The 1,010,159-nt window shown below is 31.4% G+C and overlaps 7 protein-coding genes and 3 long non-coding RNA genes across 24 annotated transcripts; 5 read left to right on the forward strand and 5 right to left on the reverse strand.

The window, feature by feature from the left end:
* The first annotated feature begins 4,771 nt into the window (after window positions 1-4,771).
* Window positions 4,772-7,290, forward strand: LOC148311878 (uncharacterized). The gene is made up of 2 exons (XR_015839323.1): window positions 4,772-5,533; window positions 5,623-7,290. It is a non-coding gene; the product is annotated as an uncharacterized LOC148311878 (long non-coding RNA).
* Window positions 7,291-33,734: 26,444 nt separating this feature from the next.
* MCPH1 (Microcephalin) lies at window positions 33,735-40,686 on the reverse strand. Its single transcript, XM_088278280.1, has 6 exons — window positions 40,410-40,686; window positions 40,067-40,127; window positions 38,821-39,279; window positions 37,421-38,227; window positions 36,534-36,797; window positions 33,735-35,778 (listed from the first exon to the last, which is right to left on the reverse strand). The coding sequence occupies exons 1-6, from the start codon at window positions 40,469-40,471 to the stop codon at window positions 35,494-35,496; spliced, it is 1,938 nt and encodes a 645-aa protein (XP_088134406.1). The 5' UTR covers window positions 40,472-40,686; the 3' UTR covers window positions 33,735-35,493.
* Window positions 40,687-41,022: 336 nt separating this feature from the next.
* On the forward strand, window positions 41,023-163,835 carry LOC148311880 (hexosaminidase D-like). 4 transcript variants are annotated; one of them, XM_088278104.1, is made up of 10 exons: window positions 41,023-41,268; window positions 69,464-69,512; window positions 109,947-110,008; window positions 143,952-144,879; window positions 151,615-151,901; window positions 153,381-153,593; window positions 155,027-155,262; window positions 157,001-157,087; window positions 159,176-159,368; window positions 160,167-163,835. In XM_088278104.1, exons 4-10 carry the CDS (start codon window positions 143,977-143,979, stop codon window positions 160,294-160,296), a joined length of 2,049 nt encoding a protein of 682 aa, XP_088134230.1. In that variant the 5' UTR covers window positions 41,023-41,268; window positions 69,464-69,512; window positions 109,947-110,008; window positions 143,952-143,976; the 3' UTR covers window positions 160,297-163,835. The 4 variants fall into 4 exon arrangements, with proteins under 4 accessions (XP_088134230.1, XP_088134231.1, XP_088134232.1 ...); XM_088278105.1 differs by having other exon boundaries at window positions 69,464-69,508; XM_088278106.1 differs by lacking the exon at window positions 69,464-69,512.
* On the reverse strand, window positions 152,238-155,149 carry LOC148311881 (uncharacterized). Its single transcript, XR_015839310.1, has 3 exons — window positions 154,835-155,149; window positions 153,397-153,576; window positions 152,238-152,619 (listed from the first exon to the last, which is right to left on the reverse strand). It is a non-coding gene; the product is annotated as an uncharacterized LOC148311881 (long non-coding RNA).
* Window positions 163,836-167,221: 3,386 nt separating the features above from the next.
* On the forward strand, window positions 167,222-173,926 carry LOC148311882 (uncharacterized). Its single transcript, XM_088278107.1, has 6 exons — window positions 167,222-167,419; window positions 169,371-169,905; window positions 170,616-170,887; window positions 172,024-172,238; window positions 172,361-172,472; window positions 173,103-173,926. The coding sequence occupies exons 1-6, from the start codon at window positions 167,339-167,341 to the stop codon at window positions 173,217-173,219; spliced, it is 1,332 nt and encodes a 443-aa protein (XP_088134233.1). The 5' UTR covers window positions 167,222-167,338; the 3' UTR covers window positions 173,220-173,926.
* Window positions 173,808-177,678, reverse strand: LOC148311883 (uncharacterized). Its single transcript, XR_015839311.1, has 5 exons — window positions 177,508-177,678; window positions 177,309-177,427; window positions 176,377-177,224; window positions 174,411-174,547; window positions 173,808-174,084 (listed from the first exon to the last, which is right to left on the reverse strand). It is a non-coding gene; the product is annotated as an uncharacterized LOC148311883 (long non-coding RNA).
* An 821-nt stretch (window positions 177,679-178,499) lies between these two features.
* Window positions 178,500-181,318, forward strand: Cks85A (Cyclin-dependent kinase subunit 85A). 3 transcript variants are annotated; one of them, XM_088278119.1, is made up of 2 exons: window positions 178,500-178,685; window positions 179,440-181,318. In XM_088278119.1, exons 1-2 carry the CDS (start codon window positions 178,627-178,629, stop codon window positions 179,654-179,656), a joined length of 276 nt encoding a protein of 91 aa, XP_088134245.1. In that variant the 5' UTR covers window positions 178,500-178,626; the 3' UTR covers window positions 179,657-181,318. The 3 variants fall into 3 exon arrangements, with proteins under 3 accessions (XP_088134245.1, XP_088134247.1, XP_088134246.1); XM_088278121.1 differs by having other exon boundaries at window positions 178,546-178,685; window positions 179,460-179,786; XM_088278120.1 differs by having other exon boundaries at window positions 178,554-178,685; window positions 179,421-179,786.
* A 3,917-nt stretch (window positions 181,319-185,235) lies between these two features.
* On the reverse strand, window positions 185,236-947,716 carry Dys (Dystrophin). Of its 9 annotated transcripts, none has more exons than XM_088278110.1 (59): window positions 947,624-947,716; window positions 934,670-935,092; window positions 891,000-891,061; window positions 890,606-890,698; window positions 888,867-889,127; window positions 887,743-887,941; window positions 886,888-887,042; window positions 885,793-885,969; window positions 884,138-884,370; window positions 882,380-882,564; window positions 881,160-881,338; window positions 879,261-879,497; window positions 878,226-878,610; window positions 876,715-877,467; window positions 875,983-876,125; window positions 875,037-875,424; window positions 874,025-874,139; window positions 872,670-872,814; window positions 871,886-872,038; window positions 870,388-870,549; window positions 867,873-868,001; window positions 864,791-864,970; window positions 863,353-863,970; window positions 860,585-862,096; window positions 859,767-860,438; window positions 859,182-859,685; window positions 858,559-858,705; window positions 857,472-857,647; window positions 856,529-856,685; window positions 855,852-856,172; window positions 847,481-847,591; window positions 846,758-846,934; window positions 845,963-846,563; window positions 713,553-713,674; window positions 707,864-707,962; window positions 678,644-678,749; window positions 616,893-616,961; window positions 612,063-612,274; window positions 608,030-608,184; window positions 606,709-606,886; window positions 372,534-372,706; window positions 352,124-352,268; window positions 343,665-343,788; window positions 321,308-321,471; window positions 199,912-200,171; window positions 199,148-199,306; window positions 196,198-196,334; window positions 195,142-195,430; window positions 194,059-194,267; window positions 192,893-193,109; window positions 192,249-192,360; window positions 191,965-192,135; window positions 191,041-191,189; window positions 190,353-190,517; window positions 190,111-190,240; window positions 189,642-189,770; window positions 188,962-189,085; window positions 187,755-187,853; window positions 185,236-186,474 (listed from the first exon to the last, which is right to left on the reverse strand). In XM_088278110.1, the coding sequence occupies exons 2-59, from the start codon at window positions 934,770-934,772 to the stop codon at window positions 186,374-186,376; spliced, it is 13,431 nt and encodes a 4,476-aa protein (XP_088134236.1). In that variant the 5' UTR covers window positions 934,773-935,092; window positions 947,624-947,716; the 3' UTR covers window positions 185,236-186,373. The 9 variants fall into 9 exon arrangements, with proteins under 9 accessions (XP_088134236.1, XP_088134234.1, XP_088134241.1 ...); XM_088278108.1 differs by having other exon boundaries at window positions 188,962-189,088; XM_088278115.1 differs by lacking the exon at window positions 870,388-870,549 and having other exon boundaries at window positions 188,962-189,088.
* Window positions 947,717-969,184: 21,468 nt separating this feature from the next.
* SIDL (SIDL trafficking protein particle complex subunit 10) lies at window positions 969,185-986,054 on the reverse strand. Its single transcript, XM_088278118.1, has 15 exons — window positions 985,736-986,054; window positions 985,422-985,639; window positions 984,163-984,552; window positions 981,852-982,151; window positions 980,519-980,734; window positions 979,093-979,349; window positions 977,952-978,134; window positions 976,645-977,085; window positions 975,742-976,225; window positions 974,925-975,113; window positions 973,463-973,693; window positions 972,542-972,814; window positions 971,324-971,405; window positions 971,101-971,235; window positions 969,185-969,670 (listed from the first exon to the last, which is right to left on the reverse strand). The coding sequence occupies exons 1-15, from the start codon at window positions 985,797-985,799 to the stop codon at window positions 969,534-969,536; spliced, it is 3,600 nt and encodes a 1,199-aa protein (XP_088134244.1). The 5' UTR covers window positions 985,800-986,054; the 3' UTR covers window positions 969,185-969,533.
* A 1,136-nt stretch (window positions 986,055-987,190) lies between these two features.
* On the forward strand, window positions 987,191-999,818 carry LOC148311887 (FHF complex subunit HOOK interacting protein 2A-like). Of its 2 annotated transcripts, XM_088278122.1 has the most exons (13): window positions 987,191-987,362; window positions 987,775-987,915; window positions 990,364-990,582; window positions 992,347-992,766; window positions 993,500-993,693; window positions 994,384-994,530; window positions 994,980-995,098; window positions 995,220-995,353; window positions 995,819-995,982; window positions 997,452-997,559; window positions 997,647-997,737; window positions 998,232-999,022; window positions 999,366-999,818. In XM_088278122.1, the coding sequence occupies exons 1-13, from the start codon at window positions 987,318-987,320 to the stop codon at window positions 999,478-999,480; spliced, it is 2,688 nt and encodes an 895-aa protein (XP_088134248.1). In that variant the 5' UTR covers window positions 987,191-987,317; the 3' UTR covers window positions 999,481-999,818. The 2 variants fall into 2 exon arrangements, with proteins under 2 accessions (XP_088134248.1, XP_088134249.1); XM_088278123.1 differs by lacking the exons at window positions 987,191-987,362; window positions 987,775-987,915 and adding an exon at window positions 989,461-989,567.
* The last annotated feature ends 10,341 nt before the right edge of the window (window positions 999,819-1,010,159 follow it).

Here is a 1,010,159-nt window from a genome sequence, read left to right on the forward strand (position 1 = left end):
AACTATTCAATTACAGGGACATAATTTTTTATGCTAATTACTCAAGAATTGCACATTAATTACCACTTAAATATTGTTGTATTTTGTTTACTGTATAATTTAAAAAGAAATTAATGTGCTTTTCCTAACAGCAATACCAGCAGGTGGATTTATATGGCGCGTGCTTGGATAAAAGGTGCAAATGACCAGTGGCGTGCACAGAGTTTTAAATCAGAATAGCCAGTAGGGTTGGGTAAAGATAAAGCATAGTAGGCACTGGCCATGTTTCTATATGGAACACGAGTAATCCAGGGTAGGCACTGCTTTTCTGCCTATATAGAATGCACGCCTCTGCAAATGACGTCATATAACTTGAATTATTATTATTATTATTATCACCACTACCCACCTATGCAAGGTGTTTGCTTTATCTTAATGCGATTCATCGATCCCAAAACAAAGATGTATACCTAACCTGCTACGAAACCTGTAGCAAAACAGATAACACGAGCGATACGAATAACCCGTTATTTCACATTTCACAACTTTTAAGGCCCATTTTTCGATTAATCGCTACTGAAATTTCTTTAAACCCGGGTAATATTTGACGTAATTGATTTTTTTTAAAACATCGTTTTTGTATTGAAAAAAAGAGTTTTTTTTCGAAATAAATATATGGTTTTGAAAAGAAATAAGCTATTGAATAATAAGGACTAAAAAAAATCAAAAATAAAAAATTTCAATACATATTCTAAAAAAACAAAAAAAATACAGTTTTGTAATATTGTAAAAAAATGGGCATAAAGCCACGTCCGACTCTCAGCGCAGCCTGACGCTTACTTAATTATATTATTAGTAAGTAGAAGTTGGAGTAAGGCCTTAAGACGTAAAACTTTAAAATAGTCATCGAGTCAATATGTGAAAATAAATATCCACTATTTTAATTTCCGGAGCGACAGCACCTTCCATCAACAGGTGTATATTAATTGTGAAATCTTAGGGTGTATTGTACTTAACAAAGTAAACTTTTAAAGTGTATGATGTTAGTTCAACCACAGAAACTATATCGTTATGAACTGTCCAGATGATGTTCCCACAGGATCCCCTCTCCTACACTACTTTATAAACGTTTTATGTGATTAACTCTCTTAAAATCTGGATGCAACAAAATGTAACATTTTTCTTGTGTTATTTTTCTGTGTTTTTTTCAACTCATTTTGATAATGCCAACTTGAAAAACAAAACAGCTATATTTTTTTATAGAATCATAAATCGTTTTTTGATGGATATTCATTATAATAGATTATGCAATCTATAACATAAATGCCAATGGAATAAAAGGTATAATAAACATAACTGCGTTCATTTACAGTTTATTTTATGGAGCAATAGAAAAACAGTTGCTACAATTTTCTTTTGTTTTCTAGAAATGAAAAACGCCATTTACGATGGTGAATATGAAGATCACTTTTTATTATCATTAAATTGAGCGTGAAAATAACAATTATATTTGAATATTTTAATTCATAATTTTTAAACAATATTTGAGAGTTGGGTAAAGATAAAAATATTCCAATGATGGATTCGGTAATCGATTTGTATGTTATATTTACGAAGTAAAAGTTAATTTAAAATCTAAAAAAGTTTGTTTTAGGAATAAATAGTATCTTAATTCATAAAAAAATATTTATGCCAAACATATGTTTATTGAAATATTATAATTTTTTTATTTTGAATGTGTTTTTCTTTCATTTAATCGTCGAAGCTGGGAAAATATATAGATACTTCAAAATAAGTAGTTTTTTTCACCGACGAATATTCGTTTTTAATTTATATTACATACAATACCTACTAGTATATATTTTCAAATATAAATATTTATATACGGATGATTACACTATTACCTAAGTAGGTGGTAATAACGGATGAGATGTAATAGAACGATACGTAACATAAAAACAGGTATTTAAAACTTATCATCGGAACATAGTATAGATTAATAAAAATAAAAAAATATGCAAAAAATTTTATAAGTACGTGCATTGTGCTCAGCACGCTCGGCTACCGTACTGGAGGTCCCGGGTTCGATTCCCAGGGTGGGTCAAATAAAAATAAGTGATTTTTTCATTCTGATATTTATTCAACACTACCCTGGACTGGTACCTGAAGCGGAGGGCTGATCACCTTTCCTTCATGTGTAAATGATCAAGATAACATTGCGTTTATATGATGCAGTGCCCTATGCACCATAGGTGGGGATGAGGTTTTAAAAATAAAAATAAAACATGTATAGTTACATTTGCATACAAGACATCGAAACTAAAAAAAGGTGAAATATTTTTTCGAATTATTTTTTAATAATCAATAATAACACCAAAAAAAAACACTAATGAACATAAATATATCATTAAAAAACCCTATAAAGTAATATATTTATATGATCTATAACAAAATCTGAATTTTAATTAACATTTTTGTTCCTATTTAATAATAGGTAAACCTGTAATTATTAGAACTATTTTATAAAAATATTTTTTCCTGTAAATAAATGAGCAATATGCGTATAACGCGACTGACTAATTTTACTTTCAAATTACAATTAATTCAGATCTGGAAGCGGCATGTCCTACCAGAAATACCGTCTCATACCAAACCAGTCTTTGAGTCTTTAAGTCGATATCTAAGAAATAATGTCAAACGATAAAAATATGACGACTTAAATTTTTCGTAAATATGTACATAAAAACATAGGTAAACAAAGTTGAAAGGTTTAATACACCTGGCTCCCAATATTGTCACGCCGAGTGTTTGCTCCGCGGTGCAGTTATTGTAACGGAACCTGAGTCGGCTGTGACGTCACTCTCAGTTCTACATAATATTATTTGTACGTGTATTTATTAATTGTAACCAAATCATCTATTACACATACATAGTGACTAATAATATTTTTGAGTCAATACCAACCACGCGGCTTGATATGAGTTTATTTTCGCTGACGCCTTTTTCCGAACGGAAAATATTTCTCATTCCTTTTTCATTAATTGATTCGGCAGTCACTTTGTGGTGAAATCTATCCAATCTTTTAATTAATTTTTTGCTTAGTAAATACCACTATTTCTTAAAATCTACTGTTTTTTTCATTCACTTATTTATTACAGTACAGTGCAGTATTTCTCATTCACTTAAGTATTTATTTCTTTTCTTTTATTTACATTACGATTCTCAACATACATTACTTTAAAAAAACATATATAGAATAAGTCATTCCATATACATACACACACATAGACATACACACATACACATACATAACACGTACGTATACATACACGTCCGCCTCCGTAGTGTAATGGTCAGCACGCTCGGCTAGCGTTCTGGAGGTCCCGGGTTCGATTCCCAGAGGGGGGTCTAATAAATACGAGTGATTTTTTTCACTCAAATGTGTATTCAATATTACCCTGGACTGGTACCTGAAGCGGAGGGCTGATAACCTTTCCTTCGTGTGTTAACGATCAAGATAACACTGCGTTTATATGATGCAGTGCCCTATGCACCATTGGGAGTGCGGATAAGGGTTCGAATGAAAATGAACGAATACATACATGCGTGTATGTATATGGACACGTAGATGAAATAGAAAATAATAGTGATCGTAGCCGAGAATTACACCAGAAGTAGTATTTTCCTCTTAAAGGCACCCTCACCGATGTAAAAAAGGTCGGTATACACGGAAATACGGTTGAGCAGGGATACTGCCCTCCCAATCGGCATTTCCATCGGCAGGTTGGTCCTACCGATCGGGTGACAGAGCAACCTAACCTCCCGAAACCTGAGATAGTTATCGGGAATATAGAGATTGATTCTCTCCATTACAAGTGGGTTTACCGTCACACCGCGGATCAGACGGAAGAAATGCGTGGCTGGGTACGCATCCCTTCATTTAAATAAGATTAGGTACATATTAAATCCAAGCATCCCCAGAATAAAGTCTGAAGGAAACAACCATGGATAGATTCCATTTTCTGAGTTTCTAATTCTTTTTTATTGAGTAATTACGCGTGTTTAGCTACCGTGCTGGAGGTCCCGGGTTCGATTCCCAGGGGGGGTGAAAATAAATAAAATAATATTACCCTGGACTGGTTCCTGAAGCCCAAGAGTGATCACCTTGCCTTCATGTAAGTAATGATCAAGACAACACTGCGTCAATTCGATGCAGTGCCCTATGCACCATTGGGTGCGGATAAGGGTTATAAGTAAAAAAAAATATTGTGTTTTCTCTATCATGGGTCATGCAATCGTGGATGGCATGGCCGAATGCTACGATCTATTTCAAGACTGCCCACCTCTATTATCGAATCATGAATAAGGTCTAGACACACGTGCTCATTATTAGCACAAAAGCATGCTATTATTGAGCATGCCACTTAGTAGCATGTGTGTACGTACTTCGCTAGAAAAAAGCATGCTCATTTCGAGCATGCTCCAAAATTGACAGTCATTCGATTAACGAGCATGCTACCTGCAGCGCGGGCGTGATCTGAACGCGTCTGAACAGGTTTGCTTATGAGCATGCTAGTATCGATGTATTTAAACGAGCATGCTTATTTCAAGCAAATGTACACATCTAGAAAGCGTCCTCGTCTTAAGCATGCTTAATTAATATATGTGCCTTACGAATTTTTGTATGAGTACCATGCATTCGGAATTCCGAATGCGGAAATCGCACGTTTGCAGGTAGGCTTAATTTAAACGTGGATTATTTTTGTCTACTTACCAAGAAAGCGTTTTAACACGTTCATTGCTGACACCGCGTGAGACGCGTTGACGGTTGACGTGACCGCCACGCGCTCAACGCACCAGACGCGTTTGTTTGAATAAATCTTAAACTAAGAAGCGCAGGGTGACTTTTGAGATGTGTTTAGCCTCAGCCTGAGGTGACCTGTCATTATTAGTCATTCCTAGTTCAACCCTCACTCGGATAAGTCACGTAGCGCGTTTTTATTGTTTTAGTGCGAAAAGCAGCGTTTACACGAAAAGCCATATTCACACGGGTCGAAATATATGCAATTTTTTTCGTTTTTATTTTTAAATTTTTGTTTGTTTGGGTGAAATAACTTTAGATTGACAATAGTTTAGTGAGTATTATCAATAGTTAAGTGAAATTCACATTTTTATTTGTTTGTTTTTGTATTTATAAATAGTGTTTTGTATTTTCGCAGAACTAAAATATTGAATTTTTTATATTATTTGACTAACATTGAAACCATTTTTGTGTATTTTTAAGTATTTTACAAAAAATATTAAAAAATGGATCAACCATCTACATCAAAGCGACCAAGAGTGGAAAATGTGAGTGATAGTGATGAAAGTGAGATAGAATACGATTCAATTAGTGAATACGAAATAGATATTGATATGGAAACAGACGATGAAAGTGACAGCGAAGACGACAATATGTTCCAAGAACAACCACCGCCCACTCTACCTTCAACTTCGAGACGTTGGTCAAACACGCCAACGCAAGCCCAAGAGATCCTTTTTACTGGAAGACCAGGTATAAAAATTGAAATTTCAGGGAGAGAACCAATAGATTACTTCAATATGATAGCCAATGATGACTTCTATAATCTTCTTGTCCAACAGACCAATCATTATGCTTTGGAAATTATGGCTCATTCTGAAGGAGATAAAAGCAGAATAACTCGTTGGAATGACCTCACCACAGAAACATTAAAAGTATGGCTGGGGCTTTTACTGCACACGGGAACTATTCGATTGAATCGCCTCACGGATTATTGGAAGAAACATCATCTCTTCAATCTGACAGCATTCTCACAGTATATGTCTCGAGATAAGTTTTTTTTAATTCTTAGATCATTACATTTTAATAATAATGAAGCGGACACCACTAGTTTAGGGAAAATAAATCCACTGATACATTTTTTCAACGACCGGATGAGTGCAATTTATGCACCCAATAAAAACTTGTCAATTGACGAGTCTTTGGTACTATGGCGAGGGAGGCTCGTTATGCGGCAGTACATGAAGGGGAAAAAGGCAAAATATGGCATCAAATTATATGTATTGGGAGAATCCAATGGTTTGGCACTAAAAATAATTGTGTACGGTGGTTCAGCCGACCAGGAGTTGAGTGGAAAGAATCACACCAGTAAAGTTGTCCATAAGCTCATGGAAGGGAGCACCCAAGTCGGTCACTCCATTTTTATGGATAACTATTACAATAGTGTCCCTCTGGTAGAAACCTTATTGAGCCAAAAAACATATGTTACGGGCACTTTGCGAGCTAACAGGAAATTTAATCCAAATGAAGTTTTAAAAAAAAAAATTAAAACTGGGGAGTCTGTGAGTCAGTATACTGATAAAGGTATCTGCACAACCAAGTGGAAAGATCGCCGAGAAGTGTTGGCCATATCTTCCGAATTTGATGGAGAACTAACAAAAACAACAAATCGTCATGGAAAGGCTGTTGTAAAGCCAAAAATGATAATAAAGTACAATAAATTCATGAGCGGTGTTGATTTCCACGACCAAATGTTAGCGTACTACCCAATAAGAAGAAAAACTTTGCGGTGGTACAAGAAATTGGGCATACATTTGTTTCAGACAATGTTATTAAATTCTTTTTACTTATTCAATATGAATAGCGAAAAGAAAATGAGTCTATACGATTTCAGACTTCAAGTTATTGAAAAACTCCTCGGCCCTCCTCCCTCAATGCAAATACCGAAACAGGAAATTATTTCACACCTCCCAAGTTTTTGCCCGAAAGACGATCGCGGCACAACGAAAAGAAGACGGTGTAAATATTGCTGGAGTGAAAAAAAGACAAGAAAAGACTCCATATTTTGCTGTCTTCAATGTCCAGACGGACCAGGATTGTGTCTGGAACCATGTTTTCGTATTTACCACGAAAAACAATTCTGATCACTTTAGTTTTATTTACTTGTTTGAAAATATAAGAAAAAAATCAATTGTTCTTGTTTTTATTTGGAAAAAAAAACAATCTTCCTTGTACATATTTGTTTGACACAACATCTACATAAAAAAAACATAGTTGCGAATAAGTTCTCTGCGGAAATGTCATTCAATTCCACCTGAAGTTCAAATATCACTGGACACTACTTGTAGTAGCGCTTCGGCCGGATGTTGACCGGAAATGATGCGTGCGGGGAGGGGTGAGGATAGAGTAAGAAGCGTACTATACAGCGTGTTTATAATTTGTCGTTATATTATGGGAAAAAAAACAAAGAATGTTTAAAAAAATCCAGACAGTGAAAAACAATATAAAAATCAAATAACGTTGTGTGAACAGTATGGACAGTAAAACTTTTTTACCTCATGTTTATGTCTCAAACATATAAATTCGTCGCAAACCACACACGTTATTTTGTTTTTGTTTTGTCAGATTTGCAGAGGTCGAAATTATAGCGACTTATCTTAGGGGAATTCTTCCCCCATTTCATCTGCAAATAAGCTAAATGCCTTTTGATGGAGCTTATTATGTGATTTTAATCTGCTTCGTTTTCTTGCATTATCTTTTACGAGCTACATGGTAAAATACTGAATGAATTTTCTTCTTTAACGTTTGTCATTTGGTTTCCATTCCGAATTTTTATATAATAAACGTAAAAATACAATTGCACCAATAAATGTCAGTAGATAATATAAATTAATTATAATTCTTATAAGAACGACAAAAATCACTCTGTATTTGCCAAATAACGTTAGCGTATCGGGAACACAATGAACACGCGTGCAAATTGACGATGTACCACCGATGACTAAACTGTGGGGATAGATAGATTATGATGCCGCGTGTTGGAACGGCGATACGCGAAGACAATAATGCGAAAAATGAATGGAAAAATTCAGCAGAAAAAATCCAATGTTTGTTTGTTACTTTTTTAACATACCTTCCTACAAAGAATGAGTAAACAAAAATGAATAAAATAATTTCTACGCCGTCATTCCCTCGGTCAATTAGCCAATTACATGCAAATATTTATTTGCTCTTCTGTATTCGTAGACAAATCTAACCAAACTGTGAATATTGTTACATCAAATATCTCTGAATAAGGAAGGTTGTGCTGCCAATAATCTTTTATCGTTTGCTTCGATTACATTTACATAAAATTACGCACAATCTTCAGAAAACGCCTTTCGGACGCTAATGGTTAATTTTAACACCAAGAAGGACGATAAAATAATATTTTATCTGTATGTTTATTTCCAAGCTGTCATTTTAACCCTTTTACCGCGCGTTTACTGAGAAAAATTAAGCATTGCGTTTAAACCGCTCATAACTTGTAATAAGTAATGAACGATGATCTCATGCAAAACGTTACCACTTGTTTTTCTATTTATTTAATGTGATTATTTAACACATTAAATAAATAGAAATTATTTTTGTTCGCCTCCGTAGTGTAATAGTCAGCACGCTCGGCTACCATTCTGGAGGTCCCGGGTTCGATTCCCAGGGGGGGTAAAATGAATATAAGTGATTTCTTCACTCTACTATTTATTCAATACTACCCTGGACTGGTACCTGAAACGGAGGGCTTATCACCTTTCCTTCATGTGTAAACGATCAAGATAACACTGCGTTTGTATTACGCAATGCCCTATGCACCATCGGGGTGCGGATAAGGGTTTTATTATTATTATTATTATTATTATTTAACATACAAGCATATTTGTTTTACATACGGAAGAAAATGCTTTTTACTGAAAAAAACAAACGTAAAAATATAGGATAAAAACACGTTGAACAGCGTGCTTAAAAATTCTGTGATAACATTTTAACGATTAAAAAAGCAGTATTTTAAAAAAAAGAATACAATGTTTCTTATTTGGAAAATGACAAGACAGAAGAAAAAAAATCATATTTAAAAAACAACATTTTTTATTGATATCTCGATATATTTAATTTTGTATTTTGACTTATAGGGCTCAAACCTGTAATTGGCAATTTAAGTGATGACTTTATACACTTTGTAACATTCACCATTCTACGAAAGTTGTATTGTATATATGCTTCAATTGAAAACACCATCTGCATTTTCCGATTAAAACATCATCTACGACATCTATGGTTAAAATTAGTAAGTTAGTAACAGATATCGCAGACGTAGTTTTACTATAAAATGCAGATATTGTTTTTAATTGAAGAATTTATACATAGTTGATAGAATGTTGAATTTTGTAGAGTGTGTAAAGTGATCACTTAAACTAGCCAGAGTATAGAGTATATCACTTAAACTAGCCAAAGTGATAACTAATACTCAAAAGCGGTCAGGAGTCGAAATAATCGGCGGGTATATATGAGGAGATGCATGAACGTGGAAGAGGCAAGGAATGTTTGCAAGGATAGAGTGGTGTGACGTTATTTTCTCTTTGCCTACCACTGCGGGGAAGCGGCGTGATAGTTATTTAGTTATTTTTTAAACTAGCCAATATCGGGTCCTAAGTCTTGTAAATGCCCCAACTTTAATTTTTTAAATCTTGATTGAGTTCGTTTTATGTCGCTCACTCCTTTCAAGAACGTCATAAATCAAAAATCGTCATTTTTTAGCTGTGCATGTTTTCGGAATGCCCAGAAAATGTACTATATCCCAGCAAAATAGGCATATTTTTAACTTAATATTTATCCACTACAGGGCAGAAAGTGTTGTTTTTGCATTTTTGAAGAAAATGTATTGTTTAATTATTTTTTTTAAATATACTTAATATTTTTCAAATGGAGAAAAAACCTTCAGATTGTACCTAAAAAGATTTGTTGCACAGTAAAAAGTTACATAAGTGGCTTGATATTTATTTTTAATGCATTGTGTTATATTTTTAAACTCTAAAAACGTTCTCCTGAAATATCACGTTTCTTGATTTATGACGTTCTTGAAAGGAGTGAGCGATGTGTTCAGATATCAATAAAAAATCTTGTATACGTAAAAAATATGGATACGTGGAGCGAATCCAGCACATGTAAACAAAAATTTGGACACATACATGAACCCCTTTATTCTATTTAATTTAATTTCGAATCGTAATTATATCATACTGGATCAAGTTTATAAATAAACAAAATACGTAAATTGTTACATTTCGCTAACTCATCCCTTCGTTTTATGTTTAATACTCAATTAAGACTATTGAAATATGGCTGTGGATAAGAATAAACCAGGATATACATACTCGTAATACATAGTTCGACCTCTGCCTTCGATTCGTAGGCATACGAGAGATACCATTCAATACATACTTTATGCTTAGCCTCTGATGAAAGCATCCAGCATCTCAGTTTGCAGAATTGCAACATAGCATCCAGGTTTCTCTTCATCTCCTTATATTATTACTGCTATTGACATTACCAATGCATTGGTTGAAGACATTACGTCTTGAGTAAATATATTACATGCGGGATAAGAGGGAATCGCATAAGACATTATTCATATGATCAAAGGAATACCACGGCAGCTATGTTGTGGTTTTGTTAACAGTAACAGCTATTCTCCATTGAAATAAAGCTAATACATAGACATTTTTCATAATCTCCTCGTTCAGGCAAAATGCCAATTTTGGTTTGAGGATACAGGCGAGAATACAATTTTATTTGGAAAATGTGTTGTTGAAAAGGATATCATTAAACCTGCTCTCTTTTTGAGACTTATTGTGAAATTTAACAAATTATTGCTAAGTGTAACACTCCATTTTGAGATTTATTGTGAAATTTGACAAATTATTGTGAAGTTTAAATTTTTTTTTTGAAGTTTAACAAATTATTGTAAAGCTTAACAAATTATTGTGAAGCTTAACAAATTATCGTGAAGTTTAACAAATTATTGTGAAGTTTAACAAATTATTGTGAAGCTTAACAAATTATTGTAAAGTTTAACAAATTACTGTGAAGTTGGACAAATTATTTTTAAAAAATGGTTTAACCGGTGTTTTACATAAGTTTGTGTTTTAAAAATACATTTATCACAGAAATTTATGAAATAATGTTAGATTTTTCTATTGTATATGCGGAAAAAAACAAGCAGACGCATCCTTTACATATATGCCAATGCTTTTATAGTGACAAGGGTTTGTTTAGTTTAACAGAAATGAAAACACAATTTTGTATGAGTATCTACTTACTTCTATCCCTTAAAATTGTCTATGGTCTACTTACGAAAAATTACAAAATTTAATGTGAGTTTTCTAAAAAGTGACATACATTTTAATAATATGTATTACAATAACATTCTTAATCCGTTCTGGATGTCCCGGGCTCGATTCCCAGGGGGAGGTGGGATAGGAGTCCCTGTGTGACTTTTTCACTCTATTTATTCAATATTACCCTGAGCTTGGTTCCTGAAGCGGAGAGCTGATCACATTTCCTTCATGTGTTAACGATCAAGATATGATGCAGTGCCCTATGCACCATCGGGTGCAGATGAGGGTTTGAAGAAGAAGAATAATAATATTTCCTACTTTTTTAATCTTAGTCAAATAATATGTGGAAAAAACTATGCGATACGAAAGATATCGAATACATCGCACGACGTTTGACATTTGCTGGGATTGTTTGGCATGGCTTATCGTTATCGCTTATTATATTTTTAACATATTCTCAGAATACCCCTATAAATCTATCGACATACCCTCGCTCACAACCCACATATGAAATATAAAATGATTACGTTTGCCATTCATAATAAATGTAGCGCATGATATTCCTGAGATGAAAATATTATCGTTAATGACTGTTTGAATATTCCCAAGTAATGTGCAAGAAAGATCATGTAATGAGCTATTTCCACACCCACAGACATACATATATGCAAGTTACAACTGTATTACTTACAGGTATTTTAATTTACAGTATAATTAATAATTACAGTAAATATGCGTTACTAACTCCGATGACTTAATTATTGTAAATTGAATGTGTCTACAAATGTTGGTTTTAATGTATGCTAACTCTCACAATTCGACGTGATTAATTATACCCATTGTTACGAAATATTAATTTGTATTGCTTTATTTCTAGATCTAGGTAGGTGTACAAGTACTTGAACATCTCTAGCATCGTGTATACAAGTTTGTGAAAATTGAAGCATATGATTAGAAAACACAGATAAATTGAACTAATTTTAATAAGAGTGGTATGTTGTAGTAACAATTATAGGAGGTCATCGTGATTTAATCTATGAATTTTTACGCATTTACAAAAATACAGTAAAACCTCGATACCACGGACTTCTATTTAACGGACTTCGGATATAACGGACAAAAATCCGGTCAAATGTAGAAAAAAACATCAAAACGTCCTGTTAATACTATACATAATTAAATCCAAGTGTCGTCGCATGTAAATAATTTCAAGTAGTCATGATAGTCACAAACTATGTCCCAAAACTTCCAAAGTGCAAAAAAAACTTGATTCCCTCTTCAAAGTCGGATATAAAAAAAAGCCGAAAGCAAGCGTGTCGATATTAAACAGTAACGTCGCTTCATGACAAGTTTAGTGTTCGAAGACAATAAAATAATTTTGTTTGTGTTTTGTATTGTTTATTTATATCTAAACCCAGTTATCATATTTTCAAAAAAGATTTTTGCTTATTTAAAACCTATTTTTATATTACGGACTATCCGTTTTACTAGACACCGTCTCCCCCCAATAAGCCCGTTTTGTCGAGGTTTTACTGACATAGAAATTAGAATGGTCGGCATTATCCGATTTATGAGTAAGTTTGCCGACTGTGCCTGCAAAGGGAAAAAATCTAATGGATGAGAATTTATCGCTTCGAACTTTCCTTGATAACGTCATCGCAAACGGTTCCTTAATAACGTCTAAGTCATAACGTAAGGATGTTTTCCAACAAAAAACGACTGAAATCGTACATTATAAAAAGGAATTGTTTAGAACAATGGTTCCCAATTAGTTTTTCCTACGTAACACTCAAATACTCATAATAAAAAAACTTGCGTACTCCTGATAGCGGGAATGATAAATAAAAAATGAAAGTTAGTTTTTTTAAATATATGTGTTGTCATAAAAATACAGTTCGACGTTGAAAATCAGTTTTACATGATCTTAATCAAGGTATTGCTGTGCATACCTCTTGATGCAATATGGCGTACCCTGGGGTTACGCGTACCACTAATTGGAAATCACTGGTTTAGAAAATCGGTATGTACATAGAATGATATAACATAAAATGTCCACATAAAGCGGATATGTCTCCATTCTCCGCTGTCATAATTTCCGATTGCATAAAACAAAAAACACGCTTGTAAAATTAACTAAAATTAACTAAATATTTAAAAAAATCAAAAATGACAGCCGTTGTGGCGTAGTTGGGTAGATGCTCGACTACGAAACAAACTGGCGTCGTAAGTTCGATTCACGTCAATTGGAAAATAAATTAAAGAAATATTTATTTTCGATTGGTTTGGGTGTTTATGACGTGTTTTTCACATTTACCTTCCCTATCCTTACTATCCTACCTGCAGACAAGCCTCTAAAAGCAGAGACTTTACGGGTTATTCCTTTAATTAATAAAAACTTGAATGTAGAATGATATAACATAAAATGTTCACATAAAACGGATGTCTCCATTCTACGCTGTCATAATTTCCGATTGTATAAAACAAAAAACACGCTTGTAAAATTAACCACAAAGTATGAACTGGAATCGTAAGTAAGAATAATATTTTGTTTTATGAGCACCAGTCAGCGTAGCAGTACCTTCTGGAAGATGGGAGTACTGTGCGGACATCAACGGACCCATTCAATACATCTCCCGGACTCATTAGGGCTCGCGCTCCGGTCGTCCATCGTGATGATGAACGGCGGACCGTTACTTCTTCTTTCTCGCAATCTTCTCCGCAGATTTAGCTCGTCATTGCCCGTCTATTAAACTGCATTTCTTGCCTCTAGTAAATATCTCTACCGCAGCTGACAGCTTAATACTCTTCGTGAGTGTGCGGCAGCCTATAGCGGGAGGCAGGATCTAACTGCGAGATACAAGATGTTCCGACGGGAACAACCGGGAGAGAATGCACGAGATAATAACACAATTTATTGTTATATGCACGTAATAACTGAGAGTAAATTAACGTAAAAAATTCAACGAGCGAGAGACGTTTTTAGAGCTTTCGAGGTTGTAATATAAATCTCTTCTCGGAGCATCGTGCTAGCATTGCGGAAATTTAATGATGATCATCAAGCGGATAATTGTTATAACTTTTTAAATTGTACATACTTTATAAGAATAAATACATAATCAGCTACCTATATAAACTATTCAGAAATAAGTACAAACATAAAATTTCTTCAAATGATGTAAATTAAGTGTAAAGATAGTTTGTATTAAATGTAATATAACGTCGTTCGGCATGCGTCACCGCGAATTCGACATATTCAAAAGCGACTTTTTGTTTTGAAAAGTGACATTCGATTCGTTATCCTTTTTCCCGTGATTGTGTATACTCAGAATATCCGATTTTTTTATGAATCGTCATGTTTAAGGGCAAAATGTAACACTCACTCCTTTCAACAACGTCATATATAAAAAAACTTGATTTTTCAGGAGATCGTTTTTAAAGTTTAAAAATATAATAAAATGTATAAAAAATAAATATCAAGCTTCTTAATGAAATTTTTATGTGTATCACATCTTTTTAGGTAAAACCTAAAAAATATTTTTAAAAAAATACCTTTTCTTCAAAATGCAAAAACAACACTTTCTACCCTGTAGCGGGTAAATATTAAGATAAAAATATGCCGCTTTTGCTGGGATATAGTACATTTTCTGGGCATTCCGAAAACATGCACAATTGAAAATTGACGATTTTTGATATATGACGTTGTTGAAAGGAGTGAGCGATATGCTGTCTGTACTGCAACATCGCGAATATGTCAATAACTTATTTCTATCTCCTGAACATTTTGTTTTTTTGTCACATACGCGGCGTTGCATGCCGAACGACGACAAGCTAACTGAAGAAATAAATAAAAAAAATAAAAAATGTTGCTGCAGATCTATCCACAGGATTGAGATAAAAGAAGGAAGACTCCCAAAAATGTAAATTAACATTCAGTCACTTACCTAAATCCTCATATTTGTTTTCGAATCACTGTCCAAGTGCAAATTGCAAATTCCAACAGATTCACTAGTCACCCGATAAAATTTTGTATTCCGTTTGCACTGCAAATAATTTGCAACAACAATGATGGTGAATTAAAATCGCACGCTTATGTATGTTATAAAAAACGGGGTTCAAATCAAACAAATATAAAATTATTATCACTGCAACGTCATATTTCGAGAAACACACATAAAAATCTTCACCAAACGGATATTTTGTTATATTTATAATGTAAATAATAACATAAATACCATCGACTCGACGATTTGAGACCAAGCACTTCAAAACTGACGACAATAACCAAAGACAATTAAAAAAATATCTGACAATTTTTCTGTTCTATGTTTTCAACTGTTTTTACTAGGTAGGTACATTTTTATTACTTTTTAAATAGATACTGGCCACTTGCGAATTATATTATAATACATTAGGGTATCTACTCATGACCGAATCACTAGGCTTTAAATATTAGGATTATTGTTACCTTTTTCATTTTATTTATTTCTTTTCTCTAACGCAATTATTATTCTGAATTCGAACCATGAAAATATAAAAGACAGGCTCGATGACGCTATCTTTATCACTCATGCGCGAGTGAAACTCTATCAAGCTTTTCTTTTACACTGTTATGATATAAAAGATGGTAGAGGGAGACACAGTTAAGGCTGATTACAGCGAAATTTAAAAATATCGAAGAAAACAAATTAAAATTCCTCGTCTAAAATGCCTTCATCCTTGTTTCACAAATATAAAGTAATGATAGTGAAAGAGATTGAAAGTGTCGCCCTTATCCAGACAAATAATATAAACAAAAGACTGAGAAACATATTTGAAAATGGAATGAGAACGAAAGAAATAGACACTCAAAAAACGATTAAAGCGCGGGATATTTTGACAGCTACGGATGTTACTAGATGAAAAAATATAGCTTTTATGTAATTTAAAAAAAATGTATCTAATTAGGTCCTTGTACAGGTGTAACCTTGCATTATTAATAGTGGAAATTAAAACTCTTCGGTAAAATTGTAGTATGTAGTAATAATGTAGTAATAAAAAAAATGTATCGAGTTAATATACCCATACATGAAACAATGTTTGGAACCATTTTCTAAGGAATTTAAAAAAATGAGATACAAGTAAAATTAAATATTTTTTTCCTTCCCAGTAAATTAAATTAACAATTGAAATGTATATTATCTGCATAGGAGTGAGGTATAAAATAATAATATTACATAATTTAATGTGTTTATACATTATTTTTACTGTCAACAGCAACGTGGCAATCAATGAGTTGAGATCAGCGATTACTTCGTGTAGATTCAGAACAAATCGTGATAGATCAAAATTATTATTCCAACTGCTCGTTGCAGCAGGTAGACGGGATTTGGTCAATAAACCGTTACAGTATAGTTGCATAATAACCTTTGGTAAATATTTATTGTAATACGCTATCAATGACATATAGATGGACGATTATACTGGCTATAGAAATTGATTTATTATACGTTTAAAAAATATATATTTATTCATATACAACCGATCCCAATTTAACAAAAAATATAACATAGGTATCGCTCACTCCTTTCAACAACGTCATATATCAAAAATCGTCAATTTTTTCAGTTGTGCACGTTTTCGGAATGCCTAGAAAATGTACTGTATCCCAGCAGAAGAGGCATATTTTTAACTTAATATTTACCCGCTATAGGGCAGAAAGTGTTGTTTTAGCATTTTGAAGAAAAGGTTATAAAAAATTATATAAACTAAATATTTTTCAAATGGCGAAAAAACTTTCAGGTTTTACCTAAAAAGATCTGTTGCACAGTAAAAAGTTCAATAAGTGGCTTGATATTTATTTTTAATACATTTCATTATATTTTTAAACTTTAAAAACGATCTCCTGAAAAATCAAGTTTTTTGATATATGAAGTTGTTGAAAGGAGTGAGCGATATATCATACATAGAAAATATACCGATGCATAGTACATATTATACAAAACCTTGATTCTATTCATTATTATTTTATCCGAAATCGGATCCGTGATAGTTCATACGGAACTGTTACGAGAGGTGGTATCATACATCATTGTTCCGCAAAGTATGTGCCTCGGCACACTGGTGTACCGTGGTGATTAGTTGGTGTGCCACGGAAAAAAGTCTAGTTTTGTGAATATAACACAATTGCTCCAAATTTTGATTACCTGTGCTCAGTTAAGTAGGCTCACATTTTGCATTAAACATAATATATTAAATATGTTACCATAATATGGTAAATATGCACCTCTGAAATTTCTTAATTTGGTAGGTGTACCTTGAATAGAAAAAGTTTGCGGAACACTATCATACATGATAAAAATAGTAAAGGACATTGGTACCAAAAACCAAGCTAGGACACAAAATGCCGAACCCTCTTCTAGTGGAACTGTAGTTATGTTGACGACAGTCAATAGTCCGGCTTCTCCTGAGGAGTTTTACGTGGTTTTCTCCCAGCAATTTGCAAATGGTGAGAAGTTTCTGATTGGCCCACACTAGATTATCCCTCATGTTCCCAACACAGATTAAAATAAAACAGCTTGTTATAGTTAGAAGAAACAAAAATCCTGTAATTAGGACACAGCTAATTGTACGAATCTGTTGAGAATGAAGACCAGATGAATCTTCAACTAGTAAAAAATAGTTTTTATTCCAGCTTGACAAAGCTTGGTGGCTACGATACTTTTTCAGCCATTTTTAGCTTACAAGTTCAGCATTATATCATTTTTAACGTAAATAATAGTGAAAATTGTGGAAAAGATAATGTGGGAAGATCAGCTCTGAGCTCAAGTGCCACCTGATCAACTCCAATCTGTGCTACACAAGCAATTAAAATATAGTATTCTCTGGTTTGGGACTGGAACCAAGATTTGCCGTTTGTACATATTTCAGGTAAGCAACGGGCTAGCCAGTTGCGTGGGCTATACAATGCTGAAATAGCAAGTTACTGGTATTAGTAAGTACATACCTTCCAGATGGAGAATACCTCTAACGAAGTTACTCTTCGCAACACAATTATTTTCCTACAGGGTGGCGCAAAATCAACTGTCCAATTTTGGCAGGATGGGCTTATCACCCTATCAGAAGATGTTATAATTTTTGCAAATGACGTTGTATGTCAATCATATTTAACGTTTGTGAACTAGACAGCTGCAGTATACAAACAGATGGTGACGCAAAATTAATTATCCAATTTTGTTTTTGAATAACTTTTTTACTAAATTTAAAAATTATAAATTATGTAATGGAAATTACTGTTTATTGTAACTTGAGTTTTATACTGACATTGTCTGATGATGTTGGTTACGACCAAACCCGGTTGCTGGTCAAATAAAATTAATGTGGAAAAAACTACACAATTGATATTTTATTCTGTAATGAAAATCTTTGTTTGGACCTTAACAATTTTTTCTGTTAAGTGGAAGAGATGAATGATATCGTTTCCAAAATTTGTGACGTTTTATTAATGTGTTTGTATACTGCAGATTTCTAATTTACATGTGTCAAATATGATCGACGTGCGACGCCATTTGCAAAAATTACAACATCTTCCAATAGGGTGATCAATTTTGCGCCACCCTGTAAACACTACAGCCACACCTCATTCATATCTGCACTCTGCAGTGAGCAGATAGAGCGTCGACCCGCTACATACGACCCACGATTAGACCAACCTCTATCACAAGTTATTGTATAATCTATTTTCCTAACCAACACAGACACTAAGGTGAATATGTAATAGAGAAATATGCATAAACATATCTGTATTACAGGCAGTATTTGGCTTGTAAATCATTTCACCGGTGGCAACGTGCAATCAAATTGTAATTATTTTTTTCGAAACGATATGAATCATCTTGTAACATTTAAAAAATTAAAATTCAATAGGTTTGTAAGAAAGCTTGAATTTGTACATATTGGCTTGTACATAGTAGTTTTAGTCAACTTTGTAGTTAGATAAATCATAAGTTTGACAGTAACTTTCATTTTATTTACAGTTTCATCATATTTTTAAAAGATCAACATTTCTAAAAACTAAAAAAAAATCAACAATACACAGGAAAGGACATCAGCCCTTTGCTTCAGGTACCAGTCCAGGGTAATATCGAATAAATATTAGAGTGAAAAATCACTTGTGATTTATTTTTGCCCCCTCCCCTGAGAATCGAACCCAGGACCTCCAGTACGGTAGCCTAGCGTGCTGACCTATGGAGGCTATACATATCACTATGGAGGCATACATACCACTATGGAGGCGGACATATTATACATACATATATTATTGAGATCTGGAATCAAATCGTTTACCTAATTTTAGGCCATGATAAATCTTTACTTGATGACGATGAAATATTGAGATAAAGATACATAAGTATTTATAATTACAATTTTACCTGATTTCTAAATTTTTTTTTTTAATTCAGCTTTTAAAGTGGATCATTGTCTTTGTTTAAACTAACATTATAAATAATATCTTTAAATTTTTTTTAAAATTAAATCACCGAATTAAAGGAACATTTTCTACATTTCTTCTATGGATTATTCAATAGATTTCACATTCGCTGAGGGTCATGATTTTATAATTTATTGGCTAATAATCATTTTCCCAACAGCACATTACATTAAAAGTAATTCATAACACGCACCCTGCATCGTAATATCAATTAGCACGACTTTACAGTAAATAAATAATCAAACCGAGATGTAACATACATGTTTACTATTGAACCGTCATACCCTTAAATCATAAAACGCGTAGGAGTCTCAATAACCATAACACATACAAAGTATTGCATAAAATTCCGATGGGACATCACCATAAAAATTGATTGTACTCCATTTCCAGAGAGTTCCTCTGCACCAAATCTCCAATCACCTTCCAGATGTTTACCTGACTCTGCAATTACAAAATATTAAATTACAAATCCATTAAAATTAAGTGTAAGATTTGTTACGACGAGATGAGATTGTTCAGCGGTGGGCAAATGCTAAAGCGATGCTGTATTCAAAGACGTTAGACCAGTGGCTCTGAACCTTTTTGAAGTCAGGGAGCACTTTAGATCATAAGGAAAATTTGCGGTGCACCAAAACAAAAAGATTAAAATTACATAAATTAAAAATACGTAAAAACATAAATACTAAAATGAAACTTTTTGCTACGAAAATTATTTAAAGTGACAAATTTCAGCGACATAAGGTCTAATATTTGTTTTATTTTTTATTTTTTGGTGTTGTGTATTCTACTACGTTGTATTTTATTGTTAAATAACATATAAAAAGTAGTATTGTGACAATTGTTTCGCCTAGTTATGGCATATTCAAACGAATCATTCGTTTGAAAATGCCATAACTAGGCGTAACAATTGTCACAATATTAATTTTTATGTGTTTTTTAACGATAAAATACAACTCAGTAGACCCAAAAAATGTGTTTGATTTAACAATTAATACATAAATTGAAACGGAGTTCTACAAATTAAACGCCAAATCAGTAAATAATCAAATATTCGATATCTCAACACTCATTTCTTCATCCAAATTGCTAAACCTTTCGCATTTCTTTTTTTTAAACATTGGTTAATGTCGAGAAACCTAGCTCACACAATTATGAGGTATAAAACTGTAGTGAAATTTTCAGTGCCCTTGTGGAGGGAGCTGGGTCTTGAACAAAATCTAAAATTCATCCATAGTAATTTCTGAAAATTTTATTACGATCTGTTGAGAGTATTTAATTGTTATTCTTCTTGATATTTGCAATTCAAATCGCACGGTAAATGAGCCAACATTAAATTTTGGTTTTCATAATTTCGCGGAGTACTTGCAACACGTTCGCGGAGCACCGGTTAAGAACCACTGCGATAGACGTTCTTATTCGATGGCACGAGCCAAAAAGGTTCCCTTTAAGTTTACGATCGTCTTCTATGATATAGCATTAGGTCAATACCTTTCTAATGAAAACACCTGAAAACTACCCTTTATTAGCTGTGGAAAGACTAGGAACAACAACGTAACAGATCTGATGCAATTTATCCTCGTTTTATATTATTTTTATCTGATACAACTCTATACTAGGAGTGCAACGTGCAACAAGTAAGGTTTACCAGTAGAATACAGTTAAATTAATGATGTTTTGGTTTTACCATAAAGGTGAATCGATAAGGCATTTTGCTTCTAGCAGGTAAAAGGTCATCAACGCTATTACGTATGCATTTTAGAATAGACAAATTTCAAATGGACTCTTCAACGGTTTATTTATCATTATTTCACATGGCACCATAAAATAATGAATTAATAAAGATGAAACCATAAGATACCTTGAAACTGGTTAAAATTATCTAAAAACGTAGTGGTTTCACATATATAGAAGTAAATAAATATCGATGAAATTCATCGAAAAAGCATGCATATTTAATTGTTTCTTTTTATGCTGGATCGATGAAAATATTAAAAATCAATGAAATAGCTATGCAATCGAAAATATTGAAAATGCTAAACGACTTCAGCTGTCAAAAAGCACGTGAGTTGCTGATACGTTCAACAGATGACGCTGCCATTGCTATAAAAAAGTGTTTTAAAACGTGATTTTACCTGTTACAGGTACTTTTACCAGTCATAGATATTTTGACGTGTGAATAATTTTAGTAGATTTAAGACTTTGAACAATCGAACAGTAAGATTTTTATTTATACTTATAGATAATACGTGCGTATTTAAATGCAACTTTGAGTACATAGTGTTGTTGTCAATCATGGGTAGAATGGTGAATGTTGCGCGTGCGTAAAGTGATCACCTAACCAGTCTATGACAGGTTGTAGAAGTCTGATTATATACAGGTCATAAGCCCTGTCATAAACTTCCATATTCTTCCTCATATATATGTTGAGATGTTAACTGAAAACATTTAGTTCTACGCCATCGTCCGCTTTATTTATTTCACGTGGGTTTTCTTTATAGTAATTCTCTATCTAGTTGCTTGTATGTTTTTAAGTTGCTTTCATTTAACGGCCAACATTCATTTACGTATCTTCCGCGGTAAATAACCGTTTCATAGCGTACGTGTTTGTGTTCCTCGTTCCTCTAATAGAGTGTAAACTTAGTTTAAATAGGCACACATAAAACCTTGCGCTGCGCTCCGTCCACTCATTGCTGTCTGCGTTACTGTAATGCATTGTTATAGCACATTATTATAACGTATAGATGGGAGATAGGAGAGATGATAAACTACTGGTTGATGGGGTACACCATTTCTCCGCGATAGTCGGCACGAATCCCCTCAGGACGTTGAGGGATTTCATAGAAAAGAAAATATCTTTGATATAATTGAACGTGTTTCTTCATCAGACTCGCTACTGCATGGTGGCTGAGATTACCCACATGCGTACTTAGAACCACCTAATAAAAAAACATCTTTTTATATCTCTATAATGATATTATTATTATTATCATCTTATGTAAGGAAGTGAAGCATTAAAGTAGACTGAATTAGCTACCTATTAATTCATCTTCTTCTTTTTGTAGATCCTAGGGATCCGTTTGTGCCTCCGCATATCGCTCTTGGGATGTTGACTCCTAGCTGTTTTTGCATCTTTTCGGAGGTCTGCCTGGGGGTCTTGCCTTGAAGGGCGATACGTGGAAGTCTGTCTTCTGACATTCTGTTTATATGTTCATTCCAGTATCGCCTTCGATACTGGAACGAACTTATTAATTAATAATATAAAAATATCTTTATCATATCTCTATAATGAAATTATTATTATTATTATCGAGTGAAGCATGGAGTTGGCAAAAGAAGGATGAAAGTAGATTCAATGCAGTCAAAATGCGTTCTCTCAGACGAACGTGCGGCAAAACGATGTGTAATAGATGTTCGAATGGTAATGCTAGGCTGAGATAAGCATTGTCGATAAAATTTATAAAGTTGTGTTGATATGATTGAAATATCGTTTTGCCACACATTCGTCTGAGAGATCGCATCTCGGCTGCATTCAGTCTACTTTCATCCTTCTTTTAACAACTCCATGCTTGATTCCCATAGGGCTGAAACCAGAACTCCTTTGTGTACCTAAACCCTGTGTGTCTATGTTAAGCCTAGAAAATACATTGTTGTTTAATTTACATACTCCATTTTATGAGGTCGGTTTTTTTAATAATCACGGGTCTTTGTCAAGATCCCATTGTCAAAAAATACCCATAAAAATTCACACGTCAACATTTAAAAAATAGCAAATTATATTTGATATCTCATCAAAGATGAAGAAGAATATGGAAGTCTGGGCATTTACGGGGCCGACGACCGTCATAGGCTGTTTTAAGTGATCACTTTACACACGTGTAACATTCACCAATTCTACCCATTATTGACAACCACACACACTACTCAAATTCTTGGAAGTTCTATATATATTAACCAACTTTGAAACATTATTCTGAATCACTAGAACTTCACTAGAGACATCTATTGGTGAGATGAAAAGAAGCTTTTTATTGAGCAGAATGATTTGATGAAATGTCAAAAGATAATATGAAAATAATTCTGTATTTGGAGAAGTATTTGGACACACTCAAAATGTTGTAGGTATATCAAATTATATTCATAGATCCATACATAACACGTGATATTCATGAAACTATATTTCTTCTACTTTCTTGATCGACTTCTAAGACAGAACCACGTGCAAAATGTTAAGTACATAGTACAAACTGCAATTTGAATAATTCCCCTTTTTAGGATCACGCACTCGTAAAATAATCGAAGTGACTAATATAATAGGGAATAAGTCAAACAATTCATTCAACTGAGCACTCGTATATCTACACGTGTTTAACAAGTTTTATTCTTTTTATAAATGGGTATATTTTAATCCCTTGCTTTTTCCGGATAAAGGTCGTCTTTTTGCACGCAGGTATCATGTGCTCCAAGTGTGATCATCATGTGCTATGGAGTTCGATCTGTGCTTCTCAACAAAATTCGATAATTTATTATAAATTTAAAAAATATATTGGAAAAAAATAAAGTCACGGCTATTAAGACCCAATATACGATAAATAACATTTAACGTAATTGAAGTTTTCTTTCTTAAAACACAGTTTTAGTATTGAAAATATAAGTTTTTTCGATATAAATACAGTGGAACTTCTCATAACGAGCATAATTCGTTCCAGAATCTTACTTGTTAATCGAAACATTCTTAGTTTTGACTGGCGTAAAAATGGACTTCCCCTTTCTCTGTAACTCGCTATGCGAAATGTTACTCGTTAAGGGAGCAATTCATTTACATTATTTTTATCGTTATGCGAGTTACTCTTTATGAGAGGGGCTCGTTATGAGAGGTTCCACTGTATTTGGTATTTAAAGGAAAGGGTTATTAAAAGGTAAGGAGTTTAAAAAATATAAATATTTTTCAATATTTACTGTAAAAAACTTTCCGTACAACAGTGTATGCTTTGATATTTCCTCAGTACAGTGTTTGCGAACGTAACTTTAATTAAACTCGTGTCTCATCAGGAACTATTTAATGTAGAATCAATGGTGCCTTGTACACCATTTGGGCGCGAGTAGGGGCCAGAAGAAGAAGACAGATGATACAGATGTTTAAAATCTAATCAATCAGGGCACAGCTTGATGTAACATAAGAATAAAACGCAACGGTAATCTGTTACACAAGAAAAATAGAATAGGCACCTGGATTTTATACATAATAGACTCGTGGACAGGAAAGCACAGCTGTCTTTGAAAAAATCCTCTTGTTAAGGGCACCTACAATCTATTCAATTCCGAGTAGGTAGTATGCGGTTCAAGGGTAGCGAGTAGTGGGGGTAGGTATGGAAGAGAAAGTAGGGTTCACATAAACAGTGGATGTTGGTTTTAACGCAGGTTTGCGGACGGCGTATCAGTTTGCATTAAATGATCACCAGGGTATAAATGAATTGTTCAAAATTATGTTTTTTTTTATATGAAGGACTAAATATTTTTTAAATGTTCTTTATATCTTTTATTTTTAGATTCAGTGAAAAACACATAATTAACCCTTAAAATTGGTAATAATCTTTGTTAACTACCTTACACATACCTTTAGAAACAAAAATATAACGATTCGGAGGAAAGTGCAGAGAAAAAATGTTGTTTTTTTTTTTTAAATACGAGAAACTGTCCATGATAATAAATGAATAAAGTAACAGTCGCATTCTTAATTTCGGATCTCTTTGAGCCTACCAAAATATTACTTGACAATAACTTAAACCTTTATTTCTTTAAATGCCTTTTTTAAAATTACCTTGCAGTGCTCTTATATGTTTTTTTACGCTGGGCACCTTAAAACAAAAATGGCAAAAAAGACGCGTGGTATACCCGAATGTGCGTTATAAAAGACGTGTTATAGTCGACTTCTACTGTATTTGAAAACGTGAAACTGAGACACTTTACTTGATAATTAGGTATTTATTTACTGTAATTTTTTGAATACCTAAAACCTGATGAAATGGTCCAAGAACGGTACAACACAGCTTATTATTCTGCTCGGTTTTTAGTACGTACAAGGCAAGAGATTTTCTGAGCTCTAATTGTGGAAGACAAACGGCATGCTGTCCAGAAAATATGCATAATACTGTAGGATGAATCCACCCATAAGCACTGCGTTCTTAGAAAATTTATAGTATAAATAAATTCGTTTTTCATTACTTAATTTTGCGTTTCAGGGTTTAGAAAAAAATAAAAATTGAAACCAATTAATGTGTTATCATTAATTTTTTATCATGTTTCTCTAGTATCTACGTGGTTTTTGTAAAGGAATTTGTATGTATAGATGAAGCAGGTAGTAACAAATAAGGGTACGTACCAAGAAAACCTAGAACGTCAGTACGTTCAGTACACCTTTAATTTATTCTGCCCTATTTTGTCGTAACCAACTGTCCTTATTCAAAATATGATAGCTTAATAATTACACATAATTACATTTTAATGTGTTTTAAATGGATACAGCGTACTATGACACGCATAAAGAAAGAAAAGTAGATCCGTACTTTTAATATAATTTTTTATTTATAGCTCGTCTGCTAAATAATGCAATTTTTAATCGATGTTTTAATTGTTCTGGACGTCAATAAGCATTTCTTCGCTCTTCGTCTTCACTGGCGGTTTATCATTTCCAGACTCCCTGGCCCGTTACTTTAATTGTATTCATTAAAGTTTTATAATTACTAAGCTTAATCAAACCAAAATTGATTTTCATTATAATCGACTTTCTATCTACATATATATTTTATATGTTCTATTATTTTAATGTATTAGAATTTTAATCGATTAGTTATTATTATTATGTAATATTTGAGTTATAGTAGTCTTCTTCTTCGGATGCTGTATCAGATCCCTCTGATGTTGGCGAATAGTCTGATTAAAGCTTCTCTGTCTTTTGCTACTCGGGATAACTCCCTTACTTTTCTGTTTCGGTCCAATCTCTGATAGTTCCAAGATAGGACATCTGATTTCTTCCAAATCCTCGATTTCCTTCCATTTTACCTGTCATTAAAGCATACTTCTCACCTTTCAGCATGCGTTTTATTTTTAAGTGACTTAACAATAAAAAATTACGTTATTTTACATTTTATTTTACACTTGCGAGAGCAAAGTCATAATTTAAAATTCGTTATATATTCAAAAGACGTATTTAAAACCCTAAAACATTGTTAGGCATCTTATCACAATACTAGTAAAGAATAATTTGATCGTCTTGACAATTCGTTAACATACAATATTATATGTAGTTTTACCTGGAAGATTTTTTTAAAACCTCGATTTAACCTTTCAAATAAGCTGCAAGTATAATTATTCGAATCTTCTACATAGTTTGATCCCTAAACATAAAAGATCTTTGCAAGAAAGAATATTTGAGACGATTCCCAAGATTAAGGTAAATGAGATGAAGGAGCCGAAGAACATCATAATAAAAGCGTTCCTGGACTGTTTCCAAAAGTGGAAACACCGTTTGGATAAGCGTGTGCGGCGGGTAGGTGACTACTTTACATGGGGTTCAGACATGTAACTTCTAAGTAAAGTACATTTTGTTTTATGACGTAAGTCTACTATATTAATTGAACAACCCCCGTTTATGAAGTATTTATAAATAAACTAAAGCATTCAACTAGTATATAAATAAAAATAAAAACCGTGTCTAGGAAGCAGAGCTTCCTTACTTCATTTTACAATATGCTAGCAAATAATATATATTTTGGATCTTTACCAGCATTCTCTGTGTGCCTATTGGCAGTTATGTATGGAGAAGCATGAAGCAGTATATTATAAAAAATAATGTAGGTTTTGAAATCTCAATTTAATCTATGAAATACATGCAAAGATATCCTCAGTCTTGGTGCTTTTATCCTACCCAGTAGAGCGATGATAAACACAAATTCAAGAGAGAAGAAAAAAAACGAGCACATTTATATGGATCCAGCTGAATATGCCGTCACAACCGCTCATTCAAATCCAGAAACATACGTACGAGGTATATGTATGGTACATGCTCTTAAGTTTACCTTTACAGACCTTTTTATTTTCTTTTAAAAGCATTTTCTTTTGTACATTTCAATAATATCCGGATGTTCACAAAGGAAACCTGATAGCACCTGGACGACATGAGTTAGGTAGTTCTACCGAAGTGAAAAAATTCTCCCGTCAATGAGAGCAGAGCGGCGCGCACAGCCACGCTTTTGTTCAAGTTTGAAATTTTATAAATTGACGCTTCTTATTAAACTAGTTTCATTTACTTTGCAAATCTGGTGGTTGGAAGGGAACGACTCCTTAATAAAAACGAATAAACTTCGCGAAAAAAGCTTGACTGTGTATTTCACACATCAGAAATAATACGTACTCTTGCTATAAATGAAGTATAAACAGCATATCTGCTTTCAAATGGTAATTTTTGTAATCCGCTTACTCGAATAAAAAAAAGTAAGTATGGGTACACACGACACGTTGAAACAAGAATAACGTTATTCGCCAATCATTGCATAAATTATTGGAACCATAACATTTACTCTGGAGCTTTTGGAAAATAATTAAAAAGATGTATGATAGATGTTGGAATGGTGATAAAAGGAAAGAATGCTAGGCTGAGATAAGGATCATCGATAAAATTAAGAACCGTCTCAAGACGCCTCTTGAGGCGGTTTGGGCATGTGAACAGAACCAATAACAGTAAAAAAAATATGACGCGAATGTAGTTGGAAATAGGAGCAGAGGAAGACGGAGAAAACTTTGACAAGATTAAGTATTTCGACAACTTGAAAGAGGTCAGGTCAGGAGTCAGACAAATCGCCGGGTATGTAATAGCGATGCATGTATGGGGAAGATGCGAATATAGCTTGTAAAGACAAATTGGTGTGGCGTTCTATTTTCTCTGCCTATCTCTGCGGGGAGGCAAAGTGATGATTAGTTAGTTAGTCAGTTAATCAATTGAAAGAAAAATTATTTCAGTTACCTAGTTCAGATATACGACATGTGTAAATTTGTTTGTATCGTGACGTAAGGTTGTTTAAAATTAAAATAAATACAATATCAATTCAATATCGTTTTAAGGTCAGCCTAAAATATTTCAATAAAAAAGAGAATGGCATATTGATAGAAGATTCAACCCTTTTAAATTTACTGAATACTATTCTACAGTAATCTGAGATTTCCTGTGCCATTCAGCTTTATCAAATTCAGTAAAGTACAATTATGAGTACCTACTCCATGGTGTACAATATTTGAACACGTAGTAACACATGGAATAAAAATATATATTTGGGACTCTAAACCTTGTTGTGTTAGCCAAAAATTGAATTTGTCTGCTTTAAATTTTAGTCTGAAAATCGTAAAGACCACTTGTGGGAAATTTATTTATCACAAACTTTACTTTTTCTGTGATCGATATTATACAAATTAGACTTCAAGGACCAATATTCTATAAATGGTAACTTAATCTTCTTGGTAAAATTGAACTATTGATTTTTTTTCAAAACACAGTTTTTGTATTAAAAAAATAAGTTTTTTTCGAAATAAATACATTTGACACATCTGATTATGCCAAGTTTTCGGTCATGCCTCGGTTTTCCTCTGCTCCTTTTTCCAACAACATTCGCCTCATAAATTTGTTTTACCGTTCTTTCCTCGCTTATTCGTTCCACACGTCCAAACCATCTCAACACACCTTAATTTTATAAATGATGCTTATTCCAGCTTTGCTTTCTTTCCTCATTTCACTATTCGAATATCTATCATACGTCTGAGGGATTTCATTTCGACTGCATTCAGTCTACTTTCATCCTTATTTTTCCAACTTCATTCTTCACTTTCATGCATTATGCTCCGTTGTGTATTGCCAGTTTAGCTTAACAAACTTTCGAAACAAAGAAACACGTACATAATTATAATATCTGGTTTCGAATATAATAAATTCTGAAGTATTAATTTTTGCCATTAGTAATAAACCCACATTTGAAGAATCTGGTGTCGCTTTGTTGACAAAAACCAAAACATATAGTAATATTATATACACGAATACATACATGCAAAATATATATTTCGTTAGTAAGAGTACGTATTTATTCGAAAGCACAGCTGCAGTACGTACGTATGCGAGTGTTTTTGTCTAGAATTTTCACTCATGAATTACATGAAATTATAGTAACTTTAAAACATAAAGAGTAAATCCACTCACGAGTAGGCATAGGCTATAAAACTTAAAAAGTTGAAGCCTGAGTAGGGACATGATAAACGGTGTTGCATAAGCCGAAGCTAGATTTCAGAGTCAGTTGAATGTAAGGTAATTTAAAAAAAAAAACAGTACGTAGGTATGCGAGTGTTTTTGCCTAGAATTTTCACTCATGAATTACATGAAATTATAGTAACTTTAAAACATAAAGAGTAAATCCACTCACGAGTAGGCATAGGCTATAAAACTTAAAAAGTTGAAGCCTGAGTAGGGACATGATAAACGGTGTTGCATAAGCCGAAACTAGATTTCAGAGTCAGTTGAACGTAAGGTAATTTAAAAAAAACAGTACGTAGGTATGCGAGTGTTTTTGCCTAGAATTTTCACTCATGAATTACATGAAATTATAGTAACTTTAAACACAAACAGTAAATCCACTAACGAGTAGGCATAGGCTTTAAAACTTAAAAAGTTGAAGCCTGAGTAAGGTCATGATAAGCGGTGTTACATAAGCCGTAGCTAGATTTCAGAGTCACTTGGACTTTAGATAATTAAAAAAAAAACAGTACGTAGGTACCTATGTTATAAAAATATAAACCAATATCATTAGTGGATAGGTATGTATAATACCTACCTCCTATAATATTTTTTTAAAAATATTTAAGGTAATATTTACATATGTTACTGTGTAAATAAGCATACTCATGGTTAAGACGAGCATGCTCTTTAGCTTTATACATTTGCTTGAAATAGCTACCGCTATGCTGAACAACATCACGACGGATATCTGTACCATGTCTTTGAGGCGGGATTCTTCTACAACTTAAGCAAGAGTCTTTTTTTGTAATTTGTGTAACCTTGTAATTTGTGTTATCAATATATACGCCTTAAATGTGAGTTTGTCATGCATATGTTAGTTATTGAATGAATTGAATTGAAATAAGCATGCTCGATTAGGCCAGCCGTGAGCTCTGAGATGGTCACATATTTTTATCTTCTTTCATATAACGAGGAACGATACATGTTTCATCTCAAGTTGAGATACCTATAATATGGACATCTCATCCGTAGAGTGAATAATCCAGTGTCTGATATGATAAATAAAATTTATATTGGTAATAATAACAAATAATATTAATATTGTCATTTAAAAAATACTGGTGGGAATCGAACTTACACCTATTTGATGATAAAAGTCTGTCTATTATAACGTCGTTTTATGGATGGATTTATGATCTCGAAGAGAGCAGAATACTTAAACAATGAATAGTAAAAAAACTGAACAAGGGTAGACGCTCCATATATTTACTCACTGTATATATTTCATAGGTAGACTTTTATACATATTGTAAAAAATTCCAACGAAGTGTCGCCATGGAGACGTTGAAGACAAAACAATGGGGAAAACGCTTTGTTATTAGATACCGACACTTACGTTTTGTGTAAAGATCTTCCATGTGGATAATTCATTAAGTCGTGTTATTTGTGTAGAATATAAGAGCTTACGTAAATTCAATGACATATATTTTTATTTGCATCATCAGTAATTGAGATGCACATGATCTGGATTTGAGTAGGCATGCAAAATTCATTTTGCCACTTTGATGGCAAAAATGACTTGGATTACACGACCCCAGTGCTTTTCTCAACTGTCAATGGAATCTGCCTCAGGTATTTAGACAAAAAAGATGACAAATCGTTTAAAACTTCTAAAAATCCATCAATTATTATCAACCAACATGAATGCTGGACTACCGCACCTCGCTATAAATTTCAATTTTGCGACTTGACGGAGAAGCAAGAAATAAATCATGGAGCAGAAAATGTATTAAGCAATTTAGTGGCATCACGAAATAACGTCCAAACAACCTTTTATAATAAAAGTGATTTTCGTGTCATTGGCACTGGAGATGAAGATGAAATGCAGCGAGATGATTTTGTGAGCAAGGAGAAAAAGGCGGGTAAAATGGTGAGGTTTGCGACTCTATCGAAGAATAATCAAACTATATTTGAATCATAGTGAGGATTCCCACCTTTCTGAATATGTGAAAAGAAATCTGTTTAAATTGGTTCGAAACTAGGATAAGTATTTTAAAAAATATTAGCGCCAAAATAAACGATCAAAGAATAAAACGAAAGTAGAAGGTAGTCGGGCTTTCGTTATAATAAAAATTATAAAAGTTATATTTGTTGTTGTATAATTTTATTAATATTGGGTGTATTGAAAAATGAGTTGTATCATTCCTATCTGTTATCTTCTTACTAAAAACTAAATCATCAACTATCACGTCGCTTCCCCAGAGGTGAGCAGAGAGAACACAACGCCACACCAATCTGTCTTTGAAAACGATCTTCGCCTCATTCACATTCATGCATCTTCTCATACATCACCGCTAATTATTCCGACTCCTGACCTGACAACTTTCAAGCATTTGAAATGCTTGATCATGCCAAGTTTTTCTTGTAAAGCTCTAAAATTGAATCCTGAGCCATCTATAATATGAGAAACCAGTTTGCCTTCTAAAAATGATATATTTCAGGGCTGTCCAAACAACATACGATCCCAAGCAAATCCAAAATACCTAGAGTGGAGGGTCGCAGAAACCAATACTATAACCAAGTTTTTAAAGGAAAATAGGGATATTATTGTTATGTTGTAATTAATTTACCAGAATAAATATTTTACTAATTTATTTGAGATGCCATAAAAATTAAATCATGTTCAACAATATAAATTTTTTAAAAGGAAGATTTTCTTATTTTCGGTAGATGAAAAACATATCTCAGGTGGCACAAATATAAGGTCATGCGTTGGACAGCCCTGATATATTTCATTTACTGGTAGAAAATAGGGGTTGACATTTCTGTATAGCTCTTTGAAAACACGTTTCCCTTCCTCAAGACCCCACACTGCAAGTGTGGGGTCTTGAGACCGTTTTGAGTTTTGACATGTTCACTTTCTAGGAATTTGGTCATGGCTGACCAAGGCCTTCCTCTACCTCCAGATCCCACAATCTACTTCTTCATTTTATAGATCCTCAGGATCTGTCTGTGCCGCCGCCTGTGGCTCTTGAGATGTTGACTGCCAGCTATCTCACCCCCCTGACTGGGGGTCTACGTTGTTCAGGGTTTCCTAGAAGGGCAATACGTGGAAGTCTGTCTTCTGACATTTTGTTCACATGCTCATTCCAGTATCGCCTTTGTTGTCGTCCCTGACATCTTCTGTCTTACACATGTTATGGATATTGGTGTTTCTTAAGCGGTCTCGTAACGTGTTTCCGGTTATCCCATATTATGTTTCTTAATTATTGACTTGCTTCACATGGTTAAAGCAACTATTTATTGATAACCTTTATATCAACCTTGCATTCACTACGCATTTGACCATATGTTATCTATTATTTTTTCATATATTTGTTTGATGGATTGAACTATTTTCATTGGATTTGTCTTTAGACCTAGGTTTCACCTAAAAAGATCTGTTGCGAAGTAAAAAGTTAAATAAGTGCCTTGATATTTATTTTTAATACATTCATTATATTCTTAAACTTTAAAAACGATCTCCTGAAAAATCAAGTTTTTTGATTTATGACATTGTTGAAAGGAGTGAGTGATGTGTTATATATTATTTTTTCATATATTTGTTTGATGCATTAAAATATTTTCATCATTCTTTTGGAAGTCCACGGAATCATACTTCCAAAAAAACAGACTTTCGTAAGATTTGTCTCTAGAAAAACATAAAAAAAAAATCCATTTAATCACTCAATAAATTGATACAAAAAACATGTTATTGTTATACATAATCTTTACTTCGATCGAGATTAAAATACCAAGAAAATTGGTTGCATATGGAGATGGCTGGTATTGGAAATAAATATTTTTGTAAATCACTTTTATTTTGTAAGGTCAAATATAAAAATAAATACAATCATATTTGTAGTATATTATTATGAGCGTTGTAATTAATGTTTTAGTCCTTTACCAAAAAGTCAAACCAGTGACTACATTCTACAAACAATGATACAACACTATGGTAAGTAAAAAATAAAACATTAAAAAATATATATATATATATATATATATTTACAATTTCATCCGAAATTATATCCACCTATAAAATAAATTTCCTAAACTGTATTTCATGTATGAAGGATTGGTAGACTTGAAAAAAATAATGTGATACATATGTAGAAAAATTCCTATATGAATATTAAACAAAAAATCCTCAAAATGCATGAATGTATACAGTAAATGACTCTGATTTTAAGATTTCTATATACATACATATTAGTTTAACCTCTTTTAGAAAATTGACTTACTTAACCCTTACTGATATTTAATAACTAAAATGCATAAAACATCTGTTTTGTGAGGCAAAATAAATATGCTTTATAAGTATAATACATATATGTACATAGTCAAGTTTCTTCTCAAAATCAATTTTCCTCTTTATAGCGTTATAATAACAGAATGCAAAAACCTAAAAAGTATTGTCAGTCGGATTGCCATATGCTGGTTTCTATATTTTATTTGTGCTTTGCTATATTTTTGAAGGTTTTTTGCTCTTATTGTGGTTTATCAATTGCATAGCAGAAAAATTGTGATTAAAAACAAAAACATATTACAATCCTAAGCAGATGTATGCGGGAAATCCAGAGTTGGTAAAAAATAAACCTTTTCATAATTCTGTAGTGCATATAATTAAAATAAAAATAATAATCAATAACCTAATATTGCAAAGTTTTCGAGTCCATTTTTCAGTCAAAAATAAATAAATAATTAACTGTTCAATTCACCACTCATTTTTTATAAAAATGCAACAACATACTTGTTTTTGGTCAAAAATGATAATAAAAACACTATTTATGCAGATTTATACTATTCCAACGGTATTTTTTTGTGCTAGTGACATTTGTCTTAGTTCATGAGTAAGTAAAGTGCCACATATTTTTTTGTATAACTGACACTAATAAAGCATCAAATAGTAAAATTATATTGTAAAATATTTTTACAATTAAAGTATGTGCTTTTAAATACAGTATGTAGACCTATTGTCCAGTATGTAGACCTATTGTCCAACAGGTCTAGTTATCTGACACTCGATAAGTCACATGCTAAGCAAAGAAATAATACAAAATCGTTTAATTAGTTATGAAATCCCATAAAATTAAAAATGGATGAACTAACCTCCACATAAATATTGTTATTTAATTACATCAGTTTTAAAGGGAAAAAACCTATACCAATGACCAATGTAAATTAAACAGATTTCCAAGAGTTGGTTCAATTTTGTTTAAATATTCATTTCAAATATAAATTAAAAAACAAAATGTAATCTAAATTTGGCAAAATTATTATAAATGTATATAATTTAAAAATACATTTAGAATCACAATGAATGAACACAGTTGATCGTATTTAATGTGGTGAAATAGTAATATAAAATAAAGACTAAAAAAATAATAAGTATCAAAAATATATAGATTCTTTCCAGGCAGATGCTATGGAAACGGATACTAATAAATCTAAAAATAAGTTAGTCCAGTTCAAAAAGGAACAGTCAGATTATGAAGTTACCTGTGTAAAAGATTAGTAAAAAAGTTATGATACTTTTGTATCAAGTCAACTAAATGTACTAGTCATCAATATAATACTTGGATAGTGTTTTAAATCTTCCAAATGTGATACTGTCTAATATCCATTTTTCTGTTACACAATGCGAACAAGAGTCAACTTTTTCGCCTACAACAACTCTGGCTTGGGAAAGATTAAGAGTTACTTTTCCTCCACACAAAGTGATCAATTCCTTGAGGTCACTACACGGAGGGGCACAGCGGAGTCCAATGTAAATGAGGCCACATTCGTCGAATATATTCAAAGTGTAATGTTTCCCAAAACACTGCTTCTGAATGCGACTTCTCTGGAAATAAATTCATGACGATTGATCAAAACTGATTGTACAAATATGAAGATGTTGGAAGCAAATATGGGAATGTTCCTAATTATTGTCTAATAATGCCACATGTTATGAACATTACAACTCTTGCTGATATTTTGAGGTGAACTGCATTGCAGCATCTATCCATTCATGCAAAACTAATAGATAAAAGGGACTAGCAATGTGTAATTAAGTAAAGTAAAAGAAGAAGGACAAAATTCATTCTTAATTTCAATTTCACTCGGTAAATACCAATATTTCTTAAGATCTATTTTGACATGTATTTCAATGTATTTCGCAACATTTAAAAAAAACTATTTGCTAAGTAAAAAAATATGTGGAATGCATTGAAACACATGTCACGATAGATTTGAAGAAAAAGTGGTACATATTAGAAATTTAAATTAAAGATGGATAGGTACTACCACAAAGTGAATTTCCACTGACAAATCAATTAATGGACTTGATTCATTTTATAATGTTTTTAATCTACTAAAAATATGGTAAAATAAATTACAAAAGGTAATGGCCATATCAGAATTAGGAACAATGTTTGCTTCTATATGTATCCTACAATTTTGATCTCCTTTCTGATCACGACTGACTTGTCCAGAGTAAAACATGTACTCGCAAGCACACAAAAGGGCCATTATAACTGATATCTACTGAGCAACTACTGAAGCACTTAAATATTCTAGTATTTACAGATTAAAAAATAATTTTAGTGAACATCTCACCCGCACAACTTTAGAAAATTCCACAAGTTCATAATTTTCTTCCGCCAGCCATTTTCCAGCAGTTGCCGAGTCTTCTAACCAACTTCTGCTTAGAAGCCAGCATCCGCGCGCTACAGCCTTCAGGAGGTTTACAGTTCTCCTGACCTCTCCGCAGACAACATGTGTTGTGGATGCGTCTACGCGTGCCTTGAGGTGGAATCCTCCAAACTTGCTGACCATCTGCTTAAGAGATTGGTTTTCAAACGTGTGTAGGGATGTGCTGACCTAAACAACGATTAGAAGACAATAATTACATTACTTATGAGGTAAAATGAATTGCTAGTTTGGGTTAAAAATTAAAGGTCATAAAATACTAGCACTTATGTTTAAGCAAGAACGATCTACAAAATTGTTTATGATTTGAAATATCAGTTGATTTCAGCCAGATAATAGTTATATTCGTAATGTATTTAAGAAAAATCTTGAAACTTCTATAAAAAATTTCTACAAATAATATATGTTTGGTATAGTAAAAAAATATTATCAACAGTATACAGTTGACCGAAATAGTCAAAAACAGTATCAGCAAGAGAATACATAATATAATTATAAAACCGGATACAAAAAAATCTATAAAAATTGATTATGGCCAATTATTGATATTTACACATTAGAGAACATTAGAAATAAAAATGGTTTTTAAAAACAATAAAAAAATCATATGTAAACAGTTTATGGTATATGATATATTTTTTAAATAACATACTATGTTTTGATGCCCCTTTATACAAAAAAATAAATATGTATTGCATTTGGTAGTAAAAATGTTTAGAAAAAAAAACAATGTTTCATTCTCGTTCAAAAGGTTTATGGATAAAAAAGAGTAATTTAATTATGAAATTTCTTACCAAGGATGGACATTTCTTGTGTTCCGAATAAACATATTTGCTAGGAGGTCGGAAAGCGTTATGGGTTTTCTTGAATACATTGGTAAACATTTTAATACCGCTGTACATTGAAATTTTTGGTTCATTCGAACTCTTGTTGTTTGTCACGTTTCGTTTCTTTGTCGGCGTTTTCTTTGCAGTTTTGAGAGAAACTTCTGTCTTATTAGATGTCAGGCAGTTTTTAGATGCATTGCTTTTATTATTCGATTGACGATATGGGTTTGGGATAGCAATACGATTAGGGATGTCATCGTCTTGAGAAAAATTCACAAATGAATGTTGCAAAGGACGAGTGGCAAATAATCGTCTTTTAGATGGCGATACATCTTTATCGGGTTGTAAAGATTCCTCAACGACCGGATTTATATTTTCAACAACATTTTTTGTGCTGTGGAGTTGTAAATTAATATCACAGTCAATATAGTTTGTGCCGGTACTTGAATACTCAGTTTCAGGAATAATTTTTTGTTGAATTAAGGGTAAATCGGTTGATTTATTTGGAGAAATGTTTTCATGGGAAACATCTAAAGATTCATCAGTGCTGATGTGGAGGGCCATAGATTCGTTGCTTGATGATGATACATTTGCTGATCTTTTGTTGGGTGATTTTTCAATCTGTGGTACAGCTGACGAAGCATTAGTCTTGTAAGCTTGGCCGATATTGAGATTTTGAAGATTTCGAATAAGAGATTGCGGTTTATGTTGAATGGGTTTACGGACGATTTCACCAATACTCGCATCATATTGAAAATGCTTTGACTGATACTCCTGCAATACAACATTAAGAATATAAATAAAGATACATACCTTATATTTATTATGCGAAGTTTTGACAAGTTCTTCATTAAAAAAATGCATTTTTGGATTTAACCCACTTGTATGCATTTGAGATAAAGAACAAACAGAAATAAATAAAAAAAGTAAAAAATACATATTGAAATATTACTATTATATAATTTTCTTAAAATAAAAAGATTTTTGGTTTCAATGAAGAAAAGATTCATTGACAAAGCAAGTTATTTTTATTTAAGCTAAAAGTAACAGTTTTTTTTAGAATTGAAAAAATACATATTTAACACATCAAAGCGACTAATAATATTTACTGATAATGTGATAGTGTGAGAATATAAAATTCCCGAGGGACTCGTAATTTACAAAAACTTTTATGAGTATAGGTATGCAAACAATTACTGCTATTCTCCTTTTACTGCCTATTATTCTCCTCCATTTCTTTTTCATATGGCAGTATTATCTATCACCCCAAATACTTTTACTTATGCACATTATTTGTATGCCATCAAATATATTCGACTAATAGATGGAATAATCTAGAATTTTAATATAGTTGAGAGAAAACTTACCATGAATCGCCGAAAAACTCTGGGAGAGTTGGAATAATCATTAATATCATAAACGGGAAACAGCCTTTCACAAACTTTAGCTTGCGAGTTTCTGCAGGCTTCTACCCAGAGAACAGAAACTAAATGAGAATTGAGAAGTTTAGCCCGTTTATAAGTTTCGATCGAACCATTCTTGTACACAACATGTGTTACTTCTTTTGTAAACGTATCTTTGACAGATGCACCGAGAGAAGTCAATATGTTCTTCAACCCAGCGACATGGCGTTCATTACTACCTATTTCAACATAAGCAACGACTCCGTATAAAACTTCTTTCTCTGTTTCCTTTTGACGTGTTTCTTGGACAGCTTCCTGTATACTGACATCCGGAGTCAATGTGCAATTCTTCAATGCCTCCCATTCTTGTCTCAGTCTTTTTCTAGCCTCTTTTACTGACTCATATGTTTTAGTCTTCGGATCCTAGAAAATAGCAAGAAACAAATTAAAATTTGTTTTTATAATCTTTAGATACAGTTACTAAAAAGACAGCAGCATGCGTTCTTATGAGTATAAAAATGCAATATGGATCTTCAATAATGGGCAGAATGGTGAATGTTACACAAGTGCATAAAGTGATCACTTTAGCTAGCCAAATGCCAGGTTGTAAGCCCTAGGATGCCCAGACTTAAATCTTCTTTCGGATATAAATGACAGATATTTCTTCTCAAGTTATGATACAAATTATTTAATCAATAATTATTTTTATGAACATATTGCATTTTGAAAAGATTATTAAATTTGTTTAGATAAATAAAATTTAAATTCCTAACAATCAAATTCATTTCGTACACATAATATACGTCAAATATTTTTTAATCAAAAGAGAAGGTATAATGACTTTTTTTTTTTTTTCAAATAGTGGCTTTTGTCCAAGGAGTTACTTTGTTCAACATAAAGGTTGCACTTTTAATAGGCATAACCATCAGAAGGTCCTGCATATCGGAACATAAAACAATATTCGCAAACTAATTATAGGTAATTTTTAGGAACAAAGGTATGCAAATTATGCGGAGTATTGATTGCAGCCTCACATGCAAAAATATCTTAGAAACTTCTTTGTACTTGCTCCAGCATAAGAAATGGTGTTTGCCCAAAACTATAAGTGTGGTAAAAAAGTAGAAAAATACCTCATAAGTAATGCAAAACCAATTTGGCTTATTTATGCAGTTAATGTGATTTTTATTTTGGGATTTAGTTTCGAACTTACATTTATTTTAGTTGCAGTTGGTTGGGAATTTGGAGAAGCGTTTTCATTATTTGAACTTCGTCTGGAAAAAAGATTATGTATTAAAAATATATTTCGGAAGAAATTTTAATTTATATTATTTGGCAATAATAGTGGATAAGATATTGTATTAGGCGCTGCGGTAAAAATAATACAATAAGTAAGACGATTGTATGATTTTCTGTTAAGAGTTTAGTCAATTGTAGTTTAACATTGTTTGAGTGAAAAAATATGAGTTTGGGATACGTTTGCCATTCTGCATCAACAAAATCAAACCGTTTATACATTTAAACTTAAAAAAACATGCTGGATTTTTAATTCTAACCTGAACTCTTCATTTACTAATTCCCTGGCACGTCTCAAGAGTGAGTCAGTGTCTTCTTCCATTATCACAATTGCTTTCCCTATCACAGATCAGAGTAAACACTTTCGTGGAAAAATATAATTATGCTTGAACGGGTTACATAATGCATATCGATAGCGAGATCAGGAATAATAAAGGTTCATAAATTTAAAATACTTAACTCAACGATATAAAATACATAGTTTTCCGACTTGTCAAGACATGAACAACTCGAACAGCTGTCAAAAAATGTCCGTTTGAAATAAAAAAAAACCATAGGAATGGTCTATGGACTTCGCTATAATTCTAGCAAAATAAATGAGTAAAAATGAATAAACAAATGTACAGGCTGTTCACGAAGTTACAATATATTGGTTTTGCCTTTTTATAATCGTGCATAATTTTGAGGTAACATTTTATCCGCATAGGTTAAAATGTAAGTTCTTACCCATGTAATAAAAATAAAGTTTGCCAGTCTAGAAAAATAAGGGTGATATGTAGCCATCTAGTGCCAATTTTAGTAAACTATTTGACGTTTCCTTATTACGGAACGCTGCCGATCCTTGCCGAGTCAAGCCGAGTGGCATTAGCGCGTTCGGTCGTTGTTGTCGATTGTGATGGAGCGTCGCGGGTGTTTTTAGGTAATAAAATATTAAATCCGACATTCCTCACAGAAAACATCTTTGTATTTATCATAAATCTATAAAATAACCATGTTGGTGTTTTAAATTGACGGTTAGTGTACCGATATAATAATAATTTTAACAGAAAAACGGTAAAAGCTTTGTTGGATAATCGCCCTTATTTTTATTTGAAAACCAGAATTCTACACTTTTCAAAGGTGAGTTTTATAAATGTTCATTGGTATCCAAACAAACGTAGTTTTATTCTGATTCCAAAAAAAATACTCCACTTTTTACTATCAAAATAAAACACCTGTGTCCCGCATAACGCGCGGGGAAAAATAACGTTTTTGTAAATAATAAATAAAAATAAACGACCTTAAATTGTATATCCTGTAAATAATGCAAACATTTATGTATTATACATACATTGTATATTCGTTGTAACAAACTAAGCGAATTTCCTTCTCCCCACCACAAACTACAATCAAAACATAATAATTTTATTTTTTAATACAAAACGTCACATTCTTTCTCGTTTGATGCATTTTTTGTTTGCTTTCTACAAGGGTTTTGGTGGTTTCAGGTAGGTGGCCTCGTTTTTTTTCGAATGTTTTATTTTTACCTACCTACCACCTACAAGTCAAGAAGGCCAGATATATGAAAACTTCGTATTTAAATATTTATGCTTAATTATGGCCAAATGATGTATGAAATATTTTTATTTATATGTCATTTGGTGTTAACTACATTATATTGATCACACGTTACATCCTATTTTGCAACCGACATTTGTGCAACATTTTCTAAAGGCGTCATACAATACTCGTTGGATAAGGATTAGTTTAAATGCGAAATAAATCAATAAACGGTGTGAAAATAAAGCAATATTATTCACCCACTATCGCGTATAATAACTTCGCGTATATTATTTATATACCTCTCAGATCATGGTTTATCACTCATGGTGTTCTTCCCAAGAAAGATCACTTTCCATTCCTCGCCATAACACAGTGTTCTTCAGTAATTCCATCTTTGTCCAAGCGGCCAGACTATGGAATGAATTACCTCTCCGCGTAAAAAATGCACGTTCTCTAATAACTTTAAAGAAACGTCTGAGACATTACTATTTATCATTAGAATCCTAACTGTCCATCAAACTTCTTCCCTTAGATTTTCCCTCTACTTCCTTTCCTAAACTCCCTTTTTCCTTTACCTTCCTTATTATCATATTTTTTAATTAATGTTTTTTTAAATGTCAATTTGTTATTTATGTTTTTTTAAATGTTCAAGTACTATCTACCCTCTCATTGCAAACAGCTATATATAGTATCAAACGTTTTGATCAATATCACTAGTCTGTTTTCGGTTGGTTGGAAGATATTGCTTTTTAGCAAAAAGCCCGCAATGTTCTTAATTATTTTCTGTACATAAAGTTTAAATAAATAAATAACTTAAAGATAGTTATTAAAAATATGAATTTAGTATTACAATTATGATTCCGCGAATTTTAATGAGCTGGAATGATTAATATGCAACAAGGCTAGTCTAGCGGACGAATGTGATGCAAAACGATGTATGATACTCGTAGATGTTTGAATGTTGAAATAAAAAATGAATGAGATGAACAAAAATTAAGAAAGGTGTGTTGAGGATACTTTGGGCACGTGAACGAATGAATGAGGAAAGAACACTAAACCAACTTTATGAGGCGGATGTAGGTGGAAATAGGAGCAGAGGAAGACCGAGGAAAAATTGGCATCATCAAGTATTTAAAATACTCGAAAGTGGCTAGGTCAGGAGTCGGAACAATCGGCAGGTAAGTTTGAGGATATGCATGAACGTGGAAGAGGCGAATAATGTTTCCAAAGACAGATTGGCATGTAATTATATTCTCTCTGCTTACCCCTGCGGGGATACTTGCGTTATGGTTAGTTAGTTTAATAACGCAGTAATTGTTTAAAAAACTTTAAAATATCGTAAAACGGTGCTACATAAATTATCCATAAAATTACACCCGTAGTTTCGACAGTTGCTTTACACATTAAATGTATTATTTTAATATGTATTACAATTAGTGCTTATACAACGTGTAGATTTTCATAAACACATTGACCCCTTATATTAAAAACTTTGTAAAATTGTATGGGTATTATGCTTTAATATTATAATAAGAAGAAAAAGTGATATCGCTTTGAAATTAATTTTTGGACGGCTACAAAGTCAAGTAATATGTAGTATATTTTTGCACAAAAAATATCTATGTATTAACTCAAGCGATACAGCAGCCCTCACGAGTCGAAACAGCTGGGACTAACATATCAAATTAATTGTTTAAAAAAAGTTTTATTAGGTAAAATATTAACATGGAATAAATCTAATATACATATCGCTCACTCCTTTAACAACGTCATATATAAAAAAATCGAAAATTTTCAGTTTGTGCATGTTTTCGGAATGCTTAGAAAATGTACTATATCCTAGCAAAAGCGGCATATTTTTAACTTAACATTTACCCGCTACAGGGCAGAAAGTGTTGTTTTTGCATTTTGAAGAAAAGGTATTGTTTATTTATTTTTTTAAATATACTAAATATTTTTCAATTGGAGAAAAAACATTCAGGTTTTACCTTAAAAGATCTGTTGTACAGTAAAAAGTTCAATAAGTGGCTTGATATTTATTTTTAATACATTTTTATATATTTTTAAACTTTAAAAACGAAATCCTGAAAAACCAAGTTTTTTGATATATGACGTTGTTGAAAGGAGTGAGCGATATATCGTTATGTTATTATAAACATTGGTTATTTTTCCGTCGGGCTTACTATTTGCTATTGATGTACACCAAAAATATCAGCTGGATCATTCCTTACAATATGTCCACCGAGATAATATATATGGTACTTAACTATCCAAAATAGTCCAAGGTCCAATTTGACAAGATCTATTGTGATTCCGTGCCAATGAGCCATATATCAGGGAGATGGCCACTTACTACACTAAGGTAATAAACATAGATAATACGTATTACGATCATTTGTCTTCTAGGTTTATGACATAAATGATTCCCTGAAAATATGAAAAATTGAATCAGTAAATGGTAAAAAGAATCCCCTTTTTCAAATTCATATTTTAAATTGAATGTTATATGGTATGTCTCGGATAAATATGGGGTAACCTAAAACGATGAATTATAGATCTTGGAAGGGTGAATTTCGGATGGCATTATCGATAGTAAAAAGAAAGGTGTGTTTGAATCTTTTGGGCATGTGAAAAAAGGAATATTTGAAAGTGAACAAGCCAGGAGTCGGAGCAATCGGTGTGTATGTATGGCAAGATAGAAGATTCGTGAATGTGGAAAAGGCCACGTTTGCAAAGAAAAAGTATGAAATATCAACGGTTTTACCTCTGCTACTAATATTTATTGTCGGCTTTCTACAAATCTATTACGTGTTTAAATTTCGGTTAGTTAAAGGAAATCCATTAAAAAATTAAAAGCAATCGGATCTTCACCCACTGTACCTGTTTTCATCCATATAAAATTATAATTTTCTCTAGTAAATTAACCCCACGTGCAAAAACCGAAGAACACTTATTCTTTCAATATATCAACGTTTCAATATATTAAACTAACTTTCAATATATCTCAGCTGAAAATGATTCGTTTTGTTTAAAGATCATATGTTAATAATTGTATAAGATATATCTGTTTACTATTCGTCGTTTTAAGGTACTTCAGCTTATGAAAAATATTTCGTAAAAAAAAACGTTTTAACTTTAATTATTTTGTGAACATTTATTTGAGTATTCCTGGCCGATATGTTACACAGAAAAAATATATTTGATCCAACAAATGTCAGATGGACGATATATGGAGAGTTAAGAAAAAATAGAAAAGTGCTGCAATTTTTGACTTGATTACGACGTGCAAGGCTTGAAATTGGGAATATACTTTTTTTAACAATATTTTGAGTGTGTCCATTTACTTGTTCACAAATCTGGATTATCTCTAGTTATAGAAGTTATTTTTCAAAAATTTTAGTGATTCACGTACAATGTTTCGAAATTGGATCATATATAATATAATAGAACTTCCTAGAAGAATTTGAGTAGTGTGGTTGTCAATCACGGGTACAATTGGTGAATGTTACGCGTGTTTAAAGTGATCACTTAAACCGGCCTATGACGGTCGTAAGCTCCGTAAATGCCCAGACTTCCACATTCTTCTTCATCTATGCTGAGATGGAATATACGTTTGGTGACTGGCTAGTCTCTTTCGTTATTGAAAATTAACCTTAAACCAGATTTTAAGCAATCGGGCATTAATTATGCTGCTAGTTACCATACACTTCACCCTATCTTAATGTTATGTCTTGTTTTCAAGATTTCCTTCTACATGAAGATCTCCATATCCGTATAAAAGGCGGTAACTTAGCCATTATCCAACCCTTGTGACAAGGTTAATGTGCTTTGTGTAAGTTATCATGCAATAAAGTACATATATTTCAAGACGATACTTCTAACTAAATATACTGTATTTTTTTACCCCGTCTGACAAATATGGATACTAGAATAAATTTTGTACCATATTTTCGCAATGTTAATAGGTATAAGAACTAAAATATCTCTATTTTGAAGCATTTTTCATACATGAATATAAAAAAAATACGAATTTTATTTTGTGTCTATGATGATATTTTATTTAATAAGAAAACTGATACCGAATTATAAAACACGTATTTATCGCCTGTTGTAATTTCAAACAATATAATATACTTTTTTATATTTATTAATTTGGTATTTAATTTGTATTTTAAATATTAAAATTAAACACCGATTTTTATGGTCTACTAAGTAGTGTATTTTATTGAAAAAAAAAGTAAAAATTCGTGACTATTGTTTCGCCTTGTTAGGGCGTTTGTGCACTACATGGAATTTTACTGTCCGGCACTTCAGTTAGCATGATAAATCGGATGATTGGCTTGGATTGGCTTGTGTTTTTGTCCTTCTTTCTTCGGATCGGTGCGCTCGATCGGTGCGTGATCACGGTGGGCGTAAATTCGATTACGCTAAACTGCCGGACGGTAAAATTCCATGTAGTGCACAAGCGCTCTTAGGGCATTACCTAACAACTGATTGTTTGCAGTTTACAGTAGTTTGATAAGGCCCTAACCAGGCGAAACAATTGACATAAATTTTATTTTTCATTTTTATGTTTTTATAAAATAAAATACACTACTTAGAAGACCCTCAAAATCAGTGTTTGAATTGAATATTTAAAATATAATAATGTTATATTAGTATCGAATAGATCATAAATTTACGTTTGAATGTAGTTTTATTTTTCAATAAACATAAACTTTAATGGTAGAAAAGTACGTCTATAGGACTGCAGGGCATAGGTGAACGCCAAAACCCTCTTCAGCCGCCTTTTTTATTACGCCCTTAGGTTTTTCAAAGAGATGGAAGTGTAGGTAGCAGTGAAAAATGGTTTGTTCTGTCACTTGGAAAGCTTTCCTATTTTGTGAATAAAAATAAATCAGATCCCGCGAAAGGATTACGAAAAACGGACTAAGCAGCGAGCAGAGATCCGTTTGTAACTTTTAGCATTTATTTTGTTATTTTTTTGAAATTCCTTGATTATACAAAGGATTATTGCACGAATTAACTTTCACGTCTGTAATATAACATTAATTATGTATGTATCTTTTAATTTGATGGTTTAGCGCAATCAAAGTGCCAAAGTTAAAGAATAAATTACTAAAAACCTTAAAAATGACGGTGCTTTTTTGTCGGAAAAGGGGCATTTTTTAAAGAAAAGCGTTTTTCATTTTTTCGTCCCAAATAGTTAATTCAGGCAAAACATGTATGTCATACTTACCTTAGTATCACACATACACATACATACATTGTATGATACTATAAAAGTATTTATGTAATAAATAACAGCCATATAGTTATTTTCTATATAGGATTTTATATAATTTTATTAAAGAAACAAAATACACTAATTTTTACACTATTTTCGCTTTACCATACTTCTTACAAATGATGTATTTACAGAATTGGATTTTGTTTATGTACTTTTATTAAAAATCTATAATTTTTAAATTCAAAGTTCTTCATACTGTATCAGTTATTTATGTAACTGTTAAAAGAAGGTACTTTTATCATGAAAAAAAATGTATTGTTACGCAGGAGGGTCTTTTTTCACGATTCTTGTTAAAATAACGCATCTTCACTCTTCGGAACTGTTTCCTTGTTTTTAATTGCATCGCTCATGCAATATTTATTAGATGTGTTACGGTTATGATGCTCATTAGAGAGATGAAGTATTTTTTAAACTGCATTCTATTGTATATGCTTATTTCCATATTTTTATATATATAGGGTTTTTGAATGGCTTGCAAAGATATATGAGTTCTCTTACATAAATATTTATGACCAAGGAGTCTATTATTTTAATCGCGAATGAAGGTTTAGGGGGGGAGAGGGTCAAATAAATATAAGTGATTTTTTCACTCTAATCTTTATTCAATATTACCCTGGAAATGTGTCCTTCCTATGTTAACTATCAAGATAACATTACGTTTATATGATTCAGTGTCCTATGCACCATCGGGGTGCGAATAAGGGTTTGAAGAATGAATAAGTTTTGGCTGTAAATTACACGAAGACAAAGTAGTCTGTTTTATACTCAGTATAAATACCAGGGTAACATAATAATTCATATTCTATTAAAAATCGGGCTTTATTCATTTGAGCACTGGAACCGAAGTCTTTTGACTTATTTTTGCAATGTTGACGCTTCAATTCTACACGCTTCCAAATTTCATACAAATACGAAGATTTTCTGCAAAAATGCTGGCTTCATTCAATTTGCTGTCGCGCAAAAATACGATGACATCATCTTTTTATTGGACATTTGTACTTACATAATATGCGTAGGCAGTGTTTTAAAACATACACTTCCTAATTTATGTTGCATCTATAAACATCGCATTGGATTACTTCATACATGTGTATTTTAACGATTGCCTAGTATATGTAATAAAAATTGATGATAATGATTTTAAGTGTTGCGAAAAAAAGAGAAAACGAATCTTATTTTCCAATAAAATCGCACGTAATATCAACTAGGTAAGAAAATATTGTTTTAATTAAATTAAATACTTGAATAATCTACCGAATTGAGTTTTATTTTTATTTACGACTAGTTTCGAAAACGACAATTGTTTTCACCTTCTGGTACAAATTAAAACTTGTTTTAATTTGTACCAGAAGATGAAAACAATTGTCGTTTTCGAAACTAGTCGTAAATAAAAATAAAACTCAATTCAGTGGATTATTCAAGCGTTTAATTTAATTAAAATAATCATGTCATTCCACAAAGTTAATGCTGAATCAATAAATAAGAAAATATTGCATTTATCTAAATAAGGAGGGTAGATTTACTATTCCTGATTATGTTTTCAAGCGTGAAAATAATGATTTATGAAGTAATGCTTTTATAAAGTACCATTAATAATAGTTTTTGCCTCAATCGACGTTCCCAATTAATTTAAAGCGAATGCACTCTATTCCAATTCAAGCTCTGCGGTTCTTATGGTTCGAAAATAATTAAAGAGACCTTTTAATCTTCTGCAAAAGTTTATTGATATTTATTTATTAGAAGACCTTTGATGCTTACATATTAATTTATTCATGTCCATATAAATAAATAAAAAATAAAAACAAATGTACGTTCTAAATCTTGAATCTCTTTAATTTAGAAAATTAAGTTGCGATTTACCGTATATGGTTAGTTTTTTTAATATTCTTATTTGTTTATGTAAACATATTACATAAATAAGTCTCATATATTCTCGATGAGTAATTTCTATTACTCATTCTGGGACATGGGATTAAGGTTAACAAGACTGAAGATAAGAAAGTAACAAATAAGAAAACACAGTCTAAAATTTAAAATATAAAGCAATAAATGGTTCAAGAAATAGGCGTATAAAAAAAACTAAAGTAAGAAGCATGTTTAAAGGAAAAAAATGAGAAAATATAACTTATCACCGACAAAAATATCTTTCCGTAAAGTATTTTTTCAGTTCATCAATTTTGGATCCCTGAATAGGTTCTATTTTATATATCGTAGTCGTACATGAGAAAGTGACCAACTACCAAAACGCAAAATGTTCAAGAGGGTCATTTAAGTCACTTTTGCTTGGCAAGAAAATAAACATCAATGCAGTTAATCATTTTTAACAAATGAATGTACTATACTTTTAGGTTAAAAATCCTTTGGGATTTTTTCATGGCAATATTAAGCTAGTAAGATAACAAATTCTCGATGATCACGTTTTTGCAAAAAATGCACTCGGTCACTTTCTCCTGTATGACTACGATATATTAGGCAGCTGGTTAGTTAGAGTATATGCAATATATTGTAAGTTAAAGTAAAATACTCCAAACTTTTGTTTATCGGTTCCACGTGTATTTTATTATGTCCCCGTGTATTAAAATGATGGATTTCTCTATTAAAAATTATGTTTCTATGTTTTGTACGTCGGGTTCGGATAGTAAGGGGCTCGATAGGCTTGTTCATTGTGGTATGAAATATCTCATAGCGTAATGGACATGGACATTTTACGCGTTTGCTCGTGAAGTCGGGAGGGCGTGAGCGCGAGGCTATTAGCCGTAAATCCCGCGGAAATTTTTAATCGCTTCCCGCTCCGCTGAAAATCTTAAATCGTGAACACGCCTCGTAATGTGAACGTATTACCATTTGGATCTCAGATATTCCCTATTCCAACATAGGTGGCTGTTGTAACCTTACATGTCACATCGCTCACTCCTTTCAAGAAAAAAACATAAATAAAAAAACTTGATTTTTCAGGAAAACGTTTTTAAAGTTTAAAAATATAGTATTAAAAATAAATATCAAGCTACTTATTGAACTTTTTACTGTACAACGGATCTTTTTATGTAAACCTGAATGTTTTTTCTCCATTTGAAATATATTTAGTAAATTTAAAAAAAGAATTGAACAATACATTTTCTTCAAAATGCAAAAACAACACTTTCTGCCCTGTAGCGGGTAAATATTAAGTTAAAAATATGCCGCTTTTGCTGGGATATATTACATTTTCTGGGCATTCCAAAAATATGCACAACTGATAATTGACGATTTTTGGCATATGACGTTGTTGAAAGGAGTGAGCGATACACCATTTTTATCCTATAAAATATGTCTCACTTCTGGATCCAGCAATCTGGAATGCGGGACTGGTCACCTGGCTGTAATGTATAATTAACCATTAAGTTGATACTGTGTCCTAGGATTACTCGGTCTAAAGAATTCCGAAATCGTTCCGTGACTAAATTTTGTTGTTAACGGACACTCCTCGCAGACAATACTAGGTTAATGATACATCCCAGGTTAGCATAAATGAATAACTTAGATAATAGAGATTCACGCAATTTCTGAAACTGTTGGGTTATAAATAAAGAGGACTTACCCCTGAAGGGGCCTTTGTGTTTTAATTAAACGTTCGTTAGTTGGAACAATTCCACCGAATTACGAGCCATTTCAACTAAATTCGTACGAACTACGCACAATGTGTTTTATTGAATCCCTCAATAGTAATTTGGCAAATCGTGATAAATTTGCACCATTCATCTTTCCCAAGGGTCCGAGTTTCAGACCGCATAAACTTTATATCATTTATTTCCAAGCACGTAGCCTTTCAGTGAAAAACAAATGTACTTACATTATCACATATCGCTCACTCCTTTCAAGAACGTCATAAATCAAAAAACCTGATTTTTCAGGAGAACTTTTTTAAAGTTTAAAATAACACAATGTTTTAAAAATAAATATCAAGCCACTTATTGAACTTTTTTCTGTGCAACAGATCTTTTTAGGTAAAACCCGAAGGTTTTTTCTGCATTTGAAAAATATTTAGTATATTTAAAAAAATTATTAAACAATACCTTTTCTTCAAAATGCAAAAACAACACTTTCTGACCTGTAGCAGGTAAATATTAAGTTAAAAATATGCCGCTTTTGCTGGAATATAGTACATTTTCTGGGCATTCCGAAAACATGCACAACTGAAAATTGACGATTTTTGATTTATGACGTTCTTGAAAGGAGTGAGCGATATGTTATTACATAATTATAATAAAATATAAACATTTTATTATTGATCCGAAATCGTCTTGTGATGTCCTACGCTACACGCAGAAATGCACCCACAGAGTAAAGGACTTGGTTTGTTTTCATGCTCTCTGTGTTGTGTGCTATTAATTTTGCTACCTTTTCACTCATTTAATATTGCAAATTCTAAACAGGTCGCAGTCAGATGTAATGTTAGTAAAAAAAAGGATTTATATCCCAATTTTGAGTTATAATTTATGTAATTTTTATATCATTATATAATAAAATAGCAACTAAGTGATTTTTTTCCACATGAATTTTATTTGACCAGCAACCGGATTTCGTCGTAGCCGACATCATCAGACTGGTGTGTTATATACACAACAAGGCAGGAGTTTTATATTATTCTCTACCGTCTATTGTTTTTATCAACGATTTTTCGAAACATAATAGACTAACATTTAGTTGGACTATTAGTAACTAATCTACGTGTAACCATTCTTTGGATCGGTTTGGTTAAATACATATTATTGCAAAAGTAGATATTTTGACTATTTGATGACGCGGTCTAACAAAATTAATTTTATACAAAAACAATATTAAGACAATGTCGTTGTCTTCAGTTTGTTTCTGTATGCCTCAGTATAGTCTTTTCTTTGTTACTATTTTGTACGTGTTAACAAACTCACATTTAGTACGAATATCTTGAAATTCAATAAAAATATTTTTACTTGATATCTTGCAAAAATTTTATGTATCCGAACTCATCAACGCACAAAAATATCGAGCTAAAATGATATTTATTCTTCTGCAAACAGTAGTACCTATAATAATAATAATATATTTTTATTCCAGCTTGACTAAGTTGTGGGTGCAATACTTAGTCAGCCATATATGTTTTTCAACACTTTTTATAAAATGAAATTAAAATTACCATAATAAATAAAGAAAATACAAATTAAAAAATAAAGAAAAGAAATAGCGAAAGAAAAAAAATAAAGTAATTTTTTTGGAGAGATGTAGTGGATGAAGATCAGCTCGCTGGCAAACGCAGCACTGTGCTCCAGTGCTATATCCTTATTATAATTTTTTTTTTTAAAAGGAAGCATTTGTGTTTTTATTATTTACAAAAATACTTCAATTTCATACTATTTCTATAAGCCTAGGCAGCTCATTATTATAAATAGGTATCAAATTGTGGTAGAGAACCGAGAAACTCTGACTTAAAAGAGTCCGCGATACTAACCACGGGACCACAACCCGACACTTTCTTTTTATTCTTTTTCTTCTGTACGTGTCATGTCAGATCCCCCTTACGTCGACTATTATTGAGAGTAATTTTCCTCGTCTTGGACATCTCTAAACAGCGCCCCGACGGTTCTGATCTCCGTCCGATCTCGTATGTTCCGGAGCCAGGAGATCTGTCTTCCGCCCACATCTCGTTGACCTTCTATTTTGACTTTTATAATTAGGTGCCATTGCTCGTATTTCTCTCCTCTAAGCATATGCCCCAGATAGGACACTTTCCGGACATTGATATCAGTCAGCAACTGTCTTCCTACTCTTGCTCTTTGGAGCTCATTTGCGTTGCTGACCATATCGGTCCATGAATGTGTAGCATTCTACGATGTAGCCAACCTTATTGTGAATATTATAACATACTGCATATTTCAAATGCATAAAAACTCACAGAGAGAGTAAAAATTATAAATAAAATGACATGGTCACGGTTAATGACGACAAAGATAACTAACTACATAGAACTGGAGAAGCGTAATGCATGTAATAAGGTATAAATTAATTTCCCAGTGAGCTATCGTCATCTTCCATCTGTGTATGTGCATATATAAAAATCAGATAAAAACAATAACGCATACAAATGGCACGTGTAATTATGCACGTGTAATTGGGCGTGCTGCATTTCCCACTCGCTAGGCCTCCGATTGCGTTCGACACGATCTGCATTTGATTTTTATGCTTTCAAACAATGCACGTACTTTACCTTGGAACGATGCATACATACCATTGCAACTATATGCAGTAGATCTGCGAATAATATTATTTTACAACGGTTCACTGAAAATTCATACTCACATATGAACAACATTTTGAGTGTGTCCAAATACTTGTTCACAAAATCTGGATTATCTCCAATTACAGAAGTTGTTTTCATATTATTTTTTGACATCTCATCAAAGATGAAGAAGAATATGGAAGTCTGGGCATTTATGTACAATACGTACAATATGTATGTACTTGACGTACAAGCATACGAGTTATCATACGGAGGGCTGTCCAGCCACAGACGATTGATGTTTATATTAGGTACACCATTTCAGAGACTGTATCTTCATACAATATAACATAATATTCGATTAAATCATTAAGTAACAAGGCTGAATTGAAATCAAACGTATTTTTGGAAAACCTTTTTTTCTATTATCGTAGGTACCTTTAATATGAGGATATTTAACACGTCGAGGGGTACCCACTGTCTTTTATAATGTTTTTTTTTACACAATTTTGTTTTACATATTTAAACAATCTATTTTTACAATCATTGGGCCATCTGAAAAAGTTTGTACTTTGTAAAAGTGTGAAAAAGTTTTGGAACTCTTTTTTTATATTTTTTTTATTATTTTAACGAATTTGTGTAATGATAATAAGAACACATATACAAGAAGATATATACATTTGTTTGACGAATTGTACAGAAAATCTTTATTTCAGATTCGTTATACATAAGTAGGCATATGTTTGAAAGATTTAAGTTAAATTAGTAGAAATGACTTAGTTTTAGCTCCATCATTGTATTTAGGATGATCTGTTTGAACACTTTTTATACTCAATTTTTATAGCACATGAACGAAGCGAAACATAAAAGACACAAATATCGTAGGTTAAATGTCAAAGGGCCACAACGCAAAAACTTTTTATTCCAAAAATGGTATCTAAATCGTCAACATTTTCATATTCGAAAAAGACACCCAGGATTCTAAATGAAATGGACATTTATAACGCTAGAATCATGGGTGTCTTTTTCGAATATGAAAATGTTGATGATTTAGATACCATTTTTGGAATAAAGAGTTTAATTGATTTTTTGCGTTGTGTCCCTTTGGCATTTAACCAGCGATACATTAGAGTCATAATATTTTCGTATTTTTTTTTAGTTATACATTTGTTCATTGAATTTAATTAAACCTTCTTGACGTGTAATCGGCATTTTCGCTGTAAGTGTTAAATAAATTTTGCTAGAGCCTGCCTCGTTTATAATTGATTTTTTCTCTTACCGTGAGTTATGTGACGCGTAGACGATGTTTTCTAGTTACAGATAGAATATATTCTCTTTATAGGTCAATACGTTACAACCTAATGTATATTTATAACCCATTATAAGATTTTATTTGAGGTTTGAATCTGCAGCCTTGAACCTGGTTCTATTGGAATATTGTGCAATATACAGCTTGTGGACCTTGAAACAGATCTCGCCTTTGCAACTATCGCCAAAAGAAAGGATCAGCGATTGATTTTTTCTAAATATATGACAAATTATTTTAAATGTAGTCTAAAAACTCAAAAAATTCGAATAGAGATTATAATTATATTTATAGTCAGTGGCTTTTTACAATGACTATTGTCAACCTGTTTTTAGAATTGGGTCCACATAAAAATCCCGACATTAGATTAGGGTAATTACACTTATTTCGACAGCAGGGAAAGGTATTTTTCTATTTTTAAATAGTTTTTTCTACCTCAATCTCAATGCAAAAGAAGTTTTGTACTGAAATTTCTTAGTGGAACTGCATTTTACATAATAAATTAGCAAAAATATTTTTTTTACACATTTATTTTATTTGACCAGTGACAGGATTTGTCGTTACTGGCATCATCAGACTGGACCAGTCAGTGGCAAATAAAATTATTGTGGTAAAAAGTATAAAGTTGTTATTTAAATATAACATCAGTAACGTAGAAATCCTAAAAAATATATTAATATGAAAAGTTATAATCTGCAACATTTAGAAACCATAGAAATTTATAAAATATAAATAATTATAAACTCTTAATTAAAAATATGACAATGGCTAAAGCCTCCCCTCTATGTGTATGTTCCCAAAAATAACGTATAAAATAATATAAAATAATAAATAATGTATAAAATAATAATGTATAAAAATAATAAATAAATATGTAAAGATAAGAAACGGCTCCTTTTCAGCTCTTCATCCTTTAACGTCCCAAAGACACAACTCTAAAATTTAGACATGATTTGAAAAATTTAGACTAAAATTTGAAAATGATGCATCAAAACACGTGTCACAATAGATTTTAAGAAACTATAGTAAGTAACTAAGTAAAACTAAAATTTATTTTATTTATTTCATAGATACATACATTTTTTACTATATGTATTACGGCTCTTTAGGCATGGTCTGTTTTGAGCCGAAATACTTACATGTTAATTAATTTTTTTATTTTATTTTTATTTGTTTTTTTTTTACATACAATAGATACAATAAAAATTTACAGTATAAAGGTTTTACAGTAAAATAATAACACCTGGACTTTAATTAATTCATTTTCTACCTTGTCCCTTCCAACGAGAAGCAACCATCGACGGACACTGTTCTTAAAGACATTGATATCAAAATATTGATATAAAAAAATAAAGTTGTTAATTTATTATATTTAATATTTTTTATCTTATTAACGTTTTCAACTAGAAGTATTTGACTATCTAAAACCAAAAGCTACGCACAACATGCAGCGACCAGGATATTTTATTTAATACTGTTGCAATGTATCTCTGGTGGGTAGGTATAACTATTCGCGGGGGATACTTGAAGGGAATGCTGACTTATTCGTACGTGTTAATAAAACAGGACATCGTTAACTCGGCCTTTTCCTTTATTGGCAGTAGTTCTTCGTTCAGGTTTTAAGGATGGCTTTTTGCGCAGTTCCTTCCATAAACCACTCGGCTAGATCGCCGCCATTAATACGCTCCGATGGACCCAACATTTATCAAACATAAATATTCTATCCAGACCGCAAACGTCTACGTATCAAACAACAATTATTAGAGTCCGCTACACTTTTTACGTCGAACAATATAATGCCAATAAATACGGGCGCTTTCACATTTACGGGGAAAAGCATTTGCTCTGTTTAGGTATAATAAAATTGAAATAATGATGGGTTTAATGCACTTCGCCTTTATTTATCTACCGAGATGGGAAAACTTTCCTTCGCCTGAAGATACGAGCGGTATTCCACTTTTGTTACCTTATATCTAGTTGTATCGATTAACTTATAAATAAAACACTTGTTTTTGTCCACTTGAATATTATATTTTAACGACTAGTTTCGAAAGCTACAGATACTTCAATCTACGGGTTTGAATATGAACTTTGATTGAGTTTTTATTCAAACCAGTAGATGGCAGCATCTGTAGCTTCTGAAACCAGTCGTTAAAATATATTTTATTTATAATTTAATCATGTCTTCTTTTTTGGTGAGATTGATTCATTTCAATCTCACCATACATGTCTCTGGTGAAGCTCTAATGAATTCAAGTACTATGTTTCGGATTTGATCAATATATTTAGAAGTTCCAAGAATTTGAGTTATGTGCTTGTCAATCGTGGTTACAATTGGTGAATATCACACGTGTGTAAATTGATCACTTACACCAGCCTATGACGGTTTTAAGCCCCGTAAATGCCCAGATTTCCATATTCTTCTTCATCTATCTTGAGATGTCAAAAAATAATATACATAATCATGTCTTACCACAAAGTGAACGCCGGAACAATAAATAAAATAATTGTATTGATGTTCAATAATAGATTGTTTTTCAATCTGAATTGTACATACATTCGACTCATAAATTTGTTTTTTAGGTTATAAAATAGAAAATCACGACGTTAGTACTTAAAACATGGATTATGTTATTACTTTACATTAGTAACTTAAAAATTCTAATTTGAGAGTATTATTACTTGTATTTGAGTATTATCCCGTTAGTATTTAGCATAAGGTAATCGGCGTAAGTAGGATAAGAATGCAGAGTACATAGGAGCGGGTAATGTAAAGTTGTACGAGTAGAGTGGTATTGTACCACTACGTATGTCGAATTGTACTCTCCACTCTCTCTTTCTCACTTTATATCGAGTCAACTTTAATTTACTCGGGATTCTCAAATTCTACAACTCTATTTACAAGAATTTCTTAATTAATGTACTGCTTAGTAATTACCACTTTTGTAAATATCACTTAAAAAGTGGTATTTACTAAGTCATACTTCAATTAAAAAATGGATAGATTGTACCACAAAGTAACTGCCGAATCAATGAATGAAATACAAGAATTTCAATTGTGATTTTGAAGTATCAGAAATAAAAACACAAAATTTAGCGATTTAAAATAAATTTAAACTAACTTACTAGCTAACCACCACGACGCTTTCTCGCAGGGGTAGGCAGAGAGAATAGAACGCCACAGCAATCTGTCTTTGCACGCAATATTAGAATATTTCACATTCATACATACACGCCGATTGTCCCGACTCCTGACCTTACCACTTAAAGTATTTTAAATGCTTTATAATGCCGAGTTTTTCTCGGTCTTCCTCTGCTTTTATTACCAATTACATTCGCCTCATAAATACGTTTTAATATCCTTTTTCCACTCATTCGATTTACATGCCGAAACCGTCTTAACACACTTTTCTTAATTTTATCGAGAATCTATCATACAATCAAATTAATAATCAAACAAATATTGTATTCTTTCCTTATCATGATTCGAACATCTATCATACAATATTTTTTAAAAATCTATCCTTAAATACATTTTCAATTTTAATAATTTAAAATTCCTGTTATTTAAAATTCCTGCGATATTTCTACTATACATAATTTATTTTAAAATTCACTGTTACATAGTAGGTTTCCATTTCGTTGGAAACCGGTTTATCTGAAATACATTCGCATACATTATTTGTTCTTGTTTGTGACCCATTAAGCTTGACTTTGTTTTTTTTATCAATGGTGTCTCTTAATTTGTCACTATTTCTCAAATTCATATGTGAATTTTTACTTTGAAAAATATTTTCGTGAAATTCGATTATGAAAGTCAAGGTGACATGATCGTTTGTATTTGAGCAATGCTATGTACGTTGTATTTATTTAGTGACGTCATCATTTCATATTCTGTTGTGATGATGTGAGGCATTTAATTTTCTGCTTAAATGTGACCTCAGGTTATTTTAGAATAGCAGAATCGAAATTTGTTTACGATGAAAGAGGCATTGAATTTTCTGCTAAAATTTGACTTGAAAAAAAAGTTTTTGTAGTTTTATTTATCACCAATCCTAACCTAACCTAACCTAATTATTAATATTTTTATTTTATTTTATTTTTAAAGCCATAAATCATAATTAACAAATTCAAAACATTATTTTTTGCTATTATCGGATTATATACCTTTTATTATTTTATTGTATTACATTTTCATTGTATTATATTTTGTAATGTATAAAATCTAGTAATTAAAAAAAATAACCCTATGTAGTATTAACTATATTGTAAACTCTATATTGTATTTAAATGTAAGTATTTCGGCTCAACACAGGCTATGCCTAAAGAGCCATAATACATACCTATAATAAATATATAAAAAATGTATCTATGCACCTAAAATAAAAAAAAATATATATATATATATAAATAAAAAATTTCTCCCTTTGGTATTTACGTAAAATGGAATAAAATGCCCCCTTAGTTTAATGACTTAATGAATCTTGCTAAAGCAGAGATAAATCGTAAAATATATTACTTTCTTCACACAATTAAGTCCTTCCTTGTCCAGAAACCAATCCCTAGAGTCACAGAATTAGGGAAGGGGTTTGTTCCTTCATTAGGCTTTGAATTACTAAACATGGGCTTGCTTATTTGTTTTTAAATTGTTTTTTGTCTGATTTTTCAAGTTCTGCATTTATCTGTTAAGCTCTCAATGAATTAAGATTCATACAATAATATAAACTTAAAACTACGTATAAGTAACTCTTTAAAAAAAAATTAATTGCCTTTTATTGGCAATGTGTATATCTTATTACATACAAAATGTTTTATTATGAATGCATCAATAAATTTTTGGATTGTAAAAATAAAAAAATTATGGTGTGGTGGGTAAAACCTCTTAAATGTATATAAAAAATAACTTAAAAATACCGCGATCTGTAAATATGGTTTTTCTTCTTCTTCTTTAGCATTCTGTCGTCCACTGCTGGATATACGCCTCTTATCTATCCTTCCATTTTTTTGGACAGTTTCTTATGAATTTGACTTAGACATCTTTAAATCAATACATCTACATTTTTCTCAAATTTCTTTGACGCCCATGCCTATGTTTGACCTTACAGTATTACCATGTTACGCCACTGGATGCAGTGAAAGTGAATAGTGAACTAGTTTCTCTACTACGGATACGTCATGTCTTACTATCAGTATACACACGAACTACGTTTACGTTACAGCCGGACGAACAAAACCGGTTTTTTCGCCGTATAACAATCATCGCACCTAAAACAGAATCTACAGTTTTTTTCTGTGCGGCTGGCTCAAGCTGGACCATGCAATCATTTTGTCGGACAGCGAAACAGTGTGTGAACGACGAAGCCAAACCGTGATATGCAATTAATACAAAAATGATAAGTAGCTTCAGTATGTACGTAAAATCTACAGCTATATATACTATTTTATTTTAATTTAATTTATTTTAAATAGTTGCATAAAATGTTATCATTTAATTAATTTGCTAGACATTTCTACTTGTAACATATCTTAATACTAGTTACTCTGTTCCTCTACAAAAAAGGGACTAAGCTCTTATGATTGGAGAGGGACTTACACCCATTGTTTATTGTTTATCCTTATGAATGATTTAATTGTTTTTTTTGTATTACTTATTTTGTATGTGTGTGTGTATTTTTTTAATTTTATTTTTATCATGTTCCGATTAACATGTAAAAAAGGCATTTATTTTTATTTTTATTAAATATCTTTTATTTTTTAAATCTGTAGGAAGGTTGTTTAAATATATGGTTCCCAAATTTCTGTTGGATTTGTTTGTTATTCCATTTTGCTATTGTAAAATCGTTTTGGAATCTCAAAGAAGAACTTTTCTTTAGATTCAAATATTTATCCCCCTTTAATAGTTGAAGAATTGCTGTTTTTTTTAAATGGTTTTTACATTATGGACTTTTTTTAAAAGCCTCTAGTTGTTTACGAGTGATTTTGGTTAAGGAATTCGAATGTTGAAAATATTGATTTTGTTGGATAAGCTTTTTAAAAAGTTTTTTTGAAATGTTTTTTTTAATGATTGTCCTCTGAATTATTTTTATAGGATACAAAGCGTTGTTGTATGTTCTTCCATCCAAAAATGCCAAACTGTATTAGAGAGTGAACAATGGCACTGTGCATTCTTTTCAAGTTTTCAATACCTAAAATGTTTCTTGGTCTAAAAAAGATATTTATGCATTTCCTAATTATTTTTACCAGTTCACTTAAAAAGCTACATAGTATTGGGGAAAGGGTGAAAGCAACATTTTGAGAACTTACACCAAAGCCATTTGAAGTTTCTGGAAAGTTATACAATTGTCGGTTTTTACCACCCATTCGGAAATTGGGTTTGCTTTCCTGCCCAGCTTTGTATTGATCTTGATTTACTTCTGCAAAATACAAACTTTTTACGCGATTAGATGATGTTGCATATTATGAGTAATCAAGGCGAGGCGAGTGAATGTCTTACATCGTCATTCTTCGATAGTCAATTTATCGTAATTAAGGGGATAATTGCAAACAATTTATTCCACCGGAGACCACCGGTAAAGTCGCACGTCTGTTCACAACCGATTTTTTTAAAGAACTTATTTCGGATTTTTTTTGTTTTTTAGAATATATATATAAGTATATATATATTTTTTTTAAAATAATTTATTTAAATTTCTCGCTTTTGAAAAACTCTTTTCTTTTCAAAACCATTTAATTATTTCGAAGAAAATTTATTTTAATTTTTTATATTTATAACTTATTTTTCAATGGAAAAACGCTGTTGTAAGAAATAAATCTATTACGTAAAATGTTACCTGGATTTAGAGAAAATTAAGTTGCGACTTAACGATACTGGGCCCTAAGAATGATGTATACTTTTTTTTCAAATGTTTTTTGCCGAAAATTTGTAAAAAAAATATAAAAAAATGATTATTCATTCCTTTAATTTTTAAAATGGTAAATATTTTTGAAATTTTTTTTATTTACAAAATAGGCGACAAAAAACATCCCGTTTTCTGTCTATTTCCGAATGATGTTTTTACTAATCATAAATGTGGAATTGTTGAATTGGCTTTCTTATTGTGAATGTAACTATTTTTGTTTATGTAATGTAATGTTTATTATTGTTAATGTAACTACATATTTTTTAAAATGTAAAGCTGTACAATTCTCGAACAAATAAATAAATAAATATATGCGTAAGTGTCGTCAAAATAAAATAAAGTTCTTAAATGTATTTTGCGTCCGTTGACTCTCTTTTCGCATTTCAATAATAAAAACTAATAAATTTCATAAGATTAATAACATCAATTTTCTTTCAGATTTATGAAAATACATCTGCAACCGTTACCATTATGTTGATTTATAAACGGCTATTTCTAAATCTTATTTGGTCTCGGAGAAAATAGAAGGAAAAAATACCTAGTTCGGTAGCGCCGTCCTAGGAATATATTTGCACACCCCTGCTGAATTATGATTTATGACCGTGGTCGTTTTGATTTGAGTTTCAATTCCTAACCTTTCGCCCTCTGAGGCCAGAGGTTAACAACTCTATCAGCAGTGGGCAAACTAGCGCCGTGTACTGTAACAGATGAACCATAAACCGTTGACCTTTGCAGTTTATTAGTCATGCGCGAATGATCAAGGCAGATGAACCTATCAACGTCATTTTTTGTGCAGTATAAAAAACAGGACTATTTGTATTATTTTTTGACATCTCATCAAAGATGAAGAAGAATATGGAAGTCTGGGCATTTACGGGGCTGACGACCGTCACAGGCTGGTTTAAGTGATCACTTTACACACGTGTAACATTTACCAATTCTACCCATTATTGACAACCACACTACTCAAATTCTTGGAAGTTTCATATATATGAACCAATTTAGAAACCTTGTTCTTGAATCACTAGAACTTCACTAGAGACATCTATTGGTGAGATGTAAAGAAGCTTTTTATTAAGCAGAAACTCTTATATTAGTATGTGAGATCCGAATCCTGGATTATAATCACACACATGAGAAACGCCAGAAAATACCATTTTCATTTTTATTATTAAGCTTATAAGCTCAAGGACTATTTGTGCTTCACTTTAACAAAAATAATTTCATACAGAACATCGATCAGCAAATATGCCAATCCATTATTATTTATTTACAATTACTGACATTAATTTATTTTATTGTTAGTGTAGTTGGCAGAATACCGTTTTAAATTTTTTGGTAATGTATCCAAAATAAAACAAAATTACATTAATTGATTCGGCAGTCGCTTTGTGGTAAAATCTATCCATTTTTAAATCATGTTTTACTTAGTAAAAACTACCATTTCTTAAAATCTACTGTGACACGTGGTTCGATGAATTCCGCATCATTTTCAAACACCGTATATGCGGAAATGATGTGGAATGCATCGAAACACGTGTCACTGTAGATTTTAAATAATAGTGGTATTTACTAAGTAAAACATTAATTAAAACTAAATTATTGGATCGAATTCCACTTTCATTTCAAAATATACAATGATATATACTGTGACGGGTTTCGTATTATCAAGACATTATCAAACTGACTTAAATATTTGTAAAATGTCTTTTTTGTTTGTATATTAGGTTAAATAGTGAAAAACAATAAAATGTATTAAAAAAAAGAACTGGCAAGACACACTAGGTGGCTTGGTGGGTCTCTGCAAAAAAAAAATTGTTTTAAATATGTTTAAAATTGTCATTTAAATACAACATTTTGAGTGTGTCCAAATACTTGTTCACAAAATCTGGATTATCTCCAATTACAGGAGTTATTTTCATATTATTTTTTGACATCTCATCAAAGATGAAGAAGAATATGGAAGTCTGGGCATTTACGGGGCTGACGACCGTCATCGGCTGGTTTAAGTGGCCACTTTACACACGTGTAACATTCACCAGTTCTACCCATTATTGACAACCACACTACTCAAATTCTTGGAAGTTCTATATATATGAACCCATTTAGAAACCTTGTTCTTGAATCACTAGAACCTCACTACAGACATCTATTGGTGAGATGTAAAGTGTATACGTGTGTAAAGTGGCCACTTAAACCAGCCGATGATGGTCGTCAGCCCCGTAAATGCCCAGACTTCCATATTCTTCTTCATCTTTGATGAGATGTCAAAAAATAATATGTCATTTAAATAAATGTATACAATTTATGTTAATATAAAAAAGTGGTAATAATAATTGCTTTTATTTAATATTATTATATCAAGGTGTATATTGGTATTCATTATGAATGAATACCTTTACACACTATATTTAAGTCGTCTTAATAATGCCATGAGAAGACGAAACGCGTCACATTATATATCATTGTACATATTAAAATAAAAGTGGAATTCGATTCAACAATTTTGTTTTTATTTTGGATACAATACCAAAAAAAATATTTAAAATTATTATTGTCAATACAAATTTATTTTTTTGTTAGTCATTTGCGGCTTTTGCAATATCGCCTCTTTAAATGTACATTTAAATACGTACCTTTATTTTTTTTCAGTATTTTAAAAACTTGAAAGTGGTCAGGTCATTAGTCAGAATACTCGACGTGTGCGTATGAGAAGATATATGAATGTGGAAGAGGCGAATATTGTGTGCAATGACAAATTAGCGTGGGGTTCCATTCTCTCTGCCTACCCCTGCGGAGAAGCGGCGCGATGGTTAGTTAGTTAGTTTTTAATATTTGTTAAATATTATCAGAATATAATGTTGTCTAAATAATATATGAAATGAATTATAATTTACAAGTAAAAAAATAAAAGATTATTAGATTGTTGGATCAGTTTCCAGTAAAGCACCGAATTTCCAAGAGCGGTTGTTTTTCTATTAAAGAAATATAATTTTACTCTTGTTTCATACGCAATTGCGGAAATAATCAAGCGTGAAAGAGACACAAAATATATGGATGTGTTTTATCTTTACTGGGTAAACCGCAACCACAAGTTTTGATAAAAAACGGTAAAAAGGAAGGTAATCTCTCAATAAATTCAAGGAATTGAAATACGCATTAAACAAAGCTTGGGAGCGGTCTTGAGTGATGGTAAATCAGTGATGCGAATGTTTTTTATATTTTTTTTTGAGAATTATTAGTCATTGAAATTACACAGTTGTTATAAATTAAGTTGTTATTACGTCATCGTATTCATTATGTTTGAACCTACATCTAATAATGATCCTATTTGTGTTTTGACTATGTAATTTCCATTTTTGTCCGCCTCCGTAGTGTAATGGTCAGCACACTCGGCCACCGTTCTGGAGGTCCCGGGTTCGATTCCCAGGGGGGTCAAATAAATACAAGTGATTTTTTCACTCTAATATTTATTCCATGTTACCTACTGGTACCTGAAGCGGAGGGCTGATCACCTTTCCTTCATGTGTTAACGATCAAGATAACACTGCGTTTATATGATGCAGTACCCTATGCATCATTGGGGTGCGGATAAGGGTTTGAAATGAAATGAAATGAATTTCCGTTTAAGTATTTTTTTTTAAAACAAGGTTTACAAAAATGTAACACTCTCCTTATCATTCATCTTTAATTTTGTGTAATACCACAGAGTGGTACAAATAAGTGGTATTACACAAAGTGAAGGATGAATGATAAGAGTTTTATATTACCATACCACAATGTTTTCAATGCTTTCAATATACAAAACATATTTCAAAATTATTTTATATCAATAAATACATTATACTGAAATAAACATTATTCGGCTAAAAATATAATTCATAAAAATAGTAAAATCTGAATATTCACTTCGTTCGACTGAAATAAGATAACTCAGTATTTTTTTCCTATGTATTTTTTTTGGCAAAGTACCCGAAATTGAGTGATATATGCCACAAACAACTGGTATTTTTTTTATTATGCTGTAAATTAGTTTCACAATATTTAAAGTTTTTTTACACAAGCTTTTTAATGACCACTTATACTCAAATGGTTTAGTTATATTTTTTTAAGAGCTTTTTTTATGATTGCATTATTCCCTATGTATTTATGGGAAACAGATGTTGTTTCCTTCTGACGACGTTTTTAATATGAAATTTTTCGAATTCTCATACTGATTTTACCTGACCTGACCGAATTATAAACTAATAAATCGGTTATTTTCGCTACCGGTTACATCAACGGTCGAGCATAACTAACAGTCGGTCGTTTACTTCACTATCGTATATTAAATATGTATGACCCTTACAGGATTGCTGAAGGTCGAACTACTAGTGATAAAGGAAAACCTGCCGATGCCGGCTCTTGTAGGTTTTAAGTTCCATGAACTCCATAATCCTGGTCCCTATCGAGGGATTCCGTGGGCTTGCTTTGGCCTAAGCTTTGTATGATTCATATAATAAACACACACACACACATATATATATATATATATATATATATATATATATATATATGTATATTTATATATATATATATATATATATATATATATATATATATATATATATATATATATATATATATATATATATATACATATATTTGTATAAACTATCTTGTATTTTATACATACCAAATTTTTTTGTATTAGTAAAAACTATTGGTAATAGTTGGTACGATTGATATTTTTTTTTTTAAATTTGTAATTTTATTTAAGGTTTATTTCGTCTTGAAAACACAATCTAAAAATATATTTTCTATACTTTTTCGGGTTTCGTAGTTACCGACATCATCAGACTGGTAGGAATCCAAGACTAGCCTCCCACCAGTCTGATGATGTCTGTAACGATGAAATGCTGTCACTGGTCAAATAAAATATTTGTTGAACAAACTACGAGTACATGTTTTTTCTTCATTTGACTGGCTTTGAGCCCCGAGAGCGATTAGATTCTAGTAAAAGTGTACTCACAAAAAAATGTTGTGGACTCACATATGTTGAAAAAATATCTTTTAAACTTCTGATCTTTTAATAAGTATTTTCTTTTCAAAATCATAAATTGATCCAAAAACGGTGTTTTTAGCAAAAAATTCAATTTCGTTAAATGTTGCCCGGATTCAAAGAAAATAAATTATCAGTAGTATCAGAAACGATTTATTTATTTTATTCTATTAATAAAACAGTGTGATTTATTCTTCAAACAATGAATGTCAGAGTCGTTTTCATTCTGATTATTAATATGACGGTTTTTATTAACCCTTAACGTTACTGCCGTTCATTTTTCTCAGAAACAGCAAGTCTTTATAATGAGGCGCCTGCAAATAGGTTCGCATTTTGTTGTACTCGTTAAGCCAGTGGCAAAAAAGCTTGTACTTTGTCGTTTAACAAGGTTAACGTGGGATTCTTGTTTCGCTATTACATTACCTTGTTTCAACTTTCTTCGCTTCGTTCCACCGCTACAAAATTCTCCAGGTTATATTTGTGGAGGTCCTCACCAAAAAGTTACATTTCCAACATTGCACAAAAACTCCTTTAAATGCAAATCTGTAAATTGGTTTAATACAGGATTGGTTACGTTTTGAAAATACAGTTATCAAAACGTAACCAATCCTGTGTTAAACCAATATAATTTTTTTTTTTTTAAATCTCATCAAAGATGAAGAAGAATATGGAAGTCTGGGCATTTACGGGGCTGACGACCGTCATAGGCTGGTTTAAGTGATCACTTTACACACGTGTAACATTCACCAATTCTACCCATTATTGACAACCACACTACTCAAATTCTTGGAAGTTCTATATATATGAACCATTTTAGAAACCTTGTTCTTGTATCACTAGAACTTCACTAGAGACATCTATTGGTGAGATGTAAAGAAGTTTTTTATTAAACATAAACTCTTAAATTAGTATTTTAGGTCCGAATTCTGGATTATAATCAATCACATTAAAATAGCTGAAATGACTGAAATGGGTCATTATTAAATTCAAATACAATCTCAAAACATTTACCCCATATAACGTTTCCTCCGATAACGTTGTACGTATATCAACGTTATAGGGGGGTTAACCATATTATTTTATTTTAATTTAAAAAAATGTATTTAAAGTAATCATTAAAGTACTAGTAATTATATACGTTGACGTTGATTCTATAAGCATTATTACAGAATATGCACGCAAATCCTTCACAAGGTATAAAGCCGAAGACATTACTCGTATACGGTTTCGCAGAAACTCGATATCATCGTCTGACAGTGCTGCTTAGCTTTTAATCGATATCCAATCACGACAGCTGGCTATCCAATAGAGCAGTGTTCCGCAAACTTTTTCTGTTCAAGGTGCACCTGCCAAATCAATAAATTTTTGAGGTACACCAAAGAAAAAACAAAGTTTATTTAATATTGATTTATTATAGAAATTAATATAAGGCGAAAATATATAAAACATATTATGTTTAATGCGAAATGTGAGCCTGTTTAACTGAGGGTAGGTGATCAAAATTTGGACAAATTGTGTATAAGGATGTTATCTTCAAAAATCTAGACTTTTTCCGCGGCACACCAACTAGTCACTACGGTACACCAGTGTGCCGCGGCACACGCTTTGCGGAACAAGGCAATAGAGTATACATCGCTCACTCCTTTCAACAACGTCATATATAAAAAAATCGTCAATTTTCAGTTGTGCATGTTTTCGGAGTGCCCAGAAAATGTACTATATCCCAGAAAAGCGGCATATTTTTTATATAATATTTACCCGCTACAGGGCAGAAAGTTCTGTTTTTGCATTTTGAAGAAAAGGTATTGTTTAATTATTTTTTTAATATATGCACTAAATGTTTTTCAAATGGATAAAAAACCTTCAGGTTTTACCAAAAAAGATCTGTTGCACAGTAAAAAGTTCAATAAGTGGCTTGATATTTATTTTTAATAAATTGTGCTATATTTTTAAACTTTAAAAACGTTCTCCTGAAAAATCAAGTTTTTTTATTCATGACGTTCTTGGAAGGAGTGAGCGATATGTACGTATACTTGTATTCTTCCTCCACGATAAAGATTAAAACGACTTTGTATTATTTTAATCGATTTCAGCACACTTAAAAATTGATTTTTTTTTAAAAAATATACTAAATATTTTGCAAATGGTGAAAAAACATTCAGGTTTTACCTAAAAAGATCTGTTGCACAGTAAAAAGTTTAATAAGTGGCTTGATATTTATTTGGAATACATTTCATTTTATTCTTCAACTTTAAAAACGATCTTTTTATTTTTACTTCTAATTTTTATTTTTATTTTTCTTACTTCATTACTTTTAATTGTTACTACCTTTTTTTTTTACCACCAAATTACTATTGTTTATATATGTGTTTAACCTGCACCTTTATTGTTTCTGTAAGCTTGTTGTGTTCCCATGTAATTGATGAAAAACATCAAAACTATCTGTATTGCACTGTATTTCGTTTATTGTAATATGTTTTTCATTGTTTGTGAACCGTAAATAAATTTAAAAAAAAAAAAAAAATCTCCTGAAAAATCAAGTTTTTTTTATACATGACGTTGTTGAAAGGAGGAATATTTGCAATTTTGTTTTAATGAAGCATGTTATAAAGTTATCAACGTTCAATAAACTGGCAAAATACACTAAGTAGTTTGAAATGTCATATATTCTTATGTATGTGGTTTTAAAAGTAAATTCAACTTAACGTGTAAAAGCGGGTATTTTATTCAGGCTTAAGAGCTTTAAATAACAGGGATTATTCAAACTGGGATTTTAGGTTTACGTTTTTTGCCAGTATACCTACGATGTAGTGCTTCTTACTGTCATATAATACCTCGATCATATTTTCAATAATAATTTAACTTTGTATTTTTTTATATATTGAAAAAATTATTTGTCAACAATATATATATATATATATATAAATACACATATAAATATGTACATATGTAAGTATATACATTCATTTAAACATTCATAAACATAATTGACTTTTTTTTGCAGAGACCTACCAAGCCACCCTGTTTCTTATCAGTGAAGTGGAACTAAGTTAGTAAGTAATCTACACATTATCAATTAAAATGAGTGATGTTCAAACAACCTTTTCATTACATTTTTGACATCTCAGCACCTCAGATGAAGAAGAATATGGAAGTCTTAGCATTTACAGGCCTTACGACCGTCATAAGCTGGTTTGAGTGATCACTTTACACACGTGTAACATTCACCAATTCTACCCATGATTCACAGCCACACTACTCAATTTTCGGAACCCCTAGGTGTATTGATTAAACTCGTTACACAGTTCATGTGAGTTTACTACATTATTTCAGGCGGTGCTCAAATAGAAAGAGTCTTTGCTTAATAAAGCTTTCCCTGTTCTAACATTAGATGTCGGTAGTGAACTCACATGAATTGCGTCACGAGTTTGATCAATATATCTAGGGGTAATATGTATATCTTTTTTAATTAATTGATTCGGCAGTCACTTTATGGTGAAATGTATCAATTTTTTATTTAAGTTTTACTTAGTAAATACCACTATTTCTTAAAATCTATTGAGACACGTATTTCTATACATTCCACATCATAATAACCTAACCTAACCGCCGACTCCTAACCTGACCGCTTTCAAATATTTGATTTACCTGAACGTGTCAAGATTTTCTCGGTCTTTCTCTGCTCTTTTTCTAACTGCATTCGCCTCGGAGTTAAAACCACTTGTAAAAATCTATTGTGATACGTGTTTCGATGCATTCCGCATCATTTTCAAAAACGGTGTTTGAAAATGATGCGGGATGCAATGAAACACGTGTCACAATATGTTTTATGATAAGTGGTATTTACTAAGTAAAACTTAATTTTAACAAAAAGTTATACATCTTCTTCATTTATGCTGAGATGTCGAAAAATGTATAAAATAACTCCCAAGCGAAGATTATCCAGATTCGCGAACAAGTATTTGAACACACTCGAAATGTTGTCAACCTTTTCATTTATTCCGGTTTAAATTCAAGAATTCACCTTTGTACCCAGTCAGTGGCGTGCCTAGGGTTTACCAGTAAGGCAAGCCCATTATTTTTCACATTCGTGAATACATGATGTACCTATAATTTCTTCACCTCATATCATTCCCAGTATAGTAAGCACCCAGAAAGTATTATAAATATAAACAATGTATTGTAATCATTATAAAAATATGCATTCATGTAACTTTTGTAAGGTATAGCCATCACCTTTCAATAAAGAAAATGTTCACTGTAACAAAATATCTTCCTCAGATATCAATCATCACCATATAATGGCATGCATAGTGTTTAATAATCATATAAGCGCGTGATAATTTCAAAACAGCCATACATAAATTATGTATTTTTAATCATTTGGTCTAGATTTAGTAATTTTTATTTGGAGTTGTTAGGGCTTTTGGGCTTCTAGGGAAGTACCGCCACTGGTACCCAGTAACCCTAAGGGACGCCAACGTTTCAATTCAATATAATTTATATTTTGAGCACGAAATTTGTGGTTTACAGTTAAAATTTAATTTGATGAAATTTTAAAGGAAAATATTTGCTTCCATTTTCAAGTGCGTCGGTTTTAGAGTGTTTTTCAGTGTTTTAAACCCAACGCTTAAATTATTTATTTAGGCGTTTAAAAGCGTTCAAACTTTCTTAGTTAGAATATTACGTTATCCATCCAAAGAGTAATTAGATATAGAAATGTACAATGTAAATAAATTTGGGTTTAGCTGCAAACTGACAGGAGCAGGTGGCGGAGGATTTGCTGTTGTTCTGATTCCAAACGACGCAGATGAAGATAAAATTAATAAGTTGATACAGACATTGAATGGCAGCGGATTTCATGCCAAATTGACTGAAGTAGGACGAACGGGTGTTGCTTTCAATTATATGTAATAGTATTTTTTGACATCTCATCAAAGATGAAGAAGAATGTGGAAGTCTGGGCATTTACGGGGCTGACGACCATCATAGGCTGGTTTAAGTGATCATTTACACACGTGTAACATTCACCAATTCTACCCATTATTGACAACCACACTACTCGAATTCTTGGAAGTTCTATATATATGAACCAATTTAGAAACCTTGTTCTTGAATCACTGGAACTTCACTGGAGACGTCTATTTGTGAGATGTAAAGAAGCAAAATAATAATAATAATGATGTAAAATAATATGAAAATAACTCCTGTAATTGGAGATAATCCAGATTTTGTGAACAAGTATTTGGACACACTCAAAATGTTGTAGAAATGTACTGTTTTTCATGAATTTTCAAACGAAAGTGAGTTGTGCTTTTTAATATACTATGCGTGTAGTAAAAAGAATAAGAGAACAAGTCCTTGCAATATATTGGCCATACCCAAATCAACCAGCTGCCTGACATAAATATAACCCAGTAAGGGATCTAAAGTGAATGAACTGAAAAAATAATTTATGGAAAGATATTTGTGTTAGTGATTAGTTATATTTTTTCATTTGTTTCCTTAAACATGCTTCGTACCTTATATTTTTTATATGCCTATTTTCTGAACATTTTTCGTCTTGTGTTTTCTTATTTGTTACTTTCTTGTCTGTTTTTCAGTCTCGTTAACTTTAATCCCATGTCCCAAAATACCTATTTACTATACCCGTTTATCGTTTTATATTTTATAATTTGCCATGTGTTGTTTAATTTTTTTAATATTTTTGAACTTTCTTATTTGTAAATTATTTCGAGAAATAAAAATACTTTGTATTCTGATCCACTCACATTTTTATTTTACCAACTAGTTTCGGCAACAACCTGTTGCCCTCTTCAGGGTTACATTTATAACTAAATATATATATATATATATAAAAATAAACAGTGAACAAGTTGTTGGGTTTCAAAAGGGTAACAAAAATTAAATATAATTAATAACCAAATAAACATTAGCCAAAGTCCCATTTTTAACATTTTTCCCATAAAATCAAACCCAACCTAAACAGAGTTATCCCCTTCCTTGCTCTCACCCCTCCTTAAAACACCATTACCCCCACCCCTACCCTTTTGAAACCCAACAACTTGTTCACTGTTTATTTTTATATATATATTTAGTTATAAATGTAACCCTGAAGAGGGCAACAGGTTGTTGCCGAAACTAGTTGGTAAAATAAAAATGTGAGTGGATCAGAATACAAAGTATTTTTATTTCTCGAAATAATTTATCAAGATGATCCACAAAGTTAATGCTTTCAATATTCAAAACATTTCTTATTTGTGTTTCAGTTTTGTTATTACCATTTCCCAAAATGAGTAATAGAAATTCACCGGAAATATTATATACGTGACTTATGTATGTAATATGTTAAAAAAAAAAAAAATTTAAAAAAGAGATTGTGTCTAGATTTCAGGGTATTTTTTGACATCTCAACATACATGATGAAGAATATGGAAGTCTGGGCATTTACGGGGCGTACGACCGTCATAGGCTAGTTTAAGTGATCACTTTACATGCGTATAACATTCTTCATCTCTGTTGAGATGTCATAAATTAATATGAAAAATAACTATTATAATTTGAGATAATGTGTCGAGTTCGAACCCAATCTACCACAATTTGATACCTATTTCTAATAATCAGCCGCTCAGGCTCACGGAAATAGTATGAAATTTAAATATTTGTGTAAATAATAAACACACAAATGCTTCTCATAAAAAAACAGATATGTGAACAAGTATTTGGACACACTCAAAATGTTGTTGATTTCAGGGTTGCCTGACTCTTGACAACTTTGCCGAGAAATGTCCAATTCAAGGGCAATCTTAGTTCGTTCATTTTGATAATGATAATAAAATAAAAAACCATGAAGAGGACACGTTCTCCGCCTTTGTTCAACTCTCTTAGCTAATTAAATAGAGTGGCGACAGGAATTTCGGCGACAATTCAGACCCGCCGATAGGGGCGAAAAATGAACTCCGGCAAAAACAAGCCGAACAGGCTTGATTGAAAAATTCGAGTACCACGAGCCGCAAATTCCCGAAGTGGGCCGAGGGCCACTTTCGGAAGGGCTCGGGTTTTTGCTGACTGCCGTCAAGTATGCGTGTAAGTGGCCCCTCGTAATAGGTGATGCAGGGAAGCCCTGCCGCAGAATTCTTCACGCCATCCGAACATTTATGGTTTCCCTCGAGTATTGTCCGATTTAAAAAAAAAACACACTCTTCTTGGCCACCCGGTAAATGATTTTTTTCTTCTTTTATTGATTCGGCAGTCTGTTTGTGGTAAAGGTTTTCCATTTAAAAAAAGTTTTAATTAATAAAAACCACTATTTCTTCAAATCTATTGTGACATATCTCTCACCACTTTCATCAACGTCATATATCAAATATCGTCAATTTTCAGTTGTACATATTTTCTAAATGCCCAGAAAATGTACTATTTCCCAGCAAAAGTGGCATATTTTTAACTAAATATTTACCCGCTACAGGGAAGAAAGTGTTGTTTTTGCATTTTGAAGAAAAGGTAGTGTTTAATTAATATTTTAAAATATACTAAATATTTTTCAAGTGGAGTAAAAACATTCAAGTTTTACCTAAAAAGATCTGTTGTACAGTAACATGTTCAATAAGTGGCGTCATAATTATTTTTAATACATTTTATTATATTTTTAAATATTAAAAACGATCTCTTGAAAAATCAAGTTTTTTGATATATGACGTTGTTGAAAGGAGTGAGCGATATGTTTCGTTGCATTCCGCATCATTTTCAAACACCGTATGACACTTTGTGGTTAAATGCGGTAAATTGTGTCGGCTTGTGGTCCCGTGGTTAGTGTCGCCGACTCTTGAGTCAGAGTTTCTCGGTTCGAACCCACTCTACCACAGTTTGATACCTATTTCTAATAATGAGCCGCTTAGGCTCACAGAAACAGTATGAAATAAGTATTTTTATAAATAATAAAAACACAAATATTTCTCTTTAATTAAAAAAAATCCATCCATTTTTAATGTAAGCTTTACTTACTAATTACCACTATTTACTAAAATCGTTTGTAGAAGAAAATCGCAACTATTGTATATAGTTTTTTCCATATAAATGTAAATTTCACGTCGGATTCGTCGTAACCGACATCATCAGACTGGCGATGTCGGTTAGGACGAAACCCGGTCGCTGGTCAAATAAAATTTGTGAAGAAAAAACTAAAGAGTTGTTATTTTATTCTATAAAATGCAGTTCCACTGAGAAATGACAGTAAAAAAACTTAAATCTAATAAAATGTATTGTGACACGTGTTTCGATGCATTCCGCATTAATTTCAAAAACGGTGTTTGAAAATGGTAAGAAATGCGTACAGAAAAAACGTATCGGAATAGATTTGAAGGAATAATGGTACATATCGCTCACTCCTTTCAAGAACGTCATAAATCAAAAAACTTGATTTTTCAGGAGAACGTTTTTAAAGTTTAAAAATATAACACAATGTATTAAAAATAAATATCAAGTCACTTATTGAACTTTTTACTGTGCAACAGATCTTTTTAGGTAAAACCTGAAGATTTTTTCCCCATTTGAAAAATATTTAGTATATTTAAAAAAATAATTAAACGATACCTTTTCTTAAAAAATCAAAAATAACATTTTCTACCCTGTAGCGGGTGAACATTAAGTTAAAAATATGCGTCTTATGCTGGGATATAGTACATTTTCTGGGCATTCTGAAAACATGCACAACTGAAAATTGACGATTTTTGATTTATGACGTTCTTGAAAGGAGTGCGCGATATATACTAAGTAAAACTTAAATGAAAAAATGTAGTATTTCTTCACTAATCGGATTTACTCGACTAAGCGTGTCTAATGGTGGATATTTAATTAATCATTTAATCATTACTTACGCTTGATCTGTATTAGCTTAAATCTGCTTTTAATAATCCGTTTCCGCAGGTACAATACTTAATTACCCCTATATTTTCCCTTGTTGATTAATGACAATATTCGCTAAAACAAGGTTATTTAGCTGTTTGGTAGTTTCAGAAGATTTCTTGATTAATAGGGACTTATCGTTTTGTTCAGTGAGCGAACATTTATCAAAATTTTCTCTAATATAAAATGAAGTATATTTAACATTCGCCTCATAAATTTGTTTTACCGTTCTTTCCTCACTCATTCGTTCCACATGTCCAAACCATCTCAACACACCTTTCTTAATTTTATCGATAATGCTTATCTCAGCTTTGCATTCCTTCCTTATTTCACTATTCGCACATCTATCATACATCGTTTTGTCGCACATTCTTCTGAGAGATCGCATTTCGACTGCATTCAGTCTACTTTCATCCTTCTTTTGCCAACTCCATGTTTCACTTCCATACATCAGAGTAAAAATTAATTTAGGAAAAGAAGCAGAGGAAGACCGAGAAAAACATGGCACGATCAGGTATGCCAAATACTTGAAAGTGGTCAGGTTAGGAGTCGTAACAATCGGCGGGTATGTATGAGGAGATGCATGAACGTGGAAGAGGCGAAGAATGTTTGCAAGGACAGAGTGGTGTGGCGCTCTATTCTCTCTGCCTACCCCTGCGGGGAAGCGGCGTGATGGTTAGTTAGTTAGTTAGTTTTTAAGTATATTTATTTACCTTTCAATAAGGAAAAATACACGAAAACTTGATTTTTCTCAGTTGAAATGTGGAATATGTTTGAAGTTACCTTTATATGGAAATTTTATGAGTAATAATGTGCAACTTTTTGAGTGTGTCCAAATACTTGTTCACAAAATCTGGATTATCTCCAATTACAGGAGTTATTTTCATATTATTTTTTGATATCTCATCAAAGATGAAGAAGAATATGGAAGTCTGGGCATTTACGGGGCTTACGACCGTCATAGGCTGGTTTAAGTGATCACTTTACACACGTGTAACATTCACCAATTCTACCCATTATTGACAACCACACTACTCAAATTCTTGAACATGAATTTTTTTTATTTTTTTTATTTTATTCATTTAATATATTTACATTTTTATTTATAACATAATAACATTTGAATCATTTATACATATGTAGAACTTTTATATTTCGATTCGCTGTGCCTCTCCATAAAAGAGTCTGTGCTCTTGTGCTTGGAAAGGGACTTACACTCGTGGTTTAATGTTATATAATAAAAGATATAATAGTTTTTTTTAATATATTTTTTTAAAGATTTAAATGTATAGAGCTTTAATTTTTTTCTTGAGGATTTTTATATCATCTATTTTTTTTTATTTCTTTAGGGAGTTTATTGAAATGTTTGATTGCCAAATATTTGAAGTTTTGCTGAAATTGCTTGGTGTTGCATTTTGGAATAGAAAAATCGTTTGAGAATCTCGATGATAAATTCTTTGTTAAATTTAAATAGTTGTCACCCTTAAGTATTTGAAAAACTGCGGTTTTTTTATAAATGGATTCTATATTTGGGACTTGAAATTTTTTAAATAATAATTTTGTTGGAAATATGTTTTTTTTTTCAAGATGACTTTAATTATGGTTTTCTGTACTATTTTCACTGAGTTCAGTATGTTGTTGTATGAGCCTCCCCATGCAATAATGCCATACTGTAGTAGTGAGTGAACGATAGCATAGTAAACTCTTTTTAGGTTGTCGATGGTTAGTATGTTTCGGATTCTAATGAATATATATATGCATTTTCTTATTCGTTTTACTAGTTCATTAATGTGACTATGGTATTTCAAATGTTGGTCTATTATAACACCTAGATATTTTATTTCTTTTTTTGGACATAAAACAGAACATAAGTTTTTGCAATTTGAATCCCTGCAGTCACCATTGTGAATTGTAATTTTTATATTTGTCGGTATTTTGAGTTTATGGATACAAAATGGGATAAAGAATGTTTTATCTGTATTTAGGGATAATAGATTATTGTCAAACCAGAATTTTAGGATTTTCATGTCCTTATTTGTGCGATCATTTACGGTATTCCAGTTGGGTCCGTTTATAACTATTGCGGTGTCGTCAGCATAGGATATTATGTTACCGCTGATGTTTTGGTGAAATATGTCGTTGACGTAGATGATAAATAGTAAAGGGCCTAAGACTGTACCCTGAGGTATACCGAAATTACTAGTAAGGGGTTGGCTATAGGCTTCATTGATTCATGAACAAGGTTTCTAAATTGGTACATATATATAGAACTTCCAAGAATTTGAGTAGTGTGGTTGTCAATAATGGGTAGAATTGGTGAATGTTACACGTGTGTAAAGTGATCACTTAAACCAGCCTATGACGGTCGTAAGCCCCGTAAATGCCCAGACTTCCATATTCTTCTTCATCTTTGATGAGATATCAAAAAATAATATAGTAATAATGTGATTTACAATATTTTGAGTGTTTCCAAATATTGTAAATAAATGAGCTGGTCAAATTATAAGCTACAACAGTAAAATAAAAAGGACATTTGCTAGCGTTTCGCATGTATGTGATTATAAACATGGATTCGGACCTCACACACAAATGAAACAGTTTCTGTCCATTAAAAAGCATCTTTCATCTCACCATAGATGCCTCTAGTGAAATTCTAGTGATGTTTCGAATTTAAGCCATATATAAATATAGATGTTCCAAGATATTGAGTAGTGTGGTTGTCAATTATGGGCAGAATTGGTGAATGTTACAGTGTGTAAGGTGATCACTTAAACCAGTCTATGACTACAACATTTTGAGTGTGTCCAAATACTTGTTCAGCCCCGTGAATGCCCAGACTTCCATATTCTTCTTCATCTTTGATGAGATGTCAAAAAATAACAGTCTATGACTGTTGCAAGCCCCGTAAATGCCCTGACTTCCTTATTCTTCTTCATATACGCTGAGATGTCAAAAAATAAAATACTGCGATTTAATTGAAAAGTTTGTCTTGTAATTTGGAAACGTAAAGAATATTATTCGCTATCACGATTGACATAAATTATAAAATCCACTATAATACTAAGTCATATTCGGAATTAAAATATTAACCGATACAAATAAAGTTATTAATTTTTAAACATAATTATATACTAGTTGTGGCGACACTAGTACTTTTAAAATCCGCCAGATCAAATTTTACAAGACTTTAAAATAAATACTCTATCGGAATGCTAATTGTGGGTTTTATTGTTTAAAATATTTATATTTTTGAAAACCCTACTAAAAATACTCAAAAACAGCGTTGTTTTTCAAAGTCCGCTATATTCATGGAACTTACCTTCTGATCCATATCGGCCAATCAGAGAGCAGGAATAGGTCAAAAATTAAGATGATGTCATTATCGGTTTGTGTCTCGTGTTTTTTTTAAATACTGAAAAAAATCTATAAAAATGTTGAAATTCTATATTTCATAATATTTCATCTAAAGATAGACATATCTTTGAAACATAAATGTTACCCGGAGAATTTTGCATTTTTTTGTCAAATCGACTTACATGGATCTGGCGGATTTTTAAAGTAGGCTACACAGTTATAGAATATGTGTTTCTTGTCAAAAAAACATTGATTTGCTAAAATTATTGAATAAATAATAGACGACAAATTGAAAAGTTCCTAGAAACCGGTATAGTGGTGTTGTGCTAAGTGCATTTGAGAATATGTCAGTTCAATTAACAAGTCGCCAGAACCTGAAGCATTGCAATATCTATCTTGGTTTATAAAGAAAGATTCTATTTTATTTTATTTGGAAATTTAACAGAACGGTACATTAATTCATTCATATTAATGAGTAATACAAAACAGGTATTTTACCATTGCAGTTACAAAATTTCACATTTGTAAGTTAGTGAAAATACCTGTAAGAGGGGCGGGAGGGAGGAAAAGAAAAATAAGTGAAAGATCAAAGTTTAAGTCAAAGACAAATTATATGACAATCGGGACACACCACGATATGAATGTCTACTTACATTGTAAGCGATCTCAGTGCTGACAATGTCGAATAGAACATATTAAAATTCCCATATTCATCGTTGACCAATTTTGTTAAACGTATGGGATTTTTTAAAAAAAAGGAAATATTTGTGTTTTTATTATTTACACAAGTATTTCAATTTCATACTATTTCTGTGAGCCTTAGCGGCTCATTATTAGAAATAGGTATCAAATTGTGGTAGAGTGGGTTCGAACTGAGAAACTCTGACTTAAGAGTCCGTGACAGTAACCACGGGACCACAACCCGACATACACAACTTTGTTTAGTGTTTGTTCTACTCGCGGGAAGCGCTAAGTGTCAGTTCGGCTGTCCAAACTTAAAACACAGTAAGGGACAGATTCTATTTAGTCCAAAAATGCAAAAAAAAACGTACTGCAAAAAAATGTCCCTTACTGTGTTTTAAGTTTGGACAGCCGAGTTGTCCTGGTGAAATCTAAAACATATACGTTCTAACAATTCTGCCGAATCAATGTGCGAATTTAGCAATTTACAAAATTGGTATATTATACATATGTGGAGGTCTTCACCAAATGCAAAAATGCAAATCTGTTCTGTTTACTGTTTTCTATAGAAATCTTCATTAAAGTTGCGATAAAACGTGACCAATCCTGTGTTAAACTAATATAAAATCAACTTTATAAAATATAACAACTTTGTTTTTAACCACTTTTTTATTGGTACATTTTTTCTCCAACCCGTTTCGACAAGAACCTTGTCTTCATCAGGGTTTAACATGTACTCATGTAACAGGTTCTAGTCGAAACCGGTTGGAGAAAAATTGTAACAATGAAAAAGTGGTTAAAAACTAAGTTGTTTTATTTTATAAAGTTTTATGTTATAAACTGTGCCACAAAGTATCTGCGAAAAACATTCAAGAAACAATATGAAATCATTTAAACGCACCAAAACGTAACAATTTTAGAAGCTTGAATTCCTGTTTGCTTAAAATCATTTATAATGGAAATGTAACGTTTTGGTAAGTACCTCCACATATATATTTTTTATTGTATTTTCTAATAAAGTCTAGATATTTTGTAGTTCGCTTATCTTTGTGTGTTTCTTCGGTTGTACGCCTCTGACAGGATTGTAAATTGATGGCCGAAGTGTTTTATTTTATTCTTTCGTTTATCTCGAGTTACTCCTTGTTCGGGGACCCGAAAGTTTCGACAAAGATCGTATCGGAGTAAATAAATGGACGCTCTCCGGATCTTGGGAGATTATCCAAGGGTTTGTTATTCCCAGTATTATTATATCGATAGTAAATTAAAAGGCTTTTAACCGATTTCCGCTTTGGAAACTACAAGATGAAAACATTACTTCGTGTAATCGATACTTGAAGCGCTACCTTTGTGATTTTATTTTTTCTGAATCTGCTAAACATTTCGTAGAATTTAATAAATATATTTCATCGATATTACGTTGCGTGGGAATTATGGACATTGAAACGCACAATAGTAATTCCTAACAAATGTATTAATATTCGTTTACAACTCTTTCCAACTTTTTCGATACTTTGTGGCACATTTTATTAACTTTTTAAAATAAAACTTAAACCTTGTTTTTAATTTTAAAGTGCTGGATTTCTAATTTAACTAACATACATGAAGTTTTTTTTAGTTTTAGTTTTTTGGTACATAGGGCCTGAGCACCGGTAGTTTACAAGGTGATGATTTTCAACAGAAAAGGTTCTTAAGAATAAAGAGGGCGAGGATCTGCTTTTTTGTATGGACTTTTCGCTCCAAGGTCAAAGTTTTAACATATAGGCAATAATAGTGGTGATTTTTTTTAGATGAATAGGAAGACCAAAAAGAAGTTTTGTTTTGCTGTTATACCTTGTAACGCAAGCGTCGCATCGTATAAATATATGTAAAACTTGGCTTTTGGCGGATAGCAATAGTGGGAGGTGCGGCGCAGACTACCTATAGTTTTTTAAAATATTTTTATTTGGCAGTATAAAAAAAACTAGGGGTAAAATAACTGTGAACAAACTGTAGCTCTTAAATTGATAAAAATAAATACACACACATACAGTATGATAAAAATAATTGTGAAAATATCCTATTCACGATGTACGTTATTTTTATCCATATTGCATTTCAATTATGAGTTGGTGATTTAGTATACACTGTGTCGAATTTATGAAACCATAAGGTATGGATGAGAGTCAGGAGTACTTCAAACCCTTATCCGCACCGGATGGTGCGTAGGGCACTGCATCAAATAAACGCAGTGTTATCTTGATCGTTAACACACGAAGGAAAAGTGATCAGCCCTCCGCTTCAGGTACCAGTCCAGGGTAATATTGAATAAATATTTGAGTGAAAAAAATCACTTATATTTATTTGACTCCCCCCTTGGGAATCGAACCCAGGAGTAGAGGAATAATAATCTCTTCTAACTATGATATGTAAATGGCAACTCTTGTTTTTGGAATAAATCCTGAATATAACTAATATAACTTCAAACAATTTCGCAAGCCATTTTCAGCAGCCGCAAAAAATATATCTAGTACAATTTGCAAAATGATCTTTCAGTTTCACGAAGATTATTCAGGTGGTATCTTCTCGAACAAGCGTATAATTATTTCCAAACAATTTAGTACATGTTCAAAATGGAGATGTATTACCAGGCCTTGTTTCGTGACAGTTCTCAGTAAGTTTGACAAACGGAGCTTCGTTTAAATTTTCCTTTTCAACGTCATCCCGCGCCGATATTCCTCGAAGTATTGGATTTAATATAATATTCTTCGATAAAATTCAATACTTTAGTACAGGTAAACGCCGCAAAATTCGCGTTTTTATCGGGCGTTACTCATAAAATAATCATTTCCGCGCTTAAATTTCCGAATCGAATACTTCACGGTTAATTTTATTTCTTAAGACCACGTAAAAGAGAGTAACAATACAAATTTTTAGAATGAGGTGTTCATTCTAGCTATTCTAGTATTTATTTTGGCCAATTTTATTAGTTTTTTTAAGTATAAGTTGGTTGTTACTTGGCAGAAAGAGTATTTTATTTTCCCCCAAATCTCCTGCAAATGATAAAAATAATACAAAGTAGGTTTAATCTTTGTCGTGGAGAAAGAATACAAGTGTACGTACATATCGCTCACTCCTTTCAACAACGTCATATATCAAAAATCGTCAATTTTCATTTTTTTATGTTTTCGGAATGCCCAGAAAATGTACTACATCCCAGAATAGGTGGCATATTTTTAACTTAATATTTACCCGCTACAGGGCAGAAAGTGTTATTTTTGCATTTTGAAGAAAAGGTATTGTTTATTTTTTTAAAAATATACTAAATATTTTTCAATTGGAGAAAAAACATTCAAGTTTTTCCTAAAAAGATCTATTGCACAGTAAAAAGTTCAATAAGTGGTTTGATATTTATTTTTAATACATTTTATTATATTTTTAAACATTAAAAACGATCTCCTGAAAAATCACGTTTTTTGATAAATGACGTTGTTGAAAGAAGTGAGCGATATGTCTGCCCATTTTAAACGATCATTAAATTCGTATTAGTAGTAAACTAGGTTTATTTCTAAAATGTATTAAATTAAGCCTGTCTATAAACTTTTTTCTCGCCCTTGAATATAAATTAATTTGTGTCAGGTTGTGGTCCCGTGGTTAGTGTTACGGATTCTCAGTCAGAGTTTCTGGGTTCAAAACCACAATTTTATGCCTATTTTCAATAATGAGCCGCTTAGCCTCACAGAAATAGTATGAAATTGAAGTATTTTTGTAAATAATAAAAACACAAATATTTTTCTTTAATAAAATACAATTTGCGTATAATTCTAAGTGCGTGACAAAATATAGAGTTTTTTTTTTAATGTTTTTTAATTATGAGTTAAAAAATAATTTGGTGTAACTTCTAATTCTTTATTTATTTATATTCCTTTTTCTTGAGGATGTTACTTTATTTTATTTATTGTTTCGGCATTAACTTTGTGGTAAGACATGTTACAATAATTAAAGAAAACACTTTAACTGTTACTTTAACTGAATAAAACAATAGCAGGATCGTGATTAATTAACGAGATTCGTCACGACTATTTTCCCTAATTGTGTGCGCTCACAAAAAAATTAAATCTTAATACAATATCAATCAGTACTGTTTGCCGAAGAGTTTTGCCTAAAGGAGAACTTTGCCATAATTTGATTTTCACTCAGTTTTTCACAGCACATTTACCCGAGTTGGCTGTTCTTTATTCGCCATTAGCAAAGAAATACGTGATTTTTCTTTCAGGACACATGTGCACGAAATCTTATTACGTGGTCTGTATTTACAGAAAGCGTGTTAACATTTATTTGTCTATGAAAAAAACTTCCAGCCAATAAGCAACTAATTGATGGTGGAGTCACTATTAACGATGTTTGTATTATTTTGATATATTAGTTATTCATGACGAAAATGCGTAATTTTGATATGGCGTGTAATGTAATCGAAGGCTTGACGTGAACCAAGCATATCCCGGTCATAAACCCTGTAAATACGCAGACTTTCAAATACTTTACAACATTTTGAGTGTGTCCAAATACTGGATTATCTCCAATTACAGGAGTTATTTTCAAATTATTTTTTGACATCTCATCAAAGATGAAGAAGAATATGGGAGTCTGGGCATTTACGGGGCTGGCGTTTCCCATGCGTGTGATTATAATCCAGGATTCGGACCTCACATACTAATAAAAGAGTTTCTGCTAAAAAAAAAACTTATTTTCATCTCACCAATAGATGTCTCTAGTGAAGTTCTAGTGATTCAAGAATAATGTTTCAAAATTGGTTCATATATATAGAACCAAGAATTTGAGTAGTGTGGTTGTCAATAATGGGTAGAGTTGGTGAATGTTACACATGTGTAAAGTGATCACTTAAACAAGCATATGACGGTCGTCAGCCCCGTAAATGCCCAGATTTCCATATTCTTATCACCAAACTTCCTAGAGACATCTGTTGGTGTGATGAAAAGAAGCTTTTTATTGAGCAGAAACTCTTTTATTAGTTAGCGAGGTCCGAATCCTGTATTATAATCACACACATGAGAAACGCCAGAAAATACCATTTTCATTTTTATTATTTAATCTTATAATTTGATCAGATAATTAATAATATTAAAAATAACTCCTATAATTGGAGATAATCCAGATTTGTGAACAAGTATTTGTATTATTTATTGATTCGGCATTAACTTTGTGGAATGACATGATTATTTTATTAAAATTAAACACTTGAATAATCCACTTAATCGAGTTTTATTTTATTTACGACTAGTTTCGAAAACGACAATTATTTTCATCTTCTGGTACAAATTAAAACTAACGAATAAAAACATATTTAGGTGTATATATAGGTTAATAAATATAGGTAGAGGGGTTAAGGAACAACATTTTTTGTTAAAGGAAACATTGATAATAATGGTGACGTATTTTGAAAATAATAAAATATTTATTAACCTATTTATTAATCTATATATACACCTAAATGTATTTTCATTCGTTAGTTTTAATTTGTACCAGAAGATGAAAACAATTGTCGTTTTCGAAACTAGTCGTAAATAAAATAAAACTCGATTAAGTGGATTATTCAAGTGTTTAATTTTAATAAAATATCAAGTATTTGGACACACTCGAAATGTGGTATGTTAAAATGATTTGTTTGCTCGTCCCCTTAGCGGTCAAACCCCTCTTTCAATATCGCACGAATAAATTATTGCTGAGTTAGCGCTTACCACATGTTACGAGAGAAGAGCTTTTACTTGTATAAAATAATGGACTTTACCCATTGCAACAGATGCATTTTTCGGTTTTCATCCAGTTTTCGGAAGATAAATCTAAAACCTGCATAGGGTAAGGCTTTTTTAGATGGTACTTTATTTGGGCTATTCTGATTTCATATAACCGTTTTTAAATGGTCAGCACGTTTGGTTACTGCGCTGGAGGTCATGGATTCGATTCCTAGTGGGGTCAATATAAATGTGATTTTTCACTCAGACAGGTGCCGTGGTATAGATGGGTAGACGTTTGACCGCGAGACTGGCGTCGGGGGTGCGTTTTCTGCCAATTGCAAACTAAATTTAAAAAATATATATATTTTCAAATAATAAAACAGCTAAGTATATATTTTTTCCCACTTTTATTTAATTTGACCAGTGACCTGGTTTCGTCTTTACCGACATCATGAGTTTGATTTTACTATGTGTTTATTTTTATTTTCAATTGGTCTGTGTGTTTGTGATATATTTTTCACATTGATTTTCCCTATCACTCCATGTACCATGGTCTGGTATCTGAAGCTAAGGGCTGATCAATTTTCCTTCATGTATATGACGATTGAGATAACACTTCCTCTATACGATGCAGTGGCCGATGGACCATTGAGTGCGGATAAGGGAGACCAATGAAAATATATAGATCAACAAATGAAAATAAAATTCATTTCTATGAATTGTCATTGATTTCTCGATTTGGAATCATTATTGAAAATGTTTTGTATAGCTGAATTTTAATCATATCAAAATAATTAATTATGGAAAGACAGCTCGGAGTCAACATCCCAAGAGCTACAAGCTGAAAAGACAGCTGGGAGTCAATATCCCAAGAGCTACAAGCTGGAAAGACAGCTGGGAGTCAACATCCCAAGAGCTACAAGCTGTAAAGACAGCTGGGAGTCAACATCCCAAGAGCTACAAGCAGAGGCACAAACAGATCCTTAGGATCTAGAAAAAGAAGAAGAAGAAGAAGAAGATAATAATTCAATTTCAGTATCATGAAGCGCCCTTGGCTCATTTATTTGGGCACCTCGTGAGATTAAGGGATGAAATACTGCGTTATTTTGGAGACGGTTCAGAGGAAATATCTCTACATGAGGGAGTTATGGAAGGTTTCCATAGTTGTTCCCTTCAGACTTTATTCTGGGGATGCTTGGATTTGATATTCTGGGAAAAGAAGGGATGCGTACCCAGCCATACATTTCTTCCGTCTGATCGACGGTGTGACAATTAGCCCAGTTGTACTGGAAAGAATTCATCTCTATATTCTCGATAACTATCTCAGGTTTCTTTAACTCAATCGGTAGAACTAACCTACCGATGGAAATGCCAATAGGAAGGAATTGTAATGTATGTACATAAAAGAAAATAAATGAATAAATGAGAAAAAATGAGGTAGTTTTTTACGAAAATGGCGCTAAATAAATTATTCAAATTTATTATTGTTATCCCAATTCTTTAAAAAAAAATATTTTAGGTTAGGGTGGGGTACGGTTGGAGGATCCGTTTTATTAGCCTTTGAAGACGACAACCTTTGTTCCTATGTAATTTTTCGGCATAGTCAGAATAAACCTAGTGCATATCTCGCATAGTAAGATATAAGAGTAAGAAGTAGCGGAATGTGGTTTTTCACATTCCCGAATCTGACGTCACGTGTTTGAGGGTCTTTAGTTCCCGCGCTTAGCTTTGCGATTCCCTGTTTTTGCTCGTCAGCGCCAGCATGTGGAATTTTGTCCCAGACCTAAGCATATATCAGTGGCGTGCACAAAGAATTAATTGGGGTAGGTAGTAATGTAAGCTAGGTACTACTTACTAGGGTTGGCAGTAGAGGTAGGTAGAATGTAAGCAGGTACTACTTAGTAAGGTAGGGTAGGTACTGGTTGGATGTCATGCGGGTAAGTTAGGATAGGCACTGCTTTTCTGCCTATATGGAATGCACGCCCCTGTCATATATGTACATATATACACATTGGCATGTCCAATGAATGACGCCAAATCTGCTGAAAATACCATAGTATTTTTTGGTATTCCACCATCAATTAAGGGTCATTATATAAACTGAAATGAGTTGTTTTTTTTTAACCCTTATCCGCTCCGATGGTGCGTATAAGGGTTAAAATGTCGTGACAACCATTTTATTTTAGTGTGCAAAAAATAAACGAAAAATTCCAATTCCTCTCATGCAGAATAAAATCACTTTAAGAATTCCGTTTTGCGGATATATGTATTCATGGAAAAGCAAAATAGAAAGAAAAAAAAGTTTGCCTGTTGCCTATTGGTACAAAACAATTTTTGTCTCATCCCTCTCGCTAAACGCTCCTCACTCTCACACCCTCTAAACGGAATTCATAAAATTATATCCATACATTTAGTTCGCGCAGAAAATCAAATTGAAAAGAGATTTGTTTCAACAATGGCAAAGAGTGTTTATAAATTATCGAATACATTTTACTTTTTTCTTTTTTTTAAGAATCTATGAATTTCTGGCAAAGTACCCTCATAAGTCCTGGTAACCAAATTAAGTGTATTATATCGAGAAATGACGAGCCGGAGACTTCAATATCTTATTCTCTATCCATTGTTTTACTTTGAAGCGGGTAGACATTTACTGCTATAAATAACAATAATTAAATGGCGTTGTTTAAAACAAATTAAATGTTATTTTATATTATTATATACCACGGAAATACATGAAATTATTGTGATAAATATAGGTAGAATAATTGTTGTCTTTGCGGTGAATTTAAAGTCTGCATTACCGATTTTGGACTATTAAAATCTCACGGGTTATTGTCCAAAGGGAAATATTATATCTGAACTTTTTGCTGTATCGTTTTGGGGTTATGAACTTTCGACCCTTCCTGATTTTATTGTTTTTATTCCCTCGCAGCGAAACTTTCCTGGCATTGTTCTGGGAACAATTTTCCGGGTTATTATCCGTGGAACAATGTCCCATATTTATGTGTAATCGCATTTCACCGGAATTGTGCTCTAAAAGGTTTAAAACGTTTACAAATTCATACCCATTTTTGCGGACGTTTTCGCTTGCAGAATCCATTTCGGTTTTTACCCATACGAATATGATATCGTCAAAAATGATTTAAATCAATACGATTTTACTACCGAACATTTGTTTGATTTATACTTCTTTCAAATTTACGTTTCGTTCTGATATTTATGGTGGAACTGCATTTTATATAATTAATTCACATCTATATAGTTTTTTTTCCCCACATTTATTTTATTTCACCAGTGACCGGGTTTCGTCATCGTTTCGTGATTCGTAATTTAATTTTTGTGTTTTTTTAGTTTCTTTTTATCTAAAGCGCAAAAGTGATAGAAGCATGTACAGTATCTACTCAATGAATTAGGGCCACCCATTATTTTTTTGAATACTCTGAAATCTTTTGGATTATTATATTTATTTTACATAAATACTTTGACTTTTCTATTGACATCTTATATCATGTATATTACCTTCAATAATATGTAAAATATACCTGGATTATTTAAGCCTTTACAAAATTTCAAACCCTTTTTCTGAGAAAGGTCCCTAATTAGCACAGTTAGACAGATAGTTGAAAGTTCAAAAAATAGTCCTATCTCATTTATTAGTGAAGTTTCTTGAGTTCTGGTTGTTGTTTTGTTCAGAGAGGTTATATAGTTATCGTGTCTTGTGAAAAAAACTTAATTTTTAATTTTAGTTCATAAAGTATAATTTTTTTTTGTAAACACAAGTGTTTTTTTTGAAAAGGACAAAATGGGAAAAAGTAAAGACATTTCTGAGGAAAAAAAGTCTAGTGTTATAGTGCTATTGAAATTAGGAATACTATCTAATAGAGAAATTTCAAAAAAAGAAAACGTTTCTCGTCAAACAGTGGACAGAATTTCAAAATCAATAAAAAATCAGTCACCCGCCACCAGCAATCGGCGAAAGAACTGTCGTAGGATTAGAAAAACAACACCGAGGACTGATCGAAAAATCGTTCAAAGTGCCTTAGAAAACCGTAGTGCATCAGCAAAAACATTAAAAATAAAATTGGAAGAAGAGGGTATAAATATATCGGTATCAACACTGAGGCGACGTCTTTACGAAGTAAATCTGAAATGCAGGCGCCCTGTAAAAGTACCAAAATTGACACCACGAATGAAAGCGGATCGATTAAAATGGGCCAGGCTACATCGAAATTACTCGGTAGATGATTGGAAAAAGGTATTTATTTAAATTGAATTTTCAACATATCATTTTAGTAAATAAACTTATATATTTGAATTAAACTTAAATTTTCATTATTTTTAAGGTCATCTTTAGTGATGAGTGCCGGTTAGAAGCCGTGACAGAGAGCCGTCGATTCGTCAGGAGAACATCAATGGAACGTTACAATGAGGCCTGTGTGGTAAAAGATATAAAACACCCCCCTGCAACAATGATATGGTCATGTATTATTAACAATTTACCTGGGCCGTTGTTTTTCGTGGAAGGAACAATGAACCAAAATTCCTATAAGCAGGTCCTCGAACGAATTTTATTGCCCTTCTACCATACACTCGACCCAACAGAAGGTCCATACACCTTCATGCAGGATGGGACACCTTGCCACCGGGCTAAATCAATAATAAAATTTTTGTCTAACAAAAATCTGCCTTTGCTCCCCTGGCCTGGAAATTCTCCGGACCTTAATCCTATAGAAAACGTATGGAGCAGGTTAAAAAATAAGGTTTACTCATTTCCAAATCCAACAGTAGACTGTCTAAAAAAAATATTCAAAAAATTTGGTCAGAAGACGAAGAAATAAAAAACATAATAAAACAGTGCATTTTAAGTATGCCAAAAAGAATTGAGGCAGTTATTTCTGCCAAAGGTGGAAATACTAAATACTAACTATATTTATATGAAAATATATGCATAATTTAAGCGTAATAAAGTGTTCATGTGTAAATAAAATTCAATGTTGTTTTATTCAAGGTTTTCTCTGAGTTATTCCTGTTTAAATTGAGAAATTGCGCGAAATTCTGCGTGGCCCTAATTCATTGAGTAGATACTGTAGTTTGACCCCATCTTAGTATTTTTATTATTCATGGATTAAATCCCTTATCCACGCCTAATGGTGCATAGGGCACCGCATCACATAAACGCAGTGTTATCTTGATCGTTAACACATGAAGGAAAGGTGATCAGCCCTATGCTTCAGGTTAATATAATAATATGAATAAATGTTAGAGTGAAAAAAATACTTATATTTATTTGACCCCCCCCCTGGGAAACTAATCCGGGACCTCCAGTACGGTATCCGAGTGTGCTGACGACCTTTATACTACGGAGGCGGAAAAAAATACTTAAATATATCACATTAAAGAATACAACCACGTGTTATACATAGTAAAGAGTAATTTTAAATGATTGAACCTCTTTCCTACAAAAACAATTATTTCAGACTTTTAATGTTATTTTTGAAGAACTTTGGGAATATAAGTGTTAAAGACTGCGATGCTGTTATTTCGTTACTTTTATGGATAACATGTTATATATTAAAACGTAATTTTGCAAACCGACACACAATACGGAGACGTGATCCTGTTAGTACGTGAGATTTTTAGTATGAATGTGTTTTTATTATAATTTAAGTTTTGCGGAGATTTCGAAACTTTGTTCACGCTTATATTATAATACCTTTATACTCGTATCTCTCACATAACGAGGCTAGCTAAACCTTTATTAGCATACATAAGTAGGAAGGCCCAAAAGTTTTCTGCCTAATGAAGTTAAAAAGGTTTTTTCCATACGACTTTTAATTAAATTATGCAGGTTGATATTGTAACTTGGTAGTAAAAGCATTTCTTTTATGATGACTTATTTTCTTGCAGCCCATGGTATGGTAATATTTAACACGTTTTGTGCGCCGATCACGGATCCCGTGTTCATACAAATATTACAGCCACGCGTTGAACACGGGAGTCGTGTTTAATAAAGATATGGATTCGTAGCCGATTTTGCATGTTTTGAAAACACGAAGGAATACTTATTTATGATGTTTAAATCGAAAGTAGAATTTAATTTTGAACAAAGTTATCGATTTTCAAAAATCGCGATTTTATATTTATCTGTGTGACATTATTTTATATGTAAACGTGTAAATATTATTAAAAAATTATTGGCGCATTGGAGACATCTTTCTTTCCTTAGAGGAATTTAATTGATCATAAGCAAAAGTGGTGTTTTATACAGACTATTCTTCTTCATTTTTTTAATGTGATTAATTGTCACGAATGTGGACAATATTTATGAACCGTGAGCAAAGAAGCTTTAGACCAATTGAAATGATGATCATTTTACTGAAGTAAAGATCAAGACTAATTCAATTGTCGATTTTTCCTTTTTTTACACGGATACCATCTGTTTATTTTAATTAAATTTTTTAACACTTTAATTTGAAAATTTGACAGAAAAGGTCCATGAATTCATTAAATTAACGAGTACTAACGAGTAACACAAAACAAATATTTATACCATTCCAGTTACAAAATGTCATATTTGTAAATTAGTGAAATACCTGGAAGGGGGACGGGAGGGAGGAAAAGGGTTTAATTAATATGACAAGATCGTATTCACAAAAAAAATATCATGCCAATTCTTTTAGCTGGAAACTTTTGGACCTCCCTGCGTCAGTACGAACTTAATAGCTAAGTGCCTGGTTATACGTCGTGCGTTGGAGTATTACATGCAAAACCACGACACTCTCAGATCTAATTACGAGGGACCGAGTAAAGAGTAGTCGGTACTTTGAAGATGTTGTAACATAGAAATCTAGCTGAAGTACATTGTACAAGGTGGCGCAAAATGAATCACCCTATCGCGAGATGTTATAATTTTTGCATATGGCGTCGCACGTCAATCATATTTGACATTTCGCTTACTCCTTTCAAGAACGTCATAAATGAAAAATCGTCAATTTTCAGTTGTGCATGTTTTCGGAATACCCAGAAAATGAACTGTATCCCAGCAAAAGAGGCATATTTTAAATTTAATATTTACCCGCTACAGGGCAGAAAGTGTTGTTTTTGCATTTTAAAGAAAAGGTATTGCTTAATTATTTTTTTAAATATACTAAATATTTTTCAAATGAAGAAAAAACCTTCAGGTTTTACTTTAAAAGATCTGTAGCACAGTAAAAAGTTCAATAAATGGCTTGATATTTATTTTTAATACATTGTGTTATATTTTTAAACTTTAAAAAACGTTCTCCTGAAAAATCAAGTTTTTTGATTTATGACGTTCTTGAAAGGAGTGAGCGATTTGTGAACTAGACTGCTGCAGTATAAAACGGGCACAAATGTGTATCAACGCTGTCGGCAGCCACTTGACGGAAATCATGTTTTCCACTTAACACGTTAAACGCCATGGGGGGCACCGGTGACCTCAATCAAGAGCTATATTAATTTCTTTAAACTATGGAACCCATCGTAAAATCAGAAAATAAATTAACTAAATACATAATAACATATTATTAAAATACGGAAATTACCGAAAGGGTTTTTTTGTGAATTTCAAAATTGACAAATTTTTGTGTTGGCGCTTAACGTGTTAACAGAAAAAATTGTTAAGGTTCAAATAATGTTTTCCATTACTCAATTTTTTTTTTAAATTTAGTAAAAAACGTTATTCACAAACAACATTGGATCATCAATTTTGAGCCACTCGAATTTTTTTGTATACTGCAGCTGTCTAGTTCAAAAATATCAAATATTATCGACGTACGACGCTATTTGCAAAAATTATATTTTTTATTTATTTTATTTATTTATTTAATAGGTTTTTATTTTTATTTTTTTACTTTATGTATTACGGATCTTTAGGCATGGCGGCCTATGTTAAGCCGAAATACTTACATGTTAAAACAATTATTTATTATTATTTTTTTTACTATTATTTTTAGATTATATACATTACATACAATAGATACAATAACAATTTACAGTTTAAGGTTTTACAATAAAATAATTACACCTGGACTTTAATTAATTCACTTTCTACCTTGTCCCTTCCAACGGGTAGCAACCATCGACGGACACTGTTCTTAAAGACATGATCACTGCTGGAATTCTTAATGGTTACGGGCAGCAAATTAAATATCTTTGGCGCAAATAATGAAAAGTTTTTTTGCGAAAAACTTGTTTTAACTGATGGGCCAATATAATTTATATTTTTAATTGTTAATATCAATATCTTCTCATAGGGTGAATAATTTTGCCCCACCCTGTACAAGAGTCCTGCACTTATGCTTATACTTTGTACTATTGTGTGTGCAGAAAGCCTTTGAGAGGCATCTCCCTTCCCCTCGCTACACAATAATAATATGAACATTTAGTACATTCTAAGAGTGCGCTGTACTTTGTCGAGTTTATTGCTTTGCTCGGGAATCATCTGCATGCGATCGGTTCATTCGTTCCTTAGATAAATTTCCGTATTGTGTGCTTTCAATTTCGACGTTTTGCCTATATACAGAAGTTTTATTATTACATCAACGCATATCCGTGAAAATTTATGAGAATATTCAAGAATACTCGTACCAGTATTATGGTATTACATGAATTTTGTTCTAATCAGCTTTGTGGCTTTATCGAGAAAAGGGGTATATATTTTACATAAAACAATGAAATGTTATGAAACAGGAGGCATACAACGTATTTATTGTAACTGCAGACAGTTAGTAGAATTCCATATTGAATTGTTGGGTAATATATATGGGTAACACCTATAATGGATAATACAATTTCATTTACTATTCATTTTCTTTACTTTGTTCTCATTGCAAATCTCTGATATCATTTTCCTTTGATCCTTGAAATTCTCTTAATCAGTGAACAAATCGAACGTTCACATTTCAATATCTGAAAGGAAAAGTAATTAAATTTTCCATCTCCATTGCCGACATCTGCGCTTTATATTCGCTATTCACAAATATTGCCAATTCTCACCCCTTTGATTCGCACTCCAGAAAGTAGATAACCTTTGATTTCGTCCCCGTCGATACGAAGTAGTCCTTTTAATCTTATATTCAAAGCCTTGAAAAACATTGCTTCAATCCGTCCCTGCATAACTGCTATAAAATTAAAAGCAATATTTAGGCAAATGACACAGGTTGAGACTAGATCGTCCAAACCGGTTGAAACCAAAACGTTATTGGTTTTTTGGTGACCAACAAAAATCTAAAATCTCATTTTCTTGTTTTCTTGAATGTTTTCGCAGATACTTTGGCACATTTTATAAACTTTATAAAATTAAAGAACTTTGTTTTAACCTTTTTTTGATTATTAGTACACTTTGAACTACCGGTTTCGACAAGAACCTTGTCATCATCAGGGTTCATTAAATTCTAAAACATTAAAATACTCATAATAAATTACATTCCCTTACCAAAAACTCCGTATTTTTTTTACGTAATTTTAAATTTTGTTTTATGTTATTAATTATTAGTATTTTAATGTTTTTAATGTTTTAGAATTTAATAAACCTTGATGATGACAAGGTTCTTGTCAAAACCGGTAGGTTAAAATGTACTAATAATAAAAAAGTGGTTAAAACAATGTTCTTTAATTTTATAAAGCTAATTTTCTTTGTTCATTTGGGTATTTTTTTCGATTATGTATCCAGTACAATATTTTTTTTCAATATAAATACTGCACGAAATCAATCAATACCATTATTATATTCTACTGCAAAAAAAAAATTGGTTGGAAAAAAAATATATTTATCCAAAAAGGGTACGATTTAAACTGTTTTTAAACATATATTGTGAATCAAACTTTATCCGCCCCCGTAGTTAAGTGGCGTTTGGTTAGGCGTTAGGTTATTAGGCGTTAGGTTTAATAATTTATTGAAAAAATTTTCATATGAATATCACAAGCAGTCGAATACTTTTTTTCTCCATGACTTTATATACAAGTATTATATTTTTTTGAACGTAGTATTTATAACAAAATTTCTTAGGATAATTTGTATAGTTGATTTTTTATCACATTTTTTTAGGATAAGTTGTATAGCTGATTTTTTATCACAGTTTTTTTTTAAATATCTTATTTCGGACGGGAGCACTAGAGTGGGAATTATCTGAGGGTTTATTTAGTAAATATTCATATATTGGGTGAGAGGGTAAAACATACATTCATAACGGGGTCGATATTGTCCTTCACGCGCTTGAGAGGTCTTCCAGGGGGCCTAGATGCCCTAGGAGACAAAAGAGATGTCTCGAAAGTGGTCATTACGTATTTGTTCCTCCCTATGAAGAGAGAGGAAAAATTAATCTTCAACCTGCAACGTGAAATTTTGAGAAGAGGGCGATAGACCAAAAAGATTGGGAACCTGTGGGGTAGAGGCTTACAGTCGACATCTCATTCAGCCTCTACTTCAATGGCTTTCATCTGTGTAGTACATACTGAATTCGTAAGCTTAGCATCTCCGAATATACTCCGGCAAGGCTTATGTCAATTGCCTCTTAATTTCAACTTAATTATTTAATTTTTTCTCTTTTTCGTATTACTGTAATTTTCTTCTGAAATATTACGAACGAGAAAGACTTTATTAACGGAACATCCTTCCTTCCCGAGCTCTGCTCTGTAACTTTAGCGATTGCCAGTTATATGAAACTTTTTCTGTGCGTTGTGATTAGCATAGTTTACGCTGAAAGTTTCATGAAATTGGCTGTTTATCGGCGGATGACATTGCTGAAATTAAGTTTTGCCGTAATAAACTGGAAAGTCGTGAAAAAACTGTTACGTCACCTTGGTGTGCCGAAAACAAATTAAAACTTTTTTGATATTGGATCGATTTTTATGAAGTATGAAAAGCATTTTTCGTACTAGATTTTCATATGTTTTATTTGAATAATAAGGCTATATTTTATAATCTTATTACGAATATAAAATGAATAAAATAAAAACGCTCTTTATTTTCAAATAAATTAATATAAAAAAAACAACTTATGACACTTTTACACCCAAGTCGATGAGACTTATCGATTATCTTTTTGGATTTGCGTTACATGAGCCCTCACAAAATATAATAATAAGAGGCGATGAGAAACGCGATTATCTTAATGGATTTGCGTTACATGAGCTCTCACAAAATAATAAGAGCCGATGAGACATGCGATTTTCTTAATGGATTTGCGTTACATGAGCTCTCACAAAATAATAAGAGCCGATGAGATATGCGATTATCTTAATGGATTTGCGTTACATGAGCTCTTACTAAATCATGTAAGTCGATGAGGCATGCGATTATATCCATGAATTGCATTATATGGGCTTTATAGAATCATACGAGTTGGTGACACTTAAATACCTTTTCTGTTGAGCGAATTTCATGAATGAAAATCATTTAAGAAATTATCGATTTTTAGTTTTTTTTCGAAATATTATACAAAGAGAATATTGAGAAATTTCTTTAAATGTGGTGTATGAATCCGATATTTTTCCTGATCGATAATACCCTATACTATTCATTGATTTAATGACCGATTGTAAGCACAATATCTACACCTAATGTATCTGGAATAATTTTTAAGTATTTGTTTTAATGTTTTCTACATAATTTTTGTATAATATACCTTCTTCAGACACGCTTGTCTGATCGCAGATACTTAAGGAATACCCCTTATTTTATGTTGATTATACCAATATCTGCGACATCATAATACGTATTCTCAATATGGAAAATTATTTTTGCTGACCAGTATGTCGTATGTGGGTAGATTTAATATACGCACATTTTATTCTGAAAATATATTTCTGCTCGCGTTACACTTTCCCTTGCATATATATTTTTTGTTTTTCTAGATGTGTGCGACAGTAGGCTATGCGGCTGGCTAACACACGCGTGTAAATATGACACGTGTCACATTTCAGGAACCATTGGGGGAAATGTAAAAATTCCGATATTAGGGGAGTACATATTTTCTAGCAGGTTTTTTAGGGGTAAGATTTAGGAGTTTGTATGAAAACCGTGTGACAAGCACCGTACGACGATCGAATATTGTGGTGGGCGGATTCCGGCTACGAGAACATGCTATGATAATAACACTTTGGTGTAGCCTACATGTCATTTTTTTAAATATATGATTTTTAAAAATTTTGCAAAATTAATTGGCCATACTATTGATGCAAAATATTTTTTTCAAAATATGTACATATTTAACACTGTTCTATCATTCATCGTTTACTTTGCGTAATACCATTTAGAGACACTACATAATGACTACTGGTTTCATCAGTCTACTATTCACCTGAAGATGAAAACAACTGTAGCTTTCGAAACTAGTCGTTAAAAATAAATTCAATAATACTCAAGTGGTAAAAAACAAAAGATTTTATTTGCAATTTAATTAATTTATAACTTTGTGGTATGGTAATAAAACACTCTCCTTATCATCCATTGTTTACTTTGTGTAATACCACTTTTATAAACACTTATTCGTAACTTCCGGTTTCGGAAAATCATCCCATCGTCAGGTCATTAAAATAAAATAATTAAAATAATTAAAAAAATCATGTTAATTTTATTTTAATGAACTGACAATGGAATGATTTTCCGAAACCGGTAGTCACGAATAAGTGATTATAAAAGTGGTATTACACAAAGTAAACAATGGATGATATGAAGAGAATTTTATTAACTTTATAAAATTAATTAACTTTGTTTTCACCACTTTTTATTTTTTTTATTATTATTACAATTTAACCTACCGGTTTCGACAAGAACCTTGTCATCATCAGGGTTTATTTTAATTCAAAAACATTAAAATACTCTCACCAAAAACTTCCACACACTCCAAAAAAAAGTGGTGAAAACAAAGTTAATTAATTTTATAAAATTTATAAAATGTGCCACAAAATATCTGCGGAAAACATTCAAGAAAAGAGAATTTTATAGTTTTTTTCCATATATACTAATACAGAAAAAAATTGTATAGTTGTTATTCTATCATATAAAATGCAGTTCTACGAAGAAATGTCAGTCTGAATCTTAAATCTAATACAAAATATATATTATTTTTCTTATTCGAATAAATGTTTGGTCCTAAGGGGTTATTTGAATGTCTCGAATAGTTAATGACGCTATAAAATCTTAATTTTTAAAGCGACGTAAATTATAAAATACGCCAATGTTTCCCGTCCAAAGCAGAACGGATCTCTGTTTTGGCATAAGGTACCGCTTCGCTTCTAGAGAAACTCGGATCTATTATTCAAATGCTAAAATAACAGACGCAATCCGTACAGTCTGTTACCAACAACGACAGCTGATGTGATCTTCTTTTATAGATTGTTAAACCCATACTTTGATTCGCCGGAATTACTGGAACGTATGAGTTTTAGAGTTCCCGGTCGGATCATCAGCATCGAGTGACACCCTAGCGCTTCCCACGAGTAGAACTAATTCTTAACAAGGTATTTATCGTTCATCAAAATTGGTCAACGATGAATATGGGAATTTTAATATGTTCTACTCTACATTGTCAGCACTGAGATCGCGTACATAGTGAGTCGATATTCATATCGTGTTGTGTCCCAATTTTCACATAATTTGTCTTGGACATGAGCTTTGATCCTTCCCTTTTCCCCTTTTCCTCCCTCCCGTCCCTCTTCCGGGTATTTATATTAAATTGCATATCGCTCACTCCTTTCAAGAACGTTATAAATAAAATATCGTCAATTTTCAGTTGTGCATGTTTTCGGAATGCCCAGAAAATGTACTATATCCCAGCAAAGCGGCATATTTTAAACTTAATATTTACCCGCTATAGGGCAGAAAATGTTATTTTTCATTTGGGAGAAAAGGTATTGTTTAATTTTTTTTTTAAATATACTAAATATTTTTCAAATGGAGAAAGAACCTTCAGGTTTTACCTAAAAAGATCTGTTGCACAGTAAAAAAGTTGAATAAGTGGCTTGATATTTATTTTTAATACATTGTATTATATTTTTAATCTTTAAAAACGTTCTCCTGAAAAAACAAGTTTTTTGATTTATGACGTTCTTGAAAGGAGTGAGCGATATGTGAAAATTGTAAATGTAATGGTACAAATACCTGTTTTTTTGTTGAATGCATATGCATTAATTTATGTAAGCATTCTGTGAAATTTCCAAATAAAATAAAAATAATAAAACTTCATATTGAACAAATAACGCGGTTACACAGTAAGCCCGCCGAGGCACCGGGCCGTGAGTTGTTAGGTCGATAAATCGACCGAGTCGATATTTTTTTGTCACGAGATGTACATCGGTTGTCTACCAAATCGCGTAGCATGAATAGATTATTACAGTATCCAATGATGTCGCAGACCGCGACGGGAAGTCGGGAATAAACGGGAAAATTGGATTCCGTAACGAGTAGGTAGAAGGCAGAGGCAAGACAGCGCCGAGATCTCGCTTTGTGAGATTCTTTACTTAAGCCAATATAAAAATGTTCAATATATCGCCCAATCCTTTCGACAACGTCATAAATAAAAAAAAACTTGATTTTTCAGGAGAACATTTTTAAAGATTAAATTTATAATACAATGTATTAAAAATAAATATCAAGGCACTTACTGAACTTTTTACTGTGCAACAGATCTTTTTAGGTACAATCTCAAAGTTTTTTCTCCATTTCAAAAATGTTTAGTATATTTAAAAAATAATTAAACAATACCTTTTCTTCAAAATGCAAAAACAACACTTTCTGCCCTGTAGCGGGTAAATATAAAGTTTAAAATATGCCTCTTTTGCTGGGATAAAGTACATTTTCTGGGCATTCCGAAAACATGCACAGCTGAAAATTTACGATTTTTTATTTATGACGTTCTTGAACGGAGTGAGCGATATCTTCGGCAGATAGGCGAGTTGATGTAATCGACAAAAATCGATTTTTAGATTTCGATGTACTCATTTTTGTTTATTTTTTTTGCGTCGATTTGTTTGGATTACATACAAAAAATGTTATTGTAAACACAAAAAAATACTTTTTTTATTTTCTCTTGTAATATAGAAAAAATATTAAGGTTACGATTTTTTATTTAATTTGATCATTTAACCCATTCATTACGATTTTTTTATTTGAATAATTTATGTAATATTTATAGCCCAAAATATATGTTGCTAATTTAATTTGACGGGAAAAACAAATATTTAAATTAAAAAACCCTTATCCGCACCCCAATGGTGCATAGGGCACTGCGTCATATAAACGCAGTGTTATCTTGATCGTTTACACATGAAGGAAAGGTGATCAGCCCTCCGCTTCAGGTACCAGTCCAGGGTAATATTGAATAAATATGACAGTGAAAAAATCACTTATATTTATTTTACCCCCCTTGGGAATCGAACCCGGGACCTCCAGAACGGTAGCCGAGCGTGCTGACCATTACACTACGGAGGATATTTCAATAATTGATCATATTATTTATTGATTATTTCAAAAGATTAATTGGGACATATTGTCTTAATAGTATTGGTGAGTGGGTCGTATGTGTCCCAACAGTATTTTATGATAGTAAAATAGTGGAGCATATAAAATATATGTTGCACTAAAAAGAAAAAAAAGAAAAGATTAACATCATTGTAATTCAACATTTCTTTTTTATTCAGCATATGACCGTATAATACTAAAATCCCAGATCCCAATGCATTTGTAAGCATTTAAATTATTTAAGTAATTATTGAAAATTCTCTGGGACAATATGTCCCTACTGTATTGAAAGGATTAAGATACTTAAAAATTCTACGAGTGCTAGTGTCCCAACAGTATTTTATGATAGTAAAATAGTGGAGCATATAAAATATATTCTGCACTGAAAAGAAAAAAATAAGAGAATAACATCATTGTAATTCAACATTTCTTTTTATTCAGCGTATGACCGTACATTACTAAAATCCCAGATCCCAATGCATTTGTTAGCATTTAAATTATTTTAGTAATTGTTAGAAATTCTCTGGAACAATTTGTCCCTACTGTATTGAAAGGATTAAGATACTTAAAAATTCTATGAGTACTAGTGTTTGAAGTTGAGTTGAAAAAAAGTGAAAAACATTTTTATAATATTTGTATGCATGTACAAAATAAAGGAAGAAATACTTGTTACATATCTCCTTGTTAATTAAACAAACTAATTGGCGCTTTCACCTGTTGACTGGCATCTGTAGACAGATAAACATTATACACATGTTTTGCAATTCGTGGGAAACAATTGTAAATAAACTAATATTATAGTTTAAATAATTACAATGAAATCCCAATGGCAAAAAAAATAGTCACTTAATTTGTAAATTTCTAACTAACTAAACTAACAAACCATCACGCCGCTTCCCTGCAGGGGTAGGCAGAAAATATCGAACGCCACACCACTTTGTCTTTGCAAACATTCTTCGCCTCTTCCACATTCATGCATCTCCTCATACATACCCGACGATTAATACGACTCCTGACCCTGCCGCTTTCAAGTATTTGACATACTTGATTATGCCAAGTTTTCCTCGGTCTTCCTCTGCTTCTTTTTCCAACTACATTCGTCTCATAAATTTGTTTGACCGTTCCTTCCTCACTCATACGTTCCACATGTCCAAACCATCTCAACACTCCTTTCTTAATTTTATCGATAATGCTTATCTCAGCCTTGCATTCTTTCTTTAATTCAACATTCGAATATCTATCAAACATTGTTTTACTACACATTCTTCTGAGGGAAATTTTAAATTTCTAATGGAAAAAATAGGAAAACAAAGGAAATGGAAGCAATAATGGATTGAGTGAAGAGTGTAAAAACAAGTTAAGTGTTGATGGACGTTTGGGTACCACGAAAAAGTGAGTAATGTTTCAGACATTTCTCGAAAGGTACTTAACTGCATTTTCACTAGGAGTAGTAGTAGTTCGTTCCAAAGTCTAGCAGCTTTCGCAGAGAAGGAATTATGGAAGAACAGAGTATTTCGACGTGGAATGCAAAGTGTTCTCTCCTGGGAAGAGAGAAGTGATGGACCATGTTCAAGATAAACGAAATTCACGTCAAGGTATATGTATTTTGGTTTGCTAGGGTTGTGGAAATAAAACACCACAATTTTCTCGAAACATTAGATTTTTGACTTGTCATAGTTTAAATATAAAATGAGTGGTAAATTTATTCAATATGGATCAAAATCCCATAATAATATACAACTTTAAAGATTACCATTCTCCAAAACGTTAATTCATAAATAAAATAAAGAAATAGTTGAAAATTTTAATATTTGTGTAAATAATAAAAACACAAATTTTTCCCTATTATTTAAAAAAAATGAATATTCCTGTCATTTTTGACTTCTCATAGTTTAAAATCTAAAATAATCGTAGATTTTTTGCTTCTTATAATTTCAAATCTAAAATGAATATTGAATTTATTCAATATGGATCAAAATCCGCATAATAATTATACAAATTATATGGTTGGCATTCTCCAAAACGTAAATTTTTTTCCCATCAATATTCCTGTCATTTTTGATTTGTCATAGTTTAAAATCTAAAATAAGTGTCGATTTTTGACTTGTCGTAGTTTAAAATCTAATGTAAGTGTAGTTTTTTACTTGTTAAAGTTTAAAATCTAAAATAAGTGTTGAATTTATTGAATATGGATCAAAATTCTCATAATAATATGCAACGTAAATGGTTTGCATTCTCCATAATGTTCATTTATTTATAATTTTATTTTAATGACTTGACGGTGGAATGATTTTCCGAAACTGGTCGTCACAAATAAGTGTCTATAAAAGTGGTATTACACAATCTAAAAAACGGTTGCAAAGGAGAGTGTTTTAATTTGTTCCCACCATATTCGCGTAATTTTTGAGTTGTCATAGTTTAAAACCTAAAATAAGTGTTAAATTTATTCAATATGGAGCAAAATACGCATCATAATAAACAACTTAAATGGTTAGCATTCTCCATAACGTTAATTTATACCCATCAATGGAGAAGCGAATCGCTCTCCCAAAATACCGTATGATCCGACGTATTTGAATTGACGTTTCGCTGTCAACCGGGTTGACAGTTGACAGTTTGGAATAACAGATTAATGTTTGACGGTTTTCCGTTACGTCGGTTTCAACTTCCGCCATTTTATGAAAATATCGGACACTGAATAAACAAAAACAAATTCAACAAAAACAATCGATCACTACGTCTAACCTCGCAGTATTTTTGTGAGTATTTGAAAACAGTAGATTTGTAAATAAAAAATCCTAGTCACCAATGGATGTATTGATTCTTATTACGAGTTTTGTGGTTTTATGTATCCATTTTATTTTTTTAAGTATACTCATATAATAAATAATAATATTTCTTACAATTTATTGTGATACGTGTTTCTATGAATTCAACATCATAGTACATGATGTGTTGGATGCATCGAAAAACGTGTCACAATAGATTAAAAAAGATAGTGGTATTAACGAAGTAAAATAAAGCATATAATTTTATTTAATTTATTTACAACATTTTGAGTGTGTCCAAATACTCTTTCACAAAATCTGGATTATATCCAATTACAGGAGTTATTTTCATATAATTTTTTGACAAGTTTGAGTTATTTTCATATTATTAAGTTTTGAATTATTTTTCATATTATTTTTAGTGAAGCTCTAGTGATTTAAGAATAAAGTTTCAAAATTGGTTCATAAATATAGAACTTCCGAGAATTTGAGTAGCGCGGTAGTGTTGGTGAATGTTACACGTGTGTAAAGTGATCACTTAAACCAGCCTATGACGGTCGTCAGCACCGTAAATGCCCAGATTTCCATATTCTTCTTCATCTTTGATGAGATGTCAAAAAACAATATAATTTAATTAAATTTATAGTGATTTTAAAACAAAGTAACATTTTAATTATAAAATAATCCATTTTGATGGAAGTAGATTTATGTTACTGCATACTGATGAATTCTGCTGGAGAGGTATCTTTGCATCTTTTAAGGGATTTTCCAATGTCAGGTTTTTTCCTTTATGAATTGGAGGACTTAAATATTTCAATTCTATAAAAATTATACAATTATTGTGTTCTGACAACCGCATCATCTGTCCATCCATTTAAGAAGATAGAATAATTCATATAACAATAAAACACAATAATATATCTCAACCTGTTTCATATTACTTATAAAACAAAATAATAAGATATATGTTTTGGTTCTTTTAAGATAAACATTTCAAGAAGAAAGTAAATGTAAGGATTATTTGTTATCGAGAAATAAGAGAACGTCGAAAAATAAATCCTACGTATTCTTCAGATACAAAGAATTTTTAGTATTATTGTTTTTATCTGGTTGAAAAAATAATAAGGGATTTATGTACAATCCTTGGGACTCTTTACTGACAGGTTATACTGCGTATAACGTAGTTTGAGTCCTACACAGAAAATAAATAAAAAATTCAGGTTGGCTGAACATTTTTAAACACCGTATTATTAAAGTAGCAACGGGGGGCGAATAACGCTTTGTAAATTTTTGTTTTTCGTTATGTTTTTTCAGGCAAATTCTGTTAAAATTCAGTTCCTGATATACACTGAAGGCGGAATTAATTTCCTTTCGAACCGGCAAGACGAAAAGGAAGCTCCGCATTTAGTGAGATAAAAAAATCCCGATTCTCCCATCTCATTTTGTTCGACAAGATTTATAGCAAAAATATATTCCTTTTTTTATTGCAAATTATGTTACCGTCATAAAACCAATGACATTTTGAAATGATAAAATAATTGATATTAGTAATGTTAGTAAATAACCACTCACCGACTACTTCTGTCTACCGGTTTCGAGACGTACCCGTCTCTTCGTCAGGACATACACTACAATTTAACAATCATGCGAACAACACTACACCACACCCACTTAGTACTATTCACATTCACTATCACTACACATGCAAAACATGCAGAGCGAGTTGTTAGTCCCACCATGCTTTTGGGAAACTAAATTAAAACATTACTAATATCAATTAAAATGTTTGACCACAAAGTAAATGCTTTGAATATAATGATAAAATAATTAATTATTGACGATTCATTTGTATAATTATATAAATTAGGAATTTAAAATTGAGTGACAACATTAATTCATTACAGTGCGTATTCTCTGGAATTTTCACCAGTTAAACGTAAAGTCCATTCCAAAAAGAGATAAAGTCACCCTCTGTATGCTATTAATTTTAAAAAATCTTGTTCTGGTATATTTTGTACTTTGTACCGTCGCTCACCCCATGCGGTTAAAAACCGAAGATATATATTTTTTCAATTTGGCGATCGTAGCGATATGTGTTTAACGCGATTGTCGCAGACAATTCATATCGCTCACTCCTTTCAAGAACGTCATATATAAAAAAAACTTGATTTTTCAGGAGATCGTTTTTAAAGTTTAAAAATATAATAAAATGTATTAATAATAAATATCAAGCCACTTATTGAACTTTTTACTGTGAAACAGATCTTTTTAGGTTAAACCTGAAGGTTATTCCTCTATTTGAAAAATCACTTGTTTATTAAAAAAAAAACAGTGCCTTTTCTTCAAAATGCAAAAACAACACATTCTGCCCTGTAGCGGGTAAGTATTAAGTTAAAAATATGCCTCTTTTCCTGGGATATAGTACATTTTATGGGCATTCCGAAAACATGCACAACTGAAAATGGACGATTTTTGATTTATGACGTTCTTGAAAGGAGTGAACGATATGAGTACTCACTTATGTTTATGATGCTTTTCTATTGATCGCTTCAAGATTTCGCCATTTTTCGTGCAACCAAACCATGATTTTAGTGGAGTTTACGTTATCCGTCTAAATGACAATTCATTGCGTGCATATATCATTAAGACACGTTTTAAACCTGATTACTCGTTTATCATTTTTTATTAACCTTTTTTCGACTTCTGGCTAAAATTTATTTGATAAAGAAAAATTATCATTTGAATTCTCTCAATACATTGAACATACGGTCATCATGTGAAACATGAAAAACGAATGCTTGACACGAAAAATCGACCATATGTCATTTACCACTTATTATGAAACACAATAAGCTTCTGCAGAATCGGAACCTGCGTTGATCAGATACTTGGTTAGGTTTTTACTCTAAATTGTAAAATTCTATGATCGAATTTCAAGAATCCTTATTAACATATTTGTATACACTATTTGTTTATGCTAATAGGCATATCATGTCGGTTCAATTACGCAATTTTACCATAAAAAGACCCCGAATTCTTTCCTTGTTTGATTAGCCTCTTAGAAAACCGTAAAAATTGTAAATTGTACACTGCGTTCTTCATAAATTATACACACTGTGTTATAATCTCCAGGCGGTCATTACCACGAGGAATTAGGGAAAAAATCCTATTAAAATTTCGCGCTTCTGTCGGATTATGTTCTCAAAATATTTTGATTAAAAAATATGTTCTAAATTATTTGAAAGAGGCGTAATTTTATTATCATAATATGAATGGAAAACAAATAAAAGTTGTAATAAAAACCAAAGGAATGTGCAAAGCGCATGAGAAACCAAATTTAAGCTGTCTGAAATAAGCTTTTGAAAATAGGTGCCTGTGGCGAATACTGGGTGTTAAGTGGAATGAGGATGTGAGGAGAAGAATCCAACAGCTCCTCATACTGGAAGTCCTGGAGAGGAGAAGGTGGACATGGTTGGGACATGCCTTAGAATGCCACCTGAGAGCATTAACACCTCATGTCTCTTCTTCCAACCCCTAGGATTCCGGCGCCCCGGAAGGCCGCTAACGACCATTCACCGACTATACTCAGCGGCACTTCGAGACGCCGGACTGACCTAGGAGGAAGCCAAAGAGATGGCGCGTGACAGAGTGACTTAGAGACGTCTCGTATTGGCCATAAGCTAGGCCACTGTGGTTCCACGTCTGACGACCCACGGTGGATAAAAACCTTTTAGTCAAATAAACCAAAGCTTCATAGAAAAACGAACGCTAAGATGTATTATTACCCTTCTGACAACGAGTGTGATTCTTCTCTCGGTGATCCAGAGACTGGCAATGTGTCAGGGCCAGCTTGTGGGATTCCAGGAGCAAGCAAAGTGAAGCAGAGGAAACATGTTCGTTCAAGGAAAGGGTTCGAAAGGTTAAGAGGAAGGAACTATAACCTAAGGACGAGGAGAGCTGACCCCCAACAGTTTACAATGACGATAAGTTGGGATGAAGCCAGGAAGAAAAAGAAGTTGGGTTTTTGTGGAAAAAAATTTCGTGGTTATAAGTTTACCTAAAACTCCCAGTCATGCATGTAGATAATATTTATATATTTTTCTTCCTCTTTATTTAGAACTATGTCCTGACGCTCTCCGGTCTGCTCCTGGGAGGTGGAAGATCAGCTATCTCTCCATCGTTTAGGTGGTCTTCCTGGTGGTCTGCTGCCTCTTATGCTGCTATCCGCTGCTATTCTCACCACCCGATCCGAACTTGCTTTTCCCACATGATTTCTCCAGAAACGTCTTCTTTCTCTTCCCCATCGCACAACATCGCTGATTTTTCTTATTTCAGAGTTTCTTACTCTGTCGCGAAGTGTTAGGGCTGCAATGAGTCGTAGAGTCTTCATTTTGAAATATTTATAACGACATATAAAAATGTGCACCGAGAATAATCGCTTAATAATCTCGAGTTTTTTTGTATACTATTTTTTGGAAGTGTCGATTTTTAGTAGATAACGGCATTTTCTGGTTTTTCATTTAAAAAAATCATTTGAATTTCTTCGTTGAAAATTCCAAATGTAATCCTTAAGCCTCGAATTCGAAACACGTGCAAACGAATAAAGTAAAATGAAAACATTTAATACGTTAAATTTATTTTTATGTAACTTTATGTTAAGCCAGATCAAAAAACTCGTTTAGTAAATAAAAAAATATATACGTATACTCAATTGCGAGGGACTTGAATTAAATCAGAAAAACAAATTTCCTTTGAAATAATTCTGGCAAAGGGTTGATGTTATCTGTAGAAAAACATCAAACGAATTTTTATTTTATTTTAAAAACATTTATATTATTCAGTAGTCAATATGTGATCTTATTAGGAGCTTATTTTCAAAAGTAGACAAGTATTCTTTTGTCAAAATAAAGATTGCCAATTTCTTATTATGATTTTCTTCAAATGTTGTTGTTATCTTCTAAAAATATAAGAATCGAAAAACAAACTTGTAAATTATTTGTTTCGAAGTAATTTTCTGCGATATAATTTGGGAATGCACTGTTTAAATACCGTCTACTCACGTGCAAATTCACCGACACAACCGGTCATGGTGCCCTTTTTCTGAAAATAAGCCCCAAGTCCTAACAAATATTATTTTAAAGATGTATTATTGGTTCTTCAACAGAGACTTAGTTTATAAGAAATGGAATATGTTTTGAATGTTCAGATATTTGGATATTAACATGGCTTGCGATCTGCCATCGTCTAGATTATTTGATCACTAGATACACCTGTCTACCGTTTACTATTCTTAACTGAACTGAACTTATTTGAACTTGGACGTATAAAGGCCAAATTCGCATTAGTAAAACTCAGTCTGTTTCCGGCAATGCATAGAGCCGGACGTCTGGTCCCGTCCAATTTTTTTTAGAATACATATTGGATTTTTTGTTTTTGTTTTTTAGAATGTGTATTAAAAAATATTTTTATATATTTTTTTAGCTCACTGCCTTTCAATAACTCTTTTCTTTTCAAAACCGTGTATTTATTTAGAACTAAAATTTATTTTTTTCATAAAAAAATAAAACAATTACGTCAAATGTCACCTGGATTTAAAGAAAATTGAGTTGCTATTTAACAAATATTTCACCTTAAGTGATCACTGTTATTTTGAGATGGATTTAAAACGCATTATTTTGTTTTGAAATGTTGCCAGTCATGTTAACTTTGTGTTGCCATCGATAGCTTATTTTTCGATGATGGGGGATGTTTCTTTAGATACTAACAACTTCAGTCTGGGGGTTTTGAGTAATTTTTGTGCAGGAAGTCGAAAAAATAACGACCCTAATTTCGATGGAATTGTACGTCTTTTAAGAATGATGTTTTCTTTCTTATTCTTGTAAGGTAATCCATCTACGTAGTACAACTTATACCCCGCACAGGTGCGTTGCCATTCTCGTAATCAATCAAGAACTATAATATAAAATCTACTTACCAAGAAATATTATTTTTGTTCTCGGATTTGGGGAAACTCGGGTTTTAAAAATTGTTCAATTTATTTAATGTCAATTTCGTTAAAGACGTAATGGAGGGACCATCTATTTCCTTTTATCGAAGCATCATAAAATATTGTAGCGCCCTCAGGCTTTAAGGAATATATCGCTCACTCCTTTCAAGAACGTCATAAATCAAAAATCGTTCATTTTCAGTTGTGCATGTTTTTGGAATGCCCAGAAAATGTACTATATCCCAGCAAAAGCAGTATATTTTTAACTTAATGTTTACCCGCTACAGGGCAGAAAGTGCTGTTTTTGCATTTTGAAGAAAAGGTGTTGTTTAATTATTTTTTTAAATATACTAAATATTTTTCAAATGGAGAAAAAACCTTAAGGTTTTACCTAAAAAGATCTGTTGCACAGTATAAAGTTCAATGAGTGGCTTGATATTTATTTAATACATTGTATTATATTTTTAAACTTAAAAACATTCTCCTGAAAAATCAAGTTTTTTTATTTATGACGTTCTTGAAAGGAGTGAGCGATATAATATATATGAATAAATCTAATTCTGTGTTTTTTTTTTCAGGTTTCCGAAGTACAATTCTATGCACCACTGGGGGGTGGATCAGGGAAGGAGAATTGCTAAAGGTAAGACTAATCGAAAAATGACAATATTTTTTCGTTTAACCCGCATTTAGTCGCGCATCGATACGTTATTTGTATTAATCGACGATTTTTTTGTTTTGTGGTGCGTTAAGAAAGCGTTCAGTCTTACCACGATGCCTTGAAGTCCGGGTAACCGAAGTTTTTGTTTGTTTTTTTTTTAATGACAATGAAATAAAAAAATGATGAATGAAAAGACTTTTGTAAATGCATAAGGAATTTTAAAAAAATCCCTTTATTTGCAAACGGTGGATCCGAAATTCCTTTTATTTTGAAAACAATGAACTTAAATTTTTGTGGTACATGTACTTAAGTTTTTAGGATTTAAAAATAGCTTAAATATTCTAGGATATTTTATTATGAAATACAAATCTAAAAATTATTACATTAAAAATTAATCAAATAAGATTTTGTTGCCACCTTTATGATAAGTCACAGGACCTTATCGAGGGAGGTAGCAGCATTCGCGATATGATTACTAAAGGTCGTGAAAAGTATGGATCGAAATAGGACACAAAATTCAGAAAACACTTTAGAAGTGAAAAAGGAAGGTGTGGTATTGCGTCGTGAAGCAAGTGATAGTTTGTCTTCTCGTGTTGAGTTTTCTGAGATTTTCTCTTCACTTAGACAGAAACGGAGAAGTTCCCATGAATAGGCCACAGCCAATTATCCTACCCTATCATTACAAAAAGCTGTTTAGGTTAAATGAAAATCCTTTTTACGAAAATAAGCCTTGTACATCAAAAGTAAGGCAAATTACAACTACATCTCCAATTAAAATTCAAATAAAGATATTCAAACCGCATTTCATTTAACGTTATTTGTACCTTAATTGTAGGCAATCTGTTGAACGGAATAATATTGCGTGTATTATTTGATTTTTAATTAAAGTTTTTCTTGGTAAATACCACTATTTCCGATAATAGCGCTATTTACTAAGTTATATTAATTAAAAACTGGATAGATATTACCAGATAGTGACCCCCGAATCAATTAATCAAATTATATTATTTTTTGACATCTCATCAAAGATGAAGAAGAATATGGAAGTCTGGGCATTTATGAGGCTGACGACCGTCATAGCAAGTAACATTCACCAATTCTACCTTTTATTGACAACCACACTACTGAAATTCTTGTAAATTCTACATATATATGAATTTTTGAAACATTGTTCTTGAATCACTAGAACTTCACTAGAGACATCTATATAGATTTGTGAACAAGTATTTGGATACACTCAAAATGTTGTGTATTATTTTACTTCATCACTTGGTTTTCTAAACAAACACAAAACAAAAGGAATATATGTTCTCTTGAATAATTGTTCTGAATCGATTATGGTATGTACAAGTGTGTCCCATCAACCCTATTCTTTAGATAATCGATAATCTGCCATTAATATTAAATATTCATAAAACTGTCGGCGTCGCCCATAATACATAAAACTGACTTATATGCTTTAACTGTGACACTGACAAATAAAATACTCTACTATCAAGATTGTATATGTGAAGAAATAACATATTACGAATATATCAGTGAATTAAAATTTCAGGAGGGTAAAAACCCCGGAAATAATAAGGAATACAAATGACGTTATAACAATTGTACATTAACCCGAATAATTTTCTACCCAGTGAATGAGATCTCGGAAAATCTAAATTATTCTGGGTATTATTCGTTTTTACAATATTTTAAACGAAAACGAAAACAAGTAATTTAAATATTATTATTAGACCATTTTTCAGATTTCTGTTCAGTTTTTTTCAGTTATTTTTTTAAGGTTTTTTTTGTATTTTCATCTGTTGATGAGACTTAACATTTACTACTAAACTGGTAAACTAAACATTTATAGTTCTCGAAACTAGCTGTGTTTAGTTTACGAGTACATTAATACAAATGATCGTATGTGTTTTAAAAACATAAAATAAATCGTTATGTTTTTCCACAAAACTAATACCAAATCAATAAATAAGCAAACAAATTTTCGTTACTTTGTTTTTTCTTTTACCATTTATATTAAATATGGCGATATAAGTAAGCATCGTTTTGGTTTATATTTCTTAGTGAATTGATTTTTTTTAAAGAGCAATATTTGTAATAGAAAAATACTTCAATTTTCTACTATTTCTGTGAGCTTAAGAGGCTCGTTAATAAAAATAGGTATCAAATTGTGGTAGCGTGGGTTCGAACCCAGAAACTCTGACTTCGTCAGTCCGCGACACCAACCACGGGACCACAACCCGACACATAATTTTTGTATTTATTTATAACCCTTATCCGCACCTAATGGTGCATAGGGCACTGCATCAAATTGACGCAGTGTTATCTTGATCATTACTTACATTAAGGCAAGGTGATCACTCTTGCGCTTCAGGAACCAGTCCAAGGTAATATTAAATTAATATTACAGTGTTAAATCACTAATATTTATTTTCACCTCCCCCCCTGGGAATCGAACCCGGGACCTCCAGCGCGGTAGCTCAACACGCTGACCATTACACCACGCAGGCGGACACATAAAAATACATAAAAAATAAATTTTACGCATAAAAAGCTCCTTATCGAAAATTAATTCAAAAGTGCATATCTCTATATTCTTGCACATCTTCATTTCGGAAAAAAAAAAACTTTTTTTCTGCGCGATGCGATGGTGTGAAAACTGAGATACCTAGGGGCATAATAATAATTGGATTACCATGTTTTTTTCGCTGCATCACTAATGTAACAAAAGTGCAACGGAGAGGCGAAGGCTGCCCAGTGTACGGTGCAAATAATGAAGCATCGTTAGGGCCCTGAATGCACGTGCTTCAGAAAATGAAAAATGAAATTAAGACTCGCGTGTTTCATGAACTGGACCTTTGGGACTTGGATCACAATTGAAATAAAAACACGTTTAGTAATTTAAATTGGTACATTCTGGAATATTCATAAACCAACTTGAGCATAGTATATTTTTTGGCTTTTTCTTTTTAACTGCCTAAGTATTATTATGATTTTTAAAGGATGTATTGGAAATATATACAATGCGTAGAATGGTGAATTTTAGACTTTTGTAAAGCGATCACTTGACCAGCCTGTGACAGTTAGTAAGCCCTGTAAATACCCAGACTTTCATATTCTTCTACATCTATGTTGAGAAATCAAAATGTGAACATTATATTATATTACTTTAAAATAACATTATATTCCGAATTTATGTTTTTAAATAACTAAAAATTTGTTTTTAAAAACATTAATTCGGATATGTCAAAACTTTTAGGAAAGTGATGGAGAAATAAATGAACTTTATGTATTGTATGTAAAACTTATATATATATATATATATATATATATATATATATATATATATATATATATATATATATATATATATATATATATATATATACATATATATATATATATACATATATATATATATATGTATATATATATATATATATATGTATCAAAATGTGAACATTATATTATATTACTTTAAAATAACATTATATTCCGAATTTATGTTTTTAAATAACTTAAATTTTGTTTTTAAAAACATTAATTCGGATATGTCAAAACTTTTAGGAAAGTGATGGAGAAATAAATGAACTTTATGTATTGTATGTAAAACTTATATATATATATATATATATATATATATATATATATATATATATATATATATATATATATATATATATATATATATATATATATATATATATATATATATATATATATATATATATATATATATATATATATATATATATATATATATATATATATATATAAGTTTTCAGTTTTCAAAACTTTTAGGAAAGTGATGGAGAAATAAATGAACTTTATGTATTGTATGTAAAACTTATATATATATATATATATATATATATATATATATATATATATATATATATATATATATATATATATATATATATATATATATATATATATATATATATATATATATATATATATATATATATATATATATATATATATATATATATATATATATACACATATATATATATATATATATATATATATATATATATATATATATATATATATATATATATATATATATATATATATATATATATATTTTCTTCTTTAAACCCTTATTCGCACCTTTTGGTGCATAGGGCACTGCATCGTATAGAAGCAGTATTATCTTGATCATTAAATACGCGAAGGAAACGTGATTAACCTTGCACTTCAGGTACCAGTCCAGGGTCATAATAAATAAATATGAGATTACTAATATTTATTCGACCCTTATAAGAATCGAACCCGGGACCTCCAGCATGGTAGCTTAGGGCGCTGACCACTACACTAGGGAGTCGGACAAATAATGTTTATCTATATAACAATATGTATACGAGCATATTTATTGTAACTGCAGACAGTTGGTAGAATTCCGTTTTGAATTGTTGGGTAATATATCTAAAATTAAACACGTTAATTGGATTAAATTCTACTTTTATTTACATACAAAAATATGTATGATAAGATGTGACGCCTTTCGTCTTATTAAGACATTATACTTAATGTGTTTGATAATGTAAATAAATAATGATAAGACGAAACGCGTCACATATTAGCATATATCGCTCAATCCTTTTAACAACGTCATATATTAAAAAAACATGATTTTTCAGGAGATCGTTTTTAAAGTTTAAACATAAAATAAAATGTATTAAAAATACATATCAAGCCACTTTTTGAATTTTTTATTTTTCCACAGTTTTTTTTAATGTAAAACCTGAATGTTTTTTCTCCATTTGAAAAATATTAAGTATATTTAAAAAAAAAAATTAAACAAAACCTTTTCTTCGAAATGAAACAACAACACTTTCTGCCCTGTAGCGGGTAAACATGAAGTTAAAAATATGCCTCCTTTGCTGGGATATAGTGCATTTTCTGGCCATTCCGAAAACATGCACAACTGAAAATTGATGATTTTTTATATATGACGTTGTTGAAAGGAGTGAGCGATATATTTAAATAAAAGTTGAATTCAATTTTAATAACCGTGTTTAATTTTGGATATACTAGTATTATCCAACAATTCAATATGTATACAGTATATACATATACATATTTTTATGACGTAGAATTGCCAAGCATACGATATCCTCCACTGAATACTAGCTACCAATTAGTGAGAAACGTATAGTTTCGATACGGGCTCCCATACTGTAGGTTCGTGGATCATTATGGGCGTAAATTGCTTGCCGTAACTCAATTAGGTGTTATGGTTCATTTAATCCAGATTTTCCGGGCTGTTTATCTACAGCCTAGTGAGGCAAGAAAATAATTACCAATCTGTACGTACCCGCGGGGGTCAGGGGTGGGGCGGCTACCTTGTTACCTAGCTAATTGGCGAGGGCGAGATAATTAAAAAAAGAAAAGAAAAACATCCCCTATTAGCTTGTATGACGGTGTGAGGTATAGGCGAGGCTCGAACAACAACAGCAAGCAAACAAAAAAGCTTTAAATACACACACACACACACACACATATATATATATATATATATATATATATATATATATATATATATATATATATATATATATATATATACACACACACACACACACACATACATATATATATATATATATATATATATATATATATATATATATATATATATATATATATGTATATATCGGAGGGAACATTGTAGCAGGTCAATGTTTTTAAATTGTATATTAATTTTAGATGATTTGTTTGTTATTTTTGTTGGTTAAAATATAAAAATACAATTTAAAACAATAACCCCTTATTATGTTCCCTGCGATAACGCGGTACCTATCTCAACATTATAGGTAGAAAATTTATGATAGTAAAGAAAATATTGTCTTTAATTTCTTCGATAAAATTCTACGAAAAGTTTTTTTAGTTTAAGTAAATTTCTAACAATCGCGTGTTGTGAATCGATAAAAATAATGAATTATTACTTTATCTGCCTTTTATCATCAACCTTATCATAAAATTAAAAATATAAACATAATTTATCCTAACATAATCTAATTATTAATTGTTTTATCGTTTTTAATACATAAATTAGTTTCTTTTGTTAGATATTTACTGATTTTGTTTTCATACATTATTTACGGTTGAGTGACTAACCTGCTATGAACGTCCACTGTTTTATCATAAAGATTTTTAATATGTATTTTCAAAGGAATTTTTCAAGACAAAAGCTCCTTTATTTTTTAGCGACCAGTGAGCAAACATTTCTTTATGAATTATTAATATTTTCTTTACTGTAAACCAGGTCGGCTCTGCTATAATGGAGTTCAAAGTTGGAGGTTGAACGTAGGAATCGCTCACTCCTTTCAAGAACGTCATAAATCAAAAAACTAGATTTTTCAGGAGAGCGTTTTTAAAGTTTAAAAATATAATACTATGTATTAAAAATAAATATCAAGCCACTTATTGAACTTTTTACTGTGTAACACATCTTTTTAGGTAGAACCTGAAGGTTTTTTCTCCATTTGAAAAATATTTAGTGTGTTTAAAAAAGTAATTAAACTATACCTTTTCTTCAAAATGCAAAAACAACACTTTCTGCCCTGTAGCGGGTAAATATTAAGTTAAAAATATGCCACTTTTGCTGAGGTATAGTACATTTTCTGGGCATTCCAAAAACATGCACAACTGAAAATTGACGATTTTTGATTTATGACGTTCTTGAAAGGAGTGAGCGAAATGAAAGCATTTATAACTCCCAACTCTTATACATACCTCGGTTCCGATTTCGTTTGGAAGACAAACGTAGAAATGTGATACAAAATGATTTTTATACGGTTATTTATACGCTTTCCAAGGTTTGGTTGGTGACTGTCTTCCTTAAATCTATTGTGCACGTATTTCGATGCATTCCGCATCATTTGAAAATTATACGGAATGCGTCGAAAAACGTGTTACACTAGATTATAAGAAATAGTGGTATTTGCCAAGTAAAATTAAAATAAATATTGTATTATTACATATTAATGTATCCTTAATAAAGTAAAATTAATAAATATTCGATGTAAACTTCTCTCCAAGCACATACACTTAATCTCTTTGGAGAGTTATTAAATTTAAGTGTATTTTTGGTTGTTATAATATTATAATAATAAAAAATTATTTTTAAATGTATTTTTTGAAGTATACTTAAAATTACTGAATTTTGTAATGAAAGTAAATGCTATCCTTTGAAAATGAAGCTTTCCTTCCGAAAATTGTGAAAAAATGGCAATTTACATATCTAACACGAAATGTGTAGTTAGTAATATATGCAGTGGATATACATGTACCATATGTACGCAACAGGTTTTCAATTTATAATTCTCCAAAATAAACAGTGGAGAATAAACACAGGAAAGAAAGCAAACATTAATCCCAAAACCATGTATTAATTTAAAATACAAACGTGGAAATGTAATTATTTTTCCTTGTTCAAATGCTTCCACGATTAAAATAAATTTATGGGCCTCGCAACAAATATGTTTCTGTTTTAGAAATTATTGTATTTAAAAAATGTCGTATTGCAAAATGGATTGAGACACACAAATTGGTGTTTAAATTACTCCTGAAATACTAATCCTGCTCCTAAAAGTTCACATTTTCAATTGCGGAAAATCTGAGTTGAAAAGTCGAATGGTGAGCATATTGTCCTCTCAGGATCTTTAAAAACTATGCTTCTCAGCATTGTATGTATATCCCTACTAGAATCAACATCACACACACACACACATACACACATTCATTAATTTGCTAGATCTACACTAAATATTTTGTACTAATCTTTATGTTTCTGTGGTTAACTTTAATTGGCTTGTTTAATATATATATATATATATATATATATATATATATATATATATATATATATATATATATATATATATATATATATATATATATATATATATATATATATATATATATATATATATATATATATATATATATATATATATATATATATATATATATATATATATATATATATAATACCTATACATTTTATTAAGTACTTACAAATAGTACCTACATAAAACAGTTCTACCACCAGATGTCGCATGCGTCGCACAGAATAAAACAAAAGACATCCGATAAAAAAAATATAATATTCTGAAACTGTCAGAATCAGATAGATATAAAAATTATTGTAAAGATTAATTAAGAATAAACTTTTATTGTCGTTTTATAACGTGTTAATATTTTTCTTTGTAAATTGGTTGTAAATAATGTGTAAAGTGGGTGTATAATAATAAAATAAACAATGTGTTGCTTTGTAATTAAAGTTTATAATTAAAGCTTATTCTTAATTTATCTTTATAATATTTTTCAATCTATCTATCTGATTCTGACAGTTCAGAATATTATATTTTTTCTATCGGATGTCTTTTGTTTTATTCTGTGCGACGCATGCGACATCTGGTGGTAGAACTGTTTTATTTAGGTACTATTTGTAAGTACTTAATAAAATGTATAGGTAGGTACCTAGGTATTTTATTACATATATATATCTTTTAATTGTTTTGTTTTACATATGTCGCTGTTGTTAACCCAAAGAAAATAAAATAAATAGATTATAAAATAATTATAAATAAAAAAATATAAAAAAATAAAGAAATAAAGAAATCCGGCAGTGAAAATTAAAAAACGTAGTACGGGCCAAAAGTTTCAGGCCCCACGGTGTAAGAAAGGTATTTTCAATACAATTTTGCTTGAATGTTTTTTCAAGAATGAATAAGAAATGTTCTTCTACTGTTTTTAAGTTCAGACCTTTTTTTTAGCTTCCAAGCTAATAATTTTGTACGACTTTACAATAATATGATCTTCCATTATCGATTTGAATTTCCTTTTCTTCGAGAAAATTCAACAATTTCTATTTCTCCCGCAAAATGGGGTTCTGATTTATTCATTGGATTGTCGGCACGCTTTGTGGGATATTTTTCTTTGGTAGTTTTTTGTTCGTTAATTAAAAGCTTCTCGGATATGGTATCGATGTTCCTTCGAACTTATTCATTTCACGCCGGAAAGCCTTTGCATAAAAGTCCTGTCGTTTTAAACGCAAATTATTCCCCCGTCAATTCCACCGTCTGCCTTTTCCTTAAATATTCAAAATTTAAATTATTCAAATGCCCCACAAAAAACGACAAAAAACCTGTGAACCATCTTAGGCACTGCCAAATGAAAATTGTACGTACGAGTATACGGTATAGGGCAGGTGAACCATTCATGGACAATGGACAATCAAAATATTTTTAGTATTGTTTTTGCATACCATTCACTACTCAACATTTTGAGTGTGTCCAAATACTTGTTCACAAAATCTGGATTATCTCCAATTATAGGAGTTATTTTTATATTATTTTTTGACATCTCATCAAAGATGAAGAAGAATATGGAAGTCTGGGCATTTACGGGGCTGAAAAGAACAAGAACAAGGTTTCTAAATTGGTTCATATATATAGAACTTCCAAGAATTTGAGTAGTGTGGTTGTCAATAATGGGTAGAATTGGTGAATGTTACACGTGTGTAAAGTCACTTAAACCAGCCTATGACGGTCGTCAGCCTCGTAAATGCCCAGACTTCCATATTCTTCTTCTTTTTGATGAGATGTCAAAAAATAATATTCACTACTTAGTTACATAGCAATTTTTTTACCCATTATCTTATAAAACTCTTTCTAGGTAAAATAATTTTTTAACTTATATCTGACAAACCTACTCTAGGCAACTAGCAACTGCTGAAACGCGAATGCTTAGATAATCAACCAGGGTGTCCTTTAGAGATAAAATAAAGAGTTCACGCATTCCTAGAAGCCTGGATGTAATAGACTTCGATAGTAAGGAAGAGGAAAGGCAATCGAGATAATATGGGCACATAGGACGCAGAGAACCTGATCATATCGTGAACCAGGCAATTGCCGTGGGTTTTCCTCGAATGATATCGAGAGGAAGATCAAATAATTTATGGATGGCGCAGAAAAAAAATATGATACGAAGGTATGGCCTAGGTGACGTTGTCCAAGACAGAAGGACCTACAGCTTGAGGACGAGGAGAGCTGACCTTAACGGTCTACAAAGACTATAAGTTGGGGTGGAGCCAGAAAGAAGTTATAAAACATATGTACGAGCAAGTGTAGGTAAAATGTTGAAAACATGTGTGAATAAAAAAAAGTTCACAACACATTTCGTTATGGAGATTTATCCATAACGAGAACTAGTTATGGATAAATCTCAAATATGTTTTTAAGATACAAATGATTTATTATGAATGATCACTTGATTAACAATATTCCCTAAGCATGGGAAAATAGAACATAAAGCAATCTGCAATATTTAAACATTTTTGTTGTTTTTGTTTTTGACATCTCATCAAAGATGAAGAATATGGAAGTCTGGGCATTTACGGGGCTGACGACCGTCATAGGCTGGTTTAAGTAATCATTTTACACACGTGTAACATTCACCAATTCTACCCATTATTGACAACCACACTACTCAAATTCTTGGAAGTTCTGTATATATGAACCAATTTAGAAACCTTGTTCTTGAATCACTAGAACTTCACTAGAGACATCTAATGGTGAGATGTAAAGAAGCTTTTTATTAAGCAGAAACTCTTATATTAGTATGTGAGGTCCGAATCCTGGATTATAATCACACACACGAGAAACGCCAGAAAATACCATTTTCATTTTTATTATTTAAGCTTATAATTTGACCAGACAATTTATTTACAACATTTTGAGCGTGTCCAAATACTTGTTCACAAATACTTTTTGTGAACAAGTATTTGGACACGCTCAAAATGTTATTTTTGTTGTTGTTTTTAATGAAAGTTTTACTTGGTAAATACCAATATTTCTTTAAAATCCATTGTAATCTATTTATCAAGTAGGTATGACTTAAATAAAAATTATATCGATTTTAGCACAAAGTGACTGCAGAATCAACTGTCGTTTTTTTGTCATTATTGTAATAACTTATTTTTGAATATTTTATATGTGCCATATTCTGCATAATATTTGTTACTGAATAATTTCGATAAGTTCAAAAGTAGGTACCTACTTTCGATTGCCGGAAACATTGTTTTTATTCCGTGGTATTAAATATTTACAATTGGACCAATGTCTGATTGTAGTACGCCCTACCCGCAGTAGGAATATTAAGAAGCCCAATTTAAATAAGATTATTAGGGAACTGTGTTTCATGTTAGTATCAAGGTTAACCGTTGCTGTGGCCTGCGAATCAAGCTGGAGTCTGGATCTTTGTTTCTTAAATTTAAGCGTGGATCATTAATAATTTAATTAATTTCATTACAAACTTTGTTTAACCCTTTCGACTTCCACACGATTAGAATCAACACGAAGTTTTCTTTATTTTTTCTATGTAAGCACTTACTTAACCTTCTTACGCAAGACATTATTGTTTAAGTATCATGGCTACTTTCCGTTTTTCTGTTTTTTTCTATGCCCCATGTTACCAGAATAGATTAGTTTATCCAGGAAAAATAACATTTAATTCAAAAAATCTGTTCCAGAAAATTCCGTTTCAATTTCATTACGGTAGTATTATTTTTCAATTATTTTTAAAATTTTCCAAGAAATCTGACAATTTAAAATTGATAAAATAATTGAATGATGTATTTCGAAAACCATATTAAATATATATCTCAATTAAAAGTTTTTTAAGATAAATATTTTTTTCTGTGAGAATAACGTGAAGAATGTAGATTAATTCTTTTGTTCCTGAGTAAATTGGAATTTTTCGTATTACATTTACGCATTTAAGGTATAAACGGCAAATCTTTCAACACAATAACAACCTTGATACAGTAACGAAATTGATTTTTAACGTTTACGAAATAATGAATCCAATTAACAATGTACTTTATCAGACAATGTTATTATTTTTAAATATTATTAACAATCTGAATAAATTGTATTGTTATTGTATATACGAGTATGTATATTGTATGGATCTATGTAACAATGCATTATTTTTATATTTTGTATGTACCTATGAATGCTGTATTCAATTTGTTGTTGTCTATTTGCTGCCTCCGTAGTGTAGTGGTCAGTACGTCTGGCTACCGAGCTGGAGGTCCCGGGTTCGATTCCCTAATAAATTATGTAATTTTTTAAATTTTGATATGTATTTTATATTTTCTCTGAACTGGTACCTAAAGCTTAAGTCTGATCTTTAACGACTTTTCTTAAACGATCTTTCTTTAACGATCAATATAACACTGCTTCTATACGATGCAGTACCTTATTTGCCATTAGGTGAGGATGAAAGTTAGAAAGAAGAGGAAAAATGGGGTTCGGATACGGTCATAAAAGTTTTTCAATATATTTTTATGATTGACGGTATTCATTTAAGCGTCATCGCGGAGGGTCAATTTGACATGTCAATATTTTGTTTGACATTCCTCTTCATAACTTTGGTAAATTTCCATTGCAATCCAATGAAAAGTTCAGCGTTCCGGATACCAGCTCCAGGTTATATTTTAAATAAATAACGACTGGAATTTGTTTTCTGGATTATATTTTACAACCCTGACATATGGGCATATTAAAATAATATATAACATTTAAATTTGATTTTGTCGAAAGTAAAATATAATGTTTTGACTGTCAAAAAAACCATGATAAAACAAACAATTTGACAGTCGATCGCCAAAGACGAATATATCGAATGTATGAAAGAACATTTGCCAGAGAAAATAAGTATTGTCTTTTATATTTCGTCATTGAGAAATCGCAAATGTATTTTAAATAAATTGATTAATTGAAATAAAAGAGAAATATTTGTGTTTTTATTATGTACAAAAATACTTCAATTTCAAACTATTTCTGTGAGCTTAAGCGGCGTATTATTAAAAATAGGTATAAAATTGTGGTTGAGTGGGTTTGAACCAACAAACTCTGACTTAGAGTCCGCAACACTAACCACGGGACCACAACCCGACACAATAGTTTCTATTCATTCTAATTTAAGCTTCACTTTGTAAATATTATTCAAAAAAATCTATTGTGACGTGTTTGAAAATGAATGATTTTTTCGAAAATGCAAAGATTTTACCACAAAGTGACTGCCGAATCAATTAATGAAACTTCGATTATCTCTGCAAAGATTAATTTCTTTCATAAATGAGAAACATTAACATCTTATAAATAATATTTTAAGCTGTCAAGATATTGTTTTGCATTAAAAAAATTCAATTTATATTTATTTTATCAGTGAGCGCTCTAATCCATTTATGAAATATAAAAATAATATATGAGTGTCTATATTTTTTCAAACAATCTACAAAGGTCCATTTAAAATAATTTTGTCATATTTAATAATCCCTCTGGCTTAAGTAGCTTGTTCGGGTCTTCATACGGAATGCTAAAATTCCGTTATTGAAAAATTAAAACGGAGAACTTAAACCTGCACACCTGTCGGCAGAGGGTTAAGGGGATTCTTTCCATTGAAACCCAACTAATTGCGGTTTCGCCTGCTAATTAAACCCGTTCGAGTGCTTGAACTGATTTAGGTTTTTGTATTTAGCTGCGTAATAAATTTTGTTAAATGTGTTATTTTATTGACTGGATATTTCAAGAAACGGGGTTTTTTCGGCTTTATTTTTTTTTTTAAGATTAAGGACCAGTATTCGTTAAGTCGCAACTTAATTTTCTCTAAATCCAGGTAACATTTTACGCAGTTGATTGTTTTCTTAAAACGCCGTTTTTGCATTGAAAAATGAGTTTTTCTTCGAAGTAATTATATGGCTTTTAAAAGATAAGTTATAGAAAGGTAATAAGATTATAAAGATTTAAAAAGAAAAATATTTTTCCATGTATGTTTTAAAAAAACAAAAAAATATCCAATATACATTCTTTAAAAAAAATCGGGCGTCACCAGACATGTTACCTCTCCGGTGGTCTCCGGTGGAATGAATTCTGTGTTTGCTTATTAAAGTTTTTTTTAGAATTGTTTATTCATTTTCTACATTAAAAATAATGTCAATTTTTAAATTTACATACGTTATAAAAATAAGGATTAAAAATAAAATTCTTTCAGTTATTCGGATTGAAAAAAAAAAATATTGTTCGTATCGCGTTTACGTGTGAATATATTCGAAATTCCTTTTCTGCGATCTTTCTAGAACGATAAACTATAAATTAATTCTAAAATTCGTCAAATTCTTCTAAAATACTTACATACCTTTCTATTCTTTGATTTCAAAGAAAATATCCCGTGAAAATATTTGTAATGAGATATTCCCCTTAACTTTATAAATTTACAGTTTATTACTTAAATATTTATTTGCTCCTTCATCACATTCCCTTCAAATAAAAATATATCGTCCTTAGGATGAAATCCAGTGTTTGATGTAATAAATAAAAATTGATGTAATAATCCCAAATAATTGTGTAATAATTATTACTTCCATCCTTTTTTTTACACAATCTCATCTTCTTCGGTTAGAAAAAAATGCTAATCAAACATATCTAACATATGCCGTTAATATTTATTTGATATGCGTTGGAAAAATACCTGGTATATTTTTTTAAATAACGAATTCACTGATGTCCACATTTTCAACCAGCGACTTTTGCTGTCATTGTTTTGTTTTACAGGATATAAAACCCACGTGTGCTAGCAAAATGAATTCGAATTTTCCTTCTACATAAGTCCACATTTTTTATCCTTTTCGTTCTGCTGAAAAATAAAACGGCCAAAACAAAAACTCTTTTGAAATATATTGTTCTAAAACATCGAGTTATAATTATGTGTAAAAATTATTTATTTATTTAAATGAAACATAATATTTCTAGACCACTTTCTCTATTATTTTTCATGAAAGATTAAAATCAAATGTTTAATTAATTTTTAGTATTTATTTCATTTCTAATTGTAAATTATAGTAATAGTTTACCATACTCACAGACGTGCGCTCTATATAGGCAGAAAAGCAATGCCTACCCTGGATTACTCGCGTTCCATATAGAAATACGACCAGTGCCTACTATGACTTTTACTTACCCAACCCTACTGCCTATCCTCGAGTGTATTTACTTTTCCTAAAATGGCATAATAATTCATTATCAAATTTTGATTTGTCTTAAAAAAAACGATGCGGGTGCGTAAGGGTTAAACATAGGATCTGATCAAGTAATAATAATAATAATAAAACCCTTATCCGCACCCCAATGGTGCATAGGGCACTGCTTCATATAAACGCAGTGTTATCTCGATCGTTTACACACGAAGGAAAGGTGATCAGCCCTCCGTTTCAGGTACCATCTGATCAAGAATATCTGTTTTTATTGGTGATCCAGTTTGCCAGGATGTCAACCTATATACAGTTCGTCGTCCTTTGATAATCATCATGGCTAGCGGAAGGATCTCTGACCTGAACCTTAATCCTATGAATTGGCATTATACCTGACTATGTATAAATTGCTGAGTAATATTCATTGTCCCGTAGTTTATGCCTCTAGTAACGGATGAATTAATTAAATTTGACGTTAATTTATTACTTTGCTTAATATATTTCAACTCTTCATCTTTTTAGTACGCGAATTCTAAGAAATGTCGCATAAATGTAACATTTTATTAACAAGACTTTGTGATTTATATAAAAAGATTTTTCGTATAGTTTGTGATACGTTTATTGTAGTGCTTTACTGATTTTTTTATAAAATATTTTATCCGAAAAAATTCACGTAAAGAAATAGATATTAACGTAATGTGAATAAAATGATGACTGAATAGAAGACGTCGTTATGATTAGATTCGTTTGTATGGGGATTTATTTAATGTGTATTATTGAATAGAACCAATATTAAAAAAGAAGTATAGGTATGTTATGAAGGTGTGTATTTATTATTTTTTGACATCTCAACATAGATGAAGAAGAATATGGAAGTCTGGGCATTTATGGGACTTACGACCGTAATAGGCTAGTTAAAGTGATCACTTTACACACGTGTAGTATTCACCAATTCTACCCATGATTGACAACCACACTACTCAAATTCTTGGAATTTCTATATATAAATATGGTTCCATTTTGAAACATTTTGCTTGAATCACTAGAATTTTACTAGAGACATCTCTAATAGTTTGATGAAAGAAGCTTTTTATGTTGAGATGTCAAAAAGTAATATGAAAAATAACTCCTATAGTTGGAGAGATAATTCAAATTTGTGAACATGTATTTGGACACACTCAAAAAGTTGTAAGGTATTTTTCAATGTAAATGTATATTAAAGAAATCGAAAATGAAATTGTAAATAGAATGGAGTATATGAAAAACTGGACATTTAAAGGGCTGTCATTGGTATAAATATAATAAGACAAGTTTGTGTAAAAAGTATAAAAAGATGATATTTTGAAAATATTCTATGTCGTCAAATCATGGCGCCGATACGACGCGTGTCGCTTTGATTCACATTTTCCCGAATTTCCATAAATTAATATCGGTGATGATTTTTTTAATAGAGATTCTTCTTCATGGGTTACTTTTACTATCTGTGTGGTGATGGTTTGCTTATTTTATGGTCAGTCTCCACCCGTTTCTATCCTCCACTTGTCTCTTCAACTTGGCGTAACCGCTACATCGTATGTCGGCGATACTTTAGTCCATGTATGTTAGATCAAGCTTGTGCTTCCACATATGCCTTCCGCAATCGCAGCAAGCAGAATGTTTTGTATCGTGGCCTATCCATTTGGCTCGCTGTTTTGTTACTTTATTAAGTAAGCATCTAGGCTCCCCAGCCTTGCTTGGGAGACCTCGTTGTTTCCTACATGTTCCGACTAATGAATCCCCTACATGCGTCAACCACATCTCAGACGCCTCCAACCGCCCCTGTTCTGCATGCCCAATAGTCCAGATAGAGATTACACAGTGGTATAAACTAAGAAAATCAAAACTCAACGCGGAAGGATTCATTACATAGTTCAGACAAACTTTTCTTATCTCGTTCTGAGAATGTGTTACAAACGTAGATTGTTTAAATGTGTTCCCTAGCCTCTGGGTTACATAAACTTAATAAATTATAGCGTTAATAAAATTAGTATATAACCACTCACCGAGATTTTTACGTCTACCGGTTTCGAGACGTACCCGTCTCTTCGTCAGGACAATCACTAACACAGCATGCAAACAATACTACCCTTCACCACCATAGCACCATTTACACACTCAAAACTACACAAAATGTCTAACACATGCGATTTTTGGTCGACCCGAAGACCAACATGCACTATAGTTTTCAATACAGACATGCGTTACGAGCCGAGGTTAAACGTATATTAAAAATGACTAACCACAAAGTAAATGCTTTAAATATTAATAATATTGAGAATAAATTATAGCGTATTCAAATTTCATTTAAGACCATTGGCAAGATATATTATCGACTGATTCGATTTGCAACGGTTCTCTTGCTATACCGTTATATAAGATAGTACGTAATATAACGAACTGTTTTTATTTATATATTTTTTAAAAATAATATAAATTTGTTGTCTTGGAAAATTCTCTTTACCTATTATGTACAAGGATTTATAGCGTGAATAATAAATGAATAAGGTTGATTTACAACATTTTGAGTGTGTCCAAATATTTGTTCACAAATCTGGATTATCACCAATTATAGGAGTTAGTTTTCATATTATTTTTTGAAATCTCATCAAAGATGAAGAAGAATATGGAAGTCTGGGCATTTACGGGGATGACTACCGCCACAGGCTGGTTTAAGTGGTCACTTTACACACGTGTAACATTCACCAATTCTACCCATTATTGACAACCACAATACTTAAATTCTTGGAAGTTCTATATATGTGAACCAATTTAGAAACCTTGTTATTGAATTAGAACTTAACTAGAGACATCTATTGGTGAGATGAAAAGAAGCCTTTTATTTGTCGTCAGCCCCGTAAATGCCCAGACTTCCATGTTCTTCTTCATCTTTGATAAGATGTCAAAAAATAATGAGATTGATCTCTAAAAACAACTCAATACAATAGAGACAATTTCAATATCTTATATCAGTCAAGAATTGTCACTAAGTTCAATTATTTGTCTCATTCGTCTTGTCGTATTTTCTAAATAAGATACCACTAAATATGATAAATCTTTACGTCCTATTGCCTTATCAATTTTGTCAACCGCATACCTTCTTTTGCACATTCTGTTTCCAATTGAAATATTTACTTTTAAAAAATTATACCCACCCTAAATGAGGGATATCTTGTGTATGCTTCACATCACATTCACAAGTAGAGCTTTGTCCAATTTTAAAACGGATGAGAACTAACTAACTAACCATCACGCCGCTTCCCCGCAGGGGTAGGCAGAGAGAATAGAACGCCACACCACTCTGTCCCTGCAAATACTCTTCGCCTCCTCCACGTTCATGCATCTCCTCATACACACCTGCCGATTGTTACGACTCCTAACCTGACCACTTTCAAGTATTTGGCATACCTGATCGTGCCATGTTTTTCTCGGTCTTCCTCTGCTTCTTTTCCCACTAACATTCGCCTCATAAATTTGTTTTACCGTTCTTTCCTCACTCATTCGTTCTACATGTCCAAACCATCTCAACACACCTTTCTTAATTTTATCGATAATGCTTATCTCAGCTTTGCATTCCTTCCTTATTTCACTATTCGCACATCTATCATACATAGTTTTGTCGCACATTCTTCTGAGAGATCGCATTTCGACTGCATTCAGTCTACTTTCATCCTTCTTTTGCCAACTCCATGTTTCACTTCCATACATTAGAGTTGGAACCAGGACTCCGTTGTGCACTGCCAGTTTAGCTTCCACTGATGGGCTTTTATTTGCTATAACTGATTTCAGTGCACCATTCACTTTGTTCCCAGCATTCACTCTCCTTTCTATGTCTTTATCAATCTTTCCATCCCTAGAAAACGGATGAGGTATTCTCGAAATGCTCCAGACCCGTAAAAAATGAGAAACTCTTTGTAACTCGATAGACCAAACTCCTTCGTACAAAAACGTAATCATCAGAAAGAAAAGTTTTGTATATTCAATTCAATAATGCGAGACACAAAGTCCCGAGATTCCTCCTTATTATTACCGCGAAGTGTCTGCAAATTGTTGCCTTCTAAGAGATGTTCACCCTTTTAAAGCCTTTTCTCAGATTGGCCCGAGGCATCCGCCCGAGGTGGGCTTAGCGCGGAGCTTCAATTTATTTATTTATTTAATATTACTGAGAGCTTTTGCGCTTTTTGCTTCAAATGGGCAATATTTTCCAGACTTCCAGAATGTGTTGCTGTTTCAAAAAAATATCGCCGATCTGCCGCATTAACGAGTAACATTTAGCGCTGTTTTTTATTTGTTGTTGATTTAAGAAATGATTGTGGTGAATTTAAATATTGACATCTCAACATAAATGAAGAAGAATTTACAGGAATTAGTACCTTTTATAGGCTGATTTAAGTGATTAATTTATACACTTCGAACATTTACCATTCTACACATGATTTGCAACCATCATCATGGAGATGGCAAAAGAAGGATGAAAATAGACTGAATTTAGTCGAAATGCGATCTCTCAAAAGAACGAGCGGCCAAACGATGTATGATATATGTTCGAATTGTGATATAAGGAAATCCAAAGCAAGGTTTGCAAAGACAGATTGGTGTGGCGTTCCATCCTTTCTTTCACCTCTGAGGGCAAGCGGCGTGATGGTTAGTTAGTTAGTATTTTATAATATACAATTTAGAAGTTAAAATACTAGAATAGTGGATTAATCCAATAAATCAATCTTATTTACGTATTATGAATCGTGAGTATTCACTTCTTCGCATTCAATATTATGACAAGACATAATAATATTTGGTATCTATAAGATTGAGAATCAAAGTTGTTTGCATATATTTCCTTCCAATGTATTTCAATACGTAGTAAATAAATGTAACGTCTTTGATAGATTCTCAAGAAAAATCTTCAATACTATTTGGTATCTTTAATATTGGGAATTTAAGTTATATGTATTTAATTCCTTACTATGTATTTCAATCCATAGTAAATGAACGTCTTTGACAAATTATCGAGAAAAATCTTAATTTATAATCCCTATTTTTATGCGACGGTATACGCGATTTACTTGTAAGTACAGGTTGCATCGGAAAATCTTACCCGCGCTATAAATCTCTCCGTAAGGGTGGGTCCGCCGAGGTAGGGCGTAACTCCCTTAATACACGTAAGGAAACACTCTCCCCGCACGAATATCAAAAGGACCTGCCGCCACCCCCATCCGTATAGCAATTAACAAAACCCTTTATGTGAAAACAAACCTTACGCCAGGCTGAAAGAGAGTACGAGAGTGAAGTCGCAAAAAAATTTCATACCGTTTTCCTGATCAATAAATCACAAAGACATGTTACATTTATTTCAGAAGTGTTACATTTATGAATCAATGAATTTTGATTACTAAAAAGTAAACAATATTTGAGTCCAAATACTTGAGTATTTGGACACACTCAAAATGTTGTAAACAAATTAACTTCTTAAATTATAAGCTATTGTAAAATAACATTGAAAATCACGTTTTCAGGCGTTTCTCAAGTATGTAATTATAATCCAGGATTCAGACCTCACATACCAATAAAAAGAGATTCTGCTTAATAAAACTTTCCTCATCCCACCATATATGGCTATTGTGAACTCGCGCATACTGCGTTACGAGTTTGATCAATATATCTAGAAATTTCATGAATTCGATTAGTGTGGTTGCCAATCATGGGTAGAGTTGGTGAATATTACACGTGTGTAAAGTGATCATTTAAACCAGCCTATTACGGTCGTAAGCCCTGTAAATGCACATACTTCTATATTCTTCTTCTTCTGTGTTGAGATGTCAAAAAATAATGTATAAAGTAAACACATGTATTAGGCCACGAGAGTTTTATTTAATTTCACACGACTGGTTTATAAAAATACAGATGTTTTCATCGACAGGTGATATCAAAAACTTACGAACAAAAAATCATGCAGGTATTGGAAGAGGTGGGTGTAATAATAACTAGAAGGAGTCAAGGGGTGGGACTTAGTTTAATGGGAACATAAACAATAATAGTGAGGAATTTTAGAAAAGCATATTATTAATTAATTTGTTTTCTGTATTTAAAATTTAATGTATTTCTAAATTGTTCATTACTTGCCCTTTGTATGTGAAATGAAATGAAACCCAATTAGTGGTCTTATACAAGTGGTTGATTTATTTTTGAAAAATCAGCATCTCATTCCACAAAGTTAATGCCAAATCAATAAGTAACATCTGCGTATAGCACACCAAACCGATTTTTAAGAGAGAAATTCATCATTATAATACACGAGGACGTAATGAAATACATATGGAGCTGATAAACACAACTAAATTTGGAGAAAGTTCACGAATTTTCAAAGGAAAGTGAGGTGTGTTTTTTTTAATACTTTGCGTGCAGTAAAAAGAATATGCGAACAAGGTCTTTGCTATATATTGCCCATACCCAAAATAACCAGCCGCCTGACATGTAAAAAAACAAGTCAAGGATCTAAAGTAAATGAACTGAAAAAATACTTAATGGAAAGATATTTGTGTTAGTGATTTGTTATATTTAATTTTTTTTCCTAAACATCTTTCTAACCTTATTTTTTTGACATCTCTTCAAAGATGAAGAAGGATATGAAAGTCTGGGCATTTACGGGGTAAATGCCCAGACTTCCATATTCTTCTTCATCTTTGATGAGATGTCAAAAAATAATATGCAAATAACTCCTGTAATTGGAGATAATGTTGTTTCTAACCTTATAAATTTATCTCCGTACCTTTTATTGCCTTATATTTTACATTTCCCTGTGTTTTCTTATTTGTTTTTCAGTTTTGTTAACCTCAATCCCGTGTCCCAAAATGAGTAATAGAAATTACTCATCGGGAATATTATATATGTGACTTTTGTTTATAATATGTTTAAATAAATAAATAGTATTTCCATAATAATAGCGGTCTCAGTTGTTCCTTGTTAAGGGGGTGTTTTAAAGTTTAGGGATCTATGTAAGCAACCCTTCGTAATCTCTGTCGGTATATTTTCGCTCATACATTTTGAGCGACGATTAATTTTGAGATCTGGTCTTAAATATTTAAATTTCAAATTGAGTTACGAGACCTCAGGATATTTTAACTTAATTTACGAAATATCCTTAATCCTTTGACTTGATTGTAAAACATGTTTTCATGTTTGTATTGTCTGTACAACAAAAAATACTGTTTTACAGTGGTAAGTGCGTTTTGTACATACGAAATTGTATTTACTCATTTATTCTAAACCTTAAGACAATTACTGAAGTCATTAGATTTAAGGTTCTTATGAGAATAACACAGTAAATATTACGATATATATATATATATATATATATATATATATATATATATATATATATATATATATATATATATATATATATATATATATATATATATATATATATATAAATATATATATATATATATATATATCGTGTCATTTTCGTGATAAGTAACAAATGAAGCTAGTTCATATTTGCAAATATTTTAAATGATTAGTAGAATGCCGGCAAACGGGTATTTCTATTAATCTACAAAACTTCTAAATATTGTACATTTCAAAACATATTTTTAAAGATAGAAGCAGAGGAAGACCGTATTTATAATATTTTTGAGAATCAAATATTTCAAATACTTGTAAGTGGTCAGGTCAGGAGTCGGAATAATCGTCGCGTATGCACGGGAAGATGTATGAATGTAAAAGAGGCCAAGATTGTGGAAGCGGCGTGAGGGTTAGTTAGTTATTTTTGGATCGTGCGAACGTTAGATATTTTAGAAAAAATACACACTTTGAAAAAATAAAAAGTAACAACAGAATCCTTATTGACAGCTTTACACATTTCGCTCACTCCTTTCAAGAACGTCATAAATCAAAAATAGTCAATTTTCAGTTGTGCATGTTTTCGGAATGCCCAGGAAATTTACTATATCCCAGCAAAAGAGGCATATTTTTAACTTAATATTTACCCGCTACAGGACAGAAAGTGTTGTTTTTGCATTTTGAAGAAAAGGTATTGTTTAATTATTTTTTAAATGTACAGAATATTTTTCAAATGGAGAAAAAACCTTCAGGTTTTACCTTAAAAGATCTGTTGCACAGTAAAAAGTTCAACAAGTGGCTTGACATTTATTTTTAATACATTGTAGTATGTTTTTAAACTTAAAAAACGTCCTCCTGAAAAATCAAGTTTTTTGATTTATGACGTACTTGAAAGGAGTGAGCGATTTGTGCTTAAATATTGTTTATTTCGACCCAGTTTGACAATGGCCTTGTTAGCCCAAACGGCTGTCACTCGAAATACTCAAATTCAGTTTAATCTAAATTGTGTTGTTATTTTGTTAATCTATTGTTGTGAAAACACAATATCGTCGAATATTTCACTTATTTCCCAGTAATCCAATTTCTTTTATGGTTCTTGTATTATAATAATAATTTTCTTGTTGAATAATTATTATTTGTATTGTTGATTCGGTATTTTCATCCCCATTCTGTTGTCGACAAAAGCTATTGGATCCTTAGAATTTCATTATATTTATTTTTAAAGGGATGGGAACCTCCTTGAAATATGTTCTATCGTTTTTCGGATTTGAGAGTCCGCGGGAAAAAGTCAATTTCGTTTTGAATCTGTTGGTGAGTAATTTACAATAAAATTCGATGTAAAACATGATATTTTCATATTTACGAGTGCAAAAAGTATTGAGATATCAAAGCGATGTTTCATATAATGAGGAATCGGGAAAATAAAATTGTTATCGGATATTGTTATCAAATGTGTTATTTCTTGGGAAATTGACTTGTGCCTGTTTATGCTCTTCTAAAGTACAGATTGAGATGTAGGCTAAATTCAATAACATTGAGAACGATTGAAATTGTTGATGATGACAAAACACTTGATTTTTATTACCTGAGTTATATTGATTATAACGACTTCTTTCGGAAGCTACAGATGCTTCCATCTTCAGGTCTGAATATAATAATAATAATAAAACCCTTATCCGCACCCCAATGGTGCATAGGGCACTGCTTCATATAAATGCAGTGTTATCTTGATCGTTTACACATGAAGGAAAGGTGATCAGCCCTCCGCTTCAGGTACCAGTCCAGGGTAATATTGAATAAATATTACAGTGAAAAAATCACTTGTATTTATTTGACCCCCCCTGGGAATCGAACCCGAGACCTCCAGAACGATAGCCGAGCGTGCTGACCATTACACTACGGAGGCAGACGAATTTAAACTAAAGTATAAATAATTATCTGTACTGTAAGTGAGGAGGGGGGAGGTAAGTTAGGGGGAAGGGGATGAGCTAGGGGGTGAAGTTGAGAATAAAGGAAAAACGGAAAGCAAAGCTGAGGAATTTTGAAATAATATTATTTATTAAATTGTTATTAGAATTAAAGTTTTTTAGGATTTCTAAGTTTTCAAAGTTATTCATTATTTGGCCTTTGTGTGGTGCTAGGTGTAGTAATTAAATTGAGTTGTATTTATTTTACTAGTGGTTAAAATAAATATAACTCAAGTTAAAAATAACACGTATTTTCATTTACAATTTCATCATGTCTTACCACAAAGTGAATGCCGAAACAATAAATAAAACAACGATTGACGTGTATGTTATCCATAGTATATCCCAGCTCAGTAAAAGTATCAAGATGTTTTCTTTAATATATTTAAAATCGAAGTAAGTAATATTGATATTTCTTTTATTGTATTTTCCACAAATTCCTTTCAAAAGGGAAATATTTTTTTTCAATCTGTAAATGGAAAACAAACAGATTTGTGTATTGTAAGTATTTGGACGCACTCAATATGTTGTAAATCAAATAACTGGTCAAATTATAAGATATATAAAAAAATGAAAATCATGTTTTTAGGTGGGTCACAAGTATATGAATATGATCTAAGATTCGGACTTTGCATACAAATACGAGTAAAAAGAGTCTCTGTTTAATAAAAGCTTTCCTCATTCCGACAAAGATGGCTGTAGTGAACTCACACGTACTGTATCACGAGATTGATCATATCTAAGAGTACTAAAATTTAGAATAGTGTGGTTGCCAATCATGGGTAGAATCGGTGAATGTTACACGTGTGTAAAGTGATCGCTTAACCAAGCCCATGATAAGTCGTAAGCTCTTTAAATGCCCAGAACTGTATTTTTTTTTTAGTTTTTCAACCTCCCTTCAAGTAGCTCTTATGTTAGATTTTATGTTTGGATTGATTTGGTCGTATTTAGTTTTTCTTTCTCTCTTTCAAACTTTCAAAAATACTTTCTTCGTCATTCTCTCATCATCCATTCGCTCCACGTGTCCAAACCTTCTTAGAGACCACGGTACTGATATAATTAAAATTGATTGTAATATATTTATTTTAAAAACACTTTATAATATAACACTTTATTTCTTATTTTCTCTCTTAATATACAACAAAGTATTCATAACATATATGTGGAATTATTTGATTGGCTTTTATTATTGTCAATCAAAATATTTATATTTTTTATGTATAAGCTGTATAATTCCCAAATAAATAACGAAATTCAATTCTTGGATGTAAGGATAATGGTACTTAATTTTTTTTTAAATTAGTTTTCCCATACAAAAGATGATTCGCGGTCGTATTTTATTACTCAACAAATTAAATTAATGGTATACATTAACGTTTCTATGGTAAATATTTTTTCTTTATATAAAAAATCGGTAAATGCCGACAAGGGTTGAAGAGTTACTGAAAAGAAGTTTTCTATGCCATGTGAAGAAAGGTAAGGAAATAATAATAAGGCCTGCTTTTGACAAGTATCGATTAATTGTCGGGGTGAATTTCCTTGAAGACCCTCGACCACAGTTGTATGTATCGAAGGATGTAAAGGATGTTTTTTTTACAGGTTTGGTTTTTAAACTGTCAACATTGTTTCTACAGACTGTCAATATAGTTGACATTGAAAGGTGTCCCACCGCATTCCCAGATCCGATACAGAAGCATCTAGGCTTCCTGATAGACCTTCTCTTGCAAAATATATTTTTTTGAACTATGTTTTCTTGTAATTTATTGAAAATGTGAAACAAAATTGTATCCCGATTTTACTGTAAGTTTACTTTTAAAAGCTCTTAATATCGCTGTTACTGCCAATAATAAAATACAAGTTTGTAAATCCACCACCAAATTTTCTAGGAGTACCCCGGTGTAGGCAGTGAAAGGGATTAGTATTTAATTAGTTCAGTTAGTCAACTAGACCTAGCCGGTACACAGCCGCCTCAACAACCCCGACCCGCACAGCAGACAGACACGGAACAGTGCAAAGACATTTAGTTTAATTTATCAATATAGTTGACAGTTGATTTGTTGCGAGTAGGTTTTGCCATTTCATTAATAGACGAAATGACCAGTTTGCGCGTCGTGGGTTCGGTGAATGGGCCGAAAACAATATTCGGCTTGATCCTCCTTTTCAACGCAAAATTTTGTTCATGATGAGGCACATTTTTGGTTAAATGGCTATGTCAATAAGCAAAATTGCAGAATTTGGAATTTGGAAACCCAAAAACCTTTGTCGAGACGCCCTTACATCCATTAAAAGCCACTGTTTGGTGTGCTTTATAGACAGGTGGAATCATTGGTCCATATTTTTCTAAAGACGATGCCGGCCAGAATGTTACGGTCAATGGAGAGCGCTACAGAACCATGATTACTGACTTCTTTGCACCTCATTTGAATGGCATTGCTCTGACAGAGCTGTGGTTTCAACAAGATGGCGCAACATGCCACACAGCGTTTGCCACCATCAATTTATTGCGGGCAACATTTGGTGAGCGTATAATTTCACGTAATGGACCTGTGAACTGGCCTCCACGATCGTGTGATCTCACACTATTATATTACTTCCTTTGGGGGTATGTGAAGTCACTATTCGATGCTGATAAACCAGAGACATTCGCAAAGTCAACATTTACTGTTATTGTCGATATACGGCCCCAGTTGCTCGATAAAGTTGCCAAAAATTGGACTTCACGATCGAGCTTCATTCAAGCTAGCCGAGCTAGCTCATATGTCCGAAATCATATTTAAACAATGGCATAACATTATCTATTAAATAATGTCAATATCATAGACATACGCAGGGCTCTTTTCCATGTAACGTGGTGGAACGGCGTTCCGGCTCCTTTTTTCACAGATTTTTTTTTTAAATTTTCAAAATCAATTAGACGAAACAATGTTTGTGCTTACGTAATTACAATCTATGTTTTTAAAATTCGTCAAAATGATAAAATATGGTATTGTTATGAACATTAAAATGATATTTGAACTTATATTTTTTTTGGTTAAAAGCTTGACATGAAGTGAGTTCCAAGACCTTTTTGTTTCAATAAAAGCCTTGGACATTAACATTATTTTAATGTGTTTTTTTTTTTAATTTTGAATATGTACACTTCTAAAAAAACATCATATATAACACATATCAATGTTATACGAAATATACACATGTAATATACGTGTATTATTTCATATATCGCTCACTCCTTTCAACAACGTCACATATAAAAAAACTTTATTTTTCAGGAGATCGTTTTTAAAGTTTAAAAATATAATAAAATGTTTTATAAATAAATATGAAGCCACTTATTGAACAATTTACTGTGCAACAGATCTTTTTAGGAAAAACCTGAATGTTTTTTCTCCATTTGAAAAATATATTTAAAAAATAATTAAACAATACCTATTCTTAAAAATGCAAAAACTACACTTTCTGCCCTGTAGCAGGTAAATATTAAGTTAAAAATATGCCCCTTTTGCTGGGATATAGTACATTTTCTGGGCATTTCGAAAACATGTAGGTACAACTGAATATTGACGATTTTTGATATATGACGTTGTTGGAAGGAGTGAGTGATATGTTTATCCTTAGCTAGGTAGTTCATTATGCGATGGGTGTTGCGAGTGTGAGCATTCGCCTAAGCAAAAGTTAAACAAAAGATGGATTTTTGTTAAGATACACGGCTTTGTCGCTTCGCTATCAATTTTCCTTTATCGAAACAAACGAACTAAACTACAAAGGATGTGTATTATATTACATTTGGATATTTTATACGTACATCAACACGTTAATTTGTTTATGTATGGTATGAAAGAAGGTACTGACAAACATACTACTGACCCTTATCCGCACCCAATGGTGCATAGGGCACTGCATCAGATTTTCGCAATGGCAACTTGGTCGTTTATTGTATTATATGAAGACAAGGTGATCAGTCCTGCGCTTCAGGTACCAGTCAAATTTTCATGAATATTATATATCGTCGTCATACAGGAGAACGTGACCAAGTGCATTGTTTTACAAAAACGTGATCATTGACTATTTGATATCTTACTAGCTTAATATTGCCCTTAAAAATCCCAAAGGATTTCAAACTTGGATGTATAATACATTGACTTGTTAAAAATGACTACCTGCATTGGTGTTTATTTGCTTGCCAAGCAATAGTGACTTAAATGGCCCTCCTGAACATTTTATGTTTTGGTAGTTGGTCACTTTCTCCTGTACGACTACGATATATATATTCAAGTTTTGTACTGGTGGAACCGCAATTTATAGAATAAAATAACAACTATGTAGTTCTTTCCACATTACTTTTATTTGACCAGCAACCGGGTTTCGGTTTAACCGACATCATCAGACTGGTATGAGACTAGACAAAATTCTATTACTATGTTATTTACACAACAAGGTAGGGGTTGAAAACCATGATTTTATTTATTTTTTTCCATGAAAAAGTTAAGTATTGTATTATCATTATACTTTCATGTAAGTGATGGTAAAGGTTTTAAGTATGATTTGATATAATTTTATTTTCGAAATGGATTCTGCATGTAAATTTAAATAATATAATAGTTGAATCTGGAATCGTTGGTTGACGACCTCTTCTACTTTATGTATTAAATGTTATGTCAAACACTGATTTTTTGAGTCTCCGAAGTTGTATTTTATTGTTGAAAAAACACATTAAAATCAATTTTGTGACAATTGTTTCGCCTAGTTATGGCATTTTCAAACGAATTCATTTGAAAATGCCATAACTAGGCGAAACAACTGTCACAAAATTTATTTTTATATGTTTTTTTCATCAATAAAATACAACTAAGTAGTCTCAAAAAATAAGTGTGTGATTTAACATTTAATACATAAATTAAAATGGAGTTCTACAAATCAAACGTTAAATCTATAAATAAAATCCACTTCTACTCTAAAAATTAGCAAATATTTTTCGTTTCTCGATTATTCGAATTTTTCATTATCCGCAACATCGTCATTCCCATCTATAGTACGTATAGCGAAGCCTCTACCCTAGTTGTTTGTCCTCACATACACCAGCTCGTGACATTGCGTGAGCGTTTTGTCAAATGTATTCTCCTTGCATTAACTAGATTCAACTTTTCCGACCGGCTCCAAACTTGCTTAGCGCTTTTCACGTGAACGTAAACTTACGTTCGTTTGTTTAAATTACTATTCAAGGACAGAGCTGCTCTATATTCACGACACTCGTAAAATGTTATTTTATGACTGCTTTTCCGAACGAATATATATTTAAGATTTCTATCGGAATATTTCCGTCGAACCTCATCAGATAATTATCGCAAGAAACAAAACAGGCTTCTTTCTCATCACGCATTTGCAGTTCGATGTTGAAATGAAATTCAAATGATGATGAAAATGTTGATAATTTTAAATCTTAAACGATCCAGATACATATAAACCGTAAATATTATTTATTTATTAAAAAAAATATTACATACATAAGTCACATACCGCTCACTCCTTTCAACAACGTCATATATCAAACTTTATTTTTCAGGAGATCGATTTTAAAGTTTGAAAATTTAATGCAATGTATTAAAAATAAATATCAAGCCACTTATTGAACTTTTTACTGTGCAACAGATCTTTTTAGGTAAAACCTGAATGTTTTTTCTCCATTTATCAAATATTTAGTTTATTTTAAAAAATAATACCTTTTCTTCAAAATGTAAAAACAACACTATCTGCCCTGTAGCGGGTAAATATTAAGTTAAAAATATACCGCTTTTGCTGGGTATACACAGTACATTTTCCGGGCATTCCGAAAACATGCACAACTGAAAATTGATGATTTTTTATTTATGACGTCGTTGAAAGGAGTGAGCGATATCATCTTCTCGCATTTACACTGCATAATCTCAAAACTTACCAATTTTACAGGAGAGCGTTTTAAAGGTTTAACGTGTAATATTTTATATTAATGATATTTTCAACTTTTTAATTTTTTAATTTTTGCGAGTTATATGTATTATCTCTTTTTCAAAGTAAGTTAAAATTACAATATAAATATATCAATTTTGTTATATAGTAGCCGAAACGTCGGTCAGAAAAATAATATTTTTGAGTTTTAATACTTTTCTAGATAAAATGTTGCTCATGTTTTACGATTTAATTTGAACATGAGTATTTTATTTATTAAATACGATTTGATTTAGGGCAAAAAATAAAAAAAATCGCAATAAAACAATGATACACATTTTATAAAATATTTATTTCTTTCAGTACAGTCATGGAATTATTGTACTAAATATGGACTAAAACTTTGCAACAAAGCGAGCGTTTGTTGAACTACGCTCTTTTGTCAATATTTAAGAGAAGGATACTGGTGATACCAAACGTTTCCGCATATTACTCATTTTCGAATATTTTTGGAAATTGTACATATTTAATGCAGAGAGAGGCGATATATAATATTCCCGATGAGTAATTTCCATTACGTATAATGATGGGACATGTGATTGAGGTTAACAAGACTGAAACACAAATAAGAAAGTTAAAAAATAAGATGAAAATTAAACAAAACTAACGCAGGGCAAAATGTGAAATTTAAAACAATAAACGGGTAATGTAAATATGAAAAAAAATTACTTAAGGTAAGAAGTACGCGTAATGGAAACAAATGAGAAAATATAACTGATCACTAACACAAATATCTTTCAATAAAGTATTTTTTCAGTGCATTATAGAATATTCTTGATAATACTTACAGGTTGCTAATAGAAAAGTGGCATTTTCTTATTTTGTTTCATGAAAATGGGGCCTGTTATGAAGGCATCGCTGAACAAACTTAAAACACAATATTTTCAGTGTGTCCAAATCTTTGTCCACAAATTCGGGGTTTGTCTCCACTTAGGAGTTATTTATATCACGATTTTTAAATCAAATCTTTTGAACTTTAAAATTTTATCGACTTTCATAGTACATAGCGTATAATACAATATTCTTTACTGCGTTTAAGCCTGCTTCACAGTCGAATATATTACCTTATAATATAATTTCTACTGCTGCCTACAAAATTTTGCCTATTTTGATGATGTACTTTATTTTGATAAGATGATTGAATTTCCCTTTTCATCAGTTGACAAGCCTCAATTTTTAATAATTTTGTGACGAATACAATTTTATTCCTTTCACTGCGACTTGCGTTTTCCCGCGTTTTTCAATCGACGGACCCTATCTCCCTCCCCTCCCACCGCCCGCCCTTACAATATATCCATCTCGCTTATTCCCGCTCTCGCGTAGCACTACCTTGTTTTTCTTACATCCCGTTTTCAGTGGGTTGACAAACCTCGAGGCGGGCGGTCGTGCGGCGCTGTTTTCCCCGTCGGTTTTTGCCTTTCGGGAAACTAATTGTGATTACAGCTAACCCTCGAATTGTGAAATTGTGTTCAACGAAAGTTTTGACAGCGCCGGTTAATTGTCTCGCTACACGTTCGGTGATTATCAGCGGCTTTTAATTTGGGTTATGTGATAAATTCGCGTAAAAATGTGATTTACGAAGAAAAAATCGAGTTATTCGTAGATAATGCATCATGCTGAGACATATAAAGCAAAGAATAAGGCGACGGAGGTACGGTCAAATTGTATTTTAATTTGTGACATTCAAAATATCACTTTTATAACCATTAAATAACAGTATTGCAAACATGTAAATTTGGCACACTTTTTATTTACATACTATATAATTTAGTCTCCTTCTTTTGGAATCTGTTAAAACCCTTTTTAAATCCCATTCGTATTCTGCAGATAGCCTGAAACCAGGAATGAACAGTTAAAATATTTATTTTATTAATTTTTCTATTGTATTTCTATAGAAACTGATGATTGTATTCAAATGATTACAGAATGTATAGCGGTTTATGACAAATAAATTTTGTCATATTTTTTTTTCTTGTCGCAACGCTACTAACTTTATTTGCCCAAGTTTTTTTTGTGTAGATTGAAATTCTTATAATATACAGTGGAACCTCTCATAACGAGTAATTCGCATAACGAGCAAAAAAGGTAAAAAAAGTTGTTCCCTTAACGACATTTCGCATAACGATTTATAGAGAAACGGTAAGCCGGGATTTCCGCGCCAGTCAAAACAAGAAATGTTTCGCTTAACGAGTAAGATTCTGGAACGATTTATGCTCGTTATGAGAGGTTCCACTGTACTGGGTTCAAGTTATCCTTCAAGCCACATTTTATGTAAAGTGTAAACTCTAGCGCTGTGTATTAATAAATAATGCATTTAATGGCCTAATCGTTTTATCGCTCGTGGAAAACGCTTTGAACACACCAAGAACACGAAACCATTACAGAATGGGTGGCATGATCCGTTTCCATTAATGTGGAGCTCTCGTTACTAATTGCGGGCACTTGGAAATGGATTCAATGTTACGGCCACTATTGATGCGAAAATTTAAATAGTAATTGTACTGTAAAAAATTATTACATCTGTCTCCAGAATGTCGATTTTACTATCTTGGATTTCTATATCTCGAAGAAGACTATAGAATTCAAATAAATGTTAAAATCGAACACTGATTTTTAGAGTCTACTAAATTGTATTTTATTGTTAAAAACACATTAAAAAATATAATTGTGACAATTTGTGACATTTTTAATGAAAGTTTTTCTTATTGAATACCACTATTTCTCAAAATCTACTGCGACACGTGTTTCTTTAATTAAAACTTTAAGTTTCTTTAAAAAAACTTTAATTAAAAATGGATAGATTTTACCACAAAGTGACTGCCGAATCAATTGATGAAATTATTTTTATTTTGTTTAGTTGAGATTTTTATGTTTTATTATCAATTTAGACTGTTATAGATTAAATAATCTAAAATTGTAATCATATTTGTGTGACTTTTGCGTGTATGTTTTGCTCCCTTTTACAATTTTTGTTAATCACAATTAGCATGAACATTAGTTATTTTGCACGTAGGTACTTGAAAACGAATAATAGTTTGGCTTTCTAATAATATTGGCTTTATTTTCTATCCTAACTTTTTATTCCGATGGATTGCAATCCCACAAAACCAAAACAAACATAACATACTTTTACGACTCGCATTGAGTTTTCTTAATCATTCGTATAAATCTGCGGTCCAATTTAGTAACATTATCTATTCTTATAATTAAACATTGATTCTGTAAGATTTTTACCATAATTATTCCGCGTCGGTCGTTTTCAAACACCGTATATATACTTATATAATATATATAGTCTTACTTTTAGAGTTGTGTAGACTTAGCTTCACATACGGTGTTTGAAAATGGTGTCGCAATAGATTTGAACATAAGTAGGTATTTACCAAGTAAAATTTGGAAAGATTAAAAAATGGGTACATATTATTAGATTTAGATAGATATTAATAAATATTATAAACCAGGATATTGTTACAGACTGACTGACTTAAGAGTGACCGCCGAATCAATTAGTGAAACTATATTTTTGTTTTTTTGCTTGTTTCAGGCTGAGTCACAGTAACTCCTGCAGTATGATTTTCGCACCCTGCATTTACGTGGGGCGAATGGGCCTCACAGCGTGGAGGAAGAAGTCTTCCATCCTGATAGCTATCCTCTTACTGGCCCTCATTATATTCGGGGTACATTACAACATCGGGTATGGAGGAAGCACTGCGTCCGACGTGCCACAGAAAGACTCCTTCATTTCTGATCGCGGTAATTCAGATGGCATGAGATCGATTCCAGTCATTGCCCACGTGTCGAGAAGAAAGAATCTAGCCAATTCTGATAGCAACAGTGTTCATTTTGTACAAAACAGAGAACCGAAGCTTTCGGATCACAAGGATAATATTAAAACAGAACCAGAACTGATCGAGAAAGATATACAGAATCTGGAACAGCCGTCCAGAGATGAAATCGCTCGCAGAAGAGAAGCTGCAGGAGACCCGATGGCCGGTGGTAGCAACGATCAGATCAATTTTGAAAATTTCGCCATTCAGCCTCAAAGCTTGATGGGAGTTCCGTTCGTGAATGTGGATACTAAAAACCCCTACATTCCTGGGAAACGAGTGATTCACTTGGATCTAAAGGGTGCTCCTCCTAAAGTCAGTTATTTAAAAAGACTATTTCCTCTGCTCAAGACGTTAGGCGCGACGGGTCTTCTGTTGGAATACGAGGACATGTTTCCCTTTTACGGTGCCTTGGCAGATATTTCGGCTTACAACGCGTACACCAAGGAGCAGGTGCAGGAAATTCTTCAAACTGCTAAGGATAACGATTTGGAAGTGATTCCGTTGATCCAGACGTTCGGTCATCTGGAGTTCGCGCTGAAGAGGGAGAGTTTTACCTCATTGAGGGAAGTTCCCGAGTCTCCTCAAGCCCTGTGTCCCAGCCTCAACCAAAGTCTGGACTTCATAGAGACAATGATCAATCAGGTAGGAGAAAATTCATTTTCAACTTTTGTGCATAGGTGTAATATTTTATTATTTATTTCGTTTTCGACGTTTTCATGAACTTGCACTTCTCACTAGATCTAACATATCGCTCACTCCTTTCAACGACGTCATATATAAAAAATCGTCAATTTTCAGTTGTGCATGTTTTCGGAATGCCTAGAAAATGTACTATATCCCAGCAAAAGCGGCATATTTTTAACTTAATATTTACTCGCTACAGGGCAGATAGTGCTTTTTTTGCATTTTGAAGAAAATGTATTGTTTAATTATTTTTTTAAATAAACTAAATATTTGTCAAATGGAGAAAAAAACATTCAGGTTTTACCTAAAATAATCTGTTGCACAGTAAAAAGTTCAATAAGTGGCTTGATATTTATTTTTAATACATTTCATTATATTATTAAACTTTAAAAACGATCTCCTGAAAAATCGAGTTTTTTGATATATGACGTTGTTGAAAGGAGTGAGCGATATGTTAGTTGACGATATATTAAAATATTGTCTGTGCAGAGTCTACTTACTTTGTGTGTGGCACCAGCTTCTTCTTCACCCATATGGGTTATGTATAGTGGGATTTTGATGTCTTAAAGGGTCTTCTCATAGATAACCAGAAGGTCACCACCAAAACCTTTGAGCCAGCAGTTCTGCACCATATATCTTATGGTCTGCTCAGCTTCACACTCACAATCAGGGTTGTTGTGACAAATTGGGCTTTTGCTCCATTTTTTTTACTATGTCATTAGTATAGGTCGCTTGAAGTTTTGAACGCTAGCCAAAAAGAATTGGCATTTCGTTCTTAATTGATGTTTAATTCGAGTAATACCTAATTTAGTATAGTTTGTGATGTAAAAGCAATGTGTTAAGGCAATTTGATGGCTCATTAGAATATTAATTAAATTTATATAATTTACTTTAACTGTATTTAATATTAAATATTAAAGATTATTTGATACTTAAAACAGTTACTTTATAATACATATGTTTTTAAATCTGTATACCCATTTGCAACACTGTTGCATTGATGTAGCGACTTGTTAATTTAAAAAAAAAATTCTCGTATATTTTGAATTCTAATTTGCCGGATTTTAAGTTTTCTCGATCCATTTAATTGCGTGTAATTTTTAACATACGAGTACATAGCATGATTTATATTTTTAACGAGTACGATATGTATGGTAAAAGCAACAAATGATTTTCCTAAAAATCAGTGTATTGTTAGAAAAATGCTCGAGGTTTTCTGTTGAAACTTTTACCGATTTTTTTTCGTAAAAACGTTGTTATTATTTGTTGAAATACATGTCCAATTTGTTTCCTCCTTTGTTGCTTTTAACAACGTTCTGCGGAAAATAATTCGGTAAAAAAACTAATATTTTTCCTCCATGATGTGTCCTGAATATTCCTTTGTTGCAAAATGAATTATATGTAACTTCTTTCATATCGTTATTGTTGTACGTGCTCCAATTTAATTATTGTTCAAGTAAGTTTAACATTCAAACTATTTTAATAATATTAAACCTAGTTCGTTGTGTTCCTAGCTGCCGCCAGATATTCTAGAAAAGTCTTATAAATTATACAGAATCTTGTGAATTGTTGCTGAACAGTTGACTCGGTAAACTAAGTTAAATAAATGAGTTGGTCGGGTTGAGGAAGTCGGATAGGAAAGGGGCGTATGAAAATCTTTCATCGAATTGACGCAGTGTTAACTCGATCGTTGATCTTATTTATTTACTTATTTTTCAAAACATATTACATACATAAGTCATATATATAACAATCCCGATGAGTATTTTCTATTTCTCATTTTGGGACATGGGATTAAGGTTAACAAGACTGGAACACAAATAATAAAGTTACAAAAAAGATTTTTAAAAAAATAACCAAAACTAATACATGGCAAAATATAAAAACAATAAACAGGTATAATAAATAGGCATAAGAAGCATATTTAAAATAAACGAATGAGAAAATATAAAAAAATGAGAAAATAAAACAAATGAGAAAATATAAAAAATATAAGGTAAAAACAAAATAAGAAAAATGACTAAACACTACATATATATCTTTCCATAAAGTATTTTTTCAGATCATTTATTTTGGATCCCCGAATGGGTTCTATTTTATAAATGTCGGGCAGCTGGTTAATTTGGGTATAGGCAATATATTTGAAGGACCGTACTCCAAATTTAGTACTGTTTATCGGCTCCACGTGTATTTTTTTTATATCTTCGTGTATTACGATTGGTACCTGAAGCGGAGGGCTGATCACCTTTCCTTCGTGTGTAAACGATCAAGATAACACTGTGTTCATATGAAGCAGTGCCCTATGCACCATTGGGGTGCGGATAAGGGTTTTATTATTATTTATTATTACGATCATGAATTTCTGTGTTAAAAATCGGTATGGTATTGCTGTGAGTCGTTTTAAACATTATTTGAAGCATTTTATTTGTAATGTCATAAGTTGGTAGAATGTCAAAAGGTATTATGTTAGTCCTCAAATAAATGTCTTTTACATGAGTGGTAGATGAAATATATTTCTAATAGCTCTATTTTGTATAACTTGTATTTCAGAAATACAAGTTATACACAATTTCTAGATCTGGAAGGTAAGGTATCAGCCCTGCGCTCCTGATAATTGGATATGAGAGCTGAATATGTTTAGAGGGATGGGAGTGAAAAAGTTCAGAAAAATATGAAAATATAAAGAAAAGTAGAAAAGCAGCATTGGCAAGAGCGCTAGGGGATATGCGAGTATATCCGTAGTCGTACTAGATTGTGTAACTTGGACATTGGTAATGAACTGAATGTAACACAATGCATACAATGTATAGGTAGATACTGAAAAAGTCTTCAAATATTTTAAAATCACTTCGCCTTCTATTCTGTTCGTAAATTATTATTAACATGCTCTGTATGTTATTTTACAATTGAAAAATAAACAACCTCTTGTAAATAGCCAGTGTCAACCTCGATAGAGTGGTGGTTAGCATACTTGGCCGCCATTCTTGCAGTACCGGATTCTAATCCTAAAGGGGATCAAATAAATATGAAGTGTTTTTTTTTCACTCTAATATTCATCAAATCGACATTGCATCAATTTCATGCAGTGCCCTATGCACCATTGGGTGCGGATAAGGGTTAGTATTGTATTTTGCGTTGGGACTGATATACAGAGTTGGACTCGATAAATTAATTAAAATAAATGGCGTGATGGTTAAATTTATTTTATGCGTAAATTTTAAATCAAACACAGATTTTTTGAGTCTACTAAGTTGTATTTTATTGACAAAAACACATAAAAAATTCCTAACAAGGCGAAACAATTGTCACAATATAATTTTTTTTATGTGTTTTTGTTAATAAAATACAACTCAGTAGACTCAAAAAATCTGTGTTTGATTTAAAATTAATACATAAATTAAAATGGAGTTCTACAAATTGAACGCCAAATCAATATATAAAGTAAATTTATTATTCTTCCTCTAATCCTTATCCGTACCCAATGGTGCATAGAGGGTACTATATCGTATTGTTTCAGTGTTATCTTGATCGTTACTTACGTGAATGTGATCATGTAAATAATATTCAAATATTATAGATAATAAATAATATTAATTAAGTTTTTTTACCACAGTACGCTAAAAAAGTCTTTTTTACAGTGGAATCTCGGTTACGGGAGTAGTAACGAATTAAAATAAGTTTACGAGCTTTCAATTAGGTTCTACATGTCCAAACCATCTCAACACACCTTTCTTAATTTGAGATGGTTTGGACATGTAGAATGAGTGAATGAATGAGTGAGGAAAGAACGGTAAAACAAATTTATGAGGCGAATGTCAGCGGGAAAAGAAGCAGAGGAAGACCGAGAAAAACATGGCACGATCAGGTATGCCAAATACTTGAAAGTGGTCAGGTTAGGAGTCGTAACAATCGGCGGGTATGTATGAGGAGATGCATGAACGTGGAAGAGGCGGAGAATGTTTGCAAGGAAAAAATGGTTATCTGTAAGAAGACTTAAATTTAATATGTTGATATTTATACATAAATTTTTTCACGATAAATTACCAAAATATTTTAAGGATAAAGTTGTCTTAAACAAAAATTGTCATGAATATGCTACTAGACAAAAGGATAAAATAAGACTACCATTATTGAAAAGAGCTGAGTCGCAAAATTGCTTGATGTATAAGGGTTTAAAAATGTATGATGAGATGCCTGAATGTATGAAGAATGAAAAATGTCTGAAAGAATTTAAAAATAAATGTCTAAGTTACTGTAAGGAAATGTAAATATATAAAGATGATGTAAATGTATATAATAGTTTATATTAGTTTTAATATAAGCTAACTTAAGAAAAAAAAAAAAAAAAAAGGACAGAGTGGTGTGGCGCTTTATTCTCTCTGCCTACCCCTGCGGAGAAGCGGCGTGATGGTTAGTTAGTTAGTTAGTTTCAATTAGGTTCTTGTCTACCTCTCGTCGTTATTAGCGGTTTTCTAACGGATACACGATTTTTTTATCTCCTTTTTACCGCATTGAAATCCACGCATTAAAATATCACGTAAAGGTATGTAATGTTGTACCACACTAATTTTAAAGTACTGGAAAAAAACTGTGCCTAATAACGCAATATTTTCGCAATTTAAATTATTACATTACCGGGAATTATACTCATCATTCATCATTTCCATATCTGCTGTGATTGTTATAATTCCGATTACCATATTTTTATAATAAAAAAACTTATAGCCGAAATGAAACGTTATTAAGAGGGGAGTCGTTCACACGGCTTTACGTTTTAGTATTTGAAAAACATTTTTTTGCAAGTTTCAATTAGAAACTGGATTATTCATCCTACGGATATTATTTCGATATTATATGTGTCTCAACTGAGATTTTTTTCATTTTCTACTTACAATCTTGAAATTATAATGCAGTTCTCTCCAATAAAGAGAATGATCTCCTGTGTTTGGACAGGGACTTAAACTTGCTAGTTTTGTTTGTTGGTAGTACAATTTATTTTTATTAAATTTTTTTTTTTCTTGTTATTTTTTTCTTTCTTAGATTAACATATAAATTAATTAAACTTAATTAAATTTATTTTTTGGCATTTTAATGTCTTCATTTTTTTGTCTGTAGGAAGGTTGTTGAAGTACTTAGTTCCGAAATATTTATTGGAATTGTTTGATATTGCATTTTGGTACTGTAAAGACATGTTTTTATCTCAACGATGAACTTTTGTTCAGATTTAAGTCATTTTCACCCTTAAATAAATGGAGAATTGCAGTATTTTTGAAAATATTGAGGTTTCAGATTTTTAAAAAAATGCCGCACTGAATGTGATTGAAATGGCGGATTCGGTGTTATGCGATGACTACCGAAATGTTTGTGTGTATGGTCCCTTAATCGGCGCTTATTTCGTAATAATTTTGTGCAAATTATAACGTCACATTATAACACTAATGGCTGCAGTGATTTCTCGTTCCGGTGTTTCCATCGTCATATATTAAATTGGAAATATATCCGTTCTATTAGTTATTATATAATATGCTTTTATCGCTTACACTAACACGCGACTCGTGGAAATGTATACAATTTCATACGCTGGTTTGTTAATCTGAATTCGCCATCTATAATATCGCGATGACAAACGTTTTTCCATAGAGAAGGCATAAATCGTGTACTATTAATTTTATTTTATTTTTTATTTAAGTTTTACTTAGTAAATACCACTATTTCTTAAATTCTGTTGTGACACGTATTTCGATGTATTCCGCGTCATTTTCGAACCTCGAAAATGGTGCGGAATGCATCGAAACACGAGTCACAATTGATTTTAAGAAATAGTGGTATTTACAACATTTTGATGCTGAAAGTATTTGAAGAAGTTTAAATAATCAGAATATATCTAGATTTTTATAATAAGAAGTTATTGAGACTGGATAGTTGACCTGGTAATTCGCGTTCGATCGATTTTGGGAAAATTTGGGTTCTTGAGGTTATCGCAAATATTTGCACAGCTCCGGTGTAGGTACTGAATGGCGACAATGGGGCGCTCCAATTTGACAAATTACCCATTTTCGTGTAAGGTAAACATTGTTAAAGCTGCCTTTGCACGTACGCGCTCGACCGCGCAATTAGTGCCGCCCATGCCGTACTCCGGGATAAACTGCACGTGTGCAATGTTCATGCCAATTTTGACACCAGGCGCTATCCTGCGTCAAATGGGCAACACTATTCGAGCGATAAAGCGCGTAAGGCGGTCGATGTAATCATATGATGCTTTCCCTTCGAGTTGGGATGTCGGGGAACTCGCGAGGCTGACGCTGTAATCATACAATGCTTTACCTTCGAAATGGGATATTGGGTATTGAAAGTTGCCCACCGCGTTCCTAGATCTGATACAGAAGCATCTAGGCTTTCTGACAGATCTTCTCTTGCAAAGCATTTTTTTTGTTTTTGTTTTATGAACTAAGTTGCGAAATTTATAGAAAATGTGAAACAAAGGGATGATGGGATTCGAGATGAGATGTCGGGGCATTCGCGAGGCTCATACGATGCTTTTCTCTTGAGATGGGATGTTGAGGTACTCATGAGGCTGACGCAGTACACATATGATGCTTTCTCCTCGAGATGGCATGTCGGGGCACTCACGAGGCCGACGCTGTAAGGTGTATCACGTAAGGTGGCAACTAACGTACGAAGCACACTTTCCAGGTCATGGAGCTGCACGGCGAGCGCGTGAAGTACCTGCACATCGGGTGCGACGAGGTGTTCCAGATGGGCGAGTGCCCGCGCTGCCGGCGCGCGGCGGGCGGGCGCGACGCGCTGTTCCTGCGGCACGTGCGCGCCGTGGCGGCGCTGCTGGCGCGCCGGTACCCCGCCGTGCGCGCGCTGCTCTGGGACGACATGCTGCGCCACGTGGCGCTGCGCGACCTGCTCGACTCGGGCATCGGCACGCGCGTCGAGCCCATGGTCTGGGTCTACGCCGAGGACGTCTACAGGTAATAGAAAAAAATCCAGATCATGACAGATTTTAATATACAAGATTCAGAGCTATTTTTGGTCCGCCTCCGTAGTGTAAGTTCAGAACACTCGCCTAAAGGCTGAGACTGACCGGAGCATTTCGTCGTAACAAAACATCGTAACATCGCTCGCGGCGAGCATGTTACGTTATGACGTTACGGTATTGCTGACTGACCGCGATCAGTGCTCGCTAGTGGCTTTGTGCTCAGTGTTACCATATGTCACACCAAAAAATCTGAATCAATAACCCAAAATCTGTATGAATCTTTACAACATTGCATTCGTACTGTAGTTAAAAGTGTCGGACGACGAAGACGTGATTTTTGGTTCTGTGATTTTAATAAATTACTACTTACTCCAAATGAAGAAAAAAATATATATAGTGCCAATCCCCACAAATTCCCCGCAGTTTGGGGAATTTCCCACAGATTGACAACCCTGTACTAACCTAAAATTGCATCCGACTTCGGATGGAGCATTCGGAACGAGCGGCGAGCAGCTCAGCTCGGTGTACTGACTGCCTGAATGCTCGCATCGTAACACGTTACGTTACGACGAAATGCTCCGGTCAGTCTCCGCCTCAACATTTTCATATCATAATCCAGGGGTTCCCAAAGTGTGCGCCGTAGAAAGTAAAGAGGGGCGCCGTGAGTCGATCCTCTATCATTATTCGAAACCACAAACACTCTCGGGTACCTATAAAGCAACAATTGTTTTTTTGAGAGCTAGCATCTTTCTACACAACTACTATTATTGTAGGCACCTACCTATTTCTTTCGACTATAATATATCGCTCACTCCTTTCAAGAACGTCATAAATCAAAAAACATGATTTTTCAGGAGAGCGTTTTTAAAGTTTGAAAATATAATACGATGCATTAAAAATAAATATAAAGCCACTTATTAAACTTTTTACTGTGCAACAGATCTTAGGGGGTAAAACCTGAAGGTTTATTCTCCATTTGAAAAATATTTAGTTTATTTCAAAAAATAATTAAACAATACCTTTTCTTCAAAATGCAAAAACAACACTTTCACTCCTGTAGAACGTCATAAATAAAAAATAGTCAATTTTCAGTTGTGCCTGTTATGTTTTCGGATTGCCCAGAAAATGTACTATATCCCAGCAAAAGCGGCATATTTTTAACTTAATATTTACCCGCTACATGGCAGGAAGTGTTGTTTTTGCATTTTGAAGAAAAGGTATTGTTTAATAATTTTTTTAAATAAACAATTTTTTTTTTAAATGGAGAAAAAACCTTCAGGTTTTACTTAAAAAGATCTGTTACACGGTAAAAAGTTCTGTTAGTGGATTGATATTTATTTTTAAAACATTATATTATATTTTTAAACTTCAAAAACGTTCTCCTGAAAAATCAAGTTTTTTGATTTATGATGTTCTTGAAAAGAGTGAGCGATATGTCAAATATTTTTTTAAAATATGTTGTTTTATTTAGATTTGTTCCGACTCACGTGTGGGATAAATATGCAACAGTGTTCCCCACGGTCTGGTCTGCGTCAGCCTTCAAGGGTGCTTTCGGGGAGACCGAGTACGTTCCCAATGCCCGGAGACATTTGGAAAATAATCTGCGCTGGTTGGAACTGATGCATCAGGAAGGAGTCAAGTTCCGCAACGGATTCACAGGCATCGCTCTAACAGGGTGGCAGAGGTATTTATTACCATTATTGCTTTGTCAATTTAACCCAGCCAATAGCGTTTATTGTATTACTATTGCAAAGATAGGTTTGTACTAATACAGTGACAGATTGAGTATGTTATGGAGAGTATCACTCATTATTGCTTTGTCAATTGAACCCAGCTAATAGCGTTAATTGTAATTATTACTATTGCAAAGATAGGTTTGTACTAATACAGTGACAGATTGGGTATGTTATGGATAGTATCACTCATTATTGCTTTGTCAATTTAACCCAGCTAATAGCGTTAATTGTATTACTATTGCAAAGATAGGTTTGCACTAATACAGTGACAGATTGGGTATGTTATGGATAGTATCACTCATACTATACTTAATTGAATCTAGCGCACAAAGAAACTCATTGCAGAAAACAGTGCCAGCTGGCTAATCAGATATGCCAAGTTATCCGAAACACGCTGTAATCCGAATGATTTTGTGGCAAAGCTGATGCCAGTTTTAATATTTCCACCTTCTGAAGCCATGAAAGCTTCCAACAAAGCATCAACTGGGCTGAAAAAGTCGTCCAGAATACTATGGAATTTATGGTTTTGAGACAAATACGTGATTTAGTCCTTGAACACCAGTTAGGTTCGTTGGTTCAAAACAATATATCTGATTTTTTTCAAGATAATATGATAAAAATAAAATGCAGTTCCACCAAGAAATGTCAGTACAAAACTTAAATCTAATAAAATGAAAATGTTAAATTTTAAAATTATTCATTCAGTACCTAAATAAAAATGTAAATTAATGAGCATATATTGTAATTTATGTATTAATTTTGAATCAAAAACAGATTTTTTGAGTCTACTAAGTTGTATTTTATTAACAAAAACACATAAAAATTATATTGTGACAATTGTTTCGCCTTGTTAGGGCATTATCAAACGAATGTTTGCCCTAACAAGGCGAAACAATTGTCACAATATAATTTTTATGTGTTTTTGTTAATAAAATACAACTTAGTAGACTCAAAAAATCTGTGTTTGATTTAAAATTAATACGTAAATTAAAATGGAGTTCTACAAATTAAAAGCCAAATCAATAAATATATATATTGTAATACTAAACAATTTCAACAAAACTTTAAATAATAAGCAATTAAATATTTTAATAAACTCCCTAAATAAATTCTTAGGAGAAAAAATGAATACCCATTACATGTTAATCTTAAAACAATATATAAAAGAAAGAAAAAAATACTATCATACCATTAATCAAATAAAACAATGAACCTTGAGTGTAAGTCCCTCTCCAAGCACAAGAGCTCAGTCTCTGTTTAGGAGAGACACAGCAAAACTAAAATTATAAGTTTATCATATGTATAAATGTATAGAAATTGTATTAAAAAGTGTAACTGTATTGAATAAATAAAAAAATAAATAAAAAATTGTTTTCCCCAGATATGACCATTTTGCTGTACTCTGTGAGCTTCTTCCGGCCTCAATCCCGTCTCTGGCCGTGTCCCTGTCGGCGGTGTCGCGGGGGCACTTCGACATCGCGGGGGCGGAGCAGGTGGCGGGGGCGCTGGGCTGCCCGGGGGGCTCCCCGAACGGGGGGTCAGGGGTGCTCCAGCCCGCGCTGGCGCTCAACACTGACCCACACATGTGGGACAGGTTCGGGAGGTGTTTGTTCCCAGGTACTTAAGAATTTATATGTTAAGGTATTTCCATAGATCAGAACACAGTTGATAAGAAGATCTACTGCATTATGAGTCTATGTATGTATTTAGACTAAGCTGTCATACTTGATAGTCAAATGAAAAAGCTCATGAAACTAAACACCAAATTAAACTTGAATACGGAACGTTTCTTATTCTTCAAACCCTCATCCTCACCCGATGGTGCATAGAGTATTATCTTGATTGTTGTTTACTCATGTAGAAAAGGTGATCAGCCCTCCACTTCAGGTACCAGTCCAGGGTAATATTGAATAAATATTACAGTGAAAAAATCACTTTATTTTATTTGACCCTCGCCCCCTGGGAATCGAAACCGGGACTTCGAGTACGGTAGCCGTGCATGCTAACCATTACACTACGGAGGCGGAGTAAAAAGGGGGAAATATTCAGAAACCATCTAAAGTGGTCAAGAGTAATGTGCGAATAAATTTTAAATGTCAATTTTCTTGGTGTGCGTTATATCTGTGTATAAAGCCTATGAGACATGGATCTACATCAAGCCAATAATTCACTAAATGAAAATAGCACAGAAAGTGATGGAACAGCCATGCTAAGGCGGAAAATAGTTGATGCGAAAAAGAGTGGGCAAGTCATATATCCAGACTAGAAGATGGGCAATAGAGAAGATTTTTTGATTATGACCTATCCAATGGGCTAATAATTTTGCTTATATTGCTGGAACAAAGAGTAGCACGTGTGAAATAGAGAATTTATAGATTCAGCAGCGTTTATGTTGTAGTGGTTTTTATTCGATCCGTGGCGGAATGAACAATGAACTAACACCTGGAGACTGATCAAGTTACCTTTATGCACTCGTAATTTCTGATCAAGATAACACTGTGTTGTGACTACAGTCTTCTATTCCTTATTAGTTGCTGATATGGAAAACACTGCAAGAAAATATGTTAAAATCAATGTAATAATAACACATAACTTATTTACTCGGTAAAAGCAACCCTACTATGCCTTTCTGTGATTTCTTGTACTATCGACAATTTATTGTAACATAGATCTTCATTTTCAACACAATACACACCACATTGAAAAAAAGTGTAAATGATACAAATAATCAGAAAAGTAGGTGTGCTGGTTTTACTAGGGAAAATAAATTAAATTTTATTACAAATCTGTGATGAAATGTAACATAAAAAGATGAATATACTTTAAGTTACTAATTGTTTAACTCCATAGGTAATTATATCATCCCATGAAATATTAAAGTTAATAGTTGTCATAATTTAAAATGAGAGGTTTAAAATGTTGAGTTTAGTTGAATAGACGTATTAGACGTATCACTCATGTAGTGCATGATTGCTAACTTTTTACTTTTTCATCTTTTTTATGTTTTAAATTTCATTTAAATTTTATTTTTTCTGATAGTCAAGTATTTTTTGTATTTTATATTAACACTTTTATTCTAGTTCTACTTATAATACCTATTGTATTATTGCCAGTGTCCTTTACTATGATCTAAATTATATTGTTTACCCACACACAGGCCATGCCTTTGTGGAATCTTTTTTCATATTTATATTTTATTCATATTTTTTTTGTATTTGAATTTAAGTCAAATTTAAGTTTAAAGTATTTTTTTTATGATCTAAAAACATAAAATATGCAACACCTTTCTCTTTAATCTATTTGTCCCTTTTATTTTATAATATTTTTCTGAATTAATTGATTTATTGTATTTTAGGAAATTCATTCTTCAAGCTGACGTACAGGCTTCATGTTGCAGAATCAGAAGCAAAGGAATATCTAGAGCAGACTACTAGGCTTAAAGGTAAACATCATAAAATTCTAAGTTCATTACCACTTCGCTAATGGAAAACTCCCGTTTGTTAATATATTCCTTTGATGATAAAAAGAAAATGTGTCTTTATGATGTATTTGCAGCGGTTAACCTTTTCGTATTAAATTCTATGAGAGACTTACAAATTCATTCAAAGGATTTCTGAGTCGGCACATTTTATATGCTTTATTTATGCGGTGAAAAGATACTAAATGACAAAACAAAAAATGTATGTTATTCGCAAAAGACAAGCAATGTATTACAAAGGATTCAACAAACCGTAACTAAAACGTTAAAATATCAACTGTGAATTGTAGTCTTTTTTATCTTCCATTTTTAAAATGAGCTTATTCACCTTTTATGATTTTGAAGAAAGTTTTTATTATTTGAACAACCTATTCACAATTATAAAATACTAGTGTCGAAAGTTCGGTAGTGTAAAGGCAAAGGGGTATATGTGTAAAATTTTTCATTTTCTAAGTTTTTTCCACAAAATGTCTAAAATAGTGTATTCCATAATCTGGCAAAAGAATAAAGCTGTAGTTGCAATACTTATTTAGTTTTCTCAAGATGTGTACGTATAAAAATACATAAAACAAATGAGTTATTTTATTTCACAGGTTTGTTTCTGCTCTCCTGTAAAATTTGGTCTGAGACAGATGCACCCCCTTGCTTTACACTACCGAGTTATATCATTAGTTCGTGTAATTAATTTATTAAAGGATGCGTAATCCAACATTACAAAGGTGAAGAGATTATATTTTGTAAAATGGTTATGTGAAATGGAAATGTACCGAATGTATAATACCGACAAAAAGTCAAAATAAATTTCACATTTTAAGATTCAAGAGTAAAAATGTCGTATTTTACACATTTTCATCAACATGTGTCATCACATATTGTAAGATTATTGCAGGTTCTTTGGTTATTTAAGGATTTCTACATATTATTAGTGTACACCTTACAGAAGATAATATGAGTACAAGTATGAGACCCTAAGTGCCTTGCCCATTGTCGCTGTATTCCTTTTTCCTCGCATGGTACGTAATGTGTTTCCTCCATTTCCTTTCCCATATAAGCAGTAATGTCTTCCACCCTGAGCTCCTTCACTTACATCATCTGCATCTCATCAAATAAATTATATTTTTATATTCATAAATCTGGACGGTAGGACCAGGACTGGTCACTCTACCTTCTTATAATCCTGTTTGAGTTTAAACCACGCGGAATTTATGCAGTGCCCTTTGCACTAATTGGGTTAGGATAGGGGCTGGAAGAAGAATATTCTTCCTCATAGTAAGAGTATATTAACACATTGTTGTCCGGCTGTTTTTCCATCAAGCCTGACCCTAATTTTACTCAGACAGTCTTCCGTCCAACCCTGAGTATACTAACCTTGAAACCACAAACCTAATTTCAGTCTGTGCAATGTTTTTTGGCATCTCTCGCGCCCTACCAAAAGTAAACAAATAGAATGCTTTTATAAGCATTCTACCAACAGTATGTAAAAGACACTTTAAAGCGTTTTCTCACAAACAATGTGTTAAATAATATAATACAATTTACATTTCATTAATTGATTTGACAATAGGGGGGAGGCTTTGTCTATGTCTTTACTGATAAGAAATAAAAATCAAATAAATAAATAAAAATAAGAAACAGCTACTACCCCCTCTTCAACCTTCAACGTCCCAAGGACCCAACTCTAAAATTTAGAAAAGCCTCACATACGGTGTTTGAAAATGATGCGGAATGCATCGAAACACCTGTCACAGGGGAATTTAAGAAATAGTGGTATTTACTAAGTAAAACATTAATGAACAATTTACATTATTAAGTCAAAACTCTTAACGCCAAAAGTAAATTTGAAGAAGAGAATTGTATGACAATTGCAAATATTTCCCAAAATAATCATTCACGTATAGAAAACATGATTGGGGAAGAGATGATGTTATTTGTGGTAAAGACGTAGCTTGGCATACAGAAAAGGGTTCTCATTTTGTATTGGTAATCTTCCAGCAGCACTTTAAAAAAATGTTGATAGATAGTTAAATTTTAGTTTTTATTTTTGTTTCTTAGGATGGTTGACCCCTTACAATGTTCGGCACAACTACTCGGCCCCTCTCCGCATCATGGAGCTGTCCGCTGACCTTCCTCGCCTACTCCGATCCCTCTCGTCTCTCGCCCGATCAGCTTCCGACGCTCTGGCAGACTACTGTGACTCCTATACTGTCGCTGAGTGGGTTGAGCAAAGGATATACCCTGATATTATGTGAGTATATATATTATATAATATATATATATATATATATAATATATATATTAACCAATTTATACTTCCTATTACATACAAGTATAATCAATCAAATGCTATTTTGACATGAACTGGGTTTAATATAAATTATAAATCCAGTAAGCCTTAAGTCCGCCTCAGTCCGCCAGTTGGTCAGCACGCTCAGCTACCGTTCTAGAGGTCCTGGGTTTGATTCCCAAGGGGAGTCAAATAAAAATATAAGTGATTTTTTCACTCTAATATTTATTCAATATTACCCTGGACTGGTACCTGAAGCGGAGGGCTGATCACCTTTCCTTCATGTGTTAAAGATCAAGATAATACTGCGTTTATATGATGCAGTGCCTATGCACCATTGGGGTGCGGATAAGGGTTAGAAGAAGAGGAAGTAGCCTAAACGCCGAAGAATGTCTCTCAGACCAAAAATGATAAGAGAAGTCTGTATTTGTGAATATTTCCATTTCATAGTTCCAAGTATATGTGGTAGCGTATACTTGGACCGGTAAGTCCCCTACACCCCTCAAGGTTTGTAAAACTTGCGAATGAAAATATTTTAATTATGTCAATAAAATTGAATTATTTAAAAAATTACATTTTCCAGTTACGACAGACAAAAGCAAGAAAAAGTATGGTGTCTATGGTTTTAGATTTTTTATTTGCTTATTTGTTCCACTTATTATGGTTTCATGCTCACATCCATAAAATGAATTGCGTAAAATAATTCTACTCTATGTATTTTAAAATTTTTATAATATTTATTTTTCATTTTTATTCTAGAGCTCTGGAAAAGCTGCAGACAGAATCTCAAACCTTACTTAATCGAAAAAATTGGGATAGAAGACCACTCCGCCCATTAGATGACCTCAAGAGATTTGGTCTTATTATTCCTGAAGCCGAAAGACACTAGATTTCCAACACTAATTTAAAAACTGATTTTAATTTTTTTATGAACAGGTTTTGTAAAGAGTATGGATTTGATTTTTGTAAAACAGTTTGACACGTTGACTGCCATGACAATTTTCAGAATTCCGGTCTAAAAGGCCAACCTTATAAATATTCTTTTACTTCTTGATTTTGAATAAATTTGTATTATTATATTTTCTGTTCATTTATTTATAAGTTTTTTGTTCATGTAAGCCAGCATTGATTTTTGTTCTCTTCCCAAAAGCCATGTATCCATATTAGCCAGTGCCATAATAGTAAACTACGAATTTTATCATAGCTGCACGAATATGGCAAGTAAACACAGTACGAGATAACTCACAGTCTACGAGTTATCTCGTAGATTGCGTTCTTTGCTAGGACGCTTGACTACGAGTTATCTCGTAGTTGGCAGTCAACGTGTTAATGTTTTATATATTTTTATTTCTGTTTTTTAAGACTTTATCTCATATTCATCATGTTTTACAAAATGGTATAGTAGGTTTTCCTATTGGTTGGGTTTCAATTAAATTATTCCAGGCTTCTTTTTTCTAGCTTCATATAAATAGGACATCTACCATATTTGTTTGATTAAAACACAATTAAAATATATTTTGTATAATTTTTTTGATAATTTCTGGTCATCAAAAACCATTTTGTTAAATATGTAAAGTCGAAATCAGTGTTAAATTCAAATTTTCTTATATTTTCATGGATCGGGTGGTGTAAAAAGTTTGAAAATTGCTGATTTAAATAATCATATAACGTCTTTATATGGGGATGAAGATATTAACATGGTTTAGTATAAATGTTTTAGTGTTAAATACAACAGTCTCATTGATGCAATTATTTTGATAATATTTTTTATAATGTAAATGATAAAAATCTTTTTAAATATGCATTTAAGTAAAATATGTATATTAATGTACTTTTTTGAGATGCAATTTTGTTTCCTTTATATATAAATATTATAAGCATTTCACTGTATACTTAGAGCACAAGTAGATAAGTAATTTTGAGTCTGAATGTGGTTCTGTGTTAGCATTGTGAACTTCAATTCAAAGACCAGACTTCCAACCTCATTCTGGACTCCTATTTATAGATTCAAATAGTCCTTTATACAGTAAAAATACAAAAATTTACTTTAAAAAGTGTAATAAAGACAGTTTTTGGCAGTGGCCTCATTTACAAATACATTTTATTTGACTCCTTGTCATTGAATGATTTGAGAAAAAAAGACATCTTCATTTTGTCATTTTTTTAATACAAGATGCATCAATTTATTTTAAGAAAATTGTAGTAAAAATCATTCTGATTTCAATATAGTCTTCCCAATTTATTTGAATGCACCTCTTTGAGTTTTTTTCTTTGATAGAAGTAGCATGAATATTCATTATTACATATTTATAAAAAAAAGAATGAGGGCAATTAAAAATATGGGAATCTAGCTCATTCTCTTATTAAATCTGGTATGGTATAATTCATTACTAAAATCACAAAAACCATTTAAAATTCCGTTAGTGATTTTTATTTTAACAACAGTTAGTTTGTCTTGTATAAACTGATCAGCCAAGTCAAATAGCATCACTAAGATGACAATATAAGTAAAATCTTGTTTTCTTTTGATAATTTCCTTCGTCAATGATATAAATGGTTTTTATTGTACATACATAGTATTTTATTAATAAGTGTAAAAGTATGATTTTTGATGTTGCACAATGTACATAGACTTAATAGATTTAAGATTTGTGATTGATTGACGAAAATGTATCATTTTTGTCAAATATTTTGTCAGTAATCCGTGTTTAATTATTTTGTACATACTTATTGTAAATATTTTTTTGTAGGTGCAATAGGTACATAAAGTGTTTAGGATAATGCATAATGATAATATTTTCTCCTTTTTTCATCTACCCCGTAATTCTTGTGATCTCTTCAATTGGTGTCCAGCGTGATCCAGTCAGGAATCAAGCTCAGGATCTGGTATACACTACAGTGCTTTCACAACGTGAAATTTCTAATTATTTTATTTTTATTTGCTGATGTTTTACTATGCATACAAAAAGAAAATAATGTATAAAATTACATGTTGGCAATTGTAAAAAAAAGTGTTTATGTGAGTTTTACGATGAGAATTTTAAGAACATTTTAGAAATTATTAAATGTTAATCATTTTTTTATAATGTGTAACAAGTAAAACTAACTAAAAATCTTTATACGACTTTTCTATCAAAGCATGGCTTAGTTTGAAATTATGTATATATTTGCTATTAGTGTGTATTTCGCAAACTTCGAATCCCTTGTGATTCACTCTCAATTATTTTGATACATTAATTATAAATTTATTCATATATTAACTTTCAAGAACTGAATTTCTTGATTCATTTTTAAATGCTCCGTGTATACAAGGTAAAATTAAAAATGTATCAGTAATCTGATTATAGCATAACGTGTTTCTCATACTTTCTTCGTGGTTCTAGAACTTTATATTTCAACTCTTTGACTGTTGTTAAATGACATCACATATTTCCTTTGGTGTTTTATATTATCAGCCTAAATTTTCTACCATTTGTTGTGCTAATTGGTGACTTGCTTCAACTGGGATTTTAAAGAATGTAAAACGTTGGCAGTCTAAAGAATTATCTTTTTGCTGTTATTCTTATGTATTAAAGTTTTATCACACATTTTTGTACTGTTATCCTATCAATGGTTTTGAGTCGAAAATTTTGTTTTTAGATATTCAGCTTTTGAGGCTTAATATATTGTGATGTGTTTCACCAACGTTTTTGTATCATTATATAATTGTAATACTAATAAATGATAGGTGTGTTTTTACAGATCGTTGAAAGAGTATTTCAAATTTTGAATATTTACTCTTAAGTCAGTATTCTCAATCATGGATAGGGCTAATAGTACTTAAATTGTGACATTACATATTGCTTGTATGATTTTTATGCCGTCCAATATTTGTTTATTTTTTGGTATTTAAACACGTCAATGATTTTGATTACTTTTCGTATAAAAATACATGTTAAGATTTTGTACATAAAACTTTATGACTCTGTGATTTCTTTTAGGATATTATTTATTTGTTCTTTAAGTTAGAATCTTAACTGTTAGAAGTAAAATTTAAGACTGGTATGCCTATTTTTTGTATTTATTTTTAACAATAACAAATAATATAGTACTGAAATAAACATTTGTCTAATTATATGGGTTCACCTTTCCTCTCAATTTGTTAAAAATTATATTCCATTGTGAAATTTATTGAAAACTAACCCTTTTTCAAAAGGAATAAATTTCTTTAGTACTCTACTCAGCTCAAGAGGATGGCGACTGACAGAGACAAGTGGCTGACACAACAAGGCGCTGCCTTTAGAAGATGATGATGAGTACTCTATTTGATTGATTTATGTAAATATTTTATATTTAGTACTTACAAAGCGATGATTGCCAATAATTTCACTGAATTGTATCGAGTTTAAAAAATAAAATATTGATTTTATTCCAAATAAAAACATTCATACTGTGTTTTATTTTATTTTATTATTATTTTTTCATTAATTAATTCTTCTTTTTACCCTCATTGGCACCTAATATTGCATAGTGCATCAAACTGATAGAATGTTAAGTTGATTGTTAAATATGTGAAGGCAAGATAGTCTTAGGGTGAAGACTGACCGGAGCATTTCATCGTAACATAACATGTTACGATGCAAGCATTCAGACAGTCAGTACAGCCAGCCGAGCTGCTCGCCGCTCGTTCCGAATGCTCCATCCGAAGTCGGATGCAATTTTAGGTCAATACCAGGGTTGCCAATCTGTGGGAAATTCCCCAAACTGCAGGGAATCTTTTTTTTTTCTTCTGGAGTAAGCTGTAATTTTTTAAAATCACAGACCAAGAATCACGTCTTCGTCGTCCGACATTTTAACTACGAATGCTAAGTTGCAAAGATTCACATAGATTTTGGGTTATTGATTCTATACAAATTTAATACAGATTTCTAGACTGAGCACAAGGCCACAAACGAGCACTGATTGCAGTCAGTCAGCAATGTCGTAACGTCATAACGTAACATGCTCACCGCGAGCAATGGTACGACGAAATGCTCTGGTCAGCCTTCACCCTTATGGTTCAGGTATGAGTCTAGGCTAATATAATATATTTGTTAAGGTGAAAAAATAATCCTATTTATTTTGACCCTCTAGGAATCAAATCTGGGAGCTCTATAATAATGGTCAAATGCAATAACTACTTCACTGCGGAGGTGGACAATACCAATACCAGATGTCAATCTGAATAGAGGGTTATAAAAACTAACTATTTTTAAATCTTTAAAATATGAGAAATCTTAAGATATTAGAAAAAGTATTTTTATTATTATTTTTTTGAAAAAAATACATTGATGCGATGAATGGTTAAGTTCTAATTCAATATTAACTGAACCAACCTGCTTAAAGTTACAATAACTTTAACCTACCTATTTTCAGTTTTTGGCTAAAAAGAGATATTTAAACTTGATTTGCTTGAATCAATATATTTTTTTAAATGGAGTAATGCTTATTTAAAAAAGTTCTAAAAACCATTTTTGGCACACGTACCTATCCCTCACCTGAAGTAAAAGAAATAAAATATATATATTCTGTTTACTAATTAAGTAGATAAATAGCAGAAATACGTGGAATAAACATAAAAGTGATAATAAATTGAAAAATGTATAATATTTCAATATCAGCATCTGAGTCGCTTTTAAACCTGAAATGTCATAAAAACAATAATTATTAGTCAATTGACTTTTCTTCAATTTCAAAGTGGTGCATTGTGATGAAAGATTTTTATATTGAGCTTGTTTAAAATGGTGTTGGTCGTATGCCATGATATATGAGCTCAATAGACTGATTGTGGATGCTATAATATACATCACTAATTTAAATGGTTTGTATCATAAATTGATGGTATCAATGCTCAATCTCCTACTGACTGGTTCAAAAGTTATTTGATGGTGAAATTTTTATTAAAAATTTATACCTTGAACATAATCTGACGTCATATAAACATTAAATATTGTTTAAAAAAATATGTAAATACATGCTCAAATAATTAATATCAAAACTATGTATATTCTTTTCAATGAGGTATATCAAAGATACAATAAAAAATAATTTTAAAAAAGTAATAAAATAATCTGCTATATGAGTTTCATTTAGAAGCTTATTGTCAGGTAAGGCAGTGATAAATGGAAAGAAAGATATGAAAAATAAATTGCAAATACACAAATTGAAAGTAAATCTTTCTTGATTTTTTTCTGCAATTGGCGGTGTTGGATTTGCAGTCGAGCACCTATCCAAATGGCACCTGTCAAAATAGTTTGTTTTCACAATGTATAATCTAATGTATATCTCAGAAATTTGGAATTTTTTATTTTATGATTTATGGTCAAAAAATATCTATTGCAACAGTATTTTTTGCACTATTGTATTTTTTCTGGAGTTTGAAGATGCACAGCAATGGGTAAAAGTTCATTGACCAATAAATGGAATGGTCAATAAACAAATGTTATGAGTATTATTTTTAAATTGAACAATAGTACAGATAAACATCAACACAAAATTTACAAAATAATTCCATTAAGAAACATGTACAATATTTTTTTCCCTTTTTCATTTTGTTATATTTTGTTGTCTTAACTTAGCACACAAATGAAATACAGTGAAACCTCTATCTATCGTTCCTCGAATAATCGTTTTCCCAGATGTGTCGTTTATTTCTTCTATCCCGAATTAATTTCATACTAAACTAAACCGCATCGATCGTTTCTGTATCACCATTTGCCGCATTTATCGTTTGAATTAAGCTGCATATTTGATAAATTTTGTCTGTTTTTTTTTACATTCTTTTCAATTTTCTTACATTCAACGGCAACATATGGAATAGAAACTATCGAAAGCTTGTGTAACCGATAGCAGAAGAGGTCGATATTGATGAGACGGAGCCGCTGCCTGTACCTGCATTTCCAGAAGCGTGCACACTCTTTGAAAAAAAACTTTCTACAACACACGTTCAATAACCGATGCTGAAAAAATACAATTTGCAAAGCCGAAAATATACTTTTGACTTACGAAAATAAAACAGTTAAAAAACCAAAGTATTTTTTTAAATTCTATTCGGTTTATGTTTTTTTTAAATAAATACATTTGCATCTGAAACATGCATTCTTCTTAGAATTTTAGCCTATGAATGGTTATGCAGATTGGGAGTACGGTATCTTTACTCGGTTGTATCTATTTGCGTATTTACCTCTTAATCCGGCATTCATTGTTTTCTCGCATTCATAGTTTATTTTAATAGGTCCCTTTAAAAACGATAGATAGAGGTTTCACTGTACATAATTACAATCATGGTAAGTAATGTTTTTGTTTTACAAATTGCAAATATCTCGGGTTTTTTGTTAGAAATAAATGTTTTTCTTTCCAGTTGTTACTTAGAAAAGTAATATACATATTTAGTAGTTGAAGAATAAACATGGCAACTTCATTCTGTTTTGTTCCTAAAAAGTTAAACTTTCAATTTTTTATCATGGCAAATATATAAAATGTACGTTTTTCTCTAGGCGCTATATATGAAGCATTATTAGTATTATAACTCTAAAAAAATATATATGTGTCGAATATTTTAACTGCTATGAAGAGTAATTTTTACAACATTAGTAAATAAGTAATGAGAATCGGGTCCAGGATACAAAGATCACTCTATAATATGGATGATTTGAATTGCATTTACAATTTCAGGGGAGACTGATTATAGTAAATTTCCAACACTTAACTACACTGGCCTATTACAGATCCAATAAGCCACTTAAGTTCCTATTGGTTAAGCGTCATTGTTTAAGTACCTCGGGTCCTGTTCACCATCTATCATGATGTCAAGCGGTGCATACCGCTCACAATCTGTGCGTCTAGAATGGTGCCTGCAGTTAAATTGAGCTGTGCTACTTTTTTATAAGTACAAAAGTTGTAAGTGTGTCAAAATGAATAGTAAAGTTACCCTGGAGTTCTTGCAGGAGCTTATGAATGAAGAAGATCCCGATGTCACTTTGGAATCATTTCAGGCAAGTCTTGTTTTAGTATGTTATTAAAACTCAGCTAATAATCAGAGGTTAAGAAAAGAATTTAATTTAAAAATTAAACAGTTTCATAAAAATTCATTAAAAAATAAAAACAAAAATATCTCTAATCACAAATTTTACTTAAAAAGTTATAAATATCAATATTGTACATAATTTTCACATATTTTTATTTGTTTTCCATTTACGACTTGTAGAAAATTCCATAAGTTTTAAATTAATCTAGTTTAAACTTCATCTGCACCCAACGGTGCATAAGGCACTGCACCATATATATAAACAATGTTATCTTGATCGTCAAATAGATGAAGGAAAAGTGGTCAGTTCTGCGCTTCAGATACTAGTCAGGGTAGTATTAAATACGTGGTAAAAAATCACATCTATTTATATGTGGACCCCCCTGGGAATCGAATATGGAACCTCTACCACGGTAACCAAATGCTCTGATCACGACGCTACAGAGCCTGAATTAAAAAAATATTTAATTTTAAAAAATAATTTATTATTAGATTAAAACCAATATTTTTAGCTTTTCCACTTTTTTATTTGACCAGCGACCGGGTTTCGTCGTTACCGACATCATCAGACTGGTGAGAGGCTATACAAATTGTTATGTTATATATAAAAGAAGGCAGGAGTTGATAACCATGATTTGATATAATTTTATGAGAAATTAATTTAATTTGAGTGAATTTAAGTATTGTATGATATTTAAAATATTTTTTATAAAGGTTTTATTTTTTTTTTTTTTGTATTGAAAGCACGATTTTATATAAAGTTATAATAGATTTGCATTTTTTGTAAATGAATTTAAATTATGTAACGAGGTATCAGGAAATGCTGGTTGACGGCTCCTTCCACTAAGCTGTGGTTGTCCGGGGGGAGTCCGAAGTTCTCTGAAATGTAAATTTCCCTTCCCTTCGAAATGTAAATTTTCTTTCAGGGAAATTTACATTTCAGAGAACTTCGGACTCCCCCCGGACAACCACAGCTTAGTGGAAGGAGCCGTCAACCAGCATTTCCTGATACCTCGTTACATAATTTAAATTCATTTACAAAAAATGCAAATCTATTATAACTTTATATAAAATCGTGCTTTCAATACAAAAAAACCTTTATAAAAAATATTTTAAATATCATACAATACTTAAATTCACTCAAATTAAATTAATTTCTCATAAAATTATATCAAATCATGGTTATCAACTCCTGCCTTCTTTTATATATAACATAACAATTTGTATAGCCTCTCACCAGTCTGATGATGTCGGTAACGACGAAACCCGGTCGCTGGTCAAATAAAAAAGTGGAAAAGCTAAAAATATTGGTTTTAATCTAATAATAAATTAAAAATGCAATTCCATCACGAAGTGTCAGTGGATAATATAAATCTTTTAAAAAATTATAAACATTTTTATAAAAGAATTTGATTAAAGCATGCATTATATATTTTTAATAAAAAAAAAAAAATAAAAAAAAACTATATTCTGAAATAGCTGAAAGTCGCAGTATATATTTATACTCATATTATATTTCAAGCAATAAATTCTGCTGGAGGTACTAAAGTCTAGTTCGATCAATGAGATTATCTTCATAAGTAATTTAAATTTTCTTATTACATAAATAGAATATTGATATAAGTTTTAAAAAAAAACTTAAAAAAAAAACAGTTTAAATGTTAACTTGGTATAATAACAATTGAGGACAGGAGCTAAGGTTATTTGTGGATTTTGACAAGTGGATGAGTTTTATTAAATATATTGTGTGGGTTCGGTTTGTACAGTTTTTAAAGAAAATAAGTATATAAAAAATTATTCAAGTATACCAAACCATACAATTATTGAACACTACAACATATAAATACAAAAATGCGAAATGATTTAGATAAAAAATGTTTTTTATAAATTTTTGTAAACCTAGTAATATTTTTTTGCAGATAGCACCCGGTTCAGGCAGGGGAGATAACTACACAGCGATGCTTTACAGAATTTACGTTCAAGGAAAAAAAAATAAACAGATGAGAACATCTCTAAATGTAGAAAATTTAGATGAAACAGTTTCCCACGAAATATACGAGCCTTGGGCAAGATCCATAATTTACAAATGTCTTCCGGACAGCATTGCGAGAAGAGAAGCATACAAAAGTGACGCTCTCTTCTGCAACGAGGTCGCATTCTACACTAAGATAGTTCCCGCTCTTTTGAACTTCCAAGAGGAACATCTGGAAAGCGATGCAGAGCCCTTTAATGCTATACCAATGTGTTATTTAGCTCGTAACGACGTACTCTTATTGGAGGACTTACAGTGTAGAGGGTTTAGTATGGCGGACAGGAAACTTGGCTTAACTACGGAACAATGCAGAGCTGTCCTCATTGAGTTGGCTAAACTTCACGCATTGTCCTTGGCAATGAAACAACAACAGCCGGAAGAGTTTTACGAACTCCTAAACCTTCAAGACGGTATATCAGAAGGTATTATTAAATTATTTTATTGAGTCAAGTAATAATAATAAAAAATTGCAAACTTGTATTCAACAGTGAAATACTTCACAATAATTATAAGTTTTGTTTATGGATATTGAAGGTAAAAGAATTTGACCTTTGTCTGTTAAACTGTCTTCATTTATTGGTGATGTTAAGTACCCAATTAAGTTCATGGTCACTTCACGATCAGCTGCTAACAATTGGCAAAGATTATCAATCTGCTGTTTGAACATTAATGTGTGTTATGAAAAATGGAAATTTTTTAATAATAAAAGTATTTTTTTATTTACTCAAGCAAAATCATTTGAATCTATTACTGAGGTGTTTATCAAAATCAATTAATATTGTTGTAATTATAATTTTACTCTCAAGGGTACACATTAGCAGTGCCAGAGTGGCACAAGTGAGTACAAAGTATGCATTGCTAGTATTGTCCTTTTCCTACCTACAGTTTCTTTCATTGTATAATTATTGATTGAATTAATACTCCCTCAATCTAATACAGACCTGTATGTTCTGACAAAGCCATGGTACATGCGGAGGTTTATAAATTAATGATTAACTAATAACTGTCCGTTAAGAAAACACTTTGGGTATTTCTCAAAATAATATATAAAGTAGTAAAATTACATGTTGTAAGAATTCTGTTGTAAATTTTTTACTGTAAAATATATTTTAATTATATTTATTTCACACAGGATTATTTGACACAGAAAATGAAGAATGGTATAGAGGCTATTACAGAGTAGCTGCAAGAAACGCTTTGGCTATGGTGAAAGAAGCTCTTCCATCAGATCAAGACAGTTCAAAATACCTGAAGAAGTTCAGCGAATTTGTTGGAGATGGCACATTCTTCACAAAAATGGTTTCCTTGGTTTCACCACAAGAGCCACTGGCAGTCTTCTGTCATGGAGATTGTTGGACAAATAACATCCTCTTTAAATATTCAGAAGAGGGAGAAATTGAAGAGGTAGGTTAGGTGTTATTTGTCACATATAATAGAAATATGGACTATATATAAATAAGTGTCCACCGAAGGTAAACAATGAGGTACTTAAAGTAAACCAAACACTATATTGTTATCACTGTATCTATCCAATAGGTATTTAAAAAATAATAATTAATTGTTATCATTTTCGTCACTTTAGGTATTAAAAGATCATGATCAAATTTATTTAATTTTCATGAGGAGAATATAATCATATTGTATATGATTTCAAAAGCATGTTCTAGAGTGACTTCTGTACGAGTTATATTTCGCAGTGATTTCTATCCTCTATTATAGCCTCATGTCACAAACATCCAGGGTGACAAAGAATTTGGGCTACGAAAATTTTTTTGATGAAAAGATTGCTTACTTGTGAACGAAATTTCAGATTCTGTCTTACGTGAAATTCTGTTAAAAACCAATGGATTTCTTCACCCTGATTCTTGTTCAAAGCCTGAATTATTCATTACTTGAGATACTACCGTAAAAATCCTTTCTGAATGTATATATTAGATTTGTTGTAAATAAAGAGACTTTTTATTTATTTTGTACCTGCTAGTGGCATATTATGACATAGGAATTTTATTTCCTAAAATATTGTGTCTGCCTCCATAGTGCATTTGGCTACCATGCTGAAAATCTAGGGTTTATTTCCTAGGGGGGGGGGGTCCAAATAAATATAACACATTTGTCACTGTAATATGTATTTATTTAATGATAACCTGGGTTGGTAACTGAAATACAGGATTGATCACCTTCCCTACATATAATTAGCGATCAAGTTGATCTGATATAGTGCCTTGTACACCAATGTGTATGAATAAAGGTTAGAAGAATACATTATGTAGTTAAAAATCTTCTTTTCATGATTTATTTTTTCTACTTCTGCTTGGTGTAGGCTTTGCGGTCTGTTTTTAAGAGGGATTAGCCTCCTGCGATGTTGATTCTCAGCTGTCAATCCATCCCTTTGGTGGGCTGCCCAGGAGTCGTCTGGCCATGCAGTGCAATGTGGGAGAGTCTGGATGGTTCCATTATCCTCACATGCGCATACCATTGTCTTTATTTATTTTTTGCAGGTATAAAATAATTTGAATAAGTGATAAATTTACACATTTCAGGTATGCCTAGTGGACTTCCAGTTGGTCAGGTATGGATCGCCAGCACTGGATCTTGCCAACTTGATATACTGTTGCACTTCGAGAGATCAGAGGACGGATAATCTGACGTCATTATTAAGTACCTACCACGACACACTGTACTCAAGATTGGTTGAACTTACCCCCGAAGGAAGTCAGATTACCAGCATCATGGATAAAGATAAACTATGGGAAATGTAAGTGGAATGAAAATACATTTTAATGATATAACTATTTCAATCCCTAATAGATTTACATATTAATACATTTTATGCATATTTTGAAGCAAAATACTTACAGTTGTAATACTTTTCTACAGGATAAATGAAGAATTCCACAGGTGTGGAAAGTTTGGGCTTGGATTAGCTTTGGATATGATACCAATCTCAACATGCGACAGCGATCAGGCGCCAGATTTATATCAAGATAAGGTAGACTTGTTTTTTTTTAAAAGTCATAAGTTACATATAAAAAAATGTGAGAAAAAATAGGTCTAGAAAGAAGCAAAAAATCTATTTAAATAAAAATGTGAATGTTTATTTACAATTTTTTTTAAATCTCTTAAAATTATTCTCTGATTGCTTTGAAATTTTGACACAATAATGCATTTGAATGCGCGTGTGTTCAAAGAAACATATATAGATATGCCTATGACAAGCATTTTTACATGTGACAAGTAAAATGTTTTTGGCTGCAATCGTAGCGTGATCATTTTAAAGTAACAGCAATATACACAATACTAATCGCTGCTCATGACAGTGAGGTTCTTGACAGCTGCTAAAATATACGTACCCATAAGCATTGTGAAATTAAACATGTTAGAAATGTGTTTATTCTCCTGTCTTTTTTATCCATTTAACTAGACTGAGTCACAGCAACGCGTTGCTGGGTACAGTTAGTATAAAATATAAATGACACTAGAGGAATGATTGAGATTTCATTGTTATACAATACTTTCATGATTGAGTAGGTTCCGTAATTTGTATTTTATAAAGTGAACATTTTTAAGAAACGAGTGTTTCTTGATTCAATATTATTTGTACACAATTTTATGTTAACAGGACGCAGAAACCTGCAGTATTGTAGCTGAGAACACTCCAGTTTGGACTTCTAATGAGCTTTGTCGTCAGAAAATGGCTGAACTTGTGCAAGAATTAGTTGACAACGGAGCACTTTGAAAATATTCATCAAGTATTTCTAAATAAATTATTTGAAAGTCGTAGTTAAATTAGATTTAGTTTTAGTACAAATCTATTTGAATTTAAGCATAAATTAAAGTTCCGAATATGAAGTTAAAATGGGTTAAAAATTGTAAATACATTTAAAACATTAAAATATGCATCATATTAAAATGTACATATTTTTAATACAGATGTTAAAATATAATTAGAATTAAATAGTTGAACTAAAAGTGCTTTTTGAAAAAATATATTGATGTTGAAAGCAAAAAGGCTATTAACAAATTTAAAATAGTTGAAGGGAATCATATGACAGAAAAATAATTGGATTAATCTAATGTTGAAACTCATTTCATATTTCAGTTCCTTAAATTTTATTTTCAAGTACGTATTGAGTTTATTTCCATTGTTGAATTGAATCGCTGTTATGTATAATTTGTATAAATAGTAAATATTGATTAAAATATAATGTTTCTCATCACAGTTTTGCTTAGTAAGGCATCCATTAAAAAATATATATATTTAAAAAGGTAATTCATAAAAGTATATGTAATTTAAAAAAAAATACACAATAATCATAAATATCAATGTGCATAAAGTAAATATAAATTTATTCGACAGTTAATTTTGAAACATAAAAGAGATTGACAATAACACTTGTATAAATATTGCAAAACCACAACTTGGCAATATACAACAAAAATAAAGTAGAAAGAAGGAAAAATTTACGATTTAAAGGATAATCTTGGATTGGCAGTTTTTGGAGGGTGGAAGATATCATTATGTTGGGTTTTCATATGCCGTGCCAGATCAGTTGTTTTCGTAAAACTTGCTAAACAAATAAAGCATTCAAACGATAAGGGATCTGAAAAGAAGGGAGAGATTTTATGGATGTTCTTATAAAATATTTTCTTCGGTGGTAAGAAAAAGGTGATTTTAATTCACCAAAGGGATTTTGTAAAATTTTCTAAAATTAATAATCATGATATGATACAATAAATAATAAAATGTATTTCAGATATTTAATTCATCCTTCACACAGAAAAACTCAATATCTGGTATGTTTTTTTGTCTAAATCTTTTTTATTGAGTTTGCCTTTATCTTTTAAAAAATGAGCTTATTTACAATATGAAAGACAGACCATAACATAATGTGTTTAGAATAATGATATAATTAGTTGGATTTCATACTATTGTGTATTTTAGTGTGTCTCTTTAATTTGGTAGTGCTGGGAAAATCCTTGTTGCATGTGACACAAACATGTGGCATCGGTCCATTCTTGTGTTTAGTCAAAAGGTGCTCTCTCCTTGAACTTGCATTACTGTAACTAAACATCACAGCGTCAAAGAAAAATTCATAAAATAATTGAAAATCATATTAAATCTACATTTTAACAACATGGATGATGGTCATCATTTAATGTTTCATACATTCCGTGTTATTCTACATCAGATTTTTTTAACAACAAATCTGTTTTCACAACAATTTTCATTATTTAGTTATGCAAAGTTAATGGTGCAAAGAGCACTACATTGCAATAGTTAGAAGAAAGATAAATAATTGGAAGGGATCACATTAAAGTCCTACATTTTAAAGTAACAAATTTGAATGGAAAAATAGTAATTCAATGCTAGATTTCATGCAACGCAAACACAACTGTGTGCTAGCAATCATTTTCTAAATAATATAAATATTGCTTGATCCGAATGTGTCTAATTCCATCCAGGCTAACTTTACAGGAAATAGTTAAACATTATAATTTTACCATCAAACAGAATTGATAAATTCTAAAAATACACTTCAACATATTTCTACACATATGTATGAAAACAATATTTGTTATTATTGGAGTCTGAATTCTTGGTGATGTTTTTACTCTTTCCTGTAATGAGACAAAATAACTGAGACAAAATTAGACACTACAGAATGAACCAATGATTTAAATAAATATAAAAACAAATTATTCATCAAACATATGTGTATCATCATGAGAAAAAATTGAAAGGTAAGGTTTAATTAATCAAATTAACATGCTGTTTGATATAAAATGTTGCATGCATAAAAAACATATAATAATGTAATAGAAACATGCCAATAGAATGATGTAACACCCTGTACCTCTTTGTGCAAAGTTGGCAATTGAACCGCGTTTTATTGCTTTGATGGACATATTTTTTGTGACTCCACAATGATTTGTATCCGTTTAATCTGAGAAAGATGGTTTGTGAATATGATAATCATGGGTCATGGAAGAATGGTATATTTTAATGATGATTATTTGCTATATATAGCTTGCCATTAGCAAAAAAATAGGTGAATCAGTTGGTTTTGTCATTCACATACATAAGAATTACGTTTTATATAGTAAGATGACATTTATTGTTATTGACTACTCAAGCTGCACAGGAAAAAAAGAGATTTTATTACCAAATTAATGAATGAATGCTCGTTAAAACTACAAACTTATTTCAAAAGGCAATGGGGAAATCAGTATGAAAAATACTGATTTTCTTTTTCTTTTTTTCTCTTCTTATGGCTACCAACCAAAACATAACACGTTGACTGCCAACTACGAGATAACTCGTAGATTGCGTTTTTTGCTAGGACGCCGACTACGAGTTACCTCGTACAGTGTTTACTTGCCATATTCATGCAGTTACGATAAAATTCCTAATATATCAGTGCGCTAATATGGATAAATCACTTCTGGGAAGAGAACAAAAAATTGGTGCTGTCTTACAGGAACAGAAAATTTATAAATAAAATAAAAGAAAATATTATTTTATTTTTTTTATTTTATTGAAACCAAGAAGAAAAATAATATTTTTATTATTTTACTTCTTAATAATAAGATTAAATGAAATTGGCTTTTTAGACCGGAATTTTGAAAATTGCCGTGGCAGTCAATGTGTTAATGACAATGTTGCGGGAGGCTAAGGTGAGATATGGGCTGTAGCGCCATCGGATAGAGAGGGAAAGAGAGGGAGAGAGGGAACTCAAGATTATATACCCGGACTCACACAACCTTATGCAAGCTGGCAGAACCCAAAATAAAAACTGAATATTGATTTTTATTTTAAGTTGCAATTTGAATTTAAAATAAAAACAATTTTTTTTTCCACATAAACTTGAATATTTTGAATTAGGACAACTTACGTTTTTGTGCACTTATCACAAGAATAAGATTTAGTCACCGCAGAAGAGTTCTCAAGTAAACATTTATGTTTGGTTAAGTCGGTCAGTACTTTTCCGCATTTATCGCATAGCTTTTTCCCGCGTTTCCTCTTAATAAACGGGCAAACCAGAACATGCTTATTCAACTGTTTGAATATTTTCCCACAGGAAGAACATACTCCGGAAGTTTCTAAATTAGGTAGAGGTTTAGGGGGAGTCACCGCCTTTGGATTTATGACATGGTTTACTTCATTTACAAATAGATTGGTTAGTTGACTAAAATGTTTGGCTTTGTACTTTTTTAATGCATCCATTTTGGTATACATTTCTTTGCAAACTTTTCCATAGTGACTGGCTACATTATCCACAGATTTACTTCTTAAACGAGCAGTTTTGTTTTTCTTCATGGAATTATTGGATGGGAGCTTCAGAGGCTGTTGACTAGCAAACTTACTGCGGTTTTTATGTAACGAGGGAAGACGACCTTTTTTGATGAAGTCAATTTGTTCTATGCTTTTTGTAGATGTTAATGCTTTATTTAAATTTCCCGATTTGTTCAAAGGCACAAGGCTTTTGTTGCTATCTTCGTGCAATTTCTTTTTACTGATATTCTGGACAATTTTAGGTTTTGTTTTCTTTTTTGAAATAGTTGTTGTCTCGGAAACGATTTTCAAACCAGTACTGCCTTTGAGGATTAGAGACTTATCTTCATTATTGATTGTGGTACCAGATTTAATTTTATGATGAGACAAAATACACTGCTTTTTGAAATGACACGCTGACGATAATCGTACAGAGCATTTATCACAAATTACATCGTCATTGTTAACCTGAAAAAAAACGTAAAACCTAATTTTAAAGAAAAATGTCAATAAAAATCTGAGATATGTGAATGAGTAGTCTGCAATGCATACCTCTATATTTGCAAGATAGGTGAACTCAGAAGAAGCCTGAACTCCAATTGGTGACAGACTCCCGTCTGAGTTTAAACATGCAATACATTGTTTATTTTTATTAATGCCAATTTGGGAATCTGTAAAATAAATTTTCGCGATCATTGATTGTAAAGAAAATTAAACAAAATGTAAGCATCTAACTATATTCTGGTTAAACCTAAAATTGAAGGTGACAGCATCATATTTTCGGAGGAATACTCCATTTTTATTCACTGATTAAACGCTATATTTATGGAGAATTTTTACGAAGAATTTTGCAGACGACAAAAAACATAATTTTTAAATATGACGGGAAAACAAACAATTGAAGGCTCGCTTCCTTTTTTGTGCATGTCAAACAATATTATGGCAGTTCGAAATATTTTTTTACTAACCAAATAATTCAAATACGTTAAAATGTAGGTACTTCTAATATGTTTCAAATTATCGATAAATTATAATGAATAATGATTGTAAAATATGAAACTTATTCTAATAATACATCCTTGTAATAGGAAAATGAAAAATGTAGCATGTTTGATATAACCCATAAATACGTGTCCAAAATATTCATGGAAAAACAGTAATTCCCATAAAAAAGTAAGTATTTTACCTTTCACCGCATGATGAAAGGTAAAATTTAGGTATTTGCATAAATAGCTTTTTTTTATTGGGGAATAATACTGTGATTTTTTTAATTAATTCCACACACAATAATCTAGCTTTAAGTTAAATATTTATATTTCTTTTGGATTTTTCATGTAATAAATTGACAACTAAGCTATTCGGCTGTCCAATCTCAAAACACAGTAAGGGACATTTTTTTGAAGTACCATTTTTTTGCATTTTTGGACTAAGTAGATTCTATTTAATCGAAAAATGCAAAAAAACGTACCACAAAAATGTCCCTTATTGTGTTTTAAGTTTGGACAGCCGAATTGGAGTTACCTCCATTAAAATCCATTGTGTTACCGCCTCCGAGAGAATCTCTAATGATTCTTTAATTTTTCTCCATACCACTGCCATCTATTTTGTTTTTTCATACCCACCAACAAACCCGACCCCTCTATATTACAATTCATATTGGCGTGATTCTATTTTTATACTTGTTTATTGCTCCGACCATAGATTTAGGCTATGGTTAAGATAATTTTTCAATAATCTGTGCTCATAACTGTCAAAATTACAATTCGCTCGGCATGTCGTGTGGTCGCGCGGAAGACTAAGTTTTAAGATGTATTCAGTTTAGATTAATAAGGTTATTTTTGTGATATAAATATTGTTTTAAATATTTACAATGCCTGCAGACCAAATTCAATATTCTGAAAAATATGTAGACGATCAATATGAATACAGGTAAGTTTATCTAGATCTTTTTTATTATTGGAGTATTCCTATTACAGTTAAACATTGTTTCTGCATCATTAAAAGGACCGAGACAATACTGGCATTTAACCATGTGACCTTGTCACATATATAAATTACAAGTAAACACTCAGTATTCTTACATCAAGTGATCTTTATGTTTTTAATTACATGGGAGTATTGGAAACTAACATCAATTCTCAAACGAACCATTTTCATGATTTATGAGTTACTTTACTTGGAGATCGATTGCAAAAATATTAATAAACAAAACAACTAGTACTTACACAATATTATAAATGTTTGTATAAATCATGCTAGAAATAATTAGAGATTGTGATGAATTTTTAATCTAGACTGGACCACTGAGATTTATTTTTATTTATTTTTTTATTTTAAATTCTTTTGCATTACATGACATAAATTCAAATACAAAAAAATATGAAAATAATTTAAATATATGTACATACAAAAAAAGATCCCACAAAGGCATGGCCTGTGTGTGGGTATACAATATAAATAAGTCATAGTAAATGGTATAAGGGTATAGGTATTATAAGTAGAACTAGAATAATAGTGTTAATATAAAATACAAAAATACTAGATTATTATTATTAGATTATTATTATTATTATATATTATAGATTATTAAAACTATTATTATTTCAGGTATTAGAGTTTTAATAGGAGTTACACAATATGGCGTCATCATCAAATAAGTATTAGGTTCAATTTTATTTTCCAGACATGTTATTCTTCCCTCAGACTTGGCTCGTAATGTTCCCAAGTCGCACCTGATGACGGAAACGGAGTGGAGGAACGTCGGAGTCCAACAGAGTCCCGATTGGGTCCACTACATGATGCATTCCCCGGAGCCTCACGTCCTGCTGTTCCGGAGACCGAGAGCGGATATTCCTCATCCGGCAATCGCCAACGGCCATGAAGATTCTATTTCCTTGTAATCGGGTCAACAAGTACTAGTGATATATCGTTGTGATACGTATTTTTAAAAACACAATGCAGAAATCAGTTTTTTTAAGAATTATGTTTTGTTTATCAAGTAATATACATCCCTACTTTTAAGTGCACCATTTTATATATGTATAATATATTTACTTTGGTAATTATTTGAAATCATTCCTGTAGATTTTGAGTGAATTAGATTTAAAGACAGTGGAATCCGCTTACGATCACTTTGGGACCTGTTTTAATAACTGATATCATTGAGCAATAGATAAAATAAAATAAAATTTAAGTATAATTTTTTCTTTTATATAATTTGAAGTATACAAATATTAAAAAAAAAAATATTTGATTACAGTGGAACCTCTCATAACAAGCACCTCTCATAACCTTAAAAAAAGGGATAAAGTTGCTCAGAGTTACAGAGAAAGGGCAAGTCCCTTTTCAAGACTTCCACGCTAGTGAAAACAATTTTTTTTCGCTTAACAAGTAAGATTCTGGAACAAATTTTGCTCTTTATGAGAGGTTCTACTGTATTTGATTGTCATCTGCTTTAAAGTAAAATTTCACAAAAATACCTTCATATTTACAGTACATATTTATTAGAGAAATCCACAGGATACAAACTGGTTACTTTGAAATCACATTTTAGTTAATCCTTTAATGTCAAATCACCAATATGATCTATAACACTTAACGCTTTGTACCTTTGTACAAGTTTCCATGTAATGTTTATTAAGAATCCAATTTTTTTAGAATTATTTTCTGACTTGATTACGCTCAATGTTATCTACTCTACATAGTTGACATATCGCGCACTCCTTTCAACAACGTCATATATAAAAAAATTGTCAATTTACAGTTGTGCATGTTTTCGGAATGCCCTGATAAATTACTATATCCCAGCAAAAGCGGCATATTTTTAACTTAATATTTACCCGCTACATGGCAGAAAGTGTTGTTTTTGCATTTTGAAGAAAAAGTATTGTTTAAATATTTATTTAAAAATACTAAATATTTTACAAATGGAGAAAAAACATTCAGGTTTTATCTAAAAAAATCTGTTGCGCAGTAAAAAGTTCAATAAGTGGCTTGATATTTATTTTTAATACATTTTATTATATTTTTAAACTTCGCGAAAAAACGATCTCCTGAAAAATCTAGTTTTTTGATATATGACGTTGTTGAAAGGAGTGAGCGATATACGCTTCCATTCGTAATCAACACCCTGGTGGTATTGAATATTACTTTTCGAGTTATATTGTATTAAGCATACTGTAAATTAATTCAATATCAAATAAGCTATACTGATTTGATTTATAAATGTATTTATTTCCGATATATGAAGAATGTACACTGATCTGTAATAATATTAAGTTTCATTATTTTAATCATTTATTGGCGTTTCATTTGTATTTACTATTTTTTTTGTAAACTTTTATCTTTCCACTGTTTGTTATTTGCTTAGTCCTAAGCCATTTTACATAAGTTTACACGAAATATCTTAGTTTTTTTAATGATATGCACATACTATTTATTGTGTGCTTAAATATGAGAGAATAATATTTTTTTATATCTATCTTCATTCCTCAAATTTATGTAATCATTTATTTTATGACAGATATTGTATAAAGGACTGAATAAATAATGATTAAACCTGTTTTTTTTTTAAATATTTCAATATTATAAAGGGATATGAATATTGGATAGTTTTAAATCAGGGTAAGCAGCAGAGGTAGGTAGCATATTCCAATGTACAAGAAATCTCATTTTTTTTTGTTTATTTATAAAGCTGTTAACAACTGAAATGTAACTTTTGTATAAAAAATATATAATAGTAATAGTAATAATAAAACCCTTATCCGCACCCCAATGGTGCATAGGGCACTGCGTCATATAAACGCAGTGTTATCTTGATCGTTTACACATGAAGGAAAGGTGATCAGCCCTCCGCTTCAAGTACCAGTCCAGGGTAATATTGAATAAATATTACAGTGAAAAAATCACTCATATTTATTCTTACCCCCCCTGGGAATCGAACCCGGGTCCTCCAGAACGGTAGCCGAGCGTGCTGACCATTACACTACGGAGGCGGACTCATAATAAAGTCGTAGTATAAAAAATATATACTACGACTTTATTATGAGCAGGGAAAGGATATTATTATTATTAAAAAAGAAATACTGATATTTTACCTGCCACATTCTGCTTGCAATTGCTCCTGAGATCTTTATAAAAAAAAACCGTTAGGTAGGAATAAAGATGTATAAAAATATCTTGAAATGAATACAAACACCGTATTTAACCACTAAAGGCTATAAATCAAGATATAATAGATATTTTAAACATTATAAAGCTTGTAACGATTTTACAATTTACAATTAGTTTATTAATTAAGAAGTATTATTCTTCTTCTTACCCTCATAGGCACTCAATAGTGCATTGGGCACTGCGTCAAATTAATGCAACTTTAAGTCAATCATACGGAGGCAAGGTGATCAGTCTTACGTTTAACGTACCAGTCTGTTATACTAAATAAATAATAGAGTGAAAAAACACTAATATATATTTTTACTCAAATCGGGAATCGAACCCGGGATCTCCAGCAGGGTAGCCAAATGTGTGTAACCACTACACTTTTTACTTTAAGTGTGTATAAACTACACTTTAAGTTAATATGCTTAAAAGACAATTATTTATAGCATTTTAATATAATGAGTATAATATTCTATGATTGGAAATATATTTATGTTTATTGCAATTGTTATGGACTTTGTATGGAATTGTTTACAAATACATATTTCAAAAGATCCAGCATCATCGTATAGTTTTGTTATTAACATATAACTAATTCTAGTTAATTAAATACCCTAGAACAGGGCTACTTGAACTTTGATGTGTTACTTGAGCCCAGTACAAAAAAAATATTTAGATTGTGGTATCGATCGAAGTATCGTGACAATAAGTGTCACCTGTCAGGGAAACAATGAATCATGTCGATACGATCATTATTGTAGACCAAATTTAGATTTTTTTTTGTACTGGGCTCAAGTAACACATCAAAATTCAAGTAGCCCTGTTCTACGGTACCGTAAATCATTTGACCTACTTTGAAACTTTATTATTAATTAACCCTTAGAGTGCGAACCGTCGATAGATCGACTCTATTAATGCGTATAAAGTGCGGAGCGTCGGAATACCGACTATTGCGCAATTTGATTTAGGTATCGACCTGTACGGACGTGTCTTAGCGCGCGCATGTATAACGCTTTTAATAAGTTAATAACCATTTAAAATTATTTTGCTGTGAATTTAACATTGATATTTGTATTTTTTAAGTAAAAGTTTTTTATTTCTACCTACAAAATGTCAAATTCGTCAAGTAGTGATGATGAAAAGCAATTAGCAATATATGCAAAATGTGTGAAAATAAGCTCAGCACTATAAGGGTTAGTAAAGTTTTAAAATAGGTGAAATGAACCTCGAAGGTACGGCTGAATCGAGCAACTGATCAGTTGAAATTTGTATAAAGTTTCATGCTTCTTTATCTATTGGATCACAATATGGTTTGAGCAATATCGTCTCAGGGTCACATCCTACTGTATGCCCATTTTAGAATTTCAATGTGGGTGATTAATTTTTTAGTGAAGTGACTCATTATTGACCTGCTATAGACCGGTATAAATTTTAGCAAAATCATTATTTCATTTGTGTTGACTCAGATTAATTTGCATTGACTCGTTTGGCATACTACCACTGCGATGGTGATTTCCCAAATAAAATTTTGACAAATTTTGTAGTACATAAATTGATCTTTTGATTTTTTCCCGTAAGCCTTATAAATGTTACTTGCAGAATATATCGTGGGTGTACTGGGAACAAACGTTAACTCGAAAATATGCAATTTTTACTTAATATGCAGTATGTATTATAATATATTATTGTCCGCCTCCGTAGTGTAATGGTCAGCATGCTCGGCTTCCGTTCTGGAGGTCCCGGGTTCGATTCCCAGGGGGGTTTAATAAATATAAGTGATTTTTTCACTCTAATATTTATTCAATATTACACTGGACTGGTACCTGAAGTGGAGGGCTGATCACCTTTCCTTCATGTGTAAACGATCGAGATTACACTGTGTTTATATGAAGCAGTGCCCTATGCACCATTGGGGTGCGGCAAGGGATTTATTATTATTATTATGTATTATAAAATTTTCAATGTTCCATAAACTGTTAAAATACACTAAGTAGTTTGAAATGTTATATTTATGTGGTCTTAAAAGTAAATTCAACTTAAAGTTTCAGCAGTAGTAGTAAACCCTTATCCGCACCCCAATGGTGCATTGGGCACTGCTCCATATACACGCAGTCTTATCTTGATCGTTTACACAAACGAAAGGTGATCAGCCCTTCGCTTCGCTGTTTAATAGCGGGTATTTTATTCAGGCTAAAAGCTTTGAAAAACAGGGATTTTAGAGTTAGCGTTTTTTGCCAGTATACCCACGATATCTTTTGTTTCATCAATTGGCATTTTAACCGTTCGTACTCGAAAAGTGTTTTTTGTATTTGAAAATCGCCAACTCAATTAAATTCTGTAACTTATTAATAATGTAATAATTACCATTTCATTATAATAATATGGTTCTTATTTTTATTTTTTTGTACACTTATGTTTGTAATGTTAGTATATAACCACTCACCGAGATTTTTGTCTACCGGTTTTGAGACGTACCCATCTTTTTGTCAGGACATTCACTACACCAGCATGCAAACAGTAGTTCACATCACGTATTGTTTGCATGCTGATGTAGTGATTGTCCTGACAAATAGACAGGTATGTCTCGAAACCGGTAGATAAAAATCTCGGTTAGTGGTCATATGCATACTAACATTAACTTTAACCAATGGTGCATAAAGGGTTGATTCTGATAATGCAGCATTGTCTTGATTATGGACTAATTGACTAATTGGTGATCGTTCATGGGCTTTAGGTGCCGGTATAAGATAGTAAGAATATTATAGTGTAATAGTATTAGTAACAACCCTGCTGGGAATCAAACCTGGGACCTGTAAGTACAGTTGTTGTTATAAAATAAAAATAAATAAATTGTGATACTATTTGTCAAATGGCAACATGTTTTTTGCAGAGTACATATTTGATAATGTCATACGTACTTTATTTTTGGATATAAATTTATAAATGTTATTTCTTGAATGTTTTACGCAGATACTTTGTGGCACATTTTATAAACTTTATAAAATTAAACAACTTTGTTTTAACCACTTTTTTTGTTATTTGGAGTTGCTACACTATGCACAGTAAAAATAACATTTAGGAGTTTTTAAATCATATTTTTTAAATTATATTTTCATATGGTGTACGGAGTGTGTGGAAGTTTTTGGTAAGGGAATGTAATTAACTTTGAGTATTTTAATGTTTTAGAATTTAATAAACCCTGATGATGACAAGGTTCTTGTCGAAACCGGTTGGTTAAAGTGTACTAATAATAAAAAGTGGTTAAAACAGAGATGTTTAATTTTATAAAGTTTATAAATATTACATTAGAATAAAACAAACGTTAAATGGATTCATTATTTTTATTTCATAATCAATACACTTTATGTACATGTGTGAACACAATATGTTAAGAATCATGCATGTACTTTTTGGTGATAATAATGGATTCTGTATGTACAAACGTAACAACAACGTAATATACCTTTCAAACGGCAAATGACCACAGCTCCATCAAGCATAGATATGTATATTTACTGATCAAACCTACAATTCAACTTTTAAAACCATATTTGTGCCAATGCATTAATATGAGTCGAATCTAACTACACAATATTTCACTAAGTTTAATTTAACAAGGATACACAATGAATATTGCAGCACATTCTGTTGGATATGCCGAATGATATGGAATATTTCCTTTCTGATATGATGAATCTTCACAAACATGTCTCTATATTCAGTTGCTACATCAGATGAAACGGATTATGATCGCTTATTTTCAATCGTTATTTTTTTTATCTTATCAAAGATATGTTACTTTTGATCTCAATTTATTGAGTTACAAATTTAAAGTTTATAAATCTAATTGTTATATTTGGTCATTAAAATTAAAATTTGTATAAAAAAGGGGGTTAGTTAAGATACCGCTGTCCAGAAATGTCACCTTGTTAATAAAGAGAATACACTACTTATATAAACAATATCTTGTAACTGGATGTCTGTAACAACAATGTCATCTTTATTCTACAAAAAAAAACAAACACCTACTTGTAAATTATTCTCTAATGACGAGACTGATTATGTTTGATGCAGACTGAGTCAATTATTTCAGTAAATATTATATAAAAAAGTTTATTATAATTGCCTTATATCTAAAAGTTTAATATATTATAAGAATGTAAAAACAACTTCGTATAATTTCGTTTTAGTTATTTCCATTAACATTTCGTAACGGATTAACTTTACCCAGTAACGGGAGAAAGGTGTATAAAAAGCAGATAAAAAACTAAAAGTAGGTGAAAAATTTAGTTTTGTAACAAGAGTAGAAATGTACAAATATTGAGGTTATAATTATTTGACGTTACTACACCGTGATACTATGAATATAACTTTGATTTCTGCTTTCTTTACTCCGAGGGATACATTATATTATGTTTTGATTGATCTGCAACAAGCACCAATTTGCATTGAAGAAGAATCTATTGAGGAATAGATTTGCCATTGGTATACTGCGGAGGGACGTTGCCTCCTTCTTCTGTCATGACGGTCACAAATTCTTCCACGGCTCTGCCCAAGTCACCTGCAAATTGAAACGGAAAGGTTTCATAAAATACCAGAGTAGGCATCGGGGATACAATTGTCAAAAAAAAGTTAAATAAATCTGAACAACCTGTTTTTACATTGGCTTTGCTAATTATCTCTTTGTCGTATCATAATCATCGGAAAAGGAAAACTATCGGAACACTGCTAGCGTTTTTTATGCTGGGTACTATTGCAATGTCTAAAATGTCTATATTCAGCCCTGTAATGGTCACCACATTTGGTTACCATACTGGAAGATCCAGGGAGGTCAAAATAGGGGAGTAATTTTCCACTCTAACATTTATTTAGTATCAGCCTGTACGGATACTTGAAGTACAGGAGTTGTCTTAAAGATCAATCACAAGGAATATAATTTCATTTAATTTAGTTCACTATGTGCCAATGTGTACGTCTCAGGGTTATAAGGAAGTTTGTTTTGGAAAAGCTTTGTAATGTGAGCATTTTAATTTGAAAATCTGACACTGAAAACAGATTTCAAATCACATTTTTTTTGTTATAGATAGAAAATAACTACTTAAATTACAATGAGCATTTTTAGTATTCACTGAGAAAATTATTTTTACCTTAGGGGATCCTCCCAGTAGCTTGCGAATAAAAAAGTTTATTAGAAAAATAAAATAATGCTTGGTAAATAAATAAAATACAATACTTAATTAAAAATGATCTATGTACATAATTCAAAAACGAAAAACTGATATTTTTTTTTAAATATGCCCAACTAATTATTTTTATTTGCATTTTGAAATGCTGCAAGCGAGAAAGTTTTTTGAAAGTTATACCTACCATAGATCTGCAATTTTAACCTATATTTTATGACCACATATATTCTTCCTGAAATCACATCACCTCAGATGCTGATGCTTTCAATATTGTCTGATATATTGAAATAATAATCCAGAAAATGTAAAAAAAAACAGCTGTGAAATGTCTAAGAATCTTAACCTTTCCGGGAGTACAATGATTGATGTTTGACTTTCTCTGGGGAGTGGGTTCTTTTTACATGAATAATTTTTTTCACAAAATATATGTAAAACACATATAAAAAAATCCATAGATGTAATGAGCAATGGCTATACAAGTTACATCTTAACAACTGACTGACGGACTTCGAGGTACATTGAAATCGTTCCTCTTTGAGGAAAATTCGCACCGATGTTCATTTACACCCAGAAAGGTTGAATGAAATGTTAAATACTGAATTGCCACCGATTTTGTGCATGCATGATTAGTTAGGTTTGGTGTGCGTGTGGTAGTTACCTGCGCAGTGCATCAGTGCCCCGACGGCCTGCGGGGCGTGAGGCGGCGGCGGGGGCCTCTCCAGCGAAGCTTCCCTTCCCGTGTCCGACCAACGACCATCTAAACCCAATGCGGTGGAACCAAGGTTAATAACCCAACCACCAAGTGTTAAATATATTCAGAGGTAAGTAAGTAGGTGATACTGTTACAGTGTAAAATACATAGAATCATTTTAATCCTACAATACACATTTTCTAAAGAAAGAACATTTGTGCACCAAATACGTACTGGAACATATGGGTGTACAGGCAAAAAATGTTAACTCGAAAATATGCAATTTTGATTTGATGTTTTTGATGATAAAGTTTTCAACATTCTATAAACTGGTAAAATACACTAAGTAGTTTGAAATGTCATGCTTATGTGGTATTATAAGTAAATTCAACTTTAACTCTAATAACAGGTGTTTTATTCAGGCTAAAAGCTTTAAATAACAGGGATTTTAGAGTTAACGTTTTTTGACAGTATACCCACGAAATGTACTTAAAATATATTTTATTCATTTAAATACTCATCAGGAAAACTGTACAGTGAATGCTCTAAATATACTCATATTGTATGTTTCATTTCGCTTACTGTACATATATATCTACTAAATAATGTTTTTTCTATACCCTTTTTAAATCACTAAACATTGAAATTTATAGTTCTAAATTGGAGGATGTTACAAAGAGTGTTTTTAGTGTCCATTTTATATTAAATGGTCCATTTTATATTGAATGGTCCATTTTAGTCTGCAGAAGAACATTCTGAGGTTTTAAAACTATTAAAAATATTTACAAGCAGTCTTCAATATTTATAATTAAAAAAAAAAAATAAAGACTTGCAAGAATGATGAAATATGTTTAACTATGGTAACTTGATAAAATAACGTTGTGTAACAGTATAAATTTAAGTTTATCATTTACTGTATTTTTTTATATTGGATTTTTACTCAAGTCTCATGTTTATTTTAACCAATTTAATTGATGAACATGCAATGAAAGGTAAAAGAGATGTCATTGAATGTGCAGTATCCGTTTACTATAATCAAGAAGTAAAGCTTAACCTTAAACCAATTTCATTAGTTGATGTAATTAGTAAGGTGGGTGTTTGCAATGTGATAATTAATCTGAAGTTATACAAGAATAGCAAATAGTGGTGTGAAGCTATTATTTGAAGTACTGACTTGTGATATTGTCGTGGTAGACACCATTGTGCATCTTGGCTGGAGAGTCTGTAGCCAGTTGAGAAGCAGTGACAGCTCTGGTTTGCAATGTTCCTGTACGAGCTGGTGACGCCCCTTGGCCTGGCTGCTGGAATGTTAATTACAAAACTTAATGTCAAATAATACTCGCAAGTTCATCCCATGTCATTTAGCCCCTATCTGCACAGGAGTTGTGCCAAGGTAACATACCAATTATGAAGTAAGAATATTTTATGTGCATCAAAAAATATAAATGTATTATTTGGCAGTGTATTACAAGTAAAATTTTAGAAACTGAATTTATCTATAATACCTTAGAACGGGGCTGCTTGAACTTAGATGTGTTACTTGCGCCCAGTACAAAAAAAAATTTAGATCTGTATTTGGTGTGCAATAATGAACATATCGACATGATTCATTTTTTCCCTGACAGGTGACACTTATTGTCACCATACGTTCATTATTGTGTACAATTGGTCTACCAAATACAGATTTAATTTTATTTTGTACTGGGCTCAAGTAACACATCAAAGTTCTATGGTACATATCATGTTATTGGGCATTTCACAAATGGGATCCAATAACCTGGAGAAAAGGATGGATTATTCATTACAGAGATTTAAACAAAAAGGAATTCAAAATAAAAGTCATAAGGTACAAACCTCATCGAGTAATTGGCGCAATCTTTGCAGCTGAGCTTCAAGTTGTCTATTGTGATCTTCCAAGATCTGCATTCTTGCTTCGAGTCTTCCCTTATGTTGGCGCAGTAGTCTAGCTTCAGCCATCATATCCTGGGTAACACAACAACATCGATTTGTATATTTAAAAATGTCATGTTAAAACGTTATTTAATATACATTAAAACATGAATTGTCATTAAAATGAAAGGTAAGGTAACAATTTTTCTTGTTGTAAAAATGTTGATTTAAATACAGATTTTATAGCAGTCAGCTTTATATTCTTAATTCTCTTTTTATTGTCTTATATATGATACAATTAAAAATAAATGGAAATAGATAATTAGGCATAAATATGTGAGATTCCATTATATTATCGCTACGTGCTATAAAATGTAATAATTGAATGTTGCAAACATGAAAATAAGAATAATGATTCCTCATGACATCTTACCTGATCAGGAGCGTGCCCCCCACGGTTTTCATTCCCGGCATGTTGTTCTTCAGGAGTAGAGCCTGGTGTAGATTTGGCACGAAGTCGTTCATATTCAGCCTGCAGGGTAGCATTCTCCTCTTCCAGCTCCCTAAAGTAGAAAGAAAAGTAAAATTTAGCTCTAGAAAAGTGGCAAGTTAAGAAAAAATCATACTTCCTCTTCTTCATATTATTATAGAGAGATAAATAAGATAGATATTGACCTGATCACAGCTTCGAGCTCCTCTCGCTGCTCTTGGTGAATGATGGTCATGACCTGAACTGGGCTGCGTGGAGGCTCCAAGTCTCCAGCTGAAGAGTTGGGTCCAACTGAAGAAGATCCATTCAAGGATTGGCAGTAAGCAGCAATCAGCTGGTGTTCATCGTCACTGTAAAATTTATTTCAGTCATATTAACTGCCCAACCCACATGAATATGTCATATGGAGCGTTTAGTATTTCGAGGTCAATATCGCTGGCTACCTCATTTACAGAATACATATATCGAGATTATGTTGATCGATGTATTACATTCAACACAAAAAATACAGAAAATACAATTCAAATAAAAAATACCAAAAATATTCAATAGAATAATATTACAAAAAATTATCTGGCGACATCTTATGTTGAGGGTTAACCCTCTTCATCTTATGTTGAGGGTTGGTTAACCAAAGGGTCTATTGTTTAAAATTTTTGTCTGGTACACTGTAAATAAGTATTGTTACATATTGAGAAATCATACGAAAAAAAAACCTGAGGATTTTTACCTACTTCTTGAATGAACTTCTTGAACTTACCCAAAGGTAAGACAGTTAAATCATTGTATAATAAACAAACAAAAAAATATTAAATTTTTGGAGGAGTATGAGCCAAAGTAGGCCATAATCATCAATTTTTCATTATGATTTACCTGTCTGGTGTAGAATTAGTCCTCTGCCTTTCTCCCAACTCTACTTGTGCAAGTCTGGAAGCGTACATCTCTAGTCGAGAGTGCATGTCATCTGTAGATGTGGAGCCCGCTGGAAACTGGCCGCCAACAGGCCCGGACATATGGTGGGCCTGAGAATGTACAAAAATTATTAATTAATTAACTAATAGTAGTCAATAAGTCTGTCAGAAAACACAGTACATAAAAGGTTCAACAGACATTATGGTACTAATGACATTATTTTGTAATCTAGCTAGTTAGGAAAAACTGCTGCTTGTTTTAAAATTTGAATGCATTTATTAACGTGCTATTGTTAGGATGTACGGATAAGGATAAGGAGTGTACCAACAAGTGGTCATTGATTGGGTTTTATGAGACGGCTGATGTATAAAAAGACTGTTTGATTATCTGTAAGTAGATTAAAGTATGTGTTTTGAATATAATATATCAATGTTTTCTTTTACTTTTTTTGCTCTAATTTTTATTTGTCCGCCTCAGTAGTTTAATGGTCAGCACGTTCGGATACCGACCTCCAGAAGGAGGTACCGGGTTCGTTCCCTTCAATATTTATTCAATATTATAAAGTGATTTTTTCACTCTAATATTTATTCAATAATATCCTGGACTGGTACCTTAGCGGAGGGCTGATCACCTTTCCTTCATGTGTTAACGATCAAGAAAACACTGCGTTTATATGATGCAGTGCCCTATGCACCATTGGGTGCTGATAAGGGTTAGAAGAGAATGTTTTCTTTTACTTTTAAGTGCTCTAATTTTTATTACGATGCGTAAGAAAACATATTGGTACAAGTAAAATTTTGACATTTATGATTTAGATGTAGCTATATTTCAAATAAATGAAACACCATTGGTGAACACTTCTAAAGAATGTATTTTGAGCATCACCTGAGCTGCTTGGTGGTGTGGCGAGGGCGCTGGAGACTCCAAGGCGTCTCCCTCCAGGACAGTTTGCACGGGAAGATACCCGACTCGTGGATGCTTCTTGAAGTAGCGCGCAGACTTGAACTTATTACGAAGAGCGCGGGTAAAGTCGCGAACGTCTTCACCAGATGTCGTCTGAAAATAAATGAAAACAAATTTCAATTATGTTTTTAAAACAGTAATGCCTAGGCCACTAATATTACACATTTAGGATGATGGAATATGCAAATTTAAAAAATGGTACTTACAGCTGTGCAATATTCTTGCATAGGATGTGTCAACTTATGGTTCTTAGCTTTGCGGCCACTGAAGAAACATTTCTGACACATGTCGAAGTTGAAACATTTCAAACAGCGATATCTGTAAAAAAATCAAATATATTCATTAAATTATTTCAGGGAAAAAACATAGTTTAAGAAATTAACTAACATATTGAATTATTCATAATTACAATGGACTAAACAAAAATAACTAATAGGAACATATAAACAGAATGTCAGAAGACAGACTTCCACGTATCGCCCTCCAAGGCAACCCTGATGGACGCAGACCCCCAGGCACACCTCCGAAAAGATGGAAAGATAGTTGAAAGTCGACATCCCAAGAGCGACATGCGGAGGCACAAACAGATCCCTAGGATCTACAAAAAGAAGAAGAAGAAGAAGGACAATGGACTAACATTTGAAGTGTAAAACAAATCAAATTAGCAAATAAATCCAATTTAGTATGTATATTATCAAAGTATTTCTTCTTAAAAGAATTATCTATCGCACTAACATAAGACAATTATGTAAAAAATTTATTTCTAAAAGAATTTTTCAATGATAGCATTTCAGTATTTTGGGTTCTTTTTTTTCTAGCTATTATTTACAAACTGATTGGAATGACTTACCTGAAGCCGATGATGGGATATTCCTTGCAGATATTACACTTGGCCTGATGCTTGGCATGTTCAGCCGCTGCGAGTCGATGCAAAACGGGTAGCCACACTAGGGACTGGGGTTCTCTCTGGAGCCAATGGAGAAAATGTACAGCTTCGATAGTCTGCACTTCACCAACACTGCTGCGGTCTAATGATCGGTCACCGTCCTTACTGCCATCTTTGGATTCTAGAAAATAAATAAAATCCATTGAATTTAAAATCGTTTTTGACACGGCGCTTCACAAAAGTGGGGAAAAAGCACAGTAAACATGTGGATAATCTAGCCAATTTGCAGTCAAAACAGGACATCACAAAACAGACTTAGCCTTAGCGTAGTTGGGTGATACAAAACTGGTGTTGCAAGTACAACAATTGCTAAATAAGTTCAAGAAACATAAATTTTCAATAAGTCTAGGTATTTGTAATGTATTTTTTTTATTTCTAACTTTCTTACTTCTCTCTTACTTCTTATCTATAAGCAAATCGGTAAAATAGAGGGTTTACAGATTAATGCATAAAAACATAAAATTAAGGTGTTAGATCTGCAGACATTTCCATAAAACTGAACAATACATTATTTAAAAAAAAAACAATAGTTACGTAGGTACTTCAAAATTGTAACTATGAACAATAATTTTCTGTGTGCATACCATGCATTGTTTTCCCTACTAAGGAATGTTTAAACTGCATTAAGGTCCACCGTCTTGGTTAATAGCTGAAATATTAATGCATACCGAGTCAATATCCTGATAAATTCTGATTAATCATACTTTAAGGCAGTGGTTCTTAACCGTGTTGAAGGTACCGAACCTCACCAGTTTCATATGCCCGTTCACCGAACCCTTTTGGAAAAATGTATTGTTAGATTGATATATTCCTCTTAAATAATATACTAGATCTATTGGATAAATGAATATATCGTGTGTCGTATCATTTTGCATAATATTTGATATATTCCTTTCATACAGTATACTAGATCTATTGGAAAAATCAATGAGTCGGGTGTGAATTTTGACCTCCGCCGAACCCAGGAGACTGACTCACCGAACGCCTGGGGTTCCATCGAACCCAGGTTAAGACCCACTGCTTTAAGGGCAAAAAAAACTTAAGAAGTTTGACAAGATGGGGGTTCTTACCCTTATCTCTGTCCAGAGTAGAGTTTCGGTCTTTGGACACAGATGAAGCTTTCTCGAAGCAACTCCTCACAGATGGTTCGATGTTTGATCCCCCGAAGGCGGCCACCTCTCCCAGCTGCCTCGGTACCTGGATACAGTCGTGGAGGAGCAGTCCTAACTTCCTCTGGTCGGCCATGCATGACGGGTCGGCAATGAGGCGAAATAGGTATCTGTGAACGGAAAAATTCTGAATAAGTAATGATCAAAAACATAATTTTCACAAAATATTGAACTGCAGTTTTCTATGAAAATTTCTTGTCAAGTGGTATTCTTTTTTTAAATAAATTTGGATTAGAAATGAAAAATATGTTTTTATATCCGTTATGAAATTCAGGAGTGTGTAATGTTAATGTAAATTCTGGCCCCTATTAGCATCCAAGTGGTGCATAGGGCAATGCATTGGATCGACGTGGTGTTGACTCGATTGTGATTATATATGGAGGCAGGGTGATCAGCCCTGCACATCAGATTTATGAGAATAAAAGTGGAATATGTTTGTTTAATTTTATATTGATGACAATATAAAATTTAACACTTTTCTCGTCATTCATCGTAAGGTAGAGTTTTTAAGTGGTGTTACACAAAGTGAATGATGAATTGTAAGGAGAGTGTTTATATTGCCATACCGCAGAGTTGATAATGTTTTTAAAATAAAAAATATATAAAATTTAGATCAGTCAATAGAGATGAAAATAATATACATATACCTATTATTTTCATTACAAGTAATAAAATAAAAAATTAACAAAAGATATAAAATCGTTCAGTCTGAATGATGGTTAAGTAAGTGTAATATTATAAGTATATATGTATTTTGATATTAGTAAACATGAAGGAAAGGTAATCAACGCCAAGGATTCCAGCGCCCCCGGAAGACCGCTGACGACCATTCACTGACTTTACTCAGTGGAACTTCGGGATGCCAGACTGACCTGGTAGGATGCCAAGGAGATGGGCATTGACAGAGTGACTTGGAGACGTCTCATATTGGCCATATGATTCACCTAGGGAGCGAACATGGAAAAAGAAGAAGAAGAATATTACCTGTATTTTTCTTCAAGGTGTCCTTTGCAGAGAAGGACCAGTCCAACTTTGAAGCTCAATACTCTAATTTGCCCCGTGCGTTGGCTATCATAGACATTCAGCAGCCAGTTAATAGCGAGATCCAAGCACAGGGGGACGTTCACGAGGCTTGGATTCTCCGCTGCGATAACTTCATACAGAGAAGTGAGCACGGTGATCATGTCAGGAATGTCAATAAGTTTGTCATTCTGGGCTCGGAGGCCGTGGGCGTCGAAGGCTTCCAGAGCAGCCGGGAGTTGCAGCATATGCACTAGAAAGAAAGGAGGGAGGATTCATATTATTATTCAATAATTCAAGTTTTTACGAAATAATATGCTAATATCTTTCACTAGTTTCATCAATTTAAATACTGATAAAGCATTAATTTGAATATGTATTGATAATCAATAATTTGATTTTCCTAAATTCCTCACCATTATTGTCTTTCTTTCCATTAAACCAAGTCCCACCTTTAACCCCCTTCCCACCAGTTATTACCTCACCTACCTCTACCAGTGCCTGAATGATCTTTTGCTTGTAAGTTTTTGTGATGAAAACATCAGTAGTTTTTAAAACTAGTTGTGTGAAATAAAACTTAAAGAGTGGTCATTAGACATTGTATTAACAAGCGTTTAATATTTAATAATCAACATGTCATTTTACAAAGTTAATGCCAAATCAATAAATAATCTATTGTGACACGTGTTTCAATGCATTTCGCATCATTTTCAAACACCGTAATTTTTTTTTTTTTTTGGTATTTATCAGTAAAACTTAATCAATCAATGAAATTTATAATTTATATTCTAAATTAGAGTGGTAGTTATTAAAAAGTAAACAGTATTGTATTGAGTAACTTAACTCAGAAAATTGCATTCTTGATCAAACAGACAATAGATAATTGATGTAATTACAACTCAATGAATTTGGCAATACTGGATAGCACGGCTCGACATCAATGATATTGCATTGCAAATTCAATGGGCAAATTAATTAGTTGCAATCAATGTGTAAAGCTTGGGATATCATGATACTCACTGCACAGAGCCTTTTGTACTGTTCTCAACTTCATGGCTGTACGATAAGCGGAGAATCTAACTTCATTGAGATCTGCCAGGGAGTTCATCAACTCAATCATCTTGGGGTGATCCCAGTGAGTGGTTTCCAATTCATGGCTGAAACAATTGAATGGGTTACTGATTCATGAATTTAATAAAGGGTAGCCCCCATTTCATAAGTTATACATATAAGCAAGCACACACCCATGTACACACCCATGCGCACACCCACACACACATACATATATTCCGGTAATATTTATTTTTGAAAATGTCAAGCACACGCGATAAATAATAAAAAAACAGAAAAACGATAGTTGAAGACGAATGACACAACAAAGGTTTTAGTTTACAGTTTTTTTTTAAATAAATTACATACTGATCCCATCCGTCTCTGACTGCTAATCAACACAAAAAATAAAGGCACTTGAGATCTACCCAAGCTCTTTTGCCTCACAGCCAAAAATTTGTGAATTTTGTTCAAGTAGATAGTATTTTAGTATTAATCAGTCTTGAAAAAGAAGCGGTTAGCTTTGAAATTGGTAAACATTATAATTAAGTTATAATGAAATATTTATAGTGATTTTAAAACAAAGTTATATTTTGATTATAAAATGAAAAATCACAAAGTTTTTGCTTTAAATATAAATTATATTTAGTTTAATTAAAAAAAGGAATAACCCGCATAGGCTCTACTTTTAGGTAGGATAGTAAGGATGGGGAATGTAAATGTTAAAAATTCATCACAAACACACAGACCAATTAAAAATAAATCTTTCTTGAATTTATATTGCGATAGGTGAGAATCGAACCCGCGATGTCAGTTTCGCAGTCGAGCGTCTACCCAACTACGCCACGGCACCTTAGTAGATATATTAAAGGTATATATATGTATATCAATGTAATTTATAATATTTATTCAAAATAATCAATATCTGACTAACATATTTTTATTTTATCAGGTTAGTAATTGAAGTTTAGTTTATTTATTATTTACTGAAGTTAAGTTTATTTTATCAGGTTAGTAATTGTCCGCCTCCGTAGTGTAATGGTCAGCACGCTCTGCTACCGTTCTGTAGGTCCCAGGTTCGATTTCCAAGGGGGTAAAATAAATATAAGAGATTTTTTCACTGTTATATTTATTCAATATTACCCTGGACTGGTACCTGAAGCGGAGGGCTGATCACCTTTCCTTCATGCGTAAACGATCAAGATAACACTGCGTTTATATGACGCAGTGCCCTATGCACCATTGGGGTGCGGAAAAGGTTTTTTTTATTATTATTATTTAGTTGAAGTATATTTTTATACTATCATTTAAGTAATGTACTTTTCAGTAAATTTAATGAATACCTTCAAAGAATTTCGTAATAAGAAAATTGAAAGGATATTATTAAGTACTTTGATAAATTTAATTTCAAAAACTGAGAACTTAATTAAATATTGATCATGAAATTATCTTAAGCAGAAATGATAAGTTTCTTTGATTCCTTTGGATTGATTAATAAAATTTAATAGCTCAAGAATTATCAAGTTGAATATTTTAAATTACTTATTAGTTTGATGTATTTTCTGAATAAATTGGGATATTACCACTAATCTGGAACAAACATTTAATGTTTCGTTTGGCGAAGTATTTTTTTAATAACAAAAACAATTGCAACTACAAACGTGTCTATCCGACTACGTCATGGTGACTAAGAATGGATATAAATCATCTTCGAACCCTCATCGGTTTTGAAGACTAGGCATAATATAAACACAGTGTTATCTTAATTGTTAAGACATGAAGGAAATGTTATCAGCCCTCCGCTTCAGGTACCAGACCAGGGTAATATTAAATAAATATTAGAGTGAAAAAAATCACTTATATTTATTTCATCCCCTCCCCGGGAATCGAACCCGGGACCTGCAGTATGGTAGCCGAGCGTGCTGACCAATATACTACAGAGGTGGATATAAATTATAGTGTTTTAATTGAATTAGGTTTCGTTTATATATATTTTAAGCACATAGTAATTTATTTTAAAAAATACGATTTTGAATGGACTTATCGGTGCAAGTTCAAAATTCAATTTGGTTTTGTATTAAAAGCCTTTGAAGAAATATTTACTTTAATATATTTTTCTTTTAGTATTTATTTTATTTTTTACCAATCAGTTGTAAGTGTGAGGATAGTGCGATGGTAGTGACATGTAGTCTTGTTTGCATGCTGTTGTAGTGATTGTCCTAACGTGAGGTATCGGATTGTGGTCCCGTGGTTAGTGTTGCTGACTCTTAAGTCAGAGTTTCACGGTTCGAACCCGCTCTACCACAATTTGATACCTATTTCTAATAATGAGCTGCTTAGGCTCACAGAAATAGTATGAAATTGAAATATTTGTGTAAATAATAAAAACATAAATATTAACATTTAAAAAAAAGACGGGTACGTCTCGAAACTGGTACGCATAAAACTCAGTGAGTGGTTACATACTAACATTTTTTTGTAATTTAAAAAAGGTTTACAACATTTTGAGTGTGTCCAAATACTATAATTATAATTATAATGTGTGTGTTTATAATCCAGGATTCGGAACTCACTTACTAATATAAGAGTTTCTGCTCAGTAAAAAGCTTCTTTACATCTCACCAATAGATGTCTCTAGTGAAGTTCTAGTGATTCAAGAACAAGATTTCTAAATTGGTTCATATATATATATGGAACTTCCAAGAATTTGAGTAGTGTGGTTGTCAATAATGTCAAGAATTGGTGAACATGTGTAAAGTGATCACTTAAACCAGCCTATGACGGTCGTCAGCCCCGTAAATGCCCAGACTTCCATATTCTTCTTCATCTTTGATGAGATGTCAAAAAATATTATAAAAAAGGTTTTGTGAATTTGGGCATACGTCGGAATATGAGAAAGTATTATGTAGTATGTGCTTACTTGATATAGTAAGGCACTTTGTTAGGGGTGACAGCTCTCTCCCAGGGAGGCTCCACTGACCCGGCCAGGAAGCCCTGCGCCGCAGTAGCACCTCCGTCCTTGCCAAACTCCTCCAACTGCTTGATTCTCTCCTCGGTGGCGATTTGCAATACCTTCGCCCTGAAACAAAATATATATTGCGTAAAAAGAAAGTAAAATTGTATGCTAATCCTTATTTCACCTTTGTATTATTATAATTTAAAGCAAAGCAAACATTTTACAAGTGACATTTCAACAAGAAACAATGCATTACCAAAAGTTTTCTTTACTGATTTGTAGATATCACATGAAAGTAGCTTTATAATATGAATCACCCACGGACGGAGGTGTGGCTTGAACCGCGGTTGATATGCTAATGTAAAATATTCTTAGGCGCCATATCGTGGCAGTTGGTTTCCGATGGGTTAGAAAATTGTCAAAAAATAGGTATTTACAAACCTAGATGTGAGATCGTCCACAAAAAATAGGTTTGGACACAAACCTAGATGTGAGATCGTCCACCAAAAATTGTTATAGGCAAACCTAGATGTGAGGTCGTCCACAAAAAAGGTATAGGCAAACCTAGATGTGAGATCGTCCACAAAAAATAGGTTTGGACACAAACCTAGATGTGAGATCGTCCACCAAAAATAGTTATAAGCAAACCTAGATGTGAGATCGTCCACAAAAAAAGGTAAAGGCAAACCGAGATGTGAGGTCGTCCACAAAAATAGGTATAGACAAACCTAGATGTGAGGTCGTCCACGGCAGCTATCAGGTGCGGCGCGATGTGCGCCCTGGCGCGCTGCAGCGCGGCCAGCTGCTGCGGCACGTCGCGCAGCAGCGCGCTGCCGGCGGGCCCTCTGGGCGCGCCGGCGCGCAGGGCGGCCGCCTGCGCGCGCGCCGCGTTCGCGTCGGCCGGCGGCGACCAGCGCGCGCGCGCCGCCTCGGCGCCCTGCACGCGCGCTATCGCGTCGTCCACGGACTGCTGGAAAGCGCGGATCTTCTGTGAACAAAAAGAGGGATCAATCAGTAAAATTATTTGTAAATATACCATATTACCTGCCTATAAAAGCCATATAAATGGGCGGCAAAGATAAGCGAGGTGCGTACAAGTTACCGCGGACACAGCTGACAAATACGTATTTTCCTGCGTCACACAAACAGTACTTTTTGCGCGGCGACAAAGCGCGTACGTCTAAAGGCAGCATTTTATGAAAAATACTCTTGTTTCCCTCCAATACGAATAACTCTTTCGCCTTTTAATAAAAAAAATTGTGTTTCGTATTTTTTTTAAGCAAATATTAAATTTATTCAAACAATTCTAAGGAATTGAATAATTAGTTAGATTTATGTTTTATACTGACATTTCTAGATGGAACTGCATTTTATATAATAAAAAAACAACTATATTTTTTCCCCATAGATTTTATTTGACTAGCGACCGGGTTTCGTCGTAACCGACACTATCAGACTGGGTCACCGTAACTGACACGTCATAACTGACATCACGTCGTAACCGACATCATCAGACCAATCTGATGAAGTCGGTTACGACGAAACCCGGTTGCTGGTCAAATAAAATTTTTCTGGAAAAAACTAAACAGTTGTTATTTTATTCTATAAATAATAAATTAGAAAAGTCGTTAAGGTAAGAACATATTTTAAAAATTGTGTGTGATTCCGAGTCTAGCTTTACCGAGGAAAATTGCTACGGCTGCCACTGGATATTTTACATTGTAAATTTAGAATCATATTCACACCGTGAGCCTGTATATCTGCACACATTTTTCAGGTGAAATTTTAATGCGGGCAACCATTTTCACTTCCTGGTTTTAAAATATTCAAGACCCGTTTCACAATATATGTATATACTGCAAAAAAAACTGCTAAGTTCGTTGTAGTGTCGGGGAGAGTTTCCGCGAGACTTGTAAGGTGACGTAAATATATCACCACTTAGAACGAGTGAAGGAAAGTTTAAGTATGGTGGAAGAAAAATCGCAGTCATTTTCCTAAAGTACAAATCGACGTACTCCGGAATCCGACTTGCCGAGAAAAGTGAGAGTAATTACTCAAAAAGGTTTTTTTATGTATCAACCCTTTGGAGGCCGGGGGCTGGGTTGGGTCATGTAACGATTTATGCATATTTGAGCACTATAGGTCCGCAGGGAGCTTCGGATATTCCATTGTCAATAAATATTGTAATGGAGATATGTTCCTTTATCTCGCAATATTTTCGTTAATATTTAAAAAGGAAAAAGAACAAAGATGTGAATCTATTCAGTTATTTGTAGTTCTGAAAAATGTATGCGAATACTAATGGTTATGTTATTGGAAACATAATTTATTATACGTTATTTAGAAAAGATTATTTTTTGGCTTATCGGTAAATAGATACTTAGACTCTTCACACTTCAATTCAATATATTGTATAAATTGTACTATTCCTTTTGCAATTCTTGAATATTTAAAGCTTTATAAAGTATCATTCGAAAGTAGAATTTAAATTAAAATCCTTCTCTTCAGAATAATATTATTAACATAATTAGATCCAACAATATTATTTGTATTTAAATAAAAATAACTTTGAATGTGAAAAATCATTATTATACAGTTCATAGGAGAGAACATATTTACACATTAACTTTGGAAAATATATCATTAGTAAGAAAATAATTAATGGTAATTAATTGATTATAATTAATATAAATCGAAACATTATTAAATTGATAATTACAAATAAATAATACTGTCAATAAAGCCGGATATGTAGCGAGTGATATTTTTTCCGATATATTCGAGTTCAGATCGTTTGTGCAATATTTTAGTTTGTACGCTATAAAAAGTATTTCATTTCATTCAAACCCTTATCCACACCCCGATGGTGCGTAGGCCACAGCATCATATAAAACCAGTGTTATCTTGATCGTTAACACATGAAGGAAAGGTGATCAGCCCTCCGCTTCAGGGTAGTATTGAATAAATATTAGAGTGAAAAAATCACTGATATTTATTTGACGCCCCCTGGGAATCGAACCCGGGACCTCCAGTACGGTAGCCAAGCGTGCTGACCATTATACTATGGGCGGACAAAAAGTATAAAAATAGCTAAATTAATACAGGTGTTTTTTTTTACTCTAATACTAAATTTATTTAATATTACCCTGCGTACGACTGATCACCTTCCCTTCATATAATTAACGATCAACTTAACAATACATCAATTTATTCGTGTGCCCTATGCATCAGTGGGTGCGGATACGGATAAGAAGAAGATTCAAGATATACGCCATTCCAGATAAGGCAAACGTAATAATTTCTTCGGAAGTGAATAATTTTTGCATTTATTCTCGCGATTTGCGGCGTAATGACGAGATAAAAATGAGCGAATAAAACCGTAAGTATTATATAAACCGGATTTACTAACAGAAGCGGGCGATAAAATGCGACATATTTTATAAATAATCTCTGCTTAAACGGTCGAAAAATTACAGCAGTTAACGAGTTGAAAGGAATGTCTCTCAAACAAGGGGGGAGGGAGTGAAAGGGTTGGGTGAACAAATTGGTGTCGACATAAATTGCGTTGTTTAAGCGGAATTCAAGATTCTGGTAAATGGAGATACCCCGTAAGATGAACTTTCTATTAGATTAGAATTAGAATACCTATCATAAATGATTGAAACAATTGCATGTTTAACAATGTAAGTTGTATTATTTTTTTGACAACTCAACATAGATGAAGAAGAATATGGTATAAGTCCGGGAATTTACGGGGCTTACGAACGTCATAGGCTTACACACGTGTAACATTCACCAACTCTACCCATGATTGACAACCACAATACTCGAATTCTTGGAAGTTCTATACATCGCTCACTCCTTTCAAGAACGTCATAAATCAAAAATCGTAAATTTTCAGTTGTGCATGTTTTCGCAATGCCTAGAAAATGTACTATATCCCAGCAAAAGAGGCATATATTTAACTAAATATTTACCCGCTACATGGCAAAAAGTGTTGTTTTTGCATTTTGAAGAAAAGGTATTGTTTTATTATTTTTTTAAATACACAATTTTTTTTCAAATGGAGAAAAAACCAAAAGGTTTCCTTTCAGGTAAACCTAAAAAGATCTTTTGCACAGAAAAAAGTTCAATAAGTGGCTTGATATTTATTTTTAATACATTGTGTTATATTTTTCAACATTAAAAACGTTCTCCTGAAAAATCAAGTTTTTTGATTTATGACGTTCTTGAAAGGAGTGAGCGACACATGATCCAATTTTAAAACATTGTACTTGAATCACTAAAAATAATTTGAAAAATAACTTCTATAATTAATGGTAATCCAGATTTGTGAACAAGTATTTGGACACACTCAAAACGTTTTAAATGTAAGTTGTGTTCAAAGTTGATTTTTAATTTGAGTTTCACTTGGTAAATACCACTATTTCTTAAAATCTATTGTGACACGTGTTTCGATGGATTTTGCATCATTTTTAAACACCGATTTCAATAAATATCAAGTAGTATTTACCAAGTGTAATTAAGGTTAAAAATGGGTAGATATTACCACAAAGTTACTGCCAAATCAATTAATGAAATAATTGATTTGATTTTTTAATATTCTTGCCAGTTCACAAATGTGTAGAAGATACAATGGGAGGTTTGTAATGTGTAGAAAATATAAAGACAGTATGCGAGAGATGGATATACGTATTTGGTGACAACTAAACAATTATAAGAGGTAAGTATATTCACATCACAATTGATAAGTTTTATGATTTCGAGTAACAATAAGTAAAGATTCGCTTTATAGCTTTAAATCCGCCGATCTACATTTCAATTTATTAAGAAGTTTGACTAAATAAATACTGTTTTAATTTTCAGTTAATGTCCCTTACATGAACATATTTTTTTGAAAATCTATCATCGAATACTGATCACTATTTTATCAATATTTACAATGATTGTAGATGGTAAGTTGAGATTAAAATGTTGCTAAAGATCAGACACGCGAAAAGAAATCTTGTGTGTACTTCATAATGTTTTGTTAATATTTCGATGGGATATACATTCTGGTATACTCTCTTCTATGTAATAACACGTTTGAACTTTTTCAATGTTTCAAAAGAGAAATATCTGGAAATGACAGATGGGTCGTTCAGTTACAAACCTAAATTAATTGGGCGCGAAAGTAGGGTCACGTGATTCAATTTGTCTCGAGTCGAAAGATATGTGAAAAAATGAAGTAAGCTTTGTAACGGCTGACCCAAAATGCTGGATTAAGAGTGTTATAAAATGGGAGAAGTGATAAACCGATTATAAATGGAGTGTGTTTACTCCTGATTTTAGATTAAACATCAAAAAGCTCTTAAAAGCTTAGCCGGCGAAGTAAACTTTTTGTAGGCAGTACATATTTATGACTAGTAATATGGGTGTTCAGAAATGCGAACATTGTGCGCGCAGGAATGCCGCTAAAATTCTAAAATAAATATCTTTATGAAGATTTATGTATTCCGAAAAGTATCTAGACGTGTAACCCTTCAAATAAAATTAACGCCGGAATAAAAATCAACCCTCTTTTATCTACAACACAGCACTTTAATGCGGACCAATAAGGGAGTGATGAAGTTCGTAAATTCCTAGTAAATGGACAGCGCGGAAAAAGGGTGGAAAGTGGAAACACCCACCAGATCCCCGAGAACAGCAAACAAAAAATAAATAAAATATACGTTTTGTACTGACCTTTCTTAGTAGAACTGCATTTTATATAATAAAATTACAACTATGTATGTAGTTTTAATTACATTTATTTTTATTTCATTGTTTTATTTTTTTTTCATATATTTTATTTGATTTGAGACTGGGTTTCGTCGTTACTGACATAATCAGACTGGTGGGTGGATAGACAATGTTATTATTTATTAAATCATGATTTTCAACCCTGCTTTGTAGTGCAAATAACATTTTATATCATAATTTTGTTATATTGGAGGCTAGACAAAATTCTATATTTTATATATATATATATATATATATATATATATATATATATATATATATATATATATATATATATATATATATATATATATATATATATATATATATATTATATATATATATATATATATATATATATATATATATATATATATATATATATATATATATATATATATATATATATATATTTATATATATATATATTCATCAGGTTATCTGATATACGTTTTCACAGCTATTCATTTGTGTATTTGATATAAAATATAAACATGTGTTGGCATCCATAAATTATTTTTCTCGATAAACGATACAAAGAAAAAGTGGTATGAATATTATATTCAGGGGAAAAATATTCTGACGTGTGATTATATATCTCAGTGGGAGTTACATAAAATATGGGAGCTGTTTGTATGAAAGGAAAATAATTCCTCATATTTCAGGAAAATGGTAAATATGTTTTATGTATGCAATTCACGATCGAGGAAAGTTGTATATTTATGAATTATGGTGCATGAAAGGTAATTTTGAAGTGTGAATTAGCATAGTGTAATGTTTGTGAAAAATGATATTGAAGAAGTTAAAATGTTGCCCAAACATTAAAAAATCAATCGGTTTTAAAGAGTAGCATTCAGATTCAAAAAACCTGTTAATATTTTGGTAATGTACAGAATCAATTTAATATATTGAAAACGTATATGTTCGTTTGTTAAAAATCTTAAATATCCTAAAGTTATTCACAGGTAAAAACATCTGTGATGGATTTTAAGGTAAAAGTATGTTTTTTATGTTGTTGAAAAAAACCATCTTGGTCGCAATGGCAGCGCCATTTGTTGAAAGTAATACTAACTCACGCAATAATGAAAATTGCTCATGGCGGATAGCTTGCTTCTTGACAGATACTATCACTTATAATGTTTTCGATAGCGTTGTTTTTCCTTAAATTTAAAATATTTTCATTATTTTACAAGCCTTGTGAAATAATTAAAAAATAAAAGAATTATATGCTTTATATTTTATTTATTTTCCATTTAACTTCCATATTTTTCCATATCTACATATATTGACATGTCAAAAAAACACATCGCTCACTCATTTCAACAACGTCATATATCAAAAATCGTCAATTTTCACTTATGCTTGTTTTCGGAATGCCCAGAAAATGTGCTATATCCCAGCAAAAGTGACATATTTTTAACTTAATATTTACCCGCTACAGGGCAGAAAGTGTTGTTTTTGCATTTTGAAGAAAAGGTATTGTTTTTTTTTTTAATATACTCGATATTTTTCAAATGGAGACACAACATTCAGGTTTTACCTAAAAAGATCTGTTGCACAGTAAAAAGTTCAATTAGTGGCTTGATATTTATTTTTAATACATTTTATTTCATTTTTAAACTTTAAAAACGATCTCCTGAAAAATCAAGTTTTTTGATTTATGACGTTCTTGAAAGGAGTGAGCGATGTATGTATATCAATTAATTACAAGTAAAGGGTCTATTCCACAGGGTGATTAGTCATTAATTGTTAGGCGAATGGATCGCACCTCTCTGCATAGATCTACGTCAATCTATCAAAACGAGCCGTTTAATGAATCCGGGCAGAGGTAACCGGTACATGAATACATTAAGACATATTTCATTAGAACCTACAATAACATAACGGGCAGACACAATACCAATTTCACAGTACCGTAAATCTCGTATGAAACGAGATGAAGAATGTATCTCTCGTACGGTCCGTCCCTTTGGTAATCGAAAGGGCATTGATAAAACGATATATTATGTATATTTGAATTCAGATTAAGACGTTCCAACATACCCCAAGTACTTATCTGTGGGCTTCGTATGTTGAAATACGAAAATAATAGCGTTGAAAAAGTAGCACAAAAACGTACCATTTAAAAACGATAATTTAATTTAATTTTAAATTAAGCTCGTTTTATTAATCGTTTTGAATATAAAAGATCGTGAGATGAGAAACGGTAGATTTAAGTATTAAAATAATTTAATTAATTTGCTCGGTGGTCATTTTGTAGTAAAATCTATCCATTTTTAATTTAAGTTTTACTTGGTAAATATCACTATTTCTTAAAATCTATCGTCACACGTGTTTCGATGCATTCCGCATCATTTTACGGTGTTGCATCGAAACACGTGTCACTATACATTTGAAGAAATAATAAGAAGAATATTATTCATAATTTTTTTTAAAAGTGTTAATATTGTAAATACAATAGATTAAAAAAAAACGTGTTAAGAGATCACAAAATAATGCAAAATTTGACTTAAAACTAGCTCAGTAGCCAACTTAATATCTTCAAGTGATATGAATTTGTTCGAAATTATGTCTTAAAATCGTTGCAGTTATCAGATTGAGTCTGAGCTGTTGATAATAAATAGGTTAAAAAAACAAAGTAAGAGCTCACAAAATAATGCAAAAAATGACTTAAAACTAGCTCAGTAGCCAACTGAATTTCTTCAAGTGACATGAATTTGTTCGGCATTATGTCTTGAAATCATTACAATTATCAGATTGAGTCAGGGCTTTTGATAATAATTGTTTTAATTTAAGTTTTGCTTAGTAAATACCAGTATTTACAAAGTAAAACTTAAATTAAAAATAAATAGATTTTACCACAAAATTACTGCTGAATCAATCAATGAAACTTTTGACAGTAGATTAAAAAAAAACACAAGTTTAGAGATCACAAAATAATGCAAAATATGACTTAAAACTAGCTCAGTAGCCAACTGAATATCTTCAAGTGACGTGAATTTGTTCAACATTATGTCTTTAAATTTAAAATCATTGCAGTTATCAGATTGAGTCTGAGCTGTTGACAATAAATAGGTTTAAAAAAAAACAAGGTAAGAGAACACAAAATAATGCGAAATATGAACTAGCTACTGAGTTAGTTCATATTTTGCAGTATTTATTACTACTGAGCTAACTGAATTTCTTGAAGTGACATGAATTTGTTCGACATTATGTCTTGAAATCATTGCAGTTATCAGATCGAGTCTTGGCCGTTGACACCATAGCACACAGACCGCAGCACTGCCGGGTTGGTGGCGTTCAGTTACGGCAACTAATCGTGCAGAGTCGTGGCCCGGCTAGGTCTTATCTGTCACCGGGACTCACGACCATGCAACTTGTACAAAGGTGACACTAAACGATAGGAGACATGACGCGATGACGAAAATGTGCAGTGGCAACAACATGGTAATCGGAATTAATTATTTACAAATCATTTATATAAATATCTTTTGAATTTCAAATTAATACATTTATTATTATATTTGGATGTCGCGAGTCTGATCCATCAAGGATTTAACACTGGTCCTTGTTAAAGTCACTTAAATGATCAACGACTTCTTGAAAACGGTTAATTGTTTGTTTTTGTAAAATTAGTAATTCGGATTAATGAATTCAAATTAGCGCGTGGTCTTGTGGTCGTGGTCAATAGTAAAGTACACGTGATGAATTATCTTTTTAAAAATGTGACATACCTATAATTTGAGTGTAGGAGAAAAATGGAGGGCTATGTCCCACAGTAGACAAATAAAGAACTCTCATGAAGCCGGCATTTTTAGTGTAGATATTTATTTTATGTATAAAATGAGCTACATATTCGAGTTGATATTAATTTTCTCTATTTTTTTTTCACATTTTTATTTTTATTTTTACACTTTGTGGTCCGCTCACATATTAGTGCGTGTTTTTATCACCAGTATCTGGTAGGTTCACGTATTTATCTAGCCACACGAGAGAAAAACATTTTTCTTACAAGGCGTTCATCTGAGATGGACCCACCAGGATGACATTCAATGGGCATGAAAAATCATAAAGCAGAGAAAATAGTTAATGCTGGAAGCAAGAAAAATCCTCAGAGACTATGTAGAGTATGTGCAGCCAAAAAAGAAGAGAAGTGATACCCGTTTTATGTGTGGATTTTTTTGGTATACTCCAAAAAGGGATGTTAAAAAAAATAATACTACGATTTAATTGATTACTCTGTTACATAATACGTATGCATTTAAAATTTCATTAAAATATATTCAGCAGTGCTGTGTTTTATTGAATGCTTATAAGCATTTATGCGGTGGCACTTCTGTGCCAATTTAAAAGGTACCTGCAAAAAATGTGAATATCGATTGTAACAAATAGTTGTTTTAAGGGTTTTTCAATAGCAATGATTCAGTAGATGGCAATGATTATAATCAGGGGTGGGCTGCCAATTTTTTTAACAAGGGGCTCGCGGGTGGACGGTGAAGAGGGGTGGGGGAGGGGAGGTGTATAATTTTGTTTTAACTATCCAAAATACAACACAATTCAAAATAAAAATAAAAAACACTTAATATGCAGATCAAATGACAAAATAAAGATATGACTTATTTTTTATGGTAGAAAATTAATGTACTGATTTAATCAGAAAATATTGATTTCTCTTACTATAACAAGGGGCTCGCCGGCCCAAGTCAAATTCAACAAGGGGTTCGCGCAAGCTCCTCCGAGCCCCCTGCAGCCCACCGCTGATTATAATGGCAACACTGCTTATCATTTTTTTAAGTTTCTCATATGATGTGTGTTCTCAGTAGGTTATGCCATTTAATCAAGCAAAAATATACGTTTATAAATTATAAAATTGATTTATCAAAATCAGTGCTCATTAGCGAATACTGTGAGAAATTCATGACATGAAATGGAAATTGTTATTGAAAACCCATTTAGATGTCCCATAGACACGGAATAGATAATGAACATATAATGGACGACTTTGTATTATTTGTTAACGTTCCCGCCTGTTTAATTAGTCCATGTGAAAACATTAATCATGGCTGCCGTGCATTGATTGAACCTCCGACCTTTACGTTAGAATGTTGCCCACCCAATCGCACAGCCAATACGAATTCAAGAAACATTTCATTGTCCGTAACCCAATCACGGCACAAAGGCATTTCGTGCATGTAATTTCCCGCCAAACTGAACTGCTCCCGCAATTTGCAACGCCTCCTATATTTCCAAATGCACCTCTCATAGAGACACTTAGTCGTGGACCGGTAGGGAGGAAATAATTAACATGGAAAAATAATCAAACGTTAGTTTTATTATTGACATCTCAACAAAGATGAAGAAGAATATGGATGTCTGGGCAAATGCCCGTAAATACGGGGATTTATGTTGAGATGTCTAAAAACTTGGAAGCTCTATATATATATATATATATATATATATATATATATATATATATATATATATATATATATATATATATATATATATATATATATATATATATATATATATATATATATATATATATATATATATATATATATATATATATATATATATATATATATATATATATATATATATATATATATATATATATATATATATATATATATATATAAACCAGTTTAGAAACCTTGTTCTTGAATCACCAGAACTTCACTAGAGACGTCTATTGCTGAGATGAAAAGAAGCTTTTTATTGAGCAGAAACTCTTATATTCTTCATCTTTGATGACATATGAAAAATAACTGCTATGATTGAAGATAATCCAGATTTGTGAACAAGTATTTGGACACACTCAAAATATAACATTAGTTTCTTTATGATTTGAATATTGATGATTTTTCTTCTTTAACTTGTTTTTTTTTTTCAATATAAAATAGTTAGTGTTATGCTCCATTATATAAAAAAAACGAATTGTAATGAGTGCGTGAAAATTGTCTTATACATACTTTACATTTTATATCTTTACTGTCAAACTTATTAACATAATATTTATTTTATCCATTGATTGATTCGGCAGTTACTTTGTGGTAATATATATATTCAATTGTAATTAAGATTTTACTTGGTAAATACCACTATTTCTTGAAATTTACTGTGACACGTTTTTCGATGCAACCTTTCTGGAATATTTCAGAAAATTCTGACAATAATCCGTACCTAATGATAAACTGTATCAATAAATTCAACTCTCTAAACCTACTTTAATAAAATTATCATAAAACTGTTTATTATTTTTCTTATTTTAATCGTCATCAATACCAAATGGTGCATAGGGCACTGCATTTAACATATTTAAATCCACTGTTAAAAAAATATTCAGGTGTGTAAGATTTACAATTTGTATTTTTCTTCTTACGCAAGATTCAGTGTGAATTAGGGTTAGAAAAAGAAGACGAAGAAGAAGCAGATCAATATGTGATATTATAAAATATCGAGCTACATGAATTAGTTACAATTTTATAAAAAAAAATCATTTTGAATCCATCAGCCCGGAAAGTTTTAAACCGCACTACGTACATTCATAAATAATTCCGAATGCGTTCACGAACACGGTCTAAATAAATGCATCACAGTTTAACTGCGATAGAAATCCATAGACACGGTTTAAATCCAAATTGCGGAGATGACCAACTCTTGTTTAGCGAGGTCACGTCCTGAATACCAAATACTGATTTGCGACGCCGCCATTGGACCAATAAAGGCGCGAACACGGATTTGGACCAAATTCACAGAATGCAAATAATAATGAAAGTTTTCGCGACACTCTCGGCATAATGCAATATGTGCCCGTAGGTATCTACCTGTCTGTGTACCCGAATGATATTCCAATTTTAAACTTTCGAACGGAAGAAAGTTGAAACGTTCACAAATGTTATAAAAACGTTCAAATGATCTTCTTTTTCAAGCGAATTTAGTGAGCTGTTTGATTTATATATCGAATTTATTACTAATAACACGACAGGCGCCGTAGCGTAGTTGGGTTAGACGCTCGACTGCGAAACTAGCGTCGCGGGTTCGATTCCCGCAAATTGCAAAATTAATTCAAGAAATTTTATTTTAATTGGTCTGGGTGTTTGTGATAACTTTTTCACATTTACCTTCCCTATCCTTACTATCCTAACTGCAGACAAGCGTCTAAAATAGACGCTTTGCAGCTTATTCCTTTATGCTTATAATATGAATAATAACGACTGTAAATTAAATTAAAGGTCGACTAGAAATATAGCAGGCTAAACTGTTTTTTCGGACTAATACCAAAGTCAATTTCAATTTGATAATTCATGACCGAACGACAGCATAGAGAAAGTCATAGTTTATTAAATTTTAAATTTTTTACTTATAATCGTTGAACAAAACGAAAACGGTTGCATTTATATACATTTTTGGCACATGGGGGTAAGAGAAAAATAATGATATAAATTGGATGGGTGAAGAATATAAAAGATGATGATCTACTTTGTCTATTTGTTTATTGTTTGTTTTTGTATTTATAATATACAAGGTAACACTTATAACACACACATACATATAAATGCACACATACACGTGTATAAATTTATACAAATAGCCTTGTTAATATACGAGCAAATAAAATAAAGGGGTTTGCGTACAATAAACATTCGCGTTAAGTAGTATTAATTAAAAATGGGTGATATTCCGTATTTGAACATGGGGGACATTTTCTGGGCCGTAGAGTAAACACACAAACCACCTTTTAATTAAAGCTAAATGCCTTCACTGATAATATCATGTACAAAACATGCCGAATCATAATTATTGTAACTGTACAAAGCTCAATGGAATTAAACATGTTTGGGTCAAGAAAGAAAAGGGTTGAATCAGTAAAATGTAAAAAAGAATAGTCTTTTACATAAGTTTTGTACAAAAATCCCATCACAGTCAATTTTAAAGACATCCCAGGGTATTAATTTGAATTGTATATCGATAGTTTTTGACTTTTCACATTCAAGCGATACGTCTGTGTTGATATTATACTATGTTTGGATCAAGTATAGGCGTTAGCCTTACACAAGTTAGAAAACCTTTGTATTTTTTCTACATTATCATTAAAAGTACACCACTAGTAAAAAAGTTAAACAAGTTTCATACGTACCTACAAAAAACAACACAAAAAACATATCGCTCACTCCTTTCAAGATCGTCATAAATCAAAATTCGTCAATTTTCAGTTGGGCATGTTTTCGGAATGTCCAGAAAATTTACTATATCCCAGCAGAAGCGGCATATTTTTAACTTAATATTTACCCGCCACAGGGCAGAAAGTGTTGTTTTTGCATTTTGAAGAAGCATTTTTTAAAATAAACTAAATATTTTTCAAATGGAGAAAAAAACCTTCAGGTTTTATTTTAAAAGATCTGTTGCACAGTAAAAAGTTCAGTAAGTGGCTTGATATTTGTTTTTAATACATTGTATTATATTTTTAAACTTTAAAAACGTTCTCCTGAAAAATCGAGATTTTTGATTTATGACGTTCTTGAAAGGAGTGAGCGATATATCTTTCTTACTTACTAAAAAAAAATTAATTAAATGTCTCTTAAATATTGTCTCGAGTCAGAATTTCTGAGTTCGAACCCACTCTACCACAATTTGATACCAATTTTTAATAATGAGCCGCTTAGACTCACAGAAATAGTTTTAAATTAAAGTATTTTAGTAAATAACAGTCTGATTTTATCGCTTTTTAATATACCAAACAAATACAAACATATTTCAATTTCTAATATTTATTTGTAGATATTAAATGTTAAATTAGAATACCCTCAAAAATAAATTTATGAAATATTCAAGCAAAAAATGTTATTTTAACTCCTTTATCAGTTATTACATAAATCGTATTTGTTATTTTGGAATGTAGCTTATTACGTTTAAATTATTAACTTTATTTAGGCATAAATGGCTAATTTTGAATTTTTCTTATGTAATTCAATGTTTCTTTCTAACATGTGTATATTTGTATGTATAATAGATCATCAACACAAGCCACCACATTTTTCATCTGCTTATAAACTGCATCTTTAGAAGATATTAATATCCACGAACGTTATTGGAATCTATGTATAATTTCCCGTATTTACTAATAATGGTTCTAGGATACTGAAACAAGACAGATAGTAAAAATATTATGGTTTCTTTATATCCAATGCTCATCACATTTAGAGCAATAAAGCTGACCGACGATATTCCATTATCTCTAGCTTGAGGTCGAATAAAAGGCAAAGACTGCTCTTCGCCATTGCCCGTATCGCCTTTTCTGCGCTGTAAAGAGTCCGGAGACGAGGCAATATAAAAGTTGATCATCGCATTGTTCTAAGAGTGTTTCCGGAACGTACTCGCCTTCATCGGAACAGCTCTATTTTACAGCGCCCTCTATTATTTCTCCTCACATCCGTATCTCAATTGATCTGTCAATTCTGAATGAAACATGATTCCCGCCATTTTAGACGCGTCTATTTTTGTTCTACATAACTAAAGAATAAACAAAATGAAGACAGTCGAAATTATTTCATCAGTCCATTAAACAATGAGATGGATTTCAACATTCAATCATTGTTACTTACGACTTACGTCGAAAACCACAAAATATTCGTGTCGAATAAGATCGAAAAAGGTTTTTGAAGATTATTCATTTGAATATAATAAGGGTGTTAAAAGCCACAAGTTATTCATGTCAAAATAAAATTTACCAAAATAAGTCACTTATAAAACAGGTTTAAAAAAAACGACAGAATACTATTTGTTTTGAGAAAATTGTTGACAGATTTTCGTGAATATCTCATAAACTCCTTTATTGAGGAGTTTTACTGTTGCAATTGAAACCTTCATTTACACATTACAATATTATTATTACAATTTTCACAACAAGAAAATTTCATTTCAAAAAATTTATCATAAATTAAAGTTTTAAAAGCAAATATCAAGGTATTTATTTATTAATTGGTGGATATTAGCTAAATATATAGAGCACCTGCTTTCATGAGGATTTAGGTTTAAATCCTAACAGGTAGATATTTTTTTCAATTAATTTACAATTTATGATTAGACTTATGAAAAGGAATCATGTAAGAAACGTTTGTACAAAAGATTAGTCGAAAGATTGATTTATTCTCGATTTCTAGTAATAGGTGGAAAACGAATCTACAACGGCAGTTTCGTAATCAATACGTTAAATGAGATATTTTAAAACTGCTATCGAAATAATTCTGAATATTACGATAAATAGTATCTACTTACACTGATTTCGTTGATTAAGAAGCTATGGACATTGTCGTTTCGTCAATTTCGAACCTAAGAGATGAAAGTGGGTTAAATTAGCTCTGAATGGGACATGCTTCTTCTTTTTGTCGAAAAATTTATGGGAGCAAACTGTGAACATGTGAAAAGTAAAGTACTCCCATACAAAAAACCAAGCCCATTGATTTATATATAGTATTTATATACACACATATCATATACTGAAATAAGTCAACTTTAATAAATGTTCCATTATGTTACGCAATTGAACAGCAATGAAAACATTTCCCATTAGTACGGTCGATAAATATTTCGTACAAATCGTGCATGGCCGAGTCTTTAAATGATTCATCAAAAGCATTTTGGAGCGCCCAAACCGTGGGAAATATGAAAAGTAATTGCAATTACTCGATGCATTATTTGACGTCACTAAAAATGCACCGATATGCTAATGGACCCAATGTGACGAGTCGAAAATTAAAATGCAGAAAAAAGGTTTTTCATATGTTTTCACAGCACTTGGGAGGGAAATACAAAATGCAAAATAGGTTTGTATTTTAATGAAAACGACAGCATACTGGGTTTATTTTTCTCAAATTCATATGGAATTATTAAAATAATTTTAATAAAAAAACGTTATGAAATACATGAACACACCACAAGAGGAGTCATTAATTACACGATTAAAATACCTACTAGGCAATTTAGCTAGGCAAAATAGCATATTTGCAGATATAAGAAATATTCGGGTTCAAATCCTGGAGCCGAAGTTACAATTTAAATTGATAAAGTACCTAATTCTTTCTCTTTCAGTTGTTTTGATAATGCGAAAATATGAAGTTGGAATTATTATTTCAGAGGACGTTAAAGTGATTTTTTTACCACAAATTTTATAGGACAACGCATTGGATCGACGTTTGGTGATCGGTCGTTTGCTCCAGTAAATTGGTTAAATACGTGGAATATCTGAAAAGATATATATATATATATATATATATATATATATATATATATATATATATATATATATATATATATATATATATATATATATATATATATATATATATATATATATATATATATATATATATATATATATATATATATATATATATATATATATATATATAATATATATATATATATATATATATATATATATATATATATATATATATATATATATATATATATATATATATATATATATATATATATATATATATGTATATGACGCAGGTTAAGGAACTCAAGAGTAAAGCACATTAATGTTATATGAAAAGGAAATGGAGGATGGATTTAATGGACTCGTACAAATGTTTTAACTAAGTTAGACAGACAAGTCCCTAGGAATTCTTGAGGTATTAAATAATATAATTAAAATGTAACTTTGTTTTAAAATCACTATAAATATTTCATTATTACTTAATTATAATGTCTACCTGTATTGAAGCTAACCGGTAGACATTATAAATAAGTTATAATAAAATATTGATAGTGATTTTAAAACAATGTTACATTTCAATTATAAAATGAAAAATCACACTTTTAGTGCTTCAAATATAAATTATATTAAATAATAAATAAAATTTCAAAATCTTAACAATGTCAAAAGATTATGAACGTTATTATAAAGTTCTTTTATTACATATTAATGGTGCATAAGGTACTACATTAAATTGACACAGATTTCTAGAAAATAATATTATTTATATGATTGTTTGATTGGAAATAAAACAAGGATCGCTTCTTTATAAGTCACAATAAATGAAAATTCTATGTAAAAAGGTAAAATGGAATCATATCTTTCCAATGGAATTTATAGTTTGCATTAAACGTATTTTTAAGGTTGTCAATTACTAATTGATGGTAATAAATATTTATAGCTAGATGCGATTAACTTGATAAAGGTTTTTTGAGGCTTGTAAATCTTCTATTACGTACATACGTAGCCCCTCGTTTTTAGGAGAATGTATTATATATATATTTAAAAAAACTCATGTTGAAAGAAGCTTTAAATATTCATAAATAACTGTTGTAGAATAGTAATTAGGTACTACCAATCGACTTTTATAACGATTTTTTTTCCATTATACCGCTAAGTATGTATTTTTTACGAGAGCTAATATCGTTTACATAGGAGAAAATATTTACATATTATGTTAATTACTATTAAGCATTGCAATTTCAAAATAATCAATCATTTATAATGAGAATAAATAATGCGGTAAGTATTTAAAATGAGCGCTTAATTACCATATTCGATATGGTTTAGCTGGCCAAAAACAAAGAAGAATAATATCCATCTCGGATACATTATGAAATGTTCGATCAAGTGGGAGGCAGATGTGCATGAATTATTTACATTTCCGATGTGTTTTGGTATCAATGGTGCAGACGTGACTCCGCTATTATTACCGGAGTTTGCCAGCTTGTAGAATTTTGGAAAAATTCATACATCTTCAAGATATATTATTGGGCACCGGTTTAAAACGATTCAGATATATTCAGGTGCCTTCATGCATAGTAACAATGTTTGAAACAACAGGATTTAAATATAACAGTAATCAATAGTTTTATTTAAGCTTTACTTGACCTCTTACAATGTAATAATAATGAATTATTTAATTATTGGATATGCCAAATGGGTTGAAAGCTTCCTCCTATTTGTTTTATTATCCTTTTCTCCTGGGTCCTTTACAAACATTCCTATAGAGAATTTAACTTAAATGTTGTATATTCTATACAGAAGTCAGGGTATTTAAAAGGCTTATGATCCTCATGAAAATAATCACAATAGTGACAATCTTTATCAAACTTATGAAAACATCTGATTATTTTAATTATAATATTATTATTCATGGCTAGAGAAAAAAAAATATTAATTTACAATTAATAAAAAGCGGTTTGATTAGGATTTGAAACATAAATATCATAATTATAATTTATTTTAAGCATTTCACATTATTGGTACTAGTGAAATCACATTGTTTAAAAAAAAGTATAATTCTCAAAGCTTACTATAATTATTGAAAGATTACTATTGCTAACAGCCTGTTTATTCGTTTAAAATTATTCATGAATAAATAAAAAATCATAAATTAAAAATAATGAACTTTAAACAGGTAGGTACCTAATGGTTGTTTAATATATCACACTGGCAACACTATATTTTATATACGTAAAAAATATATCTTCACTAGCCGAAACTTAAATAACTCTAAAAGCATTCGAAATTCAAACAAAAAATTGTTTTGCACAGGTGCAACTTTATCGAATTTTATTCAAACAAGATGCACTCGAAAAAGTTTTAAGCGGGCTGTGTATTAAGATCCGAGGTATAAACTCATTAAAAACGAAAAACTCAAAGATTTCTTTAAAAAAGCGGCAAAGCTTATTATTGGAGTTGAACTAGGCAACACAAATAGAGCCATCTACACTTTTAGTTATACACTTCGGAGTTTTTAATAACACAAACGGGTGAGGGTTTTGGAGTTATGGTGACCTAAATTTGTGCGATAAAATATCAAACGGCTATAAAATCACTACTGATCCATAGTGTAGTTCGTTCAGTGACGCGAAAAAAGAGGCACATATTGGTTTTGTAATAATTGAGTAGGTATGATTAAAACACCAAGTTTTTAATTAAAGCAAATAACAGTTTTCACAATTCATATCCGGCTCGAAGGACCATGAAGAGATGAGAACTGTATTAAATAGTTTGTAGCTTTTGATGTTTATTGACTTTGTGTTTACATACTTAGGACGGCTACTCGAATGTGCTGAATTCTGTCGATTGGGGACCACTACCGGTTCATAACTTACATACAATCTCTAAAGGTGAATCCTGGTTTATTAAACATATTTCAGTTATCAGTATTAAAGAGTTTATATTAAGACCATGTTATTTTAAATGATACAGGATTTAATTAAAAAAAAATACAAAACAAAAGTAAAAATAATAAAATATGTTTTAATAAAAATGCCAATGTATTTTTTTTTAATTCTCTGCTGAAAGAATTATTTTAAAAGATTATCAAGAAGTATATTTAATCGCTGATTTCCTAATAAGGCCATTAATCATAATAATAAGTGTGAATCAATATTTAATATGTTGATTTGGGCAGACCGGTGTGAACCATAAGACCTTGCTTTTATTTAACACATTTATGATCAACATTTATGGTCAAATAAAAATGCACGAATTTAATGGATTTCCCTTTGAATACTTGAATTTGATTAATACAATTTTTAAATTAAGCAAGGGCTAAAAACGATGGTCTAAGAATCCATAAATTGAATATTTTAACAATATATATATATTTTTTATCTTGATTAAAAAACCTTTTATGACAAATACATTCTGATTGAATTTAAGTGTTCTAGATTATCTTTTGTTTTTTTATATGAGTATTTACTATACCAGTTTATTGTTTAATATTTTATATTTTGAAAATTTTTACGTTTGTTTAATTTATTAAATATTTTTTAAAACTTTCTTATTTGTGTTTCACTCTTGTTAACGCATAATCCCATGTCACAAAATGAGAAGTAGAAATGGAAATGACTCATCGGGAATATTATATATATATATATATATATATGACTTATGTATATAATACGTTTTGAAAATAAAATTTACGAAAGAAGAAAAAAATAAAACAGTAAACTATTCATTTATTTATATTTTGTCTATGCTTTATCGGGTACCTACGCACATAACAGATAACTGACGCACAATAGTTGAATGATCAGCCATAAAAAGAAATCCGTCGATGTTCCATGGGAACGGATGGAATACTTCTATTTACAATATAATGCATTTAACAATCATTCGAATTTGAATAAAGAATGCCCGTTCCGCGCCATTAGTCGACCGAGAATGCGCGCGCATTGCAACATGGCGCCATGACGGCTCTTCCGGTCGACTCTCGCTAACCAGTCAACCCGGCGTAATTCGGTCAATGTAAACATTGAATAAAAATGTTATTCTTGAATAACATTGACGCGGTGGAAATTCGCTTTGACAATGTTATTATTTTTCAACACGCAATGTTATTATTTTTCAATGCGATGACTGCGTATTTTTTACAACACGGTACAAAATAAATAAAGTAATGAAAAAAAAACCGCAGAAACCGATTTTCGGTTGAAAAATATAATGTAAAGACACGTTTGCTTACGAATGACACAGCGAGTTATTGAATAAACAAAAAGTAACAGTATAAAACAACTTTCTTGTCAAAATAATAAAACATATTTTAAGTAAAAATGAATTGCGGATATGTCAGTTATACGATATATACACAACTGTCAAATTAAATCAAAACGTCAAACTGTAATTATTTCAGCTAATTTTCAAATAAAGAATCGCTAGAGCTGGGAAATAATCCGTTATGGTACCTACTTTGATGTTTTTAAGGACAATAAAAATAAATCGACATTCAAATAAAATTCGACTGTTTTTTTGTCATTGTATTATCATAAGTTTTTATATTATTTTTGACATTTCAACATAGATGAAGAAGAAAATGAAAGTCTGGGCATTTACGTGGCTTACGACCGTCATAGACTGGTTTTAGAGGTTTATATATTACATTTATTTTAGAGGGGTTACGACCGTCATACGCTTGGTAAAGTGGACACTACACACGTGTAACTTCACCTATTCTACCCATGATTGACAACCACACTACTCAAATTTTTGAAACTTCTCGAAACACAGTGCTTGGATCACTAGAATATCACTAGAGACATCTATGGTGATGTATGTCAAAAAATAATATAGTAAATAAATCCTAATTGTAGATAATCCAGATTTGTGAAGAATATTTGGAGACACTCAAAATGTTGTAATTAAGTTCTAGTTATTTATAATGATCCGTTTTCTAAGATAATTAATTAAAGGAAAACTGTTATTAAGAGGTTTCATTCTAGATGAATTATATTAGCGAAGAGTCAGGAATGCAGACGCCAGTAATGAATGGCGGAGTGCGAACAGATTTAGAACTATAAACCAAAGCATTGGTTTCCGATGCACTAATCTTGCAAGCGCATGGGAGTCTCCAGCTATACGCTATGCCACAAACAACACAGGCGGGAAGTACACAGTCCCTGCACAGGACCAAGTCTACAAATAATATTATGAAGATACCTACCTACCCATCTTTAGCGTAACATCACTAACATTAACCATATATACATGCACTAACACAAACCATGGACAACGCACACGAGAGAAGAAAGTTTATACGTTTTCACGCCACAACGATAAACGCATGTCTGCTGTTTATTTCAAGGGTTGCCATTTTGCTTAATTTTTTTCTGTCTGCATTAGATGATTTCATTTGAGTTCATAGTAAAATTTACACTCAATTTTCCGATATATTTTTTTATTGTAAATATTTCAGGAGAAGAAATAAATAAAAATATATAAAACAGATCATTAATTTTTACATATTTAACAAGTAATATTTCATAAATCACCAGAATTATATGCAAAATTCGATAAAAAAATATTTAATTTCATTAATTGATTCGGCAGTCACGTTGTGGTAAAATCTTTCTATCTTTAATTTAAGTTTTGCTTAGTAAATACCACTTTTAGGTTAGGTTAGGCTGTACTAGTGGTATTTACTAAGTACTACTTAAGTTTGACTTAAATTAAAAAAAATTTTCTTTAATCCTAGATTACGATGGGACATTCGTAAAATGTACGACGGACTTCCATCTGTGAGGAGCACCGCGGCAACACATTTAAAGAATGTAGTGACAACTAGCATAAATCTTACTTTTTTTACCGATATTTTATGTTCTCATTTTATATTGAGTTCTCATAAAACATGTTGCAAATTATTCAAAAATGTTTTTAGTAAACGTTTTTGGTAAAATGTGAATTTCACTTATCGTCGTAAATTGTACGATAGTCCCGTATTAAAGTACACTGAAAGTAGTCCCGTGGTATAGGGTTAATATAATTATAATTTACTTTAAAAGTATCTTATTTAAAGCAGAATCATAATTATTATAATCGCCATTAAACGTGTTATGTTTAATATAAAAATTACAACAACCATCTTTAAAATTACAAGAATTACATTAAATGTAAAAAATATTACAAAACGAACGACATTCTTTTTAGCCCTCTCACATCAGAATTAATTTCCCTCGAGAAAATAAAATATCTGGTTGTTGGAATATGTGTGTATACCTACTGGAATTATTTTTAGATTTACCGAATATTTTTGAAAATATTTTTTCATCCGATTTTTTGGTGAATCCTAAATTCTCGTTTAAAAACAAGAGTGACTAAATTTTGTTAATGATACCCATATATTTTCAAAATAATCTGCAACTATATACTCAAATAATTATTATTAATATTACACAATTTTATCAATATAACGATTAGAGTTGTTAAAATATTAAAACGAATACGAGGAATAGGTTGATGGTAAAAACAAAACTTAGTGTTGGATGCATAGAGCTTGGAGGAAGTTTGTGGAGTCCATATGCTCCAGGTATGGAGCGTATATGAATTGAGTAAGTGAGTACTAGATGGGAAAATGTAATTACTGTAATCAGAAAACTGTTTCAAATTATTATTTATTGACTTGGCATTAACTTTGTGGAATGACATGATGATTTCAATATAAAAATAAAACACACAATAAAGTTTAATTATGTAAATACGACTAGTTTTGATAACTACAGATGTTTTTTTTAATATACGAAGAAGATACAAGTCTGTGCATCACATGACCTGGTATTTGGCTGGCTTAAGCAGTCACTTTATATACTTCTAAAACGATCACCATTCCCCCCATTATTAAACACCCATATTGCATTAATTCTTGGAACTTGTGTATATATGCAATGGTCTTGGATCTCCTTTACATGCGTGTAGCATTTTCAATATATTTGGAAGAATTACTTTTTAAGAATGATTGTGACGTGTGATCAGTTCAGAAATTTAGGATGCCAACTAAGGCTTTCATATTCTTTCATATAAAAAAAAGATTCATGTTTCATTTAGATTGGGACACATAATACCTAAATAATTAATCAATGATTTTCCACGTCAATAATTTTATGTATTAATTTCAAATCAAACAGATTTTTTGAGTCTACTAAGTTGTATTTTATTAACAAAAACACATAAAAAAAATATATTGTGACAATTGTTTCGCCTTGTTAGGGCATTATGAAACGACCATTCGTTTGATAATGCCCTAACAAGGAAAAACGATTGTCCCAATATAATTTTTTTATGTGTTTATGCTAATAAAGTATAACTTAGTGGATTAAAAAAATCTGTTTGATTTAAAATAAATACATAAATTAAAATGGAGTTCTACAAATTAAACGCCAAATCAATAAATAAATATACCCTTAATACCTCTTCTAAAAAAATGTATTAAAATCGAAATAGGTGAAGAAACGCACTCCTTAGTAGGTATCAAGTCAACCCCTAGAACACCAGGATACCAATAGCAGACTAGACAATAAAGTGACGTAACTGTACAATGTACAAACCAATAAGGTGGGGTTGGTTCAGCCTCCCACAGGAATTGTGAAGACGAAGCAGCACTTCCTGTACTATTGTATGATAGTACCGGGGCCAAATTTGCATAAGTCACTTGTCACTATTGACTATCCACCACTTTGGGGTCGACTATGCCTCAGTCTGCTGGGTATTTATTTCTATTTGACAGGCCTACGTTCGGCACAGGTTACAGATACTACAAATGGGATGTTCAAACAGATATTGTCCTCGCAATTCTCACCGTAAATAACGGTAAAAAATCGATAAAAATGTCTAAGTTTAAAAAAAATCTATGTCTAAAATGTATATCAATAAAAAGTGTCTATGGTCACATACTTGTCACAGTCGACAGATAGTGACATACTTGTGAAATTAATGAAAATTATTAAAAGAAAATATAACCTAGTTTATAATACCGAATCGATAAATCGTTTGACTAGCATTTTTCACGAATTCATTTGGCTGCCACTTTGTGGTAAAATGTATCCATTTTTAATTACTACTATTTCTTAAAATGTATTGCGACACGTGTTTTGATGCATTCCGCATCATCCGCATGACGGTGTTTGAAAATGGTGGGGAATGCATCGAAGCACGTGTCACAATAGATTTCAAGAAATAGTAGTATTTACTAAGTTTTACAAGCAACTTATTTAAGCGATTAATATCTTAGAACATCAACAACATAAAACATATTATTTATAGATTTGGCGTTTGATTTTTAAAACTTGATTTTAATTTATGTTGAAATATTTGAAAATGAAAATTCATTTGAAAATGCCGTAACTAGGCGAAGCAATTATCACAAAAAAATTTTTTTTTGTGTTTTTTTAACAATAAAATAAAAAATCAGTGATCGATTTAAAATTTTTGATATAAAAAGGAAAACATATTTACAACAACAAACCTCAGAAAAAAACACCAATGACATTTAAAATTATTTATGCGTTTGTATTTTAGATAAAAGTTTCATAAAATATTTAGTTTTATTTTATCTTTAAAGTTTTGGAAGTTTTAAGGTTGGGTTATTTTATCTTGATTCTTAAATGGAAAAATTACGTAAATTTTATAACATACATTCTCAGAAAAACAACAGTTCTCTGAGAATTCTTTCTTAACATTTTGTTTAAACTTTGTTTTGTTATAGTAAGGAATATAACTCAAGACCCTGGGATATAGAATCCTACACTCAGAGACAGCGAATTTAAATAATCTCCAAGTTTAGAAATAAATATTATAAAATGTGCAATTTCCAAATGCTCGGATTCATTGTTTTTCTTTTTCCTGTGAGAGGATTTCCCGCAAATTGAGTTTTAAAATATTCGCATAGTAAAATTTTAACTTTATATGGCAGTTTCAGTACAAATAAAAATTTTTCTAGTTTTCTTAGTTGTTTCTCTTATAACACAAGGTACAAGTACAAGTTATGCAAATTACTTCAAGAGGAAATAATAAGTTTATCAGTATAAGAAGGTAAGTACAAGGGTATGGGGATACATAATACGATCACATAAAATATTAAATGTTAGTACCAAGCTTACGAGTATATGAAATGCAACGCAAATACTGAAGATAAGCACACATTTTTTTAAAAGAAAACGACTATATTTATAGTAAAATGCAGACTGACGCATCAAAAAGCTAATAATATATTTAAAAAATGATTGCAAATATTTATTTAACTGATTTACTATCCCATATCTCAACACATACATGAGTAAATATTTATTTGAGATTCGATTAAATAAATATGTAGGTGTTGGGTTATAAATATAGCTACAATAAATAAAGATATCGTAGTTATCTTTAAAACGAAAATACTACCAGCATTTTACATACTCGTACATATGTATATTTGACCAAGAAATATATATATAATTTAAATGAATTACGAAATGGATTATTATGTACACGTTTGCCAAATATGTTAAGTATTTTATTTTTCATTAATTAAAAATGTTGTGCTACTGATTCAGCTACACTATGTTAATATTTATATCACTTGTGCTAAATAGTCCTATATCCATAGAATTACAAACATAAATACTTGCACCCACTTCACTAAATATGTGCTTGGTAAGGATTTTGTGAGAACGAAGATTTGGCCACTGTTTGAGTATCCGAAAGTCTATTATATATCTTAATTTTTGCCTCAAGGATTAAGAAAAATTGATGTTATTTCGTCTTTATTCCTCCCACTTGAAAACAAAAATAAAATCGTACAAATAGGTTCACACTATTTTATGGTATACATGTAATAAAATACCTAGGTACCTACCTATACATTTTATTAAGTACTTACAAATAGTACCTACATAAAACAGTTCTACCACCAGATGTCGCATGCGTCGCACTGAATAAAACAAAAGACATCTGATAGAAAAAATATAATATTGTTAACTGTCAGAATCAGATAGATAGAAAATTATTGTTAAGATTAATTAAGAATAATCTTTTATTGTCGTTTCTTTAATTACAAAGCAACACATCGTTTATTTTATTATTATACACCCACTTTACATATTATTTACACCCAATTTACGAAGGAAAATATTACCACGTTATATACATAATAAAAATTGGTGTATTACTAATAATATAATACAATTTTGCGTTTATTAAGCAAGTATAACGGCTGAAACATCTTGTTTATCTTAAATCTCATTGTGATCTTACTTATTTTAATATTCCATACCTTACATTGTTACAACTTTGATGTAAGTATGATAAACCTTGTACGCTCATAACCTTGAAGAAGATGCCGTTGAAGTAACCTGACTACGAATCCTTGGGTATAAAATTACATAACATAGGCCCTCAAGTCAAACACTAAGTATACATAAACATGCATTTTATTATATGCATATGCATGCATTTCTTGGCAAAGTTGTGTGCGTAAATTATTGCAGCGCCAGCTGGCGTATACAGGATCTTCCGTCCAAGGTTACCATAATAACGTTTTATGCATTGTTTAAATAGCAACCATAGGGGTGGTTCAACTTTTAGACGTTTCCTTTAATACATATATGCTAAAAACCTTCATAAGTATCGGCAAAACAAGTAATCATTGAAAAAAAAACATGTATAATACCACTTAATGAGTTTTATTTCATTACTTACGACTAGTTTCGAAAACTACAAATGTTTTCATCTGTATGTGAATAGTAAAAAAGATTACCATTCAGTTTTACTATTCACATATAGATGATAACATTTGACGTTTTCTAGTCGTATGCAAAGAAATAAAACTCACGAGTTAAATTAATAAGTTTATGAGTTAATGAGTTTACGAGTTAATAAGCTAGTAAAATTATGAGTTAGTAACTCAATTATTGAATTGATTTCATTATACATGACTAGTTTCGAAAACTACAGATATTTTCATCTACAGGTGAATAGTAAAACAGTTAACTGATCAGTTTTACTCTTCACCTGTAGATGAAAACATTTGTAGTGTTCTAGTTGTGTGTAATGAAATAAAGTGGTATTACACAAGTGTTTATTTAAAAAAAATACCATATCATTTCACATATTTAATGCCGAATCAATAAGTAATATTGTATTAACCCAAACCACAAACTTACATCAAACTAATTTAGTGTTTGACATACCCGTAATCACTGCGTTTAATATATCGAAAGCTAATTTTTTTCATAATGAAAAGATAAGACAGTAATAAAATAATAAATATAGAGATAAAATAAGGACACTGGTTCTGTATGACAACCATTCTCAGAGATACGAAATGGAAAAATAAAAAAGAATATCCGTCAATATTTATAGGCACTTTTCGTTAAAGTATACAAGTGCATTGTGTGCGATTAAATTGTTGATATGTTATTGTTGATTTAATCCCGTTATCCGATAAAATGTTCTTTATCCGACGACACAATTATTCGAATGAAACCAATCAATTAAGCATTTTCATAACATATAAGATTACATAAATCACTAAAGAAATAATAAAACGTATAGAATTTTATTGAATGACTAACGTGATTGTATTGAGCAATTCTGACAAAAAATGATGAAAAATTAAGTATATATACATATATATTTATAAATATATTGTATAAATTTGAGGAATGGATATGTCTAGGATTCGCCAGCATAAGATTATGTTCTAAGCTCTCTTCTGACACTGTAGAAGTACGAGCCATAGAAATTTGATACCATATCTGGGTCGACTATATAGTATTTTTTTTCCAAGCGTATTGAATAACAACACGACTCGCTTGTCCTTCAATACTACAACATAATAATGTAGACGTAGACACCGGTACTATGACATTGTGTATGTAATATACCTAGATATTATAATATTTCTTAGCAAGGCGAAGATCGTATTGCAGTATGCGCGTGGAATAATAAAAACGCAGGAAGCTGAGACGTTTAACGTGTCAATGATCTCGGATATTTATTATAAACCGACAAGTACTAATGAATCATAGATTGAGAAATTCATGAATGAAATTATACTTTGGAAGGGCTTAGTACTATTTTAAAAGACCATCAAAGAAAACTGAGAAATTAAATCAAGAACAAATGGTATTCAATTTGTGTTTTGATTATTTACTAAAGACCTAGAAGTCTCTATTGGAGCCTTATTTGTAGGTAGTGTATTAAAAAACGGGAAGATGGATATGTGAAATACATCACAGATACAATAATTAAAAATAAATCTTGAATTATCAAGTCACACGATTGATTCAACTTATGACAGCAAATATTGTTGTTGTATTTTTTCGCAATTCAAAATAATGCTATTTTTTAAATAATTAAAATGTAACTAATATTTACATTATAAAGTTAGACACCTTCCATGAGTTGTTCGAAAAACAATATTAATGACATTGAAAATTATTTTATTTTTACATAAATGGTCTTCTAAAGCAAATGCTGTTTCAATTAAAATAAAACTCGATAAAAAAATTAAGTATTCAAGATAGTTAAAATATATTCTGATTTGAAAAATTCAAACTAAATTAATAAGCACACTTCTTTCTCATACCTAGACATATTACTGTACTCACTCATCAGGAATGACGGTGCCAGTTACATAAGGGAAATATAATTATGAGAATAAGGGTTTGGTTAATTACTGAACAGGGCAAATCGAATAACGAATTGATAGCCAATTTATCGACGAGGGAAAAATAAATTGTTTGCCTAGGGAGGGAGTGATTATCCACGCAACGAGAACAACTGGTAATTGAAAAAATAACCATTTCTTTTGTTGATTGGCCAACAGTGTGCTATATGAGGAATTGATGATCTTTCGGGGCAATAAATAATAATAATTAATAAAGCTTCAGTCTATTGAGATGTGTTGATGGAGGATTCAACGATAAAGTAATATATTACACACAAAAAAAAATATATACTGTAGAAATAAATGTTTAGTCTCAGGTCATATTCAATCACAGTCAACAGATAATTTGTTAGTAATAATAAATAATAATAATAAAAACTTATCATTTCTGCAGAATATAATATTTATCTAGAGCCCAAAAGGAAGTAAAAGCTTTTAATAAATATTTGGGAAAGGTGAAAAAAAAGACCCAACAAACAAGTAAGTACTTATATGAAAATATTAATAAAGTTATTGACATCAATTTGCGGGTTATTTGATTTAACACTTAAAATTTGGGTAAAATACAATAACTCAAAAATCGATTAAAATATCATCGCTATATACTTATTCAATAAACTCTTTTCGTTCCTCTCCTAAATATAATTAGATTAATATACTATGATTAAGACTTTATACGAATAATGATACGAGTATAACATTTACATTTTGTAATAAAAAATCATAAACTTAATAAAAAATATTATTTTTTTTATAAACAATTATTATATGCAGTACTTAGATTAAATATTGATAGAACGGTTCAAATATAAATCAAATAAGGTAAAACTAAAATCAGTTAATTTTAAGTAAATTGTGTAATTTTTTATCGTAAATATTATTGCATGTAGGTCACTATAAAAAATATTATTTGAGAGCGTTTTCGTGATTGATTTTAGAAATAAATGATATCATTTATCGTGAATCGTGATCCGATATAGCAAGGAGTAAAAAAAAGAATCGGAACGCAATCAAAATTATTTCTCACTTATCACTTTTGAAGTCTGAGTAGGGTCAATGTTTGCTCAATTGAATCACAATTAAAAAAAAGAGTCACGGAAACAAAGATAATGCAGAAAAGTTTTATTAATAACATATATTTAAATATTAATATTTGTTGTCCGCCTCCGTAGTGTAATGATCAGCACGCTCGGCTACCGTTCTGGAGGTCCCGGGTTCTATTCCCAAGGGGGGTAAAATAAATATGTGTGATTTTTTCACTGTAATATTTATTCAATATTACCATGGACTGGTACCTGAAGCGGAGGGCTGATCACCTTTCCTTCATGTGTAAACGATCAAGATAACAGTGCGTTAATATGACACAGTGCCCTATGCACCATTGGGGTGCGGATAAGGGTTTTATTATAATTAAATATTAAAAGGTAAAAAATAAGACAAATATAGATAACCTATTTTTTGTTTAAAAAATGGACCATGATTTAAGAGATTCATAATCAGGTAGAAGAGTAAAATAGAAAACCTATTTTAAAAAAGAACCATAATTTAAGAGATCCATAGTAAGATAGAAGAGAAAAAAAAGTATTTAAAAAAGTTTACCATGATATGTTTTATGTAACTATTAAAGTGAAATAATGTATATAACCTTAATTTTTTCTAAAGAACCAATTCCCTTACAATAGACAGGAAAACAAATTCGATTTTAAATTCCGCAAATAAGTTACACGAACTAACTTGACATAAGATATATATTTTTTAATTTAAGCCCAGGTGGGCAGAGCTTACATTAACAAAACTGGGCTTATTTTGTTTGCGAACAAGAACACAATATTGACAGAGAACCAGGGTGAATAAAATTGTGATAAATTAAACAAACGATCCGAGGCAATCTATGTACCCACGCTCCGGTTATATCAATAGGTCGACTTGAAGGGACAGTCCCATGCCAATCTATTCGGTACAGCGCCAGGAAGATCGTAAATAAATTTTAATAATTGAAAATTGTTCTCCAGCTGGGAAATCAGGTGCGTTCCCTCAGGACTCTGGGAAATATGAAAATGGACGACCCTTTTATAACTTCGAGCATTAACTACCTTTTTTTGGTTCATCGCCGTCAAACAAAATAAATTCCGAAGCATAAAACCCAATATGCGAATATTGTGGACGCCATTTCCCAAGGTACGATACGTAGGTAACTTGAACAAATATGAAAAGGAATTGTATTTTATGTACAAATCGAAGCAATAACTGTCTGATCGCAAAATTAATTTATATTTTTAATATATATTTTAATTAATAATAGTATAAGCAATTATTTTAAACGACATAAAATCACGAAAGATTTATGAAAATCATTTCTATACGAAATTCAGTATTTAACAATACAAAAAATTATTAATGAATTTATGGAAAAAATTTATAAATAATAAGTATAATTATAAATATAAATATAATTTATAAATATAAATATAAAGGGCACATCCGTTTAAATTTCTTGGCCTAATATTTCTTGTTAACTCAAGGGAATCATACTCATCATCTTACAAGTTTGTACGAGGAGGGATGTGCATCTCCAAATGGCTCAGCCACTGCTGCATGTATATATGGATATTTATTTATTTATATACATTTATATATATATATATATATATATATATATATATATATATATATATATATATATATATATATATATATATATATGTATATATATATATATATATATATATATATATATATATATATATATATATATATATATATATATATATTCATTCATTCATTCAATCTGTGTTTATATGGCACTGCGTCATATAAACACAGTGTTATCTTGATCATTAACACTTGAAGGAAAGGTGATCAGTCCTCCGCTTCAGGTAGAATCCAGGGTTATATTAAATAAATATTAGAGTGAAACAATCACAAATACTTATTTGACCCCCCCTAGGAATCGAACCCGGGACCTTCAGTATGGTAGCCGAGCGTGCTGACTACGGAAGAACACTGATTATAACTTATAGAAATATTTTGCCTGTAATTATCATAGTAATGTAGTATAAATTAAATAAAAGTTTACGTAAGAGATAAGATGTTTTTCGCTTTAGAAACCAAATATAACGCCCTTAGTTGAAATAAATCGTGTGTGTCCATACATACAAGTACCAACATCCGATGGTTTGGGGTCCATTGATTACACGATTTCTGGCGCGAAATCCCTTCTTCCGGTCTGCAGTGTGTAATTTGGTCGGCTGGGAATTCTGGGAATTGTTGGTGCCAAATATTTGCAATTAGAGACCCTACGGGGGGCGCGGGCGGGACCTCGGCAACTAATTAGAGAGAGCCCTAATTTCTCAAACTTGCGCTGCTCTTCGGTTGCCGAAACTTGTATTTAATATTCGGGTAATTTATTTATAAAATAAATATAATTTTAGAACATTTTGAATGTGTCCAAATACTTGTTCACAAATCTAGATCTCTATTATTATTATTTTTGATTTTGTACCATGGATGTTTCAAGTGAACTCTCGCATACTGTGTTTCGAGAATTTGAGTAGTATAGTTGTCAATCATGGGTAGAATTGGTAAATATTACACGTGTTTAAAGTGATCACTTTAACCAGCCTATAACGGTCGTAAGCCCTGTAAATGCGTAGACTTACATATTCTTCTTCATCTTTTTTTTATATTGTTATTGGAAAAAGGAGCAGAGGAAGACCGAGAAAAACTTGACACGATCAGGTATGCCAAATACTTGAAAGCGGTCAGGTTAGGAGTCGAAACAATCGGCGGGTGTGTATGAGGAGATGCATGAACGTGGAAGACGCGAGGAATGTTTGCAAAGACAGAGTGGTGTGGCGTTCTATTCTCTCTGCCTACCCCTGCGGGGAAGCGGCGTGTTGGTTAGTTTTTAGTTTTTTTAGTTCTATTTTTATACTCAAATCATCACGTTATTTCACAAAGTTGATGCCAAATCATTTATACTGATTAATAATCTCTTAATGTTTCACAAACTGACCATAAATACAGTGTTGAAACTCTATTGTTTACAAATCAATTTAGTAAATTGTAGCTAAAGGTGAGTGTGTCCAAATACTTGTTCACAAATCTGGATTATCTTCAATTATAGCAGTTATTTTTCATATTATTTAATGACATATCATCAAAGATGAAGAATATAAGAGTTTCTGCTCAATGAAAAGCTTCTTTTCATCTCACCAATTATGAGTCTCTACTGAAGTTCTAGTGATTCAATAACAAGGTTTCTAAATTGGTTCATATATATAGAGCTTCCAATAATTTGAGTAGTGTGGTTGTCAATAATGGGTAGAATTGGTGAATGTTACACGTGTATAAAGTGATCACTTAAACCAGCCTATGACGTTTGTCAGCCCCGTAAATGCCCAGACTTCCATATTCTTCTTCATCTTTGATGATATGTCAAAAAATAAAGAATAATTTAATCAGGAATTTGGAGATCAAAAGGGAATAATTAACTGTTTTTGTATGCCAAACACTGACTTGCTCTTCTGTTGCAAATCTCGGATTACTTTGATCTCTGTGTTTTCCAAACCAAGCAAATCTTCACTATATTATACCCTTACATAGCTATGTATTCCTTTTATTTGAGGCGGGTTCTATAGAAACTTTTTACCATCCAAAAATCATAACTTTATTCCTAAAAAAATCAACAAAATTCGTACACCAATATGAATATGTGCATGTATATTTTTATGACATACTATATGTAATTTTAATAAATGGTTTATGAACATTTAAAAATAAATTATTTTAAAACTTCACTTATTTATTTGATTATATACCAGTTATCGGTTTCTGTCAATCTGTATAATTTATGGCCAAATTAATATCATTTTGATGGAATTCATCAAGGAAATGGAGGTAAAAATAAAAATAAAAATAAATTATTAATAATATGTATTCTACATAAGCCACTAATAATAATCATTGAAAATAGTGTTAAAAATAATGAATAAATATGTTCGTATGAAAAACAAGTTTATAATGTAATATATTGTACTTCACACTAATTTCTAAAAAACTTTTATGCTTTTCTAAAGAATCGAATGATTCAGGTAATAAAATCATGGTTTGTTATATATATATAACATATAGCTTCCCACCAGTCTGATCATGTCGGTAACGGCGAAACCTTGTCACAGGTTAAAAAAATATATGTGGAAAAAATGAAATAATTCTCTTATTTTATATATGCTTTTTACTATTTGTATTTTGTTAAAATTCGATGTAACGGTTGTATGGTGCAGTGAAACGAGTTTTTAAGAAGCCTCCTTTTTAATTTTTTAGTCATTTCTTTGGACGAGATTTTTCTCGGAAACTCGGAACTGTAAGTATACAGCAATATAATTGATATTTGATGCACTAATTTTGTGATTTTCCATTTAACAATTAAAATTTAACTTTGTTTTAAAATCACTATTTTTTAAAAAATAATTTAATTATAATGTCTACCGGTTTAGAAGCTCACCGCTTCTTTATCGAGACTAATTAATACTTATTAAAGAAATAAAATATTTATAGTGATTTTAAAACAATGTTATATTTTAATTATAATATGTAAGTAGCAAGTTCCTTCTTTTCTCTTCTAGAAACGAACCGCTGGATTCAAGTCAGTTTTATCGTGAATATGAACGAGGCGGGTTTCTATATGACCCCTCTCTATCCACATAATATTTATAATACAAGACATTGGACGTCCCGGCAATGCGATTTAACTTGGCAAATTGTTTTGGCATTATTGTTCGACCCTTTGAAACGCACGCACGCCATCCTTGAGAGTAGGAACAACTGATAGAGCGGTGAATAATTTATTATTTAAAGCCTGTAATTCACTCAGACCGGACCTGATGCGTGCAATAAATCTGTACCGAGATTTCCTGCTGAACAGGAATTGCAAAATATAAATGTATTTCAATTGTGTATGATATTCATTGTTCCTAATTTCGTAAATGATTATAAATTTTAATTCAACATTTTTCTTTGATTTACCGCAAAATTTAAAATTTCTATGATGTTATTTTTTTAAGGATTAGTTATAAATGCCGGTCATAAATTAAAAGATTTTATAAAAAAGTATGCAATAGCTTTTCTGTTTCCATAAATTTATTATAATGATGAAGGCTCGACTAAATTTGTATCACTTATACTTTGTATTATATAAAATGCGGTTCCACCAAAAAATAATCAGTACAAAAGTAAAATCTATCAACAATTTTTGATGCAAAAAACATAGTTTCTGCCCGTATAAAGACGACCATCAATGCAGTATGGCGATAGCAATTAATGTATACTTAAAATTATTATTGGCGAGTCCAATGTAAGATATAATCAATATTTGCTGACTAAAACATAATCATAAATAATAATTAGAGTTACATATGAAATGCAGTTGCAGGATGGTGTTTACATGACATTCACTTTTCAATTGTAGTACAGTAGAGTCTCGATTATCCGACTTAAACCGCCCGCGGCTAGGTCGGATAAGCGAAAAGATCGGAAGGCATAGAAAATGATAAAAACATCTTTGAAAATGTGTTAATTTTATTTGCACATCGATTATTTTTAAAATATGTACATGTAACATGACTGAATGTAACGAATGAAAACATCAAAATGCATTTACGGCAAATTAATAAAACATGTTTTACAGTAGGTACATACTCACATACAATGCTGTAAACTACGAAACTAAGCTTGGGTAAAAAAGTCCGTGATTGTCTTATCGGTGGGTCGGATAACTCGGAAAGTCGGATAACCGAAAGTCGAATAGCCGAGACTCTACTGTACTGACTCGCGTTTTTACGTTACTTTTTGAGGGTGCAAATTGAACCTCGCGGTACGCTAAAAGGGCACGCGCCACCATCTCCTATTGATATTGGCTCCGGATGAGACTTGTTTGCGGTAGAATTTTCCGCTCGACTTGGCAAGGAGCACATCATATTACGGAATGTTTGGATTGAAAACGATAAGTGATTAAACTTGTTCACACGATCGCTCCGAGGGTTTAACATTTCCATAATAACTTTACGACCATCTTCAGCACACGGAATAATGAACGCTTCCAAATCGATAAATCAAAGGGAAACTTCACATATTCCGGAGCAGATAATAACGTTCATTTCGACAAAGCATTCTTATTCGAGGTCTTGTCTTTGATCTCGGCAACCGAAGGGTGGGAATTTAAAAAGCTTCAAATTTGTTCTCACTTTCACGAACTCAATTTAATGTTTTGATAATTTTACGCTTCTGGGTGTGCGAGATAAATTATCTCCAGTGAACTAAGTTGGAAACGACTCTATTTCCTCGGAAGTTGGAGAACGCTTTATGTATTGTACATACACAAGTTCAAATTGGCGACTTGAAAATACAAGAAGACCGTGTCCACAAATACTCGCACAGAACACTATAGTAAACCTACAACGTAATTACAAACTGAGCACCAAAAATGTCAGAAGCTGGCGAAACCGTGACCGCAGTCGGCAGTTGGCGCCTTTAGTAGGGACATTGTCGCCACACAGGAGATTTAGTAAGACTTGTCAAGCATTTCATAGAAAAAAATGGAAGTTTCGCGTGTTCATATAGTATATTTAAAAACATTTAATGAATACAAGCTGAATATTACCTTTTTGCTTTTGTTATACTTTAATTCTAAAAAAATGTAGTTCGTATTCCCATTTCTACACGAATATAAACTATTTTCAGATAAAACATTAAGTTAAAACCCCAAATCAAGTTTATACAAAAATAAACATTTTTTTCTTAAATTTTCGGATCTCTAATAATAAGAGACTATACATGAGAAATGTACCATGTATAATATTTAACGCAGAAGTTAGTTATACTGTTAGTAGAAGTTGAATTTTGAAATACTGTAAGATGGGATTTCAAGGAAATATGAAAATGTAAATTAGGCCTTTGGTGAAATGCAGATGTTGAGTCTTTTACATGATCTACTTTACTGTACAATAGACGTTATGTTAATACATATTTCAAAATATTTGAATAATTAAATTATTATCATTAACTTTAAATGCATATTTATAAAGATTAATATTAAATTTTTATTAATATGCCGAAATAAAACGCAATGAATGAGGAGCTATCAATGATAGCGCTTTCGTAAATAAATGAATAAACTTCTGAGTATATTATACATATGTAAATATATATATATATATATACATATATATATATATATATATATATATATATATATATATATATATATATATATATATATATATACACGACCCTTAGAGTACTTTTATTTATGAAATTACCTCCGTATTGATTATAAAATGTTATTACTATTAAACTTATACTTAAAGCAATCATTCCCAGTAATATTCTGGACAATTTGATTGCGGTTACCAGCCTTTGAAGGTAGTACTATAAATTACACATTTTTCTTATGAAAGCTGATACATACTATGATATGAAACTATGCCGGGGTCTTGATTTATGTTTCTAGTTGGCGCTACCGGGCTGCGGGGTGATTTCATATTGAAAAGTAGATTATCTACTCGAATCCAACCGTAGCTTATTATCCAACCATCTGTGGAACTGGTCATTGGCGCCGGAAACCGATACTTAGCGGTTTATTATTATTGAAGAAACCATCACGGTCTAGTCGAATAGCGGATCTAAATTGTCTATGACATTTCACGTCTTAATCTGGCACCCAACGACTTATATAAACTAAGATACAAACAGTTTTAAGAAATAAGAAAGAAAATAATTCATTAGATTTAATATTATTTTTTGACATCTCATCAAAGATGAAGAAGAATATGAAAGTCTGGGCATTTACGGGGCTGACGACCGTCATAGGCTGGTTTAAGTGATCACTTTACACACGTGTAACATTCACCAATTCTACCCATTATTGACAACCACACTATTCAAATTCTTGGAAGTTCTATATATACGAACCAATTTTGAAATTTTGAATATTATTCATGAATCACTAGAACTTCACTAGAGACATCTAATGGTGAGATGAAAAGAAGCTTAAAAAATAATATGAAAATAACTCCTGCAATTCGAGATAATCCAGATTTTGTGAACAAGTATTTGGACACACTCAAAATGTTGTCATTAGATTTAACATTAATACTGACATTTCTTGGTGGAACTGCACTGTATATAATATAATAGCAACTATTTAGTTTTTTCCGCGTATATTTTATTTGCCAAGTGATCGGGGGTTTAATTGATTAATTAAAATCATGAGACAGGGGGTATGATGTCGGTAACGACAAAATCGGGTCACTAGTCAAATAAAATATATGTGAAAAACACTATAGAGTTGTTACTTTATTAAACAAAATAATTCAACTCATTCATATTGGAAGTATTCTTTTCCATAGGATTTCACGTCTTAATCTGGCACCCAATAACTTACATAAACTAAGATACAAACAGTAATAACAAGTAAAGAAAGTAAAACATTTCAAGCCATTCATAATGGGGGCATTTTTTCTATGACAATTTACGTCTTAATCTGGCACCAAAAAACTTACATAATAATAATAATAATAATAATAAAACCCTTATCCGCACCCCAATGGTGCATAGGGCACTGATTCATATAAATACAGTGTTATCTTGATCGTTTACAAATGAAGGAAAGGTGATCAGCCCTCCGCTTCGGGTACCAGTCCAGGGTAATATTGAATAAATATTACAGTGAAAAAATCACTTATATTTATTTGACCCCCCCTGGGAACCGAACCCGGGACCTCCAGAACGGTAGATGAGCGTGCTGATCATTACACTACAGAGGCGGACAACTTACACAAACTAAGATATAAACAGTTACAAGAACTAAAGCATTTCAACCCATTCATTTAGTATTTTTTATATATACAAGTACATATACTAGTATATACATGGGTGTATGATTTTACATGCATAAAAAACCTTCAAAAAACGACCTGAGAAAAAACTTACAAAGAGATTTTGAGATTTTTATTATCGCCGACAAATATATTTTTAGAGGACAAGGTTTTTGTACTACACCAAAAAAGTAAAATAAAAAGGAAAGCTTAAAATATTCTTTGATCTTCATGTAATACATTTTTAATGATGTTGAACAAAATGATGTATTTTGTGTTATAATAGATTATATTTAACATGTAAGAATTTAGAAGGCAGAGGGTAAAAGAGGATAGGCAGAAAAGTCCCGACTTCGCAACATGAGGGACATATTTTGAATGGTGTCACAAAGGGATCTTTACCAAGATGAATACTCTTCTTTCATTTAAAGATAAAAAATTCCGTTGCGTTTTCGTCGAATTATAAAACGATTTCGGCTGTAAAATGTATTAATATATATACATATCGCTCACTCCTTTCAACTACATATATACATATATTGTATTAAAAATCGTCATTTTCAGTTGTGCATGTTTTCAGAATGTCCAGAAAATGTACTATATCCCAGCAAAAGCGGCATATTTTAAACTTAATATTTACCGGCTACAGGGCAAAAAGAGTTGTTTTTGCATTTCGAAGAAAAGGTATTGTTTAAACATTTTTTTAAAATATACTAAATATTTTTCAAATGGAGAAAAAACGTTCAGGTTTTACCCAAAAAGATCTGTTGCACAGTAAAAAGTTCAATAAGTGGCTTGATATTTATTTTTAAAACATTGTATTATATTTTTAAACTTTAAAAACGATGTGACGAAAAATCAAATCATATGTGAAAAAAAAAGTTTTTTGATATATGACGTTGTTGAAAGGAGTGAGCGATATGTATACTCGTATATAATGTGAAGGTAGTTTTTTATTATTATTTGACTTTAGCTTTACTCAACCACGCGATGCTGTGGCCCAAGTTGATTAAAGAGAAAAAATAAAGCTTACATTTTTAATATGTTCAATTTCACAATGCTTGTGGGTTTACAATAGTTTATCAGCTTTCAAGAAATATACTGTCCGAAATGAGAAATTTTTCGTATTGCATGTGTAACTGTAACGTACAATAGATGGCGCTGCCATTGCGGTCCAAATAGTTTGAAAATATTTAATATATGTAAGTAAATAAGTGTTTTTTTACCAGTTAAAAATGTAAAAACACGCGCGTGTTCGAATGCAAAGTTGTGTAAAAATTTCAAAGCAATCGATGAATAAGTTTAGAAGGTTTAAGATTTTTAACAAAGTAACATTTACATATTACAATGTCCATACATGTACATAGAATCCAAAGTGGAATTTTGTTGAAATCTCCCAGCTATGGTATTGAATACCCTATTGGACAATAACCAATCTCTCGATTCTTGTGGTCAGTGTTCCAGTAAGCGGTTCCATAAAATAACTTGGGAATTTCGAATTCCTTTCAATAAAATTTAATAACCCAATCTAAGTTTGTTTCCAGAAGTGATCAAATATAATTTGTGCTTTAATGTAAGTGTCAGCCATTTACACAAACACTAATGGAGGAACAGAATGATGATTGACATAAATTAGTTTTACCAGCGTAAAAGCGATTAATTCGGTCTTCCGAGGGGTCTCAATTAGTTAAGTATTATTTTAATCCAATGAATTGGTCAAATAGGAAATAACATAAATTAATGTACATTACTCCTTAAATTACCAACGTGAATCTTTAAATGTGTTAGTACGAAGTGCATTGACGTTGCCTCATTGATTTTTGAAGTGTTTTTATTGTGGATTTTGAATATGATTATTTATTGATTCGGCATTAAGTTTGTGGGACAACATGATGAAATTAATTTAAACATTTGATTGTTTATTGATTCGGCATTAAGTTTGTAAGACAATGTGAAAACAATATTTGTGTTTTTTAATGTTGTTTACGTTTATTAATTTGGCATTAAGTTTGTGGAACGTGATAAAATAAAAATAAACTTGATTGATTGATTTGGCGTTAAGTTTGTTAGAACATGATGAATTTAATTAAAACACGATGTTTTATCAGTTTATTTTCTCCAAAAGTTCAATATTCTAATTACTACCACCGATTTTGATATACCATGCTTTATCAAGTTTTTTTTACAAAAAACATTACAAAAATATTACTAACATTTTTGTGAAAAAATAGAAAAGTAATAATAATTTGGTTTAGTAAAAAAAAACAAGATCAATACTGCGGATGAACTCCTTTAGTGCTTGGTGATGTTTGTAAGTTTACATGAAGTAGGAACTGACAAAGGATCTAGAATCCGTTTATGACAGAATCCAATTGAGGTCCACAGCTCACACCGCTGCGGTGAAGGTCTAACCCTTTGGTTTTTGACCCAGACCTGTGCGACAGGGGATTAAATATGTATAAACAACGAACTGTAAGGTCTTCGAGGTACAAGTTCGAAAGGTACAGAGGAATTAACGACAAACACTATTAAGTAGTGAGTATTTAAAAGTTTGGTAGATTTCCTTATTTGGACCTTTGAAATCAATTTCACAAAATTATATTTATTTTCGTTTTGTTTAGTTTTGTTAAATGCCTTTATTTATGATAAACTAACATCAAGTACTGATTTTGCCCCCATAAAAAGTTTAAAAAACGATTTTTTACTAAAATTAATTCAATCAAAACATGTTTTTAAATTAAATGTCTGACTAATATTAATCTTACCTGATAAATACCACTGTTTCATAAAATCTATTATAACACGTAATTCGATGCATTCAGTATCATTATCAGACACCGTATTGAAGGTTAGTCTTAATTTTAGAGTTGGGACTTTAAAGGATAAAGGAAGAAGAAAATTAAAGATTTAGCTTCACAAAACAGAGTTGGAAAATGATGTGGAATGTATCGAAACATAACGCTCACTCCATTCAAGAACGTCATAAATCAAAAATCGTCAATTTTCAGTTGTGCGTGTTTTCAGAATGTCCAGAAAATGTACTATATCCCAGAAAAAGAGGCATATTTTTAACTTAATATTTACCCGCTACAGGGCAGAAAGTGTTGTTTTTGCATTTTGAAGAAAAGGTATTGTTTAATTGTTATTTTTAATATTTTAAATATTTTTCAAATGGAGAAAAAACCTTCAGGTTTTACCTAAAAAGATCTGTTGCACAGTAAAAAGTTCAATAAGTAGCTTGATATTTATTTTTAATACATCGTATTATATTTTTAAACTTTAAAAACGTTCTCCTGCAAAATCAAGTTTTTTGATTTATGACGTTCTTGAAAGGAGTGAGCGATATGTTACAATAGTTGCATAGAAATAAGTGTGAAAAAATAGAAATATTGATTTTTACAAAGTGATTTTTTTATTTGATAACATGGACAAATATGACCACAAAGTGACTTCCGAATCAATTATTGAAATAATTTTCGTTCACAAAAAAAAACTTTTTAACAAAACGTCTAAATCTTTGCACATACACATGATTCTGGATTTGTCCTTTGAGGGATTGTTATTAAGATATGTATATTATAGATAACACAAGGGTGTATGTGAGGTGAGCAGCGACATATTGTAAACCCTGTAATTGACGTAAGACTTCCCATACCAAAATTTGGTCCATTTCCATGAGACGTAAAATAACTTAACTAACTAACTAACCATCACGCCGCTTCTCCGCAGGGGTAGGCAGAGAGAATAGAGCGCCACACCACTCTGTCCTTGCAAACATTCTTCGCCTCTTCCACGTTCATGCATCTCCTCATACATACCCGCCGATTGTTACGACTCCTAACCTGACCACTTTCAAGTTATAAAAAATAACTTATTTCAGCGATTTTACAATCGAATTACATATTGCTCTCATTTGATACAAACTCATGTAATTTTGTCTACTTCTTACGTGAATTAAAAAAATGATTTAATATTATACATTATACCGATATTTTCATACCCCAATTTCATCTAAATAAGATCAAGTATCAAGTTATCGAAATATTTTATTCATAAAATGGTTTGCCCTAAACTTTGGACAAAAGGTTTTATTAATCGTATAAATGAGTATGTACTAATTGTACTCTTCAAGAATTTCCTAATCGACTTATATTCTTTTACGAATTTGAAGTTTGACTATAATATTATAGATTACAAATTGTAATAAACAAAACAGGGATTAGTTTTAAAAGATAAGCTATTTAATGGTGAATATAGTTTTATAAGAACCACGATAGTATTATTAGGGAGCGATTTCTACTAAATTAATAGCACTTGATGAATATATGAAAATGGATTAAATCAAATGTTTAAATAAATTTATACTCATTTCAGTAAAGTACCAACATGAATTATTTATAGGATTTTCAGATTAGCGAAGCATTAATTAAAATTTGATTCGATGTACTGAGTGTGAAATGTAAAATAAATACACAATTCAAACTAGCAGCCATTTTTAATTTTCGATTTGTGCTTACTTATTATTTTGTTGACCGGTTTAGTTGCGTTTGACCCATCACCGGAAAAATATTGTTGACATCAGTTAGGTAATGATCGTTTTGGTTTAGTGAATCTACGTAAAATAAATAATAAGCACGATAAAAAAAAACTAACTGATATCACGCCCCTTCTTCGCAGGGGTAGGAAGAGAGAATAGAACGCCACACTAATTTGATTTGATTTGATTTTCTATATCACACGTATTTTTTTGAATTTCATTCTACTAAAACGAAGCGATCTTTTCATATGTAACAAAAGTTAACGATAGAATGGAAGGAAAGAGTCAAAGAGTCATTAAGAGACATTCGTTTGAAAATGCCATAACAAGGCGAAACAATTGTCATATGTTTTTTGTGCTTTTTAACAATAAAATACAATTTAGAGACTTGAAAAATCAGTGTTTGATTTTTCATTTATAAATAAAAATGGAGTTCTACAAATTAAATGCCAAATCTATTAATAAATAAAGGAATGACTCTTAAGTAGCATCATTGGCATGATTTTTTTAACAAATGAAATAAAGACATTATTATTAATGACATACACCATGTTTCCACTTTGACAGAGATAAAAAAATAAGAAGTCTAACAAGTAATACGTAGGTATTTGGCTTATTTATATTTACATAATATCGAGAGTTTCCTCTTAGCTATACAAGAGAACAAAAGGATTTTATAAAAAAAAATTGATTGGCTCACACAGCTTATTATCTGAGGCAGCGTTTCGTTTGAGTTTTAGCTTTTTTGCGCACTTCATCAAGAAATAAGAGGGAGTTTTGATAATACCACATTCTCCTGTGATGTTTCTTTTGCATATTTTCACTCGCTCTCGTTTCATTTGCTTAGGCATCAAAAGATGGATGAATTTGTTAGCAAAAAGGTAATATTTCCGCTGGTGAAAATAATCTCCCGAAACGGAATTTTTTGCGTTGCAAAGAAGTCGTTTTCCTATCATTTTTACTGTTTCAATCCCCTTTGTTTACCTTCGCCATTTTGTGTTACGCATGACGGCGCTCGTATGTAGTTTACTGGGTTTTTTCACAAGTGTCATGTGCCATAGATGTAAAGATGATAATGGAATACGGCGCGAAAACACGACATGCAAAAAAAAGAGAAAATTCTGTCACATTTTCCTCGACGCAATTTATTTTTGTTTGCCGCGAATCTAGTACTTGTCGCATTTTACTTTTGTACCATTTCCGCTCGATGGGTGAAAAGCAATAAGCAAAAGTAAACCCAAGGAAAACGGATGACGTTTGATGTTTGATATCCTACAATGGCTACAGTGCGAAAGATTGTATTGTTGTTTCTGCGATATGAAAATCGGAATAAAATTATAATTATTTACGTGAATAAATAAAGGTTTTGCAGATAAAGCATTGATAACCGATGTTATGATTAGTATCCGTTATAAAAAACGCCCTACAAACAGATTTACTGCAGTACAGATGATGTACTTTACATCAATGTTCATATTATAAGGGAAAACCATTTATTATTATTTAAGTTTTACTTGGTTAATACAACTATCTCTTATATCTATTGAGACATGCGTTTCGATGTGTTCCGCATCATTTTCAAAGACTTGGAATACGGTGTTTGAAAATAATGCGGAATGCATAAAAAACGTTAAACAATAAGAAGTAGTGATATTTACAAAGTGCCTGCCGCATCAATAATAAAAACCATAATTTTTGAATATTTTATTTATAAACTGTTCTGAAAATGTAGCAATCGAACATTGAACAACAAAAAAATGAGAAGAGTGGTATAAAAACTTTATGTGGTAGAGTTGCTTAAAACGATTTATATTTTTTCATTAAATGATTAAACCTTGTGGTAATATCTATCCATTTTAAAATAAAAATTAATAGTGAAATTGATAAATAAAAATATTATATTTTTCGATTTAAAATCATCCGAGAAACACAGTATACGAACATTGAAACAAACTTATACATAAAATAATACATTGTGATATAATTACGGTGTGATATTTCATTTATAAAATTGATATATTTTATATAAGGTACAGAATCCATAGATGAATGTATAAAAGATCACAGCGGAAATCCGATATATATATATATTAAATATTACAATCAAACACTAATTTCTAGTCTACTAATTGTATATTTTATTATTAAACACACAACAATATTTTTTTAAAATAATTGTTTCGCCGTGCTATGGCATTTTTAAACAACTGTGAACATTAAAAAAAATCAAACTACTTTGAAAATGCCATAACAAGGTGGAAAAATTGTCACAATTTTTATTTTTATGTGTTTTAATAATAAAATATAATTTAGAAGACTCTTAAAATCAGTGTTTGATTTTATTATTTAATATATAAATTAAAATAGAGTTCTACAAAATAAACACCAAATCTATAAATAAAAATCCAATTTGTTTATCTTTTTCTAGTATGCCCGAGTTCAATAACACGAAGAACGTATAATAATAATAAATCATACACTTTTATCTCGTAGTGACTGAAGTTATCTGCTTTTCATAAGAGGACGCTTCTATGTCACATATCTGTTTAGTGTCTAGCTCAAGTACTCCTCGCAGTGATATTTAGACATGTTTCTCCTTCGTTGTTCATGTAAACAGCGATCTAATATGAATAGCAACATAATATGGTGAAGTAGATATATGTACATATTCAGATAAATGAGTCCGGAACGGTTTTACTGGATCTGATAACCGGTTTTGGTAAGTTATTATAGTCTGATAGGTGACAGTCGAGGTCGATAAAAAGTGACAGTTGATTAAATGTCAAAATAAGCATCCGTGCTTCATAGACACAAAAAATTGCAATTTTAAATTACTAAACTATTAGGAGGAATATAATTATGTATTTATCATTAATTTCAGCATGGGGACGTTTATAATGTATGAGATTACTTGGAACGATGATATGAGATAAAAACGTGTTTTTATAAATTAAAAAAAAACGATATAATTTTAATAACAAAATTGAAATGACAACATTTTTAGTGATATTTGAGAATAAATATAAAAAAAAACTCCTAATTGGAGATAATCCAGATTTGTGAACAAGTATGATATGAGATAAAAACGTGTTTTTATAAATGAAATAAAAAAACGATATAATTTTAACAACAAAATTAAAATGACAAATTTTTTAGTGATATTTGCAAATATATTTAAAAAAAATAACTCCTAATTGGAGATAATCCAGATTTGTGAGCAAGTATTTGGACACACTCAAAATGTTGTAAATACATTAAATGGTCAAAATTAAAGCCTTAAAATAAAAAAAATGAAAAGGATATTTTCTAGCGTTTCTCAAGTATGTGATTATGATCCAGGAGTCGGACCTCACATACAAATGAAAGAGTTTCTTCTCAATAAAAAGCTTCTTTCAAATCACCAATTAAATTTAATTAATTACTAATTAAATTTAACTACAAGCCCACTTTTAAAAATATTCACGTTGTGTTTCTTTTATCTTATCTTTTTATTTAAATTTTAGTTTTATACAAAAAGAAGACCATAACAATTTTACTTTGGCCTACATTTGACCTGATGATGGTATGATTACTCCTAAACCAGCAGTAGTGTGTACAAAGTAGTGTGTTTTTTAAAATGGTATTACACAAAGTGAACGATGAATGATAAGGAGAGTGTTATATTACTATATCACAAAGTTAACAATGCTTTTATTATACAAAATTTGTTTCTTATGCATTTTAAACGTATACTTACGAGACATGCTCTCTCGTTGCGAAGTATCAGGCAAGACAAATAACTTCAAGACTCATAAAGAGAGTGTTATATTACTATATCACAAAGTTAACAATGCTTTTGAAATACAAAAATTTGTTTCTTATGCATTTTCAACGTATACATTAACGTATATATCTCCTTATCATTCATGAACGATGAATGATAAGGAGAGTGTTATATTACTACTTATATCACAAAGTTAACAATGCTTTTATTATACAAAATTTGTTTCTTATGCATTTTAAACGTATACTTATGAGACATGCTCTCTCGTTGCGAAGTATCAGGCAAGACAAATAACTTCAAGACTCATAAAGAGAGTGTTATATTACTATATCACAAAGTTAACAATGCTTTTGAAATACAAAAATTTGTTTCTTATGCATTTCAAACGTATACTTACGAGACATGCTCTCTCGTTGCGAAGTATCAAGCAAGACAAGTAACTTCAAGACTCACCCACGTAGCTGTATTGCCTTATCTGGTCGCCAAACTTACCATAAAAAGTTCAGGGTCAAATGCAAAAAAAAACGCAATGTAAAAAAAGTTCAAGAATGTTCAGAATGGGCTGTTCGAAAGAGTTAAACATCTGTTCGCATTTATTAGGCACTTAAATTGTCAGCCAAGTGGCGTCTACTGGGTTCTGAATTCGCGGGAGATGTCTTGTACTTCTTAATTTTATTCAAAATATTTTTTATTCAATTATTTAAGACTTCTTATATAATAAATCTGTACTTTAGGAGGGATATTTCTATGAAGCAATATCTATAAACAAACCAAAAACTAATGGTTCGAATGGTCGAGTGAACCTTTAAGAAAAGAATAATATAAAGATTCAATTTTTTTGTATTTATTTTTTAAGTATATTTCACTTCGATGGTGAAAGTTGAAAACTGAAAAAAAAACATACTGACGAATTTTATATTGACATATTAAAAAAAAAAATTAACTCATAAAATTATAAATAAAACTCAGGAACATACAGGTTTTAACCCCAAAAACAAATGCCCATACATAAATAATCAGATAAAAAAATATTTAGCCTTTAATTTAGCACATAGATATGTGGTGTATAGTAGAAGGATGAAATGCATGAGAACTTAGGAATTGGCAAAAGCATGAATGAGATCACGACTGGAAGTAAACTTCTACATAATATAACACAAAGCTCGTGATTTATCATAGAAAATATTATTTTATTAAAATATGTTTAGTCAAATTATTTATTATTGTTCCACAAATATCATTTTTCGCTCACTTGAGTGTTTTGTTGTTTATAAATATGTTAGTTATAAATGTCTCGTATCATATATTAAATATTAAATATTTCTGTTGTTACGTACTTTTATTAGCCAAACCATGTATGCAAGCATATATATTTATTTATATAAATTTATAATAATTTCTAAGGACTTTAGTTGACATATTATTACAATTCTGCTAGGGAAGGCTGGGGGAAATGAGATATTTGTGTGTAATCAAAAGCCACCCACGTCTTTTTGTTGGACCCTGTATTAAAAGCAAACATTTTTATTTTATTGCCCGATCCGCATTGTAAAAGTCAAATGATTAAGACAAGGGTCACAGGGAGGATGAACGGGTAAACATTTTGTGTAACCCCGAGGCTATGGCAACAAGTACCGGCTCGAGGAATTACCCATCCCAGCGCTGTGCAGGTACTGAAGGAGGGTACGTAATAATAACGAAAGTCAGAGATCCATTTAGTAGATATTAAAGGAAACAAATCCAGGAATAAGACGTAAAACTGTCCGGGAACAACGCGCCGGATGGAGAAGGAACGACGTAATATTTTAAGGATTATAGTAACGGGGCGTTATTACATTTTCATGATTGAAAAATGACGCGATATAAATTTTAAAAGAAACGTCAGGGAAATATTAATAACAATCAGCGTTACTTTATAAACTGCCTGTTTATTCTGACGTTTGTTATATTGCTTTAGAAGTATTTACTCTTTTTCATCTGGGGTCATTTTGAGTCGAAATAAATGTTGCAAATTTATGTCTTAATTCTTTATACAACTGACTAAGTTTACAAGTCAAATAAAAGTAATAAACATCGTGTTTCGATGATTGATATTACTATTTCATAACCTTACATGATTAAATTCTAGTAGAATTCTAAAACAATAAAATTAATTAAATAAATACTGAATCATAAAGAAACGTACGTATGCACAAGGAATATACATGTAAATATCATACCAATATTACATTATATTATACAATATTTGATTCGATTAGTTGTACGAGATCGTTTCAGACAAATTTTACGTTCAAATAATGAAACTAGAGAAGAAAAATACATATAAATTTTGTTGTAATTTGATTTTGATTCAATTTACTAAATGCCAAGAGAAGCATTTTCGTTCAGAGTGTTCACATATCGCTCACTCCATTCAAGAACGTCATAAATCAAAAATCGTGATTTTTCAGTTATGCATGTTTTCGAAATGCCCAAAAATGCACTATATCCCAGCAAAAGAGGCATATTTTTAACTTAACATTTACCCGCAGAAAGTGTTGTTTTTTTTATTTTGAAGAAAAGGTATTGTTTAATTAAAAAAAAAAATAAACTAGTTATTTTTTTAATGGAGAAAAAACCTTCAGGTTTAACCTAAAAAGATCTGTTGCACAGTAAAAAGTTCAATAAGTGGGTTGATATTTATTTTTAATAAATTGTATTATATTTTTAAACTTTAAAAACGTTCTCCTGAAAAATCACGTTTTTTGATTTATGACGTTCTTGAAAGGAGTGAGCGATATGTACGTTTAAAAAAAATATATAGATGTGGCGTTTCATTTAGAACATTATTAACTACTAAGCGTTATCTAAACATTTCGTAATATTAATTACATTATTTAAAACATAAATTTAGAACATGATTGCTTAACTTATAGTCATTTTCCAAAACATTTATCTTGCTATAAAAAACTTTCAATGGGCAACACAATACTATTATAATTACATGCATTCATAAAACAGTGCACGTATTATTTGTGTTTGATGCATGAAAATTACCTAATTAAAACAAACTTTCCTTTGAGGTGAATCTTTTAAGATAATTAAGTCAAAATAATAAATAAATACTATTTTTTTAGAATCTTACCTCATCTTCTTCTTCTATGGCTCTCATGAGCTCATAATAAAGAAGTTCGGCTTCGGATAGATCGCCTTCCGGCTTATCCGAAGACATCATCATCGAATCGTCATGCGCCACCATCGTCAACATTTCGAAATCACTTTTCATCACAAAATACAAACAAACAAAAAAATTCCAAAAATTTATCACTAATCACAAAAAACACGCTTATATTGCATACAATGCATTCTTAAATAGGACTTTTTGATTAGGTAGTTTCCTTTTTTTTCCTTTGACACTCTGTGTGACTACTAAATCAGGCCTTTTGAATTCAGGATCTGCAGTTCCCAGTCTATTCTTCGGAAGTGTGACGTCACCGAATCAAAATTCTCTTCATGCACAGAGGGAAAAGTACACAAAAGAGCAAACGATGACTCAATGCACGACAGACGGCGAACAATTGTTTATTTTCTTGGGAACATTCCACTGCAGACGCCGGCTATGAAGCTGTCACACCTATTACTTTACAACAAAACGCTTCTCCATTCACGGCCTGCACTTCTTTGTGACTAAATTTTCAATTTGATAACATCGTTTCGACGCGTATTTTTTTTGTGGCGTTAGCAAATTAATAAACACGTAAATTAAAATTTCACCAGGAATTGCGTGCGGTTTAGGACGCGTCAACTAATTCCTCATTCGCACAATTTTTAAAATGTCACGTTCTGTCGAAATAATTATTTAAAATAAATTTTAGAAAATTTTCATGAAAACATTTATTTACAATCACTCTTGGCTGATAACTGAAGCGCGGAACTGTTCGAATGCTTTCATATATACTTAAGGAACAATCAAAAGGATGCAGTGCCCTATGCACCAAAGGGTTCGGAAAAAGGTCAGAAGAAGAAATCAGGTTCAAACTTAAATTAACGAGTTAACAAAATACTTAGAAATCACTTTTTTTTTTTAACACAAAACAAATGTATATATTTTTTATTCAAATTTAACCTTTTTTAAAATTAGACGTCCAGTTTGAAAATCGCGCGAGCGCAGTTCGAAATTAAAATAGACGTTTCGTTTAAAAATCGCGCGAGCGCGGTTCGAAATTCAAATTTTACTTTTCGTGTGAAAATCAAGCAAGCGCTGTTCGAAATTCAAATTAAGCGTTTCGAGTAAAAATCGCGGGGCGCCGTTCGAAATTCAATTTTGACGTTTCGTTTGAAAATCGCGCGAGCGCTGTTCGAAATTCAAATTTGACGTTTGGCGTCGCGCGCACGCGCCCGAGAACTCCGTGCTCCATGCCACCGGCCGCGTGGCTGGAGATGCAAAAACTGACGGCTGCGAGCGAGCGGCGCGCCGGCACACCGCGGAGACAAAAAAGAAGAAGAAAAAGCGGCATGTCTGATAAAAAAACACCAACTTCACACACGCAGCGCGGACTACGGCCGTAAATTGAGCAGGCTGGCGGATGATTGCGGATAGACTCGGAAAATGAATGCATGCATTGCTAGCAATCAGCAGGTAATTTGACAGGAGCAATCGAACGGGGGAAGACCGGATATGACTTAAAAAAAGTCTTTTTAAATACAACATTTTGAGTTTGTTCACAAATCTGGATCATCTCCAATTATGGGTGTTATTTTTCATATTATTTTTTGACGTCTCATCAAATATGAAGAAGAATATCGTAGTCATACAGGAGAAAGTGACTAACAACAAAATGTAAAATGTTCAGGAGGGCCGCTTAAATCACTTTTGCTTGGCAAGAAAATAAACATCAATGCAGTTAGTCATTTTTAACAAGTCAATATATTATACTTCCAAGTTTAAAATCCTTTGGGAATATTTTTTCGGGCCATATTAACCTAGTAAGATATCAAATAGTTAATGATCACATTTTGTAAAAAATTCCCAGACTTCAAAATTCTTCTTTATCTTTGATAAGATGTCGAAAAAATAATAAGAAAAATTACTCGTATAATTGGAGATAATCCAAATTTGTGAACAAGTATTTGGACACACTCAAAATGTTGTAAATAAATTAACTGGTCAAATTATAAAAAAATATAAGTTAAAATAATAAAAATGAATATGACATTTTCTGTTGATTCTCATGCATGTGATTATAATTCAGGATTCTGACCTCACATAAAAATAAAAGAGTTTCTGTTCAATAAGAAAGCTTCTTCATCTCACCAATAGATGTCTCTAGTGAAATTCTAGTGATTCAAGTACAATGTTTCGAAATTGAATTATATATATATATAAAGAACTTCCAAGAATTGGAGTAGTGTGGTTGTCAATCATGGGTAGACTTGGTGAATGTTACAAGGGTGTAAAGTGATCAGTTAAACCAGCCTATAACGGTCGTAAGCCCCGTAAATGCCCAGACTTCTATATTTTTCTTCATCTATGTTGAGATGTCAAAAAAAATAATATGAAGAATTTTTGAGGTAAAGAAATGATTTCTATTAAATTTGCTTCTGTGGTTTAATGGCAAGCACATAACGAAACAAACAGTACACAATGTTCCGGGTTCAATTCATTCATTATCCATACAAAAAACGATAAATTGAAAACGAATTTGACGTGTAGAAAATTAAGAAAATAAGAACTAGTGAGATCTATAGCCAAACTGTTTGTTTTGTTCAAATAAATAAATTATAACTGAACTTTATAAAGCAACTGAAGGGAGCGAACGTTTTTGCGTAGGTTCAGGGACGAGATAAGATAAAAGGGATAAAATTATTTTCTCGCCATGTTTATTAACGCTGGATCCCACACATGCATAAACCTGGATCCCACACACACGCGCATCACAAAGCGGGTTAAGGAGTGTCCGCGCTGTATGAGTATTTGTGCTGAGCAACTAGGGTTGCCAGCGGTTGTTAACGGAACAACTTTAATATCTTAATTGAGTATCAATTATTAGGCGCCATCTTGTAAGAGCGAGCCAAGTTCGGTTGCGAAATTCAAAATTACAATTGAGGAGAATTGAGAATTACAAAAAACACCCATTGTCTAATTGAACATTTAAAAAATGCGTAAACTCATTTTACATTATTCTTCAAACCCTTATCCGCACCCGATGGTGCATAGGGCACTGTATCATATAAACGTAGTGATCCTGAATACATGAAGGAAAGGTAATCAGCCCTCCAATGCAGGTACCAGTCCAGGGCAATATTGAATAAATATAAGAGTGAAAAAATCACTTATATTTATTTGACCTCCCCCCCAAGAAATTGAACCCGGGACCTTCAGTAAGGTAGCCAAGCGTGCTGACCATTACGGAGGCGAACAAATTTATATTATTTAATGTTATTTTTCTAAATACTTTTAAAGTAAGGCTGAACTAGGGATAATTGAAAGGATTACGAAAAGTTCATAAAGGTGGTATGGATATGTAAAGCGAATGGATAACGAGAGAATGATTTAGAAAGTATATTTGGCGTATGTGAACGGGAGAACAGAACGAGGACGGCCGAAAAAGACTTGAAGGTCAATCAGAATCTAAAATCTAGTGGTGTCAAAAGTCTACTTAATCGAATGTCATGTATGACTCGATGTATGGATGTGAAGGAAACTAGGATATATTTATATTCTGTACAAAAAATTAAATAAAATAGCAATTCTTTAAGAGTTCATCATTATATCGTCAGAATATTTAAGTATTGGAATTAAGTACTGAAGGTCACAATTACGACAAAATTATTTACCCAAGATTTTAAATGAGCTAGTCTCATTACGTGTATAATTAATTTATTTCAATGGAAATATGTAAAAAATAAAATAAAAATAATGACAAAAGTTAACAAGGTAATTTTCTCTAGTTAATGTTTTTAAACGCTGAGTAATTGTGGTTGGAAGAAAGTGACATTAATTGTGACAAATTGTATGTTTGTTACTATTTCTTTGGCGCCGAGCAGTTCCCAAGAATTTGAGTAAAATTTCTATTCAATAAGGGGACTATCTTTAAATTCCTTTGCCGAAGATATTATGCATCGGAATCTTTGCTTTTCGAAACAATCCAACGATAAATTACGGTGTTAATTGTTTCAGTCGAGCATGTCAAAGATAATACAGAGTTTTGATATCGAATTTGGGGAATGTGTTCGTAGAATCGCTTAGTTTATGGTTATTTAGAATTTGAGCGTTCATATCGATGGATCAAACTATTAGAAGCGATATTTACATAAATGGTTTTAACAATATACTGGGTACCTATATTCAAATCATTGATTAATATAATTTAATTTAAATACTTAGGTCGCGTACCGAATTTTGTGTATATGTATAGGTACACACACACACACACACACACATATATATATATATATATATATATATATATATATATATATATATATATATATATATATATATATATATATATATATATATATATATATATATATATATATATATATATATATATATATATATATATATATATATATATATATATATATATATATATATATATATATATATATATATATATATATATATATATATATATATATATATATATATATATATATATATATATATATATATATATATATATATATATATATATATATATATATATATATATATATATATATATATATATATATATATATATATATATATATATATAATTTATCACATATCATTTGTTATATTTTCACATTTTTTTATTTTCTCATTTGTTTATTTTAAATATGCTTCTTACCTTATGTTTTTCTCATTTATTTCTTTTAAATATGCCTCTTATGCCTATTTATTATACCTGTTTATTGTTTTTATATTTTGCCATGTATAAGTTTAGGTTATTTAAAAAATATATTTTTTGTAACCTTATTATTCTTGTTCCAGTCTTGTTAACTTTAATCCCATGTCCCAAAACGAGAAATAGAAATTACTCATCGGGAATATTATATATATGAATTATGTATGTACTATGTTTTGAAAAATAAATAAATCAATTAATATTTTAATATAATTTAATAATGTTCATATAAAAAAAATATAGGCGTCCCAGTCTTTACAGGATATTCGACTGATAAAAATTTCATAATTAAAATATAACATTGTTTTAAAATCACTATTAATATTTTATTATAACTAAATTATAATCTCTACCGGTTTCGAAGCTAACCGCTTCTTTTTCAAGACTGATTCAAAACCGGTAGACATTATAATCAAGTTTTAGTAAAATATTTATAGTGATTTTAAAACAAAGTTATACTTTAATTATAAAATGAAAAATAACAAAGTTGTTGCTTCAAATATATAATAAATAATATACATACAAATTTCGTATATGTTTTTCTAAATGTATAGAAGTAGTAGAAGTGGTTGCTTCTAATTATTTGTTAGTTAATTATGAAAATACAATTAATGTTTTAATGATGAAAATATTTTTCACTAGCTGTACCCATACCTGTAAGTCCGCCTCCGAAGTGTAATGGTCAACACGCTGGGCTACCGTACTGGGTTCGATTCCCAGGGGGGGTGAAATAGATGCAAGTGATTTTTTCACTCTAATATTTATTCAATATTACCCTGGACTGGCACATGAAGCGGGGGGCTGATCACCTTTCCTTCGTGTGTTAACGATCAAGATAACACTGCGTTTATATGATGCAGTGCCCTATGCACCATTGGGGTTTGAATTAATCAAAGTACCCATACACGCTTTGCTGTGGCTCAGTCTGGTTAAATGAGAAAGGAAGAAAATAGAAAGCACACATTTATTATTGTTTCATTTCACAATAAAAAAACCCAAAGTAAATATAATCGAAGTAATTTTAAATTACAGCCCACAAATCGAATACACAGCTTTCCAATATTACGGTTGTTTATCAACTGAAATGCAGAGCATAGCGTCTCGGGCGGAACTTGTGGACTTGTGGAACTGAACGGAAGTGGCGAGTCGATATCGTCCCATGGAGCAATGTATCATCCCATACCGGATTGTGCAATGGCGAAAGTATGAACAACGGTCATTGAGGTTCGTAAAGAACGGGTATCGCTAACCTAGAGTGATGATTACCGGTGAATGAATGATAAATTTATTTTGGAATTATCTAAATTTCAAATGACTCTGAAATCTAGCTAGAGTCCAACTTAATAAGTTTTATAACCTATTCCTAATTGTGAGCGGTTTAACTCTTCATGATTAAAGTTGCTATATCTAGCTAGAGTCCAACTTTAAAAGTTTTGTAGCCTATTCCTAATTGTGAGTGGTTTAACTCTTCATGATTAAAGTTGCTATATCTAGCTAGAGTCCAACTTTATAAGTTTTATAGCCTATTCCTAATTGTGAGTGGTTTAACTCTTCATGATTAAAGTTGCTATATCTAGCTAGAGTCCAACTTTAAAAGTTTTATAACCTATTCCTAATTGTGAGTGGTTTAATTCTTCATGATTAAAGTTGCTATATCTAGCTAGAGTCCAACTTTATATATTTTATAACCAATTCCTAATTGTGAGTGGTTTAACTCTTCATGATTAAAGTTGCTATATCTAGCTAGAGTCCAACTTTATAAGTTTTATAGCCTATTCCTAATTGTGAGTGGTTTAACTCTTCATGATTAAAGTTGCTATATCTAGCTAGAGTCCAACTTTATATATTTTATAACCAATTCCTAATTGTGAGTGGTTTAACTCTTCATGATTAAAGTTGCTATATCTAGCTAGAGTCCAACTTTATAAGTTTTATAGCCTATTCCTAATTGTGAGTGGTTTAACTCTTCATGATTTAAGTTGCTATAATTGCATGTAGCAAAAATGCGATCAGGTGAATGCAGTCTAAATGCGATCCCTCAGACGAATGTGCGACAAAACGATGTATGATAGATGTTCGAATGGTAAAATAAGGAAATAATGCAAGGTTTAGATAAGCATTATCGATAAAATTAAGAAAGGTGTATTGAGATGGAACGAATGAGTGAGGAAAGAACGGTCATATTAATGAGCCAAATTTAGTTGGAAAAAGAAGCAGATGAAAACCGAAGAAAACTTGGCACAATCAGGTATGACAAATACTTGAAAGCGGCCGGGTCAGGAATCAAAATAATCGGCGGGTATGTATGAGGAGTTGCATGAATGTGGAAGAGGCGAATAATATTTGCAAACACAGGGTGGTATGGCGTTCTATTCTCTCTGCCTACTCCTGCGAAAAGCGGCGTGATGGTTAGTTAGTTAGTTAGTTTATTCGACAGTTTAATTACAATACATTCCTTAGTGAAAACACGGAGGTAATGAAGACATTAATGAAAATACACGGCTGCCAATGTATTAAACCTAATTAGCCGCGCGTCCAAATGTATAAACAAAATCTAAATGGTAATTCAACGTCCGCAATGAATCCTGTTCGAGTACCAACGCTGCAGTTACCGTTACCGCATCACGGAGGCAAATCCATGGACAATCGGTAATTACCGAGACCGCATAATGTGTATACAAAAACCCCTTCACAAAGGCGACTTTCAACGGGCACATTGCGTTCGTTTCTAAAGTGCGTTCACAAAACCAAAGATGTCACAAAAGGATACAAAAATAAACACACGGTTATTTTCAAACACTCGCATAGCGTGCGACAATGTCACCGGTATTGTAGTAATTATAGAAAGAAGTTCTTATTGTTGTTTTAATCAAATTAGTAAATCAAACACACTGTGACTTGAATTTTGATGACTACTTATGAATCACCGTGATGTACTTACAAATTATCGTAAATAAAACAGTACATACTATAAGAGTTTTTGCTCAATAAAAAGCTTCTTTTCATTTCACCAATAGATGTCTCTAGTGAAGTTCTAGTGATTCAAGAACAATGTTTCTAAATTGGTACATATATATGGAACTTACAAGAATTTGAGAAGTGTGGTTGCTAATAATGGGTAGAATTGGTGAATGTTACACGCGTATTAAGTGATTACTTAAACCAGCCTATGACGGTCGTCAGCCCCGTAAATGCCCAACTTCCATATTCTTCTTCATCTTTGAGATGTCAAAAAATAATATGACAGTCCATACTAGTTATTTCACAAAAAAGAAAGTCAGAACTAACTTCTAACTAACTATGACTAACTTACTAACTATCTAACCACCACGCCGCTTCTCCGCAAGGGTACACAGAGAATATAACGCCCCACGAATCTGTCGCAAACAATCTTTACTTCTCCCATATTTATGCATATTCTCATACACACTGCTGATTATTCCGACAATTGATCTGACCACTTTCAAGTATTTGAAATACTTGATCATGCCAACGATTCTTCGGTCTTCCTCAGCTTCTATATCCAACAACATTCACATAGTAAATTTCTTTAACTGTTTTTTCTTCACTCATTCGATTCACATGTCCAAACCATCCCAACAGACGTATTTTTAAATTTGATCGATAATGCTGATCTCAGCCTTGCATTCTTTCCTTGTATCACCATTCGAACGTGTATCATACATCGCCTTGCCGCACATTCGTCTAAGAGATCGTATTTTTAAACTGCATTCAGTATTCATTTAAACAAATGTAAATGAGATCAATAAATAAAACCATGTTGAAATAAGGGATATGTTAGATTAGTTTTTTGCCTTTTGCAAATCATGACTGCCTTTACACGTGAAAGAAAATTTTATATCTACGAGTAACGAAAAAAAAACTTGAACCTTGTATGTAATAAGCTTCTATAGTATTGACAGTCTTTTTAACCGAAAATATTTTCTGAATTTCATGGGTGAAAATTCTAAGCAAGCGCCAAGGATCACACAATGTAAAGTAAAACAGCCGGATTATAAATACTGCTAATAAAGTGGTCGAGGTGACGCAATGGTCCGAATGAGACAAAAAAAGCAAACGAAAACAGAGGAGCAGATGTCGCCATGGTCCAATTAAACCAGCCGGTTAGAAAAACAAAGATGACAACGACTACCGCTGAGGCGGGAATGACGAATCTTCAGTTGAAAAAAAGGAACAATTTTCAACTTATATATTGTACATTTTCAACTGAATATATTGTACGTTTTTAATTCTGTACAATTTTCAACTAAATATAATAAATATTGTACATTTTTCAAATGAAGATTCGTCATTCCCGCCTAAGTAGTCATTGTTGTCATCTTTGTTTATCTATCTGACACCTTCAATTGGACCGTGGCGACTGTTTTCTATTACTTGTGCATTTTGCCAAAACATTTTATGGATACTACCGACTTTCAGCGTCATTTGAACAAATTTCGCGAGTGTTCTCTTGAAACAATTTTCGAAAAATGTATCGAGAATTTTTATAATACATGTGAATTTTTTGTATCAACCAATATTTTGCACATTGGGCTTTTTCATATGCAAAAAAAGATATATTAATGTGGCGAATATTTTTTACTAGAATGTACACTTATGAATTGCATTATATTATAGTAACTTTAATAAAAAATAATAAAACCCTTACCCGCACCCCAATGGTGCATAGGGCACTGTCATATAAACGCAGTGTTATCTTGATCGTTTACACATGAAGGAAGGGTGATCAGCCCTCTTACTTCAGGTACCAGTCCATGGTAATATTGAATAAATATTACAGTGAAAAAATCACTTATATTTATTTTACCCCCCTTGGGAATCGAACCCGGGACCTCCAGAACGGTAGCCGAGCATGCTGACCATTACACTACGGAGGCGGACTCACTTTAAACATAGAGTAAACCCACTCACAAGTAGAAAAAGGCTATAAAACTTAAAAAGTTGAAGCTTAAGTAAGGCCATGTTAAACGGTGTTGCATAAGTCGTACCTGGGTTACAGAGTCACTTGGACGTTAAGTAATTTAAAACCCGTTTGAATAAAGATATGTTATTAAGATTAACATATTGCATTAATCTGATTCATGGAATTAAAAATCTGGAGCGCAGGAGAAATTGTCATACTACTTTCGTACAATAAACAATAAAAAAACACAGCGTCTCTCTGATGCGGTGACCTATGCACCACTCGAGTGTCGATTGGGCCAAAAAAAGAAGAAAAAGAAGGGGAAGAATCTGAACCATCCTATTTTCCATATACCATAATATCGTGAAATATTTATTTTCTTTATCGAAAATCACTAAGCGTTTGATAAATGTTTCAATGATATGAATAATTACTTTAATCTTTATACAGTATGTACCGTCTGGGAGCTTAAATATGCCTTTCAAATTAAACGTTGCCCTGTCGTGACGTTTAAAAAACTCCCAACAGAATCCAGCATCCTCGCGGAGGTAGAAGGGTAATGACCCTTGCGATGATTTATATCTCAGATATAATATCTATAAATCTTATTTCTTCTTTAGCGCCAAACTTGCAAAAGGATAATCGGGCGGAAATATATAATCCAGGAGAGTCGAAAAAAAAAACATCGGTATTTTTATAACAAGCTCTAAGCTTTTTGAAATATTCTGGTAAATTGAATATGAAGGTCCAATCAGAATCGAGACCAAAAAGTTAGCGAATCTCCGGTTGAACTGATACACTTTTGTCACTTGAGTTTATAACTTTTCCTTTCAATACCTTCTCGTTCTCTTCGCATTGTTCCTCCTCTGTTCTTTCGCTTGGAAGTAAGCCATTGTTATGAGAATTTCCGCTGTTTTTAACTTTACAACTAAATGCGTCATTTCATGATAGGTCCTTTCAACTTGGCGACCTTCAAAATTTACAGTTAATCGAAACGTGAATTAATTATTATTATTATTTATTAAAAAGAAAAATATTTGTGTTTTTATATGTGTCCGCCTCCGTAGTGTAATGGTCAGCACGCTCGGCTACCGTTCTGGAGGTCCCGGGTTCGATTCCCAAGGGGGGTAAAATAAATATAAGTGATTTTTTCACTGTCATATTTATTCAATATTACCCTGGACTGGTACCTGAAGCGGAGGACTGATCACCTTTCCTTCATGTGTAAATGATCAAGATAACACTGCGTTTATATGACGCAGTGCCCTATGCACCATTGGGGTGCGGATAAGGGTTTTATTATTATTATTATTATTATTTTACAAAAATATTTAATTTTCACACTATTTCTGTGAGCTTAAGCGACTCGTTATTAGAAATAGGTATCAAATTGTGATAGAGCGGGTTCGAACCGAGAAACTCTGACACGAGAGTCCACGATACTAACCAAGGGACTACAACCCGGCAATTAAAGCTTACACACACTTAAAGCACACATTAAAGATAGGAGAAACGAAATTCAATATTACGGAATAGTAAACGTGAATAAATGTAAACCTCGCAACCGACAACATCGTTTACCACATGATACTAAAAATATTTCACAGGGAATAACCTTTTTATAACGAATTTATGTGCGTTATTAAGTAGAAAATAATATTATCATCATAAATCAGCTAGGCCAGGTAAATTTCGGACTTTTGAAAACCATTTGCTCAAAGATAAATGAGCAAATAAAGTGAATTTTAATAAGTGATAGCGGTAATAAAAAAATGTAAATAACGTGTGAAATATGTACGATAGAAATAATAGAAAATTATTGCATTTTCTTCGTTTTTTCTTATTAAGTCCAATCTTGTGTTTTTTCTGCTTATATTTAAAAAGTTAAAATAAAAACAATAATGAGTTGATTTTTTTTACAATTTATATGCAAATACATTTGAAGGTGAAAAGTGATCTCACAGCACAAAGGCATAATTTTGATGGCGTAAGTCCTAATTTTTAAAAGAAAGAATTGTAGAATCGTTCATATGTGTAGGTTCTAAATAATTTTGTTTGTAAAAATATTAATTATTGATTACTTTATACAAATGCTAGTATAACCTTAAATACTCATATAAAGTGGTCTGTCTAAATCGCATATAGCTTTTATTAAGAAGTGTTGAAGCCGAAACAAAAGCTATAATATATCTGCAAAGGCGTAAATTTTACGGCGGCAATAAAAGCTCCCCTGCAATTTCAAGGTGCATTATGGTGACTCGTTTCAGTTTAAAAGCCACGACGTGATTGAATATCCAACTTTTATGGAAGAATAGAGATGTCTTTTAATAGCGGAATATTTTAAAGGATTATCATAATGACGCATTTAATGCATGTCTACCCCTTTCAATGCATCGTGAGTTCAGCTTACTGCAATCATTAAATGGATCAAGGTAATATGTATTACAATACGAAAAGGGAAACGATATTTTTTGTAACAACATACGATTGTATTGATTTGATCATGGACCTATTCAATAGTGCATGTATCATTTTAACATAATAATGTTTATGTTGATACATTCACACATCTTTTATAATATGTTAAGGTACAAACAAATTACTTATTTGAAGAATGAAAGAATAAAAGTGGTATTATACAAAGTGAACGATGAATGAAAAGGAAAGTATTTTTTTAAATTTTTAAATTTTTTGAATTTAATATATTTCAATTTTTATTTATTACAAAATACATTTGAATCATTTATACATATGGAAAACTTTTATATTTCGATTCGCTGTGTCTCTCCATAAAAGAGACTGTGCTTTTGTGCTTGGAGAGGGACTTACACTCGTGGTTTAATGTTATGTAATAAAAGATATAATAGTCTTGTGACTTTTCATTTATTATATAAAAAACACCTTTTGTTAAAATAAATGAATAGTAAAAAAATACTGTGATTTGAATTAATTATAATAATTTTGTTTGAGTGCACGTTTTTAAAATATACGTATATTAAATTGAGATATAAATAATATAAAAAAGGTGTATTTTGTCATTAAATGATTTACTAAGATTCATGCTTGATCCAAACAATTTGAAATAATTTTTTTCCATTAAATCTGGAGCTACAGTTAAAATGAGCTAATGTCATACCATGTTTTTAAGCATGAATTGATTGACTCCAAAGAAATAATGAAATGAAACATAAAAATAAAACACTTTTCAAAATACTACAATACTTTATTTTTTAAGTTTATTACTGTTAACACGACTAGTTTCAAATACTACAGATATTCACATTAACAGACGAAAAAACAAACGTTTTGTTATTTCACCTATTGATGAAAGTGCCTGTAGTTCTTAAAACTAGTCGTGTTTACATTAATAAACTCAAAAGTAATCGTTTAAAAAAGTAATCTCACGAGAACATCCGTAGTTCTCGAAACTAGTCGTGTTAACATTCATAAACTCAAAAAATATCTTAAACGAGTGTTTTATTTTCATATTTATACAATATCGATATCAATAAATAATATACTCGTAATAACGGAGTTATAGCATGATTATAAAAAAAATACGTAAATATGACTTTTTTCGTTGTACGTACTGTATATTGTGATTCATTCTAGAATTCTAGAATAAATCAAGAGAAAGCTGTCACATCGAATCTCAAATCGTAAGCTTATTGTTTGTTCTGTAAAATACATGATTTGATTTAATGCGGCCACTATATCGCGATGTGGAATACATGTTGGGTTGATTAGCTTCGATTGTAAGCCTAGACACGTTCTGAGGATAGTCGGTAGGAACTTAGGAGCCGGAGTAGTTAATAGTTGGAGTGGAACATGTCCGTGATATATCGCGGTTTCCAGGGGACCCAGACCTATGCAAATGCCGTATGTCTGCCGAATACCCATCCTAAAAAGATCTCAAAATCTACCAGGAATGTGACCTGATCTGAAAAGCACTGGTAGCGTTCGGTCAAATGTAATTCGATTATCGTTTAATTTGTTTTGTTTCGAATTGTAAATGGTTGATTAATTAACACTGAAAAATTGTAAATAATTATTAGTGAACATTGTTAATGACTAAATAATTAACAGTGAAATTACTGTCTAAAATCTCATAACAGAGCATATAATGATTTTTTTCTTTATCATACACATATTTATTATTTTAAATTTACAATAATGTGTCCTCACTGAATTTTTTTTCATTAATTAATTTTATAAGGATTTTTAGGAGTCATGCATTTATGCATAACATGGCCGAATGATACGATCTTTTTCAAGTCTACCTACATCTATTATCCAACTTTGAATGGCCTTTTCTTATAAAGTTTCTTTATTTAATTACTTTATGGATAATAAAAGCAGGTTATGCAGTTTTATTGCATAATATTCAATATTCCTTTACCAAACGTGGTATATGTTTGATTATGTTTGCTATGTTTCTGTATTTTTGATCTTGAGGTTCATTAAGTGACTTTTAGGTGTGTTGTTTAGCTGGAATGTGCTTCCTTGTGATCTGTGCGGATAATTTTGTTGTAACTTAGATCGCAGAGCTGATCGCCTTTCCTTTATTAGAGTGGTAAAGTTAACACTATATCGATTCGATACAGTGTCATATGAAGCGTTGGGTACAGATAAGCGCCAGAAGAAGAAAAAAGAAGAACAAAAGATCAGAAGTTTTGGCGCAACATATTTTTATGGTGGTAATAATAAATAATAAAAAAATATAATAAAACCCTTATCCGCACCCCAATGGTGCATAGGGCACTGCGTCATATAAACGCAGTGTTATCTTGATCGTTTACATATGAAGGAAAGGTGATCAGCCCTCCGCTTCAGGTACCAGTCCAGGGTAATATTTAATGGATATAACAGTGAAAAAAATTACTTATATTTATTTTACCCCCCTTGGGAATCGAACCCGGGACCTCCAGAATGGTAACCGAGCGCGCTGACCATTACACTACGGAGGCGGACAATAATAAATAAGAATGAATAAAACAGCGGTAAAATTAAGAATTTTAATATTCAATCCAATATGGCATTGGTACAGCTAGTTTAACGATAAAATTTAAGAGCATGTATTAGATCTTATTGATGTGAGTGAGTCCATCAAAAATGTAGACTCTGTCCGAAAATCCTCGATGTTAATCCTGTACATTTGACCAGTAATGGCTCTAGGTAATCAAAAAGCTTTAAGCGAATTACATACTAACTTGTAGTCACAAAATAAAAGAGAGGCGACGATCATTTACGACGTTTAGGCAAGTTTAACGACGGACCGTAACGACAAACCGTAACGGCTCCATTTTATAAAGACAGACTTCCTCTTAGAGCAATTCAAAGGACAATATATTTAAGTACCTACTAGCTCACATTGTTAGTTTTCAAAGACACCATAGTTCATATGTTAGTTGTTTGAAAAGATTGCGTCAAAAGTGAACTCATTGAGAATCATACATATTGTTTCGATCGTTAAAATGCTGCCATAATTGTCGATTGACATAACAAACAAAAAAAATCTGTGTTATATTTTGGTGAAAACATTACAAGACATTCTTATAATATTATATCTCTATTTCTATGTTCCTTAATCTTTATATCTAATGTAAGTTTTGAATCTTTTACTATAAACCTTATGTGGTTTTAGGTCTTAGTTTTGGAAGTTCAAATCTTAGTTTATAAAAGTTTATACTTGGTTTTAGAAGTGTGTATTATCCATGTCTATGGTACGAGACTTTAGAGGTCACATTTTATTAATTAACCTTTTCAAAGCCGCAAATAAATTACGCCGCAGTGCTCAACAGGCCAAGTATTTTTTTGAAAAAAAAAAGTTGTCTAAAGATTTTTTTTTGTTGTTTTTGTTGAATTATAATTTACTTACCAAATATTATATCCCGCATCGATTGTTAGAGTTTTATTCTTGAAGTTAAACCAGTTTCAAATTTTCAGGGTTGTCACACTAAGTCGCACACGCAAGTTTTTATTAAATTTAATATTAACACACAACTATTATTTATCAATGGAATATTTTAAAATAATAAGAAAAACACAAAAAAATTGAGCAAAATAAAAACCCCTGGCGTTCAAAACAATCGATTAAAATAATCAATATTTCAAGTGGTTTGAGTGGTAGCCCTAATGACATCTGTCAACTGTCAGCTGAAAGTGATACCGATAAATCACTTAAATGTATTTAAAAACTTTATAAAATATTTTGTGACAACTTCAACTGATGGCAATGTATGTTCCGTTTTTGACAGATTGTCAATATGAGTTAAAACTGCGGAGTAATACGTCATCAAAAGTACTGACGAGATATCTCGTCTCTGGCCATACGGGCACTCCGCCATTTGCCGAGATATCTCGTCTCTGGCAACCATCGGGTTAATAAATGTTTATAGTGCTGTCTATATATTTACTAATAAAACAGTCTTAATTACATTCATAGAAATAAATGATTAGATTTTTTCAAAAATGGTGAATATATTTGGGGAATTGTGAAAAGGCAAATAAATAAATGACAAAAACCCAAATTTTTTTGCTTTTTGATATTTTTTCATCTAGTAAATAAATAGATTGATGAAGTACAATATTGATTATGAATTCCATGGAAGCAATGACACTTTAGATGCGAGTTCAAAATGGTTCCACATTACCCGTTATTCTCAGTTTACCGGCTATGTTAAGTCCGGATAATCGGGACTCTACTGTATACAGTTTGATTTATGTGTCTGGAATGGAAGGAAGGGATTTATTTAATATCTTAATGGTCGTGATTGGAATAAAGGACGGAACTCTCAAGTTTAACATCCACATTATATATTTGGAGTTGGAGCGTTGGCTGCAGGAAGAGATGATAATCGTGGGACGGGACTGAACGGGTGAACAAGTTCGCGGGAAGGACATTAAAGCAAGTGTTGGTAATTGTCAAACTTTGCTCTTAAGGACCCCTTAATGTGAAAGACGAAAGAGATAAGATTGAGAGGATGAAAATACTAGTAAAAAAAATAAGCTCCATTAGATTTTGAAGAGATACTTACAATAATAGAAAAAATATAATTTAATTTCATTTGACAAAAGTTGAGTGGAAAACAACTGTTGTTACATAGTAAGTCAGCTAAGTGAAAGGTTAATTTTTTTTTAATAAAGTACAAATAAATAAAGAGTGTCATAATACTTTTTAATCGTTGTCTTTTACTTTAGATATATTATTACTATACATTACTTTTAAAGCGTTATCAATTTATCGACGAGTCAAAATAAATATGAAAATGTTTCGAGGAATCAATTTTAAATTTTTACTTAAGGTACTATTTGATATATTGACATTTATTAACATTTTCTGTAAAATACATGTTTCCGGCCAATTTTTATATGGAAATAAAGATATAAATGTACCGAGTAAATTACTTGTTATATTTACCATAGATACTATTAAAATATATTGATATTAATTAACATTATTTGTAATAAACATGTTTCCACCGATTTTCGTGTAAAAATATAGATAAAATAGTATCTAGGAAAGAACTTATTATATTTACTAGGGTACTATTCAGATATGTTAAAATTTTCTGTAATATACGCATTTTCCACCGATTATTATCTGTGAAGTTTGCTTTTAGCCACAAAATAATATGATATAACTGAGAATGATCAGTGGAATTGAGAAAAACAAATTGCTCACTTACGAAATAGATGCAGAAGTCTGTTATAAATCTTGGCTAAAATGAAAATAGGTGATTTTTTCTTACCTGAAACAATATCAAAAAACAAACATTAAAAACAATACAAAATGGTTTAGAATCTAGTTATATACATTATCCGATATTATCAAGAAACTCTTTATAAAATTCATTTTGATTTCGTGAATAATAAATTTAAAATATATCGCTCACACCTTTCAACAACGTCATACATCAAAAAACTTGATTTTTTCAGGAGATCGTTTTTAAAGTTTAAAAATATAATAAAATGTATTAAAAATATGTATCATGGCACTTATTAAACTTTTAACTGTGCAACAGATCTTTTTAGAACCTGAATGTTTTTTCTCCATTACTTACTTTAAAATACTTATAAATTACTTATAAAAATAAATAAACAATACCTTTTTTCAAAATGAAAAAAAAACAACACTTTCTGCCCTTAAGCGGGTAAATATTAAGTTAAAAATATGCCGCTTTTGCTGGGATATAGTACATTTTCTGGGCATTCCGAAAACATGCACAACTGAAAATTAGCGATTTTTGAAACATTACGTTGTTGAAAAGAGTGAGCGATATGTTATATGATTACTTTGCGCCTTCGATGTAGTGTTTTATAAAATAATGCTAATAAATTATTCAAAATTGTTGAGTACCTACGTTAAAATCAATACCGTAGTTTTGATGTATCTACTAACCATCCTGGTGCAAAGTAAAACCATGCAAGTTTTGCGAATTTGCTGGTTGTTTTTGGTTATAATTCTCACTCATAAATTACATGAAATTATGGAAAATTTAAACATAAAGAGTAAACCCACTCACAAGTAGGAATATACTATTAGACTAATAAAGTTGAAACCTAAGTAGGAACATAATAAGCGGTGTTGTATAAGCCGTAGCTAGATTTCAGAGTCAGTTGGACGTTAAGTATTTTAAAAAGAAAGAAAACCCGTTTGTGAGCAACTGATAAACGTGTAACATACATACGGTGAATGTACCAACATATTTGATTATGATTAGATGATTAATACAAAGGACTATTTATTTAATCCGGATGCAGTGAGTTGAGAGATATCACACATTGATAGATGACATACACAGTGGGTGGATCTTACTTGCTTTAATATCTCGTAAAATCAAGAGTTATTTTACACATTAAAGTATGTAATGAATAAACAAGAATATGAAAACAATTAGTATAACCCCAGATTGCGAAAACGTATATATTCTTTTTCTAACCCTTATCCGCACCCAATGATGCATAGGGCACTGAATCATACAAACGCAGTGTTATCTTGATCGTTTACACATGGAAAGATGATCACCTTTCCGCTTCAGGTACCAGTCTAAGGTAATATTGAATAAATATTATTCACCTATATATACGACTGTTTTACAAGGCAAAAATACAGACTTTATCTTAATTTGAAATTTATAAATGAAATCTTAATGAAATTTTCTTTGACTTAAAGGAATAATAGGCTAAAGAGGATATGATTCATGAAAACATGTATTATTAATAATCCTTGGTATAAAAAAAAGTTTAAACGGTACATGACTTTTATCATAAATAGACGGGTATAATCTATGCAAATTGCCTGTATACGAAAACCAAACTTTGATCGTTTAAAAACAAAACGATTACTTTAAAAACAGCATTCATGATTCATCTTCATAGGTTAAAAAAGTGATATAGAAATAAATCTTTGATTAAAATACAAGCGATGCGTTTTGCATGTGTGATGATTAGTCATCAGGAGATGACGTTCGCACTCGACTAAACTAATTTGTTAATTGAAAGAGAGCCGTTGACAATAATATTAAACCGTATGACGTATATATTGCGAAAGTCAACAGTCTGCAGTCTCAGATACGCGTGCATCTAAATATAAACGAAATCCCGTTAAACATGTCTATAAACAAACACACGACGGTCACGCCTCGGCCAGTAGGTACTTTCTTATTATTGACTTGTAGTGCAACATTTTATGTGAACATATTCTGTTTCCGAATAAAAAAGCGGGAAAACTTGATAGGTCTCCAGTTTATCTATGACTTTGCTGTCAGATAATATACCGTGCTAATTTAAAAATACAATGCATTCTAAATTTTGCTCAGTAGGTAGGTACTTTTTTATTATTGATTTGCAGTGCATCATGTGAACGTTGACACCAATTTCTTTATTTTTAAGGAAACGCGTGATAACTATTAAGTGTTGTAATGATTTCTAGATTATTTATAACAGCCACTTAAACGTGCTGATAACAATAGTACGGAGGCGGACAATTGATTATGAACATCTTGTAGTTTGAAGAGATACAATACTATGATGTTTTCTATTTTAAACCAATCAATGTCTCGTGATTTCGGAATAAACTATTCTATTTTCAATCATTTCTATTTTCTTGAATTTTATTTATATTTCTATTTTATCTCTGGTTATGTTATCATTTAACCCATGTTCACACGACGAGCGACTTTCGCGCTACTTCTGTAAACTTTTAATGTCGATTCTGAGTATGTGTTTCAAGACGCACGACTGTCGACAAAAGAACGGGCGTCTCCGTGTGAACGGGTCCACGGGTGGGTTTAGTAATTGTGAATGCCCGACAGTTAGACTGTTATCATATGTACAGAGTTTAATTCAGCATAGTAATTTACAGTCGAAAAGTTTTCTATGGCGCTTGCAGCTGTCATTTGAAAATATTGATGATAGCCAACGAATTTAATTAATTAATTAATCAATCGATGTTTTCCAAATGACTTCTGCATATTTGCATAATTTTCAAGCATACAATGCATAACATAAAATGCTAATTTCGTAGTTACATCAAATAAAGATAAAACGGGACATATCGGTTGATCATAATTTAAACATTTATCTAGCGAGGGCTGTAAAGTATCGTTTCAAAAAGAAAAAATAAGCATATGAAGACATCAATATACATTTCGACGACTCAACATAGATGAAGAATAATATGGAAGTTTGGGTATATACAGGGCTTATGACCAATGTCATAGGCTGGTTGAATGATCACTTTACACACGTGTAACGTTCACCATTCTACCCATGATTGACAACCACACTACTCCCTTAGCTAGCCTGTGACGGGTCATAAGCACTGTATATACCCAGACTTCTATATTTTTCTTTATCTATGTTGAGATGTCAAAATATGAAAATAACTCCGGAGCGGAGAAACACAGATTTGTGAACAGGGATACATTTTAAATAACCCATTTTTTCCACCAATTTATTAGGCAAAAACCGATTTTTCTTTAAAACACTTAAATGGAGATTTTGAACTGAATAAAAAATAGCCAGTAAAATAAAACAATGAATACTGTTTTTTTATTATTTTTTTTACTTAAAAACTCATGGCAAATCCTTAAATATTAAGAATTTGAACATTTTTGTTGATAATGTATTAACTAACGATTTTACGGCCAAACTTCGAAAACCGACAGCAAAAAATGAGTGGTATTACTCTAAAAAGTCATCTTGTCCATTCTGAATGCTATTTTATGCTTATCAACGGAAAGACTGAAAAATACAAGTTAAATTTTAAGTGTACACAATAATGTTTTTAGTCAGTGGTTTTAGGTAAAAGTTTATCTAGCAAGCAAGTTTGCCGTCGCAGAATTTCAGCCACCCCGTTAAGTGAAAACTTCGAAACGGAACAACTACGTGTTGCGGTTAGGTAGGTACTTTTGTGTACGTGAACGTGTTAGGAAAGGGAGAACGGGGATGTAAGTGGACCGCGTGTTTGATTGATTTATGAGTTGGACACTGCGCGAAAGTTTACAGAGACATAATAAAGTATAGTAAAAAAATATATAAAACTTGTCAAAGTTTTCCATGCGACAGTAATCTTGTAGATTGCACAGAGCTTTTATAACTTTTCAATTTTAATATTCCGGTAGCACAGACCAGAAACTTTATTCAAAATCCCTAAAATGTCGTGTATAAATGTCCCGCGTAAAAAATCCCGAGTAATGCCGGTATTCATTTTAAAATATAGCCTACGATATGTGCAATGAAATGTTTAATCAAATAGACATCAAAAATATTTCTTTTTAAACGTTTAAAAGAAATATTTTATTGAAGTCTATTTAATTATTTGATGTAATGTAAGTTTTAATATTATATAGTTATAGGAACATATGTACACGACAGTTTTTTTGAAGATTATTTTAAAGTGAATATCTGTAATTGGGATTGCAATTTTGATTATTCACATTTTGTTATTTTTGTAAATGTTATTTTGGTTTTCTAATGAGTAAATAAACAAATAAGAGAATTGAGAGCACATATCGTCAAATGCTTAAACTATTTTAGGTCAATATACCAACAAATTATACCATACACTCAAGCGAATTCAGAGAAAATAGTAAGATAAGCAGGTATACAACTTTTATAGATTTCCTTATTAATTTGGAAATTTTGAGTTTTGCAATTTTTTTCTCACTTAATATTAGTGTACAGATGATCTCAGCAAGCAAATTTGATTTGATGAAAATTTTTAAATTAGTTAGATCAAAAACCTGACATCAATTTGAAAACTTAAATTTACAAAAAAAAAGATTAGAATCCTTTTTTATTATTTATGATAATTAGTCACAGCATATAATTTTCATTATTATTCGTATTTCAATAATTTTTGTCAGTGTATAATAATATTTTTTGGAATATTCGACATTTAGAGGTATTTATTCAGGCAGAGAAGCTTAAAAATATTTAAAAAATGGTTTATATGTATTTCTCAATTCATCATTGTATAAAATAATTCCAGCACTTACTGAACATGTACACCATTTAAGGATTATTTTTTAAGCTAAAAGCAAAAGCTTTAAATGTTTGAGTAACAATGTGTGTCATCAACAAATGTACAATATTTTTACATTCGCGTTTTTGAAATATATTATTTTGTGAAATTAATGAAAAAAATCATGTCTATGAAAATAACTGTCTTCTTTTACGTGACAGGGCATTGTCATTTAAAGTCATTCAAAAATACGAGCCATTAAAAAAAAAGTATTCATCTATTAGGTACTTCTATAAAGTGTTTAAAAAAACATTAAATATAACAATACTAATATCTGTAGTGTAATGGTCAGCACGCTCGGCTACCGTTTTGGAGGTCCCGGGTTCGATTCCCAGGGGGGTCAAATAAATATAGGTGATTTTTTCACTGTAATATTTATTCAATATTACCCTGGACTGGTACCTGAAGCGGAGGGCTGATCACCTTTCCTTCGTGTGTATACGATCAAGATAACACTGTGTTCATATGAAGCAGTGCCCTATGCACCATTGGGGTGCGGATAAAGGTTTTATTGTATATTTATATATATATACTAATATAGCCTCTGCAGAAAAAATCACAAAAAAAATACTTTGATAATAAGGGTATGAATAATAAAATATCTAAGAGATCACGGTATAAAAGCGCAGGAAATGAGAAATCATTTTCAATCAAACGATTCCCATATGAAATATGATGTCTTGGGAATTTAAAACTTTAGAAATCGTTCCGTAATTGAGACGTATCACGTTGACTACTTGATCTACAAAAGAAATAAGTATCTCACGATGGAAGCCATCGGAACGTGCAATGAAAAAATCAATAGATTCTGCAAGAATAACCAGTTCGTAGAAATTTATTGTAATTCTATTAATAAACTCACATGACAGATCCCACTTTTAAAACCGGTGGATAAAGATATCAAAGCAAACTACAGATACGACATTTTTTTATAAACATAGGAGTTACAATAATCCACAGAGATACGGAAAAAAGCGTTGACAGTACGGCCAAAATGTAAATTTGGCCCATAAATTTCGTATGGGTCATATTTTCGTGCCGAAATCATAGAAGCAATATTGAAACGGGAATGGAGAATGTTGAGCATGCAGAAATATGCAGATTTAGCACTGCAAACTGACAAATGCGAAGCACTGGAATGTATTTCCAACTGCAGTGCTTTGCATTGTGAACTTTTCACCCCCAAAGCGCTTCTAAAATGAACTGCTCGCCCGAACGCCTCTATTTTTGTACGAAAATCCGAGTAAAAAGCGAATTTTATTTGCATAAAAAAAGTTAATAAAAAAAATACGGTCGAAACATTTCGATGAAGGGTGTGTGAATTGTTTGAATGTGGAAAACGGATGGAATCTCTGGAAATACGTATTCGTACATGGAGGGCTCCACTGCGTACGCTCGTAATATTTGTTCTGCATCATCTTTGTTTGCCGGGCGTTGTATGTAAGTATTCTGTTTGCATTGGCTTTCCCGAGTTGAAGTTAATGTCTACAAAAATTTGCTTAGTGTTAATTTTACACGTTGCTTAAGTTTTAACAGCATAAAAAAATGTATACTTCGACAACGATAGTTATTTTTAAAATTTAGAGTCCATGACCTCAAACTAACTCGTAATTGCTAGGATAGGCTAAAAACCATAAGTTCGTTAACTTATTTGATTAAATGGCTATTTTTCAACACCAATATTTTTCATCGCCCACCTGGAAAACTCTTTATTTAATTATAACCCTTATCTGCACCCAATGGTGCATGAGGCACTGCATCGAATTTACGCAGTGTTATCTAGATCATTACTTACATGAAGGCAAGGTGATCACTCGAAGATTTGACGATTTGTTAGATCTCAAATCTTCTTCTAACCCTTATCCGCACCTAATGGTGCATAGGACACTGCATCGTATGGATGCAGTTTTATCTTGATCGTTACTTACATGAAGGCGAGGTGATCACTCCTGCGCTTCAGGAACCAGTCCAGGATAATATTAAATAAATATTACAGTGTAAAATCACTAATATTTATTTTCACCCCCCTGGGAATCAAACCCGGGAACTCCAGCACGGTAGCTAAACACGCTGACCATTACACCACGGAGGCGGACTCTATTTACGATAAAAGTAATTTCATAAAAGTACTTTCGTATTCACCAATATATTTATGTGGTGTGTTTACATAATTTTACATAAAGTCATTTTGAACTACGTTATTAAATAAAAAAAAGGAAAAATATACGAATATATACTTTGAAAGAAAAATCTTTAAAAACTATCTTTTATGACTATGGATTATTTATCTAAGTACCAATATGGACAAAATGATTATTTTAAGATATCCTTAAACGCATTTCATATAAAAATAATTTCTCTAAATATAATATAAATGTTAAAATATTCTAACACATTATTTTTTCAACCACCTGCTATTAGCCATTTGACTCCTCGCCAAATTCTCCTGAAGCCCAGTATTGCCCACCAAAATTTCTTCACTGTCCACAAGTGGACGATATTGCCCAATTTGGAATCCTTTGACGCAAATAATTTACTTGAATTTACCGTAAACATTATAAAAAGTAAAAAATAAAGAATAACCAATAATGCAAGGGTACGGAATTTATATTCCTTACAAAATAAATGTAAAAAAAGGTGTGTTAAGATGGTTTGGACATGTAGAACGAATGAGTGAGGAAAGAACGGTAAAACAAATTTATGAGGCGAATGAAATTGAAAAAAAGAAGAGAGGAAGACCGAGAAAAACTTGTCACGATCAAGTGTGCCAAATACTTGAAAGTGGTAAGGTTAGGAGTCGAATTAATCGGCGGGTATGTATGAGGAGATGCATGAACGTGTAAGAGGCGAAGAATGTTTGTAAACACAGGGTGGTATGGCGTTCTATTCTCTCTGCCTATCCCTGCGGGGAAGCAGCGTGATGGTTAGTTAGTTAGTTAGTTTATAAATGTAAAAAAAATCTTTAAGAAACCTACTTTCGGTTTTGGTTCGATTTCGCCAAGATGGCGAAATTCCAGATTGCACATGCCTGCAAATAACGAATGCCCAAAGTTATCTAAACTTGGTCACTTCGATATACAAGTAGGTTGGTTGCTATTTACAGTCAACAGCTGCCGCCTGTGCGTCATACTTACCCCTTTAGTGGTTTAGCACAGGAGTCGGCAACCTCATAGACCAAAAGAGCGAAACGGTTTGGATATTTTCGGGGGGCCAATTTTTATTTTACAATAAGTTAATTTAATTCATTGAATGTTCAAATGAACCAATTTAATATTTTTTAAGGTAAAAGATTTTTAATCAGAGATAACTTTTGGACATCTATCATATATCAAAAAATATTGTGATAACGTTTTATTTCTATTAAAATAAACAAGTATCTCTGTTACTCAAAAAATATTAATAGGTAACATTTAACATTCGACGATTTATGTGTTTAATTATGCAATTAAAATTTATTAAGTAAAGAACAAAACACAGAACAAAACTAAAGTACCTACCCGTTTAAAAGTTCTAATTTCATTTATGCACAGAATAATTAAAAAATATAAAAAAAATCTAAATTTCCGTAAAAATGTCATTTTGAATTTGACAAAGAAAGAGCCACCCAAAATGCTTAAAGAGCCATATGTGGCTCGCGAGCCACACGTTATTGACCCCTGGTTTAGCGCGATCAACACATATTTGTAAACACAATATTCAACCTGCGGTGAGGAGCGAATTAATACATGATATAAATAATCATATTAATTGATGGCGCACTTAGCCGAATTCGACATTTGGTCCGATTCGACCAGCTGTCACTTTTCAATTCAAATTCACGCGTACGCACATCATATATTAATTTTACATATTAAAATGCTCTGATGCATTTCGAATGGGAGGTCAACTGGCTTAATCGAAATATCAATATGTGTAATAACATGAATTTAATGGGGTCTGAACTAAATTAAGACGGTGACATGAATGAGAAAATCGAGAACATTCTTTTTGCTTTGATTACATTTTTAAATTTATTCGAGCTATATAATGTATAAGGCACTACACTATTATTATTATTTAAGGTTTCAGGGATACTAAAACATCTTAAAAAAGAAGGAAATTATAAATGACAAACATTTTATTTTGTGTTTAATACAATATTATGCTAAAATCACTTAATATTGGGTAATAACATACATTTAAGGGAGCCTGAACTAAATTAAGACGATAACATGAATGAGAAAATCAAGCACGCTTTTTAGAGAACTCTTTTTGTTTTGATTGCTTTTTTCAATTTATTCGAGCATAATTATTAGTTTAATATATTATATAAGGTTCTAGACTTACTAAAACATCTATAAAAAGAAGGAAAATATACATAATAGTCGAAATAATCGGCAGGTATGTATGAGGAAATGCGTGAATGTGGAAAAGGCGAAGAATGTTTGCAAAGACAGGGTGGTATGACGTTCTATTCTCTCTGCTTACCCCTTCGGAGGAGCGGCATGATGGTAAGTTGGTTAGTTCTAAAAATACATAACTACCATTTTATTTTGTATTTAATACAATCATATGTTAAAATCACTTAATATATATATTTTTTAAATAAATAAATAATAAATTCATAATAGAGTGCTAGTGTCAACACTGATATATGAAAGCGAAATACGGAATTGGCAAAAAGGGATAAAAGCAAAGTGAATGCCGCAAAATCCTATGTAACCGATGGCACGTATGACTAGATGTACAGATGTAGAGGAAGCTAGAAGTGTATGTCAGGATAGACGAGTGTGGCGTTCCATCTTCTCTGTCTACCCCTACAAAAAAGGTGTGGTGGAAATTTAGTCGAAATAATAAATGAACAGCTTTCTATTTATTGCCAAAGCTCATTAACGGTTAACAATAATCATATATCTTTCCCTCTATTCAATGTACGATTATTTCCTGGTACATAAACTTACTGTCATAATATTCAAATAAAACGTGAACCATTATCATAGCCATGCAACAATAATACGTTATTTATGGTACTAGAAATGGTAATTTTCTAATTAGCTAAAATCGTTAAGAAATATTATTTATGACTTTCGATTTCTAACCGTTAAACTGTCCTTAGCTGGCAAGTCGTAAACGAATAATTTGCGGACCATATTTGGCTTGACGACCATTTAATAACATTTGTTTTAAAGAGGCTTGTACACTACAAACATTTTTGGACAATATAGTTCGGCAACCATCTAGCGCCATTTTCGGTATCATGACAAATATATATCCCAGCAATGTGCGCCTCAAAAGTTGTGAGCAATTAGTTGTTGCTTTTTTATTACTGTTGAGTTTTTGTGTTTACACGCATTGAATGCATCATGGACAATAATGTATTATTTTTTGACATCTCATCAAAGATGAAGAAGAATATGGAAGTCTGGGCATTTACGGGGCTTACGACCGTCATAGGCTGGTTTAAGTGATCACTTTACACACGTGTAACATTCACCAATTCTACCCATTATTGACAACCACACTACTCAAATTCTTGGAAGTTCTATATATATGAACCAATTTAGAAACCTTGTTCATGAATCACTAGAACTTCACTAGAGACATCTATTGGTAAGATGTAAAGAAGCTTTTTATTAAGCAGAAACTCTTATATTAGTATGTGAGATCCGAATCCTGGATTATAATCACACGTTTCTCATGTGTGTTACACGTGTGTAAAGTGATCACTTAAACCAGCCTATGACGGTCGTAAGCCCCGTAAATGCCCAGACTTCCATATTCTTCTTCATCTTTGATGAGATGTCAAAAAATAATATGAAAATAACTCCTGTAATTGGAGATAATCCAGATTTTGTGAACAAGTATTTGGACACACTCAAAATGTTGTAGACAATAATGTATATTTAAAAAAAAACTGTGATTCGATGAATCCGAGTGACAAATAAATAATACAGGATAATAAGTCATATGTTTTTAAATATTTACAAGGATTTCCTAGTCTGGTTTCGCGCTTTAATTTGTAGAATTGGATCGAAGATGAAAAAGACATCGTTATAAAAACAAAATAACAAAACTAGTAGCCATCAGATTAGCAATCAGTATATAATCCTGAAGTCATACACCTAAGCGACGGAAACCTGCGTATTTGAAAGAGCTAGAATAAAACATATATTGCTGCGGCTTGTCGCGTACTTCGTATAGCGAGCAATTTGGGGGCAATATGATAGCAATACTCAGATAAACACAAATATATCGGCAATAAAGAGCAATAGTGCCGGAAAACCTGGCTAAATTTCCGGGTAAGATGGCCATATTGTCGCGATTCTTCGTATAGCGAGCATTATTTTTGTTGTCGTTGTTGTTTTTTTTTCTCTCCTAATTGTTTTAATAGTAATTATAACATAATCGTGGAATTGTTTTATTGGCTTTATTATTGTTGAAGTAACTATTTTTGTTAATGTAATGTCATGTTTATTATTGTAAATGTAAGTATTTGAAAAAAAATATGTATAGCTGTACAGTTCCTGAACAAATAAAAAATAAAATAAAATATAGTTGTCAATATGACTCCAATATTCGGCTAAACACAGCCATATCGGCAATATAGAGCAATAGTGCCAGGCAAGATAGTTATATTGTCGGGCTACATGACCACACTACCGAAATATTTTTATAAATACTTACGGACAGTACATTTAATTGTAAATGTGTCTAGTATACATATTTAACGTAATCAGAATTAAAGTTATTACATTATTTTTACATCTCAACATAGAGGAAGATGAATATTGAAGTCTGGGCATTTACAGGACTAACACCGTCATAGGCTGCATTACGTGATCAGTTTACACATGAGTAACATTTACCAAGTTTACCCATGATTGATAACCACACTACTCAAATTCTTGAAACTTCTAGATATATTGATCAAACTAGAAACACATTATGCGATAGTTATCTAGAGACATCTGTGGTGGGAGGATAAAAGCTTAAAATTACCAAAGTAAACATAACAGTTTGAACTATTAATTTGAAATATATATATATATCTCTATATACGTGTAATTTTATATCTCAAATAATCCAGAAAACCTTTTCAGATAACGGATAATCGCTCACAATGGATAATTTGGATGGATAATAACTTTAATCTCTTCTTCAACCTCCACGAAGCGAATTAATACTGCAGTACCTAAAGATAATTCGCTTTCGTTGCAGTAAAGATGAAAAATGCAGTCGTATTATTAAATATAAGGTCAAGTAGGTATTACGAGAAATTCCCATCGACAAAATTGAAATGTAACAGTAGATTGCCTCTGTAAAACTCTGCATCAGAAATTTTATAAGACGCGATTATCCTACCTTCCTACTCTGAATGAAATTCCTTACTTTATGCTATCATCTCAATTGAATAAATTATTTCAAGGTATTTTATTTTAAAAGTTGTTTTAAAAAAATGGATAGTGTGATTAAGTTTTCAGGAATGTTTATGAATGTACCATTATAGATTATTTGAAATTAATTTTAAAAACCTATCTCAATTTTTAGACGGATGGGCTAAACGGAAGCTTAAGGTTCATATAGAAAGAATAATAATGTTTTTTGTTTATCCGAATTGTACTTTGATCATGGGAACCTTCGTGTAACATAATATTAAGAATGAATTATTCAAGAAAATTCAAAGATTCATGTTTTATTTTATTTTATGTTAATCGTTAATATTATAAAGGCAAGGTGATCAGGCTCATGGAATAGGTACCAGTCCAGGGTAATGTACAATAAATATAAGAGTGAAAAACCATAAAGTTCCTGGGATATTATCATTTCTCTTGCCTATAATGTTGGAGAGCGTTCAAAAGTTCAGATTAATATAACTGTACGGTCATGCTTTATATCGGTGAACCGGATTATTAAGATTAAGTACCTATTCAGGATAATCGAATGTCTCTTGCCCCCAGTTGCGGTCAAATCGATTACAATATGAAATATGAATTATGAATATTTCTTACTGGGTAACCACTCCTGACTAACCCTTGTAACGCAACATTTATATACAGTTGGCACAAAATTAAACACGCTATCGGAAAAAAAATAAAGTTTTGTTAATAACAGTTCTTTTTTATATTAAAATTTCATCAATTTAAATTCAAAAGCATCATCTGTAAATCTACAGGATGGTACAAAATTAATAACCCTTTTCGAAGATGTTATAATTTTTGTGAATGGCGTCGTACGTCCATAATATTTGATATTTGTGAACTAGACAGCTGTAAGTATACAAACAGATTCAGGGTGGCGCAAAATTAATCATCCAATTTTGTTTTTGAATTACTTTTTTACTTAATATAAAAAAAGTATTTTGAGCAATGGAAATCTTTATTTGGAACAAAACATTTTTTTAAAAGTGAAAACGATGATATCCGTAAAGTGGCTGAAGCTAGTATTCATACATATTTGTGCCCGTTTTATCAATCTGTTTGTATACTACAGTTGTCTAGTTCACAAATGTCAAATATGGTTGACGAACGACGCCATTTGCAAAAATTATAACATCATCCGATAGGGTTATCAATATTGTGTCCCACTGAAGATTTACAGATGATGCTTTTGAATTTTAATCAATGAAATTTTAATAAAAAATGAAGAACTGGTGTTAACAAGACTTTCTTTTTAAACAAAAGCTCTTTCGCCGTTTTTTCTTCAAAACCTGAAACAATGTGTTAAATAGCTACAGCAGTCCTTTAAACCTGGACACCTTTAAAACTGGATAGACTCACGCTAGTGCAATATCGGCTTGTGGACACATTTCCTTACTCAAAGTACAGCAACAAGCGACCTTTCTCAAAATCGAATTTACAAGGAATTTCAGTCATCTTAACCCTTTACGTTCACGATGCGTACTATTTCTATAACGTCAAGTAAAGCACTGCTGTCACATAGGATTTTGAATGTTTTTGATTGCAATGAAGCGGGATTACCGATAGCCCACAACTTTTTTTTTAACCCAGGTAATAGTTAACGTGATTGAATGTTTTTTTAAAACGCTGTTTTTGTATTGAATTGTTTTTTTTTTCGAAATAAATATATGGTTTTGAAAAGAAAAGAGTTGTTGAAAGGTAAGTAGTAAAAAAAATAAATATATTTTTTCAATATACATATGTACTAAAAACAAGCAAATTCCAATCTTGATTCTAAAAAAAATATGCGAGTAGACACGTCTGGCTTTTCGTGCAGCCGATGGTTTACTGAATCGTGTGTTGGCGAGTACCCCCTTAATTTTTCATATATTTTAAAAAATATTTCCATTACTTCACAAGCATTGTGAAATATTTTTTTTTTCCATTTCAACAGACTGAGTCACATCGATACGTATCCGGGTAAAACTAGTTATAATACAAATAAAATAAAATAAATAAAAGACAGAATTCAAACGTATAACAACAAAATTTCCGAGGTATGTTTTTTAACGATTTTTTTTCAAGGTGGTCAATAATAAAAATACATATGAATTGTGCGCTATACATTAAATTTATTTTCCATTTAAACAGACGAATAAGAGCAATGCATGGCCGGGTATAGCTAGTTGGTAATATAAAACAAGACAAAATTCACATGTATAATAATAAAATTTCCAAAATATATTTTTTCAATGATTTTTTTAAGGTGGTGGTCTACCGTATAAATTTGGGCCCTAGTATAGTCGAGTGCCAGTCACTGTATTTACCAAGCATGGGGGTCCGTTCACCCGACCTACATACCGCGCCTACCAGAGGTCGCCCAGCGCCCTCCGCCCCCGGGGCGGATCATAACGAATTCATGAAGGCATTCACACGGGCTATTTCTGCACACTGACTGACATGGATACCGGCCACTGCCAAAGGATGGAAGGGATCCGACTCTAAGGGCGGGCGAGAACGCGCAAACCCGAGAAACGCGGGGAAAACTGCCCCAACTCGTGAATCGAGCGTAAAACGTGAACACGATTTGTGCTAAAACATGAATATGGCCAAATAAACTAGATGCATTCGATTATCGCTTTTTTATTTAATTGAATTTAATTGATTTATATTATTTTGAAAAATAAAAAGACTTTGTTTTTTGATCCACTCACATTTTTATTAACCAACTAGTTTCGGCAACAACCTGTTGCCCTCTTCAGGGTTTAATATATGACTATTAAACCCTGAAGAGGGCAACAGGTTGTTGCCGAAACTAGTTGGTTAATAAAAATTTGAGTGGATCAAAAAACAAAGTCATTTTATTTCTCAAAATAATATAATTTCCCTTCCTTGCTCTTACCCCTCCTTAAAACACCATTACCCCCACCCCTATCCTTATCGTAACCCAATAACTTGTACACTGTTTCTTTTTCATATTTATGTTTAGTCATAAATTAAACCCTGAAGAGGGCAACAGGTTGTTGCCGAAACTAGTTGGTTAATAAAAATGTGAGTGGATAAAAATAACAAAGTCTTTTTATTTCTCAAAATAATATATCAATATGATCCACAAAGTTAATGCTTTCAATATTCAAAACATTAATTGATTTATTTGGGTTAGCAATAGCAACATATATATATATAACAAAACATTGAAAGAATGTACATTAATCAAGCCAACTATAGTTAGCCACAGAAACACAAAGATTAGTACTAAATATATGAGAGAGCAAATGTGCAAATATGCTTAAAACTCTTATCATAACTTATAAGGTATTGGTATATAAAATTGGTATTATTATTTTTCAATATAAACGTCATTTTATTCTCATTATTAACTCAAAATATGGAAATTTAATTTTGAAATTGCTTAAAAGTGGAAGCATGATACGAAGTAGGTATAGTTTTAAACATGGAAAAACGTTGACAGAACATACGGTTAAGATAAAGTTACAGTACATATTTATAAAATTGGAGAACTAATAGATTTTAATTGTTTACAGAGTTAATAGATTATGAAAACGATTTACTGATTTTTTTTTCAAAAATAATAAAAATAATATTTAAAAAATATATATGGGGATGTTTCCATGAAAATTATTGAATAAGTTTATTCTAAAGATTTGACGATTTTTTACGGTATATGTTATGATAACTCCAAAATCATTCGTATCATTCATGAATGTTCACGTTAAATATGATTACTGGATCGCTATTTTAATATCAGAACACGATGATATCTGTCAAATTTTACATATCATTCTGATTTATGTTCTGCGCTTCGTCGTTTTAATTCAGCTTTACGCTAAACACAACGTGATTTATTTGTTTTCTGTGTACGTATACTTAGTAAACAATATTTCTGTAATAACTAGGTAAAATTATGGAAAAGCTAAATAAAATATTTTGTTCAACAAATACTTGTTCACAAATCTGGGTTATCTCCAATTGTAGGAGTTATTAATTTGAATTTGAGTAGTGTGGTTGTCAATAATGGGTAGAATTGGTGAATGTTACACGTGCGTATGATGGTCGTCAGCCCCGTAAATGCCCAGACATCCATATTCTTCTTCATCTTTGATGAGATTTCAACAAATAAAGTTTTTTTGAACGAAAAATATAAATAAATAATAAAAAAGATTTATGGTAATTTTGCACCGCGAAAATCGATGATATCGTGAAGGGACTCAATTAATGGTACTGAGTTAAATAATAGAACAAAACGAATCAATTGATAAAGCAAAGGCATGAAAATGAAATATTTAAATATTTTTATTGGTTGTCTGATAAAACGATTCCAAAGATTCGCCCACAATTCAAGCTTCTACTAAAATATTGCTTGAAAATTCAAGTTGACACGGATGGCTTGTGAAAAAGAAAAGGCGAAATAAACGGAATAAAAAATGATATTGGAATTTTCTGAGTTAAAATATAATAAGCTTAATGTATACTTCCAAAAAAATAATTAATTGGAGATTACTTCATCATAAAAAGATCATGGATTTTTTTAAGTCAACAGAAAAAAATTTAAATAAAATTAGTTACAATTAAAATTCTTCTTCTTCTTCTTCTTCTTGTTGTAGGCCTTGTGGCCTGTTTTTAAGACGGATTAGCCTCATGCGATGTCGATTCCCAGCTATCGACCCATCTCTTTGGTAGGCTGCCCGGGAGTCGTCTACCATGGGGTTGGCCGTACATTGCGATGTGGGGGAGACTGGATGGTTCCATTCTCCTCACATGCGCATACCATTGTCTCCTTCGTTGCCTTCCCCACCTAACGACAACTTCGATCTCGCACATTTCCCTGATCCTGGCGTTTCTTATTCTATCTCGAAGACTCTTGCCTGATATGCTTCTTAGAGTCATCATATCTGACCCTCTAATATTTATCTAATGTAAATTAAATAAATAAATTTTTAATTGATTAATTCACGAATAATGAGTATTTTATCTTTAAAATGTACAAAACACAAGGCTTGTGATTCAATGATGCTTTTTCATTTGCTATTAAACTGGCATTTTTTGTAAACCAAACGTTGGATTATGTCTATTTTCTTAAGCTCAAATGAAGCCGAAAGTAGTGATAATGGTAATAGGGAAAAATTAATGTCATAAATATTGTAATCAGAACATTTTAAATAATTCAGCCAAGGTCAAAGTTAATCCCTAAAATCGAGTCAATATTTTAAGGGTTCAAAAAGGTTTTCATAATTTTGTATTAAAAAGGATTACCGCAGTATATTAAAACGGAATGTTGGGATAGCTACTAAACTACGAATTTAGTGGGTAAATAATTAAAACCCCTCCATTCTGATAAAGACCTATATTACTACATATCCAACAAGTTCTTATAGATATAAAATTAAAAACGGTTTGCTCTTATTGAACTCGAATTCCTAACGTTTTGTGCATGACGTCATTGTCTTTATAATCTCTTAACTATAAGTAAATAAAAATATTTCACTAATTTTTGTAATTTCACTAATTTGTCATTCGTGTTAAAGATGGCTTATCTTTTTTGGATGAGAATATTTATCGTAGCAGTTTACGTCAAATGGTATGTTTTAGATTTTAAAAGTATAACGAAGTCATTGGATACTTTTAAACATAGATTCAAATTTATAGAATTGCAATAATAGCTTTATGGCCATAATTTCGATAAAGGATTCGGCAGTCACTTTGTGGTAATACCCATCTATTTTTAATTTAGGTTTTGCTTGGTAAATACCACAATTGTCATTAATTTCCTATACATTTTGCATTAAAGTGGTATTTACCAAGTAAAACATAATTTAAAAACAAATATTAGGGTTTGATGCCGGTGGCAATTTTGAGAGCCAATTGCACTTAAGTACGTGAACTCTTCTATTTGACAATTTAAATCGCATTTTGATACGATATCAACAAAATATTAAAAAAAATAGAAGGTTGATTAATGTTGAAACTGTGTTTGAAAACTATTATCAGCTGGAAAATTTATAAGGTAAAACGATTTATAATATTTGGTATTTACTTTGTGGAATGAAGTGATGATTTAAATATAAAAATAAAACACTTGTATAAGTCCACTTTTTAAGTTAATTAATATAAACACCAGTTTTGAGAACTACAAATGTTCGCATCAACAGGTGAAAATATAAACTATTTGTATTTTCATTTATTGCTGAGAACGCCTGTAGTTTTTTAAACAAGTCGTGTTTACATTAATAAACACATTTTTTTTTCATACGGTGTGCGGAGTGTGTGGAAGTTTTTGGTAAGGCAATGTAATTAACTATGAGTATTTTAATGTTTTATCATTTTATAAACCCTGATGATGACAAGATTCTTGTCGAAACCGGTTGGTTAAATAATAAAAAAGTGGTTAAAACAAAGTTGTTTAATTTTATAAAGTTCAAAAGATATCCTTTGTACGTTAAAAACAAATATATTGAAGTGATTCATTTTTTATTTATATAATTACTCTCAGGAAAATGGGTATGAAAAAGAAACTTATATATACCTATGCACATGTTGTATTCATAAAATCAATATCTACATTTTACCAACCAAGGTAAAAATGGTAGGTATTAATAATACATCAAAAGCTAGAGAAATAATTAATTGCTGCGTCATTAACCCTTCAATAATGATGGATAATACTCGTACAAACATGTGTATATTGCCTTTCAAGTAAATCTCATTTCCCGGTTTTATGAAGAAATCCATTGCTTACTTTGGAATATTTTTGTATTCTCGGAGAAAAATCAATAAACTGCAGTTTTGTTGTGTTAACGGAATGGCAAACTCGCATTGTTTCAATATTATCTCACTTAAACACGACATTGTTTATTGCTTGCGAAAGCATAATATTGCACTTGAATCAACAAGTCGAGCGATAAAGAAATATCTCATGTTATTATACGTTTACAAAAAGGAAAAACTGTTTTAATTTTTCATTAAAGGATAATATTACATATGTTGTATAGTACAGAATCTTATTTATACTCTATTAGTAGGTAGATTGATTACCAGAAAAATATATAAGGTTTTTTGTGAAAAAATCAACAATTTTTGAAGGAAGACATAGAAGTCTGGGCATTTACAGGATAATATAATCCAGGACTCGGACCTTGTATATAAATATAAAGAGTCTCTGCTTACTAAAAGCTTAGTTCATTATAACATAGATGGCCTTTCATGGGTTGAATTAAAGTGGAGATAATCCAGATGTGTTACGGTGAACAAGTATTTGGACAGACTCAAAATGTTGTAAATAAATTGACTGGTCAAATAATAAGCTAAAATTATAAAATGAAAATGATATTTTCTGGCGTTTCTCATGTATGTGATAATAATCCAGGATTCGGAACTCACATACAAATGAAAGAGTTTCTGTGAAAAAAAAGGAACAAGATTTTTTATAAAAGGAAACATTGATAATAATGGTGACGTATTTTGAAACAGTGTATTATAAATTAACGCCTTATCTGAATTTTTTTTATGTATTTTTCAAATTTTCTAAATTATTCATGACTTTACCTTTATTTGTAACAGAGTGTAATAACTTAAGTGTATGAGAGTCAAATGAGTGGTTAGTTTCCATGATATGATTTGCGAATTCCGAAAAATAATTACTTGTTAGTCCACGGCGATGTTATCTTATTCATTAAAGTGGTAAATTAAAGTGTTTAATTTTTAAAAAAAATCAACATGTAATTCCACAATGTTAATGCCGAATCAATAAATAATGAATAAGTGAAGCTAAGTTTGGGTAAGCACAAGCCCTGCGAGATAGGATTACTTAAGAAATGAATATAATGCACATTGTGATTCAATGGTCGATGCAATACAATAGCGTACACTGAACTAATAAACTTAATGCTGCGCAAGAAGTGGTCTGAGTGCAATTTAACTTGCTTTGAAGTATGCCGCTTGTTACTCAGTGTAATGATATATAAAGCATTATATTCCGACGAAAAGAAGTGCAGGATTTGCAGCAATAATAATATTATACAATAAATCTAATTAATATAAATATATTTAAGAGTAGTTAAAAACAAAATGTATGTGTAAGTTTATTTGTAATATTGACAGTAAAAATGTGCCTTACAGTTTCGGAATGAAAGAAACACAATATAAAGATATAATTGAAGTTGTTATTTGAATTTTTTTGTACATATTATCTATAAAAAAATCTTCATTTTATTAATTTTTTGTTATAAATCAGAATTTTTTTAATGTTTAAATACTTAAGGAATATAATGTTTGATGTGCGTAATAACAACAAAATATTTGGGTAATATTAGGATTTTCAATGATATTGAGATGGCATTGAGAAATACAAGAGGTCTATTATCAGATTGGTGAAACAGAATTGATATATCTTGATTTTCATCCTTAATCTAGTAGTTTAGTTTGTAGTAGTTTAGTAACTAAATTTTATTTATAATTTTCATTATTATTACATTTTTCCACCACATTTCTATTATTTCTTTATATACGTATTTAACTTGTAATTTTCCTCGTTTCTGTAAGTTTATTGTGTTCTCAATGAATTATGTTATATAATACTTAAACGAATTATATTACACTGTATTTCATTTAATGTTATGTGTTTTTCATTGTTTGCGAACAATAAATAAGTAAATAACGTCTAATACTTCACAAAAAATTACACATTTTCAACAGTAAAAATAACATCCCTTTTAACAAAAACTATCAGCACGTTTGGAAAAATAAAGTGCGAAATATTTAGGTCTTTACTTATATGTACTAACGCATATAAACGTATGTAGAAAGTATTTAAAAAAAAAAATATTCATGGTAATATTTAAAAGGTAAAACGCAATGAAGACTTGATTGGGTTGATTTATTGACATACGTACTTTGAAAAAACCTGTTACACAACAAAAATACAATTTTAGCAACGGCTATGGTGTTGAATTATTATCATGTAAATTGAAAAAGGTGTGACATTAAACAAGTCCAATAATAATATTTTATATCTTGCGATTTTAAAACTGGTTGCACCACAAATCTTGTAAAAGTCGTGGGTTGATCAGTTACGTTAATATTCATGGAAAACGTTTAAAGCAAATGGACCAATTTTCACGTCAGAAAGACGATATTTAAAGAGAATGACGATCGTTTTGCAACCACCATTTTTCATATCACCAAACCTCATTATTTCAACAATAACTCGTAATAACTAGATAGCAAAAATTATCAATGAATGTTGGAACCAAATTTAAAGAAAAAGTGGTCTTTTCAATAATTAATTTTACTTTGAACAACCTATTATATATAAATAAAAATTGTGTATAATGTGATCGCTTTAACCAGCCAAATGAAAGGTCGTAATCCTCTTTCATAAAAGAATATAAAGAATGATACATGTTTCATATAGGGTTGAGAAACCTCTTAAATAAAAAAATAATACTACTATGAAACGCCAGTACGGCAAATTAAGGTAAATTAAGGTAATTATAAGGTAAATTAAGTGTAAAAATATACCTAAGATTAGTAAGGGTATGATTTAAAAAAATACAGTATTTAATATGTTTGTATCATATATAATATAAATAAACCGAAATATAGATCCACGAGAAACAAAGAAAGTAAATGAAAAAATCCACCGCATGTGTGATTAACAACTTACTTTTGCACGACAAATTTAGAAAAAGAGGATAAAAATGGCCGTAAACCGTTTAGTATATTTTCATTTGGCGGGAATTCAGGCGATTCTAAGGAAAGTTTTATTTTCTTGGCAACACATTGCACGGTACACATGGAATAATAAAATCCTTACAAAATGAAATCTTTACACAAAGCATTTGTGACAAATAACCCCTGTAAAATATGATTTACTGTAACATTAAAATTAATCATCTGTCATCAAAATGGCGGCAAAAAGTACGAACGGTTTGAATTGCCAACACGAAACGCTGTTCAAATGTTGTTCTTTCGGTATGGTCACGTCGAAAATATGTTAATGAATCAAATAGTCTGGAAATTTCGCCTTTCAGTGGCAACACTTGAACACCGCATAAGTGATACCTGATTGTAAATTTCACAGATGAATAAAAGAGATAAAATAATTTAAAAGGAGATACAAATATTACACAAAAATAAATGAAAATATTCATTTTATTATTAATTAATTCGGTAGTCAGTTTATAGTAATCTGTATACATATTTAATTTAAGTGAAATTGTAGTATTAACGAAGTAAAGCTTAAATAAAAAAATATATATTTGAAGCACTTACTTTGTGATTTTCCATTTCATAATTAAAATGTAACTTGGTTTTAAAATCACTATAAAGTGATTATAGTGATTTTAAAACAAAGTTACATTTTAATTATGTAAAAAAAATCATCATTAAACACTTATGTAATACAATCGAATAACAACTTATTGTGACCACCCTTTGTTTTTACGTAAAACTGGGAGAAAGTATGATTTTACTTCATTATTGAGCTAAATTGTTATTATAATTTGTAGCATAGGATTTTTTTTGTTAAACAAAAGTCATTTTACGTTGAAAATACACATAGCATAATATAAGTTTAATCGAATATTGTAGGTACCTAACGATGAAAACCATGTAAAAATGTTTTCATCTTTACTTTTCTTACATAGTGTTAAGCATTAATCACACGTTCGGTAGATACAAGTATTAAAAAAGAGTGATTATTGATAATTCGCGACATTATTGGTACAATGTCAATATTAATAAATTCATATAATCATTGGCGTTTGCTATAAACTCGAAGAAAGATATAAATTTATCACCCGCGGCAAAGCTTTGGTGTAGAATAAGCGTTGTCTATGGCTTGGATAATGGCACGTATAAAATTTTCAAACAGAACACTGGAAGTGTTCCAAATGGAATATTCAAATCCTTTAAAACAAGACGCTTTATAGCCAGAAGTAAATAAAGAAAATCCTAAAGAAAACTGCCTTTGAATATTCCTCCCTTTCGTTCTATTGTTTATGCAACGAAATCAGCTTTACAGCGCAAATAAATTTAAAATACGGCCAAAGGCGTCCCATAAACACACACGTAATATTTCTAGTCGTTTTGTAAACACACGTCATGCTTACGAACGCATACGAAAATATATCAATAAGTAATAATAGTAATTGCAAGGTAACAGCATATTATTACACCTGCATTAATCTATGGAAAAATCGAACAAATTTGTGCATTTTTTCATATAGGTTAAAAAAATATGTGCAAGGTGAGCTATCGTGATATAGTTACTGATATTTACCAATTTGTTTACCACCCATGTTAGTGATGGGCGATACAAAAAAACGAATTAAAATAAGTTGTTGCGTAATTCGGTTTTAAGGTTCGATTACTCAAAGCTAATCACGCCGATCAGTGCAAAAATATGGTTGGGTATTAAATATTTCTAACTCCTAATATATTTATTTGACAATTTGACATAAAAAAACTCCAATGGGAAAAATATATAAAACGCGAAAAAGTAACGAATAGCATGACAAGAAATTAGACCTTTAAGACGTGTTTTTTTTGTATATGAAGTTGAAGGTAACCGAAATGCTCAAAAATGTGGACACCGCCCTAACATGAGGTTTCTAAAACGCACAAATGTGTGCATGCCTAAAGTGAGCAATTTATTTTTGTCCTCAAAATGGGATATCTACCAATTTTTACGTATAGTAAGTATATATTAAAGAAAACACGTATTTTTTCATAGTTTTTATGTATAAAAAGAAAAATAAATGATAAAAAGAAAAAGAATGTTGATAAAGAAAATAACAGGAATAAATAGTATGCATATGAAAAAAATATGTTGTTCAGGCTATCTAAAAACGGGCCGGTCCCGTTCAAAATAGGACGTATGGTCAAATGTCTTTTTAACTGTCATATCGCTCACTCCTTTCAGAACGTCATAAATAAAAAAAAAACTTGATTTTTCAGGAGAACGTTTTAAAAGTGTGTTATAAATAAATATCTAGCCACTTATTGAACTTTTCACTGTGCAACAGATCTTTTGAGGTAAAACCTGAATGTTTTTTCTCCATTTGAAAAATATTTAGTATATTTATAAAAAAATAATCAAACAATACCTTTTCTTCAAAATGCAAAAACAACACTTTCTGCCCTGTAGCGGGTAAATATTAAGATAAAAATATGCCTCTTTTGCTGGGATATAGTACATTTTCTGGGCATTCCGAAAACATGCACAACTGAAAATTGACGATTTTTGATTTCTGATGTTCTTGAAAGTAGTGAGCGATATATGACTAGTAAAAAAATGAATGGTGATCGGTTTCATGAATAAGCTGTTGTAAATGTTTCTATGTCTCTGGAGAAGTGACTCTCGGCACATTTACATCCGTGATAAATAGTTTATTGATCTCATAATACGAGTGCTCGTCTAGAAATGTGGGCTCGCCTGTGATTATTTCCTTTTGTTAGTCGTGCCGAGCCCTGAATATATGCAAACAAAGGAAGATCAATCCCAGTCGAATCACATCATCATCTCCGTGCAATAGAAACTTCATTCTTCGTACTATAAACCAGTGCAGTCGTAACTACACTAGGCTGAAAATTAAGTTTGAAAAAAAAACATGTTTTAAAAATATTGTCCACATACTTACACAAGAAATATGTAAGTAATTTTTTTAAATATATTTTTTTCTAAAACACATTACACCTACATATAAACATTAATTTATAAATTCATAAACATAATTCACAGACCTTTTTCAGATACCCATCTTATGAGTCTTGTCGTTGGAGTTTTTTTTTTGAAAATATATTTTAAAATAATAAACACAAGAAAATAAACATGAAAGCTTGTTTAAAAAAAAAATAAAAACTTTTTGTAATCAATCAAAAATGTTATTTCAGTTAAATTATTTATTGATTTGGCATTAACTTTGTGGGTTTTAAAAATAAAAGCACTTTTGAGACCACTTTTGAGTTGTGTTTTATTTTAATGAAAATTTATAACATAAAACTAGAATTTTGTTTTTAACCACTATTATTTTTGCCACTTTTCTCCAACCGATTTCGACAAACACCTTGTTATCTTCAGGGATTGATATGTAGTTCATATACAGTTTCACATACAGAGTAAATATTGGTGTTTACCAAGTTAAACTAACATAAAAAATGTACCTAGGAAAAACAGTAAAAAAACACGTTTTCCATCCCTGTCTATTGCAATGTGTTGAGTAACTGCTAATAACAGAGATGGCGCTAGAATTTAAAGCTGATCGTAGCATAAACCATTGTGTTTATAATTTAGAGTACGTTGTGCATATATTACATCAAGACAATGGATACTAGATTTAGGACGCTGATCAATATTTCTGATATAATTATCTTCCGATGCATTCACGCATAACAGAGCGCATTATTCCGAAACATTGTAGCGCGCAGAATATTTGCAACAGAGTCGATTCTTTCCGTTTTAAAAATAATAAAAATAACATCAAAATCAGAATAATGACTAATCGATCATCTTGCTACTTAAAATAATAACTTTTTCCGTACTTAAATATATGATTTTGTCACTCAAATAATTACAGAATTGTGAGTAATTTAATGGATATACCGGTGAATGACACACTATATAAATTGATCACAATGCCCAATTCCATGTAAAAAGTCCTGTAAATACTCCATAATACCATATTAATATTCTTCTTCCTGTCATAGAGCCATTGGTGATGTAGAGGGGGTAGAATATGTTTACTTTATTATCAGTGGGAACATGGAAAATAGGGAACAGGTTTAGTCATTGTCACATTGTTAATTATGGGTTCATTTTCATACATAAAATATAATTTGTAGAGTTTTTATTGCTGAAGTTACTGACTTTAGATGTTCTACGTTCTTGTTGTTTTATGTATGATTGATATCTCGTTAAATATAAATCAAATTACCAGCGAAATTAAACAAATTTCCAGCAATAATCACATTAAGGAAAAGCCTATCAAAACACAGTACAGTAAAAAACACGCACTTCTTAGTTTAACTTGAATAGTACTTCCACTGCAGCCTAAGTCATTTATTCGATTGCTATTTTGGTGGCAAACTTCGGCCGAGAAAAAATTAGATGGAAATGAAAATATTAGCACGTGCGATATTGTTAAAAGGCAAAACATCAGAGTTTATTTCCACATTTGCCAGCGGAAGAAATAATTTCGCAGGCATTTCGTGCGCAGCGCTTGTAATTTTTCATTGTTTTCATTGGAATCATGCGTGGCCATAAATAATAGTATTTGAATGTCAGATTTGCACAAGCAGAATAATCTCTATCACTATTCATCATACATTATATCGGAGTTTAGTATCAACCGTACGCCGAACCGGAGCCGTGTTCGAACCATATTTCGATCATTGTTTTTTGCCAGTTGATCCATTAGGATAAAAAGATTTATGGAGGGAAATGCTTCGAACATGGTGGGGTTTTTGTTTAAAAAAAATATCCTAGTCGGATTCACTCGGCTTTTCAACCGTTTCGAACGAAATACAAGTAGGTATAAGGAAACGGGTTAATCTATGCTTGAAAAAAAAACTATATAAATACGTAATGATTTACGAATTAGATCTATAAAGGAACAAATAAGTTAAAATGACTAACCACAAAGTAAATGCTTTAAATATTAATGATATTCAGAACAAAAATACATTATTTAAGTACAATATTTTGAATGTATCCAAATATTTGTTTACAATTTTTGGGCTTGTCTCCACTTATGAGTTATTTATATCAAGATTTTTATTGATACACTTGAAATATTGTGAATAAATAATTAGTTAAAAAATAATATAATATAATATACTCGTATAACACTAGTTTTTGATTAAATTTATATTTTAAGCACTAACTTTGTGATTTTCTATTTTATAATTAAAATGTAATTTTGTTTTAAAATCACAATAAATATTTTGTTATAACTTAATTATAATGTCTACCGGCTTCGAAGCTAACCGCTTCTTTATCAAGACTGATTAATACAGTATTAATCAGTCTTGATAAAGAAGCGGATAGCTTCGAAACAGGTAGACATTATAATTAAGTAATAATAAAATATTTATAGTGATTTTGAAACAAAGTTACATTTCAATTATAACTACTTTTTGAGTTTATTAATGTAAACACGACATGTTTCGAGAACTACAGATGTTCTTATCAACAGATGAAAATGCAAAAAAGATTGATTTTCATTAATTATAAATTTAGTAATATTTGTTTAATTAATATTTTTATTTAAGTTATACAGAATATATCTAAATATACTTTGGAAACGATGAAGTTCAATATCTTTAAACCGTTAATACATACTTGTAATTTTTCTGACCCTTATCTGCAGACAGCGTTGCGTATGATGCAGCCTTACATTGACTGTTTTTATACCTAATAATTGATTTCCACTTGATATTAATTGAATAAATATGTAGTTATATCATATTACGGTGATAGTACATTGTGCTAACGGCTTCACCAGTACGTATTATATGCCCAATGAGAAATCAATTTATTTTCAAGCATTTGAAATACAAGCCAATAATATTTACTTAACAATACAAATACTCTAAGGTCAAGGGTGAGATGTGGCTATGATAATTTAGAGGAATCACGAAATGTAAATTGAAATACGACTGAAATGGGGATGAGGGATGTACTAAGCTGTTTAGATTGCGAGTAATTTTTATACGTAAAACTATAAATTTTGTATGATAGATGTTTGAATGGCGATATGAAAGGTTGATATATAAGGAAAGAATGCAAGGTTGAAATAAGCATTATTGATAAAATTAAGAAAGGCGTGTTGAGATGGTTTGGACATGTGAATCGAATGAATAAAGAAAGAACAGTTGAACAAATTAATGAGGCAAATATGGTTGGTATGGTAGTCAAGAAAAAAAGAGGAATATTTGGCATGATCAAGTATTTCATATACTCGAAAGGTCGGGAGTCGGAATAATCGGTAGGTTTGTATGATGAGATGAATGTAGAAGCGTCGAAGATTGTTTGCAAAGACAGTTTGGTTTGGTGTTCGATTCTATCTGCCTACCCTGCGGGGAAGTGGCTTAATGGTTAGTAAGTTAGTTTTTACATTTTGTGCGATTGTATTTTTAATTATTAGAGTAATCTGTGCATAGTTATGATAAATCATATAAATATTTTAATGACGTTTTATTAAGGAATATTAATTAGAGTTGAACTAAAATTAAAGTAACAGATGATCAGAAAAAAATACATTTTTGGTATGATAATAATAATCTGACATTCAAATTGTATTTCAAATAGTTGATTGAGTTATAAAAGAGAATTTTATAAAACAACAAATACTGAAAAGTAGGTTATTAATCATAAATTGCTGAACTTGACGTTTCAATTAAAGTGAATACATATTTGAAATTCAAAACAACAGTTTCCGTCATATTAATAGATAAATAATTTATAAAATAAATACAATTTTGATACGGCTGGTTTCTTTACAGCTGTTTTTTTTATGTAAACAAACAATTTTAAAGTGGCGCAAAATTTATCATCCAATTTAATTTTTTAAAAACTTTTTTACTAAAAAAAAAATTTTTGAGCGATGAAAATCATTGTTTCAGTTTTTATATTTTTTTCTGTTCAGTTGAAAGGATTAAATCCGTCAAGTGGCTGCCGCCAGTGTTGATACACATTTGTGTCCGTTTTATCATTTTTTTATACTGCAGCTGTCTAGTTCACAAATATCAAACATGATTGACGTACGACGCCATTTGAAAAAAGTATAACATCTTTAAATAGGGTGATTAATTTTGCGCCACTCTGTATATTTTGTAATTTAAACATAATATTTTCTTTGTAATTTGAATGAACGTCTGGTCATAGGTTCTATCTACCTTGTGAAATGTTCATTAAAAATAAAACATGTATTGTAAAAAGTGATAATAGATAGTAAAATAAATTTTATAGTATTTTTTTTACTTTAATATTTTGACTGGCACCAGGAGAGCAAGACTTACCTTGCCTTTATATAATACTAAAAAATAAGTTAGCATAATTTGATTTATTTACTTATTGGTGCATACGCCTGAAAGGCTTTTACATGCCCAATATAAGGAAATAATTTAATATTATTACATATACATATTAAACATATGCATATTAAAGTCTTCTTCTTCTTGTACGCCTTGTGGCCTGTTTTTTAAGAGGGATTAGCTTCCTGCGATGTCGATTCCCAGCTATCGACCCATCTCTTTGGTGGTCTGCCCGGGAATCGTGTACCATGGGGTTGGCCGTACAGTGCGATGTGGGGGAGTCCGGATGGTTCCATTCTCCTCACATGCGCATACCATTGTCTCCTTCGTTGCCTTTCCCACTTAACGACATCTTCGATCTCGCATATTTCCCTGATTCTGGCGTTTCTTATTCTATCTCGAAAACTCTTGCCTGATATGCTTCTTAGAGTCTTCATTTCTGACACTCCAAGCGCGTTTTTTGTGGCAACGGTTTCCGCTCTACTTTCAATTCCATTCGTCATGATGGGTCGGAATAAATGACACACATGACATAATATAAAATATATACATAGAAGGGTAAAAATAATAAACATAGCATAATAAGATAAAAACAAATAAAGTGTCGATAAAATTTTGCGCAAAGGTATGGTTAGAATATTATATTCACATGTCGTATTAATTTGGAGACATAAGACATTTGTAAGTCAGTAAGTATTGGTATAATTGGCGAAATTTCTACCAATTCGGACAAGCGCTTGGTATTGATTTTTTAATCATTATAGAATTGCGTATTTAGGATGTTGCGAAGTGAATCGGCTTCAATTAATAATACGGTTCAATTAGTCGGTACACAAATAGAACCAAAGCGAATCAAGGCATTAGGGAGTAATCCCAAAGGCAAATTGACTTTTCATTTGAACTATTAAGGAAAATACTTCAGAGATATAATCAATCTCCCGGAAAGCTCTAGACAGCCGTTGATAACATTGAATTTAAATTGGGGGTGAGGAATATTGAAGACATTTAAATATTGGAAAAAACTTAAATGTGGTTAAAAAATGGACAGAAATACTTTAAAAGTTTTAACCGTTTAACTGCTGAAATGTTTTCTTTAAAGTATGCTAATATTGTTGACAACTTGTTTGAAATAATGGTCCATTTCAAATTAAGTGGGTTGATGAGGGATAAAAATAGGTTTTTATATTTTGTCGTTATTTCGACGCCGAAAACGTCGGTATATCGATGTTTTTTCAAAACATACAAGAGTCAATATATTGCTTCTCAGCAGTCAAACGGTTTGGCAAAGATGAAAATTAGTAGCAGGATGTAAAGTTGAATTCGTTAAAAAACAACAGTTAATAAAGTAAAACAACATAAAATAAAGTTTATAATAAAGTATCATAAATAACATTTCTAAAATCATAAATATTTTTGTATTAAAATTACTTATAATATATTAATGATAGAAGTCCGAATGGTGTAGTAAGGCAAGTGAAATATGGAGTTGGTAAAAGAAGGTTGAAAGTAGACTGAATGCACTCGAAATGCGATCTCTCAGAAGAATATGCGACATAACGATGGATGATAGATGTTCGAATAGTGAAATAAGGAAGGAATGAAAAGCATTTTCGATGAAATTAAGGGTGGTGTGTTCAGATGGTTTTAATATGTGGAACGAATGAGTGAGAAAAGAACGGTAAAAAAAATTATGAGGGGAACGCAGTTGATAATATGAGCAGAGGTAGACCGCAGTAAACTTTTAATGTCAAAACAGTTTATCTAGGAAAATAAAGGCATTTAATAAAGTAAAAAGAGATATTTACGAGTATATATCGCCACCTAAATATACTAGTGAAAAATTCAAAATCAATTATTTTTTTTACCAGAGACCAGGTTTCGTTATTGCCGACATTATCAAACTGGTGGGAGGCTAGGAAAAATTCTATATACAGTAAAATTATAAACACTAAAAGATAGGGGTTGAAAATGACCATGATTTTGTATAATTTTTCTAAAATAATTAATTTAAATGAATGCATTTAAGTGGTTAATTATAATAATAATTACATACAAGTTATAGTAAGGGTTGTACTCGTAAGTACAATTTTACATAATTTTGAATAGAAATGGATTTATATATATATATATATATATATATATTATATATATATATATATATATATATATATATATATATATATATATATATATATATATATATATATATATATAACGTGGTAATATTTTCCTTTTGAAAATTAAGTGTAAATAATATGTAAAGTGGGTGTATAATAATAAAATAAACAATGTGTTGCTTTGTAATTAAAGTTTATTCTTAATTTATCTTTATAATAATTTTTATATCTATCTATCTATCTATCTATCTGATTCTGACAGTTAATAATATTATCGGAAGTCTTTTGTTTAATTCTGAGCGACGCATGCGGCATCTGGTGGTAGAACTGTTTTATGTAGGTACTTTTTGTAAGTACTTAATAAAATGTATAGGTAGGTACCTAGTTATTTTATTACATCTCCCCCCTTGGGGATGAAAATTCATAGTAAAATTTTCACTCGTCCTCCGGATCATCTTCTTGTATAAGTTTAGTGATATGATAAAGTTTTTTTTTTTTTTCTTTCTTTCTTTCTTTTTTCCTTCTTTTTTTTCTTTCTTGTTTTTTTTCTTTCTTCCTTTTTTTTCCTTTTTTTTCATTCTTTTTTTTTCTTTTTTTTTGTATTTTTTTTTTCTTCTTGACCCTTTTAAAGTAGACACAGTTTTTCTCAATCCATTTGTTTTTTTCTTTTGAATTCCTTCATTTTTATTCAGATCTCTTAAAGTATCTTCTAATATAACCAAATGTACAACTTTTAATTGTTCATCTGCATTTTTATTCGATTCTAAAACTGGATTCCGGCTTAGACAATCTACTTCTAAATTCTTCTTTCCTGGAGTATATTTTATTTCATCTTTCGTAGAAGTTTTTTCTACTTTATTTTTATTTTCATTTTTCAAGCAATGTTTCTGTGTTATTTGTATGTCTTCATTTTTATTCTGATCTTTTGAAATATCTTCTAATTTAACCAAATTTACAACTTTTAATTGTTCATCTGCATTTTCATTCGATTTTAATACTGGATTCCTGCTTAGACAATCTACTTCTAAATTCTTCTTTCCTGGAGTATATTTTATTTTATCTTTCGTAGAAGCTTTTTCTACTTTATTTTTATTTTCATTTTTCAAGCACTGTTTCTGTGTTATTTGTATGTCTTCATTTTTATTCTGATCTTTTAAAATATCTTCTAATTTAACCAAATTTACAACTTTTAATTGTTCATTTGCATTTTCCTTCGATTCTAATACTGGATTCCTGCTCATACAATCTGCTTCGAAATTCTTCTTTTCTGGAGTATATTTTATTTTATATTTTGTAGAAATTTTTTCCACATTATTTTTATTTTCATTCTTCAAGCACTGTTTCTGTGTGATTTGTAAATCTTCATTTTTATTATTAATCTTATCATCGTCCTTTGTTTTAAACCAGCATGTTGCTTCAGGGTGATATCGAGTTCCCTTATTTAATTTTTCACAAATCTTACATGGACTTTTATCTTTAATTTTATCACTAGTTCTTAGATTTCCACGTCTTCTTTGATTATCTTCTAATCGTTTTCTTTGATCATCTTCTAATTTTTCTCTCTCACTCCGAACATATTGTAGTAATTGTTTTAATACATCTAATGTTTCATAATCCATTTCCATTTAACAAAATTGTCGTTTTATAACGTGGTAATATTTTCCTTTTGAAAATTTTTTGTAAGTACTTAATAAAATGTATAGGTAGGTACCTAGTTATTTTATTACATATATATATATATTTATATATATATATATATATATATATATATATATATATATATATATATATATATATATATGTATATATATATATATATAAATATATATATATATATATATATATATATATATATATATATATATATATATATATATATATATATATATATATATATATATATATATATAGATATATAAATATATATATATATATATATATATATATATATATATATATATATATATATATATATATATATATATATATATATATATATATATATATATATAGTATATATATATATATATATATATATATATATATATATATATATATATATTTATATATATATATATATATATATATAATTATATATATATATATATATATATATATATATATATATATATATATATATATATATATATATATATATATATATATATATATATATATATATATATGTATATATATATATATATATAAATATACACCAAATAGTATGAAGATACTTAAATGTTTGGGTGAGTTAGATGTAGTTTAATTTCCCGTTGCATTAATATTAAGTTACTGGGAAGCCTAAGTAAATTTGAAGTTAAATCAGTGTATTGAATAGGAAAGTGTGTCAGATATGCATACTTCGTTAGTGAGACTGCAGATCAGATCAAATCCTACCCCACTGCAGTAATGAATACCACTTGTTACCTCAAAGGGATGTTGGAGGCGGTATCATTTGTAACACGGGGGTAGGGGGAGACTTTGAAGCAGTGGTTTTATGCATGGAATTTATGTTGTGAGGCAGTCAGCCGACTGTTAATGACTTTGTGTATGCAAATGTCTTTTATATTGCAAGAAAAAAACATTATTAAATCATACAACGAAAACACATTAAAAAACAAGCGTCATTACGATTGATTTGGTACGATTAACGAGAGATGAACATGATTACTTTTAAGAAAAAAAAACTACAGTTTGATGGTAAAAATGAGGGAAAATGCATACTTATTCTTTAGAGATTTTTAAAAATAAAAACAAAAAATTAACCAATCATCACGCCGCTTCCTCGCAGGGGTAGGCAGAGAGAATACGATGAGAGAGAGTATGACTCACTAATCTGTTTTTTACTTAACTACATACAAATATGACGTTGAAATAAAAATTATAACACATACGAATTTTGTACTCTCTTTGTATTATTAATATAACATGTAGCGCTGTTTGATGGCGATTACTTGCTAAAAGAATTATTTTAGTAGAATTATTTTATGTGTATGTATTTTATGTAGGGTAAACAAAAGCGAATCAGAACAAGAAATATGTATGTTGAACCATTTAAAGCATTTTCAGGCACGTTTTTCTTGACGAGTGTTCGCCATTATTCAAGCTGTGAAAAAAACTGTGTAAAGGATTCTTGAAGGTATAAATTACATTTCTGCATTATAAAAGCACATGAAATTTCGCTTAAGAAAAGAAACACGTGGCTCTCGAAGCTAACCTTATAAAAAGCCTTTATTTTTCATCATTAAGTTGAATGAAAATAAATACGAACATCAAGAAAGTCATTCCTCTAGTAAAAGGATTAACGAGGAGAAATAAAACAATGCTAAATTTATGACGAGTAATGGAAATAAGACGGAATGTAACCTGAAATTTATCGTCCACATTAATATATTTAATATCTTTTCATTTCTCCTGGATAAAGTCTTTGCCGGCAAAGTCTGGAGACCGAGGGAAGTGTTTTAAGGGAAATAATCATTAATCAACACTGCCAGGAATTATGACTCGGTTAAATTGTGATTTACGAGCGCCGGCATTTTTTGAGTGCTTGATTCTTATGAAAATAAATACAGCTCTGGGAAGTTTCTAATATTATCGTATTTATAAAAAAAACAGAGTAAACAATTTCCTAGTCGTTATTCGGTCAATTTTTATGCATTGATGTTTTCTCCTAATTTATCTGAAATATCATTAATTTATTTGGCAGTCACTTTGTGGATAAATCTATCCATTTTTTATTAAAGTTTTATTTTTACTAAGTAAAACATTTTTATAATTAAAAATATCTGAAAAATGTTAAAATTTTATACAAATATTTTTTTAATGCATTTAGTAATTCTTATAACCCTTATCCGCATCCAATGGCACACAGGGCACTGCATCGTATTGACGCAGTGTTATCTTGATCGTTACCTCTATGAAGGCAAGGTGATGACTCCTGCGCTTCGGGGACCAGTCCAGTCCATTAATATTTAATAAATATTACAGTGTAAAATCACTAATATATATTTTTACCCCCCCTGGAAATTGGACCCGAGATCTCCAGCACGGTAGTTAGACACACTAACCATAACACCACGGTGACGGAAAAAGTATGTAGGATTCAGTAAAAGGATTATGAAATTTGATGGTTGTAACAAGGTAAATTTATCTTCGTTAATATTGGTTTCTAATTGATCTGAAACTCGAAATTCGTAACAAGTGTTTTTTTTCTCAACATATTCCTTTATATAATTATTAAACGAATAAAAATTATATCACCGTAATTTATAGTTGCATTAACATTTTACCACTTATTTGCATATCTTTTTGGGATATTGATTGTAATTAAAAGTTAAAGAAAACAGATATAAGATGTTTTTCTATGATATTCCTATAACGTTATATCCTCATAAAATCAACACGGCAAGTATATGTACGTATCATCAGTTAAAACCAGATACAGCAGTGAAATTTAACCAGAAATGAGATTTCCATGAAAGGGTAGTTTAAGACTGCAGTGAATTATTTAATATTCATGGAAATGCGGCAGATTGTCGTGCCGCATAATTATTCATTTAAATACAATGCAATCACTCATTAGGTCGTTCTATTATTACAGAGCCACTAGGAAATTCAAGACTCGCGAGTAGAAATGTAATTTAATCCTGGTACATTCTTTTAATTGCATTTTTTTGAAAATAAAGTATTATTTAATTTAATTTAATTTGTTCTGTGTATACATTATTGCAAAACAGACAATTCTTTAAATTATGGGCATTTTTTTTGACATCTTAACATAGATGAAGAACAATATGGAAGTTTAAGTATTTACAGGGCTTATGACCTGTCATAGGCTGATTAAGCGATCACTGATTGAATCAAATCAATACACTGTGGATTTGAACATTGAAGTTATGAATCAGTGATGGTTCAGTCCTGAGCTATGGGCATCAGTGCACGATACTATAAAATAAACATAACAGTGAAAAAATCACTCATATTTACTAGGACTCCTCTAGGAATCAAACTAAGGATCTCCAGCTTGGAGTACATTACACTACAGAGGTATATAAACAAGCATGTGCATATAATTTTTTGAAGCACTATCGAGAAGGTGTTAAATCACAAATAATTAATAAACAAAAGTATTTTTCTTTTTATATTCATAAAAATATCGTTAAAGGGAGAAGTACCCGAACAAAGTGTTTGATTTGAATATCATAGTATATTAGTAGTTGAGTTAAAATATTAATTCGAAATAAGCCCCCATGGCGGTCTTTCGATACAGTTTGAAGCATTCGGATCGGTCGGCTTACGTAATACGAAAAGATACATAACAAAGAATAGAGAGAGCTTTGCTATTTCATGAAAACACAAGTTGCGGAAACTTTCGAGAGCTTTCGAAAGCGCAGGATGTTTTTCATAATCCTTTTGACATTCAGACTTGTGTCGTTGTTTAAATTATTCCATAGACAAGATATCGTTCCAATTGAATTTGAATTTCATGACAAAACAAATATTTGTTTTTTTTTTCTTTCCATGATATTGGTCTAAGAATTGATAGTTATATGCAAGTTATAATTGTGTGGAAATAAGTATAGGAATAAGTGGATAAAGATATTCGTAATCTTACCTCAAAAGTGCACAATAGCGAACAATAGCACAAAAGCAGTATCCAAGTTACCATTCCAGCTGAGGGGTTGATATTACCTTTTACCTATTTTCTATTTATCCATTTCCTTTCCCTCACAGCAGTTATTCAACCTGAGTTCCTTCACTTACGACATCTATATTCTATCATATACTCGTATATACCGTACGCTATATCATATGACAGGCACCGTGGCATAGTTAAGTAGACGCTGGACTGCAATACTGGCGTCGCGGGTTCGATTTACGCCAATTGGAAAATATATTTTTTTAAATTGGTCTGGGTGTTTGTGATGCATTTGTCACACTGACCTTCCCTATTCTTACTATCTTACCTGCAAACAAGCCTCGTAAAAAGCAGAGGTTTTGCGGGTTTCCTTTCCTTTCCTTTGAAAAATCTTTTTCCTATAAATATAAGTTATTTCAGATAATATATAACATTCTTAGTTTCAAGAATTCGAAATAAAGACCTTTAGGGTACCTTGACTTTAAGTCAATACCTCGTCGACCTGGTGCGGTGCTCTTTATACCACTAAGTGCGCATTGATATTAAAAGAAGAAAGAGTTCAATACATTTTTTTGTATGTCTGAACTTTTTTCTTCTTTTAATATCAATGCGCACTAATGGTGCAAAGAGTACCGAATCGAGTTGACGAGGTATTAACTTGGTAAGTCCTGAAGCTCTACGTTACAGATTATTGAATCTGATATTTTATAATTAAATTAAAATAGTACATCATCTTGAGCGTAGTTCATTGTTACAAAGGATAACTTCATAATCTTAATTAAATTTCCCGGACTCAAAATGGAACATGATAAAGATTCTCTCGTGATATGTCTCATCTTACAGTGTAATATGTTTGTGCAAATACTTTGTACACAAGTGGCTGAATTAATGGATACTTTCGTTATCTGCTTCTCGTCATCGTTCATGATAATCTATTTATTTGGTTCGTCAAAATTAGATGTTTGAAAATTAATTTTATGATTTGAAATAAACTAATTTATTCATTCAAACCCTTATCTTCACCCAATGGTGTATAGGGCACTGCATCATATAAACACAGTGTTATATTAATCATTTAACACACAAACTGGTGATCAGCTTGCCGTTTCATGTGTAATATTGAATAAATATTTGAGTAAAAAATCACTTATATTTATTTATTCCACCCTGGGAATCGAACCCGGTACCTTCAGCACGGTAGTCGAGCGTGATGAAATTTTTCTTTAACATTATGGAAGCGGATTAACTAATTACCTAAGAATATATTGAAAGCATTTTTTTTTTCAAAAAGGTAATATTTTACGATTAATTTGAAATAAACTTAATACGTTAGAATATTTTGAGAGGGTATTTTTTAAATGAAAGTATTTGTTTCACGATTAATTTTAAAAGTTTAAATAAACTGATTACTCCAGAATATTTACAGTGTGTATTTTTTTCATGAAGGTAATGCCGTAGAAGTTGCATAAGAAGGATCTTTTCAATCAGCCAATGTTAGGTCGTTAGCTCTGTAATTCCCTGAATTGCAAATTTTTCTTCATCAATGTTTGAGATATTACTAAAAAATTTTGATTAACAAACCTATACATATTTAACGATCAAGTAAATGCGTCGTCCAGTTGAGATGATAGTGTTTTAATGCTTACGTAATAAAAAAAGTAATACTAATAATAAAATGGTAATAAAAAAGTTTATACTATTGTATTATATTACGAACATTTAAAATTCGATGATCGCACAATGTCAATCACAAAAAAACGAACATTTTATATTGTATGTTGTATTGCCACCTTAACATAAAAGTAAAAAAATTCTACAAAGGTTCTTATTTCGAGTTTCTTTCGTTATATCGCGTTTTGCGAAAAATCACCTCAGGCCATAAAATATGGCCACTAGTGTATGATGTATTATTATAGTAAGATACGGGCAGCATAAGGCGATCCGGTACCTGAACGTATCCAATTAATTTGTGAACATGATCGATGGGGTCATATTTCTAAGTAAGAGCGTATATTGAAATTAATATCATTCTAGAACTATGTAGGGCTTGATGAATTATAACGGAAATAGGTCCTAACTACACACACAAATCAAAATAAAACAGTTTCACAATGTTAAGATGAAAGATAAGAATATATATTTATTTATTTATTTAAACATATTAAATAAATAAGTCACATAAAAATATTCCCGATGAGTGATTTCCATTATTCATTTTGGGTATGGGACTGAGGTTAACAAGACTAAAATACAAATAATAAAGTAAGAAAAAATAAAACATGGGAAAAATGTAATATATTAAGCAATAAAAGGTACAGTAAATAGGCAAATAAAAAAAAGCATGTTCAAAGGAAAAATATGAAAATGTAACTAATCCTTCCATAAAGTATTTTTTCAGTTCATTCATATTGGATACCTGACTGATGAGTTTTTAGCAAGTAAGCCATGCTCGTTTAGTTGTTTGGTTAAGTAAGGTTAGTATGGTTCATAATCATTACATTTTCTATATTTTTAAAAAGGAAAATTTCAGAAATTTCTAAAATTTTTACGATACAAAAAAACTATAAAAAAATCTTTTGAAGTCATCACTATCATCATTCATCATCAATAAAGTTTAATTGTGTCTAGAAGTAAATTGATATTTAATTTTCTAGTGCTTTTAAAAAAAGACATTTCCACGACGTTCTAATCATGTCATTCTATTTCAGAAGTTATATTTATATCACGGTAGATATCGACGGTTTGTTCACTGCACAAAAGGCATCCGACAAACTGCAGCAGACAGCCTTGTGTCAAAGTGACAGTCATCCGTACTAGAATAGTGTCGAATGTCGATAAATGCCGAATATCGATAAATAGTGTACGTATCTCAATAAATTTCGGATCATGAAACGTTGAATGGAAACTGAAAGATGTTTTTAGAACTGAAATATAATATTCAGTTCACTGTGTGAGTGAATTTCATATTTTCATAAATTTTTGTAGTATCGACTGATTGCTGTTGAACGCTGTTGAAATGCGCTCCCTTACACGAATGTGTGGAAAATCATTGTATGATGAATAATCATTGTAATCATTGTATGTATGAATTAAAAACGAAGATTTAAGAAAGGAATGAAAGGCTGAACAAGAGATTCAATTCAATTGAAAATAAGGAGAGTTCTTTAAGGATGTATGGACGTGTAGAGCGAATGAATAATGAGAAAATGACTAAGAAAACATACATGGCGAATGTTAGAGGGAGAACAGAACGAAGACGGCTGAAAAAGAATTGGCACGATCAGATCAATCAGAACCTAAAATCTGATGGTGTCAAAAGTCTGCGTGATCGGAGGGCATGTATGACTAGATGTATGGATGTGAAGGAAACAAGGAGTTTATGGCAGGACAGAAGAGTGTGGTTTTCTATTTTCTCTGCCTACCCCTACGAGGAAACGGCTTGATGGTAGTAGTAGTAGTAGTACTGATTGATAAAAAAATACTTGTGAACTTAAAGTTCTGGAACTTATCTTCATCCAACCTTGCATAGGACACTGCATCAGATCGACGCTGTGTTAAATTGATCATTATAGTTAAGTCTGTAAGTTATCTGTTCTCAAGATAATTGGATATAGGAGTGGGATATGCTTATTGGGATAAAAATTATTTCAGTTTATTTATATTTTTTCAGCATTTGATTCTGAAATATAATATAAATATGAAAATGGAATTTGCTCATATATTCCTTTACTTGTCAATATAGTGACTGTCATATCGCGACGTTTTCTTGTGCTTACAATTGTCAAAGACTTTCGACTCACAAACATACGACTTGTTTAAAATTATACATGTTATATATTTTCATAACGTTAAACAAGTCTTTGTTACGATTTGCACACGGCATTGATTTTCTGTTACTATATAAAGAAAAATTCTGCAGAATCATATCGAATGCTTTCTGAAGCCTATGGTGAGCATGCTTGGTTAGATATTTTGCAAAAATCGATAAAAAAAACATATTATAATCTATCCATTTATAATTCAAGTTTGACTTGATAAATGCCTTTTCATCCTTCAGGATATTAAGGACACAACTCTAAAATTAAGACTTAGCTTTAGATACGGTGTTTGAAAATGATGAAGAATGCATTGAAAGACGTTTCACAATAGATTTGAAGGAAAAAATGGTATTTACCAAATAAAACTTATATTTAAAACAATAATAAATATGCAAGAAAACTTGCAGAATAAAAATATTCTTGTCAATTTTGTAAACTTTTTGTAGACTTTTGGTATTTGTTATATTTTTACATAAAGTATGTTACTTCGATCAGATGATACACATGAACACTGTTTACATCATGTAGAACAGTTGGTGCACGAGAGATTACGGTTACATTTCATTACGCCTAGTATCTGTGCTTGTTGTCAGAATATGTCTCAGTGAACTTATCTTGAATCAGGGCGTCCTTCGTATATAGCTACAGGGATCTTAGTTTATGTGACGAGTCTAGGGGTGCGACATTAGGGGAAGAGTTTATTTAGGCCGAGACACAGTAAAACTGATACGGATTCGGGTTAAGGCCCTGAAGTAATAAAATAGAAAGATTCTATTTCATGTAATGGAAAGAAATTTGTCCAGTTTCTAAACCAAAGTCATTTCTGTCACACCGATTACTGAAGTAGGATAAATAGGCAAGTAACTTATGGGAATGAATTTAAGAAAAATTAAATACTATTAAAAAGCACAATCTTTGTTTTCAAGATGTCATTAATGAACTTTAAAAATATGTAGCAGTGTCATTACAAAAATAGAAATCATATTTTTTGTAAGGTCAAAACTGAAAATTCACGATTTTTCAGGAGATGTACGTAAAGCCCAATAACATTATAAGGTAGTGACTTCCAAAAATAGATTATAACCTTGGAAATACGCAAATACATAATAGTATATAATAATACTAACTAAATATTAATTTTAAATATTTACGCTTACTTTCTAATAACAGGGAATAGAATCCTAAAATTATTTATCTCTCGTGAACATTTGATTAACGATTATTTATTTATTATTGGACAATTTACCTCCTACCTACTGAAATTACGTAAACATATTTTGATTGATTCCACATATTAAAATATTTATTTTTAATAGCAAATGAATGCTTGATCCGTAAGAATTTAGCTTTTCGTCGAGTTGAAACAAACGTTTAGTATTTTGAAAATTCAAATAATGTTTTTTAAGGATACAAATTCACAGAAATTTACTTCAAAATCGTGTTTTTCTAATCCATTTTTTTTGTACGAAAAAAGGAATGTTTTAATTTTTTAAAGCAATTTAAAAAACGTACAATGTAATTAACAACCGAATATATTTAACTAAGGTTAGAAAAAAAATATGCAGCGTACGTCAAAAAAGTAATTGTTTTTGATATGTTAACGCTTAAAAGCCCAAATTTGTTCATATAAAAAAATGGAGCTAATAAATAACGTATACATATTTTTTTCATGGAACCGTATTAGAAGTTCAACACGGACAACAAAGTAAAGTTATCCTGTTTATTCTTTGATCAAAATATTGTATACACATAAAAGTTTTAACTTCCTAAAAAAGAAAAAAATGTTCTCATCAAGAAGCTGTAATATTTGAAAAATGGGAAAAACATAATTCAATACTTTTCTGCTCATTTATCAGATGTTTTAAAATTATGTGCGCAAAGTATGACGAGAAAATTTAGGTGCCACTAGAAATAAATAGGCCTTCAATTATTCGGTGGTTAGAGATTAAATTGGTAGAGAGCAAGACCTTAATTTACGGATAACAAGCCAAAAACACATTTTAGGTATACTTTTTCCCTAATGCATCCACACGTATTTACATGTAAAATATGTTAAAGGTAAATTTTTTCTTCACTTCAAACCCTTATTCGCACCCTAATGATGCATAGGGCCCTGCATCATATAAACGCAGTGTTAACTTGATTGTTTGCACATGAAGGAAAGCTTATCAGCGCCCCGTTTCAGGTACCAGTCCAGGGTAATATTGAATAAATATATGAGTGAAACATCACTTGTATTTATTTATTTAATCAGTTATATTTATTTGATCCTCCCCCTGAGAATCAAACTGGGACCTCCAGAAGGGTAGCCAAGCGTGCTGACCATTACACTACGGAGGATGTAAGAATCTATGAGTAAATAATGTATAAACGAGTGGAACATAAAGCTTAATATAGAAAGTTTACCCAAAACAATGTTTTCGTTATTTTTTCTTTTTTGTTAACGCAATTATTCACGGGATTGGGACGATAATGTGCTTTTAATTACAGTTAAGAGAAAAATCGCCGAAAAAGATAAAAACAAATTGAAAGCGTGTTGCTCTTAGGAGCGGGTGTATTTGAAATAAAAATAATTAATCCGGCTTCAAAGACAAACTTTAACGAGTTTTCATACTCCGGAGATGCTTCCCTTAAATTTAATCTAAATTAGTTTAAAGTAATTAACTTCGGTTAAATTAATTTAAAGATGATAATAGAAACATTTTAGAGCGACCATTAATCTTTGTCGCTTCTAAAGTATGTTTATATGATTTGAAACAATTGATAATTCATAATGTTTTATTCCGTAGTGAAGTGGCATCGCGTTTGGCTACTGTGCTAGAGGTCTCAGGGAAATGCTGTGCTAGAGGTATCTTCAATTCCCAGGGAGGTCAAAATAAATACATTTGATTTTGCAACTCTAATATTTATTTTATATTACTCTGGACTGGTATCTGGTAACAAGGTTGATCACCTTTATAAAATAAAACTACAATGTTTTTAAACACTTTTTATTAGTACTCTTCTCCAACCGGTTTCGACAAGATCTTGTCATAATCAGTGTTAAGCATGTAGTAGTTCTTGTCGAAACCGGTTGGAGAAAAGTACCAATAAAAGTGGTTAAAAAAACAAAGTAGTTTTATTTTTAAAAGTTTATAAAATATTCCATAAAGTATTTTCGAAAAACATTCAAGAAACTAATCACCTTTACTTTGTGTATTTCACGATTAAGATAACACTGACGCTACATATGCTGCAGTGCCCTATACATCATTATTTTTCTTCTTTTAATCCGAATTTGCACCCAATAGTATACACGAAAGAAAGCCCAACGCTTAAGGTACCAGTCCAGGGTAATGTTGAATCCATATTTTAGTGAAAAATCACTAATATTTATTAAGACACCCCCCTTAGAATCGAATCCGGGACCTCCACAGCACGGTACTCAAACGCGTTGACCACTATAATTCGAAAGTTAATATACTATAAGGGGTTGATAAGGGGTCAGAAGACAAGAACAAAAAAGTCGATTGAAAAAAAAAACATAATTGACGATATATGCGAGTGAAAAAAATCACACGGATAGTTCCAAACCACTTATATGTTGACAATAGAAAACGCGGTTTACAAAAAAGAAATAAATTTATCGATAAACATAAAAATTGGCGATAAATCTACATTTTCATAAAGATATAACCTTTTCAGGATGTTGCATTAAAGAAAAGTGTGTGAAAAGTGCTCGAGAAGATTGTGCGAAAATTCCCATCACATTTTTATGAGATACAAAATTATTTGTTATGTGCGTTAATACACTTTTGATGTGGGAGTATTTCATCGGTTGGAATTATGAACGCACTGTTGAAAATTTCGCCCTTTTTCAGGAGCCATCGCACATTGCTTTATGACGGGGGATCAATATAAAACACTGTACTTGCCATTACACGTTTTATTGTAAATCAAGGGTGTGCTTTGATATGGAGGATATGTAAAAATAAATAAAGCTTCCACAATTTCAAACTTTGGTTGCTTCGATTTTGCTTAGACGATGAACGTATAAATAATTACCACTTGTTGTTTCTTCCATGGTTTTCTACAGGTTGAGAAATATATATATATATATATATATATATATATATATATATATATATATATATATATATATATATATATATATATATATATATATATATATATATATATATATATATATATATATATATATATATATATACATATATATATATATATATATATATATATATATATATATATATATATATATATATATATTTATATACATATATATATATATATATATATATATATATATATATATATATATATATATATTTATGTACATACATATATATATACATATATATATATATATATATATATATATATATATATATATATATATATATATATATATATATATATATATACACATATATACATCTATATATTTATACATATATAGTTATCTGGTTATATTAAAATACAGAAGCGTTACTCTTCACATTGATATATCTTATGCTTTTTTATTATTTCGTCTGGATTCCATTCATAATTTAATTTTAATTTTCACCATTGCCATTCTTCAAATGCTAATTTGGAGAATTCATGAATTAAAAATAGTGGTATTTACCAAGCGAAATTCAAATACAAAAGAATGGATAAAACCATAAAGTGACTGCCAAATCTGTATTTATTTGTAAGGAATTAATATTTCATATTAAATTTTCATTGTGAACAAGTATTTGGACTCACTCAAAATGTTGTAAATAATTTGTTTATTGTATGAATGATTTTTTTTTTAATTTTTGAGGAGAATGCAGTTGGAAATGGAAGAAAAGGAAGACTGAGGAAAATTTGTCATGATCAAGAATTTCAAATACTTGAAAGTGGTTAGATCAGAAGTTAAGAGAGTCGGAACAATCGGCGGGTATGTATGAGAAGATGCATGAATGTAACAGAAGCAAAGATTGTTTGCAAATACAGATTAGTGTCGCGTTCTCTTCTCTCTGCCTACCCCTACGAGGGAAAGCGGCGTGATGGTAAGTTAGTAAAGAAGACGCATGTATTTTGCATCAGTTTTCATTTCTATTTCTGAGAGAAAGTAAAATTTATAAAAACTTAAAGTATATCGCTCACTCCTTTCAAGAACGTCATAAATAAAAAAAAAACTTAATTTTTCAGGAGAACGTTTCTAAGGTTTTAAAATATAATGAAATGTATTAAAAATAAATATCAAGCCACTTATTCAACTTTTTACTGTGCATCAGATCTTTTTAGGTAAAACCTGAAGGTTTTTTCTACATTTGAAAATTATTAAGTATATTTAAAAATATTATTAAACAATATCTTTCCTTCAAAATGCAAAAACAACACTTTCTGCCCTGTAGCGGGTAAATATTAAGTCAAAAATATGCCGCTTTTGCTGGGATATAGTACATTTTTTGGGCATTACGAAAACATGCGCAACTGATATATATATACGATTTTTGATATATGAAGTTGTTGAAAGTAGTGAGCGATATGTGAAAATAGCATTCATACATAATTCCAGCCATGGAGTCCCTACGTTCTAAGTCTAAGTTCACGTTATAGCTCTAACGTTCTAGCTACGAAGGGTGTTTGCTAATATGACTATAGGAGTTGTAGGAACGTTAAGGCTCCCATACTGCTACAAGTCTCGACATATTTTTGCACTCAGAATATCCTCATGAAGTATCGTGCGACATATTACTCTTAACGAGACAAGAATATTTTAAGAGTCCAACTTTATCGGAGTAGTTTTTGACAGCAACTTCACTCTGATTCATTTCGGTGATTTTTAAAAGTATTAAAAACTTCGTAATGTACATGATACATCTAGAAGCTGATTCATGGCCACGAGAAGGTTCCAGGAATAAACATGATCATTTAAATAAAATATAGTTTACTTAGAGAGAAAGAGGAAAGTTGTAAGTCCATACTTAATAAACAAATACAGGTTTTTGACATCTCAACAAAGATGAACAAGAATACGGAAATCAGGGCATTTACAGGGCTTGCGACTTGTCATAGGCTTGGTTGTCAAACGTTCCTAAGTGGAAATAAATTTGTAATCCAAGTATTAAGACACCTCAAAATTTTTATAAACATATTCAAAGAAGGAATCATGATTTAAAGTACTATTATAAATCTCATCTGAAAACTTCAGTACACATCGCGCGCACAGACTATGACAGCGCGCCGCGCAAGCTTGCCAACTTGCCGACGAACGCACTTGCTAGTCTTGAGAATAAAAGATGAGGATAGTTATTCACACTGACAGTAAATGTCATACTAATAGTTATAAATATATATATATATATATATATATATATATATATATATATATATATATATATATATATATATATATATATATATATATATATATATATATATATATATATATATATATATATATATATATATATATATATATATATATATATATATATTTAAATAAAACACAACAAAACGGCCATTTTGTTTTGTGAACGCGCAATTTCATATAAAAGCCAACTTATTTGATAAGTAAAACGTCTCATTTGAAGTGAAAAACCTGTAAAGACTCTATTATATAAAAGAAAACCAAAGAACTAACTAAAAAATATATGTACGTATAACACGTAATTGAAACGCCTGTATTTTATACAAAACGGATGACAAAATAATTTATTTTAGGATGATATGAATGATATTATAAAACCCTTAAGTCAAACCAAAAGCTTAAAATATGCTTTTTCAATATTGTAATGCTTATAATTGTTCCTGAATAGAGAGAAAGGGAAACATAAATAAAGGGACGGTGCAGAAAGCAATGAGTGAGAATAAATATTACTCACTTTAGGGAAGTATTTAATTTGCTTTAAATATATAGGACGAGGGTTGAAGGGTTGTTTTAAATGGATATTGAATTGTGTAAACGAATCGCATCCAATAATTTAAAGGTTTATTTTGGAAATTTAGCAACACCGAACTTAATTGGGTTAAATGATTGCTCAAAGGATATTTTAAATATAATTATATAAACTTTTCTCTTAAAAATATTTTTTCATCTAGGCCTATATGCATTTTCAACAACTTGGAAAAAAGTCTTCTTATTTGACCCTTGCCTGCGCCTTATACTGCATAAGGCACTGCATCGCAACCACATAGTGTTATCTTGATTGTTCATTAGGGTGTAGGAACTCTCAAATGTACAATTTTGTACGCGATCGGCTGCGTGCGAAGCCACACGTCTTGTTCAAGCACATTTTTTTTTAAATACCATATTTGTATGTATATTGGAATTTGTTTTTTCGTTTTTTCTAGAATATATACTGAAAAAAAATATAATTTTTTTAAACTCATTATCTTTCAAAAAATCTTTCTTAAAAAAAAAATATTTCTTTGGAAGAACTTTTTTTTTCAAAACAAAAACGGTGTTTCAAGCATACAATTCAATTACGTTACATGTTACTTGGGTTTAAATAAAATCAAGTTGCGGGATATCGATTATATCGCCTTATACAATGCCACGGTGATCAATCAAACGCTTCAAGTACCAGTTTAGGGTGATGAATTTTCAAAAACATTGCAGTGAAACATTATAATTTGTTATTTTGACCCCCCTGGGAATCAAACCCAGTAGCTAAAAGCGCTAACCATGACTCTACGCAGACAAACTGTAAATATTATAAAGTTGTAGAGAAGAAAGCTTTTCATGTTATAACTTTTAATCATGTCAAGGATACAACAAATATACGTTGTAAATATTAAAAAGCTTTTTATTAAAAATATTCTAAAAAGGAAAATCTTAGTTCGCTGTTTTACTTCTTTCAAACTATTTTTTACAGTACCATTTTCATTCGCGTACCTTTATTTTGGAATAAAAATATGTAGCCATGATATTAACATAATCCGTAGCATCCTTTTAACAAATTAGACATAAAGAGGAGCAGCACAAAAATATATATAACATTTTTTTTATCGTCGACTTTGCACAAAAATATTTCACCCTCCGACTAAAAGAGTTTCCTTCACACTCTGTGTGGATCCGAATAAAATGAGTCTTATTTATTTATTAATATTTACTTAGGATTGGGAAAATATTAAATGTTTAGCCATCCGCCTGTTCATATTTTTCCAAAATAAATACGAAATATCCTTTTAGATTGAGTTTAATCACATTTGTAAACAAGCCTTCTGAACCCACTCTACCTGAAATTGTCCCGTGGATTAAGAATGATGAAATAAATACAAATATAGCATACTTTTGACTGAAAAAGTCATAAACATGACCTTAAAAATACAGCACAAAACGCGGTTAGGGAGCATTTATCATTTCATTCTAAAACATAAAACGGATTGAAATGAATATCTGAAGAGGCTTGAAGAAACAAATGAAGTTATCTCGCGATATAACAGTCTCCTAAGAGCACATCTTGGCCGACAAAAATCCTCGAAGGACCTTTAGCAAGATTTCATTACGATAGGAGGCTTTTAATATTATAGTTCCTTTGGAAGGGATAGACGGTGGCCATATAAACCGCACGCAGTTTACGAGTGGAAAAATCATGCGATCACAATTTTTCCACTTTACGACCAAAACGTTTCACTTTTTATAATTTGATTTTTTTTCTACATTGAAAGGCACTTCTACGTTTCTATTTGTGATTACCACAGTTTTTTTTCTAATCATAATATTGCTTGATTGAATTTTAAAGTAAAAGGGATTTTTTTACTCTTAATATTTTTAAAATATTATCCTATACTGGTACCTGAAGCGGAGGGCTGATCACTTTTCCTTCATGTGTTAATGATCAAGATAACACTGCGTTTATATGATGCAGTGAAATATGCACCATTGGGGTGCGGATAAGAGTTTGTAGAAACTGAAGAATAAAAAAAATGAATTGAGTTTCAAACGTGTTTTCATCGTTACATTAATTGAATCGGCAGTCTTATTATGGTAATATTTATTCATTTTTAATTGAAAGTTTTGACACAGTAGATTTTCAAAAAAAGTGGCGACTAAGTAAAATTAATTTTCGAAAAGTGATTTTCTTGCTTTACAAAAGTTCTTTATCACATTAAAAATTCTAGTTCTCTTTCGAACTACGAGAAGGACTGCTTTCTTTATTTTTCATTTAACTAGACAGTCACAGCAAATGCACAGCCAGGTACAATTAGTAAAGATAATTAATAATTTAATATTTGTTTTGGATATATTATTTTATAAATGATGAAATAAGTAGCTGTGTAGGCATAATGCTAAGGCATGCAAATATATGTTTCCTGCCAAAAATGTAGGGTTCAAGGCGTGCATTACAAAGATCTCAAAGGCTGCATCATAAAATGCAATTCGTTGCATTCTCACCATCGCATCCATTCTGTTTATCGATGTGATATGTTCGGCATTTTAATGTTATCGGATATTTTCCTGCATTCGAAAGGACGGAACGACATGTCTGGATGGCGAAAGGAAATATAATATTATGCATAAAAATACAAGCAACTGTCTGCAATATGTCACTTGCAGCGAATGCGATTCTACATAACTGTTATGCCATTTTCGACAAGGAAACGTAATGATTCCGATCCCAATATATATATATATATATATATATATATATATATATATATATATATATATATATATATATATATATATATATATATATATATAAATATATATTTATATATTTATATATATAGTGTATATATATATAAGTGATATATTTATATACATAAGTGATATATTTATTTCAAACGAGAACTTTGAAAATGAAAATAATAAATCATTGACATTTTGGGTAATTATTTTACACAAAAAATCCTTGAGGATATAAAACACACACACACACACACACGCACGCACGCACGCACGCACGCACGCACGCACGCACGCACGCACGCACGCACGCACGCACGCACGCACGCACGCACGCACGCACGCACGCACGCACGCACGCACGCACGCACGCACGCACGCACGCACGCACGCACGCACGCACGCACGCACGCACGCACGCACGCACGCACGCACGCACGCACGCACGCACGCACGCACGCACGCACGCACGCACGCACGCACGCACGCACGCACGCACGCACGCACGCACGCACGCACGCACGCACGCACGCACGCACGCACGCACGCACGCACGCACGCACGCACGCACGCACGCACGCACGCACGCACGCACGCACGCACGCACGCACGCACGCACGCACGCACGCACGCACGCACGCACGCACGCACGCACGCACGCACGCACGCACGCACGCACGCACGCACGCACGCACGCACGCACGCACGCACGCACGCACGCACGCACGCACGCACGCACGCACGCACGCACGCACGCACGCACGCACGCACGCACGCACGCACGCACGCACGCACGCACGCACGCACGCACGCACGCACGCACGCACGCACGCACGCACGCACGCACGCACGCACGCACGCACGCACGCACGCACGCACGCACGCACGCACGCACGCACGCACGCACGCACGCACGCACGCACGCACGCACGCACGCACGCACGCACGCACGCACGCACGCACGCACGCACGCACGCACGCACGCACGCACGCACGCACGCACGCACGCACGCACGCACGCACGCACGCACGCACGCACGCACGCACGCACGCACGCACGCACGCACGCACGCACGCACGCACGCACGCACACACACACACACACACACACACACACACACATACACACACACACACACACACACACACACACACAAAACACGCACACACAAATATTTCTCCCATATGAAAATGGTCTAATGAAATTGATGTAAATCCTCGATTACATTTTTTTTTTATTATAAATCGTTCTTTACATGTCGCATTTGATATTTCTACGCGATATTATAAGAGCCCAAGTCGCAACTTAATTTTCTCTAAATCCAGGTAATATTTTAGATTTTTTTAACACCGTTTTTACATTGAAAAAGTAAGTTTTTCTTCGAAATAATTATATGGTTTTGTAAAGAAGAGAGTTATTGAAAGGTAAGGAAATCAAAAAAGTTATAAAAATGTTTTTTTTTCTATTTATAATATCTTTAGAAAAATAAAAAAATCCAATGTGCATTGTTTAAAAAATCAGGCGTGAATAGACATGTGACCTTTCCGGCGTTCTCCGGTGGAACGAATTCTGTGTTTGCGAATATCCCCTTAAGCCAAGCAAACAAGACGTATACAAAGTAAAAGTAAGTATAAATAAATTAAACATATCATGTAACATCATATGAGAATATGTTATTATGTATTGGCACATTTCAGCACGAAACGTGTCACCAACAAAGTGTTTGGAGAGAAGGCGTCGGGTTTCAGAAAACCGATGAATGTAGAAAGAGTAAACATTTGCGGGGATATACATATCGCTCACTCCTTTCAAGAACGTCATAAATCAAAAATCAAGATTTTTCAGGAGAACCTTTTTAAAGTTCAAACATAAAATACAATGTATTAAAAATAAATATCAAGCCACTTATTTAACTTTTTACTGTGCAACAGATCTTTTAAGATAAAACCTGAATATTTTTGCTCCATTTGGAAAATATTTAGCATATTTAAAAAAATAATTAAACAATACCTTTTCTTCAAAATGCAAAAATAACACTTTCTGCCCTGTAGTGGGTAAATATTAAGTTAAAAATATGCCGCTTTTGCTGGGATATAGTACATTTTCTGGGCATTACGAAAACATGCACAACTCAAAATTGACGATTTTTGATTTATGACGTTCTTGAAAGGTGTGAGCGATATATTCGCAGAATAATCTTATATCGATTATCGTGATAATACCCCGTATTACACGAATTTCCGAAGGACAAAATATTATATTTACTGTTGAAGTATGCATAACGTACGTTTAATGTGTAACAAATTACAGTACGAGGATTCAACGCAAGTAATAAACTTAGTACTCGTATAATGTATGTAAATGTAGTAAATAAATACAAGCTACTGCATATTATTTTAGATAAATTAAATTTGTAAATTCGGAGACAATATAAAGATTATGAGATACATGGGACAAAAATTTTCACTGTATTGTTTGATTTTTTTACTCTTCAACTAAAGTATAGAAAATATAAGCGCTCGTAGCTATTCCTGGCGTAAAATATACTTGGATATTTTTTGTTGTTATTTTTTAAAAACTAACTAACTAACCACCACCCAGCTTCTCTCCAGGGAAACGTCACCCCAATCTGTATATGCACACAATCTTCGTCTCTTACATATTCATACATCTTCTCATACATACACGTCGATCACTTTCAAGATTTCATTTAAAATTTAAAATTATTAAAGTTCATAAACATGCCTTTAATATTCTGGTTAATTTGTGTGTGTGTACGTATACCTAGTCTAGGGTGATATAAAATAAATATGAAACTGAAAATCATCCATATTTTTTGACCCCCCTGGGAATCGAACACGGGGCCTCCAGCACGGTTGCCAAACGCGCTGACCACTACACTACGGAGGTGTATGTATAGATACATACATACACAGATACACACATATACGCACACACACAGACAAGGATAAATTCAAAGTATGTAAAAAGCCGAGTTGAAATTCCTAAATATAGCGGTATAAATTATTTATTGTAACTGCAGACAGTTGATGGAATTCCATATTGAATTGTTGGGAAATATATCCAAAATTAAACAAGGTTTATTGGATTGAATTCTACATTTATTTATGAATATGTTAATACGTGACGCGTTTCGTCTTATTAAGACATTATCAAACACTAATGGATATATTACCAAGAGGTATAACTATCGATCCAAAACGTATTTTCCAAGAGATTCTGTTATATAAGAGATGGCAGGGTGGTGAAGAAATGTCCGCCATACCCTACACGAGCCAACTAATAGAAGTTATTGATAAGCAAGTACTCACCGATAGACTCTCGTCCAGTTTCTTCTTCCAGAGGTCGCTGCGGTCGATGAGGGCGTTCCACTTCTCGCTCAGCTTGTTGACCTCGCGCCTGATGGACCTGGTCAGCTCCCTGGCCTGCTCCTCGGCACTGCGGTAGCCCCTGCTGTCGCCATCCAGGTCTCGACCTGACGAAGAAGAAGAAAATCAGTCAAATACGCATCGAAAAAAAAGGTCAGGAGGTATTGACAAGTACGTGTAGTTTTAGGTGTTAAATTGAATAATTGGAAACAAAATGTGCGAAAGAGGGTATGCAGTTGACCAAAATTGATGAGGCATAGAGATATCGCTCACTCCTTTCAAGAACGTCATAAAACAAAAAAACTTGATTTTTCAGGAGAACGTTTTTAAAGATTAAAAATATAATACAATGTATTAAAAATAAATATTAAGGCACTTATTGAACTTTTTTAACAGATCTTTTTAGGCAAAACCTGAAGGTTTTTTCTCCATTTGAAAAATATATAGTTTATTTTAAAAAAAATAATTAAACTATAACTTTTCTTCAAAATGCAAAAACAACACTTTCTGAACAATTGAATAATAGTTGACAAAAATTGATGAGGACATAAAGATATATCAGATTAAGTGGTGACTTATTTAGATAGCATGACATGATATTGAATCCATTGTGTCTATTGTATTGTTGTATCTTTTGTACTGTTTTTACCTCATTCATTTATTATTCACTATTACACATCCACTGTATTTTTTAAGGCTGCACTCTGCCCTCTTAAAAGTAAAATTTTGCGATAAAAGTAGGATAGAAGAGAAATTCACAGAATATAACAATTACATTATATTTTATCGAATCGTTTAGATTTTTTTCAAGTGGTTTGAGAATTAAGTAGTGTAGTTAAGAAAGAAAGTTGAAAAATAACTTTCGTTTCGATGAAATTTTTTTTAAAAATGTCGACTCACTTGAATCAAAATAACTGCATATTTTTTTAAAACTTTATATAATTAGTTAAGTTTGTTTTAGCACTTTTTTTAATAATACAATTTAACCTACCAGTTTCGACAAGAACCTTGTCATCATCAGGGTGTATTTTAATTCAAAAACATTAAAATACTCTCACCAAAAACTTCTACACACCCCGTGAAAATCCTAAATTTACGGAGTGTGTGGAAGTTTTTGGTGAGAGTATGTTAATGTTTTTAATGTCTTTGAATTAAAATAAACCCTGATGATAACAAGGTTCTTGTCGAAACCGATAGGTTAAATTGTATTAATAAAAAAAGTGGCTGAAAACAAAGTTAATTCATTTTAAAAAGTTTATAAAATGTGCCACTAAGTATCTTCGGAAAACATTCAAGAAACCTTCATATTTAATGTGCGTAAGTTAAAGTATAATACCTACCAGTTGGTAGCAAACTAAAAACAAATAATCTGATTAAATCCGCAATCTTGTTAGATTTCCGGGAACCTAGAATTGAATTGCAAAACCACGCGATGTGTACGCATAAAATATGCACACAAGAGCGAGATTCATCGAGGAACCCACAAAAACGCCGCGTAATGCCGCCTTATTGAAAAAGACACGAGAGCAATTTAACTCAATCTAAGTCAATAGAAAAACTAAGGCGAGCGAATCCTCAAAAAGTGTTACACATATTGAGTAATGGACCCGATGAATCTTCAGCACAAAATGGAAGTCACGATCGAGTCCCCTTGCGAGATTGATTGCCAAAAATGTATAACTATCCCTTGGTTAGCACGTAAAACCAGGGTCCAATTCCTACGCAAATGGGATCTGCGACCTTCAGGGCTGGGGAGGCGATACGGCTACACGGCTATAAAGGGCGTAGGACTCTCGGTTGCTGAAGGGTGGGAACACCAAAATGTGTCATCGATCGTGGAGTTATGTGAAGATTTCCTCATTAGTACCTACTCGATTATTCCAGCTTGACACCAGACGATAACAAGATGGCGCGAGGAATAATAATGAAGGTTTCAACCTTCCACGGCGGGTGAGTAAACATTAATAAGACGATAGACGCGGAGAACATTATGGATGCTGCCAGACATTGACGAGGGATTTTGGTTAAGCTCGAACGATTTTACTGAAGGGTTTAATTCTTAATTATTAAGAATGTGGTATTGAACGTGCGAGAGTGTGAGCAAGAAACGCTTGCAAAATATCAATTGGAAAACATACCCAGATACTTAATAAACGCTTTAAATATTATTGTTTATTTTTTATTAAGCCTCCATTCGTACACGAGTGATTTAAGCTCTAACGAAGAGAATACATTGTCATAACAATAAATAAAGGATAAAGAGGAGGTAGAGATAGAAGTAAAAAAAAAAAGTTTATATATGGTATATTAATAAAAACGTATATATTCGTCTTTTCTTCACGGATTGCTTTCAATTTTTGACAAAACGTGTTTCCATTCAAATACACCCACATTACATTGTACGGTCAACCCCAAGCTAGACGACTGCCAGGCAGACCACCAAAGAGATGGATTGTCAATTTTGATATTTAAATCATTCACTTATTTCAACCTACTTAATTGTTGATTTTATTTTTAAAAGTATATAAAAATAACGAAATTCTTGTGACAATTGTTAGTGCGTTCTCAAATGGATTATGAGAACTGGTAAACATTAGTTTGAGAATGTCTTCAGGCGAAACAATTGTCACAAAAATTGTTATATAATATAATAACTAGTATATAGTTTTATTCCAAATAAATTTTATTGGGCCAGCTTTTAAGTGGAAAAACTATGCATAATTGTAATTTTATTAATAAAATAACCACTATATAGTTTTTTCTACATAAATTATATTTGAACAGCTTTTGAGTGGAGGAAACTATAAACATAGTTGTTATTTTATAATATAAAATGCATTTTTACCAAAAAATGTCAATACAAAATTTAAATCTAAAAAATGTAGTTTTTACATTTAAATAAAATCTGAAAGACTGAAATCAGTGTTTGATTCAAATATATAAATTATTGATATGGAGTTCTAAAAATTAAACGCCAAATCAACAGTAGATGCATTGACATCTTTGAAGATAATGCAGGAGATTTATCCCTCTCGAAATCAGGCCACAAGGCCTCCACCAAGAATAAGATAAAGAAAAAGAAGAAGAACTTGGTTAGTTAATGTTTTTGTTAACGGTTTAATGAAATAGCTATTTGATTATTGTAATTACAAGAGTATTGACTCTAGCATTATAAATTCCCCAATTTATCCTTCCGCTGCTTTTAGGGAACAATTACCGATAAACAAACAAGAAACAATAAATCTTTCCTCCTTTCGTTATTACGGGCGTTACGTCAAATAACTTCTGGATGTAATCTCGTTTCCAGAAAAGGACTTATTCTTCAGGGGGGATGCCTCTGCCTTGCTCCTGAATATCTCCTTTGATTTATTTGTTCTTAATATATTAAAATAAAAACTTGTAGGCCTAAATAATGCGACGGGGAATGGTTACGCAATGTAGCCATTTACTGACGAGTTCCTGGGATTCAATGGTTCAGAGATAACGGATTGAATTGAATTTGATTTTTATTTATCAATTTAAATGCTTTACTAATACGATATTGAGGATATAAAAGGAGAGCTTTTATTCAAATTGATTAAAATGTCTGTGCTTAATTTCCGACAAATTAATACAAAGGTATATATTCGCTTCGATCGGCCGCAACAACTTCTATAAGTAAAATGATCTACCTAGCTTATTACACTTAGCACACTTAATTTGGGATGCTCTACTACCAGCAATGAGAGTGAAACATTTGTTTGCAAAATCATTTCCACAATCTTCTCCCCAAAGAAATCACAGTGAAGCGTGACTTTGAAGTAGTTTAATATTTATTACAAGCAATAGAAATATTAAAAAGTATAAAAATATTTTTTGTCGATATCTCATCATATTTGAAGAAGTATATGAAAATCTGGGCATTTAGAGGGCTTGTAACTTGTCAGTTTAAAAAATCACTTTATACACTGAGTAAATGATCACTTATCATTCATTCATCGTTTGACTCATAATAGATACCCACATTATTAAATTTTGCGTATTTATGCTTCAATCAAAAAGATATATTGCATGTTCCTACGTTAGAGGTACCTATGGTTGAAATTAATAAGTTTTCTTTAAAAATTATACGAATAAAAGGTAAAAAAAATATTATAAATACTGAATCACAACTAAGTATTTTTTAACGCAGAAAATACAGTTATAATTCCCTTTTAAAAAACACCTAAGAAGAGTTATTAAAACATAAATAAAAACTAATGGGATAAATAAGACATTCAGTGAAAATATAAAATAGAGATTAGTAACCAAGTATTATTTCGAATGTATTTTAAGTACTTTCTTGAAGAAAATTAACGTCGAAACAAATCGAAAAATCAAACTAAGTATCAAATAAACGTCAGTTGTTTCAGTTAAATTTCAAAAAAAGATTTATTGTGACTAGAAATTGTATCAACCTTAGAACATATAAAGAGGTCTGATTTTATTATATCGTACAATTATAATGTCAATATTTGACAGCGGTTCAAACGGGAATATTCCTTTATTTTTTATTTCCAGTGATTTTTACAGGAACTAAAACAACGAGAATATAAAAAAAACATTGAAAGAGAGAATAAAAAATAAAAGCGATTAGAAAACGGTAGCTTTTAGGTTGTGTTCCTTTAATTAAAATCTACATAAAGCGGAAAATCCTAGGAAATGATAAGAAAACGCTTTGAAAGGAAAATTAAATTCATGATATAAAGAGAACTAAGCGAAAAAAGGCAGGGAAAATCTTTATACTTTTCCGAATTCTATTGGCTTTGGCTTTGTTTATTGCTAGCTGAAGCAAAGGCGGGAATACTTTATAAACAACAGTTTTTTTCTTCCCATTTTCAAACGCTCAATGCATTTTGCTTTAAAACAAGAGGAATGATTCTCTAACGATAAAATGCAACTGGCAGTTAAGGAAGGGTGTTCAAAAGAATAATGCTGAAGTTTAACGTAAATAATTATAAAAGAGTCTTTTATTTCCCATGACAGAGTTATTTCAATAAACTCCCTTAAGAAATTAAAAAAATAGAAGATATAAATATTCTTGAGAAAAAAATTAATACCCATTATTTATAAATTTTGAAAAAAAGTATAAAAAAAGACTATTACACCATTAATTATGTATATAAAACATTAAACCTTGAGTGTAAGTCCCTCTCCAAGCACAAGAACTCTTTTTTAAAGAGCCACAGCTAATCTAAAACTACAAGTTTGCCATAAGTATAAATGTTTAGAAATTGTATTACGTTGTACTTAAAAAAGTAACTATATTTAAATAAATAAATAAATAAAAATTCAAAAGAAATCGTTTGGTGCATATTTGAAATCGAATCTTCATCTATATGTTTTCAATACAACTATAAAATAACAACAAATATTGGATATATGCAGGGCTATCGTAAGATAATATTGACAAGACTCATCTGCAATCTTTTTTATACTATATTTTAAAAAATATTGTCAGTAACATTTAGAATGCGTCCAAATACTTGTTCACAAATCTAGGTTTCTTCGCTTAGGAGTTATTTTAACATTTTTGACATAGATAAAGAAGAATACGGATAAAGAAGAAACGCAACATAGATAAAGAAGAATACGGAAGTCTGGGTATTTACAGGGCTTATAATGCAATAGGTTGGTTAGTATTATTTATTTTTCGTTCCCTAAAGATGAAAAAAGGTTACAGCAAAACAACAAAACGTTTCATTTAAACAATCATCTGTTTCTCTTTACATATTGAAACTTTCCTTGAAAATCGTAGTCTATTTTTCATTTAAAATGCCGTATTTACAAATAAAGCAAAAATAATATTTTTTTCATAGAATGCTCTTCATTTAAAGCAAAAAAGGACACATTAAATATAAATGTACATTTAAATTACACAAAAAGTACTCGTAAACCATTTTACCGACGGGATCAGATACATTTACGAAAACATTTCGGGGTTGAATATTTTTCAGAAAGTATGAAAATACTTTGCAGAGAATCTTGCGTAACCGTTTTCTCTAAGAATATCCTCGAATTTTATTTTTTTCACCAGAAATATTATCCATAAAGTCTTTGAAAAATAGTCGCCGACCTTTTGCGTACCATTAAAACATATTTTTTGGATTCTAATATGCAGGAAGGTTCCAGAGGACGAATGAATAAGCGGGTAGGACCGTTTTAAAGCTTTTTATACTAAAAGTAATATATTTAAAGGATCCTTTAAACCAGTACTGTGATAATTTCGTTTTAAATGGAGTAAAAACAATTGAAAAGGATATTCGTATATAATTGAACGATGAGTATCATTTGATTGCACGGCTAACTAAAACCCGAGGAAGAGTATCATTATTTATTAATGATATATTTATTTATTGAAGTTAAGTTTCACATGTTTCACATATATATGTGTATATATATTGTATATATATATATACATACATATATATATATATATATATATATATATATATATATATATATATATATACATATATATATTTATATATATAAACGTAATATATACATTTATATATATATGTGCAATTTTTTATGCCTATTCAGATACTAAATTTCATCTCTAAACGATGATTCTAGCCCGTGCCGACGAGGCCGCAGAACTTTTCCAACAAAGAGAAATACACATCTTCAAGATATAATGGTAGTTTAAAATATTTTATATTTCTGAGGTGGCCAAATAATATCGCAACTAATTTGAATGATGCCAAAATAAGTGAGTTCCATTCGCTCGTTTGCACTCTAATGTAACTTGTATGAAAATGTTCCGATACAAGTCAGCACGGGTTACTGTATTTCAAATGAACTGTAATTCGATATTATTTATTGATTCGGCATTTAACTGAACTTAACTGAACTGAATGATTTGCTGTGCACGTGTTTCAAAGAAAAACGAAAAAAATAGGGCCTATAATAATCATTTTGAAAAATAAGGGACGGTCTAACACATATCGCTCACTCCTTTCAAGAACGTCATAAATAAAAAAAACTTGATTTTTCAGGAGAACGTTTCTTAAGTTTAAAAATATAATACAATGTATTAAAAAAAATACTAGCCAGTTATTGAACTTTTTACCGTGTAACAGATATTTTTAGGTAAAACCTGAATTTAGTATATTTAAAAAAAAAACTAAACAAATCTTTTTCTTCAAAATGCAAAAACAACACTTTCTGCCCTGTAGCGGGTAAATATTGAGTTTGAAATATGCCGCTTTTGCTGGGATATGGTACATTTTCTGGGCATTCCGAAAACATGCACAACTGAAAATCGACGATTTTTGATTTATGACGTTGTTGAAAGGAGTGAGCGATATATATCCATAAATTTCAACACGTGTAAATGCTATGTATATAAACGAATCTCTTTATCAATAAAAGTAATTTGGTCGGAATTAAGAGTGACTTCCAGACTGACAAGTTGACAAACAAGTTGGTCATGTATTATGTTACTTAGATTAGGTATAAGCTGAGAATAAACTCAATCTGGATCGTAGTTTAAGCCTGGGATTAGATTAATTGTAAATTTAGGCAATGTGAATTTAATTCGGAAGAAGGGTTGTTTATCTGCAATCTTTGACGGGATAGAAAAACCAGTCAACTTTCCAGGAATAAACATTTAGTAAAATGTAAGTATAGTATAAAAATATTTATATCATATGTGTAAACATTGTGAAAGATTTTGTATAACATATTAAAATAAACTCTTGTAATTTTACAACATTTTGAGTTGGGTTTTTTTTTTTTCTGAAGTACGTCTTATAATTACAGGTGAACATCAATACTGTAGTAGTAAATTTGAAAATAATTATATCTTGTATGTTAAAAGCATTGTTCACCTTGTGGAATGGTAATATAACATCCTATAACATTTTGAACATGTCCAAATACTTGTTCACAAAATCTGGATTATCTCCAATTACAGGAGTTATTTTCATATTATTTTTTGACATCTCATCAATGATGAAGATTATTTTCTGGCGTTTCTCATGTGTGTGATTATAATCCAGGATTCGGATCCCACATACTAATAAAAGAGTTTCTGCTCAGTAAAAAGCTTCTTTTCATCTCACCAACAGATGTCTCTAGTGAAGTTTTAGTGATCCAAGAATAATGTATCAAAATTGGTTCATATATACATATACAATAGAACTTCCAAGAATTTGGGTAGTGTGGTTGTCAATAATGGGTAGAATTGGTGAATGTTACACGTGTGTAAAGTGATCACTTAAACCAGCCTACGATGGACGTCAGCCGCGTAAATGCCCAGATTACCATATTCTTCTTCATCTTTGACGAGATGTCAAAAAATAAAACATGTAATTTTATTAATGTAAACACGACTAGTTTCGAGAACTAAAGGTGTTCTCATCCACAAGTGATTTAATCTATTCGTGAATCTAGTTATTATTATCATCTGTTGATGAAAACATCTCGTTCTCATAACTAGTCGTGTTCATATCAAAAGAGGTATTGTAAAATTGTTTTATTTTTGTATTTAAATCATCATGCTGTTATTCAAAGTTAATAATGCCTAATTAATTAATTACATACTTAAGTATATAAATATTTCATATGTAGATGCATAAACAATGAATGAACATACTTGCGCGTATAACTAATATACGTATCCAATGTCAAATTTACAAATGAACGTAATAAAGAATTATTGAAATAAAACGAAATATTTACTATATTTTTGTCTTTTTGTCAATATATTTAGCGATCTGTAGTCTTTAAAAAGCATCAAGCGCACCATCTGTATGTTGAATCTGATACTACCAGCATGTAAAGTTCCCATCTATCGCTGATAGGTGTCACTGTACTAAAATAATTGGATATTTGCAATAGATTCTTGATTATCCGGAGCGGTAGTCAAATGAAAAAAAACATGAATAATCTCCGAAAAAATAAAGCAAAAATAATAAATTGATTGTTTTTTTATATCCGTCTGGATAAATTATATTTTAATTATCAAATAAATAAGTACATTAAAAACATTAAAAAAAAGTCTGAATTCAATACAAGTCGCTAGTTGTGAATAAGTATTTTAAAATACCATATAAAAGTATTTGTAAGCATGTTCATTTGAATTCACTAATAATTATTACATACTTTACTCGCATGGCAATTAAATAAATTTACGTTCAGTGTAATTGGTTTTAAGTTATTATGACGTTGTGTGAAAATATTTTTAACAACAGACGTTTCATTTTATCAAATATTTCTTTATTCAATTTATTTGTTTCAATATTTTATAAAGCTCTATAAAATATCGGTTTTTACGCAAGGCTAACATTATTCACTAAAAAAGTCTTTTGTTATTTTAAAAAGGTTCTTACTTATTAAATATAATTACAATGATCCTTATCGAAATGAATTTATCTTGATAAGCAATTTTAATATATATTATGTGGTGTATAATAATAATTTTTATTACTAATGAATTTTGTCTACGTGGATATTGTAGTCACATACATAACAATTTAGAAATTCCAGCTTGAAGATTTCAAAAAAAAAATGGGAAAACATTTCTTCAATAACACACTACATTCTCGTTAACTCTAGTCATATACAACATTCCATGTCACAATTTATACTATGACTTTTATGAGCAAAAACAAAATATGTACGTTCTCTTTTCGTGCTATAAATAAATTATAATAAAACATCTTCATACTTTGAATAAACTATAATTTTTCATTGAAAATTTCGAAAAGATCGATAACTAAAATCGACAACTATTAGTTAGTTTTCAGTGTAGATACTTAATTAATTTAGAAATATAATGCATTTAAAACGATCCAGCAAACCTAAATGTGAAGAATGGCGCGTCTTGTATGGAATTTTTTTTCTGAATATGGCAATAAGGTGCCGTGATTTAGCGTTGAATTTGTGCATTGTTTATGCTACTATTTTATGACGGAAGTTATACGAGTGACCGTGTTCCGAAGTTTAAAGCTAAAATAATTCGAAGAGAATTCCAGACAGTTCCAGGAAGTTATGCAGTCAAAAGTCTGTTAAACTTGTTCCTGGCGATGGAGAACTTCTGTTTCAGCAACAACGGCAGAAATTGCTGATTTTCACTTGCATTATTATATTATTGTCGAGATGATAATGACAGATGAATGCAGACAGACAATTCTTCAGACAAAAGAGAATATTGTTACTTTAACGGTGTGTAGAGTAGGTCTGCGCATAGTACAAGTAATAAAATGCAGTCGTCACAAAATTTCGACAACATAAACTGAATGTTTATAAATTATTTTTTTGGTAAGTAATGGAAAAACATACAAAAAATATATCAAAAATATTTTGAGTGTGTCTAATTTTTCCACAAATTCTGGGAAAACCACTTAGGTGTTGTTTTATTAAGGTTTAGTTATTATATATCTACATATATGAAGAAGAACGAGTATATTAGGATGAAAATATCTTAGTATGTTTAAAAATATAATATATGAAAATATCGACTTATGTGTTTACAACATTTTGAGTGTGTCCAAATAATTGTTCACAAAATCTGGATTATCTCCAATTACAGGAGTTATTTTCATATTATTTTTTGACAAAATTATCTGGTCAAATTATAAGCTTAAATAATAAAAATGAAAATGGTATTTTCTGGCGTTTCTCATGTGTGTGATTATAATCCAGGATTCGGACCTCACATACTAATATAAGAGTTTCTGCTTAATAAAAAGCTTCTTTATATCTAACCAATAGATGTCTCTAGTGAAGTTCTAGTGATTCAAGAACAAGGTTTCTAAATTGGTTCATGTATAAAGAACTTCCAAGAATTTGAGTAGTGTGGTTGTCAATAATGGGTAGAATTGGTGAATGTTACACGTGTGTAAAGTGATCACTTAAACCAGCCGATGACGTTCGTCAGCCCCGTAAATGCCCAGACTTCCATATTCTTCTTCATCTTTGATGAGATGTCAAAAAATAATATGACTTATGTGTTGTTTAAATATTGAAGTTTAATGAATATATCCGTGTAGATGAGGTATTTTTAGATGAAAATATTTTAGAATATTTGTTTATATTCACTTCGGTGTTGTTTTTATTATGGGTGTATAATTAATATATCTACATAGATAAATAAGTACATTTAGATGAAAATATTTTAGAATATTTGTTTATATTCAGTTCGGTGTTGTTTTTATTATGTGTGTATAATTAATATATCTACATAGATAAATAAGTACATTTAGATGAAAATATTTTAGAATATTTGTTTATATTCAGTTCGGTGTTGTTTTTATTATGTGTGTATAATTAATATATCTACATAGATAAATAAGTACATTTAGATGAATATATTTTAGAATATTTGTTTATATTCATTTCGGTGTTGTTTTTATTATGGGTGTATAATTAATATATCTACATAGATAAATAAGTACATCTAGATGAAAATATTTTAGAATATTTGTTTATATTCACTTCGGTGTTGTTTTTATTATAGGTGTATAATTAATATATCTACATAGATAAATAAGTACATTTAGATGAAAATATTTTAGAATATTTGTTTATATTCACTTCGGTGTTGTTTTTATTATGGGTGTATAATTAATATATCTACATAGATAAATAAGTACATTTAGATGAAAATATTTTAGAATATTTGTTTATATTCACTTCGGTGTTGTTTTTATAATGGGTGTATAATTAATATATCTACATAGATAAATAAGTAGATTTAGATGAAAATATTTTAGAATATATGAATAGGTGTTGTATTTAGTATCAAGGTTAAATTAATATATATTCAAAGATGAAGAAGTGCATTAAGATGAAAATACTTGATGAAAAGAAGTGTGTCTATTTAAAGGGCTTATGACCTATCATTCGCTGGTTTAAGTGACTTGGCCTACTCATTTTTAATTACTAAATTAAGTTTCAATTAGCCTTAAAAAGAAGAAACGTTGTGTGCTGTCACTGAAAACAGTTGCACAGTGTATAAAGCAATCCAGCCAATGACAAGCCTGTAAATATTTAAATATCCTATGATGATTTTCTTATTAATTTATGACGAGATACCAATTACGAGTATGTCAATATTATTTTTAAATGAAAAATAATAATGTAATGTTGAAAAAGTAAATACTGTGCAACGGAAATAATCTTGGTCATTTTTAAAATTAAGTAACGAGTTTGAAGGGTAAAGGTCATACATTAAATTACCATTTTTTCTCAGACCAACCTTTATACAAAATTGATAAAAGGAAATCAAAGACAGATTTGATTCAAAGTAATATTCTAACTCAGTTCAAAATCTCTTCATGAGGCGAAAAAATTGGATCAAGTAATTTGAATCGAAAAAATCTCGACGCATTTTTGCGTCGTTTCATATTTACAATTTGGACCACAAAACATGATAAGTAGTTTACACAATACACGGAATGGTGCTGCATGGTAGAGGGAACAGATAAGGGTAGATGGAGCTTTGTTGATGAGACAAAACCGCAGGGGGCGGAATTTTAAATGCAGAGATAAAACACCCCGAATACGGGTCACGTGGGACCATTGTCACAGGTTAGGAGAATACACACACCGATGCCGCTTACACAGACCAAAAGGGAAAAAGGATGTTTATTGATATTATGAATGATTATGAATCCTGTAGTCGAGAAAGAGAAAGCGAGAGAGAGAGAGGGAGAGAGGGAGAGAGGGAGAGAGAGAGAGATAATCACAAATAAAAATATAGAGGTATCAATCTGAAAGAAATTATGTTGGGTCGAAACATTAATGACCTTTTACAAAAGTTTAAAATGACCTCTAATACAAGAGTATAATGAGCTTATTGATTGACTGATCAGTTGGTGGTAATTTTTTTTGATACAATGCATAAAATGTTTTTTATGACCTCTAAAAAAACAGTATATTACATGAAATATTTTTTGTCAAGGATACTAAAAAGTAAAGCATATTTTTGAAGAGAAAAAATACCCTCTTTCTGAAACGGTTATTTTTGAGAAACAGTAGTCTTTTTGGTTTTGCTTCATTTAAAAAACAAATCATTAATTAAAATTTTATCTATTCATAACATTCAAGGAAAAAAAATATCAAAAACTGTTAACATTAAATTAATTACGTTTGATCGAATCAAGTTCAGAAAAAAAATTGCTAAGTTATAAAAAAAAACTCATTACTTGGTTATGGTTTTAGCCGGTTTTAAAGCCCAAAGCTTGCCATTATGAAAATTATGAATTTTGGAGACAATTAAACAAATTTAGATATTGTCCGACACTGGCTGTCCTCTTTGAAGTGCTGTAACATGGAAATTGTCGTGACTGAACCAGATAATTGAAAAATATGAATAATAGAGGCTAGCATAACGGAAGTTAGTTTTAGTGTATTGTATTTTTACTTAACAGGAAAAATAATGAACTCTTACGCCAGGTGTAATTTTGGTATTAAAATAGCATTAAAACCAAGGCGAAATGATTCTGAATGGGTGAAAGACCTATCTGAATTGGTCTCAAACATTAACAGGATCCGTGTAATGAGTACAAATTGTTTCCTCCTGTTTCCGACCCGTATTTAGTTGTCAGCTACAAAATAACCAAAGTGTCATCCGCTGCAGTTGTAGACACAACTACACACTGCTGACACTTAGTACAAACTGTGAACCAGTTTTATTATACATCGTCCTGTTTCCAGTTTCGATTTCTATGGAAAGTTTTTAAGTACAGTCGAGACATTTTCTGAGTATTTCATTAGGAATATTCATTTTGATATGTCATATATCGCTCACTCCTTTCAAGAACGTCATAAATTAAAAATAGTCAATTATCAGTTGAACATGTTATCAAAATGCCCAGAGAATGTATAATATCCCAGCAAAAGAGGCATATTTCAAACTTAATATTTACCCGCTACAGGGCAGAAACTGTTGTTTTGCATTTTGAAGAAAAGGTATTGTTTAATTATTTTTTTAAATTTACTAAATATTTTTCAAATGGAGAAAAAACCTTCAGGTTTTACCTAAAAAGATGTGTTGCACAATAAAAAGTTCAATGAGTGGCTTGATATTTATTTTTAACTATTTTGTACTATATTTTTAAGCTTTAAAAACGATCTCCTGAAAAATCTAGTTTTTTTGATATATGACGTTGTTGAAAGGAGTGAGTGATATGCCACCGTTATTAACAGTGGTAACCCAACGTTCCAAAAACAATAGTAAATCATTGCGAAGGGACCACTGCATTTTAATTACTAAATATTTAGTGTAAAAATAAACATTTCTATCGTGTAATGCAGGCTTTTCACATGGCATGCTGTGTTTTACCTACTTCATTGAGTACGGAAGTCATGAATGCTTTTTTGTTCAGTGATGAAATGTATGTCTTATTATTTTTATAACGACGTCCATATTACAAGGATTACGGGGCGTTGCTATAGGCATCCAAAGGGTGAAGTGTAAGCTTATAATAGTTACATTAAATGGAGGTGAATAAATTGTCGAAATTACTCGAAGTTGGTTAAAAAAGGTTGCATCCCTGTTTATGAGGGAGAAATTAATAGGGGTAAAGTATTCAGCGCTTAATTTGCAGCAAATTTATATGCACCATTATTTCAGACTCTATATTGCGTTTTGACCCACCACGGTTAGTGGTCGTTCCACAAATTTATAAACATATATGAGTATACAATATTTTATATATTAGTGAATTTGGATTGAGTCCTATTAAGCATCATTGGATGCTGTGTGATGTAATTTTTTATAAAAAATGTTGGAGAAATCATATTTAAAAATAAAAACAATTGTATAATAACCCTAGTTTGTTGTAAATAGCTTATCAAAAATGTGGTGCAATGTTTATTATTTTTTTTAAATGAAGTTAATATGCAACTAAGTCAGTGCACTGTTTGATGTGATTAACTTTTATTGATCGAACACCTAAACATTCGATTACCTTTGTCTAATTGGTTACTTCGATTTGATCAACTACGAAACAAAGTCTAACTAGAACGTATAATTAACAAATCAAATAATTATGATAATTAGTCATAATAATAACAAGGTTTTAATATTTATCCTTAACTAAATCCATTGTTTAAGCATTTTTTATATATTTGACTAAAAAATAATGTAAGTTTTGAGTTCAGTTTTAGCTGTAACTAAAAACAAAATTTGTAGCAAAAAATTACTATCCTGAAATCATAGATATTAAGATCGTGACAAGTTTATGATATGCCTATTTATAAGCATCATCAGTTCAGATATAAACCTGCAAGCACAGCGAACGTTGTAAGGGTCTATATATCTGTAAGGGTTAAAGATATAGTACATTTTCTGAGTATCACGTTAATGCGCAGCCTGTACGGTATAACGTAATAACCCGATAATCAGATAAAACTACTAAGTACTAACATTTATTATGATAAAACATACTAAACATTGATTAATATCACACTTAATGAAACTTTACTTAGGCTGTATAATAAAATAGTTCACTAAAAAGGAAAACGTAATTTCTAAGTAAGAAAATGTAAAAGTTCAGTTTAACAAGAACTTAATTAGAAAATAATTCCCAAACTTTTTTACTTATTGAGTTAACAAATTATTTTTAAGATTTTAGTAGAATGGTGTTTATATTGGACAGAGAAGTAAAATAAAACGGTAGGTTTTAGTACTAATAACAGTAAATATTGAACCCTTTTTTATCCAATTGTAAAGTTTATTTGATTTTATTAAAAGAATTTAATCAAAAAAATTATTTGATTCAAAGTTGCTTGGAAAAGCTTGACCCTAAGAGGTCGGTGGACTAAAAATCAAGTATAAAAATCTTGTGCGATGTCATATGCACGACATGTATTAGGTGAAGGTTAGAGCACTTCAAAGCCAAAAATCTAGTGTTGAAGCATTCAAAACATGTCACTTACATAATTAATAAATTAAGTACCAAAGTAAATAAAATTATTTGTTTATTATAAAGATAAAAAACCTATTAGATATGATAAAATGATTTTTTTACATAATTACCAAAGTAAATAAAATTATTTGCTTATTATAAAGAGAAAAAATCTATTAGATTTAATAAAATGATTTTTTTTTATGTTCAAGTACTGTCTAGCCTCTGATTGCAAACAATTATATAAGGCAGAGCTCTGCAACCTTTTTTCACCTACGAAACACTAAAATTCTTCCTAGAATTCCGCGGCACACCAAAAACACATGGACCATTAAAAAATATATATACCTTGTGATTGTTATGTATATTCTACATTATCAAAAATAGATAATAAGTGTTATGAAAAATAATTTGTCATCGCGTATTATATAAATTTGTGTATTATGTGTTTTATATGAAATTCATAGTGAAAAATGTCAAATGCATTGAATTTGATCGTGGCACACCTGTATCCGGCTCACGGCACACCGGTTGCGGAGCACTGATATAAGGTATCAAACGTTTTGGCTAATATTACTACTGTAGTCTGTTTTTAGTAGGTTGGAAGATATTGCTTATTAACAATAGTAAGCCCGCTAATGTACTTATTTCTTTTCTGTACATGAAGTTTAAATAAATAAATAAATAAAATTAAACAAAATAAACATAAGTTTGAGTTATGTTAAATCTATTGTTACACGTGTTTTAGAAATAGCTACTGCCCCCTCTTCACCCTTCAACGTCCCGAGGGTACAATTTTAAATTTTACAAGCTAAGCTTTACAAACGGTGTTTGATTTTGATGCTCAATGCGTTTTTAGAAAAACAGGTATTTGCCAAGTAAAATTTAAATTAAAAATCTAAAGATCTAGATTAATGGTTCACAAACGGTTTTTGATAATGATGCTGAATGCATCGAAACACAAATCACAATAGATTTTAAGAAATATAGGTTTTAACAAAGTAAAAATAAAATTAAACATGGATAGATATTATCACAAAGTTATATTATTTATTCATTTGGCATTCACAGGAATGATATTTTGATGATTCAAAATTAAACACTTGTATTATTCGACACTAATTGATTTATATTTCAATTCATACGACTTCTTTCGAAAACTACAGGTGTTTTCATCGCCTGTCGATGTAAACATCTGTAGTTTTAGAAACTAGTCTTGTCAACAAGTGATAAATTTTCAAAAATTACCACAAAGTAACTGGCGAATAGATTACGAATAAAAAAAACATATTTTGAAATCTAAATTATGAAAACTTACTTAAAAAATGTCACGATGATTGAAGAAAACACTTGTTTTTTACCACTTGAGTTTTATTATAGACTACACGTTTAAGAAGTTAAACTTCCATCATTCAGGTCTGTATAATAACTTATACAGACCTGAATGATGGAAGTTTAACTTCTGAAACGTGAAGTCTATAATAAAACTCAAGTGGTAAAAAACAAGTGTTTTCTTCAATCATCGTATAACATGTCGTACCACAAAGTTAATGCCAAAACAATAAATAAAATAAAAAATGTCGTTTGGAATGCCGTTAAATTAAAAAAAAAACTTCCCCACTAACGACTATCTTTATAAAGTTAGTAGCTAAAAATTAATTACGTGAATGTGGAATTCACGGTACGATTTCGCCCGAGTTTCGAGATGGCAAAAAATGAAACGAGTATCAATTAAATGCAGTCAGACCGATAGCTCCATCTGCAGTGGAATAGCGAGAGCTGGCTATATCAATAGTCCTAGGAAGTTATCCAGTACACTGTGGAATATATATGTCAGTAGTGTCGCAGCTGCTAAACGGAACCGGCTAATGAATTACTCCCCCAATGCCACAAGACGGAGGATTTAGCTGCAAAGCTCTTAAATTGAACTACGCGGACCCGGTGGCTGCCATAAACCTACTCATAGCTTTTTAATCGTCCGAATCGACGAACTCCGAGAAATACATAGATAATTATTTTTACTCTCTAAATATTACATTAGCATATTCTTCATACATTTTTATTTCAAGTAATGGATGAATCCGGGTAAAAACGTTAGCTCTTGATATTTACTTGCTATATTGCTGTAGCTAGGGAAATAAATATATATACATCATAAAAAATATATATAATATAAACCCTTATCCGCACCCCAATGGTGCATAGGGCACTGCTTCATATGAATGAAGTGTTATTTTTGATCGTTTTTTAAGTTTGGACAGCCGTATAGATTTGGCGTTTAATTTGTAGAACTCCATTTTAATGTTTATATTAAATATTAAAATCAAACACTGATTTTTATAGTCTACTAAATTGTATTTAATTATTAAAACAACGTTCTTCTTATTCGCACCCCAATGGTGCATAGGGCACTGTGTCATATGAACGCAGTGTTATCTTGATCGTTTACACAAGATAACACTGCGTTATAAATTATAACGCAGTGTTATCTTATAAATTAAAATTTATAAAAAATAAACGTGTAAAATACAAATTAACTGATAAAATAACTGGTCAAATAATAAGCTACATGAAAAATGATGTTTTCAGGCAGGTCTTAAGTATGTGAATTGAATCCGGAATTCACACCTTACATACAAATAAAAACATTCTCTGCTTACTAAAAGCTTTCCAATAAAGATGGGTGTTGTGAACTCACGTGTAATGTGTCCAGAAGTTTAACATTTAAGTAGTGTGGTTGTCAATCATGGGTACCATTGGTGAATGTAACACATGTGTGTAACATTCACCAATCAAACATTTTAAAAAATTCACAATATGACGGTTGTATGACCAGATTTCCATATTTTTATCAATTTTGAGATGTCAAAAATGTGATGGTTATTGTGACACATTTCAAACATATGTTTAAATAAATGTAAATCAATGATTTCAATGACGATTTTTATCGCATAGCGTGTCAATTATCCAATTTTCTGGAAATTTGACAAGCTAAGCGCAAAACATATTTATCTTTAATACAAATATTAAAATTAAATGAGTAAAATACAAGTTAATGAAATATAAGCAAATTAAATCCGCCTGTAATGTTGTGATGCCCTGGGACAATAGCTAGTTACCAATTAGGGCAACGGCGAACTGTACTCTCTTGAGACCTGAAGATTACCAACTCTGGATGTCGTCTTTCCAAACATCGGGCCAGCCTAACTGGATTAGGGTCGATTGCCTATACATTGGGCGAGGGAACTTTGTGATATACCACGACATATTCGAGACTTTCTCGACGAAACAACGTAAGCGTCAATATCAGAAAGTACTTTCACACTTTTAATCTAATTTTACTTCCTGTAATATCTATTGTATTCATACCAGTGCCCTTTACTATGACCAAAAATTTTATGTATACTCATACACAGGCCATGCCTTTGTGGGGGAACTTTTTTTTGTATTTATATTATATATATTTTAATATTGAATTTATATTATGTTGTGAAATGCAAAAGAATTGAATATAAAGAGATAAAAAAGTAAATTCACATTTCATCAGAAAGTAAACGAATGGCAAAGCAAAGTGGTTAAATTAAGATCTTAAAATTTAAAATAATATCATTATGAATGAAGAAAATCGTTTACGTTAAAAAAAACGAGATGATCAGTTCTTATTACAGTGTCATCAAGTTTGAAAATATTCATTTAAGTTTCGTACTGAAATTTCCTGGTGGAATTGTATTTTATATGGTAAAACTACAACTATATTTTATGTTTTTTTTTCACATTTACGTTGAAAATACAAATGGAAAAAACTGCATACTATTTGTTTTATAAAAATATTGAGTTTCTATAAAAATAAAGTATCACTTATTTTGAAAAATTTCATAAGTACGAGTACGTACACAACCAAAACATAAATTTCTGATTTGTTTACAAGAGAAAGAAACGCTTAATGTATGTTTTGATATAAAAAGGAAATAAAGCTCCTTCCCAACAAAATTTTTACCCTTACGATGTTCTGTCAGACAGGGCTCGTAATGATTTTTATAACTTCAGGAACACTCAGAAATCAGAGCATATAATTGATCAAAACAAACGTAAGTTAATAATAAACTATCTTAGAGTTTGCTCCACTGACTAGGGCAAATGTGATGGGAGCAGAATTTTACAAAAAAGTGAAAATATTATTAAATTGTAAAAAAAACTTTATTTTAATAATGATTATTTATGATTTTGAAGTCAGTGTCAAAATGAGTGATATTTTTATATAATTAAATTAGAACAATCATAGGTAGGATAAAATAGTTTGTTTAGTAGTCCAATTGGTTATAAAAGAGAGAATGCGTTTGAAGTCTAAAAGAAACACAATTGAATATAAATGAGAGCGATACGAGGTTAGACGTGATTTTTGTGGATATCAAGAAAATGAAGAAATAGATAGCGTTTAAAATATTTGGTGAAGAGTAACGTATATTCATATCCTTGAGCTGCTGTAGATGAAACAGTATTAAAAAAGACATATTGACAAAACGATGGATGTAATATCATAATATTACATAAAACAGTAAATGTAATGGATAGTACAAGGAGATAAAAAGTAAAAATGTGAAAAGAAATGAAAACGATGTTGAGAGATGATAAATTCAAAAACATGATATTTCACATTTCGCATGTCATATTAAAAATATGACATTGTAAATTACAAAGTCCTTCGATCATGAACGTATTGCTTATATTATTATATTGAATATTTAATCAAAGTTTTACTATAAAAAAAAGAGTTTTCTAAAACGAATCCAACATTCTTATCTTACGATTATATGCTGGCCTATGTATGTCAATTATATAGAAATTAATTTTGAGGTAAATTTTTATGAGGTTAACTATTTTTTTCGTATTTAAGATGCTACGTATAAATTTAAAGGGTAGGCTATTTTTTCCGTTTTGTTTATAGTATTTTCAGTTTGCGAATCCCATTTTAAGTTTTTGTCCATTTATGTACATAAATAGTTTTTCTTGTCTACTTTAGTAAATTCAGGGCAGTATTTTGCGAAAATGTACATAAATTATACAAAATTATTATTGTGGTCATAATTTTACTCCATTAATTTGATATGAACATATCGGAGTAGTACAGCGATGTTGCAAGCATTGATTTACGTGAATAAAAATAAAAGTTGTAAAAGAAATTTTGATGCTTTATTCTGTTACATAACATAATAAGTGTTTTTTTTCAATACAAGAGTCATTGATATTATGATTGTAAAGACATGGATTTGAAATTCGTTTTTCATTAGATATTCTAATAACCAACAATGATTCATCGCGCAAACGTGGATTATGCAAATTAAAATATTCATATCAAAGCGATAGACCAATCAAAGTGATGGAAATGTTACAGAGCAGCCCGGAATTGTGTGTGATGAGCAAACAATATCATACGTACTGTAAAGGGAATTCTTGGAAATGGGGAAAAAAACAATATGAAAATGCTGTATTAAATATCGCGTAACAGATGATGGAATATTACGTCTTCCAGGAAAAGATCTAAAAGAACATTATGAATTATTTCCATATTGAAAAAAGAAACAAAGTCTATGCGACGGCAGATATGTTCAAGTAATTGTGTACAATATTAAAGAAATTGCGTCGAGAATCGAGTCAAATTCAGTCCAATGCTCTTACAACTTGACGGACAGTGATAGACTTTTAAAGCATTTATCATCCCGCCTCCGTAGTGTTATGGTCATCACGCTCGGCTGGCATACTGGAGGTCCCGGGTTCGATTCCCAGGGGGAGGGGGTCAAATAAATATAAGTGATTTTATCACTCTAATATTTATTCAATATAACCCTGGACTGGTACTTGAAGCGGAGGGTTGATCACCTTTCCTTCATGTGTTGACGATAAAGATAGCACTGCGATTATACGATGCAGTGCCCTATGCACCATCGGGTGCGAATAAGGGTTTGAACAAAGAAAATGAATTTATTATTGTTATTAATTTAAGTTCTACTTGGTAAATACCACTATTTATTAAAATCTATTGTGACACAATTCAAAGCGTTCCGCATCATTTTCGGAATGTGTCGAATCACACGTGACAATAGATTTTAAGAAAAGTGGTATTTACCAAGTAAAAAAATAAATTAAGCAAGTGACTGACTAATCGATTATTTATATATTTTCCTGTAAAAAGCTTTGCATGATTGAATAAATACCTATATTATATAAAAAAAAAACCTATATAAGGTGATTCCGAATGGAAGCCGTGAGTTGAAAACCGAATCTTTTAGAATCAAATAAAGTAAACAGTATATATGCATAACCAAATATCAAAAAGAAAAATGAACGAAGAATCGACGATGAAAACATGAAAAGGAGTGATTATTTTCAAAAGTCAAGTAAAAAGTTATAAAAATAATTACCTTCGCTGTCGCTGGTATCTGAGAGGGGTGGTTCATTGGCAATATATTGTCTTCCACTTAGAAGGTTACTTTCAACAACTGGTCTCTTATCCTCCAGCTGTCTTCTAAAAGCTCGGTGATCGTCCTGCAAAAAAATATAAAAATGAACTTTATTATATTTAGTTTATTTATTTCTTATATTGAGTGGTAATATTAATTATAAACCCTTGTACACTATGGAGCAGTACAAAGACACCCCATAGATCTGTCCAGTGTACGTTTATTTCTAAATCATCCATGTTTTAACCTTTGCGGGAGTACAAAATGTCCGACTTTCTCTGGGGAGTGGGTTCTTTTCACATGAAAAAATTTTTTTTCATTAAATCGATGTATTATGACGATAGAAATTATGTAAAAATTATTAAAAAAAAAACACCTCTTTGAAATATTTCTGATTTATGACAAAATTACATACAAATATCCACAGCTATACAAGTTACATCATACCAACTGACATACGGACTTCGACGTTCATTAACGTCGATACTTCTTTAAGGACAATTCGCACCGACGTTCATTTACGTCCATACTCCCGGAAAGCTATATTATGAGCAGAATTGTTCAAACGAAATGACCTTCATCTAACAGGTGTTAACATTTAAAAAAAATGTAAATAAAAAATAACTAACTATTACGCCGCTTCCCCGCAGGCAGAGAGAATAGAACGCCACACCAATGAGTTTTGCACACAAGCTTCGCCTCTTCCACATTCATACATATTATCATACATACACGTCGATCATTTTGACTTCTTACCTGGCCATTTTCAATTATTAGAAATACTTGATCATGCCAAGTTTCCCTCGGTCTTCCTCCGCTGCTCTTACCAAACACATTTAATTCATAAATTTGTTCATTCATTTGATTCACCTGTCCAAACCATCTCAAACAACGTTGTGCCAAAAATAAATAATAAATGAAAGTATATTTAAATCATGCCTTTATTAATCCTAATACTTTTATACTTTTATAGAAAGGGTTGAAACGATATATTTATTGTATTAGTATCAGATAGTTTATAACCCAATATTCATAATCATAATAATAATTACTTATACTTATATCGATAAATTTAAATATGTATATTTTAAGTTCTGTGTTATATTCCTCGTGGAAGGATTCAAAACATGCGTGCATAAGAAAAATTAACCGAAAATAAAGCTTCACCATTATTTGAGAAAATTTCTCAAATATTGTAAAGCTTTATTTATATCTCTCGAATAATGGTAAACTTTATTTTCGGCTAAATTTTATATCAAGAAACGTTCAAAATTCTGTTATTAAAATTATAATAAAAAAATATTAGTTTCCTACTATTAAACCAAAAAATACGGAAGACATATATCGGTAGTGTAAAGGTAAATGGATACATCTGTCTCAGAACAAATTTTACAGGAAAGCAAAAACAAAATTGTGAAATTAAATATTTTGTTCGGATGACATAATATGTACATATCTTAATAAAACTAAATAAGTATTGCAACTACAGCTTTATCCTTTTGCTAGATTATGGAATACGCTATTTTAGACACTTTGTGAAACAAACTTAGAAAGTGAAAAATTTGACAGATATACCCGTTTGCCATTACACTACCGATATATGGCTGTTATAGGTTTCCAGATTTCTGGATTGTTATTTCAATATGTATTTCTGAAATTTTTGAGTAATAACAGTAAAATTCCCATTCCATTGTCCGGCATCGCATGCCGACCAACGATATCCCACAATTTAGAAATTTCCACGAGGCAATATGAAAAATAAACACTGTAGAATTTAATCAGAAAACGTCAGAGGTAATACTTTACACCTTTCCTATCCCGTCCTCATTTTGCTACCTCATTATTTACCGAATGGAGAACTGCAGATGCGGTATAATAACACGAGGTGGTGAATAAATTACACGTAATTCATAATTCATCCGGCAGAGGCGCTTCCGGCGGCGAGACAGAGGCGAGAGACATCTCGCGGCGGCTAACGGAAATTAATTACATTCCAGTTATTTAAATATCACATTACAGCGCCATCTGACAGAATTTGTTTGCAAGGTGAAATGGGAAATTAAGCCTTAGGTCAAAAATTGCATTATAAAGATATTTGTTCCATGAATTTCCATGAATTTGAGTATTCCAATGGTTGTAATTCCAAGTAATTCCAGTGGTTGTCAATTATGGGTAGAATGGTGAATGTTACACGTAAAATAATGTGTAAAGTGATTACTTAAACCAAAGGTCCTTGAGGTATTTTTTTACGAAAATGGCGCTATATAAGTTATCCAATTTTATTATTATTATTATTATTAGCCTTTGACGGCCGTAAGCCCCGTGAATGCCCTGACTTCCATATTCTTCTTCATCTATGTTGCGGTGTGAAAAAATAATGAAAATTGAGAATACATTAGAAAGATTAAAAAAAATATATAATATAACATATAATACGACGGAATCAATTCCGAGGGGGTAAAAAGTCAAAATAAGTAAAAAAAGAAGATTAAGGATTTAAAAAGACTTCGGTACTATAAAAATAAGCCACTTCCACCCTTAATTTAACTGCAATAGAAGCAAAAATGTGTTTTACGATTCAGTAGTCCATGTGCTCATACATTAAACCTTTGATACATCTTTGTTTTACTGTTGGTAGGTCATTAAGCGACTGAGCGTTTGGTTTTTTTACGATTAAAAATCAAGTATTTTTGTGGTGAATCAAAGATTAATGGTTTGACGACTTTCAGTGACGTTATTGGTTTTCTCATCTGATTTACGACGAGGTCGTTACTTAGAAGATAGATAGTAATTATTTCGATAAATAAAATTTCGGTATTACACAATAAAAATACTGAAACTTTGATCATATTACAAAAATGGTTTCTTTGAAATAACAAGGCAAGTAAAAATTATTTAAAAAAAAAAAATCCGCTGTGAATTGACGTGCATATCCAGATAGATAAATATAATTATGAGTAGTCTATGAAACATGAAAGCAAGTTAATTTTATGAATAAAATATGACGTTTGATTTCTTTTATGTGGCATGGAAAGGCCTATACGGTTCCATCGGTTGAAATAATTTAAAAAATACTTATGATTGCAGGTTGAATGAAAAAAGAGTGCTTAAGGGCAAAAATTACAAAAATTACTTAATTACTTAAAAATCTATAATCGTTCTTCTAAATGTTATCAGCACTCAATGGTGCGTAGGGTAATATGAAACAGTAAAGAATAAGTTAAGTTTGAAATGAATAGTTAAGGGAAAAAACATAATTTTCAAAAAAGTATCATGTAATAAAAATATGATTTGAAAGACACGACACTATATAAAAAAAACACGTTTGTTCAAATAGCTGGTGCATCAATTGCAATATTGAATTTCAACTAAGGGTGGAATTCTCCTCCCCATCCCTAAAAAAAACCGAAGGAAAGCTTTACTCTAGCGCGACGCGGAACACAATTTTTCATAAAAGGAATTCCATTTAATTTCGAACCGACTAAAAAATGTCGAACTTTCGATAGAGGAGCCGGGCGTCATATTTCATAAAGCTTTCGGCTTCTGTCGGGTGAAATAGACTGGATGTATTTATTGCACGACTTCGCAGTCCGGTATTAGCGAGACGCTAGTGACATCTGTGGAAATAAAATACACTAAAGTGCGGACCGACGCCGTGCGAGCAAAAACTTTAAGCATGAATTGAAATTTTAATCTCCTTGTAATAAATAATACGGAGCTTTTAAGTTGGCTCTTACTAAAATTCAAGTCCAACTTGTTGAAAATGATTTGTCTAAATTACTTATAATTGGTTATGTAAGTGATTATGAGTATTTTAATGTTTTTAATGTTTTAGAGTTTAATAAACCCCGATGATGACAAGATTCTTTTCGAAACCGGTAGGTTAAAGTGTACTTATAATAAAAAAGTGGTTAAAACAAAGTTGTTTAATTTTATAAAGTTTATAAAATGTACCACAAAGTTTCTGCGAAAACATTCAAGAAGATATATATTTCTTGGATACATTTTGCAATTGGCGGGAATGGAACCCGCGACGCCAGTTTCGCAGTCGAGCGTCTACCCAACTACGCCACAGCGCCACAACTGATGCTGCTAATGTCGTGAGCTTCGGAAGCCATTCGGCGATACGTGACTCGTGGCTTGATTGAGAGGTCACGCCGTTAAACGCAACATTTCAGACGAAGAAACATGCGCCGGAAGGTGAATGTTTAAAATTTAATTTTCGCTCCGTTCACGACAGCCTCCAGATTGGCGGGAGCTCGCAGGGCGATAAAACGGGGCGAAAAAGGCGCCGAGTGTGCTTCGGGGAAAAATTAAAACGAAAATCTTTACACTGCCTGAATATTTCGGTCTCCTAAACGAAAATTCCCTACGTGCTATGTGCGGCCGAGAGTACTTTCTGCTGGCGCAAGATTCACATTAGTTCAGAACATGTATCGTATTAAATTTATAATTGATGAAACACACCGAAGTTTCAGTCGACTGCAATCTTTTAAGTGTGTCCGAATCTTTGGTAACAAATCTCGGTGTCTCATCCAGGAGGAAGGTTAAGATGCTGTTGCGTATTATTCTTCAGTGAGAAGATGGACAATAGAGAGAAAGATTTAGTTATTTTCAAGATCATTATTTAAAGAAAAATTAAACACTTGAATATACCACCCAAACGAGTTTTATTTATATATACGACTAGTTTCGAAAATTTACAGATGTTTTCATCTTCTGGTAAAAATTGAAACTAGAAGATGAAAACGTATATAAAAATAAAACTCATTGAAGTGGTATACTCCAGTGTTTAAATTAAAAAAAAAATCAACATGTCATTCCACAAAGTTAATGCCGTATCAATAAATAATATATTTTCAAGTTCGTTACATTTTGCGTGTGTCCAAATACTAGTTCACAAATCTGGGTTTCTCCGCTTAGGAATTATTTTACATTTTTGACATCCCAACATATCTCGACACCTAAATTAAAAATTCGGTAAGATGATGCACATATTCACACATCTTGCATCGATGCACACATCTTGCATACATCTAAATAAAGGGTCTGCTTAGTAAAAGTTGTTAATGAATGATTCACTACTCTCGAAAATTTTATGTACTACTATTTTTAACTAAAATAACCCATGATTTTAAGGACTCCAACGTTGTCTTGTTTATATAGACTTTTGTTATTTATTATGCGGATTGCAAAAAAATAATAGAAGACAGCACCTAAACCATTCTCGTTCTTCAACTTCCCAAGAATACAATCCTCAGACGTAAGTTTTCATACGACGTATGATATTGATGTTAAATGTATCGAAACACGTATCACTTCAGGTTTTCTAATACATAGTTGTACTTATAAAGTTAAATTTATATATAAACTTTATGCGAATCCTAATTTTTTGAAGGGATATTGTATTCCATTTATTAAATTTTGTTTGTGGGAATATTTCATGAAAAATATATAAATAATATTTACTGCCACCATATTTCTCAAAGCCATACGAACATATTGTAAATTGAAATGGGTTCTCGATACGCCGTTAAGTTATGATTTTATCGATGGTTAATAAGCTGTTTTTTCATAAATCATGTAAAAATTAAATAAAATTAGATAAACCCTTATCCGCACCCCAATGGTGCATAGGGCACTCCGTCATATAAACGCAGTGTTATCTTGATCGTTTACACATGAAGGAAAGGTGATCAGCCCTCCGCTTCAGGTACCAGTCCAGGGTAATATTGAATAAATATGACAGTGAAAAAATCACTTATATTTATTTTACCACCCTTGGGAATCGAACCCGGGACCTCCAGAACGGTAGCCGAGCGTGCTGACCATTACACTACGGAGGCGGACATAATAATAATAATAATAAAATATTTGATAAAATAGTGTTATAAAGATGTTAATGTCCCAAAAAGTACCTAAATAAAACCGTTAGTCAATTAATGGAATTCTTTAAGCAGCTTGAATGAGAACGATAAGTATAAGGCAGAAACACTCGATTTAAAAAAAGATATAAATAAAGTATTTATGAAATAAAACTCATATTTTTATGGGATGGAAGAGATTTATGAAATAAATCTGTAACATTACAAATAAAAGTTTTTTTTTACTTTTTAAAAATATAAACTGAGATGGTTCTACATTTGATTGCCTGCAGGCAGATGAAAGAAAAGGCAGGAAGGAAGTTATGAAATACATACACCACGATGAAAACCCTTAAAAACTTTTCAAATCTTTCTAAAAATTTCTTTTAGAAACCGCCTTAAAATTGCGATATCAGTTTTTCTAAATATTTTTATTTTTATTTCAACAAATAATATTTTGCTGCTATAAATACTGATATTTCAATTTGGACAAATAAATATTGATATTGAAAATGAAACAAGGAAAGTTAACAAGGCTAATTAGGTAGCATTGGTTGGTTAAAATAATCACTTAATATGCTGTGAACCATTCACCATTCTATCCGTAACTTAAAACCATGTTACTAAAATTTCAAAAGCATTTTACTGAATGTATTTTTAAATGCCCACCTTTGTAGTATTAGCTACAAGGATTAGGAAGTCAAGCTATTGTGCTGGAGGTTCCGGGTTCTATTCCTACAGGATTGAAAATAAACATGAGTAATTTTTCAATCCAATATTTATTTAATAATATCCTGGAACGGTATTTAAAGAGCAGGGTTGATAACCTTGCCTTCATGTAAGTACGATCAAGATAACACTGCGTTAATACAATGCAGTGCTCTATGCACAATTGGGTGCAGATAATGATACGAAAAGAGTATTATTTTAACTGCAGGAACTATAAACTGAACTGAGATGTTACATCGAGGAAAATATAATTATTTTTAGTAAATTTAGAAAAAAACGATAAGGCTTTCGGGAATAATAGATGCAGTTTTCTTTGCACTATTGGGTGCAGATAAAGATTAACAAAAAGGATTATATATTAACTTTATGGAATATTTAGTGAACTGACTTGTATAACATCGAAAAATAGTGATTATTATTTTTATTTTTGTAAAATACGTAAAGAACGATAGTACTTTCGTAAAAAACCTAATATTAATCTCTTGGGAAATGGATCAAAATGTGAAAAAAGTTTAATTCAGACATAAAAATCATTCAAATGAAATAGCTTCTAGAATTAAAAAGAAAATACTGTTATAATTAGTTTTGTAAAACTCTTCTAATTCCATTTGGGAGTAAGTTTAAAACAGGTGGATAAAATAAGATAACAAGTGTTGCTTCTCGCATTATCTCAAGAAAGTGGCGCTTTTCAGCGAATTTTCAGGCGATTACTTCATAAAACATTATGTTTGTAAGAACGACGCGATCCGCGAGGTAAATATTTGCGGAGCTTATGGCTCTAAGAAATTAATATAATAGTTAATCAAATTCAACTATGAACGAACCTGGCGTAATTTCGGAGGGTATTATGAAAAGAGGCACAAAATAAAAGCTGCCGGGTCTGGGAAGGCTTAAGGGTGAGGGGTGTAGAAATATTCACCCAGTTGGGTTCGACAGGTTGTACATTCGAGAAAGAATAATTACGACAGATGAAATGAGGCTCCATCCAATAAAGGGTAACTCAATCGGTTCGAAATCAATATAACTAAAAGCATGAGCTTTAAGAACGGAATTTATGCACATGAAAAAGAGTGGCGAAAGTGTAAAGTATTTAATGAAATGGAGAAAGAAATGAACACACAGTATTAATTACCAGCAATTAATGAATACATAAATGAAATCATGAAATGCCTTATTACATTTCAATTTATAACATTATACAGCAATAATAAATATCGAAGAATACAAAAAACACAACCATTGTCAAATATTGACATTAAAATGTATGTTTGTAGTAGATATTAAGAATTTTATATCTTGAAAAAAAACAGTAAAATTATCTGTAGTCTTAAAAATGGGTTATTAAATACGTATTTATGTTTTAAAATTGTTGGATACTTAATAAATTTAAAGACACTTTGCACTGCAAAAAACGAATTCCGTATCGTAAAATATTTTTTTTTGGTAATACATTATAAAACAATAAAAAAATTTGATACTTTGAAGTGTTAAAATCGAATTCCATGCTATGATTTTGGATTATTTATTCTATTTTATTTATTAATTTTAAGTTTTTTATTGACTAAAAGTATATCCTGTATCTTGTGAATTGACAATATTATATTGTAAGATACATATTTGATATAATAAACAACATTTGAACTCAATTTATTATAAAAAAAAAGTTATTGGAGCAATGCAATACAACAAGATTCAACCACTAAATTTATTATCGATGATTTTTTGTGTAGATTATAAAATTGATTGACGACAAAAATTACGTGAACCTACAGAACAAATTGTGAATACTTTTTTAATAAAAAAATAGGATATTTGTCTAGTACTTACTTGTTGCTTGAGGAGTGCAGCGGTATCTCCTGCTGGTGGACCAAGGCCGCTGAGTTCAGTGTCTTTCCTGATAACCCACTCGATCAGTTCCCTCAGGGATAACAGGAGCGCAGACCAGTGCTCCGCGTTACTTTCAAGACGGTTTCTGAAAAAAAAGGAACAGTTATTTTACTACTCCAACTTCTGTGCTCCTGGTAGTATTAAGCAGATAGTAAATAAATAAAAACGAAATGAAAAATATATATGTTCCTTCTTTTTTTAATAAATTTCGACAAATTTCACGTCTAAAGACTGCTCCAACACATATAGAATTAATAGTGAATTTTTGTTCGTGAGAACCATAAGTTTATTTTTTTCAAATAAAGTATTTTACCTTTTCCTATCGTTTCAAGAATATAAATTATTAATACGAAGCCTTATATATGAAAAAAAATAATTAAAAAATATATATTAAAATACATTTTCAAAATTAAGCAATAGACAAGCGACACCGCCCATAAAAAAAGAGATTGAATTATTTTGTCGTGTATAATAAATAAACATTTTTGTATGTTAATGTGAGATCAAAACGTGAACGTAAATGAGACATAATATGTATGTATACTACGTACTCATTGATCAAATGATGTCCGATTGAAAATAACAGACTGAACATTTACCAACATAAAATAAACATCCCGCTTCAAAAAAACGCCAATTAATGAAGTTGTTACACAGCAGATACCGATTTTGCAGAATTACGATATTTATAAAATATCAAACTAAATAATGAAGCAGTACGCGAAGAAAACAATGCCGGGCTTTGGAAGGGTTGGGGGGAAAAATTAATTTAATTAAGGCTTGGGAGAGTGACGATATTTAAATTTTGACAAAATATTGAATTCATTGTTGTTCCCTGCTCGATTTGCATATTAAAAGATAGCTAGCGGCGCCATCTGTGGGAGGAATATCAAATTTTCCGGTCACCTCTCACCCCTAATGTTCCGCTAAAACAAAAACTTATCAACTGAACCTTTTTGCGACAGGCGCAATTTATTATTTAAACATCCCCACAGTTTAAAGTTACTTTGCTGACAAAAACGGACGTTTATTGAGTTTGGTTATAGCACTTTTTTATAACAGTGACGGAAGTTAAAATATTTTGAATGCGTTTATCTCGAACTGTGCCCAATTTCGTGTTTTATTACGCCGATATTTTGTCGTCATCTCATTACCGAAATCATCTTTGCTGTTCGGTTTTTCTGATTCATGTTATCATGTTTATTTAACTACCGAAAGAAAAAAAGTAATGTGTAAAATATAATTTTATTTGAAGTACAAACTTTGTGATTTTCCATTTTATAATTTAAATGTAACTTTGTTTTAAAATCACTATAAACGTTCACGTTCTTATACTGATTTAAATAAAAGATAAATTTTAATTATAGTATGTAAAATAAATGAAGGATTTTTTTCTTGAAGATGTTAATGAATATACAGGTTTTGCTTAATGAGGCGTTCACGAAAAAAACAATAATAATGTATCGTAGAAAATAAAAATAAAAAAGAATATTTCACCAACATTTGAAAGTAATTCGAAAGAAGTAGAAACGTGTTGATTAATATTTTTTTTATTGTTAAGTAATTATAAAATTTGGATGTTCATACACAGAATACTCAGACATAATGTAATATGTTTTTAAATAGGATTGTGTTATCAGTAAATGAATTAGGATGTTTTATTTGATATTTTGTTAATACCGAGTTATAAATTATGATAAAGTCAAAATCACTGTAAATAAATGCATTAAAGATTCTTTATTTTTTTGTTCAATGCCCTAAATTTGAAACTTTATTTAAAAAATCCATTCCAACTAGTAAATTCATTAAAAAAAACGTCGTAAACGCAAAAGATTACGAAATTTTGAAAAAAATGCTGTAACTAAGTATATGACTAGTGTGAATTTATTTCTACGAAGGTACAATTTAATTAAAAATAAAACTCGTAAACCTTTTGCGATTGTAGATGTCGTCATATCACAAATACATTGAAAATGTAACGTAATAACCCGCAGCGGTAATGTATGTTACAAATTATTATTATTTACACCTTAGCGGCAACAATGCGATAAAATTTTCAAGCAAATGTTGATAAAGTAGGTTGTAAATTCCGATACAGCAGCCATATTTATAATAATAATGTTGTGCTATAAAACATCGCGAAATTGAAAATCGTTGTTGCAACAGCGCCGCCCACGGCCGACCGGAGAACTAAAGTAATGGCGTCGCTATCAGAAAAGGTGAAAAATGTTTTTGATAGTAATTCCGGCGCCTTATAAATACTGCAGAGAATTTTGTAAAAGCTTTGCGTACAAGGTTGATATAACGAAAATATGAACAGGGATTTAAGAAAAAAAGCTAATTCATACATGTTTTCCTTTATATTTAAAGATCAACAAAAACTCGGGTAGGTACTTTCAAGTGGGATTATCGAACAGGGATAAGGTAGTTAATTATTAAATTACATATTTTTCAGTACAGTAGAGTCTCGGTTATCCGACCTTCAGTTATCAGACCTTTTGAACTATCCAACCTTAAGCTGCGAAGTTAAAGTTTCGTAGTTCAATGCATTGTATGTGAGTATGTACCTACAAACATGTTTTATTACTTTGCCTAAGTGCATTTTGATGTATTAGTTCGTTATATTTAGTTATGTTACATTTACATTTAAAAAAAATTTCGATGTGCATATAAAATTAACACATTTTCAATGTCGTTTTTAACCTTGCCGCAGCGGGTTTAGGTCGGATAATCGAGACTTTACTGTACCACAAATATAAATATTTTGCAGAAAAAAATTGAGTTCAGGACAGAAGCAGCACTTGCCTTTTTAATAAGATGAGACAAACATTATGCCATGGCGATCTAAACCTGAAGATTGTTTGGCCACAATTGATCAAATGCTACATAGGTCAGTGTTGTTATATGGAGTTACTTATGGAGTACAAGCTACTGCAACTGATCATCAGTGCCAGAAGAAGGCGGATCTCCTGGCTCCATAATATACATGAGTGGACAGGAGTACGGAACGTCTAGGACCTGTTTCAGACTGCTTATTTTTGAGGGACTTTTATGATTGTCAATGTCGACTCAACACGAAAAGTAATAAAAGAAAAGAGAGATAAAAACATTGGTTCACTATTTGAAACTAAGTATTCTGTTAGATGGATTATCGTTAAGATATACACAGTTGAATTATGCCCCGCGTTGGCGTATTAGTCCCGATTGAAAATAGGGTTCAACCAAAATTGGATTTTGACATTGATTTTCAGATCTTCAGAGTATCTTATTCTGATAATCTAGTGTCGGAAGTTTTTTTTTACTGGGATACAGGATTTAAGGTCAAAAGTTTTTTTTTTGATCTACTAAAAATCAATTACAATACATGTTATTTCCATATGGGATACTTTTAAAAGCGATATTAGTACTTAAATAACAAAGAAGTGAATATAATACACGGATAATGGATCCTTTGCCTATAAATGACAAACTACCTGTTAAAAGAATTTTCATTTATGAAAATAAAATATCTGCGCACACAATAAATTTCCTCTAATATTGTGACAACTGCTTTCGGAATATCACGAGACGCGTGACACATTTTTACGAGATATTCCTATGAAGATAATTTAGTATGGAAAGGCGGCCATATTTTACTAGTACACAGTAAGTTTTGGTTCACGTTTTGAATGTTATCTCGGGAAAGGTTCGTGTTTTGGACAACGCTATGCCCTTTGAATACTTTTACACAATATATACAATAAATAGCAGTGGCGATTGTCGAAAATAAAATGGAATATTAAGTAAACACACAAATTGTCAGAAATTAATTATTTCCACTTTTTTATGTCAATTAATAATAACTTAAGAAATAGCTCCTAATTGGAGATAATCCAGACTAACCATGATAGAAGAAAATCAACCATCACACAGATTGTAATCCAAGAAGAAGATACTAAGGTACTAGGGGTTGCTTCTATCTTGCACTAGATATTTAAAGTCTTCTACGTACCCAACGGTGATAGGGCACTGCATCGTTAAATACACGAAGGAAAGGTGATCAGCCTTCCGCTTCAGGTACAAGTCCAGGGTCATATTAAATAAATATTAGAACGATAAGTAAATAATATAAATATATTAATGCTTTTAAGGTTTTAAATATTTTTTAAACATACGGTAAAAATATTTGTAAGACATATACCCCGTTATCTTATGAAAACATCGCGTCTGGTACAATCAGTGGCGTGCACAGGAAATTAATTAAGGTAGGCAGTAGAGGTAGGTAGTAAGGTAAGCTGGTGCTACTTACTAGGGTAGGCAGTAGAGATAAGTAGTAAGGTAAGCTGGTACTACTTACAAGAGTTGACAGCAGAGATAGGTAGTAAGGTAAGCTGGTACTGCTTACTAGGGTAGGCCGTAGAGAAGGTAGTAAGGTAAGCTAGGTACTACTTAGTAAGGTAGGGTAGGTACTGCGTTTTTATGTCACGCGGGTAAGTAAGGATAGGCACTGCTTTTCTGCCTATATGGAATGCACGCCCCTGGATACAATGTACATATTTTGTGTACATGGTAAACCCCGCATGGTAAAGACGCTCCCCGTTACTGCGCATTAAAACGACTTTCCCTAAATGAAAACTGTCCATAAAAACTTTAAAACCACTTATTCTGTAAATTGATAAAACGAATATTAAAATCTTTTGGTTTAAAATCCTCCTTGATAAACCCGGGTGGCCATTGCACGCGGTGTACATTTTCAGCGGTTATCTGTTTTTCTGAGTTTTTCGCTATTTTGTTTCCAAACGCGGCCATGTTTGCATACGGCGTCAGATTTGGCGGGAGGCCATTTTGGATATTTGCACTTTTATTGCAAAATTAAACGTTGTTATGTTGAAACGTCCTCTTTTAGCGAAAAATGCGGCACAAGTAATATTTTTAAAACACGGTATAATAAAGAGAAAACCTAAATAAGTACTGTTGTGTATATGAGAGCTGTTATTATTAAAATTTGCATGTTCAACATAGGTAGGTGCATTTTTACTTCAAACTAAATACGTAGATATGTACATACCAACTTGAACAAGGTTTTCGTATGAATCATCTAGGTTCAGGGGTGAAGAACCTGCGGCCTATTGGCTACTCCGAAACGGCCTTTTGACTTGTGTCAATTAAAAAAACAGAATATCTTTATAAAGTAGAACTTCTCTTTTGATTCGTCACCTTTAATATTAGGGAAATATGGTAGATGGTTGAAATTCGAAAAAGGTCAGATTTTAATTAAACATAGAAAAACACGGATTCACAGTAAAATAAACAATATCTGAACCCAAAAATGACTATAATTTGTTCTCTGTATAAAAAAAAAACATTGCAATAAACCGCAATGCTTTTAATCTAGAAAACACAACATACAGTCATGTATATGTACTACATAAAAAAATAAATAGTTTCCCTACGTTTGTCTTCGCAAAATTCGAAAAGTAGTTGATGGATTATAAAATATACATATGTACGACGTTTTTTCAACAGTAAAAATTTGATTTGATTCGAAAACGTGTATTTTTTTCATAAAAGATCTTTTTCAATTGCGTTTCAATTAATTAACATTGTGAATTCAAAACGTTGGTTTAAAACGGAGTGTTAAGGTTTTCATCACTCTAGCCTAATGTTAAATCAGATAACTGAATGTAGTATTAAGGATGAACGCTGTTGAAATGCGCTCCCTCAGACGAATGTGTGGAAAATCATTGTATCACAGAATTAAAAACGACGATATAAGAAAGGAATGTAAGGCTGAACGAGGAATAATTGAAAAGATTAGGAAGAGTTCTTTGCGGTGGTATGGACATGTGGAGCGAATGGATAACGAGAGAATGACTAAGAAAATATATGTGGCGAATGTGAGAAGGAAAACAGAACGTGGACGACCGAAAAAGACTTGGCACGATCAGATCAACCAGAACCTAAAATCTGGCGGTGTCAAAAGTCTGCGTAATTGGAGGGCATGTATGACTAGATGTATGGATGTGAAGGAGGCGAGGAGTGTATGTCGGGACAGAAGAGTGTGGCGTTCCATCCTCTCTGCCTACCCCTGCGGGGAAACAGCGTGATGGTAGTAGTAGTAGTAGTAGTATTAAGGAATGAAAAGATTGCCCACCCCAAATATTTAAAAAAAAATTAAGATATTGGTTTCAACGAATAGTACCGCTAAAATACAGTTTCAATAGGCGTTTTATTTTCATTTCTGAAAAATATCTGATTCTTATTATACACATTTAACTTTTAAGAAAACCGAAAAGGTTTATTTTTTAAACAAAGCATCAAACAGTGGAAGTGTTAGGATCAGACAACGAACCCAATTTAAAATATAATCTGGAACACCAAAAAGCACAGGCCACAAAAAAAACAGTTCTTGAATAGCTGAAGACGGTAAAAACATTTTTTGTCTACGGACCCCAAAACACCAATTAAAACGAGCCTTGTATTCAATGCTCAGCACGTGCATCAAACGACGTAATAAACGCGGCCCATGTTCGCGCCGATAGTGTTCAAAAACGGTACAAATTTTGGCGGGCCCATAAATCTGCAAACTCGCCACGTGTTGTCTATGGTCTAGCGTCTACCCCTTCTGTGGGCGGGTGTCTATGGTTAGTCGTTTTGCGGGGTGGAAAAGTTTCAATATGGCTGTTGAAACTCTAACCATTATTATTTCACGTTGGTTTCGTAACATCATTATTAGAACTGTCAACGAGAGGAGAGTAATAAAACGTATATTTAACAAAAAATTAATTTAAAATATATATAAATTGCTATAATATAAAAGCGATGGTCGTTATTATTATTTTTTTTCTTAAAATAGTTTGATTTTCCAAGAAACGAAAAAGGTATTTCTAATTTTTGCTCAGAAAACATGATTTTTCAGTCATAATTTTCAGATTTTTTATAGTACCATCTTCATAATGTAGAGGTTACCGCGTTTAGCTACCATGCTAGAAGTTCTGGGTTCGATTTTCATGGTATTTTATTTCATTCAATATTGATTTTATATTGCTCTGTACTGGGTACCTGGAGAGTAAATTAATAATCATTTCTTTAATGTTTTCTGCAGATACTTTGTGGCACATTTTATAAACATTATAAAATTAATTAACTTTGTTTTCACCACTTTTTTTCAATTATACAATTTAACTTACCGGTATCGACAAGAACCTTGTCATCATCGGGGTTTGTTTTAATTAAAAAAAAAAACATTAAAATACTCTCACCAAAAACTTCCACACACTCCGTAAAAATCCTAAATGTTATTTTTATTTTTCATTGCATAGCAACCCCAAATAACAACTAATGGAATCACCCAAAAAACAGTATGAAGTTGTGAACGCATACGTAAAGTGGAGAACACACAAAAACCTACGGTGCAGAAATAATAAAAAAAATAGGTTGGTTAAATTGTATAAAAAAAGTGGTGAAAACAAAGTTAATTAATTGTATAAAATTAATGATCAATTTAACATTGCGTCAATCCATGGAGACCTTTGCACCATTGGGGGCGTGTGGGGGTAAGAAGAACAATTTGGACACGTGTTTCTATTTTCTAAAAATTTGTACCGTAAGTTTTGTGATATAACATATGGTAGTAAATCAATCACATAATATTTCGTATAAAACGTGATATAAGGTAAGTGTCTATAATACTGACCTAGTTTTTGTCTTAAGCCGGTCCATATTTTTTAAATATTTATTTAATATTAAAACGGCTTGATAATTTTTTAAATTTATTTTTATTTTTTAATGGGATAGTTTTATCCTTACAAAGTTAAAAAAATAATAGTCAAAAGTCAAGTGCATATATTAAAATCCACGCAATAAACAGTTAAAGGCTTTGTATTCAATACTGACCTATTCGAAATGGATTATTTCATAATACTGACCGCTGTTGCCCCTATTACTGACTATGAGTGAAAAAGACAACTAAATTCATATTTTAATATATTTTACCATATGTAAACTGGAGTAAGATATAAGTATTTGTAATGGAAATAAATTTAAAAGTAAGTACTTATGTGACAATTTATTATTTATTAAAAAAAAAACATATTGGTTAAACAAAATGTATTGTTAATGTATTTTTTTAAGCTCACTATAAATTAATAATTCTGGAATGGAATAATTTCCTCTAGCATTTAGTCACACCGGTTCTGGAATTGTTTTTATGATTCCTTCTGAAGTATACTATATAGTATCCTGTTTTTCTGGCACTTCCAGTTCAGGCATACCACGACCTTGATCAAAGCGGAACCATCCTTTTTGGGATTTATTACAATTCCTAAAAAATTCCCCTTCCTACTTTACAATACAGGACTCATTTTATTTTAGTTTTTACGAGGAAGATTTTTTGAAGACCCTTGGTGATTTTCAGTTTTTTTTCTTCTTTTCTGCCACTTTATCTTCTGGCACACAGAGACTGCTTAATCTTTCCTGTCCAGAGTAAAAAAAAACAATCCGCGGGTTCCGAAGGGGGTACTGGCAATACCCCAAGTAAAATGCTAAAAATACAGGTTTTTCACAAATTCAACTAATGTCAAAATGTTTATCATGCTATTGTTATTCTATTTTTTCCATTTAAATTTGAATTTTCTGCAATAAACAATAATTTTCAAAAAAACATAGTTGTGAAGAAGTTCTCTGCGAAATGACATTCAATTCCGCCCAATGTTTAAACATCACTGGACACTAGGCGCTTCGGCCGGAAACGATGCAAGCGAGAGGGGGTGAGGAGAGAAAGAGAGAGAGAGAAGCATACTACTCGGTACATACTAGCGGGTTTCTAATTTGTCGTATATTATGGTGAAAAAAAAAAACAAAGAATGGTAAAAAAATCAGAAAAAGCGAGAAACAATACAAAAATGACATTACGTTGTATGAACAGTTTGGACTTGGGTTTGGGAATATCTGTCCATCTGTAGCCTGATTTGGAAGTGAACAAATTTTCTTCATTTCTACTGTTGTCTACCATATGTACGGGCTTGACGCTGTTAGAGTCAGATTCATCAAGTTCTTGGATTATATAGTTATCTGAGTCGGCGTCGGAAACATTATCTTTATTTTCTAACCCTAAATGGAATTCATCATCACTTATATACATACATCAGTGTCCGTATAGCTCAGAAGTTGCTCAATCATATCATTTGTCAATTATTTTCCACTCATTGTTAGGGTAAAGTAAATATTAAAATTATGACAATTTAATTAGTGTAAAAAGGTAGATATTTATAAAATAAATATGAAAATGCAATTGCACCAAGAAATTTCAGTAGATAATTTAAATTAATAATAATTCTTATTAGAAACGAAAAAAAACACTCTGTATTTGCCAAATAACGCTTGCGTAACGAGAACACGATTCACACGCGTGCAAATTTGGGAATCTACCGCCGATGGTTAAACTGTGGAGATAGATACAGCGCTAGTAAAGAAATTGATATCCCCTTCGGAACGGGACAGTTAAACGCTGTTAGAACATTTAAGATCGTGGGATTTGGAGGTTTACAAGGAGTAACCTCATTTGGGTGTGCAACATTAGAGCATGATGGTAGTGTGCCTGATATGTATATACATATATATATATATATATATATATATATATATATATATATATATATATATATATATATATATATATATATATATATATATATATATATATATATATATATATATATATATATATATATATATATATATATATATATATATATATATATATATATTTATATTTATATTCTACTAACCCTTATCCGCACCCGATGGTGCACTGCATCTGCACTGATGTTGTATTGACGCAGTGTTATCTCGATGGTTACTTACATGAAGGCAAGGTGATCACTCATGCGAGTATAGTGGAATCAGTTTATGTTTGATAATAAACAAAGTTTTTTTTGTTGATATTATGTTAAAAAAGAAAAAATAAATTGTATTTTAACATAAGAAAAATCACAAAAAGATGGCTCAGAACGAAACTCCTTTTCTGAAATAGTATGTGTTTATAATACTGATCTAGATTCGTTTCTATTACTGACCGCTGAAACTATTTATTATAATTATAAAACCAAGCAAAAATATATAGGTCAGAATTAGGCCCCCATAATCCAAAAACTGTATGCTATCCAAAGCACGCAAGAAATTTACGTATTTAAGAATTTTCACAAATTTATGTAAACTTTAAAAATGCTCTCGTCTTACTCATTACTGACCTATAGGTCAGTAAAGGAAACTAATGAAATTTCGGGTGAATGTAATACTGACAACTTTTATTTTATAAATGTATTGTATCAATCATATGGTTATTTCACAAATACTTTGTTTTTTGTAAATTCAATACACTAAACTAACTAACACATATAAAATATTAGTAAATATCAATCATATAAAAATAATACACCTTTAAAATAAAACTTGAAAGATTAGGCTTGTCTGTTAAGGATTTTCCGTGTGCGCGCGCTACTTGCCAGATGTCCAAACTTTAACTGATATTTCAAATATGAAAAATCAAAATATTGACTGTAAAACATTGTCATCACATAACACAAGCATGGCTGCAGTGTTGGTAATATTAAAAATTAGTAATAATTGAACCAGTGTCTTATTATCTGTTGTTTCTTTGAAATAGGTCAGCAATAGGGGCTAGGTCAGTTTTATAGACACTTACCTTATTTCAAATATTCTTATTGTTGTGTATAAAAATAACATTAATTATTAATATTGCAATTATTGAATAATTGTTTATATCTATATCTTGAAAGAAACACATTTTGAAGGAAAACATCATGTGTTGGAAATGAGCTACATATGAATACTTAAAAGCACGCCATTATTGCTGAAACTCCAACGTCACAATCTATTTCATATCTGGTACGAATTTCATTGGACAGTGGCGCCATCTGCTAAGGTGATAAACCACCAAACGTAGTAAGGAATTGAAAATGTCGCAGACGCAGCTCGTTCAAAATGAAATCTACAAAAGTGGAATTTCTCGAGGTGAAGAGACCTCTTAATGACGTATAAAGTATAAAGCTTTTATGAAATCACTCAACCGAATTCCGCTTCAAGAATCTCTTAATACCCTCAATTCGGAACATCAAAGCAGATTTTCATATCGTTGTCTTTCGAGTTAATGATGCCGACACATCGCTGAAAGCAAAACAGCTAATTCCAAAACGCCGGGAGTAAGTAATCATTCGTTATTCGATAGTCAACCATAATATTTCGACACCATTAACTCGACACAAATTTTGAATAGTTATAATCTAAAACGGGTGCGGTATACCAAAATAATATTATTCATAATGTACATTTCACGATGTAGCATAAAAACAGAGAAAAATAAAACGAGCCAAATTAAATCAGAATATTTAAGGAGTTTATTCCGAATCGGATTCGTACTTAAAATACAGAATAAATATTTACATCTCCATAAAATTTTCTTTATTGTAAAGATAGAGAGAAAAGAATTTGGAGTGGAATCATTACTTCGTGGAACGTAAACCACGATTTTTTTTACTTTAAGATTTTAAAATAATAAAGAATCTGAAGTAATTTATTCCGAATACAATACAGAATACTGATAATTATATATATATATATATATATATATATATATATATATATATATATATATATATATATATATATATATATATATATATATATATATATATATATATATATATATATATATATATATATATATATATATATATATATATATATATATATATATATATATATATATATATATATATATATATATATATATATATATATATATATATATATATATATATATATATATATATATATATATATATATATATATATCGTATCACGCTGATATATATATATATATATATATATCAGCGTGATACGATAAGTAGAAAAAACGAGGTAAAAAAATCTTTATTCTTTCTTTTTCCATATTGAAAAAATATATACTTAAATACAAAGGTGTTATTTTGTTCGACAATTATATAAAACCAATCTTCAGTGATGAAAAAAGCTTATTGAAATATTTAGCTTATTATTTTTTTTACTGTAGTAAATTAATATTCTTACAGTAAAAAAACGTAGAAATAACAGATATATTGACATATTCTTGTTTAATTAAGAAAACAAACATAAAACGAAATGTATTTTCGAAGTTTCGAGGACCATTATTGTACCAGAAATGATATCCGCACCCTTCAAAGTTATGATGCATAAAAAGCGTGCACTAACAAGACTCGTTACATTGACAAATAACTCCATTTTTCATACTAACAACCTTTATTATTCGACGTAGTTATCTCTTCATATTTCCAAATTCCGCAAACCCTTCGAAACCACCCAGTTGGACCATTTGTAATAATTTGTTTTGCATATGAAAAGCTCAAATGGTAGCCGTGATTTCGCTCGGACTACAAAGTGTTAATAAAAGCATTTACGTTTTCATTGCCATCTGAATTGCCAATTATGTTCGACGGTAATATCTCGTGAATGGATGCCTTATTTATGCGAGATTTTTATTGACGTCGTACATTGTTTATTACAGTCATGGAGCTATGGATTAATAAAATCAAAAAGGATTCGAGGATGTAAATTAATTCATCGTTGGATAGACGTATTTCATAATGCTAATTAAAATGCCGTTATTTCCTACTTGTAGAATATTATAATTCAAAATTAAAATAAAATATTTTTAATCACACACGCAATAGGCTTTTGCCGAAGGCTATATGAAAGTATTGTTAATTGAAGACTTACTTTTAAAATACCACTATTTCTACCACTATTCATATGCCTAAACCATCTAAACACACTTTTCTTAATTTTATTTATACAGCTTATCTCATCCTTGCATTATTTTCTTATATCACCATTCGAACATCTATCACGTAACACAATCAACATATTGTTTTTATTTAATACAAAAAACTATTATTATAAGTAATATTGTATTAACGAAAATAACAATTCTAATTCCAAAATGCAACACCAAGCAATTTCAGCAAAACTTCAAATATCTATATATATTTGGCAATCAAACATTTCAATAAACTCCCTAAAGAAATAAAAAAAAAATACATGACATAAAAATACTTAAGAAAAAAATTAAAGCTCTATACATTTAAATCTTGAAAAAATATACAAAAAAAACTATTATATCTTTTATCATATAACATTAAACCACGAGTGTAAGTTCCTCTCCAAGCACAAGAGCACAGTCTCTTTTTTGGAGAGGCACAGCGAATCAAAATATAAAAGTTCTCCATATGTATAAATGATTCAAATGTATTATGTTATAAATAAAAATGTAAATATATTAAATGAATAAAAAAAAGTTAGTATTTTTCTTGCGTTTATTCTACAACGACACGAAGGCGGACGCATTCTTAGCTGTTTGATTTTTGCTTAGATAAAATAATGCCAACATAACGAAAAAATAGTCTTACGCAGAGTAAGGTTTAGTTTAACGTAAATAGAAGATTCCCATAAATTCAAATAATACTTGAAAGAGAAATTAATTTAATGTGCAATCAAAATTATAAATCATGAATTCAATATCACTATCAAATTTCGAAGTTTTGAAATGACATTAAATTTTATATTGAAACACGTATTACGACAGATTTTAATAAAAACTAATATTAAAGTAAACACACATTTAATTAAAAAAAATCTTACGTGGTTGTCAATCATGGCTAGAAAGGTGAATGTTACACTGTGTATAAGGTGATCACTTAAACCAGGCAATGATAGGTGGTAAAGCCTGCAAATGCCTAGACTTCTAAGTATTTTTTACATCTATATATGAGATATCAATAAAAAATCTTGATTCAAATAGTTTTGTGAACTCATAAATCGTATACGGTGTTTAAAAATGATGCGGAATGCATCGAAACACGTATCACAATAGATTTTAAGAAATAGTTGTTTTTACTAATAAAACTTAAATATTATAGAAAAAAAGAAAGATTTTACTACAAAGTGACTGCCAAACCAATCAATATATTTTTTAAAAATTTAATATTTAAAAAAAAATAGATAAACCTGTAAAGCTTTGAATTTTTAAACTGCAAATTGGAGAGTAAAGATATAAAAGGAAAATGTGAAAAACGCATAATTTTTTTTTGTATCTCATGTCTTATTTGCTTGTTGTACGTATACAAACTGTTATATTGTGTGATTATATATATATTTAAAAATATTTTTTAATGTAATATTGAGGAGTTTGAACATTCAGGAGATCTGTTTTGATGCAGTGCCTAGAATGGTCAGGCCTACAAAACAGTACATAATATTACTTCTACAAGTTGCATAAAAAAATCCACAAAAGAAAGTCACGTCCAAATAAGGTATTTCTCTTTTGCGTTGAAGTCTTGTTCGGGAAGGCACAAGGGGAAATCCCGAAAGTTGAATTGAAATGTCAAGTGGTTCAGAGGACAAGGGTCGCCTTAATAGTCCACAAAGAACGTCAATTCTCCTCTTCTGTGTTACAAAACCTGCAAAGGATACGAGAGACAGTGGCTATAACAATAACTAGGGGTTCTTTAGTATTTTGTAAGATTCTTTTACGGATCCTAATACCCGAGAAAATATGATATATTTATCACTTCAATTATGAAAATTACATTAGGTTATTCAAAGTTAAAAAAGGAGAATACATTTTAAAAGGATACGTATTTCTTTAAGTGAAGCATGGAGTCAGCGAAGGAAGTAAGAAAGTAAAGGACAAAATAAAATGTCATGCAGAATGCTGTTCATCGTCGAGTTCTTATAAAATCGGTATGAGAAGTATACACTATACAGTACACACTACCATGCAAAGGGTAGTAATTCCAATTGCTGTAAAGAATTCATTAGTCTATACATTCTACATATGTATGAGATCTGTATTTTGGTATTCACAAATGTAGCGATTATTTAATTCTATATTTTTATAATTTTTTTCACTTCTTACCATTCAATAACTCTTTTCTTTTCAAAACCTTATATTGATATTGAATGACTATTATTTCGAAGAAACAATACGAAAAAGGTGTTATAAGCAAAAAATCCAATAACGTTAAATGTTACCTGGGTTTAAAGAAAATTAAGTTTTGGAGTATTGATAAATCGCGTGATTTATGTGCTGTCGTTACATCGTAACCAATCAAAATTAAAATTGTACAATATTCAGATACAAACACAAGATAAAAAAGCTATAAAAGGAATAAAAGCTTGCTATAATTCCCAATACAATTTTTATATTCGCCGTAAAACACAGTATAATTTACATAATAAACTTACATCTACATCTTCTTTTTTTTGCTATATTTTATTCTTGCTGTTTACTTTGAACTCATTTAACATTTGTGAAATTTTGTAATTGGAATGTTACGATTACCTGTTTTATTTGTTATTCATTATTGTAAATGTATTTATGTTAATGTTCTGTTAAAATTTTAAATAAATAAATAAATAATGTCAAAAAATTTCAGAAAATATAGAATACACCAACCGCAAAAAAAAAACCAATAAGTTTCAGTTAATTTATTCAAGCCGTTAACGTGCGAGGTGTAGTCGTTCCAGGGTCGCAGGAGGGTTCCTGGAAGGAATTGAAATTCAATTGGAGTAACTGGGAACATAAAAGATCACTCAGGACTTACTAGCCACTTTGCACCCCTAATCTTTTACTAGAAACACACGATTTGGTTGCGAATCCAAGGCTTTACGCAAATAGAGACACAAGGTACTGGTTCCGAATACCGCCTTATTTTAGATAAGTTTTATATGCATTGGTTTCGTCTCACAAATATACAAATATCGTAATCCAAAATATTATTATTCAATAAAAATATTGTTTTGAAATTTCGGAACAACGTTGCATTAGGACACTCGCGTGTTTCAATCTATCTATATAAATAAAAATGTATTAGTTCGTTTGTTCAAAATCTCCAATCGCCTACAACTAAACATCTTTTCATTTGAAAGTTTGACACAACGTTGCATTTACAGGTAAAAACACCTGTGACAGGTATTTTTACTCATGACAGTAAAAAACATATTTGGAAAGAAGATTTTGAAAGCAATGGCAGCGCCATCTATTGAATGTAACAGCAACTCACGCAATACTAAATAAAGCTTACGGTGGACAGAGTTTTTCCTGACAGCTGCTGTCTCTTAGCATTTTCAATATTTTCGATCACATTATAGTTCCATAGATTTTTAATAATTTAATTGGTTCACAAGCATTTTATGATATTTTTTAATTTCATTTCCATTGAACTAGACCGAGAAATAGAAACGCGTGGCTAGGTATAGCTAGTATAAATTATAATGAGTGCGATGATAGGAGTCAATACCACGCAGGGGCGGTAATTGGCAGCCTTACCTTGCAAGGATTATTCGAAATTCCACCTTGGATGAATTTTTAACTAACCGCTTTTAGATTTAAGCGTGAAAAACTCTTCTGAAATCGATCCCGGAAATTTTAACACAAATGTTAAATAGATATCGGCTCCCGGGGATTTAATATTTAATTCCGTATCTTTTCCTAATCCCCCAAGAGTGGTTTGAAAGGAAAATTGGGACAAGATTTTTTCAAAGGAATATCGAAAAGTTCACGATGGTATTATTCGATTTTTTAGTACATAAAAGAGACTCAAATGTTATAGAGCTTCCTTTTTATACCAGTTATTATATTGAACTTAAATAAATAAATTATGTAATGTATAACATAATATGTGTCGCCTACTTTCAAAATCCGCCAGATCCAATTTTATAGGATTTTAAAATAAATACTCTATCGGAATGCCAATTGTGGGCTTTGGTGTTTAAAATATTTATATATTTGAAAATTCTGCTAAAAAATACTTAAAAACAGCATTGTATTTCGAATTCCGCTATATTCATGGAACTTGCTTTCTGACCCATATCGGCCAATCAGAGAGCGGGGATAGGTCAAAAATTAAGATGACGTCATTATCAGTTTGTGTTTCGTGTTTTTTTTTAAATACTGAATAATTTTCTAAAAAAATGGGAAAATTCTCTATTTCATAATATTGTATCTAAAGACCGACAAATCATTTAAACATAAATGTTACCCGGAGAATTTTGCATTTTTTTGTAAAATCGGCCTACATGGATCTGGCAGATTTTTAAAGTAGGCGACACATATAGAAAATAAAAATGTCCGAATTTCGGTTCACAAATCTGGTTTTAGCTTCACTTAGGAATTATTAACATATTTTTCATATCTTAACTAAAGAAATTGGTTAAAATATAAGTTTAATAATAATTGAAGATGGTGTTTCAACTTTAATTTAATCCTAGTATATTAAATAATCCGAGAAGAATTTTACATACCTTTCATAAAGGTCTTTGCTAGGTATGAATAAATTTTAAAAAAACTTACTAAACTCTACTATAGACGGTGCCGAAAACTAGCATATGTAAGATGATGTCAATTAAAGAGTAATTATTACTTACCTATAAAAATATAACATTAAATTGAAATATTTGTTATTGTAAAAATATTTGTGTATACGAGTGTAATAAGAACCTAAATATTTATCTTCCCAGTGATGAAAAAAAAGCCGAATTTAAAAATTTAACATTGCAAAAAAAGTAGTGAAATTTAACATTTACGTCACGCATAAGTGTCAATATTTATCACAATTTATTTAAAAAACCTTTGATTTTTAGACCTTTCTTTTCGTAAAAAACACGAAATTATGACTCATTTGATTATGACGAGTAGAATATGATGTGAACGAAACCCGATTAGATGATGAAATATGTCAATTTGTCAATATTTATAGAATGTCGCAACATTTTTACGTACAAAGATAAAACACTTGTAAAAGACCGCCATTGAGTTTGTTGTTTGTATAAACACGACAAGTTTCGAGAACAAATGAAAATACAGTTTATATTTTCACCCGTTAATGACAGCATCTATTGTAGTTCTCGAAACTAGTATTGTTTACATTAAGAAACTCAAAAGTGGTCTTATGCAAGCGCTTTATTTAAATATTAAAATAATTATGTTATACCACAAAGTTAATGCCAAATCGATTAATTACATCGCAACTTTATTCATTTTTTAAATTTAATCATATAAAACAAAATAATAAGAAGAGGAAAATGAGAGTACAATTTAACACGTTGATTGCCACGGCAAATTTCAGAATTCCGGTCTCAAAAGCCAGTTCTTTAAAAATATTCTTTTACTTTTTGATTTTGAATATATTTTTTATATAATTATATTTTCTGTTCATTTATTAATAAATTTTCTATTCATGTAAGCCAGCCTTGATTTTTTATTCTCTTCCCAGAAGCCATCTTTCCATATTTGCACTGATGTATTACGAATTGAATCGTAGCTGCATGAATTTGCCAAGTAATCACAGTACGAGATAACTTGCAGTCTGCGTCCTAGCAAAGAACGCAAGCTACGATTAATTTAGTAGTTGGCAGTCAATGTGTTTATAGTTTCCTAGTACGTTATTTTTATAATTTTTGTCATTGAAAAGAGGGGAAGAAATAACTACCTAACACTTAATACTGAGGGCGGTGGTTGATCTGCAAGTGGAGTATATTCGAGTTGTAAAGACGTTCCGGTTTGTAATTAATTTCTCCTTAATTCGGATGTAGACGCTCGTATTTCATAACCGGATGTGGAAGCTACCGGTAATAAATGGCCGACCCAAAGAGTACTTACTTACGATACTGTAAGGCTTGAAATCACCTAGTAAGTTAAGAGCAGTTATGTTGTCATCCAAATTTTTGTTCAGAACTACTTAGTAAATTTCCTGAAACGTAGGTTGGTGATTTTCTTACATGCGTTACTGTAAAAAAAAACTTTGTGGTTGTTGTATTTTTTCATAATTGGTATCCCACTTTATCCTTTACCCCACTGATTCAACAATTTTTTTCATATTTAGGCTATGTTTCATTAGGCAATGTATGATAATATAAATCCACAGAAACACGTTTTACAATAAATTTTAATAAATAACTGTTTACAACTACTGTGTGCTAAATCACTATGTTATACCAAGAACCGAATATATTTATGAAAAAGCGTAAAAAATAACTTATTTTAAACTTTATAAAATTAAATAAATTTGTTATAACCACTTTTTTACTAATACAATTTAACCTACCAGTTTCGACAAGAACCTTGTCATTATCAGGGTTTATTCTAATTCAAAAACATTAAAAACATAAAAATACTCTCACCAAAGAACTTCCACACATTCTGTAAAAAAATAGGATTTTTACGGAGCGTGTAAAAGTTTTTTGGTGAGAGTATTTTGATGTTTTTAATGTTTTAGAATTTCATAAACCCTGATGATGACAAGGTTCTTGTCGAAACCGGTAGGTTAAATTGTATTAATAAAAAGTGGTTATAACAAAGTTATTTAATATTATAAAGTTTAAAAAATGTGCCACAAAATCTTTCAAGAAAACTTATTTTAAGATTATCTGTATTTAACAAAAACAATAATTTGTTGTGCCGTTTTTCTTCGACATTGATTTCATTTTTTTAAAGGGCAATTGATTTCCGATAAAAAACAAGTTGGTACCACAATTCAGAGTCCTTTACAAAGAGTTGTGATAAATGATGGTAGTTTGGTTCCAGTTGGAGTTCCAACTCCAGTCAGGTGACGGAATAAGTAAAACGAGCTTAAAAGCTCCGATCATTTAGTTTGACGCGGCCGAACAACGTGGGATGAATATTAAATGATTACTTTCCCGGGAAAACGGCCAACTTTAAACAAAATTGTAACTTGGCCGCCTATTTCATACAATATAGGATTTCAGTTATGATAAAATGAAATTTTCTGATATGAAAAATAATACATTCTAGTAAAAATTCTAAAAAAAATTTTTGCTGCAATATTGGCTGGAATAGAGGATATTTTCTAAATTAATTAGATTTAGCATTTTCATCTACCGTACTGAAGGTCCCAGATTCAATTCGAAAGGATGGAGGGGGGTTAAAAGAAATATTAGTGTCTTTTCACTGTTTTATTTATTTTTATACTAAAATGGACTAGTAATATACAACTTAATAGACCCTAAAAATTAGTGTTAGAATTATTTAAAATATAACTTATGAAGTTCTACAAATTTAACGCAAAACCAATAAATACTTATTTTATTTTTACCTACATATTTTTACTCATCTTTTATATTTTATATATACCTTTCATTTATTTTATTCAAATAAGTGTTTATAAATAATATATATTTTTAACATCTGGTGTTTTTTAAAGCCGCTTTTCAGGGACTAATTTAATGAACCGCTAAATCACAAATTCGAATTAAAATAATTTTTAAAGAAGCTCACCTGATGGCCATACTCTTGGCTTTAAGGTGGTGCCAGCGTTGGTTCATCTCCTCCAAGCGACGCTGCAGCATCACGGCGTCTTCCTGGGAGGCCAGCGAGCCCAGGAGCTTGCGGCCGGTTCCGTTGAGAGACGTAAACACATCTCGGTGGGTCTCGATCTCTGATTGCAGGTCCTGAAAAAAGAAAAAAGAAGAAAATGTTTAAAAAAAAATAAACAAAAGGCAAATCAAAGATATGCTTTTTTTTCAGTTTTGACGGTTTTGAAATGGTAATCAAAAAATTAAAAATCTTAAAAATCTGTCACAAGTAAAAATGTCAGTAGGAATTGGTAAAAGATATTACAAAAGTTAAGATTTTTTTTAAATGAGAAGGAATAGTAAAGAAAATTAGTTATCTTGGCGAATATGTGTTTATATATTTTATTACTAAGTCATTGATGAAAAATGTTGGAACATGATTTTTTCGAGTAATTTCTTCCTTTTAATGAATCTGCTTAACTGTGATTGATTTTCACAACATAGAACATTGATCGATTTCTAGATTGCTAAAAATGAGGTCATTTTTATCGTGTATAAGAAATATTGAAACAATAGCTTAGTAATATTTTTCAAAAATATATAGACGAGAAGTGTTTGTACGTGTTTTTTTCGAATGATTTTTATCTTTTAATAGAACCACTTGTTTGCGATTGATTTTGAAACCATGGCAAATAAATCAATTTCTAGTAATTCTATTGTAAATAAAATGCAAATATGTTACAACGTGTATGAATTTTGAAATAATGAAGTTAGAAAACATTAATAAATAAACGGATGTAAAAGCGGTGAAGATATATTTACCGGCATAACGGGTTAAAACAATGCTATATAAAAGTGAAATATATAAAACGGTACTAGCAATCAACGCAGTAAACCCACTGTTTTTATAAAAAGTTTCTGATTATTTCAATGATAAGAATAAAAGTTAAGAGTATACTCTTAACTTAGTATACGCTTGGGCCTTTTTAACACGTTTTCTAACTTTCTATTATTTCGAATGTGTAAATGGAGCCAATTTAATATAGAAACCCTCACCGTGTTATAAAGACAATAAATAAAGGAAAAACGGTCAGTGTTTGGGATCGGATCCCTATTTTTTCAAAATGAGATTTAATCTCAACCGTCGTAATCCAAGGCTGACTTGGTTATCACAAATCTCTCGGAGTTCAGTTCTGTCCTATGAATAGAATCCATTTAGAAAATTCCATTGAAAATTACGTGGACAAGCAGTTGAATTGTTTGCTTTGTTGAACTGCGTATATTTCCTTCACAAGTACAAAAAAGATAAGGAAAAAAATCCAGGAAGAAACCATGGTATTATAAATAAAATAATGATAATTAAATTTACACTGAATTTTGGCATTTGAATATAGTACAAACCAACAAGTTCAAATTAACGTTCTTATAGTTAGGACGAAAAAACGATTACAAATATATTTTATAATTGTATTTATTGTATTATTGTACCATTTTCAAATACTAACCACCGCTTAGTCAAGCTGTGAATGTGGAAAACAAGCTGGAATGAATTTTTAATAATAATCTTTAAAATATTGTAAAATTTATACACAGTTTTCGTAAAAAAATCACCTCAATGGCGTTTTAAAATAAGAGTAATTTTAACATTTAAATCAACATACGTTATTATCATTAAATTCATAATTTTATTATTAGTATAAAAACACGTTTCCAAAACACGTGGTCCAAATCATCATGCTATTTCATAATGTTAATGCCAAATCAATATGTAAGTTTCTTTTTTTAATTCAGTTATAGAAAGTTTAACAAAACTACTTTTTTCAACTAAATATAAATAAAACTAATGTAATTTTTATAATTTTTCATATCGATTTCAGAAAAAAAATTATTATTCAATCTGTTTGTATTTTCATAGTACATAAAATAATTTATTTGAAGAAGTAAATAATATATTTTTATGGGAAAAAATCTTATTTTCCAACGCGGTAATATATGATAAATTATCTGAATAAACCAATTATTTACAGAAGGTAAACTTATTGCTTAATGATTTTTTACAGACAATATAATATTCAAGTTGGCATAGATTTTTAGCTTTACATTGTACCAAAATTTAACGTGTCTTTCCAGCAATTTGTTTTTATGATCAATGATTCACCTTTGCATGGTGTGTGCGATTACAATAAGGTTAGATGACTATGCCAATACACTAAAAATGCCAATATACAATAATGTATTGAAAAATACTGTCAGTTTAGACTTAGACCAATAATAATATCACTTAACTTAAAATGAGTCGAAAATCACAATAAAAGAGTCAACCTTATTTTTGAATAACTATTTAAATTTATCAAATGATATTAATGTAAGCAGGATGATATAAATTTAAACGATACTTAAAGTAACATATACGAGTATATTATAAGTGTTAAAAGCGAGAGGAGGAACACGTTAAAAAAATACATCTATTTTTGTATCCTGGGAGATGAAATTCTGATCCTTCCAGGGCTTACAACCTGGCATTTGGCTGACTTAAGTGATCACTTCATTTATTGAACTTATTGAACATCCTTTATGAATTAATTTTGAAAGTAGTTCATAAACTCATATATGTAGTATTCGTAGGATCTCTAAGGTGAATTAATAATAATATATCTTAAGTAATGCTTACTTTATATGTTAAGTCAAATTCATTTACCACGTATTTTTTAAAATTGAATAACGTGTCTTTATTAGTAAAAAACGGAAATTCATCAATATACCGTGTGCAAACAGCGAAAACTGACCACGTCAATACTTGTACTTTTAAAATATTTCAAAAGACTACAGATTTTGATGACATGTTTCTCAAATTCAGCTACAATATTACCCTAATATTCTAGAATAAGGGTCAACACATTTGTTTTTGTATTTTAATGCATAATTAAGAATTTAAGCAATGCGTATTTTAAATAAAAGACATTGTTTTGATAATAAAATATATATATATTAAATTTCTGCAAACAATATACGAGTTTTCATTCAAAATAAATCACATGGATCATATTAAATGACATGTTTGATACAACTTAATTGCAATTAAATGAATTAAATAATATTAGTTATCATATATTGCTAACATTCCACCTTAGTGAAAAATTCCTGAAAATCGAAAAGTAAATGCCGCCTAAAATGCGCACAAGATATTCAGGATTTGAAGTAGGTGTTAGAAATGTTACATTTTCATGAAAAAACTAATAATATGGAAAAACTCAACAGTTTGATGGATATTCTCCCACGTGATGAATATTCCAAGTCGAAACAAAGCAATTCAAAAGTCAGAATTACCTCGAATATCGAAATGCCAGAAGCGAACTTATTTCAATCAGCAGATGAAATATGCCGTACGCTGTTTATAATATATCCCCAGTAGGAGTTGCTAACCAAGCAATTTCTGTTGGAATAGTTTTGTATGAAAAATCGCTTGAAAGTGGATCGCGTGTGTATGATAATATTTTGTAAGATATACGAAGAAAACTCTAGCATGTTAACATATTTATAAAATTATTTAATAATTAAGAAGATATTATATTTTATTTATTGTTTAGGCATTAACTTTGTGGTAAGACATGTTACAATGATTAAAGAAAACACTTGTTTTTTATCACTTGAGTTTTATAATTGAGTTTTATTATTTAGTTAGTATACAGACCTGAATGATGGAAGTTTAACTTCTGAAACATGTAGTTTATAATAAAACTCAAGTGATAAAAAAGAAGATATTATGTTTGAAGAAATACGATGATATTAAACACACCTGAAAAATACCAAATTACACGAACGAGTAGAAAGAAACTCATCGAAAACTAAAGGGGAAAATCAGTTATCATATTTAGATATTTTGTTTAAAATATAATATTTTTATGTCTCCTCTCTAACATGATGGTAGGCACATTTGGTTGGCATTAGGTCACAGGTCTATAAATAAGTTTTAATAAATTATTTTAGTAAATATTAGGGGGTTGAATTAGTTCTCGCCGTTTATAAAAATCTAATATTTCTCTGTGATTTAAATTGATTCCTTTCGTTTTTTTTGTTTTCCTGTCCCCCGCTGCCTCGAACACCCCCGTGGCACTTTTAACCGCCTCAAAATTAAGGCTATGGGCCTTGTTTATCGGCAGGGAAACTGGGTCCCGTATGCTCTGAAGGAGAGAGATATGGAAAAGCGACTTTGCATGTGTGATTCACTCTTGCAACGGCATCACAGAAAAGGTTTTTTGGATCGCGTCATCACCAGCGATGAGAAGTGGATCTTCTTCGTCATCTGCCAGCCAGGTCGGCCACTCCCTGCTGAAGCCAGCATTGCAAAACGCAACATTCACGGCTCAAAAACGATGCTTTGCATTTGGTGGGATCAGCAGGGAGTAATTTTTTTCGAGCTTCTCAAAGCAGGCCAAACAGTCACAGCAGAGGTTTACAAGCAGCAAATGATCAAACTGAAAACAGCAATTGAAGAAAAACGTCCAGAATACGCAGCCAGGCACGAGTTGATTCTCATTCTGCACGACAACGCGCGCCCGCATGTTGCCAAAGTGGTAAGAGAACAGATAAACTCCTTCGGCTGGAAGGTTCTTTCACACCCGCCCTACTCCCCTGACGTCGCACCATCCGATTATCATCTGTTTCGGTCCATGCAGCATGGATTATCGGGAGAAATTTTCAAAAGTTATCGAGAAGTCGAGTTATGGGTTGAAAATTGGATTGCCTCAAAAGACAAGGTTTTCTTTTATAGGGGAATACGACTTCTTCCTGAAAGATTGGCCAAAGTAGTCGAGAAAGAATGGCACTACTTTGAATAAATTCTTACTTTAAAAAAAATATATATTTCAAATTCAAAATACTACAAAAAACGGCGAGAATTAATTCAACCCCCTATTAAATAAGTTATTATGTATCAAAAGAATGCTTCTAAAAATACCCTGAGTTATTGGCCACACTTTAGCACAGATTTCTCATAAATTTTTAATGTATCAAAAAAGAAATAAGTATGTATTTTTTTCAATGTGTGAATCATAAAAAGTGAACGGGAATAAACATATGAAAAATAATATAATACAGTACATAGACTAATAATAAATATACATAATACCTATTGGATTGTAGCCATTGGCAGGAATTAAACCATTGACGCCAGTTTTGCAGTCGAGGATCTATCCAATTACGCAACGACCCATATCAAATTACCCTATAGTGGAACTTGAAGCGCATAATTGCCATAATATGCCTTCAAGTAATTGACGATCAAGTTACATATCGAGTCGCTAACGTAGTTTATGTACAATATGTGTGAATAAGAATCACTTGAATTTTTTTTACAGAAATAAATTTTGATAGCAACAATGTTACAAAGTATAAATCTGCGTGGTCTGTTTATAATAATAATGGTACGTAATAAATTAAAATAATTTTGTTGAATTCCTTGGACAGAAATATCCACAGCAGACATTCCTCCATACACAAACATAGGAATGTTGCGGTTTTCTCGGAATTCGGGATGTTCTTGTACTCTACATTCTACACAATGTGTTGTACAAAGTACAAGCTATCTACTCTGCGCCGTACACTGTAGTAACAGTAGAATTCCTCCCCAAGCCGAGGGAAGATGTTTGGTTTTGGCGGGATGATGGTTATCTCAGTAGACTTTCGAAATGGTTATCGTTATTCTACTCCGTAATACACGATGCACGGTGGCTCTGAATTTGCGATTACCAACAGTCCCAAAATAAATTGGAAATGAACAATTTACAACCCTTGCAGCGTTTCTGCCTTTAATCTGCACACAATAAATTGAAATACTAAGCGTTTATTTATTAATATTTTTAATTACTTTACCTTTTAAAGGTCTCCATTAATGAGTTTGTTAACGATGAAATTTAATTCAATTTAAGAAGCTGGTATTATTCAGAGGATTCTAGATCTGACTCTCATCCAGACTTAATGGTGCGTGTGGCACTACATTTGAGCAGTAACATTTGAATCTGATATTTATTTATTTTTTAAAAAAAGTGGTAATTTACAACATATTGTATAGTATTTGATGATATGGAATATGTATTTAGAATTATTACTTGAAATATCACGAGTTCATAAACTAAATAAGATACCGAGCAAATAAATATACAAATGAGATTTAAAAAAACAATAACAATTAAACTAGCCAACGACAGGTTGTAAATACAGAAAGCAACCAGATTTTCATATTCCCACCTTAATTACTTATTCCTACATACCTGTATGTATTGAGATGTCAATCTTTAATAATATTTTAATACATTTCCAGAAATATTTTTTTATACAATACAGTCGTTAATTTATGAGTCACCGTGTATAGCCATTCAGATCATAATAGGCAGAACAAGCACATAAAATAAATAGAATTATATTATTTCACATTACCTGGTCTAGAGTAGGTATAATTGTTCTATACTTTAAGGTCATTGTTAGGGAATATTGTTCATCAATTTGCGTGGTTTATGGTAGCTATTCCTGTATTAATTTAACACAATTGAATATAACCCGTACTATTTAGAGTACTCTCAACGGAATGAAGGTTTAATTGAACGATCGTAAGTAGCTATATTTATATATGTATGTATATATATATACACACACATATATATATATATATATATATATATATATATATATATATATATATATATATATATATATATATATATATATATATATATATATATATATATATATATGTATATATATATACATACATATATAAATATAGCTATATTTATATATGTATGTATATATATATACATATATATATATATATATATATATATATATATATATATATATATATATATATATATATATATATATATATATATATATATATATATATATATATATATATATATACATATATATATATATATATATATATATATATATATATATCGTAGTCGTACAGGAGAAGTGACCAACTAACAAAGGGTAAAATTTTCAGGAGGGCCATATAAGTCACTTTTGCTTAGCAATAAAATAAACATCAATGCAGTTAGTCATTTTTACAAAGTCAACATATTATACTTCCAAGTTTAAAATCCTTTGGGATGTTTTTCAGGGCAATATTAAGCTAGTAAGATATCAAATAGTCAATGATCACATTTTTGTAAAAAATGCATTTGGTCACTTTTTCCCGTATGACTACGATATATAAATGCTTACAAATGTCATAATATTGAAGTGTTCTTTGGATACAATTTTTTTTTTATTTTACTTTGAAGCATCTTCATTATGTCAGTCAATTATTATAAATGTTGTTTTTTTCTAACGTCTAAATCTGTCTGCTTTTATATCCTTTATTTATTTTTATTACAATGTATTTTGTTTGTTAAGGTTAAAATCAGTCGCAAACGTGTGGATGCTTAATAATAATAATTAAATAAAAAATATTCATTATTTTCCCTGGTCAATAAAGGGTGTTTTCATATCTGTGACGTAAGTGAGTCTAAAATATTTTTTATTTATCGAGCAAAGGACCCGAAGGTTGTGCGAAAATCAAATGATTTATGACGCCTATCAGGGCCGCCATGAGCTGCTTCCCGATTGTGTTGTGTCATTTTCCCGCCGAGCGGGGCCATTACGGATTGTTTGTTTGCCTTGTTGGCACACCTGCAGCTCACGTAATGGCCGAACAGCCCGGGAGAAAAGATTTCCAATTACATATTAACACGGGCGCTAAAATACCGCAGAGAATTTGAACTTTTTCGTCGAAGTTTTGCCACAGTTTATCACAGCACTGCAGTGTTAATCGATAATTGTTCAAAATATAATAAAGTTTGATATTTTTTCTAAGAATCGTTATGATTAAATATTAAAATTTCACTTGGTTATACACAATTTATCACTGCAATGTAATAGTAGTGTTACTGCATTATAGTGCTACTGGTACAGCAGCAAAGGGGTATGTCTGTCAAATTTTTCATTTTCTAACTCCGCCCCTTGACTAACTCCCTCCCCCTACGTTTCCCCCCTACTTATTTAAAGAACAATTTTATATTTTGTATTTTAATTATTATTCAGACCTGACGATGGAAGTTTAGCTTCAGAAACTAATAAAACTCAAGTGGTATAAAAACCAGTTTTCTTTAATCATTTTTCATTTTCTAAGTTTGTTCCACAAAACTTCTAGAATAGTGTATTCCATAATCTAGGAGAAGGATATAGCTGTAGTTGCAATACTTATTTAGTTTTTTTTAATGATATGTACATATGCCATCCGAAAATTTTTTTAATTTCACAAGTTTGTTTTTGCTCTCCTGTAAAATTTGGTCTGAGACAGATATATCCCTTTGCCTTTACACTACCGATATATTGTTTGACGTGTTTCGATGCATTCCGAATTATTTTTCAAATACGGAAGCTGAATCTTTTAGAGTTGTATCCTTGGGACGCTGAAGGATAAAAGGGGTAAGAGCTGTTTCTAATTATTATTATTGTTTTTTTCATAAATTGATTCGGCAGTCACTTTGTTATAATATCTATCTGTTTTTAATTTAAGCGTAACTTAGTAAATAACTCTTAATATACATAACTCTTAACTTTAGACTAAGTTTTACATACGGTGTTTGAAAATGATGCGGAATGGATCGAAACACAATACAATTTTTCAGAAATAGTGGTATTTTCCAAGTAAAACTAAAATTTCTTTTCATATTTATTTTGATTATCATTTCCAATGATGCGGTATGAATCGAAACACATGTCATAAAATATTTGAAGAAATAGTGGTATTTGCCAATTGAAATTGAATAAATAAATACCCAAATCAATAAAGCCTGATACCTGTCTAGATCGATAAAAAGGTTGATTTTTTATTAGACGTATTAACTTTTTTCCCTTTTCGTGGTTTTGGATATTAATTTAATCATATTGTAAGAACCCAATGAAAAATTAGTTCATATGATATTTATCGGGACCTTCCAAAATTATACCTTGTAATTTCATGTATTATGTATTACATAAAAACAAAAATAGAGTTTTAGTTTCAGATAGCAATGATTAAGTAATTACAAACCACCAAGAAGTCGATGTCAGACTGCCTTATGAAGAATGCAAACGCCTGACTGTACAGTGTAAGGTATATGAACAGTATATGGTACCTTAACAGTATATTGTGAAATTGAGTTGTAACTATATTTTATTAAACTTATTTTTAAAAAATGTAGTCTGACACCTTTTAGTTCAACACACATATTCATATCGAATTTAAGATTTTACTATACTAACTGTTGTGTCCACATTTAATTATCATGATTTATTCCATCACTGGGTGAATAGTAAAACAGTAACCAAAGCTACATAACAAAACAAACGCTAAAATGCACCCCACCTCCGTCGTTTACTGCTTAGGGTGTTTAGCTACCGTGCTGGAGGTCCCGGGTTCGATTCCCAGGGAGAAGGAGGGGTGGGTTGAAATAAATATTAATGATTCTACACTCTAATTTTGTTTTAATATTACCCTGCAAGTAACTATTAATATAAAACTGCGTCAATACGAAGCAGTGCCATATGCACAAATGGGTGCAGATAAGGGTTAGAAGATGCACTACTCTGTCTGGCAGCGAGAGTGATCTTCTCTCGGTGATGTGTTAGGGCCAGCTTGCGAGATTCAAGTTCGAGGAAACAAGTTCGTCCAAGGTTTTACGTGCTACAATTTAGGGATGAAGAGAGCTGACTCCAGCAGTCTACAAAGACGATAAGTTGGGAAGGAGGCAGGAAGAAGAAGACTAAGTGAATAGTAAAATATCGTAAAAAGGTCGTATTTTTTTCGTGGAAAATCTCGTAAATGTTTTTATGGATTTTCTATACTTGTTTTGCTCGAAATAATCGATGACTAATGCCTGCTGTAGTTTTAACATTATTTCGAGAACCTTTCATTGCTCGCACTGTGATTTATCTTCTTCGAAGGGTGTTTTACGCGTTTTCCGCAAGAGTGAGTTTCATATTTTATATTAAATTGCTTTGGCGTAAAACAATTTTGACGGAACATTATTTATTTGGCCTTTTTTTGAGATGTAATTAAAGATAAGAGTTCTAAAAAATCAATTTAAATACATTTAAATTTCAACAAAATGAATAAACCAATAATAAAAATATATCATGGTACCAATAAGACAGAATTAACAATAATATAAAAATCTAACGAACTAACCATCGTGGTGCACCCGCAGGGAAAGGCAGAGAGAATAGAATGCAAAATCAATCTGTCTTTGCAAACAATATTCGCCTTTTTCACATTCACGCACTCACACACCCGCCGCTAATTCCGACTCCCAACCTGACCATTTTCAAATATTTGATATACTTGATTCTGACAAATTTTCTTCGTTCTTCCTCTGCTTCTATGGTCAACTACATTCTCCTCATAAATTTGTTTAATTGTTCTTGCTTCACTCATTCAATTCGCATGCCCAAACGATCCCAATACACCTTTCTTAATTTTATCGATATTATTATTGCCTTATATGCCTTATATTCTCTCCTTTTATCACCATTCGTATATCTATCATAGAACGTTTTGCCACACATTTGTAATAGAGACCACATTTTAACTGCATTCAATGTACTTTCGTCCCTAAGACTAGATACGTACTGCTATTATTATTTTGAATTAAATTTTTATTACCGAATAATCAGATGAGAATCAAAAAGTTTCTCATCTAGACTAAAGTTAAATCTAATTTAAATTAAAGTTTTACTTTATTGATACCTAAATAGTAGTATTTACTGAGTAAAACTTTAATTTAAAATGGATACATTTTACTACAAAGTGACTGCCGAATCAATTGATTAATTATTTTTGGGCTAAAAAATCTATTGGTTGTTACAATATATTGATATGTAAATATTTAAATAAAGATGTTTACAAATACAGAGACAAGTAGTATGTTCTTATATATGAGACAAGTAGTAGTATGACAAGTAGTAAGTAGAATGTTCTATAAAAAAAAGCAAAATTTTCTATTTAAAAAATGTAATACTTATAGGAGAATTGTGGAGGTCCTCGCCAAAACGTTACATTTCTATTATAAATGATTTTAAGTAAGAATTCTAGCTTGTAAAATTGTTACGTTTTGGTGCGATTTCATAATTTATTGGTTAAACACAGGATTGGTCACGTTTTGTCACAACTTTAATTAAAATTTCGAAAAAAAACAGTAAAAAGAACAGATTTGCATTTCAAGGATATTTTGTGCAATATAGGAAATGTAACTTTATGGTGAGGACCTCCACAATATGATGAGCCGTTTTAAAACTTCAATTTAAACTAATAAGCCAAATAAGGGTTGGCATGGCGCAGAGTAGGGGCGGTTGCGGGCACGTCGATTCTGCTATAATTGATGTTGTTTACTCGTCATATCAAGAGCTTACAGGCAGCCCTGGGAAACTACGGGCGCAAGTACATACATACACGTACACAACTTTGTATTAAACACGCTGCTAGGATGGATACAAGGGAAGGTTTGTTGTAAGGCTGTGTTGACAGTAAGTGTGAATTTGTGTACTGGAGAGCTTCCTCTCTAAATAACTTATATTTGAGTTTAAAGGAGATACCACGACTGAGACAGAAAATTGTTTTTCCTAGTGAGATTGAAAGTTTTAACCATTACGATAAAACTTAAATATAATTTATCGAATTGGCATTAGTTGTTGCTGATTTATTTTTATCCTGTCGATAAAAACAACTGTAGTTTTCGAAAATAGTCACGTGAAAGGAATAAAACTTAATAATAGTCCAATACAAGTGTTTAATTTTTATTTAAAAAATCTAAAAATTAAAATATTTGCTTATATACCTTTATTTAAAAAATAACAATGCTTATACACAGTCAAATAATTAAGATTTATTCGAAATGCAAAATCACATACTTAATTTTTCTCCGCCTAACTCATCTGCATCAAAAGGTGCATAGGGTGCTGCATCGTTTAGAAACAGTGTAATTTTGATCATTGATTACACGAAGTCAAAGTGATGTCAAAGTCCTGCGCTTCAGGTACCAGTCAGGGTCATATTTAATCAATATCATTATACCAAGTGATATTTGATCAATATTTTGTATCGTGACCCCCTGGGATTTGAACCAGGTACCTGTAGTATGATAGTCAGATAAACTAACCACTACACTACGAAGGCGAACAAACACACATTATTGTTATTTAATTTCACACAATTCATTATGTTACTGAGTGAACAAGAGAAAAGAAAAAAATAAAAAACATTTTTTTAAAAGCCTTCATTCGTTAACGAGTGATTTTGGCTGTAATAATAAATAAAGGATATATAAGGAGATAGAGACAGGAGGAAAAAAAAATAAACTGACATGTGGACAGTGACATTTATTGTTACCTTAAAAATGTAACTATGAAATGAGGATCATATTATACATATAAATAAAGCATTAGAAAATAACTATATGAGATTATTAGTTAGATTTGCAAAACTCAGCATCATTTTTTTAAATAGGAGGCTCGTGTCATGTAGTTGAAATTAAACAGAAAACTTTGTACTTTGTACGAAACGAGGTTAGTGGCGTCATAAGACCCTAATATGGGAACCTCTTTCACGAAATGTGGGTTTGATATTAGAAGTTGAGAGGGTGTTGGTGCGAGCGAAATGGTTAACTTAGAGAAATAACTGCCCCGGGCTGTTCGGGTAACAGAACGGTAGAGGAGTAACACATACCGTGGGAACAGGCGGCTGTTGAATATGCAAAAAGGCACGAATTTCTAACCTTTTTTGCCTCCCGTTTGCCAGGTACACAAAAAGAATTCCAGCGAAATCGCAAAATAAGCGCGATACTAACAACTAAGAGGCATTTGAATAACTTCACCTCCCTCGACAATTCGTCCGAGGACGTCGAATAGAGGAAAGATAATATACGAGTCTATGATATCTTTTTGCAAAATAAATGAGCAGTCTCGAAAACGTTTTATTTTTCGTACACATTTCTGTTTTATTTGCAACCCTTGCGAAAAGGAGTTCGTACGGCGTTCGGATAGACTACTTTGTAGAAAATAGCAAAATAAAACAAAAACAGTACACAATAAAGTGTTGCGGGAGAAACAAGCAATTTAACGGCGGGGCAGGACGGATTTATGGACACGCAGTTTTGTATGAAGGGACATTGTTCATCATAAAAGAGGGAACAATAGACAACGCCCCGGCAGCCGTCAATGCCAGCATTAAAAGGGACAAATTGGTCAATGTTGTGTAATTATCTGTTTATTGGCAGAGACATTGTGCGATTGTTGCCGTAGACGAGAACGCGGCGAGGGTTATTCACGAGCAGCTACTATCAGTCAAATAATGTTGATGTTTCAGTGAGCATTCGGCTTTTATCTCGGCTCATAGCGGAAAATTAAATTTGGCACGCGCGATATTGTAACGAGAAGGGAAAATACGAACGTTGATATTTTATGGAAATTAAAAATTAAACACGCTAATAAATTTATACGCATATTATTTATACACATTTCATGATCTGAAAATGAAAAAAAAATAGAACAATGCCAACTGTCAGTACTATGAATCGTGCCTTTTAAAAGTACTTTAATTTTTTCAAAATTTGATAATAAAAGAGTAATATAGTATCATATGTAAAGTCCGAGTAACACGAAGAGCAATGGAGATATGGATATATATATATATATATATATATATATATATATATATATATATATATATATATATATATATATATATATATATATATATATATATATATATATATATATATATATATATATATATATATATATATATATATATATATATATATAAGAAGGAGGTTGAAGTAAGTACGTAAGTAATAAAAGATTATGTAACGAAATCGGGTGAATAAAAACATATTTACCTTTTCGAACCATTTCAAGTCGACGAGCAGGGCAAAGTTGAGGTGTAGAAATCTGTTGTCCTCGCAGGATCGGGCGGGCGGGAGGGCGGGGGCTACGCTGGAGGGGGGGCGGGCTCTTCCAGGCCACGTGCGGCGTCCCGGGTTCGTACCTTGATCTTCGTCCAGAAAGACCCTGGTATTCTCAGAACTGAACCTCGCATTGCGGACATCCTTATGCGTTTTCGTGCTATCGGACCTAAAGCCGTTGTCGTCGTCAGTTCTCGTATCAGTCCTAGAAGGGATGTTTCTAGAAAAGTCAGACCTGGTTCTGTCTTGAACGCCTTGGTTGCTTGCAGGGCTGTGAGTGTTGGTGCCTTTGTTTTGACTGCTAGACGGTTGTACGTTCTCGTAGATGCTAACGGACTCAGGACCATATTTAGAGCCTTCCGCAAAGGCGACTCTCGATGGACTCCGCTTGGTTTCATGTCTGATCGAAGATCTAGAGCCGGGTCTAGAACTGTCAGATCTGATTCCAGATTTTAGATGCAGTATCGGAGAGAATCCGACATCGGTTAGCGGGAAATGTGCCGGAGAGCTGCAACTGCTGCCGGCTTGAGGTTCGCCGCGTGTTGGCTCAGATCTAAAGCCCGCCCTGGAGCCATCGTTGTTACCACCAACCCCCGCCCTTGCCACTTTTATCCTTCCCGACAGTTTTCTTCCTTTGCATCCGCTCTAGCGAACATTGACTCGCTTCAAGCAGATAACTGGCGTTTGTCGAGTCCTCAAAGTCGTAAGAATATACAAATAAATATTCGAGGAATATCTTTGGAAGATCATCGATTTTTCAACAGTATAAAAATCTTCTTAAACTACTTAACACAACTTTCTATTTGTACTTTACAAGTATAAATAACTTATACTTAACACTACCGAACACTCTTTTTGATTAAAATTACAAGCGAACAGAGAAATAAATAAGTAGGATAAAAACACTAAGTACATTAATTAATTTCAAATGTCACATTTCAGGTACAAAAATGTTTTTTTTCGACACGAAGGTTTACGCTGAGGACACTTTTTATCCCATATTTATGCGTCCGCAAAATGTTCGGGTCGAAACGTACAAGGATCTTTTCGTTTTTTCTTCACAAACATTTCGATTAATCTGTACGTTTTTGCTTGATGATATTAGGCTATACATTCATTTTCCTGGTAGGAGAAAAAGGGAAATGCCACATGAATAAATGCGTTACAAGATTTTCTTACATTATGAGACCTGAATAAATCACCTGGATTTTTTGCGGTTTCCTTTATGATTATTTTAATAAAGTAGTGAAAATAGACGGGTGATATGAAATAACGCTTCGCATATGAGCCGAAACATTTATAACGTCGGGTAAGATTTTCCGTAAGACGGGAAATGAAAAACTCGCAGTGAAAGATAATTTTCAGATAACGATCATCGCAAATTTGAAAGCTGAAACCTTGTCGACACAAGAATATCGCATTGATATGAAATCGAAATGAATAAAGAAAATGACATATTTAATAAATGCAAATGCTAAATAAAAGGATCCGTAACCAAATATATATCGATGTGTTTGAAGGATAATAATAATAAGATACCGTTGAAGGTTTTGAATATTCGGAGTAATTTAACGAAGTGATGTTTATTTAATATTTTAGCGTTACATCTTTGTAACTGACTGTGGCAGTCCAAAAGCCTTCTTAGAGACGTTGTAAGAGGATTAACGTTTACATTTATAAGGAAAGAAAATATTATTTCTGCCGACAAAGAGACGGATATTAAATAATAAATGATATATAACGTAATATAAGACGATCTCCTAAATCCTAGAGTAATGTTTTAATTCAGGCACACGTTCTCTGGACTGTTATATGAAGGAGAGTATTATTTATTATATAACATCAGTTTTATTAACACTTCATCTTACACGTTAGTGAGTGACAATCTCAAACATTCCTGATCCCTGAGATAAAGCGACATTTTGAGAAAAATAACACATCACAGTATACGTATAAATATATAGAAAATTAGCGTGTAAAATTCTAAGTACTAGGTTGCCTGTATTTCAGCAATATCAAGATGTTTAAAAATGTTAAAATATTATCAGAAAATGCAAAAGATGTATTCAACATTAAATAATAATAAAGCTTCACTTAAGTCAAAAAGATGGCGGTGTAATTGATGTAAAAAAGGTTTTTAAAAAACACATTTTCACCTGTCACAGGCAAGCACACACATGGTATGTACACTTGATATATGTATTTACTTGTATATATAATAAATAAAAAAAGCAATGGCATATTAAATTCAATACGATTATTCTGAAAGAGTAGAATACACGATAGAAACCAAATACTACAATGTTGTATTGCATATAGTTCCGTCTGAGTACAGATTTAAAACCAGCCATAAACTACAAGTACAGCATCAACTGTGAACCGAGTTCAGTGCAGGAATGATAACAGACGAGACTTGTAGTGCGGATTAAGGCGAGGCTTTGTAATATTTGTCGGTTCGGTGGAGTTAGCGAGGATGTTGGGGTTAGGGAGATAAACTGGTTTTGTGATTCAACCTTAAATGTACCACGTGATCGGTATTTCAGCGACGCTGAAACTCCTGAAATCGGGTGCCTGAACATTGAAGATTGGTGAAACATGGCTAACACCATTCGCTGTTAGTACTATTCTATATAGAAAATAATCTTTCATAGCAAAACATATTCCGTTATATAACATATAATTCATAGTTAAAAAATTGTATCCATTTTACATTATAAAAGTTGAATTATCAATATTGTAATACAAACTCTAAATTTATTGCCAATATTGGAATAAAATTTCTACTGTAATGAAATCATGTTAAAGGTTTCAATAAAAAAGGTAAACAAGAAATCTATATTTTTCTTTAAATACCTGATTTTCAAAGAAAAGGTATAACACAGAGGTGTGTTTAGTACGACAATAAAAGAAAATATTTTCATAGGCGTTAGATAATATTTGATGTAAAAATATATACACCATATGTATTAAAATATGCATGTAAGATATAATCTTAACTGATATCTTAAAAACATATATTTAAAATATGTAAGGAAAAAATACACCGCGAAATATTATCTGAATAATAATTAAAATAATCGTATTACATATGATAAAGATATGGTATAAAACAATTAAGAGTAAGACGTGGAAAAAATAAGATCTTTAGGATATAAAGCAATGTTTTCGTGAAATTCAATACTTTTTTTTACAGAAATAAAAATAATTAAATAAAGTAATAAAATATGAAGAAATGTAACGGATTTGGCTTTTCTAAAGATAGCGAAACTTTTAACTAGAACTTCACTAATAATTCACCAATAACGTACATCATTTCAATTGTGAGTGCAATAAAAGAAAATAACTTGGCAAAGTGCACAAATAAAGACTTTCATTATAAGCAATAAACTTTATGGAGGGCTATAATTAATTAAGCTTCGGTAAAATTATCCTTGATATGCAATTAAATGTTTGACAATTAAATTAAATAAGTAGTATAATAAAATAAATTCCGAATCTTTACGAGATATCAAGTTTAGGGGATGGTTTTTAGCTTAATAAGATGAAAATACTAGAAAGCTACACCGTAAATCTAAGAGTTTGTAGGTATGTTTTGTATTTCTTCTATAAGTGATCGAAAATGGAAGACCCTATAGATGTGAAATTTTGTCAGATCAATCAGACGTAGATTTCAAGGATCCCAATTCCTATTTTTATATGAATGTATGTATTTTCAGATCATTCTTCAATATAAATATACCGTATTCAATTACTTAAAATGATTACTCATTAAGGATTTGTCTATCGTAATACTGAATACAAAATCCATATTGGCGCTAATGTCTCAGTGCCTTCTGTATTGGAAGTAATGATAAAGAAGGCACTGTGAATAATTAACTGCGTAATATTTTATTAAGTAAGATGCCAACTATATTCTTTTTTATGAAACGCAGGTCCACTTATGAACAATGTTAACTTAAAAAAAAAACCGAATATTAAAAAAATCAAATAAACCAAAATTGAAAAAAAAACTCATATTCAATTACTGATTTCAAATACAAAACACGAGGCACGCTGAGTATAAAACAATAGTAAATGTATAAATCTTTTGAATATGATCTTGATAGGAAAAAAGTTGTATCATCAATTTTCAATTAACGAAAAAATAAAAATGCAAGTAGTTCCTTACTAAAATATATGAACTGAGGATCTCAATGGCTATATAAAACGTAGCTATACATTCACACTAATGGAAATAGCCGTAGTCAATAAATCACACATAAGTGCAGACGTAAAAACCGCTGTAAAACGTACAATTCCCAGATATGTTTCATACAATAAAAGGACTCAGTTCTTTTGTAAGGATAATGTACACAGGAGCCTTTCAAAAAGGACTCGCTGGTTCAGATTTGCGAGAGAACTTAGAGAAAAACTAACTGAAAAAGGTCCTAGTGAAAGAAAAATCATCAATGATGTATTTTTTCTAGTCGTATTCAAAAGGACAGAATCTTTTCATATTATTTGGCGATTTTTTTGTGAAATTGAAATCAGCGAAAACAAAGTAATATAAAAATAATATAATGCGCAGTTTGATAAGGGATCAAAAAATTTTTGATTTAATTTAACTTCAGACCATTTTTCATCGATTACTTCAAATAAATGCTGATTTCAATTACTAGTTTTGTCTATCGTTGTATTATTGAATTTTAAATTGATTTATATTTATGGCCTTTCCTTGTATGTTTGAAAGGCACCATATAAAAAAAAGTCAACGAGTAAAAAGGTATGGCTTTAATATCGTAAGTAAATAAATTAAAATATGAATAAACCACCATAAGCAGCTCGTATTGTACTTAAGCATAGTGGTATATACAACATATTTCTATTATTATTAAGAATAAAACAAAATTACTTGAGTAGTTCTATTAGGTCCAACTTCAAATAAATGGTAATTTGGTTTCAGAAAACACAAAGCAATATTCCGAGGGTAGTTCGACCGGTAGTTCGGTTTGGGTAATTACGTCCTTATGCGAAGGGTTGGGGTTCAAGGTTTAAATAACTAGGGGTCGAACAATAAAAAATCTACCACCCTGCGAGGTAGCAGGCGCACATTCGTATTAAGTACGTGTTCGTAAGGCTTTCCTCACAATGAACTCCCGTATAATAGACAGCGTGTAAATTAACTACGCTTTTTGTTGGAGTCATTATTACAATACGGATAATAAATATAAAAGAACCTGACATCATTTTTGTTCATTGTAATGATATTTTTATGAATTTATCATCGTCAACATATTTCAGAACGTAAATACGTAGCATAAACGCATAAAGAAAACACTCTATGGAAGTACCTAATTGAAACGAAACGAAATAGGAAAATAACAGCGATCAATACCAACACAAGTGTTTTTTTTTTCAATTAAAATACAGTCACAGATTGACTTTTAATAAAAGGTAAGAAATCCAAAAAAAATCAAATAAGTTTACGAATCTTATCAAGTATTAGTAGTTTGTGACGTAAAATAAAATAAAATAATAAATCAAAAAAATAATAAAAGATAGCAATATTTTGATTGGTAAGTCATAATAAAAAAATAATATATTGATATATTTTACGTTCATAGTTAACCATTTGGCTAACAAATTCGATTCATGGCTCGATTCGAGATTCCGTATTCCAAAATATGTCATTTTTATAAAAGGACGAATAGTATATTAAATTCATATTTACTGGCACCAGTCAACTGTATTTGCTTTAACAATGCTCTTGTTGTATTTTGTTCTTTTGTTTATTGCATTATCTGTTTTCTAATACACAAAAATAATCATTGTTCGAAATTAAAATGAAATAAAAAAAAACTTTTGTTGTCCCATGGTAAGTGTTGCAGATTCAAGTCAGATATGTAGGATCGAACCCATTCTACTTATTTTATAAATACCGGACTATTTAGGCCTACATACAGGATAATTTTTTAATATATGTGTATATATGTAAAAAGTACAATAATTAAAAAATAAATACAAGTATTAAAATTAAAATTAAATTAAAATTATTAGTATTAAAATCTTAACAACTTGTAAAATAAGTTAGTATTCAATAGGAGTGTCGAAATGATGTAAAAGTTTCATGTAGGAGAGTACCCTTCAGAAAAACCATCTGAAAAGCGGAGTAGACTGAACTGGTTTAGTATTTCAAAGGGATTGAGTAACGAAAACAGCGGATCTTTGCAGGAAATAAATAAAGTGCAGAATGCAAATAAGAGTCGAAAGCAGAACTGAATTTAAAAGAAATAATGTGAAGTAACGGTAGCCGAAAACACAGGTAAGCCTTAATTATTCCGGTCGGGGAAGTCGAACAAACAAAAGGTTGGAGCAGGGGGTTATGTACGTTCTGAATATTCAACGATATTCTAAGAGTTATTGTTGAAGCGGGTTTACATGAAATTGCATACGAAGGAAATAGACGCGGAAAATATGCATTTGAGATGAAACGAGGATTGATGATGTACAAGTGTGCGGGGAAATTAAGATGCCTGAAGATAAATGGATGCGTTATAAACAAAAGGGTTGTATTCTCAGAATAAATTCGCACGTTTAGTGGAAGGAAACATGACGCTGAAAAGTGAAACGGTATGAGTTATTTCAATAGGAATTATTGTTTTCGAGTTGAAAGCATACTCTTTTCGTGTAATACTACGACTTGTGATATTTAAGCAATTCGAAATATACCATTCGTTAGTTAGATTGAAACGAATATTTTAAAGATTTTCCGATTTTAGTCACATCCAATTTCATCCAAATAAAATGAGATTTTATTACATTGCAATTGGACTTATGCTATATTTTTATGTTATACTAAAGTTTTTTTTGGCTAAGTTCTAAATATATCGTGTATTTTTCCACTAAATAAATCGTGTATTTGGCTCCACGCATTCTTGATTAATTTGTTAAAAATATTTAAACTAATTATTGTTATATTCTTAAAACATATTTTTTTTCTTAGTACTGTATGAGTTTTTTTTCATAATTAAATTAAATTTTGTAGACATTTCTACTTTACGATCTTAAAATTAATTAGGTACGCTGTTATCTCCAATAAAGAAACTAAGTTTTTGTGCTTGGAGAGGGACTAAACACTTAATATTTATTGTTTACGTTTGTAAGTGATATAATCTTTATATATATTCTTTTTAAGAAATGTTTTATGTTTTTTGATCCCCTCACATATAATATTTTGAATCACTCACAATGTTAGTGGATCAAGAAACAAAGTCTTTTTATTTCTTAAAATAATATATCACAAAGATCCACAAAGTTAATGCTTTCAGTATTCAAAATATGATATAATTTATTACTATTTTTATAAATTTTACTAAGTAAATAACACTATTTAAAATCTATCGTGACACGTGTTTCGATGCATTCCGCATCATTTTCAAACACCGTATGTGAAGCTACTTCTAAAATTTTAGAGTTGGGTCCTTGGGACGTTGAAGGTTGAAGAAGGAGTGGGTAGGAGCTGTTTCTTATTTTTATTTATTCATTTATTTATTATTGTAATTTTATTTTTATTTTGTGTATTAATAAAGTAATAGGAGGTATTTTTCTTCAAAATGTACAATCTCGGAATCACTCGTTTGGTTGGCAGCCGCAGGTGTTACTTTCGGTGAGATTTCACGCACAGAATGAGAGGGTAGGGGTGGTGGGACGTATATCCAATATCAGGGATGTTCGTGTACGAATACACTGAAGGTTTGTAGAACATGTTTTCAGTCTCAATTTCGAACATTCGTCGCAATGCTCAACTTAACGATTAATCCGGTTAAATTTGTTTTCCCGTGCCTACCGAAGTAATATTGAGAATATAAATAATAATAATAATAAATAAATTGTATTTCTAATATTCATAAAGTATTCGATAATAGTTTTTCGATCCAAACGTCATCGGAAAAAATCCGATGACGTATGCATTTACACAAAAAAGGTTTGATAGTCCCAAGAATTAACAATAAATATGGGAGTCGAACACTGCAATATATCGTTCCGAACATTTTTAATTTGTTGCCGATGGATGTTGGGGGTCAAAATAAAATATGGAACAAAGGCAAAATAAAGAAATGGGTATCAAGGGTTAGTTTTATAAATATTGTAAAATGTTTATATTCTTAGTTTTTCTCTCTTTTTTGGGTGTAAGGTTTAAATGGTTAAAAACGGTAAAAAAATATATTAAAAAACTCCACCAACAAGACTATATTGAATACAGTTGAAATACGACCTCTCAGACAAATGGGCAGCAAAATGATGTTCAAGGGGTGAAATAAGGAACGAATACAAGACTCAGATAAGCAATGTCAATAAAATTGAAAAAATCTCAAAAAAAGTTTTTAAATAATTGCGGGCCAATTTTGAAAATATTTGTAAAATACTGGAACTGCATATTATTTTTATGTTTTAAATTAATCACTAAAATATTAAGAGAGCAATTAAGAAATTATTAAAAAGCAATATTTTAAAGCTTTCTAATATAATTGGTTTTATACAAAACGTCTAAAAATAACCAGAAATATGTCAAGATGTCTAACTAAGATACATCGTTCCACTGTTGCGACGTCTAATTACTTATCCCCAACTCTAGATATCGTCGGCTTAGTCCGTAAACTGCCTAACTCCATTTAGGTAAACTAACAGAAAATTATAATTTAACCATGAAGCGGGATTTATTGAAAATACATATCATTGTAAAAAATACACTTAATTCCTACATATATGAGTATACATCATTTCTTTTATTACCACTAGAGTATTATGGTATTTTAATGACCTAGAGAACCTGAACATATTGTAAACCAGTCGATCGCCATGGATCTTCGAAAGACTTCTAAAAGAAGACAAACAGAGAGATGCTGCATAAAAATAACATGATTGGAAGGCATGACCTAGGTGACGTTGTATATGATAGAAGGACTTACAATCTGAGGACGAAAAGAGCTGAACCTAACAGTCTACAAAGACGAAAAGAAGAGGAACAAGGAGAACGACTAGTTTCGGAAGCTTCATATGCTTCCATCTATGGGTTCGAATAAATTTAAATTAAAACTCGTCTTATCATTCATTGTTCACTTTGTGAAATACCATTTTAAGAAGCACTAATTCGTGATAACCGGTTTTGGAATATCATTTATTTTATTGGAATAAGGAATGATACTTTCAAAACCGTTAGTCACGAATTAGTGCTTATTTAAGTGGTATTACATAAAATGAACGATGAATGATAAGGATAGTGTTATATTACCATACCACAAAGTTAACAATGCTTTTAATATACAAAATATAAACTATATTAATTGGAAAATGTTTATATTCAAACACGTAGATGGAAGCATATACATGTATTATAGCTTCCGAAACTAGTTGTTAAAATATAAAACTCAAGTAGTAAAAAAACAGTGTTTTATTAAAATAAATATGTGGTATGGTAATCACGTCTTACCACAAAGTGAATGCCGAAAGAGTTAATGACATTTCAATATTTAAACACTCTCCTGTAAAACAAGTCGAACAGAGTTAGACAGTAAACGGATTAAGCCGAAGATATACCGCTTTTCTATCGCCCGAGTTTGTCGCATCTATTTCTCCAAATGTTAAAGCGTTAAAGCCTTTTAAGGAAACTTGGCGCAACTTTTCCTTGTTCACAGGTTAAGAAAGTCACTCGCGTGAAATTGAGGTAAATTGTAAGTCACTTAAAGCTCTTTTAAAGATCATTTGTCACACCCCCTACCGCCCCCGCGCGAACAAAACGAATAACTTTTTAACCTTGTTATGTACAATTCCGAAATGTGTTTCAAGTAAAAGCTATCTAATTAAACAAATTAAGCTGTCTATTAAAGCTATTTGGATACACATTAAAAATGTTGTAAATAAATTAACTGGTCAAATTATAAGCTAAAATAATAACAACATTTTGAGTGTATCTGGATTATCTCCAATTATAGGAGTTATTCATCATATTGTTATTTTCACATCTCAACATAGATGAAGAAGAATATGGTAATCTGGGCATTTACGGGGCTTACGACCGTCATAGTCCGGTTAAAGTGATCACTTTACACACGTGTAACATTCACCAATTCTACTCACGATTGACAACCACACTATGCAGTAAATTTTTTGGAAGTTCTATATAAATGATCCAATTTTAAATCATTGTACAAGAATCACTAGAATTTTCACTAGTGGCAACTATTGGTGAGACGAAGAACCTTTTTTATTGGGCAAAAAAATTATATGATAAATAACTTCTATAATTGGAGATAATCCAGATGTATGAAAAAGTATTTGGACACACTCAAAATTTAGTGAATGAATTGATTAGTAAAATTGTAAGCTAAAATAATAAAATGAAAAGGATATTTTCTGGCATTTCCCATGTGTGTGATTATAATCCAGAATTGGACCGCACATACAAATGAACGAGTTTCAACTCAATAAAAAGCTTCTTTCATCTCACGAAAAGATGTCTCTAATAAAAATTGTAGTGATTCTTGTACTATGTAAAAGTTGCAAAATTTGAGTGATGTGGTTGTCAATTAAGGATAGAATTGTTTTCATGGATTGATTGTTACACGTGTGTAAAGTGATCGCTTGAAAACCAGCCTATGTCGGTCGTAAGCTCCGTAAATGCCCAGACTTCCATATTATTCTTCATCTATGTTTGAAAAATCAGAAAAATAGTACAAAAAATAACTACTACAATTGGAGATAATCCAGATTTGTGAACAAGTATTTGGACACAATCAAAATGTTGTAATTAAACAAGTTTAAAATATGTATTTCAGATAAGTGAAAGGATCCTCTGTCAACAATGAAAATTCGCTATTACGCCAACGTCGGGCAATCGGGAAAAATATCGCGTGAATTTTTAAAAGGTTTCTTCTATACCTTTGTTCCGAGAATAAGGTTCAAGGATATAACTGTGTCTAATGAACCATTCTCGAGATCTTACAAAGTAAATGGCGATTTATAAGAGTTGTAATGGAATTAATCGCCTGATATTGGCAGAGGCATCCTCCATGCTATCAAAAGAAAATAACTTTTGTAAATAAACAAGAAAAATCCGTACATTGAAAGAAAATATAATCCATTCAATATTTCATCATCTGTTTGACTATCAGTTATTTTCGGTTATTGAAATAATGAATATATCAGTGACGAGCTAAGATTTATCAATTAATACAACAACTTTAAAGTAATTTTTTAACCACCACACCGCTTTGCTACAAGGAAGATGGAACGCTACAAACGGCTGTTTTGACGTATGATAAACTATTATCTTTGAAAACTACATCTCATCAAACAAGATCACCGGTCACATAGAGTTTGGAAATGATCAGATTATAGGTTCGATTTTAGGTTGATAGTGCTTTGATCAAGTATTTTTTGGCCATCCTCATTCCATCCCATTTGTTTTTGCCAAATTGACTGTCTTAGTTACATATTCAAACTATTTAAAAGAACCGTTCTTCATATTTTCAATTATTTACATATGTAATTAGTGGATGTGCAGGTTCTCGGATCAACCAAAAACGCTTGTGATTAATATTGTATGGTTGTAAGTGTGTAAATAGTATCATTAATTGATTCGGCAGTCACTTTGTGGTAAAATCTGTCCATTCCCATAAAAAAAGTGTAAAAAGTACTTTAGTAGTCACGTTTGATATTGTTTGTATGTTGTTGTAGCGATTGTCCTGAGGAAGAGGCGAATACGTCTCAAAACCGGTAGAAAAAAATCTTGGTGAGTGGTTAAACATGAACTAACATTACTAGCATTTTTGTAAAAAAAAAGGTAAAAAAGTAAAATAAACCTAATATTATTTATTGATTCGACATTACCTTTGTGGTACAATATGCTGATTTTTTAAAAAGTAATAAATAATTCTGATAGCACGTTAATTAATGATAGCTGTTTCAAAATACAAAAAAGCCCCGTTCATTAACCCCCCCTTCTTCTATTAATTACCATATCAACATCTTTATATACCTAAATATGTTTTTCTCGTTGGTTTTACTTTTCACCTGTAGATGAAAACATCTGTAAGTTTTCGAAACAATTCGTGTGTAAAGAAATAAAACTCACTAAGTTATATTATACAAGTGATTAATACAAAAATAAACCTTCGTAAATGTGAACACAGATTGAGAATCAGACAAAGAGAGATGAGAAAAATGCGAACGCCAGAATAACGGAATTTCGAAGTAACTTTTAAGTGAAAAAGGTCGGTAGGTTATAGTGAAAAATGAACGAAGTAGGCTGTACAGCGGATGGCCCAATCAATACGAGTTAGTCTACACAGTATGGAGATAGTATCGGAGAGGACGCGGAGCTCTCGGACTCCAGATTAATCTGCAGAGCTCGTTAGAGGCCGACCTCTTGCTTCGGACGTTTATAAATCGAAGCGAGCATGATTCGGCAGATAAACGGGAGGAGAGAACTCTCTCTCACCCTCGGATAAACAGATTCCACGAGCCGTCCTAGGAAAGTGGGGCGCGTTGAGATACAGTTTTACTCAATTACTGGCGGCCTCAAATTTGGTTAGGATTTTACGGAAATTGTTCAACTATATTTATATATTTATATTTATGTATATTAAAAACATTGTCAAATTCGTGGTATGGTTATGCAATATAATACTCTCCTTATCATTCATCGTTCATTTTGTATAATACATTCTAGTTTACAACACTACGTCACGACTACCAGTTTCAAAATTACCATAATTTCATTACCAGGTCAACTGAGGACTATTTTGTAAATTAAAAGTATTGTTTACTTTTTTGAATGGTAATATAACCTTCTCCCTGTCCGCCTCCGTAGTGTAATGATCAGTACGCTCGGCTACAGTTCTGGAGGTCCCGGGTTCGATCCCCAGGGAGGGTCAAGAAAATAAATGTGATTTTTTCACTGTAATATTTATTCAATATTACCCAGGACTGGTACCTGAAGCAGAGGGCTGATCAGCTTTCCTTCATGTGTAAAGATCAAGATAACACTGCGTTTATATGATGCAGTGCCGTATACACCATTGGGGTGTGGATAAGGGTTTGAAGAAGAAGATGAAGAAGCATTTAACACTCGTCTAATTATTCATCGTTCACTTTGTGCAATACTACTTTGAAATTGTACATAACTAAGCCAACTGTAAATTAGACTATTTTGTAAATTAAAAGCACGGTTAATTTTTTGGAAAAGTGGCATAAAATTCTTGACTTTCATAGTTTACTTTGTCGAGAGCCGGTAAAAATTATAAGATCTTTAACTTGTCGAAACTCACTAAACTGATGATGGAGCCTAATATGGACATCTTCCGAAAAACCAAGAATCGGATATATGGAGAAGAACTATCAATTTATTATTACGACAGGTAATTATTTCGGATTACGCGACAAATAAAAAAGGAATCTATTGGTTGAAATATTATTTTTCCGTGTCTGAGAGATTGACAGATTTTATTAAAGAAATCGACGAGAATTCGCGTCGGAGCCGAGACAAAGATGGAAGACTATCCCACGAGACGAGGCATTTCAAATGTGAACTTCCTTCATATTTATTCTGAACCCTGTCACGAGATTGATTAAACGATTGTAGGAAAGAATAATCGGAATTGGGAATGAAATATGAAAAAGAAAATTATTTAATATTATATTAACACATTGAAAAATTGAATTTGGGAAGTTCTTTTCTTTTTTATTTTACTAATAACTAAAGCAAATTTTAAAATAAATAAGTTGATGTGTGCCATTTTTAGTCTGGCCGAAAATTCAGTAAGCTCCCAGCGAGTGTTAGTGTCGTCGATGTAATATTAAGTGGTGTAGATATAAGGTAATTTTTAAGTTATATATAAAGGACAATTATCGGGTGTTTAGTTTTTAAGGTTTATACTGGTGGTTTCTTTTTATTGTTTAATTAATAAATCAATTCAAATGAAAGTGTCATAGGTTTCAATCTAATCCTAGCCTATTTGACCCCTGCCTCCAGCATCCCTTTTTCTCCGCTTTCCATTATAAATCTCATTGCTGCTGAGGGGGGAGTGTCAAAGTAGTAAAAACATTTCTATAACATTTTATATTTTCAATACGATAGAGCTCTGAGATCAGCATTAAAGTAGAAACATCAGTAAAATTACAGTAATTACACGGTCTAATAACCTAATTATAAGCTATCAGCAATTGAAGGACCGTAAAAGAGTAAAAATAAAGTTTCATATCATATCTTTTTAATATAAAGTAGGATTAAATTTTTTTTAGGGTGTAAAAAGTACCATTGAGCGATGATACCCAATATAATGAAGATAAATTCACGGATGTAAGAGTATGAGGTTGATCCAGTACGATACTGTTTCAATTATAGAGTGTTTCAATGTTTCAATTATCTGAGACGAAAAACACAAAAAGAGACATTTGCAAGCATTGTTTACCGTCTATGTATAATATGCAAATTAGTATAAAATAATGATTCTTTTTTCATAAATTTTGTCGTGCAGTATTATAAACAAATGAGCATTCGTTTTCAAAATGCTTTTATTTTATTTTTAAAGACCTCTTTTATTATACAACAACCCACATATGTATGTCCTGAGTGACACAATGTCCTTTTTTTCAACATCCTTACATTTAATCATATTTATATTATTATTTTGATTTATTGTCTTACACAAATACTACTTTGTTTATCCTTAAATTATTGTCTAATTCACACTTCCCAATTAATACACGTAACTCTTGTAACCATCCTCTGATTGAATATAATTAAATTTTCTTTGATACCTGAAATAATCCGTTTAAACTACTAAAAGGACTTTTCACAAGGCTTTAAAATGAACATGTATCAAGTTAATCTCTATACAGAGGCGTTTAAAAGACAACTGGAGCATATTACTTACCCGTTTCAGTGAAATTAAATATAATTACAGGGAGTCGAGTATCATCTGACTCGTAATAATTGAAGCGCCGAGCGCCTGGCGGGGCGGTATCCGCAACCCGTAGAGCATGAATGCAATTTTTCATCTAACCACAGGCGCATATGACCGCCCCGTGTACACGGAAATTTCATCGCGTTTGTTTTACATTTCATTACTAGGAAAATAATTGAAAACGTGAAAGAAGCAACTGTGAATTGTTATTTACATATCATAATCCACAAGCGGTATTTTTATTAGCTTTTTTTTTTAAGTAGGTAGGTTAGCGATACATTATGGTTTGCCAAGGAAATATCATACCATTAATATTTTGAGATATATAAATATAAAAATAAAATAAAAAATAAAATAATAATAGTCACAAGGGTATCTTATATTTTTCTTATGTAGTTTACCTTATGATATGTGCTATATGTTGGACACAAGATGTTACCTGTTTTCTAAACAAAATAAAAAAAAAACTATTATTCGTTTTTTAATTCATATTAGGTGTTTTGCATTATTTCTTTTAATTCTCAAAAGTCTAGTTTTGTGGTGAATCCAAATATATTCATCATTCACATTTGAAAATATTTATTTCATAAAAAAAGATAAAAATCATTTATATACATAACATAACCAATAACTAATTATAGATTTTCTTATTGAACAAAAAAAATAATTGTGTACATCATGTAATAATTTACAAAATTAGCCTCCATACACTTTTGGTTGTAATTTTTCCAACAAAATAAAAATCAATTGCAAAACTAATACAAAAAGTGTTTGAAAATGTGCATTACTATTTTTCATATTATTATTAGACCTATGTTAAATAAGCCTCATAAAGTGGGATGAGTTTGGGTCAAGTTGAAAGGAAAAGTATTCTACATGTGTAATACAAAGTGCTTAACCGCATCTTTTGTAGCAATTTGTGTCAATTGCGCATTGGACCAGCTCTCGCGTCATTAGGTTACATTCAAGAAAACGGTCTGGAAGGGTCGGAACTTGAGAAATATTACAGGGTAGAGTATGCCCTATGCGTTTATGTATAAGAACTTGCCAACAAGTAAAGAACATAGTATAAGTTCGTATAAGTACAGTAATTAAACGTCAGTATTCAAAAACATTAAGTTATGAGTTTTCATAAATTTGGAGATAAAAATGATATCTTTGGCTTAAATGGGATACCGGGTGATCGCAAATAGCGACATTTTTGTGCTTATAATATTCAACTGCATCGTCTGACTCACAAATGATAACTAAGGCTGACTACCCACTGCGATGCCAACGTTTTCGGTACATTTATTTTCAATAGTTTTCTAATCTAAAACTCAATTTGGAATTTCGGCAAATATACGGAGAGTATAAGAATGGCTTCTATACGGAGTTAAGTAGTGGAGCTTCACCGAAATATGGCTACATCGTAGAATGCTACTCTTTCCATGGACCGATATGGTCAGCAACGTAAATGTACACCAAAGAGCAAGAGCAGAGAGACAGAGGCTGACTGATAACAAGATCCGAAATGTGTCCTATCTGGGGCATGTGCTAAGAGGAGAGAAGTACGAGCTATTGCACCTAAAGGGAAAACAGAGAGACGAGGTGTGGGCAGAAGATAAATCTCCCGGCTCGGGAATATGCGAGATTGAACGGGGATCAGGACCGTCAAGGCGCTGATAAGAGCTGCCCAAGAGAATTATATTTTTATTGCTTCAAAAGCATTGTGAAGTTGAACACATCAGAAAAAGATATTTTAATTTTCTTTATTTTCAATTTCACTAACTGACCTAAAACCCTGACATAAAACAAATTTAATATCAATAAATAAGTAAATGTATAGTAGCTAGCAAGAGCTATCTACATATGTTAAAAGCTTGTACGTAGGTATTCTAAGGAATAGAAAAGTGGATATATTCTTAACTTCGATTTAATTTGTAAATATAAATTTGATGGGAAAACAAGATGTACTTATACACTAATCGTGTTTGCATTTCACTATTGTACTTTATAAATAAATTTAAAGTATGTTAATGTCAATGAAGAAATTCGTAGAAAAGTAGCAAATCGATTCCAATATTCCGCTCTTTCGAAACGCAAATTGGTCCACATTGTCACAATAGTCATGACTAATTGAATTGGAAAGGTCCATTAGCAGTCCATAATGGCATGTGCACGGAACTTCGCTTTGGAGAAGTGCACCGTCTGCGTCATTTGAAGTCGACTTTGGCATTCACTTGACGACCACACAATAGCATTTAATTTTCGAAAATAAAAATCAATAAATAAACCATGAAAATAATACTTGGACAAATTTTAATGAAGAGCAAGTTTTTACTCCAAAATAGGTTTGTTAAATAAAAAAATATATATCACAATTCGTACGACATAAAAATCGTCGAAATTCCATTGGCTTTTTTTCGTTCATTTTACGGAAGATTTATTTGAAAATACGTAGGTTCTTTTTGTTTGTTCTTGAACATATAATATTTTGTTTCGAAACTAGAACTAACAAACCAGAGACCGCGGGAGAGATTTATATAATTAATTTTAGTATGTTATTTTAATTTAATGCTCTCCTTATCATTCATCGTTCACTTTGTGCAATATCACTTAATTAAAGTGGTATTAATACTAAGTGAACGATGAATGATAAGAAGAGTGTAAAATTACCATACCACAAAATTAAAAATGCTCTTAACATACAAAATATATTTAAGTTTCCTCGATTTTTTTTAAATGAAAAAAAAATGGTACAAATAGAAATGGCAGAGAGAATAGAAAGTCATACTAATACAAAAAAAAAACTGACTTAAATAATATCATCAAATGATAATAACTTGACTTATTGATAAATTAAACCTCAATCATTAATTTCTTTTAATATGCTGAAATAACACGAAAATTAGGTCGATTATATAATAAATTTGATTCTTGAATGTCCATTAAAAACTTTAGCAGACTTAGTATGGAGCGTATTTCTCTGCTTTGATCGGGCCGATCTGAAGAGAAGATGTTGAGCGTGCTTCTAAAGTAATATAACAGCCTCTTTAGATCGTTAAAACAAACAAAAAAAGCCTTAAGTACACGGAAAAGTTACTTGCGCTAAAAAATGCGAAATATTCTTTCAACTTTTTTCGGTTTACAATATTAAAATTCATCCGTTGTGAACGAAAATATTAATTTTCTGAGCGTTTTAAGTTTTAAGAGGAGCAGAGGAGTAAGTAGTTCAGGGAAAAACTTCCAGTTTTTTGTTGTGCTAAAATTTGAAAGGATACAGGCTATGGAAGAGCTAATTCTCAGTCCATGGGAGCTGAAAGCCATTCGTATTATACTCAAGACGAAGGCTTAACAAGTTATTATAACGGAAGATTCCTCTCTCGCCTTTCTGCTCGCAGCTAAATGAAATGTAAATCTAAAAATTGTAGCCAGAAACGTTGTACGTGTCGGGATGTGAATAAAATGGTCTGATGAATTTTTAATGTTACATGCAATATTTCAAAAGAAATGATTATAAATTGTACGAGTAATATAAAACTATAATTATTTCATTTAAATACGAATGATTAAATGTTAAAATGTGCCCTCGATAAGATTAGAATTAAAAATGAAAATCAAAGCAGTTTGGCAAATGCCAAATAATTTTATTTATCCGCACACGATCTCGCATAAGGCACTGCATCATATAAACGCAGTGTTATCTTGATAGCTAACAAATAAAGGTAAGGTGATCAGCCCTCCGCATCAGGTACCGTCCAGGGTAAAAGTTAATAAATATTAGAGTGAAAAATAACTTATATTTATTTGACACCCCCTGGGAATCGAACCATGGACCTCTAGTACGTTAGGCGAGCGTGCTGACTATTACACTATGGAGGCGGACGAAATAATATCCTCTTTATAATGTATGTCATACAAAACGGATACTCAACGTTATTTATTGTGGTGGTGTAAATATGGTACGTGTTTATCTCTAAGGATTTTTTATTGAGATTTACGTTCGGAATAAAATATTTATTTACATTTACGTAAATAACCGTAAAATGATAAAGTTTTATGGTTCGTACAGAATTTTTTTACTGAAAAAGGCATTATAAAACCATTCGCGATGGCATAAAAAGTATCCTTACAAAATACCTGTACCATGCTTTCGTAAGCGCTAAAAGAGTATCGTACGTAATGCGCGAAGGATATCTCTTTATTTTTTTCCGGATAGAAAAACTTATCATCCAAAGCCCGTTTCCATTTCCGGAAAACGTAGGACTTCAAAGCAGAAGCTAGGATTTCCTGCCATTGGCTAGTAGCTGAAAAATGTTGGAGGCTCTTTCAAACAGGAAATACAGCCTGAATCATCGCACTGCGATACCGATTCGAGATCCGAAAATGGAGATATTTTAAGATGAATGGCTCGAATGGATACAGGTAGTATCAATGTTTAATCTGAGGCTGTTTTCATGAATAAATATTGAATAAAAACATTATGTCGTTATCCTACAAAATTAAGGTAAACTAATATTTAATTAAAATAAAATGTACTTGAGAACACACAAACTTATACATTGTTATCGCAGGGGGCTAATCCCTCTTTAAAACAGGCCACAAGGTTTACACAAAGAAGAAGAAGAGACATCGAGAAAAATATAATTATAAAAATTCAAATTATTAAAAATTAAAAATAAGTATCTAATGTAAATAAATAAATATGATATATTTTCAAAACACCTAAATCAGACCTCTGTTAAGATCAATAATTGCAAGCTTTATAAGTTTCAGAATGTTTATGACAAAACGCATAACTGGTATTTGATATCGCTTAAAAATAAATACTTTGTCAATGTATTGTATTTTTTACGTAATGTATATAACATTCGAGTACGCCTAAAACTGTAAGGATATATTTGAACGAGTTTTTAATAATTAAAAAAATAACAAGCAAAAAATATATTTATATTTTTTTTCTTATTTAAGATCAAAATAATTGAAAAGTTTATTTTTTAAATTTGTATCGATCACTGAAAAATAAAATAAATTAATTTCAGTAAGACCTGGAACTATAAGTTATTATACTTTTTATCCATCCATAAGGAAAAAATTATATTATACGAGGTTTCTAAGAATTACATTTAACGTTGATCTACGATATTCTTCAATAGCGAGCATTCACTAACCGGAACAATGTAAAACGGAAATAAAATACATTAATGCGACAGTTAAACAACGGCGATATTTGTCCCCATCAAAACTGACGCAAATCCCGAGTAAGCTGGATACAGGAATCGGATTTGGGCCGTCAACTGTGAATCCGAAGCGCTTTGGATTTTCATCGTTTGAGGATTGAGGCAGGTACTTCAAATACTATCCGCCATACAAATGTGCTAAGCTTTCGCTAGAAAAATATTATATTCAGTTAAATATATACTGTAGTAGTCTACTTTATTCACCATCTTAGTATTTTTTTTTTACTGAAATGCGTTTTTTATGGCGTATTATTTGAATTTAACAAAAGCTGTATACTTTGATAAATAAACGATGAATACTTACTTTTTTCTTGAAATTATTTTAAAATTAACATAATTTAAAAAAAAATATTTTCTGAACGCCCCTCAACTTTACACGATATTTTCTTACGGGCTTAAAATCTGATAAATCCATCTTTATTATGACGGATTTAACAGATTTTTCTTCATGTTGCTAAAATGGTATCGATGTTGTTGAATTTTAAATTAAATACATTATTTTTAACCTTTTTATTGATATTCATTACATATTCATCACCTCATTAGCTTCAACGATTTCACAATATTGTATAAATCAAGTGAGTTTTACAATACTTATCTTAGCCTTGCATTATTTCCTTATATATCCATCTATCATTCATCGTTTTACCGCACATTAGCCTGAAAGATCCCATTTCAACGGCATTCAGTCTACTTTCATCATTCATTTACCAACTCCATGATTCACATCCATATATTAGGGTTGGAGCCAGGACTCCATTGTGCATTGTCAGTTTGTTTTTTTCAAAAAGTTTTCATTTGCTATAACTGACTTTATTAAATACACCGATTCTTATCGGACGATAAGACGAGTAGATTTCAGTAATAGTGTATCGATATAAAATATTTTTTTGTTGATATATTACATTTTTATTAGGCTCAACGGGATTATGATACTAATATAGAAACCTAATACATTTTATAATGGTCAATTATGAAGCCGCCTAAGAGGAAAAATTCTTATGTACCGTAGTCGATTGTGAAGCTCGGGTAGTGGCTCACTTTATCTTTTCGCTAAAGATCGTGGATAGTGTTCCTGCCAACAGAGACCGGATAAGCATTTGTACATGAGCGACACTAGCGCTAACGTTCGACTTCCGCTCGCATTAACCGGTTTGTCGGTGGAAACGTACATTACATAGTTCCTTTTTCCTTCCCGCCTTTCCGACGTCCACTTTACGCGGATTTGTTCCTTTTGCAAACTAACGTTGTGAGTCTGCCCTTGCTGGAATGATCGAATGAATTGTTCAGAGAAGAGATTTTAAAGTGAATTTATATAGGAAATCGATTGTCGATTTGTTTAAGGTTGAAAAGGTCATGTTAGGTCAGATGTGTTTTCTTTTGTTCTTCTTTTTTACTAATCTAATGACGTACATTTTAGAGTAAAAACTCGTACGATATGAATACAAAGTCAATATTTTTTAGTGAATTAAATGATTCCAAAGCTATTTGTGTGTAAAATTTGTTAAATTGATTTTGTAACATACTAACATACACCGCCTTTTGTCCGCCTCCGTAGTGTAATGGTCAGCACGCTCGGCTACCGTTCTGGAGGTCCCGGGTTCGATTCCCAAGGGGGGTGAAAATAAATATAAGTAATTTTTTCACTGTAATATTTATTCAATATTACCATGGACTGGTACCTGAAGCGGAGGGCTGATCACCTTTCCTTCATGTGTAAAACGATCATGATAACACTGCGTTTATAAGACACAGTGCCCTATGCACCATTGGGGTGCGGATAAGGGTTTTATTATTATTATTATTACTAACATACACACAAGACCAATGGTAAGTGGTGTTTAAAAAAAATGCAATTTTTACTAAAAAGTAATGTATAAAATAATCGAAGAATACCAAGATAAACTTTCGCTGTTAATATTCTTATCATGTTAAAACATGATTTTTTTTACTGTGGATTTTTTTTAGTACGTTCATGCATTAATCGTCATATACATTGCAGATATCTTTTTTTTACTTTCATTAATTGATTCGGCAGTCACTTTGAGGTAATATCTTATATTTTCCTTTTTTTAATTAAAGTTTTACTCGGTAAAACCACTATAGTATTTCTTAAAATCTATTACGACACGTGTTTTGATGTATTCTGCAACATTTTCAAACATCGTACGGTGTTTGGAAATGATGCAAAATACATCAAAACACGTGTCAAAATAGATTTTCAGAAGTAGTGGTATTTACCATTAAAACACCAGTATTTTTTTACGTTTGTGTGAAGGGCTCAATTTTACAGTGAGAGATGTAAATTATACACAAATTTGGATCGAAATTGACATTTTTTAATGTTAGATGATGCCATGAATTAATTAATATTTTTTTCGAGTTAAGTGGTACGCGGTGTCTCAAAACCGTAATGTAAAATAAGTCCTGTTTACTAAAATGCCTAACCTCAATTTTTCTCTTTTTAATCAGCTAAATGGATGTAATTAAAATGAGATGGGATTGCTCCGGGCGATGTTCACACCGGACGCCATTTTGAGTAGGTACCTGTTCCTAAATGTACAGTGTACACTAATGCGCGAAGGTTTCGGGACCCTGTCATTTCACGCTTTACTGTTTGCGTCGTCGTTCTGACGTCGCCCGCGAGCAGTGATCAAATGCAATATTCAAACCAATTATGGCGGCAAAGGCGTTTCCACAGCGTAATGCAATGTGTACAGGGCACAATACACATTGGGTGGCCATCTTGATTGATGAAAAGGCAAGTCCTCATTTGTGGAGTTCCTCAACAAAAAGTTACATTTCTAATATTGCGCAAAAAATCCTTTAAATGCAAATCCGTTCTGTTTACTGTATTCTATCGAAATCTTAATTAAAGTTTCGACAAAACATGACTAATCCTGTGTTAAACCAATACAAAATCATATAAAACAAGCTTTACAAGCTAGAATTCCTGATTACTTAAAATCATTAATAATGGCAATGTTTCGTTTTGGTGAGGACCTCCACATCTGTGAATCTGACGTTTAGATTCTGTTACTTTAAACGTATTTGAAAGACTGTTCAAAAAAGCGAATTCACCATTTTTCTTAAACTGATAATTTATAATTTCAATAATTGATCTTATTTACATTAAGTTTGATATCAAAGGACAGAGTGATATTTTCTTCACTTCGAATTTAATTAATTGCTTTAATAATTTGATTCAGCAGCTACTTTGTAATAATATATCCATTTCAATAAATTTTACTTGATGCCACTATTTAATAAAAAAATTGTGACATGCGTTTCGATACATTTTCGTTAATGATGCGGAATGCATCGAAACACGTGTGGACTTGGATTTTAAGAAAAGTGGTATTAAACAATTGAAATTTTAATAAAAAAAAAAAAATGAGCTTGAGGTACTTTTATAAATTAGAAATGAACACCTTTTACAAACTAGTAGAAGAACAGGTACGTATGACATACCTGTTTTTTGTATTTTTCGTGTCATGTAATACCATTTATTTTTACCCCCATTTTTGTTCCCATATGACAGTGATATTCTTCACTCTGAGCTCATTCACTTACGTCATCGGTATCCAAACTTTATTTTATTTTCATATCCATAAATCTGGATTTGTGGACTAATAGACAATAAGACTATCAATGAAAGAAATGTAAGTAAATGTTTGAATGTATATATGTATTACACAAATATATAAAATGCAGGATTATTGTTCTTTTCAAGGAAGCGGAATGGAAAAAAATGTACCTTAACTAGTGGTAAAAGTACATAAATGTGTATGGCAAATGGTGAAACGGTTCCGTTGCTGATACTGAGCGGTAAAAACGCGGGAAACTCGTAACGGGATTAAAAGTTTAATTGCCTCCCGCCAGGAGGCGCCCATGATAATTCGGTAATTTTAATTTGTACAGCACTGTACTTGAGAACGGTGTGGGCGAAATTAGCGCTTCGGTGAACCGCACCAAGTGCTCAAATTGCTTGCAACGAAGCGGAGCCTACATAAATATAACAAGATGATTTTTCAAATTAAAAATTCTAGCCGCACGTTTTTTTCTCATACACACAAAACCATTTCAAATATAATATTTAATAAGCTGTTATTTTGAATCAGATAAAAACTCAATTTATTTAAAGAATATTTGAAAAAAAATGTAAATAAGATTTGATGAGAGTATTTAGCGATACAAAATAATAATTGAAAAAAAAATTGTTTGCAGTGTATTAGATAATCACTATGTATAGCTAAAAATCATACCGGTTCACCACAGGGGTAGGCAGAAAGAACGCAACATGACTATCGTTACTGTTAAATGATTTTTTTATTTCAATACGAATTAATTCGATCGAATACGAGTAAATTCAAAATGTTGTAACTTTTGATTGTTTTTTCAATAGATCTCTTTTCAAAATTCGAATTGATTCGAACAGATCGAAACAAAAGAATATCTACAAAGGTCCCTTCTGGGGTTGGTAGGGCACAACATTACATAACAGAAGTTGTTTTATTTTTGTTTTCATAAAAGTTCGCTTGGGCCAAACAAATTGATAAATTATAAATGTTTAGTACGAGTTGAGTCACATTGGCGGCGTTGGTGTGCCCCAGGGACCGTCGCCATTTGTCACCGCTTTTGGCGCGCAATTTTCCCGCCATTTTGTTATATCCCTGTCACAATATTTGCCCGCTGTGTGATCATTTTTTCAAAGTAAAAAATATTACGACCAACGTTTGGCGGTCATGGTTATGTTTAAACGTGTTTTCAGCAATATTTTTTGGCCTGGTTTTGACTTTTTCTTGGGATATATTATTTAAAGCAGGGATTCAATAAAAACTAACTGACTAACCATCACGCCGTTTTCCCGCAAGTAGCCAGAGAGTATAGACCGCCACACTAATCTGTCTGCAAATAATCTTCGCCTCTTCCACATTCACGCTTCTCCACATACATACACGCCGATCATTCCGACTTCCGACCTGATCACTTTCAAGTATTTGAAATACTTGATTAAGCCAAGTTTGTCTTCGGTTTACCACTGCTTCTATTACCAACTACATTTGCCTCGTAAATTTGTTTTACTATCCTTTATTTACTCGCTCAATTTACATGCCAAAACCATTTCAACACACATTTCATAATTTTATCGATGATGCTTATATCTCAGCCTTACATTTTTTCTTTATTTCACCATTCGAACATACAACGTTTTACTGCACATTTGTCTGAGAGAACAAACACATTTCAAGTGTATTCAGTCCAAAAAATCAATAAATTGAAGACAATTAGTAAAGTAACAAAAGGATTAGTAGTGACATGAATATTACCACTTTTTACTAACAATAAAAGACGTCACATACATATGTAGTCATAAATGATTCTTATTTAAAATATGATTTATCGATGTAATGAATATTTTATCTACATAAAGTAAGGAACAAATAATTTTATTCATTGCCAAAAACATCGGGTAAAAAATTCTAAGGAAGGGGTCAGAAAAGGAAATTAATTTAATATTACTTTAACTCTTAATAATTATTTGTAATAAAACAGTTGTGAGATTTTTAAAATGACTTGATAATACATAATATGATAAAAATTCTATGTAAAAAATTGATAATAAATAAGCCTTTGACTATTTTTGTATAAAAAACCTTAACGTTTATTTTTTTCACTTTCCTTCTGAACAATCTCTTACATAATAAAATCGTTTAGAAACATTAAAAGCAGAGACAGACATTCCATTTTCGATAAATGTTTAGTTTCAAAGAAAGCATCGTCTTTTTGAGTAAAATAAGGAATTTAAGTTTTATCCATTTTTCGCGAGAAGAACAAAAAATGATCAAATAGCGTTATCTGTAACGGCCGCTGAATTCTTTCATGATTCTGTTAAAATCTCCAGCGAATTCCGACGACAAAGCTTGCCAGATTCCTGAAAACTCTTTAGACATATCTGAATGCCTTCTTGGGCATATAATTATATTCATTGTAATTTCGGGACTTCGGGCAACACAATAGTATGAGACTCATTACCAGCGAGGGGAGAAATACGATGGTTCAAAAAGAAATGTCAAAAATTCGCTGTAATTGCGAGGGCTTTTAAATGGCGGTTTCACGTTTGGCGGGAAATCTCCCGAGAAGCAAAAAGATGCCGACTGAAATAAAAACACTATTTTCTATTAGGGAGGATTTTTTGCGCGACTTGAATGCTGATACGAAGAAAAAAGAAGGGAGGTTGTACTCGTATATCTGGAAACTTTAACCGCCATTATATCGGTTGATAATTTAGCCTAAATTTTAACTTGCACACTCAATTCTACATCCTTTCCATAAAAGTTCGGAAGATTTTATTCTAAAGAATTGAATGTACAAATAAAACAGTGAGAACTCTTAAGTGCGTATAAGAAAAAGACTTTATGTTCATAAGTTAAAATTTTACAAGTACAGTCAATCTGCACGTTTTACACACTTCCTTAAACTATTTCTTTATTGTAAAATACAAAAACCCAACATGATCAGTCCAGAATAACATATTCACAAAAACAGATAATTGGTAAGATTTTAAACCAAACAAAACAGTTTAACAAAGTTACACATATAAAGTTTTTTTGTGAAAAGGAACATTGAGTATTTCGCAAAAGATCTTTAAAAACTACTCCCATCATCCATAAAACCGTTTAACAATAGAAGTAAGTGGATACGAAATAGATCGTGTCATTCGGCCGCATAATTCATAAGAACACGACTCCTAACAAACTTATACCTAAAAAACACTTCATAAACCACAATTGTTTAAAGTGCCCTCGGTACAGAGAATCCCAGTAGAGGCAAAAATGTAAATTAAAAATTGTTTTTTTGCGTAGTGTGAAATAAATAAATACATGATAAATCTGTATTATAAGGACTGTCAAAAATATATTATGTAACTGATTCTGATATTGACATTTGAAAGTTCATAAATTACGAGAATATTACTGTCTAAACGGAATGCAAAAACCACTAATTGAGTAATTACCAGTTTCTAGTGTAATTATTCACAATTTAACGAAAACGATGCAAAAACTATGCGGTTTGTTCAAGCGTGATCTATAATCATGGATTTAATTTGAAAATACAATTTGATTACATTGTGATCTATTGATTTAGAAAGCATTCAAATGCAATCATTCGGGTATTGTTTTCATTGAATCCGTATTACAATTATCCACAAACAAACATTGTTATGTACGTATGTAATATACTTAATTTTGATACTAAGAAATTACATATAAATATAAAGCAATGGATTCAATTATTGGTAAAGAACATTTTATTCTTTAATCGCATTCAAGCAATGTATGCCTTACATTTTACTTTATAAATTGATTTTTAAATATTTGTATCTATACGTACATATGTATATGTAAATATCTATTGGGAAAAAATAAAAGATTAATATTCTATAACATATGTTAAGAAACGATAATTTAAAAATATGTTTTAAACTGTTTTTATTAAAAATTAAACACTTATATTGTAGTACAAATTGAGTATTAATTCACGTGACTAGTTTCGAAAACTACAGATGTATATGTATACATACGTAGTTTTCGAAAATGCCTATGTAGGCAGGAGATCACAAAAATTAACGAGCAAAAAACTTAACTATAATTTTATTATAATTAAAAGACAAGCTAGGCTTGAAACAAATAAAAAATAATATGTAAAATAAGCTAGAAGCAGAGAGATACAAAAACAAGAATAAAGTTGTTTTAAAATTATAATAAATTTGATTTACGTTTTGAAATGTTTTGTTTTACGCCAAAATATTAGTAATCATCATGACGTCAAATTCGCTGATATGTTGGTAGCGGTTGCGACTTGTTTTAACCTCATTGCACAGTCGCAATTTGCGGTGGATGCGTTGATTATCAGATTATAGCGTTATTCGAATCAGCGACCGCTACGGTGAATCCTGATTGATCGACGTGGCGTAGACGTGTTGGTTAGGCAACAGTATCTACGTTGTGGCTACACCGTAGCACTGTAACAGTGCAAGTTGGACTAAGTACCTACTGGTGGACGATGTAAAATAGCACCTAACCAAGTCCCTGCGAACCTGGGCTATTTTAGCGAGGTATCTTGAGACATTGCGCTTAAAACTCTTGATTCTTTAAAAGCGTTAAAAAGAGCTTTATATACCAGGCGTATGCATAATATTTTGCCATTTTTCGTGGGAAAGAAAAAACACATGATTTTCAAGGGAGATTTATTTTTCGCTTATTCAAAATACTGGCCATCGGCTTCTATATACTTCGCCCATCTTTCAGGTAAGTTATGAATACCAAACCAGAAAAATAGTTATTTTTTTTTTTTTTTAAGAATTGTATTGTTGTATTATTTACTTACATAAAATACTAGACGGATATTTGAAAGTACAAAATATTTGTTTGATTAGTAAAAAAAATAGTTGTTTTATTAGATTTTTATTAGATTAGTCTATAATTTATAAGTTTTTAGGGATTTAAAGCTCTATTTGATAAGAATTGCGATGAATTATAATTTGAATTGATCAGTATTTGAAATGAACATCCAATAAAGTTAGTTGTTGAATACGCAAATACAGTATAACACTTTTATTCATAAACATGTAATAAAGTTGATTCTTGAATACGCAAACATTGTATTGTACCATTATTCATATGTAGCTTCTAAATGTTGAATAAATGTTTCTAAGTTATATTTTGATCACAACTTTTCGCCTGGAATGAACAAAGCGGCGCGGTGTCAAAGGTTTCAGAAAGATAAACGTTTGTATTGTGAAGAGAAGCAAGTTTGAATAGAAAGTATTCATTGTGTCTTTCCGCAGATGGTAATCAGTCTTAGTAATTATTCCAGGCATGTATATAAATTAATATAAACTTCGCAAATATTTCGGAAAAGTTTCGCCGACGCAATTTTCCATCTCGAACCATTTGATTCAAGACTGAAGAAAGGAATTTTGATGTGTTTTTGTTGCTTTGATTACAGAAATGATCTTAATAAAAAAGTTGTTTGAGAATAAAAGTGTTTTATTGAAAAAAATAAAAAAATTCATTCAATTAGGTATATATATTGAATTAAATTGACGAATCTAGTCGAGAGCAGAAACCGAGGAAATTTAGAAAGACTTGGCAAGATCATCGTTATCGTCAAACCCTTATCATCACACGATGGTGCATAGGGCACTGCATCATATAAACGCAGTGTTATCTTGATCGTTAACACATGAAAGAAAGCCCTCCGCTTCACGTACTAGTCTAGTGTAATTTTGAATAAATATTACAGTGAATTTATTCGACCCCCCTGGGAATCGAACCTGGGACCTTCAGTACGGTAGCCGAGCGTCCTGACCATTATACTACGGAGGCGGATATTACACACACATACGTATATATATATATATATATATATATATATATATATATATATATATATATATATTTGCATATAAAATATATATATATATATATATATATATATATATATATATATATATATATATATATATATATATATATATATATATATTTATATTCTATATATATTTTATATATGACAAAATGGAATGCGAAAATTACAAATTCTGATGAATTTTAATATGAGTCGTTAAAAACAAAAACAGAACAAAAGTTAAATATTTAATATTCACGCGCGTAATTAAGTTTTGCCGTGATTAAAACAATGAATCCGCCAAAAATGAAAATAGAGTCCATCAAACATATTAATTCGTTTGACGCGTCCGCGGATTGCAGCGACCCCTGTGCCGTCCCCAGAGCGGCGAGGATAATTTGCATACATCATCCACCGTGCTGTTCCCTTGGATTAACGGCTCATGTTGTGATGCGAATCGCCACAATTGCCTGTGGTTAGATGACAACAAAGTGGTCATATGTACGTTAACAACTTGGTCATTATATTAATAATATACTATTAATATTGAAAATTTAATATTCGGTTAGAATTCAAGGGTTCGATTTTATAGAATGGTTCCAGTTCTGTAGAAGGAATAGAAACAAATGGAAATTACGGATTGTAATAAAGTAAATAACGGAGTATGATATATGGTGATATACACAATGAATGCAAAGATGGGATAAGCATTATTGATGAAAGAATGAATATTACACCACAAACACCGTACTTGAAAATGAAATTAAATGCATCCATACACAAGTCATAATAGATTTTAAGAAATATTGTTATTTACCAATCAAAATTTAAATAAAAATGTTAAGTAACTCCCGAATCAATTAATGAATTTTTCTGTAATATTTATAAAATATATGTATGAATTGATTTTCTTGATTTATTCAAAGTATTGTACCTAAAGTATTTCATTATTTGTTTTATACCATTTCAAATCCAAATGTAGCATACACAAAAACATGGATAGCAGTATGGATCTGGTTCATTGCACGGCTAAATCATGTTGGAAACTTGTATGTAAATTCAATGTTGGTATAATGTTATGATGTATGTTTACTACATTGTTATGAGGCGTATCTAACCAGGCCTTGTTCAGTACATTATATGCACAACATGACAATAATATTACATACATACAATCTATGAATATTATCAGTGGATACCTGCATTACATCCCACACGGGATGTGAGTAAATACGGGATCATACCTGACTGATCTCGACTGTCATATTATATAACATACAAAATGCATATCGCTCACTCCTTTCAAGAACGTCATAAATCAAAATTTGTCAATTTTCAGTTGTGCATATTTTCGGAATGCCCAGAAAATGTACTATATCCCAGAAAAAGCAGCATATTTTAAACCTAATATTTACCCGCTACAGGGCAGAAAGTGTTGTTTTTGCATTTTGAAGAAAATGTATTGTTTAATTTTTTTTTTAAATGTAATAAATATTTTTCAAATGGAGAAAAAACCTTCAGGTTTTACCTAAAAAGATCTGTTGCACAGTAAAAAGTTCAATAAGTGGCTTGATATTTATTTTTAATACATTGTATTATATTTTTAAACTTTAAAAACGTTCTCCTGAAAAATTAAGTATTTTGATTTATGACGTTCTTGAAAGGAGTGAGCGATATGATGTATTCAAGAATTGCCTTTTTCATGCACCAATTCATTCACTATTATCGTTGTAAGTGTAATAAATTTATTTATTTATTTATGTTTCATCATACACATAATTACAAATTATAATAATGTGCATTCACTGAGTTTTCCCGTACAGAGGGAAAATTTTACAATACTTAATTAATAAAACTCATGAAAGAAAATTGTTTAAAACATGCTATCAAATATGACAAAGCCGAATGATATGATCTATTACAAATCTATCCACCATTATCCATTTATGGATACCTCTTTTATATTTAGTTTATTTTTAATGACTTTATAGGTACTTTTCTGGGATGTGCTTTCTTGTTTTATGTGTGTATGATAGTCAAGTATTGGGTATGTTGCTCTTATTTTCAACGGATGGCGCTGCTATTGCGACAAAAAAACGGTTTTTAAAGAAAAGCATGATTTCATGTATAAAATATAAAAGGGCGTGTGTATTCGAATGCTTTAAGGAGATTCAAATTTTGATCAAAAAAACATTGACACTTTTATTTTGTGTGCAATTGAGTATGTAAGTCCATAACGAATTTGTATTTGTTATCAAAATTACTTAATATATAACGGTATTGACAAAGTAAACAAAAGTTTAATATATTTAATATCGATTTTATAAAAATATTAAATTTAAGTTTTACTTGGTCAACACCACTATTTCATAAAATCTATTTTGACACGTGTTTCGATGCATTTCGCATCATTTTCAAACATCAATTATAAAAAGATAGATAATACCACAATGTAACAACCGAATCAATCAGTGTAATACAATTGTGTTCAAAATCTTTTACAGATTTTAAGGGTTAATTATTCATAGACAAAGGAATAAAGGGATGTAATAAAATATGTAATAATAACAATTTATGCACGAGGAAGTAACATTCTGGCTTTGCGTTAGCGAGTAAAATGAAAACTTCGCGTAAAACCTCTAATTACTTGACCTTAAATTAATGTCCACCGGCCTCGAAATAACAAAGTGTTTATTCAAACAATATAAAGTAACTTTAAAATCTGGATTTGTGCCATTTAGGTTCTGGTATTAAAATGTTAAGTGCCCTCTGGGAATTTATGTATTATGTTTAATGTAGCGGTGGATGAATCATAAATGAATTTAACTAAAAATATATTAATACGATTTCTGTGTGCGTATATAAAACGGTTTTATTGCAGACGTGCCAGTAAAAGTGGACATACAAGTATTTATTTTTTTATTTATGAAAAGGGTTTGCAATTTTACATGCTAAAATAATACATATATTATTTATTGATTCGGCATTAACTTTGTGGAATGACGTGATTATTTTAATTAAATTAAACACTTAAATAATCCACTGAGTTGAGTTTTATTTTTATTTACGACTAGTTTCGAAAACGACAATTGTTTTCATCTTCTGGTACAAATTAAAACTAACGAATAAAAATATATTTAGGTGTATATATAGGTTAATAAATATAGGTAGGGGGTTAAAGAACAACATTTTTTGTAAAAGGAAACATCGATAATAATGGTGACGTATTTTGAAACAGTATATTATTAATTATTTTTTTATCTGAATTAAATTTTTTATGTATTTCTAAATTTTCTAAATTATTCATGACTTGACCTTTATTTGTAACAGATTGTAATAATTTAAGTGTATGTATACATAAAAAATTAAATTCAGATAAAACAATAATTAATAATATACTGTTTCAAAATACGTCACCATTATTATCAATGTTTCCTTTTACAAAAAATGTTGTTCCTTAACCCCCTTACCTATATTTATTAACCTTTATATACACCTGAATATATTTTTATTCATTAGTTTTAATTTGTACCAGAAGATAAAAATAATTGTCGTTTTCGAAACTAGTCGTAAATAAAAATAAAACTGAATTCAGTGGATTATTCAAGTGTTTAATTTAATTAAACTAAAATAATACCATGTAAAATGAACGCCACACTAATGTCATTACAAACTACTTTAAGTTTTTCGACATTTGTGCATCTTATCATTCACTTGTCAATTATTGTGACTACTTACTTGAACCCTTTCAAGTATTTGAAATACTTGATCATGCCAAGTTTTCTTCAGTCTCTCCTTGCTCTTATTTCCAACTACATTCTCAAAATAAATTTGTATTGTTGTTTTTTATTCACTCCTTTCCATATGCCCGCACCATCTCAACATACCTTTCTTTATTTTATCCATAATGCTTATCTCTATTTTTCTTATATTATCATTTGAACATCTATCATGCATGTATGATGCTATTTATAAAAATAAAAATTAAGACAAAAATAAGTAAGTTTGGTTAAATCGATTCCAATCAACAATTCAAAAATAGAAATATGAGAAAACAGATACTAGTTCCAAAAAGTAGTACCAAATAGTAGTACTAAATACTAATACTAAATAAGTACTAGTTTTAAATACTTGTACCGAATAGTGGTACTAAATACTGGTACTAAATATGTAGACGTACTTCATATTAGTATTAAATACTAGCACGAAATAGTAATACTAGATAATAGTACTTAATACTAGTATATATAAGGATTTTTCACCTGTATTTTTTTCAAACCAATACTTAAAGCTAGAAGAACAATCCCGAATGTATAAAAGGCAATAAGAATAATACTATTCTTAATTATTTTCAGTACTAAAATTTATGAAGTATACGGAAATAGACTAGCAGATTGCAGTAGTCGAGGTGAACTAAATCAAGCAGCCGGAGTTGGAAGTTGTGCAGTTTAAATAAATAAATAATAAAATCGCGCACATTCGACAGCGGCTGTCAATTACGACTGCAACGTCAATGTGCACAGAATGATTGTATTGAAGCCATAAAATGTCCATCTGTAGCATCACGATGAAGTTGACCCTGATAGCATCGAGATGTTAGTCTATTTCCTGCTTAAGGGTTGAGCTTAGATTAAATAATCAAGGGATAAAAAACATATTTGTACATTTGTCATAAGTTATATATGTTTAAAAAAAACGATGCCATGTCTGCTTCTTTCCTTAATAATTCGTTTCACATATCCAAACCATCTCAACACACCTTTCTTAATTTTATCAATAATCTCAGCCTTGCATTCTTTCCTTATTTCTCAATTAGAGCATCTATCATACATCGTTTTGCCTCAAAATTGTCTGAGAGATTGCATTTTGACAGCATTCAGTCAATCACGATGCGCTGTAATTGCGTATTTAGAATCGTGTAATTGCAACAAAATATTATTTTAAATACTAAACATAACGTATAAACTAGTCTTTGTTCTAAAGGTACATGATCGATGTTACTTTTCTTATTAGGTACACATCAATGTTTAAACAACCCTTCACTCGAGTAAAGAGTTGTTTATGTTACATATTTATATTAAAACCTTATAAAAAACAAATATTACTGATAATTATGGTAGATTGCAATAAAACGTAAATTTTAAAATCAACTTTTATCCTTACTTTGCCAACTCCATGTCTTACTTCTATACATCAAGGTTGGTACCAGGACTGTTTTGTGTACTGCCAGTTTGGGTTTCGCTGTTAGGCTTTAATTTGGCATGACTGATTTCAGTGCAATATTTACTCTTTTCCCAGTATTGGCTTTACATTCAATATTTTTATCGAGTAAATTAGTAGCACGTCATACTTATTAGGGCACATTTACATTTTATAACCTAGAAAACGAATCATTGCTAAAAGATATGTATTAAAAAAAACTAAAATTTCTGCTTATACAATTTTTATATTTACGTCAATAATTTCATTTACTTTCCGTCGATATCGAAGTAAACTCTGTCAAGAAAACTACAAAGTAAAGCGCATATTAGATGTTCAATGTGAAGGCATGTCGGGTGGGATTCACCAACTGATCTTTATAAATTACATACGTCGCGCGGTGACATTCCCCATATTTCCAGTCTATCCCATAGTTCCCATAGTGTAGAGAATACGAGAAATAGTAGAGTATTTCTAAAATACACAGTATCACATCACGATGCGCTGTTATTGCGTATTTAGAATCGTGTAACAGCAACAACATATTTTTAAATACTATATGTACCGTATAAACTAGTCTTTGTTTTAAAGGTACGTGATCGAGGTTGCTTTTCTTATTAGGCACATATCAATGTATAAACAACCATTTACTCGAGTAAAGGGTTGTTTATGTTATAGATTTATATTAATACCTTGCAAAAAACATCAATATCAAAATATCAATGATAATTATGGAAGATTGCAATAGTACGTACATTTAAAAATAAAAACTCAACATGTAATAATCTGCGTACAATATTTGTAATTTACTATTTAAAAAAACTTATTTTCAATCGTAATTACGAGTATTTAGAGTAGATAGGGTACGATGTTTATTTTTCGACTTAGATTTTAAAAACTTAAATTAGAAATAAAATAAAATAAAGACTAGTATTCTTTTCGAAAAATCTCGATAAAATAACGTTCACAATTCAGTATTTTTTTATTAACAATAAAAAACGCAAGAATGACAGAAATAATATTAAATTAGTTACATTTCAAAGGCTTTTCCAAATTATACGCGATTAGAACGCTGAATTGTAGTGTACGTTAGAAAATCTTAAAGTGCTTTTCCATTATACAGTTAACAGTGTAACAGTGTACAACGTATGGGTGCGTTCAGGCCTTGTAGGTTTTAGAAATACGCTAGGCGGTGCAGCGATTCCCCCACATTTGCAGAGAAATAGGAATTATTCTCCAGATTTCTCGGCACGAGGGACTTTTTGCGCACTCTCGTTTTATTGCAAACGAGTGTTGCGATTTCTCGAGTTTGAAACGAAATGAACTGTACGCCGATATAAAAAAATACGTATAAAAAGTACCACGCCCTGAGAATTCTTAAAGCATGTTTAACAAGTAGAAAAAAGGCGTCGAAAAAGGCGAAAACGGATTATTCGAAATTTTAGAATATGTTACTATCGACGTTGGAAAGATCGGAGGTGTTTAGGTACATCAATGATCACGTGACACATTTAACGAATCACATATTTTACGTCATTCTCTTGAATCAAGATACTTCTATTAGTGATATCAAATGAAGATGACAAATCAATATTGAGATGACGTTTGAGACGTCGTTTATTTTTTTTTAAACTTACCTACCTTCCGGAGAAGCTATCAATAACGAAATATTTAAAAAAACAGAAACTATTGCAACATTTCAACAAATGATAAGAAACATCTTTATCCCAAAATTAAAAAAAACGTCAAGATAACATCATTATACTTCCTATATATATTTAATTTAATAAAAACATCAAAGAAAAAAAAATACAGTCATGATTGCAATGTCTTAAAGAAGGAAGTTAAAAATGAATATTTATTGTATTTTCAAAATGTTTAAAAAAAACATACAAGCTAACGTAGTATAAATACATATGAAGTATTAAGTCAAAATGTAATATAAAAAACAATTAAATAATTTACAACTAATGAAATAATAACATTTTATAAAGGTGATAAACAATAAATAAATACAAATCCTTTCAATAAATGGTAATATAAAATCCAGTTGTATTTTGAAAACCCTAATAATGTGAGAAAAGTTAATGAAAACAGAAGTTAACCTTATTTGTAGGAAATGTAATTGTGCAATGCAGAGATATTATTCCCAAGCGAATGGTTCTGCAGATGCAATGAAGAAGACTTAATTAAATTACTGCATTTTCTTATTTCGATAAGATGTTATATGAAAATAATAATACACCTAATGTTGATATCTTAAAACTGTAGCACTTTTAGAAGAACAAATGTATTTTTAATCAGCAATAAAATTAGGAGTAACTAATTAAGTAATTGATCATCAATCCGCTTCCTCGCAGAGGTAGACAGAGATAATAGAACGCCACACCACACTGTCTTTGCAAAAAATTTTCGCCTCTTTCATATTCATGCATCTCCTCATACATATGATACGTACTGCCAGTTAACCTTTGCTGTCAGGGTTTTATTAGTTATAACTGATTTCAATGCACACTACACTCTTCGTTCAATATATCGAGTACTTAAGGAGTAATAAGAGCACATTCCCATTTTATGAGGTAAACATAAAAAAAGGTTTTATTGCCTTCACAACGTGGGAAAATATGTAAACGTAACATTTAATTAATTATATAAATAAAAATGACTTTTTGGTCTGCATTGTAGCTTTTAAACCAAAAGGATGAGTTATTTAACATAACAAAGGCAATACAATTAGTCGCTTTAAGATTATAAATGCAAACAAGTCTATTTGAAATTTCACTGATCAAATGATCTTATGTTCTGGGAAGTATGTTAACTCATTGAACGTGTTTAGCAAAAAATTAAAGTTGATTTGTAAAAAATAAAGTATTCTACGAAATTCCATTTGTTTAGTTTTAGTCCATGGCTTTTAGAAGACATAATTAATTTATTTAGCCATATGATTGATTTTATAATGCTTGCACTCGTTAAGCAATGAGTATATTCAACATCATTGAAACAACAATACAATTGAAAACATAGAAAATGCCAAGTGACAGCAGCTGTCGAAAAGCAAGCAAGAGCAAAATCATTAGCAAAATAAAAAAAATAAAAACTCTCCTTATCATTCATCATTCACTTTGTGCAATACCACTTATATTACCCTACCACAAAGTTACCAATGCTTTTATAACATAATTAAAAAAAAAAAAAATTAACTGATTTTATATTAATATCTTAATATAGATGACGAAAAATATTGGATGTAAAAATTTGGGTATATAAAGGGCTTACCACCTGGTTGAAGTGATTTATGCACGTGTATAAAATGATAATTAAAACCAGCCTATGATCGGTCGTAAGCTCTGTAAATACTCCATATTTGTCTTCATCTATGTTGAGATATCAATATAAATAAACACATGTATTTCATAGAAGGAGCAATCATTCCAATCTAGAAGGTAAAACAATTTACGGGATCTGTCTGGCAAAAAAGTAAAAAAAGTTTGGGTCATAAAAAACAAAAAGAAAATCAAAATAAATCGCGTCCACCGCTAGGATATTTCACAATCAGAAGTACAACCCTTTTGGGAAGAAAGTTAAGAGTTTCTTTGATATGTGTCTCGGTAACTGCGTTATCCTTTTTTATTTTTATTTCATCTGAAGCAAAATGAAATCCTGGGCGAAGCGCTTTCACAGTCTCGAGGTTAACACCAAAAAGGGCGCTTATCTTTTTCCGCAAAAATACAAGATTTATTGTTATCTTTTACAATAACGGTATATGTGTGGAAAGGGTAACACGAAAATTTAATGGTTCATCGTTTTCAGAACTACGTTCATACGGAGAAGAAACGAAAAATCAATGTGGATTACTGCCGAAAGCACCTGAAAACTGACCACATTCGCACTCTTACCCGACATCATTGAAATCATTTCATAAAGGTGTCTCACAAATTTCCTAACCTTTCGAAACCATCTATTATGCTACTTTGTATGTGAACATTTTATTAAAATGTGTAGCTTTTTCAACTGGTATTCACCGTGTGAAAAAAATACATTGTTTTTAATTTTTGTAGAGAAGACTAAAATAGTACTACAATTGTAGTTCAAATGTTTAATATATCACAAGATAAAAATATAAATATTTTTGGCTTCAGAAGCCTGGCTTTATACAGGGCTTACGATCTGTCATTGGCTGGTTTAAGTGATCAATATATGAACTGTGTAACAACTACATTTTTAACAATGATTGACAATTACACAACTTTAATTTCGGGAGTAATATTTCAGCCGTGTTAAAAATAGATTGTTTATAAATTTTATAGAAAAGACAACTGCCAATGTATAAATATATATATCACAAGACGAAAAATAGAAAGAATTTTGGTGTAAAAAGTCTAGGTATTTATATGGCTTACAAACATTCATTGGCTGGTTAAAGTGATCGTTTTATAAACTGTGTAATATTCCCTATTCCACCTATGATTGACAACCACACTACTCAAAATGTAGAAGTTATATTTGTGCTTCATTGTATGGTAATTCGTCCGCGAAGTTTTTATTAGCAGAAACCTAAATAAATATGCTTCTTCATCTTTGTTCAGATTTCAATAAAAAGAAATGCTGATAAAAGTAAATAAATGGAGAAAATCCAGAATTTGTGAACAAGGATTTGAACAGACTCAAAAGACTGTGAATGAAAAACAGAAGTAAATGCTAATGTATTATTTAAACCTTTTTATTTGAAAGGAAGTTAGATTTTCAGCTATCGAAAAACCGATAATGGTTTTGATACGAAACTACCCTTTCGGGTGCCGAAAATATCTGGAATCCGTTACCTAAATGATTATAGAAACATATTATAGATATTACGATACCCTGAGGGTTTGGCGTGTATTGAGAGGCATGTGGGCTGCATTACAACACAATAGGGTCAGAATGGACCTCTGGTCGAGATAAGATACACATGTCGGGGTTAAAAATAACGGGATGAATATATTACACGAGAATATATTACACTGTTTTACATTATTACGAAAATATATTAAAATAATTTACATTTGAAGCACTTACTTTGTGATTTTCCATTTTATAATTAGAATGTAACTTTGTTTTAAAATCACTATTAAAATTTTATTATAACTTAATCAAAATATCTACCGGTTTCGATGCTCACCGCTTTTTTTATCAATACTGATTAATACTTAAAGTATGAATTAGTCTTGGTAAAGAAGCGGTTAGCTTCGAAATCGGTAGACATAATAATTAAGTTAAAATAAAATATTTTTAAAACAAAGTTACATTTTAATTATATAATATATATATTTGTATTCACGATTACATAAATACATTAATTTTAAAATAAAAAAAGTTGCTTCAATATTTTATTGGCATATTCACAAGAAGTCATATTACTCAAAGTTCTTCAAGTATATGGTTTAAAAAACCTAACTTGGGGTTGGTTGCTTAGTCAGAAGGGTTAAATTTATGGCTAATATTTGACTGGTCTAATATATACATATAAGTGACATATAAACAAAACAATATTTATGGCCGACTTACACAAGCCCCTAAGGCAAGCTAGATTAAAAAGTATTTTATATTTTCATTATATTTTAAATCACATCAAGTTTAACAATGTCGTAATGATAAATAAATCGATGAATTTAAGTGTTATAAATACATGTATTTATTCATATTTTCTAAAGGACTTTTTAATTTCATTATGTAAGCTAAATATTACTCTGATCTAGGCTTATTTAATAAAGTTCATATGGCAATTGTAAAAGAGAAAAGAGTATAGAAAATCCTTATAAAATTACAAGGCAATGATTAAAGAAAACACTTATTTTATACCACTAGAGTTTTATTAAAGACTACATGTTTCAGAAGTTAAACTTTCATCATTCAGGTCTGTATGATAACTAAAATATAAAATATAAAATTGTTCTATAAATAAGGAGAGGGGAAAGTTAAGGGGAGGGGGTTAGTCAAGGGAGGAGTTTGAAAACAAAGGAAAAATGAAAAGCAAAGGTGAAGAATTTAAGATATTTTAGTTATTATACAGACCTGAATGATGGAAGTATAACTTCTGAAACATGTAGTCTTTAATAAAACTCAAGTGGTATGAAACAAGTGTTTCCTTAATCATTGTAACATGTCTTACCATAAAGTTAATGCCAAAACAATAAATAAAATTACAAGGCAATTGAAAATGAAGACAGCTAACCAACTTATGAATTTTGTAATACTTAGTTCTTTAAATCAAAATGTGGGTATGCAGCAGGGAAGCTTCTAATCACGAAACGCTCGCTAATCATAAAACCGCTTCATTATTTCCATCAATTCACGATTTCCTGAAAGTTCTAGATTTTTTTGATGACATCACACGACGTGGATATCCAATACGATTCAGTCATCGTTAATGCCATAAACGAAAGAGTCGTCAGAAGATTAAGTCCTGAATATTGGATGAAATTATTAATCCCCTTGAGTTTTCAGCATTTGATAAATTAAATTAAGGGTATATTATAGGTAATATTATTTCCCTTTTTTCTCTAGAGAAAAGGGCTATTGTGGATTATGGGAAATTATGAGATATTACCCTTTTAGTTAAAAATCTCAAACTTCCTAAAGTTTTTCACCGATTGCTTTGAAATTTTTACACAGTTGTGAATGCGTGCGTGTTTTATATTCATGTTTTATTCAAACCCTTATCCGCACCCCAATGGTGCATAGGGCACTGCGTCATATAAACGCAGTGTTATCTCGATCGTTAACACATGAAGGAAAGGTGATCAGCCCTCCGCTTCCGGCACCAGTCCAAGGTAATATTGAATAAATATAAGAGTGAAAAAATCACTTATATTTATTTGACCCCCCCTGGGAATCGAATATGGGACCTCCAGTACGGTAGCCGAGCGTGCTGACCATTACACTACGGAGGCGGACATATATATTCATGTAAAAGGCAAAAACATGATTATTACATTATATTATGAAAAAGTCGTTCATGTTCTGTTGAATAGTATCACCACCCCGTAAAAAAGGAATAGTTGAAAACACTGCCGATACTTCGAGTGATTTAAGGTAGATAAAGTTTTATGAGGCATCATTAAAATAGCACGCCTATTTGAGCTCCGCAGATGAAATAATTTCCTAAATCTGGAAATGTGGAACTTTTCCTGCTTTACAGAAAAATTCAACCTACTCGGGCTCATTGAATTGTGAGGTTTAGTGTTTAAGAGCGAAAAAATGTATAAAAATTAACTGAAATTATTGCCGATTGCCAAACTACCAGAAAATTTATGATTTTCTTTAGAATATTATTTTTAATATTAAATACAACAACGTAAAAAAGATTCTGTCGTGTAAAAATGTTTTTGTACAGAATGTATAAATAATATAACTACAAAGACAATTTGTAAAAACAAATCTAATATGATGTTTGTTATAAACGACCCTCTTTTAATATAAAAATAAAACACTTGCGAAATACTACTTTTCAATAGATTTATATTATCCACTGACACTTCGTGATGGAATTGCATTTTAATAAATTATTAGATTAAAAACCAATATTTTTAGCTTTTCCACTTTATTTTTATTTGACCAGCGACCGGCTTTCGTCTTTACCGACATCATCAGACCAGTCTGATGATGTCGGTAACGACGAAACCCGGTCGCTGGTCAAATAAAAATAATGTGGAAAAGCTAAAAATATTGGTTTTTAATCTAATGATATATTACCACTTTTCAGTTTATCAATGTAAACGTAACTAGTTTTGAGAACTACAGATGTTTTTATTCAGACGTGATAATTTATTAATTTATTTCGGAATTAAAGAGCTTTACATATTTCTTTTAGTTAAATTTATACAAATAAAATCCAATTGAATAATTCCACATATACTAATGTTATGAATACTTTGTTGTATATTAAGAGAAAAAAAGAAGAGAGGATGGGTGTGTGTGAGTGTGTATGAAGGTGTATGTAAAGACGTGTGTGAAGGTGTGTGTGTGAAAAAAAAATCAGTTGATGAGAACTTCAATAAAAAATTCAACGGTTCGCGATAAAACATGTAAAAAAGTATATTTACTCTGCTTATTGAATTTTTCCCTGATAAAAGTTAACATTTCGAGTTACGTCTCCTGTGAATAAGACGAGGCTCGGGTCAATATTTAGAAAATTCGAGAATTTCAATATTTGGAGAAAACAATAAAACTTGTTTTGAGCTATAAGTTGATAAAACATCGCGCCACCGTCTGGGGATGTCTCATTGCTGAACGAAGTTAACGATCAAAATCCAATGAATTATTCAGCTGGAGCCATGATTGGATTAGTCTCGTACACCTGCCTTGACTTAGCAGCCGATACCGATCTTGCTATCCCCATTTATCAGGGGAATCGTGTCATATTTTCTATCATCCATTCATAGCATTAAAATATTATGGAATTAAAATTATGAAAATATCTTTCAAATTTTTGTAACCTAGCATTCAAGTACACATTTTTGAACCATATTTTCATACTTCATAGTTACAGATTAAAAATAATAATCACTTAACATAACTGCTCGCAGGTTTGATTGTTTACTGACGCTAGATAATATCAGTGATAAAAAAGGAATAAATGAAGCCGTTACTAAAATCAGTTACAGTTAATGGATTCAATCATTTGAAGCTAGTCAAACGTAAATTTAACAAAAATAAAACACTTGTATTTGATTGAACCACTAATTGAGTTTTATTTCATTTCACGCGACCAGTTTCGAAAACTATAGATGTTTTCATCGACAAGCTATCATATTTTGCCTTTTTAAAATTTTTTTGTTGAATTTACGTTTTTTTCGTCCCAGTAAAGGTGAATAGTGCATGAATGTAAAATGCAAGCTAGCTGTACGAAGCGTTTTCATAATATAATTCTAAGTAGGTCCTAAGTTTTTAAAAATCGCCTAATAACTATGAAAATTATCTCATTAAATGATTCGGTGGTCACTTTGTGGTAAAATTTGTGGTAATTTGTAGTAAATACCACATGGCATACACTAAGTAAAGCTTAAATTATTAATGAAAATTATCATTTACAATAAATGAAAAATAACGTTACCCTACTTTTTCGTCATTTCAGCGGAGTTTATCGTTCTCTCGTCGATTGATTGAAAAAGTCTCGAATGTTATCACCACGAAATTTACATTAATGGAGTAACCGTGTTGTTCCTAGTTTACACAACGGTGGCTATGGTGAAGGGAAATTAACAAAGTTAGGAGCACAAGCCACGATGAGAAGTTGGCTAGGGGGATACTAACGTTATAAGTAATATCAATTTATTCAATGATATTCAGGAAATTTCATTTTCGAAATTGCGGTAAAACTAGTTGTTTCATTTGAACACGGCAAAAATTTATCTAACGTACTCTCGAGAAATGAATATACGTTAAATTAGAGGCGAAATGAATTTCAATTTGATTTCAAAATGTTTTTTTCGCAAAGATTTTTTTTGAAGGAATGTAAATTTTTGGTAATGTAAAAAGTTGGATTTCAAATTCAAAACAATTATAACAAATAATTTACTAAAATATATCGATGTTTATATGTACAAAAATAAATAAATTTACTATGTAAATAATTGACGAAACTTGATGGTGTTAAAGATTGTTAACCCTTTTTTGAATCTCTTTTTTCTTAATAAAAAATAATAATAAATAGAATTAACCAATATTTAAAAGCGTAAATAAATAATAACACAAAATAAATTTAAAGTAATTTGAGTATGATAATGGTTTCTTGGTTGTTACAGAATATAATTCCTACTTTTAATAACAAGTACGAAAAAAGTATTAATTGAAATATTCATGTGCATAATAAGGACATAAATGTATATCTATTCTAGAAAAAAAAAACCAAATAAATCATCCTTTAATTTATTATTATTTTTATTATTATATATTTTTTGACATCTCATCATGGATGAAGAAGAATATGAAAGTCTGGGCATTTACGGGACTGACGACCGTCATAGGCTGGTTTAAGTGATCACTTTACACACGTGTAACATTCACCAATTCTACCCATTATTGACAACCACACTAATCAAATGTTCTCAAAAAACTCTTGGAAGTTCTATATATATGAACCAATTTAGAAACGTTTTTCTTGAATCACTAGAACTTTACTAGAGACATCTACAATCACAGGAGTTATTTAAAAAATAAATATGAAAATAACTCCTTTAATTGGAGATAATCCAGATTTTGTGAACAAGTATTTGGACATACTCAAAATGTTGTAAATCGTTTAATTGTTTATAATAATGATGATGCATTAAAACGTGATTCTCCGAAAAAGCTTTGTTAAGTAATTAGCGCAGAGTTCAAGTCCAAAAAATACAGAACTTTACAATTTATCTTTCAACTAACTAGTTTAAGACAGTTATAGAAGGAAAACAAAGAAATTTAAGACGAATCTAGTTTTAATCAAGGAATACTTCGGATGTACAAATAAAAGTTGCAATGCAATTGTATCTCCAACTTCAACGTGACATTTGAATGAGGCACATAAATGCACAATGCATGTTCGTCTCGAAAGACCTATAAAACTTTGTATAGACAAACACAGACAAAAATAAGGAGTTTATTTATTCGTTTTAAATCTAAGTTTTACTTCGTAAATCACACTTTTTCTTGAAATCTATTCCGACACATGTTTCGAAGCATTACGCATCAATTTCAAACAACGAATCAATTTACAACATTTTGAGTGAAATACCGATATTGTAAATGAATTGACATCAAATCAAAATATTGTAAATGAATTGACTTCTCAAATTATAAGCTGAAAATAATAAAATGAAAATGATATTTTCTAGCGTTTCTCATGTATGTTATTATAATCCAGGATTCGGACTCCACATACAATTGAAAGAGTTTTTGCTTAATAAAATGCTTCATTCATCTCACAATGATGTCTCTAGTGAAGTTATAGTGATTCAAGAACTATTTCGAAATTGGATTTTATATATAGAACTTCCATTTTATATATAGAAAACCAAGAATTCGAGTACTGTGCTTGTCAATCATGGATAGAATTGGTGAATGTTACATGTGTGTAAAGTGATCACTTAAAGCAGCCTATGATGGTCGTAAACCCCGTAAATGCCCAGACTTACATATTCTTCTTCATTTATGTTGAGATGTCAAAAACTGATAACCGAATAATTTGATTAAATTTTAATATGGTGTTTAAAAATGCATGGTAACACGTGTCATAATAGATTTCAGGAAATAGTGGTATTTACCACGTAAAACTTAAATTGAAAATTGATAGATATTTTCACAAAGTGACTGATGAATCAATAAATAAAAGTTTATTTACTGTTTGAATATATAATTTATCTCATATTGATTTATTTACCTTTGCTCATACACTTAATTAAGTTTAGGATAAGCAATATCTTTTATCCGAATCAAATTAGGTACAAGGGTGTTAACAAATAAAATTGGATAAATTTTAATTAAATATCCATCAATGTTTATTAAGAAATAAAGGAGCTAGATTAATTAACAATGTAGAACAATGAGATGCAAGACGGAGGAAAATGAGCAAGACAGTATAATTAATTAAATATTAAATTTCTTAAATGATTCCAACGGACAAACATAACAAAATATATCAAAATATTTTGGGCGATACAAGCTGCACAATTTAAACAAACCATTAGTAAGGGAAAATGATTAATGTAAACAGCAGATGCTTTAAATAAAAAGGAAATTAAAAAGGGAGACATTAATCAAACGAGATGTATAATCATGTTTGACAAATTAATATAATTTTAGAGTACAAGTTTTTTTATGAGAACAGAATGAAAAAAGAAATTGGAAAAAGTGAAAAATACACTAAAATTCTCGATAAAATTTATGATACAGATTTGACTTATTTACTGAGAAATCAGAAAATTTTATGGACATGAAAAGGGTCAGTTCCAGGACGAAATTCTTATGTTTCTATTCATATATTAGATGCTGACAAAGGAATCCTTTGTAGAACATCATATTCTAGTCTTGTTTTTAGATTGATATCTATTTAATTTTAGGCACTTTTAAAAGTAAAAATTTATTTTTTTAAATATAAGTCTAAATTAAAATCAATCGTCTAGTTAAAACCATCATATATCTTCTTGATAATTAGCGTTGCTCTTATTTTCATTTGTTTAAAAAAATTAAACAACACCCAGACCCAGTTTCGTCACATTTGACGAAATTTCCAACGACAATAAATAAAAACTTGAAAAAAAAACTTTATATTTTTCTTTCGCTTTCTTTGTTAAAAAACAGCAGTTTAAGAGTTGTATCGTCACGTATCGTTAAAAACGATATTTTTAACGATACGTGACTAATTTTAGGTGAAATAGATAGTTTGATTTGCTGAAAATGTAAAACAAAATAAAAAATGGGGAAAAGCAAAAAAAAAATGATAGTGCTAAAGCGAAGGCTTAAATGGGTTGCATTATGATTTACGTTAAAAAAAACATATATTTATTAAAAGAATAAACTTAATTGATTGCCTGAATCCCATGTTAGTTTCAGGAATATGACTCGGTAATCCCTCTACAGCAAGGTGTTTTTTCTACAAGCCAATAAATCATAAGTTTAAAATCGCAGGTGAAAGCCATATTTTGAAATTCATAGAAGCGTAAATAAACCGCAGGCGCAGTTATAAATAAAAATGACCACCACTCCACGTGAAATAGCGCGAAAGCCTCGAATTTCGCAATTCGGCTTAGCACGAAATTCTGTACTTAGAACCGGGCTGAAAATTCAGCACTCACTTTCACACAAGCCGCATGAAATATGAATTTTAACTTTTCCCATTTGGTCCGTGTATTCTGGAGTTTACTTCGTGCCTGTTCGGGTAGTTTCGGCCGACACGTAAATTCACGAATGGGGATGTCATTTTATCGGAGCTCTTTATTAAATTGCACCCCCAGAGACATGATAGCGCTGATCAGGAGGGTTGGTGTAGTGCATAAATTGAGACATACTGTAAAGAGAGTAGTGCAGAGCGAGAGATGACGTCGTTGAGTAGGGTAAATATACAGTACAAGCAATTCAAAACTTTCATATTCTGTCTGAAAAATGAATCAATTTTTCAAATGAAGTAAAATGTTGCAAATTTAATTTACTTTATTTTGTTTACAACTAGAAAGCGTTACATTATTTTTTCAACATAATTAGTTCGATAAAGGTAGTTATGTATTTATAAAATGTCTGTTATTTTCTTTTAATTTAGCTCTAAATTAAGTCAGCCTATTAATCTTCTTAACTTTTGCTATATTTTATTCTTGCTGTTTACTTTTAACTCATTTTACATTTGTGAAATTTCGTAATTGGAATGTCACAATTACCTGTTTTATTTGTTATTCACAATTGTAAATGTATTTATGCTAATGTTATGTTAAATTTCTAAATTAATAAAATAAAATAAAACTAAAATGTGTTTAAGAGTTTTGATTGTTAAATAAAACCATTTCATCACGTCAGATTTGTAAAAGTAGAAACTAATAAAAACATTTTAAAATACTCTTAACCTGCATTTCAATTTCCTTTTATAATATTTTGAGTAGATTTATATTATCCACTGACACTTCGTGATGGAATTGCATTTTTAATTTATTATTAGATTAAAACCAATATTTTTAGCTTTTCCACTTTTTTATTTGACCAGCGACCGGGTTTCGTCGTTACCGACATCATCCATCAGACCAGTCTGATGATGTCGGTAACGACGAAACCCGGTCGCTGGTCAAATAAAAAAGTGGAAAAGCTAAAAATATTGGTTTTAATCTAATAATAAATTAATATTTTGAGCTTTCAATACAAAATTTATTTCGATAATTCAGGTGTTATGAAGATTTCAAAAAAATCTTATATATTAAAAAAAAATGAATATTGAATCCACAAAAAGGTTTTTTTTTGAGTTATAACATAAATTTTCATGCGTGCAATTTTTCACGCAAAAAATAATATAAACACCAAAATACTTGGAAATACATATGTTAATAATTATAACGAATAATTGGTTTAATTTGCTTAATAAACAAAATATCGTAAGTAATACATGCATGTATAATATGCAGAAAGGCCAGAAAACCGGAGTAATACAAGAAAGTATCAATATTAATAAATATTGCTGGTTGATTTTATTACTATATACGATAAGCGATCAGAGGCGGCTTAAACCTGTACTTAAAGTCGATTAGCTATGTTTTGTTATTTATCTTACGATCAGCATTTAAATTAATAGGCCTGTAAACGAGTTGAATATTTTAAATTATAGCATAATTTACCTACAACAACGATTCACATTACCAAGATTAAGCGTATCTATATTAAATTTGACGGCTTAACACACTAGATTTGCATGGAAAATTGGAGAATTAGTTAAACGTATTATATTGCTATGGAATCAAATAGAACATAATGCTGCTGTAAAATGATTTAAAAAAAAGGGTTTAAATTATAATTGGTTTTGCAAGTCTTCATGCACTAATATGCTTCGTATCACGTTTATCTATCGAGCAAACTGATGATATCAACTGAAATTACATTGTAATATTATATGGGTATATTGCCCTAGATTGTCATATGAAGCATAAGGATGATCACCTACATAATGCCTTCATGTAATTAATATTTCAGATAATGATGCATAGTTTAATTAAATGTAATATAAATCACTCTATATGAATAAGGGAGGAATTCAAAGAAGCTTTTGAAGTGAGATTTTCATCATTGTCAATTTTAACAAAATTAAAAAAAAATACATTTGAAAAAATAGGTTTAAACAAAACATTATATGGAATATATTCAGGATACAATTTAATGAAATCGCTTTAAGTTTAAATATAATCTGTATAAAGATACACACCAGGAGAAAAGGATATTGATAGGGTGATAGCAGAAAGAAGACGGAAATTGAGGGATAGCAGTGAGGATGATTGATTAGTATAGGTATAACGAAATATAAATAAAAACAGGATATATATATATATATATATATATATATATATATATATATATATATATATATATATATATATATACATATATATATACATATATATATATATATATATATATATATATATATATATATATATATATATATATATATATATATATATAAATATATATATATATATATATATATATATATATATATATATATATATATATATATATATATATATACATATATATGTGAGTGTGTGTGTGTGTGTGTGTATACACAAATGAAAGCGAGAAAAAGCATAAATGATAAGTATCATAAAAGAAAAAGGAATAAAAAAGTATCATAGAAAAATACCTTAAAAAATGAAGAGAGTGTTTAGTGTAGTATACTAGTTTTTGTTTTTTTTTTTCAAGCAGTAGCAGTAAAGTAACTGAAGTGGTATAAAAACATGTGTTTCCTTCAATAATTTTAACATGTCTGACCACAAAGTAAATGCCGAAACAATAAATAAAGTAGCAGTAGGATAAAATTAATATTTACGATGATTATCAACCTTCAACGCTGAGCGACATTTTAATTAATAAATAATATAATATTTTAAAAAAAACAGATTTTTGCGAGGGTAGTTCAAACCGGATCTTGTTTTTACTGGATTTTCTCATTAAAAAAGGTAATAAAGTTTAGCCGGACGGTTCCGGGAAAATGATATTTCAAATTAAAATTGATTGTCGCCAGCGAAAGCGTAAATATCGCAGCGATATCTTTTATCATTCCTTTTAACTACGTATATGGAGCGGGTGACCACATCATATCGTAACTTCCATCATAGGTTGACGTTATATTACACTCCCCACTCACGGATTGAAAATCATTCATCTTGGTCCGTGTTCTGGGGGTTGGTCGGGGGCCGGACTGGGGAGAAAGAGGACAGGCGTCACATAAATATACTCTACAGGGTAAGAAATGATTTATTATTTGCTACCGGACTCTTTGCCATTTCCATCACTGAAACGATACATATTTTTGATACATTTGATGCTTTTTGAGGTGGAAACGTAGAAAAAAACATATATACACGACAATATGTTCATCGTTATACTAATATATGCGTTATTCATACATTCAGCAATTTTTCGTATTCAATTTATTAATCACTTATGACAGCTCATGGCAGGCCTCTAGTTATATAAGAGACATGATTTTAAACGATCTGCTTATTAATACGATATTTTATCTCTATAAAGAAACATTCGATAATATATCGTGAAAACTCTCCCTGAGTGGTTAAACTTAAAATTGAATAAACGTCTATTTCGTGTTTGTAGTTGTAATTTTACATTTTAATATGCACAATTACTTACTTTTTTATCAAGTTTTCACGGACTTCCAGAAGTTGATAGTTATCATACCGTGTATCGGCAATAGTTCTTGAAAAAGGGTTGGTCGTTTTAAAATATCATATAAAATTTAAAGCTCCTCTCCCATCCGTAGATAAGATCATGGGATCGATTCCTAGTAGGTACATGAAGCGCAAGACGTATCATAGTTCAATGAAATTAACGATCAATTTAACACAGCATCGATTAAAAGTATGTGAGTGCTTTATTTACCATAAGGTGCTGATAAGGTCTAATAAAAAAATATCAGAGAGTCACAAAAATCACACGAATCAAATAATTTTGAATCGATTATAAAATGTATAGAAATTCCGTGAATGTATGAGCAAATAATGAGTGGGCTGAAATCGCAAAAATAAAACAAAATTAGCTCCATCTTAACCCCGAAAATATTGCTCAAAGTATTCGGAGGTATTTCCTGAAAATGACCCACCGGAAATTGGTTTTCCCGCGCGAAGCTCAGCGATGGCATTTCCGGGAGACATTTGAAAAATATATATTAAAAACGGTTAACGCATCAACAAACATCGATTTCCGTTTTATAATAAATGTATTTTCAATATCAAATAAAACGAGATTTTATACGGGACGAAAATTAAAAACCGCTTTGATAGAATGAAATTTTATAATGTTTGTATTGTTTGTATTGAAATTATTAATTGAGTAACGGTTATTCACGAATGGTACATTAATTCAACATTGTCTTACGCATAAACTATGTGATAGAAACGTGCTCGTGATTTTTTATTTATTCATATATAAGTATTGTCCGCCTCCGTAGTGTAATGGTCAGCAAGCTCGGCTACCGTTCTGGAGGTCCCGGGTTCGATTCCCAAGGGGGGTAAAATAAATATTAGTGATTTTTTTCACTGTCATATTTATTCAATATTACCCTGGACTGGTACCTGAAGCGGAGGGCTGATCACCTTTCCTTCATGTGTAAACGATCAAGATAACACTGCGTTTATATGACGCAGTGCCCTATGCACTATTGGGGTGCAGATAAGGGTTTTATTATTATTATTATAAGTATTAAACGAAAAGAAATATAATTTGGAGACACAATGATGAGAAAATGTTGTCACAGTTCATTAGTAAATATTAAGAAAGTCTCAATACTGTCATTTAGCTTGAAATGTTTATTTAATTTTAACTATATATAGGTACCTCTCTCTATATAAGGAGCAAAACCAGAATGGGGGACGTCACGGTTTACGTAGCAAGACTAAAGTGGCAATACGCAGGACACGTTGCAAGACAAGACCTCACAAGATGGACCCAATTTTTTTTAAGATGGTGACTAAAATTGGGAGAGTAAAAGAGGCGTCTAAAGACCATAAAAATATAGTCCGACGACATAACTGCTGTGGAGTGAAAACTGGCAAATGGAACAATATGGAAGACACCGTTATCCAGCTATCCAGCAGTAAACGACAAAGGGGTAAAAAAATCTCTCAAGCAAAATATCTAAATTTAAAAAAAATTGCATCCCTTCTTAAAACATTCACCGCACGCCGCGATAATACACATTCGTTCATAATTTAAGTGATTAATTTTAAATACATATGATTAATTTGAAATAAATATATAGAGTTTCTGCTGAATAAAAAGCTTCTTTTCATCTCACCAATAGATGTCTCTAGTGAAGTTCTAGTGATTCAAAAAAAAGTTGGTTCATATATATATATAGAACATCCAAGAATTTGAGTAGTGTGGTTGTCAATAATGGGTAAAATTGGTGAACGTTACACGTGTGTAAAGTGATCACTTAAACCAGGCTATGACGATCGTCAGCCCCGTAAATGCTCAGACTTCCATATTTTTCTTCATCTTTGATGAGATGTCAAAAAATAATATGAAAATAACTCTTGTAATTGGAGATAGACCATATTTTGTAAACAAGTATTTGGACACTATCAATATATTGTAAATGAAATACATATTGCCAAATTTTTATTCGACTAATATCGACATTTTTTTCTTAATGATGAAGCAAATATACATAAAATAGCAACGTGTATTTTTTTCTTAGCGCATTTCGTGAAACATTGTTCATCAATCAATAATGTCCCAGAGAAGCTACAAATTTAAATGAAACAACATTGAATATAAATCACAAGGGAGTAAAAAGCGACAACGATCCCCGAACTTTGATAAATCATACGAAACACAACATACCCAGAGTTTGTATTAGGGACGCTCGACTTTTATCGATTTGAAGATAGACGATGAGATTAGGTTTGATGTTTTCGGGTGATCTTTTTTCAAATAGATAAATCCAGGAAATTAAGCTTTGAAATTATTAGAAACAGATAAAATTTTAAAGAAAATTATATTGAAAATCCAGATATACTACAATATATCAATTCTTTTAGTGAAATTTTAAGGAATAAAGATAATTCAATTTAAAAACAAAATTATGAAAATATATAAACTGTCAACATTATTTTAATAACAACATTTTGAGTGTGTCCAAATACTTGTTCACAAAATCTGGATTATCTCCAATCACAGGATTTATTTTCAAATTATTTTTTGACATCTCATCAAAGATGAAGAAGAATATGGAATACACTTAAACCAGCCTATGACGGTCGTAAATGCCCAGACTTCCATATTCTTCTTCATCTTTGATGAGATGTCAAAAAATAATATATTATTTAAATTCGTTATCTTAGATATTTATTTATTTATTCACATTTTGAATGTGACCAAATACTTGTTCGCATAAAAAATGATAAACATATTTTCAGAGATCATGCTTACTGAGAATTAAACCTAGGACCTCCAGAATGGTAGCAAAATGCTTACTTCATATGCTTATCGAAGGTGTCTTACCTTGAGACGAACCATCTATCATTTTTATATGAAAGTAGATGGAAGTCATCTCAGGGATTACACCCTCGCATTTGGCTGGCTTAATTGATCTCCTTATACACTTATATACTCGTACAAACTAGAGTGATGACTTTATTTATATATAAAAAATAGCGTCAAATATTAAGGTTCTGATAGAATAATGAGAGAATAAAATTTTATATGATTTGTTTAAAATAAGTGAGAACATCTTCTTTATCGATTTGTTTTATGGGTAAAAATAATACAAACTGATAATTCATTCGCATCGAATATCGAATAATATATATTTTTTTAAATGAATGTTTTACTAAGTAAATACTACTATTTCTTAAAATCTACTGTGACACGTGTTTCGATGCATTCCGCATCATTTTCAAACATCGTATGATGCGGAATGCATCGAAACACGTGTCACAGTAGATTTTAAGGAATAGTGGTATTTACTAAGCAAAAAGTTACAATCAATGGAATAATTATTTCGTTGTATTTTAAATAAAGAAATCGATATAGTTTTAGAAACGCACATCTCTATTTAATATCAGGATTGAATAGGGCACAAAAACCGTTCGACAAACGGCCGTTATTTACGATTCAATTTGACAACTTTATTCGGGAGTAAAGCCCACTTTGTTCTTGCAAATGGCGCTTTATAGCAATGGTCGCATATCGACATTTCTCTGGTCAAAAGGAAATGAGGGGTCCCTGACATTTGGGGTCGGAAGGCCAAACGTGTGACAGAGTAGTGTTGGGACCCGTAATGGCCAGATGGGGGTTACAAACTGAATTTTTACTAGGTTGGAAAGCTTGACGGAAAAACATAGGGGCGAATATTTGGGCAATATTGAGGGTAATTTGGATAATTGGCTTGCAGTTTGGATATATTATTACCACCCACATAAGCAATTAATTAAAAGCCAATCTAATACTTTATAAGCACTTTATAATAGCAGTAGTCATGTAATGAAAAATGTGAAAGCTGTTACTTTCATAAAGTTCTCAATATCAGTCGGGTTGAAAAGTTGATACTTATAAGAAGAAGAATAAGTTCCCGGATTTTTATTTATTTATCTTCTTCTTCTTCCTTTTCCATGTTTGCTACCTAGGTAGAGCGTATGGCCTCTAAAGTCACTCTGTCACGCGCCATTTCCACGGCTTAGAAGAGACATGAGGGGTTGATGCTCTCAGGTGGCATAAGGACCTGTCCCGACCATGTTCATCTTTTCCTCTTCAGGAATTTTATTTATAGTTATCATATTATATTTAAACTTTCGTTTTCAAAAAAACCCATAGATATTGATTACATTGCGTGAACATCTTTATAGGATATGTAAATATCGAATTTAAGGAATGTTTAACGTAAAAATATAAATTGTTAAGCAGGAGGTGATAAACGAAAACGATACTACATAAATTGGCTTTATTTCTTTATTATTTACATAACAATGCCTTTGAACTTTTATTTTAATGTATATTTCATAAAACGATTACTCCCTTTTTAAATAATAAAACGATAATATTTATACGTATACTGTGAACATTTAGCCGAAAATTGATACTCAAATAGATGTTAGAAATATGTGAGTGACAACTAAATATCAAACTTTAAATTTCCCGATATATTTTTAATGCGAACATTTTATAATGATCCAAACTTTGAAATCTTAAGGGCGCTTTAAGGACTGTTACAGGACTTTGAAGAGAATGATCAAAAGTTGAAGATCAAATATTAATACGCATCTTTGACTCGAACAATGTTTCATTAAAAGTCGAAATTTTCAACGAAAATCATTTAACGGGTTGAATACTTCAAAGACAATCGTGAGGAAAAGATGTGGGGTCCAGGCAAGTCCCTAAGGTTGACTAAAGGATAAGGATTTCCGTAACCCAAATGTCCTGAACCAAGTTTCCTGTACGCAATTGATTCCTTGAGGAGGAAATGTAGAGCAAGGGTATCGGGATATTGGGTCGGTTGAGTTATTATCTCGAGGACATTTATATCTTGTTTATGCAGATTAAGAGTGTTAACAGATATTGAAATCAATTTAATTGGACAGAAAGCGTTCCGTTATGACTTAGGGAAAGTTCCTGCGGTCGGGCGGTACCAAGTTTCGGATGCCACAAGGATCTAGTTAGAAACTAAACGAGAGATGGGTGATTGAATAAAAAAATCGAATTTGATAGATAAATACTGTTAAAATATGACACGCGAGACGAAGTTATAAATTACTAATACAATATTCATGAAATGCAACTGGAATTCACAAACTTTGATTTTGAATATCTGATTAAATAAAGCGTTTATATGATGCAGTGCCCTATGCACCATCGGGTGCGGATGAGGGTTTGAAGAATAATTAATGATGTCTTTACTGTACTAAGAACGAAGATCGGATTGTAGTTCGGAAACGATTTTCATTTAACATGACGATTATATTCTTCTAGTTCTCATGTTACTTACTTTGGTTCACCAACATTTCTACCCGGTTTTGATACGGTAAAAGCGCCTTTTATTACCTGAAAACAAAAGAAAAAATACATTATTGATTGATTTAGCATTTATTTGTAGAATTAAATGATGATTTAAAATTTGTAATAAAACTTTATGACACCATATTTCAGATAATTTTTGTAAACACGACTGGTTTTGAGAAATACATTTATAATACGTTCTTGTCAACAGTTGAATGTACAAAAAGTTAGCTTTTTCAACTGTAGTTCTCGAAACTAGTCGTTTTACATGAAAAATAGTATTTTATTTTTACACAAAAAAAAAATCACAATGAACAATATTATTAATTTAAATTTATTTTATTTATTGGAAGTGAAGTCAAATGTGCTTCACAATATACAGTAATTTTAATAATTAATGCGATATTATGAAATATATATTTTTCAAATCAATATATAAAATGATAAGATACATATGTACTATCAAATATAAAGAAATAATTTTAAAATATGCAAGGGACACCATGAAAACACTAAATAATTTGAAAGTTTTTGTAATATTCTTATTAGCTGTATGCGTTAAATAAGGAAGTATAGTTCTCATAATAAACTAAACATATCACATTATTTTAAATTGTAGATAATTGTAATAAAATTCGCTACGTTGAAACGTAGTGTGTAAAATTAAATACGTAAATATCTACTTATCTCATGATTATATTGACAGTAAAAAAAAAAACAGTTAAAAAAAAGTTTAACGATATCACTCCTAGTTTGATGGACATACGTGATTGGCATATAAAAGATATAATGTGTCTGATATTGTGAGAAGAGGACAATGGATAGCATGTTTGTAACCTGCAATTCGATACCATGATACACACATATTATATGATCAAACATCAAAGCAATCAAAGCATAGACAAGCGGTTTGTTCAATCTTGATAATTTTATTGACAGAATGATGATTGTTTATTGCAAACGTATTTACATCTTGGATTGTATACGAATACGCACATACATACATATAAATCATATGTAATATTTTGTCTGACACATTTAATTTGGTTCAAAAGGTAAGGTATATGTAAGCTGTATTATGGTTTTTATGATGTATCATCACTAAGAGGTCGAATATGTAAGTGTATAGAGCAAGTAAGCCCTGGGATGCTCAGACTTCCATCTTTTTTCATATAATAAGGAACGATAGACGTTGAATATCAAATTAAGACATCTGTAAAATACATATTTTTATTATATTTATTGATTCGGCATTAACTTTGTGGACAAAGATCAAGTCATGAACAATTAAAAAACAGTAATAAACAATAATATTTTTTCCAAAAAATATCACCATTATTATCTATGTTTCCATTCCAAAAAGTCCCGGACCTTAACCTCCCGCCCTCTATTTATTACCCTACTAACCTCTTTACATATATACCTGAATATTTTAATTTTTTTAATTTTTTTTCGCAGATACTTTGTGGTACATTTTATAAACTCTATAAAATAAAACTACTTTGTTTATTACAACTTTTTATTGGTGCTTTTCTCCAACACGTTTTGACAAGAGCCTTGTCTGTCATCATTAGGGTTAAACATGTAAGTACATACAATATTTTTTTGCTCGTTACTTTTTGTAAACACTTGTCGATTAAAACAACTGTAGTTTTCGAAACTCGTCATGGTTTATGAAATAAAACTCAATAAGTAATATTATACAATTAAAATCAAACACAATTTTTTTAAGTCTACTTAATAGTATTTTACTGTTAAAATACGCAGGAAAATTCTTTTGAAAATGCCATAGCAAGGCGAAAAAATTTTCAAAAATATATTTTTATGTTTTCTTTAACAATAAAATGAAATTTAGTAGACTCAAAAAATCAGTGTCTGATTTTAACATTTAATTTTTAAATTAAAATAGAGTTCCACAAATTAAATGCCGAATGAATAATTTTATTATTCAGGTGTTTAATTTTAACACATTTTTAAATATTTGCAAACTAAAATAGAATTTTACGAAAGTTAGAGTTTAAACTATGTGTAATTTTGCCTATTTGTATAGCACCCACAATATTTCTTCGGAAATGCGCTGCTTTGGGTAAATAATTTAATAAGGCACTGTAAATAGCAGAATTGGCTTTTCAAAAGGACCACAACCGCATATCTCTATAACTCTATACCGTACATACACGGAGCGTGCGCCCATAGCCGCAGCTGTGTTGTCAAAACCTATTTAACAGGAGAATTTATATGTAGAATAAAAATGAAAATAAAAACGCAATTCCGCTTCCGAAACAAAACAAAAAAATGTTATCCTATGTTATGGTTACGCTTCTTTTTTAACCGCAAACATGTAATGTAGGTTAAGTGAAACGAATCACGGATAACTAACTACCCTAAAAATACAAAAGTTTAATGCATTATTTTTTTATTGTTTAAATGTAAAAAAAAACCTAGAGAGTAATATGTATTTTAATTTATTCGGATTTCAGAAGATAGATACATGAAAACATTTTAAAAAAAATATTTTATGTACATCCTTTATATGTTTGTATTTTTTTGTATTAAGTTTATATGTGTGTATAAAGGACTCATTTCCTTTTTTATTTCTAATACAAACATTTTCGGCGTTAATAGCTTACAGGGCACTGTATCATATTGGGGCAGTGTTATCTTGATCGTTAAAGACATAGAGGCAAGGTGGTTAATCCTAGCCCAGGTGTCACTTTGGGAAACATTTAATAAATATTAGATTTAAAATCACCAAGTTCAATATATATATATATATATATATATATATATATATATATATATATATATATATATATATATATATATATATATATATATATATATATATATATATATATAGGGTCCGCCATCTAAAGTTTTTTTTTTCAACTAGTGCTTATTTCGTGAATGGTAACACTTAACTCATGTCTGATTTGACAGATAATTAGTTTTATCCTTCCGCTGAGCGAATATGGTTGTGTATACGCTTGAACAACGCTGGGAAATATTGCGACATTACTTTGAAAATCATGGTAATGTTGCAGAATGTGTGCGAAAATTGCGTACGGTTTTTGGAAGAAGAGAAGCACCGTCAGCTCCGTATGTTCGTTATCTTGTGAAAAAAGTGAAAGAAACTGGCATCCTCGTCGATAAACCAAAGCGTGAAAAGCCAAAAACAGTGCGTACACCCGAGAATATCGATGTTGTGGCAGAAAGTGTGCGTGAAGCGCCATCAACATCAATTCACCGTCGTTCTCAACAATTGAACATTTCGGAGACATCATTGAGACGAATTTTGCATAAAGACCTTGGTATGACGCCATACAAAGTCCAATTGGTTCAGGAGTTGAAGCCAACTGACCATCCAATGCGTTTTCGCTTCGCTGAGTGGGCCTGCGATCGACTTACAGAAGATGCCGATTTTGCCAAAAAAATCATCTTTTCGGATGAAGCTCATTTTGATCTTGGCGGGTATGTAAACAAGCAAAATTGTCGTATTTGGGGCACAGAAAACCCGCACGCATACATTGAAAAGCCGGTACACCCAAAACGAGTCACTGTTTGGTGCGGATTTTGGTCCAGAGGCATAATTGGGCCATTTTTCTTTGAAAATGAGCAAGGAGTGGCCGTTACAGTCAATGGCGATCGTTATCGGGCCATGTTGAACGGATTTTTGTTCACAAAAATTGAAGAGGAGGATATTGGCAACATTTGGTTTCAACAGGACGGCGCTACGTGCCACACAGCCGAAGCTACACTCGATAGCACTTATAGCATTTTCAAAAAAAAAAAGTTATTTGGCGGACCCTTATATATATATATATATATATATATATATATATATATATATATATATATATATATATATATATATATATATATATATATATATATATATATATATATATATATATATATATATATATATATATATATATATGTGTGCATATTAATGAAAATTTATTACTTTTTGCTCATAAAAGCATCAGAAGATATTATCTTTTATTTGAATTTTAAACACTAAATTATTTCCTAAATAGTACTTGAAGCACTAACTTCGCAATTGTTCATTGTAGAAAGCAAGCCGTATTATGGAAATAAGAGTTTTTACAAGAAAAAGCACTTCTTTACTTAAAATATTCTCGAAAACCTCATTTGAGGCAGGGTCTAATATTGTATCCAACAAAGGGAATAAAAGATGAACACGTCTCGTTGAAACTCTGATTCCACCTTTACCGGACGACACGTGTTTCTGGTATAATAAAATGGACAAGGGAAGTGGGTCTAATAGGATTAAACTCACATCTTTGTGGAGGAAATTTCAGATACGTTCAGACATAGAATCTCGCATAGGAAGATTAAGGACCTCAATAAGATTTGGGTAGCTGAATCAATATATTCCAATACTTGAAATTTTCACTTAATTCTTATACATATATCGTATATAAATCAACGACGATGTCTATGATCGTGTTTATGGTTCAAGCAAAAATACAAACAAGAAGTTGAAAAAAAAAGGAAACACATATGAAAGAGTGCTTTTATATTTTATTTTAACAATGCTTAAAAAAATATCAGCCTTACCACATGAAAGTACGCGCATTTTCTCAAATAATAACACTCAAAATACTTATTTTATTTGTCGAAGATTTTAACGTTTGGAAAATAAAATTGTTTTTGTACTAAAAACATCAATTGTTATTTAAAAAAAACATGTTTAATGCTACAATTATCAAAAACTTTTCTCCATTTAACTCTGGATTTGATACTTATTAAGATGTCTTTATCGTTACATGAATGAATGTAAGGTGATCAGTCCTGCTCTTAAAAAAATTAGCAGGATTAAAAAAACTAAGATCAGATTAGATTAAATCGTGCGAGCTGTACGACTACTGTTTACATTGTACAGCTCACGCTGTAAAATAAGAACGAACAAACTCATGCAGTAACGTTTCCATGTTCATGGAAACATTACTGCATTTATCTCTACCTAAATACGGAAATGCAGTTCCAAAAGAAAAATATGGATGCTTTTTTGACTGGCTTTTATTTTAATTTCGTAAGATTAATGACTCGGGACTGAAAGGGTTAACCTATTTATATTGGAGTCCCGACTCTGCAGTTTAATTGCCAAACTTAATATTAGCCAATAAAGTGCTAAAACATTGATAAAGTCAAGTCGAAGTTAGGCAAAGGGGAGTGCTAGAGATTAACCCGGTAAGCCAGTGCAACTCAATCTTAGTAATTAAACCTGCTTAAAGTTGCATTGTCTCAGCGAACGAGGGGCAAGAAATCCTGATAAACAACTTAATTCCGGCTGCGGAAGTGGAACCTGCGACCGGATGTGGAACCTGGGACCGGAAGTGGTAATAAATAATGAATGGGTGGCGGGTCTTAACCAACTCACCGGAAACGGAGCGACGACGGGACTGGGTGGGTATGTTATCTACTCTGGATTAAGCGTGTTATCTTGGATTAGAGCCTAAAATATGTACGAATGCATTATACCCATAAATATAAATGCATATAATTCGGCTAATATATCTTACAGCGCATTTAGAGGAGATGACAGGAATTGATTTGTTTATAAAACGAAACGCCCTAAAGGTAGTATTTCACGAAAATGGCACTATATAAATTATTATTATTATTATCAAAAATTATTATTTTTATTCAAGCAAATGTGGGAGTTACGCTAATTTTAGTGATTTTTAAAAGGTCTTCTCACAATTTTCCTACTCAACAAAATATGTTATAAGACCATCACTTAAGTTTTTTTTTTAATTGAGAAAAACTAAGGTACAAGACAATGATTCACAAGTTATTGTCAAGTGATAGAAGACCTAAATTCCATGGAAAAAACCCCCTTTATTTTTCTAGCAAAAGCGGGATTTACGCTATTTTTAGTGATTTTTTCAAGGTTAACTCATAATTTTCCCACTCAAAACAATATCCCATAAGATCAGCATTTGATCAAGAAAAAATAGAATACAACAAAGTGAAATACCATAACATATTCATAGTTAAATTTTCAAAAACGTGTGTTCAATTAAGGAAGAATCTATTACAAGCACTGTGAAAAAGTTATGTGGAATGCATCGAAACACTTATATACCAAGTAAAATTCAAATAAAAATATGACATATCGCTCACTCCTTTCAACAACGTCATATACAAAAAAATCGTAAATTTTCAGTTGTGCATGTTTTCTGAAAGCCCAGAAAATGTACTATATCCCAGCAAAAGCGGCTTATTTTTAATTTAATATTTACCCGCTACAGGGCAAAAAGTGTTGTTTTCGCATTTTGAAGAAAAGGTATTATTCAATTATTTTTTTAAATATACTAAATATTTTTCAAATGGAGAAAAAACCTTCAGGTTTAACCTAAAAAGATGTTGCACAGTAAAAAGTTTAATTAGTGGCTTGATATTTATTTTTAATACATTTCATTATATTCTTAACCTTCAAAAAAGAAGAAATCCTGAAAAATCAAGTTTTTTGATATATGACGTTGTTTAAAGGAGTGAGCGATATGTTTGATATTACGTCAAAGTGAATTCATTACAGAAATAAATACTATTTAAAGCTGACCATTGGATACTATGTACAATAAATACAGAAGAAGGTGATTTTTTTTATTCATCAAATTGTTTTTGTGAGAAAGGGTTTAAAAAACGCACGCATAAGAGAAATTGCGTTTTATTGCCCAAGTTTGCTGAACAATAAAATACAATTCGTTCGCCTACAATCCCTTGGGTGCAGTATTAATACATATATCCCATACATCGGGTGCGGAACACAAGGACGGTCCATGAGCCGGTAGGAATTTCCTTTGATTTAAAGACCGGAATTCTATTAAACAACCGGCGTAGTGTAATTGAATCCAGCCCCCGTTCGTTCGCTACCGGCGGGAAAATATTTCCTCATAACCGAGCAAATGAAGATGGAGTAAGTCATATTTGCACTTTACTTTATTGCCTGCATATGAGACGGAGAGAAAGAAGTCGCGGAAGAAATGGGAACAAATAAATACGAATAGTCAATCAAAATTCAAATAAAATAAAAATAAAAAGTTACATATCCCTGATAAGATGAGAAATACGACAATACTTTAAGTGTGTCCAAATTTTTACAGCGCTGGGTTTGTTCACATAATTAATTAATTAAACCATATCCGCTCCCTAGGTGGAGCATATAGAGTCCACAAACTGTCTCCAGGCTTTTCAGTCGGCTGCCAGCTCCCTTGCATCCTCCCAAGTCAGATTCGCGTCCCGAAGTTCTGACGAGAACTGCCGACGAATTGTCAGCAGTGGTCGTCCTGTTCACATAGGAAATATTTATATATTGATGCTACGTTTCAATATATTGATACTACGTATTGATATATGAATAGCTACGTATCTGTTGCGTAGGTTTTCTGTGTTTTTTTTGCTTGTTGCTGTTGCCTTATAGTACTTTTTTTTACTTCATTGCTCTTCTCAACTTGTACATCTTATAACTGATTATGTTTTTTTTATTTTAATTATTATTTTTACTTTAGCTCTAAATTAAGTCTGCCTATTAATCTTCTTAACTTTTGCTATATGTATTTCATTCTTGCTTTTTACTTTTAACTCATTTAACATTTGTGACATTTTGTAATTGGAATGTTACAATTAGCTTTTTTTTTTCATTATTGTTAATGTATTTATGTTAATGCTCTGTTAAATTTCTAAATAAATAAAAAAAACCCTATTTTTTGTATTGAAAATATTATGAAAATTCGCGAAAACGGGATGGAAAATTTAATAAAGATATTGAATGGAGAGTTAATGCTGAGAACAGAATGAAGTGAGTAAAGATTCTTTATGAAATGTATGTAAGATTATTCCCGATTTTTTTCACATATTAGGATATGCTTGAAAACATCACTTCTTATTTATATTTTTCTTATATTGAACAGTTATTTTATTAAGAATATTTTGCACAGAATCCAAAACTTTGTTCACATTTCTGGATTTGACTGCACTTCAAAGTTATTTTATATTAACATCTTAATATTTTAAAAAATATTTAAACTACATTACTATTGCTTAAAATTTATTTTGACACGTGTTTCGATGCATTTTTCATGATTTTCGAAAACGAAATTTAAATACAAATGGCTAGATATTTTTTGACAATTGGTTAGGCAGTCTCTTTGTCATAATTAAAAATGAACCAATTGATAAAAAAATATATCTTAACACACTTGAAGAAAAATATGAAAGTCTAGGTATTTATTGGGCTTACGATATTTCATAGGCTGGTTTAAGCTGTCACTTTATGCACGTGTACGTCAAAATAAATCACCTGTAAGTGGACAAACTGAAGATTTAGACACATTGAAAATAATGTGATATTTATGTCTTTACAACAGTGTTTGCTTTCTTTAAATATTGAAAAAAATGAAAAAAATATTGCGAAAAACGGTTTTACTAACTAAAATTGATGTCTATTGTGAAAAATGGTTTCACAAACTAAAGTTGAAATACGTTCAGATAAAGTTGCTTCGTTATTCTGAGGGTTACTGTTCATCCTCGTATTTGACTTTTAGACCTGATTTCTCAATATAGACCAGGTCACAGACAACCGGAAATAGTACAAGAGTACTTGAATTTTAGACTTCAGAGGTGGTTAATCGATAGATAGATAAAAGGAGCAAGAAAATGAAGCAACTACGGTTATTTACCTAATATATTTATAAAGAAGCAACGGATTTTTCTTACATTGAACAGTAATGCAGTCGCCAAAAGCGTTCACTGAATGACATATACAAATTAATTTTATTTTAAATATTGAAAATCAAATCTTTTTGGAAAAAAATATACTCTGATGTAATTGCAATAAAAATGCGATTTGTAGATAAAGATTATGAATTGATTTATTCGTCTGTCACTTTTCAGGAATAAATATGCATTTTTAATTTACGTTTCACTTGCTAAATACCACTGTCTGAAAATCTATTGTGACATGTATTTCGATTCGTTCCGCATCATTTACAGACACCTTATGTGAAACTTAAGTATAAAGTGATCACTAAACCAGCCTATGGCAGGTTATAGGCCCTGTAAATACTCATAGTTTTCTGCATCTATGTTGCGGTATCAAAATGAAACATTCATTTTTATTTGAGGTTGAAATGATCATAAAGAAGCGAGTGCAATAACTGTTGAGTAAATCATACTAACTTAAATAACCATTTCGGATAAGACAAAGTATATGCATTAAAGGATATGCATCTTCAAGTTTATTTGTATTTTACTGACAGTAAACGGCAAATTGTTTTACCGCCACGAATCCGCAGTGGAGGGCATAAATCCATGCACTAAAATTACAGTCATAACAATTCTGCAAATAACCAAAAACATACACCGTAAACCCCTCTCGGTGTATAAAGCTTAGCAGAGCTTTCGCAGGTCGAGAATATACGACCACGCTCTGGTTTCCATCTATTTTTGAGAGGAAATTTCACAGAAGAGGAGGAGCTTTCAATATTTCATATATAAATTTTAAACCGATACGCTTCGACAGAAACTTTTCGGTTTGGAAATAGAGAAAATTCTGTAAATATTAATCGAATATCTAACTTAAAATATTTAAAAAATTTAAAACGATGGATATTCGCTAGATTAACTTAGTATATATTGAACGTACCAAATTTAAACAAAAATAACGATATGCATTTGAAAAACAATTCATAAAATTTTCTTATTTTATACAAAAAAAATATTTTCAAAGAGTATGATACCAAAATAGTTATGTAAATAAAAAAAAATATGTTACATTTTTTATTCACATAAAATTAACTGAATATAAATTAATACACAAATCGAAATACATATTTTAAAAACCAAAAATTGTGATGAAGTTAACATTGTAAATTAATATTCATTTTATATTTATTTTTCAACATAGAAAATTCTATGGCAAATAACTTAAAAGTATGTTGAGTTTTTACAATTTCTATCGCAAATGTAAAATGTATACTATTATTTTGAATAAAACTTACATAATATTTAATAAACGAATGATTTTGACACCAAAATGTCGAAATTTCTTGGTTATGGATAACGAGTACGTCACTAAACGTAAATAATATAAAACAATTATTTGATTTAAAAATGTGACATCAAATAAAAATATTTAAAAAACCGTTTACGTTATTGTAAAAATACTGCACGTTAAGTGTTAGTGGCGATTGATTTTCCCGTATATTCACGTTTCAAAGAAAGTCTACGTGAAACGTGTAAAGGACGATAGAGTTGTTTACATTGCACGTGTCGAACTGGAACATATTTGTTTGTTGACAAGAAAGCGAGTGCACACGAATATTGGACGAAGAAAAGAAGGAATGAAAAGCGAGCTTGTTAGTCATACACGTTTATTCACCGTTACAGTTTGCCATCCAAATATATGTAGGTTTTTTATAACATTTTTGTTTTTATGAAGTTTTATTTTCTAGCCAGATGCCAAATTCTGGTATTTGAAAAACTGATTTATACAAAAAATAAAACGGTAAAATCGTCTTTATATTTATTGTAAAAAAACTCACACTTAAAACTATATTTAAATATTTTGCATCATATCACTTATATTTGTTTTTTTTAAAATTAATGTGACACGATATAATTTTTTATCGTCCAGAAAAAAAGAATCAAAACAATGCATGAGATGTATTTCCAAAAAAAAATGTTTGATTTTACAAAAAAGCATACCTTTGACTTGATTTTCCATTCGAAATCACATTTTTTTCATCTAAGACCCTGGATTATTCACTCTACGGATGATATGTCAATATGTCGATATTTTTTTGCTCGTTAGTTTTACTATTGATCTGTAGATGAAAACGACTGAAGTTTTCGAAACGAGTCGCGTGTAATGAAATTAAACTCATTAAGTGGTATTACACAAAATTTTGAGTGTGTCCAAATGTTCATAAAATTTGGATTATCTCCAATTACAGGAGTTATTTTCAAATTATTTCATAACTCTGGATTTGGACCTCACATGCTAACAAAACAGTTTCTGCTCAATAAAAATCTGCTTCTTTTCATCTCTCCAATACATGTGTCTAGTGAAGTTCTAGTGATTCAAGAACAATGTTTCAAAATTGGTTCATAGATATAGAACTTCCAAGAATTTGAGTGGTGTGGTTGTCAATAATGGGTAGAATTGGTGAATGTTAAAACCTTAAACCAGCCTATGAAGGTCGTCAGCCCCGTAAATGGCAGGACTTCTATATTCTTCTTCATCTTTTATGAGATGTCAAAAAATAGTACACAAAAAATAGTATTAGTGTACAAATCCAATTTTTAATTAAAATTCCATTTGAAATTCATATATTCGAATAAAGCACGTTTATTTCAGTAACACTGCGATAAATACATATCTTGAAGGCATATAATATCATATTAGCGTTGGTATTTTAACATATTGGACATTTCCTAAAGCCGTATTGTTCAGCCGTACGCTTCTGATCCATAAATTGGAGTTAACCGGAGCTAAATCTTGACAAATCGGACCCGGGGCATTACCTAGGGGTGGAAAGGGGGTGCAATGATGAAATGTCAGTTAATAGGCCGTGAACCAGAGAGGACTATTTATCTGTCACGTTGGAAAGGCTAGAATACTTCTCCGTGGGAAATGTACCGGAAACTTGGTTCCTGCTTTTCCTTTTTAACTGGTTGAAGGATGCGAGGAAGAAGGCAAGGATAAGGATGTTCGCATTAAAAACGTACAATCTGTTTTTAATTGAAGTTTAACTTTAGTAAATACCACTATTTCTTAAATTCTATTGTGACACGTGTTTCGATGCATTTCGCATCATTTTCGAACATTGTATTTTATGAAATAGTGGTATTTACTAAGTAAAACTTATATTCAACCATTTTCTAGACTTAAAATGATACGTTAGTAATATATCCTTTTTTTCAGTATTTTACTTAGATAAAATAAACGCATTTGAAAAATTAAAAATACAAATCAAAATATTTTTTTGTTTGTTTTATTAGTAAAGTTATAAAAGTTTCATTTTGTAATATTTTCAGATAATTTATGATAACTATAAAAATAAATAACTTATAATATTTTATGTTAAAAATGTAATAAGTTATAATTATTTTGATGTATGAACAATAAAACTTTTTGAATTAAATTATTTTAAAGCCGCTGAATAACATTTAAGGCTCCTCGGGGGTTAGAATTTGTGCGTAGAAGCAAAATTATACGACTCTATTAACCCCTAGTTACGAGGTTAACCCTTTTGTTACGAGAAAGGATCCGGAAATGGAAAAGTAACTTCCGGTAGTGAATGTACACGACTGTGTGATGAACAGTGTTCGGCTAGTGAGGGATGGAACGGCGGTGGCGCCAAGTCAACCGGAAATCGGTGCGTCAATTGGTTTCACATGACTGGAAAGATTTGGGAGGCTGTGAAAAGTTTTAGGGGTGAATTGTGATAACACTTACATATTGATGAGTCGGAATGCTTTTAAATCCCAATTTAAGAGAGCTTTACAAGATGAGCTTTAAAACTGACATTATTAATAACGTTTTGGTTTTAAAAATCTAAATGCGATGGAATAGATAAGATATCATATACATTTTCAAATAACATGAATAAAATATTTTATTTTTATTTAAAACCAATGATGTTTAAACTATCTCAACACCATTTCTTAACTTTATTGATAATGCTTATCTCATAAGAGCTTTAGATATATAGATAAGCTTTGGATTCATTTCTTATTCCAACATTCGAACATCTATTAAACATCGTTTTATTTATTGTTACATTATTAATATTTCTATTATTTATTGTTAATCAAAAAGATTTTTCGTAGAATGGCTTACTATAAAAATTGATTGGAAGAATAAAATAACAAATATGCAGTTTTTTACACATTAACTATTGGAAAAAATCATGTGGAAAAAACTACAAAGTTGATATTTTATTCTATAAAATGCAGTTCCCCAAGAAATGTCAGTACAAAACTTTAATCTAATAAAAATTCATTACTATTCTTAAAATAATTTTTGTTTTTAAAGACGATTATTATACACAAAAATATATGAAAGTATGGAAAGCAAAGCCATGCAATGTTTGAAATGTGATAACAATAACGATTTGTAACGTACGAAAGAAGTGGGGAGAGATAAATCCAAATAAGATAAATACGAGTACTTCGCTATTAATTGGATGGAATATGAAAAAAACCTCGTCGGGTAAAAAACCCCGCAAACAGTCGGCAAAAAATAATACTTTCCGTAATTTTCCGCTGAATTGTTGACATAATGACGTCAGAGTATATGCTAAGCATTGTGTATTTCGCTTTTAATCCCAGAAAATGGATTAAAACCCACAGGATGTAAATGTGCCACCGTTTCGGGTGGAAACACGGTTGGATCATTTCAAAACACGGGTGAATTATTTCGAAATACGGAATTAAATTGCGATTGAAAGAGACTCGAGGAATATGATCAAAGAAAAAATATATTGAATTTGGCGGATGTGAGAATAACATTTGTATTTTGTGATGATAAATCAGAGGGCCGACTGTCTCCTTTGAATTTGATATGATTCTTGAATAAGAAAAGATTTTGAAGAAAATAATAATAAAAGCTCTCTTAATATTTTCAACCCCAATACTTGTTACAGTAGTTTACAGTGTTCGTAACTACGTAACTTCATTTAAATAAACTCAAAACCTGTGTTTAAAACCTTAAATTAATGCAGTGTTAACATGATCACAGTAGGTCCTGCGCTCTAATAGGTATCACAGTTATAAGTTTTTGGAAAAAGGAGTGGAATATATTCTATGGGAAATGCTAAATGGGAAAGAAAATAGAAGAAATTTGTAGGAAGGAAAATGGGGTAACCAAATTATACAAACGTAAAACCACTATAATAATGAATGGAAAATGATATCAAAATGCCGAGTGTAATCAAAAATGGAAATAAATCGAATAAATTAAAGTAATTCAAAATACGAAAATAATTTTATCAAGAAATGAATATTATTATTATGATAATTTAACAGCAATGAAAAGCCTGAATATGATATTATTGTATATGGCATTACAAAATTATGATTAAATTAATCCTTATTATATGAAGCTTGATGCATAACTTTTTTATCTGTCTAAAAATTGTTATTTAAGTTTATAACATATTAAAAATATTTTCTTTAATCTAGTATATACTTTTAATGAAAAAATAAAAAGATAAATTTAGGTTTTATATAAAATGACAAAAATTCACACTTTTGGTACGCATGCTGTTTGCATTTTCACATATTGATGAGAACATACGTATTTCTCGAAACTATGTAGTTGTGTAGGCATTTTTCAAGTGTTTTATTTTTACATTTAAATGATTTTATTTAGTAGCTAGGCTTTAATTACGGGACTTTGGCTGTGTTAGCTTGACTTAGGTTATTTTGGAGCTAATTCGGCTGTTAAAGATTTACTTTGCCTATTTCAACTTGGAAGTCAGTTGCCGAATTGGCGCTAACGATAAGTTAGAGAGTTGAAATCAGAAACAATGTCTAAAATTTATAAACTAAATCAGGAAATCTAGGAAACTTATAATGCAAGTATACACGTAAGAAGTTAAGTCATGATACTTGTAAAGGTAAACAATCCATAGGAGTTTACAGTTTTGTTTTAACATTTCTTGGTGGGACAGCATTTTATATTATAAAACAGTAACTAAAGAAGTTAAAAAAAATTGAGGTATGGGGCTATCAATTATGGGTAGAATTGGTGAATGTTATACGTGTGTAAAGTTATCACTTCACAAAGCCTATAATAGTCGTAAATCCTGCAAAGGCCCCGATTTCCATATTCAAATGTTGAGATGACATAAAATGTAAAAAATAACTCCCTTGTAGACATAATTCAGATTCGTGAACAAGTATTTGGACACACTCAAAATGTTGTAAAAACACTTTTTTGCACTTTTATTTTATGCAACCAGTGACAGGATTTTGTTGTCACCAACATTATCGGACTAGTTTGATAATGCCGGTATAACATTTAGATGTTTTTTTTTTAAATCGTGCTTTAAAAAAAAATAACTGTACAGCTTCAATTTTAGAGGCTTGTTTGTAAGCAGGATAGTAAGGATAGGGAAGGTAAATATTTAAAAAAAAAACTCAGACAAATTAAAAACAAATAATTCTTGAATTCATTTTGGAACTAGTTGGAATCGAACCCGCGATGCCAGATTCGGAGTCGAGCTTCTACTCTACTACTACGTCACAGAGCCTATGGTTTAGTAAAAATTGATAAAATATATGACATTAAGCATTAAGCCTTAAAAGGTAATTACTACAGTATAATAATAGTAGGAACGAATCCACTGCAATTTCTATTTAGCAATTATGCGAACTGTAATTATTCCAGTTTATTGTTAGAACAGAGCCGGATTAGTCTCAAAGTCAAATTAAATGTGGGCGAGATGAATTGACGTCATTAATTTAGTTGAAATTACTTTGGTCAATTTATTGTTAACGTACTGGAAAATTAATTTCAATACTGGAAGTACCATTATAATACTAATCGGTTGGAACTATTCGCTCGTGTGTAAATATTGTAATCGAGTGTGTAATTTATGTATTGTACTATTTACTTTGAACTTCATAAAACAAAGTGTAAACAAAAATTCTAAAGGCTTTGCAAATAAAATTAATGCCTAGGAAATGTGTACAGTAAAAGTCTTCGATTCTGACGGTAAAAAGAACCCGGATCAATACATCATATCAATGAATTTATATTAAAAACTTATTTAAGCGGAGTGCTTTCCTTCATGTTTTAAAGATCAAAATAACACTGCGTTTATAAAGCAGTGCGCTATGCACAATTGGGGTGCGGATAAGGGTTTGAAGACGAAGTATGTGACCACGCGTTGCCGTAGCTCAGTCTGGTTAAATGAAAAAAGAAAATAAATAGCCTACATTCCTAATATGTTAAATTTCCCAATACTATAACATTCTTTGAAACAACAATGCAATAAAACATATTTAAAATCTAAAATTCAAAACATTGACAGATACTGTTAAAAAACGCGGTGTTCGCCATGAAAAATGCGTTTTTTGTATATTGTTAAAAAAACAAACAAACACAATATAAATTTTTTGATAAATTATATCTCCCACAAATGTAAAAAAAAAGTGTAAGTCCCTCTCCAAGCAAAACAGCTTTGTCTCTTTATTGGAGAGAACAGTGTTATTAATTTTACGATTATAATTTAGATATGTTGAGAAAATGAATTTAATTATTAAAACAAAACTCTTGTTACAATATTGAATGAATGAAATAAAAAAAATTAACGTTTTTAAATAAAATATGTATTTTAGTGGAAACACAATAAACGCGTTTTAAAAATTATTTCACGATCCAAGCACTTTATCCAAGAGACAATATATAGATAAATGTATTCATATGATAAAATCGTGACGAGACAACTCATAAGTGTGGAGGCCCTGACAGAAAAGTAATATTTCTATTTTATTCTATCGAAATCTTGATTAAAGCTGCGCCAAAACATGACCAATCCTGGGTAAAACCAATATGAAATCATTAAATCGCACCAAAACGTAATAATTTCTCAAGCTAGAATTAGTGATTACTTTAAATAATTTATAATGGAAATGTAACGTTCTGGTGAGGACCTCTAAAATAATAAAATAATAAAACCCTTATCCGCATCCCAATGATGCATAGGGCACTGTATAATATAAACGCAGTGTTCGCTTCAGGTACCAGTCCATGGTAGTATTGAATAAATATTACAGTGAATAAATCACTTATATTTATTTTACCCCCCTTAGGAATCGAACCCGGGACCTCCAGAACGATAGCCGAGCGTGCTGACCATTACACTACGGAGGCGGACATACGGAGGAGGACCTCTACAAGTATATAAACTTTTACCAGATTTATTGAACAAAATATATTTCGGAATAAAGAGGTTAACGCGCTCCGTTATCAGTTCTCTAACTGTCGTGATCTGTGAATACAATCGTAGCTCGGCTAACTGCGACTTTACCGTGACTGGAATAATAACTAATCAAAGACAAGGAAGCAGTTTGCACATGTCTCGGCCGGTGACACGAGCTCACGATGGCTCATTCTGTGAGAGACATTGATCGAGCGCGCCGGTTTCTTTACAAATTGGCGTCCATTCTGTGACAACTGTCACCGGAACCGGCGGCGTCTGCCTAAATCGGAATCGGAATTGAAAGGCATGACTCAAATCGGCAAATGGATGTCCCCAATTTTTATAACTTGGAGTCAATGAACCATAACACAAGAAAAAAGAATAATTATAACGTAATGTCATCGCTGTTTCCTCTGTATTCTCAAAATTTTAATGAAACGATGAAGATTTTCTAATATTTATTATGTTCAAGGTACATAAATTAGAAATCCGATCACATGATTTTTTTTAAGTATTGTAAAAAAGGCAACAATATGAAATATTATAAGCGAAGATACTAACGTTAGTACGTAGAGTTTGATAGAAGATTTGAGATACCAAAAGCGATGCACAATTGGTAAAGATCGTATTTTAGTTAAGTACTTAGTTAGTCGAACCTTAGTTGAACCTTATACAACTGTTTGAAATAAGACGGTAGATAATGTTTTAACATAAGTGTAAACGAAAGAAAAACCTAAATCACCATTAATCGCAGTATTGCTGAACAAATAATTACAACATTAAAGATTGATAAAAACTGTAAATTCATGAAAACACGGTTGGTAAATAAACAGGATCAAGTAACGAGTCGAAGATTTTTTTTCTTACTACCAAAGTACTTTTTATCGCGGAGATGAATGGAATCTCATATCGCTCACTCCTTTCAACAAAGTAATAAATAAAAAAAACATGATTTTTTAGGAGATCGTTTTTAAAGTTTAAGAATATTATGAAATGTATTAAAAATAAATATCAAGCCACTTTTTGAACTTTTTATTATGCAACATATCCTTTTAGGTAAAACCTGAATGTTTTTTCTCCATTAGAAAAATATTTAGTAAATTTAAAAAAATAATTAAGCACTACCTTTTCTTCAGAATGCAAAAACAACACTTTTTGCCCTGTAGCGGGTAAATATTATGTAAAAATATGCCGCTTTTGCTGGGATATAGTACATTTTCTGGGCATTCTAAAAACATGCAAAACTGAAAATTGACGATTTTTGAAATATGACGTTGTTGAAAGGAGTGATCGATATATTACTGTATAATGAGAACGACTAATTATATCAATACATTATTTACAACAAAGCATATCGAAGTATACCGTTTAATAATTAAAACAAATTTATGCAACATATTTTTTTTTCTTCAGTACAAGGCAATATTCTTAATTACATTTTCTGGAAATACACGAGTTTCCGAAGGGAAATGGAATTAATCCCGGAAACTCAATAAATTCTCCACAGGTCATAAATAAAACAATAGAATCTCTGCAGGTTTTTGCTGCACTCTGTGGTGCGGTTTATATTTTAGTGCAAAATAAACGGTGCAGCGAAATTTATGAACTGTTCTCCATTTAGTTTTAGTTCAAAACCAACATATTAACATAAAACAACAAAATAATAATTTTAGTATTACTTGGTAAATACCACAATATCCTTCACTACTTAAACAGTGGTATTTATTTACCAAGTAAAAGTTGAATTAAAAATTGATATATTTTTTTATCAAAAAGTGACTGTCGAATGAATTAATAAAAAAACAATCATATCGGCCGAGAAACATTTATAATCTATTAGATAAATTAAGCATGTTTTTTCTATTACCTATTGGAAATTATTTTTGTATATTTTATAGCCAAAAATGTGTCGTTAACTACATAGTATTTAAAATGTAATATCAAACATAATATTATCCATAAAAAATGGCATGTTTTGATTTCACATATAAAAGAGAAGTTATGCAATTCTGTCTAATTGTAGTAACATCATATTTCTAAGTGATTCATTTATATTTTTTGAATTTTATGTATGTATGTATATTGACACGTGTTTCGATGAACTCAGAGTTACTATTTAACACCGTTTGTGAATCTTAGTCAAAATTTTAGAGTTATGCATAATATACACCTAGTATCCATGTTCTTAATGATAAAAACAGCTCCTACCACCATTTCTAACCATAAAAGTCACCAGGGCAAAACTCATTTCATAAAAAAAAACATACAGTTCATGTCTCATTTGAACACCAATAAGTCAAGATTACATAATAAAATATAAAGCGTGCTATAAAAGTTACATTTACTAGTTGCAATTTAATTTACTAGTTACAATTTATGTCTGATGGGTAAACCTCTAAAATTTAGACCAAGCTTCATATACAGCGTTCGATAATGATGCTGAATGCATCTAAACACGTGTCACAATATATTTGAACAAAAAGTGATATTTACCAAGTAAATGAAATAATTTGTTGATTGGTAAGTATTTCATACGTTTTTTTTAATTAAGAAAAAGATAAACATTTGATAATTAAAAACTATAATGTATTGCCATATTTAAAATGAAATAAATGTACTGTAAACTGTTGTGTGTGGTTTAGTTTAAAGGGACCGTGCACTATAGACTACATAGTAGGTGCATTTACTATGAATACTATGAATAATACATCCGAAATAGTGTCTCCGCTGAAACACTCGTAAATATCTTTAAGAAAAAACGGGAAAATAGGGGTCGTTCCGGAGTATAAGCTATATATGGCCAGTAATGGTGCATTCATTTACTCGCTGAGATAATAAATCAATTAAGCACGCCATGAAATAAATATTTAAAATAATACAAAAAAGTACAAACTTATTTGTATAGAGGAAAAATCTAAGATATATTGGATTTCTTGTATATTTTTTTGTTAAATTTGGACCTTACACCATTTAACCATTGGATTTCTTGTCGACCCGAAGTTTTGGTCAACTGCGGCGCATACAAATAGGATCGATCACCTACGAAGTCTACGTTGATTCATATAACTTGAAGTTATCGGGATATTTGATGAATTTTATTTAATAAAGTACCATACAACATGTAACATTTTAAAAACCGCATTTCTTAATTCTGAAATAAGTATTGAAAAATTAAAAACTGAATTAACAGTATTTTATTTACAAACGCTAAATTTTATTGTCCTTGGAATAATTTACATAATGATTTTGTTATTAATATTTCAACACAGATTAAAAATAAGTCTATTGAGGTGGGAATATGCAAGTCTGGGCATTTAGAGGATTTACTATATATCATTGCATGGTAAAAGTGATCACTACCCATCCATGATTGATGATCACATTACCTTACAAGTCAATACTGCATCAATATGTTTATGTGCTTTATGCATTATTGGGTACGGATAAAAGTACCTACTCCTTATCATTCATAGTGCATAAAATGAACGATGAATGATAAGGAGAGTGTTACATTACCATACCAAAATATTATTAATAATAAATAATAAAACCCTTGTCCGCACCCCAGTGGTGCATAGGGCACTGCGTCATATAAACGCAGTGTTATCTTGATCGTTGGAAATGTGACACATGAAGGAAAGGTGATCAGCTCTCCGCTTCAGGTACCAGTCCATGGTAGTATTGAATAAATATTACAGTGAAAAAATCACTCATATTTATTTTACCCCCCCTGGGAATCGAACCCGGGTCCTCCAGAACGGTAGCCGAGCGTGCTGACCATTACACTATGGAGGCGGAGGCGGACCACAGTATTAAAAATGCTTTTAATAAACAAAATATATCAATAATGGTTAGGTTAAAACAAATTTAATAGATCCCCTTCAACGTATGACGGGAAAATATGTGTCTGTACGTTTATAAAATAGAATAAATTTGTAATATCTCCGGAGCGGGACCCATATCAAAGAAAGTAAACCGTGATATCACATTTTATAGGAAATCAATATGTTTACCACGGACTTGGGCATTTGAATAAGCCAACCTCTTGTTATTTAGAGCTCGCAGTCAATATTATTATGATAGTAACATCTGTGAAAGCTATTCTGGACCAGGAAAGGTTCGGAGGACAATCGTAAGGCGGATGTAAAATACGGGAGAACACAGATTAAGGGAATCGGGATTGAGTAACTTACACTAAATATATATTATATGTATGTGTCTCAACTGAGAACGAACATCCAAAGATTTTTTTAATACGAAAGAAGATGGAATTTTGAGCATTCTAGAGCCAACGAATCGGTATTTGGCTGGCTTAATTGATCACTTCCATTTTGCCCATAGCTGCACATTACTATTAAATTTATTTTCTTAAGAATACGTATAATGTATTATTATGCATTGTTGGAAATTAAAAGTGAAATTTTTCATTAGTTGAATTGGCAGTCACTTTGTGTTATTGTCTATCTAATTTAAATAAATATTTTCTTTGAAAAATTCCACGAAATTTTATGACTTTTATGGTTTAATCAAGTAAAATTTAAATTAAAAACAGCTACGGGTATATTGATTCTTAACTGTTGGCAGAACGATTAACTAAGTTAAACTTAAAAAAATATATATATATATATATTTTGTTTTTTAAGTAACTAATATACGAAAGTAATCCAATAACACTTACATAGCAATTAAACGTACATTCGAGTTGTAACGTTACTGAAATTGCTTTAAGTTAAAAAGATACATACCAGGAGAAAATAATGTTGAAAGGGTAATAGCAGAAATATTATAGCAGCGAATGTAAGGCGGAAATTGAAGGATAGCAGTGAGCATGATTGATTCGACTACTACAAAGCACAGGTACAACAAAATGTTCCAGAAAATACAGGATTGATTACACACATTTTTATAAACACACACAAACACATCCAAGTTTGTATTTTTTAACACGATTCTTTTTTTAAGTAGGTAAATTAGACGAATTTCAATTCCTTCATATCATTATTAATCACTTTATTCGATGAATGTCAAATTTTGTAGTTAAAATGATCAAAAAATAAATATTTGGAAGTATTTAAAGAATGGTCAATCGTGAAAATATCTTAACAAAGATACACAGCTAAAAAAGCTGTCAAAAATTATTCATAGTAGTTGAAGAAATCATATTTAAATATAAATAGCAAATAAAATGTGTTAAGAGTAATGTTATATACCGGTGCGGTTAGAAATCATAAGAACCAATAAAAATCCGTTAAGTCACCCTGTTTGCGCGAAATCCCCATCCAAACGGGACACTCTCCTCTTTTAAATAGGAGACCTTCATTGTTCAGTCAAGTCGATGCTCCTCAAGCATCCCTACATGGGAAGACTAGTTTGACACCGTTAAGAACCGGTGTGATTGATGGATTGGTACCTGCTAACGGAAGCCGTGATGTGATGGGTGAATACGGCGAATAAGGCTGAAAGGGAACGAAGATTGAGGCAAAGTACGCAGCGCGTCGATGTGGGTAGGAGCTTTGTGAATTATGCGTGAAAAGCTCCCAAAATGCTATTGAAGCATATTTGACGCATAATCTATGAAAGACGTGAATGATATAAATTCACAAATGATACGAATTTTGAATAACATCTCTCTCAATAAACGATTTGAAGGATCGAAATTAATATACCATTTCGGGGAATGTAAAAAGATTCAAACGTAATAATGTAACTTTTTTGTAAAGTACTTGACGTAATATTCGATATCTTTAATCTTTCACGGCGTTTTAGGCTGTAGACCAATTTACACAGTCAGAAATTTCTTAATTATAAGGTATACATTTGAAATTATAAAAAATTATAAGAATCGGTTTTCCTCAATTTTCTTGATGAAAAATAAACTTTGAAAGCACATCAAATGTAAAATTAAAAAACAAATATGAGTTTTTAAGTAAAAATTACTTAAAAACTCATATTTGTGGCTGTTGGGTCCAAAAATGTACTATTTATGTAAAAAGATTTTTTGCTGATGGAGAGATACATACATATAATATTATATATCCCAAAACGATTTCATTATAATGGAGTGGGTTTTATTGTCAGCGAAAATAATAAAAACTATGACATTTTAGGGAAAACAATGTAAATTAAACCCCTTAAAATGGTGGGCGTAATAATTAAAAATACACGATTCTCACATAAATCATTTGGGAGGTTTTTGACATTTACATTCACTTTGTTTTTTGTCAGTATTTAATACAAACCCTAGCACAAATTTCAGAATACTTACTGTTCCCATATGACTAAAACACAGGCTGATTCGCAAATGTCAAAATTTCGCTAAATGTCATTTGTGTTAGTTAACGTGCTCTCGCCTAGGGCCCTTCAAATAACCCTCAAAATTAAAAATGTATGCTGCAAATAATAAATTTTAAAAGCAGTTCGCGGGCCCGCTTGTATTTGGGAGAATTTGGTGTTGTCCAAATGAGAAAAGTTTCATATAATTTTGAAAAGCGTCCAACAAAACACGTTTGGGTGAATATTTTATCGCCATTGAATCCCGCACAGTCACGCATGCTCTCTGTGTGCTTCAAAATACATATACTACGTTGAATCTCACTTTTTAAGATAGGCAGAAATAAAAATTTAATTTTTAAACACCTCAAAAGTACACCGCAGTCCAATTAAATTCAATTCGAGTTCAATTAAATTAAATTTCATTCGGGAAAAAATTATGATAAATACAAAAACAAAAATTAAAAAGATATAATTAAAACAAATCTTTTAATCATCTCGTAATTTTTTTTAATCACTTGATTTAAAAAAAAATCTATTACTAAATTATATATTTAAAGTGATATCCAAGCAAACAGTTTTTGTTATTAAAATATAATCTTGTGTAGTGCTTATCTAATCCTAAAATTTCTTAAAGAGATCGCAGTGTCATTCATTTAGAAACATAAATATTTTTGGTTTGAAGGTGAGTGATAAACGACCAACCAGGTACAACTGTTGAATAATTAATGTATACAAATATACATTTTCTGGCGTCTCCCGATATGTAAAAAAATCTGGTTTGAATCAAGCATACATTAAAAAAAATAGTTTCTGCTCAATAAAAGTTTTCTAAAAGCAACCATAGATAGCCCTTGTGAACTCAAACACAAAGAGTCATGAGATTTATCAAAAACGTAGGAGTTCAGAGTTGGGAGAAAAAAACAGTAGTGTGGTTGTTAATCATGAGTAGAATGGTTAAAAGTGTGTAAAGTGATCACTTAATCAACCCACAACAGATCATAAGACTTTCTTATTTTTTCATCTAGGTATATTGAGATGTCAAAATGTTTAAAAAAATATAAATGAAATCATCAAAAATATAAGGAGGATAATGTTTTTATTTTAGTTTTCCGTTTCCCAATATTTCCCCCTTTCTTCGGAGAGTAGCTACTACGCCCCTGACACGTCCTTCCGCTTGGTTAAGGTTTTACGGGGAAGTTCCGCTCGGAGTAGAGCTAAATCCGCGCAGTGGCGGCACGCGAGCCAGGCAGCGGGGGATGAGAGGTTTTCTTTAAACATTTTAATGTCTTCTCGCGAACCATGCAGCGCGACTGAGTGCTAAGTAACAAGACCGAAAATTTTAAAAGCAGCGAGCGGAACTTGAAAATAAAAATACACACGTTCACATATTGCTATATACGCTTTAGAGATAAATGTGATTTGAAGAAAAGAAGCGAAAGGGATGAACTACAAAATATTTCAAGAACGTAAGGGTAACGTGAACTAATGTTGGGAAACAAAATTTATGAATATTTTGTAAAGTAAATAGGTATCTACTTAACATATAAACGTATTACTAGTAAACCATACTTGTATTTTGTATATTAAAAGCATTGTAAACGTTGTGGAATGGTAATATATTACTCTCCTTATCATTCATCGTTAACTTCGTGTAATACCACTTTATTCAAAGTGGTATTACACAAAGTGAACGATGAATTTTGTTTTGAAAAACAAATTAAATAGTATACTTTTTTAATGTCACGTTATGAAGTACCTACCCTGTTAATTTCGCTATGAAATTATAAGAGAACTTATTTTAGTTAAATAAGAGTAAGGAAACTAATTTCGGATTTCAGAATTTCTTGTCCTAATCCGCACTCAATAGTGCCTTAGACATCATAAAGATACAGTGTTAAATTGATCGTTGAAGGCAATGTGATTTTTGTGCTTTTTGTATCAGTCCAAAGCGACAAAAAAATAAGAATGAAAGTGAATTATTTAAGACAGTGTCATCCAAAATAAAGTTATTAGGGATGCTATGTCTTACAAATAAATTTCAAATGTATTATTAAGCTTGAATCCAAAAATACCCCGTAATAAGTGCGTTTGGCTGTAGGCCAGAGTTCGATTGCTAGTGGGATAAAAAAAACATTATTAATTTGTCATTAAAATATTTATTTAAAATCACCTTAAAATTACATAACGCGCATACTGATCACCTTGCCGTCACGTTATAAACGATAAATGTAACACTGCGTCGATGCGTTGCAGTGCCCTATACATCGTTCGGTGCGAGTAAGAGTGAGAAGTTGGTAAAATATAAAGTCATCTTAATTATACGTTGGTATAGATGTTATTTTTTGACATCTCATCAAAGATGAAGAAGAATATGGAATATGAAATTCTTCATCTTTGATGAAATGTCAAAAAATAATATGAAAATAACTCCAGTAATTGGAGATAATCCAGATTTTGTGAACAAGTATTTGGACACACTCAAAATGTTGGTATAGATGCATGATATGTCAGACGTATGCATATCAAGACAAATCCCTCCGTACTGAATGTACGTATCTAACTAAAGCTCAAAGGTAATTTAAAGCCTTGTGTAAACAGAAGCGGGTGAATTTTACACGTGGAAATCTACCCCTAAAGGAATAAAATCCTGTATGTTAAACGAAACAGATTACAGAAGATATAAGAAATACTTAGTACATATCTAAGCTCATCTTTTCATTTGCAACCCTGAGGGATGTTTTCATTGCTGCTATATTTATTTTCCTACTCACTATTGCTTTTCCTGCTTTTTTCTCTTACGCTAACTTCTAAATCCAAGGAATATGTACGTGGGAGTTTTGACTTCATATGAATAATAATCATGTTATAATTTAAATGCAGCGATATATGCAGATACAGGTGAAAGAATAATTGGGTAAATATTAACACGAGGTAATTAATAGCAAATAAATATCATACATTCCTTAAGGCGTAATATACGATACATCGCAAAATAATTTTCTTTTAATGCAGGTAACATTTGACGCAATTGATTTTTTTGCTGTATAAAATAGAGTTTCTTATTTAAAAAAATATTTTTTCTTCGAAATAAATAAACAGTTTTGATGAGAGAATTATTGATAGGTAGGTATTTTAAATTTATGTTTTACTTAGTAAATACAACTATTTCTTAAAATCTACTGTGACACGTGTTTCGATGTATTCCGCATCATTTTCAAACACCTAAAATGATGCGGAATGCATCGAAATACGTGTCATAGTAGATTTTTAAAAAATAGTGGTCCATACGAAGCAAAACATTAATTAAAAATGGATAGATCTTACCAAAAAGTGACTGCCGAATCAATTGATGAATGGTAGGTAGTAAAAGATTTTTTTAAATATATTTTTTTAATTTACATTCTAAAAAAAATTAATTTAATTTGTAGTCTAAAAAAAAATGCGCGTGGGAATACGTCTAACCTCTAGCGCAGCTGTTTGCATTTTGAATTCGAACGTTTGAGTTTTTGGAATTAAAAGTGCAATGGATAAAATGTAATGACGGATTTTATTCATGAATTTATTTTTGTCAATTAAAAACTTGATTAATATGACTATGATTATATTTGTATTAAATGGCGTCATAGAAGACATACAGGGTATTACTCGGAACCTAAATTTGGAGTAGCTAGCAGGGTAGTCAAGTGCCTGGAGATTCCTCGGGAACATTACTGTAATTAAGCCCATCTCATGGGATACGAAAAAGCCTACCTTAAAAGCAAATTTTAAGTGGGGACATTTTTTTTCTTTTTTCATTAATTAAAACAGACTCCACCCGCACCGGTTCGGTTTGCTGTGATTAAAAACGACTTACATTGAGTTATTTTAAATAAATATTTTTATAACACGTAGCGATTTTTAATATCCACTATATTCTGCCTCCGCAGTGTAATGGTCAGCACGCTCGGCTACGGTTCTGTAGGTCCCGGGTTCGATTCCCAAGGGGGGTAAAATAAATACAAGTGATTTTTTTTCACTGTAATATTTATTCAATATTACCCTGGACTGGTACCTGAAGCGGAGGGCTGATCACCTTTCCTTCATGTGTAAAAACGATCAAGATAACACTGCGTTTATATGATGCAGTGCCCTATACATTATTGGGTGCGGATAAGGGTTTTATTATTATTATATTAAGCTCATCCCGGAAATAGCACTCGGCCTCCTAATAACTTATACAAGTAAAATTCTTTATATTAACAATCCTAACAAGCTAGCTTCGCGGGTATGCTCCGTTATAATCACTAATGTTAAATTTAATTACCGTCGTACTTACTCATTTGAAATTTTACATTAATATAGTCGAGTGATTTCTGTTTTAAGTTAGGTCTTAAAATCTTTAAAATGAATAAAAACCTATACTATACAAGCGTACGTAAGGCACTAGTGGCCATAAGAATTGTCTAAGTGACTAAAGCCATTACTAGTGCGGGTATGTAATCGAGAGTGTCCTTGCTTTTGCTTATTTCATTATCCTCCTTTTTTCAATTCCTTTCACAAGTAGTTCTCTTAAGCATTATATTCTATATATCTTCTTCTAACGCTTCCTCAAACCAAATAGTGCTTAGAACACTGCAGGATATTGATAAAGCGGTTTCTTGATCGGTAATTACATGAAGGCAAGGTGTTCCTACTCTTCAAGTACCAGATTGGGTTATGTTTGAAAAACATTAGTTTTTTATTATTTATTTACTCACTATTATTTACATCCAATACTGTAGCCAAACGTGATAATAATTACACTACGAAGGCGGAGAAAGAGGGTAAGTTAAGAAGTAGAGTGGAAATATTTATATTTTAAATGAAAAATAATACTCTTGTAAATAGAGATAATAACCAAGAAAGCAAAATATTTGAAAAGTTCACGAGCAATATATTCATTAAGAATGAAAAAGCGAAGATTTAAGTACCAATTTTGTTGTTACCCTTCCGCGGGGGCAGCGAAAATTCTGAAAAGTTTTCTATCATTAACAAGCCCTTAAGTGGCTGAGGAGAAAGTTTACCCATAAGCAAGCCTTTGTTTTAACAGCTTTATGTTAATCTAAAATACATACAGGCGGTGTCTATGCCTCCCCAAGGAAGGCTTGATGGCATATTTACAAAGGACATTTAACATTCATTGCGCGAAGAAAGGTTACGCAGATTTTTGAACTTGTATTAAAACCACGTAAATTTATTTATTTAAATATATCACATACATTAGTCACACATAAAATATTCCCGATGAGTAATTTCCATTACTCGTTTTAGGACATGGAATTAAGATGAACAAGACAGAAAAACAAATAAGAAAGTAAAAAATAAGAAAACACAGAGCAAAATGTAAAGTATAAAGTAATAAAATAAAATAAATATGCGTTTAAAAAAATAAGTTTATGCTTCAAATAAAAACATCTTGTGCGCACTACTTCTTTGGCACCATCCATTATAAAGTTTGAAAAGTAATTTTTTATTTTATTAGCTGAGTCTTTTATGAAATGTATGTAAGATTTTTCCCAAATAATTTTACAGAGGCCTGAAAATATATTTTTTTCTTCATTTTATCAGACTAATATTTTAACCAGTTATTTTTTATTCACCATATTATATTATATATATATATATATTTTATAAAACCCTTATCCGCACCCCAATGGTGCATAGGGCACTGTGTCATATAAACGCAGTGTTATCTTGATCGTTTACACATGAAGGAAAGGTGATCAGCCCTCCGCTTCAGGTACCAGTCCATGGTAATATTGAATAAATATTAGAGTGAAAAAATCACTTATATTTATTTTACCCCCCTTGGGAATCGAACCCGGGACCTCCAGAACGGTAGCCGAACGTGCTGACCATTACACTACGGAGGCGGCCATATTATAAGTGTTTCCAAATCTTTGCTCATAAAATCGGGGTTAAGCTCCACTCAGGATTTAAAAAAACCGAGGTTCTTGTTATAAATAACTTACAGTGGGGGATACGCTAAAAAATGGTAAATAGAGATTTGGGGGCACTTAAAATATTGTGAAAACTAAAGAATTCTATCATATGTCTAATATGTTAGAGCTTACATGAAATAAAGCTATGAGTGATGAGAGACAAGACAAGTTAATATGTAAAATAAGGTTTAAATTCTAAGCATGTTCATAAAAGACGGGTATTAAAAATTTGAGAGACGTGTCAAAATACAAATGATTAAGAACACCAGACGAGGAATGAAGAAAGCGTGTACGAACGATATTTTTACTCTAAACGTGAGGTAAGAAAATTAACTAATGGCCCGTTGAGAAAGGAAGCTAAGTGTTAGGAAAAGCACTCGTACTGTGTTTGCTTTGAGCGTAAGTGTAGGTGCTGTTATAATTCTCAGAAAAGCTTTCGTATTGATGTTACAGAAAATAGGGCGAGAAAATGATCGTGACACATGAAGGACCTTTTCTCAGAATTTGGGAACGAATTTTTGTTTGCTGAATACTTCACACAGTTGAATGTTTAAAAAATTGTCCAGTATCTTTTATTTCTATACAGTTTATTTTAAATTTCACTTGATAAATATCACTTTTTCTAAAAAATCTATTGTGACACTTATTTCGATGAATTTTGCACTCATCGAAATAAGTCACTTTTCAATATATTGTACGAATTTACAAAAACCTTGTACACAAAAATTTTAAGTTATCTTTGGGAGATATAAACAACATAGAAGATGTATTTTTTTTTAAATATTTATATTTCTGTATTTTTAAAATGTTTTATTATATAATACTAATGAAATAGTATATGATTTGCGTGATTTAATAAAAAAGGTTAAATAATGACTTTTAAAATAGTGGTAACTTAATTCAATTGTTGGATTCGATCTCTTACCAAAATTAAATGGCATCAATCAAAACAAAATTTGGTATTGCATATTGTGTATTGCCCATAATATATTTGGCAATTTGACATTAAAACTTAAGCTGGAAAGTAATTTAAACCAAGGAATAGTTACGAATACCATCCTTATCGAGTAACCGAAAAAGTTACAGTTACATTTACAGTTATACTACCAAAATTTCTGCTACAATTAAAAAGAAATACATACGTATCATAATATATTTTAAGAAATAGTAGTATTTACCAAGTGAAACTTAAATTGATAATTATATCTATTGGCATTGACATTTTATTAGACTTAGTTAATGATAAAAAGTGCCAACTGCGCGACGCAGAATGCCACGATGGTTGAAATCGTAACTAGAACTAGTCTATAAATTTTTCTAGCTTGACAAATCCACCACGAAATCGGCTGAAAATACCGCAAAATGGAGCAAAGACGAAACGTTCCGTAATAAATTGCGGTAAAAATCTCCGCCGGAGTCGCAGCGATCTGTTCGGCTAAGGTCGGGAATCCAAGAAGTATATCTTCGAGTTGAGAAACTAAGTTTGGACCAGATTTCTATTGTACTGTCGTTACTTTGCTGGGGATTGATTGCAGATAAAATGCAACGTTTCTCAAGTCACTGGGATCAGCTGGGAGGGATTTCTTGAACAGATTGGCGGAAAAGCAAGATAATAAAAAATACTAACTTCTGAATGGTGCCATTTGATCAAGCACATAGCAAATTAAATCAACATATAATTTATGATAAAAAAAGAAGTCAGGCAATTTAAAAGGCTTGTCATGGGCTGGTTTAAGTGGTCACATTATACACGCGTAACGTTCGTTATTCTACTCCTGACTGACAACTACAATACTCAAATTCCAAAAGTAATTTTTATGGTTCAAATAAAATATTTGAAGAAAAAAATAACTTCTGAATTTCGCACAAAAATTCATCAATTGTAAAAATATGTATGGTTTAGCTAAGTAAACGATATTAAAATGACATTTTGTGATATGGTAATATGACCCTCTCCTTAGCATTCATCGGTCACTTATTACCACTTAACAGGGTAACATATTACCACTTAAAAACATTTTTAATGAAAAGGAGATTGTCGATGAAAAACATAACTCAAACATCAATCAAAAACTTAACTAACGAATACATTTTACTAAAAATATTAATTTGTTTCGACAAAATGATAGAATCGTTGAATGAAATAAATGCACTATAAATATTTTATTCATAGTCGATGATATGTTGTAATGTATTCCAGCATTAACTTGTCAATTTTTCTGAAAGTTTACCTTAATTTTAGGGGATCATCGGGGTGATTAACCTTCTAACAGGAAAAAGCAGGAAAAAAAGCAAAGCTAACACAAGTTTACTGAGAAAAAAAAACTAAAATTATGAGAAGGTACCTAATCGGTTTTTAAATACACGACATAAATAACCCTCACAATCTTTTGTTCAGAACACAATAGATTTTTAAGTAGCAAGAAGGTATCGGTTGATATCGGTCCATTATTGCGGGCTGTGCTTCAGTTCAATCTGTAATCCTTCATCTCTCTTGTCTATGCCTTCTATTCATAAACAATATTCCGCCGATGAATAATGAATACTTGGAGAGGATGAAAGTTAAGATAATAGATGACGTTCAAGAGTACTCATACTACGAAAGTTTACAACATGACATGCTTCCGATACAAATTAAAGGTACATATAATGCATTAATAGATGCATTTAAAGAGGTTTTTAATACGTAAATATATATGAATAAAAACGATAATCTTTAAAAAATAAACCGACTTTGATTTTAACCATTTTTTTGTTGTTTTTTTTTCTCCAATCGGTTTCGACAAGAACTTTTTGATCATCAGGGTTAATGAACATGTTTTGAGACAGTTTAACCCTGATGATGACAAGTTTATTGTCAAAACTGGTTGAAAAAAAAAGGACCAGTAAAAAAGTGGTTAAAAACAAAATTGTTTTATTTTATAAAGTTTGTAAAATATGCCACAAAGTACAAGATAAAAAAAAATAATATTAGTTTGTTGAAAATCTTAAATCTTTCAAAGCTATATACCAATTGCTTTGAAATTTTGACACAACTTCACATTCAATAACAAACGGGTTTATATTTATATTTATAAATATAATTATATATATGTTGATGTTAGTTTGTTCAAAATCTTAGTCAGTATGCGATGACTTTCAAATGTTTAAAAATATGTACATATATGATATCTCAATTATATTACGAAGTAAAGGATACTTAAAGATTACAAAGTAAAATAAGGCGTAAAAATAAATCAATTTAAAGACTTGAAATTTACAGGAGATTGAGAGAAGGAATTCGTTTTGTTTTATGGACTTAAATATTTCTCAGAACGACCTCCTTAATTTGGAACCACAGATATCTAGATATACAAATGAAATGCATTAACGAAGGAAGGACATCTGGTAACGATACTATTTCGTAAGGCAGACAGAACACGCGAGTTTTCCGCCGGAAAATTTCGTCTGGCATTTCCACTTTTGGAATTCTGAATGAACCAATCTGCCTCGCAGGAAACACAGAGTAAAGTATAGAAATGAAGTTTTCTACATAATATTTTCTTGATGTTTACGTAACTGCCTGTTTTAGTTAATTTTTAATTGATACATGTTTTATTTTTTGATGAACGTCTCACTAGGCAGAACCCGTGAAGAGACGTTCATTTACACTATAAAGAAATATTATCTTGAAATTACAAATATGCAACAATAATAATTTGATTTTCTGACTTCAATAAGGTAAGGTGACCAAGTTAACTTTTTTTTTAATCATTATATGATCGATGCAAGATTCACCGTATTTGCCTTTTCTTGTAGTTTTATAAAAAACTAATTTTAATAAGTAATTTTAAAAAAATGTTTTACAAAAATAACACATTTTCAATAAGGATGCAATTAGTAACAAAATAATAGTAACAATGTAATATATCATCTCAAGTAAATTAGCGAACTTGTATTAAGTATGGTATACATAGTCATTTTCGTGATATATGATTAAACGGTCAGTGTGGGCGAAATCGTGTCTGGGTGTCGATGACCACGAAGGTCGCGTGTGGTTTTGTTTTAAACATTGTATTACAAAACATTTATCACCATCAAAGGAAAATAATAATTAAAGAAGATGTTTATTTTGTCGTTAATTGATTCTGTGGTCACTTGGTGGTAATATCCATCCGTTTTTATATTTATTTGGTAAATACTTATAAAAGTTGTATTAATAAAGTGGTATTAATAAAGTGTCCGCCTCCGTGGTGTAATGGTCAGCGTGTTTAGCTACCGTGCTGGAGGTCCCGGGTTCGATTCCCAGGGGGGGTGAAAATAAATATTAGTGATTTTACACTGTAATATTTATTTAATATTACCCTGGACTGGTTCCTGAGCGCAAGAGTGATCACCTTGCCTTCATGTAAGTAATGATCAAGATAACACTGCGTCAATTCGATGCAGTGCCCTATGCACCATAAGGTGCGGTAAGGGTTACAAGTAAATAATAAAGTAAAATTTAAATTAAAAACAAGATACTTATAATTTCAAATGAATTTGTAAAAAAAGATACTCCAGCTGTGCGATAAACAAGATTGAAATAAATTGAATAATGTAACGTTAAAAACAAAGTATAAAAAAATTGAATATTGAAATGATAAAAAAACAATATAAAATTTTTATTGAAGAATACAATGTTAAAAACAATGTTCGAAAAATTAAATATTAATTACATTCTAACACGTTTTTATATTTCATAATTTTACTCTACATATGACTACCTAAATACATTTTAGTAGAAAAAGGGAAATTTTTTAACCAAACTACTAACTCTAGATAAAGATATCTCCATTATTAGCGGCATAAAAAAATGGAAGTAAATTTTGAGTAACAGGAAATATATCATATCTAGTAGGCGGTGACATGGGCAAATTGAGCGGAATAAATTAGTAGCGCCGACCCAAATCACAAGAATAAAGTTGGCAGGAAAGTTACTAACAATTCAGCACAGACATGGCCGCTGTCAAAATGGTGACAGCGACAACAGCCTTCATTATTGCCTCATCTGCCGAAATATTTTAAACAATCTATACCCTGGAGAAGGAACGTAAATTTCACGTGTAAACATACTTTATTGGTTATTATTTCGTACTAAAATTAAACGGGGTACCTGACTATTTGAAGCTTTGTCACGTTTTTATGGATAAGCTTTCTGAGAATCTTGTTGAGAGATTAGATTTTTTAAAGATAAGAAAATCACTTACTATCAAATAATTTACTAAGGGATGAAAAAACGTTTTATATTAAAATGATAATATTTTTTTTCTTCGACCATTTTAACTTGCTGTAAAACGTATGAACTGATTTTATCGACTTATCGTAAGGATTGAAAACTGTACCTTAATTTCAATGATACATTGTTGGCATATTTCTTCCCCATGTGGAATATTCTATACACAGACAAACCTCTTTAACAGAACACCGAAGTACCATTTTGGTATTTAATAAATAAGTTTTTCTTCGAAATTATTTCATTGTTTTGAAAATAAGAGTTTTTAAAAAATAAGTTAAAAAGTGATATATTTTATATATATTTTCGTACTCGTAAACGTTTGAAAATGCCATAACTAGGCGAAACAATACTAACGTCACAAAATAACTTGTATGTGTTTTTTTAACAATAAATAACAACTTAGTAGACTCAAAAAATCAGCGTTTGATTTTAACATTTAATATAAACATTGAAATGGAGTTCTAAAAATAAAACGCAAAATCTATAAATAAATAGGTACTTGTATTCGGAAAAAATCAAATTCCAATGAGTATTCTTTATAAAAAAAATTGTGTCTAGAAACACATTCGGCCCCTATCGCGGCCCTTTGTGTTCTGAATTTGGACGTTTGAGATCTAAACCATAATAAGGAATAAAAGTACAAGATCGACAACAGGAATTTACATAATGGAGACGTCAGAAATCACATACTACACCACCGGTGGGGAAAATAAGGTTACGCTCATCATATACATACAATCGTTCGATATAGGATAAAAATAAAACATTTAACCGATTAAATTATTTTTAATTAATCATATGAATTTACCTTGATTGAAGAATCCAAGAAATTATAATCTTCTTCAGCTTGGATAAAGAGTAATTCCCGTGCTAATTTTTTGGGTAGAATAATGTTTGGGTCGTCGAACAAATGCAACGAATTGTCCGACATTTTTAATGAAACTGGCCGTGTGTTAAGAACAATGTGTAATCATTAATTAGATTATGGTACTCGCGATAACGAAATCGTGATGTTAATTAAAAATCTTAATCTAAAAAAGCTTGTGATTAGAAAGAAAACGTGAGATTAAAACATGTTTAGAAAAATATAAATGGCATCAGGAGATAATATATCAATGAATTCATAATGATAAATGCAACCATTCAAAATATAAGAGTTAAATGTGTATACATATGATATGATATGATTCATACGTCACTCAATGTGCGAGTTCCCGTCAGTATCTATGGTTGATTTGAGTAAGCTTTATTTAGCAATGACCCTTTTGAATGTATGCAAGATATTTACCGAATTATTTCATATACTGGGGGACGCCTAGATAAATTATATTTTTTAGGACACTTTTTGACTTTTTAGGACCAAATTTGACCAGTTATCTGGATTTTTCCACAAAGATGATATACATATTACATTTTGACACGATTCAAATTTGAACAACATGTTTGTTTGTTTGTTACACCCGTAAAAATATTTTGAATCGTAAAATAAGAGTAAAACGAAGAGTTTGTGTAGTTTTAAGTGTGAAAATAGTGCTATGGTAGTGAAGGATAGTATTGTTTGGATGCTGTGGTAGTGATTGTCCTGACGAAGAGACGGATACGTCTCGAAACCGATATAATTAAAATCTCGGTGAGTGGTTATGTACTAATTTAGTAAACATTTTTGTAAAAAAAGTAAAAATTACTAACCACAAAATATTGAGAAAAGTAAAACGAAGTTAATTTTAGTATTGTTTCTTCTCAGTCTTTGGTTTTTTTTTGTAAATAATATCTGATAATTCGTTTTCAAAATATGTTTCTTTCTCGCCCAAAAATTACATTCTCATATATTTATAAAAATCAGAATAACATATTTGTTTGTCGCACAACATATTTTCCATCGTAAAATAAGAGTAAAAGGAAGTCAATTTAATAATATTTTCGTATTTAAAAAATGTGTCTTGCTTCTTCACTCAAAAGTTTTCATCTCATTTAAAATTCACGAGATATAATCAGAAATCAGAAAAGAGATTACAAAACAGAATCTTAAAGAGAAACTTTGATTAAAATACAGTCGTTGTAAAAATCATCGGCATTTGAATAAAAGTCTATTGAATTCGTTCCCAGTGGAACGAGTAACGGATGTGATTCGTTATGGCGGCCGTTAGCCGGCCGTTATAGCGAATTAGCGACAAAGTTCGTAGCATCGTAAAAATGGTAGTTCGAAAAAAAAGCACAAAGAGCCGAATAGATACCTAACTAATGAAAGCCTTAACAACGAAACTTTTTCGCAGCGAAAAATAATATTCCGGGAGTTTGTTGTTTTCAAATTATTTTTCGAGGGAAGTGGGGTCGGTTGTACAATTCGAAGAGTTACGATTTTTTTCGCTGAATTCTTTTTAAAATTACTCACTTCTTTACTTAGAAAAGTTTTTTGAAACTCATTTTAACGATACATTTTTTCCGACGGTACAACTTTAAAATGGGTTAAGTGTATTTTATATAACCATTCATTTCATCTTTTGGTTTAGTAGGTACCAAATTATTATATTCTTAATATATTTTTAGATTAAAACCAATATTCTTAGCTTTTCCACTTTATTTTTATTTGACCAGCGACCGGGTTTCGTCGTTACCGACATCATCAGACTAATCTGATGATGTCGGTAACGACGAAACCCGGTCGCTGGTCAAATAAAATAAAGTGGAAAAGCTAAAAATATTGGTTTTAATCTAATAATATATTAAAAATGCAATTCCATCACGAAGTGTCAGTGGATACTATAAAACTATTATTATATTCTTTTTTGACATCTCATCAAAGATGAAGAAGAATATGGAAGTCTGGGCATTTACGGGGCTATTATTTATTTATTATTCTTCTTTATCTTTGATGAGATGTCAAAAAACAATATGAAAATAACTCATGTGATTGGAGATAATCCAGATTTTGTGAACAAGTACTTGGACACTCTCAAAATGTTCTAATTAGGATGTAATTTCGCATACAGCGAATAAAGTAAAAATAGCCAGTTTTTTTATGAAACAAATCCGTTATTTTATTTGTTTTATTTTTAACGGTTATTTGTTGAATTCCTTTAATTTTATACTCTTTATTTCTGGGTTTTATGAACTGCAACTATCGTACTCCTAGCCGTTAAATGTTGTAAACCAAATTATTAATTGATTTTTTACTATCAAAACTCGAGATTAATTATGAAATGTAAATAAAGAAGTAAAATATTTGATATTATGTAAATAAATAAAAATTTAATATCTACAGGTCTATTTGTTTTAAAATGTTAACATTTGAGTAATCAAAATTTCGAATATTATTACTTTTTTTTTATACGTATTTTTCATTATTTATAAGAAAAATTTGTACCTTCAGAATAAACTTTTTTTTAAAGTTTTACCAGATAAAATATAGCAAATACAATATTTAGTTTAGCTAACTAACCAACTAAAGTATTAAGCTGTTTTCCGCAGGGGTAGTCAAAGAGAATAGAGTGCCATACCACTCTGTCTTTGCAAATAATCTTTGTTTTTTCCACATTCATGCATCTCATACATATCCGGTGGGTGTTCCGACCCCTGACATGACCTATATTAAGCATATATTTGATTAAAGCAATGGGCGATATGAATTAAATTATATTACATAAACTCCACAATAATGCATGTTTGCTTTAAGTTATGACAGTCAATTCAGAAATACAACAGCGAAATAGATTTTCATTTACACTGTCATATAGATCAGTATTAATTATCGGTATTTAGTATCGTTTGCAATTACAATATGAATCATACAATTCGCATATTGCAAGCACCGTAAACAATTCGATAAGTCAATATTTCAATCTGCAAACGGAAATATAGTGTTTCGCTGTAAACCGGAAATGCATTTAAACCGCGGGTGGAATGGCAGACAGGAAGGGAAAACTATTAATTGATTCGAATCCCAAAAACTGGCGCGGTTTATCATCGTTCGTGATTTTTCAGGAACGCTGAAAAGCGGAAACAAATTGACATTCCGCGAGAGCTGGATTTTATAGCGGTTCAGTATAAATGCTTGAAAATTAATTAACAATGTAAAGCATTGTGTGTTGCCATAAACGTAAATATTTATTACATTTTTTGGCATCTCAATATATGAGTTGAGTTGAGTTCCGTTCGGATCGTCGCAGATAACACGCGTACTTTCGTGCTAATCTACATAAATCCACCTTTTTTTTATAAACATCATAAGTTTAAGATACATTTTAAGTGTCTAATATTAGTTTGAGTCAAGGAGTATATAACTTAATTATAGGCAGTGTTTTTGTGTTTGTTTTTATAGTATAATTATAAATTTATTTTTTCGTGTAACTGACAATAATAATTGAACATTTGTATACGGGTGGCTCACGTAGTCGGCCGACTGGCGGCCGATTCGTATAGGCGCAGAGGAGCCAAGTACAAACATCGCTCCGGTGGACACACTTCTGGCAGCCGGCCTCAGCGCGTCAACAAGCTATGCTACAAACAATTTATTTTATTATTCTTTAAAACTGTACAGTTCAATTATATGATATATTTTGTTTCGTTCTATTTCTTTTTTCTTCTCATATTTGTTCGTTTTTAATTTCTTACTAAGTACTTATAAAAAAAAAAATATTTGGAGAATTTATTTATTTAAGTAATAATTACTTGCCATGACTTCGTCGGAGGAATCCTCCGAGGACGATGCTCCGGCTGTCCAAAAACTTTTAGTGACAAACAGTGAGAGTGAGTGCGTACCGATCCCTGGCACTAGCAAAAAAGGGAAAAAGCGCCGCGCCAGTGAAAAAAGAAAACGACTTCTTGGGGAGTCGCTGACCTTTCCGGAAGTGAGCTCGCCACAACAATGTTCGGATCTAGAGGAATTAAGAGCGCCTTGTGCTGAGCTGGAGGAAGTGAGGATTCACCTCACTAACATTGTGAAAGTGTGCACCAGGGAGAAGACTCGGCTGAACAGTGACCAACGGGCTTCCATACAAGAAGCCAGTATAGCAATCCTAGCTGCTGTTGGCCAGTTGGCCACGAAAATCTCTCGGGTTGAGGGCACCGCGATGTCACTTGCGTCGGGAATAAAGGAGGTCCTCACACAATTGACGGATAAAATTGAGTCTGCAGTGATTGCACCTGCCTTGGGATCGGTTTCAGTGGCTTCCACTGAAACCGGTCCTAAGGTGGGTGTTGGGAAAGCGTCTTACGCATCGGCTGCTTCTCAGAAGCCGGGTAACTCGGTGATGGTGGGTGGTCAGGCTCGCGTAGTTGGGCCTACCAAGCCGACTATCATCGTGTACCCCAAGGTACCTGAGGGTGCAACCTCGGAGCAGACGAAGACGCTAGTGATGGAGGCTATCAACCCCAAAGAGGACGGCTTTCGAGCTGTGCGCGTTCGGAAGGTCCGAGGCGCTGGTGTCCTGGTGGAGACGGCCACGACAAAAGGATTGCAGAACTTTAAAAAGGCTTCTGAGAATTTTGTATCTCGTGGTCTACAAATTGTGGAGCCTAAAGGAAGACTTCCTAGGGTAGTGATTTATGACGTTCCTCGCGAATTGTCTGAGGAGAACCTCTTGAAAGAGATTTACTCAGCAAATTTCGGAGAGAGTGGACCGGTGTCTGAGGCTGAATTCAGGAGAACCACCCGAAGGGTTTCTATGTTTGGAAGGAGGGATGGTCCCACTGTAAACTGTATTTATACAGTTGGAGCTGAAGTTAGGAGGCAGCTCGTGTCCTGTGGACACTGCTTCATTGGATGGAACGCCTGTCGCGTCCGGGATTATGTTGGCGCTACCAGGTGCTTTAAGTGCCACTTCTATGGGCACTTGAGCCGCACTTGCACGCGTAAGGTGGAAGTCTGCCGACACTGTGCAGTGGAGGACCATGGTGAGGACACATGTCCAAAAAAAGATGAACCCGCAAAATGTGCTTCTTGCACTGCTTTTAAACGACAGGCGGATCATCCAACAGGGTCTCAGATTTGTCCAGTTTTTAAGGCAGCCATAGATGAAAATATACGAACAACAGACTATGGCCAGTAGACCAAGAACGAAAATTGGACAGATCAATCTTGGTCGGTCAAGGGCTGCCACCCTCGAGGTACATCGTGTTATGCGGGACATGAGCCTAGATATCATGTTCATTCAGGAACAGTATGCCTGGGGCGGTAGGACCCGAGGTATTGACCCACCATGTATCGTACTTGAGAGGGGAGCTCATCCGAGGGCAGGGCTGGTAATAGGAAACCCCCTGATTCGACCTATGCTTTTGGAAGGGCTGTCTTCAGAGGACCGCACGTGTGTGACGATAAATCTCGGGGATCTTGAAATCGTTTTAATTTCGGTGTATTTTAGGTTTGGGGATCTTCCTGGCCCTCATATCCTGGGCCTGTCTAATGCTCTTAATGCTCTCAAGGGACGTCCAGTCATCGTGGGTGGGGACTTTAATGCCCGTTCACCTTTGTGGTTTGATGATGGTGGAGTGGGTAGGGCTTACCAAAGGGAAGCTGTTGAGGAGTTTATTGCATTGCATGGTTTGAACCTTCTCAATAGTCCTGGACAACCTAAAACATTTTCCAGCTATGCGGGTGATGAGAGTAACATTGACCTCACCCTGTGTTCGGGGCGTCTCGTTGGGATTGCGGGAGACTGGACGGTACACCCGGGTGTGATAGCCAGTGATCACAGACTCATTACATTAAGCGTCGGGAAACGCATAGAGCCAGAGGCCCGTTCCACGTGGCATTTTAGGACCGGTGGAGCCGACTGGGAGAAATTTGGTAGGTGCCTTCAGAATGAGTTGCATGATTTTTATGAATGTGCCGCAGAAACACCTGATGAATTAGGCGACTTTTTCAATAGAGCAGTTGTCCGATCGGCTGACCATGCCCTGGGACGCACTAAACCTGGTGCTCTTATTAAATCAACATGGTGGACATCTGATCTCTCTTCTTTGCGTGCAATCTATAGAGGGGCTTACAGGCGGTGCGGGAAGGTGAGGAGAGGGGGTCTTCCTAGCGATAGGGAAGCAGCTCTCTTATCTGCTCTCCGCGTTGCTCGGTCGGCCTATCTTAGGGGCATTGCAAGTGCGAAAAAAGAGGGCTGGAGGAAGTGGGTCACAGGGGTGGGCAATGCTGACCCATGGACTCTCTACAGCGCTGTCGGTAACACTGGTAAGGGTTCAGACCGTTACCTTTCTAGCATTATAACTGTCGATGGGACAGAGTGTCTGGACGTAGAGTCAACCCTTCAAATGCTGTTGCTGAAACTCGTACCTCCAGAGTCTCGGGTTGGAGAAGGAGACCACCACAGACAGGTTCGTAGTCTGTCTCGTCTCCCTCCACGCGATGTGGCTGGTGTGTCGGGGTCTGCTATTGTACCCTTTTCGGTGGCGGAGGTTGAAGTTGTCGTGCAGGGACTTGGACCAACAAAGGCACCGGGTATAGACAGAATCACGAGCCTAATTGTAAAGAATACATGGAAATTTGCACGAGACGAGATGCTCCAGGTGATGAATACATGCCTTCGACGGGGAATATTCCCCAAAGAATGGAAGCGTGGTTTGCTTAGGGTGATACCTAAAGGGAATGACAAGCTGAGGTCGGATCCCGGGGCTTACCGGCCGATCACACTTCTTCCCCTAATGGGAAAGGTTTTTGAAAAACTGATTAGACGAAGGCTTGATGTCTCCTTGTCGCCTCCCTGTGACCGTCAGTTTGGATTTGTTCGAGGGAAATCGACTGAGCACTCCATCCTATATGCACTGAATTGGGTGAAAGATAGCAGAGAAAAGTACGTCATGGGAGTATTTCTGGATATATCTGGTGCCTTTGATAACGCTTGGTGGCCGATGGTTCTCTTAAAACTGAAGAACCGGCTATGTCCGAGATATCTTTTTAAAATCGTTGCTAGTTATTTTGCTGATAGAGAGGTATCCATCAGGTATGGCGATACTTGTGTGGTTCGAGCATCTACTATGGGCTGCCCTCAGGGTTCGGTTCTTGGGCCGACCCTGTGGAACCTTTTGTTTGACGACCTTTTATTACTTCCGCTGCCGAAGGGTTGCACTACGGTGGCTTATGCGGATGATGCGCTTCTTCTTGTCTCGGGAGGTTCAAGATCTATGATAGAGAAGAAGGCTAGTGATGCTTTGAATGAAATCTTAAAATGGGGTGAAAGAAACAAACTCTCTTTCTCGCCTCACAAGACGATTGGCTTGATGCTGCGTGGTAACCTGAATAGGGAGAGAAATCCTGTTGTAAAGATGGACGGGAAGAGCATCAGGTTTCAGGACCATGTCCGGTATCTTGGTGTTCAACTGGACAGATCTCAGTCGTTCCTCACGCACATCAAGACCGCCTCGGTAAAGGCTAAAAATTTGTTTTTCCATTTGCGTCGCCTAAGTTGTGTTGAATGGGGTATTCGTTCTCCAGCCCTGCGGATACTATATCGTGGATCCTATGTGGCTCAGGTTACGTATGCGGCTCAGGTATGGGTACATCGTTTGGATATCGGGGTGGCTAGACTGGCACTGCTTCGTGGACAGAGGGTTCCCTTGCTGGCACTGACAAGGGCATATCGGACTGTGGCGTCTGAGACCCTTCCTGTGCTCGCAGGAGTTCTCCCGATAGACTTGGAGACCAGAGAGGCAGTAGCAAAACGGTCTGTGAGGAAAGGAGAGAGTTTGGAATACTTCGGTATCGTGCTGCGCCCTTCCGAGACAGGATTTAGCGAGTTATGTAACGTTATGCGAGGCTTAACTCTCAATCAATGGCAGAATAGATGGGATATGGCACGAACAGGGAGATGGACGTGGTCTTTTTTACCTTCCATCAGACACAGGATGTGTAGCGAGTTTTTGGTTTTTGATCATCATACTGCACAAATGGTCTCTGGTCACGGGGAGTTTAGAGACAAGCTTTATAAGCTTGGACTTTCCTCTGTTTCGGGCTGTGCTTGCGGCGATGAACATCAATCAGCCGAACACATCCTGTGGCATTGTGTGCTATTGGATGACGCCAGAGATGAGATGCTGAATGGTCTGACAGGGGTCATGCGACCAGCGTGGAATGTGGATCTGATGGCCAACAGTACGAATTTTGCACTCTTCCGTCGGTTTGTCCGGACTTGGGTATCTCGTTGGGAACTCCTCAGATGCGCGGACGCCTAGGTGAGATTGATTTGGTGGGACAGGCTGCTGTTCCTGTGGGATGCTGATACGGCCAGGACTGTGCTTCCTTCCGAGCGGAACGCACACGTTCTTTTGTGTTTTGTCCTCCCCTTACGGGGGTGGTATTTGGATCCTCTGCCTTTATTAACCCAGGAAGTCCTTCTTTATTAATGTTTTTTTTTTCTTCTCTTAATGTATATAACGGTGTTTTTTGTTTTTAAATATTAGTTACTAGTTCTCTACTTTAGTCTTTAAGTCATTGTTTGTGTTCGTCTTAAATTGTATTCTGTTTTTTTTTTTTAATTCTTGGAAACATTGTTATTTTATTATTTTTTTTTTGTTGTGTTCTTATTGTTTTTATTTTATTAAAATTAAAAGAGGTAATGAGGGGATCCCGAGGGGTGGGGACGAAGTGTCGGCCTCTGTCCGTACATCTTCCTCCCCCCTCATTAATTGAATAGAGCAATATTTATTTCTTCAGAAATATTTTGAAGATTTTCCTCTATGTGCAGCTGACAGAGAGTCCCTCAGGACTCTATAACTGCTGCGGGTGGATGGTGGGCTCAGATTCAGATTCAGATTCAGATTCCATCTCAATATATATAAGAAGAATATGGCAGTCTGGGTATTGACAGGGTTTACGACATCTCATAGGCTGGTTATGTGATCATTTTACACACGTGCGATATTCACTATTCCACCCATGATTGACAACTGCACTACTCCAATTTTTGGAACGCTTACATATAACATTAACTTTATGGCGCCGTACATATGAGTTCACAAGAGCCATTAATGTTGGATTGAGAAAACTTTTTATGTGGTGGAAAGAGGGAAAGAGAGATATTGAGATGTCGAAAAAATGTAAAAAATAACTACTAAGAGAAAACAGAGATTTGTGAAGTATTTGGACTCACTCAAAATATTAATTTAAATTTGTTATTTTATTTACGCATTTGTAGCGATGGCTTAAATGGCAGTCATATAAATATACATGAAAACATCGTAAAAAACCTTACAATGGAAATGTTTATTACAATATCAACATACAAATACTCATTTATTTATTGAGATTTTAAAAATATCATAAAGTATGAAAATAAATGATTTTTTATTGGAGAAAATAAATTGAATTTACGTTCAGTACTACTAACATGACTTAATCTGACTGTAAAATCAATACTAAACTAAAACACTACGTTTATTTTGTTTATTAAAAGCATTGATAATTTTGTGATATGGTAATATAACACTCTCCTTATCATTCATCGTTCACTTTGTGTCATATATATACCACTTTAAAAAAGTGTGGTATTTCCAAAGGGAACGATGAATGATAAGGAGAATCGTTAAAATACTACGCGTCAAATAGAATTATAAATTGGAACAGTTTTTCAAAAAAGGTTTAAAATTTTATGACGGGATAACTGAAGGGTCAACACAGCCCCACGCGAGAACTAACCGCAGGGTGTCAGTAAACCACACCTGGTTACCGGAACGCAAGTTGAGCAAGGTTGGTGACAACTGGCACCTTAAGCTGCGAAGGTTATATACAATAATAAAGATGATAAACAGCGCTAACATTTACACCGATATGAGCACATGACCTTATTAATAACCATACGTCGTCAACCTTTTGTTCACGAAATATTTTATAAATGATGCATTATATCCAGGAGCACTAGAGTTAGCGTTGTGATAGTAAAAACGTTGAAGGGGTACTCACAAATATACAATTCAGTAAGCGACCGGTTGCGCGACGGGCTACACGTGTCTCCACGCACCCTTTATTTATTATTTTAAATAAATACACGAATTCAAATTTTATTTTTATTTCAAATATACATTGAAAAAAAAATCATTATTTTTAACTGCTTAACTTTCAATAACCCTTTTCTTTTCTAAACCATTTATTTATTTCGAAAAAAAAATTATATTTCCAAAACAAAAACGGTATTTTCAGCAACAAAAAATCAATTATTATAAATGTTACCTGGGTTAATATAAATTTAAGAAAGTTAAGGCTATTGAATATCCCGCCTTGAATCGTTCAGACATGAATAAATATTTTGTAGTTTCCATATTCATTTACGGGTAAATAAAATATAAGGTAGCATCTTCTGTAGCCACGTTATTTTTTAATCGTCGCCATTCTGGTATTTAGTTAAGCGGCGGTATTGTCAAAGGAAATCACGAATTGACCTTTGTATTACCCGCCACGCCGACAAAAAAATGCCGATTAAAGCATTATCTTTCTCGGACGATTGGGTGTAGTAAAAGAACTCTTCTTAAAGATTAAATCGTGATTCGTGATTGACAATGGAAATTGTTTTGGATTTTTTTGAATGACAATCGTGGATCGCAAAATAGAGAATGTACCTACATAGTTTGTAATACGTGATCTTAATATTTAAAAAAAAACCTTTCCAGGGACATTTTCATTGCACTTCCACAATATCACGTTATTTTTCTACATTTCATTATTTATTTATTTGACATAAATGGTTATAACATTGATCACTTTTTCAAAAGCTAATTTGACAGCAACTAAATGGCAAATTATCAAAAAAAATCACTTTGTACATACCTCTAATGAAAATACTATATTGTGACAAGTGCTTCGAAGCATTATCATCATAAACATCATCAATATCATTATCAAATAAAAAATGGTAGTTGATAATCATGGCAAATGCATCAAAACACGTATCACAGTGAAGAAGAATAATAAGTTGTTTTTTATTAATTCAATGGAATTTTTTATTAAAAGTTATATAAATATTATGAGAAAATAATGTGTTGGAGACATAATTACCATTGCATATGTCCTGTTAATTATTTTAAAAAATGTGAATTACAATACACCTGTCAGAAAACAGACACAATCGAAACATTCAATACATATTTCATTCGAGAAAAATCGGGAAAATGAAGTTAGTACTTTGAATATATACAAAAAGAATAAAAAATAGTTAAGTTGTAAATAAATAGATAAATAGAGTCTTCCATTATTTACATTCATAAACAACATGACACAACGAAATGAAGTTATAAACTCTTCACTTCGATATTATAAAAACATTTTTCATAACATAGTTTTGATGAATGGATATCTTATAAACTAGCAATTCAATTGTTCGACAGCGAATGGTTCTGTACCCCTTTTCAAAGTACAAAACGCTATATGTATTCTATTTCCAGCCTCGATTCTAATGTAAACACATACTTAACAAAAGGTGTAAGTACACAATGGAACGTGCCATATCGCTTCGGGAACCCAGGTAGCAAAATTAGCACAAATTCACGAAATAGCCGTATACATCGCCGTACGTAGGGGCGCATAGCGAGAATTACGATGCATTTGTGTAAAGCAAACATAATTTGTAAAAATATGTACATAATATATTTAAATCTCTTGAGATGAGCTAAATGAGTGTTCAAATAAGCATGGCAACAGTTTGCATATTTACCATCTTAAATTCTTAATACTATTGAAATCTAATATATGAATGGGAAAACAGAACGAAGATGGCCAAAAAAGATAAAAGAGGCACGATCAGATCAATCAGAACCTTAAATCTAGTGGTGTCAAAATTCTACGTAATCGGAGGGTATGTATGAATGACTAGTATGTATGAGGAGGGTATGTATGAGAAGGGTATATATGAATGACAGGGTATGGACGAGGAGGAAGCTAGGAGTGTATGTCAGGATAGAAGAGTGTGGCGTTCCATCCTCTCTGCCTACCCCTTCAGGGAAACGGCGTGATGATTAATACAACACTTAAGATAGTTAAAAATATGATAAAAAATATTATTTGTGATATGACAATGCATTTTATTTTATTACTCTAAAAATATCCTTATTTACAGATATTCAAATATAAATAATTAAATGTCACAACAAATTATAAAAAATGTGAATATTTAAGCCACATCTCATAATTGTGAGATTAATGCAGGATTTTGACTTAGTTTTATTATTTGAGATACAAAAGGATTGCAGATATTGCTTATTTATGTACGTTACAAAGTCGAATTCTCTATTTAATATTTCCTTTTACGTATTTTTTGGTAGTATTACGAAGATTTATTCAAATTTTCTTAATTTCTCTGTGAAAATTTGAATAAATATAGTAATGCAAAATACAAAAAATTAAACCAGGTCACCAGCGGAGAAATGATTACGAGCATTCAAAGAAAAGTAATTTTATATATGAAAATATTACAAACACCCTAAAGGCGATGCTATATTACTCAATTGGAAAATTCACTGAAAACATAATCGTGAATAAATTACTCCGTTAAATAATAATAAATAAATTAAACACTATTAAAGGTAATTCTGATACAATTCTTGAGTAATCGATTGTACGTTTCTTCGATTATCTATGGTAATTTTAATACGAACACTATGGTATGAATTATTAATACTTATTTTGTTAGTCTAGCAATGGCCCAGATAGAGCGAATAAATTATTGTTCAAATGCAAGATGATTTCGAAACTTAAAATTTACCTAAAAACAAGCTGAAAAAACGTAGTTCATATGATTACTGTTGACATTAATCCATTATCACAAAAAATGTATCCATCCAAGTATAGGTAAATATGTATTCATCAAATAGCTGTTGACAGAACGTAGGGTTGATTGTTCAAAACAATATTTTCAAAAGAAAAATTATTTTAATTTTTAAACAAAAATAATAAAAACTCTATAGTTTTTCTACATATGTTTTATTTGATCGGGTTTCGTATTTACGAAATGTTACCAATGACAAGATGATCTGTGTCATGGCGTCGGTAACGACGATACTCAGTCACTAATCAAATAAAATATATATGGAAAAAAAAATGCAGTTTCACCAAGAAATGTCAGTACAAAACTTAAATCTAAATAATAATGAATTCTGAAAAACCTATTAAAATTCATAAATATTATTAATCAATTTCATGCAGTTGCAAACGCTTTGAACCTTTGAAGAAAGGTATTGTCATCATATATAAAACAGAAAAAAACACGTTACATTATTGAGAGTTCAGAGAAATAATTTTACTGTTTGTTTTTATGAAATTGTTATGCCATAATTAATTTACTCGTTACATTGAATTATTTTATTGTTGCCATGTCAAAAATTCAATGCTACATGTATGTAGGTATATACTCAAAGACGTTTGGTAATGCCATAACATAACAAGGCGAATTGTCATAAATTTATGTGTATTTAATAATAAAATACAATTTTGTAGACTCTAAAAATCTGTGTTTGAGTTATATTATTTAAAATAAAAATAAAAATGGAGTTCTACAAATTAAACGTCAAATTTATAAATAAACCAAACTGTTATGGGATAATGTTGCAATACAGTGTTTTTTTTATTCAAGGAAATAATAATTTTATTTATCATATGATAATTAAGTCCGTTCGTTATGTATATTTGAATAACTGACAAGCAAAAGCGAACGCTACTAAACATAAATAATTTATTATTCCCCGGTAGAGGTGTGATTGATGAACCTTTAGTTAAATATGGCAGAGTTATTGTACTCGAAATCGTTTTCGTTTATATAAATTATTATCATGTCAGGAATGATCAAATAGGATTAATTTTCTTGGAGAATTTTTGATTCAATATTTTCAATGAATGAGAGAAGACAAGGAATTGAATTTTATGATTGATTGTACCATTAATATTTTTATTAGAGCAGCTACTGTGCGGAAAAAATGGCGATTTTCGTTTGGTGTGCCTTTTCAGACCTGAATATGTTATTTATCGATATTATTTATACGATAACATTTCTTAACTTCTATCTTAGATCCTTGTGTCATTCGAAGGCAATGCGAGATACTTTATCATAATTAGTCATATTCTCAATATTATTAAGAAGAATTTGCTTTGTGGTAATTTTTTACTTTAACGTGAGGTTGATGAGTTTTTTTTCTTCCTTGCATAAAGCAATAACGAGAAAATATTGCAGATTTATAACTAGATTTATAATTAATTAGATTTATATTTGTACGAGATAAATGATTGCTTTGTTATAAATTATGAAAATGTAACATTTTATTATCCAATTCAATGTTTTTTTAGAATAATCCAATATCATAAGACGAAATATGTACAATTTGAGGAGTTTATTTTTCATCTGTTGTTAGCAACTAAATGTATGTTAACAAGTAAAGAAAAAAAAATGTTTGGCTTTGAATTAGCACCAGGTCTCATGAAAAATGCAAAAATGTGATTTTAATAGTAATAAAAAACTAAATAATAATAAATGGTTTCCATTGATCAGACGCAAAGGATGTAAAATAATAAAATATACATACATCTTTTTTACTATATGAGTTAATGGTAATCAGCCACGAAGTTTTTTATACTTTGATTTGATATTAATTAATGAAATACCGGGGATTATATTTAACGATCAAAATATGCGACAAAAATTAAATTTAAAGAATGGAATTTAATGAATTAGTAATTTAGAGAAACGTCAATTGCGTTATTTAAAAAATCTTAATTAAAAACATATATATATTTTACTATTATGCTTTTTTTACTATATTTTTATATTGTTTGTATTGTATATATTTTTGTATTGTATATTGTTATAAATAGTTTCGGAAGCTAAAGATGGTTCCATCTACGGGTTAAAATATAAACAAGAAATAAAAAAAAAAATGTCAAACCCATAAATGGAAGCATCTGTAGCATCATAAACTAGTCTTATCAACATAATACTCAAGTGGTAGAAAACAAGTGCCAATAATTTTATTTATGAACTTTGCTAATCACTTTTTACTTGTTACTTGTAATTTTTACTGTTAGCTAAGTAAATCAAATAAATGAAAATTATGAATAGTCTGTAGAACTCAAACTTTAAATGAAATCTTATTTTTACTTAATTTATTCATTCGTATTGTATAAATCATAAAAAAAGTTTACGTTGAGCAAAGCAAACAAGATGTTTTTAATTCTCAAGTGGTAAAAAATTATAATTTTATTTATAATTTAATCATGTCTTACCACAGAGTGAATGCCGAAACAATAAAAGAGATAACAAAGTTCATACTTGTTGCAACAAAAAAATAAAAACCAAACATCGACCACTTCGTTCATTAAACATCACACAATCGTTCATTAAAATTGTAAATTAATGTCATGTTTACATTTTTTTAAATTAACAAAATTCGTCGAACGAAGCAGCCAGATTAGGGTAGTAGTTATCTCGTCCTGTGGCAGGTTGGGTGGTAAATTGGTGCAGCGCGAAATGTGAAAATCACGGGGCTAAGTTCGTTATGCTAGGGGTGGGTCTAGGGTGACTTAAGTCAATATTGGCGAGTGGGGTAACTAGGACGGTCTACCTCAGAGCTGCAGTTACTCTAACAAGACTATCAAGTACTTACCTGCGACTGCGAACGCCATAAGATTAGATTGGCGCTAACTAAACTTTATAATTGGACGAAATTAAAACTTAATAATTAACTTGCATCGTAAAAATACTCGCAGTTAACTCATTTTTAATTTGGAATGTCTGAAGTACAAACAATTGATGATTTAAAAAAAAAAGTTGAGTAAATGTAATAATGTTATGCAATAAAATATGTTTTCAATTGAATGAAGTAAAATAGTTTAATTTATTGATTTTTTAGTCACTTTGTGGTACTTAATATCTATCCACTTTTAATTTAAATTTAACTTGGTAAATGCCACTATTTCTTAAAAGATATTGTGACACGTAATTCTATGCATTCCGCATAATTTTCAAACACAGTACAGAATGCATATTTTTTTATAATATCGCTTTTTATTCCCTTATAAAAATACGTGATATCCTTCCCAATTTGAAATCTTATTAGCAATGTACAATAAATACAAGAAATAAAATAAATTAAATCGGAAGGTTTTGTTCTATAAAGCTAATTTGTCCGCCTCCGTAGTGTAATGGTCAGGTTCTGGAAGGTCCCGGGTTCGATTCCCAGGGGGGTTTAATAAATATAAGTGATTTTTTCACTCTAATATTTATTCAATATTACACTGGACTGGTACCTGAAGTGGAGGGCTGATAACCTTTCCTTCATGTGTAATCGATCGAGATGACACTGCGTTTATATGAAGCAGTGCCCTATGCACCATTGGGGTGCGGTTAGGGATTTATTATTAATTTAATTAAGTATATATTATATTTTTCTTATTCACATAAATCTTGTCTATTTCCATTTTAAAATGTAGAGCTGTACAATATTTGTCTGTCTGTTAATTTTTAAATTAACGAAGTGAAAGTATCCCACAAAGATTTAATTTATATTTGTATAAATAGTAATTATATTTATACAAATGTATTCAAAATTAAATTTCATCCCAAAATATCTACAAATAAACTTAATATAAAATTCAATTCATTTAAGGTGGACAAGTTATTAAACTCTACATAAAATGATTTACCAAACAAAAAGCCAAATAAAGCTGATTAAGAATAAAGCCACCTAAAACATACATTTTTAAAACAGGAAAATTTACTACAAAGGTTGTGCCGCTTTAATTATTACGTTAGACAAAGACATCAATATTTCCTTATGTATTTTAATTGATAAAGTGTTTACATACTCGTAGTACCATGAACAAAAAGCGGTTATATTCATTTCGAAGGCCTACCGTAAACTTGAGTTTGATAAACAAGAATGGATATTAAACTTGTCAGCAAACAAGCTGAACTGACAGTTAAAGCAAATATTTAAATTGACAAGTTGATTGTGACATATCTTGACAGTCACGCAAGAATCTGGTAACTGTTATATTATGTCGACCTGGCAAAAAACTAGTTGCATGTATACATCGCTGGCTGAAAAACAAGTTATTGAGAGATATATGAAGAGATTTAATAAATAATATTTTTCAGAATAAAGATAAAATATCTTCTTTTATCCTGTCAGTATCCCCTTTTCCAAAAGCATTGCTTTTGTTTAATATTTGTGTGAAAATCTGCAATAAGATTAATATATGTAAGTACATATAAATTACGTTAAACTTCCTTTTACGGTTCGTATCAAAATTATGTATAAATATTATTTTAAGTACAAAATAATTTAACTGCATATATATATTACGCTTGCTGTCAATCATCATTACTATTTTGACAATTTGTACATTTTTTTATATAAAGAAGATATAAACAAATAAGAATACAAGAAAAAATAACGAACTTGTTTGTCCGCCTCCATAGTGTAATGGTCAACACGCTCGGCTACCGTTCTGGAGGTCCCGGGTTCGATTCCCAGGGGGGGGGGGTCAATTAAATATAAGTGATTTTTTCACTCTAATATTTATTCAATACTACCCTGGACTGGTACCTGAAGCGGAGGGCTGATCACCTTTCTTTCATGTGTAAACGATCAAGATAACACTGCGTTTATATAAAGCAGTGCCCTATGCATCATTGGGGTGCGGATAAGGGTTTTATTATTATTATTAAACACAACAACAAAAAAAGAAATATGTTTTTTGGTATGGGTATATTAAATAAAGAAGAATAATGCGTTTTTTCCAATAATAATACTCCAATAATATACAGATAAACTAATTAATATGTATACTTAATATAAAGACAACTTAACAGCCATTTTAATGTTAATTTTGTTTGACCAGTGACCAGGTTTCATCATTGTATACATCATCAGACCAGTCTTATATAAAAGGTTTAAGTTATGTTTTCTTGTTTCATTTTATAAAATACAGTTTTATTAAAAAAAATTAGTACAAAGCATTAAAATTATTATTATACTTATTTTTATTCAATATTTATAATAAAACGTTTTAAATGAACTAAATGCAGTTACTTTTGAAGCCTTTAAAAAATGGACATTGAATGCAATGTTTCTCAGCTTGTGTAATATCTTAACTTTTTTTTGTTATTCAGCTGATTACGATTGTTTGTCATATTATCATAATACCAGTGAGGCAACATGTCAACCTCTCTCTACACGTATGTTTCGTAATATGTATTATTTGTAAACGGATAACTAAAGCTTAATTGATATTAGTTGTTTTACTACATTCTGAATTTAATTTAATACAAACATTTTTTACGTGATTATGACAGGTTTTAATTAAAATTAGACACAATTGAATTACGCTGTAGATGTTGTGAATGAATTATATACATACATACTCGTATATAATGTATGGTACCGACAAACAATAAAAATTTTAAAATTATACATATAACACACACAACAACAAAACAGTTTTGCATCAATTTTGCTAATAACCTCAGTAACGATAATTTTTGATCATATGTGTAGTGCCAAATTCATAAAATACTATTTCAACATTTCGAGTGTGTCCTAATACTAGGTTTTCTCTACTTAGAAGTAATTTTTTACAATTTTCGACATCTAAACATAAATGAATAAGAATAAGGATTTTACAGGGTATTTACAGGGCTTAAGACCTATCAAAGACTTGCTATGATTAGCCTATGATATAAGATAGTGGTATTACACAAAGTGAACGATGAATGATAAGGAGAGTGTTTTATTATCATACCAAAAAGTTAACAATGCTTTTAATATGCAAAATACATCTCATAAGCTCTATAAATATTCAGACTTTTATATTTTTCTTCATCTACGTTGAGATTGAAAAAAAATAAAGGCTATTTTATTTATAGTATGAAGACACAACTTAATATTGTTGTTTAAGGATTATATTAATTTATTTTTCTGAGAAATAACTAAGTAAGTAAATACTATGCAAATCAAATAGAATAATTAACATCGAAATATAATATAATTTCTGTGGTTTAACTTGTATAATCTGCACGATGAAACAAGAGTGACCTTTGAAGTAAACAAAGGCATATTGAGGATAGATGGGACCCAGGGGGATTATGATGTTGAACGATAAGACAAAGTTGAGCAATAAAGTAAAAACCGCAAGGGTTGGTCCCGTGTACTGAACACAAAGCGACCGCATAGGATGGCAAACAGATACCATAGGACACTGCAAAAAATAATACCTGTATACTAAGATAATGCTTGTAAAATAATTCTACTAGAATATAAAAGCTAATAGACACAAGACTTTGCGCGGACTAAATTTAGTTTTTGGAAAAAAACGGGACTTTTTCACCCTTCAATTAATTTAACAAGTATTTTTATAAGTCAATTGTTTTAACTGAAATTAAAAAAAAAACTCACCAATACGCCGCTTCCCCGCAAGGGTAGGTAGATAGAATAGGACGCCATAACAATTTGTCTTTGTAAACAATATTCGTTTCATACACATTCATGCATCTCTTCATACATACGCGCCGATTATTCCGAAACACTTGGTCATGCCAACTTCCTAGGTCTTTCTTCGTAAGTAATATATTTATAACTTTTTCGTCTGATAAATATATTTTACTGTTATTTTCTAACTTATTTGTTCCACATGTCCAAACCATCTAAACACACTTTTATAACATTAATCGATTATGCTTTTTTTAGCCTTGCAATTGTTTTCGATTTTTTTTTAAAACTTCTTTCCTCTCAACAACTTTTCTTTTTAAAACCATTTTTTCAATAGAAAAACGTAGTTTTTAGCAAAAATTCAATTACGTTAATGCAACCTACCTGGGTTTAAAGAAAAAGTAAAAAGCGGGCTATTGATTAATAATAAAACCCTTATCCGCACACCAACGGTGCATAGGGCACTGCGTCATATAAACGCAGTGTTATCTTGATCGTTTACACATGAAGGAAAGGTGATCAGCCCTCTGCTTCAGGTACCAGTCCAGGGTAATATTGAATAAATATGACAGTGAAAAAATCACTTATATTTATTTTACCCCCCTTGGGAATCGAACCCGGGACCGCCAGAACGGCAGCAGAGCGTGCTGACCATTACACTATGGAGGCGGGGGGGGGGGGGTATTGATTACTGAGCTTTAATAGCGGAAAATAAATAATAAATAATAAACCATATCCGCTCCCTAGGTGGAGCATATGGAGTCCACAAACTGTCTCCAGGCTTTTCTGTTATAATAGCGGAAAAGAGTGGTAAATACATTTTTTATTAATTTTATATATTCTACACAACTGATATTTACGATAATTACGGTAACTAAGTACGCGATTAAAATAACATATTTTTGTAAAGTTAAAATAAGTCTATAAGCTTGTCTTTTTCATACAAGTGCATACCTAGGCACACACATTATCTAATACACGTTCCTTTGCGGGTCGACGTTTGACTCTGTACTATCTATAAGCTTCTTAAGAGATTAGGCTGTGTAATCTTCAACGAAAGGGGATGTTTATATTTACTAACAAGGGTTGACAACCAGTTTGTGGAGCGGTAAACTTTCAAACGGATACTTTTTTGTGTCAAAGTTAACCCTATTTACCAAAGTCACCCCGACGCACGACGCAATAGATCCGGCGGATTAACGTCGCTCGATTCGAATATCTTGATTTAAGATAAGCACAAACGTGAATTATCATTGTTGGGCCACATGATACGTCCACTGATTTGGTAAGTTTTGGGGTCGCTAATTTAATATCTGACTAAAATACACACATACCCAAGAGTAATCACAATAGATTAAACAAACACGTGCGAGAATTAACGATTATACTCGTATATGAAGCTATTAAATTCATACAAAACAACAGTAAAGTTAAAAAAAACTGCAAAAAAATGGATTTTTTACAACATTGTGTGTCCAAATACTTGTTTACAAAATCTGGATTATCTCCAATTACAGGAGTCATTTTCATATTATTTTTGACATCTCATCAAAGATGAAGAAGAATATGGAAGTCTGGGCATTTGCGGGGCTGACGACCGTCATGGGCTGGTTTAAGTGATCACTTTACACATGTGTAACATTCACCAATTCTACTCATTATTGACAACCACACTATTCAAATTTTATACAAATTATAATCCAGGATTCGGACCTCAAATACTAATATAAGAGTTTCTGCTTAGTAAAAAGCTTCTTAACATCTCATATACATATATATATATATATATATATATATATATATATATATATATATATATATATATATATATATATATATATATATATATATATATATATATATATATATATATATATATATATATATATATATATATATATATATATATATATATATATATATATATATATATATATATATATATATATATATATATATATATATATATATATATATATATATATATATATATATATATATATATATATATATATATATATATATATATATATATAATCATCAGCAGCTTCGAGCATTCGCTAAAAGGTTGCATAATCAGCAAGATATTAGCTGCAAATACATCGCCGTATGAATTTCAAATGACATTATGCAAAACTGTGACGTGATAGGAGGCGAGCGTGTTTTTTATAATCACATCGGCTAATTGAAATTCAAAAACTGTCGCATTGGACTGAAATTAATGGAGGAGACGTTTCCCAGGTCCATTCGATTTTATGTACTGAGAGCAGCGGAAGTAAATTTGATCACTGGACACGACGTATATGCATTCATTTTAATAAAAATATAATACAAGATGTTTACTAATATCGCAATTTAGACGAAAATGTTATTGAGATGAGATTATGTAACTTTGGGAATTCACAATCGTGATAAGAATCCGTATGTGGAGTAAAATACAGCATATGTATACAAAACCTTGGACACTGAAAATCATTCAAATTGTTAATTAATTCACCGATTGCCTTGAAATTTTGAAACAAGATTACATTCGAATATGCGTGTGTTTTTTATACATCTGATAGGAAAAAACGTGCATAATTTTGAATAACATGTTTTTTTAAATAGATCTCTTGACCGCAATGGCAGCGCCATCTGTTGAACGTAACAGCAACTGACGCAAAACCAAAAATGTATCATGGCGGACAGCGTGCTTTTTGACAGCTGTTGTTGATATTTTAGGTTGCACTGTAAATTCATAGATTGAAAATATTTTCACTGGTTCATAAGCACTGTGAAATGAAACTTTAATTTTTTTATCCAGACTGAACCACAAACATACATGGCCGGGTGTAAGTAGTATGAAATAAAATAAAATCTTAATTTTACACAAAATAAGAGATCGCAGCACTCAAACAAGACTAGTTTTCATAAGACTAGCCTCGTTTGAGTATCGTTAGTATCTTCGGGATGATCAAATTCCTCGGAAAATGTAAAAGAAATATTTTAGAAGGGTACTATTATTAGTATTGTTGACAAATTAAACCACAATATAATTCCTCTAAATAACTAACGCAAAGGAGTAATTATTTTAAGGTGTAGATATTAAATACGCCGTTAGTTTAGCTTATTATTATTTTGTATTAATCTTTAAGTTCGCCGAGGTGGTATCATTAACGTAACAAGTCACCTCAGGCGACAGATTACACTGTCAAATAAATTATAACAACATTCTAAGGTAAATCTCGTTAAGAACAAATCTATCTTAGTTGAGAGTAAAACGTAATGAAATACACATTTAAAAAACGATTTAACTACAATAAAATCGTGAAAAAAGATTAGTAAGATGTAAACAATAGCTTCGTTTTTTGACTGACGTTTTTCCGCCCTTTCCATATGTCTTCTTATCTTAAAAAAAAACCTTATCAGCACCCAATGGTGCATAGGGCACTGCGTCATATAAACGCAGTGTTATCTTGATCGTTTACACATGAAGGAAAGGTGATCAGCCTTCCGCTTCAGGTACCAGTCCAGGGTAATATTGAATAAATATTACAGTGAAAAAATCACTTATATTTTATTTTACCTCCCTTGGGAACCGAACCCGGGACCTCCAGAACGGTAGCCGAGCGTGCTGACCATTACACTACGGAGGCGGACAACTTATCCGTATAAAAACAGTGAATTAGCAAACGCTCACTTTATTTATTTAATATAGTAACATTTGTTTTTAAAAATACAATTTAATCCAATTTCTATACATTTCTACTTAATACAAACTCATGAATTTAGTTGCGCTGCGCCTCTACAAAAAAAATGAGCTCTTGTGCTTTCTTGGAGTTTTAATTAACTTATTTGCTATGTTAACGTAAAACCATTATTTGGAGTGTGTCAAAAGCTTTTTTCACAAATCTGAGTTTGTCCACAGGGAGTTAATTATATTGAAATGTCAGTGAAAAAAAAGCAATCAATATATTGTGACGTCAATTTGATTCAGAAGCCGATTTACCATTAGTGGATATTTGGGAAAAAACAAGATTTTTTCTGAAGCTCGCAGACGTTATAATCAAGTAGTGAATTTATGCGATGTTTTGTAATTGCAGCATGCGAGAATTCTGATTTAAGACTTTTTAATATGATGAAGAATTGATTTGAAAAGACTACACAGAAAAAATACATAGTTCAAATCGCTTTGAACTATGTTTTCCCACATAAAAAGGAAGATAAAAGACGAACGCGGCAGTAAATCATCTAAATAAATGTTAGTTCCGTTCCGAGCTCGAGATATAAAACACACTTCGGATAATAATCTTTATGTAATTATCGTTTGGCTACGCAAATAACACACTGTGGGAGACTCGATTGTAACTAACTAATTTTCCATCACGCCGCTTCCGCGTAGGGGAACGCAGAGAGAATAGAACGCCACACTATTGTATCTTTGCAAACATTATTCACCTCTTCCACATTTCATGCATCTCCTCATCGTACCCGCCGATTATGTCGACTCCTAACCTGACCGCAATAAAATATTTGATATACCTGATCTTGCAAAGTTTTCCTCGGTCTTCCTCTGCCTATTTTTCCAAATACGTTCGCTTCATAAATTTGTTCTGCCGTTCTTTCCTCACTCATTCGTTCCACATGTAAAAACCATCTCAACACACCTTTCGTAATTTTATCGATAATTTTATTGATATCGTACTCAGCCTTGCATTCTTGCCTTATTACACCATTCGAATATCTATTATACATCGTTTTGCCGCACAATCGTCTGAGGGATCGAATTTATACTGCATTCAGGCTATGCTTCAAGCGCCAAAATGAAGATAAATTATAGCATATGTACATGTATAATTAAAAAAAATATATATATTTTTTTTAAATCATTAGAGTTAGAACCAGGACTCAGCTGTGTACTGCGTTATGAAACAAATGTTTTTGAAATTGTGGAATAAATTTAAGAGTAAGTAAACAAAATACGCAACGCAACTTCATAAATCTTTCCGATTGTTAATGAAGCGGAACGGAGGGGTGCTAGCCAAGAGCGTTGGGCAATTAGATTTTGTTTAATTAAAAAAAAAATCATAGCTTATTAAGGAGTTCAGCGGACGGATTGGTCTGGATGTGAAAAACTCAAGCACAAACAATGTTTTCGTGTTTATGAACGGTGCCCGGCAAAACATCGGATCGGAGAAGGACGCCGGGAAACTTTTGCACTATGCTTAATCACTAAACCCATTAAGGGAATGGATACAGAGTGGAGAGCAGAATACAGAATGGTAGAGACATAGCTGCGGAACTATGGAGATGTAGGGTAGGTCTCTAATTGGCTCGGTGATTTCTACAGATGGCCAGGAGGAGGAAGGCACTAAGAAATACAATATATAGGTATATTATCTAATATACAAATACAACATTCTGAGTGTATCCAAATGCTTGTTCACAAATCTGGATTATCTCCAATGAAAAATTAATTCTACATATAATTTATATTTGAAGCACTAACTTTGTGATTTTCCATTTTATAATTAAAATGTAACTTTGTTTTAAAATCACTATAAATATTCAATTATAACTTAATTATAATGTCTACCGGTTTCGAAGCTAATCGCTTCTTTATCAAGACTGATTAATACTTAAACTCTATCTACTAAACAATATTCAAAATATTTTGACGGTTAGGGAAAGAAGCTTGGGTAGATCTGAAGTGGCTTTATTTTTTTGTTGATTAGCAGTCACAGTCAAAAGGGATCAGGGATGATGAGTGATTGGAAACATATTTAATAACGGACTTTTAGCAAAATTATTTACTTGTGTATTTATTAGTTGTAAATTATTATTATTTGCCTTTTTTAATTTCTAATATTTCTAAGATATCTAATTAAATTAAATTAAAATTTCCTTCATTTTTTATTTATCTCCTCTGGGGAATTATTTTTACTTTTTTTATTTAACATCTCAACGTTGATAACGGAGAATATAGATGGATGTCTGAGTGGCAGGCACTGGAAAATGTAGGGGTGTATTATTATCCGATATACAAAAACAACAATTTGAATGTATCCAAATACTATCTGGACTACGAAGATTTTTTTTAATTTCATGTTTTTATTTACATTATTCTTACATGTTTGACATTATAGATGAAGAAGAATATGTAAGTTTGGGTATTTACAGGGCTGTCATAGGCTGGTTAAGTGACCAATTTACACACGCGCAACATTCACCAATTTTACCCATGGTTGACAACGCAATACCCTAATTTTCGGAACTCCTAGTTATATAGATCAATCTCGAAATATAATATGCGAGAGTTTGATCAAAGCTTTCCTCACGCCACCATTGATGTCTCTAGTGAACTCTCGCATACCGTGTTTCGAGTTTGATCAATATATATCTAGGAGTTCCTCAAATTCGAGTAGGCTGGTTGTCAATTTTGGGTAGAATCGGTGAATGTTGCACGTGTGTAACGTGATCACTCAACCAGCCTGTCATAAGCATTGTAAATAACCAGACTTCCATATTCTTCTTTATCTTTGATGAGATGTCAAAAATGTGATACTTTAACAGAAATACAATGTAATACAAATACTTTAACAGAGAAATAAGAGTACTGGCAAGCTTTCAACAAAGCTAAGATTAGTGAAAAACCCTATCACAATGCTCGGCAACGATCACAAACAAATGCAAACTACTTTTGGTAACATATTTTTTAAAAAATTAATTAAAATAAATACGAACTAAGGACGTTATTTCTCTCGTTTCATCAAGGCTTTAATATCGTTCGCAGATCGTAAACGTTTTAACGTCTTCAATAAAATGTAAGGAATTTATAAATAAATGTCTGCCAAACAACAATAAAATTTCTCGGTAGGCTGTAAAATCATTACTTTTGGTGACACCGGTTTTATAAAAATACGGAAATTCGAAACCATTTTATGAAAAAGTCATTTTCTGTATAAACTAAAGGATAGTATTTATACACCCGTGAGAGTATTATGTTATAAAAGTATTAAGGCGGGATATTCGATAGCCCGCATCTTAATTTTCATTAAACCCGTGTAACATTTAACGTGATTGATTTTTTTTCATCGAGCACCGTTGTTGTATTGAAAAAATAAGTTTTTCTTAGAAATAAATAAATGGTTTTGAAAATAAAAGGGTTATTAAAAGACGATGAGTTAAAAAGTGTCTTTTTTTTCAATATATGTATGTGTTTTCTAAAAAAATGTGCGCAGACAGTCGGTCGCGTAATAAATTTGTACGGTTGAGTTCTCACCCTTGACTTATTAATTTTAAGAATTTTAAAGAGTTGATTTCCAATTTAATCGAGAAGATGTAAGTTCAACATATGACGACATATTACGTGATCGTCGCTTCATTCATTTTAGGTATGAAGATTTACGTTGTCACTTTTGTTTTACTCACTTTGAAGATGACGATATATATTGTCATCGTAAAATTATATTGTACGATTAAAAAACATTAATTATTTAAGGTCGTTTTGTAATGATTGAATAATTTTGTTAGGAAGATTACAATATTGTGACATACATACATAAAATGGCTACATTTTCATTGTTTTATGATAATATCAATTGACTAATGAATTCTCAATAAAATTCCGATTGTGTCATTAATGAATCACGCATTTATTATCGATTCATCATGTTCTCTTAATTAAAACAGTTACTATGACGGCTTCTTTATATAAACCATTCATCCGAAGCAGAGAATGAGGATAGTTGATGGAAAACATACTTTCAATAATTACGATAACTCAAACACTCGATTCTGACGGAAGTAAAAAATAAACAGATATGTTTGTGAGTTATTGAATGCTGGAATTCCGAAACCACATTCAAAAGGTCAAGAGGGGAGTCTTCAGTATTCATTTGCTATTAATATTAAAGAGAAAAAAAAACATTTAAAACATCCAATGAAGATAGTAAGGACGATTATTCTTAAAGCCATAGATATTACTTATTTCACAACAAACAATATTTCTATATTTTAAAAAAAGGAGATACTTTTACGAAATTGTTAATTCTACTTTTCATTAGTTCTAGTATTATTTTTTAAGTTGGGTAGTTACTTAAGAAGATATATGAGATTTAGAATTGAAAAAGCTTTTATTTAGCATAGATGGGTTTATGAACTCATATGTACCATACTCTCATGAAATCAATGATATATCTAGGTTTTTAGAAAATTTTAGTAGAGTAGTTGTCAATCATGGGTAGAATAGTAAATGTTGCAGACTTCTTCATCTTTGTTGAGATGTAAAAAATGTAAAATAACTCCTAAGTGGATAAAACCTAATTGGATAAAAACTAATTTGTGAACAAGTAATTGGACACACTCAAAATGTTGTATCTTAATTGTTATGTAAAAGAGTTTTAATAACATTCCTTAAGCTTCAATTCAACGGATAAATGTGTAGGAAGAGGCATTGAAAAAAATATCACAAATAAACCTTTTTTCGGAAACAAAATGAACGGTTAATTTTTTTTAAATAACGTTTTCATTATAGTAAAAGAAAAAAGAAATACAAAAAATGACCATTATTAAATAACACAAAAAAAGTATACATAAAATCCGTTACTATGAAACTGACCCCTTCGTATGGAGTATGGCTGCCTTCTTAAGAGATGCATACAAATTTGTAGGTTTATTGACACTGGCAGCAGTGGGAAGGAAGATACGGATGAATGGAAATATGTGCCTGGTAATCAGTCAACACCCACGAAAACCGATATTTATTATCCCTTTGGGCGAAATAGCTACACTCCACTCGAGAAAGTTGGTGTGAACGCGCTAGATGGGCATACTAAAAAAATATATACAAGAGACATAACTTATCTACGCCCTTTTATTGGGCAGATATAACGGTTTTTGATACTATGAGGTCTATCAACTTTAAATGAAACATCTATATAAGAGGAAAAGAAAGAATATGGTAGTCTGAGAATCCCAGGGCTTATGACCTGGCATTTAGCTGGCTTTAGTGATTACTTTTTTATAAACGTTCACCATTCTGCCTATTTTGAAATATTCGTACATCAAGATTTTTTTGGAACTTGTACATATATCGGCTGTCCAAACATAAAACACAGTAAGGGACATTTTTTTTCATTTTTGGACTAAGTAGATTCTACTTAGTCTAAGAACGCAAAGAAAGTTTTTTAATAAAAAAGTGCCCTTACTGTGTTTTATGTTTAGACAGCCGATATGTGCAATGGTTTCTTTCATATTTTAGTAGTATTTGAATAGATTTGGAAATTTGGCTGATTGTGGCGACATCAATCAAACTTCTAGTTACATGAAATGTTGGTAAGCCACTATGTCACAAAACCTAAATTAAACATCTAAAACACTTCTTAATAACCTCAGGTCACCGCTGTTGCATGTTGCAACGAATGTGATCCTTTTGTTCCCGGACATCGTTCCATGTGTAATAATGCATTTTGCTTAGATGCGTTTTGCGTGTTCTGAGATATGATTTTGAGGGTATTGGCAATTGCTATCATTCGATCCTCAAGTTGACTGACCCCACACATCTATCAATTTTTAATTCAAGTTTTACGTAGTAAATACCACTATTTAATACCGATAGTGGTATTTTAAAATTGAAATTAAATATGGACTTCGACTATGAGAGAGAATAACTACATTTAAGTGCTTAATTCATACTGCTAATAGTCTCAATTGTATTCGACTTTAAAATAAAGCACTTAAAACAATAGTTAACAGTCGCATAAGGAAAGTAGCACTTGGATGTCAATGATATATGTACATTTAAAAAAATAAAAGGTGGATTAACAAAATAATTTACACATATCATAACACGAGTTTTCCATTACGTCAGATGATAAAACTGTTATATTACGTCCGAGTAATTTATGCCGTTCTACACATAGTATTCAAGTATATTCTAATAATATTATGGGCCCAGTAACCGTTGGGTGAGAAAAATAACAATTATTTAACATCAGTTTCTTATCGCGAAATAATTCATCAAAAGCATATTTATATTAAGTGCGGTTAAGTCGTAAAATGCAATGAGACGAAAGAACAATATATACTAGTATTTTATAAAATACGAGTTGAATTAATAAATCAACAAGTCGTTCACGTAATAATATTTTCTCTTACCAGCGTGAACAATATGCCATTACATGGATATGTAAACATAGATGAGGAAGAAATGGAAGTCTGGGTATTCAGGGCTTACAACCTGTCATAGACTGGTTTAAATGATCAATTTATGAATGCATAATATTCCCCATTCTACCCATGTTACTTATGCTTGTACACATGTTGCTTACGTACAAACACTTTAATTTAAAGGGGCTGTGTAACGTTCAAACTTTGACCAGTATTTTTCGTCTTTTTAGTTGGTTGGAAGATATTGTTGCTTAGCAATAAGTCCGCCAATGTAGATGTATTTTATACTATAAGTCTAATAAATAAATAGATACAAATAAAATCGGGATATTTTATTAAAATCATCAATATAAAACTAGAATCATACATAAGATTTTCTAAATTAATAACACTAAAATATTTAATACTGTTCTTAAAATCCTTATCTGCACTCCATTGGTGCAAAGGGCACTTCATGATATAAACGCAGTGTTATCTTGATCGTTAAAACACGAATGAAAGGTAATCAGCCCTCCGCTACAGGTACCAGCCCAGGGTAATATTGAATAAATATTAGAGTAAAAAAATCACTTATATTTATTTGATCACCCCTTTGGGAATCGAACTCAAGACTTTCAGAATGGTAGCCAAGCGTTCTGATCATTACACTATGGAGACAGATAAACAAATAAATTGTAGGTATGATATAAATAAAATATTAAGCTGAATATCATATATGTATATTTAAACATAATCAATACTCTTGATGGGAGATGTTTTAATAAGACCAGTGTTTTATGCTGTAAGGAAAGCGTAGGTGTTGTAGTAAGTACTAAAGATGAAATCGGATAATTAATCAAAGGAGTTTCCATTAATTACTTTCACACAACAGGGCCTAAGAGCCTACAACACGGAATGAGATTCTAAACAAATTATTTAACGCAAAATACGTTATTAATTACAGTAAATACATAACCTTACTTATAACATCCGTGATACACAATCTTGTAACTTCTATCGCAAAGCAAATCATGTAAGGAAAATTAACGGATTACGTTTAATTTTCTGGTAAACGAGAGATGTTTCAATAATGCTGAAACATTTTTTCTTTCTCATATCATATAAATGTTCTTCACTCTGAAATTTAAATCATTGAATTATAAATTACAAAATTATTTCACTATAAAAAATAACTTTCATTGCAAATTTATATTATTAATGCACAATACTTCAAATATTTCTTATATCAATTTTGAATTATTTTATACATTTTTACAATAGAGAAAATATCTACCATCAGAAGTGTCAAGATAATGAAAAATAAAAAAATAAACATTAAATGGTGCAAGTATGAAAATATATTGTATTTAAATTAACTTTTTGTACGCCAATCGCACACATAATATCTCATTTATTAAATATTCTCAGTTTTGCTTTGAAGGATTACTAAAGAGAATATTCTGAAGTATTCTTTCCAATCGACTCCCCAATCCATGTACATACTATGTACAATACATGGTACATCATAACTGAAGAAAAAATGGAAATAAAACGTATTATTCATTACGATGAGCACGATACAATTTTACCGTTGATGACTTTCAACAATTCGACAAAATTAAACTGTCGAGTGTTGACAAAAAGCCCTTTATTTAGGGGTAATTTACCGTTACGTTGGTGCAGTAAATTTAAAGTGCAGTTAACCCCGAAATAACCTTAGAAAGGGGAAGAGAGGGGTATACAATTTAATCCCAAAGCACCCAATGACGTGACGCCAGAAACAAAACTAGTAAAATTTGTTAAAATTGTTCGGTAACATTCCCTTACATAAGGTTCCAAACATTTCATGCCATTTCAGTTTTTTTTTCTGTCAAACTGTATGATATTTTTGACGATTAAGACACATGAAAAATATGAGATCACATTTAAAATATAACATATATTTTGTCAAATTGTTTACTTCAAAGTTAATAAATTCAACTTCATTACTAAAATCTGGGCAAAATGATAAAAAATACATTCTGTCCAAACTCGACTATAAAATATAAAAAAGCGAAGATTGCTTTTAAAACTGAGATGACGAAATATTTCGTCATTAAAAAAAAATTCCGAACGAATATAATGACGTATTTTGCCGTCATATTTTTTCAGTTAGTAGAAAGTAATCATTATCCTGACATTTTGCATAAATGGTTAACACAAAATTTAAAAATTCAAATTCATTACTAAAATTTGAGCAAAGTAGAAAAAATACATTGTATTTAAACTCGTCGTTAATCTGTGAGTAACCACTTTTGAAATTGAGATGACGATATATATTGTCATTAAATAGTTCCGACCGATTAAAAAATGACGTATTTTTTCGTTAATATTTTTTCTGTAGGAAGGAATCATGATGCTGATATATCGCATAAATTGTAATCACAAATTATATACTGATTTCAATAAACGCTCGGTCTTAAGGGTTTTAAAACAACTCGTTTAAAAACATGTAATATATTCCTATATGCTCATCATCAATCGAAGTATTTAGTTCTCTCAAGCAACTCTGAATAAGATAAAGTCAAAAGATGTATCATAATAATTTCGAAAAAAAGATATTAGTGTCAATAAATACTTTAACCAGGAAAATAAATAATAACAAACCTATCAATAAATTTGAGAAGAGCTGATATTCTCACCTGTTATCCCACACGTCGCTGTGGTCTAGTGGTGTAGTGGTAGCTAGTCACGCACAGGGTACGGGTTCGCTTCCAGTGGGGGTTATTTATGGCTCTTTTATGGTAATGATCCCCGCGTATGATTGAAGGATGGCTGGGTATAGAACGAGTGTTGTTTGGATGCTAACAAACTAGACGAATTCGACATATAATTTATGATGGATATGTAAAAAAAATATATACTCAGAGGCAATTGAATTGAACGACTATTGACGTCACGGAATTTGATTGGGAAATATTTAATTTTTACTTTAACTATGCATACCATTCAAACTTATAGAATATTTTATTGTATTATAAAAATATTCATTGTATCGATAATGAAAATTAAAAATCAGAAGTATCACTCACGAGAAGTATCGCTCATGAGAACTATCACTCACGAGAAGTATCACTCATAGTGGAGTAAACTAATTATTCATTTTATACAAATTTTGCCTGCGTGATATAAGGGTACTTATAATGATTTATTTTAAGACTATGATATTAAAGAAATAAAGGTTAAAAACTGTAATTTTATTATTGGTTTACAAGATTTTTTAATTACAGGTGATTCCAAATAAAAAAAGACGTAAAATAATGCTACAGTGGTTGTAACATAACACCGCACCCTTCACAGGCTAATGAGGCCCGAAGGAAAGGCAGATCTGGATATAACACGATCCTTATTAAAAATTAACAGCAGACCTGTTTTTATAATATACATAATTGGAGCATCGTGACAAAGGACACTAATAAAGAAAGGGTAAAAGGATTAATGTATGACTTCGCTCTTTTTCGTATTAATTTACAAAAAATGTTTATTTCGTTAAAAACTTTAATATTTTACAAAGGATCTAAAATATTAGAGTGTTTTGTACACTTTTTGTTGGTAATGACATTAACATCAGTGATCTTTTACCTATTTTAAATTAAAAATAAAATTTATACGATAAAAATCTACGTCGAGGAATTCATTAAAAAGAAGTAATTGTTGAAAAATAATTTGAACCCTATTTTTTGCACAAAACATTCATTGATTGCTAAAATTACTAACATTTTGAGTGTGTCCAAAAACATGTTTACAAATCTGGATTTCCTTCATCTTGAGTTATTTTTATATTTTGGAGAGACGAATATGGATGTCTGAACATTTACAAGATTTATGTCCTGTAATGCCCTGTCCTTATGTCCTGACTTATATCCTGGCTTATGTTGAATGAAAAATGTATTTAAGGTAGAATGGTGAATCTTAACGTAAAGTGATCACAAAACCAACCTAGTAACTTTACTAACATTGAAAACATTCCTATAGTATAAAAACATATGTTTAATAAGCTAAATAATTATTACTATGGGGGATTGTCTTTATTCTTACAACAATTTTACATTTAAAAAAAATAAGTATATAATGTCGATAATTATACAAAAAAAACAACAAAAATCCCAATGATTCAGAGTGCTTCTTTATATTGTTATTTTTATTTTTTTATTTATTTATTTGAAAACAAACAGAATATTTAACAAAAATTACATAATATAATAAAATTTCAAAAAATAACATTACAATTAGCAATTTTCGCTTAAGTAATCTAAAAATAAAAATAAACTGCCATGTACATAAAAGTATAACTACATACATAATAAACTTCCATTACATGTTTTTATGAAATAACAGAAATTTTCTTTATCAACTAGTCAAATAGACAATATTTCTCTTAAACGTATAAAAAAAAAAATTGGTGTCTATTTCATTAAACATTACATTGCACATATCGCAGGCTCCATTTAAAAATGAATTTTGGTAGAACTTGGTGTGCATTTTAGGGATTTTAAATACAAAGAAGATAGTATAAGATTTCAATAACAATTGTTAACAAAAAATTATTTAAAAAAATATTCACTGGTAACAGTATTCATAATAATAACATCACTAATTATTTTTTTAAATCTACTAACCTAATGATTTGGAGTGCTTCTTATAAAAAGAAGATAGCATGTAATTCCAACAACAGATGGTAACAAAAATGTATTATGATTATATTACTTACATCAGACAATGAGCGATTAAACAATTGTTACAACCGTAACTTGCTCAAAATCTTGAGTTTGAATCACGCCATTGTTCAACTGTGCCGTACATTTTGTCCATCAAATTGACCAATAAAACTTAAACGCCCACAGACGGTTCTCAGGTTATAGCATCGCTACGAGACAAAGGGACCAGCGCTGGAGGAGTAGCTGACGTGTCTCACCTCGAGAGTAATTGAAACATAATCCGAGAAACGTTGAATAGAAAATATTTTGAAAAGAAATGGAGCGTGGGCGAAGCTTCGCTGTGGATTCTTCCACTCATTATTCCCAACAAACTGTCCGGTTCATCAATTAGACTTCAAACCTGAACGCTTGGATGGGGGGGATCATATCGATACTCGTCTTATCCGTTTTCAAGTGAAAAGTTGTTTGGCTCCTAACGTTCGTAGTTGGCGCTTAAGAAAACAAATAGCCCTTTATGCCTGAATATGATACTCATCTATTTTGTATTTTAAAAGCATCGATAACTTTGTGGTATGGTAATACACTCTCCTTACCATCCATTGTTTACTTTGTGTAATACCACTTTTTTATTTTATTATTTTATTATTTTAAAGTGGTATTACATAAAGTAAACAATGGTTGGTAACGAAAGTATGATACACATTGTTTACAGTAGTCACATCTTATATGAACTTGTATAATAATAACATTTGGGTAATTTAAATACAGTTATTTAGGCAAAATATAATAAATTCTCAATAGCGCATTTCATTCTTTATTTACTAAATCTTATAAAATGTTATTCATAAATTTCACTCCATAGAAAAAAGCACAAGAGTTTACTACGTTTTGAGTGTGTCAAAATACTTGTTCACAAATCTGGTTTTATTGTAAATGTTTTGTCGAAAAAATCTGGGATTCTCCATTTTCAGGATAAAAATCTTAGGATTTATTTTAACATTTTTGACATGTGAAAATAGAGAGTAAGAATATGAAAGTCTGGGTATTAACAGGGCTTACAACCTGCCGTAGGCTGATTAAGTTATCACTTTACACACGTGTAATAAAAGGGTGTCTGTTAAATAAAAACTTTCTACATCCAATCATAGATGGCAATTTCGACACGATCACGTAACGTCATTAGATTGATCATAAATGTAGGTATGACTTCCAAAATTTGAGTAGAGTGGTTGCCAATCATGGGTAGAATGGTGGATGTTACACGAGTGTAAAGTGACAAATTAACCAGCCTATGACACGTAGTAAGCCCTGTAAATACATAGACTTCCATGTTTTTCTTTATCTATGTTAAGATGTCAAAAAACATTTACATTAAAAAAAAATGGTCTATACAAGTGCTTTAAAATTCAAACAAATATTTTTTTAAATTCTTCAAACATTGATACTAAAAGTTCTAATATGATATGCCTCAGTAAGGTGCTCAATCTTATAGGTGTCATTAAAGTTAGCCCACACTTTATTATAGCCCGTGTTCCTTATCGGTCTAAGTAACCCCGGGGAAAGGGATTGACGAATAAGAGTATAAAAAAAAGATTGATACGATCAAATTAAGCCGCACAAGAAATGCCAAGCTGATTGGGAAATAATGAGCCAGGTACTCAATAGAGAATCACCAAGAAAGAATAACGTTTATCTCAATTCGAGCCTTTTATAAAATAATATTTTAATAGATTGTGAAAGGAAACGGGTAATTTGGTTTTAATTTCCTGCTAGATAAAAGGCAGGGGAAAAAAGAGAATCATTGTGATCATTTTGAATTCAACTGTAAAACCAGTGGCGGACTCAATAGAGAGTAATTTTCAGAACAACGAAATGACAAGGGGATCCCCAAAAATAGGCAAAAGTAACGGTATATTTATAGCACATGTTGTAGATAATACGTTTGTTTTACATTAAGTGGCTGTTCTATAGGTACTAGTTTTAACTTTAAATTAAAATACATATAATGAGAAAAATATAAACGATTGCTTTACGAGAAATTCATTGATTGCTTCATAAGGAAGGTCAAGTAATGAGATCAAAAAAACATACCTCACTTCACGTCGATTCCGACCATCCCTTCGTAAAAACAATCCAATTTAATAAATAAATTACTTCATATAAAATTTATGTTTGAAGCTCTAACTTCCATTTCATATTTAAATGTAACTTTGTTTTGAAAAGCACTATAAATATTTTATTATAACTTGATTATAATGTCTACCGGTTTCGAAGCTAACCGTTAGCTTTGAAACCGGTAGACATTATACATAATTATGTTATAATAAAATATTTATCTATTTAAAGCAAAGTTACATTTTAATAATAAAATAACTTTTTACGATTTCCCCTTGTCAAATAAAAGGTATTTATTTATTTTCCCTTACAAAATAACGTCAATAATGTAACTTTCTTTACTTGCAGTGTCCATATTAGTTCTCTCTATTAGGTTTGGACCTTAATATCTAATTCCGCTACTGCGAGCAAAAACGATTGTTGAGTATGTAGTATGTGGGTCATGAAATTTTGTACTATAATGACATGAATTCAAATAGCAATTCAACGTTTTGTATTTTTTGTCGATCGTCAAAAAATCACGCTTGAAGCGGTATGAAAATCAGTACCAATATTTGAAGAGTTCATTGCCATTGCGAATGATTGCGGAAATTCTAGCGGTATTTATTGCCTGATGTTTATTATTGCTTTATAAACTAGCTCTGAGACCACAGTTGGAGTGAGCAAAACAAGCAAAAGTAGAATTTTTGCTTTGGTTATTCACTGGCGCGAAAACAACCCGGATCAGAAAATAAAACCGATACTCGCTTCAGACTTTTTTTTTAAAGGCAGACGTTACAACGGTAAATTAAATTGAGCGATGTCAGGTAATAACATGAAATCCAATACGAAGTGTTAACGAATAACAACAACAAAAATCTCATTAATTACTCGTACGTTAATGGTACACATATTGATTATTTATTGAATAATATTATACACAAGAATCACAAGTAAAAAGTATATCTAGTCGTCCCGTCTGACCTCAGGGACTTGCACATATAAGCAGTGTATAAGTTACAAAAGCTAGAATGAGTACAGTATGCATCCCGAGTGCTTAGTTGTTGCTACTATTCTCCTTAATACTCTTTTCCCTTCCAACATAGCGGAAATATTCTTCACCTCAAACTTATTCACATACGTTATCGGCATCCCTTCATATTAATTTCGCTCTTTTATACAAAAAATCTAAAGTGCATGATTGGTCATTATATAAATACCATGGAGTTGTCGATTCGAAGAGATGCCTTATGTGCTAATTATATGCTGGCAGGAGTATATAAAGAAGTCGTTGTAATGTAAGTATGAACACATATTTATACGCATTTTTCATTTTGAATACCGCCAAAATAAATATTTTTGTATTGTGTAATAAAACAAAATATATACAGTTTTTTCCACATTTATTAATAAAAGTGGAAAGAGATATTGTTGTTTTATTATATAAAATACAGTTTCACCAACAAAAACCCAAAGCTGAAATCAATATTTTTATTTATTTACTAAAACAACAACTATCATTATTAACAAGTGTTTGATAATGTCCTAAGAAGACGAAACGCGTCACGTATTAAGATATACATAAATAAATGTAGAATTCAATCCAACACAAACCTTGTTTTATTTTGGATATATTACCCAACAATTCAATATGGAATTCTACCAACTGTCTGCAGTTACAATAAATAACTTAAGAGTTTTTTTCCACTTTTATTAATAAAAATGGAAAAGCAATATAACATACTTGTGGTTTCATTATGTAAAATAAAATTCCACCAAGAAAAGTCCATACAAACCAAAATGAATATAATGTTGTGTACTAAAACAACGACTCATTAATAAAAGTGGAAAAAGCTTTATACTTGATGTTTTATTATAAAAAGTACAGTTCCACCAAGAGATAACAGTAGAATACTTAAATCAGCATTTCTTGTTGTTTATTATAACCTATTTTAAATGAATCCTACCTTTAATTGGCGTTAAATATTTATGCACATAATATAACGATCAGTGGGATTTTGAGTGGTTATATAAAAAATGAGCATGTAATTTGACTACCAATAAATTGATATCATTGAAAAAAAGCGATCGTTTACATAATTACGGGGTTCAAAATTATAGGATCAACTTTTATGATAATATTTTACGAGTTCGACGAGAGTTTGGCATCATGTTATATTTTATTATACGCAATAACAACGTCTTTGACCATCCTATAAATATCATTTGAATAGTTTGGCCGTAACTGATATACCTATAATAATAGATGATAGGCATAATGTATTCAGTTTGACTATGTAAATACCAAATAAATATATTCTAAAACCTTGTAAATGCAGCTCGTGAGAGATATTGAATTGTAAATGACGTATCAATTTACACAACAACAAAAAAACATGTAAAAATACAGAGAAACACTGTTTTGGGTTTATCTATGTAGATTTGAAGGTTAACACCCCATTTTTAGAGATTTAATCAATTTTTATCTTTTGATTCGGCAGTCAATTTATAGTAACATGCTTCCATTATCAAATGTAACACATGCTTCGTAAATTTCACAAACTTTTAAACTACGTTGTGACATTTTCAATTTATATTTCAGTTGGTAAATACCACTGTTTCTTAAAATCTATTTTAACGCGTGTTTCAAGAATAATCGGCACAATGTTGGAACGTAAAAATAAACATCATTTGACTACAACCTTTCTCTAGTCAAATCATGAGCTGATAAGCTGATGAGATTGAAAATGTAAAAACAAGCTTGAAAATAATATATTTAGCACTGTTAACTTTGCAGTACGGTATATAACATTGTATTGCACAAAGTGATCGTTGAATGATAAGTAGAGGTTGAAAATAATCATTTATACAAATAAAATATCACATGAAATAAGCAAAAAAATCCTCGAGGTGTGATTATTTAATACAAAAAATATATAACAAATTAGGGTCAGAAGATAAAGAAGACATTGCAATATTACATATGCAATTTGTTAAATTCACGACCAATACGTAACTGCTAATGCAGTTTAATGCTTTATCATTTGTGCAGCAGCGGTATATCGATCGAATGTACGGAATTTCACAGTGTAAATAGTTTTTTATGGACACATGATATTACATACGACTATATTTATTATCTAAAAAAAACATAATAAATATACCGTGACAGTTATTCGCAATAATTTAAGATCTTACGAGTAGTTTGTTGGTATCAAGTTTTATTATTTCATTTCTTAAAAGTCTTAATCATTTTGTATGATTTTCTTGGTATTATCTATCACCATTTAACTATGATATGCGTTATAGTTCAAATAGAACAGGGCTGTCCAAAACCGGTTTATGAATGATTATTCTGAAGCCGGTAGTCACGAATAAATGTTTATAAAAGTGGTATTATACAAAGTGAACGATGAATAATAAGGATAGTGTTAATAAATATTTCATTTATTGATTCGGCAGTCACTTTGTGGTAAAATCTATCCATTTTTAATTAATGCATTAGGTACTTAGTAATTACCATTTTTTGTGTGGTATTTACTAAGTATTTAAAAGTGGTATTTACTAAGTAATACAATAATTGAAAATGAATAAATATATCATTTATTTAATTAATTCGGATGCCATAAAGATGAAATCATGTTTTATGAAATAAATTTTGTAATAGGATAATTTTCGTATTTGAGATAGATCAAAAACACGTCACGGGCCGTGCTTTGGACAGCCCTAATTTAGTACGTAGGTTCCACGAAGAGAAGTTCACAACATAATACACATAGTTTATTTAAATTTATATGAAAAAATAGAAAGGTTCCAGTCCACCCACACGTTAAGTTCATGGAATAACTGGCTTCAAAATCTGGTATGTAAATTTAGTACCTAAATATTCTTCTTACGTGTCAAGTGTAATGGTACCTTGACAAACCTTCCTACTCGGAGATTCTCAGATAGGGCGGAGATGACTTGACCCAGTATAATCATGTACATTTTATATTGTATTATACTCTATTCATCGAAAAGAAAATATTTTGATATAACAATTAAATATACAATTACAAACGATTTTTCTACTCCAAAATGCAACACTAAGCAACTCCAGCAAAGCTTCAAATATTCGGCAATCAAACATTTCAATAAACTCCCTAAAGATATTTATAAAATAGGTGATATAAAAATATTTAAGAAAAAAATTAAAGCTAATTTCACATAAATCTTGAAAAAATATACAAAGAAAACTATTATGCCATTTATTATATAACATTAAACAACGAGTGTAAGTCCCTCTCCAAGCACAAGAGCTCAGTCTCTTCTCTGGAGAGGCACAGCGAATCGAAATATAAAAGTTTTCCATATGTATAAATGTTTCAAATGTATTATGTTATAAATAAAAATGTAAATATATTAAATAATAATAAAAAAATATATATATAAAAAACTAATGAAATGTCAATATGATAAGAGATGGGTCATATAAAAAACGGTCTTCTTGGACTTCTGAGTGAAATTCCAGAATACTTTATATTTAAAACTCAATACGGATACAACAAAGACAGATTTTTAATCGGTGTATTTGTTTTTGTTTGTGTGGTAATTATATCACTATCTGAGGTGATTTCAATGGAACAAATGAGTGAGAACGGTAAAATAAATCTGTGAGGCGAAAGCAGTTAGAAGAAGCCGGGGAAGACTTGACATGATTAAGTACATCAAATACTTGAAAATGGACAAGTCAGAAGTCAACAGGAATAATTGTGGGAAGGCGGAGTGTATAAAAATAAGCATAAATGTGAAGGAGTCGATTAATGTGCGCAAAGAGAGAGTGGTGTGGCATTTTATCACTCTGCTTACCCAGTCGGTATCGTGATGCGTGATGGCAAATTAGTTTGTGTATTCTTTAACCAGTGCAATAGATTTTTTTTCTTATAACAATGTGATTTTTTTCACAAAATCTTGACTATTTTCAAAGTCGATTGATGTCAGCAAAAGAGCATTCAATGATACGTATGTATATTAAAAATTAACACCAACTTTCCAACAGTTTAATCACGTAATATCGCGAAGAATAAAAGTAAAAATATAATCGGAAAAATTTAAATACATTCAAAACATGTTGAATAAATTAATGTAGTTTTGGTAAAAACAAAGGGGATTTCTATAGAATGAATCGAGTTTAGGTTAGGTCACCTGATTTACGATGAGATTAATAAAATACCGAGTAAATAGTATGAGATTTATTTCTAGGAAAAGAGTAAGATTCAGCGGCATTGGTCACTACTTTTAAAACAACAAAAAACCTGTATTGTGAGTAGAATGAACTCATTAAGGCATACAAAGTACTAAATGCGTATCCCCTGAAATTCTTTGAAGTTTGTATAATCATCTTTTAATTTCTTCAACATTATCACAACACATTTAAAAAAAATATAAATTGATAAAAATATTATTTTATACGAGTCTTAATAATGTAAATACTATAGGAGATTCAGTGTTTAGTATTCTAATCAATGTTTGATTTTTTTTTTCAATTATTTTACTTATTACTTCTTCACACCCTCATTCGCATGGTGCATAGGGCACTGCGTCATACAAACGCAGTATTATCTTGATCGTTAAGACACGAAGGAAAGGTGATCAGCCCTCCGCTTCAGGTACCAGACCAGTCAAAGGTAATATTTAATAAATATTAGAGTGAAAAAATCACTTATATTTATTTGACCCCTTGCCCAACGGAATCGAACACGGGATCTCCAGTGCGGTAGCCAAGCGTGCTGATTATCACACTACGGAGGCCGATACTTATTATGTCAAGTTAATATTAAAAAAAGCAAGCTGTTTACAAAAAATTATAAAGTATTTTATGCATCAAAATAATGTTATAAACAGAGATAAAATGTGTTCAAATGTGTATGCAAAGGGTAAAAAATTTACAAATATTCTCAAAGGGACAAGTAAGCAAAAATATTGAGAAACTCTAATAATTAACGCAATTATAGCGAGAGCTCTATTTCGAATCTATGATTTACACTGTGTGGTACGTACATGCCTTCACCATGCGTGTACAGTATCGACAGAAATTGATTAATCAAGTTTACACTTACGAGCTTAATTATTATAAGTGGAGGATAAATTTTAAGCTTTTAACCATTTAATGTATCCAGTGACTCGACTCATTAAGGGTATTCAATCAATCCTCACTCACTAAACAAGGATCCCGCACTTTAACACGTACTCCGTTAAATCAAATAATAAGGACTGCCCGTCATCCACTTGACTCGAGCAGACATAATCATAAAAAAGTCAAATCATTCAAGTTTTTTTTTAAATAAGCGTGTAAAAAAGGATGGATGAGTTGGATGTCACGATGCAGCGAGGACTCGAGAGTTGAGTAACTTAAAAATGCATCGCCGAGATCGTCATGCATTCTCGACAACTCCTGACGTCAGCAGTACCAATATTAGATTATTTTTCTAGTTATTGAAGAGCTGCTTTATCTTAAGTATGAAAAATAATAACACACTAAAACAATATAAGATAATTTAAAGCGGATTTTTTTATAGCAGACACTGCGAACCCAATCATATCTATTTCACGTAAACACACTATCCGCGGGAAGGGTAATTTTACCGTTTCACTCGACTCGTCGTAAATTGCGTGTAAGTTATTTTTACGCATGACTTTTGCGGCATCTTTTGATTTCATATCGATGTATACAGTATGATTAAATGTTATCACTTATTTTTAGAGATGTTTATCTCTATTATGAACTCGCAGATAGTGTGTTTAAAAGCAATGTTAATTTTGTGGTATGACAACACTCTCCTTATCGTTCATCGTTTACTTTGTGTAATAAGACATTAATAAAAAACTTATCCGTGACATCTGGTTTTGGAATAATCATCATATTTGGTTTTGGAATAATCATCGATTTTGGAATAGTAAAAAAGTAGAATAAATGTTAGACCGTAATTATTTCATTTTAATGACCTGATGATGGAATGATTATTTCGAAACCGATAGCCACGAATTAGTTTTAATTAAAGTGGTATTACACAAAGTGAACAATGAATGATAAGGGAGTGTTCCAATCATATCTTGTTTGGTATATTAAATAAGAATTATATTTACCATATTACATAATCATTGTATTGACTAAGTAAAAATCGAACCCGTTTCATAATTAATACAGCATGCTTAAGCTTACCGCTTCACTTCGAAGGCAAAGAGTTAAATATATTATATAGTTAAAAATATACAATAAATACAGGTAAATATATTATAAAGTCCGTCCGCATTGTATACGCCGACAAACGACACAAAATGGCGTGAGAGATTAATGTCGACATGTGAACAATTGGGGAGGGATCTCAAAGCCTCGACATTGAATTCGTAATCTGGCGAATCCAAAAGGCCGTATCTAACGTCTTAGGAATGATGCTGTATTAGGCTTTATTGAAAAAGATTCGCCGCGCATACTTTACGAGTACAGGGTTACCTTATAAGTTATTTCGAGTGGGAGTTCACGTACTAATTTAATATGAAATAAACGGAAGCGTTTAAAAAACGCGTGTTTGTAATAATATGAAAAACAGCTCTTATCTTAATTCATCTACTCTATAACGTTAATCAGATAAAATCTTTATAGAAAACCATGTAATTTAAACATACGTTATTATTTGCATCACGCAATATTCTCATGCAAATCACGTATACAAAAAAGTCGTGTACTCAATTCTTATTACGGCGATAGTAATCATGATGACATATCGCTCACTCCTTTCAAGAACGTCATAAATCAAAAATCGTCAATTTTTAGTTGTGCATGTTTTCGGAATGCCCAGAAAATGTACTATACCCCAATAAAAGAGGCATATTTTTAACTCAATATTTACCAGCTGCAGGGCAGAAAATATTGTTTTTGCATTTTGAAGAAAAGGTATTATTTAATTTTTTTTTAAATATACTAAATATTTTTTTAAATGGATAAAAAATCTTCAGTTTTTACCTTAAAAGATCTGTTGCAAAGTAAAAAGTTCAAAAAGTGGCTTGATATTTATTTTTAATGTATTGTGTTATATTTTTAAACTTTAAAAACGTTCTCCTGAAAAATCATGTTTTTTGATTTATGACGTTCTTGAAAGGAGTGAGCGATATGTAAGTACTGAGTACATATGATGTAAAATTACCTTATCCTGAACCCGAGATTATGATTATATTAAGCTTTTATCAAGTATCATAATAATGCTGCGACAAAATGAAGTATGTGCATATGATTTATTTTCCATATTTATGAGAGTTTCGGCTTTAGTTGTCTAAAAAACTATTTTACTATTATTAAAAAAAATATATATTTCGCAATAACATATTATCGATTTAACAAGTCATCATCAAACCCTTATCCGCACCCCAATGGTGCATAGGGCACTGCATATAAACGCAGTGTTATCTTGATCGTTGTTAACACATAAAGGAAAGGTGATCAGCCATCCGCTTCAGGTACCAGTCCAGGGTGATATTGAATAAATATAAGAGTGAAAAAATCACTTATATTTATTTGACCCCCCCCTGGGAATCGAACCCGGGACCTCCAGAATGATAGTCGAGCGTGCTGACCATTACACTATGGAGGCGGACAAGCAACTTACTTTATTTATATTTATATAAAGTTCATAGCATTTCAATAACAGCACAGATTGGCAGAAACTATTGCTAATTATAAAATAAAAATTATAAATATATTTGGAGTCGTCGGGATTGGATCGCACGAGAGAGTGATATCAAAACGATTAAGATATATATACATATATTTTTTAAATTCTGAGGATATTTAATAACCAATATAATAATAATAATTATAACATTTTACGAATTTCAGTATTTCTGTTTTATCGTTTACAGAAAACAAACGAAAAAATGTTTCATTATTTTTCAACCATCCTGTAGATCTTTAAAAGTTAAGTATCTATGGTAAATGTGATAATACGTATTTCCTCAATATTCAAATTAAAGGTAGGTGACCTTTGACCAAAACCAAAGATAGGTTATTTTAATACGTTTTAAAATAATTAAGTAGGAAGCTCGACAGCAATTATTTAATAAACTTTTTCCTTCCATAAAAATATGTTCCGATAGTAATACAAGTAAATTCAATTTATTTTTTATTATTACCCACGTTTTCGAAATTGTAGGACACGACGAAGAAAAAACTATTTGATAAACCAATTTGTCCTTATACATAAATAATACAACAATATCAATCATTGTCCGTGAATCTTAATCCCATAATATAAAGTACATGTTTAAAAAAAAATCTTAGAAATTATTTAGCATTTTTTAGCTCCCGCCATTTGACTGGTTATTAATCTATAACAATGTGATTTTATCAATATGTATTTAAAAAAATTTGTTTTCGAAAAAAATCGCAGTCTCCAGATTATTGACTAATTTGCAGCTCTGATCCTTTATAAATAGGTTTATGAGCTTCCAAATGAAAAAGAAAATTCTTAACATATTAGACATTTCTCAACTCAACTGAAATTTAATAAATGAATTTCAAATTTTTTACCAAAATGCCTTCAGTATTTTTAAAAACATAGGCACACAATTGTTGTAAACATGGTTTATCCTTTGATAAAAAAGATAATTTTAAAGATACATACATACATAAAAATCTTGTGAAATGTGTTTAAAAAAATCAGTAAAAATGTTAAACTTACCAGTCATACTTTTTATATCTTGATCCATATTAACATATTTGTATACAGAATTGAGCAAAAACATGTATTTATTACATTAAAATAGTTGCACGTACTATCTAATTTATTAAAATTGGCAAATTGGAAAGGAAACCGCAAAAAGTGAAATGAATTCAAAATAACATCCGATTTAGAAATGTTATTGAAGAAGATTGCGAAAAAAATTTGAAATTTTGGCGTAATCAACGCTCACAAAAATGGGTACCGAAAAATATCAGATAGGAAAGACTAATTTGCTTTTTTAATTCCTTAGACTACATCACGATTCGTGAATTTGTAGGCATGTATTCATATGGTGGCCTTGCATGGTATACTCGTACTCAGTCACGATGTTTACTCAAGCACTGAAACACTATCAAAATCAGCAGCAAACACTAGAATTTAAAATGAATACACTTTGCACGATAGTTTTATCACATCAACTAACGACGACACACAACATCACGAATTTTATCCACATAATTTTTCAATACAGAAACGTATTACGAACTATTGTTCAAATATTATTGTTACAATATAATGTTTTTTATACATTTTCGCACTTAGTTGTTTCACACGACTCACTTAAAATTTTTCACACTATTTTTGTATGAAGCATTTAGTTTAGTGAATGGAAAAATGACAGTTAGGTTATATGATATTAAAAAAAACAGCACATAAGTACCCTTTCAATGTATTTAGGCTAATGTTACTATCATTATTATTATTTTGAGCAAATAGCATTTTATTTCGAATTAATAATAAAATTATTATAATGAGAAATATTTTTTCAGAAAAATAGCTGAAATGATTTATCATCTTAATTCTATGCAACAAGAAACCTAATATTAAAAAAAGTATTTTAAAAATTTCTTTATTTTGTATGTATGCCTACGAATCTTTATTTTATTAAATTAAACTATTACATTTTACCGAAGGAGGTAGGTACTTCGTGTTTGTATTTCTTTGATGACATTTTCTAAAAACCTTTTGAACTTAAAATACACGCAAAAAATTGCACTTTAAATATTACACAAAAAACATAAATATTTAGAGGCAAAGTGGTTGATAATTCTGAAGAATAAATCAAAATTGATTTTAAAATATGTGTCGATAAGTTAAAGATATATCCACCTATCAATTATATTTATATTTTAATTGAAACTTAGTAAAATATAGTTATTTAAATTTAAGAAGATTTAACTGTGGATTTTTGAAAAGTATAATGATTTAATGGTGAAGTTGGGTAATATTCACGATTGATTATTAAAATTAATGAATTGAGGAAATGTTTATATTAATATTATCAGCAATATTATAACAATAATTGTTCTTATACACAACATATGCCTAAAGAGCCGAATTACACATTATAATAATGTATTTGTAATTTTGTAATTGTGCAAGTAGAGTAATAAAATGTAAGTATGGTTTACGATTGTAACGCGATGTGTAATTCCACTTATCAATAGGCTACGTGCAAATTTTCATTCATAACTTCAGTTGAATGAAACTTCCAATACACACACGAATTGAATTAAATTATCGTATACACATTATTCACGGTTAATTTTTCATTTGATTTAATAAATTTTACACTCGTAAAAAAATATTGGCTTGTTTTGTTTTTACACTATAACTATCGATGTATCAGGATCACAGATATGCGGGAAGGTATTTAAGATTCTAAAAGAATAACAAAAACACGTTGCGCCGACTGGTGGCGCGGACCGGTACTAAAGACAACGCCAAAGGTTCGACATGTTTCGTCTGGCTATGTCGGTCTCCTTCCGCGGTATGAGCGCGTCCCTGTCCGACACCAAGACCAGGCGTACACGCATTTGTAATGCAAGAGTACACAAGCACGCGATAGTTATAATAACGATAGTGGGTGGGTACGGAGCACGCAGTGTTCTTCCAAATATCAGGTGTTGGATTCACCCCTCGCTGGGGTTCCCGGTCGCTGCTACCCGGAGCGCACGAGGGGTAGGAGTGCATGCTCAAATGTCAAGCTAAAAATATGGCTTTGAAATCACTGCATCGTGCGGCGGGGCGTGATGGGAAGCGCGGGCGAGGAAGTAGCAAGTAGCGAAGTCGCTATTTAGACCAAAACAACTACGTAAGTTCCTTGGTAACAGGATAAGATATTCAGATTAATTTCTAAGTCGACAAACCCATATTTGTGAACAAAGATTTGTACACACATAATGTTGTGAGTAAATAAATGGTAATAAAAAATGAAAAAAATATCATAATAAAAAAATATATACTTATTAAACTTAAATTTTGATTAGTCATTTCGTTCACAATATTTTGATTGTGTCAAAATGTTCGTTTACAAATAAATGAAATTTTTATAATAAAGTGATCACTTAAACCAGCCTATGATAGGCCAAAAGACCTGTAAATACTTAGACTTCCACAGTCTTCTTTATCTATGTTTATATATCAATATTAATTATTAGATAAACTGTTTTTGAAATATTGTTTTATACGACATTGAAGTGAAATATACACTCGTCAAAAATATATTAAATTTTGATAGTTTTTCAAAATGCCACGACGAGGTGAAACAACTGTCACTCGAAGCACAATGAACATAACTCAATTTTAAGGTTTTTTAAACTTTTTGCTTTTGGCGTTTTTTTTCTAGTAAAACACATCGTTTAAATAAATGACAGCCAAAAGAGGTTCACAAAATTAATTCTATTTTATCGTAGTAAATTAATAAAATAATATAAATAATAAGTATTATCTTTGCATATAAGACTGCAAATGAAAAAAAGTCTAGTTATTTAATTTTATTTTAACAAAAACAGCAATCAAATCAATTAACTAAAGATACGATTGAAAATACGAAGATGACGCAATATTAAATTTATCTTAAAAATCACAAAAAATAACTAATCAGCGGGTTTTCAAACAGAACTAAAAGAAAAAAACTCCTGATTCTTAGATTTGTCCATGTACTTAGAGGAATTTAATATTACTTGTATTGTAATATATGGTTTATCTTAACGTTGTTCTATACCAAGAAATTAATATACAAAGGATCTAATGAAACTTAATAATTTTCAAGTAATTTATGAACATATTCCACGGAGAATCTTACCATAGAATTTGTATAACAATAGTAATTGAGGTTACCTGTGTTCTACCGCTTTGCGGTTACGCACAGCAAAAGTTTAATCTGGCTACGATTAATTTATTTAATCAAATACATTGTGTTATATATCAAAGGTGGGGTGGTCTATCCCAGGGGTTGGCAACGTGTGACTCGTGAGCGGCTCTTTAAGCAATTTGTGTGGCTTTTTATTTGTCCACCTCCGTAATGTGATGGTCAGCACGCTCGGCTACCGTTCTGGAGGTCCCGGGTTCGATTCCCAAGGGGGGTAAAATAAATATAAGTGATTTTTTCACTGATACATATATTCAATATTACCCTGGGCTGGTACCTGAAGCGGAGGGCTGATCACCTTTCCTTCATGTGTAAACGATCAAGATAACACTGCGTTTATATAACGCAGTACCCTATGCACCATTGGGATGCGGATAAGGGTTTTATTATTATTATTTTATTTGTCAAATTCAAAATGACCTTTTTTTTAGAAATTATGAATTTTTTAATTATTAATCTGTGCACACTCATTTGTTAGGTAAGGAAGGATGGTGCCGTCTAAGAATATATCGTAGGTGTACTGGCAAAAAACGTTAACTCGAAAATGTGCAATTTTGACTTAATGATGCATATTATAAAGTTTTTAACGTTCTTTAAACTGGCAAATTACACTAAGTAGTTTGAAATATCATATTTATGTGGTTTTAAAAGTAAATTCAACTTTAAATTAATAAGCAGGAATTTTATTCAGGTATTTTAGAGATAACGTTTTTTGCCAGTATATGATATGAGCCCTCATTAAAAAAAACTTTGAAAAACCTCATTAGTTTCATATTACTTTCATGTTTAATATGCCAATAAAAGGCTTGCTTGATAGCAAACATAGGAATTTATACTAAAGAAAACCATTATCATGCTCGCAAAATTAATATACATACTAAAACTGTTTATTTTAATAAAAAAGGGCGTTATAAAAATCCGTTTTGACTGATTTATACACCTTTGATAGATGTATAAATCTGTGCAAATGACTGATTAAAAATCTGCTAGTGAGTTCCTTTAAAAATTCAATAAATTCAATATTATAATTGAAAATTAAAAATTGGCTTCTTAAAAATTTCCTAACCATTTAGCTTCTCACGTTTGGCTCTTTTGATCCAAGAGGTTGCCGACCCCTGGTCTATCCTAATAGTTTGCAAGATGATTAGGCTTGTTTAGACACTATGTGGCAGGGGAAACCTTTGGAATATATACGTGCTATATACATAATATCCTTCATCTTACATTATGACTAAGCAACTTATATTGAAATCCATGGCAAACCATAAACCAGAGAGACACTCGATAATAAAATGGGGTTACAAACACCACGAGAAAATTACGTTGATAAATTTTACCATGAAAAAATTATATTAATTGCGCATTATGTATGAGGTTTTATGATTTCTTTATTGTAATGTCGGTATATTGTTTTGAGTGTGTTAAATAAACCCTTGTTAAAATGGTATCATTTTTATGTTTTGACATATCAACATGATGAAGAAGAATATAAAAATTGTCTTGGTATTTAAAGAGCTTACGACCTGTCATATTGTGACATTCATCATTCTACCCATGACTGAAAACAACCAGTAATTTTTTTAAACTCTTTTAAATGTATGCAAGCTCGTTACCGAAGTATTTCACATTTTCATTTTTTTTCATTACGTTAAGGGTGTGTCCAAATCCTTGTTCACAAATCTGGACTTCTCTGGAGTTATTTCTTTATTTTGACCTCTCATCGTATATCATTTTTAAGTATTTGGTAGAAGAGTAATGTTACTTTGTTCAACTTAAAATTTTTATTTGTATTGTCAACTTTTTTTTATTGCGGATGTAACTTTAAACCATATATTCAGGATTTTATTTGAAAAATATGCAAATTTATTACTCTTTATGACTTAAATAATAAATATGTTTCTTTTCCTACAATTTATTGAACAACTTATTTACTATTTTAATACCGATCACTAACATAATCGTATTATTTAAGCTTACTATACATACGTATACATTTAAGCTTACTTTATTAATAGACGTCAAAACTTATTTCGCTCACTCCTTTCAAGAACGTCATAAATCAAAAAAAAACTTGATTTTTCAGGAGAACGTTTTTAAAGTATGAAAATATAACACAATGTATTGAAAATAAATACTAAGCCTCTTATTGAACGTTTTACTTTGCAACAGATTTTTTAGGTAAAACCTGAAGGTTTTTTCTCCATTTCAAAAATATTTAGTTTATTTAAAAAATAATTAAACAATACATTTTCTTAAAAATGCAGAAACTACATTTTTTGCCCTGTAGCGGGTAAATATTAAGCTAAAAATATGCCTCTTTTGCTGGGATATAGTACATTTTCTGGGCATTCCGAAAACATGCACAACTGAAAATTGACGAATTTTGATTTATGACGTTCTTGCAAGGAGTGAGCGATTTGTGTAACTATACGTATGTACTCTACTTGTGAATGTGATGAGGCGTTATCACAAGATGCTTCTCATTTAGTGAGCGTACGTGCAATTTTTGATAAAGAAAGATTTTGATTGAAAACAGAATGTGCAAAATAAGGTTTTCAGTTGACAAAAATTGATGAGGCAATAGGATATATATTGTAGGTGTCTTATTTAGAAAATATGACAAGACGAATAAAACAGTTAATGATCTATGTGACAAATCTTGATTTATAAAAGATATTGAATCCCTTGTATCTATTGTATTGTTTAAGGGATTAGCCCTAGTCATATTATTATTATTTATAAAAACTAACTAACTAACCATCACGCCGCTTCCCCGCAGGGGTAGGCAGAGAGAATAGAGCGCCACACCACTCTGTCCTTGCAAACATTCTTCGCCTCTTCCACGTTCATGCATCTCCTCATACATACCCGCCGATTGTTACGACTCCTAACCTGACCACTTTCAAGTATTTGGCATACCTGATCGTGCCATGTTTTTTTCGGTCTTCCTCTGCTTCTTTTCCCACTAACATTCGCCTCATAAATTTGTTTTACCGTTCTTTCCTCACTCATTCGTTCCACATGTCCAAACCATCTCAACACACCTTTCTTAATTTTATCGATAATGCTTATCTCAGCTTTGCATTCCTTCCTTATTTCACTACTCGCACATCTATCATACATCGTTTTGTCGCACATTCTTCTGAAAGATCGCATTTCGACTGCATTCAGTCTACTTTCATCCTTCTATTGCCAACTCCATGTTTCACTCCCATACATTAGAGTTGGAACCAGGACTCCGTTGTGCACTGCCAGTTTAGCTTCCGCTGATAGCTTTTTATTTGCTATAACTGATTTCAGTGCACCATTCACTTTGTTCCCAGCATTCACTCTCCTTTCTATGTCTTTATCAATCTTTCCATCCCTAGAAAACATACTACCCAAATACACGAAATCATCTACCTGTTCCAAAACCTCTCCATTTACCAATATAGTATATACCAATATACAATGAACTATAAACGTGCACTATTATTTAAGACATATGTATAAACTAAATTTCTATAAACCCTTCTTCATAATAGGCAAGGAGAATTTTGTAAGGCAATATTTAAATACAATCAAATAAATAAAATTACATGTCTGTGCATGCTGACAGATAATTATGCAAAGATGACGTAAAATTTTCAAACAGCACTAGTTTGACGTTTCTTCGTGTCATGCAAAACTAGAGAATAATGAGCATTGTGAATGTTGACTTATAATATTATAAGCCTTGGCGTGACAAACAAAAATTCAAAAACACATCCTGTATATTAATTTTCTTAGCTGAGATTACTTGACTTAACTTGTAGTATAATAAATAACGAAAGTAACAGGGTGTATAAATATGTGGATAAAAAACGCGTCGAGTAAATTGTGATAAAGAAAATTTATACCACGCATGCATGTCTAATCATTGATAAATCTTCTGTATAAACATTACAATATAAACGCGAAAATATACATATTTTGCATACGCTTTTTGTTTTCACCAAATCAAAAGTGGTTATTTTTTTCTCTCAATGATCAATGATAGAAATAAAAAATGTAATGATATAACAGCACATTGATTGCTAAGTACTTCGATATAAATTTTGCACCCAAAAATGTATTAAAACGTTGAAAACAAAATGAATAGGACGATCTTAAACGCTATGCAGATAAGTAAAATGCTGTTTTATATCACTTTTAAAAATAATGTTACGAATAAAATATGTATTTACTTTTTTTAATGATTGATTGTGTTTTTATTATTCACAAAAATACTTCAATTTCATGGTATTTATGTGAGCCTAAGCGGCTCATTATTAGAATAAGGTATTAAATTGTGGTAGAGTGGGTTCGAAACAAGAAACTCTGACTCAAGAGTCCGCGACACTAACCACGGGACCACAACCCCACAATCGTTTTATACCCAAAAGAAGTCAAGTTAAATTTATCGACACTTCAATTATCTATATAGTCAAAGCGTTCAGGATCAACCAAAATCATCAAAAATATATAGAGAAATCCTGAATTTCATAACCTATCGTCCATCATATAGCGAAACCAATGAAATTGCGTAATATATGATAGGTACCCCATAATAGAATACGTTTTAAGTACCTACTACTAAATGATTATTTTAATCGATTTATTATTTACTATGATTATTTGCAAATTAATAATAATAATAATAAATCCCTTACCGCACCCCTATGGTGCATAGGGCACTGCTTCATATAAACGCAGTGTTATCTCGATCGATTACACATGAAGGAAAGGTGATCAGCCCTCCACTTCAGGTACCAGTCCAGTGTAATATTGAATAAATATTAGAGTGAAAAAATCACTTATATTTATTAAACCCCCCTGGGAATCGAACCCGGGACCTCCAGAACGGTAGCCGAGAATGCTGACCATTACACTACGGAGGCGGACAAGGATTATTTGCAAATTAGCGTTTTTTTTATTTTTTCAGTGCCATACTGTTAAATTAGTAAGGCTGTTATAGCTGACAGCTTATACAAATAAATAACTAACAGATTAAACAAATAAATCTTTCGAAATTTTACACGAATAATAATAACAAATTAATTAGTGACTGTGCCCACACTTGGGGCAATTTGGATACACAAAAGATATTTGAAGGCCTCGTCTGGTCCAGCGGACGAGGCCAACATCCCTATATGGCCAAGAGTAATGAGATCGAATGCTAAGATTGGTACAATTTCAGATATAGGCGGCAGCTACTAAAGTGTATGGAAGTATGGCCATACTTTTGATTGAATACTGTTGGAATAGCTGATTGGATTTTGGCAAATGAAGACATTAAATAGATTTTCAAATGAATTAAAATTTGTGGTATTATTAAATCGGATATTTAAACTAAAAAAAAAAAAAGGTATTGTTTTTTAAAGGATTTCTAAATTAGATAATTGGTAAAGAATGCTAATTAAAACATACTTAGATACAAAACTCTTGTGAATGAAACGTTTCCTCTAACTCTTATCCGCGGCAGTGTCTTTTTGGTGCATAGGACTAACTAACTAACCATCACGCCGCTTCCCCGCAGTAGGCAGAGAGAATCGAACGCCACACCACTCTGTCTTTGCAAACATTTTTCGCTTCTTCTACATTCATGCATCGCCTCATACATACCCGACGATTATTACGACTCCTGACCCGGCCGCTTTTGAGTATTTGACATACCTGATTTTCTCGTTTTACTCGGTCTTCCTCTGCTTCTTTTTTGGTGCATAGGACACTTTCTGGTATTATAAATATTAGTAAATGTACTTTCAGCCAACGTTTTGGTCACTATTTATGCACACTAGGGGCCTCCATAGAGCGTTATAGCACCAAAAAACTATGAGAAGTAACAAAGAAATGTCGGCTAGGAGTACGATAGTTGCACTTCATAAAACCCAGAAACAAAGAGTATAAAATTAAAGGAATTCAATAAATAACCGCTAAAAATAAAACAAATAAAATAACGGATTTGTTTTTATAAAAAAAATAGTTATTTTTACTTTATTCGTAGATGCTCACATCGGTTTGACGCCGTGCAGCTGATTCGCTGTATGCGAATTCACATCCTAATTAGAATGGAAATTCGCTAAGTGCTTATAAATACAACATTAATACGACTTCTATTGAAAAAGTATACGGAACGTTGACAGTACCCATTCTGCACAAAAGATGTAATGTACCGAGAGGTCTGAGGCTCTGTTCGGAGTACTCATTGTCAGTCCATTTATTCTAATGACTCCAAGCAACGGGGCACTAAAAGACTCGCCCTTCAATTAAAAGGGCTGCAACGGCGCCGAGAAAAAAATTACAACTGCCCCGATAAAGGAATACGCGATATCGTCAAAAACACTCGGCGTCTTTTTACTAAATAGCTGTAATTTGCTGGCTAATTTGTGTTTCAGTTAAGTTCGGCAAGAATGCTCCGGGCTGTTCTCTAAGTGAACTCAGACGAGGGTGGAAATGAAAGGGTGGACCATAGGGCAAGAACAAATGACAGGGCAAGAATTGAGGCGTTTGTTATTATTAACATGGGCGAAGAACCGTGACGTCACCTGGGGTTATTAGCATACCCAGATACATTTGAAGACCTTGGTTATGTTCGAATATTTAACACGCTTATTTCATCGGTTAAAGGTCAACGATTTTACAATAGAATATATGTAAGCAATAAAATACGTTTCTATTGTAAATTGAATAGTAAATCTGTGTGGTGATTTTGATTTTTTTAAGTATTGTTCTACCTACACACATACACACACATACAACTTTGATTTTGATATTTTGTTAAGTAAAAAAGATTTATGAAGGTGTTCATATATGTTAGCAATCGTATTATATTATATTATGCCACTCAGCGATGCAAGCATAGAAGTGATGTTTTTAAATGAAACATTTATAATTCTAAACCACTGTCATGTTATACATATAACATTTTGTATAATATATATTATATAGAATTTCATCTAGCCTCCCATCAGCCTGATAATGTAGATTTCGACAAATCACAGCCACTTAATTTAACTAACGCAGAAATTTAATTTTTGTTTTATTCTTGTATAAAATGCGATTCCACCAAGAAATATTAGTAAAAAACTCAAATTTAATGAGAGTTATACAAAATAAAGACAATATCAATCAGTCGATGATCACGTATAAGTTTGATAAAATAACATTGTCGTACCCAAGTCGTTCAATTATTTAATTAAAAACGTCAAAAAACTTGCAACAAAGAATTTAAGTTGATTTTAAGGTTAATTTGGAGAATGGAGTCTAGTCTATTTATTAGTAAAATTACAGTCTCGTACATTTTGGGGAATTTAATTGAAAGTCTGTACATTTTCACTTATGATAAGTTTAAGTTTAATTCCATTACATGAAAGTACCCAAGCCGTTCTTTTATTAAATTAAAAACGTCAAAAAAAACTTGCAGCTCTCCACCAATAATTTTAGTTGATTTTGAGGTAATTTAGAGAAAGGAGTCTAGTCTATTTGTTAGTAAAATACGGTACCTTTTTGGGGAATTTAATTGATAGTCTGTCCATTTTATACTTCCCTGATGGTTATATTCAGGAAACTCTGAATAGCAGTAACGATAATGTACGGTAATGTGCATTTTTAAATGTTGCCATGCCATTAAAAGTCCATTACAATGGCCAACAGCTCATCGCGGCAATCATTCACTTGGAGTCGGTCGACAGCCACGAAACCTCATTTGTAAGGAAGATGCGAATTAAGCGTGTAAGAAATACCGCAGAAAATATTTTTGTACGTTGGCGTTGATTTGTTGTAACGAATTAGGCAATAGCGACAGTGCTACAAATAGATAACTGGCATTAAAAGGTGGATGGAGATTATTTACAGAGCCGTCTCGAAGAAAACTGAACAATTAAATAAAATAGAGTATATTGATAAGGAAACAAAAAATTTAAAGTTATGTGATGAACTATGGAACATGGAATTGGCTGAAATAAGATTAAAACAAATCATTTGAAATTTAGATGAATCATGGGGAAAATGTATATATGGAAATAAAAAACATTTTGAAACTGCTTTTAAGATTAAATATCAATTCAAAAAGATGACAAGATAATGGTTTTTGAAGAATTTTGGTAATTTTATAGTTTTAAATTTTACTATAATGTTTCACAAACCTCACTTCCATATTGTACCGAATATGATCAATAAACCTAAATAATCATTATGTTCTTCAACGCGAAACCAAACTTTAAATATGGAAAAATAAGTATTTTTTGTGGTATTTAAATATTATTTAAACCTCGCTTTATTACACAAATAAATTGATTGCAACAAATTGAAAACTCGGTTGGGAATCGAACCCGGCATTTCATGTTTGTATAATAGCCAAATAAATTACGCTTTTACAAAAAACTCATTTGAAACGTATTTAAAAATGGGTTAAATGAACCGAAAAAACGTAAAATCGAAAAAGACCTACGGTATTTTTAATGTACAAAATAGCGCCGGAAGTGCTAAAGCGTGTATGTATCTATAGGTATACGGCTATGTTCTCTTAAAATGAAATGTATGTAGGTATGAATGTTTTGTGAAAAACATTCAGGGAAAAACAGATGTACATCACGTAGTATTTTTTCGTGGGACAATGTGGGACAATGGCGTACCAGAATGTTGCTGAATTAGAACACAGGTCTTTTAACTTAGATTTAGGGTTATAATAGTACTCCGTTGCGTTAGTGAATAACTAATATTTTCCATGTAACAACATGCAGACAAATGAATCTATATGCATTCTATTTAAAAAATATATATTAAAAGCATTGTCAACTTTGTGTTATGGTAATATAATACTGTCCTTATCTTAAGGAGAGTGCTATATGCATTACTTGTGTTAGTAACAAGACGCAGCAACTTACAAAATAAGTAAATTTATATAAATATTGAAACAGAAAGATTAATAATAGAGGTTAGGCTAGCATATTTCACAGTATTTCCAAATATCTCTTAATGACACAATACATAAGGTTTTTCGTCAAAAATACTGGGTCATAAAATTACCATTTTCGTTTCGGTTTTAAAATTACCATGTCACTCATCCTTAAAGGTAAGATGAATCTCAACTTCAAATAACGACATTAAAAAATATAATGAATGAAAAAAAAGAAGAATGAAGAGATTTTATTTTTGAAGCACCATTATACTTGATAATTTAGACGACCAAATTAAGATCATGCTTCAGAAAGTTTTATCAACGATTTACTTTACCGATCACATAAATTATCATATGTTACACTGCATGTTTTAATAATTTCTTATCGTTATCGCTTCATAATAAAGTGAAATGAATATAATATAAAATCAACTTAAGGTGAATTATTTAAAGATTTATAGCGTTTAATTTGTAAAACTCCATTTTAATTCATATATAAAATTTCAAAATCAAACACTGATTTTTAGAGTCTACTAAATTGTTTTTATTGTTAAAAACACATTAAAATTCAATTTAGTTTGAAAATACCATAACAAGGCGAGATAATTATAACATTTTTTTTTAAATGTGTTTTTTACAATAAAATACAATTTAGTAAACTGAAAATCAGTTTACTAAAATTTTAAAATTTTATATATAAATTAAAGTTAGGTGAATTTTCTGAATCGTGCCAATTTTGTTCGATATAAACCGAAAAAACTAGCCTAGGAGACAGTACAAGGTGTTGGGATATTGCTGGATAGTGCCATGGTCGAACTAAGCAGATTTTAGTAAAATAAACATGAGAGGGACATTGAAATTGCTGCATTAAATTTTCATACGCTTCCCAAATCTCTATTTCCTACTAGGGGACGATACGAGATAAGGAGATAGTCTGTTCAAAGTATCTTGGAATTAATAAGTTACCTCCCGTGCGGTTACCTGCTGTTCATTATGTTGCCCTGATACTCGGTCTAGTTATATGTCAATTATTAATGCGGGCTACCGCTGTGTAATCAATATATCTGACCTAATTGAAGGGAACCAATTAACATAACGTGATCAAATAAACTAAATTATTATTATCATAGCAAATCGTCAGACCTAAAGAGACTACCCGCATCTTAATAATAATATATAATAACCGCAAGTAATTATGTAACACCACTCTCGTAAAATGTCATTATCATGGTATTTGATAGTGATGTTGAATGCTTCGAAACACGTGTCACGACAAATTTTAAGAAAAAAGTAGTATTTTGCAGATGTAATTCATATGAAAAATACTAATCTCAATAAATATCCTGTAGATAAACCGTATTATGTATATTCAAATTACAATAATATTATCAATTTTTTTTTATGATTTACAGGTACAAAATGATATTATAAATGCAAAAAATCAATAGATGATATACAGTAAAATCCAATTCAATACGTACGAGCACAGTTAAAAATTCTCTAACAGAGTTGATAATCCACAATATTTAGAGTGTGTCTAAATCTTTGGTCACAAATTCGTTAATTGAGATTAACGAATTTGTGAACAAAAACATTTTTTAATTAATTTAAAAAGACATTTTTTAGGATTTACTTCTGTTAGGAAGTACTTCTGTAATAATAAATGGTAAACAATCTTGGTTAATCAATATTTTGTAGATTAAGACCCCAAGTTACCGGTATATGAAAGTCAATTAATGTCATTCTCATATTTGGATTCAAGCGAAGTTCTAGGAACAATGAAGTATTTCCTTGATGGCATTAAAGATGGTTTACACTCGTACAACTTGTATTTGCGGTAAATAGCGTTACTCGGATCTTAACAGGTACTTGTCTATGACTAGAAGTGTTGACATTCTACAACCGCCCGTAAATGGTTATAATTAATACCAGTAGTACTAAGTAGGTACTTACTAGAGTTCAGGAATCTCAAAGTAACTGAAAACCGCAGCGCTGAGGCTGAATGACGTTTATTGCTACGAGGTAAACGCTGGAACGCAAATGCTGACAAATATTCGGTAAGCCGTCGAGTTTTAATTTAATATGAGGGATACTGGGGAAATTATGATACAGATTTTATATGTGAAAACATTCCACAAAATATAATCTTATCACAAAATCGTTTGAACATTTATGCATTATTTAGAGATGAAATAAAAAAGCAAACAATTCATTAAAATCATGTAAACATAAAATTAATTTGTCAGCGCAAAATTAATAGATACATACTAGTGTTGAACCGCGTTTTTTTTATTATATGGAAGTTCCAATTATAAAGATGATGTATATTACGAAAAATGATATGTATGATAAAAATGATATATATAAATATTTATATATATACATATATATATATATATATGCATATATATATATATATATATATATATATATATATATATATATATATATATATATATATATATATATATATATATATATATATATATATATATATATATATATTTATATATATTTATATATATATATATATATATATATATATATATATATATATATATATATATATATATATATATATATATATATAAATATATATAAATATATATATATATATATATATATATATATATATATATATATATATATATATATATATATATATATATATATATATATATATATTTATATATATTTATATATATACATATATATTCATACATCCTCAAATTGGAAATTATTTGACATCTTAATAAAGTGTACCAAAATACATCTCACCAATAGATGTCTCTAGTGAAGTTCTAGTGATTCAAGAACAGGGTTTCTAAATTGGTTCATATATATAGAACTTCCAAGAATTTGAGTAGTATGGTTGTCAATAATGGGTAGAATTGGTGAATGTTACACGTGTGTAAAGTGACCAGCCAATGACGGTCGTCAGCCCCGTAAATGCCCAGACTTCCATATTCTTCATCATCTTTGATGATATGTCAAAAAATAATACCAAAATAAAGATATGTTTTTTTTAAATCATATTGTTGTCATATGTTTAAATCATAGCTGGCCTAAAATTTCACAATACTTGATCGGCTTTATGCATTAATTGTTGAATCAGACACAGATTTTTTAAGTCTACTAAGTTGTATTTTATTGTTAAAAAAACACATTAAAATCAATATTGTGACAATTGTTACGCCTAGTTATAGCATTTTCAAACGAATGTCAAATACTCAAAAAATGTGTGTTTGATTTAACAAATACTACATAAATCAAAATGGAGTTCTACAAATTAAACGCCAAATGAAAAAATAAAAACTTGATCGGTTGTTGAATAGTATCTGACACGGTAGAGTAGAGCTAACAAATGGTATTTTTACGCAGTATTTTGTGTTTACAAGTCACTGTTTATTTTTGTTGTGCATTTCTCAGGTTGATTGTTTCTTGAAATGATTATTCTTGTGCACAAAACGAGATTGTAAACACAGCCACAAACGGAAACAAACTGAATAAGTACCCGATTTGTTGATTTACGGTCGAAGTACAATGCGATCGGATTCTCAAAGGAGAAAAAATACCCGAAATCCGAACGTCTGGGGAGCTTTATTACCCCCGGGCTAATGTTTGATTTATATCCTATTAGGGGAGGGGTAAACTTTGCACCCTTCGAGTAAAAAATGGGGAAGGTTTCAGTTTCTCAATCGGCCTAACAAGGGACGGTAGCAGTAAGATATTTGTCAATAAGTCAGGTTTCGGTGATTGACAACAAACTTTGGCGGTTTATTATCGTAACGGTAGATAATAAAAGTTTTGTACCAGCAGTTTTGTGTTTATGTACCATATATATTTATATATTTATATTTATATTTATAAATATATATATATATATATATATATATATATATATATATATATATATATATATATATATATAAATATGTATATATATAAATATATATATATATATATATATATATATATATATATATATATATATATATATATATATATATATATATATATATATAAACATAATATATAAACACTACGCTTTATTAAAACAAAAGTAAAAAACCAGATTGTCATTATTATTTTTAAGAAGTTTGAAAAAAAAAAAAAATAAACAAAAATTATATTTAGGGGAGAGTGCCCATGGATGGGACGTTTTTGATTTTGCCTCTCTAGTTCTTCTCTGTAAAATAAATCACAAAAAGTAAAAGTGGTTTCTCTTTATTCAATCTTTTAGCTACAAATATGCCCTACATTTTTTTCTAAAAAAATTAACCTAACTGCCTGGAAAATCGATTTCAAATAATGTCCTAAAATGTCCCATTCATAAACACCCTCCCATGAGAGGGACACCAGTATACTATGAATGGGACATTAATTAAAATGCTAGATTGATGGAATAACTATATTTTAAAACAAAAATCATCTGTAGACACTTACGTATAATACGTAGACACATGTAAAAGAAATTTTATTAAACATTTTTGCAACATTTTTGGCAAAAAAGTTCAGATATCTTAATATTCCACAATTTACATGGGCCACGAAATTTACATTTAAGCCATTGCATAAAACTATATTGATATTCTCCTTCACATATGTGACACTTATTATCCTCCTTTCCTTTTGTTTTTGTCAGTGATACACCTTCTATTTCAACTGATTTATCTGAACTGATCTGACATCACTCATTGAAATATTTTGTTGAAAACTGAGTTTTTTTAAAACTCTTTTAGCGTTAGGCTTATTTTTTGGTCTATCTATAGGTTTTCATTTTCCATTCTTCAATAATTGTATTTTCAAAAACTTGTCCTTTTCTGAAGTGTCAGATATTATACTTGATTTCCCCTTACTGATTTATTTCTGTACTGTAGAACATATTCTTCCAGCTGAATTTAAATACGTGGAAAGTATTTCTTCTCGCTTCAGACTAAACTGACTAACCAAAAAAACTAACTTACGATCACGCCGCTTCCCCGCAGGAATAGGCAGAGAGAATAGAACGCCACACCACTCTGTCTTTGCAAACATTCTTTTCGCCTCTTCCACGTTCATGCATCTCCTCATACATACCCGCCGATTGTTATTACTCCTAACCTGACCACTTTCAACTATTTGGCTTACCTGATCGTGCCATGTTTTTCTCGGTCTTCCTCTGCTCCTTTTCCCAATAACATTCGCCTAAATTAACCGTTAAGTAAATTTGTTTAACCGTTCTATCCTCACTCATTCGTTCTACATGTCCAAACCATCTCAACACATTTTTCTTAATTTTATCGATTATGTTTATCTCAGCTTTGCATTCCTTCCTTATTTCACTATTCGAACATCTATCATAGATCGTTTTGTCGCACATTATTCTGAGAGATCGCATTTCGACTGCATTCAGTCTACGTTCATCCTTATTTTGCCAACTCCATGTTTCACTTCCATATATTAGAGTTAGAACCAGGACTCCGTTATGCACTGCCAGTTTAGCTTCCGCTGATGGGCTCTTTTATTTCCTATCAGACTTTACTTGTTTCACATGTCTATAAAGAGAAGATTTTCCTATTGCATATGTCTTTGCAACCGACTTAATATTTTGCTTTTATTTAAAACCTCTTCTACAGCAGCTTCAATTAGAATGTTGGTGATTGATGGTTGGTGAACGATGGCGTGTTTTTGGCATTATAACCTAAAAACAATATAATGTTTACAATTTGTGTAATACAAACGAGTACAAACGATTTTTAATATAAATTAAAAGTATTCGCCATGAATGGGACAATTTTCCCTTGAGTGGGACCGTCCCATTCATGATCACTGCGCGCGTCCCATTCAAGGAAATGCGTGATTTTTAGAAAAATAGATAAATCGATACATTTATACTAAAGTAAATTTGATGAAACATACTTTATAATATCCTGAGAGAACCAACTTAAATAATTGTATATATCAATTGCAGCACTTATCAAAACCTATATGTACAAACAAAATCAAATTGCAGTATATAATTTACTTTTTGACGAAAAAAAATTGTAACACGTCTTACTCGCTTCACTGTCAGTCGAGAACTGAGGTTTAAGGATTAATCTGTCTAATATCGTAGCGTTCATGTTGGGTAATTTTTATTTTTTTTTTGTAACAACAGTTTGGGCTGGAGGACGATTGTCCCATTCATCCTCTGTCCCACTCATGGGCACTCTCCCCTACTTACCAAACCCTGTTGCAAGCCGCTTTTTAATGTTTTTTTTTAATATTCGGTTCTTACCAGTAACGGAAGAAAAAATGTATTAGGAATTAAAAAAAGAAGTGTGCATCAATAAATAGTATCCTATATTCGTGACAAACAATACTTTATTGATTTGGCGTTTAATTTGTAGAAGTCTGTAATTTATTTTTAAAGTATGAAAATAAAACACTTATTTTAGGGTCTACTAAGTCGAGAATTATATTTTTAAAATACATTGATATAAAAAATTGTGACAATTATTTCGCCTTGTTGGGAATTACCAAACTACTGTGCTTCCAATAAATGATTAAAACATTTTTTTACAAGTTATTTGAAGAAAATATTATGTAGTACTTCCTAATATATTAAAACTGACGGTACGCATGTTTTATTAAAAATTTTAGAGTAAAAAGAATCACCTTAATAAGCTTAATTAATTTAAAAAAAGTTTAATAAGAATTTAATAGTTTTGAATCGCAGTAAAATGATTTTCCCCTTTCGCATTCCACCGCAGAAGTTATACGAAATGACACCAAATTACCCCTTTACAAAAAGTAACCCCTAGTTCTAAAGATATTATTTTATTAAAATTTCCAACAAAATTGTGGACGGGTTATTGCACCCAACATGCACTTGGCATTTTATTCAAAATTTCAATTGTCAATGGGATACTTGACGCTGCATGACGTCACAAGATGCACTGTTAATTTATTCGTCACACGAGAGGGTTGGCTGTTCAGCCAGACACGTGGCTGGCACGTGGCATTTGTATAAATCGAGAAGGGTCCTACCTGAAGTGTTGTTGATTTATCGACCTTCAAAAACAAGGGTACATTTCTTTAAAGTTCACTACATTAAGTTGGTACAGCGGAAGAATTTCCTTATTCACCAGTAGGGGAATCGAATTAGAAAGGGGAAATGGTTTTCTTTAGATAATTATATAGTAGTTCATAAAAATCGAAAAAAATGAGTTATGGATGAATTATTTTGACGAAATAAAGGTGCTTAAATCGAAAAGAAAAGCATACAAAAGAGCCCTTAAAGTTGTTCAGTATGATTGATTGAATCATAACATTTTTTTTTTAAATAATTTATATAAAGCTTTTTATAACATACTATTCTACCTCCAAGGATGTTATATGAACATAACATTGTTTGAATTTGGATATAACAATAATTAACGTCGAAATTTTACTTTAAATAAAGTCTGTTAGGGTCGCATAGCCATTGAAAGCACTTTTAACACATTTAAAAAATAGCGTAACGTAGATACTTCCTCTTCGAACCCTCATCCGCACCCTGATGGTGCATAGGGCACCTCATCATATAAACTTAGTGTTATTTTGATCTTTCACACATGAAGGAAAGGTGATGATACGCCCTTCACTTCAAGTACTAACCAGTCCAAGGTAATATTGAATATTTAGGTTTTACTTAGTAAATATAACTATTTCTTAAAAAAATCTATTGTGACACGTGTTTCGATGCGTTCCGCACCATTTTCAAGTACGGATTTTAAGAAATAGTGGTAAAACTTAAATAAAAAATATAGATTTTACCACAAAGTGACTGCCGAATCGATTAATGAAATACATAATATTAAATAAATATAAGAGTAAAAAAATCACTTATATTCATTTGACCCCCGCCCTTGGGAATCAAATCTGGGACCTCCAGTACAGGAACCGAGCGTGGTGAACATTACACCACTGAGTTGGACCTTAATTAATAGGTAGATACTCATTTTTTTAACTAATAATTACGTTGAAACATAATTAAAAAAATCGCTTTAAAAAGATTGTATGTTCTATACAAGTTAAGTTCTTAAAGGTGGAATGGGCATTAGGAGCGAATAGATAACGAGAGAATGACTAAGAAAACATATGTGTCGAATGGAAGCGGGACAACAGAATGACGACGGCCGGAAAAGACTTGATACGATCAGATCAATCAGAACCTAAAATCTGGTGGTGTCAAAAGTCTGCGTAATCGGAGGGTATGTATGACAAGATGTATAGATGTAAAGGAAGCGAGGAGTGTTTGTCAGGACAGAAGAGTGTGGCGTTCCATCTCTCTGCCTACCCCTGCGGAGTAATGGCGTGATGGTAGTAGTAGTAGCAGCTATGTAATTAGCAGAACACGGAGGGTTGTCTGAACCAATCTGAATTCCTGTTATAATGATATAGTAGAGTGGATTTGGGAAGAAACTTGATTAAATTATAAGGTGATACAACTACGTCGTGATCCTGTAAAGATGCGAAAAGACCTCGCCGACTACGGCCACTAGAACACGTGATATTGTATTAAAGAGATGCCAAATGAATATTCATGGTCTTGATACTTGAAAAATATAGTAATGTACCTGCAAGGGTCGGAGTGACAGATGTTGTTGATGATTAACTTTATCAGAAAGGGTGGAAATCCCAAGGATGAGTCATAACGCATGCATCATAATAATAATCTTTATTTAAACAGACATGCAAATAGTACATCCGTGTATAATGACGCCGTTTCCTACAAAAGTGGGAAGAGAGAATAGAAAGCCACACCACTCTGTCTTTGCAAATATACTTTGCCGTTTCGACATTCACGCATTTCCATATATATAACTCCTGATTACACCGACCCCTGACCTGTTTACTTTCATGTGTACTAGGTGATACGTTTTCATATGTTGATAATTAGTTTTCTTCGGTCTTATTTAGCTTCTTCCCTCAAAGTTTATTCAAGTGATCACTTTATACACTTGTGTATCGTTCACCCTTCTGACGTCCTTCGAAAACATCCATATTGCATTGAATTTTGAAAGATATATATATACATATTATAAAGATATGTTTATACATATTATAATTTTAATATATTTTGATTTTTAGCTGACTGTGCTGCCTTCAATTAAGAATTTTCCAACAACGGTACATTCAAAATTGATGATAAATCTTTATTTTGTGTCTGATTCAGAAAAAAAATCAGGTTTCATTAATTTAATTTAATTAATTAATTTAATAAAATTTATTTAATTTAATTAAATTCAGGCACATTTTCCAAACTCATATTTCATACTTTATTTGATTAAAAAAACATACAGTAAACATTTTAATTCATTTCGTATGATAATCTTTAACTTCAAAAGTAAATGAAAAAAAAATTCTACCAAAGTTTCGACCATTTAAAATTTATGACGCCCGATAAGGTGAATTTTTTTTCAAACACACTTCAAGGTACATAATAATACTAATAATATTCCTATTAAGTAAGACATAACGCCTAAAAAACGAATCTCCAAAAAACAAACAAAATCAGTGATCCCATGATCTCTTACAGTATAAATACAAGTATAGTATAGTTTCTAAATCTAATATTTTTAGTAAATTTAACAAGTGGACTACAATAAATGAAAACATTTTATTAGTTTTTTAAATGGTACCATAAAAAGGGGTGGAAAATGAATAAAACGGGCATTTAAGAGACCAAAAATCATTAAAAAATATATGAATATTACTAATCACGGAAAACGTTAAAAATCTTTGGGCGAAGCGATGTTTTTACTATAACGACTAGTGATGCGGAGAAACGGTTATTTCACAATTGAAATATTTAAGTGATTGTTTAATCGATGAGTTGAATTATCAATATTTGGTTAATTTGATTAATTATAGTTTGTTTTCTTTCAAACTTTTGTTTTACTCCTACAAATGCTGCATTTTCTCAATTTTGAAGTTATTTATATCAAGATTTTAATTCATATTTTAATACAGATGGAAACGTCTAATGATGTTGGTAAACTTAAGTCTGGGAGTTACCTGGGTTTACGACCTGTCACTGGCTGGTTTAAACCAGTCAACGACCGGTAGATAGCCCTATAAATGCTAAGAGCTCCATATTCTCACCAAAATAAACTTCATCATCTTTGTTGAGATATCAATAGAAATCTTGATGGTTATTTAAATATTTAGTATTCATTATGTCAACTTTTTATGTTTTTTAGAATATTTAAAATAAAATGGGTATGTTATAAATTAATAACTAAATATTTGCATCCGAAAGTCAACAAATTTGAGTCACAGCAGAGCGGATTTGGTCCCCAATTTATACCTATAGAAGAGATAATTGAGACTATTTTGACTGGGTCTTGTTCACTTTACCTCATGGTTTGGATAAAAAATATCATAAGAGATTTAATTTTCAAACAAGTGTCGGTAAAAAAATATTAAATACATTTATTTACATTATTCATGATTAAAGAAAACACTTCGTTTTTTACCACTTGAGTTTTATTATAGACTACATGTTGCAGAAGTTAAACTTCCATCATTCAGGTCTGTATAATAACTAAAATATAAAATATAAAATTGTTCTATAAATAAGGAGACGGGAAAGTAAGGGGAAGGGGTTAGTCAAGGGACGGAGTTTGAAAACAAATGAAAAATAGAAAGCAACGGTGAAGACTTTTGAAACAATATATTATTTAATAAATTATTATTAGAATTCAGGTTTTCAGGATTTCTAAATTTTCAAGATAATTCATAAAATAAATAAATAAATAGTCTATAATAAAACTCAAGTGGTAAAAAACGAAGTGTTTTCTTTAATCATTGTAACATGTCTTACCACAAAGTTAATGCCGAAACAATAAATAAAATACTTTATTCATCATTATTTCTTGGGGTAAAGTATGCATTCGTCTCATGGCACATACGTACGAGTACATTAGAATGAATTAAAATTTATTCTTGTAAAATATTTCGTTATAATCATTCATTAAGCGTTAATTGTAAGTTTTTATCTATGTTGTAAATAATCTATTTGACTGTTAATGTTTATGCTTGGATTCCCACTTTACTAATGAAAACTACACATTGCTTATTAGTGATTCCGGTGGGAATTACCTAAACCAGACTCGTTAACAAACCTTAATTAACCTTAATTATTAATCTTGCACCTAAACGGAAAAAATCACGAGTAGCTAAATCATTCATTATTCGTCTGGCATTTTAATGACTTATGATAAAAAAGAGTCTGTATCAATTATTACACTCAAATATTTTGTTTATTATATTTTAATATATTTTACATATTTTTAGGTTTTTACTTTTGCCTGTATACAACGTTGCATACGTCACAGCATTAGATGATGTCGTATCTTAATAATCCTAAATTGCATATAAGCGATGAAAATAGTTCAAAATGTCTGCACGTGATATTCGAGATCAGCCCACGACAGCACGATGGTATAATAATTTCAAACGAGCTTATTCTTAGCTCTTCGAGAAACTTTTAGAGGCGAGACTGCAACATTTAATGTTGGTCATATGTTGCTGTATTTCTTTAAGGCCCCACATACATTAAATAACAACTTAACTTTCTTTAAACCCGGGTTACATTTGACGCAATTGATTTTTTTCTTAAAACGTCGTTTTTGTATTGAAAAAAAAATAGTTTTTCCGCGAAATAAATATACGGTTTCGAAATGAAAACAGTAATTGAAATGTAAAGAGTGAAATGTAAAAGCAGTGCTTATTTTACAAATTATTTCAGTGCTTAGTGTATCACTATAGTTTTAAATAATTATTTAAAAACTGACACCGCGTCTTCTGATTATAAAATTATAGATTAAAAATCTTTGCTGGAAAGAGCTTAAGGAACATTATATTAAATTATTTCAGTACCCTATGTAGATATTCTAAAGACTTTCAAGTGTTGGCACCTCTTGAACGGCCACAAAAAAAACTAACTACTTTGAAGACATAAGAGTGTACAATATTTGAAAATACTCATGCCTTTTAAATCCACTATAATATCACCTCAATAATCGATATTTTACTTATTGTTTCGGCATTCACTTTGTGGTAAGACATGATGAAATTGTAAAAGAAAAACACTCCACTTGAGTTTATTTTATTACGATGAGGTATGCTTCCATCTTCAAATCTAAATAAAAACATTTAGTTTTTATTTAGACCTGAAGATGGAAGCAAAGCTTCCGAAACTAGTCGTCGTAATGAAATAAACTCAAGTGGTAAAAAAACAAGTGTTTTAATCGATAGTTTTTTTTTGTATATTTTTGCTTTATTAACCGTACTCGCTAAGAGAATAATTTAATTATACGAGTGTTTTTGTTTTACAATTTCAATGATCGATCATTTCATAAACGATTATTTCACTAAGTTGGCTATGGGCATCACTAGTAACGACTTGGCGAAAGCAATTACGGAGAGAAATAAATTATGCCCTTGAAATCTTCAGTATCCGCCGCTCCTCCCTTCAACGCCCCTCGCCAGGCTGCTGCTCCACTCAGAAACCCTTCATCCTTTCTCCATTTTCCGGCAAACGAACGAGGATGAGTCAGAAATCCATTTCCACGCAGACAACAGGACGCTTTTATCTCGTTTCACGTTTAGCTAAGTGCTAGGCAAAGCGCAGTAACCAGAGTATTGACAAAAAATATTAAATATTCCAAGTGCTGTGGTTAAACGGAATAGATAATTGATACATTATTTATTTAAATTTCAACAAAGATGAGGAACAATATGGAAAGGTTTGAATATTGAAAGCATTGACTTTGTGGATCATAATTATATATTATTTTGAGAAATAAAAAAACGATGACAAAAGTCTTAAATTAAACCCTGAAGCGGGCAACAGGTTGTTTCCGAAACTAGTTGGTTAATAAAAATGTGAGTGGATCAAAAACAAATTCTTTTTATTTCTCAAAATAGTATAACAATGTGGAAGTCTGGCCTTTTACAGGGTTTACGACAGTCATAGGCTTGTATAAGTAGTCACTTTACACACGAGTAACATTCACCAATTCTAACCATGATTGACAACCACACTACTCCAACTCTTGAAACTTCTAGAAATATTGATCAAACTCGAAACATAGTATGCCAGAGCAGAGCTCACTAGAGACATCTTTGGTGGGATGAGGAAAGTTTTGATCAAACCGCTTTCGTATATAAACAAAAGATATTTCATCTCAAGTTTAGGAACATATAATATTGATATATAATCCATAGGGTGAATAATCATTGTCAAAAAATTAAACAATAATTATAAAAAAAATACGGTAAAAAACGAGAAATTGTGGACTAGAGTGTGCAATGCACGGATTTTTTCCCATTACATTCTTCGATATACCAGGGTTTAAAGTTTAATATTGATCGTTTTCAATTAATAATTTAAAAAAAATTCAATACATGTATTATAATATATAACAAATAAAACAATTAATTTTACATAAACAGTCGTTTCTATGACAATATCACAAGCCCAAATTTAGATTTATAATTTGTTTTAAGTTAGTGATGGAACTTTGCGATTCTAAGGCGTCAGAAAACTGAACTCTGGCTACACCCCTCGCTAGATTGCTTCCCGCCCTCAAGTGTAAATAACATTATACCGACGTGATTATGAACGTAATGATGGGGCGACAGCGTGTTTTAATGTTCGGAATTATGACGCCGCGCAATGTGGACTCACAACTTGTGTACGAGTATGTACCTATAGACGGGGGTGTAGCCGTAATCTTCAGAATCCAATTGAAACACGCGTGAAATGAATTAATACGGTTCCATTTCTGAAACCTAAGCGATGGAATGTTAACTAGATATTTTGATATTATGTCGGGATTTTAAAGTTAAATTCAAGCAATCTTTTTAGAATTTGAAATGGAAAAATCAAAAATTGAACTTTTTAAAGGTATAATCATCGACATATTTTTTTTTGACTTGGTGCTTTATCATACTTATCAATATGCCAATGGATTTAAAAACTTGAGAGTGGCAAAAACCCAGACTAAGTTTAAAAAAGGCTAAAATAAAAAGCCATTTTTGGTGGGAGTATTTACATTATGTGATCTCATTCGTGATCGGACAGAAAAGCTTTGACCAAAAGCAAGGGATTGTTATTGTTACTTCTGTTGGTTAATTTGTCGGATGGAGCCAGGGGGGGTGGAATTTGAGGCTAAGTAGGCTTTAATTAAAGGCCCTAGTACATAAGTAAACAGCAGGACGCGAGGGGGCGAGTCCGCAAGGGTTGGAGGGAGATAGTCCGCAGGTAGTAGATGCTCGCTTCATTAAAGGTGTTAACATAATGCAAACGTTAACAAAATATCTCACACTATACGGCCCACCCTTTGGGACCGTGTTTATATAGACAAGTGGGTTTAAGATTATTTATTTCACATGTTAGCAACACTTCACACAAGGAATACATAGTTGAAACTGTAAAAAAAGATACCAATACGATAAGAAGAAAGCAATACATTGCCGCGTGAAAAAAGTTACTAAGATAAATTGACTTTTAATGTACTCTGTTGGACTGGAATGACATTTTTATTTGAACGACTGATTGTTAATTAATATTACCTACTATTCCTAGTCCATTTCTTTAACTTTATACTCGTAGTTATAATATCTTTTACTTTAAGCTCCTTCATTTGCTTTACTTGTATCACTACACATATATTAAATTCCTACATATATCAAAGCACGGAAGACTGATCACTAAGTTCTTACAAAATAGACGAATAAGTTAACACCACATCGCTTAGCTGCGGTTCCCGATGCACCATTTGAGTCAGAACATGGGTGAAATAAGATCTGTTATAAAATATATTTTATACTTTTATTAATTATACTATGAGACGTGTTAAATTGTTTGATTTCGGTATTTATGACATCGTATCGGTTTGGAAAAGGCCTGACAAATTAATATTCACAAAAGTATATTGAATTTAAAAATAAAAATCAAAACAGTTGCTTTATGATACATAGAAGTAATACCAAATATCTACCGTGAAAATAAATGACATTAAAATTTCTTCACCGTAAAATTGAACGCCTCCGAACTAAATGTTACGCAAACTGCTTAACTTCACGCTGAGTGTATAGTAGGTACAAAGGCGTTTATTTTATATTTTACATTGCAATGTGACGTTTTTATTAAATCGGACAATATTTCAATAACAATGGTTATTTGTGATCACAAAAGTATTAAATACAAAACATATCTTGGTTATTTAAATTTGATAAAACAATATTTTTCAGTTCACATTTTCCAAATGTCCGTTTTTAGTCATTCTCTCGTTATCCTTTTGGTCCACATGTCAAAACCACTAATATAGTAAATTATCCAGGTTTAGCCTTTCCTTTCTACTGTATTTATTTAATGTTAATAACATAATGGTAATTTCATACTCTGCATTAAATTTTCTTGAAAATAAATATTCGACATACGTTTGAATATTTGTTTTCGTTTTTCATATTTTAATTAACAGTTCCTAATTTGTTCTCCTTATCTCACTATCCACATATTTTCTGGTTTTAAACAAATAAAATAAGGTTAATTTTATTATTATATATTATATACCAATGCTGAGGTGATACCTATGTTTTTTGTTGGTTTGTTAATGTTTTGAATACATATAAATGAATGCATGCACATTTAAATGCGCACATAAAATTATAAATAAATAAGATTGTTAGTTTTTTTGACATCTCAACATAGATGAAGAAGAATATGGAAGTCTGGGTATTTACAGGGCTTACAACCATCACAGGCTGGTTTAAGTGATCACACGTGTAGCATTCACCAATTCTAATTGATCACCTATGATTGACAATCACACTGTTCAAATTCTTGGAACTTTTAGATATATTGATTAAACACGATACATAGTTCTTGAACTCGATAGACTTCAGGAGAGACACCTATGGTTAGATGAGGCAAGGTTTTTATTCACCAGAAACTCTTTCATTTGCCTATGACGGTCCTAAGCCCTGTAAACGTCCAGACTTCCATATTCTTCTTCATCTTGATAAGTGAAAAAAATTAAGTAAAAAATAATTCCTAATTGGAGATAATCCAGATTTGTGAACAAGAATTTGGACACACTGATAATGTTGTAAAGATTGTTATAAATTAATTATTATATTTTACAGATAAAAAAAAGTGATAAAATAATTTCAGGTTACATTTCTATACCTTCATTACAAAATTGACTTCAGATAAAGCAATCCGCGTATAATGACAAAATTTTTAATGCAATTATTTAAGTAACTAATTTATTTAGGTTGCCAGTGAAAAAGTTTTGGCAGCTTAATTGTGTTCATCCCATTATGTTTAACTCTAAACTCGGAATTAAAATTGATCATGGACAAGTACGACGGCAAAGGGCATTAGTTATTCATTCTTAAAATTACACTGAATAAATGGAAACAAAATACAAATTGCTTCTGCATATTTTAAAGTCTAGAGTAATGAAGCTGAAATTGTTCAAATCGAAATTACAAAAGGATCCGATGAAATGTTACAATTTAAATTTTATTTCAAACCCTTAAAATTCAAGAAAAATATTGGGTATACAAACATAATTGTAACTATTTTATAGCAATTAACCTCGGAACTGTAATTGGAAATTTAAAAAAAATGTTTGTACCTAAATACCATATTTCAACCAGATCATATTCCAGAATTTTTAATATATTTCTTTTACTCATTTTGCAATTACTCCGGATCGATTTGTATAAATATCGAAAAAAAGTACTTAAAAAAAACACATTTTTTGATTACAAACAAAAAAAAATATCAAAAATATAAATAAATATAATAAAAATCGGCATAGAATGGTTAGAATTTTTTTGTTCGGTACTTTTGTACGGAGTTGAATTGTGGACCATCATACCAGCTTTTGGCATCTCAAAATTAATGAAGAAGAATATGGGAGTCTGGGTATTAACAGGGATTATACACTGTCATAGGCTGGCAAAATAACTCCCGGGTAGGGGTTTGTTAAACTCTCCTTATCATTCATTGTTCACATAATCTAATACCATTTTCATTAAAAAAGTAAATACCCAGACTTCCATATTCTTCTTCATCTTTGATGAGATGTCAAAAAATAATATGAAAAATAACTCCCATAATGGGGGATAATCCAGATTTGTGAACAAGTATTTGGACACACGTAAAATGTTGTAGTCTAATACCACTTAAAAACTCTATTTCGCGACTATCGGTTTCGGAATAACCATTCCCTCGTAAGGTCAAATATAGACCAGGTATATAACCACACCACAAAATTACTTACGCGTTTAAAAAACAAAATATTTTTAAAATTTGACGTTGATTTGTGAACAAGGATTTGGACACACTCATAAATGTTGTTAAACTCTCCTTACAATTCATCGTTCGTGTCATGTAATACTACTTAAAATCTCTTTTTCATGACTTACAGTTTCGGAATAACTATTCCCTCATCAGGTAAAATATGGACCACCTATTAAACCATATCATGAAGTTAATAATGCCATTCAAATACAAAATAAACATTTTAAAACTTTTCTTTGTTTTTTTTTTTAAGTACATAAGTGAGTTAATTTAAAAACAAAATACATACATTGTAAATAATATTATCGCCCCCTACATGATAAATTACACAAATTTGCTTCACTTTCAATAAAGCTAACTGAAAGAAATGATTTTGTTTACCCAACTTTTCGAGAAAATAAATTGAGATTTCAGATTTCGTGTACGTTTCCTCGTCCATCAAAACGTGACGTGGCAGCCTCGTTCGCCGAAAAGGCTTTTACCGGAATTGAGAAATATTTTGAATCAATCAGAAGTTGGTGAATACGACCCCAATTAGATAAAAAAAGTTAGAGTAAATAGCAATGACGTGCGCTTATTTATTTTGTCAATAAATCATTCAGAATTTACATAGTTCATATATTTATGATGAAGATGAGTAGAGCGAGGATAAAGAGAATTTTTAAATAAGTTATTGATGCTTAATACTAGTACTTTATACCCTAATATCGTACTTTAAAAATCTTGGATATCTCAACAAAAATGACCATTAAAATTAAAATTTGACCAGTTATATAAACTGGTCAAATTATAACCAAAACAAAATTAAAAATGTTTTCAGGCACGTTCTCAATTATGTGAATAATACCTAATTAATCGGACATCCGATATAAATGGAAAGAATCTCTACTTTAACAAAGCTTTCCTTCTTCCAGCATAGATGGCTGTTATGAACTCACACTTACTGTGATATGAGTTTGATCAGTATATCTAGAAGTTAGAATAAAATTTGAGTATTGTTGTTGATAATTATGAGTAGAATTGGTGAATATTACACGTGTGTAAAATGATCTCTTTACCAAGCCTATTACGGTCGAATGCCTTGTAAATGCCCAGACTTCTATATTCTTCTTCATCTATGTTGAGATGTCAACAAAACGTGAACAAAATCGAATAAGATTGTGGAAATCTGGTAATTACTTATCCTACGACCTATTAAAGGCTGCGTTAAGTGATCACTGTATTCACGTGTTACATTCAGCATTCTACCCATAATTGACAACAGCACTACTCAAATTTCGGCAGTTGTATTATGTATGTTTCTATTGACACCATTCACGTGCTGGTTTCACGGCACAATCTATGGATGGGATAAGTTAGTTTACAATTAACAGAGAAATTATTTTTAAAAAATTACTAACATTACAAATTATAGAAGTACTTTACTACCTTTATGAAATACACTAACCATATATAAATACAACTTCCAGAATTTGAGTAGTGTGAATGTTACACGCGTATAAAGTGACCAGATTATGACAGGTCGTAAGCCCTGTAAATACCCCGACCATAATCTTGAACATCATGTTAAGATATTAATATGATAAATAAACTCCTATGAATAAACTCCTATGCGAATAAAACCCATATTTGTGAACAAAAAATATTGTGCAAAAATATCTTTCGCGAACTATATATATATCGTTCTGATTATGGTCCACTTCTCATGAGAGAACACTTCCCATTCCTCATCTAAACACATCATTCTTCGATAATTCCTTTTCTGTCAAAGCGGCCAGACTTTGAAATAAATAACCTTTCTAATACAAAAATATTGAATGGAATAACGCCATCTCCAATCCATACGAAAAATATCGTTTTAACTACGCAGCGTACACATGAAAATGATCAAAAATAGTAAATTTATCATTCAGATAATTTAATACACTTACAAAATTGTTATTGATTTTGAAGTGTATTTGTTCTCCAACTATGAGAGGTAAGTTGATTCGAAGTAAATTAGTAAAACTCTATTATTTTTTAACATCTCATCAAAGATGAAGAAGAATATGGAAGTCTGGGCATTTAGGGTACTGATGACCATCATAGGCTGGTTTAAGTGATCACTTTACACACGTGTAACATTCACCAATTCTACCCATTATTAACAACCACACTACTCAAATTCTTTGAAGTTCTATGTATATGAACCAGTTTTGAAACATTGTTCTTGAACTTCACTAGAGATATCTATTGGTGAGATGAAAATTCCATATTCTTCTTCATCTTAGATGAGATGTCAAAAAATAATATGAAAATAACTCCTGTAATTGGAGATAATCCAGATTTTGTGAACAAGTATTTGGACACACTCACAATGTTGTAAGTAAAACTCTACTTTCATTGCTAATATTCAGATAATATATCGAAATAATAACACATTTTTAATGTCCGTGTTAATGTTATAACAATTTGTTTTATGTTGGGTCAGAGGGGCTAGTTGTTACAACAATGATGGGGCAAGTTGTTACTAGTTTCTGTAGAAAAGTCGATTGTAAAAATAAATATGTAAAAAGAGATATACATTTAACATTTTCAATGTGGATTACGAAAGTTTTGGTATTTACAGACTTTATGAGGTGTTAATGGCTAATCTTGATATTACTTTATACTTTCTATCGTTCACTATCTTTGAATTCTCTATTAACTCATTCGAAATTCAACATATGGGGAAAGTGAACTTGAAATCAAAACGTGTCTTAGAAGTGAAATATATACTTGTCGTATTTGAAAAAAAATGTTATTTTTATGTTTAATCATGGACACAATGGTGAATGATACACAGTTCATAAAGTAATCACTTAAATCCCCCTGACATGTCGTAATACTTATACACGCTTAGAAAGCCATAATTCCACCCCAAAAAGGTATTTATTCCGGTATATGTTAACAAAAATTTGGAAATACTAAAACATATTTATGTTAAGTCGTTTTAAGTTTGTGTCATTAAGCTGCCAAAGGGATTCCTTATTCTTAGAATTCACAACTATGGTGGCGGAGGACATAGATCATAGTTTTAAAATTGTTTTAGTTTCCTTTGAAAAAGGATACAATATTCTTATGAAACCGGTTGACATTCATTACGTTTATACTTGTAAAATAATTAACGGCTCTACAAGTTATTTTAATAAAACTTATAATACAAAACAATGACAAAGTCAGAGCCATAATCATAAATATTTGGGTTGTCTGAAAGGAAAAACCATTATGTGCTACGTCATTGTGTGGAAAATTAGAGAAATGTATGGAAAAAAAGTTGTATAACATAAAGGTATTAGAAAGGAACCTAAGGCTAACTGAAAAAAAGTTCTTTAAGGTGATGTGCACATATGGAGCGAATTGATAACGAGAAAATGACTCGGAAAGTATTTTTGGCAAAACGAACGGGAAAACAGAACAAGGATAGCAAAAAAAGATTTGATACGACCAGACCAATCGAAACCCAAAATTAGGTGGTGTCAAAAGTATACGGAATTATAGGGGATGTATGAGTAAATGAGTTATGTAAAAGAAACTTAGAGTGTATATCAGGAAAAAAAAACTAAATAAAAGTTTGCAGTTTGTCCTTCCAGTAAACATCTAATTTGTTTATTAGAAGTCAATATTGAATCAAAATGCTGAGCTGAACCATCTTTATTCATTAAAAACCAAAAAAATAAAATAAAATTGCTTACTTACCAAATAAGGAGGGGAACTCAACACATTGATGTATCAAAAAATAATCGTATATTGGATGTTTTTTCCTTACCTGAAACAAAATAAAAAATAACATTAATAAGCAAAAAACAAACAACAGATATTATGCTGCAAAAATGCATCAAACTTTCCTGCAATATTGACTCTTATTGAGTAGCATTTTTATTCAAAAGAAGGGGATAGGAATGATGAAAAAACTCATATAAAGTTGAAACAACTTTGCCTCGGGGTGGTGTGTAGTGTATATACAAGGTATAAGCCAAGCTTGCAATGAAAAAATTCAAAAATTTACCCGTGAAAGAAAACTCCATTCGCGAAGAAAACAATTTCAACCGCAGGAATAGTTTCCTCGTGAGAAAATTTATGCTAAAAAAATATTACAAGGAAAATTGAAAAGAAAAAATTCGCAACGTGATACACAATCTACTCACGAATGATTCTGAGATTGAATCATCTCGAAACAAATTGAATCGGTTGTTCAGAAGACATTGTATATGACGATGATAAAAAATATCTAAAATGTATCTCCATTATTCGAGGAGAGAAAGTTTATTTAGGTTATTTTGCATCTTCCTGATTCTTACTGAGCGTTAAGGGTTGCCGCATTTAAATTATGGATACCGGCAATTAAATACACCGCAAGTTCTAAAATGTTAAACAGGTATAAAAAATATAATCATTTAAAATAAATCAGAAATATATTTTTTTTTAACAAACTCATTAAATTGTATATATATATATATATATATATCTATTAAATTAAATCATGACAATGACTGAAAAACACTTGATATGAACTATGGCTTTGCATTCCCTTGGAAAAAAACTGAACGTTTTTTTAAGCCTTCACTGCGAGTGATTGTGGCTCTTACTAACAAAATATATTGAAAAAAGCAAAAACAATACGTTACTGAAATTGGACTTGACGACCACCGTACTATACTTATGAATCACTTAGTATGCAAACTAAAATAATTGTTTTTTTTTTCCGCAATATCAAAGCTTTATGTACATGATTCGAAGTTTGATCGTTCATTAGCTGAAGATCAAAGCGCGCTAGGTCTGATACGTAATTGCTATTTTGATAAAATGGTCCGATTTCAAACTATGAAACATAATTATAGTCGAAATGTAAATAAATTTGAGAGTGGTTGGGAACCGAGTGGTATGCGGGCGATAAGCGAGATTAATCATGTAATAAAGGGATGTTTTTGGGAAAATACATACATACTGTAAAGCCTGGTTTACATTGTAGATTGGGTAGGTAAACAAAATATTTCATACTTATTGATTGAATTGGCGTTTACTTTAAAGGATTTCACTGTCTATAAGAGTATAAACAAAAATGTGTTCCTTTATTCGAAATTTTAAATCTCCTTAAGTTATTCACCGATCACTTTGAAATTTTAACCCAACGTAACATTCAAACACGCGGGTGTTTTTGTATACAGGGGTACAGGTAAGAATTATGTTTTTTGAAAAAGGTATATTAGCACAGAACCTTTGTTTGTTTTTGGCAGCACCATCATTGTGCATAGCATCTAGCCACGCAATAGTAAGCATAGCTCAAGGCAAACAGAGTGCTTCTTGATAGCTGCTTAAATTATTTATACCCACAAGCATTGTGAAGTTAAATACATAATATTATAAATGTGTGTTTCCTCTTTCCTTTCCGAGACACAGATACTACTTGGCTGGGTACAGATAGTTTCAAATAAATTCGTGAATTCAATGGCAATCCATCCATTATTTGTATAGTTTTTGATGTGGTTTAACAAAAATCGAAACAATATGAAAAATTCTATTGAAAAAAATTGTTACTGCTATTTCGCATTGAAGGAGTGTTATTAAACAGTTTTATAATACTCTTGCAAGGCGAAACAGATGTAAAAGCAGCAGAATCATAAACTGAGGTTTGATTTATATTATAAGTAATAAAACATGAGCAAACATTTATATCAAATAATAATCAGAAGCATACACTTTACTTATTTTGGCAATTTGACTGTCTACATGTCACCCATAATTTGGACAGCAAATTATTTAATAATAATAATAAAACTCTTATCCGCACCCCAATGGTGCATAGGGCACTCTGTCATATAAACGCAGGTGATCAGCCCTCCGCTTCAGGTACCAGTCCATGGTAATATTGAATAAATATTACAGTGAAAAAATCACTTATATTTCTTTTACCCCCCTTAGGAATCGAACCCGGGACCTCCAGAACGGTAGCCGAGCGTGCTGACCATTACACTACGGAGGCGGACAATTTATATATATTTATGTCTATATAATTTTATCTAGTTCTTTTTTAAAACTGATGAAGATAAACAATCTCTGCCTCCTAACTCTTCTGCTAAATCTACCGTTGTGAACCAGCCTTAAGTAAAATATAATGTGTAACATATGATTGTTGGTTTAGGCTGTAGTTTTAACGCGATAACAGGGCATATGACGAGTGTGAGCAAATGTAGCATAAAGCACAGTTGACAGTAATTATTATTATCCAACGATGCCGTAAATTTTCGCCATACAAAATTTGCAGTGCGAAATTTCACCATACGAGTCGTTTTAGCGTGCGTACGGCAATCCTGAGGCACGGATTATAGTCATTTAATTTGCCAAATGATACCACAAAACACAATGACGCGGGCATTAAACGAAAATTGCTTCTAGGTTGTCTCGAACAATTGTACCGTAGAAGGGCTGGGGATGTGCGTTTCGTTTGATAACCGTAGATAGCGTCAGACGTTTTATTGTGTTTATTTTTGTTGTGAAAATCGTATTCGTACATCTATGTAGATATGACGAGATAGATAATTCTTCGTGAATACCACCCAATTGTACATATAAGCAGTATACAAATCACACAATACGAGTATGGGAATACAACCCTTAATGATCGAGACATTTCAGGTGCTTTCGTTTTTTTTAAAGAGAAATGTTTGTAACACCTCCTTATCATTCATTATTTCTGTAGTACCAATTATATTCTACTTTTATAAAGCTCTCTATAATGATGCATAACGCTCTCTACATATAAAGGATTTTTTAGAGGTATACAAATGTATACGAATTCAAATTTCCCACAAAAATTTATGGTAGCACCCGCCGTGTGGCATGTCACGCTATCTTGTTGAAATCACAGTTCTGTCACATCAATGCTATTCAACTGAGGTACAAAGAAATCAGTTTTCATGGTTCTGTAGCGCTCTCCATTGAACGTTACATTTTGGTCAACATCGCTTTTAAAAAAATATGGGCAATGATTCCTGCCCGTAAAGCACAGTAAACAGTGACTTTTAATGGATGTAAGAGCGTCTCGACAAAGGCTTCTGGGTTTTCTCCACTCCAAATACGTCATTTTTGCTTATTGGCATAGCCATTTAACCAAACATGTACCTCATCGCTGAACAAAATTTTGCGTTAAAAAAGAGAATCAAGTTTAATATTGTTTTCGGCCCATTCACCGAACCCACGACGCGCAAAATGGTCATTTAGTCTATTCATGGTGAAATGGCAAAACGTACTGACTACTGATCAACTGTCAACTGTCAAATTGAAAATCTGTAGAAACAACGTTGCCGGTTTAAAAACCGAACCTTAAAATAAAATAAAAACCTTTTTATATAGTGTACATCTTTGTACATATATCCGTCTATGTATTTCTTAAATGGGCCTTCTAAGCCCATGTTCCCGTTTGAAATCAAGAAGTTGATGTTGAATTTTATTCTCAACAACTTCATACTAGAAATAATTATTACCAAATAATAGTTTATTAAGCCTGCGATTTTTTATCTGATTCCTGTCACATCCCATTTCCAATCAAAGGTCAGATTTAAAGCATGAATAAAGCCTAAACAGATATCACAAAATTTAATTGCCTTAATAATTTAAATAGCACGAGCATAATACGGCTGTCCAAACGTAAAATACAGGAAGGAACATTTTTTTCTAGTACTTTTTTGCATTTTTGGATTAAGTAGAATCTATTTAGTCCAAAAATGCAAAAAAAAAGTACTACAAAAAAAATGTCCCTTACTGTGTTTTGAGTTTGGACAGCCAAAAAATTTCGGTTGTGGTCCCGTGGTTAATGTCGCGGACTCTTGAGTCAGAGTTTTTTTTTATTCCAACCCACTCTACTACAATTTGACCTATTTCTATTAATGAGCCGCTTAGGCTTACAGAAAAAGTATGAAATTGAGGTATTTTTATATACAATAAAAACACAAATATTTATCTTTTTTCAATAAAATAAAAAATAAATAAAATAAAGATAACTTCACTATGAGCGCCACAAGGCGCTAAAAGGTCGAATGACTGACAAAAACCTGTACAACCAGAGTAAAAATTTTACAATTCTAAAAATTGCGTACAAAAACAACGATCAAAGATTCTAACACAAAAAAATCTCTCCAAACACGTTTTGCTCCATAAATTCCAAAAGTCTTGGAAACATATGATTTTAAGTGTTAAATGTTCCATATCCACGCACCACCGGCCGTGCCCGGATTACGGTGCTATTCTCAAACTCTGTATGTCCTATTATGACATAACATATTTCTCATTTTTATTTTTATAAAAAAGACAATTTTTGAGACCCTACCAGTGGCTGAATTCAAAAGTTATCAAAAATTACACATGCTTTTCATCTGGCCTGTTCAATTAATACGCAGACTGACGTCAGAAAACAAAGTGTACATTATTTAGAAGTTACATATCTGTATAATTTTAAAGTATTCATCTCTCTGATGCACACACATATTCCAACTGTGTTTCTACTTTTGGAAAAGTCCTGGAACACTTCTTTTGTGATGTCTTTCAGTACCTACGTCGCATTTACCTTTATCTCTGGAATCGTCTCAAAATCTTCTACTTTTCAAAGGTATTTTGAGTTTAGGGAACAAGAAGAAGTCAGAAGGAATGAGGTCAGATGAGTTGGGTGTGTGAGAAGGAACAGTGGTTGAGTGTTTCAGTTGTTTATGGGTTTTTCTATATTTCTATTGGGTTTTAGAAAATTTAAGATTGCATGTCGTTTTGTGGAAAAAAATACGAATAGGTTATTGTAAAGCAATAGACCATAAAATTTTAGGTATTAACTTCCTTATAAAAAAACCATAAAGTCACCGTCAACTTTCTGATTATTTTTAGTAAAGTAACGGAGCCAAATTGTACATCGGTGTTAAGAGATACGTTTCTGAATAGCTCCCTTGGCATGTTTCTACTTCAAAGTATGCATTATTAATATATATATACGAGCAGGGATGGGTCCAGGGGTGGGCCGTGAGAAGATTAACAATAAATATGTTATAATAACAGCGAAAATGTTTGGGAATTTCAATGTATTCCGTCAAACAAAATAAATGGTTACTCTTTAAATAAAATGCAAGCGAATAATACTGGATTTCAAAAGTTGATTCAAATATTAATTATAAACAAATCAAATCATAAACAATACGTTTAATAAAATAAAATTAGATGAATAATAGTTTGTGACATGAGTAAAAACATCGTTTGGCTACCGTGTTCGGGGTCCCGGGTTCAATTCCAAGGGAGGTTTAAATAAATATAAGTTATTTTTTATCTCACATTTATTAATTATCACCCTGGACTTCGAATACTACAAGAAGAGCAGAAGTGACCTTGCCTTGCCTTAATATAATTAAGGATCAAGGTAACACTAAGCTTATATTATGCAGTGCCCTAGGCATCATTGGGTCTGGATAAGGGATGGACGATGAAAACAATTTTAAGGAATGAAAATTACGTAAAACTTTGTAAACATGTTTTTTTGTAATTTGTTATTGTCTATATAATGTAGCAGCGGCTTAAACAATACAACTTGTCACGTTCCTAAATAGGTAAGTAAGCATTAATGTTTCAGGATCTTTACTATGCCTGCTGAAATAATTAAAGTAAATAATTTCATTCAAGATATTATGATTCAGGAAATGTACGAAAAAAAATTGTACAGTGAAGCTTTGTTTCATTCGCTTTAAGTTCTCTTTTAAATATACAACGTTAGAGTTCAGTGTGAAAGTTAACAACAAAAGAGTAAAATGAAATTACAGGTGTAAAGGAGAATTAATTCATGATCTAAATGGATCCCAAAGACTTAATTCATTGTAACGGTATACTAAATGTGCTTTTAATAATAACAAATTAATAAATTACACGAGAAATGCTGAAGTTCATTTCGTTTTAAAGCTACCAGCCACTCTTGTAGCCCTGTATTCGCTGTAAAATTTAAGTTTCTACCTGCGATATACTTATACCTGTTGAGGTACACTCAACTGTTGAGGAAAAACTCCCCCATTGGAGAGGGAAAAAGGTTACCACACCCACCCTTGGAAATTACACCCCCGCGTATTCTGACCGTGTCAAGGCATTTCAATACTTACGGATTCCTAAGCGTAACGCCAACAGTTCAAAACATGAATGATTTAAAAATAAATATAAAGAAGTATAAATATTATTTTTTGACATCTCATCAAAGATGAAGAAGAATATGGAAGCCTGGGCATTCACGGGGCTGACGACCGTCATAGGCTGGTTTAAGTGACCACTTTACACACGTGTAACATTCACCAATTCTACCCATTATTGACAACCACACTACTCAAATTCTTAAAAGTTCTATATATATGAACCAATTTAGAAACCTTGTTCTTGAATCACTAGAACTTCACTAGAGACATCTATTGGTGAGATTGAGTATTTGGACACACTCAAAATGTTGTAAAGAAGTATTAACGTAAGATTAGGCAAACTTTGGTATGTAATCTTCAATGTTTTATCATGTTTTGAAATATTTTGGCGACCGCGTCGTAGAATATGGACTTCTGCATATAGAAGACGCTCAGATTAGTTAACTTATATGTTAAATTAAAAATAATACAACAAGATTTAGTATGTAATCATAGAAAATATTATTCCTTGAGGAACACCGGTGTAAGTGTTAAGACTGACACTTCTAATGCAATTGCAAGAGTTATTGAATGATAATGAGTTCAAAAATATATGAACTTATTATTTTCAATATATATTCTAAAAAAAGTCCAATTACAACATATATTTTTATAAAAAAATTGCACGCGTTAACACGTCCGTCCCCTAGCGCGGCCATTCACTTTCTGAATTTGAACGTTTAAGATATTAGCCTTAAATATTAATACAAAAAAGTAATGCTCGAAGAATTTCTATTTAAAAACAAGGTCTCTACTTTGATTGTATATAATATATTGTAATACTATGAAAACGCAAAAAGTACGTAAAAAGTGAAATTTCCGATTATTTAAAACATTATCTTAAACCAAATGCGGCAATTCATTAAAAAATTCATACATTTTCAGGTGAGGAAGTTTTTTTTTAACTTTTTATTTAATAATTTTTTTTTTTCTTATGTTGACGAGTCGCCGCTGCTTTGGTCTAAATGGGGGATAATAAAACACACGCCACTTACAGAACCATTCATTGATTTGTCTATTGTTACAGTTTAATCAAACACTATAGTACTGATTCCACAGTTCCACAATAAACGAGTACGTTCACTAATTGTACGTTTCCTCACTAATCTGGGTTAAGTATCGTAGAATTATTGTCACTAGTACTCAAATTAATAATCTATTGTATTTATTTACAACATTTTGAGTGTGTCCAAATACTTGTTCACAAAATCTGGATTATCTCCAATTACAGGAGTTATTTTCATATTATTTTTTAACATCTCATCAAAGATGAAGAAGAATATGGAAGTCTGGGCATTGGCAGACAGTATTTGGACACACTCAAAATGTTGTAAATAAATTATCTGGTCAAATTATAAACTTAATAATAAAAATGAAAATGGTATTTTCTGGCGTTTCTCATGTGTGTGATTATAATTCAGGATTCGGACCTCACATACTTATATAAGAGTTTCTGCTTAGTAAAAAGCTTCTTTACATCTCACCAATAGATGTCTCTAGTGAAGTTCTAGTGATTCAAGAACAAGGTTTTTAAATTGGTTCATATATATAGAACTTCCAAGAATTTGAGTAGTGTGTTTGTCAATAATGGGTAGAATTGGTGAATGTTACACGTGTGTAAAGTGATCACTTAAACCTGCCTATGACGGTCGTCAGCCCCGTAAATGCCCAGACTTCCATATTCTTCTTCATCTTTGATGAGATGTTAAAAAATAATATTGTATTTATTATAGAACAAAATAATGCATTAATCTTGAACATTTTTGAGAATACAAAAGTTCTCACTTCAAATTTGACGTTTTATTAACCAAATTAAGCGCCTTACAAATCAAATTGATTGTTTTCTCACAAATTAAATTGGACGCCTTACAAATCAAATTGGACGTTTTATTTACTAAAGTAGACGCCGTACAAAACAAATTAGACGTCTTATTAACCAAATTGGACGCTTTAGAAATGAAATTGGATGCTTTAGAAAACAAATTGAACGTTTTGCTAAACAAAGTGAATTTTATTTCTCAAAATGTATTTTATAATAAAATATTAATTTATAAAAATATATATTCATATTAGTTCTACATATACCGTCAGTTTGAATAACTGCCCGTATCTTTAGTCTTAAGACTAGCAAGTGAGCTCGTCGTCAAGTTGGCAAGCCTGCGCGGCACGCTGTCAGAGTCTGTGCGCGCGATGTGTACTCCAGTTTTCAGATAAGAAGTACTGCATTGAATATATATTTTTTTAAACTTCTTTAAGGTTATAAGTACTATATTATGTATTGATAGTGGATCAAATGAATAACGAGAGAATGACTAAGAAAATACATATATGTGGCGAATGTGAGCGGAAGAACAGAATGAGGACGGTCGAAAAAGACTTAGATGTTAAAAATCTGCCTAATCGGAGTGCATATATGACTAGATATATAGATGTGAAGGAAGGGAGGAGTGAATGTCAGGACAGAAGAGTGTGGCGTTCCATCCTCTCTACTAACCCCTGCGGAGAAGCGGCGTGATGGTTTTAGTAGTAGTAGTAGATAAATTATTTAAAAATTCTCGTAAATACCCAGACTTATTATTCTTCATTAATTGATTCGGCAGTCACTTTGTTGTAAAATCTATCCATTTTTAATTAATGCTTTACTTAGTAAATACCTGGTGTAAATAATGGTATTTACTAAGTTAAACATCAATTATTATTCTTAATTCAATATTCTTCATCTACGATGTGATATCAATACAAATAACTCCACAGTGGAAACCATACCAGAATTTGTATACAAAGATTTGGATACATGAATGGATAAATACATGTATGCTACCTACACGCTACTTTGTAAAATCTCAGGTACAATTAACACATAATGCATTAACTTGTGCAGTGCCTTTAACTGCAAAATATAATGCTTACAATGTATCCATTTCACATTATGGCACCGCGGCTGCACTCCAATTGCAGTCTGCCTTCTCATTCCGCCTCATCAAAAGCAATGCAATTTTCAGGACTCATTCCCGCAACTGGCAGTAAATAGTCCACTGCAATTTAAACACCAGATGCAAGTGTGTTACGACCTAATAAAGTCTTTTGATTGGTTTTGCGAAGGAAAGGCAGTGTCTAAAATATAAGTGATATCGAAAAGATTATGTAAAACTCCATTTTTCAACCGTTCCTGCTGTTATTATAAATATGTTATCTCGTCAAAAGATAAATTTAATATGTCCTTATATTTATGTAGCATTTGTTAACTATAAATTAAAATACATAATTAAATACATAAAATATTAAATACGTAAAAAGTCCTATAATCCTATGATTGAACTTAATGATCTAAAAATTATTACTAAAAAAATGTCTGATTTAGATCGGGAACGACCATTTTAAGTTCATTCATTCGGACCCTTATCCGTACCCCAATGGTGCATAGGGCACTGCATCATATAAACGCAGCGTTATCTTGAAACATACGAAAGAAAGATGATCAGCCCTCTGCTTCAGGTACCAGTCCAGGGTAATATTGAATAAATATTAGAGTGAAAAAATTACTTTTATTTATTAGACCCCCCCCCTCTGGGAATCGAACCCAGGACCTCCAGAAAGTTTTAAGGTCAGCGATGCAAAAAATATATGTATTACAAAAAGAAACCACAACAAAAAATTGGAAAACAAAAATTTTCATTATTCCCCATTGCAACGTTCTCGTATATACTATTATCCCATTTATTGTTTCGGCATTAACTTTGTGGTTAGACATGTTACAATGATTAAAGAAAATACTTGTTTTATACCACTCTCAAGTGGTATAAACTAAATTATTATTAGTTATTATCCCTATTTTTGGATACACAAATACTTAATCCAATACTTAACACCCATACCATCAGGCATAAATACTCAAAAACTTCGCTTGCTCATCGTTTGTTGTTATTTTATTTGTAATTATTCATTGAAAACTGTTTATTTCTACCAATTAAAAATGAATCATGTTGACGGTTTTTCGAAAACCTAACAGTGAAACAATTAAGTATACAAATAACAATTTTTATTTCGAGGGAATATTTCTTATTTTATTTCTTAAAAAAAAAAAAAAGATTTTATGTTTTATATTCTTAAATACGATACCAAAAAGGGTTTCATTAAAAAAAACAAATATTTTTTATGCACATGTATATTGTCTGTCAGCACTATTTGATAACCGGATTTCCGTGTTCTCCGTAAACCCTCTTCGGTTACCGTTTTTCCGGTTCGGTTTTCCGGTAATCCCGTCCCGGTATTTCGGGTTCCGCTCAGGTGAGCGTGATCCGCGATCAACACCAATTAACGGTTCACCGCCGGATTGTCAGTAGCAACTTACTGTCTACCAGCGTTAGTTTATTCAGTAAAATTCAGCAAGCTTTTGCTTGGTTTAGTAATCTCGCACTATCCCTCCAAATCGAACCGCGAATTAAATTTAAAGTGGTTACTAATTCAGTTCAACTAACTTAATAATTTTCTAACCCTTTTGTAATATTACATTCTATTGCAGAATTAATAAACTTCGATGTTATTATATGTACTTAAGTTATTTAGGAAGAAAATTAATAGCGGAAGGCAATTCAGTAGTATTAGCATTTATAAAAATAAGAAAAATACATTGTAAAAATTACTATGGCAATCAATGCAACTGTCTTTAAATTGACAAAAGGGAATATCTTTTTTTATATTTATTACGTTTAATAAATAAAAATAACTAATACAGTAGGATTAGGTTGGTGAAATAAAATTAAAAAATATCTTGAATATCGCTATACGCGTTTGACGGTATTTCTTGATGAAAAAAACAGATAAAACAAATTATGTGTTCTTTTGATAATGTTGTAAATTAGCCATAAATTTAGTATTTCAGTGTTAAGGTTTACTCTTGACTTAAATGATAGTAAATTAACGATCAATAAATCTAATTAATAAATAAAGGGACAGGTTACTAAAATTCGAATAAAAATAAACATTTGTACATTATTTTTTTATATTTATTATGACATTATAACAAAGATAATGAACAATGATGGTGAAAATTATATTATGTCTAAGTGATCACTTAATTCAACCAATGATTGTTTGCTCAGTAAACACAAGAAATTTCATATTATTGTCACATTTAGTTCATCTACGTTGTGATATCAATAAAATAAAATAAAAACACGTTTTAAAATAAGATACTTGCACAGTCGATGCATTAATTTCTACACAAAATATAATATTTTATACTTCTTATGTATTTAAAATATAAAATAATCATGTGAGCTTCTTTACAAGGAAATATATACAGGTTTTTAAACCCTATTGACCCACTCACATATTTTAAACAATAGAAGAAGAGGCCGCAGAAACCTTAGACGTGAAGCTTCTATATAGGGTGTAAATAGCCAACGTAGATGGAAGGAAGGGAGCAACAACCCGGCATCAATCTTGGAGCTTTACACGTATCTGAGGGTTGTACATTCTAGGGAAGAAACGTTTTATATGGGGTGGGAAATTCATTCCAAATAAAAAACGTAAAAAAAGTTATTGAGCTTGAAATTGCGAAGATCTTGTAAAAACTTCAATACAAGATTTTACTTGTCGATTGCGATGAATTCTAAAACAGATTGAAGTGTTTTATGAGCAAGCCTCTGTATACAGATTGTATTATTCATATTTTGCTGATGGATATAAATGTATTTATTTGCAAAAACCTCTATTGAAACTCTTGATTAAAAAGTTTCAATTCATTACACATCATATTTTACAAAATGAATTAAATTCATTAAACACCAAAAGATGCATTTCAGTCATTTTCAATTCGAAATAACTTACTTAAGACTAAATTTGAGTACATAAAAGTACTTGCATTTTACACTAGTGAAAAAATCTGATTAAGTAACAGGCTTGTTATATTTAGCCATTGGTTAAAACATTTTTTACTTAATTTGATTTTACAATGATTGAAGAAAATACTTGTTTTTTACAACTTGAGTTTTATTAAAGACTACATGTTTCAGAAGTTAAACTTCCATCATTCAGGTCTGTACAATAACTATACAGACCTGAATGATGGAAGTTTAACTTCTGAAACATGTAGTCTTTAATAAAACTCAAGTGGTAAAAAATAAGTGTTTTCTTTATTGTAACATGTCTTACCACATCATTGTAACATGTCTTACCACAAAGTTAATGCCGAAACAATAAATAAAATATCTTTTGATTTAAATGTCAATACTAAGTTATTCATTGGAAATATTACTATACGAGTATGTTTTGATAAAAAAAATCATAGAATGTTCTCATTGATAGGTTTTATATGAACTTAAGTAAATTTAAGTATTATTTTCAAATATTACAACATTGAAAATATTGAAAAATGGATAAAAAATATTTTATTTCGATAATTTTGTCAATTTCACATTTGAATGTTTATTTTGCATGAAAAACCGATACATGTAGCCAAATAGTGGTTTATTGTAAATTTTCCCACAAGATTCCAGACAGTAAAAGAAAAAAACGAAATAATATTATAAATTTACTTTGTATTTTGAATAAATTATTTTCCGAGCAAAAAATATCTAAATACATAGTGGAATGTTTGAGAAATTTGTATAATATATTAATAAATGTATATGTGTATCCTTACATTTAAAGAACTGAATATTACATTCTAAAAGAACTCCGACGGACATTTTATGGGTCGTAAATTGTTGGTATTATAATAGAAAAATGATCAAAATTTTACACGGACCCGAGGCTATAGTAAAAAAATGAATTCGACAGATTTTAATGAATCCTAAATGATGGGAAATGAATTACTTAGAGCAAGAACCACGCAGCTGTCATAAATTACGGTTAATTATGACAGTGTTATCGGTTTCAGGGATTAATGGGTAAACCATAAAGCAAGTAATTACAAAATGTTGGTTTTGCGGACATTTTTCGTACAAACATAGATATTTAATTCACTTCAATTTATTTTGAACGGGCACCCCCAGGCGGAAAATTTCGCATGAGTTTTAGCTGTAACTAATTTATTGAAAACAAATATTAAGGAAAACGCGAATAAAATTCTTTAGACACATATAACTCAAACATTCAACATTAAAAGCATGTTATATTTGTACATGTTGGACAAAGTTTGTCGGAAAATCATGTTTACGCAAAATGTGTAATTTTAAAAACCGTCGTTTGATATTCATGTTCCCTCTTTATTAATAAAGTTTCGAAGTTTAGTGGAAAAGTTAGTGGATGTATGTTTTTATTTCACCGCCGTACTTAAATGTGACAAAACGTCCTTTAAGGGGGAAACCTATCAATTTAAGTTAAAAAGTAACTTATAAAAAGGACTCTGGGAAACTTAGTAGCACGATGTAGTTATTCAATGGTCTGAAAATTGTAGGGGGGGATAAGTTAAAGAAAGTTGTTAAAATTACGCACTCAGTGGCGTAAAAAGGATAAATTTAATATTCAACGAGGTGTTTCATTTGTTACCTGTGAAAATCTTTCTTGCGCATCCAAAATGTCTATGAAGAGAGACATTTTGTCGTCCATGATCTTGAAGCCGTTCCTCGGCTGCATGAGCAGGTGTTGAACCGCTTCTCGAATAGAAGACGGAGTGGATGATGCGGTTTTGCTCGGAGTCGTGGCCGGCGTTCCGGACTTACTCCCGTGAGCGTGCGTGCAGCCGAGAAACAAAGGAGCACCGGTCGTCGTGGAGCCACAAGAGAAAGGTTTGAACGGAGTCCCGTGGAATGTAGGAGAAGGTCGCATCTGGGAGTGGACAGACACCGCTAGTCTTCTCGGGTCGTGCGGCGGTAGCCCGTTCACGAGACTGACATTCTGAACCTGGTAATCACTTTGAGAGGACGGCAACGATCTGTATCCAGAATCAGAAGGACTCGCGACCGTATTCGTTACCAGCTGATTGCTCGTCGGCACCGAAGCGATGCTCATAGGTCTTCGAGGTGAATTCGACCAGGTTGCATTTGGTAAAGTGAAATTAGGATACTGCAGAATAGTCGGAGGGGGTCGCCGAGCCACCGGGTGCTGCAAGGGAGGCATCCTAACCGGAGACCACTTGACATCTCCCGCCGCCTCGGACACGGCTATACTGTGGGGTCTTCTCGGTATCGGCTGGTGGATCCCGTTCCAAGGACCATTTCTAGAAGACACTTCTGTGGCGTTGCCATTGGTGTCCATGGGAGTTGTTGCGACACTGTGAGGTCGTCTACTCACAATAGGGGGAAGTTGAGTCGTCCAAGGAGGGTATCCGTTCATATTCTTGTACGGGAGGCCGTTGATAGGGTTAGACGGTGTTGTCGGGGTAGCGGCGATACTATTAGGTCTTCGGACGGGTTGGTTAGTCGAAGTCGCGGGAGGAGCCGGCGGTCTGTAAAGCGGAGTGGTGGGCATCCCGTTTGGCGGTTTGAAATTGTTGATCCCATTAGCGACGCTCGTGACGGCTATGGAGTGGGGTCTTCTGGGGATGGAGTTGGCGGAAGGAATGTCTCCGTTGAGAGGCAGTTTGCCCACCGAAGTCGGCCTTCTGGGGAGAGTTTGGACGGCCTCGGGGGCCGGGGGCGGGGGGTCGTCCCAGGTGGTGATCACGAGCGTGTCTTTGAGAGGGGAGAGCCTGGGCGTAGGGCCCCGCCGCGGGGCCCCCCCGGGGGGCAGGTCCACCATACTGCACCCCTCCCCGCAATCACACCACCAGCCTTCGCTTCACATATATCACAGCTAACCAGGATTTCATTTTACGAAGTTCATTTCATACAAATATTTAATTACGATTCCTGGTTTACTTTATGTAAACGTATAAATCGAACCAACGAGAAACACTTCACAACATTTATATTATTTTTCAACAGATTCAACATTCGCACAGATTTATTAATGATCTTATTATTAGTGTACTGTTGAACGGAAACGGCCAATAATTGGCAGTAAACAAAACTCGGAACTACGGGCACTAAATATGTTATCTTACAGTCAAACTATTGTTTACATGAAGTTAGTTACTTGGGCAAAGTGCATGACTTGATTAAACAATTTGCGTAAAAGCTTCCCACGGGCTAAAGTTTAGCATACTGTATAAAACAGTTAACAGTTAATTATTTATCTAAAGTTTACAATAGAAACCCCACTAAACTATTTTCTAAATGTACTAACATGCACCTCCGAACTGCTAGCGGTTAGGCATACATAGAGTACGCAGTATTCGTATCAAATTCTCTACAATGGCAGAACCCACTACTTGTATTTTCATCAACAATAATATAATCTATTAAATATAATAATTATTAGATGAATTACTACAGATTTATTTTATTTCCTTTAATTTAGATATTATTTATTGCTTAGATACACATTTTAACTTTTTACTTTTTAAATCAATTCACTTTTTCTTAATTTTATGTAACACCACTACTAAACTCACTTTTTGTATAATATTATATTATGATACAATTTTAACAAGAAAATAAAACTTTTTTAAAATATATTTATTTTGATATTTCAGTCAATATTAACGTTTATTAATAACGAAAATCACAGATTTTTTTCTAAAATGAAAAACACCAAAATATGAATGAAACAATCATGTTTTTATCTCGTTACCGGACGTAGAGCCATCTACGCCGTAGGTAGGTACTACGAGGATCGGCGTAGCGATCCCGAGCGTGGACCGGTAGCGACTGACGGTGGTTGGTTCGCGCGGCGCGGGGGATGCTGCGAAACCGGAAGGGGAGGGGGGAAAACCGGAAGCTGAGATGGGTAGGCTGCAGGACATCCGAACTGAGGAGATTGTTTTGTTTAGACTTAATTGTCACGTTGATATAGTTTTTATTGCGACTTATCCGTTTTTGTCGGACGATATTCCCGACGCAGGAAAAAGAAAATAAAGAAATGCGAAAATGGATAAACATATATCTAGAGGAAACGAAATAAGGCAATAAAAAAACACGCACATTTCAACAATACTATTCATGAAAATAATTTTGCAATAATTTTTCTTTAAAAAAAAACAAATATTTAACACAAATAAAAATTTTAAACAATTTTAAATAATTACGTAACAAGTTTATTGTCATAATGACAATAAATAATGTGAAATTATTAACTTTCTTCATACGCCATACATCATTTTAAAAATATTGACTTGTAATAGTTTTTGCAGATATTTTAATTTTGTTGACTATTAATGTCTTCATAATTATGCCACGAATCAAAGAAATAATAGGGTGTCAACATAAGGGATTGATTTTAAAAAAATGATTGATTTAATGTAAAAAATTTCCCGTAAGACTGTGACCTTTATTTTATAACTAACGAAATTATCATAAAAATGGAAGTAAAGTATTATAAAAGTAAATTGAAATTAGATTTTAATCAATTATGAAAACAAAATAGTTATAAACTTAATTTTTATGACGTTTTAATTACAATTGAGAATTAAAGAGATTTTAATTAAAAAATCTGAGCTATTTAGCTTAATATTGAACCAGCTATTATACATTATTTGTACCCACAAACTATGCATTTATGAAAACAGTTTAAAAACATAACAATAATTTGAAAGGTATTATTGTTTATGTAAAAACAAAGATTTTAAAGTTACCTATTAATGATGATAATGAAATCTTATTTTATTAAATGGGTATGTAACAAAATACGGAAATATTTTGTATTATTTTTTCATACGGCTGTATGAAAAAGTAATACGGAGAGCGGATAACATAGAGAGGTAAGCATAAATGGGAAAGGAAATAATGAAAAATACGTTAAACACCAAGATAAATTGAGACAAAAATCCTGGATTTCTCAGGCAATTTAAAGAAATCAAACACTCGATATAAGGTTCGTAACATATGAGTAAATCTACTGGACACCAGTAAAGAAATGGGCGATCCAATTAAAAAAAAACTAATCAAATAACAACTTCTAAAAAGAAGTCATTATAATACCTGCCCATCACCTGAAGATTCCTAAGACAGAAAAACAAAAGGCAATCGCTCCAAAGCAAATACTCATAGCGAAGGATGATGTCCAATTGGAAATGCTACAGAATTATTTTACTTATTATGATAAGAACCCCAACATCTGCCACTCGGCGGAGTATCACGGAGAAGTAGTTCCATGGAGAATAATAAATTTAAGAGGCCACTTAAAACGCCTAAAATAAATCTTCATACGGAGGCATCGATCCCGTTCAATTGAGTTATACGAGATGAACCTATTTTTAGTACTGGAATTGCATATCAGCTTTCTGTAATTGACGTACGTACTGAGCTTCGAATCTCCCAACAGCTAAAGCATCACAAATACACATTAACATTTGTAAAAATAAATAAACAATTTGAGAGGGATAAGATGACATCAAACGATTTTTTTTTTAATTATTCTTACTTAAAGATTCGATTATGGATGCGTCTTATGTCAGATCAGGTAATTGAAAAAAAACTGATCAAACATCATGCCGCTTCTCCGCAGGGGAAGGCGGAGGTAATAGAACGTCACACCAATCTGCCTTGCATACAATATTTACCTCTTCCATATTATATATCTTCTCATACATACACGCCGATTATTCCGACTCTTGACCTGACCACTTTTGAGTATTTGAAATACTTAATCATGCCAAGTTTTCATCGGTCTTCCTCTGCTTCGATTACCAACCACATTTACCTCATAAATTTGATCAAAAATCCTTTCCTCACTCATTCAATTCACATGCCCTAACCATCCCAACAAACCTTTAATTTTGTCGATAATGCTTATAACAGCCTTGCAAATTAATCAATGAATTATTGACATTTCATACACTGACTTTTCTTGGTAGGTTTGGTCAATGTCAAATTTATATCTTTAAAACCCAAAATTATTTTTCAAATTCAATTTATTCTCAAATTTATTTTTCTACAAGTCTCATTTATGTAAATATATTATTTCAAACGTTTATTTATCAATTTATAAATTAGTTAAAAATACAACTTAAATTAGAAACATATTTATTATGATATTGTATCTGCATTTAAATTATTTTTTTCTGATGCGTTTGTACAAAGAAATAAACGTAAAATCCAAATGAGGTTGTCACTTAAGAAGTAACATTAGCCCTTCCCGAAAAATGCTTACCCCATTAGCGATATACCCCATTTATTCTAGATGGCGTAAAAGGGTTTTATTAATTGCGCAGATTTTATCAATTAGCATGGAAATATGAACATTTTGGGACAGTTATACCATAAAAAGGTTTACTTATATAGAATAAAACAACAACAATAAAAAATAACGAGATTTAATTTTTCTTCACAGATATTTGGGTCAATGATTAAAGAAAACACTTGTTTTTTACCACTTGAGTTTTATTATAGACTACATGTTTCAGAAGTTAAACTTCCATCATTCAGGTCTGTATAATAGTTATTAACATGTCTTACCACAAAGTTAATGCCGAAACAATAAATAAGATATTTGGGTCCATCTGGGTTTGTCGTATATATAAGAGTTCCAAAAAATACTAGTTTAAAATACACGACCTTGTTAAGAAAACTAAATACAAAGAATAACTTAATACTCATCTCATGTAAAAAACCTCATCTAGTTAAAACGTAATTTTTAACTACCATCATTATTTACCCCATGTGCTTAAAATCTATACAAACGCAACCTGGTTCGTTATATTAAACCAAATGTCAAAAAAAATTGGAGCAGTCAATAATTTCTACGTGATGTGATTTGGTTTTCGTAATAAGTTGCCTCTTTACTATTTTAGATGAAAAAATATTGTTTTACTCTTTGAAAATATATATCAAATGACATGGGTACGTTTTCTAAATTTATTTTCAATTGTGTTCAAAATTGGTCGTTAATCGAATATATCCAAAAGACATATTCGTACAAATGTCTAGTGCCTGTATACAACATACAAATCAATTTAAGTGTAATAATAAATAATACAAAATATTTGTATAAAAATTCTAAAAACGCAGTGTTTAGAAAGGAGTGAATTTAATTTTCCTTAGAAAAATAAGTTGTTCAGCCATAATTTAATACAAACTTTTCAAACAAATTACCATGTGATAGCAGAAACCACTTCAAACGCAAATTAATACCATGTTTAAGAGAAATTTCTTTCACGAGAAGCCAAGAAATCTTTCACATTTAATGAATAAAATTTAATTAAAAAACAACTCCGTCACAATTTTATACTATGTAGTTAGCAATCAATAAAAAAAGACAAAGATAAGCTTTAAACGGTATATGATAAATGAAACTAAACAAACATGATTAAATAAATAAGAGTCTCTATTCACGAACAAGTACTATTACACATTTCAAAACTAAATTAAATCACAATATATAAAACTGTTTTTTACTTTTACAAAAATTAATTTGGTAAGAAATCTATTTCTTAAAATCTGTTGTGGCATGTGTTTCAATGTATTAAGCATCATTATTAAACACCGTATAATGATTTAATTAATTTTTTCGGCAGTCACTTTGTGGTAAAATGTATCCATTTTTAATTAACGTATTACTTGGTAAAAAAGTGGTATTTACTAAGTAAAACATTAAATAAAAAACGTATAATGATGTTGAATGTATAGAAATACGAGTCATAACAGATTTTTTTTTAAATATAGTATTTACCAACTAAAATTAAAATTAAAAATGGATTTCCTACAAAGTGACTGCCGAATCAATTTATGGTGTTGTTATTTTTACATGGCCATGAAAATATGTAATTTTGTTAAATGCGCATAAATAAATTAAAAATAAAAAGTCGATTTCCTATATGTACGAGTATGTGGAAAGAAGATCACTTTACATCAAACATATTAACTTGATACATACTGGTACATTAATAAAAATACGTTATCGCATAAGAAGACAAACTCAAATCTTCATTTGATAAAAGGTGTATATAAATTTATCTATCTTCTAAGCGTAATCGATTGCGCGTTTAGCTATTGTACTGAAAACCCCTAGTTCGATTCCCAGAGGGAGGGTGGCAAAATAAATATCAGTGATTTTTTCTCCAATATTTTTCTAATATTACTTTGGACTTGTACCTGGAGCGCAAATTTGATAGCCTTGCCTTCATGTAAGTAACGATTAAGATAACACTGCAATTACAACATACAGTGCCCAATGCACGATTGGAAGAACATAAAAATGAGGAGTATGTGTGAAAGTATCTCGGGTATTTTTCTAAACAATATTCATGAAAAATACCGTTTTCAAAATCAAAATTAAACCAGATATTTAACAAATTCTAGGGTAAAGGTTTGGGAACCACTTTTGAAAACAACTTCATATTTTTTAGGAAAATTGTGCAGTTTTGAGTTCAAGACTTCAGAAATAATTTTTAAAAATGGGCTCGAATTGTTTTTTTTATTCGCGGAAATTGTTGAAAAATGGAATATCCAATAAGGGAATAAACTATAAAATTGAAATAAAGTGTTTTGGAAATTTCACTCAATGTTTTCTCATTCGCTGACTCCACTGGGGGACATTTTCAATCAACGAAGCAAAAATAACCAATGAGAAGAAGACTTACAAAAACAAAGTACACTTGTTCCTGGAAGTTTGTTTTTGTAATGAAAGAATAATGTTGTCTTGTCGACGTAACGATTCTCCAAATACTTCGAGTGTAAGTTATAAAAAAGATCGATTTTAAGTTAACGCCAAAAGGTAACTTTAAAAAAAATATAAAAATGAAAAGTGGAAAAATAAATTCAGTCTACAATAATGAAATATGATGCATGATTACTATAGTACAGAAAATTTATATAAATATTATAATAAGAACTATGAATTAGGTATAATTCGATATAGAAAATAGGATAAGTTAAATTAACTAACTAACTAACTAACTAACCATCACGCTGCTTCCCCGCAGGGGTAGGCAGAGTGAATAGAGCGCCACACCACTCTGTCCTTGCAAACATTCTTCGCCTCTTCCACGTTCATGCATCTCCTCATACATACCCGCCGATTGTTACGACTCCTAACTTGACCACTTTCAAATATTTAGCATACCTGATCGTGCCATGTTTTTCTCGGTCTTCCTTTGCTTCTTTTCCCAATAACATTCGCCTCATAAATTTGTTGAGTTAAATTAAGGGTGATATATCAAAACATAATATATATAAATACGTATATGTATGTATTGCATGCTCTGCTACCGTACTAGAGGTCCCGGGTTCGATTCCCAGGGGGGGTCAAAAATAAATAAATCATGATAAAAATAAGTGATTTTTTCACTCTGATATTTATTCAATATTACCCTGGACTGGTACCTGCGGGGCTAATCACCTTTCTTTCGTGTGTTAACGATCAAGATAAAGCTACGTTTATATGTTGCAGTGACCTATGCATCATTGGATGTGCATAAGTGTTTGATGTATGAAAATATTATTTACATATATGTAATGAAAAATGCAGTATTACAAAAAGAAAATTTGATAATAAAGTAATATTTTCCCCATTCTTTATCAAAGGATTACTTTAGAATAAATGATCAATAACATATAAACTAAACTGAAATCGAAAAATAATTATACACTGCTTAATATGGTTCAGAAACGGTTGTGTATGCCTCGGTATGTATCCGCTAGAACGGTTGTCGACAATGCTATCGCTGTACCAAGAGCGTAAGCGAATATGGGCAGTTTACAAAGCGGCACTTGAGTGTAAAACATTTAAACCAACGCAACATGGTTTCAGGTTCACGTCCCAACTTAATCCGGGATGGCCGCGTGTCATTTCGGGAATCAAATCCTATCCCATGCCACGAAACAGGACGCCATGAATGCGCAGTTGAATTAAATCGCTCACCGTTAACAGATGCGTTCGTGTACGTCTTTAATGTGGAACGAACAGTCGACAGTGAAACAAGTGGAGGGAAAATGTAGGTATTAGAAAAAATGCGTATTTGAACGAAATTAAATAATATTGATAATTTAAAAAAAAAGTATTTTCATTATTAACATTTTATTGTCTTTAATTAACCGTCTATTTTTTAATTAAAATTATATGTATTTTATACAAACACACAAACATAGAAATAAAACAGAACCAAACATATAAAAATAACTTTTTTTCTCTTTTGTTTATAATTTGTTTTTTATTTTTAATTTTGATTTCAAATATATTTTATTAAATGAATTTAAATAATATTTTTCTGGACATAATTGGATTTAATGTTATTTTATACGAAACTAAAAATAAATTACTTACACCATAAGAAAACACAGTTTAATTTTTCCACGTACATTGCGTTGTTTTGCTTATGATAGCCGAGGATTTCATTCAGAAATGAGTGTGCACAAGGGCTGTTTTTTAGATATATTTCAAATGCAACTCGTAAAATATAAATAATTTTATGGGAAGGATATGTTTCGATGGTTTTATTAATTCAACGAAACATCTGCCAAGTGCTGGAAAGTATGTGCAGTGCCCAGAGGAGTAAGAATCAGCAGGCATGTACGCCATATAATGTATGTATGTACAGTAAAACCCCCTACAACGTTGAGATAGGTAGAGCGTTATCGGAGGAAACGTTATAAGGGGTAAATGTATTGAATTATATTTTTTAATTTGAGCCCCTTCGATGCCGGAAGATATTAATATGGTCGTAGCAAGCAGGCCGTGATTTTTTCAACAAAAATATGCTTTTAGAAAGATGACTGTAACCTTGATAATATCGGTAAATTGTAATATTTTAGTATTTCTTGATCTTTCTAATAGATGTTTCTATATATTCTAATTAAAAAATATTGCAATTGGATTTTATATTGGCTTGCGACAAGCTTAAACGAGAGCGCGTTTGCGCGCTCATTTCGTATGGCCGGCCTGTTGAGCACAGAATTGGAGAGCGCGTGAAAGTAACTCCTTGTGAGTCATTATAAAATAAAAAACAATATTAAAACATTTACCCTTTACACATTCACTCCAATAAAGAGGTACTAATCTCAACGTTATAGGGGGGTTTACTGTATATAAGAACCGGATACTGTTTCGGGCCGGATAGATTACACGTACTTAGTGAATCTATTAACGGAACACCGTTACACAGGAACGTGCCTGGTCCTCCAACAGCTTCCGAGGGATTCATCCGAAATACACAGAACCAAACTGCATACCAATGCCGTATAAATATATAACTCCCCGATCTAATGGTTGCAGATAAACTCCAACAAATTTTACTCTGAATACTGAGAACGTCCAAATCCCACGTGGCACCGTATTACAAAGATGCAAGGAATTACACGAGGAAAATAGAAAAAAATGTTCGTAAACGTATGGTCTGTTCGTATCAAAGAAAGACCCGATAAATATGCAAAAAAATGTATGTAAACGCAAGGTCTGTTCCTATCAAAGAAATACCTGAGAAATATACAAAATAAATTTCAATATAGTAACTGTATGATCTTTTCATATTTTAATTTTTTTAAATACACTCGTAAATAAACGCAGGTTTTTTCCTATTAAAGAAAAACCCGACAAAAATACAAAATAAATTTATAAACATGTAAACGCGCAATCTATTTCTACATATTATTCAAATACCCGAGAAACATGGTATACCACATGAATTTAAATGTATGTATTTGCATGGTATACTCCTGTCAAAGAATTATTAATTGGAATGGATTTAACAAAAAATACATTGTTCTAAAAATATTGTGACATTTAGTGTTCAACTCTTTTAAAATGCCATTATTTGATTTATCAGTCACTTTGCTTTAATATTTATATACATTTTTCTATTGAACTTTTACTTGGTAAATACCAATTTTAATTAAAAGCTATTCCTGTTTTGTGTAATCATACAGGATCTTTCCCAACCAATATTGCAGTTGTGGAAAATATAAATAAAAAAAAGCAAATAAACAAACATGGAAAAAATGCATCATATAATCATATAATAACAGGGTATATTCTTATAAATGTAAACAAATTTCTGCGCCCCCAGATGTTTTCAAAATTAATTACATTATGCTAAACTTAATTTAAAAAACCTTTCAGCGAAAGCTCAACTGGCAGTAAACAATGTGTACCGAGACATGGAACATGTCCTGTGATTATTGGTTCCATTCCTAATGTAGTAGACTGAATGCAGTCAAAATACGATATCTCAGATGAATGTGCGGCAAAACAATGTATGCGTAGCTATTCGAGTGGTGAAATAAAATAAATAATGCATGGCTGATATACCTAAGCATTATCGATAGAGTTAAGAAAGGTTGGTTGAGATAGTTTAGACACGTGGAACGAATGAGTGAGGAAAGAACGGTAAAATAAATTTATGAGGTGAATGTAGTTTGAAATAGGAGCAGAGGAATATCGACGAAAATTTATTATGATCATGTATGTCAAATACTTAAAAGAGATCAGGCCTGGAGTCAGAATAATCGGTGAGTATGTATGAGAGGCTGCATTAATGTGAAAGATGCGAAGAATGATTGCAAAGATAGAGTGGTGTTGCGTTCTACTCTCTCTGCTTACCCCAGCAGGAAAACGATGTAATCGGTTAAGTTAAAAATATTAGACATTCATTTGCAATACTTACATTGAAAACACAAATTATTGACCAAATACTGAACAGAAACTACTATTATAAAAATTGCCAGAAAATGGTAGACATTTTCATGACAGAAAAGGTACAAAATATTCAACTAACAAGTACTCATCAGTATACGATTACAAGCTTAAGTATCCAGGTATGAAAACAAAGATACATAAAAGATTCAAAATATTTACTAAAAATGATAATAACTAATAAAAAGCACGAGTATAATAATATTTGTTGTTGAAATCTTACATTTGTACGAGAGGCATGTTTCAATAAACCACTGTTCATCAGTAAATGTTTATCTGATCTTTTTACTCAAAATAATTTATTGATAAATCTTGGTCGTATATTTCTTCAAAGACGATTGATCAGTTCGAGATCCGTATTTTCTTTACATCGTTCCGTACTGTTTTATGACAACCCGGGCCATTCAAAAAGGATAAAAGGATTTGAAATGTGTTGTAGGTGAATATTAATGAGCTCTTGAGTGGAAATAGTGCGAAATGGAGGCATCCGTAACAGTAAAAAAAAAGAAAAAAGCTGACTTCTATCGAGAATTGAATACTTAAAGCGTGTAAGAGTGTGTAGGTATAAGCAAAATAAAGTATGTAACGTTTATTTATACACTCGCATTATAACAGTCAGTCCGCCTCCGTGGTGTAGTGGTTAGCGCGTTTAGCTACCGTGCTGGAGGTCCCAGATTCGATTCCCAAGGGGGGGGGGGGTCGAATAAAAATAAGTGATTTTTTCACTATAATATTTATTCAATATTACCCTGGACTGGTATCTGAAGTGGAGGGCTGATCACTTTTTCTTCATGTGTTAACGATCAAGATAACACTGCATTTAAGTGATGCAGTGCCCTATGCACCATCGGGTGCGGATGAGGGTTTGAAGGATTATAACAGAGAGAGACTGAAGACAGAAGCTATGTAGTAAGAAACTTCTTATTGTGGAAAAAATTAAGCGATTGGGTTCATTACCGAATTACTGATTAAAAGAGAATTGAAATTGTAAGAATCTTATCTCTTATTGTTATATCTCTTGAACCTTTTTGCAATATATATATTTTTTTTAAATCTAGTGGTAGTACGATTGCCTGCAAATCAGGGGTCTGATTTTCGTCAATTGCAAAGGAAATTAAAGAAAATAATATCTTTACAGCATTATGAGTGTGTCCAAATACTTGATCACAAATTGAATGCAAATAAAAGGGTTATTGCTAAAGAAAAGTTTTCTCAATCCAAATATGGCTGTTGTTAACTCATATGCACTGAGTCAAGAGATTGAGCATATATATATATGGGAGCTACCAAAAATCAATCCTGGGTACAATGGTGAATGTTGCACATGGGTAAAGTGATCACTGTACAAGCCTATACAAGTCATAAGCCCTGTAAATACCAAGACTTCCATATTATTCTTCATCTTTGTTGAGATTTCAAAATGTAAAGGTATCTTGTTTGTCTGGATATTGCTACAGGTCAATACATCATTTTCGTAAACGATTACTTCTTCGTTATTTCTTTCCAGTTACTATAAACAGCAAATTTTGAAACATTATTCTTGAATCACTAGAACTTCACTATTGGTAAACCAGCCTATGACGGTCGTCAGCCCCGTAAATGCCCAGACTTCCATATTCTTCTTCATCTTTGATGAGATGTCAAAAAAATACTATAAACAACCCTGTATTAAAAAGAGTTTAGAAAAATTTGAGACCAGGAGTATCTGAGGCCTAATCACCAATTTAAAAAAAACCTTTTATTGCTTATTGTAAATAATACTCAGAAGTAATGATTAACAAAGGGAACGATTGTAATTAATAAAATTTCTGGTATTTTACACAGTTGAGAAGTTTTATAATTATGTATGAATATTAAAGCGATTATGGAAGTACCAAGAGAGTACGAATATGGGATCCGCTGTAAGGGAATTTTGACAGGGTTAAGTAAAGGTGGGGTGTAAGTAACAACTTAGCGCGTGTATAAACGAAGATGACTTGACGTGAAGTGAAAATCAGAACACGAGGGTGAGAGATTAAGGAACTCGTTTGAGTAGAGTGTGAGTGTGAGGGTTTCTTGAGTGACACTATAAACGTGATTTTCTTACTGGTATGAGAATGCAGATACGATTTATATACACGCTGGTGGAAGTTGAAAACTTCGTAAGTGCTTGTACAGTACGTAATAAAATAAAATAAATATATAGGTGAAAATGACAGTGAATAACTTCTGACGCCTGAGCAGAAAAATTTTCAGCTAAGTAGAAACTTTATTAAAAAAAATAATAAACGCCAACAAAATTATATTGTATAGCAAGTCAAAATGGGAGTCACATTTTAATGTCGGAGGAAAACTAATGGTAAATGGTCAATTTTATTAGCAGCGAGCTCTAGTAATCTCAAAGATTGATTTCAAACTAATATAATATTATACATTCTCCACATAAAATAACTCGGATGACAAGGCCCGATTTTCAATTTGTATTAAGTAAAGGTATTTTAAAGTTCAACGTTCCAAGGATACAACTCTAAAATTTAAACTAAGCTTGACATACAGTTTTCATATACGTATATAAGTAAAGAGAAAACTTAATGCACGATAAATGTTTTGATGGTAAAATCAGTAAAAAATGCAGGGCTGAGATAAAAATCACAGCCTTGATATTATGGACATTATAAATAAAATAATAAAATATGTGTCGAGATGGTTTAGACTGGACAAACATATGTATATGAGAGAAGAACTATACAAAAATATACGGCGAATGAAGTTGGAAATAGAATCAAAGGGAGACTGTGAAAAACTAGTCATGATTAAGTTTTTAAAATACTACGGTCATATTACAACTATTACAGTTTGAGTGATCAGAATAAGAGTCGGAATCTCATCGGTGGGTAATATGAGGAGTTGCATGAAAACGGATGAGGCGAAAAATATTTGCAAAGACAGAGTAGTGTGGCATTCTATTCTCTCAATTTACTTCTGCGGAGAAACAGCGTGATAGTTAGTAACTTAGTTTTAGAAAATATCGTTTATTTTCATGCAGTAACAATTGTAGCAATTTGAGGATCTTTTGGAAGGATGCTTAAAAACCAAGTAAATTTACATTTTTCCCTTTTATGAAGTATCAGAAAGAACGCCAGCGACGAGCTTTTCCCCAAAGTTAAGTGATTCCTTAGTGCCGAAAGTTCCGCGCAGCACACAGCATCGTATGAAGTTGGTCCTCCGGAGGAAATCATGGCAAACACCATTTGAAAAATGGCAAAGCGGTGCCGAAACTTTGCTAATAAGCCATCAACTCGACAGAATTCCTCACCTAAGATCCTCCAACGTTTCCTCGAGAAACAAAGCGAAAGTTCTTTGTATAAGAATTTGCATGGTGTATTAGAAAGTTACGAAAGAGTTAAGCTATCGTGAATATTTAAGCTTAGCGTTATGAATTATTTATTAAGACGAGGAAAATTATTTTTTAATGTTTAAAACGAAAATATTCCCTCGTTTCCTTAAGCTCTGTCTCGCCTTAATTCCTATGGGAATATTTTTTTCCGGTACATAGGAAAGATTTCAATAAAGCTTACATATTAACGAGGAAAATACGAGGCACGTAGTGATGCCAGTATTTGATTGAAATAACCGAACAATTTTATTATTTTTAAAAAACCTGAAGTCTAATAATAATTTATTAAATAATATATTGTTTCAAAATTCTTCACCATTGCTTTCCATTTTTCCTTTGTTTTCAAACTCCGTCCCTTGACTAACCCTTTCCCCTTACTTTCCCCTCTCCTAATTTATAGAACAATTTTATATTTAAGTTATTATACAGACCTGAATGATGGAAGTTTAACTTCTGAAACATGTAGTGTATAATAAAACTCAAGTGGTAAAAAACGAAGTGTTTTCTTTAATCATTTTATTATTTTTAGTCCAAAATAATAGAATACATTAGGGATTTATTTGGACATCAGGAAGATAACACAATGAACAAATTGTTGCATTGTATAATAATGTACGAGTATAAAATCGTTTAAAACCAATTTCTTAGAAGCTGTTAAAAACTCGAAAAAGTCAATATAGACGATAAAAATATTCGATTATTGTCAAGTATTACTAATAAAAAGAAAAATCTATTAATAATTAAACTAGCGGTCAACGGTCACGCGTTGCTATGGCTAAGTCCAGTTGAATAGAAAATAAATTTAACAGAAAGCAAACAACACTGATATGTTTTATTTCACGATGCTTGTGAAGCAATGAAAATATTAAAATCTATTAAAATGCAATTGAAAAAACTAAGTGACAGCAGCTGTTGAGAAGCACGTTGTTTACTACGAGTAATATTTGTATCGCTGAGTTATTGTTACGTTCAACAGATGGCGCTGCCATTGAGGAATAAAAATCTGTTTATAAAAACTTATTTTTACCTGCAACCTGAATAATTTAAGAATTTTTAAGATTTGAACAAAAGGATACGTATATTTTTATTTATTAAATGCTTAAAAATTATTAAATTTTATTCTAGGGCTAAAATAATTAGAATTAGTCTTGAGTTTTAATTCTCGAAGCAGCATATAAAACAGATGATTCAGAATCTCAATGAATCGTTGTAAAAAATATATATTTTTAAATATTCTAAGCTGAAGTAATAATAGCTGGTTTAATTTGTAGAAATCCATATTAATTTATAGATTAAATGTTAAAATTAAACACTGATTTATAGAGTCAACTAAATTGTATTTTATGTGTTTTTAATAATATAATACAATTAAGTAGACTCTAAAAATCAGTGTTTGATTTATAAACTTATAAATTTATAAACCTTTAATTTATAAATTTTATACTAAATCTATAGAAACATAAAGAGTGGGATGAAGTTTCTGCTATAGACCGAATTCATGAATTCGGAATCTGGATATTACTCAAATCAAAGTTTTCAATAAAAAAGTCCCATTCGACATGCTGTTTGAACCTGAAAAATTATGTATTCCCATCGACCCATTTCTCTCTGAAAAGAAATTTTACATCGTAACCAATAAAATGGGATGACCCTTGAAGCCAATAAAGCAAATCTGAAGGGAATTTATATTTGTTCGTTACCAGGAGCCCAGAAAACAACAGATGTGAAGGCAAACGCGTAATTCGTCGAACAGATGGCGGGTTTATATATGCGCATAATGCATGCGACCTGTATTTATATTAACCTCTTCTCTTATGTTACCCGAGTGATTGCGCATATATAATATAAAGAAACCCGATTGTACTGAAATGAATAACTAATTTATTTCGAAAGTATTTAAAACAAATCCAACTGTATTTAAATTTTTAAAAAGTAGTATTTTCCTAGCATACATCATTTCGCCTCACATTCGTCTGAGAGATCGCATTTCAACCTTATTTAATCAACTTTCATCTATTTTTCTCTTCCATACGTCAAAGTTAGTTCAAGGACTACGTTGTGCACTGGGAGCTAAGCTTTTGCTGAACAAACAGTCAAACAAATTCATGAGACGAATTAGGTACAAATAAGAGCAGAGGAAGACCGAGAAAAACCTCAGGAAAGTGGTCGGGTCAGACGTCAGAATAATCGGCGTGAATATGGAAGAGGCGAAGAGTATTTGCAAATAGAAAGTGCTGTGGTATTCTCATTTTCTCTGTATATCCCTGCCGGGAAGCGTGGCGATGACTTGTTAGTTTTTTTAATGTTTTTTTTTACTTGGAAAACGAATGCTTTTTAGGTAATATAAATTTGAATGTCAAAATTGTGATGTAATTCACGAAATACAAATAAAACAATTAATAATAAAAGCATTCTTGTTTCGTATTTTGACCATTTACTATTTTTTAGAGGATCACATTGGTTGATAATATTTTTTCACTTTATGGACCAAACTTTTCCCGTGCTTTACAAAATAACTCTACACAATATGGCTAGTCTAGCCTAGAACTGATATCAAGAGTCTAGTTTGAAACACAAGACATTAAGCCGTGTTCACATGGTGAACATCGACGACGATAAACACATTAAGGTTGGTTTAGACTGTAGACTGTAGACGACGTAGCGGTAAGAGCTTTTGTATTACCGCAACTCGTAACACAGAAAATAAGATACATACATGAAAGATGGATGCATTTTTTAAACGATTTAGAAGACAAATTGACACTATTTTTAAATGTCATTCGAGAATCGATTTAAAAGAATAGTATATCACAAAAATGTTTGGATAGTTTTAACGGAAACGTTCGCACAAAATTAGAATGGTCTACTAATGATTGCAGATGATTTTAGCACGAAATCTTTGAATCGAAAGCTTTGAAGATATGTAATCGTTAAAGCATTTAAAACTTTAGAAAAATTCCCAAAACTAATATGTAAGTCGAATTAAATTTTTTAATGTCAGTAAATTATTAATGCTTTATAAGTCGAACATAATAATAATAATAAAAAATAATAATACATGAATTGAGAACATTAAGACTCTTAATTTTTTATACCAATTAAAAAATTTGTTGGTATATTTCCGCAAATCGCAAAAATGAATTTTTTCTGGGTCTTTGTGATGTATTTTGGATACCTACTTTCCTCTTTTATATACTACCTGCAAACAAGCCTCTTAAATAAAGGCTTTGCGGGTGATGTCTTTTACCAAAAATCTACACTACGTACTGAAAGCACTATACCAAAATATCAATCCTGAAATACTGAAAATGTTTTTATTATCATTTGACTTATTCCGAAGGTGGTTTTAAAAAGTTAATCACCTTATAAATTGAAACAGTATTACGTCGAGTAAATTAATAAATGGTTGATAAAGAGAAATACGTGTTTTGCAATGTATTAAGAGCCGTATATATCCGTGTTGCGAATATTAGAAAATATTACATGACCCGTAAGAGTTGAGGTTTATAACCAAGCATGAAGTTTGCTAAGCGTAGGAGTAGGTACTGAAATTATGATATTATGCTCAAGTCGAAGTTTTCCAGAACATAATACACCATACTGAAAACGTCTACTCATCCTCGAATCCATACTTCAAAGGGCTATGGACTATTTACATATGATTGATATAAAATATGATGCGTGTATTTTTTTTACATTCATTTAATTTATGTATAAGAGTGTTACACGTGTAAATTTCTTCTTCTTCTTCTTCTTCTTCTTATTGTAGGCCTTACGGCCTGTTTTTAAGAGGGATTAGCCTCCTGCGACGTCGATTCCCAGCTATCGGTCCATCTCTTTGGTGGTCTGCCCGGGAGTCGTCTACCATGGGGTAGACGACTCTATGTAAATTTACGGTACAAAATTATATAAAAGATAAGTATTGGTTTTGTCAACATAATTAATACACACTTATTTTACAATATTTTGAGTGTATCATATACTTGTTTCACAAATGTGGATTATCTCGAATTAGAAGTTATTTTTTTACATTACTATGTTACAGGGATTTGTGAATGCGTACAAGCTCTGTAAATCCCCAGATTTGCATATTCTTTAGTGTTTATGTAGAGATGTCAAAAAACACTTTTTTTTCTTTTTTTTCTGGGTGAAATAAAATTCAAATGGTTTAACAAAAAACATGACGCACATTAACGTCCATAAACTAAAATATTACGTTATAAAGTGGCACTGAATACTACAAATAATAAATACGAAATATATGAAATTCCCTATAACTTCCTTATTCATGAAGTCTAGTATTTTGCAGATTTTTTTCGCATTTATGTTGTGCTGCATAAAAGAAAATCCATTAACATATTACGCATAAAGTGTTTATTTAAAAAAAAATACTCAAAATGACCTAAAATAAATTTAAAATATATTGAGAAAGTATACTTTATGACTTTATATACTTAATATATCTATGATATTGATGTATTTTATGCTTAAAATGCAAATACGAAGAGAGGATCTGAAAAGTTACCTCCGCGTAATTTAATACAACTCAGTATCGAGAAGTAAAACTTCTATAATTATGAAACATCAATTGTTGAAGTAAGAATAGTAAAACGAATTTATGAGGCGAATGTAGTTGGAAATAAAAGCAGAGGAAAACTTGGCATGATGAAGTATTTCCAATATTTTAAAGTGGTCAGAAGTTAAACCAAGCGAAGATTGTTTGCAAATATAGATTGGTGTGGCGTTCTTTTCTCTCTACCTACGTCTGGGAGGAAGATCCGTGACGGTTAGTTAGTTAGTTAGAAAGTTAAAGTATATTGTGCATTAGTTAACTTATAAATTCTAATGCCGTAAGCCCTGTAAATGCCCAGACATCACTTACAGACAATACTCACTTACATCAATTTGAATCTTTGTTTCCGCAATATTTTGACAACTAATATTCCATTTTTCATGTATGTTACATAGTCCAATGGTGCATTGGGCACTGCATCTTATAGAGAACATATAGGACTTAGAACTTATACATATAGGAAAGGTGATAAGCCCTGTGCTTCATAAAAATATTTGAAAATATTATGCCCAGCAGCTTATTCAACTTTTGAAAACTGAATGTAATACTTTCAAAATAAAATTGTTTTCTATTGTGACACTTGTTAATTACTTCTACTTTATAAACATAGAAACAATCGTTGTTATTATTTTGAATTACTCATATTTCTTACTTTTTTCACACAAGTAATTTTAATGATTTTTATATTGAATTTATATTGAAATTATACGTGTGAGTTTCAGAACAAAAAATCAATGAACTTTTTCTTTCCTTGTAAAATAAATAAGTTGAAAGCTCGCGAAACTATTTTAATGTTTCGTTATTGTTGCTGGTAAATCGTTTGTAGTACGGGGTGCTCTGGTGTTTGCATATTATTATCGCTAACGCTCCCTAAGTAGGAATAAACAGTCTTGACTCCCGGTTATTCAGTTACGGAGCACCAGGGTCGCAGGTGCTGATCGCATTTTACCCGAGAGGTTAACGTCGAATCGTTAGCTCTACGGAGGCGTTAAGACAATGGACTACATCTTCTAATCGCGCGAGATGGAATTAACATGTAATGAAGTGTAAACACGAATTAACTACTTGTACAATTGTATTATTTTTTCAATTTTAAAAGCAGCGACAAACATATTATTAAGGGGGAACTCGCAGACTTCAAATTCAGAATGGGAACGACCGCGCTAGACCAACCTGGTCGTGCATAGGCACGCGTTTTAAAAAAAAAAATTTAAGTAAAAAATAAAAAAAAATATATAAATATATATATATATATATATATATATATATATATATATATATACATACATATATATATATTATATATATATATATATATATATATATATATATATATATATATATATATATATATATATATGTATGTATATATATATATATATATATTTATATTATATATTTATATATATATATATATATATATATATATATATATATATATATATATATATATATATATATATATATATATATATATATATATATATATATATATATATATATATATATATATATATATATATATATATATATATATATATATATATATATATATATATATATATATATATATATATATATATATATATATATATATATATATATATATATATATATATATATATATATATATATATATATATATATATATATATATATATATATATATATATATATATATATATATATATATATATATATATATATATATATATATATATATATATATATATATATATATACATATATTGTGATATTTAAATATAATTTTAAACGCATTATCTTTTAATTACTCTTTTCTTTTCAAAATCATGTATTTATTTCGAAGACTTATTTTTTCAGTATACAAAAGGGTATTTCAATCAAAAATTCAATAACGTCAAATCAAAGTTGTGGTTTATCGTATTTGGGCTTAAAAAATTAAGAAAAAAAATTCAAATATGAATTAAATAATTATAATAAAACCCTTAGTATAAGAGTATGAATATGTGCTCTTTAAGTTTTGTACTGACATTTCTTGGTAGAACTACATTTATAATAATACAAAAAAAGCTCCATAGTTTTTTCACATACATTTTATTTGACCACTAATAGAGTTTTGTCCTTATCGACATCACCAAACTGTTAGGAAGCAAGACAAAGTTCATGTAAAATGTCATGTAGATAAGGAATAACAGTGGAAAAAAATCAGAGAACACAGGACTTTCCCATACTTATCCTGAAGAAGGAATAAAGAGAAGAAATCTATTAATAACCGTTTAATTTAAAATAAAAAAAATCATACATTTTTCGTAAATTTCAACTTTAAACAATTCGATAATTCTATAATCATTTGTAAGGTAATATTTCTGAATGTAATAACATAAATCCCCATTCAAAAGCAGTGCATTGTATCCAAGTCAGGGTATTGTTTTAAACTCTTCCTTGCTATTTATTTTAGTTGAAATTGAAACTTTTCACAAAATTCAGTACGTAAGAAGATAATATGAACAAGGAGAGATTGTTTCGGGGACAAGTCTTTTAATATAAGCTTAGATATTCCATATGAAATACTTTCCTTTTAAACGAAATTATACATGACAAAACGCAATATATCTATAACGTAATATATTATACACCTATAGTATAATATATATCACATTTATGATAATTCCCCGGAGTTCAAACTCGGGACCTTCAGTTCGGTACCCAAATGCACTAACCACTATAGTATGCAGACAAATAAATACAATATTGTCAAGAAAAAAATCAAATAATAATTGAATTAGTTTATTGAATGTTTTTGCAGATACTTTGTGACACATTTTATAAACTTTAAAAAATAATACAACTTTGTTTTAAACAACTTATTTTTCGTGCTTTTTTTCTTCAACTGGTTTCAATAAGAACCTTGTAATGATCAGAGTTGATGTACATATTTAAAGTCATCTTTGATATTGACAAGGTTATTATCGAAAAGTTGTAGGAAAAAAGTAACAAAAAAGTGGTTAAGGACAAAGTTGTTGTATTAAAAAGTTTAATAAAATTTGTTTCAAAATCACAATAAATATGGATCTTCAAACATGGAAAAAATGGTAAATGTTGTAATAAAGAACTACAAAATAAATTAGTATCCTAAACTATGAGATAGGTCGTAGTCCCTGTAAAAAACAGACTTTATGGAAAAAAATAACAAATATTTTTATACAGATATAGATATTTAAGAAAATCTTCGTTTGTTTCTAAATCTACATCTGTGATATCAGGAAAGTATGCATAGCTAAGGTAATATTTGATTACATTTTATAAGATCTTAAGGTAAAAGACGCTAAGCTCACGTAAAATATTGAGGGAAAATCTTAAAATTAGTGAAGCCGACTGCAAAATGGGCCTTGCCGGCAAGTGGGAGTAAAGTCCATGAATAAATCAGTTGCAACAGTTGCAGTCGGAGGCTAGGAGTTGAGAAATTTTCACTCTGCGGCAGCGGTACGAGAAAACTACCAAACTCCGCGTTGTTGTTCAGAAATCACGACCCAACTTGAGGACAGGCTTGGGAAGAGTTAAATCTTTGTATTTTCATAAAGTTTCGACTTAGGGCTTAGCGCGCAACTTCATAGCGAATATTGCCGAACCAAGGGGTGGAATTTTAGAGATAAAATTTTAAAGCGAATCGAAAGAAAACATTTTAAATCGTCTTAAACACGTACGGTTTATTTTTGTTTAAAAAAAGTATGAATATCGACAATAAACAATCGATGCTCTTTGGAATATTTCTACTGATATTACAGTGTATCCATTGGGCTTTAAGGAATAACATTTTTATCATTTTTTATGAGGATTTCAGTATGGCTTTAAGTTACAAGATTTTTCTTCATTCTTCAAACCCTCATCCGCACCCGATGGTGTATAGGTTACTGCATCATATAAAATTAGTGTAAACTTGATCGTTAACACATGAAGGAAAGATGATCAGCCCTCCGCTTCAGGTACAAGTCCAGGATTATATTGAATAAAAATTAGAGTGAAAAAATATTTATTTGACCCCCCCTCCCTGAGATTCGAGCCCATGACCTCGAGTACAGTAGCCGAGCGTGCTGACAATTACAATACGCAGGCGGTCTTTTTTAAATTTGCACAAAAATCAAGAGTTTGTGTAGGTACCTAAAGTAATTTATTTATTTCGAATATTTCCACTTTTAAGGGAATAAACCGCAAAGCCTCTACTTTTAGAGGCTTGTCTGCAGGTAGGATAGGAAGGCAAGGGAAGATATATGTGAAAAATACATCACAAACAGCCAAGCCCCAATTGAAAATAAATCTTTCATGGATTTAATTTGCAATCTGCGGGATTCGATCCGGTGACGCTGGTTTCGTAGTCGAGCGTCTACCCAACTACACCACGGTACCTAACTAATATCAGTGCATCGATTCGGCTTTTGGGAATGTAACCATTTTATAGGAAGATGTTTAATGGCTCATCGTTTATAGATATTTAACTGAATATCAAATCAATCACACTGCATCTCTTCAGGAGTGAGAGGTTGAATGAGTTGTAGAACTCTCATTTTATCCCATCGATCGGAATATATGTATTTTAGACAAAATTTTAAACGAAATATAATTTCATTTCGAAAAGGACGTTAGAATTTCGATTATTTTTAATTGGATTTGAATTTGAAATTTATAATATTTCAAGAAACTAATTTTATCTTGCATTTCCTTTTCCTGTTTCTTGAGACATCTATGGAAAAGTTTAAATACTTTCCGCGCGATTTGGTAAGAAAACGCAATAGTAGAGACGCAGACCTGCAGAATAAAAAGGTTTGGGTCTACACTAAGCAAAGAATCTTTCCAGGCAGAGAGTAGCCACCTAGCGGCGATTTAACGAACGAAATTAAGGGTGAAACTCGTTTATTTTATTGCTGAGAAAATAGGAATTTGCCATCTGGCGTCAGATTTAAAAAGTAAATTACAATCAAATTAAAGACAAAATGAAAAAACCAACTATTTGGATAAAATTTGGAAATATAAAAAAAAGCATTTACTTATTATATTCTATTGAACTTCAAATTGTGAAGTTATGATAAAAAAATCGTTTTTTTTAAAAGAATTCGAATAGACGAACACTCTATAGGATTTACAGCCTAAGCCTGGGCTTCAACATGACGATACTCATTATTTGGAGTACAGGATGTCATAAAAACCATCAACGCAAAAATTAAGGACTTGTGTAGAATAACCAAAAAAAAAATTGTGGTTATTCTACACAAATTTAATAATAAATAAATAAATATTAAAGAAAAACCCTTCGAAATTTTAAGAGCTCGTTATTGACTCCGACAATTGTTAAAAAAAGCGAACAAAAGTGACAAATGTTAAAAGTGATATATACTTAAAGTGGCACAGATAAAATACAATTTAAATTTCACATGATAAACATAGGAAACGAAAAACTATCTCGTAAGTACCAAAAGTATTATCCTAGGCAGAGGCGTGCATTCTATATAGACAGAAAAACAGTGCCTACCCTGGATTACTCGCGATCCATATAGAAAAACGACCAGTGCCTACTATGCCTTATCCTTACCCAACCCTACTTCCTACCCTGATTAAAAAAAACTGTGCACGCCACTGATCCTAGGTATCATTATTTTCAACAGTGGATTTGAATTTAAAGAGGATATTTTAAAAGGATCGCACGATAAAGCATCCAACTGAGTCCAAATAGGCGTAAAATATGGTATGATAGAGTAACATAGACACCAAAAAACGTCGTATATATTTTCTATGCGTCTGAATGTGCTGAAAAAGGTCAGCATTTTTGTAAAATAATATATAAAATGTCATGATTGCTTTAAAACTGATGAGAATAATTAGTAAAATGACGAAAAAGATTGTAAAAAAACAATTGTTGATTATTTTTTTTCTATATTAACCCATAAAATAATTTCAAACTATTAGTACAATATGAAAATTGTGACATGAATGAGACATCTGTGTTTTCTAAAGATGCAAATTCGAGAAAAAAAATAGGTAAGTACCTACTTTTATTTTCGTTTTCCAAAAACATATAAAAAAAACAGGTATTTTTATCATGTCGAATGCAGTAAATGTTTGAGGAAGGTAAATATCAGATATGGTGAATTTAAATACAGTTATTTTTACAATAAAATATATATGACTACATGGCCATACATATTTAAAGCATTAGTACCTAACACAAATACTTATGAATAAATTTAAAGAAATTCTTAACAGATTTTTCGTAAGGTAGGAAGAGATAAAAACTGCAAGTATGTATACACTTGCGCCTACATTAACATAAGCCGAAAACTTTTCAGACACCCTAGCTAATATGTAAGTATGAATACGTTAACAAAGAAGCCGAAACAGTCTGAGTAGAATATTTTAACCCCAAGAAAAATGCTGGACTTAATTACTGCTGAAACTTTGTGAGTAAATATTAAATGTATATAGGGATTATATATTTTGCTTCCACCGGCATATCACACCGATAAAACGGTCTAAGCACCTAACTAAGGTCTAACCAAGTTGTAAAATTAACATAAAGACTTTAAAAAGGTCTACCTTCGTGCTTTTAGGATTTCACAATATAATATGGACAGATTTGACCAAACGACTTTTTTATCGGACATGCGAACTTTCATATTTTTTCGTACATTTTTGCGGAGGCTAAGGGTTAATAGGAAGGGTGGGAAAAAAAGAAAATTGAAGGCTGGGAATCGCAGAATCACGTTTTCTTTTCAAGTGAGTTCTTTAAATTGGGGTGGAAAAACGGAAAAGATCATTATAAAGAAGTGGTAAATAGGGTCGAGATATTTGTCGAAAATTCAAATAAGCAGGTCAATTCGAGGTTTTCGAGGGTCAACAAAAATATTGTAGCGTGGAAAAGTAGACCATAATCATCCCATCAACAGCACTCATATTTACTTCTTACTAAACCCTTATCCGAACCTAATAGTACAAAGAGCAATGAGTCGTACTGACACACTGTCATCTTGATCGCTAATTACACAAGGACATAAACAGTCCTGTGCTTGACATACCATACAGAGTAATATTCCATCGATAATACTTATAAGATTTAAAAAAGTACATACATTTTATTTGACCTCTCTGAAAATCGAACTCGAGACCTGTGGCACTGTAAATAAGTGCAAACCAGTACACTGCGCAAGACGAAATGTGCTTGTGTGTAATACATATTGCCATTTTTGGAAATGAAAAGACGAATAAATGTGTTTTAATTTAGTTCATAAATGAAATCTATGAAATAAAAAATAATCAACTCTTTTTTTTTAATTACCAAATTTGAACGCGAAAGGTTCATTAAACTTTGCCTTCCAAAAACTAAATGAATCTAAATGAGACACCACAAAACTTCATTCTAAGGCTTGGATCTTAAATACTTCACCGACTTCGTAAAATTACTATTTTTTAAATATATAACACATCATTTAATGCTTACTGATATCGTTATCTTCCCGTACAGATAAATTGAAAATAAGTGATGAAATTCTTAATTGTAATATTACACCTTACTAACATAAAACTCGTCCATGTCAATAGTGTTTATTATAAACCAGAAGGAAAAAATTATAATTTTCTCAAAATTATAATATACTAATTTTATTAACATTTTTGTAAAAACATAAATAAGTAAAAAAGAAAAAATTATAAGTTTTATAAATATTATATTTTTAAACCAAATTAAGGAAAATAATTAGGCGATGTCTTTTTACAAAATTTTTCACGTACATAAAATCAATACAGATTAAACTGAATAAATAAATCGAATATCCCGATTGATTTTGTTCATTTCATCCCATCGCTAATACTTACATTCACATTAGGAAACAGACAAATTATATCTCATTCATCATGAAATCATGATTAATATGTCATGTAAATGTCACGTACTTTGTAGTATGACTAATGAATATACAAACAGTAATATATGGTCGTGATAATATCAAATTAACCTAACGTATCGACTTGAAGCTTTATTCATTTATTAAGTATGTTTATTCTAACAATATTAAGCCATAAATATAACGTAAACTATCTGATATGAAGCTTCTTAATATCTGAGCTTTTACTATATTGTCTCATAAAATAGTAATATCAGAAATAAATCAATTTTTATGTGCTGCCTAAAAGAAAATATGAAAGATTGATGGACGATTATGTACTCAAGCTCATTAAATTCAAACAAGTAGTGTACTAAATTCATAGTTATTTATAAACTTAATTAATATTAATTTATAAAGTAAAAAAACTTAACAATTCACTAGTTTTACTTTATAAATATTTAGATTTACTATATCACAAATATACAGCACTAAGAAATTACACAAACGCAATGTATTTTAGACGAATCAATCAAACCTTCGAGAGTGAACTATTGTATTTTAGTCCTAATTCTGAGAAACAGAATAAGAGAGTAAAATTAAGGATCTTTGTAAAGCGCCCTTAAGACGACAATTCACAAAAATATCGTTTGATATATCATTCAATTATTATTATTAATACGACGATTATTAACTGCTTTTAATTCGACGTCTTTAGTTTATATTATAAGACACAAAAAAAATATTTCTGGTTTTAAAAAATAATATACGAGTAACTAGATAAAAAGGAGTATAAACATAATTTGCTTCTTAACTAACTAAATAACTCATCACTACGCCGCTTCGCCACAGGGATATGCAGACAGAAAAGAACACCATACCAATCTGTCTTTACAAACAAGATTCTAGTCTTCTACATTCATGCATCTCCACAAACATACCCGCCGATTATTGCGACTCCTGATCTGACCACTTTTAAGTGTGCATTTAAAATACTTCATAATCTGATAATTTCGACTTCAGATAAGTCTTCTTCTGCTCCTATTTCTAGTTACATTCGTCTTATATATTTTGTTCTTTCTTCACACTTAAATTTCTTATCGTTTGCTTTATATACCTAAAAATGTTGTATATACCTAAACCCAAACCAGAAATGATATTATGGCGCACCACAAATTATTATAAAGGATCATTTTTCTATCCTCGTCCGACACAAGCACTTACTTTAAAAGCTCTCGAGATATTTCAGGAATGCACTCAACAATGCCACGGACTCTCCAGTGAGTTTTTCGTTTCAAACGAGATTTATATACTTGAAAAAGTTTTAGAAATTATAAAACACAAAGGAAGATTTATCGTTTTTTAAATAATTATTTAAAAAAAAAAATGTAATTTAAAATTGTGTTTGATAATGATATCGAAACACATGTCAAAATACATTTTAATGGATAGTGGTTATGAATGTAATTAAAATGTAACTTTTTATTAAAATCACATTAAATATTTTGTTATAACTTAATTATAATGTTTACCGGTTAGCTTCGAAATCGGTAGACATTATAATTAAGTTACAAAAAAATATTTATAGTGATTTAAAAACAAAGTTACATTTGAATTACTAAATGGAAAATCACGAAGTTAGTGTTTCAAATACAAATTATATATGGTATTTAATACGCTAAATTGGTCAATCAAATGACATTTCATAAAAAAAAACAAAAGTATGTGTTGATAAATTCTTTTGCCCATTTGTTTATTATTTTTGTACAGTGAAATAAGAAAAAAGAACCCGTTTGGTTATGAAAATAAATCGCCTCATTTATTGAATTGTGTACATAACGTACGGATCTCTTGGCAGAAGCCTGTACAATTCTATATCGTGTGTTATCAAATTCATAGTGGGAAAGATTTTCTCGAGCTCAAAGTGAAAGGTCACAGGTTAAGAATGAGAGAAGATTTGTACTTCTCCCAAAATGAGAAATATGATAAAAATATTTTGAAGGTTTCTTATCTTTAATAATAAATTATATGATCAAATAAATGAACTAAATATGCTTTTTTCGCCGATTCGGCAGTGACTTTGTGGTATTATCAAATCATTTTCACTTGGTAAATACCACTATCTATTAAAATCTGTTGTGACAAGTGTTTCGATGCATTCAGCATAATAATCAACCATCGTATACGGTGTTTAATAGTGATACTGGATGCATTGAACCATGTCTCATAATAGATTTTAAGAAATACCATTTAATTTACCACATAAAATAAAACTAAGAAAAAATGTAGTAAGAATAATACGAATATTTGGATTATTTGATGAGACAGTATGAGAAAGAATTGCAAAGAGGAAGAAGCACTTGTATCTCGAAAACAGGATTTACTGATACCAAAAACAATCATATAAATAAATGATAACATCTACGTAAGATGTTGATGATATTACGCGACCAAAGTAATGATAAGTACAACTTTCGTATAACCTAAAGATATTTATGTAGTTAATTTAATAAGCTCATCTGACGGAGGCTCATTACAACAGTGTTACAAATAGTCATCATTAGGGTAATTGTATTACTATTGTAAAGGGGCTATTTAGTATACAATAACTCTGGCCGTTTATTCAACGTTAGGCGTTAGATAGGCGATAGGCGGGAAGACTCAAACTCCGTTTCAAATAATATAAATTACACCGTGTAATATGATGGATGTAATAATACTGTAACATAATGATCCGGCTATTTTGTTCATAGACCTTATGATAGTTCATACACCAATGGCGCAGAGGGCACTTCATCGTATAGAAGCAGTGTTATCTTGATTGGTTAAATGTAACATGAATAAAAGGTAAGCAGACATGCGAATTATATACCAGTCCATGGTTATATCAAATAAATGGTAGAGTGACAAATCAAGTAATAGAAACAGTTATGGAACATTTTTAAGTTTAAAAATTATCATTCGATGATATTTGGTTTATTGTTTCGGCATTCATTTTGTGGTAAGACATGATGAAATTTTAAAGGAAAACACTTGTTTTTTACCACTTGAGTTTATTTTATTATAACGACAACTTTCGGAAGCTATGCTTCCATCTTTAGGTCTTAAGATATCTTTAAAGTCTTCAATCCATCTTTAATTCTTAGCATAGATTCCGAAACTAGTCATTAAAATAAATAAAGTAGGTAAAAAACAAGTATTTTTTTTACAATTATTTGATGACATTCTTATTCAATAATTCCTTTATTCTACGCCCTTTATGTAGTTTTCTCGAAAGATAATGCAGCATGCTTCCTACCAACAGTGGGGCTCAATATTACAATCATCCCAAAACTAAATTTCTGCTAAAGCTCTTAAAATCGTAACTGCAGATTCACCTAACTAAGTTGGGAGAAAGTTCGAGACAAAGCTCAAAAATTCCGCACAGAGCTTTAAACTTGCGCTAACGAACTATTCTCATTACTCCGGACGAAAGCATTCACGCTAAACGTCGTTATTAAGCTAAACATGCCAACGTCGCGAAGGCTTTTTAGCGTGCTCCTTAATTGCACTATATTATAAAACCTTATATCTCTCTCTCTCACTCAAACCCTTATCCGCACCCCAATGGTGCATAGGGCGCTGCATAATACAAACGCAGTGTTATCTTGATCGTTAACACATGAAGGAAAGGTGATCAGCCCTCCGCTTCGGGTACCAGTCCAGGGTAATATGGAATAAATATTAAAGTGAAAAATCACTTTTATTTATTTGACCCTCCTGGGAATCGAACCCGGGACCTCCAGAACGGTAGCCGAGCGTGCTAACCATTACACTACGGAGGCGGACAAAACCTTATATAATACGGTTTAAACCTATAGCTCTAGGTTTTTCAAAAATAGATTCAATCGTAAAAGCTAGAATAGTATGAGTGTCAACCAATATCAGCTACTAACATTCCGCACTTGTTTGGTTAAAAATATAATAAGTATATATATTTGGAAAACGTTCATTTGTTGCACAGAGAAGCCATGGAATGAACCATACCATCTTTGCACAAATTACATTTTCTTCCTCATAAGATATCTTGTATATCTTTATAAGTAATTTCACACATAAATCTGATTTCGCTCAATTCAACAAATACAAATAATAATTCTCACAATTTATTTCGCAAAAAAACTCTTTGATTGCAAATATTTCGTGTTCGTATTACATAATTTTTGCATTCGCATTTTTGTCCGGCTCCGTAGTGTAATGGTCAGCACGCTCGGCTACCGTTCTGGAGGTCCCGGGTTCGATTTCCAAGGGGGGTAAAATAAATATAAGCGATTTTTTCACTGTCATATTTATTCAATATTACCCTGTACTGGTACCTGAAGCGGAGGGCTGATCACCTTTCCTTCATGTGTAAACGATCAATATAACACTGCGTTTATATGACGCAGTGCCCTATGCACCATTGGGGTGCGGATAAGGGTTTTATTATTATTATTACACTTTGAAACGGTTCGAGCAGTTTAATAAACAAAACAGGTGTCGTGATATGACACGATATTTGGTTTTGTAACATCACTCTCCGTGAGAAAAATGTATTGTACGTTCACATGTCCGCAATATGCGAGACAGGGGTGTCAAAATGTTGTATTAGAATTTTATTAGTACGCATTTTATCTTTAGATAAACACCATTATTTTTAAATTGTTTTATAGTTCTTATTCGAACTGTTTTATTTACAAAAAATCATTCTTCCGGCTTGGCAAAAAGGTGGGTGCAATCATAGTCAGCCATTTTATTAACAAAAAACATATTTCAGTAAAAAGGTACGATAATACAATTAAAATCAAAATAAATGAGGAAAACTAAACGTTTATCTGGGAATCAGACTAAAATCATAATTAAACTAAGTGCAAATATATTTTTGTTGTTGCTGTTGCTGTTGTTGCGTGTTTTTTCCGATAAATCACGAGAATACAATAAATATTTTTAAGGTAAGAATATTTTTTTGGAATCAATTAATGAGACAATGCTTGGTGAACTGTAGAAAAGAATACATAAAATTTTCACTAACAAATCAAAGCATTTATTGATTTTTGAGTTGGCGATACATTAATGAATTTAATCAATTTTAATACAACATTTTGAGTGTGTCCAAATACTTGTTCACTGGATTATCTAAAATCTGGATTATCTCCAATTACAGGAGTTGTCAAAAAAAACAATTTTAATACCATTCAAAGCGAGAAATGTCCAGTTGCTAACATAAAAAGTATAATTGAGTTTTATAAAGTGTTTGATAATGCTGTCGAATGCATCGAAACCTGTGTTGCAATAGATAAAGTGAGTTGTATGTGTTATAAGAAAAAGTGGTATATACCAAGTAAAATTTAGATGGAAAATGGTTGGAATATCATCACACTCCTGAATCTATTATGAAAAATAATATGTTATATTTGAAGTTCATTCTATATAGTTAAATAATAATTGTAGGGTACATCGAAACAAAGAAACGTGTCACATTAAAATTTAATAATGCGTGATATTTACTAAATAATTTTTAAATTTTAAAATGCATAGATATAATCGCAAAGTGTCAAATGTATTAATTTTTATTTATTTATATTTCGATTCATATTTTCAAGGTTTTACCACTTTATTAAACGGGATTCACTATCTCTGACTACAACATACTGTTACGGACGGGAGTGGTGTAGCTCCTGGGCGGGAGGAATAACTCATTCAGCAAAAGCGTTTTTATTTTCACCACTTTCCCTTAAAGCAAGCTTATCGCCAATGACCGCCATGTGATACAAGAATCGATATTTCGATAATGACTACGGCTCCCTGCGAAGTTAATGGCCTGAGGCTTTCACGCAACGAAATATCAGGTTTTGTAAACACAGCCTTCGACGGCGTCAAACTGGCTTTCTGACATATAATTTTGATGAATTCTCAGCGAAAATGGGAACCATTGTTTCGTTAAGGAAAGCTTTTCCGATTACCGACGGAGTTTTACGAGCTTCAGGCAAAAAACTGCAGATATAAAGTATAGCTATAATATTATTACATTAAATAAGTTATGATCAAAAAAGTTATCTTGATGCGACAATTTTTATTATTCGATCGCATACTCATATGGTATAACGAAAGCCAAACAGTATTTTTTTATTGCATATTCATATAAAGCTTAATTTTCTCGAAAAAAAAGGAAAAAGGTTTGATGAGTTGGTGTGGGCATGTGAATCGAATGAACGAAGAGAGGATAGTTAAAAAAAAATATGAGGCTAATTAGGTAGGTAATAGAATCAAAGAAAATCCGAGGGAAACTTGGCATGATCAAGTATTTCAAATACTTGAAAGTTGTCAGGTCAGGAGTCGGAATAATTGACGTGTACATATGAGAAAATGTGTGAATATGGAAGAGGCGAAGATTGTGTGCAAAGATTGATTAGTGTGGCGTTCTTTTCTCTCTGCATACATCTGCGGTGAAGCGGCGTGATGGTTGTCAATTTTTTCGACAAGATAATCAAGGAAATAAATTTAACAATTTCAAATAGGTACAATGAATGAATTTTTAAGAATTCGTTTGTATGTATTATAAAAACCAATTTACCACAAATGAATGAAGTTTAAAATAAATCAAGTTGAAATTCACCGAAAACAGAGTTAATAAAATAAGCGTCAGTGAAATTTATTTGAATTTCTTTCACAGGGGTGAGCGCAAGTAAGAGAAATCGCCTTAAGAAAATACTATAAATGCCATCCCTAGATTATTTCCACAGAACTAAGTGGTCTTTTTGAGGGCCGTTGAAAAGAAAATCGGATCAGTTCTCAAAAACCGAGGATCAATTACAGATCTCCAAGGAAATGATGATTTACCAACTAAGAAGCCTTTTTATACTTGTTAATATCCTTTTTATAATGACGGATGGAGCATAGTACTTCACCTTTTTCGGTAATGGCATAGCGTCCTGTGGGAAAATGGACTTTCCCAAAGAGAAAAAGGCCGATAATATAAAGAAATTACAATATATATGTAAGACGGTGACTGAAATATCAAAGAAAGACAAAATGAATTTGTCAAAAACATCAAAGAGATTGTTCAATCTCATTTGGAAATAAAATAATATTGACTTGTAAAACGTGTACTGAGTATTGCCTGGAGCAAATTCAAATACCTTTTAAGGGACGGAATCCAATTTGTTAACGATTTAATGATTTAAAATTTCAATTTTACTCAATAACTACCACATTTCTTCAAATATGTTGAAACACGTGTTTCGACGCATTGCACATCATAATTAAACTAAGCGTTTCGTAGTAATGCCGAATGCATTAAAACAAGTGTCACGATGGATTTTAAGAGAGAGTGGTATTTACAGAGTAAAATTTAATTTAAAATGCATAGATGTAGCTAGAAAATGATTTCAAATATACTAAAAAGTGCGCTTTTCTATACCCCGTACAAATATTTTACAGTAAAAATATCAAGTCGAAAGTTTAAGCCCAATTTAAGACAAACATATAATATAAGGTTTTTTTATTGAAAGGGTTGCTGCTAGTTAAAAGCTTTCTAAATCCAGTCATTGATGGCTGTTGTTAACTCAATCATGGAACATTATGAGAACGATCATAAATATATGACTTCTTGAAAAAAATTGAATTGTGGCTAGTAGAATGGTGAATGTAAAACGCGTGTAAATTGATCGAATAATCAGCCTACGACAGGTCGTAAGCCGTGTTAATACACAGGCTTCCATTATCTCTTTTATCTATGTTGAGTTGTCAATTATTTTTTTATAAATTGCTGAATTAATTATTCAAGATTTTTTGTCTATAGGTAATCGTGGTGTTAAAAGAACAAACGTAAAAAGTTTAAATGAAGATTATTTTTTACTGCCGTTCGGTAAAACAGTTGGCATTGTTAAAAAAAACGTATGTATCTTAAGTTAGCTTAAATGAATTTTTGTAGGACCCAAAGGTAGTCGTAGGATTAAAAAAGGTACAGCAGAATTTGGTTCCACTCGACTGTGTGCGGACTCGAGTGTACACGCGGGCTTTACTCAATAACGTCAAATGCTTCCTTGAACACTCGGGCTTTGCTCAATGACGTCAAATGGTTCCATGTACACTCGGGCTTTGCTCAATGACGTCAAATGCTTTCCTACCTTGAGATGTTGTGGTTGAGGGGCCCCCGTAGAAGCGGCCGCCCTCTCAGCTTCGTTCTCCACCGTCTCGAGTAGCGACTCCGCCTCGCTCAGCCAAGCTAGGAACTTGTCGATGGACCGGTCGAAGTTGTGCAGAGAATTCATGGCCGATTGAAGAACCTCTCCTCTGTTGATTATCCTGGAGATAAAAGGTGAATTCATTGTTAGTTCAATCAATTAATGTCTTAATCTTGTGGATTAGTCTGCAGCAACAAATGACACCTCTGACATTTCTTAAAAAAAAGTCATTACTGAATCCGGTTTTTAGATACGATCAATAAAAACTTATTACTTAATTTTTTTTTAAAAACGGAACAAACCAAGTTAGTATAATTTAAGATTAACTTGGTAAATACCACTATTTTTTAAAGTCTATTGTGACACGTATTTCGATGGATTCCGCATCATCATCAAATACCGTATTTTAAGCTAAATATAAATTTTAGAGTTGTGTCTTTGGGACGATGAAAGTTGGAGAGGGGGTAGGAGCTGTTCCTTAATATTTTTTTTATCAGTGGTAACAAAAAATGGGCTGTAGTCCAATGAAAATTCATATTATTATTTATGGGTTTATTTTTTTTTATAAATTTATATTATTTCAAAAGGTTACAGTTTACGACTCGTCGTATTAATATTTTTTTAGGATTTCCACCTTATTTCGAGTAATTTTAATTAACATAATTTCGGAAATTTCAAGAAAAAATGCTTTCATTAACCTTTTCAGTATTTAAACAACATCAAACATTTAAGTACCATTATAATTTTGGAAGAGTTAAGAAAATTACATATTCAAATTATTAACATAATTTGAAGATAACTTTATAATAATCATATTAAATTGAGGATCACAAAAAAAAACAGAACGATCAACCACAATAGCAAGCTGAATTATTTCTTAAACGCCTATTAAGATATCCAATTTACCATATGTCCCTAAAAGTAAGCAAACAAATTAGGCAAACGAATGGAAAATTCATCACGGTACAAATCATTCGGTCATTGATTGACTCGACATCTCTACGTGGACTGTATTAAACTAAGGTAAAATAGTGGACTGTATTAAATAAAGACAATCTTCAAAATTCCTTTGAGATTTTTTCTCATCTTTTAAAGGAGGTTGTTAGTTACTCGAATTTTTGGTCACAAAATATCTTAAATGCCTTGTCACTTTAACAAACCTACAATGTCCAATTTTTGCATTTATTTGTTTTTTATACCCAAAATGATAGTTGAAATCGTTTTTTTTTCAATAATATTTTTTTTATAATCGTAATGTACTTACTTGGAATTGAGATTAGAATATCTGATGTTGATTTGTTCAGTCAGACGTTTGATCCTTGAAGTATCGTCTTGCTGGTAAACTGCTATGAGTCTCTGGGTCAACTGACTGAAGAGCTCTATCTGATGCTTGTATTGGTGCAACTCGGCGTGGAAGGACTGCAAAGAAAAGAAACATTTAGATAAGTATCTAAAATCTAATAAAAACAAACAAACAAGTAAACTTGGCTGATTTTAAAATAATTCATGACGTGAAAATATTTTTGAGCTTCCTAAAAAAATTCTTTAATTTTGTAGCGTAGTGGTTTGTAGCGTAGGGCATTTGACTGCTTTGCTGGAGGTACTTGGATCTATTTTCAAGAGAGGTCAAAATAAATATAAGTGATTTTTAACTGTAGCATTTGTTAAATAGAGCAGGATTGATCGCGTTGTTTTTATGTAATCAAGAGAACTGATTACCTGAAATTCACGAATAGTCAAAATAAAAATGCTATCATACCATGCAGTACCGTTTGCACTATTGGGTACGGATAATGGTTTGAAGACGAAGGAAAAATAATAGTTACGATAATAATGCCGGAACGATATTAGATGTATGTTTTTATTTTACCCATTATGGAATGAGGTTTCTCACCTTTTACTAGTATTTCTCTCTTATATGAATTTACTTAAAAACAGAAATCTTGCTATAAAAAATAACGTTCATATTATAAACGAGACAATATGAAATTTTGATGACATTTACATAAATCAATCAGATAAAAATGGAGAGTAGAGTGAAGTTGGTCCTTCAACAGACTAATTACGCATGTGAAGATTATTATTTTGTGTTGGTATGGTATAGTTTTCACAAAGAGATGGGAAAGTCTCAAAATTGAAAAAAACTCTAAAACTGGTTATACTAACAAAATTAACGTTAAGTATCGTAAACTAATTGGAGTGTTGGGTTGTGATCCCGTGGTTAGTGTCGCGGACTCTGGATTTGATACCTTTTTCTAATAATGAGCCGCTTAGGTTCACAGAAATAGTATGAAATTGAAATATTTGTGAAAATAGTAAAATCACAAATATTTCTCTTTAAAAAAAAATATACTGGAATATTTATTTTTAAAAAAAACTTATTTACTACAGTAATTTGAGGCAGCAAAATAAATATTTTTCGATATTTTTTTCCCTTGCAAATTATTTCCATAATAAAAATTACACATAAAACAGAAAACTGTGTGAGAATTTTTACGAGATTTTTTAAAGCGTGAAGCCCTTATCGACGATGCCAATTTATTAAATGATGATCATTCTAAAAGAAAAACGAGCAATAAATAAAAGGATTGGATTTTTACATGCCATTTTTTACACCTCCGAAGCGCGAGCTATTCTCGTAAATCAAGATGATTACAAAGTATTAGTGTTTTCCACCAATAGAATATATCAGCCAAAAAACTAAACGTAGCACGTATATACAACACGGAGTGATGAATGTTTTCATAATGTGAACATGGTCTCGTGTGTTATTTTACAAATAAATTACATGTGTTGGCTTCGCAAACTTTGAATTAACCTCCAATTGGATCGCGTGCACTTTACGCCCTTCCATTACGTTTTGTCGGCCAGCGGTTTAACTGAAACCCATCAGTAGCTGAATGAAAGTATCACAGCGCCTAACCGTTGGTTTGAGGTTAATCAGTCGGATAATACTGTGGTTATAAAGGAAATCGGTAAAATGTACCAGATTACGCGAGATGTACCTTCGTGCCAACCCTTCGATATCCACAGTTAAGGTCCCTACCGACATGATATCGCAAAAAAAACATAGTATTTTTTAGTACAGAAAACAAAATTTCCGACTCTCACTGCTATCATTAATCCATTTTCTGAAAAGGTGAGCAGAGAATATGCAACGTCACACACGTCTGTGCTGACATACACTTCTAACTTCTTCTACGTTTATACTTATCATACATCCCCTCCGGTTACAATTGACTAATTAACACGTTCACTGCATATTGTATATGATAATGTCATACAGATAAATTTTCGAAGTTTTGAAAACCCATAACTTTGTTCAAAATCAAATTTTACTTTTTATTTAAACATCATATACAAGTGCATTTCTAGGCATTTTCAAACCATAAAACAGGCTACGAATCCTTATCTTTATTCAACACGACTCCCGTGTCCAAGGTGTGTCTGCAAAATTTGTATGGAAACGGCAGCCGTGTTCGACGCACTAGTGGTTACTGGTGATAAAGACTTTCTTGGCCATCTTCGTTCTATTTTCGAAGAAGAACCTGCTAATCTCCAACGTTGAAAAGTACTAAACCTATAAGTATGAGTATTTCCCAGTTTTAGATTTAAAACATGTCCATCCCTAAAGATGACAAGGTTTATGTCGAAACCGGTTGGAAAAAGTACCAAAAATAAAAGTGGTTAAAAACAAAGTTCTAGTTTTATTTAATAAAATGTGCCACAAAAGTAAGATTTATATGTTTTTTCAGTACACATATGTAGATGCAGCATTAGCTAAATTTTATTCTTTCTCAGGCGCAATTACTCATTCATTTTAATCTGTCATCCTGTTCGGATATCGTCAGGGAAGTCGGTGCGGGTCTTAAGAGATTTCTTTGTGAATTATACATGGAAGTGGAGAGGAAAAGAAAATATAACCTGATTTCAAACGGGAAAACATCAAAGTAGAAGTTAATAAGGACAGGCCTTATTTCCCCTAACATGATCGCATGAATAACGAAAGCTCAAGAGACGGCTTTGTCACAGTAAAATGTAAGAGAATGATTTAAATTGTATTTGTTACTTAAATATTAAATAGGTACAAAAAAAGAACATTAAGCGGGATACAAGACCACATTTTAAAGTAGAAGAAATACAAAAAAGAATACTAAGCAGGACGTAAGACCACCTTTTAAAGTAAAAGAAATTTAAAAAACACACTAGGCAGGATGTAAGACCACATTTTAAAGTCAAAGAAATAGAAAATAAGTACACTGAGCGGCATGTAAGACCACCTTTTTAAGTCAAAGAAATACAAAAAAGTACATTAAGCGGAGTAACACCACTTTTTAAAGTAAAAGAAATAGAAAAAAGTACATTGAGCGGGATATAAGACTACATTTTAAAGTAAAAGAAATACAAAATGAAACATTAAGTGAGATATAAGGGTACCCATCCCTTGAAACGAAAAAAAAGAATATGGAGCGGGATATAAGATCACCTTTTGAAATAAAATAAATACAAAAAAGAACATAAAGCAGGATATAAAAACACCTTATAAAATAAAAGAATTTTTTATTTTATTTTTTATATTACATTTTTTGGTGTAAAGAAGACAAAATGAGAGCGATTCAAATGACTAAGAACATAAAATGTTTCGAAGGTATCGATTGTATACAAGGTCCGTCGAATCGAAATGATGTCAAAATAGTCATTAACTTATTTACGGATTCGGATCGATTCAATATAAGATAAAGTCAGAAGAGATATGAACAAAACAACTAGGTACTTGATGTATATAATACAACATCAAATATTATATACATATTTACATATACAAGTTTAAAGGTACCCTTTGCTTTTTTTTTTGAGAAAAAATATGTATGCATGTACCTTTTGCTTATTTTGAGGAAAAACATGTATGTAGGTATCTATTGGTTATATTTGATAAAAAAAAGTATGCAGGTTCCCATTTTCTTCTTTTTTTAGAAAAAAACATATTTGTAGGTACCTTTTGCTTATTTTTTACAGAAAACATGTTTGTAGGTACCTTTTGCTCATTTTTGAGAAAAACACGTATGTGAGTACTTTTTGCTTCTTTTTGAGAAAACACATACATATATATTATTTGTAGGTACCATATTGTTATTTTTGATAAAAAAAAACATGTATGAAAACATGAAAAACATGGTACCTTTTTTTCTTTTTGAGAAAAAAACATATTAGCAGGTACTTTTTACTTATTTTTGATAAAAAACATACGTGTAGGTACCTTTTGCTTATTTTTGATTAAAAGGTATGTATGCAGGTACCTTTTGCTCCCTGAGCTGAGTTTCCAGAACGTCCGCAGTGTTGGCGGGCTGCGCCATCCTCTCCAGTCTAGCCTCCATCCGCTGCAGCCAGATGTCGGCCTCTTGCCTCTTGGACTCGTACCTCTGCGAGTCGGACAACATGGCGTCCAGCTGGGTCTTCCTCTGCATAACCTTACTGTTCGTCTCTTCCCAGTGCTCGCGTAGTTTCGTCACTGCAAAAGAAATAAACGAATAAATATCTCTACTAAATACAAAACCACCTTTTGTAATCATTAAGGGTATTGAGAACAATAATATATCATTAAACAAGTCACTTGGAAAACGAACCTAATAGTATTTGAACGCCCATCTAACTAACATCACGCCGCTTCCCCACAGAGGTAGGCAGCGAAAATAGAACGCTCAACCACTCTGTCCTTGCAAACATTCGTCGTGTCTTCCACATTCATAAATCTCATCATATTCTCGTACAATATATCCACCGATTATTCCAACACTGATCTGACCATTTTCAAATATTTGAGACACTTGATCATGCCAAGTTTTTCTCGGCTTTTTCTGCTCCTATTTTCTATATTCGCCTCGAATTTATTTACCGCTGTACCGTATTTTTTCAGTCATTCGTTTCACGTTTCCACACCACCTTTCCTTAATTTCCTTATTTCATACAAAATTTTGTCATTCCTCTGAAGGATTGTATTTTGTCAATCAATACCGTCAAAATCTCGATGTGTAATATTCAAATCATTTAAGATGAAAAAGTATGTTCATCATATTTCAAATTGAACAAGTGGACATAAATCATACTGACATTATACTACATTCGATGAGGTACATTTAACGATCAAGATAATAGTGCTTTTGTACGATGCAGTACTATGCACTCAAGATGAGGAAGTTAAAAAAATAATCGTATGGAAATTTATATAATACATTTAAAAAGCAAAAAAATGTATCTGTATATGTAAATATCTATTGAATAAAATTTCTGTGAAATTTATTACAACGTACGAAGGACACTGCAAATATAACGGAAAAATGGCAGCAACCGAAATTAGAAGATTGGTAATCGTTGATCTTAATTTACAATTGTAATTTCCATAAAATATACTTTTAGATGAAACTCATTGTACCTACTCTTTACACTGATATTATTGATTGATGAAAAGTATTTGCCGCATAAAAATACGCACATTTTTGGTAAATCAATTCCATAATATGTTTTATCGTTAATACAATTCACTACATCAATTTTTTTTTAAAAAAATTATATTTTAAAATTAAAATTAGTCACCCATTTAAAAGCCATTCAACATGCCTTGAAGCTCAGATCATTTAATTTTATTCCACAAAAATGGATACAATTTTTGTGAATATATACATAATGAATTTAAATTGCGATAATTTTACACGCATATTACAATAACGTATTATTATTGAATGATAAAATTTCATAAAATCAAGTATTTTTAATTACTATATAATATTTTTAGTTTTAAAATAATAAGTGAAGGATATAAATAAAGTATTTGTATTTGAATAACATGCCTTTTCACACTGAAAAACTAATTGAAGTAATAAATTTTAACATAGATTTTATTAATGTATTATTATAAGCGTCTGTACCTACTCGTACTATTGAAATTAATATATTTCAAATGAAAAATTATCTAAGATTAACGAATTATTATTGAGTGATAAACGGATATCAGGATCAAGTATTAATAGATTTTATTTTATTTTCCAAAACCTTTGTAAAAAAAATATCTGAAACGTTTTTGAAACTGGAGGTTCCGATTGAAAGTTAACAAAAAAATGTCGTAAAACGTAAGGATAAAAAAATATTTTAATGTAAATGAAAATGTAAATGTTCATTTGTTTCATATCATAAATCTTTTAAAGTTATTAAACAATTTGACACAACATTGTATTCAAATATACACGTGTTTATACAATGTATATCTGTGACAGTTATTGTTATTTGTGACAGAGCTTAACCTTTTAATAACAAAGTTTTTTATCTCAATGGCAGCGCCATCTCTTTAACGTAATAGCAACTCACGCAATATTAGATATTGCCCATATGGAGATATGGACAGCGTGTTTCCTGACAGCTCTTGTAACTAACCATTTTCAATTTGTTCGAATGCATTGATATTTTAAACAGAAATTTGAAATTATCATTGTTTCATCAGCGATGTGAAGTAAAACATAAAAAATATGTGTTTTCTTTTTTATTTATTTTTCGTTTCATCAGACTGACTGCTAGTTAGTCAAACTAGGTTTTTAATAAAAAATAATATTGTTAAGTTTATAATTGCATATGAACGTTAGATGGAAATACGTACCCGTAACGATTTTTTGAGATCATGTGTTTATTCATTTTAAGTAGATATACTCGTACTATAACAAAACGATCTTCAACACTACCCCAGGCTATGTGACAATATCTCGTGGAAAATTCGAATGGCAAACCTATTTTTTATTTCAAAATAAAAAGTGTGGGTTACGTTTTCAACAGGAAATAAATCAACATTTTGAGTGTGTCCAAATACTTGTTCACAAAATTTGGATTATCTCCAACTACAGGAGTTATTTTCATTTTATTTTTTTGACATCTCATCAAAGATAAAGAAGAATATGGAAGTCTGGGCATTTACGGGGCTGACGACCGTCATAGGCTGGTTTAAGTGATCGCTTTACACACGTGTAACATTCACCAATTCTACCCATTATTGATAACCACACTACTTAAATTCTTGGAAGTTCTATATATATGAACCAATTTAGAAACCTTGTTCTTGAATCACTAGAACTTCACTAGAGACATCTATTGGTGAGATGTAAAGAAGCTTTTTATCAAGCAGAAACTCTTATATTAGCATGTGAGGTCCAAATCCTGGATTTCAATCACACACAAGAGAAACGCCAGAAAATACCATTTTCATTTTTATCTCGTCAAATTATAAGCTTAATAATCATAAGATCACTTAAACCAGCCTATGACGGTCGTCAGCCCCGTAAATGCCCAGACTTCCATATTCTTCTTCATCTTTGATGAGGTGTCAAAAAATAATATGGAAATAAATCAAATATATACACAGCAAAATAATGCGAAAATCAACAGCAAAACAAAAATAATATATTACATTAACAAATTATTGAAACCAACGTGCACTCGTTCGATTCGATTAATTAAACGTTATATAATTCGATTAATTAAACTTAAATTAAAATATACACACAAATATTACTCAACCCATGCAGGTAGTGGTTGGAATATTGTAACAGTGATTCAATGCAGATGCCAGGCAATTGATTTCATGCGCCATTATAAATAATCACATTATTTTGGATTCACAACACCTTGCACTAAACTCTGTTCAACATTAATTTTCAATTATCTATGTACAGTCCGTTTGCGCGTATTTTAATGTAAATTCGTTCAGCCATATTACATCACATTTGATGAACAGAAATAATTAATTTCGTGTGATGTCATGCTTTGCATGCGCCATATTAATAAATTCGTAAAATATTATTTGATAATTCGAATTGCAATCAAAATTGAACTGTGTCCCCAAATTCAATTGAAATAATTAAGTAACGAGTAAAATAATAATAAATATTTGTTATCCTTGATTTTCTAAATATTTTTATAAGTTATATTCAACATGGTATCAATTAATTATCAGCCTCGTTAGGCTACTGAGGTGGAGACCCCGGGTTCGATTCCCAGAGGGCAACATAAATATGAGTGATTTTTCACTAAAATGGTTATTGAATGTTACCCTGGTTTGAAATATGAAGCGCAGGGCTGATCACATATCTTTTATGTATCAAACTATCAAGATAATACTGGTAATAAACAATATAGTGCCCTTTGTACCATTGGGTAAAAATAAGGGTGAAATGAAAAATTAATCACTCTTATAAGGTAACAATTACATTCGAAATTATGATATGATCATCCTTGAAAACAAACTATATTAATTAAATATAAGTAATTTATTTGAGGTTTTTCAAAAAACTCGGTTGTTAAAAATCAGGAATAAACAGGGATAACAAAAAATGCGGAGCAAGAAAAAATCGAAAACTATTTTAGGTAAAAATATATACATATTATGTTATGTTGTGGTGATCTTCAAACGAATAAAATAAAATAAATTCCATATTACCGCTACAGTTGATTCAATATTTACATGGTCATATTTTGTACAATAGAAAAAAAAAATGAAAGGTTTATTTGTCTAATAAATTTATAATTCTAAAGATAAAGGTTTAAATAATTTTAACCTATCCAAAAATCTAAAAATTGTGATAAGATTTGGGATAAATGTTAGTAAATCTATAAATCGATAAATGTTCGTTTTTCCATCATTATAATCAGGTAAAATAAGGTATTTTCGATGCATTGTAATTATAAAAATTGTAAAACTCATTTTATACTTAGCCATCGTCAACACATAAAAAAAACATTCAAAATATTTTCATATACATAATGTTGATATAAATTAAAACATTTTCTTTTGATAAATACCTAACCAATGAAATCACACTTCCCAATAAAAAAAACCTTATAAAACACTCAAATAAATTTTATACACCTCATTCCAAGTATTGAGGTATAGGAATGTGTGTTGAAAAGGAGTGATGTTATTTTGTACAATGTTACATGGTATTCAGTTCCACCTTGTTATACAGTGTTATATTACACGTCATCGTGTTAGGTTACACCTCGTGATGGGAAGTTAGAACGTGTACGGGGGGGGGGGATAGCGTAAAAGCCTTCAACAAACACCTGACCCCCTAAACTTAATCATTTTCTACCTTTCAGACAAGACCTCAAATGAAACAATTGCGGCGTGGTCGCATGTTCCGGGAATCCGGTTATTGAAGCTGAAAAATAAATTTGATTAAGCATTTTTAATAAATATTACCTTTATATTACCTTAAACATGAACGCGCAAAGTTCTGAAATTCATGTTACCTTGAAAAATATTTATATTAAGAGATTATTTGAAAAAAAACATATGAGTGCATATCGATGATAGTTATTTCGCTTAAAAATTAATAATATCATATAAAATGGCTATCAATTGTACAAAAAATCCACAAATTATTGATGTTTTCCATAAAGAATGGTGCGTAAACAAAAAATTGATCCTTATTAAACTAAATTTTACGCGTCATTCTACCAAGTAAATCATTTATTTTTAAAAATCCCTATTGTGATATCAAAAAAATTATTCTTAAAGAAATCAAACAAAAACCTTTTTTACCTCCACTCGTTTACGAGTGATTTAAGAAATCAAAAACATGGAATGTGAAAAATTCAATGGTGTTTGTTTTTTATGTTAAATCTGCAATTTGCAGCCTTTCAAAAATTCAAAAGAAATAAGTATTCGATTCAATTACCGTATCATTTTGATAATATCATAAAAGACACACGAGTCAATATTTTTTTTTATAAGACCTGTAAGAAAGTACTTAAGTGTATGAAGAATCAGCAAATTTATACCGGGAATAATATTTCTTGACATTAATTTGATTGATGATTTTAATGGACTATTCGTTCAAACTGACATCAAAGAATATGTAAAACTACATTGTTATATATTTTTTAATATCTAGAAATATTAAGTTTTATTCAACAAATTTAAAGACATACTTAGAGGGTTTTTCTTGGGTGAAAAAAATTGTAGAATTAATATTGATTTCATGTTACAGAAATCAAAATTCTCGTAATTATTTGTCGTAATACTAATTTCATAATGAAGATGGATGAGAACATAGACGATTAGTTCATATATTGTTGTTCTTATTCATCTTCGTTTCAATAACGTAACAATACTAGGCCCACCCTAGGATTAGGCTAGTCTAACACTAGACTAGGACAGGCGCTGTGGCGTAATTGGGTAGACGCTCGACACCAAAACTAGCATCACAGGTTCGATTCCCGCCCGTAACAAAATAAATCCAAGTAAGATTTATTTTCCATTAGCTCGAAAGTTTGTATTGTATTTTTCATATTAACTTCCCTATTCTTATTATCCTACCTGAAGACAAGCCTCTAAATGTAGTGGATTTGCGGGTTATTCCTTAAATTTAAAAAAAAAGTAAAAATATAACAATGTCTGACGAGAAAAATGGAGCGACTGTTGCCCATCATCAGGTTTTCATTAGTGTAGTTAGTCGAGCACGTGAGAAAAGAGCACATACATATGTGACGTAGTTCGTCGTTCTCCACAGTCGTACAATCATACTTAGAAATTTTCGGATTTGATATTCTGTTGTGATGTTATGTTTCTAGGATGAATATGTTATAAAACATTGATAACCACACCACGAAAATGAAGCTTAACATATTTTTTTTAAATACAATAAATTATTCATGAAGAATGTTTCATTTTATGTGTTGAGGAATTCGGTTAACTCGCGTCGCAGAAGAATATAAATATTAAAACTTCGTTTATAACCAAAAGGTAAAGTTGTGTGATGTAAAGAAAAGGTGACCAAACGATGAAAAAATAAAATGAAAACAGGCTAGCCAGAAATATCTCATCGATGATAATAATACTGAAATTTGAAATAATGATAAAAAGGAAGTATTATAAATGAACTGAAGAAATACTTTAAAGAAAGATATTTGTTTTAGAGATTAGTGATATTATCTTTTCTTCCTTTAAATATGCTTCATACTTTTTTTTATATGCCGATTGACTGTAACTATTATTGATTTATAATTTTACATTTAGCCCTGTGTTTTGTTATTTATTACTTTCTTATCTGTTTTTCAGTCTCGTTAACCTTAATCCCACGTCCCAAAATGAGTTATTGACATCACTTATCGGTAATATTATAAATGTCACTTATGTATGTAATATGTTTAAATAAATAAATAAACTAAAAAACACATTTTCAAAAGATAAACAAGCTCTCTGAATTTATTTCTCGGATATCGCAATTAACAAAACAGCTTGAAACTAAGTAACTTTTCAACCCGTTAAACTATTTACCACAGTGTGCTTTTGTACAATGTGAGTAGATGTAACAAAACTGCACAGTTCGTACGACTTTCAGGATTTCAGGCAATCCTGAAACGGCGCGCTGAAATCACGTGTAACGGCGTCGAGTAACGAACGTCCTAATGGCGAGGCGCCTGTAACGAATAACGGTGAGTCACCCTCACGGAAATGGGCTCTAACTGCATGTGCTAGAAAATTAACTGTCTGTAATGAAAGAAAAAAATGAGATCATTCGTCCTATGAGACTAGATAAGGTTGAGCGTTGAATTTTTCACTGGACCCATTATTTTTATCACAAGCGACTTAATGGTTCAGAAATGCCAGATCATAAGAATGTTACTGCATTACTCAAATAAACTCGCGTGAAATATTTTTATTTTATTTTTTATGAATACATAATGCAAAAAAATTTATGGTTTAAAAGAAATATGTCAGATTATAAGGAGATTACTGCATTAATCAAATAAACTCGCGTGAAATATTTTCATTTTATTTTTTATCAATACATAATACAAACAATTATGAGGTCTAAAATTGAAAGTCCTAATAATCTGCATTTTCAGCAATAATACCTACATTCTCATTTATTTACTTTTTTTAAATCGAGAATTTTAATTATTTCAATACTTGATTTGGCAGTCACTTAGTGGTAAAATCTATAAATTATTAATTAAAGTTTTACCTTATAAATATCAAAATTTTAGAAAAACATTTTTTTTAAATAATGAAAAGAAATCTTAGATTTTTTTACCTTTGAAAATCATCTCGAACAAATATCATAAAAGTGTAAAAGGAAAGAGTCATAAGGCTTTCATCGAAGGCACGTTTTGGATAATCTGCAGTCTACATCGTAAACAAAGAATATAGAATTCGTCAACATTGACCCCAAAGTATTCAGCCGACCATCACGTTATTTAAGGGCGACAATTAGATTGAATCCAACCTCACTCAAGGCATGAAAAGGCAAGTAAGGCTCGCGTAAGCCGAACTTGATAAAGAGGATTAAATAAATTCAAAGATTTACAACATTTTGAGTGTGTCCAAATACTTATTCACAAAATCTGGATTATCTCCAATTACAGGAGTTATTTTCTTATTATTTTTGACATCTCATCAAAGATGAAGAAGAATATAGAAGTCTGGGTATTTACGGGGCTGACGACCGTCATAGGCTGGTTTAAGTGATCACTATACACACCTGTAACATTCACCAATTCTACCCATTATTGACACCACACTACTCAAATTCTTGGGAGTTCTATATATGTGAACCAATTTAGAAACCTTGTTCTTGAATCACTAGAACTTCACTAGAGACATCTATTGGTGAGATGTTAAGATGTGAGATGTGAACAAGTATTTGGACACACTCAAAATGTTGTATACAAAATATATAATCTCAACGTTCACATTGACCAATTTGAAAAAATTCCCACAACTCCACTGGAATCAAAACATTTATAAAATAATATTAACGGAGAATAAAATGAAATTATTGGACCATTTAAAAAAAAAAACCTTTCATTTTTTAAATCTAAAATATGGGTTGAATTTTTTTGATTATGACAAAAAATAAAAGTAATGAGACTAAAACAATATTTATACGTTTTAAATTAATTTCATGTTAAAACATGAAATGAAGTTGTAAACAAATATTTTAAAAGGTACAAAAAGAAAGTAAATAACGTGTGGGATTTTAGCCGCTGTTTTCAAAGTTTGCCTTAAAAAAAACGTCCGTAAATATAATTCCAGTGTAAAAAGTAACAAATAATATAATAAAATATGAAAGGTATCCAACATCATTCACGCAATACAGATGTACAATAATGGGCAGAATGGTGAAATTTACACAAGTGTATAAAATGACCACTCAATCCAGCTAAATGCCTGGTCGTAAGCTTTCGGATGCTCAGATATCCAACTTTCTTTCTAATAAAAAAAAGAAACGCTTTGTAATCAGTGGAGACATCTAAAGTATATTTTAATGATCTTGATAGGGTGACATATCAAGAGTGGGATGAAAAATCCAGTGTTTGATGAAAAAAAACTTTTAAATGCTTTGCAGAAAAGATTCATCTACCGTTGTAATTATTTAATTAAAATAAGTAGACCCGACAGAATTATTTCAATATTCATTATTCGTACTCTACGAACTTTTACTTCTCTTCGATGTCCCATTTGTTATACGTTTCCGATTCCCTCAAATTGAAAACTAAAAGTTGGGCGAAGGATTAGTTTCAGCTATGAAAATTTACCGCCGAAGTTTGGCAATAAAAGCGGAAAGTGAATAAACAAATTCACGGGTAGAAGTATCACAATGTTACGAACTTTTAATGCGTCTATCAAAATCGAAATTAAATTTCAGGTTTGTTAAGGACGTCAGCAAAATATAAACAATACGTATTTTCACGTACAATTAGCGCTTGTGAAATTTCAAATGAAATCAATAGTATTGAAACGAATTCTGATTTACAATTACTATAACATACTCAAATCGAATAATTGAGCGGTAAAAATTATTCAAAAAGGGACAAAATAAAAAAAATCGAATTAGAGTGTGGTCGGTTAATTTTATGAACGACAGAACATAAAAGCTCTAACTGCATAAAACAATGAAAAGTAATGACGAATCGTATATTTAATTTGATTAAATACGTTTCGTGAAAATTACTCAAATAATGTTAAATATTCGGCGATCATTACCTTTTAATTAACGTATTTGTTTTAGAATTATGTAAATCGTTGAATTATTTCACAACTCGTAAAAGAAAAATCCTGCAAGTAAGTATGAAATGAAGTTGTGACATGTTCGTTTCCGAAATGTCTGTTCATATTTTGAAACACCGAAAGATATTTATAGATTGGGCGTTTTAATTGTAGAACTCTATTTTGATTCATATTAAATATTATAAACAAACACCGATTTTTTAGTCTATTAAATTGTTATTTAATATTAATAACAAATAAAAAAATTGCGACAATTGTTTCGCTTTGTTATGGAATGTTTATGACAGTAGTTTGAAAATGCCATAACAAATGAAACTTTTATAAAAAATATTTTTATGTGTTTTAAAATAATAAAATACAATTTAGTAGACTCAAATCAGTTTTTATTTTTTATATTTAATTTAAAAACCAAAATATATGATTTATTTCACTTAAACTGTTTCAAGTATTCAAGTTTCTGTTATTTCATTAAATAATTTTGACATTGGGTTATAATTTTAATTTTTTCATCGTATGTTATATAATGTAAATGCCATGTGAAATAAAGAGGCTCGCACACTTAACATCAAGGTTTCGAATTAAGATAAACAAATAAGGTTTCATGGTTACAAACCTTATTATATTATAGGAAGGTAACAAGAATGCAAAAATAAAAAAAATATATGTAAGCAATTGAGACCCTTTGGCTCAGATGTACAAAAATACTTTTTTTATACAATTACGTTACGTGAGTTTACTGTAACACCCTCAAAGCGTGGTGTTCCTTGAGAACATTTTTTTATCAAATATTATTTTCGTTGTGTTATTAAGAATAATAACGTAAAAAGGAAAGAAACGAACGTGTTATACGTACTATACAAATTTTACGTAAATAATACAATGCCTTTAAATGTGAACGTATCCACAATAATGTGAAGATACATGTTGGAAATTTACGCTTAAATTCTCTCACATGCAACATGAATAACAAATACGAGTATACATTTACAAACTCTCTTCAATATTCGTTTAACCGTGAACCGACAGTCAGAAAATACATTTTCTAAGGTAATATCTTCCAGTTAACGGTGACTTGTTTGTGGCTGCAACACCGGTTCGTTCAACTTAGGCCTGTTAACTTGAAACCAGCAGTGAGAGGATACAATTTATATGCTTACAATCTTTCTGTTAAAGTAAACTTTAATCTAAGAAAATAACTTGAAGTTATCTTGTATGGACACTTATAGTATGGGGGCATAACGAAAAGGTAACAAAAGTAAGGTAAGAGAATGTTGAACACGTGAATGATGATAAAATGATTAAATAATGAAAAAAAAAATTAAACCACTCAAATTATTGTTTCGATCAATTTACAGTTTCAGTTATATATAAAATAATTTATAAGAACATTTTTATGAATTTTTCTTCGTGTTTTTCTATTCAATTAAGTATTTAAGCACTATCTTCCCTCTCGTTTCCAACAGCTGTTTATGAGGTTAAAACTCTGACTATTATCACATCACTCGTCTTCTTTGGTTGGATGGTATATATTGTTTTTTGACCAAAAAAAAACGCATTTTCTTCTCGAAAACTTCAAAATATCGCCTCAACCATTACGGTTTTTAGCTGGCCGTTATACGTAACTCATCCAGAAAAGCTTTTATTACGTTACTAACGAGGAAATGTTTAGTAACACTTAATATACATTATTCGTGTTATTCCAGGCAGACTGGAATAATCTTAAAATAATATACGTATGTTTCTTACGAGCAAAAATATTTACGTGAAGTATGGTAATTAATGTAGACTGTATTTATAAACTGGAGGAACAAAGCAATGTGCTGAGAGATGATTAAAACAATGAAATTTCATGAAACGGTTATGATTTTTTTTCATGTAAATAAGAATTTGCCGTCGAAACATGTCTATACTACGTACATATCGCTCACTCCTTTCAAGAACGTCATAAATCAAAAATCGTCAATTTTCAGTTGTGCATGTTTTCGGAATGCCCAAAAAATGTACTATATTCCAGCAAAAGCGGCATATTTTAAATTTAATATTTACCCGCTACAGGCCAGAAAGTGTTGTTTTTGCATTTTGAAGAAAAGTTTAATTATTATTGTTTAATTATTTTTTTAATATTATAAATATTTTTCAACTGGAGAAAAAATCTTCAGGTTGAACCTTAAAAGATCTGTCACACAATAAAAAGTTCAATAAGTGGCTTACTATTTATTTTTAATACATTGTATTATATTTTTAAACTTTAAAAACGTTTTGCTGACAAATCAGGTTTTTTGATTTATGACGTTCTTGAAAGGAGTGAGCGATATGTAACGGTTCATTTTTCAATTTCCCGATAGTAATGATTTTAGTTACTTTTTCTCGGTTTATATTTCTTTCCGGATTAATTTTTAATGTTGAATTATCAAATAAATGTACAAATTTACACGCAACCAAATTTGTGTTATGATTGGATTTTTATTCTTCAGATTTCTTTTTCAGAGGTTAAGCCATTTTGAAGCAAACATCTCCATTCTTAAGACTTATAAAGTAATAATAAGAAATATGGTGAAGAGATTTTAATTCCGATTTTTTGTTTTTTTTTTTTGTAATTTGAATGTTTTTTGTAATTTATAAAATGGAGAAACACATATTCAGTGCATCAAATATTAAAAAAAAATCAAACCCCTATTATTTCTTCCCATTCAATTTATTTGTCTCTGTATTACTTTTTCCGTTTTAATTTTAATAATGCGCCCAATCAAATTACCATTATTTAATAAAAGTGTGATGAGCTAAATAAAATCTGAATAATCACAATATAATTAAAACGCAATTAGACCTATACTCTCTCTCCCTTTCCCTCTTCTGATCCCCGTATAGTCTCGGAGATTATCTTTCTCTGTTTAATCTATGTTTGCTCTAGATAATTGCAACCCTTGTTTTACCTGCGAACCAGAGATTCTCAACATTTTGTAAGGTAAATTACTATTTTAAATCAAATTTGTCGTATCATATAACTCAAAAAAGCACTTTCTAATATGAGTATGTTTTCGCAACTTGCAAATAACATTTTCATCATTAAGTTCAAATACAAAGTCAATAAATAACAAATTATTCATAAAAAAATTAGCATCAATGGATAATGGAGATGGGTAGAAAGGAAAAAGTTTGTGTCATGTTTGTCAATTGATTGTGCTACGCTAATTAGGATTGGATGACAAAAACGTTACTAATAAATATCAATCAACTAATAAATTTCACAATTATGGTAAAATGTGTCCTTTACACAGTAAAATCCAGTGAGGACACATTCTGGTAAAATTTCAATGGTTCTCTTTATTGACAATAAAAACAAATATTCTCCCATGTTAATGAATGATGCAATTGATTTATGAAGAAGAATATTCAAATCTAAAAATGTCCGAAAAAGGGAAAATTTTATGGATAACCTCGCAATATTTTTTTATTTAAAATAAGTGAGAATCATACACTCATTTTTGAATAATTCACAAAAAGACAGCAAATAGAAATTTTCATAGAAATTTTTGATGTTAAGAAATTTAAGATTTTTTGACCAGTTTTAGCTGCCGATCATATTTTTATGTTTTATGGTTTAATTTAACGCCTCCAAGGTTACTTATAACTAAAGTAATTATTAATTTATCTGAGTATCAAGCTAAATAAGGCAGTAACTAGAAAATCCGTGTAAACATACACCCCTTAAAAATATTTGATTAAATTCATGATTCAACGTTGTTCAAAGAAAAGGATCTTCGAACCACCGTTTAGGAATCCATTCCATTATAGACTAATGTGTTTGCCGTCTGCAACCTTTCTAGATACAGATAATAAGGGCGTGGTTTCCATTGGAAATGAGACGTCAAAACCCAATGTTGTTTTAAAGACAGATATATTAAGGTTTACTCACGAACATAGACCTAAAAAGGGTTAATCTAAACTCTACAATTAACCGATTGAGCTTTGTGCGACTGTTTATTTAACTTAGTAAATTGTAAACTTGTATATATTTCGATTTTTTCAAAGATGTTCGTCAATGAGTATTTGAAAATACGGTGGTATATTTAAAAAAAATGCACTTAGAAATCGGTATTGTTATATTAATAAAAATGTATGAGATGTAAACATAATATAATATAATTACATGATGAAGGATTCGTAGAGATAACAAAGTTTGTCGGACATTTCAGAAAAACATGTAGTGTTACAACATCGTTTGTTGAACAATGTCAATTATATTTAAAAAGTAAGTATAAAATAACATATGCAAATGAAATTATTTTGAAATACGTATTACTTTGTTTTATCTATCCAAAATACATAATAATAAAAAAATATTAATTTTCCAAACAATCGTATTGCTATGACAAAGCCTATATTCCCACTACTCTTCACATGAATATGAAATAAATTACACAAAGAGAAAAGCTATGCAAGCTTTAATGGAGCTTTTTAGTCGTATTGTGCTTTCAAAACAAATCTAAAGCACCGTATCAAGAAAAGACAAAATAAACACGATGAAACAATATTCTCACAATTATTATTATTTCCATAAATCGATGCGTGAATTCACATTTCTATCGGCAAAGAGTTTCTATGGTATACGAGTTACAAAGTCGGGTCTTCGGCGTGTTCAATATTTACATTATAATGTAATATTGTGGTAAAGGAAATCTATGGGATGAAGCTAGTATTGTTTGCGGTTACTATTTCGCGAATATGCAAAGGACTTATCCGTTGTTTGGAATAGAAGCTGTAATGTAATATATGTTATATCGTTGAATACAATATAATCTTTTGTTTCTTTATACCCACCTTTGTAATTTTCAAACAGGTTTATTTGTAAAGAAGGCAGTGATGAAAGAATAGATCTTGAAATGAAAAAAGCTAATAACTTTATTTGGTCATGTTTCTCTTTTTTATTACACACATATTTGTTTTCATATTTCTTATTATTTACTGTTAACTTGTTTAATAATGAGAAATTAACAACAAACCAAGTGAACTCGTGTGTTATTTTAAATTATATAACATACCCAGGTAAAGGCTATACCATTAGGACATTAAAATTTATATTTTAAATATATACCTATAAATGCATGCATGTACCAAAAAATGATTTCAATTGAAAAGTAATAAAAAAATTAAATAATTAATATAAATAAATATGAATTTTCAGTAACCCGGGCAATTCGTTATTCGGTACGCGTAATCTTACTTGAACGACAGACTACTAGCTATTCATTTCTAGACCCCCTTTTTTCCTTTAAATCAACCAGAAATGTGTTCCCTTTGAACTATAAATTCAAATAAAATGGCAGACATTTGATTAATTCAACATATATTTTTGTTCGAACATCCTTTTTCCAATCCCTTCAGTTGACCGTCCAGTTTTATCGTCCTTTTTAGCTCCTGTTTCGTCATCGTACATCGACTCCATTCCCATTCCGCTAGGAAAATTCTGACAAACCGAAGGTTCTGTCAACTAAAAATGAAAATTGATGGAGGCATAAGGAAGATAATACCAGAACATCAATCCGACTGGATTCATTCTGCCACTGACAGCTAAATCTGGTTTCGTGTCAATCAGGATTCATTACGTCACATCCTATATAGATAGCGTCTAAATAATCATCAGCATTTCAAAGCAATCCCTTTCAAATAACTCTTGATTATACAAACGTTAAACCCAAATATATATACACACACACACATATATATATATATATATATATATATATATATATATATATATATATATATATATATATATATATATATATATATATATATATATATATATATATATATATATATATATATATATATATATATATATATATATATATATATATATATATATATAAATATATAAATATATAAAGATCATTTGATCATTTTGTAAATATTTTTAGTCAGTGTTTGATAATGTCTTAATAAGACGAAACGCGTCACATATTAACATACATAAATAAATGTAGAATTCAATCCAATAAACCTTGATTAATTTTGGATATATTACCCAACAAATTAATACAGGTTAATACTGAATAATTATTTAAGTGGAAAAACATTGGTATTTATTTACACTCCCCTAGGAATCAAACCGCGGACCTATAGCGTAGTAACCAAACGCGACAACTACTCCACCGTGGAGGCAGATATTTAAATATGTATAAATGGGTGAATATACATTTATATGGATAGTAAAAGTTAAAATTCAAATAAAGATACTATAAGTAACAATTAAAATCCGTGCTTTACTGACAATAATATAATGGAACCCGTTTCTTTCTGCGTAGAGTGATAATAGTTACACGTTAGATGTATGTAAAAGTATTTTTTTTAAATATCAACTTTACGAGTGTAAAATTAAATAAGGATTGATTTAACAACACAATCTCTTCCCCAAGGACATCAATATGTTTGGGTCTATTCAGCACCTGGGTTGGATAGATTACTAGTATTTTGACGTAACCGAGGATGACGTCACAAATGGCACGGTGGACAAAAGAGCGAGGCAATTTCACCGGAATAGCCTACGACCCCTAAACCCGAAATAAAGCCGCGTTTCCCCTAAAAAACTTTCAAATTAAGCCTATGCATAATTCACCATGGGGACTGGTTGACAAATGGCGTTCAGAGAAATTAACAAAAGTGAAAGTTATTAAATTAAACCGTAATGAAGTGTTTATTAATGGTATTAATAAATTATTGCAAAGCTTTTCGGATAACGAACGATTCGTTGTAAAAAAGAAAACACATTTTGTGTAGGTACATTAACAAAGCAGAAAGCTTGTCAAAATATTGTCGCTATTATAAATGCTTTTCTCATCCAAATATTTTCTATTATCCAGAAAAATGATGTGCTAATTTCAGCTTTGATTCTCGTTTTTTATGTTTTAAACGGATTTTTTTATGCACACAAATACTTCAGTTTAATTCACTTTCAGGTAAGCCTAAAAGATCAGTATTCGAATATAGGAATCAAGTTGTGATAGAGTGTTTTCAAACCTAGGCACATTGACTCGAAGTCCACGATACTAACCACGTGACTGTGACCCATCCCAATATAAGCATATTGTGTAAAAGTGTAAAATAAAACAACAAAAAAACCTCATCAGAGTTATTCAATGTGGTACAATTTAAATTTAAGACAGCATGATTTTTAAAAAAAGATCAAATTTTCTGTTTCATTGGTTACGTGGGAATCATTGAAATTTATGAGAAGTTACTTTTCTTTGACATAACAAAAGCGTCAGTGAAATGAAAATATTTTGGAAAAATTATCTAAGATGAGAGTAAACTCCGTTTAAATCAGCCATTCTTAAATTATTATTTCAAGCGGTTGAAAAATAAAACTCCACTTATTTCCACCTCAGAGTAAACTGAAAAGATAAGATTCTCGGGGAGAATCAACAAAGTCAAGTATTTCTGCGATTCTCGCAACTGAAGATAATATAATTGAACAGGGGTTTCAGGTTTTAAAATCGTCTGGCTGAAAATAAGCACGAAGAGTGTTCCTGAAGAAAATTGCATATTCAATTTATGCAAATATATTCTTACATAAAACAATATTACACTTTTAAACTCTAGGATACGGAAAGATATACTAATTATACCTTTAATTAAATCTCAACCTTTGTATGCGATTACTATATATCGTCATTTTAAAACCAAATATGGATTAATTTAAGTATTTGGTATCATTTTTAAATTCAATTCCATTATTTTTAAATTAAAATAATGCAATTAAATATTAATGTTTTGTTTTGAAATGACGATGTAATCGCATACATAGGTAGAAACTAAATTTAAGGTGGAATTAGAAATTTATGAATTTATTTAATTTTGAATGTAGATTTCGCTGTCTGTGATTTTTAAATTAGGTACTATTTTATAAATATCTAACATATCTGGCTAAGTTATAGATTCTTAGATATTCTAGATGTTGTTGTTCTAGATAAATTTATGACGTTGAGTTTTTGCGACCTTTAACGATGGTCACATTTCGTAGAATTTCTCAAGTAAGTAGTGACCACTTCAATTGTAGATATAATCAAGAAAAATCATAATATACAGTTTTTTACCTTGTATAGTGTTCAAATTTACTTGTATTTCCTAAATAATATGATGTTTCAGTGTAACAATAACAACCTAAATGACAAATGAAATAATAAAAACCTAAAAAACATAATGTTTAGTTTTTGACCTTTTCAATGGTCAAGTCTTCTCAGGATTTTATAAATTATATGATAATTTAGTGAAATACTGACCTAAACTAATAGAATAATAAATGAAAAGCATGATGTTGAGTTTTCGACTTCTTTTAATAGTCAAATCTCTTAGCATTTAAATAAAATATAACGATTTAGTGAAATACTGACCTAAAATAATAGAATACATTAATGAAAAGCATGATGTAGAGTTTTCGACCTTTCTTAATCGTCAAATCTTTTGGCATTTATAAATAATATAATGATTTAGTGAAATACTGACCTAAACTAATAGAATACTTAATTACTTAGTTAATGCCGAAACAATAAATAAAATAGAATACTTAATGAAAAGCAGATGTTGAGTTTTTGACCTACTCAACTGTCAAATTTAGCAGAATTTTAAGAAGAATATAATAGTTTAGTGAAAAACTAACCTTTAAGTAACAGAATAATCAAAGGTTACAATTTTCAGGATTTTATAGATATTAAAATGATTAAGTGAAATACTGACCTAAACAGTTATAGATGAAAATAAAATGATATTGAGTTTTCGATCATTTCAATAGTTTAATTAATATCTTAGCATTTTATTTAATATAAACTATTTTTTGAAATATTGACCTCAATCATCCGAATAATTAATGCATTGTTCCTTCGGGTCTTCGTTTTGAGAAATAAACAATAACTTAAGAAGTGATAATATTGATTGGAAACACAAAGATAAAATACCTTCTCGAAATACTGCTGCCGCAGAATGAATCCGTTTGCTAATTGAATTCCTACAAGACAAGTGATAATAAGAAAATAATTCGGCGACCTCTCAGAGGGGCTCGGAAAATTGGATAGGAAAAAGCCTTTTCGGCTAACAGGGAGAGGCAGATAATTGATGGAATTTTTCCAACTGAAGCAAAACTGTGTCGCAGTGACAAATAAGTTGATTAAACAACAAAAAGAAAATTGTTTTGTAGAAACATGTTACTTCAATGTCTAAAAAAATCTTTTGAGTTATACTTTTGATTAAAAAAAGTAAGAATCATTTCAAAAGACGGCAAATTTGTTTTATGTCTACTTTATAGAAATACAACGAATGAAAAAATATGTATTCTTCCTTCCAATATAATTATAATGCGATTCTGTGATTTAAAAATGCCTCTAACAGAATTTCAAAGAAAATAAATAGGTTTCAAATCTTGGTAAAAAAATATGTTAAAATTAAGGTAAGTAAATTTACTTTGTAAAAAAAATTGGTACGTTTAGTTCATAAATAATATTTTACTGACATCTTAGGTATCCCTGTCTGACAATTTATCAGACTGACACAAAATGACTTTTTTACAGGTCACTTTTACAAAGTTTTTTTATGCTTGTATGTCTTGTTACTACAAGTTCAGGAATAGTGAATAATATTACATTCGGTCATAAATGATATGAATAAAAATATTATTATTTGGTAAGAATTTTTAAAACAAACGATTTCACAGAAATGTTGAATTAATTTTACGATACATACAATAATAAACTTCATGAACAAACGACTATTGATGTACCTTATCGGAAATCCAAAGCTTCGCGACCCCAGCTTAAAGTGCTCACTTGAGGGTGCCACGTACACGAAGAAGCATATTTTAAAATATCTCATTTCCATTCATGAGTTGCTGCAAGTACAGAAAGATTCCGTACGGAAGGATTCCATACTATGCGAATAGATTCCACACGTTTATTACGTAGGAAATTTTTATGCGAGTCCTTCAAACGCTCACGTACTCGCACGAGGCGCATAGATAAGCATCGAGCCAAAAGCTGTTTCTGGGTTATGAAATATATGAATATTTTTACGGGCAAAAGGAATATTGGAGACGAATATATTGGGTGTAAATGACGTTTTTCGGGCACAACTGACAGATATGGATAAACATCAGTACTGGAAGTGATGAATGATTTGCAATAAAATCGCAAAGCTCGGACTGAACAATGTAGTTGTTTGATGAGAAAAGAGGTTACCGAGAGTGCGGTAAAAATCAAAATGATACTTATTTAATGGTGATAATACATATTCACATGTCATACATGAGTTACTCCAAAAATAAAACCCACATATAACTTCATTAGTTGCAGTTATTGGATTCTGAGAATTTACTATTGTTAGCGGTTAGGGTGAATGACTTGACCGCTACAAATTTAACTTGAAAATCTACGTTTAATCTACAAATACCTTCATATATAAAATAAAATAAAAAAAGATAATTTACAGTACAAAAATCTATTTATTTAACATAAAAATACGCATGTTCCGAAAATAAAAATATTTTTACCTTTTTTTTACATCTCAACATAAGTGAAGAAGAATATAGAAATCTGGGGAGAGCATTTGACCTGTCACAAACTCGTTAAGCGATCACTCAAAACACGTGCAACATTCACCATTTGACGCATAATTGACAACCACACCACTCAAATTTTCCTATAAATGTCCTATATATACTCGAACGATTAATATCATGACGGAGCACCTACATATGAGTAAACATTTCCTTCGGCATAAAATAATGCAACCCGTATTCAAATTTTACTCCTGAGCGGAAACCCATTTCGCCAGTAACAATATATAATACACTACGTTCTAAAATAATTCAGTTACACATTCACTAATGTGTGTAGCAACATTGATTGCATATGAATGCATTGCAGGTTACTCATAGATGCATATGTGAGTTGAAATAAAGCAACGAGTAACCAAATACTCGCTTTGTGTATTTATTCTGACAGATCTGAGGTCTACGTTTCTTATTATGGATACAGGAATATTTTACGACAAATTTTACGTTCGGTGTTCGAACACACTTTTGCGCAATGGTGTTTTTATGTTTGCATCGCATTTTCGGTGTATTTCGCTCATCCCATAATAGAATCCATTCGGGACATTTGTTGTTATACTATTTTTCGCCAAATTATATGACACGTCTGACACATGAGTGATGCCCTCAAGTTAAAGTCCTAGTCTAACTAGTTTAAGTCCATATTCTTCTTAGTATATTTATGAATTAATAATTTACGTTGTGGATATTCACGTTTGATTTAAAAATATTATAAGTAATAAGGGATGATTCTGCTACAATGTAATGAAAATAGATAAGTGACTTACACTTTTACTATAATTCATATTCCACTTTGTGTAATACCACTTCAAAATATTATTTTTTGACATATCATAAAAGATGAAGAAGAATATGGATCTCTGGGCATTTATGGGGCTGACGACCGTCATAGGCTGGTTTAAGTGATCACTTTACACACGTATAACATTCACCAATTCTACCCATTATTGACAACCACACTACTAAAATTCTTGGAAGTTCTATTTATATGAACTAATTTTGAAACATTGTTCTTGGCTCACTAGAACTTCACTAGAGACATCTATTGGTGAGATAAAAAGAAGCTTTTTACTGAACAGAAGTTATTTTATTAGTATATGAGGTCCGAATCATGGATTATAATCACAGACATGAGAAACGCCGGAAAACATCATTTTAATTTTTATCATTAAAGCTTATAATTTGACCAGATAATTTATTTACGACATTTTGAGTGTATCCAAATACTTGTTCACAAATTGTTACTTGATAATCCAAATTTGTGAACAAGTATTTGGACACACTCAAAATGTTGTTAACCACTTGAAAACACTGCTTTATGGCTACCGGTTTTGGAATAACTATTCCATCATCAACCAAAATGTAGACTAAAGTCTTCATTTGATCGGATGATAAAACGGTGATTCTAAAACCGATAGTTATGAAGTGATGATTTTAAGTGGTACTACACAAAATAAATGACTAGTAAAATGTTATATTACTAAACCACAAAGTTAACAATGCTTTTAATATACAAAATATGATAAGTGACTGTTTAGACATGTATTTCAAGGATTGTCAAAAATTTGAATAAATTCTCAAAATTAATAATATTCATACCTCAACATCTTTGACAAAGTTATTAAGATGGGTATATGGTGGTAACAATTACTTAACTTGTAACGTTCAACCATAGAAATTCACCATGAAGTTAGTTTTGAAACATATAACGAAGTATTTCTGTCACTAAAAAAATAAAGAAGTTTCGAAACATAATTTTAGATTTAATTGAAAGTACTTACTTTTACATAGTTTTCCATTAATCCATTAATCTTAAATGGAAAACTCAGGAAAATATTTAGCGAAATCACAACTTCAGAAATCATTTTTAATCATATTCTATGTATGATATTGATTTAAAAAAATATTAAATTTGATTCTAAATTAACATGCTGACTGATTTAAAATTGTAAATTCGTACTCAAAAGACTTCAAAAGGTTTATCTTGAATAGAACCAAGCACTCCAGTTTGCGGCCAAGCGATGATTATGAAAATAATAAAATAAAGGAGAGAAATATTCCGAAAAATATAAAGATTTAATAAAACTAGGCCAAAAATGAGATGAAGCAAAAAACGAGAATGAAATATACAAAGGCGAATATAAATTTGAAAGAAAAAATTATACAAACGTGAAATAAAGTAACATGAAAAAATCAGTGTAAAATTCTGATAGGCCAGAACGAAAACATACTAATACCCGTCGTATTCACAAATCATGAATTGTATATATTTTAACTGTAACTGAAATATTATACGGAAAGAGATAAAGCTAATTCTCATCCCCTGTAACCTACTTTAATTAAGTTAAAAATTATGTAAATTACAGTCTCCCAGTTGAATAATTGACAATTCCTTTTTTATGATGCAAAAGCACGTTATTTTAACAAATAAAATTTAACACAAAAGGCGAGATTCATTTGTCTTAGAAATTATAAACCAACAGACTTGAAGTAAATTTTCTACAACAAAACAGACGTCAATATTAAAATGATATTTGCAGAGACTGAAATGCATTAAAGAATTGCATAATATGACATTAATATTTCGTCAACTTTTCAGATTTTTTCATGAAAAAAGTTGAAGGAAAAAGAACAAAATAATGAATGAAAAGTAGCTCGGGAAAGTGTTCACAAAGGAGGTAGAAAGCAAAATTTTAATTAAACGTGAAGAATAATTTGTTGGAAATAATCCTTTGAAACGTTTAAATTAAAAATGGCATTGGCAAGAGTTGAGGGAAAACAGCGCAATGAAATATAGGATTAATTTGCCTTATTATTAACTAATAAATTCTTTTTCGTGAACAAGAAAAGATTAAACATTTTACACAAACAACGTTTTCAATATAAAATTGTTATTGTTAAGAAATATTTTTTTTTAGATTGAAACACTTTGCCGTCAACACACCAATTCATTCGAGTACACGACAAAAAATATGATATTTTAGGTAAAATTCCATTGCGATTAACATATTTTGTAAAATAAATAAGATTTTTTTGCAACCCTTACAAATAACGAACAAAAAAACTCTTAAACCTGTCATACGTTTAATAATGATTTTCTTTTTAAGATTCTGGATAATTTGACAAAGGCAGTTTAAAAAAACTTCTTGAAATTAGCTTAGTTTAAAACAACGGAATTGCTTAATTGTATTTAAAAGAGCCAAAGTTTACTTAAAAGAAAATGTGAAAACAAAGAAAACGCTTAAGAAACAAAGTCGCGAATAAAGGAAACTTAACATAGAAATGCCTTCTTCATTTGACTTCCTGAGTACAAGCCTCTTTAAAAAAATAAACACTGTTAACGCGTAGTATACTTTAGACTACATTAAAAAAAACGTAAGAAAAATAAATGTGTCTTTTAATTTTTAATTTAACTTATTTATCAAACATATTTGAAGATTTTCATAAGTTGGGGTATTTCAATCAACATAGAAAAGCCAGTAGGACAATTAAATACTCATTTTTACAAGATATTAAGTAGATTCAAACTTAAGTTTATAAACGCTGTATTTTAGATTTAATTCATTAATACCTTTAAAAAAACAAAGAAATTTATATTTTCTATCTCAGACCAGGTAAAAAATATATATATTGGCAAATACAAATATTATATCTCAGCTCCAGCACCAATAAAACAGGCAATCAATAAAAAAATACGAAAACAAAACTTCTCAACATCTTTTTCTTTTTTGTTGAGATACCAACAAAAAATGGGTAAAATAAATAACTTTTGTAATGTTAAATAAGGACTCTATGTTTTTATTTATTTTAAGACTAACGTAAAATGTGAGGATTATTTTTAAGCTTACAAAGTTAATTCGATTATGTACATCACAAAATATTTTTGTCATTAATGACCCATTTTATGACACGCTTGATGTTTTTTATACAACACGTAGTATAAAAAAAAAATATCAAGAATGTCATAAAATGAATCAAAAATGACAAAAATATTTTGTGATATACGTAATCGAATACAATAGATATTGAATTCAATAATGTTCTAGCCTTCAACCACTTCAATTTATGAACTAGGACTAATGTACGGTAGGTATTTTGCGGAAATGACCGTAGAAGGGGAAAAGTAGAAAACGGTGGTCATTCGAAATGATACAGTCGATGTAATAAGCTTTCAGCGCTAATGATATATCACAAAGTAAAGCAGCGAAAGTTTGGCAGTTTGGCCAACACTAACAACCTGAGTTCGCAACATTTATCAGTCCTGTTGGCGGGGCTTAAGTAAAGACAACACTGAATAGGTACTTCGGAATTTGCTACCCTCTCCGAGATAATATTTAGCCCAGCTAATAAGGTCTGGCAAAACAATTATCCTGTCTGGCCCATGTACAACATTGTACTCATGTGTGGAGCAAGGTATGAGAATGTTATGGTGTTTATTCGATTTTTGATTATACGAAGGGCAAGGTGATTAGCTCTTAGCTCCAAATTTAAGGATCTAAAAATGACCCTTGAGGAGTTTAAATTGATGGATTGAAGGAGGAATAAAAGTAGAATACTATAGCAGAAGCCGGTTATAACGAGTCTTTCGTATCGCGCATTCGGATATACCGCCGGTCTTTTTCTCCTTTTTTTGTTTTAAGGCACCCACCGTAAAAAAAACACATACCCACAAGCACTGCAAGGTAAATTAAAATAGATCTTTAAAGATATAAAGGTTAAAGTTCTCGTCGAGTATGCCTCGTCACATGCAATATGAGGAGACGGTAAATGATCCAACATACCACGAAGAAGTGCAAGGACAAGAAACTGAAATTGGATGGCTAGAGGTACAAAAATATTTTTACCTAATAAAAATCATGCAGTAAGTCTCTCGAAAAAAGATCATTTAGGATAAAAAGTAAATGATTTATATTTCTTTTAATTTAAAAATGGTAAAATAAAATAAAGATTTTAAAATAATGATTTCATAGAAAAATGTAAAAATTCTAAATTTAGACAATACATTTATACAGCCGCGGTGATCATATAACGTGGGTCAGACACGCAAACCCGCGTTATAAGCGACTTCCACTGTGCATGAAAGGAATTAGAAAATAGTAACAATGAGTACAGATATGCAATCCAGAGAAGTTTAAAAACCATATATCTGTAGTCATTTAAGCTTGTACAAGCTGCCGAGAAGGTGTACGAGTCCCCCCTTAACGAACACAATGATTGATAAATAATACAACGTCTGGCTTATACAATATTGTTATCGGAAAATCATTTTCAGATTCATGTTACAAAAGTGTAATTTGATTTATGATTTGTATTGATGTTTCTTGATGAAAATCCATTATATGAGATAACAGAAATTTTAATACAATGTTCAAATGGAAAAACCATGTTTGTATTCACTGGTTTATGAATCGACCATTGAATGCTTTCGGGTGAAAAGGATCATAATGAAGCATATTTATCCGTAAAAATAACTTGTTCAGTTGGTAATCAGTTGATAAAACAATGAAACAACGATATGACAAGATATTTCGTTGAAAAATTGCGTCAATAATCCATTAAAGTTATGGCTGCAAAAAACCTATATAAGTACTACCAAATATTGTATTATATATTGGAAGAGCGTAATATGTAGAGCGTTTATAAAATGAATGTAAATTTATAAATATGAATACAAATTTCTGAGGCGAATGTAGTAGGAAAAAGAAGCAGAGGAAGACTGAGGAAAACTTGGCAAAATCAAGAATGTCAAATACTTGAAAGCGGCCGGGTAAGGAGTCTTAATAATCGTCAGGTATCTATGAGGAGATGCATGAATGTGGAAGAGGCGAAAAATGTTTGCAAAGACAGGGTATGGCGTTCGATTCTCTCTGCCTACCCCTGCTGGAAAGCGGCGTGATGGTTAGTTAGTTAGTTAATTATATAAATGATCCATTTTTTATTTATGTTTTCCTTAGTAAATACCACCAATTGGTAATTAATAAGTAAAAATTAAAACTTAAAATGGATAGATTTTACCAAAATTGACAGCCAAATGAATTAATTATTGAATGTAAATGAATTAAAGAATTAAAAAGTTTTTTTTTCATCAATGTATTTTTTATAACAGCCAAAAGTTTGACATACTCCTCGCAATACGAACTAAGCCCCCAGTATGTAAATAAAATGATTAAAAATGCATGCCGAATTCGGAGTAAAACATTTAGCGTATTTCGTGGATATCCATATTTTATACGGGATGCAACAACCAGCTGGGACGTCGGAAATGACAATGAAAATGTTGCAAATTGAGTTAACAACATGTCCCCAAAACCCAAAACGCAGATTCACTACGCTGAAACGCCCATATTTCACTTTGAATTACAGCGCCGGGATTCTGGTATTAAATACACACAACTCCAGTACGTGCAGCTAATAACTCTGCACTACGAAAATATTCAATTCCCCGAGTCGTATTCATACACACTAATAATGTTCATTTTATATGAAATATTGCTTGCGAAGTTAGAAAAACTTTTTTCGTTTAGTTTGTTTTCGATGCTTTAAGCTTGTTTTTTTTTTAAACTTAAAAAATAAAACTATTTTGATTGTGTCCAAATACTTATCCACAAATCGGGATTATCTTCAATTATTGAAGTTATTTTTCATATTATTTTTTGACATCTCATCAAAGATGAAGAAGAGTATGGAAGTCTGGGCATTTACGGGGCTGACGACCGTCATAGGCTGGTTTAAGTGATCACTTTACACACATGTTACATTTACCAATTCCACCCATTATTGCCAATCATACTACTCAAATTCATGAAATTGGAAAATTTAATTTTAAAAATTGGAAGTTCCACATATATGAACCAATTTTGAAACATTGTTCTTGAATCTCTAGAACTTCACTGGAGACATCTATTGGTGAGATGAAATTATATATATATATATATATATATATATATATATATATATATATATATATATATATATATATATATATATATATATATATATATATATATATATATATATATATATATATATATATATATATATATATATATATATATATATATATATATATATATATATATATATATATATATATATATATATATATATATATATATATATATATATATATATATATATATATATATATATATATATATATATATATATATATGTATATATATATATATATATATATATATATATATATATATATATATATATATATATATATATATATATATATATATATATAGTATATATATATATATATATATATATATATATATATATATATAACGTAGTAATATTTTCCTTTTGAAAATTAAGTGTAAATAATATGTAAAGTGGGTGTATAATAATAAAATAAACAATGTGTTGCTTTGTAATTAAAGTTTATTCTTAATTTATCTTTATAATAATTTTTATATCTATCTATCTATCTATCGGATTCTGACAGTTCATAATATTATCGGAAGTCTTTTGTTTTATTCTGAGCGACGCATGCGGCATCTGGTGGTAGAACTGTTTTATGTAGGTACTTTTTGTAAGTACTTAATAAAATGTATAGGTAGGTACCTAGTTATTTTATTACATCTCCCCCCTTGGGGAAGAAAATTCATAGTAAAATTTTCACTCGTCCTCCGTATCATCTCCTTGTAGTGAAGGGACTGGTATAAGTTTAGTGATGTGATAAAAGTTTTTTTTTTTTTTTTTTTTTCTTTCTTTTTTCCTTCTTTTTTTTCTTGTTTTTTTTTCCTTTCTTTCTTTTTTTTCCGTTCTTTTTTTTCTTTCTTTTTTTGTATTTTTTTTTTCTTTACCCTTTTAAAGTAGACACAGTTTTTTTCAATCCATTTGTTTTTTTCTTTTGAATTCCTTCATTTTTATTCAGATCTCTTAAAGTATCTTCTAATATAACCAAATGTACAACTTTTAATTGTTCATCTGCATTTTCATTCGATTCTAAAACTGGATTCCTGCTTAGACAATCAACTTCTAAATTCTTCTTTCCTGGAGTATATTTTGTTTTATCTTTCGTAGAAGTTTTTTCTACTTTATTTTTATTTTCAATTTTCAAGCACTGTTTCTGTGTTATTTGTATATCTTCATTTTTATTCTGATCTTTTAAAATATCTTCTAATTTAACCAAATTTACAACTTTTAATTGTTCATCTGCATTTTCATTCGATTTTAATACTGGATTCCTGCTTAGACAATCTACTTCTAAATTCTTCTTTCCTGGAGTATATTTTGTTTTATCTTTCGTAGAAGTTTTTTCTACTTTATTTTTATTTTCATTTTTCAAGCACTGTTTCTGTGTTATTTGTATGTCTTCATTTTTATTCTGATCTTTTAAAATATCTTCTAATTTAACCAAATTTACAACTTTTAATTGTTCATTTGCATTTTCCTTCGATTCTAATACTGGATTCCTGCTCATACAATCTGCTTCGAAATTCTTCTTTTCAGGAGTATATTTTATTTTACATTTTGTAGAAATTTTTTCCACATTATTTTTATTTTCATTCTTCAAGCACTGTTTCTGTGTAATTTGTAAATCTTCATTTTTATTATTAATCTTATCATCCTCTTTTGTTTTAAACCAGCACGTTGCTTCAGAGTGATATCGAGTTCCCTTATTTAAATTTTCACAAATCTTACATGGACTTTTATCTTTAATTTTATCACTAGTTTTTCTATTTCCACGTCTTCTTTGTTTATCTTCTAATCGTTTTCTTTGATCATCTTCTAATTTTTCTCTCTCACTCCGAACATATTGTAGTAATTGTTTTAATACATCTAATGTTTCATAATCCATTTCCAATTAACAAAATTGTCGTTTTATAACGTGGTAATATTTTCCTTTTGAAAATTAAGTGTAAATAATATGTAAAGTGGGTGTATAATAATAAAACAAACAATGTGTTGCTTTGTAATTAAAGTTTATTCTTAATTTATCTTTATAATAATTTTTATATCTATCTATCTATCTATCGGATTCTGACAGTTCATAATATTATCGGAAGTCTTTTGTTTTATTCTGAGCGACGCATGCGGCATCTGGTGGTAGAACTGTTTTATGTAGGTACTTTTTGTAAGTACTTAATAAAATGTATAGGTAGGTACCTAGTTATTTTATTACATATATATATATATATATATATATATATATATATATATATATATATATATATATATATATATATATATATATATAAATATATATATATATATATATATATATATATATATATATATATATATATATATATATATACAGTATCTACTCAATGAATTAGGGCCACGCAGAATTTCGCGCAATTTCTCAATTCAAACAGGAATAACTCAGAGAAAACCTTGAATAAAACAACATTGAATTTTATTTACACATGAACACTTTATTACGCTTAAATTATGCATATATTTTCATATAAATATAGTTAGTATTTAGTATTTCCACCTTTGGCAGAAATAACTGCCTCAATTCTTTTTGGCATACTTAAAATGCACTGTTTTATCATGTTTTTTATTTCTTCGTCTTCTGACCAAATTTTTTGAATATTTTTTTTTAGACAGTCTACTGTCGGATTTGGAAATGAGTATACCTTATTTTTTAACATGCTCCATACGTTTTCTATAGGATTAAGGCCCGGAGAATTTCCAGGACAGGGGAGCAAAGGCAGATTTTTGTTAGACAAAAATTTTATTATTGATTTAGCCCGGTGGCAAGGTGCCCCATCCTGCATGAAGGTGTATGGACCTTCTGTTGGGTCGAGTGTATGGTAGAAGGGCAATAAAATTCGTTCGAGGACCTGCTTATAGGAATTTTGGTTCATTGTTCCTTCCACGAAAAACAACGGCGCAGGTAAATTGTTAATAATACATGGCCATATCATTGTTGCAGTGGGGTGTTTGATAACTTTTACCACACAGGCCTCATTGTAACGTTCCATTGGTGTTCTCCTGACGAATCGACGGCTCTCTGTCACGGCTTCTAACCGGCACTCATCACTAAAGATGACCTGAAAAATAATGAAAATTTAAGTTTAATTCAAATATATAAGTTTATTTACTAAAATGATATGTTGAAAATTCAATTTAAATAAATACCTTTTTCCAATCATCTACCGAGTAATTTCGATGTAGCCTGGCCCATTTTAATCGATCCGCTTTCATTCGTGGTGTCAATTTTGGTACTTTTACAGGGCGCCTGCATTTCAGATTTACTTCGTAAAGACGTCGCCTCAGTGTTGATACCGATATATTTATACCCTCTTCTTCCAATTTTATTTTTAATGTTTTTGCTGATGCACTACGGTTTTCTAAGGCACTTTGAACGATTTTTCAATCAGTCCTCGGTGTTGTTTTTCTAATCCTACGACAGTTCTTTCGCCGATTGCTGGTGGCGGGTGACTGATTTTTTATTGATTTTGAAATTCTGTCCACTGTTTGACGAGAAACGTTTTCTTTTTTTGAAATTTCTCTATTAGATAGTATTCCTAATTTCTGTAGCACTATAACACTAGACTTTTTTTCCTCAGAAATGTCTTTACTTTTTCCCATTTTGTCCTTTTCAAAAAAAACACTTGTGTTTACAAAAAAAAATTATACTTTATGAACTAAAATTAAAAATTAAGTTTTTTTCACAAGACACGATAACTATATAACCTCTCTGAACAAAACAACAACCAGAACTCAAGAAACTTCACTAATAAATGAGATAGGACTATTTTTAGAACTTTCAACTATCTGTCTACCTGTACTAATTAGGGACCTTTCTCAGAAAAAGGGTTTGAAAATTTGTAAAGGCTTAAATAATCCAGGTATATTTTACATATTATTGAAGGTAATATACACGATATTAGATGTCAATAGAAAACTTAAAGTATTTATGTAAAATAAATATAATAATCCAAAAGATTTCAGAGTATTCAAAAAAATAATGGGTGGCCCTAATTCATTGAGTAGATACTGTATATATATACATATATATATACATATATATATATATATATATATATATATATATATATATATATATATATATATATATATATATATATATATATATATATATATATATATATATATATATATATATATATATATATATATATATAAATTTATTACATATATTTTAAATATATTACATATATTTTAAATATATTACATATATTTTAAATATATTACATATATTTTAAATATATTGCATATATTTTATATATATTATTTACTATTTTTTGTATAATAAAAGCATTGTTAACTTCGTGGAGTGGTAATATAACACTCTCCTTACCATTCTTCGTTATACCACTTTTATAAACACTTAATCGTGACTACCGGACTTCGAAATAATCATTCCATCTTGAGGTCATAAAAATGAAATCGTTACGGTCTGACATTTTTACAGAAATAAAAAAAAAATAAGTGTGAAAGAAGATAAATGAATCACAATGGGAATATTTTTAAAAAAATACTATAATCCACTTTTTTAATTTTTAAAAAAACTTCCAACTTAAGGACTATTCAATAAAATAATTTATAAACACACTAGGTTCAAAAACTTAAGATCGATTTTGTCACAAACATACTTTAATTTCATACGTATGATATTTTTGTGAGCTTAAACGATTCATAATTAAAAACACGTATCAAATTTCGGTAGAATATAGCAATACTAACAAGTGGATGACAATCAGACATATTGATTATTGTCAACCCTTTAGTTCGTTTGACAACGTCCAATCAAGGCGAAACAGCTGTCATAAAAAATAAATAAATTAAGTAAAATTAAAATATATCTTTAGATTCATATTCATGAAAACAGATCACTCTTTTCCAGATTTAAACATTTCAAAATCGACGGAAAGCTTCATTTACATAAATAAACACAACTACAGTGTATAAACAATTGAATTACGTCAGCAAAACCATTTAATTTCATTGGGATATTTACAATACAATGCTGACATACAAAGTCAAATTATGATCATTATGTATTTTAAAAGAAATAAGATTCAAATAATCAGCCAAAAATACGATAAAGATTCGCAAAGAGCTCAAACTTCTAAAAGTTCTTTTATTAATTCATTCGGGAGTCACTTTGTAGTATCTACCCATTTTTTTTTTTTGGTTAATACCACTATTTTATCTTAAAACAAAAGTTTTATTTGGTTAATACCACCATTTCTTAAAATCTATTGTGACACGTGTTTCGATGCATTCCGCATTATTTTTAAACATATGTCACATTATATTTTAAGAAATAGTGGTATTAACCAAGTAAAACTTGAATCAAAAATCCAAAAAGTTCGTTTTATTATATTATATAATAAACGTATTATTTCCAATTCAATATACAAAATATCATATCAACAATTAATGTACAGTAATATAATAAAGAGCTTTCAACTTAAGTATTATTGAATGAAATATTTAATAAAATACTAGTTTCAAAAACCCATGTTCGATTTTAACCTTTCCGGTCCCCCAAAATTGAAAAAAAAATCTAGGTAGACAGTTACACTCCAAATGGAAAAAATATTTTGTCCTCTGCCTTACATACTGTTGTAATAGATACGAGTGATCATTAGTTTCATCATAAGTATTATTTAAATAAATAATACTAATGATGAAAAAATGTCGAATGACATCCGACATTGGACCAGTAAGGGTTAAGCTCCGCTTTAAGTACGTTTTAACGTCATGACATCTGATGGATATTTTACGTCAGCAGTAATTAACCTGATTGACACCTCACTACACGTAACAAAGGACGTCAATGGGACTTCCCGATATAAAGTGCATTGTATCAAATTACCGACACCTACCGTAACTGAACCATTCAGAATTTTTACTCGCATCGGTATCAAAAGCAGTTTCATTTTATGTATATTTCTACTAAAATTTAGACTAAGTTTCACTTACGGTGTTTGAAAATGATGCGGAATTGATCGAAACACGTGTCACAATATAATTTAAGAAATAGTGGTATTTATCGAGTAAAACTAACGTGGAGTGAATGGATAACGAGAGAATGACTAAGAAAATATATGTGGCGAATGTGAGCGGGAAAACAGAACGAGGAAGACGGAAAAAGACTTGGCACGATCAGATCAATCAGAACCTAAAAATCTGATGTCAAAAGTCTGCGTAATCGGAGGGCATGTATGACTAGACGTATGGATGTGAAGAAGGCGAGGAGTGTGGCGTTCCATCCTTTCTGCCTACCCCTGCGGAGAAACGGCGTGATGGTAGTAGTGGTAGTAGTGGTAGTAGTAGTAACTAAAATTAAAAACGGATTTTGAGGCGTCCAGGAGTGAGCTCCAACATTTGATGCTATTAGGTTAATCGCATTAATAGAGAGGCAAGAGGCTTTATGCTAGCACGCTAATCAACAAGGAAAGCTTTACTGGGTAGTTTTCTGGTTTAATACACATTGAGGATACGATGATCGAGACGATGAACTTATATTTATATTCGTTCAACTTATATTTATAATACTACACCCATAAAAAAATTGCGACAAATTCCTTAACCATGCTGGATAAAACGTTATCGAGGAATTTCAATCATATTTACATACATTTATATATGTATGTTCAAACCGTTGAATTGTGAAGAAAAATCAAATACAAGTATGTATATCCCTGGCATAAACTTTTAAAATGTTTTTTTTTTTTAAAATTAAACACTTGTATAATACTATTTTTTTATTTTATTATTTTTTGACATCTCATCAAAGATGAAGAAGAATATGGAAGTCTGGGCATTTACGGGGCTTACGACCGTCATAGGCTGGTTTGAGTGATCACTTTACACACGTGTAACATTCACCAATTCTACCCATTATTGACAACCACACTACTCAAATTCTTGGAAGTTCTATATATATGAACCAATTTAGAAACCTTGTTCATGAATCACTAAAACTTCACTAGAGACATCTATTGGTGAGATGTAAAGAAGCTTTTTATTAAGCAGAAACTCTTATATTAGTATGTGAGATCCGAATCCCGGATTATAATCACACACATGAGAAACGCCAGAAAATACCATTTTCATTTTTATTATTAAGCTTATAATTTGACCAGATAATTTATTTACAACATTTTGAGTGTGTCCAAATACTTGTTCACAAAATCTGGATTATCTCCAATTACAGGAGTTATTTTCATATTATTTTTTGACATCTCATCAAACCAGCCTATGACGGTCGTAAGCCCCGTAAATGCCCAGACTTCCATATTCTTCTTCATCTTTGATGAGATGTCAAAAAATAATATGAAAATAACTCCTGTAATTGGAGATAATCCAGATTTTGTGAACAAGTATTTGGACACACTCAAAATCTTGTATAATACCACTAAATGAGTTTAATTTCATTACACACGACTAGTATCGAAAACTAACAGACGTTTTCATCTACAGGCGAAAAGTAAAATTAATATTCATTTTGATTCCGATCAACCTTATTTCATCTACAACATCCATCTTTTTCTTTCAACATGCAGTGATTGGACTACTACTGTGTACCTACGCAACTGCCACTAGTTGTCTCAACAAATTCGAAGCATATTTTTTATATGGAAGCCGAGATGTTCATTTATAGGGTATACGATCAGGCATTGGCCGACTTAAATGATCATATTGTACTCTGAATGATGTTCACCATCCTGCCCAGCATTGAACATCCATATTGCCTTTATGTTTGAATATTAAGTTTTGTACATATATACGCAGTACTTATTGTTGTAATCTCATGTTTGTTTCAGTTAGAACCATCTGATGTTCGTCTTTTTTGAGGCATCTAATCTATCACCTTGATGTTATTTGAAAATAATAAAAACCTACAAATCCATTCTGTATAGCGGTAAAAATTGTATCACAACAACCATTACATTTTCTTCCATCCCTGTGTACATTTCACAAAGCAATTTTTCTTACTTCACAATACTCGAATATAATACGCAGGTTACTAAACGAAACGACAAATTTTCCCGACATTGCCGAAGAATAGAGGCTTGCTTTGTCACATCGCTAGTAAATTATCCCGAATTTCGAGTACGAACATCAGACGAAGATTAAGGGGGTGAACAATATCACTGTTTGCTTAACCACTCCTGTTGTGTATAATCATTATTCTTAGCGCGAGTGCTATCACTTAGGAAAAGTAATTTGTCGGCAGGTGTGTGTTTGTGAAAGGCCTTCAGAATTACAGTTTTGTCTTTTCTAAATTGAATACTCGTAGAAGTAAACCAAATAACAGAGATGAAATGTGTAGGTCCTCACCAAAAAGTTACATTTCCAATATTGCACAAAAAATCCTTTAAATTCAAATCTGTTCTGTTTACTGCATTCTATAGAATTCTTTATTAAATTTACGACAATCGTGACCAATCCTATGTTAAACCAATGTGAAATCATTAAATTGTACCAAAACGTAACCATTTTACAAGCTAGAATTCCTGATTACTTAAAATCATTTACAATGGAAATGTGACGTTTTGGTGAGGACCTCCACAAATATACCGTAAAATAAATTGAATTACATACTGCGAAATATAAGATACACGTAAGATTCAATGTATTAAGTACAGGTTTTTCAACATACCCGATGGAGGTGGCTCATATCCAATAGAATGTAGATCTTGCGAAGATCGCCGCCTTTGCCGGAACTCGTGAGATCTTCCTCCATATTCCCCTTGCAGCATTCTTCCTGGATAGCCTTCCTGGCCTCGCGGAGAGTTCAAGTACTCTTGGGATGAGAATCTCGAAGCTCTGGGTGGTGAAAAACCAGTGTGGCCCATGTGTTGCGGATAGTATTCGTGCCTCATGTACATTTCATGATGAGATGAAGGGATTCGGCCCATACCGGGTTGTTGGAATTGTTGCACATATGCCTGCCTGTGGTAAAAATCTTGGCCTTTGACGGGCGATGAAGTGAGTTCGTGCCCGTGGATGGAAGAAGACCGCTGAGGAGGAAACTCCCTCGAATTTCTGTGCGATGCATATTGATCTCCGTGGCTGTTCCTATGAGGAGAATACTCGAGGCCTCGAGGACCCATTTCAAAGTGCGTTGGCCTCGGAGACCCATAGTGCTGTTGGAGCGCGTGAGCTGCCAAGGCAGCGGACGAGTTTTTGTTATAGTGGTCATGAACTCGCGGAGAACCATTGTTGGATGGAGCTTGCCTGGCATTTGAATCGTGGTTATTCTGAGACTTGTGGGTTGGAGTAGAATGTTGCTTGGTCTCATTTGAGTTCTGCAGCTGATTTCGCTGTGGAGAGTTTTCGTTGGAATTTTGAGGTAACTGTTGTTGATGCGTTTGATGCTGTTGTTTTGGTAAAGTTGACGATTGAGTTTGATTTTGGTGTTGATTTAGCTGTTGGTTCTGATTTTGATGCGGTTGCAGATTCGCTTGTTGATTGTTCTGAGGTGGAGGATCTCTACGGGGCGATCCATTCCCCAAAATGGGAGGTCCAGAGAGCTCCTGAGACGCTCTCCTGTTGAATTCCTGGACTTTGCTAGGCACAAAGCCAGCTTGAGGAGCTTGAGCCATTTTTTTATTTACGTCTTAAAGCTACCTTTATTCAAAGATATTTAGTAATAATTTATAGGCGAGAAGCAATAGAGAAGTATAGATTTTAAGCATAAATGTTCACTTATACTCTATGTATGGTATATAAAATGCACATCCGTGTATATCCGAAACTGTATCATATCGTATCTTGAGACAGTAGGTAGAACGTATGTGTGTTCTTGGAGCACTTCAACGTATTGTTAAACTTAATCACTTTAGTTTCACGACAAGCGTGAGGAAAGAAAAACGGTATGTATCTTTGATTCACCACTTTTAAAATTAAAAGATAATTTAAACGATTTTTGAAGAGATTTTTACAATTATCACGTTAGCAGCATCAATAATAAGATGATCAATTAATATTGATCTATCACTTAATGAAAAACCTATCCTAGTTCGATGGAAAGTTTCACAGAAGCGCCTTATGATTTTTACAAGACTTAATTTTAATATAATTATCACTGATTATAATTATCTGATTATTTCAAGTTTACTTCCCAGTCACACTCAGTATATAGTTTACAATAATGTGTATAGTACATTAAAAAGTTATTTATATTCACAAACACTGTTCAGTCTTCGAGGATATGCATTAATTTTAAATCGATACTATTTACTAAAGTTCGTATAATAACATATTCTAGAAAAGAAAAAAAAAACATGTAACAACTTGAAAGTAATATCAACCAATAATCACACGCCTAGGTTGGTACCGATAAAAGCCCAGCGATCGTAGAATTAATATTTATTTACATCAAGCCCAATTCAACAAGTTACTCCTCCGGTTCCTTCAATAACTGTCAAGGGATTTAAGTTATACGTTTAATGCTTCTAAAACGCATATTTTATATTTTCAATCATAAGATGAGTAGTATTTTTCTGCAGACCAAAAAATATACGAAGAAGCGTAAAAAAATTATTTCTGGGATGCATTTACTTTAAATTCGTTGTGGTTGGCGGAGTGATTATATATTAAATGTATATTATTTTCGTCAATCGATAAATCACACAGTAAAAGTAAATATGCACCGCATTACACGTATGTCTTAGACAAATGAAAAGCACAACAATTTCTTATTTAAAATACACAGTTACAGGCGATTATGATATGATTCCAAAGGGCACAATTTTCCACAACTTTTCACCGGGCGAACGTCGCGACTGCTAATGCAATCAGCTATAATTTGAGGGATGATTTGAATGAGGTTTGATTTGATTTCTGTCAGGGATTTGACGTCTAGTTTTCGTTATAACGGCGTGACGCACGTCCGCTAAACGCCGTTACCGGCCGCTACTGAAGGGTGCCGCCCGCCCCCCTCACACACGCCGTTAGTTCAGTTAGAGCGACGGCGCTCGCAAAACGGCGCCGCGGCGCTGGTCTCGGCGCGGCGTCCCTTCCGGGAAGGTAGCTGAATTACTAAAAGGCAAATCTCACCGAAGCTCAAAACGTATGAAATAGGAAATATTTCACTCATTAATTACATCAAACGGGGGAACAGCTACATAATAAGAACGTCTATTAACGCCACGGTTATAAATGGGAGGGCATCATTCAACTTGTAGATTCTATGTTTCATCGTGATGAGGGGTAATTTTGTTAGTACCAGTAATATTTTGTAACCCTTTCAATAAATGTTATTTTATTTAACACTTTTTATCTAACATTTTTATTGTCATTTTCAACACATTTATATGTTTACACATAAAATATTTTAAAATTCATTTCTGTTTAACGAAAAAAAAATACTCATTTTCTCACATGAGACATTTTTTTTAAATGCGACGATATCAGAGCCTGCAACCGAAAACATGCTCAAGGTAGTGCAACGCATGCGCACCACAATACTCCCTGTTTACTCCAGACAGTTGTATCGTGGTAGCCAAGAAACCAAGCCTTAAAATGAATTCTAAATTTCTTCCAATTTAATCGAAAAATATAAACCCTTAATTAGCGAATGACGCAAGGACGTTACGGACAGAATGCACCTTGTCACAAAGTGCAGCGAGCTGTTCGACTCGCCCCTCGAATACGTCTCGTCTACTGCTAGAAAGCTCGGTAAGCTTTTTTGAGGTCACAATGAAAAGGTGGGAAATCACTTGAGTGTTGAACTTGGAAGGGGTTCGGGAATAATAGAGACTTCTGTAAAGTTCCAAGTGCTTCGCTCACCACTTTTATAGCGGATTGTGGCAGAGCGGAGAGGCGTTACAACCCCCTCTTTAGTCAAAATAAGCAAGGGGTGAAATATGCATTTTTAGGGGTAAGACAGTGTGGACTAATAGGAGATAATATAACACACTTATCAGGGTACTGATAAATCGTGATAGATACAGTGCTTATCGGTCAGCTCTTAGACTTTTGTGATTGAAATATACAAAATAAATATTAAATACAACATATTGTGCATAGTGAATGTTACATGTGTATAAAGCGATCACATGAACCAGCCTATGACAAGTCGTAGGCTGTTTAAATACCCAGCCTTTTATATTATTTTATGTATTAATTTAATTTAAATTAATTACTGTTGTCTCCCATAAATTATTGCTGCACATGTTTGTTAAAACTGTCACATAGAATTGTATAGCGAATGTGAAGATCAAATGGACCGTAGTCCGTTTGATCTTCACATTCGTTATATAATGCCCTAACAAGGCGAAACAACTGTCACTATATAAATTTTTGTGTTTTTGTTAATAAAATACAGCTTAGTAGACTCAAAAAATCTGTATTTGATTTAAAATGAAAACATAAATTTAAATGGAGTTCTACAAATTCAACGCCAACAATCAATAAAAAATAATAAACATAATAAAAATATTTATTCTTCTTCATATAAGTTGAGACGTTAATATAAACCCTTATTCTTCAAATGTTGCGAAATATTTACTAAAGGTAGAATTTCGATTTTTTTTCTAGTATTTACTAGATATGGGCGTGTACTTTCTATAAAACATATTTGGTATAATCTTCGAAGGGATATGTCGAATTCTTGCGAAAGACACGAACAAGATATTTCACCCTCTTTCCGAGAACTTCCCTTGGTGGGAATGTTTCTGGTGTTCGACATTGGGAATTTGTATGCCAGACGAGATTCACAAATCCGCAGTCGTAAGAAACGTATATTTTAGTTATCTTCAAATCTCCATAGTATCATTCTCTCTTTAGTTGGAAATATTACTAAACGAAATAGCGTTGGCAACGAACAACTACTAGACGAAGAAAATAAATATATTACTAAAATTTTGCGTCTTCGCACTAAAATATACCACTATAGGCGTATTTTTCTACCAAAAATCTAGAATTTAATATTACAGCGATTTATCTCGAAGGAGATTTTTCTTTTTATTTATGATGTAATAATACAAGCTACAATCCATGAAAAGTTTTATTTTTTTCCATCTTCATTTTGTTATAAAGGTGAAATAAAGTTAGATCTTTCGTATTTACTTGAAATTATCTGTATTCACCCGATCACGAGTTGCTGTGGCCTTGTTTGGTTTATGGTAATGAAAAAGAGAAAAATTAGAAAGTTCGTTTTTTATATGCTAAATTTTACAATTTATGTTACAAAGAAATGAAACTATTCATAAAACATGAAACAACAATGCAATCGAAAACATTGAAAAAAAAAACCGTCAAGAAGCAGGCTTGCCCCATGAGCAAATGTTTAGTATTGCGTGCATTATTACATTTTACATATCGCTCACTCCTTTCAAGAACGTCATAAATCAAAAACCGACATTTTTCAGCTGTGTTTGTTTTCGGAATGCCCAGAAAATGTGTACTATATCCCAGCAAAAGCGGCATATTTTTAACTTAATATTTATCCGCTACTGGGCAGAAAGTGTTGTTTTTGCGTTTTGAAGAAAAGGTGTTGTTTAATTATTTTTTAAAATAAACTAAATATTTTTCAAATGGTGAAACAACCTTCAGGTTTTACCTAAAAAGATCTGTTGCACAGTAAAAAGTTCAATAAGTGGCTTGATATTTATTTTTAATACATTACATTACATTTTTAAACTTTAATAACGTTCTCCTGAAATATCAAGTTTTTTGATTTATGACGTTCATGAAAGGAGTGAGCGATATGGCAATGCCATTGGGGTAAAAAAGTTGTTTTCTTTTATGTTTTATGTACAAAAAAGTCATATCTATTTTATTCATCTATATCATTCATCAATTATGAGTTTACTATAAAAGGAATATGAATGAGAATTGGTTTGCGATGCTTTAAAAGCCAAATTGATTAAGAAAATATATTTCGATTTATTTTCAATTAAAGTTTACCAGATAAATATAACTTTTTCATTAAATGTATTATGACACGTGTTTTGATGCACTCAGTATCATTATTTAACATATTATAACGCTCCATGCATCAAAATACGTGTCGTAATAAAAATAAAGAAAAATGTATATTTTCCAAGTAAAATTTTAATAGAATATTGATAAATATTACAACAAAGAGACTAACGAATCAATTAATAAAAGCATTTTTATTTATCGACATTAATTCAATCATTAAATGAAATGACTTCTTGAATCAAAAGCTCAATATTAAATATTATTTTCAGTAATTTACTTGGTTAATTAAAGATTTCAATTGCAGTACACTCACTACCCGTAATAAACTTGCGTTCGTTACAAAATTAGACCGAACATAAAAATTTAAAGCACCTTCTGTAAACATTTATTTGAATGAAAGTAATTCTTCATTATTTCTTTATAAACAATAAAAAATATAAAATTAGATTACAATCTCAAATAATGCAAGTATCGATTTTTTTAAATGAAACCTTTGGACTTAAGGTTTTGTACTGACATTTCTTGATGGAACTGCTTTTTTTATGATAAAATAATAACTACATAGTTTTTTTCCACATAAAATTTATGTCGAAAAAACAATATGGTTGTTATTTATTATATAAACCAATTGAAGAACAAAATAATCTAAACAAAATTTAAATTATGATGAAATTGAATCATCGATTCATGAGTTAATTTTAACCAATAAAAATAACACTATCAAGTTAATTTTAATTTATAATTTATTGTTTACATATTCATGGTACTTGCATTCATTTATATATTTTAAAAATAAAAACGAAAAATAAATATTGGGGAGAAAAATAATTTGTTTATTTACTTTTATTTATTTTGCCCCCCCCCCCCTCCGCCAGGGAATCAAATCCGAGGCCTCTTGCATCATAACTCTTACTGAGGGGGAGTGATTAAAATAATATAATTATAATTGTTGATATTTCTGAATGTAATATTTTTCACTGCGTAAATTAATTGAATGTAGAATGTACTTGGAAATAGAAGCAGAGGAAAACCGATGAAAATTTGGGACGATCAAGTTATTCAAATACTCAGGTCAGAAATCGGAATAATCGGCGGGGGATGCATGAATGTGGAAGAGGCGAAATTGTTTTCAAAAATAGATAGGTCTGGCGTTCTATTCTCTCTGCCTACCGCCGCGGAGAAGCAGCGTGATAGTAAGTTGGTCAAATTAATAGCACTAAAAACTACGGAAATAATCCGTCATAGTTAATTCACTAACAAGTTGATTGAAGTTTGAGTCGGAGCTAAAAGCAATTTCGATTTACTCCATAGAATTTATGCACTATGCTCGAATGAATCTGAATAGACAACCAAACGGACATTTGCACATTAATTCGTGGGACTCGGGAGAAAAAGGAACATGCGCCGTTTAATAATTTTCGCAAAGGGTAAATTTGATTAATACTTTTTATGAATTTTCTCGACAAAAGAATCACATCATAATGAGCCGCTTAGGCTCACAGAAATAGTATGAAACTGAAATATTTGTGTAAACAATAAAACACAAATAACTCTCTTTAAAAAAATAAAATAAAATAAAAACATAAATTATAAGTTAACTAGTGAAATTGATATTTTTTACTGATATTCTTGGTGAGATTCAATTGTTAACTTATGCTTAAATCATGGAAAGTAAGCCATTTTTACATTATATTTTATTAATGTTTATGTTATACGTATTTTACACACCAATATTTCATATTTAAGACCTGTATTAGAAGTGTATTTTGTAAGTAATTAACGATGTACTGTAGATGACGATAGATCTCCACTACTCTATGTATATAGAGCGGATAAGTACTAAAACAGTAATTATAAAACCAGTTTGTTTTATTCTGATACTTATTACATGGTTTAATATATTTTTTGTTAAGATTAGACAATACGTCAGTAACATTTATTTTCATATTTTTCCAAATAATAACCACTAATTTATAAAATCTATCGTGACCCGTATTCCAATGCATTCAACATCATTATGAACCGTATGATTATAATGTTGAATGCATCGAAACACGTGTCACAATAGATTTTAATAATATTGGATTGTAGTAAAACTAAAATATGTAAAAAAGATATTAACTCAAACTTGCCTGTCGAATCACATGACGATTTTTTTTCCACCTAGATGATGTGATATGATGCGCGATGTATGTTGTGTATCCTTTTAACATTTTAAATATTTTCATAATACTTTTTTTAAGTTTTAAACAGATTTGTTTTAAATTTATGTGCGAAGTAATTTTTTTTTAAAAGCGTTCACTCGTTTGCGAGTGACTTTGGAACTAAAATAAATTTTACTGTAAATTACTTTTGTTTATGAAATATATTTCAGCATGTTTTAACTTATATCAAATTATAAATTTATTGATTTTAGGGCAGTAATAATAAAGAGATGTTATAAAATTATTCATTAAAAATAAATAAATTCTGGATTCTTTTGTAATTTTAATTAAAAAATGGCCCTTGCTCGTTATTTCCCCGAAGCTATCACTTTGAATATTGGAAGCATCGAACCGACATCTGATCAATCATGATCACTGTATTTGTTACTTTCTATCGATAAAGCTTAATTTATTTAATAGTATTTCAATGTTAATATCACAAAAACCTTCGCTACAAAAATATGATATATCCATGATTTGTAAATTGATATAATTACAAATATGTTTCCTGTTTACATTTTTTATGAATTGTATATAATAATGAATAATAATATGTAAAACTCATATAAGTCGTTAAATTAAGGAACAGAAAATTCTTAATAATTTAGTTATTTCAGAACGGAAATTTTGTATCCATGAACTAAATATTTATAATTTAAAAAGCAATCATGGATCCCTTTTTTAATTATTGTTTGACTTGGTAAATACCACTATTTCATAAAATCAATTGTGACACATGTTTTGATGCATTTCGCATTATTTTCAAACAATTCGGAATGCATCGCAACACGTGTCACGTCACAAGAGAATTTAAGACACAGTGGTACTGTAAAAAATCGATATGACGAATCAATTAGGGGGAGGGGGTGTCCGTTAAAGCCAAAAGTCCGTTTTATAAGAAAAGGTTTAGAATAAATCAATAAAACATATTTTGAAAATTTGAAAACTAAATTAAGATAAAAATAAACATTAAAAAACATAAACAAACTTTTATTTTTTGTCTTCACAAACTCCTGATGTGATGCTGCTGTTTGATATATACGCGCTTGCTTTCGGTAATCCTACTTTGAAAAAATTAACCAGTTTTGTTTTGAGACATAATTTGTGATCATGGATGCTATGTACGAGTATCATGGCCGCTAAAATTTGTTTATATGAGGCGACACTTGAATTTATGCATGAGTAATATTAACAGGACCGATTTATTATGATTTATTATGTTTTATTCGTTATATCCGAAGTTCGTTAAATAGGGGTCCATTTTCTCGAGGTTTTATTGTATTTACTGAGTAAAAATAATTTTTATAATGGATAAATATTAGTACAAAGTGACTGCCAAATCAATCAATTATAAATAGTTCCCCATCCCTAGGAGTAAGAGCTTTCTTTACTAATACATAGATATATGGTATTTTCCCGAATGTGCGGATTATGTGTGTTTATACACAAGCATTCAGGAAGCTTTAGCAACTCTGTATAGTTGGGAACTAAGTTGCAAACTTGATAGCGGAATCATGATCAACAGCGACTGAAACCGTTAATTAGGAGGTGTCAGACTAAAATTAATCGAGAATGGAAGTATTGATCGAATGGTGTATTAATTTTCACCCACTCACTCCTTGCAAACTTCACGCGTCAATTATACGATTTCTCATCATTACATCGAACTTTAAGTATAATCGACATTCAAATTTGAACAAAGTTTTTCGTTCATATTTTTCTTTCGCGATGTTAGACTAGTGAAAATTAAAAAAAGTAATGTTACGTTTTGAAATAAACTTTTCGAAACAATATTATTTTTAAATGAGAAATAAAACAAAAATAGTCAAAAAGTTTAGAGAAATGAGTGTTTTTACCATGTATAAAAATATTTTAAATTATTATTAATTTTAGTCATATTATAGTTAAATCTATCCTTTTTTCAAATTTACATTGTAAATGCGAATATTTCTTAAAATCTATCTGTGACACGTCGTTCAAAGCATTAACCGCAAACGGTATTTGCTAATGATATTAAATGCATCACAACAACACGTGTCACAATTAATTTGAGGAATAAACGATATTTTCTAAGAAAAATAAATAAATATATATAACAATATATGACTCATTAAATAATATTTTTCCATTCTTAGTATTTTTCGTAAGATTAGTTTAAAGAATCTGTCGATGACAATAGTCATAAAATTGGCATAAACAGACCGAGGAAATGGCATGATCAAGTTTTTCAAATACTTGAAAGTGGTCAGGTCAGGAGTCGGAATAATCGACGTATATATGTATGACGAGAGACATGAACGTGGAGAAGGCGAAGATTATGTGCAAAGAATGAAATACCCTTGCGGAGAAGTACCATGATTGTAGGTTTGTTCTAGTCACAAAAGTGGAATATAAAGTTTGGTTCTGACAAAGGTAGATGAAGTAAAAGGGTGGAGCGTGAATATTATTTTAGGAGAAAAAATGTAAGTAAATGTGAAGTATTTTGAGATGTAAAATTTTTGATTAAAGTGTATTTATTTTTTTTTCGATAATTCTGTATTTTCGTTTATGCCTTTGGTGCGTAAAATATCATAAGCCATCAAACCAAAAAGCGCTTCTAAGGTCTCAATAATTATAATACGAGCGATTCAAAAAATTTGTATCGATATTTGATCTTTACTTTCATCCCCTTTGTAGATTTTACCGAATATAAGCAAGGGAGTTGATAAAGATTTTACCCGCCGCGGGCAGTAAGGTAATTTATTCACAAATTTGTTGCTTATCAAATATGTATTTGTCTCACAAGAACCAAGGGGAGGAATGCGGTAATAGCAAATATGAAACAGAATATATGTAAAACCGGGCAGACGACAGAAAACCAATAAGGGATGTATTTCCCAGCTGCAAAAATGTTATCACTTATTCCCGATGTTTATTTTGAGTACGCTGATAAATCAGAATATCTCAGAAATTATGTGACAAAAATACGAAATCTATATCCGGATTTGAATTCTCTAACACAGAGATTTAACTATTAATTTTGTTAGTAAGATGGTACCTGTTTTCTTAGTGAAATGTAATACCTATTATGATAAAATGGTACCTTATACTTAGTCTGTAAAGTCGTATCTATTTCGTATGTTAAATGGTAACTTCTTTGTACGTAAAATGGTACCTGTTTTGTTTTGTAAAATGGTATCTTTTAAGTTTGTAAAACGATACCTGTTTTGTTTGTAAAATGGTACCTATTTTGTTTATCAGATGGTTCCTAATTCATTTGTGTGATAGTACCTATTTTGTTTGTAAGATTTGTTTGCCTCCGTAGCGTAGAGATTAGAGGCTACAGCGGTGGTGGTTTCAGGTTAATTATTTATCATATTATGTAGGTACATACTATACTCGTATATTTATATTTATATAATGATTTCATTTTTTACTATCCATTCCGTCAGTACAATCATGCGAGAACCAAAAGCAAAAAAAAGGAAGACAAAATCTCCTCTGGAGATATATTGCTTTCTGTGCAATTCCATTGAAAATTTTACAGCGAGAAACGTTTGACTTCGTCGCTCGTAAAACAAAGTAAATTGTAAAAAAAAGCATGAAGAAAACCAGACACAATTTATTTTACAAAACTCTAGTCGTTTTTACATATCCATTGGAGACCGAGCTGTAGCTTAAAGACATTTAATCTGATGCCGAAGTCTTGAATATCAGATTATATTTTGTATAATCACATCAAAATTCAAATAAATATAAATTTTTATGTTATTACATACATTACAACAAATAATTTGGTATTCAAGATTTTGTATTCAAGATTTTGGTATCAGATTAAATGACTTTATACTACAGCAACTACTACTTTGTAAAATAAATTATGTCTAGCTTTATCATTTTTAACGCAATAATCAAAATAGAAATGTAAAATATACTGCGCATTTAGAAAAGAAAAATAATAGTTACTCTAATTGCGTTAACTATATTGGTATTTGTTTAATTAATAAGTTAAAGCATTTTTCTCTCTTTTGCCTCTTTGCGTACCCAAATGGTAAATAAGGCACCGCATCTGATCGACGTTATATTTACTCGATCGTGATTTAACAGAAAAGAAGGGTGATTATTCATGCGCTCTAGATTAATAGGAAATGTGAAATTGACAACCACACTACTCAAATTTCATGACTTCTACATATATGATCCATTGAAAGTCCGTCAATCTGTCAATCACAGAACGTCATGAGATGTATCATATATGTATGACTTCTGAAATTTGAGTAGTGTAGATGTCAATCATGGGTAGAATGGTGAATGTTACACGTGTGTAAAGTGACTACTTAACCAGCCTATGACAGGTCGCAAGCCCTGTAAATGATCAGACTTATTCAACCATGTTCTCCTTCATCTTTGTTGATATGTTAAAAATGTTGAAAGATTTCATTTGTTAGAATTCTTGCTTTGCGTTGTAAAAAAAATCAGTGGTGGAATAAAGCAAAACAATCCTGAAAAAAGTAAATTAATTATGAAGATGTTGAAAATTAAGGTTATATGTTTATGAAGCCTCGAATAAGAAGCTTTAGTTTAATGACAGGAGTCGTTGGGGTAAAGTTAGGAAGCCAAGCACAGTAATAAAGGGATGGAAATCCTGAAACAGAATGCTTCTTAGGCGTGTCTTCATACAAAAGATTTAGCTTTTTGTTTCTCGGAAAGGGACTTTAAAGTAGCGGAGGAAATAATTATAGTCAGTTGAAATGGGAACGTGAAATATGAAGAAAGGTATATAAGGTTTATTTTCGGAATAAATTGTTACTTTGAAAACATCTGCCAGATTTATTGTGCTACTAAAATTTCCATTTTAATTCGCGCTGGTAATAAAAAATAACCTACTTGTAAAAGGCACTTTCTTTAATGTAACGAGCCAAAAAAACGTTAATTACTATCATGTATTATATGATCATCCACCTTCGTATTGAAGGACGTTATGGTACAAAGCGAAAAGTTCGTTAGATTTCCGATTGAGTCACCATTATTACGAATTATTCTTATACATCTTTCATACTAGGCAAATAATTTCGCGAATAAACTGGTAGTTTATATAGTTTGTCAATGATTTTCAATACTAAAAAAATACTATGAACAAGTTACTAATACATAAGTTTAATAAATTAGGTTTTCGCTTCTCTTGATCAAGCCAAGCTGGTGGGAAAAGTCTACTAAACAATTGTCAGACCAGTACTCCTCTATGGTTTTGAATGCTGGACCATGTATAGCACCTACTCTAGGCAACTAGAAACTGCTGAAACGCGAATGCTTAGATGGTCAGCTGGAGTGTCTTTTAGAGACAAAATAAAGAGTTCACGTATTCGTGGAAGCTTGGGTGTAACTGAGATCAAAAGTAAGGTAGAGGAAAGGCAATTGAGATGGTATAGACATATAGAACAAGGAGAACCTGAACATATTGTTAACCAGGCGATCAAATCTTCCTCGAAAGACATCTAGAAGAAGACCAAAAACTCATGGATGCTACAAAATAATATGACTCAAAGATAACATGATTCAAAGGCCACATGACCAAGGTGACGTTTTATTTTATAGAAAGACCTACAACCTGAGAAGGAGGAGACTGATCCTAAGAGTCTACAAAGACGATAAGTTGGTATGGAGTCAGAAAGAAAACTTCTTTTGATATTATCGCTGCAATATCGACAAAAATATTATACAATGCCTGCTCGCTTTCCGAATTATCTTTTTTACAACAAGATAATGTCGGGTGTACACCATCGAAAGCGGTTAAAAAAAACTCTAATAATTTATAAAAAATAAAAGATTTTGAATAAATTTAACTAGAGTTTCTCCTGTCGTCGTGGCAGTTTAACGAGTGATCACATAAGATATTCACGCGCCTGTTCGACCGAGATGCAAAATTGATATTCCGTGTCAAATCCAGAATAAATCAGCATATTCCTGTGGATACAAAGTTCGACATACTTCCCGGGAGCCTCGTTTCTCAACAGTTCTGTCAAACAAGTTGCAATTCAGTGAAAGGAAATACAATTGCATGGATTTTACATTTGACGCCGATGTGTCGAAAGTATGCTCTAAAATTACACCATGTCGTCATCCGTAAGGTAAAGTTGGGAAAATACATGATTAGTTTAATTATATAACCTAGAAAGGTAATCATATGTTATCTTTTCGAAATATGCATTTTTCGCGTTATTCCTATATTTTTTGTGATGACTTAACACCCCTCAAAACGACAAACCTTGGCCAGTTCCTTGCTACTTTTTAAAAGATATAAAAGATAACTACATTTTTGCAATTTAAGTGAATTATTTATTGAAAATGCAAAACTTTCCATACAAACTTACTTTAATGTGATACATGAGTAAAATTCTATTTTATATATTAATGAACAAGACTTTTTGAAGGAAAAATAATAAACGCAAACATATTTTTCATATTACACAGTTATTTAATTTGTATTAAAATAAAATAAAAGACAAAGAAATTGCGTCAAATATTAATAACATTTTACTGATTGCATAGAGATACACACACATATATATATATATATATATATATATATATATATATATATATATATATATATATATATATATATATATATATATATATATATATATATATATATATATATATATAAATATATAAATATATATTTACATATATATATATATATATATATATATATATATATATATATATATATATATATATATATATATATATATATATATATATATATATATATATATATATATATATATATATATATATATATATATATATATATATATATATATATATATATATATATATATATATATATATATATATATATATATATATATATATATATATATATATATATATATATATAATATATACATATGTATGTCAGGTCACGAATAAGGAAGAATAATTAAATTAAACACATTTTCAAGATAAAACAAATATTTTAAATGTAATGCAACGAAAAATCACAAAGTTACTGTGTCAAATATTCAAAAAAAAATCCTGACTAAAAAAAACTTCCTAATATAAAATAATTCAAACATATAAAAAAAATATCTCGGATCTAAAATAAGTAATAAGAATAAAAGATTACAGAATTATTTCAAAAGTAACTAATGAAATATCACAAAGTTACTGCAAGAAATATTTTTAACATTTCTCTGATTTTATAGAAAACTTCTCCATAGTAATTAATTCGTAGAAAGAGAAAGTTATTTCAGAACAAAATAAGTAATTCTATGGAAAATAATTCATCAGACTTCGGAATAATCGGAGGCAAACAATTAATTTAGTTCGGATGGGAATAAGGAGTTTAATTAAAGGTTGGATCATTTAACTTGGCTGTCAGAAAAATTAAATGGACACTAGAACAAGGGTACGACGTGAAGGCCAGGGAAGGGGCGGCGGGGAGGTAATGATACGAGAAGGAAAAATGTGAAAATCGCGAGAGATTTCCCGAGGGATGGGCAGTTGAGGCAGCCATGAACTACGCGCCTTTAACACCCTTAATACAAGGGTTAGAGTATAATTTATTTTATTATTTATTTAATAATTGCTTTGTTTTTGAACGCCTCCGTGGTGTAATGGTAAGCGTGTTTAGCTACCGTGCTGGAGGTCCGGGGTTCGATTCCCAGGGAGGGGTGAAAATAAATATTAGTGATCTAACACTCTAATATTTATTTTATTATTATATTTTATTACCCTAGACTGGTCCCTGAAGCGCAGGAGTGATCACCTTGACGATTAACACTGTGTAAATAGGATGCAGTGCCCTATGCACCACGCAGATTTAATTTCCTGACAAAAGAAAACGTCAATCATATTTTTTTTAAATTGACATCTCAATAAAGATGAAAAAGAATATGGAAGTCTGGGCATTTACGGGGCTAACGACCATCATTGGCTGGTACAAGTGACCAAAGTGGTCACTTGTACCAGCTTGTCACACACTTGTAAGCGAGTGTTTTTGCCTAGAATTTTCACTCGTGAATAACATGAAATTGAAGTAATTTTAAACATAAAGAGTAAATCCGCTCACGAGTAGGCATAGGCTATAAAACTTAGAAAGTTGAAGCCCAAGAAAGGTCACGATAAGCGGTGTTGCATAAGCCGTAGCTAGATTTCAGAGTCACTTGGACGTTAGGTAATTCAAATCACCTAACGTCCAAGTTAATAACAAGCATATTTGAGGTTGACATGGATAGGAGGAAAGGTGTTAGGGGTTCTTGTATCTTCAGTCACTGCAAGGATATCCGACAGAATAATTTATGGTGTTCTGCTAAGCAAGGAAACAGGAAATAGAGGACGAGATTCAAGATTATAGTGGCACATTTAATGTTTCAAAATGGTCGGATAGGAGGTGAGTTGGATGTAAATGGCAGAGACTGTGAATTATGATACTAATTTGATAAAATCTTCAACAGAAAAAGCTTGTTATCTACACCTCATCACTATTTTTAAAAGTAGATTAATTTAAATCAAACAAACTTAAGTTGCTAAAAATAAACTTATAAACGATATGTGATACCAATCCTAATGCGTTGGATGTTATAATTTTTGCAAATGGTATGTCGTACGTTCGTCGTACTTGACATTTGTGAACCAGACAGTTGCAGTTTATAAACATATTGATAAAACGGGCACAATTGTGTATCAACACTGGCTTCAGCCACATGACGGATATTATTTTTTTCAATTAATATAAAAATTGTATAGGTCCAAATTACTCAAAAAAAAAAGAAATTTTTACTAGTTAAAAAGTTATTAAAAAATAAAAAAACTTGGATGACTAATTTTGCGCCATCTTAATTTATTTGTACACTGCAGCTGTCTAGTTCACAAACGTCAAATTTGATTGACGCACGACGCCATTTGCAAAAATTATTACATCTACCGATAAGGTGATCAATTTTGCGCCACCCTGTATATATGGGGGAAAAAAGCTGAAAGTAGACTGAATGCAATCAAATTGTGATGTCTCAGATTTTCGTTAGCCTAGACGACTCATTGTAAAAAACAGGTATGTAATTGTGTTAAAGCATTATAAATAAATTAACTTACTCTTCCTTATTATTCTTATTTAAACAACGTTATTGTCAAAAACGTTTTTTTTAAAACATCAATACTATAAGTATGTGCATATATACAGGGTATACTGCAGCTATCTAGTAGACAAATGTCAAATTCGATTGACTTACGATGCCATTTGCATAAATTATAGCATCCTTTAAAAAGGTGATTAATTTTACGCTACCCTGTATAAGCAGAGTTATTTTCTAAAAATACAAGTAGCACTACTGTTGAAGTGAAAAATTTGATATTAAGATTCCATTTTATTTTCCTTTGATACCTTTACTTAAATGAGAAGGAAAAATATTATTAAGATTTAAAGATATCATTTGCTCTTCTCTTAAAAAAAATTGTTATTTTTTTCAAAACCTTTTTACTTTGAAATAATTCCATAATCCTTCTAACACGTGCCTCAGTCATTTAGAGTACCAATCTTATTGTTCGCAGGTAAATATTTTCATCAGCGTGGTATTTTTTTACGCAGAAGGCTGATATAATAATTTTAAGCTCCCAAGAGCGAATTTTTTGTGTGTTTTTGAAGGAACTATTAGTAATTTTGTGTAAAAATATAAAATAAAAAAAAATAATAAAACAAAATAAAAAAAGTTTGTAGGTTTATTTAACGTTTTGACTGCATAATATCGGTAATTGTATAAAATATAATACATACTTTGAAAGTTGACTTAAGGTTTCGAGAATATAATATCGGTAATTTAGTATTAAAATATAAAACATAGTTTGAAGGTTTAATTAGGCAAATATAAACGCTTAGAGAATATGTAAAAAATTCAGTAAATAAAGCAACTTTTTTATTAATGACAGTGTAAATCACACATGACATTTCGTTAGAGCTTAGATTACTGTATTAATATTTTACTTACAGTAATGTACTTTAACTCCCCTTCGATTTAGATGAAAAATAAAGAAAAGATAAAGCATAAATTTATACAATGGTTAATTTCACAATGTTTGCGGTTATAAAATATTTGAGCAACTGTCAAGAAGCACGCTCTCCGCCATGAGCAATGTTTAGTATTGTCTGTATTTCTGTTACGAAAATTTCATTCGACGCATTACACGCAAAATGGGAGTTCACACAAGCGATTAAGACTAAAAATTTGTAATATTCGTTTGCAGCTTCAAAATTCAAAAAATCGAAATTAATTTAATTAATAAAGAAGATGCACTGTAAAAAAAAACATATGTATTTTTAAGCTTTTACATTACGTAGCATATTTTCTTTAAATCTAAGTAGACATGTATGTAAATGGAATAAAACATGTATTTAAATAAAGCAAAAATGCACAGTAGGAGTTCACCAAGAAAAAAATCATCTGAAACATTAAGAAAGTGCTTAACGCCACAAACGAAGATAAGGGGTTGGATTTAAGTTGCTCTTGTTCTTGCACAACACCCTTGTGACATAAAGAAGATGAAATTAGATTGTCCATACGTTAAGTTTAATGTTTGACTTTTTTATGATTTTGCATTTGACATGTTTATATTTTTATTTCAGAAAACTTTAAGCACGACAAGCGAATAAAAGTATGAAGAAATATGTTTAAAATATTTTTTTTAATTAAAAAAAACATGAAATTGGATAAATATAATTTTTAAAACCTCTAAGTAATTCGTTTACATTGAAGAAATCGATAAAAAATGACATGATCATGGAAAAAATAAAAGAAACAAAATTTTCCTATTTAAATGTTATTTTTTCTATGAATGGTTTCGATATTAATGAAATCGTGAGTGGTTTTTGTGTTCATTGATTTGGCGTTTGATTTTTAGAACTTCATTTTAATTTTGTTTTAATTTTTAAATCATTCACAGATTGTAGACAAACACAAGTTGTATTCTTTTAAAAAAACACATAAAAATGTATATTGTGATAATTGTTTCGCCTAGTTATGGTATTTTCAAACGAATGCCATAACTAGGTGAAACAATTGTCAACTCAAAAAATCTGTGTAGTTTATGTGTTAAACTAAAAATAAATAAGTCAATTTAAAAAAAATCGATCTTCATTCATATTAAGTAAGATTGAATATTTGAGTATCTGGAGTTCAATCACAATTTAATCAGAACCCAGCATTTGTGTAGATATATACAAATATGATTCTAGATAAGGGACAATTAAAACATCTTTTCTATATGAAAATATAGTTTGTAAATTATTTTACCCGCGAGTGTCTTGAATCAAGCAGAAATATAAATGAAAACACATTTATCACTCTTGGATATTACGAATTATGCCCAATTATTCATAATACTCATTATTTACATTGTGTAATTTTCCATGTGTGAAGGGCGGAGTACAAAGTAGCCAATAAAGATATATATTATAGATATGTATACTATATTATACCATTAAGATACATAAAAGTAAACTTTTTGCATTAAAATGCGAATAAGATGAATATCTTCAATTTAAGTGTATATTCTTAGTAGATAAATATTAACGACTTTTCTGCTCGCAAAAAACTTTCCTTTAAGATTTAAGCTACTGCTTTTATCTGTAAAAAATCGACGACTTTTACTTTTACGTTTTTCGCCGTTTTTCTTCAAACTTATACTTTTTTTTGCATAAAGTAAAGAAATAGAAAAGTTTAAAAACTATGCCTGTTAATGCATTTGTATTGATTACTTTTTTTCTACATAAATTTTACAAAATATATCAAGATACTATAAGAAAAATTCTTACTTCAGGATATTCATATTTTCAAATACAAGAAATACTTCAAACGTAAGTGGAAACAATTATAGATTTATCCTTGTTTTTTTTAAATAAATTATAAATTTTAGCAAACTTTGATGCTATTAGTATGCTATTCATAGTTGCGGGTTTATACTTTACTTACTACTACAATTAACCCTTATCGCACCCAATGTTACATAGGGCACTACATCATTGACTTCATGCAATGTTTATTTTATCGTTCATTATATGAAGGCAATGTTATCAGTCCTTCGCTTCAGGTATAAGTCCAGGGCAATATTAAACAAATATTTATAAGAAAAAACACTTATTTTTACTTTACCTCCTTGAGAATGGAACCTGGGACCATCAGCATGGTAGCCAAATGAACTTACCACTAAACTACAGAGGCGGACGGGTTGAAAATTAGTACCAAATACCTTTAAATACACGTTTTGATATATGTGCATGGACTGGACACGCAATAAATTCATGTTTTGTTTTAATCAAGTTAGTCGAGTGACATGCTTTACAACATCATTTTGTCGAGTTCTCACCAAGTGCTATTACAAGACCATATGTTCGGTTCTACAGATACTATATCATGAAGTTACGACACATCCTTTTAGAATAATTGCTACAAAAAATTATCAAAATTACCATTTGCCGGTTCATATTTTACACCAAAATACGGCATTAATAATAATTCTCGGGAAGGCTGTAGAATGTTACGAAGGTTCGATGTTATTTCAGGGTGAACATCGTCCGCCTTATATTTAAATGAGGCTTTGAAACACATTTCCACCCGGTCGAGAATAGTGTAGACGGACAAATTGTCTAAATTAAAGGGTGATAAATCATAACATAGATAACACTATGTTTTACTTAATTATACGACTTTATTAAGGGTCTTCGTACACACTTAATATAAGACAAGAAAACGATCAAATTTTGTATTTTTTGTTTGTCGTTAAATGCATTTCATATAAAACTTTTTAATAACACACGCATAACTAGGAAAAATCAAGCCTTTCCCGTCAATGTCGAAAACGCTATTTAGATAAAACTGCTTATTATTAGATTACCTGTTAAAAATAAAGAAGCGAAATATTTAGTTATTGAACGTAATCGTAAAAGGCAAAATAAAGGGCCGACGATGTGTGGGCAGAAGACAGATCCCCTGGCTCCGGAATATACGAGATTGGACGGGGATCAGAAGCATCTAGGTGCCCAAGACAAAGAATCTCAAATAGTAGTCGCCGTCAGGTGGATATAACATTATACACAGAAGACGACCAAAGATTTAGAAATAAATTGTAGAGTTTGGAGCGATCGAAAGACTAAAAAGATCGCTCTGTAGGATGATCTGGATCATGCATTTATTCTGATAAGATAAGAAAAGCGTTATCTTTGTTTTATCGAAAAATGGTGAGTATTTTAAAAATCTGTAATAAAATCGTAACGCAAAAATAGATACTTTATATAAAATGCATTTTAATATAAATGTACTTGATTTTAAAATGATAAATATATTCAAAACACTCAATAAATCTCTTATTCAAAATTTCTGGGAGGATCTCTTTAAACTTAAACCCTTTTTCATACAATTTGATACTGATTTTTTAAATTACAATTAAGAATTAAACCATTGTCATAAATTGTGACCATTGTTGTAAGTTGACAGGTTTCGAATATTAAAATGGGGTGAATACTTTTTTAAGTTTTCGTAAGTAGTCGATCAAATATCGATAATTAAAATTAAAATTACATGTTTCACAGTACCGAATTGGTATAAAACAAATTGGTCTGTTATTGCTTCCATTATTAGGAAATGCAATAAATATTTATCCAGTTGGAATGAATGACTGCAACAGCGGAATCCACTGAAAGTACTTGAAGGTATTTATAAACAACTTAAGATTTTATGGACCATTAAAGTATATTTATTTGTAAGTACCACGTTTTGTGTTTAGGTACTGAGTGAGTTATACTTGGAGAATGTACGTAAAATACAGCAAAAAATCCCTGCGAACTTGTTAATGAGATGGGTATTTTCCCCATTTCAGCTGAAAATTGTAATAACTGAAAAATATCAATGTGAATTATAAAATTGAGGATTTTTCCATAGTCACATAATACACTGAAACATATGAAAAAATCAAAATTCTTTTTTGATATTATCAAAGGAAAAATATTATTTTCAATTCATGAATTTACAAGAAAATCAGCTTAGTAGAAATGAAGAATTTTGCGATACGTCAGAAAAATGTATTACACCATTTTTTTAAAGCGATGTTATCAAAAGAAAAATATTTTATTCATTTTATGCAATACCAATATAACAAAATATGTTTCATAGATTTCAGGAAATACAGACTTTTCTAAAGCATTACTTAGTAAGGGTTTCCTCTTTTGTTGAAATTGTTGAAAAAATTACACGACTTACAAGATAAAAAAGAATCCATTTCATTATAATTTATCGAATTAAGAAAAAAAGAAAAAAATAACATAAAACATTAAACTTGCAAATTATTTCGTTTATCATAATTTGTATTATATTATTGAATGTACTTATAGTACACGTTCGTAGAAAACTACATTAACTAAAGTTCCATACCTTAATTAGAACTTAGCTTTGTTTAATAAACCATCATTAATAACTTTTAATAATGAACATAAAATATCGTTTTATTGCGTAGACTATATGGAACTTTCATACGTATTAAATTTTTAATTAATACGTGCTTGGTTCCGCACAAACAAACCGACGCCGACGCCAACGTGCCACGTCGCGACGCGTATGATTAAAAACTTTGACGCCGCTCGCAACAGTCGCCCGAGAGAACAGAACCTAGACACGGGATCGGGAATGAATTTTGAAAACTGAAACTAGCTGATACGGAAATTTCAGTGAACCGAGACTGAAATACGAGTATGAACCTCGACGCGTTATTAAGTATGCCGAATTATACAGCGGATGAGAAGGAATGCGCGTTTCATATCTCGAATACATAAAATTCATTCATATTATCGTTCGATTTGGATCCTTTGAAGTGTTAACTTTAAAATTTTACGAGAAAATTAATTGAAAAAATGTTTGGATAAATATCGAAAGTTCATGAAAATATATGAACGAAATATAAAATATCAAGAAAGTTCATTCTTGACAACCATTTTTTCAGATTTTAAGTTTAAATCATTTCTGTGACTGCCAATCAATACAAAAAAATAAAGCCACTTGAGATCTACCTAAGCTTCTTTCCCTAACCGTCAAAATATTTTGAATTTTGTTTAGTAGATGGTGTTTTAGTATAAATCAGTCTTGATAAAGAAGCGGTTGGCTTTGAAACCAGTAGACATTATTATTAAGTTATAATTAAATATTTAAAGTGATTTTAAAACAAAGTTACATTTTAATTATGAAATCATTTCGATGATAAAATATGACTTTTATTATTACAGAGAGTGATCGATTCCACGATAACAGTGAAAATCCAAATATTCATCTATTAAATCATTCCTTTTGTGAAATAACATCTCTTCATCCCTCCTTACATGATCCTGCTTCTTCCTTTTTTTAATACCAAATAAAATATAAAAGGCAACGGATCTGGGAGAATCCATTAGTGATGTTAAACCTGCTATTCTTTTAAAATTATTTTTTAGTCTGCTTTTATATTCGTTCTTATATTTTGTTGCAATTTGTTGCATTATAGGTTTATTGTACTTACTGTAGTGGATGATGTAAAAAAAGAGTAATTAACCAAATTTAGTACTCAATAATTCCAATGAAGGTTGGAATTGGAATGCAAATTTCGTGTTGTTGAGTCCTATTGGAAAATCCATATTTTTTGTTATTGTAGACTGGGAGGCCAAAGCCCAATATGCTTTAGCATTATCAGAAAAAGAGAGTGATTGAAGACACCTCATTTTCTTTGAATTCTACTATTGTCTTGAGAATTGTTGGAAATAAACAAAAATCATAAGTATGACAGTAGAAAAAGTTACAGAATGTTACGAAGAAATGTTTTTCGTTTTTGTTTTTGTACGAATAACTTTTAGGATTGATCGATGTTTCCAGCAAGTCTTTTATTATACTTATATTATGATAACACAACCTTATAAAATAACTGGAATTCATTATCGTTTATTGGCAAAGTCAGGGGATGGTTTATCTGCAGATAAATATCTGTCGCAACCATTAACTACTGCTGTGAGGGCCTTCACAGCCCAGAGTATTTTGAAAAAAATAAGACATATAATAGACATACAATAAGTGTTTGTCTCTGAATACCTTCATAGTTAATTATGACGTCAAAAAATCAAAATGTACTAAATTTAGAAGTAACATATGTGAGTCACCTTCAAAACATTATTTATTAACACTTATTCCAATGGTGTTTCCACTTTTGGAGACAATCCTGGATCACTTATTTTATGATGTCCTTTAGCTCTTTTGTCGCATTTGCATGAATCTCGAGAATCGTCTCAAATATTCTTCCTTTGAAAGGGATTTTGAGTTTGGGGAACAAGAAGAAGTCAGAAGAGGCGAGACCAGGTGAGTAGAGTGGGTGTGGGTAAGAACAGTGATCGAGTGTTTGGCGAAAAATTCACGAATTCTGAAATCTGAATAGATCAGGTGAGTCACTCATTTTTCATAGCTCCAAAACTGTTCAATTTATTCCACAAAGACTATTTGTTAGATGTTAATTACCTAAGTTTGTGTAGATTTAAAATTTTGCTAAGATTGTTTATTGAAGAGACAGATTTAAGCTCCTTTTTCTTGTAGACGTATCACTCATGTAGTACATGCTTGCTAACTTTTTACTTTTTTTAATGTTTTTAATTTTATTTAAAAAAATACAAAATAAAACTATTTTTTTTGTTTTCTGATAGTCAAGTATTTTTTGCATTTTATATTAACACTATCATTCTAGTTCTACTTATAATACCTATTGTATTCTTGCCAGTGCCCTTTACTATGATCTAAATTATATTGTATACGTACATATGTCGTAGAAAAAACTCTTTTTTTTTCTTAACACGCACTTGCATAAAAGATCTGTGAGGTCTAAACGTCAGTATTCACGTTTTGCACATACTAAAAAACAAAGTCAGCTAAGGTTTAAACCAGTTTGTAGTGAATTCAATCAGACTAAATACAGATTATGAAATGTTAGCAACAGACTGCCAATATTAAACATGGAAGATACGCCCTGAAGTCTGAAAAGTTAGCAAATAAGACAGTTGTACCATAAAACGAACTTATAAAAAGTTTTGAAATAATTCGATACATTATGAATAACTCACGAAGTATTCCGTTTTTCGAAGAGCGAGAAAACTTTTGAACGCGCAACGTATTTGCCGATACTCGAAGAAAGTTCTTCAAATCTAAGCGACGATTGACAAAAAGCTTATCTTTAATTTTTAATTTGACTTACGAGTATTCTCAAAGCAGAAAAAAAAATTCAATTATTTACACGGTTTTTATGTATTTGAGTTTCAAGGCATACGTTCCAGTTGAAAGTTAAGGGTGCCGTAAAAACAAACATGTACTGAATTTAATAAATGCCTTATTACCTGAGTCACATCAGAATTGTAAGAATTTTAGAGGATCAAATAAGCGATGCATTTATTCTTCTTCTAACCCTTTTCTGCACCCAATGCTGGATAGGACACTGCATCGTACTGTTAGTAACGCAGTGTTATCTTGATCGTTACTTACATGAAGGCAAGGTGATTACCGCGCTCCAGGAACCAGTCCAGGGTAGTATTAAATTAATATTAGAGTGTAAATGACTTATATTTATACTGGCGATTTATTAGTGATTTACTAAGATATCTACTGAAAGGTTAAAAAATTCAATTAATACGGTTTAATATCATCACACCCACACATCGCTCACTCCTTTCAAGAACGTCATAAATAAAAAATCGTCAATTTTCAGTTGTGCATGTTTTCGGAATGCCCAGAAAATGTACTATATCCCAGCAAAAGAGGCATAATTTTCACTTAATATTTATCCGCTACAGGGCAAATAGCGTTGTTTTTGCATTTTGAAGAAAATGTATTGTTTGATTATTTTTTTAAATATACTAAATATTTTTCAAATGGAGAAAAAACCTTCAGGTTTCACCTAAAAAGATCTGTTGCAAAGTAAAAAGTTTAACAAGTGGCTTGATATTTATTTTTAATACATTGTATTATATTTTTAAACTTTAAAAACGTTCTCCTGAAAAATCAAGTTTTTTGATTTATGACGTTCTTGAAAGGAGTGAGCGACATGTTTAAGCTTTCACGATATCCGATAGCGTTCATATTGTTTTTGTCTTAAATTCACTTTTTGTCAAAATTTGAACCTAAATGGTGGAATTATAAACGGAACTCAAAACCATTTTATTCAACGCTTTCTTCTCAAATAAAAGCGTAAGAAAGTTGAGCGTAAGTCCTTCTTTATTAGCAGAAATACGAATGGTTGAAAACGTTACGATCCTTTCTCAGAGATAACCGCAAGTACATTTGAATATATAATGTAATATTGAAACGCACTGAAAACGATAATATTAAAATACTAAGAAGGGGCTAAGAAGTATTTATTAACATGGATTACGTAACATGTCCATATGTACCATATGTCTGAGCATTCCAGGGCGACTTGACAATTGGCTGGGCTAAGTGATCACTTCATACGCGTTCACCATTCTGCCCATTATTGAATACGGTAGCACTGTCAGCCAAAATTTAAAAAAATATAAAAATCTTTCTTATTATTTTTCCATGTTCGCTCCTGAGTGGAGCATATGGCCAACACGACACGCCTCCAAGTCACTCTGTCACGCGCCATCTCCTTGGCTTCCTGTCAGGTCAGACCGGCATCTCGAAGTTCCGCTGAGTATAGTCGGTGAATAGTTACCAAAATAACAACTCATAAACGAAATGAATCCAATAACAGTGCATATCTTTCAAAAAGTAATAAATATTCATTGATATATCAGCCGTAGGGTGTAAAATATAGTATCCGATAGAATAAATAAAAATAAGAAAAATATTGAAATTGATTTGAATCAAATGAAAAACTAAAATTGAACGAACAGTTTTTTGTAATGCAGCCAAACCAAACGCAAGAGGGAAGAAAAATAGGCTTAAAAGTAAAAAAAAAAAATATCCTCGGTAACAAGCCTCGGTACAGCATGAAGGCTACGCGGCAAACTGCCTGCGAGGTAAACCCCGCCGGAAGCTAGGTCTGCGCACCAAAGCCGAATCGACGGACGTTTCCGGTACTAACGATGCTGGTGATAAAGCTTTTGAGCGGAAGCTGTATGATTTTTCGATGGTCATTTGTAATTCGAATGGGAATCACGACAGGTATTCGAAGATAGAATTGAACGGCGAACACACAATTTTCAAATATTCTTCTAACAATTTTCTGCACAAAATGGTGCATTGTGTGTGAGTAGTGTTATCTTGGACGTTAAATAAGGGAATGTTTTTCATCACCCAGGACCCCCAGAATAAAAGGTCAACACGCTAACCACTACACTACTAAAGAATATCTATGTAATAATATCTATGTAATATCTATGTAATAAAATAACATTTATTTGGGAAATACCTACGACTGAACCTATCTGCATTCAATGGTGCATAGGGCACTACATCGAATTGCCGCAAAATTTATTTGGTCGTTTATTATGTAAAGGCAATATAATCAGCCCCGTACATCAGATAAGTCCGGGCCAACCTAAAATAAATTAAATATAGCGAAAAATCACTTTTGCTTATTTTGCCTCAATAGGAATCGAACCCGAGACCTCTACCAAGTTCGCGATTCACAGCATCAAAAAAATGACACAGTTTTAATTGTTACATATTCAACATTTCTATTTAAATGTATTACAATGGAAACTTAATTACAAAGTACAAAAACATGATGGCACCACAAATATGAATTAAACCCATTGGTGATATTGTTATAATGTGGAAAATACCATTCTGAACGCTGATAACAATTTTATTGAATATTGGTTCATACCCAACAATAGCCAAATAATGTATTTTACGACATTCAATATATGTGATAAGAGTTCCAATTAAATCGCGTTAGGGGTAGTAACATACATATAAGGGTTTTAATGCGACGTTAACTTGGTAATCATGAAATGATTACATTCTTCTGCACTATAATTTCATTATTATTTTTGGAATTAAGAATTTCTTGTGAAAATCTATTATTAAAATTGAGATCAAAGATTTTTTTTCAATCTCTTGTAAATATGTATTATAAACGCAGTAAGGTCCAAAAGCTCCGTCCTGATGGAGTAAGAAATGTGTTTTCGATGCAATAGTAATTGAATTATGAGTATTTTACAATGTAGCGAAGAAAAAATGGTTTTCTATCTGAATTACTTGTATACTTCAATATCCATGAATAGGACGACTTTTATAAACGTTTTTTCCCTTTAAAATCAAGATCTTTTCGATAGAAATTATAAGTAATTATTTTAGTAAATAAAATTAAAAATAATGAAATTGAGAATCGGGTATTTTGGCTCATTTAAACAACATTTCTTTCTTCTTTTTTTAAACAGGAACAAAAACGGTTCATCTAATAAAATAATAAGTGTAAAAGTTATCAAAATATATTTTTTTAATAATAAGACTAAATATTTACTCATTTTACTACTAAAATACTTAAGGCAGGATAATTTTAGGCATTCATAGGACTAGAAGTATGAAAAATACTATTTCTTGTATCTTCTATTTTTTATCAGTATGCACAGAACTGCGGTGAAAAAAATTAATTAAGTTAATTTATTAATAAAAGGGAGTTATAGCAGGATTACATTTAGAAAATTGAAATAAACAAAGAATACATGAGAAATTCGTTAATTAAATAAATAAAAATACCAAAATTTCATCTTTCATCTTTTATCTTTAAGTATCTTGTCAAACTATAGTTTGCAGTGGTTTGAGAAAATGCCTGAATAAGATGCCTCATCAGTACAGTTCTTGACAATATAGTTTATCCAGTATGTTGTAGATTGGCATCGTATTTATTCTGTAAAACTATAAGTGAAATTAAGAGCTTAATGAATTGAAATCGAATACTTCGTATCAAAGAATCAAATTTATATATATAACGTTAATTAACAAAATTAAGTTAAGGAACTTAGGTAAGGGTAGACTAATTAATTTAATTTGTTATGTCATTAAATACGTAACTTTAAACTTACGATCACGATAAATCTGTATTTATCCCGTGCAAAAATAAATTGATGGAATCGAAAAAAAGAATGTACATGAATAATAAATTCAAGTGACATACCCCTAATTTTGAAGACATGTTAATGAAAAATGAGTTAATAATAGATTAAACTATATTTATCCCAAGCATTAATATAAATACTTATGAAATAAAAACAAAGAGGAGAGAAGAGCAAGTTTTCTAAAGAACGGTAAAGCAATAAGTCAATAACAATACAAAGCTGTATTTTTTCCATGGAAAGCTAATACTAATGAAATTATAAAGAGATAATGTATGATGCAATAATGACCAATTCAAGTAAGGTACTAAGACGGTTTTTGCAAAACTGTGGAAGAAAATAAGTAAAAAAAAAATAAGATAAAACTGTATGTATCTCACTAAAAGCTAAAACTCGTGAAATAAAAACAGAGAGAATGAATATGGTAAATGACAAAATAAAATAAGGTATTCAGACAGTTTTTAATGAACTTTATACGAAAATTATTCAATAATATAATAAAGCTATATTTAGCCTGTAAAATTAACTTAAATTAAAATTACTTGTAAAATTAAAATAGAGGGAATCTACAAGAATGACAAAATTATGTAAGGTACTTATTCAATAATCTTAATTTTAAAAATCTAGATCCTAGACCATTTTTTTCGTTGAACACTGAAAGCTTTTAATTTGGACGGTACTTTAAACGCGATGAATATTTATTTATGTAAAATCTCACAGATCCTAGCTAATAGCTCAGTTAGTTCGCAAGCTTTGAACGGGGATTTTTATGTAACGATCTCATTTCCGGTTACTCTCTCCCTTTCACTGCGGAAGATAAAACCTCCTTGCTGCTTACGGTCACTGATTAGTGGCAGTCATTAAGGAAGCCTCCAATAGCCTTTTTACACGCCTTTTGCAAAAGCCTATATTTTTACACGAGCTAGTCTAGTCCGAGGTAAAAGTTTTTCAGATAAATGTACTCTCGAATCGCAAGAGAGATAAAAGGAGAAAATATAAGGGTATCTCTCAACCCACAGGGACCGTCATTAAAATGAAATACAATGAATCAAAGATTAATTAACCATAACCATTATGATCATAACATAGAAAATATCAGAATGTATTAAAGACGCAATATTAAATAATATATTAATTATTGTAACTGCAGACAGTTTGGGTAATACGAGTATATCCAAAATTAAACAAGATCATTGGATTGAAGTCTACTTTTATTTCAATATACACAATGATATTTTTTTTAATATGGAGGATAACAAAACACCAATCCACATTCTCTATAATTGTGACGCACTCGCTCACAAACGAAGTAACATCTTTGGAGGACCACTACTGGACTCCGATAAGGTGTAGAGATCTTACCACCAAGACAGGTCGTGAGCATGTAGATCTTGAGAGTGAGCTATGATACAGAGGAAGGTCACAATAGACCTTATATGGTCGCAGTGACAAAAGGGATGCAAGATCCCTCGACCTCATATTAAAAATAAAAATAAATGTTTATTTAAATAAAGTAGAACTCAATCCAATATCCTTGTTTAATTTTCGATATATTACCCAAAAATTCAAATATATAATTTACAGGTTTGATGGGTAATTCGGTGTATGAATGTTTTTCGCTGTCAATGTTCAAGAGAAAATGTCGATTTACCCTCTTTGCATGTGTTGACAATTTTATAATTTCAGGATAAGAAAAATATTCTGTGGAATTGAATTTAAAAAAATTCTCTCTTAAATAGATGTAGTTTCTTTATTCATCAATTTCCATTAATTTATACTCTTCGAAAGAAATTGATCATCCGCGAAGACTATCTTTGAAAAATGTGAAGAAGAAAGTAGAAACGATTATCGAACTCTTTTCTTTCAACTGCTGGTTGGATTTGGAGTAGGGGAAGCGTTTCACACTTTCGTCTAATCCAGGCTAATTTGACCTACCGCCCTTAAAAAAATCACTCCAAAAATGCATATAAATATTTTAAATTTTATCAAAAAATTAAAACAAACATATTCATTTCGAAGCATTGGCAATGTATAAAAAGGTTAAGATTATGCATACAGTTTATAAATTGATAATGTGATATGAAACATACCCTTTCCATGCAGCTGTTGTCGGTTGTCAGCTCCCTTTAAACTTTCTGCAGTGTGAACTAACTCGTCCAATTGGGGTTTCTTTTGCTCCAACTCTCGAAGAACAGTCTGAAACATTTATTAAGATAAATAAGCAAGTTTATTTTATACCAATAATTAATATTATTTATTTTTAAAGTACCATTATCATTTTATGCCTAAACACTTACAGCTCTGGACCGAAATATTCCTTGTTTGCCTAATACATTTCATTAGGGATGCATGTGCCACCGATTTTAGGCGGAAGTTTTATAACCATATTGTTGCGATAGATCAAATTTTTCGATTTTCAAAAGATATTTGTTATAGCTTATAAATTAAAGTATTATCCAAGCATTCGACGATAATTATACTATAAAAAATACAGAGAGTAAGTAAAGAGTTTAAGGTAAAATAAATATGTTTGAAATAATAATCCCATAATCATGCCAAATACTAAAACAATAACAGCACAACAAGATAACTTTGACGATGGAGAAAGATAATGATATTTTTTTTAAATATATTTATATTATTGATATTTTTATATATATATATATATATATATATATATATATATATATATATATATATATATATATATATATATATATATATATATACTTTCTTTTAGGAAATTCTATACCTAGAATAATCTAACTATGTAGATACCTATAACATTATTTTTTATTTTATAACAATTACAATTATTTTAATTATTTTCATGTATCTAATACTTTAAAGTCTAATATACCATAGGATCAATTTAAATCTACTAATAACTATACCTAATAAGTGAAATTTAAAATATCATTTAAATGTGTAAAACCTACTCCCTTTCCTAAACACGAGCAGTACTCTCTGTTGGAGAGATAACTTGTTATTTAAATAACTAAATGATGAAATGATATTTACCCTCATGAATTTAATTGTAACTTTGAAAAAAAATTGCTTAACGAAAATTTTTTATCTCAAAATAAAATAAAAAAATATAATGCGATTCCATAACATATATATTTTTAAAGAAAAACATTATCATAGTGGCTTTCTTAGTCAATACCTATGGGCAGGATACGTTGGCACATTTTGTTTACGTAAACAAGAAATGATTTCACAGAAAACAAAACAAATAAGTAAAAAATATATAAAGCTTGAGTTAGTTTTTGTGTATGGATGTAAGGACGGACCATTAATCAGAAAAGGGTCGGGGTCGAGGATTTTAAACAAAACAAAAAGCGGATAGATAAACCTTACTTGGGATGTCACGTTAGGGTCACGATAAACAAGAATGTGTTACAAGTTGTTGGAAAGGCGGTACTTTTCAACCTTCCCTCGTACGGATTATTTTACGTTTTTTTTACGTATTTCTTTCTCTTTGAGATTTCCTAGGCATATGAAATAAAAAACAATAATTTACATTCTGAAAAATAAAACAATTAAGTCGTGATGAATAATGTAACGTTGTTTGTTTATTATTTTAAAAATAAATATTTAAAAAACCTAACATGATACAGAGAGAGAAAAATAACAAGAAAACAAACATAAGTTACTTCAACAACCTTCCTACGTACTTCACATTTCTAAGTACTTCAACAACCTTCCTACAGACATAAAAAAATTGAAGACTTTAAAATGCTAAAAACTAAATGAAATGAATATTATAAATTTTAATCTAAGAAAGAAAAAAACTGCGTTCTTAATTTTAAGATTGTTTAGAAAATTCATAAATATTGTAAAAAACATTGTAACCATATTAAATAAATAAAAAAAAATACATATAAAAGTATTATATTCCATAATGATATCGCATTATAGATAAATATGGAAATCTAAGATTTTATAGGGTTAACAACCTATCAAGGGCTGGTTTAAGTGACCATTTTATACACTGTGTAACATTCATCAATCTATCCATGATTTACAACCATGCTTCTCAAATTTCGAAAATTATATTTTGGAGAAATAAAATATTTTAGTTCTCCAAAATATATAACAATGATAAAGTTAATGCCTAAGTTATATGTAACTTCTTCAGCGACATCTATGGTTGAAATTAGGATTTTATGAGCAGAAACTATCACGAAATAAACAATCTTGATAAACTTTATACAGATATTCATGATTGATAATACTCAAATTTCGGAAAATTCACCATTTTACTCACGATTGACACCATTCGTATTTCGGAACCCTGTAAATACCCAGACTTCCAAATTCTTTCTTCAAATTCCTCCATGTTGAGATATCAATATAAACGTAAAGATTTAATTTTTATTTATTTAGATTATTAAAATTTTGTTTATACATTAAAGTAAAGATTAAATTAAATTTAACATTTCGTATACTGTTACTTCCGATGTTAAAGTACTTCTAGATTTATGGTTTGTCAATATTTTTGCCATCGGCAGCTATGCATTCAATTGTGTCTGCATTGATGAATTAAGAATTTAAACATTACATTATTTATTTATTTAAACTTCATGTTCATGAAAAGAAATAAGTACATTGGCGGGATTATTGCTAAAAAGCAATATCTTCCAACCAACCAAAATTCCTTTGTTCTCAAAGGCACGAATATAAAGCATATAATACTTTTTCGAAACATTTTTTCATTATTCATACCGGAATATTTTCTCAATTTTCCTTTATAAAATCAATGTCATAAAATTCATGATACGCTTTGTGCATTGATCAAAGAATTTTCGTTAAAATATAATGTCTATATTTTAGCTTAAAGCTTTTTATATGTTTATATCGATATATATAAAATTTTATCGTTATGGCAAGCAGTATAAAAAAATACCATTGAGGGGTTAGTTCATTGTTGGTTTGTTTTTTCATTTATGAAAAACACACGTTAATCAACCCAATGAAAAAGTGTGGTAAAGAGATTTTTGCAAGTAACACTCGTTATAATCATATCAACGACCTCAAAGAATTTGAACAAACATTTCAATTAGCATTACATTCACCAACCCTTAAAACAACGTTAAAATCTAATATCTGACAACAGTACAAAGCTGTTATCCCATATTTTATTTAAATTCACTCAACGTTAATGTTGATTTTTAAAAAGGGTTTTAGCAATGACAGAAAAAGATATGAGTTTTCGGGATTAACATGTGTGAAATGATGCATGAATAAACACGATATGACTTATGGAAGTGGTCTGTATCTCCTAGTAAAAAGAAGATATTAATTTTGTGTACAAACCAAAATAGACGATGAAAAATACGTCTTTTTAGTGATAGATAGTTGAGTTTCAGGAGGAACAACACTACTGATATCTCAACATGCACACACAGAAGAATTTGAAAGTCTGGGTATTTATAGAGCTAAAGACCAGTCGGCTGGTTGAAATAATTCTGAAAGAATCTGACAACGTTTCACGAAGGTCTTTGCTAATAAAATAAAGATAAACTTACTTAAATTCAACCGTAGATAGTGCCAAAAGAGTAACATGCAGAAGATGGTTAGAAGCATAATGTAACTTTTAAATTTTGAGTAGTATGGTTATCAATCATGGTAAGAATGGTCAATTTTATACGTGTATAAAGTGATCACTTGAGCAAACCTCTGACAGATTGTAAGCCTTGTAAATACACAGACTTCCATATTCTTCTTCATCTATGTAGAGATGTCAAAAATGTAATTTTACGTGATTATCACCGTAAAGCGATGCATTAACACGTTCACTCTGTATAAAATAATGCCATATTGATAAACTTAAATCGCAAAATATTAGAAACTTCATAACTTTATTCAGTAATCAAATTTAATTTCCACTTAAACATCATAAATAAGTGTATTCCTTCTTGTTTTTAAAACACGTAAAACAGGCTACGAACCCTTATCATTATTCAACATGACTCCCGTCAACGCGTAGTTGCAATATTTGTATGGACTCGGGAGCCGTGTTCGACTCACAGAATACTAGCATTAATACAACTTCAGTGCGATGGAGTGGCCCGGACCACTGGATGATGACCTATGCTGATGAGTTGAGAAGAATAAGGGTATCATGAATCACGATAAAAAAGTCTTAATTTCAGTAATCCCCTCGTGCAGCCGTGGTTCTCATTAATTGTGCATAATGGAGTGCGCTGTAACATGGTGTGCCATGAGGAGAAATATTCTGCAATGCGATGCAGTGCCTTATACACCACAGATGCTGATAAATGTGAGAAAAATAGGAGTATCATGAATCATGATAAATAAGTCTTAATTTCAGTAATCCCCTCGTGCAGCCGTGGTTCTCATTAATTGTGCATAATGGAGTGCGCTGTAACATGGTGTGCCATGAGGAGAAATATTCTCCAATTAAATGCCTTCCTAATGAGTCATAACTCAACTGTCTGCAGTTATAACTGCCTACGAAAAATTAACGGTATATTTAGGTACGCGTAGCTATCACATTTTGCTACGACGGTCCTGTTAAAATTCTCGCATAAATTCTAAGTTAACTGTTTTAACCACTTCACGCTCATGTTTTAATTTATAAAAATAGAACTAAAAATAGCATTTTTGACATCGCAACAAAGCTGAAGAAGAATATGTATGTCTTTGTATTTACAGGGCTTTTGTCTGAACATAGGCTGGTCAAGTGATCACTTTACACACGTTCAACATTCACCAATCTACCCATGATTGACTACCACACTACTCTTATTTTTGGAACTCCTACTTATGGTATTTCATTAATCTCATAATACTGTAAATGGGAGTTTAAAATGCCTTCCTTATTAAATGGAGTATCCAACGACACAGCTATCATACCAAGTTTTGAAATATTTATAAATATGTAATAATTGATTGTGATAAAAAATTCTGATTAAGTATCAGAACAAAAGATATTTAAAAATAATTCTAACCCTTTGAGAAATTAAGTTAATCATTCAGATATCTTTAATTCTTTGAACTTTTCTATTTGATTAAATTGGCAAACGTTACAATTTTCTATAATAAAATAAAAACTATGTAATTTATTATATAAAATGCAGTTCCACCAAGAAATGTCAGTACAAAACTTTAATCTAAGTTATAATTTTCCGTATAAAATTGCTACACGTTCAAACAAATTTTAAAAACCCAATGGAAATATGGGTTTGTCTGAAATAAATTAATGTTAAGAATGGTTTTCAAGGTAAATATAGGTTTCTCTGAAATAAATTATTGTTTTCTCGTTTCCCCAGGTATGTGATCATGCTATCATCTCTGTTACAAAATACCATAAATATTAAAACGCAATTTCCTATGTCGTGGCGGTATTTTTGGATACATTTTTTCACGAAAAGAAATGAAATACGTGGTACAATATCAGGAAAGCACAAAACTTAACAGAACGGAAATATCCCTATTCAGCTCCTATATTCATACCCTCAGGGCATTTATTTGTTCCACTGTCACAAAACAGATACCGAAGCCGGAGTAAACTCTTAGGTTTGAGACTGGAATATCTTGGTTTCTTAGCATTTGTCTTATAGAATATACGGCGTGTCCCAAACTCCATATTAACGACGTTATCCGTTTACGAAAACGAGAAACATACAAATATTGCGTCGTAGTATTCATCATTGTGCCTTATCTATTCACAATTGTACATAAGGCGAAGGTTTTGATCGGGTGTTTCTTTGAGATAAACGTCCAATATTAATTTTGATACATCAGAGAATATAAGTACCATATGTTTGCCTAGATATTGCAAGAGAATCTAAATAAAGCATGTAATTCTTTCTTCTGTTAAGTATAATATTATGCTGTACTGATACCTGAAGTGTAGAACAAGTCATCTTGTTTTTATAAAATTAACCATTAATATAACACTGCGTTGGTGAGGTGCAGTGCTTTATGCATCAAAGAATGCGAATGGGAGTTAGAAAACGAAAAATATTTAAAATATTTGTACAGAAATACTTGATTTAGCACTGTAGAGGGATTATTAAGAGGCTTAATAGGTATCTGAACAGAAACAACGCTTGTTTTTTAATTAACATTTAAGTTCTGGTATTTTTAAGGTCAACGATCTGTCGTCGGCTGATTAAAGTGATCATTTTAGGCAATAGAATATTCACGACGTTGCTCAAGATTGAAAAATATATTTTTTAATTTTTTTTTTAATTTCCGTTAAGTTTAAAAAATAAAAATAATTTACCGTGGGTGAAGGATATTACTGTTTTGTGGGGAAAATAGATGAAAAACCGAACGTAGTTTTATTAATAATGACAAAAAGGAGAACAGTAGCAATTGCTTAGGCACTTGGGATGCATACTAGTGTTCACACAAACTTGAAAAACATAAAATAAAATAAAATATTTTGACCATTTTGCGCTAAAAACAAAATTGAAAAAAAACATGTCGAAAATAACAATATTGTTTTAGACTCGAAATAAGACCGCAAAGTCAATAATAATTATTTCAAATTATTTCAATGTGTCAGTAAAATTATGTCAATATGTCAATCAAATTATGTCAATAGAATTTTTTCAAAGTAAAATAAGCTAGACAGGCAAACAATGCTTGTGAGATTTAAATTAAACGTTGTTGTAATATCAAATTGCTTGTCGATATCTGTCCAAAGGGAAGTCGAGCATGTTATTCAGCATCATGTTTCCAAAGCTCACGATTTGAATGTCCCCAATGTGTTTCCGCCTGACAAGGACACTCTTGTTAACAAAGTCACACTGTAAACTAAGAAGTTGAAACTTTATGGTACTTATATAATGATACGTAAGAACCCTTTTCGCGAGACAAATATAAACAAGGTACTCAGTGTCACAAAACTTGGAATAAATTGAAATTTATTATAATGTATACAGAGTAAGGTGGATCAAGTATAACCTACTACTAAATTTAAGCCCCAACAAATCGCATTTTTATTTTCTTTAAACTCATGTAACATTTAACGTAATTGAATTGTTAGCTTAAAACACCGTTCTAGTATAGAAAGAAAATTCTAAATAAATATATTTATTTAAACTTCATGTAGAGAAAAGAAGTAAGTACATTGGCGGGCGGGAAATAAATACATGGGTTTGAAAAGAAAATAAATATTGAGGTAGGTAAGGAATTTTCAAAAATGATCAAAATATTTTTATATATATATATATTATATATTCTTTTAAAAAATGCAATATTTATACATATACAGTCTGAAAAAAAAATACACGAAGATACATCTGGCCCCTCATGCGGCCGATCGCTTAGTGAATTGAATGTTTGCGAGTATTCCCTCTCATCGTGAAAATTGTCTCATCCATGATGAGCTAGTCGCTGAGGGTCTTACTCGCGTGCAAATATTACAGTAGGTACCTGAACTTTTAGTAGCTTAATTCAATTACCCATGCCATTTTTGGATTTCAACTGATCCTAAAGTAAACCTATGATCAACTGGAAAATGCTATATATGTACTTCACTAATTCTTAACATTTATCACTATCTGTCAAAATTTACCATCCATCGAAATTTCAACCAACATATGAAAGGGATCGTACGACAATGTTTATTAGTAGCTTTTAAAATAAATGCACGAAGATACATCTGGCCCCTCATGCGGCCGATCGCTTAGTGAATTGAATGTTTGCGAGTATTCCCTCTCATCGTGAAAATTGTCTCATCCATGATGAGCTAGTCGCTGAGGGTCTTACTCGCGTGCAAATATTACAGTAGGTACCTGAACTTTTAGTAGCTTAATTCAATTACCCATGCCATTTTTGGATTTCAACTGATCCTAAAGTAAACCTATGATCAACTGGAAAATGCTATATATGTACTTCACTAATTCTTAACATTTATCACTATCTGTCAAAATTTACCATCCATCGAAATTTCAACCAACATATGAAAGGGATCGTACGACAATGTTTATTAGTAGCTTTTAAAATAAATGCATTATGAATAATAATGGGCAGAATGGTGAACGTTATACAAATGTATAAAGTAAACATTTAAGCCAGACAAATAATATTCGTATAATGGAATATTCGTATAAAAAATTAATGTTTCGTCTCAGTTTAGATCCGTTTAATACATATCTTGATAATTTAGTTGTTTCTAAGTTTAAAAGATAAAATCATGTAAAAAAAGTCAAATTTGAAAACTCTACTGAAAATAGTTTGACGGAGAAGTGTATCAAAAAATTATGTAAACCAAGTTGCACTTAATTCGCCCCACCGCGAATATCACTTTTGTAAGTTTTTTAATGAACACTTTAAAAACACTCTCCTTACCATCCATTGGTTACTTTGTATAATACCACTTTTTAATTATTACCATACCAATAATCACTTACACAAATATCTTTGTATAAAGTATTTTTCAGTTCATTCATTTTGGATCCCTGACTGGGTTCTATTGCACATATGTCAGGCAGCTGATTAATTTGGGTATAGACAATATATGTAAGTGTTTTATTACCATACCACAAAGTAGTCAATGCTTTTAATGTACAAAATACTTTAAAAACACTTTGGGCACTCAGTTAATATATATTTTTTTAAAGTAAACACTTGAATATACCACTTGATGAGAAAAAATTATATTTAGGGGTATATATAGGTTAATAAATATAAGGAAGGGGAAGGGGGTTAAGGAACAAGATTTTTTGTAAAAGGAAACATTGATAATAATGGTAACGTATTTTGAAACAGTATAATATTAATTAACGTTTTATCTGAATTTAAATTTTTATGTATTTCTAAATTTTCTAAATTATTCATGATTGGACCTTTATTTGTAATAGAGTGTAATAACTTAAGTGTATGAGAATCAAATCAGTAGTTAGTTTCCATGATATGATTATAATCAACATGTCATTCCACAAAGTGAATGCCGAATCAATAAATAATATAGTTAATATTAAATATTAACTTTAGTATAACTCACAAGTTCCTTAAAAATATATAAAGTACTCCATACGTACATACTTGTAATAAGTTATGTAAAATTCTCACAACAAAGAGAAATAATATTAATTTAGCCACCTTATTAACCTATTGAAATGTTAAGTATACAAAAATGAAAGCTTTGTAAAAGATATTTCTAAATGAATCCAATATAAGAAAATGAATTGAAAATAGAATTAATTAATACGCATTAAAAGAAAAGGGCGAAGCGTTCGAAGTAAAAAGTACAAAAGTTTCAATAACTTTTCTGAAAAGTCAAAAGTTAAAAAGGGTCGGTGAAGATTTAGTTATTCTGGGGTTGATAAATGAAACAAATAATTAACGGGATAGGTACTTTCAATTATTAATTGAGCCAATTAATAAATTGCACGAAAGTTTGAAATATATTTTAACTGTCAAAAAAAAAAAGTTTTTTGTTCCTGTGCTTGGAGAGGGACTTACATTTATTATTTATTGTCTATGTTTGTGGGTGACAGACACTATTTTTTTATTGTATTTTTTTTCTTCTTTGATTGACATGTATAAAATTCATTTAATTTATTTTAATTTTTAATAAATTTACAAAACTTTTTTTTACTTAGACAGAGCACGAAATAGGTTGCCATTATAATCGCTGAAAAATTTCTTCGTGGATTTCATTCTGGTAAATTTAATTACTTTTTTCTTACATCAGAAAAAAATCCTAAGTATATCCATTTTATAAAAAAAACAAGTGTACATAAAAAAAATCACATCTACTTTTTACCGCTAAAAAGATATTGATTTGAAAGCTCTGAAACAAATCTAATATTAATATAAAAAACTATTCGTATGTCTAAGAAAAAATAATCACAGAAAAACATTCAAACGAAGTATAATATTTACTTTTTTTAAATAACAAATAATAACGATGCAATAATAAATTTGACAGAAAAAATGGATATGGTAATTTGTTCAAAATAAATGCAAGCTTGTAAATATTTTTAAAAAATGCATAAATTTAAATATTTTTGAACACAAGAATAAATCACAAAATTTCAGCATGCCAAATTATATAATATTTCACATGACCTTATAATTAGCATGGTAATTATATAATATATAAAATTAATGTAAAGAACTTGAAGAAAATTTTCGTAGAGTTTTTTCATAGGGGTATGTATGTGGGTATAAAGAGAAACTTTGATATGGCAGAGAAGACTCAGCCGACCGTATAAAGAGAATCAACACTAGAAGTAGACACTCAGATAAGTTTGCTTTTGAGGAAGACACGAATGGAAGTTCTTTGAAGAAGAAACAGAGAGAAAGAAGTACCTTAGGAATCAATTTCACGCTTCTTGATTCCAAGTTAAGAAAAGGAACAAGAATGTCTTAAAAAGCGAACTTTCAATTTCAAAACATTATTGTAACCCTTTTATGTATTTAACTTCCATTCTAGTTAAATACGATTCTCCCCTGAAATACTAGACAAAATGTCATTGTGTTTAAACTAAACACATCTCACCCCTATTTATACAAGTTGAAAAGTCCAAAAACTAGATGTCTTCTTTTTTATTTACTTTTTCTGACCCTTATCTGCATTCAATGGTAAATGAAGCACTGTATAATATAGATATACACCGTCAATTCAGCAAAATGGGCCATTTTTATTATGAGAAAAGCTAAAAATGTCCCATTATTGAGAGAAGTCGAAAAATTTAGTTATATAGGTAATGTATTGTAAAACAATAATTGCGATGTGTATACAATAACGAAGAAATGTTTTAAAAGGGACCAGCAAAATTGTATAACTAAAAATGACGCAAAAGATTTCAGAACCTTTTATAATATATAAAAATAATATTGCAAAAAAAATATTATCTTAAATACTTAAGATATGAAAAATATATTAAAAATGTTTATTAAAATTTATTTTTCAGTTTCAGCTAATTTAGTAAAAATGTGATTTATTTTTTGAGAAAAACCCAAAATATATTTAATATGTACATTATAAATTTAAACTCAGTTTTGAAAAACCATTACTCTTCTCACGATAAACTTCAATTTAAGGTGCGTATCACGTATTTGCGTATAAAAAGAATAAAGATTTTCGTGACTTCTCAAATAATATGAACCATGCAAAAAATGCTCCACCCAGTGATAAAAGACACTCAATTCTCGGTTTAATGATAAAACACGCAAATAAAAAATTGTCTAAAAAACTTTTATATCTTATGTAACATAATTTTAACCGAAATATTGAATACAATGATTCGTTAACATGTTTAAATTAAAATAAAATAATAACACAAAAATATTTTTCAACGATCAAATTTAAAAGAGTTTTAAAAAATTAGAAACTATTAACTTCTTGGGGTGTAAAGTATAAAAATAAAAATAAAATAAGATGGGGTTAGCAAATAATGCAAAATGCATCGAAACACGTGTTACAGTACATTTTACTAAATAGTGGTATTAACCAAGTACAACTTAAATTATGTGAAGCCGATAAATTCAACTAAGTTTGGAGTAAGACGCTTACAATATATTGTCAATAACTAAATTAACCAGCGGCCTAACATGTATAAAATAGAACCCAGTCAGTGATCCAAAATGAATGAACTGAAAAAATACTTTCCATAGTACTTTCCATACTTTCCATAGAAAGATATTTGTGTAAGAGATTAGTTATTTTTTTCTCATTTTTTCCTTTTAACATGCTTCTTACCTTACTTTTTTTTATATGCCTATTTATTGTTCTTACATTTTTTAATTTTTTTTTATTGAAAATACAAAGTTACATATTTTAATACAATTTGAAACAATTTCTATACATTAATACATACGGCAAACTTTCAATTTTAGTTTCGCTGTGCCTCTCCAAAAAAGAGACTTTGCTTGGAGAGGGACTTATACTCAAGGTTTATTTTTTTATTTTATTAATGGTATAATATTCTTATTCTTTTCATTTATTTATTATTTTTATTTATAATTTACATTTCGCCCTGTGTTTTCTTATTTGTTTTTCAGTCTTGTTAAATGGTAATGGAAATCACTCATCGGGAATATTATAAATAAAACCTATGGATGTATGTAATTTGGTTTTAAAAAAATAATGTAAAAAATAAGCGTGTCTAAATTAGTAAATTAGAACCTTCGACACTGGTTTCCGTGGTCTGTCGCGGCCAAGGCATGACTTCAAGTTCAATAATACTACGGTTTTTTCACAATTCAAACAAACAGGTAAAACACACGGAGGGGGTGAAATCCTCCCCCAGCCACCCCGTCCCCGGGCACAGGACACAAGGCGAGGGACAAGTAGACAGGGGTAGCCAAACATACAATAAAGACAAAGATATTAATAAATTTTAAGAAGGGATGACAATTTTTTTTCTTCTATAAAAGGAATTGCTCACGAAATCTTGAATTAAATGCTCTTCTGCAGATACAAAAAGGATTGATACAAATTAATAAATAAAATGTTACTATGATAAACAAAACAACTTAATAATTCCAACAGAGCACTAAATATTTGGAAACAAAATATTAAAATAACCTTCCTACAGACGTATAAAAAATTAAGACATTATAATGCTAAAAAATAAATTAAATAATTGATATGCGTGTTAACCAAAGAAAAAAAAATTATCACCCACAAGCAGAAACAACAAACAATAAGTGTAATTCCCTCTCCAAGCACAAGAGCTTGGTCTCTTTATTGTAGAGAACAGCGTCATTAATATTAAGATTGTAAATTATAAATGTCTACAAAATTAATAAAATAATAATAATAAACAATTGTAGCCATAAAAAATAATTGAGGGTATTAAATTGATCGAAAGTTTTAAAAATATAACCTTCAGTCGATTCTATGTAAGAGAAAATATATAATTTATATTTGAGGCACTAATTTTGTGATTTTCCATTTTATAATTAAAATCACTTTGTTTTAAAATCACTATATATAACATTAAAGTGATTTATAGTGATTTAAACACAAAGTTACATTTTAATAAGAAAATACGTATAAATATATATAATGTATGTATAAATATATATATAAACATAAAATGCTATCGTATTCAATATTAATAAGTTAATATATTTCCACTGTTACTCCATAATTATCAAAACCTTTTTATGAATCCCTTAGACCTTAGACTAAAACATGTCTAGATACCAACCACTGTTATGGTTTCAACGTATGGGGTCCATACAAACAATATATGACTGTAACATAAAAACTTGACGTGATACAAGCTTGTCACTTTATAGACTTTGAATAAGAACGATTAACTTAGTCCAAATCAGTCATCGAAATTTCAGTTACAAAATCATTGTTGACCACTGTAATTTACGAGAGTAAACTCATCTTAATTCCCCTCGACGACTCATGTTTATACTCGTTTATCTCAAAGCGAGTATTAACATTACTCGCGCGTGAATGCTACACGCAAAGAGACTTTTTAAGTATGTTTTTTTAAAGAAATAAGAATACGAAAAAGTAAGATATTGAAAACCCCTGTCAGGAAAAGAGAAGGTCTGGGAGGTGAGTGAGATAGGAAGAGAGGGGGATGGAGATACAGGGGTGGTTTGTTTCACTTTCCCCTTCGGGATCAATAAACGCTACGAACAGCTGATCGAAACGGTAAAGCCTCGCCATTATTTCCCCATGAAAATGGTCAAAGAATAACAAAAGGCTCTAGATCCACATTCAAATATTTCTAGCCTACTGCCCACTGACATCCATCCTTTCTACCTAATTTCAAAGGCTGCCTTAAAATTCCATCTAATAGTAAAACTAATGAAAACATTTCGAATAGTGCTTTCTGGTGTTTTATTAAATACCTTTAGAAATTATATTTTAAATATTAAAATTAAATACTGATTTTTAGGGGTATACTAAGTTGCATTTTTATAGTACTTTTCTTTTAACAGTAATTTAATAATGCCCCAACAAGGCAGAATAATTTTCACGATATTATTTTTTTACAACATTTTGAGTGTGTCCAAATACTTGTTCACAAATCTGGATGATCTCCAATTATAGGAGTATTTTTTATATAATTTTTTGACATTTCTCATGTGTGTGATTTATAATCCAGGATTCGAACCTCACATACTAATAAAAGAGTTTCTGCTCAATAAAAAGCTTCTTTTCATCTCACCAATAGACGTCTCTAGTGAAGTTCTAGTTATTCAAGAACAATGTTTCAAAATTGGTTCATATATATATAACTCCTAAGATTTTGAGTAATGTGGTTGTCAATAATGGGTAGAATTGGTAAATGGTACACGTGTGTAAAGTGATCTCTTAAACCAGCCTATGACGGTCGTCAGCCCCGTAAATGCCCAGACTTCCTTATTCTTCTTCATCTTTGATGAGATATCAAAATAAAATATTTTATTTATTGTTTCGGCATTTACTTTGTGGTAAGACATGTTAAAAGTATTAAAGAAAGTTCTTGTTTTTATACCACTTGAGTTTATTTATGACTACCAGTTTCAGAAGCTAAGCATCCATCCTCATGTCTAAATGTAAACTGTCTCAATATAATGTAACAAACCAAACGAAGCTTTGGTTAAAATCACAATTTATATATTATTCAAATAAAATTTGAAGAAGACCGATTTCGAAGCGAACAATTTCATTATCAAGACTGCCAATCAATACAAAAAAAATCTATTCACTCAGAGATGTCAACTCAAGCCTTGCTAAGCGCCAAATTGAATTATGGTTCAGTAGATTGTCTGCCTTTATAGTGTGGTGGTTGGCGCATTAGGCTACCGTGCTAGAGGTCACGGGTTCCATTTCAAGGAAAGCCCAAATAATAAATAAAAGTGATTTTTCACCCTTATTATCCTATTTAACAATACTCTGGAAGAGCAGAACTAATCTTCTTGCCTTAACCATCACGCTGCTTCTCCGCAGGGGTAGGCAGATAAAAACAAATGCCACACACCATTTTTCACCTCTTCCACATTCATGGATCACCTCATATAAACCCCCCGATTATTCTCCTATTATTACTCCTAACCTAAACACTTTCAAGTATTTGACATGCAATACTTGATTTTACTAACTTTATCTTGGTCTTCCTCTACTCTAATTTCCAACTGCATTAATCTCATAAATTTATTCAAACCATCTCCATACATCTTTCTTAATTTTATCGACAACGCTTCTCTCATCCTTAAATCCTTACCTTATTTCACCATTCGAGCATCTATTATGCATCATTTTCCCACACATTCGTCTGAGAGATCGCATTTCAACTGCATTCAGTCTGCTTCCATAATCAGTTAATTTATTTTTGAATATGAAAATATTGTTTTTTTAAATCATTATTTTTGTAAAATTTTATTCACTTCACAATTTTTTTAACATCTACATGCATCCTATCAAACATATCGTTCACTCCTTTTAACAACGTCACATATCAAAAAACTTGGTTTTTCAGGAGATCGTTTTTAAAGTTTAAGAATATAAGGAAATGTATTAAAAATAAATATCAAGCCACTTATTAAAGCTTTTACTGTGCAACAGATCTTTTTAGGTAAAACCTGAAGGTTTTTTCTTCATTTCAAAAATAGTTTGTATATTTAAAAAAAAAAATTAAACAATATACATTTTCTTCAAAATGCAAAAACAACACTTTCTGTCCTGTAGCGGGTAAATATTAAGTTGAAGATATGCCGCTTTTGCTGGGATATATTACATTTTTTGGGCATTCTGAAAACATGCACAACTGAAAATTTACGATTATTTATATATGACGTTGTTGAAAGGAGTGAGTGATATGTAATTCCATCTACCCCCACATCCATATATTAAGAGTATAGGACACTGCATCCGTTTAATCGTTTGATGATTTCGATTTTTTCGATATTTTTTCGGAAAAGGGTCGAATATATTTTTTTCTACAGCTGTATAATTTGTATCGTATCTCCTTTAGCACTTACGCTTATGCGTTCTCCGGACGTAATGTGATTATTGTGATTATGCTTCAACTGTTTTCGACATATGTAGGTTTTTTTAAGTATGAGTGATCACTTTATACCCTTGTAACATTTACAATTTTACCTATGATTGACAACCCCACTATTAAAATTTCGAAAAATGTATATATATATTTTTTATTGACACCTTCTTTCACATGTAAGTTCTAGGGACCAACTATGGTTGAGTTACCTTATTGACAATATCATTTTTTTCATACTGCCCTGGATTGGTATAAGAAGCGCAATTTGCCATCAACATTGCGTCGATCCAATGATGTGTATCTTGGTATTCACCTAACGATTTAAAATTTTTGACCTATTATACTGATGTGATAACTAAAAACCGTACGAAAAATAAATAAATGTCATCCGGTTTCTAACATACTGAAAGCTGCATCTAAAGCTAGCGCCGTAAATACGGATATGCTGTATGTTCACTTATTATTTTATTTGATTTATTTTTAAGAATAAACGGGTTTATCATAACAGAGGCGGACAAATATATGTTGGCTACTGATAAATATTTGCAAGAAATAGTAGGAATTACCTCAATTGGTTTGAGATACGGTTGAACCTCGATGTAAGAGAGAACAAAGGACCGACACATTTTTCTCTTATTGATCTCTTAAGAGATCACTCTTATATCAATGCTTTCTTTGACAGAGAAGTAAAATAAGGAAATTTTAAGAAAATTATTAAAGAGATTTCTCTTCTGTCTAGGTCTCATATATCCAGGTTGGACTGAAATCGTTTTTATCACGTGTTTATAAATTAGAGATAAAATAGGTATAAAATTTCTTTTTAAAAAATTAACAAAGGCAGCGTTGCCTTTATTCATCACAAAGAATGTTTTGCCCCAAGAGATTAGCACTTTTACGAATAAAGGTTCTTTGTGCGGTGTCTTGTCATTCTTCATATAAAATTAGATGATTAATCTGAAGCTTTTAAAATTATTCTAACGTCAATAAATAAATAAATGGATTTTAATTATTAGTTTTAATTATTTCGGTCCATATTAAGCAGCTATATAGTTCAATGCATAATGTTAGATATAATACAAAGTAAAAAATAACGACGGTAAAAAGACTCTCCTTATTGACTGTGACAATTATAAGCTTTGATATTTATTTCCTTTTTTAGAAATCGGTCGAAAAGATGCCTTATATGAGGTGCGATACTTTTCTTTAAAATCTCCGTTATATTGAAATTACTTATAGTAATTTGTACAAAAACTAAGCCAAATATTCAGTTCAACTAATCCGAATACTTATGGTAAAATTTAATATAAAATAATGGCTGTCATCATAGTATAGTGATGAGCGCTTTAGGCTACCGTGCTGGGAATCCCGGGATCGATTACCAGGAGGTTGAAAATAAATTTTATTGATTTTTTACTTTAATATTTATGTAATATTACCCTGGACTGGTAGCTGAAGCGCAGTCGTCATAGATTTCCTTCATATATTTAACGATCAAGATAACACTGTTTCTTAACGATTCAGTGATTAAGGCACTATAAGGTATGGGTAAGGGTTAAAAGAAGATATTTGCTTGGTAATTAATTATTAGAATATAAATATAATTCCCATATTCAATGGATTATTATGTTATTTAAAAAAATTGAGTGAACATCAAAACGAGTTATATATGTATATTTTATTGAATAATTACATTAATAAAGTGGTTGAAAAGCAACTTTCAGTTTCCAAAAGGATTTTTTTAATACCACAAATGTCTTCGATTAGGGAGACAAAAAGTAAATATTTTTAATAATGTTATTTTTTTTAAATATCCCATTTCCTCGGTCAACAAGAAGTCTGCTATATTTTTACCACTCGTTTTATAAGCAAAGCTCTTTTAATAGAAGCTTTCAATAATCAGTAATGAATGTTTAATGAGGAGGAAACGTTGAATTAATTTACTGACAAAATCTTGGCATAATGATTATACTGAATGGCGCAATTTAAACGAAAAAATCAAAACTTTTTAAAGCTGCTTTAGAATTTGAAGAAAAATTAATGCTTCAAGTGAAAAAATGTTTCCCGCTATTCAAATTTCCCTCCTTTTCTTAAGCTTCCTTGCGGCATCTGTATCTTGCAGAATCTTAATTATCTTCAATATTAGTAAAGGAAATGTTAAAACATGTATTTTGAACGGTTCGCAAATTTGAAGTGGATAGGTACTATTGATTTTCTAAAAGATATTCGAAGAAGTTTGTGTGAGAAAGATAAAATTACAATCGCAAACGTATAATATGTTTATTTCAATATTAGATAGTAGATATATTTGTAGAAATTATTGTTTATTATTTATTATTCAATAAAGATTAAAAAAGTCTTTTATTTAATCATTCGAGATAAAAGGGATGTTTTATATCCGTTTTCGGTCAAAACAAAATTCGCTAAACTAAAAATATCTACGAGTTCAAATATGACAGCCCGCGTCAAATCACAAACAGAAACATGAACACGTGGTTAGAGTTCACTAAACGACGGACAACAAACTCTACACAAAACTCTATCTATCTCGATTATACATAGATTTGTTAGATATAAATGATACACGGAAATTGGAAGAATTTATTTGATTTACATGTGATTATTTGGCTTCGTACAAGAGCTTTATTTGGCTCTTTCCGCGAAAAAAATAGCACAAATCTACAGCGAAAAAACTATTGTATTAATATTAATTCACGAGACATTGTACTGTGTTTACAAGCAATAAAGCAAAGCGGTTGTACCACAAAAAGCAATATTCACACCGATTCCTAAATACAAAGCCTACACGCGATTTAGGCGCAAACATCGCATAATTCATTCTAGAACTTACGTTAGGAATGCCGTAATGACCGTTAAATAATTCGAGACACCGTTCAATTGCCAATATCAGAGGGGTTATGGTAAAAAGTCACATAAAACATATACACATGGAGAGAGGCAGATATTTATCGACCTCTCACAACAAGACCAGATAGGAACCTAACCTCGCAGGCTGGCGGGCACCCTGCGTAGGGCGGGGGAAGGGCGCGGGCGCGAAGGGCGCAGTGAAGAGGGACGCATCGGGGGGCGGCGCAACTCGGGGGAGGAGAACTTTGGAACGGGACGCACCAACTTCGGAGAAAGGTTGGGAACCCGAAGCCTCTTCTCGCTATCGAGGGCTGCTGAGAAAAATCTCGTTCTTCGTATGTGAAGCACGCGGAGAAAGTTAAAAGATCCGAAATGAGGGTATCAAAACTGACAGCGAATCCAGTCATTCTTGCGTCACAAAGAAATCGTTATTTTTTTTAACTAATATTAATAGCAAATGTGAGCAATAATAATAATCAAAGCGTTTTTTTTTTCCATATGACTAGTTAAAGGAACAGGCTTTTCTTGATTTTTTTTGCAGACACTTTGTGATACCTATTTTTAAATTTTGTTTTAAACCACTTTTATTTTTGGTACTTTTTTCCAATCGATTTATATAAGAACCTTTTCATCTACATATCGATGTCATGTATATGTATATCTCTGAAAGAATTAGGTAACGTTTTATTCTAGTTTTCTACTGGCCCTTATGCTTTGTCTATCTTCTGTGTTCTAGAACTGCCAATATGAGGAGTTTCTACGTTCTTCTCCTCAAGTTCTTATTTCCTCATTAAATTATGCATCATGAAAAAAATATTCTATTTTTTTTTAGGATCAAATGGTAAATAGTGTTTATTTGGTATAGAGATGCTGACATTAACCAAGTAAAATAATAATACATATGATATTAATATAATAAAATAATAATTTCGGAATAATCTGCGGGCATTTATGAGGAGATACATGAATTTGAAAGAGGCGAAGATTATTTAAAAAGACAGGTTGGTGTGACGTTCTATTCTCTCTGCCTACCACTGTAGCGAAGTGACGAAATGGTTAGTTGGTTTTGATTAGATACCAAGTATATGTCAAATTCCAAAAATTAATCGCACAAAAATTTCTTTATTTACTTCCAAACGCTTAATAAGAATATCTGTTGACGTACGTAATTGAAAAAAAACATTTTTTTTTTAATCAAAAGCAATATTTCTTTAAATTAAAAATGTAATTTGTTAGTTTATATGATTTCCTAAAATCAATTAAAATAGAACCACAAAGTAAATTATTTTTATTGTTTGTGCATTTTTATAATAAAGAAAATGTGTTAAAGATAAAGATAGTGATAATAATTGCAATGTGGGAAAAAGTCACGTAATAAAAAATTAAAAAATAAATACATAGATAACAGAAAAGACACAACTGAAGCTTCGAATCCATTTATCTCAAAACGCCAGTTTTAATTCGCCGATGTGTATCACTACAAAAAGGGGAAATGCTTATATACCGAAATAACTTAAATAAACTGTGCTACGATATTCCAATAAATGAATTCAACAAAAAAATATCTTTTGAGAGGCAAAAGGCAAGTAGCTTAAATATAAAACCTGACATTTTTATTGCTACAAAAGCATGTCCAAACTGACAGAAGGTTGGCATGTTACTGAAACTCCATTTTGAAGGATATTTCAGAAGTAAATAAATTGGTGCTAGAAATCGAAAGAATATCCTAATCCCATGAGCGAATATCAAATAAATAAGAAATTACTTTGTTAATACCACAAATTATTAGAACCCATTGTAAAATGTGTTTCCAACATTATTATCAAAACAAGTGTCTCAATAAATTATAATCATTACCGGTATATTACAATATATTTTTAATGGACCTAAAAAAGCAACCCTTGTTGATAAATTATTATGTAAAATACATATTTTGGCGCAGTACACAATTTAATTTTTTCATTATGTTGTATTTTCTTATGCTTCTAATGAAACAATACATATCTGAGTATTTTTAATTAAATAATAATTCAATTCAATATGAAATTCTTGCTTTATTGGTGTACTTAACAGTTTGAGACATTGACTTAACCCTTTAGACACGAATCGTAAGTATAATATATTATATAAAAATGCGTAGGAAAAAATAGCTGTATATTTTTGACAGACAAAAGTGAATATTTAATGGAACTTTGAAGACAAAACATTAATTACAATTTATTTAAAAGAAAACTCAATTCTAGTTAAACTAGAAAAGCTTGAAATATTTATATAAAAGTATTTAATTCAGTTATAATCTTTATAATTTCATTAATTTATTTGGCAGTCACTTAGCGGTAATATCATTTTTAATTTAAGTTTTACTTGGTAAATACCAATACTTAGTGGTATTAACCGCAAAACATTCTAGTTAACAAATCACTTATTTATAAGTTACTATCCTATAACTATGTCGCGAAACAATATTTTAAAATATACAATGTTTCCATTAAAGTACGTAATGCTTAAAGGGAAAAAAATGTAAAAAACACCAAACTTCGCCAAAATAAAACAAAAAATCGAGATTACTTTTCACTGTGCGGAGGGACAAATATATCACAAAAATGGCGTTAATTTCGAGTATCTCGGTCCCAAAAGGTTTAGACGATGCCGGTGGTAGGAATTTCGAGAAATTTAATAACGTCTTTCAAGTGTTTCAAATCTTCGAGTATCATTCATTTATTCAGGCAAAATAGCAAAATGAAATCCCTAAGATCTTGGAGAGACAAGTTATTCCTAGAATTTAATATTTTATCATCGTGTAAAACAAACAAAAAAAATATAATTTTGTCACGAGTCGTAGAGTAGAGGTAAAAAGATAACCAGGGATAAAATACATGCTATTGTAAATATTATAATTTTTTATACTTATCAAATAACAAATATTCCCAAATACTTTAAATAATAAAAATGTTTCTTTATAATATAGAACCCAGAAAAGAATGATTTTCAAATAAAATAAAGGTACCTTTTTTATGCTGAAAAAATGCTAGATATTCTACTCGACCCGTGTTTGGATTGGAAATCGAAAATGTAACTTCGAAAACTAACTAAAGCAAAAAACGTAATAAAAAATAGTTACTCATTTTTTAATATTTTTTTAGGAAACATAGAACGAGACTGGCGTCTGATCTGACTTGGATAACATGGATATAAATAATGATTTAAAATTTCAGTAATTTTTAAACACTATATAAATTTTTAAAATCGAGGTGAGATTAGTACATGAACATATTTCAGATTACAGCGAAAGAGACCACACGTTTATGTTTGAAATAACAAAAGAAAAAACACTATTAAGTGCCATCGCGAACCGATTTTGAAAGTATTAGGTCATTTTAAGCTTGAAAATATAAAATAAATTGGAAAATTTTGTTGGATATTACTTTATTTGGATTTCTGAAATATCCAGTCTATCGGATTTTCAAAAGGTTCAGGATTAAGGAATACGTGTCCAGAATTAAATACCAAAATGAATTTGAAAAGTTTCACTGCGAAAATATTGGATTAAAAATATCGTATCCTTTTTTGTACTACACAAGTCCAATTAATCATATTAACGCTTCATACTTATTTATTTATTTTGATATATTTAAAATGTAAAATTTGACAACTTTTTTCGTAAGACGCAAATCTGGAATTTATTTTCTCTTATATTTATTACGTGATTTCAAATTTTTTGTTTAAAAATTATACTGTAGCATTGTTTGACACAGTGTGGACTAAAGGGCTATGAAGGATAGGTTATTTTCATTTTTTTAATATGTTTTTCATAGTGAGGATATTGTTATAGTCAGAACAACACTTAACATTCCATTCATTTATTAATTTTTTATTAAAAACATGATTCAAATTACAAACATAATTTGAAATTTATACTTTGAAAAATATTACTGAAGCATTGTTTGACTCAGTTTGAATTTTTTAGGACATGAAGAATATTTCCTTTTTAATTTAAGTTTTTCAAACATGAAAGGTTTTACTCTAAAGAATATTAAGATCTTATGTAATAATTCCATTGCTTCTAATATCATGTATTTTAAAGTATATTTTAACAATCCGAAATAGTGAAAAACACATAGTGATATTTACACCGCCCTGTAAATTAAGTCATCCCTATAATAAAATTCGATTCCCATAAAAAATATAATTAATATCCCGATCATTATCCAGAAAAAGTTTCCGTTTATAGACACGCCATAAATTTAAGTTCCCACAGATAAAATCTAAACGCAGCCATCTTGTTTAGGTGTTGGGGAAATTGTTATTCTAAGGTAGTGTTCTCAACGTGTTGCCTCCCCCCTCGAGAGGGGTGTTAAGTATTAAGGGATGTGAACAATAGGGCGGTGGAAGGATGAAAGTATGATCCATCAACTGGGAAATGTTTGTGAAGTTAGATCCACGTAGAAAAATACATTTAGACGGTGGTTATGTAACGGTGTTATGAAGATCAAGGATATTATACGCGAACACTACGTAAAAAAAACTTGGATTATAAAAAGTAGTTCGTACGTAACTTCACATAAAACAAACAAACGTCCTGCTTCTATTTTTACATTTGAATAAAGGTGAGACTAATTCTCACAAGACACATATGAAATGAGTCATTTTTAAAACAAAATTCACCAACAAAAAACAAAGAAAAGTCATATTTTAAAACAAAGTCGCAACAATCTCCTCTGAAAGACAGAAGATAAGTTTAATTTATTGATTTGGCAGTTACTTTGTGGTGTGATATCTGACCAGTATATTTTAAAATTCACTTCGTGAATTCACAGTGTAAATAATGCGGGATGCGTCGAAACACGTGTCGCAATGGATCACAAAAAAATTAATGCAATTCTCGTTAAAAATATTTTTAGAATATATCGTAGTAGTACGAGAGAATGTGACCAACTAACAAAACGTAAAATGTCCAGGAGGGCCATTTAAGGTACTTTTGCTTGGCAAGAAAATAAACATCAATGCAGTTAGTCAGTTTTAACAAGTCAATATACTATGGTATACTTCCAAGTTTAAAATCGCTTTGGGATTTTTTCAGGGCAATATTAAGCTAGTAAGATATCAAATAGTCAATCATCACGTTTTAAAGAAAAAATGCACTTGGTCACTTTCTCCTGTTTACTACGATATGTATGTAACATTTGCATATATGTCTAAATCTACGCACAAAAATAAGTAAATAATATACATATAAAAAAAGTTAATTAGTTAGTCTAGGTTATGCAGAAATGAGAGATGGATAGCAATATTTAAATAAAAATTCATCAAAATTAAGGAATTTATAATATTGACGCGAAAAAACATCAAGTAATTGTCGAGGGAAGTAATTGAAAATTTAAATTGATGTTTATTACAATGACCAATTTCCAAACGTACAGCACATGAGGCGTTTAAATATATTGTTTCAATTCGATTCATATCCTTAATTTATCAAATAGATGCCTAGAAAAAAGGTTTTTATGATTTATGTGAAGTTCTAGATATGTATGTCAAGCTTAAAGAAACGGGCTAAAAAACCCGTATCTGATTTATTGCGCATCGTAACTCGCCTAGAGACGAGGAAAATATGTTCTCACACCAAAAGTTACCCTTATCTTTCCGACTTTTTTTTACCCAACTAAATAAAAAAAAATCTATTTTCACACCCTTAGGAGCTAACTAAATTTACAAATTTCCGTTTTATTGAAAAGGAATATTATTTAAACCACGTTGTTTCTCTTTATGTAGATTTGATAAATAACGTAAATCTTTAAATGTTTAATTAATTGTATTGGCAGTTAATTTGTGGTTGAAATCTATCCATTTATTATTTGGAACTATTTTTCAAATATTTTTTTATAATATTAGTGAAGCATTGTTTGACGCAGTGTAAAATTTTTTGGGCATGAAGAATATTTTAATTTTAAATTTAAGTTTCACTTGGTATATTATATACCACTATTTCTTCAAATCTGTTGCGACATGGGTTTCGATGCATTCCGCATCACTAAAATTTAGACTTTGCTTTACATACTGGTGTTTGAAAATGACACAGAATGCATCGAAATATGAGTCACAATAGATTTTAAGAAATAGTGGTATATACTAAGTCAAATTTAAATAATAAAAAATCCTAAACAAATTCACCCATTTCTTTGAAATTTTGATGTAACGTTACATTCGAATACGCACGTATTTTTATATGTTCTTTTCTTTCTTTTCATTAAACCAGACTGAGTCACAGCAACGAGTAATCGATTCAAGCTAGTTTATAATAAATATACCTGTGGCCGATAAGAAAAAGCTTTTTTGAGAAAGCGTTTTTTTAACGCAATGGTAAATGCCATCTGTTGGACGTTACAGCAACACACGCAATTTCAAACATTCCTTATGGCAGATAGCGTGTTTCGTTGCCGGATTTTTTAGCAGAATTTTTATATTTTCTTTGCTTCAAAAGCATCGTGATATTGTACATATTAGAAATGTGTGCTTTGTATTTTCATTATTTTACATTTAACCAGAATGGGCCATAGCAATGCATGGCCGGGTATAAATTCATATACAATAAAAAATGCTTTCTAATATTTATATAAAATATATATGAACTAGGGATAATTGATAACATTAGAAAGAGTTCTTCAATGTGGTATGGGCATAAGGAGCGAATGGATAGCGAGAGAATAACTAAGAAAGTTCATGTGGCGAATGTGAACAGGAAAACAGAACGAGAAGGGCCGAAAAAGATTTGGCACGATCAGATCAATCAGAACCTAGAATCTGGTGTTGCCGAAAATCTACGCAATTGGAGGGCATGTATGACTAGACGTTTGGATGTGAAGGAAGCGAGGAGTGTATGTCAGGACAGAAGAATGTGGCGTTCCATCCTCTCTGCCTACCCCTGCAGAGAAACAGCGTGATGATAGAAGTAGTAATTTATAAAATATTAAGATATCACATAAAGAAGATTTATAATATTTTCATTGCTTTACGGGCACTGTAAAATTTTACATAATGGAAATGTGTACTTTTTATTTTCAATCTTTTACATAAAATGGAATGAGCCACAGTAGTGAGCGTCCATACAACTAGTATTAAGTAAAATATACAATTGTGTTTTGAAAGCATTGTTAACTGTGTGGTATGGTAATATAACACTCTCCTTATCATTCATCCTTCATTTTGCGTACATTAAAGTGGTATTACACAAAGTGAACGATAATATAATAAGGAGAGTGTTAATAAAATATGCTGTTTCAAAAGCGCAGGAATAATACCATGCCCAGTAATTGGATCGTAAAAAAATGAATAACACAGGAGTATGTTAAGAGATAAGTATCATTTAAGTAACATAACTTTCGCTCGACTTCCATCCCGAAATTCCACTTATTTGAATTCTTCCTTATCCTTTTATATCCGATTATTAAAAAAAGACGACGGAAGAGTAAAGAAAAAGAAGCGGGAAAATTTATCTCACATTTTTTTAAAACTATTTCAGTTATAGCAGCAATTACAATTCCTTAACTTCTTAAGGTAATTCCAATAAAGAAAGACCCACCTTAATGGACTACCTGTAAATCAAGACGAAATAAAGGATTTTTATCATATTTTTTTTTTATGTACAATACTTAATTGAATAACATGGCACGATCAGGTATGCCAAATACTTGAAAATGGTCAGGTTAGGAGTCGTAACAATCGACGGGTATGTATGAGGAGATGCATGAACGTGGAAGAGGCGAAGAATGTTTGCAAAGACAGATTGGTGTGGCGTTCAATTATCTCTGCCTACCCCTGCGGGGAAGCGGCGTGATGGTAAGTTAGTTAGTTAGTTAGTTATAACATTTTTTTAAACTTTATGTGTGTGTGTGTATACAAACATAGACTTCTCATAAACATGTGTGTAGAGCTACAACAGTATAGATATAGTCCTAGATGAACACCTACTGGATTAGATCATCAAAGACCATTTGATTTCTGCCTTTTAAATATTTTCGCTCCATATTATTTTTTGACATCTCACCAAAGATGAAGAAGAATATGGAAGTCTGGACATTTACGGGGCTGACGACCGTCGTAGGCTGGTTTAAGTGATCACTTTACACACGTGTAACATTCACCAATTCTACCCAATATTGACAACCACACTACTCAAATTCTTGGAAGTTGTATAAGTATATATGAACCAATTTTGAAACATTATTCTTGAATCACTAGAACTTCACTAGAGACATCTATTGGTGAGATGAAAATAATGATGGAGATAATACAGATTTTGTGAACAAGTATTGGAGATAATTCAGATTTTGTTAGCAAGTATGTCGAAAAACAATATGAAAATAACTCCTGTAATCGGAGATAATCGAGAGAAGTAATTGGACACACTCAAAATGTTGTAAATTTTCATTTCTCCTCAAGGCTTGTAATAAAGAAAAATATACAATTTTGTTGAAATGTTAAGTATGACTAAATACTTTTTTAAATATTACATCCTACCAATATTTCAACCACCCGTACAGGTGGCTCATGCATAATCATAATGAAATTATGTAATATACGCACATACCCCAAAGCTCACATTTAATCGTTATATTTCGTTCTACCGGCATTATAGTCATCTTTTGAAACTCAATTTTGTGTTTTCAAACAAACTTTTGGTTTCATGTTATGTTTTCAAACATTAAATTGAAAAAAATAACAAGGTAAAAAATAGTCTTCATTTTTATTTTTATGTGTTTTTAATAATATAATACAATTAAGTAGACTCTAAAAATAAGTGATTGATTTAAATATTTAATTTATAAATAAAAACGGAGTTCTACAAATGAAACGACGAATGTATAAAGAAATTATATTTTATACAATTTAAATACTACACCGTCTTAAAATAGGCTCTGTTAAAGTGACCGAATCGGCGGTAGAAGGTAACACGATATTACCCAAAAATATCAATTATTTTGTTAAAAATGAATATTTTTTCTAGCTAGTCATAGGTAGCTCATCGACTAAGAGTGATACGAAAAATCAAGTAATTAATTTTGAAAGGGTAATTCACATTCAAAAGATAAGGCTGGTGTGCAGTAAAAAGGGTTGATAAATATTAATATGGCAGAAAAAACACATACCTTATGACTTAATTTCTCAGCGCTAATAATAAGAAATCACGCACCCCAGCGAGCCGTGAAGGTGAACAAAGGACTTTCTCATACACATACAGTAATTCATAATAGTGAAACACCTCTGAGATTACATCGGATCAAAGAATTACAGGCATATTGTATTGTATTTCATTCAAACCTAGTACCAAATGTATGATTAAAGGTTTTATATTATTTTTTGACATCTCACCAATAGATGTCCCTGTGAAGTTTTAGTGATTCAAGAACAATGTTTTAAAATTGGTTCATATAAATATAGAACTTCCAAGAATTTGAGTAGTGTGGTTGTCAATAATTGGTAGAATTGGTGAACGTTACACGTGTGTAAAGTGATCACTTAAACCAGCCTATGACGGTCGTCAGCCCCGTAAATGCCCAGACTTCCATATTCTTCTTCATCTTTGATGAGTTGTCAAAAAATAATAATAATAATAAATTTAAAATTGGTTATTCGTCGAATAATTTCTAATAAAAGGCGTTAATTGGCAATTGGCGATATTAGTTCGGTTATTTATCATATGTAATGCGAACAAGTCGAGACTCGCGAGCAGTGCTCGGGTTGGCGCGCTACGACACATGCGCCATCCGGTAACACTGCTGGATCAAAGGCAATAAGTGATAAAAACATTATCTTAAAAACATTGACTTTTTTATTTTGCATATTGGTGACTTTTGACTCAAATATTTATTTTAAGTATACCCTGGACTGGTACCTGAAGCGAAGAGAAAATAACTTTTTTTAGCGGATAAGGGCAAAAAGAAGAAAATAAATATTACTTTGAAGTAAACTTTTTTCTCTATATATGCATAATGTAGGAACATCGTCAAAGTAAAAGTTTTCAATGTACCTACGTAGTTCTAAAGAAAAATACAGCTTTTATATTCCCTGATATCTAAATAAAATCTGGTTGGAGCTTATGCAACACCGCTCAACACTGACTCAACACTCGAAACCCCTGGCTGCTCGAGACGATATAAATAAAAAATGAAGTTACTAAATTTGAAAAAAAGTATAATTGAAAAATCAAGGTAGAACGTTATATATTTTAATTTTTAGTATTTTTATGCAAACAGGTCATTCTTAAGTAGTTACATTTAAAAAAAAAAAACATTAATGAATACGCATTTAATAATGATTTTTTTAATCTTCTTCAAAGAAATGTATGACAACATCTACAGGAATTTTCCAGAAACTTTTTCTGGTCAAATAAGGGTGCGGATACACGGTAGACGGAATATTGCTGGATTTTCAGTAGGCAAAACGTGAAAAGAGCTTTCCAGCGACGGCAACAGATGTCGAGAAAATAAAATATTTTATTACCTTTTGCTTGTCAATGTGTTGCAGAATCACGTCCACATCACCGACTATTACAATTTGCTGCCGCAACATGTCTTCTTCAACTTTCAGCCAATCCAAAATCTGTTGAAAATAAACAAAAAAAACGTAACAATGATGAGTAAAATTACAATAAAAAAGTGTAAAAATTGTAAAAAATTGTGCAAAATAAGACTAAAAAAATAATACTTAGAGAGTTTTTCATAAAATCCTGCGTAAATGTTATCACATCTAAAACAAAATTATTATTATAATACACTGCCGGAATTCATCCAATTTAAATTATTTTTTTTCAGAAAAATGATTTAAAATCGTAGTTTTCAACTTCTGTCTTATTGTGAATATTATGTAATGTGGAATTCTGTCCAACCTCCCACCAGTATGATAATGTCGGTAACGATGAAACCCAGTCACTGGTCAAATAAAATATAATAAAAGCGGAAAAAATTAAAAAGTATTTAACGTAACGTTAATGTAACGCATATTTTGTGTTTTGTCGGAGATTAATATAAATAAAATTACTAAGAGGCTTAAAAAACGATATATGGAAAAATATTTCCCTGGTGCATAATTTCTTAAAAAAATATATTGAAAATCGTTATTATTTTTCTTTTTACTTGCAGGTTTTGCTATTTATTATTAAAACATTATATATGAACAAAACGTACTGTTTTTCTCTTCAATGTAGTGGTATTGGTGTTTGACTAACCAGCGGGTTCGTTTTCCAGGGGGTTCAAAATAAATATCGGTATTATTTTCAATGAATATCACCCTTGACTAGTACCTAAAGCATAACATTTCACCTTGATATCGTGTTATTAGCGGTCAAGATAAGATTGCATCGATGATGATGCAGTCGCCTTTACACTCTCAATTGCGCAAGAGGGTTAATGATTTTTTTTTCTAAATGCCATTTTAAAAGAACGTCAAAATAAATATTTGGAAAAAAAACATATATTTAAAAATATCAGAACGAGAACGTCTAACTTGGAAATTAATTGAGTCAGAGTACATGGAAATTTTAAGGTAGACTTTAAACTAAAAAGTTTGAGAACCTTTAGCTTCAGTAGAAAAGCATTATAAAGCATTCGAGTAAATCAGAATCAAGGTAAGTGCACTCGGTTGACAGTAGTACACGAAATGATTCCCTCGAAGTGTTCTGACACGGAGATTACGGTGATAGGGTTTCCTCATTCTAATCAAACCAAAGGGTTGCAACTCTTATATTACAATATCCACCCTTAGTAGCTTCAGATACGACTGAAAGGTTTTCAACCTGGTTCTTGATCCATATTATCAGGGGGGGATGGTTATAAAAAATGCGGTGTTTACATTTTACCAATTAGAGGTTAGGTCGATTTTACAAATATAGAACTGATACAATAAATCGCAACTCAATTTTCTTTGAATCCAAGTTACATTTGACGTAATTGAATTTTTCGCTTAAAACGCCATTTATGTATTGAAAAAATGAGTTTTTCTTCGAAAAACGTGTATGGTTTTGAAAAGAAAAGAGTTATTGAAAGGAAAAATGATAAAAAAAATGTAAATAAAAGTATATTTTCAATATACATTCCATGTATTCTAAAAAAAAATTTACCGCAGAAAGACGTCTAGCCCCTAGCGTGGCCGATCGTGTTCTGAATTTGAATGATTGAAATCTCAGCTTTAAGACAAAATGAACCCTATCATTATTTTTCTTCTTACTCTGACTCGCTTCTAATTGTGCAAACAGCACTGCATAGTACAGAATCAAAGTTTTTGTATAAATATTAGAGTGAAAAACAATAATATTAAATAATTATTAATGTAAAAATCACTAGTATTCATTTTGACCCTACTGGGAATCGAACCCGGGACCTTAAGCAAGGTAGCCTAAAGTGATAATCACTACACTGGGGGCGGACAAAAATGGGAACCTGTATTACTTATTACTAAACACGAGTTAACTTGATTATTTACTTATTATTTATGTAACATTTAAAAAAATATGTTCCTGTAAGTTAATTATTTAAAACTGTATTTAACAAATTGATCCCCACACGCCAGCGACGCAGTCAAATCGAATCAAAAGTGAATTATTTTACTGTTGATTTTTGTAATGGAGACCTTATTTCTTGAAAGAGACATGCATATCATGTGCATTGTGTCATAAAAATAGTTTTTTTATATACTTATAATATAGATGATAAGCCAGCGTTTTTACAATCAATAGTTTTCACTCGATGAAGCTACTGATTTTTTCAAAAACAAAACCATAATTCCTTTTCAATAAATACGTATGATATTTCAGCGCAAAACACCCTGTATATGAATTTACGACTAATATCATAATGCAATATCACAATATATCATGATGTTTGGTGTGATATTGATTAATATTATTTTACGAGCATTTCAGCAATAAGATTAGAGTAATAATAATAACAACACAAGGATTTTCAATTAAGTCGGCGTGTAATATGTATTTCCTAGTATGCAACAGTTATTACAAGGACGCCATTTTCCAAATTTCGTTCTCCTCCGTTCCTCCCTTCTACACAGTATCTCCACTCTCCATCTTCCCAAAACACAACATTATTATCGTTAAGCCCAACAAAGCAAATAATAATTTAATCAAGGAATACGTCTTAATACGTATCACTTAATAAGAGGAATTTGGATATCCTGGCTGAACGCATTTTCCATTACGGAGAATACTGGAGACGTACGAAATTAGGGTGAATGTTCTGAACGCGAGCTGAATAATAATTTCATTTATTTCATGTGTGTGTAAAAATAAAAATGTTTATGCTCGTTATCTTGTGGAAACTTTAAATCTACTCAAGTTATGCGCCAATTTTGAAATTTCAACACAACGTTGCAACACCTCGGCTGTCCAAACTCAAAACACAGTAAGGGACATTTTTTTGACAAACGATTTTTTGACATATGACAAAATAACGTTTGTCAAAAAAAATGTCCCTTACTGTGTTTTAAGTTTGGACAGCCGACCTGTGGTAGGTGTTTTTACCTGTGATAGGTAAAAACATATTTTTTTTGAAAAATAGCTTTTTTGGTTGGAGTCTGCGAGAACACCAGGATAAGAGAAATATGCGAGATCCAAGACATTGTTAGGTGGGGAAGACAACGAAGAGGACAATGGTGGTGAGGATAATGGAACCATCCAGACTCCTTCACATTGCACAACACGGCTAACCCTTAGGTAGAAGTCCCGGGCAGACCACCAAACAGATGGATTGTCACATGAATTTGATGCCAAAAGTGTAAACAAAATTTACAAATATATATATATATATATATATATATATATATATATATATATATATATATATATATATATATATATATATATATATATATATATATATATATATATATATATATATATATATATATACACATATATATATATATACACATATATATATATATATATATATATATATATATATATATATATAAACATATATTTAATTATTTACATTTTTTTGAGAGATGAACAACTTCTGGGATATGATGTTAAGGTACCATTACATGAATAATATCAATATCACAATCGATAGCACTCCGCAATATTATCATGTGTATGGTCCCATAAAAATGGCGCAAGACCGCCGTGGCCATAACACGTGCACGCCCCCCGGGCGACATTACGCGGCAGGTAGGGGTGGCGGCCCCGGCGCAGGGACGTAGGAATGTCCTAATAACATTCTTGTCTTGTACACAAGCGTGCGCGACGCGCTAGTCACGTGCTACGTCATACATAAAACATTACCCCGTCTCATCCTACGGGGTTTATCAAGCCTACACCGCCCCGAGCAAGAACTAGGAAAAACTAGCTCTAATAAGGAAATCTATTATTTACTCTAATAATCAAATATTTTAGAGAAATTACCAAAAATATTAATTTAATTTAGTAATTTTGTCATCTTTTGTAATTTACGTTTTTTTTTTAATTTTTAATGTTAATTTGTAATTTATGTTTATTTTTTAAATGTTCAAGTACTATCTACCCTCTGATTGCAAACAGCTATATATGGTATCAAAAGTTTTGATCAATATCACTAGTCTGTTTTTGGTTGGTTGTAAGATAATGCTTTTTAGCAATAAGCCCGCTAATGTAGTTATTTATTTTCTGTTCGTGAAGTTTAAATAAATAAATAAATAAAAATAAATGTCAAAATTAAGTTAATCTTTTACAATTTACTATCTTAATCTTGCAAAATCTTTTCAATTTTTTTTACGTGATAAAATTAAAAACATAATCAAACTTTCAAGCACTTCTTCATTTTCCATTTTCCAACATACAAAAAATTTTTTTAAAACAGGTCGTCTTTGTAAATAATTATGTTTTAAAGTTTTTTAATATTGAATAAATATTATAGTGATTTTTTCACTATAATATTTATTCAATATTACCCTGCACTAGTACCTGAAGCGTAGGGCTAATCACCATCCCTTCATGTGTTAACGATCAAGATAACACTGCGTTTATATGATGTGCCCTATGCACCATTGAGTGCGGATAAGGGTTTGAAAATGAAGTTTATGAAATGATTTCAAACAAAGTTCAAATAATATTTTGAAAGTACTAAACTAAACATCTGAAAATATTTCATCTTTTTGAAGTTTTTAACTTTTTTTAAGGAGAAAAATGAACAGTTAAATTTTAAATAAATTGAACTTTCTCTCAGCTTACTGTTTGTAAAAAAAATCTCCTGCAATCAATAAAATCCTACTCCTCAAATGTACCACTAAGATACTAATCCTTTTTCACTCGCACCACATCTGACTGCGTGCAGTTTTGACTATTGAATTTTGAATGAGTAAAAAAGTTGCTAGATTTATAGTGCGCAACACAGAGAGCATGAAAATACTTTTACCCTTTTTTACACCGTAGATGCATTTCGCGTATAGCGCAGAAAGCACAAAGCTTTTCAAAAAACTAGAATATTGTATACACATTAAAAATTTGTTTGTCGTTTTGAAAGATTTCTTAAGAAAAAAATTGGCAACTAAAATATATCGATATTTTGACAGGAATTATAACGTGATAGTAGTACAGTAATAATTAATACGAAAAAAGTACTCATCCATGTTGAGATGTAAATATATATCTATATTTATATATAAACTTATAATTGGAGATAATCCAGATTTGTGAACAAGTATTTGAAACATGTTGAAAATGTTGTTGATATATAAAAGTATAAAACATTTCAAGTCGACTTCGACGTATTCTTACATAAAATCATATATGATGAAACTGTTCACAATATTTTATTTTTGTTTACCATATTAATACAATACATATATGACCACTTTTTGGATCTCTTGGTATGAATTTTATTTCGATTATTAGCTTCCTTAATTTATATTAAAAAAATTAACCTTTTTTTTCACCAAGTTTTGCATTTGTTTTATAACTTATACTTATCTTTTCGTTTTTCATTACTGTTATTCTTATTTTATGTTATTTGTTATTTTTTTCTATGTAATCTATCTTTATTTCTAACTTCTATGTTATTTTTTTGTAAACAGTAGTAATGCCGTAAATAAATAAACGTTTAATCAGGTAAAATGATTACAAATATGAGGCCGCATTTCACATGACATAAATGTGACAAAAACACAAATGCAAATATTTAAATAAAATTAAAAGGGGTCTTACCTGATGCACTGAAGTATCAAACGAGGCTAGAAGGTCGAGAGATCCCTGCCTGGTCAGGGGAGCGGGGGAGCCCGCCTTAAGGGCCGAGCGCCCATAGGGCACACTCGATACAGATTCCCGATCTAAAAAAAAAAATTAAAAAATTAATCAATAAATAGATTATAAAGGTTACATTCAATGTTATTTTTTTATATTTCGACGAAGAATATGATAGTCTGGGCATTTACGGGGTTTAGGTACGTCTGTCATAGGCTAGTTTAAGTGATCTCTTTAGATACGTGTAACATCTACCAATTGTACCCATGATTGACAACCACACTAAACAAATTCATGGAAATTCTTCCTTCCAATCCAAATTCATAATTTCAATTTCAATTTTATATGTCTGAGCATTTACGGTCAAAAGCTCCGTAAATGCCCAAACTCCCATATTCTTCTTCATCTATGTTAAGATGTCAAAAAAGAATATAGAAAATAACTCCCTTAATTGGAGATAATCCAGATTTGTGAACAAGTATTTGGACACACTCAAAATGTTGTTTTGATGTTACACAATAATGCAAAATAATTATATTCCTAAGAATACATCAAATAGAAAGAAAAAAACATTAATACATTTTGTCTTTAAAAAAAAGATATTGTATTTTTTAAACTGAGAAACTTATTGTTTAATATCAAAATAAATCATGATCGTCAAAAAACAGAACAGAAACAGAAATTGGCTATAAAATTTAGCTTATTTTTGACATCTCATCAAAGCTGAAGAAAAATATAGAAGTCTGGGCATTTACGGGGCTGACGACCGTCATAGGCTGGTTTAAGTGATCACTTTACACACGTGTAACGTTCACCAATTCTACCCATTATTGACAACCACACTACTCAAATTATTGGAAGTTCTATATATATGAACCAATTTCGAAACGTTGTTCTTGAATCATTAGAACTTCACTAGAGACATCTATTGTTGTTAGCCATGTCTAAAATTCAATTTAGTTATGAGAATAATCAGTTATGCGTAATAAAATAAAAAACTCAAGTGGTTTTAAACAAGTGCGTTATTTTTAATTTAATCATGTCATATCATTAAGCAAATGCCGAAACAACGTGGTTTATAAATGTGGTCATTTCCCGATGAAGTGAATATTTATATGATTCCATTATTGGTTTTGATAAAATGTAGTTAAAATATTATTGTATACATCAGCAAAGGGGTGAGTAAATTTCAATGTTGGGGAAAGATTTGAAAAGAATTCAAATTTTAATCAAAATATGTGAATGTGTGAATCACCAGAAAACAACAAAAGTAGGCCAACACAATGTAACGAACAGCTGATGAAAATCGTAACACCTCGTTTTAGTACGAATTTCAATTTCAAATTTTAAAACCGATTCCAGCTAACGACTGCTCGTCGTGAAAAGGACATAAAATGAAAAGCAAAAAGCAAACGAAAATTCAGCCTCCATTTATTTCAGTAAACTATATTTTCAGTACTTTCAGCGACGCGAAAAGGCGGTTCGGTTTTTATTTTCATAACGAAATATACAAGCATAAACATCAAAACTTTACTCTTTGCAACATCCTATAAAAAGATACAAAGTTTTTTTTTACTAAAAGCTGTAATGAAGGAAGAAGTAGCTTTTAGTTCGATTTTTAAAACTCTTACGAGGTATATTTTTATGTTGGAAAACTTCTATATTTTTTATATTTTTTTATAAATTGCTATTCTTCGGTGTGTATATATATATATATATATTTTTTTAAACTTTTTCGTTTTGCGTCTTATTAAAATGTAAACAAAATTAAACAAAGCTTAAAAAACGACAGTATATCATTTGTTATTTTTTTATGCTTTGAATCAAAATTTTAATTAAATAGAAAATTAATACATTTTTTTGAGAGGAATAACCCGCCAAGCCTTTATTTTAAGAGTCTTGTATGCAGGTAGGATAGTAAGGATAGAAAAATAAAATTTACAAAATGTAATACGTCACAAACACTCAATTGAAAATAAATTTTCCTTGAATTTTTTTTGCAATTAACGGAAATAACATACTTCAAACTTTAAAAATAACTTGCCAGGTTAGCGACACATATTTTTTTTCAGGGTGAAGAGTCAAAGTCACCTAAAAATTTATTTTAAAATCATTGATTGGGCATTAATATTTTTTTCCGCCAAGGCAAGCCAGTATTGGTAATATTTTGGACTGCGATCAATAGAATTTTTATTCAATATTATGAAATAAAAATTAGAATCCAAAAATATGAAAAATTGAAAAAAGGGCACTCAAAAAACTGATCTAAGGCGTAGATGTTCGGGAAATTCATAAAAGTTAAAATATCCGGAAAACTAAGGCACTTTTACAAAGGTCATATTTTCATTTTTTGGTGAGTAATAAGCTGGCTTAACACCCCTTAAAAGGAATACGTAGGATCATGGGACACCTGTATACTAAGTACAATGACGTCTTCCTCCATCAAGCATTTTATTTTGTTCTGTGCAGTAGAATGAATGAGATACATAGATATCCGAGTGTACCATAAATATTTTTAATTTTAATATTGTTATGAAAGTATAAAGTAGTTATAGAATAAAGTAATTACATAGGTCTCCACTCGTTTACGAGTGATTTTACTTCAAACAAATAAAATACATTGTAATAACAACAAATAAAGGATTTAATAGGGGATAGAGATAGAAGCAACAACATAAAAAACAACAAGACTTATAATTAACTGATATTAGGAAAAATAAGAAATAAACTATTCGATCTACATTAAATAAATCATATAAAAAAAGGGGACGGTAAAAATTATTGTGACCTTAAATGTAACTATGAAATTTTACTTGGTATAAGATAAAATAAATCAGTTAAATGTTTGTGTCCTTGAGACCATATTTTATTAAAATCAACAATTATAAACTGAATAAATAACTAAATTAATAAAAACATTACTAACTAAAATTTTGATATTTATTTCTTTTGTTTATGAAACCCTATATCCTGTTCAGTATCCGCAAAAGTTTGCGATTAAACGTTAATCGTAAATACTATAAGCCTGATTTCCTGAATCCCGGTTAGAGATCCCCGAGGAACAGACTGCTCCGGAATTACAAGCAGAAAGGATGAAACCAAGAAAAATGAAGGGATACAAAAGTAATTTAATAGCGGACTTTCTCAAACAAAACATTAATCAGTGTGTGATATATGAGCGACTCCGAGATTCAGACGTGAAGACTTGAAGTTAACCACATACTGCGAGGAAAGGGTATACAGGAAATGCAATATAAATAACTTCTAGTGGTTACAATTTTATATAATGAAATCAAAACAAATCGCAAAAGACCTGGGGATATTCATCTTTTTTTTTTTAAATATGAAAAAAATATTAACTGGTACCATTTTAACGGTCAAAAAGAGCGATGAAACTTAAACAAACGAATAAATAAACTAAAAACAAATTACACTAATTCAGTACAAGGGTAGCCCCTGTAATGGAAGCAGAAACATAAGATATGATTCACAGATTAGCCTAAGAATATGCTGTAAAATTGATTGTATTGATATTAATTCAATACTTTTAATTATATAATCGTGATATTAATTTAAGTAAAAGATTATTTATACGAAAAATCACCAAGTGTAACATGTTGAAACAATGTAAATTCATCAAAATAAACCCATAATTAACAATATGACAATGACTGAAGCTCTTTTTCCTATTATCCATGTTGTCACTAGTAAAAAAAATAATGAAATAAAAATAAGAAACAGCTCCTACTCCCTCTTCATTCTCCAACGTTCCAAGGACAAAACTCTAAAACTAATACTCAGTTTTACATACAGTATTTGAAAATGACGAGAAATGAATTATATCAAACAGTATCGCAATACATTTTAAGAAAAAGTGGTACTAACCGTATGAAATTAAAACTAAAAATTCAATATTTTATTCGAATCCATAAAAGGTTTCCTAGCTATAGTTTGCACATACTTAAACTGCGGGTATGGACTTCCGAAGGCACTATCTATTGCTGTTTTTTTATTCCTTTTCTTAATTTATAGAACCCTTTTATTCTCATTCACTTTTTTTCATATACGTAATAATGTCATTTATCTGTATCACATTCAATTCATTCCGCCCCGAGATCAAAAAGCTGCCAATAATCATTACATATAATAATCATCGATCAAGTTAACAACGTATCGATACGATGCAGTACCCTATGCACAACATGGGTGCAGTTACGGATCTAAAAAAATTAAATACTTTGTATTCAATATTTGTTACATAAAATTATTTACTTAAACGTTCCGTTCTTTCTTTTACAGGGATGGTATCGGATACGGCGTAACTGTTATTACTATCAGACGAAAAATATACCAGGAGCTCATTAGAAAGGATGGATAACCATTTCAATACATGATCTTAAATCAGTATTAATAGGACAATTAACCATGGGAAAATATAGTCTAGACTCAAATTAAAATAAAGTAGTTACTAAAACTTTTCAGGATCGGATTACTCGATGAAAGTATGGACTCGTGTACGTAGTCGAGAATCTCGTAGAATATCCCGTGAAAGTCCTGTACGGGCGAAATTAAGTGTAATGGATCGGAAAGGTTTCGATTCTGAAAATTAAGTACTTTTATTTATTTTAGTTATTAATATATTGCTTCTGAATTTTGGGATATCAAGTATGATCACATTTTCAGTAATGTAAAGTATTTTCATTGCTTTTTGCTACCCTTGCTATTTAGGAAACAATAAAACTAAAATGATCAATTTTTTTTACATTAATAATAAAACTTTTAACAATAAATTATAAATTCAATAGCTGATTTAGATTAGGTACTTTAATTCAAAATCAAAATGGTTTTCACTATCGGAATTTAGCCTTAGCGTAGAAACTTACCCTTAAAAAGTACCCTCCTATTGAACAAATCGTCACGTGAGAATCAGACTGCGCTACGTTTTTTTTCCATTAAACACAACAACGAAAAATCGTATCGTCGATCTTTCATAAAAATCAAGAACTTCAAAAGGCAATTCGTTAACAGGGGATGCAGCTCCAAAATGGACTTACTCCATCTGAGATTTAGTGATAAAAGTACAAACAAAATAATTGACACTAAAAATTAACAAATTTTCCTTCTTAAAAAAATTAAGACAATTTCATTACAAAAAGGTTATTAATTACATGTTTGCAATCGATTTAAATACTTGAAATAATTATTTCTCATTTCTCGTTTTATCATTCATAGTTATATGTATATGTTTTATCATTCATAGTCATATTACATTTAAAAATAAATAAGAGAGAAAAAATTGTGATTTATTAAGGTATTTTTGAGAGGTTTAATACAAAGTATGTTTAAGTTATGTGAATCTAATGAGTGAATAAAGAATATTTAAACAAATTTTCGAGGCGAATGTACTTAGTAATAGAAGAAGAGAAAGACCGAGGAAAACTTGGCACGATCAAGTATTACAAATACTTGAAAGTGATAAATTGGTGTGGCGTTTTATCCTCTCTACCTACCCTTGCGGCGAAGTAGCGTGATAGTTAGTTACTTTAGTTAATTATAGTTCTTTTTACTAAAAAAAAAAAAAACACTTTTTTTTTTCAAAGTGAATATGGAACAACATGTTTCCAATTGGATGGGTGTCGGCCCAATGGACCATAATAGACGATATAACCTGCCAATAATTTCCCCTAAAGGGTGAAATTTGGCACTATCCCAAAAACGACCCTTATTTAAAAGCCTGCCGCATCATTCACGGAGCTTTAGATAACCTGACTCGGGCAATTAAAATTATGAGGGTTCATTCATTTTATACGGAAGAGCTGGATTATGAATACAACTGGACATAAAGTTATCAAGCAAGTGTAAGCGTTTACGCAAATGAATACCAAAACTGAATTTTTTACGACATCCCTATTTTAAAAATGAGCCCGTGTATCTAAAAAAAAAAACTGCTTAAAATTTATTTGAGTCTTCATCTTCGTCAAACTCTTGTCCCTATCCGATGGTGCATAAGGCACTGCATCATATAAACGCAGTGATATCTTAATCATTATAGTGATAGCTCTCCACTTCAGGTACCAATCTAGGGTAATACTGAGTAATAAAAATTACTTATATTTTGAATAATGAAATCATTGACTATGTGGATCATAGTAACATATTATTTTGAGAAATAAATAGACTAACATTTTTTTAACAACCAACTAGTTTCAGCAATAACCTGTTGCCCTCTTCAGGGTTTATTTATGACTGTCATAAATAAACTCTGAAGAGGGCAACAGGTTGTTGCCGAGACTAGTTGGTTGTTAGTAAAAATGTGGATCAAAAGTCTTTTTATTTCTCAAAATAATATAAAATTACTTATATTCATTTGATCCCCTACCCTGGGAATCGAACCCGGGACCTTAAGCGCGGTAGCCGAGCGCGCTGACCATTGCCCCACGGAGGCGGACAAACTAACATTTGAGTATTAACATTTGAGTACTAACTTATTCGAGTACATCTGTAATAAGCAAACACCTGTATAAGCAAACTTAGTTAAAGTTAATAAACTAGGAAAAACAATTGTCACAATATTATTTTTTATGTGTTTTTGTTAATAACATACAACTTAGTAGACTCAAAAAATCTGTGTTTGATTTAAAATCAATACATAAACCTTTATAAGCCATCGAGTTGTACCTAGTCGGATATCTAAAAATACAGGTTTAATTCCATCTACATCTTTTTTTAAATTAAATTAAGTAAAATATATCAAATATAAAAAATTAATAATTTTTTCAAAAAGAGGTAAAATTTCTGTGAACAAAGTGTACACATCATAACACTCGTAGAAAAATATTAAAACTTGATGAAAAATGCAAAAATGGATAATGGAAGAGGGTAGACCTGAAATAGATCGCATCTTTCGGCATATTGTATTCGATTACATGTCGTAAACAATTTTCTTGAATGTATTTTAATAAATACATATATTAAAATGTGACCTCGGTACGAGAAAACTCAGTCAGAGCACATTATTGTAAGATGTAACTAAGCATCTGATGAAATCAAAATAAATAAAATATATTTTGTAACATTTCTTGATTGTTTTTCGCAAATGCTTTGTGGCATATTTTATAAACTTTATAAAATTAAACAACTTTGTTTGAACCACTTTTTTTATTAGTACACTTTAAACTACCGGTTTCGACAAGAACCCTGTCATCATCATGTGTTTATTAAATTCTAAAACATTAAAATACTCAAATCATTCATCGATAACTTTGTGTAATATCACTTTTAAAGAATCAAGTGGTATTAAACAAAGTAAACGATGAATGATAATGATGATGATGAATGATAAGTGTTATACAAAATATGTCTAGTCAATGCACATACCACACAGGTAGGTACCACGTTAGATTTATTTTTTTAATTGGCAATAATACCATCCAGCTGCACCCCTGGCTTGCGCCGTGCGGGGGCATTGCATTCGAACAATGATGTCGGAATGTACTACACAGGGATGGAGTATTGTGTTTCCAGATGTGAATAAAGCACTCGGAGACGAAACCATTATACTCGGAATATGAAATATGGTCGGATAACACACGAGTTAGGATATCTGCCGTCCGCCATACAGGATGCGATGGTTTCCATAGCGACCGAAAACCAATTTGGAAACCATTCCCGCCCACGTAAAAAATAAACTACTTTTGATGTAAACGAAACTTTTGAAACGTGAAAAAATAAACTACTTTTGATGTAAACTAAACTAATGAAACGTGAAAAAATAAACTACTTTTGATGTTTCTAAAGTACTGAAACGTGAAATAATAAACTACTTTTGAAGTAAACTTTACTACTGAAACGTGAAAAAATAATCTACTTTTCATGTAAATTTAACTACGAGACGTGAAAAAAAACTACTTTTGATGTAATTTTGATTTTACAAATATAGTATTGTGACAAAATAAATTCATTTTTCATTTCAATAATAACACTTTTTCTTAAAATCTTATTTAGTATTTTGGAATGTAGCTTACTATCGCAACTTTTTTTTGGCATTACATTTTTCGATTTTTGTTATTTTTAAAAGTTATTTTTCTAAGATTGCGTCCAATACATTCACATAATTTGGTATTGATTTTTTTACGGGTTTTAATTAAAGAATTACTAGGTAAATACTACTTTTGCTTTAAATTTATTGTGACACGTGTTTCGATGCATTCCGCATCATTTTCAAGCAATGTGTGTGAAGCTGAATGTAAATTTTAGAGTTACGGACGTTAAAGGATGAAGAAGGGATAGGAGCTGTTCCTTATTTTTATTAATGTATTCATTAATTTAAGTTTTACTTGGTAAATACCACTTTTTATATAAATATATTATAACACGTGTTTCGATGCATTCCGCATCACTTTCAAACACCGTGTGGTGTTTGAAAGTGATGCGGAATTTTTGGAAACTTTATAAAATGAAATAACTTTGATATAATCACTTTTTTTTTAATACAATTTAACCTACCGGTTTCAACAAAAACCTTGTCATTATCAGGGTTCATATAAATTCAAAAACATTAAAATACTCTCACCAAAAAACTTCCACAAACTCCTTAAAAATCCTAAATGTTATTAAAATAACATTTAGGATTTTTACGGGGTGTGTGGAAGTTTTTTGGTGAGAGTATTTTAATGTTTTTAATATTTTTGAATTAATATAAACCCTGATGATAACAAGGTTTTTGTTGAAACCGGTAAGTTACATTGTATTAATAAAAAGTGGTTATACCAAAGTTATTTCATTTTATAAAGTTTATAAAATGTGCCACAAAGTTTCTGCGGAAAACATTCAAGAAATTATTTTTTTGGGTTGTGTCTTTGGGACTTTGAAGGATGAAGAGGAAGTATGAGCTGTTTCTCATTTTAATTTATTTATTTATAAGTTAAGAATAATAATTATTATTTTGGATAATTTACGTAGCGCCATTTTCGCAAAATACAACCTGAAGAGCGCTTTACTTTGAATGAATTGGGGTAAAGAAGATAGTGGAAACGATTTACAAACAAATGCGTTTTTAGCTTTTTTTTAAAGATTATCTCACTCTCACTATTTCTAACTACCGATGATAGAACATAACATATAATATTTATTTAACATCACCCTTGGCTTCATGCAATCAATGGTTAAATAACACTTCGTCGATGCAGTGCCCTATGTATGCGAAAAAGAATTAATTACGTGCAACTGTTTTTGTCAACATTGTGCAAGTGCAATCCGGAAGGCGAAATGATGTGATAAAAATAAAAAATAAATCAGTAAGGCGTCAATCGTATTTTAATTTACATAGCTGTTTATTTCGTACAAAAAACATATTTCCTTTTTATAAACCGTCTGATTCTTCTTGACAGTTTAATTTTCCGTTGTGGTTAATTTTGAGCACCAGCGAAGCATCTATTTAAGAAGCTTGTCTTTGGTACATATGGGAGAGAAGCAACGCGTAAGGAAAAGTATGAGAAAAACATCACAATACAAATTAATTATTTTAAAATTAATTTTGCATACAGCAGAAATCAACGCTATGAGCAATACTTCGCAGTCGAGCGTTTCACTAGTACTAGCGCACGGCGCTGTTACTGTCTATGCTTTAAACGAAACAAAAATTCAATCCTCATACTCATTAAACGTAATCCGTATTAATATACTTTAAGCTCGCTGAAGAGTTCACTCGTTCACAAAACGAACAACATTACAAACCAACAAAATGATGCCGAAAAGCAAAAAGGTGCGTTTTTACCGAATGCGAGATTATGGGCAGAGAAGGGATGAAATATGCCCTAGAAAAAAATATTCTTAAAGTGGAACTTTCGAGACGAAGGTTTGCGGAAGTAAAGTCGCCTTAGCTGAAACTATAAAGATGCTCGGCGCAGACACTTGACTTAATATTATGATCCTTAAGTAAGGAAAATGTCCATCGAAAAACGCGAGAACGGCAGACTTGCGGGTAATAGATTCGTATGGTTATTGCAGGAATTAAAACTGTATACAAAAAATAACATTTTCTCAGTAATGGTTGAGTAATAAACTTAAATATTAACATTTTGACTTCTCTATCTCTGTGCAGCAAATAGATAGCGAGAGAATGACAAAGAAAATGTATGTGGGGAATGTGAGCGGGAGAACATAACACAAATAATATACATTGGAAATTTCCTTTTAAAGAATTGGCAGTAAAATTTGTGTCGTTCTTGTATGTTAAAAGCTTTCTAAAAACCAAATACCTTTTTTACAATTAATTGTGAGATTTAATTTAACTTTCATTCCCAGAAAGCTGCTTTTAATTCATTACCAAATGAAGAATTAACGATACCCACAATATAAAGGAAGGTAGAAGGGGGGTGCGTAGTTGATAATTAACACCCTTATCCTACATTACGGAAATATTCCACACACTTACCACGTTCAAGGTATTATTTTTGATTCCCGCACAGAGCAGTAAATTTTAATTACGTAACAAGCCCCCCATCAATGATAAGCTAATTGAATTTCCTGTTTCCACATAAATATCTCTTTATTCCTCCCTCACTACGCAGGACAAGCGCGTTTGCCTGGAAAATAATGCCCGTGGAGGATAATTCGGCAACACAGCCTCTTAGGCCCTTTGATCATTAAACTGCAGAAAGCTTTACAAAGAACTAGGGTGGGTGCGGGCTCTCATCCCCTAACTGGGAGGGGAAATATAATTTGTTACGTCCTCAGGTAGAGGTAATTTATTGAATGATTTCCCATCCAAGCAATGCTACCGGGAATGTTTGCGAATCTACGTTTAGGTGATGGGAGGTATTATCTGCCATTCCAAGAAAAAGAATACCTTCAAACATGTAATTAGTTAAGCTTTAGTGCTCAAAATCCCAGGGGCAATAAAAAAACTCAATTTTTATGATACATATCGTAGTCATACAGGAGAAAGTGACCAAGTGCATTTTTTAAAAAAACGTGATTATTGACTATTTGACATCTTACTAGCTCAATATTGCCCTGACAAAACCCCAATGTATTTTTAAATTGGAAGTAAAAGATATTGACTTGTAAAAAATGACTAACTGCATTGATGTTTATTTTCTTGCCAAGCAAAAGTGACTTAAATGGCCCTCCTGAACGTTTTCCGTTTTGTTAGTTGGTCACTTTCTCCTGTACGACTACGATATATTAAGGTAGAATAGCGGTATATGTATTTTATCAGGGATTAAATTATGTAAAAATAAAAAATTTAAATTAAAAAAAAAAACAGTAATGTATCGATATTTTAAATATGTCGTGTTTTAACACATACCGTATATATTTATTACATTAAACTTGACTTCTTGAAGTGCCTAGATAATTGAAATTCCTGATTTAAAAACATAAATATTAAAAAATCTTACACCCGAACACGTTATAAAAGGACTCCTATGTCGTGTGAATTTTGTATCAGAATTTTAAATTTATACTTTAAGTTATAGTTTGATGTAAAATTAAAATAAATTTATAAAATCTGGTCTCGGAACGCGTGGAAAGTGTCGTAAAATACCAAGAGTTTTTTTTTGTTTTTTTTTTTCTCGACGCTTTTTAATTTTCTTTTTCCTCCCTTTTCATTCTAGCCGTGTTCTGTTGCAGCGAATTTAAGGCAGCCAATTTCGCTTACCTGTGAAAACCACAATACAAATCAAATTATTATTAAACCACCCTCGCGTCATTCTTTGCGATAGGGGATGACGAAATAAAGAATAACGATCGACCCCGGCAGTCAACGTTTTAATTAAAAAAATACAACGTCAGATGCTGACATTTTTTATTTATCTAACACGTGACAGGGAGTTGAATAGTTCATAAGAATAATTACACATAAGAATAAAGGTATAATAAAAATTATACATTAATATTCATCAAAATAACTAGACTTGACTACATAGGTACTTAATTCGACAACTAAATTATAAAATTCTTAAAGTGATTGAGTTATAGTTGTTGTGTTATCCATTATGTCTAGCCAAAAACCTATTTACGAATACAATTTTTTTTACGAAATTAATATTTATGCAAAATTTTGATACATCTTGTCATAAATTAGTAAAAAATCTGATAGAAAAAAGAAAGAGAGAGAGAGAGAGAGAAAGTGTCACAAAAGAAAAACACCAATACAAAATTAGCACAAAATATATTATGTTTACAACATTTTGAGTGTGTCCAAATACTTGTTCACAAAATCTGGATTATCTCCAATTACAGGAGTTATTTTCATATTATTTTTTGACATCTCATCAAAGATGAAGAAGAATATGGAAGTCTGGGCATTTACGGGGCTGACGACCGTCATCGGCTGGTTTAAGTGATCACTTTACACACATATAAGAGTTTCTGCTTAATAAAAAGCTTCTTTACATCTCACCAATAGAAGTTCTAGTGATTCAAGAACAAGGTTTCTAAATTGGTTCATATATATATAGAACTTCTAAGAATTTGAGTAGTGTGGTTGTCAATAATGGGTAGAATTGGTGAATGTTAAACGTGTGTAAAGTGATCACTTAAACCAGCCGATGACGGTCGTCAGCCCCGTAAATGCCCAGACTTCCATATTCTTCTTAATCTTTATGAGATGTCAGAAAATAATAAATATTATGTTCATTATTTACACTACACTACATCATTCTTTAATGTTTCAATAGCTCATACAAAAATTAATGGTTTATGATAAATAAAATGAGAGATAAATTGTATTTCCGTGATTCGCTTTATATCGTTGTGTTAACGTCACTCTATTTTGCTCTACTCCCGTGGCGTTGGAATATAAGGCTCTCTTTCTCCTTCTTTCTACTTTATATTTTTTTTCTCTTTCGTGTTACGAAATGTGCCTTATAAACGTGACGCATCCTTGAAATTTCACTCAATTATCCATTATCGAATCATCGCCTAAGTTTAACTTCAAAAAATTGCTGTATAAAAAATACTACAAAGACTCCAGTTTTCCGTGAGATGGGGCATACTGTACTTCGAATACGCAGCTGAGAATTTAGCCGGACATCTGACGACATAATACAAATTCCTGGCTCAGGTACTCGCTACGGCAAAAGGCAGCTTTGACGCAGAAGCGCCAGTGTACAAAATGCTTTACTTTACAGATATTCAAGGGATATCCTTTGCTTCGGAGATACGCTTTGTAAACAGACATCGGCTTCACGCCATGTGTTTGGCGTTCGTATTGGCGTATCTTGGCTAGAAAGGCGAAGTGGAGAATGTATTGCTACAATAGATTGTCGTTTGACAATGTAAAATACGTTCAAAGGATAACATACAAAATTTAGAGTTTCATATAGTGATTGTGTAGAATACATATTCGATCGAAGGATTGCGAATCGGAAAATTACAAATGGATAAGGGTAAGATAGGATATAATTATTATAAGCGAAGCGAATGAATTACAAAATAATCATTAGAAGTTAAAAGGATATATTGATAAGCCATCAAATGAGTGCTCACTTGAGAGTGAAATGGAAAAATATAAGGATACAGAAGAGGCCTATATTCGTCAGTGAAGGACAAAGGCTAAAGAAGGAAGGCAAGTAAAAACGAGAACGGATGATAATTAGAGGTATTAAACAAGTTTAGTTATTTTTTAAATGTTAACACATTACTCAAAGTGACTAGTGAATCAGTAATGAAATTTTTCTGATTTTTTCTTAAATTGTCAGATTATTTGATAAATTCTTTAAAAAAATTCAAATAGAGCTTTTAATTAAGGTTTCACTTAATAGTACCACTTTTTCTTAAAATCTATTGTGACACGTGTTTCGCTGCATTCCGCTTCATTTTCAAACACCGTATGAAAATGATAAGATGCATCATAAACGCATCGTATTTGATGCGGAATGCATCGAAACACGTGTCACATTAGATTTAAAGAAATAGTGGTATTGATTAAGTAAAACTTAAATTAAAAATGGATAGATTTTACCACACAGTGACTGCCAAATCAATTAATGAAGATACAGTGTTTGAATGATTAAAGAAAACACTTCGTTTTTTACCACTTGAGTTTTATTATAGACTACATGTTTCAGAAGTTAAACTTCCATCATTCAGGTCTGTATAATAACAGAGTTATTATACAGACCTGAATGATGGAAGTTTAACTTCTGAAACATGTAGTCTATAATAAAACTCAAGTGGTAAAAAACGAAGTGTTTTCTTTAATCATTGTAACATGTCTTACCACAAAGTTAATGCCGAAACAATAAATAAAATACAGTGTTTGAATTCGCAAAATATCTAATTTAATATTTGAACAAACTTTTAGCCAAAGAAAGCTTTATAGTGATTTATTACGGTACACTATTTTAGAGGAATGGGCAAACAAAAAGTTTCAGCTAACCCCACGCCAAAGGAATAATACTCAATATTAATTTCAAATTTTACAAGGGATGAGAAGAACATAAATAATGTTACACATTTTACTGCCATAAAAGTATTATTTGTTCGTACGTATCGCAGTGAGATTACTGCAACATATTGTGTTATATTCCGTTTTATTATTTACCTCCAGAGATATGTGCGATTATTTCTTGAGAAGAATAACACGAAAAGAATTTTAAATGATTTTTTTGACATCTCAACATACATAAAGAAAAATATGTAAGTCAGGGCAAGTTAGTCCTTACAACCGTCATAGGCTGATTAAGTGATCACTTTACACAGTGTAAGATTCAACAATTCTACCCATGATTGACAACCACACTACTCAAATTCTTGGACCTTCTAATTATATTGCTTGAATTTCGAAACAGACTGTTTGAATTAACTAGAATTTCACTGGAGACATCTGTGATAAGATGAGAGAAGCTTTTTTTTAAGCAGAAACTGTTTCATTTGTATATGAGATCCGGGATTATATTCACATAATCGACAAACGCTTGAAAACACACTTTTCATTTTTATTTTTAGCTTATAATTTAACCAGTTGAAGATAATCCAAATTTGTGAACAAGTATTTAGACACACTCAAAATGTTGGAAAGCCTTTTGTTTCCTTTATAAGTACGACTTACTAACCTGAAACTGAGGGCTCATTTGTGATTTAAATTATTCAAGTTTTTGAGTATGAACGGTTCCAGGAGATTAAGCAAGCTTATAATGGTGCTTTCAAAAAATTAAAAGCTCTCATTATTACTCCAGAAAGCTTCTAAGACAGAATGTATACTTTCTTTAAATACCAAGCATTTTGAGGATTAAATATAATCGTAAATTTACGACGTTTTAAATATTATTCATCATTTGCGTAAAATTTTATACACTTCAGGAAAAAATACATCAAATTTAAACAAACGTGAATATCTTTAAAATCCTATTATTATACTTGTAGAGAGGTTTCATTCATTTTACAAGGAGATTTGTTACCAATATCTAATTTCTAAAAATTATTCACATATGGTTTATTATATCTAAGACAATTAGTGTTAAATGCAGCAGCGAGACAGGTTTTTGGAATTTCTAAATTCAGACACGTCACTTCTTCTCCAACTGCAGAAGTTACGCTTTCCTGAAAGGGTTGAGTATAAATTTTGTCTACTAATGTCTAAATCGATACATAATATGGCTCCAGAGCATCTAAAAGAGCTGTATAATCCAGACGAATTGGCCGATAAACGTGTGACTCCTCGATCGGCTACAACAACTGCATTGGGAAAAGTGACCATACCAGGATGCACCAGCGCACAAAATTTGGCGAGCATGCCTTTGCTGTTACGGGTCTGATGACATAGAATGCGTTTCCATCAGTAGTTAGAAACAATGAGTGAGATGATTTTTAGAAAAAAAAACTAAAAAAGCATTTGTTTGCTGAATCATTTCCACTATCTCTTTTTCCCCAAATCAATCACAGTGAAGCGCCCTTGAGGTAGTTTTTTTCAAAACTGGAGCTAGATGAAGTATCCAAATTTATTATAATGATTAATCTACTTATGGTACAAATACTGTTACTCTATAAAAAATAAGAACAATAAGAAACAAAATATTAATATAACCAAAAATGACTTCCCATGCATTGTTCAAACAACGTTTGAAAATCACGACATAGTTCCAAAGGAATTTAATCTGAATAAGGGAGTTATTTGGGAAGACAACAGAAAGAGAATGGGGTTGAAACAGGAGGGGAGAAAGGGAGGAATAAGGACTTTGATTAGGAAACTTTCTAACATTTTCAAAGTCAACGATATGGACTCGGAGTTATTTTATCTTTTCTGTATAATAAAGATAAATGGGTTTACGAATAGAATTCGATACAGCAAGTTGCTATCCGTAGATGTGTTTCGTTTTTCTAAATATATAAAACCGAATGGTAAAGGAGAAAAGGAAAAAGGATATATCTACATTTTGACATCTCAACATACATGAAAAAGAATATAGATTTCTGGGTATATAGGTGGTTTATGACCTGTAATAGGCTGGTTAAATTATCACCTTACACAAGTGTAATTAATACTCACAGTTTTAACCATGATTGACAACCACAATATTTTTTTTTGGAACTTATTCATGTATTATATGTATATCATCAATCTTATGACGCTTTATGTTTGAGTTCATGGAAGCCACCAATGGTTGATTTAGAAACTTTTTTTAAAACAGACATTTTATTTAAATGTATGCAAAAACCTAACCGAATTATTTAACATATTAGGAGACGCCTGGAAACATGATTTTCAAGTGTTTGCAGCATGTTATTTGACCGGTTATTTTATTCGATTTTTTTTTAAAACAGACATTTTATTTAAATGTATGCAAAAACCTAACCGGATTATTTAACATACTAGGAGACGCCTGGACACATGATTTTCAATTGTTATGCAGTTGTTATTTGACCGGTTATTTTATTAGATTTTTTTTGAAAACAGACATTTTATTTAAATGTATGCAAAAACCTAACCGGATTATTTAACATACTAGGAGACGCCTGGACACATGATTTTCAATTGTTATGCAGTTGTTATTTGACCGGTTATTTTATTAGATTTTTTTTGAAAACAGACATTTTATTTAAATGTATGCAAAAACCTAACCGAATTATTTAACATATTAGGAGACGCCTGGACACATGATTTTCAAGTGTTTGCAGCATGTTATTTGACCGGTTATTTTATTCGATTTTTTTTTAAAACAGACATTTTATTTAAATGTATGCAAAAACCTAACCGGATTATTTAACATACTAGGAGACGCCTGGACACATGATTTTCAATTGTTATGCAGTTGTTATTTGACCGGTTATTTTATTAGATTTTTTTTGAAAACAGACATTTTATTTAAATGTATGCAAAAACCTAACCGGATTATTTAACATACTAGGAGACGCCTGGAAACATTATTTTCAAGTGTTTGCAGCATGTTATTTGACAGGTTATTTTATTAGATTTTTTTTTTAAAACAAACATTTTATTTAAATGTATGCAAAAACCTAACCGGATTATTTAACATACTAAGAGACGCCTGGAAACATGATTTTCAAGTGTTTGCAGCATGTTATTTGACAGGTTATTTTATTAGATTTTTTTTTTAAAACAAACATTTTATTTAAATGTATGCAAAAACCTAACCGGATTATTTAACATACTAAGAGACGCCTGGAAACATGATTTTCAAGTGTTTGCAGCATGTTATTTGACCGGTTATTTTATTCGATTTTTTTTGGTTGTGTCCAAATCCTTGTTAACAAATCTGGATTTCTTCAATTAGGAGTTATTTTTAACATCTCGACTTCTCAACATACTCGTACATGAAGAAGAATGTTAAAATGTCGAGATATTAATATGTAAAAATAACTCCTTATTGAAGAAACTCAGATTTGTGAACAACGATTTGGACAGACCCAAAAAATGTTGTTAACTATGTTTTTCAATTTTAAATAGCAAGTTCACTAGCATGGAAGTCAAAACCGTAAATTATCCGTCACATATCGCTCACTCCTTTCAACAACGTCATATATCAAAAACCGTAAATTTTCAGTTGTGAAAGTGTTTCAAAATGCCCAGAAAATGTACTATATCCCAGCAAAAGCGGCATATTTTTAACTCAATATTTACCCGCTACAGGGCAGAAAGTGTTGTTTTTGCATTTTAAAGAAAATGTATTGTTTAATTATTTTTTTAAAAATACAAAATATTTTCAAACGGCGAAAAAACATTCAGGTTTTACCTAAAAAGATGTGTTGCACAGTTTGATATTAATTTTTATTACATTTATAAACATTAAAAACGATCTCCTGAAAAATCAAGATTTTGGATAAACGACGTTGTTATAAGGAGTGAACGATATATCTTCATGTCAGTATACTAAAGGAAATGATTAAGGATCCGAAGGGGGCATCTTCGCCAGGAATACTGGACCAAACATGCCACGATATGGACTGTATCTCCCATACAGGGTTTAAAAGGATCGCTGAAGACCGACCAGAGTGGAGGAAGAGTTCCAGGCTTTGCTGATCACCAATTTTATGCGGCATTACATGGAAAATAATAAAAAGAAAAACAAGACAAAAACACCGAACCTCATCTTGTTACCGGTAGAAGGGAATTTAAAATTGGTTTACAAAAACTCTTCGCCATTTACGAACAAGTGGTCAACCCGCTAAAGTGGGTTGGAGCAGAACCTTTGTGTCCCAAATTGATTAAATTCTGTCCGCAGCTTGTCCCAGTGGGCGGCACATTGTGGCGTCGGGCGGCACATTCTGCCGGCGCTGGAAGGGCGGCACATTGGGAACCGGGCCGAGACTTTCAGCGATCTTATGGAACACGTGTAACTTAAACATTGAGAACTTTACAGCTTTTCTTTCATAAGAAAATCTTACAGCAAAAAGTTTATTTATTAAAAATTTCTTGATTTTTAAAAAATGCATATTTCTTGCATATATTGACATAAGTGGATTTTCAGTAATTATTTTGCAGTCTACTGCAAACTGTGGATACGGCATATGCTGAATATTTGGAAGAAAAACTCATAACCAGTTTCACAAAACAATTTATGGAAATTAAATGTTTATATTATTTATCGATTCCGCATTAACTTAGTAGAATGACATGTTGATTATTTCGAAAATTTAACACTTGTGTAAATAATTATTGCTGAGTTTTATTTCATTTCATACGACTAGTTTCGAAAACTATAGTTGTTTTCATCGATAGGTGATTATTAAAACTGTCGAAGAAAACAACCGTAGTTTTCGAAACTAGTCGTGTGTAACAAAATAAAATTCAATGAGTGGTATTACATAATTTTTTAATTTTTTAAATACTTAAAAGTTCATGTCAACATTGTCGCTATATATTTATTTACAGACCTTTTGAGCTTTATTTTCCCAAATACTTGGCGTTATGGTATTATCATGGTGACAGGTTTGGGACGATAATGGAAGTTGATGAAATTATTTTCAGATAATCCCATGTATCAAACTCCAGAGACTTGGATGAAAAGATGAGAGTTTAATTTTGTTGAAAATTGAGGAGAACAAAGTGATTGGGAAAAGCGTTTAACGATATAACTAATTAAATAATTTGCGTGGTTCATATAACATAAAAAAAACGATAAACATACTCATTTATTATGACAACGTTGGCTTAAAAAATGAATATAAAAAAAAATAAAACAATTTACTCTTGTAAACACAATTACTTTTGCACCTTGATTTTCGTGACATTATATTTTTTCTTTTAAGTTTTGTATTTTGTTTCGAATATTTACAAAATTTTTACTCTTTTCTTTATCAAAAACCAAACTAACCAAAACGCTGGGCAATTCGTAAGAAATTTCAGATCACTGCTTAAAAATATTTTTCATCGTAAACAATTTTAAAATATTCACCAATTAAAAAAATATATAGAAATACCCAAATTACAGAAATAAAATGAATAATTGGATAAAGAAGAAAGAAAAAAAAAGGTTACACAGAAAACTCAAAATAGCTAGGGAGATGTTCGAAAAAAACGTGCTAAATTGACTAGTAGTATAATGAGGACCTTCCTTTAGAAAAGAATGCCTTCCTAACGCCTTTGGCTAAGACCTTTTTAAAGATAATGCTCAAACTTCACAATATCGCAAACCTAACGCTTGCAAAAGCTTTAACCTTAACCTATTAACACCCAAAGAAAATAAATTTTATTATTATTTTACAATGGTACAATATATCTCGGAGTGCAGGAACAAAGTATAAAACAAATCGAAAATTATTTATGCTTGTTTCAAATGCGTTTGTATTCTTATGAAAAACACACACATGCATGTTTACATACTAATCGTATATCTTTCATTTTAATTAAAATTTACTATTTTTAAAGGCAGGTGTTGAAAACCACGATTTGATATAATTTTTTTCTGATAAAATGTATTTAAATACACTGAAATATTTCCGTATAAAATAAGAACAAAAATATTTTTCATAAAATGATTCGTATGTCTAACTGTGCTTAATATCTATCCATTTTTAATTTAGTTTAACTTGGTAAATACCACTATTTCTTAAAATCTACTGTGACACGTGTTTCGATGAATTCCGCATCATTTTCCAATACCGTCAAACAATATCTTTCAATGACAGTATTTGATGCTTAAACTAAGATTAAAAAAAAACCGAAAGCGTCTTAATTTACGTGAGAAATCATTTTCGAAGAGATTCCTTAGACAGGGGATAGTTTATTTCCTGACACTATGTTCTTACTAAAATATTAAAATGGGCAAATTGATTGCTTAAATCTGATATAGTATATTGAGCTGGATATATTGAGAATGCTTATGAAACGCATTTGCTGAAATAGTATTTTTTTAATACTTCAGTTTCATGCACAAAGTAATCGTTAAGTAATACTAATAAAACAAGGAATGTAAGTAAAACGCCAACAACAAAAAATAGTCTTTTTAACAAACAAGATGTTTATAAAGCTAACATAACATAAATGCATCTTCGAAGTGAAGGATGTATTCATGTTATTTTTATTTGAATTTTCTTGTTATTTTGTTTATCAATAACTAGTCAAATATATATATCACATATTTTTTTTTTACATCTCATCAAGGATGAAGAAGAATGGAAGTCTGGGCTTTTACGGGGCTGACGACCGTCATAGGCTGGTTTAAGCGATCACATCTTTGCACACGTGTAACATTCACCAATTCTAACCATTATTGACAACCACACTAAACTAAACCACACACTGGGTGTCAATAAAAGGTAGAATTTACACGTGTGTAAAGTGATCACTTAAACCAACCTATGACGGTCGTGGGCCTCGTAAATGTCCAGACTTCCACAATGTTCTTCATCTTTGATGAGATGTCAAAAAAATTATATAAAAAATACTCTTTTCATCGGAGATAATCCAGATTTGTGAACAAGTATTTGGACACACCCAAAATGTTGTAAATATTACATGTTGTTGTGACTGTTTGCGTTTATAGTTTTAGTATAAGATCAAATAACTTTTACAACCTGTCCCAGTCATCCCTTATTCAAAAATAACAAAATGATGTAATTCCATGTGGAAATTACAAGTAACTTAAAATTAACCCTCGTTAAGTTACCCCTTCTAGAGATAAAGCTTTGAATAAAATGTCAAAAATTGGGGAAAATTTGCATTTTGAGGAATTTTTAACATTCAAAGGTGAGAGGGGTTAACGTTCCCTTTCAAAGTGCGATCCGATTTAATATGGGGAGACGAGCCTTTTTGCTTCGTTATTAGCGGCAACCATGTTTTCCATAAATCATGGGACACTGAAGATCGGCTCTAGCATTTGGAACAGCGCCAAAAGAGGAAACGCACTATAAACTTGGCCGGGAAGAAGCGGGTGAAGTCAACAGTAATGGTGGTCGTGACTGTGACACGGTATAAAACTTTCCTAGCTCAACCTGCATGGCTCCATCGCTTGAATTGAATAGTTAACTGAAAAGTCGGTACAAGGTGAAAAAATTACGTCTTAACATAGAAAAAGAAGAATATAGAAGTCTAGACATTTAGGAGGCTTACGACCTGTCAAGTCAATAGGCTGATCAAGTGAAAATGCCCAGACTTCCATATTTTTCTTCATCTATGTTGAGATGTCAATAATATCTTTCAAACGCTTATCCGCACCCCAATGGTGCATAGGGCACTGCATCATATAAACGCAGTGTTATCTTGATCGTTAACATATGAAGGAAAGATGATCAGCCCTCCGCTTCAGGTACCAGTCCAGAGTAATATTGAATAAATATAAGAGTGAAAAAATCACTTATATTTATTTGACCCCCCCCCCTGGGAATCGAAAGGGCACGGTAGCCCAGCGTGCTGACCATTACACTACGGAGGCGGACACAATAATATAAGATATATAAATTTTATAAATAAACTTATTGTTAGATGAAATGATTTATAAGAACAAACATAGAATTGGTTTGAACCGAGTAATTAAGATAATCTGTGTAATGTAATGTCAAAAATTTAACAAATAACTCAGAAGCGGAGATAATCCAGATTTGTCAACAAGTATTTAAACACATTCAAAATGTTGTAAATAGAGAAAGGATAATATTTGAGATGATATAGCCAAGTATATGAAACATTTGAAAGATATTTATCAACCAAAATTTACTCCGTAAAATTTGGGCTGAAACGCTCTTTTGAAATTTGTAAAAAATACCCAAAGTTTTAATAATGATCGATTTTTTGTTAATCAAAATGATGCCAAATTTGTCAATGTCTGTTTTTTTTAAGTAGAAGAAAAACTTCTCAATTTCCGACTGAAATTTGAGAAATACGAAACACCTGATGCTCTCAGAATATACATAGCATAAATTTACATATATTTAAATAAGCTAGAGTGAGAAAGTGTGTAGACGATACTTTGCATGTATTATTTCAATACAGTAATCCATCAATCGTTTGACACTTGAAGTGTGGTTACTGCATAAGTATATTCATAAATTGTAGAAGGGTACATATTTTAAAAAGTTAATGACATAGTTCAGAAAAAAATTAAAGCAAAGTACGGAATAAAAATTGGGCTTTTCGAATTTTTGAAAACTTTAATGAAAAAAGTAAAACGTGAAGATAACTAAAGGATGTGTACTGTAAAGGTAAGTGATATGTTGTTACATATGTTTTCGAAGCTCACGATTTTCTTGTTTATTTTTCTTCTTATACGGGGTGTTAACTAAAGGGACTTACACACATTATAAAATCTAGTATAAATACAGGTATGCAGCCCCCAAGTGCATTTGTCGTTATTTAAATTTTTAGTTTCTTCTTCTAAATTCCCACAAATTCCTTTTATTCTTCCACAACAATAAGATGTGAAAAGAAAAAGACTAAATAGATAAAAAAATTAAATTTAATTTATTGATTTGGCAGTCACTTCGTTTATATCAACAGATTTTCCATATTTTACTTGGTTAACACAACTATTTCTCAAAATCTATAATATATAATCTATTGTGACATGTGTTACGCATGATAACGATGCTGAATACATCGAAACAAGTAACCAAATATATTTATTATATTTATTGTTACGGCATTCACTTTGCGGTAAGACATGATGAAATTCTAAATGAATCTGTATACTGTAGCTGTGTAGTTCACAAATGTTAAATATGATTGACGTAAGATACAATTTGCAAAAGTTATGGCATCTTCCGAAATGGTGATTAATTTTGCGTCACCCTGTATTTATACACCCATATATACCGTATATATATAAAAAAATTATAGGTTACCTTATATCAAAACTAATATAAACTTTTATTAACACATAATTTAAATAATCTTTATATATATACACATCTCTTTACAGTAAACAAATTACTGTACAGTAAACAAAAAAAAACATTTATTTTTAAATTTTTTCAGACTCTTTTCATTCTTCGTACATTCAGGCATCTCATCATACATTTTCAAACCCTTATTCATTAAACAATTTTGAAACTCGGTTTTTTTAACAATGGCACTTGGTTTTTTTAACAATAACATGCGTTGGTCGGCATGATCATGGGGGCGTAGGAAAACCATACATAGGTCAGACTGGAGTCAGCTCTATCCCTAAGGTTCGGATCTAAAACATAGTGTTATTCCAAACATCCCGCAAGTTTGTGAGAATTTTCCATATTTTCCCTACCGATTCGGCTTTTTCCGCAGCCGCACCTCGCGTTTCTTAACTGATTTTATTTCAGGGGTGAACATAAGGTGTTCTTTATCGGGGTTGAGTAACTTGACTAGAAAATTAAGGCAGCGTAATGAAAAGAAAACAGAATATAAACGTCAGACGAACGGAGTATATTTATTGAAGCCGTGTTTTAGAATTCCGTATGGCTTCAATTTTACCGATTCATTTGATTATTTATCGACTACTTTCGAGGGATATAGGTTAGGTACACTATATATTGATTTTTCAGATTATTTTTTTAATTCATTACCCGTAAAAATTCTGATTCGACTCGTTTTTAGGTTGTATAGAGAGAAAAACGGAGGAGTACATTCATCAGGAAATCATTCATTTCAACTTATGTTATATTTAGGTTTTGTACTGACGTGTCTTTGTGGAACTGCATTTTATATAATAAAATAACAACTCTGTTATTTTTTCCACATGAATATGGAAAATTATTAATATGGATTCATGTGGAAAAAATTACATGGTTGTTATTTTATTATACTTATGTTATATGTCATATTTTACTTTATTTTTTTAATATTAAAATCAAGAAGAGACATTATATATTAATAAAATAAAAACAAATGAAAGTGTACCAAACATTATTTTTTTACTGTAGCACAACAAAATATTATATAATTTTTATCTTTTTGTTAATTATTCCACCAAGATATTGTAATTTTACGTTATAATCAATCTATGACTTTTTTTGCAATTTATACTTGGGGAATATGAAATTAAATTTGGTCAATGTGACAGTACATATTAGTGGCATAAATAATTAGTTTTGAAATTTATCCACCAGACGAAGCATATCGAACTCAGCATATTTGTTTTTTTTTTCTTTAGCAACTTACAACGCCTTCCTTTGCTTCTTATACCCTAAGGAATATAATAAATTATTTAATTAATGTGATAGTTGAACATGTTACATGTCCTGAAATTGGGTGATTTAATTTCACCAGTCTCAATACATATGTCGCCCAAACGAGAAGGGTGCATTTATGTATTTGGTGAAGCTTTCGTAATTCAAATGTCCTGTTTGCCCGACGGGAAGTGGAATAATATTTCCATCGTCGGATGTAATTGTTTCCGTTACTCTTATCCATATCCGGTCAGAATGGATTATTAACTAACAGGAATATAAGGTCACCGAAATTGGATAAACCAACAAAAAATACAGCTCAAATATTAATATATATTTTTAAACGTACTTACAACTAATTGGATTTTAAATACCTTCTCGTATTTGAAAATTTATTATCTCAAAAATTTCATGGTGTCAAAATAAATACTTTTTTTTCACTCTTATATTTATTTATGTTTACCCTGGACTCAAACATAAACGGTAAAACCTATCAAGTTGCCTTAATAAAATGAACGATCAACTAATCATAGCATCAATTTGATGTAGTGCTCTATGAACTATTTGGTTCGCATTAGGTTATTATATGAAGAAAAAACATCAAAAATATTAGAATTTTAATGATGTGTTGGTGTCTTTATAATATTGATATATATATAAGTAAAATGTAAGGAATTCAATAGCTTAAATTTGAGAGTTGCCGCGGAGCCTTTTTCAAAGACTTGTACCGAGAGATAAAGAATGGTTGAGAAAAGTATGAAATAAACATAACAACACACTAAAGCCCGTTTATTTGTTAAAATTTAAACTGCAATACTTTTTCTATTAACACTTTTTTCATATTTAGAATATGCACTGTATATATTTTTGATTTGAAAAAGTCCTAAAAAGAAGAAATAAAAGAAATATCATTTTATGTTAAGACTCATATTAGTAAAACGTATGCATGTTTTCCCGTTAACCGTTTACTTATTTTACGAAAAATATTTAAATAAAATAAAGTTAAGATATATTCCTGAAATATTTAAAATTTACGAACAACTGTATGTACAAACATGCATGTACAAACTGTATGTATGTAAATAAATTATCTGGTCAAATAATAATAATAAAAATTAAAATAGTATTTTCTGGCGTTTCTCATGTGTGTGATTATAATCCAGGATTCGGATCTCACATACTAATATAAGAGTTTCTGCTTAATAAAAAGCTTCTTTACATCTCACCAATAGATGTCTCTAGTGAAGTTCTAGTGATTCATGAACAAGGTTTCTAAATTGGTTCATATATATATAGAACTTCCAAGAATTTGAGTAGTGTGGTTGTCAATAATGGGTAGAATTGGTGAATGTTACACGTGTGTAAAGTGATCACTTAAACCAGCCTATGACGGTCGTCAGCCCCGTTAATGCCCAGACTTCCATATTCTTCTTCATCTTTGATGAGGTGACAAAAAAAAAATATAAAAAAATAAAAAAAATAAAACAACTGTATGTTTTATTGACAAAATAATCAAAATGAACAGAAGAAAACAATACATTTCAAGTATGAAAAAAAACTTTTTCTCTATTTTAAGTGTGAGTAGTAAGTAACCTTTTGCAATATGCTGTCGTTTAGAATTCTTGACAGGATCTTTTCATATCAAACGTAGCTTACATAATATACACAAAGGTCTTTCAGCTTTCTCGAAATTCGGGGAAACCCAGATAGAATGACATAAAAAGTCAAGTTTTCTTCTGAATACGATTACAGTTTATACATTTATGTATTCTGACCGGTCCGACTTCGCTTCTTCGAATTCCGAACGGGAAAATAAAATAAATTCCGAAACGCAGTAAGAAAACATCGCACGGTCCTGAGAGATGAGATAAACGGAAGACCATTATTTGCAGACGTTTTTAACGAGTCGCGGTTTATGGTCTGTAAGAGCCAAATGTTCAACGGTGAAGATCAACGAAAATAATAGAATATTCTAAAACAAAAGGGATAGATTTAAGGGTAACAGTGATTCAAAAATATACTCATCACAAACGGCTTGTTATTACGCAAAATTTTCAGCATGAATTTTAAACAAAACTGCCAAATCAGCTGAAGACGACTATTTTACTTTTGTTTTAAAGTAACAATAATACGAAAATGGGCGGAAAATAACAAGGAATTAGTTGAAAACAAAACAAATAGTTTATACCTAAAAATATGACTTTTTTGGATCCAACAGTAAAATTGAGGTGGTACAATGCTCATTTTTATATTATTTTTTTTGGAAAATAATACTGCTTTTATTTATTATGAAACGTGTTTCGACGCATTTGATGCAAATAAGTTTGAAAATGATGCAGAATGCATTGAAAAACGTATCAAATAATATTTAAACAACGATTAAACAACGATTAAACAAAGGGACTTATGATTTGATTAACTTAATTAAAACTTTGTAGGTAAAATTAAAGGTCAGGAATCAAAATAATCGGTGAGTGTGTATTACGAAATGCATGATTGTGTAACAGGCGAAATATGTTTGCAAAAACAAAGTAGTGTGACATTAAATACATTCTGGCTAACCGTGCGGAGAAGCGGCGTGATGGTATATTAGTTATAATTTGTACTCAAAGTTTCGGGACCATTTTTTTTGGATATTAAGAATACTGGAGTTCATCTTTCTGAGAGAGAATTTTATAAATTAGTAATACCTTTAATGAAATATTGTAAAGTTAATGCAACAAAATCAGTACATATTTTTTAAATACAACAAGTTACGATATCATGAATTTTATTTTAACATCGATAGAAGCTTCATGAAAATGTTTAAATAATAACTTCGTTCTTCGATAAAGTTTATCGTATCCCCTTAAATTGATGTTATCGTCATGGGAAATCTGAAAATGCGTAAATTATCGCTACAAGGTTATATTACAACGGAGAGGTTTTTATTTACTTAGGACGTGAAAACCATAAAAAAGATGATGAAGATGCGAGTAATAGGGCATGTTGTTAGCATCTTCCGATAGCAGAAATATTAAGACTATAATTACCCCGTTTCGTTCCCGGGGTAGCCGACAATAATCACTTTCATGACGGAACTCTAATAACAGTATCCTGCTTAGTAAGGGTTGGTTTTTTCTCCCCTTCTTCGCCCACTAAGCTTCCCTATAAACTAAATACATAAAAAAATACTCCCCTAAAACCGGGGGTTGTGTGCGACTCTGATAAGGACCACGAATCGCCCTTCCGTGGCAACAGAATGAAGAAAGGCTAGATTAAACCGAGTTACATGGAAATTCAAAAGAGATTATGATGCCTTTTGCCTGAGTTTTTGATCTTGCTGGTAAAAGCATTGTAAATAATGAGTATTTTTACGTATATGAAGAGCAAAAGCAAATCATTTTACACGGGTGCTTTTATTAAATCGACACGAAGCTTTTTGCCCTTTTGTGCTGATTTCATGAAACATCTTTTTTCGGGGATTTGTATCTGACATCATACTCCATTATCATTCATCTCTTATCATTCACGAACATCTCTTAGAAATTTTGTTCATTTTTTGGTTAATAACAAAACATACAGCAGAACATTGAAATTTTATATAATTTAAATATAAGTCGTATATTTGCGGTTTGTAAGAGGATATTGCTTCTGAAAAAAAAACCGCAAATGTATTCCGTACAAAAGGTTAAAAAAAATATTATTAGTGTAATTCCACAAGATAATTTTTAAAAAAATGAAAGAGATTGGATTTCATCATTTCCAATATTTATTTAACATGCCATCCTACACGACTGTAACACTACTCTGACTAACAGTATCATTAACAATGAAAGCAACAACAAAAAAATTAAGTGAATAAATTATTTATAACCTTTATTATTCAGCGCATTTTCAAGAGCATTTCCGTGTGTTACAATCCAACTCTTTGCCGGAGAGTGAAGTCTGTATATATGTATATTTTTTCAATCTAACACGCAAGCGCCAAACAAGTAACAAGTCATGCTGGATTCACAACTTCACGGTTAATTTATGTAATCTAACCTATCATGTATTATATTTTGATATTATCTGTCGCTTATTATATCGATTTAAAATATATTTCAAATAAATTAAGAGAAATATAAATTTAAAAAAATAATCATTGACATCAAATAATTAGCTAACGATTAATAATTCACAGAAACCAATGACATTCTATGCTAAATCATTGTGAAGATTCATTTTTCTAGAAATTTTCAAGACGTGGAATCTTCCTTTCGTCTCTTTGGGAAAAATCAAATAACGTATCAATCAAGAAGTAGAGAAGTATCGAATTCGATAAATTTATCAAGATCACAAAACAATATAATCCCATAGTCCCTCTTCATGTCATCTCCTAAAAGAGGTCTATTCTACTAATTAAATGGTTTATTTTAAATAGTTTTGGTTTAAGGATGGCTTATAGAAACATTACAAAAATCTGAAATAATTTTTTAAAACAATTTGAAAACGGAAACGTCTTCCACTTAACGAAATCAAAGACCACAAAAAAAACACAAATAGGATTATTCATATTTGCAACAGGTTTTTTCCCACCATAAAAAATATATATTCTTCCAACCCAAAAGAGCGACAACTTAAATTTATATAAAATATCATTTAAATTTCACTTGGTAAACACTACTTTCTCTTAAAATCGAATATGATATGTGTTTCGATGCTTTTAGCATAATTATAAAATACCGTACTAGAAGCTTTTTAGAGTTCTAAAAGAACTCTAAAATTCAGACTAAGCTGTATATACGTAAATGCATCGAAAAAAGTGTTATACTATTGTAACACTTTTTTAGAAAAAAATGTATTAACAACAGAAATTTATAAATTGATTTGGGAGTCACTTTGTCGTAAAATTTTTCCATTTTTAATTAATGTTTTACTTAGTAAATACCACTATTTTGGTTGAATTATTATTTACTAAGTAAAACATTTAAAAAAAAAAACTATTTAAAAATGGGTGGATATTTACCACACAAAGTGACTAATAGACTAAGTGACTAATATCACAGAGTGAATTAAAAGCCAAATTAATTAATAAAATTAAAATCGCTGAAATTTTTGAACACAATTTTATAATCCAAAAAAAGTGCTTTTCCATTTTTTATTAGAATACCCCTTTACGTACAAGTTGGGTGGAATCACGCGTGTTTGGAAGCAGCTTGCTGGAAGTGTCGATTTCTTGGCGCAGCCTGTGAAAGAAACTAATATCTACAAATATTGGGTGGGGTTCAGGGACATTCCACTTCCCATTGCCCACACACAATACACGCTATTCATAGTACACTCCCCCAGGGGACTACACTGTAACATAAATACATAAGTATATTGGTGAAAATAGAAAGAGATGTCCTTAACTGCCTACACAAGCGAAAAAACTCGTACGGTTGCCTTGCTATCTCTATAGCACTATGTATTTTCTAAGTCCACATAATTCGTATTCATAATTTATATACAACATTTTGAGTGTGTCTAAATACTTGTTCACAAAATCTGGATTATCTCCAATTACAGGAGTTATTTATTATAATTAATATAAGAGTTTCTGCTTAGTAAAAAGCTTTTTTACATCTCACCAATAGATGTCTCTAGTGAAGTTCTAGTGATTCACGAACAAGGTTTCTAAATTGGTTCATGTTTAAAGAACTTCCAAGAATTTGAGTAGTGTGGTTGTCAATAATGGGTAGAATTGGTGAATGTTACACGTGTGTAAAGTGATCACTTAAACCAGCCGATGACGGTCGTCAGCCCCGTAAATGCCAAGACTTCCATATTCTTCTTCATCTTTGATGAGATGTCAAAAAATAATATCATAATTTATAGTTGAGTAGACGCCCGACTGCGGAACTGGCGTTGCCAATTCGATTCCCGCCAATCGCAAAATTAATTTAAGAAATATTTATTCTTATTTTGTTTGGGTGTTTGTGATGTATTTTTTTCACTTTTTTAATTAATGTTTTACCACTATTTCTTAAAATCTACTGTGACACGTATTTCGATGCATTCCGCATCATTTTCAAACATACGGTGTTTAAAAATGATGCGGAATGCATCGAAACACGTGTCACAGTAGATTTAAAGAAATAGTGGTATTTACTATGTAAAACTTTAATTAAAAATGGATAGATTTTACCACAAAGTGACTGCCGAATCAATTAATGAAATTATTTTTTTTACATTTACCTTCCTTATCCTTAATATCCTACCTGCAGACAAGCCCCTAAAAGCAGAGAGTTTTCGAGTTATTCCATTTAAAAAAGGTTATGTTCAACAAATCATAAAAATATTTACATTTTTGAAATCTTTACATAGATGAAGCAGAATATGGAAGTGTGGGCATTTACATGGCTTACGACCATCATTGACTTGGTTAAGTGATCACTTTACACGCGTGTGACATTCACCAATTCTAGCCATGATTGACAACGGAGAGTTCAGATTTTCGGACAGACTTAAAATATTGTAAAATTAATTATAAAAAATATTATGAGAATATAATGAAATAATGTAAAAAGTACTCCTACTTGGAGATAATCCTGATTTGTGAACAAATATTTGGACACACTAAAAATATTGTATGTAAAAAAATTGTCTTATACAAAAAAAAATATTTAGTTTTTATCGTTCATTTTATATTCATTTCTTAACTTCAAAACTAAATGAATACATCAAGTACGGAATAATACAATATTTCGTCATAGTTTTTTTTTAGATTACAAGTCCAAAAAACACATCGGTAAACGTTTAAAGATATAATCCCGACACTTTCCTCTTGATCAGTATCAAGTAAAAGCTTTGTACGGTTCACTTATCTTGCTATAATATATTATTGTTTATGTAGCATACACAAAAAGACATCCGAAAGCAAAACACCCCATAAAACGCGAAAATGGCTACGAGTCCTAAATAAAATATAATAAAACAATGGGACAGAAAGGTGTTTGGGAAATACCATTATGATATTATCCCGCATTATTTGAAGAGAGTCGTAAAAACAACTGCTTTTAACGTGTTATATGATATAAATTAGATTATATCATCCTATACCGGAAAAAAATAAGTCGGGAGGTCAGAAGTCATAAGGAATGGCTTCAGACATTGAAATTTTAAAGGAAATTCAGTGTATTATTAAAGAAAAATTATTTATTCATTTTTTCATACACACAACTATAAGTTTAAATTTACAGTAAAGTATCCTAACTGGGTTTTCCCAAACTGAAGATGAATTTTTATCGCGGGATATTCGATAGCCTTCAACTTGAATTGAATTTAATTCGGCGTTTTAAGCAAAAAATTAAAGCTCGTTAAAACGTCGTTTTTGTTCAGGAAAAAAAAAAATTCGAAATAAATATACGGTTTTGAAAAGAATAGAGCAATTGAAAGACAAGCAGTAAAAAAATGTTTAAAAAATATTTAAATATACGTTTTTTTAAATATTCGAATTAGTTAAAAGTTAACTGCGCAGACATGTCTGGCCCCTCGCGCAGTCGGTCACGTAGTGAATTGCATATTTATGAGTACCCCCTTAGTGCATTTTTAAGTTATTTGTCATGATTCGCAGAATCTATACATTTTATATCTACCCACCGCCAAAATCCAAGTATTTATTAATTGCTGTACGACTAAATAGCTTCATCCGCTTATATTTTATTTTACTAATGACTGGGTTTCATCAGTAATAAGTAATATAAATGGAAACTAGTCGAACTAACTAACTAACGCACGATTCCGTTGACCCTATTTTACCTATGCACAAAAAGCACCGTTACAGCCTACAACCCCTTGCGTAAGGAAACAATCTGATCACTATCTAAATCACCGCATAAATTACCAATACGTCTCCGTAGATTTGTCTACTCCGAATCTGTATGTATTTTTAAAGAATTTCCTCTTTAAGCTTTGTTTAATTCGAAAGCTCAACCTACTTTCAAATCGCATAATTTGTGACTACTGTTTGTGTAGGGAAACCTTCCCCCTCAGGCGAATGGGGGTTCCAAAAGTACATAATAATATATTGCCTGAAAGGAAATTCAGGCAAGTATTTCATGAATATTTACAACCGAAAAGACAGCATTAATACAAACAATGAAAGCATTTATTTGTCCTTGTTTATTCAAATACGAGCAGGATTATTTTTGTTACACGTGTGTAAAGTGATCACTTAAACCAGCCTATGACGGTCGTCAGCCCCGTTAATGCCCAGACTTCCATATTCTTCTTCATCTTTGATGAGGTGACAAAAAAAAAATATAAAAAAATAAAAAAAATAAAACAACTGTATGTTTTATTGACAAAATAATCAAAATGAACAGAAGAAAACAATACATTTCAAGTATGAAAAAAAACTTTTTCTCTATTTTAAGTGTGAGTAGTAAGTAACCTTTTGCAATATGCTGTCGTTTAGAATTCTTGACAGGATCTTTTCATATCAAACGTAGCTTACATAATATACACAAAGGTCTTTCAGCTTTCTCGAAATTCGGGGAAACCCAGATAGAATGACATAAAAAGTCAAGTTTTCTTCTGAATACGATTACAGTTTATACATTTATGTATTCTGACCGGTCCGACTTCGCTTCTTCGAATTCCGAACGGGAAAATAAAATAAATTCCGAAACGCAGTAAGAAAACATCGCACGGTCCTGAGAGATGAGATAAACGGAAGACCATTATTTGCAGACGTTTTTAACGAGTCGCGGTTTATGGTCTGTAAGAGCCAAATGTTCAACGGTGAAGATCAACGAAAATAATAGAATATTCTAAAACAAAAGGGATAGATTTAAGGGTAACAGTGATTCAAAAATATACTCATCACAAACGGCTTGTTATTACGCAAAATTTTCAGCATGAATTTTAAACAAAACTGCCAAATCAGCTGAAGACGACTATTTTACTTTTGTTTTAAAGTAACAATAATACGAAAATGGGCGGAAAATAACAAGGAATTAGTTGAAAACAAAACAAATAGTTTATACCTAAAAATATGACTTTTTTGGATCCAACAGTAAAATTGAGGTGGTACAATGCTCATTTTTATATTATTTTTTTTGGAAAATAATACTGCTTTTATTTATTATGAAACGTGTTTCGACGCATTTGATGCAAATAAGTTTGAAAATGATGCAGAATGCATTGAAAAACGTATCAAATAATATTTAAACAACGATTAAACAACGATTAAACAAAGGGACTTATGATTTGATTAACTTAATTAAAACTTTGTAGGTAAAATTAAAGGTCAGGAATCAAAATAATCGGTGAGTGTGTATTACGAAATGCATGATTGTGTAACAGGCGAAATATGTTTGCAAAAACAAAGTAGTGTGACATTAAATACATTCTGGCTAACCGTGCGGAGAAGCGGCGTGATGGTATATTAGTTATAATTTGTACTCAAAGTTTCGGGACCATTTTTTTTGGATATTAAGAATACTGGAGTTCATCTTTCTGAGAGAGAATTTTATAAATTAGTAATACCTTTAATGAAATATTGTAAAGTTAATGCAACAAAATCAGTACATATTTTTTAAATACAACAAGTTACGATATCATGAATTTTATTTTAACATCGATAGAAGCTTCATGAAAATGTTTAAATAATAACTTCGTTCTTCGATAAAGTTTATCGTATCCCCTTAAATTGATGTTATCGTCATGGGAAATCTGAAAATGCGTAAATTATCGCTACAAGGTTATATTACAACGGAGAGGTTTTTATTTACTTAGGACGTGAAAACCATAAAAAAGATGATGAAGATGCGAGTAATAGGGCATGTTGTTAGCATCTTCCGATAGCAGAAATATTAAGACTATAATTACCCCGTTTCGTTCCCGGGGTAGCCGACAATAATCACTTTCATGACGGAACTCTAATAACAGTATCCTGCTTAGTAAGGGTTGGTTTTTTCTCCCCTTCTTCGCCCACTAAGCTTCCCTATAAACTAAATACATAAAAAAATACTCCCCTAAAACCGGGGGTTGTGTGCGACTCTGATAAGGACCACGAATCGCCCTTCCGTGGCAACAGAATGAAGAAAGGCTAGATTAAACCGAGTTACATGGAAATTCAAAAGAGATTATGATGCCTTTTGCCTGAGTTTTTGATCTTGCTGGTAAAAGCATTGTAAATAATGAGTATTTTTACGTATATGAAGAGCAAAAGCAAATCATTTTACACGGGTGCTTTTATTAAATCGACACGAAGCTTTTTGCCCTTTTGTGCTGATTTCATGAAACATCTTTTTTCGGGGATTTGTATCTGACATCATACTCCATTATCATTCATCTCTTATCATTCACGAACATCTCTTAGAAATTTTGTTCATTTTTTGGTTAATAACAAAACATACAGCAGAACATTGAAATTTTATATAATTTAAATATAAGTCGTATATTTGCGGTTTGTAAGAGGATATTGCTTCTGAAAAAAAAACCGCAAATGTATTCCGTACAAAAGGTTAAAAAAAATATTATTAGTGTAATTCCACAAGATAATTTTTAAAAAAATGAAAGAGATTGGATTTCATCATTTCCAATATTTATTTAACATGCCATCCTACACGACTGTAACACTACTCTGACTAACAGTATCATTAACAATGAAAGCAACAACAAAAAAATTAAGTGAATAAATTATTTATAACCTTTATTATTCAGCGCATTTTCAAGAGCATTTCCGTGTGTTACAATCCAACTCTTTGCCGGAGAGTGAAGTCTGTATATATGTATATTTTTTCAATCTAACACGCAAGCGCCAAACAAGTAACAAGTCATGCTGGATTCACAACTTCACGGTTAATTTATGTAATCTAACCTATCATGTATTATATTTTGATATTATCTGTCGCTTATTATATCGATTTAAAATATATTTCAAATAAATTAAGAGAAATATAAATTTAAAAAAATAATCATTGACATCAAATAATTAGCTAACGATTAATAATTCACAGAAACCAATGACATTCTATGCTAAATCATTGTGAAGATTCATTTTTCTAGAAATTTTCAAGACGTGGAATCTTCCTTTCGTCTCTTTGGGAAAAATCAAATAACGTATCAATCAAGAAGTAGAGAAGTATCGAATTCGATAAATTTATCAAGATCACAAAACAATATAATCCCATAGTCCCTCTTCATGTCATCTCCTAAAAGAGGTCTATTCTACTAATTAAATGGTTTATTTTAAATAGTTTTGGTTTAAGGATGGCTTATAGAAACATTACAAAAATCTGAAATAATTTTTTAAAACAATTTGAAAACGGAAACGTCTTCCACTTAACGAAATCAAAGACCACAAAAAAAACACAAATAGGATTATTCATATTTGCAACAGGTTTTTTCCCACCATAAAAAATATATATTCTTCCAACCCAAAAGAGCGACAACTTAAATTTATATAAAATATCATTTAAATTTCACTTGGTAAACACTACTTTCTCTTAAAATCGAATATGATATGTGTTTCGATGCTTTTAGCATAATTATAAAATACCGTACTAGAAGCTTTTTAGAGTTCTAAAAGAACTCTAAAATTCAGACTAAGCTGTATATACGTAAATGCATCGAAAAAAGTGTTATACTATTGTAACACTTTTTTAGAAAAAAATGTATTAACAACAGAAATTTATAAATTGATTTGGGAGTCACTTTGTCGTAAAATTTTTCCATTTTTAATTAATGTTTTACTTAGTAAATACCACTATTTTGGTTGAATTATTATTTACTAAGTAAAACATTTAAAAAAAAAAACTATTTAAAAATGGGTGGATATTTACCACACAAAGTGACTAATAGACTAAGTGACTAATATCACAGAGTGAATTAAAAGCCAAATTAATTAATAAAATTAAAATCGCTGAAATTTTTGAACACAATTTTATAATCCAAAAAAAGTGCTTTTCCATTTTTTATTAGAATACCCCTTTACGTACAAGTTGGGTGGAATCACGCGTGTTTGGAAGCAGCTTGCTGGAAGTGTCGATTTCTTGGCGCAGCCTGTGAAAGAAACTAATATCTACAAATATTGGGTGGGGTTCAGGGACATTCCACTTCCCATTGCCCACACACAATACACGCTATTCATAGTACACTCCCCCAGGGGACTACACTGTAACATAAATACATAAGTATATTGGTGAAAATAGAAAGAGATGTCCTTAACTGCCTACACAAGCGAAAAAACTCGTACGGTTGCCTTGCTATCTCTATAGCACTATGTATTTTCTAAGTCCACATAATTCGTATTCATAATTTATATACAACATTTTGAGTGTGTCTAAATACTTGTTCACAAAATCTGGATTATCTCCAATTACAGGAGTTATTTATTATAATTAATATAAGAGTTTCTGCTTAGTAAAAAGCTTTTTTACATCTCACCAATAGATGTCTCTAGTGAAGTTCTAGTGATTCACGAACAAGGTTTCTAAATTGGTTCATGTTTAAAGAACTTCCAAGAATTTGAGTAGTGTGGTTGTCAATAATGGGTAGAATTGGTGAATGTTACACGTGTGTAAAGTGATCACTTAAACCAGCCGATGACGGTCGTCAGCCCCGTAAATGCCAAGACTTCCATATTCTTCTTCATCTTTGATGAGATGTCAAAAAATAATATCATAATTTATAGTTGAGTAGACGCCCGACTGCGGAACTGGCGTTGCCAATTCGATTCCCGCCAATCGCAAAATTAATTTAAGAAATATTTATTCTTATTTTGTTTGGGTGTTTGTGATGTATTTTTTTCACTTTTTTAATTAATGTTTTACCACTATTTCTTAAAATCTACTGTGACACGTATTTCGATGCATTCCGCATCATTTTCAAACATACGGTGTTTAAAAATGATGCGGAATGCATCGAAACACGTGTCACAGTAGATTTAAAGAAATAGTGGTATTTACTATGTAAAACTTTAATTAAAAATGGATAGATTTTACCACAAAGTGACTGCCGAATCAATTAATGAAATTATTTTTTTTACATTTACCTTCCTTATCCTTAATATCCTACCTGCAGACAAGCCCCTAAAAGCAGAGAGTTTTCGAGTTATTCCATTTAAAAAAGGTTATGTTCAACAAATCATAAAAATATTTACATTTTTGAAATCTTTACATAGATGAAGCAGAATATGGAAGTGTGGGCATTTACATGGCTTACGACCATCATTGACTTGGTTAAGTGATCACTTTACACGCGTGTGACATTCACCAATTCTAGCCATGATTGACAACGGAGAGTTCAGATTTTCGGACAGACTTAAAATATTGTAAAATTAATTATAAAAAATATTATGAGAATATAATGAAATAATGTAAAAAGTACTCCTACTTGGAGATAATCCTGATTTGTGAACAAATATTTGGACACACTAAAAATATTGTATGTAAAAAAATTGTCTTATACAAAAAAAAATATTTAGTTTTTATCGTTCATTTTATATTCATTTCTTAACTTCAAAACTAAATGAATACATCAAGTACGGAATAATACAATATTTCGTCATAGTTTTTTTTTAGATTACAAGTCCAAAAAACACATCGGTAAACGTTTAAAGATATAATCCCGACACTTTCCTCTTGATCAGTATCAAGTAAAAGCTTTGTACGGTTCACTTATCTTGCTATAATATATTATTGTTTATGTAGCATACACAAAAAGACATCCGAAAGCAAAACACCCCATAAAACGCGAAAATGGCTACGAGTCCTAAATAAAATATAATAAAACAATGGGACAGAAAGGTGTTTGGGAAATACCATTATGATATTATCCCGCATTATTTGAAGAGAGTCGTAAAAACAACTGCTTTTAACGTGTTATATGATATAAATTAGATTATATCATCCTATACCGGAAAAAAATAAGTCGGGAGGTCAGAAGTCATAAGGAATGGCTTCAGACATTGAAATTTTAAAGGAAATTCAGTGTATTATTAAAGAAAAATTATTTATTCATTTTTTCATACACACAACTATAAGTTTAAATTTACAGTAAAGTATCCTAACTGGGTTTTCCCAAACTGAAGATGAATTTTTATCGCGGGATATTCGATAGCCTTCAACTTGAATTGAATTTAATTCGGCGTTTTAAGCAAAAAATTAAAGCTCGTTAAAACGTCGTTTTTGTTCAGGAAAAAAAAAAATTCGAAATAAATATACGGTTTTGAAAAGAATAGAGCAATTGAAAGACAAGCAGTAAAAAAATGTTTAAAAAATATTTAAATATACGTTTTTTTAAATATTCGAATTAGTTAAAAGTTAACTGCGCAGACATGTCTGGCCCCTCGCGCAGTCGGTCACGTAGTGAATTGCATATTTATGAGTACCCCCTTAGTGCATTTTTAAGTTATTTGTCATGATTCGCAGAATCTATACATTTTATATCTACCCACCGCCAAAATCCAAGTATTTATTAATTGCTGTACGACTAAATAGCTTCATCCGCTTATATTTTATTTTACTAATGACTGGGTTTCATCAGTAATAAGTAATATAAATGGAAACTAGTCGAACTAACTAACTAACGCACGATTCCGTTGACCCTATTTTACCTATGCACAAAAAGCACCGTTACAGCCTACAACCCCTTGCGTAAGGAAACAATCTGATCACTATCTAAATCACCGCATAAATTACCAATACGTCTCCGTAGATTTGTCTACTCCGAATCTGTATGTATTTTTAAAGAATTTCCTCTTTAAGCTTTGTTTAATTCGAAAGCTCAACCTACTTTCAAATCGCATAATTTGTGACTACTGTTTGTGTAGGGAAACCTTCCCCCTCAGGCGAATGGGGGTTCCAAAAGTACATAATAATATATTGCCTGAAAGGAAATTCAGGCAAGTATTTCATGAATATTTACAACCGAAAAGACAGCATTAATACAAACAATGAAAGCATTTATTTGTCCTTGTTTATTCAAATACGAGCAGGATTATTTTTGTACTTACTAGAAATTTTATAAACGACATTTCATATCGTTTTCCTTAGTGCAAGTAAAACATGCTTTTAAGAACAGGTACATGACGTTTAGGGAAAAACCACAACATATGAAACATATGAACGCTTGTTCTGGCTAGTGAAGCCTTTAAATAAATTTAAGCGAAAGTTTTGCTACTCAATTCCAAATATAATGAGTATATACGTAACAAGATTTTTTAAATGTGTTTACAATGCGTTTCATGGCTATGCGACCCTAATCGATCTGAGTAAGATGTACCTACCAAAAGCGACAAAATTGAAAGGGCAATCTGACGCTTTACCCAAAGGAAAGTTAACCTTAAACTTCATTCTCATTATTATTTTGTCCAAAAATAAACAATGTTTAATATAATATCACAGCGAAGTCCCTTGAGGTAGTACAAGTGTTTAACTAAAATGCACATTTTAAATTATCCAGAATAATTCATATAATTAAATCGTTATTTGGATTAAATGTTTTTTTTTTTTAATATTATTAATCTGAACTTCCAAAAATACGAATTTCATGACGACGAACCACGTTTTATGTAAATTATTTTTTAGTTTACCGGTCACATTCTTGTTACATAATATTATAATTTAAGCTCAGAATTTTCATTTTAATTTTCTTGAACTTCAATTCTCCTACGGTGGAACTCACACACATAAGTTATTTTCACAACCTTGCACGAGTTCGGGTACATAACCATTGTTGATATTTTTCATTTTCTCTTCTCAATCAATGAATTGTCATTCACCCTATGCTCTTTCACTGACATTATCTGCATCCTAACAAATATGTTCAACCCTTAGATTGAGGAATCCCGAGCGAAGGACTGACATCTTGCCTTCATATAATTAACGATCTAGTCAACACCATCGATCTGATGCAGTGTCATATGAGAGATGGGGTGTGGATAGGGGTGGAGTGTAAAAAAATTACTTATTAGCCAAAAAAAAAAACATTATTTATGACTATTCTGTTTTTTTACGTCTACCCTACTTAAATACTTATTTTTTAAGCATTGCCTAACTTTTTTATGATTTACAATCTTCAACCTGTCCACCTTTGTGGAGTAATGGTTAACGTAATTAGCTAATATTTATTTAATATTACCCTGGACTGGTCCCTGAAGCGCAGGAGTGATCACCTTGGCTTTGTGTAAGTAACGATCAAGATAACATTGTGACAATACGATGCAATGCCCTATGCACCATTGGGTGTGGATAAGGGATAGAAGGAAGTAGGACAACATAAACATCTAAGTTTGTAATAAGTACTAATAAAACTATTAATGATAAATTTGATAACACTTTTCAGAAAACATTTTTGAAAGGATATTACAAAGCTTGTCGTATTTAAATTTGGAATATTAAATACACAGCATTGCCATTTCACACGATTCGATTTAATATGAATTAGAAATTTCCATATTCACACAGGAGATTTTAATCTATCCCGGACCAAATGGGACCTATTAAAAAACGCGAGCGTATTTTTCCATCATGTCATATGTTGTGTATATGTGACATGATTTCCATTTACGAGCTTCCAGAAACCAATCTGTCGGGGAAATAGAGGATTCGGTGTACACGGTATGCGAGCATTGTGACTACAGAATACAAAACCATTTAAACTTTGAAGAAATACGGCACTTTCCTTATGTGAGCCTTGCGCCTAGTTTGCGTTCTTCGGGGTGAATGGAATTTTTATGCTTCCCATTCGTCGTCTTTTATTTCTTGTTTGCGTCCATTTTACTACCTCGACCTTTATTACATCCCTTCTGCCAGACCCTCTTCTGAATTCCTGCTCGCCTGATACACGACAGCGATATTCCTGGCTTGATATGATTTCGCGTATGTAAGTAAACATTCCCGAGAATAGAAAACAGCTGTCTTGCTAGTACATTTGTGCAATCGTTATAAGAATCTCTAATTTTTAATAAAATATATATTAGACGCACTAACTTTGTGATTATCCATTTTATAATTAAAATGTTAGAATGTCTTTCTACTTTACTGAAAATGATGATGTGTTTTGTAGCTTGTTGATGGACGAATGAGAACATACCTGAAAAGAAAGAAAGAAAAACAATTTAGAATTTTGTAGAGAGTATTATATAAATATATATATTATAAATAAAATAAAACATGTGCTTCTAGGTACAATTATATGTAGATAAATACTTTTGTACAATTTTTGTATCATGGGCTTAATTATGGACTTATGGAAGAGAGTAAAAGGATTTGGTCCACGATTTTCTAAATCATTACTTTTAAGAGGTTTCTTTAAAAACAACCCCAAAAACCACCCTTATATATGCTACATGACAAATTAAACTCCTTTAAAGGGATTTTCACTGTTTTATAATAATATTTTCGTTTTGTGAAATTCAATAAAATTCGTGTGACTCGGTTTTTTTTCTTGCGAGTAAATATTATGTAACTTTATCTCTTGCGGTGAATTTTGCATTTTGTGAGACGAAGCATTTTACCTTCTTACAGTCGATATAACATTTACGCTAGGATCATAATAAAATCAAAAGTAGATTTTTCGGAGATCACAAAATACTCACGTATAACAGTATTTTTTGTGTTTGTAACATAAATGACAGTGCCTTCGTAAGTTGAAATATATGTTTTCAAATTTTATGTAAAAAGTATGAAATATTTCAAATCATAAAGTAGCTAATTAACTAACCACCACGCCGCTTCCTTTAGGGGTAGGCAGAGAGGATAGAACGCCACACCAATCTGTATTTGCAAAGAATCTTCGCCGCTTCCACATTTATGCATCTCCTCGTACATGCAGGCCTATTATTACAACTGCCAACCTGACCACTTTTAAGTATTTGAAATATTTGATGTTGCCAAATTTTCCTCGATCTTCCTCTGCTTCAATTATCAACCATGTTCGCCTAATAAATTTACTTTACTGTCCTTTTTTCATTCATTTGTTTTACATCTCTAAACCATCTCAACACACCTTTCTTAATTTTAACGATCAAGCACATCACAGCCTTGCATTCTTTCATTATATCACCATTCAATCATGCATCACACAACGTTTTGCCGCACATTCGTCTGGGAGAACGAATTTCGACCGCATCCAGTCTACTTTCAACCTTCTTTTGCCCACTCTATGCTTCACTTCCCTTTTTTAGGGTTTGGACCAGGAATCCATTGCGAACTGCCAGTTTTGCTTTCGCTGATAGTATTTTATTTATTATGCTTTAACTAAATTAAGTGTAACATAGCATGTTTCAAATCATTGTCATTAAAAATAGCATTTCTACAATGACTTTTATCATTAGAACTATGTATGGAAATAAATAGTTATATCCCTGAAAGAGATGTACCCGATGATAATAAATTTGACCTGTACAAAAACAACAATTTATCCCCTTCTTTGGAAAGAAAATTAAAATGCATAAATCTATAAAATTTACGCTCCTTTGGAAGAACAAGCATCAAGAAGGGGTGGATCGTATTTGCATTTGACAAATCGTATCGGGGTAAAAATCGAGGTGAATAATGCCTTAAATTACACCCTGAATAGGGTTGCCATCGTGACGGACTTTTAGGGGATTAAGATGAAAGAGTCAAAAAATTCGTTATTAGTATGCAATTTAAATATATTTACATTATTTTATGGTTGATGTTACTGTAACACGTAACTGTATATATTTTTTCACATGTCTGTAACTTCAACCTCTCTATTATGAAATTGTAAAAGAAAAATACTAGTTACCACTTGAGTTACATTTATTTTATTTTAACGACTAGTATCGTAAGCTAGAGATGCTTCCATCTTCGGGTCAAAATATAAACATTTTATACATAAAATGTTAATTCATACAGTTTATATTTCGGTAGTGTAATGGCAAAGGGGTATGTATATCTGTCAAATTTTTAATTTTCTAAGTTTGTTCCACAAAATGTCTAAAGTAGTGTATCCCATAATCTGGCAAAAGGATATAGCTGTAGTTGCAATACTTATTTAGTTTTATTAAGATATGTACATATGCCATCCGAAAGAAATATTTAATTTCAAAAATTTGTTTTTGCTCTCCTGTTAAATTTGGTCTGAGACAGATAAACCCATTTGCCTTTACACTTCCGATTTATACCCGAAGATGGAAGCATCTGTAACTTCCGAAATAGTAGATAAAATAAAATAAATTTAACTTAAGTGGTAAAAAACAGGTGATTTTCTTTTATAATTTCATCATGTCTTACCATAAAGGTCTTACCATTGCCGAAACAATAAATAAAATCTCATGTATTATTACAAATTTATTTTTAAAAACATTATTTGTTCACAACATTATGAGTATGTCTAAATACTTGTTCACAAATCTGGTTGTTACCACTTAAGAGTTATTTTGAAATTAAATTGAAATTTGAAGTTTTATGACCTTATTAGATAGACATGTATCTAAATTGCGTATCGCCAAGACTTGATTTTAATACAACGATAAAATACTTTTTCAATTCTACTTTTAAATTTATTAATGTAGACTCGACCAATTTAGAGAGCATCTGTAGTTCTCAAAACTAATATTTCTTCATACATTAATAAACGTTTAATTGGTCCTATACAATTTTTTTTTATTATCATATTATTCCACATGTTAATGTGAAATCATTAAATAAGACTTCGTTCCATGGAATCATTAGTGATTTATTTAATATTTGTTCATTCGTAATAATTTCAAAATATAAAAACTGAAGAAAATGAGGATACAAAAATGGCTTTATTAGAAAATGGTCATAGAATTTTTTAAATCATTCTAAACGGAATAAAAAGCATATTTAGTTGATGGCGACAGTATTTTTAATAACTCTATTTTCTCACCAAAATACTTTTGCAATACCACTTTTTAGTTTATCGATGTATACTCGACCAGTTTAGAGAACATCTGTAGTTCTCAAACTAGTCGTGTCTACATTAATAAACGTTAAATTGGTCCTTTACTATTCGTATGTTTAAATCATAATGTTATTTCACAAGGTAAATGTCATATCAAAAAATAAAAATTCATTACATTAAATTGTTAATGATTTCTTATTTTTTCTTTTGTTGTAATATTTTTTAATGTTAGATAGTGCTTTATTCACATCAAGTATGGTATACACTGAAACATTACATTTTTTATGCATTATTTCTCATTCAATGGTCATATTCGTAGGGTTTTTTTAACACATTTCCTCGAAAAATTCAGCGAGATATCCTGCGACTCCCGCAAAATGAAACAAATTATTATACGCCATTATGAATTCCTGAGGGAAAGTTATGGAATGTCCTTGAAAAGAAAGGGGTAAAACGTGATGTAAAAAATATATAAAAAGGGGTGTTAGTGCTGCCGCATTACGCTAAGTAATTCCACGATCGCCTCACGAAATATTTTTTTACAAGTAACGATAACTGTTTCATAGATGACATGCCATTATTATTATTTAATACCTATTTTAGGTAGAAACCTTTAAAAAATCATTGTTATTGGGTACTTTAGTAGTAGATAGTAAAATTAAAAACACAAAATTTTAAGGGAAAAAACGCAATGTTAAAATTGTAATGCCGATTTAAGAGGATATACTATATAATATATTTTTTTAAGTTTTTTTTTATATTCAAAGCATTAACTTTGTGGTAAAATATTGTAAAAAATAGTTAATGATGATGGTATTCAAAACATATAACCGACTATTTTTTGGAATTTCTAAATTCAGTCACATCACCCCACTACTTCACAAACTCCACTGGTTACGCTTTCCCGAAAGGGTTGAGTATAAACTCTGCCTACTCATGTATAAATCAATACACAGTATGGCTCCAGAGTATCTTAAGGAGCTGTGTATTCCAGATGAATTGGTTGATAGACGTCTCACGCTTCGATCGGCTACAACATCTGCAATGGGCAAAGTGATCTTACCAGCTCGCAACCAACGCACTAAATTTGGCGAGCGTGCCTTTGCTGTTGCAGGACCGACGGCGTGGAATGCTCTTCCACTAATGGTTAGAAATAGTGAGAGTGAGATGATCTTTAGAAAAAGACTAAAAACATATTTGTTTGCTAAATCATTTCCACGATAATATTTTCCCCAATTCATTCATAGTGAAGCGCCCTTGAGGTATTTTTTTTACGAGAATGGCGCTATATAAGTTATCCAAATTTATTATTATTATTATGAACCACTAACCGAAATTTTAACATTCTCGTACAATATATTTCCATGAGCTTTACACGTCAACATTTAAAAAAAAAAAGTTCTATTATTAAGGATCAAAATCGAAAAAGAAATTTGTTTACATTTGAATGAAACAATACCATACGATCATTTGATTTTTGTGATTTAGAAAAATAATAAAAATATACACGTACATTTTAAATACTACATTTTCTTATTTTAAAGTTTCGTTCTGACAACTCCTGACTGTATTTTATAAAATAAAAGAACAACTAAATAGTTATTTTACTAGACTGGTGAAGTCGGTAACGACAAAACTCGATCACTGGATGAATAAAATAAAACTGGAAAAAAACTATCATTTTTGCTGTTTCCATATTTTTTTTTCACTTAATAATAATAATTCGAAATCAATATACTTATTGGTTTTCTAAAACATCGATTTTTGTATCAATGAATGTGTTTAATTTTTTAATTTTTTAATAAAGATAGCAACATAACTTTAACTTAAGCATAAGTCATACATAAATATTATGAAAGACAAAAGATTGGACGAAAAATTAACATTCGTGTTCGGTTTTAGAAGTGCTTTGTCAAAAATGTCCCAAAGCAAATTATTCATTGCAAATAGCAACTTTGAAAGTTATCCAATATCCAACGAAAGAATTGTATCAACTCTTTGATGCCTGAATTACTATTTGGATAGGCGTAGTAAAATATGGAAAACTCAGTAATTATTTATAAGCATGATACTATGGTGTGGCAAAAAATAAAGGATTTTTCGGAATATTTGAAACGTAAAAATAATCCATGGTTATCATTGATATCAAAAACATGGTTAATGACTTTCATTAATTGATTCGGCAGTTACTTTGTGGTATTATCTATTCATTTTTTATTTAAGTTTCACTTGGAAAATATTATTATTTTTTAAAATCTATTAAGACACGTGTTTCAACGCATTCCGCATAATTTTTATACACCAATTTCAAATACGGTGTTTGATAATGATGCGGAATACGTCGAAACACTTGTCACAATAGATTTTGAGAAATGGTGGTTTTTACCGGGTAAAACTAAAATTAAAAATAGATAATTAAGTTTCACGGTAAAGTGTGCATTTTCAACAACAACAAAATACTATGATTATGACCATGATTAAAAAACTAACTAACCATCACGCCGCTTCCCCGCAGGGGTAGGCAGAGAGAATCGAACGCCACACCACTCTGTCTTTGCAAACATTCTTTGCCTCTTCTACATTCATGCATCTCCTCATACATACCCGACGATTATTACGACTCCTGACCCGGCCGCTTTCAAGTATTTGACATACCTGATTGTGCCAAGTTTTCCTCGGTCGTCCTCTGCTTCTTTTTCCAACTACATTCGCTCCATAAATTTATTTAACCGTTCTTTCTTCACTCATACGCTCCACATGTCCAAACCATCTCAACACACCTTTCTTAATTTTATCGATAATGCTTATCTCAGCCTTACATTCTTTCCTTATTTCATCATTCGAACATCTATCAAACATCGTTTTGCCACACATTCGTCTGAGGGATCGCATTTCGACTGACCATGATTATCTTAAGAAGAAAACATAAATCATTAAAAAAAAGTGAATCATTAAAATATACTACTATGCTTTTATTTTAGACGGGATTGGTGAGTGAAATCATTATGAAAAAAAAACAATGTCAAATACGATAAGCTATAAGAAAACAAAACAGTAAATTGATCGTCGTTTACAACTATCAAAAGATGAGGAGCTTTTATTATTAAAGCTCACTAAATTCACTGCTCGGTCTTAAAGGGTTTAAATGTCAAATTATGATGTAAGTTATTATTTACTATTCATAACGTTTGACATTCATGGCTGAAGAGTTAGATATGAGCAAATAGTCCTGGCATTTCGGTACAATTCTGCGATGTAATAGTGTCTGTAAGGGGGATCAGAGAACTTCGTGTTTGAACAAGGTTCATAACAAGTTTAAGCATTATCATAGAATACATAACAAAAACTAATTTAATGGAAACCAGTCACATGACAAATAAAAATATAAAATAAAAATATAAACAATTTTGTGTAAATTTTGATATTGAAATACGAGTAGGTATTATGAATTGTATTTTGGATATTAAAGCATTGTTAACTTTGTGGTATGATAATATAACACTCTCCTAATCATTCATCGTTCACATTGTGTAATACCACTTAAACAAACGCTAATTTGTGACTACCGGTTTCGGAATAATCATTCCATCATCAGGTCATTAAAATGAAATCATTACGGTCTGGCATTTATATTGTACAAAAAAAATATTTGGCATTCACTAATTGTTTTGATATTCACTTAATGGTAAAACATGATTAAATTATAAATATACTGTTTTGAATATTGAAAGCATTAACTTTGTGGATCATATTGATATATTATTTTGAGAAATAAAAATACTTTGTTTTTTGATACACTCACATTTTTATTAACAAACCAACTAGTTTCGGCAACAACCTGTTGTCCTCTTCAGAGTTTATAAATTATCAGTCATAGATAAAACCCTGAAGAGGGCAACAGGTTGTTGCAGAAACTAGTTGGTTGTTAGTAAAAATGTGAGTGGATCAAAAAACAAAGTATTTTTATTACTCAAAATAATATATAAATAAACATTTGTTTTTTACAGCTTGAGGATTTTATTTTTTACGACTAGTTTATGTTTATATTCATACCGTAGATAAAAACATCTGCAGCTTCCGAAACTAGTCGTAAGAATATAATGCTCAAGTGGTAAAAAGCTAGTGTTTTATTTATTACTTAAATATGTGAATGAAAGGTGATAAGTCCCGTGCTTTTGTTAACAGTGACCCAAATAGAAAACGAATCCCAACGTAAAAAAGCTTCTTTTAATTCTTACGCTTTTATAGGATATACTAAATTTCATAATATATCCTACATTCACCCTTGTTGCCAACTCCTGCTTCACTTCCATACATTAGAGTTGGTACCAATACTACGATGTGTACTGCCTGTTAAGCTTTCGCTGATGATTTTTTTATTTTTATAAATATTAGTGTTTTTATTATAAACACAAATATTTCAATTTAATATTTTAATTTATATTTCTGTGAGCCTAAACGGCTCATTATTCAAAATAGGTATCGAATCGTGGTAGAGTGGGTTCGAACTGAGAAACTCTGACTCGAGAGTCCGCGCCACTAACCACGGGACCACAACCCGAAACTTTACAGATAATATAGATCTAATCGTGTGAAATTAAATAAAATTCAATTAGTGGTATAATTGTCTTGTTCTTATATTCTTCTTGTGACCCTTATCCGCACCAAATGGTGCATAGGGCACTGCATCGTATTGACGCAGTGTTATCTTGATTGTTACTTACAAGGTGATCACCCCTACGCTTTAGGGACCAACAAGTCCAGGGTTTTATTAAATGAATATTAGAGTGTAAAATCACTAATATTTATTTTCACCCCCCCTCTCTCCACCGATGTCTGCCTCCGTGGTGTAATGGTAAGCGTGTTTCGCTACCGTGCTGCAGGTACCAGGTTCGGAGTGATATAATACAAGTATTAAATTTTAAATATATCTTGAGTTAGTATTTTGCGAAAATAGCGCTGTATGAATTATTTTAAATGATTATTATTGCCATATCTATAAAGCTCGCTGTACATTTAAAGATGTGCTTCAAATCAATGGGCATATTTGCCAAGTGAATTCTTGGCACCTTCGAGGGCTGTAAATTGGCTCGCGCTGTTTAAGTTATTGGTTTAATTATCTTTGAACTAGCATTCTCCCGTAATTATTTCCAAGTTGACTAACAAACAATGACTCTTGGCTGCTCTGCCGAGAGCCGGGAACAAAGCTTCCTCCCAAACAGGGAGGCTCGCCGAAAACTTTACGCAGAACATAATGAATAAAAGTCGACATTCTCTCGGGGGATTTAGTTTATTCAGATATTTAGCGAAACCATCGTTTACGAAGCGTGGCTTTAAGTTTAATTGTAGGATTTAAAACGCAAACGATAATTTGTAACATTCATTTTTAGGGAGGAAATATATTCCGATATTTACCGTTTTAGTGCTGAGATTTTTTTTATATGTATGCTGAAATTATGTATGAATTGAATTTTTTTGCAAAAACGGTACAATTTAAATTATGTGGAATTTATAATGGCAAAAAAATACGAAATTTTGAGTGTGTGCAAATACTTGTTCACAAATCTGGGTTTCTCCGCATATGAGTTATTTTTACATTTTTGACATCTCATCATTGATGAAGAAAAAAATTAAATAATGGGGACTTTAAGGGTTTGCGACTTGTCATAGGCTTGATTAAGTGATTACTTAATAGAGGTGTTAAAATGCGACGATCTTCCTATGATTAATAACCACACTTCTCTCATTGATACCATTGACACCTTCTTTCACATACTATTGATTTTAATAAGTAGCTTTCTTGTATAATTGATTGCAGATGTTACCATCGACGTTTCGTTTTTTCACCGTTCATAAGAACATTTGTAGTTCTCTAAATAGTTAATATTTTTTATTTAACTATCTGTGGTTATACGGAAGAAGGGCACAAGTCTGTGATAGACACAACAGACTTGTGCCCCTCTTAAGTACACATAAGTAAATTTACTACCTGAGTAAAATCAAGAATTAAAATCATACACCTAATTAACTTCACTGCTAACTCAGAATCAATGAAATGTATAAACTCATGCCTCTAGCGACATAGCGAGTGTTTTTGCCTAGAATTTGCACTCATGAATTACATGAAATTATCGTAACTTTAAACATAAAGAGTAAATCCACTCACGAGTAGGCATAGGCTATGAAACTTAAAAAATTGAAGCCTGAATAGGGTCATTATAAGCGGTGTTGCATAAGCCGTAGCTAGATTACAGAGTCACTTGGACGTTAGGTAATTAAAAAAACTGGTAATGGGCAAACAAATATCACCACAGATATATTCTTGGAAGTTGTACAAGTACAAACAGTGTATTTCAAAAATCGCAGATAACCTGCGGGGGTAACATTTCTGTTTATGTGCAAACAAATGTTAACTTCGTTTAATACAAATGACTTTTTCGTAATACGAACAAAATGAGTTCACGTGAACTTTACGTATAGAAATTTCTAATGAAAATGGCTTAATAATATGGGCGATTTTTCCAGAATAATGGGGCAAAAAACAAAGGAAGCAATACAGGTGTTTGACGTTTAATGGGCGATTAAGCCCGATTTATAGTCCGTGATTATTACTTTTTAAATCACAACCGAGGCGGGTGGTGTCACGAAATTTAATTGCCTTTAAAATGAAACGGATTGAATTATTTTATGGTATTTCATTGCATTGCAATGGCGCAGTCTAGTTAAAAGAAAAAGAAAGAAACTCATAATCACACATTTCTAATAGGTTTTTTTTCTCACAAGGGTTGTAAACTAATATTTCAACAACAAAAAAATAACAATAGAATCGAAAACAGTAAAAAATCTGTTAAAAAAGTGACAACAGCTGTCAAAAAACATGTCCACCATAAGAAATGTTTAGAATTGCGCGTGTTGCTGTAAAGTTCAATAGGTGGCGCAGCCATCGCGACCTTTAAACTGTTTTTCAAAAAAAAACATATTTTTACCTGTCACGGGATCTATATTTCATATTAAACCACGCGTAGCTGTGGTATACATTAATAAATCAAGATAACACTGCGTTTATTTATATGATACAGTGCCCTATGCACCATTAGGTGCGGATGAGGTTGAAATATATATTTTTTAATATTCTGCGAGACTTTTACGGTGCATCTGTATATAATAAATATCACGTATCATTATTAGATAATGAATTTGTATAAAAAAAAACATCACACAATACATTTGAAGCAAAAGTGGTAATAACCAAGTAAAATTTAAATTAAAAAAAGCAAAAGTTTAAAAAACATATTTTAAAGCAAAGATTTTTTTTAAAAAGAAAACCAATAAATCGTTTAATCTCACCCTAAAATCAAATAGTTAATCAGTGTACGCATCGAATTAGCCGGCTTGTCGTGATTAACGAACACGAGTTACACGACTCTGTCCCTGTTTAATATTTTTAGGGACGCGTCGGGCATTTCAAGGGGGTCGAAAAGTTTCGGGGGACCCAGGTGTATCGGGGGGAGGGGGACAGAATGATAAATTAGTCCATGCGGGAAGGGGATGGATATCTCCCTCTCCCCTCCCCACTTCTGCCATTATACATTCTATTCACAGTCGTCTACTGGCACCCAGATTTTTTCTTTACCAATTTATGTTGCTAAATGCCGGTACAGTAAGGGCGCTTGTGCACTACACGGAATTTTATTGTCCGGCAGTCCGGTTTTTTTTTTCAAACAAAAGCGTCTACGACAGTTTAGCGTGATCGAGTTTACGCGCACCGTGATGATGCACTGATCGAGCGCACCGATCCGAAGAAAGACGTTCAAAAGCACAAGCTAATCATTCATTTTATCATGCTAACCGGACTGCCAGACAGTAAAATTCCGTGTAGTGCACAAGCGCTCTTAGTCCTCGACTCACGTGTTTTCGACTTACGTCAATTCGTACTTACACTATTAAAAAAAAAAAAAATCTTTGGATAACGAGAGAATGACTACGAAAATATATGTGGTGATTGTGAGCAGGAAAACAGAACGAGGACGGCCGAAAGAGACTTGGCACGATCAGATCAATCAAACCCTAAAATCTGGTGGTGTCAAAAGCCAACGTAATCGGAGGGCATGTATGACTAGATGTATGGATGTGAAGGAGGCGAGGAGTGTATGTCAGGACAGAAGAGTGTGGCGTTCCATCCTTTTTGCTTACCCCTGCGAGGAAACAGCGTGATTGTTGTAGTAGTAGTAGTAGTGTGAAGCTTTAAAAAAAATCTTTCCACGTATCATTTTTGAAAAGAAATTACATTAAACATTTCAAAGGCTTGTCTGTAGGTAGTGTATACTTAATAAAAATACTAAGTAAAAAATAGTTACGATGCAATCTATGAAAATTACCAAAAATAGAGTAATATAAATAATAAATTTTGTAAGTTTTTGGGTAATTTATCCATAATTAAACGAATTTATAGGATTGAATTCTACTTTTATTTACATATCTTATATGATATATGATAACATGTGACTCGTTTTGTCTTATTAAGACATTATCAAACAAAAGTTACAAGTTACAATAAATAAATCAGTTGTTTGAACTTAAATGGAACTATATATTTATAGTACACATAAATAATTATGTACGTATCTGATTAACATTTTTTTTTAATAATGATTGATTAAATATATGCATGTAGATCCATTCTGTTTTCTAGCTAAACTAGCCAATATTATTACATATCACATATCTAAAAAATCACAAATATATTTTATTCGACTTACGCGAAAACCTTTGGAACGAATTGATCACGTAAGTAGAGGACTGACTGTACGATTTGGGGGGTGAACGAACCCCCGCAACTAATAACTGTGAATATATTTATTTTGCTTTTTTACGCTAACAATGGAGCGCGGGAAAGTTTTCGCACTCTTTTGTCGTGATCCATTCATTTTTAAATGAAAAGGGAAAAAATAAAATTGCGCGATTTCGCAATAGATAAGCATTTTCAAAAAAGCGAACCTTAACAAGGATTTCAATTAAAATTGAAGGAAGCTCCGGAAAGTTGAACGAAATTTGAATGAAGCTTTTTAATGAATAAATATTCCATCAAACATCGTTATAAGTCAGAAAAAACTTGGTATAGGGTGACAAATCTCGACGATTTTAGGACTCATTACAACAAAAAAATATAGTCTATTGTAATTCTTCTCAAGGGAAAGTGTCTACGAATACAAGTATGCCACCCCGACAGACCTAAACATTGCTGCTATCCTCTTTTTTCTACATACAAATCTTCCTCCATTTCATTTCCCATATACCAGGAACATTCTTTTCCACGGGCTCCTTCACTAACGTCATGAGTTTCCTTTTAAATAACAAATCATATATTTTTCACATCTCAACATATATTAAGAATAATATGGAAGACTGGGTATTTGCAGCCTGTCATCGGCTGGTTAAGTGATCACTTTACACACGTGTAATCTTCACCATTCTGTATACACGTGTGAAAGTGATCGTTAATGATATGCGATCAGCTTGTGACAGGTCTTAAGCCCTATAAATGCCCAGACCTCCATATTCTTCTTCATCTATTTTGAGATGTCAAAAATGTAAAATATGTCCTAGGTGGAGAAACCCAGATTTGTGAAGTATTTGAGCACACTCAAAATGTTGTAAAGTGTAATAAACTAAAAATAATAATAATAATAACGTCCAGATTAGTTTTGAATTGTTAGTTTTATGCGTTTTATCGTAAATATTGTTGGTGAAACCATTAAGTACATCTTTTACAAAATTATCTTAATTTTGAAATTCAGTTTCACGTTTTTCGTGGTTCCAACATCATTCGCAAGTAATGCAGATTATAAACTCTAAGAAACAATATTATAACCTTCTGCTCCGACACTCCAGGAAGAAGGAGAATAAGTTTACTATGTTCGCAAAACATAAAGTGTTGTTTACACAGTACCATAAATGAGGGGTTTTTAACGAAAGTAGGTTCTATACACCCCATCATAAATTTGTCTGCGTTTAACGGTTTTGCGGAGACAAACTATCTCTTGCGAACCATTAAACTTCTTTGTGGTAAGTCTTTAGTACAGCCATAAAGCAAAACCAGACGAAGGACATCCTATGGAAACTCGATGATTTAAAATCATCTGACCGAAAGTATAATAAATAAATTCTTTAATCTTATGCACAAATACTGGATTTAACCCTCGATATATTGTTATCTACCATCAAACGATATATAAGCGTATCGATGAAATAAAGTGAAAATAAGCTAGCCGATAACAGGTCGTAAGCCAAATTATTATTCACATTATTCCATATATTATATTTCATCGTAACTAACGTTTTGATATTTCGCCTTTTTAGACGTTCCATTCTTTTTTTAATGCATTTTTAAACGTAGAATTTTATGTTTGTGTACTTGTTATTAATTTATTCAAACCCTCATCTGCATCCGATGGTGCATAGGGCACTGCATCACATAAACCCAGTGTTATCTTGATCGTTAACATATGAAGGAAAGGTGATTAGCGGTACGCTTAAGGTACCTTGTTATTACTTATATAAAATAGTATATATATATATATATATATATATATATATATATATATATATATATATATATATTTATACATATATGTGTGTGTGTATATATACATGTATATTTAAATGTATACTGAATAACGAGAGATGGAAGAAAAATCCACGTTGAGAGAAAATTTATTCTAAGCTCGAGGAAGCCACTGAAATACGAACGAAAGCTCAAATAACAACGTATCAAAAGCAGAAATATTTGAAAAAAAGCACTGTTCAAAAGGTGAATGTATTTATTTTGTAAATAAAATAATTCTTCGTCCGGGTGTTGGAATTTCAAATATTAATTAATGAGAAGCCCTTACAAAGGATAATGAAATACCAGCGTTTGAAATACGAGAGTTTCAACTAACAATAAAATATAATTTAAAAAAACAAAACTGAACTCTTTATGTACGCACATTATTTGTTTTCCAAATTTTAATACAAGGGAGAAGAAAATACTGTTCGGAGCGAATAAAAACAGTTAGGTAAATAGCTAAGCTTACTGAAATATTATTTGCCAATTCAAGTCCACCGTCAAGTCTAATTAAAGTTCAAAGTTAGTCTTACTCAATTATTTTTCATTGAAATCGTTGAAAATTATGAAACAATAAACATACGTCAAGAGCGCTAACGAAATATTCGAGCAATAATAATAAAATTTGATGACGGTAAAATATATTTCAAGCAAATTTATTAAATAAAAACACAATACAGGTTTTTCGTGACAATGCGTAAATATTAAGAGACAATGATTGTTTTACTCAATTATTTTTCATCGAAAACTTTGAAGATGATGAAACAATAAATTTACGTCATAAGCGTTACTGAAAATTTCAAGCAATAATAATTAATTTGAAAATTGTAAAATATATTTCAAGCAAATTTATTAAAATTTAATCAAAACGCAACGCAGGTCTTATATGACAATGAATGAATAATAAATGACACACGCGTTTTCAGATTTAAAATGCGGCGGTGTCTAAATATGAGGTATTTTTTTTCTTTGATCAATTTCAGAAGAAATACTGAAATCTGTTGAGATGATTTAGACACGTGTAACGAATGAGTTAGGAGAGAATGGAAAATGTACGAGGCGAATGTAATTGAAAATAAAAGCAGAAGAAAATTGAAATAAAAACTTAATCAAGTATGTACTTCAAAAACTTGAAAGTGGACAGGTCAGATGTCGAAATAACTGGCGGATGTGCATGAGGAGTTACATGAATGCGGAAGAGGTGAAAAATCTTGGCAAAGACAGAGGAATGTGGCGTTTTATCTTCTCTGCCTACCTTTGTGGGGAAGCGGCGTGAGATAAGCTTCAAATTATGAAACGATGCGTGTTTAACCCACATTAACCAACTTCACTAGAGACATCTATTGGTGTATACCAATAGATGTCTCTAGTGAAGTTCTAGTGATTCAAGAACAATGTCTCAAAAATTGGTTCATATATATATATAGAACTTCCGAGAGCTTGAGTAGTGTGGTTGTCAATATTGGGTAGAATTGGTGAATGTTACACGTGTGTAAAGTGATCATTTAAACCAGCCTATGACGGTCGTCAGCCTCGTAAATGCCCAGACTTCCATATTCTTCTTCATCTTTGATGAGATGTCAAAAAATAATATGAAAATAACTCCCGTAATTGGAGATAATCCAGATTTTGTGAACAAGTTGGACACACTCAAAATATTGTAAACTTATAAAAGAGCTTATAGCGATTATACCAGTCTGGTGATGTCGGTTACAACAAAGCCTGGTTGCTGGTCAAATAAAATTAATGTGGAAAAAATTAAATAGTTGTAGTTTTATTTTATAGAGAATAAATATACAATGATGTCGAGAATGCAACGAAAATAGTAAAGATAGAATAGCAAAATGACCCCTTAGCATATCACTTTGAATTTATGTGTTGTATATACATATAAACGAGGATTCTCCTCTCGCAAAAAATGCATCAAGATAATATCTGGCTTGAGTATAATCCTGAAGGGTAATTTTCCCTTGGCACACGCATAACCTAAGGCAAAAGTTTCATATAACATAGGGCTAATACGGCACTAGACCCCATTTTTCCTGCAACTTACGTGCACTTAGTATCTCGGGAGAAATGTTCCCCGAGGTAATATACCCTATTAATGTAAATAACTTATCTTCAAGGCATTGCAAAATAACTCTTATGAATTATTCACACGACGTACTAAAAAACGCTTTAAGAGCGAGAGGATATTTTCCATAATTCACGATAACATAGCATATTTTGGAATTTTATTATATTATAAAGTAAAATAATAGCCATATCATTTTTGCACGTGTATTTTATTTGAGCAGTGACCGGATTTCATCGTTGCCGACATTATCAGACTGGCAAAAAGCTAGACAAGATTCAATGTTATTATGTTTGTTTTATATACACAGCAAGGCAGGGGTTGAAAAATCATGATTTAATATAATTTTTTTCTAACAAAATGAATTTAAACACATTGAAATATTTCCATATAAAATAAGAACACGTACATTTTTCATAACATGATTCGTTAGTCTAATTGTGGTAATATTTATTCATTTTTAATTAAGTTTTATTTGGTAAATACCACTTTTTCTTAAAGTCTATTGTGACACGTCTTTCGATGCATTCTGCATCATTTTTAAACACCGTGTGTTTTTAAACACATTCAAAACCATTTTAAATAAATAAAATAAAAAATAATTATTGTGTACTTTTATAAAAAGGTAACTCGCTAATATGAATTTTATGAAAATATTTATAGTCTTAACACTTTCCTTTGCATGTCAGCAAGTTGAAATTATGTGATATATTACTATGTACACGTTAAAATACTAAAAAAGAAAAATAATGGCTTTCTTTGAAAATAATGAGGCGCTCTATATATTAAAATATACGTACATTATGCAAACACACGTCTCGCCAAACTCAGCGGGTTACTGTGAAATAATATGAAGCAAAAAATGTTTGCAAACTTTTGTGTAGGATAGTATATAACCCGTAGACTAATTTGTTTTCGTTTTGGTTTTAGTTATTTTGAATTATTAGAAATTCATAAACAAAAAAAAATACGTGAAATTAAGAATTTTAACGTTAAATTAAGCAGATAAAATTTAATAATATATATAGAAATGAAAAATGACAATTTCATTAATTGATTCGGCAGTCACTTTGTGGTAAAATCTATCCATTTTTAATTAATGTTTCAAGTAGTAAATACCACTATTTCTAATGAAATTATTAATTGAATTGGATGAAAACATTAATTAAAAATGAAAAATGACAAATCAAGACACAAACCAAAGAACCGATATAATACAGTTACATTATTTTTAATACAAATTAATACAATTTCTATACATTTCTACTTAATACAATCTTATAATTTTAGTTGCGCTGAGCCTTCCAAAAAAGAGACTGAACTCTTGTGCATGTAGAGGGACTTTTTCTGCCTTTTTATAGTGACATGTTTTACATTATTTTAAAGATTACTGGGTAACATATATTTTTGTGATGTGCGAGGGAGTTATATTGTTTAGTTATTTTTTTTTAGTCTGTATATTTTTAAAATGTTCGTTAAAATTATTTTTAAGAGTGTTTGTACTCGTTACTTCATTTTTTTAATATCTAAAGGGAGGCTGTTGATTTTTTATTCCTAAGTAAATGTAATTTTGTTGGTACTATTTTGTGTTGCATTTGTGTATTTCAATATTATTTTTATATCTAACCGATAACATTCAACTGCAGTATTCCTCCAGTGCATAACTAACAAATTATCCCATTAATTACCGGAATCACGTTATTTACCTCTGGTCAGATTAATGTGCCATTAATACTAGTTCGATTCCCGATCGCATAGTTACAATGCCGAAGTTCGTTTCGGCAGGCTGCCTTCGTCTTTACAAACTTAGTGTAAAATATATTTCCCAGGAGTTTAACATGTCCGAACAAGGTGCCGTCTCTGCATGCAAATAATGCAGATAGGAACAGGATGTGAGATGTGAGCAGAAGATGTATGAATGTATGATGGGATGTAAGATGAATAGAGAAGAATTCAGCGTCTCTAGTCTCCACACAATGGGCACTCTTTGCTGAAACTAAATGGGCCCAGTTTTTCGACTGAGATGACTTATTCAATTAGTAAAGTCATATTTGATTTGTAATACTTTAAAATGATAGAATAAATTAACAACTTTGTAATTCTATTCTATAAATGCAGTTCCACCAAGAAATGTCAGTACAAAACAAAATTTTGAAATGAGTTACAATTAAAAAACCGTAATTTTTCAGCAACGAATAATTGTTAACTTCTCTGTGGGCCACAAAATACCAAGTCAGATAGCGTATAGTTCCACGTTTGGGGCGTAGTGATCATTTCAGATTGACAATATTTATTGATTATTGTGTGAAATACGCTTAAAATGTACATATTCAATCTAAAAAAATAGTTTACATAAAAAATTGGAGTAAAAAAAATATATTACTGATTTTAAACTATAATATTTATTTCATATTACCCTGGACTGGTCCCTGAAGCGCAGGAAAGATCACCTTGCCTTCATGTAAGTAACGATCAAGATAATACCGCATCAATATGATGCAGTGCCCTATGCACCATTGGGTGTGGACAAGGGTTAGAAGATAAAAAAAACTAACTCTGCAGGGTACAACCTGTTGATTAATATTTTACTTCTTGGTGGGTTACAATTTTTGTGTTGATTGGTTTGCTTCTTTCATGATCATTCTCCACCCGTCTCTATCTTCCGCTCGTCTCTTAAATTTTGTCTATGTAGATTAAACGGGTTCGTCCTCTGCAGTTTGAGCCATTGCACATGCCTTCCGCAATCGTAAGAAGCAGACCTGGGTGCTTTATATTATGGCCTATCCATTTGGCTCGCTATTGTGTTACTTTATTTAGTAAGTTACTCATATCCCTGCTTGATACCTCGTGGTTCCTACATGTTGGGACTAATGAATCCCCAACATGCGCCTGTAGCACCACATCTCAAATGCCTCCAGCCGCCCCTGTTTTGCCTACCCGATAAATTACTACTCGATTTTAAAATACGATATTTAGAGCAATCAAATCATATTTTTTACAAAAGTTACATTATTCATTGATAAAACTACTGCTTACTAGCAAGATTTTAAATATTTTCTTCGTGGGAAACCAAAAAATATATACATAAACCAGGCAAATAAATGTTGTGGAATAGTATTAAATTGAGATATCGCTCACTCCTTTTAACACCGTCATACATCAAGAATCATCAATTTTCAGTTGTTCGTGTTTTCGGAATGCCCAGAAAATGTACTATATCTCAGCAAAAGCAGCATATTTTTAACTTGATATTTACCCGCTACAGGGCAGAAAGTGTTGTTTTTGCATTTTGAAGAAATTGTATTGTTTTATTATTTTTTTAAATATAATATATATATTTTTATTTCGAATGGAGAAAAAACATTCGGGTTTTACCTAAAATGAGCTGTTGCACAATAAAAAGATCAATAAGTAGCTTGATTTTTATTATTAATACTTTTTATCATATTTTTAAACTTTAAAAACGATCTCCTGAAAAATCTTTTTTTTTTATATTTGATTTTGTTGAAAGAAGTGAGAGATATATCGTAAAACCTTTATATTTGGCGAGTAAATTTGTATTTTTCCACACAAGTCGATATGAATAGTTAATAAGCTTACTAATGATGTGATTTTTCGCTTTTTTTAGCTAAGCGTTTTCCTAGGAAATATACTTGGTAATTCAATTCCTGTGTATCCAATTAGTTATTACGGGTATTAAATTAGTAATTCTTACGGGTATTAAATTGCTTCAATATCATAATTCCAACAGGAATACCATTTTCAATAATATCGCTAATTAGCCAAATGAGTCATATTCAAGTGTTTCCGTACTTGAAAATAATGAACACAAGATAATAATATACAATAATTATCTGGTATTAATATGTTTTGTATGAATATACCAAGATTTCAAATACTACATTATTTTGAATTAAAAGAAATTATTGTTTTTTCGAGGCATATTCGTAAAATTTAAGTATATTTCATAGCACAAATTACATAAATGTACCCGTGCAAAAAAAAGCTTAGTGACGTTATGTTTCTATTGTTTTTTTTATAATTTAATGTTTATATACATATACAAGAAATCAGTAAAATAAAGTGTAAATAATATATGTGTGACAACACAGACGAATCATCTACTTTCTATATGAAGTGAAGAATCATAATAAATCTTCATTTCGTATTTTAAAAATATATTCTTCCTCTCTGTTGAGGTACCTATAGTATAAATCTGAATTTATCGTTCATAGGCTGAAGATCCAGAGTCTGATAAAAAAAAAACAGTAATTAAATATAATATAAGTCAAATTAGAAAAAAAAATAAGCTTGTTTCAAATCAAGTTGAATCGTAATCCAGTAGTAAGTGTTGTGGACTCAGAAGCTCTTTTTCGAGCTCACTCTACCACAACTTAAAACTGAATCAAAATGTTTTTAAAGATAAAATATACAAGCTTACTTTTTGGCAAATTTGTTTTTTTGAGTGTTACATCGTAGAATGCTAAGCGTTTCATGGCCGCGGGTTGGCCACCCTTGTGCCAAGAGATAGAAGTATGAGCTGTTGCGTTTAGTTTTAAAAGGCAAAATAGAAGGTCAACGAGGTGTGGGCAGAAGACAGATCTGGCTCCGGAATATATGAGATTCGACGGGGATCAGAACCGTCGAGGCACTGTTAAAATCTACCCAAGAAAAGGACATTTACTCTCAAGCGATAGCCGACGTCGGGCGGACCTGACAAGACACGCACTGAAGAAGAAGTATTCATTTTCAAATGTCGTCAATTGAATAACTGACCGCATGTGTTCGACAACTCGAGCACGTGTGTTTCCAACTCAATCCCCGTACGTGACCTTCGGCCCCCCCCCCCCCCCCGCTTGCACTTCTCTTGTCTAGAAATCTTCAACTACCGCGACATGTGCCGGTTTGTTTACATGGGGCCTGACTCTCAACTTGAACGACTGAATTATATTCAACACCTGGTAACTACATAATATTAGTACAGTTACCTGTATAACTTGTAACAGTTTCAGGAACTTTCATGCCTAAATTATGCTGCATACGAGGTTCGTATAAATTGTTTAAGGAAAATGGACCCATTACCCAAAGTTATCCCCATACAAAATTAATTTAGTTTAGATACTGAAAAAGTTAAACTCACTTTTGAAATAGTTATATGTACGAGTACATCAGAAAAAAACGAAGTGTTTCAATTACATAACGACAATTTTTACAATTTTTACACGACAGACGCCGTGGTGTAGTTGGGTAGACGCTCGACAGCGTAACTGGCGTCGTGGGTTCGATTTTAGCCGAGTGCAAAATTAAAAAAAGAAAAATATAAAAAACAGATTTTTTCATATTTTTCTTTCTCATTTCAATATTCTTTAAAAAAAGTAAGTATCATTTTACTAATTTTTTACTGTCTCGTGTTTAGAAGTCGATTGTTTTTTTTTCACACCGTAATTATTAAAACTTTGTTATTTTATTATATCAAATAATAATCCGCCAATAAAAGTCAGTAAAAAAAAAACTTAGAACGATCTAATAGTTACAAGTGTTCCACTTAATACGAGTCAAAATGAGGGTGAAAAAATACTTCTTATCAAGAAAAGCAGAGTAAACATAAATTGCAACATAATAGGGTTTACACAGAATGTGCTAGCAATGAAGATAAATAGATTCTGACAATACACTCGTATTCTCCGCAACTCGGCCATACTAAGACTTTCGAGGAAATGATACTAAGTACCTCGGCTTAATTGTCTCGGGGGAAGAAAGCTAAGAGGGTGGAATAAGTCTCATATAACAATGCAAAAACCTTGCATTACTATATATCGTTCACGTCGAAACAATACCAAATAATATACACGCACAAAGCACAAAACAGTTTGTTTACGGGAAACAAAAAACTGTATTTATACACAAAACTCAAATCCGTAAAATGGCCAACTCCATATGATATTTTGCATTTTAGTAGCATTTTTAACTTTGTGGTATGGTATTATAACGCTCTCCTTATCATTAGCCATAAACTAGAAAGCATCCATATATCGTATTCATATAGGAGAAAGTGACCAAGTGCATTGTTTTACAAGAACGTGATCATTATCTATTTGATATCTTACTAGCTTAATATTGCCCTGAAAAAATCCCAAAGGATTTTAAACTTGGAAGTATAATATATTGACTAGTTGAAAATGACTAACTGCATAGGTGTTTATTTTCTTGCCAAGTAATAGTGATTTAAATGGCCCTCCTGAATATCTTACGTTTTGGTAGTTGGTCACTTTCTCCTGTACGACTACGATATGTATATACTTCTGACGTGTGTGACAGAAGTAACTACTAATCGATCGATCTTTATTGATCATCGTAAGCATTAAAAGTTGAAACAAAAATAGTTCAACGAACTGGACATGCATGTTGTTTAAATACAATTTAATCAAAATCCCTGAAAGTATGCGGGTCTCTGGAATTTTGAATATCATCATTGACTGACTAAAGTTGACAATAAACAATGCTGGTATGTAAATTTAAATGTCTTTTAATAAGATATAATTATATTTTATATCTATATAGTAATAAAAATCATCGTTTCTAAAATTTCGGCAATAAAAAGATATTTTATGTAATAAACTAACTACTAAGTACTAAAAGTACTACTGCTATTATTGATATTTCACAAAAAATTGCAAGACATTTTTTTTATAATTATATTAGACACTAGCTCATATTAGACGTTAACTTATTAAATTTTTTCGTCACATACTCGTACGAGTTTCTTAATTTTTGTTATCGTTTCTATCGGACATTAGATTTATCGGACAAAAATTATCTGGTCAAATTATAAGCTTAATAATAAAAATGAAAATGGTATTTTCTGGCGTTTCTCATGTGTGTGATTATAATCCGGGATTCGGATCTCACATACTAATATAAGAGTTTCTGCTTAGTAAAAAGCTTCTTTACATCTCACCAATAGATGTCTCTAGTGAAGTTTTAGTGATTCATGAACAAGGTTTCTAAATTGGTTAATATATATAGAACTTCCAAGAATTTGAGTAGTGTGGTTGTCAATAATGGGTAGAATTGGTGAATGTTACACGTGTGTAAAGTGATCACTTGAACCAGCCTATGACGGTCGTAAGCCCCGTAAATGCCCAGACTTCCATATTCTTCTTCATCTTTGATGAGATGTCAAAAAATAATAGGACATTAGATTATTCACCATACGGATGATTTATCAATATTTTATTATATATTATAGACACCTTAAGGTGTCTCGACATAATATGAAACATCCATCGTTTTTATAGGTATGAAAATGGACACCAGTCTAATGATATTGGTGACGACGAAACCCGGTCATTGGTGAAATAAAACAAAAGTGAAAAAAAAAACATATTGTGGTCGTTTTATTTTATAAATATGATAATTCATGATACCATTTAAAACTAGACCTAAATGGTGAAATTCGTGTTTTTATTAAAGCAGAATTTGATAACGCGCGATAAGAGTGTCAAAAATGAAGACTCTGAGGAGCATATTTGGCAAGAGTCTGCGAGATACAATAAGGAACACCAGGATAAGAGAAATATGCGAGATCGAAGTTGTCGTAAGGTGGGAAAGGCAACGAAGTTGACAATGGTTTGCGCATGTGAAGAGAATGGAACCATCCAGACTCCCCCCCACATTGCATTGCACGGACAACCCCAAGGTACACGACGCCCGGGCAGACCGCCAAAGAGATGGATTTTCAGCTAGGAATCGACATCGCAGGAGGCTAATCCCTCTTAAAAATATGCCTCAAGGCCAAAACGAAAAAGAATAAGATCTTAATGTTTTTGGTCGCTTTTATTACGAATCCCTATGGTTCTTTAAATCCGTATTTGCAATATTTTCTGATGATCCAACCTTTTTGGATTTTGACCATACCATAGTCACAAGGGTGACGGATAAGAGGGATTGTACTATATTTCTACAAATATAATAGAGGGTAATCCCTCTTCAAACAGACCACAAGCCCTACAACAAAAAAAGAAGAAGAAGAATTTGAATTAAGTTGTGTTGGAACAGAATTTGAACCACCGACCTATGACTCGCTATGAATACCACGGAACCACAGCTCTGCTTAGAGATAATCTGAGCTCCAGATCGTTAATGTGGGGTGACCACAGATCAAACTATACCTGGATGTGTTTACTCGTGACGTCATAGCATAGTTTTCCCCACACCACAAAGCTTAGTGTGGAGGAAACTTAGCGAAGGTTCAGCGTGGTATTAGTTACACTTACCGCTAATGCTCGGAAGATTGAACTACTAGGATAGTGATGGCGCTATTTTAGATATCGTACATTATAATATTGCTTAATATTACAATTTCGTTATATCTTAAAGTTAATACACATATATCTACTTCTCTAACAGTGCATTTTCAGGACATTACGAACAATAGTAACGAAAGGATTAATGTCTAAATACGCGAACAATTCATTAGTAAATAGTAATCACGCCGCTTCCTTAAAGGAGTAGGCAAGAGTGCTACACCACTTTGCCAAAGCTTTCTTTGGCTAAAAGTTTGTTGAAATATTAAATTAGATATTTTGTAAATTCAAACACTGTATCTTCATTAATTGATTTGGCAGTCACTTTGTGGTAACATCTTTGTATTTTACCTTAAGTTTTACTTGGTAAATACCACTATTTCTCAAAATCTATTGTGACACGCGTTTCGATGAATTCCGCATCATTTGATGCGGAATGTTTGTCACAATAGATTTTTAAAAATAGTGGTATTTACCAAAACTAAAATTACAAAAAAATATAGATCATATTTTTTTAAAAAAAAGGAAAAACCTAAGTTACTTTTGTAAATTACACAAAGGATAAACCTACACGGCCCGAATTCTTACTAAATAATTACTTTGCTAAATAATTTAATTCAGAAAACGTTACTAAATAATTTAATTGAGAATATTTCAGATGTTTGAAAATTATTTTAAGGAATTAGCTGTACCCAGCCACGCGTTGCTGAAACTCAGTGATAGCAAATGGAAAAGAAAGAAAAGAGAATGCACACATTTCTGAAAATTGAGTTTAGCTAAATTTAAACTTTTCCTAAAATTTGCAACCAAGCGGTGAGTAACTTAAGTAGATTTAAGGTTTCGAACGAAAGGACATTTATTTTTTTTTAATATAAATTATTCATTTTTATATCAGTGATAAAACATATCGCTCGCTCCTTTTAACAACGTCAAATATCAAAAAACTTGATTTTTAAGGAAATTGTTTTTTAAGTTTAAAAATAAAATAGAATAAAAAATCAAAATATCAAAAATAAATATCGAGCCACTTATTGTACTGCGCAACAGATCCTTTTCGGTAAAACCTGAATGTTTTTTCTCCATTTGAAAAATACAATATTTAGTATTTTTATAAAAATATTTTTCAAAATGCAAAAAAAAACAGTTTCTACGCGTAGCGGGTAAATATTAAGTTAAAAATATGCCTCTTTTGCTGGGATATAGTACATTTTCTGGGTATTCCGAAAATATGCACAACTCAAAATTCACGATTTTCGATTTATGACGTTCTTGAAAGGAGTGAGCGATATGTGATAACCACTGACAGCAGTCAACAAAAGTAACGTTTGTCCAGTTCAGTAAAAAATATCTGTCCATTTGCATTATGAAAAAAACCTAATTGCGTAACATTTTCAAGCATTTTTTCTTGAAGATTTTTCCCGTTACTTTGTGGCACATTTGATAAACTTTATAAAATAAACAAAACTCAAAATTTTAAGAACTTTTATTATTGGTACTAAGTTCAAAATGTGCTGCTTTTTCTGGGATATAGTACATTTTCTGGCAATTCGAAAACATGCACAACTGAAAATTTACATTTTTTTTATACGTGACATTGTTGAAAGGAGTAAGCGATTTGTATTATATAAACAGGATTTTTAATGTATTGAAAAATACTTAAACGAGGGGAGATAAAAAAAATTGCAGCTCAGTCCAGACATTAAATCCGCTTATTTCCTGGTATTAAGCATTGGACATTTATTGTGAGTAACGTATTTATTAAAAATAATCCGACGATTTTGTCGCTCGAATCCTGGAAATGTTTACGTTCCGATTCACATATTGTTTGGTAATCCAATTACATCTCTGGATTCATTCTAAACCCGGATTACTCCCGTTCTTTATGTTAAAATATAATCTGTCATGTCCATATACTAAATTAAAATACGTGAAATATTACAAATGTCTAATTGGAAATTTGTAAACTCATTTCTTTTATCAAATTAAATGATTTTATATAAGTACATTTATTCATTTGATCGCATTGTCATAACTATCGATCATTAGAATCCTACCTGTCCATCAAACCTCATCCCTTAATTTTTCTCTTTCCTGCTTTCTAAACTCCCTTTTTCTTTTGCCTTCCTTATTATCATCAATTTGTAATTTATATTTTTTTAAATGGTCAAGTACTATCCACCCTCCGATTGCAAATAGCTATATTAGGTATCAAACGTTTTGACCAATATTACTAGTCTGTTTTTGGATGGTTGGAAGATATTACTTTTTGGCAATAAGCCCGTCAATGTACTTATTTATTTTCCAAAACTAAACATTTAAAGATATACATGAAACAAGCCAATTTTAGTTAACCACAGAAACATAAAGATTAGTACAAAATATTTATTGTGGATCTAGCAAATAAACACGTATTTATGAGAGAAAATGTGCATGTGTGAAGTGTGTAAGAGGGTGTCATACATATAATGCTAAGAAGCATAGTTTTAAAGATCTCACCATTCGACTTTTCAACACAGATTTTCCGCAATTTAAGATGTCAACTTGGCTAAAACATGAGTTGTACTCACTAGCCATTCAAAATTTTATCCATAAAAACATACTTATTAGAAAACTAATATTAACATGAATATATTTGCTGTCTAAAGAAACCAGGACGTACAAATAATATTTAATTGATGCGAAAAATAATATTATATTACAAGGATATTTAAAATGGACGCATGTAATAAATCTAACATTAAGGGCCCGTACGTCAATAAGAGTTGAACATAACTTAAAAGTGGTATTTAAATAAATTGGAGGAACTGCGAAAAGCGTCTTCCCTTCACTCTCCTTCTACCTTCCGTCTTTCCCATAAATATGTCTGCATTAAGTTACCTTTCCAGCGCAAACCCTTTCCGGAATGTCTGTAACAAACCGGAATATTTCACTCCTTGATTGCGTATATAAGTAACCAAAACTTAATCGTATTAACATACTAGACCCTTTACAAGTATACGACTCTACTAGACCCTGAACAAGTACTCGAATACTAAATGCGCCACTGTGAACTTAACTCAGTAAACTTTTCACCAGAGGCGAGCAGATTTTTTTAAAACAGTAATTAAGTCAAGATTTAACTCATTAATACAGCAATTACGTCACAGAAGTGATTCAAAACTAAATTAATTGTTCATTAAAAAATTTACATCAATATGCGACCGCTCACATTATATTCATGTACTATATTTACTAAAAAGATATTCGAGAAAGTATTAATTATAATTCTTTCGGGTTTATTTTACACATTAAAAAAATACATAATTTACGCATCTTAGCAAATTACTTGGAAATATAAAATAAATAAAACTCAAATATTATTTTTAACCACTTTTTTGGTACTATTTTTCCAACCAGTTTCTACGAGCACCTTGTCATCTGCAGAGATGGATACGTAATGAATTAAAACAGAGAAATATTCATATTAAGGCGAGTGGGCAAGATAAAGGAGTGGTTAATTAAGTGAAATTTGTGACAATGAAGATGACAAGTTGCTTGTCGAAACCAGTTGGGAAAATAGAACTGTGTTTATTTTATAAATTTTATCAAATTAACACGAAAAAACATTCAAGAAAAAATGTTTGAAAACGTTTCGCAATGAAGTTTTTTTATAATGTAAATGGACAGATATTTTTTACTCAACTGGACGTACGTTACTTTTGTTGACTGCAGTCAGTGGTTATCACATATTATAACGATGTAGAATATTGAATCCAGTAAAATATCAAACAAAAGTGACAGGCATTACACGGCGGACGTGTATCAGACTAAAAATGAATTCAGTACTGCGCATTTTGTGCTGGAAATGCAAATAAACATGGCCAGTTTCATAACGATTCGAAACGTACCAAGTGATAAATCCACAAGATCAAAACTTCGAAATATACATCTACGTCATAGAGAATGCACAGATTTTCTTTTCTGAGTCTGTTTTGCGACACAAAAATTTCTCATACTTCATTCTGGCTGCTTGTGACACACAGCCTTTTGTTAGGCGTCCTCATACTGGTGATTAATAGTCGACACTGTGCTTCAAGATTATGTTGGCGTTACTACAGTACTGCAAACATAGATGACCGAATTTACGCGGGAACTTTTCCCGCAAAAGACAAAGCGGAATGTCAAAATTCAAATATTTAAAACAATATCATAGAAATTTAATTTCGGGGTAGGTTGTATAAATTATATTTTTAATTACTTAACGATAATATCGACGTACTGAAAAATTACTTCTTAATTCTGCTTTTCAAAAAGAAGCAAAAAGTAAATGAAATAATAAGAGCAAGATAATCTTTGAAAAAAGCATAGAAAAATAGTACAAAACGAGAATCATTAAAAAAATTGCAGCCAATTTCTACTTTTTCTTTTAACCCTTATAAGAACCGAATGGTACACAGTGCACTGCAGAGTATCGATATAGCGTTATCTTAAACGTAAATTGCATGAAGGCAATATGTTTTGTCTTGTGCTTCAGGTACCAGTCCAGTATATTATATGACATAAATATTGGAATAGTAAAATCTATTTTATTTAATAATAATTTTCATTTAATTTAATTTAAATCCTCCAAATGCAAACGATACAATATGACATCATATTCTAGATGAGTTTTTTTTTTCAAAATGGTTACAAAAATAATTGACTCATTAAGATACTTGTAATAATCACACATAATTTCTTTATGGAAAAGGAAATTTAGGAAAAGTAAATGCATTATTTGTCACATTTACTTACTGAATTTTATATGAGTGGGCAGTAAAACACAGTATACAAAAAAGCGTCAAATACATTATATTCATTTATAGTATTGTGAAATTGTATATTGTATACTTTCGTACAATATTTTACAGCACCCTTTGTTGTAAAATATTGTGCGCAAGTTGTGTTTTCCTGGCACGCCAGGGGGATGAGATTTTATTGAATTTTCTGATGAGGCAATATCAAATTCTTTATTTCGAGGCCCTTAAATTTGATTTATGACACTTTCATTATCTAGAATAAACTAAACTCACCTTTGAATGCAGGGGCCATGACAAAGGACTAGAAAAACGAGAAGATGGTAGAATCCGCCGCGGCGCGGAGAAGAATGGAGGTGAATGAAAATGAAAGAAAAACGACATCAAAAGAATGAAAAAGGGCAACTCTGTGATATATTTGCAGAAAAATCTACATAAAGGGAACTTCTAATGGGTAGCGTGCACACCCACAAGTAAAATATGCATATATCGGCAGGCTGTTCACGAATATTTTCAAAATAATATGGTTTAAATTATAAATAAAACAATTGTTTTTTTACCACTTGAGTATTATATTTTAATGACTAGTTTTGAAAGCTACAGATGATTACTTCCACGCGTTTGAATATAAATTATTTATATCGTGAATATGCATATAATGGTGGATTGTATCCATACAATGTGATTAGTCATTAATGTTTTTAAAATAATTAAGTTTTGTTGTTACATGTCAAAATATATTATTTATTGATTTGGCATTAACTTTATGGAATGACATATTGATTGTTTCAAATTAAACTAATTAAGTTTTATTTCATTTCACATGACTAGTTTCGAAAACTACAGATGTTTTCATCAACAGTCTTTGTGATTTTTCGTAACTTAACGTTACTATCATATTCATTAATTGTTCTTTGTTTAAAACATGGCACGATCAGGTATGCCAAATACTTGAAAGTGGTCAGGTTAGGAGTCGTAACAATCGGCGGGTATGTATGAGGAGATGCATGAACGTGGAAGAGGCGAAGAATGTTTGCAAGGACAGAGTGGTGTGGCGCTCTATTCTCTCTGCCTACCCCTGCGGGGAAGCGGCGTGATGGTTAGTTAGTCAGTTTTATATTCAAGACTATTAGAAAATAGATGAATCTAAAGAAATGACGTAATATTATATGTTTCATAAAGAACTAATAAAGGTAATTTATGAATAAACAGAAAAACATTTTAAGGAACATAAATTAGACAATTTCTCTATTTTTATTATTTAACACTGCTTATTAAGAAATACTCGAGAGAAATGCCGAGGAGATATTGTATTTACTTTGTACTATAATGGCATGTTCCTTGCTTTCTTTATTGCTACAAAAATATACACATTTCAGTAAAGTAACATTTTCTACGACAAAGTTGAAGGATGCTGGTTTTTATTGGTACTGAATTACAGCATCTGCGCCATTAAGGATCATAACTCCCATAAAAGCGAGTGCTAGTATTATACAAAATTAACAAGGGTCTGTAACAGAAAAAATACTTGAACGCCCAATTACTGCAATAGAGCATTCCGAACCAGATACAAACATAGTCTATAAACTTTGATTTTCTAATTTGTAACTTATAAAATAACTATGTTAAAAATCACGTATCTTATAATAATTCAATAATATCGACTGATTTTAAATCAAACAGCTTCTTTCTCAAAACAGATTAATACCGTAAATTACTCATAAGGAAGAATCTGTTTCGAACCGGGCGATAATTTAAAGATAAAACAAAGATATACATCACAATTTTGAAGACAGAAAAAAATAATCACTTGATTGCGCCGTTACTTTAAAGTAAAATCTTTTATTTTTTACTTCTTAAAATGTATTATGATACGTGTTTCTATGTCATTATCAAAAATCGTGAATAAAGCAATTAAAGAGTTGTATTAAGAAATAGTGGTTTTTACCACATAAAAAATATGTAATGAAAAAAAAGCAAAAATTCATTAAAAATATCGCTGTTGCAATAAATAAGCGATATGAAAATGATAAATGAAAAAATTACAAATACCAAAAATTACTAATCTTACTGAAAAATAACGTTCAAAGGTAGTTTAATGATTATACATACATACCAACATGTTTATTGAAAACTCTTCAAACGTTCTATAAATGGGAGATTTTAAAGCTTATATCAATACGCAGACCTATTATGAAGATTATTGTTCGGATGATATTTGATATAAGGCCTTTTGAATTGAAATACTCTGAACATATTCGATTAAGCCTAAAAGCTCTGAACATCAAGGGGTTCTTAGCGTATACAAACGGAATGGAAATCATTCTTTGATCCGGATTATTTTCCGGAAACTTTTAATTGTTTTTTATTAGACAACGACTTTCAATAATAATTCAATCTTTCGGCTCGTGAACGCTAATTGAAATACCCTTGTAGGATAACGTAGTGCCTAATTAAATAAATTACTTGAACTTTACAGTAGAATTACAATTTATCCTCTTATGAATAATTGGCAGAGTAAGCTATCATAGATAACAAAATATAATACCTACAAACCAAATTTTCGTAACTGAACTTTCATTAAAATCTCAACATGATGGAGAAAATATGAAAGACTGGGCATTCACAGGGTTAATGAGCTGTCTTAGGCTGATTTCAGTGATCGTTTCATACACATGTAACATACACCATTCTACTCGCTGAGATATCAATTGAAATAAATAACTCTTAAGTGGAGCAAAATCGAGAATTTGTGAACAAAAATTTAGACGCACTCAATAGTTTTCTTTTTTTTTAATCATTAGAACAATTTTATTTTAATAAAGCAATAAAAAGTCTCAATTATTAGAACAATTACTTCTCCAGAATTTTGCTATGTTAATAACGATATTTCTATACCTTCTTTGTTTTTTTTATTATTTTATTATAGAAAACTATACAGCTGTCATCAAAATACGGCTTACTAAGTATAGTACTTACTGGAATATATTTTTCTTTAATAAATTAACATTTTCAAAGTAATGGAACTCTAACCACTCGGTGATACATCGCTATAATACATTTATACCTGCATTCGATACAGATTTTTTTGTTAAATATTTGCTTACTTAATTGACTGACAAGATAAATGAAATAACTCACCTTATATAAAATCATAAAACAAGGTAATTTTATACACCCAAATCGGTAATAAATAGTTATTTTAATTAAATTTGCAGTATACACGTAAAAGCAACTTCAAATCCCAAGTTTGACTTTTTAGGGAAGAAAAAAAACTAATACATATAATAAAATAGTATACTGCAGCAATGAGGTACTTTTTTATGGCCAAATTGGACGTTCAACCGTTTAACTTGGTGATTCATCACGAAATAAATAAAACATTCGCCAATCACCGCTATAAACCCAAATATGGCTGCATATATTTCCCCAGGGGTGCAGGGAGGGAGGTGTTTATATTTATATTAACTTTCCAAAGGATTGAGGGAGGTACAAACAAATAATAGTGCGCCCAGGTCACGTGGTTCGTGGGGTAAAAATAGCCCAGGGCTAGCAATTCAATCAGAAGGGTTGGAATAGTATGAGACTGAAATTCCAACGGTCGTTAACTGTCGGGAAATAAAAAATCGAACTGTAATTTATTACCGTCAACGACGGGCCTAAACTCGGAAAACTAAAATAAAGGTCGGGTCTAAATTCTACCCCGAGAAAACGAAGTATAGTGTTAATATAACTGAAAATAAATCATGCTGCCATAACTATTTAATTAGCGTCATAATTTGGGGATAATGATCAATAAAAAAATCATATATTGATTCCATATTCATTATAAATTTTATTTTTACTTGGTAAATGCCACTGATTCTCAAAATCTAATGTGAGACGTGTTTCGATGCATTTCGCATCATTAGAAAATATCGATGTTTGAAAATTATGCGGAATACATCGAAACACGTGTCACAATAGATTTTAAGAAATAATGGTATGTACATGTATCAAGTAAAACTTAAATAAAAAATAAATTATGTTAAATTTATTTAGATAAAAATTTAAATAATAACATATTCACAAGTTTAATTTGTTTTTTTTTTTCTCAGTAAACATTAAATTTAAAAACAAAAAAATACCCCGCCAGCAATCAAGCCTAGAACCTCATTTATGGTAACCAAACACGCGAATCACTATACAGCGGAGAACAATTTATTATTTTATAGATAAAGATTTCATTGACGTTGGCTTCTCATAAATTAACACCATCTTGTGAATGCATCAAAATAAAAGGGATATGCTATAAAAACCTTTGTATTTATTTATTATTTATTATTTGATCGCGAATATCTCTGAATACCAAACCTAACATATATAAATAATAATATAAACATATGCAGTTATTGGTTTTCGCCTTTCAAAATGATTAGTGTGCACTTACAAAAGTGAAGTTTAATGAACGACTTTTAACAAAAGCTCCATTGTGCTTATCCCCCCTTGAGTTTGTTTACGAACTGACTGTAGTGTAGAGAAGAGAAGAGCGCGGAACAAACAACAAATGACCAGGAAACCAGGAATGTGTGTTGGGGACAGAATGATTTGTTTGCCTTGTGAATGAACTCGGCGCGATTCCATGCCGCATAACCCCCGTTAAAAAAATATCACAGAAAATATCCTAACGTCAGGAGAAATTTTGTTTACATCTTGACTTTTGTCGTCATATTATTCGTAAACTTTTCGCATTTCGCAAACTTTTAGAAATTCTCATATGATATATAAGTTGGAGATGGTGGATTCGTTAATCAAACGACCTAAAACGTAACGGTTTGCAGGCCATTGAATTTTTTCGATGGGTAGTTTAGTGTATGAATAAATTTCTTGTAGTAATTTAAATTCAAACAAATTGGTGATTTCGTACTATTAATTAATTTTTATTACTTCATTTTTAAACATTTTTTTTTCATATTTAACTGCTTATTTTATATCATTTACTTAAAACATAGCTTTTTTGCTTTTTAATTATCTTTCCGCCTATTTTCTGTTTTAAAATGATAACAACTAGCTTCGTTACATATATTGTATTACGAGTATATTCTATACCCACGCCCGGGCTATGTCAGTGTGGGATTTTTTGTAATTGTTTATATAAATTAATGCATGTACCATGAAATGTATAAACAAAAAATATAAATGAACACGTGCAAACGAATAGTGGCATTTATTGTGTACTTGAATACTTCTTTATGTTCTTTTAATTCTTTATCTTACCTGTACTGTGCATATTCACAAATATGATTTTATCCTCAAAAATAATAACATTAAATTTAATCAAATTGGAAATCATTACGAATCTTAATTATCCTTATGGCAATTTTATGAACATGGGTTTAAATTATTTTTATAGGTGGGAATCGTATAGATGCAAATAAATAAATGGTATTGTATATAAATATATAAATATCTCATCAAAATTAATATAAATTGTGCAACAAAAAAAACCTACAGAGGTGAATCATTGAATTTCAAATATTTTTAGATAATATTTGTAATATTTTTGAGATTGTAATATTTTTTAAGCAATTTAATAGTAACGCGATATTTTTTTTCAAATTTAAAGGTAAGAGATTTCCAGTACAGCTTAAATCAGGTAGACTCCAACTGCTCAAGCGCGAAATCGAACTAGAACCCACTGGATTGGAATGGAAGCCCGCACTCAACACTCTCGCCTACTAAGCCGATTTACGGAAAATAAAATCATACAATTAAGTTCAATACGTACGGTAAAACGTATTTTATATGAAAACGACTAAAAAATATCCTTAATCGAAAATGTCGTCAGTGGACCCGTTCTCAATCTAAATACTTAATAGTAATACATGTTTTTTTTCTTCAAATCGGACGTTTTACAAACCAGATATGATGCCTTTGGACATTTAACAAATCAAATTGTATGTTTAACAAAACAAATCGGACGTTGTATTGTATTTTTTTAACATTATTTTTAAAAATATATTCATATTAGTACTACATACTCGGATACCGTCATGGTGGTGATCAATTTTGAAAAAATGAAATCAATAATAAATAAATAAATAAATGAAATAATGCGTCAGTGTGAACTCCCTACCCACATATTTTATTCACAACACATTTTATATATTTTTTACACCTGCGGACCGCTGGCGACGGAATTTGATAACTATGTACATACAGATAGTAAAAAAATCTTAACAAAGATATTGGTATATAATATTCATATTAAAGCATGGGATAATTCGTTCTTTTCTGCCTTTCAAATCAATATAAAAATATACCCTTCCCGTCCTTAAGCATCAATCGACTGAACGGGTAGAAATATCTTTCTGAAGTGTGTTAAATACTAGCAAGGGCATCAGTCGACAAGCCGCGCTGTCATAGTTTGTGCGCGATGTGTACTGAATGTTTCAATACTACTTTGAATCATGAGTACTACTTATTACTACTAATTATTTAAAAAATATCCAATTTGTTTTATTTAACGTCTAAATTTATTTGTTAAACGTCTCATTTGATTTCTCAGGCTTCACATTTGGTTTTTAAAACGTCCGATTTAAAGTGAATCTGAAAAAATTAAGTGGTTTCAAAACCTGTAAATAATTTATTCAAAAAGATCCGTCTACATTTTTACCCACTTATTTCTCATCTTGTAAAACTTAAAAGAAATTTGATTCAGGAGAAAAATATATACTCGTAATATTAAATTATTACATTTAACGAACAAAAATGACTTTCTGAATGGACAAGATTCAAGGTAAATATTAACAAACTTAGAAAAGTAAAAGAAATAAAAGCGAGTATAAAAAGAGTCTAGACCTTTTAATGTTTTTCGCTAATTAAGGCTCTAGGAAACTTTGCACTAAGGAAAAGAGATTTGTAAGGAGGAGTTCGCTAACAATATGTTTTGTAACACTGAAGAAAAAAACCTTCTTTCAATCCTTTTCAGAAGTTTAAAAAAGTTTTAAATAAAATTAAACGTTGCTTTGGATCATTCAACAGACACTTTGTGGTAATATTTATTCTTTTTTTTTGTTTAACTGAAATCTATTGTAACACGTGTTTCGATGCAATCCACGCCATTATCAAACACTTTAAAGTTGTGTCTTTGCAGCAGAAGAAGAAACTGTTTCTAATTTGTTATCAGTTGGAACATGGACATGATAATTATTATTTATACTTACTCTTGATAAAATTGAAACAATATTTTATAAATTATATTGTTTTATGTTCAATGCTAATTATTATTTATGTTCACAAATAGATTTACCTTAAACTGTTTCATTCATTCTCTTAAATTAAGTCTAAAAAACAGATTTTAAAGCGAACCTCCTTTCTAGACACAATTAGAACCCTGTAAACTCATCAACGAAATATTATATTAATGCTTAACTGGACGTAATATATTAATGTACCTACCTCATTAAATAATTAAAAGAAAGCTCACACAAATAAGAATATATACAACCTTCGTTTTTTTTTTAATTCAAGCAAGAAACGTCCTGCAGATAAATTTTGACACAATAACGTTAGACAACAAAGTGATTTTTTTGTTGATAAATTTATTGTTGCGCACTTTGCATTTGTTTACTTTTAGTGGGCATGAACGATACACAATATTTTTAGTAACCGAAAAGAATACTCGTACACGGCAGAGACTCCTTCACAGCAGTCTGTCCAACAGTAGCAAAATATAAGCTGCTTAATTTATAAAAAGTCAAATAGAAGATGAACACTTCAACATGTCAACTCCTAATGCTCCAGGAAATGGTTGCAGAAATTAAATCCTTAGTGTCTTCATCAAAATTAAAAAATTCTGGATAACGTTTGTGCTTATAATTTAGGGGGAAATGTACTCAAAAATGCTATCACCGCAACATATTAACATCCCTACACGTCAACGTCAATTGCAACAATAAAAAGCTGTAGAAATGAAATCCTCAGTGTCTTCATCGAAATTAACAATTCCGTTCGACTTTTGTGCTAATATTAAAAGGAAAAACTGTAAAAATGCAATCTCAATCTGAAGTAATACGAGGATTTTAAAACTTCCCTTATGTAAACCCAAGTAATATTTTTTAAAGAAGTGTCAAATGTTCCATGGGAATGGAAAAAATATGCAAATACTTATACAGGTGGTGTAATTTCTGTTTCATTTTCACACACTTAAATAAATCTCTCAAGGGATGGTGGTGTAACAATTTGAAAAGTATTCCAAAGAAATTCCTCCCTGTAATTCTGTTACAACTCAAAGAAGCCAACCGAAAGATAAAAGCGAGAATTTTCACGGAAATATTTGGAATGTTTTTGGGCATAGCTTCAAAGACTTATGACGCAAATATGCGTGATTGGATATCTAGCATAAAGTATAAAAGTATGTTATTTAAGAAAATAACCGTTTTTACGCGACTGGAGAATTTCTTCTCAGTTTGGGAAGATTAATACATTTCAAAAGGAGAAAATTTGTTTGAGAAATTCGGGAATATCTTTACTTTATCATTTTACTCCTCAAAGAAATAAATATACAATTATTTCGATAAACTTTCAGTGGCAACACGAAGATCTGTTAAAAATTTATTAAATTGTACACATTTTTAGTAATGAACTTATGAATCAAAAGAATTAAACTTATCTCTTTATTTTACAGAAATGTTTCATGGTAAACAATAAATGGTATAACTTCACAAACAAACAAAGTTTGTAATAAATAATGCCAATTATTATTAAAAGCGAACATTTTTAATAGTGATCTCGAAAACGGATGTAATGACTGTTTTTAATATTTCTTACAGGCATAACAATTTTTATTGGATTCCATTTGCACGCTTTTTTTAAATTACGACTAATACGTATTTTTAATGAATAAACTGGGAATGAAAAATATACATAACTCCCTTTAACACGATTTCGAAATAATACGGTGAAAATAAAGTTTAAAAAAAAAAAAATCATTTTAACAATGTAATATAGTATTTTAGGATTTCCTACATCCCTCGCACATACTACCATACCATACCAAGGAATATATATATATATATATATATATATATATATATATATATATATATATATATATATATATATATATATATATATATATATATATATATATATATATATTTTTTTTTTTTTTTTTAATTTACTTTGTTTTAAAAAAAATAATAATTGTAAAATGAACTCCCTCTCTTAACTCAAGTATCTACTTTATTAGAGAGGTAGAAACGTTATATTTGAAATATTTTTCATATTTACCAACTATTTTGTATTATTTAAGTATGTATTTTGTAAATTAAAAAAAATAAAAAAATACTACTCGATTTGCGAAAGGGGGCTAGGTAAATAATTGTTTTTACCTTTGATCATTTTAAAGGTATTTTTTTTAAATAAAATTAAGTTACCGTGAGAAATATCAATTCAAGTTTTTGATATGCTGAGTAAATTTTTACATATACAAGGAAAACTAACCAAATTTTTAAAATACTTTTTACACGTTTTTTAAACAGTATCACGAGGAACCTACCTACTATCAATAAGATGAAATTAGGTCTTTTTTTAATGAGAAAGCATTTATCATTTACCTTGCTTATTATGTACAATGTTTATAGAACATAGAAAGTATTTTTGTTTCTTTCAGTTACAAAACATGTTTTATTTTAATCTGTAATCAGGCCGTATTGTCTGCCGATAGTGTTTACACATTTAAATCCGATTATAAGGATTCGGTTACAGAAAGATTCTTTTTTTAAATATCCAGAATCAAGGATTTTTTAAAAAGATTTTTTGTACTGCGCTGGAGATCCCTGGTTCAATTTCCAGGAAAGTCAAAATAAACGTAAGTGATTTTCACTATAAATTTATTTTATATTACCCTGGACTGTGGTATCTGAAACGCAAGGCTGATCACCTTTCCTTCATATGTTTAACGATCATGATTATTTTATGCATTAGGGAATTGAAGAAACACATAAAAATAATTTTTGTGACGGTTGTTTCGCCTAGTTATGGCATTTTTAAACGAATTCGAATTGAAAATGCCATAACTAGGCGAAATAATTGTCACAAAACTGTTTTTATGTGTTTTTTCAACTATAAAATACAACTTAGTAGACTCAAAAAACAGTGTTTGATTTAACATTTAATACATAAATTTAAATGGAGTTCTACAAATCAAACGCCAAATATGTAAATAAATCATGATTATACTGATCCGAAAAGATACAGTGCCTTTTGCACCATTGGATACGGCTAGGGTTTGAGAGAAAAACATTCTAAATAACGTTTCCTTATGCTGGGTTTGGGCGTACAATGCTGTAGAAATGCTGGAATATCAAAACGGCATAAATCAATTAATCACTTTACAAATAGCGACCCAATTAATTTGGTAGATTACGCATCGTAACAAATCATTCTTAGAATTCCAAATCTGCGCCATAAGGGTTAAATCGCTCGACAAACCCGACTCGCGAAAGGAACAAAGATTATACAGAAATGCCTCCTTAAATTGGAATTTATAACGAACGTATTTTGATCATGTATTTGGTAACATTTATTAGTTTACAACATTTTGAGTGTGTCCAAATACTTGTTCACAAAATCTGGATTATCTCCCATTACAGGAGTTATTTTCATATTATTTATAATAAATAATAATAAGTCTTTGGTATAAAATCCCTCTTATGGTCTAATGCATGGGTCGGCAACCTGCGGCCCGCGGGCCGCATGCGGCCCGCGAGACATCTTGGTGCGGCCCGCGAGATTCTCGCCGCAACGCACATGACGGACGATATTATACACAATCGAGTGAAAGGAAGCGAGAAAGGGAGCGAAGGGAATCTCATTGATTTTATTAAATACAATAAATGTCGTTAAAATATACAGTTAGCGTTTTATTTTTAAAACTAAAATATTTGTACATAAATATTGTATGTATACCTACTGCAAGTGCGGCCCGCACTGATCCCCATTAAAAATATTTGGCCCTTTCACAACAAAAAGTTGCCGACCCATGGTCTAATGCATGAAAGTTTAACATATCGTTCACTCCTTTCAACAACGTCATATATCAAAAATCGTCAATTTTCAGTTGTGTATGTTTTCGGAATGCCCAGAAAATGTTCTATATCCCAGCAAAAGCGGCATATTTTTAACTGAGTATTTACCCGCTACAGGGCTGAAAGTGTTGTTTTTGCATTTTGAAGAAAATGTAGTGTTTAATTATTTTTTTAAATACTAAATATTTTTCAAATGGAGAAAAAACCTTCAGATTTTACCTAAAAAGATCTGTTGCACAGAAAAAAATTCAATAAGTGGCTTGATGTTTATTTTTATTACATTTTATTATATTTTTAAACTTTAAAAACGATATCCTGAAAAATAAAGTTTTTTGATATTTGACGTTGTTGAAAGGAGTGAGCGATATGTGTAATATTAAATCGTTTTGTAAAAATTATTTTCTTTTCGGATTATTTAATGATATATATCTTAATATAATATAATATACTTATATAATATACTTGATACATATATAATATCATAATTTTGTTTTCTTTTTATATATACATATATATATATATATATATATATATATATATATATATCTAAAGTAATTTATGGTTGAAAACACACTGTTCAGTACAGTATAAACCCAATAGAATTTAAATGTCCTGAAAAATAAAGTTTTTTGATATATGACGTTGTTGAAAGGAGTGAGCGATATGTGGTGTAATTTCCTTTCTCAGTCCGTTGTCCACAGCACCCCTATAGAGTTCATTATTTTCCATTAAATCCAGTTTGAAATTCGATAAAAGCATGTATTCTCGCGCCACAGGTCTTGCTTTGAAGATAACTCCTACCATCGCCATGACCCAAAGGACTTATTAGTTAGTTGGGTGGAATTGTAATACAATATGGACCTGAGTTCCTATTCTGAGATCTGACTATTTTTCGGCATAATTATATATTTGAAAAATCTAAAATATGTTTATTCAACGTATCATTTATTGCAGTATATTATGAAAGTACATTAATATATTTTTATTTTATGTATTAATTTTAAATCAAACACAGATTTTTGAGTCTACTAAGTTGTATTTTATTAACTAAAACACAAAAAAAAATACTGTGACAATTGTTTCACCTTGTTAGGGCATTATCAAACGAATGTAAAGGCACTATCAGACATTCGTTTGATTATGCCCTAACAAGGCGAAACAATTGTCACAATATTAATTTTTTTGTGTTTTTGTTAATAAAATACAACTTAGTAAACTCAAAAAATCTGTGTTTGATTTAAAATTAATACATAAATTAAAATGGAGTTCTACAAATTAAACGCCAAATCAATAAATAATATATTTTTAATATATTTTATATTTTTAAAGTAACTGTTCCAACAAGTTTGGTCACTACGATATTCAACCTAAAATTGAAAATGTTTATAACGCAAGAAAGCGGCTAACGCTATAGGGTAATAGTTAAAATTCAGATTTAGACCGTTAATGACCCCTTCCAACGATTACAAAAGAATATTTACTTCATTTAATTAATGCGATTTCGTAGATAGGCGTATGGCGACTGCACTATGAATTCGAATTATAATTTGTGAATAAATCTAGATTACTATCTGGAGATTTATTAGAATTTTTGATAACTGTATTGTTTCGAACCTTAAAAGGGATTTTTAATAAGTTACGTCAGAATAGAACCTATCTGGAGGTATATGAAATATAACCATGCAATGTTCCCGTAAAATTTTATGACGATATCTAATACCGCACTTCCATTGGAATTCAGAATACGATTTTTTCTCGTAAAACTACCAATAATCCTGTGAAAATATAGCAAATATTCAGTTCTGAAAAAAGAAATATAGAACAATATTCTGAAAAGACTTTTTCGTCCATATTAATACGTATTTTTTATGCTAATCCAGAATTTGGCGTGGAATTCGTTTACCTGGCTAAGACACGAAGGATATTTGAAAGAAAATCGACGTACCAACAACTTAGTCGCATTTCAAAAACGAAAAAATGATTCCACCTGAGAGGCTCGTCCTGGATGGATGTTCGTCTGAGGCGAAAATGTTCAGAGTCAAAAGTCAGTAAACGTGCATTTAACAAAGAGTCGTGGTTTTTTATTTGTGTGTGCGTGTGTGGGGAAAAAATCCATATCTCTGTTAATAAAAGTAGCTAAATTTACATTTTTTGTCCTTTTTGTTCCCATGCATCTCATAGCAACGCGACCTGAGGGACTGGTACGGATGCAACATGACATAACTGTACCTGGAACCGCGAAAAAGATGAGACGTACATAAAACTAGTTACTACACCGTAGAAAAGGATATGTAGTTAGTTCGTGAACGACTAGATCTTAATAACACGTTCAGATATATAGAGAGTTTAAATACCAATTTCGAGAAATTCTCCTTCAAAAACAAAGATACGTATAGTTGCTGATCAATTGAACGGTTGATTTGATAAACGAATCTCTTGTTGATTCGCTCATTGGCTTACTGGAGCCAAAAAATGTTGGAATATGGAAGGTCTCATCTTGAGCCGATTCAAAGGTTTTTTTGTGATAGGAAGTCATTGTTGATATGATTTTTGGTATTTAAAAATCCATTTCCCTACCGACGCGTCACAAATTGTCCTATGGTGTCTTTTTTCCCCTTTTTACCGAGAAACTGATCAGTCTGAATAAATAAATGAACGAATAACAAATAAATATGAATCAATTGTTGGATATCTATCGTTCAGTTCGGTAAAATAATGCACTGATGCTGATCTTTGGAATGAACGGATCCTACAAACACAACTCTTTGTAAAAAGTACCCTAAAAGTAATCTAATGAAAATATTAGTTGAATTTTCTTTTTTAGATTTATTGTATTACAGAGATTAAGATATTCTTATTACATTATTCACTTCGAACCCTTATCCGCACCCCAATGGTGCATAGGGCACTGCATCATATAAACGCAATGTTATCTTGATCGTTAACACATGAAGGAAAGGTGATCAACCCTCCTCTTCAAGTACTAGTCCAGGGTAATATTGAATAAATATTATAGTGAAAAATAACTTATTTTTATTTGACGCCCCCCCTGGGATTTGAACCCGGGACCTCCAGAACGGTAGCCGAGCGCGCTCACCATTGCACTACGGAGGCAGACGAATTACATTGTACCACACGGAATATAAATATCTTATATGTATGTATAAATTATTTATCCTTGACAGTATTGTGCAAATAGAGTTGGCAGATTAGCATTTAGTTAGTAAGTGTTCATCCCTAATGACGGAGGCAATTAGTGAAATCTGTTGCTATTCTGATTAAGTAGTGGAATACACAAAACGAAAACATTAAATCGATGTGTTATCTGACATTACAAGTGTGCTAACTCCACATTACAGCTTTATTTTATTTTATTTTATTTTTATTTAAAACTAGCCCTTAACACGTTAACATTTGATAACTATTTTTTTAATAATGAATATAAATGTATGAATTACTACATGAATGAATAAAAAAAATCATTTTCATTTATTCAAAATCTTAAATTTTCAAAATTATATAACCGATTGCTTTGAAACTTCGTGAAGGTGACTTGAAAGTGTTCAAACAGCGCGCGCTGCGACACCTGTGACAGGTAAATAAATGCTCTAAAAATTACAATAATAGTATTTTTAACCTTTTAACCTAAATGGCAGCGCCATCTGATGAATATAATATAAACAAATGCTACACTCAACATTGCTCATGACGAACAGCGTGCTTCTTAACAGCTGAAGTCTTAGCATTTCCAATGTTTTTGGTTTGCATTGTTTTTTATTATTTATTTTTTTATATATTTTCATTACTTCACAATCATTGTGTAATTAAAATGTTGGTTTTCTTTATTTTTTTCTTTTCCATTTAACCAAACTGAGCCACAAAAACGCGTGGCTGGGTACAGCTAGTTAACAATAAATTATTTTTGGATCATTAGCTTAAATTTGCATTTTGAGTGCTTTCGTGCGAGTTTTAATATTCATTTTGAATGTTCGTGCTTATTTTGAAATAAAATTATAGATAATGTTGAAATTCAGCGTAACATTACGCAATGATAACAATATTGGACCTTTATCATTTATATTAAGAAAATTAATAAAACACCATCAAAACATGGATTCATCATAGCACAGAAAACACAGCCCTCATCCAGGATTCGAATCCGGGTCCTCTGTTTCCCTGACAGGTACTTTATCTTTCCAGCTTGTCGGACACTTATCTCGAGCGAGATATATGCGAATACTTATCGTCACAGTGACGGTGACAGCCTCTATCATGGACAATATGAAACCTACCCTAAATTTGTTTAACTTCTCATTTTTTAACATCAACTGATATTATTGACATACCTTGATAGAAGAGTATTATACAATTTCATATAAAATGTATTTAAAAAATATTTTGCTTGTTAAATTGATACGTTTGTACACAATATAAACAATGCTTTGAAAATGGTGGTTAACGAAGAAAGCGCTAACTGATGAAATAAACATATGTTAGACGTTTCTTTTCAGAATAATGAAACAATTATAAACATCTCCATGGTCAATATGTTTTATTTTTGACAATTCGCTTGGGCAAAATATTGATAAATTTTGTATATTAAAAGTATTGTTAACTTTGTGGTATGGTAATATAACACTCTTCTTATCATTCATCGTTCACATTTAACGTGTCGAATCTCTCTCTTTCAAATATTAGTTTCGTATAAATGTTAGACAGTCAGAATTTCACTTCAGTCTACACATAGATCTGATAGATGATGGAATGATTATTCCGAAACCGGAAGTCAAGAAGTAGTGTTTTTTTTAATGGTATGATACAAAATTAACAATTCGTGGTAAGAAGAGTGAAACACTGTCAAAAAAATAAATACACATTTTAACAAATTTAATTAAATCCTTGACTCAATGTTCGGAGCTTACCAAAGTAATTTTGAAGGTACAAACGGCCCGAATCAACTAAAGCACGTTCGAACGTAACACTTAGAAATGGAGGAAACGCACCAAAACTCACATTTACTTATAATCACTAAGGGAATTGGGAAATTTCCGAGAGAACTTCCATCAAACTTTTCCTAAAATCAATCAACTCGTGTTGTATATTAGATTAAGCTCAGAATTTCACAGAACGGCCGATTAAAACAATATAGAAATTATCACAAATTGCACGAATTTTCGCACACTTTAAACACAATTTGTTTTGAAACAAAATCAAACGCACTTTTTGACTATTTCAAGTCACACGGATACTTATTTTTTTTATTGCGTATTTTATCACCATTTGTAGCACTAAGATTTTAATTCGTTGGCGGTAAAATGTTGACGTTTCGTCATTTCGGATTGGAAAACTCGCGCGAAGGGCCGCAGGTTTCCCGTCGAGGCGTGCGCGCCGCACGAGAGCGAGCGTGCTACTGACAGCGCTACCGAATGGTGGAAATATTCCCTCCGCCGCTCGCTTTCCTAATGGGGGAGCTTTAAAATCTTTCCGTCGAAATTTTCCGAGGCATTGCGGGGATGCTTTCAATGCGTATTTTTAGTCTAAAAGTTTTTGTATCAACAAGTTAAGGCGAATGGTGATTACCTCGGAGGGGTCGATACTGGTACCAACGTTTTAATAAGGAAGGGAGGTTAACCATTTATGGACAGGTTGGCAACACTCCAATATTTCTTTACTATCTTTTATTTTTGTTAATTTTTTAAAAAATTATTAACTAAAATAAAAAAAAAAAACTGTAAAAACTGGCTGCAACCAGCAACCACCCAGAGGAAATCGACAGAAGGGGAAGAGGCCTATATCCAGGCCTATTTCAGAGGCAGTGGAGGTCAGAGGGCTCATGAAGAAGAAGAAGAAGAAGAAGATCCACGTCTATTAGTGCATATAGTACAACATTGATATAATGCAGTATTGTCTCGTCTTATATGAACAAAATGTTAAAATAGTTGTGAAATAAAAAATGGTATTTGTCCAATATATGTATATCAATACTTTTTATTGAAAATGCATAGTTAAAATGTTATCCATAACATGAATAAATACCAATCATGACCCTAATGAACGCTGTAATACATAGAAACTAGTCAAATTATTTCACACGTTTAATGTCATTTAACTGTCATTGTCAAAATATTGGCTAATTCAATTTTTTTTTAATAAGTGAATATCCAATCCTCATTGAATAATCTCAGTGTTTTCAAAACTAAAACATTATTCAAAGGCTGGGATTAAATTGCAACCATTTATAAAACCGTAAAAATATAACGTATTTAATAATGGCTGTTACTTTTGTTCTGTATCGTCAGACTCTCAATGATACAGCTTCGAATGTCCATAATTGGATGAATCAATGTCCGACAATAGTAAGAATACCCTACTAAGGTCTACGTCTGTAGTGAACCCCTTAGTCAGCAAAAATATCAAAACACAATATTATGACAGCGTCCAAAACTTTGCTCACAAACGGTGGATTGTACCTCACTTAGGAGCTATTCATATTAAGCTTTCTAGTGATATATTAGCATAGAAGAAGAAATATATAGATATGGGAATATATAAGTCGGGCTTTTATAGGCCTAACGAGCTGTAATCGGCCTATCTGAGTGATACTTCATACACTCGTATAAAGTCTGCCTGCAAAGTGTAGTAGTTACGGCATTTGGCCATCATGCTGGAGGTTCCAGGTTCAATTCCCAGGGGGGAGGTCACAATAAATAAAACTGTTTTTTTCACTTCTTTAAACATTTAATTTTACCCATAACTGGTATCTCAAGCGCAGGACTAATCACCTTGCATTCAAACAATCAACGATCAACTAAAGATTGCTTAATTTTGATGCAGTGCCCTACACACCATTGGGTACGGATAAGGGTCAATAGTAAAGTAGTAATGATAGTTACACACTGAACAGTCGTCATTATCCTACCCACGATTGATTACCATACTACTGAAATTAGGAAGAAAACATCTATAAAATGTGTAGCAAATGACAGACATAATTTTCAACCCCATATGCCGTTTCTGAAGTTCACATAAAAAAGTTTAATTTTGAAAAAAGCTTAATGAGACTTGGTACAACTTATTTATGCAATCCTTGGAATATAGCTGCGGTGTATATCTATGAATATCCTGTATATATTAAAGTATAACAGACAGGCCAGGATACTTGTAGTCTTAATATACGACACGTGTATTTCCAAATCAATAGGATTTGTACGAAAAGTTGGTATCGACTCAACACAGGATGTGTCTCTAAAGAAAGCTAATAAACGTCATATTTAAAAACATCAAAAAAGTAAAGACTATTGAAATCGTGATTTTTTATTGATCCCTCAACATAGACGATGAAGAATATTGAAGTCCGGACAGTTATAAGGCTAATGACCTATCATACCTTAAATGATCATTTTATATTCGTGTAAAATTTACCACTCTACTAAATGTTTGCATTAATTTTTAAAAAATCGGCAACGTCTATGGTTAAAATAAGAAAGTTTTTTTACGAGCGAAAACGTTCATAAAATATTTCGTTTTTTCCGAAAAATTATTGATATAGTAAATTCACTAGTGGAGTAAAATCTTGAATTTGTGAAAATTTGGACATATTTTTAAAAATTGTGAAAAAGGATATTATTTAAAGCATCTGAATTTATTTCATAAATAAAAACAACAAACATTAAGTTTTACCCGCTTTTATTTTGTTTGACCAGTGACAGGGTTTCGTCATTACCAACATCATTGAACTGTTTCACCAGTCTGACGATGTTGGTAACGATAAAAGCCGATCACTGGTCAAATAAAATAAAAGTGAAAAAACTTTATCGATGGTGTTTTATTTTACAATATAAAATACAGTTCCACGAAGAAATGTCAGTACAAAACGTATTTTAATTTATCTCAAATAATAATAAATAAATATTATGCCATTTGAGTGTGTCCAAATACTTGTTGACAAATATGAAATATCCGACTTGGAGTTATTTTTTACATTATTTTGGACACATTAAAAATGTTTAAAATAAATTAAATGGTCAAGTTATAAGCTACAATAAAATAAAATAAATAAAACACGTATGCGAATACAATCCAGGATTTGGACCTCACAAACAAATATCATAGTTCCTGCTCAATAAAAAAGTTTTTTCACTCCACGATTTTACTACATTTTATGTCTAAATACTTGTTCACAAATCTGAATTATCTCCAATTTTAGCAGTTATTTTTATATTATTTTTTGACATCTCAACATAGACAAATAATAATATGGAAGTCTGGGCATTTACGGGACTTGCGACCATCATAGACTGGTTAAAGTGATCATTTTACACACGTATAACATTCACAAATTCTACCCATTATAATATAACATATTCTTCTTTATCTATGTTGAGATAACTGTCAAAAAATGCTATTACGCCGTTTGAAGAGTAGTATAAATATTATGTTACATCGACGTCTGAGTCAATCCAATTGAAACGTGGAGATTCCTCCTGGATGTGACATATATATTATTATTGGGGGATAATATGAGGATTTCTCTCGACAAGAGCTCGGGACATGTACTTTTACTTTGAACTCTCATTAAAACTTTTTCAATACTAAGTGGAGAAAAAACAAGACTTGCGCAAGACGCGTTTCGTAATCTTAATAATGCTTGCTCCATATACATGTATAATACAAAAGATATAAATATTATTCGTATATTATTCTTGAAAAAGCTTCAGCAATTCCTTGCTGGTGTACTCTGTTAATTTCTAATAAGCAACGTTTCCGAAGATAATTTTTACAGTCATACATTTGTCATAATTTCAATATTCAAATAACATTTTAAATTATATCCAAGCATGAAGCTTAATCGTACTACGCATTTTTTCTATGTTCATGTTCATTTTAATAATTTTTTATGGTTTGTTATGTAATGAATATTCTTTATCAACCTAAGAGGCCGGCACATTAACTACATAGGACGTTCAAAATTAAATTAAATAAGAAAAAATAGTTAAAACCATTTTTAAATTCTACTAACCCTTGCTTATATCAAATAGTGCACAAGGTGCTGCATCGCATTGGAGAAATGTAACATTAATTGGTAATAACTTCAAGGTAAGATTATCAGTCCTGCGCTTCAAGTATCAATCCAGAAATATTAAATATTAAAGAAATATTGGAGAAAAAAAAATATTGGTAAATTACATTATTTCTTAAAATCTATTGTGACACGTGTATCGATTAAAGTAGATTTTAAGGAAAAGTGGCATTTACCAATAAAAACTTAAATTCAAAATGGATAGATGTTTTCACAATGTATCTGCCAAATCAATCAACGAAATAAAAATACTTTCGAACAGGGTGATAATACGAGTAATATCAGTCAATTATTAGAATAATGAGTAAATGAAAGCAACAGTTTAAATTCAATTGTGTTGCTGTGATGTTGTGGGACTCTCTTATCTCAACATATATTTGTACGAAAACGATATTAATTCGATATCACATCAGTTTTCCACATTTACCTTCCCTATCCTACCTGCAGACAAGTCTCTAAAAATAGAGGCTTTGCGGGTTAGTCCTTTTAAAAAACAGCTAAATGTAGATTAATATACTTGTATAGTCTAAAAAAATATTTGTGTACATTTAAAAAAAATGGTTCTAATCTAGTTAGCATATTGGACTTATCGTTAAGTGAGAAAATAAATAGTAATAGGGAAGAAAAGGTTTATTTTATTATTATTATTTTACACAGAACACTTTAAGAATTGCTTCTTATTGCAGTCATCAAAGCAGAATAGTCCCTATCACTCCCGTATCGGAGGCTGGGTGCGCCCCACTTCATTCTTACGGAACCCTCGCACAGCCACCCCGATCCTACCCTTACCACTTCTGGGCTGCCCACCCTCTGCCCTTAACGCTAGTGGTAACTCACCCCACACACTCGCACGCAGGCGAGGGTGGTTCCTTAAGCTCCGAAGTTTATTTTGCGGAAGGATGCATGATCTGGAAATGCAGTCTTCCAAATTGGGAAATATCCAATAATGATCAATAAATTATATCACCAGGTGCATATGTGATATCTGTCAGCATAGACGAGACACAGAAAAGTACAAGATTTTCTCTAAAAATATAGGAATTTTTTTTTTAAAATTTACAACATTTTAAGTCTAATTACTTGTTCACAAATCTGGATTATCTCCAATTATAGAAGTTATTTTATAAAATATTATTTGACATCTCAACATATATGAAGAAGAATATGGAAGTGTGGGCATTTACGGGGCTTGCGACGGTCATAGACTGATTGAAGTGATCACTTTACATACGTGTTACATTCACCAATTCTACCCATGATAATAGAATAATATTCGCATACAAATGAAAGATATTCTGCTCAATAAAAAGCTTCTTTCATCTCACCAATAGATGTCTAGTGAAATACTAGTGATTCAAGCTCTATGTTTCGAAATTTGAACCACATACATAGATGTTTCAAGAATTTTAATAGCGTGGTTGTCAATCATGGGTAATTGGTGAATGTCACACGAGTGTAAAGAATAAATAAGTTTTGAGTATTTGTATAAATATTTATTTTAACCAATAATTTGTTATGTTAAAAGCAAATAAAAGCTTAACAACGATGACTAAACTGGCAGCACACAACGAAGTCCTAGTACCAAACCTAATGTATGGAAGTGGAGCAGGCAGTTGGCGAAACAAGGATGAAAGTAGACTGAATGCGATCTCACAGACGAATGAGCGGCAAAATGATGTATGACAGATGTTTGAATGGTGAAATAAGGAATGAATTCAATGCCGAAATAAGCAAAATCGATAAAATTAATAAAAATACATATATTGAGATGGTTTGGATATGTGGAACGAATGAATGAGTAAAATAAATTAAAAACGTAATTTACAAGTATGTCAAAAACTTGAGTGTGGTCAGGTCAGATGTCGAAATTATCGGCGGATATGTATGAGGAGAAGCCTGAATGTGGAAGAGACTAAGAATGTTTAAAAGACAACATGGTATGGTGCTCTATTCTCTCCGCCTAACCCTGCGGATATGCGGCGTGTTGGTTAGTTAATTAGTTACTTATTTGTTGAAAAGATCAATATCTCAGAGGTTATAGCAACATTAGACCACAGTAATGACAATGTCATTTTATAGCTAACAGTAATACAGCTCATTTAGTAGATGTGCCACCTGTATAAAGATATCGAATGCCCTTAAAGGGTGCAAGGGGTAAAATACAAAGCGGCAACTAGACAATAGGGGTTCTGCCATCTCACCTTTATGCTTTGGCTGTTAAAACAAAAGCCACCTAGACATACACTGACACAAATATTTGAATGCCTTTTTGTTCCTTTTTTTTAATAAATGTTCAAATTATGTTTATCGCCAGTCTGATGATGTGGGTAATGACGAAACCTGATCACTGGTCAAATAAAACTATAGTAGAAAAAAAATGTATTGTTTATATATGTAAAAAACACATTTTTTGTTTCGTACTGTAATGGCAGCGTCATCTGTTGAACTTAATACCTATATATGCAATTTTATACATTTCTTATGGCGGACAGCGCGATTCACGACAACTGATATCACTTGGTATTTTTGATTTTTTCGATTGCATTGCTTTTTCTTAGATTTTCAATATCACTATAAGCATTGTAAAATAAAACGTACTATTACGTACTAAACGAACTATGACGTCACACACTTCTATAAGTGTGTGACGTCCATTTTCAATCTTTTCCATTTAAACAGACTGAACTACAACAACGCGTGGCCAGATATTATACTACAACGAGTAATATTGTAAAAAATGTTATTTAGAAAATAGAAAATGTACTATTTTGAACGTGTTCGAAAGTTGAGTAGATACATAGTGTACTGAACAATATCACGCTGGATATTGATCTGTTCCATGTGTCTGAAGGGGTAGTCCGAGGTAAGATTCTTCTTCATCTTTAACAAGAGTATTCTTGCTTCTTTTCTGTTTTTTTTTTGTTAATGTTTACGCTTTAAATTTTAGTTTGTAACATGTATGTTAATTATAAATAAATAAATTGAATTGAAAATGTTTAATAAATAATTTAAATTGAATTGTATTTCTATCATTAACCAAACGCATTATGTTTTAAACTGGTTTATAAATAAATAATTTCCTCTGTCGGACAGCAGAATCAATACTAAACTAAATCACGGCAAACGCACAGTAAACAACACTTCGGACGAACTTCGGTCTTGATTATTCTAATTGAACATCAGCAATCAGCCCGGACACTGGTGCGCCGAGCGCATTCTCTTAAAACTGTACTTCCGCTTTCCCGATAGGACTTCCGACCCATCAAGAGCTCTCCAGACTTGTGAAATGATAATTCCTCCGGGAGCGCAGAACCCTCGAGGAGTAATGGGATAAGGGTGGCGGCCAGGGGAGGGCTGATCTTTCACATGAGGGTGGAAGGCAAGGCAGAAAAAAATCGTGTTGAAATTTAATCTTATCCCCGAAAATGTAAGATTTTCTTATATGTAATTAAGTTTAGATTTCAACATATACAGGTCCTATTAGAGAATTAAAAATATTGTGTGATTTCGTCCGCCTCCGTAGTGAAATGGTCAGCACGCTGGGCTATGGTACTGAAGGTCCCGGATTCGATTCCCAGGGGGGGTCAAAAAAATATAATTGATTTTTTCACTCTAATATTTATTCAATATTACCCTGGACTGGTACCAAAATGCGGAGGGCTGATCCCCTTTCTGTCATGTGTTAACAATCAAGATAACACTGCATTTATATGATGCAGTGCCCTATGCACCATTGGGCTGCGGATAAAGGCTTCAATTCCGAATGAATTTGAGTCAATTGAATATGGAACAGCGATTTTTTGATTCACGGTTCGTAAAAGTTACAAATGACTAAATTATTGTGGTAATATCTTTAAAATAAACAAATTCACAGTTATATCTTTATTGTTTTTTTTTGGAATCTTACTTGGTAAGTATGACTTTTTCTTAAAATATATCATGATACGTATTTCGATGCACTTTCGGTGTTTAAAACTGATGCGGAATGCAACAAAACACGCGCCATAACAGATTTTAATAAATTAGAGTAATTACCAAGTAAAATTAAAATTGAAAATGGAAAAATATTTCGTCTGATGATCGTTATTTTTAATCCAAAACATTTTTTAATTTTTATTTCAATTTAAATTATTAATACATAAAACGAACAATGCCTTGAATATTTATAAATATTTATGCATTGTAACAGATTGACCTACATATATACTAGTGCAAAACTGCCCAAATTTATTTTTATGATAAATTTATTCACATCAACATAAAGAAATTCCATTGAAAAACAACAGAACCTTTCAAAAGCTTGCAAATATTTATTGCAAATTGTGCGATTGTAATGGAAATTGTTTCTGATTTCCGTTAATTTTCCCAAAATTTGGTAAACATGAAATATTTGCCCCGCCTGCTGAAAACATCACAGCTATTTTTCACGGTATCAGCATACAATTCAATATATGAATAGAGAATTTATGATTCGAGTTAGCGCAAATTCACAGTGGATTAAACACATCCCTTTCCTCGTCTCCGCGCGCCTCGCCTCGCCTCGAGTCGCCTCGTCTCTTCTCCCTCCATTTCGAGTCTTGTCTCCTCTCGAATCTACGCTTCTCTGCTCGGCGTAGGCTTATTAGTGAGGGGATGAAGGCTTTAAACAGGAAATAACCTTAAACAACGACGTATTGTTGAAGGAATTACTCCCCCCGACGTTAAATGTTAGAAATACAACAGATCTCGGTGTAGCAACTGAAATGAAATTTTGGACGGCTTCAATGGCACATTAATGTCCGCAATACACGTACAGAGTTGTATAAAGCCTTTTGAGTTGCCATTAAACGGTCTCATTATTGTCTTGTCTTACAAACTATAACTTAAACTGCTTAATTCTAATTATATTCACTCAACTTAACAGAGAATTACACAAAGTGAACGTAAGTGAGACGCAAATTCTAATCATTACACTTGTTTTACTATTTATAAACTAAAGTTATTTACTACGTACCCAGTACATTTTAAGATGAATTTTTAATACTCATTTTTGACCGTTAACAATATTGTGATAATGTCAAATTTTGTTGAATGTCATCAATATCACAAATACTACATTCAACCCTAAAGCCATTGTTACTGAGAAGATTTTATACATATCGCAAGAAAAGCGAATGAGTGTTTTTTCAACGATTATTAGTAAATCTAGGCGTTTTCAGACCTAACGTTCAAAGACTGGTTAAATTAACATTAATTTAATTATCATTCACCATTAACAATATGACAAAACAACAAAATCACTTTGATTTACGTATCATTTACAAATGCAGTGTTCATTCACATGCGAGTGAGATGGCTATTTGTGGAGATTATATAAGAACGTATGAGTTAAAAATTTAGACAAATGTAAACTAGTGTAATATTTACTGTGTTGGATATTACAATGGAGTTGTAATGTGATACAGTTTTATATTGATACCATGAAACATGTTGATCAATTGAAGTCTTATTATGCTGTAAATCAAATCAGGATGGCGGATTAATGATAACAAAAAACTTAATACGATTATTAGTTTTTTTTTTAATTCTTCTTCATAATATGATGTTATTCTTAATTATATGTGAAACAAATAAAAAATTGTGTCCGAAACTTTACGCATAGTAATATTTACAATATGTTGACCGAAGAAAACATATTTGTATTACTGCTTTATCAGATTTAAGTTTTTTATTGACATTTTTTGGTGGAACTGCATTTTATATAATAAAATAACAAAAATACAGTTTTTGGTACACATATTTCATTTGACCAGTGAACGAGTTTCGTCGTTACCGACATCACTACACTGGTCACGTCGGTAATGACGAAACTCAATCACTGGTTAAATAAAATATATGTGGTAAATCTATATAATTGTCGTTTTATCATATAATAACTGCAGCTTTTTTCAAAGTTCATATTTTGCATTACAAATTTACATTCTACATACTTCGAATTTATGTTCGCACGTAGAAATATTATTATTTTTCAAGTGTATTCGGAATGATGTATTCCCGAAAATATATGTATATGACATTTCAAGGGTAACAGTAAATATATTATAAAAGGGAACCAATACCTCTGGAATAGAAAAATGACATTGTGTTTCTTCCGATATCAGGGTGTGTATTGAAAGGTAAGGGTAGATGGGATAAGGTATGAAAGAGAAATATGTCGCCGATTTAGATTTCGAAAAGTTTTCGTCCATATTTTTAGAACGTACTTCCGTGTTTTCTTTTTGAGAATATGCTTTTAAATACAGAAAATATACAGTAATTTTTTGTACTATATTTTTCAGACATTAAGTGCACCTACCGCGCTCATATCTAAGTATAAAATAAAATTTAAGAAATGAAATTGAAAGTAATATAAAATTCACAAACAAAAATGCTTACCAGGTAGAAAGATTTCTCACATCCGTTTCGTATTTAATAGATTGAATATTTTCAATGTTGTATTTACCTGTAAAAAGAAGAAAAATAATTAATAATAATATGTTTTTGGAAAAGTATATTTCAAAAGGCTCTTTGCTTGGCCAAGATTTTTGAAAATAAAAATAAAATCAACAGAATAAAAACAAAGAATTTATTCTGCAAAGTAAACAATTGAACTCAAAGGGTTTTCCAAAAAGGCTTGTTATATCTACCGGTTATGTTTTTGTTTACAAAATTAAATTCTGCCAAATATTTTTCTTAACAATTTTAGTCTCAATTTAAGTGAAAAAAAGCTTTAGATTTGCTAGTGAAAAAATTACTTGAAATATTAACTGTATTTAAAAATTTTAAAAAAATGTGTTAAAAGAGCGTTCGATGGGTATACAACCCTAATGGACCCGAGCTAGATGTGCCAGAAACGACAAATTTTACAATGCGATCTGACATCCCATTTTTGTTTTATTTAACAATAAAAAAAGTTACTTGTATTATATAATAATATAACAGCGAAGCGCCCTTGAGGTAATGGTATTTTACGAAGATTAAGCTATATAAATTATCTAAAATTATAATTTTTAACTCAATTCCTATTTAAGTAGCTTCTGGGGGTGATTATATCCATTTCTCATCATGTCGCATGCATAAAAAGGAGTGCAAAGGGAAGGTTTTCTCATTCAACTCAACGCGGAATTCCACAAAGAAAATGGCATTTTTAATATATCAAAGTACACGAAGAGCTAAAACAAACGCAATGAAACCCCATAAATACAGAACATATTACAAGAAAGGTAAATTCAAAAATGTCGTAAATAAGGCACCGTATCAGGAAATGAACAGCAGTAAACGACATAAGAATTTTAATAAAAACCTTCATAAAAAACAACGGTTAGGTTCGGAAAGTTATAGCAACGGCAAAAAGGAAAACCGGCATCAACGAAAGCAATCTTTCAGGAAGAAAGGAGAAAAATCACATTCTCGGATGCCTTTCACCTTGTAATTAATTAATTATGTTATCTATTAACGAAGATTGTACGGCGCCCCCTATTTTTTCAAATATTGAATGTACTTTTAAATATTTTTGTTATGCAATAAAAATACGATTAGTTTCGAAAACTATAGATGTCCGCTTTCGTAGTGTAATAGTCAGCACACTCGGCTAACGTCCCGGGTTGGATTTCCAGGGGGGGTCAAATAAATATAAGTGATTTTTTCACTCTAATATTTATTCTATATTACCCTGGACTGGTACCTGTAGCGGAGGGCTGATCACCTTTCCTTCGTGTGTAACGACCAAGTTAACACATTGTTTATATAATGCAGTGGCCTATGCACCATTGGGGTGCGGATAAGGGTTTACAATAGATGTTAGAAAATACAAACTGTTAACATTTTTACGTGTTGATGAGAGCATCTGTAGTTCTCAAACTTAGTCATATTTACGTTTACTCGTGAGTGGTATTAAATACGTGTTTTATTTTTATAATTAAATCATCATGTTATTCCACAAAGTTAATGCCAAATTAAAAAATAAAGTAAATCTTTCACCCTTAACTTTTTTTAAACGAATAAATAACACGCAAATCGTCTATTTTACATGCTTGTTAGCAGGTTTGATAGTAAGGATATGGAAGGTTAATGTGAAAAATACACAAACACCCAGACCAATCGGAAATAAATTTTTCTTGAATTCATTTTGCAATCGGCGGGAATCTAACCCGCGACGCCAGTTTCGCAGTCGAGCGTCTACCCAACTACGCCACAACGCCTGCTTATTAGGTACTTTTTTAAAAATAAAGCTTTTTGAAAACATTGGTACTCATAGCGGAATATTTAAGTCGGATTTTTGATTCCAATATCCAATTCATATATTACAACGAGCCAATGAGGATGATAAAAAATTAATTTGGTGGTTGATAGTTTATTTTTATAATAATTTTTATTAAAGGAAAAAAGTCTACAAAAATAGATATACGTATTTCCTTAATCTTCCATATACATTTGTCATGTGTATATATAATGTACATATATACAAGGATCGTTAACGAAATTAATGTCATACCGTTCAGAGTCGAATCGTATTGACTGCCGAGGATGAACGATTGATAGGCTGAGGTCGCGTATTTACAGACCATTAATCACAAAAGGGAAGGTGTTGTGATAACTGCAAGGTGGGATACTAAACAAGGATAGAACGTTGCCCTAATCGTAACACCATACAGTTATTAAGTCTTCTCTCTGCCCACCCGAATTATCTACATTATCGTTGTACAAAATACACTGAAAGAGAAATGCAACTCATCTTTTGGTAAAAGATTAATAGCTTGCTAGACGGTCTACCAAGTTCATTAATAAATACTGCTAATATATGTAAAATAACAAATTTACAACATTTTGAGTGTGTCCTAATACTTGTTCACAAATCTGGATTTTCTTCAATTATAGGAGTTATTATTCATATTATTTTTTGACAATTCAGCATGTCGAGATGTTTGAAAATGCCATAACTAGGCGAAACAATTGTCACAATATAAATTTTTATGTGTTTTTAATAAAATATAACTTAGTAGACTCAAAAATCTGTGTTTGATTTAAAAATTAATTCATAAATTAAATACTTTGGTTTGTAATTTAACTAGGTATTTTTTAGAATATTTTATTGAAAAAGTGGTATATACCAAGAGAAAACTTCAATTGAAAATTAATATTTATTATCACAAAGTGACTGCAGAATCAATTAATGAAATTAAATTCTCTACACTAGGTAGCCAAAGCAAATCTAAAGACTAGCTGGTAACATGAAAGAAAGAAAAATACAAACCACATTATTTATTGTAATGAATTTCTCTCCTCTATTTTCGGGTATTACGGATAAAGAATATGATGGAAAGGAAAAAACTTCTTTATATTTGATATTAAACTGGTTTGGGACATTTCCCTCGACATATTGAACAGGAAGACCATTAATGCTGAAGAATGGAGCCATATTTTGGGAAGGCGGTGAACACGCGTGCGGGGAGCGGGTGTAAACACGTTCACGTTTCCGAGAAATTTACGGAAACACTGTTATTTATGATTTAAGAGGGGAGTATTTTTAACACAATAACCTCATAAAAAATGGAGATTTCCTACAGACATTTCATGGTATTATTATTATTATTCATTAATCGATGAGTTTTAAACACAATGGCTCATAAAAAATTGAGATTTCCTTCGGAAATTTCATCGTATACTTGTTATTATTTATTAATCGATGTGTTTTAAACACAATGGCTCATAAAAAAATGGAGATTTCCTTCAGAGATTTCATCGTATAATTGTTATAATTCATTAATCCATGTAATTTAAACACAATATCTCATGAAAATGGACATTTCAAACAGACACTTCATCGTTTCTTTATTATTATTCATAAATCGATGTATTTAAACAAAATACCTAATTAATAATGAGATTTCCTTCAGACATTTCATCGTTTTATTATTTCAAGTACATATTTGAAACATTTCAAAATTGTATACCTAATATCGCTGTCATACATGAGAAAGTAACCATGTGCATTTCTTACAAAAACGTGATTATTGATATCTTACTAGCTTAATATTTCCCTGAAAAAATCCCAGAGCGATTTTAAACTTGGGAGTCAATATATTGACTTACATACGGTATCCGCACATACGGTGTTTGAAAATGATGCGGAATGCATCAAAACACGTGTCACACTAGATTTAAGAAATAGTGGTATTTACTAAGTAAAACATTAATTAAAAAGGTATTAATCTTTTACCAAAGATGAGTAGCATTTCTCTTTCAGTGTATTTTGTACAACGATAATGCAGATAATTCGGTTGGGCAGAGAGAAGACTTAATAGCTGTATGGTGTTACGATTTGTAAGTTGGTCACTTTCTCCTATACGACTGCGACATGTGAACTCCCTTCTTATTACCACCGTGACAGTGAATTTCTTCGCCAATGTGCGACCGAAGGGCGACAAACAAAATACACACGATAAATGATCTACTAGATTAAAAGCATTGATATAAAATAAAAGGTGCATGTCCACAGTTTGTATGCTCATTCGAAACGCGCAAGGTACGATGAGTTGCTGATCGTGTGCCCCTAATGAATTGGGCTGGATGTGATCAACAAAAATGTCAAGTAATTACAATAAGTGCACTGCGTAATTTGAACACTATAAAAGTAAAAGAAATATCACGCAACGAATTTTAATCATTTGATTCTGAATTTATAAATAAATTAAAAATAAATACAGGTGATTGAAGAGATTAGAAATGTACACACACGTACATACTCGGTCATGCAACAATTAATTTATTTGAAATGTTGAAACGTATGTATCTTTTTCTCAACATTTCTGTGTGTGTCCAAATCCTTTCTCAAACCAACCATATATGAAACCCGTACTCAAACATAAAACGTCATGATATTTATGATATATGTATGAGTTTCAAAATTTTGTTGTAGTGTATTATCATGGGTAAATGGTGAATGTTACCCGTATATAAAGTTATCACTTAAATAGCCTATAACAGGTCATAAGGTCTGTTAAAACCCAGATTTTTATATTCTTCTTAATCTAAATAGAGATGTCAAAATATGTATTTAATTACAAATTCTATTGAAGGCCTCGATCATGTAAATGTCTGACTATATCAGCTCGTTTGAAAATGCCATAACCAGGCGAAACAATTGTCACAAAATTGATTTTTATGAGTTTTTTCAACAATAAAATACAACTGAGTAGACTCAAAACATCAGTATTTGATTTAACATTTAATACATAATCTTCTGACACATATTCGTACCCAATGATATACAGGGCATTGAATCAGATCAAGACACAACTTATGTATAAAGCCCCTTAAGGAAATGGAATAATATTTTTAACATAATTATTTCCATGTAAAAGTTCTACCTCATTCTCACTGTGGCGACCCAAGGTTGGCAATCATCGTAGCAGTATAAACTGTATCTAAATATGGTCTAAACAATGGATTAATGCCACAATAGACTTATCTTCAAAAAAAATTGTTGCATTAGAAAATTCTCCTTACCAATTATTTACAAGGATTTAAAGCATATTTTATATGTCTAAAAATGGTAGTAGATGTGTATAGTTCATAATAAATGAATAAGGTTGATCCCTTAAAATAATACCATAAATACAATAGACACAATGGATTCAATATCTTATATCAATCAAGATCTGTCACAGCTCATTTATTTTTCTTATTCGTCCTATTTATAAATAAGACACTACTTAAACTGATAGATATTTATGTCCTATTGCCAAATAATTTATTTCTGCATACCTTATTTTGTATATTATCTTTAATGTTAAATGCAAAGTGTAAATCTGTTTATATTTTTTAAAAGCATTTAGACAGAACGCACTGAAAAATTCCCAAACGTAACGTGAGTTACAACGAAACACCCAAAAATATTTCAAATCCCCCCACTACAAGCCATAAAATATATTATTCAATAATTGTAACCTTTTAAGGTTGCTTTTACTTAAAGTGGATGGAAAATAACATGGGGATCGATACGTCAGAATAAAAATAACCCTAAGAAGTGTTGGTTCCGCTTGCTCCGATGGGGGCGTTGATGCACGACGGAGTTAAGGGTGAAAACGGGCATGGAAGGAAGGGTGGAATTACAGGTGATCCGTTAGAACCCGGTGCAGCGCGCCTATACTCGTATATAGATTTTTTCCTAAATTTTAAATTCTTTTGTATTTCACAATTATTGCAAAAATTAATGAATTACAAAAATATATATGGATATTTTATAAAGTATATAGATATATAGATGTCTCTAGTGAAGTTCGAGTGATTCAAGAACAAGGTTTCTAAATTGGTTCATTTATATAGAACTTCCAAGAATTTGAGTAGTGTGGTTGTCAATAATGGGTAGAATTGGTGAATGTTACACGTGTGTAAAGTGATCACTTAAACCAGCCTATGACGGTCGTCAGCCCCGTAAATGCCCCGACTTCCATATTCTTCTTCATCTTTGATGAGATGTCAAAAAATAATATGAAAATAACTCCTGTAATTTGAGATAATCCAGATTTTGTGAACAAGTATTTGGACACACTCAAAATGTTGTATTTTTATTTAAATTTATTTTAAGTCTTTTGCATTTCACAATGTATTACAAGTACAAAAAAAATATAAAACATTAATACAAACAAGATCCCACAAAGGCAAGGCCTGTGTGTGGGTATACATTATATATTAGGTTATAGTAAAGGGCACTGGCAAGAGTACAATAGATATTAGCTGAAATAAAATTATGTTAAAAGTGCTAATATAAACAAAATATTTGATTTCAACAGAAAACAAAAAATTAAAAAGAAAAAAGTTAGCAAATATGTACTACATGAGTTATACGTTTAAAAGAAGAAGGTACATAGATATGTTTTATAGAAATAATTAAAGCAAAATTTTAATCGAAAAAAACACTTTTGTAATTAATGTCGAACATTCAGTCTTTGTGGAACGAATTAATCAGTTTTGGAGCTATGAAATATTAGTGTTTTTGCGTGAATCTGGAATTGCAAAAAAGGATTTCTAGTAAATTATTCATTCTTTGGCTAGATCTATTAATGTTTACAGGAAATAAATGTTGGCGCACGACAACATATTTTAGAAACCGTTGGCTATAGATTTCTCGTAGCTCCAAAAGTTCAGGTTCCTGAAATAATATATTACGGGCTCAATCTTCCCCACCCTCGGCTAATGGCCGACGAGCTAATGGCAGTCGTCTATAAAGAGGAAGACTATCATGTCAAATGCCGACAATCATTCGGAAAGTCATGCTGATGTGGTTGCAATATCTATAGTAAACACATCATGATTTATTTACTCTTACACTACGAGTTGCTCAGTATGGAAAATAACATTTTAATTTCGCTTTTATTTTATGGTTAGCGTGTTTAGCTACCGTGCTAGAGGTCCCGGGTTCAATTCGCAGGGGGGTAAAACTAAATATTGGTATTTTATAATCTTATGTTTATTTAAGTAAGTAAGTACGATAAGTATTGTCGGCTAATGATGTTTTCTATGAAAATAACATTTAAGCATACCCATGAAAGTACTTTCTGTTTTTTTTTCAAATATGCATATGTGCATTAATTTATAAATTCATAAACACAATTAACATGTTTTTTTGGAAAATAAATAAAACGTCATAACTTGTGATATTTTTTAAGGATTGATAGACTTTTTGTTACGTGAAATGACAGTTTTTATATTTATTTTAAATACATGAAAATTTAAGTGAAATTGTCTAAGATATCACAATTTCAGAGGACAAAATTTTCAGAATATTTTTAATTCAACAGTTTTCAGCATGTGAGATATATCATATGAGAACGCTGAATTTCAGGTATAAGTCGGTAGGAAAATCTACTTTTAAAATTAATGGGGATGGTAAAAAATATGCCCTATCGATTGTTAATGCGCAGGAAACTACAGAAAAACTACCCGAATAAAAAATAAAACGAATAACAATACGCTTTGCTCAAAAGCTTATCAAGTTTAGTTATCTCGAAGAGTCAATAACTCTCTACTTCGGTGTATTTACCGACGATCTAATGATCGTCAATTGGAACCTACTTAGTTCATAAATAATTAAGGTAAGCTTGGTACTAAAACATCAGAACATTTTTAAATAATATATATCCATATGATGTACAAACAATCAAATTGACAGAGAAACTGAAAATAACTATAAAAAATGTGTTATTAACACATATACGAGTATGAAGAACATTTATTAGTTTTGAATCACTATTTTTGATTATTGAGTGAAATATTTCAAACATAGGATATCGTTGGAAGATTATAGTTTTTCAAAAATACCTTAAAAGATATGTGGTGTAGTTTTTTTTTTAAATTAACAAACCCCTAACATAGATACATGTATATCTCAATGCTGTGTCTTCCGAAATTCGACAACACAATTAACAAAACTGATAGGTGTTAGATTGACAACGATTACAAACGATAAAATTTTGTTTAATTTTCAAAAAGAGTACAAATTATTTTTTTACAAAAAAAACACATATTGCTCACTCCTTTCAACAACGTCATATCAAAAAACTTGATTTTTCAGGAGACCGTTTTTTTTAATTAAAAATATAATACAATGTATTAAAAATAAATATCAAGCCACCCATTGAAATTTTTACTGTGCAACAGATCTTTTTAGGTACAACCTGAATGTTTTTTCTAAATATTTAGTTTATTTAAATAAATAATTAAACAATATCTTTTCTTCAAAATGCAACAACAACACTTTCTGCCCTGAAGCGGGTAAATATTAAGTTAAAAATATGCCGCTTTTGCTGGGATATAGTACATTTTCTGGGCATTCCGAAAACATACTCAACTAAAAATTGACGATTTTTTATTTATGTCGTTCTTGAAAGGAGTGAGCGATATGTGCAATATCTTGTCAAAAAAGTTAATGAAATACAATACCATTGTAGAGAAAAACAACCATATTATTAATTCATAAATAACTTTTTCCTAAACGGGGTTGACATATTACAACTCGTTAAAAAAAAACAAGACCTGTATCCTTCCTTAACGTAAACTACAGTAAATTATTTAGACCACCTCCATTTGAAATGTCGCATTAGCATGGACGTGGCAAAGTAACAGGGTTGTCACCCCGAAAAGTCTTCTAGCACTACCTGCTCCCCTTCCCAGTGCGAGCAAGTAACATGTGGCGTAGTGTAAGTAACACACGCCTCCCTCTCGCAGTACTCCGCGGCACATTAGCCCATCTCCGAATTCGTGGAAGGCCACAGGTGACAGGGGGTGACAGGTTGTGATGACGGCTGTCAGCTTAAATAATGAAACACGTGTCAAGAGTTTATAAAAAAAAATAGAAAAACACAACCCTATATTGGTGAATGGAATGAATAAAGATCCATATTTACATAATAAAACTAAAGGTTTATTTTTAACCAATGGTGTTTTTGGTACTTTTTTCCAACTGGTTTAGATAAGCACCTTGTCATCTTAAGAACTGAACCACGCGTTGCAGCAGTCTGGTTAAATAAAAAGAAAGAAAATAGAAAGCATAGATTTTTAATAATTTTTGTTTCATAATGCTTTTGTAGTGAAAATATTTTATATCTTTAAAAAAATATATCCAACCTGCTACTGTCACTTGGCAACAAAAATGCCAAGTGACAGCAGCTGTCAAGAAATACGCTATCCACCATGAACAATCTTTAGTTTTGCATGTATTGCTGTTACGTTCAACAGATGACGTTGCATTCGCAGTCAAAAAAGCAAATATTCTCAGTTAAAAACACCTATCACAGGTCAATACGAGTGTAACGTTGTGTAAAAATTTCAAAGCAATCGGATAATAAATTTTGCAATTAGATTTACGAGTAAGGTATTGAAAAAACGAACTTTTACATATAATTTTTATTTGAAGCACTAACTATGTGATTTTCCATTTTATAATTAAAATGTAACTTTGTTTTAAAATCACTATAAATATTTTATTATAACTTAATTATAATGTCTACCGGTTTCGAAGCTAACCGCTTCTTAATCAAGACTGTTTAGACTTGATAAAGAAGCGGTTAGCTTCGAAACCGGTAGACATTACAATTAAGTTATAATAAAATATTTATAGTGATTTTAAAACAAAGTTACATTTTAATTATGAACTTTTACATTTTTATTTATACAGTAATTGTCGGGAGAAATAAATACAAAAAATCTAAAGTAAAATATAATATACATAACTACTTATTTTTGTCCGCCTCCTACTGGAGGTCCCGGATTCGATACCCAGGGGGAGGTCTAATAAATATGTGATTTTTCACTCTAGTATTTATATAATATTACCCTGGACTAGTACCTGAAGCGCAGGGATAATCAACTTCATGTGTTAACGATCAAGATGACACTGCTTTTAAATATGATGCAGTGCCCTGTGCACCATTGGGTGCGGATAAGGGTTACATGAAGAGGAATTTATTTTGAATAAAATATACGTATATGTTCATCATATAAAAAGATGCCTGAAATAAGGATTTAGAGAGGTATAGTATATTTGCGAAAAGGTTTTACTCTCTCCCTTCCTTATATTGCGGATTTCGGCTTAAAATCGTAATATCGAAATGCGAAGAGTTAAAACTATTTCTTTGGCAACGACTGAAAGTGAACTGAAAGCACATACAGTGGAACTCGGGAAAACCGAATAATATTTTGAAGAAAACATTAGTAGGAAAACGTTAGAAAAAACGCAAATATTGAAGAACATATTTATTATCAAGTACTATTTATTATGACTATAACCTAATTTTGTTTAAAATTATAGAAAAGTTAATAATGTATACAGTAGTGTACCTGTATTGCTACTCAAGTACTGTAATATTAGATTGAAATGTGAAATCGCAAAAATTACGATTTTTGATTTATGACGTTCTTGAAAGGAGTAAGCGATATGATTGACGTACGCCGCCATTCGCAAAAATTATAACATCTTCTAATAGTGACTAATTTTACACCACTCTGTAGTACTTCATTAACATTAGAGACAATAAGACGTAACTACTGAAATGTGAAGTACTATGTACATATGTACTGTATTATAAATTTCTCGGCTAATCTGAACTTTTCCAAACAGGCTACAGTCCCAATTGTCTTGAAATTCCGGGGTTTCACTTTATTTCATCATATGTGTATTTTTTTATTATTCCTTAAGCTGATACATTTATTTACTCAATGTTCATGAAACATCTAGCTGCAAATAAGTGGGAGTTTTTATAGAGATGCAATCAAACCGAATTGACCGGTGCTCGAGTTACTGAATTTAATTGGGGGCTTAATCACATCAAACTCAGTCCACTGCACTATCAAACGATCAATTAATTTGATTTCGTACAATTTAAACCGCAATTATTATCAACTGATGAACGATCGTTTAGTTACTGCCCGCTATACTCGTAGAATAAATAAATTGATGAAAGTTTTATCCCTGATTGCCATAGATTTTGATAAGATAAATTAATTTGAAAGATTGTTGTTTTTTATTTGTTAAAAGGAATAACCCGCAATGTTTCTTTTTAAAAGGCTTGTTTGCAGGTAGGACATTTGGGAGAGGGAAGGTAGATGTGAAAAATACATTACAAACACCCAGACCAATGAAAAGTAAATATTTCATGAATTCATTTTGCATGTGGCGGGAATCGAATCCTCAAGGTATCGCAGTCGACCGTCTACCCGACTACATCACGGCGCCTGTCAATGTATTTAAACTAATTGAGCATCACGTTGCTTCCCCGCAGGGGTAGGCAGAGAATAAAATGCCACTCTATATTTGCGAACATCCTTTGCCTGTTCCACATTCACGCATCTCCTCATACATACACGCCGATTATTCCTACTCCTGACTTTCGAGTATTTAAAATACTTGATAGTGTAAAATTTTCCCCGGTCTTCTTCTGCTCCTATTTCCAACTACATTCACCTAATATATTTGTTTTAGCATTTTTTCATCAATAGGTTTATTGAAATATATCATGAAATACTGTGTCAAAATGCCATCAGATCAATGCATATTTTTACGTCTACTATACAATGCTTGATACCCTATATATTTTCTAAAGCCTTTAGTCACAGGGATAAGATTTATGAGGTAGTTACATTTGTTGGATGTTCCCTTATTCCTATCGCAAGCTTCAACGATTTATATTTTTACGTTTTACGTTATTCCTCGATGTATGTTTTCAGCTCCTTATGTTTACCTATGGTCAGGATAGTTCGGAGTTTTGATCAAACTTTCTTACTTTTGTACATTTTACTTCTTACTCACCATTCCCTTTTTTTGAACAGCCGAATATTAAAACGTATGAAAGCTCATAGAAAACTCTTTTTGTAGACGTGTTTATAGAAAGTGTTTAAAATTTAATAATATTCTAAAAAAGCTTTTCTCAAAAGAAAAATATTGTATTTCATATATCGCTCACTCCTTTCAAGAACGTCATAAATAAAAAAAACTTGATTTTTTAGGAGAACGTTTTTAAAGTTTAAAAATATAACACAAAGTTTGAAAAATAAATATCAAGCCACTCATTGAACTTTTTACTGTGCAACAGATCTTTTTAGGTAAAACCTGAAGGTTTTTTCTCCATTTTAAAAATATTTGGTTTATTTAAAAAAAAAAATTAAACAATACATTTTCTTCACAACATTTTCTGCCCTGTAGCGGGTAAATATTAAGTTAAAAATATGCCTCTTTTGCTGGGAATTTGCCTCTTATTATAGTACATTTTTTGGGTATTCCGAAACCATGTACAACTGAAAATTGAAGATTTTTTATTTATGACGTTCTTAAAAGGAGTGAGCGATATGTATGATCTAAAAGGGTATCAGAGAAATATCGCAACATACTCTACATAAAAGGAGATTTTCGTTAAGCATTTATTGCGATTATTACCACTTTTTCTTTAAAATACCAACGCTTTTGGTAAAACATACGTCTACCCAAAAAAAAACTCAAAGTTTTTAGCTTCACATTCATTCAAGCTTTACATTCATTTCAATACTTTACATAGCATTATTTTTTCATTCGTTTTAATCGCTATTCATCGTTGTAGCATAAATATTTATAGATCGAATGGAATGCTGTTTATTTCAGAAAGGTATATGTACTCTTGGTCCATTTTCTCGATTACATGACGGGTCGAACGATTTATGAAAATGGCAGGAAAAGTCGGGGAAAGCCCGCAGAAGCATCAAACGAATATTTAAGATGAAATGAGATTTCCATTACGAATATTGGAAAAACATTTCGTGTAAAATCTAATCTATCATTCGTTCAAATGCATTTTAAAGTTATCAATATAATTTTAGGTATTGGCAATATATGGGATTATTAAAATTAACTTATTGATTAGGTGGGGTTATTTTTTTTCTTTTTTAATTTAAGTTTAACTTGGTAAATACCACAATGTATTTCTTAAAATCGATCTGACACGTTTTTGGATTCATTTCGCATCATTTTCATACGTGTTTTTCAAACACGTATAAAAATGATGCGGAATGCATCGAAACACGTGTCACGATGGATTTTAAGAAAAAATGGTATTTACCAAGTAAAAAATTGATTAAAAATGTATAGATTTTACCACAAAGCGACTGCCAAATCAATTAATGAAATCAAAAATATCTAATAATTTATGCGATGCTAACTAACTAACCATCACGCCGTTTCCCCGCAGGGGTAGGCAGGCAGAATCGAACGCCACACCACCCTGTCTTTGCAAACATTCTTCGCCTCTTCCACATTCATGCATCTCCTCATACATACCCGACGATTATTACGACTTCTGACCCGGCCGCTTTCAAGTATTTGACATAATTGATTGTGGCAAGTTTTCCTCGGTCTTCCTCTGCTATTTGCTTTTCATTTATGCAATGCGATTTAAATAAATCATGAAATGGATAAAAACAGGACACAGGAAGAAAAAGAATATGAAATGAATTTTTTTAATGTCCGTTTTATGACGAATTTTATTTTGTTGCCATTCTTATTTTTTCTCCCTTACAAGATGTTAGGCGATTGGTGGTACATCAAAAATGTATAGATACAAAATGTTGCAATATGTTTGCCCCAACCCACATTACTTAATAACCGCCGAACCTTTCAACAAAATGGACGCCCCGGGCTGATCGAAACGACGAATCTCAATTCCATTTCCAATACGTTGCTTCTGGTCAATTTGATTCCGGATTCGTAAACACCATCATCTATACTGACTTAACTCGCTCAAAAGCTCACGTGAAACATAATTTTGGATGGAATTTAAAAGTTTTTTGCCAATCAATTTGCCTTTACACAATATTATTCTGTAACATACATGTGCAAGATATCTTTAAACAAATTAACATCAATGTTTATCTTTTAAATGTTAAATCAAACACTGATTTCTTGAGTCTAGATAGTTGTATTTATTTTTAAAATAAAACATCCAAAATGAAATAAGGTTATCGGATTGAATTCTACTTTTATTTACATATATATATATATATATATATATATATATATATATATATATATATATATATATATATATATATATATATATATATATATATATATATATATATATATATATATATATATATATATACATATATATACATATATATATATATATATATATATATATATATATATATATATATATATATATATATATATATATATATATATATATATATATATATATATATATATATATATATATATATATATATATATATATATATATATATATATATATATATATATATATATATATATATATATATATATATATATATATATATATATATATACCGAAATGTCAGTACAAATATATATATATATATATATTTGTACTGACATTTCGGGGTGGAACTGCATTTAAAATGCAAAAAGCAAAATAACAACTTCATGGTTTTTTCCACATAAATTTATATGGAGAAAACTAGTTTTCATTTCATTATATTAACCTTAATGTTTTTTTTTACTCTTTTTCTTGTTTTTCCACCTTCCTTCTAGATTAAAAATTATCATAATTAGCTTCATACCATCGTGTAACAGAACATATAAAGATGTTCTCATCGACTTTAGTCGGTCAGTACAAATATATATATATATATATATATATAACGTGGTAATATTTTCCTTTTGAAAATTAAGTGTAAATAATATGTAAAGTGGGTGTATAATAATAAAATAAACAATGTGTTGCTTTGTAATTAAAGAAACGACAATAAAAGTTTATTCTTAATTAATCTTTACAATAATTTTTATATCTATCTGATTCTGACAGTTAATAATATATTTTTTGTATCGGATCTCTTTTGTTTAATTCTGTGCGACGCATGCGACATCTGTGGTAGAACTGTTTTATGTAGGTACTTTTTGTAAGTACTTAATAAAATGTATAGGTAGGTACCTAGTTATTTTATTACATCTCCCCCCTTGGGGAAGAAAATTCATAGTAAAATTTTCATTCGTCCTCCGGATCATCTCCTAGAAGTGAAGGGACTGGTATAAGTTTAGTGATATGATAAAGGTTTGATTTTATTTTTTTGTGACCTGTATCAATTCTGTATATTGAGTTAGAAATTTTTTCAATAATTTTATAAGGTCCAATTTTTAGTTCATCCAATTTTTTTCTGTTTAGCTTGTTTCCATTTTCCACATACACCATGTCTCCTACGTTGAATTCGCAGCCTATCCTATTTTTGTCAAATAATGTTTTATTGTAATTATGTGATTTTATTGTTTTTTCAAGCGCTATTTGCCTGTCTCTAATCCAGTCATTATTAGATTTTCCTTGTTTTAATTCGTTGGGTAAAATATTTACATCTGTACCATATAAAAGATAACTTGGGGAAAAGTCAGTGACTGAGTGATTAGTATTATTATATTTATTAACACATTCTTGAGCTATTGTGGTCCATGCTCTTCTTTTCCCTTTTTCATTTATTTTGCATCTGATTTTGTTCACCAATGTTTGATTCAGCCTTTCATTTAGGCCATTTGAGAATGGTGCATTTACTGCAGTGAAGATTATTGGGATCCGCTTGTCATTTAAGAATTCCTTGAATTCTTTCGAGTTTATTCCTGGGTATTGGTCGGTGAGAAGCATACCAATATCCTCGGTTTCTGTTATTTTCATGACTAGTTTTATAAAATCATTTGCATTCTGAGTTTTCGAGGTTAAAATAAATGCGTATCTTGTAAAGTGATCCACTAAGAGATGTAGATATTTTTTTGTTGATCTTGAACCTCCTAAACCTCCAATTGTGTCTAAAGATATTATTTCAAAAGGCTTTGTGGCCGGGCCTAGATGAGACATAAATCCAAATTTCTTTTGTCCTCTTGATTTATTTTTAATACAAATTTCACAATTTCTACAAATTGTTTTTATGTTTTTCGTCAAATTTTTGGCTGTGTAATGTGGACTAATAGTCTTTTGCATTTGTCCAATTCCAATATGGCATAGGTTTTCATGTATGTTTTTAATGATTTCGATGCTAAACGGTTCTGAAAGAATTATTTTTTCTTTTTTCTTGACCTTTTTAAAATAGACATTGTTTTTTTCAATCCATTTGTTTTTTTTCTGTTGAATTCTTTCATTTTTATTCTGATCTCTTAAAATATCTTCTAATTTAACCAAATTTACAACTTTTAATTGTTCATCTGCATTTTCACTCGATTCTAATACTGGATTCCTGCTTAGACAATCTGCTTCTAAATTCTTCTTTCCTGGATTATATTTTATTTCAAATTCATATTGCGATAAATAATATGTTAAATCACCTAACTCTTCATCGGTCCTAGATTTCAGATTCATATTTTCCAAAGGTTTGTGATCTGAATAAACCGTAAATGATTTACCTATTAACCAGTATTGCCAGTATCTTACTGCTTCCTTAATTGCTAAACATTCTAAATATATTGCTTTTTTTTTCTTCTGGGCTTCATTTAGTTTTTTTGAAAAGTATGCCACTGGTTTTTCTCTACCATCGGGCTGCTTTTGTTTCAAAATGGCCCCAACACCTTCTAAAGAAGCATCGGTATAAATGTTGATTGGTAAATCCTGATCAAAAATTTCTAGAACGGGCTGTGAGCAAAGCATGCTTTTTGTTATTTCAAATGCTTTTTGGCATTTATCACACCAAATAAATTTTTGATTTTTCCTTAGTAAGTTATGCAATGGATCTAGTATTATTGCACTCTTTGGTATGTATTCATGGTAAAAGTTTATTTTCCCCAGAAATTGTCTTACATTTTTTATCGTTTTTGGAACAGGAAAATTCTTTATTGAAATCAAATTATCCTTTACTGGTTTTATTGAATTATTTTGAATTATATGACCTAGATATTTTACCAAGTCTGACGCAAATGCGCATTTTGTAAATTTTAACCTGAAACCTTCCGTTTCGATCGCTTCCAGCAACTGTGTTAGATGTTTAATGTGCTCAGCAAAAGTTTTAGAAAATATAAGAATATCATCTATGTAATTAACGGTGAAATCTGTAAGTTTATACTTTCTTAATATGTTACCTAGTATCCTTTGAAAAATTGCTGGTGAGGTCTTCAATCCAAATGGTAGGCAAGTCCATTGGAAATGTCCTTCTTGTGTAACAAATCCCGTCTTTTTTCTGTCTTCGATTCGTAAAGGAATAGACCAAAACGCTGAGTTTATATCTAGTGTTGAAAAAAATTTGCAATTCCTGGTCTTTATCATTAGGTCTTCAATTAAAGGAAATGGTTGGGCTTGAGGCACTACTATTTTATTCAAGTCTCTGAAATCTATACACAGTCTGGATTTTTTGTTTTCCTCTTTTTTAAATGCCAATGTAACAGGTGCAGCAAATGGACTGTAGGATTCTTCTATTAGCTTATTATCCAGTAATTTTGCAATTTGTTTTTCTATCTCCTTTTTATCTTCTACAGTACATCTGTAAGGCCTCTTACTGCAATATCTGTCTACTAGTAAGTCTATCCTCGCTTCGTATCCACTAACAGTGCCGATATCATATTTGTCTTTTGCAAAAACGGATTTATATTTGCAAATCAGTTCATTTATTTTAGATTTTTGAAATTGATTTAAATGATTTATTTTTATTTCAAAATCTTCTTCTTTTACATGTTCATTATAATTTATTTTGCATTCCTCGCTGTTGTTATTTTCTGTATTTTTAAATTCACTATTTTTAATTTTATATTTTATAGAAATTTTTTCTACTTTCTTTTTATTTTCATTTTTCAAGCATTGTCTCTGTGTTATTTTTAAGTCTTCATTTTGGATTAGTTTAAATTTTTTTATCATATCTAATCCTATCAAAAAATCATATTTGAAATTTTCTTCATCAATAATATATACATCAACGTTTTTTTCCAATTCAAATATTTTTATTTTCAAAGTCGTCAAACCGTTTGTCTTTTTAACACCATTAATTGTTACTAAATCTGCTTCATTCATATTGTTTCCTTTTCCTTTTAGTTTTAATAACTTAGAATTTATTAGAGAAACATTTGAACCTGAATCGTAAATTCCAAATATTTCAATTTGATCATTTAGTAATAGTTTGACATTTATTAATGGTGTTACTATTCGTTTTTTTGATCGGTTTCATTTAACTTAGCTTCTATAACTGAATTATTTACATGTCTGATAGTATTTTTATTATTAAACTTATCATCCTCCTTTGTTCTAAACCAGCACGTTACTTCAGGGTGATATCGAGTTCCCTTATTTAATTTTTCACAAATCTTACATGGACTTTTATCTTTAATTTTACCACTAGTTCTTAGATTTCCATATCTTCTTTGATCCGAAAACCTTTTTTTATTTCCAATGTTTTCGTGTTTTTTTACTTCATTGAATAAATCGACTGTATCTTCTAATTTTTCTCTATCAATCTTATTAATTATAAATTCTGGTAAACCAGCCACAATAAGATCTACTAAGGTACCCATGTCGATCGTTCTTCTCATCTCCAACAAAAGTTTTTCCTTCCTTATGGCATAGTCTAACAAGGAACCGTCGTTATATTTAAAAGATAATGCAAACATTACATGGTTCCATCCCTTGTTTGTAAATGTTTTACAAAAGTTGTTTTTCCATACTATCCATTCTGAGTTCATGGAAAATTTTATCATCATCGAACTGTACCAATCTTCACAACTTTTATCCATAAACAATCTTAATATTTCAATTTTTTTCTCATCCGTTGTCACCTCAAAACGTGTACATTCTTTTTCAAAAATATCCATCCACTGGTTTGCATTAGGATTTTTGCTTGTAAATTTTTCAATGATGAACTTCTCTGAAATATCTTTTAAATTTTGATGTTTGCTTACCTGAGCATTTTGTATTAATTTTTCTAGTAAGTTTTCTAATGTTTGAGGAGCAGTATCCATTTTATTTTTATTTTGTTTCTTCATTTTTGATTAACAAAATTGTCGTTTTATAACGTGGTAATATTTTCCTTTTGAAAATTAAGTGTAAATAATATGTAAAGTGGGTGTATAATAATAAAATAAACAATGTGTTGCTTTGTAATTAAAGAAACGACAATAAAAGTTTATTCTTAATTAATCTTTACAATAATTTTTATATCTATCTGATTCTGACAGTTAATAATATATTTTTTGTATCGGATCTCTTTTGTTTAATTCTGTGCGACGCATGCGACATCTGTGGTAGAACTGTTTTATGTAGGTACTTTTTGTAAGTACTTAATAAAATGTATAGGTAGGTACCTAGTTATTTTATTACATATATATATATATATATATATATATATATATATATATATATATATATATATATATATATATATATATATATATATATATATATATATATATATATACATACATACATATATATATATATATATATATATATATATATATATATATATATATATACTATGTGACGCGTTTCGTCTAATAACGACATTATCCAACACTGACTAAAAATATTAATTTTATAAAAATGTTTGAAAAATATTAATATTCCCCTTCGAATTATTCGAAAAATGCTAATCAAAACATAAAAAATAAACAAAAAATCTATATCTGTAAAAATCAATGTTTGTTTGCATGTAACATATGTATGTCCTTTGTAAGATCCTATACCACTCACACGATAGCAGTGAAAATTTGAAAACTTGACCTTCTCGAACTCGAAGAAGATAACTGTGTTACGGGTTCGATTCCCGCCGATCGCAAAATGAATTCAAGAAATATTAATTTTCAATTCGTCTGGGAGTTCGTTGTTTATATATATATATATATATATATATATATATATATATATATATATATATATATATATATATATATATATATATATATATATATATATATATATATATATATGTATATATACACACCTATATATATATATATATATACACCTTCCCTATCGTAGCTTGAATTTGAAATAATTTTCTATTATATAAGTATATGTATTTCTCAGAACATCAATTATAATCTCCTTAAACCGACTTTCCAAGGGGGTAAGTTCACTTGCAATCTCCATCTTACGCCGTAGATTCGCTTACCTGCTGCTCGTATTAAGGGCAAAAGAAACACGGGGTAGTTTTAATCGAATATCAAAACCAATTTAACTTTCTAGAGAAACGGCTATTCGAAGGAGCCGATGTAATTGTTTCGAAGATTCGATGTAACTAAGAACAGAGGATATTTAATAACCGTTTAAATTGGCAACGGTATCTTATTAATAGAATTTATTTATTAATAAGATAACGTTGCCAATTTTAAGAAGTCTTGACGTTATATTACATAAATAATAATAGTTTACAGAAAGTATTCAACTTGTTATCAGTTATTGCGTTGTTGTTGACTAATTATTCTGAAATTATTTTCGTGATAAAATATACACGAATGACATACCAATACATGTCGGATGAACTACCTTGTGGTTGAGAAATTCTACGTAGGGTACAAATCCTTTCCATGCTGTTTCGAAGACATTTTCCGATTGGAATTTTCAATAAACCCATAATTAATCATATGAAAATGACTACACCATTCCCCTATTGTTCATGTTCCCACTGATCAAAAATAAGTAACAGTTTCTACACCCTTTTCATCATTCAACGTCACGAAGGCACAACAGTAAAATTTGGGCTTCACATTCGGTATTTGATAATGACGCGGAATGCATCGAATCAGGTGTCATAACAGATTTAAGGAAAAGTGGTCATAAATTATTTTATATTCAGAATGGGTACAATCAGATCAATCTGATGAAAAGCTTTAAAATATGTTTTTTTAATGTTGAATTTTATTTCATAGCCAAAACAACTTCTTTGAAATGTTAAAAGTTCATTAAAAATTCTGGTTTTCCCGTTTTTATAGCTGTTGCTGACAGAAAAAATCCTCAAAAAGAGTTTTATGCTGGTGAGTACACAGGGGGGAGAGCCATACACGGAACGTATTTTACTGTAATTATAGCATTCCCGCTAAATGTGGTGCTGCACAAAGGTGAAAAAACAAAGGTACACGTGCACTGGGAAACAAATACCAACCCCTCATTCCAGCGTACGTACATAACGCACAATTTATCCGTACCACATTACACGGAGAACATAAAAGCAAAGGGAATTCGCTCAACGATGAGCCCGAAGGTATATTATAATGCTCCAGAAAATAAAATAAAAAAATAAAAGAAGATAGAATAACATAATGATTTTGGAAAAAATACCACATTATTTGCCATTTCGTAAAATACTACCTCAAGTGTACGTGATTAAATTGACGGGAAAATTATGGAAATTATTAAGAAAGCATACGTTTTTCATTTATTTTTCTAAAGTCGATGAGAACATCTTTATATGTTCTGTTACACGATGGTATGAAGCTAATTATGATAATTTTTAATCTAGAAGTAAGGTGGAAAAACAAGAAAAAGAGTAAAAAAAAACATTAAGGTTAATATAATGAAATGAAAACTAGTTTTCTCCATATAAATTTATGTGGAAAAAACCATGAAGTTGTTATTTTGCTTTTTGCATTTTAAATGCAGTTCCACCCCGAAATGTCAGTACAAAACTTAAAACATTGTGGAAAATATGTAAAACGAGAAACAGTTATATAAAATTAAACGTTAAAACTGAAATAAGAAAGCTAAATGATGAGAACATCTGTAGTTCTTTAAACTAGTCGTGTTTTACAAAATTGTTTAATTGAGTAGTGGTATTATTTAAGTTTTATTTTTATATTTTTAAAGCATCATTTTATTCCAAAGGGTTAAATCCAAAGCAGTCAATATAACAGTTTACTCACACCATTACTGCTGGTAGAAGAATATTCGCCGTGGCACAAATAAAAAAGTGACTAATTCCAGACTAGTCACTATACGTGAATTGAGGAAATTTTTGAACTTTTTAAATAATATCCCACTTCAGTGTAAAAAAAATATTCCCGAAAATGATATAGCGAATCGAAGAAAATCAATAAAATTTAATTTCTTTATGTCACGGATCCTATTCGATCGATTACAGATACAATTCTATTACAATAACAATTCATTGAGATTCTTCTCAAATGTTTTATTACATTCTTTTAACACCGACACTTTAATGTCCGAAAAGAAAGAAAAACAAAAATCTAACACATTGTATTATAAAATATGAGTACCTTTCAAATTCATATTTTTTCTATTTTAAATTTCAGAAATACGTCTGTACTTGAATGATCAATCACTCTCAGTACTTAATTGAATGCCAATAGTATTTCCAATTTCCATCAGACGATAAAATAGTGAAAACGATTAATTCAAGCTGGCAGGAAAAAAATAAGAAAAAAAACTAATCCTACGTTCCCTTATTTGCAGTGAATGTTTTATTCCAGTTCAGACTTGGGCAGAGATACATGGCGGAAGGGTGAACACGGGGTAGTGGATAATTTAGTGAACGGGTATTTGGAATTTCAGATACAAACACGCTGTATAAGGTGGTAAATATCTTAGAATATACCACATTTTGAGGAATTTGAATACATTTTATATTAGTAACATAGTAAAAAATACAATATTTGCTATGGATCTAAATAACTTTTATTAAGGTACCTATATTTATATGCGATACCTTTTCAAAAAAAGAGAAAAGCTCTTCAGCTTGGAGAAGGAGTTATTTCGTTCAGTTTTTTATTGTATAGTCTGTGTATGTTTATAATGTTCGTTAAGTTACGTTTTTAGAGTGTCTTTTACGTTTTTATTTCTAGTTGATTTTTTATGCCTAAGTATATGTACCAAAATATCGGTTTAAATTTAAAATAACGAAATATATAATAACAGTTATTTTATTCCGGGGTGTTAGCGCAAGATTTTTTCTTCAAGTATGCATTGAATTGCATATAGGATGAATGACATTGATTCCTTTTTGTAGATTGTGACGTGGTGAACTGATGATTGATCCATTCATAAATTATCTTATCGGTTTATGACTTTTTTGGTATGCGGAAGGTCATTCACGTTTGAACAATGAATAGTTTGGTATATGAATGATTCTTTTAAGTAAAATTCTTATTCATTTAAATAAGTGAATTTTCGGTCTAAATTTCATTTTCTTACTTATGTTTTAACTTTATTTTTATTTTACCGTTTGTTATTTAACATACTTTCCTGAAATTTTAATCATTATCTTATTTTTACACCTATATTCTATTATAATATTTTTTAAATTAGTTTTTTTTAACAAAGTGTACCAAATCGTATTATATTTATTATATATAGGTACCTATATTTAGTATATTGTTTTGTTAAGAAGAATTATGTTAGTATTCGGCTCAACACAGGCCATGCCTAAAGAGCCGTAATACGTATAATAAATGTATATATGAAATGAATATGTATATTGAATGTATCTATGTATTATGAAATAAAATAAATAAAAATTTAATAAATAAATAAAATTTAAAAAAAATAAAAAAATTACAAGGAGAAAAAATCAATATTTAATTTAAGATAATTATAGCATTGTAAATATGAAATCAACATTAAAACACTTTTTTACGTTTGTAAAACGTAAAAAGGCAGTTTTTTTTCATTATCGTATACGTAAATACGAATTATCCATTGGGACACGTCTACTGTACCTACTGTACTGTATCTAAATAAATAAATGATTATTGAACAATTTTACGACATGTAAAAAGATACTCAGGAAATAAAGTACAGTATTGTTTACAACCTATTTTAAATCTTGGCATCAAAGATGCAATTGTAATTGATATAAGAACATTGAAAAAACGTGTTTCTCAGAATTAAGGTAAACTCAAAACACACATCGCTCACTCCTTTCAAGAACGTCATAAATCAAAATTCGTAAATTTTCAGTTGTGCATGTTTTCGGAATGCCCAGAAAATTTACTATATCCCAGCAGAAGCGGCATATTTTTAACTTAATATTTACCCGCTACAGGACAGAAAGTGTTGTTTTTGCATTTTGAAGAAAAGGTATTGTTTAATATTTTTTCAAATAAACTAAATATTTTTCAAATGGAGAAAATACCTTCAGGTTTTACTTAAAAAGATGTGTTGCACAGTAAAAAGTTCAGTAAGTGGCTTGATATTTATTTTTAATACATTGTATTATATTTTTAAACTTTAAAAACGTTCTCCTGAAAAATCGAGTTTTTTTATTTATGACGTTCTTGAAAGGAGTGAGCGACATGTATTTCAAAAATAGCATTAAATAAATAATGACGCTATTTTTATATGACATCGGCGTACATCAAATTGATACACGTCGATTATTGGTTTCAGACAACTTATAAGATAAAACTTAAAATTATTAAGTACAAAATTCATGGATTTCATATTTTTTTATATGACAATATTTTTTTTAAATATATACATTCTGAACATATCGTCACCCAAGTGCTGTCATTTTCGTTGTCGTTTTATTGAAATATTCTGTTCTATAAAGTACTAATTTTGCAGTATAGAAAGTTCTTTGCATTAAAAATATAAATATTTATTTAATCATTATGAATCAAAACATCCAAAAGAAAATACTTGAGAAGGGTTGATATCGATATTTGCCTCCCATGTGAAATTTCCTTAAATACAGCTAGGGCAACTCTGTAATCAGTTGGTGATATGTCATATATTGAATATAATCGTATCAACACAACTATCACACGCATTCAAAATATTTAAAAAAACACAAATTTCCAATCGCGATTTTCCGGCTACGATAAAATGATTTTCAATTGCAATGACAACACAATTTAGTGTTACACTCGCAATGATCAGTTGAAGTTCCGATTAATTTGATTTCTGTCCTTTTTTAACATACTGTATATTACATCCCTACTCCCCTCACTTCAATACTAAGAGTACTCGACTAACTTCACAGAAAGGTGCCAGGAGATAGTCCTAGTAAAGTCCTGCAAATGATTTACACAAATAGTTTTCTCGGGACATCTTGAAATTTATAAACGTAAACGTCGTTTTTTCAAATGTTTGGGAACGAAATTCAAGGATAGAATATAAGGCCACAAACAAAGTATGAAAACACATCAAAATTAAACATCGAACAATAAATAACAAGAAAAATATACGTTTCCAAATATGTGTATGAATGTATTTTATGAAAGTTAATTGTTTGTTCGGTATTTACGATGAAAGCAAGGTAGTTTTGCCTTGAAACATGAAAAATTATTATATTTTCAACCTTAACAACGACAATAAGGATAAAAGAAAACTATAATTTATATTTGAAGCACTAACTTTGTGATTTTCCATTTTTTTAATTAAAATGTAAATTTGGTTTAAAATCACTATCAATATTTTCTTATAACTTAATTATAATGTCTACCGGTTTCGAAGCTAACCGCTTCTTTATCAAGACTGATTAATACTTTTTTTTTGACATCTCAGTAAAGATGAAGAAGAATATGGAAGTCTGGTTAAATGCCCAGACTTCCATATTCTTCTTCATCTTTGATGAGATGTCAAACAATAATATGAAAATAACTCCTGTAATTGGAGATAATCCAGATTTTGTGAACAAGTATTTAGACACACTCAAAATGTTGTAGATTAATACTTAGTATTAATTGATTTATTTTTTAAGTATTATTATATCTGATTTTAGTTTATTTGAGTAGTTTATTTTAGTATTATTACTGAAGTGGAAAACACTATATAACATCATTCTTGTTATATTATGTAAATTGCAGTGACATGAAGAAATTTCAGCATAAAACTAAAATCCAAAAAAATAAAGGCTGCGACTGTAAAACAATTTGACTTATCCGTCATTGATTTCAACCAACTCGCTTTCGTTTGTACGACCAGCATTTTCAAACCCTCTTTTTACCAACCTACTCCATTCTAACATCTTGCGACGGTTAACCCGACGAGAAGGTCGATTTCTTACATTTTATTCCCTTCCGGCCGGAAGTAGCGGAGGAAAATGCCGCATGGGGCATCCTGAATATGGTCGTATTCTGAATATCTTGTCGCTGTTAGAAATACATTTTTCTCCACACGAGTTTCACACAATTTCCTGTCCCGCTTCAAAACGAGCTCGGATTAGAATGAACTGCAATGTTATCAGAATAAGATGATCGTACGATGCAACTTGAACATATCAGCTCGCTTTAACCAACGCTGGAGTGAAAATTTCGGTATAATTTTATTTATTTATTTAAGATTTCTTGTGCATTGACGGGTTTATTCCTAAAATTCTTTTAACCAACAAAAATAGTCAAATATGAGTGAGTTAAAATATTAAAGACGATTACAAAACCTTATCTTAAAGGGATATTTTGAGATTCTTTCAAGTTAATCATGTTATAATTAATAATAATGTATTTTCGTTAATTGATTCGGCAGTCGTTTTTGTGGTAAAATCTATCCATTTTAAACGTAAGTTTTACTTAGAAAATACCACTATTTCTTAAAATCTATTGTGACACATGGTTCAATGCATCATTCGGAGTTTGAAAATGATGCGGAATGCGTCGAAATACATGTCACAATAAATTTGAAGAAATAGTGGTAATTACTAAGTAAAACTTAAATTAAAAAATTCATGTGTATAGATAAACTGTCGCTTGGCCTTAAAATATCTTGCAAGCTTTTTGACATCTGTTTAATGCTTTTTCCCCATTAAATTTTGTGCCATCTACGGAAAATTTTAAAAGAAGTAACTTTTAAGCGAACTTTTGCCAAAGGTGGCCATTCCAGACATTTTATATGACGGTAATTTATAATGCGTTGTAAAAGCACTATAAAATATAGGTTGCGTAATGGATTATCCGTGTTCCCGTTACCTTACAGAGTGGATTATCAACCCTTTTATGTTACCGGTCTCAGAGTTGAGAAAACGTAACTGAGATTAAAAGTAGCACCAAGTACACTAACTACAAATGCATATGCTAAAATAGCCAAGTAATTTTACAAATTCATCAGTCTTGCTTTTAATTAGGCAGTCAAGAATACTGTTATTTACAATACTTTGTGTGCTTTCGATTTCTTATTTACAAATGCTGGATTTCACACCACATGTAGGTTTGTTATTTTTTTTTTTTTGAGGTTACGTTTGTGTGTTTGTACTTTTAGCCCGCACTGTTTATACCATATTTCCTTAAACAACAGACTTTGTTTTTTTCCGTTTTCAAGAAATATGTTTACTATACTGTATAACTATACACGAAGAATGGAGAGTTCAATATTTTGAAATTAAAAATTCATGAAAACTATTTGTTTGAGAAATTAGGTTTACTTACAGAAAATTAGTAATATTATCGTATTAATGAGATTATCCAGATCAAGTATCGCTTCATATGCAAGGGTATATTATGTTGAAGTTAAAATTCACGAATTTTCATATCATTAATATTTCAACCACCTTTAATTGTTGGTTTACTAGGCGAAACAATTGTCACAATATTATTTTTGATATTTTTTAATAAAATACAACTTAGTAGACTCCAAAAATCTGTGTTTGATTTGAAAATTAATTCATAAATTTTAAAATGGCTCTTATGTGGAAGTATAACCTTTACAAGCAGATTTTCGTTTATAGCATAACACAAATATGATGACCAAAAAAACAACTTCTAAGTGTGTATGTGAGTGAATGTGTACATATATGTTTGTGTGGATTTGGAAACGAATAGTCTTAAACTTGGGATACGGAACGTAATGTAGTTAATGACTACTCCAAAGCTTCTTTTCTTATTTATAGCGTCACGATTCAAGTACTAAGGTGGGAGTTAAGGAGGGAAAATACTTTCTTACACACAGGTAAGAATGTATTCTCCCAGGAGACATCCTGTGATATTTTTTATTCCTACCAGGTGATAGAAGTGTCGACATAAAATGTGTCCCAATTATCTTTCAACAAGCTTTACGACGTGCCATTTAACGCGCCCCTAAATGTCACTTTAATGCCACACTTCGCTAAAAAATACTTTTAACGCATTAGGCTCGAGTCCATTTTGAATAGAGATTTGTTCCACTCGTTTATCATTGCGCATAAAGCCGCGTACCTAATCTGAACATTGTCTTAAATGTGAATTTCATAAAATATAATATCGTACGTCATTTGTCATTTCTTCTTCTAACGCTTATACGCACCCAATGGTGCATTGGGTACTGCATTATATTGATGCACTGTTATCTTGATCGTTCATTGCATGAAGGCAAGGTGATCAGACCTGCGCTGTAAGTACCAGTCCAGGGAGATATTAAAAAAGTATGAAAGTGAAAACCAGACATATTTATAATGACCCCCCTGGGAATCGAACCAAATACAAATAGTCATTTTCAAACACGGTGTTTGAAAATGATGCAGAATGCATCGAAACACGTGTCACAGTAGATTTTAAGAAATAGTGGTATTTACTAAGTAAAAATTCAAATTAAAAATGGATAGGTTTTACCACAAAGTGACTGCCGAATCAATGAATGAAATTATTGTTGTGTATTCTTATATTAAGTAAAACGTAGGTCAAATTGTAAAAAGTTAGTTAATTAAAAAAATTGTAATAAAAAGGTCACTTTGACCTATGAAAGAGGAAAAAGTAGTAACTTAAAAAAAAAACATAACCTTATTATAATAACTTTGATAAAACTATCTAACCTTATATCATGTTCTGACTGTCAAATATAACCTTACAAGAATATTTTTTAGAGGTTTATCCACATATTACCTAAACATAATATTTAATCTGACCACACAACATTTCGACAGGTTTGTCAGCCTGACATCAGTATTCTGGGTGCGCGGTACAACCGACATACTCGCCGATTGCTAGTGATGCTAAATCGAGTCAGCTTTTCTAACCTTTTTGCTCGAAAATTCAGAACATACGTACACATTTTCTTTTAGAACTTTTTTCTAGTCACAATCGTTCCTCCGAGTGTAGCTGGCGGGAAGCGACGTGGATGCAGTCAGCCCACTGACGTATGTCTGCTTCCACGGAGGAGTACTTTGGCATGCAACGTTTGAGAAGAAAATTGCGGAAAAACTATTCTGGAATGCAAGTATGCAACCGCATATTTTAAACCCTACTCAGACATTAGTTTATCACTTTCTGTTCCGTTTTATTTCGTAGATACTGGTATAAAACGATGTGAACATCGCATATTTCTAACTGTGTGCGTGCTTACGTACATAGGTCGTTACAAAACGAACGGATCATAATGATTCGTACGTACATACTGATTGAATAACCGGTTCCCAATTTTGATTGAATATCATTCACTAACGCTGGCTTACAGATTTACAGATTCATTGATTCATCTTGATGAATCTTTTAAATACCTACCCTATTTTTCCTATATGCTGTCGTCAATAAGATTTGCGACAAAAAGTATTCCCCTTCGCCAACGCGGATTGTAAAACGAAAAATTAATCGCTTAACTGATCCAGTCTTACTGAACGGGTCACTCAAATGATAGAGATCCACTGAAGCGGATCTTCTGATTGACCGGATCTTACTCACCTTTAGTGTCCATACATACCCGAATTAGATAGTTATGGATCCTTTATTTTGATGAAAATTTTGCCATTTCTTATGGGATTCTTTTCTTATCAATCAGATAAGTGAAAAACATTACCAATCACCAATAGAAAATTTATTTCCGAGCTTAAAGACCCTAAATACAATAATGACACCTTATACGGGTGTTTGAAAAACAACGAAAAAAGCTTTACAAGCAGTTTAAAAATGTTAAATGTATATTTCTAACCAATATTTCGACCAGTCTTTTTATCCGTGGTATTTTTCCGAGTGTGCAAATTTTTGTTCACAAATTATTTATATGGAAAATGATATTTTCAAACGTTTACAAGTGTATGTAAAATACAAATATTTTACAAAAAACTTTACAATTTCAACCATAGATGTTGCCGAAGAAATAGCACGCGCAAAATGTTTTCAAATTGAAATGTAAAAATAATTAAAGACCGAAGAAAACATGGCATTATCAAGTATTTCGAATTCTTGAATGTGGTCAGGCTAGGAAGAGACAAAGATTTTTTGTCATATCGATGTGGTGTTCTATTCTCATATCGGTGTGGTGTTCTATTCTCTCTTTCAACCCCTGCGGGGAAGCGGCGTGATGGTTAGTTAAGTTTTTTTAACTGTGTTTCAATAACTTCAGGGAATCTTTCAAGTTCTGCAGTCGATAAAATGTAATGAAATGCCATGTCGGTAGTTGAGTTTGGCAGTAGCCACAACACGCCCTCTCGAGTGCAACAAAAATTGAGATCGACAAGGTCCTACCTACCCCTAGCCGCATAGAAGGGAGGAAGGTTTATCGAGATTTTACGTACAGACATTGTGTATTCTGGGATATGTCTCCTGGGACAGAAATACAAGAAAACCAATATAAATTGTTTGGAACTATTCGAACTAACTCCCACTCCAATTTAAATGCAAACCATTAACTCACGAGTTAGCGTTTTCCGGTAATAAAATAAAATATTAAGTATATTTTATTATACTTAATATTTTATTACCGGTTTCGAAGCTAACCACACTCCTTAGCTTCGAAACCGGCAAACATTATAATTAAGTTAAAATAATATATTTATAGTGATTTAAAAACAAAGTTACATTTTAATTACACATTTTTTAGTTTTATCGAAAATGCTTACATGCATTATTTTTATGTTTCACTATTCGAACATCTATCATACAACGTTTTGGTGCAATTTCGTCTGAAAGATCGCATTTCGACAGCATCAGTCTACTTTCTTCCTTCTTTATTCTAATTCCATGCTTTACATCCATGTTTAAGGGTTTAAATATTATCATCGTGTAAAACCTTAAATAAGATCAGAATCATACTTCATCTGTGTTGCAATATTTACATTATTATTCATCTGTGTATAATATGCAATATTTACGTCGATTGACATACGAGTATTAACGTTAAGTCATTAAATCTATTCTTGACAGCTGTCCGTACGTTTAGGGCCGCGATTGTATGGTATATGTCTACTCTAACCCTTCAGGACATTTTCTAAGATATTTACAAAACGGACAATACTATAGGACAGGGATGAGAACCTGTGGCACGCGAGACGATTTTGCATGGTACGCAAACGAAAATAAAATTGATTATACAAAAAATTCAAAACATTTAAATAGCCATGTGTATTTTCTTCGTTCATCAATAGTCTCGTAAACGAAGGATATAAGGAGCTAGTAGCAAGAGGTAATTTTTTCGTAATAAAATCTCACTAATAATAAAGTTTTAAGGGTTTTACATTTATTTCATTAAGTTTAATGGTTTTATTTATTTTATTTTGCCATTAACAAGTACATATTTTATTTTGTTATTAATTCTTTCACCACTTTTTCCAATGATTGACAACCACACTACTCAAATTCTTGGAAGTTCTATATATATGATCCAATTTCGAAACATTGTCTTGAATCACAAGAATTTTACTACAGACATCTTGTATGTGATTATATTCCAGGATTCGGACCTCACAGACAAATATAAGAGTTTCTGCTCAATAAAAAGCTTATTTTCATCTCACCAAAAGATGTCTCTAGTGAAATTCTAGTGATCCAAGTACAATGTATCGAAATTGGATCATTTACATATATAGATGTTCCAAGAATTAGGGTAGTGTGGTTGTCAATCATGGGTAGAGTTGTTGAATGTTACACGTGTGTAAAGTGATCACTTAAACCAGCCTATGACGGACGTAAGCCCCGTAAATGCCCAGATAGCAATTCTTCTTCATCTATGTTGAGATAAAAATAACATATTGATGCTTTGTTTATATTAAAAATCTGAAGTTACACAAACATACGATGCATTTTTATTTCTATGGCATGTGGCACGCCATATTAAAAAAAATATATTTGGCACTCAGGCTCAAAAAGGTTCGCCATTCCTGGTATAGGACCTTCGGAGATATTAGAAACAGGGTAATCCCACAACAATTAAACCCTCTCGCGGCTAGAAACACGACTGTAATTAACCCCACAGATGGCAATCCAGATTGAGACCCCGGCGGATATTAGGACGAATATGGAATCAGTATTCACTGCCGCCCCGATAAATTGAATATGAACAATTGGGACTATTTATAGCGGGCACCCGCTGTGACTAACTGTAGGGGTGAAAAATACCCCAGGCCTTAAATTTGATTACTAAAACTACATTTGTTTTGGTTTATTAGATTTTCAGTTACAACATTCTGAGTGCGTCCAAATACTTATTCAAAATCTGGATTATCTCCAATTAGGAGTTATTTTTTATGTTGTATTATTTTTTACATCTCAACATAGATGAATAAAAATATTGAAGTCCGGGCACAGGCTAGTTTGAGTGATCACTTTACACACGTGTAACATTCACCAATTCTACCCAAATTCTTGAAACTTCTATATTTATGAAACATATTGCTTGAATTGACTAAAAGTTCACTAGTTATTGATTTGGCTTTATGTTTGAATGCTTTGTTGATTAATAAAAATTAAACACTTGTATTTGACCACTAATTGAGTTTTCTTTCACACGACTAATTTTGAAATCACATAATGGAAACCAAGCACAAATTTGACTCACACACACTCAAATTATTACTCACTCATATACAAAGGGAAAGTCGTGAACAAAATAGAAAATGTAGAAATATATTTAAATTAGATACAGATAAAATAATTTATGATATGCTTTTCCAAAATTCCTCACCATTATTGTCTATCAGTTCAGACTTTTTGCAGCCGAAAACGCTTTGCTCACTATCACGTACCTGCCATTTATTTGAAAGTTTTGGATGGAAAATCAATATTTTCTTTACAACGTGTGCTCAGATGAAAAATCTATAATGTAGTATGTAAATCACTAAACATAGAGCTACGTGGGTGGAAAAGTAACACAAATCGAAAATAGATTATTCGAATTATCTTTTTCTGTCCATTGGATTACTTTATTTCATTATTTGATTCGGCAGTCATTTTGTGTGTATATCTATAAATTTTTTGATAAAATTTTACTCCGTAAGTATTTAAATTTTAACACGTGTTTTGGTGCATTTAAATCATTATAAAATACCGCATAAGATGTTTGATAATGATTTTGAATGCATCGAAACATGTGTCACAACATAATTAAAGCAAAATTTATATTTAAAAAGTAAAATTGAAATGAAAAATGGATTTGGCAATCACATGGTGGTTAATGAATCTATCCATTTTCAATTTATGGATACCTCCATTTTTTTATTTGTTTTACTTTTAAATACCACTTTTTATTAAAATATATTGTGACATATATTTTGACGCATTGCGCATCATTTTGTTGCTTGAAAACGATAAAGAATGGATCGAAACACGTGACACAATGGATTTTAAGAAAAAGTGGTAATTACCAATTTCAAAAAAAAAATCGCGTTCAAAAATGAACGTATTTAACAAAAGTTTCCACTTTTTTAATGTAGACTTACATTAAAAAAGTGGAAACTTTTGTTAATTACGTTCATTTTTTAACGCGATTTTTTTTCTTCAATAACGTTAATTTACGTACTTTTTAAGCGTAATTTTTCCATCGACGTAACAATATGACGTCCGATTCTTTGCGTCCATTTTTTATGTGTCAATCAATTGTTATAAAAAAATACATAATTCATACTTACCAAAAACGGAATACCATAATAAAATAATTACAAAAAATAATATTTTATTTAACTTTAGAAAACCAACAAATGTTAACAGAAAACATGCAATGAATTGGGGTAAATGAGTACAGTGTGATTGTGAAATGATTTGAAAATATTCTTTATTGTGAAAAAGACATTACACAAGGTTTAGGAACAAAACAGCGTTCATAGAGGTATGGGGTTGATTAGTCTGGAGGGCGAGGGTTGATGGGTAGTCGGATAGGGTTAAGTCATGCTCAAGGAATTTGTTAAGCCACCACCACTGAAACATAAATTACAGAATATTATCTATCCCGAAAATGAAAAACATATAAATAAACAGGGTGTCATGCAGATACGTATATATATATATATATATATATATATATATATATATATATATATATATATATATATATATATATATATATATATATATATATAATAATAATAATAAAACCCTTATCCGCACCCCAATGGTGCATCGGGCACTGCGTCATATAAACGCAGTGTTATCTTGATCGTTTACACATGAAGGAAAGGTGATCAGCCCTCCGCTTCAGGTACCAGTCCAGGGTAATATTGAATAAATATGACAGTGAAAAAATCACTTGTATTTATTTTACCCCCCTTGGGAATCGAACCCGGGACCTCCAGAACGGTAGCCGAGCGTGCTGACCATTACACTACGGAGACGGACGAAATATATATAGATATTTATATTATATATATATATATATATATATATATATATATATATATATATATATATATATATATATATATATATATATATATATATATATTTTTTTATATAGCAAAAATCCACTTAATGATCTATAAACCTTGTACATAATAAGCAAAATAAAATCTTTATTTAAATTGATTTTCGATTAAGATTTTTGTTAAAAAGGTACCAAAAAACTGCAGAGACTTTTGTATGACCCAATATGCTATTGATATACAAATCACTCCTAGTTTAAAATAAACAATAATAAATAAAAACATGCCGTTTGTGCTGAAAAGACCTTATGTTGAAAATTGGAAAACGAAAAGTAGAAATTGGAAGAGAGAAAAATAATGACCACATTTCATTTTAAACAAATAATATAAACATATATTTTTTTACAAAATGTTAGTAATATTAGTATAAAACCACTACAGAGATTTTGTCTACCGGTTCCGAGATGCACCCGTCTCTTCGTCAGGACAATCACTACAACAGCATGCAAACAATACTACACGGCAATAACATAGCAATATTCCCAACGAGTGGTTATATACTAATATTACTAACATTTTTGTTAAAAAATAATAAAAAAAGTAAAAATGTCTCACCACAAAACACATGCTTTAAATATGAATAGTATAACGATTAGTCCTACCTGATTCTGTCGTTTTGAATACATCTTTTTCCGGGGTACCTTCGAGCGTCATCGGGATAATGCGTTCTTTGGGGGCCGGCACTTTAGTAGCGGGTTTAGGCGAGTCGTTCACTTTCGCGGCGGATTCACGAGTCGGCGGGCGATCGGTAACGGGGAATCTAGGAGGCAGCGGTGACACGGGCGTGACGATCAGCTTCTCGGCCATGACCTTAGTGGTGACGGGCGCCACGACCACCCTTTCAGCCATGACCTTGGTGGTGACGGGCGCCACGACCACCCTCTCGGGCATGACCTTGTTGGCGACGGGCGCCACGACCACCCTCTCGGCCGTGGCGGCCGGCGCCACGAGCACCCTCTCGAGGGTGATGGTGGCGGTGCTGGGCTCCCTCGCGGGGGTGCCGGACGCGCGTCGCGCGGTCTCGCGGTTGTCGGGCGCCGGGTCGCCGCGCGCGCGCACGTACGCCCAGTCGTCGCGCAGCTTGGATATCTTCTCGCGCAGCTCCGCGGACACGGCGTGCTTAGCCCCCTCGCATTCCTTCTCGATGTTTGTGAAGTTCTCCAGCACCTCGTTGACGTCAGTCTCGCGGTCGCGCACTTGGACCTAGAAACAATCGCCGTTATAGTTCGACAATATCTGACTGGCATCTGGGTCCGTTCTAAAGATGAGCTTAAAGGCGACTTTTAAGTCACCGGTATACCGGCGACGGTGACTTGTAAGTCACCGCTTCGTTTCACATATTCTTCTTTATCTATGTTGAGATATCGATATTCTTATTAAATTATGATAGAAATCACCATGATGTTGTCGATGACGTTTTTCTTAGAAGCTTCCGGCAATTCCTTAGAAATGTTGATTCTGGTCTTCGTCTCCATGACCCAGGAGATGACAGAGTCCAGCCTCGCGTTGTACTTATTAAGGGCAGTGAGCTTTGATGTTACGTAATCCTTGTGTCCAGCAAGATTTGTGGAAGCCTAAAAAAAAAACAAAAGAAAAAAATTATTTAAAAACAACAATTTTGAACAATGCCAAAAAAACAATCGAAAAAACACTATTTTTATCATTCATCGTCCACATCGTGTAATATCAATCAAAAATTCTACTTCACGACTGCCGGTTTCGGAATAACCATCCCTGAAGAAGACATGGTAATCAAGGAAAACGGTCGGAAAAAGTACCAAATACTACTACTACTACTACAATTACGCCGTTTTTCTGCAGGGGTAGGCAGAGAGGATGGAATGCCACACTCTTCTGTTCTGACATACGCTCCAAGCTTTCATCAAGTACATACATGCACTCCGATTCCGTCGACTTCTGACACCGCCAGATTTTAGTCAAGTTCAAATTTGCCTAATATTATATATTTTTTTCCTCATTCGTACCAAATATAATGTGGTTAAAAACAAAATCTGTGATTTATTATTTTTTATAAAGATTATAAAATGTGACACAAAGTATTAGAAGAAAATATGAAAAATTAAAATAAATTTAAAAAAAAAAACAAAACAAAACACTACCTTTTCCATTTGAGCTTGCGCACTCGCAACTTGCTCATTCTTGGGAAGTTGTTTATTCTTTCGCAACACTTCCATATCCTTGCGTTTGGTAGACAGTTCTTCCTCGCGAGCCTGATGAACAAAAAATATAAATTAAAATATTTTTTTTAAACTTAATTGACGTTTATTGAGTATAAAGCAATTGCTTTTACACTGGGTTATTTTTTTTACCTTTTGACTGATAAAAATAGCTTCAATATCATCACCGGTGATTGCTTATTAGCTTCAGTGCATTGAAACACGTAGCAGAATAGTACAAAAATGCGTTTTTTTATTATTTTTTCATTCCGTGTATTTTTTTATGATTTTCATGAAACATGGAGTGGATAGTGTTTTGTAAAAAATACATATGATACGTAAAAAACTGAGATATTTGAATTCATACCCAAAAGTAAGTCAGATCTAAGCTAAGCAAAACATTGTTCCCGGAGTCATTTTTATATATAAATCAAAACACACCTTCCTTTAGTAATGTTTTGCTACACTTTATTATATTTATTATTTACGTTATTTTTCAAATATTTCACTAACTAGGAAAATTAACAATTGTTATAGTCCTAGCTTTGTAAAGGATACCAGACTAGCATATTTCGCCATTTTTATATTTTTATTTCGATTTATACGTGATAAATGGTTTGATTTAAAGTGTATGAAGTGATCTCATAAGCTTGCTAAATGCCAGGTTGTAAGCCCAAGGATGCTCATACTTCCATCTTCGATTGTATATGGACGACAGATATTCCATCTCACGGTGAGACTCCTCACGAGACCAAACAGCTGTCACAATGAATAAATAAAATCAATACAATCATAAACAATGCTTTGATTAATATTAATATTAATTAAATTCGTGACTGCACATATCGCTCACTCCTTTCAACGTCATATATCAAAAATCGTCGATTTTCAGTTGTGCATGTTTTCAGAATGCCCAGAAAATGTACTATATCCCAGCAAAAGCGGCATATTTTTAACTTAATATTTACCATCTATAGGACAGAAAGTGTTATTTTTGCATTTTGAAGAAAATGTGTTGTTTAATTTTTTGTAATAAACTTAATATTTATCAAATGGAGAAAAACCTTCAGGTTTTACATAAAAAGATCTGTTGCACAATAAAAAGTTCAATAAGTGGCTTGATATTTATTTTTAATACATTTTATTATATTTTAAACTTTAAAAACTATCTCCTTAATAATACAGTTTTTTTTTTATATATGACGTTGTTGAAAGGAGTGAGCGATATGATTACACAGGATCAAATGCTTTCACTCAGCCGTCTGACAATGACATAAATTCCTTACGTGGGAGCCTGACGAAAATGCAATCATGTACACTATTCATTGAGTAGGAATTGCAACATCGTTAACATTTACAACATTTTGAGTGTGTCCAAATACTTGTTCACAAAATCTGGATTATCTCCAATTACAGGAGTTATTTTCATATTATTTTTTGACATTTCATCAAAGATGAAGAAGAATATGGAAGTCTGGGCATTTTGATCACTCAAACCAGCCTATGACGGTCGTAAGCCCCGTAAATGCCCAGACTTCCATATTCTTCTTCATCTTTGATGAAATGTCAAAAAATAATATGAAAATAACTCCTGTAATTGGAGATAATCCAGATTTTGTGAACAAGTATTTGGACACACTCAAAATGTTGTAAATAAATTATCTGGTCAAATTATAAGCTTAATAATAAAAATGAAAATGGTATTTTCTGGCGTTTCTCATGTGTGTGATTATAATCCGGGATTCGGATCTCACATACTAATATAAGAGTTTCTGCTTAATAAAAAAGCTTCTTTACATCTCACCAATAGATGTCTCTAGTGAAGTTCTAGTGATTCAAGAACAAAGTTTCTAAATTGGTTCATATATATAGAACTTCCAAGAATTTGAGTAGTGTGGTTGTCAATAATGGGTAGAATTGGTGAATGTTACACGTGTGTAAAGTGATCACTCAAACCAGCCTATGACGGTCGTAAGCCCCGTAAATGCCCAGACTTCCATATTCTTCTTCATCTTTGATGAAATGTCAAAAAATAATATCGTTAACATTCATTAAAATATATAAATTTGGAAATAATTTGTTATGGCAGCTGTACGAACCGGGTAGTACTGTCGAGACGCCGTTATTTCCCGAAAATAAGACTTAAATTCGGCCATACTTTATGACGCCGAAAATATTATTTTTTACACAACCGAAAATAAACACCGTTAAAACTAAATTTAGGTAGTAAAACGTGAATCACAAATATTTCTAACAAAATTAATTTATACACAAAACAACATTTACGTGCCAAACACAACATCAAAAAATATCACAATAAATAAACCTGGTTCACACTTTTGGATTAATGAAAAATCGTATGATACGCTAATTCAAAATACTAGAGCGTTGCAGTTTTTTCCACTTCAATTAATGCACTAAAATATTAAATTTTCGTTCACTATTAGGATACTAGAATTTTGAATATTTGTCTTTAACTAACGCATCGAAACAAAGATTTCGCTGACCGCAATTATCATAACAGATCACTCAATTTTCGCCCACAGTTAAGACCGTAGAACGATCAATTTTTGTCTTCAACTATCAAGTGGAAACACAGATATCACTGTCCGTAATTGTCACATCAGACCATTGAATGTTTGTCTACAATTAAGGCACTAAAAGATTGAATTTACACAGTTAAGACCGTAGAAAGTTGAATTTTCGTCTTCAACTATCGCATCGAAACATGAGTTTTCTTTGTCTGCAATTAGAACATTAAACCATTGAAAATCTGTTTGCAATTAAGGCACTAAAACAATGAGTTTTCGTCCACAAATAAGGGCTTAAAACTTTGAATTTTCGTCATCAACTACTATCACGTCGAAACGTATATATCACTGACTGCGATCGTCACATTAGACCATTGAATTTTTGTCCACAATTATGTCACTAAAACATTGAATTTTCTTCTACAATAAATACCATGGAACGTTAAGTTTCCGTTTTCAATAATCGCGTTAACACATAGGTATCGCTGTGTGCAATTATCACATTAGACAATTGAATTTTTGTCCACAATTAAAGCACTAAAATAAAGAATTTCCGTCCACAATTAAATTACTAAAACATTAAATTTTCGTCCACAATTAAGACCGTAGAACGATGAATTTTCGTCTTCAATTATCGCGTCGAAACGTAGATTTCGCTGTCCGCAATTACAAGAATGAAAAGAAGAAAAAACTTTTAATTTTCATCCCGCGTTAGCTAGCACGTTCTCGGTAAATATTGACAACCGGCACGGTGACAACACGGCGCTTGTATAATCCGCAGATCACAGATCGCATTAGACGTGGATAATCTAAAAGCAGAGCTAGAAAAGCATCTCCCTCGTACACACGCAGAGAATGACAGAAAATACTCCCAGAGGAATCAGAAATAGACGCGGTCAGACCACTCGTGCTCTCGGCGAAGACGAGTCAGGAGTGCGAGATTGGGAGACAGGAAAAATGGCGTGTGTGATAATAGACCTGAGTTATGTGGTGACAAGAGCTATTTCGGAACCAGGTACAGAATCGCACGTGTCTTCACGCACCAGAGATATTCAAGATCCAACACAATACATACAACATATCATTCGAAGAAAATTGTCACAAACAGAACGTGATACAATAATTGTGATAATTTAGTCAATGGATTCGGCGGTAATATCCACTTTATATTGAACTTTTACTTGGTAAATGCCACCGCACTTACCTGTTTCGATGCATTCAACATTTCGATGCATTCAACATCATTATCAAACGCCGTATCATAGAATGCGTCGAAACATGAATCACAAGTAAATGTTAAAGTGGAAGTTAAATTGAAAATATTGGTTATTAAATTTTTTTATTGATTAGGCATTTACTTTGTAGAATAATACGATTATTTAAATATTATACAAAAATTAAACACTTAAACACAGCAGCCGCGTCGGGCGCTCGAGTAACCCACAAAGAAGATCTTCTGTGTGTAGATTCTTTTTTTTTACTGGTAAATAAATCCCACTATTTATCTATCGTGACACGTATTTCGATGCATTCTGCATCATTTTCAAAGACCGTATGATGCGAAATGCATTGAAACACTCGTCACAACGAATTTTAAGACATGGAGGTTTTAAATTGAATTTTAATTGATAATAGATAAATATGCAAACTAAATCAACACGAAGTGACTGCCGAATCGAAAATGAATGAAAAAAGTTTTTACTTAGAGAAACCTCAATGAAATATTTTCTTAGAGAAGAATATTTGAAAAAAATTGGATTTAGTCAAAATATTGTAAATAAAAAGACAGTCAACTCGAGTAAGGTTACATTGCCTCCACGTTTGCGCGGAATATCTCGCTGAAGGCACAATGAAGGCACATTGAATGGAGGGAAAAATAAATTTACAGAAACGGTAAATCGCAGAGCCCAGATTGGAATTTGCCAGTTGACGCGAAGAGAAATACACTCAGAAGTATTAGAGCTCTCAAATGCGCTCAGACGGGAGAATTTCACACTTTAATGGAAAGTTGACGTAAATCTCTTGTCTGAGAAATGATTTGCTCGTGTGTTTCGGTTCGCGGAAAAATCCTCGTCAAAAAAGAATTAATTCACTGATTGTACCCGGCCACGCATCGCTGTGGTTCTCTCAAACCCCTTATCCACACCCAATGGTGCATAGGCACGCATCATCATATAAACACAGTGTTATCTTAATCGTTAACACATGAAGGAAAGGTGATCAGCCCTCCGCTTCAGGTACCAGTCCAGGGTAATATGGTCCAGGGTTTGAATAAATAATAGAGTAATATTGAATAAATAATAGAGTGAAAAAATCACTTATATTTATTCGACCCCCCTCTCTGGGAATCGAACCCGGGACCTCCAGAACGGTAGCCGAGCGTGCTGACCATTACACTACGGAGGCGGACAAACGCCGGTTCAGTCGGGTCAAACGGAAAAGAAAGAGAAAGCACACATATTTGTATATGCATATTTTCATTGCTTTATAATCCTTATGGAGCAATGAAATTTTTTTAAAAATAGAAACTTCAAATTGCTAGATGACAGAAATCTCTTATCAAGAAGCACGCTGTTCGCCATGAGAACCGTTTAGTATTGCGTGTTGCTGATACGTTCAACAGATGGCGCTGCTATTGCAGCCGAAATTTTTTTTTTTACTGTTACAGGTGAAATTACAATTTAGTACGCGACCGACTGAGCGAGGAGCCACACGTGTGTCCGCGCAATTTTTTTTTCTAGATTACATATTGGAATTTTAAAAAATTGATAGTAAGTATATGAAAAAGAAAAAAATTCAAACTTCTTACCGTTCAATAACTCTTTTATTTTCAAAACCATATATTTACTTCAAAGAAAAAACTTATTTTTCCTATCCAAAAAAAGTGTTTTAACCAAAATATTCAATTACGTTAAATTTTAACTGGTTTTAAAGAAAATTCATTTGCGGGCTACCGATTATCCCACCTTAATGACTTTAGGAGATTTGAGATTTTGAATAAACTAACATTTACATTATTATTTATATAGATAGATAAAAACACGAGCGAATTCGAATGCAACGTTGTGTCAAATTTTCAAAGCAATCATGAATAACTTTACTAGATTTGAGATGTTGAACAAACTAACACATACATTTTTAGCAATTTTTCACAACATTTCTAATGGCTAATAGAAATAGATACGTAAACAATCCAATATTGTATGAGTTTATCTTAGCAAAAAAAACATCATACATTTTTCAAAGAGATTCAAAGTTATCGATTCCAATCTCGACGCCACATAGATCATACGTTTGTAAATAATGACGTGTGAAAGAGTGGTAAGTTGGTGAATTCTCAGTCGTTCCCTGAGTGACTCAGATACGGCAGCAAAATTTTAAAGGAAACGTAAAATCAATCGGTACATAAAAATTGATGCTCAAAAGCTCTTAGCGTTAAAAGATATTCGCCAGAAAGGAAAAGAACCATAGCGATGTATGAGAATTATCAAAATGAGAGAGAAAAGTAATCATACTTTAAAAGACTAAAAAAAATCGCTCGCTTCTTTCCACAACGTCATATATCAAATATTGTCAATTTTCAGTTGTGCTTTCGGAATGTACTTTATCCCAGCAAAAGCGGCATATTTTTAAATTAATATTTACCCGCTACAGGGCAGAAAGTGTTGTTTTTGCATTTTGAAAAAAAGGTATTGTTTAATTAGTTTTAAATATATAAAATGGAGAAAAAACGTTCAGGTTTTACCTAAAAAGATCTGTTGCACAGTAAAAAGTTCAATAAGTGGCTAGATATTTATTTTTAATACATTTTATTATATTTTTAAATTTTAAAAACGATCTCCTGAAAAATCAAGTTTTTATATATATGACGTTTCTGGGTTCGAAGCCACTCTACCACAATTTGAAGCCTATTTTTAATAATGAACCACTTAGGCTCACAGAGGTAGTACGAAATTGAAGTATTTTAGTAAAAATTAAAACAAAAAATAATTGCTTTTAAAAAATATATTTATACTAAAGTACCATGACTAAAAACAATTCCATAATCTTTTAATTTTATCCACAATAATATTTCCTGAAAAATTAACTAATTTTCAACGTTTCATCGAAGGCATCGCTTCTGCTCAATCCAACACTTTCAGACGTTGACAGAAATGACGCGACGTCACGGTACGTACAGCGGGAAGGTGTAGTTCATTGAATGTGTGGTAATCTGTTAGGGTGAATTAACCAGAGATGCTGACAGAATATGGAAACCGAGCGCAAAGTTTGGCGCCTCGCCATCTCGCGACAATTCCCAAATACACACTTCACGATTATTTATGGTATACGTTTAACCCGTCTTCGTTTAGTTATTGAATTTGACATTTCCGTGTTCAGTTATAGCTAAATATTTTGTTTTCGTGTATTTAGTACTAGCTGTACCCAGCCACGTGTCGCTGTGGCTCAGTCAGGTGAAATGGAAAGGAAAGACAAAGTTTGGCGGGCGTGCCTTTGATGTTGCGGGTTCGATGGCGTGGAATGCTCTGAGGTAGTATTTTACGAATATGGCGCTATAGAAATTATCCAAATTTAATATTATTATTATTTATTTGTAAAACGTTTAATTTCGCAATGCTTATGTACTATTTTAGCAGCTGTCAAGGAACAAGGTGTTTGTCATGAGAAATGTTTGGTATCGCGTGTATTGCTATTACGTTCAATAGATGGCGCTGCCATTGCGAAACGTGTTTTACCTGCCATCGAAGTAATCGATGAATAAGTTTAGGAGATTAAGATTTAGAACAAACGAACAATTTTTTTTTTTTATAGACAACATGTTATACAACAAGTTATAACTAATGTAAAATGTGCTCTTATCAAATAACTTGATAAACTTGTAATGTAAAATGTAAAAACCCTCGGCATGGGAAGACCCAGTGAGGACACATTATTGTAAATTTTAAATTGTAAATATGTGTATGAGGAAAAATAAATAAATTAATATAGTACTTAGACATTAATATTAATACATAATTAATACATATTTACATGTTTTTCAAGAGCGTTTAATTACCAAACTATGTTCACTAACAAACAACAAAAACTATATAGTTGTTATTTTATTACATAAGAAGCCATTTTAGTTCAGTGTGAGCTATACATGGTCAAATTTAACACATTCACTATCAAAAGCCGACCAGTCGGCTTTTCGCTGCCAACTGTAAACGACCAAACACCAATCAGTCGTTTTTTTTACCCTACATACTGCAGAGGCGTGGATTCTACGTAGACAGAAAAGCAGTGCCTACCCCGGATTAAACGCGCTCTTTATAGAAACACGACCAGTGCCTGCTATGCCTTATCCTTACCCTACCCTGAATAAAAAGTCTGTGCACGCCACTGATGTAATGGAAAAAATTCTCACAATTACATAAATCACTTTATTGATTTCAAATTTGAACTTTTCATTTAAAAAGGATATTTACTACGAACTCAAAAAATTATAATTTAAATTTAAAATTTATGTTTTTATTATTTACAAAAATACTTCAATTTCAAACTATTTCTATGAGCCTAAGGGGCTCATTATTAGAAATAGGTATCAAATAGTGGTAGGGTGGGTTCAAACCGAGAAAGTCCGCGACACTGACCACGGGACCAGAACCCGACACAATTTAAATAATAAATATGTATTTTTTTATATTATTGGTTTTTAAGGTCTTTATAAAATTTGTTGATACAGTAAAGTAATGAAAATAAACTGTTAAAATTGAAAATGAAGCAGTATTTGGTAGTCTTACCTTTACGAGGCTGAGGCGGATTGCGAGTGAAGTGTCATCAGATGGATTGGCGGTGGAACCCTGGAGCAGAGCTTCCACCTGCTGGAGACAGTTGTGAGTGCTCTGCAGCCAGTTGGACGCCCCTTCCTTCATCAGGTGCGCCGCGTCCTGGCCGGAGATTCTGTCTCTAATGGTGCCCATTTTGCTGGCGAGCTTCACCCATCTATCCTTCAAGATTTCCACTTGTTCCTTTATGTCGTTCGACAAAGGAGGAGAACATTTTCCTATGACATCTGCGCTCGCCGTATTTATAGTATTAAACTGACTCTCCTTTCTTGAAACCTAGAAAACAAAAAACAAAGAATTAAAATTATCATATATGTAACGAATCCATTCGTCAGGAGTTGAATTTGGATGACTGTGGCATATGTCTGTACAGGACGGATTCTTCAGTTCTTTGGACACGTTACGCGTAGCAATAGCGGATAGCCTGGAACAACTGGTTGCGATCAGTAGCCTGGAGGGGAAAAGAAAAGTTCCCCCATTTGATGGACCGATCAAGTTAAGACAGCAGCAGCCACCTCGGTGGTTGGAACGCCAAGTGCAGTCAAGATAACTGAAGAAGAGTCAGAGAAGGTCACAACCCTCAGTAATAAGGACTAAGACGGAGAAGAAGAACAAATTATCACATCACTTGCCTGTTTTTCCAAGTCCTTCTGTTTTTGCTTCATGTCCTTTAGCGGTTGTCCTTCTTTGCTCATGTCGAGAGCCATACGGTCGGCCTGATCCAACCATTCACCAAATTGCTCCAGATTGGTGTAAAGTCCAACCCACTGCGTTTGCGATTTTCTCCATCTGTCATTAAAATATTGAATTAACCAACCACATGTACAATAAGACATGTTTGAAATGAAAAATGTTGGAATTATTAAATGCCTTTGGCTACCAGGACTTCTGGGGTTACTGCGCTAGAAATACTGCGATATAAACATAAATTATTCAAAAATAAAATGTGTTCGATAATTTAATTCCGTATGACAATATCTCTAGGAGTTTATTTAACTTAATATATGTAATGTTATAAAAAAAATTATGAGTAAATGCTGCTCGCTTGATGTCAATTGCAAAAAAGAGTTCCTGACATCCAGTTTTTAAAGGAATTTGAGTAGGAGTAATTAACAATTTTTTTTTTGTTATTTAATATTTGTATTATATTTATATCAATTTATTGCATATTCTTGATTTACCCTTACATGTAAAAATAAATATATTTGAAGAATACCACAGCTTTACAAAACTTTCTGCGAAAAATGAAATTGGTTTAATGTACTTAATTTTTTCTTTTAATATTTTTGAAACATCATTTTTTGTAACTAAAACTACATAATTGTAATTACAACTACATAATTGTAAGATATAAATGATTATTTCATTCAAAATATTAGTCTAAGACTTATTGAAAAAAAAACCTATCATGAATGGAAAAATTTTGCACAACCCTGAAGGAATCCCTAACATACTGTCTAAAATGTATCTGATACTTTTATAAATAATGATGTCAGATATGACGGATCCGGTATTTCTCGCTACAGTACCGAAAGCTGATATATCGGATTTTGGTATCCAAAGTGACATACATACCTTTCATTTCTTTCTTTAAATGTTTTGTTGACCGCAGTCCACTCCTCCTTCAGCTTGTCTAAAACTCTTTTGATTTGATCGGTTTGTTCTTTTTTGCACTTTCGAACTATGGCTCCACTTTCCCGGTCGATTTCCTCTACAGATGGGCGACAGGCAACGAGAGACTCCTTTACTTTCTGGAAAATTAATCATTATTTAGTAATTTTACTTTGCATAAAAACACATGTCTGCCTCCGTAGTGTAATGGTCTACCGTTTTGGAGGTCCCGGGTTCGATTCCCAGGGGGGGTAAAATAAATATGAGTGATTTTTTCACTGTAATATTTATTCAATATTACCCTGGACTGGTACCTGAAGCGAAGGGCTGATCACCTTTCCTTCATGTGTAAACGATCAAGATAACACTGCGTTTATATGACGCAGTGCCCTATGCACCATTGGGGTGCGGATAAGGGTTTTATTTAATTATTTTATAAAAACACATTTGTGAATGCTTTGCTGTAGAAAACGGGTCGGAATGCCAAAAATTGCAAACTGGCTGCGTTTAACTGTTAGAGTGCAAAATTAATCATTATTTAGTCATTTTACTTTGCATAAAAACACATTTGTGAATACTTTGCTGTAGAAAACGGGTTGGAATACCAAAAAATGTGAACTGGCTGCTGTGAATGGATATATGGACTCTGGTATACTTTATTTTGAATTTTGAAAGCATTAACTTTGTGGATCATTGTAATATATTATCCTTATTGAAACCCAATACATAATTTGTTCACTGTTTCTTACATATATCATGTATGTATGTTTAGTCATAAAAAAAACCTGAAGAGGGCAACAGGTTGTTGCCGAAACTAGGTTTTTAATAAAAATATGACTGATATACTTTGCTAAAAGTGCGGCCGTCGATATACCGACAATGACACCAGTGTATTTATTTCTAGTAACGCCATCTATGTGTCAGCCTACGAACTTTTCAGCCCGATTGTTAGTGTTAAACAAAATATGTCTGGTTTAAGTTATTAGTAAGTTATTATTATAAAAACCAATTCATTAAAAATAATATTAGGAACATTAAAATGACATCTTACAAGTAATGAATCCTCTTGTTGGGGGAATTCATCAAAATCTAAGCCATTCAGTGGATGAGAGTTGAGTTGCCTGGAAATGGCGGAAACAGCTTCTCTCGCTTTGTTTACTTTAGTTACAAACTCTGAACCCTTTTGCGCAATGGCCTCCTGAAATATTGTAAAAAAAATCATTCACACAAAATCTTTACTGCTCACAATTATATATCGCTGACTCCTTTCAAGAACGTCATAAATCAAAAATCGTCTATTTTCAGTTGTGCATGTTTTCAGAATGCCCAGAACTAAATGCCAGAACTATATCCCAGCAAAAGCGGCATATTTTTAACTTAATATTTACACGCTACAGGGCAGAAAGTGTTGTTTTTGCATTCTGAAGAAAAGGTTTTGTTTAATTATTTGTTTAAATGTACTAAATATTTTTCAAATTGAGAAAGAACCTTCAGGTTTTACCTAAAAAAAAACTGTTGCACAGTAAAAAGTTCAATAAGTGGCTTGATATTTATTTTTAATACATTGTATTGTATGTTTAAACTTTAAAAACTTTCTCCTGAAAAATCAAGTTTTTTGATTTATGACGTTCTTGAAAGGAGTGAGCGATATATGAATTTTAAACCGCGACTTACATTCTTAGCATGTTTCTCTTTGTCTTTAGAAGGAGCGCAAATTGTTGCGTACACTTCGGCAACCTTAATCCAGTCATTATTGACGTCTCCCAGATGTTGTTCTTGGTAGCCCACTTTCTGTTGTTTCATATCTTTAGCGAGATCATTCAACTTCATTACATCTCGTTCTTTGGCTTTGAATTCTTCTCGCAAAGACTCCGAGGGATAATTATAATTGTTGGCGTATTGCAATTCCGAGTGAATTTCGTTCAGCCATTTTGTAAGATCGGTTTTGAGTAAGTTAAACTCTTTTAGGTCGTCTTCCGCTTTCCTCGCGATATTTCTCTTGGTTTCGATTTCTGACATTACTTTCGACCATTTGTTCCGCAGCTTGTCTTGGTATTTTGTCTGCAGATGGTCGGCAATCGACGGGTTTATCTTGTGTTTCGAGTATACTAAACTGTCTCCGCGGGATATGAGTGAAGCTGCATCGGGAGCAAGACTTCCGAGCTCACTTTTCAAAATCTACAAAAAAATTAAACAAATAAATGTGACAATTGCAAAAATGTGATTTAACCGTTGGAGTCAGCAATGAGGACTACTTACCTCCAGCCGTTTGCCAGGATCTCTTTCATTGTCAACTCCTCCGACAGTAATTAGCATGACATCCATTCGCCTCATCATTTGAACCGCTTCCAATTCAAACTGCACGAGTTCGTCATCACAATCAGGTCCAAAGAGCTTCTTAAGTTCTGACTCTCTGGGAGAAATTGGGGATGATGGCACCCATTTCGGAGCTCCATCGGCTTGCGACGGAGTGAGAGGTGACTCCGAAGAAACCGACGGAGACGGGGACTTGTCAGTGATGGAAGTATTACCCGAAGGCTTTCCGTGAATTCTCTCCTTGCTGATTGGAATAAACGATTTAGTTTTGGCGATAGGACTCAGAGGCACAGGCGCTTTGTTCTTAGGTTTTGGCAATGGACTGGGAGGAGTTCCGGGCGATTTCTTTTCGGGCATTTTAAGTTTCGTTTCGAAAACTGGCGAAGCCAATTGCTTCGTACCCGGAGACTTGGGCTGATCTTTAGGACTCTGCGATTTGCCATCGTATGAAAAAGGTTTCGTCTTCAATTTTGGGGAGAGCGCCACGACGGTGGCCTGATCAGAACCGGGGTTTATGGAAATGTTACATACATCTGGCTTTTCTCCTACTAGTTTTAAAGGAGTCGAGGTAGATACGGGATTATTCGAAGCCTCACCGGGATCGTTTATTTTACCCTGGAATCAAAAGGTTAATGAAGAAAATGAAACTCATTTACTTAATTGTAAAAAAAAATGAATAGCGATGTTACTCGGATAACCATGTTACTTAACCCTTAAAAATCACATTCACAAGAAATGTAAGAACTTAGAATAACATGTACCTTATCTAAGATCCCGGGGAATTTCTTTTGATCCGATGGTGATTCTTGGGAAGAAGATTCATATTGAACATCCATATCTTCATCGTCAGAAAAAACTACAGCATCATCTGTCTCCTTATCAGAACCGTTGAAGCTTTCATTCTCTTCCTCCGTAGTGACTGAACTGCCGAGACCCGAGGACTTACGACTTATCCGGGATGCGGAAGTGCCACCGATGCTGATTCCGGTGGGTTTTTTTAGGATTATCTTAGTTTCGACTATGGTTATTTGCTGAATAGGGATACCGCTCGATGGGTTATCAACCGTGTCACAATTTTGTGGACTTCCTTTAGCACCGACCTTCGGTGATTCATCTAAAATCAAGTACTCGGCAACCGCACCTTTATCTTTTATGCACGGTGTAAGATCTTCATTCTCCAATTGAGAAAGAATGTTTTCTAAATCAGTAAGTAACGGGTTCTTATCGAATGAAACATCTGCCGAAGGAGTAGATGGAGGAGTGGATGGGAATCTGCCGTTGGATTGGGCGTGTGATTCTTGAACTGTTACCACTTTGAGAGGGCTGTCTTTAATTTGGTTCGGCTTCACTACCTTCGTGTCTACATCGTTCTCGCTATCAGTTGAACTCTGTCTTCTTTTCAATATGCCGATCAGAGGTTTGGAAGCTTCTTCTGTTTTTCTTACTTCCACAGTGAAGGTTTTATGACCAGTTGTGGGAGAAGCCTCTCCGACAGATCGAATCGGTGACATTCTCGTGGTAGAATCAAGTTTAAAGATTTGCGTTGCGGCCCACTCTGAGAGACCATCTTGACTACTGGCTGCGCTTTTTTGCCTTTCTTCCACGTCAGAATCGGCCGGTGACTCTGTATCGATTATTTCAACCATTTCGACACTGTTGGGCCCGTACTGCATTGCAGTTTCTATAGACGCCGATGGATAAACTTCCATAGGTTCCAATGTGTTTATAGAAGACTTAAAAATCTCACCTTCTTTCACCTCAACCATGTGACAAAGCTCCTGTTTCACAGGTTTAGAGGGCTTCGGAGCGTTTACTACAAGGGTGTTCCCTGATATTTGTGAAAACAGAGCACTATCATCTGATAAGTTGAATGTATCCGCTATTTTGTGACTTTCCTGCGGATCGATGTCTGCAGGTTTAGAATCAGGTTGACTAGTCGGCTTCGGGGCAACTGCGTTTTCAGATTTGTTTGTATCGTGGGAAAATTCCTTGCGTATAGGGACTGGACTTTTGAGTGCTAAAGGAATTTTGGACTTATTCCCCTTCATTTTCTCATTGGTTGTTTGTACCAAATCAGGTACAGTACTCGTGGACTCGAGTCGTCGTTTTATTGTATCACTAACGTGGACAATTTCATACTCGACTTTCGGTTTAGTTTCTTCTTTAGTACTGTCATTAGATTGATTCGCTAATTCGGGTAATTCTTGGACAAACTCATTTAAAGTAAGATCTTCCCGAATACCTTTGTCTCCCTCTACCCTGGGAAGTACTTTCTGTAAATATAAGGTCTGAATTTATCCTACACTCTATCGTTTTAATTTCTTACAAAAAAGTTCCTTTAATAAGCGATTTACTTTTTTTCAAATGAACGAAAGGATTATCTAACTATCATTTAAATTAATTATTAAAAGTTAAATGATTCTGCAAAATTATTTAGATAAGCATACTTTAGATTATGATAAACTTTATTTAAACTTAAAGAGTAAAAATCTGTTGTGTATTATTATGTGACGTATTAAACTTGATGTTATATTAGTTTTGAGTATGACAAACAGCTAGTATTAGATGTTAATTGATGCTCTTCTCAACGACAACAAAAGCTCACACATGTTATTTGGAAGCATAAAAACATTATTAGGAGTTTTGTGCCCACTTTTTGCCTGTATATATTTTACTATGCAATAGAGAAATAAATACATTTATGGATAATGGATGATCCCCATTTGGAAACACCAAAGAAAGATAGACAGACCTTAACCTTTTTTTTAAAAGTGATTTGTAGAGACTTCACCGAGGTACCTATTAGCAATGTCGGAGGTAGTAAAGCTTCAGCCAGTCACCCCATCACCACAAGGGTATATGCACAGTAAATAAGGATCAACGAAACAAGGACCAGAATTGTGTATGATACATGTTATTATGAGAACACATTTTAGGTGAATATTCACAGGGTACAGTAACATGGGTTTCCTACGATTCAATTATAACATAGATAGCGACAAAATATATAACGTAAAAGCTAAGAAAATTATCATCAATGATTGAGTTGACTGTAAAGGTTATTGAATTATTATTTAATACAACAAAAGCAGTGTTCAAAAGCAGAACAGTTTCTCAAAAAAAATTAAAAAATAAAATATTAAAAATATATTCATTTTGTGAAATAATATTATTTATTTACTTCATGAGTTTTTTTATAAAAAAAAAATATATAATTTACCATTTTATGGAATAATTAACACAACATTCAACAAACATAACAATAAATGCACAAAAAAAATGCACCTCATTTTAGATATAAAATAAAAAGCGGACAAAACATTATTTTCCCAAGTGTGTTGTTTTATTTTTATGTGTAAAATTGAGTAAATTTTGTATAGAATAAGGCTCGATTTCAGTGATAATAATAACCTTTTACCATTCATCTATGTGCATTATAAGCGCGTGAAAGAACTGTGGTTTGAAAAATATTTTTTCCTTTGAAAAATAATGTATGCGGAATTTGGAACAATTAATTTAATCCACTTACCTCAATCCTTTTAAGCAAGATATTCCACTTTTCCGTTTCTTGCGCCTTATCGACATTCTTTATTTTCCATTCGATTTCAATCTTCATGGCTCTGAGTCTTTCGAGAGACGTCGTGTCTACATTATAATCTTTGCCATCTAAATCACTTAAGAACTTCAGTACATCTTTTTCTTCTAGTTCCGGGATGCCGTGTAGCTTCAATTGTTCCCATCTCTCATTCGTCTTATCGATGGACTCCTTCAAAGGCTCCAGGTAAATGGCGTCGCACTGCTTTGCAAACTCGCTATAGTTGGCGTTGAGTTTGTCTTTGATGCCTTGCATCCTGGACATTTCCAACTCTAGCGTCTGTTTTCCCATACTTCCGACGAGGCTATCGAGCCACTTGTTCAGGGACGACAGGTCGTTCTGTATCTCTCTGGATGTGATCAGTGCATTTTCTAGCATCTGTTTAGACTCTGTGATTTGTGCGCCCAGTTTGTTGTAAAGTTCCTTCAGAGTGTCTATTTTCTTGGAAAAGGATTGCGGATCGGCGACCGCTTGATCTTCCACCATCTTCCGTCCAGATTTGATAACCGTCTCGACTTCGGACTTCATCTCACTCAGCGTTCGATAGAATCTCTGATAAAGAAAATAACAAAAAATTAAAATTAGAAACGAGGCGAACCAAAACATAATTTTCACGACGCACAAATAGTGATGTAGGACATGACAGAAATTGAACTGACATACATTTATCTGGAATCTTTATTGTTAAATTTCAATAGACATAGCACGTGGTTTAGTTCAATTAAAGTACACCTCTCCACTCCCACACTCACCCGGTGACACAATCAATTAAACCATCCGAGCGGAACAATCCTACACACCTGGGATGTGCCAAATTCATCAATATCCATGGTACAATTTTTGTTATTTTTAATATTATTTTTTTTTAATTATGTTTTTGTTGGAAAGTATTGTTTTCCGATTGTTAGAAAAAAAACTCAAAACATTTAAACTCGGCAAAATAATAAACAACACACAATTTATTTTTTTCCTAAGCAATAGAGATTTTTACAACAGCATCCAAAAAAAGTTCCTTCAACCGTTTTAATGTTGAGATTTTTTTCTTATATGTATCCTAAAATTGGTAAAGACTTTTATGCAAAAATACACTACTTCAAAAAACATTATAGAGGCAAAAAAAATAGGTTTTTACAAAAAAATAAGTTTACATTAGTGAAGTTAAATTTTAACTTATTTTAAACTTTAAAAATGTACACCCTGCGATATAACCTTCTAGCTTGACCGCCAATACACTGGCGTCATCATCGGTACATATATAGACGGCCACGTTTTTAGCAAAATGTACAAGAGTCGATATATTGTTTCTCAGCATTCTAATTCAAGTTACAAGGATAAATTAAGCATTTTCATAGCCTATTCATGATTCACTCACCAGACAGTGTTTCAGTTGCCCCCTGACATCCTCAGGTTCGGCTCCCGCCAGCTCCAGGAGGTCGCACCCTCGGTACACCGCTCGGAGCTCCCGCAGGGCGCGGGCCAGCCTGGCCTCCATGCCCCCGCCGCCGCCGCCCGTGAAGGACTCCAGGAGACCCTCAGAACTGGCGAAGCTTTGCTGGATTGGAACGAGACATAATGTTAGAGAATTATGACATAATGTTGGAGAATGATGACCCAAATGCACGGATGATGAAAATATTCCAAGGATTGAAATATACACAAGAGGAAAAGTAGAATCTGTCAATTGATTTTACTTAATCATCAGAGCATTAGCAGCACTCAATGATACTGTAATGTTGATGTGTCTGTTTAATATGTAGGCGAGAGAGAGAGAAAGAGAGAGACATTTCGTAGGATGAATGATGTCATAATTTTTTCAAATTCTTTATTTCCTGTCCTACCTATGTTGTTTCCCCAGCGTATTGGAGAATATCAACATACAACTACAATTACATAATTTTTTCCCCCTCTATAGTGTTATGGTTAGCTGGTTTAGCTCCCATGCTGGAGGCTCCGGGTTTGATATCCAGGCTTTCATATTAATAATGATCAAAATAACACTGTGTTAATACGATTCAGTGCCCTGCGCAACATTGGGTGCGGATAAGGGTAAGAAGAAGAAGAAGAGAGAAGACATAATTTTATTGTGAATTGAATGAAGGTAAGTAGGTAACATAAAAGTATTAAATGTTTTTTTTTAATATTTATCCGTGATAACTTCACTGGGAATCGAACCCTGAATCTCATACATACGAAATGCACTATCTACTGTATTACGGAGGCGGATAAATGAAATATTCTCTGTATTTACATTCATAGTATATAAAAACAAAACAATATAATAATAATAATAAAACCCTTATCCGCACCCCAATGGTGCATAGGGCACTGCGTCATATAAACGCAGTGTTATCTTGATCATTTACACATGAAGGAAAGGTGATCAGCCCTCCGCTTCAGGTACCAGTCCAGGGTAATATTGAATAAATATGACAGTGAAAAAATCACTAATATTTATTTTACCCCCCTTGGGAATCGATCCCGGGACCTCCAGAACTGTAGCCGAGCGTGCTGACCATTACACTACGGAGGCGGACAAACAAAACAATACACAGTAAAAAACTTTTAAAATCCTAAATGTCCCAACAAGACAAAGCCGCATTATTCTGATGCAGTGCCGATGAGGGGTCACTTACTCATATGTGCATATCCACAATAAAAAAAATTGATAACTACTCATTTGAAAAAAAAACTCATGAGTGGCAACCCTAAGCCTACAATAAATACTAATAACCGCATTTAGCAAACAGGTACAAAGTTACTCGTTAAGTGTTATTGTACCAAAATACAACATATACAATACAACCCACACTAACAGAAACTAAGACAAACACATCAACTCCGTCAAGTTATATAGCAGTTAGCCTATTAATTTGTTTCATAATATACCCACTTTTTTCCAATATGGAGAGCTTTAAAAAAAGTGTCAATATCATTTACAATTGAATACTAGGCCAAAGAAAAAAGTATTTTGAAATTACATAACTTTTGACTTTGCTCTTTACATACCAGGGGTTCAGAAATTTCTAAGATAATAATTTGCATCTTCTTGTATGTGAACATAAAGTTTTAGGGTAAAAATGAAATATTGGTTATTACATCCTCATTAGATACATTTTTTTATAGCACGATATTAGAATAAACCGTAAATTGACATTAGGGCAGACGAATCTCAAAACAAACAAAAAAACTTTAGAAAAATAGACATGTGTTTGTTTTATACTGTAGTAGGCAAAATAAGTAAAGTACTGTGTTCAGCAAAAATGGGAGAAATTTGATAAACAGAAATTCATTTGAAGAACGATGATAACGAATATTCATTCAAACCCTTATCCGCACCCCAATGGTGCATAGGGCACTGCATCATATAAACGCAGTGTTATCTTGATCGCTTACACATGAAGGAAAGGTGATCAGCCCTCCGCTTCCGGTACCAGTCCAAGGTAATATTGAATAAATATAAGAGTGAAAAAATCACGTATATTTATTTGACCCCCCCTGGGAATCGAACCCGGGACCTCCAGTACGGTAGCCGAGCGTGCTGACCATCACACTATGGAGGTGGACATGAATATTAGTATAAGCAAAAATTATAACATTTGAATTATCATATTTAGGATTCTTCTTCTTTTAACCCTTATCTGCACCCAACGGTGCATACGGCACTCCATCATATATAAGCAGTGTTATATTGATTGTTTAATACATGAAGAAAAGGAGATCAGCCCTATGCGTCAGGTACCAGTCCAGGATAATATTAAAAGAGTGAAAAATAGCTTATACTTATTTTGTTTGCCCTGGGAATCGAACCCAGGATCTCCAGCACGGTAGCCACTATTTCAACGCACTGAACACTTTACTACGGAGGAGGAGAATTAATCGGATTTGATTTATCATTATTTACTTTAGCAGTACATGCATTCACTTACCACCAAGTATTTGTTACCAACAAAATTACATATACTTAGGCATAAAAAATTTCGACAGACTCCCTTTAGAAATAAAAAATAAAAAATAAACGAACGCTATAAACATACATAGAATGTACAATAAAAAAACTAAACAAGATAACTCCCTCTCCAAGCACAAAAGCTTGTGTCTTTTGAGGGAAGGTACTGCATAAAAATATATGTACCCTTATAATAAATAGTATTAAGAAATAAATAACACCAAAAAAAAATTATGTATACTATGGTACCGTAGTACGGGTCTACTTGAACTTTGATGTGTTACTTGAGCTCAGTACAAAAAAAATCAAATCTGTATTTGGTCTACAATAATGAACGTATTCACCTGTCAGGGAAACAATGAATCATGTCGATACGTTCATTATTGTAGACCAAATACAGATCTAAATAAAAAAAATTGTACTGGGCTCAAGTAACACATCAAAGTTCAAGTATTACGTTCTATAGTACTAATTTTAAAAATTAAAAATTTATGAAAGTGATGGTTACCTGCAGCAAATTCAACTGTTCTTGTAATCTGGAGGCGGCAACATGCTTCCCGGCATCCTGATACGCCTTTACTTGTCCTTCCATTTCTTTCAGCGCCAATCTTTGTGTTTCAAACTCTTCCGCCAGTTTCTAAATAAGGAAAAAATTATAGATAAAATTTAATAAAGTAATTTTTTACTAAAAAATAAAAATTATGAAAACAAACCCAAGAGGAAGATTTAATTGAAGTAAGATATATTTTATCCTTTTTTTTTTCATCAATAATAAATGAATATTTGTGTTTTTTATGGCTTTTAGTTTATAGTTTATTTTTAGTTTATTTCATCAGTTGATTTGGCAGTCTTTGTGGTAATTTCTATCTATTTCTAATTTTAGTTTTACTTTGTAAATACCAATATTTGTGTTGCCTACTTTCAAAATCTGCAAGATCCAATTTTAAAATATTTAAAAATAAATACTCTATTGGAATGCCAATTGTGAGTTTTATTGTTTAAAATATTTAAATACGTGAAAACCCTGCTAAAAAATACTTAAAAACAGCGTTGTATTTCAAACTCCGCTATATTCACGAAACTTGCCTTCTGACCCATATCGGCCGATCAGAGAACGGGGATAAGTCAAAAATTAAGATGACGTCATTATCGGTTTGTGTCTCGTGTTTTTTTTTAATACTGAAAAAAAAAATTTTTTTAAATGAGAAAATTCTGTATTTCATAATATTTTATCTAATGACAAATCTTTGAAACATAAATGTTACCCGGAGAATTCCCATTTTTTGTAAAATCGACTGGATTCGAATGGATCTGGCGGATTTTGAAAGTAGCCGACACATTTCTTTAAATCTATTGTCTATGTTCCCACTGATAAATAAATAATAAAAAATTAACAGTTCCTACCCCCTCTTCATCTTTAATCGTCCCAAGGACACAACTCTAAAATTTTGACTGCTTCCCATGCAGTGTTCGCAAAATTATGTGGAATGCATCAAAACACGTGTCACAATAGATTTTAAGAAATAGTGGCTTTTAGTTATGGCAATGCATTTTAATTATTACAGCAAAAAAGCACTAACTAGTGAGCGATCTACCAATTTATCATTAGCAGTTTTATACATACAAGGTATATTTATTAAAAAAATTAATTAGTGCATTTTAAACATAATAGCCAGCCAAACTAAGAAAAAATATATAGGCATTATCTTATTTCAAACATCGTTTTAAAGAATCACAACCATTTTTTATACAAAAAAAATAAAAGCAAAACATAAATAAATCGTTTGGTTACTAAGTATCACGAAGTTAGACTATAATATGTACATGTCTAAATTGCATTATAAATTGTATTATCTTATCACACCATAAAGATAAAAAGAATTTTATATATCACAATTTTTTTAAGGCCGTTACTTTATATCATGCAAAAATAGGTTAATAAACAGATGTGCATGCTAAAAAAGTGCACTTATTTGCTTAAATCATTCAGCTTCTTCAGCAGATAATTTTAAATAAAATTACCTGTTAAACTATGTGGCGAGATGTTGGGGCAAAAAATGGAAAATGGGATTAGAATCATTACACATTTGAAGATCATTCAAAATTCATATTTTAAAAATATCACTAGAAAAAATACTCGGTGAATTTTTATATGTTTTGTAATCAACGCATGTTTTGAAGGAATTCTTCAAAGCTATAAATGTTAGGTGTGGCGTACGCACCAGGAACGTACATTTAACATTTTTCCCAGTGCGGAATATGTGCTAGGCTTAAAAGTGATAATAATGAGTCAAATAGGTTAAAAGTATCATTGCACAATTAAAAGTATATCCTTACAATCTGGACACAATATTTTTTTATCAATATGTAATGAATAAAAAAAATACAGAAAATAAATAATCAAATGCTCATGTATGAATGTGTAATTTGCAAGTTTAAACTCAGCTTTAGTCCCTTATACAATGTGTACTAGTATTTACACAAAGTAATTTCATATTTTTAATACATTGTTTGTGGGAAACGCTTAATGGCCTCTTTTTTACATATTGTTGGTAGACAGCAGGAGATGCTTATAAGCGTTCTATTTGCTTACTTTTGGTAGAGCACGAGAGACACTAAACATCATTGAACATATCAGAGTTGGGTTTGAGGTTACATGTGATTTGTATATTGAGGGTCGGGTGGCAGACTGTCTTGAGTATAATAAGGATCGCGGTTGATGAAAAAACTACCGGACAACAATATGTTGATATATTTTTAGCATTTTCAAAATTTCTATTTTGTCAGCATCTTGTTAGTCTTCACAATTAAGTGGATTATTTAATACCCAAAAGATTTGTAATTTATAAGTGTTATTAAACTAAAAATCAAAGGTTCTCAAAAAAAATAGTGTTTCAAATATTAAATAGGAAATGTCATAATTGCACCACATGGTGTGAATGTCAACTGATTTGAAATATCAATCAATACTTTATAAACAACATACTGAATACAATTGTTTTATTTATTGAATATCTGCAAACCTGGTGGTCTTCAGGTAGGTCCTGGGCTGTCAAGTCATTGTCAAGGCGATTGTTGAGGAGCAGATTGATGTTCTGTATCCATTGCTGGATGTTCACAATGGACACTTCGTACTTGGTGGCCTCGTTCACGGAAGTCTCCAGAAGTTGTGTGCGTGTGGAGACCTGCGTAACGAGTAAGTGCGCAGAAGAGTCATGCAAACATTCAAAGAGGCAGGAAACTTGAGGATTCTATTAAGATAGATTTTAAAGTGACAAGAAAGATTTTTTGTTATCAATAATAGGTAAGTAAGTAATCCTAACAAGGAAGGCGTTTGGCCGAGCAAAAGTGATAGATACTATGCATAATTTCTGCTTTTCATATTTTTACCTTATTTAATGTTCCTGTTGATTTTTTTTTTTATTACTTAAATTTTTCTTTAGTGCTATTTTTTACCAATATTTGCCATGGAGCATCATATATGATTGACGCAATCATTACATGAGGGAAAAGTGATTAGCAGACCAAGATATTTGAGATTTGCGAACAGTATGTAGCGCGAACAGTATATAAGCCTTAGAGTAGAGTAATGTTGCAATGTTTGGATTCATGCCCTGTACTTCATTAGACAAGAAAAGTAATATAAACTGAGAAATGTACTGAGAAATTAAGAATGATATTTAACCTTCCAATAGCCGCAATGCCCAGTACGCTATGAACGGGTTGAATCACAGAGAAGATTTTTACATACAGGACAAATGACCTCATTCAATAAATATAATATTTAATCTTTCCACACTTAAAACATTCAGTTGATTATAAAATGAATTGAAAACAAAAATAACCACAAACGAAAGAGGTGAACCTCACAGATATTTTTATTTATTGTTTCGGCATTAACTTTGTGGTAAGACATGTTACAATGATTAAAGAAAACACTTCGTTTTTTACCACTTGAGTTTTATTATAGACTACATGTTTCAGAAGTTAAACTTCCATCATTCAGGTCTGTATAATAACTATATGATGGAAGTTTAACTTCTGAAACATGTAGACATTCAGGTCTGTATAATAACTATATGATGGAAGTTTAACTTCTGAAACATGTAGTCTATAATAAAACTCAAGTGGTAAAAAACGAAGTGTTTTCTTTAATCATTGTAACCTCACAGATATTGTGCAAAAATTATGGCCATCTACTCACTCCATAATATGTACCAGATTTGTTAACAGAAAAATCACATAGATATAGGAGAGTGTAGTGAGCGTAACGCTGTCATGTAAAGAATGAATTAGTGACAACAATATGATGCAACGTATCTAATATATATATTGCGTTCGTCAGAAGATTAAATTCAAGTTTATTTAATACAGTACCACCATCATGCTGTGAAAAGTAAAGAACCAAATTGTGTCAGAGGCTTAAGAATGCAAACGAAACATCGGAGTAAACAAGATGTTTATAAAAAGGGAAAAGGAACATAACTGGCATTAAATAGAAAGGAGTTCATGAGTATTGACCTGCTTATTGAGTGCATGCCATCGGCTGGTCACTCCCTCCACTTCGGTCATTATCACCTCCGGCATAATATGAGCATCCACCAGCTGCTTGCCAACACTTTGGATCCTCAACAAGCGGTCGTCAGAATGGTTACGAACATAATTCTCAAGGTCCTGTAACAATATAGAAAACATACTGTAATAAAACCGAGAAAATTCGTATTGAATGATGCACACTGGTGAAAGATGTCATCAGTGAGAAGATCAGAATAGAAGGATAGGAGACTGGAGTGCTGATATTTTTATCAACTCAAGTAGAGAGTGCCATCTTACAATAAACTTCTGAGACCAGAACTACTGACACCTGTGGGTTGGCGGAACAAAATACAAAAAAAAAGTCTACTAAAATAAATATTAACACACTGGACGCGCTTAAGGATGGGAAGGGTAATTTTACCTTCTGCGCTGGCCTCATTACAAAATCAGAAAAGAAGGAATTATCCAATATATTTATATGAATATTATATACCAATCTCTTTGTTAAGGTCTTAACTATATGTAAATAATTATCAAATCCCGTCACCAGCAGTCCACAGGCTAAAAAATACCTGTCCGAAATGTGTTAAGATATTTAATTTAGTCCGCGATGATATCTTGTTTGGACAGCCGTGCAAAAGACCAATGGCAAATCAATTAAATCATAAATACTAAATATATATGTATATTTTTATGACTATTAAAATTGTTATTGATTTAAAAAATAATTAATTTTGTAATTATCAGATTTAGTAATTGTTGTACTTACATAAAGTTCATCAGATATTTCTTCTGCATCGGCAGGATCATTAGGACTCTTGGACAACTTGCGATGGAGTCCGTCTAGCCAAGACTTCTCCTGCGTCAGCCAAGCTCGGAGTTCTCCATACTCATGCGACGCTTCTTGAATCACTCTGAAACATTTATATGAAATTTATCACAGATGTTTCAAGATTGATCGGATTTAGGATTCGATCATACAGTCAAATGCCAGCACCATGGCATAGTTAGGAAAATGCTCGACTGTGAAACTGGCATCTAGGGCTCGATTCCCGTCAATTGCAGAATGAATTAAAGAAAATATTTTTTTTAATTGAACACATGAATATACCACTTTAATGAGTTTTATTTGTATATATGACTAGTTACAAAAACTTACAGATTTTTTCATCTTCTGGTAAAAATTAAAACATTTAAAACATTGTTTTAATTTTTACCAGAAGATGAAAACATCTGTAAGTTTAAAAATCATTAAAGTGGTATATTCAAGTGTTTTTTTAAATAATCAACATGTCATTCCACAAAGTTAATGCTGAATCAATAAATAATGTAATTAAAGAAATATTTATTTGCAATTTAACCAAATGTTTGTGATGCATTTTTCATTTATACCTTCCCTATCCTTACTAGCCTACCTGCAGACAAGCCTCTAAAAGTAGAAGCTTGATGGGTTATTCATTTTCTTTTAAATAACATACAATTATTAAAATAATCAACTATGAATTCTCTAAACTATAAACAAGCCCTTGAGACGATATTCTGTAAAATGGCGTTTTTTAACTAAGTGAAAGATTATTATATTAGAAAAGAAAGATATAAAAATACTTTGTAACATTGGAACGAATTAAAAACAAACTTTAATTTTTTTTATTTATTTAATATAGTTACATTTTTAAGTACAACATAATACAATTTCTAAACATTTATACGTATGGCAAACTTATAGTTTTATATTCGCTGTGCCTCTCCAAAAAAGAGACTGAGCTCTTGTGCTTAGAGAGGGACTTACACTCAAGGTTTGATATTTTATATAATTAATGGAAAAATAGTCTTTTTTTTCAAGATTTATATGTAATGGGCATTAATTTTTTTCTTAAGAACTTTATTTTTTTAATTTCTTTAGGGAGTTTATTGAAATATTTAATTTCCAAATATTTGAGGTTTGGTTGAAATTGTTTAGTATTACATTTTGGTAAAAATGTTAAAAATGGTTTCTATGTTTGGGACTTGAAATTTTGTAAATAATAATTTTGTATAAATCCCTATTTTTAAATAAATACCTATTTAAGCCATACATAACATTAGTAAAACTAGAATAAAATAAGTGTATAATAAGTCACTCACTTGCAACGTTCGTAAATTGAATCTGTTACTTGAGTCCAGCGAGCATTTAGATGTGTAAATCTTCTGGCTAAATCAGTCAGAGGGTTGCCTTCGGACTGGAGCATCATATCATTTCCTGAAAAAACACAAATAATAATAAACCTTTTATTTTCGCGCTTTGTGATATGAGTTGAGGAATACACCAAATTGTAGAAAAGGCCAATCTAATAAAACAAAGACTTCTTTAACCCTTTCCGGTCCCCCCAAATAAAAAAATAAAAAAAACATTCCAATTGGAAAAAAATATTTTGTCCTCTGCTCCACATACTGTTGTAATACATACGCGTGACATAAATATAACATCGGAAATTAAATAAATAATACTAATGAAAAAAAAAATGTCGAATAACATCCGACATGGTGGGACCTAAGGGGAAAAAATCGATGTCGAATAAGATTCGACATTGGACCAGTAAGGGTTAAAAGAAATATTTTTTTGTTTTCGTTTTGATCACTTAAAGCTAATCACGCCAATCAGTGCACAAATCCGATTGAAAATATAAATTTCACACTTTGACATCTTCAAACCCTCATCTTTATCTGATGGTGCATAGGGCACTGCATCATATAAATGCAGTGTTATCTTGATTGTTAACACATGAAGATCAGCCCTTCGCTTCGGGTACCAGTTCAGGTTAATATTGAATAAATAATATTTCTATATTGATGTCAATGTCCGCCTCCGTAGTATAATGGTCAGCTCGCTCGGCTACCGTTCTGGAGGTCCCGGGTTCGATTCCCAAGGGGGGTTAAATAAATATAAGTGATTTTTCAATGTAATATTTATTCAATATTACCATGGACTGGTACCTGAAGCGGAGGGCTGATCACCTTTCCTTCATGTGTAAACAATCAAGATAACACTGCGTTTAAATGACTCAGTGCCCTATGCACCATTGGGCCTGATCGAGGATGATACACTGTGATGTATGTATGTATTAAAAGATAATTTTAATATCCATTATGTTCTTACCTTTTTCATTCAGATTGCGAAACTCTTCAGTTCTAGCGTCGCACTTTTCTTTGAGTGTCTGGAATTTGGTCTTAACCTGGAACAGTTCTCCAGAATTGGAGACGTTACATTCAGCGTCGGAAGGTATATCTTTCTCAGTTTCGTTCAGCCAATCTTCGAATTCGCCAATTTCCAAAATCACTCTCTCAGTTTTCTCCAAAGCTCTTCGCAGTTTCTCATTGTGCCGGTTGGCGGAGTCAATGATCTCCTTCCACTGCTTGTTGAGCTCTTCGGAGTTCTGTTTGAGGTCTTTAGAAAGCACTTCGTCGCAGTTCTCGAGGATTTTGTTCGCTGTGGTGCTCGCTTTTACCAAGCTTGGCTTCACCGTGTCAATGTCATCTTGTAGACCCTAAAAGTAAAATGTTTAAAAAATAAAAACAATTTAAGACAGTGATACAACAAATTTTGTATTTTATTAATTTTATTTGTTCGGGAATTGTACAGCTTACATATAAAAAAAATGATATAATAAACAATAGTTACATTAACAATAATAAACATTACATTAACAAAAATAGTTATGTTAAAAAAAAGCCAATTAAACAATTCCATTTATTGTTTCGGCATTAACTTTGTGGTAAGACATGTTACAATGATTAAAGAAAACACTTGTTTTTTACCACTTGAGTTTTATTATAGACTACATGTTTCAGAAGTTAAACTTCCATCATTCAGGTCTGTATAATAACTATACAGTTATTATACAGACCTGAATGATGGAAGTTTAAGTTCTGAAACGTGTAGTCTATAATAAAACTCAAGTGGTAAAAAACAAGTGTTTTCTTTAATCATTAAACAATTCCACATTTATGTTATAAAACTATTAAAAAACATTCAGAGATTTAAAAAAAAAGGGTATGATATAAAATAATAGATTTAGCAGGAAGGAGAAGAATATAAATCTTACATTGCTTTGTACAAGTTTAGCTTCCAGAGTATCCACATCACCTACAGGAATATAGCTTTCATCTTTTACGAATTTATCGACTGTCGTTAGCCAACTTAGGATGTTTGTGGATTCCACATCAAACTCGTCCAACATCTCAATACCTAGAAATGATCATTATATTTTAAATGATGGTTAATGTACACAGATTACAGAAATCCCAAAAGTAACATAAAATAATTAATTAAGGCACATGAGTGTATTCTACAACTGGGTTTCACCAGCCCGAATGCATGCCTGTAATGTCACTGGACATATGAATATCAATCTGTTAATGTTTGTATTCCATATTGGTATGGCATATGCTGGTACATTTTACATTTATAGGAAGTAAAATATTTTCGCATCTGATATTGATCAGGACTTTGAGTGAATCTCATTTCAAAGCAGGTTGATGTTCGTAAATGAGATTCACTCAAAATTAGGATCTTGTCACTTAATCATTGTATATGAATGTATGAGGAACTGAAGAGGGTGGTGCATGATAGACCGGAATGACAAAGGTGTCATTTGTTGCTGCAGACCAATCCACAAGATTGAGACCACAGAAAAAAGATGAATGGATCATTAACATATTTATGAACGACTTATATCTACTGTCAAGCTGATGTTGTTTGAACTATCGAAAGCATGGAGAAAATTAAGAATTTATAGTTACAAAATTTCTATTTACATTATTATACAAACACTAACCTTTGGAAAGTTTTGATATTTTCTCTTTCAAAATAAGCTTCACGTCAGTCCATCTTGTATTGAGGTCGTCCAATTCAAATTTCAATCGTTCTCCCTGGGCGTCTAGACCGGGCCTATTGTACATGTCGTTACCAACTTTGTTTACATAGGCGTAGGCTTCTTCGGCTTCCGACAATCCATCTTCAATGTCCGTGAGGTTTTTCAGCTTCCTCTCCATGGTCTTCTTGTCAGAAATGATGGCGTGTTCAATCATGAGCACACTTTCCAGGCTGTCGATTTTGTTCTTCAAATATGCGACTTCTTCCGAATATCTGGATGGCGGAGTAGTGTCCAAAGCCTCTGTGAGGTCCCGTTCCTTGGTGGTCATGGACCTAAGAGTACTCTGCCAAAGTTCATTGAGCCTGATGGTGTCAGATTGGACTTTGGAGACGTCGATGGTGGGGAAATTTTGGGCCAAGATATGCCTGGATTTATCTTTTAAGCCTTGTACTTTGGCTTCATTCTCTTTTAGAGAACCCAACATGTTTCTGCACTGTTCTAAATACTTGCTCTGATCTGCGGGTTTGACGGCGCATTCCATCCACTTCTTATAGCCGTCGAGGACTTTTTCGATTAGTGTCAACTCTACATTGAACAAGTTCCTTTCGTTTAAGAATTTCATGACGTCTTGGCAGTGATCGACATCTTCTTGCAATTTTGTATACCTCTTCCTCAGATTGGCAGTATCAGCTTTTTGACTTTCATAATCCGAATCTGAAAAACAAATAAATAACAGTGAAACTTTGTAATTTTTATCACGGTAAAAGGGAATTCGCCACTATAATGAAAAATTACTTAGCACATTGACTATCAAAAGCCGACAAGTTCTCTTTGTGCTGACAACCATAAACGACCTAACACTAATTAAGAATTTTTGATTTTTTAATTAATATTTTTATGAGATATATTACATTTTCTAAAATGTGGCGTAATATCATGACTGCATGTAGGTACAAAAAAATTTTGTTTTTTTTTTAAAAGGAATAACTCGCAAAGCCTCTCCTTTTATATGCATGTCTGCTGGTAGGAGAGTAAGGGCGTTAGTCCACTACACGGAATTACACGGAATTTTACCTTCCGGCACGTCAGTTAGCGTTTTAAAATGATGATTGGCTTGTGCTTTTGTCAATCTTTCTTCGGATCGGAGCTCTTGATCGGTGCGTAAACACGTTGCGCGTTAATTCGATCACGCTAAACTGTCGTAGTCGCTTTCATTTTTCAAAAAAGGACTGCCGGACGGTAAAATTCCGGGTAGTGGACAAGCGCCCCGAGGATAGGGAAGGTAAATGTGTAAAATGCATCAAAAACACCCAGACCAATGTACATAGGTTTGTTTGATACAACGAGTAACAGCCACAAGGAGCCAATTTACTCAGTCTCGTGATAACCAAGATTAACTCTACTTATAACATATTCATTTTGAAACAAAACTAGTTGTGAAAATTAAAATTGTATAGTATGTACAAACAAACCTTTTGTATTATCGAACAATTTTTTGCAGACATCATCTAAGTTATCAATATCAACTTTCTGACAGTCTATTTCGTTAGTTATCTCATTGACAACTTTGTACTTCTCTTCCATCTTTTCGTTTTCATTTTCCAGCTTGGCCTTACACTTCTCGACTGATTTCTCCATGACTTGCAGCCAGTTATGAAGCGTAGTGAAGGCGTCGTTGAATTGCTCCAGCGCTTTGTTTCCAGACAGTCTGGGTTTTTTAGACTGACTGTGCTCGCTCTTCCCGGAGTCACTTTTGACTGTGATGGTTTTTTCAACGGTTGTGGTGAAAGAACCCTCCATTGACGGGTCTTGGGAAACATAATCGGCCACATTGAATTCGAAACCCAAGTCCTTGATCTGAAAGGGTGACAAAAAGTATATGTATTAAAATATGATTGAAAGTAATACTCGATACAGTATGGAAGTGAAGCGTGGAGTTGGCAAAAAAAGGATGAAAGGAGACTGAATGCAGTCGAAATGGGATTTCTCAGTTAAATGATCGGCAAAACAATGTATGATAGATGCTCGAATGATAAATAAAGAAAAAATAAAAGACTAAGATTAGCATTATAGAAAAAATTCAGAAAGATGTGTCGGGATGATATTGGACATGTAGAACAAATGAGTGAAGAATGTAAACACTCAAACAAATTTATGAGGTGAATGTACTTGGAAATAGGGCTAAATGAAGACCGATAACAACTTGGCATGAACAAGCATTTCAAATATTTGGGTGTAGTCAGGCCAGTCGTCGGAATAAAATGAATGTATGAGGAGATACGTGAATTTGGAAGAGGCGAAAATTGTTTGCAAAGACAGACTCGTGTGGGATTCTATTCTCTCTGCCTACCCATCCTGTAAGCGGCACAATTGTTTTTTTTTTTGGGCAAAGCACTTAAAATTTAGTGAAGCGGCACGATAGTTAATTAGTAAGCTAGTATATTATCTAAATTATTACTCAAATGATCAAAGATACAAAACTAATGATGGATGACATATTGACGTACCCTTTGCTCCTGTATTTCAATAATTAAGAACAGTGCTTCAAACTTGTCACCCAGAGCCTCTACCCTGTTGACGAATTCGTAAAGTGGAGCCAAACTGGATTCGTCAATGAGTTGGTTGGTCAAATCCTGATGGGCAGCTAGGTTCTGTTGCTGCATATCCATAGAGTGTTTGACATATTGAATCTGCTTTATACGTTCCAGGACTTCACCTATTTCACTTGCTGGATTAGCTTCCATCTGGTAAACAAGATACAGAAATTACAATATATAATTTTATGTTTTGTACAGACATTTCTTGGTGTAAATAAATTTTATATAATAAAACAATAACTTTATACGTAGTTTTTACCACTATTATTTTAGTTGCCCAGCCTGTTTAAATAAAATGAAATTGATGCAATTTGTGTTGATCGCAACTCATCCCCAATACTAGTCCAGAGTAACATTAAATAAATATTGTAGTGAAAAAACATTTATATTTATTTTGATACCCTGGGAATCGAACCCAGGACATCCAGCACAGTAGTCAAACATGATAACCTCTATAGTGTGGAGGCTGACAATAATAGTCTCATCATACATAAAGTTGTGCAATCTTGAATCAACCAATAGGAAAGAAAAATACACCAGTGACAATTCATGAATTATTGCACAGATAAGAACAGACATAAATTCCTCCTCACTCTCCTCAAACCATCATCCGCACCCGATGGTGCATAGGGCACTGCATCACATAATCGCAGTGTTATCTTGATCGTTAATACATGAAGGAAAGGTGATCAGCCGTCCACTTCAGGTACCAATCCAGGGTAATATTGAATAAATATTAGAGTGAAAAATATCACTTATTTTTTTTCGACCTCCCCTGGGAATCGAACCCAGGACCTCCAGCACGGTAGCTAAACGCGCTAACCATTACACCATGGAGGCGGACAAAAATTACCAGACATAAATAACCATCACATAATAACTGGCAGTACACAATGGAGTTCTGGTTCCAACCCTTATGTATGGAAGCGAAGCATGGAGTTGGCAAAAGAAGGATGAAAGCAGACTGAATGCAGTCGAAATGCGATCCCTCAGACGAATGTGTGGCAAAACGATGTTTGATAGATGTTCGAATGATGAAATAAGGAAAGAATGTAAGGCTGAGATAAGCATTATCGATAAAATTAAGAAAAGTGTGTTGAGATGGTTTGGACATGTGGAGCGTATGAGCGAAGAAAGAACGGTTAAACAAATTTATGGAGCGAATGTAGTTGGAAAAAGAAGCAGAGGACGACCGAGGAAAACTTGGCACAATCAGGTATGTCAAATACTTGAAAGCGGCCGGGTCAGGAGTCGTAATAATCGTCGGGTATGTATGAGGAGATGCATGAATGTAGAAGAGGCAAAGAATGTTTGCAAAGACAGAGTGGTGTGGCGTTCGATTCTCTCTGCCTACCCCTGCGGGGAAGCGGCGTGATGGTTAGTTTTAGTTTTTTTTTTTAAATAACCATTGGAAATCTCAATAGACATAATGAAGGCGGTTGCATTTGATATAATTTTTTGCCACACATGAACCCCGAGTGCTGGTAATTTTCTAGACAATATGATCGTTTTAACTAGATGAAGGTAGTATACAAAGAATGAAGATCGTCCTAGTCTTTTTTTATGTACTTTTCATTACAAGGTCAAAAACTTAACAGGATTTGTGAATTAGGTTACAAAATTCATAAATGGGGTAAATGCAGTGGCTTGCACAGAGTTCTTAATTAAGATAGGAAGTAGGGTTGGGTAAGGATAAGGCATAGTAGGCACTGGTCGTATTTCTATATGGAATGCAAATAATACAGGTTGGGCACTGCTTTTCTGCCTGTATAGAATGCACGCCTCTGGGTAAATGGATATGGTCATTACCTGTTTTAGCTGCACTTCTTTTTCGTTGATCCAGTGCAGGAGCTGATTGTACTGGATATCGAGAGACTTCCATCTGCTTTGCAGAATGGTGAGTCGGTTCAGCTGCGTCTCCGTCCACTGACACGTGTGGGACCAACGCTCTCCGAGGGCATTTAGCTGATCTTCTATCTCACACACACCTGGAAAAATTATTCAACATTTATCGCCATTCCTTGGCTAATCCCTGCTCTTTTTACATCCATGTGTTTGAGGGGGTATTCCAAAGCGGGATTCTTCTAAACCTTTAACACTTGCTTACTTTTTAATTTGTGTACATATGAATTATTATTGAATAAATTGAAAATGTAATTGAAATTGAAAATCCACTTTCCTTTCCACCTATCCTTCAGCACCCACACGAATATACAAATAAAAAAAGTAATTTAATTATTGTAACTGCAGACAGTTGGTAGAATTCCATATTGAATCGTTGGGTAATATATCCAAAATAAAACAATGTTTTTGTTGGATTGAATTCTTCTTAATACATTATGAAACACTGACTCAGTGTTTGATAATGCCCTAAGAAGACGAAACGCGTCACGTATTAAGATATACATAAATAAATGTAGAATTCAATCCAACAAAAACCTTGTTTTATTTTGGATATATAACCCAACAAAAAAAATAATGACAATTCTAAATTTATGAAAACATATTTTGAATATATTTAAAATTAACACTTGTATAATATATAATAATAAATATAAAACCCTTATCCGCACCCCAATGGTGCATAGGGCACTGCGTCATATAAACGCAGTGTTATCTTGATGGTTTACACATGAAGGAAAGGTGATCAGCCCTCCGCTTCAGGTACCAGTCCAGGGTAATATTGAATAAATATGACAGTGAAAAAATCACTTATATTTATTTTACCCCCCTTGGGAATCGAACCCGGGACCTCCAGAACGGTAGCCGAGCGTGCTGACCATTACACTACGGAGGCGGACCCAAAGGAGGCGGAGGCGGACTTGTATAATACCACTTACTTAATTTTATTTCATTACACACGACTAGTTTAAAAAGTGTTAAGTGTATGTCATTCCACAAAGGTAATGCCAAATCAATAAATGATACAACACAAATTTTGACACTCAAAATATTGTTCTCAATATGATTTGACATCTCATTGTCTCAATTTTTTTTTTCTAGGTCTACAAATATAACAAGAATCTCACCATTATCCTGCTGGTCATCATCCACCACTACAACGCAATTGGCCAATGAGTTAACCAATGATTGCTGGTCTTCTAGGTCGGATTGTAGTGCCTTGATGGCTTCTATCTGCGTGTCCACTTCTTTGGGTCCACCGCTGAATGCTCCCATCCGAGAGATGCGGTCTTCCGTTTGAGTCAGCCATTGCCTAAAATTAAAATGATATAAGACATGTAAACCATGCAAACAACTCTCCATCCAATGGCCATGGGCATTATGAAACGAAAACGAGAAACATACATATATGGAAATTAAAATATCTTTCATCTAAATTTGTTAGCGATGAATATGGGGATTTTGATATCGCTCACTCCTTTCAAGAACGTCATTTATCAAAAATCGTCAATTTTCAGTTGTACATATTTTCAGAATGCCCAGAAAATGTACTATATCCCAGCAAAAGCGGCGTATTTTTAACTTAATATTTTCCCGTTACAGGGCAGGAAGTGTTGTTTTTTTCGTTTTGAAAAAAAGGTATTGTTTAATTATTTTTTTTAATATACTTATATTTTTCAAATGGAGAAAAAACCTTCAGGTTTTACCTAAAAAGATCTGTTGCACAATAAAAAGTTCAATAAGTGACTTGATATTTATTTTTCATACATTGTATTATATTTGTAAACTTCAAAAATGATCTCCTGAAAAATCAAGTTTTTTTATTTATGACGTTGTTAAAAGGAGTGAGCGATATGTTCTACTCGTCATTGTCAGTGCTGAGATCGCCTATATAGTAACTCAATATGTATTTATATTGTGGTGTGTCCCTAGTTTCATACAACTTGTCTTTGACTTGGGCTTTGATCTTTCCCTTTTTCCCTTTTCCTCCTTCTCGTCCCTCTTTCAGGTATTATCATAAATTTAGTTATGAATAGGTCCCTAAACAAACAAGCAAACCCGCCAAATTGTCTGCACTGGTAAATCTGCCAAAAGTCAGCCCTGATTCCCGAACACAGGAGAGTCCATAAAAGCCCGCAAGTACGTGCAAACTTTCTCCTTCTTCAGTCACCGCTCGAGACACTTGCCGCCAAAAACCACGACCTTCCCGTGATGCAATTATTGTCAACTAGATTCGGTAATTTTTATTATTTTTAACACACTTCGGACGGGTATTTCGGAAAGGTATTTCTACCCACTCGGTCGATTGATGCTTAAGGACGGGAAGAGAATATTTAACTTCTGCGCTGGCATCATTTCTAAGGCAGAAACGAAGGAATTATCCAATGCTTTTACATGAATATTATATACCAATCTCCTTTTGAAGGTCTTAACTATATGTACATAATTATCAAATCTCGTCGACAGCAGTCCGCAGGCGTAAAGAATACCCATTTGAAATGTGTTGAAAAATAGTTTTAGGATCCTAATTTATATTTTATTTTAAAACTTAAAATTAATAAACTGTGATTTGTATCAAGTATGGCAAGTTCGTTTTTCATTTATAAGCAATCTTCTATTGAGTTTAAGGTTGGTGACTGACCGGAGCCATTTCGTCGTAAAGTAACACGGTACGATGCGAGCATTCGTATAGTCAGTACAGCGAGCCGAGTGCTCCATCCATAGTTTTGGATGCTCGCCGCGAGTGATGTTACGACGTTACGTTACGACGAAATGCTCTGGTCAGTCACCACCCTAAGAGAGCTGAATACCTAGCATTCATCACATCACACACAGAATGTTTGGTACATCAATAGGGTGAGTTGATCCTATGGAATGGAGACTACCTGAACTTATCGATCTGATCCTGCTGGCCCTTGATGAGTGCAGCGTGGACTCGGCTCTGGTGGTCCATGGCGCGCAGCCGCAGCCCTTCCCAGCGCTCGCGCAGCAGCCGCATCTGCAGCCTGACCTCGGAGGCCTCGTCGCGAGACAGCCTCTGCTCTCCGAGGAGCCGGGCGCCTTCCTCCAGCACGGCACCGACTCGAACCTGGTTCTCTGACAGCTCCAGCATGAATTTCTGAAAAAAAATTTACACAAAAAAAACATTAACCGCCCTACACATACGAGCGTACGTGATACAAATCTTTTTTCCACACCGTTGCGCTAACCCTGTGCCAATAATATTTAATGCGAGACAGAGAGAGGGAACACGCTAAAGAAAAAGTACATCAGTTCCGTCCTCAAAGCGCCTATTATGGCAAAAAAAAATAGGTATGAATACAACAAACATTGTTTTCATAATTCTGTAGAAAAATTTTTTTTTTTTTTTTCTACAGAATTAACTCAGAAAATAACCCGAGAGTAGAGTGATTAAACCTTTAGTTTTTTTTAACCAGGGCTTTTGGAGTTACTATGCTAGAAATACTGCGATTTGAACAAATAATTGAACTATTCAAAAGTAAAATGTGATCGATAATTTATGAACACTGTTTTTGGATATTAGATTTCTTCTGCGCAGGGAAAATATCTCTCGAAGTTTAGTTAAACTAAATATATTGTAGTCGTACAGGAGAAAGTGACCAACTTACAAAACGTAAAATGTTGAGGAGGGCCATGTAAGTCACTTTTGCTTGGCAAAAAAAAATAAACATCAATACAGTTAGTCATTTTTAACAAGTCAATATATTATACTTCCATGTTTAAAATCCTTTGGGATTTTATTCAGGGCAATATTAAGCTATTAAGATGTCAAATAGTCAATGATCACATTTTTTTTTTAAATGCACTTGGTCACTTTCTCCTGTACGACTACGATATGCAACCTATACAAAATCGACTAACAAGTAAATTCTGCTCGCTTAATGACCACCTTATTTTTACGCCATATGCATAATACTGCAAATCAAACAAATTGCCTACTTAATTGACGAAATCTGGTATTGAGAAGAACAGAGCAGGGCTGTAAGAAATTTTAGAATTTTTTTTTTTTTTATGTTATGTAAAATATGTATTTTGTTTGTATCAATTAATTTCATATTGTTGATTAACGCTGAAACATAAAAATGTATCTATTCGAAGAATATCACACAACTTACTTTTCGTGAAAACAAAATTGGTATATATAATGTACTTGGTTTTTCTCATTTCTCTTTGCGTATTTTTGTAACATTAATTTTTGTAATATTACAACTAATTGTAAGATATAAATGTTCACTTAATTCTAAATATCAATGCATAACTAATTAAAGAAAAAAAAACATAATATGAAATGAAAAATTTTGCACAACCCTGAAGGAATCCAAAATATATCTGCTACTGCTACCCGAAGGAATCCAAAATATATCTGCTACTTTTATAAATCATGATGTCAGATCCAATGAATCCAATACTTTTCGCTAGAGTACCGAAAGCCGATATATCAAATTTTGGAAGAGTTAAGTTTGTGATTTTTCCTTAATTTCTTTTTATGCATAATTATTAAATAGAAATAGCTTCCTACCTCATGATTGTGAAAGTGTTCCTTGATTGAGTTAAGATCGTCGTTCAGTTTGGGGTGAGAAGTCAGCCTGTCTTCAGCTTCAAGCAGCCAAGTCAAGACCTCCTCCAGAGCCAAACCATAACCGCCGAGTTCTGTAGAGGCATTGGTAGCCAGGGATAAGGGTCTGCTAGGAGGTGGCTGAAAAATAATAAAAACTTCAGAAACACATTAAATTTTATACAAACCAGAATTAAGGCATACATATATACCAGTGGCGGTCGGTGACTTTTTGTAGAAGGGATGCTGGACATCAAATGTTTATACTCGTACTTACTACGTACTAGATATCAAATATGCCATCTAGACGCCATCTCCATAAATCCAAAACTCAATAACTACAGATACAAAATATCATCAATTCCTATACCTATTAATATGAGTTCCTTGCAAATAGATAGCTGTAATAACCCAAACTCTAAACATGCGCCGATTTATTGAAATTTTCCATTAATGGAGCAAAAGATCCACATATATAAGAGTTCGGCCTTTTTTTATGTGTCCTGCCGGATCCCCCCGACGTTGACGATCACTTGTGAGAAACCTTGTCTGTCCTGGGCAGCACCAAACAGCTCCTCCATACCGAATGTTCCGAAGCCAGGAAAGCTGCCTTCTTCCAACCCCTCTGCGACCCTCTTCCCTTTTATGACCAGTTGTAGGATGGCATACTTTTCACCTCTCATTATGTGACCAAAATACGAAGTTTTACGGAGCTTGATTGTTGAAAATTCTCTCTGTGCATTAGCTCTATGCAGTACTTCAACATTACTTATCATGTCAGTCCAGGATATTCTCAACATCCTTCGGTGGATCCAAATTTCAAAAGCCTCCAAGCGACTGATGATATTAACCTTGAGGGTCCATACCTCGACACCATTGAGTAAAACTGACCACACATAACATTTGATCATTCTTTGCTTCAGATTTATACTACAGAGAAGATTTTTCATTTTTTTAGAGTTCCTTACCTATAACTTAACCTAATCTCTAAACTTGCACCAATTCATGGAACTTTCCCATTAACGGAGGAAAAGATCTATGAACAAAAGAGTTTCTTACCTCTAAGGTTGTAGGTGATCCTAGAGGACTCATATTGTCCGAGTGTACAGACATGTCGATATCTCCCACGTCTTCTCCCGAGTGTGGAAGTGATTGGAACATGCACATCACGTACATCATGATGGACTTCTTATCAGGAACGGAAGTGTTCACATCTGGAATGTGAAATATGAAGAATTACTTAAAACATTTCATAAAAAATACAAAATGGGGAATGTTTTGTTCTATCGATTTTTTAAAGAATAACCTGCAGAGACTTGAATTTTAGATGTTTTTCTGCGGGTAAGATAGTGAGGATAAGGAAGGTAAATGTGAAGAATACATCACAAACACACAGGCTAACTGAACATAAATCATACTTAAATTTATATCAAAATTGGCAGGAATTGAACCCGCGACACCAGTTTCGGAGTCGAGCGTCTACGTCATGGCGCCTGTGAAAGTAAAGTGAAGGATTAAACTGTGGGTATTAACCCTTCACACTCAGAGCATTTTTTCTCATAACTGATCAGTGAAAATACGACGTTTTTCTACCTTTAAAATAAATATTTTGGTTCCCTAATTTTGGGTCACTCTGTCTGGCAATTTGTATGTCCATGTCAATTAAGATTAACTGTCTGATCTGAAATATTTTTTGTCAGAATATACTTGGGTGATCAGAAATCAATGATTAAACTTATACCTGCGCCGGGCTAGACATTGTGGCCCACGGAGCTGCCTACTAGAATCATACAGGCCAGAATGTCTGGCCTACAGAGTGGTAAGAGTCAAAATAGCTATTGACAAGTCACATCCCTTAAATTTTGCAAAAATCTTATTTAAAGGTCCGATTTAAATTTTCAATGTGTTTCTAACCTTCCGGGTCCAAGAGTCTATCGATTCCCAGATGCTCCTGAGCCACCCGGAATGCATGTTCTAGTCTGGCGTTAGGGTGTTTCTTGGCAATGCCTGAGAAGTCGAATAGATGTGGTCTCCAGCGATGGATCAGGGCATTGAAGGCCAGGCCATCTGACCACGATGTAGAGAAATTCTTGATGTCCACACCAGCATAGTTCTAGAATGGCAACAATAAAAAAATTTCAGATCATTGAGAAAAAAATCACAAAATATTTACATGTGCCAAAGTCAAAATTCATGAGCAAAATTATTTTTAATAAACTATAAACCATGTCCGTCTTCGCGTCCAACTCCGTAGTGTAATGGTTGGCGTATTTAGTTACTGTGCTGAAGGTCCTAGGTTCGATTCCCAAGGGGGGTGAAAATATATATTAATGATCTGTACAATGTTTTTTGACGTCTCTCGCACTTTACCAAAAGTAAACAAATAGAACGCTTATAAGAGTCTCCCACTCTCTACCAACAGTACGTAATGAGGCTTTTAAGCATTTCCCGCAAACAATGTGCTAATGCGTACCAAGTCCTAACAAGATTCATTTTTAAATCGAACCTGTGTCACGTACAATGTTATGCTTAATGAAATAAACGTCAATAATGTTGCTTTTAAAACGTTCAATAGAAATATTGTTGATGTCTTTTTTAGTATTTGACTATTTGATTTTTTTTTTAATAATGGGTAGAATTGGTGAATGTTACACATGTGTAAAGTGTTCACTCAAACCAGCTTATGACGGTCGTCAGCCCCGTAAATGCCCAGACTTCCATATTCTTCTTCATCTTTGATGAGATGTCAAAAAATAATATGAAAATAACTCCTGTAATTGGAGATAATCCAGACATTGTGAACAAGTATTTGAACACACTCAAAATGTTGTATTTGATTAAGATTGATAAAGTTATATAAGTTATAATATTATATAGTTATACTTATGTACACCAGTGTTTTTTTTTTCTAGATTACTTTTGAGTGAAAACCTGAGATTGGAATTTTATTATATTTTGTAAATATTCTATTGGTTTTCCAATAAATAAATAAATCAATCAAGTTTAATCTATGATGTGTAAATGTGTGTGACGGTCACCTTGGAGTTCTGCCTGCACCAGGCGAGCAGCGTCTTCTCCAGATTGGTCTGCTGCAGCTCCGACATGAGGTCCTTGAGATGGTAGTGGACCTGCCAGTGCAGAATGATGCTCCACACCAGCCCGAGGATCAGCTTGGGGTTGCCGTCCACGATGTCGTTACTGCTGATGTTCACCAACTTCACGTTGTTCTGCTCCAGGATGGACAGAGCGTTGCTGACGTTGTTCAGGTGATGAACTCGCATCTTCCCTCGCTCTCGTTTCTTCAGTGAACAAAAATCACAAAAAAACAGATCTAAGTACCTTCTTCTTTTAAACGTATAACTCATATCGCTCACTCCTTTCAACAACGTCATATATCAAAAATTGTCAATTTTCAGTTGTGCATATTTTCGGAATGCCTAGAAAATATACAATATTCCAGCAAAAGCGGCATATGTTTAACCTAATATTTACCCACTACAGGGCACAAAGTGTTGTTTTTGTATTTTGAAGAAATGGTATCGTTTAATTATATTTTTTATATATCCAAAATATTTTTCAAAAGGAAAAAAAACCTTCAGGTTTTACCTAAGAAGATCTGTTGCGCATTAAAAAGTTCAATAAGTGGCTTGATATTTATTTTTAATACATTTTATTATATTTTTAAACTATAAAAACAATCTCCTGAAAAATCAAGTTTTTTGATATATGACGTTGTTGAAAGGAGTGAGCGATATCGTACATATTTGCTAACTTTTTTCATTTTCATCTTTTTAATTTTTTTATTTCTGTTAAAATCAAATATCTGTAGTTTATATTAGCACTTTGAATCTAAAAAAAATTATGATAATATCTATTGTATTCTTACTAGTGCCCTTTATTATAACCTAAAATATAATTTATACCCACACGCAGGCCATGCCTTTGTGAGATATTTTTTTGTACCTACTTGTAATTACAATATATTGTGAAATGCATAGGAATTTTAGATAAAGAAAAAATAAAATAAAATAATCAAATAAATCGGTGATTTTCACTAGATCTATTAAAAACTTAGTAAATAAATATTGGCACATAACAACATATTTTAGAAACTTTGGGCCACAGAAATAATTGATTGAAGTAAAAAGCTAGATTTTTATGAAGTATAATTTTATTTATTGTTTAGGCAATCAATTAGTAAATAAATATTAACATATTTTATATTCAGACCCGAAAATTGAAGAATCTGTACCTTCCAAAACTAGTCATTAAAACAAATATAACTCAAATGGTAAAAAACAAGTTTTTTCATTTACAAGTATAAATTTAATTAAGTTTTATTATCTTGAAGTATGATCATGCTCTTTTGTACTAAAATGGTTAAACATAACAAATATAAGTACCGTAGAACGGGGCTACTTGAACTTTGATGTGTTACTTGAGCCCAGTACAATTTTTTTATTTAGATCTGTATTTGGTCTACAATAATGAATGTATCGACAGGATTCATTGTTTCCCTGACAGGGGACACTTATTGCCACGATACTTTCATTATTGTAGGCTAAATACAGATTTAAATCTCTTTTTTGTACTGGGCCCAAGTAACACATCAAAGATCAAGTAGCTCCGTTCTACGGTAACAAAAAAAAACAAAATCTATGCTTCATCGGAGTAAAAAAAAAAACAATCTTTTTTTTTAAGAGGTGGGTTTCTAAAATTTTTTTAAATATCATTTTATTATTTTTAAGTACAATAAATTAAAAAGTGAATAACTTACATATTGCTGAGCCGTCAGAATTTCCAATAAAGAAAGTAAATAGTCTCCATTTCTGAGGTCTAAAAATAAATCCTCGACAAGCGGCTTGTTGTTCTGAAAAAATATAAAATAATTAAAATGTCACTCCCAAATTACTGCTTTTCAGAAGCGACCCTCACCTCGGTCTAATTAGAGATTGTCTTATATTTAGGTCACTAAAAAAAAATTGTCGAAAGATTTTTTCTCATAAATTGTGGACTATCATTTGTCACCAACTTATTAAAGTGCTGTTTTTTGACAAGCAAATTTTGTAAAACAAAATTATTAAAAAATATCCTTTATTGATTTTTATATGTAAAGTATGTTTATTGAATTCGATAAATAAAATTACTCTATTATACATTTAATGAATTACCTTTATGAGTTGGGAGTTTATCCATTTGGCAAACGTTTTCTTTTGTACATCTTCTCTTTCATCTGAAAAGAAAGAAGAGGAAAAATCAATAAAAATATACAAAAATGTATGCAATTTAAAATACACCCTCTATTGAACAGAGTTTATATCCCTATTTTTTTTAAGAAAAAAAAATAACGATAAAATTATAATAAAAGTAATGAGAATTATACGGACAATACGAGTATTTTTTTGATTTTTCGCTAGACAATTTTTAGAGTATTTTAACTTTTTTTTTAATCAGTAAGTAAAATAAATAGCAAATGACTAATTTTTCACATCGTTCTTCCATTAAATCCATTATCTTTAATTTCACATTAGTAATTATACTATTTTGATTATGGTTATTTGAATGCGTAGCAAAGATCCATAATTATATTTACATAAAAAAAATAGTAAAATTATTTAAAAATAAATAACGACCATTTAAAATAAATAGCGGTCTCTTTTTAGCGATACTAGGTAAGAAAAATTTAGTTTCGTATAAAGTCTGCAAAAAACACGAGTTTATAAATAAATAGACAAATAAAACCCATTAGAAAATACCCATCTAAGTGCATAGCAAAACAAACAATGCGTTTGGAAAACATGGGAAGTGTAATGCGTAAACAGTGTCAATGTTTATTATAACCAACTATGCAGTACGCTCTTTAAAAATATGTTCACATAAATAATATTATCACGCCAGAAAATTCACATGTTACACATACGAGAAATATAGTACGAAAATGTCATAGACATCGCACGACTTTTGTGCCCTATTAATTTCTGAAATGTGTTCTTATTTTTTAGTAAAAAAAATGGAAATGTAATTTTTTAAATCGCCGAAAAGTGTTGCAATGAGGCGATTACTGAGTAAAACCTTTTAGACAACCCTCAAGAGAGCATACATTAAGACCGAAATCTCAGACGATCAAATTCAGAACGCGAACGGTTACGTTAAGAGCCGGTCGTGTTTCCGCGCGCATTTTTTTTTTAAATATACAACATACTCGTATATTGGAATTTGACTTTTTTTGCAATATACACTGAAAAAATAGTTTTTTATAATTTTTTTAAAACATCTTGTTTTGTTAACTCTTTTCTTTCCAAAACCATATATTTACGAAAAAAACTTTGAACTCCTATCCTTTCAATAACTCTTGTATTTTCAAAACCACATAAATAATTATTTCGAAGAAAACTTATTTTTTCAATACAAAAACGGTGTTTTAAGAAGAAAAAAATCTATTGCGTTAGATGTTACCACGGTTTAACGAAAATTAAGTTGCGCTTAATCGTATATTTTGCCTTCAAGGGGACCTTACAACCACGATCAATTAAAAGAATGATAAATTTTAGTGCGATTTTGATGAAATTGTGAGATGAAATGACACTTTATTTCACATTACCGCGTATCAAACAATACTGCAAGACGAAGAGGAGAGTCAGCATGGACTGTTCTAATCGTCAAGATTCGGTGATCACTAACTAGTGTAGCATCTTGGCAAAGAAAAAACTCAACGGGAATATTGCACGGACTGTGAACACGGGTATAATATTATTCACAATTATCGATATGTTATGTAGAAGTCACATGCGGTAATGTTGCGGTTCAAGAAATGTCAAGGCGCTAGGCAATCTATGGAGTGTCGGGTTGTGGTCCCGTGGTTAGTGTCGCTAAATACTACTACAATTTGATACCTATTTCTAATAATGAGCCGCTTAGGCTCACAGAAACAGTATAAAATAATAATAATAATAAAAACACAAATATTTATTTTAAAAAAAGGTGCCTGTGAAATTTATAGAAAAAACTTTATTAATTTTTAAAACGTAAATTAAATTAATTCAATCAGCAATAAATCAACAACGAATCAACTCATTAATCAAACAAATCCGGAACTACAATATATGCAAGTTTTGTTGGTTAATAAAATTGGTTTATTAGATTCAAAAATATGATTTTATTTTATTTTTCTTTTATTTAAGTTTTTATTGGTAAATACCACTTGAGGAGTTTTTAACAAGTAAAATTTAAATTTAAAGAAATAGTGGTATTAACAAGTAAAAGTGGTATTCACGAGTAAAATTTAAATTGAAATAGATTGATATTACCACAAAATGGCTGCCGAATCAACTAACGAAATTGAAAAATGAAATATTTTAGAGGAATATATGTTTTTTAAATGTTTGTCATAAGAATATAACCCTGTTCTATTTGATAATTTCTAAGAGTAGACAGACTATCATAATTTATATTTAGATAATAATTATTTTTTAATGTGCGCTTTATAAGGCATTAGAATCAAACATAAATGCCTCTTAGATTATAAATATAAATTCCAAAAGAAAATAAAACAACCTTTTTTATATTTAATTGTATTACATTTATAAAATATTAATATTTATATTACATAATTATCCTTTTCGAAGACCCACTAAGCCAGCTTATGCCGCTTATCGACGAAGTTTTCTCTGTACTACTGTTGTAGCTATAATTATCTTTTCATCTCATTTGTAAAATCGCCGGCAACACATTAAAAGAGATTCGCTCATTAATCGATGCTAAAATAAAGATACCGAGTAGATTATTAAATCAAAGATACGATTTTTCATGGTTAATAATTTTAAAATTCTAATTAAAACGACGATTTATTAAACTTGATTTTAATATTTATTCAAACGTCTCTCGTCGAAATTAAACCAAATTATCACCATTTAACACAGTGATTCCCAAAGTGGTCTATATCGACCCCCAGGGGTCTATGACAACTTGCAAGGGGTCTATGTTTTAATTTGAATTTAAAATATAAATGTATAAAACCTAACATGTGTGGTTTTTAATTTTTACTACACTTCACTAAAAATACATTTGAAGTTAATGAATTTGATAAAAATCAATCAGGTAAGGAAAGGGGTCTACGAGATAAAAGAGTTTGGGAACCTCTGATTTAACATTATCAGTTTATTTTTTCCAATTCATATGAAACAGACCGAATTTTAAATTCGAGTAAATATTTATTATTCTTCTAAAAGGGCGTGTTTTTTTAATAAAAAGTTTTTTTTTAATTAAGATTAATTTTACTAAAACTACCCTTTGAATGACTATCACGTTCACCTTGAGACGAATTAATCCTTTTTGTATATTTATTCGAAATTTAATTTTAAATGTGTGCAAGAACCAGAAATTTGATTAATCGTCAGTTTACAATATTTCACTACAACATAACTTACCTACTAAATACATATTGAATAATAATTTGTAGCATCATTCAAGATACAAATATTCGACAGTTTGTCGCTAATATATGAACATATTCAGAACTGTGAAATACATTAGAATGTAAATTAAGTGATTGATATGTACAGTATCTACTCAATGAATTAGGGCCACGCAGAATTTCACGCAATTTCTCAATTCAAACAGGAATAACTCAGAGAAAACCTTAAATAAAACAACATTGAATTTTATTTACACATGAACACTTTATTACGCTTAAATTATGCATATATTTTCATATAAATATAGTTAGTATTTAGTATTTCCACCTTTGGCAGAAATAACTGCCTCAATTCTTTTTGGCATACTTAAAATGCACTGTTTTATTATGTTTTTTATTTCTTCGTCTTCTGACCAATTATTTTGAATATTTTTTTTTTGACAGTCTACTGTCGGATTTGGAAATGAGTAAACCTTATTTTTTAACATGCTCCATACGTTTTCTATAGGATTAAGGTCCGGAGAATTTCCAGGCCAGGGGAGCAAAGGCAGATTTTTGTTAGACAAAATTTTTATTATTGATTTAGCCCGGTGGCAAGGTGCCCCATCCTGCATGAAGGTGTATGGACCTTCTGTTGGGTCGAGTGTATGGTAGAAGGGCAATAAAATTCGTTCGAGGACCTGCTTATAGGAATTTTGGTTCATTGTTCCTTCCACGAAAAACAACGGCCCAGGTAAATTGTTAATAATACATGACCATATCATTGTTGCAGGGGGGTGTTTGATAACTTTTACCACACAGGCCTCATTGTAACGTTCCATTGGTGCTCTCCTGACGAATCGACGGCTCTCTGTCACGGCTTCTAACCGGCACTCATCACTAAAGATGACCTGAAAAATAATGAAAATTTAAGTTTAATTCAAATATATAAGTTTATTTACTAAAATGATATGTTGAAAATTCAATTTAAATAAATACCTTTTTCCAATCATCTACCGAGTAATTTCGATGTAGCCTGGCCCATTTTAATCTATCCGCTTTCATTCGTGGTGTCAATTTTGGTACTTTTACAGGGCGCCTGCATTTCAGATTTACTTCGTAAAGACGTCGCCTCAGTGTTGATACCGATATATTTATACCCTCTTCTTCCAATTTTATTTTTAATGTTTTAACTGATGCACTACGGTTTTTTAACGCACTTTGAACGATTTTTCGATCAGTCCTCGGTGTTGATTTTCTAATCCTACGACAGTTCTTTCGCCGATTGCTGGAGGCGGGTGACTGATTTTTTATTGATTTTGAAATTCTGTCCACTGTTTGATGAGAAACGTTTTCTTTTTTTGAAATTTCTCTATTAGATAGTATTCCTAATTTCAGTAGCACTATAACACTAGACTTTTTTTCCTCAGAAATGTCTTTACTTTTTCCCATTTTGTCTTTTTCAAAAAAAACACTTGTGTTTACAAAAAAAATTATACTTTATGAACTAAAATTAAAAATTAAGTTTTTTTCACAAGACACGATAACTATATAACCTCTCTGAACAAAACAATAACCAGAACTCAAGAAACTTCACTAATAAATAAGATAGGACTAATTTTTGAACTTTCAACTATCTGTCTACCTGTGCTAATTAGGGACCTTTCTCAGAAAAAGGGTTTTAAATTTTGTAAAGGCTTAAATAATCCAGGTATATTTTACATATTATTGAAGGTAATATACATGATATTAGATGTCAATAGAAAACTTAAAGTATTTATGTAAAATAAATATAATAATCCAAAAGATTTCAGAGTATTCAAAAAAATAATGGGTGGCCCTAATTCATTGAGTAGATACTGTATTTATTCTTTCGACGATTGTAAAAACATTTCTGTAGGTAAATTTTAAATATTTTTCTGGAAAATCACGGCGTATTTATGTACGTGATGTATGCGAACGTTTGAGGTATTAACACGAGAAATCATTTCTAAATCATTAAAATATTTATTTTTAATATTTATTTACTTATTTATTTAAACTTCATGTACAGAAAATAAATAAGTACATTGGCGGGCTTATTGCTAAAAAGCAATATCTTCCAACCAACCAAAAACAGACTCGTGATATTGATCAAAACGTTTGATACCATATATAGCTGTTTGCAACCAGAGGGTAGATAGTACTTGAACATTAAAAAAACAACATAAGTTACAATTTTTTTTTTTTTTAAATTATTATTATTATTATATAACACAAACCATATGTGGTAAATGATCGTCAAAAACTACTGACAGAGATCTCAAAACAAAAAACCCTAAAAATATTTTTAATAAGCATTCGTAGTAAGTTATAAACTATACGGTAAGAGCATTGTTTCTGAATATCTTTTCAGTATAATAAAAAAAAATACAGTAAACCCTCCTATAATGTTAAGATAAGTACCGCGATTTTGGAGAGAACGTTAAAAAGGGTAAATGTATTTTAATTTTATCATGACTCATTTTAGTCATTTACGCTGGTTAAAATGTAAAAATTCAATTAAAAACGTTAACCGCTTATAACGTTCCCTCCGATAACGCGGTACCTATCTCAACGTTATAGGGGAGTTTACTAAAATAAAAACGGAAATTTTACGTCGGTTAAATCTGATACCCCTTCAAATCCAACAGATACTGATTGACGGTATTTTAAGACTATTGTATTGGTACATCTATAAGTGGTGTATTGTATTTTTTTATGATCTGTGACATTGGAAACTTATCCTACAAACATCGCTCAGATTAATTCATAATAATAAAATATTTTAACACAATATTTATTGCATCTTTTATTGATAATGATAAATTATATTTCAAGAGATAAGAATGTATCATTATCAATAATATTAAGATAGGTGTATTGAGATGGTTTGGGCACGTGCATCTAATGAGAACAGTAAAACTTATAAAAGTAGCATAGTTGTGAATGTTACACGTGTGTAAAGTGCTCACTTTACCACCCTATGATGGTTTGCCCTGTAAATGCCCAGGCTTCCATATTCTTATTCATAAAAATATCGCTTACTCCTTTCAAGAACGTCTTATTTTAAAAAACTTGACTTTTCAGGAGAACGTTTTTAAAGTTTAAAAATATAACACATTGTATTAAAAATAAATATCAAGCCACTTATTGAACTTTTTACTGTGCATCAGATCTTTTTAGGTAAAACCTGAAGGTTTTTTCTCCATTTGAAAAATATAAGTATATTTAAAACAATAATTAAACAATACATTTTCTTCAAAATGCAAAAACAACACTCTCTGCCCTGTAGCGGGTAAATATTAAGTTAAAAATATGCCGCTTTTCCTGGGATATAGTATATTTTCTGGGCATTCTGAAAACATACACGACTGTAAATTGACGATTTTTTATTTATGACGTTCTTGAAATGAGTGAGCGATATGTATATTGGGCCTTGACAAGGGAGAAATTATTACTCTTTTTGACATCTCAACATAGATGAGGAAGAATACGGAAGTCTGGGTATTTACAGGGCTGTCATAGGCTGGTTAAGTAATCACTTTGTACACGTGTAACATTCACCATTCTATCCATGATTTACAACAACACGTAATTTTTGTTGAGATGTCAAAAATTAATATGTAAAAACTGCCATTGTAGTTATTACTTGATTCTTTTGCAATTGAATATAGATTTCCTGTGGTATTGGAGTGTATGTCAGGACGGAAGAGTGTGGCGTTCCATCGTCTCTGCCTACCCCTGCGGGGAAATGGCGTAATGGTAGTAGTAGTAGTAGTAGTAGTAATATTATAAATTATACGAGTAACGGTTCAATCAACCTCACCTAAGATGAGAAAATACAAATTGACTTATCTCCTAGGTTAATTGAAAATAACACTGTTTTCAGATTCAAAACAAACGACAACTAGCGAATCGCCGTCATTCAACATGATAATGACGTATTGTAGAATCGTCGGTATGTACCAGTCAGCAGACAGCTACACAGTAGTTACATAATCGAGAGTGTTACGCATACAGGAAAAATATACCTACAATAATAATGCAATACACCTTGGTGTTATGTAATACTGAACTAAAGCGCGAGTTCAATGTTACATAGTAACATGAGGTCAAACGCGATAAGCGGCGGTACTATTTATTGTGAAGCGCTTTTAACTATAGGGTATTAATTTGATAGTATTTAACCCCTAACTGTAAGGATTTAATCATCTAAAACAGAACAAAAATAATGAAATATACCTTGGTATTACAATATGCTACACTGAACTAAAGCGCGAGTTCAATGTTACATTGTAACATGAGGTCAAACGCGACAAACAGTGGTACTATTTATTGTGAAGCGCTTTTAACTATAGGGTATTAATTGGATAGTATTTTAACCCCTTACTGTAAGGATTTAATCATATAAAACAGAACAAAAAAATTAAATATACCTTGGTATTACAATATGTTACACTGAACTAAAGCGCGAGTTCAATGTTACATTGCAACATGAGGTAAAACACGATAGGCGGTGGTACTATTTATTGTAAAGTGCTTACATGGTATAACTAGGGTATTAATTTGATAATCTTTTAACCTCTAACTGTGAGGATTGGACTATATAATTCAGTCAAACCCTTATCCGCATCCCAATGGTGCATAGGGCACTGCATCATATAAACGCAGTGTTATCTTGATCGTAAACACATGAAGAAAAGGCGATCAGCCCTCCGCTTCCGGTACCAGTCCAAGGTAATATTGATTAAATATAAGAGTGAAAAAATCACGTATATTTATTTGACCCCCGCTGGGAATCGAACCCGGGACTATATAAAACAGAACAAAAATAATAAAATATACCTTGGTTTTATGTAACACTGAACTAAAACGCGAGTTCAATGTTAAATTGTAATATTGGTTGGTTGAAAGATATTGCTTTATAGCAATAAGCCCGCCAATGTACACACATATTGTACAAAAAGTTCAAATAAATAAACAATATGAGGTCTAACGCGATCGGCGGTACTATTTATTATACACTTATTATTCTACGGTATTAATTTTAAAGGACATATTCTAACCCCTTACTGTAAGGCTTTGACCATATAAAACAGAATAAAAATTATGTGAAGAAAATTTAATTAACTAACTTTAATTAAATGTAACTTTGTTTAAAAATCACTATAAATATTTTATTATAACTTAATTATAATGTCTACCGGTTTCGAAGCTAACCGCTTCTTTATCAAGACTAATTAATTAATTAAGTTATAATAAAATATTCATGGTGATTTTAAAACAAAGTTACATTTTAACTATAAAATGGAAAATCACAAAGTTAGTGCTTCAAATATAAATTATAATTAACTTACCAATTATCACGCCGCTTCCTGCAGGGTTAGGCAGAGAGAAAAGAACGCCACACCATTCTGTTTTTGGAATCAATCTTCGCCTGTATGTTCCACATTCATGCAACTCCTCATACATACCCGCCGATTATTCCAACTTCTGACCTGACCACGACCAAGTATTTGAAATACTAGATCTTACCAAGTTTACCTTGGTTTTCCTCTGCTCCTATTTTTAACTACATTAGCCTCTATTTCTTGTGTTAATTTACTGTTCTATGTTTACATGAGTAAAGATAGAACAGTAAATTAACACAAAAAAATATGAGGCTAATGTAGTTAAAAATAGGAGCAGAGGAAAACCAAGGTAAACTTGGTAAGATTCCTTACCACTTTAAAAGTAAACGGAGACTGACCGGAGCATTTCGTCGTAACATCGCTCGCGGCGAGCATCAGCGAGCATCCGAAACTATGGATGGAGCGCTCGGCTCGGTGTACTGACTGCCTGAATGCTCGCATCGTAACATGTTACGTTACGACGAAATGCTCCGGTCAGTCTCCACCTTAATACCATTTACAAAGTAAACAAAGTGAACGATGATTGATAAGGAGAGTGTCATTAAAAAGGTTCATCAAATATATCAATCCGGAGCGATTTTGTTTTAAATAGGTACGTGGATTTCTTTATTTCCATCCTACAATCCGCCATACATTTTTTAATCGTTACTTCAAACAAAATATTCTTGATTTTATAGGCAATCTTAAGCCTCTTGAATTTTAATTAAGAAAACTTAAATGTCGTCACAAATATGACGTTTATTAAGACACATGGAGAGTTTAATTCTGTTATTATAAAACGCGGTTGAAACAGTGTCAAGCGGGAAAATGAAAGCCTCTCTAGTCCCTCAATCAAACCTTGTGATATGTGGGAGGCGAACTTTCGGATGAAGGGCTGACCAAGAACAAGAAACAGTATTTTTTGTTGTTGAAATTAACCAAACGAAATAATGTTTCATATTATTTTTTGACATCTCATCAAAGATGAAGAAGAATATGGAAGTCTGGGCATTTACGGGGCTGACGACCGTCATAGGCTGGTTTAAGTGATCACTTTACACACGTGTAACATTCACCAATTCTACCCATTATTGACAACCACACTACTCAAATTCTCACCAATAGATGTCTCTAGTGAAGTTCTAGTGATTCAAGAACAAGGCTTCTAAATTGGTTCATATATATACAGTATCTACTCAATGAATTAGGGCCACCCATTATTTTTTTGAATACTCTGAAATCTTTTGGATTATTATATTTATTTTACATAAATACTTTAAGTTTTCTATTGACATCTAATATCATGTATATTACCTTCAATAATATGTAAAATATACCTGGATTATTTAAGCCTTTGCAAAATTTCAAACCCTTTTTCTGAGAAAGGTCCCTAATTAGCACAGGTAGACAGATAGTTGAAAGTTCAAAAAATAGTCCTATCTCATTTATTAGTGAAGTTTCTTGAGTTCTGGCTGTTGTTTTGTTCAGAGAGGTTATATAGTTATCGTGTCTTGTGAAAAAAACTTAATTTTTAATTTTAGTTCATATAGTATAATTTTTTTTTGTAAACACAAGTATTTTTTTTGAAAAGGACAAAATGGGAAAAAGTAGAGACATTTCTGAGAAAAAAAAGTCTAGTGTTATAGTGCTACTGAAATTAGGAATACTATCTAATAGAGAAATTTCAAAAAAAGAAAACGTTTCTCGTCAAACAGTGGACAGAATTTCAAAATCAATAAAAAATCAGTCACCCGCCACCAGCAATCGGCGAAAGAACTGTCGTAGGATTAGAAAAACAACACCGAGGACTGATCGAAAAATCGTTCAAAGTGCCTTAGAAAACCGTAGTGCATCAGCAAAACATTAAAAACAAAATTGGAAGAAGAGGGTATAAATATATCGGTATCAACACTGAGGCGACGTCTTTACGAAGTAAATCTGAAATGCAGGCGCCCTGTAAAAGTACCAAAATTGACACCACGAATGAAAGCGGATCGATTAAAATGGGCCAGGCTACATCGAAATTACTCGGTAGATGATTGGAAAAAGGTATTTATTTAAATTTAATTTTCAACATATCATTTTAGTAAATAAACTTATATATTTGAATTAAACTTAAATTTTCATTATTTTTCAGGTCATCTTTAATGATGAGTGCCGGTTAGAAGCCGTGACAGAGAGCCGTCGATTCGTCAGGAGAACACCAATGGAACGTTACAATGAGGCCTGTGTGGTAAAAGTTATCAAACACCCCCCTGCAACAATGATATGGTCATGTATTATTAACAATTTACCTGGGCCGTTGTTTTTCGTGGAAGGAACAATGAACCAAAATTCCTATAAGCAGGTCCTCGAACGAATTTTATTGCCCTTCTACCATACACTCGACCCAACAGAAGGTCCATACACCTTCATGCAGGATGGGGCACCTTGCCACCGGGCTAAATCAATAATAAAATCTTTGTCTAACAAAAATCTGCCTTTGCTCCCCTGGCCTGGAAATTCTCCGGACCTTAATCCTATAGAAAACGTATGGAGCATGTTAAAAAATAAGGTATACTCATTTCCAAATCCGACAGTAGACTGTGTAAAAAAAAATATTCAAAAAATTTGGTCAGAAGACGAAGAAATAAAAAACATGATAAAACAGTGCATTTTAAGTATGCCAAAAAGAATTGAGGCAGTTATTTCTGCCAAAGGTGGAAATACTAAATACTAACTATATTTATATGAAAATATATGCATAATTTAAGCGTAATAAAGTGTTCATGTGTAAATAAAATTCAATGTTGTTTTATTCAAGGTTTTCTCTGAGTTATTCCTGTTTGAATTGAGAAATTGCGCGAAATTCTGCGTGGCCCTAATTCATTGAGTAGATACTGTAGAACTTCCAAGAATTTGAGTAGTGTGGTTGTCAATAATGGGTAGAATTGGTGAATGTTACACGTGTGTAAAGTGATCACTTAAACCAGCCTATGACGGTCGTCAGCCCCGTAAATGCCCAGACTTCCATATTCTTCTTCATCTTTGATGAGATGTCAAAAAATAATATGAAAATAACTCCTGTAATTGGAGATAATCCAGATTTTGTGAACAAGTATTTGGACACACTCAAAATGTTGTAAATAATATTTCTGCAAGCATAATGTCTAAATTAATATATTTTTTATTACTTTTATGTAAATTACAAACCTTTAAAATGCAATTTCATTAATTGATTCGGTAGTCGCTTTGTGGTAATATCTTTCCATTTTCAATTTAAGTTTTACTAAGTAAATACCACTATTTCTTAAATGACATTTTCAAACACCATATACGGTATTTGAAAATGATGCGGAATGCATTGAAACGCGTATCATAATAGATTTATAATAAGTAGTGGTATTTACCAAGTAAAACTTGAATTAAAAACATTGAAATGTAATTAAATGTACGAGTTATAAAAATTTTACGTGTTGTTGTAAATCATGGATAGAATGGTGAATGTTACACGTGTACAAAGTGATTACTTAACCAGCCTATGACAGCCCTGTAAATACCCAGACTTCCGTATTCTTCCTCATCTATGTTGAGATGTCAAAAAGAGTAATAATTTCTCCCTTGTCAAGGCCCAATATATATATTATGATAAATTACATTTTTTTTAAACCCAGTTAATATTTGACGTAATTGATTTTTTTGCTTAAAATACCGTTTTTGTATTGAAAAAAGAAGATTTTCTTCAAAATAAATAAATGATTTTGAAAATTAAAGACTTATTGAAAAGTAAACAGTTTAAATAAGAAAGTTAAAAATATTTTACATTATACGTTCTAAAAAAAGTAAAATTCCAATAAATGTTCTGAAAAAAAATTGTGCGCGAAGACACGTCCGGCTCCCAGCGCTGCCGTTCGCGTTGTGAATTTGAACGTTTGAGATGGTTGGAAATCTCAGCCCTAAGCCATTTTGATAGGCAATTTGCAAGAATAGTAAAATAAAATTATATGAAAAATAAAATTCAATAAACTATGGAGATACCTTGGCAGCCCTAGATTTAGCTAGTTCGACTCGGTATGAACCCGTGGGCGGCAAAGGTAGGCGGCTTGTCCGGCAAAAGGCCGTTACTTTACACACAATCCCGTGTCCCGCCCACTGCCTTAATACATACATCGTACCTATCACACATGTCATTATGATGCACCCATAAGAAGACGTATTAATAAATACAACTTTGATAATGCAAAAGTGGATATAACATGGTCACGATAATATGGGCAGTGAGTCCTGAAATTAAGACCCTATATACAGTAAATCGCACCTTAATTTTCTTCAAACCCAGGTAACATTTAATGTAATTAAATTTAATGCATAAAACATCGCATTTGTATTGAAAAATAAGTTTTCCTTCGAAATAAATATATGGTTTTGATAAGAGAAGAGTTATTGAAAGGTAAGGAGTTAGAAAAATCATAAAAATATTTTAACAAAACATTTTATAAAAAAAAGTCACAATTTCAGTATAAATTCTAAAAAAATATGCTTGGAGACATGTCTGGCGGAGAAAGTGAGCTTGTGCACTACACGGAATTATACTTCAAAAAACACGTCATAATATGTAGTACTTCATTAACATAAGAGCTGGATGAACAAGAAAAGGCACAAAAAGAATGTAACTACTTCATTCTAAAGTATTATGTATGTAGGTACTGTATCACAAATTTCTCGGCTTATCCGAACTTTTCCAAATCCGAACAGGCCACAGCCCCAATTAGTTTGGATTTGCGGGGTTGTATGTTGTACGAGTATATAACGCCTAATTTACAACAGTAAAAACGGGCATTGTTATTATTTACTTGATTTTTTTGTATTTGAATAAAGATTTCCTGTGGTATTATATGTTGTTTGTTTGCTGAATAATTGAACGGTCAAAAGTCATTATTAACCACTTAATGCAACAAAAACTTAACGTTACTTAACGCTAATTGCTTTTGTACTATTGCATTGTACTAACTCATAACACGGGTTCTTAAAACTTCTTCTTAATTTTCTATTAAGCACACAAAATTTTGTGAAAATGACTCGCAGAATAGATGTCCATTTTAAATTGTACAAAAACGCCTTTCAACTCTTTTGAGAAAAAATAGATGAATAAACCTTTTATGAATAACTGAATATATATTTTTTTCATTATTTTACTGAATCATCAGCAACAGAGATCGGTTGTCCACTTTTGAATTGTTATAGTAAGATAATTGTACTACCGTGTACACTTAATCCCACGTAATTTAATACAGTAGGAATAGTTTATGATTTTTCTTGTACTATATATAATATTTAACCTTAAACTGTTACCTGGAGCATACCATGAATCACCTAGTGATAAAATCAAACACATACAATAAAAATTCATATTCATGAAACCAATGCAGTGGTTTACGTTTAAATGTGTGCTTTTTGCACCAACTGTGCGCGGATAGGGTTTAAAAAAAACTTCTTACGATAATTTGTCGTTTTTGTGAGTTTTTTGTCATTTATTTAAAAAATAACTATCTGCTCACTAATTTAAATTAATAATTAAAATGTAACTTTGTTTTAAAATAACTATAAATATTTTATTATAACTTGTTTATAATGTCTATCGGTTAGCTTCGAAACCGGTAGACATTACAATTAAGTTATTATAAAATATTTAAAGTGATTTTAAAACAAAGCTACATTTTAATTATGAAATGGAAAATCACGAAGTTAGTGCTTCAAATATAAATTTAAATTAAGTTTTAAAAAGTAAGGTATAACTTAAACACTCTCACTACTTCGATTTCGATTGCTCGGAAGAGATTGTTTCATAGCAATAAGCCAATTATTGGAGGGGAATTAAATTGCACGTTAGTTTAATAAACAAATAAAATAACTTAAATAAAAATACGCGTTATATTTACTGCATTATTTTTCATTTATGACCAACGATGGCGTAACAATGCCATTTATTGATAGTGTGCATTGTGCAAAATATGTATAACAGTCGCCCGAAGCATATATTGTGGGTTCAATATACCCTTTTAAATGCAGTCGGTAGCATAACTAAAGGCTGCAGGATAATGCATCACCAGAAACCGGTACAAATGCAGTTTTGCTTCCATTCAATGCTTTCAAGAGCGCAGAGTTTAAAAATATGTACCTACATATTACATATTTATAAAGTTTAATTTTTGTATACTATCATGTATAAATAATACCTTCATAATTATAAATTATAATTTTAGTTTAATATTTTACGCTTCTTTTGGATAAAAACGCTATCGAATTATTTGGAGAAGTTAATGTCTTAAATGAATTAGACGTTCGCATATTTTACAGTATTTGCAGCATAGGATTTATACACACACATACATATATATATATATATATATATATATATATATATATATATATATATATATATATATATATATATATATATATATATATATATATATATATATATATTTATATATATACATATATTTCTGTATATATATAAATATATATATATATATATATATATATATATATATATATATATATATATATATATATATATATATATATATATATATATATATAATATATATATATATATATATATATATATATATATATATATATATATATATTAATAATAATAATAATAATAATAAAACCCTTATCCGCACCCCGATGGTGCATAGGGCACTGCATCATACAAACGCAGTGTTATCTTGATCGTTAACACACGAAGGAAAGGTGATCAGCCCTCTGCTTCAGATACCAGTCCAGAGTAATATAGTATAAATATTAGAGTGGAAAAATCACTTATATTTATTTGACCCCCCCCCCTGGGAATCGAACCCGGGACCTCCAGAACGGTAGCCGTTTTTTTTTTGTGTATTATCAAATATAAATAATACCTTCATATTTATAAAGTATAATTTTAGTATATTTTTTACGCTTCTTTTGGATAAAAACGCAATCGAATAATTTGAAGAAGTTAATGTTTTTGATGAATTAGGCGTTCGCATATTTTGCAGTATTGGATTTATATACACACACACACGTATATATATATATATATATATATATATATATATATATATATATATATATATATATATATATATATATATATATATATATATATATATATATATATATATATATATATATATATATATATATATATATATATATATATATATATATATATATATATATGTTTATGTGTGTGTATAAATCCTATGCTGCTCGAAGATCAAAGATCAAAGGAAAAATTACATTTTTTTTAAAGAATTCTAGAGATAAATTTGAAAAGGCGGAAATTCCGAAATACAATAATGAAATACGACCGGCATTAGGCATATGAATATGTTCGTGTTGAAAATCGTCAAAAATATGAAGAGGTGTCAAGGAAAACGAGAATAGCAACGGCCTTTTTGCAGGGCAATTATATTACTCGTCACTCGAATGATTGCTAAAAGGAGGCATTGCAAAATGCAAACATCCAAAGCGTAGACTCAAGTTGAGTAACCCCGGCTCCTACTGGCACCATTCATGGTTCCATTTAGGTGCCATTTAACGATATTTATTCAGAAAGCCACTTTTCACGGCACTAAACTGTGATGCATTTGTGTTTCGGAGTATTCGCCATTTCAGTATTCGTCAGTTTCTTCAAAACTGAATGGCCCTTTATAATAACTTTATCTTCATGGCACTAATATGTGATCCATTTGTGTTTAGCCGTATTCGCAGTATCGGCTTCTTCGAAAGTGAATGACCTTTTAAAATAAATTAATCTTTTCATTAATTGATTCGGCAGTCACTTTGTGGTAAAATCTATCCATTTTTAATTAATGTTTTACTTAGTAAATACCACTATTTCTTAAAATCTACTGTGACACGTGTTTCGATGCATTCCGCATCATTTTCAAACACCGTATGTGTTCATACGGTGTTTGAAAATGATGCGGAATGCATCGAAACACGTGTCACAGTAGATTTTAAGAAATAGTGGTATTTACTAAGTAAAACATTAATTAAAAACAAAAAATTAATCTTCATGGCACTAATATGTGATACATTTGTCTTACGCCGTATTCCCAGTATCGGCTTCTTCGAAGCCGAATGGCAAATTATAATAAATTAACCTTCACGGCACTAATCTGTGATGCATTTGTAAGTCGAAAATGAATGGCCCTTTATAGTAAATTTATTTGTTTATATTTCATCGTACACATAAAAACAAATTCCAATAATAAACCCTCACTGAGTATTCCCGTGCCGAGGGCACATTTTTCAATACATGTTTATAAACTATGTATATGATTCTGTGAAGCATTTGCGTTTCGCATAATTCGCAGTATCCGTTTCTTTGAAACGAATTGCCATTTATAATGAATTTATTTATTTATAATTTCACTATACACATAATTACAAATCACAATAATCTACCCTCGCTGAGTTTTCCAAATAAAATTTAAGTGATTTTTTCACTCTAATATTTATTCAATATCACCCTGGACTTGTAGCTGAAGCAAGCTGATCAGTTTTCGTTCATGTGTAAACGATCAAGATAACACTGCGTTTATATGATACAGTGCCCTATGCACCATCGAGTGCGGATGAGGGTTTGAAGAAGATGAAGAATTATGTGTTTTGGATCTTGCAGTTCTATGTACGTTACCATAAACTTTGTATACTATAATAAAGTAATGCGCCTGGTAAATTAGTTTCGAAACTATTATACTTAACCTAAGTGTATGCCAAATCCTTGAAAGTGGTCAGGTTAGGAGTCGAAAGAATCGGCGGGTATTTATGAGGAGATGCATGAACGTGGAAGAGGCGAAGAATGTTTGCAAAGACAGAGTAATGTGCCGTTCTATTCTCTCTGCCTGCCTCTGTGGAGAAGCGGCGTGATGGTTAGTTAGTTAGTTAGTTTAAAATGACTTATTCAGTGTATTGAATCGGGTTGGGCATAATCAAATTGCATAAATGATTTTTAAAAGGCCTTGAATTTTAAGTGAAGCTACCAGGTCAACATAACCTACAGGAGCAATATTCAAAGGATTGCGGACACTAGCGAGAACCTATTTGCGGTTGTCTTCAAGAGATGGAAAACGGTAAGACCACAAAATGTGCTTTGAAGTTTGGTTTGTAATATGCCCACAAGAGCAAAAGATATGTACCTATAGGTAAAAAAAAAGACTATTTTTACTATTACTGCCATCACACCGTTTCACCGTAGGGGTAGGCAGAGAGGCTGGAACGCCACACTCTTCTGTCCTGACACACGCTCCTAGCTTCCTTCACATCCATACATCTAGTCATACACGCCCTCCGATTACGCAGACTTTTGACACCACCAGATTTTAGGTTCTAATTGATCTGATCGTGCCAAGTATTTTTCGAGCGTCTTCGTTTTGTTCTTCCGCTCACATTCGCCAGATACATTTTCTTGGTCATTCTCTAGTTATCCATTCCCTCCACATGTCCATACCACCTTGAAGAACTCTCCTTAATCTTTTCAATTATCCCTTGTTCAGCCTTATATTCCTTTCTTATATTTCGTTTTTAACTATGTCATACAATGATTTTCCACACACTCGTCTGAGAAAGCGCATTTCAACAGCGTTCACTCTGATAATTTTGACTATTTTTAATTGAAAAAAAAACGATAAAATTTTATATTAAAACTTATGTCATACCTGTATTACAAGTCATTTTATGGCGCTACATAAACGAAATCATTTACAGTGGAACCTCTAATAACGAGCACCTTTCTTTACGAGTAATTCGCATAACGAGCAAAAAAAAGTGAAAAAGTTGCTCTCTTTACGAGTGACATTTCGCATAACGAGTTACAGAGAAATAGCAGGTCCCTTTTTACGACATGCATTTGAACCAAGACTTCCGCGAGTCAAAACAAAAAATGTTTCGTTTAACGAGTAAGATTCTGGAACATATTATGCTCGTTATAAGAGGTTCCACTGTATTTATAAACTTGCAAAATTGCTTTATTTATCATTAACTACCATTATCTAAAAATAAAATAAAAAGACGACTTTTTAGAACTATTAATGTAAATAAAAGTTTTTTTTTATTTCTTAAGTTAGCTCATATGACAACTAAAATAAAGTATTATTTACACTTAATTTACATAATCTTTATATATATATATATACATCTCCTTACAGTAAACAATATATTTATTTTAAAATTCTTTCAGACTCTTTTCTCATACATTTTCAAACCCTTATACATTAAACAATTTTGCGACTCGGTTTTTTTCAACAATGGCAGTGTTATTTTATCCTTATTTCTAGTAATATGTTCATGACAATTTATGTTTTAAACTATTTTATCCTTAAAATATTTTGGTAAAATGTCGTTTAAAAATTTATGTATAAAGATCAGTATATTAAATTTAAGTATCTTTTTTTATAGATAACCAGTTAATTTCTACATTACTTTAGTTAGGTTTATTTAAAAATATGCAATACATTTTAAATATACAATTCCATCATGAACTTTTAGTAACTTGCGCAGGTATGACTAACATACTGAAAGTAAAAACGTCACCAATGGAGCAACATCTATAAGTGTATGTTAATTTATAATTCATATTGAATTATAATTGGTGAATGATAAATTTAATAGCTTATTCTATCATATAAGGTAAGGATAAAATAATTAAATGTTGTACATGATATGCTAAGATTATAGCGATTTTAAAATTATGTAACTATGTAGCGAATAGATACGGACATAAATCCATACATTATTTTTCCTCTTCTTCTTCTTCTGTCCTTCACTCCTGGATATAAGCCTCTTTCGTATTCTTCCATTTATATTGGTCTGTTGCTGCTTCCAACCAATTTTTACCCCCCATAGTGCCTTTATCGTCAGACCATCTTTTTGAGGTCTTCCGACGCCTTTTTTATTCTCCCAAGGTCTCCATCTCGAATTTTAGGGGTCCTGTCTTGTAACATGGCATACATAATTCGCTCACTCCTTTCAACAACGTCATATATCAAAAATGTCAATTTTCAGTTGTGCGTGTTTTCAGAATGTCCAAAAAATGTACTACATCCCAGCAAAAGCGACATATTTTTAACTTAATATTTACCCGCTACAGGGCAGAAAGTGATGTTTTTGAATTTTGAAGAAAAGGTATTGTTTAATTATTTTTTTTATATTTATCAAATGGAGAAAAAACCTTCAGGTATTATCTAAAAAGATCTGTTGTTCAGTAAAAAATGCAAAAAGTGGCTTGATATTTATTTTTAATACATTTTATAACATTTTTAAACTAAAAGTTTTTTGATTTATGCCGTTGTTGAAACGAGTGAGCTTATTGTATTTTTTTTTATAAATGTATAATTTAAAAAAAAATCTCAACCCTAATCTGTAACCCATGGTGCATAGAGCACTGCATTGCATCGAAGCAATATTTTCTTGATCGTTAATTTCAAATAACAGGGTCACCCATCCTGCGCTTCAGTCATCAGTCCAGCGTTGTATTAAATCAATTTTAGAGTGAAAGATCACCGATATTTATTTTGACCCCCCTGGGAATCGAACCTGGGAACTCATTTATAATTTGGTAATCTGTACACGGCCACGAGTTGCTGTGGTTCAGTCTGATTAAATGGAAAAGAAATACAACAAAAAGTACACCCTTTAATATGTTTCATTTCACAGTGTTAGTGAAGCATTAAAAAAAATAATTCATTGCTTCACAAATAGATACCAACAGATGGCGCTGCCATTGTGGTCAAAATAAGTGCGTTTTTTCTTATCACGCTTACATACATAAAAACACGCGCGTATTTGAATGCAACGCCGTCTCAAAATTTCAAAACCAAATTACTTTAGGAGATCTCAGATTTTGAACAAATGCAGTTTTACTTACTTAGATATTCGTTTTAAATGCAATTACCTAATGTTTATACATATATACACCCGCATATGGTAATCAGTACATCTCAAATAACATGAAAAACCATACATTTAAAATGTTTTAGCTTAGAATAATTACGTGTTGTTACATGATCAAATTATAAATAGGCCTTTGTGATGTAAGGAATGTGTGTGCATTTGCGATACGAACTCATTCGTTGAATACAAAACGTGTATTAATGCACAATAGCAACATAAAATTATACGTACGAGTACATATTACTTTTCGTTCCCATATTTACCCCCCGAATTTTTTTTTAACCTGTATTCATCAAACATATAGTATATTATGTGTTAAAAGTCAATAGCTGATCTGTGTATTTCATAGCATTTTTAAGAACTAGATTAATTTAATTAATTCACAACATCTTGAGTGTGCACAAATACTTTTTAACAAATCAGGGTTTTTTCCACATAGGAGTTATTTTTACATTTTTGTGACATCTCAACATGTATGAAGCCTGGATATTTACAAGGCTGTATTTAAAGGCTGCAAGAGTATTTACAGCCATGTAAATACCCACACTTCTATAAACCCACCTCTTTTATATTGAGATGACAAAAAAATCCTTTGTAGCTATCGTAAAACGTATTGACTATTGCGAGCAAAAAAATATAGGGGAGAAAATTTAATTTTACATTTAGGCGAAAAGTCTTGTCATAAAATAATATTTTAAGTTATTAAACACTTTTTTAAAAATCATGTAAAATGATAAAAGTTCGTACGTTAGTGTGTTTTAGGCGTTATAATATGAAACAGGGACATAATTTGAAGATGATCGCGCGATTTGACTTGTAATTACGACAGGTGAATAGTCTCGTAAATGTGAATGGACTGTTGCGGTTTGTACAATCATTGAATAAGTTCGCAGGATAACAAAAAAAGTCCACATAATAGTTTTGGCCGATCGTAAATTGGAGCCGCGTGGGATAGTAGATACTTTAAAACATCAGAAGGTAGTGTATTCATCATTTCGCATCAACATGTGTCCATGAGAAAGCTCTTTTCGCAAGGGTACCGCGTTTTGCTCACAGTCGATAAAAAACGACAACGCGTCAACGATTTAGACCGCTTTTTGTACTTGTTTCAAGGCAATAAAAATAATTATTTCGTGCGGAATGGACAATAGATGAAACGAAGATCCACCACTTTGCTCCAGAGACAAATCAGCAGTCAGCTGAGTGGAGAGCAATTGGCAACTGACGAAAGCGGCCAAAACAGCAAATGTCAGCAGGTAAGATTTTGTTTTCCATATATTGGGATACGCACAATATTTTATACATCGATTACATTGCACAGGGAAGAATTATTGATAGCGAATTTTATATGGAGTTATTAATGCGTTTGAAGGAAGAATTTGCAAAAATACAGCACCAAATGAATAATCAGCATTGTTGAAGTATTAAATAAGAGCATATTTTTACAACGGTAAGCTTGTTAAAATTACCATATTAAACCTTGTAAGGTACTTTCAATATTTCGGGATAATTTCGTCTTATCGTCCCTACAATATCCGGATGGAAAATACTCGATATAAGAATCGGGTCATATATTACCGAGATTATTTAAATGTATACCGTTTTTCTGTTACTCCTTTCAGAGGGAAAATTTAAGAAGCTTTCATAAGCTTTTCTACTCCAATCTTTCAAAATTTAAAGCTAAATTGTTCGAAATCTTATAAACCTAAAAAAGTAATTCTATTCCCTGTCCTTTCCTTTTCTTCTTTTCCTTTCATTGCCATCTCCTTTTCTCTTTATCCCATCCTTGTCTCATGTCTCTTCCTTTATATAGACCTCTTTTATGCATAGTTGTGAAGAACTATAATTGGTACTCATGATGTTATTTTTTGTATTCTGTATGTATCATATATTGTAACTGTTGTTCTTCCTTCCAATAAAATAAAATAAAATAATATTATTTACATATTATTAGCGGAACGAAAATATAATGATAGAGTAATAATTGTAAGACCAAAATTAATGCTCTGAAAAGGCCTGTAATAACAAAATATAGTGAATAAAATGTTAAACGTTAAGCATCTTGCAAATAGGATTTCTGAATGAATTATCCCATATAAGGTTTGGAATGGAGAATGGTCCCCTGATGTCAGTCAATCGGTAATAATTTGCTCATGGAAAAACGCACAGGGTGTTTAAATTTAATAAAAATAAATAAACAATTCTTCATCACAATTTATTGTTACAGTTATTTTCTTTGGTATAATTATCCACAAAACCGTTTACGATTGCATTTCATTACTAGTTTTTCTTTGTTTGACTATGAGGTATCAACATGGCCAAATCACGATTATGCCCTTTTCTTTTCGATTAATCGATATGAAATTTAGCATGATTGTGTATTTATTTACATAAATAAAAATTATGTTCAAAGTTTTTTCTATACGCGTACACAGAAGACCATAGATTTCCTAACGTAAAACATATGTACTTTCAATACATATTTCACAGTCAATGATAAACTTCATAATTCATCCAATCGATTATAGAAACTGCGAATAAATATATTGTACAATAATCTTTACCACTATTTAATATAAGAAGACCTAGATTAAAAAGCGAAAAAGATCATTGTCTCATTTCACACTTAAATGAACAAACTAAAAAGTAACTCTACGAAAATTGGTGCGTTCCTCGACAAAATTCTTCATATGACCAAATATAACAGCTCAGAGCGTTAATGTTATAATTAACAGTTACGGAAAGAAAATAAATACATGTATACATAGTGCACATTTTTAGGTAAGCAATTATTATTGATGTTACGACAAAGAATTTCAGTATTTTGTTAAAATACTTTGAAAGAAAATTACATAGAATCAGAAAATACAGAAAAGGCTGAGCGCTTTATGTGAAATTATGACTGTTTCATTTTGAAAAGATGAAAAGAAATATATATTGAAATAGCGGATAAAAGATTCATTTTGACAGTAATTGACAGATTGTATCGGGCTAGCAGTGGTCGGAAAACTTATTTGCCAAAGAGCCAAACATGCACATCACAAAATCTGTTTGCAATTCTAGTACACCTTAATTTTAGACTTTTATTAAATTACGGGTACACTAAATAAAACTTAATTTCACACTTAATAAGGATTTTATTCATTGATAAAAAAAAAATAACGGTAGCTATCCGAACATTACTAAGTGTCGGGTTGTGGTCCCGTGGTTAGTGTCGCGGACTCTTAAGTCAGAGAGTTTCTCGGTTCGAACCCAATGTTCCACAATTCGATACCTATTTCTAATAATGAGCCGCTTAGGCTCACAGAAATTGTATGAAATTGAAATATTTGTGTAAATAATACAAACACAAATATTTATCTCTTTAAAAAAATGTCCTTGCGTCTCTTTTGAATGTTTGATCAAGTCAGGTTTGTGTGTCGTTATTTTCAGCACGTTTCCAAGTTCATACCAATAAGACGATTTCTCAGTTTGCTTTTAATGAGGTTCATCCTTGAAAAATATTGTTCGCATGAATACGAGTCGAAGAGCCTTTCCGCGGATATTTGTGCCAAAGCCGCACTTAAAAGGTCAAAGAGCCACATGCGGCTCCCGAACCACGTTTTGCCGACCTATGGCCTAGACCAGGGATGGCAAAGCTTTGCCCTGAATGCCAATTTCTTTTTCAATATAATATTTTTTCCAATAATATGTCGCGTGCGACATGCCATGGAAATAAAAATGTATCAAATGTTTGTGTACGTTCAGATTTTTAATATAAACTAAGCATCAATATATCGAAAAAAATTAAGTTCTGTTAATGGCAAAATAAAAGAAATAAATAAAAAATAGACTAAATAAAATAAAAAAAACTCTCAAAACTTCATTATTATTGAGATTTTTGTTTTTGGATGTTACGTGCCATAGTTTTTATATCGGGTTCATAGCTGGTAGCTTTAAATATAATACAAGCAGTTGTATTTTCGTCTGTAAGTCTAAACTTTTTTTGTTTTGGATAATTACTTTTATTTTTTTCTCTTCATTTGCGTGCCATGCATGTTTTTTGCATCATCACTTTTATTTTTTTCTCTTCATTCGCGTGCCATAGAAAATCAATTCGCGGGCACGCGTGCCATAAATTCGCCATCCCTGGCCTAGACCACCCATGCACAGTTTTAGCCATTTTTTTCCAGAAGACCCGTGGGCGTCTTTGAGAGGAAAAGATTCAATACAGATATTTCCGAGTGCTCCTATACTTCCGAAGGCACATGACACAACGCATGGAAATGAGGCTCGGGGCATGCGCAGCGCATAATAATTAGGCGGGAACTCGTACCGTATATTACCGGTGATGGACGCCGTCGGAGACGTAATGAAAGTGCCTCCTCCTACCTGCTACCTGTTATGCGAGCTTGGTAGTTACAGACGCTACTTCACACTCTTGAGACGTACGATCGGCGGACCGTGTCTCCATAAACGCATACGGAGAGAAACTAATAATTACAATTATACACAATAATATGAAAAATATTTTGTCCGCCTCCGTAGTGTAATGGTCAGCACGCTCGGCTACCGTTCTGGAGGCCCCAGATTCGATTTCCAGGGGAGTCAAATAAAATAAATATGAGTGATTTTTTCACTCTAATATTTATTCCATATTACGCTGGACTGTTGAAGCAGAGGGCTGATCACCTTTCCTTCATGTATTACCGATCAAGATAACACTGCGTTTGTATGATGCAGTGCCCTATGCACCATTGGGGTGTGGATAAGAAGAATTATGCAAGAAAATTGTACAAAAAAAGAAGGCATATTTACAACAAAGATGTGCTTTTAGCGAAAAATGGACCATTTCGTCTTTGTGTAATTTACAACTAAGATAACGCTATTTCAGCAAGCTAAAAAAAGGGAAAATTTAAAATCTAGCTTTGTTTAAAAATTCAGAAGCCATACTCGAGTGTTTAATGGAAAAAATTATTTCAATTATTTACTCAGCAAAATGAGTTTGCTCATAGGCATTCTGCTGCCAGTTTTGAAGGTAGAACTGCCTCTTTATGATAAGTAAACATCAGCCTACTCTTTTATTGACTTGGCTATGCCTATCACATATCATTATTTGATTAGAGATAACTCGTGTCTATGCGTTAATACGTCACCACGAAAGTCCAACTCTCGCTAACTATAACTATCTGAAAAGCCTGTAAATATTCTTAAGATTAACTGCAGCTTTGCGGTTAATCGACCCTACAAAAACGTATAACTTGAATATTTGGATACAGATAACTAAAATCAGATTAAAATACGGAACTTTTAAAAATATCAGTCAAAATGTCACGTTTTTATTGATTATAAAATGGTTTACTTACTGAATGATGATGATAGCATGATATAGAGAAAAAACACGATAAAATAAAACAGACATACAGAAATATGAATATTTTTTTTAATGTTCAGTACTGACATTTCTTGGTGGAACTGCATTTTGGAAAAAAAAATAAAAAGTTTTTATTTTATTATATATGTGTATAATGCTGAGAACATTTTCAAAATAAAGTCAAATTTTGACATCTTAACGTAGATGAAGAAGAATATGGAAGTCTGAGTATTTATAAGGTTTACGACCCGTCATATGCTGGTTTAAATCAGACGGGTCGTAAGTCCTGTAAATACGCAGACATCAATATTATTCGTCAAATACATGTATGTATGTTTATATGTCAAAGTGTAAAAATAATTTGTAGAAACCAGATTTGTGAACAATGATTTGGACACATCCAAAATGGTGTGAAAATAAAGTTTCTTTACTTTAATTTTTTTTTAAGTAGTCACCGCCTCCTGAAAATATGTCTAGTAAAAATAGTTACATTTTATTTTACAAGATTCATTTGTTTATACATCAATACATATTTGAAAACATGTGACAATATGCATTTTACACTAATATTATTAGAGTTGTGCAAGCATGTGGCTGAAAATATTTGGGAAAATGCGAGTATGTGTGAATTTGTTTGAATATGACCGAAAGTCGATATGTACACTACCGTGTGTGTTCAAGCATCAGCGGCGCCGCGGTCCAACACTAGTGAAACTAATCGGGCCATTCGAATGCAAACAGCGAACGCATTCATTAGACACGCCAATATTCGCAAGGAAATGAAAACAAGTATATAATCCTAAACAAAAAAGTAATGGAATAAAAACGTGACATTCTATTAAATGGGCAATTTTCGTATGGCTTAAAATTAAAATAAAGCATAAGTAATTATCAAAATTATTTGGAAGTATAAGTATATTGTTTGTTTTGAAAAGTATAAAAGTGTCTGCCTCCGCAGTGTATGGTCAGCACGCTCGGCTACCGTACTAGAAGTCTCGGGTTCGATTGCCAGGGGGGGGAAGGTCAAATAAATATAAGTGATTTTTTTTCACTCTAATGTTTATTCAACATTATTCTGGACTGGTATCTGAAGGTGATCAGCCCTCCACCCGAAGTGCCCTCTTCACCATCGGGTGCGGATAAGGGTTTGAAGAAGAAGAAGTTAAAGTGCGGGTATGTAACCCAGAGTGCTCTAGCTAGTGCTGATATTCTCATTTGCCTACTTTGAGTTACATTTTTTTTACAATGTGTATCAAAAAAATATTATCAATTTTTTTTCAATATATGTATTATATATTCCTTACCTTTCAATAACGCTATTCTTTTCAAAACCATATATTCACTTAAAACTTATTTTTTATACACAAAAACGGTTTTTTAATCAAAAAATTCAATCACTTCAAATGTTACCTGGGTTTAAAGAAAATGAAGTTGCGATTTATCGTATATTGGGCTTTTGAATAGTACGACACGTGACACTCATCACGGACGATCATCACGTCTGTCTCCGGAACACGTGCTTGGACCCGAGCGTCCCTTACGTAAAACACTGCATAATTAATATTTTCTTACTTCCGTCTTTCTCCAATATTACGTAGGCTGATTTTAGCTCTTTTTTAAAACCCGTATTTAAATCTACTACTACTACTGCTATCACGCCAATTCCCTGCAGGGGTAGGCAAAGAGGATGGAACGCTACACTCTTCTGTCCTGACATATTTTGATTTAAACGCTGAATGCATTTTGATTTCAACGCTTGAGAGGAGCTTGAGATCTAAGCCTTAGCATTTATTACACAAAGTGAACGTAGAATGATAAGGAGTGTGTTATATTACCATACCACAAAGTTAACAACGCTTTTAATGTACAAAATATTCAATATATGGCTTTTGAAACTATGCGCCTTAAACACTGTACACATGATAGAAGTGAAATTTCTTTAAAAATATACATATATTCTATTTTATATGTAAAACTGCATATTTGTAATATGAATAACAAAAAAGATGCTTATTCGCTGGGCAATGCTCAATAAAAGCAACACTTAGGAGTTTTTTCCGTTTTTAAATCACATTTTCATGTGGTTTACGGAGTGCGTGGAAGTTTTTGGTATCGTAAGGGAAGGGTCATTAACTATAACCTAACTATGAGTATTTCGATGTTTTAGAATTAGTACATAAACCCTGAAGAAGACAAGGTTCGTGTCGAAACCGGTTGGAAAAAGTGTACTAATAAAAAGTGGTTAAAACAAAGTTGTTTTATTTTATAAAGTTTATAAAATGTGCCACAAAGTATCTGCGAAAAATATTCAAGAAAAAAATACTTAAATAAAAATACTTGATCAGATCAATCAGGACCTAAAATGAGTGTGGCACATTTTGAATACTATTTTCACTAGTCTACTTGCATTTTTCACAAGTGCACGGCGGAATTATAGGCTGACTAAAATAATGTTTATGTTACATGGCTGGGTGGATGCTGTGCCATACCATGAAGTCATCTGTTTATAAATACATGTCTAGAATGAAGAGAGGAGAGTGAAGTCGGTCCGGGTAGCGTCTATCCTTCAAGCAAGCAGACAACTGACGTGAGATGTTTTGACGGGCCGTAACAAGTTGGTCCATCGAGTCGACAACAACCTCGCAACCGACATATTATTCAAAACCGAAATATATTTCTGATGTACGTGTTCTTTTAAAACTTATCCGAACCCAATGGTGCATAGGGCACTGCCGAAGCAGTTTTAATTTTGTATTTTTTTTTATTTAGTACAGTTTTTAGTTAGTAAGAGTTCCTTTTATTAAATTAATGTGTCGGGTTTTGGTCCCGTGTTTAGTATAGCGGAGTCAGAGTTTCTCGGTTCGAACCCACTCACAGAAATAGAATGAAATTTAAGTATTTTTGTAAATAATAAAAAAAACACAAATATTTCTCTTTTAAATAAATTTTAATAAAAAATAAATACTTAAATAAAAAAAAAACAACATTTTAATTGTATCCAAATTCTTAGTCTCACTAATAAAAATTCTAGTGATTCTTGTACAATGTTTCAAACTTGAATCACATATAGAACTTTCAAGAATTTGAGTAGTGTTGTTGTCAATCATGGGCAGAATTGGTGAATGTTACACGTGCGTAAAGTCATCACTTGAACCAGCCTATGACGGTCGTAAGTTCCGTAAATGCCCAGACTTCCATATTTTTCTTCATCTATGTTGACATGTCAAAAAGTAATATAAAGTTGTTTAAATTAAATTAATTTTCTTAACATTTCTACTTTACAATCTTAAAATTAATTACGCCGTTCTTTACAATAAAGAGACTAAGCTCTTGTACTTGGAGAGGTACATACACTTATTGTTTTTGTTTGTGGTTTTTTTATTGTGTTTTTTCTTCTTAGACTTACACGAATATAATTAATTAAAATTATTTTTAAGCATTAGATGCCTTAAAAAAATTATCTGTAGAAAGGTTATTGAAGTATTTTATTTCCAAATATTTTAAGTTATGTTACTATTATTATTTATTCTATCGGATACTAGATTTTACACTCTACTGGTGATATATCAGTAAATATGTATTACTTTTTTAAAGATGTATATATATATATATATACACTGTTGTTGGATTCTTTTCGTACATTAATTGCAATTTTGATAAATCGCACACTCCTTTCAAGAACGTCATAAATCAAAAAACTTGATTTTTCAGTAGATCGTTTTTAAAGTTTAAACAAATAATAAAATGTATTAAAAATAAATATCAAGCCACTTATTAAACTTTTTACTGTGCAATAGATCTTTTTAGGTAAAACCTGAAGGTTTTTTCTCCATTTGAAAAATATCTAGTTTTTAAAAAAAAATTATCAAACAACACCTTTTCTTCAAAATGCAAAAACAACACTTTCAGCCCTGTAGTGGGTAAATATTAAGTTAAAAATATGCCTCTTTTGATGGGATATAGTACATTTTCTGGGCATTCCGAAAACATGGCACAACTGAAAATAGACGATTTTTTATTTATGACGTTCTTGAAAGGAGTGACCGAAATGTGTAATTTAAACTGACAGATTTTTTGTTTTGTTTTGGGGTATACGAGGTTGTGTTAGTAATATGAGCGGTGTCAATCTACGCGTGCGGCATCCAATAAGTTATTCGGATATCACAAACAACTTTCGTTATAATAATATTATCAATTATCATCGAACATTTCAATCATGCTCCAATCGATTCCGTTGATGACTGAACGTTACTCGACCACCTCCATACTTACGAGTTTATTAAACTTTTATTATACTAATATTTAAAGTGTGTATTATGTGAGTACGTACCAAAAAATCAAGATTTTCTTTTATGTAATTATTATTACAATACAATACTTAAACTCATTAAATTTAATATAATTTATATTTGAAGCACTAACTTTGTGATTTTCCAATTTATAATTAAAATGTAACTTTGTTTTAAAATCACTATAAAGATTTTATTATAACTTAATTTTAATGTCAACCGGTTTCGGAGCTAACCGCTTCTTAATCAAGACTGATTTAATCAGTCCTGATATGTATTATACAAGTGTTTAATTTTTAAATAATCAACATGTCATTTCACAAAATTAATGCCGAATCAATAAATGATATACAATAGTTCTCGCGACAAGGTTGATGCATACATTAGAAAAATAATTAGAATGTAATGCAGCGCAGATTTATAGATATTGTCTACGAGTGAACTCATTATGTTTTATTATCATTTTGAAACTTAATCATCCCGCTCGGAATTCCCAGGTTACCGACGCGGTTGGTACTTTTCTTGTGTGATTTGGACCACTTGGCCAAACCGACATTCCAGTAGGAGGTAACTAATTCCCGGAATTTTGTCAGTTACTCAAAAAATTACATAGCAACCAAAACAAATATTCCCCACTGACGGACGATGGTCGCTGATATAACGCACCAAACTAATTTAACCGCTGAACCGTACTGGCATCCAAACACAACACCCCATTAAAAGCTAAACGAAATTAGTTACAGAACTACGATATCGTCTCAACCAAGGGTGGCCAACCCGCGGCCCGCTGGGTGTCTACATGTGGCCCGCGGAGCATTTCACACATTTTTTCTTTCAGTGTACATAAAACCACCAAAAGAATATTCTATCGTACGTAGTTCGTATCATATCCCATATATGGAAGTATCGTGACAATTTCTTCTATAGTATATTCGTGTTAACAAACAATCACAACATTTTGCGATCGAATTTTAAATACACATTGGTAAAAATACAAGCTGCTTTAACCGAGTGCTAGAGCAACTCAAAAGCAAAATGCTATGTAAAAGCTAGTAATTCAGTAGCCATGATACTAGTCGAATGAAGCATCTTAACTCTCTAATGAGAACAAGAATCACAATGATGTGCATTTGGAAAACTGTTTGCGTGTAGTATCAATCGTTTAAGTATCAACATTGATGCGCTTAGTTCTGACAAACAAAATCAGTTTTTTTTATTTATTTTTTATTTCAATATTTTGTATTACCTTACTCTTATTTTATTAATATGTTTGATTCATATTTTTGTTATATCTTCTTTATAGTAATTTTTTTAAGGCCCGGTAAGAAAACTGATTTCTAAAATCTGGTCCGGCTGCTGCAAATGTTGGCCACTCATGGTCTAAACTGAAACTAATAATAATAAAAATTCAAACACATACCATACGCCATTTGGACAAAGGAATTTTTACAATTACACGCGGAAAACTATTAAGTTATTACTATTAGTTGCACGGTCAAAATAACTGGAGTTTTTAGCGTTCATTAACAACCAACAAAATGGTTTGTTCAGCTATATCAGGGTTAACACAAACTTGACAATTTCTCATCAAATAAATGATTATAAGGTATTAAATAAATATCCTCCACATTGAAAAAACTACTAATAAAATACCAATAATTGAATATAATTAATCTGATTTCATAACAAAATACAATTTCTGCAGTATTACAATAAATCAAATATAGATCAATATTATATAAATGTCTTAAAAGAAGAATATTTTTTATAGCGTAGGTAAATATATATTACATACTTATGTAGGATACATATGTATTAAAATGGATTCCAACATAATTTTCTCCAAAACGTCCTAGTGTCTAACCAACTAACTAACGTCGCTAACCGCAGGGGTTGGCAGAGAGATTTAAACACCACATCAATCTGTTTTTGCAAACAATTTTCGCCTCTTCCACATTCATGCATCGCCTCATACAAACCCACCGATTCTTCCGACTCCTGGCCTGACCACTTTCAAGTATGTATTTGAAATACTTCATCAAGCCAGTGTTTTGTTCATGTTTTTCCCAGTCTTCCTCAGCTTCTATTGCCGACCACATTCGCCTCATTTATATTTTTTTACTATTTTTTTTTTACTCATTCGATTTAAGTACTCAAACAAACCACCTCAACACACCTTTTTTAATTTTTTCTTGATTAATTAATTTTTTATATTATGAACTTATGCGTGTAAGATGGGAGCATCTGTAGCTTGCGAAACTAGTCGTTTAAAATATAATACTCAGGTTGTAAAAAAACAAGTGTTTTTATTTATAATTCAATTGTGAACTTCTTTTCTTATCCACAAAACTTCCGTATTCTAACCTACACCTTAAAATATGAGGTCGCGTGCTCATAATCCCTTCTCACGTCGACATAAAAAAATATTTGTATAGCAAGTTCTCCAGCGCATTCCCACTCCTCGCTCATTCATGCATCGTCTTATGCCCATTCACCACAGATCGCATTTCCACTGCATTCTAAATTCTTTTCCTACATATGATACTTGGAAAACTTTGTTAGGTCACCTAAACCTGTTAAATTTTAAGATAAATATGTGTTACCAATACGAATATTGCATTCAAAAAGTTGTGAAATCTGATTTGATGATGTTCGTTTTTATGTATTTGTTTATTTAAATTTTACAAAATTACATACATGACAGCAAAGCTAATTACAATTTACATATACTTATAAATATATATTTTTTTAAATGCACAAAAGCAAATAACAGAAAGTTTTAAAGAAAGTATGCCTACAAAAAATAATAAAACGAACCAAAAAATCATAAATCACAAGACAAACAACATTTTGAGTGTGTCCAAATACTTGTTCACAAAATCTGGATTATCTCCAATTACAGGAGTTATTTTCATATAATTTTTTGACATATCATCAAAGATGAAGAAGAATATGGAAGTCTGGGCATTTACGGGGCTGACGATCAAAATGTTCAGACTTCCATATTCTTCTTCATCTTTGATGAGATGTAAAAAAATAAGACAAAACAACATCACCCATATACATCATGTTATATTTACCAATATACATCATGTTATATAAATTTGTCCGTGTTTTACTGCTGAAACTGGGACACCATTTAGTTTCAAGAGATTTCACGTTTGCGATCTTGTAGTAATTGAAATCGGACCCGAATTGTTTGATGACCAAGACATCGATCGTAAGATCCTAGGTTCAATTATTTTCTCTTTTATAACCTGATTCTTTTTTTATTTTCTGGTTCAGGTATACTATCTTGAGGACTGATTGAGAATATAGCACGGAAATGATACTTATATCATTTAAATTGTAAAGTAGCCCTTATACTGTGTAACGTTTTTAGTTCAAATCAAAGTTATCAAATCAAACGTCTTGATATTGTTTAAATCGACAAAACGGCTTAGTAAGCAAACTAGTTTCACGAGAGGTGAAATTCAATGTACATACTTAATATAGAAAAAAATTATGTTACTCTAATAAATCTCATCTTTGTTACTGCACAATTTTGCCGATTTAAATTCGAATTTTACTGTTTATTTTTATAGCTACCGAAAATCCAAAATCACGACACGACCAAAATTTACAAAATCGTTTGGAGATTATGTAAATTTTAAGCTTTTTATGGACTATTTTATGTTTCTGTACTAAAAAGGCATAGAAACCATAATATCTGTGTACGGGGCGGTTTAACAACAAATTCAACGTCACGACTATAAATGTTAAAAAAAACATTAAAAACTAAAATCAATAATTCAAAGCTCGTTTTAAACCGTTTTAATTTATTAAAAACTCAACGACGTAATAAAAAATTTGGTATGTGATTACAGTGTGTATATTTATACATTATGTTTATATGTTCTTTCAATAAATGTTTTCTTTTCAAAACCATATATTTATTGCGAAGAGAAACTTATTTTTTCATTACAAAAACAGTGTTTAAAAAAAGGTAATTACGTCAAATGTTACATAGGATTAATGAAAATTAAGTTGCGATTTATCGTATATTGGGCCTTCAAGTAGCCCAAAACCCATCCGTTTGGAGATCGCTGGATTGGCTTCTAGCCCCGTCATTACGCATTTAGCATACCATAGCAAAGTATGGGCGTGCAACACGCTTAAGACGTGCATTTTTGTCTCAAGTGGACTTAATAAAGTCTATGGCTAAATTACAAATATTTCAATGTTGACAGAACCCATATTCACACCTAGCCTGGCTGTGTTGTGTGTCAGTACGGCTGCACGTAGTGGCCTAGTATATACGCCGTGACGACATCCATTTAACGAAACTTCTCGACTGACCGGTTTTATCCATTCATAAGAAGTCTTCCTCCACAAGACTATAAAATTATTTGCCACAGTCGTGAACGAAGAATCACAGCCGATTGTGATTTGACTTATTTCAAACTTGAATTTATATAATTATTTAATAATGAACTTCGCGGTCTGGGATCAAACGGACTCTTCTATATTTCGACAATTAAATTAAAACGACAATTCTGTTATTTCCAGCTATAGATGCTAAGGCCCAGTATTCGTTAAGTCGCAACTTAATTTTCTCTAAATCCAGATAACATTTTACGTAATTGATATTTTCTTAAAACAACGTTTTTGCTTTTAAAAAATAAACTTTTCTTCGAAATAATTATATGGTTTTAAAAAGAAAAAAGTTATTGAAAATTAAGAAGTTAAAAAAAATATATTTAAAAATATTTTTTCTATTTACATTGGATATTTTGTTTGTTTTTTTTTTTAAATAAGTATATTATATTCTAAAAAACAAATAAAAATCAAATAGACATTCTTTTTTTTAAAAAAATGGCGTAGAGAGATGTGTGACCTCTCCGGTAGTCAGTCGGTAATTGAATTCAGTGTTTGCGTTGTATCCCGTGAAATATGTACGATTTCAAATAACTATGAAAGTATTCCCGGTAAAAAATTATCCTTGTAACGAAAAATCCGTCGATTTATATGCCATGTGCTCAAATCGATATAAACGTAACAAAATTTCTAAAATAAAATATACATACATAATATATAAACATTAAATATTTTTGTCGTTTAAATTTGTTGATAATACATAAAAACGGATAATAGAACTTTGCTTTCATTTTATTGTGAAAACTGGTTTTAAGAAGTTTTATCCAAATTTGTATGTAAATTCATGTTACGCTGTTACCTTTAAACTTCAAACGCTTGTAAGTGAGATTGAATTATTTTTATAAACTAGTATCAATAGGTGTAAACGGTTGATTTTAAGGTATTTCCCATATCGAAATCCATAACTCAAAATTCGAATGAATATTATATAATTTTGCTAGTAATTCGTTTGTTTTTTCTAGATATTTAACTTTTTAATTTAAGTTTTACTTAGTAAATACCATTATTTCTTAAAAATCTATTGTGACACGTGTTTCGATGCATTCCGGATCATTCTCAAACACAGTATGTGAAGCTAAGTATAAATTTGAGAGTTTTAGAGTATCCTTGGGAGTTAAGTTAAAAATGTACAGATTTTATCACAAGGTGACTGTCGAATCAATTAATGAAATATTAAAATATTTAAACACAAAGTCACGTGAAGAGGATTTCATTTAGTGTATGCAGTAAGTTAGAAAATAAATTCTTAGAACTTACATGTACTTATTGATAAGGCGGGCGCCTATTGAAGATTACTGGAGTATGAATAATGCAGATATGTAGTGGATACATGATACCTAAGATAAATATAATATTACACTAAAGGATAAGTGTAAATGCTTATACAAATTAGTATTATCAACTGCATGCTTGGAGCGAGACTATAATCCAACGACGATAATAATTGAAATTAAAAAATGCATTTAAATACTTTCATTTCAAAGGCACATATTTTTTTAAACCGTTTTTAGGAAGATAAGAGTAAGCATTAAAATATTGTTGCTATTAGTAAAAAACACAACATATTAGGTTAAAATGTTGTGTTGTTTTATGTGTGGATATTGAATTCGTTATACAAATACACACACGTATTTGCTAAAGTTTATATAAAATAGGTTTAGTAAACATGTGTAGTTTTTTTCTTAAAAATACATATACTTACCTATAATTTATCTGCATTTTAGGCAAAGCCTGTTGTGAGCCGAAATACTTGAAAGCTAATGTTTAATATACTTACTTTAATACAAGTTTATTACAATTTCAATACAATTTTTCAGTTGCAAATAATGACCAACTAGTTTATGATACCTTCCATGATCACTTTACTATCGATAAATACATTATTTTTTAAATTATTCCTCTCCAAAAAAGAGACTAGCTCTCGTGTTAGGAAAGGGAATTAGTATCATTTAAAATATTTAGAAAAACCTCTCTGTTTGAACATTTTGTTTATTAGTATGACCGTTTGTTTGAAACAGAATTGTATCCACAAACATAAACATTACAAGAGTCAAAATTGAATTTGTGACAATAATCTATATAGACAAAAAACATTTTTTGAACCTGAATAACACGAAGGCCTCTATTTTAAAGGCTTCTCTATGGGTAGGAGAAGGAAAAGTATGAAAAATATCTACATCACAAAAACCCGACCAAATTAAAATTCATCATTATTTAAATGTTAATAATTATGTTTGAAAAGGTGTAATAAAAAAAACGATGATCTGGATAAAACTATTAATAAAACGTTGATATAAACGTATTAGGTATATATAATAATAAATAATAAAATTTCAGGTTAATTTAGGCGATAAACGGATCCGGGATATATTTCTGTGTTACCAGACGTATTAACCATTTTATTTATTTATTTAAACTTCATGTACAGCAAAGAAATAAGTACATTGGCGGGCTTATTACTAAAAAGCAATATCTTCCAAACAACCGAAAACGGACTCGTGATATTGGTCAAAACGTTTGATACCTTATATAGCTGTTTGCAATCAGAGGGTAAATAGTACTTGAACATTGAAAAAACATATATTACAAATTGATGACAGTAAGGAAGGCAAAGGGAAAAGGGAGTTTAGGGAAGGAGGTAGAGGGAAAAACTAAGGGATGAGGTTTGATGGACAGTTAGGATTCTAATGATAGATAGTAATATCTCATTCGTTTCTTTAAAGTTATTAGCGAGGGTGCATTTGTTCACAAGGAGAGGTAATTCATTCCATAGTGTGGCCGCTTGGACAGAGCAGGAATTACTGAAGAATGATGTGTTATGGCGAGGAATGGAAAGATTCCTTTCTTGAGAAGAATGGACCATTATACTACGGAAGCAACAAGTGTAAGAACGTATTTTAAAGTATTTAATTTCAATGTCGCGAATTTATCATAATGCAAACAAAGTAACACTATAAAAAATATGTTCCGAAAGTGTATGAAGAAACCTTATCAGATAAGGAGGCTTTATTTATCATTCAAAAATAAAAATGAAGACTTTTTAATTTCAGAATATTAATTTTATCGGCCAATTATTTAGGATATTTTGAAATGCCAACCTTTCCGTTCCGAAACCAATAAATATTTTCGATTTCAAGTTACGTTTCAAATAATTATACTCAACCTTTTAATATTTTTAAATAAATAACTGACACATACGTATTACGAGAGAATAATTATAAAAAACAATGTATTCATTGATATTCTTCTTCTTCTTCTACCTTATCCAACACCCAATGGTGCATAGGGCACTGCATCGTATTGACGCAGTGTTATCTCAATCGTTACCTACATGAAGACGAGGTGATCACTCCTGCGCTTCAGGGACTAGTCCAGGGTAATATAAAATAAATATTAGAGTGTAGAATCGCTAATATTTATATTCACCCCCCTTCCCCCCTGGGAATCGAACCCGGGACCTCCAGCACGGTAGCTTAACACGGATTTGTTACATAAGAGTAAAAAAAATCCATGTTTATTATATCTAAAAGCCGATCTTCCTTATTTTTGTGATTCAAAAAGTCAATAGCAGCTGTCAATTGCGACTGCACGCCGACTGCTCTACGCTGCAAAGTGAGCTGAATTGTCGTATTTAATTGCAAAATGGCAAGCTCTAGCAGCTTGTGTGTTCCCGGGCTAACAATTTTTAAATATCATCCTGTACTAAAACCCGAAGGGCAGGACAGATCAACTTGCCTTCATGAGTTGATCAAGTTAAAACTGCACAGTAACCTTAGAAATTCTTTCCAAGGTGCCCTTTTGCCATTAAAAATATTTCATAATATATTCCTTAATTATCACAAGTACCTACCTACTAAAATTCCACATTTTTGTCGTATTTTATGCCAGGAGTGATATCTTTTTGCATTTTAAAAACTGACATCAACCATATCAATTTAAAATGTTTTAATAATCAATTAAGTATCACGATTCCGGCATTACGTAGTAAATTATAAACCTGTTAAAAATATGGAAGAATTTGTTGTAAAAATTGTTACTTTCTTATGCGATGATTTTGAATGACGTCGCTGTCATAAAATACACGAAAATCAAATATTTTATCAAATTTAAAAATAACAGTACATCAAACAATGTTAAATACAAATATATGTATAGATTTCTATAAAAAATATATCTAAAATTTAATACAGAAGTTTTGTAACTGACTTGTTTCCTTGTTTGCGCAAAACTCACAAACCAAGGTAGCCGGTCGAAAGGTAAACACAACCTGTTGATTGATTATTATTTTCAAAGGTAAAACAACTCACCGACAAATGTTGTCTCCATGATTACGATTTATATCCTCGTAACGCGTCGGAATCATGAAAAACACACTGTAATGGTATTTTTTTTCTTTCTGGATTCGGATGGTAAAAAGTATTGCGGCATGTCAAACACCACTCCCATCCGAAAAAACTGTTGTCAAACTTCACAAAACTGTTTGCAACTTTTCACTCAACACTAAAAACTTATAATTAATACTAACACTGCAACTGTATCACACAAAAGTGTTCATTTAAGTCGTTTTAACTATGTAAAAGGACCAAATTAACAACTAACATGACAGAAGCGAAATCACACAACCCGTATGGTATGACAACATAACAACGGCCGTACGCGAAACTGGCATTAACGCAAAGTGTTGCCATACCGAGAATGATAATCCTCAGAATTTGAATTGACGTTAACATTCTCATTTCAATAATTATTATTTTTACTAATATTGCTTCGTGTATTTTTTTTTGTAAATATACATTGCTCTTATATCGGTTTATTTTAAAAATGGAGTCTGTGTTTAGAATCTTAACATAATATTCGCAAGACAACATTCTTAATTCTTTTAGAATAAAAAAAGTAAGGAAAAGCTGCAAATAAACTTAACGTGCAGAGATTTATTTGTTTGAATTATTTACGAGTCTTTAGGTCTTGGTAATTTTGAGAAAGTTAGTCATGTTCTACTGTTCTACTGTTCTATTGTTTGTAATTACGATATTGCTTATATGTCAATAATAAAATTTTGATTCAAGTGCATTTGCTTTCTTAAAACTACCAGATTAGTATTTTTTTCCAAAAAATAACTGAACATGGCTAACAGAAACTTGAAAATTGGTTCGTCTTCTTTTATCTTTAATGGCCCTTTACGAACAATGTCAAAACCAATATCCATAGTCCATTCCTACCTTCTGGCAAATGATGTCAACAATATATTTTGTTTCTACGGTTGAAATATAAAAATGCTAATTTTAAAAGCTTTCAGTGTCATGAAATAGTTTATAGGATTTAGTGTGTTCAAGGCTTTATAGTAGAGGTAGAAGCATATCAGTAACCTAGGATAGACTTTAAATTAGATCAAATTGAACAACTAACTAACTCAATGTTTAATTTTGAAAAAAAATGGGTTTTAAATAGAATTTCGCTGTTTAAAAACCTAACAATATTCCCTCAAATTTTACTTTACTATTTTTCAATATTATATTGTAAAAAATATGCACATAATATCATATGCAAGCTTTTTCAGCTCACCTCAAATTATTCAACACCAATTTCATCTCGTAATAGTAGAAGTAGGAAATGGAGAATAGTAGTTATGACTTGGGCACTCAGGGTCCATACACGAACTCGTACTTGAGTATTCAAGTTAAACACGTCTCATGTGAAATAAGTATTCAAGCAAAAAATCACTTTTATTTATTTCGAACCCCTGGGGATCAAACTCAGAGCCTCCAGCATGTTAGCCAAACGTACTTACAACTACAGGAAGCAAAGGGTCACATTTCCTTTATGTAGCTATCAAGATACCACTGAGTCGATAAAATGCAGTACTCTATGCATTTTTGGACGCACAAAAGATTAATAAAATTCAACCACGCGATTATTAATAACAATATAAAACTAATTTTAAATTGCTGGATCTAAAACATCCGAAAGGTATACCATACATTATGGAAATTATTTTTAACTGGTATCATTATAACTTGGCTCCGCCCACTAGTTATCGCGTCTGCGCAGGAGTACCAACACCAGAGACTCTTAGCGCCACGATATTGTTTCTCGCTAGTCAACTTCTGGCGGGAAACTAAAACTTGAATTTAAAAAAAAAAACACATTTTTTTCTTTAGCACAATAAATTATGCGATGTAATAATTTGATGTTAATGATTAATCATTTACTCTTATATTTGAAACATTATTTAGTTGTTAAAAATTAATATTCAATACCTTACAATGTTAACAAGTGTATATTTATCCCACTAAGACAGAATTAATAACTGGGTGGTAATTCAAGTCAATAAAAAATCATGATAAATTTCGAACATATTTTTGTGCCCAAGTATCTACCTATTATTTTCGATTTATTATTTCAAATATTCCATTTGAAAACTTAATTTTTCAAGAGTAGCAACATTTTATTATCATGGTATGAACCGTATATTTCTTTAAAAAATCGCCTATCTAAAATGCAACATATATTTTACGGTAGGTGCCTACTTTTGGTGTGTGGAAGTTAAACTGTTTTAAAAACAAAAAATAATTTCAAACGTAAATCTTCTACTAACTTTCTCCACTTACTCCTCAAATCCCATACGGATGTCAAGGGGGGCTTAGCATATATCTATTATTTTTAGATTGTATCAAATATGGAATAAACAGTATTTAATAATCATTTTTCAAAGTAAAAATAAAACATCAAGCGTGTCTGTCATAATAGCCAATATCTCAATTTTTTCTCTTAAAATACTTACTCTAAGTATAATAATAACATTTGCTTATCTCTACAAGTCATGCTTCAATTATTTCAGCATAGATAATTATAAATAATTGTTACATATATTATACACATTTTTTTCGTATTACATAACACCAAAAATGTAAATATTGGCGTAAATGCATACTTTAAAAAAATATGATGTGTAACAATAATACATTTTTTACGTTTTGTTTGTCATTCTGAAACTAGTTGTGTTTGCTGTATATTGTATATGCTGTGTAGTCGGGTGTAGAGTGATTCGGTTTTATTTGAATATTAAAATTTTATTGTGTTTATTAAATATTTTGTCCGGCTCCATAGTGTAAGTGGTTACCGCGCTTGGCTACCGTACTGGAGATCCCGGATTCGATTCCCAGGCGGGTCAAAATGAATGTAAGTGTTTTTTTACTCTAATTTTATTTCATGCTACCCTGAAGCGTAAGACTGATTACCTCGCCATAATATTACTAACGATCACCTTAACATAATCTTTTTTCCATTAGTGTCATAAAGTGTAATAAACACAATTCTCGGTTTTTCTTTACCAGTAAGTGTTTGAGTCTTCAAACTTGTATAGTTTTCAAAAATGTCGTTTTCTGTTTTTTTTACTATTCATATAATTGCATGTTTATTATAGACGGATATTTTCGTTAATTAATAAAATTGTCCAATTTACACAAGCAAGAACGAGTACAGATTTGCAACACTGTGTATTCTAGACATTGCTAAATATATTGCACTCCTAGAATTTTGATCGTAGGACTGATCTCGCATTATACACCATTTAGTGCCACCCATTCAGAGAATTATCAAAATATTTCTTCAATTTGGGTTTATTACGTTTTTTTTCTTTTTTTTACTTTTTAAAAATAATTTATCGAGTTAATTCCCCTTAGCATTACATTTGTCGGGGTGGTAGACACCAGGGTACTATACACATAGACAGGTAAATAATTATGCAAATTCTCGCCGTGCAAGAAATGCAGACCGGTTATGAACGCATAACGCATGCATCAAACAATTTGAAAAAGGGTGTTCGTAAATTCTAAATTTATATTCTTTGTTGTCGGTGCATCGTACGCACGCCTACCACTACATCGCGCACTAAACATCACCCAAGTATGGGTCATGAATATTAATAGAAGAAAAGGTACTTACCTAAATGCTTTCAGTAATAGTGCTTGCTTTCCATCAATCGACATTATTGACGGCATTTTATAAATCGACACTTTCTCGGCAAAAAAAATCTCGTAGATGGAGAATACCGGCATGAAGGTTTGCACGATGATCGATATACTATTAAATCACATTATAAAAGTCATATTGTAATTTTTACTATTTTCTAATGTAAACCACTTTTTTTTCAAATAACTGCATATTTGGTTAATTTATGTTACTCGATTTTCGATGCAGTATTGTTTCATTCATCTCTAGCTATTAGACTTGGGCAATCGAATTAAATAACGACTTCTTTTAAAGTTGTCGGCACTTAATCAGATATCTGGAATCGATCATTTGAAGCTAATCGCGCCAATCAGTGCACTGATTTGGTTGCAAATTGTGTTTTTTTAGCTTCCGAAATATGTTTGACAATTTGATATAGAAACTTTAGCTGGATAGAAATATAAACCGCGATGTTACAAATACCATCCCAATCGGGTAATTGAAAAAGCAACGATTACCCATTAGTCACATCTCTACGGGGCATTCACTTAGTTACGCTTTACATCTGTAGGAGAGTAAATAATCGCCTTTCGTAGTGTATACATAAATTGTTCGCATTTTTTAAATATATAATAATATTTTATTTGAATGATTAGATTCGCGTAACATATTAATAAAAAAAATAGAAAAAATTGTTAAATTTTTTATTAAAATTGGTACTCATCCTTCGTTTTGACTTATAACTTCGTTTTTACCACTTCAATATTTTTTACTGGTTTCCAACTGACTTTGAAAAGCACATTGTCAACATTAGGGATGAATATGTACTAAACTTAAAAATAATTAAGGTTTTTTTTTAGGCCTACCAATTTTTGACTTTATTACTATATTTTTATTCAATATTGATTGTAAAAGTGATCTGCGTCACGTCATTCAGTAAATAAACAATTATTTCAGCCATATTATGACTGTATATAAAATAGTATACGACTAAAATGAAATAGGAATAAGAAGATTCCTCCATTGTTTATCATTATTGTTTGATACAAATATGGTCTGAATGCAATATGAATAAAAGCGGAATGTTTTAATTGCTACTTACATTTGCTTTGGTGAATGTGGGACTCGAACGGCGCATTCTCTAGCGCGGGAGGTTCGCCCACCTCCACCACCCACGTGACCTTCCGCTGGACCGGCGATGACATTATCCTATAATGCCGATTATAATCCGATACCGATTATGCCGATTGCGAAACCCTCGGAACTAAACACATCTCAAAACGGCGCGAAATGGCCCGTTTGGAACTGTCATTGGAGGCGCTCTGTGCGTGAACTGGCGCCAGAAATTTATGTTTTATTATTAATCCACATTTCAATTTGTGACACTTTTATGTCTCACTACACTCGGGGAATCACAACTTGATCACAATTCATGCGTTTTCACTGATTTATTTTATCACTTACTTTTATTAGTTTTATTAACTTTTTAGCACTTTTTATTATTGTTTTATGTTTCGTATGAATGCTACAAAAAACGATCATTTTAAAAACGGAAGACATCATTACAGAAACATTTACCTAAATTAAGTATCTAGGTAGGTATATAAAATACAAGTACCTCCCCTCAGTGAATGGTTGAGAGGTCTTCTAGGAAAAGCCCTAAGAGACACAATAAAGGTCTGAGTATAGGACAATATATTTGTATTCCTCTTCCTTTTCTGTGAGGGGACATTTTGACAATTTCCTTTCCCCCACTGACCAAAAAAGGTTGGGAACCTCTGGCTCATAGTGTCAAAATGCTAACTCCTCAAGGTACCTACGGATATTCTTTTGGATATTCATTTTACGGAGTAAGCAATTTTAATCTCCAAACCAGCGATATTGATCCCGCCTTTTTTCCAAATTTGAAAATATTATTTACCATTAATTAAAAATATCGAACAGGCCTGCTTGTAACCAAATGTGTGTTCATAAAAGCAACGAACCGACAAATCGGAATTGTATATACTTAATAGTTATTTACTAAATATTATGTGAGTATTCATAAATTCAGCAATATCAGTAACTAAGATTAATTATGGAAAGGTATTAATTGGCTATACCCTATTTCCTCTTGTTAATTTACCAAAATCTTCTTAGTTTAGAAGACTAATGAGGTATGTTCAAAATATCTTGGACCGTTATCATTTTCCATAAATCATTACAAATTATCTATGAATAATCTTCACGCTCAAAACATTGTTTTCAGACTCGAGTGAGTTTAAATTATTAAAATCATTTTCAATGCCTTTAAATTTCTTATTACGTCAGATAGACAAAAGATAGTGGATACATAAACGTAAAAATAATTTTGATATATGTATACATTGAAATATTGGGTAAAACAGTTATAATAACAAAAATTATTACAACATAAAGGAAAGAACGAACTCTGTTACGCAGCGTTGAAATTGAATGGTGTAGGTACTATCAGTAAACCAAAATAATTTAAAAATAAAACTCATCTACATACATAGTATATTCTACCAAGTTCGAGAATAGTCTAAGTATTTATGTAGGTATTATACATTATGATCAAAATTGCTAAGTTCGGTGGCGGTCAGCCTAGCGTAAAACGAAGGTGTCTGTAGCGACAGCGGAACACATTTTGTTAGACTAGGATTTCCTCTTTAAAGTTCACATTTTCACGTATATTACATGGACACCATGGGCACTGAAGCATGGCGTTTGGGAAGCCCGAACAGATACTATTGACCATTATCCACAGAGCGCAGAGGCGATGAATGAAAAAGAGATCTTCGCCACGATTACAGCGCAGAGTGGACAATTCAACTCCAGCGTTAAAATAAATAGCGATGTTTTTCAAAGAATGGCCAACGGTTTTTTTAAATAAGTATGTGACTTCGTTTGTTGTGTACGCGAACTCGAATACACAAAACTCAAGAGTAAAGACCGACCATTCCTAATTGGTCGTGGAACCAATTAACGTGGATTACTGTTAGAAATTACAGGTTCTCGGCATTTAAAAAAAGATTGAACAGATTCATTAATTTAGTGTAGCGGGTGAGTTTATGTGCATTTAAATTGTGATTCATTTTTTATCGTGAAAAATATGCAAATCATAATGTTGCTGCTCATAAAAATAACTTTCAGGATATTAACGACAGAGAAATATATCGGGTTGGTCGAATTGTAGACCCGTGATTAGTGTCACGGACTCTTGAGCCAGAGTTTCTGGGTTCGAACCCACAATTTGGTACCTATTTTTAATAGAACCGCTTAGACTCGCAGAAATAGTATGAAATTTAAATATTTTTGTTAATAATAAAATCACTTTTTTTATAAATCTTCAATCAAATATCATACACTATGTAGATACGTAATTTGCATCATGTATTATACATTTGCACTCTCTTACCCCTATCTACATCTAATGGTGCATAGGGCACCACAGTGAATTAACGAGTTGTAAACTTGATTTTGAATCCTATGAATGCAAGGTGATCATTCCTGCATTCCAGGTTCTTGGATCTAGTAGTGGAATTTATTTGATAGAACACAGGCGATTTAAGTGAAAAATCCTACTTCTGTGTGGGAAAGGGAATGGAGAAGGAATAATAGGAAGAAAACGAAGAATTGCAGCAATGAAATTGCATATTTTTTACTCGTACAACATTATTTAGGTCGGACAAGCTCATATACCGCTCACTCCCTTCAACAACGTCATATATCAAAAAAACTTGATTTTTCTGGAGATCGTTTGTAAAGTGTAAGATTATAATAAAATGTATTAAAAATAAATGTCAAGCCACTTATTAAACTTTTTACTGTGTAACAGATCTTTTTAGGTAAAACCTGAATGTTTTTTCTCCATTTGAAAAATATTTAGTATATTTAAAAAAATAATAAACTAATATTTAAAAATTAAAAAAAAAAATAAACTAATTAAACAATACCTTTTCTTCAAAATTAAAAAAACAACACATTCTGCCCTGTAGCGAGTAAATATTAAGTTTAAAATATGCCGCTTTTGCTGAGATATAGTACATTTTCTGGGCAAACACGGAGAACTGCAAATTGTCGATTTTTGGTATTTGACGTTGTTGAAAGGAGTGAGCGATGTATGAATCTCTTAAGTGCGTTTGTGACTTGAACGGAACCATTAGATAATAATTGGGTTATTCGAATTAATCACTGACTCAAATTCTTTAGGATATACCGTACAATTTTGAAAGAAAAGTTCAAAGAGGAATATATGGTATCATAGATACAAAGATGAGATCAGTCCGAAGTGACATCACTGAGCTACGATTACTACATACATTAACAGTGATGATATGGATATAAAATAGACAAAACAGTTTTTTTTATTATGGTGCAGATGCTTATGCAGTTGCATCACTCATATTTTCATGAAATCACACGGTAAATTAAAATTATTTCTTTATGTAGACTTTCATCGCGACAACTTATGTTCCTTCATCAATTTAAGATGACTATTAATGTTTATACATTACTAATGAATTTATATTATTTTTGACATCTCAACAAAGATGAAGAAGAATATGGAAGTCTGGGCATTTACGGGGCTGACGACCGTCATAGGCTGGTTTAAGTGATCACTTTACACACGTGTAACATTCACCAATTCTACCCATTATTGACAACCACACTACTCAAATTCTTAAAAGTTCTGTATATATGAACCAATTTAGAAACCTTGTTCTTGAATCAATAGAACTTCACTAGAGACATCTATTGGTGAGATGTAAAGAAGCTTTTTATTAAGCAGAAACTCTTATATTACGCCAATAGATGTCTCTAGTGAAGTTCTATTGATTCAAGAACAAGGTTTTCTAAATTGGTTCATATATACAGAACTTCCAAGAATTTGAGTAGTGTGGTTGTCAATAATGGGTAGAATTGGTGAATGTTACACGTGTGTAAAGTGATCACTTAAACCAGCCTATGACGGTCGTCAGCCCCGTAAATGCCCAGACTTCCATATTCTTCTTCATCTTTGTTGAGATGTCAAAAATAATATGAAAATAACTCCTGTAATTGGAGATGATCAAAATTTTTGAACAAGTATTTGCACACACTCAAAATGTTGTAACTAATGAATTTTGTTCATTTGAAAAATGTAATGACAATAAAAAGCGTTGAAAATTAACAACATTAAATGTACTTTATCACCGAGTACTCACCACTTTCTTATTTTTGTAAATATGTACGTACAAATAGTATAAATATTAAATTTCTCATTAATATGTTAATTAGTAAATAACAAGCTGTTTAATGTGACATTGTTGGACATGTATTACCATAAGACAAAAATTAATTTTATTCATGCGTATCGCCATAAAGAGATTAAAGAAAATCCGAGTAGAGACCATGTTGTTTTTTTTTAATTGCATAAGATGGATAAAAGATAACCCAAAGCAGTTGTAATTCTTACATTTTAAAAAGCCCAATGTAGGTATATACAATATATTTTTTAAATACATAATATTTTCAGAGTCCCTAAAGAAATTATTTAAATCTAATACAGTGGAACCTCTCATAATGAATAATTCGCATAGCGAGCAAAAAATGTGAAAAAGTTGCTCCCTTAACGAGACATTTTTCGCATAACGAGTTACAGAGAAAGGGCAAGTTCCGTTATTCACGACATTCACTCCTGAGCTGGGGCGCTAGTCAAAACAAAAAATGTTTTGCTTAACGAGTAATATTCTATAGCGAATAATGCTCGTTATGAGAGGTTCCACTATATAATTATTACTTTCAGATATATTTAGGTACTGACTACCGACTTACTTTAACTAGAGTATTGCCTAATGAGTGTTTGGGACGGAATTCGATACTTTTTTCAGCTTGTATTTCTTTCAAGCTTAAGTTTTTAGTGTCAAATCATAGCTAGAAATACAAAATTATAATAGATTGTAGTCTCGTGGTTAGTGTCACAGACTCTTGAGTCAGAGTTTCTTGGTTGGAATGCACTCTATCAATTTGATATTTATTTCTAATGATGAGCCGTTTAGGCTCACAGAAATAGTATGAAATTGAAGTATTTTTGTAAGATAATAAAAAAAAGCAAATCTTTCTCATTCAAAAAAATACACAACCAAATTTCGGTAGTGTAAAGGCAAAGGGTTATATCTGTCTCAGAGCACATTTTACAGGAGAGTCAAAAAAACTTGTGAAATTAAATAACTCATTTGTTTTATGTATTTTTATATGTACATATCTTAAGAAAACTAAATAAGTATTGCAACTACAGCTTTATTCTTTTGCCAGATTATGGAATACACTATTTTAGACATTTTGTGGAACAAACTTAGAAAGTGAAAAATTTGACAGATATACCCCTTTGCCTTTACACTACCGATTTGTGCACTGATTGGCGCGATTAGCTTTAAGTGATCGAATCCAAAAACCGAATTAAGTTAAGACTTGTTCAAAGTAATTAGTTATATCTTTCGGTTTTTTTATTCGAACGCCCATGCCTAACTTTAACTATAAAGAGAGTTTTATTTTGGATATTCAATATCCGCACAGTACCAGTTCAATGTTTTGGTTGATATTTACACTGTCCAACTAAAACACCATAAGTTAAATCCAACGCCATTTTTAAAGTACTTGCACATTCGACCCAAACAAACATTGAATTGTTCAACGTCACCCATGATTTATAGACGAAAAGTAAATAAATGGATCTACGTACAAAATAATATGGAGCTCATTGTGTAATCGCTCTAAGAGACGTTGATTTCTTATTCATAGACACTCAAATAGAACAACAAACCAAATAAGTAACAAAAAAAGCACTTGACATTTATTACATGCAAAATGACATCATCTCACAGATTATGTGATGTATAAACATCGTCTGAAGAGTATCAAATGGAAACTATTACAAAATCAAGTATACCAAAAAATCAGTCTCAAACACAAAAAAAATATTTGGGTAGGATGGTTTTATTTTATTAACATATAAACGACATACGCCTTTTGTGTGTGAAGATTAATTACACACATTTTAAATCCATTTTTTTCTGTATTCGTCTATTTATTTACTACTACGTAGAAGTAAACACTGGTACAGCTTGCTATACCCGGCTACGCGATGTTGTGGCTCAGTCTAGAAAATAAATAAAATAGAAAACATACATTTCTGATATAATTTCACAATGCTTGTGAAGTATTGCAATTATTAAAAATCCATGAAACAACAAAGCTTTCAAAAACGTTGAAAATATTAAGAGACAGTAGCTATCAAGAAGCACGGTATCTACCATGAGCAATGTTTAGTATTGCGTGTGTTGCTGTTACCTTCAACAGATGGCGCTACTGTTGCGTTAAAAACTTTTTTAAAGCGTGTTTTACCCGCAACATGCGAGTATTTGAATGCAACGTTACGTCAAAATTTCAAAGGAATCGGTAAATTACTTATAGAGATTGAAGATTCTGGACAAACGAACTTTATATTTTCATTTATAAAGATTAATTTTAACGCATCGAAATACTGACGAGTTTAATAAACGTAGGTACCACTCAATGTAAAATATCCATTCATCATTTTTCCTACTAATATAAGTAAAAAATCGCAAAAACCAGATTACTATAATAACTCATATCATAATAGTTATTATCATAACTTTTTTGCAAAAACATAAAACTCACTTTTTGACAAATCCGTGACTGGTGAGTAAAGCAAATTATGCGTTAGCTTTGAGTTTTTTGGCGCATATAACCTGAGTACCGATGATTTACCAGAGAATACGAAATAAAATCAGATGAATGAATAATTAGAAATTATTCAAGAAACTTCTTTTCACGGAAGTTTAACTGTATATCAATAATAGAGTGTGGTGTGGTTTTTTCACTCACAATTTGCATTATCTGCGACCTTTAATCTTTCGTTACTTAGAACAAGTGATATTAAACTCACCAATATCTTATGAAACGGTTCATATACAAGTTCAGTATGTATATTGAGAGACTGTGTATAAATGTATACACATAATTTGTGTCCGCTCCGTGGTGTGATGGTAAAGCGTGTTAAGCTACCGTGCCGGAGGTCCCGGGTTCGATTCCCAAGGGGGGGGTGAAAATAAATATTAGTGATTTTACACTCTTATATTTATTTAATATTACCTTGGACTGGTCTCTGAAGCGCAGGAGTTGACCTTGCCTTCATGTATGTAACAATCGAGATAACACTGCGTCGATACGATGCAGTGCCATATGCACCATTGGGTGCGGATGAGGGTTAGAAAGTTATTAAAATTATTCTTATATACCTAATGTAAAAAATATTTAGTAAATTTTGGTACTAAACAATTGATTTTACTTTTTATATAAATAAATGCACCCAGGTTATGCAATTAAAATTATTATCAAGGGCGTTGAATAAATAATTGAAACTAAAACATATCGCTCACTCCTTTCAAGAACGTCATAAATCAAAAAACTTGATTTTTCAGGAGAACGTTTTTAAAGTTTAAAAATATAACACAATGTATTACAAATTAATAAGAAGCAACTCATTGAACTTTTTACTGTGCAGCAGATCTTTTCAGGTGAAATTTGAAGGATTATTCTCCATTTGAAAAATAATTAGTATATTCGAAAAAATAATTAAACAATACCTTTTCTTCAAAATGCAAAAACAACACTTTCTGCCCTGTAGCGGGTAAATATTAAGTTTAAAATATGCCTCTTTTACTGGGATATAGTACATTTTCTGGGCATTCCGAAAATATACACAACTGAAAATTGATGATTTTTGATTTATGACGTTCTTGAAAGGAGTGAGCGATATGTTTAAATTTTAGTGCTTTAATGCAGTTTGACGAAAATTTAGTAGGAATTTGTAAAAAAAATGGTAGGTTTTACGAATGAGTTCACTGTGAACACGCGCTAACAAACAAATCGAGGACGTTGATTGATTCTAGTTTCAAGATTGTCGAGATAAATAATAATTAGCAATACCTGTAGATATAACAATATATCTAATCATTTGAATCTATGCTTCCAGCCTTACCGGTCGCCTGGTTTGTAGGACGATCGACTTATAAGGTAAATAAAATGTGGAAACTATCATTGTACGTTGAGCATTAGGTCTTCGTGATCTGCAAGTAGTCTGAAAAAATGTAACAGTTTTTATACGAAGAATTAAAAAAAAACAATGTCACAAGCAGTGGCGGATTTAGTAATTATGAGGCTCTTATTAACGTAACTATTTAACTAGTTAGGTGCAATTAATTAATAACGTAAAAATTAACTTTAAGGCATCTTTATCTTTCTCTTAACATTTTTAGAAGCCGTGCTTTAAAAAAGTTTATCTCAAATTGATATTCTCAACATCAACAAAAATGGGTTTTATTAATGTCTAAATAAAGAATAATATGAAAGTGTGTATATTTACTGGGTTTACGACATTTCGTTGGCTGGATTAAGTCTAAGATTTACATTACATAGTGACATGTTTATTCGAAACATTATACAATATCCAAAATTTGAGTAATATGGTTTTTTAAGCTTGGTTAGAATGGTGAATGTTACGAAATGTATCAAGTGATTACTTAAACTAGCCAATTAATGTCATAAGCCCTCTAAAATCCAAGACTTTCTTTATTCTTCTGCATATATGTTGAGATTTCAGTAAAAAAATCCTTATATGAATATTTCCTAAGTGAAGCAAATCCAGAATTTGTGTCTAAAAATTTAGACACACTCAAAGTTAAATACGGTGTTTCGTTAAAAAAAAATTAAGTACAAAAATGAAATGATATTAATCTATAGAAAACCACATGTCTAGATTATATATCTTTGTAATTTTTATTACTCTACGTTTTCTTATATCTGTAATTCAACTGTTCTCTGTTGTTAAAATCAATGAGGAAATTATTTAACACGTTTTTATGACTGAAATTTAACTATTCTCTATTGTTAGAATCAATGAGGAAACTCTCTAAAACTGCGGTATTTTTCCTTATAAAATTATGTAGAATTGGGGCAAAAAAATGCCTCAATGTCATCTCGCGTCAATCCACGTAATCTAAATTAGTCAGTCCAATTTTGTTACCCGCAGATTACATAAAAGCGTAGGAGTAAACCACCTGTGCCACAGTTAAACTAAATCAAACAAACATCGTGCATCCTTCTTTCCCATTGCAGTTTTTCTCCAATCAAAAATGAGATAGCGAATCGGAAAATGATAAGAGAAATTAAATAATGGGCGTTGTAAACAAGTTGAATCACACAACCAAAAAAAGTAGACTGGTTCTTGTTCTAGAATAGTTTTCACTTGATTTTTAACTAAATTACACTCCGTCGAGGGTTGTGTAGTTGTTATCAATTGTTTGAAGAGAGAAAAATACATAATACACAACCTTTTCTTATGATCCGGAAGAAATGTGTAAACAAAGCTATCTTGTTCCTGCTAGCTACAAATATTACATATATTATACTTACGTACAATTTTTAAGTAACCATATATTTTTTGGTTACAGTAATTTTTAGAGAAAACTAAAAAATCACACGGGAATTTAGATCTTACTTATGAAAAATATATCATATAATTCTTTGGCGATCAGAGTCAAAGATCGAGGGCACTTTATCCTTATACAAGACAGCAGAAAGCCAAACCATTTTTTGATAAATCAAATTTTAGATGTAAGTAATAATAATGCTCTTAATAATGATATATAATAACAAAGTAAAATATACATTTTAGAACTTTTTAAAATTTTATTTATTGCAGTTTACAAATATATTTTTTTATAATTAATACATGTACGAGTATATACACAATATGGAAATGTTATGTTGATTTATATGTTTTTATTTTATAGATTAATTTTAATCAGTTCGGCTTCTTTGAAATGTTATACATATACTTGTTTGTTTATCCTCCTGATCTATTAACTAGTTTATCTGGATTCATAAGTTTTAAAGTCTAAAACTATAACGCAACGAAAACCTGTTTTATCTCAAAACATTTGCAAATTAATTGACACATATAAAATATATTATATAAACCTGGTTCCTATTATGCCTGTCAATAAATGGTAATAACATATGTTTTTACACTTAATTAAACTGTAGGTCACTATTGTTCCTCATTCCTTGCAACAATTTAAAGGTATTGTTCATTATATTAAATTATAAAACTTGTTAAGTTAAACACACGATTTTATCTTTTGGTAGGGTACCTACCTCTTCTTTATGCGCTCCTCTTGTTCAAACTAATAATTATACGGTTAAGTACCTACCGGTAATCGAAAAATCGTGAATTTACGAACAGCATTTCAAGAGGTATTTTTAAAAATGCCAATGGCGTATTCCCAACCAGCCGTTTCGTATTCATCAAAATGATAAAATATTTTTAAATTCTTGAGAATGTTTATAATTAGACATTACTCAAAATATTTTAACAATATATTGATTGTATGGTAAATTATAAAATTCTATTGTATTATTAAAACATTTTGCACTCTTAATATTTTGCTAATATTTTGTATTTTTTTAAAGAACGTGATCAATGTTTATTGTATTTAAAAAAATGTATTTGAGTTACAGTTATTACTTGCCCTGCCTGAGATGTACAAGGCTTATATAGAGTACAAGGAATTTTATTCTAACTAAGCAACTTTTTGGTGAGGATCGAGTAGGTTAGATTGTCAGCTGAGGCCTATTCATGGGAACTTATCCCTATATGCCTATGTGATGATAATATCACAGAAAACTCAACGGGAGATGAACGGACTAAGGGCGTTTGTGCACTACATGGAATTACTCGGAATTTTACCGTCCGGCACGTCAGTTAGCATATAAAACGGATGATTGGCTTGGATTGGCTTGTGCTTTTGTCCATCTTTCTTCGGACGGCAGTCCGGCAGTCCGGAAAGGCAGTTTGAAAAATAAAAGCGACTGCGAGAGTTTAGCGTGATCGAATTTACGCGCAACGTGTTTACGCACCGATCAAGAGCACTGATCCGAAGAAAGATGCACAAAAGCACAAGCCAATACAAGCCAATCATCGTTTTAAAACGCTAACTGAAGTGTCGGACGGTAAAATTCCGTGAAGTGCACAAACGCCCTATTACTTGCTTCACGCTATGCCAAAAAATGTTTATTGATTGACATTGCCAGCTGATATAAGAAAGCTGATAGCTGATTTGGGTTGTTTTTGAGAAACGGGGCAACAGAATCCATTTTGTCTTTAGTAACCATTTTCTGAGAGCTAATTTGTTTTTCCTGGTTTGCCTATGGTTTTTTTGCGTTAGGCTATTTTGCGGGATCCATCGCTTTGTGGGATATTTTGACAAGGGTATTTTGGGGGACCACGATTATTTGGTTACCTGTGGCGGCATGTTGAAACAATAAGTTAAATAATAGCTACCCTTGTCATGGAAAAATACTGTCAATCTTCCACTGCAATTCATTTTGAGAGTTTTTTTTTAACTCCACGTAAATAAAATAGATACAATATTGTTATGATTTTTTTTGGTATTATATATTTTTTTAATTGCCCATGCGATGTAGAAGGTAAACATAACCAACCACCATTTCATTTTCTGACATTATTTAAATCATCTGAGAACTTACACATTCCTTAAATCTACATATCGCTCACTCCTTTCAATAACGTCATAAATCAAAAATCGTCAATTTTCAGTTGTGCATGTTTTCGGAATGCCTAGAAAATGTACTATATCCCAGCAAAAGAGGCATATTTTTATCTTAATATTTACGCGCTACAGGGCACAAATTTTTGATTTTGCATTTTGAAGAAAAGGTATTATTTAATTATTTTTTTTAAATATACTAAATGTTTTTCATATGGAAAAAAACCTTCAGGTTTTACCTAAATTGATCTGTTGTATATTTAAAAGTTCAATAAGTGGCATGATATTTTTTTTTAATATATTGTGTTATATTTTTAAACTTTAAAAACGTTCTCCTGAAAAATCAAGTTTTTTGATTTATGACGTTCTTGAAAGGAGTGAGCGATATATGAAGTATACTGCTCAGTTATTATGCCACATATACGTATGTTATACTATAATTAAGCTATTATTGTCCACATTATGAACAACAAGATTATTATGATTTTACAATCCATAAAAGAGAAAAGTAATGAATGGTTGCACAGACAAAGTTAACTTAAATAATTTAATGATTGACATATACAATATTTTTTATCCTTTGGTTTTCACGTTTTCATTTAGATATTAGATATTTCCTAAATTTTTATTTTAGCAAATGAAGTTAGAAGCATTTTGCATATTTAAGTTACAAACTATTTGATAAATTATACTGTAGTGCGACAAACAATTATGAATTAGGCTGTGTATTTTATAGTTTTTAACAAATCGATTTATTTTAATTTAATCTGATTGAGCTCTGTTAACAAAAAATACTTACATTTTAAATAATTTTAGATCAAATTAATATTTATTTTGCTATCCGTTAAAATAATAATTGTCATGAATTATAATGTTGTTTATCTTTACACCATTTTTTATTATTATTAAAGTATTTAAAATAAGCCTTGGTTCATTAATACGTTTATCTGTAATCTGTTATCAATAGCTAATCTTTAATATATATAAGAAGATAATCATAAAATTTGTATATTACGAATAATAAGTACTTTGATAGAGGTTAAATAAAATACACCTCTTCACTCGAACATATCAGTATTTAGATAGCCTATCTAATTTTATATTTATTTGGAATTAATATATTTTTCTAGGCAACGTTGATTATCATTAGCGAATCCAGTAGAATTGCAGCACTTTTGAAATAAATTCACTGTAACTCGAATTATGCACCACATTTCGCTGCTAACTAACACTAATAAAACACAATCGTGACAATTAATTTTAATTGGTCAGACTTAAATGAAGGAAGAGAACAGCCAAATAAACAAAAAAAACTTAATTTATTCACTATTTTTTATCACTCATATTGATCGGCTTTTATATTCGAACACCTTCCCATTCAATTGCAATTTGAAATCGGAATACGAGGAGACTTCTCATACTTAATATTTTCGGATTTCGCTCCAAAATTCGAATTCGCTTCGTTCTTTCGTCAGCCGGACACGTTCTGGCGCGCGCGCGTCGTTCTGCCAACTGAAGAGCTCACTTTACAGACCGTATTACGATTTGTTGAGGAAGCGTTGAAAAACAGCGAACACTTATCAAAAAGCAACGAACTCAGACATAATTTTAAGCGAAATGTTTCTACACGGAATGTTCTTTTACTTACGGGGCTTTGTTTGAATGACAATGTGTCGGTTTATTGACCAAAAGCATTAATTGAAGATTACCCGAGCAGCACGATGTCCAAACTTCGCGCGCAAGACACGATTTTGCCATACTTTTGTTTATTGCCGAGTCTACTTGTGAAGTACTTACCGCTTCGGACCATAAACCGGGTAAAAAATATAACTTATTTCGAGACATCGGATACGAAAGAGAAGCGAATTATATAAAACAAATTTGTTCACTTACCTTCGTTTAGAATAATGTAGAATTATCTTTTTGTTAGGCTATTTTTATTTATGATCAAACTAAGATTTATTATAATTCGTTTACAAATTAAATTAATGTATAAAACCGTCTTCCGATTGGATTCCAACGAGAAGACATTGGATTATTTATTGCGTGAATAAATTATGTATTTATTTTGTCTGATTAATTTAATTTGGCTTCTAAAATCATTTCAATAATAATTCTAGCAAATTGTCACTGATGCTTCATTTTGATATCTGCCTACCCGTTTATTATATTTATTATTTACTTTTTAGGAAAAATTTAATTGATTTAATTAATTACTTTGTTTTTAAAATACTTGAAAGTGGTCAGTCGTAACAATCGGCGGATATGTATGAGGAGATGCGTGAACGTGGAAGAGGCGAAGAATGTTTGCAGACAGAGTGGTGTGGCGTTCTATTCTCTCTGCCTACCCCTGCGGAGAAGCGGCGTGATGGTTAGTTAGTTAGTTAGTTTAAAAAAATTGTTTTCATTCAAGAATATTAGGTTTTTGCTAACATCAAAACACAAATATAAATTATACTTTTAACGCAGTGGCTCGTTCTCGCAAACAAACAATATAGTATTAGTTTCGGTTGCTCTCGTCGAAAGTGTTATCATATTAGAGGGTTTTTTTTGTTTACTCAGGTCTACTTCCTTCACAGTTGAACCGAGTAAACAGCCAACTGAAATAAGGTACAGGTAGACAGAATTGAGCAGATTACTAGCAGGATAATAATTTAATGTTTGAATTTTTAAGGAATTCAATAGTACGAATTCTCGTGGTCCTTATTGGTCGGGTCTTCGGATTTCTGATTGTTGGGCCGTTGATCATTGTGAAAACGAACGCACCCCACTATTTACTGAAATAACAATTCATTTTTTTATTATGATCACAGTCTTTTTGCAAACATTTCTCGCATTTGAACTCAGTTTTTGCGTTTTGTTCATAATTTATTTAATCTTATATAATAATATCGCTTTGTATTGATGTGTATACGTCACTCTATTTTGCTTCACTTCCATGCGTCGGAATGTATAACTCTCTTTCTCCTTCTCTCTGCGTTATATCTTCCTTCTCTCTCATGTAACGAAATGTGCCTAATAAACGTGAAGCGTCCTTGAAATTTCACTTTCAATTCTCGTCCAATAATCGATATTTGGATCGCCCCCTATAAAGATTCACTTAAAAAATATTTTGGTTGGTGAAAGTATCTATAATATAATAATTACTACACATTCCGATACTAAATTATTTTTAAAAAATCATCCAGATAGTTCATAAAAATATTTTATTCTTACATTGCAAATTATTATAAAGTTTTAGTTAAGAATCCAATCTTTCTTCCCAATATTGTTTATTATATTAACATAAAAAAAAATATCGAAATTCTTTAGGATTCATGATTCACAAGCGCGAGCTCATATTTTTGAAGCAACCGTAAAATACAGGAGTAAATTTCCTCCAGGGCATTTGATCACGATTTACACGCAATCCGCTAGCAATGTGGCTTCAGCCAGCAAGAAGATCGCAACAAAAGGCCATAAATACAATATGTAATAACTCTAACATCTTGGTTATATCCTGCGGTGAGTGCATCCAGCATCCAGCCTCTCCCATTGCGCAACGCAATCACGCGATATGCGACCGCAAAAAGGTGAAAATAAAAGAGCAGAAAGGTGAGTTTGGTATAGAACTTTTGCCGAAGAATTACAAAATGCGCCAAGTAGTAAAAAATTGTTTCATTTGCAAAGCAATTGAATTCGATGTAAACGATTGATGTTACGTTTTTGAAAATCTTTGATTATCCTTCGAGGCTTTCACAGATCTTTATCTACAATAAGCGTTAGATTGTTTGGAGTCATTCTGTAAAAATGACGGTGTTATTTCTACGTTTATTATTTATTTTTTAATATTTGTTGTGGTATTTTTTATGAATTCGTGTAAATTATGAAGCAGAACGTGCGTCTGACGAGAACTTTCACTGTTCCTGACCGCAAATGAAACCTTGGAGTGTCAAGGACGGATAATTTATACCTCGAGGAAATGCTTATTCAAGTGTCCTGTGGTTTGCATCTCGCCGGACCATACTCATATTAAAGAGATGGAATGGAACTCATGCATTCCTCGGCTCACTTGGGTCCCGAAATGTGTACAAAAACAGACTAATGTTAAAAATACTTCGTAAAGTACTTGTGTGTATTTAAACAATTATTGTAGAGTGAGAAAATAAATAATTGAAATTTGAACGTAGGTTCCTAAAATTCAGTTCGGTTAAAATGTGGTTCCTAAAATGTGTACCTTTTTGAAAATATACTTATTTTAAAAATACTTAAAATGTGTTGTTTAACAATGAAATAAAATTATATATTTTATTTTATTGTATAAATTTTAAAAAAATAAGTAAAATTGGAACACGCTTGGTTCATGAAATATCTACAAAATAAAATAATTTTAAAAATACTTGTGGTGCGTTCTTAAACAATTATTGTACAATGAGGAAATAAATAATTTTACAAATCAATCCACTTGGTTCCTAAAATATATACGAAAAAGAAAGAAAATAATAATTGCGTTTTTAAACAAGTATTGTTGACTGAGAAAAAAATTAATTTCAACCCACTTGGTTCAAAGTGTGTACAAAAAAGACAATTCTTCGAAAACTTGAATTGTGTTTTTAAACAATTATTGTAGAAAATAAATAATCGAATTTGAGCCTACTTGGTCCCTGAAATGTGTATAAAAATACATCTATGTTAAAAATACTTGTCGTATGCTTTTAAACATACTACAAGTATTGTACAGTGAGAAAATAAATAATTAAAAATCCATATAAGGGCACAAAAAAATATTAATAACACAACCAGAAAAAACCGCAACTCTTTTGTGTTACCCGTATCATGTAAAGAGGGTCTAAAACGTTTCAAACCAGTTTGTTTAAAACAGAAACTAAAAGGATTTTAACAATTTAAAACCATTCTGGTGGTTTAAATGATGAACCCAGTGAACCTAGCATATAACAATAGGCTATAACCGACTGTCATCTGCTAGAATATATAATATTTAGTTTGGTACGGTAGTCTGCCAACTGAAGTGCAGGACATCACCTTGATTTCACACTGCATCAGTCGAATGCAGTGCTCTATACACTATTTGTTGGGAAAAAAAATAACTGCGAACATATAGTAAACTAATTTTCGAGTTTTCGACCGTTAAGAACGATTTCATATAATTTCATTAATTGATTCGGCAGTCACTTTGTGGTATATCCATCCATTTTTAATTGAATAAATACCACTTTCTTGTACAAATCTATGTGAAACGTTTTTCAATGCATTCCAATCACCGTATGCATAAGTCTAAATTTTAGATATGTATCCTTGGGTCGTTGAAGGTTGAAGGTAGGAGCTGTTTCTTATTTTAATATATTTATTATAATTTTTTTATTAGTGGGAACGTAGAGAACAGGAGAGGAAGCTTTAGTTATTGTCATATAGTCAATTATGGGTTTACTATTACATATATTTTTGTAAACTTCTATTGTTTCAAAATGTTGCAGTTTATGATTTCTAGGTTATTATTCTTATATGTGTGATCGTTATCTATTAAATGGTTGGCTAGCTCTGAAAAATTGATTTTTAGAAAAAGTGGTATTTACCAAGTAAAATTTAGATTTTAATTCGTTGAAAACCAAACTATATATTTTTTTAAATACAACTATAGTCACATGCCATCAATCTACGTATAACTTTGGCGTACAGGTATCGCGTGTTTGACGTTTTCAAAAAGTAAAACAATATTTTTGTCCGCCTGCGTAGTAGTGTCATAGTTATCGTGATTAGCTACCGTGCTGGAGGCCCTGGGTTCTATTCCCAGGGGTGGAGATCAAAATATATATTTTTTCCCTCTAATATTACCCTAGACTAGTATCTGAAGCGCAGGATTCATCACCTTGGCTTAATGTAAGAAACGATCAAGATAACATTGCGTTAATACAACACAGTGCCCTATGCACCATCGGATGCGAATAAAGTTTAGAAGAAGAAAACAGTGTTTTAATCTTATACTGGTAAAAAGAATAAGTACATTTTTTTCCCAGATTTATTATTATTAAATTAAAATAAAATAAAATTTTAAGGGAGGTTATTTGCTTGTTATGAACCAATTTAGAAACCCAGTTCTTGAATCACTAGAACTTTACTAGAGACATCTATTGGTGAGATGAAAAGTAGCTTTTTATAAATAATAGCTTGTTGTTAATAAATTATTTGCTTGTTGATTATATTCTAACAAATTCTAATTATCATTCTAATCGTTTACATATTATATTATGGAAGAACATTGGTTTTTTTTAGGAATCTCGAAAGGCTACAACGACATTGAAAGACAATCGGTACCACCTAATACATAAGTGTCCGCGTCATTTGGATGTTATCCGTGGTCAGAAAATTCAGAGGTGAATTTAGACATTATTTTTTGCTGACTAAAATAGATCAATACAAAAATATATAATTAGACAATATTTTGAGTGTGTTCAAATATTTGTTCACAAATCTTGATTTGTCCACTTAGGAGTTATCTTAATTGACATCTCAACATCTATAAAGGAGAATATAGAAGTCTGGAAATGTGGAAACCAGCCCATGACAGATCATAAACCCTGTTAATACCCAGAATTATGATGTTAAAGGCTGATTATAACCAGTAAAAGGTCATCAATTCTATATCAACATTTTGTGTAGTTGTAAGTAGGTGAATAGTGCTATAGTAGTGACGTGTATTATTGTTTTCATGATGGTGTAGTGATTGTCCTGACGAAGTGACGGGTACGTCTCGAAACCGGTAGACTAAAATCTATGGTTATATATTAACATTATAAAAAAAATAGAAATTAAATACAAATAAGTATATGTATGTATTCAATTAATTAAAATAGCAGCTATCAATTATTGTGATATCGTAGTAAAAAGTTTAGATTTATGTATCTGTGATAAACTAACTAACTAACCATCACGCCGCTTCCCCGCAGGGGTAGGCAGAGAGAATAGAACGTCACACCACTCTGTCTTTGCAAACATACTTCGCTTCTTCCACGTTCATGCATCTCCTCATACATGCCCGCCGATTATTTCGACTCCTAACCTGACCGCTTTCGAGTATTTGACTTACCTGATAGTACCAAGTTTTTCTCGGTCTTCCTCTGCTCCTTCTTCCAACTACATTCTCCTCATAAATTTATTATATTAAACTATTAAATATGTGCAGATGTGGCTAGATTTTTTTAAATTTTTGATGACAATTATCAATTTACGAGTCTTCCCCTGCACACATTGTATTCCTAAAAGAAGAAATTGAAAATAGACAGATGACGGTCATCACTGATTCATTCGGCTGCATTTCTAAATCAGCTCCTTGGTATAAAGCAGGCACTAGCAATCTGCCCGCAAATAGCTCACATACTCCTATATTAACTTTGATCTCTGGATCTCATATTTACTGACAGTGCAAGTTGAAAACATAAACTTAGATTTTTCGCATTTATATCAAGCACTAAATCAGTGGTTCTTAACCGTGTTGGAGCTACCGAATCCCACCAGATTCATATGCGCGTTCACCGAACCGTTGGAAAAATAAAATATGATTTTTTCAAATTCAAAACTTATATCGCTTTCTCCTTTCAACAACGACATATCGTAGTCGTACAGGAGAAAGTGACCAACTGGCAAAACATAAAATGTTCAGGAGGGCCATTCAAATCACTTTTGCTTGGCAAGAAAATAAACATCAATGCAGTTAGTCATTTTTAACGAGTCTATATATTATACTTCCAAGTTTAAAATCCTTTGAGATTTTTTCAGGGCAATATTAAGCTAGTAAGATATCAAATAGTCAATGATCACGTTTTTGTAAAAAATGCACTTGGTCACTTTCTCCTGTATGAGTACGATATATCAAAAAATTTGTTATTTCAGGAGATCGTTTTTAATGTTTAAAAACATAATACAATGTATTAAAAATAAATATCAAGCCACTTATTGAATTTTTTAGTGTGCAACAGTTCTTTTTAGGCAAAACCTGAATGTTTTTTCTCCATTTGAAAAATATTTAGGATATTTCAAAAAATATTTACAATACCTTTTCTTCAAAATGCAAAAACAACACTTTCTGCCCAGTAACGGGTAAATATTAAGTTAAAAATATGCCTCTTTTGCTGGGATATATAGGGTCCGCCATCTAAAGTTTTTTTTTTCAACTAGTGCTTATTTCGTGAATGGTAACACTTAGCTCATGTCTGATTTGACAGATAATTAGTTTTATCCTTCCGCTAAGCGAATATGGTTGTGTATACGCTTGAACAACGCTGGAAAATATTGCGACATTACTTTGAAAATCATGGTAATGTTGCAGAATGTGTGCGAAAATTGCGTACGGTTTTTGGAAGAAGAGAAGCACCGTCAGCTCCGTATGTTCGTTATCTTGTGAAAAAAGTGAAAGAAACTGGCATCCTCATCGATAAACCAAAGCGTGAAAAGCCAAAAACAGTGCGTACACCCGAGAATATCGATGTTGTGGCAGAAAGTGTGCGTGAAGCGCCATCAACATCAATTCACCGTCGTTCTCAACAATTGAACATTTCGGAGACATCATTGAGACGAATTTTGCATAAAGACCTTGGTATGACGCCATACAAAGTCCAATTGGTTCAGGAGTTGAAGCCAACTGACCATCCAATGCGTTTTCGCTTCGCTGAGTGGGCCTGCGATCGACTTACAGAAGATGCCGATTTTGCCAAAAAAATCATCTTTTCGGATGAAGCTCATTTTGATCTTGGCGGGTATGTAAACAAGCAAAATTGTCGTATTTGGGGCACAGAAAACCCGCACGCATACATTGAAAAGCCGGTACACCCAAAACGAGTCACTGTTTGGTGCGGATTTTGGTCCAGAGGCATAATTGGGCCATTTTTCTTTGAAAATGAGCAAGGAGTGGCCGTTACAGTCAATGGCGATCGTTATCGGGCCATGTTGAACGGATTTTTGTTCACAAAAATTGAAGAGGAGGATATTGGCAACATTTGGTTTCAACAGGACGGCGCTACGTGCCACACAGCCGAAGCTACACTCGATGTTTTGCGCCCTGTTTTCAAAAAAAAAAAGTTATTTGGCGGACCCTTTAGTACATTTTCTTGGCATTCCGAAAACATGCGTAACTGAAAATTGACGATTTTTGATAAATGACGTTGTTGAAAGGAGTGAGCGATATGCGGGAACGAATATGTAAAAAATAGTATATAAATATTCATTTGTAAAAAAATCATAAATCTCTTTTAATATTCTAATGGTTTTAAAATTTTGAAATAACGTCGCATTCAAATACGAGCGTTTTTATGTAAAAAGAGGTTTTTTACGCAATGGCAACGCCATCTGTTGAACGTAACAGCTACATAAGCAACAATAAATATTGCTTATACCAGACAGCGTGTTTCTTGACAGCTGCGGTCACTTGGCATTGTTATAGTTTTCAATTGTATTGCTGTTTCATAGATTTTTAGCAGTCATATTGTGATTTTTTTTGTAACTCAACATAGATGAAGAAGGTAATATGAAAGTCTAGGTATTTACAATTGGCAATTTACCAGGCCTTCATAGATTTCTTCTTCAGATATCAATAATTCTTGAAAACACTTTTTTTTAAACTCTCTTTCCATTGAATTAAATCTCTTCTATTGTTAGTTATATAACATTAATTATAAACACCATTTTGAGCCCGCATCCTTTTGAGTTTGGAGTTTGGAAAACAACTTTTGAAGAAGATAAATTGTACCTACTGGGCTAATAATTTTTATGGTTAGTGCGTTCGTGCTAGTTATCAAACAACTCAAAGTTTAAACTGTTTCTTTATTGGAGGAATTGAGTTCAGAGCTCCGAGTAGGTACTTAACAAATTAATGGCGTCGTTAAAATTAAATAAATAAATATTTTTTATCCTAGACATAAACGTGTCTATCTTTTATATCCGTATACTTATATGTACCTAGTTTATACGCTTTAATCTTTATAATGTACGTTAGTTAAATATCCTGTAAAATGATTTTCTATATCTATGTATGTAATAATTTGAAATACAGTTTTCATGCCAACACAAGAAAACTATTCTCCTTCTTATAACCCTTGTTCGTAGCCAATAGTGCATATGGCACTGCTATCGTTTGATGCAGTTTTATCTTTTAATATCACACTAAAAAATCGTTTTATAATTTCTTGATTTTTTTTTGCGGATAGCTTGTGGTACATTTTATAACTATATCCCAGCAAAAGCGGCAAATTTTTAACTTAATATTTACCCGCTACAGGGCAGAAAGTGTTTTGCATTTTGAAGAAAATGTATTGTTGGATTATTTTTTTAAATATACTTAATATTTTTCAAACGGAGAAAAAACATTCAGGTTTTACCTAAAAAGATCTGTTGCACAGTAAAAAGTTCAATAAGTCGCTTGATATTTATTTTGAATACATTTTATTATATTCTTAAACTTAAAAATGATCTCCTGAAAAATCAAGTTTTACCAAAAAACTGACGTTGTTGAAAGGAGTGAGCGAAATGACCTTTTATTTTTCGACAGGATTTTCTCAGAAAGTATCCAATTCATCTTAATAATCTAATAGGTTATTTCGATTCAAAAGATGATTCGATTACCGATCATTTGATTATTCATATTACTAATCCAATAATTAACTTATAGGTAATTTTGTTGGCGTGCTGTTAGAGATGAAGTCATTGTACTTAGTGCGGTAAAATGATGGCTATTTGCGAGCAGATCTACATATTTAGATCTCCGGCCATTCCGTGTTAGTAATCTAGTAGAGTATGTACGTGCCTACTTAGAATAAGCATTACCCGGCCTAGACTACCTTACTCAAAAAAGGTAGCTTAAAATAATTTTCGCAACTGCAATACATATTTCATTAATATATTGGTTAATTTTATGTAAATACCCTGACTTCCCTATTCTTCTTTGTCTATGTTGAAATGTCAAAATAATTAAAACAATATTACTGTACCGTACTGGAGGTCCCGGGTTCGATTCCCAGGGGGGTCAAATAAATATAAGTGATTCAATATTACCTTGCTAACTTTTTTCATTTTCATCTTTTTAATTTTTTGTTTTCTGCTAAAATCAAATATTTGTAGTTTATATTAGCACTTTTAATCTAATTTTTTATCTGATAATATCTATTGTATTCTTGCCAGTGCCTTTATTATAACCTAAAATTTAATGTATACCCACACACAGGCCATGCCTTTGTGGGATCTTTTTTGTATTATGTAATATTTTATATTTATTATACTTGTAATTACGATCTATTGTGAAATGCAAATGAATTTAAAATAAAGAAATATATATATATACATATAAGTATATTTATTAATAAAAAAAACACTGATACAATTTATTCGGTACAAAGAATGATACAAGAACATTCATATTGCATAGGTAGTATGATATAAATTTATTTACCATGCAAATATTCCTAGCGCCATCAGAGTTGAGATAACAAACGCATACTCAGGTGTTTTGTATATCCTTGTAGTCCTGAAGAGTGTTAACAAACAAACACTTGTATGTTTTACAAGTGCTCATGTCAATTCTCATGGAGATAGGTCTAGAGGAAGTCAATTTTAAATTTAATGAAATCTTCAAAGAAATAACTTTAATTTTTGATATTTTCTTATTCTTCAAATCCTCATCCGCACCCCAATGGTGCATAGGGCACTGCATCATATAAACGCAGTGTTATCTTGATCGTTAACACACGAAGGAAAGGTGATCAGCCCTCCGCTTCAGGTACCAGTCCAGGGTAATATTAAATAAATATTAGAGTGAAAAAATCACTCATATTTGACTGACCCCCCTGGCAATCGAACCCGGGACCTCCAGTACAGCAGCCGAGCGTGCTGACCATTACACTACGGAGGCGGACCATCATATAAACGCAGTGTTATCTTGATCGTTAACACGTGAAGGAAGGGTTCAGGTACCATTTGGTTTGATATTTTATTGTAAGTTTTTAGCGTATTCGATTGTATCTCGAAGACTTTTTTTACAAAATCTTCATTTTTGCAGAAATATTTCATTTTTAAACGTTATCCCAATATTACTCATTTTTAAATACTGAGTATACTGAGGTGACTAAGAATGATGTAATTAAATAAGAATATTTTTTTAAACTTAATATCGTATTGATATTGATCGGAGCTAAGCTTAGTTTGTGCATGCACGATTAATATTCATCAAGTCCTTAAAATTCGTTGGTAACAAGTACAATGGCTCAGAAAATTAAATAAAATGTCTACCTACATAATAGCAATATGTTTAGCTCATTTTGCTACGTACAATCGGTACAAACTAGGGCAATGCGACGTGCGACATTTGCATATCTACAACACCTGCTTTTTACGCATAAACTTAACATTGTCATACCACAAAAATATATATTTAGATTCAATACATATAGGGTATTTGTTAGAGGTATACAAATTCAAATTTCCTGCAAAAAGTGTCTTTTTAGAAAAAAATCATTTACGTAAAATGTTACCTGGATTTAGAGAAAATAAAGTTGCGACTTAACGAATACTTGGCTTTAACAATACCACTTTTGGTGACAAAACGGATACTGCGCCATATGGATTCGTGAAAACATTCGGCCGTGTGTAGCGTATGACGTACGTAGCGTATTCGTGCACATTAATGAAGGAAGTACACATTATGAGAATATTTATTTGTGACACTAGATCTCATCACTTGCTATCAGACTATCACCCTTCTTTCATGTAATCAATACAATCAAAAGAATAACGTTCGCCTACTTAGGGTGGGAGCCCACAAGAGATGTCTCTACACAGACTATTACAATATATTCTTAAATATTAAATATACAATATTTTGAAAAACTCATCCCAAAGTAACCAAATGTACTATTGTTTATTTGGTTACTTTGCGATAAGTTTTTCAATCACAATTTTTTTTTCACTCAAACCAGTGTTTGAGTGAAAAATCCAGTGATTTTCCCCTCAAGGGTTAAGAGATAATTTGATAGACGTTTCAACTAAGACGAAGATTATTTTATACCTAGTGGTGGATCATTAATTATATGAAGTCGGTGAGATCAGTCCCGCGCTTCATGAACCAGTCCAGGATCACAATAAATCTCTTGTATTTATATTGACTCCTATATAAATTGAACCCTAGGCCTTCAGCACGGTAGCCAAACGCGGTAACACTGATTTCATCCATTTGTATGTATATCTGCTTTATATGAAGAGCACTGGAATCCTCAAACTGCCTCCGGACTCTATCGTCTTCCAGCTCCCTTGCACCTTTTCAAGTCAGGTCCGAGTACCGAAGTTCAGACGAGGACTGCCGACAGATTGTCAGCAGTGGAAACCTGATGCCTTGTAAAAGAAGCTTGACGGCGGTATCGGGAGGCATGTGAAGTATATGCCCTAGGCATCTAAATCGCCCTTTCTTGATAACAGTTGTGACCCTATAGGGTTTCTATAGCTCTATAACTCTATAGAGTTATATAGCATTGTTGCGTCCTACGCCGTATTTCTTCACTAACCAAGGCAATATAGAAAATCAGACCCCAAAATAAAAATATATAATTTTACATTTTCTTCAAATTGAAAACACGTCAGTATTTTGTTTGTTTGTTTTATTTCCTGCATTTTTGTATACATAATTAAAAAATAATTCATAAAATTATATTAAAAACATTTTTCGCGATTCCTGGTCAAAGATTCCTTGTTAAAAAAAGCGGAAATCGAACCCACTATGTCAGTTTCTCAGTCGAGCATCTACCCAACTACACCACGGCGCCTGTCTGAAATTAAACCCCATACATATCGTTGTTTTCTATCTTCACGTGAGATAAGACTCCCCCCTTAACAAGTACTCTTGATACAAAATAATATGACTCGTCATGAAAGCATCTAATTTAAAATGGACGCCTTTCAATTTAGCAATTATTCCACATTTTGTCTGGTCCACTTCGAGTGGAGGGATAACCGACTATGATGTCATATCGGGTGTGATAAAACCGTTTTACTAGAGATAATGGTAAATTGAATAATGCACGTCACGTCACGCCGAAGGAATGTTATACCACAAACTTAGAGAGAAAAATGATAACAAGAATAAAACGAAGATTGTCAAATACCACAAAAAATGACGATTTTTATAAAGAAAAAAAACATCTAAGAAATGCGATTTTTTTATTTTTATAAATTGATACCAATATCTTTTCAATTATTTAAGGATATTATTGACAAAAATTTGTATGTTTGTATGTTTTTAAAAAAAAAATCTTCTGAAATTACCGATAAATTTTTGTTTTTTTAAATAAATTTTTTAAAAAAACTTAAATTTATAAGTAATTTCAGAAGAAAAAAATGTCTGAAAAACATACAAATTATTGTCAATAATATACTCAAATAATTAAAAAGATATTGTATGAATTTACAAAAAAGCTTCGTATTTCTTAGTTTTTTTTTCTTCTGCATAAAAATCGTCCAATTTTTTGTGATATTTAACAATAATTACGAGGGAACGAGGTTTAAGGCCTAGATCTCTGGCGTTCAAATCACAACGCGCTCGGCCGCGCTGAGGGTAAGACGAGTGTTCATGCTCATTTTTTTCTTTTAAGAACATAATATATTGGAATAAGACTTATTTGTTGAAAATATAAAGAACTGGTATTTTTATAAAAAAAAATACCTCCTTACCTTTCAAAAAATCTTTTCATAACCATACATATATTAATTTCGAAGAAAAACCATTTTTTCAATACAAAACCGGTGCTTTAAGAAAAAAATCTATTACGTAAAATTTTACCTGGGTATAAAAAAAATGTTATCTTATAAAAAATAAGAAGGTCTAATCATCTACAGAGATGAAAAGAATAATCTAAAGTTATTCACCAATTGCTTTGAAATTTTGACACATTACATTAAAAAACGTTTCTATTGACATCTGTGACAGGTATTTTTACCTGTAACGGGTGACAATATATTTTAAAATCCATTTTGAACTCAATGGCAGCGCCATCTGTTGAACATAACAGCAACACATGCAATACTAACCATTGCTTATGGTCAATAGATAACAGCTGCTGACACTTTCAGCATTTTCAATTGCTGCTTCATAGATTTTTAATATTTGCATTGTGAAATTAAGCATATAAGTATTAGTGAGGCTTGCTTTGTATTTTCTTTCTTTTCCATTAAACCAGACTGGGCCATAACAACACATGGCCAGGTACAGCTATAAACGGTAAAAAAATAAAACAAATTTATACACATATATAAGTTTATTTCATAACAAATTTTGCGCGTTCAATAACAAGAAACAGCTAGACATTTTGTTTTTAATATATACACATTAATATCATTAAATGAAATGGATATAAACAACGTAATCATATAGATAGAGGGCTTTACATTTTCCAATTGGTCAATTTAGATATTTTAAATATTAAAAAATATATATTCTTAATCAATAATATAATTAAATAATGATAATAATACAACTTCAATATTAAGAACTAAATGAAAAATATAAAAAGAGGAAAAACACACCTGTTAATTTTATAATTTTTAAAATATAAAGCAAATAACTTTAGGAGTATTATAATATTCTTATTTACTATTGAGCTCTCCTGTAGTAATACATAATTATAACATTTCCTACATAATACATGTACATGCGTTGATAATAAATAAAATCATATTTCTGTATAAATCTATATGCATAAGGTTCTATTAAATGTTTAAATTGACTATTTTATTAATAAGTTAAATATAAAGGAGAAGAAAATTAAGCAATAGCTAATACATTTTAATTGAAAATATATTTAGTATGACTACAAAAGTTATAGAATGATAATAAAAATGATTGATAAATGATGTTGATATTTAATGATCTATCCCACAGGTTCCCAAACTTTTTTAGTCTGGCGGCCCCCTATCAAAATTTCTCATCAAAGAGGAAAATTAAATAGCGAAAATGTCCCATCATAGAGTGAGGGAAGGTATAAAAATGTATATTTTACTTCTTAGCACTTCTATCTGTCTCTTTGGGCTTCTTACGCCCTGTAAAAGTCTTCTAGAACGCCCACAAAGCGGCGTTATCGCCCACATTGAAAAATATTGATCTTTCCCGAAAAATGTTGGATAAGTTTAATATAATACCCTTAATCATATTTGAATGGTGCAGAATTGGGTATTGTCACATGGGAGGAATATCAGATTTAACATAAGGCGATATTTTTAGATTCACCTTGTATTTATAAAAATCAAAAAAATGAAGAATTTGATTTGCTAAATTGTCTTATTGAAAAGCAGGATTAAAGTAAGTTGAATTTACATTGCATCATCTCGAATACAAAAATTCATTTTGATAGTTACGAAGGTATTGAAAAAAAAATCCTTTACTTCCCGCGATACACCCCAGCTAATCATATGAGCTGATGCTATGGAGACTGCAAGGATCACGATGGGGAATTCTACTGAATTCCTAATAATAATTATTTACTAATAATAATTATTTGAACTCATAACTCACACCGTTCCAGTTTTTCCCCATTTGTATACAGAAAATTGAATCCTTTACATCTCTTATTTCTTTACAGATTTAATTGATAAAAAAAAGGTAATTTATTTCTCTTGCTGAATTTATAAAACAAACCGTTTTAAAATATCAAAAAGAATAAATGACACAAGGGATAAGAACCCAGAATAGCTATATCAGCATTTGAATGGCTAATAAGTGACCAAGTTGTGGCATCGGTAGTCAAAGAACAGATTATAAATCGCAAATTTAAGTCGCAACCGGACAGTGGTTTAATTTTTCCATCATCATTGATAAAATAAAGTTTAAAAATGATTAATAACTGAATTTTATTGAAAAGTAAATCACAACCTTGGCTGACAAGATTGATGTGTTGAACTTCTAACTAGAATGTGGAAATCTACATGCTTAAATCCTCGACTGTGGAGATATTTTTTCTAGTTGAACTATTCACAGAACCTAAAGGTGGAGACTGACCGGAGCATTTTGTCGGAACGTAACACGTTACGATGCGAGCATTCATTCAGGCAGTCAGTACAGCGAGCCGAGCGCTTAATCCATAGTTTCGGATGCTCGGTTAAGCTCGCCGCGAGCGATGTTACGACGTTATTTTACGACGAAATGTTTCGGTCAGTCTCGACCTTAAGTAGATCATTTGCTTATTTAATATTTAACCACTGTAAATATACATAAAATATTTTTTTAAATATAAGTAAAAAAAACTACTGATACATCAGTGTGTTAATTTTTTTTTTAAAAAACATTTATTATTATTTAGTACTTTAGCTGTGCTCTTACATGCATGCTGGACTATCTTGGGTTTCAATTACACAAAGGGAAGGTGATCAGTCTTACACATCAAGAGCCTGTTTTTATGTACAGTAGAACCTCAGAAATCCAAACCTCGTAAATTCCGGAAAATCCTAACTAAGATTTTAAAGAAAAACATTTGTAGGATTTTTTTTCTTTTAAAACATGTAAAATGTATCCAATTTTACTTAGAAGACTCAACTCTCAAATTTAGAATTAGCTTGAAATACGGTGATTGAAAATGATGCGAAATGCATCAAAACACGTGTCACAGTAGATTTTAAGAAATAGTGGTATTTACTAAGTAAAACATTAATTGAAAATTAAAATTATTATATTTAAACTAATTTTGTTTAAAAAACATTGAAAAGTTAATGAAGTATACAGTAGTGTATAAGTATTGCTACTCAGGTACTGTAATATTAGATTGAAGTTAATTGATTGAAGTTTAAAAAGTGAAATGTAAAAGCCGCGTACAACGTAACTACTTTAGTGTAAAGTACAAACAATGTAAATACAATGTATGTACTATATTTCTAATTTCTCGGTTAATCCGGACAGACTGAAGCCCCAATTACTTCGGATTCCCAGTGTTCCACTGTAGTTATTATTTACATATTTATATTTTCCATTTACCAAATGGAAATCACCACTACACTTAACAAAAGATATCCCACTATGCAACAATCTTCCGCATTACATTCACTATGTGAAATTTCAAGTTACTAATCCTCACCAAAACTCCGATGGATTTTCTTATAGCTTCGTTTATAATTTTTTATAGTTTTCATAAATTGATTCTATCACCTCTTAAATTACCTATGTACTTACTTGAAAGTGCTAATATTTATTACTTGAAAATAATGATTGCTTGTGAAATGACATAATTATAACTCAAAATTTGTTACAATGTAAGGTAAAATAATCAGTCCGGAAGTGATAGGAAACAGGAATATATAATGGCAATATGAGAGTAATACTAATGGATATCAATAAAGATCAGAATCAATCATTGAATGGTAAAGATTTTAGAAAATTCGATAGCACTAGGGGACCAGTAACTAAAAATTTAGATTTACCAAAAATTCTATATTGACACTTTGTTGTCGGATCTGGGTGCTAATTAATGCCAGGAGTGGGCGTTTTTTACAAAATTTTCAAAGATAGGTTTGTGTATATAGTCATATCTTCAAAAATATTTGATATTTTGTGTTGAAAGTTACTAAGTAATATTAACCATAACTACAGCGTATAATAGATGTATTGTTAATCCATATATTGTTTGAAAATTTATTCATAAAATACAAAAAAAAACTAAAATGTAACACGCAAGATGACCAAAATCATACTAAAATAACTAAATAATTTACCTTTTAAATAGTTTACGAAATTTGACTACCATTGAGCTTCAATATTTATGATACTGTTCAGTCTGATACCTGACCCTGAATGGTATAGAGCAGAGGTGTAAACTCAAAAGGCACCAAAGGCTGCATAAGGTATTTTGGGTACGCCGGCGGGCCACATCAAAAACTCTAAAATCTCAATTTCATTTTTTTCTAAGTGAATAATTTGTTATCAAAGACAGTCACATGAGGTACAGTAGATCCAACTTAATGATTTTGTAATAGAATATTATATGTTTCCGTAAAAAGAAATTGATTTGAATGAAGAATTCAAATAAATGAAAAATATAACCGCGAGTATCCGCGGGCCACAAAAAAATACTCGCGGGCTGCGATTTTGACATGCCTGGTATAGAGTGTTTCTATTTGATTTTTACCACTTTAATCATTGGTTGTGATGTGGTATTTTGCGCTTAGATTCAAACCCATATATATATATATATACATGTCTCGCAAACAACCAATATAACGATTCCGAAAAAAACCTATTTATACGTGACACGCTTCCTATGCAGAATTAAGAAAAAACATTTTTTCCCGACAATGTGTTAAAAGTACATTGATGCCCATTAAAACCAAGATTGACAATAAAAAATAAAGATTTTCTTTTTTACAGATTGGTTCTGATATTTATTGGGATATGTAGTATGTTGAAATAAATAATAAAGATATTATGTTGAAATAAATAACTTATTTAGTATTATTATGAAATACAAATCATAGCATTATGTATATATTTTTTAAACAAAGCTCTTTTAACTCTTAGCACTTCTATGTGGAGTGTAGCTCAACATTGTATTTATTATGCCAACTACGGTGTCAAATTTGGTTCGACTTTATATGGCGTAATTTCTAAAATAATACAAATAAAAAAATTAACACACTCCACAATGTTCCAATACAGAACTTATGTAAGACTCTTTTTAAAAATATTTTTCAAATCAATTTAGTAAATTGATGACAAAATAGTAATAAAAAATAATAATTAAGGAGTGCTAAGGGTTAAACATAACACTAATATTTTAATGAAACAAAAAATAATATATTTACACAATTATTTCTTAATTCAGTGTTTCAATTTTAAATGTTAAAACCACCCATCCCTGTTTAAAACCAAATATCAATTAGCTTACCTGATTAAACGATATATTAAAAACTGAAATTTTAATAGCACCTTTAAAATAAATAGCGTTTGAAATATAAACGAGGTTCAAAGAGATAAATAGTACCAAGAAATATAGACAATAGACCATTCTTTCAATTCACATCCATATTTCTATGATGATTACACCGGATTTATTAAGTACACTATTACATAATATGATTAAATTAATTTTTCTTTAAAGAAATAAAAGAAAAGCTTCAGTTGCTATTATTGTTGCTTTGGAGAGTACTCATTTTATTGTTATTGTTTGGTTGTTTTGGTTGGTATGCCTCATCTCCCACACTATTACTATTTAGTTGGCAATCTTTCTTTGATAAAGCATCCAAGCACTTTTTAAACTGATTGACAGCAGTCGAGTGGACTAAGTTTTAAGTTATTCCAGTCTGAAACTACTTTGCTGAAAGAAAGTTGTGTTTGGGTTGTCAGTCAGGCAGTCACATGATTTTATATGTCTCTATCATCTCCCTCTCTTCCATAGTTAAATTACTTTTTTGTAATTTACGATTAGTAATTGTTTTTTTTAGATGTTTTGAGATACAAATAAACTATTAATCATAGCTTAATGTTACCATTCTTTAACCCATTGCCAATGGGTGGCACAGGTGGGAAAATATGTATGTTATGTGCTATCACAGATGCATGTGTGGTTTGATAGTACTCGGGATTAAAACTTCAATTTCTCAACGTAGATTATCAGAATATAATGATTTTTTTGCTTAAAAAATCTTTCTTTTGTTATTCATCTACTTTGGGTAAAGTTTATTTAGTTTTTATTGTTATTTTAAATGGAGACGTTTCTTTTTAGGTAGGAGAATGCAATGGACAAACTGTTTTCGGAAAATACCTAAGGTTGATTTAAAAAATATATGGTTAAATAATTTGACTAATAATTTGAATCAATCCATGGAATGAATTTATTTCTATCATTAGTTTTTTTTTCCATTTGCAAGTGTTTCGATATTCATTTAATCCCTCAACAGTTAAGTAAAGTGGAATCGAGTTGTAATTTTTAGATTCTAGATTCCACAAAGCTCAAATACATTCTAGATCCAAGCTTGAATCAGACAATCTTTATTTTGTGAGATTTATTAACAGTTTAAAAAGATGGAATTTTTTCAGTTTTGCCGTTTGTCAACATTAGAAAAGAAATCAACAAAGTCAGTCGTATTTTAATGCGTACTGTGCTCCAACATTATTTATCAGAGATAGACATAGTGACTAGATGAAAACTTAAAATAAGAACCCATTATGATTTGTGTAACAGATAAATGATTTATTATGAACTACGTGGTCTAGCGATAATACACTTGACTAGCATCCACAAGCCTGCAGGTTTAAAGCCCGCAAGTAAAATTATTTAAAATCTGTATGTGGACTTGATGTAATAATAGTAAATCTTCATGATGTTTTACCTTTCAGTGAAAGAGTGATTGTGCGCATTAACAGAAAATCAAAACATTCAACAAATAAAGAAATTTCTTTAAATTATTTGTATTTCATAAAATAAATAAATATTAATAATAAAAATTGGCCATTAGACCTTAAGAAAAAATAAAAAGTATTATAGGATATACGTATATCGAAGGTTAAGAAACAATACCTTGTTTATAAGGGGAATTTATTACAAATCTAAAACCAAATTTTAAGAAAACACAACATGGTGATTTAAAGATAACAAAAATCAATTTTTTAATTTTTTTTTGTAAAAAATATATTACATTGTCGCAAGGCTCTGCAATATTGATGTTATTAACAGATTATTTTACAATAAACACTATGTATTTGTTTATATTGTATTAAAAACAAAATGAAAAAACTTTCCAATAACTTAAATAACAAAACCTGTTTTTCCAAATACACAATTCGATGTATGCTATGAGCATCTTGTTCACACAGAGCTTACTATAAAACGAAACACCAAAAGATAATGACTTCACAAGCACTATAAAAATAAATAAACCAATATACAAAAGAATCATAATCCATGGCACATACACTTGAATGAAAATGTCAGAGTAGTATGGAATTAACTATGAATACAGGTAAAAATATCAATCTATGTATTTTAATGACTTTGTGGTGTCGATTCCGAGGGAAAGTTGTTATCTACACTACGTAGTTAACACATTATCTTTTCATTGTAATCGACCATCAGGGATTTGTTTCAACAAATGCTGTAGGTATGTACAAGTGACAAGTTATCAGCCTTAAATTGCCAAATGATAAGGATTTACAAATCGTTTTCTGGTACATGAAAATAAAATTTACTGTAATTTTTCATTTTTCGCTTTAGCGATTAAAAAAAATATATATACATGTATATATATATATATATATATATATATATATATATATATATATATATACATATATATATATATATATATATATATATATATATATATATACATGTATATATATATATATATATATATATATATATATATATATATATATATATATATATATATATAAATGGAGAGCCATAAAGTACCGAGTAATTTCTTGTAAAATTTTTATTTTTTTGGCATATATCACTCCATAATAAATTGTATGCAAATACACTTTGCGAGATACATATGATTTGCAGAAAAAAACACCTAATTTTTGCTCATTTATTTAACTATGGCTCACCCTATAGAAACGAAAACAGTTGTCTTTTTTCAAACATCATCTTTAAATCAATATAAAAAAGAATGATTGATTTTTTACTGTAAAATATATATATATATATATATATATATATATATATATATATATATATATATATATATATATATATATATATATATATATATATATATATATATATATATATATATATATATATATATATATATATATATATTTAGCTTCATAGATGTTATTCAAAACATTTTTTAAAAAAACATCATTACATAGTTAGTTCAGACACTGTTTTAAATTTATGTAACTAATTTTCCGATTAGCATAGATCTAATTTAAATTTACTGAAATACATTTACAAATATATATTTAAAAATATGAATAGAAATCACATGACAACAAAAAATAACTTGTCACTAGTGAAACATACACATATAAAATGTACAAGCATTTTTTGTTACATGAAAATATCCCCGATGAGTCATGAATAAATGAACATAACTTGAGTATTTACACGAAATAGAATATAATATTTTACACAAGCTAGTAATATACATCCGCCATCTTTTTTACACAATGTAAAAAAATAAAATGAACATGCGCATTTCAAGCGTAATAGAATTCATCTAATAGCTTAAAATGCCAACGATTTATTTTCACAAAGAAGATATTTACATTTATGACAGTACGATTGAAATGCGACAAGATGGATAAAGATCTAGGTAAAGCGTTCAGGAAGTCTCTGAATAGTGAAGAGATCGTGTTATTTGAAAGGATATCGTCTAGTGCGTCTCGTTACTGCTAACGCTCGCTAATACGTGGACCTGTTGCGCCTTTCCGCTGTGATACACTTGACCGGGATTGAAAGGCTCGAGTCTGGGATGGTGCGAGCTATTCATCGCATCTACCTTACGGCCATCTGAGGAAGAAAAAAATCATACAAAATCACTTTTTATTTTTGCTGAATTAATCATGAGTGAAGTAAACAAGAAATAAAATCAATACGTTTGGGGTATTATCACTCTGGAGATATATTCTACACTGCTAAGTAATAGTGTAATTACAAAATGTAATTTTTGCCAGAATCAAAGTTCATTGTTTTACCTTATTATAATATTTACGATAATGTTGCATATTTGTGATTTCTTTTTTACATATAAGAAACTCTTCATATTGATAACTTTTCACATTTCGCTCACTCCTTTCAAAAACGTCATAAATCAAAAAACTTGATTTTTCAGGAGAATGTTTTTAAAGTTTAAAAATACAATACAATGTATCTTTTTAGGTAAAACCTGAAGGTTTTTTCTCCATTTGAAAAATATTTAGTATATTTAAAAAAATAATTAAACAATACCTTTTCTTAAAAATGCAAAAACAACACTTTCTGCCCTGTAGAAATATTAAGTTAAAAATATGCCTCTTTTGCTGGGATATGGTACATTTTCTGGGCATTCCGAAAACATGCATAACTGAAAATTGTCGATTTTTGATTTATGACATTCTTGAAAGGAGTGATCGATTTGACAAAATATTCTGATTATCATGGCGTAATTGCTGTCTTTATTCCAGAAATGACCTGAAATTAGCCCATTTGACATAGAAATTTGAAACAAATCAAACCGTTTAATTTCATTTAATGAAATAACTCTGGAGTTCTTCATTTAAGAGTCGTTTCTAAAGAAGATAAAAATTCAATGACCCAAATTTTCTGCTTTAAACATACTATGTACATAGTTACATATCGCTTACTCCTTTCAAGAACGTCATAAATAAAAAATCATCAATTTTCTGTTGTGCATGTTTTCGGAATGCCCAGAAAATGTACTACATATATCCCAGCAAAAGCGGCATATTTTTAACTTAATATTTACCCGCTACAGGGCAGCAAGTGTTGTTTTTGCATTTTGAAGAAAAGGTATTGTTTAATTAGTTTTTTTAAATTTACTAAATATTTTTGAAATGGAGAAAACCTTACCTATAGGTTTTACCTTAAAAGATCTGTTGCATAGTAAAAAGTTCAATAAGTAGGTTGATATTTATTTTTAATACATTTTACAATATTCTTAAACTTTAAAAATGATCTCCTGAAAAATCAAGTTTTTTGATATATGACGTTCTTGAAAGGAGTGAGCGATATGTGAATTATAAGGGTTCTGCAGTGGCGTGCACAGTTTTTAAACAGGGCTACTGCCCCACCCACTCCCTAGGTTGGGTAAGGATAAGGCATAGTAGGCACTGGTTGTGTTTCTGTATGGAACGCGAGTAATCCAGGGTAGGCACTGCTTTTCTGCCTATATAGAATGCATGCCTCTAGGGTTCTGTAAGTGTATACACATATAAATTTACCTTTCATTGTAACGGGTTGAATGGCTGCAATATATTTGGACAGGCGGACTGCGGGTAGGGGAAGGTGGCCAGTAATGAGCGGCATCACGTCCAGAGTCACAGTTTGAGGCTCCGTATTGTCCATTGTAATTACTCCTGCAAATTATATGGAAATGCATCATTTGGTTGGCAAGCCGACGGTGATTCGACAATATTAGCAATGATAAATGTGTAGAAGGCATACCTGCTGTTCTTCCACACACCGCCCACATAGTTTGGTCCGCTAAAACCTCGTACATGAGGGAGTTGTGATCAGTCTCGTTCACCTGTACAGCAAAAAATAAATAATAAATAAATAAATATTTAAAAATAAGTAATACCGGGTTATCTATGGGAATCTGCAAAACGCATGACTGAAAGTGGTTGGTTAACTTAATATTTTATATATTTGAATATCTATGTAATAAAAAAACCCAAAAAAGTTTTACAGGAGAGAAAATATTTTAAATATATAGAAATATAGACACAAAATGAAAGTGATAAAGATATCAGTTTTATATATTTATATAGATATTTATAACGAGATCATGTGATAGGTGTTATTATACAATGTAACCTAAGATTAAAAAAAGCTAATAAATTTACTTATTATGTAATTGTCCGCCTCCGTGGTTTATTGGTTAGCATGTTTAGGTATTAGTGATTTCACACTTTAATATTTATTTAATATTTTTTTTAATTAAAAAGAGAAATATTTGTGTTTTTATTGTTTATAAAAATACTTCAATTTCATACTATGTAATAGATTTATATTATCCACTGACACTTCGTGATGGAATTGCATTTTTAATACATTATTAGATTAAAACCAATATTTTTAGCTTTTCCACTTTATTTTTATTTGACCAGCGACCGGGTTTTGTCATTACCGACATGTCTGATGTCGTGATTTCGTCGTTACCGACTAGTCTGATGATGTCGGTAACGACGAAACCCGGTCGCTGGTCAAATAAAAATAAAGTGGAAAAGCTAAAAATATTGGTTTTAATCTAATAATATATTTCATACTATGTATGTATTTCTGTGAGCCTAACCGGCTAATTATTAAAAATAAGTATCAAATTGTAGTAGAGTGGGATCAAACTCAGGAATTCTGACTCAAGAGTCAGCGACACTAACCACGGGACCACAACCTGACGCCTTGAATATTACCCTGGAGTGGTCCCTAAAGCACAGGAGTGATCACCTTGCCTTCATGTAAGTAACACTCAAGATAGCACTGTGTCAATATGATGCGGTTCCCTGTGCACCATTAGATGCAAAGAAGGGTTAGAAGAATAATAATTATTAGACAAAATATGCCTACTTGGAGCATTTTCGAAATCAAAAGAAGGTGTCAAATGTCAAAATGTACATTTCAACATTGCGAGACAGAAAGTGTTTCAAAATGTCAGTTACAAACCTTTTGTACCGACAGCTGCAGATAGCACATTTGGGAAGACCTGCAGAACTCGGAGCCCTTGGTGGGTTCCACTTTGGACTTGACCAGGAACAGCGTGGTGTAGTCTTGCATCTCGAAGGGGCACTTGTACTCCAGCACCTCCGGGCTGGCTCCCTCCGCGCCCAGCACCGAGTAGGACATGGAGAACATCGTCTTGATCGGCATCGGCTTCTCCAGCGGATCCATCTGCAGCTCCCACATGAAGGCCACTGTTATGCCGCTCGCACCCAAATTCTGCAAATTTCCATAACAATAAACTTTGCACAAATTATTTAATAATTATCACGATAAAGTAAAGTAGAATCAGTTTTATAAGCATTGTTTTCACGGCACTCGTGGCATGGAGAAAAAATCAGTATGGACTTTTCAGCAATGTATTTTTCCCTTATGAATTCATGTTTTCAAAATGATGTCCTCTACTACTCGGCTGTCCAAACTCAAAACACAGATAGGGACATTTTTTTGTAGTACGTTTTATTGCATTTTTGGACTAAGTAGATTCTACTTAGTCCAAAAAAAACGTACTACAAAAAAAATGTCCCTTACTGTGTTTTAAGTTTGGACAGCCGTACTACGACTACTACTACATACTACCATATGCCGTTTCCCTGCAGGGGTGGGCAGAAAGGATGGAACGCCACACTCTGTCCTGACATACACTACTCGCCTCCTTAGCACCCATACATCTAGTCATACATGCCCTTACGCCGATTATGCAGACTTTTGACACCATCAGATTTTAGGTTCTGATTTATCTAATCGTGCCAAATCTTTTTCGGCCGTCCTCGTTCTGTTTTTCCGCTCACATTCGCCACATGTTTTTTCTTAGTCATTCTCTCGTTATCATGAATATGAATAAATATATTGTGAAATAAGACTTACATATTTATAATCGCCTTTAGGGTTGAGGTCGACCAGAGTGACGTTGGCCTGTGTCTGCAGGGTCGGGTTGGACACCAGCAGGGACACTTGGTCGCACGTGGAGGCGCCGAGGGTCACGTGGATGACCTTCCTCGTGTTGGAAGTCAGCAGCCTCCAGAGGGCGGTCAGCGGCGGGGCAAAGTGCAGAGTCACCACAACGGGATTTTCCCACCACGGACATTGTAACCAGACCTGGGAACGATCACAACCGAATATCAATACAGTAAGTCCTCTACTTTCGTGATTTTTTTTCTCAAGTCGTTTGCTTACATACATTTTTTTGTTGATGGGATGAGAAAGAGAGAAACGGCACTAGCATCCCCTCTCTTTCAGGTACATACAAAGTAGTTTGTAGTTCAATATAACTCTGTCTTTACACATAAATAATTATGTACGTATCTGAATAAATGATAGCTTCAAAAAATAGCATGTAATATTTTATTAAATATATGCATGTAGATCTGCTCAGTTTTCACATATGTACTTATATCCTTTGAAACTAGCGCATATTATTAGTCTATATATCAACAAAAAAATTACTTATGCGATTTTTCGACTCACACGAAAACCATTGGAACTAATCAATCGCGTAAGTAGAAGACTTACTGTACAATACTTCAAGAATTCCGCAGCTACACTGTGGTAAGTTATTATTTTGTTTTATATATTTATAATTTTTATTAACTGTAGCCAAACTGTAGCCAATCTGTATAAAATAATGTGCTTTCTTTTTTTAAGTACATTATTGGTCCGAAAAGTACTATCTGAACAAGGATGAATATTTAAAATGAGGAATTATGCATTAGCCGGGTATGTATGAGGAGATGCATGAACGTGGAAGAGGCGAAGAATGTTTGCAAGGACAGAGTGGTGTGGCGCTCCATTCTCTCTGCCTACCCCTGCGGGGAAGCGGCGTGATGGTTAGTTAGTTGGTTAGTTAGTATTGCTTTATAGTGTCATATTCCAGATATCGATATGATCCGTAAAATCATTGCCGAGGTTTTGCATTAAAATTGACTTTGTAAATCATGACTAAATATCAAATATTTTTTAGTGAAGGCCTTAACAAAGAGATTGGTATACAATATTCATTTTAAAACATTGGATAATTCCTTCTTTTCTGACATTGAAATGATGCCAGCGCAGAAGGTAAAAATACCCTTCCCGTCTTTAAGCATCAATTTCCCGTCCAAAGTGTGTTAACAGAATAACCTATCCTTGAAAGTTTCAAACATTTGAATCTTGGGTACCGCTGTGCTGGCATAAACGTGTAGTGGGCACAATGAAATGTGACACAGGCTGCGTGCCAACCATGCCTAAAGAATTCTAAACAGAACTATTCAGAGGAAATTGGCAAGCTAGGAGTAAGTTTCAATTCATGTTAATTAAATGATTTAAATGATGATGATAATAATAATAATACCTTGTGCTCTATTGGTTTATCATCTTTCTTGGGCGGCAAGAGAGCAAACACAGTCAGAGGTATTGAAACTGTATTGAACGGTTGACACGGAGGTATGTTGATTTCCAATTCTCGAACTAAGCTCTGATACTTGGCATTTCTCTGCTTCAAAGTAAGGCCCAGGGAGGTTCTCAGTTGTATGGTACAATTCTGAAATGATAAAAAAGCAATATAATTCATTGATGAAACAAGAAATAACACGGTCTTTGAATGTAAAAAAATATATGAAAAATCAACACTAGAAAAACAATATGAATGTATTAACAAGTATTTATCATTTTTAATTAATGTTTTACTTAGTAAATACCACTATTTCTTAAAATCTACTGTGACACGTGTTTCGATGCATTCCGCATCATACGGTGTTTGAAAATGATGCGGAATGCATCGAAACACGTGTCACAGTAGATTTTAAGAAATAGTGGTATTTACTAAGTGAAACATTAATTAAAAATGGATAGATTTTACCACAAAGAGACTGCCGAATCAATTAATGAAAGTATTTATCAACATAAAACACAAATGAATATAAATATATTAATATGATAGACTTCCAGAAGAAATATTTAACAAATTACAACTTATGGGAGCCAAACAACTACATATATGCTAAAACAATCGTTACACATGCATTTAAGAAATATTCTCATAATCTACATAAATTCCACATTAGAGGTTTCTTTAAACTTTTTTTTATATTATGTATAAGATGTCAAAAAAATTCAAGCAAAAAGTCAAGCAAAAGACTGATCTATTCTACTGTTTTATTTCAACTTACCTTTGTGATACTAGTGCTTCCACTTGTGACTACAAGTTCCATATGATGTTCGATGCCCGCTAACAAATCCTTTTTAGGATCAACTTTGTTCAGTGCGACATTGATGCCTCTAGTGACAACTTCATAACAGATTCTGCAGGCTGACAGAGCGTTGGACAGATACTCCAGTTTATCCTCGACCACCAGGGATATTTGACCGAGCCTAAAGAGACCCGCTTGATGCGCTATAGTCTCCAGGACTATCTCGTTCAGCCCCGGCTTGATGGAGAAGTTGCTCAAGCTGACGCAGTGCGTGTAGTTGCTCCGTTGGGTTGCAGATGGCTTCCTGTACTTGGCGCTGTCTGAGCGTTTCAATTTGGTCTTGGAAACGTTACACTGGACGGATGCGGTATCCAACGTTTTGTCTTCTTTCCAATCTAACCGCAGAGTCATGTTCAACGGGCGTAGGAGAGGGTTTGGAGGTTTTAAGTCCTCTAACCTACAACTGTAAAATAAACCAACAATAATGATGTATGTTTTTCAGTTCAAGTTAAAATCGGTTGAAGAAAATGAAGAGAATATGTCGTCACAGGGATTTCCCATGCCGAGGATATATTGCATTGTATAAAGTGCTAGTTATTTCTTAACTCTTGTTATACATTGTTTGCGGGAGACGCTTAGAGGCCTCTATAACATGCTGTTGGTAGAGAGCTAGAGACGCTTATAAGCTTTCTATTTGCTTACTTTTGGTACAGCGCAAGACGCCAAAAACCATTATATAGATCGGAGTTGAGTTTGCAATCACTTACGATTAGTATACGACCCTGATTAATATACTAATTAGGGTCGGGGTTGATGAAAAAACTTCCCGCCGACAATGCGTTAATGTGAATTAAGAGTTGGATAAATATTGTTAATTTTTACCTTGATACGTATTCTGGAATATTGGATACTTCTGGAATATTCTGAAGCATGGAAACGTTCCTTTTAACCGGCGATGCCTGATTACTAGTAGAGTTTACATTAGATAATTCAGTCTTTGTCTTCTCTGTCCTCCTTTCTGGCCTCCTGGGATCCTGTTCCTCCAGGCTGATGGCCGCCCGCTGGCACATAACCTCTCGAGGGAAGAAGCTCTCGATGCAGAGGCAGACCTTCACCGGGTAGTCCTTGACGTGGTTCTCTCTCTCCGACGGGAGAACTTCCACCGCTACGATGTTGAAGCAGTCGTTCAGTTCGGCTAATATTAACTCCGCGTTGTCTTTTAATTTGGTCTTGATGGATTTTGTCATCTCGTCGAAATAAAAATTTCTGACCAAAATTTCCAGCTCTAATGTACAGGATATTGTGGCGGATAGTTTTGTGTACCTGAAAATTATTAGTATTTTATTATTAGGATGAGAACATTTTAGTATTTGTGAATTTTATATCAGAATATTTTAAATAAATCAAAACACGTTATTATCAATTTTATTTTTAAAATAATAATTTTTTTACAGCTTGATAAAGCGAAGGTTGCAACACTTAGTCGCCCACCGTTTAACTAAAATAACAACAACAACAAAAATAATAATAATATTTAGAACATGGGTGACCAACATTTTCAGTGGCCGGGCCAGATTTTAAAATGAGATTTTCTACCGGGCCGTAAAACAAAATTTATTTTATTATTAACAAGATAAATACATATCAGGCACGTTGGTTTTGTTTTGAATTCCACGAAAAAATAGTAAAGAGTCCATCTGTATTAAAAACTTCTCAGTTCTTCTGTTACTGTTCTCTTCTTTAGTCCGACGTCTTTACTACTTGACGCCATTATGGGTCTTGAAATTGCCAGGAAGTGAAATACTCCCATATATGGGATATTATACGAACTACGCACAATGGAATGTTCTTTTGGTGGTTTTGTGTACACCAAAGGAAAAAATGTGTGATTTGCTGCGCGGGCCGCGTGTTAGCCACCCTTGATTTAGACTGAATATTAAGACATTTTCTAATTGTCAGGACACTATAGACATGTGACGGTGACGTATCTCGATATATATCTGAATGAATGGCAACCCTTTATTATATAAATCATTTGAGATGTTAAGAAGCAGAAAACAAGGAAATTTTTATGAAGTGGTATTTGATTCTGTTTTGTAGAGATTTGGGTTTTATAATTTTTTTTTACTTTTGATGATAAACCTGCATACGTCAACAAAAATACAATAAGACCTTACGAAAAATTGTACCTTTCATGATCAGCCATTTTGTGATAACAAGAGACGAGTTCCATTCTGGTTTGTGCGGCCAAATCCTTCCATCCCTGTTCTTCGTATGACCTGAGGGCATCGGAAAGGAAAACACAAGCTTTGCTTGTTTCTCCAAGTTCACTGTAGAACGCTGCCAAGTCACGTCCAATTATTCTAGCACTCCTATTAAAAGGAATTGTACATTACAATTCATAATAAATTTCCCATAAATTTTGTAAATTATTCCATATAAAAAAAATTCCTAAGCATATTACTAGATATTTTTGAATGGTGCTATATCGTTTACTTATAATTTAGAAAATAAAAAAATAAAGAATGTTTTACAGCGTATAAAATACATTGGATGTAGGTTAACAATTTAATGTTTGATAGGCATCGTGGCATTATAGGAAGACTGTGAAACTGGCGTCGCAGGTTCGATTCCCGCCAATTGAAAATTTAATTCACAAAATATTTATTTTCATTTGGTCTGGATGTTTGTGTTATATCTTTTACATCAATCTTTCCTTTCCTTACTATCCTACCTCCAAACAAGTGTCTAAAATAGAGGCTTTGCGGGTTATTCCTTAAATATATAAAATTCTATCTGAAATATTTTCAGTTAGATGTTTCATATTTTTTTATTATAAATAAGATCATGAACCAAAATCTGCAGATTTACTATTCACTACAAAGATTTACACTACTACAATTTTCCTTAAATATGAAAATAAATAATTTATATCGGACATAGTTTAAAACTATTAATACTTTAAAATTAATAACTTTAAAATTATTAATAAAAAATATATCTATATAAAATCCCACATATTCTTGGATGAACACATCTCTATTCTGAATGGATTCTGAAAGAGCAAAGTCAGAAAAAATAATTTGGATTTATACATGTAAACAAAAGTACTACTATTACTACTATCACGCTGTTTCTCCGCAGGGGTAGGCAGAAAGGATGGAACGCCACACTTTTCTGTCCTGACATACACTCTTCGCCTCCTTCACATCCATACATCATACATGCCCTCCGATTACGCAGACTTTTGACACCACCAGATTTTAGGGTCAGATTGATTTGATCGTGTCAAATCTTTTTCAGCTGTCCTCTACACAAAAGTAAAGTCACCTTAATCTGCCAATGTGTTTATAGGTGCCCATAGCCAACTCAGCCAGCTCCAGGTAGTGGGTCTGGAAGGCTTGCTTGGATCCCAGGGACTCCTTGAGCCTGTCGATGGGCGTGCGCGACGGGGAGGAGTTGGCCGCACTCGTCACGGCCTCCGCGTCGCCCATGCCGGCCGACAGGGTGACCACCAGGTGCAGCTGGCCAGAGGATGGCTCCGGGGTGCCAGGCAGCAAGCCGCAGAGCTTGCCCAGTTCGCAAAGCTGAAAAATATTATAACATTTTACCAAAACCAATTTTATTTTGATAGCACAAGAAATCATAAAAAATTTACTAATTTTGTCATGCAATAGAACCGCATCAGATTGACTCGGTGTTAATTGGATCAGATATTCAAATAAAACATTAACATCACTTTTTTTTTTTTAATTAGCCAGTTTTTTTTACCAAGATTGGTATTTAAGAGTTAATATGCTGGTATTTACCAAGTTTTACTTGGTAAATACCACTTTTTCTTCAAATCTATTGTGTTTCAATTTCAAACACCGTGTGTGAAACTCCAAATTTTAGAGTTTTGTCCTTGTGACGATGAAGGATGAAGAGGGGGTAGGAGCTGTTTCTTTATTCTTATTTTTTATCCTATCTGCACCCAGATGAGGCACAGGGTACTGCAATTACATGAAGGTGACGCAACCAGTCCAGCAGCCCAGATTCTTGGATGTAAGATATATGATAAGATACAGATGGTGAAAGTGAAGGAGTTCAGAGTGAAAGATATTACCGCTATATGGGAAAGGAAATGACAAGGAATAGTAGATAAGAAAAGAAGAATAGCACAAACGACTAACCCACTCGAAGATGCAAATCCGTACTTATTCTGCAAAATTTCCATTAACACACTTAGGACGGGAAACATATTTCTACCCGTTCGGTCGATTGATGCTTAAGGACGGGAAGGGTATTTTTACCTTTTGCGGCAACCTCATTTCAGAAAAGAAGGAATCGTTTAATGTCTTTATATGAATATTATGTACCAATCTCTTTGTTAAGGTCTAAACTATATGTACACAATTATCAAATCCCGTCGCCAAAGGTCCGCAGGCGTAAAAAACACCTATTTGAAATATGTTAATTTGGATATATTAGATTCAGACTATGCGAGCATACAAGATAAGCGATTTTATGTCATGAATCTTTATAAAAGAAAAAACTTGTTTTTTGCCACTAGAGTTTATTTATATTATAACGACTTGTTTCGGAAGCTATGCTTCCATCTAAACTAGTCATTATAATAAAATAAACTCAAGTGGTAAAAAACTAGTTTTTTTCTTTTACAATTTCATCATGTCTTACCACAAAGTGAATGCCGAAACAATAAATAAAATATGATGAATCTTTCATCCAGATGTGAGAGAGAAGATGTTAAACATACCTTATCTTTAGCATAGTGCCAAAGGGGGGCTTGTTGCATGGCACATTGTTCCACCACCGTGTGGGAAGCATTACTCGCCAGTCTCTCACAAGTCTGCAGGACTTCCAAGCAAGTTAGGAGGGCCCAACACGCAAAGGCGCCTACCGGCATCGACATTTCGAGAACTTGCAATTCTTTCACCGTGTTGTGGATAACAGACAAGCATCTAGAGGCAATCTGGAATAAAGAAACATCATTCCTTGAATGTTTTTCGCAGATACTTTGTGGCACATTTTTATAAACTATAACATAAAACTACTTTGTTTTTAACTATTTTTATAAGAACCTTTTCATCATCAGGGTTAAGTACATGTTTAACCCTAATGATGACAAGGTTCTTGTTGAATCCGGTTGAGAAAAAGTATTATTAAAAAGTGGTTAAAATCAAAGTAGTTTTATTTTAAAAGAAATATCGTTTTAATTCAAATAAATAACTAATAAAGCTGGTTTAATTTTGAAAAAGTATTTACATCCATATGCTGAAATGATTGAACCTATTAGTTTACATGTGATTGAAATATGATACAACGCTGTAGCTTTATCAAGAAACCATAATATCAATTACTGATTAACATAATTGATAAATAAGAACAGACTATGGTTTAATACAATGGAGTATTTTACTGACTATTTTATGTTTACAAAACAAAATTATTACATATTTTTAAATATAAATATGTATTGGTTTCTAATATGTAATTCTTCCTCACATCATTATTACATTTTTAATTTGTTGCCCACGGATGTTAGAGGTCAAAATAAAATATGGAACAAAGGCAAAATAAAGGAATGGGTAAATGATCAAGAATTAATTTTATGAAAATTGTAAAATGTATATATTCTTAATTTTTCTCTCTTTTTTGTGTGTATATTAGGTTAAAATGGTTAAAAACAATAAAAAATGTATTAAAAAAGAACTCCACCGACAAAACACACAAGGTGGCTTGGTGGGTCTTTGCAAAATAATATTTTAAATATGTTTAAAATTGCGATTCAAATAAATGTAAACAATTTATGTTAATATGTTAATAAAACAAAAACTCCCTCATAAATTTTATAGATAACTTTGTAGCTCGGCATGGGATATTTAATATTACATTTGCATATTTTTTCATATATGCTAATGTAATTTTAAACCCAAAAAATGGTCCGACGTCATGGCCGCTGTGAGGGATAGAAATGGCTGCAAACAACAACAGACCGAAAAAAAATGGAAGGATATGGAAGAAGCCTATATCCAGCAGTGGAAGACAGAAGGCTAAGGATTTTTTCAAATAAAAAGTTTTATACTCACTTCCCACGGACGGCAGGTGAGAAGCAACATGGAGCTCTGTCTTTGGAATAAATAGGTGCGGAAATCAATAAGTGTCGCCTTCCCTTCTTTCAGCAAGTCCCTCCTTCTCAGCGGGACATTCGGGGTCAGGCACACCCCCTGCCAGGTCTCTATAGGCTTCTGGAAGTTGGCCAGCCAGCTGGGAGTCTCCCCGATGCACGAGTTCAGGACAAATTGGGTGAATAGAGCGTCCAACTCGTCGTACTGGACCAGCGCTTCGTCGTACAGACCCAGCATCTCAAATACTAAAGCTAATTGTTCCTGAAACAAAACGAAATTATAAGATTAACCTGTCCAGGAGTATGGACGTACATGTACGGCCATACCAAACTTTCCTCAAAAGAGTATGGCCGTATATGTGCGGCCGATACAAAACATGATTTGTGACATGATTTATATCAAAACATGTTTAAAACATGATTCATGTCAAAATTATCGATGTTTCGATTAATCATGTTTACTGGTGTCATTTTTTATTTTTATTTAAGAAATATGTTGCTTATAGCATCGACTATGATATAAAATTATAAAAAATAAAAAAAAAATAGCCAAAAAAACTCATTCTCTAGATATAGTTTTGTCCGCAGAAACTCACTCCCGGATAGGTTAATAGGTTTTGAAAAGATGGGAGTGATTTTTTTTTAGAAAAAATAATACCGTTGGCTCTGGGTTTCTAATACAAAGTGGTCTGATAAAAAATTATCATCATAATTTTTATTTTTTATTTATTTAATATGGTTACAAAAGTTTTTCTTAATAATTTAAATTCATTTTCTAGACATTTCTACTTTTACAATCTTACCTAGCCTAAACTTAGCTCTTGTGCTTGGAGAGGGACTTGTATTTATTATTTCTTGTTTATGTTTGTTGGTAATATAATTCATTTTTATTATAATTATTTTTTGTATGTTTTTTTTTCTTTCTCAAATTAACATGTATATTATTCATTAAATTCATTTTTTAGCATTTTAATGTCCTTAATAATGTATCTATTTATGGTTTTACAATGTTTGAAAATCATTTTCAATTCGGTTTTTACGATATTCTGTTGGAAAGGGGTAACATCAGATGAGCCCCTAAAGTTTTGAATGTACATAACATTATTTTGAGATGATAAAGTTTAACGTATATTAAATCTATAATTCAAATTGGCTAATTGAAAATAAAATATGTGAATATAACATTTTTGGCTTTATTTATCAAATTGTTATTGTCTAAACTTGTGTGTCGGTGTGTCAGTATATCAGTTACACAGATTTTTATAAATCGAACTAAGCAAAATGACCATGAAAGTAAATTTGACAAATGTGAACGGAAGAACAGAACGAGGATGGGCAAAAAAGACTTGGCTCAACCAGATCAATCGGAATCTAAAGTCTACGTAATTGGAGAGCATGTATGACTAGATGTATGGACGAGAAGGGAGCTAGGAGAGTATGTCAGGACAGAAGAGTATGTCAGGACGTTCTGTCTTCTCTGCCTACCGCTGCAGGAAAACAGCGTAATGGTAGTAGTAGTAGTGTCAGAAACTAAGACTCTTAGGAACATATCTACGAGATATTATAAGGAACACCAGAATAAATATGCAAAATTTAAGAAGTCGTTAGGTGGGTAGGACAACAAAAAAAAAAAGGTATGCGCATGTGACGAGAATAGAACCATTCAGACTCCCCCACATTGCACTGCACGGAAAACCTTAAGGTAAGGAACACCAGGATAAGATAAATATGCAAAATTCAAGACGTCGTTAGGCGGGGAAGACAACGAAGAAGACAATGGTATGCGCATGTGGGGAGAATGGAACCATCCAGAATCCCCACATTGCACTGCACAGCCAACCCCAAGGTAAAGAGATAGATTGATGGCTGGGAATCAACATCAGAGGAGGCTGATCCATCTTAACAGTTTGCATGCGTACTACACGGATCCGTGTATCATGCGTCTAGCGCATGGTGCCCACTACACGGATCCGTGATCGCGCACATCAACATACATACGCGTCAGTCTATTGCGTGCACTTCTGGCGAGAGTTGGATACATAGATCCATGTGATAGCTATAAATGGGCAAATACACCAGAATATTTTTTTTTACAAAAAATGAATTTAATTTGCAATAAAGAACTTCTGAAAACAAGAAAAAAAATCTGGTAGTTTTTAAAGATTATTTCAATTTATTAAGATTATTTCACATTATTTCAAAGGCAGTGAACGTGTTAAAAACAGGCAAAAAGGCCTACACCAAGCGGAAGAAGTAGTATGGACCAAACTTACCTGTAATAAAAAATAATGAGTGAAGTTCCATCCCGGTTCATTTCTCCGTTCCCTCTGCTCTCTCATGTGGTCCTCGAACCTGATGAGGGTCTTGTTGTAGGCCGTCAGGAGCAGGAGTCGCACCCGGGACACCAGCCCCCGCCAGGACTCGGCGGAGCGGGACTCCGACTTGATGGGGTTGATGACGGACAAGCAGCGGTCTCCGTGCTTGGAGGCAAACTCATTGCGTATCTTGTCCAGAACGGTGGTACGAGGCAGCAGTTTATTTGTCTTTCTGATATCGTATGTCTCTACCAACACTATCATCCAGTCCGTTATGTTGTTCTGAGATAACACTTTGAACCAAGCTTCGATGTCATCTTTGGTCGTGTTTTTATATGACTCCACATCCTGAAAATATTTAAAATAACGGTTTAATGTAATAATGTAATTATATATTTAAAAAAATAATAATTAAGGAATAATCCGCAAAGCCTCTATTAGAAGCTTGTCTGCAGGTAGGATAGTAAGGATAGGGAAGGTAAATATGAAAAATACATTACAAATACCGAGACCAATTGAAAATAAATCTTTTTTAAATTTATTTTGGACTTGGCGGGAATCGAACCCGCGACGCAAGTTTCGAAGTCGAGCGTCTACCCTACTATGCCATGGCGCGTGTCAAAAATATATTATTAAATATTAAAATAAAATTTGTAGATTTGTAGAGTCGAATAAACTAGATTTAGTCAAACTAAATTAGAAGAAATATTGAAAACTTTATTTAGTAGGCTCTAAAAATCAGTGTATAATTTTAACATTTAATATATAAATTAAAATGGAGTTCTACAAATTAAACACCATATCTTAAAATTAATTGTATAATTGTGGAAACATTTGAGCTCAGCTCTACATTTGTTTCACTCAACAGCTTCTTAGACAATATCTTTTAATCCTTTAATGGGAGAATAATTTTCCACCATAACTATATGAAGCTACACGTGTCTCTGGGAAACAATTATCACAGAAAATTAAAATTAAGTACGAAACTTATGCTACTAACTCTAGGATGTCAGCAGAATTTATTTACTGATTTACTGCCCAAAAAATTCAGAAAAATTGAACTACATATTAACTTTATTTTATTTAAAAATAATTCATAGACATTTGCAAATTTAAGGGTCAAAGTTATATATAAACTGAATTTATATTGAAATTCAGTTTCTGTTATTTTGAGTTATATAAAAGCCCATTAATGGTATTGATCACAATGAACTCACGGTACAATCAGTCCAATATATGTGAAATACGGGTTGTTTTAGCAGGTTCCAATCATTTTCTCCTGGGAGTTTTTCTTTAGAAAATTGTTCAAAGGTTGCCTCGATAAACACTGATTTGAAGACTCTGCCATAAGACCTCCGCCATTCGCTCGAGTCCTGAGGAATGGCAGCGACTAAAGGGGCTTCTAAAGTACAAAATAAATTCCAATCACCAGCACCTGAAAATGGAATCATATGTTCAATATACAGGATCGAATGTTGACAATGAGCCACGATTATGGATTACACATGTCAAATTAAATAATGTCACTAACATGTTATAATTGGTTTGTGCGACATGCCGCTGTCTTGTTTACTAAATCTTTCGTTGCCCTTCATTTTTTAATTTCTGTCAGAATTCCAAGTTTCGCAGACATGACCTATCGTCATACGTCATAAATTCACATTCACGTAAAAACAATAAATTTAACTGAAAACAATAATAAACAAATAAACTTGAAATTGCACATTGAAAAGTCGACGGTGATCAGAAATTAAAAACAGTAAAGAGAAATCCAGCAATCATTTATGCAAATTGTATCAGAATTCAGAATTGACAAATACACAGAAATTGACGGTTCGATTATTTATCGTAATAACACTTCATGTATGTACTCATACTCTGGTGTTCATAAATGTACACAAATAAAATACCTACCTAATAAAACAAGGTTTTTACACTTCCACTAACTTATCTCTAGAACGATAAAATATAAAACTAACGTCTTTCCACACATTCCACGAATTAGTTTAATTTTTACATCATCCAATTCTAAAACAAAATTATTGGGATATAACAATACCAATATACACATAGACAAACTTATCGATGTTATTTTTTATTGAAAAAATAAAACTGTAGTTACAGTATTGATTAGGATTAGAAAAAAATTGTGAAGCGAAAAACAGGATCCAAGAATAAAACCAAAATGTTGATTGGTGATTTGATTCTCATCAAATTATATTACAATGGAGTCTCGATTATCCTACCTAAACCGGCCGCGGCAAGGTCGAATAAGCGAAAAGGTCGTATAACACTGAAAATGATACAAAACAGCATTGAAAATGTCTTCATTTTATTTGCACATCAAAAACTTTTGTAACATGTACAAGTAACATAACTGAATATAACGAACTAAAAAAAAGCACTTACGGCAAAGTAAAAAAAAAGTGTTTTACAGTAGGTACATACTCACATACATGCATACGTGCAATCGAGTAAAGGAAAGGGGCATTGCCCCGATAGGTCGGATAACTCGGAAGGTTAGATAACCGAAGGTCGGATAACCGAGACTCTACTATAATACTTTGGACGTTTAAAAAGGAAATGAATAAATATGTATGCCATAATCAATATTTTTATGTTTAAAGCATTTACTTTGGATTTATGTTTAAATCATTAACTTTAATTTTTACTATGTCAGTTTAAAATTTGTTACCAAGATTTAAGTCTAGTAATTTCGAGTAATTGTGTTCGTTAAGGCAATTAATATGCTAGCGTTCAAACAACATCAGTACCATATCAACATGATTATGTCACGATAACATTTTTAAAATGAGAGACATTATTATACTATACCAAGATAAGTTTGTGTGGTAATTTCCGAAATAATTTCCCCAGAGTATATACGTACATATGCATTTTCATTCCCCATGTTGTTATACAATAGGTACCTAGCCATATCTTAGTTAGGTACATATTGATGATTAGATAATTTGTAATTTTATATCTGGCAACATAGGTTGTTTTGATTTTGTCATCCATTGTCACTAATGTCCTACTAATGTCGAGAAAATATTTATTTTATTATACTTTTGTGCAATATTGATTCAATCATTTGTACAAATTTCCACAAAATGCTTAGTAGGTTTTCAGATGTTTTGCAAACGGCAGCAGACGTGGTATGTCTGACAATCTTTTGATGTACTGTTTATTTCAAGACGATTGACATAAAAATTGCTTTTTTAAATAATTTTATCAGTATTCTGTTATCATTAGTCGCTTTTTTGCACTGATATTGGAATTATATATTAAAAGTATAAGGCTGCTTAAAAGTTTGAATACTGTTTTTTTTGGTCTCACGTGCTCTTTACATCAGTAGTACATATTGCAGTTTTTTCGCACTGATAATTTTCAATGTTATAATTCCTTGACCTAGCTTTTCTTATTGAATAATCATTAGAATTAATATTTAAAATACTCTTTGTAGTCTTCTAGACCATTTTGAAGGGATAATCGTTAAATAACACAAAAATATTTGTTGTTAAAATATCATTGATGTTTTGTTTAAAATAAAACAATTTAACATTTCAGCTGGCCCCACCCGCTTCCCGCCTTGTAGATTTCCAGTATCATTGGAAATTGATACAAAATTTTTACATCAGTGACAATGCACCAAAGAATGTTCATGTTGAAAATACTAAAATACCTCTTCATTTGCATCAAATGCTACAGGTAGGTACTTTAAAAAATGGATTAAATGTTTTCTTGACTAATTTTGTAATAATATTTTTTAATGAGAGCCCACAGGATACTAACAAAATACAAAGAGGCAAATTTTCATATTTTCTGGCTTATTATTTTATTTTTTAAAGAAGCCTCTATGTATTTAAATACACATTTAATATATTATTTGAATCAGTATCTCTTATACAGTATACAAGTTTTTATGACTTCTTATTTAATTACTTTGTTTACCTACATGAACCTTTTCATTCGAAAGTGTAATTTTTAAAGTTTTTAACCCCTTCCCCCTACCAAGCATATTATAAATCAATGCGAGTTTTTGTTTCCAATTTTGGTATCACTGTACTAAAATTAGGCAAAATTTGTTTGGTTAGGTTTTTCTTCTGATTTAATTAGAATTTTATTCACTGCCATTTTTTTCCTTCTCTTGGCTATATGTAGACCAGAATTAAAACAAAAAATATTACCTCTTGGGTAAATAAGTACTTCACGCTGCACACTAAAAGAATAAAGCCAGACACTCGGCTCACAATTTTTTTTTTAATGAAACATAAAAATCAATAATAACAATGAATATCATGTTTTGAACAAATAAATTACAAATTAAAAAATAGTTTTACTGAAATTTATTTTATATATTTTTAAAATTTTTACAGTAATACAGAAATAATTTTATTTATCATTTAATAAAAAGAAAATATGTATGAGTAAATAATTTATTACATTACATCATGAATGTACATATAACAATTAATTACAGTATTTACTTTAATTTATATTTGTGTGATGTGAAAGTTGAATTATTTTTTGATAAAGCACTAATTTTAGCACCAATAAGACTTCTCAGTTTTATTAAAACAATAATGCTAGTGGATAGGAATGGTCTGACATTTCTCTGTAGCGTAGCTAGGGGACAGTGGTGATTTTTATTTCAAAGAAGTATACTCTCAGTTGTCATTTTTAAAATTCTAGAAAATTAATAAATCTATGATGTAATTATTCTCAACTTTCATTGCTAAATATAAGTTTTATAAGCGACAGTGGTGTTTAGTACATAATTCTTTAAACCCTTATCTGCACCCCAATGGTGCATAGGGCACTGCATCATATAAACGCAATGTTATCTTGATCGTTAACACATGAAGGAAAGGTGATGAGCCCTTCGCTTCAGGTACCGGTCCGGGGAAATATTAAATAAATATTAGAGTAAAAAAATAACTTATATTTATTTGACTCCTCCCCCCCTTGGAATCGAACCCGAGACCTCCAGAACGGTATACCGAGCGTGCTGGCCATTAAACTACGGAGGCGGACAAAAGAATATCAATGAATTTACGAAAGTACTTTGGTCAAAAAAGGAATATTGATTTTACACATGAATATTGTACACTTTTGTATATTTGAATCATTAGTTCTCTATCAGGCGGCTTAAATTATGCAATGCCATACAGTTATTTCTGTATAACTGTACGATATTATTGTAAATGTGTTTTCCTTATTGATTGTGCAAATGAAGCTGCTTAGAATCTACAAAGGTGCAGGTGTGCATACAAAGAGATGACTTAGGCATGTTGTACTCAAACGAGAACAGTATTGAACTTTATAATGAAATTATACTTTCTTCAAACACATTTAACAACGTAATGTATTTAGTGTAATTTTTTCCAAGTGTTATATTTAGACGTACCATGTGTCCTGGTTTAAACGGGATTGTTCCAAATTGAAAGCGGATCTTAATGTCCCAGCAATATGCAACATAGTGCAGTTGTGTTTAAATAATTTTGAATAAGTACCGGTAACACAGTTACATGTTCGACTGTAAAACTGGCGTCGAGTTAGATTCCTGCTAATTGGTCTTGGTTAAAAAAAGATCAAAAGATAGATGTTCGAATGGTGAAATACGGAAAGAATGCAAGGCTGAGATAAGCATTATCGATAAAATTAAGAAAGGTGTGTTGAGATGGTTTGGACAAGTGGAACGTATGAGTGAGGAAAGAATGATAAAACAAATTTACGAGTCAAATGTAGTTGGAAAAATAATCAGAGAAAGACCGAGGAAAACTTGATATGATCAGGTATGTCAAATACTTGAAAGCTGCGGGGTCAGGAGTCGAAATACTCAGAGGGTATGTATGAGGAGAGTTTGCAAAGACAGGGTGGTATGGGGTTCTATTATTAAGGTATAGAGATTATGTTAAACCTAATTATAATATAGTGTTGTAGAAAACACGTTACATAAAACTTTTATTATTAATTATTTTATATATAAAGGAGTTTTTTTTTTTAATAAAAGAGAAATATTTTAGTTTTTTTATTATTTACAAAATTACTTCAATTTAATACTATGTAAGCGGCTCATTATTCGAAATAGGCAGTCCACAACACTAACCACACCACCCGACACGACTTTTAATTCTCCAAATTCCGTTCTATCAGTTTCTAGTTGACGAAGAGCTGGAGGCTCCCTCAGACATGGGCCCCTGTCTCCGGGAGCTGGTGAGCGAGCGCCTCGGAATGCCGGGCTGCCTCACGGCACTGGCGCAGGCAGACCGGCCCCCCGGGCTGCGCGGGGCCGTGCTGGCGTGGTACACGGCCCTGCTTCGGAGGGTCAAGCTGGTCCCCGTGCATGAACCGGCCCTCCATGTTCCCATACAGGTGTGGAGTCTGATGCTGACCTAACCCAACATTAACCCTTCCCTTACGGTGCTAAAAAACTTCCGCGAGCAATGATGATATGTATTTTGTACACCATATGAAATTGTGATTTAAAAATGGGAAAAATGTGAATATTCCTAAATGTTTGTGAGAAACATTTCGCTCACTCCTTTCAAGAACGTCATAAATCAAAAAACTTGATTTTTCACAAGAACGTTTTCAAAGTTTAAGAATATAATACAATATTAAAAATAAATATCAAGTCATCTATTGAACTTTTTACCGTGCAACAGATCTTTTAAGGTAAAATCTGAGTATTTTTTCTCCATTTGAAAAATATTTAATATATTTAAAAAAAATAATTAAACAATACCTTTTCTTCGAAATGCAAAACCAACACTATTTGCCATGTAGCGGGTAAATATAAAGTTAAAAATATGCCACTTTTGCTGGAATATAGTACATTTTCTGGGCATTTCGAAAACATGCACAACTGAAAATAGACGATTTTTGATTTATGACGTTTTTGAAAGGAGTGAGTGATTTGTGTATTGGTGATTTTATACCCGATTTTTTCACAAATTATTTATTTCCGTTGCTGCAAATGAATATCTTTATATTACAATACTTTTATATAATACGTATTTATATTACGGAGACATACAAAAATTCTGAGCTCGTATGTATTACATTTTATATTGATATTCTCATTTTAAAAGTCGAGTTGTAGTAAATACATATCACCGGGAGGGAAAGGTTAAATGAATAAAGAATCAATTCTTATGTTGTGACCCCTGAGCAGGTACAGTAGAAACCCTCTCATCAGCTCTCGGCTGGTCCGGAACTCTGGTTGATCCGAACATTCTCTAGCCGAACTTGTTGAATAAAAACTTACTTTTTTCTTAAAAAGTAATCTTGAAAAGAATTTTTTACTATTGGCTAAATTAAATTTTTATACATATTTATTATTGTGCATTGTATTGCTTTTTTTCCAATAATAATAACAGCAATAATAATAACAAATAATTTGAGTGGATCAAAAAACAAAGTCTTTTTATTTCTCAAAATAATATATCACTATGATCAACAAAATTAATGCTTTCAATAATCAAAAAAAAAAATAATTGTGCAGTTTATTGTAATGTTTATAGTGTTGAGAACAAAACATACAATAATTTTTACGTTCAGAGATTGTTTTAATTTTTGTATTTTCTGACGATTTGACCTTTTTTGCGTTCCGACCATATCCCCAGTCCCAAAGGTGACTGATCAAAGGAGTTCTACTGTATTTGATTACGGAGGTACTTTTGAATATATCTAATTGTGTAGGCAGCCTTGAGTTATTATATTTTTTTATTATAAACCCTTATCCGCACCTAATGGTGCATAGGGCACTGCATCAAATTGACACAGTGTTATCTTGATCGTTACTTACATGAAGGCAAGGTGATCACTCTTGCGCCTCAGGAACCAGTCCAGGGTACTATTAAATAAATATTACAGTGTTAAATCACTAATATTTATTTTCACCTCCCCCCCTGGGAATCGAACCCGGGACCTCCAGCACGGTAGCTAAACACGCTGACCATTACACCACGGAGGCGGACAGCCTTGAGTAGGTACATAATTTTGTGAATTTGAGTAGGTAATTCCAGTAACTACTTTATTACAGTAGGTCCTTTTGAATTTCTCAATTTCAACTTGAAAGTTAACAAGTTATTCAATTTAAAAAAGTGTAAATAAATATTTCTCTTATTTTTCCAGAAACTTCTTTTATCTTGTCAGAATAACAATGCGTCACCAACGGAAAAAGAGGAAGTAGAACTACTATTGACTCTGTGTGGACTGGTCAGAAAGCAACCGAACCTGGCTTATTTATTCCTATCAAAGACCAATTCTGATGATGTATTTCTACCGTCGGCTATTTTTTCGAGCTACTCAATGAAAAAGCCGAAAAAGAATAAGCTTTTTGACTACGACATCTTGCCAGTACCGCCTAAAACAATTTCCATAGTGTCCCAGCCTCGGTTGGATGCTTGCAAGAGCGCTCCTCACAAGGAGTCTACTGAGGATGATTCCACCTCGTCCACATTCGACGATGATATGTCTAACCACGAGAATGGGTTCCCTGAAAATGAGACATTTTTACTTATGGACCTTCTTCTATCGTATTTAATGAGCGCAGTAAGTATCTATTGAGTTTACCAGACAACTTACTTTATCCAACTATCCATTGAAGACACACAAATATATAATCACACAAAGGTGTAACGGTTTTTAAAAAAAATTGTGTTCATCCGTGAACATTCTGAATGTGCCAAAATCTCCTTATATAGTTTTTTGTTATTCTTTATTTGTGTATTTCTGGCTAACCTAGTTATCATTTCTTGAAAATTTTGAATATAAAAATATGGTGGAGTTAATATACATTTTTGCTTGAATTTATTTATATTTCTTTCAAAAAAAAATTATTGGTAAATACTAAAGTGGTAATTGTCAAGTAAAATTAAAATTACAAATGGATAGATTGCCACAAATTGTTTGCCGAACATATTTATGAAATCTTTAAAATGTTAGTGATCCCTGTTTTAAGTATCTCATAAATATTTTAAAAATAATGTCCGTATGGCAACCCTATACTTAAATTAATAATGTGAAAAAAATACCAACAATTGTTAATTATTCTTATCTTATTTCAAAGTGTACAGTATCAACAAATGTGTCGAGGTGTTTTTTTTTGTAGATGGCTCCCAACAACAATGTATTAATTGCTTGATGTGATTAAAAATATTAATTTTAAATTCCGTTCGTGAATAAAAATTAAGTACACAATAAGCATTTAAATGACACTTATTAATTGTATCAGTCAAAAAAAAAAACTGCGCTAAGGGCGTGTTTTCATTTATCTTTTTTTTAGGACAATCACATAGTCCTTCGGGCCTGTGAAGGCGTAATGATTGTAGCATCCTTACCCGATGATAAAATAGCACACCTCACAGTCAGTACCAACATGCTTTCCGAGAGTCTAGTGGATATATTAATAGACAAATACAAGAGTCTTCCGGCCGAAACCGATCCTAGTGATATCGATCAGCTTAATATTACTTGGGGGTGAGTTATTGATTCATTATATTTAAAAGTAATATTATTATATTATTCAGATAATTTAAAAGATTGAGAAAAGTTCTTTAAGTTAGTATGGACATGTGGAGTGAATGACTAAGAAAGTATATTTGGCAAATGTAAATGGGAGAATAGAACGAGGACTACCAAAAAAACCTTGGCACGATCAGATCAATCAGAACCTAAAATCTGGTGGTGTCAAAAGTTTACGTAATCTGAGGGCATGTATGATTAGATGTATATGGACGTAAAGGAAGCTAGGAGTGTATGTCTGAACAGAAGAGTGCGGCCATTCATTCTCTCTGCCTACCCCTGAAACGGCTTAGTAGTACATAGTAGTAGTAAAAGTAATATTATGGTCATTTATATAAGATCAATTGCATTGTTCTTAAAATATTCCAATGAAAAAATCTGACTAAACCAGTAAATGAATAAACCTTGTTTCATAGCCAGATAAACTGGCAGAAATCATGTACACAAGGTCAGTTTTGATAAGCCAGTGGTTTAGTGAACTGCCATTTAACTAACTAAATACACGCATATACAACAGGTCAATAGACAAGCCAATCCAGTATGCAAATGGTGGGGAATATAAAAAGACATTGACTCCATGTTTATTGAACATGGTATTGAAAATATTATTTTTAAGGGAGTTTAATATTTAATGTTACTTTATAGATATGCAAGCCAAGAATTTGCCGAGCGGTGCACAAAGTCTGTTGGTTTACGCGAAACTACCGGGTTCCTGTCTTGGTTGGATTATTGCGATACTCTGGCCAAGGAATGTCATATTCTCATAGCTATGAGCTTAGCTAGAACCATTCGGTAACAAACTTTTCATTAAAATAATTCAACCATTCTATGATAGTAATAGGGTAACCCTTCTTTTCCGGTGATGTGTAGTACACATTGCTTGTGATTTCTCGATAAATAAAATAAATAACAAGTTCAGATTTTAGGTATTCCTCCATAAAACATTTTTGCATTGAATGAAAAAAATTGTAACAATCATCTAAAATAGCCTAATCTCTTTTTTTGTATGGACTTTACATTACAAAATCTAATTTTAACAGTATTACTAAGTACTGTCATAATTCGACTATGTATTCTTGGGGTTAATTCAGTCGCAAACCTAATCCAGAACTTCGTATATGCACTATAATTATTTAAGTTTCCTTAGTTGCATAATTTTACCATCCTCTTGGATATTATTAGAATTGAAGATTCTCTGTATTGTCAACCAAGTTTAGTGATTTGTGGTTTTCTTTTTAAAGGTGGCACTTCTTAGCTGCAGAACTGGAGCTCGGATTAGCTGGCAGACATAATGCTGTACTGGTTACGGCTGTTGTCGGAAAATGCTTAAAATCCATCGATTCTACTGAACTTCTCAATGGTGAACACCACTTATTCATTTATGTTTGCTTTAAACTGTCATTTTATGAATGGGATTGAAGTCTGTGGTTGTTTTATTCTCTTTTAGAATTACGCATTAACGTGGCAATGTTGTATTTCAGAAATAAGCCGATGGCTCGTTGGTGATTGTGCAAATGTCGCTGTACGACCCGCTAGTCCTGTTCTCCAAACTTTGATAGAAAATTGCCTCGAAGGAGGAGAGCATTTATGTTTAGAAACTTTAAGGCTCTTTGAGGCAAGTCATGAAATGAAATATGTACATAGTAAAAAAGCAATACTGTCTAATATAGCGTTGCTGTACAGCTAAAAGTTACTAACTTTGTTAGTATCCATTGCTTACAGCGTTCTAATAACTTATATATTAAAATTTAAAATCAAACACTGATTTTTTTAATGTAATAAATTGTATTTTATTGTTAAAAAACACATCAAAATACAATTTAGTAGGCTCAAAAAATCAGTGTTTCATTTTAACATTTAATATATAAATTAAAATGGAGTTCTACAAATTAAATGCCAAATCTATAAATATTCTAATAACTTGTTGCATTCAAAATTTATTTAATTTTCTAATAACCTATTTGAGTTATTTACCATTATAAAAGGCTGACAAAATTGTCACCTAAATATCTCTTTGGCATATGTATTTAGAACCTGACTGAATAATTGATTTATTTTTACCAATTCTATTAATTTTTAGACAATGCTGGAGAAAGCGTCGGAGCATATTCTGCATTGTCTAGTGTTGGGTTTCTTGGAAGGGCGAAGCTACCACTTTCCGCCGCGCCACTCCTATCATCCTGAGGATGAAGAGAGGGAAAGACTCAATGCGTATTCCTTGCAACAAGAAAGAGAAAGCAACAGGTAACTTGCCAATACGCAGATTAAAATCTTCATAAAAAATATTTTTAAAATAAAGTAGGCGCAACACATGCCGCTCTTATTATCAGAAAAGTTTAAGAATATCGGCACTGCATCGCATTAAGCATCATTATTTATATGGAGGCAACATGATTCCATTTAAATTTAAGGTACTAGTTTTATTAAATCAGTATTAGAGTGACAAATCACTTATACTTATTTTAACAGCGCTGGGAATTGAACCCGGGAAGTCTTGCACAGTAGCCTAATGTCCTAACTTCTGTACTACGGAAGTGGACCTTTACTTACCTATGTTTTAATCTAGCCGGCTGGAATAGGGGGATTGAAATCCTCCGTACATTAATTTCAATTTGATAATTTTAGTATTAACTACTGACTTCATATTTTTGTAATCTTAGAGAAAACTTTCCCTTCTTATTTTTATAATTTGAAATCGTTATATGTTTTTAAATATTGTTTTTGATAAAAAGTACAGTCGGTACCACGAGATCTATGTGCTTATATATCAGCACATAATTTTTTTGTCTGCTAGCGACGTGTTATTTCTTTCACTCTTATAAATGTGGTATTACCACTAGGTCTCTCCTACAGAGAGAGACAATTAGACTGTCCTGCTTTCGTTTGATCCGATTTCCGACCTATCACTTATCGTCTTGCCCTCGCTCAGTCGTCACTTGGCTGCATGTTGGAAAAGTTGTGCCGTCTATAACTCAGCTGGTGGCGAGTTGGTACTTGCTGCGAGCTGCGTACTACGATTTCCATACAAATATGAACTGGGGTCTTTTGGTATCCTTTGGATCACTTGTAATTTTTGGATGATGTACAGGAAAGGTTAGTCTTGACTTTTTTTTAAATATAAAAATACAATTCTCATTTATCATTTATCAAATAGCTATAATATTATGATGTTTTTAATGGATTAAAGATATCGCTCACTTCTTTCAAGAACGTCATAAATAAAAAATTGTCAATTTTCAATTGTGCATGTTTTCGGAATGCCCAGAAAATGTAATATATCCCAGCAAAAGGGCATATTTTTAACTTAATATTTACCCGCTACAGGGCAGAAAGTGTTGTTTTTGCATTTTGAAGAAAAGGTATTGTTTAATAATTTTTTAAAAATACTAAATATTTTTCAAATGGAGAAAAAACTTTCAGGTTTTACCTAAAAAGATCTGTTGCACAGTAAAAAGTTCAATAAGTGGCTTGATATTTATTTTGAATGCATTGTATTATATTTTTAAACATTAAAAACGTTCTCCTGAAAAATCAAGTTTTTTGATTTATGACATTCTTGAAAGGAGTGAGCGATATATAAAATCACAACAAAATAAAAAACTCAAACTTAGAATCTATGAGTCGGAGATTAAGTATTTGCAGACAGATGTAATATGTACTAGGTCCATACTCCTTTACAGGTTAATATGTGTATTTGAATGTTGATGTTCCAGGCAAGCATTGAGAAAGGTTTGCGAAGGTCGCATCGATGACACATTTGCCCACTGGCCCGAGGGAACCCAAACAATGTCACTTAGTAACATTCACAAGGTCATTAACAGGTAAAGTTGTTCTTCCAACACTACCCTCAACAAGTTAGATCCTGTCACTTATACATGTATTAATGATGTTTTTTTTTTAATTGTCAGCTTTCTTCTTTTGCTGCCGAGAAATTTACTGTCGGATCCCGGGGGAGTAGGATATGAACAATATATGCAGGATGCTCACAGGCATTACTTGGTAAGTAATGTTCTCCGAAGCAAGTATTCATTGTCATTTATTCATATCCATCATCATATAATTAGGTTTATAATTGAAAAAAAAAAAAAAAAAAAATTATTATTTTTTACGATTTCATCCGAAAGTAAATGTGATTAAAATGGTAAATATTTAGTTGTGAAAAATAGCCAGGATAAAATATTGAATCTATAGTCGATTTTAAAAGGTTTTTTGTTGTTTTTGTTTTGGCTTTTCGTTAGATAACATTAAAGAGCAGTTATTTAATCATACCATTATTGTGATTTTTCTCACTCTAAAGAACCTTTTTCATTTAAAAACTTTCTTTTGCCGCAAGATTATGTTTTTGTTAAATATAACTTCTATTTTATATTTGACTTATTTCCACTTTTGTATTAAAGTAGAATTAGTAAAATTTTCATAAAAACTTCAGTGCCAATAAATGTGTTCAGTACGAAAGTAAACCTATTTTATGAATTTATTGAATTTATTTACAGGGTTGGATAGAGGCCACTTCCGGCTTCAATTGGCCCACCGAAGCTGTATGGAATGACGTATCGGCGAGCTCTACTCACAGCTGCGACAGTCGACCCGAAGCGGATCTGCATAACAACTGCTCCCCTTGCAGAGCTTACGAAAGGCACAAAAACCCGCCAGAAACCAGATCTGTCGGCATTTCGGTTAATCTCGTAGAAAAAAGTACTCAAAATAACGGTGACACGAGATTTACAGACGACAGTGGCTCTGCGGAAACTCGACTTTGCGACAGTTCTAATTGTGCACGCGAGAGAAATGAGATCCATGAAAATTATACGGAAAAGGAATCAAATTCCGAGGGTACTAGTAAAACTAGTAAATTGACAGTTGAACCTCTTAACTTTAACCATATCGACGCTTTTTCAAATTCTTTCCACCAACAATTAGTTCTCAGTCCAAAAGACAGGTGTAGTTTAAGCGAAATGGCGGAAGACGAAGACACGGTGTTTGATGAAGGTCCTTTCTTTCGTACTCTGTTCACACTTTTATCCAACATGCACAAGCAGCCTTACCAAATAAACCTGCAGCTTACGGCGATATTCTCCAAGCTGGCCATGTTGCCGCACCCGTATCTCCACGAGTACCTCCTGAACCCTGTGCTGCCCACCGGGAAGAATGTCCAAACTCTATTCAAGACGCTGCAGAAGCTGGCCAAAGTGCTCCTGGCGCAGATACCCAAAGTGAAGAATTTTGATGTGACTATCGATCAAACCAGACAGAGGTTACTCGGTGATAATTGTACCGATGAAACGTAAGTCCGAGTGATATTAATTTTAAACCTTTTATCTTGAATTTTTTGCTGTTCCATTAATATTTTCCAATTTGTATAAAAATAATAGAGGCCAGTAAATTGATATCAATTATATTCTAATAAATCATCAATTCGCTGATTTTTTTCTATGTAGTAAAATCTCTAGACATGACCAACTTGAACTTTTGTAGCAAAAATTCTCTTTTGAGATACAATATTTAATTCCCCACCTGCCTCGCTCATGTCTTGACGCCAAATACATGCTTGATTCAACTCTGCGGGTGATTTGATTCCAGCCAATTCTACTATGATGACTTGGCTAATCATTATTTTATATTTTCAGTGAGAAAAGCGATTTGCTTTTTGAAAGCCTCATTGTGGTTGAGGAGTTCTGCAAGGAGTTGGCTGCAATATCCTTTGTCAAGTATCACCACTCTTGTCAACCATCGGGCATCTGATCTTTCTTCATATTGGACGTCATTCGCAGGATTGTCTACTGCAAGTTTACTCGTGTTTCCCATTGTCCACTTACCTAGTAAGGTCGTTAATTTTTATATGATTTTGACAGTGCTATTTATATCAATTGTACATATATTTTTGGTTTATTATTATAGTAAATTTAAATGTAATCCCAAAAGTAATGATAATTAATTATGGAATTGAATTTATTGAATTTGTTAATGTGGCATTCTTGAGAAAATACTTTCCAACTATCACTTATAAATGTTGCATGTAACTGAGAATACAGTACAATAAATCTGTCTAACTTTGAACTCCTGGGTAACATTGAGGAAAACTGAAATATTTCTTTTGGCAGTTTTTATCTTCCTAATAACCATTGCACATACAGGTATTTCTACGATCTATGCGGCCAAAAGTCCCAATAACATTCATTGAACTGAGTTTCACAAATAGATTACGAATCCGGAAACAGTATTCATGCTATCCATCTACCTCCTACCGCGCACCCGTAGCGTCAGTCGGAAGTTGACCATTTCACCTAGTGCATGTATCTATTCTCGGCGATCTTCTAAACATTAAACTTCCAGAATGAATTTTTATGATATTCTTATTCGAAGTTCTTCTTACCAAATTAAAGTGATGGATTCTGATGGACAAGGTATAAGACTTATGATGTTACCGTAAGGCCTTTATCGGAGTACCTGGAAGAGGTATTGATAACTGTAAAGGAGCAAGAGCGTGAATGCTTAACTATTATTAGTAATTGGGGATTGCGATGGGTCCCGACAATCACAGTTTAAGCAAAATTCTGATTCAAGCATATTCCAAAGCTGCTTCGTGCCTCTTCAATTAGTGAGATAACAATGAAATAGTTGTATGGAATAATCCGACGCCCTCTTCGCCGTGATTTCGTCGGCCAATAAGATTAAATTTATCAAGGAAACTAATGATGTCACTGAAGAGGAAATAATAATAATAATAATGATTTTGGATTATTTATATAGCGCCATTTTCGTAAAAAACTACCTCACGGGTGCCTATACAGATATGGATTGTAATATGAAAATGAGAGATTAAAAAAATATTAAATAAAAACGTCTTCAATCGGCTGAGTCTGAAGGGTTCTACCCTCGTAGTGAACCCGTGGTATTGTGGCGCCTTCTTCACAGTCTTCTTGGGCTGGATGTTGGGCAGGACGCCTCCCTGAGCGATGGTAGCGCCAGAGAGCAGCTTGTTGAGCTACTCGTCATTGCGGATGCATCAACTGCAGATGGCAGGTGGTGATGCTGGTCTTCTGTTGCCTCTGGCGGCTTTGCCGGGCATCTCCAATATCTTGGCAGCCAGGTACTCCATAACGCGGCGAGGTATACGGGCGCACAAGCCCCAACTTTCTCAGCCTAGCAGATGCGAGCTGACGTGTTTTGGGTGTTTGAAAATGTCCCGGTATTTCATAAAATTTAATCATTTTATGTGTTTTTACTGCACGGATATTTTTTCATGAAGCTTTAATAATAAATTGCACTAATAGAAGTTTGAGTAAGCACATGTTTTTGGGTCGCTATTGTTTATTGTATACTTCATATTGGCTAAGTTGTAGGGACGTGCATTTAACATATGTTTTTTGAGAGCAACTGCTCTCAAAAACGGTTCATTCCTCGGAAATGTACCAAAATTCAGCAAAATTCAGTTGCATTATTTTATTGCATTATTGATGCATTTTTCTCAAATATCTGCTAAACTTTAGAACTTTTTTCACTTTTAACTTTTTTAATTTATCACCAATTACACAGTACTTCTATATACTTATGCAAAAAATTACAGACTTTAGATGCAAATATCTGGGGGAATATATTTAAGCTTATGGAGCAGGTTCGGCTGGCAGCCGTACCGCGCCAAGCCAAAAGACTAACTCGTTAAATAAGACTCGTTAAAAGCGCTATTAGCTCTTTAGACAGAGGTCGACATAGCAGGGAAAATCATAGTTCTTGATTAAGCACACTTTTATCATGACCATGGTAGACGGAAAGGTCTGCAACGCATGACAGGCTTAAGGTCTACAAGTAGTAGGCGCGGTCTGTCCATACACACTGTGGATGCTCCGCATCCCTTACATTTTAGAGTATAAAGATTTGGACTTTTATCAGTTAACAGCAATATTTTAAATATTTTGATATTTTTACAGCGACCTTAGTGTAATTTTTTTTTACAAAAATGACGCTATACAAAATCATACAAATATTACTATTATAAAACATTGTGCATATGTTGTCCCGTCTCAGTGTACGCGCAACAAACGACACAATACAAAGATCACGGGCGAGTCTAAATACACTTACATTCTCAAATACTGCGAAACGCGTAAAACGCATGTGTCGGATGGCTCAACAGGTTTCAAGAACGATATGGAATTTCATCTAAAGCTATTTTCAATGTCCCACAAGAACGTATTGCGGAATGGCGTTCAGGCAAAATAAAATAAAATATTGCGGAATATCACAAGAGTAACATTTTTAATGCTGATAAAACTGGCATATTTTATCAATTGCTTCCTCATCGCACTTTAACTTTCAAAGGAGATCCATTCAAGGGGGGCAAAAAATCAAAGGATCGATCAACTGCTTTATTTTGCTGCAATGCTTCAGGTACGGAAAAGTTGAAGCCGTTAATCATAGGAAAATATGCAAACCCTCAGTGTTTTAAGAACGTACTATCATTCCCTTGTGATTATCGGGCAAACCATCCTGCCAGGATAACGCAGCATATTTTTAACGAATGGCTTATGAATCTTGACAGAAAAATGAAGAACGAAAGAAGAAAAATTCTTTTGTTAATCGACAATTGTTCGGCTCATACATAACCCTGTCGACTGAAGCACTTACGAGTAGAATTCTTTCCACCAAACTGCACTGCATAATTGCAACCGCTGGATTTGGGCATTATACGCGTCGTAAAGGTGCATTACAGGAGTCATTTATTAAACAAAATCCTAGCGAACAAGCAATCTGAAGAACTAAAAAATATCGACATGAAAGAGGCCTGCGACATGATTTGTGCAGCATGGTGGTCTGTAAAGGAGTCCACAATTTACAAATGTTGGGATAAATCGTCAGTGATTGAAGGTACCTGCGTGGATACTATCAACGAATCACTGGAGATTGAAAATGAAGCAGAAGTAGTTATAGATCGGTAGTTCCTGTCTTTGTTGGTGTCTGCTTCGAAGATTATATCGAAGTAGACAAAAATGTGGGGGTTGCAGGCGAGCTGATGGGAAAGCCAATCTTTGAAAACGTGCAGAACATTGAAAACGAATCTTCAGCAAATGAAGATGAGAATGAGAATGAAGGTATAATTGTTCCGCTTGAAACCTTTGGGTTTCCTTAGCGGAAGCATTAAATGGACTGAAGAATGTTCGAATTTACTTAAGCAGCTGCAGAAATGTGCCCGAAGATGTTTTCAAAAACATTTGCCAAGGAAAATTCTGTCCAAAAGAAAACTTCCAATTTTTGCATCAAATAATAAAAACCTATTTGAACTTGTTTTTTAATTCACTTTTCTTTTATTGCCTATAAATTTTATTTTTTTTTCAATAAAGTCTCACAGGAAAATCATAGTTTCATTTCTCTAATGTTCTGTAGTAGGTAGGTACCTATATTGTATTGATCACTGGCCGGAAGATTGATCCCGTAAAATATGAAAGTTATGCTTCTGAAAAGGCTTTTGTTTATGTGAACCTATTTGAGTGGCATCCTATGACTCCAACAATGCACAAGATTTTAGTCCATGGCGCAGTCATAATCGAAAAGGCATTATCACCAAACGGACAGCTTTCCGAGGAAGCAGCTGAGGCTCGCAACAAACATTTTAGATATTACCGCCAAGATTTGCTAGGAAATTTTCAAGGGAAAATTGTAATCAGGATATATTTAACCGCCTTCTGCTTAGTTCAGATCCCTTGATCAGTAGTATGCGAACTGTGAAAGGAAAGGAGAAACATTTTTGCCTGAAACCTTGGCAATGTTTGTATCTGCGGAATTCAATATAACAGAAAATTCATCAGAGAGCGACAAAGAAAATGAAGAAAGTCGAGAAACTTGGCATTATTTTATGTTTTTCCTTTGAAGCGATAAAATTAAAATATTTTTTATTTTATTATATAAATTTTTTCAAATTTAATTTTCTGAAAATATTTTTTTTTACATAGAACATTGTTTAAAAAAAAATTATTTACGTCATTTAGATACCAAATAAACATCAAGATAATTTTGGCCGCATAGATCGTGCAAATACCTGTATGTGTGTTGCGGTGTACCAGATACAAACATTTTTAGTGACTTTAATATTGTATTCTACTATACAAAGATATTACACATATATATTTTTAATTCTCTCTTTTTTTACATGTTTTTGTTAGGGTACAGTATAGAATTCAATAAACAGTTTTTTTTTACCAGATCACAACTAAGAATTGTTGTTTTAGGTGGAAAATAAGACAGAATTCATAAAATGTATAAATTCAAAGATATCTTTGTATATTGTGTTCAGGCCCATACTGAAGAATTTCAACCGATGATTTCTGAAGGAAATTAAAATATATGAAATTCTCCCTTTTCATAATTTTTTTATAATAGAAATTTAATGTGAGTATGAAAGGGAAATGTTTTCCAATCTACTCTAAGAAAAATTTATGAGGAATTTTTTCATACATTAGCCTTAGAAATCATTGGTTAAAATTATTCAATATGAGCTTGAAACACAGTGTTTATAAACTTTTTGATGTTTTTGTGTCAAATAGTATTTGACATGAGCAATATTGAGGAAAACTTGATTAGAAATTGCTACTGTGTTTAGTGTTACCCTGATTAGCAGGTAGCGATAAATACTTACTGATTTAGGAATTAATGATTATTATTTATTTTCTGAATTATGTTTGTCCATGGAATTCATAAAAATTATAGTTGAGTATTTTCATTATAACTTCCATAAAAAAAAAAATAATTTAAAAAATACATAAAGTTCCCCCAGATGGAATGTACTTCAATTATTTTTAATGTAATGATTGCCTCTTGTTGTGGGTTTTTTTTTTTAATATGGTCATTGAATATTTCATTTTTCTAAATAATGATATGTTTGGTTAATTATTTTAATATATATGTTGCACAATTCAGTAGGAGAAGAATGAATCGATTAATGCATTTATCAATTTAATATACCAGTTAATGATCCAAAATGTACCCAATTAAAAGTATTTCTTTTAGCTATTTTAAGCTTCAGGATTTATTATAATCAATGATCTTAGGATATCGTTTCCAACATTTATTTAAAGAATTTGTATCATCCTTCATAGTGTACAAAACTAGTTTGATGAGACAAATGTAAATAAGTTTTAGAGATATGGGGTGGGACAAGTAAAATCCACAAGATCTAGCTTGTGGATTCTATTTGTCCCGATAGAGTTGTAAAAATAAAGTTTATATTATGTTAAAAACATTATTGTATAAAATATGTGACAAGGTGTAAAGGAAGTTGTGCAATATGCAGCGTTATATGGCTGACACAAAGTACGGCTTTTATGGAAAATAACCGGTACAAATTCTTCCAACCAAACAAAAATAGATTTCTCAGACTAATGAAGGTTTGTACCATAAGGTATATAAATACCTACCAATACGAGTTATATAAATAACTGGTTGGATATAAAAAATTTGAGAGGAGTAAACGTAAATTTCAAACTGAAATATATTATTTTCTCTGCATCTTTGTTTTTAAGCATTCAACACCTCTGCTCGAGGCTATTTTTGAGGAATTGTCAATATTTTAAAATTTACAACTGACAGAATTCTCTATTTTTCACTTTTGGTTGTAAAACTATAGAACTTATGTTTCGTCTGCGTTATAGATCTATAAAAATACGCCTTCCAGCTCTTTCGGGAGTGTCAGCCAATAATTGAGGCAAAATCCATTGAGGTACTTTCTCAAGCGCTTACAAATTTATATTGTTTTATTTGTACTAGGACTAGGAAAAAAAGTTGTATATTCACATAAGCATTTTTAGTTTTTTGATGGATCGTCCAGCAGCGTAGAATCAGTCACTTTGGTGGAAAGTTTCATTATTTTATCATATTCAATATCCAACTATATCATAGTCTTAAAAGATTTAATGCAATTTAAGGTAAATATGTAATCTCGCATTTCTCTAGGCATTTATTAATTATTTATTTATACAAAAACTAAAACCCAAATGGGTACCGACCAAATTCTCCAGAAACCTTTCTAGTATATGTTTTTTTTCATTTACCTAACTCGCCTTTATTTCACACAAAATTATGTCTACGATTGCAGTTTTACAATGAGGCCTTAACTAGAAATCTTGGAATGGCTTACAAAATTATACACCTACATATTGACTAAAGAGAACATCGCTAACATGTCAAAAAATCGAGTGTTTAAAAAATGTTCTACATTTTTACTTAAGTACATACATATTTAATTGTACATAAAAAATGTGTTTAAAATAATGAAGTCTTGAACTAACAAGTACATGTCTACTGAAGTTCTGCATATCGCACATTAATTTAAACAAGGATGATAGTTATTTTGCAATAATTCAATAAAAATACAAATTTAATCTGGATAAGCTTGCCACAATGGGCTGGAAACCAAAGCTCAAGAATGATCGCCTTGTCTTTGTGTAATTATTGATCACAATAACACTGTGTCGATGCATTATAGTGCCCTATACACCCAATGGGGTGCGGATGAGGGTTAGAAGAATATGTAACTATAGTAGCTAATATGTAGAAATCAGAATGTTTTGTTATTATTGTTTTTATTTTAATGTAACATAATTAATTTTTTACATATAATATAAGTGTTTGTTAAGTATTTTTAATGTGTATTTTGTCATTTATTTCCATTTTCTTGACTAATAATTCTTTGTATATTCCCTTCATACTCTAATTTGTAAAGAAAATCAATATTTGTCTTGCACAGTACAGTTTGCGTAGCTCTGTATTGTGTCCCTGCTGAACTTGTAATGTTATATAGATTCGAGAAGTTGAGACAAGGTTATTAGCGTATAAATGGGACAGTCATATGTCCAGGTTTGAGTATTTCTACATCTGTCATCTAGTAAATTCTACATCTGGTCATTTTATATTATGTATGTACTTTAAAAAAGTATTTTAGAAAATAGTTTGCTTATTTTCCATGATTTTAGCATGTAATAGTGCCAATTATCGCTAATTGGAGTAATGGCCACAGATAATATCAAAAAATATGATGAACAAAATTGAAGTAACCGGGTACAATGTGAAAGCATTCTTTAACTTTAAAACTAAACATATTGTCGTTCGGTATGCAACACGGTGGTGTTTACCTAAACATATTGTCGTTCGGTATGCAACACGGTGGTGTTTAACTAAACATATTGTCGTTCGGTATGCAACACGGTGGTGTTTAACTAAACATATTGTCTAATGTCCCATTGGTGAATGGGACAATATTTTCAGGGAAAGGTGAAAACATTTATTTGAGAACCCAAATTTACTTTGTGGTGTTTCATATTGCCGTATATAAAAGTGATTTGAAGGTAGAAAAATCAATCAAAAAGCAATCTATTTCAAATAATAATAATAAAAAAGGTAATTTTAATATTTGATAATTAAAAGGTAAACGGTGTTGCATGTCAGACGACAATGTACAATTCTTAGGCAAAGAAAAATAGATCAGGTGTAATTGTTCGGCCTTAATAACAAAACCGTGTATAACCTTGTTTATTGTTTTCGTTTAAGTATGTTATTAAATTAAGAGTTCTTATATGTTTGTGATAACCTCTATAAAAGTCTATTTAACACTTTCCACTCTTAAGGTCATTATTCATCACTAACATAACTGTTTTCACCTTCTTAGTATAGTGGTCAGAATGGTCGCTGGAGGTCCTGGGTTTGATTCCCAGGGGGGGTCAAAATAAATATAAGTGGCTTTTCACAATTATTTATCAGTGAAAAACCAGTTACATTAAATTAATATTTATTTTAAATTACCCTGGCGTGGTACCTGAAGCGCAGGCCTGACTACCTTTTCTTCATGTATTTAACGGTCAAGATAACACTGCTTCTGTATGATGCAGTGCCCAACTTGTTCGGGTTCCAGATTATTATTTTATAAGTTCAAATAAAATGTAATGAATTTTAAGATTTTATTAGAAAATAAAAATAATTAATGAGAATGTTGGTCAGAGCTCTTGGCCCGCAGAAAGGACTTTTTCTCCCTTTATTAAATTAGTCCAATAATAAAATTACCTTATGAATTGAATTGATTATGTGTTGTGTTGACAGTATATTTACCATTCCATTTAGTGTGTGTATTGAAAACATGTGTATTGTGATATTTATAAATGTATCTTCTAGTCTTCGCCTTGCATTGTTAAACGAATAAAAACTTTAATACATTTTTGTCTATTTATTTAACCTCATTGTAGAATAGATATATGTTACATATTTTTTAATTATTTTTATTAAAACCCTTATCCGCACCCCAATGGTGCATAGGGCACTGTGTCTTATAAACGCAGTGTTATCATGATCGTTTTACACATGAAGGAAAGGTGATCAGCCCTCCGCTTCAGGTACCAGTCCATGGTAATATTGAATAAATATTACAGCGAAAAAATTACTTATATTTATTTTACCCCCCTTGGGAATCGAACCCGGGACCTCCAGAACGGTAGCCGAGCGTGCTGACCATTACACTACGGATGCGGACATGTTACATATTACTAACCCGTAAAATAAAAATACTAAATATGTAGTGTTTCCTTTATTCAACGTGATATACGGGGGGGGGGGGGGGAACTCATATAAGTCGTATAAGCAAAAAAAAACACAAACTATATTTTTTATTTATTTAATAATAAAAAAAGGATATATATCAATATATATTTTTAAATACAGTTTTGCAAAACCACTTGGGCAGGTTAAATTAATGCACGTTTTCTCCATAGGTTAAAATATTTTCAGTTTTAAGAGCAAATCGTCGCTAGTTGTAAATATGACAAATCTTATTTTGGAAATGGAGATAAATATTCCAAAAAATTAATAGGCACTTTCTGCATGAGCTGCATATTCACATTCAAGAAAATCTCTCTCGAGGTCCCAGAAATAGATTTTTAGTAACGGACGACAACATGCCTTTTAAGTGACGAAATAGACAGCTATTTCAAATGGAGTTACAAATTACAATTATTTTCCTTTGTATTTTTATATACTGGAAAGGATCGGTAAAAATGTTAAATGTTATTCATCTTTGACAAAAAAAAAACAGGTTTGTAAGATTAAAAATGTCATGTTCATTTACAATTATTGAATCTATATATTTACTGTTAGTATGTGCACATTTTTTATGGTTTAGAAAGGGTGACTAAATGATATTAATAATATTACACGATTTTACTGATGAACTTATCTAACTGTGTGTATGTAGTATGTATTTACATTATTATTATTTTTTAAATCATTATTACAAATTTATTTTGAGAATTCAAAAAGTAATCAAAGGGAAATTGTGATGCATGTATTCAAATAATAATAATAAATATATTAACCTTAACGGATATACTGGCTTATGAATGATATATTGGCCTTTTGATGGCAATAATTTCATTCATAATTTTCATCTGCAAAATCGCTTTTCATGAAAACATTTTACTAAGTTGGCATTGCAACATCACTTGCGCATAATTTTGCATTGATACATTTGTGTTCCCGCCACACATTACCCAATCATATGCGCCGTCGTGAATTTAGATCGCAAGGTTAGCACAAAGAAACTTGGGAATTTATCTTTTTTGAATAAGTAATAATGTCACAATATGTTTGTATTCTGGCATTAGAAATATAGTCGGTTTAACCCTTTATTCCTACTCTCTTATTTTTTTACAAATTCCAATAAGAAGAGTACTGATTATCCTGTTATATTTTATATTCAAGTAATTGATTTATATTCAAGTAAAAAAACTCTTTTGTTTTACATAATATGTACATGAAAACTACAGGAAAAACAGAGAAATGTCATTTAATGTTCTTATGATATCCACAAATATATCGTTTCAATACTTATTTACTGTATCTTGTATTCATAAATAGGAATTGAATAGCGGCAGACTGGAAAACCACTACAACCTGACTTCGTACATGGTTTTTATAGCTATGTATTTTAAAGGCTATCTCACCGATACGGTGTTTTCAAACTAGAAAATAATGGATTCAGTTAATAAATATTTTAACAAAGTTTTAAACTGCCACAATCTCTATTGATGCGATATTTTCCTTTTTTCTTGTGCTCTTAACATGCTTCACTGTTTGGAAAAACAAATTTTGCAAACCAAAAAATCTTTATTCGACTGTCACAAAATAAGGATTTTTATATTATTTATTGCCTGTGCAGGTTATATTTTTTTTTTGTAAAATGTACATATTTTCTAGCAGATTTTACAAAATTATCCAATTTCAAGCTTGTGTAAATATTATAATAATTAATAACTACTATTTTGAGTCCTAATTTCCCATAATGTTGTAAAAAAAAACTTTATGGGTTACAAAGCCTCTTTTTTAATAATCAAGTGAACAAAAAAGTTATGCGGTTTTCATTTGCACTCTGAAACTGATTCCAGAGAAAT

The sequence above is a fragment of the Brachycentrus maculatus genome, unplaced genomic scaffold (assembly GCF_059751285.1).
Source record: "Brachycentrus maculatus isolate JH-2025_06_01 unplaced genomic scaffold, ASM5975128v1 h1tg000055l, whole genome shotgun sequence".
Taxonomy (NCBI): Eukaryota; Metazoa; Arthropoda; class Insecta; order Trichoptera; family Brachycentridae; genus Brachycentrus; species Brachycentrus maculatus.

Bases quoted from the DNA above. Each gene is read 5' to 3' on its own strand.
- LOC148311882 (XM_088278107.1), top strand. From the start codon at position 167,339: ATGAATAGTAAAGTTACCCTGGAGTTCTTGCAGGAGCTTATGAATGAA. The intron at 169,906-170,615 runs GTATTATTAAAT...TATTTCACACAG, and splicing joins TCAAGACGGTATATCAGAAG to GATTATTTGACACAGAAAAT. The intron at 170,888-172,023 runs GTAGGTTAGGTG...TACACATTTCAG, and splicing joins AAGAGGGAGAAATTGAAGAG to GTATGCCTAGTGGACTTCCA.
- LOC148311880 (XM_088278103.1), top strand. From the start codon at position 142,021: ATGCTGAGACATATAAAGCAAAGAATAAGGCGACGGAG. The intron at 144,880-151,614 runs GTAGGAGAAAAT...CACACTTTCCAG, and splicing joins TAGAGACAATGATCAATCAG to GTCATGGAGCTGCACGGCGA. The intron at 159,369-160,166 runs GTGAGTATATAT...TTTTTATTCTAG, and splicing joins AGGATATACCCTGATATTAT to AGCTCTGGAAAAGCTGCAGA.
- Cks85A (XM_088278119.1), top strand. From the start codon at position 178,627: ATGCCTGCAGACCAAATTCAATATTCTGAAAAATATGTAGACGATCAA. The intron at 178,686-179,439 runs GTAAGTTTATCT...TTTATTTTCCAG, and splicing joins GACGATCAATATGAATACAG to ACATGTTATTCTTCCCTCAG.
- SIDL (XM_088278118.1), bottom strand. From the start codon at position 985,799: ATGAAGGGCAACGAAAGATTTAGTAAACAAGACAGCGGCATGTCGCAC. The intron at 984,553-985,421 runs GTGAGTTCATTG...AAATATTTTCAG, and splicing joins TATATTGGACTGATTGTACC to GATGTGGAGTCATATAAAAA. The intron at 975,114-975,741 runs GTAAGTTGAAAT...TTATCATTTCAG, and splicing joins GAAGCACTAGTATCACAAAG to AATTGTACCATACAACTGAG.
- MCPH1 (XM_088278280.1), bottom strand. From the start codon at position 40,471: ATGGAAGAAGACACTGACTCACTCTTGAGACGTGCCAGGGAATTAGTA. The intron at 39,280-40,066 runs GTAAGTTCGAAA...GCTATTTTCTAG, and splicing joins CAACTGCAACTAAAATAAAT to GATCCGAAGACTAAAACATA. The intron at 35,779-36,533 runs GTGAGATGTTCA...ATTTATTTCCAG, and splicing joins AATTTTCTAAAGTTGTGCGG to AGAAGTCGCATTCAGAAGCA.
- LOC148311887 (XM_088278122.1), top strand. From the start codon at position 987,318: ATGCTTAGTAGGTTTTCAGATGTTTTGCAAACGGCAGCAGACGTG. The intron at 993,694-994,383 runs GTGAGTTATTGA...GTTACTTTATAG, and splicing joins CAGCTTAATATTACTTGGGG to ATATGCAAGCCAAGAATTTG. The intron at 995,354-995,818 runs GCAAGTCATGAA...ATTAATTTTTAG, and splicing joins AAACTTTAAGGCTCTTTGAG to ACAATGCTGGAGAAAGCGTC.
- Dys (XM_088278108.1), bottom strand. From the start codon at position 934,772: ATGTCATCGCCGGTCCAGCGGAAGGTCACGTGGGTGGTGGAGGTGGGC. The intron at 860,439-860,584 runs GTACATGTTATT...TTTTGATTCCAG, and splicing joins TCCCCGGGATCTTAGATAAG to GGTAAAATAAACGATCCCGG. The intron at 713,675-845,962 runs GTAGGACTAATC...TTTTTTTTTTAG, and splicing joins ATTCAAAACGACAGAATCAG to ATCGGGAATCTGTATCGAGT.